The following is an 872390-nucleotide window of genomic DNA, read 5'->3' as shown; positions in this document are numbered from 1 at the left end:
GGACCCAATTAATTTTTTCCAATTATGGGGCAATTTAGCGTGGCCAATTCACCTACCTTGCACATCTTTGGGTTGTGGGGGCGAAACCCACACAAACACAGGGAGAATGTGTAAACTCCACACGGACAGTGACCCAGAGCCAGGATCGAACCTGAGGCCTCGGCATCGTGAAGCAGCAGTACTAACCACTGCGCCACCGTTCTGCCCTTAAATGTCAATTACAAAGATATTACTTAAACCATTAAGCGAGAGAGATGGAGAGAGAAAAATTAAAATTCCTTCTGTGCTTTCAACAAGGCCATTTTTGTTCTTGTGCCATGCGTTGACAACAACATGTTGCCATAAGCGGTAAGGACTCTATTAAATAGTTCCAGTTTTGTCTCTATTTTCTTATTTGGAACACTATTGATTGAATTGATCTTTATGCATGCAGAGGAGCTTCCTGCTTCACAACTGTGTTATCTGCTGCGTTGAACTTGCCCTATTGTCATGGTTTAGGTTTATGACCAAATCCCTGATACTGGACGACAGTGTATAATCAGTTGCACAGCATACTTAATGTAGGTGCTCTTCTGTACCTCGTCAAACTCCCTACTGGAGTGGAGATAAACTAAAGAACAACCTGGAATCTGTTCAACCTCTGCCGCCTGCAGGCCAGATCCAAGATTGTCTCATCCTCTGTCATTGAACTACAGCATTCGGAAGATAATAATCTTTTTTGTCACAAGTAGGCTTACATTAACACTGCAATGAAGTTACTGTGAAAAGCCCCTCGTCAGCACATTCCAGCGCCTGTTCGGATACACAGAAGGAGAATTCAGATTGTCCAAATTGCCTAATAGCATGTCTTTGAGACTTGAGAGAGGAAACCCAGGATGCCTGCATCTGCACACACTTGGAGGCCGAGCTCCAAGCCATCATCAACACGTTTAGCGAGGTGTATAAGAGTGTAGGCCTTACGTTAAACATCTGTAAGACAAAGGTCTTGTACCAACCTACGCCTGCCACACAGCATTGCCCCCACAGTTATCAAAATCCACAACAAAGCCTTGGGCAATGTGGCCCACTTTCCATAGCTTGGGATCCTACTGCCAACAAGAGCAGAAACCGATGATGAAGTTCTTTTTCTTATTTTTCCAATGAAGGGGCAATTTAGCTTAGCCTATCAACCTACCCTGCACATCTTTGAGTTGTGGGGGTGAAACCCATTCAGACAAGGGAGAATGATCGATGATGAAGTTTAACACCACCTTCAGTGTGCCAGCAAAGTCATTGGTCACCTGAAAAAGAGTGCTTGAAGACCACAACCTCAGAACCAGCACCAAGCTCATGGTTTACAGAGCAGTAATGATATTCATCCCTGATATTCAGGGATATTCATAATGATATATGACTCAGAGATGAGGACTATGTCTAGCAGGCACCTCAAAACCCTGGGAAGTACCACCAGCGCTGCCTCCACAAGATTCTGAAAATCCATTGGCAGAATAAGCATACCAATGTCAGTGTTTACTCTCGGACTAGTATCCCCCATATCGAAGCAGTAACCATGCTTGATCAGCTCCGCTGGTCGAGCCACATTGCCTGCATGCCTGCCATGAGACTCGCGAAACAAGTGCTTCGACATAACAAATGAGCCCCAAAAAAGCAGAAGATATGCTTCAAAGACACCCTCCAACTCCTTGAAAAAGTGCAATAACTGAATTCCTGGCGCAAGACTGTCCAAAGTAGAGGAAAAGCATCTGGGAAGGAACTGAACACCTCGAGTTTCAATGCCGAGAGCAAGTGGAAGCCAAGCACCTTCAACAAAAGGAGTGTATGGAAACGGGGGCAACCCACCCACCATGGGCAACCCACCCACCCTTCCAGCCACCATCTGCCCCACCTGTGACCGAGACTGTAATCCCGTACTTTTGGACTCCTTCGTAACCTGAGAACTCATTTTTAATGTTGAAGCAAGTCGAGGGACAGCCTAAAAAGAGGTACTTAATGTAGAAAGTGCCTTGGTGAACAAGTGAATTGATAATTGCTTTTAGCACAGTAGCCCTCCCAAGGCTGTTGAGAGCTTAATTAAGGCTTTGACTGAAATGAGATATTATTGAGGGTCCGGTCTTTCAGGTGAAATCTTAAACCATAGCCCTACCCGATCTCCCAGCAAGATCCTGTGGTGCTATTGGAAGAGTTGGGTGTGGCTCTAGTGTCCTCACCAGCATTTACAAACATTACTTGAGTATGTATTTCCCTCCTACTGTGGAGCCTTGCTGTGTGCCGATTATTTACATTATAATCACAGATACTGTCATGTGAGGGTACCTTTAAGACATGGATGTTTAAGCTATGTACCTTTAAGAAAACAGTGATGTCAGAGAGTGGGTGGGGCTGAGCTCAGGTCAGCCATTGTGCAGTTTAGTTTTTGAAAAAGAGCTGGTGTGTGCCTGTGTTTTGCAGTGAGCTGGATTTGCTGTGATGTCTGCCATAAAAGACCATCTCTGGATCATTTGGGTGATTTAAACTCATCATAGTAAAACCTTTAACCTGATGTGATTTTGTTCAAAGGTGTTAAGTCTCTTGGAAGTTTGAAGGAACATTTTAAGGAGTTATTTACTGTTGCAATATTTTCTGAGTTATCTTTGAAGTAAGGGGTGTTAAGAGATCCAATGTTTATTTAAGATGTTAAGTGTGTTCATGGCATAAACAGTGTTTTGTGTTTAAAAACCCACGTGTCCATAATTGTAATCCCACACCTAGGGAAAAAGCAGTGTGCTAGAAAAAGCAACAAATCCATTAAAGGGAGAGGTTGGTTGAACTCCATGATACATTTTGGGGTTCTCAAAACGCCTCGCCCATAACAATTGGGGGCTCGAGGGGGATAAAAGTCTATCTATTGGATTGGCTTTTGTAAACCTAAAGACAGTGAAGGATTGTTGCTTTTCCGGTGTGGTATTTTAGTTTAAGTGGGGAGAGTGTTGTGAACAATGGCTCTTTCAGAGGCTCAGAAGTTTTTGGGGGTGGAGAATGTTACACGTAGTACCTTATGGACAGAAACGAAAAGCAGACTGTTAGATTTGGCAAGAACATTGCAGTTAACATTACCTGACAAAATGCGAAAAGATGAGGTAATTCTGGCGGTGGTTAAGCATTTAAAGTTGCCTGAGATAGAGTTTGACTCATTGGAAATGGCAAAAATTCAGTTGCAAATTGAACAAATGGAACATGAGAAAGAATTAAAGCGGCTGGCATACGAGAGTGAGAGAGAGGAAAGAGAAAGAGAGAGACAGGAAAAAGAAAAGGAGAGAGAAGACAGGAGAAGAGAAAGAATAGCCCTAGCAGAACAAAAAGAAAAAGGGAGATACAGATCAAGGAACAAGATAAAGAGAGGGAGTTTGAACTTCAGAAAATGGCCATGAAACATGATAATCAGTTAAAATTGGCAGACGTAAAGGGAAAAGTACAGTTGGACAGTAGTGATGAGGATAGTGAGAAAGAGCATCATAGTCGAAGGCTTGGTGGGAATCTATTTAAATATGTCCAAGCATTGCCAAAGTTTGACGAGAAGGAAGTGGAAACCTTTTTCATTTCATTTGAGAAGGTAGCTAAACAAATGAAATGGCCACAGGACATGTGGGTGTTACTGATTCAAACAAAGCTGGGAGATAGAGCTAGTGAAGTGTTTGCATCACTACCGGAGGAGGTATCTGGAACGTATGAGGAGGTGAAGAAATCCATCTTAAGTGCATATGAGCTAGTGCCTGAAGCTTACGGACAAAGGTTTAGAAATTAAAGGAAATAATTTGGTCAAACATACATGGAGTTTGAAAGGCTCAAACAGAGTAATTTTGATAGGTGGATAAGGGCTTTGAAAATAGACCAAACGTATGAAGCTCTCAGAGAAATTATACTTTTGGAGGAGTTTAAAAATTCAATTCCTGATGTAGTGAGAACTCATGTGGAAGAACAGAGGGGTAAAACTGCGAGATTAGCAGCGGAAATGGCAGATGATTATGAATTAGTTCATAAATCAAAGATTGGTTTCCGACATCAGTTTCAGTCGGTGAGGAATAGAAACTGAGGACATGAGAAATACTCAAGTGGTAAAGGTGATCTGATGGGAGACAATAAAGAGAGTGTACCTCAGATTAAAAAAGAAATCCAGGAGGGTGGAAAAGAAATGAAAAGTTTCAAATGTTTTCACTGTAATAAAATAGGCCATGTAAAGTCACAGTGTTGTTGGTTGAAGAAAAGCACTGGGAAGGCTGATGTGGTAAAACTGGGTTTGTTAGAGTGGTAAAGGAAAGCCCAAGGGAAGCGAAGGAGGTGCAAACGATTGTACAGCCTGTTCAAGAAGTAATTGTTAAGAAGGTGCCAGATGTCTTTAAAGAATTTACTTGTGTGGGTAAAGTTTACTCATGTGTATCGGGAGAAGCAGGTAAAGAAGTCACAATTTTAAGAGATACAGGGGCTAGTCAATCTTTAATGGTAAGAGATGAGGAATTATCTAGTTTGGGAAGAATGTTGCCAGAAAAGGTGGTGATATGTAGAATTCAGAGTGAGTGGAGTAGCGTTCCATTATATAAGGTAAGGTTGGAAAGTCCAGTGAAGAGTGGTGAAGTGGTAGTAGAAGTAATAGATAAACTATCTTGTCCAGGAATACAGTTTATTTTGGGTAATGATATAGCTGGATCGCAGGTGGGAGTGATGCCTACTGTGGTTGATAAGCTAGTGGAAAATCAGTCAACTGAAGTGTTGAAGGATGAATATCCTGGGATTTTTCCGGATTGTGTAGTAACAAGGTCGCAAAGTCACAGGTTAAGACGAGGAGAAATCAAAGAGTGAAGATGAAGTTGAAGTGCAATTATCAGAAACTATTTTTGATCAGACGGTTGAAAAAGAACAAGAACAGGTAGAGGATGAGGCGGTTATTTTTAGTTCAGGAATATTGGCGGAGTTACAACAGAAAGATGTAGAAATAAAACGGATATATCAGAAAGCATATACGGAAGAAGAATCTGAGAGTTTACCAGAGTGTTATTACCGTAAAAATGATGTCTTGATGAGAAAATGGAGACCTGTATATATGCAGGCAGATGAAAAGTGGGCAGAAGTTCATCCAGTAGTATTGTCGGTAGGGTATAGAAAGGAGGTGTTGCGAGTTGCACATGAGGTACCAGTGGGAGGTCATTTGGGAATAAGGAAAACTCAAGCTAAAATCCAAGAACATTTTTATTGGCCTGGACTACATGAAGATGTAGTTAAATTTTGTCAATCATGTCACACACGTCAAGTGATAGGGAAACCTCAAGCAGTGATAAAACCAGCGCCCTTAATACCCATTCCAGCATTTGAGGAACCTTTTACAAGGGTCCGAATTGATTGTGTAGGACCGCTTCCTAAAACAAAAAGTGGGAATCAATATCTTTTGACTGTAATGGATGTGTCTACTAGGTTTCCAGAGGCATTCCAGTACATAATATTACAGCTAAAAGGATTGTGGAGGAGTTACTTAAATTCTTTACTAGATATGGACTACCCACAGAAATTCAATCGGATCAAGGAATGAATTTTACTTCAAAGGTATTCAAAGAAATTATGGATAGCTTAGGAATAAAACAATTTAAATCAACTGCGTACCATCCAGAATCGCAGGGAGCGTTAGAAAGGTGGCATCAGACATTAAAGACAATGTTGAGGGCGTATTGTCAAGATTTTCCAGAGGATTGGGATAAAGGCATTCCATTCGTAGTGTTTGCAATTAGGGATGCACCTAATGAGTCAACCAAATTCAGTCCTTTTGAATTAATTTTTAGTCATGAGGTAAGAGGACCACTTAAATTGATTAAGGAAAAATTGGTGAGTGAGAAATTGGAAATTACATTATTAGATTACGTGTCAAATTTTAGGGAACGATTAAATAGAGCAGGTGAATTGGCTAGACAACATTTGAAAGTTGCACAAAATGGAATGAAACGGGTAGCGGACAAGAAATCCAAAGTTCGTAGTTTTGCCAGTGCTGTTTAGTGTTGTTACCAGTGGTAGGGGAGCCTTTAAAAGCTAGGTTTTGTGGACCGTATCAGATTGAAAGGAAATTAAGTGAGGTGAATTGTGTAGTAAAAGCACCAGATAGAAGGAAGACTCACCGAGTGTGTCGTGTGAATATGCTTAAAAGGTACTTTGAAAGGGAAGGAGCGAAAAAGGAGGTTTTAACGATTCTAACTCAAAGTAACGAACCAAATCCAGATGACTGTGAATTTGGCATACCTCAAATTAAATTGGAAAATGAGGATATTCTTAAAAATTGGGATGAATTGTTAAGTTACCTTCCAGAGGAAAAACGAACTAACCTGAAAGAGTTATTCATATATCATGGGCAAGTCTGTAGCGATAAATTGGGAAGTACTAAAATGGCTATACATGATGTAGATGTGGGCATTGCTGTTCCTATCAAACAACTTCCATATAGACTTAATCCTTCAAAATTGGCACAGGTTAACAGAGACCATAAGACCATAAGTCATAGGAGTGGAAGTAAGGCCATTCGGCCCGTCGAGTCCACTCCACCATTCAATCATGGCTGATTTCAACTCCATTTACCCGCTCTCTCTCCATAGCCCTTAATTCCTCGAGAAATCAAGAATTTATCAACTTCTGTCTTAAAGACACTCAACTTCCCGGCCTCCACCGCCCTCTGTGGCAATGAATTCCACAGACCCACCACTCTCTGGCTGAAGAAATTTCTCCTCATCTCTGTTCTAAAGTGACTCCGTTTTATTCTAAGGCTGTGCCCCCGGGTCCTAGTCTCCCCTGCTAATGGAAACAACTTCCATACGTCCACCCTATCTAAGCCATTCATTATCTTGTAAGTTTCTATTCGATCTCCCCTCAACCTCCTAAACTCCAATGAATATAATCCCAGGATCCTCAGACGTTCATCGTATGTTAGGCCTACCATTTCTGGGATCATCCGTGTGAATCTCCGCTGGACCCGCTCCAGTGCCAGTATGTCCTTCCTGAGGTGTGGGGCCCAAAATTGCTCACAGTATTCTAAAGGGGGCCTAACTAATGCTTTATAAAGCTTCAGAAGTACATCCCTGCTTTTATATTCCAAGCCTCTTGAGATAAATGACAACATTGCATTTGCTTTCTTAATTACGGACTCAACCTGCAAGTTTACCTTTAGAGAATCCTGGACTAGGACTCCCAAGTCCCTTTGCACTTCAGCATTATGAATTTTGTCACCGTTTAGAAAATAGTCCATGCCTCTATTCTTTTTTCCAAAGTGCAAGACCTCGCACTTGCCCACGTTGAATTTCATCAGCCATTTCTTGGACCACTCTCCTAAACTGTCTAAATCTTTCTGCAGCCTCCCCACCTCCTCCATACTACCTGCTCCTCCACCTATCTTTGTATCATCAGCAAACTTAGCCAGAATGCCCCAGTCCCATCATCTAGATCGTTAATATATAAAGAGAACAGCTGTGGCCCCAACACTGAACCCTGCGGGACACCACTCGTCACCGGTTGCCATTCCGAAAAAGGACCTTTTATCCCAACTCTCTGCCTTCTGCCTGACAGCCAATCGTCAATCCATGTTAGTACCTTGCCTCGAATACCATGGGCCCTTATTTTACTCAGCAGTCTCCCGTGAGGCACCTTATCAAAGGCCTTTTGGAAGTCAAGATAGATAACATCCATTGGCTCTCCTTGGTCTAACCTATTTGTTATCTCTTCAAAGAACTCTAACAGGTTTGTCAGGCACGACCTCCCCTTACTAAATCCATGCTGACTTGTCCTAATCCGACCCTGCACTTCCAAGAATTTAGAAATCTCATCCTTAACAATGGATTCTAGAATCTTGCCAACAACCGAGGTTAGGCTAATTGGCCTATAATTTTCCATCTTTTTCCTTGTTCCCTTCTTGAACAGGGGGGGGGGGGTTACAACAGCGATTTTCCAATCCTCTGGGACTTTCCCTGACTCCAGTGACTTTTGAAAGATCATAACTAACACCTCCACTATTTCGTCAGCTATCTCCTTTAGAACTCTAGGATGTAGCCCATCTGGGCCTGGAGATTTTTCAATTTTTAGACCTCTTAGTTTCTCTAGCACTTTCTCCTTTGTGATGGCTACCATATTCAACTCTGCCCCCTGACTCTCCTGAATTGTTAGGATATTACTCATGTCTTCTACTGTGAAGACTGATGCAAAGTACTTATTTAGTTCCTCAGCTATTTCCTTGTCTCCCATCACTAGATTACCAGCGTCATTTTGGAGCGGCCCAATGTCTACTTTTGCCTCCCGTTTGTTTTTAATGTATTTAAAGAAACTTTTAGTATCATTCCTAATGTTACTGGCTAGCCTATCTTCATATTTGATCCTCTCTTTCCTTATTTCTCTCTTTGTTATCCTCTGTTTGTTTTTGTAGACTTCCCAATCGTCTGACTTCCCACTACTCTTTGCCACATTATAGGCTTTCTCTTTTGCTTTGATGCATTCCCTCACTTCCTTTGTCAGCCATGGCTGCCTAATCCCCCCTCTGATAACCTTTCTTTACTTTGGGATGAACCTCTGTACTGTGTCCTCAATTACTCCCAGAAACTCCTGCCATTGCTGTTCTACTGTCTTTCCCACTAGGCTCTGCTCCCAGTCGATTTTTGTCAGTTCCTCCCTCATGCCCCTGTAGTTACCTTTATTTAACTGTAACACCTTTACATCTGATTCTACCTTCTTTCTTTCAAATTGGAGATTGAATTCTACCATATTATGATCACTGCCTCCTAAGTGTTCCCTTACCCTATGTCGTTTAGTGCTATTGATTTAATTTCATTCCTAATTAACAAGGCAACCCCGCCCCCTCTGCCCACCTCTCTGTCTTTTCGATAGGTTGTGAATCCCTGGATGTTTAAATGCCAGTCCTGAACCCCCTGCAACCACGACTCTGTGATGCCTACCACATCATACCTGCCAGTCACAATCTGGGCCACAAGCTCATCTACCTTGTTCCGTACACTGCGCGCATTTAAATATAGCACCTTTAATTCTCTATTGACAGTCCCTTTTTGTTTTCTTAGTGTGGTGGACCTTGGTTTACTGAGCCTTTCCATACACTGTGTCATATTTTGTGGGATTGGGACTGTCGTAACCTCTCCTGAGTTTTGTCTTTTCGTGCTTTTTTGTATTCCTAAGCAGCTACGCTTCCCACTGATTACTTCACCTCTTGGTTCCCTGACTTTCCCTTCCCCGCAATCTCTAATTTAAAGTCCTATTGACCACCCTATTTACTCTTTTCGCCAGAACACTGGTCCCAGCTCGGTTCAGGTGGAGACCATCCCAACAGTATAGGTCCCCCCTGTCCCAGAACTGATGCCAGTGTCCCATGAAAAGGAACCTCTCTTTCCCACACCACTCTTTCAGCCACGTGTTAACTTCCCTTATTCTTGCCTTCCTATGCCAATTTGCACGTGGCTCGGGCGGTAATCCGGAGATTATGACCCTTGAGGACCTGTTTTTTAATTTGAATCCTAGCTCTTTATAATCTCTAAACAGGTCCTCTTTTCTAGACTTGCCTATGTTGTTGGTACCGACATGGACCACAACAACTGGATCCTCCCCCTCCCTCTCCAGTATCCTTTCAAGCCGGTCAGAGATGTCCCGCACCCTAGCACCGGGCAGGCAACATACCATGCGGGACTCTTTATCCTGCTCACAAAGGATACTATCTATCCCCCTGATAATAGAATCCCCTACAACTACAACTTGCCTATTTACTCCCTCCCCTTGAATGGCCTGCTGAACCATGGTGCCTTGGTCAGCTGACTCATCCTTCTTGCAGCCCTGTTCGCCATCCACACAGGGAGCAAGTGCCTCATACCTGTTGGACAGGGTCAAGGGCTGAGGCTCCTGAGTTCCTGACTGCTGGTTCCCTTTACCTGCCTGACGTGCAGTCACACCCTGCTGTCCCTGGCCACTGGCAGGATTTAAACTACTTACTCTGACAGGTGTGACTGCCTCCTGAAACACAGTGTCCAGGTAAGTCTCCCCCTCCCGGATGTGCCTCAGTGTTTGAAGCTCAGACTCCAGCTCATCAACTCTGAGCCGGAGCTCTTCGAGCAGCCAACACTTACTGCAGATGTGGTCACTGCAGCTCGCAATGGGATCTGCCAGCTCCCACATCAAGCAGCTCAAGCACATCGCCTGACCAGCCATCACTAATTAATTAATTAGTTTAACTTAAGTTTACGAGTTTAGCTGTGTTTTTTTTAAATTTGGGGCAGATTTGCTATCAACCAATCAGATCACAGCTTCCCTCTGACGTCACTTTTGGGGGAAAAAACTGGAAAACGAAGTTACCGTTCGGTTTTTATACTCACAGAGACTGCTCCTCCTCCTCCGAACGGCTCCCGAAATTAGGCCTTTCCTGGTTACCTCACTGCACCAAATTACCAAATTCTCACTGTGTATGTGTCTCACTCACTCAGGCTGTGTCTCCTTGACCAGCGCAATGAGAGATTGAGAGTATGCTGAAGAATGGCATAATTGAAGTGGGTTGCAGCCAATGGAGCTCACCCGTAGTGATGGTACCTAAACAAGACGGTACCCAACGGTTGTGTGTGGACTATCGAAAAGTGAATGCAGTTACAAGAACGGACTCTTATCCTGTCCCACGTTTGAAGGATTGCATTGAGAAAGTGGGACAATCTGCTTTTATTTCCAACTTCCAGACATGGAAAGAAAATTTAAACCATCATATGGAGTTCTTCGATCGACTTCAGGTGGAGGATTTTGTGATGAACCTAGCCGAAAGTGAATTTGGCAGAGCCCGAATCACTTTCCTTGAGGAGTTTCCGATACCCTCAAGACGAAGGGAGGCAATGCGATCTCTTAACATGAATGAATTTGATCGAACAGCTGTGCAAAAGTTTTGTGGCGTGATTACTCCACTGATGGAATTGCTGAAGAAACGTTAAAAAAATTCAATGGACAGCGGACTTTCAACAGGCATTTGACTGCCTGAAAGCTGTGATCACCAATGTTCCTGTATTGGAGAATTGCAAGGGACTCTGTGGTCAGATTGAACTAAAGTATCTGATTTTAAAGAGAAATGCCAAGGAGTAGAGAAATGGATGGATCGTGCAGAGATTTTGTTCAAAGAGACTGTCAATCGAGAAGGATTTCGGTTGGAGGAAGAAGAACAAAGAAAAATGGACTATATTATTATACCTGTTTGCGTGTGTTGTTTTCTTTAAATGAAAATGTATATCTACTGTGTGCATTTCTTAGTGGATGGTGCAAAAGTGAAAAATGAAACCATCTTGAAGTTGATGGTTTATTTTATTTTCTTGGGGGGAGGTGTCATGTGAGGGTACCTTTAAGACATGGATGTTTAAGCAATGTACCTTTAAGAAATCAGTGATGTCAGAGAGTGGGTGGGGCTGAGCTCAGGTCAGTCATTTTGCAGTTTAGTTTTTGCAGTTTTTGAAAAAGAGCTGGTGTGACTGTGTGTTTCAAAGGAGTTGCAGGTTTTTAGTTTCAGTTTGAAAAGAGCTTGAGTGTCTGTGTTTTGCAGTGAGCTGGATTTGCTGTGATATCTGCCATAAAAGACCATCTCTGGATCATTTGGGTGATTTAAACTCATCATTGTAAAACCTTTAACCTGATGTGATTTTGTTTAAAGGTGTTAAGTCTCTTGGAAGTTTGAAGGAACATTTTAAGGAGTTATTTATTGTTGCAATATTCTCTGAGTTATCTTTGAAGTAAGGGGTGTTAAGAGATCCAATGTTTATTTAAGATGTTAAGTTGAGTTCATGGAATAAACGGTGTTTTGTGTTTAAAAACCCACGTGTCCATAATTGTAATCCCACACCGAGGGAAAAAGCCGTGTGCTAGGAAAAGCAACAAATCCATTAAAGGGAGAGGTTGGTTAAACTCCATGATACATTTTGGGGTTCTGAAAACGCCTCGCCCATAACACTACGTTGAACCTGAGCCTCCTGACACAATTTCAGTTTTTAATGGTTTTGTTGAATACATACAGAAAAGCCATTACCCAGCTCTTGCTCTTTGAACAACTACCAATATTTGTAAGACAATCTTTTAACAACCTACTTTATTTATCTTGGCTGAACAAATATTTATCAAATTAAAGAGAAAGAGGTGGATGCCTGAATCAGGAAGGCATGGAGTCTAAAACAAATTAAAAAATAAGAAAAATTGCTACTATTCCTTGGCAATTACCTCCTGATGTATGAAAGGTTGGTTTCTGATTCCATTTTGAGAACATATTCTAATGTCCAGCTTCCACATCAACTGGTCCATGAATTTAGCAAATATAATTCATAACATGATTCAAAATGACCAGTCAAATTTATTCAGGAGTACATACCTGAACCAATTTAATTCTACAAGTGACTGTTTTAACACTTGAGATTTGTAGGTTAGCCCTGCTGCCTCACGGCGCCGAGGTCCCAGGTTCGATCCCGGCTCTGGGTCACTGTCCGTGTGGAGTTTGCATATTCTTCCCGTGTTTGTGTGGGTTTCGCCCCCACAACCCAAAGATGTGCAGGGTAGGTGCATTGGCCACGCTAAATTGCCCCTTAATTGGAAAAAATGAATTGGGTACTCTAAATTTATAAAACGAACACTGAGATTGGTTACGATTTTCTTTATTAAAAATGGGTGTATTTTTGAAAGACTTGCCTGATATAAATATTACCAGAGTAATAACATGACCTGGTTGTATAATAAAATTCAGTCAGAGCCAAAAAATTATTAACAGTAATTTTCAATCTTTGAGCAATTGTAACATGCCCGAGCAATTTCCTTTGGGGTTGGAAATGAGCTGCGCTAAGTTTTCCTGCAACTACAACCAAATAAACAAATTTAAAGACCTTGGTACTAATCCTAATGAATTAAGAGCATTTGTAGAAAGTAGAGTTATGGTAGTTTTGCATTCATACCTGGGGGTGCAGGTTGCTCAAGGCAGGGACTCACTTTAGATACCGGGGGGGTGCAGGTTGCTCGAGATTGAGTGGGGGAGGCTCAGTTGGTACAACATTTCTAGTTTGGTAGGGAAGGTGAAAACTGATCTGGCAAGGTGGGATTGTCTCCCTCTGTCACTGCGGGGTCGGGTACAGGCGGTTGAAGTGAATGTGCTGCCGCAATTTCTGTTTATTTTTCAATGCCTGCCGATTTTCCTGCCAAAGGCATTTTTTAGAGAGATTGACGGGATGATCACCTCGTTCATATCGGGAGGGAAGGTGGCCAGAATTTAAAAAGTGCTACTAAAGAGAGGAAGGCAGGCAGGGGATTTGGGTCTTTCGAACCTGATGTATTATTACTGGGCGGCGAATGTGGAGAAGGTATGGAGCTGGGTCAGAGTGGTTGACTCCCAATGGGTCAGAATGGAGGAGAGTTTGGGTAGGGGGTCAGGATTGAAGGCGCTAGCGACAGCGTCGCTCCCGACAGCCCCGTGGAGATACTCAGGGAGTCCGGCAGTAATAGCTTCGTTGAGAATTGGAGGAAGTTTCGACAGCACTTCGGGTTGGGGCAGGGTCAAGGGAAATGCCGATTTGGGGGAACCATAGATTTGAGCCAGGGAGGTGGGATGGAAATTTTCAGAGATGGGAGGAGAAAGGAATTAGGACATTAAAAGATTTATTTCTTGGGGGTCGTTTTGCAGGATTGAAGGAGCTGGGAGCGGGGGGAAATGTTTAGATACATGCAGGCTCGAGACTTTGCCAGAAAGGAGATACAGAGCTTCCCGATGGAGCCGGCTTAAACATTGCTGGAGGAGGTGCTGACGACAGGGGGACTGGAGAAAGGGGTAGTATTGGCGGTTTGCGAGGCTATTTTGGAGGAGAAGGTGCCTTGAGAAGGGATCAAGGCAAAGTGGGAGGAAGAGTTGGGAGAGGGTATGGAGGAGGGGTTCTGGTGTGAGGTGCTCCAGAGGGTAAACGCCTCCACCTCGTGTGCGAGGTTGGGGCTGATACAGCTGAAGGCGGTGTATAGAGCGCACCTTACGAGGGCAAGGTTCAGCCGGCTCTTTGAGGGGGTAGAAGGTGTGTGTGAACGCTGTGGGGGGGCCCCGCAAACCACATTCATATGTTTTGGTCCTGTCCAAAGGGGTTGAAACGGGCGCGGAGGCAGACGTTGTAGTCTTCACCTTGTTGATTGCCCGAAGGCGGATTCTGTTAGGGTGGAGATCAACCTCTCCACCTTGTGCCCTATCGTGGCAGGGGGTCCTGCTGGAATTCTTGTTGTTGAAAAGGTCAAATTTGAACTGAGGGAATGGATGGAGGGGTTCTACAATTCATGGGCATTATTAATTTCTTTAAAAATAAATTTAGAGTACCCAATTAATTTTTTTCAATTAAGGGGCAATTTAACGTGGCCAATCTACCTGGCCTGCACATCTTTGGGTTGTGGTGGCGAAACCCACGCAAACACAGGGAGAATGTGCAAACTCCACACGGACAGTGACCCAGAGCCGGGATTGAACGTAGGACCTCGGCGCCATGAGGCCGCAGTGCTAACCCACTGCGCAACCATGTTGCACTCTGGGTATTATTCATTATGCATTTTCGAGAATTGGATCACATCGAACATTAGGAGGGTTGGGGGCTGGGAGGGTTGGGAAAGGGGGACGTGTGGACGTGAAAGAGACTCCAGGATGGTATGTTGCCTCCCTGGTGCCAGGGTCCAGGATGTCTCCGAACGGGTAGAGGGCATCCTGAAGGGGGAGGGCAAACAGGCAGAGGTCATTGTACATATTGGTACTAATGACATAGGCAGGAAGGGGCATGAGGTCCTGCAGCAGGAGTTCAGGGAGCTAGGCAGAAAGTTAAAAGACAGGACCTCTAGGGTTGTAATCTCAGGATTACTCCCTGTGCCATGTGCCAGTGAGGCTAGAAATAGGAAGATAGAGCAGCTAAACACGTGGCTAAACAGCTGGTGTAGGAGGGAGGGTTTCCGTTATCTGGACCACTGGGAGCTCTTCCGGGGCAGGTGTGACCTATATAAGAAGGACGGGTTGCATCTAAACTGGAGAGGCATAAATATCCTGGCCGCGAGGTTTGCTAGTGTCACACAGGAGGGTTTAAACTAGTATGGCAGGGGGGTGGGCACGGGAGCAATAGGTCAGAAGGTGAGAGCATTGAGGGAGAACTAGGGAATAGGGACAGTATGGCTCTGAGGCAGAGCAGACAGGGAGAAGTTGCTGAACACAGCGGGTCTGGTGGCCTGAAGTGCATATGTTTTAATGCAAGAAGTATTACGGGTAAGGCAGATGAACTTAGAGCTTGGATTAGTACTTGGAACTATGATGTTGTTGCCATTACAGAGACCTGGTTGAGGGAAGGGCAGGATTGGCAGCTAAACGTTCCAGGATTTAGATGTTTCAGGCGGGATAGAGGGGGATGTAAAAGGGGTGGCAGAGTTGCGCTACTGGTTAGGGAGAATATCACAGCTGTACTGCGGGAGGACACCTCAGAGGGCAGTGAGGCTATATGGGTAGAGATCAGGAATAAGAAGGTGCAGTCACAATGTTGCGGGTTTACTACAGGCCTCCCAACAGCCAGCGGGAGATAGAGGAGCAGATAGGTAGACAGATTTTGGAAAAGAGTAAAAACAACAGGGTTGTGGTGATGGGAGACTTCAACTTCCCCAATATTGACTGGGTCTCACTTAGTGCCAGGGGCTTAGACGGGGCGGAGTTTGTAAGCAGCATCCAGGAGGGCTTCTTAAAACAATATGTGGACAGTCCAACTCGGGAAGGGGTGGTACTGGACCTGGTATTGGGGAATGAGCCCGGCCAGGTGGTAGATGTTTCAGTAGGGGAGCATTTCGGGAACAGTGACCACAATTCAGTAAGTTTTAAAGTGCTGGTGGACAAGGATAAGAGTGGTCCTAGGATGAATGTGCTAAATTGGGGGAAGGCTAATTATAACAATATTAGGCGGGAACTGAAGAACATAGATTGGGGGCGGATGTTTGAGGGAAAATCAACATCTGACATGTGGGAGGCTTTCAAGTGTCAGTTGAAAGGAATTCAGGACCGGCATGTTCCTGTGAGGAAGAAGGATAAATACGGCAATTTTCGGGAACCTTGGATAACGAGAGATATTGTAGGCCTCGTCAAAAAGAAAAAGGAGGCATTTGTCAGGGCTAAAAGGCTGGGAACAGACGAAGCCTGCGTGGAATATAAGGAAAGTAGGAAGGAACTTAAGCAAGGAGTCAGGAGGGCTAGAAGGGGTCACGAAAAGTCATTGGCAAATAGGGTTAAGGAAAATCCCAAGGCTTTTTACACATACATAAAAAGCAAGAGGGTACCCAGGGAAAGGGTTGGCCCACTGAAGGATAGGCAAGGGAATCTATGTGTGGAGCCAGAGGAAATGGGCGAGGTACTAAATGAATACTTTGCATCAGTATTCACCAAAGAGAAGAAATTGGTAGATGTTGAGTCTGGAGAAGGGTGTGTAGATAGCCTGGGTCACATTGAGGTCCAAAAAGACGAGGTGTTGGGTGTCTTAAAAAATATTAAGGTAGATAAGTCCCCAGGGCCTGATGGGATCTACCCCAGAATACTGAAGGAGGCTGGAGAGGAAATTGCTGAGGCCTTGACAGAAATCTTTGGATCCTCACTGTCTTCAGGGGATGTCCCAGAGGACTGGAGAATAGCCAATGTTGTTCCTCTGTTTAAGAAGGGTAGCAAGGATAATCCAGGGAACTACAGGCCGGTGAGCCTTACTTCAGTGGTAGGGAAATTACTGGAGAGAATTCTTCGAGACAGGATCTACTCCCATTTGGAAGCAAATGGACGTATTAGTGAGAGGCAGCATGGTTTTGTGAAGGGGAGGTGGTGTCTCACTAACTTGATAGAGTTTTTCGAGGAGGTCGCTAAGATGATTGATGCAGGTAGGGCAGTGGATGTTGTCTATATGGACTTCAGTAAGGCCTTTGACAAGGTCCCTCATGGTAGACTAGTACAAAAGGTGAAGTCACACGGGATCAGGGGTGAGCTGGCAAGGTGGTACAGAACTACCTAGGTCATAGAAGGCAGAGAGTAGCAATGGAAGGATGCTTTTCTAATTGGAGGGCTGTGACCAGTGGTGTTCCACAAGGATCAGTGCTGGGACCTTTGCTCTTCGTAGCTTCTATAAATGATTTGGAGGAAAATGTAACTGGTCTGATTAGTAAGTTTGCAGACGACACAAAGGTTGGTGGAATTGCGGATAGCGATGAGGACTATCAGAGGATACAGCAGGATTTAGATTGTTTGGAGACTTGGGCGGAGAGCTGGCAGATGGAGTTTAATCCGGACAAATGTGAGGTAATGCATTTTGGAAGGTCTAATGCAGGTAGGGAATATACAGTGAATGGTAGAACCCTCAAGAGTATTGAAAGTCAAAGAGATCTAGGAGTACAGGTCCACAGGTCATTGAAAGGGGCAACACAGGTGGAGAAGGTAGTCAAGAAGGCATACGGCATGCTTGCCTTCATTGGCCGGGGCATTGAGTACAAGAATTGGCAAGTCATGTTGCAGCTGTATAGAACCTTAGTTAGGCCACACTTGGAGTATAGTGTTCAATTCTGGTCGCCACACTACCAGAAGGATGTGCAGGCTTTAGAGAGGGTGCAGAAGAGATTTACCAGAATGTTGCCTGGTATGGAGGGCATTAGCTATGAGGAGCGGTTGAATAAACTCGGTTTGTTCTCAGTGGAACGAAGGAGGTTGAGGGGAGACCTGATAGAGGTCTACAAAATTATGAGGGGCATAGACAGAGTGGACAGTCAGAGGCTTTTCCCCAGGGTAGAGGGGTCAATTACTAGGGGGCATAGGTTTAAGGTGAGAGGGGCAAGGTTTAGAGTAGATGTACGAGGCAAGTTTTTTACGCAGAGGGTAGTGGGTGCCTAGAACTCGCTACCGGAGGAGGTGGTGGAAGCAGGGACGATAGTGACATTTAAGGGGCATCTTGACAAATACATGAATAGGATGGGAATAGAGGGATACGGACCCAGGAAGTGTAGAAGATTGTAGTTTAGTCGGGCAGCATGGTCGGCACGGGCTTGGAGGGCCGAAAGGCCTGTTCCTGTGCTGTACATTTCTTTGTTCTTTGTTAATGGTCACTATGGGGTGGTGTAGGGGCGGGGGTGGTGGTCACCGGTGGGCCTGCGGGTGCCAGATCTTGAAGTAGCCGGGTAGTGGTGGAGGGAGATGGTGTAGGGTCGGGGGTGGTGGTGATGGTCGCTGGGGGGCAGCACAGTGGCTCAGTGGGTTAGCCCTGCTGCTTCACGGCGCCGAGGTCCCAGGTTCGATCCCGGCTCTGGGTCACTGTCCGTGTGGAGTTTGCACATTTTCCCCGTGTTTGTGTGGGTTTCGCCCCCACAACCCAAAGATGTACAAGGTAGGTGGATTGGCCACGCTAAATTGCCCCTTAATTGGAAAATATTAATTGGGTACTCTAAATTTATTTTTAAAAAGTGATGGTCGCTGGGGAACCTGTAGGTGCCAAATCCCGGAGGGAGACTGTGTCCTGCCGCCTGTCATGATGTGCCACGTAGGCATATTGTGGGTTGGCATGGAGGAGCAGGACCTTCTTGACGAGGGGATCTGATTTATGACTCCTCGCATGCTTCCGGAGGACGGGCCCTGGGACTGTCAGCCAGGACGGGAACGAGACCCCTGAGGGGAACTTCCGAGGGAAGACAAACAAACGTTCGTGAGGGGTCTCGTTGGTGGCAGTGCACAGAAGCGACTGGATGGAGTGGAGTGCATCGGGAAGGACCTCCTGCCAGCAGGAGACTGGGAGACTTCTAGACCGTAGGGTCAGAAGGACAGTCTTCCAGACCGTCGCCCACTCCCTCTCCACCTGTCCGTTTCCTCAGGGGTTGTAGCTGGTCGTCCTGCTTGAGGCGATGCCCTTGCTAAGCAGGAGCTGACGCAACTCATCACTCATAAAAGAGGAGCCCCGATCACTATGGATATAGGTGGGAAACCGAACAAGGTGAAGAGACTGCAGAGCCTTGATGACGGTGACAGAGGTCTTGTCAGGGCAGGGGATGGCGAAGGGAAAACGTGAGTACTCATCAACGATGTTGAGGAAGTACACGTTACGGTCAGTGGAGGGGAGGAGCCCTTTGAAATCGATACTGAGGCGTTCAAAGGGGCAGGAGGCCTTCACTAGATGAGCTCTGTCTGGCCGATAGAAGTGCGGTTTGCACTCCGCGCAGACCTGGCAGTGCCTGATCATGGTCCTGACCTCCTCGGTGGAGTAAGGCAGGTTGCGGACCTTGATGAAATGGGGGAGCCGGGTGACCCCCGGGTGACAGAGGTCATTGTGGAGGGCCCGAAGTCGGTCTACTTGTGCACTGGCACATGTACCGCGGGATAGGGCATCTGGAGGCTCATTGAGTTTCCCAGGCCGATACAAGATGTTGTAGTTATAGGTGGAGAGTTCGATCCTCCACCTCAAGATCTTGTCGTTCTTGATCTTGCCCCGCTGTGTATTACTGAACATGAAGGCAACCGACCGTTGATCAGTGAGGAGAGTGAATCGCCTGCCGTCCAGGTAATGCCTCCAATGTCGCACAGCTTCCAAAATGGCTTGTGCTTCCTTTTCGACAGAGGAGTGCCGAATTTCAGAGGCATGGAGGGTACGGGAGAAGAAAGCCACGGGCCTGCCCGCCTGGTTGAGGGTAGAGGCCAGGGCAAAGTCAGACGCATCGCTCTCACCTGGAACGGGATGGACTCGTCTATTGCGTGCATCATGGCCTTGGCAATATCTGCCTTGATACGGTTGAAGGCCAAGTGGGCCTTGTCATAATATACACTAGTATATCATGGTGCAGAGACACACATTGATGGACACACAGCAAGACCAATCAACACACACGACACCGCAGCCAATCACCAGTTAGAGCACACTCACTATATAGACAGAGGGCATCAGAGTTCCCGCTTCTTCGGGATGCAGCTTCTTAGAAGGACAGAGCGTACAGCTTACAGCACAGATCTTCACCATGTGCTGAGTGCATAGACTGGTTAGGACAGGCATAGGTCTTTAGTTTAATCTAATATCATGTTAACCCACAGTGAAAGTATGTTCAACAGTTTCTAACTTAATAAAATAGTGTTGTACTATTTTAAGTGTTGGTGGCCTGTGTGTGTTCCACGAGCACCCAACACAACCTGGTACCAGGAGTTGAGGGATGTTAGAACTTCTTAGACCTACCTGCAAGTTATCTGCCTTCCACCAGCATACAGTCATCCTGCAAAATGGACAGCGTCTGCCCGCCGCCGCCGCTCCGCATCACCGGTAACCTCGGGGCCAACTGGAAGCTATTCAAACAACGCTTCCAGCTCTACCTTGAAGCCACAGACCGGGAAGCTGCCTCAGACACCAAGAAGATCGCTCTCTTCCTATTCACGGCCGGGGACCATGCCATCCACATTTTCAATTCTCTCACCTTTGCTGATGGTGAAGACAAATCAAAATTCAAGATGGTCCTCCTCAAGTTTGACAGTCACTGCAACATCGAGGTGAATGAAAGTTTCGAGCAGTATATATTCCAACAGCGTATGCAAGGTAAGGATGAACCTTTCCAGTCCTTTCTCACCCACCTCCGCATCCTTGCGCAGTCCTGTAATTACGGGCCCACCTCCGACTCCATGATGCGCGACCAGATTGTTTTTGGTGTTCAGTTGGACCCTCTACGCAGCAGCTCCTCAAGGTAAAGCAGCTCACCCTAGCGACCGCCATCGAGACCTGCGTGCTACACGAAAACGCCATTAGTCGATATTCCCACATCCAAGCAGCTGAATCGGTGCGGCAAGGTCCCCACGAGGCAGAACGGGTCCAAGCAATCGAGCAACTCCAGGGCCTCAGCCTGGATGAGGGCGGCCATTTTGCGCGCTTTTCGCGGACTCCCACGCCTGTGCGCACCGAACGAGGGGGCGTCGACATAAGTACTGCGCAGGCACGCACCACGTATGACCGCACTGCGAATGCGCGGTGGCGCAGTGAACGTACTAACGCTACAACGTGCTGCAACTGTGACTCCGCCCACTTAAAGCGGCAATGTCCTGCCAAATCCCGACGATGCCTGAGATGTAGCAAATCTGGCCACTATGCTGCTTTATGCAGATCAGCTCAGCCTGCCAGACAGCCTTGCAGGAATGTCCGGGCCGTTCAACCCACGGTCACCGAGTCCGATTCGGACCTGCTGCCCGATATTGACACCGAGGACCCGAAGGCGCCTTTTCGAGTCGGTATCGTTACAAAAAACAGGGTTTCCCCAAAGCAAAGAATCCAGCCTCTATCGGTATACAGCATCGATCCAGACGATGAGTGGTGTGCCACCCTTACGGTCAACCGGTCCCAAATACGATTCCGCCTGGACACTGGTGCCTCCGCTAATCTCATTGCGCGGTCTGACCTCCAAAGCCTTTGTGTCAAACCAGCCATCCTGCCATCAGCCTGCCAGCTATTAGATTACAATGGCAATGCCATTGCTGCCAGCGGCTCGTGCCAACTTGAAATGACGCACAGGTCACGCAAAGCCATCCTTCCCTTTGAAATCGTGGACTCCTCGAAAGCCTCCCTGCTTGGTGCACAGGCATGCAAGCTGTTGAACCTAGTTCAGAGATTTCACTCTCTCTCTCCTGCTTACACGTCTGCCTTTCAGGTCACTGACTTCAGGGTGCAGCTCGACGCCATTATCAACCAGCACCACAACGTCTTCGAGGGCATGGGCCCGCTCCCGTACACCTACAAGGTTTTATTAAAACCGAATGCCACACCTGTGGTGCACGCACCTCGCAGGGTCCCAGCACCCCTTAAGGACAGCCTCAAGCAGCAGCTCCAGGACCTCCAGAACCAAGGAGTGATTTCCAAAGTCACGGAACCAACCGACTGGGTCAGCTCCATGGTATGTGTAAAAAAGCCTTCCGGCGAATTGAGAATTTGCATTGATCCCAAGGATCTAAATCGCAATATCATGAGGGAGCATTATCCAATTCCCAAGCGCGAAGAGCTCACATGTGAGATGGCTCGCACCAAGCTCTTCACCAAACTTAACGCCTCAAAAGGATTCTGGCAAATCCAGCTCAATAAATCCAGCAGGAAACTTTGCACAATTAATACCCCCTTTGGCAGATATTGTTACAACAGGATGCCGTTTGGGATCATCTCTGCATCAGAAGTGTTCCATAGGATTATGGAACAAATGATGGAAGGTATTGAAGGTGTTCGCGTCTATGTCGACGACATAATCATTTGGTCCACCACCCCGCAGGAGCATGTTAGTCGCCTCCAGCGCGTATTCAGACGTATACATGAGCATGGCCTCCGCCTCAACAGGGCCAAATGCTCTTTTGGTCAGACGGAACTCAAGTTCCTCGAGGACCACATCCCCCAATTCGGTGCGCAGCTGGATGCGGACAAGGCAGCTGCCATCACAGCTATGAAAACACCAGAGGACAAGAAGGAGGTCCTCCGATTTCTGGGCATGGTCAATTTTTTAGGGAAATTCATCCCCAACCCCGTCCCTCATACCACGGCTCTCAGGAACCTGGTCAGAAAGACGACAGACTCCCAATGGCTCCCTGCCCACGAGCGCAAATGGAGAGAACTCAAGACAAAACTGACCCGGTCTTAGCTTTCTTTGATCCACCAAAAGAGACCAAAGTTTTGACTGATGCCAGCCAATCCGGCATTGGGGCAGTACTCCTGCAACGTGATGAGGCCTCATCATGGGCCCCCGTTGCATATGCGTCACGTGTGATGACCCCCACGGAGCAGCGCTACGCGCAGATAGAAAAGGAGTGCCCGGGCCTTCTGACCGGTGTTGTTAAGTTTCACGATTATGTCTACGGACTTCCTCAATTCACCATCGAGACCGACCATCGCCCACTGGTCAATATAATACAGAAAGACTTGACGGACATGACGCCTCGCCTCCAGCGTATTCTTCGCAAGTTCCGGCGATACGACTTCCAGCTGGCATACACCCCAGGCAAAGACCGCATCATTGCTGACGCCCTCTCCAGGGCAGTCAACACTCCATGTGACCCAGCGGGATTTGTCTGCCAGGTTGACGCCAATGTGGCATTCACGGCCTCCAATCTACTAGCCTCGGAAGAACGCCTCGTCCAAATTCACCGCGAGACGGCGGCTGACCCCTTGCTACAGCGTGTCATGCGCCACCTAACGGACGGGTGGCTCAAGGGCTAATGCCCTCAGTTCTATAATGTCAGAGATGATCTGGCGGTAGTAGACGGGGTTCTTCTAAAACTGGACCGCATTGTCATCCCGCATAGCATGCGCCAGCTTGTCCTGGAACAACTACACGAGGGCCAGCTTGGCATGGAAAAGTGCCGCCGACGGGCCCGAGAGGCAGTGCCCGGCCTTAATGAGGACATAGTCAACACGGTGCTCAACTGCCCCACTTGTCAGTGCTTCCAGCCGGCCCAACCATGTGAGACCCTGCAGCCCCATGAGTTGGTCACGTCACCATGGACCAAGGTGGGCATCGACCTGTTCCACGTGCTGGGTAGAGACTATGTCCTGATCGTGGACTACTTTTCGAATTGCCCGGAGGTGATACGGTTGCACGACTTCACCTCGTCTGCAGTCATTCATGCCTGTAAAGAAACCTTTGCTCGACACGGCATCCCACTCACGGTTATGTCGGACAATGGCCCCTGCTTTGCCAGCCAGGAATTGTCCAACTTTGCCAGGCGGTACAATTTTGCCCATGTGACGTCCAGTCCCCTGTACCCCCAATCCAACGGCAAAGTGGAGAAGGGAGTACACATCGTCAAACGGCTCCTATGCAAGGCTGCCAATGCTGGGTCCGATTTCTACCTCACCTTGCTGGCCTATCGCTCCGCCCCACTGTCTACTGGCCTGTCGCCAGCCCAGTTACTCATGGGTCGCACCCTGAGGACGACGGTGCTGTCCATCCATGTCCCAGACCTCGACCACGTTCCGGTCCTTCGCCGGATGCAGCTGTCTCGTGCACAGCACAAGGCGGCTCATGACTCCCGTGCAGCTGATCTCCCTACTCTGGCTCCAGATGACAACGTCCGCGTCCATCTTCCGGATGGTGGCTGGTCTGCAACCGCTGTTGTCCTTCGGCAGGTGGCCCCCCGCTCGTTCCTGGTTCGTCTACCGGATGGCTCCATTCTGCGCCGCAATCGACGCGCCCTTCGTCTCGTTCCACGCTCGCCATGTGATCCTCCAGTGTCGCCTCGCCCTCCTGCTGACCCTGCCATGGACTATGCAGAACTCCCTGTCACTCTGCATCCCCCTGACTTTGACGTAGTCCAGCCCGCTCCTGAACCGGCGGCTCTCGACCCACCCTTGAGGCGGTCAACCAGAATTCGTCGCCCATCTCAGAGACTAAATTTATGAACTTTTCGAATTTATGGACTCTCTGAATTGTTTTGTTGCTTTGTTTGATCGTTTCCCTGATTTGTATATAGTGTTGATCTCGTTACTCTTGTTGCATACTGCTTCTCTGCACCAGGCACCTTCCCATGTAAATAGCTTAGTTCTCATGTACGTAGTCCTGTAAATATGTCTTCGCACCCCACACATAGTTCGGAACATTCTCACCACACATTCTTTATTGCCACAGACACATTTTTTATAAAAGGGGGATGTCATAATATACACCAGTATATCACTGATGGACACACAGCGGGACCAATCAACACACACAACACCGCAGCCAATCACCAGTTAGAGCACACTCACTATAAAGACAGGGGGCATCAGAGTTCCCGCTCATTCGGGATGCAGCTTCTCAGAAGGACAGAGCTTACAGCTTACAGCACAGATCAGCACAGCACTCACCATGTGCTGAGTGCATAGACTGGTTAGGATAGGCAGAGGTCTTTAGTTTAATCTAACATCGTGTTCACCCACAGTGAAAGTATGTTCAACAGTTTCTAACTTAATAAAATAGTGTTGTACTATTTTAAGTGTTGGTGACCTGTATGTGTTCCACGGATCCAGAACACCCAACACAGCAGGCTTCAGCCATCAGGGGGAAAATGGTGGATGTGGTAGTCACCACTGTTGTATTATATTGTATATACTGCACTGCATACGAGGGTGTTACGGTAAGGCCCCTGTACTACAGGTACGGGGATAGATCCCTGTCTGCTGGCTCCGCCCAGTAGGCGGAGTATAAATGTGTGTGTTCTCCGAACTGCAGCCATTTCGGCAGCAGCTGTAGGAGGCCACACATCTCTGTGTAATAAAGCCTCGATTACTCTCTACTCTTGTCTTGTCGTAATTGATAGTGCATCAATTTATTTCACAGAGATTTTTCAGAGATGGACCTCCGCATCAAGCCGGATCGCCTGCAGCTGCATCCTCAAGCAGACAACGCCAAAAAGGACTTCACACATTGGCTAGCTTGCTTTGAAGCATACATCGGATCTGCGACAGACCCAAGCACAGAAGATCCAGATTCTGTACACGTGGCTGAGCTCCGATATCTTTCCCCCCATCCAGGACGCGCCTACCTACGCAGAGGCCATGGAGCTACTGAAGGAGAATTACGCTCAGCAGACCAACAAGATCTACGCCAGGCACCTCCTGTTCACGCGGCACCAACTTCCCGGTGAGTCTGGAAGATTTCTGGCGTGCCCTGCTCGCCCTGGTGAGAGACTGTGATTGCCAGGCCGTTTCGACCGCTGAACATTCTAACCTGCTAATGAGAGACGTGTTCATTAAGGGCAGCACCTCTTAGAAGGGGCTACGCTTGACCTCGCGGTGACCAAGAAACTAGCGCTCTCGCTCACAGTCGCCTCACGCAACGTACAGGCATATGCCCCCGACCACACGGCCCACCACACCTGGGCATCGTGGACCCCACCAGCAGCCACCCCATCGTGGAACCCATCAGTGACCGCCCCCAGCCAACCAACCCCGGGGGACCCAAGTACTACTTATGCAGAAAGATAAAACACCCCCGGCAGCGCTGCCCGGCGCGGAACGCGCTCTGCAAGGCCTGCGGCAAGAAAGGACATTTCGCTGCAGTGTGCCAGGCCCGCTCAATCACCGCTATTGTCCCTGCACCCCCCGCGTGTGGCCAGTGGGCGCTGCCATCTTCCTCTCCTCAGACCACATGCGGCCCGTGGGCACCACCATCTTGCGCCCCTCACAACACGTGCAGCCCGTGGTTGCCGCCATCTTGCTTGCCTCACAACCAATGGGCGGAGCCATCTTGCCTGCCCCAGGACACGTGCGGCCCGAGGGCGCTGCCACCTTGCCTGCCTCAGGACACGTGCGGCCCGTGGGTGCCGCCATCTTACCCGCCTCAGGACCCCTGCCTGTCGGGCACCTCATCGGGCCGTTCATCGCCTGCAACCGCTGCCGACCAGCCGCGTCTCGCCTCCATCACGATTGACCAGTCCCGACCGCACAACCTCGCGACCGTGTCGACAAAGGTGAAGGTCGATGGGCATGAGATATCCTGCCTTCTGGACTCCGGGAGCACTGAGAGCTTTATCCACCCCGATACGGTAAGGCGTTGCTCCCTCGCGGTATACCCCATTAACCAAAGACTCTCCCTGGCCTCCGGATCCCACACCGCAGCGATCCGGGGGTACTGCATCGCCACCCTCACCATCCAGGGCATAGAGTTCAGCGGCTTCCGGCTCTACGTCCTCCCCAATCTCTGTGCTGCCTTGCTACTCGGCCTGGACTTCCAGTGCAACCTCCAGAGCCTAACCCTGAAATTTGGCGGGCCCCTACCTCCCATTACTGTATGCGGCCTCATGACCCTTAAGGTCAACCCGCCTTCCCTGTTTGCAAACCTCACCCCGGATTGCAGACCCGTTGCCACCAGGAGCAGACAGTACAGCGCCCAGGACAGGACCTTCCTCAGGTCTGAGGTCCAGCGGCTGATGCGGGAAGGTATCATCGAGGCCAGCAACAGCCCCTGGAGAGCCCAAGTGGTAGTGGTGAAAACGGGGGAGAAAAACAGGATGGTCGTTGACTACAGTCAGACCATCAATCGGTACACGCAGCTCGACGCCTACCCCCTCCCACGCATATCTGATATGGTCAATCAGATTGCACAGTACCGGGTCTTCTCGACAGTGGACCTGAAATCTGCCTACCACCAGCTCCCCATTCGCAAGGCGGACCGCTCATACACTGCGTTTGAAGCGGACGTCCGCCTTTACCATTTCCTTAGGGTTCCCTTCAGCGTCACTAACGGGGTCTCGGTAACCAACAGGAGATGGACCGAATGGTTGACCGGTACGGGCTGCGGGCCACTTTCCCGTACCTGGATAATGTCACCATCTGCGGCCACGACCAGCAGGACCATGGCGCTAACCTTTCCAAATTTCTCCACGCCGCCAAACTCCTCAACCTAACCTACAACAAGGAGAAGTGTGTGTTCAGCACAAACCGATTAGCCATCCTCGGCTATGTGGTTCAGAACGGAGTTCTAGGGCCCGACCCCGATCGCAAGCGCCCCCCCATGGAATTCCCCCTTCCCCACTGCCCCAAAGCCCTCAAACGATGCCTGGGGTTCTTTTCATACTACGCCCAGTGGGTCCCTAACTATGTGGACAAGGCCCGCCCACTCATCCACTCCACCGGTTTCCCACTGACGGCCGAGGCTCACCAGGCCTTCAACCGTATCAAGGCCGACATCGCCAAGGCCGCGATGCACGCGGTCGACGAGACGCTCCCCTTCCAAGTCGACCGGGGATCCTCATTGATGAGCGATGAGCTGCGCCAGTACCTGCTCAACAGGGGCATTGCCTCGAGCAGGATGACCAGCTACAACCCCCGGGGAAATGGGCAGGTGGAGTGGGAGAATGGGACGGTCTGGAAGGCCGTCCAGCTGGCCCTACGGTCCAGAAATCTCCCGGCCTCCCGCTGGCAGGAGGTTCTCCCCGACGCACTTCACTCCATTCGGTTGCTCCTGTGCACTGCGACTAACAAAACCCCCCATGAACGTCTCTTTGCCTTCCCCAGGATGTCCACCTCCGGGGTTTCGCTCCCAACATGGCTGGCAGCCCCAGGACCCCTTCTCCTCCGCAAGCATGTGCAGCTCCACAAGGCGGACCCATTGGTTGAGAGGGTACAGCTACTCCACGCAAACCTGCCGTACGCCTACGTAGCGTACCCCGACGGCCGCCAAGACACAGTCTCCCTCAGGGACCTGGCACCAGCTGGGTCCCCACACACAGCCCCCACCCTGCCCAGATGCCGCCCTCTCTTCCCCCAGCGCCCATCACCACAGCCCCCGCTCCAGGACAATCCGTCCTCCCCTTGCTCCCACCCAGGGATGAAGAGGATGTCGACACGCTCCCAGAGTGGGGGAGGGGAAGTTGCAGAAGGGGGCGTGTGAGGTCGGGGTCGGGCCCTAGGACTCCGTTTTCCACGACATAGCCAAGGGTGGCGAGGCGAGTTGTGCGGAAAACACATTTCTCCTATAGGTTAAATTAAGGTGCTGGGCGCTGTGGAGGAATTTCTGGAGGTTAGCGTTGTGGTCCTGCTGGTCATGGCCGCAGATGGTGACATTATCCAGATACGGGAATGTGGCCCGCAGCCAGTACTGGTCAACCATTCGGTCCATCACTCGCTGGAAGACCGAGACCCCATGGGTGATGCCGAAGGGGACCCGGAGAAAGTGGTAGAGGTGGCCATCTGCCTTGATGGCAGTGTATTGGCGGTCCTCCGGGCGGATAGGAAGCTGGTGGTACGCGGACTTCAAGTTTACTGTGGAGGACTTCAAGTTTACTGTGGAGGACTTCCGGCTGCGGCTATGCAGAGCTAGGTCGCATATTCGGTAGCTCCCGCTTGGAACGGACTTTTGGGCTCTTTTACAGGGCCCCCTGGCATTTGTTTGACATTTCCCGGTGTGGGAAGAAGGCTGCAGCATTCCCCTGACAGTGTCCCCCAGGAATGTTATGTCTTTTGGCTACCAGACCCGGCAGAAACAGTAAAAGATTTGGCTTTGGCTGCAGGTTTAGACAAAAGCCTCTTCCAGCATGCAGGCGGGGGAAGGGCAAGCTTAAAGCTGCAATCTGACTTGACTCTATCAAAGGTGAATTCTAGCAGCAGAGGGAACAACTGTGAAAAGATCTACCAAGGCCATTGAAGAAGCAGGGACGAGGCTTCTGGTGGCGGCCATGGAGGAGTAGGTCGCGCATTCGGCAGCTCCCGTCTGGAACTGACTCTCAGACCTTTTTCAGGAGTTTCCATAGATTTTTTAAACGGACCAGAAGTGTAACGGCCAAAGGAGCGGCACTGGAGCAACAGGAGAAGCGAGGGAAAGAAAACAAAATGGCGGCGGCCAGGGACAAAGGGGAGCTGCAGGAGTTCATCAAGCGCTGCTTCGAGGATCAGCGCGAGGAGATACGCAAGGAGATGTTGGCGCCTATGCTTTCGGCAATTGAAGGACTCGGGATCACCCAGAAGGTCCACGAAGCTAAGATCCAGGAGGTACAGAAAAGAGTCAGTCAGAACGAGGACGAACTCGTGGGCCTGGCGGTGAGAGTGGAGCAGAACGAGGCGCTACACAAGAGGTGGGCGGGAAGACTCGAAGACCTGGAGAACAGGTAGAGGAGAAAGAATCTGCGAATCCTGGGTCTCCCTGAGGGAGTGGAGGGGGCTGATGCTGGGGCATACGCGAGCACGATGCTCGAGGCGATGATGGGCACGAAGGCCCCTTCGAGGCCGCTGGAGTTCGACGGGGCACATCGCGTGTTGGCGAAGAAGCCCCAGGCAAATGAGCCGCCAAGGGCGATGGTTGTGAGGTTCCACCGGTTCACGGACAGAGAGTGGGTCCTGAGATGGGCCAAGAAGGAGCGGAGCAGTAAGTGGGACAATGCAGAGATCCGAATATACCCGGACTGGAGCACGGAGGTTGCAAAGCGGAGAGCGGGTTTCAACCGGGCCAAAGCGGCGTTGTACCGGAAAGAAGTGAAATTCGGAATGCTGCAGCCAGCGCGACTGTGGGTCACATACAAGGGCCAACACTATTACTTCGAAACGCCTGAAGAGGCATGGACCTTTGTACAAACTGAGGGTTTGTGAGGGTGGGAGGGATGTTTTGGGGTTCGATGTGTGATGGTTGTTGTATATAGGGGGGTCAATCACGTGCAGGAAATGTTACATGGGCTGGGGGAGAGGGACAGGAGCTGCGCCAGAGGGGGCGGAGCGGGCTTTGGAAAGCGCAGGGTGTTTTCCCGCGCGTGGGAAGGGGAACGAAGGAATGCATATGGATTGGGAGACTCCCAAGCGGGGACGTCAATGGGACAGCGGGGGAAGCAGGGGTCAGCAGGCGTCAGCTGACTTACGGGAGTGACATGGGGAGAGCAAAAAAGCTAGACAGGGGTCTAGCCGGTGAAGAGGGCTCGAGTGTTCACGCACTTAAAGGGACTGAAGGCGGACGTGGCCATGCTCCAAGAGACACACCTGAAGGTGGCGGACCAGGTCAGGCTAAGAAAGGGATGGGTAGGACAGGTATTCCACTCGGGACTGGACGCGAAGAATAGAGGGTTGGCAATATTGGTGGGAAAGCGGGTGTCATTTGAGGCCAAGACTATTGTAGCGGACAATGGAGGGCGATATGTAATGGTGAGCGGTAGGCTGCAAGGGACGTGGGTGGTGTTGGTAAATGTATACGCCCCGAACTGGGATGATGCAGGATTCATGAAGCGAATGTTGGGGCGCATTCCGGACCTGGAGATAGGAGGCCTGATAATGGGAGGGGACTTCAATACAGTGTTGGATCCAGCACTGGACCGCTCCAAATCAAGGACTGGAAAGAGGCCGGTGGCGGCCAAGGTACTTAGGGGGTTTATGGATCAGATGGGGGGAGTGGACCCATGGCGGTTTGCAAGGCCGCAGGCCAGGGAATTTTCTTTCTTCTCCCATGTACACAAAGCCTACTCCCGGATAGATTTCTTTGTTCTGGGTAGGGCGCTCATCCCGAGGGTGGAGGGGACGGAGTATTCGGCTATAACCGTTTCGGACCATGCCCCACACTGGGTGGAACTGGAGCTGGGAGAGGAGAGGGACCAACGCCCGTTGTGGCGGCTGGATGTGGGACTGCTGGAGGACGAGGTGGTGTGTGGGAAGGTGAAGGGGTGTATCGAAAGGTACTTGGAGGCCAACGACAACGGGGAGGTGCGGGTGGGGGTGGTATGGGAGGCGTTGAAGGCGGTGATCAGGGGAGTGCTAATTTCTATTAGGCCTCATAGGGAGAAGACAGAGGGTATGGAAAGGGAGGGGTTAGTAGGGGAGATTTTGAGAGTGGACAGGAGATACGCAGAGGCCCCGGAGGAAAGATTACTTGGGGAAAGACGACGGCTCCAGACGGAGTTTGACTTGTTGACCACAGGGAAGGCGGAGGCACAGTGGAGGAAAGCGCAGGGGGCGACCTACGAGTATGAGGGAAAGGCTAGTCGGATGCTGGCACACCAGCTCCGTAAGAGGATGGCAGCGAGGGAAATAGGGGGAGTCAAAGATGGAAGGGGAGCCACGGTTTGGAGTGCGACAAAAATAAACGAGGTATTCAAGGCCTTTTATGAAGAGCTGTACAGATCTCAGCCCCCAGCGGGAGAAGAGGGGATGAGACGATTCCTAGATCAGCTGAGATTCCCGAGGGTGGAGGAGCAAGAGGTGGCTGGTTTGGGGGCACCAATTGGGTTGGAGGAGCTGAGCAAGGGTTTGGGGAGCATGCAGGCGGGGAAGGCCCCGGGACCGGACGGATTCCCGGTGGAGTTCTACAGGAAGTACGCAGACCTGTTGGCCCCGCTACTGGTGAGGACCTTTAATGAGGCAAGAGAGGAGGGGACCCTGCCCCCGACAATGTCGGAAGCGACAATTTCTTTGATCCTAAAGGGGGACAAGGACCCACTGCAATGTGGATCGTACAGGCCGATCTCGCTCCTCAATGTGGATGCAAAGTTGCTGCTGGCAAAAGTGCTGGCCACAAGGATCGAGAACTATGTCCCGGGGGTAATCCACGAGGACCAGACGGGATTTGTAAAGGGCAGGCAACTAAACACCAATGTGCGGCGGCTCTTAAACGTGATAATGATGCCATCGGAGGAGGGAGAGGCGGAGATAGTGGCAGCTATGGACGCGGAGAAGGCCTTTGACCGAGTAGAGTGGGAGTACCTCTGGGAGGTGCTGCGCAGGTTTGGGTTCGGGGTAGGGTTTATCAATTGGGTTAAGCTCCTTTACAGAGCCCCGATGGCAAGTGTAGTGACGAACCGGCGGAGGTCGGAGTACGTTCGACTGTACCGAGGGACGAGGCAGGGGTGCCCCCAGTCCCCCCTGTTGTTCGCATTGGCAATCGAAGCATTGGCCATGTCATTGAGGGAGTCTAATAAATGGAAGGGGGTGGTCCGAGGGGGAGAAGAGCATCGGGTGTCGCTATATGCGGATGACCTGTTGCTGTACGTGGCGGATCCAATGGAGGGGATGGTGGAGGTCATGCAGACTCTAAGGGAGTTTGGGGAGTTTTCGGGCTATAAGCTCAATGTAGGGAAGAGTGAGCTCTTTGTATTACAGGCGGGGGACCTAGAAAGAGGGATAGGGGACCTACCGCTGAGGATGGCGGAGGGGAGCTTTCGTTATCTGGGGATCCAGATAGCCAGGAGTTGGGGGACCCTACATAAACTGAATCTGATGAGGTTGGTGGAGCAAATGGAGGAGGATTTCAAAAGATGGGACATGTTACCGCTCTCGCTGGCGGGTAGAGTGCAGTCGGTCAAAATGGTGGTCCTTCCGAGGTTTCTGTTTGTGTTTCAGTGCCTTCCCATCGTGATCACTAAGGCCTTTTTTAAGAGAGTAGGCAGGAGTATTATGGGGTTTGTGTGGGCGAATAAGACCCCGAGAGTAAGGAGAGGGTTCCTGGAACGCAGTAGGGACCGAGGAGGGTTGGCGCTGCCAAACCTGGGGAGCTACTACTGGGCAGCGAATGTGGCGATGATCCACAAGTGGGTTATGGAGGGAGAGGGGGCGGCATGGAAGAGGATGGAGATAGCGTCCTGTAAAGGAACGAGCCTGGGGGCGTTGGTGACAGCACCGCTGCCACTCTCGCCGACAAAGTATACCACGAGCCCGGTGGTGGCTGCAACGCTAAGGATCTGGGGCCAGTGGAGACGGCACCGGGGTGCAATGGGAGCATCGTTGTGGTCCCCGATCAGGGGTAACCACCGGTTTGTCCCTGGGAAGATGGACGGGGGGTTCCAGAGCTGGCATCGGGCGGGGATTGGAAGAATGGGGGACCTGTTCATCGACGGGACGTTTGCGAGCCTAGGGGCACTGGAGGAGAAGTTCGAGTTACCCCCGGGAAATGCCTTTAGATATATGCAGGTGAGGGCTTTTGTGAGGCGACAGGTGAGGGAATTCCCGTTGCTCCCGGCACAAGAAGTTCAAGATAGGGTGATCTCGGGTGTATGGGTCGGGGAGTGCAAGGTGTCGGAAATACACCAGGAGTTGAAAGAAGAGGGGGAAGCGCTGGTAGAAGAGTTGAAGGGTAAATGGGAGGAGGAACTGGGGGAGGAGATCGAGGAAGGACTGTGGGCTGATGCCCTAGGTAGGGTTAATTGCTCCTCCTCGTGTGCCAGGCTCAGCCTGATACAATTTAAGGTGGTCCACAGAGCGCACTTGACGGGGGCGAGGTTGAGTAGGTTCTTTGGGGTAGAGGACAGATGTGGAAGGTGCTCAGGGAGCCCGGCGAACCATGTCCATATGTTTTGGTCATGCCCGGCACTGGAGGGGTTCTGGAGAGGAGTGGCGGGAGCAATATCTCAGGTGGTGAAAGTCCGGGTCACGCTAAGCTGGGGGCTAGCAATATTTGGAGTAGTGGACGAACCGGGAGTGCAGGAGGCGAAAGAGGCCGGCATTCTGGCCTTTGCGTCCCGAGTAGCCCGGCGAAGGATCTTGCTAATGTGGAAGGAGGCGAAGCCCCCCAGCCTGGAGGCCTGGATAAATGATATGGCTGGGTTCATAAAGTTGGAGAGGATTAAGTTCACCTTGAGAGGGTCTGCGCAGGGGTTCTACAGGCGGTGGCAACCGTTCCTAGACTATCTCGCGGAGCGTTAGAGGAAGGTCGGTCAGCAGCAGCAGCAACTTGGGGGGGGGGGGAGGGGGGCAGGGAAAGGGGGGACTGCCTGGGAGGGTGGATGAGCAAGAGATAACATGAAGGGTTGGGGAAACTGGCACGTACGGGTGAGAGCCAGTGTACAAAGCTGTGTAAATATATCATTTTCCCATGTATATATTTTTTTGTTACGGGGGCGGGGGGGGGGGGGGGGGGGTATTGTTTGTAAGGGAGAAAAATTGTGTTAAAAAACTTTAATAAATATATATATTTTTTTAAAAGTCTACTGTGGAGAAGACTCGGTACTGCGCAGTCCGGTTGACCATGTCAGATATGCGGGGAAGAGGATACGCATCGAGCTGCGTGTACCGGTTGATCATCTGACTGAAGTCGACAACCATCCGGTGTTTCTCCCCAGTCCTAACGACCACCATTGGGCTCTCCAGGGGCTGTAACTAGCCTCAATGATCCCTTCCTGCAGGAGTCTCTGGACCTCTGACCTGATAAAGGCTTTGTCCCCGGCACTGTATCATCTGCTCCTGGTGGCAACGGGCTTACAGTCGGGGATGAGGTTAGCGAATAGCGAGGGAGGGGCGACCTCAAGCGTCGCGAGGCTACAGACAGTAAGAGGGGGCAGGGGTCCACCGAACTTCAAAATCAGGCTTCGGAGGTTACACTGGAAGTCCAGTCCTAGTAACAGGGCAGCGCAGAGATGGGGGAGGATGTAGTGTTTGAGTTAGCGTACTCTACGCCCTGTACCGCAAGGTTTGCAACACAGTAGCCCTGGACCTGAACAGAGTGTGATCCAGAAGCTAGGGAGATAGTCTGGGACGCGGGAAAAATCCGAAGGGAGCAGCGCCTTCCCGTATCCGGATGAATGAAGCTATCCGTGCTCCCGGAGTCGAACAGACAGGTCGTCTCATTCCCATTGACCCGGACGGCCATCATGGAGTTCTTGAGGTGATGGGGCCGGGACCGGTCGAGCGTGATGAGCTGAGCTGAGGAAGATGGCTGGTCTGGTCGGTGGTAGTGGGACAATGGAACAAACAGTAACAGTGAATATATAAATACAGCAGTGAGTAACAGTGGAACGTGGTTCACCACACACAGTCACAGTTTCCCAGAGAGAGAGGAGCAGAGTGGTCAGTGTGTTAGCACAGTCACAGTTTCCCAGAGAGAGAGGGGCAGAGTGGTCAGTGTGTTAGCACAGTCACAGTTCCCCAGAGAGAGAGGAGCAGAGTGGTCAGTGTGTTAGCACAGTCACAGTTCCCCAGACAGAGAGAGGAGCAGAGTGGTCAGTGTGTTAGCACAGTCACAGTTCCCCAGACAGAGAGAGGAGCAGAGTGGTCAGTGTGTTAGCACAGTCACAGTTTCCCAGAGAGAGAGGAGCAGAGTGGTCAGTGTGTTAGCACAGTCACAGTTTCCCAGAGAGAGAGGGGCAGAGTGGTCAGTGTGTTAGCACAGTCACAGTTCCCCAGGGAGAGAGAGAGGGGCAGAGTGGTCAGTGTGTTAGCACAGTCACAGTTCCCCAGAGAGAGAGAGAGGGGCAGAGTGGTCAGTGTGTTAGCACAGTCACAGTTCCCCAGAGAGAGAGAGAGGGGCAGAGTGGTCAGTGTGTTAGCACAGTCACAGTTCCCCAGAGAGAGAGAGAGGGGCAGAGTGGTCAGTTTGTTAGCACAGTCACAGTTCCCCAGACAGAGAGAGGAGCAGAGTGGTCAGTGTGTTAGCACAGTCACAGTTTCCCAGAGAGAGAGGAGCAGAGTGGTCAGTGTGTTAGCACAGTCACAGTTTCCCAGAGAGAGAGGGGCAGAGTGGTCAGTGTGTCAGCACAGTCACAGTTCCCCAGAGAGAGAGAGAGGGGCAGAGTGGTCAGTGTGTTAGCACAGTCACAGTTCCCCAGAGAGAGAGAGAGGGGCAGAGTGGTCAGTTTGTTAGCACAGTCACAGTTCCCCAGACAGAGAGAGGAGCAGAGTGGTCAGTGTGTTAGCACAGTCACAGTTTCCCAGAGAGAGAGGAGCAGAGTGGTCAGTGTGTTAGCACAGTCACAGTTCCCCAGAGAGAGTGAGAGGGGCAGAGTGGTCAGTGTGTTAGCACAGTCACAGTTTCCCAGAGAGAGAGGGGCAGAGTGGTCAGTGTGTCAGCACAGTCACAGTTCCCCAGAGAGAGAGAGGGGCAGAGTGGTCAGTGTGTTAGCACAGTCACAGTTCCAGAGAGAGAGAGAGAAGCAGAGTGGTCAGTGTGTTAGCACAGTCACAGTTCCCCAGAGAGAGAGAGAGGGGCAGAGTGGTCAGTTTGTTAGCACAGTCACAGTTCCCCAGAGAGAGAGGAGCAGAGTGGTCAGTGTGTTAGCACAGTCACAGTTCCCCAGAGAGAGAGAGGGGCAGAGTGGTCAGTGTGTTAGCACAGTCACAGTTCCCCAGAGAGAGAGGAGCAGAGTGGTCAGTGTGTTAGCACAGTCACAGTTCCCCAGAGAGAGAGAGCGGCAGAGTGGTCAGTGTGTTAGCACAGTCACAGTTCCCCAGACAGAGAGAGGAGCAGAGTGGTCAGTGTGTTAGCACAGTCACAGTTCCAGAGAGAGAGAGAGGGGCAGAGTGGTCAGTTTGTTAGCACAGTCACAGTTCCCCAGACAGAGAGAGGAGCAGAGTGGTCAGTGTGTTAGCACAGTCACAGTTCCCCAGAGAGAGAGAGAGGGGCAGAGTGGTCAGTGTGTTAGCACAGTCACAGTTCCCCAGAGAGAGAGAGAGGGGCAGAGTGGTCAGTGTGTTAGCACAGTCACAGTTTCCCAGAGAGAGAGGAGCAGAGTGGTCAGTGTGTTAGCACAGTCACAGTTCCAGAGAGAGAGAGAGGGGCAGAGTGGTCAGTTTGTTAGCACAGTCACAGTTCCCCAGACAGAGAGAGGAGCAGAGTGGTCAGTGTGTTAGCACAGTCACAGTTCCCCAGAGAGAGAGAGAGGGGCAGAGTGGTCAGTGTGTTAGCACAGTCACAGTTCCCCAGAGAGAGAGAGAGGGGCAGAGTGGTCAGTGTGTTAGCACAGTCACAGTTCCCCAGAGAGAGAGAGAGGGGCAGAGTGGTCAGTGTGTTAGCACAGTCACAGTTTCCCAGAGAGAGAGGAGCAGAGTGGTCAGTGTGTTAGCACAGTCACAGTTCCCCAGACAGAGAGAGGAGCAGAGTGGTCAGTGTGTTAGCACAGTCACAGTTCCCCAGAGAGAGAGAGAGAGGGGCAGAGTGGTCAGTGTGTTAGAACAGTCACAGTTCCCCAGACAGAGAGAGGGGCAGAATGGTCAGTGTGTTAGAACAGTCACAGTTCCCCAGACAGAGAGAGGAGCAGAGTGGTCAGTGTGTTAGCACAGTCACAGTTCCCCAGACAGAGAGAGGGGCAGAGTGGTCAGTGTGTTAGCACAGTCACAGTTCCTCAGACAGAGAGAGGGGCAGAGTGGTCAGTGTGTTAGCACAGTCACAGTTCCCCAGAGTGAGAGAGAGAGAGGGGCAGAGTGGTCAGTGTGTTAGCACAGTCACAGTTCCCCAGAGAGAGAGAGGAGCAGAGTGGTCAGTGTGTTAGCACAGTCACAGTTCCCCAGAGTGAGAGAGAGAGAGGGGCAGAGTGGTCAGTTTGTTAGCACAGTCACAGTTCCCCAGAGTGAGAGAGAGAGAGGAGCAGAGTGGTCAGTGTGTTAGCACAGTCACAGTTCCCCAGAGTGAGAGAGAGAGAGGGGCAGAGTGGTCAGTGTGTTAGCACAGTCACAGTTCCCCAGACAGAGAGAGGAGCAGAGTGGTCAGTGTGTTAGCACAGTCACAGTTCCCCAGACAGAGAGAGGGGCAGAGTGGTCAGTGTGTTAGCACAGTCACAGTTCCCCAGAGTGAGAGAGAGAGAGGGGCAGAGTGGTCAGTGTGTTAGCACAGTCACAGTTCCCCAGAGAGAGAGAGGAGCAGAGTGGTCAGTGTGTTAGCACAGTCACAGTTCCCCAGAGTGAGAGAGAGAGAGGGGCAGAGTGGTCAGTTTGTTAGCACAGTCACAGTTCCCCAGACAGAGAGAGGAGCAGAGTGGTCAGTGTGTTAGCACAGTCACAGTTCCCCAGACAGAGAGAGGGGCAGAGTGGTCAGTGTGTTAGCACAGTCACAGTTCCTCAGACAGAGAGAGGGGCAGAGTGGTCAGTGTGTTAGCACAGTCACAGTTCCCCAGACAGAGAGAGGAGCAGAGTGGTCAGTGTGTTAGAACAGTCACAGTTCCCCAGAGAGAGAGAGGGGCAGAGTGGTCAGTGTGTTAGCACAGTCACAGTTCCCCAGAGAGAGAGGAGAAGAGTGGTCAGTGTGTTAGCACAGTCACAGTTCCCCGGAGAGAGAGAGAGGGGCAGAGTGGTCAGTGTGTTAGCACAGTCACAGTTCCCCAGACAGAGAGAGGGGCAGAGTGGTCAGTGTGTTAGAACAGTCACAGTTCCCCAGACAGAGAGAGGGGCAGAGTGGTCAGTGTGTTAGCACAGTCACAGTTCCCCAGAGAGAGAGGAGAAGAGTGGTCAGTGTGTTAGCACAGTCACAGTTCCCCAGAGAGAGAGGAGAAGAGTGGTCAGTGTGTTAGCACAGTCACAGTTCCCCAGAGAGAGAGAGGAGCAGAGTGGTCAGTGTGTTAGCACAGTCACAGTTCCCCAGAGAGAGAGGGGCAGAGTGGTCAGTGTGTTAGCACAGTCACAGTTCCCCAGAGAGAGAGGGGCAGAGTGGTCAGTGTGTCAGCACAGTCACAGTTCCCCAGAGAGAGAGAGGAGCAGAGTGGTCAGTGTGTTAGCACAGTCACAGTTCCCCAGAGAGAGAGGGGCAGAGTGGTCAGTGTGTTAGCACAGTCACAGTTCCCCAGAGAGAGAGGGGCAGAGTGGTCAGTGTGTCAGCACAGTCAAAGTTCCCCGGAGAGAGAGGAGCAGAGTGGTCAGTGTGTTAGCACAGTCACAGTTCCCCAGAGAGAGAGAGAGGGGCAGAGTGGTCAGTGTGTTAGCACAGTCACAGTTCCCCAGAGAGAGAGAGAGGGGCAGAGTGGTCAGTGTGTTAGCACAGTCACAGTTCCCCAGAGTGAGAGAGAGGGGCAGAGTGGTCAGTGTGTTAGCACAGTCACAGTTCCCCAGAGAGAGAGAAGCAGAGTGGTCAGTGTGTTAGCACAGTCACAGTTCCCCAGAGTGAGAGAGAGGGGCAGAGTGGTCAGTGTGTTAGCACAGTCACAGTTCCCCAGATTGAGAGAGAGGAGCAGAGTGGTCAGTGTGTTAGCACAGTCACAGTTCCCCAGAGAGAGAGGGGCAGAGTGGTCAGTGTGTTAGCACAGTCACAGTTCCCCAGAGAGAGAGGGAAAGAGTGGTCAGTGTGTTAGCACAGTCACAGTTCCCCAGAGAGAGAGAGGGGCAGAGTGGTCAGTGTGTTAGCACAGTCACAGTTCCCCAGAGAGAGAGAGAGGAGCAGAGTGGTCAGTGTGTTAGCACAGTCACAGTTCCCCAGAGAGAGAGAGAGGCAGAGTGGTCAGTGTGTTAGCACAGTCACAGTTCCCCAGAGAGAGAGAGAGGAGCAGAGTGGTCAGTGTGTTAGCACAGTCACAGTTCCCCAGAGAGAGAGAGGGGCAGAGTGGTCAGTGTGTTAGCACAGTCACAGTTCCCCAGAGAGAGAGAGAGGAGCAGAGTGGTCAGTGTGTTAGCACAGTCACAGTTCCCCAGAGAGAGAGGAGCAGAGTGGTCAGTGTGTTAGCACAGTCACAGTTCCCCAGAGTGAGAGAGGGGCAGAGTGGTCAGTGTGTTAGCACAGTCACAGTTCCCCAGAGAGAGAGAGGGGCAGAGTGGTCAGTGTGTTAGCACAGTCACAGTTCCCCAGAGTGAGAGAGAGGAGCAGAGTGGTCAGTGTGTCAGCACAGTCACAGTTCCCCAGAGAGAGAGAGAGGAGCAGAGTGGTCAGTGTGTTAGCACAGTCACAGTTCCCCAGAGAGAGAGAGAGGGGCAGAGTGGTCAGTGTGTTAGCACAGTCACAGTTCCCCAGAGAGAGAGGGAAAGAGTGGTCAGTGTGTTAGCACAGTCACAGTTCCCCAGAGAGAGAGAGGGGCAGAGTGGTCAGTGTGTTAGCACAGTCACAGTTCCCCAGAGAGAGAGGAGCAGAGTGGTCAGTGTGTTAGCACAGTCACAGTTCCCCAGAGAGAGAGGGAAAGAGTGGTCAGTGTGTTAGCACAGTCACAGTTCCCCAGACAGAGAGAGGAGCAGAGTGGTCAGTGTGTTAGAACAGTCACAGTTCCCCAGAGAGAGAGAGGGGCAGAGTGGTCAGTGTGTTAGCACAGTCACAGTTCCCCAGAGAGAGAGGAGAAGAGTGGTCAGTGTGTTAGCACAGTCACAGTTCCCCGGAGAGAGAGAGAGGGGCAGAGTGGTCAGTGTGTTAGCACAGTCACAGTTCCCCAGACAGAGAGAGGGGCAGAGTGGTCAGTGTGTTAGCACAGTCACAGTTCCCCAGAGAGAGAGGAGAAGAGTGGTCAGTGTGTTAGCACAGTCACAGTTCCCCGGAGAGAGAGAGAGGGGCAGAGTGGTCAGTGTGTTAGCACAGTCACAGTTCCCCAGACAGAGAGAGGGGCAGAGTGGTCAGTGTGTTAGAACAGTCACAGTTCCCCAGACAGAGAGAGGGGCAGAGTGGTCAGTGTGTTAGCACAGTCACAGTTCCCCAGAGAGAGAGGAGAAGAGTGGTCAGTGTGTTAGCACAGTCACAGTTCCCCAGAGAGAGAGGAGAAGAGTGGTCAGTGTGTTAGCACAGTCACAGTTCCCCAGAGAGAGAGAGGAGCAGAGTGGTCAGTGTGTTAGCACAGTCACAGTTCCCCAGAGAGAGAGGGGCAGAGTGGTCAGTGTGTTAGCACAGTCACAGTTCCCCAGAGAGAGAGGGGCAGAGTGGTCAGTGTGTCAGCACAGTCACAGTTCCCCAGAGAGAGAGAGGAGCAGAGTGGTCAGTGTGTTAGCACAGTCACAGTTCCCCAGAGAGAGAGGGGCAGAGTGGTCAGTGTGTTAGCACAGTCACAGTTCCCCAGAGAGAGAGGGGCAGAGTGGTCAGTGTGTCAGCACAGTCAAAGTTCCCCGGAGAGAGAGGAGCAGAGTGGTCAGTGTGTTAGCACAGTCACAGTTCCCCAGAGAGAGAGAGAGGGGCAGAGTGGTCAGTGTGTTAGCACAGTCACAGTTCCCCAGAGAGAGAGAGAGGGGCAGAGTGGTCAGTGTGTTAGCACAGTCACAGTTCCCCAGAGTGAGAGAGAGGGGCAGAGTGGTCAGTGTGTTAGCACAGTCACAGTTCCCCAGAGAGAGAGAAGCAGAGTGGTCAGTGTGTTAGCACAGTCACAGTTCCCCAGAGTGAGAGAGAGGGGCAGAGTGGTCAGTGTGTTAGCACAGTCACAGTTCCCCAGATTGAGAGAGAGGAGCAGAGTGGTCAGTGTGTTAGCACAGTCACAGTTCCCCAGAGAGAGAGGGGCAGAGTGGTCAGTGTGTTAGCACAGTCACAGTTCCCCAGAGAGAGAGGGAAAGAGTGGTCAGTGTGTTAGCACAGTCACAGTTCCCCAGAGAGAGAGAGGGGCAGAGTGGTCAGTGTGTTAGCACAGTCACAGTTCCCCAGAGAGAGAGAGAGGAGCAGAGTGGTCAGTGTGTTAGCACAGTCACAGTTCCCCAGAGAGAGAGAGAGGCAGAGTGGTCAGTGTGTTAGCACAGTCACAGTTCCCCAGAGAGAGAGAGAGGAGCAGAGTGGTCAGTGTGTTAGCACAGTCACAGTTCCCCAGAGAGAGAGAGGGGCAGAGTGGTCAGTGTGTTAGCACAGTCACAGTTCCCCAGAGAGAGAGAGAGGAGCAGAGTGGTCAGTGTGTTAGCACAGTCACAGTTCCCCAGAGAGAGAGGAGCAGAGTGGTCAGTGTGTTAGCACAGTCACAGTTCCCCAGAGTGAGAGAGGGGCAGAGTGGTCAGTGTGTTAGCACAGTCACAGTTCCCCAGAGAGAGAGAGGGGCAGAGTGGTCAGTGTGTTAGCACAGTCACAGTTCCCCAGAGTGAGAGAGAGGAGCAGAGTGGTCAGTGTGTCAGCACAGTCACAGTTCCCCAGAGAGAGAGAGAGGAGCAGAGTGGTCAGTGTGTTAGCACAGTCACAGTTCCCCAGAGAGAGAGAGAGGGGCAGAGTGGTCAGTGTGTTAGCACAGTCACAGTTCCCCAGAGAGAGAGGGAAAGAGTGGTCAGTGTGTTAGCACAGTCACAGTTCCCCAGAGAGAGAGAGGGGCAGAGTGGTCAGTGTGTTAGCACAGTCACAGTTCCCCAGAGAGAGAGGAGCAGAGTGGTCAGTGTGTTAGCACAGTCACAGTTCCCCAGAGAGAGAGGGAAAGAGTGGTCAGTGTGTTAGCACAGTCACAGTTCCCCAGAGAGAGAGAGGGGCAGAGTGGTCAGTGTGTTAGCACAGTCACAGTTCCCCAGAGAGAGAGAGAGGGGCAGAGTGGTCAGTGTGTTAGCACAGTCACAGTTCCCCAGAGAGAGAGAGGAGCAGAGTGGTCAGTGTGTTAGCACAGTCACAGTTCCCCAGAGAGAGAGGGAAAGAGTGGTCAGTGTGTTAGCACAGTCACAGTTCCCCAGAGAGAGAGAGGGGCAGAGTGGTCAGTGTGTTAGCACAGTCACAGTTCCCCAGAGAGAGAGGAGCAGAGTGGTCAGTGTGTTAGCACAGTCACAGTTCCCCAGAGAGAGAGAGGAGCAGAGTGGTCAGTGTGTTAGCACAGTCACAGTTCCCCAGAGAGAGAGAGGGGCAGAGTGGTCAGTGTGTTAGCACAGTCACAGTTCCCCAGAGAGAGAGAGAGGGGCAGAGTGGTCAGTGTGTTAGCACAGTCACAGTTCCCCAGAGAGAGAGAGAGGAGCAGAGTGGTCAGTGTGTTAGCACAGTCACAGTTCCCCAGAGAGAGAGGAGCAGAGTGGTCAGTGTGTTAGCACAGTCACAGTTCCCCAGAGAGAGAGAGAGGGGCAGAGTGGTCAGTGTGTTAGCACAGTCACAGTTCCCCAGAGAGAGAGAGAGGAGCAGAGTGGTCAGTGTGTTAGCACAGTCACAGTTCCCCAGACAGAGAGAGGGGCAGAGTGGTCAGTGTGTTAGCACAGTCACAGTTCCTCAGACAGAGAGAGGGGCAGAGTGGTCAGTGTGTTAGCACAGTCACAGTTCCCCAGAGTGAGAGAGAGAGAGGGGCAGAGTGGTCAGTTTGTTAGCACAGTCACAGTTCCCCAGACAGAGAGAGGAGCAGAGTGGTCAGTGTGTTAGCACAGTCACAGTTCCCCAGACAGAGAGAGGGGCAGAGTGGTCAGTGTGTTAGCACAGTCACAGTTCCCCAGACAGAGAGAGGAGCAGAGTGGTCAGTGTGTTAGAACAGTCACAGTTCCCCAGAGAGAGAGAGGGGCAGAGTGGTCAGTGTGTTAGCACAGTCACAGTTCCCCAGAGAGAGAGGAGAAGAGTGGTCAGTGTGTTAGCACAGTCACAGTTCCCCGGAGAGAGAGAGAGGGGCAGAGTGGTCAGTGTGTTAGCACAGTCACAGTTCCCCAGACAGAGAGAGGGGCAGAGTGGTCAGTGTGTTAGAACAGTCACAGTTCCCCAGACAGAGAGAGGGGCAGAGTGGTCAGTGTGTTAGCACAGTCACAGTTCCCCAGAGAGAGAGGAGAAGAGTGGTCAGTGTGTTAGCACAGTCACAGTTCCCCAGAGAGAGAGGAGAAGAGTGGTCAGTGTGTTAGCACAGTCACAGTTCCCCAGAGAGAGAGAGGAGCAGAGTGGTCAGTGTGTTAGCACAGTCACAGTTCCCCAGAGAGAGAGGGGCAGAGTGGTCAGTGTGTTAGCACAGTCACAGTTCCCCAGAGAGAGAGGGGCAGAGTGGTCAGTGTGTCAGCACAGTCAAAGTTCCCCGGAGAGAGAGGAGCAGAGTGGTCAGTGTGTTAGCACAGTCACAGTTCCCCAGAGAGAGAGAGAGGGGCAGAGTGGTCAGTGTGTTAGCACAGTCACAGTTCCCCAGAGAGAGAGAGAGGGGCAGAGTGGTCAGTGTGTTAGCACAGTCACAGTTCCCCAGAGTGAGAGAGAGGGGCAGAGTGGTCAGTGTGTTAGCACAGTCACAGTTCCCCAGAGAGAGAGAAGCAGAGTGGTCAGTGTGTTAGCACAGTCACAGTTCCCCAGAGTGAGAGAGAGGGGCAGAGTGGTCAGTGTGTTAGCACAGTCACAGTTCCCCAGAGTGAGAGAGAGGAGCAGAGTGGTCAGTGTGTTAGCACAGTCACAGTTCCCCAGAGAGAGAGGGGCAGAGTGGTCAGTGTGTTAGCACAGTCACAGTTCCCCAGAGAGAGAGGGAAAGAGTGGTCAGTGTGTTAGCACAGTCACAGTTCCCCAGAGAGAGAGAGAGGGGCAGAGTGGTCAGTGTGTTAGCACAGTCACAGTTCCCCAGAGAGAGAGAGGCAGAGTGGTCAGTGTGTTAGCACAGTCACAGTTCCCCAGAGAGAGAGAGGGGCAGAGTGGTCAGTGTGTTAGCACAGTCACAGTTCCCCAGAGAGAGAGAGAGGAGCAGAGTGGTCAGTGTGTTAGCACAGTCACAGTTCCCCAGAGAGAGAGAGGGGCAGAGTGGTCAGTGTGTTAGCACAGTCACAGTTCCCCAGAGAGAGAGAGAGGAGCAGAGTGGTCAGTGTGTTAGCACAGTCACAGTTCCCCAGAGAGAGAGGAGCAGAGTGGTCAGTGTGTTAGCACAGTCACAGTTCCCCAGAGTGAGAGAGGGGCAGAGTGGTCAGTGTGTTAGCACAGTCACAGTTCCCCAGAGAGAGAGAGGGGCAGAGTGGTCAGTGTGTTAGCACAGTCACAGTTCCCCAGAGTGAGAGAGAGGAGCAGAGTGGTCAGTGTGTTAGCACAGTCACAGTTCCCCAGAGAGAGAGAGAGGAGCAGAGTGGTCAGTGTGTTAGCACAGTCACAGTTCCCCAGAGAGAGAGAGAGGGGCAGAGTGGTCAGTGTGTTAGCACAGTCACAGTTCCCCAGAGAGAGAGGGAAAGAGTGGTCAGTGTGTTAGCACAGTCACAGTTCCCCAGAGAGAGAGAGGGGCAGAGTGGTCAGTGTGTTAGCACAGTCACAGTTCCCCAGAGAGAGAGGGGCAGAGTGGTCAGTGTGTTAGCACAGTCACAGTTCCCCAGATAGAGAGGGGCAGAGTGGTCAGTGTGTTAGCACAGTCACAGTTCCCCAGAGAGAGAGAGGAGCAGAGTGGTCAGTGTGTTAGCACAGTCACAGTTCCCCAGAGAGAGAGGGAAAGAGTGGTCAGTGTGTTAGCACAGTCACAGTTCCCCAGAGAGAGAGAGGGGCAGAGTGGTCAGTGTGTTAGCACAGTCACAGTTCCCCAGAGAGAGAGGAGCAGAGTGGTCAGTGTGTTAGCACAGTCACAGTTCCCCAGATAGAGAGGGGCAGAGTGGTCAGTGTGTTAGCACAGTCACAGTTCCCCAGAGAGAGAGAGGAGCAGAGTGGTCAGTGTGTTAGCACAGTCACAGTTCCCCAGAGAGAGAGAGGAGCAGAGTGGTCAGTGTGTTAGCACAGTCACAGTTCCCCAGAGAGAGAGAGGGGCAGAGTGGTCAGTGTGTTAGCACAGTCACAGTTCCCCAGAGAGAGAGAGGGGCAGAGTGGTCAGTGTGTTAGCACAGTCACAGTTCCCCAGAGAGAGAGAGAGGAGCAGAGTGGTCAGTGTGTTAGCACAGTCACAGTTCCCCAGAGAGAGAGGAGCAGAGTGGTCAGTGTGTTAGCACAGTCACAGTTCCCCAGAGTGAGAGAGGGGCAGAGTGGTCAGTGTGTTAGCACAGTCACAGTTCCCCAGAGAGAGAGAGGGACAGAGTGGTCAGTGTGTTAGCACAGTCACAGTTCCCCAGAGAGAGAGAGGAGCAGAGTGGTCAGTGTGTTAGCACAGTCACAGTTCCCCAGAGAGAGAGGAGCAGAGTGGTCAGTGTGTTAGCACAGTCACAGTTCCCCAGAGAGAGAGAGGGGCAGAGTGGTCAGTGTGTTAGCACAGTCACAGTTCCCCAGACAGAGAGAGGAGCAGAGTGGTCAGTGTGTTAGCACAGTCACAGTTCCCCAGAGAGAGAGAGAGGGCAGAGTGGTCAGTGTGTTAGCACAGTCACAGTTCCCCAGAGAGAGAGAGGGGCAGAGTGGTCAGTGTGTTAGCACAGTCACAGTTCCCCAGAGAGAGAGAGAGAGGGGCAGAGTGGTCAGTGTGTTAGCACAGTCACAGTTCCCCAGAGAGAGAGGAGAAGAGTGGTCAGTGTGTTAGCACAGTCACAGTTCCCCAGAGAGAGAGGAGAAGAGTGGTCAGTGTGTTAGCACAGTCACAGTTCCCCAGAGAGAGAGAGGAGCAGAGTGGTCAGTGTGTTAGCACAGTCACAGTTCCCCAGAGAGAGAGAGGCAGAGTGGTCAGTGTGTTAGCACAGTCACAGTTCCCCAGAGAGAGAGGGGCAGAGTGGTCAGTGTGTCAGCACAGTCAAAGTTCCCCGGAGAGAGAGGAGCAGAGTGGTCAGTGTGTTAGCACAGTCACAGTTCCCCAGAGAGAGAGAGAGGGGCAGAGTGGTCAGTGTGTTAGCACAGTCACAGTTCCCCAGAGAGAGAGAGAGGGGCAGAGTGGTCAGTGTGTTAGCACAGTCACAGTTCCCCAGAGTGAGAGAGAGGGGCAGAGTGGTCAGTGTGTTAGCACAGTCACAGTTCCCCAGAGAGAGAGAAGCAGAGTGGTCAGTGTGTTAGCACAGTCACAGTTCCCCAGAGTGAGAGAGAGGGGCAGAGTGGTCAGTGTGTTAGCACAGTCACAGTTCCCCAGAGTGAGAGAGAGGAGCAGAGTGGTCAGTGTGTTAGCACAGTCACAGTTCCCCAGAGAGAGAGGGGCAGAGTGGTCAGTGTGTTAGCACAGTCACAGTTCCCCAGAGAGAGAGGGAAAGAGTGGTCAGTGTGTTAGCACAGTCACAGTTCCCCAGAGAGAGAGAGAGGGGCAGAGTGGTCAGTGTGTTAGCACAGTCACAGTTCCCCAGAGAGAGAGAGGCAGAGTGGTCAGTGTGTTAGCACAGTCACAGTTCCCCAGAGAGAGAGAGGGGCAGAGTGGTCAGTGTGTTAGCACAGTCACAGTTCCCCAGAGAGAGAGAGAGGAGCAGAGTGGTCAGTGTGTTAGCACAGTCACAGTTCCCCAGAGAGAGAGGAGCAGAGTGGTCAGTGTGTTAGCACAGTCACAGTTCCCCAGAGTGAGAGAGGGGCAGAGTGGTCAGTGTGTTAGCACAGTCACAGTTCCCCAGAGAGAGAGAGGGGCAGAGTGGTCAGTGTGTTAGCACAGTCACAGTTCCCCAGAGTGAGAGAGAGGAGCAGAGTGGTCAGTGTGTTAGCACAGTCACAGTTCCCCAGAGAGAGAGAGAGGAGCAGAGTGGTCAGTGTGTTAGCACAGTCACAGTTCCCCAGAGAGAGAGAGAGGGGCAGAGTGGTCAGTGTGTTAGCACAGTCACAGTTCCCCAGAGAGAGAGGGAAAGAGTGGTCAGTGTGTTAGCACAGTCACAGTTCCCCAGAGAGAGAGAGGGGCAGAGTGGTCAGTGTGTTAGCACAGTCACAGTTCCCCAGAGAGAGAGGGGCAGAGTGGTCAGTGTGTTAGCACAGTCACAGTTCCCCAGATAGAGAGGGGCAGAGTGGTCAGTGTGTTAGCACAGTCACAGTTCCCCAGAGAGAGAGAGGGGCAGAGTGGTCAGTGTGTTAGCACAGTCACAGTTCCCCAGAGAGAGAGAGGGGCAGAGTGGTCAGTGTGTTAGCACAGTCACAGTTCCCCAGAGAGAGAGAGAGGAGCAGAGTGGTCAGTGTGTTAGCACAGTCACAGTTCCCCAGAGAGAGAGGAGCAGAGTGGTCAGTGTGTTAGCACAGTCACAGTTCCCCAGAGTGAGAGAGGGGCAGAGTGGTCAGTGTGTTAGCACAGTCACAGTTCCCCAGAGAGAGAGAGGGACAGAGTGGTCAGTGTGTTAGCACAGTCACAGTTCCCCAGAGAGAGAGAGGAGCAGAGTGGTCAGTGTGTTAGCACAGTCACAGTTCCCCAGAGAGAGAGGAGCAGAGTGGTCAGTGTGTTAGCACAGTCACAGTTCCCCAGAGAGAGAGAGGGGCAGAGTGGTCAGTGTGTTAGCACAGTCACAGTTCCCCAGACAGAGAGAGGAGCAGAGTGGTCAGTGTGTTAGCACAGTCACAGTTCCCCAGAGAGAGAGAGAGGGGCAGAGTGGTCAGTGTGTTAGCACAGTCACAGTTCCCCAGAGAGAGAGAGGGGCAGAGTGGTCAGTGTGTTAGCACAGTCACAGTTCCCCAGAGAGAGAGAGAGAGGGGCAGAGTGGTCAGTGTGTTAGCACAGTCACAGTTCCCCAGAGAGAGAGGGGCAGAGTGGTCAGTGTGTTAGCACAGTCACAGTTCCCCAGAGAGAGAGAGGGGCAGAGTGGTCAGTGTGTTAGCACAGTCACAGTTCCCCAGAGAGAGAGAGGGGCAGAGTGGTCAGTGTGTTAGCACAGTCACAGTTCCCCAGAGAGAGAGGAGCAGAGTGGTCAGTGTGTTAGCACAGTCACAGTTCCCCAGAGAGAGAGAGGGGCAGAGTGGTCAGTGTGTTAGCACAGTCACAGTTCCCCAGAGAGAGAGGGGCAGAGTGGTCAGTGTGTTAGCACAGTCACAGTTCCCCAGAGAGAGAGAGGGGCAGAGTGGTCAGTGTGTTAGCACAGTCACAGTTCCCCAGAGAGAGAGAGGGGCAGAGTGGTCAGTGTGTTAGCACAGTCACAGTTCCCCAGAGAGAGAGAGAGAGAGAGGGGCAGAGTGGTCAGTGTGTTAGCACAGTCACAGTTCCCCAGAGAGAGAGAGAGAGAGAGGGGCAGAGTGGTCAGTGTGTTAGCACAGTCACAGTTCCCCAGAGAGAGTGAGAGAGGGGCAGAGTGGTCAGTGTGTTAGCACAGTCACAGTTCCCCAGAGAGAGAGAGGGGCAGAGTGGTCAGTGTGTTAGCACAGTCACAGTTCCCCAGAGAGAGAGAGAGGGGCAGAGTGGTCAGTGTGTTAGCACAGTCACAGTTCCCCAGAGAGAGAGAGGGGCAGAGTGGTCAGTGTGTTAGCACAGTCACAGTTCCCCAGAGAGAGAGAGAGAGGGGCAGAGTGGTCAGTGTGTTAGCACAGTCACAGTTCCCCAGAGAGAGAGGAGCAGAGTGGTCAGTGTGTTAGCACAGTCACAGTTCCCCAGAGAGAGAGAGGGGCAGAGTGGTCAGTGTGTCAGCACAGTCGCAGTTCCCCAGACAGAGAGAGGGGCAGAGTGGTCAGTGTGTCAGCACAGTCACAGTTCCCCAGAGAGAGAGAGAGAGGGGCAGAGTGGTCAGTGTGTTAGCACAGTCACAGTTCCCCAGAGAGAGAGAGAGAGGGGCAGAGTGGTCAGTGTGTTAGCACAGTCACAGTTCCCCAGAGAGAGAGAGAGAGGGGCAGAGTGGTCAGTGTGTTAGCACAGTCACAGTTCCCCAGAGAGAGAGAGAGGGGCAGAGTGGTCAGTGTGTTAGCACAGTCACAGTTCCCCAGAGAGAGAGGGGCAGAGTGGTCAGTGTGTTAGCACAGTCACAGTTCCCCAGAGAGAGAGAGAGGGGCAGAGTGGTCAGTGTGTCAGCACAGTCACAGTTCCCCAGAGAGAGAGAGGAGCAGAGTGGTCAGTGTGTCAGCACAGTCACAGTTCCCCAGAGAGAGAGAGGAGCAGAGTGGTCAGTGTGTTAGCACAGTCACAGTTCCCCAGAGAGAGAGAGGGGCAGAGTGGTCAGTGTGTTAGCACAGTCACAGTTCCCCAGAGAGAGAGGGACAGAGTGGTCAGTGTGTTAGCACAGTCACAGTTCCCCAGAGAGAGAGAGAGGAGCAGAGTGGTCAGTGTGTTAGCACAGTCACAGTTCCCCAGAGAGAGAGGAGCAGGGTGGTCAGTGTGTTAGCACAGTCACAGTTCCCCAGACAGAGAGAGGGGCAGAGTGGTCAGTGTGTTAGCACAGTCACAGTTCCCCAGAGAGAGAGAGAGGAGCAGAGTGGTCAGTGTGTTAGCACAGTCACAGTTCCCCAGACAGAGAGAGGGGCAGAGTGGTCAGTGTGTTAGCACAGTCACAGTTCCCCAGAGAGAGAGAGGGGCAGAGTGGTCAGTGTGTTAGCACAGTCACAGTTCCCCAGACAGAGAGAGGAGCAGAGTGGTCAGTGTGTTAGCACAGTCACAGTTCCCCAGAGAGAGAGGAGCAGAGTGGTCAGTGTGTTAGCACAGTCACAGTTCCCCAGAGAGAGAGGGACAGAGTGGTCAGTGTGTTAGCACAGTCACAGTTCCCCAGAGAGAGAGAGGAGCAGAGTGGTCAGTGTGTTAGCACAGTCACAGTTCCCCAGAGAGAGAGGGGCAGAGTGGTCAGTGTGTTAGCACAGTCACAGTTCCCCAGAGAGAGAGAGAGGGGCAGAGTGGTCAGTGTGTTAGCACAGTCACAGTTCCCCAGAGAGAGAGAGGAGCAGAGTGGTCAGTGTGTTAGCACAGTCACAGTTCCCCAGACAGAGAGAGAGAGGGGCAGAGTGGTCAGTGTGTTAGCACAGTCACAGTTCCCCAGAGAGAGAGGAGCAGAGTGGTCAGTGTGTCAGCACAGTCACAGTTCCAGTGAGAGAGAGAGGGGCAGAGTGGTCAGTGTGTTAGCACAGTCACAGTTCCCCAGAGAGAGAGTGGGGCAGAGTGGTCAGTGTGTTAGCACAGTCACAGTTCCCCAGAGAGAGAGAGGGGCAGAGTGGTCAGTGTGTTAGCACAGTCACAGTTCCCCAGAGAGAGAGGGACAGAGTGGTCAGTGTGTTAGCACAGTCACAGTTCCCCAGAGAGAGAGAGGAGCAGAGTGGTCAGTGTGTTAGCACAGTCACAGTTCCCCAGAGAGAGAGGGGCAGAGTGGTCAGTGTGTTAGCACAGTCACAGTTCCCCAGAGAGAGAGAGAGGGGCAGAGTGGTCAGTGTGTTAGCACAGTCACAGTTCCCCAGAGAGAGAGAGGAGCAGAGTGGTCAGTGTGTTAGCACAGTCACAGTTCCCCAGAGAGAGAGAGGAGCAGAGTGGTCAGTGTGTTAGCACAGTCACAGTTCCCCAGAGAGAGAGAGGGGCAGAGTGGTCAGTGTGTTAGCACAGTCACAGTTCCCCAGAGAGAGAGAGGAGCAGAGTGGTAAGTGTGTTAGCACAGTCACAGTTCCCCAGAGAGAGAGAGAGGGGCAGAGTGGTCAGTGTGTTAGCACAGTCACAGTTCCCCAGAGAGAGAGAGGAGCAGAGTGGTCAGTGTGTTAGCACAGTCACAGTTCCCCAGAGAGAGAGAGGAGCAGAGTGGTCAGTGTGTTAGCACAGTCACAGTTCCCCAGAGAGAGAGAGAGGCAGAGTGGTCAGTGTGTTAGCACAGTCACAGTTCCCCAGAGAGGGAGAGGAGCAGAGTGGTCAGTGTGTTAGCACAGTCACAGTTCCCCAGACAGAGAGAGGAGCAGAGTGGTCAGTGTGTTAGCACAGTCACAGTTCCCCAGAGAGAGAGAGGGGCAGAGTGGTCAGTGTGTTAGCACAGTCACAGTTCCCCAGACAGAGAGAGGGGCAGAGTGGTCAGTGTGTTAGCACAGTCACAGTTCCCCAGAGAGAGAGGGGCAGAGTGGTCAGTGTGTTAGCACAGTCACAGTTCCCCAGAGAGAGAGGAGCAGAGTGGTCAGTGTGTTAGCACAGTCACAGTTCCCCAGAGAGAGAGAGGGGCAGAGTGGTCAGTGTGTTAGCACAGTCACAGTTCCCCAGACAGAGAGAGAGAGGGGCAGAGTGGTCAGTGTGTTAGCACAGTCACAGTTCCCCAGACAGAGAGAGAGAGGAGCAGAGTGGTCAGTGTGTTAGCACAGTCACAGTTCCCCAGAGAGAGAGAGGGACAGAGTGGTCAGTGTGTTAGCACAGTCACAGTTCCCCAGAGAGAGAGAGGGGCAGAGTGGTCAGTGTGTTAGCACAGTCACAGTTCCCCAGAGAGAGAGAGGGGCAGAGTGGTCAGTGTGTTAGCACAGTCACAGTTCCCCAGAGAGAGAGGGGCAGAGTGGTCAGTGTGTTAGCACAGTCACAGTTCCCCAGAGAGAGAGGAGCAGAGTGGTCAGTGTGTTAGCACAGTCACAGTTCCCCAGAGAGAGAGAGGGGCAGAGTGGTCAGTGTGTTAGCACAGTCACAGTTCCCCAGAGAGAGAGGAGCAGAGTGGTCAGTGTGTCAGCACAGTCACAGTTCCAGTGAGAGAGAGAGGGGCAGAGTGGTCAGTGTGTTAGCACAGTCACAGTTCCCCAGAGAGAGAGTGGGGCAGAGTGGTCAGTGTCTTAGCACAGTCACAGTTCCCCAGAGAGAGAGAGGGGCAGAGTGGTCAGTGTGTTAGCACAGTCACAGTTCCCCAGAGAGAGAGGGACAGAGTGGTCAGTGTGTTAGCACAGTCACAGTTCCCCAGAGAGAGAGAGGGGCAGAGTGGTCAGTGTGTTAGCACAGTCACAGTTCCCCAGAGAGAGAGGAGCAGAGTGGTCAGTGTGTTAGCACAGTCACAGTTCCCCAGAGAGAGAGGGACAGAGTGGTCAGTGTGTTAGCACAGTCACAGTTCCCCAGAGAGAGAGAGGGGCAGAGTGGTCAGTGTGTTTGCACAGTCACAGTTCCCCAGAGAGAGAGAGGAGCAGAGTGGTCAGTGTGTTAGCACAGTCACAGTTCCCCAGAGAGAGAGGGACAGAGTGGTCAGTGTGTTAGCACAGTCACAGTTCCCCAGAGAGAGAGAGAGGAGCAGAGTGGTCAGTGTGTTAGCACAGTCACAGTTCCCCAGAGAGAGAGAGAGAGGGGCAGAGTGGTCAGTGTGTTAGCACAGTCACAGTTCCCCAGAGAGAGAGAGGGGCAGAGTGGTCAGTGTGTTAGCACAGTCACAGTTCCCCAGAGAGAGAGAGGGGCAGAGTGGTCAGTGTGTTAGCACAGTCACAGTTCCCCAGAGAGAGAGAGAGGGGCAGAGTGGTCAGTGTGTTAGCACAGTCACAGTTCCCCAGAGAGAGAGAGGGGCAGAGTGGTCAGTGTGTTAGCACAGTCACAGTTCCCCAGAGAGAGAGGGGCAGAGTGGTCAGTGTGTTAGCACAGTCACAGTTCCCCAGAGAGAGAGGGGCAGAGTGGTCAGTGTGTTAGCACAGTCACATCTCCCCAGACAGAGAGAGAGAGGGGCAGAGTGGTCAGTGTGTTAGCACAGTCACATTTCCCCAGACAGAGAGAGAGAGGGGCAGAGTGGTCAGTGTGTTAGCACAGTCACAGTTCCCCAGAGAGAGAGGAGCAGAGTGGTCAGTGTGTTAGCACAGTCACAGTTCCCCAGAGAGAGAGAGGGGCAGAGTGGTCAGTGTGTCAGCACAGTCACAGTTCCCCAGAGAGAGAGAGAGGAGCAGAGTGGTCAGTGTGTTAGCACAGTCACAGTTCCCCAGAGAGAGAGAGGGGCAGAGTGGTCAGTGTGTCAGCACAGTCACAGTTCCCCGGAGAGAGAGGGGCAGAGTGGTCAGTGTGTTAGCACAGTCACAGTTCCCCAGAGAGAGAGAGGGGCAGAGTGGTCAGTGTGTTAGCACAGTCACAGTTCCCCAGAGAGAGAGAGGAGCAGAGTGGTCAGTGTGTTAGCACAGTCACAGTTCCCCAGAGAGAGAGAGAGGGGCAGAGTGGTCAGTGTGTTAGCACAGTCACAGTTCCCCAGAGAGAGAGAGGGGCAGAGTGGTCAGTGTGTTAGCACAGTCACAGTTCCCCAGAGAGAGAGAAGCAGAGTGGTCAGTGTGTTAGCACAGTCACAGTTCCCCAGAGAGAGAGGAGCAGAGTGGTCAGTGTGTCAGCACAGTCACAGTTCCCCAGAGAGAGAGAGAGGAGCAGAGTGGTCAGTGTGTTAGCACAGTCACAGTTCCCCAGAGAGAGAGGAGCAGAGTGGTCAGTGTGTCAGCACAGTCACAGTTCCCCAGAGAGAGAGAGAGGAGCAGAGTGGTCAGTGTGTTAGCACAGTCACAGTTCCAGAGAGAGAGAGAGAAGCAGAGTGGTCAGTGTGTTAGCACAGTCACAGTTCCCCAGAGAGAGAGAGAGAGGAGCAGAGTGGTCAGTGTGTTAGCACAGTCACAGTTCCCTAGAGTGAGAGCGGCAGAGTGGTCAGTGTGTTAGCACAGTCACAGTTCCCCAGAGAGAGAGAGAGAGGAGCAGAGTGGTCAGTGTGTTAGCACAGTCACAGTTCCCCAGACAGAGAGAGGGGCAGAGTGGTCAGTGTGTTAGCACAGTCACAGTTCCCCAGAGAGAGAGAGGAGCAGAGTGGTCAGTGTGTCAGCAACGTCGCAGTTCCCCGGAGAGAGAGAGGAGCAGAGTGGTCAGTGTGTTAGCACAGTCACATTTCCCCAGACAGAGAGAGAGAGGGGCAGAGTGGTCAGTGTGTTAGCACAGTCACAGTTCCCCAGAGAGAGAGAGAGGGGCAGAGTGGTCAGTGTGTTAGCACAGTCACAGTTCCCCAGAGAGAGAGAGGGGCAGAGTGGTCAGTCTGTTAGCACAGTCACAGTTCCCCAGAGAGAGAGGAGCAGAGTGGTCAGTGTGTTAGCACAGTCACAGTTCCCCAGAGAGAGAGGGACAGAGTGGTCAGTGTGTTAGCACAGTCACAGTTCCCCAGAGAGAGAGAGGGGCAGAGTGGTCAGTGTGTTTGCACAGTCACAGTTCCCCAGAGAGAGAGAGGAGCAGAGTGGTCAGTGTGTTAGCACAGTCACAGTTCCCCAGAGAGAGAGGGACAGAGTGGTCAGTGTGTTAGCACAGTCACAGTTCCCCAGAGAGAGAGAGAGGAGCAGAGTGGTCAGTGTGTTAGCACAGTCACAGTTCCCCAGAGAGAGAGAGAGAGGGGCAGAGTGGTCAGTGTGTTAGCACAGTCACAGTTCCCCAGAGAGAGAGAGGGGCAGAGTGGTCAGTGTGTTAGCACAGTCACAGTTCCCCAGAGAGAGAGAGGGGCAGAGTGGTCAGTGTGTTAGCACAGTCACAGTTCCCCAGAGAGAGAGAGAGGGGCAGAGTGGTCAGTGTGTTAGCACAGTCACAGTTCCCCAGAGAGAGAGAGGGGCAGAGTGGTCAGTGTGTTAGCACAGTCACAGTTCCCCAGAGAGAGAGGGGCAGAGTGGTCAGTGTGTTAGCACAGTCACAGTTCCCCAGAGAGAGAGGGGCAGAGTGGTCAGTGTGTTAGCACAGTCACATCTCCCCAGACAGAGAGAGAGAGGGGCAGAGTGGTCAGTGTGTTAGCACAGTCACATTTCCCCAGACAGAGAGAGAGAGGGGCAGAGTGGTCAGTGTGTTAGCACAGTCACAGTTCCCCAGAGAGAGAGGAGCAGAGTGGTCAGTGTGTTAGCACAGTCACAGTTCCCCAGAGAGAGAGAGGGGCAGAGTGGTCAGTGTGTCAGCACAGTCACAGTTCCCCAGAGAGAGAGAGAGGAGCAGAGTGGTCAGTGTGTTAGCACAGTCACAGTTCCCCAGAGAGAGAGAGGGGCAGAGTGGTCAGTGTGTCAGCACAGTCACAGTTCCCCGGAGAGAGAGGGGCAGAGTGGTCAGTGTGTTAGCACAGTCACAGTTCCCCAGAGAGAGAGAGGGGCAGAGTGGTCAGTGTGTTAGCACAGTCACAGTTCCCCAGAGAGAGAGAGGAGCAGAGTGGTCAGTGTGTTAGCACAGTCACAGTTCCCCAGAGAGAGAGAGAGGGGCAGAGTGGTCAGTGTGTTAGCACAGTCACAGTTCCCCAGAGAGAGAGAGGGGCAGAGTGGTCAGTGTGTTAGCACAGTCACAGTTCCCCAGAGAGAGAGAAGCAGAGTGGTCAGTGTGTTAGCACAGTCACAGTTCCCCAGAGAGAGAGGAGCAGAGTGGTCAGTGTGTCAGCACAGTCACAGTTCCCCAGAGAGAGAGAGAGGAGCAGAGTGGTCAGTGTGTTAGCACAGTCACAGTTCCCCAGAGAGAGAGGAGCAGAGTGGTCAGTGTGTCAACACAGTCACAGTTCCCCAGAGAGAGAGAGAGGAGCAGAGTGGTCAGTGTGTTAGCACAGTCACAGTTCCCCAGAGAGAGAGGAGCAGAGTGGTCAGTGTGTCAGCACAGTCACAGTTCCCCAGAGAGAGAGAGAGGAGCAGAGTGGTCAGTGTGTTAGCACAGTCACAGTTCCCCAGAGAGAGAGAGGGGCAGAGTGGTCAGTGTGTTAGCACAGTCACAGTTCCCCAGAGAGAGAGAAGCAGAGTGGTCAGTGTGTTAGCACAGTCACAGTTCCCCAGAGAGAGAGGGAAAGAGTGGTCAGTGTGTTAGCACAGTCACAGTTCCCCAGAGAGAGAGAGAGAGGGGCAGAGTGGTCAGTGTGTTAGCACAGTCACAGTTCCCCAGAGAGAGAGAGAGGAGCAGAGTGGTCAGTGTGTTAGCACAGTCACAGTTCCCCAGAGAGAGAGGAGCAGAGTGGTCAGTGTGTTAGCACAGTCACAGTTCCCCAGAGTGAGAGAGGGGCAGAGTGGTCAGTGTGTTAGCACAGTCACAGTTCCCCAGAGAGAGAGAGGGGCAGAGTGGTCAGTGTGTTAGCACAGTCACAGTTCCCCAGAGAGAGAGAGAGGGGCAGAGTGGTCAGTGTGTTAGCACAGTCACAGTTCCCCAGAGAGAGAGAGGGGCAGAGTGGTCAGTGTGTCAGCAACGTCGCAGTTCCCCAGACAGAGAGAGGGGCAGAGTGGTCAGTGTGTTAGCACAGTCACAGTTCCCCAGAGAGAGAGAGAGGGGCAGAGTGGTCAGTGTGTTAGCACAGTCACAGTTCCAGTGAGAGTGAGAGCGACAGAGTGGTCAGTGTGTTAGCACAGTCACAGTTCCCCAGACAGAGAGAGAGAGAGGGGCAGAGTGGTCAGTGTGTTAGCACAGTCACAGTTCCCCAGACAGAGAGAGGGGCAGAGTGGTCAGTGTGTTAGCACAGTCACAGTTCCCCAGAGAGATAGAGGGGCAGAGTTGTCAGTGTGTTAGCACAGTCACAGTTCCCCAGAGAGAGAGAGGGGCAGAGTGGTCAATGTGTTAGCACAGTCACAGTTCCCCAGAGAGAGAGAGGGGCAGAGTGGTCAGTGTGTTAGCACAGTCACAGTTCCCCAGACAGAGAGAGAGAGAGGGGCAGAGTGGTCAGTGTGTTAGCACAGTCACAGTTCCCCAGAGAGATAGAGGGGCAGAGTTGTCAGTGTGTTAGCACAGTCACAGTTCCCCAGAGAGAGAGAGGGGCAGAGTGGTCAGTGTGTTAGCACAGTCACAGTTCCCCAGAGAGAGAGAGGGGCAGAGTGGTCAGTGTGTTAGCACAGTCACAGTTCTCCAGAGAGAGAGAGGAGCAGAGTGATCAGTGTGTTAGCACAGTCAAAGTTCCCCAGAGAGAGAGAGGAGCAGAGTGGTCAGTGTGTTAGTACAGTCACAGTTCCGCATAGAGAGAGAGTAGCAGAGTGGTCAGTGTGTTAGCACAGTCACAGTTCCCCAGAGAGAGAGGAGCAGAGTGGTCAGTGTGTTAGCACAGTCACAGTTCCCCAGAGAGAGAGAGAGAGGGGCAGAGTGGTCAGTGTGTTAGCACAGTCACAGTTCCCCAGAGAGAGAGAGAGAGGAGCAGAGTGGTCAGTGTGTCAGCACAGTCACAGTTCCCTAGAGTGAGAGCGGCAGAGTGGTCAGTGTGTTAGCACAGTCACAGTTCCCCAGAGAGAGAGGAGCAGAGTGGTCAGTGTGTTAGCACAGTCACAGTTCCAGAGAGAGAGAGAGAAGCAGAGTGGTCAGTGTGTTAGCACAGTCACAGTTCCCCAGAGAGAGAGAGAGAGGAGCAGAGTGGTCAGTGTGTTAGCACAGTCACAGTTCCCTAGAGTGAGAGCGGCAGAGTGGTCAGTGTGTTAGCACAGTCACAGTTCCCCAGAGAGAGAGAGAGAGGAGCAGAGTGGTCAGTGTGTTAGCACAGTCACAGTTCCCCAGACAGAGAGAGGGGCAGAGTGGTCAGTGTGTTAGCACAGTCACAGTTCCCCAGAGAGAGAGAGGAGCAGAGTGGTCAGTGTGTCAGCAACGTCGCAGTTCCCCGGAGAGAGAGAGGAGCAGAGTGGTCAGTGTGTTAGCACAGTCACATTTCCCCAGACAGAGAGAGAGAGGGGCAGAGTGGTCAGTGTGTTAGCACAGTCACAGTTCCCCAGAGAGAGAGAGAGGGGCAGAGTGGTCAGTGTGTTAGCACAGTCACAGTTCCCCAGAGAGAGAGAGGGGCAGAGTGGTCAGTCTGTTAGCACAGTCACAGTTCCCCAGAGAGAGAGGAGCAGAGTGGTCAGTGTGTTAGCACAGTCACAGTTCCCCAGAGAGAGAGGGACAGAGTGGTCAGTGTGTTAGCACAGTCACAGTTCCCCAGAGAGAGAGAGGGGCAGAGTGGTCAGTGTGTTTGCACAGTCACAGTTCCCCAGAGAGAGAGAGGAGCAGAGTGGTCAGTGTGTTAGCACAGTCACAGTTCCCCAGAGAGAGAGGGACAGAGTGGTCAGTGTGTTAGCACAGTCACAGTTCCCCAGAGAGAGAGAGAGGAGCAGAGTGGTCAGTGTGTTAGCACAGTCACAGTTCCCCAGAGAGAGAGAGAGAGGGGCAGAGTGGTCAGTGTGTTAGCACAGTCACAGTTCCCCAGAGAGAGAGAGGGGCAGAGTGGTCAGTGTGTTAGCACAGTCACAGTTCCCCAGAGAGAGAGAGGGGCAGAGTGGTCAGTGTGTTAGCACAGTCACAGTTCCCCAGAGAGAGAGAGAGGGGCAGAGTGGTCAGTGTGTTAGCACAGTCACAGTTCCCCAGAGAGAGAGAGGGGCAGAGTGGTCAGTGTGTTAGCACAGTCACAGTTCCCCAGAGAGAGAGGGGCAGAGTGGTCAGTGTGTTAGCACAGTCACAGTTCCCCAGAGAGAGAGGGGCAGAGTGGTCAGTGTGTTAGCACAGTCACATTTCCCCAGACAGAGAGAGAGAGGGGCAGAGTGGTCAGTGTGTTAGCACAGTCACATTTCCCCAGACAGAGAGAGAGAGGGGCAGAGTGGTCAGTGTGTTAGCACAGTCACAGTTCCCCAGAGAGAGAGGAGCAGAGTGGTCAGTGTGTTAGCACAGTCACAGTTCCCCAGAGAGAGAGAGGGGCAGAGTGGTCAGTGTGTTAGCACAGTCACAGTTCCCCAGAGAGAGAGAGGAGCAGAGTGGTCAGTGTGTTAGCACAGTCACAGTTCCCCAGAGAGAGAGAGAGGGGCAGAGTGGTCAGTGTGTTAGCACAGTCACAGTTCCCCAGAGAGAGAGAGGGGCAGAGTGGTCAGTGTGTTAGCACAGTCACAGTTCCCCAGAGAGAGAGAAGCAGAGTGGTCAGTGTGTTAGCACAGTCACAGTTCCCCAGAGAGAGAGGAGCAGAGTGGTCAGTGTGTCAGCACAGTCACAGTTCCCCAGAGAGAGAGAGAGGAGCAGAGTGGTCAGTGTGTTAGCACAGTCACAGTTCCCCAGAGAGAGAGGAGCAGAGTGGTCAGTGTGTCAGCACAGTCACAGTTCCCCAGAGAGAGAGAGAGGAGCAGAGTGGTCAGTGTGTTAGCACAGTCACAGTTCCAGAGAGAGAGAGAGAAGCAGAGTGGTCAGTGTGTTAGCACAGTCACAGTTCCCCAGAGAGAGAGAGAGAGGAGCAGAGTGGTCAGTGTGTTAGCACAGTCACAGTTCCCTAGAGTGAGAGCGGCAGAGTGGTCAGTGTGTTAGCACAGTCACAGTTCCCCAGAGAGAGAGAGAGAGGAGCAGAGTGGTCAGTGTGTTAGCACAGTCACAGTTCCCCAGACAGAGAGAGGGGCAGAGTGGTCAGTGTGTTAGCACAGTCACAGTTCCCCAGAGAGAGAGAGGAGCAGAGTGGTCAGTGTGTCAGCAACGTCGCAGTTCCCCGGAGAGAGAGAGGAGCAGAGTGGTCAGTGTGTTAGCACAGTCACATTTCCCCAGACAGAGAGAGAGAGGGGCAGAGTGGTCAGTGTGTTAGCACAGTCACAGTTCCCCAGAGAGAGAGAGAGGGGCAGAGTGGTCAGTGTGTTAGCACAGTCACAGTTCCCCAGAGAGAGAGAGGGGCAGAGTGGTCAGTCTGTTAGCACAGTCACAGTTCCCCAGAGAGAGAGGAGCAGAGTGGTCAGTGTGTTAGCACAGTCACAGTTCCCCAGAGAGAGAGGGACAGAGTGGTCAGTGTGTTAGCACAGTCACAGTTCCCCAGAGAGAGAGAGGGGCAGAGTGGTCAGTGTGTTTGCACAGTCACAGTTCCCCAGAGAGAGAGAGGAGCAGAGTGGTCAGTGTGTTAGCACAGTCACAGTTCCCCAGAGAGAGAGGGACAGAGTGGTCAGTGTGTTAGCACAGTCACAGTTCCCCAGAGAGAGAGAGAGGAGCAGAGTGGTCAGTGTGTTAGCACAGTCACAGTTCCCCAGAGAGAGAGAGAGAGGGGCAGAGTGGTCAGTGTGTTAGCACAGTCACAGTTCCCCAGAGAGAGAGAGGGGCAGAGTGGTCAGTGTGTTAGCACAGTCACAGTTCCCCAGAGAGAGAGAGGGGCAGAGTGGTCAGTGTGTTAGCACAGTCACAGTTCCCCAGAGAGAGAGAGAGGGGCAGAGTGGTCAGTGTGTTAGCACAGTCACAGTTCCCCAGAGAGAGAGAGGGGCAGAGTGGTCAGTGTGTTAGCACAGTCACAGTTCCCCAGAGAGAGAGGGGCAGAGTGGTCAGTGTGTTAGCACAGTCACAGTTCCCCAGAGAGAGAGGGGCAGAGTGGTCAGTGTGTTAGCACAGTCACATCTCCCCAGACAGAGAGAGAGAGGGGCAGAGTGGTCAGTGTGTTAGCACAGTCACATTTCCCCAGACAGAGAGAGAGAGGGGCAGAGTGGTCAGTGTGTTAGCACAGTCACAGTTCCCCAGAGAGAGAGGAGCAGAGTGGTCAGTGTGTTAGCACAGTCACAGTTCCCCAGAGAGAGAGAGGGGCAGAGTGGTCAGTGTGTCAGCACAGTCACAGTTCCCCAGAGAGAGAGAGAGGAGCAGAGTGGTCAGTGTGTTAGCACAGTCACAGTTCCCCAGAGAGAGAGAGGGGCAGAGTGGTCAGTGTGTCAGCACAGTCACAGTTCCCCGGAGAGAGAGGGGCAGAGTGGTCAGTGTGTTAGCACAGTCACAGTTCCCCAGAGAGAGAGAGGGGCAGAGTGGTCAGTGTGTTAGCACAGTCACAGTTCCCCAGAGAGAGAGAGGAGCAGAGTGGTCAGTGTGTTAGCACAGTCACAGTTCCCCAGAGAGAGAGAGAGGGGCAGAGTGGTCAGTGTGTTAGCACAGTCACAGTTCCCCAGAGAGAGAGAGGGGCAGAGTGGTCAGTGTGTTAGCACAGTCACAGTTCCCCAGAGAGAGAGAAGCAGAGTGGTCAGTGTGTTAGCACAGTCACAGTTCCCCAGAGAGAGAGGAGCAGAGTGGTCAGTGTGTCAGCACAGTCACAGTTCCCCAGAGAGAGAGAGAGGAGCAGAGTGGTCAGTGTGTTAGCACAGTCACAGTTCCCCAGAGAGAGAGGAGCAGAGTGGTCAGTGTGTCAGCACAGTCACAGTTCCCCAGAGAGAGAGAGAGGAGCAGAGTGGTCAGTGTGTTAGCACAGTCACAGTTCCCCAGAGAGAGAGGAGCAGAGTGGTCAGTGTGTCAGCACAGTCACAGTTCCCCAGAGAGAGAGAGAGGAGCAGAGTGGTCAGTGTGTTAGCACAGTCACAGTTCCCCAGAGAGAGAGAGGGGCAGAGTGGTCAGTGTGTTAGCACAGTCACAGTTCCCCAGAGAGAGAGAAGCAGAGTGGTCAGTGTGTTAGCACAGTCACAGTTCCCCAGAGAGAGAGGGAAAGAGTGGTCAGTGTGTTAGCACAGTCACAGTTCCCCAGAGAGAGAGAGAGAGGGGCAGAGTGGTCAGTGTGTTAGCACAGTCACAGTTCCCCAGAGAGAGAGAGAGGAGCAGAGTGGTCAGTGTGTTAGCACAGTCACAGTTCCCCAGAGAGAGAGGAGCAGAGTGGTCAGTGTGTTAGCACAGTCACAGTTCCCCAGAGTGAGAGAGGGGCAGAGTGGTCAGTGTGTTAGCACAGTCACAGTTCCCCAGAGAGAGAGAGGGGCAGAGTGGTCAGTGTGTTAGCACAGTCACAGTTCCCCAGAGAGAGAGAGAGGGGCAGAGTGGTCAGTGTGTTAGCACAGTCACAGTTCCCCAGAGAGAGAGAGGGGCAGAGTGGTCAGTGTGTCAGCAACGTCGCAGTTCCCCAGACAGAGAGAGGGGCAGAGTGGTCAGTGTGTTAGCACAGTCACAGTTCCCCAGAGAGAGAGAGAGGGGCAGAGTGGTCAGTGTGTTAGCACAGTCACAGTTCCAGTGAGAGTGAGAGCGGCAGAGTGGTCAGTGTGTTAGCACAGTCACAGTTCCCCAGACAGAGAGAGAGAGAGGGGCAGAGTGGTCAGTGTGTTAGCACAGTCACAGTTCCCCAGACAGAGAGAGGGGCAGAGTGGTCAGTGTGTTAGCACAGTCACAGTTCCCCAGAGAGATAGAGGGGCAGAGTTGTCAGTGTGTTAGCACAGTCACAGTTCCCCAGAGAGAGAGAGGGGCAGAGTGGTCAATGTGTTAGCACAGTCACAGTTCCCCAGAGAGAGAGAGGGGCAGAGTGGTCAGTGTGTTAGCACAGTCACAGTTCCCCAGACAGAGAGAGAGAGAGGGGCAGAGTGGTCAGTGTGTTAGCACAGTCACAGTTCCCCAGAGAGATAGAGGGGCAGAGTTGTCAGTGTGTTAGCACAGTCACAGTTCCCCAGAGAGAGAGAGGGGCAGAGTGGTCAGTGTGTTAGCACAGTCACAGTTCCCCAGAGAGAGAGAGGGGCAGAGTGGTCAGTGTGTTAGCACAGTCACAGTTCTCCAGAGAGAGAGAGGAGCAGAGTGATCAGTGTGTTAGCACAGTCAAAGTTCCCCAGAGAGAGAGAGGAGCAGAGTGGTCAGTGTGTTAGTACAGTCACAGTTCCGCATAGAGAGAGAGTAGCAGAGTGGTCAGTGTGTTAGCACAGTCACAGTTCCCCAGAGAGAGAGGAGCAGAGTGGTCAGTGTGTTAGCACAGTCACAGTTCCCCAGAGAGAGAGAGAGAGGGGCAGAGTGGTCAGTGTGTTAGCACAGTCACAGTTCCCCAGAGAGAGAGAGAGAGGAGCAGAGTGGTCAGTGTGTCAGCACAGTCACAGTTCCCTAGAGTGAGAGCGGCAGAGTGGTCAGTGTGTTAGCACAGTCACAGTTCCCCAGAGAGAGAGGAGCAGAGTGGTCAGTGTGTTAGCACAGTCACAGTTCCAGAGAGAGAGAGAGAAGCAGAGTGGTCAGTGTGTTAGCACAGTCACAGTTCCCCAGAGAGAGAGAGAGAGGAGCAGAGTGGTCAGTGTGTTAGCACAGTCACAGTTCCCTAGAGTGAGAGCGGCAGAGTGGTCAGTGTGTTAGCACAGTCACAGTTCCCCAGAGAGAGAGAGAGAGGAGCAGAGTGGTCAGTGTGTTAGCACAGTCACAGTTCCCCAGACAGAGAGAGGGGCAGAGTGGTCAGTGTGTTAGCACAGTCACAGTTCCCCAGAGAGAGAGAGGAGCAGAGTGGTCAGTGTGTCAGCAACGTCGCAGTTCCCCGGAGAGAGAGAGGAGCAGAGTGGTCAGTGTGTTAGCACAGTCACATTTCCCCAGACAGAGAGAGAGAGGGGCAGAGTGGTCAGTGTGTTAGCACAGTCACAGTTCCCCAGAGAGAGAGAGAGGGGCAGAGTGGTCAGTGTGTTAGCACAGTCACAGTTCCCCAGAGAGAGAGAGGGGCAGAGTGGTCAGTCTGTTAGCACAGTCACAGTTCCCCAGAGAGAGAGGAGCAGAGTGGTCAGTGTGTTAGCACAGTCACAGTTCCCCAGAGAGAGAGGGACAGAGTGGTCAGTGTGTTAGCACAGTCACAGTTCCCCAGAGAGAGAGAGGGGCAGAGTGGTCAGTGTGTTTGCACAGTCACAGTTCCCCAGAGAGAGAGAGGAGCAGAGTGGTCAGTGTGTTAGCACAGTCACAGTTCCCCAGAGAGAGAGGGACAGAGTGGTCAGTGTGTTAGCACAGTCACAGTTCCCCAGAGAGAGAGAGAGGAGCAGAGTGGTCAGTGTGTTAGCACAGTCACAGTTCCCCAGAGAGAGAGAGAGAGGGGCAGAGTGGTCAGTGTGTTAGCACAGTCACAGTTCCCCAGAGAGAGAGAGGGGCAGAGTGGTCAGTGTGTTAGCACAGTCACAGTTCCCCAGAGAGAGAGAGGGGCAGAGTGGTCAGTGTGTTAGCACAGTCACAGTTCCCCAGAGAGAGAGAGAGGGGCAGAGTGGTCAGTGTGTTAGCACAGTCACAGTTCCCCAGAGAGAGAGAGGGGCAGAGTGGTCAGTGTGTTAGCACAGTCACAGTTCCCCAGAGAGAGAGGGGCAGAGTGGTCAGTGTGTTAGCACAGTCACAGTTCCCCAGAGAGAGAGGGGCAGAGTGGTCAGTGTGTTAGCACAGTCACATTTCCCCAGACAGAGAGAGAGAGGGGCAGAGTGGTCAGTGTGTTAGCACAGTCACATTTCCCCAGACAGAGAGAGAGAGGGGCAGAGTGGTCAGTGTGTTAGCACAGTCACAGTTCCCCAGAGAGAGAGGAGCAGAGTGGTCAGTGTGTTAGCACAGTCACAGTTCCCCAGAGAGAGAGAGGGGCAGAGTGGTCAGTGTGTCAGCACAGTCACAGTTCCCCAGAGAGAGAGAGAGGAGCAGAGTGGTCAGTGTGTTAGCACAGTCACAGTTCCCCAGAGAGAGAGAGGGGCAGAGTGGTCAGTGTGTCAGCACAGTCACAGTTCCCCGGAGAGAGAGGGGCAGAGTGGTCAGTGTGTTAGCACAGTCACAGTTCCCCAGAGAGAGAGAGGGGCAGAGTGGTCAGTGTGTTAGCACAGTCACAGTTCCCCAGAGAGAGAGAGGAGCAGAGTGGTCAGTGTGTTAGCACAGTCACAGTTCCCCAGAGAGAGAGAGAGGGGCAGAGTGGTCAGTGTGTTAGCACAGTCACAGTTCCCCAGAGAGAGAGAGGGGCAGAGTGGTCAGTGTGTTAGCACAGTCACAGTTCCCCAGAGAGAGAGAAGCAGAGTGGTCAGTGTGTTAGCACAGTCACAGTTCCCCAGAGAGAGAGGAGCAGAGTGGTCAGTGTGTCAGCACAGTCACAGTTCCCCAGAGAGAGAGAGAGGAGCAGAGTGGTCAGTGTGTTAGCACAGTCACAGTTCCCCAGAGAGAGAGGAGCAGAGTGGTCAGTGTGTCAGCACAGTCACAGTTCCCCAGAGAGAGAGAGAGGAGCAGAGTGGTCAGTGTGTTAGCACAGTCACAGTTCCCCAGAGAGAGAGGAGCAGAGTGGTCAGTGTGTCAGCACAGTCACAGTTCCCCAGAGAGAGAGAGAGGAGCAGAGTGGTCAGTGTGTTAGCACAGTCACAGTTCCCCAGAGAGAGAGAGGGGCAGAGTGGTCAGTGTGTTAGCACAGTCACAGTTCCCCACAGAGAGAGAAGCAGAGTGGTCAGTGTGTTAGCACAGTCACAGTTCCCCAGAGAGAGAGGGAAAGAGTGGTCAGTGTGTTAGCACAGTCACAGTTCCCCAGAGAGAGAGAGAGAGGGGCAGAGTGGTCAGTGTGTTAGCACAGTCACAGTTCCCCAGAGAGAGAGAGAGGAGCAGAGTGGTCAGTGTGTTAGCACAGTCACAGTTCCCCAGAGAGAGAGGAGCAGAGTGGTCAGTGTGTTAGCACAGTCACAGTTCCCCAGAGTGAGAGAGGGGCAGAGTGGTCAGTGTGTTAGCACAGTCACAGTTCCCCAGAGAGAGAGAGGGGCAGAGTGGTCAGTGTGTTAGCACAGTCACAGTTCCCCAGAGAGAGAGAGAGGGGCAGAGTGGTCAGTGTGTTAGCACAGTCACAGTTCCCCAGAGAGAGAGAGGGGCAGAGTGGTCAGTGTGTCAGCAACGTCGCAGTTCCCCAGACAGAGAGAGGGGCAGAGTGGTCAGTGTGTTAGCACAGTCACAGTTCCCCAGAGAGAGAGAGAGGGGCAGAGTGGTCAGTGTGTTAGCACAGTCACAGTTCCAGTGAGAGTGAGAGCGGCAGAGTGGTCAGTGTGTTAGCACAGTCACAGTTCCCCAGACAGAGAGAGAGAGAGGGGCAGAGTGGTCAGTGTGTTAGCACAGTCACAGTTCCCCAGACAGAGAGAGGGGCAGAGTGGTCAGTGTGTTAGCACAGTCACAGTTCCCCAGAGAGATAGAGGGGCAGAGTTGTCAGTGTGTTAGCACAGTCACAGTTCCCCAGAGAGAGAGAGGGGCAGAGTGGTCAGTGTGTTAGCACAGTCACAGTTCCCCAGAGAGAGAGAGGGGCAGAGTGGTCAGTGTGTTAGCACAGTCACAGTTCCCCAGACAGAGAGAGAGAGAGGGGCAGAGTGGTCAGTGTGTTAGCACAGTCACAGTTCCCCAGAGAGATAGAGGGGCAGAGTTGTCAGTGTGTTAGCACAGTCACAGTTCCCCAGAGAGAGAGAGGGGCAGAGTGGTCAGTGTGTTAGCACAGTCACAGTTCCCCAGAGAGAGAGAGGGGCAGAGTGGTCAGTGTGTTAGCACAGTCACAGTTCTCCAGAGAGAGAGAGGAGCAGAGTGATCAGTGTGTTAGCACAGTCAAAGTTCCCCAGAGAGAGAGAGGAGCAGAGTGGTCAGTGTGTTAGTACAGTCACAGTTCCGCATAGAGAGAGAGGAGCAGAGTGGTCAGTGTGTTAGCACAGTCACAGTTCCCCAGAGAGAGAGGAGCAGAGTGGTCAGTGTGTTAGCACAGTCACAGTTCCCCAGAGAGAGAGAGAGAGGGGCAGAGTGGTCAGTGTGTTAGCACAGTCACAGTTCCCCAGAGAGAGAGAGAGAGGAGCAGAGTGGTCAGTGTGTTAGCACAGTCACAGTTCCCTAGAGTGAGAGCGGCAGAGTGGTCAGTGTGTTAGCACAGTCACAGTTCCCCAGAGAGAGAGGAGCAGAGTGGTCAGTGTGTTAGCACAGTCACAGTTCCAGAGAGAGAGAGAGAAGCAGAGTGGTCAGTGTGTTAGCACAGTCACAGTTCCCCAGAGAGAGAGAGAGAGGAGCAGAGTGGTCAGTGTGTTAGCACAGTCACAGTTCCCTAGAGTGAGAGCGGCAGAGTGGTCAGTGTGTTAGCACAGTCACAGTTCCCCAGAGAGAGAGAGAGAGGAGCAGAGTGGTCAGTGTGTTAGCACAGTCACAGTTCCCCAGACAGAGAGAGGGGCAGAGTGGTCAGTGTGTTAGCACAGTCACAGTTCCCCAGAGAGAGAGAGGAGCAGAGTGGTCAGTGTGTCAGCAACGTCGCAGTTCCCCGGAGAGAGAGAGGAGCAGAGTGGTCAGTGTGTTAGCACAGTCACATTTCCCCAGACAGAGAGAGAGAGGGGCAGAGTGGTCAGTGTGTTAGCACAGTCACAGTTCCCCAGAGAGAGAGAGAGGGGCAGAGTGGTCAGTGTGTTAGCACAGTCACAGTTCCCCAGAGAGAGAGAGAGGGGCAGAGTGGTCAGTGTTTTAGCACAGTCACAGTTCCCCAGAGAGAGAGAGGGGCAGAGTGGTCAGTGTGTTAGCACAGTCACAGTTCCCCAGAGAGAGAGAGAGAGAGGGGCAGAGTGGTCAGTGTGTTAGCACAGTCACAGTTCCCCAGAGAGAGAGGAGCAGAGTGGTCAGTGTGTTAGCACAGTCACAGTTCCCCAGAGAGAGAGGAGCAGAGTGGTCAGTGTGTTAGCACAGTCACAGTTCCCCAGAGAGAGAGGGGCAGAGTGGTCAGTGTGTTAGCACAGTCACAGTTCCCCAGAGAGAGAGGGGCAGAGTGGTCAGTGTGTTAGCACAGTCACAGTTCCCCAGAGAGAGAGAGGAGCAGAGTGGTCAGTGTGTTAGCACAGTCACAGTTCCCCAGAGAGAGAGGGGCAGAGTGGTCAGTGTGTTAGCACAGTCACAGTTCCCCAGAGAGAGAGAGGGGCAGAGTGGTCAGTGTGTTAGCACAGTCACAGTTCCCCAGAGAGAGAGAGGAGCAGAGTGGTCAGTGTGTTAGCACACTCACAGTTCCCCAGAGAGAGAGAGAGGAGCAGAGTGGTCAGTGTGTTAGCACAGTCACAGTTCCCCAGAGAGAGAGAGGGGCAGAGTGGTCAGTGTGTTAGCACAGTCACAGTTCCCCAGAGAGAGAGAGGAGCAGAGTGGTCAGTGTGTTAGCACAGTCACAGTTCCCCAGAGAGAGAGAGGGGCAGAGTGGTCAGTGTGTTAGCACAGTCACAGTTCCCCAGAGAGAGAGGAGCAGAGTGGTCAGTGTGTTAGCACAGTCACAGTTCCCCAGAGAGAGAGAGGGGCAGAGTGGTCAGTGTGTTAGCACAGTCACAGTTCCTCAGAGAGAGAGAGGGGCAGAGTGGTCAGTGTGTTAGCACAGTCACAGTTCCTCAGACAGAGAGAGGGGCAGAGTGGTCAGTGTGTTAGCACAGTCACAGTTCCCCAGACAGAGAGAGGGGCAGAGTGGTCAGTGTGTTAGCACAGTCACAGTTCCCCAGAGAGAGAGAGGGGCAGAGTGGTCAGTGTGTTAGCACAGTCACAGTTCCCCAGAGAGAGAGAGGGGCAGAGTGGTCAGTGTGTTAGCACAGTCACAGTTCCCCAGAGAGAGAGAAGCAGAGTGGTCAGTGTGTTAGCACAGTCACAGTTCCCCAGAGAGAGAGGGAAAGAGTGGTCAGTGTGTTAGCACAGTCACAGTTCCCCAGAGAGAGAGAGAGAGGGGCAGAGTGGTCAGTGTGTTAGCACAGTCACAGTTCCCCAGAGAGAGAGGGGCAGAGTGGTCAGTGTGTTAGCACAGTCACAGTTCCCCAGAGAGAGAGAGAGGGGCAGAGTGGTCAGTGTGTTAGCACAGTCACAGTTCCCCAGAGAGAGAGAGGAGCAGAGTGGTCAGTGTGTTAGCACAGTCACAGTTCCCCAGACAGAGAGAGGAGCAGAGTGGTCAGTGTGTTAGCACAGTCACAGTTCCCCAGAGAGAGAGAGGGGCAGAGTGGTCAGTGTGTCAGCAACGTCACAGTTCCCCAGAGAGATAGAGGGGCAGAGTGGTCAGTGTGTTAGCACAGTCACAGTTCCCCAGAGAGAGAGAGGGGCAGAGTGGTCAGTGTGTTAGCACAGTCACAGTTCCCCAGAGAGAGAGAGGGGCAGAGTGGTCAGTGTGTTAGCACAGTCACAGTTCCCCAGAGAGAGAGAGGGGCAGAGTGGTCAGTGTGTTAGCACAGTCACAGTTCCCCAGAGAGAGAGAGGGGCAGAGTGGTCAGTGTGTTAGCACAGTCACAGTTCCCCAGAGAGAGAGGGGCAGAGTGGTCAGTGTGTCAGCAACGTCGCAGTTCCCCAGACAGAGAGAGGAGCAGAGTGGTCAGTGTGTTAGCACAGTCACAGTTCCAGTGAGAGTGAGAGCGGCAGAGTGGTCAGTGTGTTAGCACAGTCACAGTTCCCCAGACAGAGAGAGAGAGAGAGGAGCAGAGTGGTCAGTGTGTTAGCACAGTCACAGTTCCAGTGAGAGAGAGAGGGGCAGAGTGGTCAGTGTGTTAGCACAGTCACAGTTCCCCAGACAGAGAGAGGGGCAGAGTGGTCAGTGTGTTAGCACAGTCACAGTTCCCCAGACAGAGAGAGAGAGAGGGGCAGAGTGGTCAGTGTGTTAGCACAGTCACAGTTCCAGTGAGAGAGAGAGGGGCAGAGTGGTCAGTGTGTTAGCACAGTCACAGTTCCCCAGACAGAGAGAGGGGCAGAGTGGTCAGTGTGTTAGCACAGTCACAGTTCCCCAGAGTGAGAGAGAGGGGCAGAGTGGTCAGTGTGTTAGCACAGTCACAGTTCCCCAGAGAGAGAGAGGAGCAGAGTGGTCAGTGTGTTAGCACAGTCACAGTTCCCCAGACAGAGAGAGGGGCAGAGTGGTCAGTGTGTTAGCACAGTCACAGTTCCCCAGAGTGAGAGAGAGAGGGGCAGAGTGGTCAGTGTGTTAGCACAGTCACAGTTCCCCAGACAGAGAGAGAGAGGGGCAGAGTGGTCAGTGTGTTAGCACAGTCACAGTTCCCCCAGAGAGAGAGAGAGAGGAGCAGAGTGGTCAGTGTGTCAGCAACGTCGCAGTTCCCCAGACAGAGAGAGGGGCAGAGTGGTCAGTGTGTTAGCACAGTCACAGTTCCCCAGAGAGAGAGGAGCAGAGTGGTCAGTGTGTTAGCACAGTCACAGTTCCCCAGAGAGAGAGGAGCAGAGTGGTCAGTGTGTTAGCACGGTCACAGTTCCGCATAGAGAGAGAGAGGAGCAGAGTGGTCAGTGTGTTAGCACAGTCACAGTTCCCCAGAGAGAGAGAGGAGCAGAGTGGTCAGTGTGTTAGCACAGTCACAGTTCCCCAGAGAGAGAGAGGAGCAGAGTGGTCAGTGTGTTAGCACAGTCACAGTTCCCCAGAGAGAGAGAGGGGCAGAGTGGTCAGTGTGTTAGCACAGTCACAGTTCCCCAGAGAGAGAGGGGCAGAGTGGTCAGTGTGTTAGCACGGTCACAGTTCCGCATAGAGAGAGAGAGGAGCAGAGTGGTCAGTGTGTTAGCACAGTCACAGTTCCCCAGAGAGAGAGAGGGGCAGAGTGGTCAGTGTTTTAGCACAGTCACAGTTCCCCAGAGAGAGAGAGAGGGGCAGAGTGGTCAGTGTGTTAGCACAGTCACAGTTCCCCAGAGAGAGAGGAGCAGAGTGGTCAGTGTGTTAGCACGGTCACAGTTCCGCATAGAGAGAGAGAGGGGCAGAGTGGTCAGTGTGTCAGCACAGTCACAGTTCCCCAGAGAGAGAGAGGGGCAGAGTGGTCAGTGTGTTAGCACAGTCACAGTTCCCCAGAGAGAGTGGGGCAGAGTGGTCAGTGTGTTAGCACAGTCACAGTTCCCCAGAGAGAGAGAGGGGCAGAGTGGTCAGTGTGTTAGCACAGTCACAGTTCCCCAGAGAGAGAGAGGGGCAGAGTGGTCAGTGTGTTAGCACAGTCACAGTTCCCCAGAGAGAGAGGAGCAGAGTGGTCAGTGTGTTAGCACAGTCACAGTTCCCCAGAGAGAGAGAGGAGCAGAGTGGTCAGTGTGTTAGCACAGTCACAGTTCCCCAGAGAGAGTGGGGCAGAGTGGTCAGTGTGTTAGCACAGTCACAGTTCCCCAGAGAGAGAGAGAGAGGGGCAGAGTGGTCAGTGTGTTAGCACAGTCACAGTTCCCCAGAGAGAGAGAGGGGCAGAGTGGTCAGTGTGTTAGCACAGTCACAGTTCCCCAGAGAGAGAGGAGCAGAGTGGTCAGTGTGTCAGCACAGTCACAGTTCCCCAGAGAGAGAGAGAGGAGCAGAGTGGTCAGTGTGTTAGCACAGTCACAGTTCCCCAGAGAGAGAGGAGCAGAGTGGTCAGTGTGTCAGCACAGTCACAGTTCCCCAGAGAGAGAGAGAGGAGCAGAGTGGTCAGTGTGTTAGCACAGTCACAGTTCCCCAGAGAGAGAGGAGCAGAGTGGTCAGTGTGTCAGCACAGTCACAGTTCCCCAGAGAGAGAGAGAGGAGCAGAGTGGTCAGTGTGTTAGCACAGTCACAGTTCCCCAGAGAGAGAGAGGGGCAGAGTGGTCAGTGTGTTAGCACAGTCACAGTTCCCCAGAGAGAGAGAAGCAGAGTGGTCAGTGTGTTAGCACAGTCACAGTTCCCCAGAGAGAGAGGGAAAGAGTGGTCAGTGTGTTAGCACAGTCACAGTTCCCCAGAGAGAGAGAGAGAGGGGCAGAGTGGTCAGTGTGTTAGCACAGTCACAGTTCCCCAGAGAGAGAGAGAGGAGCAGAGTGGTCAGTGTGTTAGCACAGTCACAGTTCCCCAGAGAGAGAGGAGCAGAGTGGTCAGTGTGTTAGCACAGTCACAGTTCCCCAGAGTGAGAGAGGGGCAGAGTGGTCAGTGTGTTAGCACAGTCACAGTTCCCCAGAGAGAGAGAGGGGCAGAGTGGTCAGTGTGTTAGCACAGTCACAGTTCCCCAGAGAGAGAGAGAGGGGCAGAGTGGTCAGTGTGTTAGCACAGTCACAGTTCCCCAGAGAGAGAGAGGGGCAGAGTGGTCAGTGTGTCAGCAACGTCGCAGTTCCCCAGACAGAGAGAGGGGCAGAGTGGTCAGTGTGTTAGCACAGTCACAGTTCCCCAGAGAGAGAGAGAGGGGCAGAGTGGTCAGTGTGTTAGCACAGTCACAGTTCCAGTGAGAGTGAGAGCGGCAGAGTGGTCAGTGTGTTAGCACAGTCACAGTTCCCCAGACAGAGAGAGAGAGAGGGGCAGAGTGGTCAGTGTGTTAGCACAGTCACAGTTCCCCAGACAGAGAGAGGGGCAGAGTGGTCAGTGTGTTAGCACAGTCACAGTTCCCCAGAGAGATAGAGGGGCAGAGTTGTCAGTGTGTTAGCACAGTCACAGTTCCCCAGAGAGAGAGAGGGGCAGAGTGGTCAGTGTGTTAGCACAGTCACAGTTCCCCAGAGAGAGAGAGGGGCAGAGTGGTCAGTGTGTTAGCACAGTCACAGTTCCCCAGACAGAGAGAGAGAGAGGGGCAGAGTGGTCAGTGTGTTAGCACAGTCACAGTTCCCCAGAGAGATAGAGGGGCAGAGTTGTCAGTGTGTTAGCACAGTCACAGTTCCCCAGAGAGAGAGAGGGGCAGAGTGGTCAGTGTGTTAGCACAGTCACAGTTCCCCAGAGAGAGAGAGGGGCAGAGTGGTCAGTGTGTTAGCACAGTCACAGTTCTCCAGAGAGAGAGAGGAGCAGAGTGATCAGTGTGTTAGCACAGTCAAAGTTCCCCAGAGAGAGAGAGGAGCAGAGTGGTCAGTGTGTTAGTACAGTCACAGTTCCGCATAGAGAGAGAGGAGCAGAGTGGTCAGTGTGTTAGCACAGTCACAGTTCCCCAGAGAGAGAGGAGCAGAGTGGTCAGTGTGTTAGCACAGTCACAGTTCCCCAGAGAGAGAGAGAGAGGGGCAGAGTGGTCAGTGTGTTAGCACAATCACAGTTCCCCAGAGAGAGAGAGAGAGGAGCAGAGTGGTCAGTGTGTTAGCACAGTCACAGTTCCCTAGAGTGAGAGCGGCAGAGTGGTCAGTGTGTTAGCACAGTCACAGTTCCCCAGAGAGAGAGGAGCAGAGTGGTCAGTGTGTTAGCACAGTCACAGTTCCAGAGAGAGAGAGAGAAGCAGAGTGGTCAGTGTGTTAGCACAGTCACAGTTCCCCAGAGAGAGAGAGAGAGGAGCAGAATGGTCAGTGTGTTAGCACAGTCACAGTTCCCTAGAGTGAGAGCGGCAGAGTGGTCAGTGTGTTAGCACAGTCACAGTTCCCCAGAGAGAGAGAGAGAGGAGCAGAGTGGTCAGTGTGTTAGCACAGTCACAGTTCCCCAGACAGAGAGAGGGGCAGAGTGGTCAGTGTGTTAGCACAGTCACAGTTCCCCAGAGAGAGAGAGGAGCAGAGTGGTCAGTGTGTCAGCAACGTCGCAGTTCCCCGGAGAGAGAGAGGAGCAGAGTGGTCAGTGTGTTAGCACAGTCACATTTCCCCAGACAGAGAGAGAGAGGGGCAGAGTGGTCAGTGTGTTAGCACAGTCACAGTTCCCCAGAGAGAGAGAGAGGGGCAGAGTGGTCAGTGTGTTAGCACAGTCACAGTTCCCCAGAGAGAGAGAGAGGGGCAGAGTGGTCAGTGTGTTAGCACAGTCACAGTTCCCCAGAGAGAGAGAGGGGCAGAGTGGTCAGTGTGTTAGCACAGTCACAGTTCCCCAGAGAGAGAGAGAGAGAGGGGCAGAGTGGTCAGTGTGTTAGCACAGTCACAGTTCCCCAGAGAGAGAGGAGCAGAGTGGTCAGTGTGTTAGCACAGTCACAGTTCCCCAGAGAGAGAGGAGCAGAGTGGTCAGTGTGTTAGCACAGTCACAGTTCCCCAGAGAGAGAGGGGCAGAGTGGTCAGTGTGTTAGCACAGTCACAGTTCCCCAGAGAGAGAGGGGCAGAGTGGTCAGTGTGTTAGCACAGTCACAGTTCCCCAGAGAGAGAGAGGAGCAGAGTGGTCAGTGTGTTAGCACAGTCACAGTTCCCCAGAGAGAGAGGGGCAGAGTGGTCAGTGTGTTAGCACAGTCACAGTTCCCCAGAGAGAGAGAGGGGCAGAGTGGTCAGTGTGTTAGCACAGTCACAGTTCCCCAGAGAGAGAGAGGAGCAGAGTGGTCAGTGTGTTAGCACAGTCACAGTTCCCCAGAGAGAGAGAGAGGAGCAGAGTGGTCAGTGTGTTAGCACAGTCACAGTTCCCCAGAGAGAGAGAGGGGCAGAGTGGTCAGTGTGTTAGCACAGTCACAGTTCCCCAGAGAGAGAGAGGAGCAGAGTGGTCAGTGTGTTAGCACAGTCACAGTTCCCCAGAGAGAGAGAGGGGCAGAGTGGTCAGTGTGTTAGCACAGTCACAGTTCCCCAGAGAGAGAGGAGCAGAGTGGTCAGTGTGTTAGCACAGTCACAGTTCCCCAGAGAGAGAGAGGGGCAGAGTGGTCAGTGTGTTAGCACAGTCACAGTTCCTCAGAGAGAGAGAGGGGCAGAGTGGTCAGTGTGTTAGCACAGTCACAGTTCCTCAGACAGAGAGAGGGGCAGAGTGGTCAGTGTGTTAGCACAGTCACAGTTCCCCAGACAGAGAGAGGGGCAGAGTGGTCAGTGTGTTAGCACAGTCACAGTTCCCCAGAGAGAGAGAGGGGCAGAGTGGTCAGTGTGTTAGCACAGTCACAGTTCCCCAGAGAGAGAGAGGGGCAGAGTGGTCAGTGTGTTAGCACAGTCACAGTTCCCCAGAGAGAGAGAAGCAGAGTGGTCAGTGTGTTAGCACAGTCACAGTTCCCCAGAGAGAGAGGGAAAGAGTGGTCAGTGTGTTAGCACAGTCACAGTTCCCCAGAGAGAGAGAGAGAGGGGCAGAGTGGTCAGTGTGTTAGCACAGTCACTGTTCCCCAGAGAGAGAGGGGCAGAGTGGTCAGTGTGTTAGCACAGTCACAGTTCCCCAGAGAGAGAGAGAGGGGCAGAGTGGTCAGTGTGTTAGCACAGTCACAGTTCCCCAGAGAGAGAGAGGAGCAGAGTGGTCAGTGTGTTAGCACAGTCACAGTTCCCCAGACAGAGAGAGGAGCAGAGTGGTCAGTGTGTTAGCACAGTCACAGTTCCCCAGAGAGAGAGAGGGGCAGAGTGGTCAGTGTGTCAGCAACGTCACAGTTCCCCAGAGAGAGAGAGGGGCAGAGTGGTCAGTGTGTTAGCACAGTCACAGTTCCCCAGAGAGAGAGAGGGGCAGAGTGGTCAGTGTGTTAGCACAGTCACAGTTCCCCAGAGAGAGAGAGGGGCAGAGTGGTCAGTGTGTTAGCACAGTCACAGTTCCCCAGAGAGAGAGAGGGGCAGAGTGGTCAGTGTGTTAGCACAGTCACAGTTCCCCAGAGAGAGAGAGGGGCAGAGTGGTCAGTGTGTTAGCACAGTCACAGTTCCCCAGAGAGAGAGAGGCAGAGTGGTCAGTGTGTCAGCAACGTCGCAGTTCCCCAGACAGAGAGAGGAGCAGAGTGGTCAGTGTGTTAGCACAGTCACAGTTCCAGTGAGAGTGAGAGCGGCAGAGTGGTCAGTGTGTTAGCACAGTCACAGTTCCCCAGACAGAGAGAGAGAGAGGAGCAGAGTGGTCAGTGTGTTAGCACAGTCACAGTTCCAGTGAGAGAGAGAGGGGCAGAGTGGTCAGTGTGTTAGCACAGTCACAGTTCCCCAGACAGAGAGAGGGGCAGAGTGGTCAGTGTGTTAGCACAGTCACAGTTCCCCAGACAGAGAGAGAGAGAGGGGCAGAGTGGTCAGTGTGTTAGCACAGTCACAGTTCCAGTGAGAGAGAGAGGGGCAGAGTGGTCAGTGTGTTAGCACAGTCACAGTTCCCCAGACAGAGAGAGGGGCAGAGTGGTCAGTGTGTTAGCACAGTCACAGTTCCCCAGAGTGAGAGAGAGGGGCAGAGTGGTCAGTGTGTTAGCACAGTCACAGTTCCCCAGAGAGAGAGAGGAGCAGAGTGGTCAGTGTGTTAGCACAGTCACAGTTCCCCAGACAGAGAGAGGGGCAGAGTGGTCAGGGTGTTAGCACAGTCACAGTTCCCCAGAGTGAGAGAGAGAGGGGCAGAGTGGTCAGTGTGTTAGCACAGTCACAGTTCCCCAGACAGAGAGAGAGAGGGGCAGAGTGGTCAGTGTGTTAGCACAGTCACAGTTCCCCCAGAGAGAGAGAGAGAGGAGCAGAGTGGTCAGTGTGTCAGCAACGTCGCAGTTCCCCAGACAGAGAGAGGGGCAGAGTGGTCAGTGTGTTAGCACAGTCACAGTTCCCCAGAGAGAGAGGAGCAGAGTGGTCAGTGTGTTAGCACAGTCACAGTTCCCCAGAGAGAGAGGAGCAGAGTGGTCAGTGTGTTAGCACGGTCACAGTTCCGCATAGAGAGAGAGAGGAGCAGAGTGGTCAGTGTGTTAGCACAGTCACAGTTCCCCAGAGAGAGAGAGGAGCAGAGTGGTCAGTGTGTTAGCACAGTCACAGTTCCCCAGAGAGAGAGAGGAGCAGAGTGGTCAGTGTGTTAGCACAGTCACAGTTCCCCAGAGAGAGAGAGGGGCAGAGTGGTCAGTGTGTTAGCACAGTCACAGTTCCCCAGAGAGAGAGGGGCAGAGTGGTCAGTGTGTTAGCACGGTCACAGTTCCGCATAGAGAGAGAGAGGAGCAGAGTGGTCAGTGTGTTAGCACAGTCACAGTTCCCCAGAGAGAGAGAGGGGCAGAGTGGTCAGTGTTTTAGCACAGTCACAGTTCCCCAGAGAGAGAGAGAGGGGCAGAGTGGTCAGTGTGTTAGCACAGTCACAGTTCCCCAGAGAGAGAGGAGCAGAGTGGTCAGTGTGTTAGCACGGTCACAGTTCCGCATAGAGAGAGAGAGGGGCAGAGTGGTCAGTGTGTCAGCACAGTCACAGTTCCCCAGAGAGAGAGAGGGGCAGAGTGGTCAGTGTGTTAGCACAGTCACAGTTCCCCAGAGAGAGTGGGGCAGAGTGGTCAGTGTGTTAGCACAGTCACAGTTCCCCAGAGAGAGAGAGGGGCAGAGTGGTCAGTGTGTTAGCACAGTCACAGTACCCCAGAGAGAGAGAGGGGCAGAGTGGTCAGTGTGTTAGCACAGTCACAGTTCCCCAGAGAGAGAGGAGCAGAGTGGTCAGTGTGTTAGCACAGTCACAGTTCCCCAGAGAGAGAGAGGAGCAGAGTGGTCAGTGTGTTAGCACAGTCACAGTTCCCCAGAGAGAGTGGGGCAGAGTGGTCAGTGTGTTAGCACAGTCACAGTTCCCCAGAGAGAGAGAGAGAGGGGCAGAGTGGTCAGTGTGTTAGCACAGTCACAGTTCCCCAGAGAGAGAGAGGGGCAGAGTGGTCAGTGTGTTAGCACAGTCACATTTCCCCAGACAGAGAGAGGAGCAGAGTGGTCAGTGTGTTAGCACAGTCACAGTTCCCCAGAGAGAGAGGAGCAGAGTGGTCAGTGTGTTAGCACAGTCACAGTTCCCCAGAGAGAGAGAGGGGCAGAGTGGTCAGTGTGTTAGCACAGTCACAGTTCCCCAGAGAGAGAGAGGGGCAGAGTGGTCAGTGTGTTAGCACAGTCACATTTCCCCAGACAGAGAGAGGAGCAGAGTGGTCAGTGTGTTAGCACAGTCACAGTTCCCCAGAGAGAGAGGAGCAGAGTGGTCAGTGTGTTAGCACAGTCACAGTTCCCCAGAGAGAGAGAGAGAGGGGCAGAGTGGTCAGTGTGTTAGCACAGTCACAGTTCCCCAGAGTGAGAGAGAGGGGCAGAGTGGTCAGTGTGTTAGCACAGTCACAGTTCCCCAGAGAGAGAGAGAGGGGCAGAGTGGTCAGTGTGTTAGCACAGTCACAGTTCCCCAGAGAGAGAGAGGGGCAGAGTGGTCAGTGTGTTAGCACAGTCACAGTTCCCCAGAGAGAGAGAGGGGCAGAGTGGTCAGTGTGTTAGCACAGTCACAGTTCCCCAGAGAGAGAGGGGCAGAGTGGTCAGTGTGTTAGCACAGTCACAGTTCCCCAGAGAGAGAGAGGAGCAGAGTGGTCAGTGTGTTAGCACAGTCACAGTTCCCCAGAGAGAGAGAGAGGGGCAGAGTGGTCAGTGTGTTAGCACAGTCACAGTTCCCCAGAGAGAGAGGGGCAGAGTGGTCAGTGTGTTAGCACAGTCACAGTTCCCCAGAGAGAGAGAGGAGCAGAGTGGTCAGAGTGTTAGCACAGTCACAGTTCCCCAGAGAGAGAGAGAGGGGCAGAGTGGTCAGTGTGTTAGCACAGTCACAGTTCCCCAGAGAGAGAGGGGCAGAGTGGTCAGTGTGTTAGCACAGTCACAGTTCCCCAGAGAGAGAGAGAGGGGCAGAGTGGTCAGTGTGTTAGCACAGTCACAGTTCCCCAGAGAGAGAGGGGCAGAGTGGTCAGTGTGTTAGCACAGTCACAGTTCCCCAGAGAGAGAGAGGGGCAGAGTGGTCAGTGTGTTAGCACAGTCACAGTTTCCCAGACAGAGAGAGGAGCAGAGTGGTCAGTGTGTCAGCACAGTCACAGTTCCCCAGAGAGAGAGAGGAGCAGAGTGGTCAGTGTGTTAGCACAGTCAAAGTTCCCCAGAGAGAGAGAGGGGCAGAGTGGTCAGTGTGTTAGCACAGTCACAGTTCCCCAGAGAGAGAGAGAGGGGCAGAGTGGTCAGTGTGTTAGCACAGTCACAGTTCCCCAGACAGAGAGAGAGAGGGGCAGAGTGGTCAGTGTGTTAGCACAGTCACATTTCCCCAGACAGAGAGAGGAGCAGAGTGGTCAGTGTGTTAGCACAGTCACAGTTCCCCAGAGAGAGAGGGGCAGAGTGGTCAGTGTGTTAGCACAGTCACAGTTCCCCAGAGTGAGAGAGAGAGGGGCAGAGTGGTCAGTGTGTTAGCACAGTCACAGTTCCCCAGAGAGATAGAGGGGCAGAGTTGTCAGTGTGTTAGCACAGTCACAGTTCCCCAGAGAGAGAGAGGGGCAGAGTGGTCAGTGTGTTAGCACAGTCACAGTTCCAGAGAGAGAGAGAGAAGCAGAGTGGTCAGTGTGTTAGCACAGTCACAGTTCCCTAGAGTGAGAGCGGCAGAGTGGTCAGTGTGTTAGCACAGTCACAGTTCCCCAGAGAGAGAGAGAGAGGAGCAGAGTGGTCAGTGTGTTAGCACAGTCACAGTTCCCTAGAGTGAGAGCGGCAGAGTGGTCAGTGTGTTAGCACAGTCACAGTTCCCCAGAGAGAGAGAGGGGCAGAGTGGTCAGTGTGTTAGCACAGTCACAGTTCCCCAGACAGAGAGAGGGGCAGAGTGGTCAGTGTGTTAGCACAGTCACAGTTCCCCAGAGAGAGAGGAGCAGAGTGGTCAGTGTGTTAGCACAGTCACAGTTCCCTAGAGTGAGAGCGGCAGAGTGGTCAGTGTATTAGCACAGTCACAGTTCCCCAGAGAGAGAGAGGAGCAGAGTGGTCAGTGTGTCAGCAACGTCGCAGTTCCCCGGAGAGAGAGAGGAGCAGAGTGGTCAGTGTGTTAGCACAGTCACATTTCCCCAGACAGAGAGAGAGAGGGGCAGAGTGGTCAGTGCGTTAGCACAGTCACAGTTCCCCAGACAGAGAGAGAGAGGGGCAGAGTGGTCAGTGTGTCAGCACAGTCACAGTTCCCCAGAGAGAGAGAGGAGCAGAGTGGTCAGTGTGTTAGCACAGTCAAAGTTCCCCAGAGAGAGAGAGGGGCAGAGTGGTCAGTGTGTTAGCACAGTCACAGTTCCCCAGAGAGAGAGAGAGGGGCAGAGTGGTCAGTGTGTTAGCACAGTCACAGTTCCCCAGACAGAGAGAGAGAGGGGCAGAGTGGTCAGTGTGTTAGCACAGTCACATTTCCCCAGACAGAGAGAGGAGCAGAGTGGTCAGTGTGTTAGCACAGTCACAGTTCCCCAGAGAGAGAGGGGCAGAGTGGTCAGTGTGTTAGCACAGTCACAGTTCCCCAGAGTGAGAGAGAGAGGGGCAGAGTGGTCAGTGTGTTAGCACAGTCACAGTTCCCCAGAGAGATAGAGGGGCAGAGTTGTCAGTGTGTTAGCACAGTCACAGTTCCCCAGAGAGAGAGAGGGGCAGAGTGGTCAGTGTGTTAGCACAGTCACAGTTCCAGAGAGAGAGAGAGAAGCAGAGTGGTCAGTGTGTTAGCACAGTCACAGTTCCCTAGAGTGAGAGCGGCAGAGTGGTCAGTGTGTTAGCACAGTCACAGTTCCCCAGAGAGAGAGAGAGAGGAGCAGAGTGGTCAGTGTGTTAGCACAGTCACAGTTCCCTAGAGTGAGAGCGGCAGAGTGGTCAGTGTGTTAGCACAGTCACAGTTCCCCAGAGAGAGAGAGGGGCAGAGTGGTCAGTGTGTTAGCACAGTCACAGTTCCCCAGACAGAGAGAGGGGCAGAGTGGTCAGTGTGTTAGCACAGTCACAGTTCCCCAGAGAGAGAGGAGCAGAGTGGTCAGTGTGTTAGCACAGTCACAGTTCCCTAGAGTGAGAGCGGCAGAGTGGTCAGTGTATTAGCACAGTCACAGTTCCCCAGAGAGAGAGAGGAGCAGAGTGGTCAGTGTGTCAGCAACGTCGCAGTTCCCCGGAGAGAGAGAGGAGCAGAGTGGTCAGTGTGTTAGCACAGTCACATTTCCCCAGACAGAGAGAGAGAGGGGCAGAGTGGTCAGTGCGTTAGCACAGTCACAGTTCCCCAGACAGAGAGAGAGAGGGGCAGAGTGGTCAGTGTGTCAGCACAGTCACAGTTCCCCAGAGAGAGAGAGGAGCAGAGTGGTCAGTGTGTTAGCACAGTCACAGTTCCCCAGAGAGAGAGGAGCAGAGTGGTCAGTGTGTTAGCACAGTCACAGTTCCACAGAGAGAGAGAAGCAGAGTGGTCAGTGTGTTAGCACAGTCACAGTTCCCCAGAGAGAGAGAGGGGCAGAGTGGTCAGTGTGTTAGCACAGTCACAGTTCCCCAGAGAGAGAGAGGAGCAGAGTGGTCAGTGTGTTAGCACAGTCACAGTTCCCCAGACAGAGAGAGAGAGGGGCAGAGTGGTCAGTGTGTTAGCACAGTCACAGTTCCCCAGAGAGAGAGAGGAGCAGAGTGGTCAGTGTGTTAGCACAGTCACATTTCCCCAGACAGAGAGAGAGAGGGGCAGAGTGGTCAGTGTGTTAGCACAGTCACAGTTCCCCAGAGAGAGAGAGGGGCAGAGTGGTCAGTGTGTTAGCACAGTCACAGTTCCCCAGAGAGAGAGGAGCAGAGTGGTCAGTGTGTTAGCACAGTCACAGTTCCCCAGAGAGAGAGGGGCAGAGTGGTCAGTGTGTTAGCACAGTCACAGTTCCCCAGAGAGAGAGGGGCAGAGTGGTCAGTGTGTTAGCACAGTCACAGTTCCCCGGAGAGAGAGAGGGGCAGAGTGGTCCGTGTGTTAGCACAGTCACATTTCCCCAGAGTGAGAGAGAGGGGCAGAGTGGTCAGTGTGTTAGCACAGTCACAGTTCCCCAGAGTGAGAGAGAGGGGCAGAGTGGTCCGTGTGTTAGCACAGTCACATTTCCCCAGAGTGAGAGAGAGGGGCAGAGTGGTCAGTGTGTTAGCACAGTCACAGTTCCCCAGAGTGAGAGAGAGGGGCAGAGTGGTCAGTGTGTTAGCACAGTCACAGTTCCCCAGACAGAGAGAGGGGCAGAGTGGTCCGTGTGTTAGCACAGTCACAGTTCCCCAGAGTGAGAGAGAGGGGCAGAGTGGTCAGTGTGTTAGCACAGTCACAGTTCCCCAGAGCGAGAGAGAGGGGCAGAGTGGTCAGTGTGTTAGCACAGTCACAGTTCCCCAGAGTGAGAGGGGCAGAGTGGTCAGTGTGTTAGCACAGTCACAGTTCCCCAGAGAGAGGAGCAGAGTGGTCAGTGTGTTAGCACAGTCACAGTTCCCCAGAGAGAGAGGAGCAGAGTGGTCAGTGTGTTAGCACAGTCACAGTTCCCCAGACAGAGAGAGGGACAGAGTGGTCAGTGTGTTAGCACAGTCACAGTTCCCCCAGAGAGAGAGAGAGAGGAGCAGAGTGGTCAGTGTGTCAGCAACGTCGCAGTTCCCCAGACAGAGAGAGGGGCAGAGTGGTCAGTGTGTTAGCACAGTCACAGTTCCCCAGAGAGAGAGAGGGGCAGAGTGGTCAGTGTGTTAGCACAGTCACAGTTCCCCAGAGAGAGAGAGGGGCAGAGTGGTCAGTGTGTTAGCACAGTCACAGTTCCCCAGAGAGAGAGGAGCAGAGTGGTCAGTGTGTCAGCAACGTCGCAGTTCCCCAGACAGAGAGAGGGGCAGAGTGGTCAGTGTGTTAGCACAGTCACAGTTCCCCAGAGAGAGAGAGGGGCAGAGTGGTCAGTGTGTTAGCACAGTCACAGTTCCCCAGAGAGAGAGAGGGGCAGAGTGGTCAGTGTGTTAGCACAGTCACCGTTCCCCAGAGAGAGAGAGGAGCAGAGTGGTCAGTGTGTTAGCACAGTCACAGTTCCCCAGAGAGAGAGGAGCAGAGTGGTCAGTGTGTTAGCACAGTCACAGTTCCCCAGAGAGAGAGAGGGCAGAGTGGTCAGTGTGTTAGCACAGTCACAGTTCCCCAGAGAGAGAGAGGGGCAGAGTGGTCAGTGTGTTAGCACAGTCACAGTTCCCCAGAGAGAGAGGAGCAGAGTGGTCAGTGTGTTAGCACAGTCACAGTTCCCCAGAGAGAGAGAGGAGCAGAGTGGTCAGTGTGTCAGCACAGTCACAGTTCCCCAGAGAGAGAGAGAGGGGCAGAGTGGTCAGTGTGTTAGCACAGTCACAGTTCCCCAGAGAGAGAGAGGAGCAGAGTGGTCAGTGTGTTAGCACAGTCACAGTTCCCCATAGAGAGAGGAGCAGAGTGGTCAGTGTGTTAGCACAGTCACAGTTCCCCAGAGAGAGAGGAGCAGAGTGGTCAGTGTGTTAGCACAGTCACAGTTCCTCAGAGAGAGAGAGGAGCAGAGTGGTCAGTGTGTCAGCACAGTCACAGTTCCCCAGAGAGAGAGGGGCAGAGTGGTCAGTGTGTTAGCACAGTCACAGTTCCCCAGAGAGAGAGGAGCAGAGTGGTCAGTGTGTTAGCACAGTCACAGTTCCCCAGAGAGAGAGGAGCAGAGTGGTCAGTGTGTTAGCACAGTCACAGTTCCCCAGAGAGAGAGAGGAGCAGAGTGGTCAGTGTGTTAGCACAGTCACAGTTCCCCAGAGAGAGAGAGGAGCAGAGTGGTCAGTGTGTTAGCACAGTCACAGTTCCCCAGAGAGAGAGGAGCAGAGTGGTCAGTGTGTTAGCACAGTCACAGTTCCCCAGAGAGATAGAGGGGCAGAGTGGTCAGTGTGTTAGCACAGTCACAGTTCCAGAGAGAGAGAGAGAAGCAGAGTGGTCAGTGTGTTAGCACAGTCACAGTTCCCCAGAGAGATAGAGGGGCAGAGTTGTCAGTGTGTTAGCACAGTCACAGTTCCCCAGAGAGAGAGGAGCAGAGTGGTCAGTGTGTTAGCACAGTCACATTTCCCCAGACAGAGAGAGGAGCAGAGTGGTCAGTGTGTTAGCACAGTCACAGTTCCCTAGAGAGAGAGAGGAGCAGAGTGGTCAGTGTGTTAGCACAGTCACAGTTCCCCAGACAGAGAGAGGGGCAGAGTGGTCAGTGTGTTAGCACAGTCACAGTTCCCCAGAGAGAGAGAGGGGCAGAGTGGTCAGTGTGTTAGCACAGTCACAGTTCCAGAGAGAGAGAGAGAAGCAGAGTGGTCAGTGTGTTAGCACAGTCACAGTTCCCTAGAGAGAGAGAGGAGCAGAGTGGTCAGTGTGTTAGCACAGTCACAGTTCCCCAGAGAGAGAGGGGCAGAGTGGTCAGTGTGTTAGCACAGTCACAGTTCCCCAGAGAGAGAGAGAGGGGCAGAGTGGTCAGTGTGTTAGCACAGTCACAGTTCCCCAGAGAGAGAGGAGCAGAGTGGTCAGTGTGTTAGCACAGTCACAGTTCCCCAGAGAGAGAGAGAGGGGCAGAGTGGTCAGTGTGTTAGCACAGTCACAGTTCCCCAGAGAGAGAGAGAGGGGCAGAGTGGTCAGTGTGTTAGCACAGTCACAGTTCCCCAGAGAGAGAGAGAGGGGCAGAGTGGTCAGTGTGTTAGCACAGTCACAGTTCCCCAGACAGAGAGAGAGAGGGACAGAGTGGTCAGTGTGTTAGCACAGTCACAGTTCCCCAGAGAGAGAGAGGGGCAGAGTGGTCAGTGTGTTAGCACAGTCACAGTTCCCCAGAGAGAGAGAGAGGGGCAGAGTGGTCAGTGTGTTAGCACAGTCACAGTTCCCCAGAGAGAGAGAGGAGCAGAGTGGTCAGTGTGTTAGCACAGTCACAGTTCCCCAGAGAGAGAGAGAGGGGCAGAGTGGTCAGTGTGTTAGCACAGTCACAGTTCCCCAGAGAGAGAGGAGCAGAGTGGTCAGTGTGTTAGCACAGTCACAGTTCCCCAGACAGAGAGAGAGAGGGGCAGAGTGGTCAGTGTGTTAGCACAGTCACAGTTCCCCAGAGAGAGAGGGGCAGAGTGGTCAGTGTGTTAGCACAGTCACAGTTCCCCAGACAGAGAGAGAGAGGGGCAGAGTGGTCAGTGTGTTAGCACAGTCACAGTTCCCCAGAGAGAGAGGAGCAGAGTGGTCAGTGTGTCAGCACAGTCACAGTTCCAGTGAGAGAGAGAGGGGCAGAGTGGTCAGTGTGTTAGCACAGTCACAGTTCCCCAGAGAGAGAGTGGGGCAGAGTGGTCAGTGTGTTAGCACAGTCACAGTTCCCCAGAGAGAGAGAGGGGCAGAGTGGTCAGTGTGTTAGCACAGTCACAGTTCCCCAGAGAGAGAGGGGCAGAGTGGTCAGTGTGTTAGCACAGTCACAGTTCCCCAGAGAGAGAGAGGGGCAGAGTGGTCAGTGTGTTAGCACAGTCACAGTTCCCCAGAGAGAGAGAGAGGAGCAGAGTGGTCAGTGTGTTAGCACAGTCACAGTTCCCCAGAGAGAGAGGAGCAGAGTGGTCAGTGTGTTAGCACAGTCACAGTTCCCCAGAGAGAGAGAGGAGCAGAGTGGTCAGTGTGTTAGCACAGTCACAGTTCCCCAGAGAGAGAGAGGAGCAGAGTGGTCAGTGTGTTAGCACAGTCACAGTTCCCCAGAGAGAGAGAGGGGCAGAGTGGTCAGTTTGTTAGCACAGTCACAGTTCCCCAGAGAGAGAGAGAGGAGCAGAGTGGTCAGTGTGTTAGCACAGTCACAGTTCCCCAGAGAGAGAGAGGGGCAGAGTGGTCAGTGTGTTAGCACAGTCACAGTTCCCCAGAGAGAGAGAGGGGCAGAGTGGTCAGTGTGTTAGCACAGTCACAGTTCCCCAGAGAGAGAGAGGGGCAGAGTGGTCAGTGTGTTAGCACAGTCACAGTTCCCCAGAGAGAGAGAGAGGAGCAGAGTGGTCAGTGTGTTAGGTCAGTCACAGTTCCCCAGAGAGAGAGGAGCAGAGTGGTCAGTGTGTTAGCACAGTCACAGTTCCCCAGAGAGAGAGAGGGGCAGAGTGGTCAGTGTGTTAGCACAGTCACAGTTCCCCAGAGAGAGAGAGAGGGGCAGAGTGGTCAGTGTATTAGCACAGTCACAGTTCCCCAGAGAGAGAGAGGGGCAGAGTGGTCAGTGTGTCAGCAATGTCGCAGTTCCCCAGACAGAGAGAGGGGCAGAGTGGTCAGTGTGTTAGCACAGTCACAGTTCCCCAGAGAGAGAGAGGGGCAGAGTGGTCAGTGTGTCAGCAACGTCGCAGTTCCCCAGAGAGAGAGAGGGGCAGAGTGGTCAGTGTGTCAGCAACGTCGCAGTTCCCCAGAGAGAGAGAGGGGCAGAGTGGTCAGTGTGTTAGCACAGTCACAGTTCCCCAGAGAGAGAGAGGGGCAGAGTGGTCAGTGTGTCAGCAACGTCGCAGTTCCCCAGATAGAGAGAGGGGCAGAGTGGTCAGTGTGTTAGCACAGTCACAGTTCCCCAGTGAGAGAGAGAGGGGCAGAGTGGTCAGTGTGTTAGCACAGTCACAGTTCCCCAGAGAGAGAGAGAGAGAGGGGCAGAGTGGTCAGTGTGTTAGCACAGTCACAGTTCCAGTGAGAGTGAGAGCGGCAGAGTGGTCAGTGTGTTAGCACAGTCACAGTTCCCCAGACAGAGAGAGAGAGAGGGGCAGAGTGGTCAGTGTGTTAGCACAGTCACAGTTCCCCAGAGAGAGAGAGGGGCAGAGTGGTCAGTGTGTTAGCACAGTCACAGTTCCCCAGTGAGAGAGAGAGAGGAGCAGAGTGGTCAGTGTGTTAGCACAGTCACAGTTCCCCAGACAGAGAGAGAGAGAGGGGCAGAGTGGTCAGTGTGTTAGCACAGTCACAGTTCCAGTGAGAGAGAGAGGGGCAGAGTGGTCAGTGTGTTAGCACAGTCACAGTTCCCCAGACAGAGAGAGGGGCAGAGTGGTCAGTGTGTTAGCACAGTCACAGTTCCCCAGAGAGAGAGGGGCAGAGTGGTCAGTGTGTTAGCACAGTCACAGTTCCAGTGAGAGAGAGAGGGGCAGAGTGGTCAGTGTGTTAGCACAGTCACAGTTCCCCAGAGTGAGAGGGGCAGAGTGGTCAGTGTGTTAGCACAGTCACAGTTCCAGTGAGAGAGAGAGGGGCAGAGTGGTCAGTGTGTTAGCACAGTCACAGTTCCCCAGAGAGAGAGGGGCAGAGTGGTCAGTGTGTTAGCACAGTCACAGTTCCAGTGAGAGAGAGAGGGGCAGAGTGGTCAGTGTGTTAGCACAGTCACAGTTCCCCAGAGTGAGAGAGAGGGGCAGAGTGGTCAGTGTGTTAGCACAGTCACAGTTCCCCAGACAGAGAGAGGGGCAGAGTGGTCAGTGTGTTAGCACAGTCACAGTTCCCCAGACAGAGAGAGAGAGAGGAGCAGAGTGGTCAGTGTGTTAGCACAGTCACAGTTCCAGACAGAGAGAGGAGCAGGGTGGTCAGTGTGTTAGCACAGTCACAGTTCCCCAGAGAGAGAGAGGGGCAGAGTGGTCAGTGTGTCAGCACAGTCACAGTTCCCCAAACAGAGAGAGGGGCAGAGTGGTCAGTGTGTTAGCACAGTCACAGTTCCCCAGAGAGAGAGAGAGGGGCAGAGTGGTCAGTGTGTTAGCACAGTCACAGTTCCCCAGAGAGAGAGAGAGGGGCAGAGTGGTCAGTGTGTTAGCACAGTCACAGTTCCCCAGACAGAGAGGGGCAGAGTGGTCAGTGTGTTTGCACAGTCACAGTTCCCCAGAGAGTGAGAGAGGGGCAGAGTGGTCAGTGTGTTAGCACAGTCACAGTTCCCCAGAGAGAGAGGAGCAGAGTGGTCAGTGTGTTAGCGCAGTCACAGTTCCCCAGAGAGTGAGAGAGGGGCAGAGTGGTCAGTGTGTTAGCACAGTCACAGTTCCCCAGACAGAGAGAGGGGCAGAGTGGTCAGTGTGTTAGCACAGTCACAGTTCCCCAGTGAGAGAGAGAGGGGCAGAGTGGTCAGTGTGTTAGCACAGTCACAGTTCCAGAGAGAGAGAGAGAAGCAGAGTGGTCAGTGTGTTAGCACAGTCACAGTTCCCCAGAGAGAGAGAGAGGGGCAGAGTGGTCAGTGTGTCAGCACAGTCACAGTTCCCCAGAGAGAGAGAGAGAGAGGAGCAGAGTGGTCAGTGTGTTAGCACAGTCACAGTTCCCCAGACAGAGAGAGGGGCAGAGTGGTCAGTGTGTTAGCACAGTCACAGTTCCCCAGAGAGAGAGGAGCAGAGTGGTCAGTGTGTTAGCACAGTCACAGTTCCCCAGAGAGAGAGGAGCAGAGTGGTCAGTGTGTTAGCACAGTCACAGTTCCCCAGAGAGAGAGGAGCAGAGTGGTCAGTGTGTTAGCACAGTCACAGTTCCCCAGAGAGTGAGAGGGGCAGAGTGGTCAGTGTGTTAGCACAGTCACAGTTCCCCAGAGAGAGAGGAGCAGAGTGGTCAGTGTGTTAGCACAGTCACAGTTCCCCAGACAGAGAGAGAGAGGGACAGAGTGGTCAGTGTGTTAGCACAGTCACAGTTCCCCAGAGAGAGAGAGGGGCAGAGTGGTCAGTGTGTTAGCACAGTCACAGTTCCCCAGAGAGAGAGAGAGGGGCAGAGTGGTCAGTGTGTTAGCACAGTCACAGTTCCCCAGAGAGAGAGAGGAGCAGAGTGGTCAGTGTGTTAGCACAGTCACAGTTCCCCAGAGAGAGAGAGAGGGGCAGAGTGGTCAGTGTGTTAGCACAGTCACAGTTCCCCAGAGAGAGAGGAGCAGAGTGGTCAGTGTGTTAGCACAGTCACAGTTCCCCAGACAGAGAGAGAGAGGGGCAGAGTGGTCAGTGTGTTAGCACAGTCACAGTTCCCCAGAGAGAGTGGGGCAGAGTGGTCAGTGTGATAGCACAGTCACAGTTCCCCAGACAGAGAGAGAGAGGGGCAGAGTGGTCAGTGTGTTAGCACAGTCACAGTTCCCCAGAGAGAGAGGAGCAGAGTGGTCAGTGTGTCAGCACAGTTCCAGTGAGAGAGAGAGGGGCAGAGTGGTCAGTGTGTTAGCACAGTCACAGTTCCCCAGAGAGAGAGTGGGGCAGAGTGGTCAGTGTGTTAGCACAGTCACAGTTCCCCAGAGAGAGAGAGGGGCAGAGTGGTCAGTGTGTTAGCACAGTCACAGTTCCCCAGAGAGAGAGGGGCAGAGTGGTCAGTGTGTTAGCACAGTCACAGTTCCCCAGAGAGAGAGAGGGGCAGAGTGGTCAGTGTGTTAGCACAGTCACAGTTCCCCAGAGAGAGAGAGAGGAGCAGAGTGGTCAGTGTGTTAGCACAGTCACAGTTCCCCAGAGAGAGAGGAGCAGAGTGGTCAGTGTGTTAGCACAGTCACAGTTCCCCAGAGAGAGAGAGGAGCAGAGTGGTCAGTGTGTTAGCACAGTCACAGTTCCCCAGAGAGAGAGAGGAGCAGAGTGGTCAGTGTGTTAGCACAGTCACAGTTCCCCAGAGAGAGAGAGGGGCAGAGTGGTCAGTTTGTTAGCACAGTCACAGTTCCCCAGAGAGAGAGAGAGGAGCAGAGTGGTCAGTGTGTTAGCACAGTCACAGTTCCCCAGAGAGAGAGAGGGGCAGAGTGGTCAGTGTGTTAGCACAGTCACAGTTCCCCAGAGAGAGAGAGGGGCAGAGTGGTCAGTGTGTTAGCACAGTCACAGTTCCCCAGAGAGAGAGAGGAGCAGAGTGGTCAGTGTGTTAGCACAGTCACAGTTCCCCAGAGAGAGAGAGGGGCAGAGTGGTCAGTGTGTTAGCACAGTCACAGTTCCCCAGAGAGAGAGAGGGGCAGAGTGGTCAGTGTGTTAGCACAGTCACAGTTCCCCAGAGAGAGAGAGAGGAGCAGAGTGGTCAGTGTGTTAGGTCAGTCACAGTTCCCCAGAGAGAGAGGAGCAGAGTGGTCAGTGTGTTAGCACAGTCACAGTTCCCCATAGAGAGAGAGGGGCGGAGTGGTCAGTGTGTTAGCACAGTCACAGTTCCCCAGAGAGAGAGAGAGGGGCAGAGTGGTCAGTGTATTAGCACAGTCACAGTTCCCCAGAGAGAGAGAGAGGGGCAGAGTGGTCAGTGTATTAGCACAGTCACAGTTCCCCAGAGAGAGAGAGGGGCAGAGTGGTCAGTGTGTCAGCAACGTCGCAGTTCCCCAGAGAGAGAGAGGGGCAGAGTGGTCAGTGTGTTAGCACAGTCACAGTTCCCCAGAGAGAGAGAGGGGCAGAGTGGTCAGTGTGTCAGCAACGTCGCAGTTCCCCAGATAGAGAGAGGGGCAGAGTGGTCAGTGTGTTAGCACAGTCACAGTTCCCCAGTGAGAGAGAGAGGGGCAGAGTGTTCAGTGTGTTAGCACAGTCACAGTTCCCCAGAGAGAGAGAGAGAGAGGGGCAGAGTGGTCAGTGTGTTAGCACAGTCACAGTTCCAGTGAGAGTGAGAGCGGCAGAGTGGTCAGTGTGTTAGCACAGTCACAGTTCCCCAGACAGAGAGAGAGAGAGGGGCAGAGTGGTCAGTGTGTTAGCACAGTCACAGTTCCCCAGAGAGAGAGAGGGGCAGAGTGGTCAGTGTGTTAGCACAGTCACAGTTCCCCAGTGAGAGAGAGAGAGGAGCAGAGTGGTCAGTGTGTTAGCACAGTCACAGTTCCCCAGACAGAGAGAGAGAGAGGGGCAGAGTGGTCAGTGTGTTAGCACAGTCACAGTTCCAGTGAGAGAGAGAGGGGCAGAGTGGTCAGTGTGTTAGCACAGTCACAGTTCCCCAGACAGAGAGAGGGGCAGAGTGGTCAGTGTGTTAGCACAGTCACAGTTCCCCAGAGAGAGAGGGGCAGAGTGGTCAGTGTGTTAGCACAGTCACAGTTCCAGTGAGAGAGAGAGGGGCAGAGTGGTCAGTGTGTTAGCACAGTCACAGTTCCCCAGAGTGAGAGGGGCAGAGTGGTCAGTGTGTTAGCACAGTCACAGTTCCAGTGAGAGAGAGAGGGGCAGAGTGGTCAGTGTGTTAGCACAGTCACAGTTCCCCAGAGAGAGAGGGGCAGAGTGGTCAGTGTGTTAGCACAGTCACAGTTCCAGTGAGAGAGAGAGGGGCAGAGTGGTCAGTGTGTTAGCACAGTCACAGTTCCCCAGAGTGAGAGAGAGGGGCAGAGTGGTCAGTGTGTTAGCACAGTCACAGTTCCCCAGACAGAGAGAGGGGCAGAGTGGTCAGTGTGTTAGCACAGTCACAGTTCCCCAGACAGAGAGAGAGAGAGGAGCAGAGTGGTCAGTGTGTTAGCACAGTCACAGTTCCAGACAGAGAGAGGAGCAGAGTGGTCAGTGTGTTAGCACAGTCACAGTTCCCCAGAGAGAGAGAGGGGCAGAGTGGTCAGTGTGTCAGCACAGTCACAGTTCCCCAGACAGAGAGAGGAGCAGAGTGGTCAGTGTGTTAGCACAGTCACAGTTCCCCAGAGAGAGAGAGAGGGGCAGAGTGGTCAGTGTGTTAGCACAGTCACAGTTCCCCAGAGAGAGAGAGAGGGGCAGAGTGGTCAGTGTGTTAGCACAGTCACAGTTCCCCAGACAGAGAGGGGCAGAGTGGTCAGTGTGTTAGCACAGTCACAGTTCCCCAGAGAGTGAGAGAGGGGCAGAGTGGTCAGTGTGTTAGCACAGTCACAGTTCCCCAGAGAGAGAGGAGCAGAGTGGTCAGTGTGTTAGCGCAGTCACAGTTCCCCAGAGAGTGAGAGAGGGGCAGAGTGGTCAGTGTGTTAGCACAGTCACAGTTCCCCAGACAGAGAGAGGGGTAGAGTGGTCAGTGTGTTAGCACAGTCACAGTTCCCCAGTGAGAGAGAGAGGGGCAGAGTGGTCAGTGTGTTAGCACAGTCACAGTTCCAGAGAGAGAGAGAGAAGCAGAGTGGTCAGTGTGTTAGCACAGTCACAGTTCCCCAGAGAGAGAGAGAGGGGCAGAGTGGTCAGTGTGTCAGCACAGTCACAGTTCCCCAGAGAGAGAGAGAGAGGAGCAGAGTGGTCAGTGTGTTAGCACAGTCACAGTTCCCCAGACAGAGAGAGGGGCAGAGTGGTCAGTGTGTTAGCACAGTCACAGTTCCCCAGAGAGAGAGAGGGGCAGAGTGGTCAGTGTGTTAGCACAGTCACAGTTCCCCAGAGAGAGAGGAGCAGAGTGGTCAGTGTGTTAGCACAGTCACAGTTCCGCAGAGAGAGAGGAGCAGAGTGGTCAGTGTGTTAGCACAGTCACAGTTCCCCAGAGAGAGAGGAGCAGAGTGGTCAGTGTGTTAGCACAGTCACAGTTCCCCAGAGAGTGAGAGGGGCAGAGTGGTCAGTGTGTTAGCACAGTCACAGTTCCCCAGAGAGAGAGGAGCAGAGTGGTCAGTGTGTTAGCACAGTCACAGTTCCCCAGAGAGAGAGAGAGGGGCAGAGTGGTCAGTGTGTTAGCACAGTCACAGTTCCCCAGAGAGAGAGAGAGGAGCAGAGTGGTCAGTGTGTTAGCACAGTCACAGTTCCCCAGAGAGAGAGAGAGGGGCAGAGTGGTCAGTGTGTTAGCACAGTCACAGTTCCCCAGAGAGAGAGAGAGGGGCAGAGTGGTCAGTGTGTTAGCACAGTCACAGTTCCAGTGAGAGAGAGAGGAGCAGAGTGGTCAGTGTGTTAGCACAGTCACAGTTCCCCAGAGAGAGAGAGGGGCAGAGTGGTCAGTGTGTTAGCACAGTCACAGTTCCCCAGAGAGAGAGGAGCAGAGTGGTCAGTGTGTTAGCACAGTCACAGTTCCCCAGAGAGAGAGAGGAGCAGAGTGGTCAGTGTGTTAGCACAGTCACAGTTCCCCAGAGAGAGAGAGGGGCAGAGTGGTCAGTGTGTTAGCACAGTCACAGTTCCCCAGAGAGAGAGGAGCAGAGTGGTCAGTGTGTTAGCACAGTCACAGTTCCCCAGAGAGAGAGAGGAGCAGAGTGGTCAGTGTGTTAGCACAGTCACAGTTCCCCAGAGAGAGAGAGGAGCAGAGTGGTCAGTGTGTTAGCACAGTCACAGTTCCCCAGAGAGAGAGAGGAGCAGAGTGGTCAGTGTGTTAGCACAGTCACAGTTCCCCAGAGAGAGAGAGGGGCAGAGTGGTCAGTGTGTTAGCACAGTCACAGTTCCCCAGAGAGAGAGGAGCAGAGTGGTCAGTGTGTTAGCACAGTCACAGTTCCCCAGAGAGAGAGGGGCAGAGTGGTCAGTTTGTTAGCACAGTCACCGTTCCCCAGAGAGAGAGAGGAGCAGAGTGGTCAGTGTGTTAGCACAGTCACAGTTCCCCAGAGAGAGAGGAGCAGAGTGGTCAGTGTGTTAGCACAGTCACAGTTCCCCAGAGAGAGAGGAGCAGAGTGGTCAGTGTGTTAGCACAGTCACAGTTCCCCAGAGAGAGAGAGGAGCAGAGTGGTCAGTGTGTTAGCACAGTCACAGTTCCCCAGAGAGAGAGAGGGGCAGAGTGGTCAGTGTGTTAGCACAGTCACAGTTCCCCAGAGAGAGAGGAGCAGAGTGGTCAGTGTGTTAGCACAGTCACAGTTCCCCAGAGAGAGAGGGGCAGAGTGGTCAGTGTGTTAGCACAGTCACCGTTCCCCAGAGAGAGAGAGGAGCAGAGTGGTCAGTGTGTTAGCACAGTCACAGTTCCCCAGAGAGAGAGGAGCAGAGGGGTCAGTGTGTTAGCACAGTCACAGTTCCCCAGAGAGAGAGAGAGAGGGGCAGAGTGGTCAGTGTGTTAGCACAGTCACAGTTCCCCAGAGAGAGAGGGGCAGAGTGGTCAGTGTGTTAGCACAGTCACAGTTCCCCAGAGAGAGAGGAGCAGAGTGGTCAGTGTGTCAGCACAGTCACAGTTCCAGTGAGAGAGAGAGGGGCAGAGTGGTCAGTGTGTTAGCACAGTCACAGTTCCCCAGAGAGAGAGAGGGGCAGAGTGGTCAGTGTGTTAGCACAGTCACAGTTCCCCAGAGAGAGAGGGACAGAGTGGTCAGTGTGTTAGCACAGTCACAGTTCCCCAGAGAGAGAGTGGGGCAGAGTGGTCAGTGTGTTAGCGCAGTCACAGTTCCCCAGAGAGATAGAGGGGCAGAGTGGGCAGTGTGTTAGCACAGTCACAGTTCCCCAGAGAGAGAGGGGCAGAGTGGTCAGTGTGTTAGCACAGTCACAGTTCCCCAGAGAGAGAGAGAGGAGCAGAGTGGTCAGTGTGTTAGCACAGTCACAGTTCCCCAGAGAGAGAGGGGCAGAGTGGTCAGTGTGTTAGCACAGTCACAGTTCCCCAGAGAGAGAGGAGCAGAGTGGTCAGTGTGTCAGCACAGTCACAGTTCCAGTGAGAGAGAGAGGGGCAGAGTGGTCAGTGTGTTAGCACAGTCACAGTTCCCCAGAGAGAGAGAGGGGCAGAGTGGTCAGTGTGTTAGCACAGTCACAGTTCCTCAGACAGAGAGAGGGGCAGAGTGGTCAGTGTGTTAGCACAGTCACAGTTCCCCAGAGAGAGAGTGGGGCAGAGTGGTCAGTGTGTTAGCACAGTCACAGTTCCTCAGACAGAGAGAGGGGCAGAGTGGTCAGTGTGTTAGCACAGTCACAGTTCCCCAGAGAGAGAAGCAGAGTGGTCAGTGTGTTAGCACAGTCACAGTTCCCCAGAGAGAGAGTGGGGCAGAGTGGTCAGTGTGTTAGCACAGTCACAGTTCCCCAGAGAGAGATGGGCAGAGTGGTCAGTGTGTTAGCACAGTCACAGTTCCCCAGAGAGAGAGAGAGGAGCAGAGTGGTCAGTGTGTTAGCACAGTCACAGTTCCCCAGAGAGAGAGAGGAGCAGAGTGGTCAGTGTGTTAGCACAGTCACAGTTCCCCAGAGAGAGAGAGGGGCAGAGTGGTCAGTGTGTTAGCACAGTCACAGTTCCCCAGAGAGAGAGAGAGGAGCAGAGTGGTCAGTGTGTTAGCACAGTCACAGTTCCCCAGAGAGAGAGAGGAGCAGAGTGGTCAGTGTGTTAGCACAGTCACAGTTCCCCAGAGAGAGAGAGGGGCAGAGTGGTCAGTGTGTTAGCACAGTCACAGTTCCCCAGAGAGAGAGAGGAGCAGAGTGGTCAGTGTGTTAGCACAGTCACAGTTCCCCAGAGAGAGAGAGGGGCAGAGTGGTCAGTGTGTTAGCACAGTCACAGTTCCCCAGAGAGAGAGAGGGGCAGAGTGGTCAGTGTGTTAGCACAGTCACAGTTCCCCAGACAGAGAGAGGAGCAGAGTGGTCAGTGTGTTAGCACAGTCACAGTTCCCCAGAGAGAGAGAGGAGCAGAGTGGTCAGTGTGTTAGCACAGTCACAGTTCCCCAGACAGAGAGAGGAGCAGAGTGGTCAGTGTGTTAGCACAGTCACAGTTCCCCAGAGAGAGAGGAGCAGAGTGGTCAGTGTGTTAGCACAGTCACAGTTCCCCAGAGAGAGAGAGGGGCAGAGTGGTCAGTGTGTTAGCACAGTCACAGTTCCCCAGAGAGAGAGAGAGGAGCAGAGTGGTCAGTGTGTTAGCACAGTCACAGTTCCCCAGAGAGAGAGAGGGGCAGAGTGGTCAGTGTGTTAGCACAGTCACAGTTCCCCAGAGAGAGGGGCAGAGTGGTCAGTGTGTTAGCACAGTCACAGTTCCCCAGAGAGAGAGAGAGAGGGGCAGAGTGGTCAGTGTGTTAGCACAGTCACAGTTCCCCAGAGAGAGAGAAGCAGAGTGGTCAGTGTGTCAGCACAGTCACAGTTCCCCAGAGGGAGAGGGAAAGAGTGGTCAGTGTGTCAGCACAGTCACAGTTCCCCAGAGAGAGAGAGAGAGGGGCAGAGTGGTCAGTGTGTTAGCGCAGTCACAGTTCCCCAGAGAGAGAGAGGAGCAGAGTGGTCAGTGTGTTAGCACAGTCACAGTTCCCCAGAGAGAGAGGAGCAGAGTGGTCAGTGTGTTAGCACAGTCACAGTTCCCCAGAGAGAGAGAGGAGCAGAGTGGTCAGTGTGTTAGCACAGTCACAGTTCCCCAGAGAGAGAGAGAGAGGGGCAGAGTGGTCAGTGTGTTAGCACAGTCACAGTTCCCCAGAGAGAGAGAAGCAGAGTGGTCAGTGTGTCAGCACAGTCACAGTTCCCCAGAGAGAGAGGGAAAGAGTGGTCAGTGTGTCAGCACAGTCACAGTTCCCCAGAGAGAGAGAGAGAGGGGCAGAGTGGTCAGTGTGTTAGCACAGTCACAGTTCCCCAGACAGAGAGAGGGGCAGAGTGGTCAGTGTGTTAGCACAGTCACAGTTCCCCAGAGTGAGAGGGGCAGAGTGGTCAGTGTGTTAGCACAGTCACAGTTCCCCAGAGAGAGAGAGGAGCAGAGTGGTCAGTGTGTTAGCACAGTCACAGTTCCGCATAGAGAGAGAGAGGAGCAGAGTGGTCAGTGTGTTAGCACAGTCACAGTTCCCCAGAGAGAGAGGGGCAGAGTGGTCAGTGTGTTAGCACAGTCACAGTTCCCCAGAGTGAGAGGGGCAGAGTGGTCAGTGTGTTAGCACAGTCACAGTTCCCCAGAGAGAGAGAGGAGCAGAGTGGTCAGTGTGTTAGCACAGTCACAGTTCCGCAGAGAGAGAGGAGCAGAGTGGTCAGTGTGTTAGCACAGTCACAGTTCCCCAGAGAGAGAGAGGAGCAGAGTGGTCAGTGTGTTAGCACAGTCACAGTTCCGCATAGAGAGAGAGAGGAGCAGAGTGGTCAGTGTGTTAGCACAGTCACAGTTCCCCAGAGAGAGAGGGGCAGAGTGGTCAGTGTGTTAGCACAGTCACAGTTCCCCAGAGTGAGAGGGGCAGAGTGGTCAGTGTGTTAGCACAGTCACAGTTCCCCAGAGAGAGAGAGGGGCAGAGTGGTCAGTGTGTTAGCACAGTCACAGTTCCCCAGAGTGAGAGGGGCAGAGTGGTCAGTGTGTTAGCACAGTCACAGTTCCCCAGAGAGAGAGAGGAGCAGAGTGGTCAGTGTGTTAGCACAGTCACAGTTCCGCAGAGAGAGAGGGGCAGAGTGGTCAGTGTGTTAGCACAGTCACAGTTCCCCAGAGAGAGAGGAGCAGAGTGGTCAGTGTGTTAGCACAGTCACAGTTCCGCATAGAGAGAGAGAGGAGCAGAGTGGTCAGTGTGTTAGCACAGTCACAGTTCCCCAGAGAGAGAGGGGCAGAGTGGTCAGTGTGTTAGCACAGTCACAGTTCCCCAGAGTGAGAGGGGCAGAGTGGTCAGTGTGTTAGCACAGTCACAGTTCCCCAGAGAGAGAGAGGAGCAGAGTGGTCAGTGTGTTAGCACAGTCACAGTTCCCCAGAGTGAGAGGAGCAGAGTGGTCAGTGTGTTAGCACAGTCACAGTTCCCCAGAGAGAGAGAGAGGGGCAGAGTGGTCAGTGTGTTAGCACAGTCACAGTTCCCCAGAGAGAGAGAGGGGGGCAGAGTGGTCAGTGTGTTAGCACAGTCACAGTTCCCCAGAGAGAGAGAGAGGGGCAGAGTGGTCAGTGTGTTAGCACAGTCACAGTTCCCCAGAGAGAGAGAGAGGGGCAGAGTGGTCAGTGTGTTAGCACAGTCACAGTTCCCCAGAGAGAGAGAGGGGCAGAGTGGTCAGTGTGTCAGCAATGTCGCAGTTCCCCAGACAGAGAGAGGGGCAGAGTGGTCAGTGTGTTAGCACAGTCACAGTTCCCCAGACAGAGAGAGGGGCAGAGTGGTCAGTGTGTTAGCACAGTCACAGTTCCCCAGAGAGAGTGAGAGGGGCAGAGTGGTCAGTGTGTTAGCACAGTCACAGTTCCCCAGAGAGAGAGGGACAGAGTGGTCAGTGTGTTAGCACAGTCACAGTTCCCCAGAGAGAGAGTGGGGCAGAGTGGTCAGTGTGTTAGCGCAGTCACAGTTCCCCAGAGAGATAGAGGGGCAGAGTGGGCAGTGTGTTAGCACAGTCACAGTTCCCCAGAGAGAGAGGGGCAGAGTGGTCAGTGTGTTAGCACAGTCACAGTTCCCCAGAGAGAGAGAGAGGAGCAGAGTGGTCAGTGTGTTAGCACAGTCACAGTTCCCCAGAGAGAGAGGGGCAGAGTGGTCAGTGTGTTAGCACAGTCACAGTTCCCCAGAGAGAGAGGAGCAGAGTGGTCAGTGTGTCAGCACAGTCACAGTTCCAGTGAGAGAGAGAGGGGCAGAGTGGTCAGTGTGTTAGCACAGTCACAGTTCCCCAGAGAGAGAGAGGGGCAGAGTGGTCAGTGTGTTAGCACAGTCACAGTTCCTCAGACAGAGAGAGGGGCAGAGTGGTCAGTGTGTTAGCACAGTCACAGTTCCCCAGAGAGAGAGTGGGGCAGAGTGGTCAGTGTGTTAGCACAGTCACAGTTCCTCAGACAGAGAGAGGGGCAGAGTGGTCAGTGTGTTAGCACAGTCACAGTTCCCCAGAGAGAGAAGCAGAGTGGTCAGTGTGTTAGCACAGTCACAGTTCCCCAGAGAGAGAGTGGGGCAGAGTGGTCAGTGTGTTAGCACAGTCACAGTTCCCCAGAGAGAGATGGGCAGAGTGGTCAGTGTGTTAGCACAGTCACAGTTCCCCAGAGAGAGAGAGAGGAGCAGAGTGGTCAGTGTGTTAGCACAGTCACAGTTCCCCAGAGAGAGAGAGGAGCAGAGTGGTCAGTGTGTTAGCACAGTCACAGTTCCCCAGAGAGAGAGAGGGGCAGAGTGGTCAGTGTGTTAGCACAGTCACAGTTCCCCAGAGAGAGAGAGAGGAGCAGAGTGGTCAGTGTGTTAGCACAGTCACAGTTCCCCAGAGAGAGAGAGGAGCAGAGTGGTCAGTGTGTTAGCACAGTCACAGTTCCCCAGAGAGAGAGAGGGGCAGAGTGGTCAGTGTGTTAGCACAGTCACAGTTCCCCAGAGAGAGAGAGGAGCAGAGTGGTCAGTGTGTTAGCACAGTCACAGTTCCCCAGAGAGAGAGAGGGGCAGAGTGGTCAGTGTGTTAGCACAGTCACAGTTCCCCAGAGAGAGAGAGGGGCAGAGTGGTCAGTGTGTTAGCACAGTCACAGTTCCCCAGACAGAGAGAGGAGCAGAGTGGTCAGTGTGTTAGCACAGTCACAGTTCCCCAGAGAGAGAGAGGAGCAGAGTGGTCAGTGTGTTAGCACAGTCACAGTTCCCCAGACAGAGAGAGGAGCAGAGTGGTCAGTGTGTTAGCACAGTCACAGTTCCCCAGAGAGAGAGGAGCAGAGTGGTCAGTGTGTTAGCACAGTCACAGTTCCCCAGAGAGAGAGAGGGGCAGAGTGGTCAGTGTGTTAGCACAGTCACAGTTCCCCAGAGAGAGAGAGAGGAGCAGAGTGGTCAGTGTGTTAGCACAGTCACAGTTCCCCAGAGAGAGAGAGGGGCAGAGTGGTCAGTGTGTTAGCACAGTCACAGTTCCCCAGAGAGAGGGGCAGAGTGGTCAGTGTGTTAGCACAGTCACAGTTCCCCAGAGAGAGAGAGAGAGGGGCAGAGTGGTCAGTGTGTTAGCACAGTCACAGTTCCCCAGAGAGAGAGAAGCAGAGTGGTCAGTGTGTCAGCACAGTCACAGTTCCCCAGAGGGAGAGGGAAAGAGTGGTCAGTGTGTCAGCACAGTCACAGTTCCCCAGAGAGAGAGAGAGAGGGGCAGAGTGGTCAGTGTGTTAGCGCAGTCACAGTTCCCCAGAGAGAGAGAGGAGCAGAGTGGTCAGTGTGTTAGCACAGTCACAGTTCCCCAGAGAGAGAGGAGCAGAGTGGTCAGTGTGTTAGCACAGTCACAGTTCCCCAGAGAGAGAGAGGAGCAGAGTGGTCAGTGTGTTAGCACAGTCACAGTTCCCCAGAGAGAGAGAGAGAGGGGCAGAGTGGTCAGTGTGTTAGCACAGTCACAGTTCCCCAGAGAGAGAGAAGCAGAGTGGTCAGTGTGTCAGCACAGTCACAGTTCCCCAGAGAGAGAGGGAAAGAGTGGTCAGTGTGTCAGCACAGTCACAGTTCCCCAGAGAGAGAGAGAGAGGGGCAGAGTGGTCAGTGTGTTAGCACAGTCACAGTTCCCCAGACAGAGAGAGGGGCAGAGTGGTCAGTGTGTTAGCACAGTCACAGTTCCCCAGAGTGAGAGGGGCAGAGTGGTCAGTGTGTTAGCACAGTCACAGTTCCCCAGAGAGAGAGAGGAGCAGAGTGGTCAGTGTGTTAGCACAGTCACAGTTCCGCATAGAGAGAGAGAGGAGCAGAGTGGTCAGTGTGTTAGCACAGTCACAGTTCCCCAGAGAGAGAGGGGCAGAGTGGTCAGTGTGTTAGCACAGTCACAGTTCCCCAGAGTGAGAGGGGCAGAGTGGTCAGTGTGTTAGCACAGTCACAGTTCCCCAGAGAGAGAGAGGAGCAGAGTGGTCAGTGTGTTAGCACAGTCACAGTTCCGCAGAGAGAGAGGAGCAGAGTGGTCAGTGTGTTAGCACAGTCACAGTTCCCCAGAGAGAGAGAGGAGCAGAGTGGTCAGTGTGTTAGCACAGTCACAGTTCCGCATAGAGAGAGAGAGGAGCAGAGTGGTCAGTGTGTTAGCACAGTCACAGTTCCCCAGAGAGAGAGGGGCAGAGTGGTCAGTGTGTTAGCACAGTCACAGTTCCCCAGAGTGAGAGGGGCAGAGTGGTCAGTGTGTTAGCACAGTCACAGTTCCCCAGAGAGAGAGAGGGGCAGAGTGGTCAGTGTGTTAGCACAGTCACAGTTCCCCAGAGTGAGAGGGGCAGAGTGGTCAGTGTGTTAGCACAGTCACAGTTCCCCAGAGAGAGAGAGGAGCAGAGTGGTCAGTGTGTTAGCACAGTCACAGTTCCGCAGAGAGAGAGGGGCAGAGTGGTCAGTGTGTTAGCACAGTCACAGTTCCCCAGAGAGAGAGGAGCAGAGTGGTCAGTGTGTTAGCACAGTCACAGTTCCGCATAGAGAGAGAGAGGAGCAGAGTGGTCAGTGTGTTAGCACAGTCACAGTTCCCCAGAGAGAGAGGGGCAGAGTGGTCAGTGTGTTAGCACAGTCACAGTTCCCCAGAGTGAGAGGGGCAGAGTGGTCAGTGTGTTAGCACAGTCACAGTTCCCCAGAGAGAGAGAGGAGCAGAGTGGTCAGTGTGTTAGCACAGTCACAGTTCCCCAGAGTGAGAGGAGCAGAGTGGTCAGTGTGTTAGCACAGTCACAGTTCCCCAGAGAGAGAGAGAGGGGCAGAGTGGTCAGTGTGTTAGCACAGTCACAGTTCCCCAGAGAGAGAGAGGGGGGCAGAGTGGTCAGTGTGTTAGCACAGTCACAGTTCCCCAGAGAGAGAGAGAGGGGCAGAGTGGTCAGTGTGTTAGCACAGTCACAGTTCCCCAGAGAGAGAGAGAGGGGCAGAGTGGTCAGTGTGTTAGCACAGTCACAGTTCCCCAGAGAGAGAGAGGGGCAGAGTGGTCAGTGTGTCAGCAATGTCGCAGTTCCCCAGACAGAGAGAGGGGCAGAGTGGTCAGTGTGTTAGCACAGTCACAGTTCCCCAGACAGAGAGAGGGGCAGAGTGGTCAGTGTGTTAGCACAGTCACAGTTCCCCAGAGAGAGTGAGAGGGGCAGAGTGGTCAGTGTGTTAGCACAGTCACAGTTCCCCAGAGAGAGAGAGAGGGGCAGAGTGGCCAGTGTGTTAGCACAGTCACAGTTCCCCAGAGAGAGAGAGAGAGGGGCAGAGTGGTCAGTGTGTTAGCACAGTCACAGTTCCCCAGAGAGAGAGAGAGGGGCAGAGTGGTCAGTGTGTTAGCACAGTCACAGTTCCCCAGAGAGAGAGAGAGGGGCAGAGTGATCAGTGTGTTAGCACAGTCACAGTTCCCCAGAGAGAGAGGAGCAGAGTGGTCAGTGTGTTAGCACAGTCACAGTTCCCCAGACAGAGAGAGGGGCAGAGTGGTCAGTGTGTTAGCACAGTCACAGTTCCCCAGAGAGAGAGAGGAGCAGAGTGGTCAGTGTGTTAGCACAGTCACAGTTCCACAGACAGAGAGAGGGGCAGAGTGGTCAGTGTGTTAGCACAGTCACAGGTCCCCAGAGTGAGAGAGGGGCAGAGTGGTCAGTGTGTTAGCACAGTCACAGTTCCCCAGAGAGAGAGAGGGGCAGAGTGGTCAGTGTGTTAGCACAGTCACAGTTCCCCAGAGAGAGAGAGAGGGGCAGAGTGGTCAGTGTGTTAGCACAGTCACAGTTCCCCAGAGAGAGAGAGGGGCAGAGTGGTCAGTGTGTCAGCAATGTCGCAGTTCCCCAGACAGAGAGAGGGGCAGAGTGGTCAGTGTGTTAGCACAGTCACAGTTCCCCAGACAGAGAGAGGGGCAGAGTGGTCAGTGTGTTAGCACAGTCACAGTTCCCCAGAGAGAGTGAGAGGGGCAGAGTGGTCAGTGTGTTAGCACAGTCACAGTTCCCCAGAGAGAGAGAGAGGGGCAGAGTGGCCAGTGTGTTAGCACAGTCACAGTTCCCCAGAGAGAGAGAGAGAGGGGCAGAGTGGTCAGTGTGTTAGCACAGTCACAGTTCCCCAGAGAGAGAGAGAGGGGCAGAGTGGTCAGTGTGTTAGCACAGTCACAGTTCCCCAGAGAGAGAGAGAGGGGCAGAGTGATCAGTGTGTTAGCACAGTCACAGTTCCCCAGACAGAGAGAGGGGCAGAGTGGTCAGTGTGTTAGCACAGTCACAGTTCCCCAGAGAGAGAGAGGAGCAGAGTGGTCAGTGTGTTAGAACAGTCACAGTTCCCCAGAGAGAGAGAGAGAGGGGCAGAGTGGTCAGTGTGTTAGCACAGTCACAGTTCCCCAGAGAGAAAGAGGAGCAGAGTGGTCAGTGTGTTAGCACAGTCACAGTTCCCCAGAGAGAGAGAGAGAGAGGGGCAGAGTGGTCAGTGTGTTAGCACAGTCACAGTTCCCCAGAGAGAGAGAGGGGCAGAGTGGTCAGTGTGTTAGCACAGTCACAGTTCCCCAGAGTGAGAGAGAGGGGCAGAGTGGTCAGTGTGTTAGCACAGTCACAGTTCCCCAGAGAGAGAGAGAGAGAGGGGCAGAGTGGTCAGTGTGTTAGCACAGTCACAGTTCCCCAGAGAGAGAGGGGCAGAGTGGTCAGTGTGTTAGCACAGTCACAGTTCCCCAGAGAGAGAGAGGGGCAGAGTGGTCAGTGTGTTAGCACAGTCACAGTTCCCAGAGAGAGAGGAGCAGAGTGGTCAGTGTGTTAGCACAGTCACAGTTCCCCAGAGAGAGAGAGGGGCAGAGTGGTCAGTGTGTTAGCACAGTCACAGTTCCCCAGAGAGAGAGGGGCAGAGTGGTCAGTGTGTTAGCACAGTCACAGTTCCCCAGAGAGAGAGAGGGGGGCAGAGGGGTCAGTGTGTTAGCACAGTCACAGTTCCCCAGAGAGAGAGGAGCAGAGTGGTCAGTGTGTTAGCACAGTCACAGTTCCCCAGAGAGAGAGAGGAGCAGAGTGGTCAGTGTGTTAGCACAGTCACAGTTCCCCAGAGAGAGAGGAGCAGAGTGGTCAGTGTGTTAACACAGTCACAGTTCCCCAGAGAGAGAGGAGCAGAGTGGTCAGTGTGTTAGCACAGTCACAGTTCCCCAGAGAGAGAGAGGGGCAGAGTGGTCAGTGTGTTAGCACAGTCACAGTTCCCCAGACAGAGAGAGGAGCAGAGTGGTCAGTGTGTTAGCACAGTCACAGTTCCCCAGACAGAGAGAGGAGCAGAGTGGTCAGTGTGTTAGCACAGTCACAATTCCCCAGACAGAGAGAGGAGCAGAGTGGTCAGTGTGTTAGCACAGTCACAGTTCCCCAGACAGAGAGAGGAGCAGAGTGGTCAGTGTGTTAGCACAGTCACAGTTCCCCAGAGAGAGAGAGAGAGAGGGGCAGAGTGGTCAGTGTGTTAGCACAGTCACAGTTCCCCAGACAGAGAGAGGAGCAGAGTGGTCAGTGTGTTAGCACAGTCACAGTTCCCCAGAGAGAGAGAGGGGCAGAGTGGTCAGTGTGTTAGCACAGTCACAGTTCCCCAGACAGAGAGAGGAGCAGAGTGGTCAGTGTGTTAGCACAGTCACAATTCCCCAGACAGAGAGAGGAGCAGAGTGGTCAGTGTGTTAGCACAGTCACAGTTCCCCAGACAGAGAGAGGAGCAGAGTGGTCAGTGTGTTAGCACAGTCACAGTTCCCCAGAGAGAGAGAGAGAGAGGAGCAGAGTGGTCAGTGTGTTAGCACAGTCACAGTTCCCCAGACAGAGAGAGGAGCAGAGTGGTCAGTGTGTTAGCACAGTCACAGTTCCCCAGGCAGCTGTCAGCTACACAAGCTGAAACTCACTGGGGACATTTGATAAAGAATCGCTTCCTTTACGAACGAGCGCCCTCTAGCTTCCTCTGCAAAAACACCACAAGATTTGAAACTGTCGAGCGGATCTGAAAGTATCTGAAATTTCTTTTTTTAATCAACATTTTATTGAGGTATTTTTGGTATTGTAACAACACCGAAAGAAACAATGTACATGAAACTAGAAACATATTGCAAAAGCCGCCTCCCTCCCTTACAGGTCCCACCTTTATAACGCCCTACTCTAAGCTAAACTAACCCCCCCCACCTTCTGCTGACGATTAATTTTCCGCGAAGAAGTCGACAAACGTTGCCACCTCCGGGCGAACCCTAACAGTGACCCTCTCATGGTGAACTTGATTTTCACCAAACAGAGAAAGCTAGCCACGTCCGATAGCCAGGTCTCCGACTTCGGTTGCTTTGAGTTTCTCCAAGCTCATAGCATCTGTCTCCGGGCTACCAGGGAAGCAAAGGCGAGAATGTCTGCCTCTTTCTCCTCCTGGATTCCCGGATCTTCCGACACCCCGAAAATCACCACCTCTGGACTCAGTGCCACCCTTGTTTTTAACACCATGACATGACATCTGCAAACCCCTGCCAAAATCCCCTGAGCTACGGACATGCCCAGAACATGTGGACATGGTTTGCTGGTCCTCCCACACATTTTGCACACCTGTCTTCCAGCCCAAAGAATCTGCTCCTCCGGGCCGCTGTCATATGAGCCCGGTGAACAACCTTGAATTGTATCAGGCTGAGTCTGGCACATGTTGCGGACGGGTTGACTCTGCTCAACGCGTCTGCCCATAGACCATCCTCTATCTCTCCTCCCAGCCCCTCCTCCCACTTGTGCTTCAGCTCCTCGGTCTGCATCTCCTCCGACCCCATAAGTTCCTTGTAAATGTCAGAGACGCTCCCTTTTCCTACCCACCCTCTGGAAACTACCCTATCCTGAATCCCCCTTAGCGGTAGGAGCGGGAAAGTTGACACCTGTTTACGTAGGAAGTCCCGCACCTGCAGATACCTGAATTTGATTCCCCTCGCCAACCCAAACTTCTCCTCCAGCGCCCTCATACTCGGAAAGCTCCTTTCTATAAACAAATCCCCCATCTTCTCAATTCCTGCTCTCCGCCATATCCGGAACCCCCCATCCATACATCCTGGGGCAAACCGGCGATTAGTACAGATTGGGGACCAGACCGATACTCCCTCTGCTCCCATGTCTCCTCCATTGCCCCCAGACTCTCAGGGCTGCCACCACCACGGGGCTGGTGGAGTACCGTGCCGGCGGGAACGGCAGAGGCGCAGTTACTAATGCCCCAAAACTGGTGCCCTTGCATGAAGCCGCCTCCATACGCTCCCAGCCCGACCCCTCCCCCACCACCCACTTCCTGATCATGACTATATTCGCCGCCCAGTAATAGTTACTAAAATTTGGCAGCGCCAGCCCGCCCTCTCCCCAACTCCGCTCAAGCATTCCCTTCCTTACTCGCGGGGTCTTGCCCGCCCAAACGAAGCTCGTGATCACTTTGTTGACCCGTTTAAAAAAGGACCGCGGAATAAAGATGGGGAGACACTGAAATACAAATAGGAATCTCGGGAGGACCGTCATCTTCACCGTTTGCACCCTCCCAGCCAGTGACAATGGAAGTGCGTCCCATCTCCGAAAATTGACCTTCATTTGGTCTACTAGTCGGGCCAGATTTAATTTATGCGGCCGGTCCCATTCCCGCGCCACTTGAATGCCTAGGTACCTAAAGCTTCCCCCAACTAATCTAAACGGCAGCTCCCCCAATCGCCTCTCCTGTCCCTTCGCCTGGACCGCAAACATCTCATTTTTCCCCATATTTAGCTGATACCCCGAAAACCGGCCAAATTCCCCTAGAGTCCTCATGATTTCTTCCATCCCCTCTATTGGGTCCGAAACATACAGAAGCAGATCGTCTACATCGAGCGAGACTCTGTGCTCCAAACCCCCCCCCCCCCCCCCCCGGACCAGCCCCTTCCAGCCCCTTGAGGCTCTCAGAGCAATTGCCAGCGGTTCTATAGCTAGCGTGAACAACAGTGGGAGAGAGGGCATCCCTGTCTCGTCCCCCGGTGCAGTCTAAAATAGTCTGATGTTGTCCTATTCATCCGTACGCTTGCCACAGGAGCCTGATATACAGTAACCTGACTCAGTCAATAAAGCCCCGCCCGAATCCGAACCTTCCCAGTACCTCCCATAGATAGTCCCATTCCACCCGATCAAAAGCCTTTTCTGCATCCATTGTGATCACTACCTCCACCTCCCTACCTTTCGGGGGCATCATGATCACGTTTAACAGCCTTCTTACATTGGCCACCAACTGCCTACCCTCAACAAAACCCGTCTGGTCCTCCCCAATAACATCGGGAACACAATCCTCAATGTCTCTGCCCCAATTTTTAATCATTTGACTCTGGCTAAATGTCTGTGCAGCATTTTCATGAAGTGCTGCTTACACTGAACAATCGTCTTTCTAAATTGCAACAAAAAAAAGCAGTAGGGGAAAATGCATGACAGCAGCTTGTTCCTGTGGAACATTTTCAGGCGATCCACGTTTTTGTGGATGAATAGGAAGGAGGGCGGGATCTGCCGGGTGCCAGATCTCTTCCAAGGGACTGATTGAGCCGCGTCGCTAATCCATTGGGGGGAGAGAGAGGGGGAGAGGAAGGGAGGGGGAGAATCCTGTCTTTTTTTCTACCGTGCCAACAATCCATCAGCGAGACGTCAGTGAGATTCCTGTCCGGGGGGAGTACAAAACACACACTGCCCTGAACACCCCCCACCCCCCTAAAAAAAACCGCAGAGGCACCAGGGTACAACACTCAGACTGCAGACTGAGCCAAGCTGCCCTTATATAATGAAAAAAAACCTCTTGCAGATTTAATCCTCAGTGACAGAGTAAATCGCCAATCGGTAATGATCAAGCAGCCTTCAACTCTGGGACCTTTGCTGCCTTGGGCTTCTTGTCCAATCTGAGAAGTGGGTGTGGGGGTAGCTGAGCTTGCTGCCACGCTCGGGAGCTGTGAGACAGACGGAGCAGAGCCCCCCACTCCATCATTAAAGTCAGGCAAGCGGACTGAGCACCGGGAACAAGCCAGCATCACCTCCTCCAGTGTCCAGGGGAATGGCCGGGGCTGCCCGCAAGCTGCAGTGCCGCACAGCATCGCGGAGGGGCTTCCAGGCCACTGTCTTCCTGCTGCACTTAATCCCTCTGGTGTGCACTTCGTGGGGGACAGGATTTCAGTACAAGTACCAAGCGGGATTGCAAAACAGCAAGGAGCAGCTGGGAGTTGTGAGCAATGGCTTCCTCACTCGCAGGTAACACGGTTCACTTTCTGTAACAATAGGAAGTTGCCTAGCAGTCCCGCGGATTGCTGCAGATAGGCTGGGGGTCAGTGTTTGTGGATAGCAATGTCCTGATGTGGGGGACGGTCTATCAGGGGGGCTGTATCAGGGTGTCGCATCAACACTTATTCCCTGATTTCAGGTTTATTTCCTGCACCAGAAATTCACCATTTGCTAAGCCGCCCAGACGATTGGCCACACAACCCGACAGTCCCTTTCTAACAGTTAAACTATATTCATGGGTTTGCTTCAATTTAAAACTCTCATTTCGTACAGTAGCTGCCGGGAACACGTGTTTGGATTGACAAAACTCCTTAATAGAGTGTAGCATTTAAGCACCCACTGGAATTATTGATACAGTTTCATAACTGCTGATAGGACCGGGTCTTCTCGCTGTTACACAGAGGGGAAGGTTTGACATGGATCTCCAGGCTGCCAGTGCATTTCCCCGCTTTCCTACAGTGTCCTCGCCAATAGTATTGGATGTGTCTCTATTCAGAATAGAACACGTTTAGAGTGATTTCTGAAACAGAATTATGCTAACAAGGCACCCTCAGTGTCCTAACTAACTTGCCCACTGCCTCCCTGTGTTTGACAGCACGGCGATCTCTCTCTCGCCGGGTGCAGTGACAGCGGTTGGCTTTCGTGCACCAAGTCTTCGCACAAAAGAAGCATCTGATGTTTAGAGCAGGGCTCCCGGAATAGCCGAGCACAATCTTGTTGTTTAACAGTTTGACACGGGCTGTGGTAATCGCCCTTCAAGCACTCCGAGACGATTCTTCCCGTGAATATTCAAGGAGCCGCCTCCCTCCCTCCTAACACATCCCCAAAGAACAAAAAACTGTCCACAGACCGGTACCAGGTTCACCCGGCCCCCCAGTCTGTGCGCTCCCATTGAGAGTGTTACTGGAGCAGTCTCAGAACGGCCAAGGGAAGAGCCAGCTCTCCCCCTGCTGCAGCGTTCCAGGGAAGCCCAACCAAAACTGGAGGCACATTACCCAGTCTTCCTATTAGGTACATTACAGCCGATTGGACTTAAGTTCAACAACTTTAGATCACGAACTCTACTCCATTCTGTTTATAAATCTTATTTTTTTCTCCAAATCCTGCCTCCCTCGGGGTCTCCTGTCAATTGTTCTCAAGTTTTGATATTATTGAGGATGTGGAGATGCCGGCGTTGGACTGGGGTAAGCACAGTAAGAGGTCTTACAACACCAGGTTAAAGTCCAACAGGTTTATTTGGAATCACTAGCTTTCGGAGCACTGCTCCTTCATTAAATGAGTCCTGATGCTACACTCCGAAAGCTAGTGATTCCAAATAAACCTGTTGGACTGTAACCTGGTGTTGTAAGACTTCTTACTATGATGTCATTGGGCATAACATAAAGTTTTGCCTTCAGAGTGCTGGCCGTCCTTTCTGTATTAATACACTCTGCTACCTTCCCTTAATACCACTATTAACACCACATTTAGTCTTTAACACTACCATTTGTCTTGTCTTGTGTGCATGCCATCTTGCCAAATCTCTTCACGCTCCCAACTTTCCCTCACCTACTATTTTGCTCCACCCCCTTGTTACCAGGTTAAAACACACCGGTCTGGACCAGGCCTCAGCCATGAAGAGGAATCAAAGGGTCCCAACGTTAACTCGGTTCTTCTCGCCACAGATGTTGCCAGACCTGCTGGGGGTTTCCAACATTTTCTTATTAAAGCTGACAGCAAACTAATCTTGTGTTCCAGGACACCGAGATTCTGCCTTCAGGTCTAAATCCCACCCCTCTCCCCTTTCTCTGAGGTACTCTGGCAAGTCCTGGACTTCCTTCGCTGGGTACAGAGGAAATTATATCCATCTGGTCATCTCTGCACTTGGTGCAATGTTATTGTTTTTCGTATATTAAGATTGACTGAAACTTGAATAGCCAATGAAACAAAACGTGCCGTCTGTTTTCAAAGGTGTGAAAGTCCCTTTGGTTTTAGCAGCAGACTTGATCGGAACCTCCCACGAACTGGGTGAGGTTTTGCACTGAAAGAGGCCAGACAGGAGGCTGCTTGAAATATAGGTCGACAATTGTGGAGTTACTCCCGTGAGAGACAAGCTATCTGGGACATTTTTACCAGGCAGAAATGGGGGGGTTGTGGGAGGGGGGGGGGGGGGTCGTATTGATCTTAAGTGAGTCAAGAGTATAGTTGGCTCGGTTTTAAATAAACTCCTCATCAGTCATGCCAAGCTGGTTCTATTCGTGTGTCTGGCATCTCCCAGTAATCCGACGCGAATGTATCCCAAGGGAAAAGGGGAGAATGAACTCACCCGAGTACTCTGCAGATGGGCCTTTTCACGGAGCTGTTGCGTGAAATTAAACTGCAAGGCACCACTTAATCAAATAGGTAGCTAACGACCCTTAGATTTTCCACTTTCCAACGATAACTCGCTTTAAATATCAGTGCCGTGTCTATAATTAGCAAAATCGTGCATCCCACAGCATGAAGAAGCTTGGGTTTTTTATATTGATATCACAACATTGCCTGTGGCAACTGATAAGGAACAGATTTCCGGAGCATGCATCTAATAACAGGTCCCAGTCACAACCACCCACACACGATCAGTAAGCACTCGAAACCTCAGTGTCACTCTTCTATTATCTAAGCATTAGCGCTGCTTCAACTAGGCTGTCACCCATGGCGGGCTGAAGTTGTGTTTAACATTCTCATTGGCGAGGTATCAAGTTGCCTCGCTGCTCCGGAGACTGGGAACTGGACGCTCCGTTTGATGGGATTATTTCTGAATGGCATAGTTTCATTGGAGGCCAGGAGAGACGGGCATGCTCGGATATTCCCGGTGAAAACAGCCTTCTCAAAAAGGAGGAGAAAACGAACAAATATCGGAGTCCAGAATGACTCTCAGTCCAATAGGACACCTCCAACTCGACACAAACATGCACTCACTCAGGACTTTCTTTACTCATTTAGGCGTTGGATTTGTTTTCATCACGTTTGCTAATCAATCAAAAGTGATCGGGAGGATCAACTCTGAAGTTTGTTTAAAGCGACGTGTTTATATTCGCAATGATACCAATGGTATCGTCCGTCTCTAAGTCAAGACACACAGACAGTGATCCAAGCCAGGCATCGAACCTGGGACCCTGGAGCTGTGAATCAACAGTGCTAACCACTGTGCTGTCGTGCCGCCCCATCAATAGGTGGAAATTTGCAAAACTTTAAATTTGCACCTTGCATTCCTTTTAATGGGGACAATGCAAAAATATTGCTACCAATGTTCTAGGAATGGTACAGTGGTTAGCACTACTGCCTCACAGTGCCAGGGACCGGGGTTCGAGTTCGGCCTTGGGTGACTGTGTGGAGTTTGTATGTTCTCCCCGACCCTGTGTGGGTTTCCTCCGAGTGCTCCAGATCCCTCCAACAGTCCAGGGGTGTGCAGGTTAGACGGGGTTACGGGATAGGATGGGATGATCGGACGAGTGGACCTAGGTAAAGTGCTCTTTCAGAAGGTCGTGCAGACTCTATGGGCCGAATGGCCTCCATGTCAGGATTCTATGACAAGTAAGACTAACTTGCCCAGTGACACCCCGAGTCAAGGATTATATTATTCCTCACCTTGATATTAATTTTCAGAAAATCGTGACTCCTAACTTCTATTTATATTGTGATACACCTTGTTGTTATTTTTCTTATTATGTGTTCAAATTCGTCTTAACCGATTTCTCCTCTTTTGAAAGTTTTATAGTGGTTAAATGCCATTTTTTGGTAAGACGCCCCATTCTGTCTGTGCCCTGGTGCATTTCTGAGAGCAGAGACAGCAGTCAGGATTTTTCAGCTTGTTGTCCAAGACCAGAGGGTTGAGGGGAAGGCAGTCCCACCGAAAGAAGTTGTAAAAATGATCTTGGGTTTGCATATTATCAGTGTGACCATGTCACACCTTTCAACCTGGGACTTTGTGATGTGTTATTTCAGATGTGCCTGGTGAGAATAGGGGGAAACAATTGTACTGGAGTTTTAATAACCTATTGCTTTTAAGGCTAAACCATAAAGATCAGAAGATCCCAAAAGATCTTTCCTGGTACTTGTTGCATTAACTGATCTCGGCCATCGCAGTATTTGGCAATTTAACTTGCTTCAGAAGCCTGGGCCAGGAAAATGGAATGTTCAACCCGGCCTGTGTCCTTGTTTGCACCAAGTCCTGTTTGTCCATCACCCCTCTGCCCACTGCCTGTACTGGCTCCTGGTTAAGCAATGCCTCGATTTAAAAGAATTCTCATCCTTATTTTCAAATCCCTCAGTAGCCTCGCCCCATCTGTACTTCTTTAATTCTGAATGCTTTAACATCCCAGATTTTAATTGCTCCAGTATTGGTGATTGTTGGTTCAGTGACTCACGCCTTCCTATACTTTTCCATCTCTCTACCTCACTTTCATCCTTTAAGGTGCTGTTTAAAGTCTACCTCTTTGACCAAACATTTGACGTTCTGCCATAATATCTCATTATGTGCCAAAGTTTGCTTTATAAAGCTCCTGTGAAGTGGCTGGCGACATCATGTCATGTCAAAGCCACAATATAGATGCAAGTTGTTCTGTCGTTAGTCACCCTTGTTGCTATCCCTCATAAGTTATGCCTTTGTAGATGTCCAGTTGGGACAGGTCTGGACTTTACTATGATGCCCTCACAGTCAAATAGCTTTCGGACACCACAATACCTCTGATGAAGAATGACCACTTGGGTGGACGGTCATAGCAAGTCAGGAGAGGAGGGGAGGAAATTACTTTGCTGAATGCGCATGGGCAGAATAAACCACTAAATATTGGCATAGATCTCAGAGCTACATTTATTGTACAATGCTCTTCGTTCCAAAAATAGCTAGCGTAAATGGAACTTCTATAAAGAGCTTGCATTTATATAGCATTTCCTACTCACAGGATGTTCCAAAACACTTCACAGCCAAATAATTACTATTGAAATATTGGCATGGATGTTTTGCAGGGAAATGTGGTGGCCAAACAGGATACTTTGTACTTTATTAAATAAATTTTATTTTTCCAATTCAGTTCTGCTGTAACATTGGTGGGGTGATGGTTGTTGGTGGGGAGGGTGGTGTCGTAAGAATAAAGCAGCACATTGAGTTTTGTCTGGGAAATTAGGAGTACCCACACTTTGTGCTCAGGCTCCCCAAGGCTGAGAAATTTGGAGGAAGTCAGAACATTCGGTGTAAGTGGCTTCCTTCCCAGGCCACACAAATCACATTCATTATTGGCGCCAGTCTACTAGCCCCAAGGAGGGTTGGACTCTCTCCAATAACGAGCATGACCAAATTCCACTCCCACCGTGTAGGCTCCTGCTGTTGCAGTAGTGCCTGGCACAATGTGAAAGAACTCGCACCTTTTAGGAGTGCATAATAGGCAGGGAAATTAATTCCAGAGGACGGTGCCACGTATCATACTTGCTCAGTGTGTAACCTCTGGGCTAGTAGAGTAAGAATTCTTACAACACCAGGTTAAAGTCCAACAGGTTTGTTTCGATGTCACCTGAGGAAGGAGCAGCGCTCCGAAAGCTAGTGACATCGAAACAAACCTGTTGGACTTTAACCTGGTGTTGTAAGACTTCGTACTGTGCTCACCCCAGTCCAATGCCGGCATCTCCACATCTGGGCTAGAAGGTTGTGAATTCCTGTCGCAGTCCAGAATTTGAGCGATTCATTGAAATCTGGAAAGAAAAAACGCAGTGAGGTATTTTGGTGGGCTGGTCAACATTTCTTCCACAAACAACACTAACCAAAAATAGGTTAACTGGTCATCATTTTATGGGGAACACTAACTGCAGCATTGCAACAGCACCAAAAGAAACCTAAATGCTATAAGAATTCATTAAAAATTCTGCTGATTTCACAGAATCTGTTCAGTGCAGATGAGTGCGATTCAGCCCATCAACTCTGTACTAGCACTCTCCCTGCCTTATCGCCGTAACCATGCCTATTTTTTCAGATAGCAATCCAAATCGTTTGAATACTGTCACAATTCCAGTTGATGTTCTAACTGGACGGGAAGATCCCAAAATAGAACCCTGCTCAAAAGACCGCAACTTTCACTTTTTAAAAAATAAAACGTGCAGGAACATTACAGCTAATTAGTTTTTTTTTTTAAATATGTTTTATTGAAATTTTTTTCCCAAACAACAATTTTTCCCCTCTTACAAAGCAAACGCAACAATAACAATACAGAAATTTTTAACAATACACAAGTAACAAAACCCCTTTATCTTTGACCTAAACTAAACTAAACCCCGCCCCCCACTCCCCCCTCCCCCCCCCCCCCCCCCCCCCCCCCCTTCCCCCTGGGTTGCTGCTGCTGGTCATCTGTCTTCCCTCTAACGTTCCCCTAGGTAGTCGAGAAATGGCTGCCACCGCCTGGTGAACCCTTGAGCCGATCCTCTCAGGGCAAACTTTATCTGCTCCAGTTTAATGAACCCCGCCATATCATTTACCCAGGCCTCCAGTCCGGGGGGTTTTGCCTCCTTCCACATGAGTAGGATCCTGCGCCGGGCTACTAGGGACGCAAAGGCCACAACGTCGGCCTCTTTCGCCTCCTGCACTCCCGGCTCTTCCGCAACTCCAAATAGAGCTAACCTCCAGCCTGGTTTGACCCGGGCCTTCACCACCCGCGAAATCACTCCCGTCACTCCCTTCCAATACCCTTCCAGTGCCGGGCACGCCCAAAACATATGTGCGTGGTTCGCGGGGCTCCCGCCACACCTCCCACATTTGTCCTCCACTCCAAAGAACCTGCTCAATCTTGCTCCCGTTATGTGTGCTCTATGTAGCACCTTAAATTGAATCAGGCTAAGCCTGGCGCATGAGGAAGAGGAATTTACCCTGCTTAGGGCATCAGCCCACATACCCTCCTCTATCTCCTCCCCTAGTTCTTCTTCCCACTTTCCTTTTAGTTCGCCCACCGACTCCTCCCCCTCTTCCCTCATCTCTCGGTAAATCTCTGTCACCTTGCCCTCTCCGACCCACACCCCTGAAAGCACCCTGTCCTGTATCCCCTGTGTCGGGAGCAACGGAAATTCCCTCACCTGTTGTCTAGTAAACGCCCTCACCTGCATATATCTCAAGAAATTTCCCCGGGGCAACTTATACTTTTCCTCCAATGCTCCCAAGCTCGCAAAAGTCCCATCTATAAATAAATCTCCCACCCTCCTAATTCCCAACTGGTACCAGCTCTGAAATCCTCCATCCATTCTTCCTGGGGCGAACCTATGGTTGTTCCTGATTGGGGACCCCACCAGGGCTCCCCGCACCCCTCTCTGTCGCCTCCACTGTCCCCAGATATTCAATGTTGCCGCCACCACCGGGTTCGTGGTAAACTTTTTAGGTGAGATCGGTAGCGGCGCCGTCACCAGCGCCTCTAAACTCGTCCCTTTACAGGACTTTCTCTCCAGTCTTTCCCACGCCGCTCCCTCACCCTCCATCATCCATTTACGTATCAGTGCCACATTGGCGGCCCAATAGTAATCACCCAAGTTCGGTAGTGCCAATCCTCCTCTGTCCCTACTATGCTGAAGGAACCCCCTCCTTACTCTCGGAACTTTCCCTGCCCACACGAAGCTCGTGATGCTCCTGTCTATTTTATTAAAAAAGGTCTTGGTGATTAGTATAGGGAGACATTGAAATACAAACAAGAACCTCGGGAGGACCATCATCTTAATTGCTTGCACCCTGCCCGCCAGCGATAGAGGCTGCATGTCCCACCTCTTGAAGTCCTCCTCCATTTGTTCTACCAACCGTGTCAGATTAAGTCTGTGCAAGGTTCCCCAGCTCCTAGCGATCTGAATCCCCAGGTATCGGAAGTTTCTTTCCACTTTCCTTAGAGGCAAGCCTTCTATCTCTCTACTCTGGTCCCCTGGATGTATCACAAATAATTCACTCTTCCCCATGTTCAGCCTATACCCCGAGAAATCCCCGAACCCCCTCAAAATTCGCATAACCTCTATCATCCCCCCCGCTGGGTCCGACACGTATAACAATAGGTCATCCGCGTATAACGAGACTCGGTGTTCTTCTCCCCCTCTAATCACCCCTCTCCATTTCCTGGAGTCTCTCAACGCCATGGCCAGAGGTTCAATTGCCAACGCGAACAACAATGGAGAACAGCTAATTAGTTTTAACAACAAGAAAAAAACATTTAATAGTAATCTTTATTAGTGTCACAAGTAGGCTTACATTAACACTGCAATGAAGTTCCTGTGAAAATCCCCTCGTCACCACACTACGGCACCTGGCCGGGTACACTGTATGTGTTAATGGTGATTATGGGGGATTCCTGATTCCTTTTTGTTATTTGTTTATGTTGACATGCGGGCTAATATTTGGGGATTGGTGGGAGGATGGGATCGTTGTTGTTGATATGGGGATTGACATTATATTCGTTATTGCTTATTGTTTATTGTTGGTGGGTGCAAATTTGGGAGAAAATGTAAAAAAGGAGAATAAAAATATTTCTTTTTAAACTAGCTGGACTTTAGGTTTCCAGCAACTTTTGGATTGGATTGGATTTGTTTATTGTCACGTGTACCGAGGAACAAGGAAAAGCATTTTTCTGCTTGCAGCTCCAACAGATCATTTAGTACATGAAAAGAAAATACATAATTGGGCAATATAAGGTGCACAATGTAAATTCATAGACACCGGCATCGGGTGAAGCATATAGGAGTGTAATATTAATCAGGTCAGTCCATAGGAGGGTCGTTTCGGAGTCTGGTAACAGCAGGGAAGATGCTGTTTTTGAGTCTGTTTGTGCGTGTTCTCAGACTTTTGTATCTCCTGCCCGATGGGAGAAGTTGGAAGAGTGAGTAAGCCGGGTGGGAGGGGTCTTTGATTATGTTGCCCGCTCTCCCAAGGCAGCGGGAGGTGTAGATAGAGTTAATGGGTGGGAGGCGGGTTCGCGTGATGGACTGGGTGGTGTTCACGACTCTGAAGTTTCTTGGGCCAAGCAGTTGCCATTCCAGGCTGTGATGCAGCCAGATAGGATGCTTTCTATGGTGCCCCTAAGAGTCAGTGTGGACATGCCAAATTTCCTTAGTTTCCTGAGGAAATATAGGCGCTGTTGTACTTTCTTGGTGGTAACCTCGACGTGGGTGGGCCAGGACAGATTTTTGGTGATGTGCACACCTAGGAATTTGAAGCTGTCAGCCATCTCCACCTCGACCCTGTTGATGCTGACAGGGGTGTGTGCAGTACTTTGCTTCCTGAAGTCAATGACCAGCTCTTTAGTTTTGCTGACATTGAGGGAGAAATTGTTGTTGTTACACCACTCCACTAGGTTCTCTATCTCCCTCCTTAACTCCCATTACTCCATAATATGACTTTTCTGCTAACCAGGCTGAGAGACAGGTTCGTTCTTTAGCCTTCTAAAACCAACTGCTTCTAGCAGAGCTGAGAGAGCTGCCATTTTTCTCACTTCCTATCTTCAACTGCTATCAATTAGAGCTAATTAAACGTTAAAGTTTCTTTAACTTACAAGGGCCCAGTTGCTAAGCAACCACTGCTGGTTTATTTGCTCTTCACGCTGTAGGCCCCTCTAAGCACAATAGAATCACAATTAGAATTGAAATCAGCCCCTCCACATCCAAACACCATTGTCCCTATGAATGCAACTATAGGTTTTACCCTTCCAGGCACAGGAACATTAAATTAAACCCACTTAAAACTATGCGCAGGGTCTACGTGTCACGCCTGAAAAGCATTGCGGTGCAACGCGACCGGTAAATGCTGGGAGATCCCACTTCTGGGAACTACCCGGCTCGCCACACCTCGCAGAGAGCAAGAGCCAATGCGACCTTGTGAGACAGCGCAATGTGAGTACCACCCACTTTGGGTGGGATCGCTTTCTGGTAAATCTACATATTAGAGTGAGCCAGCTCATCTCGAGATCTCACCAAGGCGCGGGATCTACATCCCTCACCTTGGAGACCTCAGGCAAGTGCCATTCCGTGCTAGTCTCCACAGACGGGTACCAGACGGAATGGCACTCATGGGGGTCTCCCAGGGGATTGGAGGCCCCAGGTGCATGCTCTCTGAGCAGGGTGGTACCCTGGCACTGCTGGTGCCACCTGGGCAGCCTAGCACTGCCAGCCTGGCACCCTGTAAGTGACAGCTGGGTGCCAGGCTGCCACTGCCAAGCTGGCATTTGTTTGCGCTGCGGTGATCGGGCTAGGGTATGCCCTGCACAGGTGTGGGAGGACCTTGGGGATCCCCTTATAATGAGTTGGGGTTTGGGGGGGGGTTCGGCGGTTGCATTGGGGACTCGGATCAGATGCCATTTAAAAATGGTATCCCCATCTCTCGTTGCACTGAGGAGTTCCGACGCGCGGAGCTCTTTGGTGCAGAATACAGGGCTTAACAGGGCTAAGTGTGGCCTCAGTGGGGAGGTCCCCGCTGAGGCCCCCAATCTACCAGATGGGCGTTAGATAGTGGGATGCTTCTTGGCGTGCCGAACGCCAGGAAATACCCGGCTAATCGTGCTCGCCATTGGACTCTGTCCCCATTCGGGTAGATAGCATCCTATACCTTATTTCTAATGTTTACCAATGCAAATATAAATCTCTTAAAACTACCTTTGTCTTCCTTTTTTTTTAAAATAATATTTTATTGAAAATTTTTGGTCAACCAACACAGTACATTGTGCATCCTTTACACAACATTATAACAATACAGATAATAATGACCTTTTTTATTTAAACAAGAACAAAAGAAAACAACAACAAATAAATAAATATTAAATAACAAAAATAAAAAAAACTAGCCCTAATTGGCAACTGCCTTGTCTCAGGCCACCCCCCCCCCCCCCCCCCCACCCCCCACCCCCCAAGTTCTGGGCTGCTGCTGCTGCCTTCTTTGTTCTCCCCTATCTATCTTTCCGCAAGATATTCGACGAACGGTTGCCACCGCCTTGTAAACCCTTGAGCCGACCCCCTTAGGACGAACTTAATCCGCTCTAACTTTATGAACCCCGCCATATCATTTATCCAGGTCTCCACCCCCGGGGGCTTGGCTTCTTTCCACATTAGCAATATTCTGCGCCGGGCTACTAGGGACGCAAAGGCCAAAACTTCGGCCTCTTTCGCCTCCTGCACTCCCGGCTCTTGTGCAACCCCAAATATAGCCAACCCCCAGCTTGGTTCGACCCGGACTCCTACTACTTTCGAAAGCACCTTTGTCACCCCCATCCAAAACCCCTGTAGTGCCGGACATGACCAAAACATATGGGTATGATTCGCTGGGCTTCTCGAGCACCTCGCACACCTATCCTCCACCCCAAAAAATTTACTGAGCCGTGTTCCAGTCATATGTGCCCTGTGTAATACCTTAAACTGAATCAGGCTTAGCCTGGCGCACGAGGACGACGAGTTTACCCTGTTTAGGGCATCTGCCCACATCCCCTCCTCAATCTCCTCCCCTAGCTCTTCTTCCCATTTCCCTTTTAGTTCGTCCATCATAGTCTCCCCTTCGTCTCTCATTTCCCTATATATATCCGACACCTTACCGTCCCCCACCCATTTCTTTGAGATGACTCTGTCCTGCACCTCTTGTGTCGGGAGCTGCGGGAATTCCCTCACCTGCTGCCTCGCAAAAGCCCTCAATTGCATGTACCTGAATGCATTCCCTTGGGGCAACCCATATTTCTCGGTCAGCGCTCCCAGACTCGCAAACTTCCCATCCACAAATAGATCTTTCAATTGCGTTATACCTGCTCTTTGCCACATTCCATATCCCCCATCCATTCCCCCCGGGGCAAACCTATGGTTGTTTCTTATCGGGGACCCCCCCAGTGCTCCGGTCTTTCCCCTATGTCGTCTCCACTGTCCCCAAATCTTCAGTGTAGCTACCACCACCGGACTCGTGGTATAGTTCCTTGGTGAGAACGGCAATGGGGCTGTCACCATAGCCTGCAGGCTGGTCCCCCTACAGGACGCCCTCTCTAATCTCTTCCACGCCGCTCCTTCCTCCTCTCCCATCCACTTACTCACCATTGAAATATTAGCGGCCCAATAATACTCACTTAGGCTCGGTAGTGCCAGCCCCCCCCTATCCCTACTACGCTGTAAGAATCCCTTCCTCACTCTCGGAGTCTTCCCGGCCCAAACAAAACCCATAATACTCTTTTCTATCCTTTTGAAAAAAGCCTTCGTGATCACCACCGGGAGACACTGAAACACAAAAAGGAATCTCGGGAGGACCACCATCTTAACTGCCTGCACCCTCCCTGCCATTGACAATGCTACCATGTCCCATCTCTTGAAATCTTCCTCCATCTGTTCCACCAACCGCGTCAAATTTAGCCTGTGCAATGTGCCCCAATTCTTAGCTATCTGGATCCCCAGGTAACGAAAGTCTCTTGTTACCTTCCTCAACGGTAGGTCTTCTATTTCTCTACTCTGCTCCCCTGGATGCACCACAAACAGCTCACTCTTTCCCATGTTCAATTTATACCCTGAAAAATCCCCAAACTCCCCAAGTATCCGCATTATTTCTGGCATCCCCTCCGCTGGATCCGCCACATATAGTAGCAGATCATCCGCATATAAAGATACCCGGTGTTCTTCTCCTCCCCTAAGTATTCCCCTCCATCCCTTGGAACCTCTCAGCGCTATCGCCAGGGGCTCAATCGCCAGTGCAAACAGTAATGGGGACAGAGGACATCCCTGCCTTGTCCCTCTGTGGAGCCGAAAATATGCCGATCCCCGTCCATTCGTGACCACACTCGCCACTGGGGCCCTATACAACAGCTGCACCCATCTAACATACCCCTCTCCGAACCCAAATCTCCTCAACACCTCCCACAGATAATCCCACTCCACTCTATCAAATGCTTTCTCGGCATCCATCGCCACTACTATCTCCGTTTCACCCTCTGGTGGGGCCATCATCATTACGCCTAACAACCTCCGTATGTTCGTGTTCAGCTGTCTCCCCTTCACAAACCCAGTTTGGTCCTCATGAACCACCCCCGGGACACATTCCTCTATTCTCATTGCCATTACCTTGGCCAAGACCTTGGCATCTACATTGAGGAGGGAGATTGGTCTGTAGGACCCGCATTGTAGCGGATCCTTTTCCTTCTTTAAAAGAAGCGATATCGTTGCTTCTGACATAGTCGGGGGCAGTTGTCCCCTTTCCTTTGCCTCGTTGAAGGTCCTCGTCAGTAGCGGGGCGAGCAAGTCCAAATATTTTCTGTAAAATTCAACTGGGAATCCGTCCGGTCCCGGGGCCTTTCCCGTCTGCATGTTCCTAATTCCTTTCACCACTTCTTCTACCGTGATCTGTGCTCCCAATCCCATCCTTTCCTGCTCTTCCACCTTGGGAATTTCCAGCCGATCCAAAAACTCCATCATTCTCTCCCTCCCATCCGGGGGTTGAGCTTCATACAATTTTTTATAAAATGTCTTGAACACTTCATTCACTCTCTCCGCTCCCCGCTCCGTCTCTCCATCTTCGTCTCTCACCCCCCCTATTTCCCTCGCTGCTCCCCTTTTCCTCAATTGGTGTGCCAGCAATCTGCTCGCCTTCTCTCCATATTCATACTGTACACCCTGCGCCTTCCTCCATTGTGCCTCTGCAGTGCCTGTGGTCAGCAAGTCAAATTCCACATGCAGCCTTTGCCTTTCCCTATACAGTCCCTCCTCCGGTGCTTCCGCATACTGTCTGTCCACCCTCAAAAGTTCTTGCAACAACCGCTCCCGTTCCTTACTCTCCTGCTTCCCTTTATGTGTCCTTATTGATATCAGCTCCCCCCTAACCACCGCCTTCAACGCCTCCCAGACCACTCCCACCTGAACCTCCCCATTGTCATTGAGTTCCAAGTACTTTTCAATGCATCCCCTCACCCTTAAGCACACCCCCTCATCCGCCATTAGTCCCATATCCATTCTCCAGGGTGGACGCCCTCTTGTTTCCTCCCCTATCTCCAAGTCTACCCAGTGTGGGGCATGATCCGAAATGGCTATAGCCGTATATTCCGTTCCCCTCACCCTCGGGATCAATGCCCTACCCAACACAAAAAAGTCTATGCGTGAATAGACTTTATGGACATAGGAGAAAAACGAGAACTCCTTACTCCTAGGTCTACTGAATCTCCACGGGTCCACCCCTCCCATCTGCTCCATAAAATCCTTAAGCACCTTGGCTGCTGCCGGCCTCCTACCAGTCCTGGACTTCGACCTATCCAGCCTTGGTTCCAACACCGTGTTAAAGTCTCCCCCCATTATCAGCTTTCCGGTCTCTAGGTCTGGGATGCGTCCTAGCATTCGCCTCATAAAATTGGCATCGTCCCAATTCGGGGCATACACGTTTACCAACACCACCATCTCTCCCTGTAATTTGCCACTCACCATCACGTATCTGCCCCCGTTATCCGCCACTATAGTCTTTGCCTCGAACATTACCCGCTTCCCCACTAATATAGCCACCCCCCTGTTTTTCGCATCCAGCCCCGAATGGAACACCTGCCCTACCCATCCTTTGCGCAACCTAACCTGATCTATCAGTTTCAGGTGCGTTTCCTGTAACATGACCACATCTGCTTTAAGTTTCTTAAGGTGTGCGAGTACTCGTGCCCTCTTTATCGGCCCGTTAAGCCCCCTCACGTTCCACGTGATCAGCCGAGTTGGGGGGCTTCCCACCCCCCCCCCTTGCCGGTTAGCCATCATCTTTTTCCAGCTTCTCGCCCAGTTCCCACGCGGCTGTATTTCTCCCAGACGGTGCCCCCCCGCCCATCCTTTCCCGCACCCACTCCCCCCTTTCCCCAGCAGCAGCAACCCAGTAATTCCCCCCTCCCCCCCCCCCCCGCTAGACCCCCCGCTAGCGTAATTACTCCCCCCATGTTGCTCCCAGAAGTCAGCAAACTCTGGCTGACCTCGGCTTCCCCCCGTGATCACGGCTCGCCCCGTGCGGTGCCCCCTCCTTCCTGCTTCTCTATTCCCGCCATAATTATCATAGCGCGGGAACCAAGCCCGCGCCTCTCCCTCGGCCCCGCCTCCCATGGCCAACGCCCCATCTCCTCTCCCTCCCCACCTCCCCCCATCACCACCTGTGGGAGAAAGAAAAGTTACCATACCGCAGGATTAATCATACAATCCCTCTTCGCCCCCCCCCCCCCCCACTCGTCCCACCACTTTGTCCAAACGTTCATTTTCGTAGTCCAATCATTCCAATTTTTCTTCTACAATAAAAGTCCACGCTTCATCCGCCGTCTCAAAGTAGTGGTGCCTCCCTTGATATGTGACCCACAGTCTTGCCGGTTGCAGCATTCCAAACTTTATCTTTTTTTTGTGAAGTACCGCTTTGGCCCGATTAAAGCTCGCCCTCCTTCTCGCCACCTCCGCACTCCAATCTTGATAGACGCGGATCACCGCGTTCTCCCATTTACTACACCGAGTTTTCTTCGCCCATCTAAGGACCATTTCTCTATCCTTAAAACGGAGAAATCTCACCACTATGGCTCTGGGAGCTTCTCCTGCTCTCGGTCCTCGCACCATAACTCGGTATGCTCCCTCCACCTCCAACGGACCCGTCGGGGCCTCCACTCCCATTAACGAGTGCAGCATCGTGCTCACATATGCCCCGACGTCCGCCCCCTCCACACCTTCAGGAAGGCCAAGAATCCTCAAGTTGTTCCTCCTTGCGTTATTTTCCAGTGCCTCCAACCTCTCCACAGATCGTTTCTGGTGTGCCTCCTGTATCTCCGACTTCACCACCAGGCCCTGTATGTCGTTTTCATTCTCTGCTGCTTTCGCCTTCACGACCCGAAGCTCCTGCTCCTGGGTCTTTTGTTCCTCTTTCAGCCCTTCAATCGCCTGTAATATCGGGGCCAACAACTCTTTCTTCATTTCCTTTTTTATCTCCTCCACGCAGCGTTTCAAAAACTCTTGTTGTTCAGGGCCCCATATGAAACTGCCACCTTCCGACGCCATCTTGGTTTCTGCTTGCCTTCCTTGCCGTTGTTCCAAAGGATCCGCTGCAATCCGGCCACTTTCCTCTCCTTTTTCCATCCGTGTCCAGGGGGAACACCCTTCTGGTTTACCGCACGGTGTTTTCAGCCGTTAAAATTGCCGTTGGGGCTCCTATCAAGAGCCCAAAAGTCCGTTTCACAGGGAGCTGCCGAAACGTGCGACTCAGCTGGTCATCGCCGCACCCGGAAGCCACCTTTGTCTTCCTAACAATACGTTAATCTAGCCTGCCTTGTGTATCCTCTCAGGAAGTACATTCCAGAATCCAACCATCCTCTGGACGATAACAATTTCCCTCAGATCACCTTCAATTATTTTGCCCTTTAGTTCTTCACACTCTTGAGTGGGAACAGCTTCTCATTATTTACCCTGTCTGTAACCCCTCAGGATCTTGAATATCTCTTTATCAAGTGTCCTCTCAGCCTCCTTTTCCCCGAGGAGAACAACCCCAACTTCTCCCATCTTTAAAAAAAATTTAGAATACCCAATTAATTTTTTTCCAATAAAGGGGCAATTTAGCGTGGCCAATTCACTAACCCTGCGCATCTTTGGGTTGTGGGGCTGCGACCCACCCAGACACGGGGAGAATGTGCAAACTCCACATGGACAGCGACACAGGGCCGGTTTCGAACCTGGGTCCTCGGCGCCGTGAGGCTAAATGCCCTTGACTGCTGAAGTGTTCCCCTGCAGTTCCTTCAGCAGTTAAGGGCATTCAGCCTCTGATCTCCGGGTCAGCGCTCTCCAAGGCGGCCTTCAGGACGCGCGACAACGCAATATCGCCGAGCAGAAACTTATAGCCAAGTTCCGCACACATGAGTACGGCCTCAACCGGGACCTGGGATTCATGTCACATTACATTCACCCCCCACCATCTGGCCGGGGCTTGCGAAATCCTACCAACTGTCCTGACTTGAGACAATTCACACCTCTTTAACCTGGGGTTACCCTTCCCTCTGGGTCTGTAAAGACTTAATTACCTGCAAATGCTCACATTCAGAGTATCGTCTTGCATCTTTGACTTTATCTATATATATGTTTCTGGAACCTACCTCTTCATTCAGCTGAGGAAGGAGCAGTGCTCCGAAAGCTAGTGATTTGAAACAAACCTGTTGGACTTTAACCTGGTGTTGTAAGACTTACTTGAACAGTAGCACAGTGGTGAGCATTTTTTGCTTCACAGCTCCAGGGCCCCAGGTTCGATTCCCGACTTGGGTCGCTGTCTGTGTGGAGTCTGCACGTCCACCCTGTGTCTGCGTGGGTTTCCTCCGGGTGCTCCGGTTTCCTCCCACTAGTCCCAAAAAACATGCTGTTAGGTAATTTGGACATTCTGAATTCTCCCTATGTGTACACGAACAGGCGCCGGAGTGTGACGACTAGGGGCCTTTCACAGTAACTTCATGGCAGTGTTAATGTAAGCCTACTTGTGACAATAAAGATTATTAAAAAAACATAATGTCCCTCCTATTAAAGCTGAAGATACAAAATGCTTTATCAAATATCAAGTGCTCTCTCAATCTGCCCTGTCACCTTCAATGACTCATGTACATATACACCGAGGTCCCTCTGTACCTGCACCTCCTTTAGAGTTTCTCCTTTTACTTTATACTCTCTCCATATTCTTCCTGTGGAAATGAATCACCTCATGCGTCTCTTTCTTTTTTTCGAAATAAATTTAGAGTACCCAATTCATTTTTTCCAGTTAAGGGGCAATTTCGTGTGGCCAATCCACCCACCCTGCACATCTTTGGGTTGTGGGGACGAAACCCACGCAAACACGGGGAGAATGTGCAAATTCCACATGGACAGTGACCCAGAGCCGGGATCGAACCTGGGACCTCGGCGCCGTGAGGCAGCAGTGTTAACCACTGCACCACCGTGCTGCCTGATGCGTCTCTTTCTTGACCTACATCTGCGACTTGTCTGCCCAATCCACCAACGTGTATATGTTCTTCTGATGTTCAAGCCTATCCTCCTCACAGTTGACAACATTTCCAATCTTCGTATCATCTGCAAATTTTGAAATCATGCCCTGAACACCAAAGATTAGGTCATGAATATATATATATCAGAAAGAACAAGATCCCAACACTAACCCCTGGGGAACTCCACTACAGACCTTCCTCCAACTGAAAAACAACCATTTATCACTGCTTTCTGTTTCTTGTCACTCAACCAATTTCTTATCCAGGTGCCTACTTTCCCTTTTATTCCTGCTAGAATTTGCTCAACGGTCTGTGCGGCACTGTATCAAATGACGTTTGAAACTCCATACATTGCCCTATCAACCTCTTTATTGCAGGGAGGGAATCATTGACAACATCTTCCGGATTTCAGAGTTTAGCAGTGATGCAGACAGTAAGGTATTGCAAGGTAATGACCGCGATGGCCAGCTGGTTTGTCATCACTATAATTGCAAAGTTCTGGCAAATATTTTGGTGACAAGGGGCGGCAAATAAATGTCCTGAGCATGACTTTTCTGGCGTTCAGGTCAAATGTGCCAGGGTACTCTTGAAACCTCACCCTCATGGTGATTTCTCGAGAGGGAGGGGAGGAGAGAGCAAGTTTCACCCCCTGTATGATGAGTGGGATTTGTCAGTCTGCTGCACCTCTCTTACCCCCTCACGTGAGCTTGCGCTGTTCAGCCTGGCAATGCCAACCAAATCCTGACCAATAATCTCCACACCCCTGGCAAAGAGTAATGTCCAAACAACAAGCTGCTAAAGTTCTTCAAGGAACAGTTCCTTTGGATTAGAAAATTGTCCATATCAGTCCACTATTTCAGAAAGGTGAAAGAATTATATGGTATATACCTCGTGTCTAATGTCGGGGATTACTGGACTCTATAATCAAGGGCAGGGTAACTGTACACCTTGAAATCTTTCAGCTGATCTGAGCAAGCCAGCATGGATTTATAAAGTTGGGGTCATTGCTGATGAACCCAACTGAACCTTTGAAGATTTTACTAAAGTAGTGAACAGGAAAAGGCTCTGGATGATAAAGTCCTGAGACTGTTAGCTAAAGTTGAAGCTTGTGCTAATGAAGACAACTTATTAACTTAGTTAGGAAACTGGCTGAGTGGCAGATGGCAGTTACTCTTAACTGTTGGGATGTGGTTCGGGATGTGGTTCATGGTGCTCAGCAAGGATCTGCAATCATAGAATCATCGAATTTACAGTGCAGAAGGAGGCCATTTGGCCCATTGAGTTTGCACTGGCCCTCGGAAAGAGCACCCACTTAAACCCACACCTCCATCCTATCCCTGTAACCCCACCTAACCCTTTTGAACACTGAGGGCAATTTATCATGGCCAATCCGCCTAACCTGCACGTCTTTGAACTGTGGGGGGAAACTGGAGCGCCCGGAGGAAACCCAAGCCAAGACCCAGATTCGAAACAGTGACCCAAGCCGGAAATCGAACATGGGACCCTGGAGCTGTGAAGCAACTGTGCTAACCACTGTGTTACCATGCCGCCCACGCTCCCAGTCCCCTGCTCCCAGTCCTCACCAACATTGCTGCTTTCCGCTGCCACCTGCCCCCACACTTCATGAGACTAATTGCAAAAGGCAAGCTATTGAGGTTAATAACTTCAATGATGGGATAGAAACTAATTGCCAATAACCCAAAGGTAGGCCCATGTTGCAAGCAATGTAGAGGGAACAGCAAAATTACAAAAAAATATTGATAAATTAAGTGAATAGGCAAAACCTTTGCGAAAGATTTTTTAATGTAAGCAAATCTAAAAATGATGGAACATGATATTACCAAAATGTTTATTTATTTAACATTTGAGGGGGCAGCACGGTGGCGCAGTGGTTAGCACTGCCTCACGGTGCCGAGGTCCCAGGTTCGATCCCGGCTCTGGGACACTGTCTGTGTGGAGTTTGCACATTCTCCCCGTGTCTGCGTGGGTTTCACCCCCACAACCCAAAGATGTGCAGGGTAGGTGGATTGGCCAAACTATATTGCCCCTTAATTGGAAAACAATGAATTGGGCACCCTAAATTTATTTTATTTTTAAAAATTATGTAATGTTTGCATGGCCACCAAGCCAGCAATAGCCATGTCAGTGGTTACAGGGAATTGTTTAAACCCATCTTCGAGTTTAGTCAGCCGCAGAGTGTGATTTATTCCTGGCGAAGTGGGTTGCCAGCCTGGAGGAGCTGAAAGAGAAAGTCAGGAACTCGGGCTCGGAACCGTTTCGGTACCTCCAGGTATGAAATTTTGTTTGATGGACGTTCCCAACATTCCAGGTGGCGCCGCCATCAACCTTGGAGGATATATCCTGTGTGGGGTTGGAAGAGGGTTGTACGTCTGGCATATATGGATGGATTTTGGGGAGGTTCTGGTCTCGTGGAAGGGGTGAGGGCCAAATGGGAGGAGAAGCTGGGGCCTATTTTGGAGATGGAGCTGGAGTGGGGCTGTCCTGAAAGCTGCGCGACAACGCAGAATCGCCGAGCAGAAACTTATAGCCAAGTTACACACACGTGAGTTCGGCCTCAACCGGGACCTTGGATTCATGTTGCATTACATTCACCCTCCACCATCTGGCCTGAGCTTCCGAAATCCTACCATCTGTCCTGGCTTGAGACACGTCACACCTCTTTAACCTACGATTACCCCTCTCTCCAGTCACTCCGTCTGGACCTGTAAAGACTTAATTACCTGCAAAGACTCGCATTCAAAGTATCGTCCAGCATCTTTGACTTTGTCTATATATGTGTTTCTGGAACCCACCTCTTCATTCACCTGAGGAAGGAGCAGTGCTCCGAAAGCTAGTGATTCGATACAAACCTGTTGGACTTTAACCTGGTGTTGTAAGGGTATTCTGTCGGTAGTCCATGGTGAGTCTGATGGTTGGATGGAACTTATTAATGTCATCGTGTAGTCGTTTCAGTGATTCTTCGCCGTGGGACATTTTCTTCCTTTGGACCCACGGCGAAGAATCACTGAAACGACTACACAATGACATTAATAAGTTCCATCCAACCATCAGACTCATCATGGACTACTCTCCAAAATCAGTTGCATTCTTGGACACACTCGTCTCCATTAAGGACGGTCACCTCAGCACTTCGCTTTACCGCAAGCCCACGGATAACCTCACGATGCTCCACTTCTCCAGCTTCCACCCGAAACACATTAAAGAAGCCATCCCCTATGGACAAGCTCTCCGCATACACAGGATCTGCTCAGACGAGGAGGAGCGTAACAGACACCTACAGACGTTGAAAGATACCCTCGTACGAACGGGATATGGCGCTCGACTCATTGATCGACAGTTCCAACGCGCCACAGCAAAACAACGCACCGACCTCCTCAGAAGACAAACATGGGACACAACCGACAGAATACCCTTCGTCGTCCAGTACTTCCCCGGAGCGGAGAAACTACGACATCTTCTTCACAGCCTTCAACACGTCATCGGTGAAGATGAACATCTTGCCAAGGTCATCCCCACACCCCCACTGCCTTCAAACAACCGCGCAACCTCAAACAAACCATTGTTTGCAGCAAACTACCCAGCCTTCAGAACAGTGACCATGACACCACACAACTCTGCCATGGCAATCTCTGCAAGACGTGCCAGATCATCGACATGGATACCACCAGTATACATGAGAACACCACCCACCAGGTACGCGGTACATACTCGTGCGACTCGGCCAACGTTGTCTACCTCATACGCTGCAGGAAAGGATGTCCCGAAGCGTGGTACATTGGCGAGACCATGCAGACACTGCGACAACGAATGAACGGATATCGCGTGACAATCACCAGGCAGGAATGTTCCCTTCCAGTCGGGGAACACTTCAGCAGTCAAGGGCATTCAGCCTCTGATCTCCAGGTAAGCGTTCTCCAAGGCGGCCTTCAGGATGCGCAACAACGCAGAATCGCCGAGCAGAAACTTATAGCCAAGCTCCGCACACGAGTGCAGCCTCAACCGGGACCTGGGATTCATGTCGCATTACATTCATCCCCCACCATCTGGCCTGCGAAATCCTACCAACTGTCCTGGCTTGACATAATTCACACCTCTTTAACCTGGGGTTACCCCATCTCTGGATCTGTAAAAGTTTAATCACCTGCTAATGCTCGCATTCCAAGCATTGTTTGGCATCTTTGAATTTGTCTATATACATATGTTTCTGGAACATACCTCTTCATTCACCTGAGGAAGGAGCAGCGCTCCGAAAGCTAGTGACATCGAAACAAATCTGGTGGACCTTAACCTGGTGTTGTAAAACATTTCCTGGGTAACTAACCAGGTAAGTAAGGGTTCAACAAAGTCATACACACCTTTTCAGAGGGCCTGCTGTAATTTCAAACTTCTGGGAAATTCCCATGAAGGTCAGCAGGTTGCGACTTTGCAGGGTCTTGACATGCATTTTGGGTCTCCTACAATCTAGAAACCAGATTGAAACCAACTTAGTGAACAACCCAAGTGCTATATCTGACTGCTTCTTGAAAACATACTCTTTTGGCCTCAACTACTTCCTGTGGTAGCAAATTCCACAGGCCGACCACTCTCTGGGTGAAGAAATTTCTCCTCACCTCGATTCTAAATGGTCCACCCCGTATCCTCAGGCCGCCCCTGCTTCTGGGCACCCCCACCACCAGGGCCATCTTTCCTACATCTCCGCTGTCTAGTCCTGTTAGAATTTTATAGGTTGAGATTGGACTCTCGGCTATGTCAGTGTTGTCCCTTTTCCCTGAGTTAGCAGGCCAATTTGAACCAAAGATGAGCAGGCTAGGTGGATTGGCCATGTTAAATTGCCCCTTGGTGTCTAAAAGGTTAGGTGGGGTTATTGGGTTATAGGAATAGGGTGGGTCGTGGACCTAGGTAAGGTGCTCTTTTCAGAGGGTCGATGCAGACTCGATGAGCCGAATGGCCTCCTTCTGCACTGTAGTGATTCTATAATTCTATTCTATTCTAATGATTTAACATCTCACATGGTCCTTCATCAGAACTCTTGTTTGATTGTTACACTCTTTCATGATCTGGGTTAAGTTAATTCTGTTTTAACCATTGCAATTTATGTTCTTTTTTTAAGGAATTGGTGTCCATACACTGTAACGAAAACAGTATCCTGCCAAGTACAGAATGGAACATATGTGCAGAGAGTGTATCAGAGCTGCAGATGGCCGATGGGCTGCCCTGGTGGTATCAGGTGAGAATACACTGTCTACTAATAATAATCATTATAATAATAATCTTTATTATTGTCACAAGTAGGCTTGCATTAACACTGCTACCGTAAAAAGCCCCTAGTCGCCACACACTGACGCCTATTCAGGTACACTGAGGGAGAATTCGGAATGTCTCATTCACCTAACAAGCACGTCTTTCGGGAAGTGTGGGAGGAAACCGGAGCACCCGGAAGAAACCCATGCAGACACGGGGAGAACATGCAGACTCCGCCCAGTCAGTGGCCCAAGCAGTAATCGAACCTGGGACCCTGGTGCTGTGAAGCAACAGTGCTAACCACTGTGTTACCATGCCCCACCGTGCTTGGTGCCTACTATGTTAGACATATCAATTTGACCCTGGAATATCTACAATGTCATCGACAATGCTATTGTGCAATCTAGCTGTCAGAGTCACCTTTGCACCTGTTAAGTAGTCTGCCATAATGATGTCAAAGATATTTTTAATTTTGGCATAAAACAAACTGAGAGTGACCTCAGCAATTCTAGAAATACATCACGCTCCTGACTTGCACCTTGAAACTGGTGGAGTTGGAAAATGAATCGCTCTGTTTAATACCCAGCCTGTTTTAGTCACTGTAGTATTTGCGCGGCTGGTCCAGCTGAGTTTCCGATCAATGCTAGTGCCAGGATGTTGATGGTCAGGGAATGTGGGGGTGGCAAGGCTGATTACAATTGATGAACACAGGGCAGCACGGTGGCGCAGTGGTTAGCACTACAGTCTCACGGCGCCGAGGTCCCAGGTTCGATCCCGGTTCTGGGTCACTGTCCATGTGGAGTTTGCACATTCTCCCTGTGTCTGCGTGGGTTTCGCCCCCACAACCCAAAGATCTTTTAAAAAAAATAAATTTAGAGTACCCAATTATATATTTTTTCCAATTAAGGGGCAATTTAGTGTGGCCAGTCCACCTAACCTGCACATCTTTGGGTTGTGGGGGTAAAACCCACACAGACATGGGGAGAATGTGCAAACTCCACACGGACAGTGACCCAGGGTCGGGATTCGAACCCGGGTCCTCAGCGCCACAATCCCAGTGCTATCCACTGCACCACATGCCGCCCTCCCACAACCCAAAGATGTGCAGGCTAAGTGAATTGAACACGCTAAATTGCCCCTTAATTGGAAAAAATGAATTGGGTACTCTAAATTTAAAAAAAAACAATTGATGAACACAAGACTTTTGATCTTTTGTGCTGACACAGGATATTTACAGAGTCTGTTCATCTTTATTTAGAAACAACTTGATGTGGCTTCATCTGGCCATGAGGCTCAACAAGAGAGAGCGGAATTATGTGACATTGCATCACTTCCTCTGATGAGGTATCGTGTCTCATTGGCACATCTCACAGTTAGAATTAATACCTTATAATACATCTCCCCCAAGCCTGTGACTCCAATTTCTACTTTATAGGAAAAACCGCTGTGGCAAATTAATTAGACTAAAAGAATGAGTCCTCGCCTCCTTTGGAAGAGACTGGGGACTTGAGTCCTGCAGATGATTTCTCAGACTGCTGGGCAGAAGGAGAATTTTTTTTTAAAAATAAATTTTGAGTACCCAATTATTTTATTTTTTCCAATTAAAGGGCAGTTTAGCGTGGCCAATTCACCTATCCTGCATATCTTTTGGGTTGTGGGAGCGAAACCACGCAGACATGGGGAGAATGTGCAAACTCCACATGGACACGGACAGTGACCCAGCGCCGGGATTTGAACCCGGTTCCTCAGCGCCGCAGGCAAAAATGCTAGCCACTCTGCCACCATGCTGCCCGGCAGAAGGAGAATGAATAGATTAATTGGGTTCACTAGTTTGGTTGGCATTTGGGCTAACAGATGAATGCAGCATGTCTGGTCAGTACGATTTGGTAGATGACTGGTTCTACATGGCAACCAGTGACTGTCAGTTCTGTTTATACCATTATCTGTTTGGATGAGTGGGCGTGTCCATAGCGAACGTGGTCTCAGAGCTGTCCTTGTTGGAGATCTGGTAGACTGCACACTTGGTGACAGTTGTCATTCTTTTAAATCTGGCTGGAGCAATACTCATCCTCTTTCTCCCTCACCTTATCCAGTTCATCAGTTTGTACATGCTGCATGAACTTGCATTTTGTTGTTCAGTGTAAGTCTTGTTTCCTATAGGTGTTGTAGCAAGCTCGCAGTCTAGTGTCATGTCCTGTCTGAATGGATCCATGGATCAGAAGATCATCCATGTAAAGTACAATTCCAGCCAGTCCTTCGAGGATGCTTGAAATTGATCTCTGGAAGATTTCTGGCACTGATGTGATGCCGAAGAATAATTTGTTGAAACTAAATCTCCCAAACAGTATAATGAAGGTAGTGAGCAATGTAAACTCTTCACTGAGGACCAAACACCACGATTTTCATTCAGCTTTGTGGAGATTGAACTCTTTGTCAATTTTGCTAAGCCTCATTCACTAATGACACAGATGAACTTCGCAGTCAACTGTTTTGTTCAGCTGGGTAAGATCTACACCAATTCTGATAGACCTATTGGGTTTTGACATTGGGGCCAATTCAGAGCACCAGCTAGTTAGTTCGGTCGCAGGCGAAATAACCTCTTGCTTCAACATGGAGTCAATTTCCATCTTTACCTTTGGTAAGCGTGGATAAGGACCTTTTCCGGATACAAACAGACACATTGGGTGGGATTCTCCATTGGCTGACTCCAAAATCGGGAAACGCGATTGGACGGAAAATTGGTTCCGATGCCAAAATCGCAGCGGGTGGCATCAGCTGTATGGGCGCGCTCCAGCACAAGCAGTGCCACCTTGTTGGCTGGGATGGTGTGTGTATACGGTTGCAGCTTGTCAGCTTCCTGGGTTTCAATCACGGACCCAGTGAATCCCGCATTGTTTTCATTTCAGCACAGTAGCACAAGTGGCTAGCACTGTGGCTTCACAGCGCCAGGGTCCCAGGTTCGATTCCCCGCTGGGACACTTATCTGTGCGGAATCTGCACGTTCTCCCCGTGCCTGCGTGGGTTTACTCCGGGTGCCCTGGTTTCCTCCCACAGTCCAAAGACGTGCAGGTTAGGTAGATTGGCTGTGCTAAATTGCCCTTAGTGCCCAAAAAGGTTAGAAGGGGTTATTGGGTTACGGGGATAGGGAGGAAGTGTGGGCTTAAATGGGTCGCTGCAGACTCGATGGGCCGAATGGCCTCTGTATGTTCTATGTTCTATTGGAATCGATTGTGTTCCAAGTGGTGCTGGTGCTAGCCCTTCCACAGTCGTTGAATCGGTCCAGGCGTGGTGTCATTTTTGCTGTCATGAAAGTCCATGAATCCTGCCCTGGCGTCAATACGTAGTCTCAGGAACAGAGACTCCAGGCCACTGTCTTTGTTTCAGGATGTCGAGTGAATGATGTAGTGTGTTGTCTTCAGCTTTCCTAGCTCTGTGAACAGCTGTGGAAATTCACCTCTGGAGTGTTTAGGCTGATATTATTACTTTTTTTAGCCAATTAATTTTTTCCAATGAAGGGGCAAGTTAGCTTGGCCAATCCACCTAGCTTGCACATCTTTGGGTTGTGGGAGCGAAACCCACGCAAACACAAGGAGAATGTGCAAACTCCACACGGACAGTGACCCAGAGCCGGGATCGAACCTGGGCCCTCGGCACCGTGAGGCAGCAGGGCTAACCCACTGCTCCACCGTGCTGTTCGGCTGATATTATTGGCTTTCCAGTTCCTCTACACTGCTAATCAGATGCAAGTTGAGCCAGACTTTCCTGCTCAAGAATGAACAGCTCTAGTTCAGGATCACGTGTAAGGTTCCTGTGGTTTTTCTCTCTCTATATTGAAGGGTTTCATTGTCCTGTGACCTGAGTTATGTTCCTCCTGCTCGTGGAGTTTTCTTGCGTGACAGCTGAGGAGAACATTTCGCCAACCACGGTTTCGGATCATAATGAACCAAAACTGCTGCACCTGTGACTAACTTGAAGCACATCTTGTTTCCCGCTGCTCGGATATCAGCACTCTGATTGCTTCTGCCCGGCTGCAACCCAGAGCTCAGAAGTGATCCTTCTTTCTGCAAATAAATGGCATTTGCCCTCTTTGGCGGGACACTTGTGTTTCTTCCCACCACGTGTTGGCTGGCACCTTTGATGGAAGCACCGACAGCCTCCCCAACTTTTGCACGGCCAGCTCTCTGCTTTTAAGTTTAACATACTCCACTGCGTCAGACATTTTGGGAATAATATAATAATAATAATAATAATCGCATATTGTCACAAGTAGGCTTCAATGAAGTTACTGTGAGAAGCCCTGAGTCGCCACATTCCGGCGCCTGTTCGGGGAGGCCGGTACGGGAATTGAACCCGCGCTGCTGGCATTGTCCTGCATTACAAGCCAGCTGTTTACCCCACTGTGCTACACCAGCCCCAATATGGTTCTCCCTGCCATCCCAAATCACAGTTTTATTTCTGTTTCCTGACCTCAGCTTGTCCACTCTGTTGAATTGCCTTTGCTCAGGCTGAACAATCTCGACTGCAAATGATCAGACAAGACTTCATCCAAGACTCCCAACAACGATTCTGTCCTTGATCAGTTCGTCTTTTAAGCTGCCATATTCATCGCTCTCTGCAGATCTATACAGATCATTGATAAATGTATCAATATTTTTCCCTTGTCAATGGGTATGTTTGTTAAATTATGCCCACCTGACAGTGGTATTCTCTCATGGGTTTAAGTAGGCATTGAATGTTTTTATTACTTCATTGTATGTATCTTTTTCTTTGTTTATCCCTTGTTTGACTAGGATATAATCTGCATAGCCGAACATCGCATACAATAGCGTACTGCCCTGCTCTGTGCTTCATTTCACCATGAGGTCTGATTCTTGGCTTCACCACGAGGCCCAGTGCAGTGCAATATCTATTAAATCTTCAGCACTAATTCAGCCATGCTTCTGTCTGCCTGAGATCTGCAACTTATTTTAAAGAAAACTTTCCAGTAATGGCAGAGACTTTTCCGTGACGCTTGTTTCACTCGCTGCCTCTATGTAACAATCTTGATCTCGTGCTAACACAGAGAGGGCTGGATACTCCGCCGGCGGGATGCTCCATTTTGCCGGCAGCCCGGGGGTTTTCCGATGGCGTGGGGCTGCCCCATAATGGGAAACCCCTTTGTCTAGCCGGCGTAACGGAGCATCCCACCGGCGTGCTGAAACAGAAATCTGGCGCGACGGGACGGAGAATCCAGCCCAGAATATTTGCTGAGGTAAGGAAAAACATTGGCCCGGGGTTCCCCAGTCCCCCGGCCGCATGTTTCTCAGCGGTGCGTTGTTCGCTGGTGGCTGGATTCTCTCGTCCAGCCACTTGTCAATGAGGGGTGGGGAGGGGGGTGCGCTGCCAGCGGGAAAAGTGAATCTCAACAACTGGAGAATTCCGGCCATTATCTATTGAGAAATAATTTCCTGTGAGTCCATTTTGCCATGAGGTTCAACGGGAGAGAGCAAGATCACGTGACATTGGATCACTTAGATGATTAATACTGTGGTTTATTAGCATATTAAATGGTTAGAATTAACACCTTGTATGATAATGAAGAAGCTGATTGTAAACCAACAATCTGATTCATGTGACGGGTGAAATAACTTGGATTTCATGTGATCTCAGCACATCTGTAGTTCCCTCCCTCCCTAAAACTTTTTGCATCACAACCTCTCTCGCGTCACTTAATTAATTCCCCAAGACCGACCTCCTTGACCAAGCTTATGTGACTCTGTGTCAAATGTTGCTCAATTATGCTCCTTTGAAGGGCCTTGGGGATGTTTTACCACAATTAAAGATGCTACATATAAATGCAATCTGTTGATGTAAAATTGAGACTTTAAAACCTGGAGGTCGCTGCTCATGGGCCATTGGGCAGATGTGTGAGAAAATATGCATGGTCACAGCTGGAGGATGGCGAGCATGTGCGAGCCCCCCTCCCTCCCCCCCCCCCCCCCCCCCCAACTTTTTTATATTCTTAACTTACGGATTTTCCTTTGCACTTTCCAGCTACAGGGCGATAATCCGACCAACTTACAGACTGACTTACAAAACGGTTACAGCAGTGGAATGGAAATGCTGTGTTGGGTTCAGAGGGAGCAGCTGTGATGAAGGTGAGACATGTGCCACTAATTCGAATGGGTGACGTCTGCCTTTGTGCCGATTCAGCCAACCAGTGCAATATTATACCTCCTTCCAAAAGTGACTTTCTAATACTGTATCAGATTGTTGAGCGAAAACAAATTTGTTCTTGGAACAAACTAATTAATGCACTCAGCATTCATTTAACACCAGGCTGAAGTAAGTTGGCACTTTATTCGGGTGGATGTTTGGATGGTGCCTCCGTTCTGGTAAAAGTTTCACCAGATGTGTTGTACTCTGAGAGGAAACTGGTTTCCTGGGTCAGGAAGCCTTTCCTAATCATTAGCAGCAGTACTGGCCATGCACAGGGAGCTAGCTTCAGAGAAATTGTGGTACAGGTGAAATCTAAGAGGATGCAGGCACCTTAAAAGATATATTATCACCTGTGTCACAAAGCCGCTGATGTTATCCCAACTCGGAACACCAGTTTGTGGGGGTGCACAGTTTTATTTTGTTTTGATGTGAGGAGACAAGTGAAACCACATTGCGAATAATCAGCCCAGTTGTCGGATAACAATTACTAAAGAATATTTATTAAAGTGAAGACCAGTACACACAAACAGGACTACTCTACTCTCACACAATTAAGATGTTTGAATTACTAAACGCACACAGTTTCTAGAGAATGTACTCCTTATTACAAAATACATCTACCATACCTGAACCCTGTAAGACTTCTCCTGTTCCCAAACAATGTCCAAATTGAATAACCAGCTATAGTTACCACACCATACAGGGACGATACTCAAATCTGGGAACTGTCCTTTTTTCCTGGTGCCTGTCCTTTTTTCCTGTTCCAGGGGAGATATTTTAAAATTGCTGTTATGAAGATTTTCTGCATTCCCTTGGATCCAAGACTTAGAAGCTTGTTTGCTGTTAATTTGGACTTGGTGACTGGAAACAGGCCTGTCCGCTTTCTGAGATTGCTAGATGGTAACTGTCTCTCCTGGCTTCTCAGGGCCTGGGTAATTATACCTTTGTTGTTCTTTGATTATGCCTTTTGCGTATTGGGCTGCCTGGCCCCATCAACCTCCTTAACTATATATTAACATAGGTGTATCTCAAGGACCTTCCAATATAATCTGTTTCTCCTCAATAAGCCATTCACACTTTTTTATATATGTTTTTTATTGGGTTTTTGAACAAAGTATATTTACAGTTATGTACACAGAATAAAATTTATGTATATAGAAGAGAAGAAAACTAAAGAAAAAAAAAACTGGTATGATATTGTGCACTAGCTCAAGAACAGCACGTCTGTACAGTCAGCAATATTATGTTTGTCGGGGGATGGGACTGGGGAGGTACATATACATTTGGGTGCCGGAGAAACAATTACATTGATTATGTCCAGAGAGGGTAATAAGAGAATGTGCTATTCATACTTGATTATTATCTAACTTGCCAATCCAAACTCGTTACCGGGTGATCAATTAAGGCCTTTTGAATACTTTCTATTGCTGTCTCCAGGTGGATTCATGACACCTGGCAGAGGTGGAGGCATTTTAGCTTGTCAGTAGCCTTTATCAAAGCTGAAGAAAAGAGCAATCTTGGCAAAGGTGAATTGCAAGCACAATGTGGGGGCATGGTGTGATAATGACATAGCAACCATACCCATTTCACTGACTGACTAAGCACACCAAAGTACACATTTTGCTGCCTTAGATGTGGGTGAGAATTGGGGCAGCACGGTGATGCAGTGGTTAGCACTGCCACCTCAGGGCACGGAGGATCCGGATTCGATCCTGGCCCCGGGTCACTGTCCGTGTGGAGTTTGCACATTCTTCCCGTGTCTGCGTGGGTCTCACCCCCACAACCCAAAGATGTGCAGGCTAGGTGGATTGACCACTCTAAATTTCCCCGTAATTGGAAAAAAGTAATTGGGTACTCTAAATTTATTTTTAAAAGATGTTGCTGAGAATTACCTTCTCGCACTTGTGGGTACCTGCTCAATAAGCAGCAGTGGAGCATGCTTGAAATAAACTTTAAGCATAAGACGTAACAGCAGAAACGCGGTCTGTGTTGGAAGTTGGCCGCAAGGTCCTTTATTCCAGATTGCTAGGCTCTGCAACTGAACTCTATTGACTTGGAGCCTTGCCTGCCCCCTTTTGTTAGTTTGTAAGTGTGTCGAGGTCTTCAGCTTATGCTCAGTGGAGCTTAGTTGTAATCACCTCAAATGTCAGAGGCCATGTGTGGAAACTGAGCTTTGCTTTCACAAATAAAATTGCCCCAAATCCTACACATCTTTTGCTTACAGCACCTCGGACATCTTGGTTCATAGGTTATAAAATAGTGGTCAGTGTTTCAATTTGTTTATGGATCAGTGCCACTTATTTATCAAGAAACTGATAAAGAAAATGCTGTGTCTTTATTTCAAGATAACTGGCTTGAAATAGCATTAAAGCAAAATGTTCTCTTAAATACAGAAGAGGTACGATTTCAATGCAAAATACAAATTCATAAGTGGGAGTGCTTTTTAATCAGAGATATTTTCCCACTTCATGATCCTTCACAATCTGTGTAGTTTTGGGTAAATTGTGGTACGATTCAACATCTTATAGACAATAGTTTATTCCTAGAATGCATATGCTATAGGAATGTTCACGGGCAGCACTGTGGCACAGAGGTTGGCTCTGCTGCCTCACAGCGCCGAGGACACAGGTTCGATCCCGACCCCGGGTCACTGACAGTGTGGAGTTTGCACATTCTCCCGTGTCTGCGTGGGTCTCACCCCCACAACCCAAAGATGTGCACGGTAGGTGGATTGGCAATGCTAAACTTGCCCCTTAATTGGAAAAACATTTTAAAAGAATTTTCACAATGTTTTGAGAAAATAGGCAAATACCTTTCTCTAATCTTGAATTCCTCTTTTAATTTGGTTCAGAACATTACCCAGTCACCTTAATGTTCTTTAAGATGTGAAACGATGCTGCCCGAATTGTAGTTATTTACCACAAAATTAATTACAATTTGATTTTGCAGATTTTTACTCCTCTGAACTGACAGCAACTTTGGGAGACAGCACAAACGCAGCTAAATGGAAACCTAGAAGTTGCTGTCAACCTGTTAGGGTGTGCTGTTGATGACCTGTCATACTGTAATCAATTAGAAATCATTGAACTGACAAAAGGTTCCACCCTTGTACTCTTTGTCTCGTTAAAAACAACCCTTAAAAAGATTACACCTCGTTGAATGAGAGGTAATTCGGTTGCACTAGGTTCATAATTACAGCATCACAGACCCTGAAAGAAATTTCTATTTGCTGAATGTCAAATTTTCTCCTTCATTATAAATTTCCCATTTATAGAACATAGAACACACAGTGCAGAAGGAGGCCATTCGGCCCATCGAGTCTGCACCGACCCACTTAAGCCCTCACTTTCACCCTATCCCCATAACCCAATAACCCCTCCTAACCTTCTTGGTCACTAAGGGCAATTTATCATGGCCAATTCACCTAACCTGCACATCTTTGGACTGTGGGAGGCAACCGGAGCACCCGGAGGAAACCCACGCAGACAAGGGGAGAACGTGCAGACTCCGCACAGACAGTGACCCAGCGGGGAATCGAACCTGGGACTCTGGCGCTGTGAAGCCACAGTGCTATCCACTTGTGCTACCGTGCTGCCCAATATTTATTTATAGTATAATGCTTTTAATATTTTGTGTTTTGTTTTACGATTTTCTACCCTAGTCTGACGTGCACGCCCAAATCACTTATTTTACCATCTGTAACTTTTAAAAGTGAATGGTTTCAGTGGACTCCCTGATTTTCTGTCTGTGAGAATACTCCAATAAGACTGGCTACTCACCCTGGTGAATGGCATCACTGTTGCTAAAAGCATGGGTGCTGGCATATTTAAGCTGACATTCGGAAGGGGGATTTCCACGCTATAGTAATCCCTAGATATTTGCAGCCAAGGTCAATGATGAACATTGTGGCTTTTTAAAATGTATTTTATTACAAACATGTATCGAAGAAGATTACAACCAATAAACGCCCCAGGAAACATACTTCCCAACAGTCAACTATGCAATCTGTACAGATTTTTCCCCTTTTTCACCCACCCTCCCCGATGAACAGCTCCTCAAACACGGTCATAAACATCCCCAACCTTTTCTCAAACTTCCCTGTTGAGCCCCTTAACTCATACTTTATCTTCTCAAACTGCAGGAAGTCGTACAGTTCACCCAACCATGTGGCTACCCCCGGTGGCGATGCCGACCGCCACTCCAACAAAATTCGCCGCCATGCAATCAGAGAGGCGAAGGCCATGACATCGGCCTTCCTCCTTTCCATGAGCACCGGCTTCTCTGAAACCACAAATATCGCCACCAAAGGGTCCGGGTCCACCTCCTCCTCCACTACCCTGGCTAAGACACGCCCGCACAGAATCTTCCCAATTTTTCATAACCCCAAAGCATGTGCGCGTGATTTGCTGGCCCTCGCCCACACCTCTCACACTCATCTGCTACCCCCTGAAAGAACCCACTCATTCTCGCCCGAGTCATATGCACCCTCTGCACCACCTTAAACTGACCTGAGGAAGGAGCAGTGCTCCGAAAGCTAGTGTTAGAAACAAACCTGTTGGACTTTAACCTGGTGTTGTAAGACTTCTAACTGTGCTCACCCCAGTCCAACGCCGGCATCTCCACATCATGGCTACCATCGACACCGCAAACTGCTGGCTCAAAGTGGAGAGGATCTCCAGGAAGATCGCGCATATAGACACTGACATTAAGTTTCTACAAAGATGCAAGAAAGCAGACAAGATCCCGAAAGGGCTACAGATCACAAACCCACTCAAGTCGACCTACAACACAGACTACGCTGAGAGACTCTGCCGTCACACCTCTCTCACACTCCTCAACTACCTCGTATGCTAGTTCTACAGCAGACGACGCAACCTGGAAACCAAGATAGAGGCCATATTCTCAACTTGCGCTCAGGACGCAGCAGACCAGCTGCGGAACACCGCCAAACAGATAAGACAACAATACTATGCCACCTATATGCATACCAAGAACAGAAAGCTTGAGAAACTTGGCATCACCACCAGCAGCAACCAAGCCACCCCCGGTGTCACAGTAGAAAACAATACAGGGAAATCTATTGTCAACTTGTCGGACTACACTCTTCAACCAGACAAAATCGAAGTCCTCAGCAGAGGGCTCAATTTCTGCACCACCACCAAAATGGACCCCATCAGTCTCGTGGCAGACATGGAAGAATTCATCAGGCGAATGAGGCTCTGGGAATTCTTCCACAGACCCCAAGAGGCCAACAGCGAACCACAGCAGACTATCAATGAACCGGAACAGCAGACCGAGAGATCTGCGGTGCAGCAACCGAAGAGGAAAGAGTCGAATTAGACTCGACATGTATGTTCAGGCCGTCAGGAGTCACGTCAATGCCAGATTCATCAGTTGCATTCACAAGACAGCCCCGAACGTCACCCAAGCACAACGCAAGCCATCTGAGCTCTCAAGACCAACCACAACACTGCCATCAAACCAGCAGACAAAGGAGGGGCCACCGTCATACTGAACAGAACGGACTACTGCAAAGAAGTATACCGACAACTGAACAACCAAGAACACTACAGACAGTTACCCGCAGATCTGACCAAGGAACACATCCGCCAACTCAACAGACCTTGGATCCAGACCTTCAGAGCACCCTACATGCTCTCATCCCACGTACTTCCCGCATTGGAGATCTCTTCTGCCTCCCAAAAATACACAAGGCCAACACACCAGGCCGTCCTATGGTTTCAGGCAATGGGACCCTGTGGGAGAACCTCTCTGGCTACATCGAGGGCATCTTGAAACCCTTCGTACAAGGTACGCCCAGCTTCTGTCGCAGCACAACGTACTTCCTACAGAAACTCAGTACCTATGGACCAGTTGAACCAGGAACATTCCTCGTCACAATGGACGTCTCGGCACTCTGCACCAGCATCCCCCATGACGACGGCATTGCTGCAACAGCCTCAGTACTCAACACCGACAACTGCCAATCTCCAGGCGCAATTCTGTAACTCATCCGCTTCATTCTGGATCACGACGTCTTCACCTTCAACAACAAGTTCTTCATCCAGACGCACGGAACAGCCATGGCAACCAAATTCGCACCCCAATACGCCAACATCTTCATGCACAAGTTTGAACAAGACCTCCTCACTGCACAGGACCTTCAACCGACGTTATACACCAGATACATCGATGACATTTTTTTCCTTTGGACCCATGGCGAAGAATCACTGAAACGACTACACAATGACATCACTAAGTTCCATCCCACCATCAGACTCACCAAGGACTACTCTCCAAAATCAGTTGCATTCTTGGACACACGCATCTCTATCAAGGACGGTCACCTCAGCACTTCGCTTTACCGAAAGCCCACGGATAACCACACGATGCTCCACTTCTCCAGCTTCCACCCTAAACACATTAAAGAAGCCATCCCCTATGGACAAGCGATCCGTATACACAGGATCTGCTCAGACAAGGAGGAGCGTAACAGACATCTACAGACACTGAAAGATGCCCTCGTATGAACGGGATATGGCGCTCGACTCATCGATCGACAGTTCCAACATGCCACAGCAAAAAACCGCAGCGACCTCCTCAGAAGACAAACACGGGATACAACCGACAGAGTACCCTTCGTCGCCCAGTACTTTCCCGGAGCGGAGAAACTACGACATCTTCTTCGCAACCTTCAACACGTCATCGATGAAGATGAACATCTTACTTCCGGGTGCGGCGATGACCAGCTAAGTCGCACGTTTCGGCAGCTCCCGGTGGAACGGACTTTTGGGCTCTTAATAAGAGCCCCAACGGCAATTTTAACAGCTAAAAGCACTGTGCGGTAAACCAGAAGGGAATCCCCCCTGGATACGGATGGAAAAAGGAGAGGAAAGTGGCCGGATTGCGGTGGATCCTTTAGAGCAGCGTCAAGGAAGGCAAGCAAAAACCAAGATGGCGTCGGAAGGTGGCAGTTTAATATGGGGCCCTGAACAACACGAGTTTTTGAAACGCTGCGTGGAAGAGCTTAAAAAGGAGATGAAGAAGGAGCTGTTGGCCCCGATATTACAGGCGATTGAAGGGCTAAAAGATGAGCAAAAGACCCAGGAGCGGGAGCTTCGGGTCGTGAAGGCAAAGGCTGCCGAGAACGAGGACGATATACAGGGCCTGGTGGTGAAGACGGAGATGCACGAGGCACACCATAAACGATGTGTGGAAAGGCTGGAGGTGCTGGAGAATAATGCGAGGAGGAATAATTTAAGGATTCTTGGTCTTCCAGAAGGTACAGAAGGGGCGGACGTCGGGGCATATGTGAGCACGATGCTGCACTCGTTGATGGGATCGGAGGCCCCGACGGGTCCGCTGGAGGTGGAGGGAGCCTATCGAGTTATGGCGCGAAGACCGAGGGCTGGAGAAATTCCTCGAGCCATAGTGGTGAGATTCCTCCGTTTTAAGGACAGAGAGATGGTCCTAAGATGGGCAAAGAAAACTCGGAGCAGTAGGTGGGAGAACGCGGTGATCCGCGTATATCAAGACTGGAGTGCGGAGGTGGCGAGAAGGAGGGCGAGCTTTAATCGGGCCAAGGCGGTGCTTCATAAAAAGAAGATCAAATTTGGAATGCTGCAGCCGGCAAGACTGTGGGTCACATATCAAGGGAAGCACCACTACTTTGAAACGGCGGATGAGGCGTGGACATTTATTGTTGAAGAGAAATTGGAATGAGTGAGTTATTAAAAAAGAACGTTCGAGACAAAGTGGTGGGGTGAATATGGGGGGCGAAGAGGGGGGAAAAAAGGGGGGAGAGATGATTTTTATGTTGTTAATCCTGCGACCCGGTAACTTTTCTCTCTTCCACAGGTTGTGGGGGAGGGAGGAAGGGAGGTGGAGGAGTTGGGGCCGTTGGCCATTGGGGGCGGGGCCAAAAGGGATGCGCGGGCTTTGTTCCCGCGCTATGATAATTATGGCGGGAATAGGGAAGCAGGAAGGAGGGGGCGTCGCACGGTGCGAGCCGAGGTCACGGGGGGAAGCCGAGGTCGGCCAGAGTTTGCTGACTTCTGGGAGCAACATTGGGGGTGTAACTACGCTAGTGGGGGATCTAGCGGGGGGGGGGGATCTACTGGGTTGCTGCTGCTGGGGAGAAGGGGGAGCTGGTATGGAGTGGGGTGGGCGGGGCGGGGGGGCACCGCCTGGGGAGGACACAGCTGCGTGGGAACCGGGTGAGGAGCTGGGTAAAAGGGGATGGCTAATCAACAATGGGGGGGGGGTAAAGAGCCCCCCAACCCGGCTGATCACGTGGAATGTGAGAGGGCTGAACGGGCCGATAAAGAGGGCACGGGTACTCGCACACCTAAAGAAACTTAAGGCAGATGTGGTTATGTTACAGGAGACGCATTTGAAACTGATAGACCAGGTTAGACTACGCAAAGGATGGGTGGGGCAGGTGTTTCATTCGGGGCTAGATGCGAAAAACAGGGGGGTGGCTATATTAGTGGGGAAGCGGGTAATGTTTGAGGCAAAGACCATAGTGGCGGATAGTGGGGGCAGATACGTGATGGTGAGTGGCAAATTACAGGGGGAGGCGGTGGTCTTAGTGAACGTATATGCCCCGAACTGGGATGATGCCAACTTTATGAGGCGCATGTTAGGACGTATCCCGGACCTAGAGGTGGGGAAGTTGGTAATGGGTGGAGATTTTAACACGGTGCTGGAACCAGGGCTGGACAGATCGAGGTCCAGGACTGGAAGGAGGCCGGCAGCAGCCAAGGTGCTCAAAGACTTTATGGAGCAGATGGGAGGATTAGACCCATGGAGATTTAGTAGACCTAGGAGTAATGAGTTTTTGTTTTTCTCCTATGTCCACAAAGTTTATTCGCGAATAGACTTTTTTGTTTTGGGAAGAGCGCTGATCCCGAAGGTGACGGGGACGGAGTATACGGCGATAGCTATTTCGGATCACGCTCCACATTGGGTGGACTTGGAGATAGGGGAGGAAAAAGAACGGCGTCCACCCTGGAGAATGGACATGGGACTAATGTCGGATGAGGGGGTGTGTCTAAGGGTGAAGGGGTGTATTGAAAAGTACTTGGAACTCAATGATAATGGGGAGGTCCAGGTGGGAGTGGTCTGGGAGGCGCTGAAGGCAGTGGTTAGAGGGGAGGTGATATCAATCAGGGCACATAAAGGAAAGCAGGAGAGTAGGGAGCGGGAGCGGTTGCTGCAAGAACTTCTGAGGGTGGACAGGCAATATGGGGAGTCACCGGAGGAGGGACTGTACAGGGAAAGGCAAAGGCTACACGTAGAATTTGATTTGCTGACTACGGGTACTGCTGAGGCACAGTGGAGGAAGGCACAGGGTGTACAATACGAATATGGGGAGAAGGCGAGCAGGTTGCTGGCCCACCAATTGAGGAAAAGGGGAGCAGCGAGGGAAATAGGGGGAGTGAGGGATGAGGAGGGAGAGATGGAGCGGAGAGAGTGAATGGAGTGTTCAAGGCATTCTATGAAAGGTTATATGAAGCTCAGCCCCCGGATGGGAAGGAGAGAATGATGTGTTTTCTCGACCAGCTGGAATTTCCTAAGGTGGAGGAGCAGGAGAGGGTGGGACTGGGAGCACAGATCGAAATGGAGGAAGTAGTGAAAGGAATTAGGAGCATGCAGGCGGGGAAGGCTCCGGGACCGGATGGATTCCCAGTTGAATTTTACAGGAAATACGTGGACTTGCTTGCCCCGCTACTGATGAGAACCTTTAATGAGGCGAGGGAAAGGGGACAGCTGCCCCCGACTATGTCAGAGGCAACGATATCGCTTCTCCTAAAGGAAGAAAACGACCCGCTGCAATGCGGGTCCTATAGGCCTATTTCCCTCCTGAATGTAGACGCTAAGATTCTGGCCAAGATAATGGCAATGAGGATAGAGGATTGTGTCCCGGGGGTGGCCCATGAGGACCAAACTGGGTTTGTGAAGGGGAGACAGCTGAATACGAATATACGGAGGCTGCTAGGGGTAATGATGATGCCCCCACCAGAGGGGGAAGCGGAGATAGTGGTGGCGATGGATGCCGAGAAAGCATTTGATAGAGTGGAGTGGAATTATTTGTGGGAGGTGTTGAGGAGATTTGGCTTTGGAGATGAGTATATTAGATGGGTACAGCTGCTGTATAGGGCCCCGATGGCGAGCGTGGTCACGAATGGACGGGGGTCTGCATATTTTCGGCTCCATAGAGGGATGAGGCAGGGATGTCCTCTGTCCCCATTATTGTTTGCACTGGCGATTGAGCCCCTGGCAATAGCACTGAGGGGTTCCAGGAAGTGGAGGGGAGTACTCAGGGGAGGAGAAGAACACCGGGTATCTCTGTATGCGGACGATTTGTTGTTGTATGTGGCGGACCCGGCGGAGGGGATGCCAGAGATAATGCGGATACTTGGGGAGTTTGGAAAATTTTCAGGATATAAACTGAACATGGGGAAAAGTGAGTTGTTTGTGGTGCATCCAGGGGGGCAGAGCAGAGAAATAGAGGACTTACTGCTGAGGAAGGTAACAAGGGACTTTCGCTACTTGGGGATCCAGATAGCCAAGAATTGGGGTACATTGCATAGGTTAAATTTAACGCGGTTGGTGGAACAGATGGAGGAGGACTTCAAGAGATGGGACATGGTTTCGCTGTCACTGGCAGGGAGGGTGCAGGCAGTTAAAATGGTGGTCCACCCGAGGTTCCTTTTTGTGTTTCAGTGCCTCCCGGTGGTGATCACGAAGGCTTTTTTCAAAAGGATTGAGAAGAATATCATGAGTTTTGTGTGAGCCGGGAAGACCTCGAGAGTGAGGAGGGGATTTCTACAGCGTAGTAGGGATAGGGGGGGCTGGCACTACCGAGCCTAAGTGAGTACTACTGGGCCACCAACGTCTCAATGGTATGTAAGTGGATGGGAGAAGAGGAGGGAGCGGCGTGGAAGAGATTGGAGAGGGCGTCCTGCAGGGGGACTAGCCTACAAGCTATGGTGACGGCGTCGTTGCCGTTCTCACCGAAGGAATACACCACAAGCCCGGTGGTGGTGGCTACTCTGAAAATCTGGGGGCAGTGGAGACGGCATAGGGGTAAGACAGGAGCCTCGGTGTGGTCCCCGATAAGAAATAACCATAGGTTTGCTCCGGGGAGAATGGATGGGGGATTTGGAACATGGCAAAGAGCAGGAGTAACACAATTGAGAGATCTGTTTGTAGATGGGACGTTTGCAAGTCTGGGACGCTGACCGAAAAATATGGGTTGCCCCAAGGGAATGCATTCCGGTATATGCAACTGAGGGCTTTTGCGAGGCAACAGGTGAGGGAATTCCCGCAGCTCCTGATGCAGGAGGTGCAGGACAGAGTGATCTCAAAGACATGGGTGGGGGACGGTAAGGTATCAGACATATATAGGGAAATGAGGGACGAGGGGGAGATTATGGTAGATGAGCTGAAAGGGAAATGGGAAGAGGAGCTGGGAGAGGAGATTGAGGAGGGGCTGTGGGCTGATGCCCTAAGTAGGGTAAACTCATCGTCCTCGTGTGCCAGGCTAAGCCTGATACAATTTAAGGTGTTACACAGGGCGCATATGACTGGAGCACGGCTCAGTAAATTTTTTGGAGTAGAGGATAGGTGTGCGAGATGCTCGAGAAGCCCAGCGAATCACACCCATATGTTCTGGTCATGTCCGGCAGTACAGGGGTTTTGGGTGGGGGTGACAAAGGTGCTTTCGAAGGTGGTGGGGGTCCAGGTCGAACCAAGCTGGGGGTTGGCTATATTCGGGGTTGCAGAGGAGCCGGGAGTGCAGGAGGTGAAAGAGGCTGATGTTTTGGCCTTTGCGTCCCTCGTAGCCCGGCGCAGGATACTGTTGATGTGGAAGGAAGCCAAGCCCCCGGGTGTGGAGACCTGGATAAATGACATGGCAGGGTTTATAAAGTTGGAACGGATTAAGTTCGTCCTAAGGGGATCGGCTCAAGGGTTCACCAGGCGGTGGCAACCGTTCGTCGAATACCTCACAGAAAGATAGAGGGAATGGAAAAGAAGAAGACAGCAGCAGCAACCCAGGGGGGGGGGGGGGGGGGGGGGGGCGTGGAGAGAGGGGGGGGAGGAACCAGAAGGACTCTCAGGGATGTTAGTGTATATGTATAATATGTATAGGTTGTTGTTATAGGTAATTGTATATTGGACTGCTAAATTGTATTTTTGGAGAGTATTTATCTGGGACAAGGCAGGTGCCATTTAGTTTTGTTTTTTAATTTCGATGTTGTTTATATATTGTTTATTTCTTGCTTAAAACTGGCCATTGTTATTATATTGTTATATTACTGTGTAAAGGATACACAATGTACTGTCATGGTTGGCCAAAAATTTTGAATAAAATATATTTAAAAATAAAATGAACATCTTGCCAAGGTCATCCCCACACCCCCACTACTTGCCTTCAAACAACCGCGCAACCTCAAACAAACCATTGTTTGCAGCAAACTACCCAGCCTTCAGAACAGTGACCACGACACCACACAACCCTGCCATGGCAATCTCTGCAAGACGTGCCAGATCATCGACATGGATACCACCATTACACATGAGAACACCACCTACCAGGTATGCGGTACATACTCGTGCGACTCGGCCAATGTTGTCTACCTCATACGCTGCAGGAAAGGATGTCCCGAAGCATGGTACATTGGCGAGACCATGCAGACGCTGCGACAACGAATGAACGGACATTGCGCTACAATCACCAGGCAGGAATGTTCCCTTTCAGTCGGGGAACACTTCAGCAGTCAAGGACATTCAGCCTCTGATCTCCGGGTAAGCGTTCTCCAAGGCGGTCTTCAGGACGCGCGACAACGCAGAATCGCCGAGCAGAAACTTATAGCCAAGTTCCGCACAAATGTGTGCGGCCTCAACCGGGACCTGGGATTCATATCGCATTACATTTACCCCCCACCATCTGGCCTGGGCTTGCAAAATCCTACCAACTGTCCTGGCTTGATACAATTCACACCTCTTTAACCTGGGGTTACCCCTATCTCTGGATATGTAAGCACTTAATTAACTTCAAATGCTTGCATTCTAAGCATTGTCTTGCATCTTTGAATTTATCTATATATATGTTTCTGGAACATACCTCTTCATTCACCTGAGGAAGGAGCAGCGCTCCGAAAGCTAGTGTTGGAAACAAACCTGTTGGACTTTAACCTGGTGTTGGAAGACTTCTTACTGTGCTCAGCCCAGTCCAACGCCAGAATCTCCACATCATGTATCAGGCTCATCCTTGCACAAGAGGAGTGCCTCACTCCATGCTCCCCAATTCATCTCCCCTCCCAACTCTGCTTCCCATTTGTGAACATTGTGGCTTTGCCACTGACTGCAAATCCCTGCCCAATTTACAAGACGGATATTTGATTTATGAAAGTAAAAGTGTGGAGTAAATGTGTGTCATACACATGTTAAGCTCTTCCCTTTACTTGTATGAATCGGTTGTTCGTTCAAACTTATTGTCATGCACTATTTCTTCAAGTAATTCTGCCTGCAACCAATTGCAATTATATTTGTTTTTGAAATAAGAACACTTCCATATTTTTGTGATAGGTGCTTAGTTTGCAGGACTTATTCATTTGGTTTGTATTATCTACTTTGTTGTGAGATTCACAACTAAAGGCCAATGAGGTTTCTTCCAATATTTGTGGCCCATATATAAGATTTTTTGGGTTAAAATCGATCTCCCGCTACAACCTGCAAAATATATTAATTAAAGTTTTGGAAACGTTCTTGCTCTTAAATATGAAAAACATCCACCCATTGTTTAATTGCACCACATAACTTGAGTTTAACTGCACATTTATAATCGTGCAATTACATTCTTTGGGCTGTTATTGCTTCAGTTTGCAATAATAGTTTTTCACTTAATACCAGAGTATTAAACAACATATTTTGGTGATTTGAATTTTTGGCCTTCTTCATTTGATAGCACACAGAAAAACCTGTTAGGCTTATGCAAGACGGGTCAGCCTTTTCACAGCAGAACCCTTTAATCTGGTTCAGGAGTAAAGTTATTTACATGGATTCATGAAACTATTTATGAAATTTATTTGATATAAATCTGTTTTCTTAAGCACAAGTTTGTGTAGCAGACCTATCTATATAGAATCTGTATGTTTTTATAACAATTATTTTCCCTTTATCTGCATGGTTTGCTTTATTAACTGGAGTTCAGAAAGCTATCAAAATAAACAGCAAAGTATGCAAAGCAGATGCATTGCCTGAAGTGTAGTGGATTTCTGGAATCGACATTAACTCTATGACTAGGTCATGTACTCAAATATTGAAGTTTCATCATTGTTAATCTTGCTTTATGCAAGTCGTTAGCAAGCTCCCAGTGTATATGATAATAATAATAATCGCTTATTGTCCCAAGTAGGCTTCAATGGAGTTACTGTGAAAAGCCCTAGTCGCCACATTCCGGCGCCTCTTCGGGGAGGCCGGTACGGGAATTGAACCCGCACTGCTGCCTTGTTCTATATTACAAGCCAGCTGTTTAGCCCACTGTGCTAAACCAGCCCCAATATGGCCAAGTTTAGTTGTGACTGGATATGTTCTGAGTCACGATCCAGCTTTAGGATTTAAAAGGCTAACAGAACCCGAAAAGGCTCCCCTAATAGTTCAGCCACTCCCCGCCTTTAACAGCTGAATTATACAAATCAGGAACTTTCACACACCACCTTGGATGAGATCTCCTAAGCTCGCTGGGTGTTACAATTAGGCTGGGAATTCCTAGGTTTTGGAGGTAAAAATTGGGCAGGTTTCACATTCGCAGTCACTGTGCAGTGCCAATCGTGGATGCTGGGCATTGAAGGGGTCTGACTTATGCTTGGTACTTCTGCTATCCAGGGTAAAGCATGAACAATGAGTATCTTACACATGATGCCACAGGTCACTCGGAATCGAACCCTAGCAAGGTGTCAAAAGCCTTCCCAAGGTGGAGGACTAAAAACTTTGGTTAAAAAAAAGGAATGTAAAAATGAACTTCTAGAACTATAAAAGCACAATAAAGTTTTTTTAAAAATTAAAAACATTATTGTGACATTTCAGATTCTGTACTATGCCAGTAAAACTATTCTATGATTATGTAATCATTAACAGATGATTCGATTCTTACTGAAATAATTATTTCCTGATTTGCATTTTACATATTTGCACTTTATATCTGTTCTGATATGTTGAATTTGATTTATTCATGTTGTCTGACAAGACCAGTGTGAAGGTTAGTTTATGTTTCTGAGACCAGTGACTAAAGTTACTTTACCTACCACCACTAATGAGAACCTGCCAAGCTCTAGTATGTTTGATCAGTCGGACTGTGTATAAGGTCAGCTGTATGAGAGTAAAGTTCCAATGAGCAGAATTACATTTGTGTAGAGAAATTGAATTCAGATTTGAAAAGATATTTAGCTACTTGTCAGTTTGCACACAAATAGTAACTTGAACATTCCCCCCCCCCCCCCCCCCCCGCGCGCTGCACACTCATAATCGTGTTGGCACTGCTGCAACCCTTCACACAGGACTCTAAGAGCCAGCAGAGGAAGACTGTCACAGGCTTGTCTGTGCTGGGTTTGAGCACAAGCTCCAGAGAGAAAGTGAGTTGTTATGTCACCCACTGCCGTAGAACCATAGAATTCCTACAGTGCGGAATGAGGCCATTTGAGTTTGCAATGACCCTCCGAAAGAGCATCCCATCACTGTAATCCCACCTAACCTGTACATCTTTGGACTGAGGGAGGTGTAGAACCCGAACGGGAAAGACAACAGGAACATACGGGAGGATAGAAATGAATGACTGGTTTATTACAGTATACACAGAATCACGAAAACTACTTCTCCTCTCCCCGAAGGACCACCTTCCTAGACCTGCACCCAGGTTAGGGTTTGTATATAAGAGGATATTCCCCGTGTTAAGGGGAAACCCCGCCCCCTTTACCCCAGGGGTGGGGGGGTGGGGGGGTGGGGGGGGGGGGGGTGGGGGGGGGGTGTCGTACTCAGCTGTGTAAGGGGAAAATCGAATGGAGCACATTTCTTGGCCCCCAAGGGGGTCATAACAGGAGGAAATTGGAGCACTGGGGAAACCCACACAGACACGGGGAGAACGTGCAAACTCCACACAGACAGTCACCCAAGGCGGGAATCGAACCCAGGTCCCTGGCACTAATGAGGCAGCAGTGCTAACCATGTGCCATCGTGTCACCCTTCTAAACTTAAGTTTTAAAACACAGTTTTGATAGTTCAATTGCAGGGTGATTGGTTTCAGGACTGCTATACCGGCAGTCCTCTGACTTGAGACGCAGTTGGTTCCTGAAAACCATGTTGTACGTTGGTGTGGCATAAAATGGGAGTGATGGTATAAAAGGACGATTGATTGGTGAACTAAGGCTGGAATCACTCCAGGGGTTCCCAGTGGTGTTAAACGCTCTGAGCTCTTGCGCTGCCAAGATGCTGAAGCGACTTGATGACTGCATGCCTTAGCACCCTAGTTCCTTGTGGGAGATATAATGAAGCCATCAGTCGCTGTCAGTTGCCTGTTTAATCTTGATATTCTGCGAGTCTGAGCACATAGTAAATACAACATAAGTGTAATAAAATGCATCAAAATCGCAATGGCTGTGCCAATGAAATGTAACAGAATAAAACACTCATTTTCAACCTAAGACAGAGGGTTCGACCTGTCCTGTCATATGGATCGGCATCCCAGATCGTCAATGTGCATGTCTGCACGTGCTGGCTCAGTGTCCGAAAGTCAAAATGCAATGTCAATTTATAAATGTTGTAAGTGCCGTTCATCATAACTCTAATGACGTAAAGTTGAAGACTGCCTGTATTGTTTTAGAAAGAACGCAGTCAGTTTTACATCCTGTTCTTAACCTGAAACTATGTTCACCTGGATTGGAAATGTTTGAATCATTATTAAAAGGATGCTACAGGTTTGGACCCTTTGATAGATTGTCCCTCAAATATCTTCCAACAAAACACTCTGCCTTTTTAAAATTTCCAATGGTTATTAAATATTAAAGTTATAATGAAAATCTCCTATATGTCATAACTGCTAAGGTGAATGGGAAATATTCGTACTTGATCAGAGGAACTTGTGCTTCCCAAGTAATATGGCACCTGTGGATGGTGCCACCTATTGGCAGGCATGGATTCCTTGTCCGCATCTCTTATACTCTTGAATTTCATATATCAGCTGAGATATTACAAGGCAATACTTAGCAGAAGAAGCATTGAAAGAATTGTTGTCAGCAAAAATACGCTTGTACATCACCTAGAAACTGGCTCAAAGTTGCAATGTTGGGAACAGGTTGCTTGACCTTGACGGGCGGCACAATAGCACAATTGTTAGCACTGCTGCTTCACAGCGCCAGGGTCCCGGGTTCGATTCCCGCTTGGTTCACTGTCTGTGCGGAGTCTGCACATTTACCCGTGTCTGCGTGGGTTTCCTCCGGGTGCTCCGGTTTCCTCCCACAAGTCCGAAAGATGTGCTTGTTAGGTGAATTGGACATTCTGAATTCTCCCTCAGTGTACCTGAACAGGCGGTGGAGTGTGGCGACAAGGAGATTTTCACAGTAACTTCATTGCAGTGTTAATGTAAGTCTACTTCTGACAATAATAAAGATTATCTATTATTACGACCATTTCTGTTGAGAAAACAAGGGCCGGGATTCTCCCCCAACGGGCGGGGCGGGCCATACCGATGCCAAAGAGTGGCGTGAACCACTCCGGTGTTGGGCCACCCGGAAGGTGCGGAATCCTCCGCACATCCGGGGGCCAGGCCGGTGCTGGAATGGTTGGCGCTGCGCCAACTGCCGCCAAAGGGCCTCCGCCAGCTGGCGCGAGTTGGCGCATGCGCAGGAGTGCCAGCGTGTTGTGGCACATGCACAGAACTGCTGGCATGATCCAAGCGCATGCGCAGGGGGTTTCTTCTCCGCGACGGACATCGCGGAGCTTTACACAGGCTGGCGCGGAGGGAAAGAGTGCCCCCACGGCACAGGCCCACCCGCAGATCGGTGGGCCTCGATCGCGGGCCAGGCCACCGTGGGGGCCCCCCCCCAGCCGGATTCCCCCCCCGCACCCCCCCCCCCCCCCCCCCCCCGACGACTCCACAGGCCGCCCTCAGAGCCAGGTCCCACCCGTATGGACCTTGTCCATTTCACGCCGGCGGGACAAGCCGCAAACAGCTCAAATGATAGCTTATCATTTGTGTTCATTCAGACATGTAGTTATTAATGTGGGAGGAGGATGCATGGTCTGTTCGGCAGAACCACCTAACGACTAACATTTTGCAGTGTGGATTTTAACTTGAATAGATTAAATCATCAAATATTGCTTTTCTAAAACTAGCACAGATGACTTGTAATAGCCTGGCAACGTAATAGAGGTCAGATATTGTGTTAATATGTCCTTGTTAAATAGAAGTCCTATTTAACACTTTACTACCTCTAGTGTTAAATTTCTATATGTTTGCATGTAATGGAAAAGTGGAAGTTGTGTTCTGCAAAGCATGAAAGACATTTGGGACTCAACAGACAAAACAAATACATTCACTTCAAGTTTATTTAATTATGTTAGCCAGTGCCAGATTTCACCGTGTATCTATCACGAATGCTGAGCAGTTTTCCATTTGAGCTCTTATTTCTACACATAACTACTATTTCGACTTTGTTAGATGATCCTTTCATCTGGAAAGTGGGTGGTAAGAAAATAACTCTGCATCGCCCTTGGTGGAATTTCCCTCTGGGAAGAAGAAGGTTCCTGTCTGAACCAAAACCCAAACAGTGCACTTGATGTGGCTTCATATACATCCATTGGGTGGGAGTGATAACAGAACAGATCCTTTCCACCATTTTCAAATGCATAAAGCCATGGCAATGTAGATAGTTCGTGGTAACCTTGAATTTGTTCTCAGTTCCTGTGATAATTAAATAGGTGGGTGGGAATACTAATTTTTCACATGAGAAATCTATATGTGCTGCAGCTTTTGTTTGAAGACCTTGGGCGTCATTCTCCGACCCCCCGCCGGGTCGGAGAATGGCCGTTGGCCGCCGTGAATCCCGCCCCCGCCCCCGCCGAAGTCTCCGAAGGGAGAAAAGTCGGCGGGGCGTTAATGGCGCCGCTGCCGCGGAGAATGTCACGGGTCTGCGCAAGGCAGCCGATTTTCGGCCTGCCGATATTCTCCCTTCCGGATGGGCCGAAGTCCCGTCGACGTGATGACCGTTCACGTCGACGTGAATCAAACCTCCTTTTCATCGGCGTGACCCGGTGCTCCAGGCTAACGCCGACCAGCGAGGAGGTGAGTGACGGCCTGGGGGGTTGGCTCTGGGCAGGAAATGGCGTGGCCGCAGACTGATTGCGTGAGGAGAGGTGTGTCTCGGCTTGTGTGTGTGTGTGTGCGGCGGGGGGAGGGGGGGGTGGTTAGAGTAGGCTGGGCTCCGGGGGAGTGCCGGGAGGGGGTCCGTGCCGGGGTGGAGGTTGGGGGTTGTGGAGGGGGTCCGTGCCGGGGTGGAGGTTGGGGGGGGGGTCCGTGCTGGGGTGGAGGTTGGGGAGGGGGTCCGTGCCGGGGTGGAGGTTGGGGGGGGGTCCGTGCTGGGGTGGAGGTTGGGGGGGGGGTCCGTGCTGGGGTGGAGGTTGGGGAGGGGGTCCGTGCTGGGGTGGAGGTTGGGGAGGGGGTCCGTGCCGGGGTGGAGGTTGGGGGGGGGGGTCCGTGCTGGGGTGGAGGTTGGGGGTTGGGGAGGGGGTCCGTGCCGGGGTGGAGGTTGGGGGGGGGTCCGTGCTGGGGTGGAGGTTGGGGGGGGTCCGTGCTGGGGTGGAGGTTGGGGAGGGGGTCCGTGCTGGGGTGGAGGTTGGGGGGGGGGGGTCCGTGCTGGGGTGGAGGTTGGGGAGGGGGTCCGTGCCGGGGTGGAGGTTGGGGGGGGGGGTCCGTGCTGGGGTGGAGGTTGGGGGTTGGGGAGGGGGTCCGTGCCGGGGTGGGTGATGGGAGGGCAAATGAGTTGGTCCACCTGGCCAGGTGCCAGCCTCCAACAGTTGGACCCATGCGGTCAATGCCACCTGGCTGGGGGGAGGAGGGGATATGGGCAATGATGACATGTCGTCGTTCCCCTCCCCCCCACCAGGCCGTCATGTTTTCAGACCATCCAGCGATGTTGGCCGCCGTGGTGGCAGCCGCTCATGTCTATGTTGCCCTGGATGAGGAGGAGGAGGAGGAGGAGGAGGAGCATGCCAGAGAGTCGGCGCAGGCTGCCGCAGAGGGGCAGGCGGCAGCCGCCCAGGCTGGAGGGACACCTGACCGACAGGACGAGGAGGGGGAGGAGGACGTCGTGGCCCCACGGCAACGGAGGCACCCGAGGGCGCCCCGTGTGTACCGGCCCCGGCAGTCATACCAGGACCTCACGGACCGGGAATGCAGGAGGAGACTCCGGATGAGCCGGGAAACCGTGGCACACATCTGCCACCTGCTGGCACACCTGTCACCGCGTGGCACTGGCAGGGGACACCCTCTCCCCGTGTCCGTCAAGGTTACGGTGGCCCTGAACTTTTATGCAACGGGGGTCATTCCAGGCACCGAGTGGGGACCTGTCCGGCATATCGCAGACATCGGTGCATCGGTGCATCCGGGCAGAGACAGATGCCCTTTATGCCATGGCGCACCGCTACATCCGCTTCCCCGTGGACCAGGCCAGCCAAGATGACCGGGCCGTGGGCTTCTCTGCCGTTGCCGGGTTCCCCATGGTCCAGGGCGTGATCGATGGGATGCACGTCGCCGTGCGGCCACCTGCAGAGAACAGGGCCGTGTTCACTAATAGGAAGGGGACCTATTCAATGAACGTACAGGTGGTCTGCGACCACCGCATGATGATCCTGCACGTCTGCGCCCGTCACCCAGGCAGTGTACACGACTCATTCGTGTTGTCGCGGTCATCCATCCCCGGCATGTACGAGGGACGCCATCCCCGGTTGAGGGGCTGGTTGCTGGGCAACAGGGGCTACCCATTGCGATCGTGGCTGATGACGCCTATACGGAGGCCACGCAATGAGGCGGAGAACCGCTACAATGATGCCCATGTAGCGACAAGGGGAGTGATCGAGAGGTGCTTTGGCGTGCTGAAGATGCGTTTCAGGTGCCTGGACCTCTCTGGGGGCGCCCTCCAGTATCGGTCAGATAGGGTCGGCCGCATCATTGTGGTGTGCTGCGTCCTGCACAGCATAGCCCAGCAGAGGGGCGATGTGCCGCAGGCAGAGGAGGGCGGAGTGGAGGAGCAGCAGGAAGAGGCCCAGTCCTCCCCAGATGAGGGGGATGGGGGCAATGGTCAGGGCAGACGGGGTAGACACAGGCGGGTGGCTGTCCACCGTTACCGGCTGGCCCAGCGGGCACGGGACAGACTGATAGACGCCCGCTTCACTGACTAGATGGGCGTGGGAATCGGGTAGTATGGCCACAGACCGCACACCATGACAACAGCTGACCACCCACACCCCCCACCCATCCACCCACCCAGCACCCTCACCCCCCTCCCCAACCCCACACACCCCACCCGCATGCACACCACCCCCCCACCCCCAATTGCCGATCCACCGGCGGCACAACGGGCCGGGCTCACCCAGTTGCGGGTGGACGCGTGTCTATCGCAGGCCATGGAGGATGATGACAACCCGCCTCCGATGAGCTCCTGGCTCTACATCGTTGGACTATGTCTGACCCATGGCCACAGTACCACCATCCACCCGGACCATCCCTGCATGCGGCTGTGACACTGCAGCGCACGGTCCCGTCCTCTGCCCGGGGGATGTTGATGGCGGCCCAGGGGGAAGGGGGCAGACTCACCTGGGGCTGAGGTAAGACCACCTGTCACACACACACTTGCGCTCAACGTACATGACACGCCCGCACACTTTGGACAGAGCACAAAGGCAGCTTCGGTAGGTTTAACATTGACTTTAATAACCAAAGGAGTTCATGCATGTGCCCTAGCCCCTAAAACTCATCTGTGCCCTGCACCCGTGCCAACTTACTCAGTGTCTAATTGTTTGGCCTTACGGGCCCTTTGACTACGTCTACGTGGTTCCCCAGACGGTACAGCAGAACTGGAGGTGGACTCATGTGATTCCTGCCCTCTTACACCGGATCCCTTTGGCGGCCGTTTCCTGGGGCGTCCTGGCCTAGATGGGCCAGGCTGTGGCCCGGGCGACTGGGATGGCGAGCTGCCAGCCTGTCCTGCCCGTTGCCCACCCGATGCACCTGGGACGGAAGGGGGGGAGTCCGAGGTGTCGCGGTGTACCGGGACCTCCCCTACAGAGGGAGCCGGGACGGACCACACCACCTCCTCCTCCCTCGGGGTGCCCGATGGCCCCCAGGCCTCTACATGGGTGGGGGATGCGAACGGACTGGCCATCCGACGCGCCCCCGACATCTGGCGCTGCCAGTCCTGGAGGCCCATGCTGGTATCGACAGGGGTCTGCAGGTTTGCAGCCATGGAGCCCAGGGGGTTGTGGAACCCTGTCTGCGACAGTGCGACGCCAGCTCGCACATGGCCACTGGCGCCGATGCCCTCAGCGATGGCCTGCTGAGACTGGGCCATGGCCTGCAGAGACTGGGCCATGGCCTGCAGAGACTGGGCTATGGCCTGCTGAGACTGGGCCATGGCCTGCTGAGACTGGGCCATGGCCTGCTGAGACTGGGCCATGGCCTGCTGAGACTGGGCTATGGCGTTGAGCGCCTCTGCCATCTGGCGCTGGCACTGGCTCATGGCCTCCTGTGAGAGGGCAGCCATTTCCTGGGCCACAGATGCCGCCTGCACGGAAGGCCCCAGGCCTCGCAAACCGTTCCCCATGTCTGACACCGTCGCACCCATTGCCTCCACCGCGGACGCCACCCGTGCGGTGTCAGCCTGGGTGGCACGCATGACCGGGACCACTCCCAGCTCCTGGACGCGGGTGGACTCCTCCACCTGCGACCGCAGCCGCCGCAAGCCACCCGTCACCCTATTCGCTCGTCTCCGTGTCGGTGGTTGCATCGGATCTATGTGTGGGTGTGGTAACTGCAGGAACCCGGGATCCATCTGGGCGGCAGATGTTCGCTTGGCCTGGGCTGCCCTCCGACCGCCCGGTCCCTCTGCTGCTCCTACCTCCACCTGCTGTACCGGGACGGCTGTGTTGTGCGCACCAGTGAGTGTACCAGACGCCTCATCACTAAAGTGCCCAACCGTGGTGAGTGTTTCTGCGATGGTGGAGGGTGTTGGTGACAGCAGTGGCGTTGTGTCGTGCTCTTCGTCCCACTCTGAGTCCATGGCACTTTGGGGTGGGGGTTCGTCTCCACCCATCCACTCTGAGTCACTGTCCGGTATTTCGTCTTCCCGGGTAGGGGTGTCCTGGGTAGTGCTGTCCCGGGTAGTGCTGTCCCGGGTAGTGCTGTCCCGGGTAGTGCTGTCCCGGGTAGTGCTGTCCCGGGTAGGGGTGTCCTGGGTAGTGGTGTCCCGGGTAGGGGTGTCCTGGATAGTGGTATCCTGGGTAGTGGTGTCCTGGCTCGGATGTGACGGGGGCCTGTGGCTGCCCCCCTCATCGCTGGGTGGTCGCTCCCGCACGTGACGGGGGTGTCGTCTCCCTGTTGCTCCAGGTCTCTCCGTCTCCCGTGGTGTGCGAGGGGCATCCTGCGGGCGTCGCATGCTGGAGGGTCCGGGTCTCTCCGTCTCCCGTGGTCTCCGAGGGGCATCCTGCGGGCGTCGCATGCTGGAGGGTGCGGGTCTCTCCGTCTCCCGTGGTCTCCGAGGGGCATCCTGCGGGCGTCGCATGCTGGAGGGTGCGGGTCTCTCCGTCTCCCGTGGTCTCCGAGGGGCATCCTGCGGGCGTCGCATGCTGGAGGGTGCGGGTCTCTCCGTCTCCTGTGGTCTCCGAGGGGCATCCTGCGGGCGGTCTGCATCTGCGGGGATGGGTGCCTGGACGTTTGGTCCTGCGATACACAATGAAGCATGCATGGTTAGACATCAGGCAGTGATCAGGTGATACGGGGGAGGGGGATATAGGGGAGGGGGGATATGGGGACAGGCTGTTGGTGGCTCACTTGCTCGTGGGGCCCCGACCTCTGCATCAGCAACCTCCCGGTCCTCAGGTCCGCCAGCCAGTTCCAGGGCCCTTTCCTCGTGTACGGTCAGTGGCCTCTCATCAGCGGGCCCTCCTCCAGTCCTCACATGCTCCCTATTGTTGTGTGCGCGCTTCTCCTGTGGGGGGGGGGGGGGTGGTGGCAGGGGTAAAAGGCAACAGTGTTAGGCAGGTATATGAATGCACGTCATCGGTTGCGCGTGCATTGCAGAGGTTAAGGTTAGGGCTGGATACACTTGGGGATATGGGGGAGGGGGGATATGGGGGAGGGGGGGATATGGGGGAGGGGGGATATGGGGGAGGGGGGGATATGGGGGAGGGGGATATGGGGGAGGGGGGATATGGGGAGGGGGGATATGGGGGAGGGGGGCTATGGGGAGGGGGGGATATGGGGGAGGGGGATATGGGGGAGGGGGGATATGGGGGAGGGGGATATGGGGGAGGGGGGATATGGGGGAGGGGGGATATGGGGGAGGGGGATATGGGGGAGGGGGGATATGGGGGAGGGGGGATATGCGAGAGGGGGGATATGGGGAGGGGGATATGGGGGAGGGGGGATATGGGGAGGGGGATATGGGGGAGGGGGGATATGGGGGAGGGGGGATATGGGGGAGGGGGGATATGGGGGATATGGGAGAGGGGGGATATGGGGGATATGGGGAGGGTGGATATGGGGGATATGGGAGAGGGGGGGATATGGGGGATATGGGGAGGGGGGATATGGGGAGGGGGGGATATGGGGGATATGGGGGAGGCTCACCCTGCCTGCTCTGACGAGGTCGTTCACCTTCTTGTGGCACTGGGTGCCTGTCCGTGGTGTTAGGGCCACAGCGGTGACGGCCTCTGCCACCTCCCTCCACAGACGCCGGCTGTGGCGTGGGGCAACTCTGCGGCCGTGCCCGGGATACAGGGCGTCCCTCCTCTGCTCCACCGCGTCCAGGAGCGCCTCCACATCGCGTGACTCGAACCTCGGGGCTGAGCGACGGCCAGCCATCAAGTCGGGTGTTGCGGTCGGGTGTTCCGGTCGGGTGGGGGGGAGCTGCGCGGCCTTATGAGCCGTCACGCCGTGCAGCGCGTATGACGCTGCACGGCATGAACCACTGCGCAAGCGCGGATCCCGTTACGTCGCTGCTAGCCCATTTCGGGCTGCAGACTATCGGCCCATTTTTATGACGTGACGCAAGTGGGATTTGCGCCGTTTTTTGCGCCGATCGGCGGAGTTTCCGCCGATAACGGAGAATTTCGCCCCTTGTTTGCAGAATTTAGTTCTGCAAATGTGCAATAAACAGGGGGATACTCAGCTAACATCCTCTAGCTCCTAGCTGTTCTGTTAAGTTAAAGCCTTTAAGTAAAGCTTTATTCTTTCTTATACTTTTCTTGTCAAATATACAATGGGAAAGTTGTGACTCAACTTTCAATTGTTATTCCTTGCTGAGCAATATTATTAACAAGTCAGCAGTTTAGCATTTTATCGTCCAGAGTTCACATGCTGCCACTCAGATGAGGAGTTGTATGGATCTATTTTCAAGCCCTTACTAACATTCTATAGCCAGTCATTAGACCTAATCAAGCCATCTACTTGGCCCCTTCTAGCTATCGTTACCTGTGCTCTGAACTATTTTGTCTTTCCACTGCACCTTTGTGGCAGCAGGATTGGAAAATTCCTGTATGGAAAATTTGGGTATGACCTGTGTTCAAGCCATGGCTCAGTGCGTAACACTATTGCCTCTAAACCCTAAGGTCCTGGGTTCAAATCCTACCTGACAGTCCGGAGAATAATGCTCTCCTTCAGCACTGTGCTGAATTTGTTCTGCGCTGTTGGAGGTATCGCTTTTCAGATGAGATGTTAAAATAGGGACCTGTGATCCCATGACACTATTTGGAAGAAGAGCAAGGCAGTTCTCCCTGGTGTGCCAGCCTATAGTTATACATCATGCAACATCTAGTCATTAGCACATTGCTGTTTGTGGGAGCGTCTTATGCCCAAATTGGCTGCCACGTTTCCCCATATTATAACAGTGACTATGATTCCAAAGTACTTGATTGGCAGTACGGTTTAGCGCTTTAGGACATCCTGAGGTCGTGAAAACCCCTTTATAACTGCAAGTCTTTCTTTCTTGGTTAACTAGTCCGTGGCAAAATTCCAAAGAGTAGTGTGTTATAAGGTTGCTTGGTGTCTCATTAAGAGGTCTGGAGGCTTGTATGGTTGTGCATATGGTTTATTGTTAACCCATCACTACACACGCTTCCAAAGTGCAGCCCTACATGTCTCCATCCTGGCTCGCTCGAGACTTCACAGTCCCCCACCACGTGACTCTCTACATCACTATGTGGGTGGTACTGTTTTCCAGTCTCTCATTGCCCCTTTGTGTGCCTGAACACTTTTATGCTATGCCTACGCACACACCCCTGTTCTCAGCCAAATATATTTACCATAAAATCATCTTTACTTCTCACGATGCTTACTAGACACTTGAATTTATCAAGTTCCAATTTTGCATTAGCAAACTCATGTACATGAAGGTTAGTTCACTACACTGAACAGTTTCACCTTAATCGAACCTAATCCCAGCTGCTTTCCTTCTCATTCTGTAATTGCATTTCTGCAATTTCCACTCCTTTGTAAGGACGTCTACTTCTTGCAATTGTTCAACATTTTCTTTACCTTCTCGGTCCTTGACTTTCAATTCTTTCATTTCAACCATGTCATTTTTCAACAACTCCGTACATTTGAGGCATCCAATGATTTTACTTCTAGTCCCTTGAGCTTCAGCACCAGACTTTCCAATTTTATTTCTGTCATTTCTTTCTCCGCCTGCTGCAGGGTTTTGTCCTGTCGTTTGTTTCGGTTTTTACTGTCGTCCAGGTCTGTGTCCAGTGAAGTCTCAACTTGTTTCAGTTTTGTAATTGTGCGACTCATGGCTTCATTATCAAATCGCAGCTTGAAAATCTCTATGGCTTTTCCATACCAGCCATGATTGAATGGCGGAGCAGACTCGATGGGCCGAATGGCCGAATTCTGCTCCTATGTCTTATGGTGTTATTCAGCTGGTTCTTCAGCTCTTCAGTTTGTTTTTCTTGTTGCTCTTGACTTTGGCTTCCTCCTGGAACATTGAGCATTGCTCACCCTTCTCTGCTAACTGGTTCATCAGTTCCATTGGAGTAACATTGAATTCATTTTTCTTCTTTTTGTAATTTTCCAGAGGAACAAACTTTTTGGCCTGAGGGATCCTTTTAGCGTGCGAAGGTCCTTCAACAGGTTTTCCTTTTCCTTGCGAAGCTCGATTTTTTTTTGTCTTTATTCAACAGATTGTTCGCAACATTGTTCTGCTCTTCAAGACGATCTTCATTTCTTCATGCTGTAATAATTCTCAATATCTGCTTAATCCTGATATACTCATGTTATCTAAAAAATGGGCAGCACGGTGGCGCAGTGGGTTAGCCCTGCTGCCTTATGGCGCCGAGGTCCCAGGCTCGATCCTGGCTCTGTCTCACTGTCTGGGTGGAGTTTGCCCATTCTGCCCATGTTTGCGTGGGTTTCGCCCCTACAACCCAAAGAGGTGAAAGGTAGGTGGATTGAACCTTAATTTGCCCCTTAATTGGAAAAGAAAACCTAATTGGGTAAATTAAATTTATAAAAAAACGAAAAAAAAAGTCAACAAAAAAAATGTATTCTCCAAGACGCACAATTATGGGTCTCGGTTGGCTCTTGCCTTAGCCTAAATTTAGTTTCAAAGTACTATTCCCCCTGCCCCCCCCCCCGCCCATTTAAAAAAAAAATAAAGCAAGTGCTTCTTTAAATTTGTTTTTCTTCTTCAGGATGGCCCCACAGCTGCCACTTTTTTCTCCATCGTGGTATTCCTGTGCTGGTTGGCTTTAACAGGTCCCCATTCTGCTGACAGGGCCCTTTCTTTCGAGCTATTAACTCTGCGGGAAACCTGTAAAACAAACGGTTGGGTCAGCTGCTTGCCTTTTTAAGCCTGGGAATCAAATGGAAGATTATTTTTGATTGCTGCTTATTTTAAAAGGACATTTCTGCCTTTCCACTGGATGTTGCTCACCGCCCTTTTTGTGGTCCGGCCAGGTCCCTTGACTCGAGGTGCACTCAGGTTCTTCATGTCATATGTACAGTGGATTCTTCTTCTGACTTTAAGCCATTTTTCTTCTTTTAAATTTTGCTCAATATTTTGCAATCTGGCCAGGTCCTCTGCATCCAATCGGGTCTGGCTTTCCATCTGTACAGTAGAAATCTTTTGCTATCTTTCAGGCTTTTTTTCCTTTCTGTTTAAAAAAAAATTCTCAGCCTCTTATGATCTAGCTAGGTCCTTTTGACTCTGAGTTTGATCACCATATGCCCGAGTGGAGCCCTTCAACCTTCATGTCTGCAATGGAGCTATTGGTTCAGGTGCCCTCCGTCTGTATCTTCAATTTAGGTGCTCTTCACCCAGGTCAGGCATCCGTTTCTTTAGCTTTTCGTGCTTTGAGATTCTGTGTTCCTTCTCAGGTTTCTCTGAGATTTCGGGTCCAGTGTTCATTGCCACCATGTTGTACAGTTGTTTCATGTCTCAGTTAAGAGGCCTGGAGGCTTCTATGTTTGAACATAAGCTGTTTATTGGTGACCCATAACTGTATACATCTCCAAGGTACAGCCTTGTACAGATGTGGGCTCCCTACAGATGCTCCGTCTGCCGTCATGTGACTCTTCACATCACTATGTGGACCCTTTCTCTGCCTGAACACCCTTATACTACAGTGGAACATGTCATGCCCATAAGTTGTTAAATTCTAGTTGCTGTTACAATTGGACAGGAGAGTCCCAGAATGGAACGGTCACTCAAAAGATCGTAACTTTCACATTTTTTAGAAAACTTGGAGGAACAGAGTCACAGGACTGCTAATTAAATTTTTAACAACAAGATAAAAAACATATTTTAAACATATTGTCATGGGAGTGTCCCTTTAAGAAATGTTTTTTGTCTTATCACATGACTTCAGTGATGTAATTGTGTGGGTGGAGCTGGGCTGTGGCTCTGTGAGTTTTTACTTTCATTTTGGGTTGGTGCTGGCTGTGGCTCTGAGTTTTACTTTCGCTGAAAAGAAGGGTTTCTCTATCTTCATTTTAAAAGCTGTTTCCGGACCGCTTGATAACTTAAAAGAGATAATTGCTTTCTGGAAGGAATTCAAACCTGCTGTTTGGAAATAACAAGAGTATCAATACAAAGTCTTTAAAAAAAAAAAAAATTTAGAGTACCCAATTCAATTTTTCCAATGAAGGGGCAATTTAGCGTGACTAATCCACTTACCCTACACATCTTTGGGTTGTGGGGGCGAATCCTACGCAAACACGGGGAGAATGCGCAAACTCCACACGGACAGTGACCTAGAGCCGGAATCGAACCTGGGACCTTGGCGCCGTGAGGCAGCAATGCTAACCACTGCGCCACCGTGCTGCCCTCAATATGAAGTCTTGAGTGCCGTATGCTGGGCCACACCTTTGAAAAGGGGGTACTGGTTTTTACTTGTATCTTGTTATTAAATTGGAATTCATTTAGGGTTATACATCGATTACTGAAGCTGTGTGGGGTCTTTAAGTTTGTAGTTGATAAAAATGCTTACTGTGTTTGTTTATAAAAATGATAACTAAATTCGGAGAATAAAGTTTGTTTTATTGATTAAAAGCACCTATGACCTCTGTTGAATAATACCTGAAAGGCATAGATGATTTGGAGTTGGGGACCAAGTGCAATGTGTCCAAGTTTGCAGACGACACTAAGATGAGTGGTAAAGCAAAAAGTGCAGAGGATACCGGAAGTCTGCAGAGGGATTTGGATAGGTTAAGTGAATGGGCTAGGGTCTGGCAGATGGAATACAATGTTGACAAATGTGAGGTTATCCATTTTGGTAGGAATAATAGCAAAAGGGATTATTATTTAAATGATAAAATATTAAAACATGCCGCTGTGCAGAGAGACCTGGGTGTGCTAGTGCATGAGTCGCAAAAAATTGGTTTACAGGTGCAACAGGTGATTAAGAAGGCAAATGGAATGTTGTCCTTCATTGCTAGAGGGATGGAGTTTAAGACTAGGGAGGTTATGCTGCAATTGTATAAGGTGTTAGTGAGGCCACACCTGGAGTATTGTGTTCAGTTTTGGTCTCCTTATCTGAGAAAGGACGTACTGGCGCTGGAGGGTGTGCAGAGGAGATTCACTAGGTTAATCCCAGAGCTGAAGGTGTTGGATTATGAGGAGTGGTTGAGTAGACTGGGACTGTACTCGGAATTTAGAAGGATGCGGGGGGAATCTTATAGAAACGTATAAAATTATGAAGAGAATAGATAGGATAGATGCGGGCAGGTTGTTTCCACTGATAAGGGGAAGTAGATTTAGGACTGAGTTTAGGAGGAACTTCTTCACCCAAAGGGTTGTGAATCTATGGAATTCCTTGCCCAGTGAAGCAGTTGAGGCTCCTTCATTAAATGTTTTTAAGATAAAGATAGATAATTTTTTGAAGAATAAAGGGATTAAGGGTTATGGTGTTCGGGCCGGAAGGTGGAGCTGAGTCCACAAAAGATCAGCCATGATCTCATTGAGTGGCGGAGCAGGCTCGAGGGGCCAGATAGAACATAGAACATAGAACGATACAGCGCAGTACAGGCCCTTCGGCCCATGATGTTGCACCGAAACAAAAGCCATCTAACCTACACTATGCCATTATCATCCATATGTTTACCCAATAAACTTTTAAATGCCCTCAATGTTGGCGAGTTCACTACTGTAGCAGGTAGGGCATTCCACGGCCTCACTACTCTTTGCGTAAAGAACCTACCTCTGACCTCTGTCCTATATCTATTACCCCTCAGTTTAAAGCTATGTCCCCTCGTGCCAGCCATTTCCATCCGCGGGAGAAGGCTCTCACTGTCCACCCTATCTAACCCCCTGATCATTTTGTATGCCTCTCTTAAGTCTCCTCTTAACCTTCTTCTCTCCAATGAAAACAACCTCAAGTCCATCAGCCTTTCCTCATAAGATTTTCCCTCCATACCAGGCAACATCCTGGTAAATCTCCTCTGCACCCGCTCCAAAGCCTCCACGTCCTTCCTATAATGCGGTGACCAGAACTGTACGCAATACTCCAAATGCGGCCGTACCAGAGTTCTGTACAGCTGCAACATGACCTCCTGACTCCAGAACTCAATCCCTCTACCAATAAAGGCCAACACTCCATAGGCCTTCTTCACAACCCTATCAACCTGGGTGGCAACTTTCAGGGATCTATGTACATGGACACCTAGATCCCTCTGCTCATCCACACTTCCAAGAACTTTACCATTAGCCAAATATTTCGCATTCCTGTTATTCCTTCCAAAGTGAATCACCTCACACTTCTCTACATTAAACTCCATTTGCCACCTCTCAGCCCAGCTCTGCAGCTTATCTATATCCCTCTGTAACCTGCTACATCCTTCCACACTATCGACAACACCACCGACTTTAGTATCATCTGCAAATTTACTCACCCACACTTCTGCGCCTTCCTCTAGGTCATTGATAAAAATGACAAACAGCAACGGCCCCAGAACAGATCCTTGTGGTACTCCACTTGTAACTGAACTCCATTCTGAACATTTCCCATCAACCACCACCCTCTGTCTTCTTTCAGCTAGCCAATTTCTGATCCACATCTCTAAATCACCCTCAATCCCCAGCCTCCGTATTTTCTGCAATAGCCTACCGTGGGGAACCTTATCAAACGCTTTGCTGAAATCCATATACACCACACCAACTGCTCTACCCTCGTCTACCTGTTCAGTCACCTTCTCAAAGAACTCGATAAGGTTTGTGAGGCATGACCTACCCTTCACAAAGCCATGCTGACTATCCCTGATCATATTATTCCTATCTAGATGATTATAAATCTTGTCTCTTATAATCCCCTCCAAGACTTTACCCACTACAGACGTGAGGCTCACCGGTCTATAGTTGCCGGGGTTGTCTCTGCTCCCCTTTTTGAACAAAGGGACCACATTTGCTGTCCTCCAGTCCTCTGGCACTATTCCTGTAGATGGCCTACTCCTGTTCCTAGATCTTATGTTCTTATGTTCTCTTGTGTTCATCGTAACCAAAATCAATAAACAATTGTACGTCAGGTGAACTCCATGATATATTTTGGAGTTTTCTAAACCCTCGCCCATAACAATATAAAGTTTGATTGAAATACAACTTTCCCCACCCTTTAGCTTCATAAATGTATACAGTTTTCAAAGAGGCAGAGGCCTAATGGTTTTGTCACTGCACTAGTAATCATGGGTATTGTTCTGCGGACTGTGATGAATGTAGGAATTTCAGATATATTGTATTCTAGATATTTGGTGCAGTAAGAAGGGTTAAAAGACCGGGTTAGTGTGTGCATGACTGCTGCAATAGTGTTGTTAAGGATCCTGGTTTGAAAGGTTTTGGGAGCCAGAGGTGCAATTAAGGCATTGTAAAAAGCTTGGGATAATGGAGTTTTATTTGCATTAAGGGGATTCCCTGTGGAGTTAATTTAGATTTCAGCTTGGTAAGATGATGTCATTAATGGGAGGAGCTGGACAGCTTCTTTCCAAGCAGTTCAGAATTATGCGATTGGAGGGTGAGTTGAAACAAACCGAGAAGTAGCTTCTGAAGAAATAGAGGGAAATAGGGAAGGAACGTGTGGAATTAAAAACGCAATGCTAGAAAAATAAATTGCATGAACGTAAAATGCAAAATTCAGCAACGCAGTATAATTTTACTGGAAAGCAAATTAAACTAAAACATGGGAACATTTCTGGGGTAAAGAGATGGTGGTAGCCCACAATATACCATAAATCCAGTGTTTACAACCAGTAGTTGAGTTCTGAATTATCCCTTGCACAAGAACAAGAATCATACCACACTCATGAAATCTTCGTGAAAGTATAAATTATTCACTGGATTTTTAGTTTATTGAAGAATGAATGACCCCTGGCTCTCAAAATAATTATTTTCCCCCTGACTTTTGGAGGAGCAATGCAAAGGTTAAATAGAAATGGAATTATACATTCATGATTGCAAAGCATCTCATTACATAATATACAGAACATTTATTGTATTCTGTTAAAAACACTCAGGCGAGGGATTTGCTACCCTATTATGCCTATACATTTTAAACCATGGGTAAGAATGTACCAGCAATTTGACACCATAAGGCAGTTCATTGAGAGGGTATTGGAGGATTCTTTGCTGCTTTTCTCCAGTCCAGCTGCTGCTTCTCTTTTCTAATCCTCCTCCTAACTGTGGTAATGAAGTAACCAATATACCTGCTGGAGTGAAGGGCTGCAAGTAGATCATAGATCATAGAATTTACAGTGCAGAAGGAGACCATTGGGCCCATCGAGTCTACACCGGCCCTTACAAAGACCACCCTACTCAAGCCCACTTATCTACCCGATCCCCGTAACCCCTACTTAACCTTTTTGGACACTAAGGGCAATTTAGCATTGTCAATCCACCTAACCTGCACATCTTTGGACTGTGGGAGGAAACCGGAGCATCCGAAGGAAACCCACGCACACACGGGGAGACCGTGCAGACTCCGCACAGACAGTGACCCAGCCGGGAATCGAACCTGGGACCCTGGAGCTGTGAAGCAACCACTATGCTACCGTGCTGCCCACGGACTTTTCTCTTCCTCCATCTTGGGTTAACCACGCCTGCTGTTTCTGCTGCATGTTAACAATTCTGCTTATCGCACCTGCCCGATGTCTTAATCAGCCTGAATACTTTGCTAACTTTATCCCTGCTTATGACCCGTCGAGATCAACTATCAGAGCTCTGAATACAACTTTGTTGAATGGGCACCAACTGATGCATTCTTGTTGCTGCAGTATCGAATCCTTCTTTGTCATTTGGAAATGCTGTGCCTTTAATGAATGCTCCTTTCTGACCTGGTGGTACTGTAGTTCACTCTCTGGCCTCCGCGGCCCCCTTTTCTTGTTCAAGTCTGATCTTGTTCCATAGCTCAACTCTGTCTACTATTATAATCACCATCAAATGTATCTCTACAAGAACTCTATTGTCTCCAGTAAAATCTCCGGTCAAAATATTGTTCTCCAGACTGTGCTCCAAGTATGCCCCTGCACACTCACTCTTTCCTTACACCAATTCTTGCATCTCTTACCTACAGTCCATCATTCCTATTACTTAGGAATTGGGTTGCTTGCAGTATCCGAGAAAAGTTGTCTCCTGCCGTTTAAACCTGTCACCTCTTTGCTCTTCTACATCCGAAAGGTATGAAAGCTGCTGACAACTTCCATTATTTATTCATCTTGAAAATTCTGACTTATATAAATGTTCTCAAGAACCTGTCCCACTGGTAATTCTGTCGCTTATTTTGTGGAAGTTGCTGTGAATTATGTCTTTGATGGATCACCTATCATTGCCTTAGACATCTCCAAAGAGTTTAGCATCTTGAACTTCTAAGCAAGTTACCATCGACTGACCTACCACTAAAGTTGTGCAATTTCCTCTCAAATCACTGTGCTGTAATTGATAGTGTTTCATCCTCTGACTCCGTCAATTAATTCAAGGATTTCCCTGAGGCTTTGTCCTTGCCTCTGCTCAGTTTCTCTTTAATATTGATGACCGCTTCCACTCATTATCCAACCTATCCATTCTTTTGTTGATGATTCCACTCTACATTTCTCAATGCTCTTCAGACTGTATGCCCTCAGAGCACAAAACCTTTAGTTCTCTTTCAGTGAAATGATAAATTGATGCATCTCCATACTCCTTTCATGGAGCAAAGTCAGGTTGGTGCGTTCAGTTTTTCAAAGACCGAATTTCTTTGTATTTCACAATTCTTGTCAACGGCTAACACCTCTTTACAATTGTGTCATTCTTGTTAGTTCAGTCGACACTCATACCCTCATTATCTTCTCTAAATTCAAACTTAATAAGTTACTACTGATTCCAAGCAGGTTAGTTTCGTTTTTCTGCCAAACACTTATTCTCTCTTCTCTACACCGCTCTTTCAGTATCCATCACCTCCAATATCGTGCTTGTAGCCATTTACAATTTAATTGATGACATTGCCATCAACGCTCTTTTCAAATTCCCTTTCTTCTTCCTCTTGGCACTGGAGCATCCTGATTTAACCGTGCCTGGTTTTATTCTTCCCCTCCTTGGTAGGGTTGTGCAGTGCTGCACTGCATTCTGATTTTAAAGAGCATTAGAAATAGGAGCAGGAGTGGGTCATGCAACTTCTCGAGCCTACTCCACTTTTTGGTAAATCATGCCTGGCCTACTATCTCAGCTCCTTTTTGTCCCCCCCCCCCCCTTCCCCCTGACTTGTTCGGGGATCCTCAGGCACCCCTCACCCCACCTCATAAGAGTAGGACACCGCCTGGCCAGAATCCCAGCACGGGCAACCTGGCACCCTGGCAGTGCCACACAGAGTGGAACTGCCAGGGGTCTCAGGTGGCACAGTCAGGGTGTCTGGGTGGCAGCGCCATTTAGTCACAGTGAATGTTTTTTGTCCAACCGCGCTTCCCAACCTGCCTGTAGGCTTAGCAGGTACAAAATCCAGCACTATCAATTAGAGACCATCCTGCCGCTGTTACTTTTCAGTTTCGTCAGTTCAAAAATAAAGTCGTAATAAAGCAAGGGCTCACTGCACAATTTCACAGCCCCTTTCAAATTTTACACTATTTACTGTGTTAATAAATTTTGAACTGCTGTGGTATTCCACTGTCAATCTAATGGCAAAGAAGACAATGAACTAGTGTGTGTATTTTGTCTCTTTTGAAATGTTGGAAACACTGCCGTTGTTGTCTTTATCCCATCAGACAGCCTGAAACCATCTGTAGTGCGGTGTCGATGAGATCCCTATCTGTTTCTGACTTGGATAATTACAGGCACTGTAAAATTGGTTGTGTTATCCATAGTCCAGCTGGCAAGAAGCCTGCCAAATTTACTGCTCTGCACATTGAATATAATTTTGGATGAAACATCTCGAAGTTAACTTAATGTAATCATTGGACAACAATAAATCGAAAGAAATTTACTTGCAGAGTGCTGTAATCTTTCGACCCTTTGCAGCTTTATAAGGAAGGCCAAAAGTATTGCTGGATTTTCTTTTCATTCTGTCTTCACACTGCCCTATGAAAAGGGAAATGATTTTCATTTCACATTATTGTTGCCGAGAATAGACATATAAATTAACTTGTAGGGCGAGATGGCGACGCAGTGGTTAGCACTGCTGCCTCACAGCGCTGAGGGCCCGGGTTCGATCCCGGCCCCGGGTCACTGTCTATGTGGAGGTTGCACATTCTCCCCATGTCTGCGTGGGTCTCACCCCCAAAACCCAAAGATTTTTATTTTAAATTTAGAGTACCCACTTAATTTTTTTCAATTAAGGGGCAATGTTGCGTGACCAATCCACCTACCCTGCACATCCTTGGGGTGTGGGGTCGAAACCCACGCAGGCACGGGTAGAATGTGCAAACTCCACATGGACAGTGACCCAGAGCCAGGATCGAACTTGGGACCTCGGTGCCGTGAGGCAGCAATGCTAACCACTGCGCCACCATGCTGCCCCCCAAAACCCAAAGATGTGCAGGGTAGATAGATTGGGCCAGGCTAAATTGCCCCTTAATTGGAAAAACAAAATTGGGTACATGTGCTTCGCATTGAAGAATTCTTTTGAACAAGTTCGTTAAACATAAATTTTGACAACAGAAGAATCATCTTTTATCACTTGTAACTATGTCAGACATTTAAATCAAACTGAAATAAAAGTTATAAAATTGTTGCATGTCATTTTGTATTCCAAGGTTTTGAAATTCAAATATTGATACAATTTGACCCAATGTCTGCTGATAGTTATTATTTTTGAGAATAGGTCATTCAGCCTCGAAAAGCTGTGCCAGTGGGTTTATCAGGCACGTTCCCTGCTTGCACTGACTTTTATTGCTTATTTACATTGGGGTGGTTAACTCCCTTACTGCTTTAAAACAAACATTGGCAGTTTATCATTGACCATAGGGGAAACTTTTAACATTTCCCATTTGATGGAAGCATTGTCAGGTTTGACTTCAATTCTAGCTGGAGGCCTGAATTCTAGCTGGAGGCCTGAGCAGAGAATCTGTTCGGTGAAGTTAGCGGGAAGAGCAATTGGGGTCAGAATCGGGTCAAATTAGTACATTTCCCGGCTCTTTATATTTTCTTTTTGGGGCCAGGAGTGCAAGTATGTTTAGGCCTTCCCTGCCCCCAGGTTCATCCCCCCCCCCACCCCCCCCTGTTAATTCCAATAATTGTATAAGATGGAAGAATGAGTCTTTTTATCTCAAGCAGGTTTATTCTTGACACAGCTCAGCAGAGTGGCGGGTGACAGACTATCTAGGTAGTTAACCAAATTAACAAGCTAAGGGACAAAATAAAAGGCAGCCCCTTAAAGGCCAACTGCATCAAAATAAGCAGAATCACAAAGGGGCCAGTGAAACAATCCAGTCCCTGTGGTGCCCACCGGGCACAGTTGAGTCCATTTATCGGTGAGCCAGTGCCGTTACATCACCTGTCTTTAACAATACAGTTGGCTTAACAACGTAAATGTTATACAGTGTAATTGATACGTTGACGGACCCCATCCCAACACTCAACCACAGGACCATCTCTAAACCACCGCTTTAAGACGTCATCAGAATGTTGAGAACTGCTCCTTTCATTTTGGGCCTAAGTCTCCTGTCACCCAACGCTGCCATTTCAGGCAGGGCCATGGTGGTCAACTGACCAGAGGTAGACAATCGAGGACTCTTGAGTGCTACAGACCTTGGGCTGCTGGGGTCAGGTGGATTTCAGCCCTAACTTGATTCGTACCTGTCCAATTCCTGCTTCAAATGTGGCTTCCAAGTCTACTTGTTAAAGATTCCTCATCAAAATAGTTCATAGCTCTTGATAATTGTGTTTTAATATGTATACTTAGAACCACTCTTCCTATTCAGCTGACGGTGTAACCATGACCTGGTAGTCACATTGCCAGTGCACCACTTGGCAAAGTGTTCCTTGATGAAGTGTAAGTCTTATGCCTAGGACGCAAAGGAAATTGAGTGGTTTCATCAACACTAATATACTTGTGACAGTTGCAACCCCCATTCTAAGTCAGGAGGCCAGACTGGATACATTTCCCAATCTCTTCACATCCCCCACCAACACTTGAGGTTTGAGGAAAATGTTGTTGTCACAAATTTCATCTTTTTCTTCCCCTCCCAAACCACAACTGACTAGACTACCCATGATGAAAGCATTCTTCCATCCAAAGTGCCTGTGGGAATCGATAACCCACTACATTGCCAAGTGCTGTGTTTTGCCATCTGCTATAATAGGTTTGTGAAACTTTGCTCAACAGCACATCGGAATTTGCTGTCAAGGAAGCAAGATTTTCTGCATGACGCAAACGTACAGGGACAAGAAAACTGACATTAAATGATTAGTATTTTATTTTCCATTGATCAACATAAGTGCAAAATAAATTGTGTCTTTCAAAGGGATCACAAATGCCACCTTTTAATGCAGTGATGATCGTGTCAGTAGAATGGACATTTGTCCCCATCTCAGGTAATCTCTACTCACGTTGAAAGTGCAAAAGGTAGAAAAAATAAATCTTCATCAGCTCCACAAACTTGAGTAAATGGTTTCAAAAGTTGAACAAGTAGTTATTATTAAAGAAATTACTTCCCCCCCCCTTGAGATTTTTGTCAGTTGAATGCTACTGTTCAATTTGTTCAGTTGTAATCCTGAGTTGCTATTCATAATCCTCGTCTATAGAACAAGATATTAACTGTCCAGGGAAAGGTTAACTGAATTCTATCTTGAACCTTGGGTAAACTGAAGGAGGTGATTTTTGTACTTGTCCCCTCTCTTAAGCCATAAAAAGAAAGGCTTGCATTTATATAACATCTTTCAAGACCACTCGATGTTCAAAAGTGATTTACAGCTAATGAAATACCTTTATAAAATATAATTACTGTTTTAAAAAAATATTTCCAATTAAGGAGCAATTTAGTATGGCCAATCCGCCTACCCTGCACATCTTTTGGGTTGTGGGGGTGAGACCCACGCAGAGACGGGGAGAATGTTATAATTACTGTTCTAATGTAGGAAACATACATCAGCCGACCGAAGCACAACAAGCTCCCACAACCAGCAACGGTAACCTGTTTTTGTGATGTTGTCACGCCGGCCCTTTGGCGCATGCATAGGAGTCGGATGGAATGGGAGTAGAGGCTGCTGAACATGTGGTGGGCTGGACGCAGGGCCTGCTTCTGTGCCCCAGCATTGCGTTTAAGTTTTTTCTTTTAAATCATAGAATCCCTACTGTGCAGAAGGAGGCCATTCAGCTCACTGGGTCTGCACCCACCCTCCGAAAGAGCATAATACCTCGGCCCGCTCCCCGACCCAATCCACGTTAGCCCACCTAATCTTTGGACAAGAAGGAGCAATTTAGTGTGGCCAATCCACCTAACCTGCCCATCTTTGGACTGTGGGAGGAAACCGGAGCACCCGGAGGAAAGCCCCACAGATACTGGGAGAAGTTGTAAACTCCACTCAGAGAGCCACCCAATATTGGAATCAAACCCAGGTCACTGGTTCTGCGAGGCAGCAGTGCTAACCATTGTGCCACCCAAAATAAGTAAACAAGTCTCAACCCCTCATCCTCCAACACGCTCCCCATGCCCTTCATGTGTGAACCCCGGCCCAACTCCAGTCCTGTCCATGCGGAGGGGAGTATATTGTGTATGTGGTCATGGTACATTGGAAGCTGGTAAGCATTGAAATGACTCGAGTGTCGAAGCTTTTGTCAAGCACCAAAACTTCTAAGTATTTTGTTGATTGCCAAACGATATTAGCACACCGTATAGAACGCAAGGTTATTTCCTTGGATGATATTTATACAAGCATGTCACTTAATGAAGCGATTTAAAAAAAAAAAAGGTATTGGAGCTATGCACTTTGGTAGTTTAACATTAGCAGGAGTTATTAATGCAAAGTCAGACTGTCGATATCCATCTGCCAAATTTCTCAATATCTGTGCTGATCAGATATAATCATGAATGTTCAGTCAAATATTATGGAAGATGCTACCTGTTGGGAAGGTATTTCTAAGAGCAGCTGCAGGCACAGTATCTCTGCAGGAGGGCTGAGAGTTTGCGAGAAGTGGCAGAGTTGATATCAATTGTTACAGTATGACCTCTGACAGGCTGTTGGCATCGCAAGGCCACATTGGTCGACGTGCGGTGAATGAGCTGTGTGCGGAGCCAAGCTAAGGAATAATTCAGGAGAGTTTTAGAAATTGAGCAAATTTGCAAGCGACAGTCAGTGGAATAACTGATCAGACACCTTTTTTCATTCTTCTTGTTCTTTTGTGTTCAACTTCCATCGTACCTTTCAAATTTGGGGAAAGTAGCCAGTAATATGCAGTTTGGTCTGAGAACAGTGAATTAGGAATTTGCAGGAAAGGACACCTGGGGCCATGAGGAAAATTGGAGAACTTCCAAATATAACTTTTGGATGACCGCCAATAACATGCTCAATTATTTTACTCCAACTCGTTACTGTTCACATTTTAATTTCATTTCTCAAGATGCAAAAACAACAATTATGTAGTTAATACTTTTAATTTTTGTTATATGCTTTTTCTTTCATGAAGAATATTGTTTGAAGTTGCTTGATTCTGGACTTACTGCACCCTGTTTAGCGTGCGGAAGTTTGTTAATTTAATTGTCAATAAATTTTTAAAAATAAATTTAGAGTACCCAATTAATTTTTTCCAATTAAGGGGCAATTTAGCAAGGCCAATCCACCTACCCTGCACATCTTTGGGTTGTGGGGGCGAAACCCACGTAAACACGGGGAGAAAGTGCAAACTCCACACGGACAGCGGCCCAGAGCCGAGATCGAACCTGGGACCTCGGCGCTGTGAGGCAGCAGGGCTAACCCACAGCGCCACCATGCTGCCCTTAATTGTCAATCATAAGAATCACCCAGAGGTTTATAAAAGTATAAAGCCTTGGCAGAGATGTAGGGGGTGTGTTTCAATGGGGCAGTGAATAGAGGTGATCATGTCAAGCTACAAAGTAAACTGGCTGAACTTGCTCACTCTCTGAGCGGGATTCTCCCAGCACTGGGCCGGGCAGGAGAATCCCCGCGAACGGGCCATGCTGGCCCGACGCCGGCACGCGCGGAGAATCGGCGCCATAGGCTCCGGCATGGTTGGCACGGCACTGGTCGGGGGCCGTTCTACACGGCTGGCCCGCCGATTCTCCGGCCTGGATGGGTCAAGCGGCCGTAAGAAAAGAGCCGAGTCCTGCCGGCGCCATTCTAATCTGCTCTGGGCCGGCGGGACCTCAGCGTGGAAGGATCAGTTGGCAGCCTGTGGGGGGGGGGGGGGGGGGTCCGACCCCGGGGGAGCCTCCGATGTGGCCTGGCCCGCGATCGGGGCCCACCAATCGGCGGGCCGGCCCTCTAGCTGGGGGCCTCCTTTCCAAGTGCCGGCCCCTGTAGTCCTGCACCATGTTGCGTTGGGACTGTCGCGTTGAAGGAGGCCACTGCGCATGCATGCGTTGGCACCGGCACCACTGCGCATGTCCTCGTTGGTGCTGGCGCAACTGCGCGTGCGTGGATCCCGCGGCGGGCAGTTCACGCCGGGATTGGTAGCTGGAGTGGCACAAACTGCTCCAGCGCGGTGCTGGCCCCCTCTAGAGGCCAGAATTAGTTCTGGGAGTGGCCCGTTCAGCCGTCGTAAAACACGACGGCACTTACGACGGCGTGGAAACTCTGCCGCGGGATTGGAGAATCCCGCCCTCTGTCTCTACATGATGATCTCTTGCCGTTAGTATTTTTTGAATCAGTCATTACTGTGGCTGTCTTCAGAACCATTCAGCAATATTGAATAGAATTTTGGTATTACATTAACAATGCTTCACGCACAATTAATGGTCAGTAATGGAGTGCACCGTGTGGAGTTTGCACATTCACCCCGTGTTTGCGTGGGTTTCGTCCCCACAACCCAAAGATGTGCAGGCTAGGTGGATTGGCCACGCTAAATTGCCCCTTAATTGGAAAAAATGAATTGGGTACTCTAAATTTATTTTAAAAAAGTAATAGAGAGCAAAATGAAAATGAACTGATATTGGTAGATCATTGCTCATAAATATCATCAGCACATTGTATATTCAAGATTTCAATTTTTTCAGGTTAAAGCCTTTTAAAAAATTCTACGTCCTTTGTGGGGAAAAATCATTCAAAAGGATGAAGAAATTAGTCAAATGTGCACTGAGATGGTGGCTTGATTCATTTCTGGCTTTCTGAAAGTCTGATACCTGGTTTAGAAACGCACAATTTTTCACATAGAATCCCTACAATGCAGAAGGAGGCCATTTGGCCCATCAAGCCTGCACCAATCTTCTGAATGAGCACTCTACCTGGTCTACTGCCCCCACCCTATTCATGTAGCCCATCTTTGGACTTGGGAGGAAACTGGAGCACCTGGAAGAAACACACGCAGCCACGGGGAGAACACCTCCACACATAGCTGCCCAAGGCCGGAATCAAGCTGGGGTCTCGGGCACTGTGAGGCAGCAGTGCTAACTACTGTGCCACCAAGCTGCCCAAAGAACTTTGGGAATCTCCCCTGCATCTCCCGTGTGGCAGGCGAGGATTCTACCTCTAAACCACCAACGTAAATTATATGCAGTTGGTTTAATTTTGAAGATGCTATTTAGAAGCGATGGTATCATGTTCTCTCTCCCTGCTTTTCAGCACTCTTCTCAGGATCCGGCTAATCGCACACACATGTTCTGGTCCTGGCCCAAGTTGGCAAGCTTTTGGGCCTCTTTCTTCAACAGCATGTTGGAGATACACGGTGTAGATTTGCTTCCATGTCCGCTGGTGGCCATATTTGGGGTGTCAGCTTGTCGGTGCTTTAGTCTGGGGTGAAGGGGGAAGTCGTCGCCTCTACCTCGTTGATAGCCCGGAGATGAGTTCTGCTTGGATGGAGGTCTCCTACTCTGCCTAGTGCCTCAGCTTGGTTGGGTGACCTCATGTATTTTTACATTTGGAGAAGGTTAAGGACCTCATTAGAGGGTCGATGGAAGGGTTCTACCTTAGATGACAGCCATTTATTTATTTATTTAAGGAGCCAATAACTGTCAGCTGTTAGGGAGTTTAGTTTAGTGTTTATATTAAAGTTAACATGTGCTTTTGCTTTTTTGTCTCTTCTAGTGTATGTCTCTGTTGGATTTTTTCAAGTGGTTTGGTTCAAACATTTTTTTAATTGCATTTATGGAGCACCATTGCCATTTTAGTTTTAAATTTTTAAAATAAATTTAAAGTACCCAATTTGTTTTTTTCAAATTAAGGGGCAATTTAGTGTGGCCAATCCACCTACCGTGCACCTCTTTGGGTTGTCAGGATGAGACCCATGCAGACACAGGAGAATGTGCAAACTCCACAAGGCCAGTGACCCGGGGCCGGGATCGAACCTGGATCCTCGGCGCCGAGAGGCAGCAGTGCTAACCACTGCCCCACCGTGTCGCCCCCTTCCTTTGCCATTTTAAAGCACCTCTGGCCAATTAGTAACTTTGCTTTTTAAAGTGAAGTCCTTTCTGTTATGTAAACAAATGCGGTATCCACAGCCAAATTAACACAGTGTCCCTCTTAATAGCAATGAGATAAATGACTAGATAATCTGTTTCGGTGAAGAGGCAAATGTTGGCTCAGACACCACGAAATCTTCACTGGGCTTCTTGAAATGGTCCTTGACCATAAGGCCATAAGATAAAGGAGCAGAGTTAAGCCATTTCGCCCATTGAATCCTTTACATTCGCTTGAATAGGCAGACAGGGTCAGGTTTGAAGCCTGATCTGAAAGATGGCATCGCTGGCAATGCAGCACTCTCTCAGAGCTGCAATGAAGTGTCAGCCTCGACGTGAACCATGATGTTTGAAGTGAAAGTGGCACAGATTGATAGTGTGCTGTTCAATATCGAAAATACATTTGCAACCCCGTCTCCAGAGTTACAAACTGGACAGTAAATTCAGTCTCAGTAACTTGATGCACTTTATGATATTTTGACTGGCTATGTTTTTGTGAATATGTACTTGAGTCAGTGCATTTTGTTATTTTTACAGAGATCTGCAAATTGATGTCTCACAGCTCCGGAAATCATCTTTGCCTCTTTGGGCAAACACCAGTATGGGAATAATTTGCAATGCAGTAATAATAACTGATTAGAGTTGATCTGGCTTGACTACGGTTTCACCTTGACACGGTGTGCCTTGTCCTTGGCATTTATCCTGGTTGACGGACGTTTAGTGTCCATGTCTATTTCTTGACGTTCTGTTAGTGTATGGGCTAGTTTTGAAAATCCATTAAAGATTGTGTCTCTCCCCCCCCCCCCCCCCCCCCCCAGCTCAGTTGCATAAAATTTTAAACAAATCCTCCTATAATCTGTGTTTTGTCTTCATGACTTGTATCCAGAAAGTTATGTAGGTATGTGCAAGTACATCTGCAGATTAATTCTTGTAGGGGCCACTTGGATACGATTGGTTCATGCGGTATATTTTGCACGATCAGTTGGAGCATTCCCAGCCTGATCACGGTCTGTATAATTTCCAATGGAATTTGCTGCTTCTATTTAATTTTGGCCATCCTTGGGAGGGAGGGCATTCAGCTGTCATATATTGGAAAGAAGAGTTTTGAGGAGGGAAATCTTGGGACAGTGAATTTGAGCTTATTATTGTGTTTGCTGTCTTACACAGTAGTGTTTTTAAAAATTTGTACTAACACGTTTTTAACATTTTAAAAATGAGTCCAACCTAAATGCTTCAGATTGGCCAGCTTCCATGCAAGCAATTAAAATTATACCCATGAAAATCCCTTGTACGTTTGACCTATCTGAATATAGTGGCACTAATAACACAGAAGGAACATTCTGATGGATTGGATTGGATTTGTTTATTGTCACGTGTACCGAGGTACAGTGAAAAGTATTTTTCTGCGAGCAGCTCAACAGATCATTAAGTACATGAGAAGAAAAGGGAATAAAAGAAAATACATAATAAGGCAACACAACATATACAATGTAACTACATAAGCACTGGCATCGGATGAAGCATACAGGGTGTAGTGTTAATGAAATCAGTCCATAAGAGGGTCACTTAGGAGTCTGGTGACAGCGGGGAAGAAGCTGTTTTTGAGTCTGTTCGTGCGTGTTCTCATACTTCTGTATCTCCTGCCCGATGGAAGAAGCTGGAAGAGTGAGTAAGCCGGGTGGGAGGGATCTTTGATTATACTGCCCGCTTTCCCCAGGCAGCGGGAGGTGTAGATGGAGTCAATGGATGGGAGGCAGGTTCGTGTGATGGACTGGGCGGTGTTCACGACTCTCTGAAGTTTCTTGCGGTCCTGGGCCGAGCAGTTGCCATACCAGGCTGTGATGCAGCCTGATAGGATGCTTTCTATGGTGCATCTGTAAAAGTTGGTAAGAGTCAATGTGGACATGCCGGATTTCCTTAGTTTCCTGAGGAAGTATAGGCGCTGTTGTGCTTTCTTGGTGGTAGCGTCGACGTGGGTGGACCAGGACAGATTTTTGGATAAATATTGATATTGAGCAAAAATGTTTTCTTCTGTTGTCCTTTTATAAAATGAATGGTTTTTTTTCTATTAATGTTCGTCAAAGCTTACACATACTCCATTTGTCATTTTATACAACAATGAGTAAATCAGGAGATTGCTTGTCTATTTAAGAGATTTTTTCCCGTACTAAACCAGTTTCATTCTTTTTTCGCAAGATATTTTGTTTCCAGCCTGTTGAGATGCTTGGTTCTGTGTGACCTGGTGTGTTGACCAAAGTACCTGCTGCAAATTTATATGAGGTGTCCCAATGGGAATCGAGCACTGGGATCTTGGTTCAGAGTGTGAGCTTTTGCAGCCCGCGTGCATCCTGGAGTTGGTGGTGATAACATTGTGAAAGACTCTGTGTAAATACAACTTGTAAATAAACCATTAGAATTAATTATACATACTGACTGGCGGTCACCAATCCTTCCTTTATTCGATTGGCGCTGAGGTAAATCGGAGCGACTGTTCGTTGGGAGTTTGCACATTCTCCCTGTGTGTGCGTGGGTCTCACCCCCATAACCCATAAAGATGTGCAGAGTCGGTGGATTGGTCACGTTAAAATTGCCTCTTAATTAGAAAACAAAATTGGGCACTTAAAAAAAAAGCAGAAGACACAGATTTAAGATAAGAATTTTGTGGGGAAGTGGCGGTGAGAATATTTTTCACTTGGTAAATTTTTATGGTCTGGAATGCGCTGTCACTTTCAAAAATAAGTTCAACATATACTTAAAAAGGCAAGCTCGGCATGATTATGGGTGAAAGGTAGTGGAATGGGAATACTTGGATAGCTCTTTCAAAGAGGCAACAGGACACAATGGGCTGAATGGTCTCCTGCACTATATGATGCTGTGAAAACGTATGTAAACATCTACAAACAAACTTCCCCGACATCCTTCATATGTAAGCAAAGAGGCAGGCAGTACATATATAGGCAAATGCTTATGCCTTAGGAAGAATAGTGGAACAAAATAGGGTCTTCGTAAAGTTCTTTTGGGTATAGTTTTACTGTTACACAAAGAATAATTTGTTTACACAGGACACTCTTGGTAAAATAAACTTGCTTCAATTTTAAAACAAAACCTGTTCCATTATCCATGAATGAACTACTCTTAATGATGAAGAATGGTGCTATTTCAGCCTGGAGATAAAGCAGCTCAAAGTTGAGAGACAGATGCTGGTGTTTAAACCATTAATGCATTATCTGCAGTCTCATGGGTACATGGTCTTTTGGTGTCTTGGCTGGTTCGCTTATCTGTACGCGAGCACAGTAACTTAATTTAGTTGGTTGGGACAGTAGCCAACTTTCTGTATAATTGCTAATGTTCACTGTCCTGGGTTTCAATTTTTATTTGCTGTGCATATTGATTTGTGGTAAATGTTGTGTTTTGCTTTCTTGCAGAGAAATATGTACTTTTTTGTGGGAAGCTTTGTAACATTTTCCTTCGAAGATTGTTAGGTTTCCAGTTGTAAATATTTATTGGCAGTAGTCGGTTTGAAAGTCTATAAAACTGTACATCTGGCTATAACACTTTGGGCAAAACTTTCCTACAAAATACTTTCTATTTATCAGAATGTTACTTCTATCAGATAATCTGTTAAAAGAGTATACCTCCCCCATACAAATCAGCCACAGCAATAATTAGCATATTTTTTGGTAGTCCTGTATTTGTTTAAACTGATATTATAGGCAATTGTGGATCAGAGAATTACTGGGCCTATGAAAGAGCTGAAGGTTTGTGCATCAGCTGTAAAAACATTTCAACTGGTGTTAATTCATCTCCTTTACAAAAGTCTGCCTTAGCAACTCTTTCAAGCAAACCCCCTGGGTTTTAGATCAACAATCGTTATTTTAATATAATATAAATCAATCTGGTAGATAAAACATGAGGATGTTCCATCTAATTATAATTTACATTTTCTTTAAAGTTGTACCCACAGACTTCTTTAATCTTGTAATCAACATCTGGTTATGTTCATATGAGGGATAAGCCTTAAATGTGATATGTATTTCTTTATTTTATCAAGATAAGTTTCTTACTTTTTTTTAAACCATCTCCTCATGCCGAGCACACTCTTGCCAGGCAGGCAGAAGGCCAACCTTCTATGGAGCACATGTCACTTTAACTGGTTAATAGCCACTGTGCAAGACTTGTTCAGGGTGACGTCTGTCACATTTCCCTTCTGTTATAACCTGCCTACTGACGATTGGCTGGGGACTAATGATTATCCCACAATCCTATGGGAGTATGAACTTCCCCAATGAGGGGGGCGGAGAAACTCCTACTATAAATAAGCTGGCCAGTCCAGGAACCAGGAGGAAGGAGAAGGTAGCAAGGGAAGTTACTGCTACTGCTATGTATATATTGTTATAGTAAATAAACTTTATTATTTTGTATCCTTAAAACTCGTGCTGGATTCTTCGGGGCCCTTACAAAACTGGCGACGAAGGTAAAAGTGAATAGCTGTCTACACTGCTGAAGCCACCTCCCTGGATTTTTGTTGGATACAGGTTGGAAGTTGTTTTCTTTTATACCATGCCTCTGTACGGACGTTTGGATGTTTTTGATGCTGCGCTGGAAAGCTGGAACCAGTACACGCAACGGATGCGTTACTATTTCCGGGCAAACAATATCACTGAAAATGAGCGCCAGGTGGTCATATTGCTCACCGCCTGCGGACCGCATACGTTTGGGGTGATTAGGAGCCTTACGTACCCAGCTGCGCCGGACACCAAAATGTTTGACGAACTTGTGAATATAGTGGGGCAACACTTTAACCCAGCCCCGTCCACGATAGTCCAGCGTTACCGGTTTAATACCGCTGAGAGGACCCCTGGAGAATCCCTTGCCGATTTTTTTATCCAGGCTACGCGGGATTGCGGAATACTGTGACTATGGTGAGACCTTGTCAGAAATGTTACGCGACCGTTTGGTTTGCGGTATTAACAATGCGGCCACCCAGAGAAAGTTGTTAGCGGAGCCAACATTGACTTTTCAACAGGCAATACAAATAGTCTTGTCCCGAGAGAGCGCAGAGCGAGGAGTACAGGAGCTACAGGGAATGGAAGTGCATGCCTTGGGGCGAAACCCTATCCGCCCAAAAACGTCCCCCCGCACTCCTGCGGTACCTTGGGCGAGGCAACGACCAGACCGACGCCAGTGGCCATCGGACATTCCTCCCCGAAGGGAGCCTTCTCCAGAGCCAATGGACGAGGAGCCATGTCCGTGTCAGACTTGTAGGCGCCGACCCCGTCGCGGACGGCGGTCCTGGGGACGCCAGAGGCGCCGTCGTTCCGACCAAAACTGGGACCAGCCCAGGGGCCGTAACTGGGACCAGCCCAGAGGCCGTACCTTCCATGTGGATGAACCTGCGGCGACCACTCCTGAGGACGTGGAGACGGAGGACGACTGCCTGCAGCTGCATTGTGTGGCAGCTCCCCGTGTGGCCCCCATTAAGGTGACAGTACGGGTCAATGGCCACCCGCTGGAGATGGAGTTGGATACTGGCGCAGCGGTCTCCGTGATCGCCCAGAGGACATTCGACCGCATCAAGCAGGGTATACAGACCCTTACACTAACTGACTCACAGGCCAGGTTGGCCACCTACACTGGGGAACCACTGGACATTGCAGGAACTACAATGACCCCTGTTGTCTATGGACGCCAGGAGGGGCGTTTCCCACTTATCGTAGTGCGTGGCCATGGGCCCAGCCTGTTGGGTCGGGACTGGTTGCGCCATTTGCGGTTGCAATGGCAGCACCTCCTCCAAACAGTTTCTGGAGGGTTGACTGAGGTGCTAGGACGATACCCAGAGGTATTCCAGCCTGGTCTGGGGAAAATAAAAGGGGCCGTAGCCCGTATCCAAGTTGAACCAGGAGCCACACTGCGCTATTTCCGGGCGCGCCCAGTGCCTTACGCTTTGCTCGAGAAGGTAGAAGGGGAGCTCACTCGTTTGGAGAGTTTGGGTATTATCAGGCCTGTCCGTTTTGCTGACTGGGCAGCACCAATTGTGCCAGTAATGAAGCCAGATGCCACAGTTCGCTTGTGTGGCGACTATAAACTTACAGTGAATACAGTTTCCCGACTCGACCGATACCCAATGCCTCGCATAGAGGATCTCTACGCGAAACTTGCAGGCGGACTCTCATTCACAAAATTAGATATGAGTCACGCCTACCTGCAGTTGGAGCTGGACCCTGCCGCCCGACCATATGTAACAATTAACACACACCGGGGCCTGTATGAATATACACGATTGCCCTTTGGAGTATCCTCTGCCTGCGCAATTTTTCAACGTGTTATGGAGGGCATTTTGAGAGGTTTACCACGTGTGGCTGTCTACCTAGATGACGTGTTGATTACAGGGACGTCGGAGCAAGAGCATTTGGAAAATCTGGAGGCTGTCCTTAAACGCCTTTCGGAGGCTGGAGTCCGTTTACGTCACACAAAGTGCGTATTTCAGGCAAAAGAAGTAGTCTACCTAGGTTATCGGGTGGACCGCGAGGGTCTGCACCCCGTCGCAGAGAAGGTGCGTGCAATTCAATATGCCACCACCCCGACTGACACTTCGCATCTTCGTTCTTTTCTCGGTCTCGTAAACTATTACGGGAAGTTCCTCCCCAATCTGGCAACTACGCTGGCCCCCTTACACTTGCTGCTAAAGAAAAATCACACCTGGGTTTGGGGTCAGCCGCAAGAAACCGCTTTCCGGCGGGTAAAGCAACAATTGTCGTCGTCTGGGTTACTAACCCACTATGATCCGGGAAAGCCTTTGCTCGTCACATGTGATGCATCCCCGTATGGTATTGGGGCCGTCCTGTCCCACAAGATGGAGAACGGGGCCGAGCGACCGATAGCTTTCGCCTCCCGCACATTGACTGCAGCGGAGAAGAAGTACGCGCAGATCGAGAAGGCGGGCCTGGCAGTGGTTTTCGCGGTGAAACGCTTCCACCAGTATGTGTACGGCCGCCATTTCATTATCGTGACTGATCATAAGCCCCTGCTGGGACTCTTCAGAGAGGATAAGCCGATACCGCCCATTGCTTCTGCACGGATCCAGCGCTGGGCTTTGTTGCTTGCTGCATATGAGTATTCTCTGGAGCACAAACCAGGTACGCAGATAGCAAATGCCGACGCACTGAGCCGATTGCCTTTATCGACCGGCCCCATGTCGACCCCCACGACCGGTGAGGTGGTTGCAACCCTAAATTTTATGGACACCTTGCCTGTCACGGCATCACAGATCCGTGAGTGGACCCAGACGGAGCCAGTCCTGTCAAAGGTTCGGCACATAGTCCTGTATGGTGGGCAGCATAGACAGCTCCCAGGCGAGTTACGGGCATTTTCCTCCAAGCTGTCAGAGTTCAGCGTGGAAGACGGCATCCTCTTGTGGGGGGCCGCGTGTGGTTGTCCCGGAAAAAGGCCAGGAGCTGATATTATCAGACTTGCACAATGGGCATCCGGGCGTGACCAAGATGAAAATGTTGGCCCGGAGTTATGTCTGGTGGCCAGGCCTCGACACCGACATTGAGAAGGTGGCCCAAAACTGCTCCATTTGCCAGGAGCATCAGAAGCTTCCGCCAGCCGCGCCCCTACATCACTGGGAATGGCCAGGGCGTCCTTGGGCACGCTTACATGCAGATTTCGCAGGCCCTTTTCAGGGATCCATGTTCCTTCTACTAATTGACGCCCAGTCCAAATGGCTGGAGGTGCATAAGATGCAGGGGACAACGTCCTGCGCAACAATTGAAAAAATGCGTTTATCATTTAGCACGCATGGCCTCCCCGAGGTGCTGGTCACGGATAATGGCACTCCATTCACGAGTGAGGAGTTTGCTAGGTTTACAAAGATGAACGGCATCCGCCATATCCGCACTGCCCCTTACCACCCGGCTTCAAATGGGTTGGCAGAGCGTGCAGTGCAAACATTCAAAAGAGGCCTAAAGAAGCAGTCTTCCGGATCAATGGACACGAGACTGGCTCGGTTTTTGTTTACGTACAGGACCACCCCCCATACAGTGACTGGGGTAGCTCCCGCAGAACTCCTAATGGGCCGGAGACTTCGCACCCGCCTTAGTATGGTCTTCCCGGACATTGGCGCAAAAGTACGCCGCACACAAGAACGGCAGGGACCGGGATTGTCTCAGCATCGTCCGATTCGGCAGTTTGCGCCCGGTGACCCAGTATTCGTGCGGAATTTTGCTGGTGGTGCCCAATGGGTTCCTGGGGTAATCTTTCGCCAAACGGGCCCTATATCGTACCAAGTGCAAGCCCAGGGTCGTCTCCAGCGAAAACATGTAGACCACGTCCGGTCCAGAAGATCATCCCCGCAAAAGATTCCCCGCCCCCGGAGCTCAGTTCAACAGCGGCAAAGACCAGGAACAAGGGAAGGTAGTCCTCCAAATCTTCCACTGGTGCCTCACTCAAAGCCTGCGCAGGTCATGACGGGACCGAATGGGGACAGAGACGCTGACATGACGGAGGCAGCAGACTCTGACTCCGAGATGGAGACACAGGATGAATCAGAGGGGGAATCCTCGGGTCCACAGACCGTGAATGTACAACCGCGCCGTTCATCACGGAAGCGCCGGTCTCCGTCTCGTTATACGCCGCCTGATCCAGCGCCGCGTGCAAATGGCGTCCGGCCTGCGGCCAAACGAGTTCGACGCCTCCCTTCGCCAGGGCCTACGGTGGATTCCTTGGACTTTGGGGGGGAGGGATGTTATAACCTGCCTACTGACGATTGGCTGGGGACTAATGATTATCCCACAATCCTATGGGAGTATGAACTTCCCCAATGAGGGGGGCGGAGAAACTCCTACTATAAATAAGCTGGCCAGTCCAGGAACCAGGAGGAAGGAGAAGGTAGCAAGGGAAGTTACTGCTACTGCTATGTATATATTGTTATAGTAAATAAACTTTATTATTTTGTATCCTTAAAACTCGTGCTGGATTCTTCGGGGCCCTTACAAAACCTTCTAATTAGGCGGGCATCAGGCCTATGCTCACTGCAGCCCAAATGAAATGTGGGTATTGTCAGGTTCATGTGAAATGTGTACTAAATGCCTTTTTGAGAATGAAGGGGTAATGGTAACTGAAGTGGTCACTGTACCTTAATGTCCTGTTATCATAAAGACGGACCACGTCGCAGTTACTGTTCAGCATCCACAAGGCTTAGTCCTGCCTTGGAATTTTTTTTAAATTGAGGGTGCATTAGTGATAACAACTAGCCACTGCTGATTTGAATAAACAACTTGGAAAAACAAAGAGATTTGGGAGATTTCCTTGACTGGTTTTGTTAAGCAAAGGTGCTGTGGATGGTGGAACTATCCACAAGACTATGGAGCTACGGTACAGATCAGCCATGATCTAATTGAATGGTGGAACAGGCTTGAAGGGCTGAATGATCTCTTGTTCTGATGAAGTGGAACAGGACTGGATAATTGCTTCCACTGTAATCGGGAGAAGGAACTGGCAGTATGTAGAATGTTTGAATTTTACAGCAGAGGACACCATTTTGTACATTATGCTCTCTCCCCACTTATTCCTGCTCCTCTGCTTTTTTTCTCTCTCACCTTTTTACAATAATTACTGTTTCAAATACTGATCTACTTCTCTTTTAAAAACTATTACTAATTCTCTTCCATTAATTCTCCTACGATGTCTAATGTCCTAACAATTCTGTTTTAAAAAAAATATCTCCCGGCCTCTCCCTTTAATCTTTTGATGACGATCCTGTGTGCTGTCTGGTTTCTGACTCTCCAACCAATAGAAATAGAGTTTTGCCTATTTACCTTATTTAAAATCCTTCATTGTTTAGAATACCTCTTTTTGATCTCCTCGTGAGCTTTTCTGTTCTAATGAAAAGAGCCCCCTGCTTCTCCAGTCTGTCAGCTATAATTTCTTTTGTAAATCCGTACTTGCTGAAAATTAATTTTATCCAGTATTTTGGCCTCTAGAAGCTTAAGCACTACAGATGTTAACGCTTAATCTGTTGTTCATCCAAAGTGTTAAAGCGGCGACCTCAAAGTCCTCTGGCACAATTTAAATATGGGCGAATGTTTTGAAAGATTGTGGGCAGCATTCTGGATGTGTGACACTTGCGCCATCGTAACCTCCAGAGCTATGGGCCAAGCGCTGGAAAATGGAATTAGTGTGGCCAAAACTTTGTTGACCGGCATGGACACGATGGACCAAATGGCTACCTTCTGTGCTGTAAACGTCTATGTTTGTGTGTCATCGGGACTTGGTTTCTTCACCATTTGGAATTCTACCAATTATTTCCTGTTATTGTTATCGATAGGAAAGGGGTGGAGAGCTCAATGTAAACAGCCCTGATTTCTCCCTTTGCCACCCGTTCAGAAACCAAGATGTGTTTTTGATTTGCTTCCCCCTCCATAAGCATTGACGTATTTCCCAAACCCTTAGTTTTGGTACGATCCAATTTCTATCAATAACCCCACAGTAAAATAGCGATAGGATGAACCACTCAAACATGGCGGCGGCGGCGGCGGCGGGGGGGGGGGGGGGGGCTGTCACCACACATAGCTCCCTGTGCACTCATGCACTAAAAGAGGGGTAGAGAAAAAGAAAGATTTGCAGGGCAAAGACTACCAAGGAAAGAATTATTGTTTCACATGGGTTCAGTATCAAAGGCCAGTGAAGTATTCCTTCACAATGGTTGACAGACTGAAATTGATGCTGTATAATTCACTTTTCCAGTGGCCTTTGACTTCACATGGTGATATAGGCATGTGGAGATAAATCCGTCTTGTAGGTGATGGTACAGCAGTTCCAGCAGAAACAGTGTAGATGGAGACCAGATACTTAATCTGGGCAGAATGCTCGTAGATGGTAAAATGGCAGACTGAAATTTGCTGTTCCACAAACATTATTATTGGCTCTACAAGCGCGGACCATGCCATATAATTCCCATCTCTCCACTCTGACTGTGACAAAGGGTTTGTGTCCCTTTGTCTGTCTGGATCCTTGAGTTTTTTAAATTTCCCAACTATCAAGACCAGAAAGATAGGTTGCGGGGTCCTTTGTCCTAGCAGATGACTAGGCTCAGGTTGACCAGCCTGATTTATGAAATGCAGATGGCGTTTGTATAGCTAAGCTTGTAATTGGTCTCTACAGCCCAAAGGGGGTCATTAGTGCCCCTCCAGAGATAATGAGGTACAGGTTTCCCTGATCATGCCATGGTAACTAACTACTTTTGTTCGAGGGTCACGAATAGTCATAGCTTTAACCATTTTAGAAGGTCTTGGTCTAGTTTTAAAAATTTTAGAAATAGCTATGAGGATATCTATATATAAAATTATCCAGTGTGAGGTCTTGACCCTTCACTGCACTAATTCTTTGTCCACGATTCTCCAGAAAGATTTCTAAATGTTGTAGCGAATGGGAATTGTCACGCGCTCGATCCAGTGAGGCCAGCAACGCTATTCACCGTTAATTGGTCCACTTATCGAGGCCCTGTAGGCTTCCCGCCACAAATGAAGGCTGTCCAGCCGACTTGCCGGCACTGCGTCCGCCAAACCCGCCCCCCCCCCCCCCCCCCCCCCCCCCCCGCCCCGGCTAACACCGTCGAGCAGCACTTAAGCTGCACTTGCTCAGCCTACCTCAGCCATCTCGCAACAATGGCACAGAGGAGGCCAGCCCCAAGATTTGGGGACGCTGACCGAGGGAGGCTCCCAGACGGTGTGGAGACCAAGAGGGATGTCCTGTACCCCCGTGGGTCTTGGAGGGTCAGCCATAGGGTTGCCAGTGTTGCCTGGGTCGAGGTGGCAGCAGCCGTGAGTACCGGGAGTGTGATCAGAAGGACTGGCCAGCAGTGCAGGAAGAAGGTCAATGACCTACACCAGGCAGCACGACCCCCCCCTCCCCCCAGGACCTGTCCGCCTCCACGGGAGCATCCACCCCACAACTCTCCATGTGACCCCCTCCCCCTTAACACCACCCCCCCGCAACACTTTGAACCACACATGTGGCTAACGATGCCCTTACTGTGTCTCCTCAGGAAAAGCTCTCCCATAATCACCAAGAGAGGGCCCAGACTGGTGGATTCCAGAACCCAGCTGGATCCCAGGCTGGTGCTGAGCTTGTGGAACAGGATTACCCGTTGCTGATGGAGACGTTAGGGAGTGGCCGTGACATTCAGAGGGAGATGTCAGCGTCACACCAGCAGATCTATAGCCGTTTGGAGGAGTCCCAGAGGCTATGGGGGCAGGAGATGTCGCCGACAATGCGTGGCATCGCGGCCAACACTGCGAGGGTGACGACTGCAGTGGAAAGCTTGGTGCGCGACATTGGCGCCATTAGTGAAGGTGTCCGAGGCATCGCGCAGTCGGTGACGGCCATTGCTGAGGGTCTCGGCAGAATGTCTCCCTCGCTGGGGGATGTCACCCAGTACCAGGCTGACCTTGATGAGCTTCTGCGGAATGTGTCCCACTTTCAGATGGGAATGGCCGAGGTGCTGCAGGGCATGTCCCAGCCACTGAGGAGCATTGCCGACGGTGTCAACACAATGGTGCAGACTATGGGGAACCGCCAGGGCTGGCAGTAAAGGTGATGCAGGGTTAGCCGGAACTCGAACCAGCTGCCCCTACATCCCAAGGTGAACCCCAGGGCCCTGTGGGCCCCGGTTAGGTAGGGTTACTGAGTTGCGGGGATGGGTGGATGTGTGGGTTTAGGTAGGCTCTTACCAGTGCAGACTTGATGGGCTGAATGGCCTCCTTCTGCACTGTAAATTCTATGATTCTATGACTGGGAGGAGAGGGCGCTGAGCGCCAATCCAGACCCGTCCCATGGAGTGGCCATCAGCTCCCCCGAGTTTCACCCGTCTGATGAGGCTAGGACACGGGACAGGGCAGCAGGGCTGTGCATGTGCCGCCAACAAGTCGACGTTCTCCGGCCTTGGAGCCCACCATGGCATTGAAGGCCACAGGATGAGGTAAACAGGTGACTGCCTCCACTTTTGATGTGCATTCTGGGGAGATATCTAGTCGTAACGGTAGAGCAAGGGAGGCCAAGCACGTCGAGGATCACTGAGGGCGTGGAGGAGGGGGCGGGGGGGGGGGGGGGGGGGGGGGGGGTTGTAGGAATTGTCTAAACATTAAACACCCTTGTGTACAACCATTATGATGCCTCTGTCACTTTCTTCCCACAATGCGGACTTACCTTTGAACCCTTGGCCCATGTCTCCAGGCATCTCCCCCTCCCCGTGGCACCCACCCTCCAGTCATGGACATATCCCCAGAGCTATGTCTCATCCCCTGGGTGTTCAGGTGTTGGCTGCTGTCTGTGTAGTATTGCTTCCCACGGGGTGGCATGTGGCGCAGTGGTTCGCACTGGGACTGCGAAGCTGAAGACCCGGGTTCGAATCCCGGCCCTGGGTCACTGTCCATGTGGGGTTTGGACACTGTCCCCATGTCTCCGTGGGTTTCACCCCCACAACCCAAAGATGTGCAGGTTAGGTGGACTGGCCATGCTAAATTGCCCCTTCATTGGAAAAAAAATAATTGGGCACTCTAAATTTTAAAAAAGTATTTCCTCCCACAGTGATCAGATACAGTGTCCAGGAATGAAGGTGTGATTGGGATGCTGGACAATGACTCCCAAATGCTACATGGCCTGCGCATCCATGGGATCCACTTGGGTTTTGCAAAATGCTCACTTAACTACAATTGCCAATTCCCTATTAGCAATAGCTTTCAGCCACACAGCCAGAGGTCTGGGCAGTCGGCGGGGGTATGGGTGATCAGTGGGGCAGGTGGGCAGGGATAAGGGTTGCACCCGGAACGGGTACACACAATCCAGGGGTTGGCATGGTAGTGCTTCGAGCGGTTGCCCAACCAGCGCCTCCCCCACCCCCCCATCCCCCCACACTCCCATGCTGATCCACCCTGGCTCAGCACGGGAAGCACGCCCAGTGCCCCCAGGCTCTTTGCCTGTGAGCAAAGATGGCTATTCACCCTCTCGGCTCCCCATAGAAGCCCTTCTGCCATGTTCACGCTTTTAAAAAGGAGTACTAATCGGCGCCAGCGTCACCACTTGCTAGGGAGGCCGACGAGTGACAGGAGGCCGCTGGATGGGGTCGCTCCCGTTAATTGTATGGATATGGGGCTTGGTTTCTCGCCACGCTACGGTGAGATCCCGATTTCGCCTACGGGAGCGGGCCGGTTGCATTGGCAACTGTTAGGCGCGGGTCTCGTTTTTGGCCTCTCCCGCTATTCACCGGCCTCATTTTGCTTGAGCCAGAGCATAACAAGGCCGGAGAATTGCGCCCTTTATCTATGGCCATCGTTTCTAATAGTTTAACTTCCTCCTCTTGTACCTTTTCATTCCCATGATCACACTGGTTAAACACAGAATCTGTGCCATTCTTTCATCCTCCTCGAGAAGATTTCTTATTGCATCTCAAATTACTCTTTGAGCTTTAGGAAAAGGAAGCGGAGATTCTTCTGCTTTGCATCTGACCAGCTTCATCTGCCTCTCTTCAAATTTCGTGGTGAAATTTTAAAATTTTCCATTCTACTGCTGGCACATTCCATTCTTGGCAAAATGATACTGCTCTTTTAACCCATTTCAATTCATAACTTGCAGCTAATTTCTCCTTGGTGACAAAGTCTGTCACTGAGCTTATTGTGCCCAATCCTGTTCCACCCAAGCCTTTAAAATGCTATTTCGAGGCTAGATTCCAGTTTGTAGAATGCCTTGGATCCATTCACACTGTGTTTTGTGAAAGGGTTGGTTTGTATGCACATAATTATCTGGGTTTCTAAGTTATTGTTTCAAAACAAAAATAAAGGATTTAGTATACTTTTGCAATTAAATTGTTAATACCCTATGATCTGTTACTGAAACCATAAACTGGGCATTTGTATGAGGCAAACTTTCTGAATAATTGTAATTGGACATTTTTCCTCCTTTGACACTTCTTCACTCCATGATGAAATGATAATGGAGGCAAGTTTTGTTTAAAACTCGAATTCTGAATATTTTACCCCTCAATTCAAAGCTTTATTTTCTGTTTTCCAAAGGCACAGACTCCTCCTTCCACATGCACGAGCTATTCATTAATACTGAACCTTGGTACAATATGATGACACTGAAAACTAGCGGCAGATTCAGTCCTGACACCTCGAGTTGGTGAGAAAGGAGCAGAAAAATAAAAAGCTAAGAGTAATGATTCTAATGATTTTAAAAAGGAAATGACCTGAATTCACCCAAGTGAATGGGAGGCCGAGAGATGGGGATGGAAGCTGGAGGGGTTAATGATAGTTTTGAAGTTGACAGTGAGATTGTAAGGGTAAAGCAGGATTAAGGGAGCATTAAACAGCCGGTTTCACTCCCCCCCCGCCCCCCCCCCCCCAACCTCCAAAAGCAAATTTCACCTTTTCCAGATACAAAAACCCCATTAGATCCCCCACCCACACCAAGGCACAGGGCGGAGCTACTGACCCCCACCCCAACAGGACCCACCTGCGAGCAATCAGCGAGGCGAAGGTTAAAACAGCTGCCCCCACTCCCGTCTGCAGCCCTGGCAAATCCGACACCCTAAATATGGCCCCGGGGACTGGGCTCCACGTGCAAGACCACGTGGAGAATGTACAAACTCCACACAGACAGTGACCTGGGGCCGGAATTGAACCCGGGTCCTCGGTGGCGTGAGGCTGCAGTGCTAACCACTGCGCCACTGTGCCGCCCTATCAAGACCGCCAACATGATGCTGAAGAACAACCTCCAAAATTTCTCCAACTTGGGCAGGACCAGAACATATGCGCGTGATTGGCCAGGCCCCTCCCACACTCCTCACAAGTATCCTCCACACCTTCAAACAACCGGCTCATCCTCGACTTTGTCAGGTGTGCTCTATGTACTACCTTTAACTTTATCAACCCCTGCCCCGCACATGAGGTTGGGGCATTCACCCTCCCATCACACAGCACAGCCCATCCTCCAGTGCCACCCGAGCTGCTCCTCCCTGAACCCCTCCAGAGACATCATGGGCGCGATTCTCTGCTCCTGCGCCGTTTCAGAGAATCGCCTGGGTCGCCAAATTTTCCCGCGTAGCCGGTCCGACGCCCTCCCGCGATTCACAGAAGCGGCCAGATTGGCACAATCACGTTCTGCGCGGCGCGGTCCAGTGAATCGCCCGAGACAGCCAAAATGCCGATTCACCGGCACCCCCGCGATTCTCAGTGCTGGATGGGCCGAGCGGCCTGCCCAGAACGGCGGGCTCCCCCGGCGCCGTCCACACCTGGTCGCTGCCGGCGGGAACAGCGCGGGAACGTTGGGGGGGGCGACCTGCGGGGGTGGGGGAGGGGGGATCCTGCACCGGGGGGGGCCTCAAATGGGGTCTGGCCCGCGATCGGTGCCCACTGATCGTCGGGCCGTCCTCTCTGAAGGCAGACCTCCTTTCTTCCGCAGCCCCGCAAGATCCGTCTGACATCTTCTTGCGGGGCGGACTCGGGGAGGACGGCAACCACGCATGCGCCGGTTGGCGCCGGCCAACCCGCGCATACGCGGGTGACGCCAGTTATGCGGCGCTGACCGCGTCATGTATGTGGCGCTGCCTTTACGTGGTGCCAAGGCCTGGCGCCCGTAAATGATGCGGCGCCGCTCCTAGCCCATTTTCGGGCCCCAAATCGATCGGGATAGGGGCCGTTTCGTGCCGTCGTGAACCTCAATGGTGTTCACGACGGCGCGAAAACTCTGTCTCCATTTCAGAGAATCGCGCCCCAGAACTTCCTCCAAAATCCTCCCATAGATCGCCGAGATGACGTCAACCAATTATGTTGCTGCATATTTGGTAAGACTACCCATGAAGGCCCCGTCTTCTCGACCTTGCCCCTCACCCGAGCTGTGGTGACCCTCGGGTTAAATAACCACTAGTCAGTTCTCCCCCTCAAAGGGGAAAGCAGCCTATGGTCATCTGGGACTATGGAACTTTACCTTTTATTTGGTAAGGCTAAAGATCTGTATAAACCAAGTATGTTGGATGGTTGCACTTGTAACCAAGTTTGTTAATGGAGTGTCCATAGAGAAAATAGTATTTTGAAAAATCTTTTGATGATTTCAGTTAGGATTTTCACACTGTGCCCACCAAATATTATACTTACAATTTTGCTTAGAGAACTCCAAAGGCAGAAAACAGCTTCGCCGAATTGTACAGGCATCAATCCATGTGTTTGCTTTTTAAACAAAAAAAACCTCTTAATCCAATGGAATTCCAGTGGATTTGCTTTTTAAAAAATAATTTAGAGTACCCAATTCATTTTTCCAATTGAGGGGCAATTTAGCATGGCCAATCCACCTACCCTGCTCATCTTTGGGTTGTGGGGGCGAAACCCACGCAAACACGGGGAGAATGTACAAACTCCACACGGACAGTGATCCAGAGCCGGGACTGAACCTGGGACCTCGGCGCGGTGAGGCAGCAGTGCTAGCCACTGCGCCGCCATGCTGCCCTGCATTTTCTAAGGCTAAATACCCTTATTGCCTTTAGCAGTTTTAAAGCAACAGTAATTTGATGCTGAAGCTTTTCTTTTGTATCTGCTTTTCAGGATCAGAGGGTTCTCTTGATGCCAGCCACTTCACCCTCCTTGTACATTCAACAGAAAGATAGCAATTGGCTATTACTCAAATCATCCGGTGTGCCTTCATAGTCCCATTATAGAATGAGGAATTCACTGAGGATCAAACCTATTGGCTCTTCACTGAGTAAATGCTCTATCACTCTCGCAAGGTTTTCTTGTAAACAAAATAAAATCACAGATGGCACTGAGGGATACTTTTTGCAATGAGGACAATTCAGTAAGTTGACAACAATTTTGTTTGAAAATGCAACATAGGGTGGCACGGTGGCGCAGTGTTTAGCACTGCTGCCTCACAGCACCAGGGATCCGGGTTTGATACCGGCCTTGGGTGACTGTGTCGACTTGCACATTCTCCTGTGTCTGCATGGGTTTTGCTCTGGGTGCTCCAGTTTCCTCCCACGGTCCAAAATGTCCAGATTAGGTGGATTGGCCATTCTAAATTTCCTCTTGGTGTCCAAAACGTTAGGTGGGGTTACGGGGATAGAGTGGGCGTGAGCCTGGGTGGGGTGCTCTTTCGCAGACTAGATGGGCCGATTGGCCTCCTTCTGCACTGTATGATTATATTATTCTATGATGCCTGTACAAATCTGATAATCTGTTTTCTGTCTTTGGCATCCTCCAAATTGAGAGTATGATATTTAGTGGGCACAGTGTGAAAATCCTAACTGAAATCTTCCAAAGATATTTTTCACACCATTTCCTCAATGAGAACTCCATTGACAATCCAGCTACAATATACTTGGCTTATACATATGTTTAGCCTTGCCAGATAGCAGCAGCAGAATCGGTTGACGTGAAACTGGCTGTTTAATGAGAGTTACATGAGAGAACATCTCAGGAGGGATTGATTTACTTCAGCCAAGAGTCTCAAGGGCTTTGAGGTACCAACTAGAGCTTGTTACAAATTAGGTCATTATTAGAATGTTAACAGACGGAGAGGTTTAATTAACTCTGTATCCTTGTTAAGTCGATTTTTGAAAACAAATTCTCGCTAGGTGCAGAATGCATCGATGGCCTCTTGTTTTTGATCACTGAAGTGTGAATGGAGCCTTTTGCATTCTCTGGATCTTATCAGACGCGTACAGTAGTGTCAGGAAAAATGGGGGCAAAGGTCAGTTTGAAGCCGCCTGCATCTAGATTCTATAGTCTGAATGAAGAAAACTTGATCCATTAGAATTGGTTACGGTTATCCAGAAAATATATAAAACACTTTTGAATATAGCATTTATGTTTGATAACTTTTGCAGGTTTAAAACAAAACTTAAATCCAGTATGTTCTGTACATTGCTTAGCTGGATTTTGGCACGGTCATATTTCTCTAAATAAATGCCTTTCTTATTACAGTCAACAATAATATTATTCAAGCTAGTAGAGGACTAAAGCACGATAAACAGGATGCTGATATTTATACTACATGTTAGTTTTCTATTAGAGATTTATATTTTGCCAAAAATGCCGAAATCGGAAACCGCAGTAATGCAGTAATTCCCTCTACACTGCTGAATAAAGATTCATTCTAAACTCCTCCTTCTACCCACATATCCAGCTTTCCTTGATTAAGATTGCCAATTTGTACATCTTTGTTACATTGTTAACCTGAATAAATGGGGCCTGTTATTGCCTAAATGAATTAACTGGGATCCTTCAGAACAGGAAAAGACCACATTCATCATCAGAGATTAGATTGCAGACTCTTGCTGGTTACTCAAAGGCACATATCTGAGCCTCATCTACTCAGCCATATATTTATCTTTACTCAGATTAGTTAATTAGTAAACTGGTCGAAGGAAACTGCTCTGAAATGAGTTTCCCTTTAATTGCAAAGAAGCCAAACAAAAGAATTTGCTACCCCACCCTTCGCTGTGATATGTATTTAACAAGTTGTAATTTTCTGGGAGATTATTCGTGCTGTCAGCTAATTGGCAACACTCGATCCATTGTCTCAACTTCTTTGACTCTGAGCTTGGTTATGTTTCCTTGTGGACCTGGATGTCATTTCCTTCCAGTTGGTTGGAGGATGTAATAGATTATGAAAGTAATTCTGTGCTATTTTTGTAGATTTACCAAAATAATGCAGCTACTGTTCTATAGACCATGAGTGGCCTGCAGCTAATAATTTTTTTCCCCCTCATATTCTAATTTTTCAAGATGGGAAAGAGGGAATGCTGGAGGTCCAGATTACTCAGCAAATTTCTTGCACATGCTTACACATATATGCACCATGGGGTGATGGTGACATGGTGGTAATATCATTGAACCACTGGTGATCAAATAAAAACCCACCCGGTTCACGAATAGTCTCTGGGTAAAGAAATCTGCCATCGTAACCTGGTTGGGCCTACACACGATTACTGACCCACAGCAGTGCGACTGACTCTTAACTGGCCTCTGAAATGGCCGAGCGAGCCACTCCTTTCAAGGGCAATTGAGAAGGGCAACAAATGCCGGCCGTACCAGCATTGCCCACATTCCATGGAAGATTTTTTTTTTAAATACACGCATGTATACACGCAAGCACCCATACATGTATGCAGGCACACCTGCTTTCTTTCTGACAGACCACACATGCTCCACTTATTCCCCATTGGATTTCATCTCTATCATTTGCTGGATCTAGCAATTTCCTCATCCAACCCAGTTATATTCTGGTCAAAACTTCTGAGGTAGACGGTAGGCACTTTTTCATTCTGGAGCAAAGGTATTGAGTACAGCTACAAGCTCTTTCCTCCTTCCGAGTGACATTTTATTGAGGTAAAATAGTTATTTTGTGCATTTTGCTGATGGACGCAACATCAGAAATCAGAAGGTCCAGCTCTTACTAGTTCTTTATCATCGTTCAGCTGCCTGAAGGTTCTCTGGCAGAGGGAAATAAATACTTTTGGAGTAAAGAAGCATCTTTTAACATTACGTTTAGGGAGGTTTTTAAAAAAATGTTGCACCTGCCCTCCGGTTGCGGCTTCTTGATTTTAATCATTCCACTATTTACTCATACTGCATTTAGCTCCCTGGGCCCGAAAATAATGACATTCCCGCCTGAAACCTCTCCAGGCTGGTTTAGCACAGTGGGCTAAACAGCTGGCTTGTAATGCAGAACAAGGCCAGCAGCACGGTTCAATTCCCATACCAGCCTCCACGAACAAGCGCCGGAATGTGGCGACTAGGAGCTTTTCACAGTAACTTCATTGAAGCCTACTTGTGACAATAAGAGATTATTATTATTAGTTCTCTATCTCCCATCCTTTCCAAAGCCCCCTAAATCCGACCTCTTTGATTTAACTCTGCCAATATCTCTGTGTTCGGGGTCTTGGTGTCAGATATGTCTCAGCACTTTCCTGTGCAGTGCCAAGGAACATTTTACTACACTTAAATTATAGGCATGATAGGACATGAGTCGCTCAAAGGGATTAGTGGTGCCTTGATGTCAAAACACCCCTTCTTTCATCAAGATTTTCTTTTGCTATTGGTGAGTGTTTTTCTGGACAAACTCCTCTTACCTGCTCACATGGTCCTCTTCTGCACGAAGAGGCCAGGCTCCACTGAAGAAACAATCTCTCAGACTGACTCCATTTTGATATTAAAGAATTTCAGCCGGGGCGGCATGGCGGCACAGTGGTTAGCACTACTGCCTCATGGCGTTGAGGACCAGGGTTCGATCCCGGTCCCGAGTCACTGTCCGTGTGGAGTTGCACATTCTCCCCGTATCTGCGTGGGTCTCCCCTCCACAACCCAAAGATGTGCAGGGTAAGTGGATTGGCCATGCTAAATTGCCTCTTAATTGGAAATCTTTTTTAAAATCTTTTAAAAATAATTTCAGCCCAGTGTGACAGTGGCACCATAACAGGGTTACTAACAAGGTTCTTCTTGGTGCGCTAGAACTTCCTGTGCGACAACTAGTGGAGTGTGAGAAGACGGTTTGCAACAACATCATGAAAATGGTTCCAGTTGATGGGAATTAACCTTATGGCAACTTACGTTTAGTTTCTTATCAAATGAATATTTGGACTCCAGTGTGCAGGCAATTTGTTGAAGTGTGTGGCCCATAAAATATTTTCACCCAGCCATGTATACAGAAAATTAAAGGGGCCAAATAGTACATGGCCTGCATGGGAGCTTTCGGGAAACAGCTTGGAAGGAACATTCCTGCAGGTCACAGTAATATTGTGGTTTTGACACTGGACGAGTAATCCAGAGACATTGGGCAGAATTCTTCCATCTGGAACTATGATCTGGATGGAGAGTGTTTCCTGCTGTAGAGGCTGATGGGAAACCCCACCATACCTTCGAGCCCCAACCGCATTAATTATGCATCGGGTGTTTTGCGCCATCTTCCATGGTGGGGCGGGCATGATGGCATGTATCCCGTGGCCATATCCGGACGTCATAGGCGCCCAACATCACTGAGCCACTGTTGAAGAAAAAAGATGGATCTCCGGGAACACTCTTGAGGCTGGACGATAGAGCTCCTCAATGACACTGAACCTGAAAGATCCACCTGATGCTCTGCTCCCCCCAAAGCACTGTTGTGGTGTACCAGGGTACAGGGTTGAATGTGGCCTTCATCACAAACTCTGGAGGCAGTTCCAGGCCGCCTTATTGTACGTCCCAACTTCTGAACACCACGTTGTTGCAGACATGTTCTGGACCTGCGTGTTTTCCTGCTGGCATTGCGGAGAATCCGGCATGGGGGAGGGGGGTTTTGGATGGTCTTCACCCCCATCCTATTAACGGGATGCAAATTGGTTTCACACCAGCCTCCAGCGGGATTTCCCATTGGCCATAATGGACACCAGTGGAAAATCCCACGGGAAATTCATGACAGCGTTAAACTGATTTTTGGGCCTCCCGTCGAATACTTACCACCCACCCACCAGCAGGAACATGCGAGCATTCCACCCATTGAGTTCAAATCCACTCTGGCTGCTGAGAAATTTAAATTTAAATTTGGTCAATTAAATAGAAAGCTAGCATCAGTAGTGATGATCATGAAACTCTCTGGCTCACTAAATAGAGAAGGACGCCTGTCATCCCTGTATGTGATGTCAGAGCCACATAATTGCCCTCTGTCCTCTTTAATTGCCCACACTGTGTGGGAGACGGTGACTTGTTGCGATTTTCGTCAGTGCAGCCCATTAATGAACAAAGGCCGGAAGTCCAATTAAGGCAGTGGGTGGGTTCACAAAGCTGGAGGGCCAGTTCAAGACATGCCTGCTTGAAAACAGCAGCAGGATGTGATGGAATATAAATGAGGGAGAGGGCGCTTTGCAATGGAGACGCCCTCTGTCCAACATTTTAAAGTTTTTAAATTTTAAAAAATCGGCTTTGCAGCTAGGCCATCTCTCAGGGTGGAGCCAGGGAGGTTGTGGAGTGGGGGAAACATTCTGTAGGACGACCAAATACTGCCATGGAGCCCAGGTAGACAGGGAAGTCAGTCAGGCCTGCCTGGAGTTTTGACTCCCCACCTCCCACTTCCACCACCTCTGCCAATCGGAAGCCACTTCAAGGCATCTAAACTGGCCCCCGCTGCCTGCAAAGATCTGGAGCCAGACTGGAAAATCTCAGTTGGCTTCCTTTGGCCTTAAGTGCCCCCCTCCTCTCTCTCTCTCCTCCACCCCACCTCCCACCACCACAATTCCACATCCAAGAATATTCTAGAGTTAGTTTTAGTTCCCAGCCGCCTTCAATCCCGGCTGCAATGGAGGCTAAAAGTCCAGCCCATAACTTCATTTTTGTTGTCCGTGATCTGAATTTTGTCTTCAGAGTTAAGCCAAGTTTGGACTGTTTGTGTGGAATTGCACACTTACTTTATGTATCTGGAACTCGATGATGATCTCCCATGTTGTTTCTAACAAAGGAAGACATTGCATCCCCCACTGCTGTCTATACTTGCTGCCAACCCTAAATTTAATTTGACTTGATTTATTGTCACGTACACACTCGGAATTTGAAGCTGTCAACCATCTCCACCTCGGCCCCATTGATGCAGACAGGGGTGTGGACGATACTTCGCTTCCTAAAGTCAATGACCAGCTCCTTAATCTTGCTGACATTGAGGAAGAGATTGTTGTAGTTACACCACTCCACTAGGTTCTCATATCTCTCTCCTGTGCTCTAACTCATCGTTCTTTACGATCTGATTCACTACGGTCGTGTCATCAGCAAACTTGTAGCTAGAGTTGGAGCCAAATTTTGGCACACAGTGGTGTGTGTATAGGGATTTTATTTTTGATATACAGTCATTGGGTTTTTCCAGCACGTAAAGAGGCCCTTCGACCTACCATGCCCGTGCCAGCCATCGAGCACCTATTCACTTGAATCCCATTTTCCAGCACTTGTCCCCTCGCCATGTATGCCATGGCATTTCAAGTACTCATCTAAATACTTCCTAAAGGTTGTGAGGATTACCATCTCTACCACCCTTTCCAGCAGTGAGTTCCAGATTCCAACCACCCTCTGTTATATTTTAAATAATGACTTATCTAAAATATATATATTACTCTTGAATCCCACTCAAAATCTTGGCCTCCTTTTCACTTCCTTTCCTCACTTTTTCTCTCTCTTCCTCCATAGGGATGATAAAATGACCAATAGTCTTCTTGTTGAAAGACTAACTATTTAATGAGTAATAAAATAATAAACTGAGTCCTTTTACCTGATACTAAACTAACTATAAAGAAATAAAGTACAATACAGATGACTATATAACTATACACTATTACAACAAACTAGTTCTAACTTCTCTCACTCTAGCTATTCTATGTCTTGCTTGTTCACTGTTCTGGATCACACTCTCTAACTAACTAAAAAGAGCGTGAATCCGGTTCTTATAGTATCTGACTGTGAGACATCTAGTGTTGAAATGACTGTACTGCATTTACATACATTGATCATGTATATTGATATCTGAATATCACTACACAGTCTGGGTGAAAATACTTTTTCTCACATCCCTCCTGAAATTCCTGTCCCTTACCTTAACTCACATTCCCTCTACACCTACCTTATATCTATGCCCCCTGGTTATTGACCCCTCCGTGAAGGGGAAAAGTTCCTTCCTATCTACCATATCTATGCCCCTCATAATTTTATGCATCCCAATCAGGTCTCCCCCTCAACCTTCTCTACTCCAAGGAAAAGACCCCAGCCTATCCAGTCTCTCTTCATGGCTGAAATGCTCCAGCCCACTCAAAATCTTGGCCTCCTTTTCACTTCCTTTCCTCACTTTTTCTCTCTCTTCCTCCATAGGGAGAAATAAAATGGGTAAATGCTTGTGTGTCAAAATAGCTAATGATGAAGTTGAAAGCGATCCAGAGGCCCTGGTAGAGTTAACATTCAACACATTCCGTCACTGTCGAGAAATATCAACAAAGCCAAATCGAATGTTGAACTGCGTAGCCAGAACAGGAAATGATAAGTCAGAGGAAGCCATGTTCGTGCTCAGACTGTTTAATACTTAGGTTAGAACTACATGATCACAAAGAGACAGATATATCCCAGTACCTCAGGGAAGAGACATAAGACTAAACTTTTAAGTATCAGCAAATTGAGATACAAGGAAGAGCTGGGGAAACTGGTCTTTTCAGGTTCAGGAGGCGATTGAGGAATGATGTTCTAGAGAAATATTTTTTAAAAATACTTTATGCTAAATAAGTGGCAGCTGTGGTTCAGTAGGTAGTGCTCTTCTGAGTCACAAGGTACTGGGTTAAAGTCCTAGTCCAGGGCTTGTGTACAAGAACATTGAGGTTGATGCTCTAGTGCAGTACTTAGGTGGTGTTGCCTTTTGAATGAGCAGTTAAACCGATTCCCCCATCCGCCTGTAAAGCTGGATGTGAAGATGAGCGGGGGAGTTATTTCTGGTGTCCCGGCCAATATTTATCCCTGAATCAACATCACAAAAACATATTAACAGGCTTACATTAACACTGCAATGAAGTTACTGTCTCACGGCACCGAGGTCCCAGGTTCGATCCCTGCTCTGGGTCACTGTCCGTGTGGAGTTGGCACATTCTTCCCGTGTTTGCGTGGGTTTCGCCCCCAGAACCCAAAGATTGCAGGCTAGGTGGATTGGCCACACTAAATTGCCCCTTAATTGGAAAAAATTAATTGGGTACTCTAAAAAAAATTTTTAAAGACCCACACAGACACTGGGATAATGTGCAAACTCCACATGGACTTTGATCCAGTGCTGGGATCGAACCCGGGTCCTCAGCGCTGTGAGACAGTAGTGCTAACCACTGTGCCACCATGCCACCCTTGAGGGAAACTACGACTCTTATTTCCTCACTTGGTTTCCATCCAAGGTATGAAAAGAAACATATAGTCTAACCTAAGTCTGATTATTTTCTCCATCATTTTTCAAACTTGTAATAAATCCAATAAATTCCTCACCATAACTTATTTATAGCTCCCCGTGTGCTACCGATATTTTCTCTTCTTCCTCTATTGTGAAGGTTGATACACAGTATTCATTTAATAAGTCTGCTATTCCATTATTTCTAATTTTATAGTATCACCTTTGTCTGTTTTTTCTTTCATGTGCCTGAAGCTCATATATCACTCTTTTCTCCATGTATTGTGAAAAACATATGAAGTTAGCCTTGAAATCCCTCACAATCCTTTTCCATGTTCCATATTGCAACTTTTAATACTTTTTTTCTATCCTTTTATTGTTTTTGATAGCTCCTCCAATCTTCTGGATTTCAACTTTTCCTTGCATTTGGGTAGTCTCTTTTAGTTACTGTATTTTCCTTGTGCTTAGCAACAGAGTGAAGCCTTTGCCCATTCGTGGTGTGCACTAGTTTTGTATCACACCAAATACATTTTTGAACACTATCTCTGTTGATAGGTTGACCCATTGACAACTTGGCTCAGTTTACTGTGATCACTCCCTGTCTCAACATGTTAAATTCCACCATGATGACATCCGTCCATCTCAGGGAGATGACTGACTCCGCCCAGGATGACACTTCTGGATTGAACATAATCTGTTTTGGCTGTAGAGGCAGTCACTGAGTGGCAGTCACTTCCACAGCTGGCGCAGAAAAATAGCATTGGCCTGAGGTCGACTGATGTGTTTTTTCCTTCCATATTTATTTTCCATCTTCCGGTCACTTCCTTTGTCCTCTGCTTTCTACACACCCTTCCTGACTGCTTGTCTCCAGGCACTTTAGTCAGTAGCGAGGTATTCCCATCCTTCGACTCTGATCCTGGTCAACTTGATGTCTCCCTTGCAGACGTCCTTGTATCGCAGGCGTGGGTGACCTGTTGATCTCATGCCAATAGCAAGCTTACCGTAGAGCATGTATTTGGAGATGTGGCTGTTGTCCGTTTGGCTCACATGACCCAGTCAACAGAGTTGCCACTGACAGAAGAGGACAAAGATGCTGAGCATCATCCAGGCCGACTAGTAGTGTATTTCCAGATTTGGTACCTTGTCTTTCCAGGAGATCCCTAACGTTCATCTGGGGCAGCAGAGGTGGAAGTTGTGCAGCCGCTTTTCTTGGCTTGCATAAGTTGTCCACGCCTCACTCCTGTAAAGAGGGTGCTGACAACGCATGTCTGGTGCACACGGATCTTTGTATTTTTGGTTAGCTTGTTGTTAGTCCACATTTGACTTCTCAACTTTGACACGACAGCTGCGACTGTGGCAATTCCGGTGTTGATTTTGGCATCAAGGGACAGGTTGCTGGTAATTGTTGCTCAATGGTATTCGAAGCTGTAGACGACGACCTCTAGAGTGAGGCAGTCAATGTTGAATGGAGGTTTAGTCATTTGTGACTCTCCCTACTTACTTTCAAACTTCCTCTTCTAAATTTGATCAGACTCTGGCCAATGTGTGCAAGATATTTCCTTACCGACAGATTGCTAACTAATTCTTGCTCATCTCTAATGATAGCAGAATTTGAGATAATGTTGGCTTGCACAGGAGAACGAATGGAATCCGCTTGTTAGATCTCATTGAGTGAGAAAATGGTTCAATAAAAGTCTGAAGTCTGAAGGGGCTGTTTAGCACAGGGCTGAATCGTTGGCTTTGAAAGCAGGCCAGCAGCACGGTTCAATTCCCGTAACAGCCTCCCCGAACAGGCGCCGGAATGTGGCTTTTCACAGTAACTTCATTTGGAGCCTACTTGTGACAATAAGTGATTTTCTTTTCATTTCAAGTTGTAAAAATATCCCATGTTCGAAGTTTAAAAAAAAAAAAAATTTAGCATATCCAATTCCCCCCCCCCCCCAATTAAGGGGCAATTTAGCATGGCCAATCCACCTACCCTGCACATCTTTGGGTTGTGGGAGTGAGACCCACGCAGACAAGGAGAGAATGTGCAAACTCCACACGGACAGTGACCCGGGGCCGGAATCGAACCTGGGCCTCGGCAGCAGTGCTAACCACTGCGTCACCGTGCCGCCCTGTCCCATGTTTGAAGTTAACCTTGCCTCGAAATGTTTTTCCATTACAGGTCCCAGAATAGATCCCAACAGTAGCCGGGTATCTTTTGCTGTTCTGCAGAGAAGCTGAAGGTAAAATTGGCCAGCCAGGGTTATTTCCAAACACTTGTGCGCAGGCACAGCTCTGGCTGAATTTCATCATGGGGGAAAGAAATCCAAAGAGCACAATAACATTTGGCAAAGCTGACAAAGGATAATTTTGCAAGCGCATTCGTAAGAATGTTATTTCCCACTGTCAATGATAATTAGTGGGTTAGCCATTTAGCAAATGTGGATTTAACAGCACACCAGAGCTTGATGCCAGGGTACTGAGAATATTTGGCAGTAGGTCCGGCAATTACTTTAATTAGTTGAAGCCCTGATCTTTTTCATTTCAATTTATAAGTCTGTGTAGACCAGTGTTTATTTATCCAGCTTTTGTTCTTGAAACACAATATTCACTGTTTTTGATTGGAATTTTAGATTGCGTTTTCACTTTTTAATGGATCAAGTCTGTGAATGTAGTTCCAAATGTTAAATCTTTACTTGCGATTGAAACGATAATTCGCTGAACAATTTCAAAGCAAAGAGAAGCGATGATTTTTTTCTCTAGTGATAGCTCCCTAATAGGCAAGATTATGCCAAGCAATTTTTTTTTTAAATGCCAAAGAATTCACAGCGGGGTCACCCAATTTACATCCTCTGATGTATGACCTTGTTCAAGTGCCGATAGAAGCAGCACAGAAGAATAGAATAAAGCACAGAACTGATTTAGCATTTCCTGAATTATGCATTCTATGTTTTACTGGATGCAATGCAAAAATGTTACAATGGGCTGTTGTTCCAGGCTAAAGACGGCAATGTCAAGACTTGATTAAGTTCCAGTTAAGCCATGTTGCTGTTATTGTATAGTTATTTAGCTCCATACCAAGCTTCTTTTAAATGGTGAATTATTTCTCATTCTAAGCGGACACAAAAGGGAGAGCAAATCTTTTTCTGAAAATTCTGTCTTTGCAAATTGAACGAAAAGTTTGACATTGATCTCCACAGGCTACATCTAAGGGGCTCCTGCCAAAATGTAAGAGATGATGCACAAAGGTTGTTGTGTTAATGCTGTTGGACAAGGACAGCTCAAATAATTGACATGCTGGAAATTCTTGGCAATGTCCCAATCACTTGATATGTTATTTGGGGAACTTTTGATTTAACGTTTTAGGATCGGGAGTTTTCCACACTCATTGAAAACCATTGGTACTCAAGTTACATTAAAACATATTCCTGCTGGGGGCTTCCTGGGTTGTCCAGTGGGATAAAGGACTGGATCTTGATTAATAAAAGATCCCCATTTTGATCCCTGGAATGTGCTGACTTAGCTGATCTCAGCTGGATTGCTGCAATCGGTTTTGATGTTCCAGCGCAGTAGTTCCCAAACTTTTATAAAATTAAAAGATTTTGAGGCACTCCTCTTATTTTCTCTGTCTTCTTCCCTTACTGGGAACTTTATTTTTAACTTCTCCCTGTCCTCTCGCCTGTCTTTTTAAACCGCTCCCTGTCTCTTCAGTTTTCGCTCGATGTGCAGTCGCATGGAACCTTTGTCTTCAGCTCCACGTCCCGTTGGTCATGTGTATGGGCCTGAGCAACATAAGAAATCTAAACCACGCGTGTGCCATTCTTTCCCAGCTGGTGCATACACGGGAAGCCCAAGATTTGTTGGGTCTTGGATATGCCAACCACAGAGCTGAAGATGAAGGTTATGTTTCATTTAATTGTTTAAGGAGGGCAGCACGGTGGCGCAGTGGGTTAGCCCTGTTGCCTCGCGGCGCCGAGGTCCCAGGTTCGATCCCGGCTCTGGGTCACTGTCAGTGTGGAGTTTGCACATTCTCCCCGCGTTTGCGTGGGTTTCGCCCCCACAACCCCCAAATTGTTTTTTAAAATTTAGAGTACCCAATTAATTTTTTCCAATTAAGGGGCAATTTAGCATGGCCAGTCCACCTACCCTGCACATCTTTGGGTTGTGGGGGCGAAACCCACGCAACCACAACCCAAAAGTGTGCAGGGTGGGTGGATTGGCCACGCTAAATTGCCCCTTAATTGGAAAAAATGAATTGGGTACTCAAAATTTAAAAAAACAAAAATTATTTAAGGGCGTCATTTAATGGAAATGTTTCGAAGTGGGGTAGCGAGCGGGAAGTGCCGCGAGCTTCCCGACACTCAGCCCGGCGAGGCTGTCACCGCTATAGTACGTTAATTGGTCCACTTCACCAGGACCCACGGGCTTCACGTCGCAAAAGATGCTCCCGCTGACTGACTTGCCGGGACCGCGCTGATCTGCCCCCCATGAGCAAGAGAGAGCGGCACTTAAACCGACCCTTCACAGCTAAACCACACTCAACTCACAGCCATGCCACCGAAAAGACTAGCGCCACGATTCGGGGGTCCCAAACTGAACAGATCATTGGTCGAGGCCAGACGGGATGTCCTGTTCCCCGAGAATCTCGGAGGGTCAGCCACAGGGCAGCCAGTGACACCTGGGAGGAAGTGACAGCGGCCGTCAGCTCAGGCAGCGTGTCCAGGAGGACCGGCACCCAGTGCCGGAAGAAGATCAACGACCTCCACCGGGCTACACAGGTGGGTCGGCTAACGATGCCCCCTCCCTGACCCCGCAGGAGAGGTTGGCCCACAACAGACGGGAGAGGCCCAGACGGGTGGTGGGGTGCCAGACATCAGTGTCCTCACCCACTTCGAGCAACGAGCCCTAAAGTTTGCGGGGGTGGCCGAGGACAGATCTGCCACCATCTGAGGTTGGTGTACGGCGCAGAGGTGAGGATCCACCAGCCCCATACAGACGACCTGTTACATGTTAATGCCATACAGAATGACCCATCCCTCCCACAGCTGTCACCCCCACCCTCCACCAGTGCAGAGACACACACCTCGGTGGGTCACGAACTGGACAGGTTTCTGGGGCACATTCTGCTGAGCACCACACAGTTATTGGTCCACATCAGGTGGAGGCAGGAACGCCCAGGCGAGACAGCAGTCGGAGGTCTGCTGGGTCCCAGGTCCCAGCCGGCTCCCAGTCAGAAGCTGAGCCTCTGGACCAGGTTTACCCGGAGCAAGATTGTAATAAGTTCACGGAGGCAGAAATCCCTTCACCAGAATCCCTTTTATTAACAACAGCAGTGCGACCATGTGCACTCAGCTTGCTGTCTACACTGGGAGCACAGTACGAAGTCTTACAACACCAGGTTAAAGTCCAACAGGTTTGTTTCGATGTCACTAGCTTTCGGAGCGCTGCTCCTTCCTCAGGTGAATGAAGAGGTATGTTCCAGAAACACATATATAGACAAATTCAAAGATGCCAAACAATGCTAGGAATGCGACCATTAGCATACACTGGGAGTGCAGAGGATCTGACACTCCCTGTTATGTACAGAGAAGAGGCTCCCTGGTTTGCCCACTAATCCGGGAACTCTTATTCCAATTGGCCAATATCAAAGGCCTGGCCTAAGTAATTACACTGATGCAGTCGATAGGGTGTGGCCGTGATATTCAGAAGATGATGTCAGGAACACTCCAGTAAGTCGATAGCCGACTGGAAGAGTCCAAGAGGCTATTGCCGCAGGAGATGGCACCAGCAATGTGTGGCACCAAAGCTAACACTGTTAGGGTGGCCGGCAGCATGAGTGGAGGTGTCCGAGGCGTGGCTCAGTCGGTGGCGGCCATGGCTGAGCACCTCGACAACGTGTATCAGTCGCTGGGGGACGTGACCAAGTACCAGGTGGACCTTGATGAGGTACTGCGGAGCATGTCCCACTCTCAGGTGGGCATTGCTGAGACCCTCCAGACCACGTCCCGGTCGCTAGGGGAGGTCTCCCAGTTCCATGTGGGCATAGCTGAGCCGCTGCAGGACATGCCACAGTCTCAGGTGGGCATAGCCGAGGTGCTGCAGAGCATGTCCTGGTCGCTGGAGGACATGTTCCAGTCGCGTGTGGGCATTGCCAGGGCGCTGTGTCCCAGTCACTGAGGAGCATTGCCGAGGGCATCAACACCATGGTGCAGGCATTGGGGAGCTGCCAGGGCTGACAGAGCCACATGATGCAGGGGCAGCTGGGGCCTGATCCAGCTGCCCTTCCATTCCGAGGTGAACCCCAGGGCCCTATGGGCACTGACTGGGAGAAAGGGGCACTGGTTGCCAACCCGCAACCACCCTAAGGAGTGGCGATGGTGGCCACATGCTCCCCCGAGACCCACCCTTCTGACAACTGCATGTCTCGGAGTCAGCATTCAGAACAGGGTGGCACAGTGGGGCATGGGCCGACGGCAAATGCGCTGGGGCCCTCTGTCGAGTCCTCCAGCCCCTCCTGATCCAGTGCCTCCTCGACCTTGTCCTCCTCGGATGCCACACCTAGATGTAGCAGTAGAGCACAGAAGGCGAAGCAGGTGGAGGGTCTCTGAGAGGGCACTGAGGGGGAGAGGGGTAAGAGGGTTTGGGTGCATTGTGGAGCGGGGGGAAAGGGGTTGGGAGGGTGTCTGGGAGGGGTGGGCATCATCAGGGGATTGGGACCTGTATAAATTATTAAAACCGGTCGACCTTGACCAATATGGCGCCTCTGGCACTTTCTTTCGCAACGAGCAACAATCCCATGCCCCACCTTCCTGAACATTGAGGTATTGGGATCCTGGATGTTTCTTCCTCCCTGTCAACAGTGCCGGTGGAAAATTGTGTTGTGGGGGGTGGAGGCTGACGGATGGCCGGTGGGGGGGGGGGAGGGGGCCATGTCGCCCCGCTGCTGTACCAGATTGTGGAGGACACAGAAGACCACCACAAAGTGGACGGCACTCTGGGGGGGGGGGAAGGTTACTGCAGTGCACCACCAGAGTAGTAAAGCCATCGGAACGACATCTTGAGGAGTCAAATGCCCCACTCAATGAAAGCCACATGGGCCTCATCGTATCGGTCTCCGCATCGGCCTCCATACTGGCATCATCAGTCAGGTCGGCAGCGGGTACCCTTATACCCCAAGAGACAACTGCCATCCTGGGGTGGTCCTCGAAAAGGCCGGGGAAGACCGACTACCCCAAGATGTAGCTATCGTGCACATTCCCTGGGAAGCGTGCAAGATCTTTTTGTGGTGATTGCACATGAGCTGGATGTTCAGGGAGTGGAACCCCTTCCTGTTGATGTCGGGCACTCCCAGACTGCCCAGCGAGCACAAGGTGACATGAGTACCATCTACTAGCCCTTGGACATGGGGCATCCCGTCGATGGCGGAGACTCCTGCTGCCTGGGCATCTTGTCGGGCTTGGTCCATGTCAAAGTCCGCTGCCCAGGCAAACAGGGCATCTGTGACCTCACGGATGCACTTGTGGGCTGTAACTTGTACGATGTCGCTCAAGTTCCTGCTCGAGCCCTGGAATGATCCTGAGGCATAGGGGCTCAGGGCTGCGGTGACCTTGACGGCCACCGGGATCAGGTATCCTCCTCCTCTATGTGGGGCCAAGTCGGCGAGGACATGGCACAGGTGCCGCACCATCCCCTTGTTGAGGCGGAGCCTCCTGCGGCAAATGCTATCTGTCATTTGTTAGAATGACCAGCGACGCTCTGTACACCTTGGGCTGTCACGGGCCTCCACCTCTGGGTCGCTCCCTGGCCTGTTGAGCGGCTGGGTCTGCAGGGTGTGGGACGGGGCCCTGCACGTGGGCCCCTGCCTCGAGCCTCTGTTGCCGCTGCTGCCGCTTCTCTACCGCCTGGCCTGCCAGCAGCACCACGAGGGCAGCTTCCGCGGGGTCCAAGATTACGTCCATACCGTTTAATATCTGTAAGGAATTGAAGAGGGTGTGAGATTGACAACCAGTGCTGTCTTCCACCCGGGACCCTCCAGTCCCCCCCATTGCTCCCCGACACCCCACACAAATCCTGCCATCGGGCACGCACTGCTCACGCACCCCTGGCCGCAGTTGGGGCCCTTGTTCACCGGACCCCAGATCCTGTATCCTAGACATCCGCATAAAACATTACCTGAACCGGTCATTGGTCCCCTCCTCAGCGCCCTCACCCACCCTCTGGTCAAGGAAATGTCCCCGGTGATGGGGCCCAGCCCCTGGGAGATGGATGTTGGTTGCTGCATCCTTGGTGTTGCTTTGTGCAGTGTTCAGGCAAAGTGTTGAGGCATCATGGTTTGATTGGGATACTAGGCAATAACTCCCACATGTTACATGACACGCCCACCCACGGTGATCTACCTGGAATGTATGAAATGCTTGCTTGACTACGGTTGCCAATTCCACATTAGCAATAGCCTGTGCAGTCAGTGTGAGATATGGGTGGTCAGCGGGGCAGACGAGCTGGGGGCGGGGTTGCCCTGGAACAAGACCACATGGCCCAAGGTTTGGCATGGTGGATCCACGGGCGCTGAGACACCCATCTCTCCTCTCCCCCACCCCAGCCCAGGCCTGCCTAGGCCATGGGCGGCTACCCCACCTCCCATGCCAGCCCACCCTAATAGGGCACCCCGGAGGCACCACCACTACCCTCTGAACACCGGGGCAGTAACCCCAGTGCCCCTGGGCTCTTTGCCTGTGAGTGAAAATGGCTGCTCACCTCCTCGGGTCCCCACAGCAGCCCTTCTGCCAGCTTCACGTTTTAAAAGGAGTACTAATCGGTGCCCGCGTGACCACTTGCTGGGGAGGCCATTTGATCACGGGGGGCTGTTAGATAGGAGGTCGCTCCGGTTAATTGTATGGAGATTGGGCCTAAGTGGCGATTATTGGTTTCTCATCACTCTATAGCGGGATCCTGATCTCACAGACGGGAGCGGGCCTGTTAGATCACAAACAGATCGGCGCCCAGCGTGGATCTCGATTTTGGCCTCTCCCGCAATTTAACATTTTGAACCACATAATCATTATTTGTGCATGATTAAGTTCTTGGTACTCATTTTCTTTCTTATTTTGAAGTGACTTTGAATTGTAATTTCTTTTTGGAGAAAAGAAAGTTATAGTTTTCCTAATTGTCACCTTTTTTGTTTAGGATTTTTTGATAATTTTTCCACAAAAACAATTTGGGAAAACTGTTAGTTTAAATGCTATGTTTTAATTATTCACATAAATTTTTAAAATGACACTTAGATGAAAGGTGAAAATAATTAGTGAGTCCATCTTTGATGTTCTTTCCGAACAGGGTATAAATAATAATTATTTAATTATCATTGCTTTTTCTGGGAGTTTCCTGTGCGCAGCTTGACAGCTATGTTTCCTACGTTACAACAGTGATTACGCTTCAAAGGTACTTCGCTCGGCTGTAAAGTGTTATAATAAGACAGTCACGAAAGTCGCTATGGATACGCGAGTCTTTCTTTTCCCTGTTTTGACACTCCACAAACACCTTGCAATCATTGTGTTGGGAAGCCTCTAACATCTGCCATCCATTGATAAGACTGGTCCCCCATGTGAGGCAGAAGGAGGGCAAGTTAATAGGGTGGTGAAAAGGGCATATGGGACAATCGCCGTTATCAATTGAGAGAGATATAGATTACAAAAGCAGGGAGGTCGTGATGGAGTTGTATTGAACTTTGATGAGGCCACAGCTGGAGTACTGTGTGCAGTTCTGGTCGCCACATTATAGGAAGGATGTGATTGCACTGGAGGGAATGCAGGGGCAATTCACCAGGATCTTCCCTGTGATGGAACATTTAAATTACCAAGAGAGGTTGGATAGGCTTGGGTTGTTTTTGCTGGAACAGAGAAGTCTGAGGGGTGACCTGATTGAGGTGTACAAGATTATGAGGGGCATGGACAGGGTGGATAGGGAGCAGCTGTTCCCCTTAGTTGAAGGGTCGGTTATAAGGGGACACAAGTTCAAGGTGAGGGGCAGGAGGCTTAGGGTGGATTTGAGAAAAAACTTTTTTATCCAGAGGTTGGTGACGGTCTGGATAATCTAATAATCTTTATTATTGTCTTACATAAGCACTGCAGTGAAGTTACTGTGAAAATCCCCTAGTCTCCACATTCCGGCGCCTGTTCGGGTTTCACTGAGGGAGAATTCAGAATGTCCAAATTACCTAACAGCACGTCTTTCACACTGAGGGAGAATTCAGAATGTCCAAATTACCTAACAGCACATCTTTCGCACAGAGGGAGAATTCAGAATGTCCAAATTACCTAACAGCACGTCTTTTGAGACTTGTGGGAGGAAACCGGAGTACCCGAAGGAAACCCAGGCAGAAATGGGGAGAATGTGCACAGTGACCCAAGCCAGGAATCGAACCCAGGACCCTGGCGATGTGAAGCAACAATGCTAACCACTGTGCTACCCTGCCACAAGGCCTCACATCCTTTAAAAAGTACCTGGATGAGCACTTGGCACGTCATAACACTCAAGGCTATGGGCAAAATGCTGGCAAGTAGGATTAGGTGGGCAGGTTAGGTCTTTTTCATACATCGGTGCAGACTCGATGGGCTGAAGGGCCTCTTCTGCAATATTATTCTGTGATTTTTTGAGGTTTCCCAAATTTGTTAACCCAGGAGAGATCCTTCAATTAGTTACTGTCTGGCTGGAATACCCCCAAATTGTTAATTTGGTGTTGTTCCTTCATTAGTGTGACACCATGCATTGCACAAATAAATAGGATACCAATTTTATCCCTGCTTTTACTCTGAACACAAGTGAAAATGTCCGATTGAATCTTCTTCTTTGTCCTTCATCTACTGAATTCTGTGGTTTACATTGGAAAATTTCTCTGGCAGACATACTGTGTGTATTTCTATTATATCCAATTTCTCACCATTAACAGGTTTACTTTTTTATTTCTTCTAAGGTCTTCCTGCTCTGCTGCCCGCTTCCCTGCCCTTTTCCCTCTTCCTCAAGGCTTGCAACTGGAAAGTAAAATAAATTGCTGCCTTAAGCTCTATTACCATATGTCATTCCATTTACAAAGGTTTTAAGAAAATACTTGTGGTAGAACCTTGGAAGGCAGATATTAAATTTGATATTTAGGAGCAGTGGGTTTGACCACAATTTTGATGTATTGCAGTTTTAAGAGCCTGTCATAGGTACAGCTTTCCTGGATTTTGTGAACCTGCATGTGTGTGTGGGTGAGAAAGGAGGCTCAAAAAGTTGAATACTGCAGATTTAAACTCTTTGCTGCACTGGAATGATGATCAGCCACCCCCTTCCCCTTATGTTGGGTGGAACCTAATGCCCATCCCATGGTGAGTTTGGTGACAATGGGCATTTAATTGGGCAGGAGGGCAGTGGAAGGAGAAACCGCCAGATTCCCGCCTTTTCCCAGATTAAGTCGGTGGCAGGAATGCTTGTGGATGGCCTTCCTGCTACAGCGGACGGGGGACACGCTCTGCAGCCATAAAACAAACCTTGTTGGGGTTGCTTGCAAGCTTCCAGGGAGGGTCTCTGCTTCATAAGTCCGATTGAGGAAGAGAGAGCCGCTCCCTTGCCCTTGCTGCCGCCCTCTGCTCGGCCCCTCTTGCCATCATTTACCTAGGCCCCTTGGCTGGGTACGTTACCAGCTGATTGGCCGGCAGCTCTTGGGAAACATGGCTTCGACCTCTGAGTGCATGATCCGGGGGAGACCTGTCACTGCCCATTTGGCACTTAATTCAGAGGGCCTTCGCCAAAAGAGGTGACTCAAAGCTCCAGCTGAGTGTGAGACCCCATCACCTTCATTCAGTTTCACCCAATGAGTGCAAGTAAAGTACTTGATCATGAGGGATGCCATAACTGAGCTTCATCCTGCCATTCCTGATTTCCTGCATCCTGAAAGTGGGAATCTTGGTAGTTATCTAGATTTCTTTTGCTATCTGGAAGAGGGCAATTTATTCCCCTGCCTCCCATCCAAACTGATGATAGATTTAACACAAATGGAAAATTGAGTCTGGACCTTGATTAATGTTGTCAGTACCACTGTGCATGGTGCACCAATAGCCAAGACATCCAGAGGAACCCAGAAGATAGAGGCATACCTACAATTTCTGGAAGATGGGGTTAAAAACACCTTGATAGCGCGACATTGGCGGGACCAGAAGGTCTCACCAGCGGGAAGAGCCTGAAAATCCCACCCACAACTTATTATACTTGATTGGGCTGGCCTGATAATGAAATGAGATGAAAATGGGAATCTGTGTTTTTGCAAGGAAACAAATTTCCTCGGCCACCGATTCAAAGGTTCATTCAACATATTGCCAATCAAATATAAAACATTACAGAATTATGTGATTTTTTACATGTATATTCCACGATGAATTGTATATGAAATAAACGTCGCTTGAGAGTATTGACCTTAATGGTTATTATAATGTTCAAATAACAAAGCACAAAATCTCTTTATTCCATGGGGTGGGTTTCATTTCTCTAAAACCTTCTCAGAATATGAAACAAGTTCTCTACCTGTCAGTTTTAACTAAGCCTTGGGTGGCATTAATGCAGAAGCTGACCTTCTGATCCATTTCATTAAAGGCGTTCTTTCATCAATCAAATCCATCCTTCAGGCTTGTAATGTAAACTCTGTGCTATCCAAGCAAACTTTAAGTCTATTTGAACTGGTTGTGATGTGTGATCGAACATTTCTGTAATTGGAAATGGCATTATTTCTAACCACCACTGCAGCTCGACACATTAGTCAGCTTCGAGCATAAAATAAGGATTTTCTAGTTAAACAGATAAAAGATCGCTGCAGATGTCATCTGCCCCGGCTCTAAATTTCTCTCCCAAGTTATCTTTGACTTTGTCCCATCCACCATTATACTGAATTTATCGGCATACCGTCAAGGGTGTAAATTTAATTGCAAGCTCGCAGGACTGTTCATTCCTGCAAAGGCCATGTATACTTATTGTGGACTTTGGATCTGAATTAAAACAAAGGCAAATTGCCTGTTTGGTTTTGTAGGGCAGCAGAGATGATAGTCTCAGCCATTTTGCAATTATTCAGACCTGAGCTGAATTACATTGCAGAAGCAGCATTACAAATGGAGGGAGTTAATGGTACACACAGAACCATTTGGCAGTACAGAACTAGAGTTTTGCTGCAAAAGGTGACATGTCAAAGCTTCTCATCTTGCACTCATCAGTCCACTTCTCAAGAATACCAATGTAAGGGGAAAACAGTGTCAATTATGCAGCAATATTCTAGTTATGGTGCAGTGGTGTACTGCATCGGAGCAATGCAGTGCATCACCATTGTACAGGAATGCAGGCCAGTGCCACTTAGTTCTTGACCTTAGCTGTTTGGATTGAAGAATTGTTTTAAAAGTTCATCTCCAATGGTGAGTCAATCCAAGATGGACTTGCATTTACATAGCGCCTTTCATGACCGCAGGACATCGCATAGCTGTTTATAACCAACAAAGTGCCTGTATTTCTGAAGTGTAGTCATTGTTGTAATGTAGGGAATACCGCAGCCAATTTGCACACAATGTGATAATGGCCAGCTAATCTGTCTTCCTGATTTTTATTTGTTATAAATTTAGAGTACCCAATTATTTTTTTTTCCCAGTTAAGGGGCAATGTAGTGTGGGTCAATCCACCTGCCTTGCATATCTTTGGGCTGTGGGGGTGAAACCCACGCAGACACGGGAGAATGTGCAAACTCCACACAAGTCCAAATCCCATTCTGGAGTCTTGCGTCCACCATGTTTTCAGGGTGGCACAGTGTTTAGCACTGTTGCTTCACAGGGTCCAGGTTCAATTCTCAGCTTGGGTCACTGTCTGTGTGGAGTCTGCACGTTCTCCCCGTGTTTACGTGGGTTTCTTCCGGGCGATCCGGTTTCCTCCCACAGTCCAAAAATGTGCAGGTTAGGGGGATTTGCCATGCTAAATTCCCCTTAGTGTCCAAAAGGTTAGGTTGGGTTACTGGGTCACGGGGATAGGGTAGAGGCGTGGGTTTAAGTAGGGTGCTCTTTCCAAGGGCCAGTGTGGACTCAATGGCCCGAATGGCCACCTTCTGCACTATAAATTCTATGATCACGGCTAGCGCTCCTGTGCAGTACTGAGGGAGTACTCCACTGCCAGAGATTTCTCTTTTGGATGTGAAGCTAAATGGAGGCCCACCCGTTGTCTCTGGCAGTTATAAAAGTTCCCACATCCCTTCAGGCGGCATGTGGTGCAGTGGTTAGCATTGGGACTGCAGCGCTGAGGACCCGGGTTTGACTCACGGCCCTGGGTCACTGTTCATGTGGAGTTTGCACATTCTCCCCATGTCTGCGTGGGATTCACCCCCACAACCCAAAGTTGTGCAGGTTAGGTGGATTGGCCACGCTAAATTGCTCCTTAATTGGAAAAAAAAGTTCCCACATCCCTGTCCAAAAAGGAGCAGTTGTCTTAGTTTACAGGCCAACATTTCTACCTCAACCAATTTATGAAAAGCAAGGATATCTAGTCATTTATCCCATTGCTGTTTATGGAACCATGCTGTGTGCAATTGGATGACGCATTTCCTGCATGGGAACAGCGATTACATTTCACACGCCATCAATCAGCATCCTTTCATCTGCATAGGATGATGGACTGCAGCAAATCAAATCCATTGGGAATGCGGGTAACCTTTAAATGGTGTATTTTTGCTGATGGCTGAAGAGGCCAATTTGTGAGAGGCACAAGTGGTTGGAGCAGTACTGAGGGAGTACTCCATTGTCACTGTGTGTGTGTTCTGGATGTTGGTGCCTGTTGCCAAATTGCTGTAGCTACTCCTCATTTCACAAGTTTTTTTTTTACATTTGCTTGCCTGTTATGGGCCAGGGTTTAGAGAACCCCAAAGTGTATCATGGAGTTCACCTGACCCACAACTTTTGATAGATTGTGCTACGGGGAGTACACAGGCCACTCTACAGGTGTGGTACAGCAGAAATGGAAAAGTATTTTTTAAAGCAAAACAATGTTTATTCTATGAACTCGGGTTAACCCTTTTAAAACATACAGTGAACATCTTAGCAACCATTAATTCAAATACAACCCCAAAAGACTACAACACTAAGTAAATCTTTAAGCTTTACTTTTTAACATCCATACGACTTAAAAACAAAACCTTTATCAGAAGTACATCAGGTTAAAGTCACTAATGTTATTAGTTTTAAATCACCAGGATCGATTTACAGTCTTTAGATTAGAGAGAGATATTCATACACCTTCTGGCTGTGACTGCAGCTATCCAGCTCTGAAAATGCAACTAAAACACACCCTGCAGCCTGCTCAAAAACGAAAGTAAAAAGCTGACAGACGGCCTAGCTCCATCCACTCTCTGACATCACTGTAGTAATAAACACCCATTTCTTAAAGGTACTCTCTCTACAGATATTTATATACACACCCATTTATAAACACCCAGTTCTTAAAGGTACTCTCACATGACATGCCCAAGCCGCAAAGTAAAAATCACACCGGTAAATATAATGGCGAAGATGTGAAAGAAATGAGCAGAGGGTGCACATTGGAGGTAGCAATGGAAGGGCGGAAGCTACATTTTTTGTTAGATTTGACCTAAAGATCTGAATAACTTGCAATTTATAATTTTTGATAATGAGGTGCTTTGAGACGATCCGAGATCATTAAAGACGTCACAAATGTAAATTATTTTCTTTCCTCTTTTTCTTTCTTGTCATAGTTGATACCCTTACTTGATTTATTTTAACTGTTCCTTGCCACAAAATTGCTCAGTTGAGCGTTCAGTCAGTAGCACAGGAGAAGGTCTTGACATTACAGACTAAACTGCTTCCATGCTGGTAAGATTTCAGACATGATAAATTTACACAACAAATGCTTTGATTACTGAGGCAGAGATTAAAATGCACAGTAAAACCCCACTGGGCATTGTGAAGAAAGAAACCAATCAAGTTTTATAGTCCACAATGTTAACTATAGTGAGCAGGAGTCAAATCGTTGTCTCCTCCAATTTACTGTAGCCAAAATAAGAGTTTTAAACTTTTATTTTGTCTGGTCACTTAATTAAAAGAATTTCAAGGAAAATAAATGTGTCCTGATGAGGAAAAGCAAAATCTGATAGTGCAACTCTCCTGAGGAGCTGCTGCAGTTAAAGTTCAAGAATCAAGTGCCTAATGTTCATCGCGCCCATTTGTTCTGAGTCTCATTTAACAAAGCGAATTTCTAACACCATCTAAGGAAGAAAACCTGCTCGCAACACAAGACCTCAGGAACATTAAATTATACTTTGAGCTGGCACTTGTACAGCTGAAGTAGTTAATTCAGGATTAGACTTTGGATAGATCATTACCCAAGTCCTACATTGTTTAATTCCTCTGCATATTATACTGCTGCCAGTGACCTTCACAATGAGGTGTGTCAATAAATTCTCTGGTGTGTCAATGACTTACTACCCAGTACCAAAAAGCAGGCCCTTAAATTCGTTGCCGTGGCGACCATGCTGTTAGCAAAGGTCACGGAGATTTTGTCCTGGGCTTTTTGGATTTTCCCCTCCACCCTCCCTTTTCAGAAGCAATTTATACTTGGCTTTTGTTTACCAAACTGAAATGTACTCCTCTTTGGGGACCATTTACAGACTATTTGCATTTCAGAAGTAAGTTACTCTGACCTACTAGCAGTTCCCTGGGGGCCACTGGAATGAACGGTTAATGCACGTTTACGCATGCTTCGTGTTCGCATAGCAACTGTCGTTTCCATGTATTTTCGTTCAGAAATGAAACAAGTCTCAGAAATCATGTTTTAGCATATGCTCAGTGCCTGCAGGAAAGCAAAACGAGATGCATGAGCATTTGTGTATATTCCTCGATGCAATGGAATTTGTACTGCTTTACGATAGGGGACATTGTGGAAATGGTGGGCACGATTAATAGGCCATGACCCGCCGGAATTGGGAGAGGCCTCTCCTGGGATTCCCGACGGTCGTTACACCGCGCGAGATCCAACCAGATCTTGCGAGATGTTGCGACCTGGATCCCGCCCTGAGTGAGTGGGATCCAGACTTGTATAGTTAAAAGAGTTTAAAAGCTCATTTAACTCAGCCTGGCACTGCTGGTGCCATCTGCCACATTGTCAGGGTGGCACTGCCAGGGTGCCCAGGTTGGCAGCGCCAGGCTGGCACTTTGCATGCGTCAGGGACCGGGCCCGGGGGTACGCAGCCCATGTGAGGTGGGGTGCAGGAAATGACGCTAGGTGCGGCCTTGGAGGGGGGGGGGGGCTTCCCTGCCGGGGGGGTCAAAATAGCAACAAAGTGCCGTTAGATAGCAGGGTCGTTCCCAACGCTTGAATGGACTCTGATTTGTTTTGAATAAATCCCACCCGGTATCTATAATATAAATGTTGCCATCTTTAATGTCCTCCTTGGACTCAGTGAGTCTGTCAAGTGAGTCACTGAGCTACATGTACCAGAACTTAGGTTTGATACTAAGTGTTGAATTTTTAGGCCCCGATGGGGGAGCTTGCAGGCAGGTGCTGAATTTCACGCCGCTTCGGGTAATTTCCTGCCATCCTCTGAGCCCCAGGTCATTTTCCTGACGGCAGGATGTGGGGAGCAGCAGGGATTCCTGCCTGCAAGGAGCAGGTAACCATTTAAGGCTGCTTAAAGGTCTAGATTAAGGCCCATCATCAGAGGCTGCTGAAATTTCCCAGTCAGCCTCTGGGCAACTGAAGGCATTGGGGAGTAGCCCGGTGGCCGACCAAGGGGTCAGCAGTCCAGGAAGGCTGAGAAACTCTTCCCGTCTGCCTGGTTTTAGCTGCAGCAACAGACTGCCCAAAGGGTTTCCCCCATAACAGTGGCCTGGACACTCGGTCTATTTTTTAGTTTAAAACTTCAAAAGGTTGTGGACAGGGAACCTCAAAATGGAGGTGTCCTTGCCTTCTTATTTACATGAAGAGGCAGCCTGCTGCTTCTTCAGTGCTAGAGAGCTTCTGATTGTCCATGCAGCTTGCAGGGCCCCACCCGCTGTCCTCCATTGACCGGCAAGCATGCCCTCCTTTAATTCGCCACTGAGCGGAAAATCTCTTCTGATCCCCCGCTTAACTCTTGAGGTCACAGTCCTGAAGCCTAGGTGGAAAAATCCTGCTCCAAGTGTGTGTTAGGTTAGCTGATGTTCTGCTATTGATTTTAATGCCCTTAAGTTAGGGTGGAGATCATCAGCTAGTGAATTCTGCTTGAAGTCTACAGTGAGGTTATTGGGTTAGGAAACAATCAGGCTCGAGTAGCCTGTTGGCATTCACTGCCTGGACTCCCCCTAAATTAGTCATTTTCAAACTCGGGGTTGCAGCCCGCTGGTGGGTCGCAGGCAGGTGTCGGGAGGTTCGCGGAGCGCTCGGTTGCGGCGTGCCCAATCGCGGGAAGAAGTGCCCATCGGCCGCGACCGGTTTTTAGCAATGCTTCCCCCTCAGTCGGATTTAGCAGTTTGCTGGCCTGGAGCCCAGCGGGGCTGACCGCTTCCTCCGGATATCAGCGCACTATCCCAGCAAATTGTTTTTAACCGATAGAGTCCTCCCGCCAGAAGGCGGCAAGAACAGGCCACCCGCCCATACATTTGACAATGTCACATGCCCTGGGCGCGAAATAACTGAAGAGAACTTCCACAGCCCTCTGGGGTAGAAAATTCCAAATACTCGCCGCCCTTTGAGTGAAGTAATTCCGCTTCACCTCAGTCCTAAATGGCATGTTCCTTATTCTGAATCTGAATCCTCTGGTTCTAGAATCCTCCAACAAGGGGAAAACATCCTGTCTGCATCTACCCTGGCTACCCTTCAGAATTCTGCATCTTCCTGACAAGATGTGGAGATGCCGGCGTTGGACTGGGGTGAGCACAGTACGAAGTCTTACAACACCAGGTTAAAGTCCAACAGGTTTGTTTCGATGTCACTAGCTTTCGGAGCGCTGCTCCTTCCTCAGGTGAATGAAGAGGTCTGTTCCAGAAACACATGTATAGACAAATTCAAAGATGCCAAACAATGCTTGGAATGCGAGCATTAGCAGGTGATTAAATCTTTACAGATCCAGAGATGGGGTAACCCCAGGTTAAAGAGGTGTGAATTGTACCAAGCCAGGACAGTTGGTAGGATTTTGCAGGCCAGATGGTGGGGGATGAATGTAATGCGACATGACATTCGCAACGGGACCTGGGATTCATGTCGCATTACATTCATCCCCCACCATCTGGCCTGCGAAATCCTACCAACTGCCCTGGCTTGGTACAATTCACACCTCTTTAACCTGGGGTTACCCCATTTCTGGATCTGTAAAGATTTAATCACCTGCTAATGCTCGCATTCCAAGCATTGTTTGGCATCTTTGAATTTGTCTATACATGTGTTTCTGGAACAGACCTCTTCATTCACCTGAGGAAGGAGCAGCGCTCCGAAAGCTAGTGACATCGAAACAAACCTGTTGGACTTTAACCTGGTGTTGTAAGACTTTGTACTGTGCTCTTCCTGACAAGTAAGTTCAAATCATCTCAAATTAGTTTAAATGGTATTAGCAAATCACCCTGTGAGAATATTAGTCCCTGTCCTTGTGCAGGTCCCACCTGCCCCAGAAATCTAAAAGCTTCTCCTCCACCATTTCCACGTATTCATTCGCTCAATCTACCTATTTCAATACTCACAAGCATGTGGTATTGGGAGTAATCCTGAGATTATTGCCTTAGATGTCCTGCATTTCAAGCGTTTCCCAGTTCCCTAATATCTGCCTTCAGCACCTCATCCCTCTTCCTACCTCTGTCATTGGTACCAATGTGACATTTGGCTGTTTCCCCACCCCCAGAAGAATATCCTGCAACTGTCCAGTGATATCCTTGTCCCCATCACCAGGAGGACAACACACCATCCTGTAGTCACAGCTACAGCCACAGGAATGCCTGTCCATTAGTCTCATTATCGAATCACCAACAACTATTGCTCTTCCACTCTCCTTCCTCCCCTCCTGTGCAGCTGAGCGACCGGTGGTCCCACAAACTTGGCTCTTGCTGCACTCCTTCTGAGGAATTATTGCCCTCACTAGTTTCCAAATGAGTAAACTGGTTAATGAGTGAGATGCTCTCGGCGGACTCCTGCGCTGCCTAATCCTAGGCTGTAAGGCAGGTAGGGAACCATGAGAGTGGCTCAGAATTGGGTAGTCACAAAATGCGATGGAAGTTTCAAAATAAATTACCACAGGTGTCAGGGCCATCAGTGTGGAGGGGAAAAATCCCCTTGCTTATGGCCACAAATCTACCCGCCTTGTCCCAGAGACTCGGTGCTTTGGTGGATTGATAGGAGAGTGCAGTGGGCCCCAGACCAGCCAGTAGCTGACACGAGCCTGAACAAATGGCCAGCTGGCTTCGGAAAGATGCTTGCAGATTGGCCGCATTCCCTAATAGACTGTGTGCCTCCAGGGAGCAGCAGGCTGTGCTAGATCTAATGGCAGCTTGCCTCCAGCAACTGAGCAGAGGCGGGAACACATTGGGCAGCTAACCTGACGCCTAACTTCCAGAAATTCCCACCCTCCAAAGCCATCTCTGCCACCTGATGAAATTTCACCCAGGTGAGTCGAAATCTAGGGTTGAGATTGTTCATTTGATATGCCGCCTTTAAAAAATTTTCATTTTCACCCACCTTGCCTCCACCGACCACATCTTTTTTCCCCCATCTCCCGAAACACACAAACACTCACACTCTGAGATGTCCCCTTTTATCTCTGGATTGTTCCCGTTCTCCCTCCACACCCTCTTTCCGATCAGTTGCTCCTCGGTTTGGCCATGTTCCAACGCTAAAATTTCCACTCTCTGTGAAGTCATCCCATGAGTTGCTCTGAACTGCTCCGAGAGTGAGGAATTTAACGATAAGAATTCTTCCCAGATCGGCTGCCACACGTCATCAAGACAATTGTAGAGCAGGAAGCAGGGGGTTGTAGGGGTGCGGGGAGGGGGTTGCAGAGGAACACGTAGTGTGGCATTAAAAGCTTGTGCAGGAACCAACCCCACTAATATCTGACGGTAGTATTGGCACTGCTTGATTTTGGCTTCGGTGGGGGCAGGGGAGGGGGTGACGTCACAGGTTATTTCTCTAGATGAGCGTATGTAAACTACAGGAGCTCCCAGAAACAGCTGGCATGTTGAATCAGTACTTCAGGTATAATCCTTGCACACACACACACACACACATGCAGACATTAGAATTGCCATCTGCTTGCATTAGGTCTCAACCACTGTGGTCCTGGGTGTAGTTAGACCTAAATCAAGTGTTCATGATGGCCTTCTCAACCCCTCTCTCTCTCTATGTAAAAGCCTCATTGTCCGAGGGTTGCGAATCACATCTTGTGCCATGCTATCACCATGGGGCAAGGCGAGAGGATAGACCCCAAAAACTATACTCAACTTCATTCTGCACCACTGTCAAACCATCTGACCAACGGAGTTAACCAACCTCCCCTCTCGAGAGTCAAAATGTAAACCTAGATGAGAAATCAAAGCGTTGATCTATACTTTATAACAAATTCTGCAGCTGTGTGGCCCATTAATTTGTCCCTCTCTGGTCGGGAACATTGGCTGCTTGCCTAAGCATTGGCTGCTTGCCCAAATATAAGAAGCTGGCTACATGTGTAAACTAAAAGATAAAGAACTGGGATGTTGTCATCTTTTGCAGGTCTGGGAATGCTCATTCCAACAAGTTATTAATTAGGATTTGATAATGACGCGCAGTCCTGAGTGTGTGCAACAGCACTGCAACAGTGCTGCTTCATTAATACTTGGGAGTGGGGGTGGATTTTATGGCGGTTGCGGAAGTCTTGCCCGCCAGCTGGAGTGCTAGTGAAAGAGAGACACGTGGCCTCCTCCAGGAAACCTGCTGTTATTAAGTGCCTCTTTCCAGGAGGGAAGGATCCCAGGATCAGAAATCTTGTCCACCAGGAGTTGCTGGCAAATCGGAGGTCAGCGGACCAATCAGAGGTCAACAGATCTTGTGTTCTTGGAGCCGGTGCCCCCTGCAGGAACAATAGCCATTGGAGGCCCAGGAACAAGGACTGACTCCGGTCATAGTAAATCATGGAAAGTGGGATTTCACGGGAGGGGGACGTGGGAGGGGGAGTTAGCAGTAAAGAAAAGCTTTGGTTCCCGGCTGCGCCACTTACCCACCTCTCCACCCCCGATTTCCAAATAACTGGTCCTTCAATCAGGCACTGAGTGTCTTTGAATGAGGAACTCCTCCCGCACGTCTGCCCCCTGTCACCACACGCAGCCCACACATGTTTGCTGTTCTCCCCGAGTGGCGACAGGCCCACCTGCCGTTCGGTTAATACCAGAGGATGAGGCACTAAAGTAGTCATTTATTGCCTGATTAAGGACCTCAATTTGCAGCTTGGTGGGAATCCGACCATGGGCATTTCCGCCCTGCATTTAATTTTGGAAGAGACAGGCGGGCTAGGTGCTCACACGCCACCCTCCTGCCTGATTAAATGTCCCCACCCCCACCTCCAAACATGCCTCGAGAGAGTTGCATAAATTCCCCCCATCGCTACTGCTCATGCTCAGTGTGTTGCATAAACTGACACTGTAAGTTTTGGAGGGAACCAGTCTATTCAGCTTATTGTCCGCAGTCATGCCCAGCAACGTAATTAATAGTAAAGTGAAAGGGTTCCAATTCGTGAAGTAATCCTAAAATTACAGCAAAATAATTTGTCAGTGAACCTGGAAGAACATTTTCACACACAGGTCCGGGAGGTCTCTTATGCCACAAAGTTCACGACTGGAGTTTAATTATTATTGAAGATTTCAATTAAATGTTGAAGGCAAAATTCTTTTACTCTTTTTGTGTCTTTATTCTTTCATAATCACATCTTTCTTTACTCTAATTCACTTTCTCTATAATTTTTTACATTATATTAGATATTTAAATTTACACATCTAATTCTGGGTCTGCGGACAGCGTTTAATGTAGGCGACGGGGACCTTACCGGCTTGCTGGAGAGCAGGTGGGAGCCCCGCCTTGCCTACTTTTAGGATGGCCCACTGAAATCAAAATCTCCCTCCCCCACCATCCCAAGAGTTGCTGCTCATTGCTCAGAAGTGCTACCAGGGACACAGTGTACAGGGACACAGGGACCCTGCTAGGGTCCAGCATTACTGAGCAACCCAGACTACAGGTGAGGAATGACGGGGGGTGGCTGGAGGGGGTTTTTGGGGGAGGGGGGGGGAGGAGGCAGTAGTGGTGTTGTATCCTCAATAACGACGCTTAGAGAATAAATGGTAAAGAAGGCTTTAATAAGCTAAGAACTAGCCTGGTGCCGAGACGGGTGCTAACTGGGTGCCGCCCACAAGGCGGCCCCTTATATACGACTCCCAGGTGGGCGGAGCCAGAGGCGGAGTCCCCCAGGGTACCAAGCCCACCTTTCTGATGCCAGGTTCCTCGATCGTGACGGATGCTTCTGAAAGCCCGCAAACCCCCGGTAGAACATAGAACATAAAGAATACAGCACAGAACAGGCCCTTCGGCCCACAATGTTGTGCCGAACCTTTGTCCTAGATTAATCATAGATTATCATAGAATTTACAGTGCAGAAGGAGGCCATTCGGCCCAGTGAGTCTGCACCGGCTCTTGGAAGGTTTTGCTTTTCAGGCCTCCTGCAGAGCGAGTCCACCACCTGCTGTAGGTTGAATTAATTACACATTTTCTTTTATAAACTTAGAGTACCCAATTCATTTTTTCCAATTAAGGGGCAATTTAGCGTGGCCAATGTTGGGTTGTAAGGCGTTACAACCCTGCACATGTTGGGTTGTAAGGTGAAACCGACGCAATCGGGCAGCACGGTAGCATTGTGGTTAGCACAATTGCTTCACAGCTCCAGTGTCGCAGGTTCGATTCCTGGCTTGGGTCACTGTCTGTGCGGAGTCTGCACGTTCTCCCCGTGTGTGCGTGGGTTTCCTCCGGGTGCTCCGCTTTCCTCCCACAGTCCAAAGATGTGCAGGTTAGGTGGATTGGCCAAGTTAAAATTGCCCTTAGTGTCCAAAATTGCCCTTAGTGTTGGGTGGGGTTACTGGGTTATGGGGATAGCGTGGAAGTGTGGACCTTGGGTAGTAGGGTGCTCTTTCCAAGAGCCGGTGCAGACTCGATGGGCCGAATGGCCTCCTTCTGCACTGTAAATTCTATGATTCTATGATTCAAACACGGGGCGAATGTGCAAACTCCACATGGGCAGTGACCCCAAGCCGTGATCGAACCTGGGACCTCAGCACCGTGAGGCAAGCTGTGCCAACCAGTGCGCCACCGTGCTGCCCTAATTAATTTCACATTAAATGGCCTCAATTAATCAAAGAAGAGGTGGGAAGTTGTAGGGCCCTATCTGCCATCGTCCTGCCCAAATAAATGCTCTCTCGCACCAAACTCACCTCTAGGGAGGGCATCAGATTTGCCATGTGCATCTCAGTAAGAACTCATCAATCTGATTGGTTGATGAGAGATATTGTTGCTTGCCCTGATGTCCTGTGGAGGCTGCTGTGCTGTTTTGGACTCCCAATGGCTAAGTTGATGGACAAAGGCCTTGAAAAATCTATGGACCACAAAAAGTAGACTGAATGTTGAACGTAATTCATTTGCCTCTGACTGCTGAATCCTGGGCAGTCTACAATATGCTTAAGATGCAGATGATGAAGGTGTTCCCTCATAGAATTTGGATTCCGTCTGATAATGTAGGAAAATAACATTGGCCATTATAGGACCATGTTGTTTGAACTTAAGCTCAAATTAATTTGCTCAGGCCTGGGTCACGAAGACCTGGATTTTTCTCTGAACGGCAGACGGATTACTGCCTGCAATAAATCTGCCCAGTTTGCACACAGATTATTTTCCACTATTGAGAACAGCGGGCAGATGGAATACTCAAATAGCTGGAGGCAATGAGCAGAAAGCAATACGTCAAGCTGCACAGTTAAGTCAGTAGTTCTCAAACTTTTTTGGCCCAAGCCCATTATTAAATTCTCCAAGACTGTTGCATCCCATTAACTGTGGATGCAAATATTGAAACTTCTTTACACTGAAGGCTATGATTTTCCTGGTAATGCATTCGATATTTTTGTCTTGCTCTGAACCTAAATTATCTATCTTTTGAACTTGCAGAAGCAATTTAAGCATTTTTCAATATTCAAATGGTTATCACTATCTTCTCGGCAAGTCCCTCTGCAATTGTACAAAATAAACTTAAAAGGCAGAAGTAGGTAACAACCTTCCAGGTTCCTGATGCCTTTCACATTCCCGGGTCATCCCAAAGTGCCTTGCAGGCAATTAAATAAATGTGTTGAGGCCTATCGTTAGGTAGAAGAGCCTAGCAACCAATTTGTGCACAACAAGGTTCCATTGATGCCGTGAAATAACTCTACTAATCTGTCTGTTTTGGTGGCATTACTCCAACTCAACTGGTCATAACAACATGGACAAAAGAGTTGATTTCCAGAGGTGAGGTGCGAGTGGCCCTTCGCATCAATACAGAATTTGAATGAGTGTGGCATCAAGGAATTCGAGCAAAACATGACTCAATGAGAATCGGGGACAACTCTCCACTCGTTGAAGTCATACCTATCACAAAGGAAGATGGTCGTGGTTGTTGGCGGTCAGTCACCCCAGGGATTACTGCAGGAGCTCCTTTGGGTAGTGTTACGCAACTGCTTCATCACTTCGTCATAACGTCAGAAATTAGGATGTTCCCTGACGATTGCACAATGTTTGAAACTATTCACCGACTCCTCAGATACTGGATCTGTCCATACCCTTATGCAGCAAGACCTGGACAATATCCAGGCTTGGATTGACAAGGGGCAAGTTACATTCATGCCACACAAATGCCAGGCAATGACCATCTCCAACACGAGAGAATCTAACCATTCCTCCACACTCAGCATTGCCATTGCTGAATCCCCCACAATCAACATCACTGCCAAGATTGACCAGCAATTGAACAGGACCTGCCATATAAATAGTGTCTTCAAGAGCAGGTCAGAGGCTAGGGATCCTCTTGACTCCCCAAAGCCTGTCCACCATCTACAAGGCACTAGTCAGCAATGTGATGGAATACTCTCCACTTGCCTAAATGAGTGTAGCTCCAACAGCATGGGGCAGCATGGTAGCACAGTGGTTAGCACAGTTGCTTCACAGCTCCAGGGTCCCAGGTTTGATTCCAGGCTTGGCCACTGTCTGTGCGGAGTCTGCACGTTCTCTCCGCGTCTGCGTGGGTTTCCTCCGGGTGCTCCCGTTTTTTCCCACATTCCAAAGATGTGCAGGTTAGGTGGATTGGCTATGCTAAATTGCCCTTAGTGTCCAAAAAGGTTAGATGGGGTTACTGGGTTATGGAGATAGGTTGGAGGCGTGGGCTTGAGTAGGGTGCTCTTTCCAAGGGCCGGTGCATACTTGATGGGCTGAATAGCCTCCTTCTGCACTGTAAATTCTATGATTCTATGAACATTCAAGAAGCTGGACATCATCCAGGACAAAGCAGTCTGCGTCTTTGCCGTCCCATCCACAAACATTCACTCCCTCCAGCACCGATGCACAGGAGCAGCAGTGTAGACCATCTACAAGATGCACTGCAGGAACTCACCAAGGCTACTTTGACAGCACTTTCCAAACACGGGACCTCTACCACTTGGAAGGACAAGAGCAGCAAATTCATGGGAACATCACCACCTGCAAGGTCCACTCCAACCCACCCACCATCCTGACTAGGAAATATATCGCCGTTCATTCACAGTTGTAGGGTCAAAATCCTGTAACTCCCTCCCTAACAGCACTGTGGGTGTACCTACACCACATGGGCTGCAGCGGTTCAAGAAGGTTGCTCACCACCCCCTTCTCAAGGGTAATTAGGAATGGGCAGTTAAAATGCTGGCCTCACCACCAATGCTTGCCTCTTGTGAAAGAATTTGTTAAAAACTTCCATTGATTTTGGGTTGGAGGAGAAGAGCTGATTGTACAACATCTATGATGCCCAAACCTATTCAGTCTTCCAGCCACAACAAAGTGGAAGAGATGATGCAGCACAGAACAGAGCGTTCATGGCCCCAGTATAAGCATCCTTGAGTGATGCTCCCATTATGGCACAATCCTTTATATAGGTGGGTCCAGGTGCAGCATCCATTGAGGTGACCACAAACTCGGTGACAGAGTTCAATGCCCAGTGCTAGAACACAAAACTAGTTGATAGTGGACTTCTCTGAACTCCAACAGATTGCATGCAGGGGCTCGCTGGCAGAGAATCCCAACTTTTTTCAGCAATTGCTGATGCACAAAACACGTTGTTTTTGAAGGTCGCGCCTCTCAACCCTTGTCCTCTTCAGCAGTGACGGAACTCCAGCTTGCCCCTCGCTGAGCTGCTTCATGGACCGTCCTTTCCACCTTGCCCCCAGCCTCTCCTCACTCCACTGTCAGAAACACCCATGGAAAACCAGCTGAAAATTTGCATAAGCTATTCTTAAAAACTGGGTGGGGGGGGGAGGGAATTTTTCTATTTTTGTGCCTCTGAGCCTATTGTCAGGGAGTTGCATCAGGGAACGGAGGCTGACCATGGAGGGGCATTGGCTTGGGGTTGGTTGGGGGGGGGGGAGGGGGGCGAGCCCATTGTTTATTCACCTATGCTTTAAGATCCTAATAAACAAAGCCTTGATTTCTGCCCGGATACGAGCTGTGGATGCTGTCTCTGAGCCTTCCCCCATCCTCTACCCACTGGGTCATAAACTAGAGCACAGTTCATGGAAACTGACTCACCAAGTGGCAACTGCAGGCCTTGTTTCGCAAAGTATAATATAACTGCCGAAGACATAGCTGGTGGCTTTCAACTAATCCTTTTAAAGAGCTCACATTTCAAAAATTGCTAAGGAGCATTGGATTTCCCTTCTCCTTTTTCATTTAGGACCTTCTGACATTTTATATAATGCATTGTTTATGTTGTCTTGGCAGTAGGACACCCTACTAGGTATGAAATGTGAAAATCTGTAAAGTATCTTTACTCTATTACAAATGAGATAGTGGCCAAAGCTCTACTCCCCAAACCCTGCAGCACTTGAATGAACACGTTGTGGATATTTGGGACCTTTTGATTTATGTTCTAATTACTTTTTGGTTTTACTTTCAGCTCCACTATTGCAATATCATGTTCAGTTGTCAGCAAGCGTCAATAAATAATCACTTGTTGTACAAAACCAGCTTTTTATCTTGGATACCAGAATTGTGCTAAATCACAATCTTGAATGAGCACTAAAACTACTATCCAATTGCTTGGAACTCTTACCAGCATAGAACATAGAACATACAGTGCAGAAGGAGGCCATTCGGCCCATCGAGTCTGCACCGACCCACTTAAGCCCTCACTTCCACCCTATCCCCGTAACCCAATAACCCCTCCTAACCTTTTTGGTCACTATGGGCAATTTATCATGGCCAATCCACCTAACCTGCACATCTTTGGACTGTGGGAGGAAACCGGAGCACCCGGAGGAAACCCACACAGACACGGGGAGAACGTGCAGACTCCGCACAGACAGTGACCCAGTGGGGAATCGAACCTTGGACCCTAGCGCTGTGATGCCACAGTGCTAGCCACTTGTGTTACCGTGCATAAGTCTAATATGATAGAGTATTACAATTGAGTGCACAATAGAATATTTAACACAAGTTTAATACAACAAGTTTAATACAACAAGTTTAATACAACAAGTTTAATACAACAAATTTAATACAATTTCTAGCTTTTACTTTTAATACAAAAGATCTTGATCTTTAATTTTCTTTATATTCATTCATGGGATGGGGACATCGCTGATGAGGCCAGCATTTATCACCCTGATTATCCTTTTTTTAAATTTTTCCAATTAAGGGGGAACTTAGTGTGGCCAATCCACCTACCCTTTGTGTTGTGGGGGTGAGACCCACGCAGAATGGCAAATCGGGGCGGCATGTGGCGCAGTGGTCAGCACTGGGACTGCGGCGCTGAGGACCCGGGTTCGAGTCCCGTTCCTGGGTCACTGTCCGTGTGGAGTTTGCACATTCTCCCCGTGTTTGCATGGGTTTCGCCCCCACCACCCAAAAGATGTGCAGGGTAGGTGGATTGGCCATGTTAAATTGCCCCTTAATTGGAAAAAATGAATTGGGTACTCTAAATTTATTTTTTAAAATAGTTACAAAATGAGGCGCATTGCACGTCCTGATTCTTGATGGGTGCTCCCAGCTGATGAGATTAATTGATAAATTGAGAAATAAGAGTAGCAATCGGCTGGTCTTGGAAAAATAAATGAGGAGTCCATGTTGCTATTGTTGTTGGACAGAAAACTGCCTGTGACCATTGAAGTGTCTGCAGGCGGAAAAGCTGATTGCGGACTTTTGCCAGTAGTTGCTAGGCGATGAATGGCAATGGCTATTGTCTTTTTTTTTGTTTTGTTTGTTCAACCTGTAAAGTACTAGATATCAATGTTCTGTGTCACTATGTCAGTGAAGTAATGAGTTTTTAAAGAAATTAGGAACTGGATTGCACCTTTCACGGGGAGGCAATGGTGTAGTGGTATTGTCACTGGACTAACGTCCAGAGACCTTGGGGAGCCTATTTCGAATCACACCAGATCTGGAATTAAAAGTCTAATGGTGACCATGAAACCATTGTTGATTGTTGTAAAAGCCCGTCTGGCTCACTAATGTCCTTTAGGGAAGGAAATCTGCCATCCTTACCTGGTCAGGCCTACACATGACTACGGACCCCAGCAATGTGGTTGACTTTAAACTGCGCTCTGAAATGGCCTAGCAATCAACTCTGTTGAAGGGCAATTAGGGATGAGCAATAAATCCTGGCACAGCCAACCGACGCGCACATCCCATCTATAGTTTTTTTTTTAAATGACCTTGGGCAATGTTGAATCGCTTCACAGTCAGTGAAATACTTTAAAGTGTAGTTACAATATAAGAAATCAGGGTTCATATTTTGGTTGACTTAAGGCTCTCTATGGCAAAGTGGTTTGCTTTTATCAATGTAACACAAAAACAGAATTTATTTTACAATAACCTGAATTTACTCACATGAATGTTGAGTTCCAACTGCATGATTTGCAAATTTTGAAGTTATGTCTGTTGTACCTTCCAAACCACAGTGTGTCTTTAACCCGTATACAATGGACAAATGACCACAGGTTGCCTAATACAGGAATACTTTATTTCACACACACAAAGTTAATGTTAATCAATCACACACACATGCAAGTTGAACTTTAAGCTAACACACAAGAAATACCTTTAATTTAACATCCAGGTGACTGGCAAGTACAGAGCAGATACACTCCATATCTGGAATCCTGTTGTCTGGCAGTGCTGGAAGTATGTTGCTGGTCGTCAATGACCTTGGCTCTGGTCCCTCTGTGGATGGCGTGGATGGTCTTCTTCTTGGCTGGTGAAGGGGTCACCGTTGTTGTCGTCAGTCAAATGCTGCAGTCGAGAGAGAGAGTGGTGGGCTGCGCAGCGCCTTTTATCCCTTGAAAATTTCACACGTTTTGGGCGGTCCCTGGTATATGTCCAATCAATCGATCAGGGCTTGATCACCCTGATCAATCCCAACCAATTAAGGGTTGGCACCTTGATGGAGGGACGGGTCTCGGTTAGTGTCCAAGGCATGTAGGCCTTCTCAAATAAGGAAACTGACGCCACCAAGTCTGCCACTTATTGTCAGTTTCTACCTGGAGCCCATTGTCCCGGGATGGCCTTTTAATTGCCTTTAACCTGTGTTAGTTTCTGCAAAGTCTGGGCTGCAGCTTGCAGATATACAAAAGCTGCAGCCTGTCTGTGTTCTGTCTTTGGCCATTTTTCCCATCGATCTTTGCCAGTGGCCACATATCCTTTTTTTAATGGCTGAAATCCATAAAAATGGATTTCAAGGAAATCTTACCCGGTCTGGCCTACATGTGACTCCAGATCCACAGCAATGTGGTTGAGTCTTAAATGCCCCCTCAAGGGCAAACTAGGGATGGGCAATAAATGGCAGTCAACATCGACATCCCCATCCCATGAAGAATAAAACAAAATGAACCTGTGTGGCAATGGCTCTGGTAATCAAATAGGGGCCCTGTTTCTGATTATTCCTTAGTGACTCTCACTAGCAAACCCATGATACAGATATCAAGTACAGACAGATTTAGACTCAGTTTTAATGTTTTGATGATCAGATAATCTGCCAACACCCACTGTCTAGTCTCACTCGGGAAGGATGGCTACTAGGGTAATGTTGATTGAAAGATGGGGTGGCCAATAATGTACAAAAGGAGTACAGTTCAACAAGGAATGGGAAAAAATCCATGGGCTAGCTTTGTATTTTGAAGGCCAGATCCACTTTGTTTATTGATGCTAAAGATTGGTACCAGATTTCCAATAAGGTGCCAGTAAGGTAAGTGAGTAAAGATCATGGGTGGGCTTCTCCGTGGCGCGCTCCCGCCAGCAGCGGAATTCTCTGTCCCGGCAGCCGGCTGATGGGGTTTCCCACGCTATCGGGAAATCCGCGGGCGTGAGTGCACTGCCAGCGGAACAGAGGATCCCGCCGACGGAGAATCCAGCTTCATGTATCTTAAGTTAACCGAAGCTCCCAAATTGGTGTTTGGTTGTGACAGTCATTTGAAATTGATAGGATTATAACATTTGAGGAATGCTGCAGTTTAAGCTGAAGAAACTGTGTGCTTTTCTCTATTATGTGGTTTGCGCCCCCAGAGGGTATTTTAAAAAAGAAAATTAAATTTTGAGGATTAGGGAATTGATACCCTACCTCCACCTTTTTCTCACGCCCTGTCTCCAGGTTAAATGAAGCAACATTCACGATGGTGAGCCTATTATGTACATCACTCCGTCCTCTGAAGGAAGACCGCGATATGGAAAGGACCCTGCGGACCCCAACTCACGGTCCCGACCATCGCCTCATCCGCAACCGCGATCCAAGAGATGTCATCCACTTACTGGCCTTCACCACATCCACGCCGGAACGTGGTCTGGACATCCACCAATCTGTGAAGACAAACCGCAGCCCGACAGCGACCCGGAACGCTCGACCGCGCAGACCCACCTACCGACGCAAGAACCGCAAAAAGGCAACAAATCCTCCATCCACACACCGACCAGAGTGAATAACCTCACTGAACACAACTATTCCCTTAACACTGCATACTCTTACCGTCTCCCAGGCTCGAAAAGAAGCCGTCACTCCAGGAAGCGTGGAAACCGTGCAGGCCTGCAGTGAGAGTGAAACAACGCTGCCCCAAAGCCCCTCTGCCTAGCTTACTCCGAGCTAATGTCCAATCTCTAGAAAACAAGCTAGACGAGCCTAAAGCCAGACTCACTTTTCAAAGCGAACTAAGGGACTGCAGTGTGCTCTGTTTCACGGAGACATGGCTCACTCCTGCTTCACCGGACTGTCCCCGGCAACCAGAGGGCTTCTCAATCCACCAAATGGACCATACGGCAGCCTCAGCAAGGCTAGGGGAGGTGGGGTCTGCCTCCTAATCAACACCTCCTGGTGCCTAGATGTAGCAACACTGGCGAGTTTCTGCTCCCTGGATCTAGAGTACCTGATGCTAAAATGCCGTCCCTACTACCTTCCGTGGGAGTTCAGCTCTGTTATCTTGACGGCAGTTTACATCCCACCCCATGCGAACGTGAAAATCGCACTGGACGAAATATTCACCACCGCAAATAGCCTTGAAACAAAACATCCTGAGGCCTTGTTCATTGTAGCTGGGGACTTCAATCAGGCCAAGCTCAAGAGCGTACTACCAAGTTACCATCAACACCTCACCTGTTCCACCAGAGGCCCAAACATTCTGGACCACTGCTACACAAATATCAAACATGCCTACCGCTCTATCGCCCACCCACACTTTGGCAAATCTGACCACAAGGCTGTGCTCCTACTCCCGGCTTATAAGCAAAAACTAAAGTGGGAGAATCCATCAAAGAAAGTCGTGCATTGTTGGTCTGAGGAATCGAATGATCTCCTACTGGACTGCTTAGAGTCAGTGGATGGTCAGTATTTAAAAACTCTGCGACCAGCCTGAACGAGTATGCCACTACAGTAACTGACTTCATTAGTAAGTGTGTAGAAGACTGTGTGCCAAAGAAGCAAATCCGCGTGTTTCACAACCAGAAACCCTGGATGAACAGGGATATCCACTGCTTGCTGAAGTCTAGGTCTGAGGCATTGAAGTCAGACGACCCTGACCTATACAAGAAAGCCAGATATGATCTAAAGAAATCCATCAAAGATGCCAAAAGACAGTACCGGGCCAAGCTCGATCCCAGGCTAGCCACACGGATCCCCGCTGTCTATGGCAAGGTCTGCAAGACATAACGGGCTACAAGATGAAGGCATGTAAAATCGTCGGCTCCAACGCACCCCTCCCTGATGAGCTCAAGGCATTCTATGCCCGCTTTGAGCAAGAGGTCAGCGAGAGCGAGTTCTCCACCCCAGAAGTCGCGGATGAACTTGTATCTGAGATCACTATTGCAGACGTCAGAGCAGCCTTCTCGAAGGTCAACCCATGGAAAGCCACTGGCCCGGATGGGGTACCCGGACGAGCACTCAGGTCTTGCGCGGATCAGCTGGCGGGGGTATTCGCAGACATCTTCAACCTCTCTTTACAACAATCTGAGGCCCCTATCTGCTTCAAGAAGACGACCATCATCCCTGTACCAAAGAAAAGTCAAGCAGCGTGCCTTAATGACTATCGTTCAGTGGCTCTGACATCCATCATCATGAAGTGTTTCGAAAGGTTAGTCATGGCACGAATCCACTCCAGCCTCCCGGATTGCCTTGACCCACTACAGTTCGCCTACCGCTGCAACAGGTCCACAGCAGACGCCATCTCCATGGCCCTGCCCTCTACTCTGGAACACCTAGACAACAAAGACACCTATGTCAGACTCCTATTTATCGACTACAGCTCAGCCTTCAACACCATCATTCCTACGAAACTCATCTTCAAACTCCGTGGCCTTGGCCTCGGCTCCTGCCTCTGCGACTGGACCCTGAACTTTCTAACCCACAGGCCACAATCAGTTAAGATAGGCAACAACACCTCCTCCACGATCATCCTCAACACCGGTGCCCCACAAGGCTGTGTCCTCAGCCCCCTATTATACTCCTTAAACACTTATGACTGGGGGACTTCCGGTGAGGGCGGGCGGGAGGCGGCCGCACAATGGAGGGCTCCCGTTCGGGAACGGCATTTTCGGGGCTTTAAGCCCGGTCCCAGGGTCCACGGAGGCGGCAGAAGAAGGGAGAAGGCATGGAGGAGACACAGTGAAGACACAGGAGGAAAAAAAAACAAAGAGAAATGTCGAGGGTGAGCAAAAAAACGGCCGGAAAAAAAACAGCTGAAGGTCTGTCGGGTAGTGGAAAGGTCACCGCGGGGTCACCAAGGAAAATGGAGGCTGGAGCACCAGGGAAGGCCGCACTGCTTACGGCTGAAGAAATAACTAAGGTGATGGCTGCGGAATTTGAAAAGCAATTGGCGCAGGTTGCGAAATGCATGGAGACGGTGAGGAAGGAAATGAGGGAGGTTTTGAGTGTGCTGGTGGAGAAGGCGGTTTCCCCGGTGAGGACGGAGGTGGCGAGCGCAGTGGCGGAGGTGCGAGAGCAAGGGGAGGCACTGAAGGAAGTGGAGGAGACGTTATTGCAGCACGGTGATCAACTTGCCTCGATGGGGAAAGAGATGCGGAAGGTGATGGACACTAACAAGGATCTGCGAGGAAAAATGGAAGACCTGGAAAACAGATCCAGGCGACAGAATTTGAGGATTGTTGAGCTGCCCGAAGGAGTTGAAGGACCGAAGCCAACTGAGTATTTTGCCGCGATGCTGGCAAAACTATTGGGGGAGTAGGAGGATCCCTCCCGATATGAACTGGATCAGGCTCATCGGTCGTGGAGGCCTGCACCAAAGGCGAGTAAGCCGCCAAGGGCAGTGATTCTGTGCTTCCGTAGGTCCAGTGTGAAGGAGAAGGTCCTGAGCTGGGCCAAGCAGAAGCGGGTGGTGCAGTGGGCTGGAGCTGGTATATGTGTATACCAGGACTTTACGGTGGAGCTGGCAAGGAGGCGGGCTGCCTTCAACCGGGTGAAGAGGGCACTGTACATTAGCAAGGTGTGGTGCAACATTGTATATCCAGCGAAGCTGAGGGTGACTTACAAGCTCAGGGACTTTTATTTTGGAACGGCGGAAGCAGCGGAGGAGTTTGCGAAAGCAGAAGGACTGTGGCAGAACTGACAAATTGAGGAATGGCCATGTGCCGATGTAACCTCATGACTGTATTTTCTTCTTTTTTGTATCACTGCGTGCGGGTGTAGAGGCTAAAGGAGCCAAGGTGGTATATATTTGGACAAGAGAAGGGACGGGACTTTCACTCGAAATGAGGGTTCTTTGGGATGTAGGTTGATATGCGGGGTTTGTGTGCTAAAAGGGGATCTTTGGGCTTTCCTGGGGCCGGGCAAGGGGGAAAGGGACCCGGGCGGGGGCCTCCACGCTGGCCGGTTTGTGCCGGCCAGTGAATGGGAGTGAGGTGGGGGGAGGGGCTGCGGCCATCGGAGCCTGGCAGAACAGGGTCCGAGTGGTCTAGCCGGGGTGGAAAGTTGGGGGGGAAGGAACCGAGGGTAGGGGGAGGAGTTTTACAAGAGGCAGTGGACGGGAGGAGCTGGAGGCCTGGGGTGGGGGGGTGGGAGCTGTGTAAGATTAAGGGTGACTACGGGTAATCCCTGATTTATTTTTGTCATTTGTTTATGTAAACATGCGGGTTGAGGTTTGGGGGTTGGTGGGTAGATGGGATTGTTGTTATTATTATGGGGACTGACATATCTTGCTGATTATTGTTTATTGTTGATGGATGTAAATGTGGGAGAAAATGTGAAAAAGGAGGAGAATTTAAAAAACATGTTTTTTAAACACTTATGACTGGGTGGCCAAATTCCCCTCCAACTCGATTTTCAAATTGGCTGATGACACCACAGTAGTGGGTCGGATTTCATACAATGACGAGACAGAGTACAGGAATGAGATAGAGAGTCTGGTGAACTGGTGTGACGATAATAATCTCTCCCTCAATGTCAACAAAACGAAGGAGATTGTCATCGACTTCAGGAAGCGTAGAGGAGAACATGCCCCTGTCTACATCAATGGGAACGAAGTAGAAAGGGTCGAGAGCTTCAAGTTTTTTGGTGTCCAGATCACCAACAACCTGTCCTGGTCCCCTCATGCCGACACTATAGTTAAGAAAGCCCACCAACGACTCGACTTTCTCAGAAGACTAAGGAAATTTGGCATGTCAGCTACGGCCCTCACCAACTTCTACAGATGCACCATAGAAAGCATTCTTTCTGGTTGTATCACAGCTTGGTATGGAGCCTGCTCTGCCCAAGACCGCAGGAAACTACAAAAGGTCGTGAATGTAGCCCAGCCAATCACGCAAACCAGCCTCCCATCCATTGACTCTATCTATAATTCCCGCTGCTTCAGAAAGGCAGCCAGCATAATTAAGGACTCCACACACCCCGGACATACTCTCTTCCACCTTCTTCTGTCAGGAAAAAGATACCAAAGTTTGAGGTCACGTACCAACCGACTCAAGAACAGCTTCTTCCCTACTGCCATCAGACTTTTGAATGGACCTACCTCGTATTAAGTTGATCTTTTCTCTACACCTTGCTATAACTGTAACATTATATTCTGCAGTCTCTCCTTCCCTATGTACGATATGCATTGTTTGTCCAGCATGCAAGAAATAATACTTTTCACTGTGTACTAATACATGTGACAATAATAAATGAAATCAAATCAAATCACTGTATGGCCCTGGGAAATGGATTCTGCATTTATGGCCTGGCCATGGTGCTTCTTCACTTGCAGATTGGGCGGGATTCTCCGAAATGGAGGCAGAGTGTCCGCGCCGTCGTGAACACTGTCACGTTTCACGACGGTGCGAAACGGGCGCGGGCACTACGGCACTGGAGCAGTTCACGCTGCTCCAGCTTCCCTACCCGGCGCCAAATGAGCGCCACGCCAACCCGCGCATGCGTGGGGGACTTCCTCAATGTGCCGGCCCCGATGCAACATGGCGCGAGGGTTCAGGGGCCGGCTGCATAACAAAATAGGGCCGGGGCTGGAGAGGCCGGCCCACCGATTGGTGGGCCCCGATCGCGGGCCAGACCCCATCGGAGGCCCACCCGGTGAAGGAGCTCCCCCACAGGCTGCCCCCGACCCTGCGCGCAGATTTCACAGCGGCTGCGAGCAGGACTCTGCTGTATCCGCGCAGCCGCTCGGCCCATCAAGGCCGGAGAATCGGCGGCCCCGCCGCGGACAGCAGCCCACAACCGGCGCCGCACAAATGGCGCCGATTCTCCGCTCCTCGGAGAATCGCGTGCCGGCGTCGGGGCGGCTTGGCGCGATTGCGGCTATTCTCCGGCCGGGCGCGGGGCTCGGGGAATTCTGCCATGGTTTTTACTCACCAAATTATTGCTGGATTGCTGATGATGGGATTCTTTGATTAACAATGCCTCATTGAAGATAACGACCCTTTAGGAGTTACCTTGACTCAGTTAATAGCACACCTCTTGATTCAGAAGGTTGTGTTTAATCCACGCTCCAGGACTCAGGCTCATTCTCTAAGCCGACAGGTCAATGCAGTGACAGAGGGAGCAATAATACATTGATGGAAGTGAGTCCTTCACACAAGACGTTAAACTGAGGTCCCAGTTATGACTGTACTGGTGGTTCAGGTAAACACCCGTTGAAGATCCCAGAGCACATTGTTCCCTTCACCAACACCATCAACTGCTTTGTGACCTCCTTAGAAAATGGGCAGCGCGGTAGCATAGTGGGTAGCACTGTTGCTTCACAGCTCCAGGGTCCCAGGTTCAATTCCCGGCTTGGATCACTATCTGTGGAGTCTGCACGACCTCCCCATGTCTGCATGGGTTTCCTCCGGGTGCTCTGGTTTCCTCCCACAAGTCCCGAAAGTGAATTGAACATTCTGAATTCTCCCTCGGTGTACCCGAACAGGCGCCGGAATGTGGCGATTAGGGGCTTTTCACAGTAACTTCATTGCAATGTTAATGTTAGCCTACTTCTGACAATAAAAATATTAGTATTATTAGAAAATGAATATTTGTTATGGGCCAGGGTTTAGAGAACCCCAAAGTGTATCATGGAGTTCACCTGACCCACAACCTATAATAGATTGTTGTTATGGGGAGCACAAGGGCCTACTTTATAGGTGTGACGCAACAGAGATCGAAAGTACTCTTAAAACAAAACTAAACCATGTTTATTTATGAATCCAGTTAACACTTTATAAACCCACAGTAAACATCTTAACAACTCTCAACACCAATAATCCCCACAGATACAATATTCTATAAGTAACCCTTCATAACTTTCCTAACAACATCCATATATTAAACCCTTTTCAAAGAAAGACAGCAGGTTTAAATTCTCTACACAAACATGTATTACTTTGAAATCCTCAAATGAGCTGAAAACAATTTGTAGATTGTAGAGAGAGATCATTATACAGCTGCTTGCTTTGCCTGCAGCTATCCAGCTCTGAAAATGAAACTAAAACGCACTGTAGCTGCCTGCTCAAAAACGAAAGTGAAAGACAGACAGCCCAGCTCCACCCACACTCTGACATCACTGCAGCTATTTTATAAACACCCATTTCTTAAAGGTACATCCACTACAGCTATTTGATAAATACCCAGTTCTTAAAGGTACTCTCACATGGCAATATGTGATGCAGTGTTATGATATTTCATAGAATTTCATAGAATTTACAGTGCAGAAGGAGGCCATTTGGCCCATCACGTCTTCACTGGCCCTTGGAAAGAGCACTAAGCCCACACCTCCCCCCTATCCCCGTAATGCCACCCAACATTTTTGGACACTAAGGACAAATTAGCACAGCCAATCAACATAACACTCCACATCTTTAGACTGTGGAAGGAAACCAGAGCACCCGGAGGAAACCCACACAGACACGGGGAGAACGTGCAGACTCCACACAGACAGTGACCCAGCCGTGAATCAAACCTGGGACCCTCGAGCTATGAAGCAACAGTGCTAACGACTGTGCTATCATGCCGATATCTGTTGTAATGCTCTACTTGGTCTCCTTTGCCATCACTAAATAACCTTCATTTTCACCTGTTGGAATAAATATATTGTAAAACACTTCTGGTGGACCGTCAGGTGGCAGCAATTTTCTAACCTTCATTGATTTACCATCCTTTAATCCACGGGGATTTGGTACCATTGCTCAAATGTGTGCAAATTGTGAAATGCACAGGGATTAAATAATGCCACTGTTCTTGATACTTCCATGAACTGGCTTTGCAGAATAGTTAAAAAGCAAACTCCTGCTGAAGTTGGAAACCTGAAAGGAAAACAGATTTTTCCAGAAAAGGTCAGTGGAAACAAACATTTTGCTGGAAAGCAGCAGGCCAGTTGCCACTTTTTGGAGACTGTGGACAGGGTGATATTTGGGTGTGGATTCTTGGTGGAAACTGAAAAAGAGGCCACTGGTGTCATACAGTCAGCAAAAGTCATCCAATTGAAGTCAACAGAGGCACAAAGACATTAAAAAAGCAAAGGTTGTGTAAAAGATCCAAAAGATTTCCTCCTCCCACTTACGTACAGTTTGAAAGTGTGGATGTAGCTAAAATCTGAGCTGTGCCCAGTAGAAGGATGAGATATTGGTGTTGAAGCTTGCATTGAGCAGAACTTGATTCTAACTTAGGGGTCAAAATGTTTTCGCGTGAAGGACGGGAGAGAGGTTAACGTTGCAACCAATGGTGTTTGGAAGACTTTGCAACCTAAAACAATTCTAATTTTGAACACCACATATTGACATACCGGCTGCTGATAAGCTGCTTACTCTCAGCTGCCACTCCAACCAAAACTGACTCACATGGAAACATCAAATGTCAACAGTTTTTATTTGTTCCGGTGATGTGAGCATCACTGGCGAAGACGGCATCAAAGAAGGTAGTGATGGCATCCCCTCGTGAACGTCAGCTGTCCACGTGGTGTAGGTTCACCCACAGTGCTGTTAGGAAGGGAGTACCAAGAATTTGACCCAGGAACATAGAACATAGAACATTACAGCGCAGTACAGTCCCTTCGGCCCTCGATGTTGCGCCGACCTGTGAAACCACTTTAAAGCCCATCTACACTATTCCCTTATTGTCCATATGTCTATCCAATGAACATTTGAATGCCCTTAGTGTTGGCGAGTCCATTACTGTTGCAGGCAGGGCATTCCATGCCCTTGCTACTCTCTGAGTAAAGAACCTACCTCTGACATCTGTCTTATATCTATCTCCCCTCAATTTAAAGCTATGTCCCCTCGTGCTGGACATCACCATCCGAGGAAGAAGGCTCTCACAAGGGGACAGTGAAGGAATGTTCATGTATTTCCAAATCTGGGTGGTGTGCGACTTGGAGGGGAACTTGCAGATGGTGGTGTTCCCACACAACTGCTGCCCTTGTCCTTCCAGGTGATAAAGATCATGGGCTGGTTTCTCCGCAGTCAGAATTCTCCATTGCATCAGCAGTGCACCCATGCCCAGGGTTTTCCCAATGGCATGGGGCTGCCTACAATGGGAAATCCCATTGACCAGCTGCTGGGACGTAGAATCCCGCTGCCGGTGAGGGCATGCCGCACCAGAAAACCGGTGCAGCCGGACGGAGAATCCTGCCCCATGGGTTTGGAAGGTGCTACCTATGAAGGCTTGGTGAGTTGCAGCAGTGCATCTTGTAGATGGTACACATTGCTGCCACTGTGTGCCACTGTAGGGAGTGAACATTAAGGTGGTGGGTAGGATCAAGTGGGTTGCTATGTCTTGGATGGTGTCTTGGGTGTTGTTGGAACTTAACGCCTCCAGGCAAGTGCCAAGCATTCCATCGCACTCCTGACACATGCCTTATGGATGGTGGGCTGGCTTTAGGGTGTCAGGAAGCAGGTTACTCCCTGTGAAATTCGCACCTGACCTACAACTACATCCAAATTATTAACATAAGCAGCATGTGGGGCTCAGCTGGATGCAATAAGTTGCTGTTCAACAGTTTAATATGAGCAGTTTTTCTAAAGAAAAGTATGAGAGTTTAGTGCTTCCTTGGTATAGTATGTTAGATGTAGTTATTATATTATAATTGTTAATCGCATGAAAGAGTGACAAGTGCTCAGGAGCAGAGGTTTCCAGTCCAAGATCTCAAAAGAAGCTGGTAGAAAATTGGAAATGTCCTAACCATAATCCCCAAAGTTCTTTAGGTTTGCAAATCATTCCTTTGGACTGGATAATTGTACCCGTCACTCTCTTACAAAGATGAGAGAGGAGAGCTGGGGAATTTTAGACCATATGCTTAATGTCTATTGTTGGTAAATTATGAGAGTCAAGAATTAAGGATAAGATGGCCGAACACCTTGAAAAGTCTCAGCTGGTCAGAGAGAGCCAACTTTGCTTTGTGAAGGGTAAGTCAGAGCTCATCAAGGTTTGTTTGAAGACATGACTTCATGTCTGGGCCGGGGATGTCTCTATCAACGTTATTTATGTAGACTTCTAGAAGGCATTTAATGAAGTCCTCATTAGAAACTAAAAAAGGAAGACTTGTATTTACATAGCACCCATGACAACCAGTGGATGTCTCATAAACACTTACGATCAATGAATGTACCCTTGAACTGTGGTCACTGTTATGATGTAGGAAACATGGCAGCCAGTTTGTACTCCCTCCCTCAAACAGCAATTTAATCAGCTGATGTTGGCTGAGAGCTAAATATTTCCAAGACACTGGGAATAACCTCTGTGCTCTTCTTTGAAATAGTGTCCTGGGATCTTTTGCAGGCAGGTGGGCATCAGTTTAACATCTCCTCCAAAAGATGGCACCTTGGAAGGTGCGGGACTGGTTTATTGTTTGTCCTCAAGCCCTGTAGTGGGAGTTGTACCTGGGACCCTGGAACCTTACATATAACGCAAGAGGTGAGAGTGCTCCCAGCTGAGCCACTCTGCTTCCCCCCACCCTTTTAAGATAATAACCAGTTCGCTAAAGGTGCAGGCTATAGAATTGAAGGCAAATTATTGACCTGGTTGGGAAATTGGCTGAGCGACAGAAAACAGAGGGGGCAACTTAATGGGAGGTGATGTGTCCTTCCTAAGGTTTGGTGCACAGAACTACTCATAGTACTCCAGGAGAGGTCTAACCCAGACATTGTGCAGCCGAAGCATAACGTTATCCCATTTACATACTTGTCCTCTGGATATAAAGGTTGGCCTTCTATTACCCTTTCTGATTATCTTCTGTACCTGTTTTAATGATTGCGTACCTGGGCCTGCCAAGTCGCTTTGGACCTCCATTATTTTTAGCTTCTCACCATTTAGAAATATCCTCGTCTATCCTTTTGAGGTCCAAAGTGGATAACCTCTCGTATGCCTACATTAGAAATAAATTTGCCATTGTTTTGTGCAATCAGTTAATTATCAATATTGCACCATAATTTCATGCTTCTATCGACACTCCCTGATCCATAAAAATGTTAATGTGCAGACTGAAGGAGAATGAGTGAAAACAGTTAGTTGAGATTACAGTCCTTAATATTTTTGCTGACAGCTGTGACGTATTTGCAGAAACAGGAAAGTTATCTACGCAACAGCAGTCAATGCCCACACCGTCACCTTTTCAGACAGCAGAAATAGCATGCATCTTAATCCTTGAATGGGTCAATAATGCCCTTGAAAGCAAGGTCTGCACAGGAAATAGCACAGGTTGTAAACTAAACAAACAGACCTTCACCACCGCACCAGCGCCTTTCATTAATCCGTCGACTTTTTAATGCCAAAATATTCCTTTGGCACCCAACAGTGTAAGGCAGCGATTTTATCAGACTAGTGAACAAACAACAATAGTGTAAGGGATGCAATGTCAATATTGATACTCCCAACATTCTGAAGATTGTAGTTGTGCCAAGTACTTTGTAAGTGAGATGTTCATTTAGCCCTTTAAAAATGTAGGAAGGGCAGAAGTCAGAGGGACTGTCTTCAGTCTTTCAACCCTAAAAATGTTTGTTCAGCTGAAGCGATGCACACAGGATCATTGTGAACGGCAGCATCAGTAAAGTGATGCACTTTGAACAGGTGCAAAAAAACAACCTCCTACATATCAATTTTTAAAAAAAAATATTGAACAAGAAAATACATTTCAGGTGATCTTTTCCAAGGCAGATTACTTTTTTTAAATTTAGAATACTCAATTGCTTTTTTTTTTCCAATTAAGGGGCAATTTAGCGTGGCCAATCCACCTAGCCTGCACATCTTTGGGTTGTGGGGGTGAGACCCATGCAAACGCAGGGAGAATGTGCAAGAAGGCAGATTACTTAAATCAGTGTTAATGTACATCTTTTAACGTCCTTCAATTTTTCTCTTTCTCATCGTCTTCAGCAAACAAAGGAAATAGGCACCAGCCTCCTCCAAAGCACTCAACACTAATGCAAATTTAACCAGCAGACAGCATGATAAAGTTGAAGGGGCAAATTTTGTTTGGCAGTAGGGTTGGCGGGAGGGGGGGGGGTGTTGGGTTGGGGAGAGAACTGATTTAATTACTAAAGTGGTTAGTGCATTCTTTAAAGATGAGCTTGTGGTTCTTGTCACGAAAAATACTTTTTGACAAATTTTCTTTCTGACTTTGAAAAGCAAAACAACTTTCTTCCTGGCACCTCTGTAAAATGCCTCAAGACGTTTTGTTCTATTGAAAATGCAATGCGAATGTGACTGTCCTGTCCTTTCCAGTCTCCCACCTTGGACACTGGCTAAACCTGAGCTCATCTAAAACTCTTCTGTTTGCACCCTAACTTGCACCAAGTCCTGTTCATCTTGCCCTTTTCACCCATCGGCCCTGTGCTCACTGACTTATTTTAGTTTTAGTTCTTGGTCTGGCAGCTCCTCACTTTTGAAAATTCATACCCCTGTTTTCAAATCCGATTATTTAGGGCTAGAACTTATGAGACAAAGTGGATACTGAGTTAAACATGTTGGAAGAATTGTGTATTATCCAGCTATTTCACTTCTCTGAATGGGCAGCACCTATAGTCCCTGTATTGAAACTGAACAAGACCATCCGCATTGGCGGCGATTATAAACTAACAGTAAATCAGGACGCCAAGCTGGATAAATATCCAATCCCAAGAATTGAAGACCTATATGCAAAGCTAACAGGAGGTCAATCTTACATAAAGCTGGATATGAGTCATGCGAACCAGCAACTCGATTAGATGTCGCTTCCCAGGCCTATATCACGACAAACAAAAACAAAGACCCATTCCAGTACATGTGTCTGCCTATTGGTGTGCAGTATTCCAAAGGATAATAAAGAGTTTGCTACAGGTGCTACCACGGGTTGTACTACACCTTGATTATCATAGAATTTACAGTGCAGAAGGAGGCCATTCGGCCCATCGAGTCTGCACTGGCTCTTGGAAAGAGCACCCTACCCAAGGTCAACACCTCCACCCTATCCCCATAACCGAGTAACCCCACCCAACACTAAGGGCAATTTTGGACACTAAGGGCAATTTATCATGGCCAATCCACCTAACCTGCACATCTTTGGACTGTGGGAGGAAACCGGAGCACCCAGAGGAAACCCACGCACACACGGGGAGGATGTACAGACTCCGCACAGACAGAGACCCAAGCCGGAATCGAACCTGGGACCCTGGAGCTGTGAAGCAATTGTGCTATCCACAATGCTACCGTGCTGCCCTTAATGTGTCCTTACAACTGGATCGACAGAGACGAGCATCTAGCAAACTTAGAAAAGGTGCTAAAGAGATTTCAGAGGCTGGAGTTCACCTCAAGAAAGCAAAGTGCATCTTTCAAGCCCCTGAGGCAACCTACCAGGGGCACCATGCAGATTCACAAGGATTACACCCTGTGGAAGACAAAGCTCAAGGTGATAAAGGCGGCGCACTTTTGGGGGTGGTAAAGTACTACGCTTTTACCAAACGTAACAACAGTATTGGCCCCCTTACATATTCTATGAAAGAAACACCATCGTGGTCTTTGATAGGTCCCCAGAAGGAGCTTTAAATAGAGTAAAACGATTGCTGCATTCCTCAAACTTGTTAGTACACTTCAACCCATTCAATTTCACACAGCAACACATTGCATTAGCTAGTGATTGACAGTTTTCTTACTGAGATAGGCGCTTGGTGGATTGTTGACCTATCTTTCCCTTGACGCTTGAATATATCTCATATACCCTGCTTTGATGTTACTCGCAATGTTCAGAAACACTCTTGCTATGATTGACTGTTCCACATCAATCGCAGTTAAGGGCTTTCTGCTGTGAGAAAGAGAAAGGTTTAGCCCACAAATTGTCAATCCAATTGAAAGATGTACATGGCAGGGATGGCCAAGTAACAATGTTCCAAGAAATGGGAGAGAGGCTAAGCAAGGCAACTGTAGGCCAGATAGTTATGGTAAACTTCATTTGTAAGCTAAATTGGAATCCATAGCATAGATCATATTTTTTTTTCCAATTAAGGGGCAATTTAGTATGACCAATTCACCTAACCTGATCATCTTTTTGCGTTGTGGGGGTGCGACCCTCGCAGACACAGAGAGAATGTGCAAACTCCACACGGACAGTGTCCCGGGGCCACGATCGAACCTGGGTCCTCAGCGCCGTGAGGCAGCAGCGCTAACCACTGCGCCACCGTGCTGCCCATAGATCACATTACTGGCAAATTATAGATGTGTAGGACACTTTTGAAGAGACTTCGGTAAAGGGTATTTTCTTTGATTTGCAAAGTAATTTCTGCGAGAAGGTCGATTTAAGAGAGTTACTGAGTGCAAAGAATGTGGCTAGGATAATGTCATTGCAGGGAATGTTTTGCCATGGGGAATAATTAAGGCAGAGATCATTGCACCTTTCTTTTGGAGTAAATAAATATTGGAAACAGAGGAAGATGGAGGGCTATCCTTGACAGGAGGGCAATGCGATTAGTTCTGGGTTTCTGTGACACAGCGCCAGTACATATGAGTGGCTGCAAAGTGGAATGGTTCTAACAGTGCAAACAAACCACGCACTCCACAGCCATTTGTATCTGCCTTTGTTTCATGCATATTGCAAATGAGCAGCTTCTAGTGTATCAAAAACCCCAATAACTGTTTCTCATAATTGCAATGCAGTAACATGGAGCAGGAATAAATCATTCTGGTTGTTTGTATTTCTGCTCAAGCTAGACGTCTTATCTGGCTAGGAAATCTGCTCTGATCACTTTGGAATAGGCAGCTGAGCATTTTTGCCTTTTTCTAAGGAATCTCAGCTGCTGTACAGTAATTACCTTCTCCTCTGCCCATTCAGGTATCTCTGATTAAAGAGCAGACTTAGCAGGACACATGAGGGTCATGGCCCAACACTTAGTGGGTCGTGTTACCTACAATCATCCAATTGTTCATAATCATCTCATCAGTCATTCGATATGTTTGGAAGAAGGGGAGGGGAAGGCAAAACAGAAAGGCTGGAAACTTGCTATTAGTTACAAATGGTACACACACTAGACAAATGTATGGGGCAGGCTTCATACTTTTAACCCTGAACCACAGAGATAATATCAAAACAGGAAACACATAATTCCCGAAAGCATTACACCTTGAGGTTTGACATCTATTCTCCTGCTCTGGAAATTGGGTAATCTCGTCCACTGCAGCTGATTCATTCTTGATGACTGAATAAGGATAAAAAGAAGCTGAACAATGAAAGATAAGAGGATGAAGCAAAGAGAATGAAGGAGTAAATGGGATTATTTATTTTGGTGTGTTCCTGAAGTTTTACAGAAACCTGTTAGATTTGAGTATTGACTTGTACCCTCCTACATTTAATGATTGGAATGTATACGTTTCAATGTATTTGTGGATGCTGACACCTGACTCCGTTGTGTGATCGTTACATTTCTTTGTTGTTTTTATAGCTACATTTTAACTAATTGCCACAACTGAGTACTTTAACACTGGTGCTTCACTGCCCTAGGGTCCCAGGTTCGATTCCTGACTTGGGTCACTGTCTGTGTGGAGTCTGCACGTTCTCTTCGTGTCTGCGTGGGTTTCCTCCGGGTGCTCCGGTTTCCTCCAAGTCCCGAAAGACGTGCTTGTTAGGTGAATTGGACATTCTGAATTCTCTCTCCATGTACCCAAACAGGCGCCGGAGTGTGGTGACTAGAGGCTTTTAACAGTAACTTCATTGCAGTGTTAATGAAGCCTACTTGTGACAATAAAGATTATTATTATTATTATACATTCATCTTGGGCTGGATTTACCAGCTGTTCATGCCGGCTGCAAATTCTGGTCCCACACCATCCCGGCGACAAGGGGTTCTGTCAACAGGAGATCCCGTTGGCAATGGCAGGATCGTTAGACCCTGCTGGCGGGCTGCCTCCGCCGCCGAAAAACACATGGCGGGGTGGTCGGTAAATCCCGCCGCAAGTTGTTCACATTGTGCATGAGATCATCGACACGGTGGCACAATGGTTAGCTGCCTCACAGCACCAGGGACCCAGGTTCGATTTCGACCTTGGGTGACTGCCTAGAGTTTACACATTCTCCCCGTGTCTGCGTGGGTTTCCTCCGGTTTCCTCCCGTAGTCCAAAGATATGCAGGTTAGGTGGATTAGCCATGCAACATTGCCCCTTAGTGTCCAAAGATGTGCAGGTTAGGTGGATTGACCACGTGGAATTGCCCCATCGTGTCCAAAGGTCAGTTGGGGTTATGGGGATAGGATGGCGGCATGGGCCTAGTTTGGGATGCTGTTCTGGAGAGTCTGTGCAGACTCTGAGCTGAATGGCCTCCTCCTGCGCTGCAGAGATTCTGTGAAATGAGATGGAAGGCAGAGCGAAATAATTGGAAAGTATTTTCTGTGTTTGGTTAATGGGAACAGTAACTGAGATGAGTGAAAACTCTGGGAGGTACAACAACAACTAATGCTCTTGAGGCAGTAAAGTATCCCAAGTCACTTCACAGGAATATTAGTAAAAACAAATTGACACTGAGCCCTGTGAGGAGATATTAAACAGATGAGCAAAGGTTTGGTCAAAAAGAGGAGCATCTTAAAGAAGGGAGAGAGTTGGAGAGCTTTAGGAGAAGAATTTGAGTTTAGGGTCCCAGCAGCTAAAAACGCAGTCACCAGTGATGGAGTGGTTAAATTAGGGGTGCCCACGGATAGAATTCTGGACATCTTTAGATTCCGATTTATTGTCACGTATGCTAAAGTACGGCCAGCACGGTGGCGCAGTGGGGTAGCCCTGTTACCTCATGGGGCCGAGGTCCCAGGTTTGATCCCGGCTCTGAAAATGAAATGAAAATTGCTTATTGTCACGAGGAGGCTTCAATGAAGTTACTGTGAAAAGACCCTAGTCGCCACATTCCGGCGCCTGTTCGGGGAGGCTGGTACGGGAAGGCTGGGTCACTGTCCATGTGGAGTTTGTACATTCTCCCCGTGTTCGCGTGGGGTTCGTCCCCACAACCCAAAGATGTGCAGGGTAGGTGAATTGGCCACTCTAAATTGCCCCTTAATTGGAAATAATGAATTGGGTACTCTAAATTTATAAAAATAAACAAAAAACGTATGCCAAGGTACAGTGAGAAGTATTCTGCATGCAGTCCAGGCAAATCACTCAATACATGAAAAACAAAGGACATGCGATGAATACACAGTGTAAATACATAGACATTGGGTGAAGCATACAGAGTATGGTGCTACAACTGTCGAGAAGCTGCATAGAGAGATCAGTTCAGTCTATAGAGGGCTATTCAGGAGTCTAGTAACAGCGGGGAAGAAGGTGCTTTTGAATCTGTTAGTGAATGTTCTCAGACTTTTGTATCTTCTACCCGATTGAAGAGGTTGGAAGAGCGAATAACCAAGTGGGCAGGGTATATGTTTATGCTGCCCTCTTTCCCAAAGCAGCGGGAGGTGTAGACCAAGTCAATGGATGGGAGGAGGGTTTGATTGATGGACTGGGCTGTGTTCATGACTCTCTGTAGTTTCTTCAGTTTTGGGCCGAGCAGTTGCCTTACCAGGCTGTGATGCTTTCTATGATGCATCTGTAGAAATTGGTAAGCATCAATGTGGACATGCCGAATTTCCTTAGATTCCCGAGGAAATATAGGCGCTGTTGAGCTTCCTTGGTCATAGCGTCAATGGGGGTGGACCAGGACGGAATGTTGGTGATGTGCATACCTAGGAATTTGAAGCTGTCAAGCATCTCCATCTCGGCACCATTGATACAGAAAGGGGTGTGGACGATGCCTTGCTTCTTGAAGTCGATGACCAGCTTCTTAGTTTTGCTGATATTGAGGGAGAGATTGTTGATGTTGCACCACGCCACTAGGTTCTCTATCTTCCTCCTGTACTCTGACTCATTGTTGTTTCAGATCCGACCCACTACGGTCGTGTCATCAGCAAACTTGTAGATGGAGTTGGAGCCAAATTTTGCCACAAGGTCAAAGGATTATGGAGCTGGTGGCAATTACAGAAATAAGAAGGGGGAGACCATGGGCAGATTTGAAAACCAGAAAGATAGCTTGCGCCACCTTTCCCTATTTATACTACTCGATGTTTTCCCCCTTGTGACTGAGCCTTTTGAGAATAATGCAGTAGTTTACTGTGGGGGAATGGTGAGGAGGGGACAGATTTAAAAAAATGTTTTGTTGAAGTTAATTCAACAATGCAGCTACTAAGGGGTTTTAGCAGAATGATTTCCCAGCATGGGAGTTTTACTGCATTTGTTATATTATCTGGCTCATGATTGTCATTAATGAGATGACGCTGTCTAGGAGTGGAGGCTCCAGTGGTGACTTGAGTTCTTGAATCGCTCATCATCATTTAATCAGCTTTGGCTCCGAGGCACTTCAGCAATAAACGACTCAAAGTTTTGATGGGTTGTTTCGGTGGTCTGTCTCACTTTCCCTTGTGGGAAATCATAAATTGCAAGGTTTGGATATTTGGATCATCATAATAGGCACAAAGGAGCCCAGAACTAACCAGAAGATTAATTTATGACAAAAAAAGTTTCATTGCAATCGAGAGAAGGTGATGCTTTCCCTTGCTTGATGCTTTTGATTTCAAAAGGTGGAGACTTGCGAAGGAGTGAATACTTTTGATTCAGGTTTAAAAAGCCCTCTCGGGTTCGTCAATCATGAAAAAATGCAACTGCTTCCGTTATTTACATTGCAACTCTTAATATAATAAAGCAATCGTAAGTCACCTCACAGAAGCGTTACAGAGCAAAATTTCAACTGAGCCACATAAAGTGATATTGGTGTAGCTGGCCGATGCTTGAATGGAGAGGTAGATGATACAGTACAGATTTGACTTCTTACCATTTCCCATGTAACAGATCTAGAATAAGATCTGTTACCATTTCATTGACTGATTATCGAGGGGATTATTCTATTAAGGGAAACAGATGGGGTAGATAGAGAGAAACTATTTCCACTTGTTGGAGTGATCAGGGCGAAGTGGCAACATGTAAAAATGAGAGCCAAACTTTCCTGCGGAGAAATTAGGGGAAACATGTACATACAAAGGGTGGTCGACGTTTGCAATCCTCTACCGCAAACGGCATTTGATGCACGATCAGTTGTTAATTGTAAAACTGAGATTGATCGATTTATGTTGACCGAAGGTGTTAACTACAGAGATGATACACCCATGATCTCATTGAATGGCGGAACAGGCTAGAGGGGCTGAGGGGCCTCTTCCGCTTCCGCTGTTTCTATCTAAGGGTAATGAAACCCTCATGGGCAAACCTACCCAGTGCAAAACTTGAAGTAATTAGTATTTCCATCACTGCCATGAAGTTTAAAAATATTAGCCTTGGCATTGTCTAGTACTTTTCTCTGTTGAAAAATAATTTTGCGCAAGGAACATATGCACCATTTGAGCATGGTGATAGAACACTGTATTCAGTACAAATGCTGCAAACAACAATGACAGATGGCAGGTTAGTCAGTATCTGTGGAGACGATGGACAACCTGTATTCAGAGCTTATTAAGTGCTCCACCGTGACTCTTATCCAAGTCTTGCTGCTGGAGGGTTTTGGCCATTGCCATGCACTTAACAGGAATTTCTTAAGATATAAAATTTCCACAACAATCTCACGCAATCATTTTATCCTTTAAAGCATAGGATAAAATGGAATTGCACGGAAACAGGCCAGTCGGCCCATCTAGTTCATGCTGCTGTTTGTGCTCCACTTGAACCTTTCTTCCAAATCTATCATTGTAACCATCACTCCCTTCTGCTGCAACAATATTTAGATAGAGGCTTCGGTGGGGCAAGGTGATGGAAACATATGGAAAATCTGGGAACAAGGGCAGTGTTTTGACCTGGTGTGTTGTGGAATGCACGTTAGCAGTACAAATGTGGAGATTGAAAGAAAGGGGAAGAACAGTAAGAACAGGGGAGGGAGAAAGAAACTGGGCTGTTTGCACAGATTGGACTGGAAACAAAAGACAATGTCCATTCTCACTTGAGGGACAGATTCAATGTCTGGGCCAGTAGTCCAGAACCCAGGCCTCTTTCTAAGCTGTAAACTTTTCACGATTTTCTGTGACTCCAGACACGCAACAATGTGGTTGGCTCTTAAACTCCCTCTGAAATGTCCCCAAAAGCCACTCAGTTCAAGGGCAATTAGGGAAGTGCAACCAAAACTGGCCTCGTTAGCGATGCCCACATCCCTTGAAAGAATAAACAAACCCTGAAATCCGTGTAGCTTTGTCTTGCATTGCCCTTTTCCAGGTTTATTATTAACCTGATGGTGCCCCCTTGGTATATCGGAGCTGTACAATAGCCCTGATCAGCAGTAATGGTTGCAATGGGTAATTTGTTGTGGTTTGCTCTTTAATCTTGTTCACATTAGGATCCCAAATTGTCCCCCATGCTTCCAGGTTTTGACCTTTCTCTCTGCTCTGTAGTGCTGCTTGCTGGATGAAATTACCAACAGCACCTGTTTTAATTGAGTGACGTTTCTTACACATCCTGAAGTATTTATGTTTGCTAGTGAATCTCCTGTGGCTTCCTCCAGATTAGCCAGAGCGGAGGTGTCACATTTTGTTATTGCTCCCGACAGGAGCACCCTGGGGTGCTGTGCCTCATTAGCAGTGGTGCGTAAATGCAGGTCACCATGCCCGTCAAAATGAACTCTTCTTCCACTTGGCCAGGGTGTCTTTGCTGCCTGCTTGGGAGCTTCAGAGAACAGGATAAAATCAGCTTCTGATTGGGTTTAACGGCCCATCCCAAGGATGTAAAAAGATTCAAATCACTCACCAGATGTCGAAAAGGGATGACCCCCCCCCCCCCCGGCCTCCCTGTCCCCATCCCAGGCAACTGAGTTCTAGGCAGTGGGGTGGGCTGTTTGATCAGGGTCAAGGTTACAAGGTGGGACAATGTCAACGCCCCCTCTGTTTAAGGTCCGGATGGTTTTCGGCAGGCTTCCCGCTCAGAACATAATTGATGCCCTCATGGGGCAATTATTGCCCACTTAAGGACCTTATCCCCCTGCTGCTGGTATTCACTGGAGTCTCACCTTGCATGGAAGCTTACAAATAGCTTAATTAGATGAATCACTTGTTCAAAGGCACTTTGTGTGTGATTGAGGGACCCAATATCAGAAGGGAGATGCCTACTGAGAGCTCCCCCCCCCCTCCCCCCACCTGCCCCCCCCCGCCTTTGCATACAATCTCCCTCACTTTTCCCCTTCACCGGCGAACCCCTCCCTGTGTCCCCCACCTCCGCCCTCACTTAACTTTCTCCTGAAGATCCAAGTGTATCACTGGCAGCAGCCACCGCTCCCACCAGTGATGCCAGTTGCGGGGAGCCGCTGCCGTCTGATTGGATGGCAGCTCTTGAGAGGGTGGTGTGATTTCCACCACAGCTGGGGAAAGTGCAGTAATTAAATGTCCTCTGAGGTGCTGGGAGTCTCGGCTGTCAATTAGAGACATGAATCCCTCAGATCTCCTGGAGATTGGGTCAACAGGGTTGCCCCCAGTTTTGGCAGCAGGCATTGGGCCCTCCACCACCTGGAGTTGGAGAGATGGGAGTGTGGTGGGCAGCTGGGTACTTCATCGGGCAGCTGTGTACTGCATTATGGAGGAAGGGGCCAGTAGTTCAACATGTTTGCATTGTGGGGCGGCACGGTGGTGCAGTGGTTAGCATTGCTGCCTCACGGCGCTGAGGACCCAGGTTCGATCCCTACCCTAGGTTACTGTCCGTGTGGAGTTTGCACATTCTCCCTGTTTCTGCGTGGGTATCACCTCCCACAACTCAAATATGTGCAGGGTAGGTGAATTGGCCACACTAAATTGCCCCTTAACTGCAACAAAAATTGGGTACTCTAAATTTATAAAAAGAAACATGTTTGCATTGAATCACACATGTCCGCCATATTACGTTGAAGAGATTCCATCCTCCTCACACCTGGTCCTCCGAAGGAAAGAGGGAAAATTTGAGGACTGTTCCACTTGGCCTCCTTTAGCTGGTATTTTACTTCTCCAAATCTTCATAGTATCAAGGAGAAGTCAGGTGCCATGACTTTAATTAGCTGTGTTTGCTCCTGTTCTCAGTACCTTGTACTTGATCATAGAGATATAGAGAATTGTTCATTTATTTGGAATCCAATAAATCAATTTGGGAGTTTAGATTTGATTAGATTAGATTTGGATCTATTGTCACATCTGCCGAGATTCAGTGAAAAGTATTGTTCTGCGTACAGTCCAGGCAGATCGTTCCATACATGAAAGCATAGAATCGATGATAAATACATGAGGATACAAAGGGTGAAGGGGCTGTTTAGCACAGGGGTAAATCACTGGCTTTGAAAGCAGACCAAGGCAGGCCAGCAGCACGGTTCAATTCCCGTACCAGCCTCCCCGAACAGGCGCCGGAATGTGGCGAATAGGGGCTTTTCACAGTAACTTCATTTGAAGCCTACTTGTGACAATAAGTGATTTTCATTTCATTTCATACGGTAAATAGTGTTACAACCGGAGAGAAGATGTGTAGAAAGATCAGTTCAGTCCATAAGAAGGCCATTCAGGAGTCTGGTTCTCAAACTTTTGTATCTTCTGCCTGTTGGAAGAGGTTTGAAGAGAGAATAACCCGGGTGGGAGGGGTCTTTGATTGTGCTGCCCATTTTCCCAAGGCAGCGGGAGGTGTAGACAGAATCAATGGATGCGAGGCAGTTTCACGTGATGGACTTGGAGAAAGTTATTCACGACTCTCTGTAATTTGCCATACCAGGCTGTAATGCAGCCAGATACAATGCTTTCTGTGGTGCATCTGTAAAAATTGGTGAGAGTCAATACGGCGATGCCGAACTTCCTTAATTTTCTGAGGACGTCTAGGTGCTGTTGTGCTTTCTTGGTTGTGGCATCTACGTGGGTGGTCCAGGACAGCTTGTTAGTGATGTCTGCACCTCGGAATTTGAAGCTGTTAACCATCAGCACCATTGATACAGACAAGGACGTGGATGGCACTTTGCTTCCTGAAGTCGATGACCAGCTCCTTAGTTTTGCTGGCATTGAGAGAGAAATTGTTGTCGTTGCACCATGCCACTAGGTTCTCTACCTCGCTCCTGTACTTTGATTCATCATTGTTTGAGGTCCGACCCACTGCAGTCGTGTCATCAGCAAACTTGTAGATGGAGTAGGAGCTGCATTTACCCGCACAGTCCTGTGTGTATAGGGAGTATAGTAGGGGGCTAAGTACACAGCCTTTCAGGGCCCTAGAATTGAGAACTATTGTGGATGACTAACCTCTCGAAGCACTTCATAATAATAGGTGTCAAGGCCAATGGATGGTAGTCTTTGAGGCACGTTGCCTGGTTCTTCTTTTGCAATGGAATGATCGTAATCTTCTTGAAGTAAGTGGGAACCTCGGAATGGACTAAGGAGAGGTTGAAGATGTCCATGAACACATCTGCCAGTTGGTCCGCGCAGGATCTGAGTACATGACCAGGGACCCTGCCAGGTGACTCCAGATCCACAGCAATGCTCTCAGGGATAGGCATTAAATGCTGGGCCAGCCAGCGATGCCCATACCCCATGAATTAATAAAATAAAAAAGCTTTTTTAAATGGCAGAGAAAACTTGTATGGAGCAGTCGTCACAGCTGATAATGGCATTGCAATTCCCCTACTGTAATGTGAGTAATATATGCTTTAAAGTTGGTCTTTGAACTGAATTCTTTGCAATCTGAGCAAAGAAATGATTGGCTGACCTCCCATCTGCTGGTGAATTAGTGGCCAAGAGTAATCGTCATTAAGGAATTACCTCCGTTAAATTAAATGCTTTGCAATGACATGTCTCTTCAAGGGCTTTGCCTGCAATACACTGCAGAATGATTAAAAATTCTTCTCATGAATTATTTATTCTATCCTCGCGTTTTTCTCACTTCATAATTCTTCGGAAATGTGCCTGAACTTGTGGCAACATCTCCAGCCTGCTTTTTTTTCAATGAATCGGATTTACATTAGGTTTACAGCACAGAAATGGGTCATTTGGCTCCACCGATCACTGGAAGTGTTTGCGTGCCACACGAGTCTCCTCCCGCCTGCATCGAATATTCCTTGTATTCAGCTGTTTATTCCTTCGTCCCGCACATACTTATCTAGCATGCCCTGCTTTTGGGGGTTGGCTTAGCTCCGTTGGCTAAACAGCTGGTTTGTGATGCAGAGCGAGGCCAGCAATACGGGTTAAATTCCCGTATTGGCTGAGGTTATTCGTGAATGCCCCGCCTTCTCAAACTTGCCTCTCGCCTCAGGTGCGATGATCCTCAGGTTAAACCACCACCAGTCAGCTCTCTCCCCCCCCCCCACCCCCCCGCCCCACCCCCCCTCAAAAGGGCATCTGGGACTCTGGCGACTTTACTTATCTAGCTTTCCATTGAGTGCGTCTATCAAGGTTCAAGTCCCGGACCAGCTGAGAATTCTGCATTCTCCCTCTGTGTACTCGAACAGGCGGTGGAATGTGGCGACGAGGCATTTCACAGTAACTTCATTGCATTGTTAATGTAAGCCTGCTTGTGACAATAAAGATTATTTAAGGTGAAGCATCTAACAAATAGCTTTAATCAGCTATGGATTCTTTCGTGATCTGGATTCTCTTTTGTTTGCAGTCTAGTGAAGGTCTTGAACGAAGTGATTGGGAGAGGCAAAATTAGATTTAATTTATGCATCTTTTTAAAAAAAATAATCAATTCAAGACAAAAACACATTTGTTGTTTCACCTCATCCGTTTATAAATCCGCTGCTGACTGGTCTTTTAAATTGCCTGTGACATCAGGAATATAAGGTTAAACTGGAGATGCTTGGAGAGTAAGAAGGGAACATTTACATTCCACTAATTCAGCAACAGTGCTAAACAACAACAGCTTGTATTTCTGTAGCATGAATGTTATTGATACTAAGCCATGTAATGAAATATTAGGAGAGATGGCCAAAACCTTAGTCAAGAGATGGTTTAGGGAAAAAGGAGAAAAAAGAGAGAGAGAGGCCAAGAGGCTTAAGTGAGGAAACTCCAGAGCTTGGGGCCTAGGCAACTCAAAGCATGATCCCCACCCTGGGGCTATTAAAACGGGATATTCAAGAGGCCAAAGTAGAGGAGCGCCGAGATCTCCGAGGACTGTAGTGAACTCTGCTTGTTGCGTAGCTGTGTTAGTAACCTCTTTGAGGACACTGAGGTGTAATTTAGTCAATTTATTGAAAATATTTATCAGGTTTTAAATAACCTGCGTTAAGTTCTCGTTGGTGGATAAATGCCTGATTTCAGTTGTTTTAATTTGAATGGTATGAGGATGTCTTCAATTAAAAAACATAACCATGTATTGATATGGTTTAACAGCCAATTGGTGCAGTGTAATGCAGTACGAAATAGGTAGGTCCCAGGTTCAACACTTACCTGTGCTGATTTTTGGGGGCGCTTTTTTTGAAAAACTCCATATTCTCAGGCTGGCAAGAAAAAGTCAGCTATGGTTCTTGCTCCTGAACCTCAGTAAGAGATGATGTGGAGATGCTGGCGTTGGACTGGGGTGAGCACAGTAAGAAGTCTTACAACACCAGGTTAAAGTCCAACAGGTTTGTTTCGATGTCACTAGCTTTCGGAGCGCTGCTCCTTCCTCAGGTGAATGAAGAGGTCTGTTCCAGAAACACATATGTAGACAAATTCAAAGATGCCAAACAATGCTTGGAATGCGAGCATTAGCAGGTGATTAAATCTTTACAGATCCAGAGATGGGGTAACCCCAGGTTAAAGAGGTGTGAATTGCATCAAGCCAGGACAGTAAGAAAAGAGAACTTCAGACTTGACTGTGACTGCTCCCCCTTGCAACCTCTTCCCATTCCATTTGTTGAATACCCCAATCACAATCCCTGTACAACCTTGCACATGGAGAATGTGCACAGTTGTACAACATTGTTTATTTTATTAAAAAAATTTTTTTTTTTAGAGTACTCAATTTCTTTTTCCAATTAAGGAACAATTTAGCTTGGTCGATTCACCTACACTGCACATCTTTGGATTGTGGGGGTGAGACCCACACAGACACGGGGAGAATGTGCAAACTCCACACGGACAGTTACCCGGACCTGGGATCGAACCCAGGTCCTCGGCGCCGTGAGGCAGCAGTGCTAACCACTTCACCACTGCGCCGCCCATGGAATAGAATGTGCAAACTTCACACGGACAGTGACCCGGGGCCAGGATTGAACTGTGCCACTCATCAGTTGTGCAGGTTTCTGATTGATTAATTGATTGATTGATTTATTGTCTCGTGTACTGAGGTATAGTGAAATGTATTGTTCGGCTCACAGTCCTGGCAAATCGCTCCATACATGAATACATAGAACATATTGTAATAATTATAGAACATACTATAATAACGGTTATAAAAGGTGTAGAAAGAGGATCTAACAGGGCTAAAGAGATAGCTTTTAAAGCAGAATAAGGCAGGCCAGCAGCACGGTTCAATTCATGTACCAGCCTCCCCGAACAGGCGCTGGAATGTGGCGACTAGGGGCTTTTCACAGTAACTTCATTTGAAGCCTACTTGTGACAATAAGCGATTTTCATTTCATTTCATTTCAGATAGACACTCCGACGCCATCGTGGAAACATTTATCAAAACGATAAAAACAAAAACATTAAAATCCAGCTGCAGCCTGTTATTTTTTTTTGTGCCCAATGTTTAGTCATGAAGAGGAAGAGCTGGCGTCCGATTCCCTTGAAGTTGGCCCCCTTGACTCAGTACTGGTGTTTGGAGAAATGCTCGAGCAGCTCTCCGGTCTCATCGCTCATTCCACTCCACGATCCAGACAGCTTCCACTGATCTCTCCCTGTAATGTACCACCGGGGCTACGGTCCCACCACGCTGAACCGGTCCCGGCTTTCCCAGCGGCTCTCGCCTATGTTCAGGACACTAAACCACATTGTCAGGAGACAGAGGAGAAGTTTGGGAATGTTTATCAGGAGACAGAGGAGAAGTTTGGGAATAAGAGCCTACTTTAGATGGATTGTTGCTCATGTTACTTTATTGGTCTCCCACTCAATGATGAAAAGAGAAGCTGTTGCAGGAAATATATCTATGGCCAAAGCAGTAAACACTGAAGCAAGTGAGGAGAATTTTACCAATATGGAAAATTAGCAGCAGTATTGGATGAGGATGATGTGGTCAACAATACCAAAGGCTGCAGTGAGTTGGGGGAAGGGATGTTAGTGGGTGGGGAAAAGCACATTATGGTCACAGTCACTGAGAATGTTGTCTGGAACTTGGGGTTGTCGAAGGATGAACGGAAAAAGTCAATGGGGAGTTGCCAGACTCTAGGGGTGTGGTCTACCGGTCATGGTCCCGCCGGAGCAGGACGCGGCCGGTAAATGCTGGGAGAGGCCTCCCCCAGGATTCCCAACAGCCAATACATTTCGAGAGACATCGCAATCTGGGTCCCGCCCACAATAGGTGGGAATCTGTCTCACACGGTTAGGTGGCACTTAACTGTGCTGACGCCAGATCTAACCAGCTCCAGACATCTATCGGCCTCCCCAAGGAGAACCTAGCTGGGTGTCAATTAATATTGGTCCACACAAACGTGGATCAGATGGAATGGCATCTCGGGGTCTCCCAGGCTATTGGAGGCTCCTGCGTTGTCAGGGGCAGGGCAGGTTGGCACCCTGGCTCTCCTACAGCACCCAGGTACCTTGGCATTGCTAGGCTGACACCTTGGCACTGCTACCCTCGCACTACCAATGTGCCCATGTGACACTCCCGGATGCCAGGGTAGCAATTCCAGGGTGCCTGGGGTGCTAGAGTAGCGCTGCCAAGGGTCAGGACCTGAAGGGTGCCATGCCCATGAAAGGAGGAATGAAGGGGTAGTATGAAGGATGAGGGGGTGAAAGGCAGGTTTGCAGGGGCCTCCGGAAAATTGGGGGGGTGAAGCGTGAAGATCTTGAAAGGAAGGGGGCCCCCAAAAAGGGCATGGGAAGGCCTGAAAAGTGGGGCTCTCAGTGACACCATAGCTGGGTCCTTGGGGGTGTGTGGTGTAATGCTCGTGGGTGGGGAGAGTGCGGGACCCCCAAGCCCACTTGGAGATATGGGCAAATTTCAAAATTGCGGCCCGATCTCAGAGTAGCTGATCTGGCCAGCGGGTTCAGTGATGGAAAAAATAGGCGTGATCTACCGGCCACGCTGTGCCCGGAAAGCAGCGCGCCGTGGCGCAACCTGGCCGGTAAATGCCGGGAGACCCCACTCGCGGGATCTACCCGGCTTGCCACACCTTGTGAGATCTAACGCGATCTCGCGAGACGTTGTGATGTGAAGCCTGCCCATTGTGGCCGGATCACATTTTGGCAAATCTGCATATTAGAGCCAGACAGTTAGTCTCACTTTAATATGCAGTTCCCTAAGGTAACCAAAGCATTGGGATCTATCCCCGTCATCTTGGAGACCTCAGGTAAATGCCGTTCAGTACGGAGGAACGACACTCGTGGGGTTTTCCCAGGGGATCGGAGACTCCTGGGTGCCTGCCCTCTGGCCAGGGTGGCACTGCTGGTGCCAGCCTGGCAAGCTGGAGGTGCCATCTGGATGCCAGCCTGGCACTGCCAAGGCATTCAAGTGGCACTGCCAGCTGGTGGGGGCACTGCCAGGTTGGCAGGCTGGCAGTGCCAATATGCTAAACTGGCATTTATGCGCTGCAGTGATCGGGTCTGGGGGTGCCCTGAGTGTGAGCTATCCCAGAGAGAGTCCCTTGTTAATGACTAAAAATGACTAAGTGTGGTTAGATAGCGGTGGGGAACTCACTGACAGAAACTTCCAGCCAAACCCGGCTGAAATTACACTTAGAAAAGTTTCCGTTCAATTGCGCCCTAGAGTGATGGGCACTGATATGGGTTGTGACACAATGTTTAAGGGTGGTGGAGTGGAAAATGAGGTTGTAAATGAGGCAATAGTCTGCAAGGAATTGAGATAGAGTGCTCACATTTTGAGGAGAAGGGCTGATGCTACTTTTCAAACAGGGGAAGCAATGCCTGTAATGGGAGTTTCCCTGACTTAAAATCTGACAAAGAAAAAACTGACATTGCATGGGAATGGAGAGACCTTGGGCCTGTGAGTGAACTCACCCAAGTTTACCCCCCTCTTACACACCATTCCTGCCCAGCGGGGCAGGGTTAAAGCTTCCCACTAAATCATTAGACTGTACTTTTAAAAAACCAATTGTTAAATTTTCTATTTTTTTCCATGTGATATTGGAATGCGCATATTTTGTGTAGGGCTGGACCATGGTTCTGGAGCATTTTTTTAAAGTACCTTTAATAACTTTTTTTTCCACAGGCCTAAGTATTACTTTTCATTATACTCTGTACCTTGGCAGTGACTTCTTTATATAATCTGGATCTTAGTTCTTGCTGGTTGCAAGACTTTGGAATATATGTATTTGGTGCCAAAAAGGTGTAAACCTCTCCCCTCTCTTTGTTAAACCAAATATCCTTGTACAAAAATGGTAAAATAAGATTTGTTCTACTCTTCTGATCACAATAGGTCCATTTGTTGAAATGCCAAACTAGCTCATATAAGATAGTTTTCATTTTACCCATGTAGGGGTAAATCCCATTGTGGATCAGTAATGATTGAATTGGAACCAGAGACAGCTCTGCCAGTTTGAGTGAATAGGAAGTAAATCCCTGCCTTCTAGTGCCTTTGTTCTTAATACCATTAATTGTTAAGCGGGCACATGAGCCCAGAAATGTGTAAACCATGTAATCTGCATGCCTTTATGTGAGTTCAATTTGGACCGAGGGCAGCTAAACAAGCTTTTGGAGCACCAAGGTCACCCTTTCTTGCTTAACTGCCTTAATCTATCATTTAATTCCACTGTTTACCGCCTGTGTTCTTTCGCTGCCTCAGTTTACCGACCAGGAGTTGCACATTCAGGTATCACAAGGAAAGGATATTGGAGGTGAGTCCTGCTAAATGGTCTGTGGGTGGTGTAAAGGGCCTCCTTCAAAATTGGTGGAGGGAAGATGACACCGCAACTCCATTCACAGCTTAGCAGTGCACTAACAATTCACTCCCTGAATCGTTGGGGAAATCGAGTACCTGTAAAACAGAACCCTGGCTTTGTCTTGAATTTATAAATGTGTAGGTAGCCAACACTTTTGTTTCAAAGCTCTGTTAAAACACACAGTCCAACAGAGTATTTATTATTTAAGTAATTTATAAAAAAAAGTTGATCCCTTCAAAATGTTAACACCGCAGCTGCTTGAATTCTATCCCACCACAGCTGTTCTGCCTGTTTTTACTTATCCAAAAATAAACAAGTGCTTTTACTGTTTCCACAGAGTTAAAATGCACGGCAATCAATCATTTATCTCGCCTGATGGCTCAGTTTCTTTAGTTTGTGAGTAGCTGAGCCATATAGGTCCTGATAGCCGTGGATTAAAATCCCAGCCAGTGCTGATAGTTGGTGATGCGATAGCAGTGACCACAATGTGCAGTAGCACACTGGGCTGGCGAGGACAAACTTGTGAGGGTGTTCCCATTCGTGATTAGGGTGTGTGGGCGTGCGTGTGTGGCATTGAGAACCTGGTGAGGTTTGGCTGTGATCAGTTAGCCATATCTCAAACTCACCATTGAGACTTTTAAATAAACGATTACCACTAACTAGTTCAATGAGTTGGCAAGTACCCAGCTCTGCCAAGAAATGGAAATCTTGAGGAGAAGAAATGAAGAGCTGCGACAAGAGGGGACTGATTCCATTGATCTTACAGTCAAATGTGAGAATTTGGAGAAAGCAAAGCCAACCATTTCTTCACTGCACAGTGGTTGGCACTGTTGCTTCACAGGGCCAGGGTCCCAGGTTCGATTCCCGGCTTGGGTCACTGTCTGTGCGGAGTCAGCACGTTCTCCCCATGTCTGCGTGGGTTTCCTCCGGGTGCTCCGGTTTCCTCCCACAAGTCCCGAAAGACGTGCTTGTTAGGTGAATTGGACATTCTGAATTCTCCCTCAGTGTACCCGAACAGGCGCCAGAATGTGGCGACTGGGGGATTTTCACAGTAACTTCATTGCAGTGTTAATGTAAGCCGACCTGTGACAATAAAGATTATTATTATTTTCTGAACGTAGCAATGAAGGGGTGCTAGATTTCCTTTTTAGCCTGCCAATTAGGGGAGGGTGTGTATTATCACACAAATTATTAGAAAATCAATGGCAATTGTTTGTGTCTTTCATTAATTTCCTTAACCTGTTTCTGTACATAACTTCATCCTTACTCCTAAGGGAATCACAGTAGTTTAGTCCTTCTTAATGTATCTGTATTTTTCACGTTATGTTCACATATGACAGATGAGAGCCATTGCCCTCAGTAAGAATTTGTACAATTTATTATTCTTTGAGTGCAAAGCAAGGTAATAAGACTATTTTGCCAGGTTTTGGAGAGGAGACATCATCGCTAGCCTTGATGCAACTACATAATCATGTTCTTAATGGCGGAGTGTTGTATAGCTGGCAGGATTGAGAGCCTTTCCTTCGCACCATGTTCAATTAAATATTATTGTCTTATTGAGCATGTGATATTGTTTTCAAATGTGTATATTTTGGACATATGAGCCATTTTGGACAATGCAAAGAAACAGGCTCTGCCATGTAGTCAATTTAGATTTCATTGTATGTCACAACATGAGAATGCGAGGGAGTCCTAGAATTAGTCACGCATAGCTGATTTAATTTGCATGCAGAAAATGTTTAAAAGTTGAACATAAAAATGTGACTTTGTGCTCTCTCCCTCACCCGAAGGCATTGACTCACAGCTGGGGAAGATTCCAAGGTGAAAAGTGGCCATTCTCTTTTTTTTGAAAAAAATGTTAACCTAGAAAACTAGGTTAAAATGACACACAATTTCAAGGAAACTAACACAGCCTTAAACAATGACCGCTCGAGAATGATCTGATGATCAGCCTGCGACATGTGAAAACAGATAGCTTACACAGGCTGTGTAATTTAAGCTGCTTTTATATCCAACATTCCTTTTACTTGTGTTGGAGAGAAAATGAGCATAGATATATGATGGCGACGGGAGGAGGGAGGGGGGGTGGGGGGGGGGGGTGGAGGTGAAATGGCAAATGTTGAAGAGCCAAACTTAATGGTCACATGCTTCCCCAGAATACTGCTTCAGAATTTTGCTTTTGAATACTACACATTTGTTAATTTCAATGACTTTATCATTTCACAATTGATACAAATTGATCATCTAAAAAAGGGAACAGTGACATCTGGATTCTAAGCAGACAAACCAGATCACCTCCCAAAAGTTGCCTCAGCAACTCACTTCCATATGCCAAGCCCTGTCACTGTTTACAGAGGCACCCCATCCCTTGTTCTCAGTGACATCGTACTCCTTTTCATTTCCACAATCTCGCCATTGATCTTGGTCAATAGGGGAAGGTGTTGTTCTGGGAGTTGGTTGGAAGAGGACCTTGGTTTATCGAAACCCGAACAACCTACAGCAGGCAGCTCAAAGTCGTGGAGATGTACCACTAGCAGTGCCAATGCATGATCCTCCAACTCCAGTGACCAGAAAGATAGCTGAACACCAACATTCCACTCCCCCAAGTCAACTTGCTCAGCATCGAGGTGCTAATTTCTCTGAACCAGCTCTGCTGGGCAGAACATGTTGTTCATATGTCTGACACCAGACTTCCAAAGAAACTCTTCTTTTCCAAACTCAGTTCTGGCAAGACACTCTCAGGAAGGTGACAGAAACATTTTAGGGATGTCCTCAAAGCATCCCTGAAGAGGTCAAACATTCCTGCCGCTTCATGGGAATCCCTGGGATTGTGCTATATGGAAACCCCCCTCATTGCTCCATTCTGCCAGTCTTTGGCTCTAATTTACAAGTGCCAGATCATCCTTAATGTACTGAAATTAGCCCTCCTCCAGATAAGTACTTTTATATTAAGTTGCTCTTCGTCCTTCTTCATAATCAAACCATACAATTCTATGATCGCTATTCCCAAAATGCTCCCCTGATTGCGACATTCTCCACTTAATTCACTTTATTCCGCAGGACTAGATCTGCCAATAACTCCTTTTTGTCAGGAAATAGACCCGATCAAGGAAATTCTCCTGAACACATTTCAGAAATTCCTCTTCTTTACCTAAAACACAACTGCCCTGTTCAACTTCGGGTAATTACAGTCTCCCATTGTAACTGCTCTATAGTTTTGGCGGCGCTAAGCAACGCCTTTGCAAATCTGCTCCTCTAATTCCTTCCCACTATTTAGTGGCCTGTAAAATACACAAAGCAGTGTTAACTCTTTTTGTTTTCTCAACTCCAACCAAATAGATTTTGTCTTTAAAGCCTCAAAGACATTTTTTCTTTCTAGCATTGCGCTTTTTTCATCATCAACACTGCTACTCCTTTTAATTTCCTTCCATATCTTTCTGAAAGCAAGGAATGCTAAGCATCAAGTCATCCTGTTCTTGCGCACACACACCAATTCTAACATGGATCCCATTGAATTATGTATTATTCCGAATATTAACTTCTCTCCCCACCCTGACGCAAATTATTTCTACTTAAATTTAGGTTTCCAACCACCTGCTGAATGAGGTAAAACCCAACCCCAGCACAGCACCAGTTAACAACCTATTGGTCCCTGTATCCAGGTGCAACCCGCCCATCTCAAACAGATCCCTCCCGTCACAAAACTGGCCTTGAATGCCCACACATTTGAAGTCCTCCCTCCATATCTCCAGCCACACACTAACCTGCAATCTCCTCTTACATCTGTCCTCACTAGCACATGGACCTGGGAATAATCCAGAGATTACGACCTGCGAGGTCCCCTGCTAGTTTTCTTCGCACTCCACCCCCCAAAACCATGCTCAATTTGATCCAGCATTATTTTCTCTACTCCAAGCCAGTTCAGGATGGGACGATTCACCCATTCAAGGTGACACTCTTCTTCTCCCTCAGTTCATGCTGACACTCTCCTTCTTCCCCTTTGTTGATATAGCGATCACGAGGCTTCCCGGAAAAGTATGTCCAAGAAGTTTATTTTTTAACACCAAGTGATAAAGAGCACAACTAGTCCCTGTCGTGACCATCCGAAGCTGCCCGTTCCCTTCAGGGCCGGCTTTTATTGCGTGAAATTAACGAGCCCCACAGTTGGGCCTTCACCCCTCAGCGGGGAGCTTGTATTCCACAAGTCCCATGGGGAGATCGATTGGGTCATCCCCATGGGTCTCATGGGGGTTACAATGGTCAACATCTTCCTTCTGTTCTCGCTCCTCTTGATTAACATCTCTATTTTCCCTTCTCTCTTCCCACCTGGGCCATCTATTGCCCTCTGATTTGCTAACTTCTCAATTGCTCCCCTTCATTGCTATCCATTCCAACCCAGACCCACCCTCTTCTCCTCATTCAAACTTCAAATAGTGTTTCTGATTTGAAGTGATTGGGCTCTCAGGAGCATTCCTGTCTACAGAGTGCAGTGGTCAGTATTGGTTCAAATCATGGCTAGAATGGGAGGGAAAGCAAGTTCTTGGTAAACGCTGACATGTGGGGCGGACTTTAACATAGATTAACATAGAATTTACAGTGCAGAAGGAGGCCATTCGGCCCATCGAGATTGTACCGGCTCTTGGAAAGAGCACCCTACCCAAGGTCAACACCTCCACCCTATCCCTATAACCCAGTAACCCCCACCCAACACTAAGGGCAATTTCGGACACTAAGGGCAATTTATCATGGCCAATCCACCTAACCTGCACATCTTTGGACTGTGGGAGGAAACCGGAGCACCCGGAGGAAACCCACGCACACACGGGGAGGATGTGCAGACTCCGCACAGACAGTGACCCAAGCCGGAATCGAACCTGGGACCCTGGAGCTGTGAAGCAATTGTGCTATCCACAATGCTACCGTGCTGCCCTAAATTACGGCTCACAATTCGTCAGGATTTTCATGAAAAAAGTGGGGGTGGGGGGGATGGGGGTGCCAATCATCAAGAACGATGGAAGCATCCATGGAGTATTGATCCAGCTTCCATACACAACATACACAGGGCAGGGGCTCGTAACCTGGAGTGAGAGCCCCGGCCTCTCCTTTTTTCTCCACCATTAATCTTGATAGGAAATGTAGCAACCTTGTCACTATTCTCGTTGAGAAGATGTAACTCAGCATACATTGGTAATCAAACCAGATGTCCTCTTGGTCTGCATAGCTCAGCTCTTCACTCACTTAACCAGCTGGACTACTGAGAGAGAGAGCTAAACATTTTTATTGGAAAGCCTCAAGGCTAAAATACTGAATAATCTCAATATTTTATTTCTGTGCGAGAGCAGTGTAAACATTCTTCTATTTAGTCGCTTTTTAATGTTTGAATAGTTGGAAGATATGTTTATCAGATGCATAGCAATACTTTTACATCATATAATGCAGGTAGGATGTTTAGCAGCTGCATCTGCACACAATAGAATCATTCGTAGATATGACTCTGATAGTGGTTTGTCCATAATTTATTTTCTTGTGTTCTATGCTGAATGAATATCGTTAAATGTTTGATGTCAAACCCATTATATTTGTGGATCTAATTTAATCTAATCGTCAAAAATTCCTAACTGATGTGGCACACGGGGAAGAATTTTAATGCGGATTAGCTGAAGCGGGAGTTTAAAGAAAATCCTTGCAATGGTCCCATCTATCAATCTGTAAGTGTAACTGTGGGCTGTAAGTGTAAGGCTGGGATAGTGTGAGTGCAAATGGCGACATGGGTGCAAAATCTCACATGAGGCCAAAAAACAAGAATCTCGTGGGCAAGATCTCGCATCACGATAGTCCTTGCAATTCACATAATGAGTTTACCACCCACGAAGGATGGAAACTTCATTTTATTTATTTTAAATTTAGAGTACCCAATTCATTTTTTTCCAATTAAGGGGCAATTTAGCATGTTCAATCCACCTAGCCTGCACATCTTTGGGTTGTGGGGGCCAAACCCACGCAAACACGGAGAGATTGTGCAAACTCCACACGGACAATGACCCAGAGCCAGGATCGAACCTGGGACCTCGGCGCTGCGAGACTGCAGTGCTACCACTGCGCCACCGTGCTGCCCGGAAATGTCATTTTAAATACATTCAAATCTAATTATCAGGTTTCCCCACTTCTCAATCCCACACATTGGGATTTTGAATACGTCAGGTCTGGAGAAATATGAACCAGGTGAAGAGACCACGGCAGGGGCGTACAGGTAAGTGCAGCCCCAGAGGAGAGAGGATCATGCCTAAACAGGGCATGAGGGAGCTCCGTAGTTGGGGGGTGGTGGTGGGGGTGGGGGTGGGGGGAGGGATGGCTCCTGTGCCAGTGGGCGTTTTCTACATTTTAATTTTTAGCGCGGGGTACCCCCGATCTCTGGAAAGCTGACGTTGCCTCCTGGGCGGGCTCTCACGCCGTTGTACTTCCAACATTTTCTTTCTCTCAAGTGCCGGAATATTTAGCGAGGGAAGCCGGCTTTGCAGCTAGATTGCATCACACTGCTTTTTACTCGCCTGATCCAGCGATCAGGGAAAAAAGGAAAGTTCCGCATTAGATCTTCCACTAGACCAAGCTCTGCCACACTAGACATTCTGCTATGAGAAAACAAACTTTTAAGTTTCTCTTTTTTAAAAAAAAATGTTTTATTGAGGCATTTATATTATAAGATTTGGTACAATAAACAATCACACACCAAACAAACCCCCAGCCAACATGGCTGAGGTGGCCAAGCGGCTGGTTTAGCACAGGGCTAAAGAGCTGGCTTTTAAAGCAGGCCAGCAGCACGGTTCAATTCCTGTACCAGCCTTCCCGAACAGGCGGCGGAATGTGGCGACTAGGGGCTTTCCACAGTAACTTCATTTGAAGCCTACTTGTGACAATAAGCGATTTTCATTTCATTTCATTCATTACATAAACAACACCCCAACAACAATTCCCCACCAACCTACCCCCACCTTGCCCAAATCCCCCTGCCTCCCATTTTTAACCCCCGCCCCCTGCTGACCGCTTAAATGGCTGCCACCTCCAGGAAAACCCTAGCATCGAGCCCCTTTAATTTTCTCAAGCCTGAGAAACCCAGCTGTGTCACTAACCCACAGCCCCGACTTCAGAGCTTCCGAGTCCCTCCATGCTGGCAAGATCTGTCTATCAAGGCTACCACAGAGGCCTCTCTCGGCGCCCTGGTCACCCGGGTCTTCTGACATACCAAATATCGCCCACCTATGGTCTAGGGACCACCCTTACTTTCAGAACCTCCGACATGACATCTGCAAACCACTACCAGAATCCCCCAATCTTCGGACATGCCCAAACCATATGGACATGATTCACAGGTCCACCCGCACACCGCCCACACCTATCCTCCACACCTTCAAAAAACCTGCTCATCCAGGCTACAGTCATATGTGCCCTGTGGACCACATAGGCCCGGCTAAACCCGGCACACGATGAAGCTGCATTGACTCTCCTCAGGGCATCCTCCCATAACCCAGTCTCCAACTCCCTACCCAACCCTGCCTCCCACTTCCGCTTCACCTCCCTTATCAGGGCTCCTTCCCAGTCCATTAGCTCCTTATATATTTACGATACCTTCCCCTGTTTTCGACGCTACCTTATCCTGTAGCCCCTGGGGCAGCAGGTGTGGAAAGGTCAATACCTGCCTCCGCACAAAGTCCCCATATCAAAGTGTACCCTTCCCCCCCCCCCGACAGAAGTGTACTTCCCCCCCACCCCCAACAGAAGTGTACTTCCACCCCCCCCGACAGAAGTGTACTGTCCCCCCGACAGAAATGTACTTCCCCCCCGACAGAAATGTACTCCCCCCCCCCCCCACTCCCCCTCCGACAGATGTGTACACCCCCCCCCCCCCCCAGCCGAAGTGTACTTCCACCCCACCCGGACAGAAATGTACTACCCCCCCCCCCCTCCCTCCGACAGATGTGAACCCCCCCCCCAGCTGAAGTGTACTTCCACCCCACCCGGACAGAAATGTACTTCCCCCCCCCCCCCCCCCCCCTCCGACAGACGTGTATTCCCCCCCCCCCAACCAAAGTGTACTTCCAGCCCCCCCCGGGCAGAAGTGTACTCCTCCCCGCCCGACAGAAGTGTACCCCCCCCGACAGAAGTGTACCCTCCCCCGACTGAAGTATATTCCCCTGCGACAGAAGTGTACTTGGAGGTTTCCTAAGGTCAATAAAGGTGTTATACCACTCCTCTTTCTTGTATCCTTTTATTTTTCTCTTCTTCCATATCTTCATCTTCTTCCCACTTTTCCTCCTCTTCCTTCCACAGCAAATTATGGTGTCTACCTTTATATTCAAATAATGCAATGTTTCTCTTAGATTAGTGCCAGCAGCACATCCGCAAGTGCTTCTGATGAATGAGAAGCTTGGCCTGTTCCCCTCTTTATCTTCAGCAGTCCTGTTTTCAAGAACTTGCTGAGTCCTTGAACTACCTGGAGCTGTTTAAATAGAAAAACTGTGCCCTGGCCGTGCCCCATTAATTAAATCAACGGCTGCAAGTACTTCTGACCTTGTCAGTCTTCTTTGATTGCTAATTTAGTTAAGTTCCATTCTTGCATTGATGCTTGGCACTAGGAATCCCTAGGTCTTTGTTAAAAGTATAGTTGTGTGTTCCTTTTATTGTTGTAAAGTCAACTGAATGAATAGTGACATCACTTGTGCCAGCTAATGGGTTGGTGGTAGGGTGGGTCCCACGCTCGATTGCTGGGGGAATTAAGCAATCGTCCCCATCTCCATCCTCCAGGCCTTAAATCTCTGTAATGAGTTGCCACACTTACAAGGAAGGACAACAAAGGCAGTTATTTGCAATGTACAGGAAAACTCTCCAGGAACTCGCCAGAAGGTCTGCGGACTTTTAATTGACTTCCACAAAGGATGGATTTAATCGCCTCAATATCCTCACCCACAAAGCTTGTAATTTTGACAACATGACTGTTGCCTTAACTGTGACTGACAATAAATGTGTGTAAAGTTTTTAATAGCTAATCTCCTGTAACTCTGTGGATGTAAATCAGAAGGTGTATTGTTTTATGAAGACCAGGGACATGATAGTGCCAAACCCAATGCGCTATTCTTATTTTGAAATATAGATATCCGTTCCCTTCAGGCTATACATTCTTAATTGCTTTTATGTAAACATTAAGTTTATATGCAGGTAAGGGCAGCACGGTGGCGCAGTGGGTTAGCCCTGCAGCCTCACGGCGCCGAGGTCCCAGGTTCGATCCCGGCGCTGAATCACTCTGTGTGGAATTTGCACATTCTCCCCGTGTCTGCGTGGGTTTCGCAGACCCAAAGATGTGCAGGGTTGGTGGATTGGCCTCGCTAAATTGCTCCTTAATTGGAAAAAATAAATTGGGTACTCTAAATTTATTTTTAAAAAGTTTATATGCAGGTCAATTAAGGAGTTGCTGCTGTTATGTAAACACTGGGCAAGTTCATATCAGATGGCAATTAAGATTCTGGAGACATTTTGGCTCCAGTGTTTTATATGCCTGGAGAGTTCCTTGTTTCTTTATACTTTACTTTGAAGTGTAATATTGACACTGGAAGTGTGACAAAGAAGCCTGATGGACAGGAAATGGTGTATTAGATTTGTGTTGTGGCTAATATTTATTCCCCCGCCCCCAAGGAAGTGCGGGACCTGGTGAGAGATACGTGATGGTGAACGGGGTGTTGGAGGGAACACCGGTGGTGTTGGTGAACGTATATACATTGAATTGGGAAGATGTGAGGTTTGTGAAGGGGCTGCTGGGAGCGATTCTGGACTTGGCCACACATCAGTTGATCATGACGGGGACCTGAATTGTGTGCTGGAGCACCATGTCAATGGGAAGGCGGCAGATGATGAAGGAGCTGGGAGGGTTTATGGAAAGGATGGGTATGGTGGACCCATGGAGATTTAAGAACCTGGAGGAGAGGGAGTACTCCTTCTTCTCACACGTGTACAAGGTATACTCCAGAATCAATTTTTTGTGTGGTGAGCCATGTGGCAGGAGTGGAGGGGACAGAGTACGCGGGGATTGGATTCTAGGAGCACGTGTTGCACTGGCTGGAAGTTCGACTGAGCTCAGGACGGGAGCAGAGGCCGGGAATGAGGTCAGGCTCGGGGCTGTTAGCGGACAGGGGGTTCTGCGATAAGGTGCAGTCGATGATTAAGGAGTACATGGAGTTGAACCAAAATGGAGAGGTATTAATGGCCATATTCTGGGAGGCATTGAAGGTGGTGGGTTGGGGGATATTCTCGTTCAAGGCACACAGAGATAGGAAAAGGAGAGAGGAGAACGAACGATTATTGGGTGAGATAGTCGAGGTGGATAGGGAGCATTCAAGGGCGCCCACCGTGGAGCGATTGGCGAAGAGAAAGAAGTTACAGGGGCAGAGGGCAACACAGTGGCACAGTGGTTAGCACTGGGACTGAGGCACTGAGGACCCGGGTTCGAATGCCGGCCCTGGGTCACTGTCCGTGTGGAGTTTGCACATTCTCCCCGTATCTGGGTGGGTTTCATCCCCACAACCCAAAGATGTGCTGCTTAGGTGGATTGGCCACGCTAAATTGCATCTTAATTGGTAAAAAAAAATTGGGTACTCTAAATTTGAAAAAACAAGTTACAGAGGCAGTTCAATAAGCTGACAGCGGGAAGGGCTGTTGGCAGTTACCGAGGGCGAGGGGAGTGCAGTATGAATATGGAGAGAATGCGAGCTGCATGCTAGCCAATCAGTATGGAGGTAGGCCGCGTCTAGGGAAATCCTAAGGCTACAGACAGGGAATAGGGAGGTAGTGTCGGAGTTGTAGTGATCTGTACATCTGTACATACATCTGCACATACACCAGGGACTGCAGCACAGATGTAACCGCCACAGCATCACTAGAGGGCAGCATCAGAGACGGGTATAAAGGGTCCAGCCCAAGGGAGGATCCGCCTCTTTCAGAAGCACAAGGCTAGTGAGCAGCAGCAGACAGAGACAGCTCAGCATAGGCAGTTTACCTGAGCTTCACTGGTCATACCTCTTGACTGTATTATAGCTAGTAGAGCTCTGGAAAGAGAACAAACCCACTGAACAAAGTATTTGTGTTAACTGGAAGTCTACAATCTTTGTTCAGACTTAGAGAATAACATATGGTACCAGGAGTAATTTCAGAAAGCTAGCTAGACACCAGCAAGAGAAGAAAGACTTAAACCGGATATTCGACTGTGGAAGACTTCGCAGCAAATGGATCCTCGACGACTAACTGATTCGATGGAACTTGTTGGAACTCCATGGCAGCTGGAAACAACCGCTAAATTAAGTTATAACTGGAAAATGTTTGAACAGCTGTTCCAAATATTTATCACAGCTAATGATTTAAGCACTGCCTCTGACGCAATGAAAATAGCCTTACTACTCTCAACAGGAGGGCATGAAGCTAGAAAAATCTATAATTGCTTTAATTACTTAGAAAGTATGGACAACACCAAACTGGAAGTAATACTCAAAAAATTTGATGAATGCTGTAACAGTCAGTCTAGTGAGGTGCTGGAAAGATTGAACTCTTGTCAGAGAAACGGAGGGCCCATCTCTGATTTTATTACAAATCTCAAGTTAATACCACAAGGCTGTGATTATGCTGATTTCAGAGACACTATGTTAAAGGATCAATTAATTTCTGGACTATCTGATAAAATTTGAGGGAAGAACTTACACAAAATAAGTATCTAACTCTAGAAATCGCTGTACAAAAATGTCTTGCTTATGAACAAAAACAAAATCAATACTTTGAGTCTCTACAAACACAGAATCATCATTTAGAAAACAAAATCGGTAAAAATGGCGCGATAACTCACCACGAGGCAGATGTAGGGTTGAATCAGAGGAAGACGGAGGTTCTGAGCGGCAGCCATCTTGAGAAAGGAGCCGCACATGCGCAGTTGCGAAAAGAGCGCACAGTACAGGAAACTCGGAGTGCGCATGGGCAATTGTGCCCTACGCATGACGTCACGAGCGTCATGCGTCAGGGGACCAGGACCACGCCCACTTAAAAGGGAAATGCATGAAAATGAACAAAAATAAATTTAAAGCTGCAAAACCCAATTTTCTTGCCTCAAAAGACAGAACAATGCTCGAACTTACACCAGCAGTTGAAAATAACTTTCACAACATCCTGGAACAGGCAGTTAGCACCTCCGTAGAAGATGATATGGTCCTTGTAGACTACGGCTTAGATAAAGATTTCATCTTGGGAGATGGCTACCCCAGTACCAAATCCGAACCGCAACTAGAGATGTTGTACTGTGAAGACCCCGACGATGAGTTCTTCGGATTGGGGAATCTTCAGCCCAGCATATATGACATCCCGACTCGTGAGTGCAGGATTATGTTGCGGCCTGCCAAGAAACAGAGAGTGGTCTACGCAGCACGAAGGGTCCCAGCCTCCATATAAGAAGATGATTTGTTCATTGAACATGTAGAGAACGATCACAACTCCGAAACAAACAGCGATGATTTGTCTATCGAACAATACACACAGTACTGCTCAGACATGGCTGAGTTATTCGGAGATCCTGATCACAGCATCAGCAACACGGTTGAAAAGCTCAATACTACTCTTCTCATGGTAGGTGAATTCAATACCATGGTGCCATGGCAGATCGTCGATACATTGGATGACAGCAATACCCAAGATGAAGACGACGCCACACAGAGAGCACAGAACGACTCCGTTGAGAGAGCACAGATCGACTCTCCAGCGAGAACACTGCACGACTCCACAAAGAGAGCGATGACAGACTCCACAGAGAGAGCGATGAAGGACTCCACAGAGAGAGCGATGAAAGACTCCACAGAGAGAGCGATGAAGGACTCACAAAGAGAGCGACACAAGCCTCCACAAAGAGAGTGACACAAGCCTCCACAAAGAGAGCGATGCAAGCCTCCACAAAGAGAGCGACGCAAGCCTCCACAGACAGCCTGGTGACAGACTCAAAAATGGAAGCAAGCAAACACTCCATAGCGAACGCCATGCATGAACAAGACCATGAAGATCTATCAAGCTTATTTGAGCCACCAGAAGAAGACTATGAAAGTCTACCAGCTCATTTAACCAATAAGAAGACACTGAATGTCTACCCACTGTATGTGAGACAAGTGACGAAGAAATCACAATTTCCATACAGGATGTGCAGGGTCACAGCGAGACTGACATATCTCAGCTCGTCTGCACAGAAGCACTCAATAATCAGAGGACGGCTACTCATGAGTCCAGAGAGACCACGTCAAATTAAATTGTGAAGATTTTGACTCCAAAAGAGGAGCACCAAGAGTCCAGAGAGACCACGTCAATTGAAATCCGGAAGATTTTGACTCCAGAAAAGGAGCACAAAGAGATCAATGATGATTCAAATGAACCTGAAATGACTCCAAAAGAGGAACACCTAGAAATCAATGATAATTCAAGTGAACCTGAAATGACTCCAAATGAGGAGCACCTAGAAATCAAAGATGATTTAAGTGAACCTGAAATGACTCCAAAAGAGAGGAACACTTAGAAATCAATGATGATTCAAGCGAACCAGAAATGACTCTAAAAGAGAAGTACCAAGGATACAAAGAAGTGGAATCAAATCCACCACAAATGACTGATGTCACCAACATCAGATCATTCTCACAATTCTCAAGAAGAAACGCTCAATGTAGCAGATACCACAATGGACACTGACACCAATAACTGTGACAATGACTCAAATCATCCACATGGCACACTCATTGAGCGCAACAAGAACAACAAAAACTGCAAGAAGCACAGCAGAAACAAGAACAACAGCAACAACAAAAACAACATGCAGCGCAACAAGAACGACAGCAGCAACAAGAAGCATCCCAGAAACAACAAGCACGACAAGAAAAAGAACAAGAATAAAAGCGAAAACAATGAAAACAGAATCAACAAGTGCGACAAAAAGAACAACAAGAACGACAACAACAAGAACGCCAACAAAAACAACCAAGACAGAGACGACAAAAACAACAAGAACGACAACGAAAACAACAAAGACAGAAACGACAGAAACAACAACAATGAAACAACGACCTGTACAACATGGTAGAACTCTGCACGTGAAGGACAATGTCACAGCACACTTCGAAACAATGACAAGACTACAAACATGCCATGGCATGATAAAGAATCTCACAAATTCACATCTGCTCCAGAATAAACAAGCAAAACAGCTTTCACGAACGATGATATACAGAATCAATACCACAAACACAGGAAAAAATCGAGGTCAGACAATGGTGCAACACAGAATCGCTACCCGCAATCAAATGGAACAGGGGAAAAAGGTGTCCACATCATTAAACGACTAATCAGCAAGGCAACCGAGTCACTTCCGACATCAACCTAGCTCTGTTATCGTACCGAGCAACCCCATTGAGCACAGGACTGTCGCCAGCGCAAATGCTCTTCGGCAGAGACATCTGGACAACCCTACCGGCAATGCAATTCCGAGACCCCGGCAATGCACTGGTTCTCAACAAAATGCAGGCACTATGCTCCAAACAAAAACTATACTATGATCAACATGCGATCCCACTCAAGCCACTGACAAAGGTGACATTGTCAGAATCAGAGACCCAGGAGGCGGATGGTCTGAGCTAGCCGCGGTGATGAGGCAGGAGGCACCGCGGTCCTGCATTGTCAAATCATCTGCGGCAGTACTTTTTGCCGTAACCACCGGGATCTATCAGAGATTCGACCGACAACACCAGTATTTCCCACACTGGACTTGACCGAGTCCATTTGTCCACAGGACGTTCCACGCCACACAATGCCAGACAGTACTCTTGATGACATCAAACCATCATCCCTACTACCACTGTCAAGACACTCCAGCAGAAGCCGTAAGGCACCCGACTGGCTAGATTTGTAACGACACTTCAACACACGCACAAGACGAATATGGACATTTCTCATGATGGACTCACAACATAGTTAATTGTTTCTGTATTACTTTTATCATTTTCACAGTGTGCAGGCTTGCATATTCTCACCACTTGTTATGTACTGTTTTCTTGAGGCCAGTCTAGAAAACATGTCCAATAAAAGGGTGGGGATGTAGTGATTTGTACATCTGTACATACATCTGCACATACACCAGGGACTGCAGCACAGATGTAACAGCCACAGCATCACTAGAGGGCAGCATCAGAGGCGGGTATAAAGGGTCCAGCCCAGGGGAGGATCCGCCTCTTTAAGAAGCACAGGGCTGGTGAGCAGCAGCAGACAGAGACAGCTCAGCATAGGCAGCTTATCTTACCTTCACTGGTCATACCTCTTGACTATTATATCTAGTAGAGCTCTGGAAACAGAACGAACCCATTGAATAAAGTATTTGTGTTAACTGGAAGTCTACAATCTTTATTCAGACTTAGAGAATAACATAGGAGCCGGGGGAGGATAAATGAGACTTTAGGGAGCCGGGAAGGGGGGGGGGGGGCGGTGAGGAAGGGGATATGGGGTGTTTTTTGGATGGGCTGGTTGAGGAAAGGAAGCAGGCGTTAGAGGAGTTTTTGAAGTTGGGAGAGGTAATAGAAAGCATAAGAGGGATGAATTTGGGAAAGGCCCCGGTTTGCTGGAGATATTGACACAGGCGGCGATTATGCTAATATCAAAGAAAGGGAAGACCCGTTAGAATGTGAGTCATACAGGCCCATATCACTGCTGAAAACAGATGTGAAAGTGTTGCGATGTTAGTGGTGAGGAGGAGGGAAGGATGCATTCCAGGGCGATTGCAGAGGATCAAACGGGCTTCATGAACGGTAGGCATATCTTGAGTAATACAAGGCAACGATTGAATGTGATCATGACCCTGTCGAGAGGACGGGCACTGGAGGTGGTGGTGTCTATGGATGCGAAGGCGGCATTTGCTTGGGTGGTGTGGCGGCATCTGTTCGAGGTCCTGGAAAGGTTTGGGTTTGTGGCATGGGTGCGTCTGCTATACGTGACTCTGATGGCGAATGTTTGGACCAATGAGATAAGCTTACGGAGTTTCAGGTTGCATAGGGGAACAAGGCAGAGGTATCCAGTGTTACCGCTGCTGTTTGCGCTGGCGATAGAGCGCTTGGCGATGGCCATTAGGGGGTCAGCAGAGTGGTCGGGTATTAGGAGTGGAAGTAGTCAGTAGGGGGCACTGGGTGTCATTGTACGCAGACGACCTGCTGTTACATGTGTCAGACCCGCTGGCGCGTATGGGGAGGATTCTGAGCTTATTAGAGAGGTTTGGGACTTTCTCGGGTTATAAGTTGAATGTGGGGAAAAGTGACGTGTTCCGGTGAATGAGGTGGGTTGGGAGCTAATTTAAGGGGGTTTGCCATTTAGGGTAGCCAGGGATAGATTTAGTTGTCTGGGGATCCAGGTGACAGGGGAGTGGGTGACATTGCACAAATGGAACTTAGCAAAGTTGGTGAAGGAGATAAAGGAAGACTTTAGGAGGTGGGATACAGTTCAAGATGGTACACAGAAGAATAAGAATGAGAATCTTTATTATTGTCACAACGGTGCACCCGGAGGAAACCCAGGCAGCCACAAGGAGAACATGCAGTCTTTGCGGAGTCTGCACGTTCTCCTTGTGTCTGTGTGGGTTTCCTCTGGGCGCTCCGGTTTCCTCCCACAAGTCCATAAGACATAGGAGCAGAATTAGGCCCCTTGGCCCATCGAGTCTGCTCCGCCATTCAATCATCGCTGATATTTTCTCATCCCCATTCTCCTGCCTTCTCCCCATAACCCCCTAATCCCCTTATTAATCAAGAACCTATCTATCTCTGTCTTAAAGACACTCAATGATTTGGCCTCCACAGCCTTCTGCGATCTTTTAAAGGGACGACCCTTTAGAGCAGAGATGAGGAGCAATTTCTTCAGCCAGAGGGTGGTGAATCTGTGGAACGCTTTGCCGTAGAAGGCTGTGGAGGCCAAATCACTGGTGTCTTTAAGACAGAGATAGGTAGGTTATTTTCTTTGTTCTTTGTACATGGATAGGATGGGAATAGAGGGATACGGACCCAGGAAGTGTAGAAGATTGTAGTTTAGTCGGGCAGCATGGTCGGCACGGGCTTGGAGGGCCGAAGGGCCTGTTTCTGTGCTGTACATTTCTTTGTTCTTTGTTCTTGTTCTTGATTAATAAGGGGTCAGAGGTAATGGGGATGAGAAAATATCAGCCATGATTGAATGGCGGAGCAGACTCAATGGGCCGAGTGGTCTAATTCTGTTCCTATGTCTTTTGAGGGTGTGAGAAGTTAGAGAGATACTGGGCGGGAGTGATCGGGAGATTGTGAGGGCAGAGGCCGGGCTAGACCCTGCGGTGGCGATTTTTGGCGTATCGGAAATGGCGGAACTGATGGATGGGAGGAAGGCCGTTGTCGTGGCCTTCACCTCTCCGGTTGCCCGGCGAAGAATTTTGCTGGAATGGTGATCAACAACGCCGCTGGGGGTGGTGGCCTGGCTGGGGGAAAAAGGGGAAAAGATTGTACAGGCTGTAAAATTGTGAGTTGGGGAGAATGTTCCCCAGATTATTTATGTTTCTGTATTTTTGAATATGTTTGGAATATAATACATTAAAAAAAATAAAAAACATTTATCCCTCCATTGATATCATTGAAACAGATTAGCTGGTCATTGCAACGGTACCATAGTGGTTAGCACAGTTGCTTCACAGCTCCAGGGTCCCAGGTTCGATTCCCGGCTTGGGTCACTGTCTGTGCAGAGTCTGCACATTCTCCCTGAGTCTGCATGGGTTTCCTCCGGGTGCTCCGGTTTCCTCCCACAGTCCAAAGATGTGCAGGTTAGGTAGATTGGCCATGATAAATTGCCCTTCGTGTCCAAAAAGGATAGGTGGGTTTACTGGGTTCCAGAGATAGATTACAGGTGTGGGTTCTTTCCAAGGGCCGTTGCAGACTCTATGGGCCGAATGGCCTCCTACTGCGCTGTAAATTTTATGATTTCGTGTTTGTGGACCTTGCGTGTAGATCAGTTGTCGTATTTCCTACAGACATCAGTGACTACCTTTCAGAAGCACTTAATTGGTTGCAAAGCACTTTGAGATGTCCTGAAGTTATGAAAGGTGCTCTGCAAATGCAAGGCTTTTTAAATACACAAATAGATCATTCGTCTCTCTGGTTATTGTAGATGGGACAATGGTTTGTGGGAGCATGTTATTTTAGTTTAAATGGTCTGGGATGGATGTGTAAGTGATTCACGGGCTTGAGAAAGTGAGGAACTATGGGTATAGCAGTGTGGGCAGGCATTGAGGATTGTTCGTGCGTAAATACAAACAACCATCCCTCAATATTCTGCAAACGAGATTTAAAGATGGCGGACATTGACAATTCTGAGATGGTCGCTGATGTTCCTGACCCCCTGAAGACTGACTGGGGGAGCATTGGAAGAGGCAAGGGGGCACCGTGCTGGCCTAAAATAGTGCCCAGAGAAAACAGAGGCCCGAAACTCCCCCACTTTCTTGGCCCAGTATCCTTCTCTGCAGCAAGTATAGAGTAGACTGCCTGCCAGAGTGAGGCTCAAGATCACACCAGGTGATGTTCAACACAAGAGTTGTCCACCACGGTGCCAACCACCGTTTGATGAGACGGGAGGCTGCCAATTGTGATGGTTCTTCAATAACGAGTCAGGAGAACGGACTAATGAAAAGGAACAATTTTGAAAAGAGAAGAGGTGAATCAACTGAATCACTCAAAATGATGGTTCCCCACACTGAATCTCCCATCTCTTCTGACGGGCACCTAAAGTACAAAATCCCCCTCCCATCCAACTCTGGACCAGAGTGTTGATGTTGGCTGCACATACTGCTGTACTATATGATAGTGGAAGAATGTGAGCATTTGTAAGGCCTTATAATGTTGGGCCTAGGAAAGGCAAATTCTGAGTATCTTCACAAGAGTGAGGTACCTGAAGTTGTAGAGGAGCAAAAGGATTTGGGACTCCCTTGTATACAAACCATTGAGTAAGCAGTTGTCAAAAGGCAAATGGAATGCTGGTCTTTATCTCAAAAGGGCTGGTTTATGAGATGTACATGGACAATTTATCTGATATGGGGCTGCTTAGCACAAGGCTAAATCGCTGGCTTTGAAAGCAGACAAGGCAGGCCAGCAGCACGGTTCAATTCCTGTAACAGCCTCCCTGAACAGGTGCCGGAATGTGGCGACTAGGGGCTTTTCACAGTAACTTCATTTGAAGCCTACTTGTGACAATAAGCAATTTTCTTTTTTTTTCATTTTTCTCCTGAAAACAGAGGAGCTGCAGGATTGATTTTAAAAAAAAATCTCTGGATACTGAAAATCAGCAAAGAGGGTTCAAAACTTACAAATTGGATTGAGAGAGAGGGCGGGGACCCATTCACGGTCTTGCCCGTTCAGTGTACCAGCTGCTTGTTCTGGTCTGCAGAGGTGCTTAAAATCAAAACGATTGAATTGTCATATGACCCTCATCCACCCAGCAACTGCCCAGTAACCCAAATTATGGTCATGGCTAGTGTATTCCAGGTGTAACATGATTAGATCAAGGCTGTGAATGCCTCTCTCAGCCAGGGTCCCATTGTTCAAGTGATTATGTCTAATGTTTTGTTTTTACCTAGTTGAGTACCCAGGTGAATGTCTGGATGCCTTGCTAATTGGATAGGAGATGACTCCCATTCATAATCCTTGTTTTTGGTAAGCCTTTGCAGACAGGTTGGCTCCACGTAATGGCCTTGGAATGTAGAAGATGCAGTAATGCAAATGAGCAGTCATCTTTGACTGTGATCTCAAGAACTTGAATGTAGTTTCGTTTTTAAAAAAATAGAATCCGTACAGTGCAGAAGGAGGCCATTTGGCCCATCGAGTAACCCCACCTAACCTGCACATCTTTGGACACTAATGGACAAGTTAGCATGGCCAATCCACCTAACGTTCGTTGGACTGAGAGGAAGCCGGAGCACCCGGACACACAGTCACCCAAGGCCAGAATTAAACCTGGGTCTCCGACACAGTGAGGCAGCAGTGCTAGCCACTGTGCCACCATGCCACCCCTAACAATGGGGTTTCCAGACATTAAAGTCATGAAGTAATTTTTCATAAAGCATGGTTTCACAAGTTCAACAGCCTTGATCAGTCCTCCTTCTGAGTATTGTGTTTGTTTCTGGGCACAGCACTTCAGGATGGATAGAGCCGAGAAGAGAGTGCAGTGCAAATTGATCAGAATGATCCCAGGCTTTAGTGAGTTATAATATGTGAATAGGTTGCAAAAGTTTAGCTTGTGACTTTATTGGTAATTGAAGATTGAGAGGCAACCTGATGAAGATACTTAAAATATGGCGTAGAAGTAGGCCAATGAACTTCCGAGACTGTTTGGCAAAGGAATCGATACAAACGAGAGATCCAAAGAAACAATTTCCTCTGATGACGAAGGAAGAATGAGGGGGGCGTAATCTTAAAATTAGAACAAGGCCATTTAGGAGGAAAATCAGAAAGCATTTTTCCACAAACAAATGTGGTAGAATTCTTTGGCAATGTATGAAACCTTGTACAATCTTCAACAATCCAATTCTGAAATTAAAATAATCTACCTGTGAAAATGTTACAGATTGCATATTTACTTCCCCACAATACCTTGGAATGGTATTTGTTTCGTAAAAGAGGCTTGAATAAAGCAAACTAATCTGTTCCTGCCCTCGGCTATCTCCCAATTGAAACCAGTAAAGTGCAGTGAGCTGACTCCCTCACCAAAGACGGGAAAGTAAGATTTTAAAAAATGTTCTGAAATTAGGATGAGCAAATCAGAAATTCCCTGCTAATTGTGCAACAAATGTGACTAGTTTAAATGGGCAAAGAAAAGTGCAGACATGGAAATTCATAATTATAGATTCATAGTTTTATGGCACGGACGGTGCAGGCCGTCATGTGATGCCTGGGACCCGGCCTTTCTCCGGCCGTTTTCCACACGATCTGTGGGTGGTTCACGCAGCACCAGCGCTAGCCCCTCACCAGCGATTATATTTCAAAGTCGTGATAGTGAGTGGCTTGGTGGGAACTTCCTGGAGGTAGTGGTGTTCCCATGTGGTGTAGCCACGTAAAAATCTACATTTTTCCTTTATTGGTCCTCGGAACCATTATATTCAGACCAACCAATAGTCATCTGCCACATGTTTGCTTTCCCATCCACTACTGAAAGGACCAGCAATCTGAAACAGCATGTCTTCTACAGCTTGATGGTTTTTGCAAAACACATTTTGTGACTAGTGGAAAGGTATTGCACGCTTTAATGTAAGCCTCTCATTTCTGGGAAAAGAAAACGTATCCTTTTATTAATTGAAAGAACATGTGTGCACAGCTGGGAAACATGTCTCTGAAACCCAACTTGCGTATTTCATTTGACTTAAGAGAATGAAATATCCTTTCAAACTCCCTACAAAATAGCAGCTTGTTCCTTTGCCATTCACTGTAAATGGCTGCGGGAAGGTTTTAGTAAATCCTTCCACATGTGTCCTATTATACTTTGAAGGACATTGTATGAACAGAGCAATAATTTGTAAACTGCTCCCCTGTGTAGGCACATATCTACAGAGATTCAAACAGCCTACATTAGAGGAGGCTGGTGCTTTCAAGTTTTTCTGTTATAGTGCGTGCGCAGTCAAAAAGGTAGCATACTTTCGATGGTGACCCGAGGGATTTAAATTCTAATGTGGCAGAGGGACTGATGAATATTATTTTAAACTTTAAAACAATAGTTTAGTAAATTGTTATAACCTGCACAAAACTTACGAGGCTGGATAAATAAATCTCGCGAGCTTTGTTGAGTATGTGGTCCCCCGCTGAGGCCTAGGGAAATGGATGGGAGAAGAATGGGCGGGATTCTCCGACCCCTCGCTGGGTTGGAGAATCGCCGGGGGGCGGCGTGAATCCCGTCTCCGCCGGCCGCCGAATTCACCGGCACCGAAAATTTGGCGGGGGCGGGAATCGCGCCGCGCCGGTCGCCCCCTCCTGGCGATTCTCCGGCCCGCGATGGGCCAAAGTCTCGCTGCTGTCATGCCAGTCCCGCCGGCGTGAATCAAACCACCTACCTTACTGGCGGCGAGGGGGGACAACAGGGTCCTGGGGTGGGCGCGGGGCGATCTGGTCCCGGGGGGTGCCCCCCACGGCGGCCTGGCCCGCGATTGGGGCCCACCGATCCGCAGGCGGGCCTGTGCCGTGGGCGCACTCTTTTCCTTCCGCCTCTGCCATAACCGCCACGATGGCCGATGCGGAAGTGACACCCCCCTGCGCATGCGCGGGGATGACGTCAGCAACCGCTGACGCTCCCGCGCATGCGTGGACTTCTGCCGACTGGTGCAGTCCCTTCGGCCCCAGCTGGCATGGCGCCAAAGGCCTTTCCCGCCGGCCGGGGGCCCGCCAACCACTCCGGCGCGGGCCTAGCCCCTCAAGCTGAGGGCTTGGCCCCTAAAGGTGCGGAGAAATCCACACCTTTGGGGTGGCCCGACGCCGGAGTGGTTCCCGCCACTCCATCCCACCGGGACCCCCCGCCCCACCGGGTAGGGGAGAATCCTGCCCAATATCTTACATATTATTACTTTGCAATAAAACTATTTGGTTTAATAGATTGACAGTTGATTTAATTTCCTGGAAAAGAGCACATGGGCGCGATGAAGAGGACTATGGTAAAATCCGCTGAACGGCTCGTTTCGCGGGTTACCTCTCGGCGGCTGCAGTGCCGGCTAAGACCCCGCTAATCAATGGCACTTTGCCGTATTTTTTGGCCTTGGGAAGATTATCTCCTCTGAGGCCGCAGTTAGCGTGATTTCCTGCTGGCAAGCTTGGGTGCCATTTTGACCGGCTGCCCCGATTTCAGGTCCCCCCCCCACAACATTGGGAGGCCCCTGGGACCACCCCCCCCTCTGCCTGGTAAGGGCCCCCCCTACCCCTGGCACTGCCAGTCTGGCACCCAGACAAACTGGCACTGCCAGCCTGACACACTGGTAATGCCACCCAGGCACCCTAGCAGTGCCACCCCGCCACTTCCAGGGTGCCCGGGTGGCACCACCAGTGCCAAAGTGCCTGGGTGCCAGAGGGAGTGCCAGGGTGCCATCCTGCTCTGTCCATGAACACCTGTGTGTCGCCAATGGCCTGGGAGAACTCTCCAGGTGCCGCTATGGCTAATCCACGTTTGTTGAGTCCCGGGTGCCGAATACAATTCTTTTCATTTAAATATTCAGAGCTGGATCAGGCCCCGGGAGAGCAAGATCCAGATTGCAACGTCTCATGAGAGTCCACATGTTTTGAGCTGGGTGCGATGAGGCCACTGAATCGCATCCCACATCACTGGACCGATTTAAGTTTATAACAGCACCTTTTAATGGAATAAGACAATCAAAGATCCTCCCTGAATGCGTTATAACATATTAGGGGCTGGTTTAGCACAGAGCTAAAGAGCTGGCTTTTAAAGCAGACCAAGGCAGGCCAGCAGCACGGTTGAATTCCCGTACCAGCCTCCCCGAACAGGCGCCGGAATGTGGCGACTAGGGGCTTTTCGCAGTAACTTCATTTGAAGCCTACTTGTGACAATAAGCGATTTTCATTTCATTTTTTTAATTTTCATTTTAAGATAATGTGGTTAATCCCAATCAACATCACGGTTTAGTGACTGGGCAGGTCACTCAGCACAGTAGTGATTCACACAGTTCTGCGATGCACTGTTAACTTAGCCAATAGTGGAGTCAACAGACCATGCATTGAAAACCAAATTAACCAGTCTGTTCTCCTTCCTCGTTATTGTCCACTAGCTCCTGTTGAAAAGCCTGGGCATTCAGCAAGAACGGAATCAGGCACGGATATGATGTGACTAGCACTCTCTTTAGACTGGCTCATGAGCTTCTGACATAGGGCCATCTTTGATAAGATTTATTGTTTACTTCTTTCTTTTTAACAAACAATTTTATTGAGGTATTTTATATAGAAAAAGTGACATTGTACAGTACAAAAAAAAAAGTTAAGATACAAATTACAAATGAAACATAGTGCAAACCACGGCTCTGTTCACGCACGGACCTGCCTCAATATCCCCCTATTCTACTGTACTCTTACCCCCCCCCCAGCTGACGCTTACTCCTCTGCAAAGAAGTCAATAAATGGCTGCCACCTTCGGGTGTACCCTAGTAGCGAACCTCTCAAGGCGAACTTGACTTTCTCTAGGCCAAGAAAGCGCACCATGTCCGATAGCCATACATCAGCCCTTGGGGGCTTTGAGTCCCTCCATGCTAACAGTATTCGTCGTCGGGCTACCAGGGAAGCAAAGACCAGAATGTCGGCCTCTCTCTCTTCCTGGACTCCCGGGTCCTCCGAAACCCCAAAGATTGCCACCTCCAGGCTCATTACCACCCCAGTTTTCAATACCCGGGACATAACATCTGCGAATCCCTGCCCCTGAGTTTAGGGCACGACCAGAACATGTGTACATGGTTAGCCGGCCCTCCGGTGCATCTAGCACACTTGTCCTCCAGCCCCAAGAATCTCCTCATCCGGGCCACCATCACGTGGGCCCGGTGCACGACCTTATTATTGTTTATTTCTCCATATTTGTTAGTAATTTACATCCGAGGTTCCAACTGTAGCTTACAAATAAATAATAATAATCGCTTATTGTCACAAGTAGACTTCAATGAAGTTACTGCGAAAACCCCTAGTCGCCACATTCCAGCGCCTGTTCGGGGAGGCCGGTACAGGAATTGAATCCGTGCTGCTGGCCTTGTTTTGCATTACAAGCCAGCTGTTTAGCCACTGTGCTAAACCAGCCCCTAAGTGGTAAATAAGGTCAATGTACCAGCATCAATGAAACCTAGTTGTTACTGGGGAATCAACCCTGCAAATGTGGACATCCTCATCTCAGACCACTGCCTGATCGCCCCAAGGATGCTACGGTCGACTTCCACACATTCACTTTGATGGTAGTGGGAGTGAAGAAAACCAGGCTTCCCTGCTCACTTGTCTTGCAAGGTTATCTTCCAACACTGCTGGGTATTCGTGGTCTTCAAAGAAAAATAGAATTGACCCTAATCTGCTGCACTCCAAGGTTTATTAACTTTGACCACATGGATGTGCAGGGTAGGTGAATTGGCCGTGCTAAATTGCCCCTTAATTGGAAAAAAAAGAATTGGGTTTTCTAAATTCATTAAATTCATTAAAAAAACCTTTGACCACATGGACTAATATGGCACCAGGAAGTGGTGCCTTTTATACAGGTGACTGGCAACCACGTTACAGTCAGGCTGGTTGGCCATTCCCCCCAGGAATGTTTGGTTGCACGTTACTGTGGAGATTCTCGAGAGCTGACGTTCATGGTCACCCTGCCAGATTTACATTGCTAAAACCAGCTCTCTGATTCTCAGTTTAATCGGTCGACAATATTGTCAGTTCCTGGAACCCTTTGTTAAGTGTAACTTATAGAAAGAGACCCTGGGGGCGGCACAGTGGTGCAGTAGGTAGCACTGCTGCCTCAAGACGCTGAGGACCCAGGCTCGATCCCTGTCCCGGGTCACTGGTCGCATGGAGTTTGCACATTCTCCCATGTATTTGCGTGGGTCTCACCCCCCCAGCCCGAAGATGTGCAGGGTAGGTGAATTGCCCCTTAATTGAAAAATAATTGGATACTCAAAATTTATTTTTAAAAAAGAAAGGAAGAAAGAGACCTTCACCTCTGCAGTCAGCTGCATATCTGCTGTGTTGGGATTCGAAGCCGGGTCCCCAGAGCATTACCCTGGGTCCTGTAACAAACCCATTTTGCCTTGACCTTACCAACATTCCCACATCCCATGAAAGAATTAAGAAAAAAACACAGTTTGATTACTTCACATGCACAAAGATTGTTTCATGTTAATATGTTCAATAATATTAATAATTTAAATTTACACTGACAGATTGATTTGGTTTTCCTTCAAGTATTATTTCCTTCTCTACATATTGCTGAAGGCAGTGGTTCTTTTTGGGATATGATTCCAAAAGTTGGCGGTGATACTTCTTGGTTGAGTCTAGACAGTGAATGTTTAAATGACACCCATCATATCCCCACCTAACATTTATACATGAGCTTTCCAGCAAGGGTCAGTGAATAGCTGTAAGTAGTGAGAGACCAGGCTCGCTTGCTTTCCCTGTCATCGCCATCTTCAGCACTGTCAAGAGTGGCCTTTTCTTTCAAGGGTGATCGCTGGCCAGGCCAGCGTTTAATGCCCATTCCTAATTACCTTTGAGAAGGTGGCGGTGAGCCGGCCGCATGAACTGTTTGTAGTTCATGTGCTGTATGGGCGAGAGGAGTTCCAGGATTTTGACCCAACAACAGTGAAGGAATTTCCAAGACAGGGTGGTGAGTGGCTTGGAGGGGAACTTCCAGGTGGTGGTGTTCTCATGCATCTGCTGCCCTGGCCCTTCTAGATGATAGAGGTTGCAAGGTGCTGTCAAAGGAGCCCCGCTGAGTAGTCTCAGTGTATCTCGTAGATGGCGCACACTCCTGCCACTGTACATCGGTGATGGAAGGAATGAATGGTGAAGATGGTGGATGGGGTACCAACCAAGCAAGCTGCTTTGTTCTGGATGGTGTCAGGATTCTTGAATGTTGGAGTTGCATTATATCCAGGCCTGCTAAAAGGCATGCATAAGGATGTTGGAGGATGAGGAGGTTTGCACTTGGCTGCAATAGCATTCACGGTCAAATAGTCTGCTATTGCTCACTATCTAAGCACAGGTATGGAAAATGAGAACTGGGATAGCTACTAGGAAACTATCCCCTCAAAACAGTACACCAGCAGATGTAAGTGCACCCAAGGATGAGGGATAAAATTGTGTAGAAAGCTGCACTGGATACAGTTGGGTATAATATGTTAAACAAGGTAGTGCTCTCCTCTGAGAGAAGATAGACCAGCCATGTTGCATGTAGCTTTTTGCTGGCAAAAATGAGTCTAGCCTGAGTCTTCAAAATGAGCAGAAATGTTTGTTGAATAACCAGAGGACGTTTCATTTGAGTTGTTGGCAGGAGGGCACGCCAAGAGCAGAGAGAAAAATTGCAGTTGTTGTTGTGTAAAGGTAGATTAACTTTGACCCTCTCTGTACTCCGATTTCTATTTAATGACGCATACTGATTGAGTTGTAATCTTGTGGTTCGAAATGAGCTCAATGATGGACTTGTAATCTGTTCCCAGACAGGGAAGGATCCTGGTGAAACTGTGACAAATGTGGTTGTTGTAATGACTGAGTGTAGATGATGTTTGGAAAAGTGGTGACATTTTTAGCATTGAACCAGAAGACTGATTATTATTTGATCACTTATACCAGGAATAATGCTGGCGGCCTGATTCTGGATGCTGGTCCAATGTTTACAGTGTTATCCTGTTGCGGGTTGGCAGGTCATTCAAATATAGTTCGGCTATATTTGAATGACCAAGGATAATGGTGCAAAGATAAAAGGCTCATTGTTCAACTTTGTACTCCCAGAAAGCAGCCTCTCCTGCTGAAGGTGGCGATAAACGTTTGGACACACAATTTTCTGACAGCTATTTGAAATGTTTGAATCTCCAAAGGGCTCATAATGGGCAACGTTTGGCGGCACGATGGCACAGTGGCTAGCACTACTGCCAAATGGCGCAGAGGTCCCGGGTTCGATCCCGGCCCCGGGTCATTGTCCGTGTGGAGTTGGCACGTTCTCCCCATGCCTGCGTGGGTCTCACCCCTACAACCTAAAGATGTGCAGGGTAGGCGGATTAGCCACGCCGAATTGCCCCTTAATTGGAAAAAAAGGAATTGGGTACTCTAAATTTATTTTTCAAAAATGATGGGCAAGGTTCCCAGCCAGAGCCTCAAAGCTGTGCGAGCGTCACCTCAGAAAGCACCACAATGGCATGGTTTGTTTGCCCACCGCTGACCCCATATATCCCATATGATTTCTGATGTAAATCATTAAATTGGTTGGCCTGAGGCATTTTATCCCAGCCTTGCAATGATAAGTGAGGTTTTACTTCAGAGGAAAAATATGAAGAGCCAGTCTGAACTGTAACATGGTACTGTGCAGGGTTTGACCAGGCATCACAAAGCCCAAGCTATCTGCCTTGTTTCAACTTCATTCAGAATAATCCAGTCATTATTCACATTGAATCCAGTGTTTCATCAAATCGAAGGGGCGGCTATCTCTTACCCTGCAGGAGATTGTCTTACATTTCACTCAGCTTCAATAAATAGAGCCACAGATGTCTGTGCGAATTAGAGTTCCGCATTGTTAAGTGCAGCTTTTACACTTTTTATTTGCCACTGTACAAGTGGTAGCTGATCTGCTTCACAGGCAGCAGTAAATTCAGTAGTCTGTTCCAAGTTAATTCAGACCATGCTGATGAAAATAACTTGATCCCTTTGTATACAATAGGCTTAAGTTGACGAGGCATATGGCAGCCTTGTGATGCTATCATGATCAGATGTAGGTCTGCAGACCACCCCGGTAGTGTGATTTCAGAACGTTACGTCTTTGCACTCAACAAGGAAATGAAGCTGTCAGCATGGAAAAAGTAATATTGGTGTGACTTTGCCAATGAAGGGCTGAAGTCATCCTGTTGCTATGCGTGTGGCACCAAACCTCCTTCAGCCATCCAATTTCTGGCCAGGATTTTGAGAAGTGCACAAGTGTTGTTGCCAGTAATAGCTATAGCCGATGTTCTGCTTCTTTAAAGTGTAAGTCAACGTAGCATGAGACCCAAAGCATTTTATCAGCTTCCTTCAGTGACAGGCAAAATAGGCCAGTGAGTGGGCCGCATGAGTGGGCCTCCTCCTTCTCAGGAGGCTGCAAGATTGAAAACGGGCTTTTTATTAACCACGACTCTACGAATGAGATTGAAAACATGCCGAATATTCCATGACGAGTTATAGAAAAAGCTTAATCATTTCTATTTTAATCCCAGAATCCCAGAATAATACAGTGAAGAAGAGGCCCTTCGGCCCATCAAGTCTGCACCAACGCATGAAAAGCACCTTCCTGTCTAATCTCATTTGCCAGATCTTGGCCCATAGCCTGGAATGTTATGACGTGCCTTGTGCTCATCCAGTACTTGTTAAATGGTGTGAGGCAACCCTCCCAGGCAGTGCACCCCAGACCGTCACCACCCTCTGGGTAAAAACGTTTTACCTCAAATTCGCCTTCAACCTCCTGCCCCTCACCTTGAACTTGTGACTCCTCGTAACTGACCCTTCAACTAAGGGGGACAGCTGCTCCCTATTCACCCTGTCCATGCCCCTCATAATCTTGTACACCTCAATCAGATCGCTGCTCAGTCTTCTCTGTACCAGCAAAAACAACCCCAAACCTATATAACCTCTCTTCATAGCTAACATGTTCAGTCCCAGGCAACATCCTGGTGAATAGCCTCCGCACCCCCTCCAGTGCAATTACATCCTTCCTATAATGTGGCGACACATATTGCAATAGTACTCTACCTGTGGCCTCACCAAAGTTCTATACAACTCCAACGTGACCTCCCTGCTTTTGTAATCTATGCCCCGATTGATAAAAGCAAATGTCCCATATGTCCTTTTTCACCACCCTATTAACCCTCCCTTCTTCCTTCAGAGATCTAAGGTCAAATATGCCAAGGTCCCTGTGTACCTTGGAACTTCCCAGTGTGGTGCCATTCATTGAATACTTCCTTGTCACATTACTCTTTCCAAAGTGCAACACCTCAAACTTTTCAGGGTTAAATTCCATCTGCCACTTTTCTGCCCATTTGACTATCTCTCCCATATCTTCCTGTAACCCAAGATACTCAACCTCACTATTAACCATCTGGGCAATCTTTGTGTCATCCGCAAACTTACTGACCCTACCCCCCACATAGTCATCTGTGTCATTTATATAAATGACAAACAATAGGGGGCCCAGCACGGATCTCTATGGTACGCCACTGGTCATGGGCTTCCAGTCACTAAATCAGCCGTCTGTCACCACCCGCTGTGTCCTGCCGCTAATTTAATTTTGAACTGCAAACAACTTTAAATGGTAAAAACAAAAGAAATGTTTACACATTGGGAGCAGACGGAGAATCCGGCTCCCACAGGCAACGTTGCGAGCAATCAGTAGGCATCTCACTTCACTTGTCCTTGCTTCCCAGGATGAAAACAATTAGGTAGACAGAAAATAGTGGAATGTGGCAACCCTGCGCCTGGGTAACAGCCAACAAAATGTCTCATGGGCCGTACTCAGAACCCAGGATGGCATGTGGCCCCTGGCTGTAGGTTGCCCACCACAGGCTTACTTGCCAGAGCATGTCTGACATAGGCCACATACTGCTGGATTGTAGTATAAAGCAAACAATAGAGTATTCACAGCTTACATAGAACCTACAGTGCAGAAGGAGGCCATTCAGCCCATCGAGTCTGCACCAACCCACTTAAAACCTCACTTCCACCCTATCCCCGTAACCCAATAACCCCTCCTAACCTTTTTGGTCACTCAGGGAAATTTATCATGGCTAATCCACCTAACCTGCACGTCTTTGGACTGTGGGAGGAAATCAGAGCACCCGGAGGAAACCCACGCAGACAAGGGGAGAACGTGCAGACTCCGCACAGACAGTGAACCAGCGGGGAATTGAATCTGGGACCCTGGCGCTGTGAAGCCACAGTGCTACCCACTTGTGCTACCATGCTGCCCTTGTTTTGCTTGTTTTGCACACCTCTGTTTTTTTTTCATCCATTTAGCCAAGGATGCTCCCAGTCTTGATTTTCAGGCTACAACACTGAGTAAGCTGATCTTGACTGTTCAGCAACAGGATAAAAACGTTGCTTGGTATCAAAATAAAGACATTTGCCATATTAGAAGAAGGTGCCAATCACAACACATTGCAGGAACAGTTAACTGTCAAATTGGCAGCCTCCCAGCTGGTGGGGGTGCGGCAATTTATCACAGCTTCCTTGAGATAGATCTGGGGAAGGTTCTCCCAAAGTTCCCAATTCCAAATGTTATCCGATTGTAATAGTGTGCGCCTTTTACCGGAGCGAGGTTTCAGGGGGGTTATGTGACCCGATCGGGCTGGAGAACACTAATCCTGAGCGCATGGGTTTTCCCAACCAGCCTGGGACTGGAGTCAAAGTCGTCAGTAGCACATTTCGTATATTCCGTACATAATTTATTCCTTAGAATAAATCGTTTGTTTAGTTACTAAATTTGGTGGCCGCCCATCCTTGAATTATTATCCTGATGATTCCTTCCCTCTACCCCAGAAAGGTAGTTCAGATGTGGGCATCATGGGAGGGTATACGGCCTTGGCATTTCGCCGTGGTAGTTGTGCCTGCCACCATTTGTTTGGCAGAGTCATAAATGAAGACCAGCCATTTCTGGAAGACCGCTTTCTCCCCGGGAATTTGAGACCGGCCATTCACCATTCCCCTTTGAGGGAAAAATGGCTGAAAAATTGGAATAAACAATATTTCCTTGTGAGCCAAACTTTTAAAAAAAATTTAGAGTACCCAATTAATTTTTTCCATTTGAGAATTCCTGACAGATCGAGCTTTTGCCCTGCTTTACGGTATCAATGTAGCTGCTGAGACCTAGTTAGGCTGCTCATTTGCACGGTGAATTAGCAAGCTGATTTACACTGCATGGCCTATGTGGATGTAAGTGACTTTGTGTTTTAGGAGGCCAGAATAATTGTCTGATACCTAATTCATTCTTCAGGCGTCCGTTTGAGGTTGATTTTCTACTCTATTATAACAATGGACCTCGAGTTGTGACTAAAACCAGTCAACACACGCACACACACACACATATCCCAACTTCCTGTGTTTCAGGTGGCTGCAATTATGCAGTTCTCTGCTGTAAAGGAGCAATAATTGGCAGCTGAGTGCCAACAAACTGTATTCTGCTTAGTGTAACCTTCACAGAAGCTGAATACCACTTTACCTGCCCATCACAAACAAACAAAATGCTCCATTTTGCAAGGTATGTGAAACAGTGACTAAAAGAAGGGACTGCAAGGATTATAATTAAAGCAGATGAGGTTACAAATGTGGTTCTGGTGCCCAACTTGGGCTATAGTGTTTAAATTGGATTGACCTCGACTTGAAACAGCACAAATAGGACACCAGAATAAATGGCTGACCTGGAGGCACTTCAATAGATGTAATCTGCCATCCTTTGATACCACTTATGTCATTTGCTGCCTTATTGTGAGTCCCACACAAGCATTGTTTTCTCTATCAACATGTATTCTTGCTGGAGTAGCTCTAAAGGTATTGCAAAGGAATGTTGATTAACTCAAATATATAATGCCATGGATTGATAAACCCTGTAAATGATTATCAATCTGATTACTGAACTCCTTTGTGTAAGACCAGACCGGTTTACTTGTTGCAAATCTGCAGGATCAAAGAAAGTGATCAAAGCAATTGTTACATTGCCTATTTTCCTAAAGCCCCAGGGTTGCTTGTTTAATGGGGGAACATTATTAAGTTTAAAAAGTAGCCAGAGGGTAAGTATGAAGACAAACTTATCAATGATAATGATCAAAGCAATCTGTACAAAAACTGTCTGATGTTTAGTCCTCTATCTAACATTCTTTTCAAGGCTTCTGACTTGCCAAGTCATTCATTTCTGACATCAGTTTGGAAAGGGTTATGTGTAGATCCAGTATAAATGTTTCCCAGTTTATCAGCCATCTATAGATTACTCACCATACTATAGTTCAGCTGTTCCAAGGTTGGAGTCTGCCTTAGCTATCCTCTTGGGTGCCGTGGTTATTCCTATAAACAGTCAAAGTGTCTGTCAGACACATGTGTTCAGCATTGAAATGATGTAAACTGCTTTATTTGACAGGTAGCAAGTGACCGTATCAAATAACAGTATAAACATATCCCACTTGCTTTACGGAATCACACATCTCTTATTGAAAAAAATAATAACCGATGGCACAGTGGTTAGCACTGCTGCTTCACCGTGCCAGGGACCCGGGTTCAATTCCGACTTTGGGTGACTGTGTGGAGTTTGCACATACTTTCCATGTCTGCGTGGGTTTCCTCTGTGTGCTCCGGTTTCCTCCCGCAGTCCAAAGATGTGCAGGTTAGATGGGGTTACAGGGATAGGGTGGGGGAGTGGGCCTGGGTAGAGTCCTCGTTCGGAGACTCAGTGTAGACTCGATGTGCCATATGGCCGCCTCCTGCACTTTAGGGATTCTGATTCTATGTGCTGTGTCCCTTTAGTGAGCCAGCTTACTTACTTGTTTTAGGCATAAATTGAGGAGCACGAGAGCTTACCTCACAGCAAGTGATAGGGCTTCCATTGGGCAGGAGATACAAAAGTCTGAGAACACGCACTAACAGATTCAAAAACAGCTTCTTCCCCGCTGTTGCCAGACTCCTAAACGACTCTCTTACGGACTGATCTGATCACTTCACACATCTTCCTACATTCCTGAATGCTTCACCCGATGCCTGTGTCTATGTATTTACATTATGTATTTTATGTTTGCCCTATTGTGTATTTTCTTTTCATGTAAGGAATGATCTATAGAGCTGCTCGCAGAACAATACCTTTCACTGTACCTTGGTACATGTGACAATAAACAAATCCAATCCAACCCAATGATCATCACTCATAGTGACCCATTGTCAGTGCTAAAACAGGCCAATCACCTGGGGTGATATTCCACAGACTCATGGGTGGAACACAATAGTTTGAGGTCTGGGGGAGAGGAGGTGGGTCAGGAAATGAGAGAGTCAGGAAATGTAGGGAATGGGGGGAAGGGGAGTGGGAGGGTTGGGGAATGGGGGGAACAAGCAGAATGGGAACGAGGAGGGGAATGGGGTGGAAGGGGGTGAGCTGATTACAAAGCCTCGTCCTATGAGAAGCGGGCGAGGATGAGGGCCTCCTGGGTCCTCCACGCCTGACCCTTGCCGGCCCCTGCCCTCCATCATCCGGCTCCTCCTATGGGTCCTCCTCAGGCTGGTCAACCATCCCTCCTGGTTTGCCCCCTCCTCCTCCTCAGACAAGGCTGCATGTCCCCCCTCCACCAACACCTCCAGTATGTTGCCCCGCTGCTTTGGCAGATTGTGGGAGGACATAGCAGACCACCACAAAACGGAGATCCTCTGGAGGAGGGAGGGGGGGGGGTGTACTGCAGTGCACCACAAAAGCGGTCAAGGCATTGGAACCGCATTTTGAGCAGTCAAATGCACCACTCAGTGACAGCATAGGTGACAACATGGGCCTTGTTATAGCAGGTCTCCACTTCAGTATCCGGCCTCTGCACTGGCGTCATCAGCCAGGACAGGACGTCAGCAGGTACCGCTCATCCCCCAGAAGCCAACACGTCATCCTGAGCTGGTCCTCGATGATACCGGGGATCTCCAGGTTTCCCAAGATTTAGCTGTCATGCAGACTCCCTGATAAGTGGTGGTCACGCATGAGTTGAACATTCAAGGAGTCGAACCCCTTCCTATTAATGGAGGGCACTCCCTGATGCCCCGGTGTGCACAAGGCGACATGCTTGCCATTAATTATCCCGGACCTGGGGCATCCCAGCAATGGAAGAGAATCCTGCAGGCCGGGCAGCTTAGTGGGCTTGGTTCACTTCAAAGTTGATATTGTCTGATGCCCGGGAACACAGGGCATCCGTGACCTCACAGATGCACTTTTGGGCTATAGCTTGTGATATGCTGGACAGTTCCCCGCTTGAGCCTTGGACTGAACCAGTGGCATAAAATTTGAGGGCTGCGATGACCTTCACTGCTGCTGAGGGTGGGTGTCCTCCTCCTCCACAGGGTGCCAAGTCCATGAGGGCACTCGGTCTGAAGCTCGAGGCTGCTCCCAGTGAAAGGGAGTTATAGTGACCTTCAGCATAGACCTAAAAACAGGGCTCTGTCCTGGAAGTGTTTGGTAGGACAGACAGGCAGCAGCTGTAGTTGTCCCTGTTCTGGGTATCCACAATATTTAAAGATGACTTGAAGGCCTCACAGCCGAGAAGCCCTCAACCCCCACCTCCCCGGACCAGGGGCAATCCCCAACCTGGAATGCATCAGCCCCCTGACCAAGCCCACATCCCCCGAGGGAACCCCCGTCATCAGACTTGGGTGGTTTGTTTGTTAAAGTTTAAAGGAGTCGAGGTTGTCTTACTGGGAAGAAGAAGTGAGTGAATCATATCTGTAAATAATGACCAGGACTGCTGTGCTTATGGTGGATAGATTGGTTGTCTCCAAGTTACAGAGAACTGTTAAGAATGTTAGGTTTTGTAAACAGTTATATTGTCAATTAATTCAAAGAAAGAATGGAGTTGGGGTCTTTCGGATAACTATTTAGTATTTTTACTTGGATACAATGCCCATGTGATTCACATAGCCATGGAGATGGACTTTGGGCTGGGAGCTGTCCATTGGAAGCCATTGTAAGATCGTGTTGCAAGTTTTTTCTGAAAGATCCCAGAACCTTGTAGACATCGGTCAGTCTGCAAAAATGTGGGGGAGTGTTAGCAGTGAGATGGAGTCAGCTAGTCTTCATTTTTTACTACCCAGAATGCAGGTGAGAGTTCACATTCAGCTTGAGGAGACCTCACTGTAAAAGTCAGTTCAGGGATTAGAAGTTACCTGTTTGGAAAAGGAAAAAGGGCGAAATTCATCAGGAGCTGAGAATATCTTTGGGCTGATTCCTGGAGAATGAAGTGTCCACTTAAGAAACAGAGTAAAATATAACAATGGATGGAGATTTTCGGGTTTTGTTTTTTGGAAGAGTGAAATAACTGAGCAGTGTTTGGGCAATTTTGCTTTTAGTTTATTACAGCAAAAGCCTTAAAACATGGAATGTTGTCATGTGATCTTACCAGTCACTGGAAAAGCAAAAATCTTTCTAAACGTTATTATTCTCTATGGCCATTGTAACGATGTGGGCTTTTCTGATGACGGAATGCAAGGATACACCCGCTGAATTATGTAAAGGGGTGAAAGCCACAATTAAAACAATAGAAGCACCCCACAAACTTCGATTTTCTTTATGGAGGGCTTTGGATTGGGTTAATGTTTTCTGGCCAATGTGGAAGGAAAGGGGACCTTATTTTAGCCCTCTTGCTCCAACTAAGAATGTTGCTGCTGCTCCAGGAGCAAGTCTTGTCTCAGCCGGCAGCTGGAAGGGAGATTGGGAAGCTATTGTATGCCTTTGTTTCCCTCTGTTTTCAATGGCCCTTTGAAGAATTGAGCAGCAGACTTCCTTGGTGAGGTTGAGAGGAGAAGCACAGGGCGAGGATGTAGCGGGAGACTTTGTCTACTGCTATTTTCCTTTTCTTTGCTCCGTCACTGTCCAGCTTGAGTTAGTTGCATGGCAGTAAAATGAAGTCCAGGCCCCTGATTTCATTCCATCATGACTACTTCATGGGAAAATAAGCTGGAAACAATTCATGGCTGTTAAAATAAATGTAAATAAATTATCAGAAAAATGGATCTATTTATTTCATTTAAAATTGGAATGTTTTTGCTTTTAAGTTCATACACAATATCGAAGTATATATTATGTGTGGAGCAGTTTTATGATTAAGGGGTAGGATTTCAGGAAATCTAGATTTCATTCATTTCAATTTGCTTTCTTGGGAGCTGCTGCATTGAGTTTCCACAGTGGGAGATTTTTCAGGACTTGAGGGTTATATTTTCCTCAAGTCACTTAAGCATGAAGCTACATGCATGGATAAAAATTGGTGTGATATTGATAGAAATTTCTTTCAGACGATACGTCATCGGTGCTACTCTGAGAATTCCTATTCTTCGAAAAGTGAATTCTTGAACATTTGGGGAGTTTCATTTTCAGTCCACTCGGAGCTTCGATCTTTATCTTGTGCTGCATTCCTTAGCTACACAGGCAAGTTTTAGAGTACCCGATTCATTTTTTCCAATTAAGGGGCAATTTAGCGTGGCCAATCCACCTAGCCTGCACATCTTTGTGTTGTGGGGCCGAAACCCACACAAACACGGGGAGAATGTGCAAACCCCACACGGAAAGTGAACCAGGGCCGGGATCGAACCTGGGACCTCGGCGCCGTGAGGCAGCAGTGCTAACCACTGCACCGCCGTGCTGCCCACCCAATTTCTATATCAATGGGTATTAAACACAGTTATTTTTAATAGTTTATGATGGACACTCACAAATACATTGCGGATTATATTACACAAGGATATTTGTGAAGTAAATCACATTGTGGTTAATAATGTTTTGATTATGATGCATACGAGGTACACGTAATTGTATTTTCTTTCACGGACCAGCTGCAACCACAGGTTGGTCTATTCTAATAAAGTTATGTATTGATCAGGTCAAGAATAACTGCCAAGAGTTTACATTCAGTCATTGTTTTGGAGCAGTTTTGACATTTTATTTCATTTTCTGTTTGTTGGTATTGCTGGCAAGGCAGGTATTTATTGCTCATTTGTAGTTGCCCTTGAGAAAGTGGTGGTGAGCCTTGTGGGAGTGCTGCAATTGCGCGGTGAAGAAGGCATGTATGTATATGGGTCAAATAAAGTATCATACTGCTTGGTCCCTAGTATTTCCTGCTTGTACATAATTACCTCACTTGTAATTAAATCTGACTATTACTTTAATCTGGTGTGTAATGATTGGAACGCACATTTTGAGGTGTTTAGGAGAATATGGAGTGCAACCTTGCAGTTTCTTGTTGGCAATCCCACAGTAAAACATCAATTTCAGTCCTGCGGTATGTAATTGCATTCATGCTAGATTGTAACGGGTGGAAGCTTTAGTGTATAGGTGACTCTGGATGCGTGCAGACACTGTTTTTCAACAAAAGTATGAAGTTCTGAGAGACAGCCTAAATTGCGACATTTGCCTGAATTCATTCAATCCAGATTATTTAATCACAGTAAAAAATAGATCACAGGCGGCTGGGAAAAGTTGAGCTGCATATTCTGCGGTTATGATTGATGTGCGCGGAAGAGAGCATGTGAAGAATTTGTTTGCGTTTTTGTCAGTAACTACAGAAATTGAGGTTATTGTTCCACCCTTATTTCATGGAACTTTTCCTTGGGAGGTATTTTGAACGTCTTCATACTGTATCTGCTGGGAGATATTTGGATAACTTCGCACAGATCTAAAGGATTGTTTAGCTTCCTTGCAGGAGATTGTTGGGAATGCCAGGAAGCAGCAGTGGAGCTTCATACAGTACGGGCACAACTGACCTCGTGTCTAATTGGTGGATTAAGCCAATCGGTGTTGCATTTCTTAAAGCAAGTGTGCAAATTTGAAACCTAATGTATTAGTACTGGGGCTGCCATGTGATCTACTGCCTCTGGATCCCTGAGTGATATAGTGACTGTGTTATAAGGCCATCAGACATATGAGCAGAATTAGGCCACTCGGCTAACATCGAGTCTTCTCCGCCATTCAATCATGGCTGATATTTTTCTCATCACCATTCTCCTGCCTTCTCCCCATAAATAATGTACTTCAGCAAGGCCAGAAAAATCACGGTCTCTAACCAAGTATAACTGGCACCCTTTTTGAAATTCCTTTGTGGCATGTGGGCACTGTAGCAAGAATTATTATTTCCTTTTTTAATGAGAACAATGCCATGATCTGTTTTAAATTTTTACTTTTCTAACGCTGAGACATAAAAGCAAGGAATGCTGCAAATCCTCAGTGGGTCAAACCACATCTGTAAAAAGAAAGGAACGCTTTGGAAATTTTGTGTGTGCAAGTTTTGTTTGTGTACCCTTTGTTGTATTCATGCCAATGAAAAGGAAAGTCTGACTCTTTTTCTTTGCAGATGCTGATGGACATCTTGTGCAATTCCAGCAGTTACTCTCTCATTTCAGATTTACAGCTTTTTCCAAGAGTTGTTCCCTTATCATACATCATAGAATTTACAGTGCAGAAGGAGGCCATTCGGTCCATCGAGTCTGCACCGACTCTTGGAAAGAGCACCCTACCCAAGGTCAACACCTCCACCCTATCCCCATAACCCAGTAACCCCACCCAACACTAAGGGCAATTTTGGAGACTAAGGGCAAATTTATCATGGCCAATCCACCTAACCTGCACATCTTTGGACTGTGGGAGGAAACCGGAGCACCCGGAGGAAACCCACGCACACACGGGGAGGATGTGCAGACTCCGCACGGACAGTGACCCAAGCCAGAATCGAACCTGGGACCCTGGAGCTGTGAAGCAATTGTGCTATCCACAATGCTACCGTGCTGCCCTAAATTTCAGATTTACAGCTTTTTCTTTGCAATACTTATTTTCCAAGATTGTTTCACTGTCATGGAGTTTGTTGTCTTGCATTGCAAACTAAATTATACGCCTTTTTTTGAAGAAGTAGACTTTATTGGATTTTCTTCCTGTTCCGTGTTGCACCGTCTGCTCCGTAGACCGCGAGAAAACTCCCACTTGCCTCAATGTGCTTTGTTCGCTGAGTTCATGATTACAGGAAAGACATCGCGGCACGGTAGCATAGTGGTTAGCACAGTTTCTTCACAGCTCCAGGGTCCCTGGTTTGATTACCGGCTTGGGTCACAGTCTGCGCGGAGTCTGCACGTTCTCCTTGTGTCTGCGTGGGTTTCCTCCGGGTGCCCCGGTTTCCTCCCACAGTCCAAAGATGTGCAGGTTAGGTGGATTGGATATGCTAAAAAAAAATTGCCCTTAAGTGTCCAAAAAGGTTAGAGGGTTACTGGATTACGGGGATAGGGTGGAGGTGTGGGCTTAGGTAGAGTGTTCTTTCCAAGGGCTGCTGCAGACTCGATGGGCTGAATGGCCTTCTTCTGCACCGTAAATTCTATGACTCCATAGATAAGGAGGACCATGTGGCCCATCCTAGTTCATCTATCCAGAAAATACCTATTCTCCCCTTATCACAGCATCCAGCTGCACTCTAAATAGCCTTCATCACACTACCCAGATGTTCTTCAAATGTGCTAATGTGAAGTTCTTGATTTCAATCTAAATTTGCCTTTCACTAGTTTAAACCCATGTCTCATTGACTCACTGTCATTGCTTAATTTGAAATACTATCTCGTTCTGCCGTTAAAATATTCAAAGGTGATTCTGCTTCCACTGCCCTTTGAGGAAGAGAGTTTGACACTCACAATTCTCTGAGGGAAAGAAAATTCTCCTCACCTCTGTCTTGAATGAGAGATCCCTTATTTTTAACCAGTAACCCCTAGTGCTAAGTTCTCCGACAAGAGGAAACATCCTCTCCACATCCACCCTGTTAATACCCCTCAGGACCTTAAAGGTTTCTTACTCTTCTAAACTCAAGTGGATACGAACCTAACCTGGCCAACCTTTCCTCACAAGACAACCTGCCCATTCCCGGTGTTAGTCTGTTAAATCTTCTCGGAGCTTGATTTGATTTGATTTATTTATCCTCAAGTGTACCGAAGTACAGTGAAAAGTATTGTTCTGCGTACAGTCCAGGCAGATTGTTCCATACATGAATACATAGGACATATGATAAGTACACAATGTAAATACATAGATATATTAGGGAGGTGGCAGCATGTGGTATTGTCACTGGACTAGTAATCCAGAGTCCCAGAGTTACCAGGGTTCCAGGTTCAAATTCCGCCACTGCAGATGGTGAGATTTGAATTCAATAAAAATCTGGAACTAAAAAACTAATGATGTCCATGAAACCAATTTCGATTGTCGTAGAGAAGATGTGTAGAGAGATCAGTTCAGTCCACAAGAGAGTCATTCAGGAGTCTGGTAACAGCAGGGAAGAAGCTGTTTTTGAATCTGTTATTGTGTGTTCTCAAACTTTTGTATGCCGTGCCCGATGGAAGAGGTTGGAAGGGAGAATAACCCAGGTAGGAGGGGTCTTTGATTATGCTGCCCGCTTTCCCAAGGCAGCTGGGAGGTGTAGACAGAATCAATGGAAGGGAGGCGGGCGTGCGTGATGGACTGGGTTGTGTTCACGATTCTCTGTAGTTTCTTATGGTCTTGGGCTGAGTAGTTGCCATGCCAGGCTGTGATGCAGCCAGATAGAATGCTTTCTATGGTACATCTATTGTTGGTAAGAGTCATTGTGTACATGCCAAATTTCCTTAATTTCCTGAGGAAATATAGGCGCTGTTGTGCTTTCTTGGTCGTAGCGTCGACGTGGGTGGACCAGAATAGATTGTTGGATGTTTACAGCTAGGAAATTGAAGCTATCAACCATCTCCACCTCGGCACCATTGATACAGACACGCCCTGTGTATGACAATTTGCTTCCTGAAGTCAATGACCAGCTCCTTTGTTTTGCTGACATTGAGGGAGAGATTGTTGCCTAAACACCACTCCACTAAGTTCTCAATCTCCCTCCTGCCCTCCTGTACACTGACTCGTCATTACTTGACATCCGACCCACTATTGTCATGTCATCAGCACACTTGCAGATGGAGTTGGAGCTGAATTTTGTCACATAGTTGTTTGTGTACAGGGAGTATAGTAGGGGGCTAAGTACGCAGCCTTGCGGGGCCCTGGTATTGAGGACTATCGCGGAGGAGGTTGTTGTTTATCCTTACTGATTGCGGTCTGTGGGTCATGAAGTCGAGGATCCAGTTGCAGAGGGAAGAGCCAAGTCTCTGAGGTTTTGGAGTTCGGTTATGAGCTTGGCTGGGATTATGGTGTTGAAACCGGAGCTGCAGTCAATGAACAGGAGTCTAACGTAGGTGTCCTTGCTGTTGAGATTCTCCAGGGATGTGTGTGGGCCAGGCATCAGGGAGCTGCTAATATTTACATCTTCAGTGTATCTCACAAGTTCACTCCCCTCCTTGCCCGCCTGAAAAGCCCAGCTTTTCACCAGTCATTCCCCGTGACTCAGTTGTCTGATGATGCTCTCAATCGGTCTTGTGGTTCCTCTCTGAACTGTCTATTAACGAATGTGCCTGTGACCAACACTGCATGGCTGAAGAATGACTTCCGCCATGTTATATTCTTTTTGATTATAAAAATATTCAAATCTAGAGACAATATTAACCAATCAATGCATTGGCCACAGGCAAAAACAGTCAGATCTTTCCCAGGATTTTCGGTTTTTATTTCAGGTTTCCAGCATCTGCAGTATTTTGCTTTTATTGCATTTGCCTTTTCTCAAAACAGCACAAATGCTACATAGTGGCATATGAATGGCCACAAACACCCAATATAATTTAAAATCTGATGTGATTTGCTGATCTATACTCAATTATAATTAAATCTGCACCTGTTGATCAGCAGTTGGACAAGCACAAAAAAGGGAATAAGCAAACCTGTATGCGGCATGTTTACCTTTCCTTTTTGACTCTAGGCTATTGTTTAGCCTTTAGATAGTGAAACAATTTTAAATCGAAACAATTAAAGAACTATGTTATAGAATAATAAATGTTTCTATTATAGAATGGAACGATTCTATTTCTAGAATTCTAAAAATAGAATTTCTATTTCCAGAAATATAAATATTTGTAGACTAAATATGTTCAATTTTCAAGAGCAATTTGTTTAAGGGCAATGCTGTTTTTCCCAGATGTTCACAGATGGAGTTATTCACAATTGGACATCCAACTAATCTCTTTAAAATATTAAGATGACAATGTTGAATATTTTCTGCTGAATTGCAACAAAATGTTACTGTGCAAAATAACCTGGAAACATTGCGTATTTCGAACATCTCAAAGTCGCACCTTTTCAATTGAAATTAAAATGCTAATTTGTATCCTTTCAATTAAATATTCTCTAGAGCAGTTTTGTGGGATTATTACATTTGGTCCAACCAGTCAATCCCACCCCACCAGTCCATGCTGGTGTTAATGGTCCATTCGAGGCTCCTCCCATTGTTTCGCATCTAAAAGATGAGTTAATACATGTGAAGTTAATCCAAATTAATAATGAATTAAAAACAGAAATGTTGGAAATACTCAGCAGGTCCAGCAGCATCTGTGGAAAGAGAAACCAAGTTGATGATTCAAGCCTGTGAGCTTCGACCAGAACTGGGAGAAGTTAGAAATGTAATTGGTGTGGTGGGGAGAGGGCTTGAAGAAGAACAAAAAGGGAGGGAAGGGAATTGCCAAGATTTGATTTGATTTGATTTATTGTCACATGTACCGGAGTGCAGTGAAAAGTATTTTTCTGCGGCCAAGGGAACGTACACAGCACGTACATAGTAGACAAAAAGAATAATCAACAGAGAACATTGACAAATGGTACATTGACAAACAGTGATTGGTTACAGTGCGGAACAAGGGGCCAAACAAAGCAAATACATGAGCAAGAGCAGCATAGGGTGCCGTGAATAGTATTCTTACAGGGAACAGATCAGTCCAAGGGGGAGTCGTTGAGGAGTCTTGTAGCTGTGGGGAAGAAGCTGTTCCTTTGTCTGGATGTGCGAGTCTTCAGACTTCTGTACCTTCTGCCTGATGGAAGGGTCTGGAAGAAGGCAATGCCTGGGTGGAAGGGGTCTCTGATAATGATGTCAGCCTTCCTGAGGCAGCGGGAGGTGTATATAGAATCAATGTGAGGGTGTCAAGCTTGTGTGATGTGTTGGGCTGAGTTCACCACACTCTGCAGTTTCTTGCGATCTTGGACCGAGCAGTTGCATACCAGGCTGTGATGCAGCCGGATAGGATGCTCTCTATGGCACATCTATAGAAGTTTGTGAGAGTCGATGCAGACATGCCAAATTTCTTTAGTTTCCGTAGGAAGTAGAGACGTTGTTGAGCTTTCTTGACTTGCATCAACGTGAGTGGACCAGGACAGACTGTTGGTGAGCCTCAGAAACTTAAAGTTACTGATCATCTCCACTTCAGAGCCATTGATGCAGATGGGAGTGTGTGTCGTGCTGCGCTTCCTGAAGTCGATGATCAGTTCCTTGGTCTTTCCAACATTTAGAGAGAGGTTGTTTTCGGTACACCATGCAACCAAGTCATCTATCTCCCTCCTGTAGTCTGATTCGTCGTTGTTTGAGATACGGCCCACCAAAGTTGTCTCATCCTCAAATGTATAGGTTGAGTTGGAGTTAAATCTTGCCACACAGTCATGTGTGTATAGGGAGTACAGTAGAGGACTGAACATACATCCTTGCGGGGCTCCGGTGTTTAGGACTAATGTGAAGGAGGTGCTGTTGCCTATCCTGACAGTTTGCGGTCTGTTGGTGAAGAAGTCAAGGATCCAGCTGCACAGGGAGGGATCAAGTCCAAGATTGCAGAGTTTGGTTAGTAGTCTTGTCGGGATAATGATGTTGAAGGCAGAGCTGTAGTCTATGAAGGGTGATGGGGGCCAGTTTAACCACCTGGAGGCAGTCTCCTGGTGCCAGAATGGAGAGCCAGCACCACAGACAGGCTTGGTAGCCCTGCAGACCACACTCCTCCCCCCAACCCTTACGTAGTCTTACGTAGGTGTCCTTGTTGTCGAGATTTGCATAACAGCTGGGAGAGGAGCGCCGACATTACCCGAACAATGCGGAGAGAGGAGTGTTGTGACAAAGCCTAAGCAAGAAAGAGGTGAAAATGAATGACTTCCAAAAAGAACAGTGGCACTACACGTGGCAGCGATGCATGTGTGACACCAGCAGAACTGGGGGTGAATCTGTACAAAATACTGTGGTTCAAGAAGGTGACGGTGGGACAATTCGGGATAGGCAACAAAATGCCGGACTTGGTTAGTAGTCTTGTCGGGATAATGATGTTGAAGGCAGAGCTGTAGTCTATGAAGGGTGATGGGGGCCAGTTTAACCACCTGGAGGCAGTCTCCTGGTGCCAGAATGGAGAGCCAGCACCACAGACAGGCTTGGTAGCCCTGCAGACCACACTCCTCCCCCCAACCCTTACGTAGTCTTACGTAGGTGTCCTTTGGATTTCGGCGGCAGCGGTGCGCAGGGGCCTTCTGGGAGGTGAGTAGTTAGTTTAAAAGCACTTACCTTTACAGGAGCAGCCCATTGGATTTCGGCGGCAGCGGTGCGCAGGGGCCTTCTTGGAGGTGAGTAGTGAGTTTAAAAGCACTTACCTTTACAGGAGCAGCCCATTGGATTTCGGCGGCAGCGGTGCGCAGGGGCCTTCTTGGAGGTGAGTAGTGAGTTTAAAAACCTTACCTTTACAGGAGCAGCCCATTGGATTTCGGCGGCAGCGGTGCGCAGGGGCCTTCTGGGAGGTGAGTAGTTAGTTTAAAAGCACTTACCTTTACAGGAGCAGCCCATTGGATTTCGGCGGCAGCGGTGCGCAGGGGCCTTCTTGGAGGTGAGTAGTGAGTTTAAAAACCTTACCTTTACAGGAGCAGCCCTTTGGATTTCGGCGGCAGCGGTGCGCAGGGGCCTTCTTGGAGGTGAGTAGTGAGTTTAAAAACCTTACCTTTACAGGAGCAGCCCATTGGATTTCGGCGGCAGCGGTGCGCAGGGGCCTTCTGGGAGGTGAGTAGTTAGTTTAAAAGCACTTACCTTTACAGGAGCAGCCCATTGGATTTCGGCGGCAGCGGTGCGCAGGGGCCTTCTTGGAGGTGAGTAGTGAGTTTAAAAACCTTACCTTTACAGGAGCAGCCCTTTGGATTTCGGCGGCAGCGGTGCGCAGGGGCCTTCTTGGAGGTGAGTAGTGAGTTTAAAAACCTTACCTTTACAGGAGCAGCCCATTGGATTTCGGCGGGAACCGGAAGTTCGACCTCTGGCAAGTCCCCCCCCCCCCCCCCAATAAATTCTGGTGGAGAGGAAACCCGAGACACTACACGTGTAGTGTCTCCCACCCACCCTCCTCCTCTAACCTAATAATAAGACCCATTGGTGTAAGGTAAGTGCCATATTATATTATATATTATTAGCATTGTGCAGGCCAAGGATTGGAGGTGGAGGAGCAGTCTCTGTCAGCGAGAGAACCTGAGAACATCTCAGAAGGTAAGCAAGTGATTTTTACTTTTATACCTTTTTTCAAATTGTGTGTGTCGGGGGGGACAGAAAAGCTGTGACCTGAGTGGCTGGTTGGGATTCTAACCTAAATTTTTTTGACTATTTGGGAACTAATTAAACATAATAACTTAATTATAATTTAGAGGATATCTAAGCCAGAGATCGGAGGATATTATAGTTAGCTATCGCATTTCTATTAGAAATCTAGTGCTAGGTAACAGGTAGTTGACAGTAACTTTGTAATTTAAAAAAAAGTATTTATTTAAAAAAAAAAGACAAATTTTAATTTTAATTAATTGACGCAATGTCAGTTAGAGGGGTGCTGTGCTCTGACTGTGAGATGTGGCAGGTCCGGGAGGCTTCCAGCGTCCTGGATGGCTTCATCTGCAGAAAGTGCACCCAACTGCAGCTCCTCACAGACCGCATGGTTCGGTTGGAGCAGCAATTGGATGCACTTAGGAGCATGCAGGTGGCGGAAAGCGTCATAGATCGCAGTTATGTAAGTGTGGTCACACCCAAGGTGCAGGCAGAGAAATGGGTGACCACCAGAAAGGGCAGGCAGTCAGTGCAGGAATCCCCTGTGGTTGTCCCCCTCTCGAACAGATATACCCCTTTGGATACTGTCGGGGGGGATAGCCTATCAGGGGAAAACAGCAGCAGCCAGAGCAGTGGCACCACGGCTGGCTCTGATGTTCAGAAGGGAGGGTCAAAGCGCAGAAGAGTAATAGTTATAGGGGACTCTATAGTCAGGGGAACAGATAGGCGCTTCTGTGGACGTGAAAGAGACTCCAGGATGGTATGTTGCCTCCCTGGTGCCAGGGTCCAGGATGTCTCCGAACGGGTAGAGGGAATCCTGAAGGGGGAGGGCAAACAGGTAGAGGTCGTTGTACATATTGGTACTAACGACATAGGCAGGAAGAGGCATGAGGTCCTGCAGCAGGAGTTCAGGGAGCTAGGCAGAAAGTTAAAAGACAGGACCTCGAGGGTTGTAATCTCGGGATTACTCCCTGTGCCACGTGCCAGTGAGGCTAGAAATAGGAAGATAGAGCAGACAAACACGTGGCTAAACAGCTGGTGTAGGAGGGAGGGTTTCGGTTATCTGGACCACTGGGAGCTCTTCCGGGGCAGGTGTGACCTGTATAAGATGGACGGGTTGCATCTAAACCGGAGAGGCATAAATATCCTGGCCGCGAGATTTGCTAGTGTCACACGGGAGGGTTTAAACTAGTATGGCAGGGGGGTGGGCACGGGAGCAATAGGTCAGAAGGTGAGAGCGTTGAGGGAGAACTAGGGAATATGGACAGTGTGGCTCTGAGGCAGAGCAGACGGGGAGAAGTTGCTGAACACAGCGGGTCTGGTGGCCTGAAGTGCATATGTTTTAATGCAAGGAGCATTACGGGTAAGGCAGATGAACTTAGAGCTTGGATTACTACTTGGAACTATGATGTTGTTGCCATTACAGAGACCTGGTTGAGGGAAGGGCAGGATTGGCAGCTAAACGTTCCAGGTTTTAGATGTTTCAGGCGGGATAGAGGGGGATGTAAAAGGGGAGGCGGAGTTGCGCTACTTGTTCAGGAGAGTATCACAGCTATACAGCGAGAGGACACCTCAGAGGGCAGTGAGGCTATATGGGTAGAGATCAGGAATAAGAAGGGTGCAGTCACAATGTTGGGGGTATACTACAGGCCTCCCAACAGCCAGCGGGAGATAGAGGAGCAGATAGGTAGACAGATTTTGGAAAAGAGTAAAAACAACAGGGTTGTGGTGATGGGAGACTTCAACTTCCCCAATATTGACTGGGACTCACTTAGGGCCAGGGGCTTAGACGGGGCAGAGTTTGTAAGGAGCATCCAGGAGGGCTTCTTAAAACAATATGTAAACAGTCCAACTAGGGAAGAGGCGGTACTGGACCTGGTATTGGGGAATGAGCCCGGCCAGGTGGTAGATGTTTCAGTAGGGGAGCATTTCGGTAACAGTGACCACAATTCAGTAAGTTTTAAAGTACTGGTGGACAAGGATAAGAGTGGTCCGAGGATGAATGTGCTAAATTGGGGGAAGGCTAATTATAACAATATTAGGCGGGAACTGAAGAGCATAGATTGGGGGCGGATGTTTGAGGGCAAATCAACATCTGACATGTGGGAGGCTTTCAAGTGTCAGTTGATAGGAATACAGGACAGGCATGTTCCTGTGAGGAAGAAAGACAAATACGGCAATTTTCGGGAACCTTGGATGACGAATGATATTGTAGGCCTCGTCAAAAAGAAAAAGGAGGCATTTGTCAGGGCTAAAAGGCTGGGAACAGACGAAGCCTGTGTGGCATATAAGGAAAGTAGGAAGGAACTTAAGCAGGGAGTCAGGAGGGCTAGAAGGGGTCATGAAAAGTCATTGGCAAATAGGGTTAAGGAAAATCCCAAGGCTTTTTACACTTACATAAAAAGCAAGAGGGTAGCCAGGGAAAGGGTTGGCCCACTGAAGGATAGGCAAGGGAATCTATGTGTGGAGCCAGAGGAAATGGGCGAGGTACTAAATGAATACTTTGCATCAGTATTCACCAAAGAGAAGGAATTGGTAGATGTTGAGTCTGGAGAAGGGGGTGTAGATAGCCTGGGTCACATTGTGATCCAAAAAGACGAGGTGTTGGGTGTCTTAAAAAATATTAAGGTAGATAAGTCCCCAGGGCCGGATGGGATCTACCCCAGAATACTGAAGGAGGCTGGAGAGGAAATTGCTGAGGCCTTGACAGAAATCTTTGGATCCTCGCTGTCTTCAGGGGATGTCCCGGAGGACTGGAGAATAGCCAATGTTGTTCCTCTGTTTAAGAAGGGTGGCAGGGATAATCCCGGGAACTACAGGCCGGTGAGCCTTACTTCAGTGGTAGGGAAATTACTGGAGAGAATTCTTCGAGACAGGATCTACTCCCATTTGGAAGCAAATGGACGTATTAGTGAGAGGCAGCACGGTTTTGTGAAGGGGAGGTCGTGTCTCACTAACTTGATAGAGTTTTTCGAGGAGGTCACTAAGATGATTGATGCAGGTAGGGCAGTAGATGTTGTCTATATGGACTTCAGTAAGGCCTTTGACAAGGTCCCTCATGGTAGACTAGTACAAAAGGTGAAGTCACACGGGATCAGGGGTGAACTGGCAAGGTGGATACAGAACTGGCTAGGCCATAGAAGGCAGAGGGTAGCAATGGAGGGATGCTTTTCTAATTGGAGGGCTGTGACCAGTGGTGTTCCACAGGGATCAGTGCTGGGACCTTTGCTCTTTGTAGTATATATAAATGATTTGGAGGAAAATGTAACTGGTCTGATTAGTAAGTTTGCAGACGACACAAAGGTTGGTGGAATTGCGGATAGCGATGAGGACTGTCTGAGGATACAGCAGGATTTAGATTGTCTGGAGACTTGGGCGGAGAGATGGCAGATGGAGTTTAACCTGGACAAATGTGAGGTAATGCATTTTGGAAGGGCTAATGCAGGTAGGGAATATACAGTGAATGGTAGAACCCTCAAGAGTATTGAAAGTCAAAGAGATCTAGGAGTACAGGTCCACAGATCACTGAAAGGGGCTACACAGGTGGAGAAGGTAGTCAAGAAGGCATACGGCATGCTTGCCTTCATTGGCCGGGGCATTGAGTATAAGAATTGGCAAGTCATGTTGCAGCTGTATAGAACCTTAGTTAGGCCACACTTGGAGTATAGTGTTCAATTCTGGTCGCCACACTACCAGAAGGATGTGGAGGCTTTAGAGAGGGTGCAGAAGAGATTTACCAGAATGTTGCCTGGTATGGAGGGCATAAGCTATGAGGAGCGATTGAATAAACTCGGTTTGTTCTCACTGGAACGAAGGAGGTTGAGGGGCGACCTGATAGAGGTATACAAAATTATGAGGGGCATAGACAGAGTGGATAGTCAGAGGCTTTTCCCCAGGGTAGAGGGGTCAATTACTAGGGGGCATAGGTTTAAGGTGAGAGGGGCAAAGTTTAGAGTAGATGTACGAGGCAAGTTTTTTACGCAGAGGGTAGTGGGTGCCTGGAACTCACTACCGGAGGAGGTAGTGGAGGCAGGGACGATAGGGACATTTAAGGGGCATCTTGACAAATATATGAATAGGATGGGAATAGAAGGATACGGACCCAGGAAGTGTAGAAGATTGTAGTTTAGTCGGGCAGTATGGTCGGCACGGGCTTGGAGGGCCGAAGGGCCTGTTCCTGTGCTGTACATTTCTTTGTTCTTTGTTTTGTTCTTTGGTGGCACTCACATTCAAAAAAAAAATTATGATAAAACGTGTTTGTAGAAGGAAAGAATGAGCATAGGATAGACTTCTATTCTAGGCTGTGGAGGCCAAGTCACTGAGTGTCTTTAAGAACGAGATAGATATGTTCTTGATTGATAAGGGGCTTAGGGCTTATGGAGTGAAGGCAAGAGAATGAGGACAAGAAACATATCAACAACTGTGTTCGAATGGCAGAGCAGGCTCGATGGGCCACATGGCCTAATTCTGCTCCTCTATCTTATGGTCTTATTGCAATGTTCCAGCAAAAATGAGGTGTGTAAGCTAAAGCGATTTTTTTAAAAGTACAGATTTGCAAACTAATTACAGCATTCTAGTTCGAGATTGATGAATGTTGTACCTCAGTGTGGTGGTATGTATTAGGGGTAATATGGTACCTGTGAAGCCGAGAGGCTATTGGCCGACAGGTCCCGGGTCCTGGTTGGATCTGCCGACTTCTGGCTCCGCCCTAAAGGCGGAGTATAAGAGCTCGAGTTCTCCCCGCAGCCTCATTCTGTTACTGAGCTGCTGGGGAACAAGTCTCGCTTAATAAAGCCTAGATATACTTCATCGCTTCTCGTCTCGCGTAAGTCATCGTGCGCCACAATTTATTAAGCGAGCTTAAAAGACTATGGAGCTCCGGATAGCCCCGGAGTGCTGCGGATCAGCCCCCATGCAGCAAACTCGGCGGCCATGTTAAAACACTGGCTAGCATGCTTCGAAGGCTACCTTCGAACGGCCCCCGGCCGGATCACGGAAGAGCGGAAAATGCAGGTCCTGCATTCGAGGGAAAGCCCGGAGATTTACTCGCTTATAGAGGACGCGGAGGATTTCCCGACGGCGCTCGCGTTGCTGAAGGGCATCTACATTCGGCCCGTAAACCAGGTCTACGCACGCCACCAACTCGCGACGAGACGGCAAATTCCCGGAGAATCGCTCGACGAATTCTACGGAGCGCTGCTGATTTTGGGACGAAACTGCAACTGCCCGCCGGTGAACGCGATCAAGCACATGGACCTGCTAATTCGAGATGCATTCGTGGCAGGTATGAACTCTCCCCAAATTCGTCAGAGACTTTTAGAAAGAGAGTCGCAGGGACTCTCAGAGGCACGAGCTCTTGCGGCCTCCCTTGGTGTGGCCCCCCAAAACGCCCGCGCCTACGGCCCCGACCGCGCGGCAGCCCCTTGGGCTCCGTGGACCCCCGTCGTGACCGACTCCCCGGCACCCCCCACCCCCCCGCAAGCTTGCGCGGTTAGAGCGCCAGACGATCCTGGGGGGGGGGGGCCCGCTGCTACTTTTGCGGGCAGGCGAAACACCCCCGGCAGCACTGCCCGGCCCGCGCAGCTACTTGTAAAAGCTGCGGCAAAAAGGGCCATTACGCGGCAGTGTGCCGGTCCCGAGGGGCCGCCGCAATCCCCGGAGAAGAACGAGGACAACACATTCCAAACACCCCCCAACCCCCCCCAGCATCCCATGTGCGACCTGCGGGTGCCACCATTTTGGGTCCCGGACACCACGAGGGGAGGATGGGCGCCGCCATCTTGTGACTCCCCAGCCACGTGCAATTCATGGGGGCGGCCATTTTGTCCACCACCGACCGCGTGCGATTCATGGGGGCGGCAATTTTGTCCACCCCCGACCGCGTGCGATTCATGGACGCCGCCATCTTGGTTGACAACAAAGGACCCCAGCATAGACGGCTCCACGGGGTCCGAATAAAACGCCGCGACACTACTGCCACGACTGGCTTCGGTGACACTGGATCAATCGCGGCCCCGGACGCTCCAAACGACGACAACAACGGTGCTGGTCAACGGATACGAGACGCCATGCTTGATCGACTCCGGGAGCACAGAAAATGTTATTCACCCAGATACGGTAAGACGCTGTTTTCTGTCCATCCATCCAAGCACGCAAAAGATTTCCCTAGCTGCAGGATCCCACTCAGTGGAGATCAAAGGGTTCTGCATCGCGAACCTAACGGTGCAAGGGAGGGAGTTTAAGAGCTACAGGCTCTACGTCCTTCCCCAACTCTGCGCGCCCACATTACTGGGATTAGACTTCCAGTGTAACCTCCAGAGCCTAACATTCCAATTCGGCGGCCCAATACCCCCACTCACTATCTGCGGCCTCGCAACCCTCAAGGTTGAACCGTCCTTGTTTGCAAACCTCACTCCGGATTGCAAACCCGTCGCCACTAGGAGCAGACGGTACAGCGCCCAGGACCGGATATTTATTCGGTCTGAAGTCCAGCGGTTGCTGAAGGAAGGCATAATCCAGGCCAGCAATAGTCCCTGGAGAGCCCAGGTGGTAGTCGTGGAGACCGGGGAGAAGCAAAGGATGGTCGTAGACTATAGTCAGACCATCAACAGGTACACGCAGCTAGATGCGTACCCTCTTCCCCGCATATCCGACATGGTCAATCTTTTTCACCGTGGACCTCAAGTCCGCATACCACCAGCTCCCCATCAGCCCAGGTGACTGCAAGTACACCGCCTTCGAGGCAGACGGGCGGCTATACCATTTCCTAAGGGTCCCATTTGGCGTCACGAACGGGGTCTCGGTCTTCCAACGGGAGATGGACCGAATGGTTGACCAGCACGGGTTGCAGGCCATGTTCCCGTATCTCGACAACGTAACCATCTGCGGCCACGATCAGCAGGACCACGACGCCAACCTCCAAAAGTTCCTCCAGACCGCTAACGCCCTGAACCTCACATATAACGAGGAAAAATGCGTTTTTAGCACAAACCGTTTGGCCATCCTGGGATACGTAGTGCGCAATGGAGTGATAGGCCCCGACCCCATGGGCCGTGGAGGGTCCGGGAGAAAAAGGCCACGGGTCTGCCCGCTTGGTTAAGAGTGGCTGCCAGAGCTACATCGGATGCGTCGCTCTCGACCTGGAAGGGGAGAGACCTCCAGCTCTGCCCTGAAGGCGGAGTATAAGAGCTCGAGTTCTCCCCACAGTCTCATTCTGTTACTGAGCTGCTGGGGAACAAGTCTCGCTTAATAAAGCCTAGATAGACTTCATTGCTTCTCGTCTTGCGTAAGTCATCGTGCGCTACACTCAGCACCCTTTTATAATTTTAGGTTACTGTGATAATTTGCATGGTGACACTGTGGTTAGCACTGCTGCCTCATAGCTCCAGGGACCCTGGTTCAATTCCGGCCTCGGGTGATTGTCTTTGTGAAGTTCGCACTTTCTCCCCGTGTTTCCCCTGGATGCTCCGGTTTCTTCCCATAGCCAAAGATGTGCAGGTTAGGTGAATTGGCCATGCTAAATTGCCCCTTATAGTGTCCAAAAGGTTAGTTGGGGGTACTGGGTTACGGGAATAGGATGGAGGTGTGGACTTAAGTAGGGTGCTCTTTCCAAGGGCCGTCGCAGACTTGATGGGCCGAATGGCCACCTTCTGCACTGTAAATTCTGTGAAACCAATAATAGTATTACAATGGTGATGGAATTGGAATTTTAGCATTAAAACTGGGCAAAACGTTTGCTTCTCTTCCTCATCGATCTAATAATAATTGAAAAAAATCTAACTAGCAATTAACTACCTCAGTTGAATTCAAAACCTGATTAATTACCTTCACAGTAGAGATGCATTGTACAGTCCATGAGCTGGACCTTCTCTGCAAGCTTCTGAATCCCGTTATCAGCTCAAATATGGATCAGTGTGTAGGAAATCACCCATTGTGATTTTCCCCAGGTGGCCAATTAATCACCAGATGGTGGACTCCTGAACAATCAGCGACCTTTCAGCTTGAAAGGGGCAGCACACTGCTACGTAAGATGAGGAAGAGAGAGTGCTTCCAAATTGATGCTTTCTCCAAATGCTTTGCTTTTAAACAAAAGTATCGGCATTTGTAGCTGGACCACAGGTTGGGTGCGGTGGAGAGGAGGTTGGGAGGGTTGGGGAGAGGTGCGTGGTCTGCAGGGCGTCCAGGCCTGTCTGTGGTGCTGGCTCTCCATTCTGGAAACAGGAGACTGCCTCCAGTTGGCTAAACAGGCCCCATTCACCTGCAGGAAGCTGAAAAAACTCATCTGGCCTCCTTTCATTGTCCTTAAATGGCCCTTAATGACTTGGATGGGTGAGCTGCTACATGCAGGCACATAGCCCTGGCAACCCCCCCACCCTCCGATCCTGCCTTCATAAAAATGACAAAATCAGGATCACAGAATTGTTTCAGTATTCCAGCCAAAGTCTTGTACAGTTCCATCACAACCTCCTAGCTCTTGTACTCTGTGGCTGGGAAAGTGTGGTGGGTTCGAGCCAGTGAACCAGTGTGCAGCCTAAAAATCAAGTCCAATGTTTTAGCGTATCTAGGTTTGATGACTGTGACCCCAGTAGGACTTTCCCTCTATTGCCCATATATTCTGCTCGTGGCGATCATCTCAAAATAAAGACTTGCATATTATCACTGACCCTAGCTGTTGGAACAGCTCCTTTTAGTGTAAATGCTGAAGTGAGGAGTGTACCATAACTGGATGCTGAAACTGGTGCCTGCTGTCAGTGGGAACAAACTTTCAGAACCATGCACTTTGTACAAATGCCGCTGCCATTTGTGAACATCATCAATTTTTTATCAAGATTCTGCATCTTGCTTTTGGGAATTGTACAATTGTGGCCTGGGGTGCTGTTTCCTCGTTTAAAAGAAATAGTTTTTTCACTTATTCCCAGTGGGAACTTTGCCTAACAATTGAAACTTAGATGAACAATGGGCTGGATTCTCCGCAGCCCCGCGCCAAAATCGCATTCATGCCGAATTCGGGCCTGGCGCCAGTCCGCCTATTCGGGGGGATCGCGGAGTGCTCCACACGGTTGGGGGCCCATGGCCAGAGGCCAGCTCAGTGATCCTCCGCTCGCAACCGGCCGAGTTCCCGCCGGCGTGGAACTAACCTATTGCCGGTCAGGATGCTCGGGTGGCGGCTACGGACTCAGTCCGCGGCCGCCCGGGTGAGAGGGTGGGGGGGATTGGACACCAGGGGGGGCCTTATAGGCGGTCGGGGACAGATCGGCGCGGTCAGATCTTCGGGCGTGCGGCTGATTGGGGGGCTCTAATTTCTGCCCCCGTGGTCTGAGTCCGCCAGGGTGCTCGGTGCGGCCGCTAGAGACCAGGGCCGGGTGTGGTGAACCACTGTGTTCTTATATTAAGGGTTGTACGGTAGAACCTGCACTACAGGTTCACCTGGGCCCCTGCATGCTAGCTCCGCCCAGGAGCAGGGTTATAAATATGCGTGGCCTTCAGCTAGCAGCCATTTCGTCAGCTGGTGTGGGAGGCTACACATCAGATACTAATAAAGCCTCAGTTTGGGTTCTACTTTGTCTCCAGTCAAATTGATCGTGCCTCACCGGGATTCTCCGAAATCCCGGCCAAGTGTTCACGCCGGCGTAAACACGGGAGTGGTGTAGCGCCGACGTCAACGGGCCTCCTGGCCCAGCAATTCACCAATGCTCAGGGGGCTATTACGGCGCCGGAGCGCTGCGTGCTGCTCTGGAGCCGAAAGGCGGCCCTACATGACAACCACGCCAGCAGGACTCGGCGGAACTCGGCGGGAGTTCGGCCCGTCGCCCACGGAGAATCGGCGCAGGTGCCTATTTCAGCGGCCCCCGACCGACGGCGCGGCGACTGCGTGGGCGCGATCGCCGCCAAATCTCTGACCCAGTGCGGGCTCGGAGAATCCCACCCCTGAAGTGTTGGGGCCTGTATCCACAGCTAAAGCTGCGTGAATCACTCTGGGTCCCTGCTAGCCACCTGCAGGTCATTGAATCGGCTCCACTTTTTCCCAGGAATCTTCAGAGTAAAATGGCAGTGTTTTTACGCTGGCATGGGAACATAGTCCCATTTTGGGAGAATCCAGCTCCATGTGTCAGTGTGGTGGTCCATCTGGCTGACTGATAAGTATTCGATGGTCGACGAAGAACATTGTAATGGTTGTCCTCATGACTCACTAAGTCTCTTCAGTGAATCGTGCAAAACCATGGGTTATCCTGTGTTGTGTCATTCTAAGCAGGACCAGTTAAGGGGGTGTGCTGTTCTCCTGAATTAAGGTGGGCAACAATTAGCTGGATTTATCAAGAGTCTCTGATCATCCAAAATGGAACGAGGCAGGCTTTTGTTATGAAGATGCGGAGTAAGACCGTCTTGGCTCCAGGTGGCGTGTAACTGTGGCCCAGGTATCTGCACAGGACTGCCGGGCTCCCCGAGCACCTCCCACATCTGTCCTCCACCCCAAAGAACCTACTCAACCTCGCCCTCGTCATATGCGCTCTGTGCGTAACTTTGAACTGTATTAGGCTGAGCCTGGTGAAAGAGGAGGAAGAATTAACCCCACTCAGGGCATCAGCCCACAGACCCTCATCTATCTCCTCCCCAAGCTCCTCCTCCCACTTGCCCTTTAACTCCTCCTCCGAGGCCTCCTCCTCTTCCTTAGCTCCTGGTAAATCGCCGAAACCTTGCCTTCTCCGACCCATACACCCGAAATCAACCTGTCCTCAATCCCACGTGCCGGAAGCAGCGGGAATTCCCTCACCTTCCGCCTCACAAACGCCCTCACTTGCATGTACCTGAAAGTGTTTCCCGGGGTTAGCCCAAACTTCTCCTCCAGCGCCCCTAAGCTCACAAACGTCCCATCGATGAACAGGTCCCCCATTCTTCTAATCCCTGCCCGATGCCAGCTCCGAAACCCCCAATCCATCCTCCCCGGGACGAACCGATGATTCTCCCGAATCGGGGACTAAACCGAGGCTCCCACCTCGCCCCTATGTCGCCGCCACAGCCCCCAGATCTTCAGCGTCGCCGCCACCACCGGACTTGTCGGCGAGAGCGGCAGCGGTCCCGTCACCAGCGCCCTCAGGCTCGTGCCCACACAGGATGCCATCTCTAGCCTCTTCCACGCCGCCCCCTTCACTCCATTACCCACTTACGGATCATCGCCACATTGGCTGCCCAATAATAGCCACACAAATTCGGCAGTGCCAGCCCCCCCACTGTCCCTGCTACGCTCCAGAAACACTCTCTTCACCCTTGGGGTCTTATTCGCCCACACAAATCCCATGATGCTCCTGCTTACTCGTTTGAAAAAAGCCTTGGGGATCAAAATGGGAAGGCACTGGAACACAAAGAGAAACCTTGGGAGGACCGTCATTTTGACCGACTGCACCCTACCTGCGAGTGAGAGTAGCAGCATATCCCATCTTTTAAAATCCTCCTCCATCTGTTCCACCAACTGCGTCAAATTGAGCTTGTGCAGGGCCCCCCAACTCCTAGCTACTTGGATCCCTAGGTACCTAAAGCTCCTTTCCGCCCTCTTCAGCGGTAGCTCGTCTATCCCCCTTCCCTGGTCCCCTGAATGCACCACAAAGAGCTCACTCTTCCCTACGTTGAGTTTATACCCCGAAAAGTCCCCAATCTCCCTAAGGATCCGCATGGCCTCCGCCATCCCCTCCAATGGATCCGCAACATACAACAACAGGTCATCGGCATACAACGTCACCCGGTGTTCCTCTCCCCCCCCGGACCAATCCCCTCCATTTCCTGGACTCCCTCAGTGCCATGACCAGCGGCTCAATTGCCAGTGCAAACAACAAGGGGTTGTGCCCCGATACAGCCAAAAGTATTCCGACCTCCGCCGGTTCGTAGCCACACTCGCCACTGGGGCTCTATTTAGCAGCCTGACCCAACTGATGAACCCTTCCCCGAACCCAAACCTCCGCAACACTTACCAAAGATATTCCCACTCCACCCGATCAAAGGCCTTCTCCACGTCCATAGCTGCCACTACCTCCACTTCCCCCTCCACCGAGAGCATCATAATCACATTGCGGAGCCTCCGCACATTTGTATTTAGCTGCCTACCCTTCACAAATCCCGTCTGGTCCTCATGAATCACCCCCCGGGACACAGTCCTCAATTCTCGTAGCCAGCAGCTTCGCCAGCAACTTAGCGTCAACACTGAGGAGCGAGATCGGTCTATATGACCCACATTACAATGGATCCTTGTCCCGCTTCAAGATCAAAGAAATCAGCGCCCTGGACATTGTCGGGGGCAAAGTCTCCCCCCTCCCTCGCCTTATTAAAAGTCCTCACTAGCAACGGGCCCAGCAGGTCCACGTATTTCCTGTAAAACTCAACCGGGAACCCATCCGGCTCCGGGGCCTTCCCCGCCTGCATGCTCCCCAATCCTTTAACCAGCTCCTCCAGCCCAATCGGCGCCCCCAAACCAGCCACCTCCTCCTCCTCCACCCTCGGGAATCTCAGCTGATCTAGGAATCGTCGCATCCCCTCCTCCCCCGCTGGGGGCGCAGACCTGTACAGATCCCCATAGAAGTCCCTAAATACCTCGTTTATTCTCACCGCACTCCGCACCGTATTCCCCCCTCTATCCCTAATTCCACCAATCTCCCTCGCTGCCTCCCTCTTACGAAGCTGATGTGCCAGCATCCGACTCGCCTTCTCCCCATACTCATACGCCGCCCCCTGCGCTTTCCTCCACTGTGCCTCTGCTTTCCCCGTGGTCAACAGGTCGAATTCCGTCTGAAGGTTACGTCGCTCCCTAAGTAGCCCCTCCTCGGGGGCCTCTGCATACCTCCTGTCCACCCTTAAAATCTCCCCCACCAACCTCTCCCTCTGTTAACACGATCTTAATCGCTATCCAGCAACTTTGGAAGTGAACAGGAGAACTGAATTTAGATTTGCTGTGATGCCGCCATCTTATTCATGGACAACGCTTGATGTAAATGGCACATAGTCGAGGCACTTGGCATCATCAAATCATATCCCAGTTAATTGTCAACGGGCAAAGAAAGTTGATGGTTAAACTGGCAAGGAAAAAAAATCTGTGTTATGATTTAGTTATTAAACAGAACAGACAACAAGCCAGTCAGGACTTCTTTGTTAGGTTTGTAATCAGATGACTTTTTAATCGTGCAACTCTAATGGTGGAATAAGCAAAGTCAATAATTAATCTGAATTGGTTAAAAGACAACTGAAGTCTGTCGAAGGAAGCTTACAAAATTCTGTAAAAGGTGAAACATCATTCTAAGCACAATTAAGGATAAACTTAATTGATTTTAATGCTGAACCTTGTGATTAGCTCCCACACTGCAGAAGCCTTCCAAAATATTCCTTTCATAACGCACCTGTTTCCTTAAGAAGCTGAACAGACTGTCACATGCCAAGGTTCGGACAATGTGTTTCTCATATTTGCGTCTGCAGTTAAAGTCACATGCCAACATGCATTTGTAATTATCATGTTACAGTCATGGAATTTGACCAAGAATTGCAAAGATAAATCGTAGTGTTTGGTCTGATACTGTACCTAACGAGACTTGAGTTACCTCCTTCATCTAAATTGCGCTGTTTAGAGAGTCCCACGGGAAGTCAGCCAGGGCATCATAGTACTTAGATCTTGTGCAAATCTTGTGTAATTTGTTCTCCCACTGCAGGATTTACATGCTGGCCTTTTGCATACCTAAATTAAGTAAAATAAGTTCTCAAGATAATTTCTACCATATGTATCATCTCAGGAGAAAAGATGATTCATTTGTTCAGTGTAATAGTAGCTCAGTCGTAGTAGTTCTTAAGATGGCTTTAACCCTTTGAGCCCTAATTTGGGGTCCAGTTCTCAAAAGCATTAGTGGGCACTTATCCAATACATTTTGGACACTATTCTCGCATATGGTATGTTCTGTGTTTCGTGAAGTTTGTTCTGTAAGCTCCCAATTTCTGCATTGAATAAAACAAAACTCAGCACTAAACAAACTGAAAGGAACCTCATTCCCTCACAATTATACCTTGCCAGCTCTGGTTCTGTCATTTTCCTTCCCATTGGTTATGGCCATCTAGTGGGTATGTTTTTTAATCTACACTTTTTTGGACTATGTCTTGGCTTTCGTCAGATTCTTCCTAGGTTACACTAATTCTTTCAACTCTGCCTTTCACTTTTGAGATTTGATTAGATGTTGAAGAACTTTCACTCTGGAATTCCATTTTCTACTAATGTTGTATTTCATTTACTCCTGGGATTCTACCCCATGTACAAACGGGAACGAAATGGTGTAAAACCTAGACTTATTATAATGCCTAATCACACAGAGTCTTACAACACAGAAAGAGGCCATTTGGCCCTTTGTAAAAATGTCCTCATTTTGAAACAACTTTTCAATTAGTCCCTTATCTGCCCTTCCCCTGTGGCCCAGAAAATGTTTCCTTTTGAATATATACAATTCGCTGTTGTAAGTTACTTCAGTAAAGCGAGAGGAGTCCGACAAGTTTATTTAGAACTCTTTTTATTTAACAAACAACATTACCTATACGAGGACTGGTACACCTCACCAGGCTCTCCTTCCTTTCTCGTCAGCCCACATTGGCTGAACATTATATCAGTGCTAATAAGCTACCCCACTCATAGTAGGGAGCTTTCAGCACCAATGAGCACAGGGAAACAATCATCCCCAGCTGGATGTGTCCCATGCAAGTTATTACCGTTATCATTGAGTCTGTTACAGGAAGGCATTCCGGATCACAGCACATTGCATAAAAACACCTCCTCATCTTCCCTCTGGTTCTTTTCCCAAAATCTCTCAATTGCCTCTGTTGCTTCATATAATGAATTACTTCGAGGACTTTCACTGGAAAACACAGCAGCCATTTTGCACATGAGTGGGGAATACCAGGATCATTTCCCTGCAATCCTTTTAAGTAGTGTTATGGCAGCTTTAATGTTCACCTAAAGAACTAGAGCTGTGTTCTTAGTTTAACGCCTCATCCAAAGAATGACCATGTGACACTTCAATATTAAGCCAGTTGTCAACCTACATCATGTGATCAACCCTGTTGTGGTCTTAAACTCGTGACCTTCTAGCTAAGAGATGAGGCCGACACGAACTGAACCCATTGATGTGTAGTCACAATTTACCAATTTCTGGCCGATAGACGTTCATCAATGGCTGAGGAAGGTCTGTGCAGGTCAGCATCACTGTACTTGGGTCACACTTGGTTAGAGAGAGGATGGCTTGCACCCTCGGGCATTGTTTAGAGTGTTGCTGTAGAAACACTGTTGGCTTTTGAGAATGCCAGCAAAACTACATCTTCAAGTGGATCTCAAAAGCTCTCAATTGTATTTTCCTTGCAATCTGGTCATTTACGCAGGATTGGAACATTGGTGTAGCATCAATAATTCAAATTGTAATGCTCAACCGCAATGTCATTAATCAACTGATTCACACAGTCCATTAATGATTGATGAAATATTTAAAGTGAAATGCAGGCCCTAGATTTTTTTTCCTCATTAAATACATGAAAACGAAGAGACATGTAGCAATACTTCTGCCAACTGATGTACATCCCCTCCATAATTTCCCCCCCCCAATTTTTTGTTAATAGATTTAGAGTACCCAATTCATTTTTCCCAATTAAGCGGCAATTTAGTGTGGCCAATCCACCTAGCCTGCACATCTTTGGGTTTTGGGGGCGAAACCCACGCAAACATGGGGAGAATATGCAAACTCCACACGGACAGTGACCCAGAGCCGGGACCTCAGCACCGTGAGGGCTTATCCACTGCGTCACCGTGCTGTCCTATCCCCTCCATAATTGAAAGCTAAATCTAAGAACATCACAGTAGTTACCAACACTAACACCAAGTAACTTATAACATAACATATTGATCTTTGATTCAGGTCAACGAAAACCCTTTTTCACCCATTCACTTAGGTATATTAGAAATGACAATGGCATGATCCGGTTGTTGACTCTTTTCCCTTTAAATCAGATGGTAATTGGCTTAAGCCACCCCCTGTTATTCAGCACAGGGTTATTAATACATCCAAACCATCGGCTCTGTAAGCTACCAGCCAAAATTTCGACCTATTTGTCAGTTTGTTAGTGTTTCACAAGAACAGTAACTTTTTTATTGATATGAACCAATCAGATCAGTTAAAACACACAACTGGAAGTTGCCACAAGTAATCAGATTAATTACAGGGCAAAATTGACGGTGCTTCGCACTGATTATTTTTCTGTTGTCGGGTGAGCACCAATATTTAGGTAAAACGGTTTTGAAATGAGAATCGTGGTATTACTGTTCAGTGATGTATGGAACTAAAAAGCATTTATTAAAGACTGAATTTTCCATTCTGCGCACAGAGTGCTGGCTGAAGTGAGAAAACCTGCTTTTCAGATATTCCTGAACTCTGCAGTATAAATCTGTCCTATGCTGGCACGTTGGGGCAGGACGAAGCCGGCAGCCAGGACATGGAAACTGCCCCCCTCTCCCCACACACAGACACATAGCTGCCCCCCCCCCCTAAACAGGCACAAGGAGACAACACCCCTCCCCCTTCCGCACTCCACGACTATTACGGGGAACCTTCCCCAATGGAGATCCCCAGAGAGACCCCCGGGGTTATCCTAATCTGTGCGTCCCCGGTGGGTTCCCTTCAGCTGGTTCCCATTTTTCTAAAAAGCAATTGTAAACCTCGCCAACGTGATGTCACACCGGCAAGGAGAGAGTTCCAGATGTGGAGGGGTGATAAGACATTCTGCCAGCTGTTTTAATGGACTGTTTTGCCTGCAAAATTACGCTGATGTCCAAACCACTACTATTCTTGTTATACTTTTTTTAAACATTTGTCCAATTAAGGAGCAATTTAGCGTGGCCAATCCACCTATCCTGCACATCTCGGCATTGTGGGGGTGAGACCCACGCAGACACTGCGAGAATGTGCAGGTTTCACACAGACAGTGACCCGGGGCCGGGATCAAACCCGAGTCCTTGGCACCATGAGACAGCAGTGCTAACCACCGTGCTGCCCCATTGTCATACTTAAGGGCCACGATTTAATGGAAATGAAACAGTCCCATTTTGGCCGCGTTTCGGCGGGTGTTTTCCGGCAGTGGCAGTGCCGTGAATGACCAGGTTACATCCCGCCGAGGCCCTTAAGCTCATTTCCTGCACTAACAAGCTCAGCTCGCCAGTGCAGGAAAAGAATATGATGCCATTCCTGGACCCCCCCATCACAGATTATAGACCCCAAACTTACTAATTAGGGGCCCTCGAGGCCCACACCCACCTCCCCCACACCATAAGGGCATGAAACCCCCGGGCCCAATCTCCTTCATGGACTAGATGCCATTGGGCACCTTGGCACTGCCAGCCTGGCACCCCAGTGTGCCAGGATACCCCCTGCCCAGAGCCCAGCCGTCCAGGAGTCTCTGACTGCCTAGGATACCCCCCTCACATGCCGGTGCGCCTGGTCTTTGTGGAAACCAGTTTTAAACGGTGTCCGCTCGGGGTCTCCCAGGCGAGGTTGTTAGATCCCGCGCCTTAGGTAACTCCGACACAAACATATTTCACATAATCACAATGCCAGAATCACAGAATAATACAGCGCAGAAGAGGTCCTTCGGCCCATCAAGTCTGCACAGACGCATGAAAAACACCTACCTAATCCCATTTGCCAGCACTTGCCCTATAGCCTTGAATGTTATGACATGCCAATTACTCATCCAGGTACTTTAAAAAAATAAATTTCGAATTCCCAATTCATTTTTCCAATTAAGGGGCAATTTAGCGTGGCCAATCCACCTACCCTGCCCTTCTTTGGGTTGCGGGGGCGAAACCCTCGCAAACACGGGGAGAATGTGCAAACTCCACACGGAAAGTGACCCAGAGCCAGGATCGAACCTGGGACCTCTGCACCAAGAAACGGTATTGCTAACCACTGCGCCACCATGCTGCCATATCTAGATACTATTTAAAGGATGTGAGGCAACCCCCCTCGACCGCCCTCCCAGGCAGTGCATTCCAGACCGTCACCACCCTCTGGGTTAAAAGGATTTCCCTCAAATGCTTCCTAAACTTCCGCCCCTCACCTTGAACTTGTGTCCTCTCTCGTAACTGACCCTTCAACTAAGTGGAACAGCTGCTCGCTATCCATCGTGTCCAGGCCTGCACACTTAAATATGCAAAACATGGGCGGGATCCAGATCGTGAGGCATAATGAGATCCGTCAATCTCATGAGGAGTCTTTTGCAAGATTTACCTGCCTCGCTGCATCCCAAGTTGGGTGCGGCAAGGCCGTTAGATTAAGTCCAAGGTTTCTTTAACCCTTCCAGAGGAAATGAGGTGTGCCGTAGAAAGTCAAATCATGGTGTGTCCAAAATAAATTATAATTCGGGTTTGGCCAGATACCTCATAATTTATGTACTCATTTGTCTTCATTAAGTTCTATATTAACCTTCGCTGCAAACTATGCTTTTATGTTGATCCGATATTGGGTATAACACAGCTTAAGTTACAACCTAAGCATTTGCATCTGCAGTTTTAGGACATTCAGTCATCTTCATGTGTTGTGAGGTTTTCTGCAGGGCTGTTTTTCAGCTGCTAGATTTTGCTAGTGTTACAGTTTGCATGTGTGCACAACCCTGGCTGCGATGGTCAAGTAACATCTGGGCCACATGTGACTTTCTATGAGGGAAGTGCTGTTTCTTGCTCAGATGCTGCTGTCTGCACACTCCTCCTGTAAGCTGGCATCAATGCGTGATCTACAATCACACTCCCTCTCTCTCTCACACACACACACACACACACACACACCTTAAGCTATTGCCTTCAATCTGCAGAAAGAAGCCAAAGAAATACAACCCACTGCCAGTTTGCGTGAGACCATTAATGATATAAAGCTCACTGACATTGCAAGTTTTCTGATGAAATGCTGGAGTGTAATGGTACCCAGCACATCCTAGGTCTGCTAAGTGAAAAGCGATGGAGCAGTCGGAGAATGGAAGACATGCAGGCATTCCGTCTCTGAAGATCCAAGTGGGATTGTATCTCTGTCAGCGTTATGAACAATTCTTTTTTTTTTCGAAATTCCAATTAAGGGGCAATTTAGCGTGGCCAATCCACCTAACCAGCACACCTTTGGGTTGTGGGGTGAGACCCACGCAGACATGGGGTGAATGCGCAAACTCCACACGGACAGTGACCCGAATGAGAAATATGTAGACAAAGCAAATGAAAGAGAGAGACCAGGAGAGGCAGTGAAATCCAGGGCTGGTTACAGAAGGAGGCTGTTCGACCCATCGAGTCTGTGCCAGCTCTCTAGAACAACAACTCAGCCAGTCCCAATGGCCCTGCTCTTTCCTCATAATCCTCAAAGTTTATTTCCCTTTGGGTACTTTTTGAAAGCCACAATTTATTTTGTCTCCAGTACCCTTTTTGGACAGTGCATTCCAGATCATAATCACTTCCTTTCGAAAGAAGTTTTCAACATGTTGCCTTTGTTTTTTTCATCATCCGCCTTAAATCTTGCCTCTTTTTGTTCTCGACAGTTCTGCCAATGGGAACAATTCCTTTTGATCTACCCTGTCTAGACTCCTCATGATTTTGAGCATGCCTTTCCACATTCTCTGCTCCGAGGACTACAAACCCAGCTTCTCCAATCTATCCTCTTAACAGATATCCCTCTGCCCCAGAAAGAAGAGAGATGAGGGGAGGGAATGAGAGACAGAAACAGCTGAGAGAGTGAGGAAATAAGAAATGGGAAAAGAAAGATCAAAATAAGACACTGAATGGTTGGAGGGGAAATAGGTAATGCGAAAAGATTAAAGGAGGGATGAGAGAATAGAGGGCAAGAATGGCATAGTTAGAAAGGTGGAATGTCAGAGAAATGGTATCAGAGAGTGAGTGAATAAAAGCATGGCAAGAGATGTAGCAATCTAAATTTCAAATTGGTAGGTCTGCTTATAGAAACAGCCTTTGTTCTGAACATACATGGAAGTATAGGAACAAATCTCAAAGGTAACAATGGGTGTGATCTACCAGCTATTCATGCCGGCAGGATATTCCAATCCCATGACGGAGCATGGGTTTCCCGGCGGTGAGGGGTGCAAGCCGCATCCTCTGCCAAAAGACACGTGGTGGGTTAGTCGGTAAATCCCTCCCAGGATCAATGAGCTTTTCTCTAAAATTACTTGGGCGTATATTTTTAGTACAGTTTGAAAATCCCTTATCCGAAATACTTGGGCAAAGTGTGTTTCGGAGCATGTGCGGCGAGCTCGGGGAAAAAAAGTGTGGATTTTGGAATTTTTCAGTTTTCGGAATTTCGGACAAGGGATGCACAACCTGTACAATGAGATTATTACCGAGCCAACTAGTCTATTATATTTAACTTTGACAAAGTTATTTAACTTTGACAAAGAGTTATCCAGACTCGAAACGTTAGCTCTCTTTTCTCTCCACAGATGCTGTCAGACCTGCTGAGATTGTCCAGTATTTTTTGTCTTTGTATTATGTTTAGGGATTGAAACACCATTTTTGAGTTAAATTAGTTTTTTTCTTCACAAGCTTCGAAAGGTAGGGCCTCGCAAACCTGGCAGTTCAACGCAGGATTTCTGTACGGTTGTTGGTGCTGCTTAACATTTTGATGAAATGCTGTCTACCTGTTGCAGTGAATGTTAGCTGGATGTTCAAGTATTATTTGAACAAAAGCAACAAGTTCTTCCAGTGACCTGGCCAATATTCTTATCATTAACCAAAACCAGGCTAATGGATCATTTCTTTGCTGTTTAGCGTGTGCAAAATGGCTGCCAGACTTGTCAAAATAACAGCAATGTGATTCAACAAGTAATTACTTGAAACTAAAATGTTTTGAGAAAATTTTCCAGTGGACAATATTTCAGTGTGAGGATTTATTTTCAATGGGTTAATATCTGCCTTCGAATAATGAATTGAATACATTCCACAAAGTATTTCCTGTTTTAAAATTTGCATTGATAAAGTGCTCTGCAAGGTAATGTATTTTTTCCCCCTTGTTCTTTGGGTACTAAGTTGATGTGTTACAGTTGAGGCGTACACTAGAACAAGTTGCCACTTGCAGCTGTTGCTCGTGAGTTATTATGTTCAACACTACTCGCAGGTTTTGCTGTTAAGCCACCATTCCCTCCAGGTATTTGGCAACTAAAATTATGTCTGGTGAAAAATACAAGATAGGCTTTATTTTGCATTTGATCCTTGTTTAACCTGTATAATTCAATATTCCTATGGTATTAACATGTTTATATTGTAAAACCTATTTAAACTGTGATTCACGACCATACATTACTTTGCTTTAATTGCTCTAGTACTTATAGAAAGAATTGGTCTTTGGGACATTTTGCTACATTAAGGGTGCATCAACATTAAGTTGATTTGAGACAGCCCAGCAAGGGGTTTCATTTATCTGTAGGGACAAACTGATCAAACCGCATGTTCGCAAACTATAAGGTCAGCTCATGAAGTCATTTTTTGCAACAAATCTGTACAGTTAAATTGGTACCAGATTTTTATACTCTTCGGGATTTTGAGAAATACAATCGGTTTTGATTAAAACTCTCGTTAACAGGCTGATTTGATGCTATTGCACGGCTGACTGACCAGTTTAGATTTTTGAGTTCCTGGGTATCAACTCTTAGAGGTTGTGTGCAATCCTACTCAATCAAAGACGTTAAGCAAAATATGTTGGATGGATTTTATGACATTGTAGAAGAAGTATGAAACTATTGTAAACTATTAGCAAATTACTATATCGGGGTCCAGGCACAGGGAGTGGGGTTCTATATTTCACTATCTATTCCACAGCATGTGTAATATTTAAGAGTGGAAGTTTGCAGGTAATAAATGTCATGATATCCACATCAGCATATCATGGTGCAATCACACACACACTGATGGACAGGTAGTTGGACCAACCAGCACACACATAACATCGCAGCCAATCACCAGTGAGAGCACATGCACTATAAAACAGGGAACACCACAGTTCCCGCTCATTCTACCAGGAGATAGCTCAGCACAGAGCTCACAGCGTAACACTCAGACATAGACCATGGGCTGAATGCCTCACTAAGATAGTGATAGGGCTGAGTCTACAGGTTAGCTGGTGAAGCTCGTACCCAAGCCAGCAATTAGTAGTTGTCGTTGTTAAGACAATAAAAGGGAGTTGTACCATCTACAGCCGTGTTGGATCATTTGTGCATCGGAACACCCAACACGACATGATACCAGTAGTGGAAGCTAACCAGCGACTGTGAGACCTACCTGCACCCTTTCAGAAATCTGCCATCCTGCTCCATGAAAAACATCAGCCCGCCGCAGCCGCTCCGAATCGCTGGAAATCTTGGCGTAAACTGGAAGCTGTTTAAACAGCGCTTCCAGCTCTTCCTAGAAGCCACAGACAGGGAGAATGCATCGGACACCAGGAAGATCGCCCAATCCAATAGGCCAATCCACCTTGCCTGCGCATATTTGGATTGTGTGGGTGAGATCCATGCAAACATGGGGAGAATGTGCAAACTCCACATCGAGAGTGACCCGGGGCTGGCAATGAACCCGGGTCCTCAGCGCCATGAGCTGAGCAACCGTGCCGCCCTCCAACATGCCGCCCTAATGGGGGAGAATCCTGCTGTCCGGTCATTTTGTTGGGCTTGGTCCATGTCAAAGATGATAAGGTTTATCACCCGGGAAAACAGGGCTTCCATGACCTGTCGGATGCACCTGTGGGCTGTGGCCTGTGAGATGCCACATAGGTCTCTGCACGAGCCCTGGAATGATCCCATGGCGTAAAGGCTTAGGGCTGCAGTGACCTTGATGGTCACAGAGAGCAGGTGTCCTCCTCCTCCATGTGGTGCCAGGGTCTGCGAGGACATGGCAGAGGTGCCGCACCATCTCCTTCTTGAGGTGGAGCCTCCTGCAGCTCACGCCGTCCATCATCTGTTTGAACGACCAGCAATGCCTGTACACCCTGGGCTGTCGCCGGCCTCCCCTTCTGGGTCTCACCCTGGCCTGATGAGCGGCTGGTTAGTCGGGATGTGGGGCGGGGTCCAGCACATGGGCCGCCGCCTTGAGCCTCTGCAGACACTACTGCTGCCGCCGTCTTCGGTGTTTGGCCATCTGGCCTGCCAGCAGCACAACTAGGTGAGAGACTCACCTGAGGAAGGAGCAGTGCTCCGAAAGCTAGTGATTCGAAACAAACCTGTTGGACTTTAACCTGGTGTTGTAAGACTTCTTCCTGTAAGGAATTGGGAGAGTGACAAACAACAGGGGCTCTCACCCCGAGACCCTCCATTCCCCCATTCAGCCCCGCCCCCCCAACACCCAAGTCCGATTGTGCTTGTGCAAAAAATGCCAGTTTGGCATGTTGGCAGTGCCAACCTGGATGTGCCCTTCCTGCTGGTGATGCCACCTGGGCACCTTGGCTGAACAGCGCTCGCCCGAGGTCTCCGACGTGAAGGGATGAATCCCAAAGCCTCAGGCCCCTCGGGAATCTGCACATTGGAGTGAGACTTACTGTCTCGCTCTAATATGCAGATTTGCAAAAGGGATCCCGCCCGCAACGGGCGGCATCACGTTGGATCTCATGAGGCATTGCGAGCTGGGTAGACCCAGCTACGGCGGGACCCCGATTTCGCCTGAAGGAGTGGGCCGGTTGCATCGCAAACTGTTTGTTGCCCGGCGCGGTTCCAGTTTTGTCCTCTCCCGCTATTCAACAGCAACGAGACCGGAGAATCACACCCTAAGTGTCATTGGATAGCGGTGGGGAGCTTGGTGGCAGAGCCGGCAGAAAACTCCCTGAAAAACCTGCCACAAATGAACTTAGAAATTTGACCATTGAATTCCACCCGTTGTGTATAGTTCCGCTTCAATACAAGTTTCTCAACCTGGTAGCTGAGCAGACACTGCTTCAAATATTTCTGAATGCAGGTCCTTGAGATCTGAATGGCCAGCAGCTATCATACTGTTGGACTATTTAATTTTTGTCATATTGGACTCCTTCAAAGACTGAGGTCCAAAATGGTTTTGAGCACTCTTAACAGGGAGTGACAAGCGGAACTGATGGAACCCGATTCAATTGTGCTTCTCTTGTTTAAGCTAGGTAATGGACTTCAATATAAAATCTTCCCCAGTCAAATTCTGAAGAAAGACTTGTGATTGCCTTTCCTTTCCTTATTGAATATGGGCCAAATTATTGTCAAATCTAGACTGCTCGGATAACTAGTCCTTACTCTAAATAGGAATGGTGAGGATTCCTTAATCAAAATCAAGTTTCTATTGTTACAGCAAACCAGTCTGAGTGAAACGTTACCTGTACATGAACTCAGAACTCTCCTGCCGGTTATGCTGATTTGTGGAATGAGTAAGGATTTCCTACGCATTAAAAGAGAAGCATTGCAATAAGCCATTCAATTATTTTCCCATTTTAGAGCACTCCCAATTCTGCAGCTTTATTTCTGAAATTAAAAACACGTTAATGACTCAAGTTGAAGTGCGACCAACATTATTTCCAGGTTATTAATAAATGTGCAAATGGTGTTTTGCTTCTCACACCAGCAGTGTGATTTATGTTGAGTAAAGCACCAGACGTGTGCGGCGGGAACATTGTCCTGAAGGAAAAAGTATTAATGCCGTTAGACTATGAAATTACTTGGCCATAAAACCCATATAAATGTTATGGGTGAATGGTAATCAGCTTAAAAAACTGGATAAAGTTGGTGAGGCCAGCCTAATTTTCAGGCCACTATAGCTAGACTGAACAAAAAGGTAATCCTAGAAAAATGTGGTTGCCATGGAAAATAATGAGGGAGGGAAACTCGTATTTAATTTAATTTACTTTTTTACTTCAATCTTATCGTCTAGTTATTTTTTCCTCCTTTTGCCAGGCAGTACTTCTGAGCTGTGAATCCAGAACTTCCTCGTCTCTGGCTCACTTGTTTTGATCCAGGAGGTAGGGAGTTCTTAAAAAGATACAAGCTATCACACACTCCCTTTTCGCATCTCTGCTCATTGTCTACCCGGAGAACTCTCACTGACTGGAATCCATTAGAGAGCAGAGAGTCTTTGGGCGTGTGCCAGAGTCCTTTCACTCAGTGATACAGAATTGGGGCTGAGATGCATCGCTCGCGATAAATTTGCTGCATTTTGTCTTTGTCGATGCACAAGACGTGAAACTGTACCAGGAATTGAAGTCTGGAAATCCTGCAGATGTTTTCCTGCTGCAGCTTTGGCGGGAGACTGGACAGACACCCGGGGAAATGGTCTAAATGGCTATTTTCAGCTGTTTGCATTGGTACTCTTGAGGTTCCGTTGTGTGGCCAAAATTGTGCAGCAAAGACGAGGAAAACCCCCACAGAATTTCAGGGCCAAATATTCTTAATCTATCAGAATATGGAGCAGCGTTTTAACATTAGTTATAATTCCGTCCAACTGCAAAACCATTTCTTGTGTTAACTTCTACAAGATCATCCACTGCACATTTTTTTTAAGAAACTTCAACGAATTAGCATTTGATGAAACTAAGAACCAAATCATAGAATGCCTATAGTGCAGAAGGAGGCCATTCAGGTCCTCTGAAAGAGCACCCCACCTAGGCCCACTTCCCTACCCTATCCCAGAAGCCCCACCCAATATTTAGATACGAAGGGGCAATTTTAGCATGTCAATCTTCCTAACCTGCACATGTTTGGACTGTGGGAGGAAACCGGAGCTCCCGCAGGAAACCCACGCAGACGTGGGGAGAACGTGCAGACTCCACACAGACAGACACCCAAGGCCAGACCGAACTGGGGTCCGTGCCGCTGTGAGGCAGCAGTGCTAAGCATGCCACCATGGTGTGATGTGGAATGTTGGTTTTACCAAGAGAGAGGGAAAGATTCAGATTTGTGTTTGGGATGCCACGTGCGACCAGTTTCCATTGTCTGCCGTACCCTTCGGGAGAAGCGAAATTCCCTGTGGAAAATTGCAGGATAACCTGCTGCAAATGTTCTTATTCACTAGGAATATAATGAGGGAGAGGCCTGTGTGTTAGTTGAATTCTATTACCACTTAGAGCTGGTGGGATAATGAGTCAAAATACGGGTGCACTACACAAAGGGGTATGATGGCAAAACTGCGGGCAGGATTCTCCAGTCCCCCATCCGCATGTTTCTCAGCGGCACGCCATTCGCTGGCGACGGGATTCTACCTTCCCGCCGCTCGTCAATTGGATTTCCCATTGAAGCCACACCACACCACACCGCCGGGAAACCCGCGGGCGAGGATGCGCTGCCCGTGGGAAAAGTGAATTGTAATGGCCGACGAATTCCGGCCTCAGTCTTGGAAAATCAAGGCATTGCTTATGCCAGGTAAAACTATCAGGAGACACAGTTCAGGCTTTGGTCAGTGACTGCAAGCCAGTTCTCCCTTCATTTTGATATTCATTGGTGTAAGTAAGATTGAAATGAGTTCAGTTACTTCGGATATTATGGGGCGGGATGCTCCAACCCCCCGCCGGGTCGGAGAATTGCCAGGGGCTGGCGTGAATCCTGCCCCCGCTGGTTGCCGAATTCTCCGGCACCGGATATTCGGCGGGGGCGGGAATCGCGCCGCGCCGGTTGGCGGGCCCCCCCCCCGGCGATTCCCTGGCCCGTGATGGGCCGAAGTCCCGCTGCTGGAATGTCTGTCCCGCCGGCGAGAATCAAACCAGCTATCTTACCGGCGGGACAAGGCGGCGCGGGCGGGCTCCGGGGCCCTGGGGGGGGGGCGCGGGGCGATCTGGCCCCGGGGGGGGGCCCCCACGGTGGCCTGGCCCGCGATCGGGGCCCACCGATTCGCGGCGGGTCTGTGCCGTGGGGGCACTCTTTTCCTTCCGCCTTCGCCATGGTCTCCACTATGGCGGAGGCGGAAGAGACCCCCTCCACTGCGCATGCGCGGGGATGCCGTGAGCGGCGGCTGATGCTCCCGCGCATGCGCTGCACGGCAAAGTCATTTCCTCGCCAGCTGGCGGGGCACCAAAGGCCGTTCCCGCCAGCTGGCGGGGCGGAAATCCATCCGGCGCGGGCCTAGCCCCTCAAGGTGAGGGCTCGGCCCCTCAAGATGCGGAGAATTCCGTACCTTTGGGGCGGCACGATGCCGGACTGATTCGCGCCGTTTTTGGCGCCGGTCAGCGGACATCGCGCCGATTGCGGAGAATCCCGCCCAATATCACTAAGCAACACGTTTTCAGCTAATTGGCAGCTACTTGCTCAGCCTGAGAGTTTTAATCCTAAACCTTCTGTGTTAATAAATAAGGATGTCATGCAACTTATTCATTGAAATTAGTTAGAGCATGCAATTCTGGTTCGGATTTATTTAATACCATAAGACATAGGAACAGAATTAGGCCACTTGGCCCATCGAATCTGCTCCGCCATTCAATCATGGCTGACATTTTCTCATCCCCATTCTCCTGCCTTCTCCCTATAACCCCTGATCCCTTTATTAACCAAGAACATATCTATCTCTGTCTTAAATACACTCCGTGATTTGGCCTCCACAACTTTCTGCGGTAAAGAGTTCCACAGATTCACCACCCTCTGGCTGAAGAAATTCCTCCTCATCTCTGTTTTAAAAAATGGTCCCTTTAGTCTGAGATTGTGTCCTCTGCTTCTAGTTTTTCCTACAAGTGGAAACATCCTCTCCACGTCCACTCTACCCAGGTCTCGCAGTATCGGGTAAGTTTCTATAAGATCCCCTCCTCATCCTTCTAAACTCCCAACGAGTACAGATCCAGAGTCCTCAACTGTTCCTCATACAACAAGCTCTTCATTCCAGGGATCATTCTTGTGAACCTCCTCTGGAACCTTTCCAAGGCCAGCACATCCTTCCTTAGATACGGGGCCCAAAACTGCTCACAATACTCCAAATGGTGTCTGACCAGTGTCTTATACAGCTGAGAAAGCAGCTGAAGGTGCCTTCTGCAAGAGGGCAGGGATTGCATTCACCCGTACTCAATATTTGAAGGAGATAAGAATTGCTGGTATATAGGAAGTGGGACGAACTGGATTGGTGTTCGAAGGCGCCTGCAGAAACCCAATGGGCAGAGTGGCCTCTTTCTGTGCTATGCTATTCTGTGATTCTATGAAAGAGCAATGGTGGTATAAATATCTGGTTGCATAATTATCAGCTTGTTGTAGGCCTTTAACTCCAGTAAACTTTTCTCCATTCACTCAGAATTTGAGTTGCTGTAGCAATCCACACTGTTTACATGCATGTTGTAGTCTGGAGCTCCGGATAGTGATAGTAGAGGCTCCAACAAACTTTGCATCACATGACTGACCAGGAATCTTTCCCGCTCTTACTGCCCGTCATTGGGAAGGATTTTCAGGTTGATACTCAACCTGTTTAGCTGCATTACGAACGCATCTTCCTTGGCCATCAAGTCCTGAGGGTGGGACTCAAACCTGGAGCACCTGGCACAGAAGCAGAGATACTAGCCACTGCGCACAGGACCTCCTCTAATTGCCAGTACATCATTTGAAGCTCCAAGATGCTGTGAGGTAACTTTGCAGGCAGGTGCAAGGTGTTAGGGTATAAACCAATTGTGATCTTATTGAATGAATGCAACAAGCTTTAGGGGCTGTGAATAGTCTACTCCTGTTTCTATGTTGCTGCAAGCTCAACGTCCCATCATCTGTGGTTGTCAGCAAACCTCCAAGCAGCTAGTTCTACATATTGCTGCTGTTAGACCTGGGTTACCCCCAACTTGAGCTATTTAGACAGTCTATGTAGAAACATAGATGGTCAGGAGCTGAATCGGTCATTGAAAATTACCCAACCATCCCTGCAGGATTGATCTAGTGAAACTATTTGTCATTCGTCACTCCAAGGTTTTGATGGCGGACTCGGTGGTGATCCAATGAAGATCAGAGGTTGGTGGTGGGGCTTTTTATCGAGGTATTCATTAGCCTGTAATAATGTGGTATGAAGTTGCCAATGAGCTGTCAGCCCAAGTGCAGATGATGTGCAGGTCCTCCTGTAGGCTGACAATGTACTGCTGCATTACTGTCAGAGTTGTGAATGTAGTCAAACACCGTGGAACCGCGAGCAAATAGCTCCACCCCTGACCTTCTGACAGAGAGAAGGCCATTGTTGAAGAAACTGAAGATGATTGGGCTCGTGACATGTCCCTGAGGAACTCTTGCCTTTTCACTTTGTGTCAGATATGACTTGAGGCACTGTCGAGTTTTCCCTTTGAACCCTATTGACCTCAGGCTTGCCAGAGCTCCTTGGTGCCAGACTTAGTTGAATACTGTGTTGACGCCAAGATTAGCTACTACCCATCTGTGTTGTGCTTTATAGATTTCTCTACTTAATAACATATGGTTTAGATGCACTGCATCCCTGGACAGAGTGTCAGGCCTGTGATCAATTAATAGCTTAGCAAAGGTGAATTCCACTGAGATTTTATTTGTTTTAAATTCCTGGCAAATGTATCTTGTTCCTAACAGGAATCAATATTGATTATTTTAAAGGAGCTGTCTTGGAGAAATGGGAATGACGCAATTTTGATTTTTCCCACCTTGGGAATATAAATGATGTGGAGATGCCGGCGTTGGACTGGGGTGAGCACAGTACGAAGTCTTACAACACCAGGTTAAAGTCCAACAGGTTTGTTTCGATGTCACTAGCTTTCGGAGCGCTGCTCCTTCCTCAGGTGAATGAAGAGGTCCCTATTACAGACCTCTTCATTCACCTGAGGAAGGAGCAGCGCTCCGAAAGCTAGTGACATCGAAACAAACCTGTTGGACTTTAACCTGGTGTTGTAAGACTTCGTACTGGGAATATAAATGGTCACCCTCCCTCTGTGCTGGAAGCATTCTATGATTCTATAGTTTAAAAACTTTGGTTTCCTTGATACTCAAAACAAATAAAATTCTATTCCATCAATGGTCAGGGATGAATTTTCCACGCTCCCATTCAATCAGCAGTATATCCCAGATCCTTAAAACAGTTTCAGCAACATGGAAAGTTTTGGAAAGTATTGCAGCTGGAAGCGTTGCAGACGGGGACGTGTCTGACAAAGGTGCTCTGAGTCTGCATTTTAAAGAAGTCCTTGCTGAATATGATGTGCTAAAGACTCAAATAAGAGTTCACGATACTTTGTGCATGTTTACAACAATAACTTGTATTTGTAATGCATCCTTAATGTAATAAAAAGTGCCAATGCATTTCACAAGGGTGTCATAAAACAAGATGTGACAAATAAGGCAATATTAGGTCAGATGACCAGAAGCTTGGTCAAAGAGGTAGATGAGGTAGAGGTGGGGAGAAATGTGTATGGAGGGAATTGCCTAGGCAATTGAAGGCATCACCATCAAAGTTGGAAATACTCAAGAGGCCAGAATTGGATGAGTTTGTGGGCAGAATTCTCTATCCCAGGACACCCAGATCATGCATATTCCCCTATGGGACGGAGAATTGGGCGTCGGATCAAAATCAGGATCGATGCCAGGCGATGCTGCGACCATCTGCTCGCAGCGGGCATGAGGTCGGCGAAGCGGGCCCCTCACCCTATGTGGTCCCCGCGGCCGGAATCATGTGGGTGCTGATCATTTGTGGTCTCTCCCAACGTGGCCCTGGCGTGGCTGACCTCGCGGTGGGCCAAGGGGGTAACCCCTCCCAAAGATTTAGCCCCTTGGTCCACCGCGCCAGAGCCACGCTAGTAGAGACCATCCGAGCCTAACAGAGGGCCATAGGGACCCCTGTAATAGGGAATCTCCCACAGGGATAGGGACCCCTGTGATAGGGAGACCCCCCCACAGGGACTCCTGTGGACGGGGGACCCCCAGGGACTCCCTGCCAAAATGGACCTCCCCCAGAGACCCCGCGCACACAGGTCCCGACCCCCAGAAAAGAGGCCCCTGCCTGGAAGCTAGAGAACAGTCCAAACAGGGGCAGGGAGAAGAATTACAGCTGTGGGGGTCCCCCTATTATAGGGCTCCCTGTGGGGGGGGGGCGTTTCCCTCTATTATAGGGGTCCCTTTGGGGGGGGTCCCCCATTATAGGAGTCCCAGTGGGGGTTCCCCCTATTAGGAGTCCCAGGGGGGGTGGGGGTGGTCCCTATTACAGGGGTCCATGGGGGGGCGGTTTGGGTCACGCATACTTGATAGAAGGGGTGGGTGCTGTGTAGTGCGTGGGGGAAGGTGTTCGGGGCTGATTTGCGGTCCGGGGGGGGGCGGATGGCTGGCCAAGGGACCTCGCTACCCTACCGCCCGCTCAAAATGGCGACATGATCGCAGGATTCCGTCAGGAATCCTTCGTATTCCATGCTTTGCATCAATTTGCATAGCAAGGATAGTAGAGTCAGTTGCAATTCACCTCTGACGGGAGAACATAAGGCTGGATTCTCCGATTACTGCCGCTGAAATTGCATTTGGCGATTGGCCGGGGAATCTGTTTTTACACCGAAGTTGGGGGTGGTGCCGTTTTTCGGATGCTTCGCCCCCTCCAAATCGGCATTATCGCTGAGTACGCCGCACGCCATTGGGGCAGCCTCAGGACATCACCTGAGGCCTTCCCCCGATGCTCTGCCTCCATTGGGCCGACTTCCCGACGGCGTGAGGCGCATGTGCTCTCAGTTTTTGGGGATCTCGCGTGGCGACGCCATACAGTTGGGGGGGGGGTCAATCCACTGGCCGGGGGAGGCTTTGGCAGGGGCTAGGTGACTGGTGGGGGGGTGGCGAGGGGGGGTTACAGGGAGGCACTATCTGGCAGGCTGGGTCCACTCGCTGTCGGCGCCATGTTGTACGGCGCAACCGCTGCAGGTTGCCGCCCAGCACATGCTCGGCCACAGACCCGGCAATTAATCGTCCGTATCTGCAGGTAAAGCCGGGGGGCTTTACATGGCGTGGCTGCTAGCCCCCCACTGGATGGAGCATTGATGCGGGGGCGCCGCCGACATTTCAGTCGTAAGACTAGACACATAGCCTCATAATCGGAGAATCCAGCCCAAAGTCTCCGAAATGGAGAATCCTGCCCCATATGTCGGAGTGACTGGCAAAAATTGCAGAGGTAGGGAGGGACCGAGGTCCTGGAATGGTTTGTAAACAAGGATGAGAATTTTAAAATCAGAAGGTTGCTTGACTTGGAACCAATGCAGATGAAAGAACACAGGGTGATAGGTCAATGGGATTTGGTACAAATTAAAATATGGACAGCAGAGTTTTAGATGACCTCAAGTTTATGGGGGGTAGATTGCGGGAGACCAGCTATGTGCATTTTGGAATAATTAAGTCTAACAGTAACAAAGGCACACCTGATTGTAGCAGAAGAGCTGAGACGGGAATAGAGTTGTGTGGTAGTATTATATGTATTAGCAGTATTATATGTATTACGGTAAGACACATATATTAGAAGTACAAGGGTAAATCCCTGCCTGCTGGCTCCGCCCAGTAGGTGGCGTATAAAAGTGTGTGCTCGCCGGTACTGCAGCCATTCTGGTTCCAGCTACAGGAGGCACAACATCTTTGCTCAATAAAGCCTCGATTGTTCCACTACACTCGTCTTTGTGGTAATTGATAGTGCATCAAGTTGGTCATTAGAGAATGGAGTTTGAAGCCAAGACTGAAAACAATGGCTTCAGTCCTCCCAGTACCCGATTGAAGCTTTGGCCCATAAGGTGCAGGGCTGGGAACACAACCTGGGTGCCGATTTTGACACCAGCAAAGCACGTGTGGATGTTAATGAAAGAAGCTGAAGGAGTGGGGGGAAAATAAGCAAAGAATTTTGAACCAAGTGCAAAGAGAGAGACCACAAAAGCAAGATCATCATTTGCCGCTTCCCTGCATTCCTTAGTCACAGAATATTACATTAATGTTTGATGCACTGTCTGGCCAAGGTCGTTTTGACTTGACAGAGGGCAAAGCAGCAGGTACCCAGCAGGATAATGTAATATTTCAAACTCTTGCGATGAATTATGGCGGTGAAGTTTAATTGAATCAATTGACAACAACATACCCGAAACCCAATCTGGGTTTCTCGCCATCCACTTCTGCTTAATAACATGGGCATTGACTAGACGACTGTATGTTTCATTGGGGAAGTAGATTACTGGCCAGGAATCCCGTCCAAACACTTGAAATATTTATCAATGTAAAGCAATATAATTTACTGTGAAAGCCATTGGGAGTTGATGCCTTAAACATATATTTTCATTGGCCTGGGGTAAATTCTTGCAATAATGGTGCAGCGATCGGATCCAAATCTTAGCTCCCTTGGGAAAGCATTCTCCTGTTATGGAACATGGACTCGCTATAGGATCAACTCAGCCAGTTTCACATTTTCCAGCTCTTAGCTCCATCTGCTGCATGAAATCAAGAAAAGTGCTGCTGTTTGACCCTGGTGTGTATTCACCGTGGGAGCGTGAACATATTGGAGTCTCCTTTTCTGCAAAGCTTTTATCTTATTTCGAGCCATTTTCTCAGGATTCCCCCCTAGCTGCTTATGAGAATATCCAACATACAGTGTTCCAATTGTTTTCTAACCAGATGATTTAGAGAGAGAGAAACACACATTGTCCTGCACACAGATTGGAGCATGTTTGGCATTTGTACTCCCAGAAGGAATTTCAACCACATTTTGCCAATAGTTTGCTAAATTTGATCAGGACTGATTTATGCATCTTTAGGAATTAGATTGGAGCTGTGCAGTGTAAAATATAAGACATCCCACGTTTAAATTTCTTTCTGTGTATTGTAGGATGCGGTAGGGCTTTTAAACTGAAGTAGTCAATAACGCTGTTGTAAAATCTGAGGATGTGCTCAGATTTGTGTTAGTCGCTTGTATGGGAATATAGCGCTGGGTAAGTGAACTTGTATGTATTGTGTTCATTTGCAAACTCCTAAAGAAGTTGGTTTCATTGAAGTCCCTTGATATTGAAATGTAGATTTGTCCAAAAGGTGGACAGTAATTGGATGAGTGAGATTTACTTTGAACTATAGAAAGACTCGCATATTAACAACTGAAGGTTTTAATAGTATACTGCATTTTGCCCCCTAAACTGTTAACATTGAGTTTCTGTAACCTAATGAGAATCTGATGTTGTCAGAAACTCTTGTTATAACCAACTATTAAACAAAGAGCTGCCTAATTTAATGAATTTGGCACTCTAGGGAAGCTTTCATTTTTTTTTTAATGCACAGCTATTTTGAGGGGTTTACACATATTTTCCCATCGTTAACCAACTACGGTCTAATGAATTTTGGGTTTGGCTTCCTTCTGTGGTGTCTGTGTTCAATTAATGTGTTTTTGTGTGATCTTCGGACAATAGATGCTCTGATTTACTTCTGATCCCTGGGTATATTACAAGTGTATGCCCGTTTAATGTAGGCAATTTAAAACTGGTTTGCAAGCAGAAGATTTATTGTAGTTATAATTATTTTCTGTTTGTCCTGACCTGTTGGGTACTGTGCTTTGCGCTGTGCGCAAGCAAAGCCAATGCAGCTGATGCGAAGATTTTGAACATGAATCGTGCAGCGTTTTCAAAATAACCTACAATTTTAATTTAGGTAATTTATGGTATGTAAATCTTGTTTTCCTACTCCATGGACAAGAACTATGCCCGTGTTCTGTTACACCCCATGGTTATATTTGAATATCCAAAGATGTGCGTTATCCACCTTGCAGAGGAGACTACGACAAGCACCATTCTTTCACTGGGTGGCCAGATAGAGGTACTACCTTTAGCAATAGCCTATCCAAACTTTTAGGTTATTTTGACCAATTGAGTGCTTTAATGAGGCAGAATTTGAAGTAGAACCTGTTATAACCTGCCTACTTACCACTGGCTGGGGACTAATGACTATCCCACAATCCTGTGGGAGTATGAGCTTCCCCAATGAGGGGGGCGGAGAAACCACTAGTAAACTCCTAGTATAAATAAAGCTGGCCAGTTCAGGAACCAGCAGGAAGGAGTATGTAGCAAGGGAAGTTACTGCTACTGATATGTATATATGTTATAGTAAATAAATGTTATTACTTTGTATCCTTAAAACTCATGCTGGATTCTTCGTGGCCCTTACAAAACTGGCGACGAAGGTTAAAGTGATTAGCTGTCTACACTGCTGAAGCCACCTCCCTGGATTTTTGTTGGATACAGGTTGGAAGTTGTTTTCTATTATACCATGCCTCTGTACGGATGTTTGGATGTTTTTGATGCTGCGCTGGAAAGCTGGAACCAGTACACACAACGGATGCGTTACTATTTCCGGGCAAACAATATCACCGAAAACGAGCGCCAGGTGGTCATATTGCTCACCGCCTGCGGCCCGCATACGTTTGGGGTGATTAGGAGCCTTACGTACCCAGCTGCGCCGGACACCAAAACGTTTGATGAACTTGTGAATATAGTGGGGCAACATTTTAACCCAACCCCGTCCACGATAGTCCAGTGTTACCGGTTTAATACCGCTGAGAAGACCCCTGGAGAATCCCTTGCCGATTTTCTATCCAGGCTACGCAGGATTGCGGAGTACTGTGACTATGGTGAGACCTTGTCAGAAATGTTACGCGACCGTTTGGTTTGCGGTATTAACAATGCGGCCACCCAGAGAAAGTTGTTAGCAGAGCCAACATTGACTTTTCAACAGGCCATTCAAATAGTATTGTCCCGAGAGAGCGCAGAGCGAGGAGTACAGGAGCTACAGGGAATGGAAGTGCATGCCTTGGGGCGCAACCCCTTCCATCCGAAAATGTCCCCCCGCACTCCTGCGGTACCTTGGGCGAGGCAACGTCCGGACCGACGGCAGTGGCCGTCGGACATTCCTCCCCGAAGGGAGCCTTCTCCAGAGCCAATGGATGAGGAGCCATGTCCGTGTCAGACTTGTAGGCACCGACCCCGTCGCGGACGGCGGTCCTGGGGACGCCAGAGGCGCCGGCGTTCCGACCAAAACTGGGACCAGCCCAGAGGCCGTAACTGGGACCAGCCCAGAGGCCGTACCTTCCATGTGGATGAACCTGCGGCGACTACTCCTGAGGACGTGAATACAGAGGACGACTGCCTGCAGCTGCATTGTGTTGCAGCTCCCCGTGTGGCCCCCATTAAGGTGACAGTACGGGTCAATGGCCACCCGCTGGAGATGGAGTTGGATACTGGCGCAGCGGTCTCCGTGATCGCCCAGAGGACGTTCGACCGCATCAAGCAGGGTATACAGACCCTTACACTAACTGACTCACAGGCCAGGTTGGCCACCTACACGGGGGAACCACTGGACATTGCAGGAACTACAATGACCCCTGTTGTCTATGGACGCCAGGAGGGGCGTTTCCCACTTATCGTGGTGCGCGGCCATGGGCCCAGCCTGTTGGGTCGGGACTGGTTGCGCCATTTGCGGTTGCAATGGCAGCACATCCTCAACAGTTTCTGAAGGGTTGACTGAGGTGCTAGGACGAAACCCAGATGTATTCCAGCCTGGTTTGGGGAAAATAAAATGGGCCATAGCCCGTATCCAAGTTGAACCAGGAGCCATGCCGCGCTATTTCCGGGCGCGCCCAGTGCCTTACGCCTTGCTCGAGAAGGTAGAAGGGGAGCTCACTCGTTTGGAGAGTTTGGGTATTATCAGGCCCGTCCGTTTTGCTGACTGGGCAGCACCAATTGTACCTGTAATGAAGCCAGATGCCACAGTTCGCTTGTGTGGCGACTATAAACTTACAGTGAATACGGTTTCCCGACTCGACCGATATCCAATGCCTCGCATAGAGGATCTGTATGCGAAACGTGCAGGTGGACTCTCGTTCACAAAATTAGATATGAGTCACGCCTACCTGCAGTTGGAGCTGGACCCTGCCTCCCGACCATATGTAACGATTAATACACACCGGGGCCTGTATGAATATACACGGTTGCCCTTTGGAGTATCCTCTGCCTGCGCAATTTTTCAACGTGTTATGGAGGGCATTTTGAGAGGTTTACCACGTGTGGCTGTTTACCTAGATGACGTTTTGATTACAGGGACGTCGGAGCAGGAACATTTGGAAAATCTGGAGGCTGTCCTTAGACACCTTTCGGAGGCTGGAGTCCGTTTACGTCGCACAAAGTGCGTATTTCAGGCAAAGGAAGTAGTCTACCTAGGTTATCGGGTGGACCGGGAAGGTCTGCACCCCGTCGCAGAGAAGGTGCGTGCAATTCAACATGCCCCCGCCCCGACTGACACTTCGCATCTTCGTTCTTTTCTCGGTCTCGTAAACTATTACGGGAAGTTCCTCCCCAATCTACGCTGACCCCTTTGCACCTTCTGCTAAAGAAAAATCACACCTGGGTTTGGGGTCAGCCGCAAGAAACCGCTTTCCGGCGGGTTAAGCAACAATTGTCGTTGTCTGGGTTACTAACCCACTATGATCCTGGAAAGCCTTTGCTCGTCACATGTGATGCATCCCCGTATGGTATTGGGGCCGTCCTGTCCCACAAGATGGAGAACGGGGCCGAGCGACCGATAGCTTTCACCTCCCGCACATTGACTGCAGCGGAGAAAAAGTACACGCAGATCGAGAAGGAAGGCCTGGCAGTGGTTTTTGCGGTGAAACGCTTCCACCAGTACGTGTATGGCTGCCATTTCACTATCGTGACTGATCATAAGCCCCTGCTGGGACTTTTCATAGAGGATAAGCCAATACCGCCCATTGCTTCTGCACGGATCCAGCGCTGGGCTTTGTTGCTTGCTGCATACGAGTATTCTCTGGAGCACAAACCAGGTACGCAGATAGCAAATGCCGACGCACTGAGCCGATTGCCTTTATCGACCGGCCCCATGTCGACCCCCACGACCGGTGAGGTGGTTGCAACCCTAAACTTTATGGACACTTGCCTGTCACGGCATCACAGATCCGTGAGTGGACCCAGACGGAGCCAGTCCTGTCAAAGGTTCGGCACATAGTCCTGTATGGTGGGCAGCATAGACAGCTCCCAGGCAAGTTGTGGACATTTTCCTCCAAGCTGTCAGAGTTCAGCGTGGAAGACGGCATCCTCTTGTGAGGGATGCGTGTAATTGTCCCGGAAAAAGGCCAGGAGCTGATACTAACAGACTTACACAATGGGCATCCAGGCGTGACCAGAATGAAAATGTTGGCCCGGAGTTAAGTCTGGTGGCCAGGCCTCGACACCGACATTGAGAAGGTGGCCCAAAACTGCTCCATTTGCCAGGAGCATCAGAAGCTTCCGCCGGCCGCGCCCCTTCATCACTGGGAATGGCCAGGGCGGCCTTGGGCACGCTTGCATGCAGATTTTGCAGGCCCTTTTCAAGGATCCATGTTCCTTCTACTAATTGACGCCCAGTCCAAATGGCTAGAGGTGCATAATATGCAGGGGACAACGTCCTGCGCAACAATTGAAAAGATGCGTTTATCGTTTAGTACGCATGGCCTCCCCGAGGTGCTGGTCACGGATAACGGCACTCCATTCACCAGTGAGGAGTTTGCGAGGTTCACGAGCATGAAGGGCATCCGCCATATGCGCACTGCCCCTTACCACCCGGCTTCAAATGGGTTGGCAGAGCGCGCAGTGCAGACATTCAAAAGAGGCCTAAAGAAGCAGTCTTCCGGATCAATGGACACGAGACTGGCTCGCCTTTTGTTTACGTACAGGACCACCCCCCATGCAGTGACTGGGGTAGCTCCCGCAGAACTCCTAATGGGCCGGAGACTTCGCACCCGCCTTAGTATGGTTTTCCCGGACATTGGCGCAAAAGTACGCCACACACAAGAACGGCGGAGACAGGGATTTTCTCGGCATCGGCCGATTCGGCAGTTTGCGCCCGGTGACCCAGTGTTCGTTCGGAATTTTGCTGGTGGTGCCCATTGGGTTCCTGGTGTAATCTTTCTCCAAACAGGCCCTATATCTTACCAAGTGCAAGCCCAGGGTCGTCTCCAGCGAAAACATGTAGACCACGTTCGGTCCAGAAGACTATCCCATCAAAAGATTCCCCACCCCCGGAGCTCATTTCTACAGCCGCAGAGACCAGAGACAAAGGAAGGTAGTCCTCACAATCTTCCACTGGTGCCTCACTCGAAGCCTGCGCAGGTCGTTACGGGACCGAATGGAGATAGAGACGCTGACATGACAGAGACGCTGACATGACGGAGGCAGCTGACTCTGACTCTGAGATGGAGACACAGGATGCATCAGAGGGGGAATCCTCGGGTCCACGGGCCGTGGATGTACAACCGTTGCGCCGTTCATCACGGAAGCGCCGGTCTCCGTCTCGTTACACGCCGCCTGATCCAGCGCCGCGTGCAAATGGTGTCCGGCCTGCGGCCAAACGAGTCCGACGCCCTCCTTCGCCAGGGTCTTCGGTGGATTCCTTGGACTTTGGGGGAGAGGGATGTTATAACCTGCCTACTTACCATTGGCTGGGGACTAATGACTATTCCACAATCCTGTGGGAGTATGAGCTTCCCCAATGAGGGGGGCGGAGAAACCACTAGTAAACTCCTAGTATAAATAAAGCTGGCCAGTTCAGGAACCAGCAGGAAGGAGTATGTAGCAACGGAAGTTACTGCTACTGTTATGTTTCTATGTTATAGTAAATAAACGTTATTACTTTGTATCCTTAAAACTCGTGCTGGATTCTTCGTGGCCCTTACAAAAGAACCAAATGTAATTTGGATAATGTTATCCTTTGTGGAATCTATGCCGCCAACGTTATTCGCAAAATTTTCAATAAAGGCATCCATTAGTGCATTCAACATTTTAGTTCCTTCATTGTATAAAAAAAGTACTGCTTATCATTTCAACAGATTATAATCTCATCTAAAGATTGTGGTAGCAATCCTATTTAGATGCTGAGTTTATTGTTGGACTTCTAAAGTTATTTTAAATCAGGCCAGACCAGTTGCATTTGTGCTGTGCATTTGATCTAGAAAAATGCCCCGAGTCAAAGAAACACAAGTTCAGAAGAGGCTGAGACAAAAAAAAGGAGATATAAGGAGAACCTGGTCAGTGAAATGGGATTTACAGATGATCTTCAAGGAAGTCAGAGAGGTGGAGAGGATTAAGGAGGGAACAATAGAGAGCAGGGCCTAGTAGTTAAAGTTCGGGGGGATGGAGGGGGATGCAGATGTACAAGAGATAAAGGACAGAGTTTGAAGGGAGGTGGAAAGTTACAGAGATGAATGTACCTTTAAATACTCTTATACAAATACATCAAGATTCTTTTGGTACATATTGATGAAGGGACTTTTGAATTTATTTTCTATTGCATTGAATGTATATCGTGAAATACTTCAAAGTTAATCGGCTTTGGGCTCCTATTTCTCTGATTTAATTAAGCCATTGAATGGCTGAAGTAAATATCCATTCAATCAAGAAAATCCGCCCTTGGTGCAATTTATGCATTAAAAAGAAACATAAAAGTTCCAAAGACCCTCAAAATACGCCCAATGCAAGTTTACTTTATGAGGAAGGGGGATAAAAGCTACTTTGAACAAGATGCCAATTTGTTTCAAATATCTTGTGGCTACTTAGCCATTAAATTCTTTTTCCCGTTGGGAAAATTATGGAAAAAGAGAATGCAACTATTCCCGGAAGAATTCTAGCAATAAAGAACTCTGGCACAATGACTGTTTCTTTCTCTATTTACTGCAAGTGAAGCCTTGTGCTTTATACCTCCCTTTTGCTGGTGTCCAGATGGGGAGATTCTGTTCGTTATTTATACTTCAGATTTAATAGAGCTTAACAGAAGATGTGTAGAGAGTGTTGTTATACACTAGATACTGAAGCAAGATAGAACTTCACAGGTACTGACAGCTGTCTGGCATTATAACAACTGCCTCGAATTTAAATAGCACTGTCATGAATCTGCAAGGAGACAGAAGTAGACAATATTCAAAGGGCTTCAATTGGTATGCATCTCTCCCGGTAACGAGGTTAGAACTGCAGTTTAGATAATAATCAAGTGTGAATGACTTTCCCCCCCCCCCAATTAATGGATAATTTAGTCTGGTCAATCCACCTACCATGCACATTTTTGGGTTTTGGGTGTGAGACCCACGCAGACACAGAGAGAATATGCAAACTCTACACGGACAGTGACCTGGGGCTGGAATCGAACCCGGGTCCTCGGCGCCATGAGGCAGCAGTGGTAACCACTGCACCACCGTGCCACCCAGAAGTGTTAATAGTTTACAGAGGAGGAATGGATTATAGACTATTGGGAAGGTCCATAAGATATACATATGTTAATGTGTAGTTAAGGATGTTGTTAGAGGCGTACAGTCGCATACATAGAAGGCATAATCAAAGAACAACAAAGGTATAATTGCCCAGACCCTGAGAAGTCAGGCAAAGCATTTACCATCTAGCAGTCTCAGAAAGCGGTCAGGCCAGAATCCAGCCACCAAGCCTGGTCAGGTTTACAACAAACAAGCTTCCAAGTTATAGAGCTAAGGCAGTGCAGAAAACCTTCGTAACAGCAGTTTTAAAATATCTTCGCTGACCCAGGAAAAAGACGTTTCCTATCCTTGTATGGTGTGGTAACTATAGCTGGGTATTCAATTTGGCTGTTGTTTGGGGAACAGGGGAAGTCTTACAGAGTACAGGTATCATAGATATATTGTGTAACCAGGGGTACATTCTGTAGAAACTGTGTGTGTGATTAGTAATCCATACATCTTAATAGCATGAGATGAGAGTAATTCTGTTTGTGTATATTTGTCTTTTCTTTACTTTAATAAATAGTCTTTAATAATTGTTACCCATCAACTGGGCTGTTTATTCTCACTGGGGTTTCACTTGTCTCCTCACACCAAAACACAATAAAACTATACACCCCCACGAACTGAGGATACACTCGCTGATAATATCAGCGGGCTTCGTGACAAACACAGTTAAAACGAGAAACAACCCAAAGTGCTTCACAGAAGCGTAATCATGAAAAGCGACTGTTGAATCCAATGCAGGAACAGTACATCAAATCTGGCTATCCAGCAGTGTCTGACCACTTAAGGTCGTTTCCTTAATAATAATAATAATAATAATAATCGCTTATTGTCACAAGTAGGCTTCAATGAAGTTACTGTGAAAAGCCCCGAGTCACCACATTCCGGCGCCTGTTTGGGGAGGCTGGTACGGGAATTTAACCCACGCTGCTGGCATTGCTCTGCATTGCATGCCAGCTATTTAGCCCACTGTGCTAAACCAGCCCCTCCTCAAGAAGGCCATGCAAGAATGCCTGGATCTGGTATGTCTCTCTTGTAGGGAGCATGAATTGGATTCAATTCGAATTGCTTTTTGGAGCAGGCAAGGAGCTGGATTAGGGGTTTGCCCCTGTCCACATTCTGAGCTTTGGCTTTGTAACTTTGATAAAGTAATAAAATAAAAGATGGCCATGCAAGAATTTTAAATGATTGAAATAAACATATGGGCTTGTTCATGCGTTGCTGCATTGGTGAGGTGGCATTGTGCACCTGATGTTTGGAGTGGCCTCATGGCCCCTGACCCCATCACGGAAAAACTCGGGGAGTTGATGTATCAGGCACGGTTTCTCCCTGTCATTTCTCCCACGCTCCAAGTGGCCAGAAATGGATAAACTCACCCAAGAAGACCAAGACTCATTCAGAATCCAATGAGGTACCACTTTTAGCTATGTATGGTACTTGGGATCAGGATGTATACCTATATTTGCTACAGTATTGAGTTTTGATGCCTTGAAGGCCATCCAAATAGAAGCCTTCAATTGAACTGTTGCACTTGATTTCCAAAAACTGGGCACTGGTTATCTTCTTGCAGCTGGTCCAAGTCAGTGCAAAGGGACTTATCAAAGAGAACTGTACAATCGTGTGAACTTTAAAAAACATATTTCAGTTACAACGTTTGTTTCAGTTACAACTGTTTTAACAACATTTCAAGTTGATTGACCGTTTCTCATTTTAAACAGTAACCTGGGGCGAGATTCTCCGACCTCACGCCTTCTGTTTGGGTTTGTTTCCCCATGATAATCAGATCACATAAGCCTGTATCCAGACAGAGCTTCAGTGTGAGCTCACCATCCCCCTTCCCAGAATGTTCCGATTCCGTTTAAGTAAAGGAGACATTTCTTTTAACATAACTGTCTTAAGTTCTGCAAGTGCAGCAACTACTTCACACAATCTTCCAAGAGAAGAGTGTGAAGATATGGAAGTAAGAAATTAGCCATAGTCCACAAAGGACCAGAGGCATCTCTCCATTAGAAAAAGACAATTGGTTATATATAGCTTGAGGGGCTCCACTACTTAAATAGTAACATTAATAATTATTTACTTTGGTATACTATACCAAATAAAACTGCTTTGTCTTTTTAAAAATGTCTTTCAAAGCTTTAATCTCTTGATTGATCAACATCCCGAGTCTTTTCATTAAATGTTTTTCTTGGTTTATTTTTCCTCACAAAATATTCTCAACTACATCAAATGCTCACCTATCTGCCAATTCTATCTATCTTGTCGACCTGAAGGCTTTAACAATCCTCTTCACTATTTGACAAACCTTCAGTAACATTGGGTTGATAGCCTTCGGATTGATTTACTTTGGGAAACCTGAGTTCACAAAAGTTCAAATCTAAATTTAAAAGCGTCTGAATACTTGGCCGAGAATCTCGTTGTTAAATGGTGTGTGATTTATTGGAGAGAGTTGGCTGAACGGACATATATGGCCTTTCTCAATCTTTCCTTCATGTGTTGCAAATCTGGTGGGATATGACAGAAATTGACCTAACTATTGATTTCATCCATCTCTAATTATTTCAATGCTTAACTTCCAATCACTAAATCATAATAAATCATAATTTCCCAGTTGTTGCAATCCAGTTAGGGGCCGTTAACCTGTAAATGTGAAATCTGAACACCTTGCTTTAACCAATAGAACTATGCCACAAGATTTCACTTTAAAAGAAGAACACACATTTTTGTGTATAGAACAAATTATTAAAAGCAGATACAATTGTGTTAACAGTATAATTTGCACACATGAATGCCAGTCCCTTAGATCCCCCAAGAATTCTCTCATATGTTACAATATCTTAGTTCTTTACTTCTATAGGGAGCAAACATTAGTCTTATGGAAACTTTGTTTAGTTCTCTTCAGCTCCAGCTTTTCTCCAAGGTCAAATTTTAGTTTACCATGTCTTGACTATGCTTACCTTATACCCTTGTTCTGGTTGCTTTTCAATACTTGCAACCTAATTTTGCTTTCATGCTGGTTTGTTTCTTTGCCACAAGACCTGGTGAGGATCACTATAGATTTTTTCACTCATTTCAAGCCAGGCAATCTTCAGGCTTCTGCTCCCATCTGTCATTCCAGCTGATAATTGAGATTAAGCCTCACTCACATTCCACATGGTGAACAGTGAAGTTAGTTTTCTTCCTCTGCACGCTGTATAGGACTAGCTGTCATTTACTTACGCAATGCAACAAACATGTCATGTTTTTGACCACATGGATAATGGCAAAGCTAATGTCATTGAAGTGGAAAGTAACATTTAGGATGAAATATTCCACCCCTCCTGCCACAAATTTGACAAGTCATTGAAATCTCCATTCACATCCACAGGACCAGAGAATCCCATCAGTGTCAAAGTCTGGAAAATTCAGGCCATAAAGTCTGGGTTGTTCTGTTAGTCCTAATACAAAAATCTCAAAAATTGTAACACTGTTTTGCTAACAATGTACTTTTTCTCTCTAGTTCTGACTGTCTTGCTGCAGAAACTTAAGCCCACCAAAGTTTTAAAAATTAGTCCGGGCAGCACGGTGACGCAGTGGGTTAGCCCTGTTGTCTCACGGCGCCGAGGTCCCAGGTTCGGCCCCGGCTCTGGGTCACTGTCTGTGTGGAGTTTGCACAATCTCTCCATGTTTGATGTGCAGGGTAGGTGGATTGGCCACGCTAAATTGCCCCTTAATTGGAAAAAATGAATTGGATACTCTAAAAGAAGAAAGGAAAGTATAGCTCGGGAACAGGCCCTTCGGCCCTCCAAGCCTGTGCCGACCATGCTACCCGTCAAAACTAAAACCTTCTGCACTTCCGGGGTCCGTATCCCTCTATTCCCATCCTATTCATGTATTTGTCAAGACGACCCTTAAACGTCACTATCGTCCCTGCTTCCACCACCTCCTCCGGCAGCGGGTTCCAGGCACCCACTACCTTCTGTGTAAAAAAACTTGCCTCGTACATCTCCTTGGAGTATAGTGTTCAATTCTGGTCACCACACTACCAGAAGGATTTAGAGTGGGTGCAGAAGAGATTTACCAGGATGTTGCCAAACCTTGCCCCTCGCACCTTAAACCTATGCCCCCTAGTAATTGACCCCTCTACCCTGGGAAAAAGCCTCTGACTATCCACTCCATGCCCCTCATAATTTTGTAGACCTCTATCAGGTCGCCCCTCAACCTCCGTTGTTCCAGTCAGAACAAACAGAGTTTATTCAACCTCTCCTCATAGCTAATGCCCTCCACACCAGGCAACATCCTGGTAAATCTCTTCTGCACCCACTCTAAATCCTTCTGGTAGTGTGGTGACCAGAATTGAACACTATACTCCAAGTGTGGCCTAACTAAGATTCTATACAGCTGCAACATGACTTGCCAATTCTTATACTCAATGCCCCGGCCGATGAAGGCAAGCATGCCGTATGCCTTCTTCACTACCTTCTCCACCTGTGTTGCCCCTTTCAGTGACCTGTGGACCTGTACACTAGATCTCTCTGACTGTCAATGCTCTTGAGGGTACTACCATTCACTCTATATTCCCTACCTGCATTAGACCTTCCAAAATGCATTACCTCACATTTGTCCGGGTTAAACTCCATCTACCACCTCTCCCCCCAAGTCTCCAAACAATCTAAATCCTGCTGTATCCTCTGACATTCATCATTGCTATCCACAATTCCACCAACCTTTGTGTCGTCTGCAAACTTACTAATCAGATCAGTTACATTTTCCTCCAAATCATTTATATATACTACGAACAGCAAAGGTCCCAGCACTGATCCCTGCGGAACACCACTAGTCACAGCCCTCCAATCAGAAAAGCAGCCTTCCATTGCTACTCTCTGCCTTCTATGACCTAGCCAATTCTGTATCCATCTTGCCAGCTTACCCCGATCCCATTTGACTTCACCTTTTGTACCAGTCTGCCATGAGGGACCTTGACAAATGCCTTACTGAAGTCCATATAGACAACATCCACTGCCCTACCTGCATCAATCATCTTTATGACCTCCTCGAAAAAATCTATCAAGTTAGTGAGACATGACCTCTTCTTCACAAAACTGTGCTGCCTCCCGCTAATACGTCCATTTGCTTCCAAATGGGAGTAGATCCTGTCTCGAAGAATTCTCTCCAGTAATTTCCCTACCACTGACGTAACGCTCACCGGCCTGTAGTTCCCTGGATTATCCTTGCTACCCTTCTTAAACAAAGGAACAACATTGGCTATTCGCCAGTCCTCTGGGACATCACCTGAAGACAGTGAGGATCCAAAGATTTCTGTCAAGGCCTCAGCAATTTCCTCTCCAGCCTCCTTCAGTATTCTGGGATAGATCCCATCAGGCCCTGGGGACTTATCTACCTTAATATTTTTCAAGACGCCCAACACTTTGTCTTTTTGGATCTCAATGTGACCCAGGCTATCTCCACACCCTTCTCCAGACTCAACATTCACCAATTCCTTCTCTTTTGTGAATACTGATGCAAAGTATGTGAATATGTGAATACTAGTGAATACCAAATTTAAAAAAAAAAAATTAGTCATTACTTTGCTGATGTTAAATATGGTACATGTTATTAGGATCATTCTTGTAAACTGGGTGAGAGTGCCAGAAAGGTGAGCTTCAACGAAATGAATAGATTTTGATCCTCTTTTCTTCATGCTTCCTACGATAACAGTAATAGAAGTACAATGTTTGCTGGAATCCAGTGCAATAAATGTACAGTCTGCCTTCTGAATCCTTTCTTACCAACAGAGATGGCCAGATGACCGTATTATTTTAATCCATCATGGTACAAATCACATTACATCTATAGTCTGCCAAAATTGACTTTCATTGTTTTGAAAAAACAACCACGCAACGTTTCGAATGGCAAAGACACCACGGCATACCACCATCCGAATCAGTTACTCTTGCCTGTCGTCTGTCTCTACAGTTATCATGGTTGTACATGTAGCATGTTGTACATGTATCTGGTGAGGTTTAAAACATTTCCAAATGCCCAGGGTCTCTTGATCGCAAGGATTTTATGTTAGGAACAGGCACTTAACCTGGTTTTCAGGATATAATCAGTATCAGCGAATTCTGAGCCGTGCCTCGCCAGTAACATGAAAGGAAAGGGAATTGTGCACCTTTCTGCCTCATGGCTATTATGCTGCAACTCTATCCCCTCACCAAAAATGCTACCAGCCACTAAATCTTTATCGTCAATCAACACGGATAATATTGTTTTATGTGAATTTAATTATTATTGGATGTCACTTTTGTTTAATTTGGAACAATATCAGATGCTAATTATAAAGCACAAAAGCATCAGTTTAGTTTGTTGTGAGGTGGAAGCCAGTGAGGTGGAGAACTTGTACAGTAATGGCTTGTTTGCACCAGTTCGGGAAGCAGAATGTGAATGTTGTAAAAACTGCACAATGGCGGTGTTTGATCAGTCAGCTGTAAACTGGCAGCTTGTTAAATCACCTTTTTTTGCTTCCGGTCTGCTTCCATTCAAAACTGGTACCTGAATGGTTCACAGACATTCTACATACTGCACAGCGGGGTGTCTCATTTAGACTAAATATAAATTGCAGATGTACTTCTGTAGCTGTGTTATTTCAGTTTATGAAGATTAGTTTACAGGGCTTCTGGGCTCAAACACCTCGGTCTAGAGAGTTGTGTTTTTCTTTGCGTTAAGCGTTTTCTAAATTGATTTTTTTTTGACAAGTGCCAGTATAATTGGCTCATGGTGTTCTTCAAATATTTATTTGACCTGCACCTTTCCCAGCTGAATGTTTAATTTCTTTCAACCCCTACATCTCTCCTACCCCCCCCCCCCCCCCCCCCCCGCTCACATTTCTTGATTCTGAACACTGCAGGGAAACCTGGCTGTGTAACGAGCAATTAGAAGGTGAATAACGATAAGCTGGATTGACGGGCTGGTCCTCTGCTTCTCTGCTCAGCTCTTCTGAAAGCCGCCACTTCCCTTCATGGGGAACCGCAAGCCCAAACCTGCTCCTTCTCGTTTTCCGGCACAGCATGTTGATGTACTGTCAAGACAATGTGCTACTGTGCTTTTCTTTTCCACTTTCAGAATCTGAACACTTAGCAACGTTTCCAAATAGTCTCATGCTGCTTTTTTCAACCTTCAACTGCAGCCTGCTCCAACATCTCCTCTGATCTTTGGCAACGCCCTTACACCCACAGTGTTGTTTGGAAGGAGACTGTGAGTGAAGGGTCAACGATGTAGTTCCAAGATGGGATGGTGTGTGGCTTGGAGGGAAACTTGCAGGTGGTGGTGGAAAAAATTTCTGTCATGTTTACTTGAATGGCCTATATTTGGCTCTAGTCCCACAGCAATATGGTTGTGTCAAGTGAGAGTACCTTTAAGAAATGGGTATCAAATAGCTGTAGTACATGCACCTTTAAAAAAAATGGGTGTTTATCAAATAGCTGCAGTGATGTCAGAGTGTGGGTGGAGCTGGGCTGGCTGTCTTTCACTATTGCTTTGAGCAGGCAGCTACAGGGTGTGTTTAGTTTCATTTTGCAGATTGGCAGCTGCATACAGCAAAACCAGGTGTAATTCTGATTTCTTTCTGCATGAAAGGAATGTCTTCAAATCACTTGCTAATTTAAAAGTGATAACTGCTCTCAGTAGAGAATTTAAACCTGATGTCTGTGGTGAAGAGGGTATTTGTCTTATGGATGTTGCAAGGAAAGATTAAGGGTTACTTATAGAATATTGTATCTGTGGGGATTATTGGTGTTGATCGTTGTTAAGATGTTTACTGTGGGTTTATAAAGTGTTAACTGGATTCATGAATAAACATTGGTTTTATTTTTGAAAGTACTTTAGATCTATGTTGCATCACACCTGTAAGGTAGACCCTTGTGCTCCCCATAACCACAATCTATTAAAAGTTGTGGGTCAGGTGAACTCCACAATACACTTTGGGGTTCTCTAAACCCTGGCCCATAACAGTTGGCTCATAAACTGCCCTTTTAAATGGCCTAGCAAGTGACTCAGACATTTGCAATTAGGCAGGTCACCTCACCAGCAGCGCCTTCTTGAGGGTAATTGTGGATGGGAAATAATGCTGGTCTTTCCAGCTTTTCCCACAACCTGCGAAAAAAAACTTTTTTATATCCACATATTTACCATTGGTTAAATTCTCTTAAGTTGAGCCCATCCTCTCGTGTTCTGAAGATTGTGACAGAATTAAATATATTATTGGGGTTCAACATACCGCACCATTAAAAATAGTGAATACTTCTGAGCCTCCTTTTCACAACAAGTAATCCTAGATTGTTCAACCTCTCATCAGAACTCAGATGCCTTCAGCCAGGTATCCCTTTTCCGTTTTCTTCGCTGCTTTCAATATCTGGTAATTACTGCCCGGTTACAATGCTGAAATTGTGCGCTATGCCCAAGGTTTGATTGTACCACTGCATGATGCAGAGTCTGAATTGCCTGCTGGAGTCATACTCTATCCAAGCACAGTGGTTAGCATTGTTGCTTTACAGCGCCAGGGACCCGGGTTCGATTCCCAAGTTGGGTCACTGTCTGTGCGGAGTCTGCATGTTCTCCCCGTGTCTGCGTGGGCTTTCTCCGGGCGCTCCCATTTCCTCCACAAGTCCCGAAAGACGTGCTGTTGGGTGACTTGGACATTCTGAATTCTCCCTCAGTGGACCCGAACAGGCGCCGGAATGTGGCGACTAGGGGATTTTCACAGTAACTTCATTGCAGTGTTAATGTAAGCTCAGTGACCTAAGCTGGAAATGAAACCTGGGCCCCTGGCGCTGTGAACAGCAGTGATAACCACTGTGCTACCATGCCACTCATGGAACTGCTCCACATGTAGAGGTAAATATCAAAATTTCCTAGTTGGGCTTGTAACTTCTATGTTGTATCTTCTGTGTACCTCTATTTCAATGCAACTTGCATTTACATCATACCTGGGAGCCTGAGGCTGGCTTCAAAAAGTATCTTAATGAAGAGAAGTCCAATAACTGTGGAGGATAGCTATGTAGAGATAAATATTAGCAAGTTGTGCAGGCAGAGTGGGGCCTTGCCAGAGTGAATGGGGTCATCTGCCTGACTCAGCCATATTCTGACAGGTGATTTGAGGCATAGGATGCGTTGAGGTCAAAACTACGTTTTCCATATCATGAACCAAGGTATTGATCCACCTCACAGAAAGGTGCTAGGTCAGTGGGGGGCAACCTGTGGCCCGGGGCCCATCTCGGTTCTGAGTGTGGCCCACGAGACATTTTGTTGCCTGTTGCCCAGGCTCAGAGTTGCCACATTCCACTGATTTCCATCCGTACAGTTTTGTCCCTGTTAGAATGACTGAAGTGATATGCAAGGGCAAGTGATGTGAGCTGCATGCTAATTGCTCACAACATTGGCTGTGAGAGCCTTGTAAGCCCTCTGTGTCCAAAGTATAATTTTTTTTTTAACCATTTGAAGTTGATAGCTCTATTAATATATAAAAGATTATGCATTTTCTATAACTTATAAAATATTTGGCATGTATTAAATGTATTTAATCTTATTCATGGGGTCGTGGTTCGTGAACAATCCTGATTTCAACCTTGTGGCCCACTGAGATGAAGGGGTGCCACTCATGCGGCTCGCGCACTAGCCCAGGTTGCCCTCACTGTTCTAGGTAGTCAGCTGAACTCTCACATTGTTGTGGGGAGGCGGGGGTGGAGTGGGGATGCAGTGACAAACCTCTGAGTTTAGGTTGCCGGCTTGGAGTCCCATGCAATGAATGCCCCGTTTGGGATATTGTGGGCCGGCTACCAATGATTCTTAATACTTTTTAACTGATGAAGAGTGGTGACTAACAATCTGTTGTGATGGGTAAAACATTCCACAAACTCCGAGTAATGGCCGAGACTCATCTGTTGGTGCTGGGTGAACTCCATGAGATCTTCATTAGTTCGATCGGGACTGACCTTAAATTGTCCATTTCCACTTTGGCAGATTGTGACGTAAAACTGTTTGAGGTCTTTTGTCTTATGCATCTTTGTGAAGCATCTTGACATGGTTGTCTATATTAAAGGCACTATGTCAATGCAGATTTGTTAAATGTAGATCGTTCAAGCTGCTAAAGAGTGAATTGCAACCTAAGGGATATCAGCAACTGATCCAAATAATAGAAAAACATGAAAAGCTAGAAGATATTATAATGAAGATAGGAAAATTTTCATTTAATATATTCTTCAGCATATGAGAGATAACCTTTCTTGGAAAATGTACAGATTGCTGGTCTTTCAATGGAAAATTACAGTACGAAGTCTTGGGGGATGAATGTAATGCGACATGAATCCCAGGTCCCGGTTGAGGCCGCACTCATGTGTGCGGAACTTGGCTATAAGTTTCTGCTCGGCGATTCTGCGTTGTCGCGGGACTACCCAGTCTTCAGAACAGTGACCACGACACCACACAACCCTGTCATGGCAATCTCTGCAAGACGTGCCAGATCATCGACATGGATACCACTATTACACGTGAGAACACCACCCACCAGGTACGCGGTACATACTCGTGCGACTCGGCCAACGTTGTCTACCTCATACGCTGCAGGAAAGGATGTCCCGAAGCGTGGTACATTGGCGAGACCATGCAGACGCTGCGACAACGAATGAACGGACATCGCGCAACAATCACCAGGCAGGAATGTTCCCTTCCAGTCGGGGAACACTTCAGCAGTCAAGGGCATTCAGCCTCTGATCTCCGGGTAAGCGTTCTCCAAGGCGGCCTTCAGGACCCGCGACAATGCAGAATCGCCGAGCAGAAACTTATAGCCAGGTTCCGCACACATGAGTGCGGCCTCAACCGGGACCTGGGATTCATGTCGCATTACATTCATCCCCCACCATCTGGCCCGCGAAATCCTACCAACTGTCTTGGCTTGGTACAATTCACACCTCTTTAACCTGGGGTTACCCCATCTCTGGATCTGTAAAGATTTAATCACCTGCTAATGCTCGCATTCCAAGCATTGTTTGGCATCTTTGAATTTGTCTATATATGTGTTTCTGGAACATACCTCTTCATTCACCTGAGGAAGGAGCAGCGCTCCGAAAGCTAGTGACATCGAAACAAACCTGTTGGACTTTAACCTGGTGTTGTAAGACTTCGTACTGTGCTCACCCCAGTCCAACGCCGGCATCTCCACATAATGGAAAATTAGTCCTTTTTAGATTAAATACACGACGGGCACGGTTTAGCTAAAAAAAAGAATTGAGTCCCTTGTGGGTGGTAATCGAGGGGTCGTCCCCGGTGCTACAAGTGCCAGGCAAGACCCCGCTATCGAAGGGCACTGATTCCCACTGAGGCTGCACTGAGCCACGTATCCTGCAATGAGGAGCTCCGGCAAGCGGAGAAATTTCATTCTTCAAGCATCTTCATAATAATCTTGCCCCTGGCTTCTACCATGGATTAGTCTTTCTGCTCATCTTGGAAGGCATAGCCTGAAGACATTAACCTGAAACTTGCTTCAAATTCAGGCCTTAAGATTCATTTTCATAAAGCCAACAAGCTCCAGGCATTAATTGGATGCCCTGATATAGTTCACCATTCTGGGGGCCTTTGCAAAATTGCCCAACCCACAGGTTGGTCCTGGGTGCAGTAGATGTAAAGGAGTTGGTGGGGGGGAGATTGTGACAAGCCGAATGCATGCAGAGACCCAACAGGTTGAAAAGCTCCTCCTGGCTCCACATTAAGGTTAGTGTTATAACCTGCACTAGCCTGATGGGGTTGGATGAATTAGTCTCCCTGTGAGCCTTGTTGAGTACGAGGTCCCCCGCTGAGGGGCGGGGAGCCCATGGACAGGGTAATGGTCATTAATATAAAAGTTGGCCACACTTAGAACCAACACCTCAGACCCGTCTGGGATCTGAAGACTATTCTACGTATTATTACTTTGCAAAAAAACCAGTTTCTCTTTATCCACTCGCCTTGGACCCGTCTGTGGTCAAGGAAAGATGATGCCATCTGGAGTGAGGTAGCTCCTGTGATTTTAGGGTGGGAGGGGATCCAGCTTTTATGCACTATTTTCTTGTAGATTTCCAGCAGTCCATTTGAAGATCACTGGTTAGGTGACAGCAGTCCCAATTCCTGCCAAATTGGGAGTGGAGTTCTAAAGCTGCCAATGAATCGATTCAAGAGGTCTAACACTTGTTTGAGTGATGTGTCCTGGACATTTGGGAGTCATTAATAATAATAATAATAATAACCTTTTATTGTCACAAGTACGAAGTTACTGTGAAAAGCCCCTAGTCGCCACATTCCGACACCTGTTCGGGTAAGCTGGTACATTGGCATCTAATTCAGTAGGCCTAATGTTCTGATGGGCTTTGAACACAGATTACCACTGTGCAAGCTTCTTTGTTCAAACACCCTATGTAGTGCCCAGAAATCAGTTGCATCCGAGGCCACATTTTCTCCCAAAGATATTTTTCTTCCTTTCCACTGTGCCAGGCAGTTGTACATGACTCTGAAGTTAAAATTGTGATTCCAGCAGTGAACTAATTTATTGACTGAATAATGCCAGTATAGATTGTGAAGACAATTGCATTTTGTATCAAAGGGCATTACCTGATGGTGTTTAAACATGGCAATTTTAGGGTGGCACGGTGGCACAGTGGTTAGCACTGCTGCCTCACAGCACCAAGGACTCTGGTTCGATCCCGGCCCTGGGTCACTGACCATGTGGTGTTTGCACATTCTCCCCATGTCTGTGTGGGTCTCACCCCCACACCCAAACAGATGTGCAGGGTAGATGGATTGGCTAAATTGCCCCTTAATTGGAAAAATAGAATTGGGTACTCTAAATTTATAAAAATAAATATATAATTAACCATGGAAATTTTGTGAAAGGTTGTATTTTTCATGCAAAAATGTAATGTTTATTTTAGTTCAAACTTGGAGAAAAAAAATTGCCACTTCTAAAGGGAGGCACTTAGATGTTAATGCCTATTTCTTGTTTTATTTCAGAGACTGGAAATTTCCTGGAAGCCCTGGATGGTAGTCGGCAGATCTCTCACATTCGCAGATTACACACAAAAGCAGGAGACCTTTCAAGTAAGAATTTAACACACCTTGAGGTTGAAGATATTAGTCACAACTGGATTTGTACCAGGATTTGGTGATTGCACCAAATCGTTTGCTTTCTGGTTTGGCTGAAAGGGAATAGTTGCTTAATTATAGACAGTGCCATTTTTGCTATGTTCCTGTTTGTTCCTAACCTAAATGTGGAGATAATGGGCTGGATATTACAGTCCAGTGGTGAAGCATCAATTCTCGCTGTTGACCTCAAAGAAAGTTGCCACAAAGGCTAAATGTTCTCTGCAGTACAGATTTCCTCTTTCCTGATGCCATCTTGTGCCTGGCTCCAAGTCAAGGAGATCTCTAGACTTCCAGCAAGAGTGATGTCAGCAAGGATGGTAAGCAGCCAATCACATCGAAGTATTCTCACGGGCAGCAAACCAGGAAGTTAAGACGTCTGAATTCTTTCATATTTAATTTTTAAATTTTGCAGATAGTGAAATAAATGATTGGGACTTACCTTGGGACTGGATTTCATCAGGTGGGGGGGGGGGGGGGGCGCGGGTGGGATTGGGGAAAACCACATTGCTCTCCCATGTTGCAAGAATCGACCAACACCCAACGCACTTGGTGGGCAAAACAAGCAGAGAGTGGGAGTAATCCAGCCTTTGAAAGTTGCCAGACAACCTCATTGGTCAGCAGCCTCAGCAGTAATGAAATGAAATGAAAATCGCTTATTGTCACAAGTAGGCTTCAAATGAAGTTGCTGTGAAAAGCCCCTAGTCGCCTCAGCAAGGAAGAGCGTTAACATCTAGAGCGAGGCAGCTCCTGTGATTTTAGGGTGGGAGGGGATTGAGCAATCTAGGAGGAGGATGGAATGGTCGGTTATGGAGGCCAGGTGGGAAGGAATAAAAGGGGGGGGGAATATCATCTTGGAGGGGTGAGTGCCCCTGATGAGCAAAAGAATACCCCCCAAAGGATGTACCCCTTCCCCCCCATTCCTTTCCACCTTTTATATAGCTTGCTTAAAAAAACTGTATTATGGCATGGGCAGCATTTTATCCGGGTTAATTGGCTTGGCAACCAGCTCAATTCATTCTTAATTATTTATTTAGAAATGGCAGCAGGCTGCTAATTTCAGTGCCCACCCACCTATTGTATTATGATGGACATCCCGAAGATGGGCAGGAAAGTACTAGGCTTGCCAATCCTTGGACTTTATAAGAGGGAGGGGGGTACTTTATGAGGGGGTCGGTGCTTATAATCCACCCCATGAGCCCTGCTGCCTCACGGCGACGAGGTCCCAGGTTCGGTCCGGCTCTAGGTCACTGTCCGTGTGGAGTTTGCACATTCTCCCCTTGTTTGCGTGGTTTTCGCCCCCACAACCCAAAGATGTGCAGGGTAGGTGGATTGGCCACGCTAAATTGCCCCTTAATTGGAAAAAAATAATTGGGCATGCTAAATTTATTTTTAAAAATAAATAAATAATCCAACCCATGTGATTAAGGTAGGAATAATAATATCAGAAATGTTTTTCAAGTAATTTCACATTTCTAAAATGTTATCATAATGGAAAAATTTTGCTTTCAGAAACTAGAAAACTACTCTTTCAGGGCCAGTGAGGCTAAACAGTTATAATTACAAACTTAATATGCTGTTAAAACCCCAGTTGCACCTCATTCAACATGGTGTAATGTTGTCAAGGTTTTTTTTACGGTGATACTAAGAGTGCAGGAATGGAAGAACTCATCAGTTCAATGATTTCTAATTGATTGCATTCTGCGAGGAACGAAGATTGCTTCAACAGCACGCCTCCTGCAGAAGAGTGAAATCACTGAAAGCAATTCTGGATTGGCATGTTAAAACACCATAAGTTAACGTCAATTTCTGAGGAGTAATGGCAGTGAACACAGACAGATTAGTCGTCATTGGGAAATCTAGGACAAGACAGTCACATGGCATGAAAGTACAAGGATCACAGGGAGAAAACCTCCTCTCGTGAAATCTGGAAATCCGGGACAATATCTTGTGAAGCGGGTATGCCAGAGTTCACAGGTCAAGGGAAATCACTGAGAACAGGGGGAGAAGGAGACACTCAACCCTACCAATGAAGAGTATTTTACAACGGGTTGGAAAAGTAACATAAGATCAGGGAAAAAACTTTTATGAAAGTACTTGGGTTCTTTTAATTCCTCCTTAATATTCATTGACAAATTAGTTGAATCGAACATTTTGATTCTGGAATGTAGTTTGTGCGAAGCCTGCACATTTGAGTAAAGACTCTAGCAATGATCCAAGCGACGGACATTTTACTTTGTATTCTGTAGTGGGGTCAGCCCATTTCCCACAGCTTATTAAAGCTATATTTTTGGGAGCAGTTCAGGGTAAAGCTGGAACATTTTCCACTATTGATACATAATGTCATATCAAACCATGCCAGAAAATAAAACTCGCACAAGTTCATGGCGAATAAAATTCCCAATACGTCCAAGAACAAACCATAATTCCAATTTTAGCAGCAGACTACCACTGCATTACTGAAGCCTTTCTTTGTCCATTCTAACCCTACCCTGGCCAATTTGTACCTAACTGTTGACAGCCAAAACTTATGTAGGACCTTTAAGGTAGTAAAATGTTACAAAGAACTTCTTGAACAGGGCAAGAACAGTGAATGTTGGAAAAACTCAGCAGGTCTGGCTGACAGCATCTGTAGGGACAGAATGTTTTGAGTCCATCTGTTTTCTTCAGAGCGGAAGAGAGGGAGAATTGTGTTGGATTACATACTGTCACCGGGAACTCCCTTTGACAACGGCGGGTCAGTAAATCCCGCTGGCGGGCTACCTCCGCATATGCATTGTTGGCTGGTTTGTTGGGTTGCGTATTTTGTGTATTATATGTGTGCAATGTAGTGCTTGTATATTCCCTGTGGTGGGTGTGTGCATTGTATGTATATAAATATGGTAGCGCAGGTTAGGAATGAACTATTATGTCCCAAAAATTTAACAGGTTATTTCTCAAAGCACTCATTGTACTTGCTGATATGAGGAGTCATATGGGCCAAGTAACGTGATACCAAAGGCCTTTGGCCTATACGAGTTCAGCCATTCCAGTTTTAATTTTTATCAGCGGAAATTGTGATGTTTTAACTTTGCATTGAAGTACCTTAACTATATCTCAGTTTTATATTGTGTACCACAAGTACTGCAAGAGCTTTCTGTTACTTACCACACATTTATCTACAACAATATAACTAACAATGTAATCTGTGCGGTTGAAACAGGATAGCATTTTGGCTCGTTCATACTGCGCATGAAAACATGAGATTTTCACAGACTGACTGAATCATCCTACATTCATAAGTGATACAAAATATTGGAAATGTATACCGGTATCTCTCATAATTCCTGCCGTTTTATGGCTCTTCAGCTACATAAATCACACCAGCAACATGCAGTGTTCCATTTAAATGGAAGTCAGTGACTTCCCACACATCAAATACTTCACAAGTAAGATGAAAGGTTTCAAATCCCTTGCAAACCAGTCTGCGTCCCAGGTAGGGTTGCCAACCCTCCAGGATTGGCCTGGAGTCTCCAGGAACAGAAGATCAATGTCCAGGACATTGTTGTGTGCAACTCTGAAGGAAAATCATAGGAACATTACAAAATGTTTCGGGTCTTTTTGTTTGTTATTTTTTTTGACAATTCCTCTTTACCAGATTTTGGGGTGGTGGTGGTGGGGGGGGTTTGAAAAAGTTGTTTGGCCGATGGTCAGGCACCATCCGATTATGTAATGAATCCTTTTGCTTCCCAATTGGGGAAGGAAGACAGTGCGTTGGTCGCCAAATGCCTGGAGACAGATCATGTGATGAAATCTCCATTTAATTACAGTTGGCAACCCTCATCCCAGATTTGCAAAAGTTATGGAAATCAACAGAAAGTGGCAATGTCCAAATTCAAAACATCATTACAACCTTTTAAATTCTCAATGAATGCCATCCGTTCGATTTATCATTAAATCTACTTAGTGTGAAGGATGATGTAGGGATATGCTCTGATTACCATTAACTGCTCATACATTTCATTACAACAATATTGGATGGTGGAGGAAAGTCACTGATGTGGTTTTGCTGCTGAAACAATTGCAAGAAATTGTGGCCTTGGATTTCCATGCTGACAGCACATGTTTATCCAACAATCTGCAGCTACTTCGACCAAAGTAGAAACAAAGTAGCTTTTCAAATAATGTGAAATAATCCACCCGAGGTAGGATGCTCTTTCGGAGGGTCGGTGCAGACTTAATGGGCCAAATGGCCTCCTTCTGCTCTGTAGGGATTCTATGGATTGGTGTACAATGCATTATTTGTGTCTCGGGGTCTCCTGTTGCACTTCCTACCCAATAAAAACAATTTTTTAAAAAAATCAGTCAGTGTTGTTGCACAGTCGTCAATTTCATATCAAAACCTTGCTGACAAAAAGGTGATTGTTTTTGGGGTGGTGTAAATTGAAAGACAAAAGTTGAATAAAACATCAGAAAGTGCTTATCGGGGAAAGTGCAGCAGGTATATTTTTATTGTCATCTGAACCACTGAAACAAGCAGATTAGTTTAATTTCTCACCCAATTATCAGACAATGCACTCCCTTCGTACTGTGCTATATTGTACCTGGGTATTGGAGTGCTGCTCGAATCGACAAACCTGGTCAAATGGGTGGAATTCCTAGCCAACTCTGGTTTGCAGTCTATGCAGTGATGAGGACAGATCCAAGTAGACCATGGGCAGAATTCAATGGTTTTCCGGCCATTCCGAGCCGCCCCAACCCGATTGAGTGCCAGTTAGGTTGGCAAGGGGGTTTTCAGCATTTTGATTGTGGATATCCTGGGCGGGATTCTCTCAGCCCGGGGCCAGGCCGGAGAATCCCCGCGACCGGGCCAGGCCGCCCCGACGCAGAGCGGAGATTCGGCGCTATTGGCGCCGGCATGTTTGGCGCGGCGCCGGCCACTCTATGCGGCTGGTCTGCCCATTCTCGGCCCGGGAGGGGCCGAGCGGCCGCAGTTAAAACGCTGAGTTCCGCCGGCACTGCCCACACCTGTTCGCAGCCGGCAGGAACTCTGCGTGCAATTGTCGGGTGGAGGCCTGTGGGGGGGGGGGGGGGGCTCCGACCATGGTGGGGGCCTCTGATGCGGCCTGACCCGCGATCGGGGCCCACCGATCGGCGGGCCAGCCTCTCTGTCCCCCGGCCTCTTTTCCTCCACGCCGGCCCCTGTACTCCTGCGCCATATTGAAGGAGGCCACCGCGCATGCGCGCATTGGTGCCGGCGCCACTGCGCATGCGCGGATACCGCGGCACCCAGATCACACCGGGATCAGCAGCTGGAGCGGCGTGAACCACTCCAGCGCCGTGCTGGCACCCTACAGGGACCAGAATTACTCCTGGCAGCGGCCCGTTCACGCCGTCGTAAAATGCGACGGCGTTTACGACGGCGTGGACACTCTGCCGCGGGATTGGAGAATCCCGCCCCCTGCCTCTGAGAGCTGCTGGTCAATCAGAGTCTGGCAGCTTTCTAGTACCAGCAGCACCACCGGGAGAGGTGGCCACTGCCAGTACTGCAATCGCCCGAGAATGCAGAATCCTGCTGGAGCCCTGCAGGAAAGATAGGTCTGGCAGAATCACTGCCCAGGTGCCAGTCATGTCGCTCACCCAGGCTTCCACGCTTGGGGGCCACGCACCTTTCCACTGTATCAGAATCTTCCACCGGGCTACCAGGGACGCAAAGGCCAGAATACTGGCCTCTTTCGCCTCTTGCACTCACAGCTCGTCCGATACCCCAAATAGTGCTAACCCCCAGCTCGGCTTAACCCGGGTGTTCACCACCTTCGACACCGTCCTCGCAACGCCCCTCCAGAACCCATCCAGCGCCAGGCACGCCCAGAACATATGGGCGTGATTTGCTGGGCTCACCGAGCACCTCACACACCTGTCTTCCACCCCAAAGAACCTGCTCAGCCTCGCCTCTGTCATATGCGCTCTGTGAAGAACCTTAAATTGTATCAGGCTAAGCCTGGCGCAAGAGGAGGAAGAATTAACCCTACACAGGGCATCCGCCCACGTACCCTCGTCTATCTCCTCCGCCCATTTACCCTTTAGGTCCTCCACCGAGGTCTCCTCCTCCTCCTGCATCTCCTGGTAGAACGCCGAGACCTTCCTACCCACTTTTTTGATACCCCCACCTCCCCAACCCAACATCCAAGCCCACCTCTGGGGAAGCATTAAATTCCACAACTTTATCTCTACAGCACCACCTTGTTTATTTGCAAAATCCTTTCTTTGAAGACATGGCTATTGTGAATGCTGCCCTATGTTGTTTGACAAGTTTTGACATAAGCTCTAAGTTGCACATTCATCAGATATTTGGTTAAAATTACACACTGATCCATAATGTGATGATAACATGAGCAATTTATTAGGAATAATTGAGGTGTCACCAGGCCAAAGAATATCTGGTAATACGACACCAGTGAAAGTGATCACTCACCAAGCATTAGGAACAAAGAAATCAACAAATGGAAAATATAAGCCTGGAAGAACAGTACACTTACAACTCTTTGCAGCTTTAATTTCTTATTGACTTATTTACTGTACTAGAAGGAATAACATTTTCTAAGTGAGGCTTGCAATGAATGAAATTAGAAAGGTACAGCACATGGCTCAGTTTCACAAATGTACACGACAGTATCGGGTTGTAAAACCCACGACGTTCCGATGCAGATAATGTGTGGGATTCTCCGGTTCCCCAGTCGCGTGTTTCTCAGCGGAGCCCTTGTCAATGAGATTACCCATTGAAACCACCCCACACCACTGGGAAACCCGTGGGCGGGAGTGTGCTGCTGGCGGGAACAGAGGATCCCGGTGACTGGAGAATTCCGGCCAATATGTATTTTCCATGTTTCTTGATTAATGACAGATGGAATGCAAGGCTGTCTCCCATAGGATAACCTCAATATTTGTGTGTGGGATCTTGCTAATTTCAGTACTGGCAGAAAAATTGTATTGGGGGTTACTTCATACTAAGTATATTGTATCATTAAATGATAATTCATTATTTCGCAGAACAATTTTGCTCAGCTCAGAAATGACTTCCGTGAGTTGTGTGGTTTCATTTAGAAGTCGGCCTCACCTATCTTAAATTAAAACACTTATTTTCCATGGTGTGAGTGGCTGTTAAAGGAGACCACGGTAAGAATTAATTGTTGAGAATGGGAGGTAGCAGGAGCCGGATGGTTTTCTGTTTCGGGTGATGAGGTACAGCTCATGTTAGTTCCGTTCTTCCTGCTGATTCCTAGCTGCAAATGATCGATTGCTGCTCCATTGTAAATAAAGAGAAGGTCACATACTACGAGAATCAGAAGCTGGAATGTTTTTTCACCTTGAAATGTATGTACCATTAAGTGCAGTTCCCAAATTAGACCTGATGTGCTGATGTACTATTTTGGCAGGTAAACTAACACAGTGGGACATTGTTTCCAACACAAGATGTTTAATTTGATGGATAATTTTCTGATCGAAGGTTATTCTATAAACCATGTTTGAATGAACAACCATCTTTCCTTATTTTTCACCAAGTGTCTGTCCTTCCTGACGCTAGTTTCTCCAGGTCTGGTCCTATATAAGAATAGCAAATGCCCCCACGACTGAGTTCATCGCCCACCAATCGAAATCAGCTTCCCCATTCATATGCTGCCCTGTTTGACAGTCAATTGCTTTTGTCAGGGTCTAACCTTGGTGACTGAGCATCCAGGATATTCCTGCTGTGCGTAATATCCTTTTTTCTTGTTCTCTGGACCTCTTAGCAACCCTATTGAAGCCAGGTTTTGACACAAGGTTGAATAATTATTCTACGCAGTAAGTCTGACCTCTGATTTCTTTTTGTTGTTGACGTTTTGAGGGCTGAAACTGTGGAGAAGAGGCAATCTTTGTCTATTCTGATGGACAAGCGTCACATTTTAGGTACGAATCCTTCTAATTAAAGAATGGTTCTCGTAAACTGTTTTCTGAACTGTAGTGCAGCACATGTGTCCAGCAGAGAGTTTTGTTCGAAATAGTTATCTCGCAGACCACACACTGAAACATAGAAAATGCTGTTCACAGTGATGTGGGAGTGCCTTAAAAATAAAAACCTGTAGCGTAATGGGGGGGAAGTTAGTGTTAAGCGGGTGCTTGACTTGGGGGATTTGGATCTTGGGGCTGTTGGGGGGGGGGGGGGGGGGTGCGGGATGCTGCTTTGCAGACAGAAAAGGAGCCAACGTGGGGGAACAGATGGAGAGTCGGGGGGGGAGGGGGGGGGGCTCCAATGGGAGGGCTCGAGTAAGCGGGCTCGTGGCTGGCTGAAAAAGGGGGATGGCTAGTCGGCAGGGGAGTGGGGGGTGTTAATCCCCCATCCAGGCTGATCACGTGGAATGTGAGGGGTCTGAATGGGCCGGTCAAGAGGGCTCGCGTGTTCTCGCGCCTAACGGGGTTAAAGGCAGACGTAGCCATGCTACAGGAGGCGCACCTAAAACTTGCAGATCAAACAAGATTGAGAAAGGGGTGGGTGGGCCAGCTGTTCCATTCGGGGCTGGATTCAAAGACCAGAGGGGGAGCAATTCTGGTCAGTAAACAGGTGGCATTTGAGGCAGGGAGTATTGTGGCTGACAAAGGGGGCAGATACATAATGGTGAGTGGGAAGCTGCAGGGGACCCAGGTGGTGCTAGTGAACGTCTATGCCCCGAACTGAGATGACGTGGAATTCATGAGACGCATGCTGGGTAAAATTCCGGACTTAGACTCACACAATTTGATCATGGGGGGTGACTTTAACACAGTCATTGACCCTGTATTGGACCGGTCAAACCCCAGGTCGGGAAAGCGACCAGCGGCGGCTAAGGAACTGAGGTGCTTCATGGAACAGGTGGGGGGTGTAGACCCATGGAGGTTGGCTTGGCCAAGGGTGAAGGAATTCTCTTTTTTCTCCCACGTCCACAAAGTTTATTCCCGTATAGATTTCTTTGTTGTGAGCAGGGCGTTAATCCCAAGGGTGGAGGGGACGGAATACTCGGCCATTGCAGTCTACGATCATGCTTCGCACTGGGTGGATTTGCGACTTGGTGAAGAGAGAGGATGGCGCCCACTATGGAGGCTGTATGTGGGACTGCTAGCGGATGACGAGGTTTGTGGGCGGATAAAGAGGAACATTCAAAATTACTTGGAAACTAATGATACGGGAGAGGTAACGGCAACTACGGTTTGGGAGGCATGAAGGCAGTTATTAGAGGGGAGTTAATCTCGATCAGATCCCATAGGGAGAAGAAAGAAAGAGCGGAGAGAGAGAGGCTAGTTGAGGAGATACTCAGAGTAGACAGGAGTTACGCAGAGACCCCCCGAGACAGGGCTACTGAAGGAGCGCTGGAGACTGCAGGTGGAATTTGATCTGCTGACCACAGGGAAAGTGGTAGCACAGCTGAGGAAGGTAAAAGGGGCTGTCTATGAATATGGGGAGAAAGCGAGTAGAATGCTGGCGCACCAGCTTCGTAGGAGGGAGGCGGCCAGGGAAATTGGGGAAGTTCGGGATAAAGATGGTAACACGGTCATGGACCCAGAGGGGGTGAACAAAGTCTTTAAGGAGTTTTATGGTAAACTGTACGAGTCAGAACCCCCGGACGGGAGGGGAAGGGATGAAGCAATTCATGGACCAATTGAGGTTTCCAAAGGTGGAAGAGGATCTGGTGGAGGGACTGGGGGCCCCGATAGAGTTGGAGGAAATTGTTAAGGGTCTAGGGAGCATGCAGTCGGGCAAGGCCCCAGGGCCGGACAGCCATCCTGTAGAATTCTACAAGAAATTTTCGGAACTGTTGAGTCCACTCCTGCTAAGGTCCTTTAACGAGGCTAAAGAAAGAGGGACAGTCCCCCCAACAATGTCACAGGCTTCGATTTCGCTCATCTTCAAACGGGAGAAAGATCCGCTACAATGTGAGTCCTATAGACTGATATCGTTCTTGAACGTGGATGCCAAATTGCTGGCCAAGACTTTGGCTGCTAGAATTGAGGACTGTGTCCCTGAGGTGATAGGGCAGGATCAGGCAGGCTTCGTTAAGCGCAGGCAATTGAACTCCAATGTACGGAGCTCCTAAACATTATTATGATGCCCTCAGAGGGAGGGGAGGCAGAAGTAGTGGCTGCGATGGATGCAGAGAAAGCCTTTGACCGGGTGGAATGGGAGTACCTGTGGGAAACGCTAAGAAGGTTTGGATTCGATGAGGGATTTATAGGATGGGTCCAGCTACTTTATCAGGCCCCCGTAGCGAGTGTATGCACGAACAGGGTGAGGTCGGAATACTTTAGGCTCCACCGGGGGATGAGGCAGGGGTGCCCCGTCTCCCCGTTATTATTCGCCCTTGCGATAGAGCCGTTGGCCATAGCGCTGCGGGCTTCAAAGAACTGGCAGGGGTTGGTTCGGGGGGGGGGGCATCGGGTCTCGCTCTATGCGGATGATCTGCTCCTGTATATTTCGGACCCACTAGAGGGGATGGGGGAGATCAAGCAGATTTTTAGGGACTTCGGCAATTTTCCGGGGTACAAATTAAACGAGAAGATAAGCGAGATGTTGGTGGTCCAAGCTAAAGGGCAGGAGAAGAGACTGGGAGAGCTTCCGCTTAAGATGGTGGAGAAGAGCTTTCGGTACCTAGGTATACAGGTGGCTCAAACCTGGGATGCCCTCCACAAGCTTAATTTATCCCGGCTGGTAGAGCAGATGCAGGGGGACTTTCTCTAGCGGGGAGCGTGCAGACCGTTAAGATGACGGTCATCCCCAGATTTCTGTTTGTCTTCCAGTGCCTTCCCATCTTCATCCGGCAGCACGGTAGCATTGTGGATAGCACAATTGCTTCACAGCTCCAGGGTCCCAGGTTCGATTCCGGCTTGGGTCACTGGCTGTGCGGAGTCTGCACATCCTCCCCGTGTGTGCGTGGGTTTCCTCCGGGTGCTCCGGTTTCCTCCCACAGTCCAAAGATGTGCAGGTTAGGTGGATTGGCCATGATAAATTGCCCTTAGTATCCAAAATTGCCCTTAGCGTTGGGTGGGGTTACTGGGTTATGGGGATAGGGTGGAGGTGTTGACCTTGGGTAGGATGCTCTTTCCAAGAGCCGGTGCAGACTCGATGGCCCGAATGGCCTCCTTCTGCACTGTAAATTCTATGAAATTCTATGAAATCCCTATGCCCTTCTTTAAGTGGGTGAACATGATCATCTCGGGATTTGTATGGGGAAATTGTAGCCACCTAAATTGGCCAACTTCCAATTTAAAATGGCGAGCGGCAAAGGCCGATGGGAAAGTCAGCCAACACAGACAGAAACCAGCAGGCGCAGGTTTGCTGTGTATTTAACTCTGCAAAAGCCCAGACAGCATCGATACCAACGACCATCAGCATAACAATGTAGCAGCCATCTACATACTGATGAGCAATCCCCGGGAACAATGGCAACATTTGGGACACTCAAAACTGAGCCAGACTCCCCGGCGCCAGCAGGAGCCAACACAAAAGAGGTTAACGAACACCTCAAGACCGCCCATCGATCAGGCAACCGCTCCAGTATTGGAGAAATCGAACCAAGCGATTGGAACGAAGTCCAATCACCAAGGACCAGGCACAGGGTCCGCCCTGAAAGGCAGGAAGCCCCTGGGGACTATAAGAGTTAAGCGCCAAGTTCAAATCTCTCTCTTCGTCCTGCCCGGGTCACCCAGCAACACGAACCAACATTGACCGTGACCAGTGCAGTGACCGCCGACAGAAGTAAGTCTTAATACAACGCTCGCTACCAGATAGGCGCTCCTAGCTACCAATCCGTACCAACTTCGAATCCTGCAGACTCAGAACCCGAACAAAAGGCCATTTGTTCCCCTGATCTGGTGGACGAGTCCGAAGTTAAGTATCGGCCTGTTAGTTGTAGAAGTAACTTAGACGTAGAATTTGTGCATGAGTAGCGATTACTGTGTATAAAAAATGTGCTTTGATTTGAATCTTACTAATCGGTGTATTGAATTATTGATCATTACTTGGACTTGAACCTCGTGGCGGTATCATAAAGATACCTGGCGACTCGAGAGCAAAGGTAATAAAACAGAGCAATTGAACCAACCGGAAAATTAACAACAAAATAAGACCCCGCGAGTAAAGAGACTGTATCTAGAGCGCAGTCGGGGTCGGGGGGGGGGGGATGGGCTGGCGCTGCCGAATTTTTGCAGCTACTATTGGGCGGCTAATATAGCCATGATTAGGAAATGGGTATTGGGGGAGGGGTCGACGTGGGAGCGGTTAGACGCGGCCTCATGCAAAGGCACCAGCTTAGGGGCACTTGTAACGGCACCTCTGCCGTTCTCGCCAGCGCGCTACTCCTCAAGTCCGGTGGTGGCGGCGGCATTAAGGATCTGGGGTCAGTGGAGAAGACACAGGGGGGGTGGAGGGAGCCTCAGTCTAGACCCCGATATGCAACAATCACAAATTTGTCCCGGTCAAGATAGACGGAGGGTTTCAAAGCTGGCATAGAGCAGGTATTAAAAGGATGGGGGCCCTGTTCATAGACGGGACTTTTCCCAGCTTGAAAGCGCTGGAGGAGAAATTCAATTTGTCCCCTGGAAATGCCTTCAGATACCTTCAGGTACGTGCCTTTCTTAAGAACAGGTGGTGACATTTCCGTTGCTACCCCCACGTAGGATACAGGACAGGGTGGTCTCCGGCACCTGGGTAGGGGAGGGGAAGGTGTCGGACATCTACCAGGAACTACAGGAGGCGGAGGAAGCCCCAGTGGGGGAACTTAAGGGCAAGTGGGAGGAGGAGCTAGGTGGGGAGCTGGATGCGGGCCTGTGGGCGGATGCCCTAAATAGGGTTAATTCCTCATCATCATGTGCCAGGCTTAGCTTAATCCAGTTTAAGATGATCCACTGGGCACACATGACGGCAACCAGAATGAGCAAGTTCTTTGGGGTTTAGGATAGATGTGTGTGGTGTGCGGGAAGCCCAGCAGACATGGCATGGCAACATGGCATGGCATGGCAAGAACATGGCATGGCAAAATACAGCACAGAACAGGCCCTTCGGCCCACGATGTTGTGCCGAACCTTTGTCCTAGATTAATCATAGATTATCATAGAATTTACAGTGCAGAAGGAGTCCATTCAGCCCATCGAGTCTGCACCGGCTCTTGGACAGAGCACCCTACCCAAGGTCAACACCTCCAACCTATCCCCATAACCCAGTAACCCCACCCAACACTAAGGGCAATTTTGGACACTAAGGGCAATCTATCATGGCCAATCCACCTAACCTGCACATCTTTGGACTGTGGGAGGGAACCGGAGCACCCGGAGGAAACCCACGCACACACGGGGACGATCTGCAGACTTGATAGTGACCCAGGCTGGAATCGAACCTGGGACCCTGGAGCTGTGAAGCAATTGTGCTATCCACAATGCTACCATACTGCCCATGTCCATATGTTCTGGGCATGCCCGGCTCTTAAGGGATTCTGGCAGGGATTTGCTGAGGCAATGTCCAAGATCTTAGACACGCGGGTGGTGCCGAGTCCAGAGATAGCAATCTTTGGTGTGTTGGACGATCCGGGAGTTCAGGAAGTGAAAGAGGCCGACGTGTTGGCCTTTGCCTCCCTGGTAGCCCGGAGACGGATCCTTTTAATGTGGAGGGACTCGAAGTCCCCGAGTGTGGAGACCTGGATTGGTGACATGGCTGGGTTTCTCAGTCTCGAGAAAATAAAGTTTGCCTTGAGAGGGTCCATGACGGGGTTCTCTCGGAGGTGGCAGCCATTCCTCGACTTTCACGGAGAGCATTAAATGTCAGCAGCAGCAGCAACTCGGGGGGGGGGGGGGCGGAAATGTTACATATTCTTGTTCTTTTTTCTGTATATAATGTTAACGATTACCTTGTTGTGTTAAATGTTGTTAACGGTTATGCAAAATATTATGTTTTGATAAAAATTTGAATAAAAATAATTTAAAAAATATATAAATAAAAACCTGTGAATATGTCTGATAAAGCAACAACTCCAAAAGTCAGGATTTTGTTACCATGGGTGTAATCTGAATGTGTAATGTGTTAATAACTTTACTGCCTTCCTTGTCACAATGTTTAACTTTATTTTTTAAAATAAATTTAATGTACTCAATTATATTTTTTCCCAATTAAGGGTCAATTTAGCGTGGCCAAGCCTCCTGTCCTGCACATTTTTGGGTTGTAGGGGTGAGACTCACACAGACACTGGGAGAATGTGCAAACTGCACACGGATAGTAACCGGGATCCAGAACATTTCACTTTATAACGTAGTGATGCATCTGATAATGAAGCAGCAACTTTAGAATCAAATATCCTAATTCCGCTGGAGGTTTGGTAGTAATCCATTCGCATTTACTGGTCTCTTAATGCTTTTTGAAAGCCCATGCAATGTTTGAATAGGCTACTGCATTTTTATACACTTCAAAAGTATTACATTGGATGTTATGTGCTTTGGGAAGTTTTTTTTTCAGAAATATTTTTATTTATGGCGTTTATCATATATACAAAACACACAAGAATACAAAAGCTGAACTTTCCGACACTCCAAATATCTTCACCTCTGGACTCGGAGCCACTCCTATGCCCAGAATTTCGGACATCACATCCGAAAACCCCTCGACCTTGGACACGCCCAAAACAGACGTACACAGTTCACTGCCCCACCCCGCACATTGCCCACACCGATCTTCCACCCCCAAATAGAATTGGCTGATCCTCGAGACCGTCATGTGGGCTCTGTGGCCTTGGGAAATTTTTTATTTTAATTTAGAGTACCCAATTATTTTTCTTTCCAATTAAGGGGCAATTTAGCGTGGCCAATCCACCTAACATGTACATCTTTGGGTTGTGGGGGTGAAACCCACGCAGACACGGGGAGAATGTGCAAACTCCACACAGACAGTGACCCAGGGCCGGGATTTGAACCGGGGTCCTCAGCGCCATAGTCTCAGTGCTAACCACTGCGCCACGTACCACCCGAGGCTTTGGGATATTTTGATGATTTGATGAGCACTGTGGCTAAAATTATTTGGCTGTTCCCATCTACAGGATCTTCCTGTCCCACTGACAACAATCCCCCCCCCCCCCCCCTCCCATCGCAGGCTCCCTGGCGGTGGAGGGTGCAAACAACGGGAAAACCAAGTGAGAGAGGGAGGACAGGAAGATCCCACCACCAGCCAATGTTGGGCCACTTCTACCGCCACAAAATATAGCAAGGGCACCCGGAAAATCCCACCCCAAACAAATGAGATTTTTTTTGGGTTAATTTTTTCAACAACTCATCCATGGAAACATTTCCTTTTTAGAATAATTCTTCATGTTTATACAGGGCTACACTTACCTATATTACGGTTCCTTCTAATTTTGTCTCCAAGGCAAGTGATCTGTGGCAGTGTTTTCCACAACCTCATCTGCCTGAGGAATATTAACATTGGGCTGCTCCCTATTGACTCCCATGCTGCCCATCTGCGTTCCAAGGAGGTCTTCCCCTTCCTCCTGAGCTAGTCTCTAACCCAGAGAGTATCCAAAGGTGGCTTTCCTCCTTGACCTAACTAGGCCGGAACTTAACCCATGACCCCAAGGAACCTCCCCACCCCACCCTCATCCTACGGAGCCCTACGTTGGCCTGTTGCTCCAGAAATAAGGCCAATATTTAAATTCCAGTAGGCAACTTCCTACCTGTTCAGTAGGTGACAGTAGGTTGCGCGATCAGCTGCTGGGAAGATGAAAGTTATCTTCATTATAACTTGGGGGTTACATTCCATGATTTCAGTGATTTTTATGTGAGAACTGCGATCAGTGGGGTTAATGATGAATGTTTTTCATCCTTAGAATGTGAGTTTACACATTGATTCTTAGAGCAGTGAAAACACACAATTGTTTTACGGAGGAGCCCTATGCTCCCACTGCTCGTATAAGTACTCTCAATTTGTATTGAACTTGTCAATATTTTAGCTCCTTTGTCATATTATTGCATCTGTTTCACCCTTATTGGTGAAAATTAAGAAAACATCTGACTATTTTAGAGTTAAGTGATGGAGAAATGAAGGATGAATTATCCCTACCTGTCTGTTCCTCAATCATTTTTTAAAAAAAATTTTGAATACCCAATTCATTTTTTCCAATTAAGGGGCAATTTAGCATGGCCAATCACAAAGCCTGCACATCTTTTGGCTTGGGGCGAAACCCACGCAAGCACAGCGAGAATATGCAAACTCCACACGGACAGTGACCCAGAGCCTGGATCGAACCTGGGACCTTGGCGCCGTGAGGCCGCAGTGCTAACCCACTGCACCACCGTGCTGCCCTATCTGTTGCTCAATCATATCGGCAATGGTTTGGGAACACTTTGTCTCCTTTGATCTTTTAGCAGGAAAAGGTAGGTGGTTCAATAAAAACTGGAAGAAAGGAGCCTTCCAGCTAGGTCAACAGCTTATTCTTGCTTTATAGCTGTTAAAGGAATTCAGTCCTCATTAATCTTGGCTGGAAAAGCATCCAAATTATTTGGGCAGCTTTGTGCTAACACTTATACCTCACAAAGCATTCATGTAGGGAAGAGCGTGGGTGACTTAAGGCAGTTCAGGTGCTGACACTCTCCAGTTTCTGGGTTCAAGCCCCACACCAGATACTTGAGTTCCCTGTGCAATAGAGAGGGAATGCTGCACTGTCAGAGGTGCCGTCTTTGGATGAGACATTAAACAGAGGCCCCATTTGCACGCTTATGTGGGAATAAAAGATTCCCTGGCACTCTTTTGAAGAAGAGCAAGTGTCCTAGCCGATATGTACCCCTGAATCAGCAGGACAAAAACAGATTACCTAGTCATATATCACATGGTAGCACAGTGATTAGCACAGTTGCTTCACAGCTCCAGGGTCCCAGGTTCGATTCCTGGCTTGGGTCACTGTCTGTGTGGAGTCTGCACGTTCTCCCTGTGTGTGCGTGGGTTTCCATGTGCAGATTAGGTGGATTTGCCATGATTTTAAAAAATTGCCCTGAGTGTCCAAAAAAGGGTAGGTGGGGTTACTGGGTTACCGGGATAGGGTGGAGGTGTGGGCTTAAGTGGGGTGCTCTTTCCAAGGCCCGGTGCAGACTCGATGGGCTGAATGGCCTCCTTCTGATTGCTGTTTGAGGGAGCTTGTTGTGAGCAAATTGGGTGCTGTGTTTGCTATGTTACAACAGGATCTGCACTTCCAAAGTAATTAATTGGTTGTGAAGTACTCTGAGATGTTTGGTAGCATGACAAACGCAATGGTGGGATTCTCCGGCCTCCCAGCTACGTGTGCCTCGGCAACGGCACGCCACGCACTGGCAGCAGGATTTTCTGTTCTCGCCACTGTCAATGGGAATTCCCATTGAAACCACCCACGCCGCCGGGAACCCCGTGGGACCAGAGAATGGGGAGGTGGTGGCAAAGTGGAATTGTCACTGGACTGCTAGGCCAGAGACCCAGGGTAATGCTCTGGTGACCCAGGTTCAAATCCTGCCACTGCAGATGGTGACATATGAATTCAATCAAAATCTGGATTTAAAAGTCTAATGAGGACCATGTAATCTTTGTTGATTGTTGTAAAAACCCATCTGTTTCACTAATCTCCTTTAGGGAAGGAAATCTGCCAACCTTACCTGGTCTGGCCTACATCTAACTCCGGATCCACAGCAACGTGGTTGACTCTTAACTGCCCCCTCAAGGCCAATTAGGGATGGGCAATTTTTAAAAATGTTTCTGTGAACTGATTTTATAAAACGTTTCATGTGTTGCGGACTGAGAGATGATTTCACACAAATAACAGCAACTTGCAGTTATGCAGCAACTTGAACATAGTGCTTCTGTGCATGTTTTTTCTATCAGTCTGAATTGGACACCCAGTCAAAGAAGGGGCAATTAGGAGAGGAAGTCAAATGCTTGGTCAAAACAAAAGGTCTTTAAGGAGGAGGAGGTGAAGAGAGCTGGGGGTTGGGGGGTGGTGGTGTTCAAGAGGATGAAGCCTAGACCACTGAAGTTGTGGCTACCAGTAGAAACATAGAAGCATGGAAAGTAGAAGCAGGTGTAGTCTATTCGGCCCCTCGAGGCTGCACTGCCATTCAATATGATCATGGCTGACCCTCTATCTCAGTGCCATATTCCCACTCTCTCCCCATACCCCTTAATGCCTTTAATGTCTAGAAATGTATCTATTTCCTTCTTAAGTACATTTCAGTGACTTGGCCTCCACGGCCTCCTGTGGTAGAGAATTCCACGGGTTCACCACCATCTGAGTGAAGACGTTTCTCCTCATCTCAGTCCTAAGTGGCCTACCCCATATCCTGAGACAGTGATGCCTTATTCTTGACCCCCCACCCCCACCCTGCCCCAGCCAGAGGAAAGAACATCCCTGCATCCAGTCTGTCCAACCCCGTCAATGAAATGGTGGAAATGAACAGAAGGTCAATGTTGGAGGAACATAGAATTCTCAGTTGGTTGGCTAGAGGAGGGTGGAGACAACGAGGTCATAACCATGAAGATGCAAATTCAAAATTTTAGGTCAGCAAAGACAGGGTGGTGCAGCAGTGTGGCGCAGTAGTTAGCACTGCTGCCTACAGTGCTAAGGACCCAGGTTCGATCTCAGCCCCGGGTCACTGTCCGGGTGGAATTTGCACATTCTCCCGTGTCTGTGTGGGTTTCACCCCCGCAACCCAAAGATGTGCAGGGTAGGTGGATTGGCCACACTAAAATTGCTCCTTAATTGGAAAAAAATAATTGGGTACTCTAAATTTTTTTGTTGTGTGAAAGCTTAGCTGTACCAAAAAGCATGGATAAGAATTTGAGCAGTAGATGGGCTGAGGGAGGAGTAGAAATGTGGGGTCTGAACAAGTGAGAGGAAGGTAGTCTTGGTGATGATGAGATTAGGACTTGGAAGCTGAACCAGGGATCAAACCGAAGTTACCTCCAGGTTCTCCAATTTCCTCCCACAAGTCCTGAAAGACATGCTTGTTAGATGAATTGGGCATTCTGAATTCTCCCTCTGTCTACCCGAACAGGTGCCAGAGTGTGGCGACTAGGGGATTTTCACAGTAACTTCATTACATTGTTAATGTAAGCCTACTTGTGACATCAATAAAGATTATTATTCTTATTTTAAAAAAATATATATTTATTAAAGTTTTTCAACAACACAATATTTTCCCCTTACAAACAATAACCCCCTCCCCGTAACAAAATAACACGAAATCGCACTGAGCAAGATATATACATGTCAAAATGGTATATTTACATAGCTTTATACACTGGCTCTCTCCCGCATGTGCCAGTTTCCCCCACCCTTCATGTTATCTCCTGCTCATCCATCCGCCCCAAGCAATCCCCCATTCCCCCCCGATTATTATTCTTATTAAACATTCTAATCCTTGAACATCAAAAATCTGTCCATCTTAACCTCGAATATACTCAATTGTCCAGCCCTTACTGCTTTCGGTGGAAGAGAATTTCAATTGCTAATGATCCTCTGAGAAAACAAAATCTGTCTGAAATGGGAGACCCTCAATTTTTAGAACAGGGAGGTAGTGAACAGTGTGGTTTAACCTGGATGCTGGCTGGGGGCAGAGAAGAAACCATTGGCCAGGTTATACAATTTGTGCCAAATTCACATAATGAGCCATTTAGAGTAACTTGGCAAAGATTTACTTTGCACATGTTATCAACTGAAGTTTTCTCCGTCTGCATTTTAAACTGGGCCTTCCTGCCCTTTTGTGAGTGATTTGTTTTCATTTAGCACTTGCCAATCAACTTAAATGAAGTGAAGAGTGACCTATCTAAGAAGTAGACACTGAACGGCCTTCATCCAATTATAACAAATCAAAAATGGATTTCTATAGGATATTTGGAGGATACAACATAATTTCACATTCAGAGGGAACTACTGTTCTTTTTTTCTCCTTCTCAATGCTCTCGAACTTGCCAACAGCTGAAAAAGTGGTTAACAGTCGTTGGACTGGATCCCTGGATGTATTTTCAACTTCTGCGGTTCACTGGAAAAGGAAACTGTGCAGACTAAATTAGTCTGCAAGCCCTTGACCTGGGCAGGACCTCGGCACTAAGAGGGAGATGTAGTCCAATCGGAAGAAAATATTCCCTTAAACACTTCACCCTGGTGCACTGTGATTTCTTCAGTAATGCATGTAGCAAGCACGCATAATTAGAGAAAGAAAAGGGAAGGCACATGGGTAGCTGAACAATCTGGCTGCTGCCCTTTCTTCTGGTCTCGGTTTTTCATCTATTCATATTCCAGCCCTTCCTAGGTTCATTCTTGTGCCTCCAGCCTTGTTTTCAGACCACAATTAAGCCGCACAGCTACTGGTCACGAGACGCTGTAGTGTTCACCCAGCACAACAAAACATCACGGCGGAAGCACCTCTTGGCCACAACAGAACTTCATCCGTGTGAGCTTAGATGTGCTCCTTGGGAGGTTCATTTTTAACGCATGAGAGAGGAGGCAGCTGTTTGGCAATCTCCTACTGTTTTTCTTTTAAATAAAGGTTCCAAATTGAATGAAGAAAATGCCCAGAGGTTTCAATGAATTGCCTGGGTGCTGCTAAAATGTGCTTTGGACCAGCTTGGAAGTGTATCGCACTCAGCTGCAAAAGTCCAGAGCAGCATCAAACTATCTCAGCTGCAAACTACCTTGCTGCAGTTGGCATGGCTGCGAATGATATTGTGGCAGTGCAATGAATCACCTTTAAAACCACTTTGCACTGGTGGAAAAATATCCCAGGACAAGCTGTAAAAGGTTAATATGAAAACAACTGAGAGCTGATGCAAAGGAGGCAACTGCATTGACATTTACCGGTTATAGTGTTTGGTAAAAAGCTAGGAACAGTGATGGTCCAGTGATATTTGCACACAGAATATTGAAATGCAGCCAGGTATCAAAATAACAAAAAAGGTGAATGGAATGTTTGGCTTTAGAACAATATGGCTGGAATTCAAAGGAGAGGAAGTTTTACTACAGCTATACAGAACCTTGGCTGGACCGCGTCTGGAGTACTGTGTACAGTTCGAGGAAGTGCACCGTAGAAAATAGATATTGGCCAGCATGGCAGCACAGTGGTTAGCATCGCTGCCTACACGCTGAGGACCCGGGTTCGAATCCCGGCCCTGGATCACTGTCATATATAATATATATTTACAGTGCAGAAGGAGGCCATTCAGCCCATCGCATCTGCACCGGCTCTTGGAAAGAGCACTCCACTTAAGCCCACGCCTTCACCCTATCTCCATAACCGAGTAAACCCACCTACCCTTTTTGGACACTAAGAGCAATTTATCCTGGCCCATCCACCTAACCTGCACATCTTCGGACTGTGGGAGGAAACCGGAGGAAACCCATGCAGACACGGGGAGAACGTGCAGACTCCGCACCGACAGTGACCCAAGCCGGGAATCGAACCTGGGACCCTGGAGCTGTGAAGCAACTGTGCTCACCACTGAGGTACCGTGCTGTCCGTGTGGAGTTTGCTCATTCTCCCCATGTCTGCGTGGGTTTCACCCCCACAACCCAAAAATTGCCCCTTAATTGGAAAAAATAAATAATTGGGTACTCTAAATTTATTTTTAAAAAAGAAAATAGATATTGGCCTTGGAAGGAATCAAGTGCAGAATCATGAGAATTACGGGACTGGGAGGGTTAGAATACGAGCAGGGATTACAAGAAGGCTTATATTCCTGGCTTGAGGTGTTTAGGATTTTGTGAAGGATTGACAGACAAGATTGAAAAAAACTCTTTCTGCAGATGGGGCAAGTCTAGGACAGGGGAGCACAACCTCAAAAACAGAGTTAGGCCAGAAGTTCATAAATGCTTGTTCACACAAAGCATGGTAGATGTGTGGAACTCTCTATAACAAAAAGAAATAGATGCTAGTTCAGTTAGTAATTTAATATTTGAGATCAATGCATTATTATTTTTTAATTCTTGCATGGGATGTGGGCGTTAATAATAATAATATTAATAATAATAATAATAATAATCTGTATTAATGTCACAAATAGGCTTACATTAACACTGCAATGAAGTTACTGTGAAAAGCCCCTAGTCGCCACATTCCGGCGCCTGTTCGGGTACACTGAGGGAGAATTCAGAATGTCTAATTCACCTAACAAGCACATCTTTCGGGACTTGTGGAAGGAACCCGGAGGGAACCCACGCAGACACGGGGAGAATGTGCAGACTCCACATAGACAGTGACCCAAGCCGGGAATCGAACACGGGTCCCTGGCACTGTGAAGCAACAGTACTAATCACTGTGGCTTGCTAGGCCATTTAAGAGTCCGCCGCATTGCTGGAATCGCACGTAGGCCAGTTAAGGATGGCAGATTTCCTTCCCTAAAGGACATTAGTGAACCTAATGGTTTTTTATGACAATCGGGAATGGTTGCATGGTCATCATTAGACTTTAAATTCCAGATTTTTATTGAATTAAAAATCATCATCTGCCATGACGGTATTTGAACCCAGGTGCCCAGAACAGATGCTGGATCCCAGGATTACCAGTCCAGTGACAATACCACTACACCATTGCCTCCGCCCCCTAGACCAAAGATATGAAAGAATATGGAGCCAAGGTGGGTGGATGGAGTTATGATACAGATCAGTCTTGTTCTCATTGAATGACAGAACAGGCTGGAGGGGCAGAATGTCTTGCTTCTGTCCTTATTGGTGTTCTACTTAGTTCTTTGTAAAAGGGTCTTAAAGGATGACGTGAACACTCTTCCGTATATTTCAGAAGGAATATTTACATTGCTGTCATCTGCTTGTTTGGACATTTCTGAGCTGTACTGCACAGTAACAGTGTAGTACTTAAACTAAACGCTGGCAAGTTAATTGATAATATTTGGGAAACCTTTGCTCGTATGTTTTCCAGCCACTAGCAGACTTTAACCAGAAACTATTATTTTTGGAATTTGCTTGCAGAAAGTTTGCATCGCTGGCAGGGCCAGCATTTATTGTCTTTGCGAGGGTGGCGGTGAGTTGCCTCCTTGAACTTCTGCAGCTAGGAGGTGAAAGTTTTCATACGGCGCTGTTTTGCAGAGACACCCAGGAATTTGACCCAGTGACAATGAAGGAACGGAGATATATTTCCAAACCAGAATGGTGGGGGACTTGGAGGTGAACTTGGCGATGGTAACATTCTCATTTATCTGCCGCCCTCATTGGCTAACTGGTTTTCAGATGTGCTGTGGAAGAAACCTTGACAAGTTGCTGCGCTGCATTTCATCAATCATACAAACTGCTGCCATTGGTGATGGAAGTAATAAATGCTGAAGACCCAAATTTCTTCTGAGTTGGGTCATAAAATGCATTCTTGCACTTGTTTTCAGCTTCTTATTTATTTTTCTAAATCTTACTTTCGCACTCTTAAGTATTAGTTTTTAAAAGAAATATATTTTATTAAAGTTTTCAAACACAATTTTTTCCCTTACAAATCAAAGAAATAAAAATAAAGGTAACATGATAACTGCAATATAACATTGTGTAACTAACATGGTAAACTAACCAAATAACACGAAGTAATACTCTCCCCCGCCCCCTCTCCCCCTCCAAAAACCCAAACAGTTTACGCCCCTCCCCCTGGGTTGCTGCTGCTGGCCATCTATCTTCCCTCTAACGTTCCGCTAGGTAGTCGAGGAACGGTTGCCACCATCTGGTGAACCCTTGAGCCGATCCTCTCAGCGCAAACTTCATCTGCTCTAGTTTTATGAACCCCGCCATATCGTTTATCCAGGCCTCCAGTCCGGGGGGTTTCGCTTCCTTCCACATGAGTAAAATCCTACGCCGGGCTACTAGGGACGCAAAGGCCACGACATCGGCCTCTTTCGCCTCCTGCACTCCCGGCTCATCCGCTACTCCAAATATAGCTAACCCCCAGCCTGGCTTGACCCGGACCTTCACCACCTTCGAGGTCACTCCCGTCACTCCCCTCCAATACCCCTCCAGTGCCGGACACGACCAAAACATATGTGTGTGGTTCGCCGGGCTTCCCCCACACCTCCCACACTTGTCCTCCACTCCGAAGAACCTGCTCAACCTTGCTCCCGTTATGTGTGCTCTATGCAGCACCTTAAATTGGATCAGGCTAAGCCTGGCACACGAGGAAGAGGAATTTACCCTGCTTAGGGCATCAGCCCACAAACCCTCCTCAATCTCCTCCCCGAGCTCTTCTTCCCATTTTCCCTTCAGTTCGCCCACCAACTCCTCCCCCTCTTCTCTCATCTCCCGGTATATCTCTGACACTTTGCCCTCCCCGACCCACACCCCCGAAAGCACCCTGTCCTGGATCCCTTGTGTCGGGAGCAGCGGAAATTCCCTCACCAGTTGTTTCGTGAATGCTCTCACCTGCATATATCTAAAGAAATTTCCCCGGGGCAGCTCATACTTTTCCTCAAGCGCTCCCAAGCTCGCAAACGTCCCGTCTATAAATAAATCTCCCACTCTCCTGATTCCTACCCGGTGCCAGCTCTGGAATCCTCCGTCCAGCCTCCCCGGGTCAAACCTATGGTTGTTCCTGATCGGGGACCACACCGAGGCTCCCAGCACACCCCTCTGTCGCCTCCATTGCCCCCAGATACTTAATGTTGCCGCCACCACTGGGTTCGTGGCAAATTATTTTGGGGAGAGCGGTAGTGGCGCCGTCACCAGCGCTTTTAAACTCGTCCCTTTGCAGGACTTCATCTCCAACCTTTTCCACGCCGCTCCCTCTCCCTCTATCATCCATTTACGAATCATCGCCACGTTGGCGGCCCAGTAGTAGTCGCCCAAATTCGGCAACGCCAGTCCCCCTCTGTCTCTGCTACGTTGTAGGAACCCCCTCCTTACCCTCGGGGCCTTCCCTGCCCACACGAAGGTCGTGATGCTCCTATCTATTTTTTTAAAGAAGGCCTTAGTGATCAGTATAGGGAGACATTGGAACACAAATAGGAACCTCGGGAGAACCATCATCTTAATTGCCTGCACTCTGCCCGCCAGTGACAGCGGCTGCATGTCCCACCTTTTGAAATCCTCTTCCATTTGTTCCACCAGTCGTGTCAGATTGAGTCTGTGTAAGGTTCCCAAGCTCCTGGCTATCTGAATCCCCAGGTATCGGAAGTTTCTTTCCACTCTCCTTAGCAGTAGGCCATCTATCCCTCTACTCTGGCCCCCGGGGTGTATCACAAAAAGCTCACTCTTTCCCATGTTAAGCCTATATCCCGAGAAATCTCCAAATTCCCGCAATATCTGCATGACCTCTGTCATGCCCCCCACTGGGTCCGTCATATACAGCAGTAGGTCATCCGCGTAGAGTGACACTCGGTGTTCCTCTCCCCCTCTAATCACCCCTCTCCATTTTCTGGAGTCTCTCAGCGCTATGGCCAGTGGTTCAATTGCCAACGCGAACAGTAATGGGGACAACGGGCATCCCTGTCTTGTTCCCCTGTGTAGTCGAACATACTCCGACCTTTGCCGACCTGTGACCACACTTGCCGTTGGGGCCCCATAGAGGAGTTTAACCCAGCTGACAAACCCGTCCCCGAACCCGAACCTCCTCAGCACCTCCCATAGATACTCCCACTCCACCCTATCAAATGCCTTCTCTGCATCCATTGCCGCCACTATCTCTGCCTCCCCCTCTGCTGGGGGCAACATTATCACCCCTAATAGCCATCTCACGTTGACATTTAGTTGTCTCCCCTTTACGAACCCTGTCTGGTCTTCGTGCACCATCCCCGGGACACAATCCTCTATCCTCGTTGCCAGCACCTTTGCTAGCAACTTGGCGTCCACATTTAGCAGTGAGATAGGCCTATAGGACCCGCATTGCAGCGGATCTTTATCCCGCTTCAAGATTAGCGATATCGTCGCCTCCGACATTGTCGGGGGTAGGGTCCCTCCTTCTCTGGCCTCGTTAAAGGTCCTGAGCAGCAGCGGGGCCAACAGGTCCACATATTTTCTATAGAATTCCACGGGGAACCCATCTGGTCCCGGGGCCTTCCCTGCCTGCATGTTCCCCAGCCCCTTGGTAACCTCGTCCACCCCAATCGGCTCCCCCAGGCCTTCCACCTCCTGCTCCTCCACCCTCGGGAACCTTAATTGGTCCAAAAACTGCCGCATCTCCTCGTTTCCCTCCGGGGGTTGGGTCCTATATAGTCTCTCGTAAAAGGTCTTAAACACCTCGTTTATCTTCCCTGCTCTCCGCACCGTAGCTCCCTTTTCATCCCTAATTCCCCCTATCTCCCTCGCCGCTGTCCTCTTTCGCAGCTGATGGGCCAACAGGCGACTCGCCTTTTCCCCATATTCATATCTCATCCCCTGTGCTTGCCTCCACTGTGCCTCCGCCCTCCTTGTGGTCAACAGGTCGAACTCCGTCTGGAGTCGTCGCCTCTCCCTGTATAGTCCTTCCTCCGGGGCCTCCGCGTATTCTTTATCTACCCTCAAAATCTCCCCCAGTAGTCTTTCCCTTTTCTTGGCCTCTATTTTCCCCTTGTGGGCCCTGATGGAGATCAGCTCTCCTCTGACCACCGCCTTTAGTGCTTCCCATACTACTCCCACTCGGACCTCCCCGTCGTCATTGGCCTCCAGGTACCTTTCGATACATCCCCGCAACCTTCCGCAGACTCCCTCATCCGCCAGTAATCCCACATCCAGTCGCCAGAATGAACGCTGCTCCCTCTCCTCTCCTAGTTCCAGGTCCACCCAGTGTGGGGCATGATCTGAAACAGCTATGGCTGAGTACTCAGTTCCTTCCACCCTCGAGATCAGTGACCTTCCCAAAACAAAGAAATCTATCCGGGAGTACACCTTGTGAACACCTTGTCTGCCACTCACCATCACGTATCTGCCTCCGCTGTCTGCTACAATGTTCCTAGCTTCGAATGACACCCGTTTCCCCACCAGTATGGCCACCCCTCTGTTCTTTGCATCCAACCCTGAGTGGGACACCTGTCCCACCCATCCTTTCCTTAACCTAACTTGGTCCGCCACCTTCAGGTGCGTCTCCTGAAGCATGGCCACGTCTGCCCTCAGTCCTTTCAAGTGCGCGAACACTCGGGCCCTTTTAATCGGCCCATTTAGGCCTCTCATGTTCCACGTGATCAGCCGAACTGGGGGGCTGCCTGCCCCCCTCCCCTGTCGACTAGCCATCACCCTCTCTAGGCCAGTCCCACGTCCCGGTTCCGCGCACCCACCCGTTCCCCAGGCGGCGCATTCCCGCCCCGACCACCTTTTCTTTTACCAGTTCCTCTTCGATCTCTGCAGCAGCAACCCAGTTATCCTCCCCCCTCCCCCCCCCCCTCCCCGCTAGATCCACATCTAGCATGATTACTCCCCCCATATTGCTTCCGAAAGTCAGCTGACTTCAACTGACCCCGGCTTCTCCCGCTCTCTCCTTGACCCCCCCGTGTGGGGAACTCCCATCTACCTTGCGCCTATCTTCCCGCCATCATCTCTCTGGCGCGGGAACAAGAACAATAAGCCCCGTGTTCTCTAGAGCCGTCCCGCCCCTTGTGGCGCAGCTCCCTCTGCCGCCCCACTTCCATTCCCCATCCCCCGCCTATGACTCTTCTTCCCCCTCACCGGCGCCCACATTTCTTAGTGTCCCCCCCTCCCCAATTTACATCTCTATATACATCAGCATTGTCGTTTCCCCTCCAACATCAGTCCCTCAGTTCTGATCCAGTTTCTCGTTTTTAATGAAGGTCCATGCTTCTTCCGCCGTTTCGAAGTAGTGATGCCTCTCCTGGTGCGTGACCCACAGTCGCGCCGGCTGCAACATCCCGAACTTCACCTTCTTCTTGTGTAGCACCTCCTTGGCTCGATTAAAACTCGCCCTCCTTCTCGCCACCTCCGCACTCCAATCCTGGTACACCCGTACCACCGCATTCTCCCATCTACTACTTCGTACTTTTTTGGCCCATCTCAGAACCACCTCTCTGTCATTGAAGCGATGAAATCGCACGATCGTCGCCCTAGGTGGTTCTCCCGCCTTTGGTCTCCTCGCAGGGACCCGATGGGCCCCTTCCACTTCCAAGGGGCCCGAGGGGGCCTCAGCTCCCATTAGCGAGCGTAGCATCGTGCTCACGTAAGCCCCGCCGTCCACTCCTTCCACTCCCTCGGGGAGACCCAGGATCCGAAGGTTCTTTCTCCGTGATCTGTTTTCTAGGACTTCAATCCTTTCAATGCACTTTTTGTGGAGCGCCTCGTGTGTCTGCGTTTTGACCGCCAGGCCCAGGATCTCGTCCTCGTTGTCCGTCACCTTCTGCTCCACCACGCGGAGCTCCATCTCCTGGGTCTTTTGTGCCTCCTTAAGCCCCTCAATTGCTTGTAGCATCGGGGCCAGCACCTCCTTCTTAAGCAGCTCCACACACCGTCTCAAAAATTCGTCTTGGTCCGGCCCCCATGTCGCCTGGGCTCTCTCCGCCGCCATCTTGCTCCTTTTTCCTTCTGCCCTTGTCCTCGAGGATTCTTTGCGATCTGGCCGCCGCCGCCGATATTTTTATTTTTCGTTGGGGGTGGACTCCCTGTTGTCTCACCCCACACCGGGTTTCGTCCCGAAAAAATTCCCCGTTGGGGCTCTTAAAAGAGCCCGAAGGTCCGTTCGAGCTGGAGCCGCCGAAAAGCGCGGCTTAGCTGGTCACCGCCGCAACTGGAAACCCTTAAGTATTAGTTAAACAAGAAGGGTATGACATTGCAAAATGCAACATAGTCATGCAAAATGAGTAGCAATTAAGTTTAAATGCAGATATACTTGAGATCAAGGAAAATCCAGTGCACGGCGGTGATGACCGCTCCATACAAGTTTTCTCTGCCATTTAAAAAAGCTTTTTTGTTTTATTCGTTCATGGGGTATGGGCATCGCTGGCTGGCCCAGCATTTAATGCCTATCCCTGAGAGCATTGCTGTGGATCTGGAGCCACCTGGCAGGGTCCCTGGTCATGCACTCAAATCCTGCGCGGACCAACTGGCAGATGTGTTTGCAGATATCTTCAACCTCTCCTTACTCCATTCCGAGGTTCCCACTTACTTCAAGAAGACCACTATCATACTGGTACCAAAGAAAAACCTGCCAACGTGCCTCAATGACTACTGTCCGGAGGCCTTGACATCGATTATTATGAAGTGCTTCGAGAGGTTGGTCATGAGACACATCAACTCCATACTCCCAGAATGCCTTGATCCACTGCAATTCACTTACCGCCACAAGCAGTCCACAGCAGACTTCATCGCCTGGCCCGACACTCATCCCTGCAGCATCTCGACAACAAGGTCTCATACATCAGAGTCCTGTTCATTAACTACAGCTCTGCCTTCAACACCATAATCCCAGCCAAGCTCATATCAAAGCTCCAAAACTGAGAACTTTGCTCCTCCCTCTGCAACTGGATCCTCGACTTCCTAACCCATCGACCACAATCAGTAAGAATAAACAACAACACCTCCTCCACGATAGTCTTCAATATCGGGGCTCCACAAGGGCTGTGTACTTAGCCCCCTACTATACTCTCTATACATACATGACCGTGTGGCAAAATTTGGCTCCAATTCCATCTACAAGTTTGCTGATGACACGACCATAGTGGGTCGGATCACGAACAACGATGAGTCAGAGTACAGGAGGGAGATAGAGAACTTAGTGGAGTGGTGTAACGACAATAATCTCTCCCTCAATGTCAGCAAAACTAAGGAGCTGATCATTGACTTCAGGAAGCAGTGTATCGTTAACACCACTGTCTGCATCAATGGTGCCGAGGTGGAGATGGCACGTTGGCAGTGCCAGCCTGGCACCCTGGTAGTGCCCAGGTGGCACTGCCAGGGTGTCAGGTTTGGCATTGCCAGGGTGCCAGTTTTGGCAAGCTGGCATTTTATGAGCTTGCGCGCGATTCGGCTGGGGTTGCCCACCGTGGATGTTGGGGGTTGGGGAGGTGTTGTTTTTCGGCTGGGGGGAGGTCAGGAATTTTTTTGTGGGCCTCAAGAGAACGGGACGCCATTTAATCTCTCGCTAAAGAGGGCATTACGGGCGAGTGGAGCTCCCCTTTGTAAAAACGGGGCTATGTGCAGCCCTCATTTAGGCCCCTTATTCAATGCAAGTAGCGTTGAATAGCTATGTGTTTCTTGGCACTGCAAGTGCTGGGAAACACGCAGCTAGACGGGCTCGCTAGGGGACACTGTTCCATTTTGGGAAGATCGTGCCCTTAATCTCGCGGGAATTTCACCCCCCCCCCCACCCCCCCCATCGGGTTCTCGTTCAGATCAGGCAAGAACATGCTCACGCCTTAATTGCATTCATTTGTATGTAATTATCAGGCAGGAAGCCTGACTCCCAGGCCTCCTGGGATGCCCCCAGCACCCCCGCTCCCCCAGCTATGAGTCACATGGGCGTGAATTAGTGCAGGTCCTGACAAGCAGGGAATGGCACCGTGGACTCCGAAGGGGTGAGCACCCGCCCTGCACTTCCCTCCAGGGTGCCGGGGGTCCATCAGGGGAGATGGAGGTTGGGGGTTTGGGCTGGCCTGGAGGGGGTCATGTCTGGGGTATTTCTCGGGATGAAGATCGTATGGCAGGTGTTCTTTCTGTAGCTTTGAAAAGCATCTCAGGTTGTAGTTATAAGTCTTCCCTCTGATCAGTTGGAACCCTTTGATGTCTCCCCTCCCCCCCCCCCCCGCCCCCAACCGCCCCCCCCCCCTTGAAGTTCACACTGCCAAGGGGCAAGGCCTGAAAGAGGAGATTGGGAGGGGGGCCAGAGGGGTGGGTCCTGAAGGGGTCCTGGCCAGCCATTGGGGGTGAGGGTCCTTGCCAGTGATCAAGGGAGGTGCCTTGTGTTTAAAAATGGCACCCGACCTCGAGGAGTGGGATCTGTCAGCGTGTTTCATGGCCCAGCCCCCCACAAGGCCAACGCAAATCCCATCCCTCTCCAAAAACATTGCTAGGTGGCATTGAATCCCAGCTCAGCTGCGCTGTCAGCGGAAACGAAAAACTCTGGTTTTCCAGCAGGCGGTAGCACTTTATTTTTATTTGGACTTTATTTTTATTCGGGAGAATCACGGCCATATTTATACCCTGTTTACATTAAATATCTCAGTTACAGCATTAGACCAGCTCTGTTTTCATTGTTGAAAACTTAGTTGGCGTACATGACAACTGAGCCTGTCAAATTGGAGGGTTTGGGCCGGATTCACACTACTAAGGCAGATAGCTTATGTCAGGAATTATTCCGACTTGAAAGAACCGCCTCATTATAAAAGGAATTTTCACTTGAGGGAGGCAGAAGCGTGATTGAGTTGGACCTGTCGCCTCTGGATACAATTCAGAGGTGGCCGCAGAGGCTACCGAGTACTGAGGCAGGCTGGTAAGAAGGCCAGTTTATAAAAGGCTGTGAACTCCTCTCTCCTTCATCCCTCACCCCACTCCTCCATGCTACCTCATACCGCCATGCATGCTCCATGACACCTCCATACCACCTCATACACCCAAGCCACCTCATAGCCATTCATCTGTATCCACTGTGTGCAGATCTCAGGAGTCATGTGAAAATGTTTCTAGCAATTTAATGGTGCTCTCACTTGCCCACCCTTGATGAGACCCATTCAAGGATTTTATATCCCCTCAATTGAGCAATTTGTTATAAAAACAAACAAACGTCCATTCAGTAACCGCATCAAAGACAGCTAATCACTTAATGGCTTCTTTAAACTGTCAATAAGAATGTGAACTCAGCCGCCCGTGGAGATACGTGGTGTTAGTCCATTTGAAACTCAGCCAAGCATTCACATTGGGATGAGCTGTAATAGCAGCCTGTGGGAAATGTCAGCAACTAAGTCTATTGAAACTGCAGGAACAGATGGTAATTATTTTTTCTAAACTATGCCAGATGGACTGCCAAGTAATGCACTCCAGCAGCGTGTGTTTTGTTTTTACCCTAACTGACAGCTGCAGCCTAATTATTTTTAGTTTGAAAATTGTTTTTAAAGAGTTAGGGATTTAAATAATGTCAGAACATGACATTTAAACTGACCTTCTCGGGCAGCACGGTGGCGCAGTGGATAGCATTGCTACCTCACGGCGCCGAGGTCCCAGGTTCGATCCTGGCTCTGGGTCACTGTGGAGTTTGCACATTCTCCCCGTGTTTGCCTGGGTTTCACCCCCACAATACAAAGATGTGCAGGCGAGGTGGATTGGCCCCTTAATTGGAAAAAGTGAATTGGGTACTCTAAATTTATTTTAAAAAACTGACCTCCTCTGCCCTTCAAGAACCTCGGTGTCTCCTCCATAATGATTCCCACACTTTGGGTTAAGGGCCTAGAAATAATGAAAATAGGGTCTGGCTCTACCCCTGCCTCAGTTGATGAGTTGACAAAGCCCTTATCCATATCTTTATCATTTACAGTCTCATCTATCCAATACTTTCTTGACTGGCCTCCCATACTGCCATTGATGACCTTCAGCTCATTAAAAACCCACCTACCTATAATATATCCTGCAGTAAATTCCACTCCTCCACCACCCCTGTGCTCACTGACCTACATTGGCTCCTGATTCCCCTATTGGCTCAAAAATAAAACTTCACATCCTCATGTGTAAACCCCTAATGGTCTCAGCCCACTTTATAACTATGAGCTATTTCCCCAAAAGCTGTTAATAATAATAATAAACTTGATTAGTGTCACAAGTAGGCTTACATTAACACTCCAATGAAAATCCCCTTGTCGCCACACTCCGGCGCCTGTTCGGGTACACTGAGGGAAAATTCAGAATGTCTGATTCACCTAACAAGCACGTCTTTCAGGACTTGTGGGAGGAAACCGGAGCACCTTAAGGAAGTCCACGCAGACACGGGGAGAACGTGCAGACTCCGCACAGACAGTGACCTAAGCCTGGATTCGAACCTGGGACCCTGATGCTGTGAAGCAACAGTGCTAACTACTGTGCTACCATGCCGCTATTGAGGCAAGGTCAACTGAAATCTAAAAAATTGAGATAGCTAAGTGTTGTTGGGTAAGGAAGGGATATGGAACCAAGCTGAGTAAATGGAGTTGAGATACAAATCAGCTGTGATCTAATGGAATGGCAGAACAGGATCAGGGACAGAATTGACTCCTCCTGTCTCTTTGTTCCTTACCATATTTCTAAGATTCACAGATCATGATGCTACCAATGTGAGAAGAGCTATACAAGAACCATAGCTTCAATCCAACTATCCCGTTCGCCTATCTGCCTTACACTTGGCTCAGCTAAGCATATTTAATCTCCTGGGAAAGTCCTCTTTGCTTTTCAAAGGTAATCAAGTAAAACCCCAGAACATTGGAACTAACTGTAGACAGCATACAGTAACCTTTCAAGGAACCCAGAGAGCTAAATATTTTTCAGCTCCTTGGACCCCCAGTGAGATTATTTTTCCTGCCAAGGTTAGCACTGCCAATTCGCTTTTTTGACCTTTTTCCTGTAAAAACTCCAAAGTTAATTTCATAATTGATTTCAGAACATTAAACCATACTGAGACAAAAACCCTTTACAGAGGTCTGAAAGCAATTCAAAGTAGATCATTGCTGTTGTTTTCCAAACCAATAGGATGCAATTTAGTTTAAAATCAACTGCCAACAAAAATCATAAAATAATATGAAAACCAGGCGTGCAATCTCATGATTCCAGCAATGTGATTGCTTGTTTCACCAGCCTGTTTACAAAATGACTTGTTGCGATGTAAGACTGTTTCATCGTTTTTAGTATATGACCACCAATGGTTTCAATTTACTCATGCTATGATTCCTCCCTCCTCCCCCAAGTATCCATCGGAAATGGCATCAAGCAAAGCATTTGTTTTCTCACAAGCTGCTTTTAGGAAAGCTTGAGGGAGTGGGGCGAGCTTGGGATTGTGATTCAGGGAGAGAAAGTCTTGAGATAGGTGGGAGCAGGGAACAGCTCTGGGGAGGGAAAGCATTAAAGAGAAGGGAGCAGGACGAGAATGGAATAGGGGCAGGGAAAACCTGAGAAACGATGCTGGCATATAAATATATAAAAACACAGCAGTGCCAGCAACAACATTATCACTGAATATTCAGTTAAAACTAGAGTTAGAATTATAATTGCAAGACGGTGATTGCATGTTTTCAGACGGCACGGTAGCACAGTGGTTAGCACTGTTGCTTCACAGTGCCAGGGACCCAAGTTCGATCCCCAGCTTGGGTCACTGTCTGTGCAGAGCTCTCCCCAAGTCTGCATGGGTTTCCTCCGGGCGCTCCGGTTTCCTCCCACAAATCCCGAAAGACGTGCTTGTTAGGTGATCTGGATATTCTGAATTCTCCCTCAGTGTACCCGAACAGGCACCGGAGTGTGGCGACCAGGACATTTTCACTGCAGTGTTAATGTAAGCCTACTTGTGACCCTAATAAAGATTATTATTATAACCTGTTCACAGCTAAGGAATTATTAAGGCAACCAATCAAGTTGGCATAATGTGTCACTAAAATAAATAAATTTGAAACCATTTTTTTAGCCTAAACTAACGTTCCTAATGCCCAGACTGAGGTTTGTTACATAAGACAGTAGATAATTACATACTTTGGAATGACATGATTAAATGGAACTATAACATGAGTGACCCCATTAAACTGTTTTATTTGAAAAGCTTAACTGAGCTGACATTGATACTTTAGCCTAGATTTTGATTAATTTTGTTAGCTTAGGGTAAACCTTAGAACCTGAACATATTTAGTGTGCTCGATGGACTTGGGCGCCTCAGTAGAGTTTGAACAAACCAAGGAAAATATTCCCCTTGCACCACCCTTCCCCCTCTCCCCGCCCCCAAACGGGGTTCTAATTGCCTCTTGCTCTCTAATAATATTTCAGTTTGTGTATTTTTGAAAATAATTTTAATGCAACGTGTACGATGAATTTCAGTGGATTTTCAACTGAGCCTTCGAGCTGAAACTATTTTTACTTCAAAAAGAAGGTCATGGTGAGACAAACATGAACAGATGAGTGTAATTCTCTTGAAACCACTCAAGAAACAAAAGGCAGGTGTGATCCTTCAGTTGCGAAACAGTTGCTCTATATCCACAAAAGCATATACCCGAGAGGACATTCTCTTGAAGGGAAAGCAGTTTAATTCTGAAAGCCTTTTAGGTTAATCAGTGCAGGTTAATTGCCATAATCAAATCAGAAAGTGCTGGGGAAACTCAACAGGCCTGACAGCATCTATGGAGACAAAAACAAGAGTTAAAGTTTTGAGTCCAGCATGACTCCTCTTTCGGGACTTCTGAAGAAGAATCGCATTGGACTTGAAGTGTTAACCCGGGTGTTTCTCTCTCCACAGATGCGGCCAGACCTGCTGGGTTTTCCCAGCACTTTCATTTCAGATCTCCAGCTTCCGCAGCATTTTTGCTTTTAATTGTTTCTCCATACTTAGCCTGGTCTTTGAAAATGTAATTGTGGGTGATATGCTTCACTGTGACTGCACAAGGGGTTAATGCAAATACACAAAGACTAAATAAACACTAGAGGGAGCAGCAGAGACATCATGACACACAGACATTCAACCAATAGGTCAGTAAGATAGGACACGACCAATGGGCAGTCAAGGCACACCCAGAGGTGGCACTACCACAAGGGAGCAACCCATATAAAAGGACAGGGCACACATGCTGTTTCATTTTCCATAGGTGACACTCAGAGACACAGGGGCAGATCAGGAAGCATTACACTCACCGCATGGTTTAGAGCAGATGGTTAGTTAGATTGAGTTACTCTCGTAAGATTAGCAGGAGAGTCGAACTCAAGTAGGAGAATTGTTAACTGTTCAATAAGTGTGTTAAACCTATCTCCAAGTCTGAACCTTCCTTTGTCAGAGTATACATCAAGGAAGCAGCTTATGCTACCTGAAGAAGCATAACACAACATGGTACCAGTGAGTGACCTGTTGAATCCCTATAGTTCAACTCAACAAATCCGTGACAACCAGCAACAGCACCCAGGCAAGATGTTCGAGATTCCGGTTCCACAGCAACTCAGGTACCACGGCAATCTCAGTGCAAACTGGCGTGCCTTCAGGCAGAGATTCGAGATCTACGTGGTAGCGTCCAACCTAGATGGCGGGGCGTATGCAGAGAAAATAAAGCTGCTCCTCACCATCGCGGGTGCAAGAGCAGCAGAAATCTTTGAGACCTTCAAGTACTCCAGAGGGCAAGAAAAGAGCGACTTCCAGGCAGACCTGGACAAGTTTCAAGAATTCTGCGAGGAAAACACAAGAGAGAACGGTAAAAGAGGCGCCAATACGCACCACGAGGCAAAGGTGGGCCTGCAAATGCAGAAAACAACAGTTTTGATTTGCAGCCATCTTGGGAAAGGAGCCGCACATGCGCAGTCGCGAAAAAGCCACCAAGTAAAGGAACTTGGGCGAAATTCTCCTACCCGCCCCGCCACATTTCTGCCCCGACCGGCCGGCGGGAGTCTCCGTAACACCGGCCGGTCAATGGGGTTTCCCATTGTGGGGCAGCCCCACGCCGTCGGGATACCCCCGGGCGCCGGCAAAACGGAGACTCCCGCCGGCGGAGAATGACGCCCCAGTGATCTGTGCATGCGCAATCGCTTCCTACGCTCTACGTCACAAGCGTCATGACGTCAGAGGCCCTGGACCATGCCCACTTAAAGGGGAAATGTCCCAAAGCAGAAAAAAAATTTAAAGCCGGAAAACACGATTCTTTCACCTGGAACGACAGCACAATGCCTGAACTTCGACCAGTAGCTGAAAGTAACCTCCGCAGAACCCTGCAACAAGCAGTTAGCACCGCCCTAAGTGATGATTTAATCCTTGACGACTACCACTCAGACGTTGATTACTTCTTTGGACATCGCGAGCACAGTGACAGCTCCGACACAAAAAGTGATGACATGGTCCTCGAAGACTACGACTCAGACGAAGATTTCATCATACGACCCCAGTACCAAATCCGAACCGCAACTAGAGGTGTTGTACATTGAAGACTCCGACGCCGAGTCGTCCGGATTGGGGAATCTTCAGCCCAGCATATATGACATCCCAACTCGTGAGTGCAGGATTATGCTGCGGCCTGACACCAAGAGACAGAGAGCGGTGCAAGCCCACAGAGAGCGGCCTGCTGCCACACAGAGAGTGGTCCACACACCACGAAGAGTCCCCGACTCCACACAGGGAGTGGTCCACGCACCACGAAGGGTCCCAGCCTCCACACAGAAAGCGATGACTGTCTCCACAGCGAGACCAATGCACAATTCCACACAGGGAATGCTGCAAGACTCCACAGAGAGAGTGACACAAGCCTCCACAGTGGATCTCGTGGACAGACTCCACGATGGAAGCAGCGCAAGACTCCAGAGTCAAGTCTTTGCATAAACAAGAGCATGAAGGTCTAACAACCTCAAGTGAACAGCAAGCAGACTATGACAGTCTACCACGCTCAAGTGCACAAGAAGAAGACTCTGACAGTCTACCCACCTCAAGTGAATGACAAGAAGACACTGAGGCTCTACCCATTGTATGTGCAACAAGTGACGATGGCATCCCACTTCCCATACCAGATGTGCAATGTGACAGACCTCAGCTAGTGTGTACAGAGACACTCGACAATCACAGTGAGACTACTGGTGACTCCGATGACACCACATTAATTCAAACCTCAACCACTGGAGCCTCTCCACAAGCAAATGCATACCTGAACGTTTTGACTCCGGACGGGGAGCATCACCAAACCTCAGCTGACTCAAGTGAAGCTGAAATGACTCCGGACGGGGAGCATCAAGAAACCTCAGCTGACACAGGTGAACCAGAAAGGGCTCCACATGGGGATCATCGACAAGCCAAAGCTGATTCAAGTAAGCCGGACATGACTCCAGACGGGGAGCGCCACGGACTCAGTGACGGCACGCTCAAGAAAACAACAGATGCCACAAAGGACGCTGACACAAGTAACTTTGTGAAGGACTCAAATTCTCCACTCGGTGCAGTCATTGAGCGCAACAAACACAACAACAAAACCTACAAAAATAACAACAAAGACAATAACAAGAAGCGTACCAGAGGCAACAACGTCGACAACAAGCACGACAAAAACAACAACAATGGAACTACGACTGGTACGACATGGTACAACTCTGCAAATGCGGGACACTGTTACTGCTCAGCTCAGCTCAATTACATACCATGGCAGGACAACACAGCTGACCTACTACATCGCTACCACAAGCATCGGAAAAGAAAGAGTCCAACTCAGACGACAAAGTGATTTGACCACTTCTTGGTTCCTTAAGCACAGGGACACTGACGGCGTTCACAAGGACATGCCACCATCAACATCAGCACTTCACCAACAAAACAAGAAAGCCACTCGACCATACTAATTACTGAACTTTGGACTCATACATATGATTTGGATTTAATGTTTGATAATCACTGTCATCATGATTTGTACATGTTATCACTTATCTACCTATTTTGTTCAATTTTCTTTAACACTGTACAGAAAATATGTAACACGAAAAAAGGGGGGATGTGGTGATATGCATCACTGTAAAAACACAAGGGGTTAATGTAAATACACAAAGACTAAATAAACACTAGAGGGAGCAGCAGAGACATCATGACATGCAGACTTTCAACCAATATGTCAGTAAGTTAGGATTCGACCAATGGGCAGTCAAGACACACCCAGAGGTGACACTACCACAAGGGGGCAACCCATATAAAAGGACAGGGCACACTTGCTCTTTCTCTTTCCACAGGCGACACTCAGAGACACGGGGCAGATCAGGAAGCATCACATCCACCTCATGGATTGGAGCAGACTGGTTAGTTAGATTGAGTTACTATAGTAAGGTGAGCAGGAGAGTCGAACCCAAGTAGGAGAATTGTTAACTGTTCAATAAATGTGTTAAACCTATCTCCAAGTCTGAACCTTCCTTTGTCAGAGTATACATCAAGGAAGCAGCTTATGCTACATGAAGAAGCATAACACAACAATAATTATGCCATCTGTCTCATCCAATTGTAAATTTTCAAATTGAAGCTTGGTTCGTTACATAATTGAAATATGCCAACAGCCAAAAGGATTAATTTTAACTGAATCCATTTGGATGCCTTTGTACAGAAATGACAGAAAGCTAGCATGCAAGTGCAGCAAGCGATTAGGAGGCAAATGGTATGGTCGCCTTTGCAGCAAGAGTTCTGGTGTATAGAGTAATGGGGCTGGATTCTCCGGTCGCCGACGGCAAAATCACATTCGGCGACTGGCCGGAAAATCCAAGTTTCTGACCAAATCGGCAATGGCGCAGTTTTCAGGATGCTCCGCCCCCTCCGCGGTATGAGCGGGAAGGTTGCCACCAGTTTACGAAGGAAGTCCTGCACCTGCAAGTATCTGAATTAGTTTCCCCTCGTCAGCCCAAACTTTTCCTCCAGCGCCCTCATACTCGGAAAGAACCCCTCTATGAACACATCCCCCATCCTCTCAATCCCCGCTCTCCACCATACCCTGAACCCCCCATCCATACTCCCCGGGGCAAACCGATGGTTATCACAAATTGGGGCCCAGACCGATGCTCCCACTGTTCCCACATGCCGCCTCCACTGGCCCCAAACTCTCAGGGCCGCCACCACCATGGGGCTGGTGGAGTACTGCGCTGGCGGGAGAGGCAGAGGCGCAGTTACCAACGCCCCCAGACTGGTGCCCTGACAAGAAGTCGCCTCCATACGCACCCACGCCAACCCCTCCCCCACCACCCACTTCCTGATCATGGCTATGTTAGCCGCCCAATAATAATTGCTAAAATTTGGAAGCGCCAGCCCACTCTCTCCTTACCCATGGGGTCTTGCCGCCCAGACAAAGCCTGTGATCACCCTGTTGACCCGCTTTAAAAAGGACCGCGGAATAAAGATGGGGAGACACTGAAATACAAATAGGAACCTCGGGAGGACCGTCATTTTCACCGTTTGTACCCTCCCGGCCAGTGACAACGGGAGCACGTCCCATCGCAGAAAATCGTCCTTCATTTGGTCCACTAGCCGGGCCAGATTCAAGTTATGCAGCCGGTCCCATTCCCGCACCACTTGGATGCCCAGGTACCTAAAACTATCCCCTACTGACATAAACGGCAGCTCTCCCAGTCACCCCTCCTGTCCCCTAGCCTGAACCACAAACCTCTCACTCTTATCCATGTTTAGCTTATACCCCGAAAACCGGCCGAATTCCCCTAAAATCGTCATGATTTCCTCCATCCCCTCTACTGGGTCCAAAACGTACAGAAGCAGATCGTCCGCATAGAGAGAAACCCTGTGCTCCCCCCACCCCGGACCAGTCCCCTCCAGCCCCTTGAAGCTCTCAGAGCAATTGCCAACGGCTCCATAGCCAGCGCAAACAACAATGGGAAGAGGGGGCATCCCCGTCTCATCCCCCGGTGCAGTCTAAAGTACCACCGGAGCCTGATACAGCAACCTGACCCAGTCAATAAAGCCCCGCCCAAATCCGAACGGTCCCAGTATCTCCCACAGATAGTCCCAGTCTACCCGATCAAAAGCCTTTTCTGCATCCACTGCGATCACTACCTCAACCTCCCTACTTTCTGGGGGCATCATGATCACATTTAACAGCCTTCTTCCATTGGCCACCAACTGCCTACCCTTAACAAACCTCGTCTGGTCCTCCCCAATAACGTCCAGAACACAATTCTCAATCAAGAACATAAGAACATAAGAACTAGCAGCAGGAATAGGCCATCTGGCCCCTCGAGCCTGCTCCACCATTCAATGAGATCATGGCTGATCTTTTGTGGACTCAGCTCCACTTTCCGGCCTGAACACCATAACCCTTAATCCCTTTATTCTTCAAAAAACTATCTATCTTTATCTTAAAATCCTGGAGAACAAGATTTTGGCCAGCAACTTGGCAACCACATTCAGCAGGGAGATCGGCCTGTAGGACCACACAGCTCCGGGTTCTTGTCCCGCTTAAGAATCAGCAAAATCGTTGCCTGTGACATCGTCGGGGACAGCACCCCTCTTTCCCTTGCCTCATTGAACATCCTCAACAACACCGGCCCCAGTATCCCCGAGAACATTTTATAAAACTCCACATGGTACCCGTCCGGACCTGGGGCCTTACCCGCTTGTATGGCCTTCAACCCCTCCACTATCTCTGCCAGCCCAATTTGGGCCCCCAGCCCTTCTACTCACTCTTTGTCCACCGTTGGGAAATTCCGCCCCTCCAAGAAACACCTCATCCCCTCCGGCCCCGTAGGGGGTTCCGACCCATACAACTAGGTATAAAAATCTCTAAACGCCTTATTCACCCCTATTGAATCACCAACCAGGTTCCCCTCACCGTCCTTTAATTTTCCTATTTCCCTATGCCTCCCTCTTCCTAAGCTGCTGTGCAAGTATTCTGCTGGCCTTCTCTCCATGTTCATAAATCGCCCCCGTCGCCTTTCTCAGCTGTTCCACTGCCCTCCCTGTGGTCAGCAAGCTAAACTCCGCCTGTAACCTCCGCCGTTCACTCAGGAGCCCTGCCTCTGGGGTCTCCGCATACCTCCTACCAATCTGTAATATCTCCTTTACCAGTCTATCCGTCTCCGCCCTGTCCACCTTCTCCCTCTGGGCCTGGATCGGGATCAGCTCCCCCCTGACCACCGCCTTCAGTGCTTCCCACACCACCGCTGCTGAAATTTCCCCCATGTCATTGACCTGCAGGTAGCTCGGAATACATTTCCTCAGCCGCTCGCACACCCCTTCATCCACCAAAAGTCCCACATCTAACCTCCATTGCGGGTGCTGGTTACTGTCTTTACTAACCTGCAGGTCAACCCAGTGCGGAGCATGGTCTGAGATTGTGATCGCCGAGTACCCCGTGTCCACCACCCCCGCCAGTAAGGCCCTGCTCAAAATAAAGAAATCAATCCGGGAGTACACTTTATGCACGTGTGAGTAGAAGGAGAACTCCTTCACCCTTGACTGCCCAAACCTCCATGGATCCACCCCCCGGTCCCCCCATCAGCTCCATGAAGCCCCTTAGTTCCTTTGCCATTGCTGGCACTGTGCCCGTTTTCGAGCTTGACCGGTCTAAGCCCGGTTCCATAACTGTATTAAAGTCCCCTCCCATGACCAACCTGTGCAAGTCCAGGTCCGGTATCTTCCCCAGCATCCTATAAACTCCACATCATCCCAATTTGGCGCAAACACATTTACTAATACCACCTGCACCCCCTCTAGTTTCCCACTAACCATAATGTACCGTCCTCCCACATCCGAGACTATTCTACCCGCCTCAAACACCACCCGCTTATTGATCAGGATCGCGACCCCTCTAGTCTTTGAATCTAGTCCCGAATGAAACACCTGGCTGACCCAGCCTCTCTTCAGTTTAACCTGGTCAGTTACTCTAAGTCCGTCTCCTGCATCATCACCACATCCGCCTTCAATCCCCTAAGATGCGCGAACATACGTGCCCTTTTGATGTACCCATTTAACCCTCGGGCATTCCAGCTGATCAGCCTAGTTGGGGGCTCATCCCCCCCCCCCCCCCCCGCTGATCAGTCATCCTCTTTTTTAGGCCCGCCACCAGCCCGTGATCCGCGCCTCCACCGGTCCATCCCCAGGCAGCCCCCGACCTCCTCTCTGTCACTCAGCCCAAATCCCTCCCTCGCTAGCAGAACATTCACCCCCCCTCCCCCCTAGCAAAAACACCCTGTAACCCAATCCCTTTCCTAAACCAAACATATGCACACCCCTCACTGCGCTTCCGAGAGCTAGCTCACCCAGCTAGCTTGGTGGCCCCCAACCCCGGTGCCAGATAGTCTCCCACCTATTGTTCCCTCCCCACCCTCCCCTCCGCTCATGCAAACAAACTCCAACATCAAACAATCCCCACACAATTGCGCAACCGAGAAACACCAAGATCAGAACTAGCACACCTCCATCCCCCAACAGTGCAAATGAAAATCTAAACTCACCCAGCTCTACTGCTGGTTCCAAGCAAAACGAGAAACTTTTTATAAAAACAGAGGAACAAAACAGACAAAACAGAAACACGAATGTTGCAGCCAATTTCAAAAGTTCTGAGTTCTTCGTCAGCCCTTTCTTACTTGAAAAGTCCAGCGCGTCCTCAGGCGACTCAAAGTAAAAGTGCTGATCCTCATTAATGACCCAGATACGGGCTGGGTATAACAGTCCAAACTTCACCTTTTTCTTGAAAAGGATCGCCCTGATCTGATTGAAGCCTGGCCTCCTCCTGGCCACCTCCACGCTCAGGTCTTGGTAGACCCGCAGGATGCTATTGTCCCACTTACAGCTCCATGTCTGCTTGGCCCACTGCAGAATACGCTCCTTATCTGAGAACCTGTGGAATCTCACTACCATGGCCCTCGGGGGGTCTCCCATTCGCGGCTTTTTCGCAGGTGCTCTGTGAGCCCTATCCACCTCCAAGGGCTGCCCCATCCGCCAGCAGCTTCTCAAACATGCCTGCAACGTATGCCCCAGCGTCCGTTTCTTCGGACCCCTCCGGGAACCTGACAATTCTTAGGTTCTGCCAGCGGGACCTTTTCTCTAGGTCCTCCACCTTCTCCAGAAGTTTCTTTTGCTGGTCCCTCAGCACCCCCACCTCCAGCTCCACCGCAGTCTGATGTTCCTCCTGCTCAGCCTGCGCCTTCTCCACTTTCTGGATCGCCCGATCCTGGGCTTCCAACCTGAGCTCCAGCCGCTCAATCGATGCTTTTGTTGGGTCCAAGCAATCCCGTTTCTGCATAGCAAAGCCCTCCTGAATGACTTGCATCAGCTGCTCCATAGACTGCTGGGTCGACAAGCCAGAGGATCGCCCCTCTGCCATGCTGTCCCCTATTGCAACTACAGCCCAAGTTTTCTCTGTCTTCTTATTTCTGCCCTTACGAACACTTCTAGTCCTTTTCTCCATGCACCGAAGTGGAAATTCAGTAGAGAGTTGCCACTAACATCCGTTCTACAATTTAAGTCCGTTAAAAGATCGGGGGGAAAGTCCCAAAAGTCCAACCAGAGCGGGAGCCACCAAATGTGCGACGTACTCCTTCATAGCCGCCACCGGACGTCAAGAGAACATGATTTTATCACACTTTGGTCCATTACCTTATTTAACAGAATACCTTTCTGCTTTCCCAGGGTAGAAACATTCTCCCTTCACAGCCTTTCTCTGCCTGACTAAGGAACTGCTGGAGGCTGGCTTCCGAAAGGTAGCTGATTTTCTGTTACCTAATTGTGGAGCTGATGATTGTGGGTCACCTCCGGCCACTACTACGCCTCCCCAACCCTGCAAAGTCTCAGGCAGGGTTGCCAAAAGCACAGGATGCAATTGTTGGTGTCCACGTTGCATTATTTTGTGAACTGTCGAGAATCACGGTGCTCTGAATAATGTTTCCGCACCCTGTGCATGATCAGATGCAAAGACCTTTTTGCATAAATGGAAGATTTGTTGGGTCTTCATCCTCAGAAATTCCCCTCCTCACGAATTGTCCGAAGATAATTTGCAAGTAACGCAGCGTATCACCTGCTCCCATTAATAATGATGGGCGTGATTTAACGGGGAAAGTGCCATAGCGAGCGGGAGGCTCTTCCCGGGTGCTTCCTGACAACCGGGCTGGCGAGACCCCCGGGGGTCCATGCTGGAGCTGGCGATCCTGCCAGCTGATATGCCCAGACATCGCCTGGTGGCTCCCCATGGACAAGGGAGAGCTGCTCATAAACGCTCCCTCCGAACACACTCCACTCAGCTCCCAGCCATGGCACCGCATAGACCTTCTTCACGCTACAGGGATTCTGGTCTGGCCAGCCTTTTGGACACCGTGGAGGTGAGACGGGACACCCTGTTCCCCCGAGGGGTTCAGAGGACCGGGTCTGCCAATGCCACGTGGGAGCCAGTTTGGGCAGCGTCACTGGGACGAACACTGTCCAATGTCGTAAGAAGACAAACAACCTCCGCCAGGCCCTGAGGGTAAGTGAACAACATCCCCCTGGCACTGGTCCCATGTGCCACACCTCTGACCACCCCTTCTCCCCCACTCCCAGCAAGTCACCGGCTAGTGCCTCCACCCCTACCCTTTCCCCAGCACAGTACCGTGCTCATGCCACAACACTCCCTGACACCCACCGGCACAGCCCCTTATGGGTTCCGCCTTCTCTGAGTGCCATCCACCAAGTGAGTCGTGCCAGAAGGCTGGCCACAACGGGACTCCCTCGACCCCAGACCCCCGCCTGGCACCCCAGGGGGACTGTGCTCAGGTAGCCGTCCCTGATCCACACACACTCACCCTCAGGCTGCAGCCCAGCTCTTGGGTCTTTGATTGTTGGCTGCTGCCTCTGTGGTGTTGTCACCCCAAGTTCAGGCAAAGTGTCCAGTTTGATTGGAATGATAGGCAATAACGCTCATTGCAGACATGGCATGTGCACCCGCGGGTATGCACTTGAGAATATTTTGTTTACTAAACAGTCAACAGTACAAACATTTGAAAATCAACTATGTAACATTCTATATATCACACTAACCATTAAACAATAAGGAAACATTGCCGTTCCGTATTGGTATGAATACAGAGCTACATCAGCACATTCTCACAAAACCAAACCACAGTATCACCCCTCTGATGTCCCTCAACAGAAATGGAGGATAAGCCTGAGAATGTGTTATCATGTCCAGAACCTTGGCAGAGAAATGATCTGTCCATCAATGTATTACTTGTCCCGCATACCAGTGCCATTCTCCATCCAAGAGCCACAGCTGTGCAGTGCTTCCGACACAACCCAATCTCACCAGAACCAAATCCTGGCATCCACATATTCCACTGGCAGCTCAAGCTGCAGTTGAACATCCGTGTCTTCCAGTGTGTTTAGCCTGCGGTGAGGTGCCAGTTACATGCAGCACTCGCCACACCAGCAACAAAAGCATCATCAATCTGTGAAAGCATTTCTTCAACAGCGTTAGCAGGTAGCCCATTTGGACTAACTATGCGCAACTGTCCTGCAGAGTATTCTTGCTTCAAATCGGATTGCCTTCAGGACTCATACGTCCCCCTGAGCTCGGTGTTCCAGGACCCAGGTATCTTAGAAAAATATTTCCTTCTTTCCGGCTACAGAAAAGGAAGGAAACAACAACAGCAGCCACCAGGCATCTGCAGCCACCAGCAGGAGCAAAAAGCAAACACAATCTGCAGCTGTGAAGTGCTCTCATATAACAAACGATGCCAATTCCTTATTAGCAATAGCCTTCAGCTGTGCAGCTAGAGGCTGCTCACAGTCTAAGGGAGTTGAAGTGACCGTCAGCATATAAGCAGGTAAAGAGCTCTGTCCTGGGTGTGTTCGGTAGGTCAGACAGGCAGAGGCTGTAGTTGCCCCCGATATGGATATATTGACTTTAAGGTGAATGGCCGTTAGAATCCATGGGCGCTGAGCCCCTCACCCCCCCACAGCCCAGGGTGCCCACCACCTGATGCCGCCCAGCCCACCCACATCCCCCGCCCTCCAGCACTGGGGCAGCAGCCCCATTGCTCCTAGGCTGCATGCCCGAAAATGAAGATGGCTACTCACCACCTTCGATCCCCTCAGCAGCCATTGCGCAAGGTTCCTATTTTAAATAGGAGTGCCAAACAGCACCCGTGTGCCACTCACTGGGGAGCCGGTTAGATCACGGGAGGCCATTAGATCGGGCTTCCATCTCGCTAATAAGAGATTGCCCTTAATTGGCGGCAACTGGCTTTGCGCTGTTTCCAAGCAGGATCTGGATCCCACCAACGGGAGCGGGACAGTTAGATTGCGGACTGATTCGTGGCCAGCGCCGATCCCGATTTTGGCCTCTCCCACGATTTAACCAGCATGTATGGATCCGCGCCAGGCGCAATGTGGCCGATATTATTAGTCCATTACCAGACTAGTGGTATCTCAGCCAGCGCTGCCTGCCCTGCTTTTGCCTGGCCCTGCACTGGCTTCAAATCTGTTCATTTGGAACAACCTTCAGTCCCAATGAAAGGACATCGACCTGCGACATTAACTCTGTTTTCCTCTCCACAGATGCTGCCTGACCTTCTGAGTGTTTCCAGCATTTTCTGTTTTTAAATGAGAACGGATATTTTGGCAGCATCTAGCTGGTAACATGTCTGGATCTTTCAATTGAGGAGGAAGGAGGGAAACAGACAGATACCTTTAACAGAAAGTTTACTGCCGTACTTAAAATTTACAGCTGGTGCGATCTGGAATCTTTCACCTGCATGCTGCGAACATGATCGACTCTTTTGATGTTTTAGTGAATGACTGCACAAAATTGCCTTAAGCTCAGCGCGTTTCCAGATGGCACCTTGGCCAGTTTGAGCTAATATTAAAAATTACATCAGAGCCAAGGCTTAAGAATGTTTTCTGAACAAAAGGAAAAAGTGCTGGAGGCTTAATTTGTTGATGTGTATAGTGTGCACTGGCCAGTATCTTACACTGGTTAAGCTGCAGTCAGCACGTTGAAACATAATTTAATTGGAGGAGACTAGTTGGTGCGATTAATTAAACCTTGTCTAATCAAATAAAATGGAAGTGGCTCCTCGCTCTTGTTTAGTAAATCCATAGCATCCACTCTTTAATTAGTCACCTAATTCAAACTACCTGATTATTTAAAATTTCTTAGGCCAGAAATAACTTTCAATTAATGGCAGTAAAACGTGACGAGAGTTCCCGGTTAGCCAATGTTAATCCAGTAGTGATGGTCTCACGGTGCAAAATTGCTTCCTTTTAACAAAGTGATTTACCTTGAGCTTTGACTAAGATTGAATTACATTTTGATATTGGGCTGGATTGGCCGCAAGAACGCCGCTGGCGAAACGCCGGGAATGGAGAAATCGGGAAGGATTCTCCGGCTGCATCAGCCCGGTGACTGGAGAATCCCGCCCCAGGTCAATGTCTTGCTTCCCATAATGCATCCATGGCAGATCGGATTGTTTGTATTCATATTAATGTTCTGAACTATGGTTGCTTAAACTCTAAGATAAGAATACTATTCAGCCGCATAATCAGCTGCATTGGATGCATGTATGTTAGTGAAATCTTCTTCTTGGGTGACTGTACTTCAAGTTACTTAGAAAGGGTAGTAGACATGAAACCAAAAGGTCAGTTTGTGTAAGGGTTATTGGCCCTTACCCAACAATTGCATATTTGCCAATAGTCTTTTAATTAAATGTTGTGTTTTTATAACCTTCCCTTCCTTTTGAGTGCAGATGGAGGCATTGGTTTATAGCAGTGCACATTGCTAGTATTAATAATACTGTTCAGGTGAAACCACACTGAGGAGCATTAGGAACAGGATTCAGTCATTTAGCCCCTTGAGCCTGGCCACCATTCGGTGAGATCAAGACTGATCTGCAGGTTTATCTGCCTTTGCCCCATGTCCCTGGACACCTTTAGTTAACAAAAATCTGTCATTCTCCAATTTGGCATTTACAATCGATTTAACATCAATTGCCATTTGCAGAAGTTGCTCCAAACCTCTATCGCACTTTGTGTACAGAAATATTTCCTAATTTCACTCCTGAAATGCCTGGCTCTAATTTAATGAGCTAAAGTGATTTTATTTTTTGTTTATAAAACTGATGCAGTGATGAACTCATGGTGCAAAATTTCTCCCTTTTAACTTATTAATTTACTTCTCTGAGAAAGGTAGTGGTTACCCCTGACTTATTTTCAAATTCAATGGGAGTGTAAACAGACCATTATGGAATTGACCTGACGCAGCTAAGGAAATGGTGGCACATGTGTTCTTTTTAAAAAAGGGTAAGCTTTTCTGGGTCACTTCAGTTCTGTATTTGCCTCCCTTCATATAGATTTCATAGAATTCACAGTGCAGAAGGAGGCCATTGGGCCCATCAAGTCTGCACCGGCCCCTGGAAAGGGCAGCCCCACCTAAGCCCACACCTCCACTGACGGAAATTTGTCAGATTTTTCTCTTCCTTCTTTCATGGGGTGTGGGCGTCACTGGCAAGACCAGCATTTGTTGCCTATCCATAATTGGGCCATTTCAGGGCAGTAATTAAGAGTCAACCACATTGCTGTGGCTCTGGAGTCATGTGTAGGCCAGACCAGGTAAGGACGGCAGATAACCTTCCTAAAGGACATTAATGAACCAGACAATCAACAATGGTAGTCATTGGATTTTTAATTCCTGATTTTTATTGAATTCAAATTCTACCAACTGCCCTTGTGGGATTCAAACCCAGGTCCCCAGAGCACTACCCTGGATCTCTGAATTGCTCGCCCAGTGAAAATGCCACTTCGCTACTGTCATAATATACACATCAGTATATGATGGTGCAGAGACACACACTGACTGACACACTGCAAGACCAATCGACACACACAACACAGCAGCCAATCACCAGTTAGGGCACGGTCACTATAAAGACAGAGGGCACTAGTTTTCCCGCTCATTCGGGATACAGCCTCTGAGACAGACAGAGCCCGCAGTCAGTAGCACAAACATCCACCATGTGCTAGCAGTATAGGCTGGTCAGGTTAGGCATAGGTCTTCAGTCAATCTAATATAGTGTCGACCCACAGTGCAAGTATGTTTAACAGCTCTTAGTTAAATAAAATAGAGTTGTACTATCACAAGTGTTGGTAGCCTGTCTTTGTTACTGCTAAGGTAAATGCAGTCTCCACAGATCCAGAGTACCCAACACATCAGCCGCTGCTTCCCCGCAATTTCCTTCTGTAATTTGCAAAAGTTAACAATTTGCATGTGGTTGAAAGGCAAATCAGTTTGTGGTTTACACTGCAAAATGTCCACATTTGCCCTGGCAAAAGAAACTTCACCTGGGTAGGCCGGGTGTCGGCAGGCACTGCATAGCATGTGTGATTTGGCTGATTTTCATTGCTAAGTATAAATATAATTTTGCCTCCTAATTGACTTACAATATTAACAGACCATAATTCAGTCCTCGGTAATGCTTTACTCTTCCAGTTAAATTAGAAAGTGATAAATAGCCACCCAATGGAAGAATATTTAAGGGTCGTCTACATTGGATAGCAGTGTGGTTGATTTGATCCCTCACAAGACTTGATATGTGGAAATGCTGGTCACTGGCACATCCATATCTGAGACTTGGGGAGCTGATTGAGTGCCTGAACCCTCCATTTTGGGTGCAAGCTGGAAATGATGAGTTGTGAAGGAGGGTAGAAATGTATGGGGGAGACGGTGGTGTGGTGGTAATGGCAGTGGGCGAGTATCCAGACACCCAGGCTAATGCTCTGGGAACCTGGGTTCAAACCCCACCATGGCACTGGTGGAATTTAAATTGAATTAATAACTCTGGAATTCAAAACTTGTTTCTGTAATGGAGACACTGAAACTATTGTTGATTTATTATTAAAAGAAACATCTGGTTCACTAATGTCCTTTAGGGAAGGAAATCTGCCGTCCTTACCTGGTCTGGCCTACACGTGACTCCAGACCCACAGCAACGTGGTTGACTCGTAATTACTGCCCTGAAATGGCCCAATTATTGATAGGCAACAAACGCTGGCCTTGGCAATGACGCCCACATCATATAAAAGAAGGAAAAGAAAAGTCTGACACATTTCTGTCAGTTTGCCTCTTTAGGCCAGCAGTTAAAATTCCCACATTATCTTTCAGTGTTTCTCTGTTTTCTATATATGTAGCTCCTGCCAGAGTGATGTCAATAAGATGATTTCCTGTACCTCACATCCATATTTCCTTACTACGTCTTCACAGGAGATGATGTTGGGTCCTCCTTTCAAATGACAAATATTTAAAAAGTACGGTTGAGGGTACAAGGCACTGGTTTGAAATCATTTTGTTTGGCTGAAATTAGCAAGTGATTTTTTAATCAGTTGCTTTTTGTAGTATAGAACTTGAATATTGCTGAAAAAAGAGACATGTTGCCAAAGCTTTTCAAGTTGCAGTCATCAGGACAAATGCCAAATTTCAAACTATCGCAACAATTTATACTACAGGAGAAAAGGGTGCTAATTTGTTGACAAGTCCACTCTGATTAGCTGATGCATTACCATGGAGAAAGCAATGGAAAACGATAGGCTCCCCAAGCTCCTCGTTAATTCAAAATAGGCTCAAGGCTGGAACACATTCCTTGCAGATGACGGGTCCATGCAAATGGTGTATGTATGATGTAGTGGGCAGCACGGTGGCACAGTGGTTAGTACTGCTGCCTCACAGCACGAGGGACCCAGGTTCAATTCCGGCCTCGGGTGACTGTTTGTGTGGAGATTGCACTTTCTCCCCATGAATGTGTGTGTTTCCTCCGGGTGCTCCAGTTTCCTCCCAGTGTCCAAAGGTGTGCAGGTTAGGTGGGGTTATGGGACTAAGGGGATAGGTAGGGTGTGTGGATTTGGGTAGGGTGCTCTTTCAGAGGGTCCATGCAGACTCGACAGGCTGAATGGCCTCCTTCTGCACCGTAGGGATTCTATGGTTCCATGTCACTTCCAGTAGTCATGAATGAGCCACATCGGGCAGCACGGTGGCCTAGTGGTTAGCACAGCTGCCTCACGGCGCTGAGGTCTCAGGTTCGATCCCGGCTCTGGATCACTGTCCGTGTGGAGTTTGCACATTCTCCCCGTGTCTGCGTGGGTTTCGCCCCCCCAACCCAAAAATGTGCAGAGTAGGTGGATTGGCCACACTAAATTGTCCCTTAATTGGAAAAAATAATTGGGTAATCTAAATTTATTTAAAAAAATTTAAAAACGAATGAGCCACATTATGATCTTGACTGATTAGCTTGATTTTTTAAATTCTTTCATGGGATGTGGGTGGCACTGGCTAGGCTATTATTCACTACCCTTCTGTAATTGCCCATGAGAAGGTTGTGGCGAGCCGCTGCCTTGAACCGCAGCAGTCCATGTGGTGCAGGTACACACACAGTGCTGTTAGGAAGCGAGTTCCAGGAGTTTGACCCAGCAACAGTAAACAAATGGCAATATAGTTCCAAGTCAGAATGATGTGTAATTCGAAGAGGAATTTATAAGTGGTGGTGTTTCCAGGTATCTGCTACCCTTGTCCATCCAGGTGGCAGAGGTCACAGGTTTGGGAGGTGCTGTGGAAGGAGGCTTGCTGTTGTGCGGATTGCAGATGGTTCACACTGCTGTCACTATGCATCGGTGGTGAAGGGAGTGAATGTTTAATGTGATGGATGCGGTGTGAGTCAAGGGGGCTGCTTTGCTCTGGTGCTGAACTTCTTGAGGGTTACTGGAGCTGCATCATCGAGGTAAGTTCCATCACACTCCAGACCTGTGCCTTGTAGAGGTGGTGGACAGGCTTTGGGGAGTCAGGGGGAGGTGAGCTCTGATGTGTTGGGTACTCTGCTACACAGATGAACCAACACGGTTGCGAATGGTACAACTCAGTTTTATTACTAACATTTATTTACAGTGGTAAACTGGTTACTGAGGTTCGATCATAACCCTAGAATCTGTGGACCTATTCCTAATACTATGTTGGAGTGGCACTCAGCGCATGGTGGATGTCTGAGTGGCTTGCTATGAGCTCTGTGCCCTGAGCTGTCTCCTGCTGGAATGCCCGGGAAGTGTCGTGTTCCCTGATTTGTAGTGTGTATGCTCTTGCCTGTGATTGGCTGTGGTGTTGTGTGTGTGTTGATTGGTCAGTTGATCTGTCCATCAGTATGTATGTATGTTTGTACCATGATGTTTACCTGAATATCATGACATCCCCCCTTTTTCTACAAGAACATGTGCCTATGTGGTTATAAATAGAGATGTGTACTGAGTGCAGCTGAGTGTGTGTGTGCGCAATATCTACAGAATGTACATGGGGCTGAACTATATACAAGGGGCGATGTCGGATGCGACATAACAACAAGGTTGTACCATGAACAAAGAACGGGGAAATGTTGAACGACAAAACAAACTCCTGTAATGACAAGGAAGAACAGAAACATATTAACACAGTGGTATTATGAGTTCAATGTACAAAAAGGCTCATAAGTCCAGCCTAGTAGGTGGGTGACGAATTTGGGTCGACCGCCTCAAGGGTGGGTCTGGATCCACCGGCTGAGGGGTGGGCCTGGCCACGGGCGACGACGGAAGGGGCATGGTGGCAGGAAGCTGCACGAAGTCGATATCAGGAACAACAGGAGGGCGCGGTGCCAGTGTAAGTTCCCGTAGCGAGCGTGGAAGTAGGCGAAGAGCCCGGCGATTGCGTCTACGAATGGGTCCATCAGGCATGCGAACCAGGAACGAGCGGGGAGCCACGCGTCAGAGAACTTCGGCAGGTGCTGACCAGCCACCTTCTGGTAGGTGGATGCGGACGTCGTCTCCAGGCGCCAGGGCGGGAAGATCAGTTGCCCGTGTGTCATATGCCCTCTTCTGGCGAACGCACTGCTGTTGCATTCTGTGTAGTACTGGAGCATGGTTGGTTGTGGGTACCAGAATGGATGGCACAGTGGTTCTGAGGGTGCGACCCATCAACAGCTGGGCTGGTGAGAGGCCAGTGGCTAGTGGGGCCGAGCGATAGGCCAGCAGGGCTGGGCGGAAATCCGATCCGGCAGCAGCAGCCTTGCAGAGGAGCTGCTTGACGATGGGAACGCCCTTCTCCGCCTTTCCATTGGACTGGGGATGCAGAGGGCTGGACGTCACGTGTGCGAAGCCATACGAAGCAGCAAAGGACGACCATTCCTGGCCGGCAAAACAGGGCCCATTGTCCGATGTGACAGTAATCGGAATGCCGTGGCGAGCGAAGGTGTCTTTGCAGGCCCTTATGACAGCGGACGATGTCAAATCTTGCAGGCGTATGACCTCTGGATAGTTTGAAAAGTAATCAATGACAATGACATAGTCCCTGCCAAGCACGTGAAAGAGGTCCACACCCACCTTTGCCCAGGGGGACGTCACCAGCTCATGGGGCAGAAGCGTCTCAGGAGGTTGCGCCGGTTAAAACCTTTGGCAGGTGGGGCAGTTGAGCACCATATTGGCAATGTCATCACTGATGCCCGGCCAGTATACCGCCTCTCGGGCCCTCCGTCTGCACTTCTCGACCCCCAGATGGCTTTCGTGTAGTTGGTCGAGGACCAGCTTGTGCATGCTGTGCGGAATCACAATCCGGTCCAGCTTTAGGAGGACACCGTCAATGACGGCCAAGTCATCCCGGACATTGTAGAACTGCGGGCACTGCCCTTTGAGCCACCCTCCCGTCATGTGGCGCATCACCCGTTGTAGAACGGGGTCAGCCGCAGTCTCCCGGCGAATACGGGCCAGACTGGAGTCGTCAGCTGGCAGATTTGCCGATGTGAAGGCCACCTGCACCTCGACCTGACAGACGAATCCCTCCGAATCGGGCGGTGTGCTCACTGCTCTAGATAGGGCATCCGCAATGATAAGGTCCTTTCCCGGGGTGTAGACCAGTTGGAAGTCATACCTCCTGAGTTTAAGTAGGATGCGCTGGAGGCGAGAGGTCATCACATTCAGGTCCTTATTTATGATGCTGACCAGGGGGCGGTGGTCAGTCTCAACGGTAAACTGGGGGAGACCATACACGTAGTCATGGAACTTGTCTATTCTGGTCAGCAAACCCAGGCACACCTTTTCGATCTGTGTGTAGGGCTGTTCTGTGGGGGTCATGGCCCGCGAGGCATAGGCGACCGGGGCCCATGACGCAGTGTCATCCCGCTGTAGGAGTACCGCCCCAATGCCGGACTGGCTGGCATCAGTCAAAATTTTAGTGTCACGAGATGTGTCGAAAAGCGCCAATACCGGGGCTGTGGTGAGCTTAATTTTGAGCTCCTCCCATTCCTTCTGGTGTGTAGGTAGCCATTGGAACTCCGTGGACTTCTTGACGAGGTGGCGCAGAGCCGTCGTGTGGGAGGCAAGGTTGGGAATGAACTTCCCCAGGAAGTTGACCATGCCTAGGAAGCATAGCACTGCTTTCTTGTCTGCCGGCTGCGGCATGGCTGTAATGGCGCTCACCTTGTCTGCATCCGGACGGACCCCTGACCGGGAAATGTGGTCCCCCAGGAACTTCAGCTCGGTTTGGCCGAACGAACACTTGGCTCGGTTGAGGCGCAGGCCGTTTTCCCGTATGCGCGCAAAGACGCGCTGGAGACGATTGATGTGCTCCTGTGGTGTGGTGAACCAGATGATGACGTCGTCCACGTAGACGCGCACCCCTTCGATGCCCTCCATCATCTGTTCCATGATCCTGTGAAAGACCACGGATGCTGAGATGATGCCAAATGGCATCCGGTTGTAGCAGAACCTGCCGAAAGGGTTGATGGTGCACAGCCTTCGGCTGGACTGATCCAGTTGGATCTGCCAAAAACCCTTCTATGCATCTAGTTCTGTGAAGATTTTAGCCCGGGCCATTTCGCTCGCGATCTCTTCCCGTTTGGGTATGGGGTCGTGTTCCCTCATTATGTTGTTGTTGAGGTCTTTTGGATCAATGCAGATCCGGAGCTCGCCGGAGGGCTTCTTATCACACACCATGGAGCTGACCCATGGCATGGGCTCCGTGACCCGGGATAGCACCCCTTGGTCCTGGAGATCCTGCAGCTGCTGCTTGAGGCTGTCTTTGAGTGGCGCTGGGACCCTGAGAGGTGCGTGAATTTCTGGGGTGGCGTCCGGTTTGAGCCGAATTCTGTAGGTGTAGGGCAGTGTTCCCATGCCCTCGAATGCCACCTGGTTGTGGGCGAGGAGCGATTGGAGCTGTGCCCTGAATTCTGCATCCGGGAAGTCTGATGTGCCGTCTGGAGACAGAGCGTGGACTCGTTGCATGAGGTGGAGAACCTTGCATGCCTGTGCGCCTAGCAGGGAGTCCTTTGATGATCCGACTATTTCGAATGAGAGTGTGGCCGTGTGTGTGTTGTGTGTCACCTGGAGCTGGCAGGATCCCATAGCCGGGATAACGTTCCCATTGTAGTCGACCATCTTGCAACGGGATGGCCGAATTGGTGGTCTGACCTTCATGGCGTAGAAGGCTGACCATGCTATGAGGTTGGCGGAGGCGCCAGTGTCCAGACGGAATGTGATTGGTGATCGGTTGACCGTTAGGGTGGCACACCATTCATCACCCGGATTGACAGTGTTCACTTGCAACGGCTGGTGGGTCCTGGCTGGAGGCATCCGGTTCCCATCAATGACCGTAACACGGAAGGCGTCCCGGTCGTCTGTGTCACTGGTCTGGATATCGTCTGGGCACGACTCGTAGTAAGGAGGCTGAATGGTCCGCACGTCCCTGCGAGGTTGTCGGAATTGGGGAACATTGGCAGGTTGAGCTGCTCGACAGCAGGCAGCGCAGTGGCCCATCTTGCCACAGCGGAGGCATTGTCGGTTTCTTGCCGGACATTGCCGCTTTAAATGTGCAGCTCCGCAGTTGCCGCACGTCGTGACGTCATGGCGTTCGTTGCGCCACCGTGCATGCGCAGTTCGGTCTTGCGTCGAGTGTGCCTACGCATCACGTCCCTCTGTGTCAACGTCGTTTTTGGCGCGCACAAACGCGGGAGGCCTCGAAAAGCGCGCGAAATGGCCGCCCTCGTCCGGGCCGGGAGGAACTCGATCGCCTGGACCCGTTCGGCCTCTTAGGACCCCTGCCGCGCCGATTCGGCCGCTTGAAATTGGGAGTAGCGGCTAGTCGCGTTTTCATGCAGGACACAGGCTTCGATTGCAGAGACTAGGATGAGGCCTTTAATTTTTAAGAGCAGCTGGCGTAGGGTGCCCGAGGTGACCCCAAAACAATCTGGTCCCGAATCATTGAATCGGAGGTGGTGTTGTAATCGCAGGACTGCGCAAGGATACGGAGGTGTGTAAGGAAGGATTGAAAGGGCTCATCCTTACCCTGCAAGCGCTGCTGGAAGAGATACCTCTCGAAACTCTCGTTGACCTCGACGTTGAAGTGTTGGTCGAGTTTGAGAAGGACTGTCTTGTACTTGGTCTTGTCCTCACCTTCCGTGAACACCGGGGAGTTGTAGACATGGATGGCGTGTTGACCTGCCGTGGAGAGGAGGATGGCGATCTTCCTGGTGTCCGAAGCGCTCTCCTTTTCGTTGGCTTCCACAAAGAGCTGAAAGCGCTGTTTGAACAGCTTCCAATTGACGCCGAGGTTTCCAGCGACTTGTAGCGGCTGCGGTGTGCAGACAGTGTCCGTGGCGCAGGATGGCATATTCCGGAGGATTCGTAGGTAGGTCCCACAGTTACTCCTGGTACTATGATGTGTTGGGTACTCTGCTACACAGACGAACCAACACGGTTGCGAATGGTACAACTCAGTTTTAGAACATAGAACATAGAACATAGAACAATACAGCGCAGTACAGGCCCTTCGGCCCACGATGTTGCACCGAAACAAAAGCCATCTAACCTACACTATGCCATTATCATCCATATGTTTATCCAATAAACTTTTAAATGCCCTCAATGTTGGCGAGTTCACTACTGTAGCAGGTAGGGCATTCCACGGCCTCACTACTCTTTGCGTAAAGAACCTACCTCTGACCTCTGTCCTATATCTATTACCCCTCAGTTTAAAGTTATGTCCCCTCGTGCCAGCCATATCCATCCGCGGGAGAAGGCTCTCACTGTCCACCCTATCCAACCCCCTGATCATTTTGTATGCCTCTATTAAGTCTCCTCTTAACCTTCTTCTCTCCAACGAAAACAACCTCAAGTCCGTCAACCTTTCCTCATAAGATTTTCCCTCCATACCAGGCAACATCCTGGTAAATCTCCTCTGCACCCGCTCCAAAGCCTCCACGTCCTTCCTATAATGCGGTGACCAGAACTGTACGCAATACTCCAAATGCGGCCGGACCAGAGTTCTGTACAGCTGCAACATGACCTCCCGACTCCGGAACTCAATCCCTCTACCAATAAAGGCCAACACTCCATAGGCCTTCTTCACAACCCTATCAACCTGGGTGGCAACTTTCAGGGATCTATGTACATGGACACCTAGATCCCTCTGCTCATCCACACTTTCAAGAACTTTACCATTAGCCAAATATTCCGCATTCCTGTTATTCCTTCCAAAGTGAATCACCTCACACTTCTCTACATTAAACTCCATTTGCCACCTCTTAGCCCAGCTCTGCAGCTTATCTATATCCCTCTGTAACCTGCTACATCCTTCCACACTATCGACAACACCACCGACTTTAGTATCGTCTGCAAATTTACTCACCCACCCTTCTGCGCCTTCCTCTAGGTCATTGATAAAAATGACAAACAGCAACGGCCCCAGAACAGATCCTTGTGGTACTCCACTTGTGACTGTACTCCATTCTGAACATTTCCCATCAACCACCACCCTCTGTCTTCTTTCAGCTAGCCAATTTCTGATCCACATCTCTAAATCACCCTCAATCCCCAGCCTCCGTATTTTTTGCAATAGCCTACCGTGGGGAACCTTATCAAACGCTTTGCTGAAATCCATATACACCACATCAACTGCTCTACCCTCGTCTACCTGTTCAGTCACCTTCTCAAAGAACTCAATAAGGTTTGTGAGGCATGACCTACCCTTCACAAAGCCATGCTGACTATCCCTGATCATATTATTCCTATCTAGGTGATTATAAATCTTGTCCCTTATAATCCCCTCCAAGACTTTACCCACTACAGACGTGAGGCTCACCGGTCTATAGTTGCCGGGGTTGTCTCTGCTCCCCTTTTTGAACAAAGGGACCACATTTGCTGTCCTCCAGTCCTCTGGCACTATTCCTGTAGCCAATGATGACATAAAAATCAAAGCCAAAGGTCCAGCAATCTCTTCCCTGGCCTCCCATAGAATCCTAGGATAAATCCCATCAGGTCCCGGGGACTTATCTATTTTCAGCCTGTCCAGAATTGCCAACACCTCTTCCCTACGTACCTCAATGCCATCTATTCTATTAGCCTGGGGCTCAGCATTCTCCTCCACAACATTATTTTTTTCCTGAGTGAATACTGACGAAAAATATTCATTTAGTATCTCGCCTATCTCTTCAGACTCCACACACAATTTCCCATCCCTGTCCTTGACTGGTCCTACTCTTTCCCTAGTCATTTGCTTATTCCTGACATACCTATAGAAAGCTTTTGGGTTTTCCTTGATCCTTCCTGCCAAATACTTCTCATGTCCCCTCCTTGCTCGTCTTAGCTCTCTCTTTAGATCCTTCCTCGCTACCTTGTAACTATCCATCGCCCCAACCGAAACTTCACACTTCATCTTCACATAGGCCTTCTTCTTCCTCTTAACAAGAGATTCCACTTCCTTGGTAAACCACGGTTCCCTCGCTCGACGCCTTCCTCCCTGTCTGACCGGTACATACTTATCAAGAACACGCAGTAGCTGATCCTTGAACAAGCCCCACTTATCCAGTGTGCCCAACACTTGCAGCCTACTTCTCCACCTTATCCCCCCCAAGTCACGTCTAATGGCATCATAATTGCCCTTCCCCCAGCTATAACTCTTGCCCTGCGGTGTATACTTATCCCTTTCCATCATTAACGTAAACGTCACCGAATTGTGGTCACTGTCCCCAAAGTGCTCTCCCACCTCCAAATCCAACACCTGGCCTGGTTCATTACCCAAAACCAAATCCAACGTGGCCTCGCCTCTTGTTGGCCTGTCAACATATTGTTTCAGGAAACCCTCCTGCACACACTGTACAAAAAACGACCCATCTATTGTACTCGAACTATATATTTTCCAGTCAATATTTGGAAAGTTAAAGTCTCCCATAATAACTACCCTGTTACTTTCGCTCATATCCAGAATCATCTTCGCCATCCTTTCCTCTACATCCCTAGAACTATTAGGAGGCCTATAAAAAACTCCCAACAGGGTGACCTCTCCTTTCCTGTTTCTAACTTCAGCCAATACTACCTCGGAAGAAGAGTCCCCATCTAGCATCCTCTCCGCCACCGTAATACTGCTCTTGACTAGCAGCGCCACACCTCCCCCTCTTTTGCCTCCTTCTCTGAGCTTACTAAAACACCTAAACCCCGGAACCTGCAACATCCATTCCTGTCCCTGCTCTATCCATGTCTCCGAAATGGCCACAACATCGAAGTCCCAGGTACCAACCCACGCTGCCAGTTCCCCTACCTTGTTTCGTATACTCCTGGCATTGAAGTAGACACACTTCAAACCACCTACCTGAACGCTGGCCCCCTCCTGCGACGTCAAATCTGTGCTCCTGACCTCTATACTCTCATTCTCCCTTACCCTAAAACTACAATCCAGGTTCCCATGCCCCTGCTGCATTAGTTTAAACCCCCTCAAAGAGCACTAACAAATCTCCCCCCCAGGATATTTGTGCCCCTCAGGTTCAGATGTAGACCATCCTGTCTGTAGAGGTCCCACCTTCCCCAGAAAGAGCCCCAGTTATCCAAAAATCTGAAACCCTCCCGCCTGCACCATCCCGTGTTTAAATGCTCTCTCTCCCTATTCCTCATCTCACTATCACGTGGCACGGGCAACAACCCAGAGATAACAACTCTGTTTGTTCTAGTTCTGAGCTTCCATCCTAGCTCCCTGAAAGCCTGCCTGACATCCTTGTCCCCTTTCCTACCTATGTCGTTGGTGCCAATGTGGACTAACACTTATTACTAACATTTATTTACAGTGGTAAACTGGTTACTGAGGTTCGATCATAACCCTAGAATCTGTGGACCTATTCCTAATACTATGTTGGAGTGGCACTCAGCGCATGGTGGATGTCTGAGTGGCTTGCTATGAGCTCTGTGCCCTGAGCTGTCTCCTGCTGGAATGCCCGGGAAGTGTCGGGTTCCCTGATTTGTAGTGTGTATGCTCTTGCCTGTGATTGGCTGTGGTGTTGTGTGTGTGTTGATTGGTCAGTTGATCTGTCCATCAGTATGTATGTATGTTTGTACCATGATGTTTACCTGAATATCATGACAAGCTCCTTATATTTAATCTTATCTGATTAAACAAACCTCTGTAATACGTCTTGACAATCATATCAGTTAAACTTCCCGTCAGACTTAACCTGGTTGTTAACATTCCCATATCATTTCAAATAGAATATCAAGTTCTGCATCCTGATGCAAATCTCTTTCTCCAGATCACATCTTGGTCAGCGTTACAATAGGAAACTGTTAGCATTTTCTAGCCGTTGTTCTGAATTCCATAATATTGACTAAACTAGGATGGCCAGTTATTTGCTTCCTGAAAACTGTTTTCTATTGCCATTCTGAGTTCATCTTTGTCATCAAAGTAAAGAGATTTATTCAAGAGTTTGGACATTACTTCTAACAGACATTGATCTGAATAGATGAAAAGTAAGTTGCTCTGTTTCCTGGCATATCACTTGTCTGGTGATAAAAATGAAAACATATGAAAAATAGTCTGTATCATTCGTGACAGGAAATGTGCACGGAGCTTTACATCTGAAGCCCTTTTGGAGAATGTTGCCTTGTACCCTATCTTCCAAAGAAGTTAAGTTAATGTTTCAATAATATTTATTTAATTTTTGAATTTTGGACTACTCAATTCTTTTTTTCCAATTAAGGAGCAATTTAGCATGGCCAATTCGCCTACCCTGCACATCTTTTTGGGTTGTGGGGTTGAGGCCCACGCAGACACGGAGAGAAAGTGCAAACTACACACAGACAGTGACCCGGGACCAGGATCGAACCCGGTCCTCGCCGCTGTGAGGCAGCAGTGCTAACCACTGCGCCACCGTGCTGCCCCTTAATAATATCTATATCTAAACAATTAAAGCTTTCTTTAATTGAAAGTATTTGTATGACTTCGGAAATATATTGTGATTTATGAATAAAATGCCTGAATAGAAATTATTTCAATGTAATCCCTAGATTTGCTTTGCAATGTTGTGTTCTGAAATTTGCTACACTCTGTTACATTTAAAGGGGTGTCTAGGGGACCTACCACTGAGGAGGGCGGAGGGGAGCTTTCGGTATCTGGGGATCCAGATAGCCAGGAGTTGGGGGACCCTACATAAACTGAAACTGACGAGGTTGGTGTAGCAAATGGAGGAGGATTTCAAAAGATGGGACATGTTACCACTCTCGCTGGCGGGTAGAGTGCAGTCGGTCAAAATGGTGGTCCTCCCGAGGTTTCTGTTTGTGTTTCAGTGCCTTCCCATCGTGATCACTAAGACCTTTTTTAAGAGAGTAGGCAGGAGTATTATGGGGTTTGTGTCGGCGAATAAGACCCCGAGAGTAAGGAGAGGGTTCCTAGAACGCAGTAGGGACCGAGGAGGGTTGGCGCTGCCAAACCTGGGGAGCTACTACTGGGCAGCAAATGTGGCGATGATCCACAAGTGGGTTATGGAGGGAGAGGGGACGGCATGGAAGAGGATGGAGATGGCGTCCTGTAAAGGAACGAGCCTTGGGGCGTTGGTGACGGCACCGCTGCCTCTCTCGCCGACAAAGTATACCATGAGCCCGGTGGTGGCGGCAACGCTAAGGATCTGGGGCCAGTGGAGACGGCACCGGGGTGCAATGGGAGCATCGGTGTGGTCCCCGATCAGGGGTAACCACCGGTTTGTCCCGGGGAAGATGGACAGGGGGTTCCAGAGCTGGCATCGGGCGGGGATTGGAAGAATGGGGGACCTGTTCATCGACGGGACGTTTGCGAGCCTAGGGGCACTGGAGGAGAAGTTCGAGTTACCCCCGGGAAATGCCTTTAGATATATGCAGGTGAGGGCCTTTGTGAGGCGACAGGTGAGGGAATTCCCATTGCTCCAGGCACAAGAAGTTCAAGATAGGGTGATCTCGGGTGTATGGGTCGGGGAGGGCAAGGTGTCGGAAATACACCAGGAGTTGAAAGAAGAGGGGGAAGCGCTGGTAGAAGAGTTGAAGGGTAAATGGGAGGGGGAGCTGGGGGAGGAGATCGAGGAAGGTCTGTGGGCTGATGCCCTAGGTAGGGTTAATTCCTCCTCCTCGTGTGCCAGGCTGAGCCTGATACAATTTAAGGTGGTCCACAGAGCGCACTTGACGGGGGCGAGGTTGAGTAGGTTCTTTGGGGTGGAGGACAGATGTGGAAGGGGCTCAGGGAGCCCGGCGAACCATGTCCATATGTTTTGGTCATGCCCGGCACTGGAGGGGTTCTGGAGAGGAGTGGCGGGAGCAATATCTCAGGTGGTGAAAGTCCGGGTCAAGCCAAGCTGGGGGCTAGTAATATTTGGAGTAGTGGACGAACTGGGAGTGCAGGAAGCGAAAGAGGCCGGCATTCTGGCCTTTGCGTCCCTAGTAGCCCGGCGAAGGATCTTGCTAATGTGGAAGGAGGCGAAGCCCCCCAGCCTGGAGGCCTGGATAAATGATATGGCTGGGTTCATAAAGTTGGAGAGGATTAAGTTCGCCTTGAGAGGGTCTGCGCAGGGGTTCTACAGGCGGTGGCAACCGTTCCTAGACTATCATAGAATTTACAGTGCAGAAGGAGGCCATTCGGCCCATCGGGTCCGCACCGGCTCTTGGAAAGAGCACCCTACCCAAGGTCAACACCTCCACCCTATCCCCATAACCCAGCAACCCCACCCAACACTAAGGGCAATTTTGGACACTAAGGGCAATTTATCATGGCCAATCCGCCTAACCTGCACATCTTTGGACTGTGGGAGGAAACCGGAGCACCCGGAGGAAACCCACGCACACACGGGGAGGATGTGCAGATTCCGCACAGACAGTGACCCAAGCCAGAATTGAACCTGGGACCCTGGAGCTGTGAAGCAATTGTGCTATCCACAATGCTACCGTGCTGCCCCAAATTAGGGGCAAACTATCTTGCGAAGCGTTAGAGGAAGGTCGGTCAGCAGCAGCAGCAACCTTTGGGGGGGGGGGGGGGGGGGTGGAGGGGACGTCCTGGGAGTGGGGGGGGAGGGGGCGGTGAAAGGGGGGACTGCCTGGGAGGGTGGATGAGCAAGAGATAACATGAAGGGTTGGGGAAACTGGCACGCACGGGTGAGGGCCAGTGTACAAAGCTGTGTAAATATATCATTTTGCCATGTATATATCTTACTCTGCGCGATTTCTCGTTTTCTTTTGTTATGGGGGGGGGGGTTATTGTTTGGAAGGGAGAAAAATTGTGTTAAAAAGCTTTAATAAATATATATTTTTTTAAAAGGGGTGTCATTGGTGAGAAAATCTCTTTCAGTTTGAATTATTTACGCTTTGCCCCACGCAGTTAGAAGGAAAATCCATTAAAGATACTTCATTCAGCCCCTCCCACGTAATAGTAAACTTGAGATTCCTCCTGTCAGTGACAGCCTGCTGGGTAACTGCCATGTCAAGTCAGAAACTGTAACAGAGCTATTCAGTTGATTTATTCTCTTCTTGATTAAACAGCCACACAGAATCGCACATAAAGTAATATCGCACACTCGCTGGCAGCTTGGGATTATGTTTAATATGAAAATTGCACCACCCTTTTAATGTTGAGCTGTGGTTGCGACTCGGAGAGTTCACCCAGTTTCAGTGTGACCTGGAGTCTAAGTGACCTGGAAACTTTCTGGCGCAACCTTTTCTTCCTAAATTGAAATCATCGAAAGCTGCAAACTAGCTTCTTTAACAATGCGGAGATTTATTTGTGTTTTTTGTAGAACGTTGTGGGTTCCTTAAATCACCGGCATCAAGGCCTTCCACCAAAACATAGTTTATTCCTGAGCTCTACAGCTGTCTGCAACACTTGTGTCCTGTCTGCACTGCCGGGTATAACTCCCACATTTCCGCCATGGGACCTGGGGCTGGGATCGAACCCTTGCCGCTGCAAGGCAGCAGTGCTAACCACTAATTAGAATACGTAATGAACTGTGTGGAGTTTGCACGTTCTTCCAGTGTCTGCGTGGGTTTCGCCCCCACCACCCAAAGATGTGCAGGTTAGGTGGATTGGCCATGCTAAATTGCCCTTTAATTGGAAAAAGAAATAATTGGGTACTCTAAATTTATTTTTTAAAAGAATACGTAATGAGATTTTGGTTCTCTTTATGCTGGCCATACTCTAGATAAATGTGACTGTAATGGCTGCAGCAATAACTGTAAGGAAACACTTTAGATGCAACCTGAACATTTACACAGCACACTCTCTGTGAAATTTCAATTGTGTAATACTATTTATGTACAAACACAATAAAATGGTGTCCAATTATTTGCAGCAAGCTGAGCAGCAGGGTTGGCACGGTGACACAATGGTCAGCACTGCTGCCTCACAGCGCCAGGGCCCCGGGTTCAATTCCAACCTTGGGTGACTGTGGAGTTTGCACTTTCTCCCCCTGTCTGTGTGGGTTTCTTCCGGATGCTCCGGTTTTCACTCACAGTCCAAAGATGTACACGTTAGGTGGATTGGCCGTGCAAAATGTCCCCTAAATGTCCAACGATTAGGTGGAGTTTAATAATAATAATCTTTATTGTCACAAGTAGGCTTACATTAACACTGCAATGAAGTTACTGTAAAAACTCCCTAGTCGCCACATTCCGGCTCCTATTCGGGAACACAGAGGGAGAATTCAGAATGTCCAAATGATCTAACAGCACGTCTTTCGGGATTTGTGGGGGGAAACCGGAGCACCCGGAGGAAACCCACGCAGACACGGGGAGAACGTGCAGACTCCACACAGACAGTGATCCAAGCTGAGAATCGAAACTGGGACCCTGGAGCTGTGAAGCAACAGTGCTACCCACTGTGCTACCGTGCTGTCCACAAAGATGTGGGGAGTGGGCCCACATAGGGGGCTCTTTCAGAGGGTCTGTGCAGACTCGATAGGTCAAAGGGCCTCCTTCTGCACTGTAGGGATTCTATGATTCTGTGTGGTTCAGCAAAATGCTGGAGCTCTGTACATCTGACATAACTATTAAAATTTGTTACAAAGTGGGTCCTTCATAAGGTCAGGTTGACATCTATCTAACAATCTGCTTTTAATAAGCAGAAGACAACTGCAATATTTGAAGAAATGCATATGACCTGTAAACCAATATTTATCTTGGATGTGCAGGGATTCTTTGTTCTGTATCTGTTGTAACTGATTAAAACCTGAAACTAAAAAAAATATATATAACAAATTCAACTTGAAAGATTATTAAATATCCTCCGTACTTTGTAAGTGAACGGAATATGAGCCTTATTTTTTCATGTAAAGTGACTGATATTACCCATGTCAATCATCAGTAAATTATTTGAGTGAATTGAAAACACTATAACTGAGGTTTTCCTGAGCACGCCTCTCGGATATTCAGTGGAAACCCATTTACACACGATAATGGGTTTCTGCTATAGGTCTACGGCAGAACAGGAGGTGGCGCTTCTGCTATCTTGATTTGCAACTGTGCGAGGTGCTGAATGGTTATATCCAGGCGGTGGCAATATTTTCCAATGCTGTGCCACAGTCTGCTGGAGTCTGCTGGCGATTTACATCGAACTGAGAGAATCCAAAGTAATCTGGACTGATCTGCAGTTACTGCAATTTGTTCTGTTCCACTTCAGTTCAGGGGCGGGATTCTCCACAACCCCGCTCCAAAATCGCGTTAGGCGCGGGGACGGAGAATCGATCTTTACGCGGAAATCGTAGCCGCCGCCACTCGCACGCAGATTACACGGCACGGCTGGGGGGCAAGGAAGAAGTGCCCCCACGGAACAAGCCCTCCCGCAAATCGGTGTGCCCCGATCGCAGGCCAGGCCACCATGGGGGGCCCCCCGGGGTCAGATCCCCTCGCGCCCCCCCGAGGACCGCCCACGCATATTCACCTGCACTTAGAAATGCACCGACACATAAAGCATGAATCTGCAAGCTAGTTAGCTTAACATCTGTCCTGGGGAACATGTTGGATTCTGTTATTAAGTGGGGGGGGGGGCTGTACAGCAGGATACTTAGAAAATTGCGATGCAATCGGGCAGAATCAACATGGTTTTGTGAAAGAGAAATCCTGGTTGACTAATTTATTGGTGTTCTTTGAGGAAGTAACAACTAAACAACTAACGCAGATAAAGGGGAACCTGTGGATGTGCCATGCTTAAATTTTCAGAAGGCGTTTTTGACAAGGTGCCCCATCAAAGGGTATGATGTAAAATACGAGCGCATGATATAGGGGCAATGTATTAACAGAGATAGAGTATTAACTCACAGGAGAGTAGGCACAAAGATAGGTAGGAAAGTAAATTGTCAAGAGGAGGTAGAGTCTGCAGACAGGTGTAGAGGTTAAGTGAGTGGGTAAAGATTTGGCACATCAAGAACAATGAGGGAAAATGTGAACTTGTCCACTTTGGCAGGAAGAATAGAAAAGCAACATATTTAAATGGAGGGAGATTGCAGAATTTGGTGGTACAGAGGAACCCGGATGTTGTGGTGCATGATCACAAAAAGTTAGTTTGTAGGTACAGCAAGTGTAGGCAAATGGAAGGCAATGGAAGGTTGCTGTTTACTGCAAGGAGAATGGAATATAAAAGTAAAGGGGCTGGATTATCCGTTTCAGCGGCTATATGCCAGCGAAGCATGTGTGGTCTTTTACGACCCATAAATCGGCGTGAAACCCTCACCGCTTCCGGGACCAGTAAGGGGTTAGCACTGGCATCGGGTGAAACTCCCGACTCCCGCGCCGAAAACAACCGGAGAATGGTTGGGAACCGGGTCGCACATGCGCACGGCTGACGACCTGCAGTACAACGGTCGTGCCGTACAACATGGTGCCGGCCTTGTGCGGACCGAACCCGCCATCCGCGATCCCATAGCCCACCCACTGGCCACGTCGGGGGTGGAGCGTCGGGGGAGTGTAGGCCGATGATGCGCCAACGCTGTTGCAGTGGCGCGCTGCTTGATGACGCCGTTTCAGAGGGGGTGGAGCAGGACTGACCGGCACCAAACTGGCGCTGGCCCCGATTTCAGTGTCGGAGCCTATTCTCCGCCCGATTGCTGAACATGATTTCAGCACCGGGCAGCGGAAAAACCCGGCCAGGATGTTTTGCTACAGTTGAATAGGGCATTGGTGAGAGCGCGTCTGGAGTACTGTTTACTTAAGAAAGGATGTAAATGTGTTAAAAGCAGTTCAGAGAAGATTCACTCGACTGATACCTGGGATGGGGTTGAGGGTGGTTATTTTATGAGGGAAGATTGAACAAGCTGCGCCTGTATCTGTTGGAGTTTAGAAGAATGAGAGGGGATCTTATTGAAACAAATAAGAAATATCCTGTGGGGACTTGATAGGGTGGATGTTGAAAGGTGGCTTCCTCCTGTGGGTGAGACTGGAACTAGAGGTCACAATTTAAAAATAAGGGTTCTGCCAATTAAGACCGAGATTAGGAGATTATTTTCTCTGAGGATCATGAGTCTTTGGAACTCTCTTCCCCAGAGGGTGTTGGAGGTAGGGTCATTGAACATTTTAAAGGCAGAAGTAGATTCTTTATTAACGAAGGAGTCAAAGTTGATCAGGGTTGGGTGGTAATCTGGAGTTGAGGCCACAATCAGATCAGACATGATCTTATTAAATGGCAGTGAAGACCCGAGGAGGCAAATGGCCCCCCTCCAATTTTTTTGTTTGTTTGTTCGTATCTATCCAAGTGATATTTTCAGAAGGGCGGGCGGTAAAAGTAAACACATTTTTATTTAACCAATTACGAATTTTTAAAACTTGGGTTATACAGCTTTTGTAGTGAAACTCAAGTGGTTTGACACTGCGCCCTAGCATGATGGTCAAATCACTGAGAGCACATGGCGTCCAATCAGTCCATGGCCACATCTATGCTCCTCTCGAACCTCTACCTATCTTTTCTCATCTAACTCTGCAAACATAACCCTCTAATCTCCCCAAATGCTTACCTCGCTTCCCATTTAAATGTGGCTCAGCTGGTAGCCCTTCACCTCCTGAGTCCTGAGGCTGACACGGTGCCACAGTAGTTAGCACTGCTGCCTCACAGCGCCAGGGACCCGGGTTCGATTCCCACCTCGGGTGACTGTGTGGAGTTTACACTTTCTCCCCGTGTCTGTGTGGGTTTCCTCCGAGATGCTCCGGTTTCCTCCCACAGTCCAAAGATGTGCAGGTTCAGTTGATTGGCCATGCTACGTTGCCCCCTGGTGTCCAAAAGGTTAGTTTAGGTTATGGGGCTAGGGCGGGGGCTCTTTCGGAGGGCTGGTACAGACCCGATCAGCTGAATGGCCTCCTTCTGCACTGTAGGGGTTCAATGAGAGTCACAAGATTCCAGGAAAGTTCCAGGTTTAAGTCCCACTCAGGGATTTGAACACAAAAATCAAGGCTGACTCTCCAGTGCGATATTGAGGGAGAGCTGTACTGTCGGGGATGCTGTCTTTGAAATGACATTGAACCAGAATTCCCAACATCCTGCCCAGTAGGTGTAAAAGATCAGGTGGCATTATTTCAAACAAGCGAAGGGCAATTATCCTTGTGTCCTGACCAATATTTATCCCTCAATTAACATCACAAGAACATATTATCTGGTCATTACTAGACTCCTCAACGCCTCTCCCTCAGACTGATCTGTTCCCTGTAAGAACACTATTCATGACGCCCTATGCTGCTCTTGCTCATGTATTTGCTTTGTTTAGTCCTTGTTCCGCACTGCAAAACAATCACTATTTGTCGATGTACTTTGTCAGTTATTCTTTTTGTCTACTGCATACGTACTGTGTATGGTCCCTTGGCCGCAGAAAAATACTTTTCACTGCACTTCGGCACGTGACAATAAATCAGTCAATCAATCAATTTTTATAACCTCAAGTTATAAAAGTCCTTACCTCATGGTAGGGAATTCCACAATCTCACTACTCTCTAGGTAAAGCCATTTCTTCTGAAATCCTATCTGATTTCTTAAAGATGGCAATCTTACATTGATGATCTCCAGTTTCGCTCTTTCCAGTGAGTGGAAAATTCTCTCTTTGTCGCCTCTGTTAAAACCTTTCAAAACCATTATCACGTTAACCCTCAGCTTCTGATGGGTATAACCTTCTAATATTCTCCTTGTAAGTCTTTATTTGGACCCCTTTCCAGTGCCTCCTTCTTATAATAGTGAACTGCACACAGTAGTCCCAAGTGTGGTCTTACCAAGATTCGCTACAAGTTCAGCATGACCTCTACTTTTCAGTAAATAAATTTAAATAAATTGCAGTGCTTGGTTTGCTTTTGTTGTGACCTTATTAACCTGCATCGCAATTTTTAGTGATAGCGTATTTGTACTCTCAGGTCTCTTATCCTTTGCCCCATTTAGAGCCTTGCTTTCCATTATTGTCCTCCTTGTTTTGTTTATCACATTATAATAACTCTCAAGTTTATTAATGACCTCTTGTAATTTGTTCTAGTCCTCAGTGATGACTGTCCTTTCCAATTTGTTGCCCTCTGCAACTTTCAGAATGTTGCTTTTTATTCCAAAGTCCAAATGATTTATATTAATTCAGAACAACAGTAGTTCCAGCACTAATCCTTGTGGGACCCACTTCCAACGCCACCCTGAATAGCTAACCTTCGCCCCTACACTCTGCAGTCTGTCTTTCACTCAGCCAGTTTTCCCATTTGCTACTTGTCCCCTGACTCCACGTGCTCATGCCAACCATCCAGGATTGGCCCGGAGTCTCCAGGAATTGAAGATCAATCGCCAGGACCCTGCTGTGTGCGATCCTGGAGGAAAATCATCGAGACATTGAAAAAGGATGTTTAAAAAATTAATTTATTTGAATATTTCTCTTTGCCAGATATAGAAATATTGAAAATAGGGAGTGAGGGGGTGGATCTTTTGACTGACCGTCAAGCCAATTGGGCAATGCGTCTTTTTTCTTTCCAATTTTCATAGGAAAGCATTAGGCGGGATTCTCCGTTCCCCGAAGCCAAAATCAGAAACAGCGATTCGGCGAACAATGGCTTCTGACGCCGGAATCGCGGCAGGCGCCAGCTTGACGACGGGTCACGATGCTCCGCCCCCTCCAAATCAGCGTCATTGAGACACGCACAGTTTCAACCCCGTTTGAATATCATTTGCAGGCCCTCCCGCAATGCGCTGCCTCCGATGGACCAAGTTCCCGACGGCGCGGGCCACATGTGGTCTCAGCGGTCGCGAGCCTGGTGTGGCGGCTGTGGAGAGAGAGAGATGGCATGCAGGCAGTGTCCAGCACCGCCACACTCTGCTGAGAGCCATGGCGCTGGCCGGTGGAGCTTCTGCCAGAGCTGGGGGAGTAGTGACCAGGAGGAGGGCTGTGGGGTCGGGGTGGACAGGTACGTGGTGCAGCACAATTGCCGCCACCTTTTCAAGAGCAATCGGTGCGTGTGTGAGGGGTATAGGCGTATGCGCGGTTGCAGCTTGTCAGCCTTGCGCATGTCCAGCACAGACCCATGATTCTCCAACCGTTTTCCGCACGTTTTGCAGGTGTTTCACGCGGCGCTGGTGCTAGCCCCCCACCAGTAGCGGAATCGGTGCTGGTGTGGAGCCGATTTTCCCGTCGTGAAACACCACAGATCCTCCATTGGTGTCAGCCCTTAGACGCAGGAGAATCCAGCCCAGTGCATCATAAGGCTGGATAAGTTGACCGATGAATGACTGGGGGGACAAGTCATGTGATGAAACCTCTCAGAGTAAATCTGATTACAGTTGGCACCCTCCAGGAATATAGTTGATCGTAATTGGGAACCTTTAGGAATACATTTAATCATAATTGGCAACCCTATCATTGGGCTATTATGTGGTACTTTATCAAAGGCTTTTTGGAAATCTAGATACATTACCCTATAGTTATCATGAGATTGGGCAAGCAAAACATTCCCTTTGGAAATCCATGTTGACTATTCATTATAATTGTTTTGATTTCTAGCTGTTTTCCTATTTTCTCCTTTAGCAGAGATTCAATTAGTTTTCCAAACGCTGATTGGTCTGTAGTTCCCTGGACAGGTCCTATTTCCCTTCTAAATATAGGTATGCACTCTCAAAAGATTTAAGGTTCTCATTTGCATGTTTATTGCTGTCCAAAATAGGTTGATTAAATAAAATAACTGAGTCCACACTTAATTGTCAGATACAATTGTTAAAGTTCAAAGTAGGCTTCACACATTGTATCAGTGGCAATGGAATGTGCTGTTGAACCCTCCAGTGTTGCAAGATTCAAGCTTTAATCCCTGCACTTTGCTGAGTTACGTAGTCTTAGCCGGGGACAACACTTGGCATCCAGGCCAGCTTGGGGAATAATTGTGGAGGGATCTGTCATAATATACACCAGTATATCATGGTGCAGACACACACACTGATGGACATGCAGTGGGACCAATCAGCATACACAACACCGCAGCCAATCACCAGTGAGAACACACGCACTATAAAGACAGGGGACAGGAGAGTTCCCGCTCATTCTAGTAGCAGCCAGCTCGGAGCACAGAGCTCACAGCCTGCAACACAGACATTCACCATGTGCTGAGTGCATCACCTGGTTAGGACTAGGCAAGGGTCAACAGTTAAAGCTGGTATTGCATTTACCCACTGTTCATGTATGTTAATATAGTTTACCATTGTAATAAAATAGAGTTGCACCACCTCAAGTGTTGGTGAACTGTTTGTGATCCAGAACATCCAACACATCATTGTACAAGGAGTGGTTGCATACTAGCACTTCTGAGACCCACATGCAACTAATCAGTATTCCGGCATCCTGAAGTATGGAGAACATCAACTCGCCGCCGCCGCTCCGCATCGCCGGCACCTCAGCGTACAGCGACAACCAGCAAGGAAAGGTAAGAGAAGCGCCAGTACTCACCTTGAGGCCGAACTCCTGGAGCAGAGAACGATTTTGGTCGGCGGTCATCTTTCTAAAGGGACTGCACTTGCGCAGTTACGCGACGCCACGCATGCACAATCACGAAAACGGCCATCAGTAAAGGAACCGCGATCTGCGCATGTGCAAATGCCTCCTACGTGCTACATCACGCGTGTCATGACGTCAGCGGCCCCGGACCACGCTCATTTAAAGGGGAAACGTCCCAAATCAAAGAAAAAATGTTTTAAAGCTGTAAAACAACCTTCCTTCACCTGGAATGACAGCACAATGCCTCAAATTGAACCAGGAAATGAAATAAACCTCCGAAGAACCCTGCAACAAGCAGTTACCTACGCCCAAACCGAGTCCGATTCCGACTTCCCGCAGATCAGTGACACAGAGGACCCGAGGGAGCCTTTTCGAGTCGCTGTTATAACAAAGAACAGGCTGTCGCTGAATCAAAACCACCAGCCGCTGTTGGTGCACAGCATTGATCCAGACGACGAGTGGTGTGCCACCCTGGCGGTCAACCAGAATTCGCCGCCCACCTCAGAGACTTGACTTATGAGTTTTACGATGTTGGACTCTTTGATCTGTTCTGTTATCTTGTTTCATCGTTCCAGTAGTTTTGTATATAATGTTCATTTCGTTGTTGGTGTGACACCCTATTTCTCTGCACCAGGCACCTTCCCGTGTAAATGATTAGCCTCATGTACATAGTCATGTAAATAACACGCACACACATAGTCAGGCACATTCACTACATGATATTTATTGTCACGCAGGCACATATTCTTTATATAAAAGGGGGGATGTCATAATATACACCAGTATATTATGGTGCAGACACACACACACACACTGATGGACATGCAGTGGGACCAATCAGCATACACAACACCGCAGCCAATCACCAGTGAGAGCACACGTACTATAAAGACAGGGGACAGGAGAGTTCCCGCTCATTCTAGTAGCAGCCAGCTCGGAGCACAGAGCTCACAGCCTGCAACACAGACTTTCACCATGTGCTGAGTGCATCACCTGGTTGGGAATAGGCAATGGTCACCATTTAAAGCTGGTATTGCATTTACCCACAGTTCAAGTATGTTAATATAGTTAACCTTATAATAAAATGGTGTTGCACCACTTCCAGTGTTGGTGAACTGTTTGTGATCCAGAACACCCAACACATCAGGACCCTATTCCTAAATCTCCAGTGTCAACTACAGGAAAGAGCAGTATAAGGATACAAATTGGGCACAGCTTTGATGGCCTACGATTGAATATCTTGATTGGCACTCAATGTCACAACTCAATGTGAGGAATGACTATTCTCAATGAGATTCTGGGTCCCACCTGTTCCTGTAAAGACACATACAGCTTAAGTCCGATCTTTTAAGAGGCAACTTGGCTCAGTGCTTGCACCTTTTTCCCTGAGCTATTTCAAGCTTCCCTGTACTGCACTAGTGAGAGACTGCTGCACTGTTAGAGGTGCTGGCCAGAATTCTCCGGCCGGTCCGATTCACTTTCCCGTTGGCAGCGCATCTACATAGGGGCTGGTTTAGCACAGGGCTAAAGAGCTGGCTTTTAAAGCAGGCCAGCAGCATGGTTCAATTCCCGTACCAGCCTCCCTGAACAGGCGCCGGAATATGGCGACTAGGGGCTTTTCACAGTACCTTTCGAAGCCTACTTGTGACAATAAGCGATTTTCATTTCATTTTTTCATTCATTTCCCAGCGGCATGGGGTGGCTTCTGTGAGAGAATCGCATTGACAAGCCGAAGGAGAATAGAATCCTGCCGCCATGGTATAACTGAGAAACACGCGGCTGAGGGAGCAGAGAATCCAGCCCGCTATTTTTCAGATACAACATTAATTGAGTCCATGTCTGTGGGTTCATGTGAATGTAAAAATAAAATCCCTTGGTGCTATTCAAAAATGAACAGGGGAGTTTTCCCTGGCCAGCAGTGATTCATAAGCAAGACAAATTAGCTAGTCATTTGTCTCCCTTGTATGTGCGCTCTTGCCCTGTGCACATTGACTGTTAGGCTTGCTTGCAAAATAATAGAGACTGCATTTCTTCGTAATGTAGGAGGAGGAGTGGGCCATTTGGCCCTTCTGAGCCTGCTCCCCCATTCAATATGGCTATTTCTGACCTGGCAATTGTCTCAGCTCCACTTTCCTGTCCGCATCCCCCCATAACTCTCGAGTCCCTGGTCCCCAACTTTGTTTGATTCAATTTAAAGACCGAGCCTCCACTACTTTCAGCGGAAGAAAACTCCACAGACTAACAACCCGCTGAGAAAATACATTTTCCTCCTCACTTTCTTAAAAGGGAGACCTCTCGGGCGGGATTCTCCGCAATCGGCGCGATGTCCGCCGGCCGGCGCCAAAAACGGCGCGAATCAGTCCGGCATCGCGCCGCCCCAAAGGTGGGGAATTCTCCGCATCTTGAGGGGCCGAGCCCTCACCTTGAGGGGCTAGGCCCGTGCCGGACTGATTTCTGCCCCGCCAGCTGGCTGGAAAGGCCTTTGGTGCCCCGCCAGCTGGTGCGGAAATGACTTTGCCATGCGGCGCATGCGCGGGAGTGTCAGCGGCTGCGCATGCGCAGTGGAGGGGGTCTCTTCCGCCTCCGCCATAGTGGAGACCATGGCGAAGGCGGAAGGAAAAGAGTGCCCCCACGGCACAGGCCCGCCCGTGGATCGTTGGGCCCCGATCGCGGGCCAGGCCACCGTGGGGGCACCCCCCAGGGCCAGATCGCCCCGCGCCCCCCCCAGAACCCCGGAGCCCGCCCGCGCTGCCTTGTCCCGCCGGTAAGAGAGGTGGTTTGATTCTCGCCGGCGGGACAGGCATTCCAGCAGCGGGACTTCGGCCCATCACAGGCCGGAGAATCGCCGGGGGGGGGGGGGGGGGGGGGCCGCCAGCCAGCGCGGCGCGATTCCCATCCCCGCCGAATATCCGGTGCCGGAGAATTCGGCAATCGGAGGGGGCGGGATTCACGCCAGCCCCCGGCGATTCTCCGACCCGGTGGGGGGTCGGAGTATCCCGCCCCAGATTCTTAATCCGTGCCCCCCTAGTTTTACTCTTCCCCCATATGAGGAAATGTACCCCGGGTATCCACTCTATCAATCCTCTAGGGATCATATATGTTTCAATAAGATCATCTATCATTCTTTTAAATTGCAATGCATACAGGCCCAACTAGTTAACCTTTCTAGGTGGTATGGTGGCACATTGGTTAGTACTGTTGCCTCATAGTGCCAGGGACACGGGGCGTCATTCTCCGCCGGCGGGAGTCTCCGTTTTGCCGGCGCTCGGGGGTTTCCCGACGGTGTGGGGGTGCCCCACAATGGGAAACCCCATTGACCGGCCGGTGTTACGGAGACTCCCGCCGGCCGGTCGGGGCAGAAATGTGGCGGGGCGGGTAGGAGAATTTCGCCCACGGTTTCAATTCCAGCCTTAGGTGACTGTCTGTCTGGAGTTTGCACGTGTCTGCGTGGGTTTCTTCCAATAATCCAAAATGTGCAGGTTGGGTGGATTGGCCATGCTAATACGCCCGTTAGTGTTCAAAGATGTAAAGGTTAGGTAGGGTTACAGAGATAGGATGAAGGTGTGAGCTTAGGTAGGAAGCTCTTTCAGCTGGTTGGTGCAAACTCAATGGGCTGAATGACTCCTTCGGCACTGTAGGGCCTCTATGGATTAGGATCATAGAATCGTAGAATTTACAGTGCAGATAAGGGGCGCGATTCTCCGAGCCCCGCGCCGGACTGGAGAATCGGCGCAACCGTGCCACAACGCCCCGATGCCGGCGCGCAATTCTCCGAGGTGCGGAGAATCGACGCCATTTGAACGCGCCGCTGGCCGTGGGCCGCCGATTCTCCGGCCCGGATGGGCCGAACGGCCACGCGGAAAAAGCAGAGTCCTGCCGGTGCCGTTCACCCCTGGTCACTGCCGGCGGGAACTCTGCGCGAAGGGCCGGGGGGGCGGCCTGTGAGGCGGGGAAAAGCGCTCCTTCACCGGGGGAGGGGGGGGGGGCCCTCTGATGGGGTCTGGCCCGCGATCGGGGCCCACCAATCGGCGGGCCGGCCTCTGCCCCCCCCCCCCTCCCCCCGGGCCTACTTTGTTGCGCGGCCAACCCCTGAACCCCCACGCCATGTTACGTAGGGGCCGGCGCGCTGAAGAAGTCCCCTGCGTATGCGTGGGTTGGCGTGGCCCAACTACGCATTCGCGGGTAGGTGCAGTGCCCACTTGGCACCGGGAAGGGAGGCTGGAGCAGCGTGAACCGCTCCAGCGCCGTGCTGGCCCCCTGTGGGGGACAGAATCGGTCGTCTCTGCGCCCGTTTCGCGGCATCGTGAAACGCGACGGCGTTCACGACAACGTGAACACTTCATCTCCATTTTGGAGAATCGCCCCCAAGATCAACTTCATCTCAGGCAGAAATCGACTGAACCTTCTCTGCACTGCTTTCTCTGTAATGCAGTTATATATTTTATCTAATAAGGAGACCAAAACTACACAGTATTCCAGATGTGCTCTTACCAAGGCCTTGTATGACTACAGTAAAAATTCCTTATTTTATACTCCATTCCTCTTGCTGTACCTGCATACTAATTTTATTTAATTCATGTACCAGGACACCTGTACCACCGAGTTCTGCAATCTTTCTCCAATAAAACAGTATACCGCTTTTCTACTCTTTCTCCCAAAGTGGACAAGTTCACATTTACCCATGTTATACTCCATCTGATGGTTGGAGGGAGGCAGGAAAATTGAGCGGGCGTACCCACGATGTATTCCTACTGCGAGGAAGTTGGAAGTGAGAACGGCCCGATACGGGAATCCTGCCCACAAGACGGCAATCAAGCTCTTGTCGGGTTTGCTTGAGTCATATGTTTGGGAGGGAGGCAGTTGGTGATGGGTTGGGGGGGGGGGGGAGTGGGGGGTGTATTGAGGCACTCTGTGCCTGATAGAGTAACCTAGCATTGAGAAGGGGAGGTCGGGGCAAGCAGCCCCTCTACCCTTGCCCCCAGTTCCCATAGCCTTCCCCCTCCGGTGACCCACCTTCCACCTCATGATCCCCACTCCACCCCGTACCCCAATGTCCAGGGATCCTGTGGCAATGCTTGGGCTGTGCCTTGAAGCATTATTGGCAGCAGCCACCGATCGCGATGCCACTGTTGGGCAATGGAGAGCCTCAGATTGGCTGGAAGTTCTTGGGAGGAGGGGAGCAAGTTTCTGTCCGCAGCCCTTCCCCCGCCCCTCCACCAGAATCCTAAATCCTGTGGAATGCCTGACAATTACCTGTTATGTGCCTGTAGGCACTTGAGTAGTATTGCACCTCACCCACAGGAGCTACATCGAGACTTCCACCAGTTCTCCAGCCAGTGAGAAGAGAAGCTCCGTCGATGGCACACAATCCCAGCCATGCAGTTCATGGGCCAGTTTGACCTCATTTGATGATGCAGTGGTGGAACGGTTACAGCTACCTTTGGTTACCGACGAGAAAACATTCCAGTTTTTTTTTTGAAAGCGCATCTGTGTAGGGTGTTGAGTGAAGTTAGGATTGGAAACAGTTTTGCTGGCTATAGAATTGAATAGGCTGTCAACGCTCCCCTACTTGCATGTAAAGAGCAACCACTTGGGGGATTAACAAAAGGGATCTCGCAGCCCATACATTCCAGCAAGAAGTCGATGTTTTCAGAACAGGGGATAAAACTGAGAGAAATGGAAAAACACATTGCACCTTGGTCTGAAAGATACGTAGTGAACCACACGCACTGTAGGGCAAGGTGAAGACGAGAACTGTAGCTGGCCAGAGGAAAGCAGTGAAATATCTTTTGCCAGTTTAGACTGGCAAGTTTCCACGTGTATCTGATTCAGTACCAGCGTGAGTCCTGCCTCAGAGAGGGGATCTCATTAATGCCTCCTTTGATTCAGAACTCGGAAACAAGATTTACATTGACAGATCGAGGTCAAAACCCCAAGCTGAATACAAGCCCTGCCACCAATAACAGGCTGAAAGTAAGTTTTCCATTGCTGTCCATGGAGATCTTGAGCAAATGCCGTGTTTGTTTGTGTTTGGTAGAGAAAATAAGAGAGGTAAGGAATTTGCGGTTCTGAAAACTCCATGGAATAATATAATGTGCAGTGTTTTATTATGCATACGGGCTACGGCGGTACAAATTCTCATCCCGGTTTTGGGCTAAAGCACCTGATCTGAGCAAAGTGAGATAATACTTCTCACTGTACCTTGGCATACGTTTTGTTTTATAAATTTAGAGTACCCAATTCATTATTTCCAATTAAGGGACAATTTAGCGTGGCCAATCCACCTACCCTGCACATCTTTGGGTTGTGGAGGCGAAACCCACGCAAACACGGGTAGAATGTGCAAACTCCACACGGACAGTGACCCAGAGCCGGGATCAAACCTGGGACCTCAGCGCCGTGAGGCTGCAGGGCTAACCCACTGCGCCACCGTGCTGCCCTCCAGATCAACAGTTAGACCCTAAGGACACGGTAGCACGGTGGGCAGCACGGTAGCATGGTGGTTAGCACAATTGCTTCACAGCTCCAGGGTCCCAGGATCGATTCCCGGCTTGGGTCACTGTCTGTGCGGAGTCTGCACGTTCTCCCGTGTGTGCGTGGGTTTCCTCCGGGTGCTCCGGTTTCCTCCCACAGTCCAAAGATGTGCAGGTCAGGTGGATTAGAATCATAGAATCATAGAAGTTTACAGCATGGAAACAGGCCCTTCGGCCCAACCAGTCCATGCCGCCCAGTTTTTACCATTAAGCTAGTCCCAGTTGCCCGCACTTGGCCCATAACCCTCTATACCCATCTTACACATGTAACTATCTAAATGCTTTTTAAAAGACACAATTGTACCCGCCTCTACTACTACCTCTGGCAGCCCATTCCAGCCACTCACTACCCTCTGAGTGAAGAAATTGCCCTTCTGGGCCCTTCTGAATCTCTCCCCTCTCACCTTAAACCTATGCCCTCTAGTTTTAGACTCCCCTACCTTTGGGAAAAGATGTTGACTATCTACCTTATCTATGCCCCTCATTATTTTATAGACCTCTATAAGATCACCCCTAAGCCTCCTACGCTCCAGGGAAAAAAGTCCCAGTCTATCCAGCCTCTCCTTATAACTCAAACCATCAAGTCCCGGCAACATCCTAGTAAATCTTTTCTGCATTCTTTCTAGTTTAATAATATCCTTTCTATAATAGGGTGACCAGAACTGCATACAGTATTCCAAGTGTGGCCGTACCAATGTCTTGTACAACTTCAACAAGACGTCCCAACTCCTGTATTCAATGTTCTGACCAATGAAACCAAGCATGCCGAATGCCTTCTTCACCACCCTGTCCACCTGCGACTCCACCTTCAAGGAGCTATGAACCTGTACTCCTAGATCTCTTTGTTCTATAACTCTCCCCAACGCCATACCATTAACTGAGTAGGTCCTGGCCTATTCGATCTGCCAAAATGCATCACCTCACATTTATCTAAATTAAACTCCATCTGCCATTCGTAGGCCCACTGGCCTAATTGATCAAGATCCCGTTGCAATCCTAGATAACCTTCTTCACTATCCACTGTGCCACCAATCTTGGTGTCATCTGCAAACTTACTAACCATGCCTCCTAAATTCTCATCCAAATCATTAATATAAATCACAAATAACAGTGGACCCAGCACCGATCCCTGAGGCACACCACTGGTCACAGGCCTCCAGTTTGAAAAACAACCCTCTACAACCACCCTCTGCCTTCTGTCGTCCAGCCAATTTTGAATCCAATTGGCAACCTCACCCTGGATCCCGTGAGCTTTAACCTTCTGTAACAACCTACCATGCGGTACCTTGTCAAAGGCTTTGCTAAAGTCCATGTAGACAACGTCTACTGCACTGCCCTCATCTACCTTCTTGGTCACTCCCTCAAAAAACTCAATCAAATTTGTGAGACATGATTTTCCACGCACAAAGCCATGCTGACTGCCCCGAATTAGTCCTTGCCTCTCTAAATGCTTGTAGATCCTGTCTCTCAGAATACCTTCTAGCAACTTACCTACTACAGACGTTAGGCTCACCGGTCTGTAGTTCCCAGGCTTTTCCCTGCTGCCCTTCTTAAACAAGGGCACAACATTCGCCACTCTCCAATCTTCAGGCACCTCACCTGTGGCTGCCGATGATTCAAATATCTCGGTTAGGGGACCCGCAATTTCCTCCCTAGCCTCCCACAACATCCTGGGATACATTTCATCAGGTCCCGGGGATTTATCTACCTTGATGCGCTTTAAGACTTCCAGCACCTCCTCCTCTGTAATATGCACACTTCTCAAGACATCACTATTTATTTCCCTTAGTTTCCTAACATCCATGCCTTTCTCCACCGTGAATACCGATGAGAAATATTCATTCAGGATCTCACCCAACTCTTGTGGCTCTGCACATAGATGTCCTTGTTGATCCTTAAGAGGCCCTACTCTGTCCCTAGTTACTCTTTTCCCCTTTATGTATCTGTAGAATCTCTTTGGATTCTCCCTTGCATTATTTGCCAAAGCAATTTCATGTCCCCTTTTTGCCCTCCTGATTTCCCTCTTAACTCTATTTCGACAATCTCTATACTCTTCAAGGGATCCACTTGATCCCAGTTGCTTATGTACGTCATATGCCTCCTTCTTCTTTTTGACCAGAGTCTCAATATCTCGAGTCATCCAGGGTTCCCTTCTTCTACCAGCCTTGCCCTTCACTCTAAAGGGAATGTGCTTACCCTGCACCCTGGTTAACACATTTTTAAAAGCCTCCCATTTACCAGCCGTCCCTTTGCCTGCCAATAGTCTCCCCCAATCTACCTCTGCAAGTTCCTGTCTGATACCATCAAAATTGGCCTTGCCCCAATTAAGAATTTTAACTCTTGGGCCAGACCTATCATTCTCCATAGCTATCTTAAAACTAATGGAATTATGGTCACTTGTCCCAAAGTGATCCCTCACTAGCACTTCTGTCACTTGCCCTCCCTTATTTCCCAAGACGAGGTCAAGTTTTGCCCCCTCTCTAGTCGGTCCATCCACATACTGAATGAGAAATTCCTCCTGAATACACTCAACAAATTTCCCTCCATCCAAGCCCCTAATGCTATGGCTGTCCCAGTCAATGTTGGGAAAGTTAAAGTCCCCTACTACTACCACCCTATTATTCTTGCAGCTATCTGTAATCTCCTTACATATTTGCTCCTCAATTTCCCGCTGACTATTTGGGGGTCTGTAGTACAGCCCTACCAAGGTGATCTCTCCCTTCTTATTTTTCAGTTCCACCCATATAGACTCAGTGGGCGAACCCTCGGATATATCCCCTCTAAGTACTGCCGTGATGTTCTCCCTAATCAAAAACGCCACTCCCCCTCCTCTCTTACCTCCTGTTCTATCCTTTCTATAGCATCTGTACCCCGGAACATTGAGCTGCCAGTCCTGCCCCTCCCTTAGCCATGTTTCAGTCATAGCTATAATATCCCAGTCCCATGTGCCCGTCCATGCCCTGAGTTCATCCGCTTTGCCCGTCAGGCCCCTTGCATTGAAATAAATGCAGTTTAATGTAGACCTTCCTTGCTCTCTGCCCTGCTTTCTCTGGTCATGCTTTACACACTCTCCCTTCCTGCCTTTTGTTTCTGTCCCCACTGACTTCCTACATCGGTTCCCATCCCCCTGGCACATTAGTTTAAACTCTCCCCAACTGCACTAGCAAACACCCCCCCGAGAACATTGGTTCTGGTCCCACCCAGATGCAGACCGTCCGATTTGTACAGGTCCCACCTCCCCCAGAACCGGTCCCAATGTCCCAGGAATTTGAAACCCTCCCTCTTGCACCATCTCTCAAGCCACGTATTCATCCTAGCTATCCTGTCATTCCTACTCTGACTATCACGTGGCACTGGTAGCAATCCTGAGATTACTACCTTTGAGGTCCTACTTTTTAGTTTAACACTTAACTCCCTAAATTTAGCTTGTAGGACCTCATCCCGTTTTTTACCTATATCGTTGGTGCCTATATGCACCACGACAGCTGGCTGTTCACCCTCCCCCTCCAGAATGCCCTGCAGCCGCTCCGAGACATCCTTGACCCTTGCACCAGGGAGGCAACATACCAACCTGGATTCTCGTTTGCGTCCGCAGAAACACCTGTCTATTCCCCTTACAATTGAATCCCCTATCACTATAGCTCTGCCACTCTTTTTCCCGCCCTTCTGTGCAGCAGAGCCAGCCACGGTGCCATGAACCTGGCTGCTGCCACCTTCCCCTGGTGAGCCATCTCCCCCAACAGTTTCCAAAACGGTAAATCTGTTTTGGAGGGAGATGACCGCAGGGGATCCCTGCACTGCCTTCCTACTCTTCCTCTGTCTGTTGGTCACCCTTTCCCTATCTGCCTCAGTAATTTTAATCTGCGGTGTGACCAACTCACTGAATGTGCTATCCACAACTTCCTCAGCATCGCGGATGCTCCAAAGTGAGTCCATCCGCAGCTCCAGAGCCGTCAAGCGGTCTAACAGGAGCTGCAGTTGGACACACTTCTTGCAGATGAAGGAGTCAGGGACACCAGAAGGGTCCCTGACTTGCCACATCTCACAAGAGGAGCATGACACGGGTCTGAGCTCTCCTGCCATGACTTAAACCTGAAGTTAAATTTGAACTACACTACACAGCTAAGAGAAAGTCAAAGAGAGAGAAATCACTTACCAGTTACAAGCCAATCACTTACCTGCTGGCTGTGATGTAATTGCTCCAGAGACTCCCTCACAGCTCTGCTTCTCTGCACCTCCTTCAGGTGAGCACCAAATTCCCTTAACTAGTTAATTAATTTACTTAATTAATTTGATTTTTTTATTTTTTTTGTCACTCCCCTCTTACCCGAACTCAGCCTTACCCAAACTCAGATACACTCTGTTTGCCTCCAGCACTCTGTTTCTATAGGCACTTCAGCCACACCCTTTGTATCCTTCCTGATTTACAGTCAGCCAATAGGCCTGCTCCCGAAACTGATCTCTCTCCCGAACAGCTGACCTGCAAGGTAAGGAAGTGGTTAATCAGTACTTACCTCACCCACGGCGCGACCTTTTATACTGTCCCCTCTGCCTCGCAGCTCCCGCGCTTTTTGAAACTCCCGCGCTGTTTCCAAGGTCCCTGCTCCCTCTCTCTCCCGAACAGCTGACCTGCAAGGTAAGGAAGTGGTTAATTGGCCGTGCTAAATTGCCCTTAAGTGTACAAAATTGCCCTTAGTGTTGGGTGGGGTAACTGGGTTATGGGGATAGGGTGGAGGTGTGGGCCTGAGTAGGGTGCTCTTTCAAAGAGCTGGTGCAGCTGGTGCAGACTCGATGGGCCGAATGGCCTCCTTCTGTAAATTCTATGATTCTATGACATATCCAACCCCCTTTCCACCCTCTGATCAATGTTCCCTTTAAGCTGCATGATTATGCAACAATTCTTGTGCAGGCCAAACAAGACCAACTTAAAAGGGCGCACGCATTTAAACAAATTGCCTGCACACTACTAAAAAATTAGAGGGTGCATCGCCCATGGTTGAATAACCTACTGGACCTCACTGTCCCGACTTACTCAAACAAGAGGACAATTTAAGCATCGTTCTAGTGGGTTGCCAGCACGTAAAGAATAACTGCCTTATGGCGAAAAAGGGAGAATAGAGTTCTTAAAAATCAGTAAATATTTCCATCGCACTTTGAAATCAATGATATCTCCAATAGTTTTCTAACCAGTAAATAAGTAAATATTCAAAAGAGATGGGAAAAAACTCTTGTGAAATTTCCCTATGGAGAAATGTCCTCAGATTTCAGGATAAGCCTGGAGGGATGAATTGTGAAATCGCAGAAGCACAACAATTGGAAAAGATAGAATATTTCGAAGCAGTGGAATAACATTGGAACACCAAGTGCTCATGATGTGTGCAGCACTGTAAGCATCTATTTCAGAAAGCAGGGATCAAATGCACTCACTGGAATAATATCAGGTAGCGGCCCCGGAAGAATCTCACTTCACTGATTTTTCAGTTCTGTCGAGAATAACTGAACTTGAATTTACCAATCTTTTGCGATTAGGGCAGAGCTGTTCTTTCAAATGATGCCAGACTGAATGAGCCATAGAATCCCTACAGTGCAGAAGGAGGCCATTCTGCCCATCGAGTCTGCACTGAACCTCCAAAAAAGCACTTTACCTAGGCTCTTTCTCCCACCCTATCCCCGTAACCTCGCACATTGATCATGGATAATCCACCTAATAGCACGTCTTTGGACTGCGGGAAGAAACCGGAGTACCCGAAGAAAACCCACGCAGACACGGGGAGATCGTGCAAACTCCGCACAGACAGTGACCCAAGTCCAGAATCGAGCTTGCGTCCCTGATGCTGTGAGGCATCGGTGCTAACCACTGTGTCACCGTTCCACCCACTGGTACATAACTGTGTCTTGACCAGATACGATCTCGGTTCTTTTAGCTTCTCAATTGCACAGCTCTGGTCAGATCAGTCATGCTCTCATCGAATGGCAGAGCTGACTCAATACCTCTGCTCCTACATCTTGTGGTCTCTGATTCATACACTCTCTCCCCTTCCAAGAATTGGAAGGTCTTGAACCCTGTGACTGTGTTTAACCATTTGCTTGGTATGCTTCTTCCAAACTCTATCATGGACTTTCACCATGATGTTTGGTAGAAAGGAAGTTGGGTCTTTAGCTTGCGTCCCATTATAAACTCACACAGGGCAAACTCACTACATAATGGTGACCAGCAATAACTACGCAGAGCAAGCGCAAAATTGTCTTTCTTCTTCAAGAGGGTTTTGACTGTACACAATCCTGGTTCAGCTTCTCCATTAGATTTTGGTATTCCAAGTTTTCAAGTCCGGGTCCCCAGATCATTACTCTGGGCCTCTGGATTACTCGTCCAGCGACAATACCACTAGGCCACTGCCTCCCCAATTGAGCAATGTATTGGCCATAGTCTGATATTTATCCTCTACATACTCCATTGTAGCATCGTATCGCATGAGTCAAAGTCGGAATCACCCAATTCTGGATGGAATCTTTGCAATCTCCTTTGTTTCAACAACATTACTAATGGCTTGTGATTGGTATCAATACTGAAGTGCAAACCTGGTACATAATCATAAAATTTCACACATGCCCAAGTCACTATTTGGTAACAGCACAATTAATGACCTAGATGTATAGTAAGAAAGTCTTATTTTGCCATCATTTAGGACCTGGAATAGCACTGCACCCAGTCCCATTGCCGCTGCATCAGCTGCAACAATCGTGGAACGTTCTGGGTCACAGTGGGATAAGTGATGGGTGAAGTGACTCCTTACTGCAGCGTTGCCTCAGTCTCACTCCTGACTCTTCTCAGAGGTTGATGTGGAACCTTCCTTTGTCTGAATAGACAAAAGGGTTCAGCATCTATCTTGAGTGATGCACAGTCCTCGGTTTACTCAAGTCTGTAAAATGTGTGGGAAATTCCCTTCCTAAATTAATATTGTGCGTTTTTGTGTTTACCTCACCAACCTGTGAGGTTAACACAAAACTGTCGTGTGAGGAGAGATTGATTAGGTTGGGATTGTTCTCGCTGGAGTTCAGAAGAATGAGGGGGGATCTCATAGAGATTTACTAGACAGGGTGGGTGCAGGGAAGATGTTCCCGATGGTGGGTGTGTCCAGAACCAGGGGTCACAGCCTGAGGATTCAGGGCAAACCATTTCGGACAGAGATGAGGAGACATTTCTTCACCCAAAGAGTGGTGAGCCTGTGGAATTCATTACCACAGGAAGTAGTTGATGCTAAAACATTGAATATATTCAAAAGGGGGCTGGATGTAGCACTTGGGGCGAATGGGATCAAAGGCTATGGGGAGAAAGCAGGATTAGGATATTGAGTTGGATGATCAGCCATGGTGGCGGAGAATCCCGGCCAAAGTTCCTGGAATGGCAGACAATTTTAAAATGACCTAACCTGCTACAGGCATGGCACTGTACAATTTGGGCATAGCATTCTTCACAGCTGTGGACCTCCTACTGCCACAGTGGGGATATCGGAGAATGGTGGTTGGCGCCTTTGTTGGGCATTTCTCTGGTTGCTCCCTTGCTATACTTTTGACTTTACAACCCACAAATTGAATGACTTCATTGAGCTGTTCTTAGTGAAATTTCCCTCCCATCTCTGACAAAAGCCATATACTACCTCTGCTCTTCGGCCTGTACAGCTTTAATTTAATAATCTTTATTGTCACAAGTAGGCTTACATTAACACTGCAATGAAGTTACTGTGAAAATCCCCCAGTCGCCACACTCCGCCGCCTTTTCGGTACACAGAGGGAGAATTCAGAATGTCCAATTCACCGAACAGCGGGGGCTGGATTCTCCGCACACTTGCGCCAAAATCGTGGCCAGAGCGGGGGCGGAGAATCCACGTTCCCACAAGAAATCGGGACCTTCGCCGATTCTGCAGGTCCCGAAAAATGGTGTTCTCGGGAGTACACCGCGCTGCCTGGGTACATTGCCAGAGGTCCGCTCCACCATCCTCCGCCCCCGACCGGCTGAAGTCCCGACGGCGTAGAACTATTGTGCTCCAGCCGGTCGGGATACTCGCGTGGCGGCTGTGGACTTAGGAATCCAGTGGCCCCAACCGACCCATCAATGGGCATACTCCAACGTAACCAGTGCCATCTTGTTTACTGGGATGAGTGTGTTTAGGGAGTGGAGTGCTAATATGCAGCTGCAGGTTGTCAGCCTCCTGAGTGCCAATCCTGACCCCGGTGAATCCGACACCATTTTACATTGGGATCCCTCATGTTCCACGTGGCGCTGGTGCCAGCCCATTAACAATTGAAGATTCGCTCTGGTACTGGCGCTAATTTTGCTGTCGTAGTCCACCGATTCTGTCCCGGCAGCAACACTTAGGGCTGGATTCTTCCGCCCCGCCCACTGCAAGAACGCATTAGGCAAGACGCGGACAATGGAGAAGTCCATTGACCTTGGGCCGGATTCTCTTGTCGCCGGGCGGACGCGGACGTATAATCCCGCCCTTAGTCTGTGAAACAGAGAATCCTGCCCTGAGACTCTCATTCATGTGAATCTGTTATTAGTAACATAAATCAGGAACTGTGTGCATCTGAGGAATGATCTTGCATTACAAGGCAGGCTAATGGTGAGTCCGTCACTGGATTTCTAGCACATGATATTTTTCCACTACTTTAGAAAGGATTTAGGTGCGTTAAAAAGGGATCAAAAAAATTGCTGGGGATGATCTGAGGCATTTGAAACTTGAGGCTCGAACATCTAAATGCATAATGCATGGGGAACATGATTCGGGTCTTTAAAATCATGAAAGCTATAGACAGGGATAGAGCAGGAAAAGTAGCTAACTTCAACACTGAACGTCGGGCTAGAGAACATGTATGCAAATTGTAGGAGCCCATCTCCCCAAAGGCTAGTGGACGTGTGGAGCAAATTTGCAGAGAAAGTAGTTAATTCTGGGTAAACTGACATCTTTAAGCTGGGAGACGGAGCAGAACATGTTGTGTTGAGTAGTTGAGCTGGGGGATGAAATATTAATCGTACTGCATGGTCTGTTTCAAAGGAAGAAGGGCAGGCAACTCTTAAATTACTCTTAACATTAGACATCAGCAAGTGGTTTGAAAGGAAAGTTCATGGTCACATAACCTTGGGATGGGACTAATAGGCTGAATAGCTATTTCCTCTCTCTGGGTTTTTTGTATGTTCTCACCATATTGTAATCCCCATTGATTTTTCTTTCAAATTTTAGGTTTCGGGGATGGTTTAGCACAGTCGGCTAAACAGTTGGCTTGTAATGCAGAACAAGGCCAGCAATGCGGGTTCAATTCCCATACCTGCCTCCCCGAACAGGTGCCGGAATGTGGGGATAGGGGCTTTTCATAGTAACTTCATTGAAGCCTACTTGTGACAATAAGTGATTTTTCAGACAGAGAGTGGTGGGTCTGTGGAATTCATTGCCACAGAGGGCGGTGGAGGCCGGGATGTTGAGTGTCTTTAAGACAGAAGTTGATAAATTCTTGATTTCTCGAGGAATTAAGGGCTATGGAGAGAGAGCGGGTAAATGGAGTTGAAATCAGCCATGATTGAATGGTGGAGTGGACACGATGGGCCGAATGGCCTTACTTCCGCTCCTATGTCTTATGGTTTTATGGTCTAAATTGGCCTTTGGGATTAGGATGATGCAGGCAAGGACGTGTTTATTGCCCATCTGGTTTGGCGAGACGTAAGAGTCAGCCCATGTGATGTGAGGCTGAAGTCTGGTATCAACCAAACGAGGCAGGGGTGACAGCTTCCTTTATCTGAAGATTATTAAGTGAACCATGTTTGGTTCTTCATAACAATGTGGCAGTTTACATGGTAATTTACTCTGTTCGTTCCTCATAAATGACCAGATGAATTATTGGTGTAATGTTAACAAGGAACGGTGCTGTGTGGAGTTTGCACATTCTCCCCGTGTCTGCGTGGGTTTCACCCCCACAACCCAAAGACGTGCCGGGTAGGTGGATTGGCCCCGCTAAATTGGAAAAAATGAATTGGGAACTCTAAATTTATTTTTAAAAAACAAGAAACGGTGACCCAGCATCTCGACTTCATCACGTTTCTCCATCTCCAGCCAAGGGGAAGATGCCTAGGTGTAACCTGCGGGAAGGGATGTGTTGAAGTAAAGATTAATGGAACCAAATTTATTTATAGCGAACTCTAAGACAGGAAATAATTCATTATCTGACTGCATGCATAACTTAATAAAATAATATTCCTGTAATTGAGTTGACAGTAAATTGTAAGTTTGCAGTAAATCTTAAATATTTTATTCCACAAGGACAAAAAGAATGAAAATCAAAGGAACGTTATGCCTCCAGTCAAAGTGCTTAATCGCTGTGCAGTGACTTAATCTCCTCACTCTTACTTTTTCTCTGATTCATTGCGGGAAATAGTGTGCTCTTTAAATCAGTGACTGGACTGCAACTGAAATCAAACTTGTTTCTGTCGGAGGGGAATGTTGCTGCAAATGGTTTGCTTGTTTGCATGATGAGGGGTAAGATTTTGCAATCAGGTCCTAGTTCAGGAGCCTGATTAAAGAGCCCATCTTGCTATGAAATGAAATGAAATGAAAATCGCTTATTGTCACAAGTAGGCTTCAAATGAAGTTACTGTGAAAAGCCCCTAGTCGCCACATTCCGCCGTCTGTTCGGGGAGGCTGTTACGGGAATCGAACCATGCTGCTGGCCTGCCTTGGTCTGCTTTCAAAGCCAGCGATTTAGCCCTGTGCTAAACAGCCCCTGTTATGTGTGCATAACAGGTACTATAAGAGCATTCCGTTCAACTTTTGTGTTTAGGAATCATGAAGCAATTAATATGGAACTTAAGTTCTTTGTTTCTTAACTGGAGCAGTGAACTTTGGGAGAACACTAAATGTCCCCAATGGCTCACTTGGTTAGCAGACTTCACGGAATCGAACTGAAGTAATGCAGAGCAGGCATAACATTGGCCTGGATTTTGCCAGAGCAAGGACAGTGATTGCCGTCAGTTCCACCACCAATTCTACCGCAAAATACAGGCCAGTGTTATTTCGGACAACAACTTCTAGAAGTCTGTACAGTGCAGTTAAATGCGTAGATCCAGAGATAGCTGTCAATGATTCTACAGTCCCGGAACAGGGTGCGCCATTGAAGTCATCCCAGATTGGCAATCAAGTAGAAACCACTGAGCTGATGGAAACTAGAGCAAAAGCAAAATACTGTGGATGCTGGAAACCTGAAATAAAAACAGGGTCTGAAGAAAGAAAGATGCTTAAACTGAAATATTAACTCTCTCTCTCCACAGATTCTACTGGAACTTCTGAGTATTTCCAGCATTTTCTGTTTTTATTTCTGATAGAAACTAGCTCTTCTACTCCCCCCCCCCCCCCCCCCCCCCCCCCCCCCCATGCAGCATGTTTTGCGGGCAGCAGAGGCAACCCGCCATTGGCTGGTGGCAGATCCTCCATCATCTGAGAACCCCCTAGTGGGGGGGGTTCTCAGCGGGACCAGAGGATCGCATCAGCGGGAACAGCTGGAAAATCCCTCCCACAGTCTTATTGTAAAAACCCTTGATAGCTCACACCTTGTTGAATGAGGTATAATTACGTTTATGATGGATCACCACAGTTCTTTATTATTGCTCAACAATCTTACTGCATCTGGAAAGCTAATTAGATATTTGTGGAATGTCAACTGTCTCACTTGCAACAGAAATATTCACAATTTCTATTTTAACCACTTGTCACATGGCACAGTCATATATTTTACTCTCTGCAAATATTTCAATTAAAAGTGAAAAATTCAGTGGTTTTGCTCCGCAGTTTAATGTCTGTGAGAATACTTCAACACGGTTGGCTGTTTACCGTGTTTGATGACATCACTGTTGCTGGTTGCCTGGAGATCCCCTGGTCTTGATTCAAACTTGTGCACAGCTTTCTTCGAGGTCAGTGGCGAGTGCCTACGCTTCATTGCTAACTGCAAAATCTGGATCATGATTTGACCCCCCGGTGTGTGTTACAAAAAATACTCACAACCTTCTGTAATTTGTGCCTTGTTCTCCACAATGATCATTCATCACAAAAAAAATCCAAAACTTCGCTAGAGTTGCTGTTTCGAGGTGGGGGGTTTAAAATGTAATTCAAATCAAGTTAAAGAGTAACTCGAAGTGTTATTCATTGCTACGTAGCAAAGCACGGCTTATATTGATTTTTCACAGAATAATCCACTTCCTATGTTTGTTTGTTTCGGCATTGAAAAAATCCTTCAAATTGTGATTGAAAAGCTTTTCTCTTGCAGATTGTTTGAACTGCACTAAAATTTCCCAGCTGACAGACCGCTTGGGGACACTGGAGGCTAAGGTATGTTTATTCATAGATTCATAGAATTTACAGTGCAGAAGGAAGCCATTCAGCCCATCAAGTCTGCACCAGCTCTTTGAAAGAGCACCCCACTTAAGCCCACACCTCCACCCTATCCCTGTAACCCCACCTAACCTAAGGGCAATTTAGCATGACCAATCCACCTAACCCTGCACATCTTTGGACTGTGGGAGGAAACCGGAGCGCCCGGAGGAAACCCACGCACACACGGGGAGAACGTGCAGACTCCACACAGACAGTGACCCAAGCCGGGAATCGAACCTGGGACCCTGGAGCTGTGGAGCAACTGTGCTAACCACTATGCTACCGTGCTGCCCCAAAAATATTAAATTATTGAATTCCAAGATGTTTTGATTTATAGAAACAGGTCATTCAAACCAAGTAGTCTGCACTTGTACACCTTTCCATCTTCCTCATCTGGGCTCTTCAACATATCTTTCCATTTGCTTTTCATTTGCCTACCCCGTCGAGTTTGCTTTGAAAGCATCGAAGCTACTTGCCTCAACCACTTTCTGGAGGAGGGAGTTCTACCCTCTGAGGGAACAAATTCCTCTTCATTTCACTATTGAGCTCATTAGAACGATCTTGTACTTACAGCCATTGGGGCGGGATTTCACAAGGGATCACGAAACCTGGCTAAAAATTCGATCGTCAGCCCGCCCACCCGAAACCCAGCTGCCCCCACAGTGATTTTACTCAGGCAGGGAGCCGCCTTAATTGTTTTAGAGCGAGTGGAAGACCCACCCCCTCTCCCAAAAGGAGGGAGTATTCTCCCCCTTCCTGCCCAACATTACCTGTGCATGAAAGGCCTGGTCTACCTATTTGCCCCTCCCCCTCCCTTGCTGTGCATAAATTAAATATTAAGTGGCCATTCATTGGCTCTCAATAGGCCTAAGGGCGGGTAAGCAAAGTATTGTATACACCCCTGTATGCATCAATGGTGCAGAGGTAGGGATAGTTCCGAGATGTGCACATCACTAACTATCTGTCCTGGTCCACCCACAACAACGCTACAACTAAGAAAGTACAACAATGTCTATACTTCCTCTGGAAACTAAGGAATTTCAGCAAGTCCACATTGACTCTTACCAATGTTTACAGATACATCACAGAAAGCATCCTATCTGGCTGCATCACAGCTTGGTATGGCAACTGCTCGGCCCAAGACCGTAAGAAGCTACAGAGTCATGAATCTGTCTCCCATCCATTGACTCTGTCTATATCTCCCGCTGCCTTGGGAAAGCAGGCAGCATAATCAAAAACCCCTCCCATCCGAGATATTCTTTCTTCCAACCTCTTCCATCGGCAAGAGATATAAAAGTATGAGAACATGCACCAACAGCTTCAAAAATACCTTCCCTGCTGTTAGCAGACTCCTGAATGACCCTCTTATGGACTGACCTGATCTTTCCACGCATCTTCTCTACTGAGCAGCATTGCACTCCGTGTGCTTCACCCTATGTCTATGTATTTACATTGTGTATTTATCGTATGTCCTATGTTTTGCATGTATGGAACGATCTGACTTGAGTGTACACAGAACAATACTTTTCACTGTACCTCAGTACATGTGACAATAAATCTAATCTAAGATGCCTGACACCTTCCCTGCTCATCGTAATGTAGGGGGTAGGAGGGCCATCCACTTTATTTTACAAGCTGCCCTGTCTCCAAGTATAGCAGTGGGGGAACATAAAATACAGCCCATAGTTTTCAATTCACCCACATGCGGGAACATTCTGTTTACAGCTACCCTGGCGAATCCCTTCGTGATTTTAAAGACCTCTATCAAATCACTTCCAATTCTTCCCTTTTCAATGGAAAAAGGCCCAATCTGTTCAATCTTTCCCCATAGCTGGAACCTTTCAGTTGGTATAATCCTTGTAAATCTTTTTTGCAAGTTTACCAGTGCTTGTATGCATTCTTAAAATATAATATAGAGATGAGTACTGTGTTCAGTATCCTAAATGCAGCCTGACCATAATCCTAGAAACGTTTAACAGAACAACCTTTGAATATATACCCACTAGAAATAAATCCCAATGATTTGTCACCATTTTTAATTGCTGTTTTATTTCTTCATTTTTCTCATGGGATATGGATATTCTGCTGCTCATTCCTAAAGGTTGCCGAGGTGACAGGGGAAGCTGTTTTTGATGATTATAATCTGTTCTAACCGAGTTTAAACTCTGTAAACAGGGAGGAGAATTCTAGATCCCAATCAACAATTTTTGCAAAACAATTAAATAACTTGAGGGATTAGCGTAACATGTAAATTGTGTGCAAATTGTTTGTGATAAGCCAGTAAGCCATACTGAAGGTACTAAACAAAGTGATACGGTTATGGAATTTCTTCTGAAAATCTATGAAGTAGAAGAATGTAGGAACAGATCCGTTTTGTGTACTATCCTGCTTCTTTCACATGGTAATGGTCTGGGAGACTTCACACAGGTAATTTTGAAACTTGCTTAAGAGAAGCCTGGGGTAATATTTTGCATTAATTGCTTAATTTTTTAACTGCAGAGAATGCAGGCGATAACTCCCATACTGGTTGAGGGCAAATCAATTAATTCATAGAACATAGAACATACAGTGCAGAAGGAGGCCATTCGACCCATCGAGTCTGCACCGACCCACTTAAGCCCTCACTTCCCCCCTTTCCCCGTAACCCAATAACCCCTCCTAACCTTTTTGGTCACTAAGGGCAATTTATCATGGCCAATCCACCTAACCTGCACGTCTTTGGACTGTGGGGGGAAACCGGAGCACCTGGAGGAAACCCACGCCGACACGGGGAAAGCGTGCAGACTCCGCACAGACAGTGACCCAGCAGGGAATCGAACCTGGGACCCTGGTGCTGTGAAGCCACAGTGCTATCCACTTGGGCTACCGTGCTGCCCCAATTAATGTAGGCACAATGGCCTTTCCGATATCAAGAATCATCAAGGATGTAGGCAAATTTCCCAGTCTGTCCTCAGGGACTCCTTATAGTGTGTTGGGGCTTGGCGGGTGTTCAGGGGTCAGATCGGGAGTTTAAGAGATCAGGGCACCATTTACAAATGGCTTTCCGAACTCTCGCTGCACGGAGGAGTTACAACAAGCGGAGCTCCTCAGTGCAGAATACGGGGACTCCTCAGTGCAGAATACAAGGCTAAGTGTAGCCTCGGCGGGGAGTTCCCCATTGAGGCCCCCGATCTGACCGGATGGACGTCAGATAGCGAGGTGCTTCTCAGCGCTCTGAGCACTGGGAAACAAGCAGCTAATAGTGCGGATGACAGGACTCTGTCCCCATTCGGGCAGATTGCTCCTTATGTTTCAGTATTTCATAGAATCGCTGGAGCACAGAAGGAGGCCATTCAACTCGTTGAGTCTGCACCAACCCTATTGTTCACCCTTGATCTGCAAAGGACAGTTTGGTCAAGTTCAGTCCAGGTTGACATCTAATCACTGTTTGACTCAAATCTAATGATAGATTGTATGTTTGATCATTAGTTTCTTGATGCCTCTTGTCTTATTTTAGCACCTATATCTTGAAAGAATCTACACGGTGACTGGATTTTACAGCCCCTCTTGCTTGGCAGGATCTCATTGTGCTGCCAAAGTGAATGGCAATTTAAATGGCCTACGGCATCTACTGAGGGGGGGGGCAGCGAGACATGCCATGGCGAGGCCCAAAGAAGTCTTCATTACTTTATAGAATGTTATATTCTTTCGTTGAGGCTAGGTCAAATAATCCACTTTCCTGTAAGTTATTCCATAATATCAAAAGCTCTAGTCCCACAAAGACGGGGCCTCACTTCTCTTGGGTTAGGGGAAGATGAGATCCACCTTTACCCTGGCTTTATGATTCAGATAATATGTGAGGGCAAGAATAATCTCAGCTGTGGTGTCCCAACAGTGGCCAGAGACGTTATCCTATTAAACACCAATGGAGCTCAACATACGAAGAATAAGTATTTGTTTCGGGTGTTGGTAAGCTGCCCTTGCGAGACATGTTGATGCTTGACGCCTGACCAGATAGATGAAAGACACTTCTGTGAATTGTAAAGCTCAAGGCGTCTGAATTAGTGGGCGCAGGGCGAGAAAAACAAATTCTCACAGGCAGTTCAAAGATGGAATTCTCTACCATGCATAATTTATTAATGCAGAGTCCATAAATTATTTTGAAAGCATTTGTACAATTGCTTGAAAGAGATGAATGTTCAGAAACATATCGGAAATGAGGGTGAAAGTGGGATCAGACTAGAACGTTCATGTGGAGTAAAATGCTAGTCCAAACATGCTGAGCTTTTACTATGCTTCATCTTGGGATGGTAGGCTAATTTTTTTATTTCACAATTTTAACCCATGAATGCCAACAGTAAGAAATTCAAACCCCGTTCGGAGTGTGCCTATTTTTGTTCCTAAATCAAAAGATTTTAAACATTTTAATTCATTTACGGGATGTGGGTGTCGCTGGTCAGACCAGCATTTATCGCCCATCCCTAGTTGCCATTCAGAAGGTGGTGGTGAGTTGCTTTCTTGAACCGCGGCAGTCCTGGAGGTATAGGTACACCCACTGAGCTGTTACGGAGAGAGTTCCAGGATATTGCCCCAGCGACAGTGAAGGAACGACAATTTTGTTCCAGGTCAGGGTAGTGAGTGACTTGGAGGGGAACCTCCAGGTGGTGGGATTCCCAGGTATCTGCTGCTCTTGTCCTTCTAGATGGTAGTGGTCGTGGGTTTGGAAGATGCTGTCAAAGGAATCTTGGCGAGTTACTGCAGTGCATCTTGTAGATGGTATTTGTTAAAAATAAATGGTCTATGTATATGTTTACTACAAGCCCTTACATTTATTTCCATTCTGGTTCCCTTTTCAAGTTCTTCTAATGGTGGAATTTTGCAACTAGTATTTGTAAACACTGTGCTTGTGCTTGTACTACAGGTGGCTTTATTGGCAGCTGCAGAGCCGGTCAGCTCTCTGTTGACAAACCGTGGACACCTTACACTTAAAGGAGCAGCTGAAGATACGGTTAAACTCCGAGGCGCCCCAGCTGTACGAGGCTTGCCTGGAGCTCGGGGACCAAAAGGTCAGTAATACAAAAACATATCCATATTTTCTTTTATAAAGAAAACAATGTAGATCTTGTGGACTTAATCCCCCACATGTTTCATTCAGATTAACAGTTTTCAAGGCAGTAATTTATTGGACAACCCTCTCTCGGTCATACATTGCACAACCCAATTAAGTGAGAGTACAAGCAATAATCTTTGGTTTATGACATAACCCCCATGAGGACCACGGGGAAACCATCATTGATCTCCCCGTGTGACTCGTGGAGTACGAGCTTGTAAAGTACTAATATAAAAGCCGGTCCACAACAGGGCCGAGACAGACCAATCCTCCCAGCAAGGATTGTACTGGGAGCGAGATGCTGTTTTATGCAGAACGCTGTCCATAGTTAAAATAAATGAATGTTCAATTTTTGCCGGCTTCCTCAAGTTACTAAAGTATATGAATATAAATTTTTACTTTAGCTAACAGTAGATTATATAGCAATGAAATGCTTGAGCTGCATTTCTGATGACCAGCTTATTTTAAAACGTCCAGTTGATGGACAATCGTTGGGGTACTCGCCATTCTACGCTATTGTTATTTCTTCCCCCTGTTCATATTGCTCTTTGAAAATCAGGGTGTCATACTGTTGTCAGGCTGGCTGTGCAGCTTCAGAAAGAATGTCCCAGTCATGGATAAGGGTGCAGAAGAGATTCACCAAGATGATACCAAGGAAGTGATGCTCTACTTATGTGGAGAGACAAAAGAAACTAAAATCTTTTCAAGGGCCAAAGGGAATTTGAGGGAAAGCATTCAAAATTATGTACTAAGAGTTTTGATAAGCTAAATAAAATAAATGTTTTTCTATGGTGAATGTGTCGGTAATTGGGATGAAATCAAATATCATTCGCAAAAGAACAAAAGTAAGAGATCAGGGGATTTATTTTGCGCATGGAGTTCTGAAGACACAGGATATCTTATTAGAAAACTTATGGAAACAGAAGCCATTGTAATTTCATAAAGTGAAATGTATATAAATTCTGACAGAAAAAATATTGGAGGAGTATGGGGAAAGGACAGGAAAAGCCTAGACTCATAGAACATAGAACGATACAGCGCAGTGCAGGCCCTTCGGCCCACGATGTTGCACCGAAACAAAAGCCATCTAACCTACACTATGCCATTATCATCCATATGCTTATCCAATAAACTTTTAAATGCCCTCAATGTTGGCGAGTTCACTACTGTTGCAGGTAGGGCATTCCACGGCCTCACTACTCTTTGCGTAAAGAACCTACCTCTGACCTCCGTCCTATATCTATTACCCCTCAGTTTAAAGCTAAGTCCCCTCGTGCCAGCCATTTCCATCCGCGGGAGAAGGCTCTCACTGTCCACCCTATCTAACTCCCTGATCATTTTGTGCTGGAGGAATACTATAATGGAGGAATACTATAATGCTGCCTATGAAGGTAACATGATTAGGTCAATCCATAATGGTTTCTGCTAAGTCACTTCTTCAATCATATTTGTCAGTTTCTGAGAAAATTGGGTAACTCCACTATTCAATTTTGCAATATTGGTTTTGTGTCCCAAGATACGTGCAAGCTTGTCATTTGAAACTCTGGAATAACTTCATGTGTTTAGCTCATTAAATAATGGTTGCATCATTTGTGGTATTTCTGTGGTCTGTGGATGCATGCTATCCATTTCAAATTGGAGTAATTCCGTGTGATTTTGGAGAAAGTATAATGAATTCTGTATACTGTATATCATGGGGCTGGTTTAGCTCAGTAGGCTAGACAGCTGGTTTGCGACGCAGCGCGGGTTCAATTCCCGTACCAGCTGAGAATTCTGAATTCTCCCTCCATGTACTCGAACAAGCGCCGGAATGTGGCGACGAGGGTCTTTTCACAGTAACTTAATTGCAGTGTTAATGTAAGCCTACTTGTGACAATAAAAGATTATTATTATACTGTTTCAAGGAGAATGGGACCGTATGAGAATGATATGCTTCTGGTGGCACTGTAGCTATGGCATAAATAAACACCCCTATTGATAATTCGCCATCAAGAGAAAAAAATGTTTTGTGTTCTTATTTTTAAGGTTGAATCTCGTGAAGTAAAGGAAGCCAGCTGAAGTTACATTTTTAGTTATGTCATGTTGCATTTCCTTTTGATTTTTTTGCGTCAAGCAGTTTAGGCTTGTCTGCAGCTTGCAACGTTGTTGATGTTCCCCAGCCACGCTGCAACAACATTTTTGAAAAATTCATACTGTATCATCTTCACCTTCTGCCTTGAAAATTCATGTTGGAACAATTAATTTTGCAGAAAATCAACTCTCATCTCATTAGCACTGCAGTTCAGGCCTTGTCACCAAAAACATAGGAAATACCCGGTTGGATACTTTATTCAAACATCCAATGGACAAACTATCTTATTGGAGCAAATATCATACAAGCATATAGGGCAAAAAGTAATTTTTTCTTCAGCTATGCTTTATCAGGCCTAGAAGGACCCAACTGAATGCATCAAAAACATGTTGGTTTTTAGTTCAAGGGGCAGCGCGGTGGCACAGTCGTTAGCACTGCTTCCTCATGGCGCCAAGGACCCAGGTTCAATCCCGGTCCCAGGTCATTGTCCGTGTGGAGTTGCACATTCTCCCCATGTCTGCGTGGGTTTCAACCCCACAACCCAATGATGTGCAGTGTAGGTGGATTGGCCACACTTAATTGCCCCTTTCTTTACCGTTTTTACCTTTATAAAAAAATATTTTTAGTTCAAAAATTATGCAAACACCGAACTGGCAGGTGTAACAGCATGGCCCCTTTAAGGAACAATCCTTTGGTCACGCGACCCATGGGAACCAAGCACGTGAGGCTGGGCCTACTAATGATGGCGTGCGGACCCAGGTAGCAGGGGGTCATCAGATTAAGCACGGACGTGGGGGGGGGAACAAGTCCTATGTTGGGGTTGTGCTAATCTTTACATACAAAATTCTTCCTTTGTTAATAATTCGCCGTTGTGATTTAACTCTGCCTCATCATATTGCCTTGCGCATTGGCGACGAGAATAAATCAGACCAGTCAAAAATAAAAAGTCGGTAACTTTTGGTAGCGGGGGGGAAATAGTGTCCTCTTGCTGTGCTGCAAAAAGTTAAAGAATCTACCACGGTCGAATAGCTGTGCCACTCTTCGGGAAAATCGATCCATTCGATCTGGAGGTTGAAAGTTGGGACCAAATATCAAAAGGCTTCGATACGTTTTCACTGCCAATGCAACCATGGTAGAAGACAAGCAAAAAGTTATATTACTCACCTTTTGCGGCCCACAAACATATAACCTCATGAGAAGCCTAACATCCCCGGAGGCTCCAGATACCAAATCCTTTGATCTACTAATGCAACTAGGGAGGTGCCACTACAAACCCTCCATTATTTTTATTTATTTTATCATGTTGAAAATCGAGCTTTATTAACAGATGTTTCACAGGAGAAAAGCATGGCACAGAATTAGAATACAGATAAAGGGAACAAATAGGAAAACATTAAATTTATTCAAATTTAATACCTCTCTCCTTTCTCATCAACCTCAGCACTCTTAGCACCAAATTCTTCAGAATCTGTCTCCAGAGCAACCATGTCATCACAGGCTTCTGAGAACACACCTTCCCCCATACCCTCACCAACATACCAGCGAACAACAGCGCGCTTGGCATACATCAGTCTAAACTTGTGGTCCAGGCGAGCTCAAGCTTCAGCAACAGCTGTGGTGTTGCTCAGCATACACACAGCCCGCTGGACCTTGGCCAGGTCACCTCCAGGCACCACAGTGGGAGGCTGGTAGTTGATATCAACCTTGAATCCAGTTGGACACCAATCCACAAATTGGATGGTACTTTTAGTTTTAATAGTAGCAACAGCTACATTGACATCTTTTGGCACCATGTCACCACGGTAAAGGAGACAGCAGGCCATGTACTTGCCATGGCAGGGATCACATTTGACCATCTGGTTAGACGGCTCAAAGCAAGCATTGGCTATCTGTGCTACTGTCAGCTGCTCATGGTAGACTTTCTCAGCCAAGATAACTGGCGCATAAGTCGCCAATGGGAAGTGGGTACAGGGGCATGGCACCAAGTTGGTCTGGAACTCGGTCAAATCGACATTCAGGGCACCATCAAAGTGGAGGGAGGCAATGATAGAGGACACTATCTGGGTAATGATAGGTTGGTGTAAGTTGGCTGTTCAATGTTTAGGGTTTGTCCGCAGATGTGGTAGATGGCTTCATTGTCAGCCATGAAAATATAATCAGAGTGTTCCAGTGTGGTGTGAATGGCCAGGATAGAGTTGTAGGGTGCTACCACTGCAGTAGACACCTGTGGATGGAGAGTTCAAGCTTGGACTTCTTGCCATAGTCAATGGAGAGACGCTCCATCAGCAGGGATATAAAACCAGAGCCAGTGCCACCAGCAAAGCTGTGGAAGAACAGGAAACCCTGGAGAACTGTGCATTGGTGCAGCCAATTTACTGATTTGGTCCAGAACCAGGTCAATGATCTCCTTGCCAATTGTGTAATGACCAAAGGCATAGTTGTTGGCTGCATCCTCCTTCCCAGTATTGAGCTGCTCGGGGTGGAACAGCTGGTAGTAAATACCAGGACGAACCTCATCTATGACAGCTAAATAATAATACTAATCGCTTATTGTCACAAGTAGGCTTCAATGAAGTTACTGTGAAAAGCCCCTAGTCGCCATTTCCAGTGCCTGTTCGGGGAGACCGGTACGGGAATTGAACCCATGCTGCTGGCATTGTAAGTCCACAGCTCATGAAACATGTTTGCCTGCTCCTGTCTCATAGAAGAAGGGGTTGAAGGAATCATCTCCACCTCCGATGGTCTTGTCAATTGGCAACTGTACATCAGGCTGGATGCCATGTTCCAAGCAGTAATACTCCCAGCAGCCATTTCCAATCTGGACTCCAGCCTGGCCAACATGGATACTGATGCACTCACACATTATTTCACCTTTGCTTCTTTCAAATCTTCATCCTAGGAATAAGAATTAATTTGATTTAGTGTCAATGCTTGGCTTCTTACAAGCTGACAACAAGGAGTCACTGTGAGAGATCTCTAACTCAACCCCTCTATTATAATGCAGCACTATAGGGCAGCACGGTGGTGCAGTGGTTAGCATTGCTGGAGGGCAACACGGTGGCGCAGTGGGTTAGCCCTGCTGCCTCACGGCGGCGAGGTCCCAGGTTCGATCCCGGCTCTGGGTCACTGTCCATGTGGAGTTTGCACATTCTCCCCGTGTCTGCGTGGGTTTCGCCCCACAACCCAAAAATGTGCAAGGTAGGTGGATTGGCCTCGATAAATTGCCCCTTAATTGGATAAAATGAATTGGGTACTCTAAATTTATTTTTAAAAAGCATTGCTGCCTCACGGCGCCAAAGTCCGAGATTCGATCCCAGCTCTGGGTCACTGTCCGTGTGGAGTTTGCACATTCTCCCTGTGATTGCGTGGGTTTCATCCCCACAACCCAGAGATGTGCAGGGTAGGTGGATTTGCCACGCTAAATTGCCGCTTAATTGGAAAAAATGAATTGGGCACTCTAAATTTATTTTTTAAAATAAATAAATAATGCAGCACTATAAATTCCATTCAGCCATTAGGAGCGCTGGAAAAACAGTATCCTTTTTTGTAACCAGGCTTCGACAGATGGCTGAACACTGCAACTTCAGTCCGTCTCTCAGTGATACATTATGTGACTGTTTGGTTTGCGGTATCAATAACTTAAATATTCAGAAGAAGTTGCTGGCAAAAGCCAGAATATCCTTGGACAAGGCAGTCAAATTGACTCAAGTGACTGAAAGCGTTGAACGAAGTGCTTTTGAACTGCAAGGTGTGCAAAATGAGGTCAATCAGTTATGGCGGGAAACAACGGCCGCTTGAAGTACCCATAGTAAGGGTGCAACATAGCCTGAGAAAAGTAAGAGAGACCATTAGTCATGGGGTCTATAGGCTTGTTATTGTTGTGTGGGAGATCATCCCCAAGACAGATGCAAATGTAAAGAGTTAATTTGCTTCAAATGCAATAGAAAAGGTCATGTACAACCTGGATGTATCGTTGACCCCAGTGAATAAGCTTGTGGAAGACCTGAAAGAGAAGACCAAAGTTTATAAGCTCAACATGGTGAAGTTAACAAAAAATCCCGCATCAAAAATGTCCGTATTATTAACTGCCGACCATTAAATATGGAGGCCTATACAGGTGCTGCTGCCACGGTTGCAGGAGAACAAACATATAAGTAACTATAGGGAGGGCTGCAACTCTGAATCTCAGCAGTACATCGATCACTTTAGCCACCTATACAAGGGAGACGCTGAATATAATGGGCACAAAGTCAACACCAGTATCATTTCAGCACCAGTCAGCCCAGTTACCCTTATTTGTAGTAAAAGGTCAGAGACCGAGCCTCATGGGTGAGATTGACTGAAGAAAAGCAGACACAATTGGCTGGAGATATTCAGCATCATGGACAGGGTTTTCCAGGAACTTCTGTGTGAATACCAGGAAGTTTTTCAGAGAGAGTTGGGGTGCATAACATGGGTGAAGGCCAAAGGCTACATCGGCTCTGATGCAACACCAAAATTCTTTGAGCCCAACCAGTGCCCTGTGCTCTGTCCCAAAAAGTTGAAGTGGAATTGAAATGTCTGGGAGACCTGAGGATGATTACACCGGTGCAGTTTTCAGAATGGGCAGCACCAATAGTTCCAGTGTTAAAGCCAGACTGCACAGGAAGGATTTGCGGTGATTACGAGATGACTGTGGACAGAGCTGCTAAAGTAGATAGATTCCTAGGATAAAAATCTTCAGGCCTTGTGGGAGGAAACCGGAGCACCCGGAGGAAACCCACGAAGACACAGGGAGAACTTGCAGACTCCGCACAAACAGTGACCCAAGCCGGGAATCAAACCTGGGACCCTGGAGCTGTGAAGCAACAGTGCTACCCACTCTGCTACTGTGCTGCCCATAGAGGACCTCTACGCGAAATTGGTAGATAGCCCCAAGTACACTACAGCGGATTGAAGTCATGTGTACCAGAGGCTTGAGTTGGAGGAAGAATCTAGGACATTCGTCACCATAAACACACATAAAGGCTTATTTCCATTATATAAAGTTGCCCTTTGATATTTTGTCTGCCTGTGCTATATTTCAGCACATGATGGAGAGCCTTTTACAAGGGATCCCAAAAATTGCTGCATATCTGGACGATGTCTTAGTGACGGGGGCAACACCCGAAGAGTACAGTGCCAGTTTAGAAGTCCGCAGGAGATTCAGAGAAGCCAGTATGTACCTGAAACGCAAAAGTACATGTTTCAGGGCGATGAGGTCACAGATTTAGGTTTCAAAGTCGATGTAAAAATCTCACATCCACTCGAGGGCAAGTTAAAAGTGACAAAAGGAGTTTTGGCACCAAGGAATTTGAGCGAGTTGAAGACCTTTTTAGGAATGATCAATTTTTATGTCCATTTTTAACCCAACCGTCTACAATTTTGGCATCCTTGCACCCACGATGGAAGTGGGAAGATTCCCAGAGAAAATCTTTTGACCAAGTGAAACGTGCCCTACAATTGGGAAACTTACTTATCCACTTTAACCCAGATAAACCCACAGTATGATGTATGATGCATTACTTTGTGGCATAGGGGCAGTGCATTCCCATAAGATGGAAGGCAATGTGGAGTGGCTTGTCCCCTTTGCCTCCAGAACATTGTCAGATGCTGAAAGGAAGTGTTCACAGATAGATAAAGCGCTTGGCAGTCATATATGCCATCAGGAAATTCCATTTATGTTTATGGTTACCACTTCATCATCATCTTGAACCGTAATCCTTTACTTGTGCTCTTTCCCGAGGATAAACCGGTTCCGCTGATTACATCGGCCAAAGTACAAAGATGAGCATTATTGTTGACTGCGTATTATTTATTTATTATTATTTTCATTAATTTAGAGTACCCAATTAATTTTTTCCAATTAAGGGGCAATTCAGCATGGCCAATCCACCTACCCTGCACATTTGGGTTGTGGGGGTGAAACCCACGCAAAGACGGGGAGAATGTGCAAACACCACACGGACAGTGACCCAGAGCCTTAATTGAACCTGGGACCTCGTCGCCGTGAGGCAGCTGTGCTAACCACTAGGCCACCGTGCTGCCCGACTGCATATTATTACACTTTCCAACACAGATCAAGTACGCAGATCTCAAATGCCGATGCTTTAAGGCCGATTTCCACTTCTATAAATGGTATCTGCGCCTCCCATTCCACAGGGGATCATACTTGCTCTGAATTTCCTGGACACTCTGCCCATTTTGTCGGTCCAAATCAAGACATGGACTGATAGGGACCCAGTCTTATCGAAGGTAAAAAGGATGGTTCTAGCTGGCTGGCATTTTGATAAGTCGGAGCAAATCAGGCCTACTTGCAGCCCTACTTAGATGAAATGTATTGTGTGTCAGCAGAAGGAGTTGTGAAGGGTGGTGGCTCATCATCGGAAACTGTAAGATTGCCTGCCACTGATGGGGACTCTGGTGACTCAAGTATGGAGGAACCGGTTAGAGGTGCAGTGCTCTGCAAGAGTCTAAAAGTCCGCTGAGAGACTGATATTATGAACGTTTCCCATTAGTTCCCTTACTGAGAATTCTGTATAGCTGTGCATTGTTGTGTAACAATTGTTTTTTTTGTGTAATTGTAAGCAAACTTAAGGGGGGAAGAATGTAACAGTGTGACCCCTTTAAAGAGGCAATCTTTCATGGGCCACACGACCTGCCCGGAACCCATGGGAACGGAGCGCGTGAACCTGGGCCCATCGGGTGCCAGGGCGCGGACCCGGGTAGTGGGGGATTGTTATAACTGGCACAGGTATCACGGGGTAGGGAAGATCCACTGCACCGTGGAGCTTGCAGAATACGAGCTCCCCCGATAAGGGGTTGGGGGACCTTTAACACAGTTCATGCGCTTTTTGTATAAATAGGGTCAACCAGGCACTGACTCGCGAAGACCCAGTAGGGAACTACTGGAGCTGTACATAATAGTTTGCGTGTTAAAAAAAAAAATTTTGTTTTCTCTACAACTTACAAAAGGGGTCATCAGAGTAAGCCTGGGTGGGGGGGGGGGGTACTAGTCCTGTTGATCTGACTATATAAAGTTCTCCCTTTGTAAATAAATCACCATTGTGATTGAACTCTGACTCGTCCCCTCACATTACAACCGCAGGAACAACAGCAAATATTATTTTACACTGGTTTCATGTTCAGCAAAAGGGTTCGATGTCATAAACATAAAGCTCAGTCTACTTTTACTTCACTTATAGCAATCTGTCACCTTGAGTTTGAATTATGGTCAGAGGAGACGCCCACAGAAGTCTACATTTTAAGAAGTACAACACAGTTTCTTCATTTGTCACGAATGTTAAATAGCTTTCACAAAAAACAACTGGGTTGATTTTTGTTTTGTGAACCCATCTGATTAATGCACCAACTGAAACATTTTCCCCAGCAAACCATTTTGCATTGGTTTATTAAAAAATTGAAAAACATTGTTGTTTTCTTTTACTATTTGTCAGGTGTCACTGAAATAGAAGCAGAAACATAGAAAGTAGAAGCGGGAGGAGGCCATTCAGCCCTTCTAGCCTGCTCCACCATCCATTATGGTCATGCCTGATCAAAGAACAAAGAATAATACAGCACAGGGACAGGCCCTTCGGCCCTCCAAGCCTGTATCGGTCATGATACCACCCTTGGCCAATGCCCTCAGCACTTCCTCGCACCCTCTATAGCCATCCTGTCCATGTATTTGTCCAGGTGCCTTTTTTACACCGTTAATGTATCTGCTTCCACAAACTCTCCTGGTAAAGCGTTCCAGGAACTCACCATCCTCTGTGTAAAAAACCTGCCTTGCACATCTCCTCTCAACTTTGCCCCACAGATCTTAAACCTATGCCCCCTAGTGACTGACTCCTTCACCCTGGGAAAGAGTGCTTGCCCATCCACTCTATCCATGTCCCTCATAATCTTGTGGACCTCTACCAGTTCGCCCCTCAACCTCCGTTGTTCTAATGAAAACAGTCCTTCTGCTCAAAAAACGGTGCAGTGGTAATTAGCTGAAAAATTCTTGTTGAAGGACATTTCCATCACTTCGCAGAACGAAGGAGCTTCTTCCGATATTTGAAATTACCAGTTTTGCTGCCATCATAGCAGTCCAGCAGATGATTTTTAAGCCTGTTTTTCTTTTCAAATTTGAAGAGCAGGGGATTTAAAAATAAACTTCAATTCATGGTATTGAAACAGGCTTTATCTGCCCTTCAAGAACATTTACATCTACTCCCTCAATTTGTGACACCCACACTGTGGATTAAGGCTCTTGGAACAGCGAAAATGGGGTCTGTTCGACTCAGCACAAAGTTCAAATGGCCCTCCTGAGTTTGGATTTCCTGCCTGCGAGATTCACGCTCGCCCTCCTCCCCCTGCTAGCAAAAATGGGATCTGGCAGAAATGGGAGGGGGCGGGGGGGGGGAATTTCACTTCCAGGTCCTGCCCACCATTTCTAAAGGTGCGCAAAGTCTTCCAGACTCTGTGAAAACTTGGCCCATTGTGCCTGTTACCACGTGTTCAGACATTAGCTGGCAACTTTTCAAGCTGCATGCTCAACATGGTGGGTGGATGTTCACTGCATTTCTTTTTTTTTAGAAATAATCCATGGATTTTAATGGAAGCCATTTTATTATATGGTAGAAAAAAATATTAGCACAGCTGTTTAAAATTCAATAAACTCTAGACTACATTCATTCCTACTATTACAGTGGGAATGATGTTGTAATACCACATACGAGTTTGCTATCAAAGCTTTATACATCCTCAATAGAACTGAAATACGTTAACTATGCAGATATGATTAGCATGGACAATTCAAAGTTTTAGCTTCTTTTTTCGACCACGTCCGTCTGGTGCTCCATCTGATTTGCGTTTCTGTGTTCACTGCATTTCTAAGCAAACAAATCTGCTTTGTTTCCAGGATTCTCCTGTAATGAGTGAACTGTAGCTCCATCCACATGCCAAAACCATTTTAAGTACAGCTAGTAAAAAGCCATTGCTGGACCATGCCCATGAACTGGTTGAGTCAGATTGCCAAGCCTCTGAGTATAATAGGAACTTCCCTTACTTTACAAGGTGCAATTTGTGGTTTAAAAAAATGAATTTATCAGTTCCATGTGATTTTTGTTTTTGCTTTGAAAGTGCACACAATGCTTCTTCTTAATTTATTAATCCTTCAAATACAAATAACAGTTGTGAAGGGTGAGGCATCAGTGGGGATTAAAACTGTGTTTACAGCATTAAGTGGATCTGGCATTAATGTAGAATTGCTGAAGAATAGAATGTGCTCTCTGTCTAGTCCCTGCACTGAGTTTCAATTTCACTGCAGACTGCTACCACACTTTTGGCCTGATTTTCTTTTGGCTGCCTCTTTGCAGTGTTAGCACAAACTATAATATTACTGCTGATCAAAGCCATTTTGTAGTTTTAATGTAAGCAGAGCCCAAGTGCTTGATTAAGTGGACTCAGTCTGCCTTATCTGTAAAAGATCTTTCATAAACATGTGCATTTATTGTAGAATTATCCCAGTTGTGAATGTCTGGAAATTGTCTCGCTCTCCAAGAAATTTCCTCTTCAAGTTTAGCCTCTTTATTAAAATGGGAAATTATTCTTCGCTGAGGTTGAGAATAAAGCATGTTGCATAAGTTAAAACCAACATGACTACTCTTATATTGGGATAAATATTCATAATAATCCAACAGTTTTGCCAAGGTCATTTTCAAAAATCTGAGGTATTTTGCTGGAATTTTTAAAGCAATCATTTAACATGAATGTTTACTTGCTCATGTTCAATGACCTACACAAGTTTGGGTCTCATTGTACCTCAATGTACCTCAGCAAACATTGAAACTGACAAATGCCTGTTTCGGATGTCCTGAAAAAGGGGCTTGAATTTAGCAGTGTCCAAATGCATGTTTGGAGTAGGAATGGGTTGGCCCACTGCTAAGCCTGCCATAATGTTCCTGTTTTCTGTCTAGAAAATGGTTGCAACAAATACCAATTCCTGCCCCAATCACCCTTCACCCATCCGACCACCAATATTACAGCTTCATTCTTTCTGCATGCACAGACTGAAATGTGCTGCGTGCAATCACTCAGTGAGATAGAATATATTTGAGCAATCATCAATGGGTTACTCACAAGACAGAACTGTTGTGAGAACTACACATTTGCTCCTCCAAATTGTAAGCAGATGATTGCAGAATAATGTAAGCAGCCTAGGCAGAAATCGATTACAATAAATGTTAAGGTACTGATTTTGCTTGTAACTATTATATATATTTTTTAATTAATTTAGAGTGCCCAATTCATTTTCTCCAATTAAGGAGCAATTTAGCGTGGCCAATCCACCTACCCTGCACATCTTTGGGTTGTGGGGGTGAAACCCACACAAACACGGGAAGAATGTGCAAACTCCACACGGACAGTGACCCAGAGCCGGGATCGAACCTGGGACCTCAGCGCCGTGAGGCAGCAGTGCTAACTACTGTGCCACCGTGCTGCCCGATTTTGCTTGTAATTATGATAGTTCTGAAAGTGTTGGTAATATTTGTAGGCAGAGTTGATAATTTGCCAGTTCTAACAGCACTCCGGCCCACGGTCCATAAAGATCTGGGGCGTCATTCTCCGACCCCCCAGAGGGTCGGCGAATGGCCGTTGGCCGCCGTGAATCCCGCCCCCGCCAGTTGCCGAAGTCTCCGAAGGGAGAAAAGTCGGCGGGGCGTTAATGTCGCCGCTGCCGCGGAGAATGTCACGGGTCTGCGCAAGGCAGCCGATTTTCGGCCTGCCGATATTCTCCCTTCCGGATGGGCCGAAGTCCCGTCGACGTGATGACCGTTCACGTCGACGTAAATTAAACCTCCTTTTCATCGGTGTGACCCGGTGCTCCAGGCTCACGCCGACCAGCGTGGAGTTGAGTGACGGCCTGGGGGGTTGGCTCTGGGCAGGCAATGGCGTGGCCGCAGTCTGAATGCGTGAGGAGAGGTGTGTCTCGGGTTGCGTGTGTGTGTGTGTGCGGCGGGGGGGGGGGGGGTGGGGGGGTGGTTAGAGTAGGCTGGGCTCCGGGGGAGTGCCGGAAGGGGGTCCGTGCCGGGGAGGTGGACGAGGGGTCCGTGCCGGGGTGGAGGTTGGGGGGGGGGGGTCCGTCTCCACCCATCCACTCTGAGTCACTGTCCGGTATTTTGTCTTCCTGGGTAGTGCTGTCCCGGGTAGTGGTGTCCTGGCTTGGATGTGACGGGGGCCTGTGGATGCCCCCCTCGTCGCTGGGTGGTCGCTCCCGCACGTGACGGGGGTGTCGTCTCCCTGTTGCTCCAGGTCTCTCCGTCTCCCGTGGTGTGCGAGGGGCATCCTGCGGGCGTCGCATGCTTGAGGGTCCGGGTCTCTCCGTCTCCCGTGGTCTCCGAGGGGCATCCTGCGGGCGTCGCATGCTGGATGGTCCGGGTCTCTCCGTCTCCCGTGGTCTCCGAGGGGCATCCTGCGGGCGTTGCATGCTGGAGGGTCCGGGTCTCTCCGTCTCCCGTGGTCTCCGAGGGGCATCCTGCGGGCGCCGCATGCTGGAGGGTGCGGGTCTCTCCGTCTCCTGTGGTCTCCGAGGGGCATCCCGCGGGCGGGCGGTCTGCATCTGCGGGGATGGGTGCCTGGACGTTTGGTCCTGCGATACACAATGAAGCATGCATGGTTAGACATCAGGCAGTGATCAGGTGATACGGGGGAGGGGGATATAGGGGAGGGGGGATATGGGGACGGGCTGTCGGTGGCTCACTCGCTAGTACGCCCCCGACCTCTGCATCAGCAACCTCCCGGTCCTCAGGTCCGCCAGCCAGTTCCAGGGCCCTTTCCTCGTGTACGGTCAGTGGCCTCTCATCAGCGGGCCCTCCTCCAGTCCTCACATGCTCCCTATTGTTGTGTGCGCGCTTCTCCTGTGGGGGGGGGGGGGGGGGGAGGGGTAAAAGGCAACAGTGTTAGGCAGGTATACGAATGCACGCCATCGGTTGCGCGTGCATTGCAGAGGTTAAGGTTAGGGCTGGATTCACTTGGGGATATGGGGGATATGGGGGAGGGGGGATATGGGGGAGGGGGGGATATGGGGGAGGGGGGATATGGGGGAGGGGGGATATGGGGGATATGGGGGAGGGGGGATATGGGGGAGGGGGGATATGGGGGAGGGGGGATATGGGGGAGGGGGGGATATGGGGGAGGCTCACCCTGCCTGCTCTGACGAGGTCGTTCACCTTCTTGTGGCACTGGGTGCCTATCCGTGGTGTCAGGGCCACAGCGGTGACGGCCTCTGCCACTTCCCTCCACAGACGCCGGCTGTGGCGTGGGGCAACTCTGCGGCCGTGCCCGGATACAGGGCGTCCCTCCTCTGCTCCACCGCGTCCAGGAGCGCCTCCACATCGCGTGACTCGAACCTTGGGGCTGAGCGGCGGCCAGCCATCCAGTCGGGTGTTGCGGTCGGGTGTTCCGGTCGGGTGGGGGGAGCAGCGCGGCCTTATTAGCCGTCACGCCGTGCAGCGCGTATGACGCTGCACGGCGTGAACCACTGCGCAAGCGCGGATCCTGTTACGTCGCTGCTAGCCCATTTCGGGCCGGAGACTATCGACCCATTTTTCCGACGTGACGCAAGTCGGATTTGCGCCGTTTTTTGCGCCGATCGGTGGACTTTCCGCCGATAACGGAGAATTTTGCCCCAGAATCATGACGATCACTGAGATACTGGACTGGATTCTCCGGTCACCTAGCCACGTGTTTCTCAGCCGTGTGCCATTCTCTGGCGACAGAATCTTCCCACCGCTTGACAATGGGATTTCCCATTCTAACTACCCCACGCCACCGTGAAACCCACGGGCAAGGCTGCGCTGCCAGCAGGAAAAGTGAATCCCAACAACTGGAGCATTCCACCCACTGATTCAAACTCCGTTCGGTAAAGCTGCCCAATGATGGGGTGGGTTGATATTAATAAGAGTGCGTCTGTCCCAGTTGAGCGCTCTTTCTGACCTCCTCCTCAACCAGTTTTTCCCCTGTTTTTTTATCCTCTGATGAAAGCAATGATACATGCCAGGGTAAGCTACTACAGACGTGAACTCAATAGTGCCTCAAGTGTGTGCTTGCCATAGGTGGCTGACTCCTTTTTGACTGATAAAATAGGGAATTTCCAGCCGACAGCTCGACTTTCTTTGCATTATTTCTGGATTAGAGTGAAAGTAGTGCAAGCAAAATATTTGAATCATTCAGAATGTAGCGGGCAAGGGAGTATCTGTGGGAGGCGCTAGGCAGGTTTGGATTCGGGGAGGGATTTATAGGGTGGGTCAAGCTGCTGTATCAGGCCCCTGTAGCGAGTGTGTCCACAAACCGGCTACGGTCGGAATATTTCAGGCTGCACCGGGGGACGAGACAGGGGTGTCCCCTGTCCCCGTTGCTGTTTGCGCTGGCAATTGAGCCATTGGCCATTGCGCTCAGGACTTTGGGGGATTGGAGGGGCTGGTGCGCGGAGTGGAGGAGCACCGGGTCTCCCTCCACGCGGATGACCTGCTGCTGTATATTTCGGACCCGTTAGAGGGGATGGGGGAGGTCATGCGGATCTTGGGGGACTTCGGGAGGTTTTCGGGGTATAAGTTGAACGTGGGGAAGAGTGAGCTGTTCGTGGTCCACGGTAGGGGCCAGGAAGAGAGACTGAGGGAGCTCCCGCTCAGGATAGTGGAGAGGAGCTTTCGGTACTTGGGGATACAAGTGGCCAGGAACTGGGATGCCCTGCACAGGCTCAACTTAACCCGGCTAGTGGAACAGATGGAGGGAGAGTTTAAAAGGTGGGCTATGCTCCCGCTTTCCTTGGCGGGACGGGTGCAGGCTGTGAAGATGACGGTTCTCCCCAGGTTCCTCTTCGTATTTCAGTGCCTCCCCATTTTCATCCCCAAGTCCTTCTTTAAGCGGATGATTAGGATTGTTACAGGATTTGTGTGGGAAAAAAAAACCCCGCGAGTCAAAAGGGTGTTCTTGGAGCGTAGCCGGGGGGGATGATGGAGGAGTGGGTGGCGTGGGGGCGGTTGGAGGCAGCGTTGTGTAGAGGCACCAGTCTAGGGGCACTTGTTACGGCTCCGCTGCCGTTCTCGCCGGCGCGATACACCACTTGTCCGGTGGTGACGGTGGCACTGAGGATCTGGGGGCAGTGGAGGAGACACAGGGGAGAGGAGGGGGCCTCGATGTGGACCCCCATACGGAATACCCACAGATTTGCTCCGGGTAGGTTGGATGGGGGATACCAAGGCTGGTATAGGGCAGGTATTAGGAGGATGGGAGACCTGTTTATAGACGGGGTTTTCCCCAGCATGCAGGCACTGGTGGAGAGGTTCGGCCTGCCCCCGGGGAATGCGTTCAGGTACCTTCAGGTTCGGGACTTCCTTATAAATCAGGTGAGGACATTCCCGCGGCTGCCCCCACGTAGGATCCAGGATAGGGTGGTGTCTGGCGTCTGGGTAGGGGAGGGGAAGGTGTCGGACATGTATCAGGAGCTGCAGGGGGTAGAGGAAGCCTCAGTGGGGGAGTTGGAGGAGGAGCTGGGCGAGGAGCTGGATGAGGGCCTGTGGGCCGATGCCCTGGGCAGGGTGAACTCCTCTTCATCATGTGCCAGGCTCGGATTAATCCAGTTTAAGGTGGTGCATCGGGCGCATATAACGGTGGCAAGAATGAGCAGGTTTTTTGGGGTGGAGGACAGGTGCCCGAGGTGTGCGGGGAGTCCAGCGAATCATGCCCATATGTTTTGGGCATGCCCGGCTCTTAAAGGATTCTGGCAGGGGTTTGCAAGGGTGATGTCTAGGGTTTTGGACGCTCGGGTGAAGGCGAGCCCAGCGGTAGCGATATTTGGAGTGGCGGAGGATCCGGGAGTGCAGGAAGCGAAACAGGCCGAGGTACTGGCCTTTGCCTCCCTGGTAGCCCGGAGACGGATTCTGTTAATGTGGAGGGACTCGAAACCCCCGAGTGTGGAGACCTGGGTTAGCGACATGGCGGGGCTCCTCAGCTAGGAGCGAATAAAGTTCGCCTTGAGAGGGTCCTTGATGGGGTTCTCCCGGTGGTGGCAACCTTTCCTTGACTTTCTAGGGGAGCAGTAAGTGTCAGCAGCAGCATCATGGGGGGGGGGGGGGGGGGGGGGGTTCAGGTGGGGGTACTGTTGATATAATGTGAGTTGGGCATGGAGACAAAACCCACCTTGTTCTGTTTTCAAAAAAAAAATTCTGTTGTGTAAGTAGTTTCATTGTAAGCTTTCGGTTATGTTTATTGTTATTTTTTATTACTATTTGTATTTCTATTTTTGTTATGTAAAAACGCTCATTGGAAAATCTTTAATAAAACATTTATTAAAGAAAAGGAATGTAGCGGGCAAAGCTGAGCTACGAGGAGGATGAGTTTCAATGGTCTGGATGGCATTTTTCCATCTTTGACTTCCCTTTTGTTCTCATGCACTTAATTCCCTTCCCTCTCTCTTTCCAACATCCCCAAAGTATTTCACTTCCACTTTTCAGCAGGCAAACATCACTCTCTTCTAAATGCTTTTGCCCTGCTCGTTTCCACATTCTTGGCATGGAGTTCAGTGCAGGATTGCACATATGTGGATGATATGAAAAATATACAATTACAGTCTCTTACAGAGATGTGAGGGCTAACTTCGAATAACATATGCAATGTTCAATTTGTATTACTGGTGATCTCTAGAGTTTATTTTTCAAAAAAACCAAGCCATTCTAAAATTTCAGTAATCTCCCAAGAAGCTTTGCAAACTTCGATAAGTATGAACTATGGTGGGCTTAGCAAAGCAAACAGAACACAGAATGGGTAGAATTTAACGTGCTCCCTGATGTTAGTTTGGTGGCAGAGTGCATTTAATCAGGTGTTAGCGTTCTGTCTTCCTGCTCCTACCTCAATTAAGTCCCGACCTGGAGGATCCAGGGATGGCCTTCCTACCTCACTATCAACTGAGGCTTTTAAATAAGTAATTAATGCTCACTGAGGGGCCTATTCCCACCACCAGTGGTATTGAGCCAACAGTGGGTGCGCCACACAGGAAGCCCAAGAAGCGGGCCCTATTGGGTGGGGGGGGGAGAGAGAGAGAGAGAGAGAGAGGGGGGGGGGTCCTTGTTCAAAAGCGCTCAGAGCCTGATGTAGATGCTCAGCATCAGAATGAGGAGGCCTGATGAGAGACAACTCTTGCCTTTACGGCTGATCAAGTCTGCACTGGCCCTTGGAAAGAGCACCCTACTTAAGCCCATGGCTTCACCCTATCCCAGTAACCCCATAACCCCACCTAACCTTTTGGACACTAAGGGGCACCTAACCTAAGACTCGAGAGGTAAGAGTGTGGCCAGCTGAGCCAGTAGTTTGTAGTTTCTCTCTGGCTGATCTTAAAATCCCATACATTTGGAAAGGCCAATTTTCATCTGTTCCTTTGATGGGAGTCATCCTGTTGGGTGGCTGTTTTCCAGTCTACCTGCTGAGGATCAGATCCAGACAGTTACCCTCGCTGAGTGGGTGAGGTTCAAATTATTTCCTGAAGTTCAGTCAATCAGTTGACAGAAAACGCTAATAATTTAAAAATACATTGATTGAAGTTTAAGGTACAAATTAGAATTGCTATCCAACTATTATCCTGCAGGTTTCCTTTCATCTCTTGCACTTCTTTATCATTGTCATCATTTCAAGTTATAATGAAATAAAGGCACTCATGATCTCCCAATGACTGTACCTGCAGAAGAAAAAGACTCTTGCTTCGTCCATTGTATCCTTATTCAATCCCAATGAATCTAGCTGTTACCTGACCCTTACGCTATTCCAAATAAATTTTGGGGCAAAACTTCTTTACTTTCCACACCCTTTCCAATTTTGGGGTGAGATGTGAAATCATATTTTCTGTCATCTGGCCCTTGCAAATATTTCTGCAGAACAGTTTAGCCCACTGGCCTTCGTTATGTGGCAAACTTTCAACCTTGACTGTGTTGCTTGCTACAAGTGGAGTGGATGAGGAGTTTGTTTTAAAGCTCAGCATGCAGAGATTTGGCATCTCTCGGATCAGATTAGGAACAAATGTACTAATTCTGTACAGTATGCTCCCTGTGGGTCCTGGCCCACATTGAGAGGTTAAGAGAGAACATATGATCATTCTCCAATCCTTCTCTCCCAAGGAGCCACACTCGACGGGAGTGCAGATAGAAGACTCGGGGTTACTGTGCTGTAACTCCCTTCAGCTACAGCATTCGACTAGGGATGTAGGTTACGCAATGAACCCTATTATTCTCCCTAGCTCCAGCAGTCAAAAAGAAACGGTGAATCTCACCATTTCTTATTTCCTTCGGCCAGGAAGGAGGATGATACTTCAGATTTTCAATTGAATAGGTAAAGATTGGGTGATCGGTGTTTAAGTGATCTGTTGGATCTTCAGTGTGTTATTGGTTTGTTAAAATGTAACCCAAACTGATAACGTATAAAAATTAACTCCAATTCAAGTCTGAAATTGAGGGGTGATTTTTGTGTCAAGAGTGGTGTCCATGAGCCTAACTGGCAGAATGCACTGGTTGGACAAAAAGTGGTCTCAACTACAAGCCGCCGGTTGAATTTGAGGGCTGGGCCTCATTTGCATTGGACCAATAGATTGTGGACACAAACAGGAGGTAACAGGGAAACCAACAGCACCAGGTGCCTCGACAAGACCTGGACAAGTGGTATTCTTTGCAGTGACTTACAGGAGGCTTATGGAAAAGGTGAAGACTCCACTGGGTGGGACCAGACGAAAGTGGGGCGAGGAACTGGGCACAGAGATAGGGGGAGGAATCTGGATCGAGGCACTGCACAGAGTCAACTCCACCTCCTACTGTGCTGGCCTAAGCCTGATGCAACTCAAGGTGGTTCACAGAGCACACCTTAGCAAGCCACGCATGGGTGGGGTCTCCCCGGAGGTGGAGAACGAGTGCGAAAGGTGCCGGAGGAGTTCGGCCAACCATACCCACAAGTTCTGGTCATGCCCCAGAATCAGGGAGTTCTGTTCAGCCTTCTTCGAGGCTATGTCTAAGGTGGTGGGAGTCGAGATGGAGCCGGCTGTGGCAGTCTCCGGGGTATCAGAGCACCCAGAGCTCGGGACAGGAAAAGAGGCGGACGCCCTAGCCTTCACCTCACTGATCGTCAGATGGAGACTTCTGCTAGGGTGGAAGTCGGCAGCACCGCCACGGACCTCGGAATGGCTCTCAGACCTGGGCAAATTCCTGAGGCTTGAAAAAAGCCAAATTCGAAATATGAGGGAGCAAATTCACACATTTGCGGGGGCGGGGGGGGGGCGGAGCTAGCATAGGAGGAGCTAGTGAGGGAGGGGAGGAGGCGGTCGGGATTGTCACCCAGAGAGAGGAGAGCTAGAGAAGAATAGGGAAGGAAGGAGGAGGAGAGGAGGGGCAGCACGGTAGCACAAGTGGCTAGCACTGTGGCTTCACAACGCCAGGTTCCCAGGTTCGATTGCCCACTGGGTCACTGTCTGTGCGGAGTCTGCACGTTCTCCCCGTGTCTGTGTGGGTTTCCTCCGGGTGCTCCGGTTTCCTCCCACAGTCCAAAGACGTGCAGGTTAGGAGGACTGGCCATGCTAAATTACCCTTAGTGTCCAAAAAAGGTTAGGAGGAGTTATTGGGTTACGGGGCTAGGGTTGAATGAGGGCTTAAGTGGGTCGGTGCAGACTCGATGGGCCGAATGGCCCCCTTCTGCACTGTATGTTCTATGAGACATCTTATGAGACTATGAGCTATCTACTGGAGTGAGCACAGGCCTCCCCAATATGGGGAGAAACAGGCGTAACAAGCAGACCCTACCCCTCTCAAAGGAGTAAAGACTAAGACTCCCCCCACCAACAGAATGAAGGCTATAGACAAACGAGGGTGGAGACCTCAAACATACCAGGAGACAGAAGGGGGAAATGAGAAATGACTCATACGGACAGGCTGTTCTGAATGTTGAACACTGTTGTAAATACTATCCAGCATTTGAGCCCCAGTCACGGCTATAGTGACAAGAAGGGACCCGAGGCTGGCCCTTCAAACCAATGTCATTGTTCGATACCCAGGTTTTTTCTCTTCTTTTCCTGTTTACTCTGTAACTGTTATTTGAAATACCAGTAAAAATATTAGCATTAAAAATAAGAAGCGGTAATCTCGTGAGGAGTTGGGGTTTGTGGAGGGCGGGGGCTGTTGGAGGGTGTAATTCAGAGCTCACTTGCTCTTCCCTGACCTACAAAAATGGAAGACCTTTTGGGTCCTCTTCTGTTGCATCGTACACTGATGCTGGTTGTAAGCTTGCATGGTGTAGGCTCTGGTCAGATTAGGCGAGAAACAGCAATTTGGGGCCCTGTGTTCCAGGAGCTTGGTTTTGTCATTTGCAGTGGGGCTGAAACCAGAAGTTGCTGTGGCCACCCAGCAGCATGCCCCAATTGCCGCCGCCATGGCGACAGTGGAAGCAGCGACAAGGCAATGGGTCAATTGTTCACCATTTTCGAAAGCAACTTTCCGTTTTCACCAGGTAGGTGGGATGAAACTTCAGCCCTAGCTGTACTATTGAACTTTCCTGCCCATCAGATCACCTGTAATTGTCATTCCCTTTTTTTTCTCGATAAATTTAGAGTGCCCAATTCATTTTTTCCAATTAAGGGGCAATTTAGCGTGGCCAATCCACCTACCCTGCACATCTTTGGGTTGTGGGGGCAAATCCCACACAAACACGGGGAGAATGTGCAAACTCCACACGGACAGTGACCCAGAGCCGGGATCGAACCTGGGACCTTGGCGCCGTGAGGCAGCAGTGCTAACCGTGCCACCGTGCTGCCCCTTAATTGTCTTTCCCGTAAAGTACCAAGGTGCCACAAACTTGCAGAGGACCTCATGCTAACAGCTGCCTAAATCCCTCATGTAATTTAACTTCGCAGGAAAATGGGGGAGGTGGGGAATGGACAGGATAACAAATATGATCGCAGTAAAGGCAGCTGCAAAAATCTTGAGTTTTAACAGAGGCTGAACCTCAAGGGCTGGCATTGTGTTGGTTCATGGTTTGCTTTTCCAGACCTGTGGGAAATGAGTGCAATAGGGAGAACGTCCAGTATCCAGTCGGCCCTTTGATTTGCTGCCAGGTACAATTCCATTACTTTTCTTTATTATGGTGAAGATTGCTGTGTAATACTGTATCATTTTTTGCACATCACCAGTGTTATTTACTTCCTTTTCCAAAACCATAACCCCAATATGTGCTATAAAGTTCTGAATTACTGGGCGCAATTGTTATCTAGCTGGAAGCAAATGCCAGCAATTTATCCTTGAGTCAGAAATTGTTACGTGAGGCTTCTCCCACATTAACCTTGGTGGGAGCCCTGCGGAGGATCGAGGAAAATATAGGCTGTTTTCAGCAATTTATACCATTTATCTGGGAGGTCTGTTGCTCTGGCTATTCTACGGCCAGGGATCTGGAAGGCCACCTGCAGAACTCTTGTTCTCACTTTGGGTCTCCTCGTCAGGGCAAATCTTTGAAATTCAATATCGCCCCCAATGAAAATTGCTTATTGTCACAAGTAGGCTTTAATGAAGTTACTGTGAAAAGCCCCTAGTCGCCACATTCCGGCGCGGCTGGTACGGGAATTGAACCGTGCTGCTGGCCTGCCTTGTTCTGCTTTCAAAGCCAGTGATTTAGCCCAGTGAGCTAAACCAGCCCCTTTGGCAGCTTCATCTCTCTTTCACTCTCTTGCTAATAATTTTCTCCTTGTATTTGCTACAACATTTGTAAATGTTTGTTTATTGCCCATCTGTTTCTACACTCTGTGCGTACAGAGTTTTTATGGGGCCCGTGCCGTGGGCATCCATTGTTTATTATACTTTAAATAAGCTATTTTCTGACTGTAATTGAGAAATTCTATGATCTGGGCTGTAATTTTCAACATCTATGAAGGTAACTGTTGTGCATCCTATTAGTAACAGAAATCCAGGTCACTTTTTAAAATAGGTTCTCCAGTCTTTTGCATTTTTACTTGTCCATTCCCTATCTTTATTATAATTTTTTTTTAGCTCAGTTTGCTGGATAGCGGGTTCATGTGTGCAGTGATGTCACCAGCATGAGTCAATTCCCATACCAGCTGAGGTTATCCATGAAGGCCCTGCCTACTCAACCTTGCCCCTTGCCTGAGGTGTGATGACCCTCAGGTTAAATCACCACTGGTCAGCTCTCAAAGAGGAGAGCAGCCTGTGCTCCTCTGGGACTGTGGTGACATTTATATATTTGCACCTATTTTCAAGGGTGATTTTTCCACCAGTTTCCTGTCTCCCTTGAATGTAAAAATTCAGCGACAGGTGACAGGATGTGAGCGCCACTGGGTAGGCCAGCATTTATTGCCCATCCCTAATTGACCTTGGTAAGCTGCTTGGAAGATGGTGGTGAGCTGCCAGTGGTTAGCACAGTTGCTTCACAGCTCCAGGGTCCCAGGTTCGATTCCCAGCTTGGGTCACTGTCTGTGCGGAGTCTGCACATTCTCCTCATGTCTGCCTGGGTTTCCTCCGGGTGCTCCGGTTTCCTCCCACAGTCCAAAGATGTGCAGGTTAGGTGGATTGGCCACGCTAAATCTCCCTTAGTGTCCAAAAAGGTTAGGTGGGATTACTGGGTTACGGGGGTAGGATGGAGGCGTGGACTTAAGTAGGATGCTCTTTCCAAGGCCCGGTGCAGGCTCGATGGGCCGAATGGCCTCCTGTACTGGAAATTCTATGATCTGCTTCTTTTTTTTTCCAATTAAGGGACAATTTAGCGTGGCCAATCCACCTAGCCTGCGCATCTTTGGGTTGTGAGGGTGAGACCCAAGCAGACACGGGGAGAATGTGCAAACTCCACACAAACAATGACTCAGGGCCAGGATCGAACCCCGGTCCTCGTGCCATGAGGCAGCAGTGCTAACCACCGCTTCACTGTGCCGCCCCCTGATCTGTACCTTTTCTTGACAAGTTAGCCAGGATCGGAAATTTGGCTGCCGGAGGTTTCCAAATCCGACTGTTCAATGACGTACCTTGTTAATAAATCAATCCATTGGCCCACCAGTTCATTTTTATTTTAGCTTTGAAATAGAGTTTTTGTTTTGATTAAATATGACCTTGACATGGTTTAACGAGGAGCTATTTTTACAAAGATAGATGGCCGACAGCTTCATCTTGAGGAACAGAATGTAAAGCACCAGAAACAAGAGGAATTTGGCAGGAAATACAAAATCTGTTGATCTTCCCAAAGCAATTGGATCCTGTCAGCTGATGTACAGGAAGGGCTTTAATTTTGTTATGCTTTCATAATAAACTGTGCAGTTGTACGACAAACAGTAACCCTCTTTCCATAATTACAGCGTCACCATTTGATATCTCTTGGATGTTAATTATCATCTCGAAATCTCCACAGTTTCTCTTGTACTGTTTTCAAATGAGAGAAGATATATATACATTTTGTCGAGAGATCAAGCAGTCCAGCAGTTTCTGTTCCTTTTTGGCTTGAGAGGCCCCATCTGTGAAATTCTTTTGAAGTAGAAGCGAAATGGGAATCACAGCTCATTGACTTGTACATTCTGATGAATTAGCCTGACAGCTACTCCTCAGTGTGCAGGTGAAGGAACCTACCCTAACACCAACAACTTGCATTTTACATAATGCCTTTCATGTACTTAAACGTCCCAAGGCACTTAGACGCAGCATAATCAAACAAAATTTGACAGCAAGCCAAAAGAGGCGACATTAGGATAGGCGACCAAAAGTTTGGTTGACGAGGTAAGTTTTAAGGAGGATCTCAAAAGAAGGTGAGAGATATGGAGAGGCAGAGAGGTTGAGGGAGGTGATTGCAGAATCTGGGGACTAGGTGGCTGAAGGCATTGCCAGTGATGAGGTCACGGGAAGGGGGATGTGCAAGAGGCCAGAGTTGGAGGGGCACAGAGATCTCAGAGGGCTGTAGATAAAAGCATATTACTGCGGATGCTGGAATCTGAAATAAAAACAGCACGTCTGACGGTATCTGTGGAGACGGAAGGGAGCTAACGTTTTGAGTCTGGGTGACTCTTTGTCAAAGCTGGAGGGAACTGGAAATAGGGTCAAATTTATACTTTTGTGGGAAGGGACTGGAGCAGTGGGGCTGGACAGAGGGCCAGCGAATCTCTATCTATTGCTGGCCTCTATCCAGCCCCACTGCACCACGCCCTCCCACAACAAAGTTGATGTGTTGGGTGCTCAGGATCCGTGGAACACATACAGGCCACCAACACTTAAAATAGTGCAACACTATTTTATTAAGTCAGAAACTGTTGAACATACTTTCACTGTTGGTTAACACGATATTAGATTGAACTAGGTACCTATGCCTTGTCCTAACCAGTCTATGCACTCAGCACATGGTGAAGATCTGTGCTGCAAGCTGTAAGCTCTGTCCTACTAGGAGGCTGCATCTCGAAGGAGCGGGAACTCTGATGCCCCCTTGTCTTTATAGTGCGTGTGCTCTAACTGTGATTGGCTGCGGTGTTGTGTGTGTTGATTGGTCCCGCTGTGTGTCCATCAGTGTGTGTGTATCTGCACCATGATATACTGGTGTATATTATGACATCCCCCCTTTTATAAAAGAATGTATGTGTGTGACAATAAATAATGTATGGTGAGAATGTTCCTAACTACGTGTGGGGTGTGAAGACATATTTACAGGACTACGTACATGAGAACTAAGCTATTTACATGGGCAAGTGCCTGGTGCAGAGAAGCAGTATGCAACAAGAGTAACGAGATCAACACTATATACAACCCAGGGAAACGATCAAACAAAGCAACGAAACAATTCAGAAAGTCTATAAGTCCGCAAAGTTCATAAATTAAGTCTCTGAGGTGGGCAACGAATTCTGGTTGACCGCCTCAAGGGTGGGTCGAGAGCCATCGGTTCAGGAGCGGGCTGGACTGCGTCAGAGTCAGGGGGATGCAGAGTGACGGGGATTTCTGCATAGTCCGTGGCGAGGTCAGCAGGAGGGCGAGGCGACTGTGGAGGATCACGTAGCGAGCGAGGAACGAGACGAAGGGCGCGTCGATTGAGGCGCAGAATGGAGCCATCCGGCAGACGAAGCAGGAATGAGCGGGGGGCCACCTGCCGAAGGACAACAGCGGTTGCAGACCAGCCACCATCTGGAAGATGGACGCGGACATTGTCATCTGGAGCCAGAGCAGGGAGATCAGCTGCACGGGAGCCAAGGGCCGCCTTGTGCTGTGCACGAGACAGCTGCATCCGGCGAAGGACCGGAACATGGTCGAAGTCCGGGACATGAATGGACGGCACCGTCGTCCTCAGGATGCGACTCATGAGCAACTGGGCTGGCGACAGGCCAGTGGACAGTGGGATAGGCCAGCAAGGCAAGGTAGAAATCGGACCCAGCATCGGCAGCCTTGCATCGGAGCCGTTTGACGATATGCACTCCCTTCTCCGCTTTGCCGTTGGATTGGGGTACAGGGGACTGGACGTCACATGGGCAAAATTGTACCGCCTGGCAAAGTTGGACCATTCCTGGCTGGTGAAGCAGGAGCTATTGTCCGACATAACCGTGAGTGGGATGTCGTGTCGAGCAAAGGTTTCTTTACATGCACGAATGACTGCAGACGAGGTGATGTTGTGCAACCGTATCACCTCCGGGTAATTCGAAAAGTAGTCCACGATCAGGACATAGTCTCTACCCAGCGCGTGGAACAGTTCGATGCCCACCTTGGTCCATGGTGACGTGACCAACTCATGGGGCTGTAGGGTCTTACGTGGTTGGGCCAGCTGGAAGCGCTGACAAGTGGGGCAGTTGAGCACTGTGTTGGCTATGTCCTCATTAATGCCGGGCCAGTACACTGCCTCTCGGGTCCGTCGGCGGCACTTTTCCACGGCAAGGTGGCCCTCGTGTAGTTGTTCCAGGACAAGCTGGCGCATGCTATGCGGGATGACAATGCGGTCCAGTTTTAGAAGAACGCCGTCTACTACCGGCAGATCATCTCTGACATTATGGAACTGAGGGCATTGACCCTTGAGCCACCCGTCTGTTAGGCGGCGCATGACACTCTGTAGCAAAGGGTCAGAATTTGGACGAGGCGTTCATCCGTGGCAGGTAGATTGGAGGCCACGAATGCCACATGGGCGTCAACCTGGCAGACAAATCCCGCTGGGTCACATGGAGTGTTGACTGCCCTGGAGAAAGCGTCAGCAATGATGAGGTCTTTGCTTGGGGTGTATACCAGCTGGAAGTCATATCGCCGGAGCTTGAGAAGAATACGCTGGAGGGCAGCGCTACCGATCTCACCTAAAAAGTTTACCACGAACCCGGTGGTGGCGGCAACATTGAATATCTGGGGACAGTGGAGGCGACAGAGAGGGGTGCGGGGAGCCCTGGTGGGGTCCCCAATCAGGAACAACCATAGGTTCGCCCCAGGAAGAATGGATGGAGGATTTCAGAGCTGGTACCAGTTGGGAATTAGGAGGGTGGGAGATTTATTTATAGATGGGACTTTTGCGAGCTTGGGAGCATTGGAGGAAAAGTATAAGTTGCCCCAGGGAAATTTCTTGAGATATATGCAGGTGAGGGCGTTTACTAGACAACAGGTGAGGGAATTTCCGTTGCTCCCGACACAGGGGATACAGGACAGGGTGCTTTCAGGGGTGTGGGTCGGAGAGGGCAAGGTGTCAGAGATTTACCGAGAGATGAGGGAAGAGGGGGAGGAGTCGGTGGGCGAACTAAAAGGAAAGTGGGAAGAAGAACTAGGGGAGGAGATAGAGGAGGGTATGTGGGCTGATGCCCTAAGCAGGGTAAATTCCTCTTCCTCATGCGCCAGGCTTAGCCTGATTCAATTTAAGGTGCTACATAGAGCACACATAACGGGAGCAAGATTGAGCAGGTTCTTTGGAGTGGAGGACAAATGTGGGAGGTGTGGCGGGAGCCCGGCAAACCACGCACATATGTTTTGGGCGTGTCCGGCACTGGAAGGGTATTGGAAGGGAGTGACGGGAGTGATTTCGCGAGTGGTGAAGGCCCGGGTCAAACCAAGCTGGGGGTTAGCTCTATTTGGAGTTGCGGAAGAGCCGGGAGTGCAGGAGGCGAAAGAGGCCGACGTTGTGGCCTTTGCGTCCCTAGTAGCCCGGCGCAGGATCCTACTCATGTGGAAGGAGGCGAAACCTCCCGGACTGGAGGCCTGGGTAAATGATATGGCGGGGTTCATTAAACTGGAGCAGATAAAGTTTGCCCTGAGAGGATCGGCTCAAGGGTTCACCAGGCGGTGGCAGCCATTTCTCGACTACCTAGGGGAACGTTAGAGGGAAGACAGATGACCAGCAGCAGCAACCCAGGGGGAAGGGGGGGGAGGGGGGGGGGGGTTAGTTTAGTTTAGGTCAAAGATAAAGGGGTTTTGTTACTTGTGTATTGTTAAAAATTTCTGTATTGTTATTGTTGCGTTTGCTTTGTAAGAGGGAAAAAATTGTTGTTTGGGAAAAAAATTTCAATAAAACATATTTTTTAAAAAAAAGAATACGCTGGAGGCGAGGCGTCATGTCGTTCAAGTCTTTCTGAATTATATTGACCAGCGGGCGATGGTCGGTCTCGACGGTGAACTGAGGAAGTCCGTAGGCATAACCGTGAAACTTAACCACACCGGTCAGAAGGCTCAGGCACTCCTTTTCTATCTGCGCGTAGCGCTGCTCCGTGGGGGTCATGGCCCGTGACGCATATGCAACGGGGGCCAATGATGAGGCCTCATCACGTTGAAGGAGCACTGCCCCAATGCCGGATTTTTACACATACCATGGAGCTGACCCAGTCGATCGGTTCCGTGGCTTTGGAAATCACTCCTTGGTTCTGGAGGTCCTGCAGCTGCTGCTTGAGGCGGTCCTTAAGGGGTGCTGGGACCCTGCGAGGTGCGTGCACCACAGGCGTGGTATTCTGTTTCAATAAGATCTTGTAGGTGTACGGGAGCGTGCCCATGCCCTCGAAGACATCGTGGTGCTGGTTGATAATGGCTTCGGGTTGCGCCCTGAATTTGGTGTCCTGAAAGGCAGACGTGTCAGCAGGAGAGAGAGAGTGAACTCTCTGAACTAGGTTCAACAGCTTGCATGCCTGCGTGCCAAGCAGGGAGGCTTTCGAGGAGCCCACGATTTCAAAGGGAAGGATGGCTTTGCGTGACCTGTGCGTCACTTCAAGTTGGCATGAGCCGCTGGCAGCAATGACATTGCCATTGTAACCTAATAGCTGGCAGGCTGATGGAAGGATGGCTGATTTGACACAAAGGCTTTGGAGGTCAATGAGATTGGCGGCGGCACCAGTGTCCAGGCGGAATCGTATTTGGGACCGGTTGACCGTCAAGGTGGCACACCACTCATCGTCTGGATCGATGCTGTCTACCGATAGAGGCTGGATTCTTTGCTTCGGGAACACCCTGTTTTTTGTAACGATACCGACTCAAAAAGGCGCCTTCGGGTCCTCGGTGTCAATATCGGGTAGCAGGTCCGAATCAGACTCGGTGACCGTGGGTTGAATGACCCGGACATTCCTGCGAGGCTGGCTGAAGCGATATGAATTGGCAGGCTGAGCTGCTCTGCATAAAGCAGCATAGTGGCCAAGTTTGCCACATCTCAGGCATTGTCGGGATTTGGCAGGGCATTGCCGTTTTAAATGGGCGGAGCCACAGTTGCCACACGTCGTAGCGTCAGTACGTTCGCTGCACCACCGCGCATGCGCAGTGCGGTCGTACGTGGTGCGGGCCTGCGTATTACGTTCATCGACGTCGCCGTCGCCTCGTTTGTTGCGTACAAGCGCGGGAGTCCGCGAAAAGCACGCAAAATGGCCGCCCTCAACCAGGCTGAGGCCCTGGAGTTGCTCGATTGCTTGGACCCGTTCCGCCTTGCCGCGCCATTTCAACTGCTTGGATGTGGGAATACCGACTGGTGCCGTTTTTGTGTAGCACGCAGGTCTCGATGGCGGTCGCTAGGGTGAGCTGCTTTACCTTGAGGAGCTGCTGGCGTAGGGGGTCCGACTGAACACCAAAAACAATCTGGTCGCGTATCATGGAGTCGGAGGTGGTCCCATAGCTACAGGACTGCGCAAGGATGCGGAGGTGGGTGAGAAAGGACTGGAAAGGTTCATCCTTACCCTGCAAACGCTGTTGGAATACATAGCGCTCAAAACTTTCATTCACCTCTACGCTGCAGTGAGTGTCAAACTTGAGGAGGACCGTCTTGAACTTTGTTTTATCTTCATCATCCGCAAAGGTGAGAGAATTGAAAACGTGGATGGCATGTTCCCCGGCCATGGATAGGAAGAGAGCGATCTTCCTGGTGTCCGAGGCATCCTCCCGGTCTGTGGCTTCAAGGTAGAGCTGGAAGCGTTGTTTGAATATCTTCCGGTTGGCCCCGAGGTTGCCGGCGATGCGGAGCGGCGGCGGCGGGCAGACACTGTCCATTTTGCAGGATGGCTGTATGCTGGTGGAAGGCAGATCACTTGCAGGTAGGTCTAAGAAGTTCTAATATCCCTCAACTCCTGGTATCATGATGTGTTGGGTGCTCGGGATCCGTGGAACACATACAGGTCACCAACACTTGAAATAGTGCAACACTATTTTATTAAGTCAGAAACTGTTGAACATTCTTTCACTGTGGGTTAACACGATATTAGATTGAACTAAAGACCTTTGCCTTGTCCTAACCAGTCAATGCACTCAGCACATGGTGAATGTCTGTGCTGCAGGCTGTGAGCTCTGTCCTACTAGGAGGCTGCATCTCGAATGAGCAGGAACTCTGATGCCCACTGCCTTTATAGTGAGTGTGCTCTAACTGGTGATTGGCTGCGGTGTTGTGTGTGTTGATTGGTCCCGCTGTGTGATCCATCAGTGTGTGTCTGCACCATGATATACTGGTGTATATTATGACAAAAGTGTCATCCAGACTCAAAACGTTAGCTCATTTGGAGACATTCGCAGAAGTGGGGATAAATGGTTTGACCACAAGTGCAGAAGAATCATACTTCATGACTATCTAGATAGTTAGTTTGTTGACTGCTGAGTTGCAATGATGGCCTTCAATCAGTAATACACTCCCTGCGGAGATAACATCAGTTTCCAAACCAAGGGCAGATGGTATGTGAATCCTGATTTCAGATGAGGTACATTCATTACTTTTGCCTCAGGAATACCCATGTTTCATTCAACCCCTGACAAATCAACAATCCTGAGAAATCCCAAAGAGTCGTGGTGGGGTGGAGGAAAACCTCAGCCAGGAAAAATTACATTGCAAAATATTCCTGGCTCACAAAAAAACCTTAAAGCAAGATAAAAGTCGACTTACCAACTTCTGTGCCTGCTGCCCCTTAACATTTGGCATCCTTGACAATGTGTGAGACAAAATAAACCCAACCTCTGAGTCATTAGACCCTGAATTTTGAACTCAGTGAAGCCCTTGCCTACCAGGGTGGGGGAAGGGCCTGGAATGCTGACCAAAGTAAAGTCAAGTCGCATTAGTCTTTCCCCTTTGAGGGGGAGAGCTGACTGGTGGTAGTTTAACCTGAGGATCACACCTCAGGCAGGGGGAAAGGTCCGGAGGCGGGGCCTTCATGAAGAAGCTCAGCCGGTACAGGAATTGTACCCGCACTTTGGCGTATCACTCTGCATCATGAACCAGCTGTCTAACCAACTGAGCTAAACCGGCCCCCAATGCTGATTAAAACATGTTTGTTAACACCACACATGGCACAAATTCAATGCATTGTTGTGGGTTTAACCCCTGGCATGCTCCATTCTCATCAAAGCAGAGGAGGGGTTAAAATCGGATCTAATTCTCTGGCTCAATACGATTCTATTCTCATTATTCTACCTTGATGGGGGTTAGAATTCTACTGATCATAAAATTTCCTGTTGTAGCATTGCGTTCTCCCTCGCCTTCAGTTAAGAAACCAAAACCGCCTGGAGAACATGCTGCGCGGTGAAGGAAATAAATGCCTTTGGTGGCGGTGTGATGTTTAAAACTGTGAACTCGCAGAGTTCTGCGTTGCCTTAATCAGACAGAGTGAAATCGAACCTCAGGACAGCTGCCAATAGTATCAATCCCAGATGGGCCGAGTCATGTAATGGACGTATTAATGAAACTCATTACAGAAAGGAACAACTTTCACGGTCGGATACTTTCAAATCAATAGTCTGGATTGGCACGCAAAAGTACAAGCTGCAGTGACTGGAGACAGAGCTGATGAAGGGAGTCAGGAGTTAAAATGATGCTTGGCTAGTTCTCAAATGATGCGAGGGCAATGGGCTGCTGTACCAGATTCTATTATTTTTCTATTTGTTCTTGGGCTGTGGGTGTCACTGGCTGGCCCAGCATTTGTTGCCCCTCCCTAATTGCTCTTGAACTGAGTGACTTGCTACATCATTTCAAAGGGGGGCAGTCTGGAGTCACATGTAGGCCAGACCAGATAAGGAAGGCAGATTTCCTTCCCTGAAGGATATTAGTGAACCAGATGGGTTTTTATGACAATCAGCAATGGTTTTATGGCAATTCAAATTTCACTATCTGTCGTGGTGGGATTCGAACTCAGGACCCTAGAGCATTACCCTGGGTTGCTGGATTACTAGTGACAATACTGCTATGCCACCACCTCCCAAGGACCTTACTAAGGACTACTGAGCATTAGAATAGTTTGTGCATGGAATGGGTTCACTGCAGCTGAGCATGTGATAAAGAAGCAAAATTGGCGCAGCCTCCTGAAATCTGGGGAGTGGTTAATGACAGCCAGGGTTACCCCCCCACACAGCACTCCCTGCTCACCCCCACTGATCGTCATTAAGTGGTGCACACTGGAAACCACATGTGTGTGGATGTCAATTGAGGACAGTATCAGCTTTAGATGTATTGCCCCGTGTGCAAGATGCCCATAGAACCAGGTCCCAGTGAAAGTTACCATCAGATTAGGAATGGAGAGGTGGTAAAGTCAGAATAAAAATCTGTTAAACTAGCAGTGAGCAACTTTGCAAATATCTATTTTATTTTATTAACTTAAAGGAAGAGGTAAAGGAAAGATTTGCAGCAGCACGGTGGCGCAGTGGGTTAGCCCTGCTGCCTCATGGCGCCGAGGTCCCAGGTTCGATCCCGGCTCTGGGTCACTGTCCATGTGGAGTTTGCACATTCTCCCCGTGTTTGTGTGGGTTTTGCCCCCACAACCCAAAGATGTGCAGGGTAGGCCACACTAAACTGCCCCTGAATTGGGCTGCTGACGTGGACGGTGCAAAAGGCTCTGTCACTTTGAAATTATTTTTAATAACGAAACAAAAGACAGCACACCAACACTCAACCCCTCACACATTTCTCTTTCTATGCTAACCCTTGCCACCTCATACCCTCCGTGCGCCCCCCCCGATCCACACAGCCCTTTATAGCCCACTATGCTGACTTAGCACCAGCTCATGCTAGTCCATGGACCCTGCATGCAACACGCCGCCGTTATTTCCACCAGGTGAATTCACCCAGTAACCACCATGGACAAACCTCCAGACCCACGCTGAGATTAAATAAACTTCTTGAGTATTTTAATGATCAATGCACTCTTTTAATGAAAACTATCGCTAGTTAACACATTTGCAGCATTTAACTTCCTTTAATCCCTTTTAAAAATGAGCATTTATATCCATGGTCCCACTTCAAAGACTTGTAAGCACTTGGTGCTTTCTAACTGTGAACTATCAGGTCCCCATTGTGGCGACAGTTTGTGAAATCAGTCATTTACTTTTTCTTAAATAAATTTAGAATACCCAATTATTTTTTCCAATTAAAGGTCAATTTAGTTCGGCCAGTCCATATAATCTGCACATCTTTGGGTTGTGGGGGTGAAATCCACACAGACACGAGGAGAATGTGCAAACCCAGCATGGACAGCGACCCAGGGCTGGGATTCGACACGCAGTCCTCAGCGCCGTAGGCAGCAGTGCTAACCACTGTGCCATGCGCCGCCCCTTGAATTAAGTTGTGTAACATTAACCTATAATGGTAGCCCTCAGGCTTATATCAGCAGACAGTGAAATAGCAAGCACTTTTGGTAAGCAGGATAGGATTAAAGCCTTTTGACAGATCCAACTATTTGTATGCACTTTTTACACACATTCATGTCTACCTTTAACAATAGCATGCAGTATATGACTGCTCCCAAAAGTGTCCTGGGAGAATATCCCCCCAAAAACCTGGTAAATTCAGACCCTCTACCAGGTCCACCGGGTCTGAAGTGCATAAGTCATGTTACAGACATACCACAAGCGGAAGTCAGATCTGACTAAGGCAGCTCTGTGACCATGGATGTGTTATTTAGAGCCTGCCCCATTCCCCCCCCCCCCCACCCCCATGTGAAACGGCAGGGGTAGGGTTCACGGATGGGACTTCGGATTCACAACTCTGCAACTATTTTTGCTATTCAGGCCCAAGTACAAAAGGAGGTCAATCGGCCCTTTGTGTCCATGCCTACTCGCCACAAGAACAGCTGTTCGTGCCACTTCCTCATCATTTCTCTGGAACCACGCATTTATTTTCTCTTCAGATAATTATCCAATACCCCTTTGAAAGCCACGGTTGAATCAATCTGCCACTTTATGCTCTCCACTTTCCGCTGCAACAGGTCCACAGCAGACGCCATCTCCATGGCCCTGCACTCTACCCTGGAACAACTAGATAACAAAGACACCTATGTCAGACTCCTATTTATTGACTACAGCTCAACCTTCAACACCATTATTCCTACGAAACTCATCTCCAAACTCCGTGGCCTTGGCCTCGGCTCCGCCCTCTGCGACTGGATCCTAAACTTTCTAACCCACAGGCCACAATCAGTAAAGATAGGCAACAACACCTCCTCCACGATCATCCTCAACACCGGTGCCCCACAAGGCTGTGTCCTCAGCCCCCTACTATACTCCTTATACACCTAAGACTGTGTGGCCAAATTCCCCTCCAACTCGATTTTCAAATTTGCTGATGACACCACAGTAGTGGGTCGGATTTCAAACAATGACGAGACAGAGTACAGGAATGAGATAGAGAGTCTGGTGAACTGATGCGACGACAATAATCTCTCCCTCAATGTCAACAAAATGAAGGAGATTATCATCGACTTCAGGAAGCGTAGTGGTGATCATGCCCCTGCCTACATCAATGGGAACGAAGTAGATTGGGTAAATTGGGTAGTCTAAATTTTTTTTTAAAGGAATGTAAAGGAAAGACTTGCATTTAATTAATGTCTTTCAGAACTTCAGGATGACACAATGTGCTTTATAAGACCATAAGATATAGAAGCAGAAATAGGCCATTTGGCCCCTCACGTCTGGTCCGCCATTTGATCGTGACTGATATGTTTCTCATCCCCGTTTTCCTGCCTTCTCCCCATTATCCCTGATCCCCTTAATAATCAAACATTTATTAACCAAGGACACCAGATTTGTGCTTGCCGTGCTGAGGGAGCCTACAGGGCTACAGACCAAGAGCTGGAAGGTGGAATTAGATAGACATGGGACGATATTCTCCGCCCCCCCGTCGGGTCGGAGAATCGCCGGGGAGCGGCATTAATCCCGCCCCCGCCGGCCGCCGAATTCTCCGGCACCGGAGATCCGGCGAGGATGGGAATCGCGCCGCGTCGGTCGGCGGGCCCACCCCCCGGCATTTCTCCGGCTCCTCGATGGGCCGAACTCCCGCTGCTGTAATGCCGGTCCCTCCGGCGTAAATTTAACCACCTCCCTTACCGACGGGAACAGGCGGTGCAAGCGGGCACCGGGGTCCTGGGGGGGGGGCGCGGGGCGATCTGGCCCCGGGGGGTGCCCCCACATTGGCCTGGCCCACGATCGGAGCCCACCGATCCGCGGGCGGGCCTGTGCCGTGGGGGCACTATTTTACTACGCGTCGGCCGTGTAGGTCTCCGCGATGGCCGACGCGGAGGTGACCCCCCCCCTGCGCATCCGTGTGATGACGTCAGCAGCCGCTGATGCTCCCGTGCCTGCGCGGACTTCTGCCAACCGGCGGAGTCCCTTCGGCCCCGGCTGGCGTGGCGCCAACGGCCTTCCACGCCATCCGGCAGGACGGCAACCACTCCGGCGTGGTACTAGCCCCTAAAGGTGAGGGCTTGGCCCCTAAAGATGCGGAGAAATCCGCACCTTTGAGGCGGCCCGACGGCGGACTGGTTCACGCCACTCCATCCCGCCAGGACCCTCGCCCCGCCGGGTAGGGGAGAATCCCGCCTGTTCTTTCTTTGAACGTAAGAACTAGGAGCGGGGGGCAGACAATTTTGCCTCTCGCGCCTGCTCTACCATTCAATACAATCATGGTTGATCTCATCATGGCCTCAACTCCTCTGTCCTGCCTGTTCTCCATAACCGTTCAACCCATTGCTAATTCAAAATCTGTCTTAACTCCTCCTTAAATTTACTCTCTGTACCTACTGGATGTTTTTGTAGTGAGTCATTGTTATTAAGCAGATACGTGCAGCAACCAATTCGCTCACAGCAATGTGATAATGACCTTTTAACTGTTTTAATTATGTTGGGCTGAGAGATAAATATTTGCCAGGACACCTGTTCAGAACTCCCCTGCTCTCCTTTGAAGAGTGCCATTGGATATTTTACATCCACGCAAGAGGGAACTTAAGTTGAAACAACCCATAGGGGGCAGTGGCCACAATACGATAGAATTTACCCTGCAGTTTGAGAGGGAGAAGCTGGATCTACTGAGTAGTACTGCACTCCATATGCGTCACGCGATGCCTGTGTCTGTATATTTACATTGAGCTGCATTCTTCCGCCTTGCCCAGCGCAAGAACGTCTGGGGCGAGCCGCATACAATGGAGAAATCCATTGACCTCGGGCGGGATTCTCTGTCACCGGGCAGTCGCGCCGGAGAATCTCGGCCATTGTGTATTTATGTATGTTCTATGTTTTTTCACGTATGGAACTATCTGTCTGGACTGTACGCAGAACAATACTTTTCACTGTACCTCGGTACACATGACAATAAATCAAATCAAATCAAATCATGGAGTTTCAATTTCTAGGTGAATCAATGAGGTGATCTTTATTCTCTCTGAAGGTCAGAGTTCATTTTGTTTAAAAGATATCAATAGGTCAGGGCGGCACATGGTTAGCACTGCTGCCTCACAGCATCAGGGCCAGGGTTCAATTCCAGCCTTGGGTGTCTGTCTGGAATTTGCACATTCTCCCCATGTCAGCCTGGGTTTACTCCTAGAGCCCCAGTTTCCTCCCAAAGATGAACAGGTTAGATGGATTGGTCAAGCCAAATTGTCCCTCAGTGTCCAAAAGATTAAGTTGGTTCTGGGGATAGGGTGGAGGCGTGGTCTTGGGTAGGGTGCTCTTTCAGAGGGTTGGTGTAGACTCAATGGGCTGAATGGCCTCCTGTATTGTAATGATTCAATGATTCTAGGTTAATGAACAGCATGGGGGGATTTTCCGGCCGTGCCCGCCCGGCAACCGGAAATTCCGGCTGGAGATCAGTGGACCTTTACATGGTCCACGTCCCGCCTGTGGCGATCGTGCGGTGGGTGGGGCGGAGGAATCTGGTCCCATGTTTCTGACTCTTGTTCTTTTACTTCCGCAATTCTGTGCAATAATGATGGGCAAAGAACACACAGAGTAGACCAGCATAATGAGCTGAGCATCGGGGCAGGATTCTCCGACCCTCCACCGCGTCGGAGAATCGCCGGGGGTCGGCGTGAATCCCGCCCCTGCCATCCTCCGAATTCTCCGGCCCCCCAAAAAATCACCCCGGCGTGAATCGTGCCGCCCGCCTCGGAGAATGGCGGGGACCCTGGGCCGCCCGAATTCTCCGGCCCGCAATGGGCCGAAGTGTCGCCCGTTTTTTGCCAGTCCCGCCGGCGTAAATTGGAGTAGGTCCTTACCAGCAGGATCTGGCAGTGCGGGCGGCCTCTGGGATTCTCGGGGGGGCGAGGGGGGATCTGGCCCCAGAAGGTGCCCCACGGTGGCCTGGCCGGCGATCGGGGCCCACCGATCCACGGGTGGGCCTGTGCCGTGGGAGCACTCTATTCCTCTGCATCGGCCGCTGTGGTCCTCCGTGATGGCCGATGCGGAGACGAACCCTCCCGCCTATGCAGCGGGATGACGGCAGCACATGCTGGTGTTCTCGTGCATGCGCCAGCTGGCGGATGCCCTTCTGCGCCGATTGGCGTGGCGCCAAGCCCCTTCCCCGCCGGCCGGAGGATTCCGCACCTCTGGGGCGGCCCGACGCCGGAGTGATTCACGCCACTCCTCGGCGCCAGGACCTCCCGCCCCGCCGGGTAGGAGAGAATTCCGCCCCAGGTCAGTGACAATGAGCTGGAGTTGCAGCATGTGCTTGTAATATATGTGAGCTGGTGGCACACTTCCTTATAAAAAAAAGATGACTCACTTGGGATCAGGATTGCAGTCTTTGGCAAGATTGCGACTCTTGGATGCTTCCGAGCACATTAACGTTTTCTGTGACTTCTTGGCAAAGGATGGGACTTGTGACTTTTCTTTCCAGTAAAAATTATCTTCAAAAGCTTAGCTGGATTTTATTATTCCTTTGTTTATTTTTTATTTGACAGCAGAAGTGGTAAAATGTGCTGCTAAAAAATAACTCCACCTGAAAGATTGGACTTAATAATTTAATGGAAACACTGATGTTTTTAATATCTGCACTGCTAGACTGGTTAGGCTGCTGGCCTCTGGCGAATATCCAGAAATGCCATGCTGTGTTTGTTGAAGTACCACGTTTTTACATTGATCTTTAGGGAGGAATGTCTATAAGTTAAATTGATTTCATCTGTCGTCGGAATGCGAGTGGACAAGCTTGTCCAACTATCTGTGGGCAGCATGAGACTGGAAGATATATTCACGTATGCTTCTGTTTGACATAGGAACGACAGTTGGCTTTAGATTACTGTAAATAATTGATATAGTGGACCCAAGTTAATAAAAAAATACGTTGAAGTGCTTTCATGTGATAAAAATAAAGCATGATCGACTGAAAAATGGCCTGTGTTGACTGTGCTTTGTTATACGTTAAGACACAATAGCCTCGTGTGGAAAACACTGCGGATAAACTGACCTAATGGTTGAATGCATTGAACAGCTTGTTTGCCAGTGGACATCCTCATAAACAGAGTCCTCATCGGGGGTCCCTCATGTGGGATGTTCACTGCATCAGACAGACAGTTGCACCGAGGTTAGGTTGAAGGATGGAGACCATGGATATGTCTGCAGCAATCCTTGGGGATGGCTTGTAGACATCCTCTCCCCCGCCTCCCCCAACTGCCAATTGACACTCTTAAGTGGACAATTGATGCCCACTTAAGGGCCTTATCCCACCGCTGTTCGTATTCAACCAGCTGCAGGCAGTGGGTTCACTATGCGAGAAGCTCAAAGAGCATCATCCTGTCAGGTTTGCTTGTGGACTCCCAGGGAGGCCCCCTCTTTGTGAGCCATTCAGTGCCTGATAGAGGGGACTAATATTGGAAAGAGAGGGGACAACCGAAAGCAACCCCATGTCCTTTCTTCCGACCACCTGCGCTCCCCCCAGACAGTGACCCCTCCCTGCGACCCTTAACCCTCCCTCGTTCACACGTGCCTTGTGTGCCACGCTGATGCTGGGCCTTTGGGTTCTTTGCTGACAGTTGCCACCGTTGCTGCTGATGTTACCTGCCGTGGGCAGCTACCGGCCTCTGATTGGCTGCCATCTCTCACGGGGACTGGATTTTTCGCCCCAGGGTCCTTGTTCCCAGAGAAAACCCTCCAATTGACTGATTTGCATTCAATACGTGGGCTTCCCCCAAAGGAGGCGATGCAGGGCTCTCGCTGGCTCCCCAACCAAGGGGGCGAGACCTCCATCATTTGGATTAAAACCCGCCCATTGAGCCTGTTGGCAAGGGCACCAATCAAGCAAATTGCTCTATTCTAAATGGAGATGTGTTTTGAATTTTTGTCGTAGCTACACCCAACTGGACAAATGGTAAGTATTCCACCATATTTCTTTCTTGGATCTGGTAAATGTTGGACAGGCTTTGCGGGGTCAGGAGTTGAGCTTTTTGTTATAGTTATATATTGTCGATTTGGCTAATCCAATGTCTGTTCGATGGCAACCCCCAAAGACATTGGTGGTGGGGGGGTGCGCCATTGAAGGTCCCGGCTCAAGACTGTCATTAACTAATACTCGTGAGTCCAGGATATGCTACTATTCTGAGCCTGTTACCTGCCAGCGTAGCTGCTTCATGACCAACAAATGGACCTGATAGCTGCACAATAGTTAGCAAACTGCTCTCCTCCTAATATTGTGATAGGGCTACTGGCAATGATGGTGCTGTGAATATCTCTTTGAGGGCCTCTTGCTTTGATGCCCTGGGGCTGCAATCATTGGTCTCCAACAATCTTCTTCCTGTGTGACTCCAGTCACCGGAGCATTTTTTGAGCTTTGCTCAAACTCTTTCGTGCTGTATTTGGTCACAGGCTGCCTTGAAGATGGACCCAGCATTTCCTGCAGCCTTGACAGGGTCCAGCTTCCCTCCCCTCAGTATTCCCTCTGCCTTCCATTGTTCATCTTCATCATCCACTCCCTTGCATCTCTGCCAGCCATTGTGAATCTTCGAATCTTTGTCGCGTTGGCTGCATGACTCCTGCAGCTGTCCATATAGACACTGCAGGAGGGAGGAGAGCCCTGTAGTCCATTAGCCCAGGCACTGCGCTTGGTGGCGCAGGAGGGTCCATGGGTCCAACAGCTGTCAATGATGATGGAGGACAGGAACCGGTCTGTCCAGCAGAGTGGTGAACAGTGCCTCAAGAGAGGTGCCGCACTATGGCAGAAAGGCTTTGTTGCAGTTACCTCAAGTCTCTTGCGAGCTGAGGACCACCTTGTAGACGCTACTCTTTATCAATCGCGTTTAGACTGATGTAATGTTCTGCTGGCGTGATGCAAAATTGGAAGGCCTGACGGAACACTGTCAGTTGTTTTAATGAACGTTCATTAGATGCGAATGACTGCAAATGGCATTCACATCACCGACCAGTGGGAAGACTGGCCCACCAGTAATCTGCCATTGGGAGAATTGCGACACGATTTTACGCCGGTGGATCGTGACTTTTTGGCTCCCGCTAGATTCCCCGCTCCTGCCCGCCACCGAACCTGCTTCGGGCGGATCGGGAGATGTTCGCCCAACGTGCATTCTAAATTGTGTGCTCTTATTAACTATATTAAAGCAGTTAAATACATATAAAAGGAATGTGAATTGCATAGGGTAAAGGATGATTAGCCAGGATAATTTACTTTTGTGCCACTTAAAGACTTTCTGTGAGTAATACATTTTGTTTAGATAGCAAAAGAGCAGATGTTTTCAATGTTAGGTCACTACATTAATTTTGGAGATTTATATAATCATGGTAGAGTAATGTTTTCAATCTACCCCCATTCCACAGCCCATTATTTTGTACTACAAACATAATACAGTCCCATATGTTTACATTGCATGGATTAGCCTTGTGGGAAGATTACTTCATGTACATCTGAGGCATCTAATTGAAGAGGTGAAAATGTTAAACTGGTGCATGTCTGATAGGATTAAACATCACCCTTAACTTGTTATTGTTCAGACAAAAGCCAGTCACACTGTCAGGCAAACAATTCATGAGGAAACCATCTTCACAGCTTGGAGAAAAGCTTTTTTTCCCAGTGCAAAACAGCCCTCCCCTTTTCAGGCCTTCCTCACAATGTTATATTGTTTAAATACTCCTCGTTCTGGTGGGAAATATTATTATATATTATTATTGTTGTACACTTAGTAATAATCTTTATTATTGTCACAAGTAGACTTACATTAACACTGCAATGAAGTTACCCATTTCGAGGCTTGACCCTCCCACGACATCCTTACAGCTAGCATCACAAATGAGCTAAGTGAACAAGGCCACACTATTTGAACAAATATGGGTCAATACCCTTTGTATCGACTTCCGGGTGCGGCGATGACCAGCTGAGTCGCACGTTTCGGCAGCTCCCGGTGGAACGGACTTTTGGGCTCTTAATAAGAGCCCCAACGGCAATTTTAACGGCTAAAAGTACTGTGCGGTGAACCAGAAGGGAATCCCCTCTGGATACGGATGAAAAAAGGAGAGGAAGGTGGCCGGTTTGCGGTGGATCCTTTAGAGCAGCGGCAAGGAAGGCAAGCAAAAACCAAGATGGCGTCGGAAGGTGACAGTTTAATATGGGGCCCTGAACAACACGAGTTTTTGAAATGCTGCGTGGAAGAACTCAAAAAGGAAATGAAGAAGGAACTGTTGGCCTCGATATTACAGGCGATCGAAGGGCTAAAGGAGGAGCAAAAGACCCAGGAGCGGGAGCTTCGGGTCGTGAAGGCAAAGGCTGCCGAGAATGAGGACGACATACAGGGCCTGGTGGTGAAGACGGAGATGCACGAGGCACACCATAAACAATGTGTGGAAAGGCTGGAGGCGCTGGAGAACAACGCGAGGAGGAACAACCTAAGGATTCTTGGTCTTCCTGAAGGTGCGGAGGGAGCGGACGTCGGGGCATATGTGAGCACGATGCTGCACTCGTTAATGGGAGCGGAGGCCCCGGCGGGTCCGCTGGAGGTGGAGGGAGCATACCGAGTGATGGCGCGAGGACCGAGAGCAGGAGAAATTCCTCGAGCCATAGTGGTGAGATTCCTCCGTTTTAAGGACAGAGATATGGTCCTTAGATGGGCAAAGAAAACTCGGAGCAGTAAGTGGGAGAACGCGGTGATCCGCGTATACCAAGACTGGAGTGCGGAGGTGGCGAGAAGGAGGGCGAGCTTTAATCGGGCCAAGGCGGTGCTTCACAAAAAGAAGATAAAATTCGGAGTCTGCAACCGGCAAGACTGTGGGTCACATATCAAGGGAGGCACCACTACTTTGAGACGGCGGATGAGGCGTGGACTTTTATCGTGGAAGAAAAATTGGAATGAGCGGGTTATTAAAAAAAGAACGTTTGAAACAAAGTGGTGGGGCGAGTATGGGGGGCGAAGAGGGGGGTAAAAAGGGGGGAAAGAGGAGTTTTATGTTATTAATCCTGCGATGTGGTAACTTTTCTTTCTTCCACAGGAGGTGGTGGGGGGAGGAAAGGAGGTGGAGGAGATGGGGCGTTGGCCATTGAGGGCGGGGCCAAGGGGGAAACGCGGGCTCGGTTCCCGCGCTATGATAATCATGGCGGGAATAGGGAAGCAGGAAGGAGGGGGCGTCGCACGGTGCGAGCCGAGGTCACGGGGGGAAGCCAAGGTCGGCCAGAGTTTGCTGACTTCTGGGAGCAACATGGGGGGTGTAACTACGCTAGTGGGGGATCTAGCGGGGGGGGAGGGAGGGGGGAATTATTGGGCTGCTGCTGCTGGGGAGAGGGGGGAGCTGGCATGGGGTGGGATGGGCGGGGGGGCACCGCCTGGGGGGGACACAGCTGCGTGGGAACCGGGTGAGGAGCTGGAAAAAGGGGATGGCTAATCGACAAGGGGGGGGGGGGTAAAAAGCCCCCCAACCCGGCTGATCACGTGGAACGTGAGAGGGCTGAACGGGCCGATAAAGAGGGCACGGGCACTCGCACACCTTAAGAAACTTAAGGCAGACGTGGTTATGTTACAGGAAACACACTTGAAACTGATAGACCAGGTGAGACTACGCAAAGGTTGGGTGGGGCAGGTGTTCCATTCGGGGCTAGATGCGAAAAACAGGGGGGTGGCGATATTAGTGGGGAAGCGGGTAATGTTTGAGGCAAAGACTATAGTGGCGGATAGCGGGGGCAGATACGTGATGGTGAGTGGCAAACTACAGGGGGAGACGGTGGCTTTGGTAAACGTATATGCCCCGAACTGGGATGATGTCAATTTTATGAGGCGTATGCTAGGACGCATCCCGGACCTAGAGGTGGGAAAGTTGGTAATGGGGGGAGATTTCAATACGGTGTTGGAACCAGGGCTGGACAGGTCGAGGTCCAGGACTGGAAGGAGGCCGGCAGCAGCCAAGGTGCTTAAGGAGTTTATGGAGCAGATGGGAGGAGTAGACCCGTGGAGATTTAGCAGACCTAGGAGTAAGGAGTTTTCGTTTTTCTCCTATGTCCACAAAGTCTATTCGCGAATAGACTTTTTTGTTTTGGGAAGGGCGTTGATCCCGAAGGTGAGGGGAACGGAGTATACGGCTATAGCCATTTCGGATCACGCTCCACATTGGGTGGACTTGGAGATAGGGGAGGAAACAGAAGGGCGCCCACCCTGGAGAATGGACATGGGACTAATGGCAGATGAGGGGGTGTGTCTAAGGGTGACGGGGTGCATTGAAAAGTACTTGGAACTCAATGATAATGGGGAGGTCCAGGTGGGAGTGGTCTGGGAGGCGATGAAGGCAGTGGTTAGAGGGGAGCTGATATCAATAAGGGCACATAAAGGAAAGCAGGAGAGTAGGGAACGGGAGCGGTTGCTGCAAGAACTTCTGAGGGTGGACAGGCAATATGCGGAGGCACCGGAGGAGGGACTGTACAGGGAAAGGCAAAGGCTACACGTAGAATTTGACTTGCTGACAACGGGTACTGCAGAGGCACAGTGGAGGAAGGCACAGGGTGTACAGTACGAATATGGGGAGAAGGCGAGCAGGTTGCTGGCCCACCAATTGAGGAAAAGGGGAGCAGCGAGGGAAATAGGGGGAGTGAGGGATGAGGAAGGAGAGATGGAGCGGGGAGCGGAGAGAGTGAATGGAGTGTTCAAGGCATTTTATAAAAAATTATACGAAGCTCAACCCCCGGATGGGAGGGAGAGAATGATGGGCTTTCTGGACCGGCTGGAATTTCCCAAGGTGGAGGAGCAGGAAAGGGTGGGATTGGGAGCACAGATTGAAATAGAGGCAGTAGTGAAAGGAATTAGGAGCATGCAGGCGGGGAAGGCTCCGGGACCGGATGGATTCCCAGTTGAATTTTACAGGAAATATGTGGACTTGCTCGCCCCGCTATTGATGAGGACCTTTAATGAGGCAAAGGAAAGGGGACAGCTGCCCCCGACTATGTCAGAGGCAACAATATCGCTTCTCCTAAAGAAGGAAAAGGACCCGCTGCAATGCGGGTCCTATAGACCTATTTCCCTCCTAAATGTAGACGCTAAGATTCTGGCCAAGGTAATGGCAATGAGGATAGAGGATCGTGTCCCGAGGGTGGTCCATGAGGACCAAACTGGGTTTGTGAAGGGGAGACAGCTGAATACGAATATACGGAGGCTGCTAGGTGTAATGATGATGCCCCCACCAGAGGGGGAAGCGGAGATAGTGGTGGCGATGGATGCCGAGAAAGCATTTGATAGAGTGGAGTGGGATTATCTGTGGGAGGTGCTGAGGAGATTTGGTTTTGGAGATGAGTATGTTGGATGGGTGCAGCTGTTGTATAGGGCCCCAGTGGCGAGTGTGGTCACGAATGGACGGGGATCTGCATACTTTCGGCTCCATAGAGGGACAAGGCAGGGATGCCCTCTGTCCCCATTATTGTTTGCACTGGCGATTGAGCCCCTGGCAATAGCATTGAGGGGTTCCAAGAAGTGGAGGGGAGTACTTAGAGGAGGAGAAGAACACCGGGTATCTCTATGTGCGGATGATTTGTTGTTATATGTAGCGGACCCGGCGGAGGGGATGCCACAGATAATGCGGACACTTCGGGAGTTTGGAGAATTCTCAGGATATAAACTGAACATGGGGAAAAGTGAGTTGTTTGTGGTGCATCCAGGGGAGCAGAGCAGAGAAATAGAGGACTTTCCGCTGAGGAAGGTAACAAGGGACTTTCGTTACTTGGGGATCCAGATAGCCAAGAATTGGGGTACATTGCATAGGTTAAATTTAACGCGATTGGTGGAACAAATGGAGGAGGACTTCAAGAGATGGGACATGGTATCCCTGTCACTGGCAGGGAGGGTGCAGGCGGTTAGTCCTCCCGAGATTCCTCTTTGTGTTTCAGTGCCTCCCGGTGGTGATCACGAAGGCTTTTTTCAAAACGATCGAAAAGAGTATCATGAGTTTTGTGTGGGCCGGGAAGACCCCAAGAGTGAGGAAGGGATTCTTACAGCGTAGTAGGGATAGGGGGGGGGGCTGGAATTACCGAGCCTAAGTGAGTACTACTGGGCCGCCAATATCTCAATGGTGAGTAAGTGGATGGGAGAAGAGGAGGGAGCGGCGTGGAAGAGATTGGAGAGGGCGTCCTGTAGGGGGACTAGCCTACAAGCTATGGTGACGGCCCCATTGCCGTTCTCACCAAAGAAATACACCACAAGCCCGGTGGTGGTGGCGACTTTGAAAATTTGGGGACAGTGGAGACGGCATAGGGGAAAGACGGGAGCCTTGGTGGGGTCCCCGATAAGAAATAACCATAGGTTTGCCCGGGGAGAATGGATGGGGGATTTGGAATATGGCAAAGAGCAGGAGTAACGCAACTGAAAGATCTGTTTGTGGATGGGATGTTCGCAAGTCTGGGAGCGCTGACCGAGAAATATGGGTTGCCCCAAGGGAATGCATTCCGGTATATGCAACTGAGGGCTTTTGCGAGGCAACAGGTGAGGGAATTCCCGCAGCTCCCGACGCATGAGGTGCAGGACAGAGTGATCTCAAAGACATGGGTGGGGGACGGTAAGGTGTCAGATATATATAGGGAAATGAGGGACGAGGGGGAGATTATGGTAGATGAGCTGAAAGGGAAATGGGAAGAAGGGCTGGGGGAGGAGATTGAGGAGGGGCTGTGGGCGGATGCCCTAAGTAGGGTAAACTCATCGTCCTCGTGTGCCAGGCTAAGCCTGATTCAATTTAAGGTGTTACACAGGTCGCATATGACTGGAGCACGGCTCAGTAAATTTTTTGGGGTAGAGGATAGGTGTGCGAGATGCTCGAGAAGCCCAGCGAATCACACCCACATGTTCTGGTCATGTCCGGCACTACAGGGGTTCTGGATGGGGGTGACAAAGGTGCTTTCGAAAGTAGTGGGGGTCCAGGTCGAACCAAGCTGGGGGTTGGCTATATTTGGGGTTGCACCAGAGCCGGGAGTACAGGAGGCGAGAGAGGCCAATGTTTTGGCCTTTGCGTCCCTAGTAGCCCGGCGCAGGATACTGTTGATGTGGAAGGAAGCCAAGCCCCCGGGGGTGGAGACCTGGATAAATGACATGGCAGGGTTTATAAAGCTGGAACGGATTAAGTTCGTCCTGAGGGGATCGGCTCAAGGGTTCACCAGGTGGTGGCAACCGTTCGTCGAATACCTCACAGAAAGATAGATGGAATGGAAAAGAAGAAAGTAGCAGCAGCAGCCCAGGGGGGGGGGGGGGGGGGGGGGAGGAACCAGAAGGACTCTCAGGGTTGTTAATATATATGTATAATATGTATAGGTCGTTGCTATAAATAATTGTATATTGGACTGCTAAATCATATTTTTGGAGAGTGTTTATCTGAGACAAGGCAGATGCCATTTAGTTTTAGTTTTCGTTTTTGTTATATATTATTTATTCTTTGTTTATAAAACAGGTCATTGTTATTTATACTGTTATATTATTGTGTAAAGGATACACAATGTACTGTGATGGTTGACCAAAAATTTTCAATAAAATATTTTTTTTTAAAAAACCCTTTGTATCACTGTGTACTAATCTGATATGGAGATGCCGGCGTTGGACTGGGGTGAGCACAGTAAGAAGTCTTACAACACCAGGTTAAAATCCAACAGGTTTGTTTCAAACACTAGCTTTAGGAGCGCTGCTCCTTCCTCAGGTGAATGAAGAGGTAGATTCCAGAAACATATATATAGACAAATTCAAAGATGCAAGACAATGCTTAGAATGCGAGCATTAGCAGTTAATTAAGTGTTTACAGATCCAGAGACAGGGGTAACCCCAGGTTAAAGAGGTGTGAATTGTCTCAAGCCAGGACAGTTGGTAGGATTTCGCAAGCTCAGGCCAGATGGTGGGGGATGAATGTAATGCGACATGAATCCCAGGTCCCGGTTGAGGCCTCACTCATGTGTGCGGAATTTGGCTATAAGGTTCTGCTCGGCGATTCTGCGTTGTCGCGCGTCCTGAAGGCAGCCTTGGAGAACGCTTACCCGGAGATCAGAGGCTGAATGCCCTTGACTGCTGAAGTGTTCCCCAACTGGAAGGGAACATTCCTGCCTGGTGATTGTCGCACAATGTCCGTTCATTCGCTTTCACAGCATCTGCATCGTCTCGCCAATGTACCACGTTCCAGTCGGGGAACACTTCAGCAGTCAAGGGCATTCAGCCTCTGATCTCCGGGTAAGTGTTCTCCAAGGCGGCCTTCAGGACGCGCAACAACGCAGAATCGCCGAGCAGAAACTTATAGCCAAGTTCCGCACACATGAGTGCGGCCTCAAACGGGACCTGGGATTCATGTCGCATTACATTCACCCCCCACCATCTGGCCTGGGCTTGCGAAATCCTACCAACTGTCCTGGCTTGAGACAATTCACACCTCTTTAACCTGGGGTTACCCCTGTCTCTGGATCTGTAAACACTTAATTAACTGCAAATGCTCTCATTCTAAGCATTGTCTTGCATCTTTGAATTTGTCTATATATATGTTTCTGGAATCTACCTCTTCATTCAGCTGAGGAAGGAGCAGCGCTCCAAAAGCTAGTGTTTGAAACAAACCTGTTGGACTTTAACCTGGTGTTGGAAGACTTCTTACTGTACTTAATCTGATGTGCTGAATTTAGTTCTAGTGACTTGGGGGCACTCCTAACAGTAAGGAAGGTGGAGGAGGGGGATGGAGGAAAGGTCAGGGTTCAGTCCCCCTGTTAAGTTTGAGGAAGTGATGACAGGGAAGCGTAAGGAAAAAAAAAGGTTAGAATGAACGAAGTATGAAAACTCTCCCTCCACCACTCCCCAAAGAGACTCCCGTGCCCAGCCAACACTCGGGCCAGGTTTGTTCCCCGCTGATGAGGGAGCTCCGCCCCTCAGTTGGGTAGTTCATATTCCACGAGAGTCACGAGGAGTCATATTGGCCCTCATGTAGGTTATAACCCACCCCACCCCACCCCTCCACCCACTCTTCCTGATGCCATATCCCTCGATGGGGCACAAAGTGCCTATGAATGCGGGACCTCACCGCACGAGACCTCAGACAAACTCCACCGGGTTTGCCGAGTGGCCTCCGGTACGCACTGGAAAACCATGTAAGTTTGGGAGAATCCCCGAGCCACCACTAAATTCCAATGGGATCAGGGATGATTGGCTTTAGGTGGCTCTTCAATGAGCCTTATTGCTTTATTGCTTGGTAGCCACTCGCAGGTGCGATTCCTGCATTGCACACTTCTCATCTCCAAAGTAGGGAATGCAATGCAGGTACTCTTGTCTGATTCATCCCCCCACCCACACACACAGTCACAACCAAGCCCCCATTCCAGGCCTATATTCCAATCCAGAGTGGCCAATACTTTGATTCGTCATTAAGCAGACAATTACAGTACATGGGCAATTTATTTATACACATTAGTAATTCACTACCAAGCACGTTTGTTACAGATTGGTTCACAATGTGTAAATACAAAAGATATTGCACAGCCCCACAGTGTGCAGGCAATAGGCAGCAATCGTATCAGCAGCAGTCCATGCATGTTGAAATCAACTGATTTAAATGGTCTATAATCACTTCAGCTTCTTGATGCATGGGAAATTAGAACTGATTGATTTTAATATGGTTCTGAATCTGGCATCAATTCCCTCTCTGAAGAGCCCCACTCAGGCACCCTGCCCAATATTGTCACTTTCCGAGGCTCTCAATGATCGTGTTAATGGAACAACTCTCAGCTCAATGAGAGGCTGCAGTGCCAGAATTTGGAGTCTGCCTTTTAAGAGATTACTAATTGAATACAGCTCATCATGTAGAAACTCCAGACATACAATTAATAAACAAGAACATAAAAGCTGAGCGTGAGTAAACTTTTAAAAATAAATTTAGAGTACACAATTATTTTTTTTCCAATTAAGGGGCAATTTAGCGTGGCCAATCCACCTAACCTGCATATCTTTGGGTTGTGGGGGCGAAACTCACGCAAACAAGGGGAGAATGTGCAAACTCCACACGGACAGTGACCCAGAGCCGGGATTGAACCCGGGTCCTCAGCTCTGTGAGGCAGCAGTGGAGCATGAGTGAACTGAACATGGGATACCAAGTTTGGTGTGGCTGACTGTGTGTGCGTGAGAGGAAGAGTATTGTGATATTAACATTGAAATGTTTTGCTGATGCAATGTTTCTTTCATCCATGTGCGAGATTCTCCAGTCTTGTCTGTGGCCAGACCCATTGCAAGTGAAAGTGGACAATACGCCCGAAGCTCCATCAACTGGCAGTGGCACCGGAAAATCCCATCCACAAACAAGGATGGGAGGTTTCAGCCCACGTCCTTGCTCTTGACTTCATATAAGTCTCCATCTGACCTGGGAAGTCTTGGTGATGGCATTATTTACAAAGAATTATTTTCCAAAGTTAATTACTCAAGATTACATAGGACAAGATTCACCAATAATGTGGCATTGACTGATTTTATTTTAGCTTTGTAGCAACCCTTTGAATTTATTAAACCTTTCTCGGTGCAAGAGATTTAACTATTTAATCCTGATCAATCATGGAAACTTCGAGCATGGAAGGAGGCCATTTGGTCATGTTCATGCCAGCCATCAAATGGTGACACAGCCAAATCCCACTTTCTAGCTCTTGGCCCAGAACCTTGTAGATTATGGCACATCGAGTGTACCTCCAAGTGTTTCTTCAAAGGTAATGAGGGTTTCAGCTTTTAACACTGTAAAGATGCACTTTCACAGTCTTCATTAGTGAACTCAAAAGATGTTTATTAATAAGAATTGTACAGCAGCCTCATGGCTATAACCGGCCATCAAAATGTCTCTCTCCCCACTGGAGTGATTCCACACTTCTGTGTCCCGATTGGCCACCCAGGCCAGGTGACCCTTACTCTGCTGTGTTGCCCTTAAAGGGATAATCACCACATCCCTCCTCCTTTAAGTCTTTTATACAATCTTCAACTAAATCACTCAGTCCTAAATATTAGCTCAACATTATGGGTGGGATTCTCCGATCGCCGATATCATGTTCGGCGATCAGCCGGAGAATCCACATTTACGCTGGAATCAGGGGCGGCGCCGTTTTTGCGATGCTCCGTCCCATCAAAAATGGCATACTCAGGGAGTACATCGCACACCGTATGGACGTTCTCAGGACGTCACCTGAGGCCCTCCCCAGATGCTCCGCCCCCGATGGGCCGAGCCCCAACTGCATCACTCGCGTGTGCTCAAAACGTTCGGGGACCTCGCGTGGTGGCTGCGAACTGAGTCCAGCACTGCCACAGTCAGGGACCTCCGCTGGCAGGGGGGGGCCTCCGTGGGGGCTGGGGGGACTGGAGGCAGGTGGTCTGGGGCAGCTTTTGGCAGGTCGGGTCCATGCGCGGCCGGCGCCATGTGCGGCCACGGATCCGGCTATTCTGTAGCCGTATCCGCAGGTAAGGCCTTACGCTGCATGGCTGCTTGCCCCCACCAGGTGCGAGGGTTGCGTCGACTTTCTGGTCGTAAGACCAGACGGTTCCTGCGGACATAGCCGCAGGATCAGAGAATCCAGCCCTCTGTACATGAGTAGGACAATTATAAGTCGAGTCTTTGAGGGAGGTTGCTGTTTCTTATGGAGTGCCATAATTCTGTTGTCTGAGATGATTCCATTGGATCGACTCAGAAGTTTTATATTAAGTTCACTATTTTTGGCAAAATAATTTTCCATATTAAAATTGAAATCAAATGTTGCACAGATCCTCCTGGTGAAAGAGGAAAAGATGGAGCTCCTGGCATGGCTGGTATGTAAATCCATACATGGAAAAAGCAAATATCAGAATACCCTCTCTGAGGATATATTTTAAGAAAAATAAACAGTCATCATCTAGTTTTACTTTTTAATTCATTTTGTGTTTTCAATCCACATTTCCCTAAGTACCTCCAGCTGTGAGGGAAGTGTGTTGTTCGCCAGCCCCTCTGCTGTGCCCTCTATCTAGACTTCTCGAAAGCATATTTGGTGAGAGAAATATCTCCATTGGCTAACGGTTTGCTCCATTTTTTAAATAAATGTTTTTATTGAGATTTTTGTAGTATACAAAACAAGGATAAGCGTTGACATATATAAGGCGACAAAGGATAAAGTAAAATATTTAAACATCGGTCTGTTTCTTTAATTTACATCAGTCGTCTTGCATTGTTTGCAATAGTGGTTACCGTTACCTGTTTTTCATTGTCCAGTAGCTTTCGATTCCAGCTGGTTCCCCAGCTCCTCTTCCCATTTTCCTTCTTGCCCCCCCCCCAACCTCAGTCACCCCCCCCCTCACCTTCTGCGTTTTGCTGCCCTCGTCCCTACCTTCCTCTCTTTCCGCCCTCATCCCCAGAACGAGGCAGTCCTGGTGGTTCACAGTTGGCAATTCAGAAAGTAGATAATAGACAATAAGAGTCTCTTCCTACGAGCTCTTCATTGCTGTCCCTGCTGTCGCTTCCAAAGTCCGTTCTCCTAGATAAACTTGTCCGTATCCGCAGGGGGTGTGAAGAAGTGCTCCCTGCCTTGGAACGTGACCCAGAGCTTGGCTGGGTGCAGTGTGGGGTGGGCGGGCCAGTCCCTCTCATTTTGGTGAGGTCCGAGTTTTGCCGCTTCGTGAGTCGGCTGGCTCGGTCAATTGTTTGTCCAGGTTTTTCCCGCTCCTGGTTTCCACACATCCTCCGGGATGGCTGCTATTTGGCATTTTCCTCTTGTCGTGTTGTTGGTAGTGGTGTGGGGGTATGTTTTATGGTGTCAGCGGGCTTTTTCGGACGAAAAGAGCCTATTTTTCGGATTTGTGGGAGGGGAACCATCTGATGTGCGACCTCTCAGCACATCCCCATCACCGGAAGTTCGGTTTCCTCCATGTTTGCAAGGTTTCAGAAAGTGTTCACGCGCTTTCTTGAAGAAGGCAAAATATCAAATATTTTGAGAAGTGCCTCGTGCAGGAAAGTGGCTTTCCTGTAACATTTTAAATCAGGGACTTGCAATTAATTTCATGATTTCTCTCCCCCTCACCACCCCCCTGCCCCCCCCCCCAAAAAAAAAGCATAATGCACAGTATTTTAGAGCCTACTTTTTGCATGTATTTTCTTATTGTGTGATTTCAAGAGTTGCTTTCATCTTTCAAGTCACAATCTTACACGATAAAATCCTTTATCACTTTAATTTTGAGAAATAGGTTGCTTCCATCGTGGCATTATGAAAAACTATGGCCCTCGGCCTAGTAGTGAGCCATATGCATCAAGAAAATGTTGAGTTTAATCACTGGTCTGCTGAGTTAGCTGACTTTAGCCATCGAGGTGCTACGATTGCCTTTGAATGAGTGAAGAGAATAATTCATCCAGGTTCACACTTACTGTTCAGTGAGCCCTGCTATAAAGTGTTTGTGTGGTGTGCTACCTTAAGAACAGGATCAAACCTGCCATGGGTGCCTCACACAGTCAGAGTTTAGGCTTGTGAGAAAATAATGTTCCCTTTGGTGAAGTTAAAGAGAGGGAGAGAAGGTGTTGAGTGAAAAAGTATTTGGAGGATGGTAAAATGACAGGCCAGTGTGGTACTCCTATTTCAAAGGCTGATTGAGTGTATGTAAAATAAAATGCACTGCATAATTTAATTTATATATTGTAAATTAAATAACATACGTTATATTCTGAGACTGTCTATGCAGCATCCACCAGAATTAGTGATCATCCAGGTTCGATTCCTGGCTTGGGTCACTGTCTGTGAGGAGTATGCACGTTCTCCCTGTGTCTGCGTGGGTTTCCTCCAGGTGTTCCGGTTTCCTCCCACAGTCCAAAGATGTGCAGGTTAGGTGGACTGGCTGTGCTAAATTGCCCTTAGTGTCCAATAAGGTTAAGTGGGGTTAATAGGGTTACGGGGATAGGGTGGAGGTGTGGGGCTTCAGTGGGGTGCTCTTTCCAAGGGCCGGTGCAGATTTGATGGGCCGAATGGCCTCCTTCTGCACTGTATGTTCTATGTTCTACCACAATGCTCGCACAAGAGAAGTCAACTACTTTAGAAAAATATCAAGTGTTTGTATGAAGTGGAATGCTAGAATTCAACGTCTTACATCATAAAACTGTATAATCACATTGCAAGCACAAAAAGGGTGTCCCTCACAGCGCCAAGGACCCGCGTTTGATTCCGACCTCGGGGGAGTGTGTAGAGTTTGAACATTCTCTCCGTGTTTGCGTTGGTTTTATCTGGGTCCTCCCACAGTCCAAAGAACTGCGGGTTAGGTGGATTGACCATGCTAAATTGCCCCTTAACTGTCCAAGGATATGCTGGTTAGGTGGGGCTGCAGGGATAGGGCGGGGGATTGGTAGGTGCTCTTTCAAAGGCTTGGTGCAGGCATGATGGGCCGAACGGCTCCTTCTCCACTGTAGAGATTCTATGATCTTATGGAAAAGTATAACTGCCGATTACCAAGCTCAGCTTGTTGTGTGTAGATATATTAGCTGGCTTCCTCTTGCAAATATTACTTATTTGCTTGTCCCTATTATTAGAATTTTGTATTTTCTATTCCTGCTTTGTCTTCCTATTTTGTGTAATGTATCCAGATAAGAGGGGAGTGCCACCAACCATGCTTTTGTACTAACCGCTAAGAAAAGTGGTCCAATGTGATTTGTCCTCCAGTTATTCCTGCCCCATTGTGCAGAGCATCTGGCCTTCACTCTGCCGTCATTTCATGGCAGAGTCGAGATCAAGAGGGTATTCTTTTGTGGGATTGTAGGCTCTGCACTGGTAATTTGGAACACTGTAAGCTGGAATACCGAGAACGTTTCCCAGGATCCCTGCATTACCCAGAACATTTCCTAGGATCCTGCTGAATTCCTACTGTAAATACTTAAGGGTTATTTTGTAAGATTTATTGCCTCTCAATTGACATCCAAGTCGAAGCAAACTGTTTTGTCATGATGGTAGACAATGGGAGACTTTAACTTCCCCAATATTGACTGGGACTCACTTAGTGCTAGGGGCTTGGATGGGGCAGAGTTTGTAAGAAGCATCCAGGAGGGCTTCTTAAAACAATATGTAGATAGTCCAACTATGGAAGGGGCTATACTGGACCTGGCATTGGGGAATGAGCCCGGCCAGGTGGTAGAGGTTTCAGTAGGGGAGCATTTCGGGAACAGCGACCACAACTCAGTAAGTTTTAAAGTGCTGGTGGACAAGGATAAAAGTGGTCCTAGGGTGAATGTGCTAAATTGTGGGAAGGCTGATTATAACAATATTAGGCAGGAACTGAAGAACCTAGATTGGGGGCGGATGTTTGAGGGTAAATCAACATCTGACATGTGGGAGGCTTTCAAATGTGGGGCAGCACGGTAGCCTTGTGGATAGCACAATTGCTTCACAGCTCCAGGGTCCCAGGTTCGATTCCGGCTTGGGTCACTGTCTGTGCGGAGTCTGCACATCCTCCACGTGTGTGCGTGGGTTTCCTCCGGGTGCTCCGGTTTCCTCCCACAGTCCAAAGATGTGCAAGGTAGGTGGATTGGCCATGATAAATTGCCCTTAGTGTCCAGAATTGCCCTTAGTGTTGGGTGGGGTTACTGGGTTATGAGGATAGGGTGGAGGTGTTGACCTTGGGTAGGGTGCTCTTTCCAGGAGCCGGTGCAGACTCGATGGGCCGAATGGCCTCCTTCTGCACTGTAAATTCTATGATAATCTATGAAAGGAATTCAGGACCGGCATGTTCCTGTGCTGAGGAAGGATAAATACGGAAAATTTCGGGAACCTTGTATAACGAGAGATATTGTAGGCCTCGTCAAAAAGAAAAAGGAGGCATTTGTCAGGGCTAGAAGGTTGGGAACAGACAAAGCCTGTGAGGAGTATAAAGAAAGTAGGAAGGAACTTAAGCAAGGAGTCAGGAGGACTAGAAGGGGTCACGAAAAGTCATTGGCAAATAGGGTTAAGGAAAATCCCAAGGCTTTTTATACGTACATAAAAAGCAAGAGGATAGCGAGGGAAAGGGTTGGCCCACTGAAGGACAGGCGAGGGAATCTATGCGTGAAGCCAGAGGAAATGGACGAGGTGCTAAATGAATACTTTGCATCAGTATTCACCAAAGAGAAGGAATTGGTGGATGCAGGGACTGTTCAGCACAGGGCTAAATCGCTGGCTTTGAAAGCAGACCAAGGCAGGCCAGCAGCACGGTTCAATTCCCGTACCAGCCTCCCCGAACAGACGCCGGAATGTGGCGACTAGGGGCTTTTCACAGTAACTTCATTGAAGCCTACTTGTGACAATGAGCGATTTTCATTTCATTTTCATTTCATGTTGAGTCTGGAGAAGGGTGTGTAGATATCCTGGGTCACATTGAGATCCAAAAAGACGAGATCTTGAAAAATATTACGGTCGATAAGTTCCCAGGGCCTGATGGGATCTACCCCAGAATACTGAAGGAGGCGAGAGAGGAAATTGCTGAGGCTTTGACAGAAATCTTTGGATCCTCACAGACTTCAGGTGATGTCCCGGAGGACTGGAGAATAGCCAATGTTGTTCCTTTGTTTAAGAAGGTTAGCAAGGATAATCCAGGCAACTACAGGCCGGTGAACCTTACATCAGTGGTAGGGAAATTACTGGAGAGAATTCTTTGAGACAGGATCCTGTGCTGAGGAAGGATAAATACATTTGGAAGCAAATAGATGTATTAGCGAGAGGCAGCATGGTTTTGTGAAGGCGAGGTCGTGTCTCACTAACTTGATAGAGTTTTTCGAGGAGGTCACAAAGATGATTGATGCAGATAGGGCAGTGGATATTGTCTATATGGACTTCATTAAGGCCTTTGTCAAGGTCCCTCATGGCAGACTGGTACGAAAGGTGAAGTCACATGGGATCAGGGGTGAGCTGGCAAGATGGATACAGAACTGGCTAGTTCATAGAAGGTAGAAAGTAGCAATGGAAGGGCGTTTTTCTGATTGGAGGGCTGTGACTAGTGGTTTTCCACAGGGATCATTGCTGGGACCTTTGCTGTTCGTAGTATATATAAATGATTTGGAGGGAAATATAACTGATCTGATTAGTAAGTTTGCAGATGACACAAAGGTTGGTGGAATTGTGGATAGCGATGAGGACTGTCAGAGGATACAGCAGGATTTAGATCGTTTGGAGACTTGGGCGGAGAGATGGCAGATGGAGTTTAATCCGGACAAATGTGAGGTAATGCATTTTGGAAGGTCGAATGCAGGTAGGGAATGTGCAGTGAATGGCAGAATCCTCAAGAGTATTGAAAGTCAGAGAGATCGAGGTGTACTGGTCCACAGATCACTGAAAGGGGCAACACAGGTGGAGAAGGTAGTCAAGAAGGCATACGGCATGCTTGCCTTCATTGGCCGGGGCATTGAGTATAAGAATTGGCAAGTCATGTTGCAGCTGTATAGAACCTTAGTTAGGCCACACTTGGAGTATAGTGTTCAATTCTGGTCGCCACTCTACCAGAAGGATGTGGAGGCTTTGAAGAGGTTGAAGAAGATATTTACCAGGATGTTGCCTGGTATCGGGGGCATTAGCTATGAGGAGAGGTTGAATAAACTCTGTTTCTTCTCACTGGAATGACGGAGGTTGAGGGGCGACCTGATAGAGGTCTACAAAATTATGAGGGGCATAGACAGAGTGGATAGTCAGAGGCCTTTTCCCAGGGTAGAGGGGTCAATTACTGGAGGGCATAGGTTTAAGGTGCAAGGGGCAAGATTTAGAGGAGATGTACAAGGCAACTTTTTTTACACAGAGGGTAGTGGGTGCCTGAAACTCGCTGCTGGAGGAGGTGGTGGAAGCAGGGACGATAGTGACGTTTAAGGGGCATCTTGACAAATACATGAATAGGATGGGAATAGAGGGATACGGACCCTGGAAGTGCAGACAATTTTAGTTTAGAGCGGCAGCATAGTCGGCACAGGCTTGGAGGACCGAAGGGCCTGTTCCTGTGCTGAACTTTTCTTTGTTCTTTGTTCTTTGGTACCTGTGTGTTGACAAAGTTCAGGAAGAACAGTCATTTTCAGAGTGGTTTTGGCCACAGTACATGGTGGTGAAGTAGACCAGCTGTTCAAGGTTTCCACAAGAGCGAGGGTCACCACATTGCTCGAGATTTGGCTGTGACATGAAATTGGAATCGGTTATTTTTATTTATACATTAAAAAAAAATTTTTTTTATAGAGTGCCCAATTCATTTTTTCCAATTAAGGGGCAATTTAGCGTGACCAATCCTCCTACCCTGCACACCTTTGGATTGTGGGGGCGAAACCCATGCAACACGGGGAGAATGTGAAAACTCTGCACGGACAGTGACCCAGAGCCGGGATCGAACTTGGGACCTCGGCATCATGAGGCTGCAGTGCTAACCACTGCACCACCGTGCTGCCCCTGAATCAGTTAAATTTAAGGCCATGACATTTTGATGACTTAATGTGGCTAAGAATTTGTTGTCAAATGTCCCGTTCTGCAGGTGTTTGATTAATTTGCAGGTACAGAACTGACAGAAAAGCCTTGGCTACATTTCAATGACCCCTTTAAATGTTATGCGCTGCCACTGGCCATTCACAATAAAGATATAGGTCGGATTCTGTGGACCCCCTGGCGGCAACGCACCCCCGCCCGCCGGTTCCCTAGCAACGTGGTGTGGCTGCAATGGGAAATCATCAACAGCAGCGGTAGCAAAGAATCTCGGAGCCAGCTGCCTCCGGCTGCTGAGAAACACGTGGCGGGGAGGCCGGGGAATCCAGCCCATAACTTTTTCTTAAAAATAAATTTAGAGTACCCAATTCATTTTTTCCAATTAAGGGGCAATTTAGTGTGACCAATCCACCTACCTTGTACATCTTTGGGTTGTGGGGGCGAAACCCACGCAAACACGGGGAGAATGTGTAAACTCCACACGGACAGTGACCCAGAGCCGGGATCGAACCTGGGACCTCGGCGCCATGAGGCAGCAGTGCTAACCCACTGCGCCACCATGCTGCCCTTCCAGCCCATAATTTTAATACTAATATCCTGAATCTGCCTCAACTCCTCCAGAAATCTTTGTGGATAACGGGGGTGTAAACAATTAAGGTTGTATTGTTAATGATTTATGGATTTCAATATGTGTTAATAATTTTTCCCTCTATATATATATATAATATATATATAAATATTTATACACATTTCAGAATGTGCAAATGCATAATTCATTACATTGTTGGTAGGGAGATTTCACCTTCTTCCTTTGAGAATTTGTCATATGTCGCCCAAGGGAACATTCCAGAAATCTATTGCATCTGCTGCCTTGCAAATTAATTGCAAGCTCTGGACGTATGCCAGTTTTGGACCATTTCCTTGCAGCTGAGTGCTGTCTCAGATTGTATCTGTTCACTGGCGAATTCATAAATCTTCAGCAAGCCCCATGAAAATATCAGACCTGTGAACATTATGGACAGTTTTAAACCCGTGGCATCGGGGGAACTCAAGATTACCAACTCATTAACAGTTTTAACCTTGCTGGCTTTTATTTTATTATCTTTGCCCCGTAATCCACTTCGCCAGAAAGCAGTGACTTATGTGGAGCTGCAGCTGATCAGTGGTCAAGTACAGATGAATTTCAATTGCTATAGTGAGATTAAGGTCGGTCAGGAGAGACTGCTAGAAAATCTACTTCATGCAAAGGACGTAGAAGTTTGGAAGCCTCTCTTCTCTCTGCAAATGATGTTTTGTTATGCTCTTTTTTTTTTTAAATAATATTTTATTGAAAATTTTTGGTCAACCAACACAGTACATTGTGCATCCTTTACACAACATTATAACAATACAGATAATAATGACCTTTTTTATTTAAACAAGAACAAAAGAAAACAACCACAAATAAATAAATATTAAATAACAAAAAATAAAAACTAGCCCTAATTGGCAACTGCCTTGTCTCAGGCCACCCCCCCCCCCCCCCCCCCCCCCCCACACCCCACCCCCCAAGTCCTGGGCTGCTGCTGCTGCCTTCTTTGTTCTCCCCTATCTATCTTTCCGCAAGATATTCGACGAACGGTTGCCACCGCCTAGTAAACCCTTGAGCCGACCCCCTTAGGACGAACTTAATCCGCTCTAACTTTATGAACCCCGCCATATCATTTATCCAGGTCTCCACCCCCGGGGGCTTGGCTTCTTTCCACATTAGCAATATTCTGCGCCGGGCTACTAGGGACGCAAAGGCCAAAACATCGGCCTCTTTCGCCTCCTGCACTCCCGGCTCTTGTGCAACCCCAAATATAGCCAACCCCCAGCTTGGTTCGACCCGGACTCCTACTACTTTCGAAAGCACCTTTGTCAGCCCCATCCAAAACCCCTGTAGTGCCGGGCATGACCAAAACATATGGGTATGATTCGCTGGGCTTCTCGAGCACCTCGCACACCTATCCTCCACCCCAAAAAATTTACTGAGCCGTGTTCCAGTCATATGTGCCCTGTGTAATACCTTAAACTGAATCAGGCTTAGCCTGGCGCACGAGGACGACGAGTTTACCCTGTTTAGGGCATCTGCCCACATCCCCTCCTCAATCTCCTCCCCTAGCTCTTCTTCCCATTTCCCTTTTAGTTCGTCCATCATAGTCTCCCCTTCGTCTCTCATTTCCCTATATATATCCGACACCTTACCGTCCCCCACCCATTTCTTTGAGATGACTCTGTCCTGCACCTCTTGTGTCGGGAGCTGCGGGAATTCCCTCACCTGCTGCCTCGCAAAAGCCCTCAATTGCATGTACCTGAATGCATTCCCTTGGGGCAACCCATATTTCTCGGTCAGCGCTCCCAGACTCGCAAACTTCCCATCCACAAATAGATCTTTCAATTGCGTTATACCTGCTCTTTGCCACATTCCATATCCCCCATCCATTCCCCCCGGGGCAAACCTATGGTTGTTTCTTATCGGGGACCCCCCCAGTGCTCCGGTCTTTCCCCTATGTCGTCTCCACTGTCCCCAAATCTTCAGTGTAGCTACCACCACCGGACTCGTGGTATAGTTCCTTGGTGAGAACGGCAATGGGGCTGTCACCATAGCCTGCAGGCTGGTCCCCCTACAGGACGCCCTCTCTAATCTCTTCCACGCCGCTCCTTCCTCCTCTCCCATCCACTTACTCACCATTGAAATATTAGCGGCCCAATAATACTCACTTAGGCTCGGTAGTGCCAGCCCCCCCCTATCCCTACTACGCTGTAAGAATCCCTTCCTCACTCTCGGAGTCTTCCCGGCCCAAACAAAACCCATAATACTCTTTTCTATCCTTTTGAAAAAAGCCTTCGTGATCACCACCGGGAGACACTGAAACACAAAAAGGAATCTCGGGAGGACCACCATCTTAACTGCCTGCACCCTCCCTGCCATTGACAATGCTACCATGTCCCATCTCTTGAAATCTTCCTCCATCTGTTCCACCAACCGCGTCAAATTTAGCCTGTGCAATGTGCCCCAATTCTTAGCTATCTGGATCCCCAGGTAACGAAAGTCTCTTGTTACCTTCCTCAACGGTAGGTCTTCTATTTCTCTACTCTGCTCCCCTGGATGCACCACAAACAGCTCACTCTTTCCCATGTTCAATTTATACCCTGAAAAATCCCCAAACTCCCCAAGTATCCGCATTATTTCTGGCATCCCCTCCGCTGGATCTGCCACATATAGTAGCAGATCATCCGCATATAAAGATACCCGGTGTTCTTCTCCTCCCCTAAGTATTCCCCTCCATCCCTTGGAACCTCTCAGCGCTATCGCCAGGGGCTCAATCGCCAGTGCAAACAGTAATGGGGACAGAGGACATCCCTGCCTTGTCCCTCTATGGAGCCGAAAATATGCCGATCCCCGTCCATTCGTGACCACACTCGCCACTGGGGCCCTATACAACAGCTGCACCCATCTAACATACCCCTCTCCGAACCCAAATCTCCTCAACACCTCCCACAGATAATCCCACTCCACTCTATCAAATGCTTTCTCGGCATCCATCGCCACTACTATCTCCGTTTCACCCTCTGGTGGGGCCATCATCATTACCCCTAACAACCTCCGTATGTTCGTGTTCAGCTGTCTCCCCTTCACAAACCCAGTTTGGTCCTCATGAACCACCCCCGGGACACATTCCTCTATTCTCATTGCCATTACCTTGGCCAAGACCTTGGCATCTACATTGAGGAGGGAGATTGGTCTGTAGGACCCGCATTGTAGCGGATCCTTTTCCTTCTTTAAAAGAAGCGATATCGTTGCTTCTGACATAGTCGGGGGCAGTTGTCCCCTTTCCTTTGCCTCGTTGAAGGTCCTCGTCAGTAGCGGGGCGAGCAAGTCCAAATATTTTCTGTAAAATTCAACTGGGAATTCGTCCGGTCCCGGGGCCTTTCCCGTCTGCATGTTCCTAATTCCTTTCACCACTTCTTCTACCGTGATCTGTGCTCCCAATCCCATCCTTTCCTGCTCTTCCACCTTGGGAATTTCCAGCCGATCCAAAAACTCCATCATTCTCTCCCTCCCATCCGGGGGTTGAGCTTCATACAATTTTTTATAAAATGTCTTAAAAACTTCATTCACTCTCTCCGCTCCCCGCTCCGTCTCTCCATCTTCGTCTCTCACCCCCCCTATTTCCCTCGCTGCTCCCCTTTTCCTCAATTGGTGTGCCAGCAATCTGCTCGCCTTCTCTCCATATTCATACTGTACACCCTGCGCCTTCCTCCATTGTGCCTCTGCAGTGCCTGTGGTCAGCAAGTCAAATTCCACATGCAGCCTTTGCCTTTCCCTATACAGTCCCTCCTCCGGTGCTTCCGCATACTGTCTGTCCACCCTCAAAAGTTCTTGCAACAACCGCTCCCGTTCCTTACTCTCCTGCTTCCCTTTATGTGTCCTTATTGATATCAGCTCCCCCCTAACCACCGCCTTCAACGCCTCCCAGACCACTCCCACCTGAACCTCCCCATTGTCATTGAGTTCCAAGTACTTTTCAATGCATCCCCTCACCCTTAAGCACACCCCCTCATCCGCCATTAGTCCCATATCCATTCTCCAGGGTGGACGCCCTCTTGTTTCCTCCCCTATCTCCAAGTCTACCCAGTGTGGGGCATGATCCGAAATGGCTATAGCCGTATATTCCGTTCCCCTCACCCTCGGGATCAATGCCCTACCCAACACAAAAAAGTCTATGCGTGAATAGACTTTATGGACATAGGAGAAAAACGAGAACTCCTTACTCCTAGGTCTACTGAATCTCCACGGGTCCACCCCTCCCATCTGCTCCATAAAATCCTTCAGCACCTTGGCTGCTGCCGGCCTCCTACCAGTCCTGGACTTCGACCTATCCAGCCTTGGTTCCAACACCGTGTTAAAGTCTCCCCCCATTATCAGCTTTCCGGTCTCTAGGTCTGGGATGCGTCCTAGCATTCGCCTCATAAAATTGGCATCGTCCCAATTCGGGGCATACACGTTTAGCAACACCACCATCTCTCCCTGTAATTTGCCACTCACCATCACGTATCTGCCCCCGTTATCCGCCACTATAGTCTTTGCCTCGAACATTACCCGCTTCCCCACTAATATAGCCACCCCCCTGTTTTTCGCATCCAGCCCCGAATGGAACACCTGCCCTACCCATCCTTTGCGCAACCTAACCTGATCTATCAGTTTCAGGTGCGTTTCCTGTAACATGACCACATCTGCTTTAAGTTTCTTAAGGTGTGCGAGTACTCGTGCCCTCATTATCGGCCCGTTAAGCCCCCTCACGTTCCACGTGATCAGCCGAGTTGGGGGGCTTCCCACCCCCCCCCCCCTTGCCGGTTAGCCATCATCTTTTTCCAGCTTCTCGCCCAGTTCCCACGCGGCTGTATTTCTCCCAGACGGTGCCCCCCCGCCCATCCTTTCCCGCACCCACTCCCCCCTTTCCCCAGCAGCAGCAACCCAGTAATTCCCCCCTCCCCCCCCCCCGCTAGACCCCCCGCTAGCGTAATTACTCCCCCCATGTTGCTCCCAGAAGTCAGCAAACTCTGGCTGACCTCGGCTTCCCCCCGTGATCACGGCTCGCCCCGTGCGGCGCCCCCTCCTTCCTGCTTCTCTATTCCCGCCATAATTATCATAGCGCGGGAACCAAGCCCGCGCCTCTCCCTCGGCCCCGCCTCCCATGGCCAACGCCCCATCTCCTCTCCCTCCCCACCTCCCCCCATCACCACCTGTGGGAGAAAGAAAAGTTACCATACCGCAGGATTAATCATACAATCCCTCTTCGCCCCCCCCCCCCCCCCCCCACTCGTCCCACCACTTTGTCCAAACGTTCATTTTCGTAGTCCAATCATTCCAATTTTTCTTCTACAATAAAAGTCCACGCTTCATCCGCCGTCTCAAAGTAGTGGTGCCTCCCTTGATATGTGACCCACAGTCTTGCCGGTTGCAGCATTCCAAACTTTATCTTTTTTTTGTGAAGTACCGCTTTGGCCCGATTAAAGCTCGCCCTCCTTCTCGCCACCTCCGCACTCCAATCTTGATAGACGCGGATCACCGCGTTCTCCCATTTACTACACCGAGTTTTCTTCGCCCATCTAAGGACCATTTCTCTATCCTTAAAACGGAGAAATCTCACCACTATGGCTCTGGGAGCTTCTCCTGCTCTCGGTCCTCGCACCATAACTCGGTATGCTCCCTCCACCTCCAACGGACCCGTCGGGGCCTCCACTCCCATTAACGAGTGCAGCATCGTGCTCACATATGCCCCGACGTCCGCCCCCTCCACACCTTCAGGAAGGCCAAGAATCCTCAAGTTGTTCCTCCTTGCGTTATTTTCCAGTGCCTCCAACCTCTCCACAGATCGTTTCTGGTGTGCCTCCTGTATCTCCGACTTCACCACCAGGCCCTGTGTGTCGTTTTCATTCTCTGCTGCTTTCGCCTTCACGACCCGAAGCTCCTGCTCCTGGGTCTTTTGTTCCTCTTTCAGCCCTTCAATCGCCTGTAATATCGGGGCCAACAACTCTTTCTTCATTTCCTTTTTTATCTCCTCCACGCAGCGTTTCAAAAAACTCTTGTTGTTCAGGGCCCCATATGAAACTGCCACCTTCCAACGCCATCTTGGTTTCTGCTTGCCTTCCTTGCCGTTGTTCCAAAGGATCCGCTGCAATCCGGCCACTTTCCTCTCCTTTTTCCATCCGTGTCCAGGGGGAACACCCTTCTGGTTTACCGCACGGTGTTTTCAGCCGTTAAAATTGCCGTTGGGGCTCCTATCAAGAGCCCAAAAGTCCGTTTCACAGGGAGCTGCCGAAACGTGCGACTCAGCTGGTCATCGCCGCACCCGGAAGTCCGTTTTGTTATGCTCTTGACGTAGCATAAGCTGCTTCCTTGATGTGCACTCTGACAAAGGAAGGTTCAGACTTGGAGATAGCTTTAACACATTTATTACTGTTAATGATTCTCCTACTTGGATTCAACGCTACTGTTAATCCTGCTATCGCTACTCAGACTGACGAACCAGTCTGCTACATTCCACGTCCTGGGTGTGATGTTCAATCAACCCTGCGTCTGTACTCACTGAGCGTCTCCACTGGAAAGAGACTGAGCATGTGTGATGTGCCCTTTTATATGGGTTGGTGTAATGCCCCCCTGTGGTAGTGTCACCTCTGTGTGTATTGTGAATGCCCATTGGTCGTGTCCTATGTTACTGACCTATTGGTTGACTGTCTGTGTGTCATGTCTCTGGTGTTCCCTCTAGTGTCTAGCTAGGTGTAGTGTATGTACATTAACCCTTTGTGTACTTAGTGATGTATAATCACCACAATGACATTTAATGCTAAATCAATCGTTAATTTAAAAACTGAGATTGATAGATGTTTGTTTAGCCAAAGGTATCAAATGATATAGAGAAAAGGCCATTTGAGGTGGGTTCTGACTCCGACATCTCGCGGGATTTCGGAGAATCCCGGGAGGCGTGGAACCTGTCGGGAGGCTTGCTGCAGGCCTCTCCCAGGATTCACCGGCCACATTGCGCTCAAATGACAGCACAACAAGGTTTAGAATCACGCCCTACATTTCTTTCTTGATGTGTAAGATGACTGCAATCCAATAAGGCTGCCTTTGCTGCCAATGCTGTGTATGCGCAGTTAGCACAGCACCATCTTTATAGAGGGCAATGTGCAGCAGGGTGTATGCACAGTGATACAACCTGGAACTGCATGCATTACAGCACTGGCAGCATCAAGTTAACACGTTTTACTAAAGGAAAGGAACTTCTTTATAATTCTTTATAATAGCTTCCCCGCATTTTCAGTATCTTCCGCTCCAGTGCCTCCTCCCTTTAATCCATTTTTGTCACGTGGAACAAGCCACGCAGCTGCAAATGGAATTGTGGTTGTCACCCTCCCTGTCCCGATTTCTGGAAACTGCAGTGAGGCCGGGCCCTGCCTACAGACACATTACGGGGCTCAGACACTGTGTGAACGGCTTCAGGATCCGAGTAAGATCCAAAAGCACTGGGCGAGATTCTCCGCTTGCCGATGCCAATTTCACAATCGGCGATCAGGCGGATAATCCCTTTTTACGACCGAATCGGGGCGGCACCTGTTGTCGGATGCTCTGCCCCCTCCAAAAAGGCATCATCAGGAAGTACGCTACACGTCGTTGGGACAGCTTCAGGACGTTACCTGAACTCAGCCCTCCCCCTCGGGCCGGGTTCACGACGGCACGGTTCACTTGTGATCTCAGCTTTCGTGACCGCGTGTGGCGGCTGTGGACTGTGTCCAGCGCGCCGCCACAGTCGGGGGTGGAGCGTGCCGCTGGCTGAGGGGCTTCAGGGAGGGCTGGGGGGTACTGGTGGGGAGTGGTCCGAGGGTGGCGAGGGCAGCCTAGGGAGCAACTATCTGACAGGTCGGGTCTGCGCGTGGCCGACCCGCGGCCACAGACCCGGCCATTCTCCGGCCATTTTTGGCACAGGAGCTGAGTGTTCTACCCAGCGCCGCTGCTAGCCCCTCACCAGTCCCGGAATCAGTGAGGGTTCACCGCCGATTTTGCCGTCATAAAACGCCACAGTTCCCACGCCAGCATACCGCGGTGTTTAGCCACAGAATCGGAGAACCCATCCCACTGTGTCTCCTGCAAATTACATCATTGGTAAGTGCGTATGCGTAGGCGTATCAGTGGCCACCCTGCACGCCATCTTGAGCTGCGTCTGTGCATGCATGAATAAGTACACGTGCAGACAGGGATTGATGGCAATCTTGCACGGCCATCTTGCGTTAGCAGGATCAGTGTTGTTTTGAAATAAAGTAGACATTTTTATTGCTTCAGTGAAGTATTAAAAGCTCTCTAATTCTCTGAAGCTTTTTCATCCTTCTGTTGTCTATGTGTTATTAAAAATGTCGTCTTTACCCATATTAACTATTCCAGGTCCAAGGGGTGATCCAGGCATGCATGGTCCATCTGGAATACCAGGAACAAAAGGAGCTATGGGACCACCAGGTTAGTAGATCTCATCTCATGCCTTCTTTTTCAAGTGATTAATTCATGCTACTTACCTTTGACCTGGTGATTCATTCTTTTAAAACTCGATTTAAATTTTTTGGCTCTGTTTTCCTAATTTCTTCAATTCAATGCGATCTTTCTGCTTTCCTTTTTATTTAATTTGTAATTTGTTTGATGCTGCACTTTCTTTACATTACAAGATTTCAATCTGTCTGTTCTTTGTTTCTTCACCTGTTCTGTGTTTTTTCCATTTCCTAATTTTCCACTTTTTATCTCTCTCTTATTTCGGGTTGCCATTTTTCCTTCATCTATTTCAGAGGGGCTGGAGATTTATAAAGCTTATTCTCTGAGCAGCAGCCGCAATTCATGTCATCTAACCTTTGCTTGTTCCCAAAATGGTAGTAATAGATATCTAGAGAAAAAGGCTAGTTGCAATTAACATTTAGAGTCAGGGAGAATGCATACAAGCCAAGCCAGAGTGTACAAAGTCAGCAATGATGCCTGAGATCCAGTATTAATGTAGGGAAAAAAATCAAAAACTGGGTGAATATTTTTGGCCTAGAAATTGGATGGTGTTATGATTGTTTTCACTCACTAAAGGAGCACCACAGCCGCCAAGATGGTGGGCATGAAGAACACTTTCCCTTTGAGCTTGAAGTATGCCACCTACCATATTGGTGTTGGAAGAAAATAGGTATCCAGGACGCACACTTGAATCAAGCATTAGGCCCCTTGCGTATTCAACTCAAGGAATATTGGGAATGGGCATAAATATGGTGTTGAGGCCACAATCAGATTAGCCATGGTCTTGTAGAATAGCAGAGCAGGCTTGAGGCGCCGAATGGCCCTTGTGATGATAAGTAGATTGTCACCTGTATTATCATCTGTGTGTAAGTAAGAATATAATCATAACTGTTGTAGTTACAGCATCTGACCACCAGGTGGTATGAGTATGCAGACACGTGACGCAGACACACCATGGGCTGGATTCTCCGCCGTCGGGATACTCCATTTTGCAGGCAGCCAGGGTGGGTGGGGGGGGTCCCGCGGGGTGGGGCTGCCCCACAATGGGAAATACCATTGGCCAGCTAGCGAAATGGAGCATCCTGCCGGCGTGCTGAACCAGAAACCTGGCGCAGTGGGACGGAGAATCCAGCCCCATGTGTTCCAGGAGAAGGTGTTAGTAAGGAGTTTGTAGCAGTAACATATTAGAGTAGCTCTGTAGTATCTTCGTGTAAGTTAGTTTGACCATTATTTCCAATTGTACTAATCTAAGACATTTTAGTAATTTGTTAGTTGAGTGTTCGTCACAAATAACTTTGTTTATAAAGCAAAGTCTAATGTTCTTTGTTCACACTCCAATATCAAGATTCACCATCAGTCAGGGCAGCACGGTGGCGCAGTGGTTAGCACTGTTGCCTCACGGCGCCGAGGTCCCAGGTTCGATCCCGGCTCTGGGTCACTGACTGTGTGGAGTTTGCACATTCTCCCCGTGTTCGCGTGGGTTTCGCTCCCACAACCCAAAGATGGGCAGGCTGGTGGATTGGCCACGCTAAATTGCTCCTCAATTGGAAAAAATGAATTGGGTACTCTACATTTATTTTAAAAAAAGAAAAAGATTCAACATCAGCCCAATCAAACAACATTACAGCCCTGAGCTCTGATGTTCATACCTTGATCATGAAAAGTGGCATTAAAATGCAGGTTCGTTGGTTCTGTCGTTAAATGAGCTGACAACAGAAAACCTTAAATAAAACCAAAATACTGCAGAGGCTGGAAATCTTAGGGAGTTTTCCATTGTAAACCCACGGCATAAAATACAGCAAGCAAAATGTGCCAGAAGAAAATTAAACCCAAAAGGAATTAAAGGAGAGATTGGAACTTTACACAGATCACGGTTGGAATTTGGAATTCTTTGCTGCAAACCATTATTGAAGCAGAATGCACAAATTCTTTTGGAAGGGAGGAAGATAGTTGCTTGAAAAATAACAAGAATAACTTGTGTTTATATAGTGTCTTTAACATATTAAATAACCTCATGAGGAACATAAATTTCAAAAATTATCACGGAGCCAAAGAAGGAGATATTAGAAGAGTGTAACCAAAGAAGCAGGTTTTCTGGGCATCTTAAAGGTGGACTGCCTGAAAGATTTAGGGAAAGAATTCCAGAGTTTAGGGGTTATAATAACTCATAAGGAAGCACAGGGAGATCAATGATTGTTTCCCCATAGTCCTCGTGGGGGTTATAACAGGGGTTAAGACAGCTGAATGCTTGACCACCGATAGGTGGATGAAGAACGGTGGAGCAGAGAGATACTCCAGGATATCGTGGATGAGCACCAAGGTGAGATTTGGTGGTTTGCGTGGCATTTAACCATTGACTTGATGGGATGAATTCCAATTCCCCCGCTGTCACATTCTAAGATCCTACGTCGCACTAAGTCCTGATTCTTAGTGTGTGGAAATGAAAGGTCCCCAGGGTACATGATTTTTTGAGCTCTGTCCAACATTATGCTTATATTACCCATCATCCTCCAGACAGGGGTTAAGGACTTCTCAGTCACCTATTATGCCCTGACACCATCCAAATTCCTGGACATTGTCAGTTCAGTTGGATGAAAGGGCAGCACGGTGGCACAGTGGCTAGCACTGCTGCCTCACGGCACCGAGGTCCCAGTTCTGATCCCAGCTCTGAGTCACCATCCGTGTGGAGTTTGCACATTCTCCCCGTGTTTGCGTGGGTTTCACCCCCACAACCCAAAGATGTGCAGGGTAGGTGGATTGGCCACGTTAAATTGCCCCTTAATTGGAAAAAATGAATTGTGTACTCTAAATTTTTTTTTAAATAGTTAAGCAGTTCTATTTATCAATGGTGATGTTTTGAAATTTAATTCATAAGGACAAGATTTCTTGAGTTCATGGAATCGCTGGAATATGTTGATGTGCTTTTCACAGCAATGAGATGTGTAAAACGTGAAATCTACCTGAAAGTGACATTGCAATATTTTTGAAAATAGTATTTAATATTCAAATTCAGAGTCACCTGAAGCCCCCTTTATGAAGGATTTTAAAATATTTTTGAAACCCCCTCCCCCACAAAATCAAGAAGTGAGTCTCTTTAGTAACTTAGGTGACACAATGAAAACATGCCTCACGGGAAGTGACCATTTATAGATACACTCAGAGACTGACAGCTCTCCATTGTTCATCAACATCATTAGGAGTGGGGGTGTTGACAGTAATTCACCCACGTACGTTTTGTAAGGCGATGAAATGCACCCAGAATTGATGCTTGAAACAGAGATCAAGTGAAGATTAAATTAAACAAGTGGTTCAAGGAAAGGGGAACAAGGGCATGTGGGACTAGGACTATTGCGTATCATAGAATAGAATCAGAGGGGTGTCACCCCCACAACTAAAAAGATGTGCAGGATCGGTGAATTGGCCACACTAAATTGCCCCTTAATTGGGACAAATGAATTGGGTACTCTAAATTTACTTAAAAAAAATAATAGAATCCCTACAGTGCAGAAGGAGGCCATTCGGCCCATCAAGTCTGCATCGACCCTTTGAAAGACCACCCTACCTAGGCCCAATCCCCCACCCTATTCCTGCAACCCTACCCTAAGGGGAAATTTAGTATGGCCAATCCACCTAGCCTGCACATCTTTGGACTATGGGGGGAAACTGGAGAACCCTGAGGAAACCCCCACAGACACGGGAGATCGTACTAACTCCACACAAACAGTTACCCAAAGTCAGGATCAAACCCGGGTCCCTGGCGCTGTGAGGCAGCAGTGCTAACCACTGTGCTACCGTGCCACCTTGTGTGAGGAGGATAATCACTAATGTAGATTGAGTAGCTGGTACTAATTTCAATGTTATTCAATGTGTTTTTGTGTGTCATGTCCATAAGGATTATCTCAATAGTTGTCTGAGGCCCCTAACACTGGGCAATGGTAGGATATACGTTTGAAGTTAAGTTTTTGATTCGGCGTCAGTTAAAATGAATTGCACCGTAGAGAATGAACTTGCGTGTTAAGTAAATGTTAGTACTAATTACATGATTCTTGGCTCATGGATAATGCATCATGTTTTTGTGATATTGAGTAATAGAGGCCAGGGAAGTCGAACCCTCTCGTTTGGTTCCTCCTCTGCTGAATTTGCGAATCTCTGCTGGGGTAGCTGTGAGTGTGTGTGTGGCTACTGGCTCCTCCAGGATAGAAATGGATAATGTTTGCTGTGGTTCTGCTCCTTATCATTGTCTGGGAACTCTTGCTGAAAAATTGTGTCACTGATGAGTTAAGTTCAACTCTGGTACATGCCTTCAGTCAAATGTGAGCCAATATTCATTATCCAGGGTCTGACATGAAGTATGAATGCTTGGGTGATTTGGTAGGTGGCTAGCACCCATCGAGTCATGTTACCATCTTTAGCGTAATAGTGGAGTAAGAGGATAAATCATAGGGAAACTTGGGAGATAGCAAGAAAGTTGCCCGTTAGGGAGTGAAGGAACTGTGGATATAAATTAATTCTTTCATCCATTAACCCCTTTTCTCCAACATAGAACTAATTTCTCCCAGCGGACACCTTGCAAACTGGATATTTATATTTCACCGTGAATTCTGGATTGAAGACCTTCAAAAATGTTGAAGGCCCACTCTGGGAGTATTTAGCAATCATCTAGAATTCCACAAATTTCAATTATATATTTATTTCCTTTGTTAAACACTGCAGGATGTGAGCCAAAGCATTAAGATTGCAAGTATTTTGATGACAGAGTGCCTGTTAAAAAGAAACGATTAAATCTGTGCACCATACATCAGTTTTGTTTGCTTTGGAATGGCATTGCCAATTCCTGTCACAGGGAGATTGCTGCAGGCTTTAATTACATGCAACATTTATTTCATTCATACTGTTTTCAATATTCACATGTTCTCATCCAGAAATCTTCTTTGCTTCTTTGAATGTGGATTTATCGCTTATCTATAAGTCATCAAATCCAGTTAGATAAGCACTTTCCACTTGATATATTTGAAGAAGATTTATTCATTTCTTATGCAGCCATGAGTTCAGTTAAAGTAAAGAAGGCATTGGATTAATTGTCAAAGAATTGTCGTTCTCTGCATAAGCTTGCTAATGGGCTGATTTTCATTTTGGGGTTTACTATAGTTTCAAGGTATTTGTTAAATTCCTGACTGTGTTTGAAATTGACTTCAGTGAGTGACTTTTGCGTTCCAATTTTAATTTGTTTGAACATACGAACAAGGAACAGGAGTAGGCCATTCTGCCCCTCGAGCGGCATTTAATAAGATCTTAGCTGGTCTGATAGTAATCTCAAATATGCCCCCCATCTACCCCCAATAACCTATCAGACCCGAGCTTACTAAGAATCTGTCCATCTCTGCATTAAAACGATTCAAAGGCTCTGGGCTGGATTCCCCGTCCCGCCGTGCCAGAATTCTGGTTCAGCACGCCGGCGGGATGCTCCGTTTCGCCAGCTGGTCAATGGGGTTTCCCATTGTGGGGCAGTCCCACGCCGTCGGAAAACCCCGCGCTGCCAGCAAAACGGAGCATCCCGATGGCAGAGAATCCAGCCCCCTGTTCCCCCCGCCTTTTCAGGAAGAGAATTGCAAAGACTCACCGCCCTCTGAGTGAGCATATTTCACCTCATCGGCATTTTAAATGGGTGACCCCTTATTTCGAAACAATGATGTTTGGTTCTAGGTTCTCCCACAAGAGGAAACATGCTCCCCACATCCACTCTGTCATACTCCTCAGGGATCCCTATGTGTTTCAAACAACTTTTAAACTCCAATGGATACAAGCCTAGCCTGTCCAAACTTTCCTCATACAACAACTCACCCATTCCAGCTATTAGTCTGGTAATCCTTCTCTGAACTATTTCCAACACGTTTACATCCTTCCTTAAATAGGTGACTAATACTACACGCAGTACTCCAAATGTGGTCTCATTACTGCGCTGTACAACTGAAGCATAATCTCCCTAATTTTGTGTTCAATTCCCTTTGCATAAAATCATAACATTCTATTAGCTTTCCCAATTACTTACTATGCTTGCATACTAGACCTTTTGTGATGTATTTTTTTAAAAATTAGAGCATCCAATTGTTTTTTCCAATTAAGGGGCAATTTAGCGTGGCCAATCCACCTACCCTGCACATCTTTTTGCGTTGTGGGGGTGAGACCCATGGAGACAGGGGAAGAATGTGCAAACTCCACATGGACAGTGACTCGGAGCAGGATCGAACCTGGGTCCTCAGTGTCGTGCGGCAGCAGTGCTAGCCATAATGCCGCCCTTCCTTTTTATGATTTATGCACTAAAACGCCCAGATCCCTCTGCACCTCCGTGCTCTGCAATCTCTCACCATTTAGATAATATGCTTTTTTTAAATTCTTCCTGCCAAAATGGATAATTTCACATTTTCCCACATTATATTTCATTTGTCAGATCTTTGCTCATTTACTTAACCCATCTATAGCTTTTTGTAGCCTCCTTATGTCCCCTTCACAACTTACATTTACGCGTGTTATCATCAAATTTGACAAATATCCAAGTCATTTAATATAAATTGTAAGCAGTTGAGGTCCCAACACTGATCCCTGTGGCACACAACTCATTACATCTTGCCAACCTGAAAAACACCCATTTATGCCAAATCTCTGCTTCGAGTTAGTCAGACAATCTTCTATCCAAGCCAATATGTTACCCTTATAACATGAGCTTTTATTTTCTGCAGTAACCTTTGATGTGGCTCTTTATCAAATGCCTTCTGGAAATCTAAGTACAATATATTCACTGGTTTTCCGTTATCCACAGCACATAACCAACTGTAAGTTGGTTAAACATGATTTCCCTTTCACAAACACACGTTGACTCTGCCTGATTACCTTCAGCTCATCCAAGTGCCCTGCTATAACTTCTTTAATAATAGCTTCTAACATTTTCCCTATAACAGTTAAGCTAACTGGTCTGTAGTTTTCTGCTCTCTGTCTCCCTTTTTGAAGAATAGTTACATTTTCTAGCTTCTTAATGGGACTTTCCCCGAATCTAGGGAGTTGTGGAAAATTAAAACCAATGCATTAACTATCTCACTAGATACTTCTTTTAAGGTTCTAGGATAAAGTCCATCAGGACCTTGGCTCTTGTCAGCTTGCAGTTTCAAGAATTTTCTCAGTACCACTTCTCTGGTGACTGTAATTTTCCTGAGTTCCTCCCTCCCTTCCATTTCCTGATTTATAGCTGCTTCCAGGATGTTAGTCGTATCCTTGATACTGAAAACTGATGCAAAATACCTGTTCAATTCAACTGCCATCTCCTTGTTTTCCATTATCAATTCTCCAGACTCATTTTCTATAGGACTAACACTCACATTGTTAACTCTTTTTTAAATACTTATAAAAACTCTTGCTATCTGTTTCGGGCTAGCTTTCACTCATACTCTTAATTTTCCCTTTGTCTTAATCTTTTAGTCATCCTTTGCTGTTCCTTATGTTTTGTCCAATCTTCTGATCTATCTGTCTTCGTTCAATCATTTGCTTTTCCTTTAAGTTTGGTGCGACCTTTAACCTTCCTAGTTTTATTTTTTCAGTTTAGAGTACCCAATTAAGGGGGAATTTAGCGTGGCCAATCCACCTAACCTGCACATCTTTTGGGTTGTGGGGGTGAAACCCACGCAGACACGGGGAGAATGTGCAAACTTCACACGGACAGTGACCCAGGGCCGGGATCCGTTAACCTTCCGAGTTGACCATGAATGGTGGGTCCACCCCTTCCATTTTTTCTTACGTGTTGGAATCCTGTGAATTCTGAAATATCCCCTTCCATGTTTCCCACTGCATCTCTATTGGTCTGTCCTTCAATGAGTTCTTGGGGGATCAGTCTCCTTGTCATGTTTTATTCAGCATTTTTTTATGATCCTGGATGATCCAAGCGACCCTGTGAATAAACAGCTGGTTGACAGACCTGCTTGCAAAAAACTGAACAAAGGGCAGTACGTGGGCACCGTGGTTAGTACTGGCACTATGGCGCTGAGGACCCGGGTTCAAACCCACAGCTCCATTCCAGTGAGGAGCGGAGGGACACCCTCTTCCCCAGGATGGACTGCAGACCCAAGCCTGCTCTCCTGAACACTGGCTGGAGGTGGTGGCAGAGACGGTTGTGGTGATATGCATCACTGTAAATACACAAGGGGTTAATGTAAATACACTGGGACTAAATAAACACTAGAGGGAGCACCAGAGACATCATGACACACAGACATTCAACCAATAGGTCAGTAATATAGGACACGACCAATGGGCAGTCAAGACACACACAGAGGTGACACTACCACAAGGAGGCTACCCATATAAAAGGACAGGGCACACATGCTCTTTCTCTTTCCATAGGTGACACTCAGAGACACAGGGGCAGATCAGGAAGCATCACACTCACCGCATGGATTAGAGTAGACTGGTTAGTTAGATTGAGTTATTATAGCAAGATCAGCAGGAGAGTCGAACTCAAGTAGGAGAATTGTTAACTGTTCAATAAATGTGTTAAACCTATCTCCAAGTCTGAACCTTCCTTTGTCAGAGTATACATCAAGGAAGCAGCTTATGCTACATGAAGAAGCATAACACAGCATGATAACAGTAGTAGCCTGTTAAATCTACATAGTTCAACTCAAAATCCGTGACTACCAGCAACAGCACCCAGGCATGATGTTCGAGATTCCTGTTCCGCAGCAGCTCAGGTACCACGGCAATCTCAGTGCAAACTGGCGTGCATTCAGGCAGAGATTTGAGATCTACCTGGTAGTGTCCGACCTAGATGGCGGGGCGGATGCAGAGAAAATAAAGCTGCTCCTCACCATTGCGGGTGAAACCGCAGCAGAAATCTTCAAGACCTTCAAGTATTCCAAAGGGCAAGACAAGAGAGACTTCCAGACAGTGCTGGACAAGTTTCAAACATACTGCGAGGAAAACACAAGAGAGAACGGTAAAAGTGGCGCAAATACTCACCACAAGGCGAAGGTAGGCCTGCAAATGCAGAAAACGGCAGTTTTGAATGGCAGCCGTCTTGAGAAAGGAGCCGCACATGCGCAGTTCCGCAAAAGAAGCTGACCAGCAAAACAATGTTTTGCGCATACGTGAGAAGCCGCGCATGCACAGTTGCGCAAAGAGCGCACAGAAAAGGAAGGTCCGTTATGCGCAGTTGTGCAAAGAGCGCAAAGTAAAGGAACAGCGATCTGCGCATGTGCGATCCATTCCTACGCTCTACGTCACAAGCGTCATGACGTCAGAGGCCCCGGACCACGCCCGCTTAAAGGGGAAATGTCCCAAAATAGTGAGAAAAAAAATTTAGACCCGGAAAACACAATTCTTTCACCTGGAACGACAGCACAATGCCTGAACTTCGACCAGTAGCTGAAAGTAATCTCTGCAGAACCCTGCAACAAGCGGTTAGCACCGCCCTAAGAGATGATTTAGTCCTTGAAGACTACGACTCAGATGTTGATTACTTCTTTGGACATCGCAAGCACAATGACAGCTCCGACGCAAAAAGTGATGATATGGTCCTTGAAGACTATGACTCGGAAGATGATTTCATCATTGGACGTGGCGACCTCAGTACCAAATTCGAACCGCAACGAGATGTGTTATACAGTGATGAATCCGACACAGACATGGATGAGTTCTTCGGATTTGAGGATCCTCAGCCCAGCATAGACGACATCCCGACCCGTGAGTACAGGATTCTGCTGCAGCCTGAAGCCAAGAGACAGAGAGCGGTACAAGCCCACAGAGAGCGGCCTGACGCCAAGAGTCTCTGACTCGACACAGAGTGTGGTCCACGCACCACGAAGAGTCCCCGACTCCGCACAGAAAGTTATGACGAACTCCACAGCGAAACTGCTGCACGTCTCCACACAAAGACAACAACAGCACGGTAACACAAGTGAAGAGCACTGTGGCTTCACAGCACCAGGGTCCCAGGTTCAATTCCACGCTGGGTCACTGTCTGTGTGGAGTCTGCACGTTCTCCCCGTGTCTGTGTGGGTTTCCTCCGGGTGCTCCGGTTTCCTCCCACAGTCCAAAGACGTGCAGGTTAGGTGGATTGGCCATGATAAATTGCCCTTAGTGTCCAAAAAAGGTTAGGAGGGTTTATTGGGCTACGGGGATAGGGTGGAAATGAGGACTCAAGTGGGTCGGTGCAGACTCGATGGGCCGAATGGCCTCCTTCTGCACTGTATGTTCTATGTTACTATGTTAGAATGCGTACCGAAGGCACCAACATCAACAACAAGTACGGCAAAAACAACAACAATGGAACAACGACTGGTACGATATGGAACAACTCTGCAACTGCAGGACAATGTAACAGCACAGCTCCTAACACTGGCAAGAGTACAGCCATACCATGGCATCACAGCAAATCTCACCAAGTGCGCTCCACTACAAACAAGCAAACCAGCTTTCAAGGCAGATGACATACTGCATCAATATCGCAATCACCAGAAACAGTCCAGGTCGCGTCGCTACCACAAGCATAGAAAACAAAAGTCCAACTCAGACGACAAAGTGATTTGACCACTTCTTGGTTCCTTAAGCACAGGGACACTGACGGCGTTCACAAGGGAATGACAACGTCAACATCAGCACTTCACCAACCAAACAAGAAAGCCATTCGACCATATTAATTCATGAACTTTGAACTCATACATATTATTTAGTATTGTATAATCATCACTGTCATCATGATTTGTACATGTCATCACTTATCTATCTATTTTGTTCAATTATCTTTAACACTGTACAGAAAATATGTAACTCAAAAAAAGAGGGGATGTGGTGATATGCATCACTGTAGGTACACAAGGGGTAATGTAAATACACTGGGACTAAATAAACACTAAAGGGAGCACCAGAGACATCATGACACACAGACATTCAACCAATAGGTCAGTAAGATAGGACACGACCAATGGGCAGTCAAGCCACACCCAGAGGTGACACTACCACAAGGGGGCTACCCATATAAAAGGACAGGGCACACATGCTCTTCCTCTTTCCATTGGCGACACTCAGGGAGACGGGCAGATCAGGAAGCATCACACCTACACGTGGATTAGAGCAGACTGGTTAGTTAGATTGAGTTACTGTAGCAAGATCAGCAGGAGAGTCGAACTCAAGTAGGAGAATTGTTAACTGTTCAATAAATGTTTTAAACCTATCTCCAAGTCTGAACCTTCCTTTGTCAGAGTATACATCAAGGAAGCAGCTTATGCTGCGTGAAGAAGCATAACACAACAGCGGTCATCACGCTGCCAGTCTCACATGGAGGAAACACCTGGTGATCCAGAGGTGTGGGGGTCACTCGTGAGTCCTCTGCCCTGAGAGGGGCAGAGAACCAGGGAGGGTTTCAAAGGCTGCGGTGCAGGTGTCCTCTGGTTGCACTGAGCTCTGCTGATCCCCTGCTTCCTCTGCGATTGGGCAGTGCGTCTGAGGAGTGCCAACGCTCCTGTTTGGCCCTTGATGATACAGCTGGGGTATAAGGGTGTCCAGGGGGGTGGCCTGGGTAAGCTCCCAGATGCCCAGAGGCTTTCTGTGTATTAAAGGACACAGGCAGCACTCTGCAGTGTGAGCAGCCAGGAGCATGTAAGGAGCACCAAAGGGGTGTGTTTAAAAGACAGGCGGCAGCAATGTCGGTCTGAACCAGGCCACCCCGATCCCGAAGGGAGCACCCAAAGTCCACAGACTTGGAACCATGTCACTACCCGCTACAGCCCGTGGCCGGGCAGCTATCCGTGCCACGCCCGACAGCTTTTAACAGTTTTTAGGTGCTTTTGCTACCCATCCGCAGCCATGGCACGCAGACCACATTTTTCAATTCTTCCCGCCTCCGAGAGCTCTGCCTGAGAGGAGTGGAGCATCGAGGAAAGGTGGAGCAAACTGTATCCAACCCGCTAATCACATTTAACTGCATGCAAATGCTGGTTTTGCATGCCACCGCCGGCACTGGCGCAAACCTTGTCAAGTGACCAGAACATGGGGGGCAATTCTCCAAAATGGAGCCCAACTGTTTGCGCCATCGTGAACGCTGTCGCGTTTAACGACGGCGCGAAACAGGCACGGGGACGACCGATTCTGTCCTCCACAGGGGGCCAGCATGGTGCTGGAGCAGTTCACGCCGCTCCAGCCTCCCTTTCCGGCGGCAAATGGGCGCCGCGCCAACCTGCGCATGCATGGCGTCAGTGTTCAGGGGCCGGCCGCGCAACAAAGTAGGCCCGGCGGCGGAGAGGCCGGCCCGCCGATCGGTGGGCCCCAATTGCGGGCCAGACCGCATCGGAGGCCCCCACCGGTGAAGGAGCGCTTTTCTCCGCCCACAAGAGCCCCCCCCCCCCCCCAGCCCTTCGCGCAGAGTTCCCGCCGGCAGCGACCAGGGGTGAACGGCGCCGGCAGGACTCTGTCGTATCCGCGCGGCCGCTCGGCCCATCCGGGGCGGAGAATCGGTGGCCCCGCCGATTGCAACGGCCCGCGACCGACGCCGCGTCAAATGAGCTGGCACAAATGGCGCCGATTCTCCTCACCTCAGAGAATCGCGCACCGGCGTCGGGGTGTCGTGGTGCGGTTGCGGCAATTCTCCGGCCCGGCACGGGGCTCGGAGAATCGCCCCCAAGGTGCCTGAATCGGCGCTGGCCGCAAACCGCAATTTTAGCTAGATGCTCGATTCTCTGCCTGATCGCGATTTGCGTTGGCGTAGTCATGAGGCAGAGAATTTTGCGCAATATTATCAATGTTCTTAAGAAATTAAGGTATTGCAGGGCAGCACGATGGCACAGGGCTGGCACTGCTGCCTCACGGCGCTGAGGACCCGGGTTCGATCCTGGCCCTGGGTCACTATCCGTGTGGAGTTTGTACATTCTCCCCATGTCTGCGTGGGTCTCACCCCCCACAACCCAAGGATGTGCAGGCTAGGTGGATTGGCCACGCCAAATTGCCCTTTAATTGGGTACTCTAAATTATTTATTTTTTAAATTAAAATCTTGCTCCTGTTGTGAATTTACAATATCATGTCCTAAGTCATACTGTGCCTCACATGCTAAAGATGTACAGTTAAGGTTCTGAGTGTAAAGAGAACAAGCTCTCCAATAAGAGCTGCTATTTGTGGGTGAGAGCTTAGAAATTGGGAATGAACATGAATCATGCTAAGTAATGTAAACATTACACTACTGATGGAAGTTGCTCACATTTTCAGCCTCTGTTATAGAAGCCATGCTCTGAGCATCATTGGACTGGATCCAATGATCCAGCATTACTGTAATCCAACTCTCCCTGATAATGCTTCATTGGACTTCATTCGAATGAACTGCAGGGAAGCAAAATCTTTCTTTATACTTGTGCCATGTATTGTTTTCATTGTCGAGTTACTTTTGACCCCAGAGAATTATGTTATTAATACAAATGTGTTCGTCTGGGATAGATGGTACTTTTCAGATGTACTCAATAAAAGCAACATAAGACTCCCTTCCTTTGCTTAATTACTGCCGCTGTTTATTTAAAATGGGGCATCTGCTCTTGTGATATGGTCACTGACCCCAAAAGGCTATGTAGAGCAAGGGTTTCAGATCATGTTGACAGTGGGGACTAGATCCGAAAGATTTGAGCCAGATATTGTGACACCTCCAACAGCTGCAATAACACAAAAATAAAAACAGTTTCCCAATAGTCACGTCTCCATCAGCAGCTGCCTGACAGTCAAAAAAATGAGACTATCTGGTGGCCCCTGCTGCTTTGATGTGAGAGAACTTGAATGGAATCCATTGCTTATTTAATATAGTGTTGCAGATGTAAGTAGTTTCAATTAGATCATTCATCCTGCTGAATTGAAAAATTATACCTATATAAATATTTTGTTTTAACAGGTGTAATGGATTTATGCCAGTCAAGGAAGATGAATTTTAATAAGTGTTAAATGATTTTCCATGTTTCTTTTCCTTTTAGAAATTTATGCCACTTTGACCCTTTACTATAGCGTTAAAAACTTCCTGCTGTGATAAGTATAATTTGCTGCCTGTAATGTATACCCATCAGTAATAAAGGTTCAATTGGCTAGCAGCACCTTAATATTGGAGAAATTGTTTCGCATGCTGACTTTTTCACTGGCATCAGTGAATAGAAAGGACCATTCTTTATTGCAATTATCCTAAAGATGAAGTACACTACATGAGTGTAATTGAAGAACATTATATGTTACTATTAAAGAGATCCATCTTGCCGGACGAACCTGCTCATCAGATCTGGAGGATGTTAGATGTGTGAGCACTTGGAAAATCGTCCTTCATAGGGCTGAATGCCCGCTGACAGAGTGCAACATTTGAAGTGTTAGCTGGTGAAATGAGAAACAAGAATTGTTTGAATGCCTGAAGAATAATTACGTCCTAAAGTCATGCACAAACTGGCCTTGAACTACTATGGGCATTCTCCCAATTTGCTGCTGCAACTTCAGCGGGCGATTGGCAGAATCCCCAGAAAAAATAGCTGGCTTATAATGGTTTACACCATTTTGGAGTGACGCTGCTCTCTGTCTGTAGTCACCGCAGGTGATTAGGAGGGCAAGGGCAAAGTTTCAGGGGTCCCATGTATAGAACTCTTGTTCATCTTCACGTGCTTCAAATTTATTCTCATTTTAGACCTTTCTCCCATTATATCATGAGGAAGAAATTTATATAGCTTCCTGTGGTGTCCTTAGGACATACAAAAATAAACTACTGTTGTGCTGTAAGCAAACATGGCAGCTAATTTCTACATAGCGTAGTTTGATAGACAACAAATGACTGTGAATGAGCAGGAAGATCTGCATTGGTTGTGTTGACTTTGTGCAAGAGGTTTCAGTTTCTGCAATTATAGGAAACAGTTTGTATCTTCCTGAGAAGATATGATGAACAGCAGTTAGATATTTTTCCAAGTTAGGGTTGCTGGGGTTGTACCTTATGATGCAAGTTAAATAAATGGTCGAACTGTGTGTCGAATTTAATATCTGTTCACTGGTTACTATGTGCATTCAACAGCACAACATTCAGAAATGTTGATGCTTGCTCCCCAAATTGTTGGTGCTTCTAATGTGCATGGAGTTTGCCATCAGTTATCAAAAGTTAAAATGGAATATTGAGCTAGCCCTTTGAAGTTATCCACCTGATGCAGTTTATTGTGTTGATTTGTCAGGTCCGCCAGGACTTCTGGGTCCGACTGGAGCAGCAGGTCTTCCTGGCGGGAGAGGTTTACCAGGTCCCCCCGGTCCCCCAGGACCACCTGGACCTGCAGGCCCACCGCGTGCTGACATTCCTTATCCTGGATCAGTTGACCTTGGATACACATCGACTAACAATGGCAAGTATAAGTTACAAGTTACCATTCTTCACGGTCGTCACATATTTTAGCCTTACATCCAATCCGAACAATCCGGCTTGTAAAGAATCAATGGTTAGTTTAGTTTGATTTATTAAAGATATAGCTAATTATTTTCTGGTGATTTTATGGAGAACCTGAAACAAGTCAAATTCTGTTTTGATGATTTTTGTTTCCGGTATTTAGCCGAGAGACTATTTTACCCACTTGCTGTACATCGGTTCATCAGAATCACCTTCATGATCTTGGCAAATTATTTGTCTCCTCATTCTGCCTGTATGCCCAGTCTCACGTGACGCAAATTTGTTCATTTTGACTCCATTCCTCGTGGGCATCAATCCTCAGTATAAAATCTCACTAAGTTCAATAATGCTTTATGCAAGACACGTCAATCATTCAAAAAGCATGTAATGGTGGTTAATTAGGAAGTGACAAAAATGTACATTGGCACAGTTATGGACAATTCAGAGGATGAGATTGTTGCACAAATCAGAGAGTGTTTTAATCTGTACATGGGGCTATGTTCTATTTGATCTGGGAGCTCTTGATGACAATAATTAGTGACAAAGGTAATACCTTTCACTTTGATCATTGCATACATTCCCATACATGGGCGGGATTCTCCGAGCCTCCATGCCGAAATAGCGATCGGTGCAGGGGCGGAGAATGGGTATCAAACCCGAGATCGGGTCCGACACCTATCCTGCCAATCGCGCACATGTGGTCGACGTGGCGCCGGTCAGGGGCCATTGAAAGTGCAGCTGGCCGAGTTCCCGACGGCATGGTTCTCTCATGGTTCCACCGGGAACTCGACGTGGCGGCTGCGGACTCAGTCCGCAACCACCCTGGTGGGGGACGGGGGGATCATTCACCGGCGGGGGGGGCCTCCAGGTCCGCCAGGCTACCGATCGGGGCCACCGATTGTGGGCGCGCGCGATCTGGGGGGCGCCTATGTTTTCGGTGCCAGTACACAGTGTGGGATGGCCATGTCGCGTGGGGCGGCCGCCGCTGTGCGCATGTGCGGACCCCCGACCGGAAGTGCAGGGCCCCATATCGGCAACCAGAGCTGCGAGGACTACTCCGGGGCCCTGGTAACCCCCTGCAAATCGGAGAATCACCCTGGACTTTCTCCAGCTAAGTCCAGAGTGATTTGCATGAATTTTTTCACGGTAGTGGGGACATAGCCTCATTATTGGAGAATCCCGCCCCATAATCTTTGGATTTCCTATTTCCATTTCAAATAGATGAATGAACGAATGATTAGGAAGATACCCATTGCTTATCTAGGAACTAAAAGACATTCATGCATTGATGACTGCCATTGGTAGCAACTTTCCCCATTACCCACTGGCAGTAATAATGAGAGAGTTGAGAAGAGAGATAAACGATCAGGGGCGAACTTCTCCGGAAACGGCGCGATGTCCACCGACTGGCGCCCAAAACGGCGCAAATCAGTGGGGCATCGCGCCGCCCCAAAGGTGCGGAATGCTCCGCATCTTTGGGGGCCGAGCCCCAACCTTAAGGGGCTAGGTCGGCGCCGGACGAATTTCCGCCCCGCCAGCTGGCAGAAAAGGCCTTTGGTGGCCCTCCAGCTGGCGCGGAAATGACATCTCCGGGCGGCGCATGTGCGGGAGCGTTAGCGGCCGCTGACGGCATTCCCACGCATGCGCATTGGAGGGAGTTTCTTCTGCCTCCGCCATGGTGGAGACCGTGGCGGAGGCAGAAGGGAAAGAGTGCCCCCACAGCACAGGCCCGCCCGCGGATCAGTGGGCCCCGATCGCGGGCCAGGCCACCGTGGGGGCACCCCCCGGGGCCAGATCGCCCCGCGCCCCCCCAGGACCCCGGAGCCCGCCTGCGCCGCCTTGTCCCGCCGGTAAGGTAGGTGGTTTAATCTACGCCGGCGGGACAGGCATTTTAACGGCTGGACTTTGGCCCATCCGGGCTGGACAATCGCGGGGGCGGGCCCGCCAACCGGCGCGGCGCGATTCCTGCCCCCGCCGAATATCCGGTGCCGGAGAATTCGGCAACCGGCGGGGGCGGGATTCACGCCAGCCCCCGGCGATTCTCCGACCTGGCGGGAGGTCGGAGAATCTCGCCCCAGACGTGTAAAACACAGCACTACCCACCGAATCCATCAAATCCCTGCAGTGCAGAAGGAGGCCTTTTGGCCCATTGAGTCTGCACTGACCCTCCAAAAGAGCACTACCCCCTGGTCCACTCCCCCACCCCATCCCTGTAACGCTGCACATTGTCATGACCAATCCATCTAACCTGTACATCCTCGGACACTAAGGGGCAAGTTAGCTCAGCCAAGCCACCTAACCTGCACATCCTTGGACTGTGGGAGGAAATCGGAGCACCCGGAGGAAACCCACGCAGACACGAGGAGAAAGTTCAAACTCCACGCAGTCACCGAAGACTGGAATCGAAAGTTGGTCCCTGGCTCTATGAGGCAGCAGTGCTAACCACGGTTCCACCGTGCCGCCACATGTGCAGCCACTGTCATTTTACCGGGCAAATTTTTGTGATGTTTTGTTTATTAATATATTAACATATTTAAATCAAAAACAGCAATCGCCCAAAGATCCGTGACTGCAGAATTATGTCACCAGCCTATCCTCCTGCCCATGGGCTAAGCCATCAATTTGGCCAGCACCAGTCCGAAAACAAATCGTCTGCTGTTGATATTAGGACCAATGTAATTCATGTTCTTCAGATCATCACTTGGCAACGGCAACAGGCATATATAACGTGATCTACTCTCTGCTAACTGAGTGAAGACACTTCCTCCACCCAACCAGGGATCTGTTCACAACATATTAATTTAACAGTAAATTACTTTTTGCTAACTGTTAACTACAACTGTGACAGGAATTACTCATATACACTATCATGCCTTGTTCAAACTTCAAATTTTCAAAACAAATTCACAACCAGTTTAGATTTAAGTTTCATACTCACCTTATTTTACAAATGTATCTTAACATCTGACACTCTTGCTGACTGACTTTATAAATGCACCGCATAGTTTAATACTGAACCATATGGACTAAACTGATCCGGTTTCTGGCCCAGAAATAATTGAGTCTCAGCAAAGTTGGTAAAGTGTCAATTTTGTATCAGTTTTTTTTACTTTTTAGTATGTTGTGATCTTGGTGTTTTCTGGGTTGCGATATTAGGCTGGATTCTCTGCCCCACTACTCCACATTTCTATTTCACCCCGCCGGCGTTACGCCGGCCGGTCAATGGGGTTTCCCATTGTGGAGCAGCCCCTCGCCCGGCTGCCGGCAAAACGGAGCATCCCGCCGGCAGAGAATCCGGCCCATTGTATACAATATAGTGAGTAGATGACATAACATTTTGATGCATTCTGATTATTGTAACTTTTGTTTTCATTGCACTAATCAAATTATTCCACTAGTTGAAGTACGTTCTTATACTCAAACCCTGCCATTTCATAAAAGGTTTAAAACCAGTAATCGATTTACTCTTCAAAACAGCAAGCATTTTAAAGAGATAGTCATTTTGATTTTACTTTGACACGGGGCCAGATGCAAACCCCTGATGTTCTGTAACCTTCCTTCACTAAACAACAATAAAACTTTGGTCACAGAACCTAATTGAAAGAGTTCCGCAAGAGACACCAAGTAAAGGCTGATCATTATAACCATGTTCTGGAGCTGCACGGCCAATGAGTAATACACAGGATAGGGGGGAATTGACCACTCCAGCATTAATAATCTTCATTAGTGTCACAAGTAGACTTATATTAACACTGCAGTGAAGTTACTGTGAAAAGCCAGAGGGCAGCACGGTGGCGCAATGGTTAGCACTGCTGCCTCACGGCGCCGAGATTCCAGGTTCGATCCCGGCTCTGGATCACTGTCCGTGTGGAGTTTGCATATTCTCCCTGTGTTTGTGTGGGTTCCGCCCCCACAACCCAAAGATATGCAGAATAGATGGATTGGCCACGCTAAATTGCCCCTTAATTGGAAAAAATGAATTGGGTACTCAAAAAAAATTTTTTTTTTAAAAGCTGCTAGTCACCACATTCCGGCACCTGTTAGGGTATACAAAGGGAGAATTCAGAATGTCTAAATCACCTAACAGCAGATCTTTCGGGCTTATGGGAGGAAACCGGAGCACCCGGATGAAACCCACGCCGATACGGGGAGAACGTGCATGCAGACTCCGCACAGACAGTGACCGAAGACGGGAATCGAACCCGGGACCCTGGCGCTGCCAAGCAATAGAGCTAACCACTGTGCTACCGTGACGCCTCATCAATGACCTCTCTCTCATCATCCTTCTCCTCACCCTCATCAACCACAAAATCAATGAAAGAAAAAGTTCCATTCCTCCTTCTCCCTTTTCCTTCTCAACGTCATGATCTTCCTCCTCTTTTATCATTCACTGTCCCATGTTGACGTCAGTGTCAGGATATATTGTTGCTGATAGAAAATATTTCTCAGGCAACACCCATTGGTTTCTGTTACAAACACATGCTGAAATTATTCGAGTCCAGCTCAAATTTCTTGATGTGCTCCAGGCTGATAAAATAAAACCTTGTTTATATGAAACTTTGAAGCAAACGGACGATTGAGATACATCTGGGTGAGATTCTCTGGCCTCCCCCACGGCCTGTTTCCCAGCGGCGGGAGGCAGCCTGCATTGGCCAACGGCGGCGGCATCTTCTGGTCCCACTGATGTCGATGGGATTTTCCATTGAATCCACCCCATGTCGCTGGGAAACCGCGGAGCGGGTGCACCGTCGGAGGGACCGGAACATCCCGCCGTTGTGTACAGCCGGAAGATCTCGCCCTCTATCTGAAAGGTGAGAAAACTGTTCAGATGTGATTTTGCTGGAATGTCTCATGATTTCCCTTTTCTGTTTTGCGTAATGTGAGAGTGTATGTGTTGAACAGATTGATTTTGCTTAGTGTGAGAAGAAATAGTCTAAATGTCCAATGATATTTCACCACATACATCCTGCCCGTCCCCACCGACCAAACCTCACATCAACTCCCTTACCAAGTTATCATCTCTTCTGGCAGCTAATAAACATGTATGCCTTCTTACCATCCTCCTACATTCTAATCTTCTGCATCTGATCGAAAACTTGACCTTAGCTTTCTGTCCCTGTTTTAATCTCCCTTTGCTCACTGTGGTATTATAGGTATTACGGTACCTGCGGGGCTAAAGTACCATTGGTAGAACCTGTATGCTTGCTATCGGCCAGAGTGTATAATAGCTCCGCCCTGATAGGCGGGGTATAAGAACCCGTGCCGCCCCAGCAGCCCTCATTCTGTACCTGAGCTGCTGGGGGAAACATCTAGTTTATTAAAGCTGTCAGTTGGACTACAACCTCGCTTTAGTGGTCATTGATCGTGCATCACTCACAAACTGAGAGGATTGCAGAGTGTCACAGGATATTTACAGTATCAGCTTATTCATCCCGACAGGTCAAAGCTAGGGTTTATCCTCCACAAGCTTTGTCCCAACCAGCTTCCTCTAACCCCCACCTCCATATCCTCCTATTCCATTTTCCCTTATCTGTTTATTTAGCTTCCCCTTGCAGGCATTTATGATGGTCGCCTCAACCATCCTCTGTGATATCGAGCTCCACATACCAGGTTATTTCTCCTGAATTCCCTATTGGATTCATTAGCATTCATATCTTATACTTATGGCTCCTGGTCTGCTGAGTATCTGGGGACAGGACCTCCCAACAGAAATGTGGGGTGTTTATCATTGGTGAGGCAGTCTAAATAGTCACTTTGTTTGTTCTTTGAGGCAGCCACTTTGATGGCAAGCCGATTCGAATATTAATGGTTTATTTTGCTAAACTAAATTGAGTGAGAAAGCTGTGAGTGAAAAAAACAACATTTAAATACTTCCCAGCGTCTTTCTGTGGAAAAGAGGTCAAAAATGTCCAATGTCCACATAGAAGAGTCAATGCATGTGCATGGTTAGTTGAAAACTGGCTCTCAGGTGATGCCAATCGGCGCCAGTTAGAGCGGAACACCTCCAGCCTGCAAAATAGGCCACTGATGGATCATCATCTGTAAACATGTGCTCACACATCTCTGGGAACTAACTGGCTTTGGGTTAACATTTTTATAGTTCTACCTCACCCATGCAGAAATTGCTTGTTGTACAATCCCTGCACACACATGTTCAATTGTCACTGTGTTTTGGGTAAAATTGCAGTGTAGTTAATTGCCTTTTAAAGCAATTAACCACCACTTCAAACATTTATTCCCCCCCACCACCGATGCACAGCAGCAGCAGTGTGTCTACCATGTGCAAGATGCACTGCAGCAACTCGCCAAGACTTCTTCGCCAGCACCTTCCAAACCTATGGCCTGTACCACCTAAAAGGACAAAGGCAGCACATACATGAGAACACCACCACCTGCAGATTCCCAAGTCACTGTCCTGACTTGGAACTGTATCACCCTTTCCCCACTGTCACTGTGTCAACAATCCTGGAACTCCCTCCCTAACAGCACTGTGGGTGTACCTGCACCACACGAACTGCAACGGTTCAAGAAAGCAGCTCACCACCACCATGTCAAGGGCAGTTAGGGATGGTACTAAATGCTGGCCTAGCCAGAGACACCCACACCCCATGAACAAATAAGAAAATTTCTGTATGTCAGCTAAAATTATATGGTTAATGCTGTAACTGATAATGTTTTTCGGCAGTGCCGTTGAAATCAATGTATGTTGATAAAAAATTCCTGTTTAGCATCATGCATGTATTTGCCTTCAATTCCAGCTGAACTTAATAATTATGGTGCCACATTGCTACCAATCACTACAACACCAGTTATTTTTGAAGCATTGCGATACAGAGTAGCTACTCATCTTAGATGGATGGCTGGTTTGTGATGTGGAGCCACGCCAACAGCGCGGGTTCAATTCCCGTACCGGCTGAAGTTATCCATTAAGGTCCCGCCGTCTCAACCTTCCCCTTGCCTGAGGTGTGGGGACCCTCAGGTTAAATCACCACCAGCCAGCTCTCAAAAAGGACAGCAGCGTATGGTCCTCTGGGACTCTCAGTTCAGCTTTCAACTTGGCTGCTTCCTGGCTGGTATTTTAACTGGCCTATTTGAAAGAGAGGAGGAGGGAGGAAAAAGCTCTCCGTACACCTCTTACAAATCTAAATGTTCAGATATTGGGGAGGGGAGAATCACTGATCTCAAAACGTTTAAATTAAGACTGAGGAGGGTTACCAAATATGCAGAGGTTTGAACAGACCCCCTTCTCCAAATCTTTGAAAACCAGATTTGATACAGCACTGAATTTGTTTTAGCTGCAAAAATATATCTTTTACATAAAATCTGTAATAGTCCAATAAATAACACTTCAAATTTGACATTTTATAAAGTGACATTACAGATTATATTTACAATGTATATTTATATTTCATGTCAAATACTCTCTGGTGCATACTTCCATGGATATTTACACTATCTCCGTGATATACAATGGCAAGAGGGCCTTAGACTTGGACATTCTCCACTGAGCCTTTTACAGCAGCTGCTCCAAGCTTTAGTGTGTCTCTCAACACATAGTTCTGGACCTTAAAATGTGTGAGTATGTAAAGTTCTGGGCAAGGCAAATAACTTCTTTCACTGACCTGATGGTCCTCCAGCAGCAGTTGATGTTTATCTTAGTGTGCGTTCCTGGGAACAGCCCATAGAGCACAGAACGGAACGAGAATGAGGTGTGCATCAGTCCCTTCCCCAATGCAGCCACCTCAAGGATAGTCATAAAATCATAGAATCTCTACAGTGCAGAAGAAGGCCATTCAGCCCATTGAGTCTGCGCCAGCACTTGCTCCGATAGAGCATCCTACCAAGGCCCAATCCCCCACTCCTAGCCCCGTAACCCCACCTAACTTTGGGCAATTTAGTATGGCTAATTCACCCAACATCTTTGGGCTGTGGGAGGAAACCGGAGTACTCGTAGGAAACCCACGCAGACACGGGGAGAACGTGCAGACTCCGCACAGTCACCTGAGGTCATAATCGAACCTGTGACACTCGCGCTGTGAGGCAACAATGCTAACCACTGTGCCACCATGCCACCCCACGAAGAGGGGCTACTGCTTCCTCAATTGCACTGGACTAATCCTCTTCCAACTCTTTCCGATGCTGCCGAAACACCCTCCTTGATAAACTCCAACTGCTCCACAGGCAGTGGGTAGGTGATGGCGATGCTCCCAACTCCGCCATACTCTCAGTTGCTGCACCACACAGATCCTCCATCTCTTGAGCCAAGGCTTTACTCGACTTTTGCTGCGTGTCGTAACCTGCTGACATTCCACTTTGGAGGAGAAACCAACTCCCTCCACTTATTCTGCACTTTTTGCAAACAAAGTGCCCATTAACCAGGCGGAAAGGGCCAAAACACAAGCTTCCAAGCAGGAGCCACATTGTGTAGTGTGCGGAGACAGTTGGTTGTGAATTATTTTCTAAACGTACTCTTGCACAGGGGCCATCGAATTGTGCACCTTCTCAACCCACTGTCTTCCTCCGCAGCAAGATCATATTTGGCACAGAGGTGACCATCGTGGAACAAACTATCCTCTCGTGAGGCGGCAGGCTGCCAAGAAGTGCTCTTGGTTCTTTGTTATTTCTATGGTGAGAAGGTATTGGGCAATTTGTCTGTTGCAATATGATGTGCTATCAATTAACACAAGACGAGTAGTGAACAAAACTGTGGCTTTAATAAGCTAAACAGGAAGCCTCCTGGCCACTGATCCCAAACTGGGGCAGTACCAGAGGTCAGCCACCTTTATACCGAGCCCGAGGGGAGGAGCCACAGGCGGAGCCATCAAGCAGTGGTTTACCACAATACATGAAGTACAGTAAAAGTTTACCACAGTACATATAACACACTAACAATGGTTTACCACGTTCACCCCGTGTTAAAAAAGAGTCCAGCGAGGGTGAAGTGGACTTAAAGGTCAAGTCTGTCGGGGGCTTTGATCTTCCGCCGCGATCGCCTCAGTCCCGGCTGTGGTGTGTGCACTGGTGTCGAGACCTGCGTGTCCGGGAGCGTGTTGTCTTCTTCTTCGCCCAGTAGTTGAATCGGTGGAGGGGGTGGGGGGGGGGGGGGGGGGGGGCGGTGCAGGGGCGGGGGTGGTGGTGATGGTCGCTGGTGGGCCTGCGGGTGCCAAATCTTGAAGTAGCCGGGTAGTGGTGGAGGGAGACGGTGTAGGGTCGGGGGTGGTGGTGATGGTCACCGGTGGGCCTGGGGGTGCCAAATCTCAAAGAAGCCGGGTAGTGGTGGAGGGAAACGGTGTAGGGTCGGGAGTGGTGGTGATGGTCGCTGGGGAACCTGCAGGTGCCAAATCCCGGAGGGAGACTGTGTCCTGCCGCCCGTCATGATGTGCCACGTAGGCATATTGTGGGTTGGCATGGAGGAGCAGGGCCTTCTCGACGAGGGTATCCGATTTATGACTCCTCGCATGCTTCTGGAGGAGGATGGGCCCTGGGACGGTCAGCCAGGACGGGAGCGAGACCCCTGAGGTGGACTTCCTAGGGAAGGCAAACATACGTTCGTGAGGGGTCTCATTGGTGGCAGTGCACAGGAGCGACCGGATGGAGTGGAGCACATCGGGAAGGACCTCCTGCCAGCGGGAGACTGGGAGACTTCTAGATCGTAGGGCCAGAATGACGGCCTTCCAGACCATCGCGTTCTCCCTCTCCACCTGCCCGTTTCCCCGGGGGTTGTAGTTGGTCGTCCTGCTTGAGGCGCTGCCCTTGCTAAGCAGGAACTGACGCAACTCGTCGCTCATGAAGGAGGAACCCCGATCGCTATGGATGGAGGTGGGGAAACTGAACAAGGTGAAGAGACTGTGCAGGGCCTTGATGACGGTGGCAGAGGGTCAAGGCACGGGATGGCGAAGGGGAATCGTGAGTACTCGTCAACAACGTTGAGGAAGTACACGTTACGGTCAGTGGAGGGGGGGCCCATTGAAGTCGATGCTGAGGCGCTCGAAGGGGCGAGAGGCCTTTACCAGGTGTGCTCTGTCTGGCCGATAGGAGTGCAGTTTGCACTCCGCGCAGACCTGGCAGTCCCTGGTCACGGTTCTGACCTCCTCGATGGAGTAAGGCAGGTTGTGAGCCTTGTTAAAATGAAAACAACGGGTGACCCCCCAGGTGACAGAGGTCATTGTGGAGGGCCCGACGTCGGTCTACTTGTGTGCTGTCACATGTACCGCGGGATAGGGCATCTGGGGGCTCAGTGAGCTTCCCAGGTTGATACAAGGTATCGTAGTTGTAGGTGGAGAATTCGATCCTCCACCTTAGAATCTTGTCATTCTTGATCTTGCCCCGCTGTGTATTATTAAACATGAAGGCAACCGACCGTTGGTCAGTGAGGAGAGTGAATCGCCTGCCGGCCAGGTAATGCCTCCAATGTCGCACAGCTTCCACAATGGCTTGGGCTTCCTTTTCGACGGAGGAGTGCCGACTTTCGGAGGCATGGAGGGTACGGGAGAAGAAAGCCACGGGCATGCCCGCCTGGTTGAGGGAAACGGCCAGGGCAAAGTCCGACGCACCGCTCTCCACCTGGAACGGAATGGACTCGTCCACAGCGTGCATTGCGGCTTTGGCAATATCTGCCTTGATGCGATTGAAGGGAAGGCGGGCTTCAGCCGTCAGGGGAAAAATGGTGGATTTAATGAGTGGGCGGGCCTTGTCCGCATAATTGGGGATCCACTGGGCATAATAAGCGAAGAACCCAGGCATCTCTTCAGGGCCTTGGGGCAGTGGGGGAGGGGAATTTCCAGGAGGGGGCGCATCCGGTCGGGGTCAGGCCCCAGGACTCCGTTTTCCACAACGTAGCCAAGGATGGGTAGGCGGGTTGTGCGGAATTTTTCCTAATTGTATGTGAGGTTAAGGAGCTTCGCGGTGTGGAGGAAATGCCAGAGGTTTGCGTCATGATCCTGCCATTATCTAGGTACGGGAACGTGGCCTGCAGCCTGTACTGGTCAACCATTCGGTCCATTTCTCGCTGGAAGACCGAGACCCCATTGGTGACACCGAAGGGAACCCTGAGGAAGTGGTAGAGGTGGCCATCTGCCTCGAAGGCAGTGTGTTGGCGGTACTCCGGGCGGATAGCGAGCTGGTGGTACACGGACTTCAAGTCAACTGTGGAGAAGACTCGATACTGCACAATCTGATTGACTATGTCAGATATGCGGGAGAGGGGGTACGCATCGAGCTGCGTGTACCGGTTGATCGTCTGACTGGAGTCGATGACCATCCGGTGCTTCTCCCCAGTCTTACCGGGCACTGTATCATCTGCTCCTAGTGGCGACGGGCTTACAGTCCGGGGTGAGGTTAGCGAAGAGCGAGGGTGGGACGACCTTACAGTGGGGCGAGGCTACAGACGGTGAGGGGGGGGCAGGGGTCCATGGAACTTTAAGGTAAGGCTTTGGAGGTGGCACTGAAAGTCGAGCCCCAGTAATAGGGCAGCGCAGAGATGGGTGAGGACATAGAGCTAAAGTTAGTGTACTCTACGCCCTGTACCCAAAGGATCGCGATACAGTACCCCCGGATTTCTACGGAATATGATCCGGAAGCCAGGGAGATCTTTTGGGTCGCGGGTAAAATTGGGAGGGAGCAGCACCTTACCGTATCTGGGTGGATAAAGCTGTCTGTGCTCCCGGAGTCGAAGAGGAAGATCCAGACAATCATTGTGGATTTCGTGAGATGATGAGTGATTGAGTGTGACTGGTTGAGTGTGATGGAGGCTAGCTTCGGAAGGTGGTTGGTGGGCCTGTTGGAGGTAGCGGTGGCCAGCGTACGACCGGGTGAGCAGGGGTCCCGGGAGGTGGTGGAGTGGTTCCAAAATGGCGGTCCCCATGGGTCGCGCGTGGCGGATGGCATCAAAGATGCCGGCCCCCATGGGTCGCACGTGGCGGGTGGAATATAAGATGGTGGTGAAGATGGCGGCCCCCACGGGTCGCACATGCGGGTGGCAGCGAAGATGGCGGTGCCCACGGGTCGCACATGGCGGGTGGTGCGGCAGATGGGGGCGGTCCCGACAGGCAACAGGCAGCTCTGCTGGGCCTAGGAACTTTAGGGACAGGTCGGTCTCGGCAGACTTTGGCGAAGTGGCCCTTCCTCCCACACCCGTTGCAAATCGCGTTCCCTGCAGGGCAGCGTTGTCTGGGGTGCGTACCCTGGCCGCAAAGTAGCATTTCGGGCTTCCGGTGTTGGCGGGCTGCTGCGCGGCACAGGCTTGCGCCGCACTCGAGTCGGGTGATGGCGGCGCCCACAACGTCCACGAGGGTGCCGCGTGGTCGGAGATGTATGCCCCCATGTTCTGGAAAGCCACTTCCAGCGAGTTCGAGAGCTGCATTGTCTCTGGGAGTCCGAGTGCACCCCCTTCTAGCAAGCGCTGACGGATGTAATTGGATTTAATGCCCGCGACATAGGCGTCCCTCATCAGCAGCTCCGTGTGTTGGACAGCCGATACCGCCTGGCAAGCACAGTTCCGGCCGAGTACCCGCAAGACACGCAGGCATTCGGCTTGTGATTCTCCGGGGCGTTGTCGCCTCGTGGCAAGGAGGTGCCTGGCGTACACCTCGTTTACTGCCTTTACGTACTGTCCCATCAGCAGCATTATTGCCTCCGTATACAAGGGGGCGTCTCTGATAAGAAGGAAAACTTGCGGGCCACCCGTGTGTTGAGTGTTTGAAGCTTTTGGAGGTCGGTGATGTCGTGGGTGGAGGATCCGAGGTAAGCTACGAAGCAGCTTAGTCAGTGCTCGAATGTCGCAGTTGCGTTGGCTGCTTGTGGGTCCAACTCCAGGCGATCAGGCTTGAGTGGTGAATTCACCTTAAAAGTTTAGCTTATTAAATTGATGTGCCATCAATTAACACAAGACGAGTAGTGAACGAAGCTGTGTCTTTAATAAGCTAAACAGAAAGCCTCCTGGCCACTGATCCCGAACTGGGGCAGCGCCGGAGGTCAGCCACCTTTATACCGAGCCCGAGGGGAGGAGCCACATGCGGAGCCATCAGGCAGTGGTTTACCACAATACATGTAGTACAGTATCAGTTTACCACAATACATATAATACACTAACAATGGTTTACCACACAATATATTCACTTCGAAAGAGAGAATGTGAGGTCGAAATTTGGTAAACGTTTGTTTTTTGGTACATAAGTAACAAGGGGAGACAGTGACGTAGTGATATTGTCACTGGACTAGTAATTCAGAGACCCAGGGTAATAATGTTCTGGGGACCCGGGTTCGAGTCCCACCATGGCAGACGGTAAAATTTGAATTCAATAAAAATCCGGAATTACAAGTCTAATAATGACCATTATCGATTGTCGTAAAAACCCATCTGGTTCACTAATGTCCTTTAGGGAAGGAAGTCTGTTGTCCTTACTTGGTCTGGCCTATATGTGACTCCAGACCCACAGCAATGTGGCTGACCCTTAAATGCCCTCAGGGATGGGAAATAAATGCTGGCCCAGCCAGCGACAGCCACACATCCTAAGGCTCCTCCGAAATTGGGTCCTGGACCTCAGTTCAGTTACATGCACAGTTCTAAGGCATCTCATAAATTCCCTATGGATTAATATGGTGCCACTTTCCACATCAGCAGCAAGCCTCATCCAAGTCAAGAGGAGGAAAAGGGACGTTGATCGCAGAACAACAGTGAGTGATCAGGAGCCAAGACTGGGCTCCAAGTGTGGGGCCAAGACTGACACTCCTGCTCCTCCTGGCTCAATGTATTGGCTTAATAATTAGCTGGCTGTATTGGCAACAAACTATTTTCTGGACCACATCCATGCCAGGAAAACCTGAGCGGAGCGGCCCAGTTTCTCAGAGGGATCCTACAAATGTGCCAGGGCCTTTATTCTCGCATGGAAGGAGCCTAAAGCTTCTTTTAGGTGGCTGCCCCAGATGCCTGAAATTTGTCCATAGGCAACCTGGTGTTGGGGGGTTTTTGAGTGCAGAAGTCATCGCGTTTGCTTGGAAAATGGGCGTGAGAACCAATTCCTACCCAGTTTTGTTCAGTTTCACACTTAATTCTTTGCTGCTGAATCATCAGGTTCCCTGGAGTTGTTGTGTGCAGTTCTGTGTTTCTAGTAAATGAACGATCACAATTCGGCAGTTACAAATCTTCTCATGCCCTCTTGTGGTCAAGTTGCAAAAGATAATGTAGAGGAAAATAGTGCAAAAGACAAAAATCAGCATATGCGAAACTGTAATAGACAACTTTTGTAAATGTATCTATATAATATATTATATATGAGGGCGGCACGTGGCACAGTGGTTAGGATTGCTGTCTACGGCGCTGAGGACCCGGGTTCGAATCCCGGCCCTGGGTCATTGTCTGTGTGGAGTTTGCACGTTCTCCCCATGTCTGCGTGGGTTTCACCCCCACAACCCAAAGCTGTGCAGGTTAGGTGGACTGGCCACGCTAAATTGCCCTTAATTGGAAAAAAATAATTTAGTACTCAAAATTTATTTAAAAAAAACATAATATATTATATATATCTAGAATTATATAATACGTATATATCCTCCTTTCTTAGTATCTCTTTTCTTTGATCAAATACAGCATTCAGTTCCACAATAGCCTGGTAAAATTAAGTGCATGTAATTGAGGCATACAGACCAGGTTCAATCTTAGAAAACTGTGACTCCAATGAAGGGCCCTGGGATATTCAAGCCAGGCCAGGGGCGGGATTCTCCGTTTCTAAGACTAGTGTTGATGCCTACTCAGAATCTGTGGACTTTTACGACAGAAAAACTGGCGCCGCCCTGGACCGATTCTGCTACTGTTGGAGGGCTAGTACAGCTGCCGCGTGGGACACAATCGATTCCAATGAAAAACGGTGTGCGATTCCCCGGCTCAGTGATCGACACTCGGGAGGCCGACAAGCTGCAGCCGCATATACACATTACACTCCCCACACACATTTACCCAAGCCAAAAAGAGTTGTGCTGAGCGCACCCATACAGTTGATGCGTCGGCTGGGGCCAGCACAAGTGAACCACGCCATTGGGAACTTGGCCCACCGGAGGCGGAGAATCACGGAGGCTCCAGAGAATACCGGGTTGGGCCCGCTAATGATATGCAAACGGTGTCTACTGTACATGCGTTCCGGAACGTATTGACGGTGCTGTCGAGGTGCTGGAGCATTGCGATTTGTCGTCAAAGCGGCACCTGCTGCGATTTCGGCATCGGAACCAATTCTCCGCCCAATCACCTTTCCCGATTTCGGCGTCAGTTAATGGAGAATCCCGTCCCATCTAGGCTAACCCACTTTCTTACTTGCTCCCAATCCTCTTTGATATTTCTCCCTTTGAGTCAGCTTTCCAATTCCCTTTTAAAAAGAATTGATGACTCATCGTTCCTCGGCCTTTTGGCTAAGATAAGCACGAGGTCATGTGTAATGCCTGAATCTGGTATGTCTCTCTTGAGGGGGCTATGACTTGGATTCAATTTGAATTGTTTTTTGGAGCAGGCAAGGAGCTGGATTATGGGTTTGCCCCGTCCACATTCTGAGCTTAGGCTTTGTAACTCTGATCAAGTAATTTTTAAAATTCTGACTCTTTGCGGTTGAATGTTTCATATCGTAATCATCTCCTATAAAGATTAGGACAGGGCAGGATCTGGCAGACCTGCCTCTGGCCCCTCCATCTGATTCTCACTGCCTTGGTTCGCACAAGAGAAACAGTCACTTAGACAAGGTGCTAAACCTATGAACAGGTCAGTAAGCAAAGGAGGTGGAGAATTTTGTGTTTTAATCACTTAGCTCATTTCTGGGAATATATTGATTTGTGGTCATTTAGTATCAGGCATTAAAATAAATGGTTGTTTAGAAGAGCGATACTTTAAATCATAGAATGAAACAAAAGTTATGTTGTGTCATTTAATGAGTCACATTCTTGCTTTTAAAGACTAAATAACCTTTTCCTCCTCCAGAAGCACCACATGGTGTGGTTAATCCTGACCATCTTTAATTTTAATTAGGTTGATGCATCAACTAATCCTGATTTTTAATTTTAAGTGATATTCATCCAAGTGATGGGCCAAATTGGCCAGACCTCAGCAGCGTGAGACCCGGGAGATTTTAGCTGCGAGATTTCCTCTGCATAGGCCTTTCTGGATCCCACCCAAAACTGGCAATGAGCAACAGCTGGGCAGTGGGCAGGAGCGATGTGCCAGTGGCAAGAGGCTGTGAATTGACAAGAGGCTGGGAGGGAAAGGCTTGGGGCAGGAGTGACCCAACACCTCTTGTGTGGCCTGGAGGGAGAAGAGCAGCCACTCCTCTTAACGTTTTGGGACTCTTACCGACTCCCAATTCCTGCAACGTTGGTCCGCCTTTGGGAAAGCCACAAGTGTTCCCTCACGCAGCTCTCTGGCTAAAATAGATGCACAGTCTGCATCTCTCATGCCTACTCAGAAGAGTGAGTTGAAACCTAAACCTGTGGGAAGACGGTGGGACTTCAAGCAGTGACTGTTATGGGTGATTCTAGCTGCCGGGTGAGTAGGGTTAAAATTGCCTGTAGACTGTTTAAAACTTACTGGTGTATTGGATCAAACATACGAGTAAGAAGCTGCTGGCGACTCGTACAGTAACTTTACTGTGATAAATATTTGATAGTAGAACTGACAAAATGTTAAACAAAAGTTGATTTGATTGATTTGAATTAAAATTGCAACAGCGTGGAACGGGCAATAATCTCTTTTTTTATTTGAACCCACTTATTTTACTTGTTAAAAGAACGAGCAGGGAGAATGAGAACGCAGTGCTACCCACTACAATCTAAAAGGAAGAAATTTGTAAATATAACCTGCTATCCATAGGTCAGTGTACAGTCAGTGATATGAGCCTTTACACACTGGAGATCACATTAAACAAAAATGCAGAGTCTGGTTAACCCATTAATTCGGATTAGCTATTTAATTGAAAGCTGATAATTGAAAACTAGTAAGCGAATTGTTCAGTAACATTTCTTGGTCAGTCAAAGGAAATAAAACTGAGAGCTTTAATCCTTGAAGGAGACATTAAGGCTTAAGGTATGATATCAGAACTGTAGCAATAAATAGATCTTGCTGACTCTTCTCAATACAAAAAGGGCATCGCAGTGGTTAGCAGTAGCTGGATTTGAGAGAGTGAAATGAAGCTTTCTGTATGATGCCACTGTGAGAATAAAGGGATCTGACTTGCTGTCATGGAGAGAGTGCTGTTAGTTAGCCAAGTCTGTGGGTGGTAAGGTATTTGTGCCAAACAAGTCAGCTCAGCTGACACTCAGCTGTTCACTAAAGTTCCTGGCCATTGTATGGTAGCCAGTAGATTTAATTACATTTGAAGCTGATTAAACTAAACAGGAAGGAAATTGTTTTCCTCACCCTTCACATTTATCATAAAAAAGCTAGCTGAAAAACTCTTTTTTACAATCCCACAAGAAGCATAATTGGCTTATATGAAGTTCCATTTTGCCAAAGTGCTTCAGAATCTTAAGTGATACTGCACATTGTTGAAGGCATGACTTTGTTTATCTTCCTTCCACATTTTGCACCATTTGGCTTTGCTAGTATATAGAACAAGCTTTCAAATGAGTAATTGTGAAGCCCAATTCAGGGGGATTGAGAAAGAGGCCACTTCAATTCAGTCTTGGTGTGTGTCTAAATGTGCAGGAGAGTGTGCTTTATTAGCTTATGTTTTGTGTCTGCCATCAATGGTAAAATTGAGCACATTGCTTTCCATCAAGTGCTGATAAACGCTGTCACCAAATACTTATCAGTCTCTATAGAGCCTGGTGATTGAACTTTCAGTGAACAGAAAATATCTGCAAATAACATTTACTCGCTTCTCAAAATTCCATTATTGACAGTGTATGCTTATTTCAAGCTTTCTTTTCAAAAAAGAAATTTCAGGAATCAAGCCATTAAGCGCTACATGGATCTGCATTGTACTGGTTTTATTTAAATCTCTCATTATAAGCTCAAGAATGTCAAGAATTGGAACTAGACTTTTGGTTTGAGGTTGATTCACATTTTAGCTCGTAGCAGTACGAAAAAGGAAATATCTCCACCAATTTCTGATTTTAATCCATGCGGAAGGGGGGGGGGGGGGTGGGGAGGGAATCAAAAGTTAGTGCCATCTGCTGTTTTCTAAAAGGAATATATTTGTAATATTTCTTCTCAATTTAAATCTTTTTGTGTTTGGATTGTGATTGAAATCCAATCCCGCAAACTCTTAACACCATCCCACCACCCCCACCCCTTCCTTCTTCCTTTACAGTATTGTTTATGTCATGATATTCAGGTAAACATCATGGTGCAAACATACATACATACTGATGGACAGATCAACGGACCAATCAATACACACACAACACCACAGCCAATCACAGGCAAGAGCACACACTCTATAAAACGGGGAACACAACACTTCCGGGCCATTCCAGCAGGAGACAGCTCAGGGCACAGAGCTCACAGCAAGCCACTCAGACATTCACCATGTGCTGAGTGCTTCTCCAAGATAGTGTTAGGGATAGGTCCACAGATTCAAGGGTAATGAACGAACCACAGTAACCAGTTTATCATTGTAAATATTGTTAGTAATAAAACTGAGTTGTACCATCCACAACCGTGTTGGTTTGTCTATGGAGCAGAGAACACAACACGACAGTTTACAGAACACAGACTGCAGAAGTTCAAGAAGGCAGCTCACACCACCTTCTCAGGGCAGTTAGGGATGGACAATAAATACTAGCATGCCAGTTGTGCCCACATCCCGTAACTAAATAAAAGGAAAACAACATTTGAAATGAACGTGGCAAGGTCAATCCTTTATCCAACTTAAGCTGCATGAGAGGATGTGAGTTTTTGTTCTGCAATATTCACCCCAGTCAGCACTGGGATTGTGAAATGGTGCCTCATCTAGATATATATTGAAACCTCAGTGGTTATTTTACATGGGAGGACACCATTCCTCTCCTTCATAATTGCATTTTGGGTCACCAGTCAAAAATCAGGCCCAAAGGTATGTCAATTGCAGTTTTGTTTAAAATTATTTCTTGCTATATTAGGGAAATAAAAATATTAATTTTAAAGTAAGGAGTATCTTGTAAGTGGGTCACATTTATTAATGTTCTGGGCAGCACGGTGGCGCAGTGGGTTAGCCCTGCTGCCTCACGGCGCCGAGGTCCCAGGTTCGATCCCGGCTCTGGGTCACTGTCCATATGGAGTTTGCACATTTTTCCCGAGTTTGCGTGGGTTTCGCCCCCACAACCCAAACATGTGCAGGCTAGGTGGATTGGCCACGCTAAAATTGCCCCTTAATTGGAAAAAAATGAATTGGGTACTCTAAATTTTTTTTTAATGTATTAATGTTCCCAATTCAGTTTAATGTTTTCATGTTAAAAATATAAATCTTTAAGGGTGGCATGTGGCACAGTGGTTAGCACTGGGACTGCGAAGATGAGGACCCGGGTTCGAATCCCAGCCCTGGGTCACTGTCCATGTGGAGTTTGCACATTCTTCCCATGTCTGCGTGGGTTTCACCCCCACAACCTAAAGTTGTGCTGGTTAGGTGGATTGGCCATCCTAAATTACCCTTTAATTAACACTAAATTTATATTTTAAAAAATATAAGTCTTTTAATAAATTTGCGGCGGGGGACTCTGCCCCCGGGCGCGGTGCATGGTGGGGGTGGGGATGGCGGTGAGAGTGCGCGAGGCCCGGCCCGGGGACAGTGTGGACATAGTGCGGATGGTCAAGGTCTGATATGAGATGGATTTACAGAAGGCCCCTATTACAAATGTCTTGTGGCTGAAGTCCCGCCAGAACGAGCATGTCGAGGACACACCATCGTGGGATACGCCATGTATTTCTTCAGTTATGCGTCCTGGAGGGGAAGGACTGTTTACTTAGAAGATCTCTACGTTATGGAGGAGTTCCGAGGTCACGGAATCGGGAGCACGGTCCTGGCTAAACTGGCAGAGATTGCCTTGCAGAACAAGTGCTCCAGGCTGGACTTTGTCGTCCTGAATGAGAATAAACCGAGTATTGACTTCTACCTCGCTAAGGGGGCTGTGAATCTGACCGAGTCTGAAGGGTGGCACCTGTTCAGGTTCAATGAGGCGCAGGTTGCAAGGCTGGCAGGTGGCACGGGGCAGACCTGTCCCCCTAAATAAACCGGGGGAGGAGACACAATTCCCTCTTCAATCCTGACATTCCCTTTCAGAATGGGCAACCCCTATGTAAAAATGTCATGCTGCAATCATGGCCTCCGGCCAGTGTGTGGTGCTGCAGCAAAATGACAACGGGATCCGGCGCCACAGTAAGGACACATCCTTCACTGGAGACCTCGGGATCACCTCTTCACCCTGAATGTCATCAGTCATCTGTGCTTAATTCAATCCTTGGAATCATATGGCTGCTTCACTGGTCATAATCTGTAATTTTCATTCATATTAAAGATCCGATATCTTCTCACACAAAAAAAAAAAATTGCAGCGGGATTCTCCGTGCTGCCAGCCGCTGGTTTCTCGGCGCACGCCGTTTACTGGCAGTGGGATTCTATACTCCTGCCGCTTGTCAATGGGATTTCCAATTGGAGCCAACCCCTGCCGTCGGGAAACCCACTGGTGGGAGTGCGCTGCCGGCGGGAACAGAGAATCGCAACGGCCCAGAGAATTTCGGCCTTGGTCTTTTAATGTCCTATTTGTGTCCTTCCTTTTCGTTTTGCCAAACCACGGGTCATTTGAGACTGTCCTCTGTAATTTTGTTGCCAGGCCAGTTTTATTTCAATGATACTTGTGCTTTTCTGCAGGTAAAATTGTTGCCGGTACCAAATTTTTACTCAGTTGCCAAATACTTATTACGAAAGAATAGAGCAGCCAGCAACTTACCCTGTGATTCTTAAAAATCTGTTAAGCAAAGGCTGAGCACACCATTTCACCCATGGCAAAAAAGAAAGTGAATGTGGCATTGCAGAAATGACCTTAAAAGGATAGTCAGGTGGTACGGTTGAACAATGACTATTCAAGATGTGTGCGTCCATTAGATATTGCTCAACCAAAGCCCGCTGCTTCTTACCCCACGCCTGATGAGTTGCCAATGTCACTTTCATTCGCCTTTACAATATTGACTGCTGTTGCTTGTCACGATATCCATATTAACATATCATGGTGCAATCACACACTCACTGATGGACAGGTAGTTGGACCAACCAACAAACACACAACATCGCAGCCAATCACCAGTGAGAGCACACGCACTATAAAACAGGGAACACCACAGTTCCCGCTCATTCTACCAGGAGATAGCTCAGAGCACAGAGCTCACAGCGCGCCACTCAGACATAGACCATGTGCTGAGTGCCTCACCAAGATAGTGATAGGGCTGGGTCCACAGGTTAGCTGGTGAAGCACGAACCTCAGCCAGCAGTTAGTAGTTGTCATTGTTTAAGACAATAAAACAGAGCTGTACCATCTGCAGCCATGTTGGATCATTTGTGCATTGGAACACCCAACACGACATGATACCAGTAGTGGAAGCTAACCAGCGACTGTGAGACCTTCCTGCACCCTTTCAGAAATCCGCCATCCTGCTCCATGGAAAACATCAGCCCGCCGCAGCCGCTCCGAATCGCTGGAAATCTTGGCGTCATCTGGAAGCTGTTTAAACAGCACTTCCAGCTCTTCCTAGAAGCCACAGACAGGGAGACTGCATCGGACACCAGGAAGATCGCCCTCCTCCTCTCCATGGCGGGGCAACACACCATCCACATCTACAACTCCCTGGCATTCGCGGAAGGTGAGGACAAGACAAAATACAAGACGGTGTTTCTCAAGTTCGAGGAACACTTCAGCATGGAAGTCAATGAGAGCTTCGGGAGGTACCTCTTCCAGCAGCGCCTGCAGGGTAAGGATGAGCCTTTTCAATCTTACTTGACACACATCCGTATCCTCGCGCAGTCCTGCGGCGACGAGGCCACCTCTGACTCCATGATACGGGATCAGATAGTTTTTTGGGTTATCTCGGACACCCTGCGGCAGCAGCTCCTCAAAATTAAGCGCCTCACCCTAACGACTGCCATTGAGACCTGCGTCCTCCACGAGAATGCGACCAGCCGGTACTCCCAAATCCAGGCGGCCGAAACGGCACGGCAGGGGTCCTACGAGGAGGAGCGGGTCCACTCGATCGAGATCCTCCCGGCCCGTGGCCTGGACGAGGCCGGCCATTTCGCGCGCTTTCCAAGGCCTCCCGCGCTTGTACGCGCCAAAAGAGGGGACGTTGACGCAGAGGGACGTGATGCGCAGGCGCGCTCTATGCAGGACCGCACCGTGCATGCGCGGTGGCGCAACGAACGCCATGACGTCACGACATGCGGCAACTGTGACTCCGCTCACTTAAAGTGGCAATGTCCGGCCAAAGCGCGACAATGCCTCCGCTGTGGCAGGATGGGCCACTACGCTGCCTGCTGCCGAGCAGCTCAACCTGCCAACTCTCCGCAATTCCGCCAGCCTTGCAGGGACGTGCGGGCAATTCAGCCACCATACACTGAGCCATATTCTGACAGCATGCAGCCCAGCGATACCGAAGACAAGGAACTCTTCCGCGTTGCGGTAATCCACAAGAACCGGATGTCCCCAAGTCGGAACCACCAGCCGCTGCCAGTGCACAGCATTGATCCGGGCGATGATTGGTGTGCCATCCTGACGGTCAACCCGAATTCATCGCCCACCTGATAGACTTGATTTATGAGCCTGTTAGTACATTGGACTCACTGAATTGTTTTACAGTACTGTTAACGTGTTTCTTCCTTGTCGTTCCAGAAGTTCTCTCTCGTCGTTTGCTGATTGCATTTGTTCTGTTATTGGTACAACCTCGTTGCTATGTTGCACCTGACACCTTCCTCTGTATATAGTTTAGCCTCATGTACATGTTGTAAATATTGCACACACATACTCAGATGCACTCAGTACACATTTCTATTTATTACCATGTAGGCACATATCCTTGTGAAAGGGGGGGATGTCATGATATCCACATCAGCACTGATGGACAGGTAGTTGGACCAATCAACACACACACAACATCGCAGCCAATCACCAGTGAGAGCACATGCACTATAAAACAGGGAACCCGCTCATTCTACCAGGAGATAGCTCAGAGCACAGAGCTCACAGCGCGCCAATCAGACATAGACCATGTGCTGAGTGCCTCACCAAGATAGTGATAGGGCTGGGTCCACAGGTTAGCTGGTGAAGCACGAACCTTAGCCAGCAGTTAGTAGTTGTCATTGTTTAAGACAATAAAACAGAGTTGTACCATCTGCAGCCGTGTTGGATCATTTGTGCATCGGAACACCCAACACGACATTGCTCCCGCCCCTTTCCTCGGTATTTACGCCAGAAAAAACGGCGCAAAAGCTGCACCGAACCTCCATCTGGCGGGGGGCTAGCAGCTGCGCCGCTTAAACCCCCCGGAGAATTGCCGGCACCGTGTCCACACATGCGCACGGTGGTGGCCTGCAGCGGGCGCGCCATGCAACATGGCACCGGCCGAGTGCGTATCCAGCCTGTCAAAAACTGTCCCGCTGTAACCAGCCTCGCCACCCCCCCACCAGTCCCCCCAGCCCCTGACGGAGACCCTCTTGCCAGGGGGATGGCTCCACCCCCGCCCCCCCCCCTCCCACCTGTGGCGATGCAGCCGCCACACGGGGTCCACGGAAAAAAAAAGGACAAGTGTTCCACCGGTCGGGAACTCGGCCCACCGGGGGCGGAGCATCAGGGGAGGGCCTCAGGTGAATTCCTGAGGCCGTCCCGGCGGCGCATGGCGTACTGCCCAAGATCGCCATTTTTGAAGCATCACAAAAGCGGCGCCGCCCCGATTTCAGCACCTACGGGGATTCTCCGGCCGATCGCCGAACGTGATTTCAGCGTCGGCGACCAGAGAAACCCGCCCACTGTTATTCTTTGTCAAACCCCAATGTGAAGTGTGAGGTGAAATGTTTAATTATAAGGTTCAAAGCAATGGGATAAAAGTCTCTTCACCTTATACTAACTGTGGAGATCACATAAAATACATTTGATCATTCCTTTTTTTTACTTTAGTGTACCCAATTAATTTTTGGGTAATTTTTGGGTAAAGGGGCAATTTAGCATGTCCAATCCACCTACCTTGCACATCTTTGTGTTGTGGGGACAGCTGTTAGTGAATGTGGACCCAGTGGCCCTCCTCTGGCATTAACTCATAGCAAGCACAAGACCGATTGGTGTGGGAAATTAAATTAACACACATTAAGGTTTAGGAGACGTTGAAGGCCTATTGTTGGTCCTGTGCAAAAGGAGCTCTGTCATGTGCCCATGCTGTACTTGCCTTTAAACTGATACTGTGCGGAATGTTGAAAAATGGTTCCTTCCCCAAATATTTCATCTTTCACCTTAAGTTACACAAAGAAGAATTAAATAATTATTTTTTTAAGTATGTCAGGAATTGTTCCCACGATAAGAGTCATTTCTTACAAAGTGTGAACAACGAACAAAGAAAATTACAGCACAGGAACAGGCCCTTCGGCCCTCCCAGCCTGCGCCGATCCAGATCCTTTATCTAAACCTGTCGCCTATTTTCCAAGGATCTACTTCCCTCTGTTCCCCGCACGTTCATATATCTGTCTAGATGCAACTTAAATGATGCTATCATGACCGCCTCTACCACCCCCGCTGGCAAAGCGTTCCAGGCACCCACCACCCTCTGCGTAAAAAACTTTCCACGCACATCTCCCTTAAACATTCCCCCTCTCACCTTGAAATCGTGACCCCTTGCAATTGACATCCCCACTCTTGGAAAAAGCTTGTTGCTATCCACCTTGTCCATACCTCTCATAATTTTGTAGACCTCAATCAGGTCCCCCTCAACTTCCGTCTTTCCAACGAAAACAATCCTAATTTACTCAACCTTTCTTCATAGCTAGCACACTCCATACCAGGCAACATCCTGGTGAACCGCCTCTGCACCCTCTCTAAAGCATCCACATCCTTCTGGTAATGTGGCGACCAGAACTGCACGCAGTATTCCAAATGTGGCCTAACCAAAGTTCTATACAACTGTAACATGACCTGCCGACTCTTGTACTCAATACCCCGTCCGATGAAGGCAAGTATGCTGTTTGCCTTCTTGGCCACTCTATCGACCTGCGTTGCCACCTTCAGGGCACAATGGACCTGAACTCCCAGATCTCTCTGTACATCAATTTTCCCCAGGACTCTTCCATTGACCGTATAGTCCGCTCTTAAATTAGATCTTCCAAAGTGCATCACCTCGCATTTGCCTGGATTGAACTCCATCTGCCATTTCTCTGCCCAACTCTCCAATCTATCTATATTTTGCTGTATTCTCTGACAGTCCTCCTCTTGTGGAGCAACATCAAACAGGGAAAATAAATGAACAGAATCACAGAACAAAAATATGTGTTGGTTCTAAGAAAGCCTTGATCACGATTTGAAAGCACTGTACTCCTAGCACCATCTGCTGCCCAGTCCCTCAATGTAGCAGCTGAACTGCAAGCAGAAAAGCCTGTAAGCACTCACTACGGTTGTTTTATATTTACTGGGGCAATTCATGAGAAATTCCTTCCACAGCTAGATGATCCTGATCCAAGAATTGAACAGTTTAAAAAATATATATATTTATTAAAGTTTTTTAACACAATTTTTCTCCCTTACAAACAATAACCCCCCCACTTAACAAAAAAAAAAGAGAAATCACGCAGAGCAAGATATATACATGGCAAAATGATATATTTACACAGCTTTGTACACTGGCCCTCTCCCGTACGTGCCAGTTTCCCCCACCCTTCATGTTATCTCTTGCTCATCCACCCTCCCAGGCAGTCCCCCATTCCCCCCCCCCCCCCCCCCCCCCCCCCCCAAGGTTGCTGCTGCTGCTGACCGACCTTCCTCTAACGCTCCGCGAGATAGTCTAGGAACGGTTGCCACCGCCTGTAGAACCCCTGCGCAGACCCCCTCAAGGCGAACTTAATCCTCTCCAACTTTACGAACCCAGCCATATCATTTATCCAGGCCTCCAGGCTGGGGGGCTTCGCCTCCTTCCACATCAGCAAGGTCCTTCGCCGGGCTACTAGGGACGCAAAGGCCAGAATGCCAGCCTCTTTCGCCTCCTGCACTCCCGGTTCGTCCACTACTCCAAATATTGCTAGCCCCCAGCTTGGCTTGACCCGGACTTTCACCACCTGAGATATTGCTCCCGCCACTCCTCTCCAGAACCCCTCCAGTGCCGGGCATGACCAAAACATGTGGACATGGTTCGCCGGGCTCCCTGAGCACCTTCCACATCTGTCCTCCACCCCAAAGAACCTACTCAACCTCGCCCCCGTCAATTGTGCTCTGTGGACCACCTTAAATTGTATCAGGCTGAGCCTGGCACACGAGGAGGAGGAATTAACCCTATCTAGGGCATCAGCCCACAGACCTTCCTCGATCTCCTCCCCCAGCTCCTCCTCCCATTTACCCTTCAACTCTTCTACCAGCGCTTCCCCCTCTTCTTTCAACTCCTGGTGTATTTCCGACACCTTGCCCTCCCCGACCCATGCCCCCGAGATCACCCTATCTTGAACTTCTTGTGCCGGGAGCAACGGGAATTCCCTCACCTGTCGCCTCACAAAAGCCCTCACCTGCATATATCTAAAGGCATTTCCCGGGGGTAACTCGAACTTCTCCTCCAGTGCCCCTAGGCTCGCAAACGTCCCGTCGATGAACAGGTCCCCCTTTCTTCCAATCCCCGCCCGATGCCAGCTCTGGAACCCCCCGTCCATCTTCCCCGGGACAAACCAGTGGTTACCCCTGATCGGGGACCACACCGATGCTCCCATTGCACCCCGGTGCCGTCTCCACTGGCCCCAGATCCTTCGCGTTGCCGCCACAACCGGGCTCGTGGTAGAATTGAACAGTTTTATAATGTTCAATGGGGTGCATACTGATCCTCTTATGCTGAACTCAGCAATGTGACCAGAGGCAGGTTTGTTCAGCATTAAAAATTTAACTTCCATTTCTTGAGTGTAATAGCACACCTGTAACATGTACTTTCAATCATTTACACAGTGCCATTCAATGAATAATTAGACAGGGTGAACACTCCTCATTCAAAATTTCAAAATTCAATAAGTTCTGAAACCCGCACTTTTGACCTAGCACCAAAACGTTTCTAGTAAACAAAAGCCATGGTGTTCACCCGGGATCCACTTGCTATGTGACGCTTCACAACTATACCTATACAGGTATTTCAAAATTGGAACAATTCTGAAATCTGAGACATTCTCGGCCCCAAGCATTTTGAATCAGGGGTGCTCAACCTGTGCTGCCTCAAAATGATTTCAAAAATTAATTCTTACAAAAAAGTTAGCTCCTACTTGTCCGAGAATTGTGTGTTTCTGTTGTTGTTAAAGGAGGATCTGAAGGCCTAAGTACGTGCATTCCCATTTACTTCATGGCATGAAGATACCTGAAGGCTGTTGACTCCTCTCCTCTGAAGAATATTTTTATTCTTTATTTTAACTAAGTTTAGAGTACCTAATTTATTTTTTCCAATTAAGGGGCAATTTAGCGTGGCCAATCCACCTAACCTGCACATCTTTGGGTTGAGGGGGTGAAACCCACGCAGACTCGGGGAGAATGTGTAAATTCCACACGGAAAGTGACCCAGGGCCGGGATTCGAACCCGGATCCTCAACGCCGCAGGCAGCAATGCTAACCACTGTGCCTCGTGCAGCCCCAAGGAGAACATTTTTCAAGCAAAGGCAAAGCATCTCCCAGTGGTTCTGATAGACATCCACTGGTTTAAGTCAGGATACCAATGAGCGCATTATGGACCAACAAAGATTTGGATTTGATCCCTGGTCCCTTTAATAGCCATGGGTTAGGCCAGGGCTTTTCAAACTTTTTTGCCCAGGACCCATTTTTACCAACCAGCCATCCTTCGCGACCCACGCCGGCCGACCTTTGCGATTCAAGCCGGCCGACTTTCACGACCCACAACGGCCGACATTCGCGACCCACCATTTTCTATTACCTTTAATGCGAGAGGTGAGCCTGGGCTTATATTCTATAGTCTAGAGTAGTGAAGAATGAGAACTGACCGCATTGAAACAGGCATTATTCTCTCAGGACTCTACAGAGCAGACGCAGAATGCAAGTTTTCCTCAGGTGGGTGGTTTACAGCCTGTCGGTATAGTCTGCAAATTACAATGCAACGATTTTAGACATAGATGAGGAGTAATTACTTAACTCAAAGAATTGTGAATCTTTTAAATCTCTAAATTTCACTATCAAAGAGAGTTCTGCAGGCTCAGCCGTTGAGCATATTCAAGACAGATGCAGAAAGACTGAATTAATTTTTTTTTTAAATCCTCTCCTGGATCAGCGCACTGACGTCAGGAGCAGGCGGTGTTTCTCCCTGGGCTCTGGGCATGCGCACTGATGAGCGAGCATGCATGCGTAGCGCGCCCGCATTTTTAAAGCCGCTCGCAGCCGGCATTTTTAAAAGCCGTCTGCTGCGGCCATTGCGCCTGAATTCACGCGATTGGGAACGCCGCGATGGATGGCTCCGCGACTCTCCCGACACTCGCCCGTGACCCACTCGCGGGTCACGACCCCCACTTTGAAAATGCCTGGGTTAGGCAACCTATGACTAACAAATGCACTCTGAGTATTGCGTACAGGAAGGCTGTTTCCCCTGACTGGAGGACCTAGAGCCGTGGGACATGGCATCAGAACAAGGGCCAGGCCATTGGGACTGCGATGAGGAAGAATTTCTTCAGTCAGAGGGTGGCGAATCTTTGGAATTCTCTACCCCAAAAGGCTGTGAGATCGATAGATTTCTACATTTTAAAAACATCAAGGAATATGGGGAGAGTACAGGAAAATGTTGTTGAAGTAGAATATCACCCATGATCTCATTGAATGGCAGAGCAGGCTTGAAGGGCTGAATGGCCTACTCCTGCTCCTATTCCTTTATGTTCTTGCAAAAGTAATTTGCTCATTTAAGCCGCCTTATGCCCAAAACAGCCCTTATGCCCAAAACAACTATCTACAGGCTCATAAAGCACCCACTCCCTGCAGTGTTACCTGCGTGGTCGATAACATGTGTTACTCAATCCTTGGTTGAAGGTGAGGTCCTCTGAATCTTGTTGAAGAAGACTCAAACTCGTCCAGTAACGACAAAGGTTTATTGAGTAACTATAACTATTAATGCGTGAGTTCTTTACCTTAACGTGGGAACTAGGAATTGGATAACAAGATTTAACAATAATAACTAAACGTAACTCCATTAACTATTGATGTGATACTGATGTTTCCCTGTTCACAGCACCCGAGAGAGAGACAGAGACCCCCTGTGGCTGCCCTTTATACCCCTGTTGGTCCAGTCCTCTGGTGATCATGTGGTGCTGCTATCTACCCATTAACCCCTTGTGTGCATGCACCTACAGAGATCACCACATCTCCCCCTTTTTAATGTGCTATAGGTTTTCTGTATGGTGTAATGAAAACTAAACAAACATAATGAATTAAGTCAACTGGGAACAGATAAAACAAGTAACGCTGTGTACAGATTGGGATGGTATTAATGACTGTACAAAGTCAATCAATGTTTAAAAAGTCCAATTCTAACGAAAAACTTTGTGAGTCCAGACTGTATGCGTTTGATCAGGTGGGTTGATCCTTTCGCCTGTCGTGGAGGTGGCAGTGTTGATGTCGCCATGTCGTTGTGACTGTCAGTGTTTATGTGTGTCCGTGAGGACATCATTTTTTTTAAAAATATGTTTTTATTAAGAATTTTTCAATAACAATATTTTCCACCTTACAAACAAACCCCCCCCCCCTCCTGTAACAAAGAAAAGAAAAAGAACTCGCGTGGCAAGACATGAACATGGCAAGTCAATAAGATACAAAACTTTGTACATTGGAATTTCCCGTACATGTCAATTTCCAGATCATTCATGTGCTTTCTTGCTCAAATGCCCCCCAGAGAACCCCCCCCCCCCACGAACGATGTTCCCCCCCCACGAACGATGTTCCCCCCCTCCTCCTCCCCCTCCCCTCCCCCTCTGGGTTGCTGCAGCTGCTGTCCGACCTTCATCTAACGCTCCGCGAGATAGTCTAGGAACGGTTGTCACCGCCTGTAGAACCCCTGCGCAGACCCTCTCAAGGCAAACTTTATCCTTTCCAACTTGATAAACCCTGCCATATCATTTATCCAGGCCTTCACGCTGGGGGGCTTCGCCTCCTTCCACGTTGACAAGATCCTTCGCCGGGCTACGAGGGACGCAAAGGCCAGAATGCCGGCCTCTTTTGCCTCCTGCACTCCCGGCTCGTCCACTACTCCAAATAGTGCTAGCCCCCAGCTTGACTTGACCTGGACTTTCAGCACCTTAGATACTGTTCCCGCAACTCCCCTCCAGAACCCCTCCAGTGCCGGGCATGACCAAAACATATGGACATGGTTCGCCGGACTTCCTGAGCACCTCCCACATCTGTCCTCAACCCCAAAGAACCTACTCAGCCTCGCCCTCCGCCATATGTGCTCTATGAACCACCTTAAATTGTATCAGGCTAAGCCTGGCACATGAGGAAGAGGAATTAACCCTACTTAGGGCCCTTAGCCCATAGCCCCTCCTCAATCTCCTCCCCCAACTCCTCTTCCCATTTACCCTTCAGCTCCTCTACCAAAGCCTCCCCCTCTTCTTTTATCTCCTGGTATATCGCCGACACCTTGCCCTCTCCGACCCATATGCCCAAAATCACCCGATCTTGAATCCCCTGTGCCGGGTGTAGCGAAAATTCCCTCACCTTCCGCCTCACGAATGCCCTCACTTGCATGTATCTGAAAGCGTTTCCCGGGGGTAGCCCAAACTTCTCCTCCAGCGCACCTAAGCTCGCAAACGTCCCGTCAATGAACAGGTCCCCCATTCCTCCAATCCCTGCCCGATGCCAGCTCCAAAACCCCCCGTCCATCCTTCCTGGGACAAACCGATGGTTGTCTCTAATCGGGGACCACACCGAGGCTCCCGTCGCACCCCTGTGCCGTCTCCACTGCCCCCAGATCTTGAGCGTTGCCGCCACCACCAGGCTCGTGGTATACCTTGTCGGCGAGAGTGGCAGCGGTGCCGTCACCAGCGCCCCCAGGCTCGTTCCTTTGCAGGACGCCATCTCCAACCTCTTCCACGCCGCCCCCCCTCCCTCCATCACCCACTTACGGATCATTGCCACGTTGGCTGCCCAGTAGTAGCCTCCCAAATTCGGCAACACCAACTCTCCTCTATCTCTGCTATGCTCCAGGAACCTCCTCCTTACCCTCGGGGTCTTGCTCGCCCACACAAATCCTGTAATGCTCCTGCTTACCCTCTTAAAAAAGGCCTTAGTGATCACAATTGGGAGGCATTGGAATACAAAAAGAAATCTCGGGAGGACCACCATTTTAACCGATTGTACCCTACCCGCCAGCGAGAGTGGCAACATGTCCCACCTTTTAAAATCCTCCTCCATCTGTTCCACCAACCGCGACAAATTAAGTTTGTGCAGTGCCCCCCCAGCTCCTAGTTACCTGAATCCCCAAGTATCGAAAGCTCCTTTCCGTCCTCCTCAGCGGTAGGTCGTCTATCCCTCTTCCCTGGTCCCCTGGATGGATCACAAAGAGCTCACTCTTTCCCACATTGAGCTTATAGCCCGAAAAGTCTCCAAACTCCCGTAGAATCCGCATTACCTCAACCATCCCCTCCACTGGATCCGTCACATACAGCAACAAGTCGTCTGCGTACAGTGACACTCGATGTTCCTCTCCCCCTCGAACCACCCCCTTCCATTTCCCCAACTCCCTTAACGCCAAGGCCAAAGGTTCAATTGCTAATGCAAACAGCAGAGGGGACAGGGGGCACCCCTGCCTCGTCCCTCGATACAGCCGGAAATACTCCGACCTCCGCCGGTTCGTGACCACACTCGCCACCAGGGCTTTATACAGGAGCTTAACCCAACTGATAAACCCTCTCCCAAACCCAAACCTCCTCAACACTTCCCAGAGATACTCCCACTCTACCCGATCGAAGGCCTTCTCCGCGTCCATGGCTGTCACTATCTCCGCTTCTCCCTCCACCGATGGCATCATTATCACATTTAGGAGCCTTCGCACATTAGTATTTAACTGCCTACCCTTTACAAATCCCGTCTGGTCCTCGTGAATCACCCCCGGGACACAGTCCTCAATCCTCATGGCCAACATTTTTGCCAGCAACTTAGCATCTACATTAAGGAGCGAGATCGGTCTATACGACCCACATTGCAGTGGGTCCTTATCCCGCTTCAAGATCAAAGAGATCGTCGCCTCCGATATTGTCGGGTGCAGGGTCCCCCCCTCCCTTGATTCATTGAAGGTCCTTACCAGCAACGGGGCTAACAGGTCTACATACTTCCTATAAAACTCCACCGGGAACCCATCCGGCCCCGGGGCCATCCCTGCCTGCATGCTCCCCAGTCCTTTAACCAGCTCCTCCACCCCAATTGGCACCCCCAAACCAGCCACCTCCTGCACCTCCACCCTTGGGAACCTCAACTGATCCAAGAATCGCCGCATCCCCTCTTTTCCCCCTGGGGGCTGGGACCTATACAGTTCCTCGTAAAAGGCCTTAAAAGCCTCATTCACTTTCACTGCACTCCGCACCGTAGTTCCCCAGCCATCCTTGACTCCACCTATTTCCCTCGCTGCCATCCTCTTACGGAGCTGGTGTGCCAGCATCTGGCTCGCCTTCTCCCCATATTCGTATATCGACCCCTGTGCCTTCCTCCACTGTGCCTCTGCCTTCCCTGTGGTCAACAGGTCGAACTCCGTCTGGAGACTTTGTCTCTCCCTGAGTAGTCCCTCATCAGGAGCCTCTGCATAGCTCCTGTCCACCCTTAAAATCTCCCCCATTAACCTCTCCCTTTCCCTGCCTTCTCTCTTCACCCTGTGAGCCCTGATGGAGATGAACTCTCCCCTGACCACCGCCTTCAGCGCCTCCCATACTATTCCCACCTGCACCTCCCCGTTGTCGTTAGCCTCCAGATAACTTTCAATACACTCCTGCACACTTCCTCGTCTGCCAGCAGTCCCACATCCAACCTCCACAACGCGCGTTGGTCCCTCTCCTCCCCCAGCTCCAGCTCCATCCAGTGCGGGGCTGGATGGTCTGAAATGGCTATGGCCGAATACTCCGTTCCTTCCACTTTCGGGATCAATGCCCTGCCCAGAACAAAAAAATCTATCCGGGAGTAGGCCTTATGCACGTGGGAGAAAAAAGAAAATTCTCTGGCCAAAGTCCTGGCAAATCTCCACGGATCTACTCCCCCCAACTGATCCATAAACCCCCTAAGCACCCTGGCCGCAGCCTGCCTCTTCCCCATCCTAGATCTGGAACGATCTAATACTGGGTCCAGCACCGTGTTAAAATCCCCACCCATTATCCGACTCCCTACCTCCAGGTCCGGAATACGCCCCAACATCCGTTTCATGAATCCAGCATCGTCCCAGTTTGGGGCATATACATTCACCAGTACCACCTCCGTCCCCTGCAACCTACCGCTCACCATCACGTATCGGCCTCCCTTGTCCGCTACTATGTTCTTGGCCTCAAACGACACCCCCTTTCCCACCAGTATTGCCACCACTCTATTCTTCGCATCCAGCCCCGAATGGAACACCTGTTCCCCCTACCCCGGCCCCCCACCTCTCGCACCCTCTAGTCCCCCAGGCGGGGGACCCCCACCCCGACCACCTCTTCCATTTTCAGTTCCCGCTCGGACAGTGCAGCAGCAACCCTAGAATTCCACCCCCCCCCCCCTCTTTTGCTCCCCCCATATTACTTCCGTGAGTCAGCTGACTTCTGCTGACCCCGGCTTCCCCCGCCTTCCAGTTGATCTCCCCCGTGTGGGAGTCTCTCCTCCTCCTTACCTTCCTCCATCCCCCCCTCTCTTTTGGCGCGGGAAAAAGCCCGCGCTTTCCTGAACCAGCCCTGCCCCCTATGGCGCAGCTCCTGTTGCGGCCATTATCCCAGTTCCCTCATCCCCGAGTCTCACCTCCCTCCAGCACCGACGCCCACAATCCCCCTCATCATCATCTTGTCTACAGAAAAGAAAAAAGGAAATTTTAGGAATTTTAACCAGAACTCTACCCACACCCACATCCATCATCCCACCCATAAAATATTCAGGGGCTGGTTTAGCTCACTGGGCTAAATCGCTGGCTTTTAAAGCAGACCAAGGCAGGCCAGCAGCGCGGTTCAATTCCCATACCAGTTCCCCGCACAGGCGCCGGAATGTGGCGACTAGGGGCTTTTCACAGGAGCTTAATTGAAGCCTACTCGTGACAATAAGCGATTTTCATTTCTTTACCCATATTTACAACCCCATATACCACCACATCCCCTCAGTTCGAGGCCAGTTTTTCCATCTGAATACAGGTCCAAGCCTCTTCTGGCGTTTCAAAATAATGGTGTCGGTCCTGATAAGTGACCCACAGTCGCGCAGGCTGCAGCATGCCGAACCTGACTCTTTTTTTATGCAGCACCGCCTTGGCCCGGTTGAAGCCAGCTCTCCTCTTTGCCACCTCCACGCTCCAATCCTGGTAAACTCGGATCACCGCATTCTCCCATCTGCTGCTCCGCACCTTCTTGGCCCATCTCAACACACTTTCTTTGTCCGCGAAGCGATAGAACCTTGCCACTATCGCCCTTGGCGGCTCATCAGCCTTGGGTCTCCTCGCCAGGACCCGGTGAGCTCCTTCCAGCTCCAGGGGGGGTCGGAGAGGCCTCCGCACCCATCAGCGAATGGAGCATCGTACTCGCGTACGCCCCGGCATCAGCTCCCTCCACTCCTTCGGGAAGACCCAGAATCCGGAGGTTCTTCCTCCTCGACCTGTTCTCCAGGACCTCAATTCTCTCGGCCCACCTCCTGTGCACCGCCTCATGCACTTCCATTTTTACCGCTAGGCCCAGGATCTCGTTCTCGTTGGTATTCACTTTATCATTCACCTCACGAAGCTCCACCGCCTGGGTCTTCTGGGTCTCCTTCAGCACCTCCTTTTTCAGCTCCTCCACACATCGCTTGAGAAACTCCTGCTGGTCTGGCCCCCACGCTGCTCGCTCTCCGCCCTCCGCCATCTTGCCTTTTTCCCCTCGTTTTGGTCTCTGCTCCAGGGCCTCTTTCCTCATCGTTCCACCGCTGATCTCTGCCATATATTTTGAGGGGGGCCTCACTGCACCTTCCCACATGGGATTAAATCGAAAAAAGTTCCGTTGGGGCTCCTCTAGAGAGCCCGAAAGTCCGTTGTCGTGGGAGCTGCCGAAACGTGCGGCTTAGCTTCGCATCGCCGCAACCGGAAGTCGTCCGTGAGGACATCATGAGACACCGGAATGGTCGAAGTAAGTTGACGTTAGCAGCGGACTTTCTTTTGCGCTTGCAGTGTTGACCCCGTTTGTCATCTTTTTTGCAAGCTGGGTTGGGTGATTGCTGCGGCGCAGACACAAAATCATGAGATCTGTTGTTGTTGTTGTGGTTTTGTTCACTGCTTTGATCAACAGTGGGTAGACATTTAATGTCTGCTGCTGGCTGCTCATACAAGGCAGATAGACCGTCATAGTCGTCCTCGTTCACGGCTGTCGCTCCGGAGTCGTCGCTTGTGGCCATTCTGGAACCTGTCAACGAGCTCGCTATGGAGGCCAGTATCACTCCCTCAGTGGAGTCAATCTGTGCTCTCTCCCGTGGCGTCACCATCTGCTAGGATATATGACATTTGGTTGTCATCCATTTTGTCAACGAGCTGCCATGTCGTCATGGTACTGGATTCTCCCACCATGAGACTCGTATGGGACTTGGCACCCATGTTGCTGCTGCAATGACCATCAGATCCGGAGAACTGATCCATGGCTGGTTTCCCTGCCGCAGCTAAGAGGTATTCAATTTTTTTTAAATCTGGCGCAGCGGTCATGTCCGTAATTTCCAGAAACACAATTTTTCTCCCTTACAAACAATAACCCCCGCCCCCCCCCCCCCCCCCCCGTAACAAAAAAGAAAATGAGAAATCGCGCAGAGCAAGATATATTATGGCAAAATGATATATTTACAAAGTGACATATTGTACGCTGGCCCTCACCCGTACGTGCCAGTTTCCCCAACCCTTCATGTTATCTCTTGATCATCCACCCTCCCAGGCAGTCCCCCCTTTCCCCCCCCCTCCCCCCCACCTCCCAGGACGTCCCCTCCACCCCCCCACCCCCCCAGGTTGCTGCTGCTGCTGACCGACCTTCCTCTACCGCTCCGCGAGATAGTCTAGGAACGGTTGCCACGCCTGTAGAATCCCTGCGCAGACCCTCTCAAGGCGAACTTAATCCTCTCCAACTTTATGAACCCAGCCATATCATTTATCCAGGCCTCCAGGCTGGGGGGCTTCACCTCCTTCCACATTAGCAAGATCCTTCGCCGGGCTACTAGGGACGCAAAGGCCAGAATGCCGGCCTCTTTCGCCTCCTGCACTCCCGGTTCGTCCACTACTCCAAATATTTCTAGCCGCCAGCTTGGCTTGACCCGGACTTTCACCACCTGAGATATTGCTCCCGCCACTCCTCTCCAGAACCCCTCCAGTGCCGGGCATGACCAAAACATATGGACATGGTTCGCCGGGCTCCCTGAGCACCTTCCACATCTGTCCTCTACCCCAAAGAACCGACTCAACCTCGCCCCCGTCAAGTGCGCTCTGTGGACCACCTTAAATTGTATCAGGCTGAGCCTGGCACACGAGGAGGAGGAATTAACCCTACCTAGGGCATCAGCCCACAGACCTTCCTCGATCTCCTCCCCCAGCTCCTCCTCCCATTTACCCTTCAACTCTTCTACCAGCGCTTGCCCCTCTTCTTTCAACTCCTGGTGTATTTCCGACACCTTGCACTCCCCGACCCATACACCCGAGATCACCCTATCTTGAACTTCTTGTGCCGGGAGCAATGGAAATTCCCTCACCTGTCGCCTCACAAAAGCCCTCACCTGCATATATCTAAAGGCATTTCCTGGGGGTAACTCGAACTTCTCCTCCAGTGCCCCTAGGCTCGCAAACGTCCCGTCGATGAACAGGTCCCCCATTTTTCCAATCCCCGCCCGATGCCAGCTCTGGAACCCCCCGTCCATCTACCCCGGGACAAACCGGTGGTTACCCCTGATCGGGGACCACACTGATGCTCCCATTGCACCCCGGTGCCATCTCCACTGGCCCCAGATCCTTAGCGTTGCCGCCACCACCGGGCTCGTGGTATACTTTGTCGGCGAGATCGGCAGCGGTGCCGTCACCAACGCCCCCAGGCTCGTTCCTTTACAGGACGCCATTCTCTATCCTCGTCCATGCCGCCCCCTCTCCCTCCATAACCCACTTGTGGATCATCGCCACATTTGCTGCCCAGTAGTAGCTCCCCAGGTTTGGCAGCGCCAACCCTCCTTGATCCCTACTGCGTTCCAGGAACCCTCTCCTTACTCTCGGGGTCTTATTTGCCCACACAAACCCCATAATACTCCTGCCTACTCTCTTAAAAAAGGCCTTAGCGATCACGATGAGAAGGCACTGAACCACAAACAGAAACCTCGGAAGGACCACCATTTTGACCGACTGCACTCTACCCGCCAGCGAGAGCGGTAGCATGTTCCATCTTCTGAAATCCTCCTCCATTTGATCCACCAACCTCGTCAGATTCAGTTTATGTAGGGTCCCCCAACTCCAGGCTATCTGGATCCCCAGATACCGAAAGCTCCCCTCCGCCCTCCTCAGCGGTAGGTCCCCTATCCCTCTTTCTTGGTCCCCCGCCTGTAATACAAAGAGCTCACTCTTCCCTACATTGAGCTTATTGCCCGAAAACTCCCCAAACTCCCTTAGAGTCTGCATGACCTCCACCATCCCCTCCATTGGATCCGCCACGTACAGCAACATGTCATCCGCATATAGCGACACCCAATGCTCTTCTCCCCCTCGGACCACCCCCCTCCATTTATTAGACTCCCTCAATGACATGGCCAATGGTTCGATCGCCAATGCGAACAATAGGGGGGACAGGGGGCACCACTGCCACGTCCCTCTGTACAGTCGAAAGTACTCCGACCTCTACCGGTTCGTCACTACACTCGCCATCGGGGCTCTGTAAAGGAGCTAAACCCAACTGATAAACCCTCCCCCAAACCCAAACCTACGCAGCACCTCCCAGAGGTACTCCCACTCTACTCGGTCAAAGGCCTTCTCCGCGTCCATAGCTGCCACTATCTCCGCCTCTCCCTCCTCCGATGGCATCATTATCACGTTTAAGAGCTGCCGCACATTGGTGTTTAGTTGCCTGCCCTTTACAAATCCCGTCTGGTCCTCGTGGATTACCCCCGGGACACAGTCCTCGATTCTTTTGCCAGCATTTTTGCCAGCAACTTTGCATCCACATTGAGGAGCGAGATGGGCCTGTACGATCCACATTGCAGTGGGTCCTTGTCCCGCTTTAGGATCAAAGAAATTGTTGCTTCCGACATTGTCGGGGGCAGGGTCCCCTCCTCTCTTGCCTCATTAAAGGTCCTCACCAGTAGCGGGGCCAACAGGTCTACGTACTTCATGTAGAACTCCACCGGGAATCCGTCCGGTCCCGGGGCCTTCCCCGCCTGCATGCTTCCCAAACCCTTGCTCAGCTCCTCCAACCCAATTGGTGCCCCCAAACCAGCCACCTCTTGCTCCTCCACCCTCGGGAATCTCAGTTGATCTAGGAATCGTCTCATCCCCTCTTCCCCCGCTGGGGCTGGGATCTGTACAGCTCTTCATAAAGCCTTAAATACCTCGTTTATTTTTGTCGCACTCCGAACCGTGGCTCCCCTTCCATCTTTGACTCCCCCTATTTCCCTCACTGCCATCCTATTACGGAGCTGGTGTGCCAGCATCCGACTAGCCTTTTCCCCATACTCGTAGGTCGCCCCTTGCGCTTTCCTCCACTGTGCCTCCGCCTTCCCTGTGGTCAACAGGTCAAACTCCGTCTGGAGCCGTCGTCTTTCCCCAAGTAATCTTTCCTCCGGGGCCTCTGCGTATCTCCTGTCCACTCTCAAAATCTCCCCCACTAACCTCTCCCTTTCCATACCCTCTGTCTTCTCCCTATGAGCCCTAATGGAGATTAGCTCTCCCCTGATCACCGCCTCCCATACCACCCCCACCCGCACCTCCCCGTTGTCGTTGGCCTCCAAGTACCTTTCGATGCACCTCCTCACCTTCCCACACACCACCTCGTCCGCCAGCAGTCCCACATCCAGCCGCCACAACGGGTGTTGGTCCCTCTCCTCTCCCAGCTCCAGTTCCACCCAGTGCGGGTCATGGTCCGAAACGGCTATGGCCGAATACTCTGTCCCCTCCACCCTTGGGATGAGCGCTCTACTCAGAACAAAGAAATCTATCCGGGAGTAGGCTTTGTGTACATGGAAGAAGAAAGAAAATTTCCTGGCCTGCGGCCTTGCAAACCGCCATGGGTCCACTCCCCCCATCTGATCCATAAACCTCCTAAGTACCTTGGCCGCCGCCGGCCTCTTTCCAGTCCTTGATTTGGAGCGGTCCAGTGCTGGATCCAACACTGTATTGAAGTCCCCTCCCATTATCAGGCCTCCTATCTCCAGGTCCGGAATGCGCCCCAACATGCGCTTCATGAATCCTGCATCATCCCAGTTCGGGGCGTATACGTTTACCAACACCACCCACGTCCCTTGCAGCCTACCGCTCACCATTACATATCGCCCTCCATTGTCCGCTACAATAGTCTTGGCCTCAAATGACACCCGCTTTCCCACCAATATTGCCACCCCTCTATTCTTCGCGTCCAGTCCCGAGTCCTACCCATCCCTTTCTTAACCTGACCTAGTCCGCCACCTTCAGGTGTGTCTCTTGGAGCATGACCACGTCCGCCTTCAGTCTCTTTAAGTGCGCGAACACTCGAGCCCTCTTCACCGGCCCATTCAGGCCCCTCACATTCCACGTTATCAGCCGGATTGGAGGGGCTCTCACCGTCCCCGCCGTCCCATTGACCCCCCCGTGTGGGAGTCTCCCCATCAATATGCATTCCTTCGTTCCCCTTCCCGCCTTTCTTCCCGCGCACGGGGAAAAAACCCCGCTTTCCAAAGCCCGCTCCACCCCCTCTGGCGCAGCTCCTGTCGCGGCCTTGTCTCTCTCCCCCAGCCCATGTAACATTTCCTGCGCGTGATTGACCCCCTATATACAACAACCATCACACATCAAACCTCAAACATCCCCCCCACCCTGACAAACCCTCAGTTAGAGTCCAACTTTTCGGCTTGTACAAAGGTCCATGCCTCTTCAGGCGTTTCGAAGTAATAGTGTTGGCCCTTATATGTGACCCACAGTCGCGCTGGCTGCAGCATTCCGAATTTCACTTCTTTCCGGTACAACGCCGCTTTGGCCCGGTTCAAACCCGCTCTCCGCTTTGCAACCTCCGTGCTCCAGTCCGGGTCTCTTCGGATCTCTGCATTGTCCCACTTACTGCTCCGCTCCTTCTTGGCCCATCTCAGGACCCACTCTCTGTCCGTGAACCGGTGGAACCTCACCACCATCGCCCTTGGCGGCTCATTTGCCTGGGGCTTCTTCGCCAGCACCCGATGTGCCCCGTCCAACTCCAGCGGCCTCAAAGGGGCCTTCGTGCCCATCATCGCCTCGAGCATCGTGCTCGCGTATGCCCCGGCATCGGCTCCCTCCACTCCCTCAGGGAGACCCAGGATTCGCAGATTCTTTCTCCTCGACCTGTTCTCCAGGTCTTCGAGTCTTCCCGCCCACCTCTTGTGTAGCACCTCATTCTGCTCTACTCTCACCGCCAGGCCCGTCCTCATTCTGACTGACTCTTTTATGTACCTCCTGGATCTTAACTTCGTGGGCCTTCTGGGTGATTCCGAGTCCTTCAATTGCCGAAAGCATAGGCGCCAACATCTCTTTGCGCATCTCCTCGTGCTGCTCCTCGAAGCAGCGCTTGATGAACTCCTGCAGCTCCCCTTTGTCCCTGGCCACCGCCATTTTGTTTTCTTTCCCTCGCTTCTCCCGTTGCTCCAGTGCCGCTCCTTTGGCCGTTACACTTCTGGTCCGTTTCATAGAAGTTGGAGGGGGACCTCTCTCTTCCCTTCCCCACGGGTTGCGTCAAAAAAAAGTTCAGTTGGGGCTCCTCTAACGAGCCCGAAGGTCCGTGGTAGCGGGAGCTGCCGAATCGTGCGGCTTAGCTCCGCATAGCCGCAACCGGAAGTCCGTCTCTGATTTCTACCGAACTTTTGGAACAACAGGATATTGGGACACCCCAGTAGAGATTACTGCCCACAACCAGAAAAGGGAGGAAAGGAAGCGGTGACAAAATAAATCTTTATACAGAGAGAGAGAGAAGTGCAACCTTCTGTGCTATGAGTCTTGTTGAAGGGGTGTTCATATTGTTATGGGTCAGGGTTTAGAGAATCCCAAATTGTATCATGGAGTTCACCTGACCCAGAACTGTTATTATACACATATCTACACTACCAAAACCCACAACAAACAACATTTAAACAACTCTATTTCACATCCAGCTTAAGTCAGATCTTTTGAGAGGCAACTTGGCTCAGTGCTGACACCTTTTTCCCTGAGCTTTTTCAAGCTTCCCTGTACTGCACTAGTGAGAGACTGCTGCACTGTTAGAGGTGCTGGCCAGAATTCTCCGGCCGGTCCGATTCACTTTCCCGTTGGCAGCGCATCTACATAGGGGCTGGTTTAGCACAGGGCTAAAGAGATGGCTTTTAAAGCAGGCCAGCAGCACGGTTCAATTCCCGTACCAGCCTCCCTGAACAGGCGCTGGAATGTGGCAACTAGGGGCTTTTCACAGTAACTTCATTTGAAGCCTACTTGTGACAATAAGCGATTTTCATTTCATTTTCAGTTGATTAGATATGTTAGGATGTGTTGCTTTGTTTATGATGTAGATAGATGGGTGTGTGTGTATATGTGTGTACATGTGTGTATAGGTGTTGTATGCCAGAATACAAACGCCTGTAAGTGGCGGGGCTGCTGAGGCCTGTTATAGGACTTCCGTAATGATGTAATTGTGGGAGTCGTGGGGTTATAGTTGGTTTGTGCGTTTGCATGGGATAATGCAAGCGCGTGGGTCTTATTGACCGAGTTTATTTTGATAATATGCCAGGATTTGGCAGAAGTTTTTGGGGTGTATGTCGTGAGTTGAGTACATTTGGGTTGCGGTTTTTCAGGATATGTAGCAATAAAAAAATGGATCCAACATTGAACGAAGCATGTTGCCCTCTGGTGGCAAGTCAATATTTGACTTTTGTCAGTCACAGAAAAAAATAATAAATGTCCTGCTTTGTCTCTTTGGGCAAAATTTCCAACTCTGGAGGAGTCAGGCTGAGCCACAATTTCCTATCTCCAGCTGGCATGCCAGTTTGCTAATATTGTCCTGCCCCCGAACCAACTTGGGAAACCCTGGTTCAGGGTAGGGGGCTAATGATGATTTGCCATTCCCTCCACCTTCCGCAGCCTACATTTTAGAAACATAGAAAAAAATAGGAGCAGGAGGAGACCATTCGGCCCACTCCGGCATTCATTATGATCATGGCTGATCATCCTTTGATCCCCTTTGCCCTAAGTGCTGTATCTAACTGTTTCTTGAAACCATACAATGTTTTGGACTCAACTACTTCCTGTGGTAACGAATTCCACAGGCCCATCATTCTCTGTGTGAAGAAATGTCTCCTCATCTCTGTCCTAAAAGGTCTGCCCCGTATCGTCCGACTGTGACCCCTGGCTCTGGACACACCCACCATCGGGAACATCCTTCCTGCATCTACCCTGTCCAGCCCTGTTAGATTGTTATAGGTTTCTATGGGATCCCCCTCTCATTCTTCTGAACTCCAGCGAATACAATCCTAACAGATTCAATCGCTCTTTGTACGTCAGTCCTGCCTTCCCAGGAATCAGTCTGGTAAACCTTTGCTGCACCCCCTCTGTAGCTAGAACATCCTTCCTCAGATAAGGTGAACAAAACTGCACACCGTCCTTAATTGAAAGGTCTTGGAAATTGTGTTGGGTCATGGGTGCTGAAGTGATGCGGAGGGGGGCAGGTCAGAATCACCAAACCTAGACTCCCAAACTAAAATTCAGCCTATCATTCATGTGTCCTGGTATATTAAAAATCCTTGAAGAAAATCATGCTAAGCTACCTTGACATTGTGTGGTACATATTCTGCACCGGTTGTCCTGCTCAGTTTCCATAATGTTGGCAGAGGTCATCAGAAGCCCTGGAGAACCATTGTAAACATCCATTTATACCATTTCTCCAGGAATTCATAGAATGCACTGTACAGAAGGAGGCCATTCAGCCCATCAGGTCTGCACCGGCCCTTGGAAAGAGCACCCTACCTAAGCACGCAACTTCAGCCTAACCCTAACCCACACCTCCACCCTAGCCCCGTAAGCCCACCTAACCCAACCTTTTTGGACGCTAAGGCCAATTTACCATAGCCAATCCACTTAACCCTGCACATCTTTGGACTGTGGGAGGAAACCAGAGCACCTGGAGGAAACCCACGCAGACACGGGGAGAATGTGCAGACTCCGTCCAGACAGTGACCCAAGCCACTGAATTCTGCTGAAGTTACAATGGTAAGGCGGGCGGGTGCCTGTGACAACTCTACCCATTTATATCTATAATTGTTCAGTCTTAATGACTCAGTTGGCAAGTTTACTTGGGAAAACCAGACTCAATCCAATGTCTGTACTGAGTTGACCTCAGCTGTAAAATGGTCTCCCCGTCTCTTGCTGGTAGAGAAACCCGAGCAGAATTTTTATTTTGCTGCTGACTGCTGCCCCACTTTGGAATCATGTGCCAGCACCCTCTGTCTGGAACTGTAATGAAGAATGATGACAAGGGCAAGGAACAAAGAAAGGGAGAAATCGTGAGAGGGAAAAAACAATGCATTTGCTATTTTCACATTGTCCAGATCAAAACTGTGATTGAGCTTCAACAGATGTTAGCAAAATGTATTTTTGTTGAGGTGACAAATAATGGTCCAGATCTTATTGTCTGTGATAGTGACAATATTTTCTTTGCTACAGGTGATTCCGTGTTGTCAAATACCTTCACAGACACAGTTGTAACTGGTGTCCGTGGACCTCCGGGACCACCTGGTCCAGTGGGACCTGTTGGTAAGTTTTACATTGAAGAGACATAATTTTAGATTTTTTATTGAGCAATCCACCACATCTATGAATTTATATTACTTGATCCACAATTGTCCATATTTAAAATATTGAGGGGTGGTAGTTGTCATGTTAATGGACACAGTTTATTTCACTGTGTAGCAAGTGTCTGACGCTGGCTACATCTTTCAGTGGTTACTTCCCCACAGGGAAACCTTCAGCCTGGAGGAGGATGGTCATCTGAGCAGTACTTGGTTTAGCAAGTACTGGGGCTGGTTTAGCACAGGGGTAAATCGCTGGCTTTGAAAGCAGACTAAGGCAGGCCAGCAGCACGGTTCAATTTCCGTACCAGCCTCCCCGAACAGGCGCCAGAATGTGGCGACTAGGGATTTTTCCCAGTAACTTCATTTGAAGGCTACTTGTGACAATAGGTGATTTTCATTTCACCTGTACATTTTCCAATGGCCCACTTAGTTAGTGGGAGCTTGGGCAGGAGGTTCTTATTTGCCAATACAAGAGGAACAAAAGAAAAGCAAAATAAAATTGGAGTGGGAAAGAAAAATTGTAATAGCACCCTCTTGTGGCCATCTGTGTATATGTGTACGTATAGTCAAACCAGAATAGACTAGTTTTCAGCAGCATACTTTGACCTCCGTGAACTGCACATAATCTCATTTCTGTCCTGTAAAGATAGCACTGTGGGTGCACCTACCGAGACAGCGGCAACTCACGAAAACAGCTCACCGCCACCTCTTAAGGGCAATTAGGGATGGGCAACAAATGCGAAGTCCTGTAGGTGAATTTTAAAAATCACAGTCTGGTGTCGACATGGGATTGTGGACTTTCTCTCGCCAGACATATTTAGATTGAGGCGTTTCCAGCAAACCAGTAGAAAACTTGAGTTTATTTTTGCTGAGAAATAGGTTTTAAAATCTAGTCTAACAGAAAAGGCAGTTTGCACACGTGGGTGGACAAAACTTTGAAGGTTGCTGCATCAACAAGTATTACTGGATGACTGGAAGAGTATCGTCACGACCGAGAGACTTGCGGTGCGTAGGTGGAGCGGCTAGACATGTACTTCACTGCTAATAATATCCTCGATGTTCCTAATAATCCAGCTGTTAATCAGGCAGCAGGGCAAAGGAAAAGGGCGATATTTCAGACTGAAAGCAGGCACAGAGGTGAATGAAACACTCAAGAATTTGCTGGGCCCTACTAAGCCAAAAGGCAGAACGCTGTCGGATATTACGTGTAAACCTGAGCAGCACAAACATCCCAAGCTATTTGAGATTGTGGAAAGCTATCAGTTTGTAACCAGGAATTCAACTTTATTTTGGCTTTGAAAAAGCTGCCCGTCCCATTCTGTTTGCAGAATTTCAAGGGGGAGCATTGTGGGACAGATTTATGCGCACTTTAAAAAGTGAACGCATTTGCAGTAACTTGCTGGTATTGCCAAAGTTAACATTTGACACAGATTGCCTAACAGGATTGATAGCGAGAGAAGTCAAAGTTAACTGCCAGTGGTCCGCTGAAGTAAACAAACTGAAGCTGAGTAAACCGAAGGACCCAGCAAAGGTAATTAGTTGGAGAGGTACTTGAACGTCCTGTTACCACTGCTTAGGCCAACATTGGGCACGGAATTGTCCATTCCTGAAGACAGTGCGACAGCTGCAAGAAGAAACATTATCTTACCAAGGCATTTTGAAAGAGCCGTAACGGAGAAAAGGCTTGCTGGAAGAAACAGCAGTTACTGCAAATGGCTGCCGAATAGCACCAGGTTGATCAGATCTGAAGCACCAGAATATCCAGTGCAAGTGTCCAAGACAACGTAGTCCAGGTAGCATTGGATGGAGCTCCGATAAACATGGAAGTCGACATGGGTGCATCCATCAGCGTGACTCCTGATTGCTCAACCATCAAAAGTTGAGTCAGCATCAGCCAGAGAAATCAGGCCTAGAATTGGGTGGCACGATAGCACAGTGGTTGGCACTGTTGCTTCACAGCGCCAGGGACCCGGGTTCAATTCCCGACTTGGGTCACTACCTGTGTGAAGTTTGCATGTTCTCCCCGTGTCTGCGTGGGTTTCCTCCGGGTGCTCCGGTTCCTCCACAGTCCAAAGATGTGCAGGTTAGGTTGATTGGTCATGCTAAATTGCTCTGTAGTGTCCAAAAGGTGAGGTGGTGTTGCTGGGTTACGGGAATAAGGTGGAGGCGTGGGCTTAGGTAGTTCTTTCAGGGGCCAGTATAGACGCAATGGGCTGAATGGCCTCCCGCACTGTAAAATCTATGAAGTTGGTACATTATGGAGGACACAAAATCTCTACACAGCACTCTAGTGACATCAAAATTGACATCGGAACAGCATAGCTTTACATTCTTATATTGATCTGCAATTCTGGAACAATCTATTAAATTAATCGGGAGGAAAACAAATTTTGCAATCATTTTATGGAAAAGGATTTATACTTGACTCCTGTTATTTTTTTAGCTCTTCTCAATAGCAATAAATGCTGGCCTTGGCAGTAATGTCCTCATAAATTATAACTGTGTCATACTTGCGAAGCAAACCCAATTATGGCATTCTGTGGGGAAGTACTGAAGTGTTTTGAAGAGCTCAATGAAGAGAGAGAACCAGAATTCCAGAAACCCCAATATAGAGCCTGACCCATACAGGTGGGTCAACGGCAAGGAGGCAAGACAGAGAGGAGGGCCATGGCATGGTCTGTATCTGCATTGGTGTGCACTGGTGCTCCATCAAATTTGGATGAGTATTGAAGAACATTGGGCAGAATTTATAACTCTTTTGAATTCCACCCCACTTGCACAGAGTTACAATTAGAGCCAGTGGGCTGAACTGAATGCCCTCCTGCCAAAGGGTTTGAAGGTAGGGGACACGGTAAATCCACAGCCTACCTGCCTGACTCTGCCCGCACTGCAATTATACCAGTGGCAGAAGTGGCGCAGGCAGCCGGGCCACTAGTAGGGGGTGGGTTGGAAAGGCCAACATTCAGTCAGCCAGGAGTTTCCCTGTGTGTGGTGGTGATCAGGTTGTCTCTCTTTAACCGACCCATTGAGTCCATTAGAGGGCTCCCCCTGCCTCCCCAATGTGTAACTCCCCCACCAATTGTCTTACCCTCATGTCTTTTCAACCCCTAGCCCCACCTGCCTTGCCAACTCCCAAATTCTTTCAAAGGTCCAATCCACTGCAGCTCACCCAAGTGCAGTACCAGCAGTGGCCACTGCTCCCACTGGCACTATTGGTACATTGAGAGCTGCTAGCCTCTAATTGGTTGGCAATTCTTTCAGGCGGGACTTTCTGTCCCATCTCCAGCCTGGTCGTGCACCTAACCATTTAGCGTGAGTTAGCGGGAACCACGGAACCCCATTTAATTTGACCAATTGTTTCTGATTTGCTCCTCCTCTGAGAGAGCTCCATGTCATCATTATCTGGTAGTTAATAATTAGAGGGTTTTGAATAAAATAGACATTGACACACATTGAACGCAGTATTTTGTTTAAACGTTTTAGGTTCACCTGGTCAACAAGGACCTATTGGACCACCTGGGCCTCCGGGAAAAGATGTAAGTCATTGCAATAATGGAGTACAAATGATTCATGTGATTGTAATAGAGAAAATCATTCCAATTTCACAGTATACCCATTTGTGTCCACGTTAGTTCTTATTATTTTCTTTGGTGTTCCTTTTGGCTTTACTTCCATAGATTCATAAAATATGAGTCCTGACGGCATCAACATGGCCTCAGGATGAGCAATTCTGGCCCCTATAGGGGGCCAGCACGGCACCCCCCCCCCCCCCCTCCACAGGCTGCCCCTGGACCCTACCACGCCGAGGTCCCGCTGGCTAGGAGCAGGTTAGAACGGCGCCGGCGAGACTCGGGATTTTTGTTATGGCCGCTCGGCCCATCCCGGGCCGAGAATCGGCGGGGGGGGCGCATAGAGCGGTGCTACGCCGACCACACCGGCGCCAATTCTCCGCTCTGCATGGAATCGCACCCCGGCATCAGGGCGGCGTGGCACGATTCGCGGCGATTCGCCGGCCCAGCCCCGGGCTGAGAGAATCCCGCCCACTGTATTGGAAACCGCAGGTTTCACTTTTCTAAACAAAAAATACCTTTATTTTGCACAGGGATTGACTGGTCGGCCAGGCTTGACAGGACTAGAAGGACCTAAAGGTGAAAAAGGAGACAGAGTAAGTTGCAAACATGTTTATGAGGTTGGAGTTGGACATGTTTGTTAACATGTTAGAATATTAGAATGACTTATACGACCAAAGTGTAGTTTATTTTAGCTACATCTGTGAGATGAGAATCATGGAAGCAAATACTACAAACAGTTCATGACGAATATTGGCTTAACGGTGGAATTGCAATTAATTAAAAGAAAGTTTGCTGGGCCAAATGATTTATCCAACCCTCAATTTCCCATGATTCTGCATTATTTCTTCATCTCCCCTCTACCATAGGTTTCACTCTTACCCATCCAATTGTAGACGAGAATTTCTAGGAATGACATCTCTTCCCACGGCTGCACCATCACTTGTGGAGTGCCTCATGGATCTGTCCTTGGCCCACTCTCTATTTCATCTGCGTGCTGGCCATTGGCAAAGTCATCCACAGACAGCTTCCACAGTGATTTCATGACTATGGAATCTGATCTTAGCTCACCTAAAACACCAGGTTTCTGCAACCCCGTCACATCAGTCATGAGTGATGGGGAAAGTTCAGCAACAAATTATGGGAGGAAGCCTCTCGAACATCCCCAATATTAATAATAATGAAGCCCAGGACATGAGAGCTAAAGATGAGGCTAAAGCACTTCCATTCATCTTCAGCCAGAAGTGCCGAGTGGATGATCCATCTCAGCCTCCTCCTCAGGTCCCCAGCATCATTGATGTCAAGTTTTCAGCCATCTCGAATCACTCCACTTGATATGAAATGAAATGAAATGAAAATCGCTTATTGTCACAAGTAGGCTTCAAATGAAGTTACTGTGGAAAGCCCCTAGTCGCCACATTCCGGCGCCTGTTCGGGAGGCTGGTACGGGAAACTGATATCAAGAAACTGCTGAGTGAACTGGATACCACATGAGATTGCATAGAATGAATTGAATTGGCTAAAGACTATGGGTCCCAACAACCTTGTGGCTATTGTGTTCCAGAGCTAGCCATATCTAACTATGCTGTTTCAGTACCTCTACAAAACTGCCATCTGCCAACTAAGTGTAATCTCGTTCATGTACGGGCCAAATCCAATCCAGCCAATTACTGCTCCATCAGTCTACTGATAATCATTCGCAAAGTGATGGAAAGTGTGTGACAGTGCTACCAAGTGGCACTTACCCACCAGTAACCTATACGCCAAATGCCAAGGATTCTTCTGCAGCACCTCCACAAATTGTGTCTATGGAAACACCATTGCCTCCAATTCATCACTGTTCTTTCACTGTCCTTAGGTTGGCAGTTGCAGGGTTATTTTTCCCAGCTGCATTGGGGAGGGGGGATGAAACGACACAAAAAGACCTTCTCAAGGCTAACTGGGCATGGACAATAAATGTCTACATCCCAAAGGATCCTTTTTAAAAAGTAAAGGTCTATGGACAAAATGAATGAAAACCAGTGTAAAGAACTAAAAGCGAGCTGCTCTTTTTGAATGCTGAAATAAACAACGATTAACAAATGTTAACCAAAAGCGAAGTCCTTTCATGTAATCTTGAGGCAGCAGCTGTTACTGGCTGTGTCAGCTTTATGGGCCATGTTCGTAACAAGTGTTGTTGACTGCAGAAAGCACAAGTCTGCATCTGATACTACTGACACTGTTCCTGTGGAGACACTTCTCGAAAGGAATTGAACCAGTGGGCAAAGTAAAGCCAGGAAACATGATTTGTACCATGTTGGCGGGGGCAGACAATTGCTGGTTGGTTATCAGCCCACTGTGTCTGCTTTCAGCTGCATACTGTAAAGCATGATTTGTGATTGCAGAGCTTCTGTAGAACTATCCAGTTCTGCATCAATTAAATACTTCAGTAAAGATCCTGTCAGGAACTTTGCACATTTATGGGGTTGAAAACCACACATTTACAATGCCACACATTGCCAAAAATTTGCTAAGTGCCGATTGCAAAGAAAAAGATGCAGTGTCCCATTTGTTTTCAAGAAAGTTTCAGTCCAAAAGGTTGACTGAGCTTTTCTCTTTCTCGTCAAATAGTCATGTGTTGTGGGCGGCATGTGACACAGTGGTTAGCACTGCGGCTACGGCCCTGAGGACCCGGGTTCGAATCCTGGCCCTGGGTCACAGTCCGTGTGGCGTTTGTACATTCTCCCCGTGTCTGCGTGGGTTTCACCCCCGCAACCCAAAGATGTGCAGGTTAGGTGGATTGGCCACGCTAAATTGCCCCTTAATTGGGGAAAAAATAATTGGGTACTCTAAATTTTTTTTTTTTAAATAGTCGTGTTTCTGAGGCTAATTTCTGCCATCTTCTGATTCAGAAGTTAATTCTAAAAGAGTAACTTGTAACTCCATAATGGCTACAGTATGAACATTTCTGTTTTTATCTCACTTAGGGCCCATCTGGATATCCTGGAGAAAGAGGTCTCACAGGAGAAACAGTAAGTCGTGCTACCGGTTTTCACACATCTCAACTTTTGAAGACTGAATTAATGTACTTATTTCAATTATATTTTGATCAAGTTAATAGGTTTGGATATGTCAAGCTGTAACGATTAACACTCCTGCTACTGGATTGGAAAGGCTTGAGATGCACCCAGTTGCACTTACTATCATTGAAGAAGTGAACTGCAGCTTTCTGGGGAGTGGGAGAGGATCGCTGCTACTGGAAAGAAGGATGAGGGAACTGAGAAGAGTGGGAAGTGATCCGGGAGAGGGCAGTGATCGAGAGAGCAAAGCAATTGCAAGGCAGGGTAGCCGTGGCCAGGTCTGCACCTTGTCTTTTTGATATTTTTGGTAGCGGCTTGCTACAGTTCCCTTTAAGGACTGCCTGTTGGGACACACGTAGACCTGCTCTTTATCATGCAGCGAGCCCAGTTCTGGCTACCTCAGAGCAAAACCACATTACAGAGTAGGTTTCAAGTGGGTCAAAGCACTTGATACAGTGTGTAAATCTGTACAGGAAAAGAAATCAGCAGATAATGAACAGTGCTCGACATACAAAATATCAATAGCCTTCAAACATCTTGGAGCGTTTTTAAAAATAATTTAGAGTACCCAATTCTTTGTTCCAATTAAGGCGCAACTTAGCGTGGCCAATCCGCCTGCCCTGCACATCTTTCTGGATTGTGGGGGTGAGACCCACGCAGACACGGGGAGAATGTGCAGAGTCACAGGACCGCTAATTAGTTTTTTAACACCAAGAAAAAGATTTTATTAAAAATGAAAAAATTGGACTACGATACAATTCTCCTTTGCCCCCCCTTCGCTTAATAATTAGACGCAGATTTTAAGGTTAACAAGAATTGAGTACAACTTAAGCGACAATGGTCTCATTAACACAAAGTCCATTTAAGCACACTGATTGGCTGTGGTCCAACACACACATTCCCTTTGAACCCAAGTTGGTGTCTGTGGATTTTTCCTCAAAATCCCCCTGATGATGGTCACATGAGAGTTTCCCAACTCCATCCCCAAAAACGCATTCTAAAATCGTTCTCATAAGTATGCTTTCCATTAGTGGTTTACATTCCAAAATCCAGTCCAAATTTTCCAAATGATTCCTTTAAACAAAGCTTCTACTCCACTTTTAACAGTGAATCCAGTATCCAAGATTTTCACCACCCCCTTTCGGATTTAACTTTGTCATAACTGCTTTACAAACTATTCACAATTGCTTTAACTCCCCAGACTCAATTAAAAATGGCATCAAACTTTCAATTTCCCTCTGAACTCTGCTTTTCCAGTTTCAATGTGGTTACTGCAATTGTCGCTGTAACCCAGAACATTTTGTTTGCTCTCCCTTCAATTCTTCTGAACAATATCTTGGTCTCTGTTCTCTTAACTTCAGCCATCTTAAGACATTTTGTCTGTCCCAATTCCCTGGTCATCTGGACAGTCACTGATTCTTTGAGGCATCTGCCTCTTTGCAGCTCTCTTATCTTGTCCAGTTTCTCCTGGCAGAGTTGAGAGATGTTCACTCCCTGGTGTTCTGTCTCTAACTGACAACAAATTCAACTAAAACTACGAACAAAGGAATGCCCTTCCCTCTGGAAAGTGGCCCCCAATGATAATTTATTTATTCTTGATGCTGTTGCCCTCTCTAAGCACAAAATTAAACCTACCTAAATCCATACCATAGTTCTAAAGTTTACCAATACAAATATAAATCCCTTAAAACTACCTTTGTTTTCCTAACACATGTTTATTCATTGTATTCTTTGTAAGAAAAGGTCAATCAGCTTATTGAAGTTTATTCCTTTTGTAGATTATCTCCTCCCATTATGATATTTAATCACAATTTCCTACATGGTCTTTTTTTTGCACATAATTTGTCCCATTCCTCCTTCCTGTTAGTCTTGAAATTGCTTTTTTTGTTTCCCCTTTTTTTTATTATTCTCTGTCTGATCAAGCTGAGAGTTTTCAATTCTGTGTTAGGAATCGGAATATTTTCCATTCTTTGTAGCCAAGCATGCTCAGGTACAGGTGTAGCATGGGTTAGATGTAAAGATATTTTCTTATTCTGCATCAACGCTGCCTTTGTACCTCAATCCCAACCTCAAAAGGATGAACAATTAAGAGATTTCTACTTCCCACTATTCATTCCAATCAGCTCAGCACCCTGTTTGATTGAGTGCTTGAACTCAATTAACTCAGAACACACTCAAATGGCACAAGATTCTGTTTGCTTCGGATTGCAGGGGTGAAAGGGCAAGGGAGGGTATGTTGATAAGAGTTAGATGAAGTATGGCAGGAGGACGTTCACATGGAGCATAAACAAAGACAGCGCAACAACACAGGCCGTGGGCTAAATGGTCTGTTTCTGTGTTGTGAATTCTAGGTGATGTTTAATCCTACCTTGCATTGAGCATCTCCCCCTTTCAAGAATAAGCTATTTTAGTTTATAGTGTAGTAATTTTCTTCCTGCTGCCAATAGGGGGCATGATTCTCTGATGCCGCGCCCGGGTGGGAGAATCGCCTGGCGCGCCATTTTTCCACGTGACGCCGGTCCGACGCCCTCCCACGATTCACCCAAGCGGCGAGATCGGCCCCGCGATTCACCCAAGCGGCAGCGCCAGGTGTCGGTGGTGCGATCAGAGACATGCCCGGTCGCACCACCGACACCTGGCGCTGCCAGTCCCGGAGGCCTGCAGCGGTATCGACCACGGTCCGAATGCTCGCAGAGACAGAGCCCAGGGAGTGCGACATTCCTGCCATGGACTGTGCTATCTCAACCTGTGAGTGCGCTACACCATCCATCACGTGCGCCAGGCAGTCTATGCTCTCCGCGACTGACTGCTGGGACTGTGCCATCGCCTGCTGGGACCGGGCCATGGCATGGTGAGACTCGGCCAGGGCCCGGAGAGCGGTGCAATGTCCTGTTGGCTCTGTGAGATGGCTGCCTGTGAGAGGGCAGCCCTCTCCTGGGCCATGGATGACGCGTGCACGTGAATCCCAACGCCTTACAGAACCTGACCAATGGCCGAAACTGTTTCACCCATTGCCTCCACCGCGGACGCCACCCGTGCGGTGTCGGCCTGGGTGGCTGCGATGAGCGGCACCACTCCCTGCTCCTGGATGCGAATGGACTCCTCTAACTGCGTATGCAGGTCCTGGAAGATGGCCCTCATCACGTTATTCAGTCCCTCGGTGGCCACATGCATCGATTGTCTGGGTGGGTCAAGTCCACCCAGGAACCAGGGAACCGTCTGGGCGGCAGCTGTTTGCTGGGCCTGAGCTGCCCTCCGACCGTCCAACCCCTCGGCTGCCCCAAACTCCACCTGCTGTACCAGCTCGGCTGTATGGTGCGCACCAGACTGTGACCCGGGAGCCTCATCACTTAACTGCCCAACCGAGGTGAGTGTCTCTACGATGGTGGATGGTGTGGGAGACAGCAGTGCCGCTAGCTCGAGGTCATCGCCCGTTAGGAAGTCTGGTGTGTACTGGTCCCCCTCATCGCCCGGCACAAGGTGCATGCGGCCCATGTCATGTTGCCCTCCAGGTGAATCCGTGGACTGTGTGGCCGTTCTCTGTGCATCATCGTCACTGTCCGTCCTGTGCCCCTCAGTATTGTCTCTGTCCGTCGTATGTGCGTCCCCGTCCAGCGTCCCAGACTGAGAGGATGGCCCTCCTGTCCGACCGACTGCCACCCTCTGGCGTGCGTCCCTGGGTCCACTTGAGGTTGGAGATGGTCGGCTTTGTCTTGGCCGAGACGACCCTGGATGTTCGGTGGCTGGCCCTGGGGAACACAACGATATGGGGTTTGTTAGACATGCTGGGCCGGGTGTATGGTGGTGGTGGGGGCAGTGTGTGAGGGGGGGAGGGGATCGGGGATGCAGTGGCATGAGTGCGAGGGGGGAGGGGATCGAGGGTGCAGTGGCCAGTGTGAGGGGGGAGGGGATCGCGGGTGCAGTGGCCAGAGTGTGAGGGGGTGATGACGGATTGGGGGGGGGGGGGCGGGGGGGGGGGCGGGTGAGGACATGCAGGGTTGTCTCGCTTGCTTCTGCGCCTCCGACCTGGCATGTCGCGACCTCCCGGGTGGCGGATCCCCCAGCGAGGTCCAGGGCCCTCTGCTCGTGAACATTTAGGGGGTGCATCAGAGGAGAACCCCCTCCGGTTCTCATACGCTCACGTTGGTTGTGAGCTGTCTTGTCCTGGGGTGGGGGGGGGTTGGATAAAGCATCACAATTAGGCGGATATCATCAGGGCGTGCAGATATAAGCTATATTAATGCTGGGTGAGGAGACAGTTGGAGCCACGCCATGGCATCTATTCAGGGGTGTCCCGGTGCTCATGTGGGTCGAGTACAAAGTTGTGCACTCTGAACCCCACCCCCTCACTCCACTTCCCCCCCTCATGCACGGGGGGTGGGGGGGTGTTGGTTGTGACCCGGGGGCACCCCCATGGCACTTACCCTGGCAGCCCAAGTGAGGTCGTGCAGCTTCTTTCGACACTGCTCCCCGGACCGGGGGGGGTGTCCCACAGCACTCACAGCAGTGCCAATTTCACGCCAACCGCGCCTCACCGTGCTGGACGGCTGGCGATGTCCACGCCTTGGGCAGAGGGTGGCCCTTCGGCTTTCAACCTCATCGAGGAGGGTGTCCAAGTCCGTGTCCCGGAACCTCAGTGCGGCTCGTCAGGGCCCAGCCATCTCTCCTCCTTCTCCTCCTCCTGGGTCCTTCCTTGCGCGGATCGCGCCATTTATGGCGCAGCGCCGCGTCATTCGGGCGTCGCGCGCTTACGACGCTGCTTTCGCGCCACGCCCCCAAGTTCCTCGCGGCCCCGCTCCTAGCCCATGTTTGGGCCCTGAATCGATCGCGATGGGGGCCGTTTCGCGCCGTTGTGAAATTCGAAGGCGTTCACGACAGCGTGGGCACTTAGTCGCGGGAGCAGATAATCGCGCCCAGGGTGTTACCAGATCCTGTCATTAATTTCCACTTCCTCTTTTCTCATCTTTTCTCTCATATTGTGCAATTCTTACATTTTTTTTTAGAAAATGTACTTCTTTATTGCTTGTGGTTTTATTACTCCAATGTTCTATTCTTGCAGTGTTCCATTTCCACCTCTGTAACACTACCCGACTCTGTCCACATCAGTTCAACTGCTGCTGAAATCTTCATTAACGTCTTTGTTACCATTTAGCCTTGACTATTCCTATGCACTCTTCTTAGCACCGTTGCTTCACAGCGCCAGGGATCTGGGTTCAATTCCTGGCTTGGGTCACTGCCTCTGCGTCGCCTGCACGCTCTCCCCGTGCTTGCATGGGCATATTCCGGGTGCTCTGGTTTCCTCCCACAAGTCCTGAAAGAGTTCCTTGTTGGGTGATTTGGACACTCTGAATTCTCCCTCTGTGTACCCGAACAGGCGCCAGAGTGTGGTGACTGGGGGATTTTCACAGTAACTTCATTGCAGTGTTAATGTAAGCCTACTTGTGACATTAATAAAGATTGTTATTATTGCCTGGCCTTCCACGGTCGCATAAGTGGACAGCACAAGTGGATTCCCTGCTGAGTCACTGTCTGTGCGGAGTCTGCACGTTCTCCCCGTGTCTGCGTGGGTTTCCTCCGGGTGCTCCGGTTTCCTCCCACAGTCCAAAGACGTGCAGGTTAGGTGGATTGGCCATGTTAAATTGCCCTTAGTGACCAAAAAGGGTGAGGAGGGGTTGTTGGGTTACGGCGATAGAGTGGAAGTGAGGGCTTAAGTGAGTCGGTGCAGACTCGATGGGCCGAATGGCCTCCTTCTGCACTGTATGTTCTATGTTCCACATCCTACCCTTTGTAAACTTGAGATCGTCCAAAACTCAGTTCCCCATGTCCTTCCTTACACCAAACCCCACTCCCCCATTATCCCCTGTGCTTGGCTAGCTTACATTGGCTTCTGGTTACGCAGCCTCTCAACTTTAAAATTATCAACATTTCCCTTGTTTTCAAATTTCTCCATGGCCTCACCCCTTCCTTTCTTTGAAATCTCCCAATTTTGCTTCTACGGAAATAATTTATTTAGAAAATATTCAAAGAGGAATTTTATTATAACAGAACCAACAGCCATCAAATTCCCTGAATCCCCGCTCACCGCACCCCCCCTCATCCCCATAACAAAATCAAATCCTACATCAAAATACAGAGACCAATACTCCCACCCTCCCTAACAGGTGCCGGTAACCAGCTCCCTGAAAAAGGAGATGAAAGACTGCCACCTCGAATAGAATCCTTCCACCAACCCCTTCATGGTATATTTGATCTTTTCAAAGTGCAAGAACTCCATCAGGTCCACTTAACCTCGCCGAGGCCCAAGGTGGCACCGGGAACCTCCACCCCAGCAGAACTTACCTCCGGGCTATTAGCGAGGCGAAGGCTAGAACATCTGCCCTTGTCCCCATCTGCAGCACTGGCGAGTCCAAAACTCCAAAAATGGCCACCAGCGGGCACAGCTCCAGCCAAACCCCCCAAATCCCCAACATTGTATCAAAAAGGAAACCCAGAAACTAACCGGCTTGAGGCAAGACCAAAACATGTGCGCGTGATTCGCCGGTCCCACAGGGCTCCGCTCACACCTATCTTCCACCCCCGAGAAGAACTCACTCAAACTCGCCTTAGTCAGGTACGCCCTGTGCACCACCTTGAACTGGATAAGGCTTAACCTCGCACATGAGGATGTGAAGTTAACCCTGTGAAAAGCTTCACTCCACACTCATTCCTCAAGGAAATAAAACCTCCCACTTACTCTTTACTTCCTCCAATGATGCCTGCTCTGTGGCCAACATCTACCCATTGACATCCAAAATCTTATCCTTCACTAACTCAGCCAAGGACAGAACCCTGTCCATAAGCGAAGACTATGGTACCAGGGGAAATTAAGGAAGCTCCTTGCGTAAAAACACGTACCTGAAAGTGTCTAACTACGTTCCCACTCGGGAGCTGGAACTTCTCTAACTTGTCTAGGCCGGCGAACCTACCTTCCAGAAACAAGCCCCTAAATCTCTCCAATCGCTCCCTCTCCCATGCCCTGAATGATGAATCTCAGCCAGATAGCACAAACCTATGGGGCGGGATTCTCCACTCCCACGCCAAAGTGGCCGCGCCGTCGTGAACGCCGTCGAGGTTCACAACGACGCGAAACGGCCCCGGTCCCGACCGATTCAGGCCATGGCAATGGGCCAGGATCGGGGCCGCGTCATCTACACGCGCCAGGCCTCGTCTCCCGCATAAAAGCGGCGCCGCATAGATGACGCGGCCGGCGCCGCATAACGGGCGTCATCCGCGCATGCGTGGTTGCCGTCCTCTCTAAGTCCGCCCCGCAAGAAGATGTCTGACGGATCTTGCGGGGCCGCAGAAGGAAGGAGGTCCTCCTTTAGAGAGGACGGCCCGACGATCGGTGGGCACCGATCGCGGGCCACCCCACATCTGAGGTACCCCCCGGTGCAGGATCCCACCTCGCTCCTCCGCAAGCCGCCCCCCCAGCGTTCACGCACCGCTCACGACTGCAGCGACCAGGTGTAGACGGCGCCGGGGGGAACCCGCCGTTGTGGCCTGGCCGCTCGGCCCATCCGGGCCTCAGAATAGCGGGGGTGCCGGAGAATCGCCAGTTTCGGTGTCTCCAGCGATTCTCCGTCCTGCGGCCCGCGAAACTCGACCGGGCCGTTCCCGCCGCTTGGGAGAATCGCGGGAGGGCGTCGGACCGGCGTCCCGTGAAATTTTGGCGGCCCAGGCGATTCTCCCAACCGGCGTGGGAGTGGAGAATCGCGCCCAAGGTTCCTGCAAATCAGAACCAGCAGTGGCATAAAACCCAGTTTAAATTGCTGCCTAAACTGATTCCAAATTCTGTATCGCCACATTTCGGGCTCGACCAGAATCTAGCAGGGGAAAACAGGGACGCGATTGCTGCCTCACGGTGCCGATGCCCCAGGTTCGATCCCGGCTCTGGGCCACTGTCCGTGTGGAGTTTGCACATTCTCCCTGTGTTTGTGTGGGTTCCACCCCCACAACCCAAAAGATGTGCAGGGTGGGTGGATTGGCCACGCTAAATTGCCCCTTAATTGGAAAAAATGAATTGGGTACTCTAAATTTATTTTAAAAAGGAAAAAAGAGTACGAAAACTTAATAAAGAGAAATAAATGTTTCTTTAAAAAAAGAATACTCTCTGTCCTTGAAAGTCACCGAGCCGGGTAGACCACAATGAACCTCGCTTGCTCTTGTACAATGTGGCCTTGGCCTTATTGAACGCCGCATGCCTTCTCGCCAGCTCTGCTCCAAAGTCCTGGTATATTCTGAAGACTTGACCCTCCCATCTACAGTCTCGATGGTCTTTCAACCAGCTCAGGACCCGCTCCTTATTCAGGTGTCCATGAAACCTGAGCAGTTCTCCAGATCATTAACCTTAATCTTTAGGACTCTTCGCTCCTCAGCTAGCAACAACATTTCTGCCTCCAGAGAGATAATCTAGAATAATCTAATAATCTTGATTAGTGTCACAAGTAGGCTTACATTAAAACTGCAATGAAGTTACTGTGAAAATCCTCTAGTTGCCACACTCCGGCGCCTGTTCGGGTACACTGAGGGAGAATTCAGAATGTCCAAATCACCTAACAAGCAAGTCTTCCAGGACATGTGGGAGGAAACCGGAGCACCAAGCCCATGCAGACAAGGGGGGAACGTGCAGACTCCGCACAGACAGTGACCCAAGCCCGGAATCGAACCCGGGTCCTTGGTGCTGTGAAGAAACAGTGCTAACCACTGTTCTACCGTGCCGCCCTGATCACAAATCTGACCACAATGGTCAGAGAGCGCCTCCTCCACCTCCTGTATCGTTATCCACCATACCTCTATCTGCAGATCCATCTTGTACATGGCAACCCGGATTGAGGCCAGAAACTCGTCCAGTGCCTTCCCCAGATCCTCAACGACCGCCTGTCGTTGCTTCTTAAATTCATCAGTCAAGAAACTAACCAAACCAACGTCTCAGTCGATCACTGAGGGGCCAATGACACAGCAGAAACCACAACATTTTCCCTCTTGTTGAGGCTCAAGGAACTTCCGAGTCTGACGATGATCCCTTGCCCGACTTTTGCCTTGTGTTATATTTACTGGACATTAATCATACGAGGGGATCTTATTCCATCATACTACACCAATTTCCTCCAGAAAATCGATCATAAACCAAGTACCCTGGCAGGAGTCACCATGTGTGCGACTGCTCACTACGTAGCTGCCACCGGAGGCCTTCTACAGTGATCATAACATAGTACAGAAATGAGCAACGGGACTCATCCAAAGAGTAAAAGCGAGAGTGAAGAGCAAAGATTAGAGAAATTTGAGTTTTGCGTTGAATAAAAAAAGGATTGTTTTGGGTGGCCCTTATCATGGTATGTAAAATATTATTGAAGAATGTATAGAAGGCAAATCAAAACGTTAATTCAAAGTACACTAAAAAAAGTAGGACATTGAGTACAAAAATGGAAATTCAAAACAGATAACTGGAGAAACATCTTGACACAAATGTTCAAAAAATTCTTTGTGGTGATTGTCTCTTTAAAGGCAATACAAAAGAGCCTTGTTCTGCACTGTAACCAATCACTATTTGTTGATGCACCACTGTCAATGTACTCTGTCGATTATTCTTTTATGTATGTACTGTGTACGTTCCTTTGGCTGCAGAAAAATACTTTTCACTGTACTTCGGTACATATGACAATAAATATCAATAAATAAATAAGGGTCATCTGTCTTGGGGGACCAACTAGGACTCAGAGCGGGTAATCACCCCAAGGGGTGGAGCCCTCTCCTGGGCAGACAACATGCAGAGGACTAAGGGCAGCCATGTGGCTGCTGTACAGTTGTTCTCATTAATAAATCCTTTTGTGTTTCTGATGAAGTTTGTGAAAGTGCATCATTACATCTGGCAAAAAGGATACAATTATCATGAAAGTGCCTCTGGCCCGACACCTGTTAGTATTCTGTTTTAATCAACATCAGAGAAAAGAGTACTCATCCAAATGCGTCTCAGAGAATCATATAATCCCTGCAGTGCAGAAGGAGGCCATTCGGCCCATTGAGTCTGCATCGGCTCTCCAAAAGAGCACTCTACCCATGTCCACTCCCCCATCCACCCTGCCCTATCCCTGTAACTTAACCTGCACATCTGTGGACACTGAGGGGCAATTTAGCATGGCCAGTACACCAAACCCACCATCTTTGGACTCTGGGAGGAAACCAGAGAACCCGGAGGAAACCCATGCAAACATGGGGAGAATGTGCAATCTCCACACAGTCACCCAAATCCAGAATCGAACCCAGGTCACTGGTGCTGTGAGGCAGTGCTAACCATTGTGTCACTCTCCTTGGAGGAATAGACCCATTTCAGATATTGAGATATTGCCAGACCGTGAGGGATGGAAGCAGCAGAACAAGCCTGAATTGGCCGGCTGAGTCAAAAATTTAGAAACGTATAGTGTAAAAAATCAAGAGAAAATAACCCAAGAGCTGTGGCTTTAAGTTTTTAAAAAAATGGAACTTAAAGTTGAAAGAAGTTGCTGAAATGTGATTTTCTTAAAAAGAGCACACAGGAAGCAGGCTTTAAGTGAAAAAGAAAAAAAAGCACCAAGTGAACTGCAGAGAGGTATCCCAAAGTGCAGGAAAATCAAGAGGCTGAAACTGATAAGCTCCCAATCAGAACAGAGCCTGCAGGTGTTCTGTGGCAGCAATCACTACACTGATGGACTTCAAGCAGAGAAGTTCTGAAGTTTTAAAAAGAAGACAAGTTAACCAGTTTGAAAGCAACAGCCCCATTGGACCTCGAGTGCCAGTGACATTGACAAAAAACTTGGCACATCAAAAAGGGAGAACAAAAACGGACCCTCCAAATGGCCAGAAGAAAAAAACTACAGAGATCACAAAAAGGGCTTTCCATCAGTAAAATTCAAGTTTTAAATGTTCAAAAAGAACAGGCAGGTCTGGGCCAAAACTTCAAAAGCGCAGGAAAAACAGCTCAGTTTTTTTTTTAATGACAATCTTAAAGTGGCAATGCATTTGAAGTGGTCATGCACTTAAAACAGCAACCACACCAAGGAACAAATGGCTCTGGACATGAAAATTGTAGAAGACCCCAAATAGAGGGCAACTCTCAAAATAGGTTCATAAGCAATGAAGACCTCAAGGAAGAGGCAATATGAGACCTCAGAGGCAGCAAGGAAGACCTCAACGAGGAGGCAATGAATACCTGAAAGAGGCAACCACGAAGACCCCAGGAGGACAAGAAAAGACACCACAAGAAAGGCAATCAGAGAATGACAGAATGGAAACAAGTCAACACTTTGTCGGAAACAGACCTAACCAACAGGGAAGCCAAAAGGGTTTGGCTGAATTTAAGATAAAGTAGAAATGAAGGTTCCATTTATTAAATGTATATGTCTCGTCAGAACCTGATGGATTCTAGTCAAAAGGAAAGCAGAAATTAACAACTTCCAAAGGAACTAGGAACTATTGAACATAAAGAGGAATCAGCAAAAAGAATTAAAGCTCTAGAGAAGATATTGCAACAGCCAGATGAAATGACTGACAGCAAGTTTGAAGCAAAGTTGCAAAAGTTTACAAAATGAAGTTAGGATCAGGGAAAAATTAATGAGGCATTGTAGAATAAGCTGTAATCCATGAGGAAAAAACAAATAGAAAATAAGAACAAGTCTAGTGAAGAATTGAATCAAAGAATATTAGCTTGAAGAAGGAAGCTTGGGAAGAGAAATTAATTGAGGAGGCAAAAACATTGAAATTGACAGCAGAAACAGCAATTCAGACAGAGAAAGAAACTGAGATTATGTGCCAGAACAAGATTGCTCCAAATCATCACATTAATAGAAAAACACAAGAACCAATTTTTAAAAAGGTCGAGGAAAAAGATGCTGCATTGAAATGCTGGAAAGAGAAGAAACTTTGGTAGTGGATCAAGTTAGATCCCCAGGATTATTATCTCTGAGACTGGACCCCTGTCATGCCAAGTAGCCATGGGGAGACAGTTTGCTCAGGAACACGTGGGCTACTTGAGGAGTAGAGAGACATTCAGCAGTCAGTGTTGCCATCAAGAAATGTTTTAGAATTCATAAACACTGAAGTACCTGATCAATCTTTTATCGACACAACTGATGTCTCAGTGGAAGCAAATACTGCTGAATCGCCTGCGCCAGAATGGATACCCGTTATTGCAGTTCCTGTGGGAGCAACTCAGATAACAGAATTAGGAGAAACAAAAAAAAACTTCCAATTGCCCAACTCATGAATATACTGTTTAGGATTGAGCAACTTGGTTATTGAAGATTGTATAAAGGAGTTAAAGGGGGAGGGATGTGGTGATTGTCCCTTTAAGGGCAACACAGCAGAGTAAGGGTCGCCTGGCTTGGGGGACTACTTCGGTCTCAAGAGTGGGTAATCATGCCAAGGGTTGGAGCCCACTGTTAGGCATGAGACATTGGTTGGGAAATGCAGTACAGTTTTTCTTATCAATAAATCCGTTTCTGTTTCTAATGAAATCTGTGAAAGTGCATCGTTACATCTACCAAAGAAAAGTAAGAGAAGAAATTTGAGGCTAATTTAAAATGCAATTAAATGCCATGAATGGTAAGTTAATGTAGTGGAGGAATGTGCTTTGAAGAGAGGAATCATCCCCGACTTTTCTTACATTCTCTTAGAAATGTCGACATTTTGCTGCGGTGAGGGGGAGGCGGGTAAAGTTTTACGAGCACCTATCACCCTTTGGGCCTGGCCCATTAATAGACAGCAAGTGCCAATGGACTTGTTCCTATGGGTGGGACTTTCAGCCCAGCCCCAATCCTGTCAGGAGTGGCATTTGGAGAGTGACCCAAGATTGGGAGTCCTAGTTGATTTTACCATTCCTCAATGGTAAGCTGCCGCACAGCTGTCCTCGCGGAAATTAGTTACCTCAGTATCAGCACATCTGGTCTGTATAAACTTCTGCCAATTTAATTTCTTGCTCGTTATCTATTTCAGTCTCAGCATTTTTCATTTTGTAAAATTATCCACTTTGATATTCAGGTTATTTCTGTTTCTCTCCATTACATCGATAGAGTTATATTTTGTTCCTACATTATTCTTTATGGTCATTTAAGTTTTCTCTTTTGATGTGCTCACATTAATGTCTCTTTATAGTAAAAGTGACTCAGCCAGCTACAGTCACAAAATACCATTCGCCACTCTTGGATTTCACCTACTCTACAGCTAATGGCAGGCAGCACTGTCTATGATGTCTGTACCATGCTGAACCTCAAACCAGTGCATACACTTAATAATAATAATAATCTTATATTGTAACAAGTATGACGTTACTGAGAAAAGCCCCTAGTCGCCACATTCCGGCGCCTGTTCGGGTAAGCCGCTACGGGAATTGAACCCGCGCTGCTGGCCTTGTTCTGCATCACAAACCAGCTGTCTAGCCCACTTGCTGCATTGTCATTGAACAGGCACCCACAGCTTCTTTACATATACATAGAATTTACAGTGCAGAAGGAGGCCATTCGGCCCATCGAGTCTGCACCAGCTCTTGGAAAGAGCACCCTACCCAAGTCCACACCTCCACCCTATCCCCCTAACCCAGTAACCCCGCCCAGCACTAAGGGCAATTTTGGACACTAAGGGCAATTTAGCATGGCCAATCCACCTAACCTGCACATCTTTGGACTGTGGGAGGAAACCGGAGCACCCGGAGGAAACCCACGCAGACACGGGGAGAACGTGCAAACTCCGCACAGACAGTGACCCAGCGGGGAATCGAACCTGGGACCCTGGTGCTGTGAAGCAATTGTGCTATCCACAATGCTACCGTTTCCCAGCATCCCAAGTGATGCTATTAAATATTAACCAGTTTGTGGTGCTGTACACTCAAATCAGGGGTAGCAAATTCCTAATAGCTAAATGACCTTGTTTTATGGTGAAAGATGAAAAATTGCACAAAGCTTTCACCGGGACGAATGATGGATATTGTTCCTACTTAACTGAAAAAAGCATGATACTGTCAGAAAAGGGGGACAAATCTGGATTTTAAGGCCTATTGCCACTCCCGACTGCGACCTCACTGTTTGCTTCTTCTTACCCAGTGGGTGCAAGATCGTGAGTATATGTAGGCAAATCACTGAAGTTGGTAGAGCCAGCTGATAAAGCAGTTAAAAAGACCAAGGGGATCCTGGGCTTCATAAATAGAGATTTGGGCCAAATGTTCCCCAGGATGGAGAATCTCTCTTGTCATGGCAATAGTGGCTGAAAATCATAACTTCCACCCCTAAACATGGCACTTAATTTTGTAAGGATACATTTTGTGCATGCATGGTTTACAGAGGCAGCTGGCCTTTAAAATCATCAGCTATATCCACTGGTGAGTTTTTGGTAGGTTAGGAGTGTGAATCCCGAAGTATGCTGATTGGGCCTGGTAAGAGCAGATCTGAATCTTGTGGATTTGTTTGGATTGGCAGGTACCCCTTTGGAGAGGTACGGTATCGCTTTGAATGTGATGCCAGGACACCTTTGAGGGGAGGTCAGGTGCCCTTTGGGAGTTGGTGAAAGAAGACATAGAAAGTGCACAAACACACTGTTGCCTCTGAAAATCGCACAGTGACATTTAAAAGTCCTGCCTTTTAAATCTTTGAAACAATATCTGTAGTATGCTGTTTCATTCTGTTGACAGACGTCTGAGGGCTTCCATTACTGGAGTAGTGCTGCATGAGTGATTTCACAACCATCCTTTACCATAGTAGGGTGCCTGCCATTTCTGTTTGATTGACAGCTACAAATGGTTACAGACTCTGATGTGGGACTATGAATGCCAATGCTTGTCATAAGGGATTGGGCACTTGAATGAAATGTTTGTTCTTATAAGGTTTTATTTAGTTGAACGAATGTAAATGTAGCAAACACATTTTTATGGATGGGTCTTTCTTTTCAATACAGTGAAGTCCACACAAGATACTTAGAACTCTTATTTATTCAAATGTATTTGATCCCATCTCTACATAGAGCCTGAGGTCTGCACATGATGGATACTAGGAGAATTGGATTGGTAGATGTAGGGGCAAAGTGTGGTGGGTGGGGGCATGAGTTGACACTAGATTGGCATAGTGGCTATAAGGGGCCAGGAGGGTGGGTGGGCGATGGCATAGGAATTACAAAAATCCATGGCGGCGGGTGGAGGGACATAGGTTGGTATAAGGAAGGTATGATGGGTTCTGGGGGAGGCATGAAGTAGGATTGGTTGTTTTGAATGGGGCATAGAGAGTGTGTGGGGGGTGAGGGCTGGAAGAATGTTTCATGTTTTAGTATTTATTTTTAAACTTTGGACAGTGCCAAAGCAGATCTTCCACCCAGCCCACCTCTGCACCCATCATCCTTCTTGTTTATTCCTGGGTCACCCGCCCCAATTTCTAATCCAGCTCGGCATCACCGCCCGTACTGAAAATCCAATGTCCAGATTGGCTTTTTTAAAGGTCGGGTCTACAGAGCCGGAAATTCTCCAGTCTCCGTACACTCGACCTGCGAGCGAAGACCCAAACCATAAAGTACAAAAACAAGAAAGTTTTAATGGACCTTTATAAAACACTGATTTGACCACAACTGGAGCATTGTGTCCAATTCTGGGCACTGAGCCTTAGAAAAGATGAAGAAAAGGGCAGCATGGTAGCATAGTGGTTTGCACAACTGCTTCACAGCTCCAGGGTCCCAGGTTCGATTCCCGGCTTGGGTCGCTGTCCGTGCGGATTCTGCACATTTTCCCTGTGTGTGCGTGGGTTTCCTCCAGGTGCTCCGGTTTCCTCCCACAATCCAAAGATGTGCAGGTTAGGTGGACTGGCCATGCTAAATTGCCCTTAGTGTCCAAAACTGCCCTGAGTGTTGGGTAGGGTTACTGGGTTATGGGGATAGGGTGGAGGTGTGGGCTTGGGTAGGGTGCTCTTTCCGAGAGCTGGTGCAGACTCAATGGGCTGAATGGCCTCCTTCTGCACTGTAAATTCTATAGTTCTATGGTTTACGAGAGATGGTTATAGAGATGAGGGATTTCAGTTTCATGAATAGTTTGGTGAAACTTGGGCTGTTCTCCTCGTCAACGCGGAAGGCTTCCCGGTCGTCGATATCACCGGTCTGTACGTCGTCAGGGTATGACTCGGTGTATGGAGGCTGAATGGCCCACACGTCCCTGCGAGGCTGGCGGAATTGGGGAACGTTGGCAGGTTGAGCTGCTCGACAGCAGGCAGCGTCATGGCCCATCTTGCCACAGCGGAGGCATTGTCGATTTTTCGCTGGACATTGCCGCTTTAAATGTGCGGATCCACAGTTGCTGCACGTCGTGAAGTCATGACGTTCATTGCACCACCGCGCATGCGCAGTTCGGTCCTGCGTAGAGCGTGCCTGCGCGTCACGTCCCTCTGCGTCGACGTCTCTTTTGCCGCGGAAAGCGCGCAAAATGGCTGCCCTCGTCCGGGCCGTGGGCCGGGAGGAACTCAATAGAGTGGACCAGCTCGGCCTCGTGGGATCCGTGCCGTGCCGATTCGGCCGCCTGGAATTGGGAGTACCGGCTGGACGCGTATTCGTGGAGGACGCAGGTTTCGATGGCGGTGGCTAGGGTGAGGCTCTTTATTTTGAGGAGCTGCTGGCGTAGGGTGCCCGAGGTGACCTCAAAAACTATCTGGTCCCGAATCATGGAATCAGAGGTGGCCTCATAGCCTCAGGACTGCACGAGGATACGGAGGTGTGTCAAAAAGGATTGAAAAGGCTCATCCTTACCCTGCAGGTGCTGCTGGAAGAGGTACCTCTCGAAGCTCTCATTCACTTCGACGTTGAAGTGTTGCTCAAGTTTGAGAAGGACCGTCTTGTACTTCGTCTTGTCCTCGCCGTCCGCGAATGCCAGGGAGTTGTAGATGTGGATGGCATGTTGCCCTGCCGTGGAGAGGAGGAGGGCGATCTTCCTGGTGTCCGATGCATTCTCCCTGTCTGTGGCTTCTAGGAAGAACTGGAAGCGCTGTTTAAACAGCTTGCAGTTGACGCCGAGGTTTCCAGCGATTTGGAGCGGCTGATGGCGCAGGATGGCGGATCGCTGAAGATGTGCAGGTAGGTCTCACAGTTGCTGGGTTCCAATCCTGGTACTATGTCGTGTTGGGTGTTCCGCTATACAGACGAAGCAACACGGTTGTAGATGGTACAACTCTGTTTTATTATTCTTGATAACATCTACTGTATACTTCTGGCTGTGGTTCGTACTTTACCAGTTAACCTGTGGACCCAGCCCTAACACTATCTTAGAGAGGCACTCAGCACATGGTGTATGTCTGAGTGGCACGCTGTGAGCTCTGTGCTCTGAGCTATCTCCTGCTGGAATGAGCGGGAACTGTGGTGTTCCCCGTTTTATAGTGCGTGTGGTCTCACTGGTGATTGGCTGTGATGTTGCATGTGTGTTGCTTGGTCCGTTGATCTGTCCATCAGTGTGTGTGTGTGTGTTTGCACCATGATATGTTTATATGAATATCATGATACTCCTTAGGGAAGAGAAAGTTATGGGAAGGTATAAAATAGGTTCAAAATAATGAGGAGCAGGGCAGCAAGGTGGCACTGCTGCCTCACGGCACCGAGGTCCCAGGTACGATCCCGGCTCTGGGTCACTGTCCGTGTGGAGTTTGCACATTCTCCCTGTGTTTGCATGGGTTTCGCCCCCACAACCCAAAGATGTACAGGCTAAGTGGATTGGCCTCGCTAAATCGCCCCTTAATTGGAAAAAAATAGAATTGGCTACCCTAAACTTTTTTTTTAAAATGAGGATGCTAAACAGAGTACTTGGAGGGAAACTGTTACCATTAATAGAGGGGTTAAAAACCAGAAGGTACCGATTTAAGGCGTTTGATAGAAGATTCAACAGTGACAGGAAGAAAATCTTTTTTGACGCAACAAGCATTCAGGAACTGGAATGTCCTGCCTAAGGGTGTGGTGGGGGAAGTTACTGTTGGGGCTTTCAAAAGAGAATTGGATAAGTAACTGAAGAGAGAAAATTTGCAGGGCGACGGGTAAAGGCCGGGATCTGCGGTTAGCTGATTGGTCTTGTAGAGAAGTGGCCCTGCCATGACTGGCCAAATGGCCTCCTTCTCTATTAAAACTGGTTTGATGATTCTATTAGTTCTCAAGGCACAGATTACCAGCTTCATTCCGTCTTGTCGACCCCTGTTCCTGCCTATCGCCATGTCTGCAGGCCTGACATAGCAACAAAAATGGTAGAAGAGGGTTTAGCTTAGGCCTCCTCTCCCTCCCATTGGTTGCCTGGCTTTAGTCCTGGCCTGGCCTGGTCCAAGCTTTGTGTTCCATAGCCACTTTAGCATTGCCTCTTGCACTTCAACTGCTACATTACCTGAATCAGAGAACGGAACATGGACTAAATAATTAACCTGGAAGCTCCCAGTCAATATGATTCAGTACAACGTGAGATAGGGCATTTGCCTACTGAGCAGTTCAGAGGCCAGGAACACATGTTATGTCTGTCATTTTTAAAATAGTGTATTCCATGAATCCTGAAATGATTCAAATTCAGATCTTTGCAAATAAAATCGGAACTGTCCCTTATACAGTCCCTTATGCCCAAAGAGATTGATACTTTAATATTGTGTCATTTTTTTAGGGGGAACCAGGAATAAAGGGAGGACCCGGAAATAAAGGACCGCCGGTAAGCTCCAAATCCATACTGGATTGTAATTCTGTAAAAAGTCAAGCAATAGTCTGTTTTAACTTGCACATATCTGAAATAAATTTGTGAAACTTAGTTGATCCAGCTGCCTGCTAAAGAAAACATGTTCTATTTTAAAATAATTTTGATCTGCTAATATCTTTTCCTTCTGTCAAATAATGTTTTCACCTTCCATCTGCTTACCTCAATTCTACAGCAAAAATATTCTATCAAGTCATTCAAAAGACATTTTGGGCCAATTTTAGATATTTCTGGGGGCACAAAACCTAATTACTGGCAAAGAATGCCAACGTTCTGCTTTTTGGCCTCCACAGCCCACTCACCAACAATTTTGTATTTTTAAGATTAGAACAACGGAACAAGCTAGCATTGTTGCTGAAGGAGCATTGCTGATGTGCAAAGAGTTATGGATTTTTTTTTTTGTCTTCAAGTCCCTGCAAAAGGGATTTATTTAGCCAACAAAAATAAAGCTAGATTGTGAGTGGCATGGGCTTGTGCGCCACAATATGACTTAATTTCCACATAAAAGAAATGCTAAAGGAAGCAAAAGTGCTCAGATCATATAAGGATCATCATACAGGCTTGCAGTTGTTCTAAAATAAAATATTCACCTCGATCTGCAAGGTGTCTTTGCTGGGCGTGCCCATTCTTTACCAGCACAGAAGCTGGCTGCTTGGGCACTCAAAAGCATTTAATACAACATTGTAGCCCATTTTAAACATACCAACTTTGTCCACAATTTAGCACGTTAATACAACACCCAAAATAACACCCGGTAAGACATGGACCTTGGTTTCAGACTCAAATGCTGGATTTGTTTACATAAAGGTTCACGGTTCTGAGCAATTCTTGCTGATGTACAAAAATTCTCTGACAAAATCAGTGAATTGTTGAAGTCGATTTATGAAAGATATTTTGTCTTCTATTTTACAAAGTTAAAAATGATTTATTTCATGAATCAACAGGAAAAATTACTGAGTAAGTTTGTTCACTTTTTGTGTTAAACAGTTTGTGTTCCTTTTGTTTGTCTATCAAAGTGCAAAGTTTAAAAGAATCAAAATTACTCATTAACATCTTCCTTTTATCAGTTTCCCAGCAAAAGAATACAATCATTTAAGCCTGCTCTCTGATAAGTTTAATTTTAATCATATGAAGCTACTTTGATACCTGAACCAAAATTACAAATTATAGCAAATTCTGATATACTAATGCATTGTTCTAAAAAGAATTAAAAATGTTTTGAGCATATTTCACGAACACAGCAAGTAAGAGAGGGCTTTATTATTAGATTTTTCTTGAGAAAACTTATAAAAGGGGCACGGTCCTGTTACAGATGTGTAAAGCATGAATAACTGAGCCAATTGTTTTGTGTGTATGTGTGTGCGTGTGTGTATCTTATGTTACATGTTTTACTAATATCAATTTATATGCCAGTACTGACCTGTTCTGGCTTTCTTACAAGCTAATGAGTGTAACAAACTACCAAAAGTTTGATTGCATTGGAATATAAATTGTATTAAAAACGCATGTTTCATTTTTGCATAAGTCCACTTTATGTTACAAAACTTCAGCTAATTCCTTTCTGAATGCAAGCTTTTATTTTAGCACTGTTCTGTTCAGCACACGAGTTATTTGATATTTGTGATATTGAATGATTGTGCTGAGATAGCTTCATACTTCGTTCAGACTGAGTACAGAAACTGACTTATCTTTTTTTCCCCCCAAAGTCTCCCACGCTCCTGTCACAGTCGCGAGATGGAAAATAGTTTCCATTCCTTTGCAATGCCAGACAACAGAAAGTGCATGATAATGCCTTGGTGTGACTGGACCTCCAGTCTTCTGTTGACCTGAAGGAAGTGCCTGTCCTTTGCTCAGCACCCCTCCCTACATGTGCAATTGAGGGTGGGAACTCATCGTCTGAGGAATAGGCGCAACCCTGGATCTTAGCAGTTCATGGTGCAGCACAACCGTAACCCCACATCAGCATGTAACCCTCCACCCAAACCAGTTCTAACTCAGTATCTACCTGAGGCTAGCTCACTTGTGAATTATTAGTTACAGTTAGATGAGAATTAGTTGCAAGTGGGTTGAATGGCAATGAAAGTTTGTCACGAAATGGATAACTACGGGGCAATATAGATTTCAAAATAGCACAGACATGGGAATAATTGTGAATTTAAGACATTAATGACTTAAGTTCTTGTTGCATTTCCTGGAAAAGTGTTAGCTAGGAATGAATATGAATGAAACCTTTTGGCATCGATGGTAGCGGTCAGAAGACGTCAAGTGCAGCCCAAAGTGGGTGGAATTGATTTTACGCGTGTCAGTGTCAAGCTGGCCAAGATTTGGGTGTTTCTCACTGGCCAGATCTTCACCTTCCTTGGTAAATCATGAAACACATTTCGCATGACTGCAAGCTGACTGAATGTACATAATTCTGAAGCGGTTTTGTCATCTAAGGTTGCGATTGTAATGCTACTTCCATGTTAATGCATTGGTGTGAAAGTGGCAACAGAGCTGCAGAGTTTGGTCTCTGCCCTGGCCTCAAATGCACAAAAGATGAAGACCATAAAAGATAAGTACAGATGAGAGATGTCACGTGAACCTGTCTAGCCTATCCTTCCATAGTCTCGTGGCTCCTTCCCATTGATCCCATTTCAGCATTTATCTGCTCTTGAATGATAATAGGGTTTTTGGCCTTAATGCTCTAACTGGAAGACAACTCCCAAGTATTGATTGTTATTTAACTTAAGAGCTCCTTCCTGAAATATCGGGCTAGATTTAATGCAGCCCATTGTGGCGGGAAACATGACAGCTGGGCTTACTTAATCATGGGAGAGGCCCTGCTTCAGTCTCTTGGTGGTGACAAAATCTCCCCCAATTAAGTGGAAAGGCAGAAGGGGCTGACATGGGGGGCGTCATTCTCCGACCCCCCGCCGGGTCGGAGAATGGCCGTTGGCCGCCGTGAATCCCGCCCCCGCCCCCGCCGAAGTCTCCGCTCCCGGAGATTGGGCGGGGGCGGGAATCCGGCCGCGCCGGTTGGCGGGACCCCCCGCTGGATTCTCCGGCCCGGATGGGCCGAAGTCCCGCCCAGGAATTGCCTGTCCCGCCGGCGTAAATCAAACCTGGTATTTACCGGCGGGACCAGGCGGCGTGGGCGGGCTCTGGGGTCCTGGGGAGGGGGCGCGGGGCGATCTGACCCCGGGGGGTGCCCCCACGGTGGCCTGGCCCGCGATCAGGGCCCACCGATCCGCGGGCGGGCCTGTGCCGTGGGGGCACTCTTTCCCTTCCACCTCTGCCACGGTCTCCACCATGGCGGAGGCGGAAGTGACTCTCCCCACTGCGCATGCGCGGGAAACTGACAGCGGCCGCTGACGCTCCCGCGCATGCGCTGGGAAACTGACAGCGGCCGCTGACGCTCCCGCGCATGCGCCGCATTTCCGCGCCAGCTGGCGGGGCAACAAACGCCATTTCCGCCAGCTGGCGGTGCGGAAATCCCTCCGGCGTCGGCCTAGCCCCTCAATGTTGGGGCTAGGCCACCAAAGATGCGGAGACTTCCGCACCTTTTTGCCGGCGCGATGCCCGTCTGATTTGCGCCGGCTTTGGCGCCAGTCGGCGGGCATCCCGCCGTTGGGGGAGAATTTCGCCCGGGATTCCTGGCCATCGGTGGCAGTGTGTTGATTAGGCTCATTAATGAACCAGTGATACCTATTATCCCTGAGCACACCATTACTTGGTGATGGCTTGGGGATTAAAATGGGATCGCACTGCTCACTTGTGCCTTCTGACGATGGGTGGGGTGGGGGTGGTGGTTGGGTGGTTCGGTGGGGGGGGGGGGGGGGGGGGGGGTTAGTGGAGGCACTCTGCAACCCCTGCTTCCAGTCCCTGATGCCCCCTTTCATAACAGCTTGTCTTTCACTGGTTTGTACTTGAATCCCTTCTGTGACCGTTATGGCTTATCTTCAAACTCTGCTCTGAATTAATGCTTTTGTGCACCACATCTTTATAAGGTCACCACTCAACCTTTCTCTCCAGGAGGCTTTCTCATGCCATCGGGGCTTGATGCCATGTGGAGTCTTTATTTGTCTGCTGACTGGGAGCCTTGCCCAGTAACAGCACATATCATAGACTTCAATCATGGCGCACATGTTCTGATCATTTGTGCTTGTACTCTACTCCCCTTTTGGTAAACCCATAAATGCTCATTGTCTCTTTTGTAGTGGATTTATCATGCTACAGTCAGGCCTCTAGCCCTGAACGTTTGCTGGGTGACAGCCAGGTGTAAGTTCCAGAGTGTGTCCACTTGTGATTTTGACCCATGACCTTGGTTATATACGATCAACGGAATTCACCTTACTTTATTATTACTGATGGACTCCAGGACCACCATGCCCACACATCTTGGGTGCTTGCCTGATCAGGGAAGCCTGTGATACCAGAGAAACTATTTGGTCCTGCTTGTGAGGGGGTGAGATTGCTGGGATCCCCACCACTAACAACAACAAACTCCCGCACCCCCCCCCCCCCCCCCCCGCCCCCCTTCATCCCGCCAAGGAAAGCTGAAACAGAAATATCTGCAACCCAGCCAAATTTCAATTCTGTTCCCTGGCGTTAGGTTAGGAATGTAGTAGAAAGGCCAATTGTGGATGCCTGTGTATTTGTACTTCCCAGCCTCTCTGTCTGTCAACATACTTCAACGTCTCTAATAAGTGCAAGCTCCCATTCCTGCGACCAAAATATCCCACGTTAAATTGCAACTGCTACCTTTCTGCCTATTCTACCTTTCTGTGGTCTCCTGAGGTATTTTGTAACCCTCTGCATTGTTTGCAAAACCACCTACGTTTGTGTCAAACGAGAGCAGGTAGTTCCCACAAGAAGGGAAGTGGAGAAATAGTTACCTCCACCGTCCTCCAACACCTCCCAGCAGCATTCGGTAGAAGCCTTGGAAGCAAGTCATCAACCTGCGCTTTCATCTTCTGTAGCGTCAGAACAATTTTATGGGAATAAGCAACAAACCGATGGAGGAGGGTTACCAAACCATGCACGAACAAGTCTTTTTTTACTAACTTGAATGTGCTGGTTCTGTCTTTTGTTAACCTCATGACTTACTCAGTAATTAATTTCATAGTTTTTATCAAATCTAGCCATTGGAGAAACATTTTAAATACAAAAGACTTCCTCAATATATTTCATGTATTTTCCAATTCTGTAAAATCTGGTGGGATGCCATGGCTATTTTCTTTGGGAGGGGGGGGGCGTTTGATGCTGGTGTTTTGAGAGTGTATTGTCCAATCACTGAACTCTTCATTTCATTTTTTTAAATTCTGTAATCGCTCCATTTGAAATTGAAATTTATGATTATTTTATTGTGTGAAAGAAACTGCTGTGGTCACATAATGGTCATTGTGTTCCTGGTGGTGCTGTTGTGAAGCTATTGATATTAGTGCATGATATGTTACAACTCAGAAATATATTTCCTAATCATGGCTACAAACATGGTTTCTAGATTCATTGATTACAGTTAATGAGTTTGTTCAATGAATTCTGCATGTTTATTTCAAACCTTTCTGAATGAATACATTTCGATGATTCAAAAAAAAAATCATCTTTCTCAAAACATGATTGTTGAAAACCATTTTTGGATGTTTTTCTATATGAAGCTGAATGCTTCACATAAAACGATGTTTAATAACAATTCAAATTTTGTCAGTCTTCTAAACGTGTTATAAATGTGCCAGGTGCTTCATTTACCTGTCCCTCATGCAGCGGGAAGGGGATACAGCTGTGGAAATGTCATTAAAACTGTCCTCCATTGATGTTGTCTTGTTGCATGACTTACCATGTTGTGTGTGTCGCCTGACTAATCGTTTGCATCTGAGTGCTTCATTAAACAGAGAAATATCAGCATGCTGATCTGTTCGCTTTCGCATCCTGCCTTGTACAGCTTTTCAAGTAATAATGATATGCCATTATTTAAGATATAAGTTGCATCTGTACTAAAAAGAAAAACGCACCATAGCCTAAACACAAAGTAAATGGTTTGAACGTTAACGTTTGCATTCCGCCTAGTGAATAATTTGTTTAAAAAAATGTTCCTAGCTAGCTTGTTTGGAAGTGTTCTATTAAATGTCTGAGCTCCGAATGAATGCATTGCAACGACTACCTAAAAGTAATATCTAAATGTTTGCAGTTTAGAGACTGAGATGGAACCTGCATGCTTCTGCCTTTGTTTTGGTCATTCATGTGGAATGCTGAAATTGAGGTCAAATCCCTACCAAAAACAAAGGAGGATATGACAGCAAGTCAGTTGCTGGCATTTCCCTTGATGGCTGTATCTGTCTTCCACAGGGGGAAGGTATACACCAAATCCGGGAAGCTTTGAAGATTTTAGCAGAGAGGGTATTAATCTTGGAGACTATGATTGGTATTCATGGTGAGTAAAGGGAATAGAAAGGTGTTTGCACCGAGTTTTTATGGGCAGGCACAACCAGCCACACAACATAACATGAAAAAGTCTAGTGTTTAAATCTCAACTTTGCTTGCAACAATTGCTTCTAGTTTGAATTGGGCAAGTCACATCTGGTGTAGGGAAAGAGTTGGACTTAAATCAAAGGATGCTTGCATCATGTTGACAAACTTATTGTGTGTCTGAGTGTGATGTCCAGTTCCCGGTACAAATCCTTACTATAACACTGTTATTTATGTGTGTATGGGGTTAACCAAATACCCAGACACTGCAACGAAGGGAACTAGGAAAGTCCATGATATGCTCCAAAATAATCTCCTGCATTGTACTTCAATGGAAATATTAAAATGATTTGAAATTCACAATGGAAAACCTGCAAATAATCTCCAAAAAAGTACCAGCTGCTGATACTGGTTTTATTTGCAGTTGAGTCAATTTCCAAAAGCTTACAAACCGCTGCTTAATAAAATTGGACTTTTTTTTTCCTTGAATGTTATTTAAACAGGTATTTTTGCCACAATGAATTAATACAAACATGGTTTGGCCTGGTTCCCAAGTCCTGATCATAACTATTTTTTTAACTGGGGTACAAAACATTTTCTGTTGCTGTTTTCAATCTCTACCAGGCTGTTAGTTGGCAGATGTTCCAAGATCTTCAAGCTGAATTAGAAGTTCTGGCTAGAAGGGTAACCTTACTGGAAGCCATCGTGTGGCCAGGTAACCAAGTGGTCAACCATTAAAAGTTGCAGTGTTTGTGCCGGCAAATGGCCCCAAACATTTTGTTACAACTGAACAATCCTCCACAGATGCTGTTAGAAGCGATGAGGAGTTATATTTTGTTATACTTGTTTTATTACTGTGATATTTCAAATACATTTCTGATGATCTTCAGGTAACGGATGAAAAGAGGCCAGTGCGTATTCTCTGTGAACTCTACGTAATTCTTACAAAAATGATCCTGTCAATGACAAAATTAAGGCGAAAATCAGCTTGAAATGATCACACCATCTTACAAAAAGCTTCCTTCCGTTTCACAGTTCCCAAAGTATATTCAGCACAGATCTCCACGATGTAACTGGCATTTATTTTAAATAAAACATGTCAGGAGCATGTAACATAAGTGAGAAAGGTGACAATGCAGTGGAAAACTTTATATTATAGAATAATATGTACAACAGAGAGGACTGGACTGTCATCATTCACAAGCCACAGGAAACCATATTGGAGCTGCTGTTGTTAAATTACTTTGAAGATGGAATATAATCCAAAGTGTGGTGATATCAAATTGGGTGTGGTAGCCAGTGTGTAATAATCCAAAGGGACATCAACAGCCTAGGTAAATGGGAAATCAATCCCGTGTTAATTGGTATTCTCATATGCAGGCGGTCACTGGAGAAATATAGCTCTGTGAACATGGTTCTGTGGTTGGCTAGCCTTTTGACACCACCCGGACGTAAACATGAAAATGGCTACTTGGGAAAAGTATGGTTGGCTTCTGGTGGCATCTTGGAACCACACCACACTGTGGAGTTTCTTGTCTTCAGAAGTAGGTCATGAGGTTAAAATTGAATAATGGAGGAGAAAATGGCTTAACAAAATAACAGCTGCAACAAAGGTATTGAACAATAAGTACTGGCCCTCAAATTATATCCCAGGAACATTTAAATGAAGAGGGAATAAATGGTAAAAATATATATATTTAGGGCAGCACGGTGGCCCAGTGGTTAGCATTGCTGTCTACGGCGCTGAGGACCTGGGTTCGAATCCCGGCCTTTGGTCACTGTCCATGTGGAGTTTGCACGTTCTCCCCGTGTCTGCGTGGGTCTCACCCCCACAACCCAAAGATGTGCAAGACAGGTGGATTGGCCATGCTAAATTGCCCCTTAATTGGAAAAAATAATTGGGTACTCTAAAATTAAAAAAATATATATATATTTTATAAAACCTCCAAACATATCTTGCAAAACATGAAATTGGAATATGTGTTGCAGGTGAGTAATTTGCCCCTTTATGCTCTTCAGCGCCACTTCTTTGCGATGCCTACCCCTTGCTTTGCCTCATCTTTTACACTTATCCTATAGCCATTCCATAGACTGAGATTGACTTGTAACTTGCGATTGTAAATATGACTCGGAGTGTTTTTGTACCATTAATACACAAAAAATATAGTCATTGCTTCTTTAACAATTTAAACTATATAAATTACAATGCTACATGACAGTTTATTTTACACAAGGCCTCAGTACTCAATGTGCCTTCTCTGTATAAAGAACCTGTTGCATTGAATTCTACCAACAAGTAAATTATTAATTCTTTCACAATTTCCTTTGTAAATCTGAGTTGCAGTACAAAAGCACATAGACTCAAAATTAATATCTGACTAAAATTAAAATGTATTCGCATGCTGCAAATCAAAAAATAGACAGTATTTAATAATGCTGTGGCAGTATTAAATATAACGTATCACCGAAAAAAGTTGTCAAAATTTTTCATTTTGCACTCATCAGAGCAATCACAAGAATACCAATGTCAGGGAAACAACAACTTTATACAGTATGAGAAGAGAGTGCTGATTGATTCTCAAGTGGATTCTCATTGGTAGAGGCATTGCCATGCAGGATGCACTAGTTAATAATGACTGACAGAGTTAACTGTCAAGCATGGTCTGAAAATTTAAAACAGGCAGCTTGACTCTGATTGGCCAAGGCATTGCCCTGAGGGATGAACCAGAAAATGGCTGTAATTTATTTTGTTTAGGTGTAATAGGCACAACCTGTGTACATGTTTCTTCTGTCTGCAAAGGACAGGGCCCTGTGTATTGTATATTGTAGCTCCAAGTACACTCAAATGTACCACATTGTGAGACCAACTGTCAACCTTAAATTGGTTGTTAATGTAATTTTAGCACACTTTGAGGATTATTTAGTAAATGTTGTCCAATCACGGAATCAAATCTAATATTGGACACTGTGTTTTGAGTTTTCCAAGCATGGACTGGTTGAGTACAGTCTGTAACTTGTCGTTTATCGAACAGCGGAAGGGACATGCTGCCATGTAGGGCAGCACGGTAGCATTGTGGATAGCACAAATGCTTCACAGCTCCAGGGTCCCAGGTTCGATTCCGGCTTGGGTCACTGTCTGTGCGGAGTCTGCACATCCTCCCCGTGTGTGCGTGGGTTTCCTCCGGGTGCTCCGGTTTCCTCCCACAGTCCAAAGATGTGCGGGTTAGGTGGATTGGCCATGCTAAATTGCCCATAGTGTCCAAAATTGCCCTTAGTGTAGGGTGGGGTTACTGGGTTATGGGGATAGGGTGGAGGTGTGGACCTTGGGTAGGGTGCTCTTTCCAAGAGCCGGTGCAGACTCGATGGGCCGAATGGCCTCCTTCTGCACTGTAAATTCTATGATATCTATGATATCTATGATATCTATGATATCTATGATACATGCTACACATATTAATACGCAGGGCCCTATTCTTTGCAGACAGAAAGAACATGTACACACGTTGCGCCTGTTTCCGTCAAACAAAATAAGCGATAGCCATTCGCTGGTTCATTCCTCAGGGAAGTGCCTTGACCAATCAGTCAAGCTGCCTGGCTTAAATTTTTAAACAGTGCTTGACAGTTAACTGTCAGTCACTATTAATTGGTGCACTCTCCATGTCAACACCTCTTATCAATAACAGTCGACGTGGCAACCAATCAGCACTCTCTTTTCATACAGTATAAAGTTGTTGTTTCCCCTGACATTGGTATTCTTACGATTGTCCTGATGAGGGCAAGACCAAAAGCTTCGACGACATCTTTTTTTGGTAATACTCCCAAGTTATGCAATACCAAATGTCTATTTATTAAATATTAAACAGAACTCATGTTTCTTGGTTTTATCTGCTGTCATCTTTATTTTACTATTTAAAACTGCTCCACATAATCTTTCAGATATACCTTTAAATTTAGTCAAAGAATGTATTAGTGACAGAGAAATATGACGATGTTTAATGTTGGGCATATCATAATTATAATTGCCAAATAATTTATAATGGTTTAAAACTATTTAGGCAAGTGGTTAAAAATGTGATATTACTAAAACACAGCCTAGATGAAATGGGAAAGTGTTTGCTCAAGTTGAATAGTCTATAAAGGCCCAGTAAGAGAAAACGCTAATTTTAATACAATAAAATACCTGCTGTGCATTTTAAAATAAAATACGTAAAGTCTTCTCAAGATACTTACATGGTATTGTAATGCTTGACTGGCTCAGTTTAATTGATGCAAGGAATATGCACATTTGTTCTGCAAAACTGTCCACAGTTTTATGTGGGCCCGTCAAGGCCCACGACGACTCGTTCCAATTTTTATTTTATTCTTTCATTGGATCTGGGAATCACTGGCCCATTTGTTACCCTTCCTAATTTGTTGCCCTTGAACTGAATGGCTTGCCCACCAGGCCATTTCAGATGGCAATTAAGAGTCAACAACATTGCTGTGGATCTGGAGTCACAGGTAGGCCAGACCAGGGAAGGATGACAGATTTCCATCCCTGAAAGTAATGAATGAACCTGATGGATTTTTACAACAATCAATGATAATTTCCCGGTCACTATTACTGAGATTATCTTTCCATCCAGATTTTATCAACTGAATTTAAATTCCAGTGTCTGCCACGGTGGGATATGACCTTGTATCCCCACAGTATTAGCCTGGGCCTCTGGATTACTAGTTCAGTGACATGACTGCTACACCATCATGTTGCCTTAAAGGGAAGGCGGGGTGGGTCTTAAGTGAGCAATTATTGGCCATTTAAGGGCTACTTCCCATTGGCTGAGCTTGTGAGGCTGGCAGGAAGCGTTCGGAGGCAGTGGGGAGGCCCGATGGGCCACCCAGCTCGAGCTTCAGGCGGGAAAGGAGGTTGCCTCTCTCAATAGCCCCCTTTCCACATTAAGGCCAATCTGATTGGCCAGCAGCTTTCAGAGGCTGGACGTTTTCCTGAGTAAGTGGTGCAAGTCTGGTCTCCAGCCAAATAATGCTCCTCTGTATCTAAAATGGCTGTGAGGTTGCTATGATTGGCAGTGCTGCCAACTCTTTGGGTGGCCCATCGTCCGATAGGTCTGCCCTGCATCTCTGCATATAATTACATATTAATGATATTGTTCACGTGATGTGGATTCATCTCAAAAAGAGGCTGAGCTCAACATTACATTCTATGAAATGGTTTGATTTTAAGTGTGTAAATATTTTCATTATTGGTAATAAGTAACAAAAATAAAAGGCCAAATTATTTCTTACTGAGTGAATTTATTAAATAGGTTTTGTAAATTTTAATCCAGCAAAGGCAGTAGCATTTCAGTCAGATATAGAGTTCTCAGGTACTGCATTTAGCATTTTTTTTAAACATCCTCTCAATTCTTGTTATCTCCATAACACTGTAAAACCTACGATAAATCTAATCTACTGAATTATCATAGAGTTCAGCAAAATGCACATTCTCCCCGTGTCTGCGTGGGTCTCACCCCCACAACCCATAAGATGTGCAGGGTAGGTGGATTGGCCAAGCTAAATGCAGCACGGTTGCACAAGTAGATAGCACTGTGGCTTCACAGCGCCAGGGTCCCAGTCTCCCGCTGGGTCACTGTCTGTGCGGAGTCTGCACGTTCTCCCCTTGTCTGTGTGGGTTTCCTCCGGTTTCCTCTCACAGTCCAAAGACGTGCAGGTTAGGTGGATTGACCATGATAAATTGCCCTTAGTGCCCAAAAAGGTTAGGAGGGGTTATTGGGTTACTGGGATAGGGGGGAAGTGAGGGCTTAAGTGGGTCGATGCATGGGCCGAATGACCACCTTCTGCACAGTATGTTCTATGTGCTATGTTCTAAATTGCCCCTTATTAGAAAAAAAAGAATTGGGTACTTTGAATTCAAAACAAGAGTTCAGCAAAATGGTTACTGACTCTCACCTCAATTGTTTAAGCTCTTTGCCAAATTCTAACTTTGCACCCGAATGCATTTTCTTCATGTTTTTTTTCTTTGTTTCCCTCTCTTCACAAAGTGCGGAGCACATTAAAGTGAAATTATCTGTTCTACAGAAGTAACACTATTTCTCTCTCTGCTGTCACACATGCCGGCATTTCAAAACTGCTCATCTATCAAAATGTCAGTCTACCTCAAAAAATAACTGATTTATTTTGGCTTGGAGACGTCCTTTGCTTTGCTGTTTGTCCTGAGAAGACCCTAGCTGCTGCTGCTCCCATCCCCATTGCTGTCTGAGCACAAGCGGGCTAAATTGGATAGACCCAAAAAATAGGAGTAAGGATCGTCATGCATGATTAGTCCACACCCAGCATGCTGTCTTTTCATTTGAATGACCTAATTGCCAGGGACGCATAAGCAGGGGGCCCAAAATCATGAGTGGCTAGAACCAGTTCAACTGAGCCTGCACTGCTGAAAAGGGGAGGTGCACTGTGGCTGGAGCAGATGCTGCAAGTTATGGTTGAAGAGAATCTGACCTGGCAAAGAGTGTGGAATGGTACAACGTGGGAGAGGGCTGCAAGGCTTCAAACTCTGCACTGGAGTTCTCGATGGAGGATGTAGAAAGGAAGAGGAGATGCCCTACAGTGGGGAAAGGAGTGTCTCCAGGCACACAGTCGAAGGGCAGCGGGAGCAGATAGCTATGGAGGCCAGTGTCGGGAATCAAACCACAAGGAACTGGATGCAGTGCCGCAAGAAGTTCAATGACTTCTCATGGGTGGTCAAGATCAGAGAATGCGTCCTTGATTGCCATATTTGATCAACTCTACCAAAAGCTTCAGACATTGCTCAATTTACTAAAGCCCCTTAACTCACCTACCAACGATTCCTATCAACTGAGACTCGAGCCTACCATTTATATGCTTCACCTCACCCTCACAGACACATGGTGCTGATGCAAGCCTCACACCCACATCTCGCAGATTGCACAGACTCTCAGCTATTCAACTACGTCAACCAGCCAGGCCACACAACACTCACTAAGCACACATCCCTCATCCTTGCAGGAAAATATGGTTTAGCAGAAGCAGTTGGAGAAAACCAGATGGGAGGCATGGCCATGTATGTGCTAAACCCCTTGAAGTAGATAGTGTTGCCCATTATTCGAACAACCATTGCTGAGGCTGTGGCAGTGACATTGGCAGGGCTAAAACTGTTGAAGATGGTGGTATCCTTCTGCATAATACTTCTTCTCACATCCTATTTCCCCCTATGCCCGCCACTCTTCATGCTATAAGCATGCACCTTTTGCTTTTCCCCTCCCAGCACCACAATCCTACCGTTGAACGTTTCTCTTTCAGATACCCAAGAGGGGCAACCTGGCCAGGCAGTAGAGAAGCACCAATCTGAGACTGATGAAGAAGACACATCACCATCACTTGACTTCACAATTTCAGCCACCAGATCAAATACTGAAACTACACATATCTTGGGGAGGGGATTGGCATCTGCACCTGCCGAGACATTGGGCACGAGTGAGCTGCAAACAGCACAGGGGGAACAAATCACACACGCTCCAGCATGCCAGAGTGATAGATTGCCCATAGGTTCCACTGTTGAGGACTTAGATGGGGACTTCAATGAGACAAACTACAGAAAGAACGCTGATGGGTGTGTGCAGCAAAATGCTTGGTGCATTATGAAGTCTAACTGAAAGCCTGCAGTCAGCACCAAGGATTGGGTCTGGCATCAAACTAAAAGGAGCTTTGTGCAGTGATTGGATCCCATCATTTCCACATGGAGGTGGACTCCATTCACATATTCGCAAACCCTGCCATGACACCGCACTTTACGGCCAATGGTGCAGCATCCATTGCAGCACAAGCAGCAGCCGCCCAACATCTGAATGCTGCCATGCAAGCTCAGACTACTGTCTTCACGGTTGTGGATTACAGTGTGCAAAGTGGCTTACGGGCTGCCATGGCAGTCCACCAATGTGACCTCCAAGAGTTTATTTGGGTTGCTGCAAGGCTGCTCCTTGGGAATGACAGTGTTTCATTGGAGCATGAACCTGATGTCCTCTCTCAAGAAGGCGGCATTTTACCTCCCACTACGCCAGTGCCCTTGCTGATGCTGGTCAGCCAATTTAACCAGACTGCTGCCACCCGTGTTTTGGTGGTGCAATCTACAGCCAGGCCTTCTAGGCCACGTCATGTGGCAGCATGGTTTCCATTGCACGCAGACTGTGCACGTGTGCGATTTGCTTACTGATGTCGCTAGCCCTTGTCAGTCTATGATTTGCCATGGTGGCCCAAATGTAGCCAGGTCAGTGAACTGTTCCAAAATGGAGGCTGTCAGATTAGCAGGCAATGGCATGCATGATTCACTGCCTATAGTCGCAAATCATCTGGAATCCCTTTAGGTTTCGCTTTCACTATAGGGTAGAGTTGAGATGTGGCACTTGTAAAGCAATGTGCATGCAGGCACCAGTGTACTGCACCACAGGAAGCTTGCAGTCCCAGCGAAGTCGCATGTTCATTCCGTCTGCTTGTCTGGCATGCATGAATGAAACATAGTTAGCTTTTCTTGAATAGACAGTGAGTGACCTCCTTACACAACAGTGGATGACATGCTGCAAGATGTTGCCATTGTCTCTGGTGCCAACCCAGGAGCCAAAAACATAAACCTTCTTTCTCATGGTCAATCTCACATGGATCTTGCTCTGCTTTGAGATTGCGGGCGTGATTGAACGGGACAAAAGTCCCGTTTTGGGCGTGTTTACCGGGGTGTTTCTCGGTGCCTGCAGCGGGTGCCTCCAGGGTGCCCAGGTGGCACTGTCGGGCTGGCAGGGGCACTGGCCAGAGTCCGACCATCCAGGGACCTCTAACGGTCTGGGAGACACCCCATGATTGGTCCATGTTTGTGTGTACCAGTGCTAAACAGCACAATGACAAGGTCTCCCAGGCATGGGCATTTGTTCCTGGGCCTCGGGAACATCGGCACTGACATATTTAAGTGAGTCTAACTGCTTGGTGACTGTCTTTGACTCTTTCGCCCCGCCGCCACCCCCGCAAAGAAATTGATTTTGGAACCCAGCCAGCAAGGTTAGCTATCAACCTGGCCGCTGCTGCTGTCGCAGATGCACGGTTGCATGAGCACCAGGGCTAGCCCAGGGAAGATGCTGCACGACAGGAGCCTGCCCCAGAACAGCAGGGCCCAGCTAGTGAGGCACAAGTGCCAGCCGTCCGAGGAAGAGGTGTGAAGGCGGAACCGCATCTGGCCACATTAATATGGTCGGTGCTTGACCTTCAAGGAGCTCCTAGACCATGGGCTGGATTCTCTGTTTTTGGGACTATGTCCCCACGCCGTCGTAAAAACTGCGGAATTTCACGCCAGAAAAACTGGCGTGAATAGGCCACATATTCATAGCCCTGCATGGTGCTAGCAGTGAACCAGCGTGAAATCAGCAGCTTTTGCTGTATATATGGGCCCGCGCACTTCCAGGTCAGAGGTCGCACATGCACACGGCGGCGGCCTACAGCAGCTGCGCCATCGTGGAGCTGGACCTTAAACATAGTGCCCCCGATCGGCTGCGTGCCCGACCCGGACCGCCCACAAATTGCCCGGTCCCGTATAAGGCCCCCCCCTGCCCTACGATCGGCCCGCCCCCGAGCCAGTCCGCAGCCGCCACGCTAGTATCCCGACCAGCAGTACCATGCTAGATCCACGCTGTCGGGATTTCAGCCAGTTGGGGGTGGAGAATGGCGGGGCGGGCCTCCAGCTAAGGTCGCAGGTAGGGGATACGCGTCGTTGTTCGGGGCCCGGAGAATCGGGGAACCGGTGCCGGTCCCGATTCCATGCGAGGAAATGTATTTCTGCCCCGGCACCGGCCGCAATTTCGGCATCGTGGTGAGGAGAATCCAGCCCCATGTGTGCCATCCTTAATTCTGGTTCACTAAAGAGACCGTGCGACACCTGTGCCTGGTGGCGATGTACCTGGAACTGTGAGGGTTATGAGGACACTTGCTCCCGGTGGCTGTCGAGTTGACACTGGCCCTCAACTTCTATGCCAGTATTTAGTCATCTGCAAATTGGGAGATAGTACATTTAGTTCACTCATCTAAATCATTGTGAATAGCTGGGGTCCTCACACTGATCCCTGCAGTACCCCACTAGTTACTGCCTATTTGTTTTCTGTCTGCCAACCAGTTATCTATTCATCTCAGCACACTACCTCCAATCCCATACGCTTTAATTTTACACACTAATCTCTTATGTATTTCGTAGAATCATAGAATTTACAGTGCAGGAGGAGGCCATTCAGCCCATCGTGTCTGCACTAGCCCTTGGAAAGAGCACACCATTTAAGCCCATGTCTCCACCCTATCCGCAGAACCCAATCCAACCTTTTTGGCCACCAAGGGCAATTTATCATGGCCCAATCTACCTAACCTGCACAGCTTTAGACGGAGGAAACCGGAGCACGCGGAGGAAACCCACGGGGAGAACGTGCAGACTCCACACAGACAAGTGACCCGAGATGGGAATCGAACCTGGGACCCTGGAGCTGTGAAGCAACTGTGCTAACCACTGTGCTACCCACATTGCAAATACATTTGATGCATAACCCCTTTGTTCTGGTCAACCTTAAAAGGATTTCATCGGTGTATTTTTAATGCCCTGGACAAACATTAACCAATTCCTTTTTTAAGACGCTGGGTAGTCTAGTGTTTTTTATTTTTATTGTAATAGATTATTGAATTTACTTGATCGCACCTAAAAAGTCACAAGTGATTTTTTTTCCTGATACAATAGCCCGTGCACCTTTAATTGCCAAAACCATAATATATACACTAAAACTGAGGGGGCTGTCGCCTTTCATAAAAGTCAACTGGAAAGGGCTGATTGATAAAGGGTATACAAAGAATATTCTTTTTAAAAATTATAAATTTGTATGGGCCCCAATTCCCTAAATCTGATGAAATGTACTATCTGAAAATATCACTTTTTTCTTTCATAATTATACCCTGTATTAAAATTGAGAGAAACAACACAAGTATTTGCTTTGACTTAAGTGTGCAGCAATTAAACAGACTAATCAAGCCACCTCATCTTTCGATCTTTAAAGTTTCAGACTAATTCCCCTCCATTAGTGGCAAACCTGAAATTTTCCATCAAATCTGCTCTAATAATTTCCTCTTATTTCTACAAGCTTTGCCAATACTAAATTCTCGAGCAACACCAGAAGCCTGGGACTGACTGCAAGTCCTGCATGAAATAATTTTAATGTGTTTTAATTCAGCTGTCAGAATTCTGAAGATAGTCTGAAAATGATTATGATTGTTGTTACCATGGGAATGCTTTTTTGCATTCATATCAAATTTCTCTCTGCTATTTTAATTGGAGGTGCATAAACAATCATTAAAATAGCAGAGCAATATTGTACATTAACGCATACATAAATATTGTTGTCATTTCCAGCCTAGACATTTCAAATTCCAGCAATTAAATTACACCTCGTAAAATGCTGTGCTTTAATGGTCAATATTCTGAACATACAATTCAAACTCCATTCTTCAAACCAGTGAGCTTCTCCCAAATAACTCCATCTGATGCTGCTATGAGTGAATTGAAAATGTAACGCTATAGTTCAACAAAATCGGCTCATGATAACATTGACTTAAGTATTTACCTCCCTATTCTTCTCGTGGATTATTATGTAACAGCTTTTTTTTAAAACAGTACTTTCCTTTCTGCCCAAGTTCCTGCCCAACTCAATTTACTATGTTGTCTTCATCATAACAGAACCTGATCATGGATCTGGAGTAGATCCTTACGCGACTGTACCTCCAAATTTCTTCAGAGGCAAGAGAGGCAGCTTTGCAGCCTACAAGATTATCTCACACAGGCTTGCACATAAAAGTGAAGAGAAATGATTCAGGACACTGTAAATGTCAAAAATGTAAACGGTGTGGTGCCTTCCTGAAACAACATGTGGTAAACTGGGGTAAGCAGATTACCAAACCACTGGAACTGTTCATAAAGCGTTTATTTTGTCCTGTGCGTAATACATCATTGGACCAACTTGACTTGCCTCGTCCAACTTCGAGCATTTTGCTCTATTCGTGCTGAAAATAACTTGTGTTTTAGGCTGCTTTCTTAATGGGAATCTCAGAGATCTGGTAGAGACGTCACAAAATGTGTCACCATTTGATTACTATTCTGTGTTTTTTACATAAATTTAGCCTCTGGTGAATATTTCACAAGGCAGCCACTCTCATATATTTGTGAAAGTGTTTACTTTGCATTTACTTTTTATCACAAGTAGATTACTTTTTCGAAAATGCTGTATAATCATACTATTGCCATCGGTCTACATGATGTATTTCTAAAGATAATGTAGTGGTATTACATGAAACAAAATAATTGTTTAATGAGACACTCTCCCTTGGTCACCTCCTTCCATATCATTCTCTCCAAAATGATCACCATTTATGACAGAATACTGGTTCCATTCCATTTTATGGATCTAACAATCTCTGTGTACTCAGGGTCTTTCTACTTGTGTTTTTTTGATTTGAAGTAGGTTTGCCAGTAGTTACTACTTAATTGGAATGTAAATAATTTTAGATCAAAGGGAAGAAACAATTACAAGGGATTTAAATTTTTAATTTCTCTCATTTTTGGAAGGTGTCTTAAAAGATCAAGGAAAGCAGCCTTGTTACTTTGCAAATAGCATGGTTGCATTGGAAGGTACACGTTTAAAGCCCACCTTTCGAATTAAAGCTGGCAATGGTTTGCATTTTAATGCATTCTTGAAAACTGGAATGAAAGCCTGGGAGAAGTTTATCAAATGGGATCCTGTCTCTTTAAATTATATTAGAGCTACTTTACTGATTCTCTTACATTTATGGTAACAGCAATAAGGGATAGTAAAGCAAATCTTATTTTCAGTGAACCATTGAAGTTGTTTTCCTATGGTCGGATTAAATGTAATTTAGAAACTTTGTTTTATAGCATATTGAAATGATCCATGCATTACTCAAAAATATTAATCCCAACAAACACTGCCTTTTTCTATTACATTTGAACATTACATACCAGTAATTCCTTAACATTTTTAACTCTTATTAGAAACTGTATTTTGTAGCTTTAAAGGGCATACATTAAAATAGATAGCAAAGCAACAAAAAAAATGTTGACTAATTGCATATCCAATTTAAAAGTCACAAGACAACAGAGGACTGCTACTTAAAATTCTGGATCAAAATAAACAGGACATTTTACCATCAAAGCATGAAAATATAAAGTATTTATGTGCAGATATCTCCAAATTTGTACTTGAAGGTAGCATTTCAATTACAGTCATTTTGGACTGTAACAGAATTATGTGTGTCTTAATGGTGCTCAGTGTGCAGTGTTTAATATTATAATTAAGACAACATGTGTTTCTGATTTCAGTTTGCTATTTGTTTATCTACAGATTCTGTATCTTGAATATGGGCTTTTAATGCAGGTTGCTCGCAAAAGTATTCACTTAAGTATATTTACGATGTACAACTTTGGTACCACTGTGTTTTCATATACAGTCTTAAAGGGCGTACTTAATTTTCAATACAGAGCACTGTTTTATACCAACCATGAGACGTGTGTCATTAAAAGGTAAATTAAGTCTTATGACCTATTTGTTTTGATGCTTTGCTTTAATTTTAAAAATATTTTATCGCTGTATAAAGACAAAAAGAAATGTAAAAGTCACTCATGTGACCAAAGTTGGTTACAGGTTTAAGCTATTACGCTTTTGTAGGAACCAGTTTGAATTCATTTTGTTAATAATGTTTATTCATAATGACATTTCACATAATTCCAAACTTACAACAAGATTCAATTTTAGCACTTGGCTGTACAGAAATGCTTTAGAAATATATATATTTCACTTTAATTGACAGGCTTCATGCCAAATACTTCACACTTGGCACAGCCAGGTAGGGAACAGATTTCAAAACATCAAAACCGTATCCGCTTGTCCAGCATTCCTTTCAACGTATACAAATATTATTGATCATTCCGGAAATATATTGTTGAAAAATGACCACTGGGCATGGAAATTTAAGGAACAATTTTATTGGTACATAAATGCAAATGTACAAAAATGGTTTGAACTGTGTTGATATTTAATTTTTCTGACCCATTCAAAAGTAGCATTGAATGGCTGTATTGATATCTGCTTTGACGACCCTATAAAGTCATTTGCTTTGGCGGGGGGTATTATTTAGCAGTGCCAGTAACATTCACTTAGATATCGGTTTCATATTTGCAGTCACAACAGCATCCTCTCCAACTTGATCTTCCACAAGGAGGTTAATGGCACCCTCTACCTTTCCTGATGCAGCCAGTGCTAAAACAGCCTTTTCAGTTGAAAAGCCCATCTGTTTTAATTGTTGTAGCCTGAGCGAGGGAGAGAGAGAGAGAGAGAGAATGAAAGCAAATGTTAAGTACTGTATTGCATAAAGGATTATGTGTAGTACATGGGAAATGGTATTCTAATTATAGTTCCACTCATGAAATCCATTGAGAAAGTTGCAATCATTTTTCAACAGAATGATCGACGAGGCAGTTCATGGACACAACAGGGTTAATTTTTTACTAAGGCTGTTGGTTTAAAATAGATGATATTGAATGGAACTGGTCATTTGAGCCCTCAAGGCTGTCCATCGTTCAATAAGATTATGGTTCATTCTCTGCTTCCTGAACCATTTCAACTCCCTTGATTCCTTGAGTATCCAAAAATGTCAATCTCTCACTTGAATATATTCAACAACTAAGCATCCAAGCTGCCTGCGGCAGAGAATTCCAAAGATTCACAACCCTTTTGAGTCCAAAGCGACCCAATCCTTATCCTTAGACTATGGTCCCCTCCCAGTATTCACCCTGTCATGTTCTTTAAGAAGTTCACACATCTCAGTGAGATCACTTCATTCTTCTAAACTCTGAGGAATAATAATAATAATCTTTATTAGTGTCACAAGTAGGCTTACATTAACATTGCGATAAGTTACTGTGAAAATCCCCTGGTCGCCACACACCGGCACCTGCTCAGGTACACGGAGGGATAATTCAGAATGTCCAGTTCACCAAACAAGCATGTCTTTCGGGACTTGTGGGAGGAAACCCACGTAGACAGGGAGAACGTGCAGACTCCGCAAAGACAGCAACCCAAGCTGGGAGTCGAATCCAGGTCCCTGGCGCTGTGAAGCAACATTGCTAACCACTGTGTTACCATGCCACCCTAGTCTATTCAATCTCCTCTCGTAGGACAATGCACTCATTCCAGGAATCAATCTAGTAGCCTTCACTGCAGTCCCTTGAAATCAAGTACATTCTTTCTTAAGGTGACCAACATTTGGTAAGACCAAAAAATGTGGACTTACCATTATCCTATGCAACTGGCGGTCTATTACATACTCCGCTTGAATTTCTCTTCCACGGAATTCAGTAGAAAAGAGAATGCGTTGCGGAAAAGGCTGGCTAATTCAATGTTACCCACTTTACGCCAAAGTTAAATCTACCCTCTGTGAGCCGTAGCCCTGTATAATGAAAGGCTGACTGCTTAGCGACAAAGACAAACCATTAACAAGCACATTTTTGAGAGGATTCATGAGCCATGCTCAGCTGCCAATTGCAGCACAATTAGATCCAGGGCTGCACTAAACCTCTCATCGAGAAGACCATTGGGATTCTCTTAGTTCTGCTGCCAGGACATTTCTGGTGACCTCTTGCAAAAAGTCTACAAAGTGTCCTATTTGATATTGGTTTGTTCTAAGCTGCTGTAACAACAGTGACCATCAGCATAATGAGGGAGATGACACTGACAGCATAAATGATAGTGAGGAAGCCAATGGGTTCCAACTCCTGCTTGCAACCAGAAATCTTCCAATATTTCCAGTTGGCAACCTAAAATTTTATTTAGCTCAAACCCCGTACTTACCTTTGTCTTGCTACCTCTGTCTTCTCAGAACCTACTTTCTTGATCGTCCTTTCACTCATTTCCTCTAACTCTTCCATTACTGCTCACTGCTCCTTTGTGAGACAGTTTGTGGTATTTTCTATTTAAAGAAGGTACAAGTTGCTGCATTGATATGTAAAAGTAATGTAATGTATGGTATAACCAAGGTGCTCCATTGACAGCTGCCAAACAAAGTTCCACCATATCTACACATCTGGATTTGCATATACAGACTATGGCACTAGTACCCGTTATAAACATGGATTGGCATGAACAAAAAAAACGAAGAATTATTTTGTGTTTAAACAGCCATGTACCCTTAATTAGGAAAATGTACAATTTCCAAATATAGTACCGGGTTTGCAACAAGTACTGTGAAATGATCAACTTGAGAAAACTCTATTAACCAGGAATTTTTAAAAAATCCATTTCAAATTATTTCTTACCCAAATTCAATTGAACATTCCTTTCAAACCAACACCATTTTGAATGTGATTCAAACCATTTTTGGATTAAACGTGATTCGAACCATTTTTGGAAGCCTGCCGTTGCGATCGGATTGAAAACTATTTCTGTGGACATGTAATTTAAGGATTTGACAACAGCAATGGCAGGCAACTGAATTTGACTGCTTGCTAATCCTTCCGAAACTTAGGCAGCGGAATTCTTCGTCGGCGGGATTCTTTGGTCCATCGACAGAGCACCCACGCCCATGAGTTTCCCGACGGCATGGGGATGGCCACAAGAGGAAACCCCATTGGCCCGCTGGGGGAAACGGAGAATCCCACTGCAGGCGGGGGCGCACAGCGCCAGAAAACACGCTGGCAGAACAGAGAATCCCGCCCAGGATTTTTTAAAACATTTTTGGTAAATTGTATTTACTAAGTGCCTAATAATCTTTTATTGTCAGTTACCTACCGGAGTGAAGAGACTGAAGATTTAGATATTTCCACTTTACTGCTCTGGCATATTCCAGATTCTTGCAAGGAGGCGACAACACCAGCATGAAAAAGGTCCTCATCCGTGAGAAGACCACAAGCAGCAGCAGAATAAATATTATCCGGATTCACGTGATAAAATTCAGAGAGATGAGAGTTTGGATCCAGTTGTCTGGGATATGTAAAATCATATTGGTTGTACAGGTCAGCTTGTAAATAATTGGTGTGTGCAGATCCACTGTGAGGCTGTGAAACAGGTAACGTCTGGTTGGAGGTTCCAGTCCACTGAGAATCCATCTCAATATTGTAGCTATTGCTTTCTCTTGTTGCAAAGTCACCAGGGGCAGCCGTTGAGTGAGCCACTGAAAAGCGGCGAGTATCGTAGGCCTCTGCCATAGGATGAAATCTGCAAATGTGATTGCGACATGGTGGATGGTACAACCTTTTTGAAAATATTCATAACGGTCGAGCCAAAACTGAAATATTTAGTCATAATTCACAGATCAAACATAAACATGTAGAAAAATATATTAGTAGAACACTTTAAGCTCACAGGCAAGACTGTACTTATCTACTAATTATTAGATAAATTAGAGGCCTTGAAATAATTATAGTTTATTTTAACCTTGTTCGTAAAGTTGAAGTCCAAGGGGCTAAAGGAGCAGAGACAGCACGGATATGAAATGGGCAAGAGACAAAAAGCTGGGTAGTGGTCAGCAATTGTTTATCAGGCTGAAGGGAGGTAAACAATAGTGTCCCCCTGGGCTTAGTATTAGGGCCATTGTTCTTTCTGATATATATTAATGACCTCTACTCGGGTATAGAGGTCATATATTTTCAAAGTTTGCAGATGACACAAAATTTGGAAATGTAGGCCCAGAACTATCGATCTCTGAATAGTCCTACCCCAGACACCCCACCCCTCACACCCTTCCCGAGGTGCGCTATGAGACCACTTGGACAACACGACACATTGACAACATGGAAATTGCCTGGGCAGCATCCAGAAAGTCACCAACTTGTTACTTACCTGAATAGTTACCCAGGAAATGTTAGACAGGAAAATAATGTTCTTACTCCTGGGGAACTATACATAACCACAGGGCGGCATGGTGGTGCAGTGGTTAGCACTGCTGCTCACGGCGCTGAGACCCGGGATCGATCCCAGCCCCGGATCACTGTCTGTGTAGAGTTAGCACATTCTCCCAGTGTCTGCGTGGGTTTCACCCTCACAACCCAAAGTGTACAGTGTAGGTGGATTGGTCCTGCTAAATTGCCCCTTCATTGGAAATAAAATAATGGGTACTCTAAATTGATGGAAAAAAAACCTCCCCCTACCATCCATCTCCTTCCTGACCCTCCGATCCCCCCCTCAAACCTCCGACTCCGCCTGACCGAACCTCACCACACTTCCACCCTACCCAGCTGGCACTCTGCCATAGAGTAGAATAGAATTTACAGGGCAGAAGGAGGCCATTCGGCCCATCGAGTCTGCAAAGGCTCTTGGAAAGAGCACCCCACACAAGCCCACGCCTCCACCCTATCCCCATAACCCAGTAACCCCACCCAACACGAAGAGCAATATTGGACACGAAGGGCAATTTAGCATGGCCAATCCATCTAACCTGCACATCTTTGGACTGTGGGAGGAAACTGGAGCACCCGGAGGAAACCCAGGCACACACGGGGAGAACGTGCAGACTCCGCACAGACAGTGACCCAAGGCGGGAATCGAACCTGGGACCCTGGAGTTGTGAAGCAATTGTACTAACCACTATGCTACCCTGCCACCCCACCTACCTACCTCACTCACTCACACTTATTAACACAGTGAAAAGCTAGTTAATATCTCAAAACATTTCACTATGTTCGTTAAAGAAGATTTGGCAAAATATTGCAGCTAGTGCTGTAAAAGGGGGACGTGGTTTGGCTTCCGTCGACAATCCTGTACTATGAAGAATGACTCCCAAAACATGCACGCTCTACATTTCTGAAGAATACCACCATTTCAGAAGTCCTGGGGTAAAAATGTAGGGCACCTGTGCAAGGTTAAAAAAAAAAAGGAGCATGGTGGCGATCCATCTGTGATTGCCACTCCTTGGAAGATAGTCTATAGTTAACAATCAGGAGGATATTGACTGGTGAAATTGGCAGATATGGTTCGGAAAACTTGACACAGAATTGGGAAGTGATTCATTTTAGTCCAAAGGTGGAGTAGAGATAATATAAACTAAATAGCACGATTTTAAGGGTGATGCGGGATAGACTTGGAAGTTCTCTGCAAATCTTTGAAGGTGACATGACATATTGAAAAGATGTTGAAAACATACGAGATCGTCAACTTTATACATAGAGACATAAGAACGTTTATAAATCCCAGGTTAGGCCTCAACTGAAGTATTCGGTCTAATTCTGGGCAGGTGCAGGGGAGATTTATTGGCATACTAGAGATGGGGAACATCAATGATATGGAGAGACTAGAGAAACTGGCATTGTTTTCATTACAGCAAAGAAGATTAAGAAAAGTTGCAAAAAAGGTATTCAATATTATGAATAAGGAGAAACTGTTTCCACTGGTAGTAGCGTTGGTAACCAGAGGCACAGATTTGAGATAATTGACAAAAGAAATAGGGAGATGTGATAATCCAGAATGCTCTGCCTGAAAAGGTAGTGGAAAAAGAAGAGTTAATGACTTTCAAAACAGGAATTAGTTATATATATGAATCAGCAAAATTTACAGGTCTATGGGGAAAGAAAAGGAAAGCAATATAGGCTGAATGTACTCTTCCTGTGCTACCCCTTTCTAAATGTAACTAAGTTCTCTCAATCACTTAGTAGATACATCTACTGTCCAATATGGTACTGACCTATGCAGATCGCAAAGCCTTCCTGGGCCATGTCCTACTTAATGAGTTGTTCGATTTTAAGTGGGATGCTGGAATTGGTCTCAGTTCTGAAATGTGATTTGTTTTTTTGAAACAACACAGACTTTGATGCACGTGCAGGTTCTCAAATCCAAGTTCATTGCAAAAATTGGACAGTCTAGCTATTCCGATTGCTCAGGGGTCTAACAAGAGGAAATAACTTGGAATTTGTTTTACTGAGTCAAAATGTTTATTTACCACTATCAGAGGTCCAAAATGCATTCCGATGATTCTCAAAATGATGGTGCCAATGGCACTTTTCAGTTTCTAGAAGCAGAAAATCAGCTCAGCTATTGCAGTGAAATTGTGAGTTGCAGCTCTAAGGATACCCTGGGAGGTTCACTGATTCTCTTCTCAGTGCCACCCGTACTTGATTCTGCTGCTCCGATCTAGGACCAGATTCTATGCCACAAATGGCAAAGAACAATACAGCACAGGAACAGGCCCTTCGGCCCCCAAAGCTTTGACCGTTCACACCACCAACCTTTGCCAAAACCCTCAGCACATTCTTGTGCCGTATCCCTCTATACCCATCCTATCCATGTGTTTGTCAAGATGCTTTTTGAACGCCGTTAATGTATCTGCTTCCACAACCTCCCCTGGCAACACGTTCCAGGCACTCACCACCTTCTGCGTAAAAAAACCTGCCTCGTACATCTCCTCTAAACTTTGCACCACTGACCTTAAACCTATGCCCCCTGGTGACTGACCTCCCCCCCACCCCCAGGGAAAGAGTGCCTGCCCATGCACTCTGTCCAGGCCACTCAATCTTGTAGACTTCGATCAGGTTACCCCGCAACCTCCGTCTTTCTAATAAGAACTAGGAGTAGGCCCTTCAAGCCTGCTCCACCATTCAATGAGATCATGGCTGATCTTTTGTGGACTCAGCTCCACTTTCCCGCCCGAACACCATAACCCTTAATCCCTTTATTCTTCAAAAAACTATCTATCTTTATCTTAAAAACATTTAATGAAGGAGCCTCAACTGCTTCATTGGGCAGGGAATTCCATAGATTCACAACCCTTTGGGTGGAGAAGTTCCTCCTAACCTCAGTCCTAAATCTACTTCCCCTTATTTTGAGGCTATGCCCCCTAGTTCTGCTTTCACCCGCCAGTGGAAACAATCTACCCGCATCTATCCTATCTATTCCCTTCATAATTTTATATGTCTATAAGATCCCCCCGCATCCTTCGAAATTCCAACGAGTACAGTCCCAGTCTACTCAACCTCTCCTCGTAATCCAACCCCTTCAGCTCTGGGATTAACCTAGTGAATCTCCTCTGCACACCCTCCAGTGCCAGTACGTCCTTTCTCAGGTAAGGAAACCAAAACTGAACACAATACTCCAGGTATGGCCTCACTAACACCTTATACAATTGCAGCAGAACCTCCCTAGTCTTAAACTCCATCCCTCTAGCAATGAAGGACAAAATTCCATTTGCCTTCTTAATCACCTGTTGCACCTGTAAATCAACTTTTTGCGACTCATGCACGAGGACACCCAGGTCCCTCTGCACAGCAGCACGTTTTAATATTTTATCATTTAAATAATAATCCCTTTTGCTGTTATTCCTACCAAAATGGATAACCTCACATTTGTCAACATTGTATGAAAACAGTCAAGACTATTCAGCCTCTCCACATAGGTAACGCCCTCTAGACCAGGCAACATTCTGGTAAAACTCCTCAGCACCCTCTCCAAAGCCTCCACATCCTTCTGGTAGTGTGACGACCAGAATCGTGTGCAATATTCCAAGTGCGGCCTTGCCAAGGTTCTATACAACTGTAGCATGACTTGCCAGTTTTTATACTCGATGCCCCGTCCTATGAAGGCAAGCATTCCATATGCTTTCTTGACTGGCAATTCCTCATCCCATAAATCCGAAATTTCTGCCTGAAGCACACAGTCCACATCCAAGAGCAAAACAACATCATGAGGTAGGAACTATAGACAGGACTGTCCATAGAGAGCATATCAAACAAGGCAGACTACTATAGGCTCACACTCCTGACCTTTAGCCACCTGCTGCAGGGGAGGGATGTCTGCTTTATGGGCCTGCTCCTGGGCATGGTCAAGATGGCCTTCCCCCAGGGTGGCATGTGGCGCAGAGGATAGCACTGGGACTGTGGCGCTGAGGACCCGGGTTCGAATCCCGGCCCTGGGTCACTGTCCGTGTGGAGTTTGCACATTCTCCCCATGTCTGCGTGGGTTTTACCCCCACAACCCAAAGATGTGCAGGTTAGATGGATTGGCCACGTTAAATTGCCCCCTAATTGGGAAAAAAAAATAATTGGGTACTCTAAATTTATAAAAACTAAACGAAAAAAAAAAAAAAAGATGGCCTTCCCCAGGTCCAAATTTGAGACAGCTAATGGAGTTATAGCTCTGACAGCCTACCTTTCTTCCACAGGTATAACCAGGCACCGGTGACCCAGGAAAAGGAGCACATGGTGTCCACCACTGTGCTTCAGGCCTTCCGCAACAGGTGGACACCAGAGAGCACATTCTGCACAAAAATATTTGTATTTAATATGTTTTATTTATTAACTGGGAGTGATTTTTTCTCTCCGTTTAAAGTGCTTCATTTAGATTATTATTTGGGTTGAAGACCCTGGGGCAACCTGTAAATTACAGAAGAACCAGGGACCCGGGTTCGATTTTGACCTTGGGTTACTGTGTGGAGCTTGCACTTTCTCCCTGTGTCTATGTGGGTTTATTCTGGGTACTCCGGTTTACCTCCACAGGCCAAAGATGTGGCTAGGTGTGGATGTGGATTGCCATGCTGAATTGTCCCTTCCCGTCCCGTATCAGCCTCCCCGAACAGGCGCCGGAATGTGGCGACTCGGGGCTTTTCACAGTAACTTAATTTGAAGCTTACGTGTGACAATAAGCGATTTTCAATGGTTAGGTTGGGTTATGGGAATAGAGGGGGAGAGTGGGCCTAGGTTCAGGTGCTCTTTCGGAGGGATGGTACAGACTCGATGGGTCGAATGGCCTCCTTCTGCATTATAGGGATTCTATGAAGTAGGAAGTGTTCCATGGTTGCGCACCCCTTGCTGACAATCCCTTGCAACGTGTCAGTGAAGTGGCACTACAAAGTGAAAAGAATAATTCTTCAGGTATTTTTGACTGCAGATAAACTCAAATCTTTGTTATTTTCAATATCATAAATGCTTCCATAGTGACGCCAAAGTTTTTAGCATTATCTATTGTGTTCATTTTTAATGCGGGAATTCAAAATGCCCTCATCAAGAGACAGAGACAGTCAGCATCAAAGGGATGGGGGAAATGTTTGTATAAAGCACGTAAAATTCTAGAGTTGCTGCTGCTGACTTTGATTCAAGGAATTTGGAGACACACGTCAGCTCTTTGTCCCATTGCCTAATATGTCCTCAAGGCAATGAGAACTGGCCAAAGTACACAGTAATGTGCTGAACTACTGTGGTGTCCGTTATGATTACTTCTCTAAAGTATAAGCTATTTTTAATCTCTTGTTCTATTTGGGGATAAGTCTTTTTAAGAAGAGCAGATAAACAAACAGTGCTTCGCTGCTTGGTGGAGCATGCACTAAGTCACAAAACAGGCTGAACACAATCAGCAGCTTTTAACTGTGGCGGGATACCCTACCTGATAATGTAGCTGAACCTTCAAATAACCTTTCTGTATTGTGACCATGCTACATCGGCATTTCATTGCTTGCAATTTGTTCTCTTAATCTGATTTGCAAATTCGGTGTAAGATTTGTGGATCTAATTACCTCCACATGATGCTGCCAAATGGCTGTTGTCTTCAGCTCTTAAACTTTTTTTGCCAAAATGTTCAATTTTACAAGTTTAAGAAATTGTCGTTTTTTAAGAAAATGTTGATCAAGTTCCCAATTTTTTCAAAGAAAAATGAACTCAAACTACACATAAAAAATAATACAAAATTAGAACTAAGAGTTGCATATATAGTCCAATTTCCATCCATCAGAAAGATTGCAGTGTTCCACAATGAATTACAGTCCCGAGAGTGCCTTGAGTTATGTGAGTAAACACAGCAGCCATTTCACAGGACAGAAACCATGAATAGGCACAAGATAGATTTTTGTGTGTTAAAAATTTTTAGACGGTGAAACATTTATATTAGCCAGTTATTTATGGGACAGCAACTTGCACACCAGTTATTTATGGGACGGCAACTTTGCACACCAGTCTTTTACATTAACTGAGTTTCATTTTGTAAGTAGAATATTTGGGTAGCAAATTTGTCATTATATGCTTTTGTGGTTTGCAATTAGCGCAGCTTTGAGATCGGTAGTGTTTTATTGTGAAGAATAAACAATAGTAACTATAAACAAGACTTCCTCCACCTTCAGGTACCAGGCCCGAAGAGGGTGTTGGCAACCATTGACTTCCACTGGATTGGTCCACTGTTATGTTTGTCAAATTACTGCAGTGGTTTGCCGTTGCCTTCTGCAGTGCAGCTGACCAGGAAACTCTCCCACTCTTACCGCTCGCCCACTCTTACTGCTTGCCATCAGGCGTACTGGAAGGATTTACAGTTTGACAATCAACCTGTTTGGCCACATCATGAAGGGCAACTAGGGAAGGGCAATAAATGCTGGCCTAACCAGCGATACCCACATCCCATAAATTATTTTTTTTAAATACACCTTCCATGACCATCAAGTCCTGAAGTGGGACTTGAACCAGGAGCTTCTGGCCCAGAGGTAGGGATGCCACCACTGTGCCATAAGACAAACAAAATATACAATGTGAAATAATTGAAAACTACAGTAACAGTAAAATAACAAGCTAATAGTTCCAAATCAAGTGACACTGTATGAGTTACAATGCCAGGAAGGCAAACCCATCACAAGACAGTACTGTACAAGCAGTCTATTCATGCACTTTTCTTCCAAACACAAGATGTTCCATGCAGAGTTTCTAGTAATGGCCCTCAGAATATGTCCATCCTAAGGCTGGTGCGCTGTCTTTACTGAGGAAGATGATTTCAGCTGGAAGTCAGTGTGTGCGAGAACAAGGGCAGGATGAGATTGGGTTCGTATCATCTTATGTTCATAGTCAAGCCACACTTGAGCAAGCTATCAGAGTGCATGAAGCACCCGCAGAACTACACTGTGGCTAGCAGTCAATACCGACAGGAGCGTTGCAGGGAAAATTAATGTGGAGATAAAACTGTACCAAAGGGCTCCCAAACTCAAGGCGTGTTACTCGAAAGAGTCGTCAGACATGTCTTCCTTGGGAGCAATCTGAGAGATAACTAATTTGTCAGGGAGATGGGAAAACGTGCTGCAGTCCAGAAGCCAGTGTCAAGAGTAGTGAGGTACTGAGGAGGGTATCAAGGTCGCAGGAGTGTACCGGCAGACAGGAAGGTGGGTTGAAGTGTGTCTACTTCAATGCAAGGAGCATCCGGAATAAGGTAGGTGAACTTGGAGCGTGGATTGGTACTTGGGACTACGATGTTGTGGCCATTACGGAGACATGGTTAGAACAGGGACAGAAATGGTTATTGGAAGTTCCGGGGTATAGATGTTTTAGTAAGAGTAGGGAAGGTGGTAAAAGAGGTGGAGGAGTAGCATTGTTAATCAAGGATAGTTTAACGGCTGCAGAAAGGCAGTTCGAGGGGGATCTACATACTGAGGTAATATAGGCTGAAGTTAGAAATAGGAAAGGAGTGGTCATGTTGTTAGAAGTTTTCTATAGACCCCCAAATAGTAATAGAGATGTGGAGGAAGAAATTGCAAAACAGATTATGGATACGTGTGGAGGTTTCAGGGTAGTTGTCATGGGTGACTTTAACTTTCCAAATATTGATTGGAACCTCTATAGGTCAAACAGTTTGGATGGGGCAGTTTTTGTACAGTGTGTGCAGGAGGGTTTCCTGACACAATATGTGGATAGGCCGACAAGAGGTGGGGCCACAATGGATTTGGTACTGGGTAATGAACCGGGCCAAGTGTTAGATTTGTTTGTGGGAGAGCACTTTGGAGATAGTGACCACAATTAGGTGTCTTTCACTATTGCAATGGAGAGGGATGGGGCCATACGGCAGGGCAAGATTTAGAATTTGGGAGGGGTAATTATGATGCGATTAGGCAAGAATTAGGGAGCATAAGATGGGAACAGAAACTGTCAGGGAAAGGCACAAATGAAAAGTGGAGCTTGTTCAAGGAACAAATACTGCGTGTCCTTGCTAGGTATGTCCCTGTTAGGCAAGGAGGAAATGGCCGTGTGAGGGAACCATGGTTCACATAAGAGGTTGAATGTCTTGTCAAGAGGAAAAAGGAAGCGTATGTAAGGATGAGAAAACAAGGTTCAGTTGGGTCGCTTGAGGGTTCCAAGGTAGCAAGAACGAGCTAAAAAGAAGGGCTTAGGAGAGCTAGGAGGGGGCATGAGAAGTCCTTGGCCGGTCGGATCAAGGAAAACCCCCAGGCTTTTTACTCTTATGTGAGAAATAAAAGAATGACCAGGGTGAGGTTAGGGCCGGTCAAGGACAGTAGTGGGACTTGTGCATGGAGTCAGAAGAGATAGGAGAGGCGTTGAATGAATACTTTTCTTCAGTGTTCACCAAGGAGAGGGGCTAGGTTTTTGAGGATGAGAGTGTGATACAGACGGGTAGGCTGGAGGAGGTAGATGTTCTGAGGGAGGATGTATTAGCAATTTTGAAAAACCTTAGGGTCGACAAGTCCCCTGGGCCAGATGGGATATATCCTAGGATTCTTTAGGAGGCAAGGGATGAGATTGCAGAGCAATTGGCTTTGATCTTTGGGTCCTCACTGTCCACGGGGATAGTGCCAGAGGACTGGAGAGTGGCAAATGTTGTTACTCTGTTCAAGAAAGGGAATAGGAATGACCCTGGTAATTATAGGCCGGTTAGTCTTACTTCGGTGGTCAGTAAGTTAATGGAAAAGGTCCTGAAGGATAGTATTTAATACCATTTGGAAAGATGCAGCTTAATCCGGGATAGTCAACAAGGATTTGTGAAGGGTAAGTCTTGCCTCACAAATTTGATTGAATTCTTTGAGGAGGTAATTAAGTGTGTAGATGACGATAGAGCAGTTGATGTCGTATACATGAATTTTAGTAAGGCGTTTGATAAGGTTCCCCATGGTCGGCTCATGAAGAAAGTAAGGAGGTGTGGGATAGAGGGAAATTTGGCCAATTGGATAAGTAACTGGCTATCACATAGAAGACAGAGGGTGGTGGTGGATGGAACATTTTCAGACTGGAGACCAGTTACCAGCGGTGTACCACAGGGATCAGTGCTGGGTCCTCTGCTCCTTGTGATTTTTATCAATGACTTGGAGGAGGGGGCTGAAGGGTGGTCAGTAAATTTGCTGATGACACCAAGATTGGTGGAGTGGTGGATGAGGTGGAGGGCTGTTGTAGGCTGCAAAGAGACATTAATAGGATGCAGAGCTGGGCCGGAAAATGGCAGATGGAGTTTAGCCCTGATAAGTGCGAGGTGATTCATTTTGGTAGGAAAAATCTGAATGCGGATTACAGGGTCAACGGCAGCGTTCTGAGGAATGTGGAGGAACAGAGAGATCTTGGGGTTCATGTCCACAGATTTCTGAAGGTTGCCACTCAAATGGATAGAGCTGTGAAGAAAGCGTTTATTAACAGGGGGCTTCAGTTTAAGAGCCGTGGGGTTATGCTGCAACTGTACATGACCCTGGTGAGACCACATTTGGAATATTGTGTGCAGTTCTGGTCACCTCACTATAGGAAGGATGTGGAAGCATTGGACAGGGTGCAATGGAGATCAGGATGCTGCCTGGTTTGGAGGCTAGGTCTTATGAGGAAAGGTTGAGGGAACTAGGGCTTTTCTCTTTGGAGCGGAGGATGAGAGGCGACTTAATAGAGGTTTATAAGATGATGAGGGGATAGAGTGGACGTTCAGAGACTATTTCCTCGGGTGGATGTAGCTGTTACAAGGGGGCATAACTATAAGGTTCAGGGTGGGAGTATTGGAGGGACGTCAGAGGTAGGTTCTTTACTCAGAGAGTGGTTAGGGTGTGGAATGGACTGCCTGCTGTGATAGTGGAGTTGGACACTTTAGGAACTTTCAAGCGGTTATTGAATAGGCACATGGAGCACACCACAATGATAGGGAGTGGGATAGCTTGATCTTGGTTTCGGACAAAGCTCGGCACAACATCGAGGGTCGAAGGGCCTGTTTTGTGCTGTACTGTTCTATGTTCTAGATAGTCACTCTTGTAGACCTGCCTGCAGCCTGTTGAAAAACATTTGCATGGGTCTCGGATCAGATTACCCATCTGCCTTCTCAGTCAAGAATAACACAGGGATAATATAGCTTAAATACAAGTGAATTTCCTCTATACAAAATTACAAAAGGTGTTACAAAGTACGAATCAAGACAAATTATTAACATATGGTAATTCTAATACAAAAGATAACCATGAAGTGGGGAACAGAGAAACTTACATTGTATCTTATTAATTGACACAAAGCGCTGATAACTAAATTAAAAATTTCAGCTCACCTCTCAACGTTACTAACAGGAAGATTGTATTTTGCTGAAGAGAAGATAAATGGAATCCAGGAGTGAAGTTGCAGGAATCTACAGATAGCCAGCCTCTCAATAGATTCTATCATGGAGTTTGACAACTCCAGGCAAAATAAAAATCTACAGCTATCTGAATAAAAATAGTGTCAAGGATATATTGAAAGCAGCAGGAAAGTGTGTAGGTATGTCAGTTTCCGACCATTCAAATTCACAACTCTTATTTGCATGAATACATTATGAGAATAGCTGCACTGCATGGATTTAAACATTTCCAACAAGTGCAATAGCCAGAACATTTTCTTTACCTGTGCACAAAATTAAAGAAAAATGTATTTTAGAGGAGTAAGCATTTATATAGAATCATAGAATTTACAGTGCAGAAGGAGGCCATTTGGCCCATCGTGTCTGCACTGGCCCTTGGAATGAGCACCCTACCCAAGCCCACGCCTCCAGCCTATCTCCATAATCCAGTAACCCCCACCTAACCTTTTGGACACTAAGGGGCCAATCGACCTAACGTGCACATCTTTGGACTGTGGGAGGAAACGGAGCACCCGGAGGAAACCTACACAGACGAGTAATTTGATAACATGTTTTATCGCATAAGGTTAATTAGACAATTGTTACAGCAACAGAAGGAGATGATTCATCCTGTCATGTCTACACTGACTCTCTGAATGAGCAATGCAATGAAATAATGCCATTACCCCAGCCTTCTCCCTGTAACCCTACACATTCTTCCTTTTCAGTAATAAGCCAACTCCCTCTTGAACCTGCCTCCACCACTCTCAGGCAACGCATTCCAGATTTTAACCACTTGCTGCGTGAAAATGTTTCTCCACATGTCTCCGGTGCTTCTTTGGCCATCTGTGCCCTTTCATTTTCCATCCTTCCCACCCGTACGAACAGTGTTTCCCTATCTACTCTGTCCAGGCTCCATTTCCTCTGTATCTTGCCGGAAAATTCACACCTGGCACAGTACTTTGAAACTACAAGCACTCTCCAAATTGGTAACATTACCGAAGTGGACTGGTTAGCTCAGTCAGCTCGACAGCTAGTTCATGATGTGAGGTGGTGCAAACCGTGTGGGTTCAATTCCTGTACTAGCTGAAGTTATTTATGAAGGCCCTGCCTTCTCCACTTTGCCTCTCGCCTGAGGTGCGGTGACCCTTGGGTTAAGTCACCACCAGTCAGCTCTCAAAGGGAATGCAGCCTACGGGACTGTGGCGACATTTACATTTTTAATATTACACTAATAAGCCCATGTAATATACTAGCACTTTCGTATTGGCTGAAAGATCTTTTTTACCCCCTTTATTTGATAAAAATGTAGAATGATTGATTAGTTATAAAAACAAATAACTACTGTGTCAAATCATAGTCTAACTGACAAAAGTATAGCAGCAATAACTAACAGAGAAAAAGGCTTAATAATTCGACCATGGTGAGGGGAATGTAAAGAGCACAGCCAGTAATGAAGAGATGGCAAAACTCTCAAGATATAACTATCAGGGTAGACAGGTGTACTGCAGCTGGTCGGTTCTTGAGGCAAATAAAAACTCTGTTGTCATGCTGCAACAGCTGATTTCCAACATCAAGGGTCAGGGATCATAGTTGTCCCTTTGGCTACCACCTTTCTCATTTCATCTGTTAACATAGAATCAGAGAATGATTACAGCACAGGAGGAAGCCATTTGGCTCATCGTATCTATGTTGGTTCTCTGCTTCAGGAGCAGCAGAGCTAAGTTCCACTCCACTACTCTTACCCCAAAGGCCTGCAAATGGTTTTTGAGGTACCCTCAATAATGACGCTTAGAGATTAAACTGTAAAGAAGGCTTTATTAGACTAATAACTATACTACAGCTAGAGACGAGAGCTGACTGTTACACAGACCATGAGGCAGGCCTTTATGTATGGCTCCCAGATGGGCGGAGCCAGAGGCGGAGTCCCCAGGGTTCCAAGCCTGGTCTTAAAGGGGACATCACCTTACATGATGATAAGGCAGTAACCGTTCATCACATTCACCCCCTGTTTAAAAAGGAGTCCGGCGGGGGTGAAGTGCCATCATAGGTCCATCCGTCTCGGTGGCCGGATCCTCCTCCTCGACCTCCTCAATTCGGGCGGTGGTGCGGCGGGCACGGACGTCCCGGTTGAGGGCACATCCGGGAGCACAGCGGTCGGAGCTTCGGTCCGGGTCGGGGCAGAGGAACTAGGCAGGGCCGGGGGTAGCGGAGCCGGCGCCGGCGGGATGTGTAAAGGGGGGGCGCACGGTAGGAGCTCACCAATGGGTGGTAGGGCCGGAAGGGGGTGTGTTGTAGGGGACGACGGGTCCTGCAGGGGCGCGGCGTGGGAAGGGGCGTCTGTGGTGGAGGATCCAGCGGGTGCCAGATCCCGGAGGGAAACCTTATCTTGCCTGCCGTCGGAGTACTCCACGTAGGCGTAACTGGGGTTGGCGTGGAACAGTCGGACCTTTTCAACTAGGGGGTCTGTTTTATGGCTCCTCGCGTGCCTCCGGAGAAGAACAGGTCCCGGAGCCATCAGCCAAGGTGGAAGCGAGACCCCGGTGGTAGACTTCCTGGGGAAGAGAAACAATCGGTCGTGAGGGGTCTCATTCGAGGCCGTGCAGAGGAGTGACCTAATGGAGTGTAGGGCAACGGGTAGGACCTCCTGCCAGTGGGTGGTTGGGAGATTTCTCGACCGCAGGGCCAGAAGGACAGCCTTCCACACGGTCGCGTTCTCCCTCTCCACCTGCCCGTTTCCCCGTGGGTTATAACTGGTCGTTCTGCTCGAAGCGATGCCTTTGCTGAGCAGATACTGACACAGTTCATCGCTCATGAACGATGTACCCCAGTCGCTGTGGATATAAGCAGGGAAACCGAACAGGGTGAAGATGCTGTGCAGTGCCTTAATCACCGTGGCTGAGGTCATGTCGGTGCAGGGAATGGCGAATGGGAAACGGGAGAACTCATCGATCACGGTGAGGAAATAGGCATAACGGTTGGTGGATGGGAGGGGCCCCTTGAAGTCCACGCTCAGTCGCTCAAAGGGGCCCGAGGCCTTCACGAGCCGAACCTTGTCTGGCCGATAGAAGTGCGGTTTGCACTCCGCACAGACTTGGCAGGTCCTGACCATGGCCTTGACCTCCTTGGTTGAGTAAGGTAGGTTGCGGGACTTGATGAAATGGACGAGCCGGGTAACCACCGGGTGGCAGAGGTCATCGTGGATGGCTTGCAGGCGGTCCTCCTGCGCGTTGGCGCATGTGCCGTGGGACAGGGCATCTGGGGGCTCGTTGAGCTCCCCTGGACGATACTTGATATCGTACGAGTAGGTGGAGAGTTCGATCCTCCACCTCAAAATGTTATCGTTTTTTATTTTGCCCTGTTGCGTGTTATCCGAACATATAGGCGACCGACCGTTGGTCGGTGACGAGGGTAAACCTCCTACCGGCGAGGTAGTGTCTCCAGCACCGCACAGCCTCCACAATGGCTTGTGCCTCCTTTTCGACTGCAGAGTGTCGAACCTCGGAGGCGGTGAGGGTTCGGGAGAAGAATGCTACTGGTCTGCCTCCTTGATTGAGGGTAGCAGCCAGGGCGATGTCTGATGCATCGCTCTCTACCTGGAAAGGGATGGTTTCATCCACCGCGTGCATGGCGGCCTTGATGATGTCAGCCTTGATGCGGTCGAAGGCCAACTGAGCCTCAGCCGAGAGGGGAAAAGTGGTGGTCTTTAGGAGTGGGCGGGCTTTGTCCGCATACTTGGGGACCCACTGGGCGTAATAGGAGAAAAGCCCCAAGCACCGTTTGAGGGCCTTGAGGCTGCGGGGGAGAGGGAGTTCCTTAAGGGGGCGCATGCGGTCGGGGTCGGGACCTAGGACCCCGTCTTCCACGACATAGCCGAGGATGGCCAGCCGGGTGGTGTGGAAAACGCATTTGCCCTCGTTATAGGTCAGGTTAAGGGCTCGGGCGGTCTGGAGGAACTTTTTGAGGTTAGCGTCATGGTCCTGCTGATCATGGCCGCAGATGGTGACATTGTCCAAGTACGGGTATGTAGCCCGCAAACCGTACTGGTCCACCATTTGGTCCATCGCCCTTTGAAAGACGGAGACCCCATTTGTGATACCAAAGGGGACCGTGAGGAAGTGGAAGAGCCAGCCGGCTGCTTCGAAGGCAGTATAGGGGCGGTCTTTTGGTCGGATGGGGAGCTGGTGGTAGGCAGATTTGAGGTCGACCGTGGAAAAGACTCGGTATTGGGCGATCCGATTTACCATTTCCGCGATGCGAGGAAGGGGGTACGCATCAAGCTGCGTGAATCGGTTTATGGTCTGGCTATAATCCACGACCATCCGTTTCTTCTCCCCGGACCGGACTACCACCACTTGCGCTCTCCAAGGGCTGTTGCTAGCCTCGATGACCCCCTCTCCCAGTAAACGCTGGACCTCTGACTTGATAAAAGCCATATCTTGGGCACTGTAGCGCCGGCTCCTGGTGGCGACGGGCTTACAGTCAGGAGTGAGGTTAGCGAATAGCGAGGGGAGTGCGACTTTCAGTGTCGCAAGGCAGCACACCGTGAGGGGGGGCAAGGGTCCGCCGAACTTCAGTGTCAGGCTTCGGTGGCTGCACTGGAAATCCAGTCCGAGCAGCAGGGGGGCACATAGGCGAGGGAGGATATAAAATTTGCAACGGGTGTATTTGTCACCCTGGATCAAGAGATCCGCAATACAGTACCCCGTGATTTGTACCGAGTGGGACCCAGATGCGAGGCTATGGTTTGGGATGCGGGATGGGTGTGTAGGGAGCAACGCCTTACCGTTTCAGGGTGGATAAAGCTCTCCGTGCTCCCGGAGTCGAAGAGGCATGCAGTGTCGTGCCCGTTGACCTGCATCATGGAGTTCTGCAGGCGTTTTGGCCGAGTTTGATCGAGGGTGATCGCACCCAGTCGCGGGTGGTCGGAGTCGTCAGCCGAGTCGGACTCGTTAAATGGCCATTGCCGTCGGTCGCACGTGTCGGTCGAGAAGATGGCTGCCGACCAGATGGCCGCTCCCATGATTCGCACGAGGCTGATGACGCGTCAGAAGAGGACGTGTCGGGTCGGTGCGCAGCAGCATTGCGAGGCCTGCGGGCCTGAGAGCCTGATTTCCGGGCCGGCTGTTCTTTGTTTTTCTGGCCCCTGGGTCTGGCCAGGCAGACCCTCGCAAAGTGCCCTTTCTTCCCGCAGTCGCTGCAGATCGCGGAGCGGGCTGGGCAGCGTGGGCGTGGGTGCTGGCCCTGCCCGCAGAAGTAGCATGGTGTGCCCCCACGGTGAGCGGGTCGCCGCGTGGCGCAGGCCTGTAATACGGTTGAGTCTGAGGAAGTCCAGGGGGGGGGGCTGGCAGAGTCCGCGGGGTACGTACCCAAGTTATGTCGGGCCACTTCCAGCGAGGAGGCGAGCGTTAGCGTCTCCTGGAGGTCTTTTGCCCCATTTTTGAGCAGCCGCTGCCGGATGTGGGTCGAGCGGATGCCGGACACGAAAGCATCTCTGATATGCAGGTTCATATGGACTTCCCCTGTCACATCCTGATGGTCACAGTCCCTGGCAAGCGCAGTGAGTTTTTCAACAAACTCGTCGAGCGATTCCCCCGAGCGTGCCGGCAGGTAGAGAGCAGATGCCGGGCGTGCACCTCATTGACGGGTTTGACAAACCGCTTGCAGAGCAACTCAATCGCTTCCTCATAAGTCGTCGCCTTTTCGAGCGTGGCGGAGATTCTGTGACTCACCCGGGCGTGGAGTAGACGCAGCTTGCGTGGCCCTAGGATGGGAGTCTCTGCGGAGTCCAGGTAGGCCTCGAAGCACCGCAGCCAGTATTTAAAAATGTCCTTTGCCTCCGGCGTCCGTGCTTCCAGATTGAGCTTATCTGGTTTTAGGCCTGCGTCCATCCTGAATCTAGTTTAGTCTAATAAATTGAGGTACCCTCAATAATGATGCTTAGAGATTAAACTGTAAAGAAGGCTTTATTAGACTAATAACTATACTACAGCTAGAGATGAGAGCTGACTGCTATACAGACCATGAGGCAGCCCTTTATGTATGGCTACCAGATGGGCGGAGCCAGAGGCGGAGTCCCCAGGGTTCCAAGCCCGGTCTTAAAGGGGACATCACCTTACATGATGATAAGGCAGTAACTGTTCATCACAGTTTTGTTTCAGGTGCTTATCCAATCCCCTTTTGCAAACCCCGATTGAATCTGCTTCCACCACGCTTCAGCCACAACATTCAAGATGCTAACTACTCGCTGCGTAAAATAGTTCTTCCTCATCTCGCCATTTGTTCTTTTTGTCAGTCAACTTATGTCGGTGTCTTATGGTTCTTGACCCTTCCACCAATGGCAACAGTTTCTCATTATCTGCTCTGTAGAGATCGCTCAAAATTTATCTCTTTATGGAGAACAACCCCAGCTTCTCCGATGTGTTACCAATGCTACTGATTTGGTGTTGGATGACAACAGACTAGAATTATTGAATTAATTAAACAATTTTATGGTCGAGACTGATAAACAAGTGGAATAAACTTCCAGATAGAATAGTAGAGGCAAAAAATGTTGGAACCAGTTCAGAGACAATTGGGCAATAGATTCTCAAAATGCCCAATTACAATGGGCTGAATGGCTACTTTATCCAGCATTAGCTTGTGATCTCGTGATAGATTTTGTCAGACTGGGAATTCCTGCCCCATTGAGGGATACATGCTCCCACTCTTGTAGCAAAGCAACAACATTAAAGAGGAATTGGAGTAAGTGTATCAAAGAGAGGAAGAAAGTGCATCTCTATATCCAGGCAAAGTAGTTGCTCATTCAGCTTTGGAAAGTGATTATTTACACGTTTTTAAAAAAACATGTCATTCATGTTGCTTCACCTTTAGATTTTCAATTTTGAAACTAACCGGAACGTACCACTTTTATTGTGACCGTCTAAATATTCCAGACACCATGTCCCAAAGATTCATACCAATAGGTTCAGAAAGTGTAGGAGAAACATATGGAAAAAAGGTCTATGCAATTTTGACTTTCTGCCTATGCCCTAGATCATAGTTTCATAGGATATTTTATTATACCGTCAGTGCTGTTTAACAATTACCATTAAAATTACTCTTACGTTGAAATAAAGTAGCACAGCGTCTGCATAGAATTTGTAAAATGCGGATTGTGAATCTAACTTGCAGTGTTGGGCATAAATCCGACTTTACCAACTGAGCCATTGAGGAGTTAACCAGCGTTGTAGCCTATTCTCGTGCAATTATCAGAAAGGATACAGGTCAGCCCAACCATAACGCCACAGATGTGGAGAAGGATGGATGAACCCGGGATAACAAGGTAGGCAACAGGGAGAAGTATCCAAGGTACAGCTGCTACGGTGACGGTCCTTCTCATTTCAGAACTACAGCAACTTAGTGTCACCATAGCAAATTGAATGGTTGTAAAACCACACACTGGCGTTTCATCAAGACTTAGTAGTTTGCCCAAAAGAAGATAGAGAAGTGCAGAAAAAACAGTAAAAAGGGCAGAGAGGTAGAAGTATCGAATGGTGCCCAGCTGTTGCTCCAGACGGCTGCTGAAGACAATTAACAATGCAATGTTGATGAGCAAAGCAAAGATATTGCCATGGGAAAAACAGTAGGTCAGTAAACGGTACACTGTTGGAATAAAACAGAAGAGAGTTAATTTGTTGATGCCAGCCACTAACATTCCAGCATTGTTCATAGATCATAGAATTCATTGATCATTGTTCCAAGGTATATGTTTCAGTAATAATTGCAGGGGAGCTCACCTTACAACTTATAGTTTATTGCTGCTATCCACATACTACAACAACTGCTTCCTGAGGAAAACTGATATCAATAATGTTGCTCGTTTTAATTTCAGCTCCTCCAATGGGTCAGGCAGCGCTGCCCAATGCGGTCCCCCACCCAACATCCACATTCCCAGAAAGCACAGTTGGATAGTCATCAGGACTGGGAAACCTGGTCAATTTTCATCTTGCTGACCTAGAAATGTTGAGACCAAGGGTGGGGGAACCTGGCACTAGAATGATTCCAGATCCCATGCCTCGGCTGCATCGCTGCCAGAGCACTACTTTTAAATATCTGGTCTAGTTGGCCAGATGAGGGGCCCCAAGCACCCCCAGAAGGTGGAAGCTGCCTGCCTGCTGCAAACAGCAAAGGCAGATGGCTGCAATGGTGAGGGCTGGATTAGAGCAGGCAGCTCAGTAAACAAAACAGAAAGCAGCAGCGCACAAGTGGGGCAGCACGGTAGCATAGTGGCTAGCACAGTTGTTTCACAACTCCAGGGTTCCAGGTTCGATTCCCGGCTTGGGTCACTGTCTGGGCGGAGTTCTGCCCGTGTGTGTGTCGGTTTCCTCCGGGTGCTCCGGTTTCCTCCCACAGTCCAAAGATGTGCGGGTTAAGGTTAAGTGGGGGTTACGGGGATAGGGTAGAGACGTGGGCTTGGGTAGGGTGCTCTTTGTAAGAGCCAGTGCAGACTCAATGGACTGAATGGCCTCCTAATGCACTGTAAATTCTATGAAAAACAAGGAGGTTTCTTTGGTGTTGATATTTATTCAAATGCGTGGGGCCAATTTGTTAAATGTTTGGAACATTCAGCCCCTCGATCCTCCTTCACCACTTGAAACCTGGATGACCAACTTCCGGGTGCGGCGATGACCAGCTGAGTCGCACGTTTCGGCAGCTCCCGGTGAAACGGACTTTTGGGCTCTTGATAGGAGCCCCAACGGCAATTTTGACGGCTAAAAACACTGTGCGGTAAACCAGAAGGGAATCCCCCCTGGATACGGATGAAAAAAGGAGGAGAAAGTGGCCGGATTGCAGTGGATCCTTTAGAACAGCGGCAAGGAAGGCAAGCAAAAACCAAGATGGCGTCGGAAGGTGGCAGTTTAACATGGGGCCCTGAACAACAAGAGTTCTTGAAATGCTGTGTGGAAGAGCTCAAAAAGGAAATGAAGAAAGAGCTGTTGGCCCCGATACTACAGGCGATCGAAGGGCTAAAGGAGGAACAAAAGACCCAGGAGCGGGAGCTTCGGTTCGTGAAGGCAAAGGCAGCCGAGAATGAGGACGACATACAGGGCCTGGTGGTGAAGACGGAGATGCATGAGGCACATCAGAAATGATGTGTGGAAAGGATGGAGGCACTGGAGAACAACGCAAGGAGGAACAACTTGAGGATTCTTGGTCTTCCTGAAGGTGCGGAGGGAGCGGACGTCGGGGCATATGTGAGCACGATGCTGCATTCGTTAATGGGAGCGGAGGCACCGGCGGGTCCGTTGGAGGTGGAGGGAGCATACCGAGTGATGGCGCGAGGACCGAGAGCAGGAGAAATTCCCAGAGCCATAGTGGTGAGATTCCTCCGTTTTAAGGACAGAGAAATGGTCCTTAGATGGGCAAAGAAAACTCGGAGCAGTAAATGGGAGAACGCGGTGATCCGCGTTTATCAAGACTGGAGTGCGGAGGTGGCGAGAAGGAGGACGAGCTTTAATCGGGCCAAGGCGGTGCTTCATAAAAAGAAGATAAAATTTGGAATGCTGCAACCGGCAAGACTGTGGGTCACATATCGAGGGAGGCACCATGGCGGATGAAGCGTGGACTTTTATTGTGGAAGAAAAACTGGAATGAGCGGGTTATTAAAAAGAACGTTTGAACAAAGTGGTGGGGCGAATGTGGGGGGCGAAGAGGGGGGTTAAAAAGGGGGGAAAGAGGAGTTTTATGTACTAATCCTGCGATGTGGTAACTTTTCTCTCTTCCACAGGTGGTGATGGGGGGAGGAGGGGAGGTGGAGGAGATGGGGCGTTGGCCATTGGGGGCGGGGCCAAGGGAGAAGCGCGGGCTTGGTTCCCGCGCTATGATAATCATGGCGGGAATAGAGAAGCATGAAGGAGGGGGCGTCGCACGGTGCGAGCCGAGGTCACGGGGGGGAAGCCGAGGTCGGACAGAGTTTGCTGACTTCTGGGAGCAACATGGGGGGAGTAATTACGCTAGCGGGGGATCTAGCGGGGGGGGGGGAATTACTGGGTTGCTGCTGCTGGGGAGAGGGGGGAGCTGGTATGGGAGGGGATGGGCGGGGGGGCACCGCCTGGGGGAGATGCAGCTGCGTGGGAACCGGGTGAGGAGCTGGAAAAAGGGGATGGCTAATCGACAAGGGGGGGGGGGGTAGGAAGCCCCCCAACCCGGCTGATCACGTGGAACGTGAGAGGGCTGAACGGGCCGATAAAGAAGGCACGGGTACTCGCACACCTTAAGAAACTTAAGGCAGATGTGGTTATGTTACAGGAAACGCACCTGAAACTGATAGACCAGGTTAGGCAACGCAAAGGATGGGTGGGGCAGGTGTTCCATTCGGGGCTAGATGCGAAAAACAGGGGGGTGGCTATATTAGTGGGGAAGCGGGTAATGTTCGAGGCAAAGACTATAGTGGCGGATAACGGGGGCAGATACGTGATGGTGAGTGGCAAACTACAGGGGGAGACGGTGGTTTTGGTAAACGTATATGCCCCGAAATGGGATGATGCCAATTTTATGAGGCGGATGCTAGGACGCATTCCGGACCTAGAGATGGGAAAGCTGATAATGGGGGGAGATTTTAATACGGTGTTGGAACCAGGGCTGGATAGGTCGAAGTCCAGGACTGGAAGGAGGCCGGCAGCAGCCAAGGTACTTATAGATATTATGGAGCAGATGGGAGGTGTAGACCCCTGGAGATTTAGCAGACCTAGGAGTAAGGCGTTCTCGTTTTTCTCCTATGTCCATTTTGTCTACTCGCGAATAGACTTTTTTGTGCTGGGAAGGGCGTTGATCCCGAAGGTGAGGGGAACGGAGTATACGGCTATAGCCATTTCGGATCATGCTCCACACTGGGTAGACTTGGAGATAGGGGAGGAAACAGGAGGGCGTCCACCCTGGAGAATGGACATGGGACTAATGGCAGATGAGGGGGTGTGTCGAAGGGTGAGGGGGTGCATTGAAAAGTACTTGGAACTCAATGATAATGGGGAGGTCCAGGTGGGAGTGGTCTGGGAGGCGCTGAAGGCGGTGGTTAGTGGGGAGCTGATATCAATAAGGGCACATAAAGGGACGCAGGAGAGTAAGGAACGGGAGCGGTTGCTGCAAGAACTTTTGAGGGTGGACAGACAATATGCGGAAGCACCGGAGGAGGGACTGTACAGGGAAAGGCAAAGGCTACATGTAGAATTTGACTTGCTGACTACGGGCACTGTAGAGGCACAATGGAGGAAGGCACAGGGTGTACAGTACGAATATGGGGAGAAGGCGAGCAGGTTGCTGGCACACCAATTGAGGAAAAGGGGAGCAGCGAGGGAAATAGGGGGAGTGAGGGATGAGGAAGGAGAGATGGAGCGGGGAGCGGAGAGAGTGAATGGAGTGTTCAAGACATTTTATAAAAAATTATATGAAGCTCAACCCCCGGATGGGAGGGAGAGAATGATGGGCTTTTTGGATCGGCTGGAATTTCCCATGGTGGAAGAGCAGGAAAGGGTGGGACTGGGAGCATAGATCGAGGTAGAAGAAGTGGTGAAAGGAATTAGGAGCATGCAGGCGGGAAAGGCCCCGGGACCGGATGGATTCCCAGTCGAATTCTAAAGAAAATATGTGGACTTGCTCGCCCCGGTATTGACGAGGACCTTTAATGAGGCAAAGGAAAGGGGACAACTGCCCCCGACTATGTCTGAAGCAACGATATTGCTTCTCTTAAAGAAGGAAAAGGACCCGCTACAATGCGGGTCCTATAGACCTATTTCCCTCCTAAATGTAGATGCCAAGATTCTGGCCAAGGTAATGGCAATGAGAATAGAGGAATGTGTCCCGGGGGTGGTCCACGAGGACCAAACTGGGTTTGTGAAGGGGAGACAGCTGAACACGAATATACGGAGGCTGTTAGGGGTAATGATGATGGTGCCATCAGAGGGGGAAACGGAGATAGTAGTGGCGATGGATGCCGAGAAAGCATTTGATAGAGTGGAGTGGGATTATTTGTGGGAGGTGTTGAGGATATCTGGTTTTGGAGAGGGGTATGTTAGATGGGTGCAGCTGTTGTATAGGGCCCCGATGGCTAGCGTGGTCACGAATGGACGGGGATCTGCATATTTTCGGCTCCATAGAGGGACAAGGCAGGGATGCCCTCTGTCCCCATTATTGTTTGCATTGACGATTGAGCCCCTGGCGATAGCGTTGAGGGGTTCCAAGAAGTGGAGGGGAGTACTTAGAGGAGGAGAAGAACACCGGGTATCTTTGTATGCGGACGATTTGTTACTATATGTGGCAGACCCGGCGGAGGGGATGCCAGAAATAATGCGGATACTTGGGGAGTTTGGGGATTTTTCAGGGTATAAATTGAACATGGGGAAAAGTGAGTTATTTGTGGTGCATCCAGGGGAGCAGAGTAGAGAAATAGAAGACCTACCGTTGAGGAAGGTAACAAGGGACTTTCGTTACCTGGGGATCCAGATAGCCAAGAATTGGGGCACATTGCATAGGTTAAATTTAACGCGGTTGGTGGAACAAATGGAGGAGGATTTCAAGAGATGGGATATGGTATCCCTGTCACTGGCAGGGAGGGTGCAGGCGGTTAAGATGGTGGTCCTCCCGAGATTCCTCTTTGTGTTTCAGTGCCTCCCGGTGGTGATCACGAAGGCTTGTTTAAAAAGGATTGAAAAGAGCATCATGGGTTTTGTGTGGGCCGGGAAGACCCCGAGAGTGAGGAAGGGATTCTTACAGCGTAGCAGGGATAGGGGGGGGCTGGCACTACCGAGCCTAAGTGAGTATTATTGGGCCGCTAATATTTCAATGGTGAGTAAGTGGATGGGAGAGGAGGAGGGAGAGGCATGGAAGAGATTAGAGAGGGCCTGTAGGGGGACTAGCCTACAGGCTATGGTGACAGCCCCATTGCCGTTCTCACCGAGGAACTACACCACAAGCCCGGTGGTGGTGGCTACACTGAAGATTTGGGGACAGTGGAGACGGCATAGGGGAAAGACTGGAGCCTTGGGGGGGGTCCCCGATAAGAAACAACCATAGGTTTGCCCCGGGGGGAATGGATGGGGGATATGGAATGTGGCAAAGAGCAGGAATAACGCAACTGAAAGATCTGTTTGTGGATGGGAAGTTTGCGAGTCTGGGAGCGCTGACCGAGAAATATGGGTTGCCCCAAGGGAATGCACTCAGGTATATGCAACTGAGGGCTTTTGCGAGGCAACAGGTGAGGGAATTCCCGCAGCTCCCGACACAAGAGGTGCAGGACAGAGTGATCTCAAAGACATGGGTGGGGGATGGTAAGGTGTCAGATATATATAGGGAAATGAGGGACGAAGGGGAGACTATGGTAGATGAACTAAAAGGGAAATGGGAAGAAGAGCTGGGGGAGGAGATCGAGGAGGGGCTGTGGGCAGATGCCCTAAGCAGGGTAAACTCATCGTCCTCGTGTGCCAGGCTAAGCCTGATTCAGTTTAAGGTATTACACAGGGCGCATATGACTGGAGCACGGCTCAGTAAATTTTTTGGGGTGGAGGATAGGTGTGCGAGGTGCTCGAGAAGCCCAGCGAATCATACCCATATGTTTTGGTCATGCCCGGCACTACAGGGGTTTTGGATGGGGGTGACAAAGGTGCTTTCAAAAGTAGTGGGGGTCCGGGTCGAACGAAGCTGGGGGTTGGCTATATTTGGGGTTGCACAAGAGCCGGGAGTGCAGGAGGCGAGAGAGGCCGATATTTTGGCCTTTGCGTCCCTAGTAGCCCGGCGCAGGATATTGCTAATGTGGAAAGAAGCCAAGCCCCCGGGGGTGGAGACCTGGACAAACGACATGGCAGGGTTTATAAAGCTAGAGCGAATTAAGTTCGTTCTAAGGGTGTCGGCTCAAGGGTTCACCAGGCGGTGGCAACCGTTCGTCGAATACCTCGCAGAAAGATAGATGGAATGGGAAAAAGAAGGCAGCAGCAGCAGCCCAGGATCGGGGGGGGGCGGGGGGGGGGGGGGGGGGGGGGGGGAGAGAGTAGGAACCAGAAGGACTCTCAGGTTTGTTAATATATACTGTATAATATGTATAGGTCGTTGCTACAGATAATTATATATTGGACTGTTAAATTATATTTTTGGAGAGTGTTACTTGTGATAAGGCAGTTGCCAATTAGGGTTAGTTTTCATTTTTGTTATTTATTCATTTTCTGTTTATAAAATAGGTCATTGTTATTTGTGTTGTTATAATATTGTGTAAAGGATGCACAATGTACTGTGTTGGTTGACCAAAAATTTTCAATAAAATATTTTATTAAAAAAAAACCTGGATGACGTGCACCTCAACTCATTTCACCCGTCAATGATCCACATCCTTGGCCAACAATAATCTCCTGCTTCGTGCACCAATCCCATTCCTTCCCCACATTGTCAGAATTCCTTACAAGAGATGAAAGTTCATGACCAATGTGGTTAAAAGTCAAAATTGAAAGCAGAGGTCTGCAAAGTATTATGGAAAACAATATGCTGATCGTTAAGCTTGCTGTGAGCTTCAGTGGAACATTTTAGAAGGTCAAGAACAGGGAGGTCAGTGGGAGTTGGACAGAGAATTGATTTGGCTTTGAAGCACTGTTTGTTAAACAACTGCCTGCAGATTAAAAATAGCCCAGGTGCATTTTGTCAAAGCCGTTTCCCCATCTGCTACTGTACAGGGTTGTAAACTTTTGTTGGATGTATTCCTGGAAGTTTCATCACATGACCTGGCATCTCCAAATGCTCTATCCAGTTAAACAGCCTTTCTTCCCATGTCCAACATGCTTATAATGAAAATAAAATGCCCGTAGGCTTTCCTCCCAGGCTGCTTGCAGCAATCCGCAGGAAATCAATCTTCAATTCAAAGTGACTAGAGGGCAGACCTACAGAATCATGGCATGGTTACAGTACAATAGATGGCCATTCACCCCAATGTATCTGTGCCGGCTTTTTGCAAGAGCAGCTCAACTAGTCCTACTCTCCATCCTCTTCCTGTAGCCCGGCAATTTCCTTCTCTTCAGATAATTATCCATTTCCCTTTTCAAAGCCATGATTAGCTCTGCCTCCGTTGCACTCTCAGGCAGTGCATTCCAAATTCTAACCAATCGCTTGGTAAAGAAAGGCTTTTCCTCATGTCATCTGCAGATTCACCATCAGGTGATTTAGCACCGATGCAGAAAAATCAGAAAAGCCCTGCTTCAAATCCTAGGTCTCTGGAGGGTTGGCAACCTTATTCCTATATGCATCTTATTAACACTAAATGGGCCCCTGCATATGAATGTACATTACTTCTCTGCAAACAATAGGAACCTGTTCAAGCCCTGCATCTTTTTTGATTTATCGGAGAGCTTGGGGAGCCTATAGGGCCCTGTTGCTGTTTCCATGGCAACAGCGTGGCCAATCAGTCGACTTGCTAAACAATCAGCACCCTTTTCTCCTGTAGTGTAAATTGTTGTTTGAAATTTGGCATTCTTGGTGAGTGCAAGATGAAAAACTTCAGCCGCATGTCTCTTTTTTCAGCAATATTCAGAAATGCAGACAGGGTGATTCTTTTGCTGGGCACTTCCAGTCGGTCCACACAAGCATGCTCCTGAGCCTCTGGTCATTTGCCCTTCTACCATTTAACCACTGCTGCTCTTCACATTCTGAAAGACTTTCCCCACAGTTCTTTCCTTCCCCTCGCCCTTTCCTTGCTTACAGGTTGTGTACTTTTAACAACTTCTCGTTCTGGTGACAGATCATCTTGGTTCCTCTTGCCACAGATGTTGCTTGGTCTGCTCAGTGTATGCCAACATATTCTGTCTTTAGTTCATATTTCCAGCACCAAGGGCATTTTGTTTTAGTTTTACAATGTAATAAGGCGTCAACATCCTAACTCTCAAGCCACATGATTGTAACTCATTATAAAAACATAGAATCTGTAAAGCCATTAAAGGCAATTAGAGCCATCAAGCTTCTTGTTTCTGTATTGTCAAACACTGCATAACATTAATTTACTTTAAAATATTTGTTTACAAACACTCCGAAACACATTCCCTCTGTCTACATAGGGCATCTTGTAATGGAATATGGTTCAGAAGGTTATTTTTGATGTAAATAATCATTAACTCAACTGATTAATTTTGCAGGATGCATTCTTCATGATTTGTACTGTTAGCGAACTTATCAATGTTTTTATGAATGGTGCTGCAACTGACGTCACTAATACAGTTCTGGTTTAATTTTAAAATCAACAGCACTATCATTGGGAGTTGAATGGTACTAGTCAACCATCTCCCCACAAGAGGGGAATAGAAATCTGGTGGGGATGTTTGACAGGATCACCCTCATCTAATTCCTGTCATGAACCACATTGCAAGTGGATGAGAAGATGAAGCCCACCGCACCTCTTGGATAAAGGAATTTCATGCAGAAAGTTCAGAAAAGTGAGAAAGAGGGTCTTAGAAGAAAAATGAGTAACAAGGGCTCAAAAATAAAGACTGTATATATCAACATAAAAGTCGACTTTTTGAGACTTTCTTTTAAGGCAAAACGTTAAGGGGTCGACTTTTATAAAGGTAATGTGCTCGAGGGGTTTACTTTCAACAACAGGCATTCACAGCTCACAAAAGCAGTGCCGGGTTTTCAGTCCCCATTTCAAATAGCTTACTTTCAACTACTGACACTTGCAGTTCACACATTCAGCTGGTTTACTCCACACAGATAGCTGGTTATTCCACACAGAGTACCTCTTGGGTTGATGCACACTGACTCTGAAGTTTGTTTCAATCATATCTCTGTAATTTCAACAGAAGTTAAACTTTTACTAAAGTTTCTTGATATCTCAGTGGGCAAATTGCACTCTGTGGTCTAGCACCAATGCAGAAAGATCAGAAAACGCCTGCTGTGTTACTTTAAATGCAGAGTGGGGAGTGATCAGAGTTGGAACAGAGTATCCTGCTCTATGTGGGAAGCCGGGAACATTTCCAGTGCCCGGGACCAGCATGTGTGCAGGAAGTGTCTCCAGCTGCTGCTCCTAGACCCCAGGTTTCAGAGATGGAGCGGCGGCTGGGGACACTGTGGAGCATCCGTGAGGCGGAGTGTATTGTGGATACCACGTATAAGAAGGTGGTCATACCGCAGGCTATGTCTCCACAGGAAGGAAAGGATTAGGTGACCACCAGGCAAAGCAAGAGGACTAGGCAGGCAGTGCAGGAATCTTCTGTGGCCATTCCCCTGCAAAACAGAGAATGATTTCCCCGTTTTCAATATTATTGAGGTGGAATGGCCCCATCAAGGGAAAGCAGCAACGGGCAAATTTGTAGCACCATGCTTGACTCTGCTGCATAGAGGAGGAGAAAGACGTGTGGGAATGCAATAGTTACAGCGGATTCAAATGTAAGGGGAATAGATAGGTGTTTAGGTGGCCGCAAACAATACTCCAGGATGGTTTGTTGCTTCCCTGGTGTTAGGATGGCTCAGGGCGGCTACAGGACAATCTAGAGGCGGAGAGTGAACAGTCAGTGGTCGTGGTGCACGTTGATACAAACGGCATAGGTTTAAAAAAAGGATCAGATCCTAAAAGCAGAAAATAGGGAGTTAGGAAGCTGAAAAGTAGGCCCTTAAAGGTAGTGATCTCAGAATTATTACCAGTGCTAGTCAGAGCAGAAATAATAGGATATATCAGGTGAATGTGGCTGAAGAGATGGTGCGAGGGGAGGGTTTCAGATTCCTGGGACGTTGGGACAGGTTCTGCGGGAGGTGGGACCAGGACAAACTGGACGGGTTACACCTGGGCAGGACTGGGACTGATGTCCGAGGGAGAGTACTTGCTGGAGTGGTTGGAAAGGATTTATACTAAAATGGCTGAGGGATGTGAATCTATGCAAGAAGTCAGAGGATGGGGAAACACAGACAAGAAAAAAAGACAGAAAGGGGAATAAGAAAAGTGATAGGCAGAGAAATCAAGGGCCAGAATCAAACAGGGCCACATTGAAAAATAATGGGAACCGAGACAAGAAATGTTTAAAACAAACCTTAAGGCTTTGTGACTTAACGCGCAAAGCATTCGCAATAAAGTGGATGAAATAATCACGCAAATAGTTGTAAACAGGTATGAGATCGACGGGATTATGGAGACATGGCTGCAGGATGACCAGGGATGGGAACTGAACATCCAGAGGTATTCAGTATTTAGGGAAGGACAGACAAAAAGGAAAAGACAGTGGAACTGCTGTTGAAAGGGAAAATTAACACAATAGTGAAGAAGGATATTAGCTCTGACATGTGGAATCTGTATGGGTGGAGCTGAGAAACACCAAGGGGCAAAAAACATTAGTGGGGATTGTGTATAGATCCGGGGGCCAGTTTAGTTCACTTGGCTAGACAGCTGGTTCGTGATGCAGAGGCGAGGCCAGCAGCACGGGTGCAATTCCTGTGCCAGCTGAGGTTATTCATGAAGGCCCCACCTTCTCAACCACTTCCCTCACCTGAGGTGTGGTGATCCTCAGGTTAAACCACCACCAGTCAGCTCTCCCCCTCAAAGGGGAAATCAGCCTATGGTCATCTGGAACTACAGCGACTTTACCTTACCTATATACATCCAAAACTATCGTGGTGATGTTGGGAATGGCATTAAACAGGAAAATAGAGGCTCATGTGCTAAAGGAGCATCTGTAATTATGGGTGGCTTGGGCAAATCAAATTAGTAGCAATACCCTAGAGGAAGAATTCCTGCAGTTTATACAGGATGGTTTTCTGGGCCAATACTTCGAGGAACAATTTGAGACGAGACCATCCTAGGCTGGGTATTGTGCAATGAGAAAGGAATAATTGGAAATCTTGTTGTACGAGGCCCTCTGGGGATTAGCGACCATAATATGAATAGATACTTCATCAAGATGGAGAGTGATGTAGTTGATTCTTTTTTAAAACAATTTTTTTAATTCTCCTCCTTTTTCACATTTTCTCCCACATTTACATCCATCAACAATAAATAATAATCAGCAAGATATGTCAATCCCCATAGTGACAACGATCCCATCTACCCACCGACCCCCAAACCTCAACCCGCATGTTTACATAAACAAATGGACAAAAAGGAATCAGGGATTACCCGAAGTCACTCTTAATCTTACACAGCTCCCCCCCCGCCCCCCTCCCCCCACCCCAAGTCTCCAGCTCCTCCTGTCCACTGCCTCTTGTAAAACTCCTCCTCCCAACCTCGGTTCCTTCCCCCCAACTTTCCACCCAGCTAGACCACTCGGACCCTGTTCTGCCAGGCTCCGATGGCCGCAGCCCCTCCCCCCACCTCACTCCCATTCACTGGCCGGCTTAAACCGGCCAGCGTGGAGGCCCCCGCCCGGGTCCCTTTCCCACTTGCCCGGCCCTAGGAAAGCCCAAAGATCCCCTTTTAGCACACAAACCCCACATATCCACCTACACCCCAAAGAGCCCTCATTTTGAGTGAAAGTCCCGTCCCTTGTCCAAATATATACAACATTGGCTCCTTTAGCCTCTACACCCGCGCGCAGTGATACAAAAAAGAAGGAAATACAGTCATGAGGTTACATCGGTACATGGCCATTCCTCAGTTTCTCAGTTCTGCCACAGTCCTTCTGCTTTCGCAAACTCCTCCGCTGCTTCCGCCGTTCCAAAATAAAAGTCCCTGAGCTTGTAAGTCACCCTCAGCTTCGCTGGATATACAATGCCGCACCGCACCTTGCTAATGTACAGTGCCCTCTTCACCCGGTTGAAGGCAGCCCGCCTCCTCGCCAGCTCCACCGTAAAGTCCTGGTATACACGTATACCAGCTCCAGCCCACTGCACCACCCACTTCTGAAGGCCCAGCTCAGGACCTTCTCCTTCACACTGTACCTACGGAAGCACAGAGTCACTACCCTTGGCGGCTCACTCGCCATTGGTACAGGCCTCCACAACCGATGAGCCCGATCCAGTTCATATCGGGAGGGATCCTCCCCCTCCCCCAATAGTTTCGCCAGCATTGCGGCAAAATACTCAGTCGGCCTCGGTCCTTCAACTCCTTCGGGCAGCCCCCCAATCCTCAAATTCTGTCGCCTGGGTCTGTTTTCCAGGTCTTCCATTTTTCCTCGCAGATCCTTGTTAATGTCCATCACCTTCCGCATCTCCTTCCCCATCGAGGCAAGTTGATCACCGTGCTGCAATAACGTCTCCTCCACTTCCTTCAGCGCCTCCCCGTGCTCTTGCACCTCCGCCACTGCGCTCGCCACCGCTCGTCAGCACCGGGGAAATCGCCTCCTCCACCAGCGCACTCAAAACCTCTCTCATCTCCTTCCTCATCGTCTCCATGTATCTTGTAAACTGCCTTTCGAATTCCGCAGCCATTACCTTAGTTATTTCTTCAGCCGTAAACAATGCGGCCTCCCCTGGTGCTCCAGCCTCCATTTTCCTTGGTGACCCCGCGGTGACCTTTCCACTCCCCGACGGACCTTCAGCTGTTTTCTTTACGGACGATTGTTTGCTCACCCTCGACATTTTTCTTCACTGTGCCTTCTCTGTGCCATCTCCCTGCTTTTGCCGCCTCCGTGGACCCTGGGACCGGGCTTAAAGCCCCGAAAATGTCGTTCCCAAACGGGAGCCCTCCATTGTGCGGCCGCCTCCTATCCTGCCGTCACCCAGAAACAGGGGCTTTTATAATGGGGGTCAAAGAAATGGCTGACCATCTAAATACAGCTGTGACAAAATCATCCAGCCTCAAAACATTAGCACCCTTATATGGTCAGACCTGCTGAGATTGTCCAGTATTTTCTGTTTGTGTTTCAGATTCCAGCATCCGCAGTAATTTGCTTTTTAAAAAAATATATGTTTATTCAAATTTTCCAACAAAATTTTTAACAAAAAGATTGGGTTTCCCCACATACAGTAACCCCCCCATATGACATTCAAAGGTACCCGTAGGGCAGCCCCCCCCCACCCACCCGAATGTCCCCCCCTCCTCCCCCCCCCACCCTTGGGCTGCTGCTGCTGCTGACCTCTTCCTAACGCTCCGCGAGATAGTCTAGGAACGGTTGCCACCGCCTGAAGAACCCCTGCACAGACCCTCGTAAGGCAAACTTCATCCCCTCCAGCTTAATGAACCCTGCCATGTCATTTATCCAGGCTTCCACACTGGGGGGCTTCGCGTCCTTCCATATTAGCAAGATCCTGCGCCGGGCTACCAGGGACGCAAAGGTCAGGATACCGGCCTCTTTCGCCTCCTGCACTCCCGGCTCGTCCGTTACCCCAAATAGTGCCAACCCCCAACTCGGCTTGACCTGGGCTTTCACCACTTTGGACATAGTCCTCGCGAAACCCCTCCAAAACCCATCCAGTGCCGGGCACGACCAGAACGTGTGGATGTGATTCGCCGGGCTCCCCGAACACCTCTCACATCTGTCCTCCACCCCGAAGAACCTACTCAACCTCTCCCCTGTCATATGCGCTCTGTGAATAACCTTGAATTGTATTAGGCTGAGCCTGGCGCAAGAGGAGGAAGAATTAACCCTACTCAGGGCATCAACCCACAGACCCTCATCTATCTCCTCCCCAAGCTCCTCCTCCCACTTGCCCTTTAACTCCTCCTCCGAGGCCTCCTCCTCTTCCTTAGCTCCTGGTAGATCGCCGAAACCCTGCCTTCTCCAACCCATACACCCGAAATCACCCTGTCCTGAGTCCCCTGTGCCGGGAGCAGCGGGAATTCCCTCACCTGCCGCCTCACAAAAGCCCTCACTTGCATATACCTGAAAGCATTTCCCGGGGGTAACCCAAACTTCTCCTCCAGCGACCCCAGGATCGCAAACGTCCCATCTATAAACAGGTCCCCCATTCTTCTAATCCCTGCCCGATGCCAGCTCCGAAATCCCCCATCCATCCTTCCCGGGACGAACCGATGGTTCTCCCGAATCGGGGACCAAACCGAGGCTCCCACCTCGCCCCTGTGTCGTCTCCACTGCCCGCAGATCTTCAACGTCGCCGCCACCACCGGACTCATGGTGTACCTTGTCGGCGAGAGTGGCAGCGGTGCCGTCGCCAGCGCCCTCAGGCTCGTGCCCACACAGGACGCCATCTCCAACCTCTTCCACGCCGCCCCCTCTCCCTCCATTACCCACTTACGGATCATCGCCACATTGGCAGCCCAATAATAGTCGCACAAATTCAGCAGAGCCAGCCTCCCCTGTCCCTACTACGCTCCAGAAACACCCTCTTTACCCTCGGGGTCTTATTTGCCCACACGAAACCCATGACACTCCTACCTACCCGTTTGAAAAAGGCCTTGGGAATCATAATGGGAAGGCACTGGAACACAAAGAGAAACCTTGGGAGGACCGTCATTTTAACCGACTGCACCCTGCCCACTAGCAAGAGTGGCAGCACATCCCATCTTTTGAAATCCTCCTCCATCTGCTCCACCAACCGCGTCAAGCTGAGTTTGTGCAGGGCCCCCCAACTCCCAGCCACCTGGATCCCTAAGTACCGAAAGCTCCTTTCCGCCCTCTTTAACGGCAGGTCGTCTATCCCCTTTCCCTGGTCCCCTGGATGCACCATAAAGAGCTCACTTTTCCCTACATTGAGCTTATACCTCGAGAAGTCCCCAAACTCCCTTAGGATCCGCATGACTTCCACCATCCCCTCCACTGGATCTGCCACATACAGCAACAGATCGTCCGCATACAGCAACACCCGATGTTCCTCTCCCCCTCGGCCCAGTCCCCTCCATTTCCTGGACTCCCTTAGTGCCATGGCCAGAGGCTCAATTGCCAATGCAAACAGCAAGGGGGACAAGGTGCACCCCGCCTCGTCCCTCGGTACAGCCAAAAGTGCTCCGACCTCCGCCGATTCGTCGCCACACTCGCCACCGGGGCTCTATATAACAATCTGACCCAGCCGATAAACCCCTCCCCGAACCCAAACCTGCGCAGCACTTCCCAAAGATACTCCCACTCCACCCAGTCGAAGGCCTTCTCCGCGTCCATAGATGCCACTACCTCCGCTTCTCCCTCCACCGAGGGCATCATAATCAGGTTGAGGAGCCTCCGCACATTGGTGTTTAGCTGCCTGCCCTTTACAAATCCCGCACTGCAGTGGGTTCTTGTCCCGCTTCAAGATCAGAGAGATCAGCGCCCCGGACATTGTCGGGGGCAAGGTCCCCCCCTCCCTTGCCTTAGTGAAAGTCCTCACTAGCAACGGGCCTAGCAGGTCCACGTATATCGTGTAAAACTCGACCGGTAACCCATCTGACCCCGGGGCCTTCCCCGCCTGCATGCTCCCCAATCCTTTAAGCAGCTTCTCCAGGCCAATTGGCGCCCCTAAACCAGCCACCTCCTGCTCCTCCACCCTCGGGAACCTCAGCTGATCCAAAAATCATTGCATCCCCTCTTCCCCCCCTGGGGGCTCAGATCTGTACAGATCCCCATAGAAGTACCTAAATACCTTGTTTATTCTCACCGCACTCCGCACCGTATTCCGCCCGCTATCCTTAACTCCACCTATCTTTCCTCTTACGAAGCTGGTGTGCCAGCATCCGACTCGTCTTCTCCCCATACTCATACATCGCCCCTTGCGCTTTCCTCCACTGTGCCTCTGCTTTCCCTGTGGTCAACAGGTCGAACTCCGTCTGGAGGTTCCGCCGCTCCCTGAGTAGTCGCTCCTCGGGGGCCTCTACATATCTCCTGTCCACCCTTAAGATCTCCCCCACCAACCTCTCCCTCTCCCTGCTCTCGCTCTTCTCCCTGTGGGCCGTGATGGAGATTAACTCTCCCCTGACCACAGCCTTCAGCGCCTCCCAGACTACCCCCACCTGCACCTCCCCGTTGTCATTGGCCTCCAAATATCTTTCAATGCACCCCCGCACCCGCCAGCACACCTCCCCATCCGCCAATAATCCCCCATCTAGACGCCACAGTGGGCGCTGGTCCCTCTCCTCTCCTAACTCCAGCTCCACCCAGTGCGGGGCGTGGTCTGAGATGGCGATGGCCGAATACTCCGTTCCCTCCACTTTCGGGATTAGTGCCCTACTCAAAATAAAAAAATCTATCCGGGAGTAGGCTCTATGGACGTGGGAAAAGAATGATAATTCTCTGGCCTGGGTCCTGACAAACCTCCACGGATCCACTACCCCCATCTGGTCCATAAACCCCCTAAGCACCTTGGCCGCAGCCGACCTCTTACCCGTCCTGGACCTAGAGTGAGCCAGTGCTGGGTCCAGCACCGTGTTGAAATCCGCCCCCCCCCCCCCCATTATCAAGCTTCCTACCTCCAGGTCCAGAATCCGACCCAGCATGCGTTTCATAAATCCGGCATCATCCCAGTTCGGGGCATATACGTTTACCAGTACCACCCGCACCCCCTGCAACCTACCGCTCACCATCACATATCGACCTCCATTATCCACTACAATATTCATTGCCTCAAACGACACCTGCTTCCCCACCAGTATTGCAACCCCTCTGTTCTTCGCATCCAGCCCTGAATGAAATACCTGTCCTACCCATCCCTTTCTCAGCCTAACCTGATCTGCCACCTTCAGATGTGTTTCCTGGAGCATAACCACATCTGCCTTCAGTCCCTTTAAGTGCGCGAACACTCGGGCCCTCTTGACCGACCCGTTCAGGCCCCTCACATTCCAAGTTATCAGCCGGATTGGGGGGCTGCTCACCTGCCCCCCCCCCCCCCACTGCCGACTAGCCATCTCCTTTTCTAGGCCACGTGCCCGCGCCTCCCGCACCCTCCAGTCCCCCAGACGGCGGACCCCCGCCCCGACCACCTCTCCTACTTCCAGCTCCCCTTTGGCCAATGCAGCAGCAACCCTATACCCCACCTCTTCCCCCCCCCCCACCCCCCCCCCCCCCCCCCAGATCCACATCTAGCCCTTTTGCTCCGCCCATAACACTCCCGTAAGTCAGCTGACTCCTGCTGACCCCGGCCTCTCCCGCCATTCCATCGACCCCCTCCAGTGTGAGAATCCCCCCCTCCCCCTCCCTGGCAGTCAGTGTGCGCTCCTCTCCAGCACCGCCCATCCCCCCCGGCCCCCACCCCCGTCCTTCCCGAGCGCGGGAAAAAGCCCGCGCTTTCCTGAGCCGGCCCCGCCCCCTCTGGCGCAGCTCCTTTTGCGGCCTTACCCCAATTCCCCATCCCTGGGCCTCCACTCCCCCTCTTCCTTTGTGGGGGTCTGCCCCTCCAACACCGACGCCCACACTCTCCCATAGTCTCCCCATCAAATCCCTTCACCCATCCCCATCCAGCACCCAAACCAGAGGAACATTCCCTAAACGTAATAAACACCATATACACAGGAAACATCCCCCCACAACAAACCCTCAATTTGAGTCCAACTTTTCAGTCCGTATAAAGCTCCATGCCTCATCAGGCGTTTCGAAATAGTGGTGCCGATCCTGGAATGTGACCCACAATCGCGCTGGCTGCAGCATACCGAACTTCACCCCCTTTCGATGGAGCACCACCTTAGCCCGATTGAAACCAGCTCTCTTCTTAGCCACCTCTGCACTCCAGTCCTGGTAGATTCGGATCTCCGTGTTCTCCCACCTGCTGCTCCGCTCTTTCTTGGCCCATCTCAGGACAAACTCTCTGTCCATAAAGCGGTGAAACCTCACCACTACAGCCCTTGGCGGCTCGTTGGCCTTGGGTCTCCTTGCTAGGACCCGGTGAGCCCCATCTAGCTCCAGAGGCCTCGGGAAGGCTCGCGCGCCCATCAGCGAATTGAGCATCATGCTCACATATGCCCCAGCATCGGGCCCCTCCACTCCTTCAGGGAGACCCAGAATCCGAAGATTCTTCCTCCTCGACCTATTCTCCAGGTCCTCAAATCTTTCCGCCCACCTCTTGTGCAGCGCCTCGTGCGCCTCCACCTTCACTGCCAGGCCCAAGATCTTGTCCTCATTCTCCGAGGCTTTTTGCCACACCTCACGGATCGCCGCCCCTTGGGCCTTCTGGGTCTCCACTAGCTTCTCAATGGCCGCCTTCATTGGCACCAGCATTTCGGTTTTCAGCTCCTCAAAGCAGTGTCTAAGAAACCCCTACTGCTCCTGCGACCACTGCGCCCATGCTGCTTGGTCTCCACCCGCCGCCATCTTGTTTTTTCTCTCTCTCACTTTTCGCTGCTCCAAGATCACTTTTTTTCACCGCTCCACTCCTGGTCCAATCCATATAATTTCGGGGGGACCCTGCTGTCACCTTTCCACACTGGAAGCCGTCGAACAATTGCCGTTGGGGCCCCTCTTGAGAGCCCAAAAGTCTGTTTCCGGCGGGAGCTGCCGAACGTGCGACCTACCTAGGCATAGCCGCAACCGGAAGTGAGTAATTTGCTTTTAACTAAATATTTTGGTTCTGTCCTCACAAAGGAGGACACAAATAACATAACAGAAATGTAGGCTTTAGTGCAAAATCAGTATTAGTAGGGAAATGGTGTTGGGGAAATAGATGGGATTGAAGGCCAATAAATCTCCAGGACCTGATAATCTAAATACATCCCAGAGTATTTAAGGAAGTGGCCCTGGAAATAGTGGATGGATTTGTGATCATCTTCCAAGATTCTATAGACTCTGGAACAGTTCCTACAGATTGGAGGGTAATTAATGTAACCATACTATTTAAAAAGGGAGGCAGAGAGTAAACAGGGAATTATAGATCAATCAGCTTGATGTCGGTAACAGGGAAAATGCTAGAATCTATTATAAACAGTTTAATAGCAGAGCACTTGAAAACAGTGGCAGGATCGGAATCAGCACCGATTTACAAAAGGGAAATCATGCTCAACAAATCTACTGGAATTCTTTGAGGGAGTAACTACTACAGTTGATGGAGAGTCAGCGGTTGTGGTTTATTTGGACTTTCAGAAGGCCTTCGAACGTCCCACGTAAGAGATTAGCTTGTAAAATTAAAGTGCATGGGATTGAGGGTGTAGTGTATTGAGATGGTTAGAAAACTGGTTGGCAGATAGGAAACGAAAAGTAGGAATAACGGGTCGTTTTCCAAATGGCAGGCAGTGACTAGTGGAATCCGCAGGGATCAGTGCTGAGACCCCAGCTATTCACAACATATATTAATGATTTAGATGAGGGAACCAAATGTAATATCTCCCAATTTGCAGATGACTCAAAGCAGGGTGGGAGGGTGAGCTGTGGGGAGGATACAGAGATGCTTCAGTGTGATTTGGACAAATTGAGAGTAGACAAATGAGCTGCCAGATGGGAACGGGTATCGGGACCTACAGGTATGGGACTTTGTTCAGAGGCAGGTTCCAAGCTTTGCTTGCCTTCCCCTGAGGGGACTACAGGATAAGGTGATGTCAAAAACGGTGGTTGGGGAGGGGAGGGTCTCGGAGATAGAAAAGGAGTTGATGGAGTGGGAAGGAGTCCCTATCAGGGAGGTGAAGAGGAAGTGGGAAGAAGAGATGGGAGGAGAGTTGGAAATCGAACTATGGGAAAAGGCTTTGAAGAGAGAGTCAATTCATCCTCGTCTTGTGCCAGACTTAGCCTGATCCAGTTCAAGGTGGTTCATAGGGCCCACATGACGGTAGCCCAGATGAGCAAGTTTTTTGAGGAAGTGGAGAATTGGTGCGAACGCTGTGGGGGAAGCCCGCCGAATCATGTCCATATGTTCTGGGCATGTCCGAAGTTGAGAGGATTCTGGCAGGGATTTGCGGACGTCATGTCAGAAGTCCTGGAAGGGAGAGTGACTCAGAGTCCAGAATTGGCAATATTTGGGGTATCGGAAGATCCGGGGGCCCAGGGGGCGGGGGGGGGGGGGGGGAGCCCGATGTTCTGGCTTTCTCCCTGGTAGCCCGGAGATGGATTTTGCTGGGATGGAGAGACTCGGAACCCCCAAAGTCGGGAGCGTGGGCCAGCGGCATGGCGAGGTTTCTCAGGCTGGAAAAGATTAAGTTTGCCTTGCCTTGAGAGGATCAATTCAGGGGTTCGCCCAGGGGTGGCAGCCGTTCAGCGACTTCAAGGAAAATTGAACGTCAGCAGTAAGGGGGGGGGGAAAGGAAAATGGGAGGCATGGTAGTGTAAGACAAGGACAGGGAACTTAGTACACGGGTAATTGGGAAATAGGGCAGGGGTGGTAGGGGACGTTGTTTGTGTACGTGGGCCGGCGCGGTTATTTAAGGAACGTTAAAGTGAAGGCAAGTATGCAACAGGCGGGAAAGAAGGTAAATGGTATGTTGGCTTTCATGGCGAGAGGATTTGAGTACCAGAGCAGGGATGTCATGCTGCAATTATACAGGGCCTTGGTGAGACCAGGAATGTTGTGTATGAAAAACCCAGGATTTTTGGTCAAGAGCCGACCTTTAGAAACATAGAAAATAGGCACAGGAGTAGGCCATTCAGCCCTTCAAGCCTGCACCACCATTAAATATGATCATGGCTGATCATGCAAATTCAGTATTCCACTCCCGCTTTCCCTCCATATCCCTTGATCCTTTTAGCCGCAAGGGCCACGTCCAGCTCCCTCTTGAATATATCCAACTGACCCCAACATATTTCTGTGAGAGAAAATTCCACAAGTTCACAATTCTGAGAGAAGAGGTTCTTCCTCATCTCTGTCCTGAATGGCTTACCCCTTATTCTTAGGCTGTGGCCCCTAGCTCTGGACGCCCCCAACATCGGGAACATTCTTCCCGCATTTAGCCTGTCTAGTCCCATCAGGATTTTATGTTTCTATGAGATCCCCTCTCATTCTTCTTATGAGATTGACCATTATTACAATGTATGTCGGCAGTATAGTGAGCAGTAAATGTCAAGAAGAGAGTGTGCAGATTTGATCCCTCCATTGCTAACCTGAGCTACACTGGATAGGCAAGGAAATTTCAAATGGAAGTGTAACTGGCATTGCCATTTTTGCTGAAAAAGGTCCAAAAGCAGACAACCGTTGTTCTAGACTGTATAGGTGAGAGACAAAGGCAAGACCTGCCAACAGGTCATGAAAACGAGAAAGCATTCCATTCCTTGACAATTCCTATGCCTTCCAGACCAAACTCCCATCCTTCACCATCTGGGAGTTCAATTCCAAATTCTGCTACCCATATCCTAACTCACACCGAGGCCTATGCACCCATCACCCCTGTGTTCGCTGACCTGGCATGGGTCTATTTTAAAATTAGCATCCTTAGTATTCAAATACCACTATGACCTCAACTCTTCCTTTTCTTTGAGTCCTCTAAAAATTCTGCACGCCTCCAATTCTCTTGCCTCTTACACATGGTCAATTTTCAACGTTGGTCTATTGTGCATTGCACACATAGACCAAATACCTTTGCTTGTTCCGCAAGCATGACCCTAACCTTCCTGTTGCTTGCCATTTCAATTCACCATCGTGCTCTCAATGCCCACATGTCCTTCATTGACCTGCTGCAATGTTCCAGTAAAGCCAATGCAAACTGGAGGAACAACACCTCATCTTCCATTTAGGCACTTTACAGCTTTCTGCGCATAACATTTGAGTCCAACAGCTTCAGATCGTGAACTCTCTCCTCCATCTTGACCCCTTGTTTAATCCAATTTTATTCTCCCAATGCCTGCCCTCCCCTCCCTCCGCCTCCAAGCCACCCGTTCTTAAGTTTGGCTTTCATAGAGAACTGACTTTCTGCTATTAACACATTCTGCTATCTTACCTTAATGCCACTATTAACACCATTTCTAGTCTTCAACAGTACCCTAAAACCTCTCTTTGTCTTGTGCCCATGACACCTCTGTCAAATCTTTTCTAGCTCCCACCTATCCCTGGCCTTATATTTTGCTCCACCCTGTCTCAAACAGTATAAAATCCAACACATTTCTCCCTCTCTTTAGCTCAACGGAAGAGTCCATAAGACATAGGAGCAGAATTAGGCCACTCTGCCATCAAGTCTGCTCAACCTTTCAATCATGGCTGATACTTTTCTCATCCCCATTCTCCTGCCTTCTCCCCATAACCCCTGATCCCCTTATTGATCAAGAACCTATCTATCTCTGTCTTAAAGACACTCAAGTGATTTGGCCTCCACAGCCTTCTGCGGCAAAGTGTTCCACAGATACACCACCCTCTGGCTGAAGAAATTTGTCCTCATCGCTGCTTTAAAGGATCGTCCCTTTAGTCGGAGATTGTGTCCTCGGCTTCTAGTTTTCCCTACAAGTGGAAACATCCTCTCCATGTCCACTCTATCCAGGCCACGCAGTTTCAATACGATGCCCCCTCATTCATCTAAACTCCAACAAGTACAGCCCCAGGGTCTTCAGCCGTTCCTCATATCACAAGCTCTTCATTCCAGGGATCATTCTTATGAACCTCTGTAGACCCTTTCCAAGGCCAATACATCTTTCTGATGGACTCAAAACATATGGACTCAAAACATTAACTCTTTCTGTCTCCACAGATGCTGCCAGATCCGATGAGCTTTTCCAGCATTTTCTGTTTTTACTACTGTGCCGTCAACTGCCTAGACCCTGAACTCTTGAGTCTCACCTTAAACCTCTCAGTGTCCTCAGTTTTAAGTGGCTGCTTAAAATCTGTATCTTTGGCTAAGCTTTAGGTTACCTGGCCTAACAAGATTATAATGCTGTGTCAAATTTTGTTTGACGATGCTACAAAGATGCTTCCTGGCACATATTCACTGCATTTAAAGTAATTGTAAATATATTTTTGTTTAAATTTGTGATTAATCTAATGAATCATTTCCTGTCTGTCGACTGAAAAAGGAGTTCCAAATAATGATTCCCTTGGGAATTGTGCTGATTGTGCTCTCAATTTGAATTGTCCTCCATAAGGTTTTCACCAGAACTGCATAAGAAAGGAGGTGCAATCATACCGTTATTTCTAAAATTTGTTTTCTTAATGACAATTCATTAAATATCTTAATGACCGACACCGCTTCACCGTGAAGCATTTTTGCCCAGCGCCCTTGATACAGATTTCACAGATTAAGGTGATAACCCTGCTATGATCTTTTAGGCATTGGAGGGACTAGAATGGAACAATATCTTGATTTAATTTATTTAGTTTTGTTTGGTTTGGTTTATAATTTGAATTTTATTGCTGGTGCCCCTTAAGGAGATATTTGTTTGTTTTATTTTGATGACAATGGGTCATTCTCACCAATCAATCCAGGGAAAATAGATTAGGCTGGTGCCCCTGCCACAAGTTTCTTTATCTAGGTAGTTCACAATCCACTTAGCTAATCCACCATAAATGTACAAGCCCTAATCTTTTCCAAAATCTTTTACGAGACATTTAAAATGCCTTCTGAAAGTGCCAAACATGTAGCGTGATTTCGCCAGGAACTGGCAGAACCAGATTTAGACGAAAACAAAATACTACAGATGCTGGAACTTGAAATAACAACAGAAAATGCTGGAAATTCAGAGCATGTCAAGCTTACTACTGTCTGTTGAGAGGGAGAAACAGAGTTAATTTATCAGGACAGTGACCTTTTGTTGGAACTGACAAAAATAACTGGATTTATCACTGGTTGAATATCACTGATGAATTCTTCCTAAGTACACTTTGTAAAAAAGAAAGTATGACTGTCAGTGAATTTGTACAGGTTAAATCCCATGATACACTACATGGCAGATTTCTGATTTTGGACAGGTCTTCAAAGACCAGGTTAGCCAAATGGGTAAATGTAGAAAGTCCCAACTTCAATCCAAGGTTATTAGCAGGGCAATTGGGTCATTGTAATTTACTCCAGCACTCTTATAAACTGTTGAGGTTACCTATCTAATGTTCTGCCTCCTGTATCCTGCCTTGTGCCACCCATTCTAACATTCTCATCTTATAAATCCTTCCATAGCCATGCCAATCTCACCTCCATAACCTCCAAGTATAAGCCTGTACCAAACCTTGTGTTTCCATCGTCCTCTCTGCATTATTGGTAGTTTCGGATGTCTCAGACCTACACTTTGGAACTCCCTCTGCTTCATGTTTCTCACTCCCACCTCTGGGTTTTTAACTTCACAAAATCTACCCATCAATTCCAACCATTAATTTGGTTAATTATAACAATTTATACACAATGTTCATTTTCAATTTGATAATATATAATACATAAAATATTTAAGCATGGTGTGCATCATAGATATCATAGAATTTACAGTGCAGAAGGAGGCCATTCGGCCCATCGAGTCTGCACCGGCTCTTGGAAAGAGCACCCTACCCAAGGTCAACACCTCCACCCTATCCCCATAACCCCACCCAACACTAAGGGCAATTTTGGACACTAAGGGCAATTTATCATGGCCAATCCACCTAACCTGCACATCTTTGGACTGTGGGAGGAAACCGGAGCACCCGGAGGAAACCCACGCACACACGGGGAGGATGTGCAAACTCCGCACAGACAGTGACCCAAGCCGGAATCGAACCTGGGACCCTGGAGCTGTGATGCAATTGTGCTGTCCACAATGCTACCGTGCTGCCCTGCATCAGGACCAAGTGCCAATCATGCCTTGTGTCAAATTCTATACTAGTTTTGCTTTCCAATAAGATTCCTGGATTTTAAAAAACGTGCATTTGTGATGGTTACGTGGAGACTGGTTTATCAGAAAGTTTTTATATTTCACAGCATGTTCTTGAGAACATAGAACATAGAACCTTACAGCACAGAACAGGCCCTTCGGCCCTCGATGTTGTGCCGAGCCTTGTCCGAAACCAAGATCAAGCTATCCCACTCCCTGTCATTCTGGTGTGCTCCATGTGCCTATCCAATAACCGCTTGAAAGTTCCTAAAGTGTCCGACTCCACTATCACAGCAGGCAGTCCATTCCACACCCGAACCACTCTCTGAGTAAAGAACCTACCTCGGACATCCCTCCTATATCTCCCACTTGTAACAGCTACATCCACCCGAGGAAATAGTCTCTGAACATCCACTCTATCTATCCCCCTCATCATTTTATAAACCTCTATTAAGTCGCCTCTCATCCTCCTCCGCTCCAAAGAGAAAAGCCCTAGCTCCCTCAGCCTTTCCTCATAAAACCTATCCTGCAAACCAGAACAATCAGTTGGCAGCAATATGAATATTAATTCAAAAGATATTGAATGAACCACAGCACAACAGACAGTTTGGAGCTGGTCTGAACCCATCCTAAAAATCTGCTATACACTATCACAAAGTCGCATGTGGTTTGACTATGATGCCTTCCCCAATGACTTGCCAAAATGTACTGTCCAATTCAAACAAAAATACTCAATAGTGTATGGTACCAGAAGGAATGTGCACTCCTGTAACTAGTTATACCCCAAGGCCATCAACCTGAAACATCTTGCTTTCTCTCTCCACAGATGCTGTCTGATCGGAGTGTTTCCAGCACTTTCTACCCCTGTACAATTCAACATCTTCAGACTGTGTTACGATCCCCTTAGCAATCGATAATTTATAAAAAGATTTTTCAATTTCCAGTGACTGACTGGAAGGATCATACGACAAGATTTAAAGATTTAAGACTTTTACTACAACAAAAAAAAAAACTAAAGCAACACTCAGTAGGCATCTTATGCTCAACAAAGGAAAGACCCCACCCCCTTCAACTTTTAAAAAGTCCAAAAATACCCCTCCACGGTAACACTTTACTCTCTCTCGGAATTGAGCTTTTCACTCTCCAGTCCAAAGCTATTCTCAGCTCCCGATGGCTTGCTTCCTTTTCGTTTTTCCAACCATATAATCCCTGAACTGATTTTCACAGTGAAGGTTACCCTGGGAGATTTTTCTCCCTGGCCAAAGCCAAGCAAATCATCCAGCCTCGTTTAAATCCGAGGAATTTGGTCTCTTAATCCAATCTTGAGCTCCTAACCACATTCTGCGTGATGAACAATAGAGGCCTGCTGCCTCCATCGCTCTGCACTCTCTTTCCCCCCCAGATTCTTGCAAATTGACCTGTCTGAGGTTCAGGGATATCTTAAGGAAAATCATGTAATCAATGGCTTTCTGTGGACTGTTCCCCTCTAAGCCCATAATGTGAATCATATTGGCCTTTTATACAGGTAGAAATGCTAATTAGCTATCCTTTAGACCCCCAACTCAGTTCTATACTGGAACTAAGTCGGCAGTATAACGGTTCATAAAACCTGACATTCCTACCACCACTCTGGTGGCTTGGTGACTAACAATCTATCCTCTGTCAGCACATCTGCCCTGGCCATTGTTTACAAGTGAATATCTTGCACCATCTTCCCAGCAGGACAATCTGGATCCTCTTTAACAACCAAGTCACCCAAGCTTACTGTCAGGAAGAATTCAAAACTGGATTTTACCCTAAACAGACAGTGCCAAAACATAACAATCTTGCAAACTTCATATTTGTGTCAGCGAGAAAATAAATTTATAATAGCCACAGTGTACAAGGAAAAATTTTCAGTGATAATTAAATGTAGCAAACCTTTCCAGAAGGCTTCAAAAAGTGAAGGGGCAGTGATCAGATTTCAGCACATTAAGAAGTCTTACAACACCAGGTTAAAGTCCAACAGGTTTGTTTCGATGTCACTAGCTTTCGGAGCGCTGCTCCTTCCTCAGGTGAATGAAGAGGTATGTTCCAGAAACATATATATAGACAGATTCAAAGATGCCAGACAATGCTTGGAATACGAGCATTAGCAGGTGATTAAATCTTTACAGATCCAGAGATGGGGTAACCCCAGGTTAAAGAGGTGTGAATTGTGTCAAGCCAGGACAGTTGGTAGGATTTCGCAGGCCAGATGGTGGGGGATGAATGTAATGCGACATGAATCCCAGGTCCCGGTTGAGGCCGCACTCATGTGTGCGAAACTTGGCTATAAGTTTCTGCTCGGCGATCTGCGTTGTCGCGCGTCCTGAAGGCCACCTTGGAGAATGTTTACCCGGAGATCAAAGGCTGAATGCCCTTGACTGCTGAAGTGTTCCCCGAGTGGAAGGGAACATTCCTGCCTGGTGATTGTCACACGATGTCCGTTCATCCATTGTCGCAGCGTCTGAATGGTCTCGCCAATGTACCACGCTTAGGGACATCCTTTCCTGCAGCGTATGAGGTAGACAACGTTGGCCGAGTTGCACGAGTATGTACCGCATACCTGGTGGGTGGTGTTCTCACGTGTAATGGTGGTATCCATGTCGATGATCTGGCACGTCTTGCAGAGATTGCCATGGCAGGGTTGTGTGGTGTTGTGGTCGCTGTTCTGAAGGCTGGATAGTTTGCTGACAGCCTTCCAACAGTCCTCCCCCATGCTTTTTGTCCATAATACTGTAAGTGCATTATCTTCATGTACCTTGTCAGGACATCGGAACAGATCCCAACATTTGTTAGGATACCGTCAAGAACCCCAAACAATTTATTTTAATTTGTAAAACTGAGGAAAGGATACTTCACCCAAGGAGTGAAGTTCTGACCAATAGGTATCTTTTATGTTAAAACAAACTTTAATTCAAACACAAAATGGACATTAACATCAAAGAAATAGCTTTACAATTATCAGTTCAACAGTTCTTAAATAAAAGGAAAAGCTTGAACTTACTATCTACACCTGCCACTAATTCCAATTTACCAACCATTACAATACAGTTCAAAGCCACTTATAAAGTTAACACACAGGTTTCTTGCTCAGCTGTGAAGAGATATTTAGACACAATTCCTTTTGAGAGCAGATCTAGTATAGTTATGCCTTGTCAGACTCAAATACTATAGCAAATTGCTGTTAAACTTATAATATTCTAGCAGACTGCAAAACTACAGACAAACCTGGCTCCTCCCATTAATTACATCATCTCTATCCCACTAGGTTTCATGATCGGCTTAGCTAGGACTAAACACCGCTCTGTCATAAATTATTTACACTCCAGGGAATCGGCAGCAATCAAAACACAATTTCATTAGCCCTTTATCTGTAACCAAGTAAAATGGTTGGAATGAATTATTACCTCACTTTTTTCGGCTTTCATTACAGCTTCAGTTGGCACACTGCATGTATTTTAAGAACAATACTGCCACTTCCGGGTGTGGCGATGACCAGCTAAGTCGCACGTTTCGGCAGCTCCCGGTGGAACGGACTTTTGGGCTCTTAATAGGAGCCCCAACGGCAATTTTAACGGCTAAAAACACTGTGCGGTAAACCAGAAGGGAATTCCCCCTGGACACAGATGGAAAAAGGAGAGGAAGATGGCCGGATTGCGGAGGATCCTCTAGAGCAGCGGCAAGGAAAGCAAGCACAAAGCAAGATGGCGTCGGAAGGTGGCCGTCTAGTATGGGGCCCTGACCAACAAGAGTTCCTGCAGCGCTGTGTGGAAGAACTTAAAAAGGAGATGAAGAAGGAGCTGCTGGCCCCAATATTACAGGCGATTGAAGGGCTAAAGGAGGAACAAAAGACCCAGGAGCAGGAGCTTCGGGTCGTGAAGGCAAAGGCCGCGGATAATGAAGACGAAATACAGGGCCTGGTGGTGAAGACAGAGATGCACGAGGCACAACACAAAAGGTGTGTGGAAAGGCTGGAGGTGTTGGAGAATAATGCGAGGAGGAAGAATTTAAGGATTCTTGGTCTTCCCGAAGGTGCGGAGGGGGCGGACGTTGGGGCATATGTGAGAACGATGCTTCACTTGTTAATGGGATCGGAGGCCCCGACGGGCCCATTGGAGGTGGAGGGAGCTTATCGAGTTATGACGCGAAGACCGAGGGCTGGAGAAATACCTCGAGCCATAGTGGTGAGATTGCTCCGATATAATGACAGAGAGATGGTCCTCAGATGGGCGAAGAGAACTCGGAACAGTAGGTGGGAGAACGCGATGATCCGCGTATATCAAGATTGGAGTGCGGAGGTGGCGAGAAGGAGGGCGAGTTTCAATCGGGCCAAGGCGGTGCTTCACAAAATGAAGGTCAAATTTGGAATGCTGCAACCGGCAAGACTGTGGGTCACACACCAAGGGAAGCACCACTACTTTGAGACGGCAGAAGAGGCGTGGACATTTATTGTGGAGGAGCAGCTGGAATAGGCGGGCCAGAAAAAGAACGTTTGGGACAAAGTGGTGGTGTGATTACGTGGGGTGAAGGGGGGGAAAAAAAAGGGGAAGGGATGATTTCTCAAGTTAATCTTGCGACCCTGTAACTTTTCTCTCTTCCCCATGTCGTGGGGGGGGGGTTTGGGAAGGATGAGGAATTGTGGGCGCCGGCCATTAGGGGTTGGGCCAAGTGGGAAACGCGGGCTTTGTTCCCGCGCTATGGTAATCATGGTGGGAGCAGGGAAGCAGGAAGGAGGGGGCCTCGCACAGTGGGGGCCGAGGTCACGGGGGGGAAGCCGAGGTCAGCCAGAGTTTGCTGACTTCTGGGAGCAACATGGGGGGTGCAATTACGCTAGAAAAGGATCTAGCGGGGGGGGGGGGGGGTTAACTGGGTTGCTGCTGCTGGGGAGAAGGGGGAGCTGGTACGGGGTGGGGTGGTCGAGGCGGGAGGGCGCCGTCGGGGGGGGATACGGCTACGTGGGAACCGGGTGAGGAGCTGGATTAAAAAGGGGATGGCTAGTCGACAAGGGGGGGGGGAGGGGGTAAAGAGCCCCCCAACCCGGCTGATCACGTGGAATGTGAGAGGGCTGAACGGGCCGATTAAAAGGGCACGGGTACTCGCACACCTAAAGAAATTAAAGGCAGATGTGGTTATGTTGCAGGAGACGCATTTGAAACTGATAGACCAGGTCAGACTACGCAAAGGATGGGTGGGGCAGGTGTTTCATTCGGGGTTAGACGCAAAGAACAGGCGGGTGGCTATATTAGTGGGGAAACGGGTACTGTTTGAGGCAAAGACCATAGTGGCGGATAGCGGGGGTAGATACGTGATGGTGAGTGGCAGATTGCAAGGGGAGGCGGTGGTTCTAGTGAACGTATATGCCCCGAACTAGGATGATGCCAATTTTATGAGGCGAATGTTGGGACGTATCCCGGACCTAGAGGCGGGAAAGTTGGTAATGGGGGGAGACTTTAATACGGTGCTGGACCCAGGGCTGGACAGATCGAGGTTCAGGACCGGGAGGAGGCCGGCGGCAGCTAGGGTGCTCAAGGACTTTATGGAGCAGATGGGAGGAGTAGACCCCTGGAGATTTAGCAGGCCTAGGAGTAAGGAGTTCTCGTTTTTCTCCTATGTCCATAAAGTATATTCACGGATAGACTTTTTTGTATTGGGAAGGGCGCTGATCCCGAAGGTGACAGGGACGGAGTACACGGCAATAGCTATCTCGGACCACGCTCCACATTGGGTGGACCTGGAGATAGGGGAGGAAAAAGAACAGCACCCGCCCTGGAGAATGGACATGGGACTATTGGCAGATGAGGGGATATGTTTAAGGGTGAGGGGGTGTATTGGAGCTTAACGACAATGGGGAGGTTCAGGTGGGAGTGGTCTGGGAGGCATTGAAGGCAGTGGTTAGAGGGGAGCTGATATCTATTAGGGCACATAAAGGAAAGCAGGAGGGTAGGGAAAGGGAGCGGTTGCTGAAAGAACTTTTGAGGGTGGACAGACAATATGCGGAGGCACCGGAGGAGGGACTGTACAGGGAAAGGCAAAGGCTACATGTAGAATTTGACTTGTTGACTACGGTAATGCAGAGGCACAATGGAGGAAGGCACAAGGTGTACAGTATGAATATGGGGAGAAGGCGAGCCGGTTGTTGGCCCACCAACTGAGGAAGAGGGGAGCAGCGAGGGAGATAGGGGGGGGTGAGAGACGAGGAGGGAGAGATGGAGCGGGGGAGAGTAAATGGGGTGTTCAAGGTATTCTACGAAAGATTATATAAAGCTCAGCCCCCGGAAGGGAAGGAGAGAATGATGTGCTTTCTGGATCAGCTGGAATTCCCTAAGGTGGAGGAGCAGGAGAGGGCGGGACTGGGAGCATAGATTGAGATGGAGGAGGTAGTGAAAGGGATTGGGAGCATGCAGGCGGGGAAGGCCCCGGGACCAGACGGATTCCCGGTGGAATTTTATAGGAGATATATAGACTTGCTGGCCCCGCTTCTGACGAGAATCTTTAATGAGGCTAGGGAAAGGGGGCAGTTGCCCCCGACTATGTCAGAGGCAAAGATATCGCTCCTCCTAAAGAAGGAAAAAGACCCGCTGCAATGCGGGTCATACAGGCCCATTTCCCTCCTGAATGTGGATGCTAAGATTCTGGCCAAGGTAATGGCGACGAGGATAGAGGACTGTGTCCTGGGGGTGTTACATGAGGACCAGACTGGGTTTGTGAAGGGGAGACAGCTGAGCACGAACATACGGAGGTTGCTAGGGGTAATGATGATGCCCCCGCCAGAGGGGGAAGCGGAGATAGTGGTGGCGATGGATGCCGAGAAAGCATTTGATAGAGTGGAGTGGGATTATCTGTGGGAGGTGCTGAGGAGATTTGGCTTCGGAGATGGATATATCGGATGGGTACAGCTGCTGTATAGGGCACCGATGGCGAGTGTGGTTACGAATGGACGGGGGTCTGATTATTTCCGGCTTTACAGAGGGACGAGGCAGGGATGTCCCCTGTCTCCATTATTGTTTGCACTGGCGATTGAGCCCCTGGCCATGGCACTGAGGGGTTCCAGGAAGTGGAGGGGAGTGTTTAGGGGAGGAGAAGAACACCGGGTATCTCTGTATGCGGATGATTTGTTGTTGTATGTGGCGGACCCGGTGGAGGGGATGCCAGAGATAATGCGGATACTTGGGGAGTTTGGGGATTTTTCGGGGTATAAATTGAACATGGGGAAAAGTGAGTTGTTTGTGGTGCATCCGGGGGAGCAGAGCAGGGAAATAGAGGATTTACCGCTGAGGAAGGTAACAAGAGACTTCCGATACTTGGGGATTCAGATAGCCAAGAATTGGGGAACCTTGCACCGGCTTAATTTAACACGATTGGTGGAACAGATGGAGGAGGACTTCAAGAGATGGGGCATGGTGTCCCTGTCATTTGCGGGTAGGGTGCAGGCGGTTAAAATGGTGGTTCTCCCGAGATTCCTCTTTGTGTTTCAGTGCCTCCCGGTGATGGTCACGAAGGCTTTTTTTTAAGAGAATTGAGAAAAGCATTATGAGTTTTGTGTGGGCTGGGAAGACCCCGAGAGTGAGGAGGGGGTTCTTGCAGCGTAGTAGGGATAGGGGGGGTTGGCACTACCGAGCCTAAATGATTATTACTGGGCCGCCAATATCTCAATGGTGTGTAAGTGGATGGGAGAAGGGAAGGGAGCGGCGTGGAAGAGATTGGAGAGGGCGTCCTGCAAGGGGACCAGTTTACAAGCAATGGTGACGGCACCGTTGCCGTTTTCACCGAAGAAATACACTACAAGCCCGGTGGTGGTGGCAACATTAAAAATTTGGGGGCAGTGGAGACGGCATGGGGGAAGGACGGGAGCCTCGGTGCGGTCCCTGATAAGAAATAACCATAGGTTTGTTCCGGGGAGAATGGATGGGGGATTTGGAGCATGGCAAAGAGCTGGGATAGTACAATTGAGAGATCTGTTCGTAGATGGGACGTTTGCGAGTCTGGGAGGGCTGACGGAAAAATATGGGTTGCCCCAAGGGAATGCATTTCGGTATATGCAACTGAGGGCTTTTGCGAGGCAACAGGTGAGGGAATTCCCGCAGCTCCCGACGCAGGAGGTGCAGGATAGAGTGATCTCAGAGACATGGGTGGGGGATGGTAGGGTGTCGGACATATACAGGGAAATGAGGGACGAGGGGGAGATCATGGTAGATGAGCTGAAAGGGAAATGGGAAGAAGAGCTGGGGGAGGAGATTGAGGAGGGGCTGTGGGCTGATGCCCTACAAGGGTAAACTCGTCGTCCTCGTGTGCCAGGCTAAGCCTGATACAATTCAAGGATCTACACAGGGCGCATATGACTGGAGCACGGCTCAGTAAATTTTTTGGGGTAGAGGATAGGTGTGAGAGATGCTCGAGAAGCCCAGCGAATCACACCCACATGTTCTGGTCATGTCCGGCATTACAGGGGTTCTGGGTGGGGGTGGCGAAGGTGCTTTCGAAGGTGGTGGGGGTCCGGGTCGAGCCAAGCTGGGGGTTGGCTATATTCGGGGTTGCAGAAGAGCCGGGAGTGCAGGAGGCAAGAGAGGCTGATGTTTTGGCCTTTGCGTCCCTAGTAGCCCGGTGCAGGATATTGCTTATGTGGAAGGAAGCCAAACCCCCGGGCGTGGAGACCTGGATAAACGACATGGCAGGGTTTATAAAGTTAGAACGGATCAAGTTCGTATCAAGGGGTTCGGCTCAAGGGTTCACCAGGCGGTGGCAACCGTTCGTCAACTACCTCACAGAACGATAGAGGGAATGAAAAGAAAGAAAGACAACAGCAGCAACCCAGGGGGGATGGGGGGGGGGGGGAAAGAGAGATCCGGGCGGGCTCTTAGGGATGTCATTGTATATGTATAGACATTTGCTATAGGTAATGTATATTGGACTGTTGGATTGTATTTTTGGAGAGTAACTATTTTTGACAAGGCAGTTGCCATTTAGTTTTGTTTTTGTTTCTGTTTATATATTATTTATTTACTTGTTTAAAACTGGCCACTGTTATTTATATTGCTTTATTGTTGTTTAAAAGAAAAACCATGTACTGTTATGTTTGGCCAAAAAATCTTGAATAAAATATATTTTTTTAAAAAAGAACAATACTGCCACAAATATGAAATATAATATACATTGATTTTTACATTAACCACAATTTACACAAATATATTTATGGAATCAGCTTCCACAGCCTTTTCGGGTACAGCATTCCAAATACCAACAATGCCGCATGATGGAAAGTTCCACATCTTCCCTCGAAATAGTTTTCCAATTACTTTAATTATTTTTGACCCACTTGCACGAGGGAATCATTTTTTTTTCCCAATCAAAACTTTTCATTAACTTGACATTCTCTGTTCAAGCAGAATAGTCCTATTTTTTTCTAACGTCTCCTGATAACTGAAGTCCCTCACCCCTGGTACAGCTCCCTTCATTCTTTCGAAGGCATTTCCATTTTCCTGAAATGTGGCGTCCAGATATTGCAGCGGCCTAACTAAATCACTAAAGCTCGAGCATAAGCTTCTTGCTTTTTATATGCTATTAATCTACTTATAAACCCATGTAACCTGCATGTTTTTTTGCTTTTTTAAAAATAATTTTTATTAAGGTTTTCATAAAATATCAATAACAAAATGAAAAAGGAACCCAACAGGGTTAAGTACAAAACACGGTCTAGAAACGCAACCCTCCCTCCCCCCCCCTCCCCCTGTACATAAATAATAAATTAACATTAACACCCCGACTTAACACAACTGGTATATAGACCCCTCTGGACCCTCCAGTGTAAATAACAGAAACAGAAATAAAGTAAAGTAACCCCCCCCCCCCGAGTTGTGCTGCCATTGACCAATATCTACTGTTCTGCCAGGAAGTCTAAGAACGGTTGCCACCGCCTAAAGTACCCTTGTACCGACCCTCTCAAGGCGAATTTCACCCTCTCCAATTTAATAAACCCCGCCATATCGTTGATCCAGGATTCCACGCTTGGGGGCCTCGCATCCTTCCACTGAAGAAGAATCCTTCGCCGGACTACCAGGGACGCAAAGGACAGAATTCCGGCCTCTTTCGCCTCCTGCACTCCCGGCTCCTCTCCACCCCAAATATTGCAAGCCCCCAGCCCGGTTTGACCATGGATCCTACCACCCTCGATACCGTCCTCGCTACGCCCTTCCAAAATTCCTCCAGCGCTGGGCATGCCCAGAACATATGGGTGTGATTTGCTGGGCTCCCTGAGCACCTAACACACCTGTCCTCACCCTCAGAAAACCGGCTCATCCTTGTCACGGTCATGTGTGCGCTGTGCAGTACCTTAAACTGTATGAGGCTGAGCCTCGCGCACGATGAGGAAGAGTTCACCCTCCCTAGGGCATCTGCCCACCTCCCTTCCTCAATCTCCTCTCCCAACTCCTCCTCCCACTTACCTTTCACCTCCACCACCGAGGCCTCCTCCTGCATCACCTAGTAAGTTTCTGAGATCTTCCCCACTCCCACCCAACATTCGTATCCCTTCCCTGTGCCACCCCGAAAACCCTCCACCTGTTCTCCCTGGGGCGAACCGGTAGTTCCCCCGTATTGGGGTCCATGCCGAGGCCCCAACTTCCCCCCTATGCTGCCTCCAATGCCCCCAGATTTTGAGGGCAGCCGCCCCCACCGGGCTCGTGGTACACCTCCTTGGAGGGAGCGGCAGCGGCGCCGTTGCCAGCGCCCCCAGACTCGTACCTCTTCCATGCAGCCCCCTCCCCCTCCATCACCCACTTGTGCACCATCGTCGCATTGGCGGCCCAGTAGTACCCACAGAGGTTGGGCAGCGCCAGTCCCCCCCAATCTCTACTCCGCTCCACCCTTCTCACCCTCGGAGTCCCTCGCACCCACACAAACCCCATTATACTCCTGTTAACCCACCTAAAAAAAGCCTTCGGGATAAACACAGGGAGGCACTGGAACAGGAACAAAAACCTTGGGAGCACCGTCATTTTGATTGACTGCACCCTACCCTTTTCTAATTGGAGGGCTGTGACCAGTGGTGTTCCACAGGGATCAGTGCTGGGACCTTTGCTGTTTGTAGTATATATAAATGATTTGGAGGAAAATGTAACTGGTCTGATTAGTAAGTTTGCAGACGACACAAAGGTTGGTGGAATTGCGGATAGCGATGAGGACTGTCAGAGGATACAGCAGGATTTAGATTGTTTGGAGACTTGGGCGGAGAGATGGCAGATGGAGTTTAATCCGGACAAATGTGAGGTAATGCATTTTGGAAGGTCTAATGCAGGTAGGGAATATACAGTGAATGGTAGAACCCTCAAAAGTATTGAAAGTCAGAGAGATCTAGGAGTACAGGTCCACAGGTCACTGAAAGGGGCAACACAGGTGGAGAATGTAGTCAAGAAGGCATACGGCATGCTTGCCTTCATTGGCCGGGGCATTGAGTATAAGAATTGGCAAGTCATGTTGCAGCTGTATAGAACCTTAGTTAGGCCACACTTAGAGTATAGTGTTCAATTCTGGTCGCCACACTACCAGAAGGATGTGGAGGCTTTAGAGAGGGTGCAGAAGAGATTTACCTGAATGTTGCCTGGTATGGAGGGCATTAGCTATGAGGAGCGGTTGAATAAACTCGGTTTGTTCTCACTGGAACGAAGGAGGTTGAGGGGCGACCTGATAGAGGTCTACAAAATTATGAGGGGCATAGACAGAATGGATAGTCAGAGGCTATTTCCCAGGGTAGAGGGGTCAATTACTAGGGGGCATAGGTTTAAGGTGAGAGGGGCAAGGTTTAGAGTAGATGTACGAGGCAAGTTTTTTTACACAGAGGGTAGTGGGTGCCTGGAACTCGCTACCGGAGGAGGTGGTGGAAGCAGGGACGATAGTGGCATTTAAGGGGCATCTTGACAAATACATGAATAGGATAGGAATAGAGGGATATGGACCCAGGAAGTGTAGAAGATTGTAGTTTAGTCGGGCAGCATGGTCGGCACGGGCTTGGAAGGCCGAATGGCCTGTTCCTGTGCTGTACATTTCTTTGTTCTTTGTTGTACCCGCCAAGGACAGCGGTAACGCGTCCCACTTCTTGAACTCCTCCTCCAATTGCTCCACCAGCCTTGTAAAATTAAGCAATGCAGGGCCCCCCAGCTCCTGGCCACCTGGACCCCCAAATACCTGAAGCTCCTCTCCGTCCTTTTTAGTGGGAGCTTGCCAATCCCCCTCGCCTGGTCCCCTGGGTGAACCACGAACAGCTCACTCTTCCCCATGTTGAGCTTGTACCCCGAAAAGTCCCCGAATTCCCCAAGAATCCTCATTACCTCCGGCATTCCCCCCACCGGGTCCGCCACATATAGCAGCAGGTAGTCCGCATAGAGCGACACCCTATGCTCCTCCCCACCCCGCACCAACCCCATCCAGTTCCTCGACTCCCTCAGTGCCATAGCCAGGGGTTCAATCGCCAGTGCGAAGAGCAGGGGGGACAGGGGATACCCCTGTCTCGTCCCTTGGTGCAACCGAAAGTACTCGGACCTCCTTCTGTTTGTGGCCGCACTCGCCATCGGGACCTCATACAACAGCCTAACCCACCTGACAAAGCCCTCCCCAAACCTGAACCTCGTCAGCACCTCCCACAGGTACCCCCACTCTACCCTATCGAAGGCTTTCTCAGCGTCCATCGCCACCACTATCTCCGCCTCCCCCTCCCTCGCCGGCATCTTGATAACGTTCAAAAGCCTCCGCACATTCGCGTTCAACTGCCTCCCCTTCACAAACCCTGTCTGGTCTTCATGGATGATCTGCGGCACACAATCCTCACTCGTGGCTAAGACCTTCGCCAGCACCTTGGCATCTACATTCAGTAACGAAATTGGTCTGTAAGACCCACATTGCAGGGGATCCTTGTCCCGCTTCAGGATCAAGGAGATCAGTGCCCGGGACATCGTCGGGGGCAAAGCCCCCCCCTCTCTTGCCTCATTGAGGGTCCTGACAAGCAACAGGCCCAACAGGTCCATATATTTTTTATAGAATTCAACTGGGAAACCGTCCGGCCACGGTGCCTTCCCCGCCTGCATGCTTCCTATCCCTTTGGTCAACTCCTCCAGCCCAATCGGGGCCCCCAATCCCGCCACCAGTCCCTCTTCCACCTTTGGAAACCTCAATTGGTCCAGGAAGCGGCCCATCCCTCCCTCCTCCCGTGGGGGCTCGGATCGGTACAATTCCTCATAAAAGTCCCTGAAGACCCCATTGAAATGAAATGAAAATTGCTTATTGTCACAAGTAGCCTTCAAATGAAGTTACTGTGAAAAGCCCCTAGTCGCCACATTCCGGCACCTGTTCGGGCGGCTGGTACGGGAATTGAACCGAGCTGTTGGCCTGCCTTGGTCTGCTTTCAAAGCCAGCGATTTAGCCCTGCACTAAACCAGCCCCTGTTTGATGCCAACCCCACTCCGCACCACGCTCCCTCCCCTGTCCTTAACTCCCCGGATCTCCCTAGCTGCGTCCCGCTTCCGAAGCTCATGCGCCAGCATCCGGCTTGCCTTTTCCCCATACTCGTAAATCGCCCCCTGGACCTTCCTCCACTGCACTTCTGCCTTCCTGGTGGTAACCAGGTCGAATTCGGCCTGGAGGCTGCGCCTCTTCCTCAACAATCCTTCCTCGGGCACCTCCGCATACCTCCTGTCTACCCTCACCATCTCCCCCACCAGCCTCTCCCTCTCCCCCCGCTCCTTGTGGGCCCTAATGGAGATCAGCTCTCCCCTCACCACCGCCTTCAGCTCCTCCCATACCATCCCCACTCGGACCTCCCCGTTGTCGTTGGTCTCCAAGTACCTCTCTATACTTCCTCGGGCCTGCTCGCTCATTTCCTCATCCGCCAACAGCCCCACCTCCAAGCGCCACAGCGGGCGCTGGTCCCTCTCCTCCCCCATCTCCAAGTCCACCCAATGCGGGGCATGGTCCGAAATGGCTACTGCCGAATACTCGGTATCCTCTACTCTCGCTATCAGCGCCTTACTCAAAATGAAAAAGTTGATTCGGGAATAAGCCTTATGGACATGTGAGAAGAATGAAAATTCCCTAGCAGCCGGCCTTGAAAATCTCCAAGGGTCCACCCCTCCCATCTGGTCCATAAACCCCCTCAGCACTCTAGCCGCCGCCGGCTTCCTACCCGTCCTAGACCTGGAGCGATCCAGTGCCGGATCCAGCACCGTGTTAAATTCTCCCCCCATTATCAGGCCCCCCACTTCCAAGTCTGGGATCCGACCCAACATACGCCGCATAAAACCCGCATCGCCCCAGTTCGGGGCATACACATTGACCGGTACCACCCTCTCTCCCTGCAACTTACCACTTACCATTACGTACCTACCGCCATTATCTGCCACAATGCTCGACGCCTCGAATGACACCTCCTTTCCCACCAAGATCGCCACCCCTCGATTTTTGGCATCCAGCCCCGAGTGAAACACCTGACCTACCCACCCTTTCCTCAATCTTACCTGGTCTGTCACCTTCAGGTGTGTCTCCTGGAGCATAACCACATCCGCCTTGAGCCCCTTCAGGTGCGCGAACACGCAGGCCCGCTTAACTGGCCCCTTCAGTCCCCTTACATTCCAGGTTATCAGCCGGATCAGGGGGCTACCTGCCCCCCCTCCCCCGCCGACTAGCCATAACCCCTCCTCGGCCAGCCACGCGCCCGCACCCCACCCGTTCTCCACGTCGGCATACCCCCCTCTCGACCCCCCCCACACTCGCACCAGCTCCCCCTTGACCATAGCAGCAGCAACTCGACTCTCCCTCTCTCTCTCTCCCCCGCCAGGCTAGGACCCATCCTAGCTGATTTACTCCCCCCATTGCACTTCCGCAAGTCAGCTGACCCCGGCCACTCCTGCCTCTCCTTCGACTCCTCTACTTGTGTGACACACCCTCCTCTCCCATTCCCCATCCATAGGCTCTCCCCCTCCCCCTTCCATTCTAAGCGCGGGAAACAACCCTCGCTTCCCCGCCCCGGCCCCGCCCCCTCCAGTCACAGCGCGGGAAAAACCCCGCGCTTTCCACCTACCCGCCTCCACCACCTCTGACGCAGCTCCTTTTACAGGCCCAAACCCCTCACCCCGACTCGGGCCTCCCCCTCCCCCGCGGGGCCTCATCTCACCGCCGGCTACCACCCCTGTTCCGTTTACCTATCCCCCTCCAAGAGCTCCCCCCCCCCCCCCCGACCAACCCAACCAAAACAGTGCCCAACTCGCCCCAACCACCCTCACCGACCAGAAAGAGAAAAGCACGGAGAAAAAGAAACCAGGAGCAAAGCAAAGGCCCGCCCCCTCAAAAAAAAACATATCAACCGCAGTCCCCAAATGCCCATCCCGACCCTCAATCTGTGTCCAACTTCTCGGCCTGAACAAAGGCTCACACCTCCTCCGGAGACTCACAATAATGGTGCCGGTCCCTGCAGGTGACCCACAGTCGCGCCGGCTGCAACATGCCAAACTTCACCCCCTTCCTGTGCAGCACCACCTTCGCTCGATTGTACCCGGCCCTCCTCTTCGCCACCTCCGCACTCCAGTCCTGGTATATTCGAACCTCCGCGGTCTCCCACCTGTTGCTCCTCTCCTTCTTGGCCCACCTGAGCACACACTCCCAATCGACGAACCGATGGAACCTCACCAGAACCGCCCGCGGAGGCTCATTTGCCTTGGGCCTCCTCGCCAGCACTCTATGGGCCCTTTCCAGCTCCAGGGGGCCCTGGAAGGACCCCGCTCCCATCAGCGAGTTCAACATGGTGACCACATAGGCCCCCACGTCTGGCCCCTCCAGCCCCTCCGGGAGGCCAAGAATCCACAGATTCTTCCGCCTCGACCGATTCTCCATCTCCTCGAACCGCTCCTGCCATTTCTTGTGGAGCGCCTCGTGTGCCTCCACCTTTACCGCCAGGCCTAAGATCTTGTCCTCGTTGTCGGAGATCTTTTGTCGAGCCTCACGCATCGCCACCCCCTGGGCCGTCTGTGTCTCCAGCAGCTTATCAATAGAAGCCTTCATTGGCTCTAGCAGGTCCGCTTTAATCTCTCTGAAGTAGCGCTGGATACCCTCCTGCTGCTCCTCCGCCCACTGCATCCACGCTGCCTGGTCTCCGCCCGCCGCCATTTTGTTCTTCTTCCCTCGCACCTTCTTCGGGTCCACCACCACCTTTTTAGTCGCCCCGCTCCTAGTAGAAGCCATTTACTATCGGGGAGCTGTTATAATCTCCTTCCCACACCGGAAAACGTTGAAAAAGTGCCGTTGGGGGCCCTGAAAAGAGCCCAAACGTCTGTTTTTGCGGGAGCCGCCGAATGTGCGACTTAGCTCCACATAGCCGCAACCGGAAGTTCCTGCATGTTTTTTTTAATCTACCGTGTCAACTTGCCCTGCTACCGTTAAGGATTTCTGTACATGGACACCAAGGTCTCACTGCTCATTTACACTTTTGAAAAACATGTTATTTAAAATATACTGCCTTTCCATGCTTGTGCTCCCAAAGTGCATCACTTCACTCTTCTCTGTATTGAACTCCCTCTGTCAAACTTCTTTCCATTTCATAATCCTGTCTGCAATGCTGAAGCCTTCAGCAATCATTATGATCTATTTGCCAAGCTTGATGTTGTCTGCAAACTTAACTATGCTGCTTCCTGTGTTCGGGTCCAGGTTCTTTCTAAAATTTGCAAAGAGTAATGCATCTATCCATTTGCTTCCCGACACTGAGCCAATTTGTATCCGTACCCCAACTTTCTCCTTAATTCCATGGTCTTCCATGTTATTAAGCCTAATGTGAGGCACTTTGTCAAATCCCTTTCAGGTATCTGTATACACCTACAGCACAACCTGATCATGCTGTGGCGACAAAAGCTGCTCAGATGATGGGTATTCTGCAGCAAGTAGCTTAGCTGACTCCCCAAGCCACTCCATCTACAAGACACAAGTCGGCAGTGTGGTGGAATACTCTGCACTTGCCTGGATGAGTTTATCTTCAACAAGACTCAACAAGCTCACTCCCATCCAGGACAAAGCAGGCCACTTGATTGGCACCTCATCCACTAACTTAAACATTCAATCCCTCCACACTGGTGCATGGGGCCACATTCTGTGTACGATCTACAAGATGCATTGCAGGAACTCGCTAAGGATTCTTCAACAGCACCTTCCATACCTATGACCTCAAACACCTTCTCAAAAGCCAACAAATAATAATAATAATCTTTATTATTGTCACAGGTAGGCCTAACACTGCAAATGCTGGCCTTCACATTGCCATTCACATCCCATGAATAAACTGAAATAAAAACCTTATCTTATTACCTCATGGAATTCAATCATGTTATTCAGACAAGTATTTTGTTTAGCAAATCTATGCTATCTTCACACACACACTTTTATTTTCCTTTGAGGAATAGCGGGAAGTGGTACAAGGATTCTTGAACAGATTATCGGCGTTATGAATGCTCCCTCTGTGGCCATCAAGTCCTGCGCTGGACTTGAACCCAGAGCTTCTAGTCCAGAGGTAGAGACACTACCACTGTGCCACAAGACCGCCTCTCTCTTTTTAAAATAAATTTAGAATACCCAATTCATTTTTTCCAATTAAAGGGCAATTTACCATGGCCAATCCACCTAGCCTGCACATCTTTGGGTTGTGGGGGCGAAACCCATGTAGACACGGGGAGAATGTGCAAACTCCACACAGGCAGTGATTCAGAGCCGGGATCGAACCTGGGACCTCGGCGCCGTGAGGCAGCAGTGCCAACCACTGTGCCATCGTGCTGCCCCTGACCCCCTCTCTCTTTGATTAACCCATGACTTTGCAAATAGATGATGGTTTCCAATAACTTCGCCACCACCAATGTTTGGTTGACTGGCCTGCCTGTATTTTCTGGAATATCTCTCCCTCTTTCTTGAATAGTGGTATCACATTAACAATCTTCCAGAAGCACTCTTGCATCTAATGAGCATTGAAAGATTGTGATCAAAGCCTGTGCAATTTCTACCTTTGCGGATGAATTCCTGAGTGAAGGAGGTGTTATTTTAGACCAGTATGTTCCGGGCATGGGAGCAGAGTGGTTAGCACTGCTGCCTCACAGCGCCAGGGACCAGTGTTCAATTCCGATCTTGGGCAACTGTGTGTGGAGTTTGCACATTGTATGCATGGGTTTCCTCCAGGTGCTCCGGTTTCCTCCCAAGGACTAAAGATGTAGTTAGGTGGATTGGCCCTACTAAATTGCCCTTGATGGGCCAAATGGCCTCCTTCTGCACTGTGGGGATGCTATAAGAACCAACAAGGGAACATGGTATCCTCAATGGGGTTAATTAATAATGTTGTCGTGCAGGTCACCATAACAGAATAGAACTCTTCTTGATCGAGTTTTTTGAGGAGGTGACAAAGATGATTGATGAGGGGAGGGCGGTGGATGTGGTTTACATGGATTTCAGTAAAGCCTTTGACAAAGTGCCTCATGGCAGACTGGTGCAAAAGGTGAAGTCGCATGTGATCAGGTGAGGTGGCAAGATGGATACAGGACTGGCTCGGTCACAGAAGGCAAAGGGTAGTAGTAGAAGGGTGTTTTTCTGAATGGAAGGTTGTGACTAGTGGTGTTCCACTGGGCATGCTGGTCCACAGATCTTTGAAAGTGGCAACACAAGTGGACAAGGTAGTCAAGAAAGCATACAGAATACTTGCCTTCGTTGGACAGGGCATCGAGTATAAAAACTGGCAAGTCAAGTTTAGAGATGTGCGAGGCAGATTTTTTACACAGAGGATGGTGAGTGCCTGGAAAGCATTGCCAGGGGAGACTGTGGAAGCAGATACATTAATGGCGTTCAAAAGTCATCTTGACAAATACATGGATAGGATTGGTATAGAGGGATACGACACAAGGAAGTGCGGAGGGTTTTGGCCAAGGGTTATATCATGACATGTACAGGCTTGGAGGCGGAAGGGCCTGTTCCTGTGATGCATTGTTCTTTTTCATTTGGATGGAAAGTGAAGAAATCCGATCTGAACTTAGTCTCCTAAATCTAAACAAAGGAAACTACCAAGTATGAGGCATTTGTTGTCAAAGATAGATTGGGGAAATTCATTAAAAGGCATGACTGTCTTGGCTAATATTTAAGGAACAAATGTATGCATTGTAACAGGTATACATTCCTTTCTGGCACAAAAACACAAAAAAAGCAGCCCAACCATGGTTTTGCAAAAGAAACTTAGGGTAGTATTAGATCCAAAGAGGAGTCATATAAAGTTGCTAGAAAAAGTAGCAAGCCTGAAGTTTGGAAAAAGTTCAGTATTCAGCAAAAGAGGACAGAGATTGATTAAGAGGGGGAAAATAGGGCAGCGCAGTGGTTAGCATTGCTGCGTCACGGCGCCGAGGTCCCAGGGTCGATCCCGGCTCTATGTCACTCTCCGTGTGGAGTTTCCACATTCTCCCCGTGTTTGCGTGGGTTTCGCCCTCACAACCCAAAGATGTGCAGGCGAGGTGGATTGGCCACGCAAAATTGCCCCTTAACTGGAAAAAAATGAATTGGGTATTCTAAATTTTTTTTAAATGGGGAAAAATATAGAGTATGAGAGTAAACTTGCAAGAAACATAAAAGCAAACCGTAAAAGCTTCTAGAAGTATATAAAAGAAAACAATTAGTGAAGACAAATGTAGATCACTTATAGTCTAAAACTGGAAAATTTATGGCAAAAAAATGGCAAAGCAATTAAACAAGGACTTTAGTTCTGTTTTCATGGAGGGAGACACAAATAACTAGCAAGAAGAGGAAATTGAAGGAAATTTGTATTTCTAGAATGCTAGTGCTGGAGAAATCAATGGAACTGAAAGCCAATGAATCCCCAGGGCCTGATAATCTACATCCCAGAGTACTGAAGAAGATGGCCATGGAAAAGGTGGATGCGTTGATTGTCAACTTCCAAAGTTCTGTAGATTCTGGAGCAGTCCTGGCAGATTGGAGGGTGGAAAATGTAACCCCACTATTTAAAAAAGGAGGAAGAAAGCAGGGAATTACAGACATGTTAGCCTAACATCAGCCAACATGGATTTATGAAAGGCAAATCATGTTTGACAAGCATAATTCCATTTTTTTGAAGATGCAAGGATGAAAAGGCGTATTTGGATTTTCAGAAAGCTTTTGATAAAGGCTCACAAAAGACGTCACAGTACAAAATTAGAGCGCATGGGATTGGGGTAATATATTGGCATAGATTCAGAATGGGTTAGCAGACAGGAAACAAAGAGAGTAGGAATAAATGGGTATTTTTCCAAGTGTCAGGTGGTGACTCGTGAAGTCCTGTGGGGATCAGTGCTTAGGCCCCAGCTATTCACAATATAAATCAATGATTTGGATGAGGGAACCAAATGTAATATTTCCAAGTTTGCTAATGACACAAAGCTTGGTGGGAACATGAGTGGTGACAAGAACGTTAAGAGGCTTCGGGTGATTTAGACAATTTGAGTGAATGGCCAAATATATGGCAGATGCAATAGAATGTGGTAAATGTAATACATGTTATACATATTGGATGGAAAAACAGAGTGGCAGAATATTATTTAAACGGTGACATATTGGGAAATATTGCCCTACAAAGGAACCTAGATGTCCTTGTACACCACTCACTGAAAGCAAGCATGCAGATACAGCAAGTAGTTAGGAAGGCAAATGGTATGTTGGCCTTCATTGCAAGACCCGTGAGCACAGGAGCAAGGGTGTCTTATTGCATCTGTACAGGACATTAGTGAGATCACACCTGGACTATGTGTGCCATTTTGATCTCCTCATCTGAAAAAGGACATACTTTTCATAGAGGAAATGCAGTGAAGGTTCACCAGACTAATTTTGGGAATGATATGATTGTCTACGAGGAGAGATTGCGTCAACTGGGCCTGGATTCACTGGATTATGGATGTTAGAAGAATGAGAGGCCATCACATTGAAATGTTTAAAATTCTGACAGGGTTGGACAGACTGGATGCAGGGATGTTGTTTCCCTAACTGGGGGTACAGAACAAGGGGTCACTTTCAAGATATGGGGTAGGTCATTTAGGACTGAGCTAAGGAGAAACTTCAATTTGGTGGCTCCCGTTCGTGGTGGACTTTTTGGACCTTTTCCCCTGCTAACGGCGGAGCTGAGTGTTTGTAAAAGGTGCAGGAGGGGTGGAAGATGAGAGTATCCCACCGTTTGTGGGTTTGTGGACCAGAAGTGGTCGAAAAGGTAGAGTATAACGGTCGAAGGTTGGTGTGGTGCCTGCGACACAGGGGAAGATGGCGGAGGGTCAGAATCCGAGCTTGCCAGCCCAGTGGTCGACAGATCAGTTAGTGAGCTTCCTCCACGAGACGTTTGCCTAGCAGAGGAAAGAGAACTTGGGAGGACCTGGCCAGGGTGGTGGTTCCGATAAAGGTAGGGATTGCCTGCATGGAAATGAGGTTAGAGGCCCAGGGCCAGGCGATCCAGAAGGAGGCAGTGGTGGAGCACGAGGAGCAGCTTACCTCGATGGCTGCAGAGATGGGGTTGATGAGAGATCAACAGAGGAAGCACTGGAGGTTAGATGTAGGACTATTAGCGGAGGAGGAGGTGTGTGTGTGGGTGAGGGAGGCCATTCGGAGGTATGTGGAGATAAATGATACGGGAGAGGTCTCGGCAGCTATGGTATGGAAGGCGCTTAACTCAGTGGTGAAAGGGGATTTTATCTCGATATGGGCACACAGGGAGAAGGCGGAGCGGGTGGAGATAGATAGATTAAGTGAGGGAGATTCTCCAGGTGGACAGGAGGTACTCGGAGGCCCCGGAGGCGGGGTTGTTGAAGGAGCGGCAGAAGCTGCAGATGGAGTTTGGGTTGCTATTCACAGGCAAGGCGGTGGGGCAGTTGAGAAAGATGAGAGGGACGGTGTATGAATATGGGGAGAAGGCTAGCAGGGTGCTCGCACGCCAGTTAAGGAAACGGGAGGCAGCGAGGGAGATTGGGAAAGTGAAAGACAGAGGGGGGAATACAATTTTGGACCCGGTGGGGATGATGAGGCGGTTTTTGGAGGGATTGGAGTTTCCGAAGGTGGAGGACGAGCTGGTGGAGAGCATAGGCACCCCAACTGGGCTGTTTGAAGTGGTGGAGGGGTTGGAGGCGATGCAATCGGGCAAGGTCCCAGGGCTGGATAGGTACCCAGTGGAGTTTTATAAAACGTTTTCAGAAGTGCAGGGGCCCTTGCTGTTAAGGACGTTTAATGTGGCTAGGGAGCGAGAGATACTGCCTCCGACGATGTCACAGGACTCGATCTCTCTCATCCTGAAGCGGGATAAGGACCCAGAACATTGCGGGTCGTACAGGCCAATCACCCATCTAAATGAGAACGCCAAGGTGCTGGTCAAGATCTTGGCTTCGAGAATAGAGGATTGTGTGCCAGGGGTGATCGGGGAGGACCAGACGGGGTTTGTGAACATCAGAAGGCTGCTAAACGTGATCATGATGCCCTCCGATTGAAGGGAGGTCGAGGTCACCATGGGCAGCACGGTGGCACAAGTGGATAGCACTGTGGCTTCACAGCGCCAGGGTCCCAGATTCGATTCCCCGCTGGGTCACTGTCTGTGTGGTGTCTGCACGTTCTCCCAGTGACTGCGTGGGTTTCCTCCGGGTGCTCCGGTTTCCTCCCACAGTCCAAAGACATGCAGGTTAGGTGGATTGGCCATGATAAATTGCCCTTTGTGACCACAAAGATTAGGAGGGGTTATTGGGTACGGGGATAGGGTGGAAGTGAGGGCTTATGTGGGTCGGTGCAGACTCGATGGGCCGAATGGCCTCCTTTTGCACTGTATGTTCTATGGATGTGGAGAAGACCTTCGATCAGGTGGAAGTACTTGCTGGAGGTCCTGGGGTGGTTTGGGTTTGAGCAGGGTTTTGTGGACTGGGTCCGGTTGCTGTACCAGGCACCGGAGGCGAGTGTGCAGACAAACCGATTATTTTCGGCTGCACCGGGGGACGAGGCAGGGATGTCCACTCTCCACACTGTTGTTTGCCTTGGCCATAGAGCCACTGGCGATGGCGCTGAGAGTGTCAAAGGACTGGCAAGGGATTGTGCGGGGGTGGAGCACAGCGTCTCGCTATACGCCGGCTTCCTAGTTTTGTATATTTCTGGGGGTGGGGATTGGAGCGATTATGGGGAATCTGAGGGGCATTTGGCCGGTTTTCGGGGTACAAATTGAATATGGGTAAAAGTGTGGTCTTTGCGATTCAGGCGAGGGGACAAGAGAGGAGACTGGGGGGATGCCGTTCAAGGTGGTGGGAGGGAGCTATTGCTATATCCAGGTGCCGCGGGAGTGGGAGCAGCTACACAAGCAGAATTTAGCTCGGTTAGTGGAGCAGGTGAAGGGGGACTTCAGAAGGTGCGATATGGTCCCGCAGTCACTGGCGGGGAGGGTGCAGATGGTAAAGATGACGATTCTCTCGAGGTTTTTGTTCATATTTCAGTGCCTGCCTATTTTTGTCCCCAAGGCTTTCTTTAAGAGGGTGAACGCGGTGATCTCAGGATTTGTGTGGGCGGGTAAAACCCCACGGGTAAAGGTGCTGCTGGAGTGGGGTCGAGGGGAGGGGGGCTGGCCCTGCCGAATTTCAGAAACTACTACTGGGCGACGAACATAGCAATGGTTACAAGTGGATAGTGGGAGAGGGGTCGGTATGGGAGCAGGTGGAGGCGGCCTCATGTAGGGGTGCAAATTTAGGGGCACTGGTAACAGCATCTCTGCCGTTCTCACCGGCTTGGTACTCCACAAGCCTGGTGGTAGTGGCGGCCTTGAGGATGTGGGGATAGTGGCAAATGCACATGGGAGTGGAGGGGGCATCGGTATGGACATCGATTTGTGGCAACCACAGTTTGAACCGGGGGAGCTGGATGGGGTGTTTTGAAGACTGCAATGGGCGGGTATCGAGCAGTTTGGGGACCTGTATGTTGACGGCAGCATTTTGTGCTTGGAGGATTAGGAAGAGGAGTTTGAGCTGCCCGGGGAGGAATGAGTTCAGAGGGACTTTGTGCGGAGGCAGGTCTCGACCTTTGCGTACCTACACCCCAGGGGATACAGAATAAGGTAGTGTCAAAAGCGGGAGTAGTGAAGGTCTCGGAAATTTATAAAGAACTCATAGAATGGGAGGGAACTCCAATAGGGGAGGTGAAGCGAAAATGGGAGGTAGAATTGGGCAAGGAATTAGAGGCGGGATTGTGGGAGGATGCCCTTAATAGGGTTAACGTGGCCTATTCGTGTGCCAGGCTTGGCCTGATACAATTCATGGTAGTCCTCAGGGCACATATAACTGTGGCCCATATGAGCAGGTTCTTTGAAGGGGTGGAGGATAGGGCCCGCAAATCATGTCCACATGTTTTGGGCATATCCGAATCTTATGGGATTTTGGCAAGGATTTGCCGATGTCATGTCCACAGTATTGTAGGTACGGGTGGTTCCAAGTCAAGAAGTGCCGATTTGTGGTGTGTCGGAATACCTGGGAGTCGAGGGGCTAGAGAGGCTGATGTTTTGGCCTTTACCTTCCTGGTAACCCGGAGGCGGATCATATTGACGTGGAGGACTCAGAAACCCCAAAATCAGGGATTTGGGTAAGTGACATGGCCGGGTTTCTCAGACTGGAGAAGATCAAGTTCGCCCTGAGGGGATCGATGTAAGAGTTCGCCCCGAGGCAGCCATTTGTCGACTTCTTTGGGAAAATTTAAACTGTCAGCTGATATAAAAAGGGGGGGGGGGTAAAGGGAGAGAGGCATGGGGGGATGGTTGAGTTGGGAGACACATAGCGGGGAAGGGGGACTGGGGAACTGTGAATGTGAGTCACGTTGGCTGGGTTTGGTTGTTGGTTGGGTGGGTGTTATTTGTTCTGTCGATTGTTCCTCTTGTAAACTGTTGTTAAAATTATATATGCCTTAATAAAATATTTTCAAAATAAAGGCTTCAGAGGCCATGTCATGAATATATTTAAAAAGGAAATAGATACGATTTGTAGCCACAAAGGTATGGGTAGAGGATCAGCCAATATTCTATTGAATGGTGGAGCAGGAATTTTCTATGCTTCTTTGTAATACAAGCACATCTATCAATTTGTACACCATGATCCCATTCCAGGTAATAATACAATAATTCTTGCTTTATTGTCACAAGTAGGCTTTAATGAAGTTACTATGAAAAGCCCCTAGTCGCCACACTCCAGCGCTTGTTCGGAGAGGCCGGTACGGGAATTACTAGTTATTTTCTTTTGTTGTTGGTTTAAGAATAAATGTTTGTCACTGCACAGGGGAAAACAACCCTCCTTTTTCACCATTTTTAGTTGAAGAGTCTGACTCGAAAATTAACATTTCATCACATTTTATTTCAATGCATCACTTGATGCATACGGCACTCCAAACCTGCCATGGAGTTTGAAATTGGAACTACCTTACTTGGTGGTCAGAGAGCTGTCACTCAACCACTGGCACTTAAATTATGACACTGCCCAAAGTAATTGTTTGTCAACTTCTTCGTGACATCAAAACTGTAGTGAGGCATTCTTTAAAAGGGGAAAGCAGGGCAGTCAGATTAGCTTTTGCCAAAGCAAAATACTACCACTTCTGGAAATCGGAAATTGAAACAGGAAATACTCAGCAGGCCAGGCAGCCTGTGGAGGCATTTCAGGCTACGGCCTTGCATCAGAATTGAGGATTAGTTTCTGGTTGTTCTGCAAAAGAGCATCACAGGTACAAACATCTTTAGACCTATAAATGTTAGCCATTTCCATCTTTCTGCCACAACTTGAACTATTAACACAGGAAATTTGACTGAAGTCTAACTACTGTAGGTCTGCAAATACATGTTGAGTTAGATCAGTATGGGGAGGATATGGGAGTTATGCTAGTCATAGTTTCACAACACAGAAAGGCCCATCGTGGCTGCGCCGGCCGTCAAGCACCTATCTATTCTAATCCCATTTTCCAGCACGTGGACTGTAGCCTTATATGCCATGGTGTTTCCAAGGGCTCATCTACATGCTTCTTAAATGTTAGGGCTCCCGCCTCCACCACCCTTTCAGGAAGTGAGTTCCAGATTCCCTCCACCCTCTGGTTGGAAAAGCTTTTCCTCAAATCCCCACTAAATCTCCTGCCCCTTACCCTAAATCTATGCCCCCCCCCCCCAACCCGGTTATTGACTCCCCTCTGCCAAGGGGGAAAGTTTCTTGCTTTAAAAGGCTTTCCCTGTATACACCTGCCAGGTAACCAGCTGCATCCCCAAGATTCAACGATTTGCTTTTTTCACTCTTTCCTTTTCAAACACCACACATGAACGGTGGTGGGAACATTTGGACGTCTCTGTTCCCTTTCTACACCTTAACTGGAGCGAGATTCACACATTTTGATCCAGAACTTTAGCCTCTTTGGACGTGTAAATCAGCAGAGTATGTTTTAAATAGTTTGTGATAATGGGGTTTAACTCGGATTAGGATGTGTGTTTTTTTTTGGGGGGGGGGGTTTAACTCGGATTAGGATGTGTGTTTTTTTTTTTGGGGGGGGGGGTTTAACTCGGATTAGGATGTGGTTTTTTGGGTTTTTTTTTGGAGGGGGGGGGGTGCTCTTACCTTGGCGGTGAGCGAACAGCGGGCCGGCTGTCAGGCAAAAGGCCTCCTCTGCTCCAATCAGCCACAAGAAGAGGACGAGGCTCAGGAAAGCGGCGGTGGCGATCGGCACTGGGGCCCGGCTACGAGCCGCTCGGATCCCAGCCCACAGCCGCTCTCCGCAGCCCCTCGTCCCGGGGGGGCTCAGCATGGCTGCCTTGACATGGACGGGCGGTGCTCGGTGACTCCGAGGGCCGCGCGGCCTTCCCCGAGCTCTCCCTTCGGCAGGGTGGAGGAGGAAGAGAGAGAGACCAAACCCGGGCCTTCCACAGATCGGGGAGCCTGCTCACCCCCCGCGATAACCCCACAAAAAAACACAAGCTGGCGTCGAGCCAAAACACGTCCGCCTTTGTGCGTTCTGCCAATTTATAGTGATGTTAGGGCGGATTTGACGATAAAACAGAAGTAAAAGTAATCATGAAAAAAATGGGGGTGGGGAAAGAATGGTGTTTATTTCGAGTGATCGTTCGTGGGGGGCAAGCCGCCTGACGGTCAAATGCCCGATAAACATGGAGGGGTGGGGAAAGGTGACATGATTCAGGGAGGAAAATGCTTGCGCAGCAGAATTTGGGGGGGGGGGGGGGGGAGGGGAAAGAGGGCGGCGAGGCGAAGAGTAAAATGGCCGCGTTTCCATCGCGACCAACTCCATCCCGGAACCATAAACACGGCACCGCGTTCTCTCCATTGTTCTAGCCGAACGGCTTACTGCGTTACGTTTCTGACGTAAGCGCGCCGCCCGCCCTTTAAATAGCGACGTGGACGCGTTCATTAGCATAAGCCTCGGCCGCGAATCGGCAGATGAGAGGCCCAGATTCCCTTCGGCGTCAGTTTATTTCCATTTAAAAAAAAAGAAATTACAGGGAGGAGAACGATTAAAAAAAAAAAAAAATCCCGTTAGCCCGCCCCGAAACGTTTGGGAGAAAAAAAAAAGGAAGGGGGAAGGGAAAAAAAACTCGAGATCGCCCGAGTGGAGGAATTTTTTTAAAAAAAAAATTTTTTTGTAAAATATTTCCGGCGCGAGTTGCGCAAGGCGCCAAATTAAGTGGTCGAGTCCGGCGAGGCTCCGCGCAGGCGCGTTTCGGCAGTCAGAGGTCGGTGAAGATGGCGTCGACGGGTAAGAGGGAGTTTGTAACTGTTGGCATTGGATTTAAAGGAGCTCGACCGCCCGCGCCCACCGGCGGCCTTCCTCGCACGGCCCCGATGGCCGCCGGCTCTTATACTATTGGCTTTCTCTATTTTCTTTCACCCAGCACCGATTACCCGAGAGTTTTTTTTAATCACCCCCCCCCCCCCCCCCCCCCCGCGGTGGGGATTCGGGCCAAGGCCTCAAACATCGCGTGTCGGAGGCGCGGGGGGAGGGGAGAAAAACGCGGAGCCGGCGGGTGGCGGTTGGGGCCTCTGCGTGCGGTGCATGTGTCCACCCGCAAGCCGCCCAACCCCCGGAACGCAGCTGCGCCACAAAGCCCGGCAGGGCCGCTCCGGCAGTGTGTCCCCGGCCCTCGCCCTTGGGGAGCCGCCGAGGCGGAGTTTCTCCGCCAGAGAGAAGGGGCGGAAGTGCTTTTCTTTTTTTTTTCAATCTGTTGAGGCCTACTTATCTGGGGTGGGATTGGGAGAGGATTAACCAGTTCGTTGCATTTTAATCATTTTTTTTTTAGTGGGAGGATGTCGCCCGTCGAACTAATTTCTGTGTTTTTCCTCCTAGTCCAGTACGCTTCAAGTTTTTTTTTTAAGGGAGAAAAAAAAACATTTGGAATTTTCTAACTTTTTTTGAAAGGAGATTTTTCTTTAAAATCCCCAGAAATCACTTAAGTGGGCCGCCTTATTTATATTTTTTGACTAGTTTGTTTTATTTTAAAAATTGGACTTCCAGGTGTTGGCACCATGCCAAAATGGAGTCGCGCACGCATTGAGAACTCGCTGTTTTTTGTGTAAAAGGTGCTGTAAGGGGCAGCGGGTCTGCCGAAACAATTTAAATTGACTCTCTGATCTTGTGATGTAGCGGGCTTTGAAATTTTCGCCCAAATGTTTTTTTTTGTACTGTGCCGAACGTTACTCGTTGACACTAATGATTTTAGTCCGAATCAAAAGCGTTCGCAATCTTGCAGTCAATGGACATGGGGCGCTTTCGTCCTGTTTAGTGCCTTTCACTGACGAAGTCACTTGGGCACTGTGTGGCCGCCTGTTGGAAGATTTGACTGCATAATTTCAACTTCTGGTCATTCAATAAAATTTAAAACTTTTGACTGGTATATTTTTATTTGCATATCCTACATTTGGTATATTAAAAAGTAACGGTTGCAGTACCTTAATTGCTATTAAACAATTCAAACACACCCTACAGTGAAGACCTAAAGTGAATGAGCTTTCCCCTTGCATCCTAACATGTGGCCTATTTTTAAACCTTTTATATCTTCCTGCCATTTAATTCTCAAGGGCCAGTTGCCCATGAGCAGGTCAACTTAGTTTACGTTTTGGGTGGAGGGGGGGTGGTCTTTGCTGCTAGAAAATTCATAATTCAACTGATGCTAATGTTATCATAACTTGGGGCATCTCACGTTTGGTGGAAAGGAGCGGAGGGCTGAGCGAATGCTGCTCATGTGAGAAAGGAAAAGTAGTCATCCAAATATCTTAATGGTGTTATTGTATTTTATCGAAATTTAACGGCAGCAAATTTTAATTATGGGCTTGCATATTCATCTTTTCTGGATATTTGGTTTATTTTAGCACACGTGAGTTAATACTGATCCTGAAACCATTTTTGGTCATTGATAACACTTCACAGAGGAATGGGTATTAAATTGATATTATTGGATGACTGACATGGCAGAATGAAGAAAGCTTTACTGGACCCAAGTGGCAACTGCTGATCCTAGAGGTCAATGTTAGAACATAACTCAATGAAAGCCGCACATGGGTTATCCACTCTCAATCCCCTTCTTTGAAGGCACCAAAACATAGCAAGTGAGATCTATTACAGTAAGCCCTGTTGGTTAAAAACCTGCAATATTTTTTCTACAAAAAGCTACAGCTTCTGATATTCCAACTCAATAAAAAGATTACACAAAAGGGAGAAGTTTCTGTAGGCTTGTGATTGCATATCGTAATACAAAATATAGTTCTTCCCTAAGGATGTGGGAGAAAGATATTCTGATACATGTAAGTTTGTATACTTACTAGCTTTTCTGTGTCTTAACTTTCCCCTTCAATGTGGGAGGAAGAGCTAGCAAGTACAAACGTAGCATTTTAAAATACACTTATTTATGGAACAGTTGATTTAGGGCTTAAATTATCATACCAGTGTTGCAATGTATGTACACAATGAAATATTTTTGCTGATTTTTTCTCTTGTAACGTTTAAATGCATGTAAATGTGCACACTAAGTTTGATGCAAAAACTGATATGATGTAAGGCGTGAGCATATTTTGTAAATGTATAATTGAGCAGCTTTGGTAATAAAAAAAGGCCTATGGTTTTTTCTTGACATTTCAAATGTGTAGCAATTGTAGACTGTTTTGTGCAACTTCTAATTAAGTAATTTTTAAAGGGAATCCACCCAGCACTGGTTAAATATTTTTTTTCATTTAAATTTAGAGTACCCAATTTTTTTTTTTCATTTATGGGGCAATTTAGCATGGCCAATTCACCTGCCCTGCACATCTTTTTGGGTTGGGTTGTGGGGGTGAGACCCATGCAGCCATGGGGAAAATGTGCAAACTGCACATGGACAGTGACCTGGGGCCGGAATTGAACCCAGGTCCTCGGTGCTGTGAGGCAGCAGTGCTAGCCACTACACCACCGTACTGCCCTAGGCATTGGTTAAATACTTTTTTATAAATTTAGAGTACCCATTTTATTTTCTCCAATTAAGGGGCAATTTAGCATGGCCAATCCACCTACCCTGCACATCTTTGGGTTGTGGGGGGCGAAACCCACGCAACCACAGGGATAATGTGCAATCTCCACACGGATAGTGACCTAGAGCCAGGCAGTGGTTAAATATCAAACACTGAGAATTGATATTTGACACCGATAAATTTGCCATTTCAAATGTGTTTAGCCGCGAGTTAATTTGAAATATTTTAGTAAATAAATATCATTTTTTTAATGTGGCTGAATGCAATACTACTCAAAGTTGTCTGTAGCTCCTGAATGGCGTCATTAAGACAATGGGCTGATTTAGAGACTAGAGAGGATCCAATTCAAGTCCATGTCTTCAGTGGGTTAGGTGACAGCATGTTGGTGATGCAAGCACAGGTGAACAAAGTCAGGCCTCAATCCATGTGATCTTGTGCACTTGGATCAACATTACCTTTAGGCTTGAACTTCAAATTTTAAACAACTAACAAGGTTGTATCCTTGTTCACAATATAATTGTTCCCATGGTGTCACCTTAGGACCAAGATGGTCACTTTTTATCTTGTGCATTGGCAACTGTGTATTTAGCCATTCTGGCACCATTTTGTTTAGATTGCCAGTGTTGCAATGACCAAGGCATGCCAAAATCCATTTAAAACAGTGCTACTTAAAAGTTTCAAGAAAGGATAGTCTCCTAATCCAACCTACAGTATCTGTCTTTTCAGGCAAGGTGAGAATTACAATTGTTCCTGTGTATTGCATTGTCTATAAGATGCCCAACCAACCACCTCATGATGGTTAATAGTATTTTGACGGGTAATACCTTCCTGAATAAAATGGGAGTAATATTTCATTGATCAAGTGCAAATAGTTTAATGGATTTCAATTTTTGGCCTGTAAAATGAAAACCCTATTTAAAAAAAAAAAAAAAATCTAGTATTGTAAAATGAGAAACCCATTTCAATCAACTTTTGTATAATTAGTTGAGGAACTCCTTTCTTTTTGTAGACTATAGCACCTACACTCAAGCTGCAGCTCAACAAGGGTAAGTGCTACTTCAAAATCAAATATCTATACTGTCAATGTATTTTTATTTAAAACCAATTGTTTACTAGATTAGTACACCGAAGGGGGGTTGTGTTTATGCTGGCACTTCAAGCTAGCATAATTTGATGTACCAACATCTTCCCATTAATTTCAATGCTAGCTTCCACTCGTGACAAACTAAATTGCTGAAAGTGCTCTCCGGGTTACAAAGAGAAAAACATTAATTTTGCCATTCCATATTTACTGCTGTTTCATTTGAAAACTTAGTCTCTAGCAAAACATTATGGGTCATAGAATATGCTTTACGAAAAATGTACGGGAAACAAATCAAGAAAACCATCAATTTACTACCAGAGAGCTAAGTTTGAAAACCTACTATAAGTCGTAGCCTTTCAGTGGTATTTTGTTGCATGTAGATAGCAAATGGCTATTTGTAGAAAATATCGCATTACAATGCAAAAAATATCTTTGTCAATTTCATTCCGAGTTCATACTATTTCCTGAAAGATCAGTCTGATTGTTTGATGAATTTGGGTCCAGGGTGGCTCCAGATTTCCTATTTGGCTTTATTGTGAGGCTAAACTTAATATTGTCTCATGTATTTGACGAGAAATCGCAGCAGAATCTGGTCCTTAACTTACATGGCACATCCGTTTTCTAACATGTTGCACTTCCTGTGGTTGAATTCTTACCTCCCATTCACTAACCATAGAGTGCAAATAGCTGATACCAGCTATCTTTCAAATAATTGAATGCAAGCCCATTTGGCTTGCATAGCTTTGCCTCCAAGGACCTGTTGTGATATTTCAACCAAAGTTGACAAGATTTGGCAAAATGGGAGTAGGTATCCAGCATCTGAGGCATGACTGAGGTGGTATCATTGACCTAATGTTGAATTCCTCTAGCTTTAGATTAATCGCCTTTCAGCAGGTCCTGTCAAGCATTTCTATGGGCTGCTTGTTATAAGAGGATAATGTGGGTGTTGGGCCATCCTGTGCCTATAGTAAAAATCCATTTCCCTTTGGTAGTAGTCAGATTCTGGGCTGGGTGCAGTGCCCTCCAGTCTGTGTAGATTGAGCTGTCTTAATACTGTACTGCCACTTGAAATTCCGTCTTGGATAACGGACCAACCTTTCTTTCTCCAAGTACAGGGAAGGCTTTTGATTGGGTACTTGGGGAAACAAATTGGATTTTAATTTAATTAGTTCTGTAACTTTAATATCAACGGGGCCAGCACGGTGGCACAGTGGTTAGCACTGCTGCCTACAACACTGAGGACCCGGGTTCGATCCCGGCCCGGAACCCAGCCCGGGTCACTGTCCGTGTGGAGTTTGCACATTCTCCCAGTGTCTGTGGGTTTCACCCCCACAACCCAAAAATATGCAGGTTAGATGGATTGGCCACGCTAAATTGCCCCTTAATTGGAAAAAAAATAATTGGGTACTCTAAATTTAAAAAAAAAATGTAATATCAACATGGGAAAGTAAGGCACAAATTAGTTATAATCTAAACAAATGGTGGAGCATGCTTCCTAATTAAGTTATCTTTGGGAAAATAATTGTTTCTAATTGGCCAGTGTAAACTTTGTTTAGGGTAATCTAAAAAATGTTTTTTAAAATTCCACTGTTCATCTTTACAGGTACGGAACCTATGCAGCTCAGCCTGCTCAAGCATATGGGCAGACAACCCAAGTAAGACTTTAAGAAAACTGCTTTGCAATCTCATGAATGTGTTAACCTAGCAACAGATCTTTAATTCTGCCAATTAACTTCAATTTCATAGTTTGTCTACTGCAGACCTGACTTAAGTTATTTTTCTAAACATTTGCAACTAGGCATATGCGCAGCCAAGTTATGGAACCTATACCCAGCCCACTGATACGACGTACACTCAAGCGCAGACAGCTGCAGCTTACGGACAGACTGCATATGCTTCGGCATATGGGCAACCTCAAACTGGTAAGAGTTGATCTGTGTTTATAATACACAAGTTTGGTCACATGATTTATAAACTTTTTAAAAACTCCTATCTGTACTTTCATAGGTGAAAGGGATATTTATGATATTCTGAACCTGTATCTTTTTTTTTCACTGCTGTCTGTTATGCTTGGGTAGAAGGGACAAGTGCAGGTTAGAGTGCCTGGTCATTGTTGCATGATTTGTGTTTGTTTTGTCACATTACTGCTTTACATCAAAAGATATGAAACTTCATTTTGACGTGCATGCTTGGTGTTGTCGCTGGACTTATTTAACATTGCATCATTATGCTACAGGAGAAAATAAATCATGCAGGACTAATTTGAGGTTTTTAATTACCTTTTGCACCGGTCAGTAGCACGACTTAATCACTGGCCCTTTGTTTTGTAGTTTTACAGTGATGTAACATTTCAAATTTGAAATCGCATAATCTATTGTTGCACTGAGGTTTCTGCACAATTTAAGCAGGCATACTGGGAAAATGTTTATGTCCTCCATTCCACCAGTTCTATTCTAGGTTTTTTTTTCTTTTGCTGCAGTTGAAATTGATAATTGTTCCATCGGAAACCAGAAGGATTGTTTTTTAAAAAAAAGAGTAACCAATAATTTTTCCCCAATTAAGGGGCAATTTAGCGTGGCCAATTCACCTAGCTACATCTTTATGGGTTGTGGGGGTGAGACCCATGCAGACATGGGGAGAATGTGCAAGCTCCACACGGCCGGGATCGAACCTGGCTCCTCGGTGCTGTGAGCAACAGTGCTAACCACTGTGCCGCCCTGGAAACCAGAAGGATAATGTTTTATTTTAAGTACTGCAAACTTCAGGGGAATATGTGCAGTGTTCACTGTTCTAGTGTAGCTTACTACAGTGAGGTAGAAATGTACAATATTGTGTAAAGCAGGTATATAGTGCAGCGTTCTGTTGTCTAGTGCAAACGTGTTATCTTGGCTTATTCAGTATCCATGGGATAGATACACGGATTAATTGATTTTTTGGATTATTACTATACTGAGATCTGGACGTATGCGCATAATGTTTGGGAGAGCAATGTTTCCTTGGCTGAAGGCCCATTGCTGTTAAATAGCCAATTGTATGGTCTTGCGCAAGAAACATAACTGCTAGAGAGAAATACTAAAAAAAAAAAAAAAATCCAGCAATTAGGGAGGCAACTATAAAGAGGATCCATCTGTTTGATTCCAGGCTCATGTGCATCGTCCCTTATTCCACCATTGATAGCTCTGCTTTCACTAACCTGAGCCTCAAGTTCTAGAATTCTCTTCCCAAACCTCTCCATTTCGCTCTTTGAAGATCACCTTCAAAACCTACATTTTTCACTGCTTTTGGTAATGTGACCTAATCGCTCCTTGGCTAGGTCGGTGTATGTACTTCCTCGGGCCTCTGAAGCACTTTGGAACATTTACTGTATTGAAGGCACTATATAAATGCAAGTCTTTGTATTCTGTTCAGAGGGGAGAAATGACTGCATTTGTGTAGCCTGCATGTTGGATGTGTACTGTACAGTACTGGTTTTACGTTGATGCACACTTCGATCCAATTAGTTCACAATATAGTTCAATGAGTAGTACTTGCGTGTTACAGCATAAAATACCATAAAACCGGTTTTGTTCAATTATGTTTTTGTGCATTGTGTAAATCCTGAATGGCAGTGAAAATAATGTTTTGCTGCACTTTTTGAATAGGTTATAGTGCACCGATTGCACCTCAGGCTTATAGCCAACCTGCGCAGGCTTACAGCGCAACTGGATATGACACTTCTGCCACCCCTCAAGCTACGTATGGGCAGCAACCCACCTATGGTCAGCAGCCTACTTATGCTGCATATGGACAGCACACAGCTACAACTGTTGCACCTACCAGGTATATATATATCTTGCACTATTATAAAAATTTCAGCACGGGAGAGAAGGAAATGAAGCCAGACAACAGTTGGTAGTTCTAACTGGAGCTGTATACTTACAAATTCTATTTCTACGCCCACATCTACCAAAGAACCGCCCATTTCAGTCTATAATGTCTGCAGGATTAAATGGATTATCAAGAGCGGCACGGTAGCATAGTGGTTAGCACTGTTGCTTCATAGCACCAGGTCCCAGGTTTGATTCCCGGCTTGGGTCACTGTACAGAGTCTGCACGTTCTCCCCGTGTCTGTGTGGGTTTCCTCCGGGCACTCCTGTTTCCTCCCACAAGTCCTGAAAGACATGTTTGGTAGGTGGATTGGACATTTTGAATTCTCCCTCTGTACCCGAACAGGCGCAGGAATGTGGCGATTAGGGGCTTTTCACAGTAACTTTATTGCTGTGTTAATGTAAGCCTACTTGTGACAATAAACATTATTGTTAGGTTGCAGTGCTTGTAAGTGTGTATCTAAGTACTTTGTAAATGCAATGAGGTTTTCTGTACCTATTATCCTTTCAGTCAGTGAGTGCCAAATCCCCATCACGCTATTTAAAACAAAAAGAAATCCTCAACTGTCCTCTAATCTTTCTACCAATTACTTTAAATCTATGCCCTAGGTTACATAGAATAGAATCCCTACAGTGCAGCAGGAGGCCACTCGGAGCATCAAGTCTGCACCAAACCTCTGAGTGGGTTTCCGGTTGCCCCAGTTTCCTCCTCCAAGTCCGAAATACGTGCTTGTTGGGTGAATTCGAGAGTCTGAATTCTCCCTCCCTGTACCCGAGGCGCCGGAGTGTGGCGACTAGGGGATTTTCACAGAAACCTCATTGCAATGAAATGTAAGCCTACTTGTGACACTAATAAAGATTATTATTATAGAAAGAGCACTCCACCCAAGCCCACTTCCCTGCTCTATCCTTATAACCCCTTTATCTAACCTACACACTCCTGGACACTAAGGAAATTTAGCATGGCCAATCCACCTAACCCACACATCTTTGGACTGTGGGAGGAAACCAGAGCACCTGGAGGAAACCAACGCAGACATGGGGAGAACATGCAAACTCCACCCAGACAGTCACCCAAGGCCGAAATTGACCCTGGCACTGTGAAGCAGCAGTTCTAACCATGCCGCTCCATATCTTTTACGGGTAGGAACAGGAGTAGGCCGTTCAGCCTCTCGAGTCTGTCCCGCCATTCCCTGAGATCATGGCTGATCTGTGATCTAACTCCATATGCCTGACTTTGTCCCATGTCCCTTTATATCTTTGCTGAACAAAAATTTCGCTCCTGATTTAAAATTAACAACTGACCTAGCTTCAACTGCTGTTCATGGGAGAGAGATCCAGACCTCTAACACTCTTGAGTGAAGAAGTGTTTCCTAACATGGTCCAGCCCTAATTTTTGGACTATGCCCTCTTGTTTTAGAATCTCTGACCAGTGGAAATAATTTTTATCTACCCTGGCTTCCCCTGTTAATATCTTGAATACTGCGGTCAGATCACCCCATAACCATCTAAATTCTAGTGAAAACTGGTCGAATTTGATCTAATCTCTCCTCTTCATAGCCACTGATCCTCTTAATTCAGTACACTTGAATTAAATCACCCGAGCTACCTTTCAAAGCAAATGCTTCCAACCCATCAACTCATAGCAAAAATGTTACATTCCTGGCGACACAGGTTTTCCCTCCACCAGTGTCATCGCATCCTTCCTGTGACAGCGCCTGTTCCAGTACAGGCCTCCCGAACAGGCACCGGAATGTGGCGACGAGGGCTTTTCACAGGAACTTCATTGAAGCCTACTTGTGACAATAAGCGATTATTATTATTGATGGTGACCAGAACTTATGCTGTGCTGTAGCTGTGACCTAACCAGTGTTATATATAGTTCCATCATAACCTCCCATGTGCTGCCTTCATCATCTTACTATCTTGCAGGGGTCATGCATGCCTCTGCTTGTCCAATATAAATAAATATTGGACCCTATTGCTAATATTTATTTACGGTGGTGCAGTGGTTAGCACTACTGCCTCATGGCGCTGAGGACCAGGGTTCGATCCCGGACCCGTGTCACTGTCCATGGAGTTTGCACATTCTCCCTGTGACTGCGTGGGTCTCACCCCCACAACCCAAACATGTGCAGGTTTGGCCATGCTAAATTGCCCCTTAATCAGGAAAACCAATTGGGACCCATTAAACTTTTAAAAAGTATATCTATTTATTTGTTTGTGGCACTGGGAGCACCTTGAACTTCTTTCCTACCTAACAGAAATCTGTCTGCATAACCTGATCACACTTTTTACATTGGTATTCTTCTCCTTTCAATATTGTACAGCCATTCAGTGATGCTTGTAACACTGGAACCAGGATGCAATATATTATCCCAGAGTTATACCTGCAGAAATACTTGTCTGCTCCCCATGCTATTGAATCTCCTCTTAGAATTCCGGTAGCCGAGTGGCAAAGTATAGAATTGGAGCCTGGTCTTTATACATTTAAACTATTATTTGTATCATGCATGTCCAGCACAAGTGAGTCCACAATTCCCACCATCTGAATGCAATTAATCATCAATTACTGGTTGAAAAAATTATATCTATGATTAACTTTTTTAATCACCCCCGACAAACAGCCCCTTGCCCCACCACCTCAGTACTGCTGAGTGGGAGTCTGTCTCCCCCCCCCCCCCCCGGCTGTTCTCCCCAGAGAAGCCATCACCTGTATCCTATTGCAGTGTTTTCTAAATGCACAGTTGGGTTATGCACATCTGCCTCCTTTTGTGGTTTCATTTTTTCCAGTGAGGCCACAAGGCTTAATTCCATACCTTGTTTTGATTTATATTGTGCTTATTATTTGTTTGTAATGCTGTAAACGTGTGTGGGGTTTTTTTTTTTTTTTTTGCAGCATTTTGAATGTTGAAAATAGATATACAGCACAATTGGTCTATGCAAGGTTCAAAGTATCCTTTTTATTAATTCAAATAATTTCACCTGTGTTTGATTATTGGAAGCACGAGTGGATTCACCAGTGGCTAGTTTCAGTACAAAATGTAAGTGTGGTTAACTTGATCTTAACTACAAACATTTTGCCTCAAATCAAAACTGCTCAGTTTTTCCAAGTGTTGAGAAGTTTGCTATTGCAAGCTTTGCTAGAAATTAGAAAATGATTTGTTATTTAATGACCTCCGAAATGTTAATATAGCCAGGAATTGTGAACATTTTAACCCTGCCAAAATTGTTTGCATCCTGGATGGTTGTTACATATTCATTTTTTAGACCCAAACTAATTAATTTGCAAAAGTCTTTCTCGTTTAAAGTGGACAAATCTTGCCTAATTAGCCACTTGACTTTCAGAGCGCAGGATACTACAAAGCAGGATGAATACAGCCAACCAAGTACTGGGTATGCCCAATCCAGTGTGGGATACAGCCAGACAAATTATGGATACCCTCAAATGAGTGTGCATGGTGCTTACCCTCTTCAGCCTCCCAGTGCCCCTCCATCTTTCCCTCCTACAAGGTAAATGATTTTTAGCTGCTGTATTCTTAGGAAATTAATTCTTTCCAACATTATCAAATTGAGTTGCATAGAACGCTTCAACCTCAATTCAGGCACTCTGGGTATCTGTAATGTGCCTGGAGAGAAGCTATTTTCAGAAGGAGATAGCATGCAAACAATCAGGTGGTCTTTTCCCAAACACTGGGCTGTGAAGCTGTAAGGTTGCTGACCTGTAGATCAGTTAACTCTTATCATTGGGACTTGAAGAATGGTCATTTAACCGCAAAATAATCTTGCTGAGCCATTGGGTGGATAGATTTTTTTTTTTTTTTTTTGTTGACAAATTGTACGTGTGTAAAACAGTGGCGCGTTTATAGCACAGAAGGAGCTCATTTGACCCACCCTAGCTGTGCCAGCTCTTTGCATCCCATCATTTACTCATCTTGCAAATCAATCTCCAAGCACATGTCAATTGCCTTTTGAAATTTGCCATGGATATGATTCCATACTTTCAAGAGAAACATTCCAAATTTAAGAAGCCCCCTGAAATCTCATTTCCCCATTAGTTCTTGAAGTAATTTAAAATTTATGGCCTTGTTACCGACCCACTTGCAAAAAACATACTTTGTTTATAGTTACAGTAGCACCACTCAAGCAACTGGCTATGATCAGAGTACCTATAGCCAGCAGGCAAGCTATGGACAACAGGGGAGCAGCTATGCACCACCGCCTCCCCCAACTGGAGGCTATACCCAGCAGCAACCACCTTCAGGATTTGGTCAACAATCTAGCTATGGACAGCAGACTGATTATAGCCAACAAAGCCAGTACAGTAAGTGAAAGTACTTTGTGTATCTCAAGCTGTTTTAAAATGGTAGTAATAAGATTCAATTTTTAACTTTAGTTTTATTACACCTGGTTAGACTAGATCAATTGTCACCATTTGCAGAAAATGGCCAGGGAAGCAATGAAAGTTGTGGATAGAGGGTTAATTTAAACTAATTTCTCCTCTCTCCACCCATCTGTAAACAGATGTTTTTGGGTTGCCTCTCCCTCGGTAGAGTGCTTCCCAATCCCTCCGTTTCAGTATAAAAATGTTGCTATTAAACACCGCATACCCTAGGATGAACTCCAAAAGGTTAGTTCATTTGCAGACAAACATGGAAGGTGGGTAGCACCGTTGCCCCATTGCACTTGAGGAATAGAGAAAATAATTTTTAAGCGCAGAGACCAGAGAAAATAAATATTGTTTGATGGGTCCAGAGTCCAGAATCAAAAGTCCAGTGACACATCCTTCTCCAAGGTCTGCAGGCTGAAAACCAGCATGGTATAATTAACTTTTTCATTTCACTTGTTTTCTATTTCACTTGTTAACCAATCAACACTCTTGTTGATTGGGGCTGATACAGCTTAAGGTGGTGTATAGAGTTACAAGGGTGCGGATGAGCCGGCTCTTTGAGGGGGTAGAAGATGTGTGGACGTTGGGGGGGGGGGGGGCAGGCAGAAATCACGTTCATATGTTTTGGTCCTGTCCAAAGCTGGAAGATTACTGGAAGGAGGTGTTTAGGGTAATCTCTAAAGTGGTGCCCGTGAAACTGGACCTGGGCCCGCGGGAGGCCATATTCGGGGTGTCTGACCAGCCGGGGTTGGAAACGGGTGCAGAGGCATTTGTAGCCTTCGCCTCGTTGATTGCCCGAAGGCGGATCCTATTAGGGTGGAGATCAACCTCTCCACCCTGTGCCCTGGCGTGGCGGGGGGGGCCTGCTGGAATCCTTGACGCTTGAAAAGGTCAAATTTGAACTGAGGGGAAGGATGGAGGGATTCTACAATTCATGGGCGTTATTCATTATGCACTTTGGAAAATTGGATCACATCGAACATTAGGGGTGTTGGGGGGAAGAGGGGGACTGTTTGTGTTAATGGTCATTATGGGTGATTCCTGATTCCTCTTTGTCATTTGTTTATGTTAACATGTGGGCTAATGTTTGGGGGTTTGGTAGGAGGATGGGATCATTGTTATTGATATGGGGATTGACATTACATTCGTTACTGATTATTGTTTATTGTTTGGTGTAAATTTGGGAGAAAATGTGGAAAAGGAGAATTTAAAAAAATACTTTTTTAAAAAACACTCCTACAGTATAAATTTGCTATCTCCCTTGGACTTGTATTCTTGTGAAACATCCTGATGAGTGATAAGCTTTGACAAAAATATGTCCCTTTCCAACAATGCTCAGTTCTCCGGTGGTGTTGAATTCACACAATAGGCATGCAGAGATCCATCTGCCACGTGGACAATGGTACAGGCGTTCCAGTAGAAAGTGTAGATGGGGCCAGGTATTCCATCTGGGCAGAGCCCACTTTCTTGATAGCTTATTAGTTTGATGGTATTGCAGACTGAAGCGTTTGCAAGACAACATTACTGGTTCCATAAGCTTGATGTTTATGTCACATGATTCCACTCTCCGCACCATTTTTAACAAAGGACATGTATCCCTCATCTGGTCCCCAAATTGAATGGACCCTTTGTCCAAGCAAATCAATAGTTGGTCAACCTGGGTTCTGAAATTCGATTCACCGTTGAACTTGGTCTGTGCAGCCCACAAGTGTATCATTGGTGTCTTGTCTGCGATGACGAGTTGCGAATTTCCTGATACTGCCGGATAACTCCAGATGGCTTTTGTTTGTGGGCCACAGGCAAGCATAGCTTCAGCCATTTAAAAAATGCTGTGTCCAATTTTTAAAGTTTTAGAAATAGCCATGAGGGTATCTACCTATACATATAATACAGTGAGAGGCATTAATCCCCCTCGAGGCAGGAAGCCAATTGCTAGTAAATAATTTGGGAGCAATGACTTTTTAAAAAATATAAATTTAGTGTACCCAATTTTTTCCAATTAAGGGGCAATTTAGCATGGCCAATCCACCTAGCCTGCACATCTTTGGGTTGTGGGGACGAAACCCACGCAAACACGGGGAGAATGTGCAAACTCCACACGGACAGTGACCCAGAGCCGGGATCGAACCTGGGAACTCGGTGCCGTGAGGCTGCAGGGCCAACCCACTGCGCCACCGTGCTGCCCCGGGAGCAGTGACTTCTGTTCTTTCACGCAATTTAAATTTGTGTAAAATGCGTGATCAAAATGAACAATTACCAAAAATAGCTATTTATAAAATTCAAGCTCTTCTGGTCACATACCATATTGTAAAATAATACAAAATTAATGTAAATTCCAAAAACGTATCTTGGAGCAGCGAAAGTAAGTTGTATGGCAGGTAGCAACTTGTATGCATGTCTAAATGCAGGCATTTCTTAAGAAATTAACTACTCAAATGTTACGTAGGCACATACAGGCAGGAGCAGCCATCCACTAACAATATGAGTGGCTACGGACAAGACCAGAGTAGCTATGGAGCGCCAACCAGTAGCTCTGAAAACCGGAGCAGAAGTCGTGGGAGCTATGATCAAGGAAGCAGAGGAAGTAGTTACAGTAGAGGTGGTCGCAGTGGACGAGGTGGCATGGGGTAAGATGACCTCTTTCTTTTAGAAAGATTAATACAAAAAAAATCAACCCAAAGTAACAATTAACAATACTGGGCTGAAAGTGTTTAGCTTTTCTGAAGTACCTAGCAGAATGTCCTTCCAGAACTGGCTGGGTTCCAGTTACTTATGTTGCAGTCATTTGAGAACCAGATATCCCTTCTAAAGCTTGCTTTTAATTGTAAAATAAATATATCTATATTTTTATCTCATAAATGCATCTAAAATTTGAAAATCTGATCAGTGGCCTATTTCAAAATTTTATTAACTTTCAGAAGTAAAATGATTGCAATTTTCAGCCCTGGTTATAATTTTCCAAAGGCAATGTCCAACCTCTGTGGAATAATTTACCAATAATCTTAATCTAATTACCACCTCGTAGAAAGTAAATATTCAGACTGAATTATGGATGCCTTGTGGCTGCTTTTAAAAGTGTTTTCTCCAATGAGAAAATTTATATACTTAAACTGTTAAAACTTGTGAATCTAATCCAATTTACTTTTCAACATTTTACTTGTTAATATGTTAAAATATGGTGTAAAGTGCAGCAACCACTGATCCACATAATTCAGACATTGCCTTTTCTGGGTGAAACCTTTAATCCCGAAAGACACTTAATTGTCTCCCAATGTAAAAAAAAATAATATATATTATTACCTTAAGATAGACGAGAACGCAATGTGCATTTATTACAATGTTAAAATTGGAGTTTCTCTCAAACATAACTACATCAATCTAGTTCCTATTTTGGAAAGGGGGAAATGCTTTGTTCCTTCCATCTAGGTATTTTGCATAATTTCTGAAGCGCATAAATTCATAAAACAATATGTGGCAAAATTGTGGGCTACAAGTGTTACATACTTGTTAAATTGACTTGGTTTTTTTCGGGGCTCGGGTTTCATTTTTAATGTTAATGAACATTTATTTACTGTGTGCCATCATAGGCTTTTGCATTATGCATATGCCACATTTCATTTTAAAATGGATGTAGCAATTTTTGAAAGTTGGACTCCTTGTGGCCAGTTTTGTTTTTCTTGCTAACAACCTCCAAATGCAGAAATAAGCTGGTTGCTGCGCTTCCTTTATAGGAGATTATGATAAAGGTTTCACTTCAACATTTGGACGTTAACTTGACTTGAGTTAATAGGGTTTCCATTTGCCAGGAAGTTACTGTAGTTTTTAAAAATGTGTCGTGATGTGCTAATTAATGTAAACAAACCATTTAGCCCTAAATCCTTTCTGTGCTTTTACCTAAGAAAATATAGGCAATGGAAACCCTATAGTCTTTGCATTTTAAAACTCAGTTGTATTTATATATTAATCAACAAGGGAGCTGAAAGCATTATCGGGATATGCCTTGTAGTAATAGGCAGGGTCAGTGGAAAATAAGAGGTTTTTTTTTCTCTAGGTTTTTTTCCTTAAAAATTGGACTTGCCAGTAAGGGTTTACTAGAATGTATCTAATTTGGGCATGGTAATATCACTGCACAACCGTATCAAATGGGCAGTCTTTTTTTCACTTAAGTGCCTAAAATGGTTGTGAGCCACCGAATTGCCAATACCAAGCTTCTGTTGTCCTGCACAAAGGATGAAATTTACTTTAGGACCGGTGTTTTAATAGTCCAGCATTTACTCCCCTGATGGTTTGAGTGCATGCACTGTAAAATGTGGTATTGAGTTTTACAGACGAATAAGTCTTTAATCCTTGGTTTGTACCAAATTAGATAATCTCGGTTAAACATGTTGCTACTGGCCTTAAATTACAAGGGCTAGAGAGAGGGGGAATATTGACCAGGTTTTCTGCTCCTATTTAATTACTTGGTGACTCCTTCTGGGTCTGTGGGCTATAAATATCTGAGGAGAATCAGGCTCTCCTTGAACAGTCCTCAGAACATTGCTGGCAAACTCTGTGAATGGCCACTTGGATAATGCATCAGAAAGCTGCTGGCACCTGTAGAACCTTATTCCACAACATGCCATTGCTTTCAGAAAGGGAGACAATCAAAGGAAAAGTTTGTGCACGTTTCTGCTTTTATTATTGAAAATTGGTAATCATTTTTACTTGAACACTTAACTGAGAATCATTCCACATAATGCACAACCATGGGTACGCATACTTTAGTTCCACTGACCCTGGCACCAGGATGTTACTTAGATTATAACATACTGGCGACCATTAAACGGTATTCGAGTGACTCTTGGCATCCTCAGTAAATGCAGTTTTGGCACTTGAGTGGATTGAGTAACTATTTCAAATCTGTTGCACTCGTGCCACCACACACATTTTGTATCCCATTTATTACTGCTAAAGTGATAGCAAACTGCAAAATTAGGAATCCTCAAAGTTTCCAATTCAGCATTCGAATAAATGAAGGTAAGTATCCTCTGTTTCCATGTACAGAGGTACAAAATCAAAGTTGCAGCATTGCCTGTGCCTTAATTCTGACATTCCCTGTGATCCTTCAATTCTGTGCATTATAATGAAAGCACAAATGGTGGTCTTGGTGGTATCCTTCCCGATAAGGGAAGCTTGGTGTAATACATTTTAATAAACACTGGTTCTGTTAAATGCATCAAATTTAAAAAGAAACTGTCCATCGATGGGCATGTGGAAAAACCGCTTAATTTCCCACATTGGTGACACTTAATAACAACTAAAAACCCTGTTAGTATCTGAAGCAGACCAATATGAAATGTTGGTGACTATTGATATTCAAATACAAATGTGACTTACTGGGCTATATTTAAAGACCACTTGTGAGTAAATGTACACCTAGTGTGTCGCTAAGCAGCACACCAGATGCTGTCCCAAAGGTCTTATCAATGGTACTGAATTAACTTATCTTGGACAGACTAATAGTGGGAGCACTAAAATTAACCTCCATCTTCCTGAGCTAGGGAGGAAACCTCAACGAGAGATTGTGCTCCTAAACCTTGTGGGAAAGTATGGATGTCACTTGTGGAGCAGAATGGGCTGTGCTATAGTGCCCTTTTGTGGTTGTGCAGCTTGTAAGCTGCTGTTTTGCCCCACCACATAATTGGTCACTTCACTGAGGTAACATGGTTTCCAGCACCTGTGGAATTGTATCCCAACATGAGCCTCTGGCTTTGAAAGATATTATTGAACATAATGAAACAACTTCTTTTTCACTCTTGATTCATAAAAATCATGCGGTACGTTATTTGAGTCCGCAGGTCTGGTGCTCTGAAAAATGGATATAGCTAGATTAAAATGTGGTACCGCAAATGACACCTTCGCTAAATTTTCACAAAGTTGGTCAGAGCTGTATTAAATCTCCATCTTTATGGGTCTCTAGTATCTGATCCAGATCTATACACCCGTTGTATCCTTGAATTGTTGAACGCATGTTTAGTCGATGTACAATTACCTATTTCTACAAATTTGTTTTCTTAAGTAATTTTGAACCAAGTACATCTTGGTTTGAGTGTGTGGTTACTTCTTTCTCTCTGAACCATGCACATTGGGTTAAAAAAAATTACCCTGTGGTCACATGAGTTAGGCTAGTTGGAGATTCACAAGTGTTGTTGATGATGCATCCGTTTGCTCCCTAACTTGCAGGAAAGCTCTCAGCCTGCCCTTAGTGCCCCAAAGTAAATATCAATTCAGTGTGGGGGGCTGCATCTGCATTCTCCCATGCTGTCATTGTAAATTGAACTTGTAAACTGCTGTGGCAAAATCAGTTAAACCCCAATTCATCGTCAGCGAACTTGTTTGTTTATTATGTTTTGAACACGTCCCTAAAAATTAACTTTAAAGGCATATGAGTATTGTGCCGCATTCTGACTTTAGAGTTGATCCTTCTCTTGCCTACCCAAAACAAAATGATGCCCTCTCCCGTCTTGAGCCTTCAGTGAGAGTAGATTTGAGTTTTTAAAGTTATGCTGATTTTTAAAAAAAAATTATGGGGAACCGTATAATTATAAAACTATTTTAAGTAAGTGCATTGTTAGCAGGAGATTTTTTAAAAATAAACTAGGTAAGAGAATGAAATAAACTGGTGGACAGGGATGGAAGGACATACATTTTACCTGGATTGATTATGTAAATATTCTGGGAGTTTTAAAGGGTGGGTTGGTGGAATACAATACCTTTTTTCTTCGGGGTTGAATTATAGGGGATGCAGTTAAAATGCCCAATGAGCAGTTTACAATTTGACATGTTACAAGTTTGTTCTTCTATGGAAGAATTTAACTATAATACAGAGCCTAAGCAGTACGATACTGCTTTCACTCCCTTGTCTCCGGGTAAGTATTAGAATGTAGTTTTAATTATGCCAATACAGTATTTATTTTTAAATGCTTGAATATGGAAACTATGTTAACATGCTTTGTCGCATTTATATGCTACAGGTTACAAAGTGAGAGCCTTGTTTACACTTCAATACTTTAAACTATTTTGACTGAGCCGACAGCATATTGAAAAGTGGGACTAGACACGTTTTCTACATATGTATGGACAAAAAAAAATATGTATGGTGTATGCAAGTGGAGTAATACATAAAAGCATGGTATTGTACACTTGTAATGTAAACATGGTATTTATTATATACAATATGTAATTTAATTGGAAGTTAAAGAGTAATGTAAAACATAGTTTTAATGGTTGCTTAACCGTTCTGTTATAAACTGCATGCACCAACTTTAGTTGTTGAGAACCCTGTTACTGGCAAGTCAAACAGTGAAGGTATATATGGTTTTGGAGGGTGTACGAAAGCTTTAGGAGAACTACTATGAAGAAAGGCAAACTCGCAGATGAAAACTGGTGAAACTTCAGAGGCCTTAGCCAGTGCTTTAAACGAGGCACGAGTTTCATCATTGAGCCTTAGGCTCAAGAGGTACTGGCTTAAGGGAATACTTCATTTCTTCATATTTGTCCCTGCAGCGGTGTCGACCGGGGTGGCTTCAGTAAGCCTGGTGGTAAGTTTTTAGCATTAAAATGGTTAGTCAAATACATTTGTGTTTGAAGTCTGTGGGGAAAAAATATTTTGCGTAATAAAATTTTCTTGTATACAAAATTCAACGTATATGTATATATACTGGTGTCACCTGCTGGCATTAAAATGGGTTTGCGTTAAAATGGGTTTCAAATTACCAAATACTGTGGTGAATATGGATGTATAAAGTGAATAATCACTTGAGTGATGGGTTTGCATTAAAATGGGTTTCAAATTACCTGATACTGGTAATGAATATAGAAAGCCAATAACCACTTAACTGAAGTGGTATAAAATACAAATGGTTTATTATTTAAAATAAAACTTAAATGGGGGAATTTATTTTTTAAAGTAAAACTGTTTAATTTTAAATTTCACTGGAGATTATTTCACGTGATATGGTCTTGCATTTGCAGTGCATCTTGGTTGAATGAAGAACCAAAAAGGTGCACAAACTTTAGATCTAGATGTAAAAAGGTAGTGGGTCAGTGGAATGCAAAGTAATGTAGTTCTTGCTTTCTTTCCTTCCCATCCAGTAACAGCTGTAGAAGAAACTCCAGAGCCTGAACCAGGTAATGATCTTAATAGCTTATTAGGATATGGATGTATCATCATAATCACTTTTTGTGCTTTTGTTTTGTTCCTTGCCTTCACCTTTATTTGCAATGATTGGATATTGGGACGTAAATCCGCAGCCTACAGGAAATTCTCTGACAGCAACTTTTGGATTTCCTCATAATTGAATGTGTGCAGACTCTAGACGTTGCTGTCAATTTCAGAAAAATACTGACGGTTAATGTTAGCAGTTTTGCCATTTGGGTCCAAATCTATCAAACCTTATATTGACCGTTGTGGGCAAATCTCGACACAGTAAAGTGGTGAAGATTGTATCCAATTTTAGTTTGTTCAGGTTGTTTGACTGGTTCTGCACCCTATTCCGTGCTCTGGTAAATGTTTTCCTCAACTGGCCCATACCTTTTCTAACAAAGCTATTTACAAAGGGTTCACTTTTTCTGAAACCCTTTCTTAGGATTGTATATTCACCTTGTATCATGAGACATTCTGTTAGCAGACCTTGCAACTGGATTGTGCCATTACCTGCCCAGTGTTTAGCTAAATGTAGTGAGACCCAGTACATTCTCAATGTGAGGCAGTGGAATGGGAGCCTGTGGGAGCATAAGTGGTGGATGAGGAATAGTCAGGATGAATATTCGAACAGTCAAGACTGGAGGTGACTTGAATGGTTGGGAGCTTTAACAATAGATGGGGTGAAGAGGGTTGGAAACTGCATGTCCCCTCGTCTCTGGCTTTAGGATGATTATTGCCTCCATGTGGTGCTAGCTAACATATGTATATGATGTGTATATCTATAAACCGAACAATAGTGGTAATGGCACCTGGACTAGTAATCCAGAGGCCCAGGCTAAAGGGGCTTCAAATGTCAATGGCAGCTGGTGCAATTTAAATTCAATTCCTAACCTCTTGGATTAAAAGCTAGTCTTAGTAATGATGGGCATGAAACTAGCGGTCATAAGAACCCATCTGGTTCACTAATATCATTTAGGGAAGGAAATATGCCATCCATACCTGATTTGCCCTATATATAATTCCAAATCCACAGTTCAGTGACTTTTAACTGCCATCTTGAGATGGCTCTGTGAAGGCCCCAGTGGTAACTGGTTTTAAAAGTTCATGGTAATGGCCCTCTCCTCCACATTCAGCACGGTAGTTGGGGTCATCACTGCTGCACTTTGTAAAGTAGATGTGCTGTCTCCTTTCTTCAGATTGTTTTTTAAAAAATTAATTATTTATATTTTTTGTAGTAGCAGCCGCTGAACCACCACCACCACCCCCAGCTCCGGCTCCGGCTCCAACTCCAACCCCAGCGGCAGCTCCACAGGAAGATGCGGAGAATGATACCATTTATGTGCAAGGTTTGGGTGAAAATATAACTCCAGAAAGGCTTTTGGATTTCTTCAAGCAAACTGGTGCTATAAAGGTTTGTTAGTTTGTATTGTCAACTAATACTGCCTGCTTTGGTTTTTTTTTTTTTTTTTTTTTTTTTTTTTGTTCAGTCATTAACTTTGTCCCTCTACCCCTCAGATCAACAAGCGAACTGGACAGCCTATGATCAACATATACATTGACAAAGAGACTGGAAAACCCAAGGGTGAAGCCACTGTGTCATATGACGATCCACCTTCTGCTAAGGCTGCTCTAGAATGGTTTGATGGTAAGCTTTGTTTTGTCTTTTTATACCAAAACAGAACTTTGCCTCTTTCTGTTTCTGTTGATAGTTTCTGTTCCTTTCAGGTAAGGAGTTTGACACCAACCCAATCAAGGTTGCTATGGCCAGAAAGAAACAGCAGCCACAACCACAACCACAACTGCAACAGCCACCACCACCATTGCAGTTTAATAACATGCGAAGTGGTGCTCCTCCCCGTGATGGCAGAGGTGGTGGTCCCCCTGGGCGAGGAGGTGAGAATCTACATTACAGACCAGGTAATACTATACTTTTTTATTCTAAATGTATTTTATGGTGTGAAAAGTTCTAGTTTACTTGCAGTGCATAGCTCCAATTGGATGAGGGAAGGAAGAGTTGACTCCTTCCAAGAGGCTAGTGGCCCCTTTGCCTTCTGCAACTAAATGTGAACCTTCATTTCCTATTCTCTGTGCAATGTGTTTTCCAACATTAAGGTGTTCTTAAGTATGTGACTTTTTTACTGAAGTCTTTCACGACGTTGTAGATTGGATACTCTTTGGTTTTAGAAGTTGCTGACCATATTTTAGCTGTTGCTCCTCTGTGGTCTCTAATTGAAGTTTGATATTGTGCATCCTTCCCGGTGAATTGCGGGTCCCCCAATGTATCACTGGCGCCAGCAACCCCCGACATTTGATCCAAGGCTACATTTTTAAAGCTGCCCCAGCGCACAACTAGCCAACTCGTTCACCCAGGTGCATCTCCCTGGCACTACCCGGGCATACCTCTTGAGTAACACCTGAACTCCCCTGGAAGTACTGCTTGCCAGGTGCACACCTTTGGAGACCAGTCATGCTTCATGCCATGTTGCGTGGATGGATTTTATGATGTCGGGGGATGGTAGACAATCATTTTTTAAAAAAAATACTTTTTATTAAAGGTTTTCATAAAATATCAATAACAAAATGAGAAAGAAAAAAGAACCCAACAGGGTTAAGTACAAAGCACAATCTAAAAAAGCAACCCCCCCCCCCCCCCCTCCCAGCTGCTGCCGCCATTGACCAATGCCTATCGTTCTGCCAGAAAGTCTAAGAACGGTTGCCACCGCCTAAAGAACCCTTGTACCGACCCTCTCAAGGCGAATTTCGCCCTCTCCAATTTAATGAACCCTGCCATATCGCTGATCCAGGATTCCACGCTTGGGGGCCTCGCATCTTTCCACTGAAGGAGAATCCTTCGCCGAGCTACCAGGGATGCAAAGGCCAGAATTCCGGCCTCTTCCGCCTCCTGCACTCCCGGCTCCTCTGCCACCCCAAATATTGCGAGTCCCCAGCCCGGTCTAACCCTGGATCCTACCACCCTTGACACCGTCCTCGCTACGCCCAGCCAAAATTCCTCCAGCGCTGGGCATGCCCAGAACATATGGGTGTGATTTGCTGGGCTCCCTGAGCACCTAACACACCTGTCCTCGCCCCCAAAGAACCGGCTCATCCTTGTCCAGGTCATGTGTGCCCTGTGCAGCACCTTAAACTGTATGAGGCTGAGCCTCGGCACGAAGAGGAAGAGTTCACTCTCCCTAGGGCATCTGCCCACGTCCCCTCTTCGATCTCCTCTCCCAACTCCTCCTCCCACTTGGCTTTCAATTCCACCACCGAGGCCTCCTCCTCCTGCATCACCTGGTACGTTTCCGAGATCTTCCCCATTCCCACCCACCCCCCCGAGAGCACCCTGTCCTGTACTGTGTGTGGCAGTAGCCGCGAGAATTCTCTTACCTGTAAGTACCTGAAGGTGTTCCACAGGGGGAGCCCGTACTTCTCCTCCAGCTCACCCAAGCTCGCAAACTTCCCGTCCCCACACAGGTCCCCCAACTTTCGTATCCCTGCCCTGTGCCACCCCGAGAACCCTCCACCTGTTCTTCCTGGGGTGAACCGGTGGTTCCCCCGTAATGGGGTCCACGCCGAGGCCCCAACCTCCCCCCTATGCCGCCTCCACTGCCCCCAAATTTTGAGGGCCGCCACCACCACCACCGGGCTCGTGGGATACCTCCTTGGAGGGAGCGGTAGCGGCGCCGTTGCCAGCGCCCCCAAACTCGTGCCCACACGGGACGCCGTCTCCCGCCTCTTCCATGCAGCCCCCTCCATCACCCACTTGCGCACCATCGTCGCATTGGCGGCCCAGTAGTACCCACAGAGGTTTGGCAGCGCCAGCCCCCCCTATCTCTACTCTGCTCCAGGATCACCCTCTGAGTCCCTCGCACCCACACACACCCCATTATACTCCTGTTAACCCGCCTGAAAAAAGCCTTCGGGATAAATACGGGGAGGCACAGGAACAAAAACCTTGGGAGCACCGTCATTTGGTTGACTGCACCCTACCCGCCAAGGACAGCGGTAACGCGTCCCACCTCTTGAACTCCTCCTCCATTTGCTCCACCAGCCTTGTAAAGTTAAGCCTATGCAGGGCCCCCAAGCTCCTGGCTACCTGGACCCCCAAATATCTGAAGCTCCTCTCCGCCCTTTTTAGTGGGAGCTCGCCAATCCCCGTCTCCTGGTCCCCTAGCTGAACTACGAACAGCTCGCTCTTCCCCATATTGAGCTTGTAACCCGAAAAGTCCCCGAATTCCCTAAGTATCCTCCTTACCTCTGGCATTCTTCCCACCAGGTCTGCCACATACAGCAGCAGGTCGTCCGCATAAAGCAACACCCTATGCTCCTCCCCACCCCGCACCAATCCCCTCCAGTTCCTCGACTCTCTCAGTGCCATAGCCAGGGTTCTTCGCACTGGCGATTGAACAGGGGGGACAGTGGACACCCCTGTCTCGTCCCTCAGTGCAACCAAAAGTACTCGGACCTCCTCCTATTTGTGGCCACACTCCATCAGGACCTCGTACAACAGCCTAACCCACCTGACAAACCCCTCCCCAAACCTGAACCTCTTCAGCACCTCCCACAGGTACCCCCACTCTACCCTATCGAAGGCTTTCTCGGCGTCCATTGCCACCACTATCTCTGCCTCCCCCTCCCTCGCCAGCATCGTGATAACGTTCAAAAGCCTCCGCACATTCGCGTTCAACTGTCTCCCCTTCACAAACCCCATCTGGTCTTCATGGATGATCTGCGGCACTCAATCCTCATGGCTAAGACCTTCGCCAGCACCTTGGCATCTACATTTAGCAAGGAAATCGGTCTGTAAGACCCACATTGCAGGGGATCCTTGTCCCGCTTCAGGATCAAGGAGATCAGTGCCCGGGACATCGTCGGGGGTAAAAAAAAAAAAAAAAAACCCTCCCTTGCCTCATTAAAGGTCCTAACTAACAGCGTGCCCAACAGGTCCATATATTTTTTATAGACCTCGACCGGGAAACCGTCCGGCCCCGGTGCATTCCCCGCCTGCATGCTTCCTATCCCTTTGATCAGCTCCTCCAGCCCAATCGGGGCCCCCAGTCCGTCTTCCACCTTTGGAAACCTCAATTGGTCCAGGAAACGGCCCATCCCTCCCTCCTCCCGTGGGGGCTCGGATCGGTACAATTACTCATAAAAGTCCCTGAAGACCCCATTGATGCCAACCCCACTCTGCACCACGCTCCCTCCCCTGCCCTTAACTCCCCCGATCTCCCTAGCTGCGCCCGCTTCAGAAGCTGATGCGCCAGCATCCGGCTTGCCTTTTCCCCATACTTGTTAGACCGCCCCCTGGATCTTCCTCCACTGCACCTCCACCTTCCTGGTGGTCACCAGGTCGAATTCGAGCTGGAGGCTGCGCCTCTTCCTTAGGCTCTTCCGCATACCTCCTGCCTACCCTCGCCATCTCCCCCACCAGCCTCCCCCTTTCCCCCCCGCTCCTTGTGGGCCCTAATGGAGATCAGTTCTCCCCTGACCACTGCCTTCAGTGCCTCCCATACCATCCCCACTCGGACCTCCCCGTTGTCATTGGTCTCCAAGTACCTCTCTATACTTCCTCGGACCCGCTCACTCACCACCTCGTCCGCCAACAGCCCCACCTCCAAGCGCCACAGCGGGCGCTGGTCCCTCTCCTCCCCCATCTCCAAGTCCACCCAATGCGGGGCGTGGTCCGAAATGGCTATTGCCGAATACTCAGTATCCTCTACTCTTGCTATCAGCGCCCTACTCAAAATGAAAAAGTCGATTCGAGAATAAGCCTCATGGACATGTGAGAAGAATGAAAATTCCCCAGCCCCGGCCTTGCAAATCTCCAAGGGTCCACCCCTCCCATTTGGTCCATAAATCCCCTCCACACTCTAGCCGCCGCCGGCTTCCTACCCGTCCTAGACCTGGAGCGATCCAGTGCCGGTTCCAACACCATGTTAAAGTCTCTCCCCAATATCAGGCCCCCCACTTCCAAGCCTGGGATCCGACCCAACATACGCCGCATAAAACCCGCATCGTCCCAGTTCGGAGCATACACATTGACCAGTACCACCCTCTCTCCCTGCAACTTACCACTTAACATTATGTATCTACCGACATTATCTGCCACGATGCTCGACGCCTCGAACGACACCTTCTTTCCCACCAAGATTGCCACACCTCGATTTTTGGCATCTAGCCCCGAGTGAAACACCTGACGTACCCACTCTTTCCTCAGTCTTACCTGGTCTACCACCTTCAGGTGTGTCTCCTGGAGCATAACCACATCCGCCTTGAGCCCCTTCAGGTGCGCGGGCCCGCTTAACCAGCCCATTCAGTCCCCTTACATTCCAGGTTATCAGGGGGCTACCTGCCCCCCTCCCCCGCCGACTAGCCATGACCCCTCCTCGGCCAGCCACGCGCCCGCACCTCACACCCAGCCCGTTCCCCACAGCGGCATACCCCCGTCTCGACCCTCCACTCGCTCCAGCTCCTCCTTGACCTTAGCAGCAGCAACTCGACCATCCTAGCTGGTTTACTCCCTCCATTGCACTTCCGCAAGTCTGCTGACTCCACCCACTACACCTCGCCTTCGGCTCCTCCTATTGTGTGGCACACCCTCCTCCCCATCCACAGGCTCTCCCCCTCCGTTCTAAGCGCGGGAAACGATCCTCGCTTCCCTGCCCTTGCTCTCCCCCCACCCAGTCGTCGCCACGGGAAAAAAGCCTGCGCTGTCCACCTACCAGGCCCCGCCACCAACCAAAACAGTCCCCAACCCGCCCCATCCACCCTCCCCAACCCGAAAGAGAAAAACCGAGAAAAAGAAACCCAAAACAATGCAAAGGCCCCCCCCCGAACAAAAAATAGGCATAACATATCCACCGCAGTCCCCAATCGCCCATCCCGATGCTCAATCGGTGTCCAGCTTCTCGGCCTGAGCAAAGGCCCATGCCTCCTCCGGAGACTCAAAATAATGGTGCCGGTCCTTGAGGTAACCCACAGTCGTGCCGGCTGCAACATGCCAAACTTCACCCCCTTCCTGTGCAGCCTTCGCTCGATTGTACCTGGCCCTCCTCTTCGCCACCTCTGCACTCCAGTCCTGGTATATCCGAACCTCCGCGTTATCCCAACTGCTGCTCCTCTCCTTCTTGGCCCACCTGAGCACACACTCCCGATCGACGAACCGATGGAACCGCACCAGCACTGCCCGCGGAGGCTCATTAGCCTTGGGCCTCCTCGCCAACACTCTATGGGCCCCTGGAAGGGCCCCGCTCCCATCAGCGAGTTCAACATGGTGACCACATAGACCCCCACGTCCGGCCCCTCCGGGAGGCCCAGAATCCGCAAATTCTTCAGCCTCCGCAGATTCTCCATCTCCTCGACCGTTCCTGCCATTTCTTGTGGTGCGCCTCCACCTTTATCGCCAGGCCCAAGATCTCGTCCTCATTGTCAGAGATCTTTTGTCGAGCCTCTCAGATTGCCACCCTCTGGGCCGTCTGTCTCCAGCAGCTTATCAATAGATTGACTCCATCAATGATTCCCTACGGACCTGATCCACTGATTCCCCTTTATTCTCCTGGGCCAGAAATGTAATGTTTGGTAGCAGTTAGCAAAGCAATAAAGTGTTGTGAAACCACGCACTTTTTCCATTCTCTGCCAATCAAAATGGTACTGATTTTACTTCTGGCCTTTTGTGGGGAGACAAGGTTGTAAAGAATAGAATGGTGTCTGAAAGGTATGCAATGTGACCTTTCGACACAGTAACATTTAAATCACCTTGCCTTTTTAAATAAAAATGTGGATGGCTGCCATAATTCAAATATAAATATTAAATGTGAACCCCAAGAACTCATTGAATAGCAGCAGAAAATTCAGAATATAATTATCTCTATCTAGTATTTGTAGTCTCTGTCTTGTGTGGTTTTAATTTGAAATGCCAGTCAATGGTATGTATCATTTGTATGGCTAGGAGGGGAAAAGCTTAAATTTCCTTTTTTTGTAATTTAAACGTGGTAGCCTGATAAAAGTTACTTTGGAGGGTTGTGTATCTACCATGACTGGTTTAATTTATGTACAAAATTAAATTTAATGTAGTCAATTTTTAGAACTGTAGATGCCCATTAAAGCAGCTATGGAATATTGAATGGCAATTTGGTTGTAAATATTGCATAATCGTGCCCTTTATTTCAGGACCCATGGGCCGTGGTGGAGGAGGATTTAGTGCTCGTGGTGGTCCACGTGCTCGTGGTGGACCTTCTGGAGGAAATACACAGCAGAGAGCTGGTGACTGGAGATGCCCTAACCCGTAAGTCTGGCTTGAGTTTTCACGTTCGGCGATTTTTGATACTACAATTTACTGAATTGTTGATTCTTGTATTCTATTTCTAGAACTTGCGGGAATTCTAACTTTGCCTGGCGAACTGAATGTAACCAGTGTAAGGCTCCAAAACCAGATAGTCCTCTCCCACCACCATTCCCTTCTGGTGAGTTAATTTAACCATGGCTGGAAATATGTATTTCACCTATCCCTGATCCACATGAGCACTAGTTGGCATTAGACCCCCAATGGGAGGCTCTTGTATATCATATATACTGCAACTGAGTCTCTGCTTGTTTTAATTGCATTTTACTTTTTGAAAATCCATGAGACTTCTGGCTGTTTTATCAATTTCTGAGGATTGTCTTGATGCAATATTTTCTCTCCCCCACACAGCCGAAGTTGTGCACCGTGTATTTGGATATCTTTCAACAGAGCATTTTGGTCTGATTTGATTTCACAGGTGATCGTGGCAGGGGTGGCCCCATGATGAGAGGTGGCCGCCTTATGGATCGTGGTGGTTTCCGCGGTGGACGTGGTGGTGACCGGGGTGGTTTCCGTGGTGGACGTGGTGGTGACCGAGGTGGCTTTAGAGGTGGAAGAGGCATGCTTGGTGGTCCCCCCATGGGAGAGTTAATGGGCTTCCGAGGTGGCAGAGGTGGACCAGGAAAAATGGATAGGAAGTAAGTTGACATTTAAAAATATTTATAAATGCTGGAATTTGTGTATTGCTGCTTGTATAGTGTGTTCTATTTGAACACTCCTAGTTCAAGTGTGCAGTCCATTGAATTAGAACGGGCATTTCCTTTTACTGGGAATGACTCATTTAATCTGCTGTGAAGGATTGCTGTAAACAATAGTAGCCCAATCTTCATGTTATGTTTGAATGAGTTGTTAATGACCTGTCTTCTTTTTAGGGGTGACCGTCGCCAGGACCGTCGGGAGAGACCATATTGAAGTAGATGACCCATCTGGTTTTCTGTTTACTACAACAAATATTTTTTAAAAATGTTTTAAATTTGTAATTCCGTATTTATAATGTTGTTTGCAACAACATTACGGCAATATTTCGGTATTGTATTAGTTTTTCAGTGGATATAGCCGAGTCAGGAAGTAAATTTCATGTTAGGGTGACTTTTCGCTTAATTTTTACTTTTGTCAAGGTGAATGTAATGATGTGAACGAGATCCTGAAGAGCATGCAAAACAAAAATGTACAGTGCATAGCTTTTGTTCTGTTTATACTATGGTGATACTGCAATAAAAAGCTGAGTCGCTCTGTTTAGTGTGGCTTCCTGAAATTCTGCTCAATGTAACTTGAAATAGCGGTCCACATTGGTGGAAGTAAGTGCACAAGTTGCAAAGTTTTGAATAACACTGAACTGAGCTTCTGCGGCTTAATTAAAATGTTCAACGGCTATTTAAAAAAAAAAAAAAAAAAATTGTTGCACGAGTCTCTTTACAAATTCCATGTGCAGTTATTACTATAGAAAATCCAAAAGTACACTGGATAATTCTTGATAACCCTGACCCCTCAAAATGAGCAACTCTGTATATTTGAAAGAAAGTTACCGGCTAAATGAAATGCTTACAGTTGATATAATGCATGATGTGAAAGCATTTAGTATTGAGTTGTGGAGTACCCAGATCTATAGGTCACAAAACATATTGAATCGCTAGTTTTCAGTGATTAACAACAACATTGTAGCCATGTAAATTCTTCATACAATGCTGCTTTTCAGTGGTCAGTTTTGCTGACCCAGGTATATTCTGTACATTTGACCTGTGAAAACTAGTAATGGTGTTGAGCATTTAGGTTTACTTTGACTCGAGTATTGATGTGGGCATATTCTGACACTTGACAAATTGTGCTCTATCTTTTAAATCTAATTATTCCAATTTTTAGTTTCTTTATCTGAAATATTAACTTGTCAGTAGTGCGATATGGACTGGTAATCTGTCATTTCAATGAATATTTGACATTCCAGTGCTTGATAACTGTTGCAAAATTAACTATGGATTCACTCGTCAGAAACGGTGCACATCAGCCATTGGTTATAAGTCACTATTTGAAGCTCTGCTTGCCGTAACGGATACTCTGTTTAAAATAACACCTGAAAAAATAATTTGTTATGGTAAACGGCCTATTGGAACATTGATTTTTAAGATTGAACTTCATAGGTGTACTGTTAAAATTCTCCTTTCACAACAATTTGTTGAATATTGCTTAAAAGCCTATGAAGTTTACAGTTACATTTGCAGAATGTTGTATAATAAAGGTGATGTGCATTATGGTTGTGAATAATGCTTGCCACGCGTAGTCTAGGCACACAGTATATAAAGTTGACTGTCTGGATCCATTTCCAAACCCCCTATACACACACTCACCATTAGAGTTCTGTATTGCTGTTATTTTTCTAAGTGATTAAACTTGATTAATAAAGTTTTTCTTTATTGGCTGAGGTGTGATTAGTTCAGTAATGTGTACTGTTGTTTCTGGATTCGACCTTGGCCTGTATTGTTTTGGCTAACTTTACAGAAGTAATAAAGAGTTCAACTTCCAATTCCTGAGTTGAGCTACAGCATTGCTGCACAATTAGTCTTGTGTATAATTTTAAGGAATGTGCATTACACGATAGTCTCTTTTTTTTTTCTTAGTGGTATGTTCTTGATGGCACTTGATTAACAAAATGATGCACTGACTTAAATATTATGATGTTTAATTCTAGCCCAGTTTCTCCCTGACCCCACTCTCCTTTCCCAAACTGTTGATACATGCCTAAACCTATCAATTCCCTTGTTCTTTAAGTCGACCTTTGTTCTGGGTCCACCACAAGAGAGAATTGTTGTTTATTGTTTACCATCACCATTTTCTCAGCCAATAAGTGCTTTATTTTTCATACCTTTTTATTATTGGCGTACATTATGCAAGTTGGTTCCTTTAGTTGCTGCTTTTTTTCGGTGCCATTTTAAAGGTCACAAACTTGTCTAATGGCATATAAATTCTGCGTTAAACTTTCCAATAAGCATTTTCTCCTTGTCGGTGTTTTTAAAAAAAAAAAAAAAAAAGATATTTGTATATTTGGGGGGGGGGGGGAGAACTGGCAGCTGCTCTCGAATTAAATAGTGAATCATCAATGTAGTGTTGTTTTCAGAGACTGCTCATCAAGACATTTATTGCCTTCAGTGCAAAATCTTTCGTGAGGCTCTTGTAGAAATCAAGCTGCACATAGTTTTGAACCGCTAGAAACCAGCAAAAAAAAATGTGGTAGTGGGCAATGTTGTAGCTTGCACGTGGAATTTAGGTTTATTAATCCCATGCAGCATTCTTGAGGCGAACAATTGTAATCCTTTGTATCCTACTGACGCTGCTCTTGAAATACAGATTAATTGGCAATATTAATGGGATAATCCTGAATTCAAGTCGCAGATAACGTTCTCTACAATGCCATCTCATTCTAGTGACCTCTACCTCCCTTTAGATCTGGAAGTCTTTTTTTCTTTCTTGGGGTGTAGCTAGGTCAACATTTTATTGCCCTTGGAAGGTGGTGATGAGCTACAGCCTCGAACTGCTGCAGCCTGTGTAGTATAGGTACACCCGTACATCCAAAGTGGTGTTTAGGAGTGTTCCAGAATTTTGACCCAGTGAGTGAAGGAACGCTGATCTAGTTCCAAGTTTGGGTTGAATGTGATTTGGGAAGGGAACCTGCAGGTGGTGGAGTTCCCAAGCATCTATTGCCCTTGCCGTACGAGGTTTGAGGTTACTGGTTTGGAATGTGCTGTCGAGGGAGTCTTGGTGAGTTGCTGCTGTGTGTCGATATTTGAGGGAGTGTGTGGGGTGCCAATCCTGGGTGGTTGTGTTGCTGGGCTGTGGTTCATATAGGCAAGTGGAGAGTTTTCCATCGCAATCTTGATTTGTGCTTTGTAGATTGTGGCCAGGCTTTGGGAATTGAATTACTTGCTTAAGAATTCCTGACTCATGACCGCTCTTGTAGCCAAGGTATTTATATGACTAGTTCTGTTTTTGGTCAGTGGTGTTGGTAGTAGGGGATTCAGTGACAGCAATGCCATTGAATGTCCTGGGGAGATGACTTGTCTTGTGCCAGGCAATGGCAACATGTGTGAATGTTGATTTTGAAGCCTGAATATTTTCCATGTCTTGCTGCATATGGACGCAAACTGATGGAGAACATTGTGCAGTTATATGCTACGTATCCATTTCTGAAGGGAAGATCATTAATGAAGCAGCTGAAGATGGGTTGGGCCTATCCTGAGGAATTCCTGCAGTGATGTATGGAACTGATTGACCGCAACTATCTTCCTTTTTGTGCTAGATTTGACTCCACCCACTGAAGAAGTTCCCCTGATTCCAGTTGTACTTTGATGTCTTGCCTCTTCTGAGTTCAGTGCTTTTGTCGCTGTTTGAACTTATGAAGTCAGGAGCTGAGATGCCCTGATGGAATCCAAGTGAGTGTCAGTACACAGGTTGTTTCTGAGTAAGTGACTCTTGACTGCACTAGTGACGCCCTCATCAGTTTGCTGATGATCCAGAGTAGACTGATGGGTTGGGTTGGACTCAACCATACTTTTTGAAGCGGGTTGAACAATTGCATTAGTCTTCCTGTTTAACAAGTTGATCAAAGTGAATCATTGTGTTATGTAAATCCTTGCTCTGGATTCTCCTGCGTTTTTTACTGCCTTCTACCTTCAGCATTATTGCATCAGATATTTGCCAATGTTTTCAGGCGATGGAACAACATGAAAATGTGCTCCATAGGGATGGGTCAAGGGGGGAGAAGCATAGCGAGTCAGTCCAAGATAATTTATGACAAGTGATAGAAATACCATAGTTACCTGGGACAAACAATTGCATTTATACTGCAGCAACCAAGCCACCTAGTCGATGAATTTAACAATTTTTAAATCTGAAACCAATTGACTTCCCCCCCCCCCCCCCATTTCTTGCAGCTATGATTTGATGAGAGGAATCTGCAGTCCAACCTGATACCTTAATAACGAAGAAAGATCTGAAAGAATTGTATGTATATAGTACCTTATTATTCACTTTATGGGTTTGAGGAATTTGTTTTTAAAGTGCTATCAGATCTTTAGTAACAACCCTGGTGGAATCCAAATTGACAGTATTCCCTTGATGTTGCAATGGAAGTGTGCAACACTGCTCGTAATTGAGGCAAGAATGGCTGGAAGGCCAGGTTAAATGAGTCATGCGCAGCCAGGCCTAAGGTTGACCAAATATACCCATGGTTTTGATTTGATTTATTGACATGTGTACCAAGGTGCAGTGAAAAGGTCTGTATAGTCCAGGCAGATCGTTCCATACATGAAAAACATAGGATAAATAATTACCCAGTTTATCTTGCACCTCTAATTTCCTTGCAGATTTGTTTCTCTACATCCCTTCCTCTAGTTGGTGACTTACACACCACCCTAAGGAGTGTAATAGCACCTTTGTATACAGCATTGGCTCTATTTCCTATATGTATGTATTTTTCACCTGGGGAAGGAGCTGTGCTCTGAAAGCTAGTGATTTGAAACCAAACCTGTTGGACTTTAACCTGGTGTTGTAAGACTTACTGTCCTTACCCCAGTCCAATGCTGGTATCTCCACATCATGTATTTTTTATTCACTGGTTTGTCCTGTTTGACCTGTCATGGAAGCAGCTAGTCTTGGGACATATAGCCTTATTGGTAGAAAGGTCGATCGGACATGGAGTTGAAGTTCTATCTTTTTCCATTGAAGTCCAAAACTGGACATCGGGAACTTGCCAAAATTAAATACCTTCCTAGTTAGTTGAAAGATTAGAAGATTCTGGACATGCAAATGAATGATTTATTGCAGGCAGGACTAAACCATGATCAATATTCCATCCTCAAATGATCAACTTGGGGCACTCCTGAACCTGGTAACTACCCAATATATCAACCAAGCACCTACATTTTGGTTGATGCAGCGTTCAGGAGCTAAAGCTTTAGTTTGCAATTTGTGAAAATGAGGTGAATTTAGGAAGAGGTAGATGAGAGAAATGCCAAACGACTTACCTAGCATTAAGATTTGGCTTTAAAGCAACTGGTCATAATATTTGAACTGATGTTTTAATTTCTATTGGGATCCACCGTGAGTTTAGCATGTGGAGAGAACGTGTGCCTGATTTTACTTGGACACCTGACTAGAAATTTACTTACCACAAATTAAACCATCTACAATTTCTCAACTAAATTCATACATAAAGAAAATACAGTTTTGAAGGGTCTGCATAAACTGGAAGAGCTTAGGCCTATACTGGTGAAGATTGTTGGCTGTTAAATAGGCACCAAGTACAAAAGTGCTTGATAACTATAAATCATGAGTGGGTCTCTGGGTACCACTTTGTGGGAAGGATTTATAGGCTATGATGAGAATTCAGAAGATATTGTTCTGGAATAGGGAAGACTACAGGGAGATTTACTTAAAGATGTTCAAAATTAGTGTGTTTAGGATAAATAAGGAAAACATACTTCCCATGCAGTAACTCGATGGCAAACATTTGAGAAAATGTACAGAAGCACCAGAGGGCAAATGAGAGATTTCTGTAGTGAATTATGATCTGGAATTCGTTGCCAAAAGGGGTGATGTAAGCAGATTCAATTGTCACTTTTTGGATAAGTAATTGTACCACTATGGAGTGGGTCTAATTAGGTAATTCTGCCAAAGCACTGATGCAGACAGAATTGGCCAGTGTAAGATCCCACAATTTCTGCCATTTTCTTTTGTTGGATTAACCAGTGGATTTCATACTCTTGACACTTTTGGGTGGGAAAGAGTTTTTTTTTCACCTTACAGATGGGATTTTACAACAAATAGATCGAATCATTTAGTTTCTTTAACAAATTTGGCAGCTGTATGTGGAGGTGAGCAATATGCTGTTTAAAACAGCAAATATTTTTGTAACACGTTTAAAGGTGTCTTCTAGATGCTTTATAATGTGTTGCATTACTTGTATGATCTCTTTTTAAAAAAAACTTTAAAGTGCCCAATTCATTTTCCCCCAATTTTGCGCGGCCAGTCCACCTACCCTGCACATCTTTGGGTTGTGGGAGTGAGATCCACGCAGACAAGGGGATAATGTGCAAGCTCCACACTGACATAGACCCGGGGCCAGCATCAAACCTGGGTCCTCAATGCTATTATATGGTCTCTAAAGGAGAGAAGTGGAATATAGGTCTGATCTTTGACATTTTTTGTAAGCGTGATAAACTGATCATCAAATGTTGAAAGAGACTTTCATTTAGAAAGCACTTTTCACAATGCAAGATAACCCCCAGATTTGCAGCCAATTGAGTACAATTTTAAAGCTTGCCGCTGCTTTCTCAAGGACATCTTTCTCAAGATGGACAATAAATGCTGATCTTGTCAGTGATGCCCATATTCCATGATTGAATCGTCAAATGTTGCAATGTAGAAAATGAAGCAGCCCATTTGCTCAAAGCAAGATCCAACAACAGGACATAATGAGCAGACAATTTGTTTTCCTGAGGTTGACTTCAAACGCTGCCTAACCTGAATATTTCCAGAATTTCCTGTTTTTAATTAAACGTTCAATGACCATGCACTTGAGCAGAAAAGAAAAAAATGCTATGTCTGATTAGTATTTGATTGAGTTTTATACCTTATAGACCGATAAGTAAATTATTAGATTTTCACTGATATGGCAAATCTGATCGAATAGATTTTTTTTTTTTTTTTGTTCAAGTATCAAGGCAAGGATTTTATGCTCCCCTTACAGGATTTTGGGCAGAGTGTATATTTGCAGTGACAGGATTCCTGCTGAATTGCCATCCACCCTGAGCTTGCAGCCATTTTGTACCAAATCTTGGCGAGGTGGGGGAAACGTGGAAATGCAAAGTCTGATAGGGTAGGGGGTTTGGTGGTGCCTCTATCTGAAGCCCCTCTCTGGTGCGGCACGGTGGCATAGTGGTTATCACTGCTGAGGACCCAGGTTCGATCCCGGCCCCGGTTACTGTCCACGTGGAGTTTGCACATTCTCCCTGTGTCTGCGTGGGACTCTCCTCCACAACCCAAATATGTGCAGGCTAGGTGGATTGGCCATGCTAAATTGGCCCTTAATTGGAAAACAAAAAATTGGGTACTCTAGATTTATTTTGTAAAAAAGCTCCCTTCGAACTGGGGGTGCCTTGAGGCCTGGCGACTTCTGGATCTCCCCCTCCTTTTGCCCCACCACCCTCTTCCCCGTTCATTCTCTCGATACCCCTCAGGCCTTCCTGACCTGGGACTCCTCACATTTACTTAGGTCTTCAGTTCCCGGACGGAAGTAGAGTTCTTCCATCTGGGACTAAGTGCCAGCACAGAGGACAGTGTTTCCTGATGCAGAGGCTGGTGGGAAGCCGATCCATATTTTCTGGCCTGGACCCGTTAATTATGCAACTGAGAGTTTAACCTATTTCATTGCAGGGCGGACATGATGACACGCATCCTTATATCTAGGTGCCATATTTAGAAGGCACTCTACTTCACTGACCCACTTTTTTGAAGAAAGATGTACCTCCTGAAAAAGGTGAGTTTCCAGGAACATTCTTGAGGTTGCAAGATGGTCCTCCTTGATGACATTGAAGCTGGAAGATCCACCAGAAAGATGCCCCACTCCCCCCACTTCTGTGATCTTCTGAGGTCGCTGGCGGCCTCGATCCTGAACCCCAGGCATTGATCAGGTGAGTCCCAACTGCTGCACGCCACGTTGTTCCTAACGTGTTTTGGACCTGCGTATTTTCCAGCTGTCCCCGGAGACACCCAATCGTTGCGGAGAATCAGGTGTACGGCCAAGATTCTGGTCAGTCCTTCATTGGGATGCAAATCAGTTTCATGCCGGCAAGTTTCCCGATCCGTTTTTGTTTTTATTCCGAATTCTAGAATAACCTTGACCACGCATGAAAGTGCCCAAACCCATTTTATTCCAGTTTAGCACCCAACCCATGTCTGTTGGGAAAATAATTGCACTCTTCTACATGTGTTTTCACTTGTCTAAGCCTTGTACTGTTTGTTTTATATGTTGGCCTCCCTGTATTGGGGTTTTCTTAGTGAGGATTGAAATAGTTCAGAACACAATCACTCATCACTGAGATTTGGGAAAGTACCATGCTCATTCTTGGGATACCAGTGAGACCAACATATCTGAGAGACTAGCAAAAGAGAAATAAAGAAAGCTTCTGTCAAGACCATTCATTTCAAGGCATCCTAACAGCCATAGCCCAAATATGGGCAAAATGGCTTAATTCAGAAGGTAACATCAAGTCAGCATGTGACATCTAGGAATCTTGGCAAAATCAAAGTGTCGCTGAAGTCATGCTAAAACAAAGGAAAATAGTTGTGGTTGTTTGAGGCCCATCTTAATCATTAGCCTTCTCTGAATGAGTTTTTCCTTATTTAAGGAGGAATATACTTTAAAAGGAGGTTCACCAGGTTGATTCCTATGATGAAAGGAGTGTCTTATGAAGAAAGGCTGGCCTGGCAGCCTATGTTCATCGTGGTTTAGAAAAATATGGGGTGATCTTAGTGAAACATACAGTATTACGAGGGTGCTTGCAAGGGTAGGGTCTTGTGACCCAGTGCGTAGCATCCATCCCTCTAGCCCAGAAGCTCTGGGTTTGAGTCCCACCCCCAGGGTTTGATGGCCAAGGACGGTGAGTGTGTGTACATATATGTGTATATTTTTTAATTATCCAATTTTTTTCTCCCCCAATTAATTGGCAATTTATCATGGCCAATCCATCTGCACTGCACATCTTTGGGTTTATGGGGATGAGACCCACGCAGACAAGGGGAGAATGTGCTAACCACACGGATAGTGACCTGGGGCCGGGATTGAACCTGGTCCTCCCCAGGAATTGATTCATGGCCTCCCCAACCGGGGGTTCCGACTCGTATAGCTGGCTATAAAATTTACGGAACACTTCATTCACCGCCTCTGGGTCAGTCACCATCTTCCCCCTCATATCCTTTATTTTCCCTATTTCTCTCGCCGCCTCCTGTTTCTTCAGCTGATGCGCCAATATCTTGCTAGCTTTCTCCCCATGCTCATATTGCCCCTTTTACCCTCCTCAGCTTGCCCTCCGCCTTACCTGTGGAAAGGAGCCCAAACTCCATTTGAAGTCTCTGACACTTCTTCAGGAGCTCCTCATTTGGAGACTTGCAATACCTCCTGTCCACCTGTAAGATTTCTCCTACCAGCTCTGACCACTGTTTTTTCCCTATGGGCTCGAATTGAAATACATTCCCCTCTAATAACCGCTTTCAGTGCCTCCCAGACCACCCCAGCTGCAATCTCTCCCGTGTCATTGATCTTTATGTACCCCCAAATGGCGCCTCTCGCTCACAGATCTCATCCGCTAACAGCCCTGTATCTAGTCTCAACTGTGGGCGCATTCCCGTGTCTGTCTGTACGTCTATCCAGTGTGGTGCGTGATCTGAAACCACAATTGCTGAGTACTCAGCGTTCTCAACCTCTGCTAACAGTGTTTTATCTGGCACAAAGAAATCTATCCTGGAGTACGCCTTATATACATGGAAGTGGAATGAATATTCCCTGCTCCTTGGTGTCTCAAATCTCCACGGATCTACCCCTCCCATCCGCTCCATGAACCCCCACAGTTCCTTTGCCATTGCTGATAGTTTCCCCGACCTAACACTCGACCAGTCCAATCTCGCCCAGGACCGTATCACCACCCATGATCAGCCGGTGCGAGTCAAGGTCTGGGATCTTTCCCAGTACCTTCCTGACAAACGCGACATCATCCCAGTTTGGGGCATATATATTCACCAGCACCAAATGTCACCCTTTTGTTAATCAGGAAGCCCCCCCCTCCTTGTTTTAAAGTCCAGTCCTGAATGAAACACTTGCCCGACCCATCCCTTCTTTAATCTAATTTGATCTCTTAGCTTCAGGTGTGTCTCCTTTAACATGGCCACGTCCGCTTTTAACTGTCTCAGGTGTGCAAACATACGGGCTTTCTTAACCGGCCTGTTCAGTCCACGAACATTCCACGTCACCAATCTGGTCGGGGGGGCCCTTGTCGATCAACCATGACCTTTCCTAGGCCAGCTCCTAGCCCGTGTTCTGCACCTCACTTGAGCCGTCCCTTGGCGGCGACAGCAATCTGATCTCCATCTCCAGTCTCCTAGCTGTCCCTTAACCGTCAGCAGTGCCGCTCCCACCCCACCCCACCCCACTTCATCTTTCCTCAGCTCTTCCCCACTTTGCTCCCATGAACTAGCTGTCCAGTTAGCCCATCGGCTCCCACCCTCTGGTGTCAAAAAGCCTGCCATCTGCCAGATTCCATCTCCCCTAAACATAGCACAAGCACTCAACACAGTAACAACAACCCCAAAAGCAAACACACCATCCCCAACGCACAGGCAACAGGTGGTCTCCACCCCCCCCCCCCCCAACCGATTCTTGTCAGTCCCATCACCTTCAAACCAAATCAAAACACAATAGAAGAAGCTTCAAGCAGCCTAAGCAAAATTATGCATGCAAGAATCAACCATCTTTCTCACAGAAAAGCAAACCCCCTGCCATCACAACTTAAAAGTTTTTTCTTCTGTAATCCAGTACATAAAGCAATAAATCAAAATCAAAGTACCAAGGAAAAAGAACCTTTTCTTCCCGAACATCACGCCTTAACTCACAGAATTAGAAAGACTGAAATTTTAAAAGGACAAAACAAAACACGCAACTATTTTTCTTCTCTTTCCCCCCCCCCCCCCTTTATCCTTTCCCCCAAACTCAATCCACCACAGTTTGAATTTAAAAATCCTTAAGACAGATTATTGTCCTTCATAAAAGTAGCCACCTCTTCCCGAGAGTTGAAGTACAGCTCCCGGTTCTCGTAGGTCACCCAAAGACGAGCCGGGTATAGCAGTCCATATTTAATGTCTTTCACAAACAGGGCCGCCTTAACTTTGTTGAAACTTGCTACTCTTTGCGAGTTCTGGTCCCCAATCTTGGTACACCCAGATCTCTGATTCTTCCCACATGTACCGTTTTGTCTGCCTGGCCCACTTCATGATTATCATAGAATTTACAGTGCAGAAGGAGGCCATTCGGCCCATCGAGTCTGCACCGGCTCTTGGAAAGAGCACCCTACCCAAGGTCAACCCCTCCACCCTATCCCCATAACCCAGTAACCCCACCCAACACTAAGGGCAATTTGGACACGAAGGGCAATTTATCATGGCCAATCCACCTAACCTTAACATCTTTGGACTGTGGGAGGAAACCGGAGCACCCGGAGGAAACCCACGCACACACTGGGAGGATGTGCAGACTCCGCACAGACAGTGACCCAACGGGGAATTGAAACTGGGACCCTGGAGCTGTGAAGCAATTGTGCTATCCACAATGCTACCGTGCTGCCCTCCTTGTCGAGGAATCGATGTAGCCTCACTACCATGGGGGGGGGGGGGGGGCTCACGACCCTGGGGCTTACATACAAGCACCCTATGGGCTGGGTCCACCTCCAGCGGCTTGTCAAACACATCGGCCCCGACCATCGCCTGCAACATCTTCCCCAGATACATACCCGCATCCGACCCGTCCTTTCTCTCTGGCAGCCCGACGATTTGGATATTTTGCCTGCGAGACCGGTCTCCAGCAGTCGTTTATGGCTATCTTGTAGTATGCTAATTTCCAAAGCCATTGCAGTGGACTCCTTCTCTCGTTCAGTCACCTGCTTCTGCAACTTTTGAATCTCCTGTCCCTGGGTCGTCATTTTCTCCTCCACCCAGACAGCCACCTGCTTAATCGAGGCTATTGCCTGGGTCATGTCTTCTGCATACTCCTTACAATGCTGGGCGAACTTCTCATCCAGGTACTCGAGCCATTGCTCCATCGACCAGTGAGCTGGCGTGGACACACTTTGTCTCGTTACCATTGTGCTCGATGGCCTCTGAGCTTTGCTTTCACTATCTTTTGGTTTCTTCTTTTTCGACTCTTATTTGGACACAATTCCATATATTGATTCCCTTCGATCAACTTATGTTGAGAAATTTCCTGAAAAATCTGGTTTAAAAACCATTTTAAAAAACCACGAAGGGCGAGAGCTCCTGAATGTACCACCATTCACTCCATGGTTGCCATATTTGGAATTCTCAACCGAAGAGGCCCCAGGTTGGGTCACTGAATGTATTCAAGGCTAAGTTAGGCAGATTTGTTACCTGTTACAAATAAGCATGGTTTCAGTGTTTATATAAGCAGATTTCTAGTGGCATTGCACACAATAAATTAGATGGTATTTGATTTTATAATGACGGGACAAGTAATGGAGTGAGGATTATTCTGATGTGATGGTGGCATGTTGGCACAGTGGTTAGCACTACTGCCTCACAGCGCTGAGGACGGTCATGGGTTTCACTCCGTGTGGAGTTTGCACATTGTCCGCATGGGCCTCATTGCCACAACCCAAAAAAAGTGCAGAGTAGGTGAATTGGCCACGCTAAATTGCCTCATAATTGGAAACACAAAAGAATTGGATACTCTAAAGTATTTTTCTGATATTTGGTCTGCACTCCCCTCTTTTTTAGGCCAATAAGTAATTGTCATATGCAAATATAAACTGATAATGGCCTTCCCATTCCACCAACAATTGAGGCCATCAAGTCGGCAACGAGTACCCACTTAAGGGCCTAATCCCGCTGCTGCTGGTGTTCAACATGTGTCTGCTTGCTGACTCACGGATGTCTCTCAGTGTTTTTTGGGGGGGGGGGAGGGCAGGACTCCGATTGGCTGGAAGCTCTTTTGGGGCGGGGGGGGGGAAGCAGATCACCACCCCCAGGGGTCCTTAATCCCAGGCAAGTCGTCCTTGGCCACTTAAGTGCTTTGTGTTTCTCCCTCAGCAGATTACCTCGCACTTGTGCACCATCTGTTGCATGCACAGTGTACCATGTAATGTACGATCATTCAGCAATCACCACTACCCTGGGAGAAATGAACTGATTCCGAATACTTACTGTAAACGATAGCAGCAGCATTTTATTTTTCTGGAAAACTAATATTGTCTAAGTTAGTGCGATGCAAAATCTGTTTCTGCCGAGCTGTAAATGAAATGCTGATAAGACAAACAGAATAAGAGCCACCTCAGGCGCCAGAGCATGTTTATCGAGATTCATTTCTGTAATTCTGTGTCATCATGCTTTCCAAATTTGAATTAACATTAAATGCAATCGGCCAGCCATAGTATAGTTTGCAATGATACAAATTGGTTTTGTTATCTATCTATGAAAATCCATTGTCAGACTAACCCGGGTAGGTTTTATGCAGTTTGGGCAATTTAAAGTAACTTCGAATAACTGAGAACCAATTATCAGGCTAATTCTTGCATAACTAATGCATACAAGAAATCCAGGTACGACCTCCACAAAGCCATCCGAGATGCCAAGAGAGAATATCAAACCAAGTTAGAGTCACAGACAGACTCTCGGCGATTGTGGCAAGGACTAAATAACAACGGGCTACAAAGTCAAGCCGAGCAGTATCTCTGGCAGCAACGCACCCTTCCCCGATGAACTCAATGCATTCTATGCTCTGTTCGAGCAGGTAACCAACAGTCTGCTGTCGAGTGCCCCAGCAGCCCATAACTCACCCATACCCACCATCACAACTTCCGAAGTCAGATCGGCCTTCCTGAAATTTAACCCTCGGAAAGCGACGGGCCCGGGCGGGGTCCCTGGTCGTGCAGTCAGAGCCTGCGCGGACCAGCTGGCAGAGGTGTTCGCGGCCATCTTTAACCTGTCACTACTCCACTCCGAGGTCCCCACCTGCTTCAAGAAGACCACCATCATACCGGTGCCAAATAAGAACCAGGCAACGTGCTTCAATGACTACCTTCCGGTGGCCTTGACTTCAGTCGTAATGAAGTGCTTCGAGAGGTTGATCATGAAGCACGTCACCTCCATACTCCCAGAACGCCTTGATCCACTGCAATTCGCATACCGTCACAACCGGTCCACAGCAGACGCCATTTCCCTGGCCCTACATGCATCCCGAGCATCTCGACAAGAAGGACTCCTATTTATTGACTACAGCTCCGCCTTCAACACAATAATCCCAGCCAAGCTCATATCAAACCTCCAAAAGATTCTTGGCAGTGTGGATGAGCAGAGAGATCTCGGTGTCCATGTACATAGATCCCTGAAAGTTGCCATCCAGGTTGAGAGGGTTGTTAAGAAGGCGTACGGTGTGTTAGCTTTTATTGGTAGAGGGATTGGGTTTCGGAGCCATGAGGTCATGTTGCAGCTGTACAAAACTCTGGTGCGGCTGCATTTGGAGTATTGCGTGCAATTCCGGTCGCCGCATTATAGGAAGGATGTGGAAGCATTGGAAAGGGTGCAGAGGAGATTTACCAGAATGTTGCCTGGTATGGAGGGAAGATCTTATGAGGAAAGGCTGAGGGACTTGAGGCTGTTTTCGTTAGAAGGTTAAGAGGTGACTTAATTGAGGCATACAAGATGATCAGAGGATTGGATAGAGTGGACAGTGAGCCTTTTTCCTCGGATGGTGATGTCTAGCATGAGGGGACATAGCTTTAAATTGAGGGGAGATAGATATAGGACAGATGTCAGAGGTAGGTTCTTTACTCAGAGATTAATAAGGGCATGGAATGCCCTGCCTGCAACAGTAGTGGACTCGCCAACACTAAGGACATTCAAATGGTCATTGGTTAGACATATGGACGATAAGGGAATAGTGTAGATGTGCTTTAGAGTGGTTTCCCAGGTCGGCACAACATCGAGGGCCGAAGGGCCTGTACTGCGCTGTAATGTTCTATGTTCTAAAACCTAGGACTTGGCTCCCCACTCTGCAACTGGATCCTCGATTTTCTGACCAACAGACCACAATCTGTAAAAATGAACAACAATACCTCCTCCACAATAATCCTCAATACCGGGGCCCTGCAAGGCTGCGTACTTAGCCCCCTACTCTACCTGTACACACACGACTGCGTGGCAAAATTTGGTGCCAACTTCATCTACAAGTTTGCTGACAATACGACCATAGTGGGCCGGATCTCAAATAACGACAAGTCAGAATACAGGCGGGAGATAGAGAACCTAGTGGAGTGGTGTAGCGACAACAATCTCTCCCTCAATGCCAGCAAAACTAAAGAGCTGGTCATTGACTTCAGGAAGCAAAGTACTGTACACACCCCTGTTAGCATCAACGGGGCTGAGGTGGAGATGGTTAGCAGTTTCAAATTCCATGGGGTGCACATCTCCAAAAATCTGTCCTGGTCCACCTCTGTCGATGCTACCACCAAGAAAGCATAACAGCGCCTATACTTCCTCAGGAAACTAAGGAAATTTGGCATGCCCACATTAACCAGTACCAACTTTTACAGATGCACCATAGAAAGCATCCGATCTTGCTGCATCACAGCCTGGTATGGCAACTGCTCGGCCCAGAACCGCAGGAAACTTCAGAGAGTCGTGAACACCGCCCAGTCCATCACACAAACCTGCCTCCCATCCATTGACTCCATCTACACCTCCCGCTGCCTGGGGAAAGCGGGCAGTATGATCAAAGACCCCTCCCACACGGGTTACTCACTCTTTCAACTTCCTCCATCGGGCAGGAGATGCAGAAGTCTGAGAACATATATGAACAGACTCAAAAACAGCTTCTTCCCCGCTGTTACCAGACTCCTAAATGACCCTCTTATGGACTGACCTCATTAACACTACACCCTGTAAGCTTCATCTGATGCCGGTGCTTATGTAGTTACATTGTAGACCTTGTGTTGCCCTATTATGTATTTTCTTTTATTCCATTTTCTTCCCATGTACTTAATGATCTGTTGAGCTGCTCGCAGAAAAATACTTTTCACTGTACCTCTGGTGCAGGTGACAATAAACAAATCCAATCCATCCAATCATGTTACCCAGTATTTGATGCTGGTCAGCAGAGCCCTGTGTGTATGTTCAGCTTTGTTTTCTTTGATCAGAAAGTGTAATAAGTCCACAGAGGTAGAAGTCCCTTCACCAGAATCCCTTTTATTAACAAAACCACAGCAGTACAACCATGTGCATTCCGCTTGCAGTCTACACTGGGAATGCAGAGGATCTGACACTCCCTGTTATATACAAAGAAGAGGTTCCCCGATTGGCCCACTAATTAGCCAATTTCAAAGACCTGGTCGAAGTTATTACTGAGAGGAACACGGGACTGGCAGAACATCTTGGCTTTTCCAATCTGTGTCTCTCTCTAAGCAGATACCACTGTCCAACTGAGACTTGTAGCATGACATCCACAGAGTTAATTGTCTCTTTATTTTTACTATTTTGCCTATGCCTATAGTACATGGAAATGAAAATTAAGGAGAAATTAAAATACTATTTTTCTTTTCATTTGTGTTTTTCATCCTATGCATGCAGAGCGTCTCTCTGTCTCTCTTTGTGACATGGACTATTATAGTGGGGGTAAAGCCTTTGGGAATTAATTTCAGTACAAAGTGCTTCACTATATAGTCATTTTCAATGACACTCATCAGCCTACCTCCTCATTCGGTAAAATGTTTCCAATTTCATGGTGAATCATCATTTTGGATCTCTCGCTCTGATCATTTTGAAAAGTGGCTTTTCAGTGCAGTCCATTATTTTGTAATGAAAGTTACTGCTTCGCGTTTGCACAGAGCCTGATCTTCGACCATACTAGTCAGGCAAAAGCAATCCAGTGTCGTCTCTGCTTTTCCCAATTGCACCGCATCTTGGCGTCCAAGTAGAGACCTGTAATCTTGGGTGTTCCAATCATGTCCTGAGTCTGACCACAAGACTCCTTGGCCTTTCACCCCCATTATGTTCCTGCTCAGCATCTGAGATCACCCTCTTACTCTCCAGCTCAGTACATGCCTTAGACATTTTATGTTAATTATGCTATATAATTACAAGAGGTGGAATCATTATACCAATCATAATGTGAATATGGAAAGTATCAAAATTGCCAAGTCTAAACTTAATTCAAATGTGTGGTGGATCTTTACCAAAAGTTACAGCAATGTCTCAACTACCCAAGAAACCAACTTTACTTCAAAGTCAACTTAAGTTAGCTGAGATTATTTGTTGTAAATACGCAATATAACCATTGGGATTTCAAATTTATTGATGCTGGTGTAGAATCATAGACTCTCGATAGTGCAGCAGGAGGCCTTCAGCCATCGGGTATGCACCGACCCTCCAAAAGAACACCACACCTAGGCCCATTCACGCAACCCCACCTAAACTGCACATCCCTGGATACTAAAGGGCAATTTTATCATGGCCAATCCACCTAACCTATACTTTGGGCTGTGGGAGGAAACTGGACCACCTGGAGGAAACCCACGCAGGCACTGGGAGAAAGTGCAACCTCCACACAGCTACCCAAGGCTGGAATTGAGCCCGGGTCCCTGGTGCTGTGAGGCAACAGTGCTAACCACTGTGCTGCCCTTTGGTACTTTGTACTTTCATTGTATTTGCCACACATTTTAAATAGTCGTGACATTTAAATAAAATGCGTTTTATGACATAATTTGCTGATGTAATTTAAAGAGGCAAATAGTTTTAGATGATTGAGATGAAGCACATCAAGGGTGGCATGGTGGTGCAGTGGTTAGCACTGCCGCCTCACGGCACCAAGGAACCGTTTGCATCCTAGCCCCGGGTCACTGCCCGTGTGGAGTTTGCACATTCTTCCCGTGTCTGCATGGGTTTCACCCCCACAACCCAAAACGATGTGCAGGGTAGGTGAATTGACCATCTGAAATTGTCCCTTAATTGGAAAAAATAATTGGGTACTCTAAATTTATAAATAAAAAGTTTTTTTGGGGGGGGATCTCTGGATTCAGAGGTGCTAGATGGGGGGTTTCGGAGGTGACAGCAAGCTGGGATCAAGCGGTTAGGGGACCTGTTTATTGACGGCACTTTTCTGTGCTTGGAGGACTTGGAGGAGGAGTTTGAGCTGCCAGGTGGGAATGGGTTCCGCTCTCTGCAGGTGAGGGACTTTGTGCGGAGGCAGGTCTCGACCTTTCCACTCCTACCGGTCCAGGGGATACAGGACAAGGTAGTGTCGAAAACAGAAGTGGGGGAGTGGAAGGTCTCGGAAATTTATAAAGAGCTCATGATAGAGGAGGTAAAGCGAAAAATGGGAGGAAGAGTTGGGCAAGAATTAGGGGTGGGATTGTGAGAGGCTGCCTCGAGTAGGGTTAATGCGTCCTCATTGTGTGCCAGGCTCAGCCTGATACAATTTAAGGTGGTCCCACAGAGCACATATGACTGTGGCCCGTATGAGCAGGTTCTTTGAAGGGGTGGAGGATAGGTATGGAGTGTGCTGGTGGGCCCGTAAATCATGTCCACATGTTTTGGGCATGTCCGAAGCTTAGGGGATTCTGGCAAGGATTTGCCGATGTCATGTCCACCGTATTGAAAGTACGTGTGGTTCTGAGTCCAGAGGTGGTGATATTTGGAGTGTCGGAAGACCCGGGAGTCCAGGGGGCGAGAGAGGCTGATGTGTTGGCCTTTGCCTCTCTGGTAGCCCAGAGACAAATTTTATTGGCATGGAGGGACTCGGGGGGGGGGGGGGGGGGGGGGGGGGGAGGCCAAAAACGAGTAAGTGTGGGTAAGTGACATGGCTGGGTTTCTCAGACTGGAGCAGATCAAGTTCACCCTGAGAGGATCAACGTTAGGGTTCGCCCGGAGGAGGGAGCCGTTTACCGACTTCTTTGGGGAAAGTTAAGCAGATACAAAAAGGGGGGGGGAGGGAGATATGGGGGGGATGATCGAGGCGGGACTAGTTAGTGGGGGAGGGGGATTGGGGAACTGTACGTAAGCCATGTTGGCTGGGTGCGGTTGTTGGCTGGTTAGGTGGTACTTTGTTGTTTTTCCTCTTGATATTGTTGTTAAAAATTTATAAATGCATTAATAAAATGTTTTTTTTTTTAAAGTTTCCATTGCGATGTAAAGCCAAGCATGAGGAAAGACTACTTTGTCACTTAAACATCGTCCCTGAACAAGGCATCTGAACCAGAGGGGCACCAATATCCTGGGAGGGAGGTTTTCTCGCACTCTTTGGGAGGGTTTAAACTAATTTGGCAGGGGAATGGGAACCGGACTTGTAGTCCAGCAACTAAGGTAGCCGATATTCAGGACGCCAAAGCGTGTAATGAGGCAGTGGGGAAGGGAACACTGACAAAGGAGAGTACTTGCAGGCACGGAGATGGGTTGAAGTGTATACTTCAACGCAAGAAGCATCAGGAATAAGGTGGGTGAACTTAAGGCATGGATTGGTACTTGGGACTACGATGTGGTGGCCATCACGGAAACTTGGATAGAAGAGGGGCAGAAATAGTTGTTGGAGGTCCCTGGTTATAGATGTTTCAATAAGATTAGGGAGGGTGGTAAAAGAGGAGGGGGGGGGGGGTGGCATTGTTAATTAGAGATAGTATAACAGCTGCAGAAAGGCAGTTCGAGGAGTATCAGCCTACTGAGGTAGTACGGGTTGAAGTCAGAAATAGGAAAGTCACCTTGTTAGGAGTTTTCTATAGGCCCCCCAATAGTAGCAGAGATGTGGAGGAACAGATTGGGAAACAGGTTTTGGAAAGGTGCAGAAGTCACAGGGTAGTAGTCATGGGTGACTTTAACTTCCCAAACATTGAGTGGAAACTCTTTAGATCAAATAGTTTGGATGGGGTGGCTTTTGTGCAGTGTGTCCAGGAAGCTTTTCTAACACAGTATGTAGATTGTCCGACCAGAGGAGGGGCAATATTGGATTTAGTACTTGGTAATGAACCAGGGCAAGTGAAAGATTTGTTAGTGGGGGAGCATTTTGGAGATAGTGACCACAATTCTGTGACTTTCACTTTAGTAATGGAGAGGGATAGGTGCGTGCAACGGGGCAAGGTTTACAATTGGGGGAAGGGTAAATACGATGTTGTCAGACAAGAATTGAAGTGCATAAGTTGGGAACATAGGCTGTCAGGGAAGGACACAAGTGAAATGTGGAACTTTTTCAAGGAACAGGTACTATGTGTCCTTGATATGTATGTCCCTGTCAGGCAGGGAAGAGATGGTCGAGTGAGGGAACCATGGTTGACAAGAGAGGTTGAATGTCTTGTTAAGAGGAAGAAGGAGACTTATGTAAGGCTGAGGAAACGAGGTTCAGACAGGGTGTTGGAGGGATACAAGATAGCCAGGAGGGAACTGAAGAAAGGGATTAGGAGAGCTAAGAGAGGGCATGAACAATCTTTGGCGGGTAGGATCAAGGAAAACCCAAGGCCTTTTACACATATGTGAGAAATATGAGAATGACTAGAGCGAGGGTAGGTCCGATGAAGGACAGTAGCGGGAGATTGTGTATTGAGTCTGAAGAGATAGGAGAGGTCTTGAACGAGTACTTTTCTTCTGTATTTACAATTGAGAGGGGCCATATTGTTGGAGAGGACAGTGTGAAACAGACTGGTAAGCTCGAGGAAATACTTGTTAGGAAGGAAGATGTGTTGGGCATTTTGAAAAACTTGAGGATAGACAAGTCCCTCGGGCCTGACGGGATATATCCAAGGATTCTATGGGAAGCAAGAGATGAAATTGCAGAGCCGTTGGCATGATCTTTTCGTCCTCACTGTCAACAGGGGTGGTACCAGGGGATTGGAGAGTGGCGAATGTCGTGCCCCTGTTCAAAAAAGGGAATAGGGATAACCCTGGGAATTACAGGCCAGTTAGTCTTACTTCGGTGGTAGGCAAAGTCATGGAAAGGGTACTGAAGGATAGGATTTCTGAGCATCTGGAAAGACACTGCTTGATTAGGGATAGTCAGCACGGATTTGTGAAGGGTAGGTCTTGCCTTACAAGTCTTATTGAATTCTTTGAGGAGGTGACCAAGCATGTGGATGAAGGTAAAGCAGTGGATGTAGTGTACATTGATTTTAGTAAGGCATTTGATAAGGTTCCCCATGGTAGGCTTCTGCAGAAAGTAAGGAGGCATGGGATAGTGGGAAATTTGGCCAGTTGGATAACAAACTGGCTAACCGATAGAAGTCAGAGAGTGGTGGTGGATGGCAAATATTCAGCCTGGATTCCAGTTACCAGTGGCGTACCGCAGGGATCAGTTCTGGGTCCTCTGCTGTTTGTGATTTTCATTAATGACTTGGATGAGGGAGTTGAAGGGTGGGTCAGTAAATTTGCAGACGATACGAAGATTGGTGGAGTTGTGGATAGTGAGGAGGGCTGTTGTCGGCTGCAAAAAGACATAGATAGGATGCAGAGCTGGGCTGAGAAGTGGCAGATGGAGTTTAACCCTGAAAAGTGTGAGGTTGTCCATTTTGGAAGGACAAATATGAATGCGGAATACAGGGTTAACGGTAGAGTTCTTGGCAATGTGGAGGAGCAGAGAGATCTTGGGGTCTATGTTCATACATCTTTGAAAGTTGCCACTCAAGTGGATAGAGCTGTTAAGAAGGCTTATGGTGTGCTAGCGTTCATTAACAGAGGGATTGAATTTAAGAGCCATGAGGTGATGATGCAGCTGTACAAAACTTTGGTAAGGCCACATTTGGAGTACTGTGTACAGTTCTGGTCGCTAAATAGTGATGATTTCCTGATAGCATTTTGACTATTATCTCCACCAGGGGCAGCACGGTAGCATAGTGGTTAGCACAATTGCTTCACAGCTCCAGGGTCCCAGGTTCGATTCCGGCTTGGGTCACTGTCTGTGTGGAGTCTGCACATCCTCCCCGTGTCTGCGTGGGTTTCCTCCGGGTGCTCCGGTTTCCTCCCACAGTCCAAAGATGTGCAGGTTAGGTGGATTGGCCATGATAAATTGCACTTAGTGTCCAAAATTGCCCTTAGTGTTGGGTGGAGGTGTTGACTTTGGGTCGGGTGCTCTTTCCAAGAGCCGGTGCAGACTCAATGGGCGGAATGGCCTCCTTCTGCACTGTAAATTCAATGATAATCTATGATTAATCTAGGACAAAGGTTCGGCACAACATCGTAGGCCGAAGGGCCTGTTCTGTGCTGTATTTTTCTATGTTCTATGTTCTAAGGCATGTTGAACCCTGGGAGAAGTGCAAAAATTAATGGTTAACCTCCTAGGAAGTTCAGACTGCACCTTTGGACAAAGGATTCTTACACCATCAGCAGGGGTCAATTAATGAGTGGAGTTGGGTAGACTTACATTATAAGTCTAGAGATAATAGAAGGCTTACATTGGGACGGTAAGATGAGGAATATCTCGAGTAAAACCAATGAAAATCATTTTTGTCTGGTTCTTACGATTTCAGGCCTGTTATGTTTTTTGTTGCAGCCGCAAAGAGAAAAAATCCAAATTGTCACACGCGAGTACAAGGGGTTTATTTAGAAGATGCTGCTCACACAGTGTACAGTGGTGAACTCCACAAAGTCTGCAAAACACTCCAATGATGCCATTGTGAAACACGTGACATGACACAAGCCAATGGTGCCACTCTGACACATAACACCCCTCCAACTTTACTCCTTTAGTTTCCCTGGCATTTTCACTTCAAACACTTTAACACAGATCCAACACATTATGCCATAACTAACATTGCTATGTTATGGATACATATGTACATTAGTAAGACAGTGTCTGTCTCATTTTGGCAGAACATGACATTCAGGAACTTGGCTCTTAGAGGAACGAACAGTGTCGTCCTGTACACTGGTCAGTGTTACATCTGATGAAACCAACTCAGGAACTGTCTCTGGTTGTGTGGATGATTCTGTCTTAACAGGTTCCATATTCGGCAGTTGTCAAGTCTAGCATGTCACTGTCCATACTCTGTGATGTAAACATTTGCTCCAGATTCTGTACTCTCGCTACATGCAGGCAATAATTGGTCAGCGTGCCAACGCCAAATTTATTCATCATCAGTTTGCACAGTATAGGAAATCAGACACGTTTTGGTTATACAATTGCTAAGAGTCCATTTTCCGCCTGAGGTGTAGTTTCTCGCAAGAACACATACCCCACGGTCAAAAGACTCTGCTTTTGGAATGTGAATCTATGTGAATGGAATCTAGCCATTTGCATCTGATGTTGTTGCCTGACTTGCTCTGAGGTTGAAGACGGATTCAAGAGGTGTGTATTTTCTTTTTAACATCAGTATAGCCGGTGAGCTTTGAGTTTGTGGAATGTGCAGTGTTTCTACATGTCATAAGAAAGCTATTGACACATTTAGGTCGAGAGCCTTTATCCCTCGAAACCTTTGCTGCATGCTTGAGTGATTGTTCAAAATGTTCAGCTAAGCTGTTGGTAGCTGGATGGTACGGGGGCAGGTTTGATATGGCAGATGTCGCTCACAAGTTGTTCAGGTCATCCAAATCTTGCAAGTACCTCGTCAAACCTTTCTATGGTCTGTTCCATAGTTGCCAATTTCATGATGGCAATCTCCAGTCACTTCGAAGGTGCATCAACTATGACCAAAAACATGTTGTTCGATTGATCCCGCATAATTCACATGGATTCTTTGCCATGGCCTGGTCGGCCATTCCCATGAATGTAAAGGTTGTAATGGAGGTGCATTTCTCAACGCAGCACAGGATTGGCATAACCCCACCTTCCCCTCTATATGGGCATCCAACTTGGCCACCGGAAGTAGCTTCTCTTCTACTTCATTCTAAAAACCAGGATGACCCTTGTGCAGCTATTCCAGGATTCTATGTCAAATTCAGGGTGGAATGATTACTCTAATACCCCACAATACTCCATTTTGCACTGTCAACTCAAGATATCTGGTAAGATAGTGTTTAAGGTCTGGATTTTTCCTGTGCTCTTTTGAATTATGTCCAACACCTTCCCCTTCACTGGATCTGTTCGGGTAAACTTTCACACCTGAGAAGACGTTACCAGAACATTTTTCATTTCAGAAGGGATAATATGTCATTGAAGTGTTCATCAGATTGGAGCTTATCTTGTTGATCTTGCAGCAGCCACCCAGACAAAGCATCCGCGTACTTTTCAGACCTATGATATTTGCTGACAAAACTGTGCCGACAAGATTAACACCGAACATTGTAATTGGCTAACAGCAAGCAAAGGGATGCAGCCCAAAATTTGTTGATAAGGGACGATGGTGGGTCAATAGAGTAAATCGGTCAATAGCGAAAATTGATGGCTAAATCAATAGTGGTGGGAACCTTGAAATATCAAAGACAATGCTGGGAGCTTCTGAATATAATTGGACTCAGCTCCAGTGAACATCCTGGAAGCAAAAGCTATTGGTTGCTCTTTGCCTGAAGGCATTACATGCAAAACAACTGCGCCAACACCATGGGGTGATGCGTCGCGACCAAACTGCAGCTTCAGTTTTGGGTTATAATTGACCAATAACGCCAATGTTGCTAACTTTTGGTTGGCTCAATTGGCTCTGTTTTATAACCTTTGCTCTCGAGTCGCCAGGTATCTTTATGATACCGCCATGAGGTTCAAGTCCGAGTAATGATCAATAACTCAATACACCGATTAGTAAGATTCAAATCAAAGCATATTTATTATACACAGTAATCGCTACTCGTGCATAAATTCTACTTCTAAGCTACTTCTACAACTAACAGGCCGATACTTAGCTTCGGACTCGTCCATCAGATCAGGGGAACAAATGGCCTTTCGTTCGGGTTCTGAGTCCGCGGGATTCGAAGTTGGTACGGATTGGTAGCTAGGAGCGCCTATCTCGTAGCGAACGTTGACTTAAAACTTACTGGATATCGGCGGCAGCTGCACGGTCACTGTCAAGGGTTGGTTCGCGTTGCTGAATGACCCGGTCAAGAAGAACAATTTGAACTTGGGGGCTTAACTTTATAGTCCCATGGGGCTTCCCGCCTTTCGGGGCGGACCCTGTACCTGGTTCCAAGTGATTGGACTTCGTTCCAATCGCTTGGTTCGATTTCTCCAATACTGGAGCGGTTCCCTGATCGATGGGTGGTCTTGAGGTGTCCGTTAACCTCTTTTGTGTTGGCTCCTGCTGGCGCCGGGGAGTATGGCTTCGCTTTGTTTATCCCAAATGTTGCGATTGTTCCCGGGGATCGCTTATTAGACATTTGGTAAGCAACCTCACAATCTTTTGTACAGATTCAAGCTTGCTTAGTACAAAGCAACATATGTAAAGGCTTCGGCCTCGTTGCTAAGTGCGGTACAAACTTTCCATTGCAATTCAGTAATCCTAGAAACGACCTTAACTGAGTCATGTTCTGCAGTAGATCATCCAGGATTTCAAACATCTTCTCATGTTCTTTGTGAGGATCATCTCGGTATGTCCAAGATAATAAATAGAAGATTTTTAACAAATCGCACTTCTCTTTCTTGACCCTGAGATTATGTAGGTGCAGCCTTGCAAGACTAGTGTTAGGACATTATTGTAAAATGTTTTGTCCGTCCTGTGTTCCCTTTTTATCCCCATCCTGCTGCCTGCTTTGTTCCGCAATCTTTTGGTTAGCTGCTACAACATTCCTGCACCCTTTGGGATTTCTGTTTAAATTGCAGTCTTTGGAGAGTCAAACCTCCTGTGCTGATGGAAGGCCAGGATGTCCCTTTAGGTTCTGTGGCAGAACCTGTGATGTTGATTTTATAGATCTGGCAAGCGGCCAATCGAGTAATATAGAGTTCTCGACCTTCTCCTATTGTTGCCTGTGACTGGTGGAGCCAGTCAGAAACTGGCTCACAGCGCCGAGGACCCAGGTTCCATCCTGGCCCCAGGTCACTGACCGTGTGGAGTTTGCACATTCGCCCCGTGTCTGCATGGGTCTCACCCCCCACAACACAAAGATGTGAAGGGTAGGTGGATTGGTCATGCCAGATTGACCCTTAATTAAAAAAAAAGAATTGGGTACTCGAAATTTATTCATGAAAGATATTTGGAATTCTCAACCCCAGAGGCCCAGGTTGGGTCACTGAATGTATTCAAGGCTGAGTTAAGCAGATTTGTTACCTGTTATGGATATGCATGGTTTAGTGCTTATATAAGTAGATTTCTAGTGGCAATGCACACAATAAGTTGGATGGTATTCGATTTTATAATGACAGGATAAGTAATGAACTCAGGACTATTCTGATGTTTGTGTTGCACTCCCTACACACCATTGCCTTTTGTTTTTAGGCCAATACGTAATTGTATTTGCAAATATAGACATTCTCCTCGTGTCTGCGTATGTCTTACCCCCACATCCTAAAAGAATGTGCAGGGTAGGTGAATTGGCCACGCTAAATTGTTCCTTAATTGGAAAAAAAATAATTGGGTACTCTCAAAATTTAAAAGAAAATAAAAAAATAAAGGGCACAGACAGCCATCAGAACTGGGAAAGAGATTTTTTTGAATGTGAAAGTGCAAGCCGTTTTTCTACAGGTCGGTAACCTTCTAACTGTCTGAAGGGCTGGGAAGAGCCCAAAATTGAAGCTCAAGGTGAGAGCATCCGTGATAAAACCACTAGAGTTCTGCACAGAAATCAGGCAAGTGAAAGTATTAATTCTACAGCGAAAGACCAGTAATTGCACAGGCAGATGGAAGCTCCACCTGGTGGTCAAAGAGTAGAATTGCAGTGATCTGAACGGCATCTGGTGGCTGGAGATTGGAATTGCGCTGACCTGAACACCCACACCCTGTACCGAGCTCCATCCGGTGACGGGAAGACGGAAGTGCGCCAACCTAAATTCCTTGAGCAAATCTATTCCCAGAGGCCGCAACCACAACAGTGACGACTCACCTCAAACTTCTCCCTTTAATGCCTGTTTTGTTTCTGATCCTGTTCTACCTTACCTTGTGGGTGGAAGGTGGGATGGGGATTTTGGGAATAGGTAAATTTGTAGACCATTGTTCTGTTATTTCTTTATATATTTATCTTTTCCTCTTGTTATTAAAAAACAGTTTATTAATGTTTTACTTATAAATCTGCTGTCTGTAACTCATTGGAGCAGTCGACAGCAATCTCAGGAAGACACAAATTATTGGTTCATTCAATTATGTTGGGACTCCGGAGTCTGTGGGGCGAGAACTGACCGTGCACTCGCCCAGGGTGTCTTAACAGTACGTCTAGGTTCTTTACGTTCAAACTTGTAATCAAAATGTCACCAGATAGCATTGCACATCGGAGAACCCACTCAAGATCTGATCCATGAACATCTGGTAGTGGCCATAAGCTGAGTGGTCGCACAAAAACCTTCAGCTACCGCCTTTTAACCACAGCAAGCAGGCACCAAATGTATCTACAATCCCCCAGCCTAACCCTTATCGACCGCACTGCCAAGTAAGATGGGAAAAAGCCAGCCGCCCAGACCGAAAAGCCAGCAAAGACGAGGGAAGGGAGGCCTCAGCCTCAGAGCCGTGGTGGCATGGAACCGGAAAGGGCCAGCCCCATAGAGCTCCCAGCGCAGACCCAGGCACTGATGGATAAGCTGACGGGTTTCATCACCTCCGAGCTCCAGCGACACAGGGAGGAGATGCAAAGAGCCCTGCTGGTAGCCGTCAAAACGGCAGTGGACTTTGCAACGTCCCCCATGAGGGAGGCGATGGACAATATGGAGCTGAGGCTAGAGGCCCAGGAGACGACGACAAGGGGCCTCGAGAAGGCTGCCACAGACAAGGGGATTGGATCGCAGCGCTCGAGGCCGAGGTGTCGAGCCTGGTCAGAACCCAGGAGGGGCTGAAAGACAAAGTCAGCGACCAGGAGAACAGATCACCTCGACAGAATTTGAGAATGGTGGGGCTGCCGGAAGGAACGGAGGGGAGGAACTCGACAGAGTATGTAGCAGTGATGCTCAGGAAGTTGGTTGGCGAGGAGGGCTTCGCCAAGTCCCCGGAGTTAGATCGCGTCCACAGGTCACTTCGGCACCAGCCTAGTGAAATCCCCGTGGGAAATAATCATAAAGCTCTACATGTACCAGGATAAAAATCAGATCCGGAGGTACCAGGATAAAAATCAGATCCGGAGGTGGGCAAAGAGTGCGAGAGGGTGCAAGTGAGAAGGACATTCCATCCTCTTGTACCAAGATATCGAGGCAGACCTGGCCAAGCATTGGGCTGAATTCAACAATGCCACATCCGCCATGTACAAAGACCCATGGAGGTTAAATCACCCGAGAGAAAAATAATTATTCTTCCACGTGAACAAGGCCTACTCATGCGAAGATTTTTGGTTTTCGGGAAAAGGGTGCTTCCAGGGGTAACAGAGGTGGAATACTCCGCTATTGTAATCTCCGACCACATGTCGCATTACATAGGCGTGAGGTTGGAGAAGGGACGCGTCCAACCTCCCCCCCCCCTCACACACACACACACTCCAAGGAGGCTGAATGCAGCGCTCCCCGCCGAAAGGGAATTCTGCTCAAAGGTATCCTAAATCATCGACGGTTATATCACTGATGAATGGGGAAGTCGTACCCTCCACGTTTTGGGAGGCACTGAAGGCAGTGATCAGGGGTGAATTCATAGTCTATAGGGCCCTTAGGGATAGGAAGGAAAGGGCAGCCAAGCAGCAGCTGATTGACTCCATACTGGAGGTGGATCGGCGATACTCCACGGCCCCAGCCGTGGAAGTGCTGGCGGAAAGGAAAAAGCTGCAGATGGAATTTGACCTGCTCTCCACATGGAAGGCAGTCTATCTACTCCCCAGGCACGGGGGGGGGCCTTCTATGAACATGCAGACAAGGCCAGCCACATGCTGGAACACCAGTTGAGAAAACAAGCAGCCCAGTCAGGGGCAGGGTGGGCTGGCGCTGCCGAACTTCTGCAATTACTACTGGGCGGCTAATATAGCCATGATTAGAAAGTGGGTAGTGGGGGAGAGGTTGGCATGGGAGCAGATGGAGGTGGCGTCATGTAAAGACACCAGTCTGAGAGCATTGGTAACGGCACCGCTGCCATTCTCGCCGGCCCGATACTCCACAAGTCCGGTGGTAGTGGCGGCTCTGAGGATCTGGGGGCAATGGAGGAGATACAAGAGAGTGGAGGGAGCATCGACTTGGACCCCGATTTATAACAACCACAGGTTTGTACCCGGTAAGCTAGATGGCGGGTTCCGGAGTTGGCAGATGGCAGGAATTAGAAGGATGGGGGATCTATTTATAGATGGGAGCTTTCCCAGCTTGAAAGCTTTGGAGGATAAATTTAAATTGCTACCAGGGAATGGTTTTAGATATTTGCAGGTGCGAGACTTCCTGAGAAAGCAGGTTCCAGCCTTTCTGCTGCTGCCGCCATGAGGGATACAGGATAGAGTGTCTCCAGTACCTGGGTGAGAGAGGGGAAGGTATCAGATATTTACCAGGAGCTTTCGGAGGCGGAGGAAACTCCGGTGGAGGAGCTTAAGGGCAAGTGGGAGGTCGAACTACGTGGAGAGATAGAGGCGGGGCTATGGACGAATGCCCTAAGCAGGGTTAATACCTCCTCATCGTGTGCCAGGCTTAGCCTGATACAATTTAAGGTAGTCCACCGAGCACACATGACAGTGGCTAGGATGAGCAAGGTTTTTGGGGTAGAGGACAGAGGTGCGCGGGAAGCCCAGCAAATCATGTCCACATGTTTTGGGCATGCCCGAAGCATAGAGGGTTTTGGCAGGGTTTTGCTAAGGCAATGTCCACAGTACTAAAAACATGGGTGGTGCTAAGTCTGGAGGTAGCGATCTTTGGGGAGATCCGGGAGTTCAGGGGGCGAAAGAGGCCGACATTCTGGCCTTTGCCTCCTTGGTAGCCCCGAGACGGATCTTGTTAATGTGGAGGGACTCGAAGCCCCCGAGTGTAGAGACCTGGGTTAGTGACATGGCTGGGTTTCTCAGTCTCGAGAAAATAAAGTTCGCCTTAAGAGGGTCAATGTTAGGGTTCTCACGGAGGTGGCAGCCGTTCGTCGACTTTCTCTGGGAAAATTAAAATAGCAGATGCAGTATTCCAAGGAGCGGGATGGGTGGGGGGGGGGGGGGGGGTTGTTTGGTTGAGGTGTGTGAAGATTGGGCTGGGGGGGTAAATGTTCATTTTGCCATGTGGATGTTATTGTTTTTGTTAATGTTATAAAAATTTTCAAATACCTCAATAAAAATATTATTTTAAAAAAAGAGAAAACCAGCAGCCGCAAAAGTTTTCCCGCAAGTTAGAGACAGAAATGGTAGGATGGTAGCGGACCCAAACGAGGTGAATGAGACCTTTACAAACTTTGACCAAGGATTATCCATCTCCGAACCCCCGGATGGGGGCTCGGGGATGAAACAGTACCTCAACAGACTGGATACCGGTGATGGGGGAAGACAGGAAACAAGGCTGGAAGCATCACAAGGCTGGGCAGAATTATGGAATTCATTAATTCCATGCAATCAGGGAATTTCAGGACCAGTTGAGTTCCCGGTAGACTTTTACACAGGATTCTCAGCAGCGTTGGCCCTGCACTTGCGGGAGATGTTCAGCAACTTGCTGTCGAAGGGGGCCCTGCCGCCCTTGATCCTATTGTTCCGGAAAAAGGACGAAGACCTGACAGAGAGTGGATCAGACAGACCCATCTCTCTCCTAAATACTGATGCAAAAGTCCTGACAAAAGCACCGGTGAAGCGTCTGGAGAGCTGCCTGCCAGAAGTGACCGCAGAAGATCAGACCGGGTTTGTGTCCCCTTAGTGTTGGGTGGGGTTACTGGGTTATGGGGATAGGGTGGAGGTGTTGACCTTGGGTAGGGTGCTCTTTCCAAGAGCCGGTGCAGACTCGATGGGCTGAATGGCCTCCTTCGGCACTGCAAATTCTATGAAATTCTATGAAATTGTCAAGGGCAGACAACTAACAGCGAATAACAGCCTGCTGAATGTAATGATGACCCCATCGGGGGAGAGGACATCAGAGGTGATCATCTCCCTGGACGCCGAGAAAGAACCTGTGTCCTCGGCGCCATGAGGCAGCAGTGCTAACCACTGCGCCACTGTGCTGCCCTAATTGTCCCTGAATTGGAACTTTTTTTTTAAAAAAGAAGACGGCTTTGAAGTGAGATGGAGGCCGTTCATTCCTTTATTTGTGGAGCTGTTCGTCGCAGGGAGGGGAGGGATTAAAAGGGAAAAAATTGTACCAACTTTTAACAATGTTTTGTTGGACTGTGTGTTTTGTTGATATTGTGTATGTTTGGAATAAAATACCTTTAAAAAAAACACCAGCCAATGGTGTTACTCTGATACATAACAAGGCCAGTCTTAGCCACTTTCTCAGGTTCACTGCCATCGATCACTCCCATAAGCAAAATGAGCCTTTTATTTTTATGTGTGTTCATTGCACGGCCCTTTTTGCATGACCATGTAATCCAGAGACATAAGTGAAGCTCCACTTGTTACCGGAACAGATATTTGAGTTTTCTGACATAGTTTCTTCCTTTAAATCTCTCCGAGAGAGGAGCAAATATTTGGTGTTGTATCACAGAATCTACATAGAATCTACAGTACAGGAGGAGGCCACCCAGCCCATCAAGTCGGCACCGGCCCCTACAAAGAGCACCCCACTGAAGCCCACATATCTACCCTATCCCCGTAACCCAATAACCCCCACTTAACATTTTTAGGACACTAAAGGCAATTTAGCATGGCCAATTCACCTAACCCTCACATCTATGGACTGTCGCACATCTATGGATGTGGGAGGAAACCAGAGCACCCGGAGGAAACCAACGCAGACACTGGGAGAATGTGCAGACTCTGCACAGATAGTGACCCAGCCAGGAATCAAACCTGGGACCCTGGAGCTGTGAAGCAACTGTGCTAGCCACTATGCTACCGTGCTGTGAGGCGTGATATGAATTGATAGGTTACCTGATAAATACAGTGGACATACAGAACGGCAGTTACAGTCAGACTTGAATAGTTCAAACATTACAACTTACCTTTACACAAAAAAAACAAAATAATGAACATGTCATGCCTACTTACATCAATGGGTTGCCTTAACTTCAGCAAGATCGTTTCAGGCTATTCTTGTCTGCACTGCAACCTTCTGGCAGACCTTTGCTGCTTGACTGCCTCACAGCTTTTTAATCTGAAAACATTCCCTTGGCTGCCAATAACTGTGTTTCATCTCTCAAAGCCAGAATGGCAAGGCCCGCCAGGCTTCCTGCTGAGCGACCAGGGCCTTGACTCCCCAACATTTTGGGCATGACAGGTTTATAGATTACCGAGACGGGCTAGCAAAGAGCTTATTATTTACAGTTAATGCTAAACAGTGTCAGAGCTAGCTCCTGAGCATTTTAACAGCCTATCGTCTCAGAACCCCTTTTAAAACTTACACTAACATATCTACTGGATGTGAGGTTGAAAGAAAGAGGTTAAAGATTTATTGGATGTCCTTTTAAACATTACTCATCACATGGTTAACAATATGCCAGCACAGTGTTCTTGAAGCTTCATCTCACTAAAGCATCCAACTGCATTTTGAACATTCCTAATATTTTTGTCTCTGCTACTTAATAATAATTCTTTATATTATTAAAGAGGTTTTTCCTAATTTGTCAGTGTTAAGAGTCTGCCTCTCGCTCAAAGTGTTTTCTTCACGTACAGTTTGGTGAGCACTGCATTCTTTGGTTGATGACGTCAAATGTTGCAAAAAGCCACAACGTGACCAATGTTTTGGGCTCCCTAAAACTACCAAGGATGCGCCTGATCCTGGAACAGAAATCCAGACAAAAAATGTTTTGGATTTTCTTCTGTAGAAATCTATGACCGTTGACCTCATTTTTCAAACTTTACCATATCTTTACCATTTTGTGTTGCTCCGACCCCCACCTCTTAAACTATGTAAACTTAATCCAAATGTTATTTCTGTTGTGCAGAATTGGTTTGCTGTGGGCTAATAGCATCATAGTGATGTGTTAAGTTGAGAACAGATCCTGAGTTGACGAAGTAAGCCTTTCCTCTTTAAGTAAATCCCAATCTAGTCTGTCACAAATGGAATGTCTACTCTTGTTGGCAATGCATTTTGGAAGGTCTACTACAGATGGGAAGTATACAGTAAATGGCAGAACCATTAGGAGTATTGACAAGCAGAGAGATCTAGGTGTACAGATCCACAGATCACTGAAAGTGGCAATGCAGGTGGAGAGGGTAGTCAAGAAGGCATATGGCATGCTTACCTTCATCGGTCAGGGCAGTGAGTATAAAAATTGGCAAGTCGTGCTGCAGCTGTACAGAACTTTGATCATGTACAATTCTGATCGCCACACTACCAGAAGGATGTGGAGGCTTTGGAGAGGATGTAGAAGAGGTTTACCAGGATGTTGCCTGGCCTGGAGGGCATTAGCTATGAGGAGAGGTTGGATAAACTCAGTTTGTTCTCACTGGAACGGTGGAGGTTCAGGGGCGATCTGATAGAAGTTTACAAAATTCTGAGTGGCATGGACAGAGTGCATAGTCAGAAGCTTTTTCTCAGGGTGGAAAAGACAATTACTAGGGCACATAGGTTTCAGGTGCAAGGGGCAAAGTTTAGAGGAGATGTGCGAGGCACATTTTTATTTACACAGAGGATGGCGAGTGCCTGGAACTCGCTTTCAGGGGAGGTGGTGGAAGCAGGTACGATGGCAACATTTAAGAGGCATCTTGGCAAATACATGAATAGGATAGGGATACGGACCCTGGAAGTGCAGAAGGTTTTAGTTTAGACGGGCAACATGAACGGCGCAGACTTGAAGAGCCGAAGGGCCTGTTCCTGTGCTGTATTGTTCTTTCAGTTTCAATAGTTTGTGGCTGCTACAACCACACTTGTTTTATTATTCTTACATGGGATGTGGACATCACTGGCTGGGTCACAGACCCAATTTGCATAGCGGACCTGATAAGACTTGGTCAGAAATGGATTCTACGTTTTGCCATTTTTTTGGGTGTACACCATGTTCAATGTGAAACAATTACTGGGTACAAGATCATGTACCTAATCTGCATGACCACTGTCATATTGGTCCTTTCTGTCTGTGTCATCCCTGGGGAGAAAGCAACATCAGTTGACAAAGTGGCCGAGTGGTAAGGCAATGGACTGCAAATCCATTATGTTCTGCGTGCAAGGGTTCGAATCTCACCCTTGTCATTGGTTTGTGGAACGGTGTTTTAGCATCTCTTTATGGGGGAGACAATGGCATGGTGGTAATGTCAGTGCATTAGTAACCCAGAAGCCTGAGCTAATGCTCTGGGAACCTGGCTTCAAATCCTACCATGGTAGCTCCTGGAATTTAAATTGAATTAATAACTCTGGAGTTGAACTCTAATAGGCAGTGGTTAGAACTGCTGCCTCACAGCGCTAAGGACCCGGGTTCAATTCTGGCCTTGGGTGACTGTGTGGAGTTTACATGTTCTCTCCGTTTCTGGGTGGGTTCCTCCCACAATTCCAAGATATGCAGATTTTGGTGGATTGGCTATTCTAAAATGCCCCTTAGTCTCCAAAGATGTGCAGGTTAGGTGGATTGGCTATGATAAATGTGCAGGATAACGGGGATAAGGTGGGCCTAGGCAGAGTGCTCTTTCGGAGGGTCAGTGCAGCATTTTTGGGTCGAATGGCCTCCTTGAATCTATGGAATTCCTTGCCCAGTGAAGCAGTAGAGGCTCCTTCATTAAATGTTTTTAAGATAAAGATAGATAGTTTTTTGAAGAATAAAGGGATTAAGGGTTATGGTGTTCGGGCCGGAAAGTGGAGCTGAGTCCACAAAAGATCAGCCATGATCTCATTGAATGGCGGAGCAGGCTCGAGGGGCCAGATGGCCTACTCCTGCTTCTAGTTCTTATGTTCTGATGTTCTGCACTGTAGGAATTCTAATCCATGGTTCGATTGAAATAGAAAAGGAAAGCACCTATTTGAGGACAAATCTACATGTGGAAGCACTGGCTGGAGTGTGTGCTACGCCAGTCCCAACTAGTTTTCTCAGTTCTCCAGCAACCAAAACTGCGGTCCTTAAAAGAACTGCTAGAGGCTAGAGAAGAAATGATCGGGAAAGTTTATTTTACTTCCCCTTCTGTGGAACATGAGCAAGAGTGCTCCTCCCAGCTCCACAGCATTGCTGTGGGCCATTACAGACAATACTTGCTCTCCTGTTTCTCCTCTATTATTGGAGCTTGTGATGCGTCCCGTGTACATTCAGAATCCTTGATCAGTGTTTTTCAAACTTTTTTTCCCGGGACCCATTTTTACCAACCAGCCAACCTTCAGGACCCAACCTGGCCGACCTTTGCGACTCACGCCACCTAACCTTCGTGGCCCATGCCAGCTGACCTGCGCGACCCACCATTTTCTCTTACCTTTTTTGCTGCTGACTATTTAAAACATTTTTTAAAAATAAATTTAGAGTACCCAATTCATTATTTCCAATTAAGGGGCAATTTAGCATGTTCAATCCACCTACCTTGCACATCTTTGGGCTGTGGGGACGAAACCCACGCGAACACGGGGAGAATGTGTAAACTCCACACGGACAGTGACCCAGAGCCGGGATCGAACCTGGGACCTCGGCGCCATGAGACTGTAGCACTACCACTGCGCCACCGTGCTGCCCAAGCTGCTGACAAAAATGGAGGAAATGGTTTTGGGTCCCTTTGGCCCTCGTACATGCTCCTCCGATGGAACCTGTTGGATGAATGTGAAGCCTTCCAGTGTCGGAAAGTATGGAGTCTCCATCTGTCCAAAGTTCTGCATTTTTTTCCTGTAAAAGTTTATCAAATAAAATCCCCCCGAACTTGTAAAAAAAAATGAATAAAAAATATAAAAACAAAATGAATAAATTCCCACCGAAGTTGTAAAAAAAAGGCTGCGACCGTATTAAAAAAATGCGGCCACACTGCGCATGTGTGCCCGATCATCGGTGCGCATGCGCAGTGCGGTATCATTTCTTTTACATGTTCGCAGCCATTTTGAAGGCCGCTTGCAGCCGGCGTTATTAAAGGCCGGCTGTTGCGCGGAGATTTGCACGATCGGAAGTGCCACAACGGATGGCTCCGCGGCCCTCCTGACACCCGCCTATGACCCGCCCGCGGGTCGCGGCCCCGACTTTGACAATGCCTGTCCTCGATCATTGTCCTCTTATTGCTCATTTTCCCACTAGTGGACATGATCTTTCACTGTTTGCCCTCAGTAACAGTCTCACACCTTTATTGGCTTCTCTCTCAGAGCTACTTCCACATGACTTTGTAGATGATGCTGCTGCTCCTGGTTCTGACATTGGATCACACCTTGCCTTTTTCCACCCAATCTACCCAATTTCTCTCCTTCATGCCCACCACTCAAATCCCAAACCCCTTTAATTTAGTCCCTAATCTCCGTCTCTGCCTTCGCCCAAGTGCGACCCCGCCATTTCACAGTCTGCCCATCTCCTGGAGCCCATCGGCGGGATTCTCCATTCCTGAGACTTAAGGGCTGGATTCTCCAATTTTGAGGCTATGTCCGGAGCATGTGTCTAGTAGTACGACCAAAAAGTCAGCGACTCCCCCCACACCGATGCTCCACCCGGTAGGGAGCTAGCAGCCGTGCTACGTAAAACCCCTGCCTTTGCCTGCAGATACAGATGGAGAATGGCCGGGTCCACGGCCACGCATGCGCACGGCGGCGACCTGCAGCGGTCACGCAGTACAACATGGCACCGGCCATTTGCGGTGTACTCACTGATGACGCCATTGTGGAGGGAACGGGGCCGGTTTTCAGATGCTTTAATTTCACCGTCAAAAGGGATTCACCGGCCAATCGCCGAATGCAATTTTGGCGTCGGCAATTGGAGAATCCCGCCCTAAGCGTTGATGCCTGGAAGGATTCATGGAGTTCCACCACAGCAAAACTGGCATCGAACCTGCACCGATTCAGTGACAGTTAAGTGGCTAGCATCAACGCCATGTGGAACACAATCGATTCCAATGAGAAACAGTGCGGAATTTGCCGGGTCCATGATTGACACTTGGGAGCTAACAAGCTGCAGCCACATAGACACACTACACTCCCCACACACACCGTCCCAGCCAACAAGATGGCACTTGTTGAGGTGGAGCGCGCTCATCCCGCTGATGGGTCGGCTGGGGCCAGAGGACACCTAGGGGCGTGGCCTGGGAGACACCCATATGACCCGTGGCACTAAGTTCACAGTGGGCAGTCAGCGGCTTGCGCAGGTGCATGGCTGACATGCTGGCCGCGACAATGTTATTCCGTGCCCATTCACCCGACCCCACAGCCCACCTCCTGGCCATACACCCCCTCCCCGACCCTGGCAGAAGCCTCCCCAGCCAGCGGCACGACTGTCAGCAAACTATGGCGGTGTTAGACACTTTCCATCCCTCTATCTCTCCCTCAGCAGCCACGGTGCCTCTTTCACGATTTTGAAAAGCATAAGTGACCTCGCCGTTGGGAATTACTTCCGGTGCAGGCAGAGAATTGCAGAGGCACCGGAAAATACCGGATTAGGCCCGCTAATGATATGCCAAGGGTGTTTACTGTACATGTGGAGTGGAACGCATTGACGCCGCTTACGAGGCACCGGAGAATTGCGGTTTGGAGGGAAACCGGCACGGTTTTGATGTCAAAACCGATTCTCCGCCCAATTGCGTTTCCCGATTCTGGAGAATTCCACCCCATATCTTTGACCTGCATTTCCCTAGACTGCCTCTCTTTCCCTAAATCCTCATTTTGCAGTGACAGACCACCATTAAATCATCCCACGACTACACTGGTCCTTCCTCCTTTCCAATGCTCCCATCCCCCAAAGCCAGACTCCGTGCCTGTTCCCCGAGTACCAGTCCTATCAGCCTCTCACCTTTACACCCCGTCATCCAGTCCTAATCTCCCAACTTCCTTGGGTCCGATCTCCCACTAGTCCCCCTCCCCCTGACACAATACCCTTCTATTGATCCCTTCCCTAAATCTCTGTCTCCCTACCCACTACCACTTCCCATTCTCAGACTCCCCAGCCACACATCTCTTAATACACATTGTCTGTGTGTCCTTCACCTTATCTACATGCAATGAGCTAGCATAGACCTGGGGCGAAATTCTCCGTTATCGGCGCAATGTCCGCCGACCGGCGCCAAAAACGGCGCAAATCAGTCGGGCATCACGCCGCCCCAAAGGTGCGGAATCCTCCGCATCTTGGGGGGCCGAGCCCTAACCTTGAGGGGCTAGGCCCGCGCCGGACTGATTTACGCCCCACCAGCTGGCGGGAAAGGCCTTTGGTGCCCCGCCAGCTGGCGCGGAAATGACATTGCCGGGTGGCGCACGCCCAGGAGCGTCAGCAACCGCTCACGGCATCCCCGCGCACGCGCAGTGGAGCGGGTCTCTTCTGCCTCCGCCATGATGGAGACCATGGCGAAGGCGGAAGGAAAAGAGTGCCCCCACGGCACAGGCCCGCCCGCGGATCGGTGGGCCCCGATCGCAGGCCAGGTCTCCGTGGTGGCATCCCCCGGGGCCAGATCGCCCCGCGCCCCCCCCAGGACCCTGGAGCCCGCCCGCGCCGCCTTGTCCCGCCGGTATGAGAGGTGGTTTAATCCACGCCGGCGGGCCAGGCATTCCAGCAGCGGGACTTCGGCCCATACGGGCCGGAGAATCGCTGGGGGGGCGGGGGGGGGCCGCCAACCGGCGTGGCACGATTCCCGCCCCCGCCAAATCTCCGGTGCCGGAGAATTCGGCAACCGGGGGGGGGGGGGGGTGGGCGGCATTCACGGCAGCTCCCGGTGATTCTCCGACCCGGCGGGGGGTCGGAGAATCCCGCCCCTGTACTGTAATGGCTCTTTGAATCTGTAATGCATTCCGTAGCTCTGTGCATGCAAAGGCATAACTCAAGGAAATGCAAGCCAAGGTGACTCAGCAAATCTTCATAATTTAACCCTGATATCATTCTGTGACATGACAAAGCTGGCTCTGGGGGCTGGAGGGAATGCCGCTATTGTACCAAGTTTGAAAGCCACATTTATCATAGAATCATAGAATCCCTACAGTGCAGGAGGCCATTCGGCCCATCGGGTCTGCACCGACCCTCTGAAAGAGCATCCACCATTCCCCCAACCCATGCCCACAGCCCCTTAAATTAACTTACATATCTTTGGATCATGGGAGGAAACTGGTGCACTTGGAGGAAACCCACGCAGACACGGAGAGAACGTGGAAACTCCACACAGTCACCCAAGGCTGGAATTGAATCCGGACCGCTGGAGCTTTGAGGTAGCAGTGCTAGCCACTGTGCCACCATAGACAGCGAGGAGCAGTGGCTGGCATATTCACATCACATATCATGACAACATAAATGGACACCACACGCTGGGTTAATCCACATTGCTGGATATCTGCTTTGACATCCTGGCATAAACTCAAGCCACGTTGGAGGCAACATATCCTGAGAATGTAACCCTTTAAGCCCTGATATGCACCTGAATGTGTGCAAGACCAATATATTTCCCTGAGATTGGGTGGCCAAAGCTAAACACAGTGCTCCAAATGACTCAGGGCTTTATGTATCGTTAAAGCATCTGGTCCTAATTCAATTCCCCTTGCGATAAAGGCAGCACGGTAGCACAGTGGTTAGCACAGTTGCTTCACAGCTCCAGGGTCCCAGGTTCGATTCCTGGCTTGAGTCACTGTCTGTGCAGCGTCTGCACGTTCTCCCCGTGTCTGCGTGGGTTTCCTCTGGGTGCTCCGGTTTCCACCCACAGTCCAAAGATGTGCAGTTTAGGTGGATTGGCCATGATAAATTGCCTCAGTGTCCAAAAGGTTAGGTGGGATTACTGCGTTATGGGGATAGTGTGGAGGCATGGGCTTGAGCTGGTGCAGACTCGATGGGCCGAATGGCCTCCTTCTGCACTGTAAGTTCTATGATTCCAGGAGCCATGGATGAAGGGTGGTGTCCGAGTAGTTTGCAGTTAACTGCCCTCTGGTGTAGGGAAGAGGGAACATCGTAAATTGGACCCCGAAAGCACAAATGCCTCTTTACAACATTAACGCATTTAATTTACAAATATTCGCACAGTCGTGTTACTGGATTATGTTACTAGGTGTAACTTTTTAAAAACATATAGCTGTGGTAGCAGAAATCGAAGCACTGAACAAAAGCAATTTGTTTTTTAACTGACTCTTAACTGCCAAAATATAGAAGCGAAGTCCGGCGGAATAGGAGGCAAACAGGTTGAGACTTGTTTGTGACTCACTGAACTGCAAAATGCTAACAGTGCACTAGGGGGCACAATTGTTTGTCGAGAGCGTGCCTTATAAAATGGACCATTGCTGACTCTCCAGCTCGATTGCGCTGTTATTCCCTGCCCTAGCCTCGATTGGCTTACACTTGGCATTGAGGTTGCCGCTTCTGGATGTGAGGGCAGATAGCCCCAGCATGCTCGGTCCCGCTCCCCAACCGGTGACAAGCTTCTGTCGGACTGTTCAAAATAAAACCCTGCGGATACTGGAGATGGGGGATAAAATACATAAAGTGCTGGGGTGAAAAAAATACTCAAAGCAGCTTTTGGTGGAGAGAAAAGCAGGGGTTACCACTGCAAGTCCAATATGACTCTTTTTTGGAAATGCTGAACTGTGTTAAAACATAGAACATAGAACATTACAGCGCAGTACAGGCCCTTCGGCCCTCGATGTCGCGCCGACCTGTGAAAGCACTCTAAAGCCCATCCGCACTATTCCCTTATCGTCCATATGTCTATCCAATGACCATTTGAATACCCTCAGTGTTGGCGAGTCCACTACTGTTGCAGGCAGGACATTCCACACCCTTGCTACTCTCTGAGTAAAGAACCTACCTCTGACATCTGCCCGATATCTATCTCCCCTCAATTTAAAGCTATGTCCCCTCGTGCTGGACATCACCATCCGAGGAAAAAGGCTTTCACTGTCCACCCTATCCAATCCTCTGATCATCTTGTATGCCTCAATTAAGTCACCTCTTAACCTTCTTCTCTCGAATGAAAACAGCCTCAAGTCCCTCAGCCTTTCCTCATAAGATCTTCCCTCCATACCAGGCAACATTCTGGTAAATCTCCTCTGCACCCTTTCCATTGCTTCCACATCCTTCCTATAATGCGGCGACCCAAATTGCACGCAATACTCCAAATGCAGCTGCACCAGAGTTTTGTACAGCTGCAACATGACCTCATGGCTCTGAAACTCAATCCCTCTACCAATAAAAGCTAACACACCGTACGCCTTCTTGACAACCATCTCAACCTGAGTGGCAACTTTCAGGGATCTATGTACACGGACACCGAGATCTCTCTGCTCATCCACACTGCCAAGAATCTTGCCATTAGCCCAGTATTCTGTCTTCCCGTTATTCCTTCCAAAATGAATCACCTCACACTTTTCTGCATTAAACTCCATTTGCCACCTCTCAGCCCAGCGCTGCAGCTTATCTATGTCCCTCTGTAACTTGTAACATCCTTCCGCACTGTCCACAACTCCACCGACTTAAGTGTCATCTGCAAATTTACTCACCCATCCTTCTACGCCCTCCTCCAGGTCATTTATAAAAATGACAAACAGCAATGGCCCCAAAACAGATCCTTGTGGTACACTACTAGTAACTGGACTCCAGTCTGAACACTTCCCATCAACCACCACACTTTGTCTTCTTCCAGCTAGCCAATTTCTGATCCAAACTGCTAAATCTCCCTGAATCCCATGCTTCCGTATTTTCTGCAGTAGCCTACCGTGGGGAACCTTATCAAACGCTTTACTGAAATCCATATACACCACATCAACTGCTTTACCCTCATCCACCTGTTTGGTCACCTTCTCACAGAACTCAATAAGGTTTTTGAGACGACCTACCCTTCACGAAACCGTGTTGACTATCTCTAATCAAATTATTCCTTTCCAGATGATTATACACCCTATCTCTTATAAACCTTTCCAAGATTTTGCCCACAACAGAAGTAAGGCTCACTGGTCGATAGTTACCAGGGTTGTCTCTACTCCCCTTCTTGAACAAGGGGACAACATTTGCTATCCTCCAGTCTTCTGGCACTATTCCTGTTGACAAAGATGACTTAAAGATCAAAGCCATAGGCTCAGCAATCTCCTCCCTAGCTTCCCAGAGAATCCTAGGATAAATTCCATCCGGCCCAGGGGACTTATCTATTTTCACCCTTAAAATAGTTACAGAATTATCGTGGGGGGGGGGGGGGGGGGGGGACAAGTTGGCTGTCCATGAACACAACTGCATTCAAGGCATCCCTGGGAATTAATGTTCTGTAACAGTTGTTGCGACCTACAATGGCATTGAAATGAAGTGAAGACTCCCACTGAATGAGCCCTTCATTGCCCTCTTTCTCCCCTCAATGTTATTAAAGAGAAAATGCAGAAAGCTGCAATCACAAAGGGACTTTGGGGTACTCGTGCACAAAACAAAGTTAGCACACAGGTACAGCAGGTAATCAGGAAGGATAATGGAATGCTGCTCCTTATTTCAAGGGGGTTGGAGTATAAGAGTCGGGAAATCTTGCTGCAACTGTACAAGGTACTGGTGAGAACACATCTGCAGTAGAGTGAACAGTTTTGTTCCCCTTATTTAAGGAGAGATATTATTTCATTGGAGGCGTTTCAGAGCAGGTTCAGTAGAATCACCCCGGTATGGTGGGATTGTCTAATGAACAACGGTTAAACAGGTTGGGACTCTACTCATTGGATTTTAGAAGAATGAGAGGTGATCTCATTGAAACCTATAGGATTATTAAGGGTAAATGCTGAGGGGATATTTCCGCTCATGGGAGAGTCTGAGATCAACGGGCAGTCTCAGAATAAAGGGGTGACAATTTGAGACTGAGTTGAAGAGGAATTTCTTCTCTCAGAGGGTTGTGAGTCTTTGAAATTCCTTCCCACAGAGAGCTGTGGGGGCAGAGTCCTTGCGTATAATTTAGGTTCGAAGGTCTAAAGGCTTTCTTTCAGCATCAACAGGCGACCTGCGGAATCTGCCTATGTCATGGGTCTTCCTGTGTGTCTCGCCCCCTCCTATTTCAACCTGCTAATTCCGCACAGATTGTCCACTCTGCTCCAGCCTTTGATCAATTGTCCAGTCACCAGGCACTACTCCGGACAAGACAACATGAGAATTGTCAATTCCCAACTGTCCTGCCAGTTAAAAAGTCGCCGAATTATGTTTCCCAGACATTCACCTCCACTAAAAAGACAAGACACTTATTAAATTACTCCCCAATACAAATCTGAACGGTGTAACAAGGCGGGAGGAGCAGGTTGGAGGAGCCGAATAACTCACTCCAGCCCCGAATCGGTTTGCATGAAAGCAATATGATTACATTATTGAAATTGTGAACGGTCCTCGATAAAAGAAATGAAATCAATTTGTGACGAGACTTTTGACAGAACTGGAAGTCCAACAAAACTTCAAACTGGTGTGGAATATCTAATGGTAATTAAACATTTACTTGAAAATATCCTGTTCTTGTGGTAAACATTTACTTGAACATATCCTGTTCTTTCTCTATTTATATCTATTTTCCGCCGTTCAGCGCGGACGGACCGGCCCTTCTCTTGTTTGATGTTCCTCCTGATGGATTCGTCCATTCTCCAAGCCTCGGCATGCGTTTCTCTGCCTTCTTTCCGAGTATGGACTTTGTCCATCCCCCATAAACCACTTCCGTAGACATACAGCAGGAATGGAAGGAAAGACCTGCATTTATATAGCGCCTTTCGGGACCACAGGGCGACCCAGAGCGCTTTATAGGGGCGACGATGTGCAGTCGCCGTTGCACCCAAAGAAACGGAGCGACCACTTTGCGCCCAGCGGTGCGGTGTTGGTGAGGGGTGAATGTTGGCCAGGACACCAGAGACAGCTCCCATTTAAGGGTCAGCGAGGCAGACTCAAGTGACTCGCAGCCTCGCTGCTTGCACGAGGTAATTTGATTTATGGGTGCCAAAGAGTTAATTTAAGGTTAACAAATATAAGAACAGAAAATTACTGGAAATACCCAAGTCTGCCTCGGAAAGGGGAGGCTAACTTGACATGCTGCATATCCGCAAATTCCCTCAGCCCCAGCCTCCCGAGTTTCTGTCTCTGGTAAAGAGTCGGCTGTTAAAACCCACACTTTATAATGGGCACACAGGAAATTAAAGTGCCGTGCCCGCAGTGCTGCTGTTAAAAGTGTTGGCCGGCACTTGCAGTCCTGTTACTCTTCCTGACCAGTCAGTGAGGTAATGGGATTTTTGCAAATGATTTGTACAGGATCAGCGAATTACATCATTGCAGACTGCAGAGCCAAAATATGTACGTGTAACTAACTAAACCCCATTTAAAAAAAATATTTCCAATGAGTACTGATTGCCCCCCACCCCCAAAAAAAAATTCCAATGGGGACTTTGATTGGGCCGAGTGATATTAGGGCTGGTAAAGTTCACTTTTGCACAATGTTCCAGTTAGTGGAGAGGCCGGTGTGAATTTGGAGGGGGTCGGGCGAGAGAGGCGTCTCCACGTTGCACCTAACCCAGGACAGACGTGATGGGGGATACAAACAGGAGTCCAATTCATCTGGGAGAGAGGGCGGGAAGAGCGAGGGAGCGTTCCATGGAATTAAAAACGTCACCGGAAGCCGGCAACTTCCAGTGGGAGGGCGTGAGAGGTTGCAACTCGCCAATGGGAGAGGGGAGGAGGAGGGAAGTATCTGCTGGCTGTTTGTGCAGACAGGTTTGACGGGACGAGTTTGCTTCTGCCAGGGTGGCGGGGGAAGGAAATGCAGGTGGGGTAGTGTCAGGTGAGTGAGTCCAAGGTAGAGGGGAGGAGGTGGAGGGGTCAGGATGGAATTAGGCTCCGCTGTAATTAGCCAGGGCGCTACCTGAGAGTGAGTGAGGGGTGAGTGAGTGAGGGGGGGAGTGGACAGTGAAGCAGAGAGATGGCGAATCAAAGTAACATCCAGCTAGCTGTCAGCAAGAGCATCCGGCCCTTCAAGTCGAGTGAGGAGTATCTGTACGCGATGAAGGAAGACCTGGCCGAGTGGCTGAACGCCCTGTATGATTTGGACATCCACGTCGATAACTTTATGGAGAGCCTGGAGACGGGGTGCGCCCTGTGCCAACACGCCAACAACGTCAACCACGCCGCGCTGGACTTCGTGTCCCGGTGGCCCGAGGCGGCGGGCAGGATGAGGATCCCCGGCACCGAGGTGGTCTTCGCCTCCCGCAACGTGCCGGCCGGCTCCTTCGTCGCCCGGGACAACGTGTCCAACTTCATCGGCTGGTGCCGCCGCGACCTGGCCGTGCGCGACGCCCTCATGTTCGAGACCGACGACCTGGTCCTCCGCAAGAACGAGAAGAACTTCGTGCTGTGCCTGCTGGAGGTGGCCAGGCGCGGCTCCAGGCTCGGCATGTTGGCCCCCACGCTGATCCAGATGGAGGAGGAGATCGACGAGGAGATCCGCGGGGAGGCGCTGGAGGAGCCGCCCGGCCAGGAGGAGGCTTTCCGCCCCCGAGCCCAGAGGAGGCTGTGTGACTTCAAAAATCTGGACGCCATGGTAGGTCCTTGGTCTGGGCAGCTGGGCAGGGGGCTGGCTCCTTCTCATTAAAAAAGTTCCAATTAAGGGGCAATTTATCATGGCCAATCCCCCTACCCTGCACATATTTGGGTTGTGGGGGTGAGACCCGCCCAGACACGGGGCGAATGTGCAAACTCCACACGGACAGTGACCCACGGCCGGAATCGAACCAGGGTCCTCAGTGCCGTGAGGCAGCAATGCGCCACTGTGCCACCCCTCGTTCACCCACATTTACATTTTAATCATAGTATCGATATTTCATTGTGAAATCTTTTCTCCTTTCAGTATAAAGTTCAGTATATCCAACACCAATAGTGATGTTGTGCTGTGCACGAGATCCCGGCATTGCTCCCTGTTCTGTGTAACTGGGGGACTGTGTATGAAACACACCTAGCACACATTCCACAATCCTGAAATTGGGCTGTTTTACGTCCCCGTTTAGAATGTGGCTATCTTCAATGTATCATTTTTAGCTTGGGTCAGTCGGACATGCATTCTGATTTGCACATTTAAATCCGGCAATTGTATATAATTTTATTTTTGAGGAAGGCAACATGTGTGTTTGATTTTATGAGTGCTTGTGTTAGACTACAGTTATGGCACTGAGGCCAAGATCTGTGTTACTGGTATGTTGTTGAAAATCCGCACACGTGTATGACTTTGTCCTTCCTGAAGCTATTTGTTTGATGCAACTGAGCAGTATAACAGCAGGAGGGTCTGTGAGCAATTTCTAATCCTGGATTCACACCAGAATTCCAAGCTCCAGCTCTGAGAAAGCCCCTCCCAGGTGGCCATCTCCCACTGTGAATTCCAGAGCCTGATCCGGACTTGGATTTTGAATGATGTTGCAGCTTATTTCATATCAATCAGGAGAGTCATAGAGTTTTGCAGTACAGAAAGAGGCCCATCCTGTCGTCAAACGTCTATCTAATCTAATCCTATCTTCCAGCACGGTCCACAGCCTTCTATGTTGTGGTGTTTCTGATACTCCGCTAAATGCTTCTTAAACATTGAGAGTTCCTGCCTTTCAGGCAGTGAGATTCAGATTCCCACTACCCTCTGGGTGAAAAAGGTTTTCCTCAAATCCCCTCTAAATCTCCTGCCCCTTATCTTAAATCTATGCCACCTGGTTATTGACCCATCTAATAAGGGCAAACGTTTCTTCCACCTATCCCATCTACATCCCACATAATTTTACACAATTCAATCAGGTCCCCCTCAGCCTTCGTTGCTCTACCATTCATTGTGTATTCTCTTGCCTTTTTCGTCCTCCCAAAATGCATCACCTCTCACTTTTCAGTGGTAAATTCCATTTACCACTGTTCTGCCCATCTGACCAGTCCTTCTATATTGTCCTGTAATCCAAGGTTTTCCTCCTCCTTTGGGCAGTATGGTAGCATAGTGGTTAGCACTGTGGCTTCACAGCGGCAGGGTCCCAGGTTCGATTCCCTGCTGGGTCACTGTCTGTGCGGAGTCTGCACGTTCTTCCCGTGTCTGTGTGTGTTTCCTCCGGGTGCTCCGGTTTCCTCCCACAGTTCAAAGATGTGCAGGTTGGGTGGATTGGCCATGCTAAATTGCCCTTTGTGTCCAAAAAGGTTAGGAGGGGTTATTGGGTTAGGGGGATAGGATGGAAGTGAGGGCTTAAGTGGGTCGGTGCAGACTCGATGGGCTGAATGGCCTCCTTCTGCACTGTATGTTCTGTGTGCCCCCCTGTTTACCACAGTACCAATTTTCATGTCATCTACAAACTTAATGATCATACCTCCCACCTCTACATCAATGCAAAAGTGGCCATCTTATTGAAGCCCAAACTACAGGATTAAGTTGTTGCTTGTTCCTACCACTTTTTTTGTAAACTATTTCATTCCAAATATATTCCATGAACCTATACCGAGCAGTACGACGTTGAAAAATAACAGCAAATGCATATGGTTGTGTTTCAAGGTAGTGGCTAATCTCAGACCTCTGAAGGAAAGAACTTGCCTTTATATAGCACCGTTCATGACAAAGAAGACTGGCCCTACAGCCAGTGACGTACTTATTGAACTTTAGCCACTTTTAAAAAACACTTTTAGAGTACTCAATTCATTTTTTCCAATTATGGGGCAATTTAACATGGCCAATCCACCTACCCTGCACATCTTTGGGTTGTGGGGGCGAAATCCACGCAAACACTGGGCGAATGTGCAAACTCCACACGGTCAGTGACCCAGAGCCGGGATTGAGCCTGGGACCTCGGCGCCGTGAGGCAGCAGGGCTAACCCACTGCGCCACTGTGCAGCCCTTTTAGCCACTTTTGTAATGGTGACATTCCTAAATCACCCAAATGTCAACCTTTTCCAGTCCATCACTTGAACTCCATTATGTTTACCAGCTTTGAGACGAGCTCCAAAGAACTTTAGCTTGTACTATTTTCGCTCCTTTTCAAAGAAAACAAGTTATTATGACATTCTAAAATACTCCCTGGTGAACATAGACCTGTGGGGAACTCCACGAACCTGTTAGGCACTTGGCAAGGGCCCCACTCAACACTTGTCAGATGTCTGATCAATTAGTGACGTTTGCGGGGTGGCGAGGGGAGCGGTAAGCTTGTTTTCTTTCAGGTTGTGGTTTTATGATGGAGCAAAGCCTGTGTCAGAGTTAATAACCTTGACACCTGTTCAAGCAGAGCCATATTATTCCAGGGTAGCGATAACAATTAACCAGCAGTTTAGTTCATTAATTAAAACTGGAAAGGGAGACTCATCTCTGAGGTTTGGGATTCCAGTCGCTCAGCTCTAGATAACCTTGTCAACCTGGGCCCTAACTGTTAATGTGAACCTGGTTGAGCAATGGTAAATTTACCGGGGCACCATTACCTGGTTTCAGCTGATTAAACTCCAACACTTATGCATGCACCTTTTTGGAGGTGGATGAGTACGTGGTCAAAAAAACATTGACAGCTTTAGCTTGGATAGGTGTTGTGCCTGTATAAAGACACAATGTCATTCTATTGAGTGAACACATTCTGTGTGCAGATTTCAGTTACCCTTAAATGGAATGATGTGTTTTGCTGTGACAGACAGGTAGCTGAGAAATAAATTGTGAATGTGGGGAAAGTACATGGGTGACATCAAATCAATTATGGAGTTTAATTTGGACAAATGTGAGGTAATGCATTTTGGAAGGTCTAATGCAGGTAGGGAATATACAGTGAATGGTAGAACCCTCGAGTATAGACAGTCAGAGAGATCTATGTGTACAGGTCCACAGGTCACTGAAAGGGGCAACACAGGTGGAGAAGGTAGTCAAGAAGGCATACGGCATGCTTGCCTTCATTGGCCGGGGCATTGAGTATAAAAATTGGCAAGTCATGTTGCAGCTGTATAGAACCTTAGTTAGGCCACACTTGGAGTATAGTGTTCAATTCTGGTCGCCACACTACCAGAAGGATGTGGAGGCTTTAGAGAGGGTGCAGAAGAGATTTACCAGAATGTTGCCTGGTATGGAGGGCATTAGCTATGAGGATAGGTTGAATAAACTTGTTTTTTCTCACTGGAACGACGGAGGTTGAGGGGCGACCTGATCGAGGTCTACAAAATTATGAGGGGCATAGACAGAGTGGATAGTCAGAGGCTTTTTCCCAGGGTAGAGGGGTCAATTACTAGGGGGCATAGGTTTAAGGTGAGAGGGGCAAGGTTTAGAGTAGATGTACGAGGCAAGAAAACATGACCACCAATGTTGGTGTGATTTTAAAATCAAGAAAGCAAAATATTGCGGGGGCGGGGAGCAGAGCTGCAGATTTGGAGGAATTTACAGTGGTGGGGTGGAATGACGACCATAGAAGAATTTGGAAACCAGGATAAACTTTATTAGTGTCACAAGTAGGTATACATTAACACTGCAATTAAGTTACTGTGAAAATCTCCTAGTCGCCACACTCCGGCGCCTGTTAGGCACAGAGGGAGAATTCAGAATGCTTAATTCTCCGAACAAGCACATCTTTCGGGACTTGTGGGAGGAAATTAGAGCACCCGGAGGAAACCCATGCAGGCACGGGGAGAACGGGCAGACTTCGCACAGATTCGTGACCCAAACGGGAATCGAGCCCGGGTCTCTGACTTTGGGAAGCCACTGTGCTACCATGCAGCCCAATGAGCATTTTAAAAGTGAAAGTGTTGCTTCAAATAATAATCTGCCTTCATAATTTTGCTACCGAAGCAGGCAATCTCTCATTTATCCAGCATGTATGTGCCCATTCACTCAGCCTGTCCCAATCCTGCTGAAGCAGCTCTGTGTCCTCCTCACAGCTCACCCTCCCACCTAACTTTCTATCATCTGCAAATTTGGAGATAATGCATTTAGTTCCCTCGTCCAAATCATTAATATATAATGTCAACAGTTCGGGTCCTAGCACAGATCTTTGTGGTACCCCACTAGTCACTGTCTCTCAATCAGAAAAAGACCCAATTATTCCAACTTTTTACTTCCTGTCTGCTAACTAGCTTTCTATCCATCTCATGACACTACTCGTAATCTCATGCACTTTAACTTTACATATTAATCTGCCATGTGAAACCTTGTCAAAAGCCTTCTGAAAGTCTAAATAAACCACATCCACAGGTTCTCCCTGATCAATTCTACTCGTTACATCTTCAAAGAATTCCAGTAGATTTGTCAAGCATGATTTTCCTTTCATAAATCCATGCTGACTTTGTCTGATTACACCACTGCTTTCCAAATGCTGTTCTATGAAATCCTTGATAATTGACTCCAGGAACATCCTGACTACTGATGTCAGGATCACTGGTCTATAGTTTCCTGTTTTCTCTCTACCTCCCTTTTTGAATGGAGGCATTACATTCACTACCCTCCAATCTGTAGGAACCACTCCAGAGTCCAAAGAATTTTGAAAATGGCCACCAATGGATCTACTATTTCTAGGGCCACTTCCTTAAATACTCTGGTATGAAGATTATCAGGCCCTGGAGATTTGTCTGCCTTCAATCCCAGTAATTTCCCCCCAAACCATTTCTTTACTCGTACTAATTTCCTTCAGCACCTCACTAAAACTTGTGTGTCTCAGAACTTCTGCTACGTTAATAATATTTTCCTTTGTGAAGACAGAAGCAAAGGACGAATTTAGTTTCTCAGCCATTTCTTTGTTCCCGTTATGAATTCCCCCATTTCTGACTGTAAGCTTTTATTATTACATTAGTTTTTATTAATCTTTTTCTCTTTACATACCTATAGAAATTTTTACAGTCCGTTTTTATGTTTCCCGTTAGTTTACTTTCAAATTGTATTTTCCGCTTCTTAATCAATCCCTTGGTCTACCTTTGCTGAATTGTAAACTGTTCGCAAATCTCAGGTCTATTGCTTTTTCTTACTGAGTTGGATGATCAGCCATGATCTAATGAATGGCGGAGCAGGCTCGGAGGGTCAAACGACCTATTCCTGCTGCTATTGCCTGTGGTATCAACAAGTCGAGGCTCACTGTTTAAGCATCAAAGAATGGCCTCTTGATTGAAGGACGAAGGTAGCCAGTGCCTGCACGTCATGTCCCAGTCAGTAGTGAGCACCTTCAGGAATGGAGGAAAGAACATGGGCAGAAATGGGAATAAGGAAAATTTCAACAGTACACCTGAGCCATGGGAGAACTGCTATTTTAGAATGTGTATCTATTACAACGCTGACATTCATTGTACCCGATGTCTAGAGTCCAGAGATTTTCTCTCTGCTTGCAGTATTAGCAGTACAGAAACTTTGACGTACATAATTATAGGAGGTTAACCTCTGTCACGGATGTGAACTAGTAAGTGCAGCTTGAACCAGGACAATTGTAATTTGAATTGGGTTGGCTTTGTTATTGCATTTTGTTTTTAACAACAAAATTGTTTTGCGGAAGGGTCTTTCCATGCAATGTTTTTTCTGATCAGCAGTGTTTTGAGAAGAGTAGACCAGTTCCTGTAGCTGTTTTTATGGCAGTTTTGGTTCCCTTTACTTGTCTCCGAATGTTACTTAATATTGAAGTTTCAATATCTGTTTCACACTTGTACAATTTCAAAGAATGCAATGGTTGAGGTATTAACCTGAACGGAACTAACCCAGAAAAAGAGGTTTGTAGGTTAAAAATAATCTTTTCTTTTTTTTGTCTGGCCGTTTAACAACATTGCTGATTGAATCTGAAGTGAATGAAAGTGATGCAGTAGTAAGCACCATATTAGATCATAACCTGTATCAGGCCAAGCGAAATAAAAAATATTGGGCAATTTCTGCATCGTTAGATGTTGGACCTTCCCAGTGTAGGGGATCATTGTGTAGGGAGCATTTGGAACAGCTAATGCACCAATGAAGATTTGCTTTGCAGATTGAGGTTGTATCTGAGTCACTTAGTTCTCAGAACTTCCCAGTAATTTGCACAGGATTGCTTTCTACCCAGAATGGAAATAAGGAGTTGGTAAAATGATACTTCAGATAGATTGCATTGGAAAAGACAGGTTTAGATCAAGGATCTGGATCGGCGCAGGCTGGGGACCTGAAGGGCCTGTTCCTGTGCTGTAATTTTCTTTGTTTTTTGTTCAATAAAACATCTGTAGAATTTGAAATTCTTGCTTCTCGTCTCCAGTGCGCTTCCTGCAGAGCTGTTTCAGATATTTTTGTCTTTGGAATCTAGACACATATGGATTAATTACAATATTAAAGATTTTGCATTAACGCACCTATTATGATGCCATTAAGGCCTTGAAAGCTGTCTAACGAGATCACCTCCAGACGATGGTTCCACTCCACCTTTGGCTTCACTCCTGAAAATGCGAATGCAGAATGCTTTTTTTTTAACTTGCCTATTTTCGCAAGGATCCTAGAATTTTGGGAGGTGGCATTCAGTTGATAACGTTGACTTTTAGCATGTTGAAATCAGACTTTCTTTTTCCTTCACCTTCGCGCAAAGAGCAAATTTATCCTCTGGTGTGGTTCCATGGATGAACAACTACCATCATCTCCATCTGTCCTATTGAACTGCCTAGAAAATAGGAGCTAGATTAGGCCATTTGGCCCCTAAACCTGCTCCACCATTCAATATGATCATGGCTGATCCTCTATCTCAACACCATACTCCCATTACTCTCTCCCCGTATCACATCATGCCTTTAAGTGTCCAGACATCTACCTATTTCCTTCTTCAATATATTCTGCGGCTTGGCCTTCACAGCCTTCTCCTCATCTCAACTCTAAATGGCCTACCCCATATCTTGAAACTGTGACCAATTGTCCTATTACCTTCTTCCTGCCATGGGAAACCATTTAAATAATCTGCCATTCTGTTTCCCTGTCCGAAGTGGATAACTTCACATTATCCATGTTTAACTGCTTCTGCCATGTATTTGTCTGCCCATTCAACTTGTCTAAATCACCATGAAGCCTCTTTACATCCTCCTCACCATTTAAGTTTACACCAAGTTTCATATCGTCAGCAAAATTGGAAATATTACATTTGGTTCCCCCATCCAAATCACTGATATTGTGAATTGGGGCCCAAGCACTGATCCCTGAGGGGGAGCCCACTATTCACTGCCTGCCACTTTTACCCATTTATTCCTATTCTATGTTTCCTGTCTGCTAACCAATTCTCAATCCATGGCAGTATGGTATATTACCCCCAATCCCATGTGCTTTAATTTGCACACTAACGTCTTATGTGGGTCGTTATCAAAACCTTTCTGAAAATCCAAATACACTGGTTCTCTCTTGTATTCTGCTAGTTACGTCCTCAAACTCCAGGAGGTTTGCCGAACATGATTTCCCTTTCGTAAATCCATGTTGACTTTGTCTAATCACGTTGATATTTTTTAAGTGTCCTATTATCATGTAATTTATAATAGACTCAGCATTTTCCCTACTTCTGATGTTAGGCTAACTGATCTGTAATTCCCAGTTTTCTCGCTCCCCTCCCTTTTTTACATTTTTTTACATTTACAAAATACATTTTCCACCCTCCAATCTGCTGGAATTATTCCAGAATCTACAGGATTTTGGAAGGTGACGATCAATGCATTCACTATTTCCATGGCCACCTCCTTTAGTAGTACCCTGCGAGGTAGATTATCAGACCCTGGGGATTCATCAGCTTTGAGTCCCATTAATTTCTCCAACACTTTTTTTTTACTCTGTCAATTCCTCCTTCTCACCAGATCCATAGTTCCCGAGCATTTCTGGGAAGTTATTTGTGTCATCCTCCATGAAGATCGAACTAGAGTAGTTGTTTAATTGCATTTCCATTTCCTTTTTCTCTATTACAGATTCTCCCGAATCGGACTGTATAACACCTACGTTTGTCTGCACTAATCTTTTCATACCAAAAGAAGCTTTTACAGTCCGCTTTTATGTTCCTTGCACATTTACTCTCCATTCCCCTCTTGTGCAATATGTGCGTCCACTTTTGCCGAATTCCAAACTGCTCCTATTCCTCAGGCTTGTTGCTTTTTTGAGCAACTTTATATAACTCCTCTTTGGATCTCATACAATTTTAATTTATTTTGTAAGACATGGTTGGGTCATATTTCTTGTGTTTTTGTGCCAGAAAGAATACATTCATTCCTTAAATATTCCCTTAGGGCCGCACAGTCATGCAAGTGGCTAGCACTGTGGCCTCACAGCGCCAGGGTCCCAGGTTCGATTCCAGCTTGGGTCACTGTCTGTGCGGAGTTTGCACGTTCTCCCCGTGTCTGCGTGGGTTTCCTCTGGGTGCTCCGGTTTCCTTCCACAGTCCAAAGACGTGCAGGTTAGGTGGATTGGCCATGCTAAATTGCCCTTCGTGTCCAAAAAGGTTAGGAGGGGTTATGGGGATAGGGTGGAAGGTGAGAGCTTAAGTGGGTCGGTGCAGACTCGATGGGCCAAATGGCCTCCTTCTGCTCTATGTTCTATGTTCTTATGATAGAATCCCCAATCACCATTGCTGTGCCATTCGTTCTTTCTCTCCCCTCAGTAACCGTAGCCCACACACCCTTCCCCAAGGAGGCAGACATGGTGCCACGCATTTAGCTCTTGCTGCATTCCCCTGAGAAATCATCTCCCCCAGCAGTGTTCAAAACATTATATCTGTCAGGAGGGAGATGGATTCAAGGGATTCCTGTACTGCCTGCCTCGTGTTTATACTCTGTTTGGTGGTCACCTGTTCCCTTACTGCCATCTTACTCTTTGCTTGCGTTGTGAGCGCCTCATTGTATGTGCTAGCCACAAAGATCTCAGCCTTGCTCCACAGTGACTCCAGCCACAGCTCCAGATCTGATATATGGATTCCGGGTAGCTGCAGCTGAAGACACTGCCTGCACACGTGGTCGCTCAGGAAGTTTGAAGTGTGCCTGACTTCCCACATCGTACAGAAGGAGCATTTCACATTCCCAAACTGCCCTGCCGTGACTTGCACTTACTCCTCTTCCACTAGTTTAAAGACTATTATATCTATACAATGGACCTTACTTTACTTCTTATACTCGAAACACTACTTATTCTGACTTTAAAAACTAAACATTAGTAATGCTCACCAATTCATCCATACCAAGGCCACCGCCACCACTCATTCTTTAGGTCAGGCTAAAGAGTGAACATTAGCAGGATCTTTGATCATTTACGGTGATGACAGCAGACATATACACACAAAACCCTTCAATAGCACACTGGCTAATCAGGCATTGGACCCCTGACTGCTTTGATTTGTTTATGGTCAGCCCTTTTGGTGTCCGGTTGTTGACCATAATACGTTTAATTTCTAAGGCTTGTGTTGTGTTTTCAATCACAAGAGAATACATTTTTAATAAGTGATTTTCCAATTTTATTTTAAGCCATAAAAACTGGTAAGCCCATTCTATCGTTACGCTGTGATATCCGAATGGAAGTCTGGTATGTTTCCACATACGCAAGTGCACTAGGAACAATTGAAGAGGAAGAACAATGTTGATTTATTTTTGGTGATTTTTTTTTTTCTTGATGCTTATGCTTTGCTCTTGCCAGGGCCAAATTTGAGATGCTGCCAAAAAAGCTTTTTATCCCAAGGATCAAAGTGCTGAGAGATTTGTTGCTCAGTGCAGTTTTTTGTGCATCTCCTTTTGTCAGCTAAATTAACTTAAAAGAAGAGAGACCAATGTGACTACGTTAACATTGTTATTGACTGCCAGAAGATTAGAGCGGAATGATTACGGTTCAACCAATTTGCAAGATGCATCAATTTGCATGGTTAATATGATACTAAGTTATATTGCAGTTACTGGTATAAAATGTGGTGCTTTTTGCTTCTTCCGGTGATGGCGAGCAGGAGGCAGCCGCACAATGGAGGGCACCCGTTCGGGAACGGCATTTTCGGGGCTTTAACCCTGGTCCCAGGGTCCACGGAGGCGGCAAAAGCAGGGAGAAGGCACGGAGGAGGCACAGTGAAGGCACAGTAAAGAAAAATGTCGAGGGTGAGCAAAGAAATGGCCGTAAAAAAACAGCTGAAGGTCCGTCGGGGAGTGGAAAGGTCACCATGGGGTCACCAAGGAAAATGGAGGCTGGAGCACCAAGGGAGGCCGCATTGCTTACGGCTGATGAAATAACTAAGGTGATGGCTGCGGAATTCGAAAGGCAGTTTACAAAATAAATGGAGACAATGAGGAAGGAGATGAGGGCGATTTTGAGTGTGTTGGTGGAGGAGGTGACTTCCCCGGTGACGACGGCGGTGGCGAGCGCAGTAGCGGAGGTGCGGGAGCAAGGGGAGGCGCTGAAGGAAGTGGAGGAGACATTATTGCAGCACGGTGATCAACTTACCTCGATGGGGAAGGAGATGCGTAAGGTGATGGAGATTAACAAGGATCTGCGAGGAAAAATGGAAGACCTGGAAAACCGATCCAGGTGACAGAATTTGAGGATCGTGGGGCTGCCCGAAGAAGTTAAAGGACCGAAGCCGACTGAGTATTTTGCCGCAATGCTGGCGAAACTATTGGGGGAGGGGGAGGATCCCTCCCGATATGAGCTGGATCGGGCTCACCGGTCATGGAGGCCTGTACCAAAGGCGAGTGAGCCGCCAAGGGTAGTGACTCTGTGCTTCCGGAGGTACAGTGCGAAGGAGAAGGTCCTGTGCTGGGCCAAGCAGATGCGGGTGGTGCAGTGGGCTGGAGCTGGTATCCGTGTATACCAGGACTTTACGGTGGAGCTGGTGAGGAGGCGGGCTGCCTTCAACCGGGTGAAGAGGGCACTGTACATTAGCAAGGTGCAGGGCGGCATTGTATATCCAGCGAAGCTGAGGGTGACTTACAAGCTCAAGGGCTTTTATTTTGGAACGGCGGAAGCAGCAGAAGAGCTTGCGAAGGCAGAAGGACTGTGGCAGAACTGACAAATTGAGAAATGGCCATGTGCCGATGTGACCTCATGACTGTATTTTCTTCTTTTTTTGTTTCACTGCGTGCAGGTGTATGGGCTAAAGGAGCCAATGTTGTATATATTTGGCAAGGGAAGGGACGGGACTTTCACTCAAAATGAGGGCTCTTTGGGGTGTAGGTGGATATATGCGGTTTGTGTGCTAAAAGGGGATTTCTGGGTTTTCCTAGGGCCGGGCAAGAGGGAAAGAGACCTGGGCGGGGGCCTCCACGCTGGCTGGTTTAAGCCGGCCAGTGAACGGGAGTGAGGTGGGGGGAGGGGCTGCGGCTATCGGAGCCTGGCAGAACAGGGTCCGAGTGGTCTAGCCGGGGTGGGAAGTTGGGGGGGAAGGAACCGAGGTTGGGGGGAGGAGCTTTACAGGAGGCCGTGGATGGGAGGAGTTGGAGAGGGGGGGGGGTTTCCAACTCTTGGGTATCATGTACGGTACTCTTTCAGAGGTTGGATGGTGTTGAGTGTAGGGGGGGGGGGTGGACTCTATAGGTTAATGGTGACCATGGGCGGTCCTGGACTCCTTCTCCTTTTTCTCCTTTTGTTTTTTGTTTCCACCGTGGGAGGATTTGTTTTATTAGATGCATATATTGGCAGGTGGGCCGTTGTTTGGGGTGGTGGGAGGATGGGATCATTGTTACTGTTAAGGGGATTGATTTTGTATTTGTTACCATTTACTGTCTGTGGGTGGGGTATAAATTTTGAAGGAAAAAGTGAAAATGGAGAATAAAAACTTTTTTAAAAATGTGCTTTTTATAGGAGCTATTTGTATTGTAGCAATGCAACCTCCTTAATAATAATCTTTATTTTAAAAAAAATTTTTTTTATTGAAGTATTTGTAAAATTTTATAACAATAACCGAAAAAGAACAGTAAACATTAACATGGTGAAAAATAGACATTTCCCCAATCGGTTCTATCTTCAAAGACCACATGAAATAACATTAAACAACACCTAACCCCCCCCCTCGGAAAGCTGCTACTGCCGACATTTTAAATTTCTCCAAGAAAATCGACGAACGACTGCCACCTCCGGGAGAACCCGAGCTTTAATCCTCTCAAGGCAAACGTTATTTTCTCGATGCTGAGAAACCCAGCCATGTCACTGACCCAAGTCTCCACACTCGGGGGTTTCGGGTCCCTCCTCATTAAAAGGATACGTCTCGGGCTACCAGGGGGGCAAAGGCCAGAACGTCGGCCTCTTTCGCCCCCTGAACTCCCGGGTCTTCTGACAGTCCAAAGATCGCCACTTCTGAACTCGGCACCACCCGCGTACCTAGCACCTTGGACATTGCCTTGGCAAACCCCTGCCAGAACCCTCCACGCTTCGGGCATGCCCAAAACATGTGGACATGGTTTGCTGGGCTTCCCGCACACCTCGCACATCTGTCTTCTATCCTGAAAAACATACTCATCCTCGCCACCGTCACGTGTGCCCGGTGGGTCACAAACTGGATTAAACTGAGCCTAGCACATGATGAGGAATTGACCCTACTTGGGGCTTGTGCCCACAGACCCAGCTCTAACTCTACTCCTAACTCCTCCTCCCATTTGCCCTTAAGTTCCTCCGCTTCCAGCAGTTCCTGGTAGATGTCCGACACCTTCCCCTCCCCCACCCAGGTACCGGAAACTACTCTATCCTATATCCCCCATGGCGGCAGAAGCGGGAAGGCCACCACCTGTTTTCTCAGGAAGGCCCGCACTTGTAAATATCTAAAGCCGTTCCCTGGCGGCAGTTTAAATTTTCCCTCCAGCGCCTGCAGGCTGGGAAAGCTCCCATCAATAAACAGGTCACCCATCCTTTTGATACCTGCCGTCTGCCAGCTCTGGAACCCACCATCCATCCATCCTACCCGGTGGAAACCTGTGGTTATTACATATCGGGGTCCAGACCGACGCGCCTTCCACCCTCTTGTGTCTCCTCCACTGCCCCCAGATCTTCAGTGCCGCCACCACCACCGGACTTGTGGAGTAACGGGCCGGCGAGAACGGCAGCGGTGCCGTTACCAGCGCTCCCAAACTGGTGCCTTTACATGATGCCGCCTCCAACCGCTCCCATGCCGACCCCTCCCCCAATACCCACTTCTTAATCATGGTTATGTTGGCCACCCAGTAGTAGTTGCAAAAGTTTGGCAACGCCAGCCCCCCCCCCCCCAACCCCCGCCCCGACTGCATTCCAGCAGCACACTCTTTACTCGCGGGGTCTTATTCGCCAACACAAATCCCGAGATGATCTTATTCACCCGCTTGAAAAAGGCCTTGGGAATGAAGATGGGAAGGCACTGGAATACAAATAGAAATCTGGGGAGGACCGTCATTTTCACGGTCTGTACCCTCCCCGCCAGTGATAGCGGGAGCATGTCCCATCTTTTAAAGTCCCCTTCCATTTGTTCCACCAGTCGGATCAAATTAAGCTTATGCAAAGAATCCCACTTCCGAGTCACCTGTATTCCCAGGTAGCGAACGCTCTTCTCTACCCTCCTCAGCGGCAGCTCACTCAGTCTCTTCTCCTGCCCTTTAGCCTGGATCACAAACCACTCGCTCTTCCCCACGTTCAGTTTATACCCCAAAAAACTACCAAATTCCTTCATGATCCACATGACCTTCCCCCATCCCCTCCAGTGGGTCCGAAATATGCAGGAGGAGATCATCCGTGTAGAGCAAGACCCGGTGCTCCACCCCCCCCACCAGTTCCTTGAAGCTCTCAACGCCATGGCCAGCGGCTCAATGGCTAGAGCAAATAATAACGGGGAGAGGGGACACCCTTGCCTCGTCCCCTGGTGCAATTTAAAATACCTCGACCTAAGCCGGTTCGTATGCATGTTTGCCACAGGCGCCTGGTACAGCAATCGCACCCACCGAATATAAAGTCCTCACCAAACCCAAACCTACCTAGCGCCTTTCACAGGTACTCCCACTCCATCCGATCGAAAGCTTTCTCTGCATCCATCGCTGCTACAACCTCTGCTTCCTCTCTTTCTGAGGGCATCATAACAATATTTAAAAGCCTCCACACATTGGCATTAAGTTGCCTGCCCTTAACAAATCCAGTCTGGACTTCCCCTGGACACAATCCTCTATTCTTATGGCCAAGATCTTAGCCAATAGCTTGGCATCCACATTTAGTAACGAGATTGGCCTGTAAGACCCACACTGTTCAGGGTCCTTCTCCCGTTTAAGAATGAGTGAGATCGAGGCCTGTGACATTGTAGGGGGGAGGCTACCCTTCTCTCTAGCCTCATTTAAAAAAAAATATATATTTTATTCAAGTTTTTTGGCCAAACATAACAATACGTAGTGTTTCTTTTGCACAACAATAAAGCAATATAAATAACCGTGGCCAGTTTTAAACAAATAAATAAGTAATATATAAACAAAAACAAAAAACAAAACTAAATGGCAACTGCCTTGTCCAAAATAAATACTCTCCAAAAATACAATCCAACAATCCAATATAAAATTACATATACCAAATACCTATACATATACAATAACATCCCTGAGAGTCCGTCCGATTCCTTCCCCCCCCGGGTTGCTGCTGTTGTCTACTTCTTTTCCATTCCCTCTATCTTTCTGTGAGGTAGTCGACGAACGGTTGCCACCGCCTGGTGAACCCCTGAGCCGAACCCCTTAACACGAACTTAATCCGTTCTAACTTTATAAACCCTGCCATGTCGTTTATCCAGGTCTCCACACCCGGGGGTTTGGCTTCCTTCCACATTAACAATATCCTACGCTGGGCTACAAGGGACGCAAAGGCCAACACGTCAGCCTCTCTCGCCTCCTGCACTCCCGGCTCTTCTGCAACCCCAAATATAGCCAACCCCCAGCTTGGTTCGACCCGGACCCCCACCACCTTCGAAAGCACCTTTGCCACCCCCACCCAGAACCCCTGTAGTGCCGGGCATGACCAGAACATGTGGGTGTGATTCGCTGGGCCTCTCGAGCATCTCGCACACCTATCCTCTACCCCAAAAAATTTACTAAGCCATGCTCCAGTCATATGCGCCCTGTGTAGCACCTTAAATTGTATCAGGCTTAGCCTGGCACACGAGGACGATGAGTTTACCCTACGTAGGGCATCAGCCCACAGCCCCTCCTCAATCTTCTCCCCCAGCTCTTCTTCCCATTTCCCTTTCAGCTCATCTACCATGATCTCCCCCTCGTCCCTCATCTCCCTGTATATGTCCGCCACCTTACCGTCCCCCACCCATGTCTCTGAGATCACTCTATCCTGCACTTCCTGCGTCGGGAGCTGTGGGAATTCCCTCACCTGTTGCCTCTCAAAAGCCCTCAATTGCATATACCGAAATGCATTCCCTTGGGGCAACCCATATTTCTCCGTCAGCGCTCCCAGACTCGCAAACGTCCCATCTACAAATAGATCTCTTAGTTGTACTACCCCAGCTCTTTGCCATGCTCCAAATCCCCCATCCATTCTCCCCGGAACAAACCTATGATTGTTTCTTATCGGGGACCGCACCGAAGCTCCCGTCCCTCCCCTATGCCGTCTCCATTGCCCCCAAATTTTCAATGTAGCCACCACCACCGGGCTTGTGGTGTATTTCTTTGGTGAGAACGGCAACGGCGCCGTCACCATTGCTTGCAGGCTAGTCCCCCTGCAGGATGCCCTCTCCAATCTCTTCCACGCCGCTCCCTCCCCTTCTCCCATCCACTTACACACCATTGAAACATTGGCGGCCCAGTAGTACTCACTTAGGCTCGGTAGTGCCAGCCCCCCCCTGTCCCTACTACGCTGCAAGAATCCCCGCCTCACTCTCGGGGTCTTCCCAGCCCACACAAAACTCATAATGCTCTTCTCAATTCTTTTGAAAAAAGCCTTTGTGATCACCACCGGGAGGCACTGGAACACAAAAAGGAATCTCGGGAGGACCACCATTTTAACCGCCTGCACCCTACCTGCCAATGACAGGGACACCATGTCCCATCTCTTGAAATCCTCCTCCATCTGTTCCACCAACCGTGTTAAATTAAGCCTATGTAATGTACCCCAATTCTTGGCTATCTGGATCCCCAGGTACCGGAAGTCCCTTGTTACCTTCCTCAACGGTAAATCCTCTATCTCTCTGCTCTGCTCCCCCGGATGCACCACAAATAACTCCCTTTTCCCCATGTTCAGTTTATACCCTGAAAACTCCCCAAGTATCCGCATTATCTCTGGCATCCCCTCCGCCGGGTCCGCCACATATAGCAACAAATCATCCGCATACAGAGATACCCAGTGTTCTTCTCCCCCCCTAAGTACCCCCCTCCACTTCCTGGAACCCCTCAGTGCTATGGCCAGGGGTTCAATCGCCAATGCAAACAATAACGGGGACAGAGGACATCCCTGCCTCGTCCCTCTGGAGCCGAAAATTGTCAGACCACCGTCCATTCGTGACCATGCTCGACATCGGGGCCCTATACAGCAACTGTACCCACCTGATATACCCGTCCCCAAAGCCAAATCTCCTCAACACCTCCCACAAATAATCCCACTCCACTCTATCAAATGCTTTCTCGGCATCCATCGCCACCACTATCTCCGCTTCCCCCTCTGGCGGGGGCATCATCATTACCCCTAGCAGCCTCCGTATATTTGTATTTAGCTGTCTCCCCTTCACAAACCCAGTTTGGTCCTCATGGACCACCCCGGGACACAATCCTCTATCCTCATTGCCATTACCTTGGCCAGAATCTTAGCATCCACATTCAGGAGGGAAATGGGCCTGTATGACCCGCATTGCAGCGGGTCTTTTTCCTTCTTTAGGAGGAGCGATATCGTTGCCTCTGACATAGTCGGGGGCAGCTGCCCCCTTTCCCTCTCCTCATTAAAGGTTCTCATCAGTAGCGGGGCCAGCAAGTCCAAATATTTCTTATAGAATTCAACTGGGAATCCGTCTGGTCCCGGGGCCTTCCCCGCCTGCATGCTCCCAATCCCTTTCACTACTTCCTCCGTCTCTATCTGTGCTCCCAGCCCCACTCTCTCCTGCTCCTCCACCTTAGGAAATTCCAGCTGATCCAGAAAGCACATCATTCTCTCCTTCCCGTCCGGGGGCTGCGCTTCATATAATCTTTCATAAAATGCCTTGAACATTCCATTCACTCTCTCTGCTCCCCGCTCCATCTCTCCCTCCTCATCTCTCACCCCCCCTATCTCCCTCGCTGCTCCCCTTTTCCTCAGTTGGTGGGCCAACAACCTACTCGCCTTCTCCCCATATTCGTACTGTACACCCTGTGCCTTCCTCCATTGTGCCTCTGCGTTACCCGTAGTCAACAAGTCAAATTCTACATGTAGCCTTTGCCTTTCCCTGTACAGTCCCTCCTCCAGTGCCTCCGCGTATTGTCTGTCCACCCTCAGAAGTTCTTTCAACAACTGCTCCCTTTCCCTACCCTCCTGCTTTCCTTTATGTGCCCTAATAGATATCAGCTCCCCTCTAACCACTGCCTTCAGTGCCTCCCAGACCACTCCCACCTGTACCTCCCCATTATCATTAAGTTCCAAGTACCTTTCAATACACCCCCTCACCCTTAAACACACCCCCTCATCTGCCAATAATCCCATGTCCATTCTCCAGGGTGGAAGCTGTTGTTTTTCTTCCCCTATCTCCAGGCCCACCCAGTGTGGAGCATGATCCGAAATGGCTATAGCCGTGTACTCCGTCCCCGTCACCTTTGGGATCAGTGCCCTTCCCAAAACAAAAAAATCTATTCGTGAAAATACTTTGTGTACATAGGAGAAAAACGAAAACTCCTTACTCCTAGGTCTACTAAATCTCCAGGGATCTACTCCTCCCATCTGCTCCATAAAATCCTTAAGCACCCTAGCTGCAGCCGGCCTCCTTCCAGTCCTGGACCTCGATCTGTCCAGCCCTGTGTCCAGCACCCTATTAAAGTCTCCACCCATTACCAACTTCCCCACTTCTAGGTCCGGGATTCGTCCTAACATACGCCTCATAAAATTGGCATCATCCCAGTTCGGGGCATACACGTTCACTAATACCTCCGCCTCCCCTTGCAGTTTGCCACTCACCATCACGTATCTGCCCCCACTATCCGCCACTATAGTCTTTGCCTCAAACATTACCCGCTTCCCCACTAGTATGGCCACCCCCCTGTTTTTTTTGCATCTAGCCCCGAATGAAACACCTGCCCCACCCATCCTTTGCGTAGTCTAACCTGGTCTATCAGCTTCAAATGCGTCTCCTGAAGCATAACAACATCTGCCTTAAGTTTCTTTAGGTGTGCGAGTACCCGTGCCCTCTTAATCGGCCCGTTCAGCCCTCTCACATTCCACGTGATCAACCGGGTTGGGGGGCTCTTTACCCCCCCCCCCCCCCCCCCCCCCCCCCCCCCCGACGACTAGCCATTTCCTTTTTCAATCCAGCTCCTCTCCCACGTAGCTGTATCCCCCCCAGGCGGCGCCCCCCCGCCCCGACCCCCCCCCCCCCCCCTCCCATACCAGCTCCCCTTTTTCCCCAGCAGCAGCAACCCAGTTTAACCCCCCCGCTAGATCCCAAGCTAGTGTAATTGCACCCCCCATGTTGCTCCCAGAAGTCAGCAAACTCTGGCCGACCTCTGCTTCCCCCCGTAACCTCGGCTCACACAGTGCGAGGCCCCCTCCTTCCTGCTTCCCTGTTCCCGCCATGATTACCATAGCGCGGGAACAAAGCCCGCACTTCCCCTTTTGGCCCCGCCCCCAATGGCCGGTGCCCTCAGCTCCTTATTCTCCCTCACCCCCTCCCCCACGACATGGGGAAGAGAGAGAAGTTACAGGGTTGCCGGTTTAACAACTTGGGAAGTCCTCTTTTCCCCCCTTCATCCCACAAATTCACCCCCCCACTTTTCTCCCAAACGTTCTTTTTCTGGCCCGCTCACTCCAGCTTCTCCTCGACAATAAATGTCCACACCTCATCTGCCGTTTCGAAGTAGTGTTGCTTCCCTAGATGTGTGACCCACAGTCTTGCCGGTTGCAGCATTCCGAATTTGACCTTCCTTTTATGCAACACCGCCTTGGCCCGATTAAAGCTTGCCCTCCTTCTCGCCACCTCCGCACTCCAATCTTGATATACGCGGATCACCGCATTCTCCCACCTACTGCTCCGAGTTTTCTTTGCCCATCTGAGGACCATCTCTCTGTCCTTATATCGGAGAAATCTCACCACTATTGCTCGAGGAATTTCTCCAGCCCTTGGTCTTCGCGCCATATCCCGATAGGCTCCCTCCACCTCCATCGGACCCGTCGGGGCCTCCGATCCCATTAACGAGTGCAGCATCGTGCTCACATATACCCCGACGTCCGCCCCTTCTGCACCTTCGGGAAGACCTAGAATCCTTAGGTTCTTCCTCCTCGCATTATTCTCCAGCACCTCCAGCCTTTCCACACATCTTTTGTGTTGTGCCTCGTGGATCTCCGTTTTCACCACCAGGCCCTGTATGTCGTCCTCATTCTCAGCAGCCTTTGCCTTCACGACCCGAAGCTCCTGTTCCTGGGTCTTTTGCTCCTCCTTTAGCCCCTCAATCGCTTGTAATATCGGGGCCAACAGCTCCTTCTTCATCTCCTTTTTGAGTTCATCTACGCAACGCCGCAGGAACTCTTGTTGGTCAGGGCCCCATATTAAACTGCCTCCTTCCGACGCCATCTTGCTTTGTGCCTGCCTTCCTGGCTGCTGCTCTAGAGGATCCACCGCAATATTGCTACTCTACTCTTTTTTCCATCCGTGTCCAGGGGGGATTCCCTTCTGGATTACCGCACAGTGTTATTTGCCGTTAAAATTGCCGTTGGGGCTCCTATCAAGAGCCCAAAAGTCCGTTCCACCGGGAGCTGCCGAAACGTGCGACTCAGCTGGTCATCGCCGCACCCGGAAGTCCTCTCTAGCCTCATTAAGGGTCCTCATCAGCAGTGGGCTGAATATCTCTGAAAATATCTTTAAACATTCCACCGGAAAGACATCCGGCCCCGGAGCTTTGCCCAACTGCATGCCCTCCAGCCCCTTAATGATCTCTTCTATCTCGATCGGAGCCCCCAGCCCCTCAACCAGGCCCTCCTCCACCCTCAGAAATTGGTCCAGAAATTGCCTCATCCCTTCCATTCCCGCCGGGGGTTCCGACTCTCATAATTTGCTGTAGAAATCCTTAAAAACTTCATTCACTCCCTCCGGGTCCGAGACCAAGTTACCCTCCTTATTCTTTACTCCACCCATCTCCCTGGCCGCCTCTCTCTTCCGAGGCTGGTGCGCCAGCATCCTGCTCGCCTTCTCCCCATACTCATAAACCGCCCCCTTAGCCTTTCTCAGCTGTTCGACCGCTTTCCCTGTGGTCAATAATTCAAACTCCGTCTGTAGCTTGCGCTGCTCCCTCAGGAGTCCCGCGTCCGGGGCCTCCGCATACCTCCTATCCACCCGAAGTATCTCCTCCACCAATCTCTCCCTCTCCACCCTTTCCCTCTTTTCTCTATGAGACCGGATCGATATTAGTTTCCCTCTAACGACTGCCTTCAGGGCTTCCCAGACCGTCGCTGCTGATACCTCTCCCATGTTGTTTGTTTCCAGGTAGTTCTGGATACTCTTATTTACCCGTCCGCAAATCACCTCATCTGCTAACAACCCCACATTCAGTCTCCACAGCGGACGCTGCCCTCTCTCTTCCCTAAGCCGCAAATTCACCCAGTGCGGGGCATGGTCCGAGACTGTAATCGCCGGGTATTCCGTCACCGCCACCTTCGGGATCAACGCCCTGCCCAGAACAAAAAAATCAATATGGGAATAAACTTTGTGGACGTGGGAGAAAAAGGAAAACTCCTTTACCCTCGGCCGTGTAAACCTCCAGGCGTCAATAATAATCTTTATTGTCACAAGTATGCTTACATTAACACTGCAATGAAGTTACTGTGAAAAGCCCCTAGTCGCCACATTCCGGCGCCTGTTCGGGTACACCGGGAGAATTCAGAATGTCCAAATTACCTAATAGCATGTCTTTCGGGACTTGTGGCAGGAAACCGGAGCACCCGGAGGAAACCCACATAGACACAGGGAGAATGTGCAGACTCCGCACAGACAGTAACTCAAGCTGGGAATCGAACCTGGGACCCTGGCGCTGTGAACCCATAGTGCTAACCTCCTTACATTGATATGTGAGGGAAAAAGAGAGTGGCAACCATGCACAATCAAACACTCAATACGAGTTTCTACTGGCTTCAAGAACTGTTCAAATTTCTTAACGTTAGAAAATTGTCGTTTTAAAAAAAAATATGAAGTACCTGTCTAGTTTTTAAAGCTATAAAGGTGGCACATTGGTCCAACTGTTTTAAAAGTGAAAAAAGGCAACCATGCAAAAATGCAACTTAAGTAGACATAGTCCCAGTGTATCTTCAGACTAGTCTATCAGATAGGTAGCCCCAATACCGGCCACTGCCAAAGTACCTTACTGAAGCGCTTGCATTCAAATAAGAGCCCGTTCTAGGCAAAACAAAATTAAATGTTTTGAGAAAGGAGGCAGGAAAATATTTATGGAAACTCCAAAGGCTATAATGGTCGCAGGAGGTCCCGTGGAGCTACATCCCATACAGTGTTGGACTGAAGCTGTCTGAGCAGGACTGATGCATGGTATCTTGACTGATTTCTATCCTGCCCCAACTTCTTTGGTTCAGGAAGTCGCTCCAGAGACACTTCTTTCTCTCTACATAATCAATCTTTTTGCCGTGTTCTCTTTTGAATTTTGTATCCGACAAATCCCTTACGAGAATGACAAGTTTGAAATTAATTGAGGTTTGCCTTAGTGAGGGCCAAGTAGAATTCGTAGCTGTAAGTTTCAATTAAATATTGTACCTTGATGTTTGCAGAACAAGGGTTCTAATTAAGTGGTTTTTTTTTTTTGTTGCCGCTTTTTAATTTGGTTCTCATTGCCATGTATCCTGGTGATGATCAGGGAATCATTGTAATTATTTGAATAGGTTGATCAACGTGTTCATTATTTTTAAATGAAGAGTTGGATGTGAATATAGAGAAGGGAAAACTGCTCTAGAAGTGCTCTTTCTTGCTAGAAATAGAAAATGTTGGAAAATATACTCATCACTCTACAACCTTAAATCAATATTTAATTTGTCAGGCATTTGTGATAATGGACATCCCTCTGTTATACAACTTGCACACCCACACTGTCCCAAAGTTACTAAAATACTGTATCCCAAAGTAATACAATGTGTGGTAATACAAAGCAGCCGATAGCTTTGGACCTATAGTTCCCACATCGTGAGGGTTTACCTCATTTTGTGTCCTCAGTTTCTTGCTGATGAATAGAGAGGGGAGTGATTGCTATGATGAGACAGCAACTCCATTCGGATGGTGGAAGGCAAAATAGGTGGACTGTGGGTCGCTTTCTGGTCTCACAATTCCCATGCTCTCGTGCTTTTGATTCATACCAGAGATTTTGATATCAGTCGTTGAATAATTTATTGTGAGCTCTATTTTTTTGTTGTTGCAGCAAAGCTTGTGCTCTTTCCAAGAAATCATTTGTTGAGGATGTTGGATAATGGCCTGAGGCTAGACACTAAATCTGGTCACTTGAGTTTAAATTGCCCTGGCTTGCATTTATTCTACATCAGCAAATGTTTTCAACATTAAGTTGATCTCTGCAGAACCATTTTAATGTTGAAAGGAGCTCTCACATTTCTGGAGGCCTCCCAAATGACTCATCTGATAATTATACAGAGGAAGATACAATCAAATAATAATAATCACTTATTGTCATAAGTAGGCTTCAATAAAGTTGCTGTGAAAAGCCCCTAGTCGCCACATTCCGGCACCTATTCGGGGAGGCCGGTACGGGAATTGAACCAGCGCTGCTGCCTTGTTCTGCATTACAAGCCAGCTGCTTAGCCCACTATGCTAAACCAGCCCCTAAGACCGTCCCAGTGTAGTTTCTAGTATATATGCTAGGTTAACAAAATGGTAGCTAAGTTTCTACACTTGGTCTGGGCCATGAGAGAGAAAAGACAGCTGTTTCCCCACTTTTGCAAACCAGTTTTTCGCAAGCATGTATGGAGATTTGAGTGAGGACAAGATTGGGCAATGCCCTTCACAGGTGGCTCGGTCAGATTTATACTAGAAAGTAACCACTGGGTGAGATATTGGGCATATTTTTTTTTTAAATCTACTAAATTTCTACTTTTCAAACTTATTTCTATTACATTTTAAAGACAATAAACAGAATCATTCAGGAGCATATCCCTGCAAACTGGGAGATAAGAGGCAATTACATTTCGTCACTTGAATCAGGCATCCATGCAAGTTAATTATAATTCTGTGTAGCTCATCGGGAAGTAGAATACTATTTAAGCCAGTCATCAGAATCGGTATTATAGCCTACAATAAATCCAAGATTTATCTTTATTTTTGGCTACGTGAGTCAGATGTTTGCGACCCAAAAAAGAACTTTCGTTTTCAGTCTGCCATGTGTTTAGGTCAAAATAATTTAGCCGAAGGCCTAATTGGGAGTCTTTTAAAAAAAAAAAAAAGAGTATGTGAAGTTCACATGCTAGTGAATTTTAATGATTTGCAGCTCTGTATTAATGATGCAGCACATTTGTGACCAATTTGGGTGTCCACTACCAGAACTCTTTAATACCAGGAATTGGATTATTCTATATGAGGACAGTTAAATTTGGGAGACAGGTTTTTAAAAACAAGTCTATGCCAACACATTGTTTTCCCAATGACCTGAAGTTTTATAACTTATTTAAACGGTCATTATATTTAGCTGTTCCATCTTGTCATTCAATATCTGTCATTGTTGCGCAAATCATATCTTTCATATCCTGTAGCTCCAGTAAAGGATTAACTAGTCAGATTTTCAGCGCTGATGAAGCAACAAACTGAGATAATGAGTTTTTATTGTTTTTAACAAGTTAGCTCAGTTTGTTTGGAAAGCCTTTTCAAAACTACAGCTAGTCACTCTTTGGGAGAGGGCCAATGTTGTGTGAGCCCCAGAACTGATTGGTTGTCTGTTCATTCCAATTTTCAGATAGACCTTGGCTTAGGCAGCCATAAACATGCTAATTGGGATCAAATGATGTAATCGGAACCTCTGATGCCATCATGTTGAAGCAGTCTGTGTCCAAAATAGGAAGTCCTGGACAATATTCAGGCCAGGGCTGATGAGTAATAATAAGTGGCACACAAGTGGCAGGTAATGAACATATCCAAGAAGAGAGAATCCAATTATATCCCCTTGATATTCAATGATGTGGAGATGCCGGCATTGGACTGGGTGGGCACAGTAAGAAGTCTTACAACACCAGGTTTATTTGGAATCGTTCCGAAAGCTCGTGATTCCAAATAAACCTGTTGATGTTCAATGACATTGCCATCACTAAACCCCCACTAACAGCATCCTGAGGTTTATGATTGATCAGAAACGGAACTGGACTAGCTATATAAATACTGCAGCTACAAGAATAGGTCAAAGGCTAGTAATCCTGTGGCGAGTATCTCCTCCTGACTCCCTAAACCCGGTCCACTATGTACAAGGCGCAAGTCAGGAGTATGATGGAATACTCTCACTTTCCTGGATGAGTGCAGCTCCAACTAGACTCGAGAAGCTCCACACCATCCAGGACAAAGCAACCGCCTTTATTGGCACTCCATCCACAGCTTCAAAATCCACTCATCACCACTGAAGCACAGTAGCAACAGTGGGTACCATCTTCAAGATGCACTTCTGCAACTTACCAAGGCACCTTCAAACCTCCAAACCGGTGACCTCCAACACCTGAGGACAAGGGCAGTAAATGCATGGGAGCACCACCACCTGTAAACTCCCCTCCAAGTCATGCACCATCCTGACTTGGAAATGTATTGCTGTTCCTTCACCATTGCTGGGACAAAATCCCGGAATCCGATTCCTAACAGCACTGTGGATGTTCCTACAACACATGGACTGCAGTGATTGAAGATGGCAGTTCACCACCTTCATTAAGGTAATTGGGGATGGGAATGAATGTTGGCCCAGCCAATCCACATCCCATGAATAGATAATTTAAAAGATCTCCTGTATGCCTGTGCTGCTTTAATAGTTACTGGCCCTGCCTACAAACCATGAAAAGTGTACACCAGAAGGTAACCACTTCTCATGGTATTTGAAGGCATCCTCAACTGCATTAATAATAATAATCTTTATTAGTGCCACAAGTAGGCTTACATTAACACTATCGTGAAGTTATGCGAAAACCCCCTAGTCGCCACACACCAGCGCCTGTTCGGGTACACCGAGGGAGAATTCTGAATGTCTAATTCATCTAACAAGTCCGTCTTTAGGGACTAGTGGGAGGAAACCGGAGCATCCGGAGGAAGCCCATGACGTTTGAGTAAAAAGGTGGGATATTTGGGAGGCGTTTTGCTTGTATTACATTGTGATGTCTTGTGAATTAGATTAATTTCACATGGGCAAGAAGAAAGAACAAGTAAGAGGCAGCTCACAGGAATCCTTATCCACCCAAAGTAATATATTGACCCAGTTCAACATGCCTGCAGCTCTGAGGAGCAGTGCACAAGGAGGCTGTCAAAGATTTAATATCTCTGCAACTAACTGCATTTCCTACTGCAACCCTCAACCACTTTGTCTCCAGTTCTAAGCCATAGGGGAAATCTGTAATATCTGTAGAAGCAGTAGAGCATGTTTCATTATTGTTCCATAACCGTTTCCCAGTTGTGGATGTAAACTCTGGTCAGAACGTTTTGATCCTTCGGGGATGTCTCTAACATCTTTTCTGGGAAGTCACCCATGACCAGTTTGGGGTCTGAGTGGAAAAAGGTTCCCGTTGCTTTAATCTGGGGGACTAGTTTTAAAAATATATAAATTTAGAGTACCCAATTCTTTTTTCCAATTAAGGGGCACGTTAGCGTGGCCGATTCACCTGCCCGGCACATTTTTTGGATTGTGGGGGTGAGATTCACGCAGACTCGGGGAAAATGTGCAAACTACACGGACAGTGACCCGGGTCCTCGGCGCCGTGAGGCAGCAGTGCTAACCACTGCACCACCTTGCTTGTCTGATGACTAGTTAACCACCTGTATACACCAATCTTATGTTTTGATTATCTACCGAACATTTGATCGGTTTATTCTATTTTTCTGAATCAATTTAAAGAAGGAAACATTTTTTTAGAAAGAAAACCCAGCCTTTGAAACAATTTTCTGGTCCAGAGATGTTCTAAAATGAAATTTAAAAATAAGAAAATCCAGGAAAGTATGTATTTTTTAACATCTGTATGCATCTATTTTCCTCCACCTCCCTTCTCTCCCCAAACTCGTGCTGGGGTCTGGTTTCATAACGACTTGCCAAAATGCTGGCTTTGCAGTATGAATTCTCGGAGAAACAAGAGTGACGATTGTCTGGAAACCAAGTTTGTGAAATGGCTGGCTGGGCACTGCATTGTGCTTGAAGCCCTGAAGCAAAACACTGCCCTTCAGCTCCAGCTGTAGTGAAGGTCACGTCTTCAGGCTAGAGAACTTGCTGCGGTTCAAGTTAGGACTAAAATAGATTTATCAGCTCTTCAGTATTAGAGGACAGCTGACCACAGAATAGGATTACGAAGCTTGTAAACTCGCCATTCAGGGAGGGAAAATGCAACGATTCATCCCAAGCTGCGGGTGTGCTGGAAATGACAGAGCAGAGCTCATTGTTCTATTCAAACAAAGTAATGTACCTGTGATCCGACAGAATGGTCACAGTCACCAAGTTATGAAACTGAAGTGTGTCAACATTTGCAGTGTCAGAAATAGTTGGTGAGCAAGAAAGAGCCTTCTAATTACATAATCAGTACTAGACTGCAGGGACACTTGAGTGTTATCAAACTGCTTTAGGATTGTACCCAGTTTCTCTGTTTAATGTAGACTTTACTCTGTCTGCGTTAGTCATGCTGTTAGGGAAACTGAAAATAGATGTTTTTCCCTTCTTTTTTAAATATAACTTTTTCCAATTAAGGGGCCCTTTAGCGTGGCTAATCCACCTGCACATCTTTGGGTTGTGGGGGTGAGACCCACGCAGAAACGGGATAATGTGCAAACTCCACACGGCGAGTGACCCGGGGCTGGGATCAAACCCAGGTCCTCGGCGCCTTGAGGCAGCAGTGCTAACCACTGCGCCACCGTGCTGCCCATGGATTTCTTTAACTCAATTGCACATTGATAGCCTCTTAATGAAGAATGTGCTGTTAAAGTCACAGCATTTTAGTCATGCTCAATCTGCAATACAAATAAGTTTCTAAAAACTACCGGGACTGACAAGGTAATGAGGCAAGGAGAAAGGTGCTGGCCAATGGTTGTCAAGAAAAGCCGCAGGACACTCTTGATCTCCAGGTCAGGGCTGAGGAGGGGCAACATGGCACAGTGGTTAGCACCGCTGCCTCACAGCACCAGATTTGATTAATTGTCACGTGCACCGTGCAGGCAGATCGTTCCATATTTGAAACAACATACGGCATGCATAAATACACGAGCTATTTTTGAACCCGATAGTGCGTGTTCCCAGATTTTTGTATCTCCTACCCGATGGAAGAGAGAATGACCCGGGTGGGGTCTTTGATTATGCTGCACACTTTCCCAAGGCAGCGGAAGGTGTAGATAGTCAATGGATGGGAGGCGGTTTCACATGATGCATTCAACTGTGTTCACTAATCTCTGTAGTTTCTTACGAGAATCGAGCAGTTGCCACACCCAAGCTGTGATGCAGCTAGATAGGATGCTTTCTGTAAGCAATCTGGGTTTGATTCTGAGCTGGGTTTGATTCTGAGCTTGGGTGACTGGCTTTGTGGAGTTTTCACCTTCTTCCCGTGTCTGCGTGGGTTTCCTCCGGGTGCTCTGGTTTCCTCCCACAGTCCAAAGATGTGCAGATTAAGTGGTCATGCTAAATTGCCCCTTGGTGGGTTACGGGGATAAAGTGGGGGATTGGGCCTAAGTACGGTGCTCTTTCAAAGGGTCAGTGCTTTCCACTCATCTGGCACAATTTTACATAACACAACTTTTTTCACCATTCTATCCCCAAGTCACTGTCCGTGTGGAGTTTGTACATTCTCTCTGTGTCTGCATAGGTTTCGCCCCCATAACCCGAAAGATGTGCATGGTAGGTGGATTGGGGACGCTAAATTGCCCCTTAATGGGAAAAAGAATCCACCGTCTCGCTCAAAATATAGAAGCACAGCATATGTTCAGTATTTATTCCACTTTCCACTGTACATAAGAACATAAGAACTAGGAGCAGGAGTAGGCCATCTGGCCCCTCGAGCCTGCTCCACCATTCAATGAGATCATGGCTGATCTTTTGTGGACTCAGCTCCACTTTTCGGCCCGAACACCATAACCCTTAATCCCTTTATTCTTCAAAAAACTATCTAACTTTATCTTAAAAACATTTAATGAATGAGCCTCTACTGCTTCACTGGGCAAGGAATTCCATAGATTCACAACCCTTTCGGTGAAGAAGTTCCTCCTAAACTCAGTCCTAAATCTACTTCCCCTTATTTTGAGGCTATGCCCCCTAGTTCTGCTTTCACCTGCCAGTGGAAACAACCTGCCCGCATCTATCCTATCTATTCCCTTCATAATCTTATATGTTTCTATAAGATCCCCCCTCATCCTTCTATATTCCAATGAGTACAGTCCCAGTCTACTCAACCTCTCCTCGTAATCCAACCCCTTCAGCTCTGGGATTAACCTAGTGAATCTTCTCTGCACACCCTCCAGTGCCAGTACATCCTTTCTCAAGTAAGGAGACCAAAACTGAACACAATACTCCAGGTGTGGCCTCACTAACACCTTATACAATTGCAGCAGAACCTCCCTAGTCTTAAACTCCATCCCCCGAGCAATGAAGGACAAAGTTCCATTTGCCTTCTTAATCACCTGTTGCACCTGAAAACCAACTTTTTGCGACTCATGCACTAGCACACCCAGGTCTCTCTGCACAGCAGCATGTTTTAATATTTTATCATTTAAATAATCCCTTTTGCTGTTATTCCTACCAAAATGGATAACCTCACATTTGTCAACATTGTATTCCATCTGCCAGACCCTAGCCCATTCACTTAGCCTATCCAAATCCCTCTGCAGACTTCCAGTATCCTCTGCACTTTACCACTTATCTTAGTGTCGTCTGCAAACGTGGACACATTGCCCTTGGTCCCCAACTCCAAATCATCTATGTAAATTGTGAACAGTTGTGGGCCCAACACTGATCCCTGAGGGACACCACTAGCTACTGATTGCCAACCAGAGAAACACCCATTAATCCCCACTCTTTGCTTTCTATTAATTAACCAATCCTCTATCCATGCTACTACTTTCCCCTTTATGCCATGCATCTTTATCTTATGCAACAACCTTTTGTGTGGCACCTTGTCAAAGGCTTTCTGGAAATCCAGATATACCACATCCATTGGCTCCCCGTTATCTACCGCACTGTTAATGTCCTCAAAAAATTCCACTAAATTAGTTAGGCACGACCTGCCCTTTATGGTGGCATGGTGGTTAGCACTGCAGCCTCACAGCGTCAGGGACCCGGGTTCAAATCCTTTTGTGACTGTGTGGAGTTTGTACATTCTCCCGGTGTCTGCATGGGTTTCCTGAGGGTGCTCCAGTTTCCTCCCACAGTTCAAAAATGTGCAGGTTAGGTGGATTAGCCATGCTAAATCCCCCTTCGTGTCCTGTGATGTGCAGGTTTGGTTACGGGGATAGGGCGGGGTGCATGGGGGAGTGGACATGGGTAAGATGCTCTTTCAGAGGGTTTGTGCAGACTCGCTGGGCCGAATGGCCTCCTTCTGCACCATAGTGATTCTGTGATTTTATGATCCAGCAGCATTTTGGGAACCCAGTGTCTCCCATAACCATCCTCATGTACCATTAATATGATCTGCAGAAAATCTTTGCATTGCCTTATTACAATACTTTTAAACCCTCTTAATCTTTCCCATCTCCCTTTATAATAGCTTTGCTAGATATTAAACTATTCATTTTAATTATCTTCCCTGTATGCACTAAATTTCCCTTTTCTCTCATGAATTAGATCCTTTTTTCCCTTCAGTAGAACCTGTTTGATTTGTACTCTTCATCTTCCTGTTCACAAAAGCAATGATCCATTGCTAACATCATATCCTATACTTCAGTTTGTTCATGTTTTCTTTCCATTTATAACATGCGCAAGATTACATTTTGCATGCTGTTATTTTGTTTTTTTTATCTGGTTAAGTATTGCAGTCCCTTACTTTTTCCTCTCTGTCGATCCCTGCACTATTGTAAATGCAGTATGATCACTGTTTGATGGTGAATAATATCAGTGTATATATAGATTTCATAAGAATTTACAGTGCAGAAGGAAGCCATTCGGCCCATCGTGCCTGCACTGGCTCTTGGAAAGAGCACCCTGATGCTCGATCAATAACTCCAGATGCGAGATTGGAAGACAATTGAAGGCTTTATTGGAAGACTAGATGTTTCCCCCAGCAGCGCAGGTACAGAATGCAGCTGCTAGGGAGACACAGGGTCTTATACTCCGCCTTACTGGGCGGAACCAGCAGGCAGGCTTCACCAATGATATTGCTGTCTCAGGTACCTCCCACACCAATGGTCTTACAGCATCAACAGGGTACCGTAATACCGACTACCACATTAACCCCCTGTTAAAAAAAGAGTCCGTCAGGTGTGGTGGTCTCACGTTATACAGTGGTAGAGGTTGAGGTTATGGTGGTACCCGGTATACCCGGTACAGTGTTTTGCCTCGTTACATGTCGCAACTATTTACAGTATTTATTTACATTCAAAATGAAGCAACTAGTTGGTCGGGGGCCCTGGTCGTCCTCTGCGATCGTCGCAGTTTCGGTGGTGATGCAGGCGCCGGCTCGGGCATCCATGGCTCTGGGAGTGTGGCTTCGGCTTCTTCGGCAGCTTCATCACCGCTAGATGGGACCAGTAGGGAGAACCGCTCCACCTGGGAAGGGGGCGGCTGTGGGGTGCGCCGGTGGGAGGGAGGGTGGGGCTGGTGGTGGGGGTGTGGGTGGGGGCCCAGCGGGTGCCAGGTCCCGTAGGGAGACCGTATGCTGTCAGCCGTCGACGGTTAGCATGAAGGAGGTGGACCCTCTCGACCAATGGGTCTGACTTGTGCGCCCGCACGTGTTTGCGGAGCAGGATGGGTCCAGGGGCTGCCGGCCAGGTTGGGAGCGAGGTCCCGGAGGAGGACTTCCTAGGGAAGACATGGAGACGATCGTGAGGTGTCTGGTTGGTCGTGGTACATAGCCGTGATCGGATGGAGTGGAGAGCATCCGGGAGGACCTCCTGCCAGCGGGAGACTGGGAGATTCCTGGACTGTAGGGCCAGTAGAACAGTCTTCCAGACCATTCTGTTCTCCCTCTCGACCTGTCCGTTTCCCCGGGGGTTGTAACTGGTCGTCCTGCTCGAGGCAATGCCCTTGCTGAGCAGGAATTGACGCAGTTCGTCGCTCATAAAGGAGGACCCCCCTATCGTTGTGTATGTAGGCGATGAAACCGAACGGTGTAACAATACTGTGGAGGGCTTTTATGACGGTGGCTGCGGTCAGGTCGGGGCAGTGGATGGCGAATGGGAACCGGGAGTACCAGTCAATCACGTTCAGGAAGTACGTGTTGCAGTCGGTGGAGGGGAGGGGGCCTTTGAAATCCATACTGAGGTGTTCAAAGGGACGGGAAGCCTTTATCAGGTGCACTTTCTCTGGCCTGTAGAAGTGCGGCTTGCACTCGGTGCAGATTTGGCAGTTCTTGGTGGCGGTCCTGACCTCCTCGATGGCGTAGGGCAGGTTGCGGGTCTTAATGAAATGGAAGAATCGAGTGACCCCCGGGTGGCAGAGGTCCTCGTGGAGGGCCCGGAGTTGGTCCACTTGTGCGTTGGCACATGTGCCACGGGATAGGGCATCAGGAGGCTCATTTAGCTTCCCGGGACGATGCAAGATCTCGTAGTTGTAGGTGGAGAACTCGATCCTCCACCGTAAGATCTTATCATTCTTTATCTTGCCCTGCTGTGCATTATTGAACATGAAAGCAACCGACCATTGGCCAGTGAGGAGAGTGAATCTCCTGCCGGCCAGGTAATGCCTCCACTGCCGCACAGCTTCTACTATGGCCTGGGCCTCCTTTTCAACTGAGGAATGGCGGATTTCGGAAGCGTGGAGGGTGCGTGAGAAGAAGGCCACGGGTCTACCCGCTTGGTTGAGGGTGGCGACCAGAGCTACGTTGGACGCATCACTCCCGACTTGGAAGGGAAGGGATTCATCGATTGCGTGCATCGTGGCCTTTGCAATGTCTGCTTTGATACGGCTGAAGGCCTTGTGGGCCTCTGCCGACAGGGGAAAAAAACGTGGATTGAATTAGTGGGCGGGCCTTGTCCGAATAGTTGGGGACCCACTGGGCATAATATGCAAAAAAATCCCAGGCAGCGTTTCAGGGCTTTGGAGCAGTGGGGGAGGGGAAACCCCTTGATGCGTTCGGGATCTGGGCCTGTAACTCCGTCATGCACTACGTAGCCGAGGATGGCTGTAGGTTAGATTAAGGATTTTTGCTGTATGGAGGAATTTTCGGTGGTTGGTGCCATGGTCCTGCTGGTCATGGCTGCAGATGGTGACGTTATCGAGGTACGGAAACGTGACCCGCAAACAGTACCGGTCAACCATTCGGTCTATCTCCCGTTGGAAGACCGAGACTCCATTTGTGACACTGAAGGGAACCCTTAGGAAGTGGTAGAGCCGCCCATTTGAATGAAATGAAATGAAAATCGCTTATTGTCACAAGTAGGCTTCAAATGAAGTTACTGTGAAAAGCCCCTAGTCGCCACATTCCAGCGCCTGTTCGGGGAGGCTGTTACGGGAATTTGCTTCTAATGCAGTGTATTTGCGGTCGCTAGGGCGGATGGGGAGCTGGTGGTAGGTGGATTTTAGATCCACCGTGGAAAAGACCTTGTATTGTGCAATCTGATTGACCAGATCAGATATGCGGGGGAGAGGGTACGCGTCGAGCTGCGTAGACCTGTTGATAGTCTGACTATAATCGATGACCATCCTGTGCTTCTCCCCAGTCTTTACAACCACTACTTGAGCTCTCCAGGGACTGTTGCTAGCCTCAATAATACCTTCCTTCAGTAACAGCTGGACTTCTGACCTAATGAAGGTCCGGTCCTGGGCACTGTACCATCTGCTCCGGGTGGGGACAGGTTTGCAATCCGGGGTGAGGTTTGCAAAAAGGGAAGGAGGGGGGGTATAGGGCCGCCGAATTTAAAAGTTAAACTCTGGAGGTTCGATTGGAAATCTAACCCTAGGAGCGTGGCAGTGCAGAGGTGAGGGAGGACGTAGAGGCGGAACTTTTTTAATTCTCTTCCCTGAACCGTGAGGTTCGCTACGCAGAACCCTTTGATCTCTACAGAGTGAGACCCGGAGGCCAGGGAGATTTTTTGATTAACTGGGTGGATGGGAAACGAACAGCGCCTTACCGTGTTGGGGTGTATGAAGCTCTCTGTGCTCCTGGAGTCGATCAGGTAGGATGTTTTGTGCCCATTGATGAGCACGGTCATCGTCGCGGTCGAGAGCGTTCGGTGGCCGAGACTGGTCCAGGGTCACCGAGGCAAGTCGTGGCAGAGAACAAAGAACAAAGAAATGTACAGCACAGGATCAGGCCCTTCGGCCCTCCAAGCCCGTGCCGACCATGCTGCCCGATTAAACTACAATCTTCGACACTTCCTGAGTCCGTATCCCTCTATTCCCATCCTATTCATGTATTTGTCAAGATGCCCCTTAAATGTCACTATCGTCCCTGCTTCCACCACCTCCTCCGGTAGCGAGTTCCAGGCACCCACTACCCTCTACGTAAAAAACTTGCCTCGTACATCTACTCTAAACCTTGCCCCTCTCACCTTAAACCTATGTCCCCTAGTAATTGACCCCTCTACCCTGGGGAAAAGCCTCTGACTATCCACTCTGCCTATGCCCCTCATAATTTTGTATACCTCTATCAGGTCTCCCCTCAACCTCCTTCGTTCCAGTGAGAACAAACCGAGTTTATTCAACCGCTCCTCATAGCTAATGCCCTCCATACCAGGCAACATTCTGGTAAATCTCTTCTGCACCCTCTCAAAAGCCTCCACATCCTTCTGGTAGTGTGGCGACCAGAATTGAACACTATACTCCAAGTGTGTCCTAACTAAGGTTCCATACAGCTGCAACATGACTTGCCAATTCTTATACTCAATGCCCCGGCCAATGAAGGCAAGCATGCCGTATGCCTTCTTGACTACCTTCTCCACCTGTGTTGCCCCTTTCAATGACCTGTGGACCTGTACTCCTAGATCTCTTTGACTTTCAATACTCTTGAGGGTTCTACCATTCACTGTATATTCCCTACCTGCATTAGACCTTCCAAAATGCATTACCTCACATTTGTCTGGATTAAACTCCATCTGCCATCTCTCCGCCCAAGTCTCCAAACAATCTAAATCCTGCTGTATCCTCTGACAGTCCTCATCGCTATCCGCAATTCCACCAACCTTTGTGTCGTCTACAAACTTACTAATCGGACCAGTTACATTTTCCTCCAAATCATTTATATATACTACAAAGAGCAAAGGTCCCAGCACTGATCCCTGTGGAACACCACTGGTCACAGCCCTCCAATTAGAAAAGCATCCTTCCATTGCTACTCTCTGCCTTCTATGACCTAGCCAGTTCTGTATCCACCTTGCCAGCTCACCCCTGATCCCGTGTGACTTCACCTTTTGTACTAGCCTACTATGAGGGACCTTGTCAAAGGCCTTACTGAAGTCCATATAGACAACATCCACTGCCCTACCTGCATCAATCATCTTAGTGACCTCCTCGAAAAACTCTATCAAGTTAGTGAGACACGACCTCCCCTTCACAAAACCATGCTGCCTCTCACTAATACGTCCATTTGCTTCCAAATGGGAGTAGATCCTGTCTCGAAGAATTCTCTCCAGTAATTTCCCTACCACTGAAGTAAGGCTCACCGGCCTGTAGTTCCCTGGATTATCCTTGCTACCCTTCTTAAACAGAGGAACAACATTGGCTATTCTCCAGTCCTCCGGGACATCTCCTGAAGACAGTGAGGATCCAAAGATTTCTGTCAAGACCTCAGCAATTTCCTCTCCAGCCTCCTTCAGTATTCTGGGGTAGATCCCATCAGGCCCTGGGGACTTATCTACCTTAATATTTTTTAAGACACCCAACACCTCGTCTTTTTGGATCTCAATGTGACCCAGGCTATCTACACATCCTTCTCCAGACTCAACATCTACCAATTTCTTCTCTTTGGTGAATACTGATGCAAAGTATTCATTTAGTACCTCACCCATTTCCTCTGGCTCCACACATAGATTCCCTTGCCTATCCTTCAGTGGGCCAACCCTTTCCCTGGCTACCCTCTTGCTTTTTATGTACGTGTAAAAAGCCTTGGGATTTTCCTTAACCCTATTTGCCAATGACTTTTCGTGACCTCTTCTAGCCCTCCTGACTCCTTAATTAAGTTCCTTCCTACTTTCCTTCTATTCCACGCAGGCTTCGTCTGTTCCCAGCCTTTTAGCCCTGACAAATGCCTCCTTTTTCTTTTTGACGAGGCCTACAATATCTCTCGTTATCCAAGGTTCCCGAAAATTGCCGTATTTATCCTTCTTCCTGACAGGAACATGCCGGTCCTGAATTCCTTTCAACTGACACTTGAAAGCCTCCCACATGTCAGATGTTGATTTGCCCTCAAACATCCGCCCCCAATCTATGTTCTTCAGTTCCCGCCTAATATTGTTATAATTAGCCTTCCCCCAATTTTGCACATTCATCCTAGGACCACTCTTATCCAGAGGTTGGAGGTTTTCCTCGAGCGGTGTGTGGCCATCCGAACCGGGGTCCTGAGACTCCAGCCAAGATGGCGATGCCCACTGGTTGCACATGGCTGGGGGTGTGCAAGATGGCGGCACCCATCCGTCACATGTGGTCCCTGGGGATCAAGATGGCAGCGCCCGGGGCCCGCGCGTGGCTCTGGAACAGGATGATGGCGGCGCCCGCTGGCAGCACGTGGCTCATGGAGAGGGTTGGGGTGGTGGTCCCGGTTTGCCTCCGGAGACCGCGGCGACCGCCCGTGCCTGGCATACCGCCACAAAATGGCCCTTTTTGCCGCACCCTTTGCAGGTAGAGGAGTGGGCTGGACAGCGCTGCCAGGGGTGCTTGGCTTGCCCCCCAAAATAGCAGCGGGGCCCCTCGGGGTTGCCTGGTAGTCGCGCAGCGCAAGCTTGTGGGGGGATGGGAGCTCCATGCTGCCCAAGGGGCCGCCGCGTGGTCGGGTACGTAAGTGCGGGCATTTCGGGAGGCCACATCTAGGGAGCTAGCAAGGGTCCTTGCTTGCTTGAGGCCTGGTGTCTCTTTTTCTAGTTGCCGCTGGCAGATTTGGGAGGACAGCATACTTACAATGAAAGCGTCCCGGATCAAAAGTTGTGTGTGGTCGCTGGCTGAGACTTGCGGGCAGTCACCGTTCCTACCTAACACCAGGAGCGCACGGTAGAATTCCTCCAGCGATTCCCTGGGGATTTGTTGCCTCGTCGCGAGCCGATGTCGGGCGTAGACCTGGTTTACTGGGCGAATATAGTGTCCTTTCAGCAGGGTCATTGCAGCCTCGAAATCGTCCGCATCCTCGATGAGGGTGTAGATCTCAGGGCTCACCCTCGAGTGGAGAAATTGGTTTCTGGTCCTCCGTAGTTTCAGTCGTGGCCGTCCTGAGGTACCCGTTGAAGCACGCCAGCCAGTGTTTGAAGGTTGCCGCTGAGTTTGCCGCGTGGGGGCTGAGTTGCAGATACTCCGGCTTGATTCGGAGTTCCATTCTTTAAAATCTAGTCCAATAAATTAATGCTCGATCAATAACTCCAGAAGCGAGATTGGATGACAATTGAAGGCTTTATTGGACTAGATGTTTCCCCCAGCAGCACAGAATGCAGCTGCTAGGGAGACACAGACTCTTATACTCCGCCGTACTGGGCAGAACCAGCAGGCAGGCTTCACCAATGATATTGCTGTCTCTCACACCAATGGCCTTACAGCATCAACCTGGGTACCGTAATACCCCTAATACCAACGCCCACACCTCCATCCTACCCCATAACCCAGTAACCCCAATTTTGGAGCACCCGGAGGAAACCCACGCACACACTGGGAGAACGTGCAGACTCCGCACAGACAGTGACCCAAGCCGGGAATCGAACCTGAGACCCTGGAGCTGTGAAGCAATTGTGCTAACCACTGCTACCCTGCTGCCAATTATAAGAGCATATTAATTGATGCGTGCTACAAAATTGTACTGAGGCTTTGAGATGACTTGTGTACTGGTTCTTGAAGTATGCACTAAGACGTGATTATAACGGGTGAAGTTCACAATGGGTACATTTTTGTTAATTGGCATTTTGGGATTGGAAGTCTGCAGCAGGCCACATTCTAAACGTGATGAGGTGTTTTACTCCAAAACCTCTGCCACTCGCATTATTCATGGAGGTCAAGCTCATTATTATTGCAAGAGCAGGCACCTGCACCAAAGAGGAACAACAAGGATGTTTGTCAGCCATAAGAATTATAATAGAAAAGTGATCCCTTCTTAGAGCCCCGGGACACATACCTTTGGTTACACCAGATTCCTGAAGGATAGGCTCATCGGACTTCTCAATGTATAGTGTAGATTAATTTGTTCTTGAGGGCAGCACGGTAGCATTGTGGATAACACAATTGCTTCACAGCTCCAGGGTCCCAGGTTCGATTCTGGCTTGGGTCACTGTCTGTGCGGAGTCTGCACATCCTCCCCGTGTGTGCGTGGGTTTCCTCCGGGTGCTCCGGTTTCCTCCCACAGTCCAAAGATGTGCAGGTTAGGTGGATTGGCCCTGATAAATTGCCCTTAGTGTCCAAAATTGCCCTTAGTGTTGGGTGGAGGTGTTGACCTTGGGTAGGGTGCTCTTTCCGAGAGCCGGTGCAGACTCAATGGGCCGAATGGCCTCCTTCTGCACTGTAAATTCTATGATTAATCTAGGACAAAGGTTCGGCACAACGTCGTGGGCCAAAGGGCCTGTTCTGTGCTGTATTTTTCTATGTTCTATGTTCTATTTTTCTATGTCCTATGTAAGTCCTGACCTTGTGGACCTCCATACTTTACCTCATTTTTGAGGCAGTTGTAAACTACACAGAACAGCCATCCCAGACACCCTCATGAAGGGCCAAACCACGAACTTGTGTGTCTCAACCTAACGTCTGATCCACCAAAGCTACGGCACAATTCCACCAAAGGGTCACAGATTTTCTGGCCTTCTGTGGATATTTTTTCCTTGCGTTGGATGTCGTTGGATGGACAGTAACTGATGCCATTCCAGCATGTCTGGAGTGATGTTGTACTACCTGATCGGAACTTGCAGCCCTATTAGGTTGTGTTTCATTACATTATTTGAAAACTTGCACATCCTGTGTACAGAATATTTTGTGCAACTATCAGTGTAAACCAGAGAACGGCCATCCTGATAGCCAGTGGGCGACTCCATGACTCCAGAGTGAGTAGGTAGGCGAGGAACTGCATTTGGGGGTAGAACGGCAGAAATGTTGCAGAGGGGAGTAATAATAATAATAATAATTGCCGCAAGTAGGCTTACATTAACACTGCAATGAGGTTACTGTGAAAATCCTGTTTGGGTACACTGAGGGAGAATTCAGAATGTCCAAATTACCTCGCAGCACGTCTTTCGGGACTCGTGGAACACTCGGAGGAAACCGACGCACGGACGGGGAGAACGTGCAGAATCCGCACAGAACGTGAACCAAGCCAGGAATCTAACCTGGGACCCTGGCGCTGTGAAAAAACAGTGCTAACCACTGTGCTATCGTGCCAGCCATTATTTCTGGAACTGTTGTTCTGCGGATGGTTCCCATTTCCCTATGAGCATTGGGACAGATAATTGGAAGTAGATTGCCAGTCTTTTGATTTGAGCATGAACGGTGCAGTAAACTGGGATAAGCGAGGAACTAAATCTCTTCAAAATGGAGCAGTATGTAATATTTCAGCAGTTGTGTCTATTTTGTTATAGGGTTGAACAAAATGAACGTTTTACTAATGCTGTATCTTCACTTTCAGCACTTTTGACTTTAGTCCGGAATTGGGACTGGCTTCCACAAAACGGCAGAAGGACGGGTGGGAGCACACTACAGAATTCTCAAGGAAAGGGAGGGAGGCAGGGCTGCGGTAGTACATCGCCAATGAACTATGCCTGGGAGACACTTGGGGGAAATCTCCCATATGGTCAAGTCAGCAATATTTTGTATCTTCGACGTGCCAATATAGGGTTTCCTTTACCACAAAGGGGTTTTTCTTTTGAGCCTTTATGAGCCTGCCAGAATTGCTTGTGACTTATTTGTGATGTAAACTTCAGATTGCAAACAAACGCCGAAACGCATCCTGTGGTAATTTTTTTAACAAATTCTTCCAAGCAAGGTTAATAAAAGATTATTTAATGTAAGCATTTTCAGAGCACACACACTGGGACTTAGCAGCTACCCCTTGTGTTGATTGTATATGGACTTCCTGTTCATTCATTGAAATAAGGGTTATGGGGATTTTTATAAACTCGCCTGAGATCTAGAAGGGAAACTGTGGACCAGTGCAGAATGTCAAGAAAACGCACACCCTTGTCGGAACCTTTACAAGTGAAATATTTACCACAATGATAGTGGCACTTCTAAATATTTATTTAACTATAACAATCCCCAGACTTTTTATCCTGCTGTTCCCACGCCAGTCACCACTGCCATTCTCCGTTGTCCATAGAATCACAACCGGGCAGAAGGAGGCCATTCTGCACTGTACCTACCAACAACACCCTACCAAGCCCCCCTGGTGCTGGAAGGCAGCAGTCCCGACCACTGTGACATCGTGCTGCCCTTTTTCCTTTTCCTTTCGGAAGGGCTTGGTGCTTGATGGTAGCCCAGCACCTCACCTAAGTGGCAATATTTGATGTATGAACATTACAGCGAGTGGCAGCAAACTATTGGATCATGGGAGGGATCGCAATGAAACCTGATCATGACCAGGCCATTTTTTATCAAAAAGATTTGACATCTGAGCTGGATGTATAAATGTCAGTGTCACCACAATCCCAGAAGATCATAGGTTGCTCTCCCCTTTGAGAATTGACTGATGGTGATTTAACCTGAGGGCCACATCTCCGGCAAGGGGGATGGTACGGGAATTGAACCCGTGCTGTTGCCGTTGCTCTGCATCACGAACCAGCCGTCCAGCTAACTGACCCCCTGCTGAATGCGTAATCAGATAGTGTAAAATGAGAATGAGTTCAGCTTGAAGAACTTCGCATTTAGAGGCAAATGAAAAGGAGGTAAAATGGTGATCAAAGTTTATGGGACAATTTTATGAAGGTCTGATAAGTTCTGGCATTATAATGATCAACTTTCAAAACTATCTCTGGGCTAATATTATTGCATTTTGACTTGCAAGTATTTAGCTATGCATATTTAAGTTGTAAATGATTGATGCTGTAATTGTAGCAGGCACAATGAACACCCACGTTGCTTATTGTTTAAAACATCTTGTAGTAATGAGATGGTTCACTGTTTAAAATTTGACCCAACAAGTCATTTAATGATATTGGAAAGAGTAATTTTATAATTTGAAAGTGATGTTTGGAGACTTCACAAAAGTGATTCCGTGTCAATTTCTACACCAATTAACCTGTTAAATATATTAAATTGCATGGAAAACAATATACCATTTACCAATTGAAATGATAAAATAATGACACCTTGATGACACAGGACATTGGTACATGTATGCACTGTCATAGAGTATGTGTATGCACTGTCATAGAGTATGTGTATCAGTTTGCGCTTAAAATCAACCCACAATTTTAATTCCCAAAGCTGGCTGATTTGTCAAATCTTTTGTCTATAGGTGGAATGTATGATTCCTTACGACCAGAATCTTTTTTTTCTTAGTTAACATCCCTGAAGCATCTTAAAGATCTGAAGCATCATAAAGGCCTAAGAGTATTTTACTTGAGGAAGGTGTTGGGGTGATATTGGAGAGGAAAACCAGGAAAGAAAAGGAGTGGCACAGTGGTTATCACTGCTGCCTCACAGCGCCAGGGACCCCGGTTCGGTTCGGGCCTTGGGTGACTGTGTGGAGTTTGCACTTTCTCCCCATGTCTGCATGGGTTTCCTCCGGCTGCTCTGGTTTCCTCCCACAGTCCAGAGAGGTGCAGGTTAGTTGGATTGGCCATGATAAGTTGTCCCTTAGTTTCCAAAGATGTGTAGGTTCAGTGGGGATGAGGCGGGGGAGTGGGCCTAGGTGGGGTGCTCTTTCAGAGGGTTGATGCAGACCCGATGGGCAAAATTGGAGAGGATGCCAGGGTCCTGGTGACCGTCTATGCCCCAAATTCGGGTGACGTTGAATTCATGAGGTGGGTGCTAGTAAAGATTCCGGACCTAGACTCTCACCGGCTGATAAGGGGGGGGCGTTAAATATGATTATTGAGCCGAAATTGGACCGGTCGAGTCCACGGTCGGGGAGGGTATCGGCGATGGCAAGGGAGTTAAAAGGGTTTATGAAGCGAATGGGGGTGGGAGTGGAGGTTTGGGAGTCCAAGAGCAACGGAATTTTGGTACTTCGCCCATGTGCATAAGGTGTGCTCCCGGATGGACTACTTCATTGATGGATAAGACTCTGCTGGCTGGGGTGATCAGCTCAGATTATTCGTCGATTATGGTCTCGGAGCACGCGCTGCATTAGATGGACTTGCGAGCGGAGGGGGGTGGTGGCAGTGCCCACAGTGGAGGTTGGATGTGGGATTGTTAGCAGATGAGGAGGTGTGTGAGTGGGTGAGGTTTGCTTAATGATATGGGCAAGGTTTCGGCCTCCACGCTACGGGAGGCGCTAATGGCAGTGATCAGGGGGGAGTTCATATCGATACGGGCACATAGGGACAAGACGGAACGGGCTGAGATGGTGAGGCTGGTGGATAAGATCCTGCAGATGGATAGGAGGTATTCGGAGGCCCCGGAGGCTGGGTTGTTGAAAGAGCAACAGAATAAAAATTAAACTACAAGCAGTCCTGAAAGCTGAATTAATGTATCCAGTGAGCACACGCATTAGGGTGCCAGTGTTCACTCCTCTCGACCGGACCAACAGCAGGTACATAACTGGCTACCGAACACTCCACCCACTATAAATGAGGAGAGATCTAGACTTAGAATGTGCCTTTTTTCCCTATTTATTGGTGACTCTGAATGATCCTTCGCCCACCCATTTAAACTTCACATCTGAGCCAACTATTGCTAGTGAGCAGATTTTACTCTGCATGGCTGGATGAAGTGAACTGCACGCACAGGACTACCTAGTTTTCTCCGCAGCTTGGGAGTGCCACTGCACAGGTACATACATGTGGTAATGCTCCTTCATGTGTCCCACCCTGCATCTGCTGACTGAGCACATGGTGCAACCGGTTTTGGGCAGATTATTGCTATGAGTGTGCTTGGCCTGTTCCCTGTTCAAATCCACAGACGTAATTTAGAAGTGCTTTTTTTCTAGTTTATCACAGCTGCTGGGACAAGCTGTTAATGTGTATCCACAGCTTTTTCAGAGCAGAAGCTTGCATTTAGGTGCCCTCTGGTCAGCACTAATCGACATTTATCTTATTTTGCTCTTCCCAGATTTAAGAGCCACACAATGGTCCACATGCAGCTGGAAACTCCAGCTTTGTCATTGAAAACGAGTTACAAATTAATTTTTAAAAAGTCTCCCTGAGGTTGCCAGCCTCCTACATCTTCTAAAGCTGGATGCAGATGAAGCAACTGCATTTAAGATTTTGGTTCTTCACCCGTGGCTCATACCAGCGCCCAGTTGCCCTGATTTTAAAAAAAAAAAACGATTCCTTTCTCAAGAGTTACAAAGCTAATGCACAGAATGGACAGGGCACCCGTTAATCCATCTCCTTGTTTGCTCCAAAAACCAATTCAAATTGAATCCAATTCATGGTCCCTACGAAAGAGACCGACCATATCCAAGCTGACGCGAAAAGGCTCTTGGAGCTTGGCCAAAAGGCAGTTTCCTTGGTTGGTGGAGCTCGTTCTCATGAGTGAGGTAAAGATTCAGGTGAATAATGAGACGTTTTGTGTCATCCGCAAATTTAGAAATTGTGACCCGAACAGCAAGATCTAGGGTTTTATTATATTTCAGGAAAGCAAGGGTCCCACTGGAAACTCGCTACAAACCTCATCCATTAACCAGAGCTCATTTCCTGTCACTCAGCCAGTTTTGTACCAATGTTGTTTCTGCCCCTTTTTATTCCATGAGCTCTAACTTTGCTCATGTGTCTGTTGTACGGCACTGTATCCAATTATCTTTCCGCACCTAGTGCTGCACTATGGCAGACTTTCATCTGTTTCCATAGCGAGTAATTCCCGCTAGTCAGTCGCCAGGGCCGTATAGCTTGAGGGGCACCACTCCATATCAAGCGTGGCTGACCAGGAGTCTCTCTTACTCTTACCACCAGCCATTGGTGTGTTTGGAAGGAATTGCAGGTTGACGCTCAACTGTTTGACCGCATTTTGAACGAACCTTCCTTGGCCATCAAGTCCTGGGGTAGTGCTCGAACCCGGAGCTTCTGACTCCGAGGCAGGGATGCTACCCGCTGTGGCCTAAGACCTCCTAGACTGCCAGTCTAGAAAATGTTCTTCGTTTGTCATTTTAACTGTTGTTTTTCCTGACCAGTAGATCATGTCTGGACCAATGATTTGACATAGCTACTAATTCAGATGCTTGTGGTAGAAACAAAGTAGAATAGTGCTGGCTCATGGTGAGACCTGTGTGATTTTGTAGTTGCACATGTGACTCTGGAATGAATGCTTTGAACTAAATAATATAGTTTGAAATTATTTGGAACATCTTCAATACCGACACTCCCTTTCTATACTAAAAAAAAGTCTCCAATTCTAACTCCACCTAATTACCAAATATAACCTTCCCAACCCTCAGCTCCATGCACCAATGGATCTAGCAAACACAGTGGGTTGTGTGGAATGACGAGGCAAATTTAAATGTTAACTCTCTCAGCAAGTAGAACGGCGGCGCAGTGGTTAGCACTACTACCTCACGGCGACGAGGTCCCGGGTTCGATCCCGGTCACTGTCCGTGTGGAGTTTCCACATACTCCCCGTGTCTGTGTGGGTCTCACCCACCACAATGTGCAGGGTAGGTGGATCGGCCATGCTAAATTGGCCCTTAATTTAAAAAAAAAAAGAAAAAAAAGTGTCTCAGCAGGTGTATCAATTCAGCAAGTATTTACCTGCCTTTCAAAATCTGTGATTCACAAATAGTTTCAGATGAGACTTCTATAGCTGCATTGTTAAAATATGTAAATGGAACTTTGAATTTCTGTAGAGAGCTCAGCACTTTGAGTCACAATAGTTCATCTTCCACACATCGCTGACTCTGCAGTTACTGAAAAGCAACTCAACCGCTGACAAACAGGCCTTCAGACCTGAGGCCTATTGGGTTGAAATTGTTCAGGAAAGACAAAGGTGACAAAACATTTCTCCTGCTTCAGAGATGATTGACATATTAATTTATTTGCATCTTTCACAATTTTGAGTGTTGTTCTTCATTGTGTTGTGTCCTCCTGAGACCCATATGGTAGACTGGAGCCTGCCTTGTCAGTGCCCCTGGAGAGCCAGCGGACAGCAAATCTATTGACTGTACTTTCCAATTTCTCCTTCCTCTCTTGGGGGGGAATCATTTGAGGTGCTTTTTTTAGACATCTCCGCCTGAGATCCAGAGGCCCGCATGTGAGGTATCTGAAATCTGAGTATTCTGTGGCGCCCGTGCGTACAATATCTTTGATTTTTAAACTAAAATTGCTTTTAGACTCTTGTAATAAAATAGAGAGGGCTGCATAATTGCCAATTTGGTATCATCTTAAGGGACATTAAAGCAGCGGAGAGTGTGAAGAGCTATTCAGTTCTGTGGTCATGAAACTAATTCTTCTGTTCTTGCCTAAACTTGCATTTTTGCCTTGAATGGATAGAAGCTTCTAACAATCCTCAGTACAGCTCACTGCCTCACTTGTTCAGCAGCTGGCATATACTCAGCTGACACCACAGTTTATTTTTCCACCAGCCGCTTTACACCAAATGATGTGAGAATTTCACAAAACTGGCAGTAGCAAAAGTTACACAGTTTACAAATGGATTGTTGACAAAGCAAGCTGTATATATTTATAGGCTGTGTACAGGAGGATCATGTCCCTGCTGATTTGTGCATTTGCCCTCATTCCATTCCTACATACACACACACTCCCCAAAGCCTTGGAAGCTATTTTGCATGACAAACTGCGACGGTCATCCAATGGTGTTGAAACCAAAAACAGCCGAAAGTTACTTTTTTTGGTAATGCTCTAATCCTTTCAACTAAGGGTGAGGCGTGCCGGGGCACTCCATGGGTGTTTATTGAAGAAATTAAGTGCAATGTACTTTTGCTAATGTTCATAATGGCATGGAGTTTTCATTGTATGTTGTGTTTGAAACAGTTAGGAGTGGTCATCAGTATAAGTGCAGCAGTCCATGCTGAATTAGCTTAATTTCCCCTATTTTTTGGTAGGTTAAAATGCTGCCCCCCCCCCCCCAGTTCTCTTCAAATGATCTTCACCCATAATTACACTGCCCCAAACCACCCCCCACCCCACATCCTACTGCCACCACCTGTTCTCCAGATCACCTTTACTAAAAGAGCAGTCGGGCACTTATTTTGTAGCTCATGCCCACATTGTTCTTAGCTCATTGCTGTGAACTGCACAAGAGCTGTCTAGTGCAGGAAGCACTCCTTGTTTTCCTCTACATTCTTAGCCACCCAGAGCAGACTAAGACTGGACAGTTGCTGGGCTAGGAAACCTAACTTGCATTTTTCTTTATATTATTAAGGGGCAATTTAGCGTGGTCGCTCCACCTACCGTGCTCCTCTTTTGATGCAGATACTGGGGAGAATGTGCAAACTCCACACAGATAGTGACCCGGTGCCAGGATCGAACCCAGATCCTTGGCGGCATGAGGCAGCAGCGCTAACCACTGCACCATCGTGCCATCAGCATTTTTCTATTCATTTCCACTGTGAATGGGTCTTTGCAATGTGAAGAACTTAGTTTTTATATTATTACTTTTCTCTTACGGATAGAGCTGCAGAATACCTTCAGGCTTCATTCTTTACATGATGGGAACTGAGTGCAAGATTGTTCTCATTACTTGTTCCGGAAAATGTGGATTATACCATCATAAAGTAAGAAAAGACCCATGATAAGTGAAGGATGTTTTTATTGGTGTTTAAAAAGAAAATTAGGAGATCTTGACAATGTTAGTTTTTATAATACAGGAGTGCAGTGTGAAGATTAGAGTCACTCAATGTAAATGGGTAAATTGCATTTATTAATTTGATTACCAGTTCTCTTCTCTTCCTCTCTCAGGTCCGTGAGATCCTTGGCTACTGCACCTGTCCATCTCAGTTCCCCATGACAAAAGTATCGGAGGGTAAATATAAAGTCGGTGAGACCAACACACTGATCTTCATCAGAGTAAGAGCTTTATGCTATAACCATTTCAATTTCGTACTTAATTAACTGCATGTAACAATACTACACACAGTCTGTAAATTTATAAAGCAATGATGGTCAAAATATTATAATTTTTCTCCCTAGAATGGATAGTGCCAAACTATTATTCACCGAAGGAGGTGGATGTTAAGAATGAGTAAAAATGGCACATATTTAGGATTGGAAGGAAGGGAGAATTAGCACTCTCAACACACCGCACTGTTCACATACTTGCTACTGAAAGCTATTACAAGGAGCAGAATGTGCACTCTTAACTTCAACACATGAAAAAACATTTAAAGATATTTATCAGCGGACTTTGACTTAGCTTGTTTTGCAACAAAAGGCAGTCAAAGGTTGACTCTGTCAATCTTGCAATATAATCTCGGCTCAAGACGCCCAGCAAGCACAAAGGCAATCATTTTTAGAATATTTGTTTGTGGGGGAGCCTCTATTTCCCAACAAATGTTGTTTCAGCCATTTTCTGTGTCTCTCCACGACTCTGCTATTCAGCAAGGTGACTAAGCCCCCTGTGCCAGGAGGGAAGCAACCAGTCATCTTTCAATGGACCCGTAACAGCCACTCATTGAATGTCCCCAAATGTTTTTCTCAAAGATTTTGCAAACTTGGGACATGTTTGAACTTAGAAAATACAAATAGTTTGTGTTCTGTGTGGTAAACCACTGTGTTCCTATATTAAGGGTTGTACGGTAGAACCTGCACTACAGGTAGCCTGCCCAGGAGCCGGGTTATAAATATGCGTGGCCTTCAGCTCGCAGCCATTTCGTCAGCTGCTGTAGGAGGCCACACTTCAGATACTAATAAAGCCTCAGTTTGAATTCAACTTCATCTCCAGCCAAGTTGATCGTGCCTCAATTTATTAGTATTTGATTCAGAAGATGGACCTCCGGATTAAACCAGATCGACTGCAGCTGGATCAACACTCAACCGACGCCAGAAAGAACTTTCAGCACTGGCTAGCTTGTTTTGAAGCGTATATCAACGAGGCGCCGACCCCTGTTCCAGAGGCTCAGAAGATTCAAATATTGTACTCCAGACTCAACTCTAAAATCTTCCCGCTGATCCAGGATGCGCCCAATTACGCTGACGCTATGACTCGACTCAAAGAGAGTTATGAGCAGAAGACGAACACGCTCTTCGCCAGACACGCGCTCGCAACGCGTACTCAACTACCTGGTGAGTCAATCGAGGACTTCTGGAGGGCCCTGATCCCACTAGTTTGGGACTGTGACTGCCAGGACGTTACAGCTAAGGAGCACTCCGATCACCTTATGAGAGACGCTTTTGTAACTGGGATTGGGTCCGATGTTATCAGGCAGCGGCTCCTAGAAGGGGCCACGCGCGACCTCGCAGAGACTAAAACACTTAGCGTTTTCCATGACGGTCGCCCTGCGCAATGTACAGTCCAAAGCTCCCAACCACGCGGCTCACTCCTTCTACGCTTCATGGGCCCCACAGGCAGCCGCCCCAGCGGGGGCGCTACCCACCCAGTACGCCTGCGCTACGTGCCAGCCAGTGATCTCCGGGGGGCCCCGATGCTATTTTTGCGGCCAACAAAGACACCCCCGCCAACGTTGCCTGGCCCGCGCTGCCCTTTGGAAGGCCTGTGGGAAGAAGGGCCACTACGCAGCGGTGTGCCAGGCCCGCTCAGTGGCAGCGGTTGCCGCCAGCCCTCCCCCGGTCACGGACAATGGGCGCCGCTATCCTCTTCTCCTCCCCGGGCCATGTGTGAGCAATGGGCGCCGCCATCTTCTCCCCCGCACCAGGCCCGCTCAGCGGCAGTGCCCCCCCCCCCCGGTCACGGACAATGGGCGCCGCTATCCTCCCCAGGCCATGTGCGAGCAATGGGCGCCGCCATCTTCTCCCCCGCACCAGGCCCGCTCAGCGGCAGCGGTCGCCCCCACTCCCCCCCCGTTCATGGACAATGGGCTCCGCCATCTTCTCCCCCGCACAACATGTGCGTTTCATGGGCGCCGCCATCTTCTCCCCTGCAATGTGCGTTCCATGGGCGCTGCCATTTTGTGACCCCCAGGACCTCCGGACACCGGCATCTTGTCCACCCCGCAGCACACGGAGACCAACGGCGTTTCAGGACCCCGACACAGCGGCAGCCTCACTACCCGACGATCAACCACGACTCGCATCCATGGTAATCGACCAGTCCAGACCACACACACTGACCAACGCGTCCACCAGCGTGAAAGTCAACGGCCATGTGACCTCCTGCCTACTGGACTCTGGGAGCACCGAGAGCTTTGTACATCCAAATACGGTAAGGCGCTGCTCCCTTAAGGTACACCCTTCCAACCAAAGTATCTCCCTGGCCACCGGATCCCATCGCGTAGCGATCCGGGGGTACTGCACGGTCACGCTCACAGTCCAAGGCGTAGAGTTCCACGGTTTTCGCCTCTATGTCCTCCCTAACCTCTGCTCTGCACTTATCCTTGGCCTGGATTTTCAGTGCAACCTCCAGAGCCTGACCCTTAAATTTGGCGGACCCTTACCACCCCTCACTCTGTGCAGCCTCGCGACCCTAAAGGTCGTTCCTCCTTCCCTCTTTGCCAATCTAACGCCAGATTGCAAACCCGTCGCCACCAGGAGCAGACGGTACAGCACCCAGGATAAGGCCTTCATTAGGTCCGAGGTCCAGCGGTTGCTTCAGGAAGGAGTCATCGAGGCCAGCAACAGCCCCTGGAGAGCTCAAGTGGTAGTGGTTAAGTCTGGGGAGAAAAATCGAATGGTCATGGACTACAGCCAGGCCATCAACAGGTACACTCAGCTCGATGCGTACCCCCTCCCACGCATATCTGACATGGTTAACCAGATTGCACAGTACCGGGTCTTCTCAACGGTGGACCTGAAATCCGCTTACCACCAGCTCCCCATCCGTAAATCGGACCGGCCATACACCGCCTTCGAGGCAGACGGCCGGCTATATCACTTCCTTAGGGTCCCCTTCGGCGTCACCAATGGGGTTTTGGTCTTCCAAAGGGAGATGGACCGAATGGTCGACCAGTACTGCTTGCAGGCCACGTTTCCGTACCTAGACAATGTGACCATCTGCAGCCATGATCAGCAGGACCACGACGCCAACCTCACTAAATTTCTCCGCACCGCCACTCTCCTCAACCTCACGCACAACAAGGAGAAGTGTGTGTTCCGTACAAACCGCTTAGCAATCCTCGGCTACGAGGTCCAGAATGGAGTTCTGGGGCCCGATCCCGACCTCATGGAGCTTCCCCTCCCCCACTGCCCCAAGGCCCTCAAACGCTGCCTGGGGGTCTCCTCGTATTACGCTCATTGGGTCCCAAACTTTGCGGACAAGGCCCGCCCACTCATACAGTCCACTCATTTCCTCCTGACGGCAGAGGCCCAACAGGCCTTCGCCCAGATCAGAGCTGATATTGCCAAGGCCATAATGCACACTGTAGACGAAACACTTCCTTTCCAAGTAGAAAGTGACGCATCGGACGTCGCCCTTGCCGCCACCCTCAACCAGGCAGGCAGGCCCGTGGCATTCTTTTCCCGCATTCTCCATGCCTCCGAAATTTGGCAAGCATCCGTCGAAAAGGAGGCCAAGGCTATCGTTGAGGCTGTGCGACATTGGAGGCATTACCTGGCCGGCAGGAGATTCACTCTCCTCACTGACCAACGGTCGGTAGCCTTCATGTTCAACAACACACAGCGGGGCAAGATCAAAAAATGACAATCTTGCGGTGAAGAATCGAGCTCTCCACCTATAATTATGAGATTAAGTATCGCCCTGGCAAACTCAACAAGTCCCCAGATGCCCTATACCGAGGTACATGTGCCAGCGCACAGGTAGACTTACACCGCCGGACCCTACACGACAGCCTTTGTCACCCAGGGGTCACTCGGTTTTACCACTTCATTAAGGCACAAAATTTGCCCTATTCCGTCGAGGAAGTAAGGACGATCACCAAGGACTGCCAGGTCTGTGCGGAGTGCAAACCGCACTTCTACCGGCCAGACCGCGCGCACCTGGTGAAGGCCTTTGAACGCCTCAGCGTGGATTTCAAAGGCCCCCCTCCCCTCCTCCGACCGACACACTTATTTCCTCAGTGTGATCGATGAATACTCCCATTTTCCCTTCGCCATCCCTTGCCCCGACATGACGTCTGCCACCATCATTAAAGCCCTTAATTCTATCTTCACTCTGTTCAGCTTCCCCGCCTACATCCACAGTGACAGGGGATCCTCATTCATGAGTGATGAGCTACGCCAGTTCCTGCTCAGCAGGGGTATCGCCTCCAGCAGAACGACGAGCTACAACCCCCGGGGAAACGGACAGGTAGAAAGGGAGAATGGGACGGTATGGAGGGCCGTCCAGCTGGCCCTACGGTCCAGAAATCTCCCGGCCTCCCGCTGGCAAGAGGTCCTCCCTGATGCACTACATTCCATTTGTTCATTACTTTGCACTGCTACTTTGCACGGTAGCATTGTGGATAGCACAATTGCTTCGCAGCTCCAGGGTCCCAGGTTCGAGTCCGGCTTGGGTCACTGTCTGTGCGGAGTCTGCACATTCCGCCGTGTGCGAGTGGGTTTCCTCCGGGTGCACCTGTTTCCTCCAACAGTCCAAAGATGTGCAAGTTAGGTGGATTGGCCATGAAAAATTGCCCTTAGTGTCCAAAATTGCCCTTGGTGTTGGGTGGGGTTACTGGGTTGGGGTTACTGGGTTATGGGGATAGGGTGGAGGTGTTGACCTTGGGTAGGGTGCTCTTTCCAAGAGCCGGTGCAGACTCGATGGGCCGAATGGCCTCCTGCACTGTAAATTCTATGATAATTTATGATAACAGTATTCCGCATGAATGCCTTTTTGCCTTCCCCAGTAAGTCCACATCCGGGGTATCACTCCCAACTTGGCTCACAGCTCCGGGAACCGTGCTTCTCCATAAACATGTGCGGCTCCACAAGGCGGACCCGTTGGTGGAAAGGGTGCACCTGCTCCACGCAAACCCACAGTACGCCTACGTGGCGTTCCCCGACGGCCGCCAGGATACCGTCTCCCTCAGGGACCTGGCACCAGCAGGTTCCGCCCCACACCACCCCCCGGCGCCACCCCCCCCCGGACCGTCCATCCTCCCCTGCCCACCCCCGTTGATGAAGAGGATTTCGGCATGCTCCCTGAGTCAACTTCGACCACGGCAGCACCAACATCGCCAGCTCCACTTCGTCGATCCCAGAGGACGATCAAGGCGCCGGACCGGCTGAACCTCTGACCGGTCCACCGGATGACCAGAGACATTTTTTTCCCACTGTTCTGTAAATATTAAAGATTATGAATTGTATATAGTTATCCACCACTCCCGCCGGACTCAATTTTAACAGGGGGTGAATGTGGTCCAGCCAAATTGATCGTGCCTTATTCTGCACAAAATCGTTACTGATAGGGAATCAAATTCATTGGGCGCGATTTTGTGGCCATGTTGCGCTCGAGCGAGAGCACAATGCGACTGGTGGATCGCGGGAGAGTCCTCTTGCAGGCTTCCTGGCAGCCTTCACACCTCGCTGGATCTACCCAAGTCCTGCGTGGCAGCAGAATCTGGAGCACACCCAAAAGAGGTGTGACCAATCTAAGGGTTTAAACCTACTTAGGCACTCTTACCGGATCCACCGGCCACCCCAGGGAGGCTGCAGCTGGGCGCCATTGAGAACTGGTCCACACAAACATGGAGCAGGCGGAGCAGCATCAGGGGTGTCTCCCAGGCCGTCTGAGGCCCCTGGGCAGTCAGCAATAGTGCATGGTGGCTCCCTAGTCCTCCCCATGGAACGCAGGCACTTTGGCACTGTTGCCCTGGCACTGCCAAGATGCACAGGTGGCATTGTCAAGCTAGCAGGAGCACTGCCAGGGTGGCAGTGCAAGGGTGACCAGGTGCCAGGGTGGCATTGCCAAGGATCAGGGCCCAATGAAAAGGGGGTGGGGGAGGGATAGGGATGCACGGCAGTTAAGTAGGGGCCTCTGGGAGGTTGAGGGGGGGGGTGCGGTCCTGGAGGGAGGGAGCACTCTCAGGGGAGCATGTTCTCACTTGGGGGAGGGGGGGGTAGTGCCCATGTGTGGGGGGTGACATTTCCCATGGATGGGTGTTGTGGGGGACCCACAAGCTCACTTAGAGATTGGGGCACCTTTTCAAAATGGCGCCCGATCAGAGTTCAGCTCCCCAGTGCTAAACAAAATTCAACGTGTGGGCTAAACTGGTGAGAAACTCCCCAGGGCCCAAAAAGTGACTAACTGTCATTTGATAACAGTGGGGAACTCACCGGCAGAGCCGGAGTGAAACTCCCTGGAACCCCCCCCCCCACAAATGAACTTAGAATTTTTTCTGTTGAATTCCACCAATTGTTTTTTTTTAATGGGCTGCAAAGCAGCAACATTTCAATACCGTTTGTTACTTTTTAAATGATCTGGAGCACGCTAGCTGAAAGCAGATTCAAAAGTAACTTCCAAAAGTGAATTGGCAAAGTAAATGCTTGAAGGAGGAATACATTTTCAAAGCTATGGGAAAAAAATAGGGGAGTTCAAGGTACTTGCTTGGGTCTTTCAAAGATACAGGCATAATGGATTGAATGGGCTTCATGTGCACAGTTAGTTAGATGTGATCACCAGTGTTTCTGTGACGGTAACTGATTACGTCAGAGTGGTAGACATCATATCACATCTTCATTCAGCCCATTGTGACGATCTAGTGCATAATTCATATAGAATATAACTTTCTAGTTCATAATTTATATGTTTTAGAATATAAATTTTAGTCTTAGATAAAAATGTTGTAGAAAAATGGGGGGCAACTAATCAACAATCTTAATGTAAAGGAAAACTAAATAAGCTTGGGTGGGTAATTCACCTATGATTATCGTGCAGGTCAGAGTTGATGGTGAAAATAGTTTTTAACAATGGGTGAGATTTCTGGACCTCTTGGTGAACCCAAGGAATTTGGAGAGAGGGTGATTACATCCATTAGATATATACATTATTCTTATGGGTTACAGAATCAAAGAGCTATGTTGAAGAGAAAATAATTTTTAAATACTTTGCTTTGAGACAATTCCAAAGCATGATGTGTTGTCAAAGAGAAGGGCCATGAGGGTGGACGGTTCCTTTGTTTAATTTAGCTCCGTATTTCTCTCCGAATGCAATTGCAGATATGTTTTTTTGTGTGAACTGCAGCTCCAAGTTGGGAGAGCTAAAGGAAATAAATATTAGTCAGGCTTACATTTTAAGCAGAGAAAATACCACCGTTATCATTCACTCCATGGAAAGCATGGCTTGATCTCAGTTTGGATATGGGGGGGGAGGAGGGGCAGGGGAGCAGCTGGAAGATTTGTCTGGCTTTTAGCTAGAGGAGGAAATCTACAGTGGTCCTCACACAGCCTTGTGATAGTAGGCATTTTGCAGTTGGCCTGGAAGCAGTCAACTTGATCAGTTCACTGGGAACAGGTAGAGAGAAAGCATCTGCCTGGAATAAGCTGTGGAGGCAGCAACTGTGTAGAAGCTGTGGGAACATAGACAGTCATTAGGAATTGGGTGATCCTAAGATTTAAATCCTCTAATGAAGAATGCAATGAAGCTGAAGTTCAGTCATGAGGTTTTGGAAGAGAATTTGGAGGATCGCTAAGTTGTAAGCTAAAGGAAGGATCCCCATGAAATTTCATACCTCCAAGATTAGTTGGAACTCTGAGGAGACTTCTGGGGGTTGCTGTGGTATCCCTCTTGTGTTAGTCCCAGGAAAAAGTGAACAAACGTTCAAAATTCATGCAATGTATAGGGAATTCTTGTGGGGTGGGGGGAGTAAAAAGTAGAACCGAGTTCACGGCAAAAGTAATTATAAACGATGATTGGTTGTACTTCGTTTGTTTAAATCCTGCATACAATTAAGTTTGTTTCTGCTTAAAAACCTGAAATCTTGCAGTATAGTTCGGTCAGTTAATTATGGAGCATTTGGATTTCTCTTTAAATGTTAATGGTCGCTAACCGGATTGGAATGCCATCGTACCCCTATACTCTGTAGTGCCAGCTCTTCCACTGACGCTAGGTACTCGAGACTACTTTTTTTTTCCCCTTTGACCTTGTCCATTCTTCCTATTTCACTATTTATTCAAGTCACTATTAATAAAATCCTGGTGTTAATGGATATGGTCTTGTTTTATCTTCCTTATGTTTTAATTTCACTGCTAATATGTGTGCGCTGCAGATAAGATGCAGCATTGACACAAAATCACATTTGTGTGACTGAGGGGAAAGGAGCAGAAGTAAATCAAATTACAGAGATTTGTGGAACTTGGGTGGCAGGGATGATGGATGAGGAACAGGGCGGTGCGGTGAACAACAGTGTTGGGTGGGGTCGGGAGCAGTTGAGTTACTGGGAGCAAGGTGGGAGAATGAATTCTCATACTTGCCTTTCAGCTCACGCCTGAGTTTGAACTCGGTTCAGATCTTCTAATAAAGAAAAAAATGCATGAAATGAGTTTCAACCCATTGCTTGAGTGCAAATTGCAAAACCAGCAGAGTTCAACAATAAATAATGTATCCCTGGTCATTGCTGGTGAGCTGAGGAATGGAATGACCCAGGAAATGGGCATCAAGGTCAGTTTTAGCTAGGGCTAAAGACCATCAAGTGGTTGGGGTCAGAGGAGAGACTTGTTACTCCTGAAGAATCCAAACAGTCCCTAGAAGAAGTGAAACACAAAACAGGCCATGGTGCGAATGGGCACAGGAAATAGAGTAATCTATGATTCTGGAATTCCAGAGTAATTTGCTCATGCTAAGCACATGATGGTGTTTGGTCGCCAGTCCTCCAGCCATTACACAGTGCTATATCTTTACATTTGTATGAATAACACTAAGAGTACAAGTTTGCTCAGGAATCCTAAAGAATGGTAAATTTATGAAATGACTATCTACCTCCTATCAAATGACTATCTACCTACTATAATTTGCTGAATGAGGTGCAAGCCTATTTTGTCCCTTTTCTATGTGATCTTGTCCCTACAATCTATCAATCTCACCCATGAAATCTCAGGACTTAAAGAAAAGTGCTGATGGGCGGCACGGCGGTGCAGTGGTTAGCACTGCTGCCTCATGGCGCTGAGGACCCGGGTTCGATCCCGGCCCCGGGTCACTGTCCGTGTGGAGTTTGCACATTCTCCCCGTGTCGGCGTGTGTCTCGCCCCCACAACCCAAAGATGTGAAGGATAGGTGGATTGGCCACGGTAAATTGCCCCTTAATTATGGGAAAAAAATTGGGCACTCTAAATTTATAAAAAAAGCAAAGTACTGCTTATCTGAATGTTTAGAAAGCATTTGCGTGCCAACACTGGATCAATCATGTTCCTTCATTTCTGCAGGTTCTTAGAAATCATGTGATGGTGCGTGTCGGAGGAGGATGGGATACACTTGAACATTACCTGAACAAACACGATCCCTGTAGATGCTCTTCATTTTGTAAGTGTGCACCACAAAATAGATTCCACTTCCTCTCATCTCTCCGTGTTTCTTTTTCAAACCTCGAGTTAGTTCCTGTTAGTAACTATAGTCAGCTGATGTTTTTGTCAGCATTTTGTTTACTATTACTTTGAATGCAAAATTTGTCAAAAACTCTTTCATGCCTTCCAATTATTTTTTTAATAAACATTTTATGGAGGTATTTTTTGGCATTGTCACAGCAGCAATATAAACAATGTACATGAAAATATAAACATAGTGCAAATACCACCTCCCTTCCCAACAGGTCCCACCATTAATTAACCCCCTAATCTACGCTAACCTCCCTCCCCCCTCTGCAGACGATTAATTCTCCGCGAAGAAGTCGACGAATGGTTGCCACCTTCGGGCGAACCCTAACAGTGACCCTCTCAAGGCAAACTTAATTTTCTCCAGCCAGCCATGTCCGATAGCTAGGTCTCCGACTTCGGGGGCCTTGAGTCCCTCCATGCTAGTAATATCCGCCTCCGGGCTACCAGGGAGGCAAAGGCCGGATCCTGCGACATCCCGATACTCGCCACCTCTGGACTCAATGCCACCCTTGTTTTTAATACCTTGGACATGACGTCAGCAAATCCCTGCCAAAATCCCCTCAGCTTTGGACATGCCCAGAACATGTGGACATGGTTCGCTGGTCCTCCCGCACATTTTGCGCACCTATCTTCCACCCCAAAGAATCTGCTCATCCGGGCCACTGTCATGTGAGCCCGGTGAACGACCTTGAATTGAATCAGGCTGAGTCTGGCACAAGTTGCGTCCGCCCAAAGGCCCTCCTCTATCTCTCCCCCCAGCTCATCCTCCCACTTTCACTTCAGCTCCTCAGTCTGCGTCTCCTCTGATCCCATAAGTTCCTTAGAAATGTCAGAAACGCTCCCCTCACCTATCCATCCTCTGGAAACTACCCTGTCCTGAATCCCCCTTAGCAGCAGGAGTGGGAAGGTTGGTACCTGTCTACGCAGAAGGTCCCGCACCTGCAGATATAGAAATTTGTTTCCAACCAGCCACTTCCTAATCATGGCTATGTTAGCCGCCCAGTAATAATTGCGAAAGTTTGGCAGCGCCAGCCCGCCCTCCCCCCGACTCCACTCCAGAATTACCCTCCTTACTCGTGGGGACTTGCGCCCCTCCCCATACAAAACCCGCTATAACTTTATTGACCCGCTTAAAAAAGGACCGCGGAATGAAGATGGGGAGACATTGAAATACAAACAGGAATCTCGGGAGGACCGTCATTTTCACCGTTTGGACTCTGCCAGCTATAGACAACGGGAGCACACCACATCTCCAGAAATCATTTTCATCTGATCCACCAACCGACCAAGTTCAATTTATGTAGCCGGTCCAATCCAATCCCGCGCCACTTGGATACCTAGATACCTGAAACTGTCCCGTGCCAATCTAAATGGCACCTCCCCAGTCGCCTCTCCTGATCCCTCGCCTGGACAGCAAACATCTTGCTCTTCCCCATATTAAGCTTATACCCTGAAAACCGGCCGAATTCCCCTAAAATTCCCACGATTTCTTCCATCCCCCTCAATTGGATCTAAAACATACAGAAGCAGGTCGTCCGCATACAGCGAGACTCTGTGCCCATGCCTTCCAATGTTAATGGTACAACGTAAGCGCAATTTGTTCATTTGGAAACCTCCAGACAACTAGTAACAATTGGGATCTTGGGGCGGAACGGTAGTGCTGTGTTTAGCACTGTTGCCTCAAGGCGCCGAGGACTCTGGTTCGATCTTGGTCCCGGGTTACTGTCCATGTGGTGTTTGCACTTCTCCCTGTGTCTGCATGGGTCTCACCCTCACAACACAGATGTGCAGGGTAGGTGGATTGGTCATGCTAAATTGTCCCTTAATTGGAAAAATTAAATTGGGTACTCTAGATATATTTAAAAAAAACAATTGGGATCCACTGTTGTTTTTCCAAGGGTCTAATTTTATAAATTAATATTGATAGTGTTGAAGAATACCTCCAGTTGTTGCTCTATCGCCAGAACTAGAGTATTTATAACACGGTAACTGGCCTTTTTAAGCCCAAAAGGTCCATGTCATTTCATTGTTTATAATCCACGCAAACCCCTTAACCTCTTCATATAACCCCATCAACACAGCCTTCTATTCCTTTTCTCCCTTGTGTTTATCTAGCTTCCTCTTCAATACACTGATGCTAATTGCCCCACCTACTCCTTGAGGTAGCAAGATTTCAACCGTTGTTTGTGTGTCAGTCGATTTTCAAATACATCTAGAAATACTCCCCAATGGTCTTGTTGGAAAAGGCGGTGTGTCGAAGAACTATATAGACCTGAGTTTGAACCTGTGTAGAATTAGACAAATCTAGACTGGGCCATGGAAATTTGTCCCAAAGTGCCTTGATTAGAAAGAGAAAAATCAGCCAGGTTTCCCAATCCTGATTAATCATCCAGTGACTGCTGCAGGAAGTGTGTGGGTGTCGGGTGGAAAGGAGATTGAGACCCCCAGGTTGTGTACCCCTGTCCAAAATAGTTCAACTCCAATTACTCATCAGATTTGACAAGCAATTTCCTGTCATTAAGCTTCTACTTGTCCTGAGGCCTGGGCGCGTAGCCGTGGCTTCTTCATTTGGAATTCTTGGAGGCAGAAACAGTCGACCTGCCCCTGTTTCATAATGTGACGCACGTTTGGAAACAAAAGCCTTGGCCCTAGAGTGATATTCTCTTGTGAAAACAGTAAAAACGTTTTTGAAGCGATTTCAATCCAAGAAGTGGTGCAATTGTGAAAGCATTGTGAGCTGTTAATTGGTCATTTTTATTAAATTGAATTTTCCATAGCTCCACCCTCTCTCCTGAACGTGTTGGCTTTGTTCCATGACTCCTGGCAGTTCAGTTACTGCCTCAGTTACATAGCCATTTCTCATGTTGAACCTAGATGGAGAGTGCCAGTGATCTATCAGGCTAAGGAGAGTATTGTAACTAAACATGTTTCTGTCCTTGCAATGGTCACTGGCCTGTAATCAGGGATGCGATCTGAGTCATCCCTCCTCTTGGCCTGGAGTTGCAGATTGCTGCAACAGCTAAGATGTAACCCAATACCTCTTAAGACTAGAACCTCTTATTACCCGGAGGAGCACCTCCGGGTGCTCCGGTTTCCTCCCACAGTCCAAAGATGTGCAGGTTAGGTGGATTGGCCATGATAAATTGCCCTTAGTGTCCAAAATTGCCCTTAGTGTTGGGTGGGGTTACTGGGTTATGGGGATAGGGTGGAGGTGTTGACCTTGGGTGGGGTGCTCTTTCCAAGAGCCGGTGCAGACTCGATGGGCTAAATGGCCTCCTTCTGCACTGTAGATTCTATGATTACCCTGGTTTTGATGCTGGCTAATACCTTTGTTTGTTAGACCATTGGGTTAATTTGTTTTAACTTTGAATGCCTTTCTCTGTTTTTTGTTCCTAATTTGCTGTTTTGTTTTCTTCAACCACTTCATCACCACCACCCCTCACCCCAGCCCAGATGTACAGCCAGGAAGGTAAACTATGGGCAACAAACATTGAGTGCATAGGGGGTGGCCAGACTTTCTGAACTTTACAGCTGCATACGATCTGCAGAGACTCAAGAGCCACAGGACACACACAACCATTTACAGAAGCATTTTTATTACTATTGCACACAATTATATGGCCTCCCTCTTCACTTAGCCCTCACTGGCTCGCTCTCGTCCTCCTTTCCCAACTTGCCCAGATGTGGGAGAGCTGGAGTCTTGGCCTCTTTCCCCCTCTTTGCCACCCTGCTCTCCGTACTTAATGATCTGTTGAGCTTTTCGCTGAAAAATACTTTTCACTGTACTTCGGTACACGTGACAATAAACAAAATCCAAATCCAATCCTTCCGCACCATCAACAACTCCTCCTCTCACTTGACCGTAACCCTTCCGGAGACACCTTGGTCGGGATTCTCCGAGCCTGTGCCAGCTCAGAGAATCGGAGTTGACGTCAAGATGGCCCGCGACGCTGGGACACAATTCTCCGGCGACCGAAGAATCGCCGCCACTCACGCGTGTGCGATTGATGCGGCATGCGACTGATGCGGTGCCGGTTGGGGGCCGTTGAAAGAACCCCCCCCGGCGATTCTCTGTGGTCAAACGACCGAGTTCCCATCGGCGTGGTTCTAACATGGTCCCATCCGGCGGGTGCTCGGACCCGCGGCTGCGGTGGCCGCGATCGACAGGCGGGGGTGGGGGGGGGAGGCCAACCTTGTTCCGCGCCAGCCTGCTGTGTAGCTCCGTCATGTTGCGCGGGCCCAGCACGGAAGCGGCTGCTGCGCACATGCGTGGACCTGCGACCGGCAGTGCAGAGCCGCACATCGGCGCCGGCGCTGCGTGGAGCACTCCGGCACCGTGCTAGCCCCTTATGGACCACGCAATTGCCGGGCCCGGAGGCCCGTTACACCAGCGTGAAACACTCCGGTGTTTACACCGGCATCAACACTTAGCCGTCGTATTGCAGAATCCTGGCCAGTATCTTCCTCCAAAATCCTCCAATAAATCGCCGAGACGACCCATCCTCCAACCCCATCACCGAGAAAGGTGCTACTGGGAAGGTCGGAAAACCTTTATCGCAAAGACCCACACCTGCATGTAGGGAACTGACACTAAGAAGCTAGTTGTTGCCAAATTCTCATGGGTGAACAAGCTTGCATTAAAATACAAGTGCAAATGAAAGAGATTGCAGCCTTGGCAGCTTACCCTGAATTATTCTGGGCTGGGTCCTGGTAGCTGGTGCCTGACACTAAGCTAAGCTGTGCCCAACCCAAGTGAGCCAGAAAGATTGTGTTCAGAGTGAGGTGGTGTACATCCTCGGTATTAACGATGGAGGAACAGTTGCTTCCCTCAAGTTTTCAGCTGTACGTAACTGACTGCTCCAGAGGCAAAGACTCTTCTCTGCTTCTTTGTGCTGACCTGAGGGGGATACACAAGTGCAGAAGCAAATTAGAAAATCCTTAAAGTCCAGTATCATGTTCAGTGCTGCTCAGGCTCTGATTTATCGCTGCGTGCTTCTTGCCACCTCTAATAGCACAGTGGTTAGCACTGTGGCTTCACAGCCCCAGGGTCCCATGTTCGATTCCCAGCTGGGTCACTGTCTCTGCGGAGTTTGCACGGTCTCCCTGTGTCTGCGTGGGTTTCCTTTGGGTGCTCCAGTTTCCTCCCACAAATCCCGAAAGACTAGCTGGGAGGTAGGTGAATTGGACATTCTGAATTCTCCCTCTGTGTACCTGAACAGGCGCTGGAATGTGGCGTCTAGGGGCTTTTCACAGTATCTTCATTGCAGTGTTAATGTAAGCCTGCTTGTGACAATAAAGATTATTATTATCAGTGCATTTTATCAGGTCGTCGCAGTTGTTAAACGCTCTAAAAATACATATTCTCTTGCATGGAGGATAATGAAATGAAAATCGCTTATTCGCAAGTAGGCTTCAAATGAAGTTACTGTGAAAAGCCCCTAGTCGACACATTCCGGCGCCTGTTCGGGGAGGCTGTTACGGGAATTGAACCGTGCTGCTGGCCTGTCTTGGTCTGCTTTCAAAGCCAGCGATTTAGCCCAGTGTGCTAAACCAGCCGATTACAGCCGATAACACACCGATTACAGAGTACTCCAGAGCGGGAGACCACATGACCACCTATCGTGTCAACATTGTGCTGTGTCCTTGAAACATAGGCTAGTCTCTGCTGTTCGATACAATGCATGTAGTCAGTGCCATCATAATGATTGAGACAAAGGGTCAAATTCCACTTCAATGGAGGTGCACAATTTAAAAAAAAAAAAAAAAAATTTAGAGTACCCAATTCATTTTTTCCAATTAAGGGGCAATTTAGCGTGGCCAATCCACCTACCCTGCACATCTTTGGATTGTGGGGACGAAACCCACGCAGACACGGGGAGAATGTGCAAACTCCACACGGACAGTGACCCAGAGCCGGGATCGAACCTGGGACCTCAGCGCCATGAGGCAGCAGGGCTAACCCACTGCGCCACCGTGCTGCCCTTGGAGGTGCACAATTAACGGGTTGATTGTCTGTTTATATAAATGGCCCAGTCTTCATAAACGGCCCAGTCTTCCTTCCTTACCAGTGATGTAGATCGAAATGAACATCATCTAGTTTTACACTCTCGTTAAGGTTTAATTTCAGCCCCAAAGCCATCTGCTCTGAGCCCTAAAGACAACCAAGATTCTGAGTTCACATCCTTGCCTGTGCTGTATTTGCTGGTCTTGCTGAAGAAGTTCTTTTTTTAAAATTCAGAGTACCCAATTCATTTTTTCCAATTAAGGCACAATTTGTTAGCATGGCCAATCCACCTACCCTGCACATTTTTGGGTTGTGGGGGTGAAACCCACACAGACATGGGGAGAATGTGCAAACTCCACACGGACAACCAAACTTGCTGAAGAAGTAGTTCAGGGTATCAAAATTAACCACTCCAGTCCTGGGTTGTGCAAGGAAAAATTGAACAGAAATCTTTATTCTATTGCTAAATAACAACTTACCCCTACGCTTTGCCCTGGAACTGCAAAGATGGAAGGGTACTCGCGTAAAGCATAAACACCAGTTTAAACCAATTGAGCCAAATGTCACATTCCTGTGTTTCAAATTATAATTTTCATGCCTTTTGTTACTTTTATTCTTGACTATTCCAGACACTGGGCTAAATCGCTGGCTTTGAAAGCAGACCAAGGCAGGCAGCAGCACGGTTCAATTCCCGTACCAGCCTCCCCGAACAGGCGCCGGAATGTGGCGACTAGGGGCTTTTCACAGTAACTTCATTTGAAGCCTACTTGTGACAATAAGCGATTTTCATTTCATTTCATTTCATTTCACATATCTAACAGACCTCCTACCTTCAAGGTTCTATGATGTATACAATTGCATAATTCATATACATACCCTTAATTTTGACAGTACACCGCCCGGCACCATCAAGGTATGCAAAGACCGGCCTGAGCACCAGTCCACGTACCTCTAGAACACCAAGTCCTGGACCGGGGCACTACCCTGAAGGCTCAAGCACTCAGAAGATGCATGAAAATAATGTTCAAATGGACAGTAGGACACCATCTGCAACAGAGTTAGCACCTATGAAACAAACACCAATCGGCACGACTAACACAGAGAGCAAAAACCCAACGGCAAGACATCAGAATGCATCTATCAACCCAGCTCGTAGACCAGTAGAGGTAAACAAACGCTCCACACAATCACTAAGCGGGCTTGCAGGAAGACCTTCCCAATCATACGCTCCGTCAAAACCAAGACAGTCAAGCCCTGGGAGGTAACTCTTTTATTGACATTTTATTGTACATCTATGATTCTTATAAAATGCAATAATTTGAACCCCCATAACTATTAAATATAGTGACCTACCCTTTCTCTTGGTTTAGCTATATCTAAATTTTAAAAATCTTCTTTATTTTAAAATCTCTAACCCCTTCCAGCCAGGTAATCCACTTGAAGTTTTTGAGTATCGCTAATTCTGGCCTCTTGTGCTTCCCCGATTGTAATGGCTCCAACATTGTCAGCCATGCCTTCACCCAATCACTCCAATTCCCTCCCTACCCTCTATCAACTTATTATTATTATCATTTAAGATGCTCTTCAAGGCCTACCCCTTTCTTTAACTAGGCTTTTGGTCACTTGTCCTGACACCTCCTTATATGACTTGGTGTCAAATTTTATTTAATGAAGCACATGTGAAACCCCTTGGAATGTTTGACCATATCAGAGGTGTTATATAATGCATGTTGATAGCATTTGTAACCTGTGGGAGGTAAACATGATCGTGTTTATAGACCTTGTCAGATTGACGTCTGACACTGTTTATGGTGTTGAAACCAAACCTGCCAAGAATCCGTTTCACTGTGATACGTTTTTAAAAATAATTTGGTACCAATTCATTTTTTCCAATTAAGGGGCAATTTAGCATGGCCAAAACACCTAGCCTGCACATCTTTTGGGTTGTGGGGGCGAGACCCACACAGACACGGGGAGAAGGTGCAAACTCCACACGGACAGTGACCAAGAGCGGGGGTCGAAGGTAGGACCTCGGCACCATGAGGCAGCAGGGCTAACCCACTGTGCCACCGTGCTGCCCCTACTGTGATACGGTTTTGATCTCTTCCTTCATACTGCAGCAATTTGGCAGTGATGACCACATGGGGTCAAATAGGTCCATGTAAATGGCTTTCTTGACACTATATTCTGAGGTTTCTCAAATGGCGTTGAGAGCAACTGGCCTCGTCGCTGAGCTGAATTCTATTTTTACAAATTTATAGGTTTGTCAACTAAGCCTTACAGACGTGCTATTGGTGACTCTTCCAAGCTGCCAATATCTGCAATTTTAAAAGTTTTTATTTTAAAGGTACAAGTGTTTGCTTTTTGCGATTTTTCTAGTCTGCTTTTTTATGACTAAAGGAGCTCTACAGACTTGAGTATTTTTCCTATCCCCTTTCATTCTGTCGGTACCAGAACTTTCAGCATTTGGTGATCAGAGCAAAGAATGTTAAAAATGTACATGTGCTTATGAACCTTTTGAGTATGTTCATTATGGATGGCAGCCTGTGGCTTATATGATGAGCAAAGTATAAAGTATTTTATCTGGTTAAGTAAGGCTCCGAATATTGGAGATATCCCAGAATAAAAGATATGAAGTGGCATGGGAGTGGAATCAGAATATGGGCTTCGGTTAGTAGATTGGTCACCTGTAATTCATAGATTATCATAGAATTTACAGTGCCGAAGGAGGCCACCCGGCCCATCGAGTCTGCACCGGCTCTTTGAAAGAGCACCCTATCCAAGGTCAAACACCTACACCCTATCCCCACAACCCAGCAACCCCACCCAACACGAAGGGCAATTTATCACGGCCAATCCACCTAACCTGCACATCTTTGGATTGTGGGCGAAAACCGGAGCACCCGGAGGAAACCCACGCACACACGGGGAGGACATGCAGACTCCGCACAGACAGTGACCCAAGCCGGAATTGAACCTGGGACCCTGGAGCTGTGAAGCAATTGTGCTAATCACAATGCTACCGTGCTGCTATTCTGACTGAAATAAATGTCAGTTTCATTCTGAGCAGAGAATTGCATCAAATTGGTGTGGATCCTACTTTTCGCTTAAGAGGATGAAAGTTGCCAATCTTGGTTGGCCTGATTATTGCTGTCACAGTGACCTGGTACATCACCGATGTGACCATTTTCTGTGTGAGCAAGATCACTGAGATTCATCGCAACCATCATTGTCCCTTTTTTAAAAATGTGCATGCATATATATATTTTAACAGGAGTTGGAAAATAACCATCAGGAATGCTGATTTTTGTGTTTGGTATCCTTAGACTACTGGGACTAATTATAACGTCCCTTTTGCTATACCGGTTGAGCCCTATCTCCTGATAGGTCCTCAAGGAGAGGTATTGTTAATACTGCTGATGGGGTTTAAATATTCCTTTTTTTCAAAGTAAAATGTATAAATAAACACATACGAAAGGTATGAGGTTATCGCTTTCATTTTAGGGTTAAGGCAATAATTGAAAGTGCTAATATCTACACATGCACTTGATCAAAGGAACAGATTTGTCACTTGATATTTATCAGAAGGCATTATGAACATTAGCCTTGATGTCGAAGGGTCATTAAGTTTAACAAAAATATCTCCACTTGCAATCTGGAACAAGCTAATGGAATTAGATCAGGCCAAAGCCTGCAAGGTTTAAGGGCTCAGTCTTCTGCTGATTTCCTGTTAAAGGGCCAGAAAACAACAATGCTGCACTTTGAGTGTCTTTGTTGAAAAGTAGCTATATTATTTCTCCAGTCAGCATCGACCTTTACACAACGTGCGTCACGTTGTCCAGTGCTTTTGCTTGATTTCTTCTGAGAGAAAATATGGCTTTTATAGTTCTTCCTGATTGTTTGGGTCAATTAAAGTTTATTAATCGCTCTGGAATTGGCATGCAAGTTACAGGAAAATGAATATTATTTCTTTGAAATCATGCTTTCATCTGTCTGGCTTGCAAGAAAAAGTTGGTCCTTGATTATTTTATTCTCCCTCTTTTCAACCTTGGTATTAGCCTGGATTATGGGCCTCAGCCTTTTAACATTGAGAAGCTGAGATGAAGTGAAAACCAATTGATCAGAAGGAGCCAGCATTATTCACACTAATGAAGCCTGCTGCAGCTTTGAAGAATTGAACATCTTTAACTTTTGTGCAGCTACAGTATGAGTCATGCTTTTTGGCGCTTCAAGTACATCTTGCTTCGGACCTGGGTGGTGGTAATTTTAAACTAACCTGTCTGTCCACAATTTGAGTCGGGCAAAATGCTACAGGTCAGAGGAGAGTAAGAGTGTGTAAAATCAGTATTCCACCTGACCCTGACTGTTCCCCCAAAGGAGTAGATCAAAATGACTCTACCCCAGTCTGAAAGTTGTCATAATATTCACTCATGTATATAATGAGATGCAGACAGGCAGTGATTGACACACAGGATAACCAATGAACACACATGACACATAACAGCCAATCACCAGTCAGGAAACCACCACTATAAAGCACACAGGGCATTAAGATTCTCTCTACAGGACACAGCTACTGAGATAGTAAGAGTGCACAAGCCAGTGAGCACTATCACCATGAGGTAGAGAGTTAGCCTGGTCGAGCCAGTAGGAGGTTATCAGTTAGATTGATAAGAGTGTCAACTCACAGCAGACTATGTACAGCAATCAGGAAGTTCAATAAAACCGTGTTGGACTATCTCCGGTGTCAGAAGCCTGTTTCTAGTTTCACTGCATCCAGTTGCAGCCAACGTTGAACCAACTTACTTAACACATCAAACGTGAGGACCAATTCCATCGCGGCCCCCATCTGGGGCAGACTATTGGCTTTCTGTTTGTGACCATTTTCTCTTTTCTGTCTTAGCCGATGGAAATTGACAAATGAGTCAATGACTTGAAATCCACTACTTATGTACCAAACGTAGACTATGCAATAATTTAATCACTGTACAAGGTTCAAAAAATTGCAAAGAAGTCGATCTGTGATAAAAGTAGACACAAAGACCCAATTGTTTTTAAAGGATTAAGCATGATAATTGTGTTTATGATAGTGTCAACTATTAACCTTCCCTTCCTTTCCACCATGCATACTAGAGGATGGGCATCCTGACTCCTCCTCGGGCCTGCATCCTGGATACATCAATATACTAAACACAGCTCTGATGAAGGAATGACCTGTAGCTTACTGTTCGCAAAGTGTAAAGATGCTTTTAAGCCGACGTTCAGGGCAGAGTTTGGTCAGAGGTTCTTTTTTTAATAAATTTAAAATACCCATTTTTTTTCCCCCCAATTAAGGGGCAATTTATTGTGGCCAATCCACCTACCCTGAACATCTTTTGGGTTGTGGTGGTGAGACCCACGCAGACACTGGGCGAATGTGGAAACTCCACACGAGCAGTGGGCTCGGATTGAACACAGGTCCTCGGTGCCATGATGCAGCCGTGCTAACCACTGCACCACTCATCTATGCCTGGGTTTGGTCAGAGTTTTTATTTTCAATTTAGTGTACCCAATTTTCTTTTCCCAATTGAGGAGCACTTGAGTGTGCCCAATTCACCCGCCCTGCACATCTTTGGATTGTGGGGATGAGACACACGCAAACACCGGGAGAATGTGCAAACACCACATGGACAGTGACCCGGGGCTGGGATCAAATCCAGGTCCTCAGTGCCGTAATGCAGCAGTGCTAACCACTGTGCCAGTCGATGGGGTCGATTCTTAATGGATTGTGGTGCCAGCAGCCCTGTTAACCTAAGTACTCGTTCCTCCTGCGTGAACCTAGACAATCAGTGCCTCCATCTGTGTGCTTTCAGCACTGATTCTGATCTTAACTACATATCATTCCACGCCGGATTTTTTCATTTAGATTAGTAAAAAGTGCAGAAATTCTCTTTCCTACTGCAAAGTTGCTAAAGCCATTCGTGGTCGTCTTCGACTCCAGTTTCTCCATTGTGAGCCCGCCCGCTGCCGGCGAGGACAGAGAATTTGGCACTCAGCCAAATCTCCCATTCACTGCAGCGGGGCCGGAGAATCCCACCCTCTTGCTTAGTGCAGACTTGGCTTCAAACTGGGATGTTCCTCGGCATGCCCTTCGCGAATTCTCCGCTTGGAAACATCCGACTTTTTTTGAACTCGCCCAGCTTGAATTTGCATTCTGACCCAGTAAGAATTGTAGCTCCTGATAGAAGGTACATGATTTTAGCAACTCGAAACTCCTTCATTGAGGGAAGTTTTCAACAAATGGAGTCTCTAACTCGAATAACAGCAATTTGCATTTTTATAGGACTTTAAATGTGGTAAAACGTCCCAAGCATTAAATGAGACCTGAGCAAGTGTTGAGGTGGCCCAACAGGTAGGTGTACAATGTTTTTGAAACCTAGAAACATAGAAGATAGAAGCAGAAGGAGGCCATTCAGCCCTTCGAGCCTACTTCACCATTCATTATGACCATGGTCATCAAGTTCCATACCCTGAACCCGCCTTCCCCCCTCATATCCCATGATTTCTTTAGCCCAAAGAGCTATATCTAATTCCTTCCTGACATTACACAACGTTTCGGCCTCAACTCCTTTCTGTGGCAGCGAATTCCACAGATTCACCACTCTCTGGGTGAAGATATTTCTCCTCTCCTCAGTCCTAAAAGGTTTACTTCTTATCAGCAAACTATGACCCCTAGTTCTGGACTACCCCACCATTGGGAACATTCTTTCTGAATCTATCCTGTTAGAATTTTGTAAGTTTCTGAGATCCCTCTTACCCTCGTGATCTCCAATGAATATAATCCTAACCAACTTAGTCTCTCCTCGTATGACAGTCCTGTCATCCATGGAATCAGCCTGGTAAACCTTCACTGCATTCCCTCCATAGCAAGAACATCCTTCCTCAGATAAGGACACTAAAACTGCACACAATACTCCAGATGTGGCCTCACCAATACCCTATATAATTGCAGTAAAACATCCCTACTCCTATACTCCAAACCTCTCGCTATGAAGGCCAACACACCATTTGCCTTCTTTACTGCCTGCTGTACCTGCGCGCTTACCTTCAGCGACTGGGGCACGAGGGCACCAAGGTCTCTGAGTATCCACCTTTCTCAATTTACACCCATTCAAATAATAATCTGCCTTCCTCTTTTTGCTCCCAATGAAGATAACCTCACATTTCGAAGTTGAGGACATGTGTAAATACGGGTGATGGGTTTTGAAAGCGGGTTTCTAGTATGTACTGTGCAGCATGATAGCTGAAGGTTTCGGTACTGATAAGAGAGGTTGACCATGTCCCCGGTTTTACTGATGCAGTATGACATACTGAAAAACACTTTCTCTCTCCTGAGTTTCAAATTAATGCGACTCTGAAATCATTTTTCATAGAATAGAGAAGCTACTGGCTGCTTGGTGCTTAGTATAAATCATGAAATATCCGGCCTATGGAAGCAAAGTCTGACCTCCCCACTGGTGGTGCACTTCCAATCCAGTATTCTGCTAATTCATTTCAGATCAATAGCATGAATTATTCATCAACCAATCTGTTCAGGCTGATTTTAAAAGCAGGTCCTTTAGTACATTACTTGAAATTGCAAACGTTCAGTAAAATAAAAATCCTAAGAGTTGATGAGGTGCAATGAACTGAACATTTTCTACCTCACTGGACTGAAAGTTGCCTCCAATGGGTCCGATATGAATTCAGTTTGTGCAGTCTTAATCCACTTTCTAAAGGGCACAGCCCAATAGCATTGAACTGGTCTTTAATTTGACATGGACATCCTGGGGATTACGATTGACCAGAACCTGAACTGGACTAGCCGTATAAATACTGTGGCTATAATAGCAGGTCAGAGGCTAGGAATTCTCATGGAGCCCATTCGGCCCATCATGTCTGCACCAACCCTCTGAAAGAGCAACTCCCCCACCCACCCTGCCCAATGCCCGTAACCTAAACAGCATATTCCTGGACACTTTTATCATGGCCAATCCACCTAACCTGCACATCTTTGGACTGGGAGGAAACCGGAGTACCCGGGGGAAACCCACACAGACACGGGGTAAAATGCAAACTCCACAAAGAGTCACCCAAGGTTGGAATCGAACACGGGTCCCTGGCCCTGTGAGTCAGCAGTGGTAACCACTGTGACACCCACCGAACCACCTGCAGTGAGTATCTCACCACCTGACTCTACAAGCCACAAGTCAGGAGTGTGATGGAATGCTCTCCATTCGCCTGAATGAGTGCAGCTCCAACTCTCAAGAAGCTCAACACCATCCAGGACAAAGCCCACTTGATTGATATCCCTTCCACAGACATTCACTCCCTTCACCACTGATGTACAGTGGCAGCCGTGTGTACCATCTACAAGATGCACTGCGGTAACTCACTAAAGCTCCTCAGGCAGCATCCTCCAAACCCACTAACATCCTCAAAGGACCAGGGCAACAGATGCATGGAAACACCACCGGTTGGAGGTTCCCCTCCAAGTCACCTCACCATCCTGACTAGGAAATATATCTCACTGTTCCTTCACTTTGCTACGTCAAAACCCTGGAACTCCCTCCCTAACAGCGCTGTGGATGTGCCTACACCTCCGGGATTGCAGCGGTTCAAGAACGCAGTTCACCACCACCTTTTCAAGGGCAATTAGAGATGGGCAATTAATTCTGACCTAGCCAGCAATACCCACATCCTGTGAATGAATTTTTAAAAAACAGTGGGTGAAATTATCTTGGGACAGTAGTAAATTGGCAGCTTGTTTTACATCTTACCCATTTTTTTCTTTTTCTATGCAACTTAATTGCCAATTTTGGTCAGTGTTAAATGTGAGACATGTGGGCGGCTCGGTCGTGCAGTGGTTAGCACTGCTGCCTCACAGCACCGAGGTCCCAAGTTCGATCCCGGCTCTGGGTCACTGTCTGTGTGGAGTTTGCACATTCTCCCCGTGTCTGCATGGGTTTTGCCCCACAACCCCAAAGATGTGTTAGGTGCATTGGCCATGCAAAATGTCCAAAAAGATTAGTTTGGGGATAGAGTGGAGGTGTGGGCTTGGGTAGGGTGCTCTTTCCAAGGGCCGGTGCAGACTTGATGAGCCGAATGGCCTCCTTCTGCACTAGTTTCTACGATAATTGTATGCAAGTGATTAACTTTCAGGGTTCTTGAATCAGTTTTGGATGCAGGAGAAAACTGAATATAAATATAATCAGCATTCTGCAGCGATTTCATGAGTTCCAAAGCACGATTTCTGGTATGATAAATTATCATTCTTCATTACCCCAACTGGCCACACATCATCTCCAAGTCCTAGCAACGTGAATGTGGAAACATCCTGGAGAGCGATCTGACTTTAGATTTGGAAATGATTCAGTGAACAACAAGTTTGAACTTGTTAAGTATTTGTGCATGTAGATTTGCGTGTGAGTGCATTTAGCTGTATGATTAAATATGATTTTAAGAATTTATCTGCTGAAGGCCAGGTATTGGGAATTAACAAGTTCCAATCTGTTCCTGGCATGGGCATTGAGATAATTGCTTTTTCATGCATGCAAATTCTTACACTGTGTAACTACTTCTGATCCAATGCTACGTGGAAGACTATTTTTGTTATCCACAGCTATATTGAATCCCTACAGTGCAGAAGAAGGCCAGTCGGCCCATCGAGTCTGCACCGACATTCGAAAGAGCACCCTGCCCAGTCCCCCGCCCTATCCCCGTGACCTTGCCTAACCTGCACATCCCTGGACACTAAGGGGCAATTTATCAAGGCCAATACACCTAACCTGCACATCCTTGGACTGTGGGAGGAAACCGACGTGGACACGGGGAGAAAGTGCAAACTCCCACACAGACGGTCACCCAAGGCTGGAATTGAACCCGGGTCCCTGGTGTTCTGAGGCAGCAGTGCTAACCACTACCACCGTGCCGTATATGTGTTTATAATAGTGCCATTTAATAAAGGAAAACATCCCAAGGCACTTCACAGCAGCACAATTTGACACTGGTTCATTAGGATCACATGGAGGGTACTGGGATGTGTGAATAAAATCTTTGATAAAGAGGTAATTCGAGAGGGAGAGATAGAGAGGTTTAGAAAGAGAATTCCTACCTTGGGGCCTTGAACATTGAGGGTATGGTGCAGGGAATGGCAGTCCACAAGAGGCCGTGCCAAGGAAAAATTAAACATTCCTGGTTTCCTGGACAAAGAGAGCATTTCTTATTTTATTATAGATTTAATTTTGTAACAAGTCCGGAAGAAACCAATAATGTGATTGCAGAACATCGCCATATAGTTTCATACTTAACAAACTGTTTAAACAGGCTTCAGTCAGATCTGATTAAAAGGACAGTCATGCAAAAGGCAATACTTTTGTTCTGCATATTGTGTACAGGATTTTTAAAAATTCAAGGTAGCAGGAAGTGAGTAATATTATTTAATCAAGGGATTCCGATGATGACGTGAATCATAAGAAGGCAGCTGTTATGCTCTTCCATATCTATAATTTTCTTATGACATGTTTGGCCATGGTGAAACTGTTAATGGCAGTTAAGAGCTGGCCTGTTGTTACACTGGTCTCAGGCCTACATTTAACGTGAGGTTACTTTGATGTCACCACTGCAATAACATAGTCATGTGACCCATAGACCAACTTGTGGAAATGATTGTCCTAAAGCAAGTTGTAACAATTGAGAGCCACCCGGTATAGATTTGAATAAACTATTTTAATTGCTCGTCCAAATTGAGCATTTATATTCTGTTTGCTGTAGACAGCATCTCCAAATTCAGTGCCAAGGCTATATTGTTTGACCTGTCCCTCAGGGGACAGGGGAATGGCTCATGTTTGAAGTGCTGGTTCGGAGAACAACAGTTGCTTTCACAATTAGTTTGCACTGTGTGGTTCTGCCATATAGTATAAACGGACCAGTTTCTACAGTACTGTATTGCATAAGTGAATCAAATATCCTTGAGTGCTCAGAAAGATCGAAGCTATTAAATTACATCCATTGCCATCCCTATTGGGCATGGTAGTTTCAGATGCAAGAATGTCAATGGGGTTAATCGGGCAAATGCTCTTTCAACCGTGACAACCAAATCCTCCTTGAAATGAGGAATTGTCCTTCATGTAGGAGTGTTGCCGGTGACAGATATACTGTAAATATCTTGCTTTGATTACTTCATTTCTGATTGCCATTGATTTTCACCCTGTTCATTTGTTGTCAGGGAGGTCCCATGAAAGATTAGCAAAGCCACAAGCATGATTTTACATTTGATAATGTGATCCTGTGCGGCACCAGTAAAGCCATCACAACTTTGGAGTATCATGTATTTCCCTCTTGTTAAGTTAGACAGATGTGGCAAAATTGAAAGCAGCACAATTAATACCAACAAAGTTGCCTCATTTTTACTTTGTACCGAATCTCATATATTTTTCAAACTTTATTAATAATCCAGCCTTGTGTTCCTTCCTGCTGACCAGTCCTTGGTTATTACCTCACTACAGTACCAAATGTGGTTGAATTTTCAGATAAGTTATTTACAGTATATTTGTCATGTGTGGACAGTGCCGAGTGTGTGGAGCAGTGGTATGAGCCTACAGTTTAGCTCTGTTATACTGCTATGGGCTGTCAGTACTAGCTTCAGTGCAGTGATCTCCTGGAGTTGTTGATTTAGATTTATTGTCACGTGTACCGATGTACAGTGGAAAAGTGTTCAGCATACAGTCCAGACAGATCGTTCCATACATGAAAAACATAGGACTTTACATTTAATTTGAATTCTGTACAAAGGGCTGGTTTAGCTCAGTGGGCTAGACAGCTGGTTTGTGTTGCAGAACAAGGCCAGCAGCGCGGGTTCAATTCCTGTACCAGCTTACCCGAACAGCGCGCCGGAATGTGGCGACTAGGGGCTTTTCACAGTAACTTCATACTTGTGACAATAAAAGATTATAATTATTATTATATTGAATATCAGGTGAAGTGTTTCTGTTTAGTAGCCTTTTTTCCTCTTCCCATTTTTTTTCCAATTGGCTTCCTCTCCAGGCGAAGTTTGCTGATAGAATATTGCATGGGCACTACCAGTTCATCACTATTTTCTAAAGAATGGGCACTTGTTAGGCTAGTCCATCATGCAGTGTGTGTGTATATGTAATGTCTATAGATAAAGACAGGGAGCAGTTATAATTGCACTGATTTTTTTTCTCCCATAGATGACATAGATAACAAAAGGGGGGGTAGGATCAGTACATTTGCGGATGTCACAAAGATTGGCCGGATGGTTAACAGTGAGGTTGAATATCTTGGGTTACAGGAAGATATCGATAGGATGATCAAATGGGCAGATAAGTGGCAGATGGAATTTAACCCCGAAAAGTGTGAGGGTGTGAGGTGATGCACTTCAGAAGGAGTAATTTAACAAGGAAGTATACGATGAAAGGACTGACACAGGGAAGTTCCGAAGAACAAAGAGTCCTTGGCATGTTTGTCCATAGATCTCTGAAAGCAGAAGGTCAAGTTAATAGGGTGGTGAAAAAGGCATATGGGACACTCCCTTTTATCAATCAAGGCACAGATTACAAAAGCGGGGAGGTCAGGATGGAGCTGTATAGAACCTTGGTGAGGTCATAGCTGGAATACTGTGTGCAATTCTGGTCGCCACTTTATAGGAAGGATGTAATTGCACTGGAGGGGGTGAAGAGAAGATTCACCAGAATGTTGCCTGGGATGGAACGTTTAAGTGAGGTTGGATAGGCTTGGGTTGTTTTTGCTGGAGCAGAGAAGACTGAGGGGTGACCTGATTGAGGCGTACAAGATTATGAGGGGCGTGGACAGGGAGCAGCTGTTCCCCATTAGTTGAAGGGTCAGTTACGAGAGGACACAAGTTCAAAGTGAGGGGGGTGGGAGGTTTCGGGGGGATTTGAGGAAAGCCTTTTTTACCCAGAGAATGGTGATGGTCTGGAATCTCCACTACCTGGGAGGGTGGTAGAGGCGGGATGCCTCACATCCTTTAAAAAGTATCTGGTTTCATTTCATTTCATTTCATTTTAATTTCATGAGTACTTGGCACATCATGACTAAGGGATTAGGCGGGCAGGTGACTCCTTTCATCTGTCAGTGCGGACTCTTCTGCACTGTAGTATTCTGTGATTCTATGAAATGAGATTTAATGGAAGGTTTTGAAATCATACAATGTTCCAATAGGATAAATTTGGAAAGACTGGGGCTGAAATTGGTTTTGGGTGATGGTGCAAACTGGCCAATAGTGAAATCGGCAGCTTGTTTTACCATTACCTGATTCTTCGTCATTGTCTTTGATTGCTACTTCACTATCGCGTTCCACATGAGATGCCCAAGACCACTTTCAGCTCCAGTCTTTCCACTAGTTGGGGAGTCAGTGACAAAGGGCTATTAATTTAAAATAGTCAATAATAGAATGAGAAGGGGCAGCACGATGGCGCAGTGGATAGCACTGCTGCCTCACAGCGCTGAGTTCCCAGGTTTGATCCCGGCTCTGGGTCACTGTCTGTGTGGAGTTTGCACATTCTCCCCGCGTTTGCGTTGGCTTTCACCCCCACAACCCAAGATGTGCAGGGTAGGTGGATTGGTCATGAATTGCCCGTTAATTGGGAAAAAAATGAATTGGGTACTCAAAATGTATTTATAAACAATAATAAAATGAGAAGAGACTGTCAGAGAAATTTCTTCAAGTAGGAAGATTTGCAGCCTGGAATGCTTTGCCACTGGGAATAGTTGAGGCAGAGACTTTGCATGCTTTAGGGGAAAATGAGTAAACATTTAAAACAGAAAGATTTGGGTGATGGGGGGATTGGCATTATAACTAGTTTTGGTTTGGTATAAGAATGATAAAGGACACGATTCTCCAGAAAGATTTCTAAGTATTGTAGCGAGCGGGAACTGCTGTGAGCCTCCGGTGCTCGGCCCAGTGAGGCCGGCAAGTGGGATTAGGTTGGGGCAGGTCAGGGACTTTCATATGTCGGTGCAGACTCGATGGGCTGAAGGGCCTCTTCTGCACTGTAGAATTCTGTAATTTATTTCTAGAGAATAGAAATATAGGGGGCGGGATTCTCCGCAACAGAGGCAGAGTGTTTGCGCCGTCGTGAACGCCATCGCGTTTCACAATGGCGCAAAACAGGTGTGGGTACTACCAATACTGGCCCCCACAGGGGGCTAGCACGGTGCTGGAGCGGTCTACACCGCTCCAGCCTCCCTGGCGCCAACTGGGCACCGTGCCAACCCGCGCATGTGCAGTGGTGCCGCGCCAATCCACGCATGCTCAGTGTCGCCGCACCAACCCGCGCTTGCGCAGTGGCGCCGCACATGCGCGGGAGACTTCCTCAACGCGCCAGCCCCGACGCAACATGGCGGAGGTGTTCAGGGGCCAACCACGTAACAAAATAGGCCGGGGCTGGAGAGGCTGGCCCGCCGATCGATAGGCCCTGATCGCAGGCCAGACCCCATCGGAGCCCCCCCCCCCACAGGCTGCCCCGACCCTGCGTGCAGAGTTCCCGCTGGCCCATCAAGGCCGGAGAATCGGCAGCCCGGCCGCAGACAGCGGCCCGCGACCAGCACCGCGCCAAACGCGCCGACGCATATGGCGCCGATTCTCCGCTCCTCACAGAATCGCGTGCTGGCGTCGGGGCAGTGTGGCGCAGTTGCAGTGACTCTCCGGCCCGGCGCGGGGCTCGGAGAATCCCGCCCACTGTGCCTCATTGGGTGACTAAACCTTAAATCAGAACGCCAAGGTTGGTCATTTTTGGCGGTATGCCGTATATGTAAATTAATGGGAGCATTGGAATCTTTGGCTTCATGGAAAATGTAATCGCCTAACTCCACCATTCTTCACCCTCCAAATTTCAGCTCATCCAAAACTCCAAAATAACTCCCTTCATGTTTTCTTATTTCCCGAGTTGGATAGATAGAAGGGCTGCATGTGATTCAAAGTTTGGCCAGTTACATATCAAAATTCTAAACCTAATATCTTTTTGCTGCTCATTTTTTATCCTGTAATGTCCCACTAATCCACCATGGCTGTCCTTGATGACCTACATTAGACCTTGTCCCCTCATATCTTGAAGGTACACTTTTTATCCTTTGTTTTAATTCATTATTAGCCTTTCCCTTCCACGTGTCTAGCCCCCTATGAAACTAAGTCTCCCAATTTCTTTTGGCTCACCTTATCCTGCCACCTCGCCTTGTCCTGCCATTGCAGCTTTTGCCTATTTATGTTCTGTACTCTAATTTCCTTCCTAAACCAGCCTACTCTCATTCCTCCTTTTAATAGGACATCTTCAAAGCTCACTCACCCAAACATCTGTTTGAACCTCGTTGTTGAATAATGTGTGGGGCACCTGAGGGCATATCTTTCTAATTTTATATGAACTATATATTGTTTCAAATTAATGTTGTGACTGTCCCAGCAGGTACAGAAACATTTGGGAGAGTATGTCAAACTGCTGCCACGAACAATGGCATAAGTGTGCAACTGATTATTATTTTAACCAGTTTTCCTAAAGCGTTCCTGTTGTATATCAGATTAAATCTTCAATGGATAAAATTGTTTTCTGTGCATTTTAGGCCAAGAGAATCATCAACACCTCGGCGGCAACCAGGTGACCGTGAAAATATCCCCACGCAGGCGAGAAGACAGAAAACACCACTTTCTGCTTGTAAAGCCTTGAGTGATGATGGTATTTTGATTATAAACAGAACAGCAGGTGAACATGTGATAAAAAGAAATGAGGCACAACAAGATTCAAAGAGAAGGACTGCTCAAATGAGACGAAAGAGTGACTCGTCTGATCCGAGTGCAGGATGTGAAGGGCAGAGCCAATACCCGAGTACAACTCTGCAAAGCCATGGCACCGCGCGTATTTCCCGAGAGCCCAACAGGGCGGTGAGCCAGAACATGGCTGTGTCCAAAAAGGAAAAGTCACAAAACAGCGATGACGTCCTCATGATCAACCGAGGGAAGGAGGGGCTTCATTCCTGGGTTTGGGCCGATGAAACAAAGAACGATAAAGGAAAACCAAATAAAAGAATGCCTAGAGCCAAATCACCGGCTCCATTTGCCTTGAATCATTTGCATGCAACACAGGCGGAGACAAAATGTCCAACTTCGGCAGTCACCAAGGGGAAGAAATCTGTGCCCTTTAGATCATCTAGTCCTGGGCCTAAAACGTCGTTATCCAGACAACCAATGCCATCCTCTAGAACTGGGAGAAGGAATCCGCAGATGTTGTATTATGATAATCAAAACACATTAAATGTTTGTGTAGATTCCCATGGCAGTGACTGCAGTGACACAAATGGGTGTCCTCCAAGCCCCTCATCCGAGACGGGTGGCTCGGAGGAAATATTTAACTCTACCCAAAGCCACGATCCCAATAAAGAACAAGAACTGTACAGGAGCTTTGAGCAGGAGTTTCTGGCAAACACAAAGCAGGTCATGCCAGAGAGTGGTGGCAACGAGACCGTTGTAATGTTTCTTGATACTAATTCAGCCCAACCAGTGCAAAAAGCAGAGCAGAGGATGACTGATTCTGCATACTGCTCCACAACCTCCTCTACTTCATCCATAAACGTAGTGAATAAGCGGCAAAATCACCTCGGAGAAAGGCAAAAAGAGGATGCAGAAAAACTGACACCAATGCCACTGGGGCACTCGTACAGTGACTGTAATTCAGTGGTAAGTGAGATCCAGGAAGGATATGGTCAGGCGGACACTGTAGATGGCTCCGAATGGAATGTAGGGTGTCATAATGTTCTAAAAACTATAGAGAATGTAAGGGAGCCTATACTGTCAAGTCCTTTGGCTGAAAAGAAATTCTATATGATGGACTTGCACAATGTCTCCAGTCAGAGCGGTCCACCAGAACAGGAGGAAGAACAGAATGAAGACACCCCCTACACTGAACAGGAGGACTTTAATACAGTGGACAAAATTACCACTCTGAACATGGATGATGATCAAGGGAATGAGAACAGTGAGGGGTCCTTCATTGAGACGTCCAGTGAGTCGTCTATTAATGTCCAGCTAAATTCCCGTCGCAAATCTGCTGTACAAATGAGACCCAAGAAAGGGCTAAAGAAACCTGACCGAGTGCCCTCTGTCTACAAGATGAAGCTTCGACCCAAGATTCGACCACGAACGGACAATCGACCAGAAAGGAGGCCCTCTCAAATTCCCACACCAGTCAGCTGTAGACCAGCGCTGAAGTCCCCACGGTCACCTCAGATTTCTCTCCAAGACGGCAGTCACTCTCGACGGAAATTGAAGCAGAAAATACTCTTGCACAAAGAAGAACTTCAGAGTTCTAGAGAGGACCTCCTGCCTTCACCCACCTCAGATGGAAGGGAAACACCACCTGTCAACCATGACGAAGACTCCTGGGTCTAACCTAACTAATGAACCCCTTGTGTTTACAGCTTTAAAATCTTTGTTTTGCTTTTGCATTTGTATTGATTTGAAATGAACCAAACTATTATAAGCATCTCCGGTTGAATGCATTTCAGGAAGCTTTGAAACCTTAATCTCTCAATATAATGAATATTGAAGTAAAGGCTGGTGGCCTGTACTACATTGGGAATGGTTTGAGAGGAGAAATGAATCGATTGATAGATGGGATGACGAGAGCCTTCGGATTACCTGTCTATCTTCAGTTTTGCAGTGCACACAGCAGGCAGGGCAGAGATCATTGCTGATACTCGATTATAGCTGATTTACATTGGATTCTTTTACATTCTGCGTCCACCTGTCGCCAGGACTATTGAGCTGTGGTTAGTGTTGAGTTCTGTCAGTTCAAGGGCTGGTGGTATTTAGTCCTTTTTGTTAAGTAATGCAAAGTCTGAACCTGGATCATTTTGTACGATTCTAGGCAAATCTGTCTGGATATGTGACAGCTGCTTGGTTCTGTTTGGGAACCTGTTCTGTGTGCGTGTGAGAGAGGGAGGGAGAGCAGGAATGGATTTGCATCAAATGATCCAAGTTTACATTTAAAACATAATATGAAACAAACCCACCACTCCGGCCAGTGCTCTGACCCAGACACGTGGGGGGGGGGGGGGTAAACTAGCAACAGCCAAATCTGCCTATTCAAATTTCTAATTTGACTCTGTAGTTCATTAATAAATGCACCATGTAGTTCACAGCTAGTCACTTGTGCTTGGTGTGAAGTGAATTCTCTCCACCGGGTGCATAATTGAAAGTTCATTCCTTGTCCCCCACGTTGGTTATTTATTTTTGGCATTTTATTTTGTCAGACCTGAGGCCTGTTGCTCCGTCTGTGCTGCCGCAAGTCGAAATGGTTCTTTGGCAGGACAAATGTAGAAAGGAGGAGATTATGTTTTGCCTTTGACTGGAGTGTGAATGCTCCAACTACCCAATGACTATTTAACCACAGCTTTGCTGAGCAACAAATATCGCCATCACTGCCAAATTGTCCATTGTTAACTCGTTGGGGAAATGGCTCCTGACTGTCGGAGAGTAAATCCAGCACTGACCATTAAACAGAACTCCGCACATTAAAAACCTTATGGGCAGGCCTAGATAAGGGACTAGCCATTTTAAAGAGACAGTAATGGTGGGCACAGCTCTGACGCTGTGGCGTTTTATGTATTGTTTACATGTTACCCAAACACTTTACCCATTGTGCACTGGTATCTTGCCCAGTACCTGCAGAAGTGGGGCTCTGTGCGATTTATGCTGCTAAATAGAATTAATCAGGAGATAATCAATGCTATTGTCTTAATATCTAGCCCTGGATTGTTCTCTGTTCCTGGAGGAATAATTTTAATGGTGTTCATTTAAATAGAAAACAAACTTTTTCCATTGCAGACACCGTAGCGATGTTGAATATTGGGATTTGAGTCGGTTCTTGGCTTATTGTGCAATGTTTATGGCTCACTTCTTCAGTGTTTGACAGATCTGCTTTAAGTGCGAGGCTTTCCTAGTCCATCCCAAAGCAGCTCGTTTCATTTAGGTTATTATTCCCAATTCATTAAGGCCACAGCATGGTTCTGCAATAGGTGCACTTTGTCAGTCACAACTGGAAACATCTGCACAGCATTTTAAACACTGATTTTTATTTCACAATAATTTACTATTCCATGGTACATGGTTCTCCAGGTTTTCGGGAAGGTGGGGCTTTCTCCTTTTTGTAATATTTTGTTTCTCCCAGTTGCTTCCGTGACGAAAGCTTTTACGCCCAGTCACTGGGATGTGTACAAGTGCAGCCAGCGGTGGCTCTGGTAACCTCCTGGAAGTATCTGGAGGCTGCCCTGCTGCCTGTCACTTCCCATGTTGAGAATTTGGGCATTAAAGGCATGAACCCAGGTGCTGCCATTTCATGTCACGGTGCATTGGTGCTCCCACAGCCTGCATGGTGACTGCTAAACTCATTAACTTCAGGAAAGACCAAGCTTAGATTGCTTGGACGGCTACGAGTTTGTGCTCCAAGCCTGTGCCAGGACTAAATGCTGCTACAGTGCCTCAATATTGCCCCGCCTGAGCAGATTGGAGACTGGGCACCAACTCAAGCCAAGAAGCAGAATCAGACCCAACACCAATGACGGCTATGGCTCAAGACCAGGAAGATTAGCACTCCATTAGATACTTTCTAATAATTTAGGTCACCCCAGAGGTACCCGTTGGTTTTATTTATGCTGTTTACCAAAGATTGGATTGATTTTGTCTCTGAAACTATTTCTCCCCTTTCTCATTTTGAAATTTTGATTCTGGATTTGAATTTACAACATGAATGAATTATTTCTGTTAAAATAACTTGTCCTCTAGTACTGACTTTACTTCACACAGCTCCAGGTAATCTCTTGTAATGACAGCTTGATAAAACCTGCACATTGACTGACACACATTCCGTTTAAAATGTTAGGTGCTGTGTCTGATTGTAGATCTAATTGTGTTGCTGCTATTTGCAGGGGCAGTGTTTGCATGGTGAAGTGTTAAGTATATACTGTATTAACCTAATGCAAAACTGATATTCTTATGGAATATTGGCTCAATTGTGGAAAGCATATATTTGGGGGGTTGGTTGTGGGGTATTTTGGGTTTTTTTCCTGGCATGATACATATTCAATGTGTAAAATCGTTATTAGGTTTGCAGTTATAACTATGCAATTACAACTGGTGAAAATGTGTTTTAAAGAACTTTTAGCTCTTGAAAGAATAATTTGATAAACACTGATTGTAGTGAACAACTGTTCTGCTCAGGGTCACTGGCACGAGGATGTGTATATATTAATTGTGGCACATTAAACCACATAGCGAAATCCTGATAAACTCTTAACTAATTTCTTCGAACTTGAAAATGCAGCCAGATTTGTGAGATTGCACATCGGAACGTTAATTTGCACGGTGCTTCTCACGTTGAAAAGTTGAATAATTAAGAAACTGTTATCCAATGTCCAGAATTTGCCTGCGATTGGAATTCCTACATTGGACGAGTCAATGAATGAAGAATGATTGTTGTTTCATTTAGAATTTGGCACTTGAAATGGATCTTGGACTATTTCAACAGGATGTGCACACTGTCTCCAGAAAGGCAGCTGGTGTCTTGAATGCACTAACAAAACAGGTGCTTTTATGAACAATAGTACAGCAAAAGAGGCTTGGCAGATCCAGTCTACCATGTAAAATGGTACAAAGGAGCAGATTTGCTTGCAGGTGTTCGCTGCTTTCCCTCGACTGTTAGTGATTGTTGTTCATGCCAGAATTCTGCCTTTCTGAATCTACCCCTTTGCCCTCTGATTCTCTCTCTCACTCCCTCCCCTTTGACTCTCCGCCTTTCGATAAAGCAATTGTTATTGGGAAAGCGATCCATTCTGTCTTCAAGAATTCAAATAAAACGTTATTCTTATTAGGGCAAAAAAATCTGCACTTTTTCCTCTAAAATATGAAGGGTGGGACAGACCAGACCTATCTGTACTTTCCCTTTGTCTTGTCAAGGACTTAACAAATGGCTCAGGAATGGGAATGTAAAGACAAAGAAAGGTTATCCTTGTTTAAATACATGTTTAAATACATTTTTTAAAAAGTCTTGAGGATAGATGGGATTTGCTTATAGCAAGTTAAACTTGGCTTGAATCAAACATTTATTCTGAATTATAATTGGTGAAATAAGGTTCTCCTGTCTGTACAAGAGGAAATAAAATTTAGCAGGGGTGGTGTAACAATTCAGAGGACCGGCACCTTTAACTGAGATTATTAATTGAGTATAACTTTGGGAAACAGTAAAAGTGATGAGAAATTTTGGAGAAAGGTTGCTGACCAAAATGCTGCCACAGTTTTGATAAGATCCTTGAGAACATGTTGTGCAGTGCATATGTAAATAGTAAGGCAATGCACAGTCCTGCAAAACAAATACCTTGCCTATACCCCCACCCTTGCCTTAAGGTAATGCTTCTAGTCATTTAAATATAAAGGAGCATACACGAGATGTAAATTGTTGTGTTTGCAATGGACAATGTGTCGGTCTGCCCTCCTTTGGAGTGGAACAAATGAGAATTCAAACCGTTTGAAACTTGACATTTGGGATCGGGTGATGTCACGGAAGAAAAGGAACATGTAACAAAAATTTGCAATATTTGTAAATGTAGTTTATTTCAAAGCAATGTCTCATCCTAATTGTATTATTTTAAAAAATAAAGTGTAATAAAGTCATTTTTTTTTTTAGAGAAACTAGAAGTGGTTCCTGTCTGAAGTTTCCTGTCATCTCTGAAAGAGGCAAATTTGGAAATACTCAAGTCAAAGAGGAAAAACAAGTTGGGATGATTTGGGCGTATGCCTTCATCAGAACCTTGGGGGATACAGTGCAACAGCTAAACAATATAACCTGCCTTCTCTTTATGGATGCTGACTGATCTGCCCTGGGTATTCAGCATTTTCAGTTTTTAAAAAA

At 48.1% G+C, this 872390-nt stretch overlaps 4 protein-coding genes, 1 long non-coding RNA gene and 2 pseudogenes across 10 annotated transcripts; 5 read left to right on the top strand and 2 right to left on the bottom strand.

Moving 5' to 3' along the window:
• Positions 1-106430: 106430 nt before the first annotated feature.
• emid1 (EMI domain containing 1) lies at positions 106431-637784 on the top strand. 3 transcript variants are annotated; one of them, XM_072491083.1, is made up of 15 exons: positions 106431-107072; positions 130164-130280; positions 136328-136431; positions 368044-368130; positions 459758-459819; positions 464765-464909; positions 532519-532590; positions 547825-547989; positions 592207-592296; positions 595818-595870; positions 596437-596499; positions 598870-598914; positions 617618-617662; positions 624776-624866; positions 635913-637784. In XM_072491083.1, exons 1-15 carry the CDS (start codon positions 106879-106881, stop codon positions 636041-636043), a joined length of 1464 nt encoding a protein of 487 aa, XP_072347184.1. In that variant the 5' UTR covers positions 106431-106878; the 3' UTR covers positions 636044-637784. The 3 variants fall into 3 exon arrangements, with proteins under 3 accessions (XP_072347184.1, XP_072347362.1, XP_072347273.1); XM_072491172.1 differs by lacking the exon at positions 624776-624866 and adding an exon at positions 624032-624116 and having other exon boundaries at positions 106435-107072; XM_072491261.1 differs by lacking the exon at positions 624776-624866 and having other exon boundaries at positions 106432-107072.
• Positions 388600-391521, top strand: LOC140403658 (uncharacterized). Its single transcript, XR_011938384.1, has 2 exons — positions 388600-388952; positions 391134-391521. It is a non-coding gene; the product is annotated as an uncharacterized lncRNA (long non-coding RNA).
• Positions 468243-576273, bottom strand: LOC140403603 (tubulin alpha-1C chain-like; annotated as a pseudogene).
• Positions 567706-568524, top strand: LOC140403553 (thialysine N-epsilon-acetyltransferase pseudogene; annotated as a pseudogene).
• Positions 637785-638211: 427 nt separating the features above from the next.
• On the bottom strand, positions 638212-712218 carry rhbdd3 (rhomboid domain containing 3). 3 transcript variants are annotated; one of them, XM_072491466.1, is made up of 6 exons: positions 711641-711775; positions 669197-669323; positions 659797-660177; positions 652489-652642; positions 641032-641457; positions 638212-638555 (listed from the first exon to the last, which is right to left on the bottom strand). In XM_072491466.1, the coding sequence occupies exons 2-6, from the start codon at positions 669225-669227 to the stop codon at positions 638399-638401; spliced, it is 1149 nt and encodes a 382-aa protein (XP_072347567.1). In that variant the 5' UTR covers positions 669228-669323; positions 711641-711775; the 3' UTR covers positions 638212-638398. The 3 variants fall into 3 exon arrangements, 2 of the variants coding, with proteins under 2 accessions (XP_072347567.1, XP_072347456.1); XR_011938341.1 differs by lacking the exon at positions 669197-669323 and adding an exon at positions 640096-640213 and having other exon boundaries at positions 638413-638555; positions 711641-712218; XM_072491355.1 differs by lacking the exon at positions 669197-669323 and having other exon boundaries at positions 711641-712210.
• A 349-nt stretch (positions 712219-712567) lies between these two features.
• On the top strand, positions 712568-742469 carry LOC140403148 (RNA-binding protein EWS-like). 2 transcript variants are annotated; one of them, XM_072490962.1, is made up of 18 exons: positions 712568-712790; positions 716541-716577; positions 718219-718270; positions 718414-718537; positions 718694-718708; positions 720257-720434; positions 723830-723994; positions 724609-724805; positions 727318-727498; positions 732417-732451; positions 733005-733040; positions 734292-734467; positions 734572-734701; positions 734782-734973; positions 741226-741340; positions 741424-741518; positions 741816-742035; positions 742270-742469. In XM_072490962.1, exons 1-18 carry the CDS (start codon positions 712778-712780, stop codon positions 742307-742309), a joined length of 2001 nt encoding a protein of 666 aa, XP_072347063.1. In that variant the 5' UTR covers positions 712568-712777; the 3' UTR covers positions 742310-742469. The 2 variants fall into 2 exon arrangements, with proteins under 2 accessions (XP_072347063.1, XP_072346975.1); XM_072490874.1 differs by lacking the exon at positions 718694-718708 and having other exon boundaries at positions 712639-712790.
• A 44462-nt stretch (positions 742470-786931) lies between these two features.
• Positions 786932-872162, top strand: gas2l1 (growth arrest-specific 2 like 1). Its single transcript, XM_072490741.1, has 5 exons — positions 786932-787807; positions 834756-834863; positions 844266-844362; positions 851329-851698; positions 866053-872162. The coding sequence occupies exons 1-5, from the start codon at positions 787190-787192 to the stop codon at positions 867872-867874; spliced, it is 3015 nt and encodes a 1004-aa protein (XP_072346842.1). The 5' UTR covers positions 786932-787189; the 3' UTR covers positions 867875-872162.
• Positions 872163-872390: the final 228 nt, after the last annotated feature.

Source organism: Scyliorhinus torazame, chromosome 1 (assembly GCF_047496885.1).
Source record: "Scyliorhinus torazame isolate Kashiwa2021f chromosome 1, sScyTor2.1, whole genome shotgun sequence".
NCBI lineage: Eukaryota > Metazoa > Chordata > Chondrichthyes > Carcharhiniformes > Scyliorhinidae > Scyliorhinus > Scyliorhinus torazame.
Note: the sequence above shows the minus strand (reverse complement) of the source record. Positions and strands in the feature narration are given on the sequence as shown.

Excerpts from the sequence above, each read along its gene's own strand:
- rhbdd3 (XM_072491355.1), bottom strand. The coding sequence starts at position 711,827 with ATGCTGAGCCCCCCCGGGACGAGGGGCTGCGGAGAGCGGCTGTGGGCT. Across the intron at positions 660,178-711,640 it reads GCTGTTCGCTCACCGCCAAG|TGTACCGTTTACTGACCTAC; the intron begins GTAAGAGCACCC and ends TTATTCCAACAG. Across the intron at positions 652,643-659,796 it reads CGTTATGGTTGGGCTGACCT|ATAGCTGTAGATTTTTATTT; the intron begins GTATCCTTTCTG and ends ATTTTTATTCAG.
- emid1 (XM_072491083.1), top strand. The coding sequence starts at position 106,879 with ATGGCCGGGGCTGCCCGCAAGCTGCAGTGCCGCACAGCATCGCGGAGG. Across the intron at positions 130,281-136,327 it reads GGCTGCCCTGGTGGTATCAG|CTACAGGGCGATAATCCGAC; the intron begins GTGAGAATACAC and ends TGCACTTTCCAG. Across the intron at positions 596,500-598,869 it reads AAGGTGAAAAAGGAGACAGA|GGCCCATCTGGATATCCTGG; the intron begins GTAAGTTGCAAA and ends TATCTCACTTAG.
- gas2l1 (XM_072490741.1), top strand. The coding sequence starts at position 787,190 with ATGGCGAATCAAAGTAACATCCAGCTAGCTGTCAGCAAGAGCATCCGG. Across the intron at positions 844,363-851,328 it reads CTGTAGATGCTCTTCATTTT|TACACCGCCCGGCACCATCA; the intron begins GTAAGTGTGCAC and ends TAATTTTGACAG. Across the intron at positions 851,699-866,052 it reads AGACAGTCAAGCCCTGGGAG|GCCAAGAGAATCATCAACAC; the intron begins GTAACTCTTTTA and ends TGTGCATTTTAG.
- LOC140403148 (XM_072490962.1), top strand. Across the intron at positions 734,468-734,571 it reads AGCAAACTGGTGCTATAAAG|ATCAACAAGCGAACTGGACA; the intron begins GTTTGTTAGTTT and ends TCTACCCCTCAG. Across the intron at positions 734,702-734,781 it reads TGCTCTAGAATGGTTTGATG|GTAAGGAGTTTGACACCAAC; the intron begins GTAAGCTTTGTT and ends TGTTCCTTTCAG.